Genomic DNA, 979347 nt, shown 5'->3' with positions numbered 1-979347 from the left:
ATTAGGCTCCACAGTGAAATGGAAATGGATTATAAGCAGGAAGATTCCTAAAGCCTGCCAACGTGGGCCTTTGTGATGTGCAGGCTTTCTGCCATGACACCTGAGCAGTTCCCACTGTCATACTGCCCGGCTGCCCTTGGCCTGATATGCCCTGGCAGAGCTCAGAAAACAGTCCTCTAGATGGCAGAGACTGTCGCATTTCTCCGAAGAACTGGCATCAGGACTTGTGAGATGTCTGGTATCCATTTGAGCTCTGAATTACTGATTTCCCTGAACCTGATATTTCGTGGCTGGGTTCAAGGCCCTCCGTCATTCAAGTCAGGAATACAAGGGAAGCTATAGCTGGCCTGAGCTGATTGACAGCAACTGCCTATTGCTTTTAGTGACCTCATTAGTTTTAGGGGGAGCTTAGTGGACCCAGGTCCCCCACTCTGTTAGGCAGCATTTCAAAAAGTAATCCAAATTTGGGTTGTAGAGAACTCCTCACTTGGTCCTCCAGCCAGACCTATTGGGGCCAAGAAAGAGACCTGTGGGTGGGGAATGAGCAAATCAAATGCCCTCTAAGGCTCCTCCCTTGTGGCCAGAGAAAAGGAACAGCAGGAAGAACTTGAAAGATACAAAATTGTACCATTGATCAAAAAGCTGAGCCCACTCTTCCGTCCAAGGTGTAGGAACAAACAAGCTCTACTAAAACAAAGTTGACTTCTTATTGTTACCCTAGTGTCACCAAGTAGCCTCAGAATTCAGTCCTCAGGAGGTCTGTGGTTCTGCTCAGAGAGGAGTTAGCACCGGTCCACCCCATCCTGCAGGGTCAGGACTGCACTGAGCCAGTGTCGGTGAGCTAAACCAGTATGTCTTCACTCTATTACAATCACCTGGGCAGCTTTCACACCTAAGAGGGTCCCACATGGACCAGTCACAACCGCAGGAGGTGAGTTCAGGCATGACTGTTCTTGAAAAGCTCCCTGGGTGGTTGTAGTGCTCAGTCAAGGTAGAAACACTCGGCCCACACGCCACTCCTCTCACTACCTTCCTGCTCTGTGACCTGAAAATTTAGTGGTTGGAGTTTAGGGTGTGGAGTTTGCCTGGAAGAGAGTGATCAAGATTTGGAGTGTTACAGGGTGAGGTGAGGTTTTTCTTCTTGCCGAAGCATGTATTTTTTGCCCATGCATACCTTTTTAAAGTGATGCCCTTTGAAGCCCATGGGTGTTTGCGTGTCAGAAATAATGACCTCACACACCCATAACTGTTTTAGTTTTCAGTCCCTGGCCTATGTTTGGTTGTCCATGTGACTGCTGGTTCTTGAAGTGAAATGCCAAGTGTTCACTTTATCAAGCACCATTTGTGAGGAACATCACATACATTATCATTTAATCCTCACAGCAAGTGTATGAAGTCTGTAGTAGTATCCCATTTTACAGATCCTGAAGCAAACTTGGAGAGTAAGTTGCTAAAGATGACCCAGTGAATAAATGGCCGAGGCAGGGTTAGTTAGCACTACAATCTAAACTACAATGCCAGTGTTTTTAAAATTCAGTAATTTGAGTTCCAACTGAAATATTATTTCCTGAAAACTTTTTATCATTATCTTAAATTTGCAAAACGAACCTCTATCGCTACTCTAAAGGAAAACCCATCATCACTGGTAATATATGAAAGGTAACCATAGAAATGAACCACTGGTGTCACATGGACCTCATTTTGGGAAATGCGTCCAGAGCATTCTGATGTGTGCGATGATTTAGGTTGGGCTGGGAACTCCCTTATGAGCCATGTCTATGATAGGACTCACTCAAACAAAATGTGCCACTAGACGACCTTCTCATTTTGATGCCTCAGCAATACGTTTGGAGGATCACATATCTAAATCCCCTGGATGGTGGTTTTATTTCCAGATTATAAGGAAAAGTTTGTAAACTTGCCCATTGCTGTTCAACTACTAGATTTTTTTTAATGTTTATAACAGCATTATTCATAATAGCCAAACCTGAAAACAACCCAAATCTCCAACAAGAGAATGGATAAATGAAGTGTGGTATATTCATGTAATGGAATACTAGACAGCAATGGAAAAGAATGAGCCACAGATATGATAACATCAAATAACACAGATCAAAAACATGTTGCTTAAAAGAGAACAGACCCAAAAGAGTACATGCTGGATGATTCAAGAATAGGCAACACTCACCATGGTGATAGAAATCAGAACCATTGTTGCCTATGAGCGTGGGTATTGATTCGAGACCTTTTGGAAATGATGGAAATGATCTATATCTTGACTTACACATTATACAAAACGCATCAAAATGTACACGTAAGATCTGTGCATTTCACCATGTGGAAAATTTATTCTAATAAAAATATTAACACTTCAAGTCACTAGAGAAATGTGTGATGACATTGTCTGAAACCTGGCTTTATGACCTAGAGTCAAAGCTATGATTACTAGTCTCCCCTGAATTGAAAAAAAAATAGTTTATATATGTCAAACTTACAAATATTCACGTAGAGTGGTTTCTCACACAAAAGATTTTAGCACAAAATTCTTCACAGTTATATACACAAGTCTACTTAAAAGCTGACAGCTTACCAAAATTTAAACAGAATCTTAGAATATACATATTTAAAAAACACTATATGGGAGTGTCCTTTTGAATGAGCTATGATTGTATACATTTACATGTGTGTTGACAAGATGTGAGTTGAGAAGCAAAATCTTGAGCTCATGTTTAAATGTGTTGCCGAGAGAGAAGTGTGTCACTCCTTTTACTTAATGGTCCAAAGAGATGTCTAAATAAATACCTCACCCACCTCCGTGCAGGGAAGAAGTGTGGATGAAGAGCCCATCTGCCAGAGAAGTGTGAGCAGAAAAACGGTCAGTGAAATCAGGCAGAGCAGCTAATGGGATTTTTTAACTCTGCAAATGCAGGGCAGACTTTGAATTCAAAGAGGACCTTTGCTGTAGGTCAAGGAAATCCTTACAGGAGATGCAGGGAACAGTTTTAATTAGTGTGCAACTGGGGAGGGAGTTGGAGGAGATAGCAAGGGAAGCAAACCATGTTTGGAATTCCATGGGGCAGTTTCCAGCCTGATGGACGGCTGCCCTTTGCTGGCCTGCCAGAGGCTGGACTGGGCCTCAGAGACCATGTGCAGCCCTGAGCTGCCACCCATACAGAGTAATGGTTCTTCGCTGGTACTTGTCAAGTCTGCCTTGCTTTAGAAGATCTTGACTTTTATCTGTTTTAGTGCCCTTCCCTGTTTCTATGTCAGCAGCTTCTCTGGAAGCAGCTGGCATGTCCCCGAAGTGGTTGTTTGTGCATATTGCCGTTGCCTAATTCTAACTTGAAATCACTGAAAAGCATTTTGGGCTATCATAATCGTTTACACGGGTCATAACTCGCTCTTTCATTATTAAAGCCCCATCTAATGGTTGGGGGAATTTTGACATGATGGCCTATTTCACCCTCCATTCATATCCCGGTGATGAGAGAGCTGACCAATACATTGTCCTGTAAAATAAAATTAGAAAGATTTGGTGCTGGGTCAAAGGTGTAATTCTGAAATTAAGTGGGAAGATATCACTTTCCTCCTTCAGAAATCCCTTATAACTGCTCATTTACTCCCCAAAAGGCAACACCTCTGAAATTTGCCTTTATTTGTTGGGAATGAAATGTATTTGGCTCCAACGCCTTGGTGAGCTGCCATATACTAAGTACTAATCTCATAAAATGACTTCAGGGAGTATGATACCACTCCAGGGTCTCTCTTCAGGGTTCTTCAGAGTCTGTGGTCATCCCAGTCCCATCCTAGGGAGCTCTCTTTCCTTTCCAGGTGTGAGAATGAGTACAGTGAGGTGTGCCCAGCTTTCTGGGGACTGGAGGAAGGGATTCAATCCAGATGGGCTCCACGTTGGAAATGACCATCATAGGAGGAAAGCTGGCGTTTACGGAAATGGCTGTGCTTTGAGAACGGCATTTCCGCCTTCACAAACATACTTTGTGAGGACAAACAAGGAAGCACATTCCATAGCTGTATGATTTGAATATTCGCATGTCCATCAACATCACTGCAATCATGTCTGGCCTCAGTGGCCAGCACTCTCCTTCTTGTCTCTAAAGTGTGGTCAGAAGATAATCGTGTGTTTATGTAGTTTGCAACTAATTAGGTGCCTCTTTTTTCATTTGTATTGTATGTATCCTACTTTTTAATCACTTTTTTTGACACTTAACAGTTCTATGGAGAAAAGCTGTCAGAGGATAGGTGAAGTAGTATGGAAACTCATCAAGCCTGTCACCACAAAACATCTTAATTGGTGAAAAGCTGGTCCAACTCCACCTGGAGCTATTAATATTGTTCTCTGAGGCCACATCACTGCGTCGCAGTAATATACTGTCACTGGGGTTGACAAAAAAATGTATACACGTGACTTGTATTCATCTTTTTTTATTGGTATATATGGAGTATTACAATTTTAATACAGTTTTTCCTGTCTTAAAATGTGTATACATTCTTTTGGCACCCTCTGTATTTGGCTGATAAAGTCCCCATAAGTTGCAGCTGCAATAAATAAGTTATAGAGGTTTTGTGTGTTTTTTTTCCTCCCTCACATACTGAAATGAACCGAGAGAGATGGACCAATGCTAGTACGGTAGTTCTACAATGTCTTCATGGATCCAGGCTCCATCCTAATTTCTGGGCATGGCCCTCATCCTCATGGCTTCCCAGCTGGCTGCAGGAGCTCCAGCCATCACATCCTCATTCCTCAATATGGAGAGAAAAGTTGGGAAAGTAGACCCTGGCAACTGAATCAGCCTCTTAAAAGAGCTTTCCTAGAATCCTCACCTATGTAATTCATTGGAAAAGTAGTTTTTACCTGGGCCCATTGCCACCACTGCTCATGGAGGGGTCCTGTCAGTAAGGAAAATGAGGGAATGGAAAAGGGAAGGCATTATCAGTCTCTGCTCAAGATACAGATGATGCTATGAGATGATCCCGACACGTCCATCATTCTCGTTCCTATGAATGTAGGCTCCAAGCCAGGGACCCATGTTGTATTAATTCTATGCTTGGGCAGAAGCCATAGTACCCATCCCTCCCTAGACATGAAAGCTAACCAAAGCTGGATGGAATTCCTCAAGCTCAAGTAGTCCCAAGGGCACAACTCTCCAGCAAGTCAGATTCAATGTACTGCTCCATTTCGTAGCTTAAAGGTTAACCATGGAAAGCTGTCATAATCAGCCATGTGTGGCCACAACGCCCACCCTTTCAATCTCTGAGGCACAGAGCCACAGGAGTCCACAGAATTACCTCAGGAGCCAAGGGAGGGACTCTGGGCCACTCTCCCTACTGCATCAAGAGCAGCCCACCATGAACAGCTTTCTATATCACATGTCCACATAAGATTGTTTTAGTAAGCCTTCTACAGCTAAAAATAAAAGCAATGGCAGCCGTTTCGTAGCCAATGACTGCTCCTGACTGGCAAGCCTGGTGGAGTTACAGCAGCAGCAGCCTTCCTCAGCCACCCAAGAGAGAGTCCCTACAACTCACTGTGCATCTGTGGAACATTCCCCAACAGTGTCCTAAGCACCGTGGGAAACCTGGAGACTGATGAAGCTGCCATCACCCCAAGGCCTTGTAGCCCCCCTGAGCCCATCAGAGCCAACAGCAGCCGTCAAGACTGGGTTCAGCTGGCAAGGAAAGGCTCATTGAGAGACAGGGCCTCAGCTTCAGGCTAATTCATGTCAGATGCATTCTAAGCAAATGCACCAGGAAATAACTGAGAATGCCAGGGGGCTAAGGAGAAAACCAGTTCGATCCAAGTGTGGAAAGGAGGTCAGGAGGGAGAGGCAGAAAGAGGTAACTGGGAGTTTCTCGCACTGGTTTTGTTTGAGGACAAACCTCCTGATGTTAACCTTTTGCTGAGTATTTACTAGGATATTAGGTGAAAGGACTGTGCTAAGTGCTCTCTACCCACATTATCCCCTTTAATTTTCATAACTCCTAAAACAGAGTACAAGAAGAGAAAATCGTCCTCAGAAATGGAGAGTCAGTGGCCCAAGTTCACATCAATTGGAGATTGTAACCTCGATCTGTTGGATTCCAGAGCCCCCATTAGCCCTCGGAGTCTCCCTGAGGAAGCAAAACAGCAGTCACCTCCAGCCCTCATCTAATCTATATGGGTATTTATACTAAAGTAAGTCCACGTGATAGCCGCTCTCCCAGCCAGAAACCTCCCTCTAGCTTTCTACCGCTTCCTGGCCAAATTAGGCTCCAAGAATGCAAACTAGTTTTAATGTTCACCTTAGCAAAGATAACTTGGAAAATAACCTTATTGGCCCAAATCGAAGTTGATGTTTTTAAAAACAAAATTATAAAATGGCCTGTGCACAAACTGCTGAGTCCTGGCAGGTCTGCAGCACAAGACCTCACAGAATCAAATAAACCCAAGAGACCACCTTCCCACCTGGGGCCAGCTCACTCCTAGCAGCTCAGCCTGAAGGAGCAACTCAGTTGGGAACGTTTGAGGCCTGGGCAGGAGGATGGGCAGGGGTGTGACAGTTCAGCCTGGGAAGGGGCTGGAAGCCTCAAGGGGGAGAAGGGCCCTACCCTCTGCCCCAGCTTCTGTGGGGAAAGGCCATCCCCAAACAACAGCTCACTAACAACCCTGCAAATGTATAACAAGGGAACTATGGACGTTCTGGAAGATGATGAACACTTTTATCCTTCTCTGCGCTCTACACTCACTCTTTACTCCTCACTCCACTTCAAGGGCAGAGGAGGACCACCCGATGAGACTAGAAAAAAGGAAGGTAAGCTCAGCTGCCTGAGGTGAAAGCCGGAGTGTCTGGGCTCTGTGCAGGGACCGATCACCAGGCCCGGTCTGCGCTCCGGAGGCCTGAAGTCCTGGTTGGGAGAGTTCAGTCCCCCCAGGTAGCTATAGAAGCCTGCTTTTTGCTCTGGTTCAAGCTATAGGTGCCACTGCACAACTGAGAACGTTGATAGGGTGCTTTAATACACATCACCCCTGGGCAATTCCTCCAGGGTTCTGGCCTCAGAGAGGAGTTTGTCTGGCACATCCGACCCTGTGCACGGCCTCCGTATCACCCAGAGATCAAACTGAATGTCAAGCTGTAAAGCAGGCCGCCCATCCCTCCCCCGGAACAGACAGGAAGAGGGTTTGTCTTCAGCCCCTGGGGTAACGCAGGGGGAGGGATACCGGAAGTCCCGCCCCACTGACCTGGGCCCGCGCCCGGCGACCCTGGGACGAGGCTTCCGGGAAACTCTCTGTGGAACATGGCGGAGCCTGAGCGGAAGTTGGGTTTCCCACCCCTCCGACAGTGGGGTCCGAAGTGCAGGTCTGAGTTGACTACCCACGGGTCAGAGGCCGGAAGGGAGACCAGAGAAGCATGAAGGGAAGGTGTCCTGCAGGGACGAGCTCGCGGAAGCACAGGAACACAACACAAGAGGGGCGGGCGTCCCCATTGGCCCAGTCCCCCCACCCCTACCCCGGAGGGTTGAAATGTGGCACTAAAAATAATAACATTTATCTGTGTCTCGGGCCCTGAGCAAAGCCATTCACTTGGATTCTTTCATTGGGACGTTGTGAAGAAGGTGTCGTTTCGTTTTATAGATGAGGAAGCCCAGTAGAGGGAGGTTAAGAAATTCACTCCAAGGGCCAGTGGCAGTGGCAGCCCCCGGAACCTCCTCCGTGTGTCAGATTAGCGACTGGCCCTCTGCAGGGAGGGCACGGAAGGGGGGGCAGGAGCTCTGCTCAGCAGCCGTAGCTCTCTGGGGACTGAGCATGGAAGTCCCTTTCTTTGGGGCCAAGGTGGCAACTCCATCCCAGCTTCCTGTGCTCTGACTGGGTGGGTGAGGCAGGTCAGACCTGCCCTGAGCTTCTTGCCACTCAACGTATCACTGTGTCTCCTCTGGGAGGGCTCTGCTCTCCCGTCGCCAGTATTCCACGTTCTGCACTAGCTCTAGGAAGCCTCCATTTCTGCCTCTCCCCGCCACCCACACACACCCCAGGCCTGCCCGGGGCTTCCAAATCACTTCTCTATCCCCCTCCCTCGTTATTCACCTCGGGTTGGGGTGAATGCTCTCCAGTCCATGCTGCCCCACAACCAAACCCACAGCTGCACCCCTCAGAGTAAACGTGCAGCCAGCCAGTAACTTCCCTGCTTGGAGCAAGCAGGTGAATTTCAGGACACTAAGCAGCCCTCAGCACTCAGGAGACCACTTCATCCTTTTCGCTGAGTGAAGCAGTTTCCCATGTTCCTCGGAAGATTAGTTCTGCAAGTTGTCGCTAAGAAGAATTTCATGGTCAGGTAAGTCTGGAAAATGCAGCGGAGTGTGTCTCTCTTGGAGGTTCACAATACCTTTAGTGTTCGTGTTGGAGGCTCCAAGACCTGCAGTAAATACTACATTCAGAACTGCAGTATTTCTCAAATTTTTTTGACCCAAGGACCTTTTTTTTTCTTTTAGAAACAGTGTTCAGTGGAACGCCTTTGTGCAATATGACCGTAGATAAAAGTTATTTTTCCTCACTCATAGATGAAGGTTCTTTTTTCTTTCATAGTCTATACTTTTATAATTAAAATATATTTTCTTAGACTTGTAAGGTCTTCTTAAATTCAAGATAGCCTAAGTGAAACCTCGGCCCATTTATTCTGTAGAGGTAAGGAACAGGCATATAATGTGGGCCAGAGGTGCCGATGGTAAATGACGTAGGGGTGTTCTACACCCTCAGTAACTCAGTAGTTCGCAAACTTTTTGGTCTCAGGACCCCTTTACATTCTTAAAAAGTATTGAGAACCCCAGAGAACTTCTGTTTATGGGGGTTATATTACTAATATTTATGATATTAGAAATTAAAACTCAGAAATTTAAAAAATATTTTAATAATTCCTTAAAAAAATAAACCTACATTATACATTTTAAGGGAAATTACTATCATTTTCCAAAACAAAAAAAACCTGTAAGAATGGCATTGTTTTACATATTTGCAAATCTTGTTAATATCTGGCTTAATAGAAAACAGCTGGATTCTCATACCCGCTTCTATATGCAATCTGTTCTGATATGATACATCATGTGGTCTTCATAACGTGCCACTATACACTTGTGACAGAATAAGACTGAAAAGAAAAAGTGATTAGTATTAGTATTATGAGGATAATAATTTTGACATTGTGGCCCCTTGAAAGGATTTCTAGAGCTCTCAGGTCCCCGTACCACACTTGGAGAACCTCTGCATCAAATGATCCGCCCAGTCTCCTTACTGCATACACCTGAGACAGGTGGAGGGCTAGATGCTTTTCCCTAATTCTGGGATTAACACATCCATGACCAGGCAGATCCACCTGTCAGGGAGCCCTTGTCCTCTGGGAGCAGGGCTACCTAGAGATCAGCCCCCCGGCCATCAACCAGTATTACCCAGTCTGTATGATGCTCTTTCCTCCCCGGCCCATTGCTTGTCACCATGGTTGCTACAGCCCAATGGAGTAGGGGTTTAGTTTGCATGTTCTTGACTAAGAGGTTTTTAAAAAAGCTTTGATGTATAGAATTTCATTAATGCCATAAGGGCCCCAAGGTAGCCATTGTCTAAACACAGATATTGCCTTCATTTGTAAGCTGCCTAATTCCTGCAAAAATGGATTTAAGCTTTATCTATAATCCATGTCCTGTTCTCCTGCAGGGTTTGAGTGGGCCCATGATGTGAGTGAGCCAAGAAGAGCTATCTTTTATTCGTATTCACAGATAGGAGGAGGATGAAACGATGATTCATTCATCTTGGCCCTGGGGAGGTTTGAAGCCCAGACACAAAAGGGAACAGAGGGAAAGAAAGACAGTAGCTCTGGTAGATCCAAGCACAAAGTAGCCCCTCCCTTGGGCCAACCCCCTATAACCATGTGAGATATGGGTCTAGATGAGTAGGACCTACGTGGATCCTTGTTCTGTAGCATCCCCCAGGTGAACAATCAGACACAGCTAACAACTTTTCTGCCTGCGCTGAAATGAGAGAAAATGAAACCCTGAGGATCCTGCTTTGGACCCTGGCAGTAGCTATACCACTGTTCCCTTTGTAAGAACCTGTGTTCTGAGGCTCAGAAGTTTTGATTTTGGAGTTGGGTGGATAGGACATAGTCCCAGTTCACCCACTAACTAGCAGGGTGACCTTGGGCCAAGCACGTGGCCCATCTGAGGCTACTTTCATCATCTATAAAATGAGTTGTTGTGGGATTTGCTGAAATTGTGCATGTATGAGGTCGGACAATTAAGTTCGCAAACTCATCCTAGAAAAAGGGCTACATACCTCATTGCTAAATATCACTATGGTCATCTTCGAAGTACTCCCCATGGGAAGCTATGCACCGACGCCAGCATCTAGTCCACCCTTCAAACCAAATTTGGAACTCTTTTTCTGGAATGGCTATCAGAGCTGTCGTATTACCCTTGATGTCCTGAATGTCATCAAAATGTCTTCTTTTAATATTTCCTTGATCTGCAGGTATAGAAAAAAGTCATTGGAGGCCAGATCAGGTGAGTAGGGAGGGTGTTCCAATAATGTTATTTGTTTACTAGCTAAAAATTCCCTTCCAGACAGTGCCATGTGAGCTGGTGCATTGTTGTGATGCAAGAGCCATGAATTATTGGTGAAAAGTTCAGGTTGTCTAACTTTTTCTTGCAGCCTTTTCAGCACTTCTAAATAGTAAATGTAGTTCACTTGTTTGTCCAGTTGGTACAAATTCACAATGAATAATCCCTCTGATACCAGAAAAGGTTAGCAACATCATTGCAACAAGTTCACAAACTTAGTTGTCAAACCTTGTAAGCACATAGCACAGTGCCTGGCCTACAATTAGCACTCAATAAATGCTAGCCATTTTTTGCACTCTGGCTCACATTCTAACACGATTAGAGGCAAAAAGTACAGGCCCACCCTTGACACTTGCAGAGCACAGTGAAATACAAATGGAAGCCTGCATATTATACAGATATGTAAACATGTAAAAGATATAAATCTAATAAACTGTTACAGGTTTCATATATTTATCTTGACAAGTATTTCTTCATAACAACAAAAAATTTTAAGCATGCCATAATGTGTGGTTTCCATATGACTAAAAGTTTACAAATTATCAAATCTGACTAAATTTAATATTATTGCATGTATCTGGGGGGGTCAGATGATTTGGTAAGTAATAAACATAAAGACAATTTTCTATTATAAATACTTTTTTCTTAAAATATTTTTCTGCCTTCATTTTAGCAAAACCAGAATGATGCAGTTATGGTCAATATTTTTACATAATTTGTGTTCCATTGATGATAATAATTTTTAAATAAAATTATTTAAAGTGCAGTATATTTAACATGGAGGAGTATATTTTTATCAAAATGTAAATGGAAGCTCATGTAAAAATCAAAAACATAAAATATTTGTTTCAAAAATATTTTACATCTACAAAATTCAAAATGATAGAAAGCAAAATGTAAATTCTAATTCATGAATATAAAATTTTTAATCTAAGAATTTAAATAAAGGTGACATTAACTTAACTTTGAAATTTGATTAAATCTTATCGATTTTGATAAAATGAAACTTTTCACAATTCTAGCCTGCATATCCACCTAGGTATCAAAATAATTATTTTCATGCTTCATGCATGTTAACCTCTAGAGTATCATGTATACAAATTTAAAGTAATATGAATTAATACTGCGAAAGCTTCTCATTCCATGTACAACTGTTATGATAACATCACCCTTATTGACTACTGTGGGAACCCACATCAGAACAACAACAGAAGGAAACAACAACAAAAAAGTCAAATAACCCAATTAGAAAATGGGCAAAGGACCTAAATAGACATTTGTGATATACACATGGCCAGCAAGCATATGCAAGATGCTCAATATCACTAATCATCAGGTAAATGCAAATCAAAACCACAGTAAGATATCAATTCACATCAATTAGATAGGCAACTATAAAAAAAAAACCCAGAAAATAACAAATGATGTCAGCAAGAGTGTGGAAAAATTTATTTTAAACAACCCTTGAGACTTCCAGTTTCTGGTCCATCATTAAGGAACTTGGAAATCATCACTCCATCCTAACAATAAGTAAAAAACTGAACAAACTGAAAATCAACAACTCTTCTTAGATCTGCCAGAGAATTGAGATCGCAGGGCAAATTGCTACCACCAGAGCAGAAACTTCTGTGGGAACCAGTACCAGGGTAGGAAATCCTAATCTGTAATTGATGAAGTGGTGGAAGCTCAGTAATTCATTAGTCTCAACTCCAAGGGGGCCCAGTCTTGTGGGTGGGGGCTTCACACTTTTGTGAGTTCTACAGTCAGAGCCCTACCAAGTTCCCACAGTGAAAGCCCCTTGTACTTCCTGCAGGAGGAGGGGAAGGATAGGTATTGAAATATTCCTGAGCATTCTGTTCTTAACAAGGCCTGCCCTCAAGAGAAAGTATTTTACCAGAGCCTTCCCTACTGGGGTTTTAAACAGAGCCTCACCAGCTTGGGGGAAGGTAAATACACAACCCTACCCTCCTCAACTTCCTGTTTCACCTAAGGTGGAGGGAAAATTGAGAAGCACTTGTGAAGGTCACAGCCCAGGGGCACAGGATTACTAAAAGACTGAGACCTAATTACAGGATTATAGAATTACGCCCCTCCCCCCCCCCCATACTTTACCCTACAGCACTAAAGGCCTACTATTTACTTCAGTTCCTTTTACCCACTACATCATGTCTGGCTTTCAACAAAAAATTACAAGGCATATTAAAAGGCAAAAAATACAATTTGAAGAGACAGAACAAGTATTAGAACCAGACTTACAAGGCAAGGATGTTGTTTCTATCAAGTTTTGAAAGAGTGGTGTTGAGGTCTCCAGCTATAATTTTGGATTTGTCTATTTCTTTTTTTATTCTACTCATTTTGCTTCATATGTTTTGCAGCCCTGTTGTTTGGTGGATACACACTAGTATTGCTAACTTGTTTTCTTAGTGAATTGATCCTTTTATCATGAATAAATTTCCCTTTGTCTCTGGTAATTTTCTTTGCTTTGAAGTCTACTTTATCTAATATTAATTTAGCCACTCCTGCTCTCCTTTGGTTAATATTTGTTTGTTATATCCTTTCCTATCCTTTTATTTTTTTCACCATTTCAACCATTTTTAATTGTACAGTTCAGTAGCCTTAAGTGCATTCACATTGTTGTGCAACCATCATGACTCTTTGTATCCAGTACTTTTTCATGTTCCAAAACGGAAACTCCATACCCATTAAATCATAACTCCCGACTTCTCTCTCCCTGCCAGCCCACGGAAACCACCATTTTACTTTCTGTATTCTGAATTTGACTACTCTAGGTACCTCATATAAGTGGAATCATACAGAGTATGTCCTTTTGTGACTGGCTTATTTCACTTAGCAAAATGTCTTCAAGATTCATCCATGTCTTAGCATGTGTCAGAATCCTTCCTTTTTAAAGCTGAATAATATTCCATTGTATGTATACACTACATTTTGTTTATTCATTAATCCATCAATGGACACTTGGATTGCTTTCACCTTTTCAGTATTGTGAATAATGCTGCTATAAACATAGATAGACAAATCTATTCAACTACCCACTTTTGTTTTTCTTAGGTATATACTCAGAAGTGGATTGCTGGGTCATATAGTAATTAATTCTAAGTTAAATTTTTTGAGGAACTGCCATATTGTTTTCCATAGTGGCTGCACCAGTTTACATTCATATCTGCAGTGCACAAGTGTTCCAATTTCTCTACATCCTCACCAACATTTGTTATTTCTTGTTTGTTTTATTTATTTTTTTAATAATAGCTATACTAATGGATGTGAAGTAGTTTTATCCTTTTACTTTTTACTTGCTTTTATCATTATATTTGAAGTGAGTTTCTTATAGACAGCATAGAGTTGGGTCATGTTTTTTGGTCAACTCTACCAATCTCTTAATGGATATTTTTAGACCTTTTACAGTTAAAGTAATTATTAGTAATGTTAAGGCTTAAGTCTGCTATTTTATTTTTTATGTTTGTTTTCTCTGTTTTTAATTTTTCTTTTTTCTGCCTTCCAGTGGATTATTTGAACATATTGTAGAATTCCATTTGGATTTATCTATAATTTTTTAGTGTATCTCTTTGTATAACTTTTTAGTGGTTGCTCTAGGCATTACATTATATATACATAATTTTTTAATCTACTGGTGTCACTTTACTAGTTTGAGTGAAGTACAGAAACCTTACTTCCCTTTATTTCCCTTTACCCTCCTCTGTTTATAATATCACTTCCTTAAATATTTCCTCTGCATACATTGAGAACCACATCACATGGTGTTGTAATTTTTGCTTCAAACATCAAAAATAATTTAGAAAACTCAACAAGAGAGAGAAAGCCTATTGTAATTATCCATATTTTTTCTTACCAAGTTCTTTCTTCCTTCCTGATATTCCAAAGTTCCTTCTTTTTTCATTTCCTTTCTACTTAGAGAACTTTCTTTAACCATCCTTTGAGGATAGGTCTGCTTGCAACAAATTATCTTAGTTTTCCTACATCTCAGAATATCTTGATTTTCCCTTTACTTCTGAAGAATATTTTCACTGGCAATAAGATGCTAACCGTTCTTTCTGCATTTTAAAATAGTTGTGCTGTTTCCATTCCGGCCTCCATGATTTCTGATGAGAAATACACTGTCATTCAAATTAGTTTTCCCCTATAAGTATGGTATTGTTTTTCTATGGTTGCTTCCAAGGTTTTTTATTTGTCTTTAGTTTTAAATTTGTTAATTATTATGTGTCTTGATGTAGATTTATTTGTGTGTATCCTATTTGCATCTCACTCGGATTCTAGAATCTGTAGTTTGATATCTCTTGCTAAATTTGGGAAGTTGTCAGTGATTGTTTCTTCAAATACTCTTTAATTCTTTTTCCCTTTCTCTCTTTCTGGAACTCCAATAATACAAATATTAGATCTTTGGTGTAGTCCCACAGGTATTTATAGCTCTGTTTGTTTCAGTTTTCTCTCTGTCGTTTAGATTGGGTAACCTCTATAGTTCTATCTTCCAGAATCTTTTCTCTGTTACCTATATTCTACTGTTGAGCCCATCTATTGAGTTTCTTTTTATTTTTTTCAATTTTGGTTATTGTGTTTTTCAATTCTAAAATTTCAGTGTTTTTTTTTTCTTTATATTGTCTATTATATTGCTAATAGTTTCTGTTTCTTTGCTGAGGCTTTCTAGTTTTTCATTTGTTTCAAGTGTGTTCATAATGGCTTACCAAAGCTTTTTATCATGATTGCATCAAAATCATCATCAGATAATTCTAATATCTCTGTCATTTCATTGTTGGTTTTTATCAATTGTCTATTTGCACTCAGTTTGAGATCTTCTTGGTATTGGGTATGATGAGTGATTTCCAGTTGAAACTTGGACATTTTTACATTATTTTCTGTTTTAGCCAGCGTTCTTTGACACTGTTCAAGCAGGCAAAGGGGAGGCATGGTGCCTCATTATTGTCCCATTGATACCCAAGGGTGAGAGGGCTCCTTATTACGGCTGGGTGTGAGTTTTGGCTCCCAGCATGATCTCCACTGATACAACCATGGAGATGGCCTTGTTACCAGTGGCCAGTGGTGAAAGTCCTGAGTCTCCATTAGGTCTTCTATGACACTTTCCCAGCCAGGGCTGGGGCTGGAGGAGATGTTTCATTATTCCTGAGTGGGGGTGGAGGGGGTCCAAACTTCTTGTGTGGTTTCCATTAACACCATGGGGAGGGGGCTGCATCTTTGTCAGGCAGCAGGGATAAAGTTCCGGCTCCCGACTTGGCTTTCTCTGATACCACCTTGGTGCTGCTGGAGCTCTTCAATATAGCTCATGAGGGTACAAGTCTAGACTCTCCACTTGGCCTTTGCTAGGGGAGGTGAAGGTGGGGGCCACAGTTTTGTGGTGTCTGGCTGGAGTGGAGTTTTGTTAGCCACTTTCCTGGTCCTTTGGCTAGAGATAACAGACTTTTAGAGGAGCTATTTATTTATTTATTTTGTATGTGCTTGTCGCCATTTCCAGGTTCTTCAGCTCCAAATCTTGGATATATGAGGCAAAAAGAAAACCCAGAGACTGTGTTATTCCTTAGGTCCAAGTTCCCTAACCAATCTGCCTTCTTTTCTCCACCTTTCAATCTCTTTTTATGTTTGGTTTATATGTACTGTCCAGGGTTTTCAGTTGTCATGAGCAGGAAGAATCGGGAAAAGTATGTCTACTCCATTTTCCCAGAAGTAAGACTCTGAGAGAATGGTTTTTAGCAGTGGATTTTTAAAAAATGAAGCTAATATTGAGAACAGCATAATCTTCTTTAGTCAAAGTCAGTAAAGACAATCGTTATTTTGTGTAGCCAAAGGCAAAAGAGTGAACATCAGCATTTACTACCCTGTTCTGAGCCACGTTAACAGCTGTACTATGAAAAAAATATTCCTTTGTGATCAAAACCATCTGGGAAAGACTGCATTTTATGTCCCTCCCTTTAGGATTGTCAATGCAGTTAGCACATTAAAGGCCCTGAGAAGATGTGCAGTAAAGAATGTGCTTAATTTTTTAATCCACTCTTTCCAAAATTAATTTGAGCATGACACATGTTTTCCCAGAACATCTAATAATATCCTGGAATAGTATCTACTTTGGAAATATAGAGCCACACCCATAATCCAGGGAGTTATCTCAGGACACAGGCTCTACAAGGGAGGGGACTGGCATCTTACTTTGTGAGCTGTCCTCCCAGGTCTCCGGAAGGGTGGATATTCTGTCTTGATCGAACATGCATGGTAGGGATTGGGAACATAGTAATCCGTTGCATTTTCCCAACTCTAGTAACTTGCTGCACTTTTACTGTCTTTTATTTACTTACTTATTTTTATCCATACGCTACCTCTACAAGGTGAGAGGGGAAAGTGTTAACTATCCTCATTTTGCAGATGACAAACAGAAGCCCAAACAAATGGAAGTGTGTTCCTAGAAGAGCCAGATATAGATCTGTAGCCTTCGGACTACAAAGGCCTTCATAATTACTGAGTCTCTGCAAGTTCCTGTTGGAGGCCTGTTCTGCCAGACGCGGGTGTGGTGTCACCTCCTGGGCCTGCCCTTGGGGATCCTGTGCCCTGCATCGTAGCTGGCCGCCCTAGCCCAGGCACACCCATGGGGCTGCTAGGACCTCACTCCCTGCTCGTTGCCCCATACAGGGAGCTGCCAGGATGGCCTTGCTGCTTTCCAGAAACCTTTGTTCCATAGAAAACAAGTGCTGTTTTCCAGAACAAAAACCTCTGGGGAGGGAAAGGGAAGTTAGAATCCTAAATACAGGATGAGGATCCAAATTGCTCCCTGACCCTCACTTCCTTTTCAGCCACCACAACCCACTGTGTGAGTGGACAGAGGAAGTGGCCAGCACTTCAGAAAGCATTTTTACTGAAAAGAAATGTTCCCAGTAAACAGAACATCCAGCGGCATGGCCCCTGCTCCCAGAACAACAATAGGGACTTGTCTGCCACTTTGACTGCAAGGACTCAGGAGGAGGAAATGGCCACGCTCTTATTTTGAAGAAGCTTCAGCTCAAGGGCAAAATCGCCAAATAATGTGAGATGCGGGGTGATACTGTAAAAACGAAACTTGTGTTCCAGACAAAAGCTCCTATCTGAAGCCGTGGGCATTTATCTTTCCCCGTGGTGATGTCACAGCCCCCCTTTTCTCTGCAAATGGTCCAGAGGAGGACAATTCTTTAGTGAGGGAAGAGATGAGAGACAGAACAAGGGATTTTGTGGTTGACATCACTTGTCTGGCCTTTCCAGAGAATGGAATTTACTGTCGCCTGCAATATCTTCTTTCTTACTTAACAGTTCTTCTTGCTACTAAGGACATTAGCTCAGGCATTCAATTTCTAAATAGTTTCCTTACTGATCAGACGTGGCTGCTGCGATGGCTACAAGCTTCCTTTGCTTTAAGTCATATATGGCTGCTGCTAAAATCCAGCTATAACCTGTAAGGGGAAAAATAATGTCAATCCTTTACTCTTTAGGTTGGATTCGTTTTTCCAGCTTGCTCAGATAGTCTCAAGGAATCAGACATGGACACAAGGTACATGTGATTGGGAGAGAGGGCAGAGAAACATAGAGCACGTCCAAACAGTAGGTCCAATCGGGGCCCATAAAAGTCACGGTGGTCAGCCTGGGGCCAGCATGAGAGAGAGCCCCAAGCCCTTAAGGCAGACTCGAAGGAGGTGAAAGAGAGGGAGGGATGTAAAAAGTCAGGTGAAGGAACACAGCAGACCTACCTCAGCCCACACAGCTCCATCCTTGGGGGCCCTGGCATAAATACAGTCCTGTGGGTAGAGCTGAGAGGAAGGAACAAGGACAGTCAATTCATTTATTTTAGCTTTTACTTTCCTTGCCTTTGAGGACAAATTCATAAAATCCTCTCTAAGACCAAGGTCCGTAAGTTTAGTACCAATGTTTTCTTCTATGCGATTTATTGTTTCAGGTCTTATATTTAGGTCTTTGATCCATTTTGAGTTAATTTTGGTGACTCATATGGTGACAGATATCAGTCTAGTTTCATTCTTTTGCATGCGGCTTTCCAATTGTCCAGCACCATTTATTGAAGAAGGTTTCTTTTCTCTATTGTATGTTTTTGTCTCTTTTGTCAAAAATTATTTACCCACATAAATGTGGGCTTATTTTAGGGTTCTCAATTCTGTTTCATTGGTCTTTGTGTCTATTTTCCTGCCAGTACCATTCCATTTTAATTACTGTGCTATGTAGTATGGAAAAAAGTATGGCGGTTTCTCAAAAAATTTAGAATGGAATTACCATATGACCCAGCAATCTCTCTTCGGGGTATCTAACCCCAAAATTTGAAAACATGTATCTGTAAAGATAGATGTACCCCTATATTCATTGCAGCATTATTCCCAGTGACCAAAACATGGAAACAACTGAAGTGTCTTTCAATAAATGATTGAATAAAGAAGTTGTGGTACATATATACAGTGGAATATTACTCAGCCATAAGATGAAATACTGCCATTTGCGACAGCATGGGTGGATCTTGAGATTACTAGACTAAGCAAAATAAGTCAGAAAAAGTCGAGCACCATATGATTTTACTCAAATGTGGAATATAAAACTGAAAGCAACAAACAAACAGGAGAAACAAACAAACACTCATAAACACAGACAACAGTTCAGTGGTTACCAGAGGGAAAGAGGAAAGGGGAGGAGGTAGAAATGGTATAGGGGGTCAAATATATGGTGATAGAAGGAGAACTAACTCTGGGTAGTAAACACACAATGCAATATACAGGTGATGTATTATAGAATTGTACACTTGAAATGTAATTTTATTGACCGGTGTCACCTGGATACATTTAATTAAAAAAAAAAAGAACAGTCAAGACAGCCGTTCTCCACACCCCCTCCACTGTCCTGGGGCTGTTGCTTTACCTTCAAAATAACTTTCTCCTTGGATTACATCATCTCCAAGGTCACTTTTCAGTTCTAACATTCCATGATTTTAAAAAGCATTTTAGGATATTTTTTTTTTATTTTCTTCTTTTCCCCAGATTTGCATTTTTATTACTTGTTAACCTCAGCCAATTACAAAAGTGTATAAAGTAAAAAGCGAAAGATCCCCTACCCACCTCCCCAGCCCCATTTCCCCCAGGTCGTGGCTTCTGGGATTTCATTTCTATACATTTGGAGCAGAGAGTTTAAGACCATGCTCTCAGGAACCACAGGCCCTGGTTCAAATTCATTCCCTGCTCCTTCCCAGCTCTGGGGCCTAGAACACAGCTGGCCTCTCCTGCTTTCTTCTTCATCTGTAAAACTAGGAAAATAATAGTATGTATGTTACTATGGATTAACACATAAACACAACAATGCCTGGTGCGTAGTGTTCAGTATACGCTAGCTGTTTTTGCTGCAGCAGACCTCCACATGTAGTAAGGGAACGTGAATACAGTAGGCCGGTGCTGCCTGCAAGGAGTCAGCCAGGCAAGTGTCAGGACCCACTTTGTGGGTGTTTTACAGAGAGAAGGAGCTACCCAGAACTGGCATGTCACACACTGACATCATAGCACCATCCCTTCAGCCAGAGGAGTCCTCCAAAGGACACTGGACAATCCAGTTAAAAACAAGGATCTGAAAATGACTTTGCAGAAAAAGCAACAGAGGGGAAAACTGAATTTCCTACTAATAATGTAGTTGGTTTTTTTTTTAAATCCATTCCATGCAGAAATTCCCCATCAGACATTGTTTGGCAAAGAACACTATGGAGCAGAGAATTCAATGCAGACATACTTCTTGAGGCAGAGAGCAAACAGAATCCCTCCTATCCCCATGCACCCCTGACTCCCCTGGATTATGTCCTGCCTTCTTCAGCCTCTACCCAAAAATGGGCTGAAGACATTTCCAGATTTCCCAGCAGGTCCTCAGCCCAAATGCGTGCTACCTGGATTCTCCAGCTCATCATCAGAGCAGCTCACCCCGGGCTGATTTGGTGTCCTGTGGCTTCAGGCTCCTCCCTCAGCCAGTCCCCACTGAGAGTTTCCCTCCTACCCGAGTGCCAGCTGCCCTTTCCGCCGATTCTGTAAGACTCATACATGTTGTAAAAGGGTATCAGGAGCTGGCAGGAAAAGCATGGGCTTTGGAGTCAGAACCTGACACAATTTCCATAAATCTCACTCTCCTCATCTCTAAAATGGGCTAATAATGGTGTCAACCTCAGGCTTACATCAAAGACTTAAGTGAGATGATAATGTAGGTAGAACGCCTAGCATCATGCCTGTCATATGCACGATAAAAATTTGTCCCCTTGTCACTTCCTATTGCAATTAGATGTTTGTCAGCTTATCTGTCCCACTAGACTGTAAGCTCAGAACTATGTTTTATTCATCCCTATATCTCATTCTCTATGGCTCCCGACTCTAAAACAGTGGTGGTATATAGTAGGTACCCAGTATTACTGGTTATTGATTGCCGTAATAGTGCTGCATAGCAAATCAAACTTTAAACTGTCATTATTTAGCTTCTGGTTCAGCAATTACACTGTCTAAGCCAGACTCAGCTGGGTGGTTCTTCTGGTGTGGGCCGCAGGTCATGTAGGCTCTGACCTGAGGAACACGGCGCGGCAGGGCAGGGTGGTGGGCCGTGTGTTTCTCATCAGGCAGCAGCTGAGTGTGGGCCTGTCCACATGGCAGCCGGGAGGGTTCTCAGAGTGGAAGAATGAAGGGCTCCTTGAGGACCAGGCTTGAAACTGGCACACTGTCACTTACCAGACTTTACTGGCCAAAGCAAGTCCCAAGGCCAGCTCAGATTCAAAGGATAACAAAACAGACTCCATCATTTCATCTCTTAAGAAGAAGAGTAGCAAAGTAATATTTTAAAGGGCATGGATTCAGAAAGAAGTGGGGGAGTTATGACCATTTTTGCAACTTGCCACACCCAGTGTTTTTGTTTTGTTTTTAATGAAAGAGGTTAGTTAGAGAAAAATTAATCAAAAAGGCAATAAGAAGAAAAGTCCAATTTCTGTCCTCAGTCTTGGGCAAGGACGTGAATTCCAGGTTGCTCAATACACCAAGATGAACATGACCTCTCAAACCACTAAGTAGCTGAGCTTTCTCTAAGGTACAGTAAAGAGAATATGTGCCAAGTGAGGGATAAATCAAGACGCCCCTCTCCTGGTGTCTTGGGAAGGCAGATGAGCCTGGATTTATTGGGGACACTCAGCCTCCTGACAGCAGTATAATTACAGACTCCAGCGTCATTAATCAGCCATCACTGACGACTGAGGGAGTCTATAAACCCTGAAGTCTCTCTGTTCCAAAATTGATTTGACTTAAAAACAATTATTTAAATTTCACGTACTTGAGCATTTGGCTTAGGAGAAAGAAGGAAAAATATCAAAAGGAGAAGTCTGTGTTTTTTATTAACCTCTAGAGCATCTTTTTATTAGCCTTTCAACAATTTGATGAAACTTGTGTTACAGACACACACACACACACACACACACACACACACACAGCTTCTATCAGAAAGACTCTCATCAATACCAAATGAAAAGGATCAGCAAAGTCCCCATTCCACCTCCTGCAGGAAGTCTGGCACCCCCCAACATATCGATGTCTTTCCAGGCACGGGCTCACCTTCTGCTCAGTCCTGCTACCAGCTGCTGCCCACTGTCACACCCATTCCTTCATTGCCTTCCCCCGCCCCCTGGCCTGTCCTCTCTTAAGATGTCCTGGCATGGCTCAAAACCTCATTGCCTCCTTTCCTGCAAAATTCTTTGTACACAGCCTCATGTAACAGATTTTACTGAAGGTTTTGTGGCCCAAGGGGGTGATTATGGCACAAAGCAGAAAGCAAATTCACTGTCAGGCAGACATTACGGTTCCTAATTTTGGTTGCCTCTACTTATCAGTAGTGCTTTTTCTCAGGCTCTGTCTTGCATATGCTCCACCTCGTGCCGTAGCGCTATGCCGCATGCGCTCCTCAGAACTCTTTCTAGACCACTGTGGTGTCTCCCTGCTGGTCCGGTCTTCCAGCTTCTCATCCCTTCCCCCTCCTGGATACCAACAAAATGTCAGCATTTCTTATTTTCCAGGAGCTGTTTAGCCTTCTTTTGTTTCATCCTTACCCATCCAGCTCAGGAGGACCTCCTTTCTCGGCGCTAGGGAGGCTCCTGTAGTTGTTTCCCAAACAGAAGTGCAGTTCTCCTACTAAGAATAATTCTTCCTCCCAGACCAACCAAGAAAAATTGCACTCAACTAAAATAACACATGCTTTCTGTCATCTGTCCACTTTATCTGCCATGTGATTTGAAAGTTCAGAGAGCTGTGTCTCACCTCTGAGCCTGACACCACAACCAGAAAGGTCATTCCTTCAGGTGAAGGGATTATATCCAAAAGACATATATAGTCAACATTTTATTTGGAAGAAGTAACCCCTTAAGCTAGAAGTTCTCAAACTTTAGTGTATATGAAAATCAGCTGGTGCATGGATTAAAAACACAGCCTCCCTCGTTCTAGTCTGTCAGTCTGATTCCGAAGAGCTGAGGTAAAACCTAGGAATCCGTGTGTTTAAAAGGTGTACCACATCCACCCCTTTCCCAGATAATTCTGGTGTAGGGGATCAGCTGACCACACCTTGAGAAACACTGCTTTTCTATTTGACTACAGAGAGGAAAGTGGAGACACCAAGGACCAGATTACTATCTGCATTGGTTTCCTGTGGCTGCTGTAACAAATCACCACACATTTGGTGGCTTCAAACAACAGAGATGTGCAGCATTATTCACAATAGTCAAGAGACAGAAACGACCAGTGTCCTTTGATGGATGAATGGATAAGCAAAATTGGTATATACATACAATGGAATATTATTCATCCTTAAAAAGGAACGAAATTCTGATACATGCTGTGACATGGATGAACTTTAAGTGAAATAAACCAAACACAGAAGAATAAACATTGTATGATTCCACTTATATGAAGTACCTAGAGTAGTCAAATTCATAGAGCCAGAAAGCAGAAGGCTGTTTGCCAGGGGCTGTGGGAAAAGGGGAGGGGGATTTATTGTTTAACTGGTACTGAGTTTCCGTTGGGGAAGATGAGAAAGTATGGAGCTGGGTGGTGGTGATGGCTGCACACGATGACAATGTCACAGAACGGTACACTTACAGGTGCTTAAGATGATGCATTTTATGTTATGTATATTTCAAGAGAATTTTAAGAAGCTAAACAATAAAACCCAGATAGTTATCCCCTCACAGACCTGGAGGCCAGGAGTTGAAATCCAGGACCGCTGGGCCACGACCGAGGTGTCAGCAGGGCCGCACTTCCAGCGGTCGCAGGGCAGAACCTGTGCCTGATTCTTCCAGCGCCTGGTGGCCGCCAGCGTGCTTGGCTGTGGCCACATCACTTCAGTCTCTGCCCCGTCGTCACATTGCCTTCTCCACTTCTCTGTCTGTGAAATCTCCCTCTGCCTGTCTCTAATAAGGGCTCTTGTTATCTTTAGGGCCCCTTCAGATAATCTCCCCGTCTTCAGATTCTTAACCTCGTCACATCTGTGAAGTCCTCTTTGCCGTACGAGAGAACGTTCACAGGTTCCAGGGATTAGGAACCTGTGGGTATCTTTTGGGGCCATTTTTTCAGCCCACCTCACAATCCGTCAGGGTTCTGGGGAATGAGACCAGGATGGGGGGAGGGGGAGAAGAGGTGGGTCAAGAGCCTGGATTTTGGCCCCAGGGAGAGGGGGTCCAGGGTGTTAATGGGCGTCCTGGGCAGGCGAGGGCACCCGTATGCAGCTTCCTGATGTTGGGGTGCTGTTCTAACCTGGGACCAGCTCCACATGGATCCACTTGTCCAGGAAGGGTGGCCAGGATGCAGCCACGGGCCCCACAGAGCTTTCCTGGGTGCCGTGGCAGGTACCCGGACACCCCACCATCACATGCTCTGGGGCTAAAAAGGAGGCAGGAAATGACCACAACCCTTTTCATGCCCGGCTTGGAGCACCCCAGATCTGAAGGTAGGACAAAGAGCCAAGTTTTGCTCCTACCATGCCAAGCACAGAGCTAGATTCATCCCCACTTCAGCTCTCGGAGGGGGTATATTAGTCCCCCCTTTACAGATGAGGTACGCGCTGCTCAGAGAGGTGAAGCAGTCGGCTCACAGTTATACAGCTTGTCCATCCTCTGAGTCCATCGAGGTGAAAGGCTCCAATTCGAGTTGGACAGACCTAGGTTCACATCGTGGCCCTGTCCTTACTGGCATGTGGCCTTGGACACAACCTATCTGCACCTGTTCCCTCATCTCTAAACTGGAGGGAACTGCCGCCACAACCAGCGTCTACCTCATGGAGTCAGTTGTTACGAAGATAAGCATACTGTTGACATTGTTTTGGCACCAAACATGCCCAGATAACCAATATTAATATTCTCAACCCTGCCCAGGCGCAGAGAGCAGGGCCCACCACAGCCAGGCTCTGCCCTCCCCTGGCCGGTGGGCGGGCCTGCGGCAAGCACGCAGCCCCTGAGCTGGGCTGGTTAGGAGGAGGTTTTCTAGACAGAGGAGTGCCTGGGTTTGCCGCAACTAGACTCTTCTAGTCCTGCCCCTCTGCCTCCCCCAGTGAGTCCATGATTAACCCTCAGCAAAGCAGAGGGCAGGGAAGCCTGGTAATTCCCCATTCGTTCACCACCACCTACTATGTTGTTCAGCTCCCTCAAGGACTTCAGCAGGCCCAGCCTCACCCCCCAGCCACAGGGCTGGCAGCCAGACTGGGAAAAGCAGGGGTGACCCCCCTCCCCCGCCCTGGGCCTTTTGGACGGTTTGCCTGCACAGGAACCCTTTGCAGAGCCATGAATCCAGTTGCAGGACAGGCCCATGATCGTATACGTTGTTTTAAAGCAACAACGAGTTATTTCAGCAAACACAACTGACCCAACAATAGCCTAACTAGCATTGGCTCTGGAGGTCCCCAAACCCAGGGTGCCACAAGAGAAAACATTGTGGCCCCAACTGAGCTGCCCCAGGTGCCCAAGGCTTAGCTGTGGGTAGGCAGTGGGATGGCACTGAGTCCCTTGAGCTACACTCTGGGCACATCTCACACTCCGAAGGGAATCCACCCTTTGTTGAGCACCATTCTATGCCAACGCGTCTACCTCATCACGGTGGGGGGCTGGTACTCTGTAAAAATGCCCCACGGTTGTGCCCCAAGGCCCCAATGAATTTTTCCCACGTGCACCTCCTACCCTCCGCCCTGGACCTATGTGCTGCTGCCCTGCCCTGAATCCCCGTAACTGGCCTCTCCGTCCTGCCCTTCAGAAAACATGGTGTGACAAATCCGCTCCCCACGGTGCTCACTCAGCGCCTTGTTGGTTCACTGCCAAGCGCATTTCTGTTTGTCACAGGCCTTGACCAAATGTAAAAAGCCAGTGCACGCTGGCTCCAGGGCTCACGCCCAGCCCTCGTGTCAGCACACTATCTTTTCATCGAAATCCTCCTTTAAAAGAAGAACTGCTGCAAGCATAGCAACATGATCCACGTGGCCTGGATGTCACATCTGTGACATCAGTAACCACAGAAGCACTCCTAACACTTGAGCAAATTCTTCATTTTTATTAACAACTTTACTTAGCATCTACAGACTGTCCTTCAAAAGTATGAAGTCCAGCTCTTAGTTTTAAAAATTAGGAACCTGGAGCAAGGATGTCCTCCAAGGCACACAGCTGGGACTAGAGTTTTAAATTGTGTGACACTCCCTCTCCCCCCATACGTTATTATTATTCCTGCTCACAGGATGACAACCTGGATGAAGGTTCAAAACTGAAATCTTACCAGGACTTTCCTCAAAGGAGGATCTGAGCCTCTGTCCTGGACAAGTGGGAGCTTGTGGGACTGAGTCAGGGGCCTGGTGAATCAGGGTGATCCACAGGAGAGGGTTAGGAGGTAAAACTCGTCACAAACAGGCACAGACTGATCCAGGGGTTTTTAAAGAAGTCAGACAGACGGGGCTTCCAGCTCCAGGGCCTCGGTGGCTTCATGGCTGGGAGGTAGGGCCTGAGAAGGAGCTTTCTGTCCCTGCAGGACTGCAGCAATGGGATGGTTAAGTGGTGTAATGGCTCTTGCTTCCTGTTCTTATAAAACCGGACAGCTGTCTAAATTGCTCAACCCTAAGTTTAGAATCCACTTTTCTTCCTATTACTGTGGAGTAGAAGCTTGTTAACTGACTCAAGATTAATCAGTTTCAAAATCAGCACAAGCAGGTCAGTTTTGTAGGTGCTCAGCTGTATGAACAAGCTCCCACAGACCTGCCCTTCCCAACTCCCAGCGCAGGGCTCTTCTCACCAGGCCAAGAAGCTGTTGCTCATGCAGAGTCTGAATGCATTGAAAAAAGCGTTTAGTTTTTACCTATGTGTTTGCCCTTCTGGGTTGGCCTGTTTGAATCAAATAAGGAACTGAGGATTTAGCTAATTTTTAAAGTTTACCCAGTCCAAAAGGAGCAGCAGATCCCACAGAAGGAGGAGTTAGGTCAGCCGTTAGTCCTCAAGCCTACTCCCACATGGGCCTACTACTCTGGGTCTCAGTTTCTCCAATTAGAAACATTAAGATAGAAAATAGAGAACAGATTTACCTAGTGAACGTTGCACAAGCACTTTTCAAGGCATACAAGTGCGTAGTATATAATTTTGTATGTTTTTTCTTTAAAAAGGTTTCCAAATTATGTATGCCTGAGACTGTATAAAACCTCATCCATCCCCAGATGGGTTCATGTACCTAATTCAGAGGCACTGAATTCAGATTTAATTCAGATTCACAACATTTTGAAGAAGGAACCCAAACTTCTTGAGAGAAAGACTGGAAACCATACAATCTCATCTCTACTTTTGCCAACTCTTTTTTTCCCCATTGCTCAGATGTTGAAGATGTCGGTATCCATAGCCACTAACATCAGATATTCATTAACATGATTCCCTCTGAAAAGCTACAGAACTTTGGGTTACAACGCCATCTCTTATTAATGAGATGAGGAGCCTCCACTGTGAAAAATAAAACTAAAACTCATACAAAATTCAGCTGGGCTAATTCGGCTTGAAGGTCGCAGAGAGGAGAAAAAAGGAGTAGGGAAGGCTATGAAACAGGGAAAGATTGGCAGCCTGGCCTACAGGACAGGAAAAAGCCGTCCCCTTAGCATGGGGCCACCTTGCAGCGCAGAGAAAAACATCACTGAGTCCCTGCTAATGTTCCGAGGAGCAACTGAGTTCGCACTCCAGAAAAGACCCCCTTCTGTCCTGAAAGATGGATCACATGATGTGTTGTGAAGGGAGTCGGACATTCATTGCTCATTCAACAAATGTTTTAAATATTGGTTGCTAGATGCTGGCGACATCGTGATGAGCAAAACAGATGAGTCCCCTTCCTCCAGTCTGGAGGGGAATACACACAAGCTAAGATATGGTTGCAAATCAGTGAGATGTGTGCTTCAATAGGGGAGTTACAAGGTATTAGAGGAGCACAAGAAGGTATCTAATCAGATGTAGGGAGTCAGAGGAGACCTGTCCAGGGAAGTGAGGAAACACCTGAGACCTACGAGATGTGCAGGAATCATGAACCAGAAGCAGGAATGGGAGGCACATTTGGGCAAAATGAAGGGGGGAGCAGCTCAGTGTGCCTGAAGCACTGTAGACCAGCTGTGTGTTGCGTTGCAGGAGGGGGGTGGGGGAGACATGACTTAAACAGACGCTGGGTCACACGTAGGTTCTGAAGCCCTCAGTAAGGAGTCTTTACCTGAAAGCTAATGAGAATGACTTGATGAAATCAGCCAGATGGTTTGGGGAGTGGACTAGAGAGAAGCAGCAGGATAAGGAGACCAGTTAGGAGGTCACGGCAAAGACGATAGTGGGCTTGATGGGAAGGAGATGGGAGGGATGGAGAGGTGTGTACAGATTGAAAAATATTAAGAGGCACAATGGATGTGCTTTGATAATTAGTGAGGAATGAAGTGTGAGTTGTCCAAGGAATCTAGAGTGACCTCAGGTACGTCTGGCTTGAGCAGTTGGGCAGCCAGATGGCACAGGCATTTGGAAAGACAGGGACTCCAGAAGGAGCATGTTTAGTGCTTCTGAACTGAATCACCCACTAGGATAAAAGGAAGCATCAGAATTTACAGCAGAAGGTCAGGTTGAAAAGCCCAAGAAAGATTACCTTAGAATTGTGGAGGTCAGAGACAGAGATGGAAAAGGCAAGAGGTTAAGAAATTCAAGGGAAAAGATGGTCAGATGAGCAGAGCAGTCTATGAAACCATATGTACAATAAAATAAGCACATATGCACAAAATATATACAAGGAAAAGACACTGGCCATGTATATCTACACGAGCACTTTTAGCAGTAGTTATTGCTCTGTAGTGAGATTATTAATGATTTGTAGTTCCTTGCCTTTGCTTGGCTGTATGTGCAAAGCTAAAGATTATACAATAAATGTGTGTCATTTTTTATAATAAAAACAAGTTATTTTTGAAAAGTGGCTATGTAGATGAGGGAAGATTATTAAAGGGCTTTTAACTGAAAGTGAAGAGTGCTTTTAACTGGGAAAGGTAATAACAACAGAGCTAGTGGACAGCTGAAGGAGATAAGTAATGCAATTTACTGTCTCACAAACTTGGTTGCATATTGGGGTCACCTGCAAAGCTTAGAAAATACTGATCCTGGATCCCCCCTCTAGAGATTCTGATTTAATTGGCAGGAGGTGTGGCCTGAGCTTTGGAGACGTTATAACGCTCCCCAGGTGATTTTATTGTCAGCAAAGATGGCGAACCGCTAATGTAAAGTAAGAGGGATCACTTTCAGAATAGCGTCTTGAATTCATTAGAAAGGAGCGAGAAACTCGGGGAGGAAGTTTATCGTGGTCAGGCCATGAGGCAGGGTCAAAGGGTAGCAAGGAGATGGTGTTCCCTGAGTCAGACATGGGGCCCTAAAATGATAGCGGGGTCAGTGAACTGAACTGAACTGAACTCAATCTTTAAAAAAAAAAAAAGAGCTCCAAGAAACTGCAAAATCTGAGGGCATTTTACACAGAAAGAAAATCTATAGTCGTGGAGACTCTGCAGTCAAGAAGAAATGGCAGCTGGTACCATGTTCAAGGCAAGAGGCTCTGGCATCCTGAGGTGTCGTTCAGCAGAGGCAGTGACATGACAGCTACTCAGCTGAAGGCCCTCAAGTTCATGAACTGCAGTGTGTCCGCTGAGGAATGATTTTCAAACATACGCCCCGGGCTGCATGCGGATTACAGTGCACTTGGTGGAGCTGAGCTTCGGCAACATGGGCTCAGGGGGGCTGCGGGTACGGAGGCCTCTTTCAAATTCTGGTCCCACCGTCACCATCCTGTTCTTCTTGGATGAGTTATTTCATTTCTCTGACCTCACTCTCTTCACTTGTGAAAAAGAATAGTAATACATGTTTGACAGGTTTCTCAGGATTAAATGCAATAACACTGTGAAAGCAGCTAATAGATTTTTAAAATGTTTTGTGACCGCTATTGTTTGAAATAGGAAAATAGCTGTGAGTCATTCTGGACCAATGTCTCTCAACCTCATTTCCATCTTCCATCTGATATTTCCTCCATTCTTATTTAACTTTCTAAAATATAGTGGCTAGAGCAAACTTTGTTTTCCTTAGTAGGAGATTAAGGACATGGAATTGGTAGCCCTAAAAAAATGTTCAACTTAAAAAGCAGAATCAACAGACTCAAAACTATTTTTTATGGAAAAGAATCTTGATGCTAGACATCATCAGTGAATCATTATTGAAATTTAAACTCTAAGAGAAAAAGCAATTGTGGTGAAGTGTATGGGACTCTCCTATTTCATTAAATCTGAGATGCCTTTGGTTGTAAGATATGTCATCATTTTATGTGTCATTAAGGAGAAAGAATGTTCCTAATTAAACTGACACAATGCTTTCTTTCCTCATAGAAATATTTTCATATTGAAAGAGACCTTTTAGATTTAAACATCTATTGTTATCATGTATCACTCTTACACGTATCTAAACAAGAAAACAGTGAAATAAATTGGTCGAAGTGTTCTGTGAAACTTGTTCATATTCAGTTTAACTCTCCTGAATCACTTTTCGGTCATCGATGCCCGTGTTTTTCCACACAACAATGTTCTCTGAGCTTTCGAGTGAATTGGTGATACACTCCCTTATTATCACGCATGTTTTCTTTTAAGCCACTGACATCTTTTTGGAAGCTTTTTTGCCTAGCGCGGATAGACAATCCTTTTACCTTGGTAATGAAACTTAACTCAGCTTTATCTACTTGTGGATATCTTCCTTGCTTAAGTCCTATAAAGCTATGCTTCTCAAACTTTCACGTTCAAACAAATCACCTGAGGATCTTGTTAAAAAGCAGATATAAGACAGGTCTTGGCGAGAGCCTCTGGTCCTGCAGTGCTCACGTGCCCCCATGTGAGTTTCAACACAACTGGTCACAGCACCACAGTCTGAGTGGCAAAGCGGTAAAACAGTTGCTTCGATGGGTTGCTTCTTTGCAAGAAAATGTGGAAGTATTCTTCCTGCAGGAAATGTTTGCTTCCCTAATATCAAATGTATGCCCTGCTGCCATTTTCATGCCCTTCTACGTACACAACAAGTTTTTCATTTCAATACCAAATTAGAGTATAATCTTTTTGAGGTTACTCAAATGGCGGTGAAGTTCAACCTTTGTGGCCCCAGAAATGCACATAATTCCTCGATGTGATGGTGGTGAAAGAGTAGGACACAGTGCTGCACCCTAAAGCCAACTGGAATGTATACTCGATGATAAGCTCCACCCCAAGGTCAGAGATGCTAAAAAGTGCAAAAAGGCAGCACTTCGGCTCAAGGAAGTATGGAGAATCTGTTGCAAACCTCTGTCCTGTTTTAGCCTCTACTCTTTGCAGTTGTTTTCTACTTAAGAAAATGTTGAAATCAGCTTTAGGAAGTGTAAGAGAGAACAGTAATAACCCCAGTGTGGTTCTGAATGTCTCTGTTTTTTAACCTTTTGTCTTCTCCTGTGTGAATGGAACACAAGCGTGGAGGTTGTTCGGTGTGTGAGAGTTGTTGACGTGTGTTTACAGCTGATTTCTCAGTGGTCGGGATCACCTGAGCACTTGTAGAAAATGCCTAACTCTGAGTTCCCTGCACCCTACCAAAGCAGCATCTCTGGGGGCCAGTCCTGGGACACTGTTTCACCAAGTCCCCAAGGAGAAGCCAACACCACTCAACCTTGAGAACCACCAGTTTCGTGTCTCCACACGTTGCTGAAGGATTTAGTCCGTCAGTCTCTCTGGGTCGGGGGCCCTACCATGTACCAAACACTGCGCCAGGTGTCAAAGGGAACAAACACCAAGCGTCCTGACACAGCATCTCTCCTTGCCACGCAGAGCTTACGCTCCAAATAGGTCAATAGAATACTGTTCTATAGGCTTGCAGAAGGGGAATGGAAAGGAGGAAGAAGAAGGTTGCTTTCAATGCATATGATTGGAAAAGGCTTTGTGGAAAGGTGGGAAATGTGCTGGGTCTTGAAAGGTGGATGAAATGTGGATAGGACCAGAGAAGATACAGGTATTTCAGGCAGGGGTACAGCATAAGCAACAGCAAGGAGGCAGAGAGCACTCGTCACGTTTAGTACATGGTGCCTGGCGAGGTGTTCTAAGGAGGGGGTTTCTGTCACAGAATCATGAACTAAATGCATGACGGGAGTAAGGCCAGGCCCCAGAAGTGCTTGCTCTGTTCTATCTGGTCTCTCATTTAGAGTTTTAAAATTTATGTCTTAGTCTTCTCTTTTCTTTATCCCCTCATCTTAAACATTCTCCCCGTTTTTCAAGTGAAGAGAGGGGAGACCAGAGCCTTTAATTTTTCCTCAGTACGTCAGGCCACATCCCTCCTTCCTTTGTGCTGGCTTCTCCTGCCACTCAACTGGCTTCTGCACAGACTCCTCTGTCTTACCCCCCTCTGCTGTCCACTGGTGCATGAGGGAAAATGCAAGTTCACTGCAATATTAATCTGAGCAAAACACAACTACAGAGGAAATTTTGCTGCTCTGTTGCAAATAGCATATGGTAACTTCCAAAAAGCCAAAATAAATGATTTTTTAATCATCCGCTGTTTAGGATTATCCACGCTCCTTTCCTTCAGCGTGGATAATTGAGGGTTAGCTATATTTGGATTTCAAAGCAGTTTGGACTTGATTCAAATCCAAGGCTCTCAGTTTGCACCCCACCCCTCCGTGGGCATTCGTGCCTGTAATTAAACTGATCTGTGAGGGCAGGGTCACAGTTGCCTCTGATGTGAGTGGTTACCAGAGGAAGATGATTGGCGTTTTACGTTGCACGCATAGAACCAAAATGATAGCAACTGACTTCCTTCAGGACAGATGCCCTTTAGCGCTCCGGGTCTGGGATCCTGTTACCTCTAGACATTTCAGTCTGCCCTCCAAAAAAAATCTTTGGGGAACTTAACATCTTTTACGGTAAGGCTTTCCTATGGTGCCTGTTGGGTTTCATAGTGATGCAAGCAGAGATATTAGAGATGATTGGTTCTTAAGGTGGGCAAAAATTGGCACACACACTCACTGGGAGCTAAAATTCTGAGTAAAGGAGAATGAGGAATACAGCACGGTTAGAAAAATCCATCTGTTCCCTGCATGTGTGTGCAGTTTGTGTGTAAAGAGGAGAGATTGGCAGCCTCCTAGAACACATTGGCTTCTGAGAGCAGGAGGTGTGTTGCTTCAAACAGAGCTTTCCCTGGGTGCAGGGGACAGGTGGGGAAAAAAGAAGAGATGCAAGCCAGCCCTTCACCTGGATGTGTTTGCCACCTAGAGAAGGAGAGAGGAAAATTTTAAATGAAAACATAGGAAACACACACAAAAGCAGCACTGCAGGACATCCTCAGTAGCTGTCGAGGTTGCGTACACTGTTGGGGTGAGAGCTGAGATGCTGGGAGCCAGACTGTTGCTGGCTGAATAGGGAGCCTGTGCAGGTAGCTGCGTACCTTGGAGGAGCGGGGCTATTGGGACAGGGGAGAAAGTTCAGAGCGGGGCTGTACCCCCTTCCAGCTGGATACCTTGGAGGATGCATTGGCTAAAGCCTCCTGGGCTCTCGCAGGGACTTACCCACTCTATGTCCCTCGAGAGTGCGCTCCTGGTTGCCAGCAGCCACGGGCAGCATTATCCTGAAGCCCATTGCCTGCACCAACCCACGGGAGCAACCCCATGCCCCTGTTTACGGCCAGAAGCAGGAAATGGGTGTGCGTGTGTGGCACCCCATCCCTTCTTTGCTAAAGTCAGAAGTAGAGAGTCACACCCCAGGCACCTGTCACTCACCGTCTCCCCCAAATCACACCACAACAGCCATTCCTCATATCTCTCCCCGTCCACACTCCCACCACGAGCACCTTGCTCCAGTGCAACATTTGTTTTCTGCTTTGCTGGCTGGCATCAGCTGGCCTATAAGGAAAACTGTCTTGGCTCAGTCCAGGAAGGCCAGCTTTGTAGGTGGGTCCCCTCTCTCGCGCTCCTCAGGCTCCTCTCTCTGTGTCTCTGCCTCACACCAGAGAGCTTGCTCTTCTTGCCTGTATCATCTTGGAAGAGCTACCATCAAGATTCCCTGTACTCACATGGAGCTCATTACTGAATATTTATGCGCCCTGCCTGTCCCATCAGCACCGCACAGACACGCAGCCAGCAGCCCTGCAGTGCCAGCTGGCTCACCACCGCAATGCTGAGGAAGGAAAGCCATCCAAGGCGTCACTTCCCTGCCCTACGTGGAGCGGACAGCCCGGCCATTCTCATGATTGAACCACGAACCACTCCCATAGACTCTCTGATGGCTTCTCCCGACCATAGTGGTTACTCGTTAAAGAGAAGCTGGATTCTTTTTCTTAGAAGAAAATTAAAGCCACATGGAGAAAGAGAGAGTGCCCTCCGTTGCAATGCTCTTGGCAAGACTCACAGATTGTTTAACCCAGCTTTGCTCTCGAGACATCCGGCACCCCCAGTCATCCAGGGGACAGCCCAGAGGACACATGCAATTGCCCAGAAAGTGTACAGACGCGAATCTTGGGAGCACAGCCTCCATCCCTGCTCTCACCTAGTTAGTATATGTTGATCCCCCCAGAGTGTCAGGCACTGTACTGGGCCCTGAGTGCAAAAACAAGTTGTCGCAGCCTCCCTCTCTGACAGGGAGGCTGGCCAGCACACCCTGAGCATGGGGGAGGATTTCAGGCTGTCCCTTTTCGCTGTTTCATCCTTCAAAGCTGCCCGTACATCTTGCTTTATACCCTGCAGACTGCAGGTCTGCCTCAAAGGCTAACATGTGTCCCTCTGGCTCGAGAGCAATGAACTGTCCACCGGCGGCTCTCCAAGCAGGAATGGAAAGCCTGCATTTCAAATGAAGTTTCCTCTAAAAATAAAAATAATAATAATAAAAATAAGGCACTACTCTGGTGTTTCCCATCCGTGTGCCTGCCTTTTATGGCCTGGACTCTTGACTCTCATCAGAGTAGTTTACAAAAAGCTGGTGACTGAGCATAATGGTGGCTCCAGGATTTCTATATGGGGAGCCATGGTGGTGGTGGGGGGTGTTTGTTGAACATACTGGTTCCTTGGGGGATGCTGATGGAGACCACAGGAGGGTTAAACCCTCTCCCATCAGCCCTGCAAGTTCTTGGCAGCACCCTAAATAGAGCCTTTGTTCCATGAAGGAAGCCAGCACTGGGAACGAGGAGAGCTGCAGCCTGTTCCAGCTCTAATTAGCTGGGGGACTTTGCAGGATCCTAGAATTTTTTTGAAGCTTCAGGATTTTCATCTGTAAAGAGATTCGTGTTGGATCGTGTCATCCCTAAAATCCCTCCCAGTGATTCTAGGCCTTGGAGGAAGGAAATGAGATTGGAGATACAGTCCCCAACCCAGAAAAAGATACTGATGGGGAAAACAAAGGTCCAACATAAAAAGATGCATGAAACTACAAATGGTAAAGGTGATGGAAAGTTCCTGCTTTTTGTCCACCAGCATCTATCACCACTATTTCTAACGAAAGCCCCTAATTTCCATTTAGGAAGGTCATAGGGTTCTGCTTCCAGAAATGGAACCCATCCCTATAATCTATCCTGAGTTCAGTTCTGTCACCACCCCCCTGTCCCAGCCACAGTTGTCTGTCCCAGCTTCTCACTGGCCCTCTCCATCCAGGAGCAAAGATCTTCTTGTTGTTGTTACCAATGTTACATGCATGTTTTCTTTCATTGAAATACAATTGACGTGTGCCATTGTGTAAGTGTAAGGTGTATGACATATTGATTTGATATATTAATACATTGCAATATGTTACTACAGTAGCATTAACTAACACCTTTATCATGTCACGTATTTGTCATTGCTTTTTTGTATTGAGAACAGTTCATATCTAGTCTCTCAGCTTCTTTGAAGTTTGTAACACGGTGTTGGAGACTGGAGTCACTGTGCTCTGCATTAGATCTCCAGGACTTACGCATCTACTAGTTGTCAATTTGTACCTTACACAGTAGCTCCGCAATCCCCTACCCCAGCCCCTGGGAACCGTCATTCTACTCCCTGTTCTTACAAGTTCCGTTTTTTAGATTCCACAGGTAAGTGACACCATACCGTATTTGTTCTTCCTCTGGCTTCCCTCACTTATCATAATGCCGTAGAGGTCCGTCCACGTTGTTGCAAAAGGCAGGATTTCCTGCTTGCTGGTGGCTGAATGGTACTCCATTGCATGCACGTACCACATTTTCTTCATCCCTCCATCTGCTGACAGATCCCTAGGTTGTCTTCATCTCTTGGTTATTGTGAATAGTGCTACAATGAACATGGGGGTGCAGCTATCCCTTCATGGGAGTGATTTCATTTCTTTTGGATAAATACCCAGGAGTGGGATTGCTGCAACACATGTTAGTTCAATTTTTTGATTTTTTGAGGAACTGTCATACTGTTTTCCATAGTGGCTGAACCAATTCATATTTCCACTAACAGTGCATAAAGGTGCACCTTTTACTCCACACCCTCTCCAACCCTTGTTCTCTCTTGTCTTTGATGACAGCCATTCTAACAGGTGTGAGGTGATAGCTCACTGAGGGCTTGATTGGCATTCCCCTGGTGATTAGTGATGCTGAGCATCTTTCCATGTGCCTCTTGGCCGTTTGTAGGTGGAAATCTTTTTCAAACGTAACTCATACTGTGTCTCTTCCCTTTTAAAAAGCCTCCAGACTCTCCACCACTGTCTGAATAAAACTCTGTTTCCTTCCCTTGGCCCGTGAGGCCCAGCGTTCCCTGGCTCCGCTCCTTCTCCACCTCCTCTCCCATGGCTCTCGGCCAGTCTGTGCTGCTCTGGCCACGCTGCCCTTTGTGGCTCTGCCTTAATCAGCCTGGCTTGATCTGCCTCAGAGCCTTTGCATTTACTCCCTCTGCCCAGAATGTTCTATACCCAGATCTTCATCCGTCTTCTATTCACATTTCATTCAGGTCTCTACTCAAATGCCAGCTTCTAAGAGAGGCCTTCCCTCACCATATTATCTAAAACAGCACTTCACCCCACCCCACTTCACTCCCTACCCTCTTAACCTGCTTTCCTTGTTTTCTTTTTTAATAGCTCGCATCATTCCCTAATTTTGTATCATTTTATACAATGTACTGGTTTTCTGTCTCTCCTCCTAGTAAGTAAGCCCCAACAGGCTAAGAGTCTGACCTGTCTTGTCCCCTGGTCCAGCGAGCATGAATCTCAGGACTCGGGCAGGACACTGAGCTGCGGGCGCACACTTTTTCTGCTGCCCTGTGTTGTAATCGTGTGAGGCTAGGGCCAGAGCTGCCAGACATATCCGGGAACAGGGCCAGCCCAGGGGAAGCAAGACCAAGAGACAAAACCTGGTGGCATCCTTAGGGCCCTAAATGAAGCCAGGGCTGAGGCTGGAACTTTCTCTGGGCTTTTCAGCCAATGTCAGCCGATACGTTTCTATCGCATTGTCTAGTTAATCCTTACAGAACACCAAAGTAGCTCTGCTTCCCACATGTCCCAGATGACAAACTAGGCTGAGGATAAAACAAGTTGAATGACTTAGTCAGGGTCGTACGGTCAGATAAGGGCTCAACTTGAGCTCTTCTGACCACAATGCCGTGTTAAGCGCTCTCCTCCTGCGGCCTCAAAGACCCTTCTGTGGAAGGCAGCAGCCTCGCTGACACCAGAGCCTGGAAAGGGGTGGGGTTAGATTAGCTTCAAAGCATAACCAATTGCTGTTTATATTCACCCTGTGTATACAGGGCTTTTCTTCAAAGCACTCTGACTGCTTTTGCAAATAGCTATTACAAATCTTTTCTGCAGCAAGTCTAGTGGAGACCAGTCAAAAAATGGCAACAGATGTTCTCCAGCCTTAGAAACTAATGGTGTCCGCCCTTGTCAGATGACGTGGCTGACAGGATCTGGGATTCGTAGTAGCACAGGACTCTGATTTGTCTGGTGAAGTAACATGGCACCTCACAGATGTTTAATCCACATTGTCCATCGGCCCCACCAACAGTGTATGAGATGAAACTCCGTATATTTTAAAGAGTGAGAGATGTGTGGCCCTCAGCCTCCTCTTCCATGACGTCCCCTGAGGAGGGCTTTGCTGGGCTGTGGTCGCAGCCGCCTGGCCAGCCCTTCCCCAGGAAGAGCTGCGTTCTCGGAGCCGGGCTCACACTATGTAATCCTGTGCCCACCTAGGCCTGAGGTCCTTCCAGCAGCCACCTGCCGACTCTCAGGCTGGCTGTTCTCAGGAAGGAGCCCACAGGGAAACATCTTAGCCTCATGTTCTCCCCTATGCCCGAGGCAGCTAAATAGTGTCCATTGATCTGTGTGCTGGAGGCCGTGCCTGGGCTTCTCAGCCAGGCCTCCAGGCCCTTAGGGCTGGGACCATGGCCTTGTCTCCATTCATCCACAGCACCATGTCCTCTTCTGGGCCTGGGTTAATGACCTGCTGAGGCTCCACTTGGCCTCCCAGCCAGGCCAGTGGGTTCCTTTCCAGCGCCAGCCTGCTCTGCCACTCAGACCAGGGCGCACCTTAACCTCGACTCTCAAAGGCCCCCCATGTGGGTGGTGTCACCTGTCTCATCATGTCACCTGCAGAAGTGGAGCTGGGAAGCTATACAGAACGGAGTCCGAATTCAGCTAGTAAAGATGGGAAGACAGTTTTTATCTGGATCCAACTATCGACTTCCTCAGGCAGTTCTCAGATAACTAGAATTGGGAGAGAAAGTGCCAGTTTTTGTCTGCCTTTGGACAGAAACTTCTAAGCTTATACAGTTGACCCTTGAACAATGAGAGTATGAACTGTGCAGATCTACTTATATGCAGATTTTTTCCATTTGACCTGCTCAGTTCAGTTGACCTACAGTTCAAATCCATGTCATTCGAGGGTCAACTGGTGGTTGGAAAGCTGCAGATTCAGAGGCCAACTTAAGTTATATACAGATTTTCGACTGTGTGGGCAGTCAGCACTCCTAACCCCCAAATCATTCAAGGGTCAGCTGTACTAACTGACCGTCTGGCTCCAGACCCCTAAGGGCCAGGTAATCCCCACGAATCTATGGCCTTCTAGCAGAGAGGTGCCTCAGACTCAGAGGAATTGGGCTCCACCTGGGAGACTGGGGTTCAGTGAGCCCAGGACAGGATTGTTACACATGTTTCTCTATCTCCAAACTCCAAAGCCTCGAATTTCATAGACATAAAGGAAAGGCAGAAGGAAATCTGAGAGGTGACCTCACTTGACAGGCAAGACAGTCTCACCCAACAGTGGACTATCAGTAGGTTTTAGCTAAATATCAGCAGAAGCCACATGCTGGGGAGCCACATGGAGCAAGTGACCCGTGCTTCTGCCTTCTTCATTCTCTCCTTCGCTGGAGAGACATCACTAGACATCAGGAATCTCCTCATCATTTGTCTCTAGGACGGCCAAGTTCTTGCCACCTGGGGAACAAAGGCAACCCCTGGCAACCATCACCTGCACCTCATGGCCAGCGAGCCAGGCGTTTGACCCCCCCTGCTAGGACCTCAGCGGGAGGCTGGCAAGTGGCAGACACCCCAAAGCCAGAGGGACTCAGCCCTCCTAAAAAGAAGCCACTGATGAAAGCAGGGACAGGGTCGATTTCTTTGGGAACAGCCGGCCATAGTTCAGCAGGAAGCAAGCCATGCATTTATTCATGGCCAAGATCACATGTCACCTTTGGTTTGGCTGGTTCCAAGAAAGCGCAGCTATCTCTGCTCTAGAAGGTGGTTTGTGGTAGGCTTTCTCTGAAGCTGTACTGGGACACATATGGTCATAATACTGCTTCTGTCCACAGTAACGGCTGGCACTTTTTAACTACTGTTCTAGGTACGTTGTTATTAATTAATCTTTATTAGAACTTTATCAGGTAGGTACTAAAATTATCCCACTTGATAGATAACTGAGGCTCAGAGAAGATGAGTATCTTGTCTGAGAGCACATGGCAAGCGAGTGGAGGAGCTGGAACAGGACCCAGCTGTTCTGCCTCTGGAGCTCTCCACAGATTGGATATGAGGCAGAGGCGGTGGGTGGGTCTACAGTTCTGTCAGGTCAACAGTCAGGGACCCATCAAATCCAGAGGGATGTGGTAACAAAGGCATCATCTCCTACCAGGGTGGTTAGGGTTGGTGTTTGTGACTAATGTCAAAGATAAGTGATTGGGTGACATAAAAGCTCCATCAGTGTTCCAGACAGGTGGGGCTGGTGAAGCAAAGGGAGTGCCAGCATCTCAAGGGCTGGGGAACTCCAGCTTTCGCTTTCCCCAGACACAAGTTCCAATATCAGGAAAGAGAAACCAGGAAAAAGTTCAAGGAGTGTGCCCGGGTCCATGGGCATGCTGCAGAGTGAAGGTGGGAGACGAGGAATTTCTTGGGAACCAGGACAAGAAGAACCTGAAGTGGAAATAGGTGGACTTGATGTACTGAATAAGGAACCCAGAATTTGGGGACAGAACTCCCCGAAAGAGCTGTGTTCCTGGACTGGGTAGAGTTGTTGTCTGTCTCACCCTCTGGCTTTAACTGCTAATCTGCACAGGGATTGGTCCCCAGAGGCAAACACACACCTGAATTGTCATTTACGGAGGACAAGGAGGAAGAGAAAAGCAGATGGTGATATTTCTAAAGGCCTAGCTGAAATGGAGGCTTCAAGGAGGGGCCCCTCGTCTCAATGACAACTTCGGCAGTGAGAGTCTACATTTAGCCACTGGAGCATTTTCTGTCTTCACACACACACCACAAATACACACACCACAAACACACAGCACAAACACACATGCAGACACACCCCCCGTATCAGGCTGTGACCCGTCTTCGGGGCCGTGTTCTGGAACTGTGCCCCACTCTCATCATAGGGACTTTGGAACTGCAGTGACTAAATCCCCTAGGATAAAGTCCTCCGGTGAGGCCTTCTTGTTCTCAGTTCTGTTTCCCAATGTGCAGTGAGTTTCCAGCTGATGGCACCACAAAGCCAGACGGTGTTTCAAATGATCACTCAGTGCCAGAGGGAACGGCGGGACGCCACCCAAATTTCTCCCAGTAATCACAGTTGCCTCATAGTAGTTCTTTCTGGGAGGGAGACATAGCCCAATCTCCATCCCAGGAAAGTCAGTAAATCCTCTTGGGTAGAAGTGGTGCATAACAACGTGGTTTAGACCCAAACTCATAATCTGCCCCTCACTTATTTATCATTACTTACAGCCTCACTTTTTGTTGGAATCTCATCATTTTAGGTCCAATACAACTCCTCTTTCAGATTCTCTCCCTCACACACATCGGAGCTCCTTTCTAGTGAGAGACAGTGAGGCCACTGAAGGTGTATTATTTGCAGGGTGGAATCTCTACTGGGGGTCAGGCAGACACTTAGGGCATTTCTGAGGAGCAAATGAAAACCCAGACAGTCCAGTGGTATTGGTCCAACAGCCACAGGAAGGCATGCAAGCCTGGAAGTCTCTGTGGCTGGCAGACTCCTTCTGGTACTCTGCTAACCTTTCACCTGCAGTCATTGGGGGTGGGGAAACCCACTGCTCGGGCTGGACCTTGTTCTCCCAACCACCTAATTCCTGGATCTCTGAGTTGCTGTTTCCCAAAGTGTGGGATCTTTGGGGTTGTCAGTCTCTCCAGGCAAGTCCTCTCTCTTCAGTTCTTCAGAGTCTGAGCTGAGCAAGACGGAGACAGCAGTAGCTTCAGAGGGTGGCAAAGGCTGTCTGTGGCCAACCTCAGCAAAGGGCATAGCCTGAGGAATCCCTGCTGAGACTGTTGGGGATGCATGTCACAATGCTCAGGGCCAAGTTCGCCCAGAGCCTCAGGGTCTCAGCAATTAACGTCAAAACCCTCTTTCGTAGGCTCCTCCCAAAATTGTTCAAAGAAGTAGCCCTAATGGCAGACAAGTATAAATATGTACCCCAGGGGCCTTCTCAAGCTAGGGAATTATTTAAAGTCATAGGTCTTTCTATTTCATGCAAATGTTGCATTCTACTCCATACTTATTTGTTTAATATAAAAATAATGTTTTAATTATTTACAAGTTAAATTACAATCTTGACCCAGAAGTCTTTAAATTAAATGGACTCCCTAGGAAATTGCCTGCTTTTTATTCTTATTCCCTGCAATAGGATTTAATTAGGAGTGGTCTTATCCTATCAGTTACTACCTTAATTGGAATAATAATACAACTTCCACTACGTTTATTGACAGTAGAATTCCAGACTGGACACTGTGCCAAGTGTTTTACAGGTATTCCTTTTATTCCACTTTTGTTTTTTGAGATATAATTCATAGGCTTTAAAATTCACCCTTTTAAAATACATAACTCAGTGTTTTGTAGAATATTCCCAAGGTATCATCACAATCTAATTCCAGAAGGTTTTCCTCACCCCAAAAATAAACCTGATACCCTTCAACGATCACTCCCTATACCCCCAATCTCCCAGCCCCTGGTTACCCATAATCTACTTTTTGTCTCTGTGGATACCGGCATTCTTTCAGATCATCCTAAACAACACCTTTGTGAGGATGAGTAAACAAACAAAGGCTCAGAGAATTTCGGTAACTTGCCCAAGTCACATGTGTAGCAAGTGGCTGAGCCCCAGTCTCAGTCCAGGTCTGTCTGACACCAGAGCCTGTGCTGGCAGTCATTCCCTCATTCCCTCCATCATGTCTGCCACTGCTCTCGTCCCGACAGGTATCCCGGTTCAACCTGAACACATGGAAAGCCCGGGACCTCACTCACACCTGACTTCCACGGAGCCACACAGCAGATTTCTACATTGCTGGGGACTATAGGGGAGGAACATTTTTTCCCCTTCTCCTTATAGGTTCTTTTGACTGGCCTATGAATGGAATTGACATAAGACACAGTAACGGAGGAATTTAATTTTTAAGTTTAAATTCATACATACGGGAGCCTCATATAGACATGAGAGATTCAAACAGGCAAGTGAGGCTTATATATGCCTTCCTGAGCTAAGGAGAAGGGGGTAGGGATCAGCAGCTTCAAAGGGAAGAGAGACAATTCATAGGAAGATGGGAAAAGCAACTGTTTGGTCAAGAAATGTTTGCCAGGCAGAGTCAGCAGGACTTTGAACAACAGGCCTATACTCAACGCTGAGCTACCCAAAGCCCATACTCTGTAGTGATCTCTGCTGATAGTTCTCTTCCTGGGACAGACCCTCTAAGGTCTTTAGGCAGTTAAGGGGGAGGTCAAAGCTCTTTCTGAGTCCTTTGGGCCTTGATTGTCTCAGCTCAAAATAATCCACATATCAAAGTGACATGTTTTGGGGGCACATATTCTCCCCCTCAAGATCAAACCATTCCATCTTTGTATGCCTTTGGGATGGGGTTTGTCCTCAGCTTAGCCCAGATACAGGGTTCCACCTGTAGGGCAGGTCTTGTGCTGGAAGTAGGGATCTTGGCTGAGAATTAGGATGGGACCGGATGCCTGGAGCTGGAAAGCAAGGAGGTGCCAAGAGAGGAAGCAGAGGACCCCGAGAATGTACCTCATCCACCCTGTCAGGGCTTTAGGGACAAGTCATCCTGTTCAGAACCATCCCAGGGGCTTATCATGGTTGGGAAACCCTGCTCTTTTTTATCTGGAGCAAAACCAGTAACTGTTTCCAGGACAGCAAATGCAGAGGAGAGTGGAGATGAGAGAGGAAAGCTCCTTGCAGCTTTAGATGTCTAACGTAAACAAGCTCCACCATTAGGCCTAATCATCAAAGGAAGCGATTTTTCCAGGTTGTTGACTCTTGATGTGCACAGCCCCTTCTAGCAGAGCAAAGATAAAAGTTCTCGACGGCAGCATTGTTTACGTTGGGACTGCTGTTCAGTGCAAAAGCGGGAGTGTGTGGATGCTGGTCCCATCCGTTCCAGGGTGTGCTTAGGAGTGGGTGTCTCCGCCTCCCCTGAGACCTCCCCTTCAGCACGACTCTGAAGGGGAAAATGATGCCTCTTAGCTGTGACCTTTCTGCTAGGAAATCTCTCAGTTGATCCATTCTCGATGTGTTTAATGTGCTATTTGCAGGGAGGATGACCTTCATTAAATGGTAAGGTCAAGTGCACCATTGAGGAGGGAGCCAAGAGACACCATAAAAGTGACAAGGAGACGAAGAGGAGGGAATTCACAGAAACCTGCCTCCCCCACCCCACCCCACCCCACCCCAGGGTGTTCAGTGAATCCAGAAACATTGAAAAAAGGTCTGTCTGGAAATGATCGCAGCTTCCCAACCCTGAAGGGAGCTGAGTCACTTGCTGATTCACCAGCAAGGGCCGCATACACTTGATAAACAAAAGCAAAGGGTGAAGTGAGGCCTGGCTGCCTCAGAGCTCACTTTGCTGATCCCTCACGAGGAGCCAAGATACTTAATTCGGCTGCTAAAAGGCATGGACTGTGGCAGTTCTGTCTAGAAGCTTTCCTCCCCACCCCCATTCTGAAAAAGCCAAGATACCAAGAGAGTTTCCTAAGGGCCCTCAGAAAGAGCAATAAATAGAAAGGACAAGCAAGTGTAGCTGCCGGTGAGTGTTAGAAGGCTGCGTGTTGTTTGTGTGTGCCTATAAAAACCAGGTAATCAGAGCATGCTGGGTAATATCCAAGGTAACGTATTATCCTTAGGGCCCTGAAGATGTCGTTTTTTGGTTCTTGTCTTACCAGTTTATTTTCCAGAGCCTTTGAAATACAGACATAGTTCACATAGGGAAGAAACAGCACGATGAAAACAAGAAAGCACGTGTTTGGGGGTCAAGAGCATCTATGTTTGTGTCCTGGCTCTGGCTTTTACTAACTAGGTGAACTGGGCAAGTTATTCAAATTCTCTTAGCCAGAGGTTCATTGTCTGCAGAATGCGATTATCAATTGAGGTTCTGACTGCAGGTTACAAGAACTCTAAGTCAATACTCAAAAAATCCAGGGGTTGAGGAGCTGCTGTCACTGAGGGCCGGAGGGCCAGCAGCAGCTCAGTCTGGGCTACTCCCTTTCTCTAGATCTGGCCGATCCGGTCCACCACATGCTGAGCCATGGAGAAATGGTTACAGCCGTTCGAGGACTTATCAGCACACACAAGATCAAGAGAAAGAGAAAGACACTCTCCAGTAACTGTCTCTTCAGAAAAAGCTCATTGCTTTCCCAGAAGCCGTTAGCTAACTTTCTCCTGTTTCTTATTGGCCCAAAGGAGTCACATACCATTGCTTAACTAAGTGCTGTTGCAATGAGAATGCCATACCTTGACGGGCCGAGAGCTAGGTTCCTCCGCCTATCGATGGCAAATGATCCCTCTTGGATCAAGTCGGTCCATGTGTGGAGCTGGGAGAGGGATCCTTACTGGGAGACAGGAATGGACGATGATGATGCTTAGGTGGGCAGCAATTCCAGTAAAAGTACCCATTGCACAGAAATTTATGAGGATTAAATGAGACGGGTGAAAGCACTTAGCCCAGCCCTTGGCACAGAGTGAACCTCGTAAGGGAGGTTTTCTCAGGGTGAAAGGTGGGGAAGAATACCACAGACGACGGGAAACCAGAAATGAATCACTCACATACCTGGGGATACAGGTTAGAGAGCATGCTTCCAAATTCATTGAAATTGTATTCCAGTAACTAAGCCACCACCGCACCACCACCCCCAGACTCACACCTTTAGTGTGTTAGTGTTAAGATCGTTCTCCAGATGCTTCTGAACTCTGCAGTAGGAATCAGAACACCATCTACTGGCTGAGAAACACAACGTGTCTAAGTCTTCATTTCCTCCCATGAATTTGCTCCCAGTTAATTCCCCCCTTTCTAAATGGTCTTGTATTGTTTCCATCGGTGCCCCAAATGCCACAGTACTGTCCAGTAGAACTTTCTGCAATGAGGGACATGTTTTCTGTGCTGTCCAATATGGTAGCCACTGGACTCATGTTGAGCTACTGAAATGTGGCGAGTATGACTGAGGAGTTGAACTTTCAGTTTCAGTTATTTTTCATTTTAGTTTTAATAGCCCCATATGGCCAGAGGCTGCCGTAATGGATGACGCATCCCTAGGCTGTAGCTTCCGGAAGGCTGATACAGCTGGAAGTTTCTGCTTCCTCCATAACTTACCGTAGCCTTGAGTCAGGTGTGGGGCCCTTGGATGGGCCTCCTTAAATGCATCTGGCTGATTGACTGCGTGACCCCAGTTTGCACAGTCATAAATAGCCCTGTTCAGCAAAGGTGAGATAACAGCCCCCTTGCAGCTGTGAGGTATAATGGAGAAAAATGGAATTAACACGGGCACTGAGAGTGAAGTGCCACTTGCTCCATTCTCTGCAGCAATGGATTGCTTCGTTATCCAGGTCATTATCAAGTCTTCCCCTGCCTGGTTTTGCACGTGTGCCTGTTAATTGTTTGTGTAAATAAGAATGTCCTCCCCGCCTCATCTTCCTGGCTCCTGGCCCTGCCTTCTGAGTTGATGGCCTCCCATGCTGGTCTCCCGCTCGCTTGGGCACTTGCTGAGATGAAAGGCTTGAAATGGTGAGAGGAAAACACCTCCTCCAGGAGCCCAGCAGACTGAATACATTCCCGCTTGACAGCTGAGAGAATCACCCCTTCTACCATTGTGTTCAGGAAACGAAATGCCATCACTGACACACGCGCAGGAGTAACAATGGGCCCCGTGAACGAGACCCTTTCTTCTCAGAGCTGATCGTTTCCTTGGGCACATGTTAACCTCTCTCTCCTGACAGCCCGTGATGCCCAGGTACATGTGATATCTTCCCCCCTGTTGTCATCCAGATGATCAAAGCTCTCCCGTCTTTAAATCGGATCCCGAGAGTTTGGATCTGGGGGTTGTCTTGCAGCTGAGGTGTGGTAGTCTATTCATAAAAGCTCCGCGGCATCTGAACTGAGCCTTAAAGCTCAATTTGCAGATGAGATCTCCTCTTCTCGGGGTATTTATTATGGTGTGTGTGCCACCCAGAGGCTGCTGTCTTAAATTCAGCCTCAGTTCCAGCCACCTGCCTGTCGTCTCATTCTCTGTCTCTCAGTTTTCCACGTCAAATAAAAGACTTCAAGAAATCTGTCTTTGCACGGAGGAGACTCCGTTCTCTTTCTACCATTTCAAAATTGGCTCTCTGTGACCCCAAACCTTTCTGTCACGGAGCCTTCTGCCCGAGGGAGGCCTGCTCGACCAGGAAGTCTTTTCAACACTTTCTAGGCTCTGTCAGAGGAAAAGAACTTTTCAGGAGGTCCTAAGACTTGAGAAGGATGCTTAAGAAAGATGAGAGGAGACCACGTGCCTCTGTCCCAAACCTCGAAGAGCTCTCTGAGGGCCATGAGGTGCACTGAGCTGCACTCTGCTGGCTTCTTCTGCGCGGGGCCCGACGGCCAGGGCTGACGATTCAGTCCATCATCCCGTCCCTCCTGTGACCACATCTGCAGCCCACAGCATGGGTGAGTATCCCCAGGATGGACACCACGTTAGGGAAACCGATACCAAATATTGCCACTGCTGTTTGTTTATCTTTACTGTGGTAAGAGGTACATCACATAAAATTTGCCATTTTATCCATTTTTAAGTGTCCAGTTCAGTGGCATTAAGTGTATGCACAGGGCTGTGCAACCATCACCGCCATCCTCTTCCAGAGCTTTTTCGTAATTCCCAGTGAAAACCTCCCTACCCGTTAAGCAGTAACTCCCCATGTCTCCCTCTCTTCCTGCAGCCCTGCTGACCTCTATCCTACTCTCTGTCTCTCTGAATTTGCCTGGGTTAGGTAGCGGAATCATAGTTTTTGTCCTTTTGTGTCTGGCTTAGCCAAATATTTTCAGTTGTGGCCGACTGACTTGGGTTTTGGAGGCCTGGCTTTCTTTTCTGTTTTCTCTGGAGCAGAGATGGGAAAGCAGTCAGCAAAATGAACTTAAACCTTGCCCTTGAGCCACTGCCAACCGCGGTTGTGCGCTCTGGCTGGGTGTGCCTCTGGAAATTGCTGCGGCATTGAGGAAAGGAGCCTCAGCCCAAAGCTCTCAAAACAAACAAGGAAGGGTCCATTGTTTGGGCGCTTAGGCAAATCAGGCCCTTGGCTGGCATTTCCTGGCCCCGTTTGAAAGGGATCCTGAGAAGGCTGTCACTGAGAAATCTGACAAGAAGGGTGGCCACCGCAGAGCCTGTGGGTAACTAGAGAATCTGACTTGGGAGGTTTGGGGCCAGACAGGCAAGAGGCAGTTCGGTGTCTGGATGAGTTGGGGAGGAGGAGGAGGGGTGGTTTCTTGTATGTCTGGGGATAACCTGAGGATTCAAAGGGGCGATGTCTGCACTTCTTTTCTCCCTTCATTGTATGGAGAACTGATTGCGTACAATACAGTCAGCTTCTTACTGCACTGACAGAAAGGGCCCTCTTACAGAAATGGCTTTTGCTATATGTGTAGGTTTTAGTTGTTTTTATATTATGAAACTGTAATCTTCATAATGCCACTTCCTGGGGAGAAGGGATCGGAGCACCAGAGTGGGCCATCTTAATAGTAACAACATTTATATAGCACTTCATGGTTTATAAAGCACTTTTCACAGGCGTGACGTCATGTCTCATCCCAGAGAATATAAGGAGCTAGGGAGAGTTTACAAGGGGCACAGAAAGGGGTGCATCATTTATTGTTTTCAAGAAAATGGCCATCATTTCAGATCGGTAAGTGGGCTTTAAGCCTGAGCTATCTCCTTGACTGGAAAAGAAAGACTTAGTAGGACGTCTCCCAGGAACAAGAAAACTGGACATCAGAGAAAAGCATATTTGACGGGGAATTATAACAAACTTGAGATGTGCAGGACGCAGTCTCCTAAAGCTGACCTCTAGGCCAAGGTTTTTTAGTTGATAAGCGAGAAGTGTTGAGTTAAATAGTATTAACATTTATTTACAGGACTTCTCAGAGCCTTTGTGTTGTACACATTGTGTTATGTGCATTGTGACTTTCCAGAGGGGGGCCAGAATACGTAATGTTCCCACTCCTGTTTGGTAATGGAATAGTGTTTGAGACTAAGTTTCCTTAGGACACACTTTGGGAAGTGCAGACGAAAGACGGTGAGTCCCTGGACCCAAGGAGAGACCAGAACCACCAAAAGGTGGAAACGAGCTTTCCAGGAAGGTGAACGGGGCTGAGTAGCTAAGCAGAATGATCTGAAGCCCAGATAAGGAAAACAAGACAGGAAGGGGCTTACTCCTGGAGTGAGTACAGAACAAGTCTGAAGACAGAATGTCCAGCTGCAGAATTTTCCATGCAGTCTGGCTCATTTGAGTGTGATCAGTGCAGCATCTGCCCTTCCATCTCTACCAGGTTGACAGCAGTGGGATCAGGGAAAGCCCACATTTCCTCAAGTTCATAGGGATTCAAGGGCAAAACCCTTCACGTGGGCATTCAGGGACACCGCAAATCATTTTGTCCTATGGGAATCACACTAAAAAGGAGCCATCAACACAGGCTTGGGGACCCCTTCAGTCGTGCTGTTTGGATGACATGTTTGAATGGGTTTTTAATTCTTGTGTCAATATAAAGGTTATCCGTTCTGTGAAGATGAAACTAATTCTAACAGATACACCAAGCCATATTTCAAATTGTGTTTCCTGGTCTTCGTTTCTAACTGCCTGCCCCATCAATGAATAATTTCCTCCATGAAGCCCTGTTTCCCTTCCACACCCCATTCCTCAGGGAAGAATGTTTCCTCCCTGTCTGACTCAAGTCCTAAGTCCCAGTGACCTCTTCCACACCCGCCCCGCCTCTCCCCACTCTAAATCTAGCAATTAATACTGGAAGCACACATCTGGGCCTTGTACTCTTTTCAGCACCGTTCAAAATACTATCAGGAATGTTTTACACTAACGACTGTTTGAGGAGAAGCATGGTTTCATGTAAAAAGCACTGCCCTGGTAGAAAAACAAGGGGGTGACTCTGCCCTTGGCAAGCTGCAAGGTTGTACGGGGATCTCTTCCTTGACTTGAGCCTGAGACCCCCTGTCTCGGCCAGTAATGACTTTTCCAGTTTATCGGAAGCAGATGGGATTTTAATGGACTGTGACTATTGTCTATTTTCTTTAAACAACATACACAGATATTTATCTGGTTGCCCCTTCCTGGAGATATGATGCATAGTCAGAAAAAGGAAAGTAAAATTTGCGAATTCCTACTTAAATCTTTTATTTCAGAAATCATGCTTCTCCCCCAATTAAGAAGAGAAGACCTTGGCCCGTCTGTTTCCTCGATAAAATAAGGGATTCATTGGATAGCAACCCAATGTCCCATTTTTTGCCCTGAAGAAAACAAAACCAAACAAAAAGGATCATTTCTTGATGTATTAATAATAAATATTAGGGTGCTCTTAGCAGGGGTAAGGGCAGAGGCTAGAGGGTGGACAGAGCAGTGGGTAGAGGACTTTGTGGATTTACCTTGTGACGAAGGTTCTGATTGTAAGCGTTTTCGCCATATAGTAATTCAGGAAGCCATACATTTGTTTTATGCTACTTTCTGTATTTATCTTATATTTAGCATAACAGGTTGAAAACGGGAGAAAGGAGAGGTCACATTTTCCCATGAGAGCTGTCTCCTAGTCACGTTCATCTGTAGAGAGCTATGGATTCTCTACCAACCCTCATCTCCCCCCACCCCCTGCCCATTGCTGAAGAAGCAATGTTGGCTCCAGAAAATGGAAGAACCCAATTTCTGCAGAGGGGGATGTGATAATAATAATGGCTAATACTTTCTGAGCACCTCCTCCAGCTAGTTACAGTTAAAAGATTATATATTTTCTCTTCTAATCCTTACAAAGACCCCATGAGACAGATACTTGCATTATCCCCATTTTATAGATGTGAAAACTGAGGCACAGAGCGGTTGAGCAACTTGCAGTTCAATGCCCAGGTTAGAATTCAAATGTAAGCAGAATTCAAATGATTTTGCTTATCATTTATGTGACTCGGAGAAGAAAGGAAAACCATCGTGGCTACTCTTCTAGGTGTCTTGCATTTCCATTTCATTCAAATAAAGAATAAAGCATTGTCTTGCCAAAGAGGGAAGGCATTTCTAATTTTGGTAAGTTCTTGGAACAGTTGGCTTAAGCCAGTTTTGCTATGCCAATAAGCAGGTACAAGCTCCTGGTCTCATCTGAGTGTGACATGCTCTAGTGACCAACTGTCCAAGTATGCCCAAATATGCCCAGAACTGAGAGGTTTCCTCGGACATAGGATTTTCAGTGCTAAAACGGGGCAAGTCCCAGGCAAACTGGAAGAGTTGATTACCCTAAGTGGGCAGGGACAGTGTCCCCCGGAACAAAGCTCAGGTGACAGCTGATCCATGAGGATGCATCTGTGAGCCACAAATAGCCATCAGAGAGAATACCAAGGGATGATGAGATCTGGTCGCTCAGAGCCTGGCTAGGCAGGCAGCTGCCTAGGATTGAGTTAACATCCTAATGCAAAAGGCTGAATTAATCCTGACATCTAGAAAAAAAGAATTGATGATAGGATAGGAATGATTTGAATGAGAATGAAGTTTACATTTCTTTATATTGGGTCATAAATCCTCCTTGGACTTTTCATCAATCTAGACCGTGTTTAATTCTGTCAGTCACTCTGAGACGGCACTGTGGTCTTAACAGACAAGGATTTGTACACACTGCTGTAATCCCTGGCCGTGGAGCAGGGCTCAGGGCATCCACAAATGTCACAGGCACCTCTGCAGCTGACTTGGAGTTGGTAATAGTGTTTAGCTCATTGTCAGAGGGGATAGAATTCAGCAGAGGCCACACGCCTTCCCACCAGCGTCCATTTTGTCCTGATCGTGTGCTGAATAGGAGAGGCAGACATGGAGCTGTAGTGTCAAAGGTGGAAGGGACATGGGAGGAGATGTGTAGGCAGGGGCCAGTGGGGAGGGGGCGGGAGAGAGTTTACCCTTCTTGACTTCTAATCCTCAAACCTTGACAGGATTCTTTGTCCCTTCTAAAATGCAAATTGATCTTATTACTCTATTCAAAACCCTTTAAGTCAGGGACTTTCAAACTTTAGTGAAATACGTCTTACATTATGACCCAGCACACATATACACACCTACACACACACACACACACAACAAAAACCATCCCTTCAACTACATATACTGCATTCTCTTTTCTATTGAGAAAATACAGTGGTTGAGGGTATGACTACGGAACCAGACTCTGGGTTTCCATCTCAGTTCCCCACTTACTGGCCACGTGACTGTATTAGTTTGCTCTGGCTGCTATAACAAAGCACCACAAACTGGTGGCTTAAAACAACAGAAATTTATTTTAGTACAGTTCTGGAGGCTAGAAGTCCAAAATCAAGGTTTTGGCAAAGTTGGTTCCTCTGAGGGTTATGAGGAAGAATCTGTTCCGTGCTTCTCTCCTAGCTTCTGGAGACAGCCAGCAATCCTTGGTGTTCCTTGGCTTGTGGATACATCGCTCTGCTCTCTGCCTCCATGTCACGTGGTGTTTTCCTTGTGTCTCTGTCTTCAGATGTCCATCTTCTTATAAGGATACCAGTCGTATTGGATTAGGGGCCCACTCTACTGCAGTGTGGCCTTGTCTTAACTAATGGCATCTGCAACAACCCTATTTCCAAATGAAGATACATTCTGAGGTACTGAGAGGGTTAGCACTTCAACGTATCTGTTTTGAGGGGACACAATTCAACCCATAATTGTGACCTTGGGCTAGTGCTTCAGTTTCTTCATCTGCAAAATGGGGATAACAGTAGGACCAACCTCTGACGGTCAGTGAGTTAGTAGCAATTATATAAAACTCTCAGAACTGTGCCTTGAATGTGGTAATTGCCATTTAAGAATTTACTATTATTTCCTTGTTATATGCTGGTTATGAACCACTGGACTGATTTCACATTCGTATTTTAAAGAACATTGCTTTGAATATACTTGGTGCATTGCTGTCAGAATAGAACTTCAACACCCTCCACCCCCAAACACACATAGTTTCCAAGGCCTTCATGAGCAATCCCTGCTGACCACAGAGCCTCCTCTAGCCCAGTCTGCCTACCCAGGGTGAACTTTTCAGTTTGTAATCACTGTTGTTCCCAGGGCTTCATGCGTGCTCTCATTCAACTTCTACCTGTCTCCCGTCATCTGGAGAACTCCTACTTTATCCCTCAAGTCTCAGAGATCACCTCCTGTAGGAAGTCTCCCCTGACCACCAGTTATGGGTTACTGCCTATGGTTCTCCCTGCACAGCCCTCACACACCATGTTGTTAATGCCAGTTTCCTTGTCTGTGACTCCCCTACAAGCTCCCTAGGAATTGCATCTGACTTATTAACCACGGTGGGTCCAACATCAGGGACAGTGCCTGGAAAACACTCTTGGTTGCCTACCAATACCATTTCTTCACCTAATTGAACCTGATTTTGATCTAATATCAATGACTCTAGAAGACTAAGGGACATCTTAGGGTGAATCATGATTGCTCTGTTCCAACCATGGAAACCCATTCATCTAGGGATGGGCAGTGTGACCCACTTCTGGTCTGCGAGGGAAGGTCTGCTGGGGCGACTTCTGGAAATAGTTCCAGGAACATTCTAAAGAGTTGTGTGAGAGGAAAGAGCCCAGGCCTGCCTCTAGGTGGATGGAGCGACACCCATCTGTGGCCATGATGATAGAGGCACCTGGATGAACGTGAACCTGCTAAGGATGGCAGAGCCAACGTATGGAAGGAATCTGAGCCCTTGAGAATTCTGCTAAGACTTGACATGAACTAGCCCTAGAACTGCCCTACCTATGCACTTCTTATAATGAGATAATACCTTTTCCTTATTGTTTACTGGCATTTAGGTCAGGTATTTTTGTTGCTTGCAGCTAAAACCAACCCTACTAATACAGCTACTCAGTAAACATTCTTGAATGAATAAGTGTGTATAAGCCAAACATGCTAAAGAGGGAGAAGAGAGAAGAGAACTAGAAAGCTGACCATCTACCAAGAGCCAGGAAGGACAGGACTCATTTATGTGCATGATGTTGTTTAATCTTCCCAGCAAACTTGTAACCACAGAGGTTTTACCCATGTTAGAGATCAGGAACCTGCAGCTCAGAAAAATCGTATATCCAGCCTAACGTCACAGACTTAATAAGGGCTAGAGCTGAGAAATATTTACTTAACTGTTTTATGAAGACTTAGTTCAGCATCTTAGTTGAGACTTCTCATTTATAGTAGAGGATTTTTTAATTCCTGTTTTTGTTCTTCTCATTTGCACTCACCATTGAATTTTCACCAGCTAGTTTAGAAGTTAAGCATTCTAATTCTGGTCTTATTGTGGTCACTCCGAACTTTTGACCCATACTCGTATTTACCCCTATTGACTTCTCAGTCCCACCATTATCTCTGTCTTCTGCTCCAGAGTAGGATGTATCACGACTCCTCTGAGAGCCGGTCCCAAGACACTCTCATGTCGCTCGGTCTCCTCTCCTGCCTGCCTCCCATCAAGTTAATATTGCAGTTTCTCCGGGGTTGCCAGCAGCTCACACTACTTGCCATCTTGGCAGGAAGCCTGGGTGTGGGAAATGCGTCCCACAAAGGTCTAATGCCAAAGCCCATATTTTCACTATACCATGAGGCCTGCATAGACTCATGTAGCCTACAAGTATATTCTCCTAGTAATCTTAGAAACAACAAAACTCATTTGTTCAGCTTTCTGCAGCCTTTTTCTCCTCCCCTTGGGGGAAATGAGTGACAGGAACAGCGAATAGTCTTTCCTCCGCCCGCCAGAATGTCTGCTTCCTACAGCCAGCGTTTCACAGATGAATGCTGTAGAAAATGCCTTAGCTGCCTCCAAGGAATTTCAAGTGCTTTCCTCCTGTTTCTGAGGGAAAACAAAAACAAACAAACAGACAAAAGCGGTCCTCTTTGCAGCCCAGTGCCAGCAATGGCTGAGGAGACAGGGCCTTGTGAGTTGGAAATCACATGCCCTCTAGTGGTCATCTGTAGGAAGTCCCAGCCAGATGGTCATTTCTGCAGAAAATCAGCCAGGAGCCTGGTAGACAAAAAGACAGGATGCCTCAGAGCACCTAAATAATAAACTTTAATGATGGAAAGCCACCTGCTTTAGAATTTTATTTAAAATATCAAATACAGGTCATGGGTGTTAAAATGGTTATCCAAGCTGTCCACAAATCCTGGCAGATTTTATTGAAGTTGCCCTGGCATTAGCCTCCCAGCACTGAGCCCACCTATGGTTTGGACGGGTTCCCGAAGCAAAGGTACTGAGCTAGAGGAAACCCACTTGCCAGAATTCCTCCTGGGCAGGGAAAGCTGTTTCTGATGGGAATATACTTTGGTAAGAAGCTGAGATCTGTATGGACAGAATGGCTGTGGCTGGACCTCGGGAAGGATTTACTTTTTCACTGCAGTCTGAGAAAGGGAAGATGAAAAAGACGAATGGAAAAGTGAGAAAGCCAGATGAGGGACGCCTGCGCTGTCCTGGATGTGTGAGCTCTCCCAGTGCCTGCCCACCACATGCCGCAGGAAACCTTCCCATGAGTCTCTGCGGCCTGCCAACGTGTGAGGGATTCTTTGGGGCCTCTCCTAGGGGAGCTGAGCTCTGCATTGGCGTTGGTACAAAAGTGAAAGTGGCACGTGAGCACAGGCGTGGGGTGGCCTAGAGAAGCACAAGAAGTAAGCCCAGAACTCACAGGTATCATGGGGAGGGACTGGACCATGATTATCCAAGTTTAGTGCCATCTCTGTGGCAGGAGGGAAACCCTAGCTGGTAAAGTTGCACAGGCGTAAACTTATAGTCGACGTTTACACGGTTTGGGTTCCCAGAGCCAACAACCAAACTTCACAGCAACTCTAGCCTGAATGCCAAAGTTCACATAGTCATACCGGTAAGATAACTTGATAATGGTCCATTCCAACTCAGAAATGAAAAAGTGTGACACTTACTTTCAGGAACAAAGGCTGTGATCTTGAAACCATGTAAGAAGCTGCTGAAATTCCTTCCGATTTAGTTATTTAAATTTCCCAAGGAGGGCTGGGGGAAGACAGTGAAGTCAGACTGGGAGGAGCAAACCGAGGTGCAGAGACTTTTCTGTGGGAACATGACAAATGAGTAACCGATGTAGGACTCAAACCCAGGTCTTTAATTACAAATCCCACACTTTTCTCATATCCCACGTTGCCTTTCTCACACAGAAAGCTCATTTTTATAATTTTTGTAATGGTAAAATAATTTCAATTGAGAAAAGCTCAGTCAAATCCTTTGCTCTGACCTAATCTACTGCTTTTCTGTTGGTACTAGAAAAATCAGTGTTATAACAGCCCTAAAACTGCCAACACATCTGAAAAATATCTAGCTTTTCATCAGAGGATGATACCCAACTGACCAAATAAAACTGAAATAAAGCGAGTGTAACTGCGCTTCCCCATATCTTTCATGCGTGCCTGGAAACAAATTTTTTATTTCTTTCCATTGAGATTTCTCTCCTCCAAATTAATCCAGGTATGTGGCTTTGTAATACGTACCACCTTACACGTGGACACGTTGAGAGCAGGGTGAGGTGTTATTTATCTTTGCCTTCCCATGGTCTAGCACCTTTTTGGCACTTTCTGGTAACTGGGAAGTGGACAAATGCTCTGACATGGGCGGCAGGAGGAAGAATTCGTATGCTGCTCCAATTTCACAGTGAGAGACAACAAATGAAAATAAAAACCAAGGGCTAAGTCATGCAGAGCACACATTCACCTCATCACTAGTCTGGAGAGCTGCATGCCAGAGTCACAGTTTCCCCAGAAGTCTTACAATTTGCATGATGATTCATTCAGATGCCTCCAAATGCCGTTTTCATCCTCCCAACTGACTTGTGCAGGCACGATAAAGTGTGGACAATTGGGAGTCATTGGCTTTGTTTCTCTAATTAAAAAAAAAAAAAAAAAGTACATGGATTTGCACAGCCTCTCTTCTCCAAAGAGCCCAGCATGCTTTGCCCATCTGGTGTCTCATTTGTCTTCGTTTCATCCCTGTAAAGTCAATAAAGGGTGTGAGGCTGGTGTGAAGGCCGGAGAAGGTGAGAGTTTGCACGTTCATTTCTACTCTCCACAAGGGGGAGCGCATGAGCCCTCCTCTACATTTGCCCGCGTAAGCGGCCGGCACTGCTCCGCCGGCACCGAGATCTCTGCCCACAAGCAACCCCCACCTGCCAACTCTAACGATGGAGAGAGACAAGTGATCACAGAATTGCAGTGTAGTGTGATAAGAGCAGCGCTGTGGGGATAGATTAGGTATGGGTGCGAAGAATCGGGGGTGGACACAGAAGGGAGGGAGTTATTAAAGTATTTAAAAAGTAAAGCTTCAGCATAAATTGTAGTAAGTGAAACAACTGGGAAAAAACGACAATATTAAAGGCTTTTTAATTAGTTAAATTAATTAAATCAGACTTTCCACTTATCAAAATCACTGTACCTTACATGTTTTCTATGCTTGATTGACAAATTTGACCAAAAAGACTAAACAGTTTTTCTCTTAATTACAAAATAAATAGAAAAACTACCACCCCCCAAAAAAAAGTAAAGCTTCAAATAATGTGTTAACAAGGATGTGGAGAAGTTGTGCACTTGTGCATTGATGGTTTGACTGTAAAATGGTTCAGCTGTTATGGAAGTTTGGCAGTTCCTCAAAAAGTTGAACATAGAATTACCATATGACCCAGAAAACACTGTCTTAGATACATACGAAGGTCTTACAATTAAGTTTGTGAACTCAGCCTATAAAAAGTGCTACATACCTCATTGCTGAATATCACTATGGTCACCTTCGAAGTACTCCCCTTGGGAAGCTATGCACTGATGCCAGTGCCTAGTCCACCCTTCAAAGCAATTCTGGAACTCTTTTTCTGGAACGGCCATCAGAGCTGTCATCATATTACTCTTGATGTGCTGAATGTCATCAAAATGTCTTCCTTTCAATATTTCCTTTATACTCAGGTAAAGAAAGAAGTCATTGGGGGCCAGATCAGTTGAGTAGGGAGGGTGTTCCAATACAGTTATTTGTTTACTGGCTAAAAACTCCCTCACAGACAGTGCTGTGTGAGCTGGTGCATTGTGGTGATGCAAATGTCATGAGTTGGTGAAAAGTGCAGGTCCTTTTCGTCTAACTTTTTCACGCAGCCTTTTTAGCACTTCCAAAGGGTCAAGTTGGTTAACTATTTGTCCGTTTGATACAAATTCATAATGAATAATCCCTCTGATACCAAAAAATGTTAGCAACATTGTTGCAACAAGTTCACGAACTTAATTGTCAGACTTTGTATCTGAAAAAACTGAACACAAGTACTCGAACAAATCTTTGTACACACATGTTCATAGCAGCACTATTCACAACAGCCAAAAGCTGGAAACAGCCCAGCTGCCCATCAACAGATGAATAAACTAATCGTGGTTCTATTCAGGACCGAAGTGCTGATACATACTGCAACTTTGATGAATCTAGAAAACATGATGCTTAGTGAAAGAAACTAGAAACAAAAGGTCACCTATTCTATAATTCCATGACAGACTGCAGATTGGTGGTTATTGGGTTGAATGGGGACTGAGTGCTTAATGAGCATGAGATTTTATTTTGAAATGATGGAAGTGTTTTGGAACTAGATAAAGGTGGTGGTTACATCACATTGTGAATGTGCTAGATACCATGATATTGTTCTCTTTATAACAGTTAACTTTATGCTATGTGAACTTCACCTCAATAAATTAAAAAAAGATAATGAAGCTTGAGCCAGGAGGTTACTGGGGATAGGAGAACAGCCGGATCTTGACAGATGGCCTGGAGGAGGCCTTGTGAGTCAGAGCATCATGTGTAAGAGGAAAGCAGCACCCGATATACAACGTGGTGGTGTGTCTGGGGCTGCTGGAAGTAGTCGTGCGTGTTGGGTGGGGGTCCACAGGAGGAGTTCGGAGAGGGCTCTCCCAAGGAGTAGAGAATTAGATGACAAATGGGTCATGTATATATTTTCATTAAGTCTGTCCTGGTATTGGCAATTCCAAGTGGTTAGACAACTGACCCAGTGAGGGTAGGAGTTAGCTCAACCAGGGCACAGTCCCAGCACTACACAGAGAAGACCAGACTTCACCTGAGCCCAGGACCAAGATTTTTCTCAGGAAGTAGCTGTTCTAGGTCTTTCTCTAACCACCACTTGAATCAATGAATGGTCAAAGCTCCAGAGTGCTACTCCATAAAGCAGGAGTGCAGTCATTTTTTGCTGGGGAAACTTCTCAAACCTTTAAGTTACACTCCAGGGCAGACGTTCCGAACTTTATGGAGCCATGGACCTCTGCGGGCTTCTTCATTCACAGAAAGTGTGAAATAACATAATCCAGGGGTGGTTCTAATTACGCCATAGCACTAAATGGCATTCTGTATAAACAGTTTTCTGAGATATCTGCATAATGTGATATAAAAATATCCATGACTTCTCCTGCTGGAAAACATCACAGCAGTGGCTAACACTATGGTAGTTTGTTGCCTCTCTTCCTGATTGAAGGAAATGCTAAATTTCTGTTGGAAGCTAATAAAACAAAGACGTATTTCACAGAGCCCAGTTTAAGAACCTCTGCATGACAACCCGGAAGGGAGGTTGTGAGGCAGAAGCTAAAGCCCTCATCCTGCAAACTGATTGGTTGTCACTGGTGTCTAACAAAAAGAAATCGAAAACTTGTGCATGGAAATATTGGCTTGGGCCTATTCTCAGCAAGGTAGGAGACAGCAGGCAGGGGAGATGCGATCAGCAGAAGGAAAGCAGTGGCAGGTGGGATGGCTGGGAGGGTGCCAGATGGGGTGTCAAAGATGAAGGTCAGCAAGAGGAAGACATCTAGATGGCATGTAGTTTTCCTACCTGCTTCGGTGTCTGGGAATGTGGTGGTGGCTGCTGTTTTTTTTCTCTGTGGAACTGGTCAAACACGTTCTGCTGTGAGGTTTGTGTGCGACCAACTGAGCAGGGTTTTAGGAGTGACAGCTTTGCTCAAGCAACTGTGTGCGTGTGTGCGCGTGTGTGTGAGTGAGTGCCTGGGTGTGTAGCGGTAGGACATGTTCTTATCAGGCACATGGCAGCGTAAGGACAAAGCCCAGCACAGTGCAGTGTGCCTCTCCTTCTATCCTAATGACCATGAGGCAAGCCCACCCCATATTTTAAAGAATCCCATTCCCTGTAGTGACTATAAGGGGCATCTAGAAGGAGGGACTATTAAATGTGTGCCTTACTCTCTGTCCAGGCCCACTGCGCCTCCCGGAATCACTGCAGCTGCCGTGTACCCCTCACCTCCTGTTCTTCCCTCTGCTCATTCTGTACTCTCTGCTTACAAGCCGTGACTCTTCAACTTGGCCCCCAGGCCTGATATGCTCTGGCTCTGACGACCTCCCCTCCAGGCTCATCCTTACTTATTCCCACCACCCTCCCTTGACCAGACAGCAGGCCTGGGCCACCAGCCTCTCGTTTCCCAGGTGTGCCAGCCTCTTTTACCTCCAGGCCTCTCTGTGTTGCTGTGGCCTTTTGCGGGTCTGTCTCCACCACCAGGCGAGGACAAGGCCTGTGTCTTATTTATATGAGTTTAGCCTCAGTGCCAGGGGAGTGCGAGTGCAGAATTGTTGTGTGTATTAAAAGTGGAATGACAAATGAATACTCACTAAATACAACGGAATCTAGCTGATTTGGTCACGTGTCAATCTGCTTGGGCTGCCACAATAAAATCCACAGATTCCGTGGCTTCAGCAAACAGAAGTTTATTTTTTCGCAGTTCTGGAGGCTAAGATCAAGGTGCCAAAAGGTTTGCTTTCTCCCGAAGCCTGTGGGCTTTGCAGACAGATGGCCGCCTTCTCGCCGTGTCCTCACGTGGCCTTTTGTGCACGTGCATCTCTGGTGTCTCTTCCTCTTCTTAGAAAGACACTAGTCTTATTAGATTAGAGTTCATTCTAACAGCCTCATTGTAACCTCATCACTTTTAATCTCAATCACTTTCATCTTAACTTCATCATTAAAGACCTTATCTCCAAATACAGTCACATTCTGAGGTCCTGTGGGTTATATGTGTGATATGTGCTTTTTTGGGGGGTCGGGGGGGACACAATTCAGCCCATAACAAGTCTGGAACCATGTACGGAGCAGGGTAGATGGCGCCCTGACGCAGCGCAATGGTTTTGCTTCCCCTCTCCTGCCCCTACGTCCTATGCTGCATTTAAATGTCATAAATATAACACCCGGCAAATTGAGACTGACACCCAAGGGCACCAGCGCCTTTTCCAGGGTCATAGCTCCCTTTGCAGGTTTCTCCCTAGCAGGGCTGGAGCTAAAGGGGAACTGAGGGAACATTCTACAATCACACTTGCTCAAAACTGAAGAAAGGCTCTTCTGAAATAAAACTTTCAGACCAATTTGAAAATAACTGAACAACTAGTAACCACTAAATTAGAGGCAGATTTTGTCTGGGTATTCACTGGACACCTACTCAGAGAGCAATACCCAGAGAATCTTAAGAAAATCAACCCCAGTGTTTGGTCCTTCTGGATGCCCAGAGTACAGGCTTCGCGTTTCACTGGTTCTTGCTGCCCTGCAGCTCTTGGCCCTCCTACAGCTCGCTTCTTCAGCACTGCTGAGGCAAGTATGCTGCAGTACACAGATTCAGCTTTATGTTTGGTTATGGACTGTATCATGTCCCTGCCAAAATTCATATGATGAAGCCCTAACGCCCCGATGTGACTGTATTTGGAGATAAAGCCTTTGAAGAGATAGTTAAGGTTAAATGAGGACACTAATTTAATAGGACTGGTGTCCTTATAAGAAGAGGAAGAGACACCAGGACTCTTTCTCTCACTCTCTCTCTCCCTCTCCCCACATGTGCATAGAAGAAAGCCCATATGATGAAGCAGTCATCTGCAAGCCAGGAAACCTGCTCTCACCAACCTTGATCTTGGACTTCCAGCCTCCAGACCTCTGACAAAATATATTTCTGTTGTTTAAATCACTCAGGCCACAGGATTTTATGGCAGCCCAAGCAGATAATACAAGCTTGTAAGAAAGGAAGAATCCCAGGTCCCACCCCAGACCTACAAATGAAAACGTGCATTTGAACAGGTTCATTCATGTACACATTGCAGTTTGAGAAACACTGTGCAGGAATACCTACCACTGTAGCACTCTATTCTGCTTTCCATACAGTAAAATGGGCCACTCATGAACCTCAGCTCTACTGAGAGCTAACAGACAAATAAATTAGAAGAAATCTTTTTTTGTGTGTGTGACAAAAACATGTAACTGGAGTGGACATCTGATGTTTTTATCTGTCCAGCATGACTCTTTTCTGTGGGAGAACTGGTCTGTCCCATGTCGTTCCCATAGGGCTAGTCATTCACATCAGCCAACTGTCCACAGGATGGACCCGTGACCTGGCCTGGCAAATGATGCTACCTGATCTGCCTGTCCTCTGTGGTCTGTGAAAACATATGACCAAGCAGTTCCAAGCAAATTCCTTTGAGATTTGATGTATGGATGCTGAGAGAGAAAAGGTTTCTTTCTTTTATATCATAAACTATACAGAAAAAATTGCCAAGCTCCAGCAGGAAAAAAATGAGACCAATCTGCAAAGAAAACCAGAGATAAGCGATGGTGAAAGAGAGACCTGACAGCATTGCTTGGGTTCCCCGAATCAAGCTGCACCCTTGGATTTACCAGTTCTGTAAGCCCATTTGTGCTTGCATGGTTAGAAATGGGTTTCGGTCACATGCCACCAATATTTTCAGGGATGGTTCTTGTCACAAACCTTGTTTGCTATAAAGCTATATTCCATCCAGAGGTTGATCAATCTAGTACCCACGTAGTTTAGTATTATGTGCTAGGCATCAAGGTGAGGGCCAGGGACACCACGAAGAAGACACAACCCCTGCCTTCGAGTTGCTGACAGCCTTGGGGGCCGGGGTTAGTTAGCGGAGAGTCAACGATGTGAGCCCGGCATACAATAAAAATAGGAAGCGCTGTCCTGGAGCTATGAGTAAATTCTCGCGGGAACATAGGAGAGAGAGTGGGAAACCTTGTGAGAACAGAGAACCGGTGAAGTCTTGACAAATGAGTGAGCATTTGAACAGAATCTTAAAAAGTGGGGATTTCCCACGAGTTTGATACGGGGACTGGTGTTCTAAGCTGAGGGACTAGCACGTGTGACAGCAAGGATCTGTGAAACACGGGGCTGTGCGCTGCTGGGTGCGCTGGGACTGGCCCACAGGGGGGTGACTGAGGGGCCTGGGGAGAGGTGGGAGTGCGGAGATGGGTTCGGCGACATTGTGAGGAGACGTTGTGCAGCCAAGGAGCCGGATGTAATCTGTGGGCCGCAAGGAACTCACGTGGGGCTTTGAGCAGAGAAGAGTTATGAGCAGATTTGTAATTTAGTGAGATCCCGCTGGGGGTTAAATGGGATCAATGAACTGTGAACCCCCAATGGCAGACATGTCTCTGGTACATGGTAGCGTTTAATAAGTATTTATTGAATTGGGAGACAATGACAGTCTCAGTGGAGGCAGTAGCCGAGGGACTAGGAAACGGAAAAATTTTGAAAGACATTTTTGGGCTAGAACCAATAGGACGGATCAAACCATTAGAGAGGAAAAGAAAAGAAAGCATTGAGAATGATTTAGCAGTTTCTCTCTTAAGCGATCAGATGGGTGGAAATAAGAAATAGGCACAGATTTTCAGGTAAAGATATTAGCCTCACTTTGAACATATTAGATGTGAGGGGCCTGGGAATCCAGGGTAGACTGTCTGGAAAGAAGCTGACACAGCAGACCCCAGAGCTCGGGAAAGCGGGCAGAGCACAAGGAGGGAGGGCCTGGAAACCAAGCACAGATCAGAGAGCTACAGTTCAGAGAGCAGGTGTGAGTCAAGAGAATTGCCTTTGGAATGCCAGGGGTTGTTCAAGTTTTGATTCTCCAAAGGAATGTGTCACACTCGGGTTCATTTCTAATCGTTACATAGAACAACAACGCTCCCCTGCCCCACACACCCTCAGGTCCCCAAAACAACAGTGACGAAAGCCTCCACACTACGGGTGGGGATAAAGCAACCAAGACTCCAGCAATTTGACCTCTCGGTGTGCCTGGGCCATAAACAAAACGTAAGCTTCTTGAGCTTCTGGCTGGCAACTGAGGTTGGACCGTGCATAGGGAGAAACAGCTCAGCGCCCGCTGAACCAGACAGCATTTGAAGTACTTCTGCCACCCCCTGAAGAACCACAGAGCCAGGCAGCCTTCCGGTCTTTTCATTTTCCTGCCAAACTGGCCGCGTGCTCACTCTCCCTTGCCAGGAGTCCCTGCCTGCTACTCCACGGGCACCAGATAAGATGCCACGGTCCTTGTGATGGGCACACACATGAACGGAGCGGGGCAGGCAGCCGGGGCCAGTGAGCCAACATTCCATGGCCAGTTGTACCAGCGATTCCCTGCTAAATGCTCTGGTTTAACCGAGGTTCATGAACCTATCAGAAAGCTGATTACTTTTCTTCTTACGCGTTTTTCTTAAAAAAAAAAAAAACACCACAAAACACAAATTAACATAGAAAGATATCTCCGCTATAATAAGTGACAGAAGCACTCTGTATAGCAGTATTTATGGTATGACCTATTTGAGTTTTTATAAAAGTGCGTGTGTGTGTGTGTGTGTGTGTGTGTGTGTGTGTGTTAAACAAAAGCCTTTGAGGCCAAAAGTCCTCAAAGAAAGGGTTTATTGAGTCACATGTAGCCAAGAAAAGGACCAAGTCCTGGGGCGTGCAGCAGGGCTAGACCGAAAAGATGAAGGCCCACCATTCTAGAGTGGACAGGGCTCTTTTATAAAATGAGTTTGGAGACGAAAGATGTAAGTTGTTTTGAAAGAGTTCGTATTGGCTATAGATAAGGCGGGGGTGGGGGGCAGGAAAAGATGAAGAAGGGAAAGTTCTGGGATAGGTGAATAGTTCACAAATACTTGATGCTTTTGGATTGGTTGTAGGCGACAGTCTAGAATGTTCATGCATAGGCGGGATGTGATGGCATCTGGTGATAGTCTTTTCTTTCTAGACGACCAGCTGAAATAACTGCCTGGAAGTTGACTCAAAGTTTCAACATAAATTCAGGAATGTGAACAGTCTTTTGTTGGTTTCAGCCATGGCTGTTAACTGATTAACTTCCCTTGTCTTTCCCACCCTCCGACCTACTGTAATTTAATTTAGGACACCTCAGAATTTTTCTCTTGTTAGAATATACCTGAAGGATCACACACAATGCTGGGAAGCCGAGATGAGGAAGGTGGAATGGGGAACTTTTACTTTTTGCCCTTCTGTATAGTTTGCTTTATTAAAAACAAAAACAAAAAAAAGTTGTTATTTTTCAAAAAAACTTTCTTCAAAGAGGATTGAACATTTTAATCAATCGTAGAAAACAATCCAATATTTAATACATTCCCAAGGCTTGTGGTGAAAGTGCATCACTGAACATCGTGGTTTCAAATAGAAGCTCTTAACCAAGTCAATACAAGTTTCTGATGAAAGACTGGATGAGAAGGTGGCCTCTAGAGTGCCTCCCTTTCGGCCTCCCTCCTCCCATAATCCCTCCCAGGTCAGGTAGGAACTTGTCTGGAGAATGTGAGTAGGAGAAGGGAGTTCCCACAGTGGTACATGTGGGAGTCACTTGTGACACCAGAACAAGCACGGGATTCCTTACTCCAGGTTCATGGGGAATCTGCTTCTCTGCCCGGACTAACTCCAGTTTATCATCCCCAGCCTAAAGTTGACATGAAATTCATAACCAGGGCAATGGTTAAGTGTAACCCTGGCTTGTCTTTGTGTGGAAGGCAGGTGGGTGCATGTTCTGGGCTGACTTCTTTCCCTCACTGAAAGCTGGATTCCTGACTGGTTGAGGTACCCTCCCTGCCAGCCTGGGTGGGGAAAGGCCATCAGGAGCATAAATCCTGAGAGCCTCCGCAGAAAAATCAGAAGAAACCGTGAAGAATCAGGACTCACGGGCTCAGAAAACACTTCATACGGACAGAGATAAAGAATTCCCATTTGGGGAATTTAATTATGAAATTAAGTAAAATTAAAGACACATAGAAGTCAATTTGGGAAACAATATACTCTCTATTACATTTTTGATGCTTTTTAAATATCAGGAAATTGGAAATGCTGACATCAGTGACAGGTCGCCCAGACAGGAAAGGCAGTCCCTTTACATCCTGGGACACTGCCAACAGCTCTACTGCAAGGACCCCACCTGCCCAGGGCAGGGGCAGAGCATTAGAGAGGAAGCCTGAGAAGATTCCTCTCTTCCCTGGAGGGGGTTCAGAGCATTCACAGGAGCTCTTCTTTTTCTAGAGGGTCTTAGACCTCTCAAATTCCTTTCACAGGTCCTGTCAGGGTGTCAGTCCTACGGTCTTCCCTGCTCATGTACTAGGAGGTGTAGGACATTTTGCCTGCAGTCTGGAGGGCATATTTGTTGATTGGCATATGCCACTTCTTACTGAATAAATTCTGCCTTTCTCACTGAACTATTTGTTGGGAGCAGGGGCTAAGTTTTGGTCTTCTAGGGTCAGCTCCAGATCCTGCACACAGTAGGAAACCAAAAATGGTGATTATCTGTAATGGGAAATTTAAGGGCAAAATTTTATAGCTGTTCCATACTTATAAAATGTAAATATCGTATGATATTTCATAACTGGTTAATTTTCTATGACTTTCTCATTTTTGTACTTGTGAATATATGTACGAACCAGGTAGACCGGAGACTCTGATATTAGAACTTAATTAAATGTTAGAATTTCAAGATTTTTTCTTGAAATACACAAACTATGATTCACCCTTTTTTGGCTGTTTTACTGTGGGATGTGTACTGTGAATTTTCTGGAGCTGTGATTCTCAGAATCCCCTTATGATTCTGAGACAGAGTTGGCCAAAAGAGGAATTTAAGTAGGGTTTAGAAGGCAGGAATCCGGTAGCCATTATTCTCCAAAGGTGACAGACACAGAGGTGCAGACAAGTCCCAGGTTATCCTCACCCTCTCCAGCTTTCTGTCCAGCCTTTCCCAGCTGCCAACACTAGTGACCAACAGCACCCCCTGGCCCTCCACCAGAAGCTTGGCTGCAGACCTTCAAGAGCAATCAATAGTTATGCAGAAATCACACCTTTCACCAACTCTCCTTCGTGGTCCTAACTCTGGCAAGTAGATTTATCTGGTTTCCCAGATAGATTCCCCGGCACGTTTCAAATTGCCCACCATGACAGCCCCTCATGGAGGGAGGCAGATTAACGACTTTTCTCTGATTCCCCCACCCCCTCCTTTCAGGCCCTTCCTTCCCCAGCTTCTCCCACAATTGATTAATGAACCCCGTCTTCCGTAATACTCCTTGTAGTTCTGCTTCTCTGATTAAACCCACACTGGGTCCCTTGCCCCATGCTGGAAGCAGTCAACCGGCCAGCAAGATTTCACACCAGAGTTGAGAGTTGGCTCCATACTTCTTGTTCCTGCAGAAAGGTGTATACACATGTAAACTCAATATCGATTAATTCTCAGCAGAAATAAACATGAGCCACATAAGGCAATATTCTATGGAAATTCTCTTTCTTGGATCTAAAATGAGGACCTGCCTTGTAAAAAGGCTATTAACTTAGTATTTTAAATTGTCCTTTTTGGATTTCAAAGATCGTGTCAAGCAGTAGTGTGAGTGTCAGTTTTCTTTAAATGTTGAGGCCCCAATTTTACCTGCTCGTTCACAATAGCGCACAAAGGAGAAGGAAATGGGAAGCCATAGTTTTTATGCCCTGTTTAAACAGTAAGGCTCCCATCTTTAGTCTTGAGCTGTGTAGAGCAGCAACATAGTAATAATAAATAATTTTTTCCACCTTCTGAAAGTATATCGCACAGGAGATCTCCCAAGCGCTGACTTCCTTTATTAGTCATACATTTCACCCTCTTCCATACCCCCAAGTGTCTCATCTCAGTCTCTGCCAAATGCAGCTTCTCCTGATCATCTCATGAATTCCTCCATGAGCTACAAACAATTCTTGTCTGCCTCCTTGCTTTCTCTACACTTTATTAGGTCCCCAAGAGACCATCCTTAGCCCCAAATGCCTCATCTGTTGTGACTTGAGAGTATCCTGCTATGTGGCATTAAGTGTGGCAAGAGGACTCACACACAGTATCACATACATTACTAGAGTGTCACACACACAAAGGAAAATGGCAATTTAAGAAAACCTGTTAAGTCACCAGAGAGGCATCTGCCTGTAATAGAGATATGTATGCTGTTCAGTGGACAGGATAAGGAACTAGAATAAAAATGATACCAGACGACAAGTAACAGAAAATTGGGAAGAGCTAGGTTCTATCTAATCCTAACTCTACACTAACTTGTTAGGTGGCTGTGGGCAAATCACACATCTGTTGGGGCAGAAGGAGCTAATCACCCCAGTATACATTTGCCCTTCTAGAGTATCCACAGTTTATCTGAGCATGTGACAGCTAGGAACAAAGACAATTTCCCAGGCTTCCTCGCAGCAAGATATACCCATGTGTGCTTGCTTCGGCAGCACATATACTAAAATTGGAACGATACAGAGAAGATTAGCATGGCCCCTGCGCAAGGATGACACGCAAATTCGTGAAGCGTTCCATATTTTTAAAAGCATTTGATAAAATCCAACAGCCATTTATGATAAAAACCCTTAAGAAAGTGGGAATAGAGGGATCTTATCTCAACATAATAAAGGCCATATATGACAAACCCACAGCTAACATCATACTCAATGGGGAAAAGCTAAAACCATTCCCCCTAAGATCAGGAACAAGGCAAGGATGCCCATTATCTCCGCTTCTATTCAACATAGTTCTGGAAGTTCTTGCCACAGCAATCAGACAAGAAAAAGAAATAAAAGGCATCCAGATTGGTAAGGAGGAAGTAAAGTTATCATTGTATGCAGATGATATGATACTATATATAGAGAACCCTAAAGACTCCACCAAGAAGCTATTAGAGCTGATAGATGAATTTAGTAAAGTGGCAGGATACAAAATTAATATTCAGAAATCAGTTGCATTTGTATATACCAATAATAAAACATCAGAAGGAGAAATTAAAAAAACAATCCCATTTACAATCGCTCCAAAGACTATAAAATACCTGGGAATAAATTTAACCAAAGAAGTAAAAGATCTATACTCAGAAAATTATAAGACACTGATGAAAGGAATGAAGGAAGATATAAATAGATGGAAACACATATCATGTTCATGGATAGGAAGAATTAATATAGTTAAAATGTCCATACTGCCTAAGGCAATATACATATTCAATGCAATTCCTATCAAACTGCCAACGTCGTTTTTCACAGAAATAGAACATATAATCCTAAAATTTATATGGGACCATAAAAGACCCCGAATAGCAAAGGCAATCTTGAGAAATAAGAACAAAGTGGGAGGTATAACAATACCTGACTTCAAATTATACTACAAGGCTACAGTAATCAAAACAGCATGGTACTGGCATAAAAACAGACACATAGATCAATGGAACAGAATAGAGAGTCCAGAAATAAATCCACGCCTATATGGCCATTTAATCTACGACAATGGAAGCAAGAATGTACGATGGAGTAATGACAGTCTATTCAATAAATGGTGCTGGGAAACCTGGACAGACACATGCAAAAAAATGAAGTTGGACCACCTCCTTACACCATATACAAAAATAAATTCAAAAATGGCTTAAAGACTTAAATGTAAGGTCTGAAACCATAAAATACCTAGAAGAAAATATAGGAAGAAACTTCTCAGACATTACCCGGAGTAAGATTTTTACTGATATACACCCTCGCGCGAGGGAACTAAGAGAAAGAATAAACATGTGGGATTATATCAAACTAAAAAGTTTTTTCACAGCAAAGGAAACCATCAATAAAACAAGAAGGGATCCTACTGAATGGGAAAAGATATTTGCCAGTGATATATCTGATAAGGGATTAATATCACAAATCTATGGAAAACTTACTCAACCCAACTCCAAAAAAACAAACGATCCAATTAAAAAATGGGCAGAGGACTTGAAGAGACATTTTTCTGAAAAGGACATACAGATGGCAAACAGACATATGAAGAAATGCTCAACCTCACTAACCATCAGAGAAATGCAAATAAAAACCACAATGAGATACCACCTCACCCCAGTCAGAATGGCTATCATCAATAAATCAACAAACAACAAGTGCTGGCGCGGATGTGGAGAAAAGGGAACGCTTGTGCACTGTTGGTGGGATTGCAGACTGGTGCAGCCGCTATGGAAAACAGTATGGAGGTATCTCAAAATTCTGAAAATGGAACTACCTTATGATCCAGTAATTCCACTCCTAGGTATCTATCCGGAGAAATCCAGAACTTCAATTCAAAAATCTCTATGCACTCCTATGTTTATTGCAGCACTATACACAATAGCTAAGACATGGAAACAACCAAAATGCCCATCGGTAGATGACTGGATTAAGAAACTGTGGTACATTTATACAATGGAGTATTATGCAGCCATAAGGAAGAAAGAAATCTTACCATTTGCAACAACATGGATGGATCTAGAGAACATTATGTTAAGTGAAATAAGTCAGACAGAGAAAGATAAGTTCCATATGATCTCACTTATTTGCGGATTCTAAAGAAAAGAATAAGTGAATGAACTAATCAGAAACTGTTTGGGAGACAATGAGGAAAAACTGAGGGTTGCTAGATGGGCGGGGGGAGTGGGGGGTGGGGGGGAGGGTGAGGGGATTGGAGGGCAGTCGGTGACCACAGGATGGCCACGGGGTTTGAAAATTAATCTGGGGAACGTAATTTGGTGGTTACCAGAGCGTAAGGGGGTTGGGGGGTGGGGGATGAGGGTGAGGGGGATCAAATGTACGGTGATGGAAGGGGAGCTGACTCTGGGTGGTGAACACACAGTGTGATTTATGGATGATGTGATTCAGAATTGCATAACTGAAATCTATGTAATTCTACTAACAATTGTCACCCCAATAAATTAAAAAAAAAAAAAAAAAAAAAAAAGATATACCCATGTGACTAAGTTCTGACCAATGGGATGTAAGAGGAACAATGATTACATGGAAGTTTCCAGAAATTTCCTTAGACAACTGAGACTGTGCCCTTCGCCTTTTTTCTCCCTCCTCCTTTCACCCTACTTCTTGGGATGTAAAAATGTTAAATGGAATTCTGTGTTGAAACATGTCAAGAGCCACACTTTAGTGACTGTGAAGTCAAAATCTGTGAGTAGCCTGAGTTGCCAATGACTGAAGATCCCCCACACCAGATTTTTATGTGATAGAACAATAAATTTCTATGTTGTTTAAGCCACTGTTTTTCAAATCCTTGTTACATTTAGATTTAATCTTAACAAATACAGAGGGCGCCAAACAAATGTATACACATTGTAAGAAAGGAAAAAACTGTATGAAAATGGTAATACTCTATCTATACCGATAACAAAAGATGGATACAAGTCATGTATACATTTGTTTGGCACTCTCGGTATATATGTTACTATTTTTCAATAGTATTTAGATGCTGTTAAAATAAAAAGATAAATATCCAATTGAAATGTTATTGCATTAGCGATATTTTTAACAATATGTACTTTTTAATTAGTAGAAACAACTTCTATTGCAGTTTTTCTGGAGATTTTTGATGCTAAAAAAAAATCTTTATTCTCAAAAGTATTGGGACACTGCTCTGGAGGTTGGGCAGAAGTTGTAAGTGAATAGAGGAAGAAGCAGAAATAGAAGAAAAGCCCCAAGCTTGCCTTTTCCACTTCACACATCCACCTGGTTAATCTCCTTGGCATAATTGGAGAAAGAAAAATAAAAGCACATGGGGGGAAATCGCCTATGGCCTCAACAAAGCTCAGTAGCATACTCAACAATGTCCCTAAGGTTTGTCCCCAAGTGTCCCAAGTTATTTGCTTAGCTGGGCCTGGTTTCTCCAGGACTCGTGGTGTGAGCGATTCAAGTCTTCAGTGATACAGGGATAAGTTTGACTTGTTCCTTTCCTCACCACCCTTTGTCACTTCTTGTCTTTACTTGAGATAGAATCTTGACAAAGCTCCATGGTCAAATTCCCTCTAGAATCCTAACCCTTTTTATCTTCCCCCTCTGTTGTTCCTCATTTCATCACTTTCAGCTCTCTCCGAGTTATGGTTTCCTTCTCCCTCACCTCTCCTGGCTGTCTGCTAAAATGCAAAATAAAAACATTTTTATCAGAAAAACAGCGATCACTTCATCCCAGGGTACTAATTACATCTTGATCTCATGTCAACTTAGAGGCAGAATGCAGACCCTTTGTTGATTATCACAGAAACCCCATTGCTCCAAGTACTTTGATTTCATTTTTCTGGTCTTGACTGGAAGCTCCGTGGATCACAGAAAGATCAGATCAAGCAGTACATTAGATAGTTTTCTGTTAAAGGCCGCAGCGGCCTTGCCCTAAACAGCACTGTTATTGGAGCAGTTTTCTCTCCAAGGTTTCTCCGTACGACACTCTGGCTTCTCCTTCCTTTATTTTCTCTCTCTCCTCCCTACTCCCTTTTCTATGCAGAGTATTTGAGCTCTGCTCCTGCTTTGAGCCCATTTTTGCACAGCCCATCTCTGCAGACTCACACTCTCCAAGGAGCTTATCCAAACAAACGCCTGTCGAGTGACAGAAGCCTTCTCTAAAAAGCAGTTTACCCATTCTCTCTTGTTGCCTGACTTTGCCCCTTGGGACCTCACCTTCTCTTACAGCTTATCATATGTATTTCTTACAAACAAATATCACGCCCTTCTCAAGGAAAACGTTGCCAGCAGCTAAGAGAATAAACTCTCAGTGTATGCTTCTGCCTTCTGGATTTCTGTGGACACACTAACCTTATCTCAGGTATGTCTTCAATTACCAATTTATTTCCTGGTTTGTTAATTTCATGGGCTCATTGAAAAGAATTCAGTGCTTTCCCTTTTGCTTTTCTTTTTCTTAAAATTACTGTTTGCCGTGAGCAAGATCTAGACCGGTTCTGCCTATGCACTTAAAGGAAGGTGGACATTATTCTTCTAGAAAAATACTTCCTCTTGGGTTTTAATATTTGCAGATTAAAGAAATCAAATGGATGTTTAGCAGAATGGACATTACTGACTTGATCTTGGGAGACTGAAAATGGAATGAAGTGAATCTGACCATTAGCTCTGGTCTTTTACATTACACGTATAATTACCAGCAGATCCATTAGCCTCTATCACAGAAGGAAAAAGCCATAATTCCTCAGTAGGGCATATAGGTACGAAGACCATTTTATTTGCCCAGGACAATACTGGCATCATTTTAAACAGAAGCCCTTTTCATTCTCAAAAATGTCCAGTTTTGGACAATAATCTACGTGGTGACCCTGGGTGAGGCACTGACCGTCTGGCTCCTAGCATGATGACTGGCCCTCAGTCGAGGTGGTGTCTGTGGTGCGAAGAGTGTCGGCTCTGTGGTCTGGTGGTCTGGAGCCAAGTTCTGGCTTCCCCACCAGAAAGCCCTAATCAGGTAGGGTTCTGAGCTGCAAATGACAGAAACTAACTCCGGCTGATTGAAACAGAAAGGGAATTTACTAAAAGAATTGGGGTAGTTCATGTAAAATTGCCAGAAAAACTGGAGAACCATGATCCGAGGCTAGGCTTTTAGGGTGATACCCAAAAATCACATTGCAGAAGTGGTCTGATGGTGGAAACTATCGCTGTGCCCTTGAGTGGTGAGCTGCCTTGGCCTGCTCCCAACTGGTAACACTGCAGGCCCGAGGACCTGACCTTGACAGCCAGCACTGGCCCTGAGAGGGCTCTCCATGGCTTCTGCTTTTTTGTGTTGCAGAAAAGCTACAAAGTGGAGCTCTGGGGTTACCCCTTCCCCGTGTCATTTTTATACATCTCTTAAATGTTCACTTTTACTATGCGTCTATGGAACCTCCCTTTTTATTTTTTTTTTTTAGTATCGTTGGTATGGAATATTATATTCGTTATATTAGTTTCAGGCATACAATACAGTGGTTCGACATTTTTATACCTTACAATGGGATCATGCCTCTAATTCTAATAATCATTTGTCACCTTGCAAACTTATCACAATATTATTGACTATATTCCCCTTCAAGTTTTTCACTGACCCACCCTCACCCCCGTCCTCTGGCAACCATCTCTTTGGTCTCTGTTTCTATGAGTCTGTTTTGTTTTGTTTATTTAGATTCCACATATTAAGAAGAACCATATGCTGTTTATCTTTCTCTGTCTCACTTATTTCACTTAGCATAATACCCTCTAGGTCCATCCATGTTGTGACAAATGGTGAGATTTCATTCTTTTATACGGCTGAGTAATATTCCATTGTATATGTATACCACCTTTTCTTTATCCAGTTATCTATAGATGGGCACAGGTTGCTTCCATATCTTGGCTATTGTAAATATGCTGCAATGAACATAGGGATGCATATATCTTTTTGGATTAATGATTTTATTTTCTTCAGATAAAGACCCAGAAGTGGCGTTGCTGAGTCATATGGTAGATCAATTTTTAGACTTTTTTGAGGACTCTCCATACTGTTTTCCATTAAGGCTGAACCAATTTACAGTCCCACCAACAGGGCACAAGGGTTCCTTTTTCTCCACATTTTCACCAACACATGCTATTTGTTGACTTTTTGATGATAGCCATCCTGAGCGGTGTGAAGTGATATCTCATTGTGGTTTTGATTTGTATTTCCCTCATGATTAGTGATGTTGAGCATCTTTTCATATGTCTTTTGGCCATGTGTATATCTTCTTTGGAAAAATATCTCTTTATATGTTCTGCCCATTTTTTGATTGGATTGGTTGTATTTTTGTTATTGAGTTGTATGAGTTCCTTATATAGTTTAGATAGCCCCTTACAAGATTCATCACGTAAGCGAGGGTTTATTTCTGGGTTCTGTATTCTGTTCCATTGACCTATGTGTCTGTTTTTGTGCCAGTATAAAACTGTTTTGATTATTATAGCTTTGTAGTATAATTTGAAATCAGGGAGCATGATAGCTCCAACTTTGTTCTTATTTCTCGAGATGGCTTTTGCTATTTGTGGTCTTTTGTAGCTCCATATAAATTTTAGGATTATTTTTTCTAGTTCTAAGAATGCCATTGGTATTGTGATAGGGATTGCGTTGAATCTGTAGATTGCTTTGGATAGTATGGTCATTTTAGTGATATTAATCCTTCCAATCCATGAGCATGGTATATTCTTCCATTTATTTGTGTCCTTTTCAATTTCTTCCGTGTCTTATGGTTTTCAGAGTACAGGGCTTTTACTTCTTGGTTAAATGTATTCCTAGGTATTTTATTCTTTTTGATGCAATCGTAAATGGGATTTAAAAAAAAAATTTCTCCTTCTGATTGTTCATTATTAGTGTACAGGAATGTGACAGATTTCTATACATTAATTTTGTATCCTGCTACTTTACTGAGTTTTTTATTCTATTAATTTTGGGGTGGATTCTTAAGGTTTTCTATATATAGTGTCATATCATGTCCAAATAGTGAGTTTTACTTCTTCCTTTCCAATTTGGGTGCCTTTTATTTCCTTTTCTTGTCCGATTGCTGTGGCTAGGACTTCCAATACTATATTGAATAGTAGTGGTGAGAGTGGGCATCATTGTCCTATTCCTGATCTTAGGAGGAAAAACTTTTAGATTTTCACCATTGAATTTAATGTTAGCTGTGAGCTTATCATATATAGCATTTATCAAATTGAGATAAGTTCCTTCTATACCCATTTTGTTGAGGATTTTTATCATAAATGATAAAATTTTGTCAAATGCTTTTTCTTCATTTATTGAGATAATCACATGATTTTTATCCTGGGTTTTGTTGATATGATGAATCATATTAATTGTTTTATGAATGTTGAGCCACCCTTGCTTCCCTGGTGTATATCCCACTTGATCATGGCGTATGATCTTTTTAATGTATTGCCAGACTCAGTTTGCTAATATTTTGTTGAGGATTTTGGCATCTAAGTTTATTAGGGATATTGGCCTATAATATATATATATATATATATATTTGTAATGTGTTTGTCCAGTTTTGGTATCAGGATAATGCTGGCCTTGTACAATGAGTTTGGAAGTGTCTCTTCTTCTTCAATTTTTTGGAATAGTTTAAGAAGGATCAGTACTAATTCTTCTTTAGATGTTTGGTAGAATTCACAATTAAGCTTTCAGGTCCTGGGCTTTTGTTTGTTGGGAGTTTTTGATTACTGCTTCAATTTCGTTGCTAGTAATCAGTCTGTTCAGATTCTGTTTCTTCCTGGTTTAATCTTGGAAGGTTTTAAGCTTCTAGAAATGTATCCATTTCTTCTAGATTGTCCAATTTGTTGGCATATAATTGTTCATAGTATTTCTTTAATGATCCTTTGTACTTCTGTGGTGTCAGTTGTAATTTCTCCTCTTTTGCTTCTGATTTTATTTATATATGTTCTCTCTCTTTTTTCTTTATGAGTCTTCCTAGAGTCTTGTCAATTGTATTTATTCTTTCAAAAAACGGCTGTTAGGTTCATTGATCTTTTCTATTTTTTCTATTCTCTATTTTGTGTATTTCTTCTCTGAATCTTATTGTTTCCTTCCTTCTATTTACATTGGGTTTTGTTTGTTCTTTTTTTTAGTTACTTTAGGTATAAATTTAGATTGTTTATTTGGGATTTCTCCTGCTTCTTGACATAGGCCTGTATAGCTGTGAACTTTCCTCTCATAACCGCTTTTGCTGCATCCCTTACATTTTGCAAAATTGTATTTTCATTTTCACTTGTCTCAAGGTAGTTTTTGATTTTCTGGTTATTTTCTCTTTGATCCACTAGTTGTTTTGAAGTATGTTGTTTAATATCCACGTATTTGTGTTTTTCCACTAATTGTAGTTGATTTCTAGTTTCATGCCATTGTGGTCAGAAAATATGCTTGATATAATTTCAGTCTTCTTGAATTTTTTGAGGTTTGCTTTGTAGCCCAGTATGTGATCTATCTCGAATAATGTTACAGGTACACTTGAGAGAAATATGTAATCTGCAGTTTTTCAATGAAATGCTCTATAAATGTCTATTAAGTTAAACTGGTCAAATATGGTATTGAAGTCCATTATGTCCTTATTAATTTTCTGTCTAGATGATCTATCCATTGAGGTAAGTGGAGTATTAAAGTCCCCAACTATTACTGTATTGCTATTAATTTCTGCCTTTATGTTCATTAATATTTGCTTTATATACTTATTTGCGTAGATATTCACAATTGTTCTATCCTTTTCTTGAATTGACCCCTTTAAAGTTATGTAATGTCCTTCTTTGTTTCTTTTTACATTGTTTTAAAGTCTATTTTGTCTGATAAGAGTATTGCTACCCCAATTTTCTTTTCTATCTGCAGGGAATATCTTTTTCTATCCCTTCGTTTTCAGTCCGTGTGTGTCGTTCAATCTAAAGCGAGCGTATAGATGATATTTTATTTTTAATCCATTCTGCCACCCAGTGTCTTTCCATTGGAGTATTCAGTCAATTTACATTTAAAGTAATTATTGATAGGTACCTGCTTATTTCCATTTTGTTAATCTTTTTTTTGGATGTTGTTGTTCTTCTCTGTTCCTTTCTTCTTCTCATGACTCTTTCCTGTTGATTTGTTGATTTTCTTTAGTGTTTTGATTGTGCTCCTTTCTCTTTATTTTTCGTGTTTTTTGTATGTTTTTGGTTTATGGTTACCATGAGGTTCATATATTTCTACCTATATCTATAGCAGTCTATTTTAAGTTGATAAACATTTCAGTTCAATCACATTCTAAAAGCATTACATTTTTACTCCGCCGTCCACTTTTTATGTTTTTGGTATCATGTTTTATATCTTTTTGTTTTGTATATCTCCTGATTATTTATTGTACTTATAGTTAACTTTATTACTTTTGTCTTTTAACTTTCATATTAGTTTTTTAAGTGGCTGATTCACTATGCTTATTGTATATTTGCCTTTACCAGTGAGATTTTTTTTCTTTCCTGTACTTTCTTGTTTCTGGTTATGGCCTTTTCTTTTTTGCATAAAGAAGACCCTTCAACATTTCTTGTAAGGGTGGTTTGTGATTATGAACTCCTTTAGTTTTTGCTTGTCTGGGAAATTCTTTATCTCTCCTTCAATTCTGAATGATAACCTTCTGGATATAAAATTCTAGGTTGCAGGTTCCTTTCTTTCAACACTTTAAGTATTTTCTGCCACTCCCATCTGACCTGTAAAGTTGCTTCTGAGAAATCAACTGATAGCCTTATGGGCTTTCCCTTGTATGTGACTTGTTTCATTCCTGCTCCCTTCATGATAGCCTCTTTATCCTTAACTTTTGCCATTTTAATTACAATATGTCTTGATGTGGGTCTCTTTAGGTTTATCTTTGTTTGGAAATCTCTGAGCTTCCTGGACATAGATGTCTGTTTTCTTCTCCAGATTGGGAAAGTTTTCTGCCATTATTTTTTCAAATATTCTTTTTGCCTCTTTCTCTCTCTCTTCTCCTTCTGGAATCCCTAATGTAAATGTTAGGACACTTGATGTTATCCCAGAGACCTCTTATACCATCCTCATTTAAATAAATTTTTTTTTTTTTTTGCTGTTTTGATTGGGTGATTTCTACTATTCTGTCTTCCAGGACAGTAACCTGTTCTTCTGTATTAACTAATCTGATGTTGATTCCTTCTAATGTATTCTTCATTTCAGTTATTATATTCTTCATCTCTGATTCATTCTTTGTTACATTTTCTATATATTTGTTTAGGTGCTTTCTGAGTTCTATTCTACACTCAAGTTTGTTGAGCATCCTTATGACTGTTTCTTTGAATTCTTTGTCAGGCAAATTACTTATTTCCATTTCATTAGGGCTTTTCTTCGGGGTTTTTTCTTTTCCTTCATTTGGGGCACTGTCTCACCATTTTGTTTGACTTTCTGTTTGTTCCTATGAGTTAGCTGGAATAGCCATCTCTCCCAGTCTTGAAAAAGTGGTCTCTGTGTAGACTGTGTGTCAGATAGTGTTGGCAGGCTGGTTATACTCAGGGCATGTCATGTGGTGCCTGGTGTATCGCCTGGCCTAAAGGAGTAGGTTCCAGGTAGGGCAGACTGGTCTGTGTGAGCTTCCTTGCCCTTCTAGTGTGGGTGGGGCTGCCTGGTGTGGGAGGAGCTGCTTGGTACATGCATGGCATGCCCTATTTCTTTAATTGTCTGTTTTCAGAGCAGAGTCTGGGTGGGGCTGCTCCGTGTGCACTTGACATGCCCTGCTGCTTTAGTTTTCTGTTTCCAGGGCTGCTCTGCATGCTTGCATCACAATGCCTTACTAGCTCCGCCCTTCCTTTGGGTGGGGTAGCCATGTGTGCATGCACAGCCTCACTTTGCTAGTTTTGCACCTTCTCCAGATGGGTCAGCCCTGGGCGCATGCACAGCAGAGCGGTGCCCCACTCACTCAGCACAGGGCAGCCCTGCATGTGGGTACTGCAACATTTTGCTAGCTCCACACTTTCTCCTAAAGGGGCAGCCCCACATGAGTACACAGCACCCCATTATGTCTGCACTTTCTCTGGTCAGGGTAGCCCTGCGGGCAGATGCTGCAGTGTTTTGCTAGCTCCACACTCTCACCAGGTAGTGGAACCCTGCATGCAATGTACAGCCCAGTGGGTGCACGAAGCAGCACCCTTTCATACCCACTGGATCAAGGTGGAGGGGCCCCTTGTATGCATGTTCTGGCACCCTCCTGTTCCTGCTGGATCTAGCTCCAGGAGGGGTGGCTGCAGACATGCTACAGTGGCCTTACAGGTCAGCCAGAGAACCTAGACAGAGCTCCCACCTGCTATTCAAGTGCAGGGGAGATGTAAACAATGGCGCTCACCTGTTCCTCTGGTCCTGGATTGTTCCCTCAGCTCCCAGAGAGCTCGCACAGTTACCGTTCTCTCTGTGGTCTCTCTCTCTCTTTCTCTCTCTCTCTCTCTATCTCTCGCGTGCTTCTTGTGCAGAAACTGTTCAGTTGGCTTTCAGTTCTTTCTCAGAAGGAATTGCTCTAAATATAGGTGTATATTCGATGTGTTCTTGGGAGGGGGCAAGCTCAGGACCCACCTATGCTGCCATCTTGGATGTGCCTCCTGGAAGCTCTTCTACAATACACATTGGAGCTCCTGGATCTCTGATTTCTCCATCTGGGAATGCTCTATTCCAATATTTGTATGAGTATACAAGTCAATGAGCACAAAATAGGCACTTCTGTGAGGCTATAAACCATCACTATAAATAGAGAAGAAAAAGGTATTGTAAAAATCCCGTTTAATCTAAACATATTAGAAGGACATGCTCAGACTTGGTTTAGAAAAGGAGTACATACTGACAAAAAGTTATCATTAATCTACTAAATCTATCCCCACAGTGAACTCTGATATGCCTTGGCTTTTTTATGGCTCATATTGAGCAATTTTGTCTATAGACATTGTCCAGCTCTTCGGGATATGCACAATCTGGGATTTACACATTAGCCACTGTCCTTGCTAAATCAGCAGGTCTTTATCTCAGAGTCCTGTGCCTTTGAGCTCTCTGGAGAGGTCATGGGTAGGGAAACATGTTCTCCAGTCTCATTCAAATTTACTAGTTTGGCAAAGATGCCCAGGTAGGTGAATCTATGGAAAGACTGAGCATAGAATCAGCATTAAATGGAGAGACAGATGCTATTCAGGCTGGTGTCTCTGAAGCTGGCATTCCCCTCCCCAATGAACAACTGAGAAACTGCCTATGCTTGCCAAACTCCAAAATTAGAAAGCTGAGCTTGAGCTACTGTTGTTCAATGAATTTAATGGACAATGACAAGGTTTGAAGTTGATTCAAATGTGTTCAGCGCTCAGTCATGCTTTTGGTTTAGAAGGTTCTCATTGTGATAGATGGAATTTTCTGGTTCGATTATAAACTACTAGTGAACTATATTTAAAATTTTTCAAATAATAAGTAAGTCCAGGTCTCAATTTTCATTCCACAATTGGATGCTGTGAGAAAAGAGTGGCAATAATTGTTTCCTCCAGGTTCTCATATGCTGAGCTTGTGGGGTGCTTGTGAGACCAGAATGGAAGAAAACACAGGAAGCCAGGCTAAGTCTCCTATCTGGATCTTCATTCCTCTGACACATAGGATAGGTTTGTTGTACTTTCTTCTTCTGAACATTGAAGTTTTATAGAAAATAAATTTTGGACTAATTATAAAAATGATGACAATCAGGCTATTTCTGCTAAAAGAAAGACTAAGTCCAATTTTTTTTAAAGCAAAACAGATGTAGTTTATACATGAATATGAATAAAAATGACTGAATTGGGGGAAAAAAATCTATGTTCAGTAGAGCTAATATGCATAAATAAATCAGAAGTAGACCTCATGGGACGTCAGCCAGCTTTTAGAGCAACTTGTACAAGTTAGAATAAGACAACCCCTTTTGAGTGTCTGAAGCCTGGGGACCATGGCTGTGCATTGGGGCAAAAGTAGGCACATCCCAGGGTGCATAGCTTGGTGAGGGTCCTGGTTGGACTTTAGTGCTTACTGCTCCTGAGCCAGGTGCCGGGCTCATCCCCTCCGATCAGTTTCTTGAGGGGCTTTTCGAGTCCTGCACTGAAAGCAGAGTGTAGAGATACAAAGGCAATGGGACTGTAATGGGTTGAATTATGTCTCCCAAAAAGATATAGAAGTTTTAACCCCCAGTACCTGCGAATGTGACCTTGTTGGGAAATAGGGTCTTTACCAAAAATCAAGTTAACATGAGGTCATTAAGTTGGGGCCTAATTTAATATGCCTGTATCCTTATAAGAAGGGGAAATTTGGGCACTGAGACAGACACACATGGAAGGAAGCCATTGTGAAGACACAGGGAAAGCCCTCCACAAGCCACGAACGTCAGGAGCTAGGAGAGAGGCCTGGAGCAAAGTATTCCCTTTTATCTTCACAGAGAGAGAGCATAGCCTTTGGACTTGCCTTTGGACTTCTGGCCACCAGAATTATGAGACAATACATTTCTGTTATTTAAGCCATAAAGTTTGTGGTACTTTGTTATGGCAGCCCTAGCAAACAAATACAGGGACAAATAGTAGGGTTGCAGCAGAACGCAAAGGCTCTGAGTATGGCCTGAACCGGGAGGTCAGGATTCAACAGAGACCCCACTCCCCAAAGTTGTCTCCCAAGGCTGTGGAAACCACGCAGCTAAGGCAAAAAAAAAAAAAAAGAAGAAGAAGAAAGAAAGAAAAGAAAAAAAGAGCCTAAGGAAGAGATGCAGAACTACAAACCTAAGGAGGAGGGAAGGAGGGCACCTCTGGAGGAAGGTGAGGGGTGCACAGAAGCCTGATCAGAGACCTGGGGCTGCTGGCGCAAGGCATGTGGGGAGAGCTGCCAGCAGCCATGTCTCCAAAAGCATAGGAATACGACAAAAAAGTACAGGGCCTTGAGCCTACAGACTAAGGGGACAAGATCTAACGACAAGGCTTTGGGATGAGGAAAAGCACATTCAGAGCCAAGTGGCTTGAGCCATTCAGAAATGGAGTAAGGTTTTCTTGACTCCAGTCAATACAAGTGGGATGAAGGAAAACAGGAAAAAACAGTTCTTCAAAATTAAAAATGTGTTTATGATATGTCAATTTTACCTCCATAAAAACCAATAAATAAGATAAAAAGTTAAAATGTATATTAGTGGTCACGTTCAGTGGGTCTAGTTTCCTTACTCTATACAAAAAACAGCGAAACATTTGACGCTGTGGAAGGATTTTCAACTCTGGTCAGAGAGGGCTACCCCATGTCTGCATGGTTATATCACACCAAGAACTTAATTGGCTCCTTTAGGCCACATTTCTGAATGTTTTCTATTTCCTACAGATAAACATCAAGCCATCAATTGCATGCTGAATCCGAGGGAAATACCAAGGCAGTTGCCAGTTCAGAAAAGATAAAGTCTGACGGCCTAGGAGCGAATTTGCTGAGTCTCATGTTGCATTTGTCTAGCAACCAGAACGGAACTGAGCCTGCAAGTGAAATGGAAATCAGTGTTTCAGAACAAAAATAGAATAATGCATGAACTCTCTCTGCTCTTGATCACATGTGAGTAGAAGAGGCAGAGGCACTGGGTTTTCATTTCTGTTTGTCATTCTTGTCTTACTCACACAGAAATGACCTGAGGTATAAGCATGGTGTCCCAAATGGATACCCTTTCCTAGACAGTTCCAAATCATTTCGTAACCACATTCGGTGTAAATGTGTTTTCTTTGTAACCCACGAAAGGAACGTTACATTCCTCTGCACATAAAATGCAAACATTATCCACATCTCTGATGAGCAAAAGACTGCCCAGATGTTTGTCATTCTGAACCGTCCAAATCAAAGAAAACCTGGGGATCTTTTTCTTCTGAAGAAAACTGTCTCTGACTCTTAGAAGAAAAGACCATAAATATATCACATATTCACTATATATATACATACATACATATATATACACATCTGCCTTAAAGTGTATATATGTGTATATATACACATACACATATATAACATTTTTGGAAATATAGATGATGAGAATGCTATTTTCAGCTTTGTTTGCCATAACAGCTGAGATTGATGGGTTTGTATATGGCATTTACTATGTATGACAGAAGTGAAATGCTTTCATATGATGCCAAGCAAATAATCTCTGAAGAGTGTTACCTGGAACTTTAATTTTACTGTCTCCTGGAGATCTTTAAGGGAAGACCTCAAAGGTCATTTATTAAATACTATTAGTTATGGTTTCACCAGATTAAAAAGAGCTTTGAAAAACTGCAATAACTATGTAGGATCACTGAATCATCCAGTTGGGGGACCTTTTAATCAGTAACCAGGCTCAACCATAAATCAATTTTATCTTGATAATAAAAATAATAATAAATACTTAATTGAGCCTTCTTGTAATCTGCTACATTCTATTGTGTGAAGACACTGACAGGAAGACACACACACACACAAACCACACACACAAGCCAACCAGTGAAATGACTGGGTTAGAACAAGTCTACCTAATAAGAATTACACTAATGAAGTAGCAACTATCAATATCTGTCGAGGACCTATTTTGTCCTGGGCTACGTATCGGCTTTACCTGCACCATTTCCTTTATCCTCACAACTCTTTAAGGCAGAAGTGATTCTCTCCATTTTATAGTTAAGAGAACTGAGGCTTAGGGAAGTGCTTGCCAAGCATCCCACTGTCAAGAACTATGAAAGGTCTGAGATGTATCCTACTTGCAAGCTAATGAGTTAGCTTGCCACTGCTTCATGCATGCTGGCAGAAAACACAAAACTACTGGGTCAGAGACAAAGGACTTTATTTTCCGGGCACCACAGACAGCATGAGCTTCATGCGCACATCCGCTATCTAGTTAGCGTGACCAACCATCTCAGGTTGCTCAGGACAGTTATAATTCCTTGCCCCCTCTAAGTCCTATGAAGGCAATGGGGAGAAACCCCGCAGTGATGCCCACTCTGTAAGCCTGACTCACAAATGAGAAACCCCCAGCTTCAGAACCCCTAGTCTTATAAGGGAGCTATTAGTAACGCACACAGCTCTTGCCCCCAAAAGAAACATTATTTTTATTATCTTGAATAACAAACAAATCTGCCCAGTGCCCTGGAGGGAGACACTGTGTCTCCTAAGACCATTCAGTATGCATCCTAGAAAAGATGATCTAATACAAAAGCTTTCACAAATGCAGAAATGTGAGAGCCTCACAGAAGTGTCTCCCAACTCCTGCCGCTGATGAGTGATGAAGGCAGTATTCAAATGTAGATCCTGTAGATGTCAAAACCCAGGAGCTATCGTCCCTCTTAAATTATTATGCTCAGATTTACAGAGGTAAGGCCAAAGAGGGTCAACTTTTCCTTTAGTTGAATCTTTGAACTCTTAGTCATATTGTAAAAACTTAATGGTCTTTTCAATCTTGCATGAACCTATGGCATAGAAATGTGGAGATATTGCAGAAATGACACTGTAATCCAAAATAAAATTAAATGAGTCCGTTAATCTAATTGACTTCTAAGGGCTCCTCCTGCCCCGAGAGCCAATGATTCTCCTTCCACGTTATTACTACTGGCTATTTTCTTTCCTCTTGTTGCGATAAATGCCTTATATGAAATTATATTATTCTGTCTCATTTTGAATACAGGCAGAATTCCAGCTAACCTATAAATTGTGATACCAGAGTAATTAAAAACCAGGTTCCATTATTTTTTTTAAAAAAGCAATTAAGATTATAGCATAGGAACTTGCTTTTTTCAATTTTTTTCCTACGTATTTTCATTAAGTGTACCATGGTAAACACAGCATCAAATTGGTGTGACTTTTTTTAGGCTGAAAAAGTTTAAATTATATTTTTTCTCTCGCATTCAGATCAAATTTCCTTTTTCTTTTTGTTTAACCTAAGGTGTGAGCAGAGGAGGATATTACTGTATGATTTTGAAAGTTGTTTTGATTTCCTTTCTGGGTAGAGCTGGTTCTTCCTTCTATTGCTCTCTAGAGATCAAAGGAAAATGAAAAGAAGAACCAAATAAGCAAACAGAGAACAAAAGACCTGTAATAAGGGCGTTTCTGTATCGCCTAAGTGATAGTTTGCTATGAGGATATTGTAGCCAAATGGGTGCACAGAAGTTAAGCAAAATATGAAAAAATTGATAAAAAACAGTCCATCCTTCAAAGAGGTAACTGGTGATTCAGGTGCCCTGAGGACATGATCACATCACCCAGAAACCACATGGATTACCTCGTAGGAATAATTGTGGTCCCCATTCTGGGATCTCTAGGCTGCTCAGGGGCTGTAAAGATTGGCACTCAGAACTATTTTCAGTGAGGGGAAATTATACACTCTCCCAGCAGAGGCTTTCAGAAGCCAGACCATCCATTTAAAGGCGGGAAGCAGAAGTAACACCACAGGGAGTTGAGTAGCCCTGGGCAGACTAGAGAACACTCATCCCACCTACAAATATTCACATTCAATTTGAACGAAACTGCCCAGATAGACTCTGAGGTAATTTGGACAGTCAGAGGGCCAAACTGCACCGCGGCCTCCCAGGCTAGCTCAGATGCACACTGTTCCCTGGAATTTTAGTATCAGCGAGGACATGCCCATACAAAGCTTTGGTCTATACATCGGAGGAGGAAAAGTAGAACTATGACTTGCTTATCAAATGCATTTTGGTTGACAAACTATTTCAGAACATGGGTCCTTGGGATAGAAAACAATGAAAGGGGTGTTTAGAAAGGAACTGTTCTCTCCAAATGAATCAGGATCTGGCATGCTAGGAAAAGAAGCAGAACGCATTTTAATAGTGCAAGAAAATTGCGCAAGCAAAGACATTTTCTTGGCTTTAGAAAAAATACTCGTTTGAGACCCAGGGGCTCTACTTTCTCCCCCCCAACACAAAGCATGATGATGCCCCTGGCTTGGGAAGTACAGGCACCCAAGCCTCAGTGACATTTTCACTACTAACCTGACTGGGCTTCAGCAAAGCCTAGTGCTGCTTTTCTGAAGCACGTTCCACTGGCTGAAAAGCAGAATGCTGGCATTTAACGTAAGGTTTTGTTCTCATGTGGCTTTGCTCTTGAAATCAGCTCTTCTGCCTGCCTGTCCCCTAGATACCACCACACAACTCCCATTTTATACAAGGTATTCTTTGCGCCTTCTTTTTTCTTTCTTCTCTCTCTTCTGCTTAATTTTTGACATTTCTGTTCTTTGTCTGATCCCATAGCTCTTTTCTGACCTTTTCCCTAGTTCACAGGCTGACGATCCTTTTCTTGTCCTTCTGTTTTTATGGAATACACACCGGTTGCAGAGTAGAACCCTTAAAATGACTGTTTAGCACAACTGTCGGTCATTGTTGTCTTCCAACGGCACTAGTAAGATTTTTTTGGTGACTTGGATTGGTGGCCCTCCCTTTCTGAAGTGGAATTCTAGACATTGGAGCAGCCAACATTCCTGCTGACTATTATTGGTACCACACAATTAAGATCAAAACACCTCTCACCACTGTCCTGCCTGGTATTCTCAGCATCAATAACATGTGTTTTATTTTGTGCCAAGCACATACCATGTGATCTGAATAATAAACAGATTCTACTCTCCTAGCCCTCCCCCACCACCACGCTCATGCAAAGATTAAAATGCTGCTGTTGCAAGTTAGCTTTGTTAATAACCACTCAGGGGATGGAGAGACCCGGAATCCAGAGTCAAGGTTCTTGTCCGAGCATCTTAAAATCCATGGACTTTGTATTTCCCACACCTCCGTGCAGACATGGGATTTCAAAGGGTGTATAACCCAGCACTACAAAGCAAAGCGAATAAAATGAAGGGACTATTTTTTTAAATCTCTTTGGTTAGTTGCGATCATATATAGAAAAGACAAAAATGTTTTAATATTATCTACCTTGGAAAGGTTTCCTATTCAGAAACCAGATTCATGGGTAATGTAATCCACTAAATCTATTAATACTATACTATAAAAATTTTAGTATATATATCTGTCATTTTTTTTAACCTTTAACCAATACTATTAAAGAGCAGATTATTTTCAGAAAGTGGGTATTCTCGCGCGACTTCTTTTCGGGAATAGTCGAAATCAAATTCTACAAGGCCTATCAGTGTCTTCAGATTTTCATTCATGTTCCAATTTCTAAAGCACATCAAGCACCACGTACATCCACAGCACAATACCCGAGAGAGCAGAGCACATGTGCCTCTTTTCAAGCTCATCTACTCTCCAACCCACGCAAGCACACATCTTTTCCTTAAAGACAGACTATTACCATTGCTTTCATACCCACAGGGAAAAGAAGGTCCAAAGTGGGGGCACCTGTGAAACCTTTCAAAGAAGAGACTTGGCTTGTGATTTCATTAGTTTATAACTTTGTGTTTCCTAACAGGATTACCATATGTTTAGGAAAGTTATTTTTATAACTAAAATGAGATTAATTAATAGGATTGAGAGAATTTTAAAACCATCTAGAAAAATAAGATGACTCACAGTTGTATTTCTATTTCTTTATTTGAATAACAGAATTATCTCTTACCCAAGATGACCATGAAGTTGGTATTTACTTCCCCTCTATGTTTAAGCACTAGAAACATCGCAGTTATTGTAGAAATGCTTTGAGGAAAGTCACTTTTCATTGAGAAACCATGTGGGCTATTTTTCTTTGAAGAAATGCACTTTTAAAAGCACAAACTAAGAAACTTGATTCCCTTTAAACAATTCTAGAGGACCTGTGGGTTGGTTCAAATCTGGGATAGTATGAAATTTCATTCGTCAACCCCACGAAGCATTATGAATGGGGAGAATGAGACAGTTGCAGGAGCATCTCACAGGGATGGGTGGGGTCCTGGAAGGCTGGGGGCCTCGACCAGGGCAGAGGAGTGTCGTGAGAAAAATGAAAGCTCAGAGGCAGGAAGACAGAGCGAGCAATAATCACTTAGAAACTGAACGCCCATGTGATCACAGCAGAGACCTTAGCTATCAAGAATTCCTGAAAAGACATTTTCCAAGCCCCCTAAACTTTCATTAACAAAAGGGAACTATAATAAGTTAGATGAAGACCTTTTTAGTCCAAGTCAAATGCAAAGGAAAAGCAGGTAGAAAAATGCCTGAAATCGAAGCACGCGTTGACACAGTAAGCCAGCGTATACGTCCCACAAATAACCTGAACTGAGGACTAAAGGGGACGTGAACCAAAACCACGCAGTTTTGTTCTGAGCCTCTGACTGTGTTAATATGAAACTCAGCTCCCCGTGTTGCATACTCTCTCCTCCCAAAACAAAGTTGTGGGTTTCTCCTCAGCACTTCATTTTCTATAGAGACGAGTTTTGTTTCCTGTTTCTAATAGCGTTCTTTAAAAAGCAGAATGTCAGCTAAACTGACGGATAACCCTCGATGTCACAGAGACCTCCAGACTTTGCATGCCTCTTGACATAATTCAACAGGAAGTGCACAGTGAGACCCCTGGAGTACACTTGCCAAACAAACAAACAAACAAACCTGAACTGGATCAGTCCTATCAGATCTAAACACCAGTTTGCAGCCGATACAGAGCACAGGAAAACATGAAAAGCCCAAGAAAATCCAGAATATTGCAAGTTCTACAGGAATATAGATCCAGCTTCTTCAACAAAGAAAAAAGATGACAGGGACCCATAAATTTCAAAAAGACTTACCAGATACGTTAAATAAATACAATGTGTACATTGGTTTGGACTCTTATGTGAACAAACTAGAACAAAAAGATTTATGAGACAATCAGGCAAATTTGAATACTGACTATTTGATGATATTAAAGGATGACTCTACATTTTGCTTAGGAGACATAATAGTAATATTTTAAAAACAATAGTAATCATTATGGTGAATTATATAACACCAGAGATTTTTGCATCTACATAGTCCATGGTGGAGGGAGAAATCTGGGGGTGGGGGTGGGGGGTAGCAAGAAGAGGTTATAAATGAAATAAGATCAGCCACGTGTTGATAATTTCTGATTCTGAATAATGAGTGCATGACAGTTTGTTATGCCATTCTCTCTACTTCTGTATGTTTGAAAATATCAGTAAAAAAATTTTTTTGTTTAATGAATAACAGCATTGAAAATAGCAAAATTTCTTCTAGAGGAGACTTTTGACATATAGATCAATAATTTATATGTATTTTTAATTTAGTCAAGAAAGTTATCAAAGTGTTACTTGTTACCCTGAAATCATTATGTAAAGAGCTTCTAAAAAAGCAATAACCAAAATGATCAACATACCAACAAACTAATAGAAGAATCAACATAATTTATAAATAAATAATTTCCAACAAAGAAAAAGCACATGAGTCTTAAACATTAAAAGATGTTCAACTTCACTTGTACTAAAAGAAATGCAGATTAAAAATAAAATTAAATGCTATTTTTCACCTATCAGCTTGACAAAGATCAAAAGTTGGCTTATTGGCAAGACTGTGGGGGAAAAGGCACTCATATATTTCTAGTGGGAATAGCCCTCCAGAAATATTTCAAATGCCCGTACCTTTTGATACAGCAATCTACTTCTAGAAATTTATCTTTCAGGTAAACCGGCACACACTTTGAGGCAAAGTTGCATTTATACAAGATTATTCAATGCAACATTACTTGAAATCGTAAATGGTTAGAAAACAACTTGAATTGTTATCAGTTAACATTTGTCACCATAAATAGTTACAGAAACCTTTTTTCTTCTGATAAGAACTTGTAAGATCTATTCTCTTAGCAACATTCAAATATACAGTATGATATTATTAACTATAGTCCCTGTGCTATATATTACATCCCTATTACTTATTTTATATCTGGAAGTTTGTACCTTTTTACCCCCTCACTCATTTTGCCCACCTTCCAATCACCCCCACCCTTGGAAATCACCTATCTATTCTCTGTGTCTATGAGCTTGGTTAATTCTTTTTGTTTTTAATTTTTAGATTCCACATATAATTGAAATCACACGATATTTTTCTTTCTCTGTCTAACTTATTTCACTTAGCAAAATGTCCATGTCCATCCATGTTGTCACAAATGGCAAGATTTCCTTCTTTTTATGGCTGAATAATATTCCATTTTACATATAAAATGGTGCATATATCTTCTCAAGTGAGTTTTTTTTTTGTTTCCTTTGGATAAATACCCAAACATGGTATTGCTGGATCATACAGTAGTTCTCTTTTTAATTTTTTGAGGAACCTCCATACTGTTTTCTATAGTGGCTACATCAATTTGTATTGTCGCCAGCAGTGCACAAGAGTTCCCTTTTCTCCACACCCTCGCCAACACTTGTTATTTCTTGTCTTTTTGATAATAGCCATTCTAACAGGTGTGAAGTGATATCTCATTGTGGTTTTGATTTGCATTTCCCTGATGATTAGTGATGTTGAGCACCTTTTCATGCACCAGTTGGCCATCTGTATTTCTTCTTTGAAAAAATGTCTATTCAATTCTCTTGTCCATTTTCAATCAGATTGTTAGATTTTGCTACTGAGTGGTATGAGTTCTTTATATATTTTGGATATTAACCCCTGATCAAATACATGATTTGCAAATATTTTCTCCCACTCAGTAAATTGTCTATCATTTTGTTGAGGGTTTCCTTTGCTGTGCAGAAGCTTTTTAGTTAGAGATAGTACCATTTGTTTGTTTATGCTTTTATTGCCTTTGCTTTTGGTGGCAGATCCAAAAAAATCATCACCGAAGCTAATATCAAGGAACTCAATGTCTGTGTTTTCTTTAAGGAGTTTTATGGTTCCTGGTCTCACATTCAAGTCTTTAATCACTTTTTAAGTTAATTTTTGTGTATGGTGTGAAAGAATGGTCCAGTTTCATTTTTCTGCATGTATCTGTCCAGTTTTCCCAACACCATTTATTGAAAAGACTGTCCTTTCCCCATCATATGTTCTTGGTTCCTTTGTCATAAATTAATTGACCATATATGCATGAGTTTATTTCTGGGCTCTCTATTCCATTGATTTATGTGTCTGTTTTTATGATTTTTAGATTCCACATATAATTGAAATCATACAGCAATACCATACTGTTTTGATTACCATAGCTTTGTAATGTAGTTTGCAATCCAGGAGCATGATGGTTCCAGCTTTGTTCTTTCTCAAGATTGTTTTGGCTGTTTGTGATCTTTTGTGGTTTCATACAAATGTTAGGAGTGTTTGTTCTATTTCTGTGAAAACTGCCATTGGAATTTTTATGGGGATTGAATTGAATCTTTAGAATGCTTTGGGTACTAAGAACATTTAACATTATTAATTCTTCTAATCTATGAGCACAAAATATCTTGTCTTCAATTTCTTCCATTAATGTCTCCTTTTACATCTTTTGAGTTTTGAATTACATGCATGTATTATCTGTTAAATAAATAAAAATATAAAAATATTCAGAGATATTAAATTAGCTGACTAATTTGTAGGAGACTTAAGACAGAGTTTTGCAATAAAGAGGTAAAGAAGTACTGTTTTCTCAACAGTAGGATGGAACTTTCAGAGGAAAAGGGGCTATGACATCGTGAATACAGTGGTCTGGGATACATGTAAAGGGATCCCCAGGCTCAGAAGCCCACCCCCTATCATGTGTAGTTCTGAGAGTAGGCTCTCATCAGCAAGTATGTCTTAGTCCTTTAAGCCCAAGGCCCAAGTGAATATTTTCTCCATAAACTCATTGCCATTCTCCACATCCACCTAGAGCACATATAATGGGGAGACACCAGAGAAGACACTGAATGAAATCAAAAAAGAAAACAAATCACTAAAATCAACTAGTAATAGAGAGTGAAAAAAAAAATTACAGCAAAAATTTACACTATGAATCTGCAGCTCTAGTTTTTCCATTAACAGGAAAGGCAGGGAGGGCTTTGGGCAGGGGAGGGAAACCAGCAGTGGAGCAGGTACAGTCACACACTGGCCCACAAAAGGCTGGTGGCTGGCAACCTTTCAAGGCATCTCTTTCCCGTGATCCAGGCTGGCTAACGTTGGAACTCATGGCAGAATTTCTGATACCTGAAACTTTCTAACACAGGGAAGGGACACTCATCCCTGTGACATATAACGTATTATTAGCATTTGCTCTTCAGAGAGTATGCTGCTCTTGGCCTGTTTTCTACTGATTCCTATCCTGACTTTTCAGATGCTTGATGGGTCTGTCAAACTCCTGGATAATAACAAAGATTGGACCAACAATGGATTAATAGCAGCTTCCAATAATTCCTCTGCCATTTTACAGTGTTTAACAACTAAATTTGCCTCTCTTTATCTCCTTTTATGACTTTTTCCCACCTGTAAAATAGGGTAAATAAATTTTTACTTTATAGGAGGTGGGAAAGATAGGGGGTTACAGAAATGAGTGTTTTCACTGATCTTTTCTCAAGTGTACGTCTATAAACAAGTGACTATTATTATCTTTTAATGAAGTCTATTTGCCTCTTTGCTCTAACACCCACCACTAACACCTCAAGGCTCCAGGCAAGAGAAATATACTCTCCACTGTTTACCTTTTTGTCAAGATTGACTACCTTCAAAACGATGCCCATATGCTATCCTGCATACAGACTTGTTTTGTTTCTGGGGAAATCCCCCATCTACAAAGGCGTCTGTCTATGTGATAACTTGGAGCAAAGATCCCTACATACATCTCTGAATTATTAGTGGATTCTTAGTTTGGGTCCAGCAAATGGATGGAGATAACTGCACAAGTGTGCTGCTAAAGAATACCAAGAATTAAAAACGTCCCTGATGGAAATGAAAATCCTGGTGTTTGGAGAGAGAGGGGAGAGGAAGGCACACTACATCTTAAAAACCAACACAGGAAGCTAGTGAACCTGCAGGCACTGGAAGCTCAGAAGCATCTTACAAAACAGGGGCAGGGCCCCTTGAAGGGAGCTTCCCTCTAAACCATCCTGCCACATGAAAGGCATTACTCTCTGGCTAGCTTTCTTGCCTATCATTTTTGACACACTCAGATTTCTCATACTTTAGAACTGGGCATTAGATACTCGTCCAGTGTGTAACTGATGTTAAGGGGGGAAAGTAAAATACAAGATGCACACTGCAAAGCTATAAGTGCATGAAGAAAGTAATAATGACTCCCCGCACACAAATTAAAAGAAGAAAGTACTCTGATGAAAGTGTATAATTTTGAAATGTTATTGATGTCTTTCATGTTATATTGTCCTTTCATGTAAAAGACAGAAAGCTTTCTGGCAACCTCAAGGTCGTGAGAAGCCACTTTACTGGGCTTCTAGCATGACTAAGCACAATCCCAGATACTGCAGCCCTAGCATGAACTACTCTCCCACTGCTGTTTACTAGGCGAGCTACTACCTTCGAATGAGGTTTATAAGCCCATTTAAAGAGTAATAACATGTTGCTTTCCTTGGTTGAGACTTTGATCCTGGTGGTGACTGTAGTACATCCTCAAAATAAATAATTCCGGCTCTGCTCGTCTGACAGTGTGCACAGCAGGCCTGGGCTTTAATGACTAGCACAAGATAGGGCAATGGAGAGCCCACCACCGTGAGGAGGCACCCTGTGGTTGTACACATGCCTCAAAGGAGTCAGCCTCAAGACTCTGGACCTCCTATTCCTGGGGAAGCAGAGGTGGTGGCAGAGTGGGGAAGAATGTGCTGGAAGAGGCCACCAGAAGGAAAAACACATTGGCCTCCTTTTTCCTTTCCCTTTCCCCCCTTCTCTACTGGTGTTTCTACAGTTAAAAGGTTGTTTGTTTCTTTGTTAGTTATGTCACTCTTTTATTATATCCCCATTTATAGTCTTGTCATTAACTTGTAGATCTACATTTTCCATTTGGGGACAAAAAGCTAACGTGCTGCCTAGTAGTCTATGAAGCTCATGTACATATGTGAGGTTGGGATGAGTAGCATTGAGAGAGGATGCCCTGTGTGTTCTAAGTATTTATTCCCTTCATATTTCTCCTGAAGGGTGGTTGTCCTTTGGTATCCTCCTTGCTTTCTGCAACACGCAGATAATCGATGAGATCTGGGCAACAAACAGTCACACAACTGTTTTGATGCTACAGACACATGCCATCCAATATAGTCGCCACAAATCACATGTAGCTATTTATATTTAAATTGATTAAAAACTCAGTTCCTCAGTTGCACGAGCCACATTTCCAGTGCTCAAAGCACATGTGGCTCGTGGCTGCCATGTTGGTGAAAGCAGATACACGACATTTCATCTTCACAGAAATTTCTATTGAACACCATTACTATAAACCTTGTCAATCATAGAAAGAGTCCTCTTAGCCTTCTCATCTCATCTTGTACATCCCCTAGGAGACTGACATTTACTGAAAACGGGTATGGGGTTTTGTCACCTCTCACACCAGCTCTTAGTCCAGGGCCAAGCAGAGAAAGCCACTCACAAAATGTTTGCCAGATGATACGACGATCCCTTCCCTTTGCTCCCAGAGCATCTACCTAACTCGGTCACAACACTTTAACACACTTTTCCCCCAAAAAATGTTATTGTTTTTTAAATTGAGATATGATTGACACATAACATGATATTAGTTTTAGGTGTACAACATGATTAGATATTTGAATATATTGCAAAATGATCACCACAATAATTCTTAATAGTCATCACCATACATAATTAAAAATGTTTTTTTCTTTTGATGAGAACTTTTATGATCTACTCTTTTAGTAACTTTCCAATATATGATATAGTGTTATTAACTATAATCACCATGCTGTATATTACATCCCCATGACATTTATTTTATGACTGGGAGTTTGTACCTTTTGAGCCCCTTCACCCATTTTGCCCACCCCCCACCCATCCCTGCCTCTGGCTACCACCTGTCTGTCCTCTGTACCTATGACTTGGGTTTTTTAGATTCTATATATACATGAGATTATATGGTATTTGTCTCTCTCTGCCTGAGTTACTTCATTTAGCATAATGTCCTCTGTGTCCATCCATGTTGTCACAAATGGCAATGTTTTTCCTTTTTTTATGACTTAAGTAATATTACATTGTGTATACCACCATTTCTTTATTCATTCATCAATTGATGTACACTTAGGTTGTTTCCATATCTTGATTATTGTTAAGTAATGCTACAGTGAACACAGGGTGGATGTATATATCTTTTCCCATTAATGTTTTTGTTTCCTTTGGATAAATACCCAGAAGTGGAATTGCTGGATCATATGGTAGTTCGTTTTTTAATTTTTTTAAGGAACCTCCACACTGTTTACAATCCTGGTTGTATCAATTTGCATTTTCACCAACAGTGCACAAGGGTTTCCTTTTCTCCATACCTTCGCCAACACTTACTATTTCTCGTCTTTTTGACAACAGCCATTCCAACAACAGATGTGAGGTGATATTGTGTTTTTGACTTGCATTTCGCTGATGATTAGTGATGTTAAGCACCTTTTCATGCACCAGTTGACCATCTGTATGTCATCTTTGGAAAAATGTCTGTTCAGGTCCCCTGCTAATTTTTATCAGATTGTTCATTTTTTGCTATTGAGTTGTATGAGTTCATTATATATTTTGGATATTAACTCCTTATCAGACACATGTTTTGCAAACATTTTCTCCCATTTGATTTGTTGCCCTTTCTTTTTGTTAATGGTTTCCTTTGTTGTACAGAAGCTTTTTAGTTTAATATAGTCCTACATGTTCATTTTTGCTTTTGTTGACTTTGCATTTGGTATCTTATTGGTTTTTATTTATTTAAAAAGTAATATAAAAACTGAGAGAAGATAATAAAAACCAACAGGTAATACTCCTACCTATAGGCAACTACCCTTAATATTTTGGAGTATTTTCATTCATTTATTTAATAACTAGATAATTTTATTGTATAAGTGAGGTATAATACAAGGTATATACTGAGGTATAATTTGCATACAGTAAAATTCACCATTTTTATGTGATGTATATATAATGTATGATGAATGTAATCACCACCACAATCAAGATACAGGACACTTCTATCAGCCCCAAAAAGTCTCCTCCTGGTTCTTTGTGGTCAAACCACTCTCCCCACCCCCTCCTCGGGCAATCACTGATCTGATTTCTGTTCCTGTAGTATTGAATTTTCAAGAATGCCATATAAATGGAATTATACAGTAAGTAGATTTTTTAGTCTTATTTCTTTCATTTAACATAATACTTTTGAGATTTACCTCTGTTGTTGTATATATCTGTTCATTCGTTTTTATTGCTGATTAGTATTCTATTGTATAATATACCACAATCTGTTTATCCATTCCATAGTTGATGGGACTTTTGGATCATTTCTAACTCTTGACAACTACAAATAGAACTGACATAAACGTTTGTATACAGGTTTTTATGTTTTCATTTCTCTTGAGAAAATTACTAGTACTTGGATTGTTAGTTGTGTAGTAAGTGTATGTTTAATTTTATAACTGACAAACTGACTTCCAAAGTAGCTTTACCAATTTTCATTCCCACCAACAATACATGAGTTCCAGTTGCTCTGCATCTTCACCAACATGTTGTATTTTCCTTTTTTTTTTCTTTTTTGGTTGAGCCATTCTAATACATATGTAATGTATTTCATCATCTTTGTTTTGCATTTTCCTATTGATTAATGAGGCAAAGCATTTTTTATGTGCTTATTTATTGTCAACATCTCTAGTTTTTGTTTGAATCCTTTGCTCATTTTTTAATTGGGCTGTTATTGAGTGGTAAGAATTCTTTATATAGTTTTGATGCCAATATTTATCAGAACTGTGTTCCATAAATATTTTATCCCAGTTTGCAGCTGGTCTTCACTTTTTTAAACAATTTTCTTTTGAAGAGCAGAAGTTTTTAATTATATTAAAGAACAAAGAGATATTTCTGAGTGCCTGTCATATGCTAAATTTTGATCAGCACGGGAGATACAGTAATGCCTAAGCTTAAAATTATACCTTTTCTGTTCAACAAAATTGCCATCTACTAGTTTCTATCTTACCTTTTCACTATCTTAGCATGACTATTTTTCACATTTTTAAATATTATTTTAAAGCATGATTTATAAATGTGTACATAATGCTCTCATGGCTATATTTTAACTTATCTAATTATCCCTCTTTATTTTGGGATGTTTTTGTTGATTCCAGTGAATACTGAATAAAAGAGAAAAGAAATACATGATTATCATCCTTGTACAGATATCTCTGTACACATCTCCAATTATTTTGTTAGTATAAATGCTTACAATTGCAAAGACTGGGACAAAAGCACAGCACTTTGTAATTGTCTCTTTTGAAGGACTACAGATGTCTGGAAGCAAAGCTCTAGTCTTTCCCTCCTTGTCATGCGGGTATATGACAAAGAGCCTGTCAGGTTGTAGGTTCAGCATATACTTGATGGATGAGTAGTTGGAGAGTAAAAGCATTCCCCTGAACTTCATTCTCTCCCCTTCCTCCTGGGAAAGAAAACTAGGAGTTCCCTTAACCATCTACCTTGGCTTCTCAGATGGAGGGAGTAAGAAGAATGTTTTCTTCTGAGGGAAACTTGCCGAGGAGATGCAGGTTCCCAGAGAGCTAGGTGACAAGCCCTGTTGCTGCTCAGCAATGCCCTTAAGGGGCCCCACCCCCAGCTGGTATAAAGCCAGGGTGCAGTGGGGCAGCCACAGCTGGCACTCAGCCTCCACAGCACCAGCACCGGCACACGCCATGGCAAGTGAAGTGCAAGTCCTGCCCTCCCCACTGAAAGGGGGGCATCCTCCCGCAGGTAGGCTGCCCACCTGCCCTCTGTCCTGTAGCGAGCAAGGGCTTCACTGCTGCTGTGGCCCATCTTGCACCAGAGGCACCCCAACAGAGCACAGGTTCTCACCCGCCCATCGTTCCTTTTAACTTCATGCAACCTGATTTCCCCCTATGTCTTTCACCTTTCCGGGCTTGTGTATAAAACCACTTGGGGATTTGTCTTGACCTGGTTGAATGAAAACCTAATTATACATAGGAATACAAGGGATTGGGTGCTTGGGAAAGGGGTAGGGAGGGAGGTGGGACCTTTCCTTCCTGCCTGTCGGTTAGGGGTGACAATAGCTACACCTGGAAGGGGATTCACTGCCATGGATCCCTCCTCCCTAGAGATTCGAGCTCTAAGACTCAGTCTCCCCTAGATGCCTATACAGCATTTGACTTCGTAGCCAGGCAAATGAGCTTCCACATGGAAGAGAGCAACCGTAATTCTCTTTCCCACCTCCAGTGGGTTGGGCAGTGTGATCAGTGATGTAGTTTGCCTGTCAACAAGCTGAGGAGCGCTTTGTAATAAGGACCGAAGCTTTGGAGAGGGCGGACTGGGAAAGACAGCTCTCAACGTGTTTTGCAAAGCATCCACAGTTCTCTCTTTTTTAAAGTTTTAAATGTGTGCTATTTATATCAACTCTCTGGAGTATGGGAATTAGTTTTATTGTACTTAACCATATGGCCATATACATCGACTAAGGCATACAGGCCTATTTTTAGCCCGTTGTAGGCTCTTTCAACTGCCTGCCTTCTTTTCTTCCTTTAAGAAAGATCTCAGAAGCTTGATTGTTTTGTTGTTGTCTTTCTCCATTTATAAAATGTATTTGTTGGTATAAGTCTTTGGCACCTCTAAGCCAAGGTTATTTCAGTCAACTTTGCCGTGGAGGATGAGGGCCGATGCAAAGTGTGCGAGGTATGGAGAACTGACTCACTGGGTTTTCCTGGTGGATGCCCCGCTGAGAAGAGTCAGAATTTTTACTACTAATTCTGAGTTTCCCGTTCTGGGCACCGTGCCCGGGTCTCCTATGGCCGACTCCTGACATTTTGTATTTGTAATTCAACTTAGCAATAGCTTAATACTATCTGTAGTTAAAATTAATGGCGTTACCTAATGGTCAGGAACTATATATGCAAATTATTAGAAGAGCCGTCATTATGTAAAGACAAAAGACGAAAGAACACCATTCTCTTCCCAGCACTTCCACCCCAGTCCTTCATAAAACAGTTAAGCTAAAACCTGATTTGCTAAATCACATTTATGCACAAAGAACACAGAGATAAACTTAACCAAATGAAAGTTTGAATAAAACCACCAGGAACTTTTTGTCCCCACCACTAATGATTGCTAATTACTCTGTGTACATAGCGCACCATGACTCCATCAAGCATGTCGAAATGCCTCTGGCATGACAATTAATTATTATGAACTGTGACACTACAGATAAGAGGTTTGGGGTAGGTAATGAGAGTGGAGATGAAGGCAGACTTTTGCCTCCCCACTGAGAGCAAGGGAACAAAGAAGCCTCATCCTTCAGCTTGTCTCGCTATCTATTTTGAGGCTGAACCAGTTTGCTATGGTGCAAAATTTTATTTATGGAACGAAAACAATTCATCACCAGAATTCCATTAAATCTTCACCTGATTTTTTATAAGCAATAAACAGATCCGTGAAAGTACGAGGCAGACATGATAGGATGCGAAGGGTCTGACATGGCCTTTGGACTCAGACAGACCTGGGTTTAAACTCTGCTGTTACGTCACGTCTCTGAGCCTCAGTTTTCTCATCTCTGAAACAGGGAGTAAGAAATGCCATTGCTATTATAAGGTTGTTATGACAATTAAAGGAGATAGCTTATGCACGTGAATGTGAATCCCCGTAAAAGGCAGGCCTAGTGAAACACATAGCTGTTGGAAGGAATTATCCTCCACAGTTGCAAGACCTCAGGGTGTTAGAGGGGTGCATTAGGCACTCCTGCAGTCATCAGACCAAAAGGAAGCTGCAATGGAAAAGATGCACATGCCTGCCCCATCATAGTTAAAAATGAAACCACTCAAAAAGGCAGCCAGCTGTAACTCTTTCCCACCTACATGTGGAGTGCTTAGCGGTTTTTCTTTCCTGTATATTAATACAATATATTGCACCTCTGTTGGCCCTGGTTATAAATTTTATGCCACACTACATTAAACATGACTACATTAAACATGAGCTGTCCTGGGATCTAGCAAGCTTAGCTTTGGATTGTCTGCTATTTTTTCATTTGCCTCACTTTTCAGTTTTATAAGAACCCCATTACATGAACAGCCAAAAAATGTGTGCGGAGAAGGTGATGGAGGAAACCAACTACGTAATAAACTAGGAAGAGCAGGAGTTCCTGCATTTTTCTTTTCTTTATTCCCTGCACTTTTAAATTTGATTTAAGTCAAATTTGATTTAAATCAGAACCATCAGAGGGGCCACCACTGAACCCTCAGAGAGAATAGTTTTCTGGCTCATTAAAGACAGAGGGAAGTTTGGGGAGTGTATCCCCAAGTGTGAAACCATAGTTGCATAAGGACCAGCATTATTTTTTAAAAAAGCAAAATAATAGTAACAATAAAAACAATAAAGGCTTCATTCTCTCAGCTCCAGTCTGCTCAAGTCAACTTACAGGGTTTTGATCTCTGAGGTTTGAGAGAGGTTGGGAGACCCACTACCCCAAGCATCACAGGGACAGGGGTTTGATGAATGCAAGGACAACTACCATTTTCTCAATACTCATTGTGCCCCTGGCACTGCAAAGAGCCTTGTAGACCTGACAATAGCCCTACAGACTGATGATGTCCCATTAGCCTTGTTTCACAGAGGAGCAAACTGAAAGTCAGCAAGATTGAGGGACTTGCCCAAAGCCACACAGCTGGAGGGCAGTGGGGCTGAGATTTAAAAATAAAATGGGCCCCATGCCAAAGTGTTCCTGCTCTAAAGCCCTCTCTCCTTGTTCCATGACCTTCTGATGCCAGTCTTTTGGGTCTTGAATGGCAGTTTAAAATTTGCTGAAAAATCAAATGTTAAATGCAAAGGAAATGTTTTGCAAACGTCTAACCTTTTGTTTAAGGCTGTCAAATTGAATATTTTATTAACATGGTAGTTGTCTTTGCAAACATCTAACCTTTTCATTAAAGTCTTCAAATAAAAGTTCTAAGTCACAACGCAGAGTTTGCACAAACCTTTGTGTTGTTAGCTTTTTCACATACATTTCCCACTGATCAACAACAAAAAAAAAAAGCTTAATTTTTCTTGCAGGACTTCCTTTATCTTGACTACCCTCTACCGAAAATTGTGCAAAATGTCCTAACTATAAATCTTAACTGGAAAATTATTACATAACATTCTAAACTCAAGAGTATGTTTTTGAAGTTATCAACTTGAAGTTATCAACTACAAAAGAAGCCACAACAGTAAAACTCTTACTCAGAGATAGGAAAGCAAAGTTTCATTTTCCCGACGTGCATTTAGGTTTTCTAATGAAACTATCCAAAAGAGTATCTCTCTTTTTTACATTTTTTTCTCTAGTTCATTTTGCTAACTGAGAGGACCCAAAGACTTATGTAGTTGTATTCAAAGGCCAGCCAAAATGTTAAATCAATTCATATTTCACTTTGCCCAATTCCAGTTTGTCCTTCTACAAAAGTTCAAAGGACAATATCATCCCAAAACATGGAATTATGTAAATGATTACAAATTTAAATGAGCTTAGTTACAGCGAGACTTTGAAGACGTCCTATGCATCAGACCTACCTGGCATAAGCAAAATGGGCAAGAGCATGGTTGTGTTGGGTTCTCAGTGTTTATTTACAGTGATTTAAATACATCCCAGGAGACTAGTGTGAGCAGCAGAGCTTTGAACTTGACCCTCCCATCAACTGGTTCCATCTGGTTCAGTCACCCTAATGTACTGAGAGCCTTAAACCATATCTCAGTGTACCCATTATAGTATGGGACTATTACCTTCGGCTTCCTTCTACTGTACATGACTGACCAAGTGACAGTACCTATCGGAACCAGTTTGGTACAAGAACAGTGCTCTGGAAATCCAACGTGTGGTTCACTTACGCTTCCTAAATCACTGTGAAAGCCCACAGCCCTCCCAGAGAGGATTCAGACTCCTGGATGGAAGTAGGAATCTTCTGGGAGGATTTTTCATTTCCCCTCAAATGTCTCTATTTTAGTGTTAAGAATGAAGGACTCCTATTTTTGGGTTCTTTTAAAATTTCTTTTGGCATTTGTTTCTCTGTTAAGTGCCTCATATTCTTTCAGATGGGAGAGAAGTGATAGGTTTTCCTTTGTAAGTAGATGGGAAGAGTTAGAATCATAGTAAGGACTTCATAATGAAGACCATCTAGTTCAACTTCTACCAAATTCACCAAAATACTCCTAAGATATTCATGGCAGGTAGACTTCTTTACTTTAACACACTGAGGGACAAAGGACATACAAATGTACTAGGCAATCTACTTCACTTTGAAAAAGACAAACTGTTACATGTAGCCAGACTCTGCCTCTCTGGAATTTTCCTTGTTTGGTCTTCATTCTCTCCTTTGGAGAAACATGAAATAAATATAAATGATAATAACTACAAATATTTAAGTGCCTACCATGTACCAGGTACTTATGTCACCTCTATTCTCTAGAACAACCTGAACAATCAGTATTATTCCCTTTTGAAGGTTCCAGAAACAGAGCCCCTGTGTGGTTTCAGTATCTTGCTCAAGGTCACAGAGTTCAGGAGGGGTAGAGCTCTTGGACTCTATATAATATTTCGTCACCAAGAAACCATTTCTCTTCCCACATAACAGCTCTCAGATCTTTGAAGATGGCACCCTAAGCTCCCTTGAGTCTTTGCCTCTTCAGAAATGATCTTTCCAGGTTCCCTAGTTCCTCATCTGACACGACTCCCTTCTCCACTCTGGTCACTCTCCTCCGGACATTCTCTGGATTGTCAGTGTCCTTTCAAATGAGTGACACAGAGCTCTGCATTCCAGAGGTCTTCTCATTTTTCACTGTTGTTTATTTTAACGATAACAATTTGCTTCTGTAGTTGGCGATAATAATCAGTCCAGATGGAAGAAAATGTATAGAAACAAGAGCGTCAGGGAAAACAAAAGGAGCAGTAAAAACAAATAGTAATTACTATATACCCTATTTTAAAAGCACTTGTCATAAGGAGAATGAAAAATACTGTTGGAAAGGGTACTGAAGCTCTCTTACTTGATTCTAGCTCTCTTATTTGATTCTTCTTGATAAAAGAGACAATGATGCTGTGAAGACCACCACCCCTCACACAGGGGCACAGACTCTTCAGTCTTTCCAAAAAAGCCATCACTGGGTTTATTTCACCTCTGTATTCTGTGGCTGTTCAGAAGGTATTTCCACATAATCGCATTTCTGTTGTTGATTACTTATGAATTTAAAGGAAACTATATATGAGAATAACATTTCCCCCCGCTAGACTGCATCTGAAATTATAAAATTTTAGCGAGAGGCTTTTATAGTCAATAAAAAAACAACGTGGTGATTCAAAATGACGAAGTGGAGTTTTTTCCATGAATGCAAGTATGGTTTCACTGTAAGACTTCAATTAGTATAATTAACTACATATTTTCTTAACATGAAACAATATATTTTTGAAAATATATATTATATACATGGCATATATATGTATGTATATATACATATACATATATACAAACATGTGTGTGTGTGTGTGTGTATAAAGTACATATTATGCTTAAAAGGAAAACACTAAAAGCAATCTTAAAAATTAGGATGACGAAGACATTCACCATCACTACTATTTAAATTATTCTGGAAGAAATAATGTAATTCTTTGCATGTTAATCATTTTTGTACTTGGAAAACCTAAGAATCAATAAAAAACTATTATAAACAATAAGAGAATTCAATAAGATCTGGATATAAGATCAAGTAATATAAGGATAACAATCCGTTCGAGTTATAATCAAAGACTAGACCCCATTTACAATAGCTACAGCAACAACAAAGATAAAATGCATAGGGGATAAATCTAATAATGTGTGAGATTTATGTGAACAATTTACCGAGGGACTCAAATGAATATATAAACAATGGAAAAGTATATCATGTTTTTGAATAGAGAGCTACTAGGAATATAAAGATACACATTTTCCTTTTAAAAAACTCTGTAAATATAAAGCAATATCCTTAAAAATAACAGCAACAGTATTTTTTATAGGAAATTGACAAACCGATTCTGAAGTTCATGTGGAAAATAAATAAGAATAGTTAGTAAAATTCTGCAAAGGAAATGTGGCAAAGGAGGACTAGTAACACTGTCAGATATTAAAATACATTGTAATACTACAATAATTTAAATAGAGTTGTAATGACATATGAATGGAACAGAGATTAATGGAACACAATGGAAGTCTAGAAGTAGCCCCCCACACACACACACACACAAATATATATATGCATATATATATATGTATACACACATATGTATACATACTTGTAATATACCTATATATACACATTTACATATATATGAGAACTTAATATAAGATAAAGATGGCATTTCAAATTAGTAGACAAAATATGGATTATTTTTGTGACTATTTTATTTTTTAACTGTTAGTTTCAAAACAATGTAATAGTTAGACATTACACCCCTCACAAAATGTTACCCCCTTTCCCCCAATCTACCATCCCTCTGACATTGTATAGAGCTGTTACAGTTCCACTGACTCTATTCCTTATGCTGTACTCCACATCCTGTGACTATATATATATTAAATTATAGTTCACATTCAGTATTATTCAGCTTCAGGTGTACTCTGCAGTGGTCTGGCACCTACACCATCCATGAAGTGGTCTCCCTAATAAGACAAGTGTCCATCGTAAACCCTACAAAATCTTTACAATGTTATTGATTATCTTCCCCAAACCGTCTTTTGTATCCCCATGGCAATCTGGTGGTTACTTCTTATGCTTTCCAGTCCCCTCACCTTCTCCCTCATCCCCACCCCCTCCCGTCTAGCAGCCCTCAGTTTTTCCTCTATATTTCTGAGATTGTTTCTGATTAGTTTGTTCATTTTATTCTTTAGATTCCACATGTAAGTGAGATTATCTGGTATTTGTCTTTCTCCGTCTGACTTATTTCACTTAGCATAATGTTCTCTGGGTCCGTCCATATCGTTACAAATGGTAAGATTTCTTTCTTCTTTATGGCTGAGTAATACTCCATTGTATAAATGTACCACAGTTTCTTAATACAGTCATCTACCGATGGGCATTTTGGTTGTTTCCATCCTGGCTATTGTGAATAGTGCTGCAATAAACATAGGAGTGCGTAAGTTTTTTTGAATTAATGTTTTGGATTTCTCTGGATAGATACCTAACAGTGGAATTGCTGGGTCATAAGGTAGTTCTATTTCTAGCTTTTTGGGATACCTCTATACTGATTTCCATGGTGGCTGCACCAATCTGCAATCCCACCAACAGTGCATGAGGGTTGCCTTTTCTCCACATCCTCACCAGCACTTGTTTGTTGATTTATTGATGATAGCCATTCTGACTGGAGTGAGGTGGTGTTTCATTGTGGTTTTTATTTGCTTTCCTCTGATTAGTGAGGTTGAACATTTTTTCATATGTCTGTTTGCCAAAAAGGTGGATTTTTTAAGATTATCAGAATAATCTTTAAAAATCTATCATGCTTCCACATGACTTACACAGAATACATTCTAGAAGGGTCAAGGATTTAACTATTATGATCAAAGATTGGTTATACAAAATGAAACCATAAAAGTTCTAGAAGAAAATAAGGAATAATGTTTATAAAACATCAGAGTGGGGACGACTCCTTACAAAACTAATAAAAAATTGACAAAACCAGCAAATTTCTGATTGCAAAAACATCGTTAACACAAAAGGCAGTAAATGGTAAAATATTTTATATTTGTGATACATCTCATAGATAAAGAGCACCTATGAATCAATAAGAAAAAGACAGGAAAAAGACTAGCAATCCAATAGGGAAAAAATGAACAAAGAATTTGAACAATTCATAAAAAGAAAATGGCTTCTAAAACACAGAAGATTAAAGCTCAAGCTTTAATAAAATATAAAAATGCAAATTAAAACAATGAGATACCTTTTTTTAAACTTATAGATTGACACAATCAAACGTTTTCTAGCTCACATTGTTGCAAGGAGTAGGGTGAAATAATCCCTCTCATTGCTGCTGGTGAGATTGTAAACTGATGCAACAACCTCTATGAAAGGACAATTTGACAAGATTTAGCAGAAGTCCAAATATACATACTCTTAAGAACTAACAAGATCACTTCTAGGAATTTATCCCATAGGTATACTTGTGCTTGTGCAAAATTTTATTTATAAAAGGATATTCATTGCAGCATTGTTTGTAATGACAGTGGATTAGAAACATCCGAAGTGTCTAACATCTGTGAATTGGTTAAATAAACGCAGAATGTTCATATGATGAAAATACAAAGATGTTAAAAAGACATATTTTTATATATGTATTGAAATAGAACTTACTTGAAAATATATGATTGAATGAAAAATATGAACAAACAAGATGGAGAATGATGGATATCATATGCTGCCATTCAAAAAATAATATGTAGGTATACACATTAGAATATCTGTGGATGAATACAGAGGAAACTTATAACATTAGCAATATCTAGGGAGATGAACCAGAGGCTGGGAAATAATGGTAGGAGGGAGACTGGAGACCTTTCATGCTTTTTGAATTGTGTGCTTTATATATGTATTATAATCAAACAAATTAAATAATCATTTTAGAAGAACAATGACGAAGTCAATTCACAAGGGCATGGAGAAATAGAACAGGCTTTCCTTATTTTTGACTTTATTGGAGCTAGTTTTAGAAAATTGCCCATCTGACATTCCCATAAAAAGAATTAACAGGTTGAAACAAATCAATGTCCATTTAGTTTTTTTCTCATTTGAGCTTGTCAGTTTTTAGATGTGCAAATTTTCTGGGAACAGAAGAAAGTATTTGCTTTGATTTGCAATCTGAAATGGGTTGTTCCTTTTCAAAGTTGATTTCATCTGACATTGTTAAACACTTGAGTTGCTGTTAGGTCATCTGTAGCCTAATTAACACTAATTGATCTCTTGAATGGCAGGATTATTAATGCAGTTTAATTACTCATTACAATATCTGAGCTTAGCCAACATCCGAGGTTCAGGGTCTAGGATGAAAGGTGGGTATCTGGTGGGATCAGAAGCATCTCTGTTGAATAAAATGCCTTTTATCACCTCATGCCCTGGCTTTTGGCTCATTCTCGGAATTTGGCTTTTGAAAGCTTTAGTTGAAAAAAAAAAAAATGCAAGCCTTGCACAAACTTTAATCTTGTGGGAAAATAGGAGGGTCACATTGTAATTGTCGGTAGCTATCATGAAGAATGTAATTGGTTTGATAACAAGAAAAAATGGTTTTCATTGCAATACCTAAGGGAGTATGTTGTTATCGTCCTCCCCAAATCAAAGATGTAACGGGCTGCCTTTTTAACCTCAGTTCCCTTTCTCTTAACGTAAACAAGCAGACCTCTGGGCTTTTTCCCCTCCCCACCTTGTTTGCACAAAACATATTTTTTTCTTCTCTTATGTGGTTTGTGGGCAGCTTTTGTATTGTGTTGTTTTAGGTAAAAGTTTAGATCTTTAAAAAATAAGTTGTAAAATTCACTTAAATCTAAATGCATACCTTGAATACCAAAGCGAGCCTTCTCTTGCTGTTCTAACCTTGATTTCTGTGTTGATGCTTATTTGTTTATAGTAAAAGCTGGAGGAATGCGAATTTCCAAAAAACAAGAAATTGGCATCTTGGAGAGACATACCAAAAAAACAGGATTAGAGAAAACAAGGTAGGAGACTGCTTAATTTTTTCTCCTTTATCAACTCAAGGAGTTTTGAGTGACTTTTCTTCTTCCAGAAGCTAGAGGCCTTCCTGTATTTTACCACAAACCAAGGCCCCTGCGGTATTTGCTAAGCAGGGTTAGAGGTAGCCACCAAGCTGGGGTGGGGTGGGGGTCAAGATTGGGGAAGGTGAAAGACACAGCCAGGTGCAAGGTGGCTGGATACCGACTGGAGGACTCTTTCAGGAACTCCATCACTACCCCGACCCATCCTCCTGCTCTGCGACTCCAGCCTGGCTGTCTTGTACTTAAAAAAACACGATCCTAAATGCATTCAAACCTGAAGCACGTCCCTTTATCCTATTTTCGCATTAGCCTTTAAAATATTCTCCCTAGGCTGCACTGTTTGCATAATATGCTTTTTGCTGAAGCAAATCTCCTAAATTAAAAATAAATGCCTTTTTGGTTGTTTTAAATTCATCACTCAATTATTTAGACACTTCTAATGGACACTATACTTGGCAGAACCAGAGGCTTATAGATACGGAGGCTGGTTTCTTCCTGCTCCTTCCACCATAACCTTGGTACACTGAACTCTCCACAGAGCTAAGCAGAGGGCTGTGGGCTGGATGGAATAAGCAAATGGGCCAGCCACCTTACGCCTTGGTTAAGAAAAATGAGTGCATTCAAAAAGAAAGAAATGTGTGGAACTGGCTCCTCCAAGTAGTGTAATGCGGGGTGCTTCAGAGACTATTAATTTCAAGATAATTTCCATAGATGAGTTGAGGGGTGTTTCTAAAGGAGTCTATTAGAGGATGTTCAAGGTACCACCATAAGAGTTAAAATGGCAACAGTCTCAAAAAGAGAATTAGGAGGGAAATAGACCTTGGAATTTATCTGGCTCTTTCATATAAAATATTTTTAGATCACTTTTAAAGTTTTCTTTCTGATATCTGTGAAGGAAATTTTTTGAGGATCTTTTCCACTTTAAAATAAAATACTCATTGGTGGCATTAGCAGTCAGTTTTTGTTTCTCTTGATACCAGAAAATAACCATCACATGATGAAAGCAAAGCTCAAGAGTGTGTGGGGGGATCCCATATTATTTATCTTCTGACCTAAAATCTAGAATAGTTCCTAGAATAGAGAAAGCACTCTCTCTGTAAATGATACCTGACTATTCTTGAATTGCAAGCTGGTCAATTTTGAAAGCCTCTTCTGCTACTAAAATGTGTCTTAAGCACAAGCTCTGTTTATAGTGACACTTTTTTTTAAATTACAGTTTATTGGGGTGACAATTGTTAGTAAAGTTACATAGATTTCAGGTGTACAATTCTGTAGTACATCATCTATAAATCCCATTGTGTGTTCACCACCCAGAGTCAGTTCTCCTTCCATCACCATATATTTGATCCCCCTTACCCTCATCTCCCATCCCTCTCCCCCCTTACCCTCTGGTAACCACTAAACTATTGTCTGTGTCTATGAGTTTTTGTTTCTCATTTGTTTGTCTTGTTCTTTTTTTGTTTTTGGTTTATATACCACATATCGGTGAAATCATATGGCTGTCTGCTTTTTCTATGTGACTTATTTCGCTTAGCATTATATTCTCAAGATCCATCCATGTTGTCACAAATGGTCCTATTTCATCTTTTCTTACTGCCACATAGTATTCCATTGTGTATATATACCACAACTTCCTTATCCATTCATCTATCGAAGGACATTTTAGTTGTTTCCATGTCTTGGCCACCATTAATAAAGCTGCAATGAACATTGGAGCACTTGTGTCTTTATGGATAAATGTTTTCAGATTTTTTGGGTAGATACCCAGGAGAGGGATTGCTGGGTCATACGGTAATTCTATTCGTAATTTTTTGAGGAATCTCCACACTGCCTTCCATAGCGGCTGCACCAGTCTGCATTCCCACCAACAGTGTATGAGGGTTCCTTTTTCTCCACAGCCTTTCCAACAAGTACTCCCTAACTCATTTTATGAGGCCAACATTACCCTGATACCAATACCTGGTAAGGACAACACAAAAAAAGAGAACTACAGACGAATATCTCTGATGAATACAGATGCAAAAATCCTAAACAAAATTCTAGCAAATCGAATGCAACAATGCATTAAAAAGATTATTCATCATGACCAAGTAGGGTTCATTCCAGGGGCACAAGGATGGTTCAACATCCGCAAATCCATCAATGTGATACATCACATAAACAAAATAAAGGACAAAAATCATATGATTATATCAATCGATGCAGAAAAAGCATTTGACAAGATACAACATCCATTTATGATTAAAACACTTAATAAAATAGGGATAGAAGGAAAATACCTTAACATAATAAAGGCCATATATGACAAACCCTCAGCTAATCTCATAATTAACGGTGAAAAACTGAAGCCCTTTGCTGTACGTTCAGGAACATGACAGGGCTGTCCCCTATCACCTCTGCTTTTCAACATAGTGTTGGAAGTCCTTGCCAGAGCAATCAGGCAAGAGAAAGAAATAAAAGGCATCCAAATTGGGAATGAAGAAGTTAAATTGTCACTCTTTGCAGATGACATGCTGCTATACATAGAAAACCCTAAAGACGCCACCAAAAAGCTATTACAGTGACACGTTTAACATGCCCGGGCCGGGGCTCAGAAATCATAGCTTGGAAATGACCTTCTAGCTGGCAGCCAATGGACAAGTCATGTTTCTGTGAACCTCAGAAAATGGGGACTTACTATTCATTCTAACATCAATTGAACAATGCAGGACAAGGAGTTGCCTAGAGAGTAGTAAAGTGGCAATTGGAACCCTCTTTAAAAAAAAAAAAAAAACTTAATTGTTTTCTAGTCGTCATTAAAAGATGGGAACTGAACTACTACGGAACTTAAACAGGAAAAAATAGCTCTCTCTGTCTCTCTGTCTTTGTCTTTCTGTCTCTCTGTCTCTCTGTCTCTCTGTCTCTCTCTCTGTCTCTCTCTCTGTCTCTCTCTGTCTCTCTCTCCCTCTCTCTCTCTCGCCCTATTTACCACAGAGAGATATAAGTAGGTGGAAACTTACAGAATTTGGAGGCCATTTTGAGAAAATAATAAAACGTCACAGATCTGAAATGGCCGGGGCCCCTCCCAGGGCCTTGGGCGGAGCCTGTGCAGTGAGAGGCCCTCAAGCTGAAGCCTCGTGAGCTCCACCATCAATCCACCGCTGCCGTTCACATGTGCTTCATGAGTGTGTGCACAGAGTGTGAGTGCCTCATCTTCATGGACAAACAGCTCTCTTTACACTTTCTTGGAGAATAGCTTTTGAAAAATATATCCCAGAAAATAGATTTCTAGGCATCATCAATCTATGTCCATTTCCTAATAACTTCTATCAGCCAACACAAACCAGCCAGAAAAAGAAAATATGCCAAGTGCAGAGTTTCCTATAAGAAATTGTACTGCAGGATCAGCCCTAATTGAAATTCTTCTACAAAATAACTTGGCCTGAGAAAAGAAGCCAGACACAATAGAGTATATATCGCACAATTCATGTTATGACGTTCGAAAACAGTCCAAACTAATTTATGGGGCTTTAAGTCAGGGTAGTGGTGCTCCTTAGGGGGCAGCTGGTTAGACTCGTGTTTTAAGTTTGTGCATATTCACTAAGCTACACACTGAGACTATCCTATGTGCACTGTTCTCATGTGTGCTATACTTCGATGAAAAGTTTAGAAAGCAATAATAGCAATAATGTGGCCTACAAAACTTGTTGTAGTGCATGGGCACACAGAGGTAGGAATTTTTGTCTTCTAGATGTAGCCAAGCTTAGTGAAAGCTTAAAAGCCAAGTAGACTGCCCTCTATATAAATCATTTGGCCTCTTCACTGGGAATGCTTTCAGGTCCTACATGAAGTGTCTTTTTATCTTTGCAGTGTCGTTGCAAATGTTGCCAAAATACAGACGATGGATGCTCTGAATGACACGCTGGAGAAGGTGAGCCGTGCGTGAGGTCTATGGTATTTACCCAGCGATCAGTCTGCATGGGTGAACGAGCCAGTGACCACTGAGGTGTTTTCCAGCTCAGAGGTTTGATGTCCTTGTGAAAGAATCTGCTCTCAGTCCGAGGAACACAAAGAGGTCTTGGTGAGAAAAGCTGTTTCTCCCAAATTCCTAGTATCTATTTAATAAATAATCTCAAAATTAGGATAGAAAATAAAGCAAGAATCATGACACTGAATTGGCAGAACTTTCCTTTGCCATCCCAAATACTTCTTAGAAACATTGGCATGTTTTTATAAAAAGGTAGCTTGTGTATTGGGAGTTCACCACTCTTTGGCCTTCCTCCCTACCGCTGCATTCCCTAAGGAAATCCTTGATTTGAGGCGAGGTGGGCTGGTGGAGGGTTGCATGGTTTGGGGCTGGAGGAAGGCTGGGCACTGCCTGGGTTTATCCAGTAGTCTGTTTACAAAGGTGTTTGACCACTGTTATTTTTATTTCTATATCTTGGATTTCTTCTAAGTAGCTCAAGGCACTCAGAAGATTCTTACCAGAGAGAATGTGCTTTGGTTTTTGATTCAAGAGTTTGTTTTTAAATTTTGTAGGTGAACTGAGTGAGGGTCCTTATTTTACTTGCAGAAGGCAGATACACTACATTTAATGTAATGAAGAACCACTCTTTCTGCCGCTCCCACATTTATCGAAGGGAGAGGACTGGGTGTCCTTTATAGAAGGCTGTTGCTGCCAATATGTGGGATCTAAAAAAGATTAGAGCAGAAACTATGCAGCTTAGACCTCTGGGGCCCCATTTGGCACTGGCTCCTCCACTAATGATCTATATGACCTCGAACAAGTTATTTATCCTGTGCCTCAGGTTCATCCCTTGTAAAATGGAAATAAGGAAGAGAATAAATTTCATAGGGATATTGTGTGGAATAAACGAGTCTGTGTACAGGAAGCCCTTAGAACTATGGCTGGCACAGAGGAACCTGTTTGCACTCTCTGTTCTGGTTTTATGGCAGTGAAATAAAAGATGTATCTGAAGTCCATGGGATGCAAGGCAGATAGTACAAGGCAAGAAGATCTTGATTATAGGCTGTAGTCAGAGCCTTCTAGTATTGGCGGGGGCGCTGGGTTCTCTCATCAACTAGACTTCAGGTGAGATCCTAAGTGATGCTTTGCGTTGCTGGCTTCACAAGAAGGGCAGGGATGGATGGCTCCCTGACAGGGCAAGACAAGCTGCCCGCTCCTGCATCTCATTCTCTTGCTCCTGCCCACTGAACACCTCTTCCTCAGGGGCAAGAGAATGCCACAGTTGTTAAGTAGAACTGGATGGCATGTTCCTCTAGAATATATGTTACCCCAAAATAAAATATTTGGAGAGGTCAATAAAGGTTGATTTTATATTAGGTATGATGCAAGAGTCTATACTATTTTCTATAGACATATGTGCATATGTCGGTGACATAAAGGGTTTTTTTTTTCCCTTTTAATTAAGAATATCACTTCTTTATTTCAATGATAAAAAAATCAAATAACAATAATAATAAGTTGCATTTGGAAATCATAAGAAAACATTGAGATGGTGTGTTATTACAAATATTGTTAACAGCAACTATACCTATTTAAAAAACATGAACACTTAGCTCTGTGTTTACTGGAGTAGGACTGTGGGCGAGACTGCATAGGTTACTGGCTGACACAGGTTTTTGCATCAGCCATCAGGTGCCTGGGCCTTATGCTCTGTCACTCACTAGCTATATGTCCTTGCTCAGGTTTCTTCACTTTACTGTGTCTCTGTTTCCTCATCTGTAAATGCAAATGTGATGGATAGTATCCACTTCACAGAGATATTGTGAGACTAAAATGAAGTTTTATAACATGTGCAAAGTACCTAGCACAGAACCAGACATAGTCAGTAAGTGTTAGTATCTATTCCCAGGCAAATATCCTACAGGGTATCGTTTGGAATACCAGGCAAAGAATAAGAAGCCAGAAAATCAAGTCCCAAAATTACCACAAGTGACTACTTGTATCTTGAATATGGAAGTTGGTGGGATCCACGTATTTCCTTACAGTTAAGAAAAAGTCCTCCTTGAATCCATAATTCAAACTGAAGTGTAATAGGATTTCATAATAAAGGTCAACCTGGGATGGAAAGACCAATGCCTCTTGAAAAACAGATCGCCTGATTTCAGTGGTTGTCCGGAGCTGAGGGTGGGTGGAGGGGTTGACCACAAAGTGAAAGAAAGGAATTTAGGGGGATGATGGAACGGTTCTGTATCTTGATTGTGGTGGCAGTCACAAACTGTAGATACTTGTGAAAACCCATAGAACTGTATACGGGTATGTTTCACTGTGGACAAATTATATCTTAATTCTTTTAAATGAAAAAACTGTATAAACTATAAAGCCTCATACAACAAAATTAAGAGACATAATAGATGTAGAGATATAGATATTGATATCTGCTGATAAATTTTCATGAGCAATGCAATGATTTCACACCCACACCCCCCCCCACACACACACACAGACACAGACTCACACACAAAATGTATTGTCATGAAGACCTAACAACAAGCAATTGTCGGGAAGAAATACAATAAAATAGCGGAAATGAGGGTCACATCCTCTGCGTTTGTTAACATTCATCCATGCCCTCAACTAGAATCATGTCTAGTTCCAAGAACCCGCGCTTATTCTCATACCAGTTGAAGAACTTAGAGTCTAAGGCAGCAAGAGTACAGCCCCATTCATAGGCTCTCAATAACAATTTAATCATAGCAGGAAATTTCTGTCCATATGCTGTTCATCTCTGGATACCGTACTTTAAAACCAACAGCCTAAGGTGTAAGATTTGGGAGATTGAAGAACAATTCCTAAAAGGTTGGAATTGTACAAATCTAACTGGAAAACAGCCTAAAATTTCCCGTCCCACTATTTCCCGCACTCCTCTCTGCACACAGACATCTCTCCTCACTACCTTCCTCCTTCCCTCCCTACCTTTCCAACCAGCCCTTCCCACCTCTTCCAGACCCAAATAATGAGAGAATTCGTGTTGCCTGGTGACAGGCCATATGACATGCTATTCCTGACAGAAAAGGAGTTATGTAACCCTGAAACCCTAGGCTAAAAATCGGGCAGACCTGGTCTTCGACCAAATTCCACTTACTTCTTAGAGGTTGTTTGACGTTTTAGAAGTCACGTAGCTCCTCTGAGATTTATGGTTGCTCATTTACTTAATTTTTTTAAGGCAGGGAGTGAGAACGATACTGCCAAATATATTAATTCTCTGGAAAGTTATGGAAGTTAAATTTGGCCACAGTTGTGACACTCCTCCGAACTTAAAAGTACCCAGTTAAAACATTAGTTAAAACAGGGTTGGGTTATGGTGTGGGAGGGGTTGGAATGTTGAAGCCTAGTTATTGTTGGGCCCACTTTTCAAATTGCCAGACGCCACTGCCAAAGTGAGTGAGATGGATGTGAAATGGAATCCTGGGGGGGAGGAAACTGTCAAAGGCATCTGCAAATCTAAAAAGGTTTCTCTTGTTCTCTAGATTAACATCAACCATAGGAGCAGCCTTGAGTTTCATTGACTCGAGCTCAATGTTTTGTTTTAAGCACTTTGCTTAACAGGGTGTGGAAATCTGAGTGCCCACGTTCAAGTTGGAAGTTATCACCCTAGAAAGATGAATGAAGAGCTGCCAGGCTGCAATACTACCTGACTTCAGGCTCTAAAACAAAACCTGCCGCTGATTTTCCTGCATCTAGGATTTCTTTCGCAGCTCCAGTCGTAAAGACTTTCAACATACTTCTTTTGCTTTTTCTCTGAGACTAAAAATATAGGTTCTGAGGTCAGAGCTACCCAAGATGAAGGTAAATTCTCAGTGTGGGAGTTTCTACTGATCTCCTTTCCAAGTGCAATATGTCGGCCCTTATGTGATAGAGCCACAGCAGGGCAGAATCTGTACACATATACTGGCCTTGAATTCTTTCTCTTGTCAGGTTACCCTAGATTCCCTTACCCTAATGAATCAGACAGGAAACACGTTTCATTCCACAAACCCTGTCATTTTACAAAGACGAATTATAAAAAATCCAAAGCTGCCCCAAAGTTAAGATCCCAGACTGAAGCACAGCTAGTTGTAGGTTGTACTCTAGAAAGCTATTCCTGCTTATTTCTAGTTCAGACTTGAAAATAAAATCTTCCCATCTCCATTGATACAGAATCTACAACAGAGAATTAAGGCATTTAAGGGGTTCAGTATTTTATTTACAGTTTCATCAATTTTAATGGAAGATTCTTTATAGACTCTCCACCCCCTATAACCAGGGGGTAGATACAGGAGAAAGAGAACTTCATACTATTGTTGTATATTCAAGAGTTGCTATGAAGTCCTGTTACTGCCTTCCTCCCAATCCCCCCCAAAAAACCTTGAACATTTATAATTGAATTATGGGCAGTTTCTCTAAGGCGATAAAATCTTTGCCAGAATTCTTTCCCTTTCCTTCTCAATCCCGTTGATGTTTTTCCTCCTCAACTTTCCCAAACCAGTTACAAATGACCAACATGCTCCAGGGCTAGTCTTCCATTCATGGTGATCTGTGGCATTTCCCTCCTGACAAGCAGTTAAGCAGAGCTTTTAGAACCTCAGTTAAGTGCCTTAATTAACATGTAACCCCTAACCCTTGTGCATTACTGGTGAGAATATAAAATGATGCAGCCACTATGGAAAACAATATGGCAGTTCCTAAAAAATGAAACATAGAATTGCTACATGTATCCACTTCCGGGTATATACCCCAAATAATTGAAAGCAGAGACTTGAACAGATATTTTGACACCAGTGTTCATAGCAGCATTATCCACAATATCAAAAGGTGTCCATTGACAAATGATAAACAAAATGTGGTGTATACACATGCAACAGCCCTAGAGAGGAAGGAAATTCTGACACATGCTACAATACGAATAAACCTTGAAGACATTATGCTAAATGAAATAAGCCAGATACGAAAGGACAAATTTTGCATGATTCCACTTACATGAGATACCTAGAGCAGTCAAACTCATAGAGACAAAAGGTAGAGTGGTGGTTGCTAGAGGCTGGGGGCGGCGGGGAATGAGGACTTATTGTTTAATGCATACACAGTTTCAGTTTTATATGATGAAAAATTCTGGAGCTGGGTGGTAGTGATGTTTGCACAACAATGTAAACGTATTTAGTGCTACTAAACTATACACTTAAAAGGTTTGAAACGGTCAATTTTATATTAGGTGATTTTTACCACAATTTTTTAAGTGATCAAGAAATGTAGCCCCTAAATTGTGGAAGTAACCTGGAAATGATCAAATAGTGTATTAGTGTCACGTGAAGCAATAGCGTGTTCAAACACACGTTCTCCTTTCCCCTTTCCTTTCCCACCTCCACCCATCGTCACTCTCATGCCTTAAGAACAACAATCAACATTGTGGCTTTCTCTCTTCGGTCTCAGCTTGTCATCTTGCCCCATCGCACCTTGGCTAATTGCCCAGATTTCTGTTAAATCAGAATTACTTGTTCATTGCCTTTCTCACCCCCCTTTACGTTTGATTTTACATAACTTGCCAGGTTATTCTTCCTACCTGTATGTAATCTTTTGAATGTGATTTAGAGCTAACCTGAAATAATCCATCTGTTTTAGTTGACACGAAAGACACCCAGTCTGGAAGAAAACTACTGAAGTCAGTGACCTCTTAAGTTTCCTTCTAGTTCTAACGTTAAAAGGAAAACAAAACAAAACACTCTACCACACTATCAAATGCATGTCATGTGGCCTGATGATAATTGATCTGAGAAAAAAAGGCTCCAGCTCTTTTTTTTTTAGATTCTCAGGCAGCGTTTCTGACCAATATCTCAATTGTGTTACTTCCTTTCTGCTAGAATGCCAGCCTAGCCTGTCTTGGGGTTTAATTATTATATAACCTGTACCTGCTCATTGTAAAAGAACATTTTTAGAAAAATACTGATAGACAAAACAAAGATAAAGGTTAGGAATTGCCCAAGATTCTGTCCCTCAGGGATAACCATTGTTAACACTTAGTGTATATTCTACCAGTGTGTTTAATTTTTTAAGACCAAGAAGAAAGGAGTTTCTGGAGTTAAGTTTCACATGAAAGGGAACGCTGTGTGCCTAGAGCTCAGGGACATTTGAGAAGAGATAGAAGGCACATATGTTTTCCCTGGCTTAGGAGAGCCCAATCAAACCGTAAACAACGTGATGCTTGGGGTCATGAGAAGTTTATCTCCCCTTTTATTTAATTTGAGTGTCAAGGCAAGGGCATCTAAGCCCAATAGTGATAAATTAAATTCCTAGTGAGGTGAGGCATCTCTTCCTCGCTCGCTAAAGAAGGTTTCCTTAGGTACCTTTCTGTATTGATCAGCTTGAAAACCAAGAACTGGAATGGACCCAAAAGGTCACTGGGTCCACATTCTCCTCCTAGGAAAATTGTGTCTGCAGTGCTTGCAATATTGGGCATCCTTTTGATTTTTAAGCTATTCTTAAGGTAAATTCCATAAGGTCTCTTGGTTCTGTATGCAATTCCTCTTATTGTCAAATAGTCTCAGTCTGTGCTAATTTAAATCTGTTTGAACCTGTTTCCTCATACATGTCTTCTGTGGAGATGACTAATGAGAACTTTTGGAACCTGATGCCAGTGCATCATTCCTCAGCCTTTTTTCCACCAGGCTGTTTAGATTGAACCATATGAAAGGGCCAATGTCACACCATTTTTTAACCTGTAAAAAGAGCAATTTCACATGTTACAACCTAAGAAATAACACTAACTCTTCCTAACTTCTTTCAGAGGTTCTTTATTCCTGATCTTTTGACAGTGGAGGGGTTTTCCCCCTCAAAACCTTTTCCACTGTTCCCATAGCCTTCTTAGAATATGGTGATCCATATATGCATACTGGTGCCAGAATAATTGCTAATGTTATAGGACTGATGCAGAAATAACCATTCCTACCTTTTAAAATGTCGCTTCAAAACATAGATATTAATGTACACATACATTATGTATATTATCTTCATATATTTTACAATTTTACAGATTAGAGACAAACTAATGAGGGAAAACTCAGGTTAACACATGCACCCATGGGTCCAGAGCTGGAAGTGGCATGGAAAAAAGAAATATTATCAAAGAAGTAAACAAAATTGTGAAATGCTCTGAACAACTGTATTGCCTTCTACTACTTTAATACTTCATAGCCAGAAAGTTTCAATATGCTTGTTTTTTTTCTTTCTTTCTCACATTTAGCTCAGCCATAAATTTCCAGCAGTAGTGCACATGGCACATCAAAAACCCAGACCTGCTCTGGAGAAGGTCACTCCACTGAAAAGGATCTACATTATTCAACAGCCTCGAAAATGTTAAGCTGGGACGTAAAACACAGCCATCTGGCCAACTGCCTCAAACATCTGACAGCTTAGCAAAAGGACCAAAAGTGTCCATAGGCCTAGTGTACTTGCTTGGTGAATCAAACAGCTTTTGTATCTTCTCTTTCGACTATGGATAATAAAGCACTTGCAATTGTAAATCCACTGCATACTTAAGGCCTCGTTTTGGCCCAGGGCAAAATCCCATTGATATTTACATAGGTGATTCTGTTGAATAAGTGGAGAATCCAGAATACTTGACTATTCTATCCCACCTCTCTGGGCAAGCTCTCATCTCCTTGATGCTGACCCTGAGTTGTTCTACCTATAGTGAGCTCCCCTTGACAGCAAGGATTAGAGAGGAGTATACTCAGCTTTGCAAAGGCCAATATTCTATGCAAACATGGAGAGTTATTCTCAGTGTGTTTGTCTTAAGATGCTCAAGTTTTCACTTGAGGTGAAATGTTTTTTCCAGTTTCACACATAAATACATAATTTGTTTTGAAGGTTTAGTGAGGGAAAATGAAAAAATTAGATATACTACAAACATATTCTCTTCTGCAAACGAAGCAGGGTGGGAGGTTGAATTTAGGTTCAGTGAAAGATTTGCTCAGGGCCTCCCAGAAGGTTCATGCTCTAGAACTGACGGGATCATGATGACAGGGCATTATGGTTGGGGTAGAAAGTTGAGTTTGATTGGAGGAGGGAGAGAAAGTGTTGCCATAGCTAAGCCTACTCTAGCTCTCCTACCCTCCACAACACATGCGTGCATACGCACATACTCTCTTCATATACTCACATATAAATAACCAAAGGTATCCTCAGGTGATGGTAGGAGACAACCCCATTCCATTTCCACAGAGGTTAGCTGTCACTCAGAGTCCACCATTTTGTACCTCTAATTAATAATGCTATCTGACAATCCGCACTTCTCTGTACCCAAGAATGGAGTCAGCACGCTCGTCCATCATTTTACAGGTTGACAATCCTTGAGGTATGACCTGGTGCCAAGCCTGTCTCTGATTCCTGGAACTCCAAAGGCATCTGGCTAAGTCCCTGTGGTCATAACGATGCATCCCATGCCCTCCCCTGTGTTATTTGGTTCTTTTTCAGGAGAAAGAGAATTGTTTGAAACAATACCAAGCCTCAGTCAATGACAGCATGAGTCAATAAGACAGTCCTAACCATCCCACTTTGGCTTAGCTCAGTTCCCAGTCTCTGGGACTATTGTCAGGAATATTCCAAAAAGGTAAGTGTGACAAGGCAAATAAAAGCACAGAAGTTCAAGGTCACCCACCACTTCCCCAGGGGATAGTAGCAAAGTATAAGCCAGGCCGTGGGTGCTAGCTGGACCATTGAACTGAGATTAGGAGATTGAGGTTCTACTTCTGATCCTTGTCAAACAAGCATAATAACATCTGACTCTCCCGTTGAACCTTCCCTGTGGCATACTGGGAAGAACACCAAATGGATAATGAGATTTGTAATAAGCCATTTAAAGAGTAGTGAGAGCAGGGGGGTGCCAGGATGACTATTCTAGAAGCTGCCAGAACCACAGTAGTAGGAGAACTATAAGAGAAGGTATAAACTGAGGCTAGAATAGGAATTCAAGGGAAAGCTGAACATTTGAGCTAGAATGAAGCAGGAAGGAAACTGGGGAGGAAGATAAGGAAATGGGAAGCGGAGATGGCAGCACGGCTACATTTGACTTTCCTGAGGATAAGGTGAAGGCTAACCACCCAAAGGAAGTTAGAAGAAAAGAAGGAGCCATTCTCTCTGTCTGGAGATGGAAGCGGTATCACAGGGGGAGAGAGGCTGCTGGAAGGGAGATTCTGCAGTGAGGAGCCCAATATTCATTTAGGCCCACAACTGTAGCCATTTAAATCACCAACTCATAGGAAGTAAGAAGTTTGGTGTGAACTTCGGAAATGAAAGGAAATTGGAATTATCTTGGAGAATGTATCATAAGAAAAAAGAATAGGCCAATTAGAGAACTTTCTGGTGACATGGCCGCACATACAGGAAGCCAAAGGGGCCGTTGTTCCTTCTCTGTCCTGAGGAATAAGCCTTTCATGGATGTGCTGTGGCTCCACTCAGAAGCCCCTATGATGTGTTCACAGGCCCAGCGAAAGCCATGGCTGGGGCAGGGGATGTCAGTGCGGGCAGGCATGAGTATGGATTCTTTGGCAGATCCTTTTTTTTTGAGCTCATTTCATTTCAGTTCAGGAGACTCTGTGCGAGGCACCAGGACGCAAAGATGAGTAAGACACTGCTCCTGCCCACCAGGAGCTCTTAGACCAGAGGGAAATAAGCATGCCAGCAAATCAATACAAAGAGCTAGTTTAGAAATGACTTGGTGGGGGGTGGGGAACATGCTAGAGAAGAGGCTCATGAAATCACCCGAGGGTCGTGTGCAGCCAAAACAAATGTGCTGATTGTGGAGTTCACTAACCCACACGCAGATCTTCTTCTTTTTTTCCCCAATTATTTTTTTAAATTTTTTTATCTTGGGGTGGTGGATTTGACAGTATTTTTATTTTCTACTTTCTTTAATCCTCTACTTTTCAAGTTTTTTTTTAAAAATATAGTTTCCTACTACAAACAGAAAAAGTCGTTTTAAAGAAAAAAGAAACAATGTAATAAAGAAATATATGAATAAAGTGAGTGTTTTCTTTCCCTTCACATCCATGTCTTAAAATCACAGAAACTTGAGATTAGCAAGGTCCTAAAAATCCACATGCAGATCTTTAATAAGCAAACTTTAATTAAGCTTTTTATTATGGAAATTTAAACACACACAAAAGTCAGGTGAATATTATACCTTCAGGTACCCAGCACAGAGCTTCAAGAATGTGGCCAAACTTGTTTTATCTAATAACATCCAACCCCCACTTCCTCTTTCTCTTACCTCTTTCTTTCTGGATTATTTTGGATCAAATCCCAAACATCATAGAAACACTCCAGTATGTGAACTCCAAGAGATAAGCATTTGTGTGTGTGTGTGCACTCTATCTAGCTCTATCTTTGTGTCTGTTTCTCCCTCTGTAAACTGGATTTTACAAATATTGTGGAGCAAAAGGGAGTATTTATGTAAACCATCCAAGAATATTTAATCATAAAATGGAGACTGGCATTGCGTTGCTAGCCACAAGTGCCAGAAACCAAAACAAAAACAAAACACACACACACTCACACACACACACACACACACACACACACACACACACACACACCCTTAAGCCAGTAACACCCACAGAAATGACTGCTGGAAAATTTGAGAAAGCAGGGGAGGTAGAAAATAAAGATTGCTTTCAGGCTGAAAGAAAGAAAAAGGTAAGCATGAATTTGGTGGCAGTCAATAAGAGGTATAGGAAGAAAACTCTAGAGAAAATTATTTCTTGTTGAGGAAAAGGATATAGAGAACACTTAAAAATAGCTAGTTCTGAGATCACTCAAAAGAAATGGGGTTAAATAGGAACAAAAGAAGATAAATTAATCTCAGGAAAAACTGAAACAAACATTTATCAGGTTTCTTTTGTGTGATAGGCTTTCTTTAGATGGAACCCAAGTCCAAGGAGGATATGGCTGGCATTTGGTACACATTAGGAGGTGTGATCAAACAATACAGTGAATGTTTACATTAAAAAAAGCTTATTACAGTAAGACACAATCCCTCTCAAAATGCCCCCACTCACTTAGAACACACTTATCCCATTGTTCTTGCCACTTTCTGCAGTTCTGGAAGTCCTCTTTCGTGTCGTACATGTCCTTCTTCCACTACTTCCCATTGTCCCCCCACCCAGGGTTTTGTTCACTGCTCATAGCACCGGGGGCAGTCCCCATTCCTCACACCATCTTACTGGATGCTTTCCTCATCCTATTCTCCCTTTCCTCACTTTTCTCCTCTCCCCCTCCTCCTAATTTCTGTTCAGTTCCAAATCAGAAATTAGTATTTCTTGGTTTGTCTTGACACCTGGAAAACCACATCTTCAGGGAGTCACCTTACCCCAAAATAGTCTCCCTGACGCCAGCTGTCAGGATGTGAACATTTTTATGCAAATATGATAGAATAGGTGAACGGTTAATTAATTAAATAGATAGAGCAAAGTGACAGAGAACCTGAGCCAAGAAAAATGAGGAGCCAAAGGAAAAAGATGGGAACTTTCAAAGAAAATTTGAAGGGCTGAAAGAAAAACACACAAAAAAAATTAGGGCAAGCAAAAATTCAACTAAAAATACATAATAGAGATAGAATTTTGAACATAATTTTGCATATCATATTTCATGAAATCCTTGAAAGAATCAAGAGAGATGGTAGCTATCATCCCATTGTACAGAAGAGAAAAATGAGCCTAAGAGAAATTAAGAGGTTCCCAAGGTTTTATAGCTTATTACATGGAGGAACTTCTATAGGAATCTCTTACTCCCAAATCTAGAGCTGTCTCCGTTACCCCATGAGAACACAGGCTGGAGCCGAAGCTTAGAAATCTCCAAAAAAGAGAAGATCTGGATGGAGTAGTGTTTACTTAAGAAATAGAGCTGAATTTGAAGAGAGAAATCTGCGTGTAAAAGGACTGGCTTGGGACGAAATTCCTCAATAGGGGAAGAGCCATTCAAGTTCAGATTTTCAGATTTTTGTTTGAAACACGCAATATGGAAGCTTGAACAAGCATGGAAGTGAACCAAGTTGGGAGAAAAGTTGCAATTTATAGATATGAACTCTGAAAAGGATGCCTCCCCTGTGTACAGCAAAAGGCATGAGTTGAGGCTGGGAGAGATGTCAAGTGCATCTTGGGAAAGGAGCCACGGCAGTGGATAAACAAAAGGTGACCTCTGCTGTGAAGTATGTTTTATCCACCTGTAAGATGTGGTAACAAAGATGTGAATGCTTGCTACAAGGGCTTTCCAAGTCAATGTAAATAATTGCAAAAGCATATTTTGAATGACCTGTATGCCTGACTTATGAACAGGCGTGCCACAGGACTTAGGCTCAAGATTGCACTGGTGGTTTCAACCCTACTGGAGTCAATCATATGACCACTAAAATTACCAGAGACGTGTGAGAAAAGAAAAGAGGAAGACAACACATAAATGTGCCTCGTGAATAAAAGTTTCAGGATAGTTTGAAGAGGAAAGAAAAATGAGAGAATTGAGTCATCATAGGCTTGCTAAAGTCAAGAAACTGCCCAAATTAATCAAAACCATATCTATATTAAAAGCAAAATTTATTATAAATAAAATAGGTTAACTGTTTGGGTCCAGAAGAATTTTTTTTTAAAGGTCTAACAATTGTTCAAGTTTAAGAATCATTAGATTGGCGAGAGGGATATTTATTTAGCTGCAGATGCCAGCCATTTAAAAATAGTAGGATTGAGAGCATCACAAGCAAAAATTCTAGAAGTGAAATGTAAAGTGAAAGGTTTTATTTCTATTCATGTAATGGTAGAGATTAAGATTAATTTCTTAAAACATAGGTAACTGGGTAAAGAAGTGAGGAACTGAAGTTGTTCTCCCTAAAGATTTCAGAATAATGGAACATTTTAAAAACTGACATAAAAGGAACTTTCCAAAGGAATATAGCCAAAGGCTTTCTATAATAAAATAGATATTGCCACAGAAGCATTTAAGAGAGAGCACAGACAGAAAACCAAGGTGAAGACACTGGGGCAGAAATAGCAAAATCAAATAACAGATGAAACAGAAGGGAGGTGAGAAGAGCAGAAGAAGGTCAGGCAAGAACAAAAACACTCCCTTCAGAAATCTGAGGTCTATAGGAAGAGAAAGATTGTTGCAAGATTAAAATGGGCAGAATAAGGCACCAAACAAGAGACTAGATATAATGGAAAGGTTTAACCGAACGTATCAAGTGCAAGGAAAGATTGAGCAATGAGCTTGGCTGAGGGCTGATGAAGAAACAAACGATCTGACAGAGGACGTCGTGGGTCAAATGGTTCAAAGAGAGCCGGATTTTGAAGCAAGGAAGCACTCGGGGCCGGCAGACATGCTGCTTAGTTCTACCAGGCTTTTAAGAACTGAGCAAACCGCTGTTTTCCATGGTAGACAATGGAAAGGACGGTGAAGTGACCTGTACAGTGAAACAAAGAGTTCGTGATCATATTTTTAAAAGGAAAAAAGGTACACATTGGGAACTAGACGCCACTATCTTTATAAGTATGGAGTAGGAGGCTTTGGGAGGAAAATTTCCACAATATAATGGAATACTCAACAAAGTAAAAAAAGAAAAAAAAATGTCTGGAAAGCTGTGAAATCACAAAACAGGCCAGGAGCTTAGCAGGGCTAAATGACAATGAGAGTGGAAGTGGGAGAGGATGGGTGGTGCCTTGGTCACACAAGAAATTGTAAAAAAATTATCTTTGCTATGCCTGCACGGACTGGCCACTTCACCTCCCTTCACTGTAGCACTGAAACGGACCAAAGGGAGGAGCTGGGGTAGGATTTATCAGTCTATTTTTATCATGCAAGAATGAAGGCCCAATATTAGCACATCTGATTTTTTTCAAAAGCAATCTGAAATATGGTTTTGCATGAAATCTCCTGATTTTTATATATTGATTCAACTTTTTATTTTTTTTTTTACTGTGCCCTGTGCAGACCAAATGACTCCAGCCTGCAGGGTTGGATCTGGCCTAAGGACCACCATTTTATGCAAGCTGTGATTTTCACCTGAGGTCAGCACAATGATCTGAAGTTCCTGATGACCTGGGGGATGTAACAGTAGGGCTTGCCACGGTGGGGGTGCAGGAAAAGAAGTTAACACCAGGAGAATTCAGCTGAAAGCAGGATGCAAAGAAAAAAGGGAACAGCTTACTTCAGGCAGAGCCCAGCTTTAGTTTCCTCAGGTGATATCACCCTGAGTTATAGAAGGTTTGTGCCAAGACTGACAAAGTACAATACAAGGTCATGACAATGAAAAACCAGGGAAATCTGATAATATTAATGATATGGACAGATGAAGAGGGTGGGCCCATGAGGATTTTTACTTCAATTTTGGAAGGTGTAGAATAGTATGATAGCTATCGTTTGTCGAGAATTTACTGCATGCCAGGGACCTTCCATTATATCTAATTTCTAATATGTACAACAACCCATTTTACAGATGCTGAATGAGTTGTTCAGAGAGGTTAAGACCCAAAACACCCCAGGCCTTTATTTATACTTTTCCTTTGACGTGGAGAGCCTAGTCTTTTTTGCCAAGATAGTCACTGCAACATTATTTATAGCATTAAAAAAAAACGACAACCAGTGCTAGGTATATACCCAAGAAACAAAAACATATGTCCACACAAACACTTGTACACAAATGTTCATATCAGCATTATTCATTGTAGCAAAAAACAAAACAACCCAAATGTCCATCAACTGATGAAGGGGTAAACAAGGTATATAGTATATCCATACACTAGAATATTATTTGGCAAATGAGGTACTGATTCATGGTAGAACATGGATAAATCTTGAAAACATTATGCTAAGTGAAAGGAGCCAGTCACAAAGAGCCACATATTGTATAATGTCAAAATAGGCAAATTTCTAAGCACAGAAAGTAGATTCGGGGTTGCCTAGGGCTGGCGGGGATGCAGAGGCTTGGGGGTGGCAACTAATGGGTATGGGTTTCTTCTGGGAGTGATGAATATGTTCTAACATTGATTGTATTTATGGTGACACAACTATGAAAATACTAAAAATCATGAACTGTATACTTAAATAAGTGAATTGTGTGCTCTATAAATTATCTCAAAAAAACTGTTACCGGGGGCCGGCCCAGTGGCTCAGGCTGTTAGAGCTCCATGCTCCTAACTCCGAAGGCTGCCGGTTTGATTCCCACATAGGCCAGTGGGCTCTCAACCACAAGGTTGCCAGTTCGACTCCCGCAAGGGATGGTGGGCTGCGCCCCCTGCAACTAAGATTGGACACGGCACCTGGAGCTGAGCTGCCGCCGAGCTCCTGGATGGCTCAGTTGGTTGGAGCTCGTCCTCTCAACCACAAGGTTGCCAGTTCGACTCCCGCAAGGGATGGTGGGCTGCGCCCCCTGCAACTAGCAACAGCAACTGGACCTGGAGCTGAGCTGCGCCCTCCACAACTAAGACTGAAAGGACAACAACTTGAAGCTGAACGGCATCCTCCACAACTAAGATTGAAAGGACAACTTGACTTGGAAAAAAGTCCTGGAAGTACACACTATTCCCCCAATAAAGTCCTGTACCCCTTCCCCAATAATAAAAAAATATGTATCTTTAAAAAAAAAAAAAACTGTTACCAAAACAGAGAGAGAGAGAGAAATTGGTTTTGAACCATCAGTCATGTGTCATGAAGTACATAAAGAAGGTAACGAGGGTTGGCACTGTTTTTATATTCTAGCTCCCTCACCAAGCAAAGCTGGGGCCCCTGCCCTTGTGTTGGGGTCTGGCTCTGCCCCCACCCTTACACTAAGCAGGGCAGCTCAAAATCTACTCTTGGGACTTGGACCAGAGCTAGAAACAGTAACAAGTGACAGGTATCACATACTCATTTCATATGCTGTATCTCATTTGCTTCCCACGACAGCCCTGTGAGAAGGGTATTGTTATCATTTCCTTTGGAAGAAAAAGGAAATATTTAGTCAGGTTATAGTATTTGCTAAAGAGTGAAGCCAGGATGTGGTACAGCCAGAGTGCAAAGCCCAAGAGCCTGATGTCTCAGACAAGAGTTTTAACTACAGGGCTCCAGAGGCCAGCTAGTTCCTAAGAGTAGGACATCACATCCTCAGACACCGTTAGTAGGATTGGAAATTGGTGCTCCCTTTCTGGAGGTTAATGTGGCAGGATATATAAAAACTCATAAAAAGAGGCACACTTTTTTTGACCCACCAACCCCACTTCTAGAAATGTATTCTACAGGAATCGTTGGACACGTTGACAAAGATATACATAAACATAAGAATTTTCATCAAGGTGTTATATAAACACTAATAGGCAAAAAAAAATTTAAGAAAAATCCACAAAGGATTGGTTAAATTCCAGCGCAACACATCCCTCTGCCATGGTGGCTGAGCTCAGGAAAGGCGTGGAGCAGCTGGGGAAGGCAGAAGGGGTAAGAATAATAGGTGAGTAGGAGGGAAGGCTACTCCCCAAAACCAGGTCATAAATCCCAGCCTAGGCCGACATGTGTCATACTCAGGAAAATCACCTCTTTTCCACCATCCAAGTCTTCACAAGGATTGTATTACTGACAGAACCATTCTTCAATGTCGTTTACCCGAAACATGACATCTGACATGAATGTGTGTGTGGAATGGTTCTGAAATACAGGGGGGATGAAATTAGGCCTTGGGCTTCAAAATGTTATCTCTAAGTAGGTTGCAGTAGCTGTATGAGACTCTTAATTGTCTGACAAAGCCATGGGGTTTGGGGGCAAGGCCAGCTCCTTTCCTTAGATCTCTCAGGCTTATTGCCACACCCATATTTCTCCTCTTTCTCCAACAGGAGCAAGCTCAGCTATGAGTCAGGAACAAAAAAGGAAGGTCTGGAGCTGGACCACATTTACCACTGTTGTAGAGGGAAGCAAACAAATGGATTTAAAACAAGGTATAATTTATTATTTTTAAATTACTTTTAGACAAAGCGTCATTGAGGAATCTTCTTCCAACCCCATTATTGAACTGTAATGGGAGCATGTACAACTTTTTTATTTAGGACTTTGGGAAAGCTACAGGCTTTTAGAAATGAAGGGTTTGATTTGTACCAAAGGGAAGAGGAAAACAATCTTCTGAAGCTGACTGATGAGTGTGATTTGGAGTGTTTGATGATCTCCACACTGTCACGCTGAATTGCCTTCCTCACTTATAACAGGAGATTGACCAGGGATCTTTTTGTACAATACTTAAATTAAGATGGGTCTTATGTTTCGGGAACATTTCTTTCCGCAAGAAGACTCTCTTGTTCATATTGTGTCACCATAAATTCAGGAACTTGATAATGGTACTATAGTTATGTTTTTAGGAAATACATACTGAAACATTGAGAGGTAGAGGGTCATGAACCTCAGAGGTTCAGGCACAAATGAGTGATAGATGACAGATAAATAGATGATAGATAGATAGATAGATAGATAGATAGATAGATAGATAGATAGATAGATAGATACAAAAATGATAGATCGTTCATGTGGGATAAAATGTTAATAGGTTAATTCGATAAAGAGCACACATTATCTCCTTTGTGCTATTTTTATTTTTGTAATTTTTTTTAATTTGAAATCATCTCTAAATCAAGTGTTAAAAAAGACTCTAGGCCAGAGACTAAGAATGCACTGTTGCTTCCCACATCACATTGGGAATATTTCTGACCTACATCTGGTATTACTTTATTTTTTATAATTATTGTAAATAGATGATGTATTTACTATATGATTGAAAAATCTGAGCATTATAAAAAAGTAGATAATGTGAAATATCACTCCTACACCATCCCCATCCACTCAGTTACCTGTCACACCCTGCAGATAACCATATTTATTAGCTTCTTATGTATCTTTCCAGTGATTATTTATGCAAATATGAGTATATATTATTCCCCTTTTCTTAGTAGGATATGCTGTACACAGTATTCTGTGCTTTGTTTTGGTGGCATAGCAGTCTATCGTGCAGATCTCTCCATTCTGATATTTCTCTAGGATGCTCTCTCCTAGAAATGGATATAATAATTGCTTCCTTTACTTACACAGAATGTATACCCACCCCTAATATTTGGTGATGGGTTAGATTAAATGTGCTTTGAATTTATATTTCACAGCTGAGTAGAAAAGGCAACTTCTAGGTTGTCAAAGGTCAAATTCAAAATGTCTAAACACTTTCTTTAATATTCTGACCAGCTTTGAACATCAAGGAACTTACACAAACCTAGATGGCATAGCCTAGGCCACATGGTGTAGGCTATTGCTCCCAGACTCCACACCGGTACAACATGTTACTGCATTGAATACTAGGCAATTGTAGCACAGTAGTAAGTATTTATACATCTAAACATATCTAATCATACAAAAGGTACAATGAAAATAAGGTATAAAAGATAAAAATGGTACACCTATAGGGCACTAACCATGAATGGAGCCTGCAGGACTGGAGGTTGCTCGGGGAGAGTCAGTGAGTGAGGGGAGTGACCGTGAAGGCCTAGGAGACTTCTGTACGCTACTGTATATTTTATAAACACTGCACACTTAGGCTACACTAAATTTATAAAACAACACGAGATTAAATCAAGCACAAGAGAAAATGATGCAATCACAAGACGTGGTAAACAAGAGATGTATGAGTCTGCTGCCTGTTTAACACAGCATACTGTTTTACAGCCAACTTTTTAATAAATAGAAAGAGCACACTCTAAATTAATGGTATAAAGTATAATGTAGTACCGTGTTCCCCCGAAAATAAGACCAGGTCTTATATTAATTTTTGCTCCAAAAGTTGCATTAGGGCTTAGGTTCAGGGGACGTCATCCTGAAAAATCATTGCTAGGGCTTATTTTCTGGTTAGGTCTTGTTTTCAGGGAAACACGGTAAATACATAAACCAGTACAATAGTCGTTTATTATCATCATCAAGTATCATGTACTGTACATAATTGTATGGGCTATATTTTTATATGTCCGGCAGTGCAGTGGGTTAGTTTTTGCCCGCATCACCACAAACACGTGAGCAATGCATGATCTACAACATTATGACAGGTACAACATCATTAGGCCATAGGAATTTTTCAACCTCCATTATAATCTCGTGGGGCCACCATCATATATATGACTCGTCATTGACTGAACTATCATTATATTATGCCTGACGGCAGTGTCTCTTCCATGTAGAAATTGCTATGCGATATAAGCAGGCACTGGAAATACTGCAGGAGCACAAAGGAAGGATACCTAGCCCTGCCTCATTAGAGAAAATGAGCTAAATGACAAAAATGAGTAAAAGCTGATCAGAAAAAGAAGGATGGGAGCAGCAGAGAGGAAGGCCGTGAAGTCTCATGAAGACATGAAAGTACCTAGTATAGATTGAGAAATGACAAATGGCTCAGTGTTATTAGAGTTCAAGGCAGCAAATAGCAGAATATGTGCCCGGAAAGGACTGAGCCTTGTATGGGCTGCCAAGGCTCTAAGACTTGACTTGAATCTGGGCATTTATTGAAGAAAGGAGTTTGGGCAGGTTTGCCTTTGAGGAGGCTCATATTGGCTTTGACGTGGCGGATGGATTTGAGAAAGAGTTCAATCCATAGGCAGAGAGCCATGGGACGAAGAGGAGGAGGCATATTTTTAAAATTTGGACAACAAACAGTGCGTGGCTTGGTGATTATTGGCTGTGAGTGGGGGGAGACCAGGAAGACCCAAAGGTTCTGATTTGTGTGACTTAGGGAACGGTGGTTCCATTAAATGAAACAGGGAAACAGAGGAGGAGGAAGGAGGTAATGATATGAGCTCTGGTTGACATAAGTCATGTTGAATTTGAGGACAGCAGGCTGATGCAGCTGTGACTGACGATCAGAGGAGAGCTCTGGCATTAGAAATGTAGATTTGGATATTGTGTTAGTTTTCTTAGGCTGCTGTAAAAAATTGCCTCAAATTTAGTGGCCTAACTAAAACACTAATTTATTCCTTATATATTGGAGGTAAGAGGTCTACAATCCATCTATCTCACTGAGCAGAAAGTCAAGATAGCAACAAGGCTGGTTCCTTATGAAAGCTCTAGTGGAGAAACCTTTTCTTACCTTTTCCACCTACATTCCTTGGCTCATAGTCCTTGCTCCATCTTCAAAAAGAGCACTATAAAATCTTACTGTCTTCTTTTATAGTTAAGACTCCCTCTGCCTCCCTTTTATAAGGACACTTGTGATTACATTGGGTTCACATGGATAATCCAGAATAATCTCAAGAGTCTTAACTTAATCACGTCTGCAAAGTCCCTTTTGCCGAATAAGGTAATATTCACAAGTTTCAAAGATTAGGACCTGGATATCTGAGGGGACCATTATTCAGCCTAGTACATTTGTTGTTAGTGTTTTTAGCCTAGCACTACGTTAGCGAGAATACATGCAATCAACGGGGTAGATATGTGTATGGAGAGAAGAGCCTTAGATCAAGAACAGATCACTGGGAGCACTAAAGTTAAGGGAGTGAGCAGTGGAAGAAAGAAACCAAAGGAGGTGGAGAAGGAAGTCTGAGCAGGGAGGAGAGGGCCAGGAAAGAGCTGGTCTTATGAGGTGGAGCATAAAGAGTAACAGGGAGGAGGGAGTAGCCAACACCTGAAGTTGCGTAAACCATCTGGAGGTCCTAGGCATCTTTTCCAGGACAGCATAAGTGGAGCACAAGGGGTAGAAAACACATGGCAGTGGTTAGCAGTACTGGCAGTGAGGAAGGGTGGACCGCTCTTTCAAACAGTTGGCTGAGAAGAGAAGAGATGTGATGACAACTAGAGAAAAAAAATACAGACTCAAGGGAAGTTACTTTACTTTATTCTGCTTTGTTTCTAAGAAGATGTGAGTCTGAAGTATACTTATAGGCTGTCAAGAAAGAGCCCATAGATAGGAGAGGCGAAAGATTTATGTGGCGGTTTGCGGGGGGGTGGTGGGGGTGGGGGCGTGAATACCTGATAGAACAAGGTCCCAAAGTAAGCTGACTGATGTGAATTCCAAGAGCAAAGATAAACAAAGTTTGAAAGAGGACTATCCTTTGATTCAGCTTCTAGGAATGTATCTTGCAAAAAAAAAAAAAAAAAAAAAAACAAACTTAAAATTTTATAAAAATGCTCACATAGAAGAAAACAATGTACAAGATTTTTCAAAGGCAAAGAGATATGTACAATAGCGTTCAAGGCAATGTTGCTTATAATAGGGTAAATTTGAAACTTACATTTCTATCCTTTATTTGGGTCATTTTTAGTACACATACACCACTTATAATTTTTAAAAGTTTTTTTTTTATTTTTTTATTTAAATTTATTGGGGTGACAATTGTTATTAAAATTACATAGATTTCAGGTGTGCAATTCTATATCACATCATCTATAAATTACATTGTGTGTTCACCACCCAGAGTCAGTTCTCCTTCCATCACCGTATATTTGATCCCCCTTACCCTCATCTCCCACCCCCAACCCCTTTACCCTCTGGTAACCGCTAAATTACGTTCCCCAGATTAATTTTCAAACCCCGTGGCCATCCTGTGGTCACCGACTGCCCTTCAATCAATTTTTAAAAGTTTTGATAAATATGACATACTCAAACAATGGAACATTATACAGCCATTAGAAATAGGTTTACACCTACTAAGACATAAAGGCATTCACAGTCACTATTACGTAGAGAAAAACAAATGGTACAACAATCTACAATCCCAGTTTTCGCAAAATACAACAAAATTATGTGTATACATATGTGTTTAGGTATACATGTATATGTGGTTGTCCCTGTGTATGAGTATATATGTGTGTGTGTGTGTGTGTGCAAACTGGGAGATGAGCCAACTAGTTAACAGTAATTTCACAGCATTTACTTTGGGGGAGCGGTGTCCTTGTGGGGTTGTGAATGGGATTACTTTTATTTTTAACTTTGGTTGAATGGTTATGAGGGTATATAATTTTTGTAATTAGAAAAGATATTATGTTTTTAAGTTGCATAACGTAAAAGGTTGCTTTCACCAAAAGGACTGTTCATCCTCTGAGAGTGCAGGCAAGATCTGTACCTGATATAGAAAACTTCGCAGGCTGGAGAGTAGATAGTTAGCGGTGTCAGTAATTTCGGCCTCACTTTGCTCACTAATAATAGGTCACCTGGTGAGAGTGGAGGGGAATGGGTGTTGGGGAGTCTAAGGAAAGTGCAAAAGTCCAGAATAAATTTTAAGAGATAGGACAAGGAAGGACGTTGAGGTTAACTGAAAAGTACTGTCAAGTTAAAGATCACAAATGTCCCGAGGAGGTGGGCCATGAGACGAATGTGGGATTGCGGGCAGGAAGGGTTTCAGCTACCTGCAAGGGCAGGGGTATCCAAAGTGGGTCCTGGTGTTTACACAGCCCAGTGTCGCCATTACTCCAAGGAAAGGCAAAACTACAGCTTTTTAGATGAAATCATCCAATTGAAAATATTGGCAACTAATAAAATGTTTCAAACACTATCCAAACAAAACCAAACAACCCATGGCTGTGGGACCAAAGGGTGGTAGGGAGGATACATTTTTCCCCCTAATATTACCCTAGGTAATTTTTTTATTCCCTTGTTTTTACAGCCCAAGACTTTTCAACTCGGTGAAGCTTGCTTCAGGGGGAGGTAAGATATATTTCAGAATAACAACCAAAAACATCATTGCTCAGTTGTGATGTTCAAAACACGTCTTTTTGAAAGAACATACCAGCAGAAACAGTACTTTTGAAATTCAAGCTTTTGGTGCCAAGAGCCAGGTTCTTGAGAGAGAAAAAAGGTTTTCTGTAAATGAAAAACATCCTTTTAGAGTCCTAGAACAAGAGCCTGGCTCTCTCAGAGCCCATAGGAGAAAGAATGCTACAAGATGTAGGGGCAATTATACCTCGAGCAAAGAGAGTTTGACCACTTGGTGGGAGGGGGGCACTTATGAACTTATGACCTGCTTTGCTCCTCACCTCCTGGGAGGAGGCAGTCTCTTCCAAGCCCCTTGCCAGCACTATTCAAGTAGCAACCTCAGTAATACAAGTCTAGACAGAAAGAGGGCATGAGCTAGCCTCTCCTTTGATAAGCCTCTGTGAATCTCAGGAAGCCTGGATGGTACCAGAATTTCCCACAAGCCTCAGAGGAGATGGAGAAGATGAGCCAAGAAGGGATCACCATGGTGAGTGATAAAACAACCTGAAGCTGAAGTCTTTGCGGTGGACTGTCCAAGTCACGGCAGACCCCACCTCATGTGTAACAATACGAACAAGCATTTCAGGTGATTCTGAGGCATACTGAAGCTAGAGCACAAGTGAACTGCTGTTGGAGGTACAAGTGTGCAGTGGAGATGAGGATATTGTAAAAGAATGACTCCAGTAACCCAGAGAACATACTAAATCTATACTCGAGGTACCGGCAATGCAGGGACACCCAAAAATGAAAAAAAAATGTTTTTAAGAATATTATATTCTCCCCTGACTTCCTCCCTACCCCCTCTCCAAAACGAACATTACTCACCATGAGAAACAAATCAGAAACTGGACTTCCTAATACTTTTTAAATTACATCTAGGACATAATTTTTTCAGTGCCTAGGGCATTTAATCTGGCCCTGATTTTCAGGTGAGTAACTGTATGACCTTACCTAGATAAGCTAAGGAACAGAAGATGCAGACACTGGGAAGAAAAAGGAGGCTCATGGGTTGGAGGTCCTCACAGAGTCGAAGAGCTGGGATGACGGGAAGGAGGCTGAAAGGAAGGCTGTGGTCAGAATCCCCTTGAGGACAGGCTCTGGGAGTCACCATGGAGCTGGGTGGCAAAAGGGAGCTAGAGAAGAGGACAGATTGTTGAAAAAGTCACCAGAATAAAAAGTGTTGTAGGATGGAGAAGAGGACCGTGAGTCAGGTACCAGTCTTCAGTGAAGAAGAGAACCTCCCCACGCTGAACAGGTGCTGGATGCCCTCAGTTTACTGCATGTAACTTGTTAGCCACACATTTCCATAATTGGACTTTCATCTAAGGTAGCCCCATAGGCATGTGACATTGAGTAATAAGTTTATATGGAATGCTAACATCATTACACAATTGATTAATAACATTGATTATTTTTCTCATGTTTGTCAGATTGCAGCAGAATTAGCATTGATGTGAAATATAAACTCTGTACTATACCACTTACTTTGTTTCCCAGTGAACACAAAAACTTCTCAATTTTTCAGTTGACACAAGGAAATCTGTTATCTTTTGAAATTTTTGTTTTTAAGCAGTTAAAGGTGGACCCAAACTACCAGGAGAGTCCATTCTGTGCATTTTTACTTGACATTCCAAAGTGAGGTTACATAGAAAACTTTTTATTCAACATAAATGCCTCTAAGTCTCCAGAGAAAATTATCATCCAGAAAAGTTTTGTTTGTTTGTTTGTTTGTTTGTTTTCACTTGTTTTCATTTTCTCTGTACCAGACTAAGTCTTAAGACTTAGTCCCTCCATCTTAAGACTAAGTATGCCTGAGAGAAAACAGACCTCAGGGAATCCAAACTCAGTGTCATGATATCCAATTCTGAATGAATTAACACTTTTCCTACTGAGATGAGTAGAAAACAGGCTATAGTTGACTCCTAGTTAATCTTTAGTTTTACAACACATTAGCCTGTCTTTTCCCTTTAACAATGTAAGCATCTGATACTAATCTTTCTTGTCAAATAAACTAGAAGTCTGGCTCTATTCTATCTTTAACTTTGTAGCTAAGAACCTATGGTTTGAAGAAAGAGGGAAAGTCAAATTGGTTGTGGTTGAATGCATTTCTGCACACATTATCAGACATTATTGAAAATGGTGATATAATTACTGCCATTTTAAATGCTCAGCTCTGCCTAGTAAAGGAGGTTCTTTTTGTTTTCCCAATAATGGTCACTTAATTTATCTTATTTTGTTTTGCAAATTGAGACTTCTGCAAGATCTGAGACTGCATGGGGTCTAATCTAGGAATTTGTAGGGTGAGGGAAGTCCTGTGAAAATGAAAGCAAGCAGTTTGATATCCTTGATGGAATGAGGTACTAAATTATCCGTGTAGAGAGAAGGGGAAAACTTACTGAGGACAACCGCAGATAATATAGAAACATTTTTTATTTACTTTGGACTCTTGTCCGGATGCACATACCTTTACACAATAGTGTGGTGTGACTGCAAAGGCTCCCCTGGTCTGGGAGAGATTGCCAGGCTTGCTTTCCTATGCCCTTGGAATCTTCAAAACTAAAGGGGTGCATTGTACAAAGACTTCGGGAAAAGTTCTGAGAACTACTAAGTTCTCCTGAGTAGGAAGGTTTTTATTACACTTTAAACCAGTCGTTATTATTTTCCTACTCATGCTGTGAAAAATTACCACAAACTTAGTAGCTTTAAAACACACACACACACACAGAGATCGACAATTTTACAATTTTATAGTCCTGGAGATCAGATGTCCAAAATGGGTCTCGTGGGCCAAAATCAAGGTGTTGGCAGGGCTATGCCCCTTTCTGGAGGTTCTAGAGGAGAATCCTTTTTTCTTTTTCTGTTTCTTCTTTTTTTTTTTTTTTTTTATAAGCCCCCACATCCCTCCATCTTAAGAACACGCCACTCCAACTTCTGCTTCTGTCCTCACATCTCCTTTTTCTGTCTTTGATCCAGTTGCCTCCCTTTATAAGGACCCTGGTGACTACATGGGGCCCAACCAATAATCTCAAGAGCTTAAATCAATCACACGAGCAAAGTCCCCTTTGCCTTGTAAGGTAGCACAGTCATAGGTTTGAGGGTTAGGACGTGACATTGCTCAGCCTACCACAGCAGGCCCGGACATGTTAGCTCAAACCTGGGACTGATCCTGGCTTTCAGTCACCACAGCAGGTTCAACCCGCCACCGGCTCTGCAACACCTGCTGCTAGATCCTTGACCCTCTCCACACCCTGCTTCTGTTCTGATTCACCAGAGCGCCCAGGACATATTTGCACGGCCATAGAGAGCTGCCGAGTCACTAGAGAGGACCCACAAAATCATTTCAACCTACATGAAACAGATGTGGTGAATAAGTTTGAATTACGATATAATCAAAATGTACTTTTATTTTTGTCTTCTACTGTCCTTTCAAAACTTGTTCAGGGCAGGCATGATCCTGTCCCTGCCTCTCTGGAGGCGCCCCAATGGGGGCATTGTTAGCATTTCCGGCAGGACAATTTTTAGGATATTTAGCATCCCAGGCCCTTGCCCTGTAAATGCCACGAGCGCCCTCCCCACTCATCATAGTGACAATCAAAACACACTCCCACACATTCCTTAATGATCCCTAGGGAAGGAGGATTGCCGGAAATCTCAGGCAGGCCCATGACTTATTCTGTTTACTCTCAGGCCCTCAGGAAGTAATGGTTTTATGGTCCTGCCAGCTCACACACATTGTCTGTGTTCAGTAATTAGGATGCCTGAATCCATGTGAAAACCAAAACTCTGATGGATTTAGGGCTGCTGCTGGAGAAACCCATTTAGGGCCCCACCTTGCTGCTTGAGTGGGGAAGGACTGGGAAAAGGGAGCCAGAGAACTTTCCAAGTTTCTTGCTGAGGGCTTGATCACAAGGGACTTTTCCTTTTGGGGAGTACTGTTGTGGGTGTTTTGGAGATTCCCATCTGGGAATCTCTGCTACAGCTCTCAGGAAGTGTGGAATGCATTCTATTCTCAAAGCTACACACCCCAGTCCCTGTTCCCTGGCAGCACACCCAAACACAACACCCCACTTCACCTCCCTCTGGGGTGAGCATTTTAGAGTCAGGGAACTGCTTCTTCATTCAGAATACTGGGATTGTGGCCTCCTTTTTGAATGTCACACCTATGGCATCTTGGCACCTAGCTGAGTCTTCCATTTTAACATCTAATTGTGGACAGAAATTAAGAGAATAATTTCAAAACAAATAACTTAGATCTCATTTCTGAATGCTAAGAAGCTGTGGGTCTCTGAGTTGTAAAGTGCATACAATTCATTTTCATAATCCAATACCTTTTCACGCTACATTTGGAAGATAGTACCCGAAATGTTTTCGTGTCTGGAAGAGTGTTTAGGAAGGTTCCCCCACCCCCCTTCCCATTAAAACTCGTTTCTTCTCTTTTGTACTATTTCTTAAAGCTCTTCACCTGCTGCTTTACTTTCCAGTCCCTTCAAAATGAGGTTTAGGGACCCACAGATAACTTCTCATCCTTGTTCTTTTTTGACTTTAAGGAATATCTGGAACACAGAGGAGTGACTTCCTAAATATGATGAAAATATAATGGCCTCTTTCACAATAACAACTACCGCACACATATGTTCACACAGATTTTCTCCTTTGACCCTTATGAGGCAAGGATAAGGCAATTTTTACAGGCATTTTACAGATGAAGTAAGTGAAACCCAGACAGAAAAGGAAGGGAACTAAGTTAGTGAGCGCTGCTATATGCCGGGGGGGGTGTTTATACATGTGTCAGCTCATTTAATGTCAGTAGTGAATATATAGGGTAGGTGTTATTATCACCCCCAGACAACCTCAAAAAGGTTAAGTAATTTACCCAAAGTAACACAAGCCAGTAAGTATGCCTTTTTGCTGCACCACACATTTAGTCTCCTCTCTTGCACTAGAACTTAATCAGTTACCTATAAAATGCTTTGATATTCACCCCAAACCAGAAAAAAAGATTTCGGGGTGTTTTGGGCTGTCAGTTTTATCAGATTTTAATGCCAGCAAAAGGCCAGATGGCCAGAAAGAGTAGACTTTTATGGTTCCCAATTTTGCATTTAAGGGTGAGTGCAAAGGAACATGACTTTCAGGAAATGACAGTGCAAGGCATTGCACATCTTTGTAAAGTTATTTGAGACCAGTCACTCCAAGATAAACACTGGATCATTTCAAGTGAGGCAAACGTTGCCCCGTCTTTACCTTGCTCATTAGGAGCCTGGAGCCCAGAGCTCCAGGGACTGGGGGTGGAAAGTTAAATCCCAGAGCACTCCCGTAAACATTTCCAGGACCTCCTTCACCCTTTGTCAGCAGCACATTAAACAGCTTCCTCAGAGAAAGGGGCCCCTTCTTCTGCAGACCTCCTGCTGGGCATGGCCTTCAACCCCGATTCCTCTCTATGCTATCATTTTAGGAAACCCCTGTTGCTCCCTTCGTTGCAGAGTTCTGTTCTGCTCTCAGTACTCAGGCTTTACCGAGCCCATTGTCCCCTGAAGTTTGACAGCTCCTGCCGACTCCTACCCAGTGTAGCATTTCATAATACCTGGTATCCCTGGTTGTCATTATGCACATTCAAGTACTGCTACAATCAAGCCTTTATAAATAATTAATTGTGGCACAGAACTGTGTGATGCAAGCTCAGATGATGATGTTTCACTGGACACAGGAGACTCTTAAGAGAACAAAGAGCATAAATATTTAGCAGTAATGATGTGACCACCACACAGTAGCAATCAAAGTGGGAGAGGCTGGTCAGCCCTGTTCAGAGGACGCCTATCTAAGAGGATGACATATTATTATATGTAAATAATGGGGGAGAATTGAGAAAAGGACATGGCAAGCTTCAACTCTAAACGACTCCCCAGAAGGAAACTTCTCTCCTCTAACAATATAACCTCAGTTCAAAGCAATTTTATGGTGCCAATAATTCTGTAGTTGGTCTGTATGCACACAATGAACTTCTTGCCTTTCAGAACAATTGATGATGGAGTAAAGCACCCTGGGATTGTGGTTAAGAATTTGTCCCAGCAGCTGTTCACCATCAAAGTGGTTGAAGCACAGGCTGTGGGTTTACGACAGCAGGTCTGCACTGCCCCGCGATAAGGTTCACTGATGCCTGCATGAGGCTCTTTCCGGTTGTCAGGGAAAAAAGGCTCCGATGTCTGGCCTTCAATGCACACAAGAGTAAAACTCCAAAGTCTTGAATGTCATTAAAACCTTGGGCTCTGAAGTCAGGCTGACTGATTCAAACACTGGCTCTCCCATCTGAGTTGTGTGTAAATTAATCTCCCTCAACATTCATTTTGTCATCTGTAAAATGGGAAGATCAATATTTAACATAAAATAGGTGAGATTAAATTAAATAATGCTAGTAAAGCACTTAATACAGTGTCTGGTGCTCAAAACACAGAATGTTAGTTTTTCCTCATAAAAGGACACCATTAAGCAAATGAATCGGGTCTGAGAGGGAGATGTGGCTATGGAGGAAGGGTGAGAGAGATGCAATGTTCCTCACTGTAAAGATGGAGGAAGGAAGCCATGAGCCAAGAAATATGGATGGCTTCTCATGGCTGCCAAAGGCAAGGGAAGAGATTCTCCCCTAGAGCCTCCAGAAGGAAACACAGCCCTGCCAACCCCTTGATGTCAGCCCCACATGAGCTATGTCAGACTTCTAAACTCCAGAACATGTTTGATCAAGGAAACAAAACTGGAGTAATTGCTATGAATAAAGGGTTTATTATGGGGATTAAATACCATACAATTGTGGAAATTAGTGACGACATTCATGGAAGGTCAGTGGTGGTGGACCTGGACTCAGCAAAGTCAATATGGCTAGCAGTCAAGAAGAAAAGATGGAAGTGAAAAAGAAGAGTGAAGACAAAAGACAAACTGGAATCTACCAACTAGAATTCTATCAATTTCTCATCAACTTCAACCTCAGAAAGAACCAGCATTTTCTCCAGGGGATGTTCCATATTCCAGACTTGCTACCCCTTACTCCCATTGTGTATTGGCAATGCAATTTCCCCTCATTGAGAGGATGGATAACCAAAATCAGTGCAATATCCGAATTTTGAGATTTGGTTACAAAAGACTGTGGCTTCCACCTTTCTTACAGACTCTTTCGTCTTCGTGTTGGCTTTGATGAAGCTGCCTTGTTGGAGAGGACCACATACATGTCAAAGAACTGAGAGCAGCTTCTGGACAACAGCCAGTAAGGAACTGAGGCCCTCAGTCCAGCAGCCCATGAAAAATGACTCCTATCAATGAATGAGCCTGAAAAAGCTCCTTCATTAGTTGAACTTTGAGATGTCCTCAATTTTAGCCAAACTCTTGAGTACAGTCTTGTGAGAAACTCTGAGGCAGAGGACCCAGCTAAGCCATAACTGGACTTCCTACAAAGAGAAAAAGATAATAAATGCATGTTGTTTTAAGCTAAATAAATAAATAAATAATAAAAAGAAAAGGAATCAGCGAGTCACAGACTGCAAAAAATATGTACAGCATATTAATCTGAAAAAGTGTCCATATCCAGAAAATATTGAAAACTGTTACATATCAACAATAAATAGATGAACCATCTAATTTTTTTTAATGGGCAAAAGATGTGAACAGACACTCCACAAAAATAAAGATACACAAGTGGGTATTAGCACATAAAAAGGGTCTCAACATCGTTAATCCTCAGAGAAATGCATATTAAAGCTACAATGAGATACCATTTCACACACAATAAAATGACCAAAATCAAAAGGACTGACCACTAAATTCTGGCAATGGTGAGAGAACTAGACATCTTGTGTATGGCTGGTAGGAGTGTGCAATGGTACAATTCCTTTGGCAAACAGCCTGGTATAAATTTAAGCATATATTAACCTTATGACCCCAAAATTAAACTCCTCAGTATTTATCCAAGAAAATTTAAACATATATTCCCCCCAAAGAAGTCAATATGAATGTTTGTAGCAACCTTATTCTTAATAGGCTCAAACTGGAAACAATCCAAATACCCATCAACAGGAGAAAAGATGAACAGATAATCCACATCCCGACAATGGAATATTGCTTAGCCATAAAAAGAAACCAATTATTGGTACTTGCAACGACATGGATGAGTCTCCAAACCACTACCATGAGCAAAAGAAGCGAGACACAAAAAGGACATGGTATATGAAGCACAAGAGAAAGCACGTTAATCTATCGTGCTTTCGGTGCAAGAAGGATTGACTGGAAAGGAGCATGAGAGAACTTTCCGGGGTCACAAAAATGTTCTATCAAGTTTTGGTTGGTGGTTACATGGGTATATACAATTCTCAAAATTCATAGATATGAACATTTAAGATCTATGGACATTATTGTGTTAAACTGTACATAGCAAAAAAATAAATGAGCTACTTGTTATTTTATCATTATTACAAGAAACCATCTCCTCAGCAACGCCATAGGCCTGTGGAGAACGGGGACATGATTTGCATCTGTTGAACACTATAACATTTTGTGGTCCCATCAGAACGGAGCATCTTGTGTTTCCTAGTAATTTTGTACTCTCATGACTCAGATTCTCTCTCTGAGAAACTTCTACTGCTGCCTCTATCTTTATGTCTTTTGGCTTCTATTGTAAATTTTCCTACTTCCCTCTCTCACCCCCAGAGGCAATAAGATTTGGTAAATCAGCATTCTATTTCATGCCTATGGGTCTGATTTCTCATATCCGGCCACCTCAGAAGTCTCTGTTCTCTTTGCTTATGACATATAAAGTTGCCTTTGCCAGAATCCTATTTTTTTTCATTTTATTTAGATATAATTGACAGTAAGTTTAGTTAACATCCATCATCTTATATAGATACCAAAAAAGGGATGTGTGTGTGAGTGGTTTTCTCCTTCTGATGAGAACTCTTAGGATCCACTCTCTTCACAACTTTCAAATATACCATATAGCAGTGTTAACTATAGTCATTATATTGTATATTACATCCCCAGTACTGATTTATCTTATGACTAGAACTTTGTACCTTTTGACCACCTGCACCCAATTCCCTCACCCCCATCCTCTGCCTCTGATAGCCACAAATCTGAATCGTTTTCTATGAGTTTGTTTTTTTGTTTGTTTGTTTAATTCCATGTGTAAGTGAGATCATATAGTATTTGTCTTTCTCTGTCGGACTTATTTCACTTAACTTAATGCCCACAAGCTCCATCTTTATTGTCACTAGTGACAGGATTGCCTTCCTTTTCATAGCTGAATAATATTCCATTGTGTGTGTGTGTGTGTGTGTGTACGAGTATGATCCAGCCCACTCTTTGATTTCCTCATTTATAAAATAGAGATACCAAACGTTATCTACCTCGTAGAATTGCTGTGAGAATTAAGTGAGTTACGCACGTGGGAAGGGCTTGGAAACAGTTACTATCACAGTATCATTATTTCCTCCTTTCTCCAGCCCAGACTCACAGCAGTCTGTTATGCCATGAACGTATCTTGGCAGGTCCTTCTGTGGCACCTGCCCCCTCACCTCTTGTCCCCCGTAACCAGGTGAACCAGTATGACCATAATAGTTATTTAAAATGTTGAGAAGCTTCCAGGCAGGTTTAATGTCCCCACCACCACTACCCCTCCCCTGGGACACTCAGTTTTCCTGAGAGGCAACCAAAGGGTAAACACCTTTCCTGGGTTTCCAGAGAGGGGCTCCAAGGCCCTGTTCAGCAGAGCCCTCCCTCTACTCCCCTTCCTCTGCTCTTGGTTCCAGCCTCTCAACACCCTACTTGCTCCTTCCTCTCCCAGTATTGACCTGTCCAGATAATAATAGGCAGCTTTAAAAAAAAAATGTTGCTACAGGCCCTGGGGCATATATTCAAGTGTACCGTTATACATAAAGAATCTCATATGTGAATCACTTGAGTTTGATTCCATTTAAGAATCATTTATTGAATTTGGCATTGTGCTAAGCTGAGGGCCACCAAACAATGAACTCTTCTCAAATCCTCAGCTACAAAGTGTTCTCAGCTGGTAAGACCAATTGAGCCCCAAAGCAAAGGGCCCAATAGGTCCTCTTGACCCTGGGGGCTCAGTCCAATCCCTGGCCCCCTGCCTGTTCCTACAGAGGTTGGTGACAACTTCAGAGCTCATTCTAACCTGGTTCTCCTGGCATCCAGCTGCTTCGAAATGAAAGCCTTTTCTCCTCCACTAGTAGTCTTCTCATCTTTACACCCAGATGACCAGTTTTTCCTGCTTTTGTTGGACTTAGATACAGTTTATTTCCCTGGAAGGGATAAACAGACATTCCTTTTTCACCGACTTCCTGCTAGAGGCATAGACTTGAAGAGAAACCAGAGTTTTGCCACCGTGAAGCTGCTTTTGGGGATATTGATTTTTAAGCTCTTGATTAAGAAATGAGACTCAGAAAGAACCTTTGGCCTTCCCCCCCATTCTTGCCCAAGAGATTCGGATACAAAAACCTTCTTTAGGAGGGAGCCTTGGCTTAATCACCCTAAGAAACTTCTCCCTAGCTTTGGTCAGGAAGACTCCAGGCCTGTTAGCGAGATACCCCCGTGTCCCATTGTTTCTGAGGTGGCCAGCTAGACTGTTCCAGCCACGTCTGTTCTGTTCTTCCTCAACAACCTTTAAATCACCCACTTCTGAAATCTAATACCTCATCCACGCCCTTTCCTCCTTTGTCCAAAAATGTCTTATATACCCAGTGTCGCCTCACTGTCTTTGGCATTTTCATGCCTGTGTGAATTCCCCATGCGCATGTGTTAAACATCCAATTTCTTCCTGTTAATCTGTCTCTATTAATTTGATTATTGGCCCAGCTAGAAGAACTTCGAGGTGGAAGGACAAGTATTAATTTTTCATATTCTTATGTAATCTTATCTTAGTTTCAGTCCCAACCCAAGGTGGAAGTTTGGAGGTTGGGAGACATTCACCACAGGCCTCCCTTTTTCTGAGACTTCCCCACTGTTTTAAATGTTAGCGGCAGAAGTTCTGCTGGCTCAGGAGTGCAAGGAGGCCCAGCCTGTGTGTGAAGGAACAGATGGCTGCAGCGGGGTGGAGGCGGAGCCGTTCCCACCGCCCTGCCTCGCTTGTCCTGACAAGTGCATCGACATACCACAGCCTGGGGATTGCAACGGCCGCCTCCTGGTCTCCCCACCTCCGCTCTCCCACTACCATTCGTCCTCCCCTGAAGCCAGCCTTCTCCTCCTCAATGAGGAATCCTGTCTCACTCTGCTCAACAGCCTTTGTTGACTCTGTAGGGCACAAGATAAAATGCCAGCTCCTCAGCTGGGCCCAGGTCACCATCCATGCTCTACTAATCACGGAGTGCTCTTGTCACATGACCCTCCTGTGTCATTCCTCAAGTTCTTATACCTGCAGCCACTCCCTAGACTCTGCCCCAGGGCACAGGCTATTCCTTCCACCCAGAATTCCTAGGACTTTCCCTTACATCGTCCCCACCTGCCGAACTCCTATTCATCCTTCAATATCCATCTTCTGAAAAGCTTTCCCAAAGGTCCTTGTGGGAAGATAGCTGTTCCCTCCTCAGGGTTCCCTTAGCACTGGATTCATACATCTAATACCACATATTTTAGGTGTTCTTATAATTTATCTTTTTACGTATCTCTGTGTAAGACCCCACTAGATGGTAAGTTCCTCAAGTACATAATTCCTGTCATAAGTTAATGTTCAATATACATAGTGAATAAAATACTGAAAAGTCTAACACACACTACTTATAGTCTCTTCTTAAGCTTTAATATGATTCTCAATATTACTGACATTCTCGTGCCTCCCCCTTTTCCCTCCCCATTCACCCTTCCTAGGGCTTAGGGGTTCTAGGAAAAGGGAATTATAATGACTGTGAAGTAAGGCACTTGGGTCTCTAGAATCTTCTGTCTTCTCTTTTCAGAGGCCCTTTTCTCCCTTTCAGAACCCTTTTCTCCTCCAGATGTCCAGAGGGAGAGCAAAGCCAAATACCCACTGTTAGTATGTGATCATGAGTTAGACATTTAACATTCTAGATTCATCTGAGAAAGTTGAGATTTGAACATGGTGATGTCTAAGGTTCTTTGTAGTTCTAACAATCTATAAGTCATAAAGTCATTCAATTCTAGGCAGTCCCAAATAATTGGAAATTTACTTCTGGGCAGAGGGCCTGTCAGTGTTCCATACGATGCCTATCTGTTTATCTGTGAATAAGGCCCCCCACCCTGGTGATACTGTCTTCCTATGCTGGCACAGCATCTCCCCCCACTTCCGACCCAAAGCTACCTCCTAAGCTGTCAGCTCAGTACCTTGCAGACTTTGCTTTTGACTTACTCACTTTGATGCAGCAGTATTTTAACTGCTACAACCTGAATAGTCCAAACTCTCCATATCAAAAATGCCTTGTGTTTTCCCATCTCCTGAAGTTTAAAAAAAGCCACCACTCCCATCCTGGACTGTTCGCAGAGCCTCTTAGAGGTGGAGAGGCCTGGGTCTTTGTGTTTTGTGAAGCTCTCAGTCAGGGACTAAGAACGACTGGGCAGGTAGCACATCACACAACTGTAGGCGGCACCCTTCATATTGAGATCGTTGTAGATTTGTACGTGCATTAGAATAACTTTTTGGCAGGTAGCAGCAAGACATCTAAGGAAAAGATGCCTTTTCTTACACAAAGATGCTTTGAGTTTAGCTATAGTGGTGACCCCTTTTTATTAAGGAAACTATGCCCAAATAGGGTTATACAAATTGTGGTAGACGGTTAATATTTCCATGTAACAAATTTGTATTTTTAAATTGTGTTAAAATACACATAACATAAAGTTTAGCATCTTAACCATTTTTAAGTGTACATCTCAATAGTGTCAGATGCATTCACATTGATGTACAACCAGTCTCCAGAACTCTTGTCATCGTGCAAAACTGAAATTTTATACCCATCAAACAATAAACCCCACTTCTCTCTCTCCATAGCCTCTGGCAATCACCCTTCTGCTTTCTGTCCCTATGAATCTGACTACTCTAGGTTCCTCATATAAGTGAAATCATATAGTATTTGTCTTTTTGTGGACTGACTTATTTCACTCAGTATAATGTCCTCGGGTTCATCCATGTTGCAGCATGTGACAGCATTTCTTTCCTTTCTGGGGCTGAATAACATTCCATTGTATGTATATGTACTACATTTTGTTTATCCATTTATATGTCAATGGATCCTTGGATCGCTCCTATCTTTTGGCTATTGTGAATAACACTGCTATGAACGCACAGAGAAAGTTGCACGATGAATAACTCTTTGGGCCTTTTAGAGTACCTCTGAGATTACTCGTACAACCTCATTTCCTTCTGTGGGTATGAGGCCAGGATGCTACTGCTCCACCATACCACTGTAGACTCTTTTTAAATGGTCCCTCTGACAGGGTTCCCTTGCATCATTGGCAGCCAGAATAACTAAGTTTAACACCCCTCCTCTAAACAACAAAGTTCTTTTCAGGAATGATCATGAAATGGAATGAGTAATAATGATAGCCAGAAAAGAAATGCAGACTGTATTAATTTTATTTCATTGAACTTTCATATATGGACAACTGAAACTGTCTACAGCCATACAGTATGCTGTCTGCAGTAACATAACTTTGCTCTTCCAGAAAATTCTTAATCAGGATTATAAAGTTGAATTTCCTGAAAAATTGACTGATCCAAACAATAGAATATCAATTTGCCCTTAGCAAGCGTCTTAGTTTGGGCTGCTAAAACAAAATACCATAGAGTCGGTGGCTCAAACAACAGACATTTTATTTCCTCAGTTCTGGAGGCTGGGAAATGCAAGATAAAAGTGCCAACAAATTAGGTTCTTGGTGAGGGTTCTCTTCCTGGCTTGTAGACAGCCACCTTCTTGCCATGTGCTCATATGGCCTTTCCTTAGTGCATGCACACAGAGAAAGAGCAGCTCTGCTCTCTCTTCCTCTTCTTATAAAGACACTAATCCCATTCATAAGGGCTCTACTCTCATGACCTTATTTAAACCTAGTTACCTTCTAAAGGCCTTCCTTCCAAATACCAACACATAGGGGGTTAGGGCTTCAACATATGAATTTGGGGGGGGGGCACAAACACTCTTTCCAAAGCACTGGATGAATAGCTCCTTCTCAAAGCAATAGTTAGTTCAACTGTGCTTATCAAATAATTGTTTGCTTTTTGAAGACTCACTTCAAAATCCTAACTTCACTATACTAACCAATACTCAACAATTATATCATGAACTTTGTCCAATCCCACTCAAGCCTGACAATGAAAGACCCACCATAAACCAGACCCCAGAAACTTCATCCATATCCTACCTCTGACCTCCCTCTTCTGAAATGCTACTAAGACTTCATCAAGGTAGAGACCTTCCATAGGGCATCAGCAGTCATCAGTATAATTAAGCCAGTAAAATGTATTTTAATTAAAAAACAGAATAAATATAGGACACAAAAGGAAACAGGCAATGGATTGGTGCTTTGAAAAAACATTCATTTTTCTTTTTTGAAAAGGGGGCAAAACCTTATACCTATGCTAGTGTGATGCAGTAATGAATGGAATTACAGTTTCCATTCTCAAGACTTCACCTCTGCAAATGTGTGGATGACTGTCAAAATCAACCTTCTCTGCGTGTTTAATATGAGTAGACAGCATAGCTGTCTCCACTCATATGAAACAAAGAACACTTAATTATTTTAATTTTAAATATCTTCTTCCAAATAAAGCAATATATACATAGATAGTTAAGAAAAAACTTACATAAGTTTGACAGAGGCAGAGATTCATAATGATCCCATTTCACAGTAAATCCCAGAGATTGTAATACTGTCCATATCTTTGTTTCTTCAGGATGAATTGTAGCAGTTTTCAAATGTCTCTGCAGTTTAAAAAAATTAATTCCCTAAAATAACTTTACCAAAAGTTCATCATAAATTTCTACTGTATTTGGTTAAAAACTTCCCCAATTTTACTTTTTCAAAAATCAGAGAAAGTGACTGCATGGTGGTATATGTTGGTTGTATTTGATTCTTTACTTTGGGAGGAGGAGTCAGTGCTTGGTGAAAATGAATGAAGCATTCAAGCATTATTCTTTTGATTTCTTCTGGCAATGGAAGAACATCATCTTTTGTTGTTTCTCCTAACATTCTTCTTTGAAATGTCCACTTCCTTAGGCTTTGGGGGTTTTTTTGTAATGGTATTTTGCACCATTTCTATGTGCTAGTTTTCAGTGAACAATTCTAAAGCTTAGCATCTCACTGTACATTGTTCTGGGTTGATTCTGGCTGTTTGCAAATGTTTGTATGGTCACACAGAATAGCAGAAGTAAAGTTACTGAAATTCTGTTTGCCTTTATAATCACTGTGCTATTGATTATTTCAAATCTACAATTTAGACTCAGGAATATGTGGTTTAACTGTGCCCAAACTGCGGTCTAATGATTTCAGTTTATCATAAAGTTAACTCCTGAAACAAATGCTTGTAGCTGAGCCTGCACGTTACAGGGCAACTGTATAACTAGAAGTTCTCCAAATTAACTCCCATGACATTAAACACAATGTTTACAGAGGATAAGTAATAAAAGTGTGCTAATTGGAGATATATATTTAAATATATATTAAAATAAAACTTTAATACATACATAGATAGATAGATAGATAGATAGATAGATAGATAGATAGATAGATAAACAGAAACCAAAGTACTTGTTTAGAATTTAGGTCAGAAAAAATTTTTTTCAAGGACAATTAATTCATCACTGCCATTGCTTAGAACTGCGAGTGGATGGTGACAATAAAAAGCAGGCCACATTTTAGTTGGCTTTATTGTTATTTTTAAATTCCATTTACACAGCGCACCCCTTACTGTATGCATGAGAAGGATTGTTCCCACTGCCCTCCCATCTGCAGGCCACGAGCTCCTCAGGTCAGCCAGGAATGGAAATTGGGGAACAAGCAAGACTTAGGTGAGGCTGAGATGTACTCCAGCAGCAAGACTTCTTCCTTGTAAACACATCACCATGTTTCTTTACTTCTCTGCCTCTCAGGGATGGGGACCTTATGCCCAGCTCAGGGGAATATCCTAATTAGCCTAAGACTTTGTGCTAATTCAGTTCTCCTTGCCTGTGATTGGTTTAGGTGTGGGTATTTGTTGGATTTCTAGCAAAAGAGCCTAGAAGAGAAGTCTGTTATGAGGGCTTTCAAATAGCTCAATGTACCCCGAGTATTGCCCATAGCTAAGACTTATACATAAATCATAAATAAATTACATACACATGTGTATGTATATATGTACGTGTATGTATATGTACGTATACAATGGAAATAAGATGATTCACATATACATATGTACATTAGAAAAAAGATGGCACATATATACGTATACATCACCTTGTTTGCAATGTATACTTTTGAGATTAATAAAAATGCATTCACATAAAGGAGGTGCTAAATTCCTAGTAGCTTTTTGTCTTTATGTATTTTTTTCAGTCAAAAGATACTAAAAGTACAAATACTGTCAATATAGGATCATGATTTACCTTTATGTTTAACAGCTGTCCTCTTTAAAGCGAGGACATTCTCTTTGTCATCAAATAGCCGTATCATCAAAATTTTCTTTCAACCACTAGAGGGCAGTATAAACCAGCAAAAAGCCCAACCATGCAGTCGGCTGCAGCATAACACTGAGAAGACCTAGGCCATGAGAACCAGCCACTTCATTAAAATGGCCAATTTAGGCAAAACAATTCAAGTCCCGTGTTTTACAAACTCAAAATGAAAATGCCTTTACTAACTCCCATGAGAACTATGTATACTCTAACCAGTTAGACAACCTTAGACATTAAGTGTTCAGAGTCCAAGGTCAGAATGTCTGGGTTTGAATCTCACCTCCACCCCTAATAGCAGTGTGACCTTGGGAAAGTGTTTCTACCTCTCTGTTTCTCTATCTGTAAAATAGATACCAGAAACATAGTTACAACAGTGCCTGCCTGCACACAGTGACCATGCTGCATTAAGTGTTTGCTCTTACTGAAGGTTAAGCATTCAGGCTCTGGAGTTACACTGTCTGGATTCGAATATTGGCTCTGCCAAGCTAAACAAATAACTTGATATGCTGGACAAATTACTTTTCTTAATCTCAGTGTTCTCACCTATAAAATAGGGCTGATAATATCAACCCTATGGCAACTGTTTGAAGATTCAGTGTACATTAGCACTTAGCACGGTGCCTGGCACATAGTAAAATATATGTTTATATGTGGTATTATTTGTAATATTCTTTTTATAATTACTAATAATGTTATCATTAGACTTCTAATGGTATACCTTGAGGTATACTTGAAAAATGGAGTACATTTTCTGATTCTTCCTGAAGCTAAAGCGGGATCCTGACCACAAGCTGCTCACCACTGTTCTAAAGCTTTGTCTCTACCAGAAAACCAAACTGGAAAGTCATACAATTAAACAGAGAATTTGATCTTTGTCAACAGACAATGTCTGCAATTTGTGCCCCTTTAAAGCTTCTTTCCTTTTTGGAAGGAGGTATTGTGTTTGGATCTTTCGAAAACTTGGAGTGTCTGCCCTAAGACTGTGCCCAAGGTGTCTTCCTTTGTTTATTTCTGGATAGACCTTCACAGATCAGAGTGAGTATCTGCTTTCCCATCAAGCTGGTGTCTGCCTAGGACTTCCTTGTCATGGAGCAAGGATGGCGTGGGGTTGCCAGCCTGGTTTACACCCTCCTATCTCTGTGAAGAAGCCTGTCTTTTTTTTTTTTAAATCATCCTTCAAAATGATCCAAAAACATCATCACTCATTTTAAGTGCTTTATTATATCTGCCAGAAGGGTTTGAAGGGGTTGGACTGTGGTCTTAGCATGTGGTCTCTGTGAGTAACTGCCCCCCTCACCCCCATTTGTTTTTTAACGTTGCAACAAAAACGAATTGACTCCATGAGCTTATCAGTTGTATGGGATGATTTATAGTTTGCCAAAATGAACTGAGAGGGTCAAAATCCCACAGTTGCCAGCCAATCTGGTCAATTTGGGGCAATGGATTGACTTTCTGTCCGTTTTGCTCAGTGTCACCTCTGAGATTCCTATCCCACTAGACATCACTGCTGCTCAAATCAGCCTCATTGTTGCCAGAGCTTCAGTGATGGTATCACGGAAAGACAGACTACGGCTGCGTTGGACAGCTGTAAGCGCTGGATCACTTCCAGAAGAAACCTTCCCCATGTGAGTCAATGCATCAGTTTTTACCAAGAGTTCAAAAGACTTGTTCGGAAAGTCAGAACTTCTGCAGCTGGATGACTGGTGTTCCAGGGTAATCATGTCTTCCCTTTCAATGTAAAAACTGAAGTACTTTGTAAAAAAACGTGACAACAGTTTAAAACATTAAAAAGATACACACTCCCCCTCAAAAAAAAAAAAAAAGAGGCATTTTCATGCACTGTAGAAACCATTCAGAGGCAAAACATCACATCCTAGTGAATATAATAGGGTCTTGCATCTCCCTCTTATTTGAACACAACTCGCATTGACTTAAAAGTGGTATTTTCCAAACTGGCTGCAAGAATGAGTTGTCCTCTAAACAAAGCAGGATGCATTTGTTCTGGTAGAATGGCTTCTCTTCTTTGTCTCCGGATAATTTGATACTGCATTCATTCATTCAAGTGTGACTCTCATTTGAAATATTTCTCAATGAGACCATTTAAAAAATATTTTTGAATCTGGAGCTTTCATGACTAAGGCTTCTTTCAGCCTCCAACCTTGTCCCTGTTAGCTTAATAGAATTAGTAAAAATTGACCTTTTGAAGTAAAATTTTCCATAGTAAATTTCAACTGAAAGGCGATCATTTTTCCCCCTAAAACTTTGTTTGGACTATGCATGTGCAGTTTGTGCCTATAATTTTAAGACTAGGGATTTTCTAAGTGCTTCAAGATTCTTTCTCCCCCAGATAAAATGATAGGTTATCAACCTTAAGACTTGGAAAGGAAGGGAAGTCACTTAAATGAATTTTTCTGTCTTCCATATGCCTTAGGCTATTTCAAGAAGAGTAACAAATCTTTAAGTGTTTAAAAACAGTGCTCTGGAAACCAAAACTGCAGGTAACACTATTTTCTCTCCTGGGAAATGTACCCTATCAATGGCCAGTCTCCTTGCTACCTACCTTCTCCAGTCTCACACACTTCCTGGCCCCTTAGGTCAGAATTCCCATAAATTTTAGTCCCTGCCATTTTCTCAGGGCAGAGGTGAGACCAGGAAGAGGAGACTCCAAAATCACATCTTCATTAACTCAAACAGAGCAGACTTGCAGGGTTTACATTTTAAGCCTATGAATCTTCTTCGTGAAGGTTCCCATGTCTCATGAAATAAACAATGTGGAAAGAAAAATATTATGGGCTCTATTTGTGCTTTTTGTTCTGAAAATAACTTATGCAGGAGAGGTGCACTGGTGGCCCATTCCTGGGCGAAGCTCTCTGACTTCACTTTCACCATTGCCTCTTTCTAATAAATAACCAGCTCACCAGTTACCACAATACCTGCATACACACAAGAAAGCCCAAATTAAAAGCTCTCTTTAATACCAAAGGTAAGATGGGAATTAAATTTTGGACTAACCAGAAGGCAGTCTGGTTAGTGGTTTTGTTCGGCCTTCAGCTTCTGTTTTTTGCATATGAATAAGGTTTAGAAGAATAATCAGTATTTAAAGTTCTTGTAGATCCTTAGCATATAAATAACTAAGACAACAGATGAGATTGTTAAATATCAAAGAGGTTATTACCACATCCTAAATTCCCCCTTGAGTGAGAAGTGAATGATCAAATTCAGAAACACTTCATTTGATAAAGCTCAATGTAATCCTTCTCCTTGCTAATCGCCTCCCAGGATTTTGCTCTTTGCTTGAACAAATTAACTGAGGTTGAACAATGATCAAAAGAAAAACTTAAGAAGAGCAAACTCCATAAATTGCTGGTGACTCTGAAACACAGATCAGAAAAAAAGTCTTTCTTTAGTCAAATAGAGATCAGAAGAAAAAGACACAGATATAAGCAAGAAATATCCAGTGTAAAACACATAGTGAGCAAACAAAAACAGGAAGGTTCGGAGTGAGGTTAAGCATGTCACAATCACAAGAGAACTTTGTGGTGCCGGCTGGCTCCTCTCAGCCCTCTTCCTGTACCTTTCTTGGCAGGTCCAGCCTGAATTATGAGGAGCTCCCGACTTGTAACCTCCCATGCTGACCCCATTCCCTCCATACACACACATACACCACCCCTCACACCAATTTTCCTTTTTATAAATAGGGTTTACACTATTGTGTAAACTTGAGCTGAGCTGAAATGAACAGAGGAAATTTGCATAGGAATTAAGAAAGGCCAGGCTTTAAGAAATATAATAGTGATGTGAAAATCACTTCTGGAATATATCCTACAGACATAACTGCACGCATACCTAAGGACCTGGGTAAAAAGTTATTCATTGTAGTATTGTTTGTAAAGAAATAATTGGAAACAACTCAAGCATCCATCAGTAGGGGCCTGGTTAAATAAGACTCGTCCCCACAATAGAATCATATGTAACTGTAAAAAAAAAAATACTAAGTCTGAAGATACTCTCCCGTATATCTGGTACTGAGCAGTGTACATAGTGTGTGATTTCTTGTGTAAGAAGGGAGAGGAGATAGGAATTTATATTTGAATTTACTTAAAGAACTTCTGGAAGGAAACGTAAATTAATGAGAGTGTTCCCTGAGGCTGCACAGTCAGGGATAAATAGGAACAGAGATGGGCACATCTCAATGAGTCAATATTTAAATCATTTTTGTTTTTTCCACCATTTGAATGTATTATCTACTTTGAATTTTTTATTTAAAATAATAATACAACTCAACAATAAAACAACCCATTTTTTTTTAATGGGCAATAAATTTGGATACATCACCAAAGAAAAGATATGGATGGCAACTGCATACATGAAAAGATGCTCAACATCATTAGTCATTAGAGAAATGCAAATTAAAGCCAGAATGGCTCAAATTTAAAAAGCTAATAATATCAAGCGCTGAGGAGGATGTGGAGCAACTGGAATTCCTACATTGCTGATGGGAATGCAAAATGGTACAGCCACTTTCAAAGACAGAGCTTTGGTTTCCTATATAATTTTTAGCATACATTTACTATATTATCCAGCAATTCCACTCCTATATATTAACCAAGAGAAATGGATACATATGTTTCTCCCAAAAAAATAAAATTCCAACACACCTGTACACAAATGTTTATAGTAAAGTTAATTGTATTCACCAAAAACCAGAAACAACTCAAATGTCTAACTAGTGGATAGATAAATCCTTATATTGTAGAACACCACTTAGCAATAAAAAGGAATGCATCACTGATACATGCAACAAAATGGATAAATTTCAAATGCATTCTGTTAAATGAAAGAAACCAGACTCAAAAGGCTACATAATGTCAGATTCCATTTATGTGATATTGTGGAAAAGATAATACTGTAGAGAAAGAAACCAGATCAGTGGCCAGGGGCTGTAGGTGAAGAAATGTTTGCCTACAGAGACACTCAAGTAAACTTTTAGGGGTGATAATATTGTTCTATATCTTGATTGTGGTGGGGAGAATAACGCAACAGTATGTATTTGTTAAAATTCATAGAATTGTGGGAAGGCTGGTTAGCTCAGTTGGTTAGAGCACAGTGATGGTTTGATCCGTACGTGGGCCACTGTGAGCTGTGCCCTCCACAACTACCATGTTTCCCCAAAAATAAGACCTAGTTGGTATTATATTATATTATATTATATTATATTATATTATATTATATTACATTATAAGACCTGGTCTTATAGTAAAATAAGAACGGGTCTTATATTATATAAGACCCGTTCTTATTTTACTATTAATTTTTGCTACAAAAGACGCATGAGAGCTGATTGTCTGGCTAGGTCTTATTTTTGGGGAAACACAGTAGATTGAAACAACTGCTTCACTTGGAACTAATGGGTACCAAAAAAACACACTTAAATAAAGTTTTTGAAAAATTTATAGGATTGTATAACTTAAAGCAGGTGAATTTTACTATATATGAATTATATCTCAACAAGCTTGACTTTTAAAAAGTCATAATAAAAAATAGGAAGGAGACTTGGTCACACTTCTGAAAACCAGATTGCAGCTGTTAACAGTGGTTCTGGTCAGTCACGTCTCCCGACAGCCAGCACCAGGGTGGTGGCGGTAAAGATGGAGAGACGCAGGCCTAAGGGACATTTTGGAGTGAGAAGTAGGAAGACTTGCTAATGGACTGGATGTGGGACAGGAGAGACCTCAAGTTATCGAAGGAGACTTCGAAGATTTTTTTTTTTTTTATTTCCTGTGTGTCTTAGTCTGCTCAGGCTGTTAGAACAAAAATACCATCAGCTGGGTGGCGTAAACAACAAACATTTATTTTTCACAGTTCTGGAGGCTGGAAAGTCCAAGATCAAGGCACTAGAAGACTGGATGAGGGCACACTTCCTTGTTCATAGATAGCCGTTTTTTTGCTGTGTCCTCATGTGGCAGAAGGGGCAAGGAGCTCCCTGGGGGGTCTCTTATAAAAGGGGACAAATCCCCACTTTGAGGGCTCGACTCTCATGACCTAACACCTCCCAAAGGCCCCACCTCCTAATACCATCACACTGGGGGTTAGGATTACAACACATGAATTGTGAGGGGACACGAACCTTCAGTTTGTAGCACTATGCCATGGCAGCTGTAGAGCAAAGACTATCAAACAATTCTATTCCAATTCCACCATGAATTAGCAGAGTCTGTGAGTGTATGTAAGAACTGGAATAATAATTCACAAACTGGAGAACTTGAGAGAATTATTTTGTTATTGTCCTAGAAATTAAAGAACAAAGAACCATTCCAGGTAAGGTCTTCTCATGTAAGGAGGGCTTCTCTGAGGGAGATGCTTTCCATTCCAGGAGGACCACAGCAAATAGATGAAACTCTGTTACTTGTATTTCCTGGTCAAGAAAAAAATGGCCTACCAAGGAAAGAGGGGGATAAAATGGCTGAAATGTATTCCATTTATTGTCAATACTAAAGCACTATGACTTATGGGTATTATTTTTTAAACTGTAAAGTTGATTTCTTGTGCTTGCACATATATTTACGGTGGCTGGTTATGGACTGACCGGTGATCGCCTATTAACTTAGCTTCCTGTGAACATGCTGACCCCAACTGATCTCGCAGTGGAGAGCTGGGCAGTTGCCTATGGAGACCTCGGTTCAGAGTCATTTGGTCAAAGTGGCTAAACCAGATCTTGAAAAGTCATGTGAAGTTCACCAGGAACTCCTTTCGGGTTTGTGCTAGTGAAACAACTTTGTGCTGAAGGGTGAAGACCTTGACAAACTGTAGTAGTAGAACCCACACCTACTATGTATAACCTCTTACCTCCTTTTACACACATACTTATATGCGGATATATTCGGATTATAAAAATAACACACAAAGGCTGTAAAACATGTCAAAAGCCCTTTCCCAATTCCACTTCCCAGATATCCACTGTTAGCTTTTTATTACATATTCCTCGAGATTGCCTTCTACACAATACATGTTTAAGAGTGTCACTTATATGAAGATAATTTAAGAAGTTCAAGCCAAGATATAGACACTGGTTATTTATACTTCTATGATGGTTAGGAGGAGGAAATTATATGAAAGGATATCTTTAAATTTCTCTAAAGGACACGTCTAAATAATATTTTAACTTGGAAAGTATGAATCTAGAGTTGTTTCCTTTGATGGTTATTAAGTGAATGCAATAGGAAATTCATGTAAAAGAGTAAAATAAAATTACAGACTTGTCTGATGCTATGTAACGATTCTTAGCAACAATATTTTAAAAAGAGTTAATACACTTAATTTATGAGCGTGACAGGGTACAGAAAGTGCTACTTTAAGTTATGGCGCCTTGCCATGTTGAACACTTTAAGCTGAAGGAATTTGAGAAACAGCAGGTACAGGAAGGACTCTTCCCTTTCTCCCTGAAGCAGGCCATAAGACCCTCGTGTAATACGTTCTCTCCCTATACCCGGAGAAAAGGTGCATTCTTATCTTCAAAGACAGAGGAATCTGTACAAGCAGGTTTTGCTAAGTTTCCCCCAGTTTACTACCCTTAGCTCGTACACTTTTGTTCAATAACATTTTTTCCATGACTATCCTCTCTTCATCAAACCTAGTATAAAAACACTCAGGTTTAACCATTTCTTGGGGTATTCACTTCCTCATGAAGTCTCTTGGATCACATATTAAATACATTCATATGTTTTTTTCTCTTCCTAATCTGTCTTTTGTTACAGAGCTCCAACCAAGAACCTAGAAGGATAGAAGGAAAAGGGTTTTCTTTCCTCCCCTAAAATAGAAAATGTTTTTCTCGGATAGGAATACTTTCTAAATAATATAATAAATTATATTCTGTAATGTATTTAGCCATTTGAATTGTTTAAGTATTTGAATTAAGAAAAAATAGTGATTAATAACTAGTAGGTAACTAACAATAAGATATCTTGTTTTTCTAGACCTAACCTTATTCCAGAAAGATTAAGAACATCTTTTTTTTTTTAAAGATTTTATTGCGGAAGGGGAACAGGACTTTATTGGGGAACAGTGTGTATTTCCAGGACTTTTCCAAGTCAAGTTGTTGTCCTTTCAATCTTAGTTGTGGAAGGTGCAGCTCAGCTCCAGGTCCAGTTGATGTTTTTAGTTGCAGGGGGCACAGCCCACCGTCCCTTGTGGGAGTTGAGGAGTCAAACCGACAACGTTGTGGTTGAGAGGACGCACTCCAACCAACTGAGCCATCTGGCCACCCGGTAGCTGAGCGGCAGCTCATTGTCTTCATTCTAGTAGCGGAGGGTGCAGCTTGCTGGCCCATGTGGGAATCTACCCGGCAGCCCTGTTGCCCAGAGCTCACCCTCTAACGAACTGAGCCAAACTTCTGCCCCTAAGAACATCTTTACCATGAATGTGTTTTATATCACCTTATACACAATTTATTATGGTCACAAAAATATTTGGGGCAATCAACAAATAGCTAGACATGGTTTGAAAAATCAACTAATACTACAAAATTTATAATAACAAATAGTAATGACAGCAACAAAACAACAATTCTTGGCCCCAGAAGTAGATTCTCCAAAGACAGAGGCAACTTCTAATCCAGTTAGCTGTTTCTCCCCCTATATCTCTCCCCTTACATTTAACTCCTTATTTTTAGTAATAACTGTATGCTACCATATATTGGGTAAACAATATTAGACATGATCTACTCACTTCCTACTATGGACGATAAGGAGTTAATGCCCTTTTGCCACCCCCTACACGCACATATATACACACACATATACACACACACACACACACTTTTCCCTTCCTGTGTATTTTAATCACAATTTTGTATTAAATGAATATTCAGTTTTTATAATAAAATAATAATGCAAATATTGCTTACAAGAAAGGAATACTCTGATTACATTTCTTTTTTATACATTTTTTTGTTTTCCTGGAGTTAAATATTGTTTATTCAGTTTATTTTATTGTGTGTGTGTGTGTGTACTTTATATATATAAACTTTTCTTATACTTTTCCAATTCTCTTCCCAACAATGTGGTCAAGCCCCTCAAGTATTCTAGTAGCTCGTTTTTTTCCTAAATGGAGACGTCTCTCCTGGATCCTTCTATTTTTTCTGTTTCTCTCAGGACTGGTTGATTTCTAGAACTGCTACTTTTTGTCATCCTTGGACATTTCTTCACCATCACTCTAGTAATTCAACTTGCCTCTTTCCCTGTCTCTTCGCTCAGATCTTCCTCTTTCTTGGTTTATTCCTTTTTTGTTTGTTTGTTTGTTTTTGGTGGCTCATATGCTGCAGAAGCTTTCTAAAATAAAGATGCACGATTTTTAAGTTTTTGAGATTTTGCTTGTTTGAAAACATCAACATCTTTTTTGCGATTCTCATATTTAATCGTTGGGTTGAGCAGAGAATCGGGTTGGAAAGATTGTCACTCAGATTTTTGAAGGCATTGCTCCATTAGCTTTTAGCTGCTAGTATTGTTGCGAGTGCAATGCCATTCTATTTCCTTGTAACCTCTCTTTGTCTCTCTGGAAGATTTTAGATTCCTTTTATCCTTAATGAGAATTTTAGTGATGTGCCTTTGTATGGGTCATTTTTATTTCTTGTTCTCATGGGGATCTTTCACATTCTTTAGTCTGGGATATGTTTCTACATTGTATCTGTGATGGTTAATTTTATATGTCAGCTTGACTGGGCCACACGGTGCCCAGATATTTGGTCAAACAGTATTCTGGATGTGTCTGTGAGGGTGTTTCTGGATGAGATTTACATCCAGTATTGAGTCAGTGGATGAGGAAAGCAAATTGCCTTCCACGATGTGGGTGGGCCTCATCCATTGAAGCCCTGAATAGAATAAAAAGTCTGAGTAAGAGAGAATTCACTCTTTGCCTGACTGTCTTCTCCTGCCTTTAGACTTGGCTTTGGACTGGAACTATATACCGTTGGCTGGCTCTTCTGGGTCTCCAGCTTGCTAATTGCAGATCTTGGGGCTTGCTGTCTTCCATAATCATGTGCACTGATTCCTTATTATAAATTTAGTTTATATATATATATATATATATATATATATATATATATATACACACACACACATATATATTATATACAGTATATATATACATATATGTTATATACAGTATATATATATATATATATATATATATATATATATATATATATATTTATTTCCCCTAAAATAAAAGGCCCAAGTGAGAGGTAACAAATGTTTATTGGAGATCCAAAAGAATAGTTATTCTGGAAACACTGATTCAGGCAGAAACCCAAATGGTGTTCTAATTAGGAGGTGAAGGCAAGGGGTGTTTATGAAAAAGAGAAGGGGAATAATTACATGAATAGAAGGAAGGGATTTCTAGGCATGTTAATAAGGTAAGGAAGGAATTTCTGTAGGTGCACAGAAGTTAACATGGTGATGCTGATTCTAAAGGACGTCTTTCATTTTCAGTCTGGTAGTCATAACAAACCGTTTCTTGAAATACAATGCCATTTTAGGCACAATCCAAAGGTTGTTTTGTTCACTTTTAACATTCCAAATGTTTGAGGAATAAGACGCGCAAGAGAGCTCCTCTGGGACATCAGCCGACTCCATTTTAAAGTGGCTCCATTTATATTATTTATATATTGGCGTTAACAATGAAATAACAAGGTCGTTAGCTCGCCGAAATGAGTTTATTTGGGTATAGCAGAAGAATTGCAATTCGGGACCGGCAAACTATGATGAACCATAGGAATACCTGAGGAGACAATGGGAAGGTCAGCTTTTATTGGGTTTTGGGAGGAAATTGGGAAGGGCTGTGGTTGGTTTTTTTATTGACTGCAAGCAGCGGGCCACCTATAGTTGTTGGGTCAGAAGGAAATCCTCTTTCTTCCTGTTGGGGTCTGCGAGCTACGGTGAGTGATATGTGCGAGCTCTCCCTTCATGGCTTCCCGACTCCACTTTTGATTTATATTTCCTTTGTTCATTTCCACAATATATACGTCTCGTATTGGTTCTGTCTCTCTGGAGAACTGAGACTAATACAGCATATTGGACAATTTCTGCCTCTCTCTTTTGTCTACTGTCTGAAATCCCTATTAATCTGATACTGAACCTCTTCACCTGCCCTACTTCTCTGAATTTTCTTATCTTTTCTCTTCTAGCTTTTTTGTTTCACTTTTGACAGATTCTCCAATTTTGTCTTTCAACCCTTCTATTTAATTTTTTTACTTAAATCAACATATTTTTAACTTCGAACGGTCTTCCTTTTTCTTTGGTTATTCCATGGTCTTAGAATCCTGTTTTTAGTTCTTGGACACAATGCCCTTGCTTACGTTTCTGAGGATATTAATAGTCTGTTTGATGTTTTCTGCTACTCCATGCACTGTCTTGGATTCTTCTGGGTTCCTTTTTTTTTTTTTTTCTGTTGTTTTCTGTTCTCTTGCCAGAAGCTTTCCTCAAAAGTCTGCCTGCTCATATGAAAAGTGAGGTGCTAAATGGGTGATTGGAAGCTCTTAGCACATGAATAGGGCTTGTGACTGGTGGGTTTTACTGTGGGGTAATCAAGTGGAATGCGGACATTTTACTGGACAACCGTAAACGTCAATAGGTCTTTTTTCTTGGAACTTCTCCAAAGAATTATCCAGTCTGAGTGAGATGTGTCATACGCCTTCCTGCCAGCACTCAGAAGGCTGAGAAAGGCCTGAGGTGTCACCAAAGGATATGTAGCCTTTCACTTTCAGTTGTGCCTGTCGTGCTCCCTGAGTCCAGAGTCTCTTTGGCATAATTTCTCCAGGAATCAAACCTCCCATTTCCTGCTGGGGTTGGGGGTGCATAATCACTGGACTTCAAGGAGTGGGGTAGAAGTTCAAGGGGTCTAATTGCTCCTTCTACAAGCTCTCAACTAATTTTCCTATGTTTATCTCACATCTTGCCCCACTTTAAAAGTACATGTAAAAGAAATAGTCTGAAAGTCTCAGGGAAAACTGAATGCTTAGAAAGAATTAAAATAAAATTGCAAGTGAGAAACCAGGGAGGAAAGAAAACATAGTTCTAAGTGGATAAACGAGATCTTTCAAAAAGCAGATCAATGCTTCTAATAAAGTGTCTACCTGATAATCCACCGTGGGGGTGGCTGCAGAGCCCCTGTTGATTTTTGTGTACTCTTTGGTGAAGACAGAATGATTATGCCCTGGCACGGTTTTAAAACAGGAAGAATGAAGGTTTTAAATCACTGTTTTATTGAAGGGAAAACGTAGTCTGCACCAGAGGACTCAAAAAACCCAGGAAGTGAAGCGTAGCCAACTGCTGCCTGGAGGTAAGGGGGGGTGGGGGTCTGTACCTGGATCCAGACCAAGTCTGTTTCAAGTTTATTTGATTGACAATTTCACTTTGAAAAGAGTGTTTCATGGGACCTTTGGGAGCTGTCAAACTCTGCCCCAGAGCAAAAGATTAACTGCTCTGTGGACCAGCGGGAAGAAGCCTAGTAAATCAGAGGCCCCTTGTTTGTGGATCTGTGGGCTTACAGGTGGCAATGTAACAGGCTGTGCCTCTCTGCAGGCGCCTCAGGGACGTCACAGTTTATGGGTCAGAACTAGCCATGTGGATGGGAAGGAGCATCTTAATCCACTCTCCAAACTGCTGATTAAAAAATGGACCTGACTGAGCCTACAAAGGAAAAGTTTCCTTGAATTATCTATCTTCTGGAAGGATTCCCAGGAAGCTGATAACAGTGGTGGCTTCTGGGGAGGGGAGCAGCCCTTTTGTGTCTTATGGCAGGGGGTGGTCAAGTGTAGCGGGTAAGAGCATGACCCTGGAAGCTTTGGTCTGTCCTTTAGTGTTTGTATGGGTTTTTGCCCGGCAATGATCTCGGCTGTAAAAATGGGGATTATAATGAGGATTAAATGAGTTCATTATATGGAAACAGAACAACGAACATAGTAACTGCTTTACAATTCTTGGCTTTTATTATTACATGTATTCGTGTGTATTACTTATTGAAAACAATGTTTTAAATTTATGTTTTTATAAATCAGAAATATTTCTATAAAGTAAATAGTTATCTCATAATCTCTCTGTTTTCTGGGATTTTATTTTTATAAATAAAATTTTCTTAGTTAGGTGCACCTATAATGCCCCTTCCACCTTCCCTCCATCTTCTTTCTTTGAATTTTTTTCCCCACGATTCTGCTCTGCCAAATGCAGGGCTCCCTTTAGCTGTGTGGTAGGCTGGAAGGGTGAGGGGTCATTTTCATCAGTAGCCCCCGCATAGCCCAATTCTCCAGTTCACCTGACTGCTCGCCAGAGAGTTTATCACTAGCAGAGGAAATGAAGTAATCTCTACTGCACCTCAGGCAGTCTCCTACCTGATGAAAAGAGGGTGCTGTCTTCCTCCATTTTATTTTGCAGTTAGTAAAGGCAAGGGAATTCCTTCTCAAATTTATGCACAAAGGAATAGATGTTAAAATAGAACCACCACCCTACTTTTCCTATTAAAAATTTTTTTTCAAATATACAGAGAGGTAGAATAGTATAACAAGCCCCCATATATCCATCACCTAGATTTAACAATATTAACTTTGCCATATTTGCTCCTTTTTTTCTTAATCAGTTTAAACAAAATTACAGAGCATGTCTTTTTAAAAGCAAATTATGTGGTGTGTGAATTATACCTCAATAAAGCTGTTTTTGAAAAGAGTACAATTTAAAGTGTACAAGTCAATTTTTTTTAGTATATTCACAGATATGTGCAGCCATCATCACAATCGATTTTAAAACATTTTCACCACCCCCAAAACAAACCTTGAACCCTTTAGCTGTTAACCCCACGTTTCCCCACACCTCCAGCCCTAGGCAACCACTAATCTATTTTCTGTCTCTATTATACATTTGCCTATTCTAGACATTTCATATAAATGGAATCATACACTATGTGGCCTTTTGTGACTGCCTTCTTTCATTCCGCATAATATTTTCAAGATTCATCTATGTGTGGCATGAGTCAACACTTTATGACTGAATAATATGCCATTGTTTAGATAGACCATATTTCATTTAACCCTTCATCAGTTGATGGATATTTGGGTTGTTTCCACTTTCTGACTGCTATAAATAAGACTGCTATGAACACTGGTCTATAAGCAACATGACATTTCACTCCTAATTTTTTATTTTCATCTCTAAGAGATACGGACATTTCCCCACAGAGCCACAATACAATCCAAATTAGCAATCGATCTAATAACCCAATCAAAATACAAATTTCTCCAATTTTCTCCAAATGACTTTTATGGTTTATCGGAAGCCAAGAAACACAGTGCTTTAATGTATTACATTTGGTTGTTATACTTCTTGAGTATGATTTAAGAAAAAGAATGCCATACCTCCCTCCTTTTGTCCTGATATCTTCTGGCAGCCTACGAGAAAACAGCAGACAGGGCTTATCATAGCCTCAATTCTAGTCATGTTCATTCATTCTTTTTGTGGTGACTTTTAATCTCAATCCACAAAATTTGTCTAATTTTCTTTCTCTATACAGAACACTTTAAGCCCTGCCCTTATGTACTAAGTGGTGGAAACTTCATCATGGTCAGTTTGGGAGTTTAATTTCGTCTATCCCCGGAGTGGCATCCATGTTCCTGGGTGTTTATGGACTGTGGACATGTGTAGAATGGTAGGTCTTGAGTCTCTGGGTTGCCAGGTCTCCATGGCATCTACTGAGACACCTATATTGCCCTCTGTCTGCTCAGCCCATGCATCTCTCCTTAGGTCATCTGGCCTTTGGGCCTTTGGGTCTGTGATATTCTTGAGCACACAAGAGTCATCCTACGGCTCCAGTTTTCAGCAGTGGGGTTAGGCATTCAATGACTGTTTTAGGTCTCATTGTTTAGATCTGTGATGTCTTATATGGCCTCCAGCCATAGGTGTCTACTGAACACAAGTAAAATATGGCTAATCCAAATTAAGATGTGCTGGACATACTAGGTTTCAAAGATTTAGTACAAAGAATGCAAATCTCTAATTAATAATGTATATATTGATTACGTGCTGAAATAATAATATTAGGATATATTGGATTAAATAAAATATTTTAATAAATTTTATTTCACCTGTTTCTTTTTCCTTTCTTTAATGTAGCTATTTACTAGAACATTGAAAATTATATATGTGGATCAAATTATATTTCTGTTGTACAGTGTGCTGGTCTAGACTTTCCACATGGCCATTTCTTCCCTACCTTTCTATGCCACACCGAGGCAGGGGGAATTCTGGTGTTTTATCAACTCCACAAGCTCTTCTCCAGAATGGGGTTTAGTAGGGTGAGAGGTAACACTTAGGCCCTTTTCTCGGGAACACACATCACTCTCTCATTTATTTTCTTTTTTCCAACTATCCTTTCTCCTCCCAGTTAGACCACATTTGGTCAGGAGATGGATAAAACAACTTTTTAGCCAGTCTTCTACATCTTTTGTTCATACCCACCTGAGCTTTTGAAAGTCAAAAGCCAAGAATTTGATTCTGGTTCTCCTGTGTTATTCTTACCATGAGGCGGTCTGTGCATTGAACACCCTACCTGCTACTGGAATGGGGGAGGTGTGACTTAGAAGTGGAAAATACTGGGAATGAAAACTGTATCAGTTATTATACCAAAACATTACCCATTATCTGTCATTCCAGAAATGGGTGCTGTACAATGATTCTGTGTCAAATGTTGTGCTAGGAGCCGAGGATACCATGGTGAATGAGACCCAGGTCTTACCATCAGAGTATAGGCCTAATGAGTGATTTAAGTATGTAAATCCATAGGTGCAATGAAATGTTAGAGTCATGCAGCTGAAATCTGTGCAGAACACAACAGGGCACAAGGACTAGACATGGGAGTAGAGCAACCAGGAAATGCAAGTCAAAGTGCTGTGGAAACTACAAAGTTCTAGGGAAACCAAACACTATATTAAGGACTGTTTTAGTGCCTCAGGAAAGTCACTGTCTAAGCCTTGTTTTCCTCAACTGAGAATACTGTAGTTGATTTTGACCTATTCTCGCTACTGTTCTGAAGGAAACTTGTTCATTCAACAGATACCACAAACTGTTAGCATGTTAGCATTTGATGGTGGGATTATAGAGGACTATTATTTTGTTCTGTGTTACCCAACTTTTATATAATGAACAAGTATTACTTTTATAATCAGTAAAAAGTGAAAGAGAGAGAGAGAGAGGGAAACCAATTGTACTTTAAATTTTGCCTTTGCTGCCAAACTCCTCGGTCTATACTGGCTCCCTCCACTTCCTCCCCATCCACTGAATTCAGCCATTGTAATTTGGCTTCCAGCTCCTCATCCGAAGGTCTCCCATGGCCTCCTACTTGCCAAAGCCCATGACCTCTTTTCAACCCTCATCCAACTTGATTTCTCCACAGCATTGACACAGCTCTTTAAACTTTCTGCACTATTTAAATTATAGAAGTTAAATATCTACACTACAAAAATTGAAAAACTATCATCTACCATGCCACTATCATAATACAACCAAGGCCATTTTGGTGAATTTCCTACTAGTCTTTGTACTTAAGCAGGGTTTTACACCATTATGGTATGAATGTATATCTAATTTTGAATTCACACCTCCCTCTTGAAACTCTCCATTATTTCCACAAAATAATTCCTTCTTAGCTCTTCCAGAATTCACTCGTCTCTCAAACTTGCACACTAACGCACTAACGTGCATGAAAATCTCCTACAGCACTGACTAAAATTAAGATGCCTGGACTTCACTCTACCACCTCACAAAGATCCTATTTCACTAGGATAGATTTCAGCTTAAGAGCCTACATTTCCTGCTTTCCGTCATATGTGGTCCAGAGGCACCACTGAGAAACACCGCTGCAGACATATTCCTCCACTACAACCAGCTAACCAACCAACCAAAAACCAAAAACAACCCAAACGAATGTTTCTTAATCATCAGATTCTCTGGCGGTGGGATCTGAGTATTTGTATTTATGTATTTTTAAGCCCTCCCGGTGGTGCTGATGGACTACTGCCTTATCTATAACCATACCATTCTATCTGCATTTCCCTGAACTTTCAAGTCTCAGTGCCTTTGTGCTGTTCCCTTGGCCTGGATTTCCATTCTTCCTCACATTCATCCCGAAAGCCCAGCTCACAGGTAGCCTCCTATATTAAACTTCACAGAGGCTTCTCTTCTAATTCCTCCATCTTCCTTTCCAACTCACATATTTCAGTTAGTCATTTAAATGTTTTTTGTCTTTAGGCTGAGCAAGGAGCTACTTGAGAGAAACTGTAGTGGCTGTATTAGTTATCTATTCCCGAGTAACAAATTACCCCAAAACTTATTGGTTTAAAATAACAGTAAACATTTATTATGTCACAATTCCACAGTTTCTTTAGTTCAGGAATTCAGAAGCAGCTTAGCTGGGAAGTTCAGGCTACAGTCTGTCATGAAGTTGTCATCAAAGTGTTAGTCATGGCAACAGTCATCTGAAGGAATGGCAAGGGCTGGAAAATTCACTGTAAAGATGGTACACTCAAGTGGCTAGCAAGTCAGTACCAGCTGTTGGCAGAAGGCCTTACTCCCTCTTCAAGTAGACTCTTCACAGGGCTGCTTGAGCAGTCTCCCAATAGGGTGGCTATCTTCCTTCAGAGCAGGTAATTCAAGAGAGAGCAAGATGAAAGCTGCCATGTTTTTTTATGACCTAGCCTTGACAGTCACACACCATCACTTCTGCAGGATTCTGCTGGTCACATAGGCCAGACATGATATAATGTAGGAAAAGATAATGCAAAAATGTAAATACTGGACATGAGGATCGTTTGGAATAATCTCTGAGGCTGGCATATCTGTTCTTTTTCTCTATCCATCACACCGTTCTTTGTGTGGGGAACACATTCTGTGTTGTATAGCTGGGGTAAAACATCTTCTTCATCTGAGAGAAAGTGGGTAACCTAGGCCTGGCCAATCTGAGTACTCCACTCCTGTGGCCAGAGTGGTCAATCAAAAGAACATGTGATCAACCAAGGCCAGTTAGAATCTTCCTTGATTTTTGATGTATGGATTCTGAGGGCGGGGTTGGGGGGAGGTCTGTCTTTCTATGCTACTTTGAGCTCTACGAATGATCTAAGCTGGAGCTTCTTATAGCCATTTGTTCAGGTCATATTGGCGAACGCTATCTTTAGTAAGAGAAAATGAGACCAGCACACAAAAAGAGGCAAAGATGAGCAGAGGTGAAAAGAAAAAAAGGGAGTCTTGATGAAATAATTTGAGCCCCCTTAGTCCAGCCATGCCTGAAATTTACATCAGACTTTTCAGTTACATGAGTCAATAAATTTCCTTTTTTGTTTAAGTTAGTTTAAGTTGCATTTCTACTACCTGCAACCAAAGCAACTCCAACGAATCAGCAGGGTCCATAGCTTACTCTTCTTGAATTTCCAACATTGGGTTCAATTCCTAGTACTCAGTTCAATTTGATGAACACGTTAATTATTATATTTTTACATAAAAGCAATCTAATACATGCACACATTGGAGATGGTTTAAAAAGAATTGGCAACTTGCCAAGCAAGTAACAGTTACAAGAACCCTAAAAAATCTGAGAACCTTGTAAAGTTTGGTCATCTGGCAGCTCCCTGGAGCCATTTTGTTAGTCTGCTGTGTTCATGGTCAGTTTCCAGCAGTTCTGTGTGATGTGGTTGAGTGAACTGTTTGCCAGGATCCTGAGTACACACAGAGCTAGGCTTAGAAAAGAAGACTGCTGGAGATGCATGCCATGTTGCCTCGGTGACAGGGAAATGGAAAAAGACCCTGAGTAGACCTCCAAGCAGTTGCTTATACCATATGTGGGTAAAATTATGTTGCAGAAATGAAAGTGGGTAAAGGACATCCATAGAATTCTGGCTGTGAGTTGGTGGTTTCTGTCCTCCTCTAAGAACCATGCCCAGAGAGCAACTCAACTTGCGAAAGAAAGATGCAAGACCAGATTTATAGCAGCCGATCAAAAGAGTTCACCAAATAACTGTGCTAGTAATCAGATTATCCCAACTCATGCCCTAGCTGAGGTACTGAAAGGAACAGAGGAAAATATGGCTTCATGAAGGAATGTTTTGCTGTGGCTTAGATCAGTCACCTCTCAAGTGTGAGCAGTTGTTCTAGTGTAGGATGAGATAGGGAGATATGAAAGGAAGGAAGTCAAATGTGGAAAAGAGAGAAGCAGCTTGGCTGCTGCCTGCTTTTCTCTTTAAAGCCGTCTAATGCTTGGCAGCTTTGTTGCGTCTAGGAAAACTGTTATACACATCATCAACCAAGTGACAGATCTTTATTTTTAATTCATCACAGAAGCCCTGCTGCCCAAATGATGCCTGACAGAAAAATCTCTTGTTGGTAAGGGCCTTTTCTCAAGCCAAGGAAAACCTCAGAATTCCTTAGTTTTCCCCTGGGCTCTTATAGCAAGTTCAGTTTTCTTTAACTCTATAAACTCCTGCAGCCCCTGGTCACATACCAACTGCTATTTTAAAGAAAGGAAACTCTGGTGTCTATAACAGTAAGAGCTTGGATTCTGGAGTCAGACTGCCTGGGCTGAAGTCATTCCTTCCCCACTTACTTGATCTAGGACAAGTCATACTTTGTGCCTCAGTTTCCTCATCAGTAAAACAGGGTTAATAATAATTTAATAGTATCTCTTCAGATAGTGGCAAATAGTAAATGAATATGTATATTCATATATGTGTGTATATATATATAGATAGCTATAGATACATATTTATATATATACATATATATATAGAGAGAGACAGAGACAGAGACAGAGAGAATGTTTGAACAATGCCTGACATATATAATTTTTAATAGTATTATTACATAGACAAAACCATATTTCTTTATAAATTTCCCTTGAATCTTTGTCATTGTATATAATTTTTGAGGGGTCCTTCACTTTTTTTCATTTAATACAGCTCATTGCAACTCTCTGTGGACCAAATAACATTTGGTAGACAAGTGTCAGTGTCTTAGTAAGGACTCTGCCAATTTATGTCCTTAGAGCCTGAGCCTTCTCAAGTGCAAACACTGATTAGCAAATAAATATGAGTCAGGCAAATCGTCCTTGTGATCTCCATGAGCCTGAGGCTGCCAACTAGAACCTTCTGTGAAATGTTCACTTGAACAGAATGCCCCGATTTCCAGCCACACTTCTCATTAAACCAGGTGACAGAATCGTGCATGAAGTGGCAGGCACAGGACTCAACACCCAGGGCTAGAGCACTGTCTGAACTCATTCAAAATTCATGCCCTATTTTTTTTAAGGGTGAGGTCCCGGTTTGGTATATATATCTCATAAGCACACATTTCAGCAGTAAAAAAGTTATTTCTAACATCTCTTATGTTAAACAATAGGTCCGCTCATGTAGCTGCAGAAACAAATAGTTGGCAGAGTTGTAGTAGTCCCAGATTCCAAGTCCAAGGTCCCAATTACGTCCCTTCAGTGCTCACAAACCACCACCTGGGGTGTGTATTCTCCATTAGAGCCCTTCAAAGTTCATTAATGAGTCCTAGGGTGAATATTAAAACGAACTTTTAAAGCACACATATATCTTGCTGTCTAAGCTGAAGTATTTAAATTATGACAAGAATCACCTAAGGTTGGGAAACCCTCAGAACGTAATTAGATGTTTTTGGGGGAGGTTTTTTTTTTTTAGGTGAAAAAGCCTAAAATAGTCTACCTATTGACTCCAAATTTTTGAAGATATTCATAGATTCCCCATCAAAAATGAATAATTAAAATAACATCAACTGATAAAAGTCTCTCTTTGCAAGGACGCTCTTGATTTTTATAATCGTCATAGTGTTTTCAGAGGTGTGGGTGGGTTGGAAGTGATTCTACACGTGACTCAGGTACCTCAGAAGCAACACTAACTCCAGCTCTTTCATACCAGGATTATCAGTGGGAAACAGTCCTCAAAGAAATAGATTTTTGAGGAAACAAATGGAAGTTTGGAACTTAACTATCAGTGTATTTACACAGAAGATGTTTTTATAACTTTTACTGTCTGTAGAAAAACAACGTTGGTTTATGGTATGAAAGCTGTGCAGCAAAAAGGGCAGAATAGAGTTCATTGACATGTTTATGTACTTCACCCCTTGTTTTTGAAATTGAACTAAAAGGAGGTCACAGTAGGCAAAATATTAAAATATAGATATTTGTTTTTAGTGTCCTCAACGGTATATAAGTGTGGCTCTAGTTGATTGCACAGAGGAGAGCAGGAGGGCACAGATTTTCTGCAGGACAGGGAAGAGAAGGCCGAAGGAGGAAAGATTAAGAAGAGCAATTGCCAAAGAGTGGCTTTGTCCTGTTCAAAGTGGAAGGTGTATCGCTAAAAACCTGAACAGAAGATTTTGGTTTTATTTTTTGTTGTGTTGTTAGGGGAAATGAAGGAACCTTATGATTATCGAGGTGTTACAATTCCTTGGAATGTAAGCATGAAACGGTTTCTCTGATTCCAGCCCCCTAAGGTGGAATCCCTGGTGGGCAGTGGGCTCCCTTAATTTCTTAATGATGTCTCCATCCAGTTCCATAACTTGCCAATCCCATTTCTAATGCTCAGTCCTATTCATTTTTAAATTTCAATCTCAAAAACAACACAACGTTAAACTTCATTGTCAATCTAGTGGGAGGGGCAGATGTGTCTACTTTGACATGCCATCTTCTCCCTCTTCCCTAGAGAGGACCACCCTGCGTTAGGAGGATGGAATGAGAAGCAACATCTCCTTACTAGACTCTTCAGTGGGGCAGTGGGTGCTACCACCTAGGTTGCTGCTGCCTCTCTAATGCCAATAGATTTTCTTCCCCCACCATAGCTGCCCATGTGCCTGGGTCACATGTCTTCGGTCACATTACTTGACATGGAGTCTGGCTCAGGCTCAGCCTCTTCTCTCTGTCAGCCCAATCCTCCCCCTCGCCAAGTGGTCCTTTTGTCCAACACCCCCTCGGGTGTAGTACTGGCAAGATGGCTTGAGCTCAGCTACTATGTCTACTTCACTTACAGGAAATTCTGTCCTTGCAGAGCAAATGGTGGAAATGCAGTCTGGAGCCTCATTAAGAGTGAATTAGAGCACTTTATAGAAAACAAGGGGAACAATAAGAAACAATCTGTCATTAACTCGAAAGGAATGCACCATTCCTAAAAGTAATTCAATTCCGAGCTGAGGCAAGGAGTGGGTAGAGTGACACCGCAATCCATCTCCTGATTCCAAACATTAATTTAATGTCCAGTACACAGATGGAGAACACATCAGATGCTTTAACTGATAAGAACAGATACCACATTTGATTTTAGCTAATAGGCAGAGAAGGGATAAAGATCCCACTTAAGCCGCACCCTTTGCTTGTCATACTTGAGGTGGAGGCTGACACCTCCAGACCTCCCCAAATCTCTTCAGTGCTCTGAATCTTTCCCTGGTATTGCTCTGACCTGGTATAATACTCCTAAAGAAACATCTTTCTCACTGAAAATGATCAATTCTGATGTCTTCTTCCTGAGGCCTGATCCAAATACCTCCTTTGCATACTCACACTTACTAAACTTAATTAGTCAGCTCCTTCCTCCTAGCTCCCATATTTTCTGTACCCCTTTGGGAGTCAGGGACAACTCTGGGACTTAAGTCAACAAACTATTTTTTAAACTTTTCATTATGAAAATTTTCAAACAGAAATAAAAGTAGAAAGAATACTGTAATAAACTGGCATGTATTCACCACCCAGCTTAACAATTATCAACTTGTGACCAATCTATATCTGTACCTACTCTCCCTTCCCCCTGAACCATGTATATAAAACATTTGAACTTTTTTTATTGTTTTAAACATAACTGCAATACCATAAACACATCCAAAAAATAAAGAACAATTCTTAATTATTATGAAATATCAGTCTGCATTCAGATTTCTATAATGGTTTAATTAATTCGGGTCATAACAAGATTTATCTGTTGTTAAACATTGAACATTGCTTGCATTAATCAGATTACACTAGATTATGCTGTAGTAGCAGACAACTTGAAAATCACAGTGACTTACAACAACTGGAGTTTTTTTCCTGCTCACGTGAATTTCCATTGTGAGTCAACTCCATATCCTCTTCACTCCTGGCTGTGGACTGAAGAAACAGTCCCTATTTGGGATACACCCACTTCCTAGCAGATGGAATTAAGTAATCCTTGAAATATACAATGACTTTTAAAACTTCTGCTCAGAAGTAGCAACCATCACAGCTGCTCACATTTCATTGGTCAAAACAAATCACATGACCAAAGCTGATGTCAGTGGAGGAAGAGAAGTACAGCTCCCCCACAGCAGAGGGCAGCAAATGTTGGGAATAATGCAATCTATTATAATTTATAAATCTCTTTTAACTTATAGGTTCCTCTCCTCATCTCCCCCCCGTCCCCCAATTTATTAGTTGTAGAAATTGGGTTATTTGTGCTATAGAATTTTCTATATTCTGGATTTTGCTAATTGTCCTGTGATATACTTGTTTAACATGTTCCTCTGTCACCTCTACTTCTTCTAAACTTGTAGTTAAATATAGAGGCATTATCAGATTCAGGTTCAGATTTTTGTCAAGGATAATTACTAGGTGGTCATATAATGTTATGTTAGTTATCTCATGCTCTGTAACAAATTATCCCCAAACTTGGTTGCTTAAAACAACACTACTAATGTAGTAATATTATCTCATGGTGTCTGTGGGCAAGGAATTCAGATAGGACACAGGGAAATGACTTGATCTATGATTTGTGGGGTCTTAGAAGCTGGGGTCTCAGAAGCTAGAGGACTGAAGTTATATGAAGGTTTGACTGAAGCTGAAGTTTCCTTGGTTAGCAAGTTGATGTTGATAAGTTGCTTCTTTCTCTGTGGGCACATCCACAGGGCCGCTGGAGCATTCTCATAATCTGGTGGCTGACTTCCCCAGGGTGATTGATCCAAAGACCAGTGCTGGAGCAGCAATGATTTCTATGACCCAGCTTGTGAAGTCATACACTGACACTCCTATTGGTCACAAAATCAGCCCCTCTCAGTGTGGGAAGTCTACACAAAGGCATGAAGTTTATTGGGGGCCATCTTGGAGGCTGGCTACTATCTGTATCAAGTTGCTTTTGATGTTAAAAAAGACAAGTAGAGACAATCTACATCATGTTCTCTAGGACAGTGGTTTCCAGCAGTTGAGATGTCATGGTCCAGTTGAATTTAGTGGAAAAGTATAGGGCCTAAATAGAACTACTAGATCTTTATTTTGCCATGTAAAAATCATTTTTAAAAAAGCAATAAAAAATAAAAGCAACCTGTTAATTCTACTATCGGTAGTTTTTCACTTTAAAAAAGTAAAAACGTTTTCATACAGAAATGCATTATCTCAGAATGAAGACTTATCATTTTAGATGTGAAGCAATGAGAATTCTCATAAACAGCTGGTGGGGGTAAACATTAAAGGTGCATTTGGGAAACATTCTGAGGTAAAGTTGGAGTCACATACTCTATCACCCAACAGTTCCACTCCTAAGTATGTACCCTAAAGAAATGTTCACACAAACACCAGGAATCATGTACATAACAGCATGCTAGTAATAGCCTTAACTGGAAACAAACCAAATGTCCATTAACAGTAGCAGAGACACACAAATTTATGTATATTCATACTGTATGATTCTATATATATAAAGTCCCCAAATAAGCAATACTAAAGTATAGTGCTTTGGGATGCATGCTTAGATGAAAAAGCTTTTTCTAGGGAAAAAAAAGCAAAAGTGTGATTATTATAAAGGTCTGGGTATGGTTACCTTTGAGGGGAGGAAGGGTTTTCTGACAGTGAAGGGACACAACGTGGCGACTGCTAGGGTGCTGGCAATGTTTTATGTATTGACCTTAGTGGTTGTTACAAGATATTGTCTTGATGATTCATTAAGCTGTACATTTTATGTTTCTTCTCTGTGTGTGCTATATTTTGCCATAAAAAAGGGATTTTTTAAAAGGAAAAAAAAATTGTCTTTTTAATTAAAAATGTTAGTTTTCGGAAAAACTTTTTTTAAAAAAGACCATCTGTTCTTTCCCGGCTCCGTTATCCCTCTCCCACCCCTTTCTCCATACGGGATGTCAGTAGGACCTCTGCTAGTTCCAGCACTGGCAGCTTCACACGAGAGACTCTCACATGTCCCTGACTCAGCGGAGCAGGACTGGATGTGGTCACACAGGCATGCCCACACATACACACACACGCACTCCGGGGGCTTCCCTCCCTGTGCTTCCGGAAGAAGAACCTTTGTTTCTCTTTCCAGGTTGGGGGGAATAGCCTCTCCTGAAGAACTCTGCAGCCTTCACAAAAGGTCTCCCACGTCTTGTTCCCTGACCATCTGGGCAGGAATGACAGTAGAGTTGATGACTCTTCTGACAGGTAGTGCAGCAAGCCGGGCTGGCAGCCCCAGTGCCCGGCAGTGCCCTGGACTAACAATGTGTGGGGCTTAGTGCTGTCATTCTCAGCAGTGGGCCCGTACAGTCCATTCTGGTACTGGGCACTTTTCACTTCCTGTTACACCACTGTTGAGGGAACATCTATTTTATACCCAGGCTTGTGCTAGTTGTTTGACACTGTAGAATGCTTTATGACTTACAATATTTTATTTCATTTTCCTAACAATCCTGTGACATAGAAAGGATATATCTAATTATTTCCACTTTTCAAAGAGGCCCTTTGAGGCCCCCAAGGTTTGAGGGTCTTACCTAAAGTCACTGTAAAGGGCTACCCATACCTCTGAATATTTGCCACACCCACAGCCTCTTGGCAGAAAAGTCCTCCTGGGTAGTTCCTCAGACACAGTTTTCTTGATGGTGTCTCCTGACCCCAACCCCAACCCCCAGTCCACAGTTGACTTTGTCAGAAGTGGTTACATGACTCAAGGGCAGCCAGGCTCTAGGGCAGAGATATAGATGGGGTGGCTTGGAAAAATACATCTGCCCAAACGTGAATGATAGTGATTAGGCAGATGATTATATTACCTTGAGAGCAAGCACTGTGTGAAAACTACAAGGAAGCTGTTGTCGTAACAGGAAAAGCTAAAGGACACCAGTGATGAGAAAGTTGTACACAGATAACTAGGCGGTCGGAATCATCACGAAACAGGGACAATGAGTAAGAGTAAGAAAACTGTGAATAGAAAACATATACCAATTTGATACAACTAGAAGGTGAGTTATCTAAATTGCATCGGCAGGAGCACTGAAAGCAAATTTCAGGGGACTAAGTTCCCATAATGACAGGGAAGCAACATTCCTGGTGCTGAGTGGACTTAGTCAGCTACTGCAGTTCAGTTTCTCTCTTTCTCTCTCTCTCTCTCTCTTTCTCTCTCTCTCTCTCTCTCTCTCTCTCTCTCTCTCTCTCTCTCTCTCTCTCTCTCCCCTTAAAAATGAGCAGATGACCAAGCTAAAAAGACAATGATCAAGGAAGACAGCATATACGCAACGAATATTATATCTTATCTGATGCCAGATAAGAGTAAAGCCTTATTTCAAAGTACTGATGGAAAAGTAGCAGAGAGAAAATAAGTAAGTTAGAGAATCAGTCTAGGAAGACTGCCATCTGCTGAACAGTATATAGAGATTTTTTTTTTTAAGTGAAGAGAAAGAAATGGAGTGGAGAAAATTATCAAAGCAATAATAGTAGAAAAAGCCCCACAAGTAGATGATGTGACTCTTCAGAAGGTAAGGTCCCACTGAGTGCTCAGTGAAACAAACGGGACAAACAAACCAAAAGCCATGGCATATCTTCACATACTCTCAGAAGACCAAAGGAAAAGAGAAGAGTCTAAAAGCTTTAAGAAAGAAAACAACAGATGATACATAAAGAAATTTGTAGGAAAACGACACTAGACTTCTTAATAGCAGCACTGGATGCCAGAAGATAGTTTTGAGAGAAAAAAGGTTTACCGATTAATACTCAGTTAAACTGTCAATCAAACTTAAAGGAGGAATTAAAATGTCTTTAGTCATACATGTCCTCAAAAGATTTACCTTCCAGGTTCCCTTTCCCAGGAAACCACTAAAGGTTGGACTTCAGCAAAATGATTGAGTAAACCAGGAAAAAATACACTATAAAACAACAACTACAAAAACCAGGAAAGCCACGAAGGGAAACCTCAGACAGTGCAGGAAGCTTAGAGAGCAGCCATTCCACATTCAAGCAGGATGATGGGCTTTGAGAGGGTGGTCTCCAGGAAAAAAGATGATGAATACATTTGAGAGTTTGGAATGGCTGTATCTTTATGATAATGAGTTTCTATCTTTATGATAGAAATTTGTATCTTTATGATAATGAGTTTCACTGATCTATTGCTATGTACTTCATTGTTTTAATTACTATAACTTCATATATGTTTTGATATTGAGTAGAACATCCTTATTATCTTCCTTTTCAAAATTTGCGCTTTAGGGTTGGATTAAAACAACTTAAGTTGCAAAACAAAAATCTGCTTTTGAGTGCATGAAAAATATTACTGGGATTTTGATTTTAAATTTTCCATGGCAGTGATGCAGGGTTAATATTTAGCTGGTATGTACTGCTTAGCTCTACCGATTGTTTACAGTTAGCATCCATTTTGATTGCTTGACGTACATGACATACCAATTTTAAATATTTTAAAATCCCTGTGGCAGAGAAAGCTAGCTGGGCATATAGTTGCCCAACTGTACCACATTTACCAGCCTCCTTTGCAGTTCTCATCAGTAAAATATGAGTTGAAGCAGGGATTTTTCTAGCCAATAAAAATCCCCTTCATGCTCTTTCTGCTTTCTCCATTGCTTAGAATGGTGATGGTGACACCCAGAGTCACTTTGGAACATTGTAAAAGTGGCAGAGACACTGCAATCCTGGATGCCTGAAGGAAAGTGTAGGTAAGAGATGTGTGAGCAATCACCTCCCATCCTCCAGGACCATTGCTAGTGTCAGGGAAATTTATTTGAACTATTACAGAAGAGGGAAATAAACTTACTATCTTTAAGCCACAGAAAATTTTAGCTCTCTGTATTATTGCAGCTTAGCCTACCCTAACCAATACAATGATTAAATGAATGTTGTTACACTTTTTGAGGACAATTTGATAGTACCCATCAAAATAGTAAAAGCAGAAATGTTTTGATACAGCAATTACATTTATAAGAATGTATCATACAGAAAAACTTAAGCAAGCAGGGAAGGTTTTATGTACCAGGATGTCCACTGCAATATTATTCATAGTAACTAAAAACCATAAACAATGCAAATATACATCTTTAGAGAAATTATTAAATAAGGTGTAAGTTTCTAATGTAATGCTGTGCAACTATTAAAAACAACAAGCCATGTGTTATGAGGAGAAATTATGTCCTTAAATTATTTAATGAATAAAAATTTGCACTTTCTGAGAGTTCTATAAAACAATATATAAATGTATATAAAACGTAATAATATATAAATAGAGAGGGTGCCAAAAAAATGTTACACACTTTAAGAAAGGAAATATTTGTATTAAAATTGTGATACTCAATATATATCAATAACAAAAGATGAATACAAGTCACCTTTGACTTCTGCAATTACAAGAGGTGCTCAAAGTGGTTACTTACCATCAGCGTCCAGACACTTTGGATTATGGCGAACTACTGCTTGAGCAACGTTGATCAAAGTGTCCACTTGTATACATTTTGGGGGCACCCCCGGTATATAGGTACATCGTATATATTTTTATGTGCATAGAAAAAGGTCTAGAAAGTGATATATCAATATTAATTGTAATTAACTTTAAAGAATAGGAGTACTGTTGTGGTTTTGAAGTAGTCCGCAGTACTTCAGTACTCCTCTTTCCAAAAAGTGAGGTCCAGTTTTCCTCCCCTTGAGTGTGGGCTGGTTTTAGTGTGTGTGTGTGTGTGTGTGTGTGTGTGTGTGTGTGTGTGTGATTCCTGAGATTAGGTCATAAAAGACATTTGGCCTCCTCCTTGCTTGGTCTTTCAGATCACTCACCCTGGGTACAGTTAGGTTCCACCTTGTAAGGTAAGGTCCATGTGGCGGAGAACTGAGGCTTTCAGCCAACAACCAGCAATGTGTGTGTGAATGCTTTACCTTGGTAGTGGATCCATCAGCCCCAGTCAAGGCTTCAGATGCTATAATACCTGGTGGCACCATGACTGCAACTTGTGAGGGACTCAGACAAGAACCACCCAGATAAGCCACTTTGCATTTCTGACCCACAGAAACCACATGAGATGATAAATGTTTATTGTTTTAAGCCATTAAGTTTGGGGGCTGATTTGTTCTGCGGCAAGAGGTAACTAAAATGAGTATGAAAAGGAGAAGGGTAGGGGATAACATTTTACTTAAGAAAATTTTTATATTCCTCATTGTTTACATTTTTATAATTAGCATTTGTAATGTAAAAAGAAAAAAACACTTTTAAAATTAAAACGAAAAGGGCAACCTTTAAGGAAAAGTACTAACTCATCCTCTGCTGGACCTAGAAAGAATAATACATATTTCAAAAAACATGTAAGAAACTCTTTCAATGACTAGTAGCTGTGACTGCGTATATAGAGAAACAGGCCAAAAATACATAAAACATCTGCTCTTGGTGACACAAAACATAGACATTGCCAGTCATCAATCATTATTATGTTTTTCTGACTGAATATTACCCAGTCATCCCTGACTTGCGAAGGAGAAAACCACAGAAGGGTATTTCTCTCAGTTGTACAAATGTTTATGTTTGTGTTAACAAAGGACAAAGAACTCTTTTCTGATTATTTTTTTCCTTAGAGAACCAGTACTTAAATTTGCAGTATTAATAGTAACGCCGCTATTTAGGACGCAGTTAAGAAGTTAAGTATTTAACATCTGCTTCTTTCTCATCTGCTCCATAGCCTTTGTCTGAATTGTACCCATGAGGACTTCAGTATTTGTCTTTTGCTCACATAATTTCTTCTCTTCTACCCAATCATCTTATCCCCGCACTCCTTGGGCAAACCCACCAAATCAGTCTATCTAGTTTGCAGAGTAAGGATTTCTAAAAAAAATACCATCGACTTAATGACTCCCCCTGTTCATAGTTACATTTAATTCCTCTTGAGCTAATGGCACCCAGGGACCAATGTCTGCATCCTGTAGCAAATATTCCCATCATTTCTTCTTCCCCACTTAAAACATTCTTTAGCTCTTACTAAAGTTAAGAGCCCCCGAGTTCTTTATGTGAGTATTGTACGTGCTGTTGTATGGATTTTATCCATGTACCAGATCTTTTAAGAAGTGAATATTAATCTTGCCTGTTACATATAAACTAAACATCTGCAATTTTCCACGTGTAATGATACCATCAAGGGAGGAAGGAGTGTAAGAGAAGAAGGGGAAAAGTCATTAAAAAGAGAACGTGAGGCTAAAACAAAGGAATCTAGACCTAGACCAACTGTCTGAAAGTTAAAATAATTGTTCAACTTGAATTACATCATCAACCCAAGTTGGGGGGTTCTGGGCATTCCAGTCATGGCCATTCCAGCTAACCACCCAAGTAGTATAAAATCTGCTCTTAACCTGTTCCTGTTCATTTTTAGTCTCCAGGCTTAATTGTGTTCAGACAGGAATTTGACACCTATTTGACTCACATAAGCTGTGTTAGTAAAACAATGGTCCCAGCACCCTCCCGAGCCCCCTTTGCTAACAGTCAAAGCATCCACTATAACGTTCCCCAAAGAGAGTCAAGGTCTCTACTGTTTTGACTATGGAAAGCAGGTCTTTAGGGTACTGTTTTATGGTCTCCTTTGGATTGTGGTGGGCAAATAAGAGTGAGATAAAGTCCAAATAAACTGCCTCTGAAATTTCCATGCTTTTGTGGATTTATTTGGTCCTTTGATGTCTTTTTTCCCCCTCCATTGGAATGTTTCAAATATGCACTTAAGTCACCCATAGAAAAAGCTGCTAATGTAAATGAATGTGTGTTTAGAATGGGCTGTCATCTTAACCTTCCCGGAGATGCAAAACCCACAATACACAAAGGGTCAATTTGAATTACCTCTTCTGTTTCTCTTAAATATGAGAGGTTGCAGGGTTCAGATTGCCCTTTCCTCCTGTCTCTCTATTTATTCAGGTGACTTAAATTTTGGCTGTTATAAGGAGGGGCTGACCCTCAACTCCAGGACATTCCTCTTAAAATTGAGTTTTGACTTCCATGCCTTACTGATTATTTTTAAGAGTACTCTTTGAGTCTCGGATACTCTAGCTTCCCAGTGATTTCTATTTTTAAAAATCTATGGAAATATAGTAGGAGGGTGTAATATGAAGTACTTTTACTTTTACTGTAAATGCTCTTAAAGCTTAAGAACATTTGATCATAAAAGTAATGCTAAAGAAAAATTGAGAAGCAGGTGGTAAAGTCATCTGTAATCTATAACCGAAACACAAGTACTGCTAAAATAGACCTACTCAGAGATGAGGTGGGGCACTGACCCATCCATGCACCTCCAGCTTGGTATATTGAAGCTAGTGAGCACAGTTGCCTAGCAGCTCTAGAACCGATGGTGCTGTAAAAGTGGATGGACTGCATTGCATACGTAACATTTTATCATAAGCATTTTTAGGCACAGTCTTTATAAGAGAACAAATTACATTCCTTCAGGTTTATATTTATTTTTAGAGTGTACTTAGAAAAATCAGAATCTAGCTATATGACATCAACCTCTTCAACTTTGGTTGAATACTTAAGGTCTTACTGTTAACTACGGAGTAGAAATGAGACACAAATAAAAACCATTTTAAAAGCTTAAAGGATCCACCTTTCCTTGCTGAAAATTACATCCTTCGTAGAAGCAGGTCAATGGTAGCTAGCCAGACTCTGCCTAAGACTTCTAGATAGATTCAACCTCTTGGACATGCTTGAGTTAGTATTTCACTTCAAAATATGAATCCCTCTCAGAATTAGTATATTCAGAGAAGTAATAAAAACTTATACATAATACTTTCAGTGAATTTCTCCAAATTTCAAGCACTCTTTAGGGATTAAAGGTGAGGCTTATATAAAAGGAAAAAGAGCTCTTTAAAGTTATTGGGCATCACCCTGTGTAATAGGGGACATTCTGAAGAGACCACTTGAAGGTTTTTGAGGAACGGAAATAGCATATTGCTGCCTCTCAATTTGATGGCACTATCTGTCTGTCCCACTTCTCATCCCTAGTATCTCCTCCATAGTCTTGTTTTAGTCATTTTTGTTTCTGTTCTTTGTGGGGCTCCGTTTCAGATCCTTGGTTAGATTATCTCAGTAGGTCACCTCATTATGGCCAAGGAAGTATCGACATTTGACCTGTGGAGAGAAGTATTTCTTAATATTAAAACCTTTTCTCCACTCTCTATCCCCCTATTTCACCCCGCTCCCCAAGATTGTGAGGTCGTGAACAGGATGTTACAGTAGGAGGCTTGAGGAAATATGTAAAAAGCATGGATTTTGGAATCAGATGAAACTGAAGTCAAATCTATTTATTGGATAGGATTTTTGGACAAATTACTTGACCTATCTAAATCTCAGATTTCTTGTCTGAAAATTAAAGTTAAACAGTATCAAAATTTGTTCTGAGAATTACATAACATAAGTGATAGGACACCAGCTTATACATAACAGGCCCTGAGGAATGCTGTTTTTCTAATGTCAGTGCATTTACCAACTCTTTCTGGTGCTCTCCTTCCCAGCACATGACAGGATTGCACTTTAGGACCCATTTTTAGTTGGGTGGAGCTGTGGGACTGTTTCTAGCTAATGAATTGTGAGCAAAAGCAACATATATTTGAAACTACCAGTGCAAGCCCCTTTTCTTTTGACATGGTTACTGGTAACATTCAAGATAATGACTGTTATCTCAGCTTGGGTTCAAGGGCTATAATGAGGAGAATGTCCCCGTTTACCCATGAAGGGTGAATAGAATAAAGAAGAAACAAATTTTGATATATTCAGCTACTACAATTTTTATTTATTATTAGTGCAGCCTGACCCACCTTATCCTCTTGCTTTTTTCCTACTTGAACAACAAAGTATGGAAACTAAGAGAAGATGAACACAATTTAATTAGTGGACTGTGGAGGCATGTGATAGGTTTTCTGATTGTTCGCTGGTCACATGATGAAGTTATATTTCCAGACTGAAGCTTTTCTGGCATTGGGGATGGATCCACATTTCAGCCCAAGTAGAGGAGCTTGGGGAAAAAAAGATATGAGGAAAGCTATTTATGGTGTCATTTACTAACTCATGGGAAACCTTGAGAAATGTCCCAGGGCTTTTATGTATTTTAGATTTACTCTTGGTTGAATTAACAACATTCTATTCTCCCTACCCCTTACCACCAGTCTTACTTAGAATGCATTAAAATATTCTTGAGTTCCAAAGAAATTAATCTATTCATAAATAAAAAATTTTTAAAAAAGCATCTCTTGGAAGTGAGTATTTCTTTCCACCATATATAATGTAATTTTGGAAAAAAATAAACATTAATCAAAATATTTAAATGTCCTGTTCTCTTCCCGCTCATAAATTTACTAGATTTATCAATAAAATTATCTCCTTAGAGGGCCAGTTGAATATAACCTACCAGCCACAGCAGTGAAAAAGAAACAAACTATAATAGAATGTCAATTTCTATTTCTAAACAAGTTATTACAGCCAGTGTCTCTGAATAATGAGAATGTTTACCAGCCCTAGTTGATAATGGAGAACTTTATGCATTATTTACCATAACTAAATTTCAGAACAGTACTTGTGAACCTCTCTTATTGCTCAGTGCAATGACAGCTGACTTATCATCATGATACTATATAGAAAAATAAAAGGTAACCTTTATTAAGGTATTACTATTTGCAAGGCAGTATGCTGAGTGCTTAGATCAGGATTGTATTCAGCTGCCTTTAGCAGAACCCTGGCCACAATGGCTTAGCCAAAATGGAGTTCATTTTTCTCATGTAACAAGAAGTCCGAAGGTAGGTAGTCCACTCCTGGCACAGCTGCTTGAGAAAGTCATCAAGGACACAGTTCTTCGTAGCTTCCTGATCAACCATTCTTAGCATGGAGCCTTTGTTCTCTTAGTTGCAAGACGGCCATTTTTCTTCCAGATATCCCCATTCTACACAGAATTAAAAAGTAAGGGCAATGAGCACATCCTACTGGGTCTGTCGCCCCCCCGACTCCCATCCCCCCATTTCTTTTTCAGAGCCTGTCACTTTCCTAGAAACCCCTCCCACAATAATAAAATCACAGGGTCACCATAACTGTAAGGGAGTCTGTGGAGGGAGTATTTTAGCTGGGCACATTCCCATCCCACACAAAATCTTGTTTCTGGTAATTAAAAGAAAAAGTAGAATGGATCTTGGGTAGACAGCTAATAATATCCTCCAGTAAACATTATCCCAGATCTTTGCCACAAAGCTATGAAGTAGCTACTGTTCCCCATGAAGTGGAAAAGCCCCACTTCATGCCTTAGGAGATCAAGGCAGAGGAGGCTGAAATAACTTACCTAAGGTTACAGATGATAAGTGGTAAAACAGGAATAGAAAGCGAGGCACCCTTTCTGGAAGATGATTCTCAAGGAATCACAGAAGGCAAAAATGGAACGCTGATCAAGTTTGGACCTTGGTTCTCCCGTAAGTCCTCTAACTGCTTAATCAATCACACAGAGAGCCAACCCAGGGCATGGCCACGGTCTCTCGGGCAATCTGCCAGCAGGTCCCTATGGGAGGCAGTTATGCTTCATACTTTCCCTGCTGTAACCACATACTCTCAGACTCCAAACAGTCTTGAGGCAGCTGTGACAGGCATCTGTATGAGCCCGTTAATGGGGCAGAATTCATGAGTCCAAAAAGCTTGGCACATCGTGATTTGGGAAGCCACGTAGGTTATGGGAGGGCTGAATCAAAGGCGTGGCCTTTCTGCCCTTTGGGTTATGAGAGTTTTTTTCAGGCATGGTAGAAGGCACTTCCGGCTCAGGGAGAGAAAAAATTGTTTTTGAAGCAACCAATATTTACAAATATTCAAATAGTCATAAAAATGCCGTTTTTTGCTTTTTTTTTTTTTTTTTAATCACCCTGTTATCTTTATTCATTGCTGTAGTTAACTTTAACAACTCCTGGCTAGGGTAAAATACATGAAGTATGGAAACAAGAAGAAAGGCTGAGCTCAGGAGAGCAGAGGCACTGGGAGCTAGCCAGTGTTCTCAGGTTGTAAAATAAAATCTCTAGACCAATCGGACACTGGCCTCAGGCCATGGCAGTGATTAAAGCCAGAGCTATAAAAAGTGCTATGGTGGGAATGGTTAGGGGGTTGTAGTGTGTGTGTGATGTGTGTGTGTGTGTGTGTGTGTGTGTGTGTTGGTTTTTCTTCAAAGCAGCTTAACATGAAACATAGTTTTCAGTTGGTTTGGAGTCTAAAAATAAAATTAAAGACTCATTTACTTTTGTTTTTTAATTAAGAACTTAAGCAACTTTACAGAAGAAAAGAAGCCTAAGAAGCATTAAGTTCTAAACTAGTTACATCACTCCAAGTTGCCCTGATCTTTGTTCAGATACTTTCATAGATTTTTACACAATTGTAATTATTGTAGCAGACATACAATTCTGGGTTCGACTTTTTTATGTAAATTTATTTCATATGAACATTTTCATACGTATTTGAACTATGTATTTCTCTTTTTTAAAGCTTTTGAGTATTTTGTTACATCAATCTGCCATGATTTGCTTAATCATCTCCGTATTGTTGAGCATATGGGTTGTTTTCGTGGTTTTGTTGTTATAAATGATGCCACTTCCAACATCTTTGTATAACTTCTGTATTTCTTTTTTGCCTTTAGGTTATTTCTTTCCATCATGTTCCCCAAAGTGGCATTATTTAGTCAGTGGATATGAAGTGACTTATCTCAGTATTCTGACTTACAGTGTCAACAGCAATGTAGAAATATAACTGCTTTTCCACATCACTGGATATGCTGGTTATTTACCTGTTGTCTTTTAGCTCCACATCAACGCTTCCATAATCTGCTTCGAAATGCTGGCTGGGCCTAGGAGACTGCAAACCACATTTCCCAGGCTTCCTTTCTAGCTGCTTCCTGTTAGGTTCTACCAATAGAAGATGCCAGCAGAAAATTAGAAGGCATTCAAAGGAAAGAGGGGAGAAGTCATAGTTCCTTTTCTTTCTGTTCCTGGCAGTATCTCTAGAGATGACTTCATTTCCGGATGCCCTCTCCCCAGTATTCCAGCCATCCTGTTTACCATTTCCAGTGACACAGTAAGAAGTACAGTCCTATTCTATAGTATTATGGTGTTTCTTCTTCCTTTTTCTACCCTCAGCTGCTTTCTGTCTTTCTGTCCTACTAATCTCAGGGTCCTACTACCTTTCCCTTTTTGACCTTTCAGCTCTTTGAACAATATAGTTTTCTGTGTTAAATGCTCTCTCTTTGAAATTCCTAGCTTGGTTTCTTTCCTAACTAGACTCTGACTTACAAGCTGGGTCTTATCATTCTAATATATTTTTTATTAGGGTAATGTGTATATAATGGCTCCCCAAAGTTTGATTTTGCATTTAAAACAAATCACTAGTGGAAATGCATTTTCTTAAACTAAAATATTTCACCTATTTGTCATTAATTTAATTGCATGTTTTTAAGAGTAATGATAAAAATCTCTACTTGACTACATCTATGTGCATTATTTCAATACGTTAAATAAATTCCTTACATTAAACAGAAAAAAATAATAGAACCATAAACATTTCATTAGCAAATATAATTGATTTATAAATTTAAATCTACACTTACGATCTTTATTCAGTTTTGTTAGCTTATTTTTCTGTTTTAGCAAATATTGTAGTGAGTTTAGTGGTGGCCCCCAAAAATACATGTCCATATCCAAATACCTGGAACTTGTGAATGTTACCTTATTTAGAAAAAGGGTCTCAGTAGATGCACTTAAAATAAGGATTTAGGGATTAGATCATCCTAGATTATCTGGGAATGGGCCCTGAATACAGTAACAAGTGTCCTTATAAAGAAAGGCAGAGAAAGATTTGTGACAGACAGAAGACTAGAAGATGCCCACAGGAATATGCATTCTCTTCTACTGGAAGTAAACAAGGCCCTGTGAAGATGGAGGCAGGAACAGGAGTTATGCAGCCACAAGCCAAGAAATGCTTGCAACCATCAGAAGCTGGAAGCGGTAAGGAAGGATTCTTTGAGCCTTCAGAGGGAGCAGAGAGCATCACCCTCCTGATACCTTCGTTTTGGACTTCTGGCCTCCATAACTGTGAGAAAGTGAATTTCTGTTATTATAAGCCATAAAGTTTCTGGTAATTTGTGGCAGTAGCCATAGGAACCTACTGCAAGTGTGAAACAATGTCAGTATCTATTCTTGAAAACTATTTTTTGTTTATTCCATTTGTAGTATTCAAAGTATTAACACATTAAAAGGGAAAAGAATCACATAAATATCGCCATTAGATAATTGGGTTTCAGATACTTCTTCATTTGTATCCATCTCTTATTTAGTATTGGTCCCCACTTTTTTTAGGTGAGATTTATTACAAGTTGTTCTTGTTCTGTTCTTTTCCATTTTGCTGATGACTGTAATAAGCCTTATAATTAGGCCTGTGTGTCATTCACGTTCAAGGAGAAACAAAACTCATTAGCTTCTTATTGAGCCAAACAAGACTCTTACAATTAATTTATCTTATCTGTTTTTTCCTTCCAGGCCTTTTTATTTCATTTTTAATCTATTATCCTTTTCTATTCCTTTATTTTGCTTCTTGTTATATCTGTGATTTCCAACCTAGTTTTTTTTTTCCTAATTGTAAAAATCACCAAAGATTCTCCTTGATTATTTCTTACCCATATTGTTCAAATTTGGAGAACTTTTGTCTGTAACTCATATTTTCCAACTGTGGTAGATATTTATGGTTTGCTTCTCCCTCAGACATTCATTCGGGAATGCAACCTTTTCTGGTGCAGCCTACATATGTCAAGGCAAACTAACCACCACCTCCTCTAACGGCAGAGATAGGCCAGGATTGACTTAGGCCAGTCAGCACATTCCAGTTCCCTGTTCACTGTCCTTGATCTGCAAGTGGACATTGGACTTCAGATGGTCCAATCAAGGTGAGTTTCAGGACTCTTGCTTAGAACGTTGGGACAGGAATGTTCATTCTCTTCTATGGAATATAAACAAGGAAGCATACAGCCCATTTGCAGTTGGCAGCCATGTTACATTGTCAGAGGAATCAGCACTAAGATGATGAAGCTCGTGCTATACATAGCTGAGAAGAGGATGGAAAGAGAATGGATCTTTGCTTTACCTATGGCCTTGCCACTTAAGTGAGCCAATATAACACTTTGTTATTGGCTAGCCCTTTACGCTGAGTTTTCTTTGATTCTAGCCTTAACTGGGATGTCAAGTAATAATTAATAAGTCATTTTTATTAAGACATGTAAATTTGAGTTTTTGATCAATAACCATAATACCTGTTACCATTTGTTACCTATTTTGCGCCATTATATTGAAAAGTAGTTATAATCTTTGTTATTAAAAGTGCAACTCGTGTCAAGTGCAGAGGGAGAAAGAATAGCACAGAAGGACACACAGAAGTCACACATTTCCACGAACAACTTTAAATTGAATAATAGGCACTCTCTCATTCTTAAAATGTCCTTGAGCCACCTCATTGCAGAGAACTTCTGGGGTGGGGGATGGTCTTTCATACACATTGCTTTGTGACTTTTGCTATCTTACAGTTTCCTCTTACCTCTTCACCTTAGAAGCAAACACAAATTCCTCTTCCTGTCACACTCAGAGCAGTCTGTCCCTTATCTGTCATGTCTTGCCCCTTAACTCATACTCGGAACCAAAGTTCTCACTTCCTGACCCAATGAGTGTTTTCCCTGTACAGACCTTCTGAAGAGGAATTCTCATGACAGTTATTAAGATAAGTTTCACCTTGGGTTGCAAAGAGGTTAAATCACTTTGCCCGGGGCTCATAGCTAAGAAGAGGAGAACTGGGCTATGAATGCAGATCTGCCTGTCTCTAAAGCCCAAGGTATTTTTATTATACCATGGCAACTCTCAATGAGTATTAAAGGTTGCTGTGTGACTTCTGAGTCTAGGTTAGAAAAGGCCATGCAGCTTCCCTTGCTCTGGGGAACTCGCTCTGGGAGCCTTCAGCTGCCATGTAAGAGACAGTGGCTATGCTGGGGCTGCCATGTGGAGAAATCACAAGGAGACAGATGCCTAAGGAGCCCCAGCTCTTCTGGGTCTTCCCAGTTCAGGCACCAGACCCCACAGAGCCACTTTCTGACTGCACCAGCATGAGGGATCCTGAGTGAGTACTACCTCGCTGAGCCAAGTCAATCCCTAGATTGGCTGGATATAAAGACACCAAGTTTGGGGTAGTTTGGTACACAGCAATAGATAACTAGGAAAAATGCACAATTTGTATTCAGTCAATCATGTAGCATGTTCTTTGTCCTTATGGAGCTTATGTTCTAGCAGAAAAAGCCGTGAGACTCACTATGACCAGCTTTTAAGCCGCTCTGCCATTTGGTCATCAGCCTTATTTATTGTACAGATCACTCTCCTCAAGGGCCTCTGGATTTTATGTTTTAATCAATATCTGGAGACTTTGCTTTTGATACATTTGTTATTTTAAGTGACAATATATAGGACCTTCCTTTTAATGGCGATTTTATCTAATATTTTGATTTTCAGATTCCTGAGTATTTTCTGCCATCTGATTTTTTAACATTAAACTTTTTGTTTTGAGGTCATTGTTAATAACGTGCAGTTGTAACAAATGATACAAAGCTCTCCTATGCGCTTTACCTAGTTTATCCCAAACAGTGATATCTTGCCAAACTAGACGACATGACCACAAGGATGTTGATATTGACATATTGACATAGTGAAGAAACAGAACATTTCCATCACTACAAGGATCTCTTCTGTTATTCTTTTATAGCCACATTCCCCTTCCCCCCTCCGATTCACGCCATCCCTGACTCCTGGCAACCACTAAGCTGTCCTCCATTTCTGTAACTTTGTCATTTGAAGAATGTTATATAAATGGATCATGCAGTACGTAACTTTTCAGAATTGGCTTTTTCTTCATTCAGCATAATCCCCTGCAGCTTCTACCAAGCTGTGTGCACAATAGTTCATTCCTTTCTATTGCTGACTAGTATTCCACGACATAGATGTACCACAGTTTGTTTGACCATCAGTCTATTGAGGATGTCTGGGTTGTTTCCACTTTTTGTCTACTACCAATAAAGCTGCTATAAATATTTGTATATAAGTTTTTGAGTGAACGTAAATCGTCATTCCTCTGGAATAAACGTCTAGGAGTACAATTGCTGGGTCTTATGGTAGTTTCATGATTAGTTTTCTTTTCTTTTTTTTAAAGAGATTGCCCAACCATTTTCCAAAGTGGCTGTATCATTTTATATTTCCACCAGCAATGTATGAGTGATCCAGTTTCTCCAAATGCCACCCAATTTTGAATAAGATAAATATGGGTTCCCAGATAAACATTAGGACATTTTTTTTTTCCTTTCGATAACGGTACCAATTCCTTGTCAAGATTTAGGCCTCTAACATCCTGGTTGGCTCCTGAAGGTAGGATGAGAGTGTAGAGAATGAGAAAGAGCAGGAAGAACCTAAGAGGATACCATCCAATTTTAACCCCCAGTGTTGCTGTCGTATTTTGGGTTCCTGACGTCTTGTTTTAACTTGTTTCTATTCTAATTGTATCCGTAATCTCTTTCCCTTCAGGTGGTCTTTTCAAAGGCACTGAAAACCTTGAAGAGTGAGAAGCAATAGATTAGCTGTAAAAGCAAAAAGAGGTTTAGGAAGAGCTTTGAATTCACGGAAAGGTAACAGGGCTTTAGCTACAGCTCACTAGGAGGTCAAATCAATCTTTACTAAGTAGCTGTTTTTTAGAGCAAATGCTCTAGGTAAGGGGTGACTTCGCTAATGAAGCCCAGTAGTTTAATTTCTCCTGATAATTACATAGTGCCCTATTTTCTCTTAGGCAGACATGACTCCTGTTAAAGCCATTGAAACAGTTAGACGTGACATACATGAAAGTTATAGAGAGCAAAAGTTTATATTTAAACATTTCTGCCCTAAATCTAAAATGTTCAGATCTTTAATAGAACTTCTAATTATTGTATTAAAATCCCAAGACTAGTTGAAAAACTAGTCTTCTAGATGCAGGAATCCTGCTTTACGTACAATTTGGCTTGGAAGTAGCTTCCATCTATTCTGCATTGCCCTTTAGTGGGGACACCTCTCTCCCTTCTAGAAAATTGATCATCATCATCAACAATAGTATCAATATTCCTCCTCTTTTTCTGGATTAGGTTGTCTGATCATCAAAGGGGGACCAGCAAATTGATTTTTGAACAAAACCAAAGTGTCCATTTTGGCTAGGCTCTTCACCCTCTGAAACCAAAACTTTTGGTGGGTGCTATTCTCTGATTTATATTTCTTCAAATAAATACAAATATAAAACTCCTTTGCAAAGGAGTTTTGAATAGTGCTTGGTCTTACAGAAAATATTTATGTGGGTGAAGCTCCTAATCTCATGAGTGTTTATCAATACTATTTCACAAAATTGAAAGGATGGTTAGTAATTAAAAATGTAAATCAGATTGTAGTGGCACTTGCAAAGAATCTCAGCAAGAATATTTTAAAGAAAACATTTCCTTTAAATGAATCTATTGTGTATTTAGGAATTTCCATATGTCGATCTGCATAAACTGAGATACCCATGTATTGTACATATGCTACACTATCCCTCCTTAACACTAACACAGGAAAAAATATAACTCTGTAAATGGTTCCTGACTACTGTTTGAGACAAGAACTGCCAATTTACCCCCAGATGAGCCTCTGAGAGCTTAATTGGAGTTATTATGTACTACTAAATCATCTTTAAGGCTCTCTTCCTTTCACATTTGGCAAATGTGGTATTCTGGACTGCTCCAATCAAGCCTTTAGGTTGTTATTCCAACCAAACTGGTCCTAGGTAATGGGGAGGGAAAAACATAGTTTATTGTCTGTTAAATAAAAGTTAGCTTTTGTAGAGCATTTTCTAATTTATTAAATGCGTGTCACCTTATTTTATTTAATCTTCCTGGCAACTGTGTGAGGTGGCAATCCTATGCTGTACTCCTTATTTCATAGATGAGGGAGGCAAGGCTCAAAAAGTATAAATGAATTGCCAGGAATTACAATTGCCAAAGTCAGAACTGGAATCCAGATATTATGACTCCTATGTCAATGCCTTTTTATACAACTTGCTGAGAGGAGGGAAAGCATCATTCCCAGGGAGGAGAATATTAAAATGCATTTGTTATATTCAAAGTTAAACGGCACATTTCTTTTTAAGCCATCTTAGCCAGATTCAACAACATTTATTGGCGGGATTACTACCTGATTATATTACCTCACCCTTCCTGAACATGGGAAATTTCTATATCTCTTTATAGATCATTTCACCATCAGAAGATTGGTCTAAATCTATATTTAAAATGCTAGTCAGATGGCATGCCATCTTAAACCAGATTCTCCCAGGCTTTTAGTTACTCCTACATTCTTATAAGGAAATGTGAACCCCTGAATCTATCTCCCTACTTTCTTTCCTCGATGGATTCCTTATCGGTTTAAATATTAATAATTCACTGCGTCACCCCTATTGGATGAGTTTCTACAATATCGCCAGGCCATATGCTAGACCTGAAGAGGTGTTTAAATGTCCCATTAGATGACTTTTTTAATTTAACTGCCTGGCTAACTGTGCACAGCTATGGCTTTCAATATCCCTGGACGAATGTCTGCCATTAGCTGACATCTGACCATGGCATCCGTATGTGTGTGTGACCATGGATCGTTACACATGCACGGACTGTGTAGGGGTATGTAATTTCATTGCTTTTCCCAGCTGATTTCTACCTATAATCCAACTATTTCAGTATTCCCATGTCTTTAAAAATTCCTTTTCTCCCCAAAATGTTAAAAGGGAAAGGAAGAATGAATGGACCAAAGTAGAATGAATTCTGTAAACATTAAAAGATACTCCAAAGTAGGTGAAAAGTGTTTGTGGGCTGAATTATTTTGAGTCTGGATTCCCTACCTTGCCTTAATTTTTTTTTTTTAAGTCCTGTCTCAGTTTTTGTATTTAATTACTACACTGTTTTAAACATTTCACTTCTCACTATGTATTCTATACTACACATACTATAATAAACACTGGCTATGATCCTAACTTAGGCTTGATTTAAAATAGAAGTACTTAAGAATCTGAGCAAGAGAAAAAGCATTCTAACACGCACAAGCCACATTCTTTTCTCACGCCTTCCTCAGCCTATTGCCCTGGGCTGTAAATTGCACGGTAAAATAACCAGTTTATTTGCTGTTTTCTTGCATTCTACTGAGAAAAGCTACATTGCTGGCAGACTGACAGAAACTTTAAAAATGGAATCCAGTATATGGTATATATGTTTGGTGAATGTGTTCAGTATATAATAGTCATGTGATCCATATTTCTTTTTCAGTTGGAATCAACAGAAATGTAATGAGTGAGCTTTTTAAACTTAATGGGATGAGCTGAAATACCCCCAAGAAAAGCAAGAGGTGATTCTTGCTCTCCCTTCCCCCTAAAATACAAATAAACCATCACCTAACAACTAACTAAAAACATTTAACATTTTTAAAAGGAAAAGCAGGTTTAAAAAAAGCATCAAATATCATTTTTTTGAACCTGTGCTCAGCTAATACTTCACATATTTGATGCTTAGAAAATGTTCAAATATTTTCTTACAGACTTGATCTTAATGGGTCCCCTTTTCCCCCTCATCCATGAATTTTTATTACTCGGTGTTTTTGGCCTTGTCTTCTATAAAATGTACCATTTTCACTCACAGCTTCAGACAGCTTTGATGTTCTTAGTATAACATACTGTATGTAATGTTAGCTGTTTAAAGCTGGAGATCAGATTGTGCATAATAACATATGTAGTTTGGATTATATAAGCACTACAGGAAGAAGGGGAGACAGGGCCCTCTGTGTACAAATTTCAGATTGCTAGCTATATGCCTGTTTCGAATATTAAGCACTCCTAACTAGGCAGTGATGAAGTTATTTCTTTCGTGACTGTGACTTCTGAAACTCTGAAGACATTTTTTCAACTAAACAGAATCTAAAGACGATTCCAGTAATTAACGTATTTACTTTATGTGTTTTTCTACTTACTACTTAGGGAGCTCTGAGGATAGAGAGGAAAAAATGAATTTCACTGTCTTCAAAACCCAATTTAACTACGCGATTTCATCAAAAACTTGGTGAATATAGCTTAGAAAAGCCAAAGACAGAATGTGATACAAATTGTCGATTTCTGCCATTATACATTTTACCAATTATAAAGAAGTCTGAGGCAGGGAATCAGACCAGTCTATTTCTCCGGGATTGTTTCTTTTATATCTCAATATTTCAGATTAGTTAAAACTACCATGGAGTTTCTCTTTTTTTCTTTTGTTTGTGTCATTCTTTCATCATTAAGGTTGCTGTCTGGCTTTTTCATCTATTGTTGAAAGATTGCTAACTTTTATGCATTTCAAGAGAAGTTAAATAAAACATATTACAGTATTTTTCAGCAATGAGACATTTCAGAGTGAAGAAATAAGTCAAAGGTTTTTCTGGTTTAATAAATTGATATTTTACTTTAAATGTTTCTGTCTTGCTTTGTTTCAGGAGAACTTCAATGCTGCTGATATGTTTACTGCTCAAATATCAGTGCAGAAATAATCAGGCCTTTGAAACATGGGTGAAAAATCCAGCAAATTTCAGCATCTTTTATTTATGTAGAGCGATTAGTGTGGCATTTTGCTTCCTGCCCCTTTTCATAAGAACTTTAGGTATGGACACTCCCCTCCCCGGATATCTTTACATTGGGAAGCTCTGCGTGAGGTTGAAGTTTTTATGGGGGAACTTGTTTAAAACAGTTGTCTTTAAAGGCGGGTTTGCCACAGCAAGGTTAGAGGTTGCCAATAAATCCATTTATAGCAACTTCTGTATTCCCAGTTACAGACACACCGTTGGGGTGACTCCTGCACAAGTCCCGCAGGCCACACAAGGCACAGCAGTCCTGGTTGATCCTTCGGTGACCAAGGCCGGTCTGGTCTGGTCTAAAGGGCTTTGGGTGTGGAGTGGGCTGAGCTCCCCAGCCTGAATAGGAATCCCAGGCTGCCTGGGATTCCTAGGAGAAGCCAGCGAAACCAGGACTCCTGAAACAGTAGGCCCTATCCCGGATCTCGGTCTACTGGGGAATAACAAAACATTTTGGGAACTTGGGAATTTCACTCACTCCTACCAGCCAAAACAATAATAGCATCTTTGTATTCTCCCGGCTCCATACCTACTCCTCCCGCGGATAAAAGCCCGTCGTTAGCCTTCGGTAGATGTAGCACAGACAGCACAGGGCCAGCCTGGAGCTGTCAGAGGAGGCTGTAGACACCGGGCCCCGGGGACGCCAGGGCAATCTCCGGTCCCTAAACGTCCCCAATTCGCTCTGGCGAAAGAAAGACACAGCAAGCAGGCGAGATGCTCCTTACACCTTCCATTATCTTAGCACATTGTTGCACAGAAAGTGAGTGTGTGTTTTTTTTTTGTGTGTGTGTGTGTGTGTGTGTGTGTGTAGTTAAGTGAGGCAGAGAAAATTCAAGACAAGTCACACAAGTCACCTTAAAGAATCCACCAAAACTTCAGCTTTGTTAATTGCTCCCATATGTCCTTCTCGGTTGTTTTTAAAAAGCAGCAAGGAGGGGAGGCCGGGTCACTTCACTGATTTTAAAGAGATTGAAAAAAAAGACTATCACCCATCTTGATCCAGTCCGGGAGTGACTCAAGCTCAGACTCGAGGGACTAGCCCCCTTGAGGAAAGCTGGAGACCTGGCCGGGAGAGACGGAGCAGGGGGGCGCCGGGCCTGAACCCCGCGGAAAGTTCGAGCGCCGCGATCCAACGGGTCCCGGGAGCCCCGGCAGCCCAGGGCGGGGAGGGGTGCGGGAGGCGCTGCCCGGGCCCGCGCGCGAGAGGAAGGTGCCTTCGGGAACACGCGCAAGGGCGGGGATTCGGGCTGCCAATGAGGCCCTGGTGTGGGCCGTGCGAGGCGGGGGGACGGGCGGGATCGCAGCCTTTGCTGTGGCAGCTGCAGCAGCAGCGGCCGCTTCGGAAGCGGGAGGAGAGGCAGCCGCGGAGCGCCGAGCTGGCCGCACCCGGAGGCCCAGCCCTGGGGGTGGGGAATCGCGCCGAGGAGCTGGAAACTTTCCCAGCAGGTAACTCCCGCCGCCCTGGCGCCGCAGCAGGCCTCTGTGCGCCCGGGGCACGGCCAGATGCAGCGGAGCAGAGGGGAGGAGAGGGTCCCGGGGAGGAGGAGAGGGTGATGGGGAGAGTGGAAAGGCATGTGGGAAAGTTTCTGGATCCTCCCCCGCCCCCCACTGGGTACACTGAGGAGCTTTCCGGGGATAGGAACAGACATGTTGGGCACCCCGGGCCTTGGTCCTGGCGTCTCTGGAGAGTCTGCGCCTTCCCTTCGCCATCCCCTCCTAGCTGTACCGAACCGGCCCCGGCGGAGCTGGGATTCGAGGGCACCCAGGACGCACAATCCCCCGGCCTCCTCGCCCCCTTTCTCGCCTCCTCTGTAGCCCTCGGGCTTGGCAAGGGCTTGGGCTACGCCTGGTACCTGGGGCGGGGGAGGCGAGGGAGAGGCGCTCCCAGCACCGCGGGGTCCAGGGTGACCTCCGAGTGTAGGGGAGCACGGATCGCGAAGTTGCTGGGTGAACTTAAGCCAGAGGAGGGTGATGTCGTAATACCCCAGTCTGGGCTGAAAGTCTATTGCTTCGCTTGGAAGAACATTGCAATGAGCATATCTATGTTCCTTTGGTGGTGGGGGGTGAGCCAGGTAGGATTAGGTATTGAGGGAGAGCTGAGAAAGACGAGAATTGTATCAAGATTGTAAATCCCCCCGTTCTTTGGAGAGTGGTCACTTTGAGGGTACTTATGTCAGGGCGCACCGTCTTCCTGAAGGACTTTGGGGTGCAGGCGAACAATGCTGGGGGTGTGCGGGGCTCCCGGCTTTGGCGCGGCAGCTTTCCGGAACGGCTGGCTAGGAAGGAAGCCCTAAGCATTGTGTGTTGTGTTTGCAGGCAGAAATGTCTCAGGACAAGCGTTCTCAAAACTTACTTGACTTATTGTACAAGGCTCCGGGAGGAAATGCGGCGGTGGCCAGGTAGAAATCAGGCGCCGCGGCCAGGGGGTCGGAGACGCGGGGCTGAGAGACTGTCGTAGTCTTCGCCTCTGAACTGCCTCCAGGCCACTCTCGGCAGCCCCAGATCCCCATGCCTGGAGTGATGGGACTCGTCTCGGTAGCGCTGTCCCCTGTTGGAGTCAACTCGGAGAGGTTAGGAGGGCACCTTCATCTTGAACTTGACCCGAGTTGCAGCGCCGTCTGGGCGGGTTACAAGGTAAAGAGAAGCTGAATCTTCCCGTGGGATGGGCCTCCAGCTCTGGCACAGGGAGGAAGTGCCTGGTTCAAGATCTTTTGAGGAAAGGGCTTAGGATCGCTGAGGTCCCTAGCTCTGGAAATACCAGACCACCAGACTGCAGACGTTAATAATGTGTTTGAAGGCGGTGGGAATGGGAGAGGAAAAGAGAAACCTGGTTTGTTGGTACAGAGAGTTGGTGTTTCTCTGTGGTGGAAATGAAGGGAGTCTGCATCTCTGCTTTCACCAGATCGGCTGCTCGCTCTGTTTTTCCTTCCTGGGTCATCTTTATTCCTGCCAGGCTGGCACTCCTGGGATGGGGGGAGGGGAAGGAGAAGAAAGCAGTTGTGAAGCTTCTCTGGCTAGCTTGGAGGTCTTCCCATGCCTGGATTTAACAGCTGCTTCTTGATTGCTGGGAATGAAAGAATTTATGAGGGACTGAGAGATGTTCATTATAGTAGCAGTAGGAATGTTTTACTCATTTAAGCTACTTAAGGATCTCACGAGGGACCTTCTCTAGAGTATGCCGTTTTCTGCAAAGTTTGTGTCAGCCAGAATGCTTGGTGATTGTCAGTCAGAATGCATGGTAAATCTATCCTGGCAATATTAAGACGAAAAGTATGCAGGAGAAAAGGAAATACGGTATCTGACATCCTTCAGGACTTCCTCCCAGGGTTGGTCCTGTCACCTGCCAAGTGAACTCGGTCCAGGCTTCCGCACTGTTGTGATTTGACAATAAGGGATGGGAAATAGTGTCATCGATTTTAGTGGAGGCAGGAAAGTCCAGAATTAAGTTTAAAGCCCCCTTTCATGGCCCTGTCTTTCAGCTGGGTTGCCACAAACAACTTTTGCGGGGACTTGGAAGCTATGGTTTTCCTGCTTGCTTGGTTTAACCACCAGAATGTCCAAATTATTATAATTTATGTCCACTGTGGAACTAAAACATAACTGATTCATAGTCAGCCCTTTTCTGCTTCCCATAACAGCCTGTAGAAAAAAGAACATTTTTGTCTCTTTAACCACATACAATTTCTTTGGTGCCATAGTGGGTTTTTGATACTGGGTGACTGAGGACACAGTTTTAAAGGCAATGGAATTGTCTCCATTAAATGTCCATTTTTAGGTGACATTCCCTTCTAAATTGGTGATTAATTCTTTATCTCCCAGGGAACATTAAAACCAGTATCCCTGGGCTAGTAGAACTGTAATCCATGTTATAATGATGCCGGCCCATGTAGCTGGAGGTTAGTGTTATGTCAATGTTTCCATTAGACATTTCTAACCCAATTGTAAAGGTTTTGTTGGGGTTGGGTTGAAAGTAGGCTGTGAGTCCCATAGCCAGAGAAATGGCTATATTTTTCTCTTTCCGATGAAAAGTTTAGTTTAAACTTTAAGTTACAGGAGTAAAGTTTACAAAAGCAAAATAATGCAGAGGATTTATACAGATATGTAGATGTTCCTCCACTTAACGATGGGGTTACGTCCCGATAAACCCAACATAGGTTGAAAATATCACAAGTCAAAAACTCGTTGAATACTCTGACCTACCCGACATGCACATCGTAGCTTAGCCCAGCCCACCTTATATGTGCTCAGAACACTTACATTAGCCTACAGTGGAGCAAACTCATCTAACAGAAAGCCTATTTTATAATAAAGTGTGGAATATCTCATGTAATTTATTATATGTATCACTTTCACACCATCATCAAGTCAAGAAAATTGTAAGTCGAACCATCATTAAGACTGGGACCATGTGTGTGTGTTTGTGTCTGTTTGTCTTTCTCTCTTTCTCTCGCTCTCTCTCTCTGTTTCTGGCTCTGTCTCTCTCTCTTTCTCTGGGGCGGGATATGTTTTAGTCCTAGGATAGTTTTGTTTTGAACTGTCTAAATACATATTTCACTGGTGGAAAACTAGAATCTCTCCCTGAGCCCCCTCCCATTTACAAAAGTGTTTCCTGTAAAAGGCTCTTAAGCCTTTCTGGACCTTGATTTTCTCAACATTATCATCCCTAGAATGCAGTTACCTTTCAACCCTAAAGTTCTGTGACTCTCCAAGAGTTTGAGAAATGCAGGCGTTCTGGAGGCAGTGCTGTAATATTAGAACAGTACTTTGGGGTTTATAAAGGGCTTTACTTACATGTTTTTATCCCTGGGCCCTCAGTTAAGTAAACTGAGGTGGGGCAACTTAGATCCATTTGCTCAATATCATCTATAAATGGTGGCGTGTAACTTGAACCTAGGTCTTCTGATTCTCCTTATTCCTCCGCTGTACCTTTCTTTATCCAGGGCATCGACCTGTGAATTGGCTAAAACCTGACAAACGTACTTATGTTAATGTGTTGTAGTTTCCTACAGTATTTTATTTATGGGTTACTCCGGTTTTAGAAACCCAGCATTAATATCTATGCTTGTATGTCAAACATTAAAAACAGTTCACTGCTAATGGCAATAAAACTTTCTCCCATAACAGAGTTCAGAAATACATATATCTCAAACTAATCATTTGTTTATTCTCAACTTCTATTTTATTAAATAAGCTTCAGGGTAAAGTGTGATTTGTAATCTGGACTAGCACCCCAGACAGCATTCTTGAGGAAATCACTTCTCAAATTTGCATGTCTTTTTAAAAACAAGAAATATGCATATTATTTGCCTTTCATCTTATTATCTTTCAGTTTAATTTACAAAGCCTGGATGAATGTCTCTTTTTTGGTGTTACCCTTTTTGGGTTCTTTTTACTGATACCTGGATAAATCAGATTTTGCAGCACTGTGTGGGCTAAGTAAATTCTTCCCTTATAGAACTATTTGTTTAATGGTAAAGAAATAGTTGGTTGCAGGTGACCCATTTTCACTAAATGTTTGCAGGGTTCTAAATGTTTGTCCTGTGTCCTGCTTGCCTACTTAAGAGCACTGAGTATAACTTGACATTCGTATGGAAGCTGGTATGGATTTTCTTTAAAAGGTTCTTAATAAAATTATGTGCTAAACTGTAAGCTCTTTTATGTCTTAGCAGACCATCCATTTTCAGCTTTGTAAACTTATTCTAAATATTAAGCAGTAGTGTCTCAGCCGCATGAAGAGGATGTGTCAATCAGTGCTGACTGTCTGACTGACTGATGGTAACAGCTGCCATTGCTCTGTGTGTGAGGAAAGAGATTCACGAAGCAGTAATTGCTAATGAGGTTGGGAGACTGTGTTATCAGTGTACCAGAAAGGGATGAGAGCAGCAAAGCTGAAGAAGGACTTCTAGTTTTTTCTTATCAGAGAATGGATTTTGAATGACAAGGGGATTTTTGGTAAAGAAGCCTGTGGGGGACATTATCTTGTGGAGTGAAAGGGCTTCTGGTTTGGCTGGCTGTGTCACTGAGGATGGTTGCCCTTCCAGGGTAGATGCTGTCTTTAGGAGCTCCTGCAGGTATGTGTGATCAAGGAGAATATTCTGGAAAGAAGAATCCCATAGGCAAGAATATCAAGGACAAGAAAAGTCTTGCAGAAGGATGATATCCTCCCTGGATTTTAGCACAGGTTTTCCCACTACTACAGGGGAATTTTAGTAAAAACGTTCCAGCCACAGTTGTATGTAGATGTGAACCCAGGATGTTCACCCATGTCGCCCAGAGCCAATGACTCACCACCTTCCCTGCCCCACCCCAGCACATCTAGGGTTACTTGTCCATCATGAACAGTGGCTTATTACCTCTGGGAGTTGGGGTGGGGTGGGGCAGTTTCTAAGAAACACTTGGCTATGACCTTTTCATGCATACGTAGTTATGCAAAAACAGGGTCTTATATTATGTGTGTTTCTGAAGAAAAATGAAAAAGATTCGATGTACAAGGGTGTGTGTAATGTATTTGCACAGTTTAGAGTACAGTATATCCTTATGCAATGTGCTTTTTTCCCCTGTCCTATCAGTGCCTTCTTCTTTGGCATGATTTTAATTGCTGTTTAGTAAATCTGTTACATACATTACTATAATTTATTTAGCCAGTCCATTCTTTACATTTAAATGTGTTGGAAAGAAATATCTCTTAGGCTATCAGAGCCCTTTGGCTCAGATGTGATTTCCTCATCATTAAATCACAAGACCCAGCTCAGAACCCAGCACACAGAGGTACCCGGCTGCTGGAAGCTTCATAACCTCACATCTTCAAGAAACTGACTCTTTGCTTTTAGTTCCAATTTGGGAAAACCCTGGAGAGAACCTGATTGGACTCATGCCAACCAAAGGAGAGTTATGGTTGGCAGTCCCCATGAGACCCACAAGATGTGATTATGGGGAGACAAAACGTCCCACAAAGAAAGGGGTTATTGTTAATGGAAGAGGGAAGGATCTGGGTAAACAAAATACAGGATGTTTCTATTGTAGGATATGTTTCCAAAAGTGGTATTGCTGGTCATAACAACATACCAATATGCCAAAAGGTATGGATGTTTTTAATGGTCCTGTGTCATACACTCCACAGTGTTGAGAGTAGTAGATGTTTTCACATTGTGAGAGGATTTGAATCGCTGCGTTTATAGGCACTAGTGTAACAGAGTATTGAATTACTGCAAAAAACTCGGGAGGTGGTCATTATTCCCATGTAACCCATTATACACGCCTCTTTCTGCCATGCTTTATACTAAATTACTTGGGATTAGTAGCATCAATTATTAATGTTTATTGAGTGCTTGCTGACTCTGATGTTTCAATGTAAAAAACATCTGTGGAAATGAAGCTGTAGTGTTTTCTTCCCTCATTGTTCTACATAAATAGAGTGCTATGGCAGGGATGGTTTGTTGTCCATACCACAGCAATCCCCATCCTGCTCCCCTTTTCTTCTTGTGGCTTAAACAGACACCTGTTTATTTTCTCGGGATTCAGAAATTGGAGCTGGGCTCAGCTAGATGGTTCTTCTGCCTGTGCCTAGGCTCACTCATGCTCTGGTGGTTGCATGATTTACTGCGGGGGACATTGCTGTAATGATTTACCACCTTATTCGATAAAATAATCCTGCTTTTGATTTTCCACCGGCTGTGTACTTCATGGTAGGTTGGGTATGTGTCTCCTTCCCCAGGGAGTGAATCCTGATTAAAGCAGTTTATCTTTAGGAATGCCATTCCTGTTTCTGTTGACTGGTTAATGACTAGATATGTGATACTATTGGGTCTCACCATATTGGGAACCTACAGTTGTCAGCAAAATAGAACAGATTGACAGTCTGAGGCTCACAGAGTACAAACATGGAAGGTGCCTAAGACGACAGTGACTTTTTTAGCTGCTGAATTAACCAACCCTGGAACCACTGTGACTCAGAATTTCTCAAGTGAGAAAAGAAGTCTCATTATTGTTTGAGACAGTGATCTCCAAAGTGGAGTGTACTAGATCATCCATTATGGGAGGAAGAAAATATTAAAACTTTATCGAAACAAAAATTAAGCTTTATTAATATTTAACAGACGGGTCGATGTTGGTTGGTATATATGAAAGTCTTCTGTTACTTAGATGATTTGAGGTTGGTCACTCGAGGGAAGAGTGGGCATTGTACAACCTGGTGGAATTGGCAATAGTACCTTCATTCTTTTTCTTGCCTTTGGTGGACTCTATCCATGTAAATGGATTTATGGATTATGTTACCGAGTTTTAAGGAAACTGACTTCTGTAAAAATCGGCACATGGCTTAAACAGATTCTTGCAAAGAAAGTGTAATGAAATAATGTAAGTATATAGGAACAAGAAAATGTCTTATTTGGAGATTAGGAAATGAATTTTAAATCAAATTTAATAGGAAGTTGGTATAAAAATTGTGTATGGGTTTGTATAAATAAATAAAAACAATAATACTGTTTGAATCGTTCTCATCCTTTAACAAGTTTTTAAAATCAATTAAAATTTTTTCAATTACAGTTGGTATTCAGTATTATTTTATATTAATTTCAGATGTACAGCATAGTGGTTTGACATTTGTGTAATTTACAAAGTGATCCCACTGATTAGTCTAGTACCCACCTGGCACTATACATAGTTATTATAACATTATCTACTATATTCTCTATGTTGTGCTCTACATCCCCATGACTATTGTGTACCTACAATTTGTACTTCTTAACCCCTTCATCTTTTTCACCCAGGCTCTCAACCCCCTTTCATCTGGCAATCATCAGTTTGTTCTCTGTTTCTTTGAGTCTGTTTCTATTTTGTTTGTTCATTTATTTGGTTCTTTAGATTCCACATATAAATGAGATCATATGGTGTTTGTCTTTCTCTGTCTTATTTCACTTAGCATAGTACCTTCTTGGTCCATCCATGTTGTTGCAAATGGTAAGATTTCATATTTTTTTTATGGCGGAGTAATATTCCATTATATATATGTACCACATCTTCTTTATCTGATTGTCTGTTGGTGCAGACTGGGGTTGCTTCCATATTTGGCTATTGTAAATCGTGCTGCAGTGAACATAGGGGTGCATATATCTTTTTGAATTAGTGTTTTGTATTTCTTCAGATAAATACCCAGAAGTAGAATTGCTGGATTATAAAGTAGCTTTAAAAAGTTTTCAAGGAATGTTTATAATGTACTCACTTCATTGGTATAGACGTGTAATTCATAACACTAGTGTTTTAATTGTTTTAATTGTGTAAGTTATATACAATTTATAGCATATTGGGAGTACATGTTTAATTTTTTACTGTTCGGGCTGCATGAGCAAAACAGTTTTAAGACCACAGCGTAAAGTCATTTATAATCACTTACTTTTTGTTATTTGCAGCTGAAAAGACCATAGCTGATGCAAGGACAGATAAGAGCAGTAGCTGTCCCCCTTTTATTCATAGCTTTCAAGACTCTCCGTGGTGATATGGTTCGTGACTGTCTTTTCCAGACCCAGTTGTCCTCTCTGTGCCTCTGTAAATGCCACTGAGCTCCTGCTCATTCCATAACTGTCACGTACATAATCATATAACGTGTGAATTTTGCCTCTGAGGAGCCTGTTCTCCCCTCCCCCACCACTGAAATTTTCATTGTCCTTCAAGGCCTAACTCAAATAAATAATGTTTTCTCATTAACATTTTTCTGATTTCCCCCTTCTGCATTTAAATGTTTCCTTCTACTTAACCCCCCTAGCACATTGCTTGTACATTCATTATAATGTTTCACTCTTTTTGCCTTTTATTGTTAAGTTGTCCAGCTCTTTGCTTTGCCTGTAGGTTGTAGACTTCTTGATGGTAGGGGTCCTGTCTTGTCTTGGTCACTTTTTTAAATTGCTTTTTTGCCCTTCTGAGAGAAAGGGAGGGAGACAGAGAACCCACAGTTGTTAAACATGACTCTATGCCAGTTACTGTGGGAGGTTTCGCTCCCCTCCAGCCCTTGACAGCCTTGGGAGGTCGAGAGCTTCATGTACACGTGAGGGATCTGAGGGCAAAGAACACACATGGCCAAGACGGGAGGATTCAAGATCCAAACCTGGTCATGTTTATTCTAAGGCTGCTTGGTCTGTCCTCACGCGTGGTGCCTGCAGTTACACATTGTCCTTTTTCTCATGTGGGGTCACTGACATGGGTGAAAATGGGAAGCTCCTTGGGATGGTGGTACAAAAACATTACTGGACATTCCTAGGCAGGTGCAGTGAGTTCAAAGGAGAGTCTTCTGTCCTGGTGGAGTGACAGGAAAGGCCTGGACGATGAGATCTATGACGATCTAAATGCCTGTGGACAGTTAGCTGTCTGCAAATACCACCAAGCACAGTCTTGGGAGATAGGCCTCAGTGGTGGGGTCTGGCTTGAGCATCCCTGTTGGGAGACAGGAGCGTCCCTGTTGCACTCCACATCGCTCAGCTGAATCAAATTATTTATGCCGATATTCTCTCCATGGTAAGGATAATTGAGGGTTGACAAGTTGTCGGCTTTCAAGTTGAGCCATGTTAAATATATGTTATCATGATGGAAAACAGACATCTCTCCAGGGTTTTAAGGGTCAAATGACAGAATGTATATGAAAGGGTTATGAATGTAAATTGTTTCCCAGATGCAAGGGAGACATCAAATTTGATTGTTTCCTTGTAGTGACTTCTAGCTCAGATTTCTTTGTTAGCCATTTTTGTCTTCTTTTAAGAGTATTTCCAAAGTTTTAAAGTGTTCAGGCTCTTAAATGGCCTAGGATGCAGTTTTTCTCAAACAACAACAACAAAAAGAAACCAAAAACCCAACCAGATATTCGTTGAAAGCTTGCTATAAAACTTTTAGCCATGGAGTCTGTAGAATGTGTGATAAGGTAAATCTGTCCTGGGATCTAGTTTTTCAAGTACCCAAAGGACCCTTGTATAAGAATGGGACTACTTCTGGTGCATAAAAATGGAAATACCGGGAATTTGAGGTAAATTATTGGAAACCCTTAAGTACCACCTGAAAGACTATTAAAGAGTTTTGATTTCAGGTTTTTGTTTTGTTTTGTGTTTTGTTACTGTGAAGTCCGTAACTTATTTCAAGGAGTCTTTGGAGAGGGTTAGAGAAACCATTGAAAAATCTCAAAGTTTTGAAAGTGGAAAATAGGTATGGTTTGACAACTTGGTTGAATTTGAAATCTATTCTATTATAGATTTCCAAGAAAATAGATTTGAATAAGTAAAATATAACCGCACTTGAGGGAATTTTGCAGTGGTATTTTCATATTATAGAAAGAATCCTACTTAAAATTAAAACATGTTAACATATAAAGCATCTATTTATTTATAGATGCAAAATAAAAAAGTTACAAATAGATACAATTGTGAATTTTTTATTAGTTCTTGAAGCATACATGGACTTAGAGAGCCTTACCTCTCAGAGTGACCTATGTAGATAAAACAAGAATTCCCAAAATGGATTCCATGGGAAACTGATTCTCAGGAAATTAATAGATGTTATGAAGGAAAAGTTCTATATTCAAATAAGTAGCAAAATCTAAGCTAACCAAAGTAAAACAGGTAATTTTGCCTTTAATTGCAGGACTTTTGAGCACAATTATTTCTAATGTTCATTCTGAATGTCTTTGAAGGGAAACAGGGTATTTAGTATTTCTCAAATGCACTGAACTGTAGAAACATTTTTGCAAAACATCTTCGGGCCTGAGAACAATGTTGGGTTGTTTAATTTGCTGAAATATTTTAAAGGAAATCCCATCATCTAATTTCACCTGACGAATTTCAGTATGCATTTCTAACTAAGGACTTAAAAAAATCACTACTCATTATCACTTTTAATAAAATTAACAGTAATTTCTTAATATCTCTACTTGTCCCCCAAATGTCATTTGTCACCATTTTTGTTTTTTGGAGCAAGGATTCAATCAAGGGTCACATAGTGCACTGCAGGTTGTTGTTTTTGTCCCTTTAGTCTTTTTAAACGTAGAAAAATACTCTCTCACCACCCGTACCCCCTTTCCCCCTCCCCCCCAACTTTTAGAATAGAAGTGAAAGGATGTCCCATATTTTGAGTTTGTTTCTTTGTGGTGTTGTTTACCTTGTCCCTTTGCCTCCTGTATTTCCTATAAACTAGAGGTTACATCTAACGGCATGTTTAGATTCAGGTTAAATATTTTTGGTAAGAATAGGTCCTAGACTATGCTTTCCCCCCTCTCCTCTTACTTGGAAGAGACATTAGTTTAGCAATTCATAAGTAGCTTTTTTTTAGTATAAAGAAATAATGGCTTAGCATATGTTTGGAAATTAATTTTATTAGTATATCAAGGGGATGCAAGTTTAATTTATCCCACTTGTGGTTGGAACATGGTGGTGTTTTGAATAGTTGGCCTGGTTAAATGGATATACGTTTTCAGTATATTTTAAGACTATGAACCACATGCCTCTTGGGTAAAATGGCTTGGTGTTAAACATTTTTAGTGGTTGAATTTGATTCAGAATGACAGGGTACCTGAATTGTAATGGTAGAACACTATTCCATAAAGATTTATTTCAAAGCACATTAATTTAGGAATATGCATTAATTCTACTTCTATTTGATAAGTTTTAGCAGAATATTTTTTCTGATAAATGCTTATGCTAATTTGAAATATACCCATAAATCTAAGTACACCCTCAGGGTAATAATTTCTTTTCTTTTTAAAAACTTTTTTAATTTTTCATTTACAGTTGACATGCAATATGATATTAGTTTCAGGTGTACAACATAATGATTGAGTATTTATATAACTTATGAAGTGACTCAGGGTGATAATTTCATATGTATGTTGTCTTGGAAACTCAGACATGTAAATAAAAGTTCTTGTCATAGCTGACTTTGCTAACTTAATTTGCTATTTAATTTTTTCCCCTTGATATCCGTCCAATTGCTTGTTGTATGTCTGGGAAAAAAACAAACTTAAAGCAATTTTGTGAGTCTTAATGAAGAATAACATGGTATATATAAAGTAGCTTTGTGTGATGAATGGCAGCTATCCTGGGTATTTCACAGCGCAGTCTTACATTTATTTTAATCCCTTAGCAGACAAGAACAGTTTCATACATTAAAAATTGCCTGATTTGAATAATAAGGTGTCTTGGACAGTTACTTTGTAACTAGAGTAGTACACTAAAAATATACATACACACACTCCTTTTTTCTCCTTCCCTTTTAAAAATACAAATATATAGAATATAGTGAAAAAAGCATGATCTTTGAAGCCAGGTGGACTGTGGGTTTGTGTGTAACTCTGTGCAGTTTCCTTGACCTCTGTTTCTTTGTCTGTAACATGGGGTAGTAATTCCTGTTTCACAGGGTTTTTGTCAAGACTGAAGGTGAGAACCTAAAGGTTTATATAAAGGTATATAAACCCCTGCACACCATGCTTGGCTCAAAGGTGGCAAAAACAGGTACTCTTTCTTCTCCTTTAAACCATATGTGTATTTTAAACCTCAACTTTCTGGATCAGTAGTTGAATGGAAGTTTTTGTTTGTTCTGAGTATTTTTGAAACTGCTAATTTTAAGGTACTTGTTACAGAAGTCCAGATAATACCTTGATTCCAAGATAATCTGTATAGTTAGTTGCTTGTACTAAAACAATTAGATGTTTATATGAAGTGTTTTGAACAAATCAAGTGGGACAGTTTTAGATGGTAATTGATAGAGGAAAAGGAATCAGAGAAGAAAGGATATTTTAGTATTGGCATAAAGGATATTTTATTATTGGCCAACAAACTGTCTGGTTTTAATGAAAAGCACTATTTTAGTAATCTATTGATTTAATAAGTCTGTGAGAATATGAGACTCCACAGACTTCAGTAGAGTTTTGTTTGAGTGTGGTTTAGAATATTAAACTTTTTTATTTGGATGGAGTAAGTCTGTCGTCTACACTTGTCATATGTATCTGTTTATGAATGGGGCTGTCGCCAACCAGGACAGCCGCTTCCTACACGGGGGAGGAGCCCGTGCTTTCCCCACAGGGGGCTCCCATCCTCACAGTGGAGGGAGAGGGGTGTATTCTCCCTACGGGCTTTGTGCCCTCCCTGTTCAAGACTCACGCAAAGGGAGAATGAATATATCCTGAGTTTTGAACAGGAGAAGTCACGGAACCATTTGGAGGCTGCTTATATAGACATTTATGGGCCTGGCCTTGGCATTTACAGGTAAACAAGAAGTGTTCCCCTCTATCAGTTGTCCCCAAATGTTGGGACCTTTGGCTTGTACCAGAAAAATGCTCAAGGAGACAAGGGTTTACACTACTCTGTCCGCGTAGTACCTATTCTCTGAGAATGAACTTGCGTTCAGCTGCACTTGAGATTTTTACACTTTTTCCCTTCCATTGAGCAACAGTTTGTTTATCCCTTCCTTTCTGAAATGTTTTGTTTACCCAAGAGGGACCTCTTCTTAAACTGTCCAGCTCCACCTATCAGAAGTCAAATCAGGAGGAAGCAAGGTGTGTGATTTCTCCCTCCAGTCATGGAAAAATGAGGCGATACCGTTTCTAGAGGGATAGTGATTGCATTCTGAAAATTCCGCTGGAAGTGTTAAAGACATTTCACCTTCAAAGGGCTTGTTTTGCTTCCTTCATTAAGAGCAGCAGTCTTAGCTACCTCAACGAATATTATATCCTTATGAGTTTTAGAAGTAAAAAGTTACCATGAAGGTGTTAACTGTTTGACAAATTAGAAACTGTTTTCATTTGTCAAAGGGTGGTGGAAGTCTTGCATTAATTTTTCCAACAAATATTTCTTGAGGGCTGTCATTGTGCTCTTCTGAGTTTGAGGCCAGCTCTGTGTCTCAGTCTGAGGAGACAAGTGTATGCATAGTACACATGTTAGAGAGACACATGTGTGGCAGGAGAGGAGAGGAGAGGAAGGGGAGGAGGATGGAGAGGGACTGAGGGGGGTTGGGGGGAGCTTCAGGGAGGAGCCCTTTGCCACGTGGGGAAGACGGTGAGGGGCTTTCTGTGAAGGGAGCACCATGAGCAGAGGCTGGGAGGCATGAAAACACAAGTCATGTTTGGGGTGTTGTTACTAGAACAGATGGTGCTTGGCATTTGGGTACAGTGGCAGGGAGGAGAGAGCCAGATTGCAAAAGGACTTGCATGGCAGGCTAAAAAGTATGGATTTGATCCTGTAAAGCAAATGATAGCTGTCAAAGGTTTTAAAGCAGGGAGATGATGTAATCAGAGCTGTGTGCTGGAGAAAAGCATTGGCAGTGGTGGTGTGGAGAGATTGGCGTGGGGACAGATGGGCGGCAGGGCTCTCTGCTATGAGGCTTTTGAAGTAGGTCAGGTGAGAGATGATGTTTGAGCCTGAGGTAGTGGGAGGAAGGGAACGAATGTTAGTTGAATACCTTTTGTTGTGCATTTGGTGTGCATTAGCTCATGTGAACTAAGCAAAAAAAAACTTTTCATAGAGTGGTATTGTCATCATCCTCATGTTGCAGAGAAGGAAATGGGCTCACAGTCACCTGGGTCACCCAAGATTTGAACTCAGGTTGACAGTCCTGTGCTTTTAGAACAGAGAGAGGGAGAACCCAAGGAAAGCTGTGCATGGGAGATGATTTTTGAGGTGGAATGGGAGCTTCTTCCAGAACAGAAAGGAATACAGCAGGTCCTCGAATCACATTGTTTTGTTCAAGGTCGTTTCATTATAACATTGATGTGATGCAATGAGATGCTCTAGAAAGTTAACTCTTGTTTATATCAATTAGCCTGTGGTAAAACTGGTTTCCTTATACATTGTTTCGCTTAACGTTATACATTGTTTCGCTTAACGTTATACATTGTTTCGCTTAACCTTGCAGAACCTTTAGACGATGTTAAGTGAGGACTTACTGTACATGACAGCTGACTGGAGGTAGAGAGCAATGGTTGTTTCCAGGTGGGGCAGCAAGGTGTGGACAAGTAACTGATGAATGACACAAGTAACTGAGAACTCTTTCAGGAGGGGAGAGGCAAGGTTAGGGACCCCCTGGGATACCCAGTGGGAAATGCCCAGTAGGCACTTGGAAATTTGGTTCTTGGAGCGACATTCCAGCTTCCCTGTAAAAACTCCTTGAAGTCGTCTGGGTAGGTGTGGGGTAGAACTTCTGTAGGAGGGGATGGTTAACTAGCCCCTAGCCCTGTAGCCCCTAGTCCTAAATGGTATTTATTGCACATCGGAATTACCTGGGGCACTTTGAACGCACATTTGCAGGCCCTGCCCATAGGAGCTGGTGTAGTGGGGTTTGGCAATCTGCATTTATATCAAGATCCTGGGTTGAGCGAGGTAGGTTATAAAAGGCTCATGCTTTTGGGAATGTGTGGCTCTGAATGGCTTAGGCTGTCTTTTAATTTCACTTCTTTCAGGGAGCTTTGGATAGCTTCTTACACAATATGATGTTGACCTCTGGTGAAAAGTAACATCTAAGAAAACTGCTTGTTTTTTAGGAATTTATGTACATTCATATTTAATTCTGCCAAGGATGCTTTTTAGTTATTTGGATTAACGCTCCAAAGTAGGAAGTCTTAAAAATTAGGTTTGTTTTTATATTTTAAGTGGAACTTTGGCAAGAGGTTTCTAGTGAAATGAGACTCTGAGTATTTTTCTTGTTTATGAAAAAGAGATTGAAAGAGGGAACCTAGGATATGGAGAGTGGGGAGTAATGCCCTGGTTCTTGGTTTTACCCAGAAATGGCCTAGGTTATCACAGATTAAAAGTCACTGTATGGGGATCTAATCTACAACATGGTGACTCTAATTAGCAATACTACGTTATATTTTTGAAAGTTAAGAAAGTAGAACTTAAATGTTATCACCACATGCACACAAGTGGTCATTGTGTGATGGGATGATGATGGATGGTTATACCCTAACTATGGTAATCGTTTTGCAATATATACAATATATACTGAAAAGTACTCAACTCTTTGAAATCTGGGTTTTCAACCCGATCGACCAAGCAGTTATTAGACCATTTGCTTGTTATTAGTCATTGACTCCAGCCTAGGTCCCTCTCTCCTTCCTCTCGGTCAATTGTGTCTTTTTAAAATTGAGATATAATTGCATGTAACATTATATTAGTTTCAGGTGTACAAGATAATGATTCGATATTTGTATATACTGCCAAGTGGTCACCACACTAAGTCTAGTTAACATCCATCACCACACGGTTATAAATGTTTTTTACCTTGTGATGAGAACTTGTAAGATTTGCTTTCTAAGCAACTTTCAAGTACACAATACACTATTGTTAACCATAGTCACCATGTTGTACATTACATTCCCAGGACTTATTTATTTTATAACCGGAAATTTGTACTTTTTGACTTTTGACCCATTTCACCCATTTAACCCTCCCCCCCGACCCCGCCCCGCACGTGCGCACACACAAGTTGTGTCTTTCTTGGGTGAGTGGAGGCTTTAAAGCCAGACAGACTGGGTCCAGTTCCCAACTCAATCCCTCAGTCTCTGTGTGACATGGGCGGGTTACCCCGTCTCCCCGAGCTTGTTTTCTGTGACTTTGGAAGGTGGGTTGTTTTGGGAATAGAGTGACATAAAGTCAAAACCCATAGACCTGAACCTAGCCATCCTCCCTTAATCTTGGGAGGGAGGGTGAGGCCTGGAAATGTTCTTCATTCAACCAGTTTAGTGCCTACTTACCTCCAGTCGGCAGTGGGTTAGGGCAGACTGTGCAGTGCTTCTATTTATAACCGTTCCCTATCTCATTCTGCTTTTCCTCCACAATTAGGAGGCATTCTTATTTGGTTGCGGCTGATAATAGCAAACAAAGGTGTTTTGTTTTGTTTTTTTGGGGGGGTGATAGTGTTTGTTTTCAGCCTGTGTGTCCTTTTTGTCGGTGCCTGGTTACCCTGGGGATATTTTTTGCTTCTTTGTCTCTCCTAGTGGTGAACAAGGTTTGGGTTCATTAACTGCATGCTGCTGATCAGTTCATTTTTCTCACGTGTGGGAGGGAAGGGCGGCTTCCTCTTGTTTTCCCTCCTTTGCGAAGTGCCATCTCTACTTCCTTTGTCAATCACAGGGCTTCCCAGCAACCTGTCCTGGTGGAGGGGGGCAGGAGGAGGTCGGCTTGCTCTTTGGTAGGTTTGTTCAGTCAGTGCAGAAAAACCATTTGAGCCCTTACTTAGTGCCAGACTCTGTGCCAGTGCCTTTTCTTAAATTATCTAATTTCATTCTCTTAAGGGCCTTAAGAGGAAGCAGGCATTCTTCCTCACTGTACCCAGTTTGCACATGAGGGTTCATGTCCCGCCCCAGGTCTCATAGCAGGTAAACAGGATCCTCTACCTACTACTGCCTTGCAACCCTTCTGTCCCGCCCCTTGCCCACTGATAGGTGTTTTCTGGGTGGCCATGTCTGTGCAGAATTGGTCAACTTTGAATTCCTTTAAGGGTGCTGGCCAAAGTTCAGCTTTAGTGAGTGGTCTGGGGATTATAGAGTTGGGGAGTGGGGAAAGAAACTTTGGATGTAACCAACAGTGCTCAGAGAAAGAGCAGGTTGATGGAATGAAGCAGGAATATTGCAGGTACTTCAGACTACTTTGTTCTTTTTTTATTTTGAGTGGCTCCTGGAAGACTCTGCCTGGGTATACTAAGTGCGTATTTGTGGATGCTATAGACAAGAATTTCATGTTCATGACCTCTTTTTTTGTTGTTGTTTTCTGCCATTTTAGTCCTACGTTCTAGGTTGCTTGTGACTGCCTTTTTTGGGGGGAAGACAATCAGTGCCCTTAGATTATCCACGATCATTGTGATGTCCTATCCTTCAGGACCTGTGTACGTGACCTCTTCGCTTAACTTTCAGCATCAAAACGTGTAGGTGAACAGCGTAATGGAACGAGTAGTGATTCTGGAGTAAAGTAGACTTGGTTTCAGATTTTCAGCTCTCCCTTCCTTAATGCTCCAGGGCTCGGTTTCTTCATCTGCAAAATGGGGATCATTGTACTCAGTAAGAGATAAAGTTTGTCCAGTACATCTGAAGTAGGGCTTGACACCTAATAGGTGTTCAGAAGTGTCCTGATTCATTTTAGTTAGATGTATTCAATGGGTATTAAATGTATTTTGTGTGCCAGACTTTGGACTAAATTCTGACAGTCACAAAGATTAGTAAGATGTACTCTCTGTCCTGGAGGAACTTAAAAATCTGGTGGTCAGGGCTGACGCATACAATTTCATCACGAGGAGGTAAAGTGCCAAGTACCTAGGCTGTGACAGGAGCTGAGCACAGGAGCATTTCCTCTGCCCTGAGATCCTTTCCTTCCAGAAGGTTATACCTAAACCCTCTCTTGAAGGTTTGAGTAAGAATTCACCAAGAAAAGGAAGGTGGGTTGGGTTGCAGCCAAAGCAACAGCGTGAGCAATGGATTGAGTATTTAGGAGAATAATACCCAGCTTGGGTTTGGCTGGAAGCAGGGCGTACTGGCAAATGAGCCAAGAGAGCCTGGTATCTGTGAAGGCACTGGTGGGCCTTGCTGAAGAACTTACAACGATGTAACATTTGCTAGGTTGGAAAATCAAAATGTAAGGAAAAATAATTATAGAAATAGTGTTAATAACATTGTCAGACATTTTTATATTATAGCACACACTCTGATTAAATAAACGGTGCGTTCACACAGTAGAGTGATCGGCCGCTGTTAAAAGAATGAGGTAGGTTTATATGTGCTCTTAAGGAAAAACCTTCCAAGAATATTATTAAATGAAAAACATATGCATAGAGTATCTTTGGAATCATAGATAAGAAACTACTTATGGTGATTGCCTCTGAACAGTACCTAGCGGGTAGATGACAGTCTTGTATGTATGTTAGTCTTGTATGCAGACCCTTTTGTGCTGTTTGGCCGTTTTTCACATGCACGTATGTCTTTAAAAAAAAAAAAGAAAATACTGTAGAGAAATGCCTAACGTTGTACATTATCAGGTGAGCCGGAAACCAAGCAGCATAGTGTAAAAATAACTCCTGCTACTGCACTGTAATGCAATTATGCAGAATGCTAGATTATTTCATGTTCTGACAATAATACCATTCATGGGGGGGGAGATTTAGAGTTTCCCACTTTCACATACATTATTTCAGTCAGAATTAATCACTTCCATCTGTGCTGTGCTTTCAGCAATTAAAATATTTTAAGAATTATAAATGTTAAATGATGGTTTGTACAGTTTGGAAAGGAGAGAAAAGAAGGATATTATTTAATACAACATTCATGATCTTGTTACTTTCTATTTGCATATGCCCTGGTACAAAACAGAATTGTAACTAAAATATATATTTACTTAGAGCCTTTTCTATTTAACACGATTCCGTGCATTTTCCCAGGTGTTGTGTAGTTGTTTTTCCTGTCTTTTTGAATAGCGGCAATTTCGTCGAACACCGTCATTCCCTTACCCGTGGCCCCTTTGAATCACTCGTGTTCCTGTGCTCTCTATTACAGCTGTTTGATTCTTCGGGTTGATGTTCATCTCTCACTAGACCGTTGGGGCAGGGTGGCCTCTTTGTCACCAGACTGCAGGGCACAAGGAAATGGCTCAGCAAGTAATTTTGAAGGCATGGGTGTTCCTTTTGGGCTTTACAAAAGCATTTTAAGGTCGAGATGGTAGATAGGGGCTTTTTTCAGCCAAGGAAAGAGATCCAGCTTAAGCAGTTCCCAAAGTCACACAGCAGCTACCCGTAAGAGGCTGAACTCAATCTTGAATTCAGTTTTCCACTATTCTTGAAATCAGAATTTTCAGTAGGTTTTGCTGGTGAAAGAGATGGCTGGGTTTCATTTAGAGTCAGTAAATAGGATTTTGACATTTTCATGAAATTTAATTGTTCCAGTGGATGTAGAATCTGGTGATGGGTGAACTGGTTTCACACCCCAGCAGCGTCTTTGACAATGACAAGTTGTATGACTTTGGGCAAAATACTTAACTTCTCTGGGTGTTCGTTTCTCATCATTTAAATAGGTCTAAAGTGTATGTGGGCACCTAACCTCCACAGGGCAATCCGAAAACACATAAAGTTTTTAAGATGGCACCTGGCATATGGTAGGGGCTCACTAAATACTAATATAACTCTTTTTCCTGATGGTTTGATGGAAAAGAACAATTAACACCAGTGTTGGTAAGGGTGATGGGAAAATGAATACTCTCATACAGTGTTGGGTAAATAAATGGGGACAAATCTTCTGGAAGCCAACCCTTAGTCAGTGTGCTAATTTAAAACATGCCAACTCTTTGATCCGGAAATTCCAGTTCTAGAAATTTCTGCTAAGGACATAATTATACAAACACATAAAGTTACATTCCATGAATATTCACTGAAGTCCCGCTTAGTAGCAAAAATGTGGGAAAGCCAAATATTTCCCTCAAAAGGAGCTTGGTGAAAAACTTTGTCACCCATACAGTGGAATAATGAGGAGCTTTACACAGGGCGAGAGGGCGCGGAGCGGAGTCAGGTGGAAAGATGTTGTCTATGTACTGGGAAGCTGACAAATAACAGCAGGGTACAGAGCGGTACGTATGCTGTCATCACATTTCTGCTTCCCCCCTTTCTAAGTATGGATTAAGTAATTGCTTGGCACATTTAGGGGTCTCCTATGTGCAGGTGCTAAGCGAGGCCCCGTTAAATGTATTTGCATACATCGAAGGAAGGTCTGAAAGCTCTTTGGGTGACAGGATTGAACGATTTTTCCTATTTACAAAATTACTTGTATACGCTTTTTTCATTAGTTATATATTTTATAATCCATATTAGAAAGGAAAAGAAACACAGAACATCTTCCTCTACTCTTAAAAAAATAAAAAGAGAGGCATTTCCTTTCTCTCCACCTCCAAATTTCAACCCTTAAACTTTCGTCTTAAGTTTTTAAAAAGTTAATTATTAAAGTTCTCTTCTGGTTTTTTTTTTTTTTCCGAAAGAGAAGACTTTGACTTTTATCCTGAATTGCTTTTGCTCCATAGCAAATAACATTTGAGCGTCTCTAGTGTGAGTGAATATGCTAAGTTTTGGCATTGACACTACAAACATCTACAGTGTGGATTTGACAATATCACTGTAAATCATTTGAAGAGTGTTTAAGGAATGAAGTCATTTTCATATGAAAAACTCTTCAGGTGGTTTGGGCAAAGTCACTGTAGTGCACTTGACATATCTAGTTTTAACTTTCCAGGGGGGTTTGAATCTCGGGGCAAGAGTGATTAAAGTATTAATGGGTCCCAACCTTGCTTATTTCACGGTTTATAGGTCACAGAATATAATTGTTCTGCGATTAATGGTAGAAGCAGAACCTCTTTTTGTGGGGAGGGGAGAATGAGTAGAAGAGGAGGAGAAGGATATAGAGAAGAAGAGGGTAATCTATTTTAGAATACATATATTTAGAATAGTCCTCATTGAGAATGAAAAAAATCAATCTTGATGTTCATGTCTCAATTTGAGATCTTCATATTTCAAAAAAGTTGAGCTTTTTATATTTTACATTTGCAGTCATTTAAAAACCTTACAACTTGTAATCAAGTTTATTTGTGGGCTTTGCAATATTATTTTGCTACATCCTAAGTGGTTAACTTTATTGCGTTGGGGCTGGAGCATATGCTTTTATCTTTTTAAATTGAATTCTTGGCATCATATATGAACTGTATTGTAAAAGAACTGTTTTGAGAAGAAACTGATCAATATCTTTCTGTTTTAGAAGGGATACTGAAGATATGTTTAAGTCTGCTTTTGAGTTTGTTGAGACATATGACACCACTCTAAGTAGAAAGATGACAGGCTTGAAGCTGGACAGAGCTAAGTGTGAGTTTAAGTTTTGCCATTTAGGAACTCTGTGGCCATTTATGGGGCTAATCCTTCCTCGCCTTGCTGGTTGTGATTATTAAAAGATAATGTGTGTAAAGCTCCTGCTGCCTTGTCTAGTGAAATGTTCAGCAAATACTAGTTCCTCCTGAGCTCTTACAGTTGAGACGGGGATTCCCTGAGTGTGTTGCCATTGTGTTTGTACGAGGGTGTCCTATAGCTCTCTCTGTATTTATACCCGTGTGGGATCTGGTCTGGAGGTGGCTGGCTAGTGGCCACAGTGTTGTACTTTGAAAGTTATGACAAGCTGAGAGTTAGTCATCATCACCATTGAACTTTTCAGTGTAATGGATGATTACCATATGTTTCTTTATGTTACTCTCTTTTAAAAAGCACTTTTCTAGGGATGGAGTGTAAATTGCAATGTAAAAATGTTAATCTTTGAAAACCCAGGCTCCTGTTATCAGCCACTTGAGTGTTATCAAATCTGCTAGAGGCTAACCAGATCCTATTAGGTAATTCTGCTCCCCCCCACCCCCCCACACCCAAGAGCTTTGCCAGAGGACGGACTGCGAGAGGTCCGGGCACTTTCAACTGAAGCGCATATGGCTGTCATTGCTTAAGATCTTCCTTGGGTTTTTGTAGAACGGGATAATGAGAAGACTTCCAGGTGCCTGGATGGACTTACTAATAGTACCTGTCTCCACTGACTCGCGTCTCCCTGCTCCCTCTCCTCCCCATTTAAATCTTTCCAGTCTTTTAAGGCTCTGTGCATGCCCCACATTTCTCAAGCTGCTTTCCAGACAGCTCTCAGTTCCACTCTTGTACGTCTTTCTGTAGTAAACGTATTAGCACAGGCACCACTGTCCTTGCCTTTTATATGTTAGTCTCAGATTATAGCTGACCTGAGGGCATCCATCCGCCAGCCATGCCTTTTGCTCATACTTCTTTGCATCTTTTACTTGGATGTGACACAGAGCTTGGGACACACCTGCTGATTTTATTTCTTCCTCTTTGCCTGGTCCAACACCGTCTGTCTTAGAAGAATACTATGTAAAGTTATCCACACAACAAACAGTCTTCTCTCCTTTAATTTTCATTAAAAAATAAGACAAAAAGGAACTTCAGAAATAATTTTTTTGGTGTATGTCCTTCTTTCAATGTTCACTTTTCGTAGACATACATGTGGATTATATATGTTAAAATGATATGATATACTGTACTTTTTATTGTATAGTTTGCTGTTTTTGCATACACACACCTATGGTGTGTTTTACTCATATTAGTATGTGTTTTACAATTGATTTCTAATGATTGCAAGTAATTCATATTCCAGGCTATAGGTTTACCATAATTTTAAACTACTTATTATTGAATTTTAAATAACATTGCACTGAACATTTTCCTCCTATAGTTTTATTGAAGGACCTCCAGCAATTAAACTGTTAAAATCAACTTAACGTAGTTTCAAAAAATAAATTTGTAGAATCTGTTAATTTTAGGAGTATCTGAGTAATCCCTGTGGTCTGGGACTGTTCTAGGTATGGTGGGGTACACTCAGAAATAGATATTAAAGGATTAAGGATAAAATAAAACATGTACACCAATAGAAAGTGATATTAGGTATTTAAACAGCCTATTTATTTAGATAAAATAGGCACTCAAGAATTTATGCAGACAACCTAAATGTCCATTAGTAGATTAATGGGTAAAGAAAATGTGGTATATATTTTAAAAGGAGAATAATCTTTAGCCTTAAAAAAGAAGGAAATCCTGTCATTTGCAACAACATGGATGAACCCAGAAGACATTCTGCTAAGTGAAATAAGTCATACAGAGAAACACACTACATGGTATCCCTTATATGTAGAATCATGAAAAAGAAAACAGAAGTTTAACTCATAGAAACAGAGTAGAAAAGTGGTTGACAGGGGCTGGGGGGTGGGGGAAATAGAGTTTGGTAAAAGGGTACAAACTTTCAGTTATAAGATAAATAAAGTCTGAGGTTCTAATGTGTAACATGGTGACTGTTGTTGATAACACTTTATTGTACAATTCAAATTTGCTCAGAGAGTAGAATTTAAATGTGTTCAAAAAAATAAAAAGAAAAAAAGTAAATGTATAAGATGATGGATTTGTTATCAACTCAAAGGGAATCCTTTCACAATGTATATACATTATCTATCACATTGTGCACTATATATATCTTATAATTTTATTCATCAGTTATACTTCAGTAAAGCTGGAAAAGAAAAAAAGAAATTTATGCAAGAACTGTACACAAATTAAACACAAAAACCAGAGAGGGGTGTGGGTGTAGGTGTGTGTCCTAGGTGAATGCACACTGTGGCAAAACAATCTACCTGATTTAGCAAGTATGACACAACCTCACTGAAGGGGGTGAGGACCAAAGGCCACAACCTAAGTAACTTTGGAAAATGGTGTTTTGACCAGTAACTGTAAGGCTAAAGACAAAAGGAACTGTATAATTACACTGTATGCTGGTTGGTAAAGTTGTTTCTCATGGGAGTACACGTTAACAATTCTGAAACGACATGTATTCAGGAGTCAAACAAATAAGTACATGGATAGTGGATGGTGGGAGCTGGATTTCCCACTGGTGGAGAGAGAAGTCACAGGTAAGCTAAGGCAGAAGGCTACAGTGAACGATGTGGTACTGGATTAGAGGCGGAAACATCAGTATGAATTTAAGTTAGCTTAATATTGATACAGAAATCGTTACAGATGTGTGTGCATACACCGGTTAGTGGTTAGTACATATATACATTTCCTAGATCTGTCCACTGAGAAGGCTTGGAAGCAGTGACACCCCAAAAGCAACAACATACCCAGATCTTGGTTTCTAAATACAATTCTCCAACAAAAGTAACCAGGGCTCCTTGGAGAAATGGGTAATTATAGATCTAGAGCATCTCGTATTGCAAGAATATAAGGAAGTACTCAAAAAAACAAAGAATGTGGGCATGTCACAAGGACACAGGGGCCAACCTCAGAGAGCTCCTAATAGCCAAAGCTGGAATGATTTAAGCAACAAAATAAACAGTGTAGTACTGCATTATAACCCAAAGTGGAAAATAAATATACATAAATTTATATAGGGAAGTCATCTGGTACAATCTGTTCATCTAGAATAGTCACCGCGTTACACATTAGAACCTCAGACCTTATTCATCTTATAACTGAAAGTTCGTACCCTTTTACCAAACTCTCTACTGCCCCCACCCCCCAGCCCCTGTATAAATTCTTCCTTATAGAAGAATTCCAAATAATTTATGTAAATACTTACTCCTTCAGGAGTTGGTACTTAATATCCCCCACACCTTGAGTGAGTGACTCGCTTCTAAAGGATAGAGTATGGAAAGGAGTAAAGGTAAATTTACAGGGGAGAAACCTGACACATACGATCTTAACCAAATAATCAAGGTTGACATCAGGAAGTCACGCTGTTAGCATGTACCCTTAATATAATGTGGTGAGAAGGGCACTTTGTATCTGGGGTCCCCCCACCAAAACCCATAACCTGAGACAAATCCCAATTCAGGGACAAAATACAAAATACCTGACCAGTATTCCTCAGAATTGTCAAGGTCATGAAAAACGGTAACAGATCAGAGGAGACTAAGGAGATAGGATCCTGGATATGGATCCGGGAATGGACAAAGGACATTAGTGGAAAAACTGGTGAAATCCAAATAAAGTCTGGAATTCAGTTAATTTTTTTAAAAAGATACTAAAAACATTCCCCCCCCCCCCCCAGCATTTAAGTATGAAAACATTCAAATATAAAGTTGAAAGAAATGTACAGGGAACACCCTCATACCCGCTACCTAGAATCTACAGTTTGGATTTTGTGACTTCTGCTTTGTGACATATCTACCCAGCTATCCACCTTATTTTAAAAAGCATTTCAAAGTAAGTTGCAAACATCATTACACATAGCCCCCTCCCTGCTAAACACAAAACCAACACCTATTTAAAATGTAACTTCTGCCAAGGTTGCCGTGCCCTGCCTACCAGGCACTCAGAGTTGGTGTTGTGGCTGCGGTGGTGCCCTGTTGAGCATAGAGGAGGACGAACAGCTGGAGAGGACGGAGGTTACGTTGGCCCTTTCAGAGGTGATCGTGCTTGGCTGCAGTGAATCTGTGTTTGGGGGCCCTGGGCCATCGGGAGTGGGGGCCTGTGAGTGTCCAGGAAATAGGAGCTCTTTTCCTGCTCCCCGTTTCCAGTCCCTCCGATGGCATTGACCAATGTAGGCAGCTTTTAAGATGGCCGGAAGGGTAGGCGGGAAGGGTAGGCGGGTCTGGACGGGGACAGTGCTGAGTGCTCACGTTGTAATGTATAGCGCCGGGGCATTTATTTGGGGGGAGTGCAAGGCCTCCCTCCCTACACCTTTCTTCCCTCCTCTCTGGTCCCCTGGGAAAATAAAAAGAGGTTTTAGCTTGGGGGGTGGGGGTGTAGGAGGACTGATCAGCTCATCAATCAGGAGAGTGTAATTATGCAGAAACGACAGAAATCACTCCCTGAAGGCCACAGACTTGGGGATTTGCCCAGAAGAGGACCTTACAGCTGCTAACAGTAGCCCTATTCAGCTTGGGTGCATAATGATTTTAAAACTAATCAGGAACCAAAGCCGGAGGCTGGGGATAAACACAAATATCTTGTTGACAGAGCAAACATCTCGATTTTGTGGGATAGGAAGTTGCTGAGGAAGGTCAGAGTGATGTAATGGTGTGCGCCAAGCTTTCATCCTTAAACAGATGGGCCCCCGAGGTACCATCTGCAGCTCCCTGGGGCCCTCCGAAATCACTTCCCATAAAACAAATCGTCATAAGTCAGTACTGAGAAATGAGTGTGGAAGCCACATCTGAAGTAAAACTACACAAAGGAAGGAAATTTCCACTGGAGTTACCCGCTTCCTCTTCCTCTCTTGCCTTATAAATACACCTGAGACTTATTATTTTGGTCAGTTTTCTTGTTTGGTACTTGAGTATCATTGCCTCCCCAAGTAACCATCCAAAGTAAACTTCCCTTTGTCCTCTTCAGCTCAGAACTGCACTTTTTCCTACCTAAGCCAGAGGCAGCTGGATAATTTTCATAAACTGTCTTGCTATTTTGGGTTTTCTGTTTTGGTTGAGGAGGAAGCTGTATTTTTGTTTCTGGTTTTTTCTTTCATCAAAGGAGTATTTGTTCTGGGGAGGCAGGAGGAGGAGGGATGTTTCTCAGTCCAGATCAGAAGAAGAAAATATATGGCATCATATGTAAGTAGCTGATTATGAGTCTTAATTGGTGATGTTTTTAATAAAACATTTAATAAAATCCTTCAGAGCAGAAAACTGCTGTTGTCATCTTTTGATTTATTCGATGGTTACTGGCACCTCTATGTGCCAGTAGATTCACAATGGACCGTGTAGCCTCTGTTCTCAGGGAGAGACATGGTGAGAGGAAATGGCAAAGTGAAGTGTGCAGAGGTTAGAGGAGTCGGAGGAGGAGGAGGAAGAGTGAGGGGAGGAGGTGGTCCTTTCCTGGAGGAGGTGATTCTTCGCTGCCTCTCAAGGGAGTATCTCGAGGAGGTGTGGGCTGGGGGGACAGGACAGAGCTGAGGCGTGGAGGGTAAATAGTGTGATGTGTGTGGGAACAAAGTGGGTAAATGTGGAGTGCAGGAGGGAGCTATAGGATTGGCAGATGGAAAGGTTGATTTGGAATAGCAGTGGAGAGGAAAGCCGGGGGAGGCGCGTGTGGATGTGTTGGTGGGGAAGAAGCCCAGGCAGGAAGTTGGGGGGTTCGCATATCAAGCTCACCGGCTTGGTTTTCTGGGTGAAATGGAGGAAAGGGCATTCGCTAGAGCAGGGCTGAGGAGAATGGTGATGAAAGTCTGAGATGGTTGTTGAGGGCAATAGGGGAGGGGCTTTTGTTTTAAAATACGGCGGGCCTTCCTGGGTGAAGTGCAGTGGCATCTCCGTGAGTGGTTTGACTTCTCTTGGGGGACTTTGGGCCTGGGGTTCGGCTGTGGGGAAGCTGAATTGTAGTACGGATTCCCACGGGGGTGGCATTAGAAGAAGTTTGCCAAGAATGGAAGGTGCTGGCGAGAGAGTGATGGGAGGATCGATGGTGGGGTCCACGCTGCTGGGGAATGAAGGAGGGGCACCCTTCATGGAGTGAGGGGACTGTGCACTACAGGGATGGAGGTGGTGTCCGTCAAGCAAGAGCACTACACTGTGCCCTCTGGCTCTGCGGGGTGGCCCTGGGAACGGCTACCCAGTCAGGAGTCAAGGATTAGAGGCTCAAGAGCAGTAACAGTGATAGTGACTGTGGTCACTTACAATGGCTGTGTGCTAGGCACTGCTCCAAGGGCCTTGAACTGTTAATTCTACAGCAATTCTGTGCGTAGTACTCAGTACCATCCCCATGTATAGGTGAGGAAACAACCTTCGGAGAGGTTACGGAACTGCTCACATAGTTCCTAAATGATGGCATTCTAATTTGGGGTGTCCAAGCCCCTCCTCCTACCCGGTCCCTCACATCTGTGCTCTTGTTTCTTTAGGAGCTGACCTTTGGCGGAAGAGAAAATTGTGAATTAAGTCCCTTCCCATTTTTTTTATTGGTGAGTGAGGAGAAGTTACCAAAAATAGGTAGGTGACAACTGAGAATTTTGAATCTCAAAGAAGGATGAATTTTTACATGAGGTTGGAAGAGAAGTGGCCTCAGCCAACACCTCCCAGTGGAAAGAGGCCCTGTCCAAGGGGGCTAGAGAGAATGGGAAATTAGTGTTTAATGGATTTGGGAAAGTTCTGGAGCTACATGGGGGTGATGGTTGTACAACAATGTGAATATATTTAATACCACTGAAGTGTACACTTAAAAATGGCTGAAATGGTAAATTTAATGTTGTATGTATTTTACCACAATAAAAAATAAAACGGGGATGGAGGGGGAAAATGATAGTTGCTACCATTTACGAAAACTTTTCCTGGTAAAAAATGGACACTTATTAAATATATGAATATATGGTGGGGATTTTGCTAAATACTTTATGTGTACTTTTCATTTAATGCTCACTTTCAGAGATAGGTAAACCCTGTTGTACTGATGAGGAATCTCAGGTTTGAAGAGATTTGGCAACGTGCCGAAGGTAATGCATCCAGAAAATGGTGGAGACTGGGCTTCACCAGAACCTCTTGACTCCAAAGCCTTTACCAGGAATCCCTAGGGAATTTAAATGGAAAGAAATGTCCAGAGGCTGTGGTGAAGAGGGAGAGGGAGTGGTTTGTTGGTACAGGGAGGACCGAAGAGGCAAAGTGCTGGATGAGGAGAGGAGGGTGGAGGATGGGTGAGCAGCTGGGCCACAGGGATGAGATGTCAGATGCAAGGACAGTCCTATTGTGACCAGATTGGGCATGAGCTGTGATGGAACTGGTGGAAGGTCCAAGTAACACTGACCTGGGGAGTCAAGGGCTCAGAAGGGGGTTGGGGGCTCCAGAGAAGCATAAGGGCCCAATGTGGGGGTATCTACCATCTTCAGACAGTCGTGTCAGTAGAAGATTCTTCCCATATTGGGACCCACAGTGGGAGGAAGGGCTGGAAGTATGGACAGTGCAGAGAAGGGGCGTAGCCTGTACTCCCTTTGTCATCTTCCACCTGAACTGCCCTCCTTCCGGCTGCTCATTAAGTCTGAAGTCAGCAACCTGCTACTGGAGTTAGGTGCATGAATATGGGCAGGAGGTGGCAGTGAGCAAAAGGAACTGTTTTTCTAATGCTGCCAGCGATCTGCCTTTGTAGCCCATCAGCAAACGGCAAACATTTTGCTGCAGGTTTTCTTTCTTTCTAGCAGAATGCTATAAACTATATATACGTATGAGGAAATAGATTTGACCTGGCTCCTCCCGAAGTTTTTGAGGTTGTGACCTAAAATTCCTAAGGTGTTTCCTGTCTTCAGTGTTGGCCAATGGCATTTGTGACTCCCGGCGGGAGATGAGGGCCTGTCTCAGATATTTGGATTTAGTGAGGTGTTTGTGAAGTGATCTAAGCTGTTTATAAGGGAAGTGCTCTCTTGGGGATTCCTGTTATTATTTTACTTCACGTGTTTCCTTTGGATTCAGCACAATTCTTTTATTCTCCTGCTGGTAGTTTTAGATTCTGTAGTAAAAGGCAGGCTGCTCGAGCAATGCTTTCTGTGTAACAGTGGTAACCGTGGCCTGTGATGGTGATTATATAATAATTTTGAATAAATAAAGAGATGTCCTCATGGAAGGGCAGCCTGGGCACCAGCATCATTAGGGATTAAGTTGCACTGCAGTTAAATTTTGCAGCTGTCAGATGCGCAGCCGCACCTCAGCTGTAACCTCCAGGTGTAAATGGACCTTCATCAGCATCATCAAAAAGTCAGTCCTGGGAGGATCCAGGGAGTGCAGCAGGATGCTATCACCGAAAGTCAGAACCTTGTTCCTGGCTGTGCTATGTTTTACCCCCAGTAGCTGGCTGGCTCTATAGAGCTTTACAACAGTTCTTTTCAAGGAAAGGTAGAGAGTCTATATACTTGCTGGTGCCAAATTCCGATGAATCATTTAACTGTCTTCTTCTCTGCCCTTTTTCTCTGGTTAAGAAACATTTGGGGGCTAGGTAGAATAAGGCAAATGGAATTTACCTTGAAGTGAAAATAGGACTAAGATAATGATAACTAAGGTAGCCCTTAGTTTGGGGAAATAATAATGGCTAACATTAGAATGAGTGGCTATCTTTTGGGCCAACTGTCTTTCTGGTGTTATCTAATAGGCTCCTTGAGGACAGGATCTTGTCTTTCATTCACCGCTATCTCTTCCAGCCAAGAGCAGTGCCTGGCATGGAGTAGGTGCTCCAATAATGAACTGATTGCAGATAAGGATTGTGAGCTACAGAGAGGTTCAATTGCCCGCCCAATGCCACACCATTAATAACTGGGATTCCTTGACAGTACGTACATGAAGAGAATGTAAAGCACAGAGAATAATGTCGTCAGTACCTCTTCATTGAAAATATGATATGCTATGGCTTTAGAAGTTTCTTGAGTTTTGCTAAATTAGATTTCTCCATTAAAGATATTAATTTTATAAGTAATTTTATTAAAAATAAATATTACAATATAATTTTATAATTATAATGTTATGAGAAATAAATGAGAAACAGACTAGTGCCTGTACTTTGTAAGTGCTATATGTGTTTGAAAAGTTGCCTTGAGTGTCATCTGTTTTTAAAAGGATGTTTGATTTTTACTTGGTTTTAATTTTGAAGTAAAGACAAAAACATTTTTTTAAACTATGGAGATTGTCTTTAAGGATAGACCTGAATAAGAAAATATAACTCAGAGATATAATAAGAAAGCCAAGCGGGAGGTCTCATTTTAGTAATAAGAATATTATGTTATCACCTAAACAGTGCATGAATACAAAATATTTTATTAGCCAAACAACTAGAAACTATCATTTTAGCAGGAATTGTCCATAGAAGACCAAGAAAGTGTGTTACAAGAAAGTGCTATTGTTTAGCTCAGTAATCTAAACATTTTTGACATAGCAATCCTATCAGTAAAATACTTTTTGCTCATACCTGCAATATTTGTACATTTATGAATTATAATCACATACTTGTTTACTAATAAGCTATTTGCATTATAAAATACACAAAAACAGAAATTAAAAAATGAGACGAATAAACATGATTAGACCTTCTAATATTTTCTTTCTATATCCAGGAGATCACCTCCACTCTCTTCTTGTGATCTGATTTACAAAGACAGAAAGTAATCCAGAAGAGAAAGCACATAGCGTTTTTTGGAGCAGGGTTTGCTAGTTCTTAGAATGGTATGTGGATGAGAAATTGACAGAGGTAAACTGTCAGGCAGATTGAGTGTAGGATGTTTTGGGGAGTAAATTAAAAAGCTATCCCTGACCATCTGCTTGAAAATGTTGGTGAAATGGTCACCAAATCACACTCCTACAGATTAAAGTGTCCCTGTTAGAATGGTCTAATCACTTCCTCATAACTGATTATGCTGGACATGCTGAAATAGAGGAAAAATATAATTCACATACAAAGTATGCAATATTGCTTTTAAATTTGAAAGGTATTTCAACCATTTGAAAGGAACAGAACTGAATGGAGTAGTAAGGAAGTCAAATTAATTATTTGGAAGTGAAAAGTGGAAATAAGATGAAATCACTGGAATAAACCGCGGTAAGAGCTGTGGGTGGAGAGAGGGATAGTGAAGAGGTGACTCTGATCGCAGCCCCCAGGAGAGATCAAGATGTAGGCTTCTGAAGTATCTGGAAGGCAGGAACAGAGCCTGGGGCACTTATTATCGCTGTTGTGGAATATTTGGTGGTAAATTAGTCTTAGTTTCCTCACAGAGTAATGTTTTCTACAATTGCAAAATACCTTTCCTGTTTCTGGATTTAAAAGATCACATGAAGGGAGACCATCAAGTTAACAAACTACTGTTGGCACACCTGCAGAGAGTCCTGTAGTAGCACTCCAAGGTCGAAGTCATCAGCCTGGCAACATCACTGACCACCCCAGACCAACAGGTGGTAATGAATACGAATGAATTTGGGGTGATGGTTGAGGTAGACTGACCATCAACAGTCTTCCATCTCTGGGACTGAGTATAACTACTGTGGTAGATTGGGAATTTCAGATAGATTTAGAATTCAAATTATTGCTTCTGGAAGAACTAAAAGCAGACTGGAGAAATAAATGATAGATTGCCCAAAGCTTTGTTTTCATTTGAGATTGCACAAATCTATGTACTTAGTACTGAACGGAAAGTGGAATTTGATAGCATTTCAACAGCAATGGCATTTTATTGATTATCCACAAATAAAGTACTTACGTGCTATTGGAGTGTTTTCCGCAGAGCATTTCACAACAGGAGAGGGAAAAGGTCTCTTCTGGAAATCGGTGGGCCAGTTATTTAAGAACCAGAGGAAATAGCAAATACGGACCCTTGGTAGGTACCTTCCATTTCCTTAGGAACTTCCTTGGAGGATGGGATCAATGAGGTCGTAGTCTGTGGCAGCATTCAGCTCTGGAGAAGTTTTCTTACATTATAGATATAATATCATTCAGAGAACACTAGTAGTAAATATTTCTGTCCTTAATTTTCCATAAAAAAGGCTTAGTCACTCTCATAAATAGCTGGTTGATGTGTTTGTGGCTGAGATGGGGGATCTGAGAAACTGTGATAGTTGGCAAATACTTAGAAGCTACAGAGATAGAATTAGAAACTGATAAAATAAGGATTTGGGGTTGCTGGGAGTCCTTGAGAAAAGTGACCTCACTGAAAGAGTGACTCAAGGAAAAATTATACTGATTCCAGAAACATTACTCATTACGGGAATGCAACTGTGCCCTTCCTCACCCTTTGAATGAGAAGCCATGGGAACGTCAATGGAGGGCCTGGTCTATGAAAGGGGTGCCCGTGAACCTTGCGAGCCCTCCTCACCATTGATGGTATCGTAAGGAAAGTGTTAATACTAACACATGGCTCTAGGGGACAGATTATAATCTGCCAATTCTGTTTTAAGGATGTGGGAAGGAAACGATGTTTAGAACTGTGTGTTTGTAGAAATGAATGAAAGCATTCAACATTTTTGTCTGAGGGACTTTTGGCAGATCACTTGTTCACACTGGGTCTCCATTTCCTCATGTGAAGGTAAAAGAAAGGTTTATTGGAATAATATCCTAAAGCCTCTTCTGGTTCTAAATGAGTATGTCCATTCTGAATAGATGAAAGTGGGAGGTGACATTTATTTAACACTACCTACAGTGTATGTTCCCGGTACCGTATGTGCTACCGCTCATTTAATCCTCATTATTGCATTCACTCTATAGGTCAGACCCGGGAGGTAGGGATATCACAATTCCCATTTTACAAATGACGGTGAGTAGCACGGACACATGCACTCAGCTACTACTAGTAAGTGGCTGAACTGAACATGTGATGACAAATGGTTGGAATAATAGTAACAACAGTGATTCATTTATGTTTTGAATGAAATGAAAACAAGTCAGTGTTTTGGGTGTTAGAATTGTTCTGTTTCCTCACAGGTTACTTAGAAGCAAAATAACATTTTCGAAGATAGAAAGATATCAAATTCTACCCTCGAAGAGGAAAAACTCATTTTTGGTATTATTAGAATTAGGGGGCAGTAAATGACACCCCGGTTTTCCTGTCCGTCTGAGTTCTGAACTGGGTCTGATAGAAACGGGAGAAAGAAGACGTCAGGAATTCAGATTGCACCATTTTTTTTTACTGACAGAACTAATATTGGAGAATATGACTTAAATATGCATCAACAATGGGCTTCCTAGTACTGAATTCCACAATAGTCGGTCTTGCCTGGCTGCTCACAGGCGGTGCTGGACGGATAAGGCTTCCCCACATGGAGGCCTGCTCCCATAGAGCCAGAATGTTTGAGAAGACCGAAATGTGTGCATCCAGCGGGTAGCTTGGCACCAAGACAGTAACTGGTTCCCTGTCCCTAGTTTCTGTTCCCAAGCTTCAAGGATTAGATAAGTCATTAGGGCTTCTAGAAAGGGGTGAGTGAGGGCCAGGAGAGAGGCCCAGATGGTAAACCAGAGGCCTGCCCTCCACACAAAAGGACACAGGAACCGGGCAGACCCTCCACCCTTTGCTCCCCACCAATAGCAAATGCTCTTCTGTGTCTCAAGGCCTACAACATTCTAGATAAATTGTTTTTTTTCCACTTGAGAGACTGGCTTTTATAAAAGTGAAGTTGGATTTCAAAATAAAACAAAACAAAAAAGCCCCTAACCATAGTGTTTTTGTTGAGGCCAACGTGGCTGTTGTTTCCATTTTAGTAGAAGTCAAAGTAAAATGTTCTGGCATATATTATTCACTCCATGTTCTAAGAAAGTCACTGTAATTGATTGTGCTACTAGCAAGGTCTTTCAGAAACTGAATTCAAACACATGCCTTTGGAACTTTAAAATAACTTGGTCTTCTAGACTTTTTTGAGAGACGGTAAATAGATTGAAAACTTCAGGTAAACAAAAGCTGCTCCTTTCCATATGGCTGCTGAAGTCTCTGCCGTGTAGGAGACCCAGTTTTAAAGTTGTTCCCTCTCCTCACGCTATGTTTTCCTAAGAGTAATGGAAGATATTCAGACTGAAAATTATTGTGGGCAACTGGCTTGTCATTTTCTAAAGTAACATTTTTATTCAACAAATTTGCCCAACTAAGTTATTCATAGGAATTACAAAACTTGTCATTTAGAGTAGAAGTTGGGATATTCAGGTCATTTAGAAGGCTGTGGTTAAAAATAAAATGACCTAAATATATAGCTCTACTTTTTTCTTTTAAGGGAAATTTAAGCTTTTAATTTTTGTTTGACATTGGTTCTAATTCTGTTTCTATTGGGAATGTAAGTAGCTACTCTTTCAGTGTTCTAAATAAAGGCAATTCCTTCTTTCCTTCTTGTTGGTTCTTTCTCATGTATATATGGCACTATGTTTCAGCTGGATTGTGTACACTCTGTATCCTTTCTGATACATGATGGGTATACACTTGAGTGACAGAAACTGGAGAAGGTGGTAAGCAAATGACTCTTCAAAAAAAATTGAAGATGTTTGTTCCTTACTTGTTCAGATCATTTCTTTTATATTTTAAAAGAAGGAGCATTTGAAATGTGAACGTGTCCCAGTCTGCTTTTAGGCAGTAACTGGAGCATAAAATGTTGAAAATCAATTATGTATTTAGGGAGATGAAACGGGCTGACGTATTGAAGGCATATTGTATTCTGTTTGGTGGATAAAGCAGGGCAGTTACGTCATATTCCTGCAGTAAAATTGTGTCCCAAGGGGGTGAGACACAGAGGATAACACATCCTGATGTACCCGAACTTCACAGAACATGGGAGTATTAATAATGTACTTGCTATTTGTCCTGGGAAAAAAAGTCCTGTCTTAAACTTTGGCTCTGCTGTTTTGCTTGTTGGCTGATAAGTAAAGAATTTGGGCTTTTTTTTTTTTTTAAATACATTCTTGGCTCTGATTTATAGCAGTGTGGTCAATTTGCAATGCATTATACATTCTCTGTGCTAGTTAGGTGGTAAGATCTTTGCAGGAGAGGACAGAAAGAGTTTTAGATTTCTTCTGTCCCCCAGTGTGCCCGACACAGTGCTGACCAGTTACATAGTTGTTTATCGATGTGGATACTTGTGTGGGTGTTGTCTCACGTCCACCTGATAGGAGAGGCCCCAGAGCACTGGGTTGTGTTGAGTCTGAGGCCACATGGTTGGTAAATAGCCGTATTCGTCTGCTAAGGCTGCCATAACAAAATACCCCAGACTGGGTGGTTTACACAACAGAAATGTATTGTCTCACAGTTCTGGAGGCTGGAAGTCCAAGGTGAAGGTGTCAGCAGGGCTGGGTCCGTCAGGAGGGCTGTGAGGGAAGGATGTGTTCCAGGCCTCCCTCCTTGGCTTGAGATGCCTGTCTTCTCCCTCTGTCTCTTCACATCATCTTCCCTCTGTGTGCCTCTGTCTCCGTGTCCAAATGTCCCATGTTTATAAGGACACCAGTCGTATTATATTAGAGCCCACCCTAATGATCTTGTTGTAACTTGATTACATCTGGAAGACACTGTCTCCACATCAGGTCCCATTCTGAGAAGCTGGGTTAGGATTTGAACATGACTTTTTGGGGGGACACAAGTCAGCCCATTACAGCAGCGGGCCTGGGCTTGCACTCTCTTTTTGTCTCCTAATTCAATAACTTTCCCAGCCCCGTTTAATATTTGTTGCTTAGTTCATATGCAGCTTGGGCAGGAAAGGCCAAACCGTCTACTCACAGAAATACCAATTCTTCTCCTTGTAGTTTCCTGCCATGCTCGTTTATACTGAAGCCATTTCTTAGATGATGATAGTTTTTCTTGAGGCTGTTTTTTTTTTTTTTTTTTTTTTTTTTTTTTTTAGCGTGTTTTAAAAACATTTATCTTCTCCTCCTTTGATCCCTGGAGTATAAAAATACTTGTCATTTGATGTACACATTGGTTTTAAAGAGAGATAAACTGTTTACTTTGCCTATGATCTTTTCCCTTTTAGTCTTTTTTGGACTACATTTTTTGTCTTAGCAGGGGAAATGATCATTGGTGTTTTAGTTTAAATATAGGACATACAGCCACTTGTAGTTGGTCTCTTAATTATCTGGCAGCAGTGGAAATCAAGGTACCAGGTAGTTCCCCCACCCTAAGTTTGGGTTGGTATTCAGAATGTAATATTTAAAAGATAAAATATATTACTATAGCCTATCATTTTGAATTCTCAGTAATATTTAAAGGAACCTTTCTTGCCAAACAATGTTTGTGCCAAAAAGGCATCAGTTTATTTAAGAAATTTCCAAGTGTGGTGCAGTTTCTTCTCAGAGAGAGATAGGTGTTGTTTGCCTGACTCAAGATTGTAAACACGTAGGGGATGATCTGATAAATGTTAGGAAAGAAATATTTGCAGGTTCTAAGTTGGAAGACTGGAAATACATACTGGATATACCATGTGTATGTGTGTGTGTGTGTGTGTGTGTGTGTGTGTGTACACTTCTCAGGTTAAATGTGGTTTTCAAAATAGTTTTACATTTGCTTACATTTTATATACTTTTTTTTTTAATGAAGGAAAGTTACCAAAGAAAGCGACAGTATGTAGAAATTTAAAAATAAGACCCTGATTGAAATGGTTTGGGACATTCTCTTGTGGGTATTGATTTATAGCCGGGCAGGACTCAGTGTGCATGTGTGTTTTGAATGCCGTTATAGAACAGGTGTGGAGATCAAAACCTCTTGTCATTGTTGCCCAGCATCCCACAGTTCAAAGGCAGCCAGTTACATGGTGCTTGGCAGGAAGCCTCCCATTCGGTATATTTGTGAGGGAAAAGAGAGAATGAGGTGTCTATGCGGAGCCTTTTATAATGAAGGAAGAACAGCCCGACTGCTATAAGCAGGTATTAAAAGTCTATCCCACCAGCTTGGTACTATATTTGCTACAGATGCATTCCCATGAGGTGTCCAGATTAAGAAGAAAGCCCACTGTTGTTCTGCACAGCTGTTAAAATAGTTAATACTGTTCTTCCTAAACTATTACGGGAAATGCAGTATGTATTTGGCTTTTGGGAACATGAACTTAGAGTGCAGTTGGGGTCTTTGCCATCATTAACAACTTAATTCTAGCACGTAGTAACAGACCAAATTATACTGGTTCTAGAACTTCATTTAAAAAAAGCTGTGCTAAGATATATATAACAAATACAGATGTCATATTATAAAGATGTACACCTGAAACTTATATAATGTTATTAACCAATGTCTCCCCAATACATTTAATTAAAAAATGGAAAACAATAGGCATGCATGCAAACATTAATAAAGTAAAATAAAATATACATAACAGAATTTCCATCTTAACCATTTTTAAGTGTTTACTTCAGTGGCATTAAGTACATTCAAATTGTTGTACAGTCATCACTGCCTTCCATCTCCAGAACCTTTTCATCACTCCCAGGAGAGACTCTCCAGCCATCATACAATAACTCCCCATTCTCCTCTTCCCCTGCCTCTCTAACCTCTGTCCTACGTTCTGTTTTGTGACTTTGCCTCTTTTAGATACCTCATACAGGTGAAATCATATTTGTCCTTTATGTCTGGTGGATCAAGTAATTCTTATGTTGTATCTGAACAGCTCTCACCATATGCCATATTCTTTGTGATCCTAAAATACTTTAGTAGATTACTTTAGAATATTAAAGTTCTAGGACAGAAGTTCGAAACACATATACCTTCAGGGACCAGAAAGTGGTAACACCTAATATTTATAAAGCAGTTGCTATGTATCAGACACAGATCTAAGCACTTTGCAGGTAACAACACATTTCTTCTCACATCTACCCAGTGAGCTAAATACTATTAATACCCCAGTTTTGCAGATGGGAAACTGAGAGATGAACTACTTGCCTAAGATAACCATGGCTAGCGTGTGGCAGAGTGGAAATTCCACCTGAATGGTCTCTCTGCTCCAAGAGCATGAGCAATTCAGCAGCTCCTTGGTTGTGCGCAGGAGAAGTGGGCAAAGAAAAAGGGATCTGATCCTAACCCTAACCCCTAACCCTAACCCTAACCCTAACCCTAAGAGCCAGCGAGGGAGTGAGCTGATGGCAAAAAGCAGCCTATCCTCAGCCCTAGTGTCAGGGTTAATTAAAGGAGCAGTGGAGATGGAGGTGCTACTCAGCAGGTTGTGGCTGAGCAGGAATGCAGGCTTAAGGCTGCTGGCACTTGCAAATTTCCAGGAGAAGCTGGAACTCTCAATTTTAAGTGTTGGCAACCTAACGTGATGACAAACAAAAACAAAGCCAATGGGCCAGGCAAAGAATCTGTGGCCCAATAGTTTGAGACCTTTGCTCTGGAGGTTTCAGAATAACCTTTTACTTATCCAGGCCCCTCCACAGTTTGTACCCCTGAGTCATTCATGACTTGCCATTGTTTGGACCCAGAGGCAGGGTCTTGCTGATCTTTGTGTCCCCAGCTGCAACTTTCATATAGCAATTTTCAGTAAATGTGTGCTGAGCGAGCGAGTCTTTACAACACTCATGATTTCTTCCCTCCTGCTGCCAAGGGTTCACTGAAAGTCTAATTTAAAACAAAACAAAGCTAGTCGATTTTGAGAAGCTTATGTCCTTTCATGTAGAGCTTCATAATTTATTGTTTCATTTTGGTCTCCTTTGATTTAACAATGCTGATTGAAATAGGACTTTAAAGTGTGTTTTTTTTGGTTTGTTTTCCTTTAGAAAAATCCCACCAAAGACATGCAAATATATGCTGTATATAACACATAACGAACCTGAACCTTCTTATTGTAATAACAGCTGCCAGCACTTATGACATGCTTACTGAATGCTACCCACTGTGTTCAGGAATTTAAGTGCCTTCTTTCTTGTTATTCAGAGTCAATCAATTAAGAATATGTGGATTTAGACTGAATTTTAGAATTGCAGGGGCTTGAACACATCTAATCCAGTTGGCTGACTTTGCATATGAAGGGTCAGGGCCAACAAATTTATGAGACTAGACCAAGGTCATACATCTGTTTCATGGTACAGCCCAAGCCCTTTGGATACACACATCTGTCGAGTGGTATAGACATAACCCTGTTGGATACACACATCTGTGTGTACTATAGCCAGTGCCTCCTTTTTTCTGCCCTCCCATCTAATTGTCTTTTTCTAGACACTGTAGTGCCTCTACTTTTATCTTTCCATCATCTGTTGGAAAAACAGGGCTTGTTACGTTAAAATGTAATAATGTGTTATCACTCATATACACAGCTTCTGGGCTATGGATACCAGAGCATTTGAAATGGTTTGCTAGTACAGATGTGCTTTTGGACCATCTGTTGTACTTTGTGAGATGCCTGGAGTCTGGAATGAGAAGAGGCTAAGAAAAGAGACTCAAATTCTTACTCATTAGCACAGGACCCTAAACTGAAAGAGCTGATCATCTTTCAGATAATACTAGAAATGAGAATGTTAGGCGAATGTTTAACTTAAAATAGGTAATTTACATATTGAATGATATAGTAATCACCGCATTCATCTAATATTTGACCTTTTGCCCATACTTTGGTAGATGTCAGCCAGCATAATCTGAATTCTTGAGCCTGGTTCCTCCTTTTTTGCCCCCTTCCTTTTTAAATCCATGTTTGAAGTTGGAAGGGAAGGTTTGGATCTTTTTCTCATTCAACTGAAAATTATTAAGGCTTTTCTTTTTAAAAATTATTTTCCCAATGACAAAAGTAATCTATGCTTCTGGTACAACTTTTTTTTTTTCCCTAAACACAGAAAAGCAATTTTACCATTCAGCAATTTACTGCAGACATTTAAAATAAAATAGTAAATTTAATTTTATGGAACTTGAACAGCATACAGCTGAAAATTAAAACTGAAGGAATTGCTGAACTTAAGATAAATGATTTTTTTCAAATTTAATGTCTCTCACACACATTTAAAAGATTGCTCTAAAGTTTAAAAAAAAAAAAGCATATGAAGGAAATTGACAAGCCAGCACAATAATCCAGATGACTGTGACTTCAGAGTTCCTGTTTTTTCTACTTTACCGTATTGTCTACATGCAGGAGAAGGATAAGCAATACAGAGTGGTGACAATTAAAGGCTGGCGTGTGTGATACAGGCCATAAGTCAAAGTTTGAGGAGGACTGGAGAGGGGAGTTGTAAACTCCCATTTAAAAAATTGAAAACGGAAGAGAGCTGAAAATTTTTCCTAGAGAAATTAATAGAGCGATCAATATCTTTTTCATCATTTTGAAACTGTACAGGAAAAAAGTTCTACTACTTAAAAATAGGTTTGAAAACCCTGGATAGATGTTATTTTTATTTGCTTACACCAGCCTTGGGAGGTAGTCCTACTTGGATCAGTGAAGACGTGAAGGCTAATGGAGGGGAAGGGGTGACACCGCTTGACAGGGGAGTGGCCAGAATGCCCCGTTTCTCAACTGGTGCTCTTAGTGGTCTATTCCTCAGGCAGGAGATGTAGGTACTGCACAGGTACAATTACACATCACCTGGCAATCTTGTTTTCCTGAGCACAGTAGCAGTTTTGGAATTAAGCAGAAAAGTCCTCCCACAGTCCAGAACAGTGAGTTCAGGTGTGTTGTGTTATATGCACCTTTTTCCTTAGTGTGTGCCTGGGGTCTCTTTTCTTTTAACTGGAGGCCATTTGAACTGTGAACACTGATGTGTGTTTAGGGGTTCTAGCCACAAGAAATGCCAATCTGGAAATGAAAAGTGGAGGCAGGCTGGAGGAGTCGGTATGTTTGGCTGTGTAAGGACATCAGCTTGGGGAGAACACATGCTGTGCAGTCTGATAGACCTTTCTAAGATCCGTTGGCAAGATCCCTTGCATGACTGGGTTTTTCTGATGACTCAGGGCTAGGTCTTGTTAAATGCCAGAAATATTTATCTGGTGCATGCTATGTACTGGCCCTTAGGCATATGATGATAAACAAATTAGGGTCCCTTTCTTACTCACAGACTATGAGGGCAGATGGTTTCATATGCAAATACAAGACCATGTAATAAGGGGTACATAACAGAGATGAATAGGATATAGTGAAAGCACAGGGAAGTTGAGACCTCTGCTTTGGAGAGAATTGGACGGAAAGTGGGGGGTGGGGAATAAATAGGAGTTGTCCAGGTAGAGCAAAAGGACATTCCAGGTAGAGAGATCTGTGTATTCCAGCTACCTAATAAGGTGGCTGGAATCTGGGTAGTAAATGTTAGAGACAGTTTTACTATAATAGGTAACCTGGGGCTTTTAAAAGTCATTATAGAAATCGTCAAAAACATACAAGTAGTGAGGCACATAATGAACAGCTGTATACAGATCAACCAGCTTCACAAATACTAACATTTTGCCAATCTTCTTTCACTAATCCTGCATTGTATTTTCACTTGTAAAGAGTTCAGTGTGCATCTTTAACTGATAAGGAAAGATTCCCATCACACCTCCATGCCATTATCACACAATAAAATAAGGGTAATTCCCTAATACCCATCCAATACCACTCCGTATCCCCTATTAACACAGGTTTTATACTTAAAGGGAACAGTTGCATGATCTAAAATATTCATTTATTTAGCACACCTAATTTTTTAGGGATGTTGAATAAATGGGACATTAATGCCATGTTTTTATTTTTTTCTTTAGAAATGTTATACAATTTATCTGGTCTTATTTCTGATCGTTTTAACTTAGACTGGCCCTGATGGAGGGCTGGGCCTTTTAACTTTTTATATTATTTATCATCATAGCAAGGCCTTTTCTAGCATTCGGAAAGCACTCAGACTCTGAGGGCTAGGTTATAAATGGTTTAGGTTACTCTGACCAGCTAGCTCCTTGGGTTTGCTTCAGTTTTCAGCTGTCAGGGTTTTTAGTTCATGATTGGAAGTGTGGAGTTCATTCTATACAAGACTACCACTGCTGCCTTTGAAAGCTATTTCCTAGCATGCCTTCTTGGTTTATTCTGTACTCAGGTGCCAGGCTTGTTGCGGTCTCTACAGGCTCAACTTGCCTTCCGGGATTGGCCTCCGTGGCCCTCCATTTTGATGTTTCCTCAACTACTTCAGCCTTCTTTGGTTCCCTGTCCCCTCTCCATTCCTCCTACCCTGAACTCTAGCCTTTAATTATATGCTAATCTATATTGTTTATAGTTCTCTTGTATGTAAGGAGTATGAAGCAGTAGACCGGATGGGAACTGTGGAGCCAGCATAATCTGAATTCCTGAGCCTGTTTCCTCCTTTTTTTCCCCTCCTTTTAAAAAATTGTGAATATATATATATATATATATATATATATATATATATATAATGAGATCTAGCTTCTTAACAAGATTTTAAGTGTACAATACAGTGTTATTAACTGTAAGCAAATGTCTAGATTTTTTCTTCTTGCATCACTAAAACTTTATACCCATTGAACATTTCCCCATTTCCCCCTTCCCTCAGCCCCTGGCAATCACCATTTTACTTCCTGCTTCTGTAAGTTTGATTACTCTAGATAACTCCTCTGAGTTGGAATCATCCAGTATTTGACTTTCTGTGACTGGCTTGTTTCACTTGACATAATGTCAAGATTTATCTATGTTGTAGCATGTGACAGAATTTCCTCCTTTCTTGAAGGCTGAATAATATTCCATTGTACGCATATACCACATTTTCTTTATCCATTTATCTGTCAATGGACATTTAGGTTGCTTCTACCTCTTGGCTGCTATGACTAATGCTGCACTGAACATGGCAGTGCAAATGTCTTTTTGGGATCCTGATTTCAATTCTTTTGGAGAAATACCCCAAAGTAGGATTGCTGGATCATATCCTTATTTCTTTGTTGTTTTTTAGGTTTGTAATATGGAACTCATGCCATGTAATTCATGGCATACAGAGTGGGTCCTCTTCTGTCACGAGTCATTGGGCAGCTGCTCTTGTTCATGTATATTTGCTGTGCTTTATCATAGGTAGCACTTCTTGCATTACTAATGCCTTACTGTTTTTGACCATGTGTCCAGTAACTTTGAGAATTAGTTTGGAGAAAAGTCATCACTTTCTGAAAAGAAAAAAAAAAGAAAGAAAGGAAACCAAACTTTTATTCATTGGTCACTCACAACAGCTGTGTCGTTGAGGAAGTGTTGACACTGCTTTTGGTTTTTAAATGACTGTGTGTTATTCCTTCCCAGGACTGAAAAAATTGCAAGGTTGGAATTTTCAGGATTGTTAACAAGATCAAAAAACAAAGATATAAAGCCAAGGGGGAAAATTATGTCTACAAAATAGTGGTAGAAAGCAGAAAATGTTAGAATTCTGTAGAAAATGATAGGTATTGCAAAAAATAAGCTTTGACCAGAAAATGAAGTTTGCTGTTGTTCATGTTATTTTGAAGTGGAAGACAGTTTAGACAGCTAGGGTTTTTACTATTGTCTGATTTTTTTAAAGGATATTGATAAAAATGTACATATACATTTAGCTGTTTTAAATAGGAGTTTTAGAAGATGACTTAATTTCCAAGGAGAGAAGAATTATTGGGTTATTTTCATATTTGTAATTTCAGTAGCCATAGGTTTAACTTTGAAGTGGTTTATAAAAAGCCCTCTGATTTCCTACCATCCAGGGAAGACACAGTTGAAGTCATTTCTCTCATATTCACCTGGTTTCACCTTAGAACCATTGAACAAGGGTGCTGTGGCTTCAGCGTAACCTGTCAACCAGAGGATTTCTCAGGGGGAAGATATATCCTATTTTCTCTTGCTTGGTTGATGTTTTGTTGCTGGGGTTTTAATTTTCGATAGGGTAGGATCCAAATCTTGTGACTTATTTGTGATCTGAGTCATTTCCTAGTGAGGCCCAATTTGGGCCTGGAACTCCCCCGCCCAGGGGTGGGGGACATGTGGTGGGGGCAGCAGACCTGGCGTTTGCAGCTGGGAAGAAGGCCAGTGTGCCAGGAGGAAAGCACAGAGGTCTTCAGTGCTAGTGGCCTGGTAGAAGAGAGGGTGGGGTGGCCCAGGGCATCAGAGTCGCCTGGCATGGGTACCCATGTGCCCTGACCTGCTGGGGCCATGTGGGTTCAGGGTAGACCTTCAGTGGGGGGGCTTCCAAGACAAGGCAGCACCTCCGCCCCCAAGGGACTTGCAGATGATCAAGAGATGGGCTTGGTCTCCATTATCATGACTGGGTTAGAGGGTGAGTGAGGCTTGTGGCATGCAGGAGAAAGAAGCTGAGTTATTACATGCAAGGTCAGAGCCTGTTAAGCAGCAAGAGCAACTTAGCCCGAGCTGTTTAAACCTCTATTCTAGAAATTTCCGCTGGATTGAGTCGGGGAGGGGAAGATGGGGGCAAGGGTCAAGATGCTTCAGCTGTGGGGAAGGAAGGGTTGTAGAAGCTGAAAACAGCAGGCTAGGCCTGGGAGCCCTGGGCAGCCTAGACCTAACTAGAGAGATTTTCAGTACCCTGGTTGGGTCATTGTAGCCTATTTATAAACGAATGGATCTTAGAATGTACCTGGCATGCTCAGAAATGGGTTTAAAACAAGACTGAGAATTACTTTTGGGAATCTGGAAGTAAATTGAGTTTTTAACTCAGTTTAGATAAAAAAATTCCTTGAACCACGTGTAAATCATAACCTTATATTATAGAACTACAAGTTAAATTCATTAAGGTACTGTCTTTGCTAAACCCGAAGCAAATCAGTACTTTTGAATGCTGTTACTTACCAGACATGAATATGAAGCTACTCAATATCTGTTCTGAATAGATGAATGATTGAAGCTATTTGAGGTTAGGTTGCTTTAGATCAAGGAAAAACTCACCCTAACCTTTGTGGTTCAGATAGCCACACACAATGGTGCAGGATTTATTCCTTGGCTCTATGTCCCTTACAGATTAGATTCCAAGATAAACCGAAGCTTGCCCCATTGAACACCGAATCTAACATTTAAACCTAGTTCTCCCTTTTTTTTTTTTTAACTCTATAAGAAAGTAAGAAAACTAGTACCTTTAAAGGTTATAGAAATCCGTGGGCTGTTTTAAAACACTCATTTAAACGCCTCCCTTCTTACAGTCATCTGGCTGTAGGGCTTCCAGAAAGATTGAACTGGCAAAGGGTCCCCAGGCATTAGCTGTGAAATGTGGAGATGGGGGCATGGTGTCCATATAAAGATGCAGTCCCTCTGCTCAGGGAAGTTTCTAATCTGATGAGGAACTTTACTCACAAATACCACAAGAAAAGGTCGACGGGAAGCAATGAGTCTGTGGCGAGTTGAGAGTAGCTAGATGGATGTTCCTTGTCAGAATGGCAATTCTGAGGGTTGTTTGCCTGCCTTTGAAAGTCTGTCCCTGTGTTCAGGGCTATTGGAGACCACAGAGAGACAGTACATTTGTGGGGACAGAGTCCCAGAGAGCAGTTTCCAGGCTCTCGGCCTCACGTGGAAAGGTGCTGGCTCAGGTAGTAGATGGCCATCAGCTGTAACCAGTTAGCCATTAGCCACTGATATAACTGCCGTGGCTGAGCTAGCAAGCGCGGATTCCAGTTAGCAAGTGGTGTTGGTTGGCAGAGAAGGGGATGGAGGGTTGCGGGTCATGTGGCTCCTGCTACCTGTGTCTCCAACCCAGCCGTCAGCGAGAATATAGTGGTGTGACTCCGCTATCTATGGCTCCGTGAGTGTTCCTTTTTGGCCTCACCATGTCCTGCGTTCTTGTGCGGGGAGCGGGACCAGAGACCCCGCATAACAACATTGCAGTTGGATACAGTGCCCATTCCTTTTTTGAGAACTTGGGTCTTAGGGACTGAGGTTGGTTTGCACATGTGGGCATCTTCTCCGCCCGATGGAGTGGCTGGAGATCCACCGAAAGTGCAATAACGTTTTCTTTGTGCCCCGGGTAATCTCAGAGCCACTAATGGTGCTGTTTTGAAATGCTTTGTTTTGGTGCCCTCGGACACTTTGGGGGATTGGAACGCTATTTAAACTCTAACAGCCTGTAACCTACTGTTTGGGATTTATAAATTGTCTCCTGTCAGTCCTACGTAGCTTCTCTGGGCTGTCATTGTATCTTGATCTCGCAGTTGCTCTCCACCCTCTTAATTTATGGTGACCTGGGAAAACAAATATTTCCCTCCTATTAGCACTGTATCTAAAGTTGGGGTAAAATCGTTCTCAGGGAGGGGCCTGGGAAAGAGGTGTTGGATAGAGATGGGAGAGGTTGGGAAGTTCTCTTCTGAACTGTGAATTTAGTCTCAGATTTTGGCAGCTGGAAAGGCTAAATAAATCTTGGTTTCCATCTGTTTACTGGATAGTTGAGGTTGCTGGCTTATGACTTCTGTCTCTCCCCCACTACTATGTAAATCTCTCCCATCCTTGCCAGTTTTGTTATGGAAAAGAGAGAATGAAAGTTTTCTCAGAGAAAATGAGAAGGTAAATGAAAGAAAACCTGGTTTGTCAGTCAGCCACTTACTGTTCTTGAAACCTGAGATGTACGGAGCCCTGTGAAAGACCCAGCGGGATGATGTGGGCCCTGCCTTCAAGGAGCTTAACGTTCAGTTGGGAGAGAAAACGAACAGACCTGAATCCCTCAGCTGAAATGTAGTAGAGAAGTTTTGCATCGGGTATGAGTTCAGGGAAGAGTGACTTGGGTCAGGAACGTCGAGCTAGCAGTGCTGGGATCCAAGTGGTATTTGAGTGAGTGGCCATGCAGTATACATTGGGGAGACCAGACACAATGGGAGACCAAGGAGGAGGGTGCGGTGATGAAATCCCAGTTAGGAAGTGGCAGAGGTTGTGGAGAGACTTAGCAGCACATCTGATAAACCCTTTCAAAGGCAGAATCCGTGAGGGCTTATGACTCATTCACAGACTGTTGTGTCTCTGTGGTTGATTAAAATGCAGACTCTTGGGTTCTACTCCAGATGTTACGATTCCCTTCTTATGTAGTTGTGACTGGTGTCCAGGGATGCCCGGGTCATTCTGGTACAGATGACAAAGGATGAATAAGGCAAAGCTGATTAACTCCCCCATGAGAGACAGAAATTGGAAAGAGGCTTCCAAGCCTGATTTTTGTCATTATTACAGAACAGGCAGAGAGCAGGTCACTCTAAGAATTAAGGAACGTGGAAGTGAGAACAGAATTAGCTCCTCAGCTGGAGATGGTGTTTTTGCAGTCCTCACCCTTCATCCAGGTCTGCCGGTTCTCGTTCTTTTCCAGTTGCTATCACATCTGAGAACATCATGATGCTAATTGAAATCAAGTTTGGGTTCAGTCCTCCTATGAACCAGCTGGTTTAATGCCTAGGAAAGCTCTGTTCTTTGGGCATTGTAACTCCAGGCAGAAATCCTGTAGGGAGTGTGTGCATTGTCCGATTTAGTGAGCAAGAAAATATGGTTAGGACTGTTATTAGAAGAACCTGGAGAAATCATAGTGGTAAATACAGTTGAGTAGTTTCTTCATGTGTGAAAGCCATCGTATTAGATCATTTCTCACATTGTAAACATTTGACATAGGAATGTTCTTTACAGATGAGCTTTGAATTGTGACCTTGTGCCAACTCGATGACAGGAGCCATTCAGGGCTTATTGAGGGAAAGACCCAGGCTGTCCCCACGCCTGTCTTTTCCCTCAGGGGAGGGTACAGTGCCTCCACGCCCTGCACCCACCCAGTGATCATCACCGACAAGTTTTCCTCACTTCAAATTCCTCTAGCTCTCCTCCCTTCCATTTGTCTTTCGCCTCCCACCCTCCTTTCAGGCATAAATATCCACCTCCAGAGGAAAGAAGACACCCTGGGAATAGGTTAGGGGTAGTGGGCTGCAGTCCTGTCTATGCATTTGAATCAGCCTGTCAGCTTTAAAAAGTACCAACATTTGGGCCTCGTCCCCAGAGATTTTAATTCTTCGGGGCATAAGAATTTTTAAAGCCTTCTAGGAGATTCCGGGGGGTGGTGAAGATCAAAAATGACCTCAGTGTGGTCGATAGATGTAACAGAACACCTGTCTCAAGGAAACCGCAAGATGTGAAATAGAAATAGGTGTGTTTTTTTTTTTAATTTTTATTTTTATTTATATTTATTTATTTATTTTTAATTTATTGGGGTGACAATTGTTAGTAAAATTACATAGATTTCAGGTGTACAATTCTGTATCACATCATCTATAAATCCCATTGTGTGCTCACCACCCAGAGTCAGTTCTCCTTCCATCACCATATATTTGATCCCCCTTACCCTCATCTCCCACCCCAGAAATAGGTATTTTTAAATAAGGCCCTTTGGCCACTCAGGTCTCAGATGCAAGCTGGATCCCCACAGGGAGATAGGGAGTTCTCCTTCTCCCTGTTTTCCTCCTTTATTCAAGCCTGCTTTCTATAAGCACCAGCATTCAAAATGAAACAAAGCAAAAACTGGAGCTTTCTTTTATTTGCTGTAGGGTTTCTGTGGTATTGTTTTCCACTCTGTTGTCAGAGGGGTAGGCGACCGGAGCCTCCTCACGAACTGAACTCGCTCGCTTTCTAGGAGAGCCTTACTCAGAGCTGAAGAGCCCTGCATACGCGCAGGACATGGACCGTCTCATGAAATCCATGGTCACATGCGGTCCATGAATGCATGCAGCAGTCTTTGTTTTGTCATCTGAGGAGGCCCAAGCTAAATTTTTACGAGGATACTTGAGAGAGAAAAAAAAAAATTTTTTTTTTTTTTTTTTTTGGTGAATTCTTAACTTCTGTTGGATAAACAACTTTGAAGCCTCTGTTCATCCTTGAAAATGAGTGATGACCAGGAGGGAAACCCTAATAATTCTTCTCCAAAGCATTTTAATGTTTATTTTTGTAAAGCCAATTGGAAATTAGATCTGAAAATAAAAAGCTAGTGATGGGCAGTTGGTGGTTATTCTGCTAGTCTCTAAACTCCTGTGTTTAGGTCCCGTAAAAATTCCTTCGGGAAGTATGTTTTGTCATCCTTTGCATTTTACGTGAGAATATTTTGTGGTATAATGCTTCTTTTTCAAAACTTTCTTGGGCCCAAGCTTTTGATTGTGTATTGAAAAGGCCTTTGAACAGAGGAATGCCAAAAAGTAAAAAAATCCATCTTTTTGCTAATTACGAATTGATTCTGAAGGACCAAAAAAACCGAAAACTCAGTGTGTAGTTTCTCTTCTGAGTCTGGTCAGTAAGTGATCTAACTGTAGTTATAAGTAACTTCTCAAACACCACTCAGAGTTCCTCTGGTCCTGTTGACCTCCCTTTTTCCTTCCTGTAATTACTGGATATGGCCCTTAAAACCCATGTAGGACCAAATACAGAATCTAAACTCTGTGATCTCATCACCACAAAAACAGGCTGTAGGGACAGTCCTTCTTCTCTCAGGAAGCCACCTCCCCTTGGGAACTCTGTAATTTATAGTGGTGCTTTTGGAGTCTTCAACTCAGAGAGGACTTTTCCCCTTGCCCTTACAGAAGTAGTGTAACCAATGGGTTGCTGTAGGTGGAGAAGAGAGAAAGTATGTGTGTGCATAACCTGTTACAGACCTACTTTTAAGGGTACACACGTGTGTGGGTCTCCTGGGCAGAGGCTCTGCCTGACAGCGGCATGCTGTGGGTTGTGATGGTGACTGTTTTATACTTGTCTGTCGGTTGTGGTTGGGACAGATGAGAAGCCTGCCTTTTCTGCTGAGGTGTGCTTTATGAAAGGAGCTTGGCTGTAGTGCTTGTTGCAGCTGTGAGATGGATTCCCTCCCCAGATGCCCAAGTCCTCTGTAAAGTGGCAGGTGATCCTTTTTGTGAGCGAACACTAGGATGCCTCAGATATTTGAGCTACTGTTCACCAGGTGGTGCTGTCCTGCAGTGAATGCTTAAATGCTACCCAGTGAGGTCAGCAAGCTGGTGAAGGAAGGAGCTGGGGTGCTCAGAAGCCTGGGCAGTATTTGTGGGCTGTTGCTGAACATGACATGAGGTCTTTTTGAGGATGTGACACAAAGTGACCACCTGGTCCGTGTCGATTTCTCCTCCGCATTCTGCGTGAGTGAGAACTCAGCTGTCTATGAATTGAGGGAAAGACGGAACCTGTCCCCTGCATCACCTGGTTTCCTGCCAGAGAAAAGCTCCTACACTCTGTTCTCGTCTTAGAAATCCTGGTGGGTAAGGGGAGCCTGTTTTCTAGAGCTCCTCTGTAAACAGACTTAAAAGGGAGAAACGGCCTCCCGCCAGCCTTTGCATGCATAAACCTACCAGTTCTCTGGTGTCCTGCTGAGGGGATTTGGTTGGCCCAAACATGACTCTCCATGTTTTTGTCCTTTTTGTCAGTGAAGTCCAGCAGCGTTGCTGGCAGGAAGGAGTTGCCTTGGGTGAGAGCCTGCTTGTCTGTATGTTTGAGCATAGATAGCACCCTCGAAAAAGAACATTTTTCTCGGATTGGTGTAGCAGTGAAAAGAATGTTTCCCAGGGACATAGACTGAGTCAGTGATGGGAAACCTCTTGTTGGAATCCTTCAGTCAATAAGCACGCACCGAGCATCTGCCTCTACTTCTGATAAGAGCAGGAGGGTGGTGGTAGGAGACGGCAGGTGAGACCAGCCCTTGAGAAACTGGTAGAAGGGAAGGTCAAGGCAGAAGGAAGCAAATGCTAGAATACAGGTACCAGCAAGGTGTTCTGCATGCACAGTAAGGACTGGCGAGATGCTGTGGGGGTGGGGCGGCCCATACAGGTGATACTTGAGCTCTGCATGGAGGGTGACTAATTTCTACAGCGGGAGAGAGGTGTTTCAGGATGAGGGAACAGGGAGAGCAAAAGTGTGAAACTGGGCACTGTGTTCCGAAATGGTGAGAGAGCTGGGACCAGTGAGGACTGAGGCAGGAAATACGGGAATGAGGTATCTTGGAGAACTTCAGAACCTGAAGGGTTTTAGAGAGGTTCTTGGCTTCTTATCTTAAACCTTTGAAACGCTTCATTGTGTATTGGGCTGCAAAGCCATTTGCATCACTTAGAGAAAACCTGAGAGAGTGAAGGAGGTAAATGGGACATAGGACCTTGCTCAAGATAAGGGGCTTTTGGTAAACGACCCCGGGCAGCTTGAACAGAAGGTATCAGAAAAAATGAGTTCTCTCGGGTTTGCCTCCCGGTCACTCTGCTTTTCCCTGGGATGAGAATATGTACATGTATCCTGATGTCTCTTTCCTCTCCATCATGGCTTCATTGGGATTTTTAGGGAGCTTGTAACTGGTTTTAGAAAACTCTGTGCTTCTTGTCTCACTGTGTGAGTGTACTGACGGGTTTCCTTTTTTCTAGTTTGCCTTCCAGCTTTCTGTGGTCGGCTTGTCCAGAGGAACTTGCCTGGTGCTCCCCAGTGACACAACCCCTCTCTGTTGCAAGCAAGTGGAGTCTGGGGTGAAGCGAGGTGAGACCTCTGAGGTGAGGGAGAATCTGTACTCAGACAGACCAAGTTTTCCAAGATAGGCCATTTTCTGAAAAATTTGAGGGCTTCAAAGATAAATCAGGTTTTTATTGAAACAAATCTAAGGATCATTTTTTTTTAAGAACTCAGAGTCTAAATTACTATGTTAAAGCACTTTTAATAGTATGGATGCTTCAGTACATTCTTTCAAACCTTTTCTGATTTTACTTAATTTTTCCCATTTCAGGGTTTTTTGCTCTTTTTATGGTGTCTGGCACAGTACTTTTCCATGGAAAGCATTTAATTTATGTTGAGTAAATGCCTTAATATTTTGCTTTACGGTTTGCATACGTAGCGGTACAAGTGATAAAAACTTTTCAGATTTTTAATAATGTCAGACTGGCTGTGTGTTCTTTATCATTGTCATTCTCTTGTTCCCCATTCCCCATGAAAAACTTTGTGAAGTTTAATCACAAACCAGGAGACAAACAAGGTGATGTTTACAGCCTGCCTTATCCAACGACTCTTCCTAGATTGGCGTTGTAGGGTCACACCAGTTACAACTGTCTTAGGTTCTGTCTCCTGCGTATCCTGCACGCTGTCTTGTCAACTTATTCTGAGTTGTGTTGTTCCCATACCCCGGGTTTCAAGGAGGGTTTTTTTTCTAGTTGTGTGGCTTTAGGAACTTTAGGAAATATTGTTGATCTGCTCCTGTATTATGGTTTTGCTGTACTGTCATCCTACATGTAAACTGTGAAACAAAAATACCTACTTCAAGGGGTTTCGTGAGGCCAGAGATTCTTGATGGGTTGCGATTTTTGTTTTGTCTTTTTATTTGCATTCCCTACCTCCACTGTGTAGCATGTAGTAGGACTCAAATAGTCCTGTTTTCTTTAAGAAGAGAGAGAGCATTGGCTAGAATGGAGTCGCCAGTCCCATCTGAAGTGAGCACAGCGTGGGGCATGGCTCTTGCTGAGGCTCAGCTGCTCACAGTTGAGGCAGTGGATGGAGTAGCCGTCCCCCGGAGGTCCTGGACAGAATGGCTGACTGGGGGGCTGAAGACTCTGCCGTGGAGCCCTTCTCTGGGGGTGTTGGAAATGCTCCTCCATAAGAGATGGGGACCAAGGTTAAATCTGCTTCCAAACCTTTGTGAACTCGTGAAACGTCCATGTGATGTGCAGGTGCACTCCGCCATCTGTGCGGTGTGGCTTGCTAACAGGCTTTCATATTCTGCGCTCAACCCTTCCTGCCATGTCTTGCTCATCTATGAAGAAGAGGAGCTCATCCATGACCCCGAAATGTTGGGGGGATCCTTTTAAAAGCAGAACTTCTCTACAAGAGCATGGCAGGGCAGTGCAGATCAGAATCGCCCATGAAGCTTTAAAAATTAGGATTCCGAGACTCACCCAGGTGGGCAGAACTAGAATTCTGGGAATAGGGAGGGAGCCTTTGCTGTATAGGTTTATTTCTTTTTAAAGCTCCTCAAAGAGTGATGGTGTGTAACTTCTTGAAACATATTTGTATGTGGAGTAGACTTAAAAACAAAAACTCTTTCTCAGCCTGAGCAGATGTTTGGGGAGAATTATTTTTGAACTCTCCTAACTAGTTTAACCAGTTTATACTGCCAACCCAAACATTCCCTTGCTGTGCCATAATTTGCATCGCAGGACCATTTTATAACTTTAAAATTGCCTGTGACAACACTTTCTACGGTTGTTAAGTATACAAGGAACGAGGAAAATGACATTGAAGAACAGTTTACTAAATTTAACAAGAGCTTAGGTTTATTTAGAAATCCAGGTGGGAATCTGCTTAAACGGAATTTTACCTAAGTATGCAAAGATTTGCATATTGAAACCAAAGCCTTTCGTCCTGTGGTAACACATTTCTCAAAGTAACATTGAACTAGCAATTTAAGTGTATTGCCCTTGGAGATTTATTGGACAGGAAATTTATTTAGTAAGTTATACGGTTTTTTTTCCTCCTCCAGTTTTTGGGTGGCAGAGAATTAGCCAATTTTTCTTTTCTTCTTCCATGGGACCAACGTCAGGAAGTAGATAGGAACTTAAAAGGAAAGATCATTGTAAACCATTTTTTTTGTGATTTTTAACTACGCCTCTTTTGCAATTCCCTTTCTATGAAAGAAAACCTTGCTATTTGAGGTTTTATGAATTTGATGGGTTTGATGGGGAATGGGGAGCTTCTGTTTGGAAATCATTTACTGTTTAGGAGGGACCTTACAGATGACCTATCATCTGGATTTCATCGCCTCAATTTCACAGAAACTGCTCTTGTTAAGGTCACAAATGGCCTATGATAGGACTCCTGACATGACTTTTCTGTAGCACTAGATACTACTGACCACTCTTCATTTGCAACTTTTCTTCTGTGTTCCTTTGCAACATTCTTGACTGCTTTTCTTTTCCTCCTCTCATTTCTTTCTAGATCCTGCTGTGTCTGCCCTTAAATGTCCCTGTTCCCTGAGCTTTCATCCTTGGTGGTTTTCTTTTAGTCTGCTCAGCCTTTTGGGGGGACCTCGGTACTTCCATGACTTCAGCTACCACCCACATGTAATGGCCCTCAAGTCTCTGAGTTCACCCTCATCGCAATCTTTTGGGCATTTCTATTTGGATGACTCATACGTACTTTTAACTTGGAATATCCAAACTGAATTCATGTCCCTCCTAGTTATTGCCTCCATTCCTTCCCCCCCTCCCCCGACTCACATCCTCTCACCCCCAGGCTCTGTCTGCTTTCCCACTTGGGTCATTGGCACAATTCAAGCCAGAAGTGTGATTCATCCTTCATGCTCCCTCAGTCAGCCCCATATTTTAATTGGCAATGAAATCCTTTCATTTTAATATCCTAAATAAAAAAGGAAGAGGCCATTCTATGGACATTTTATTATTATGGGCTTTAAAAGTTGTACTTGGCAAATTGGTAGTCATGGGGATGTGAAATACAGTATGGGTAATGTATCAATAATGTTATAAAGATTGTGCAGGGTGCCAGATGGGTACTGGACTTATCAGGGGATCACTTCATAGATTGTGTGGATGTGCCTGACCACTGTGCTGTACACCTGAAGCTGATGTAGAATAATATTGAGCGTGAACTATAAGTAAATATATATGTGTATATACAGAGGGTGCCAAATATATATATATATATATATATATATATATATATATATATATATATATGTTCTTTTTAGTTGTGGAAGTCGATAATTGGTCGTCTTGGATGAGTCTGTCTTTTTTGTTTATAAAAATTTACATATATATGTAAATAAACATTTTAAGAAAGGAAAACTGTATTAAAATTGTAATAATCCATACCGATAACAGAAGATGAATACAAGTCACGTTTGACTTCTGCAATTACAAGAGGTGCTCAAAGTGGTTGCCATCAGTGTCTAGTCACTTCTGATTGCAGCGGACTACTGCTTGAGCAGCGTTGACCAAAGTGTCCACTTGTATACACTTTTTTGGCACCCCCGGTGTGTGTATGTGGTCACAGGATGTAAAGTACAGTATAGGGAATATAGTCAATGGTATTGTAACAGCTATATACGATGTCAGAGGGATAGTAGACTTGGGAGGGGGCTTATCACTTTGTGAGGGATGTAAATATCGAATCATTATGTTGTTTTGTACACCTGAAACTAATGTAATAAAAAAAGTTTAAATAAAAAAAAAATCTGTACTTGGGCTTAAATAAGCAGATACAATAACATGAGAGTTACGACCATTATGTAATATACATTTGATGCTAGGCGTAGTCCTAGCTACTTGTCATGCGTTATTTCTAATTTTCACAGCTATTCTGTGGTATATCATCTCTGTTATAAATAGGAACCTAAGGTTCCTAGAGATGAAGTTACAGTCTCAGGCTCACAGTGGTGTTAGGATTTGGGGATTTTAAATCTATGGGTTGGTCTGCATGACTCCAGAGTCTTCGCCATTATGTTACTCTGTCTTGCTCTGTTCCCCTAACGCTACAACTCTGCTTTAACTTTTGGTGAGTAGGCTGACTTTGTTGAAGGCAGGAAACTGGGTATTATTTATTATATGTATGTGTTACGATACATATTTTTTCTTACATAGTAGGTGCTAAGGACAAGACTTTTAATGGCAAAACCACGGTCCGTGTCTTTGGTGGCTTCATCTGGATTCAATGCCTGATTCTTCTGTTAGCTGAGCATTAGCCGGGGGGCCTGAGATTAGGGCGGTGGGATCATGCTGCATATCCTCGCATGGTTTTTTATGAGAATCAGATGGAGTGACATGAGAGAAAGTGCTTTAAAATTCAAGGGCATTTTTGAGAAGTTCTTTTTAGTTGTGGAAGTCGATAATTGGCCGGCTTGGATGAGTCTGTCTTTTTTGTTTATAAATGACAGCGTGTGAAAGTATAAACTCTTCTGGATGTCTGATCATGTGGATTGAGTCATACATGTGTGGGCAATAATAAAGACAGAAAAGGCTCTTTCAAGTAAAGACCTTGTTAATAAGTATAGTACGTGTATACATAGTAAACATAGATCTAATTTTTATTTGTTCTGAGCATAACTATTTTAGAATGGATAAGGATATGATCTACAAAACCAGGTAGTTCATATTTAAGTATAGGCAGGTGAATGAAAGCAGAGTCTACTGAAGTTTTCTTTATGCTGTTAAATTGATCTTGGGAGGGTGGGTTTGGATACATTTTATGCTGTACTGAAAGGAACCCTAAATAGTGGCGCAGATTACTGTGTGTTTTGTTTCCTCATAGACCTCTCATTTTGCTCATCCTGAAAAGAAAATGATGTTTGTTTTTCTTCATAGTTCTCCCTTTCCCGTTATAGTTTGGTAACAAAATTTATCTGAGGAGAGGGTCCCCTGTAATGAGTATGTAAAACCACTTTGTCATTGTGGAATTTAGAAATCGTTTAACTTTTCTAAGTCTCAATTTTTTACAAAATTGCCCTATAAGTTTGGGGCAATGCCATGTATTTTGTAGGGTGGTTTTTAGCTGCAATGTGACAGATAATGTACCTGAAGCATCATCGATCCTTGGAGAGTAGTAGCTTTTACTACCCAGATTCACTTATCAGAAGCCTAACTTTTCTGATTTTAAAAAGGCTTAAACTGATCTATGAAGAAAAGATTCAGGAAGAAGTGAGCCTGAAAGGGAGGGAGGAGAGTCTAAAGCCGTGGTTCTCAGGAGGATGGACCCTGAGGCACGGCATCCTCATCAGCTGGCACTCGTTAGGACTATAAAGGCTCCGCTTCATCCCAGACCTACAAATCAGACGTGCTGTGGATGGGGCCCAGCCCCAGGGTGGCTCACCAGGCCCTACAGGTGATTCCTACGCACTCTACTAGGCCTAAAGTTAGAGAAGTCCAGCTGCAGGCTTTGAGGGTAGGTCAGTGGGGGAGTGCTGTGCTCCCCAGGGTTCTGGAGGGCGTGGAGAGGAGGTCGAACTGCTGAGACTCCGTAATTTGATCGGACAAGGAGGCAGTGAGGAGGCAGAGTCTGGTGGATGAAAAGGGGTGCTGCTTGTCAGCAGGAACCTGGAATGCAGGCTGGTGAGTAGGTTTTGACGGTAGGGGAAGAGGAAGATGAGTTTAGTTTTGGACATACTGAGTTTGTGCTGCTGGTGTTGATGTCAGCAGAGGTAACACAGTGGGGGAAACAGATTTGTGAGCCACCCTCACGGAGGTGGCGGTGGAGAATGTAGTTTTCAGATTGTTTATCCGAGGAGAACGGTGCAGAGAAAAAGAGAGCCAAGATTGGTTGTTTTGGAATTGGTTATTTGGGATTATGGCATCCAGTTTCTCTTTCAGAAGGATAAGTATCAGTGTTTAAGAATACATGGTGACACCATTTTAGATAAAACCAAATTATCACCATCACATTGGAGCTTTGTCATAAAGCTGTCTTTAGGCGCCATGCTTGTGCCATAGAGGCTGTTCTCGGCATTATTTAACCTTGAGATCCAAGACTTAGTGTGCGAACGGAAAGGTTCTAGTGTGTCTTTCCTCCAAGACAGGAAGTAGAGTGCTGTGGTCAGAGTGAAGATGTGCCTGGGGCAGGCTGCTGAGTTTCTCCAAGTATCAATTTCTTCATCTGTCAACTAGGACAATTATGGTTCCTACCTCCTCTTTGTGAGGACTAAACAAGATACTTCCCAGTGAAAAACTTAGCAGAGCCTGCCACAGGGTACGTGTGTGCTTTGCTGTTATTTTCATGGTGGTTTGTTGGACTTGTGGAGTAAAGGTCTTCTCTTTGACACAGATTTACAGTATTATTAAGAGGAGGTAATTATCAGAAGTCATAATATAACTCTGAGTTGAAGATGAATGGGTTTGTGGTTTTCAGTGAATTTTCAGTACATTGAAATATGGGCTTTATTAGGTTTGTGAGAAGGCATAAGGGAGTTGGCTTGGGAAGTTTGACTGCATAAAAACAAGGACCAGATATTTAAAAAGTTATTTTATATCCAGCTTTGTTGCAGACTCACATATTTTCCTGCACCAGAAAGATGTTTCAGTGAGACCATAAAAACTTAGTACATCTGTGCAACATCTTCATTATATCGAGAACAATTTCTCATCCACTGTCTTGGATTCAAAGTCATTCAAGAAACATGTGTTCCTGTTTTCCGCTGGGTTTTAATTGGACTGTTTGGACCACACACTTATATTTAGGAAATAACTTTGTATCTGTGCTACATGTACATGTGTAAAGAACCCTCTCAGTTTAGAGACTGTAGCTTCTGAAACTCGGCTCCCCTCCCTGCAACTTGGAAGAAAAGTGACCTGTGTGCATAGGTACGTGTATGTGTGGTTTCTGTGCCACTTCACAGTACTGATTTTGTTCCTTAGGTCTGAGCTATGTTTCATACTGTCTCTGTGTATTAAAAGAAGTGGTGACAGAATCCATGATCAAAGGTTTCACTGCAGAGCTACTAAGGGCTTTAATTGAACATTTCACTGGGTTTTAGAGAAGAAAAAAAAAATCAAATGTTCGTACATAGCGTGTCACATGACTTGAAGTGTAAAGCTTGAACTTTATGAGTTTGATTAGTTTCATTGGGACTCCTATGAATGACATTTGTAATCTTCATGCGTAGGAATTACTCTGCAACTCAAAATGTAGCCAAAGTGTATTTTGCTTTTGGGTCGGTTTGAATGCCTCCAGTTTAGCTCAGACCTACTATCCCAGCTCTTCTAGAGCTACACAAGGCTTGCATCTTTCTGGGAAGTGTAGCTGTTGCCACAGCTGAAACAGTGAGCCAGACTTAGGTAATTTTATTAGCCCAGAAAAAGTCTTATGCTCTTGCAGCTGTTGTAGGTCCTAACCATGAAAACAAAAAACGTCTCAGTTATCCACGATCCATGAGAAATTGGCAATGGCCCAATGTATGTTCATGTATTTTGGACTCTGAATTATATTTATTTTTATACAGGCATCCCCCGATTTAGGGCACACAACTGGGGAACGGCCTGACTCTGTGAGACAGTGGGGGTGGGGAAGGCCAAGCCTTGGGTACTACCCTTGCTAGGAAGCCAGATCCAGTTTACTGGAAGACTATACTTGTTGGATCTTAAATGCTTTTAAAAAGGATAAGGAGAGCATCCAAGAAAGCAACAAAACCAATATAAAATAGACTTGTCCCAAATAGTCAGCCTGGCTTTCTTGTTTTTGTATATTGTCCCACACTGTACATTGCCACAGGTCTTTCTCTTTCCATGCCAGGCTGGTTATTGTGGGTGAGTTTGTAATTTGGCGGTAATGGACTTACTTGATAAATAGAACTTTCACAGACTGCTCTGAAAATGGGACTTGCCAGGAGCAGTGCATATGGGGCATACCCAGTCCTGCTAATGTTTGCCAATCAGTAAATTGCTGTTTAATTTTCTGAATTTCAGTGGTTCTGTGAGTGGGATAAAACTGAGCTGCTGTTTCTCTAGAAGCACGTGAGCTATTAGGGCTCTTGGCAACTCTGAGTAATTGTTCCACTGAGTCTGACCCTGATTCTCTGGTCAGGGTCCCTCACCCTTGGGGTCATTGAATGGACTTCAGGACTTCTGTGAACTGGGATGGGTGGAAATAAGTTTGACATCCTTACTTTCAGTAATCTCTAACCAAAATGTGGCCTTTCCTCCAATCATGAAAGTGGGCCACAAACCAGGTATATCATTAGCACCTGTGGCTTTGGCACATAGACATTACAGATTTTTGAATCAGGTTGTTGGAGATAGTTTAAACTGTCATTTGTGCCCATCACTGCTTAGAGAACTACAGTAGCTGTAAGAACTGCAGCTGTGTCTTGTATTTTATGCCTTAAGCACACGTTAATATTACCACAGATTTGCTTCTTAAATATTTTGATATCTGCGTTTCATTATAACTGATTTTCCTTGTAATCGTATTTTTTTATTTTATTGGGGGGATACTGGGGAACAGTGTGTTTTTCCAGGACCCATCAGCTCCAAGTGAAGTTGTTGTTTTCAGTCTAGTTGTGGAAGGCTCAGCTCACTGGCCCATGTGGGAATTGAACCGGCGACCTTGTTATTATGAGCGCTGTGCTCTAACCATGGAGCCAACCGGCCTCCCACCAGAGGCTCAGGTCCAAGCTCAAGCCATTGCTTCTCACTGGCCCACGTGGGAATCAAACCATTGACCTTGGTATTATGACTTGAAGTGTAAAGTCATCACTGAGCCAACTGGCTTCCTTGTAATCGTATTTTCAACGTCAAAGTCATTCAAAACATTCTGGTTAAAGGGTGTAGATGGCTGACGTGGTTCATGGCACTTAAAAGGTCACAAAATCCTGCCGTGGAGGGCCCCACCCTTGTGCTTTGAGACTGGGTTTGTTACCATTAAAAAAAAAAAAAAAGTCTTAACATGTTTAGCTTTTGTTTCCTGGTATGACTTATCCTTGACTTTTATCATCAAGAGCTCTGGTATTCCCCCGTTTGGGGGCTATTAGAGTGAATTAAAAAATAAAGCTGTTGCTCCTTCCCACATGCTCTTTCTCACAGGCCCCTGTGGCAGTCCCCGTTAAGACTGCTTCCTGCAGCCAAAGGTGTATGGCCGGGAATGGTTTCCCTTACAAATTTCAGATACGAGCCCAGTGATGCATGTGTCATATTGGCTTTAGCGACGGGAGGAGATAATGCTGCGTGGCTTGTGTGGACTGGATTCCGCTCTCCACTGCAGGCATACCCTGATTTATCTGGAGAACTTTATGCTCAAGGCTGAAACCTTATTACATCTATTGGACTGTGTCAAACTGCCCAGAGGGAAAAAAAAAAAATCTGTCCTCAGGCCATTCTTTACCTCATCCCATCACCTTTTAACAGGTTTCATGCAGTTCATTCAGTGAGAAATGGTGGGTTTTTTGAGTCCCTCTTTCACATCATTCTTCCCTTTTTGGTAAGTGTTAGGAATAGGCGATGCATTGCCCAGGTGACACAGACGTCTTTGCCCCAAATACCCCATTGGCAAATACCCCATTTGCCCCATTGGCAATATGGGCCACCTCCCAGTGTTCTCCCCCGGTGGGCTTATGAATTTAAGAGTGTGCTCATTTTAGCATGTATTTTGTGGCATGATGCCTCCACGTTACACACATTGACAGCACTATAGTTTGAAATAACTCTGCTAAGTTGAATGCCTAGCAGAACTTGTGGGACTAGAGAGTAGGTGTCTCTCAGTAGAAGTAAATTCTCTCTTTAAGGATACGTTTGAGGCATGGCATGCTGCTCTGGGAGTCGGGAGTGTGTGTGTGTGTGTGTGTGTGTGTGTGTGTCCCCCTGTGTGTCCGTCCTTGTGTGTCCATGTCCATCTACCTCATGAGGCCCCTGGCAGCTGGTCTCTCTCATTTATATCCAAAAAAGGAGGCATAAGATAGGGATTGCCTGGTCACGCTCTGGAGCCAGACTGGCTTAATGGGCACCCCAGCTCAGCCCCTGTGAGCTGTGTGACCCTGGGCATGTCACTAGCCTCTCTGTACCTTTGTAGAATGGAGATACTTATATCTAGTACCTTCTGTAGAGGATAGATTTGAGGATTAAATGACTGTATGCTAAGTGCTGAGAGCAGCGCCTAGAATATAGTTAGTGGTAAATTAAGTGGTGCTGCCTGCACATTAAAATCACCTAGGGGAAGTTTTTTGTTTTTTGTTTTTTAAAACAAAAAACAAAAAACTATATCAGTACTGAGAACTCCCATCCCAATGAAATTAGGACCTGGGGAGGTTATAACCTTGCTCAGAGCATCATAGCAAGTCACTGACAGAAGTGGAGGAAAGGTTTTAATGTCTTATATTCTGGGGCTTTAAGTGAAAGATCCATCTGTCAGCTACATAAGCAAGAGATCTTTCTGTAATGAATAGCTGCCTTTCACCGGGCATCTTTGAAGTTGTCTGACCTTTTTCACTTTGAGTCCAGATGCAGTGTAATTTAAAAAATTTAATTTTTTTAGATTTATAATACCAGACTTCATTCAGCTGGCATTGATTGATGGAGTGCCTTTTAACACTTTTTGAAAATTGGACTTTCTGGCATGTCTTCCAGGTCTCTTCTCCTTTCAGACTAAAAGCCTATCACTCGTACCATAGACTCCTCCAAGCGGCTCTTTTTTCAACTGTGGTGATGGTTTCTCTGCTCCTGTGATTATAGTCATCTTATGAACAAAAAATAAAGTTTCCTCTTTAAAATTATAATACCTACAGGGGTTCGACTGATATTTTCCAGTTGAGCAGGAAGGGAGCGGTATTCCTGTTAGAGGAGTCCGTGAAAGGCAAAATCACTCGCCCATAGTCGTTTTGTTTATGTAATGCCTCTTACCTTTATTCAGGGAGTTGTAGTTGTTACACGTCAAAAAGGTGGTCAGTGCGGGTTGGAGATCATAGCTCTATTGTATGATACAAATGGAAAACTGAACAGGAAGGAGAAGGGGAAAGAGAAGAGAATATCATCAGGGTGTGGTTGTTATGGAGCTGACCGCCATAATGAGGGTTGGGACATGGGTCTCCAGTTGCTGTAAACCTTACACTGGGGGGCACCCTGTGACCGTCGTCACATCCTCTGCAGAACTGTGAGAGAGGACGGGACCACATTCAAAGACTTCTTCATCTTCAAACCCTAGGAGGTTCTCTATGAACTGTTGGCTGATGGTCCTGCGGGGCCCAGCGTTGATGTTGGCTTTCTCCCAGCTCTCCTTCACTGGGTCCATAACAACCAAACAGTCACTCCCATGCAAAAGCCCCCGTGTATTTGAGGCTTGCATTCTGTGCTCTCCTGGTCACCTCCCTGTCTCCACTCCCCCAAGTTCAATGAGGACTTGAGAAGTGGCTTCTCAGTGCCTGAGCTTTCAGGTCAGTCCTGGGTTCAAGGCCCAGCTCTACCTTTACTAATTGTGTAACCTCGAGAAAGTTGTTAGAATCTAAGTCTCTGCTTCCTTCTTTATAAAAAATAAACAGTAAACTATCTCAGATTATTTTTGAGGATAAAATGAGATTATATGTGTATGCAAAACTTTTCATCTTACCTGCCATAGAGTAAACACTAGTTATTAGGACAGTGGGTGATATTCCAAATCCTGCCTCCTGCAGTAGCATCTGAATGACCTTCCTCAACCAAGAATCGAGCTCCTTGACTTCCTTGCTTTCAACAACGCTCCCTTGAGGCCATTCTGCTTTACCAAACCATGCTATTAGTCTTCGTGCGGGCTTTATCGTTGCCTGGTATTATTCCACATGAAGTTTATTTAAAAGGACCAGACTTGTTTTCAACTTTTTCATTCACTTGGTCCAACTGTGTTTGCTCTTTGATGTCTTTGACATATCACGCCTGTTGTCTCTGGCTGTCATACATCGCAAGACCTCATTCCCTTCCTGGCTGGCCTTGATTCCACGTGCTGTTCATCATGTGTAAGCCACATAATTTTGACCATAAACTTGGAAATTAGTACTCAGTGCCCGAAGAATTCTTAAATTATTAGTCCAATCCCATCGTAGGAGAGAATTACCATTGATTTTGATTTCCGTTCCGTAATAGCCCTGCTGCTCCTTCCTTTAAAGAGATTTCTCTAATGTTTGTTGTACCTTATAAGGTACATTGTTAGGTGCCGTGGGGATTTGTAGAGTTCTAACATTTGTCACTATGACTTTGATTGGTAACCATATTGTCATTACAAAGCAGGATGTGGAATTAAAGATACCTTTTGACTACCACGGCTCAGGAAGGCTTTATGGAGAAGGTAGTGTTAAAAGTTGGACTGACAAATTCCTTCACAATAGACAAAAGAGACTCTTGCAGCCTTAAGGAAGAAACTTTGTGGTATTTTGCTCCAAAAGTGAAATATCATTTTTGCCAAGTAGTTACCAAAATGAGACCATCTTTAAACAAACTTAGATATGGTCATTTTTCTAACAACTTGAAATACCAACTTAGGAGAATCAGATTTTTTAAAGATACTTGTCCTGAAACAATTTGTATATCTTTCTATAGAATATTTTAAATATAGATTGAAAGTGATTTTAATCTAATAGGAAGTTTCCACTTAATTTTGTACATCATAACTTAAACATTTGAGTTCAAACTTCATGCCCAGAACTCTATTACATTTACGTTACCTGTGACTGTAAATTTACTATGCTTCAAATAACTCATACTCAAATCTGAAGTCTTTTTGCCTAAGTCAAACCTAACTATACAGAAAAGAACAGTAGAATTAGAGGTGCAATTTATAGAAGAGGTTTGAATAAAGAAGACCAAATGGTTGGGCTTATGTGTCTTAGGGAATAAATTATAGCCTAATAATACCATATTTTCCAGCTATGCAAGTTAAGCAAAACCAAAGGGTAAGCCTTTACTCATTATCACAATTGCTTTCTGTTTGCTTGATCAATAGTCCACTCTCCTCTCCCCCAGCTTTTCTAGACAAAGCATCTAAATCCCAGAGAAGTTCAGTGACTGGTTCCCAGTCATAACGCCAGGACCAGGGCTATAGGACTATGTCTCTTGATTACTAGGTTTTTTCTACTACAGGGGAAAAAAAAGTGAGAGCGACCTCCTGGAATTTCAAGTATTCATCAAGGGTTGGTATTTCCCAGCCTCATGGGATCTCTGAAAGAATGTTGAGATATAGCTCTTGCTTTCAGAAAGCTTCTATAATGCAGTTTCCCGTGAATTTCCAGCTAACAACCAGTGTGCCCCCTGTAGCAGACCTCTTTGTTTCCTTTGCGGTCTCTATTCAGCTTTGTTTTCTCCTATTTGCTCTATTCTATATTATTTATCTTATAGGCTGTTTCAAACCTCCCACTGCCACCACCCATTTCCTTTCTTTTGATAAACACTAAAGGTTGCTAATGCAAAGAATAGTTCTGAAGCGAGTCCCACAGAAGACAAGGTGATTATTTAGATGAGTCTTATACCTTACAAGGTTGAGAAAGAAATTTTGAGCCCCTAAAATTGAGGATGTTTTTGATGTCTCTCACTTCTCTGGGGAAAAAAAATTCTTAAAAATTATGTCTCCAGTATTTAGTTTCCAGTATTTTCACTTGTCAGTATTGCTACTCTAGCATTATTGATTTATTTTGACAAAACAAAAGAGGCACTTTCAGAGACAACGTTTCTTTGAGGGTAGATGGATGGTTTGATGGGAGAAGCTCCTTCAAATGGAGTGTGTACAAAGTGTGTGTTTAGTTATTCTGGATAACTGGATAATAAGATTTTTATTATCTTGAGATTTTAAGGTTAATTCAGTTGTGGACATAAAGAGATGTACAAAACGCAGCATTTTCCTCCCTTGTATTTCATTGCTTGGTGTCACGTGGATTTAACTGAGTTTACTTGAATTCCTTATGAATAAGAATTTATAGGAATGTTCTTTGTAACTTATAAACTGCTATAAATGTTGGTTAATTGCTTGATTTGGAGGAAATCGTTCATCTGTGTTCGTTGCAGCGCTGTTAAATCTGTCAACAAATACTGAGAACAGAGTGGATGTGAAGCCTGTGTTCTGGCTTCTGTTTGTATCTGTTAAAGAATAAACATAGTCCCTGCCCTCAGCTCACAGATTTGACCTGAAGTTGTATAAACACGCAGTATGGCACTCCAGAAGAGGAAAATTTTCATGCTAGTGTTACTCTGTGATTTCAGACAAGGTGGTCGTAGTGATGATACTGCACTTCTGACTGACAGTGAAAATAGATTTTTGCCTTGTTTTGAAATCATCTGTCTTACCTAGGGCGATTTTTGTTATAATTCCGATACCATTGTAATCACTACATAGAATTCTAACACATAACTGGGGGACACTGTGCCTAGCCCCAAAGACTTTATGTGTTAAAGGAGAAATCCAAGAAGTGAAAGTAAACTTGATAGTTGATTTAACTTCTGGGGGTTTTAAAAGGAAGTCTCAGTGGTGGTTAGGAGATGTAGATGTTGAATGATAGTAGAAAAAATAAGGAAATTTGCATGACTTCAGATCATTGGTCTTCTAAGGATAATGTCACATCCTCACATTTTATTTTCTTTGAAATGAACATTATAGGCAATTTTCTCCCATTAGTTAATTTCAGTTTTTGTAGCCTAGAGGCTGGTCGTTCCCCTCTTCCTCAAAAGTATATAATATAAAGAAATGATAGCTGAAGTTCTCTACTTTTTCAAATACTTATTTTTAAGTATTCAAATCCAACCATATATTTGTACTACTTGCTGTCATAGAGGCTTAGGTTTTATGGGGCAGAAATTGAGGTATTTGGCCAGTATTTGAGTTATACCTGTGCATGTTGGTCTATAATATAGTATTTAAGGTGAAAGAACAACATTTCTTATGTTTTAGGCTAATATTTCTAATGTTTGTCTGTACGTACTTCCGTACCACATGTATGGTCTTCTAGTAGCAACTTGATAGCTTCTGTCAGTTCCTTTTCAGGGCTTATCATTTAATCAGTTGGGTCTGAATTACTGTGTCTGGAAGGCTGGTTTGTATCATTTCTGTTTGGCTCACTTCTGTGGCAGGACCTGCATTCACCCTTTTTAGGGATAAAAAATGAGAGTAGTTGAAGTTGCTGTGGGAAGGGGTGTGTGTGTGTGTGTGTGTGTGTGTGTGATGATACAGACTTGTCATCCAGGGAGAGCCTGCGGGCGGCCCTCACAAGACTGTTTCGTGGTAGCATTTCCATTCAAGAATGTATTACTGTCTTCCTTTTGGTACTCAAACTGGAGTCAGAAACCCAACGTTCTCCATGTCTTACATGGATGATACTTGGCCAAGTGATTCCCTTTAACAAAGCCCATGAGAACTTTTGTTTAAAGCCAGAACATCCATTTATTACTTTATCCCCAGAATCATATTTGTCAACGAGCCAGTCAGTTGTGTTGGGTTGACTAGACCAGCACATTATCTCCCTACTGTTGTTAGGCTAAGAAGGAGCCAAATTATGAGGTGCTCCTCAGTGGGAACAGAATCAGAACAAGGGAAAGTAGTTCTGTGATGCCAGTTACATACACATAGCACTGGGCTCCAAAAGCCTGATGGGTTCATTTCCAGAGTTGGATGTGGGTGTGTGTGTTTATAAGTACATAGATACAGTCTAGACAATCTTTTCTGGACGATACTGCCAGTGTTGGCCCCCAACCTATTACTATAGGTGCTTTTTCTGATGACCCCACACCCCTTCAGATTATCATAATCTTTAGGTCCATTGATGAAAATCAAGTTTCGGGGCAGCCGGATGTCTCAGTTGGTTGGAGCACGAGCTCTGAACAGAGGGATTGCTGGTTCGATTCCCACATGGGCCAATGAGCTGCGCCCTCCACAACTGGATTGAAGGACAATGACTTGGAGCCGATGGGCCCTGGAGAAACACACTGTGCCCCAATATTCTCCCGTAAAATTTATAAAAAAATAAAATCAAGCTTCAGTTACATGTTTTGGGTCATGGATAATTGGGACTCCCAATGAGTCTGCATAGTTCCACTGTGATCACAGTTTAACTCACTGGGAGCAGTCTTATTTTGTTCCCTTTGTGTGTGTGTGTTTCCTTACTTTTGCACTCAGGTATAATCAGTTTCTGTAGGTCACAGTTTGGTAGCTTTATAGAATATAAATATAAGCTGTTACTCTTGACTTGCTATTTAGGGAGGAAAGCAGAAACTGAAAAAAATTATTAACGGCAGATATCTGATAGCCTCTTTCACTTTACTAAAGACCGCTGATGTAGAAGATGTGACTATCCTGAAAACAGCTGAGCTTCCCCCAAAATAGGACACAAGGTCTCTGGGATGCCCAAATCACAGTCTCCTAGTCCTTGCCCTGTGGGACGTATATACCAAGTGGCGCACATTGGCTGGGCTGTGAATTGTTGCTGACTAGGGTGATTAATCAGGATTCATCTGCAATAGTTCAAAAGGGACCTTGGACGAGCTCTGTTGGCATGATTCCATTAATATTTTTCTTTTATTTTTAAAGTATATAGTCCTTGCTAAATGACAGACACTGAAGGTTGATTGATTTATCTGGAGAGGAAAATATCTGGGCTTATTAGGCATCTATTTACTTATTATTTACTTTTGCCTGTCATTCTTTATGCCACGTTTTGCATTGTTTCTTTTAAGCACTACTGTCAGGAGAAATTTGTGTTTCCACAGTTCCCCTATGGAAGCACACTGTGGCCCTCTTCCAGATTTAGTGCTTGCCCTTTAGGTGAAACCCACATCTTTTCACCAGGGTTCATTCCAAGTAGCATTTGTAAAAAGAATTAGGCTCTAAGCTGTGCCCCTTTTGTGTGTAAAGAATTGTTCGTAAGATGATTTAACCCTAATAAACTTCACTATCACATTCTCCAAATTCTGCTTAAGATGTTATCTTTCTAGTATCTCTCAGGTGTGTTTGTTTGTGTGTGGTTGAATTTTTTTGTTTGATTGCTGTTGCCCAAAGCTTTCATTGCTCTGAGAAGACAGGCCAGTCCAGAAGGAGGACCTGGCTGGGAGTCTGCAGATTTGGATTCTGGCCCTGCCTTAATTAGCTGCCTGACCCCTGAGCAAGTCAGCCTCCCAGGGTCTCTGTTTCTTCGTCAGGAAAACAAAGGGCTTGGAAAAATAAATACAGGCCAGGACCAAATGCTAAGAAAGGTCACCCTGTGTGCTTAGTTGTGGGATTCCGCGAATGGCAACACGTTGAAACTCTTCATGCCTCTCAGTGGTCCCCACAAAACCTGTGCTTCACTTTGGGGGGGTGAGACCATGGAGGGTGTTCCACAGAGGCCATTTTAAGCATTCAGGCAAACTGGGCAGGTTTGGGAGCCCTGCTCTGTATAGGACTTTCTCCCTTCCTCCCCCTCTCTCCGCTCCTATCTCGAGTTCTTTTTTCCTTTTTTCTTTCAGAAGCAACCTGCCTGCCTTCTACCTTCCTCTCCTTTGGTGCATTGGGTGCGTTGTGATGGGTAATACAAGCCACTCAGATTTGTTGCTATTTGGAGTTGTCCAGCCATCTCATCTCCGTGGAGGGAAGAGAGAGCTAAAGGAGATTGTTGAAATAATGAAAATAATGGTCCTTTTGTCTGTCTCTTGCTGTCGGGATGGTTTCATGTTTCATCTTAGGCCTGGGCCATTGTGTTGTTTTTACATGCTCAGGACAACCCCGCTTAAAAATACAGCTCGTTTATTGAAAGGATTCAGCTGTAATGCTACTGGCCTGTTCCACTTTCCTCCCCACCTCCCCAAAGAGTCATAACTATCCATAGTACAAACACGCTGTAGTGTGTGCTGTTTGATCACGTCCCCTGACATCAGGGTTAAAATGTGTTCCCACTGTATTTATTTTGCAACTGCTTATAAGGTGTCTTTCATTCTGATAACCTTCCAAAATGTTTTCCTTGGGGTTATATAATCACTAGCATCTGTAAAACATGTCTTTATGTAACTTCCTTCTTAACCATTATCTTTTTGATTCTCTGTTTTAATGTTTTCTTTTGATGAACTGGGGCTGGGAGGACCCGCAGTCCTATGCCAGACACCTTATAGTAATGGGCCTAGATTTACCCTTGTTACTTTAATTAGATATGGAATGCTGAGAATGCACTGTTGTGGGTTTTTTAAAAACTTTTATAGCAAGACCGTGAACTTCTGATCACTTCATTAAATATTATAGAACACTCCTTATGTCTTTAGCATGTAGTTTCTCATCTTACTTTATTCATAGACCATTAATGTAAAACTCAAGGCACCTTTATATCACCCCAAGCAATCTGTTTGTTTGCACACAAGTTACCTCTTGTGTCAATATGCTAGTTATGGGTATATTCTAACTTACAACCCTTAATTCCTCTTCCCTCCCCTCCTTTTCTCTTTAGAGGCAAAGGAGTGTCAAACATGTTAAAGGCTGTGCTGAAGAAGAGCCGAGAGGGAGGAAAGGGAAGCAAGAAGGAAACAGGTATGTGTAAAAGAATGAATTGGGTCAAGCAAACATGGTGGGTGTGGAGCTGCAGGACCCCACCCCAGGCTGGGCAGATGTCAGTGCATCAGGAACCATCAGAGAAGCGATATGGGTTAGAACAAACAGTGTATTGGAACGACATGTAGTTCTGAACTTTCTTTTGAGAAGTGACGTTGAAAATTGAGTTTGGGTTCTGAACCAACTCCTTCCCTAGAATATGTGTAAGGTTCATAATTTTAACAGGGCATTCAGATCCAGAGTTTGACATAGAGACATTCAGGGATGGCAGGTGTGTCCAGGAATTCGGTTTCTAGGAAGCCCTTTCCCTTTTCCCACATGTAATTGCATTTTATATGTTTGACCAACTGCTGGCTGACTGGTCCTCATCTTTTGAATATCAAGTTTTCCCCCAACAGATGTAGCCCCACTCAATGCCAGACTGCTTAATTTTCATTATGATGAGAGCTACTTAATTTGGCTTGGATTTCATTTCTGTTTCTAGAGTTCTGGTATGTATGTGGTCATTGTGACTCTACGTTCCATCCCATGTGATGAACTCCAATAAGGTTATTTTGGTGACCACTCAGTGTTACACCCCATTTCTCTCTCTAGGAAAACTACTTACTGTGTACCTGTATTGCACAATGAAATTCTGTTAGTGTAGATTAATTTCCCCGAAATGTGCCATTTCATTCTGTAAACACATGTTAATCCAGAGTTGGCGAATGGCTGGTTTTCCGAGTTATTGCATATATTCAATATACATATATATATTCAATATACAATAACTCGGAGAACCAGCCATTCGCCAACTCTGGATTAACATGCATTTAAAGAGTTTTAATTTCTATTAAAATATAAATAAGTATGCTTATTTTCGTAACATTACTTTCCGTAAAATTATAGCTAACTTTTTAATTCAAAAGATTTTCTAATACCTTATGATAAGATTGTTAATATCTGTTATTTCTATACTTATATATAAAGGGGACTTAAAAACTTTTTGGTTATATGGAACCTAGACAAATTTCTTGTTTATTAGTTATCCCTTAAACCAAGTCTGTAAAAATGACAAACTTACCTTAAAAGTAGTCTTTGTTGTCAAGTTGCTGTTAAGATTCCATTAGAAGCTTCTCATTAATGCATGAGTAAACAGATACAAAGAAGAAACCAGTTTTTAATAATAGAAACAGGAGACCATAGTTAGCTCTTAACCTTAGAAAATCAACCCCTAGCTTTGAATAATTAATTAGAACTGTTACTATGGAGAATTTTCAGTTCCCATAATTTCTGTCCAGGAGGACATTCACCCTCTGTTGGGTCACAGCCAAAACATCCTTCTCTTTATTTCTCTGAAAGGAGTTTAAAAAAAAAAAAAAATTTTTTTTTTCTTTTCCAGTTTTGGCTCATCTGACACTGATCTCAGGAACTTTGTTGTTTGCTTCGTTAAATGCCTTTGTAATTTCCAGCATAAAGTTAGATTCTAAACTATCTGGCTAGAGCTGCCAACCAGTGGCCAGAGTATCCAAGCCAAAACTCCCCCACTTAGTGATGGAGTCTTTCACAACCAACCTACCATCCTTTTTGATCAATCCAGGCTCATGTGAAATAACAGTATATAAATGGTACTCAGCACCCTGTCTTTCAGATGGGCCAGACAGTGAACATAGTTTGCATTTGAAACTTTTTCAGTTGTAGATCATGTGATTTGGGGTTTAAATCCCCCTTGTCTTTAAGAGCAACTACTGTTTTTATTTTCTGAATCACTTCTTCATAATAATTCCCACACGGCGGCTTTTCACTAATGCAAACCAACTTGAAAAAGTAATGGGAACGTTTCTCATAAAACATCTGTATAATATGTGCCTTTTTCCTTTTAACTACAACCTGGTTGTATTAGTTGGGGAACAAAGCAGATGGAATTTTAAATCTTGAAGTTATGTCACAAAATGATTGGGGAAAATACTTGGAATTTGACCATTCATATGCTGAGCTCTGCGCCAACTCTCATTATATAAGTAAATCATAGCTAAGTTTCTCTGTAAATTGAAGCTGGCTAATCTGAGACTCCTCTGAAAGTTGGGTAATAGTATCTCCTGCAGTATGGAAAAATTTTGCTCTACTGTTTCCAATTAACACCAATCTTTGTTGCAAGCACAAAGGAAAATTAATTTCTATCTACTTGAACTCACAATCCTAGAAATTTAGGAAATATTCACGTCTAAAATACTGAGTTCAGCTTTTCCTATCCTTTGTAGATTGTTTTTATAGACAATCTTGAACTACCCTTTTATGAACCTATTGTGAAAATTTGGAAAATATAATCACTGAGTTAAATTTAGTATTCTTCAAAAGAAAACAACTATTTTTTTAGAAGTAGTATTGAACAGTTGGTGTGCCCTCAGCTTCTATCCCTAAAAGAAGATATCACATGTACCTACTTTAAACTAATGGTAAAAATTTAGCAGGAATTGAAATTTGTTATACACACGCACACACACACACACACACACACACACACACACACACATATACGTATATATATGGATATTTGAAATACGGATAGTGAGATATTAAACTATTGAAAGCCATTGAGTAAACTCTAAAAATAGCAAACATCTTTTTTTATGATTATGTGTTTTTTTTTTTTTATCTAGGAAGTGCTTATAGCTGAGCAAAAAGTGTTTTCTGGACACTATAGAATCATATTGGAGAATGCAATATTAAAAACTTTAAAATGTGTTTTGGGAAAGTAAATTTACCTCGTCTCGACCATTCCATGACTCTGAATGAGCACTGTCTTTCTCTTGACCTTGAGCTGGGCCTAAGGGAGCAAAAATCAATATTAAACTATAATGTAGGGGGTGCCAGATGAGGGCCTCTATTTTTTCTCTCCTTGCTCTTATGTTAGGACCTTGATCTAAAACAAGTAAATGAGGTGTTACCTTTATTTTGAAGCTCTCTGGAGAGATCCACAACCTTTTACCACATGTCTCTTTATTTTAAGTGACCTATACTATCACAAAATCTTAATGTTACTGTTATTAAACTTAATTTGAAAAATGAAATAATTACTGTATTCTAAGATTGAAAGTTTTCTGTTATCAAATCTGGATCTAATAAGAGTTTAGAGTGAATATAATAGCAACATAAGAAATTAATATCTTTTATGTATAGCAGCACTGTTTAGAAAATGAATAGGAAAAAGGTCCCATTTTATGATAGGAAAAAACTTTAAATATCAACCTAAGAAAAAATATACAAGCCTTATATTGAAGACACTAACAAAACTTTACTGAAAGTCTTAAAGGGAGACCTGAATAAATGGAGAGAAATACCATATTTCTGAACGGGTAGATTCATTTTTTAAAACCACCAGATTTTTACAAAATTATCTGTACTTAGAGCAGTTGTAGGTTCACAGCAGAATTGAGACGAAGATACAGAGATTTTTTTGTATACCCCATGTCACACATGCGCAGCCTCTTCCATTATCACCATCCCACACCAAAGTGGTGCATTTGTCCTACACACATTGGTGTAGGACACACATTTGATGTACCTACATTGACACATCATAATCGCCCCAAGTCCATAGTTTATATTAGGGTTCACTCTTGGTGTTGTGCATTCTGTGGATTTGGACAAATGTATAATGACATGTAACACTATTATAGTATCATATAGTGTATTTTCACTGCCCAAAAATCCTGTTATTTTTTTTTTTTTTAAACACAGCATACCCAGTTGATTTAAAAATTCATCTGGAAGAGAAAATGCTAAAGAATAGCCAAGGAAAAATTGAATGTGTGGATCAAGTGCAACTAACTAGCTGAGCCTGGTTCCCATGCCTGTGTTCTAGCTGCAAGAGAGGCCTGACAAGTGTGTATTTGTACTTCTTAGCTTCTGTAGGACAAGGTGGACTTTACCTCCCACCAAGACGCACATTGCAGAGGATTCTTCAGTCATAGACACTGGGCAGGTCCCTTCTACTTCAAAAACAAACCAAGCACAGATATCTAGTATAAATCATTATAATAGCTATTGCTCCAATGTAGTGAGTAAAGGGCTTGGCTAGTGTTTTGGACCTTTTCTGCCTACTGGTTTATAAGAAATGAAACATAATTTTATCTGACATCTATGATATAGTCTAAGCTCACAGTTGGTAGTGTTTTTGTTTTTCTTTTAATCCTGGCGATAGTGGAATCATTCTGGAAGCATTAGACAGGCAAGGCCTCTTGTCCTTCTAGCTCTTCTCTTGCCCTCTGCCAGGCTTGAATCCATAGTCTTTCCTAGTTATTCTGTATTGGTGTAGAAGTAGCTTCAAGTCAAAGCAGAAGAGCAAAATTCAGTGAACTTTTAATTGTGGTACTGCCTCAATTAAAATATAGACTGATTAAGGATAGGTTGCTTAATATGCCAAAATAATTATTTATTAGTGTTTCCCTTTCAATTTAATTATCTGTGTTCTTTTTACAATGGGGGGGAGGGGGCTTAATTTGAAGCAATTTATTAAAAAAAAAATTTGACCTTCACCTTTTAATCGTTAAAACCCAGCTGGTTGGCGAAATACACTTGTAATGGTATTAATTAAGGCATTGGATAGTCTCTAAGCTTGAGTATGTACTGAATTAATCTGTTAGCTTTGCATCTAATCCTTCACTTTGAATTTGTAGTAAAAGGAAGCTGTTTGCCTCTAAAGTTTAAAAGTCATTGATGTGATTGTTAAATGTGGTATTTTAAGCCATTCCAGGCTGCAGTCTGGTTTTCAGTGGTACCTTCTAAAAATGCCTCAATACAAACGATGCTTTGTTTTATCTGGAAAATATGAAGCTGCTTTTGATTATTCTGTGCTGCATTGCCAATTTTCTGTGGTTGTGGACTATTATTTAGGAATTTAGTGCAGTGACTGTCTTGCTGAGGTCTGGATATTTGGTATCTTGTTGTTAACTGACCCCAAAAGTGTTTTCCAAGCAATAGAACAAGCAGAAGTAATTCAGACTAAAGGTATTGTATTTCTCTTTACTGCGGCATTTGAACAAATTCTGTAAAATATTAGGACATGATTTAAACATAGAACGGAACCAAGCTGGTGTTTGGTAGAAGTAATAACGCTGTTCCCTCTGGTGTGATCGATCCCTTTATCAGTTTTTCTCTTTGTTGTCCCTCATACATGTCACAAAGTCTAGAAACAATACAGCTTTTAGAATTAGAAGATACACATGCAAAGCTGGGAAGCTTGATCACCTCCCAGTTTATTTGAACTTACACAAATTTCTTAACCTAGCTAAGCTACCTCACAGGGATGTTGTAAATAAGAGAAGCTCTTTGCAAAATTGTCTCGTTTGACATCTGGCTTTTGCTCGATATTCACTACAGCTGTGCTTTCTTGAGAAAACTCTGTGATACCTTAAAGAACAAACAAAACGCTTCCAAAACTTCTTGTTCCTTCCCTGTTAAAGAGAAAGCAGGGCTGATCTCAGACAAAAGAGTGAGGTTCTAGGAGCTTCGTTCCATAACTTGCCATCAACTTTAGATACTAAAGGCTCTTCCGCTCTCTTTGCCCTTTCCCTCATAACCAAAGTGGGAAAGCTCAGAATTGTTTGTTGTATGATGGCTTATACTTTGAAAATCATTCATTTTACCTTTTAGCCTATATCAAGTACTTGCATTTTATCTTTTTTCTTTGTGAAGTTAAACTGAAAGGCTTTTACCCTTGCTCAAGAGATTTCAGGAGTTAGCAAGCAGCCTTAAGAAGAGATTTCTAAGTACAGTTTATAAAGTTTCTGAGATGTTTCATCTCAAGACATCCTTAACTAATGAAGGTTTTCATATGTGGAAGCCCTGTCCCCTGTCCTCTTTGTAGCTTTCTCACAGGTTTTAGGGAAATCTAACAGATGAAAGAGTTAGAGAAGGAAGGGAACAAATACTTACTGAGCATTTATCATCTGTCAGACACCTACACACAATGGAGCAACCTGCTCTGTCCTGACCTTCCTGTTTCCCGTGAGGGGCATAATTAGAGAAAGCTCTGGACCGAGAAGAAGGTGAAGTCAAGACTCATCCTGGATCTCCCACTTTTTATGGCCAATAAGACCTTCAGCAAGTCACAACCTATCTGAATCATCATAAAGGATGTGGCAAAATTCTCAAACAACAACACTTACTTACTTGGATCACTTTTTGCATGTATCTGTGTAAATGCAATAGGAAGCTTAATATGAAAATATAAATTAACAATTAATTCAGAGCCCATTCTTTGGTCAACTCTAATTTCATTTGACCAATATTTTTTTCATTAGAGCTGCTTTTCTGTAAAAGACAAAAAACAATGATCCTCTTTTTGTATAGACCTCGTCTTCAAAGAGCTTTGTCATGTGTAGCTTCTTAATTCCCATGAAAAACTCCATATTTGAATTTTCATTTGCATTGTGAACTATTTGCATTTCCCGAAAGGGGACTTCCAAGGTTTATTTCTATTTTACCGAAATGTAAAAAACTTGATTTCATAGACTCCACTGGCAGATATAGTCACTGAGAGGGAAGGCAATCTACTAAAGATTTTTACCTCAATGGACTTATTTTTGCCATAGAAGATGATCTAAATTTATTCTTCTTCTTAAGGGGACAGAGGCTTTGACCTTGCATTTGTCCTACAGGATGGCCACCAGGAGTAACCAATTTAGATAGCCCTAGTCCTGGTGTAGAGCATCATATGGAGATGCCGTTTTTCACATCTGACACCATGGAGTTAGAAAGTAGGCTTTGTGTCTCTCAACTCTCTCTGTCCCACATTCTCCCCACTTTGGTGACAGGCTAGTTGTATCATATCAAAAGTTCCCAATGTAGACTCAGATTCTTGTCCTGTGTTCTGGGGACCACAGCACTATCTTAAGGGTAAAGAGAAAACAAGACCTGAGTAGCTGTTTTTTGATTTTTTTACTCAAAGTTTATTTGTGTCAGAGAATTGCCCATTTTTAAGGGAGTTTAGGGACATCAAACTGCTAGGTTTGGTACATGATGACATTCTCTGTGCCCTGAGAGTGTCTCAGAGCACAGATTACTGAGGAATGATGACGTCTTTGATACGGGTCATGCACATAGGTGGCTCGAGTGGTTTGGGCACTTTTCTGGAGTTTTTATAGATCATGGAACTGGCTGGTAATAGAGGCTGAGAGCCTGGATACAAACTCCAGGTTAAGGATGGAAGAGAGCCACCTCTACACTGCTGATGTCCTGAGGACTATACTTTCATTTGTTTTCAAAATGGAAAAGTTTATGTATTAATGCCTTATGTTTTTGCAAGGGTTTGTTTGTTCCTGCCCCACCCCAAGCACATTTTCTAGATGACTTTAGAGTTATGTAGAGAATCATTTCCAAGTACCATATATTAAAACATATTTTGATGTTTGATGGTACATTTTCTTGTTGTCTTAGTTCGTGCTACCATAACAAAATGCCGTAGACTGAGTGGCTTAAACAACAGAAGTTTATTTTCTCTCAGCTCTGTTCTGGAGGCTGGAAGCTTGAGATCAGGGCATCGGCATGGTTGGGATCTGGTGAAGGTTCTTGCTTGCACACAGCTTCCCCGTGTCTTCACATCACAAAAGAGAGAGACAGCAAGCTCTCTGGTGTTTCTTCTTATAAGGGCACTAACTCCATCATGAGGGGCCCACCCTCATGACCTCATTTCAACCTAACTCCCCCCCAAAGGACCTGCCTTGTAATGCCCTCACATCGGGGGTTGGGGCTTCAACATGGGAATTGGGGGCAGAGCACAATTCAGCCTGTAGCACTGGTCTTGATTGTTCTGAATACAGACAGGATACCTTATTTCACTGATTCTAAAACACACCGTTATTTTTTGTACTACGAAGTAAGAAAGAGCTGCTGTCAATTAAACTGACGTAATACTTTTAAAGTGTGTTGCGTTTACTGAGGATTTTCTTCTTTTAGAGAGTTATTTTTACATATCTCCGTGTTTTTCATAAAATAGAGGGAAAACGTAAATAAGTTTGTTGAGGTATTTCAAATTTATATTCAGAGCCTGAGCCTCCTAAATCATTTTTTTAATGAGTTGTCAATACCCAGTTTCCACACGGCGCGATCTTCTCAGCCATTCACAGCACAGAGGCCGCGGTGGTTTTTGAGTCCTTCACGATATTCTCCCGAACTTTTCTTCCGAGCTGCAGACCTCTCTCCTGCAAATTTGATGACATCCTTTTCTGATCTCAAAAGGAGGTCTTAATGGAAGGCGTTCAGATGAAATCCAGGGTTCTCAGTCTTTCCACAGTGGATCTTAAGTGGTGTGTTGACCAAAACCTGAAAGGGGTTACACTTGTGTAGTCACTCCGCCAGATGTAATAACCCAGCTTTCTCAGTGACCGCCTCATCGCAACCATTGACTGGCTGGTAGCGATTTTAAGATGCCATCAACTATTACATACATTTGGGCTTTGGAAAAGTTAAAGTGAAAATAAATATGGTCTTTGAATCAATGCCCAATAGTATGTGCTCATTATAGAAAATTTGGGAAATATGGATAGGACATTGAGAAAAAGCCCTAAGGAAAAAAAGGGAAAAAACACTCCATGATATTCTTTATCTTTTGCATTGTCCTTTTTAATGTCATTAATCTTAGAAAAATGCCTAATACGTTATTGTACCAATATACGATTTTGTTTGGGCTCATTTTAATTGTTTCCGTGTTTTTCTCATTCATTAAGAAACTCTGGAAAATACCCTTTGTACAAATCTCTGATTATTTTGGTAGAATGTTTCCAGGCAAGGAATTAATAGCGAAAGGAAATGAACTTTTCAGAAGCTCCTGGTACCTCTTGCCAACTTGTTTTCCAGAAGGATTGTATTGGTTGCCACCTGTGTAAGCAGTGTATGAGCGTGCCTGCTTGCGTGACTTGCTTTTAATGGGTATTTGTGAATTGTAACAGTCTCTGCCATGTTTATAGATTATGTCTATAGATTGTTTTAAAATCACATTTCTTTGAGATTGATAGACCTCCTTAAATATTGAGGGTCCATTTATATTTTCTCTTCAGTGGTTGTCTTTTTATGTCCATTTTACATTTTTTTTCTGTTGGGAATGTATGAAGCTCTTCAGTCTGGTTCTTCTCTTTTCCCGGTGCCGTCCCTGGTGTGTAATAGTGGGGTTTCCTTATCAAGTCATTCACAGGGGAATTTTCATTAAAGCTGTTGATAGTGAAACTACCTGTGTCCAATGGGTAGAAGTGTGTCGTGCATTGTTAAAATTTCATGTCTGTGCTAAGGCTGGAGATCCACCAGCCTACTTGGCTTATATTTAAGAAATGTATTGTATAGAGAAACCAGAATAAAAGCATAACACTAATTCAAATGAGTCATCAGGTTTTCCACAGTACTTCATAGCAGCCTGCCTCTGTGCACAGTCCAAAAGTCTAAGTGCTTCCTGCTACCTGGATGTCCTGGAAGCCTGATTACTGGTGAGTTCCTAACAGCAGGCAGGGTTAGTTCCCGATAGTTAAGTATCTCCTTAATTACTCTATTTTTAAGTGTTTTTTTTTATCCATGGCTCATATTCTTAGATTATTGTGTACAGGAATTCTTTTTCAAATTAAGATAAAATAATGAAATAAAAGGTTTTAGATCTGGAAAGATCTTAGAAATTGAGTTCGGTGTCTACATTTTTTGAGGACTATTAAGAAAAGGGGCATTGAGCAACTGCCCAAGGTCATATAGCTAAAGTAAAGATGGGGTCAAAGTGTAGTTTTTGATTCCAGGCTAGTTCAGTTTCTACTATATCTCTGGCTGGCTTCCTTATGTTTATCTCTAGCACTGAGTAAATACAGAGGAAAGCATATCCCTGAAATAGAAAACAGTAGATTTCCCTTATAATTTCTGTCTCCAGGGATATTTATTTTGATTTTTTTTCCCTCTAGAAGTGTTTTCTTTTTCCTTCACTAGAAGGATTATTTTTGAAATTCTTACAAGGTCTCAATCTAGACTCAATCACTGGGAGTAATATCTCTATTTCTTTTCTATATCTTAAAGCCCATTTCTGTTTGGTGTCCTTGAGACTTTTATAAATCCATCCTATTATTTTTTTTTGTCAAGCCACTCAAAGACCATAAATGTAATACTAGTTAAATATAATATACCGTTATTAAAAAGAGTTATACACTGGTATTTTTCACTCCCCAAAGGCAATTAATGTTAACAGTTTATTTGATCTTTTCTAGATATTTTCTGTGCACATATGTGCACATGTATTTATATATACAGAGGATGCCAAAAAATGTATACACATTTTAAGAAAGGAAAAAACTGTATTAAAATTGTAATAGTATATACCGATAACAAAAGATGAATACAAGTCTTGTTTGACTTCTGCAATTACAAGAGGTGCTCAAAGTGGTTACCATCAGCATAATTTTAATACAGTTTTTTCCTTTCTTAAAATGTGTATACATTTTTGGGGGCACCCTCTGTATACATGTATAGATTCTTAAGAAAACCCACACGGACTTTACAGTGTGTGTAAATTACTGTGTTGATTGAAGGCATCTTTAGGCCTTTTCTTATGGTAGCACGTACTAATACATGTAAGTTTTTAAAAAGTTGCTCAGTATTACAATGGATACATATCCTATAACTTATTTCATTATTCCCCTGTTGAGGACTGTATCTTTTTTGTCATCATTGCAATCAATACTAGAGTGAATCTCCTTGTATATAACTGCCTGTGCTTTCAAAAGAGTCGTTATAAGAAAAACTATTGGTTAACAAGTGTGTTCATTTATAGCATTCCTAGATTTTGTAAAGTTGCCCTTCAAAAAGGTGGCATTAAATGTACAATTCCACCTTCAATATATGTGAATGCTAGTTTGTTTACATGCTTACCTACATAGGTTGTCATCAAACTATTTCATCTTTGCCAGTGTGATAGGGAACACTTAGATCTCATTCTTTTAATTATGCAATTCTTTAGAATGAATAGAAACACATCTTTTTTTTTTATTAAAGTTTATTGGGGTGACAATTGTTAGTAAAGTTACATAGATTCAGGTATACAATTCTGTGATACATCATCTATAAATCCCATTGTGTGTTCACCACCCAGAATCAGTTCTCTTTCCATCACCATATATTGGATCCCCTTTACCCACATCGTACTGATTGGCCCTTCCAAACAGTACTGCCTGGATTTGTATCCTGGCTCCACAGCTTACCAGTTGTGTCAGCTTGAGCAAATTACTTAACCTTTCTGTGCCTCAGGGGTCACTTATGAGGATCAAATGAGTTATTATAAATTGTTTAAATCCATGCTTAGCAGCTAGTGTATGTTATATAAGTATTTGTCAAAAATAAAGATTTAAATTTTTTCTCTGTTTATTTAACCTATTTTTCTGTTGGGTTTGGTAGCTGTTTCACTATTTTGGTAAGATTAACCACTGATCGTTTACTAGCTTGCGTTCTAATCAAGTCAAGCATGTCTTGTTTAATTTTGAATTATAAAACCTAAAAAGGTTCATCTAAGTCATCCTTCATTTTCAGTAGGATTAAGTGAAGGATTTTGTTTTAATTCTGTAAGTTCCATGTTAAAAACCGACAGAGGTTACAAATCATTATTTCAGGGAGGTCAACTTTCTTTTCCTGCTCTGTGTGTGAGTTTTGATGGTGCTAATCTGATTAAACCTCTTAGAGCTACATCCTTAGCTCTAAAATTCTGAAGATTAGAGGTTCTGGAGTTTCCCCCCTCCACACACACATATCCATTAAATTGTTACCATGGTTATTGGACTCCCCAAATAGTACCTCAAATCTCGTCTGATTTATGGAAGCAGCATCTTAAAGATGAATAAGCATTCTGCTTGTTTGGCTTCAGAAATCTTAGTCAGAGTTCCAGTGTGAACATATATATATATATATATATATATATATATATATACACACACACACTAGTTCTCTTTGAACAAGTTGTTTCATTTTTATGAACCTCAGTTTGCTTGCCTGTAAAATGAAGGTGATAATCTCTGTGTCAAATGAAATGAAGTTTGTTTTTTTTGTAAACCGTAGGTGTGATAATGTTGACATTGTGGGAAATTTTTTGTTTTCTTTTGGTTTTACCACGTAGTATGCTTGATTTTTGGTAAATGCCCATTAAGCAAGGAAATAAAATATACAAATATTTAAATTGCTATCAAGAGTTTTTGATACGCAAATGTTTTGAGGGAGGGGTGACATACCTCTTTTTCTTCTTCAAGATACTGAAGAAAGCAGGAAGTGAAACCACAGTTCACTAGGAAGTGAATCCCTGGGAGGAAAAAAGTTATCCTTTGAGTGTTTACTATGTATCAGACTGTGTCAAATGCTTATAAATAGTTACCTTACATAAATAGCTTATTTGGAAAGGTTAAAAAATTGGCTTAAGACTACACAATTACTAAGTACTTCTACCCAGGATTTGAATCCAGTTTATCGCGCTGTCTCCAAAGTCTATATTCAGGGCATTATAGCAGCCAGGTTGCTTAGGTTCCCAGGTCTAGTTGTTTAACCTCACTATTTCCATTTTTGCATCTGTAAAATGGGGATGCTAAGGGTATCTACTTTCCAAGATTGCGGGTTGTCCTGAGGACTCAGTGGTTTAAAGTGCTTAGAACAATGCTTGGACTATAGTAAGCATTTTGTAAATGTTTGCTCTTATTATATCTTATGGTAATTTCTGTACCATTCTGGCTTCTGTGCTTTTCTGCTCCTTGACTCTCGTCTCCAGGCTTGAGATAATGGCGGCGTCTTAGATATTTTTGTTTTGTTTGTTCCCTGGTCTGTGTGACAGCCATGACCCTGGCCACTCCATCTGGAGCAGATAGAGGACAGAGCCGTGGTGATGGGTCTGGCCTTAGCGGAGTGCTGTGGGACAGTGCTGTAAATAGTCTGGGAGGGCATGTGTTCACTAGGAGAGGGGAGGAGGAAGGAATGTGAGGCCTGAATGCAGGGGTCCCCTACCAGAATTCTGCTAAGATGTGTGTGCGCTCAAAGGTGCTCTGCCCATGTGATTTGGTGTGCATCTGGGCTTTACAAGCATAACCTCTAGTTTAGTTATCTAGTGCTGTGATTCCTGAGCTTGGCTGGATCATCAGAGCCACTTGTGATTCAAATTCCCATCAGACTTACAGAATCACTCACCATCAGTGAGACCCAAGCTTCTGTGCTTTTTTAAAATGGTTTTTGAATGGGCAGCCAAGCTTGGGAGCCACTGGTGTGCTGTTTGTTCCTGTGTCTATGCAGGGATAGCCCCAACCAGCCATGGCAGAGGGATGTGCATGTGACTTTGAAAATTCTTAGGAGAAAGAGCTCCCCCATGATCCAGTAAACCGTGTTCTTGGCAGCCCTACAAAGATGGATTTGAAATACGATGTACAAGCAGATGAGTGAAAAGATTCCATTACAGAAAAGATTCCATTACAGAAATAACAGGATTTGATCAAAGTAATTTGTCAATATGTTTTACTTGGTTCTTGTGTTTATGCCGATTTCTCATCAACATTTGCCGATTCTCACACTTGCAAGTTAGATACACAAAAACAAATAGCTATTGAATATAATTTTGATGTTTAATTTACATACAACTGCATAGAAATTGTTAGAGGGCTGTTTTTCCAGAGTGATACTAGAGAATGAATGAAGTGAGTAGCTTGCATTCCATTTTATATTTGAGCAATCATGATTAGAGTGGAATGTTAACATGGTTAGCTGTGCTGAGACAATATTGACATTGTTGCTAAGATATTTTACCAGACATGTCATTGAGGCTGCTGTTTTGAAAACTGAGCAATGATCTTTTTTGATGATGGAGGAGGAATATAGCAAATAAAATGGCGAGGGCAGAAAATGTAAAGTCATCTCATTCTCTCCCCACTCCCTGTCCCCTCCCCCCAACAATACCAGCCTGGAAAGGATCTTGTTAAATGGCCACACACACACAATTGATTTAGTCTGCTTCTTCCTAGAATGTGCACTGAATCGGTTGTGTTGCATTCTTAATGTGTTTTTGTGGGGAAAGAATCTTTAAATGCTGCCTAGTAACTTTGAGCCATTTTTCACCAAATGTTTATAGATCCCATTTTCCTTGTAAGGAGTTGAAATAAGATAAATGGTAGCAGCTCCCTTTTATTCTCTCTCTTGTAATGAGGCCTGCTGGCAGACAGCTTTGCTGACGGGACTGCCAGAGTTTGGATGTGAGTAGTTAGTGAGGGGGTGGTGTACTGGTTACGGTATTGTTCTGAAAGCCTTTTGCCTCCATTTATTTTTCCACCCCCAAAATGTCAGCATGTCCAATATGACAGAATGTTCCCGATGATTATCATTCAGAGAAACATGACTTGCTAAATTATCTGTGGAGGATAATTTCTTAAGCACCAAACAGTACTCCAAGCTCAGTATGCACGTTGGTAGGGGATCCCCGTGGTGTGGGAAGGCAGGCCAGTGTGATGCCATCATGGAGAGTTCTGACTATGGGCTCAGACTGCCTGGGCTCAAATCCGGGTTTGCCGTTTAGAGGCTGTGGGACTCGAGACAACTTCCTTAGCCTCTCTAGGCCACAATTTCTTCATCTATAATGGGGGTAATGACAGCATTTACTTTAAATGGGATAGTGTATATAAGTAAGCTAATGTATATAAAATGCTTAACAAGGTGTCTGGTATGCAAAGTCAGGTCTTAATAACTGTTAGCTTAATCATTTTCATTCTTAGGGCAGATACATTCGATGAGAGAACTCAGTAAATATCCGGATGTTACGTGGGTATTCAATGTTTAGGTCAGGGTAGGTGAGCTCCAGCGGTTATGGTGGGGCGCGGTGTGTAACTGAGATGAGAAATGGCTTTAGGAGTTGGAAATCCAGTGTGGAGGTCGGTCCCCAGGGCTGCCGCGTCGCCCAACTCCCAGGGACCATTTACACAGGGTTAAGATGGGCAGCATGATGGTTCTACCCTCATCATTCCTCAGGTCACTCCCTTCACCTCAAAAGAAAGTTCTGTGGGAAAAGTGGAGTTCTTTACATTGTTATAAAAAAAATGTTATAATGTAAAGCAGGTGTATTCGGGTGGTGGTTTGGGGAATCCTTCTCTTTAATGTTAAGAGAAGGATTAATTATTGGAGATGAGAGTTAAAAGCAGAGAAGTCAGTGTAGACAAAGCTAGGGCCGTGGGGTTTCTTTTAATTACTTTGAAGTACGTCTGGTAAGGAACTGGATCTTGGACCGTCAGTGGCTGTAGGAGGAAGCCAGTCTTGAACTTGACTGTGAGAACAACCAACAAGGAAGACCGTCCGACGTCAGAAAGACCTGGGAGAAAGATGACTATGGACAGTTTGGGCTAGATGGACAAGATGGATTGAATAAAACCAGTGCGCACAGGGAGAGATACCTGGAGATGGAAAAGTGAGTCCTCCTCCTGGGAAAGGGACTCAGGAGAGCAGGAACTTGACAGGTATCCATGGGAGTGGCTGGGCTTGCTGGTAAACCTCTGGGAGAAAAAGGAAGATGGATATAAATTTATGTTTCAAATAAGTGTGTAGTGGAAAATAAAATGTTTTATAAAATATTCTCACAAAAATATCAGAACATATGTCTACCTTAAAATGTAGAAGAAAGGGAAAAAAGCCATCAGTACTTCCACCCTCGTAAGCATAACCACCATCGACATTTTACTGAACTTCCTTCTAGCCTTTGGTGGTGCATATTATTTTCCCATTGTCATATGGCAGATACAAAATTGTGTACACTGGCTTAAAGGCTTATTCCACATGTTGTGAAAAAAAAAACACAAAAACAACGTTGACCATATGGTAAACTCAACTTTTTCTTTTTTTGTAATTTCAGTTCCTTGGCAGTGAAAATGGTCATTGTGGTGTTGTGTTACTCTGCTGGTTTGGGAGGATGGGAGGGGTGAAGAGAGCTTTCTCTGCCCCATATCACAATCATGTCAAAAATGTTAGCCATTGTTAGCAAGTTCTGGCACAGGGTGCTATTGTTTTAAGAGGTCACAAGATAAAGTAAGATTCTTTCTGCACTATGGGGTGAAGGATATGGTTCGGAAAACACATTTCCTGAATGAGAAGGTAGTGGAAGCAGAAGAGGGGATGCTGAGTGAAACATTGGAAAGCTGGGCTTAGGTGATAGTTTATTGCCTTTGTAAAAAAAATCACATTCCCACTGTGGCATAATTAAATTTGATTCTTAAGTAACTTTTTTTTTTTCTCAGAAGGATAAATGGACCATGCATTTTCTGAGCCTTTGGGTTTTTGAGATTTTTTTTTTGTTTAATTGGTTAATACCGCACTTAATAGAAAGTTTAGCTTGGTTTTATAAGTTTTGATCATGCTATTTGCTCCCTCAGATTTCGTAGATGTTGCTTTTTGACTTGCCGCTTTTGATGTTGAGAAGCGTTGTGAATAGAATGTGTCCTCCCAAAAGAAAACATTGAAGTCCTAACTCTCAGTACCTGTGAAAGTGACCTTATTTGGAAGTTGGGTCTTTGTAAATGTAATCAAGTGAAAATGAGGTCATAGTTGATTAGGGTGGGTGGGCCCTACTCAGTTTAACAGGTGTCTCTCTAAGATCAGAGACAGCTACACGGGGAAGAATGCCCTGTGATTACAGAGGCAGAGATTGGAGTGATGAGCCTACAAGCCAAGGAGCACCAGAAACGAAGAGAAAAACATGGACCAGATTCTCCCCTAGAGCCTTCAGAGAGAGCATGGACCCTTCCCAACAACTTGATTTTGGACTTAGAGCCTCCAGAAATGTGAGAATACATTTCTGTTGTTTAAGCCACCCAGTTTGTGGTACAAGAAGTCTGAGGGCATTTGGGTTCTAGGTTCCAGTTCCTATGAAAGTCTCTGTGGTTTTGTATCCCATTAATTTTTTTTAACTAACCTGGCTGCTTGTGATAATTATTTCTTAAACTGTCGACTTCAATTTTTCCAGGAGGTATCTCGGTGTGAGTCTCCCTTGAAGGAAACAGCCTAGAACATAGTGGGTTCTTTTTAGTGTGCAAACCTCAATTCAAAAAAGATTGTTTTTCTTTTCTCTGACTTTTAAAAATTAATTTATCATGTCCTTATTTCTTCTCAGAAAGCACCTTTTGTTTTCTATATCTATAATCTTTTCTCACATCATGAAAATGTTTTCTCCTTTCCTTAGCATCCTGGGGAGACCACCTCAAGCTTGTTCTTTATCACTGAGTGGATTTTCTATTGGGTTAATTCTACTCTTTATGCCTGACATGTGGGTCATAATTTGGCAGTTGCTCTTTTTAAATCTTAGTCTAACTTACAGAGAAAGTAATCTAAAAACAAAGCACCCTATAAAGGGTATAGAGGCCATGTCATCCTATATCCTAGTGAGTATCCAAGCAATTTACTGAATGTTTTTCTCAGTTGTCTTTCTTTGAGTCTTCAAGAAAATATTCCCTTTCCTGTCACAAATAAGCTATATTTTCTCAGTCTCCCACCACGTATTGTTTTGTGAGTATTTGGGGGATTTGATTTTCATCAAAAGAGAAAAGATCTCACCAGCCCTGTTTTGCCTACCTGAATCTGCTGGTTCCTGTTGGTAGGCTGGAGTGGATACCACAGCAGACACCAGGGTAAGGGATTCGATGTCTCTTCCACCTGTGGGCTGATCTGTGGTTAGCTCACCAAATGTTGTAACAAAAACAAAGGGTGCTCCATTGTCATCCTTGACATTACTGGGAATCGTTTTCTGTTCTGGCACTCTCGTATCTTTTGGTGTATATGTAGTTTTTGAACTTGTGAGTTTTTGTCTTTTACTTTGTAGTTACAGGTGTTTTATTGGGGTGCTGGGAGAGGCTGCTAGCCAGAGGCCGTGGTAAATGGAAATAAGAATTCATACCTATATCCTACCCCCCTACAGTAGTGGCTACTACCCCTATTCCTTTCACCTCTGTATTCCTTGCTCCTGTCCTGCCTCATTCCTTTCCCTTTCCTGCCCTCTCCCTGGCAGACCTAACGTTTCCCCAGGGCTCTGGATTCTCCTGTGAGAGCTGCACCCACCAGGGCGCCCACACTCTACGCCAACAGCAGAGATGACCAGGACTTGGGAGAGAGCCAGGATGAAGGGTGAGAAGACATGTAGCATGTGCCTGCACAGAGCCCATTGATGATGGGAGCAAGTACACTCAGTGCTGCTGAGAATCCACTGTCCTTCAGAACAGGGCACTGGTGCCCTTCTTATTCTTCTGTCCTGTATTCACCTCCGCCAACTGGAAACAAGTTCACCTCCCGGCACTCAGCACCGCACACTGCCACTTGAAACAGTCTTTGTGGAGTAGAATGTCCTTTCACCCACTTGCCAAGTTAGGCTATCCCAGGTGGCCCGTTTAGACTTGAGATGATTACATCTACACATGGTTCAATCCTAGGCAATGGAAATTCCAAATATTTATAGGAAACGTATGCACATGGAAAAACATGTAAACCGTGGAAAAGCATATACTTCCCTTCATGCTTCCAGTTGGTCAGTTTCCGTTCTCAGAGGCAGCCACTACTACTGGGTCCTGTGTGTCCTTCTGGGAACCCTCCGTGCATGTGCAAGTGTGTATGGTTATGTATGTTTTGTAAACACACAGTGTGTCTGCACATGTGTATATACAGATACACATGTATATATATACATACACTTGAGGAATGTACATCCTGAGACTTTTATTTTCATCATGTGATGATTGAGTATTCCCTCAAGTTTCTTTTTCTTTTCATCTCTTCCACTTCTTTGTCTTGTAGTAGGAACACAGACATAATAAGAACACAGATGTTTCAGATCTTTTCGCTACCTCCTTGCCTCCTTGGTTCTCAGTTCTTGCTGCACGTGAGAATCGCTTGCTGAGCTTTAACAGCGAGAGCCTGAGCTGTACCCCAGGCCAGTGACAGCAGTGTCCTTGGGAAGGGCTCAGGCTTGGTTTGGTGCAGAGACTGACGATGAATTGTGTTCCATAGCAGTAGGCCTGGCAGATCTGGGTCTGAGTGTGGTGGGTCCGGCAGGACCCGGGTACTGAGGATCCCTGACAGGGAAATGCAGAAAAATAAATTCCATGCAGATTTCAGATGAAGCCTGCCAGGGTGCTTTGGCGCGCAGCTGTCTCACTCCTTCATGTACCGGGGCCAGGCAGAGTGGCAGGATTCTTTGTGCTGTGTGGCAGGAACGGCATTCTGGGCACCCTCCTCAGGCAGAGACCGGAGGCCCCAAGGCTGCAAGAGTTAATGAATTTACAGTACAAAGTGAACCGAGAAGAACTATTTAGGGGGCTTGATGACTAAACATCTATCTCAGATCCACTTTGCTTGTATGGTGACAGCATAAGGTGTGACTGAAAGAAAATTAATGATCGCTGGGCCTGGGCACCTCCCAAATGGAGTGTTCCAGGAGTGCTGTGGAGCTAATTAACCAGCCAGCACAAAAAGTGAAAATAGATGAGGGAACAGGTTTCTTCTCACACTGGCCGGGTACTGCGTGGAGACCTACATATACTATTTTTGGGCTTTCCTATTAAACATACAAAATGACGTAATGTTGACAGGCCTGCATCGATAGTCTTTTCTCAGGGGAGTGGTCCCGAGAGAAGGGACTCTGCCTGGGTTCACACATAACTCTGCCACTTGCCAGTGTCCTCTGGCAAGGTACTTGGTGCTTTCTGTGCCTCAGTTTCCTTACTGAAGGAAGGACATAATATTAGCACCTACTTCTTGGAGTAGTTATGAGGATGTGACCTAATAGATAAGAAGAGTCTAAAAGACTATCCTAACGTAACATAGTACATTTTTTTTTATTTTAAAGTGCACCCCCTCTGGGGCTTGTGAGTGGGAGTTTTTCTGAGATTTTCATATGCTCTTAAAGCTCAGAAACTGTTGTATGACGATGTGTTTTCAAGGGAAAACTGACAATTTAGAGAGGAAATGCCAGTCTTTTTACTCATCATCTGTTTCAGGACAAAGTACGTTTGGTTCTATAACCATTGAGTATTAAGAATAAAACTGTGAAGATAGTATTTACTGGTTTCTGTTGAGAACTCAGTTGGTAGAGTTTTGAAGACAAAAAAGTAAAGTTGTCCCACTGACCAGATTTTTGTGTTATTCTGGGGGTTAGCTGCTTTGTTGCCTCTTAGTGGTATTGTTTGAGAATTCGTCACGACTGTGTGAATAATGTTTTGGAAAATTGCTTTCTTGAGTGCATTAATCTTTCTTTTTGAAAATGTGCATGAACAATCAGTCTGGCTGGATACTTGGGGGAGATCCTGTAAGATGTAAAACAGTTTAAAGTGCTTTCAGTTACAGAGAGAGCCTTCTGAAGTCTCCAAAAATGATATCGGATCTTGTGGGAGGAAATCTTTTCCAATTTTCTAGGTTTCTGTAAATATATATGAGTTATATGGTTATAAACCCTTACATTGGGAAATATGTTTAAGAAACATTAGAGCACTCGCGGGCAGGGACCGCATAAAAGACGCCTAACACCTTTTAATGCCCTAGTTAAGTGTATCGCACAAGTCCTGCTTTCTGGAACTGGATAAACAGAACATCTTTTCTCTTTCTATTCTGAGCTTCCATCTCCCCTCTCCTCCACCTAGCCACTTCAATAGCACAATAAATGGAAATCTTACTTCCTGCATCTGCAGACCCATTTACCTAAATGTCTGAGCTCACCCTTGCCTTTCTCAGGTCTGCTCTTTCTGAAATGTGCTTTTACTTTCATCTCTGTGGCTTCGTTGCCCTCGTTTTTTAAAGTCTTCTCTAATCCTGCACTCCCTGTACTGTAATCTATAATGTTGGACTTTGCCCCTCTGCATAGCTTCCTTTAAATATGCATTATCTCCCAGATTCACATTTTCTTCCATTATGCATTTAAATCCCTTTTCACAGTCTGTAACAGTGAAAAAATTTAAAATAAAGACCTATTATCAAAAGCCATTTATGCCAATTTAAAATGCCTTATTGAATGGCTTTACCCCCTTTGATAATTCCATTATCTTTGCAAACTGTGACTTGGATTTACAGTTCTTTTGTGTATATGTATGTGTGTATGTATTTACTTATATTTATGACAAACAGGAAGAAGCTTATGCCCCTGTGTCCTTTCTAGGCTTTTATTCCTGGAACTCAGAGAATTGGTGATTTTAAAATAAGAAAAGGTGTGTGTGTGTGTGTGTGTGTGTGTGTGTGTGTGTGTGTATGTGTATGAATGACAGAGGCCATGTGTGACCTGTAAAGCCTAACCTTTATAGCAAAAATGGCTGACTCCTTATAGATTTAACTCATTTAAAACCATGTCTGTTTGGGGGAACCTCCATTTTTTTTTTTTTTCCAGAGTAAAGTTCTTAATCATATGGAGTAGTGAGTATGTTAGAGCCTGAGCTGACCTGTTGATGGGACTTTGGCGAGAGATTCTAACCTGCAAAGTCCCACCGACTGGCCAGCTAAGGCCTATGTCCCAGCTTCCTGTCTGTGAAACTGTGTGATTGGACTAGATGCTCTCTGAGATTAAACGCATGTTGGGCTGGATGTGAGTGTCTGTGGTGTGTAAATGTTCTGTGGGAAACACCTGCCTCTGGAGGAGGATGAGGAGGCCTGGTAAGTCATCCATGGGTGATATCATTATGGTTTTCCTACTCTGGAGAGAATGCATCGTCCTACCTGGCGTGGGCATTTTGGCTGCAGCAACAGGAAAGGTGATTGAAGTGTGTTTCCTGTCACTTAATTGAGGTGGGAATCAAATAGATCACAGTTAAAGGAAAAGCATCTATTCAAGACTGAAAGAAATGTGCCAGCTGTGCTGATCATTGCAGTGAAATGTTTTTAATTCCTCTTGAACCTCCTTAAGCATCTGCTGAGGAATGTTAAATCCACTGGAGAATCTCTGGTGTTATGTTGCCCAGACCAATATTGTGTATAATTCTCATGGATGCCTCTGAGAGATTGTCACTTTCTGCCACTGGCATCGTCTACATCCTTGTGACGCTCTGGGACTGACTTTGACCTGAATCCCTCTGCCCTCATGCAGTTAAAGCACCAGGCTCCACAGGGCTGTCTTCAGCTTCTGAGCTGCTGGGTCACTCCATTTGCTTTGTGCCGCCTGTTCGTACATAAAATTCTCTCCCCGCTCAGTGCCTTTCTAATAAAAGGAAACTGGAAGTGGGGGATCTTTCATTGTGTCTGAAAAACAAACCAACAGAACAACATGCTTGGGACTGATGTTACAGTGAGATGTCAGAGTAAAGTTGAAATAGAAACCCTTCCTCCCCAAACCCCATCTCTAAGTCCCGTTTTATTGCCGACCACATAAAATCAAAGTGCCAGAGCACAGCTGCTCCAAAGGTTGCAGGTCCTCATGGTTACGGCATGCTTTGGAAACTCACCCCACCAGGCTTGCAGTTAATGAAAATATTTGCTCTGCTTGATATAAACAAAGTATATGGGCAGAATTCGTAATCAGGAAACTCTAATTCTCTTTTACCCTTGAATCCCCAATGTCTCTTATATCATGTGGGAGAATAAGTATTTAAGATAATAACCTTTCCTCAGTAATGAGCTTTCCTTTTTATTTCTGGTGTTGTCACAAAAGCTGCATTTCTCCCTAATTTTGTGTCCCCATCCAAATTAAGGAACTTGAAGTCTGTGTTGTTGTTGTTGTTTTTTTTTTTGGTATAGGTCAGAAATACTTGTGTGAGAGTAGGGAAGACAGTGCCTTGTCACAGCACCTGCTCCTACCAGGCCATGTGACTGCCCCGTCAGTGATTTAGGCAGCATAAGGGCAGCCACAGGGCAATGAGGCTCTCTTCAAACCACATGGAAAAACCTTGTTTGAAGAGAGGGGACCTCTTCAAGGTCCTCCCTGCACATCCTACGTGTATAACCAACCCGCTGGGGTTGTGGGCTGTGGCCTCAGTGCTTTCCAAGTTCTTGTCTGTCTCCCAGGGTTTCTTGTCAAACATCCAGGAGTCAGTGACCAGGCGCTGTTCTTGTAAGCACAGCACCTGTTTGCATTCCCAGGATGAGACCGATGTGGGGTTAGGGACTGGTCATGAGGGCCAGATATTGGACCAGAGAAAACAACTGTCCCTTCTGTTTCTACACGTCTCCTCAGTGTGCTGGGCCTTCCGCCGCAGTGGGAGCGGCCTTGTGATGCATCCCCAGCTCTGCCTGGAGAGCCATTTCATTGCCAGACAGACAGTCGACAGGGAGACAACTGGGAAACTGCATGCCCTGGCTCAAGACCTCAGGGAGGTGGTTTATGAAAGATGTCAGGCTTGCCCGTGGTAGAGGAAGACTAGCTCCCAGGTCCTGGGAATTGGAGGTAGTGGTATCTTACACTGTAGCCTCAGGAAGCAGGGTGGGCGAGGGTTGTAGGAGGGCCAGAGTGGGGACGTGGCCATTCGCAGGGACTTAGGAGGTGAGGTTCGCCACTAACTCCTGCCTGCTTCCTTCCCTCAGGGACAGAACAGTATTTGTCTTGGGCGTGAATACTCTTGGTATTGAAAAATCTAGTGAGGGTTGCCTGGTAATTCTTGTTTTGTTTTTTTTTCTTCAAATGCCACTCATTTGGGCAGTTAGGGATAAATCTTTGGTTCCCAAGTTTATTAAAACCCCTTCAAGCATACCGTGTTTCCCTGAAAATAAGACCTAGCCAGACAGTCAGCTCTAAAGCAACTTTTGGAGCAAAAATTAATATAAGATCCCGTCTTATTTTACTATAAGACCAGGTCTTATATAATATAATATGATATAATATAATATAATATAGTACCCAGTCTTATTTTACTATAAGAATGAGTCATATAATATAATATAATATAATATAATATAATATAATATAATATAATACCGGGTCTTATATTAATTTTTGCTCCAAAAGACGCATTTGAGCTGATTGTCTTATTTTTGGGGAAACATGGTAGACGGCCAAGGTGAGACCAAAATTACCTTTCTGAAGTTGCCATTGTGGGACCCCAGGCTATTCTGTTCACAGCTCTGCTGGTTTTGAGTTGCCTTTGAAAATCAGGCATGAGCTTGTTTACCTATTTTAAACACCACCCCTTCCAGGTCTGCGGGGGAGTGACTCCCTCCTAACATGAAAAACAAGCGCAATGATGCAATTGGATCTGGATGGTTTGGGTTGCGTCTCCTTTGAGCCGTGTGCACAAAGATCTGCAGAAATTGAGTTCCTGCCTGGCTCAACAGTTTTCAACTCAAATCCAGGCCTTGATTTTTTGGAGTCAGGAAGGCCTGGTAAGGACCCATTGGATAGCATTTGTCAGACTAGTTTGCTTGTGGGAACCTTTCTAAAGCTTTCCAATTGTGCTGTATATTAGTTAAAGCTTGAAGATGTTTTGAATCATCATGATAATGATTTACCTCCTCTGCTTGCACTTCCTAAGTTGTGTCTTAGTGGTCAGTCAAAGAGGAACAATAGGAAGAGAGCTTGTGCTCTGAGTACTTGAGGATTGTGTGTATATATATATTTGTTTGTTTGTTTTTGTTTTTCCAGAGAGGCTGGTGGTAACCTACATACTCCCTTCCTTGTGTTCCTTGTGGACTCTCTTCACTCTGATTATATCCTCTGTATTTTTTCTTTGAATCTGCTTACTGTACAATGTTTAATTTCATAGTAGTAAGCTTATTTGTCCTTGAGTTCATTTAGGGGCTGAATGCCAAGGAGAACCTGCTTAATAAGTGAGCCATGGTTACAGTTTCATGACTAAGGGTTTGGCTTGTTGAGTTATTGGAGGGTGAACCTTGTGCCATGGGGAGTGTGGAGGGAATCAGATGAGAGAAGGGATGCAGGGGGTGGGGGTGGAGGTGGAATGCTGAAGTAGGCTAAAACTCCCTTGGACATTCTAATTGGAAAAAAGTGGTGGGAGGCCAGGGAGTTGAGGAAAGGATCTCAGTGTTTGACCCTGTTCTACTGATACCTATGTAAGAACAATAACCCTCCTCCCTTACTTTAGGCTCAAATCAAAGCTTCTTGCGGATCATTCACACTTGATTTAATCTCAGATTTGTAGCTTTATGTACCCATTGTTATGAATGAAACCAGTCGAGTTGGTATGGTGCTTACAAAGGGGTATGAGGAAGAATTCACTGATGCTTGAGTGGTGAAACTTGATTTTCCCTCACAGGGTAAAAAATTATGAGTGGTATGAGAAAAAAAAATCATTAAAATATATTAAAAAGTATATATGTATTTAACACACACATACACTATATGGGAATTATATTCTAAGAATATAGTTCCTAGGAATTAAATTTGCATCTACCTTTAATGGATGGTCTAATCTAGGATTTTTTTTTTTTTTTCTCCACTCCAGGAAGTGACTTTGGTCCAGAGACTTCCTCTCCGGTCCTGCCGCCTGGCCATGGTGGTGACTTCTCCGTGGGCAGTCTTCCTGCGGCAGAGGACACCTACAGGGTGAGCTTGGCCAAAGGTGTGTCCATGTCTCTGCCTTCATCACCTCTGCTGCCTCGACAGTCTCACTTGGTGCAGTCAAGATCAAACAAAAAATCGCCAGGTAAACAACCAACAAAGTAGTACCCAAACCAACTGTCTTGGTTATATACATAATATGCATATTGAAGTTAAGCAAAACTAGTGCTTAGAAGAAATCTGGGAGAAGTTGTTTTTTTGTTTTTGTCACGGTAACTTCTGGATGAAGGAAATCTTTTTAAAAATTTTGAACAGACTCATTTCTTTATTTAACCTATATATAAACTCTATTGATTGCTGAGACTAGAGCTTTACAAAGATTCAAAGTATTGTTATCAATATTAGTGTTAACCATTGGTTTTGTTTTCTTACTCATGAATTAAGAAACGCTTTTATCTAAATTCATTGTGATGTATTTAAAGAGTTTGGATTTTGGCAAGTGTAATCTGATAACAGTTATTACCAAGTATTTGAACAGCTATAAAATTTAATTGTTTGTGAAAATTCTGACTTGTAAATCAGTGGGGGCAAAGGACTCATGGATTACTTGTTTAAATTTATTTATTTTCAGTTCTCTCACGCTCACCAGCTTTCTGTACTTAGTATTACCAATTAAAAAACCTACATTACTTAACTTGGAAAAGTTATGAATCAGACGTGAGGAAAGCCTTTCCAAAATGCTGATACCTGGAGTCATAAAAGTTCTTTGATCTTCTTTTAGGTTTGCTGAGTATTTGTTTACTGTGGGCAGGACAATTTTGGGCCTTATTGATCATATGGCCAGTGCAAAGATTCTTCTCATTTACACATAAACATGTTTCGAATTGGTCTAAAATGTACCCCGAGGCTGTAAAATTGATAGTTTGTTTTTCTGGTTTCTGAAATATTTGCATTTCTTGGGATATCATATATGCATTATTTCTGAATCATTTCGTGGATATTTGCAGTTTGTGGGAGGTATAATTAACAGCAAATCTTAAGGCTTTGAATGTTAGAAACAGAGCTAGGAATTGGTGAGTATCCAAAATATTTTATTGTTCTAGAACTTTCTTATTTTGGACAACATTGTTTACAATCCAGTTATTAGCTGGAACTTGGAAACCTTTTTGGTATGAAGTGATTTCCTGTGCCAAGGAATCTGACCTGTTTATCAGTATTTAGGGAAATTCCTGGAATGTCCTTTCTTCTCAGCCCTCCCCCTATTGCTGTATCTCTGTCAGACTTCTTTTAAATCACAGTTTTCACATTGCCTTTCTTGCTGGTTACCCCATTGGAAACATTCCCTTTCTATAAATTGTGCACAGCATTTTACTTTTTCTTCTATCAGCAACGTCATTTGTCCTTTTTTCTTGAATTAGTGTGTTTATGTGCTTCCGGTGTCTGATGGTTGAGGACGAGCATGATGTCTTTTCTAAGTACACCTCATCCATATAAAACAGAGAGTTCCGAACCCATCTGGATTTTCAAGGGACCTTAATTGAGGGTAATGCCAAGTGCATAGATCTGGCCATTAGGACGGTTTTCCTTCCTATACCTGTGCTCCTACACACCTGACATGTTGCTTGGGGCTTAGGACAAGTGACTACTTGAGAGACGAGAGATACTACATTTCAGATATAATTTCATTCTGAATAAATTCAGTGTTTGTTTTAGTAGGACTTAAATCTTTTTAAATATATGCATTTCTTGTTTTTTTCCAGCTTTATTGAGATACAGTTGACATATAACCTTGTGTAAGTTTCAAGTGTAAAACGTTGTGATTTTATATATGTATGTATTAGAAAATGATGACAGTAGGTTAGTTAATACGTCCATCACCTCATCTAACTGCAATTTATTTATTTGTTTATTTAGTGGCATTTTAGTGGGATGTTCAGTAGCAATGAGTGGCATGGCTACCCAGGAGGGTTTCAGAGCCTACAGGCACACCAGCTGGGGAATCCCTGAGGAGGCCTTGTCTCCTGCACCCTGACCAAATTTGATATCTTCAGTTTTGAGAAAATATCCTAGCATTTGCTTTTCTCCATTGGAACAAAATTTACTTCTGCTGAATTCTTTTCAAGGCCTTATGAATAGAAGGAAGTAGTTCTGTAACATTAAACCTTTTAATGGATTAAAGAAAATATTCTGCATATGAGATGCTTTTGGTCCAAATAGCATTTAAATACATTAAGCAGATTCTTCTCTAGCGGAGCAGTGCTTGTGGAGTTCTCAAATTTGTGCGGCAAATTAGTGTTTCATTGTGGTACTTTGGCTTCATTCCCTTCATAATTTTAATTCAAAAAGGAAGGTTAAGGGCAAAGGTGCTTCCAAATGGCATTGACTCAGACTACATCCGACAATAAACAGTATTTTTACACACACAGATTTCTGTGTAAGCCATATTGTTGGAAAACTATCCAGAGCCCTGATGTTCTACCTGCCTGTAAAAATAGCTGACATACGGTTGTGAACGTCCACTGGGTTTAAAAACAGTCATCTACTTAAAAAGCTAGCACTGTTGTCGCTCACGATACAGTAAATACGGTGTGCTGTGTGAGCAGCACCCCGGTATGGAGCCATCCCCCTCGGCCCCCCACCCCAGCGGGATCTTATCTTTCAAACTCAGCTCTGAAATTACCTTGATGACTTCTGTTCTCATTTTTAAGACAAGACCCCTTTCTCTTTTGTTTAATAAGGTGCTTTAAAAAAATCCAAACCTGTTTTACTTGTTTGGATAGAAACTCTTCACTAATTGATGCTAATCAAGAAACTGTCAAGGACCGAAACTATTATTCTAGCAAAGGTCAACTACTATAAACCCCTGTGATAGGCAGTCACACAGCCTGTAGTGATGAAAGTTTGTGCACTGATAACAATTGATGATTAGCTCCTGGGCTATGGGAACCCTGCGCCAGAGACAATTTCATTAACCTTTCAATAACGTGGCCCCACATTTTACGTGGTTTTCTTACATTCCACTTATATTGCTAGTTATTATTTTCTATTTACTGTCCTACTACCTTACGCAATTTGTTTGTATTGTTTTCCCTGCTAGTCAGAATATGCAGTGAAATACATTTTCCAGTAATGAAAACAAGAACCAGTATCCATTAAAGTATTTCTGTGGCTATTGCAAGCCTTTTTGGATTAAGAATTCATTAATATTTGTAATGTATCCTTTCGTCTTCCAGAGAAGAGCAAAGCCCATTTCCTGTGGTTTATTTATTAGTAATATCATTAGTTACTTTATATTTGGATTACATTTCCCTGATCACTTTGGGCTCATTATGAAACAATCACAAGGTAGGGCATGAATGAGAAGCCACCTTTAAAAATATTGTGAGGGCGTAGGACAGCAGATGGTAACGAATGGGTGATGCTGCTTTTCTTATCCTTGCTTGTATGGAGACACTGGGTCATGCTGGCTGTTTGCACCTTTGCTGCTTCCAGTTCCAGTTCTGTCACCATTGACAGAGCTGATGTAGCAGTTTTGAAAACCCCTCTGGCTGTCTGTTTCTTTAAGGGCAAAACCTCAAAGCTGACAGGCTGTAAAGTGGAAGACTTTGATTCTTGGACCATGAGTTAATGTCTGCCAGGGCTTTCCCAACCCCCTCCCCGCCCCCAAGAGCGTCTCTTGTAGAAAATTTGGAAATCCCAGCATAGAGACAGAACTACTCTTAGCATTTTGATTTTCTAGTTGTTGGGTTTTTTTAATCTACAGCCAAACCTAAAATCACACGTGCTCTGAGTTTTTCCACTTAATATTATATCATGAGCAATTTCCACTTTGCTTGAAGAACTTGATATTTAATGTCCATTGTTTTAACATTCCATAATTGATTTTTATTCGTTTGATGCAAAAGTACTCGCAGTTTAAAAGGTTAAAAACAATTACGAAAACCGCAATTACATTTGCACCAACCTAATAACTAATTTCCAGTTTGAGGATATTTCATTATTTTTTAGGATTTTAAAAAAAATTGTAGCATGAGCCAAAATGTTTTGTTTTGCTGTTTAATGCCCATGAATTTTTAATTGTGGTACAATGCACCTAAAGTTGACCATCTTAACACTTTTTAAGTTTATAGTTCCATAGTGTTAAGTACATTCACATTGTTTTGCAACCAGTCTCCAGAACTCCCGATGGGAATATTTTTGTCCAGTAATTTTTAATGCACAGCTGATATCTCAAAAGTGGCAGGTTTCCAGAAGTGGAATTATTGAACTAAATGGACTGCATTTTTAAAGATTCGTGATACATACTGTCCTGTCATTTTCCAGAAAAGTTGTATTGATTTCACATTCCCTCCAGCATTCTTTGTGAGGCTTCTTTTTGAAGTTAACATCTTCTGGGAATGGTCTCAAACGGGTGGCATTGGTGGTAGGTGCCTTGTCAGGCCCAGTTGTGGACTTCTGAGAATTTGGAAGAGGACCCTGAGAGAAGTCATTCTGTAACCTTCCTCTCTTGAACTTCCTTTCTGTCTACACTTGCCATTTTCTTTCCACGATACTGTGTCAGGGGACTTATCACAGCTGAGTCAGATCAAGTTCATGGTCAGCACAACACTCAGCTGGCTTCCAGTTTCTGCAACCCCGCAGTCTCTGTTTCGCGGTGTGGATCATGGAGGATCAGAGACATGTTAAGGTTGGCCAGGCCTCCAGCGTACATCTAGTAAGGCCTCTTTGCAAATATGGAAGCAAAGATGGCTCATCGCTAAGGCACGCACCCCAATGTACAGGTTATCGGTGGAACTTGGCCTCCGCCCAGGTCCCGCTCCCTGTCCCCAGTACATTTTCCTATGCCAGTCTGCACTGTGCTGTCTGTCCATGTGTGACACAAGAGCTGTAAAGGACATGGCTTTGGGTTCTGGTTGCATGTACATGGGGGGGTCTGGGGCTCACACATGCATCTGTGAGGCTTCTTCTTGGGGAGGTGAAGAATCACACAGGAAATGCACAGTCCCAGCACACGTTGGCTTGTAGAACCAGCTAGTTCTAAGTCCTGCTTTCACCTCTGAGTGGTCAGGGCCACAGTCAGGGATCTGACCTTCAGCAAGGACAGTTCACCTCTGAATAGGGTGACACTCTTTGTTTCCTGCTAGAGACTTGTTATATGGTAGCTTCCTCCAAGGAGTAGGTGACCTGCCTGTGCATACTGCCATACGTGGCTCTGACCAGAACACATACACTTTCTCCTGTTCAGAGTTCATACGTAGAACCATGTACCTGCGTTTGCTCCACTGTGAACCTAAGGACCTTTGAGGGCCATCCATTCCCCTGCCCATGAGGCCTGCTTCACCCATACACAATTGGGCTGCTCCTTGGAACCACCCCACAGTTTTAAAGAATACTGATGCACGGGTCGTACCTTCTGAGATTCTGATTTAATGCACATGAGGTATTGCATTGGGGTTTTTTTAGAGGCTTCCCGGGTGATTCTCACATGTAGCAAAGTTTGAAAACCACTGATGAAAGAATGTGATTATCTTATAATTCCTTTCCAGATAAACTAGACATTTATCTCTGTTTTCTAAATTTTAGAAATTATATTTGAGTAGGAAAATACGATTTGTACAAAATAAAGAAACAGTAAATTTTGGTTCCCTCCACAGCCCCAGAATGACAACTACGTTTGACAGTTGGTGGAGTGTCTTTCCTGCTTTGTTTCTGTAGTACACAAACACAGTGATATATTTCCCATTCCCTCAAGCACTGGACATGTAAGAGGTTCCTGGTTTTCCACTAAAGAACAGTAGGAGAACATTTTTCTATATTAACATTTAGAGGCATCTCGGATATTTTCATTGAATAGACTATAAAAATGGGATTAGTGGGTGAAAACTTATTAATGTTGAAAATGAATTTTTATATACTTACTGGTCATTTATACTCCTTTCTTTGGAGAATTTTTTTGTGATGTTTGTGCTCTGTTCTACTGGGGCAATATATCTTTCTTACTGAATTATCACAGCTTTCTTCTTGTTTATTTTAAGGCTATCAGTCATGTAAGTTATTAAAATTTTTTTCTCAGTTAATTAGTTTAATAGTGTTTTATGACTCACAGTTTTTGTTTTCTCAGTTCAAATTTAAATATTTTTTCATTGTGATTTACTCCATTGCATTTTTTAAAAAAAAAACCGCTTTATTGAGATATTTTACATACCATATAATTAATTTATCCATTTAAAATTTACAGTTCGATGTTTTTTAGCATTTTCACAGCGTTGTGTGCGACCATCATCACAATCTAATTTTAGAACATTTTTATCTTCCTTTAAAAAACAACATTCCCATTAGCACTCACTCCACATTCCTTTCTACCACCCCACACCCCAACCCCTACGCCCCCCCCCACACACACCCTAAGTAACCACTGATCTGTTTTCTGTCTCTATGGTTTGCTTATTGTGGACATTTCATACAAATAGAATTATACAACATGTAGTCTTTTGTGACTGGCTTCTTACATGTAACAGTGTTTTTTAGGTTTATCCATGTTGTAGCATGTATCCCTCCATCATTCTATTTTATTGCCAAATATTGTATGTACATACCACACTTTTAAAATTCATTCTTCAGTTTATGGACATATGGGTTGTTTCCATTTTTGGCTATTATGAGCAATGCTGCTATGAACATTTGTGTATGTCTCATTTTTGTGTGATGTAGCTATTCATTTTTTCTTGGGTAGTACCTAGCCGTGGAATTGCTAGATCATTCGGTAACTCTATGTTTAACCTTTTCAAGTACTGCCAAATTGTTTTCCAGAGTGACTGCATTTGTATGCACACCAGAAAAATACGCGGTTTCCAATTTCTCTACACCCTAGCTAACACTTACTGTCAATCTTTTTTATTATAGTCATGCTAGTACATGTGAACTAGTATCTCATTGTACTTTTATTATGAAGATGTAAGAATTCTTTGCATATTCTAGATACAAATTATGCAATATGCAGATATTTTCTTCCACTCTTTGGGTTGTCTTTTTTCATATTCTTGATACTATTGTTTCAAGCACAAAAAGTTTTGATTTTGATGTAGTCTAATTTATTAATTTTTTGCTGTCCTTTTGATGTCGTATCTAAGCAACTATTGCCTACTCCAAGGTCACAAAGACTTATACTTGTTGTTTTCTCCTAAGACTGTTATAGTTTTAACTCTTACATTAGGTCTATAATCCCTTTTGTGAGTTCATTTTTTGTGTATGGTGTGAGGTAGGGGCCAACTTCATTCTTTTACATGTGGATATCCAGTTGTCCCAGCAGCATTTATTGAAAAGATAATTCTTTTCCCATTAGTCTTTGATTGACCAAGTCATTGCTGTGCCCTAAACCATCTCTGTTGTTCCACTTATTCCTTTGCTTATTCTCTTCCCTATGCTGTGTTAGAACTTTCTCTGTCAGAGTTGGCCTCAGGTGTGGCTCGCATCTCTGCTTCATCCAGCCTTCCTTTATGTCTCTCCTTTTCCCTATGTGAGAAATAATTTCTTACTCCAAACACCTGTGGCCCTGTGCATCCACCTCCCTCTTCACAGTCTCCTGTTGCATTCCTCTGCCCTGACATTCTGCGAGCACCTTGTCTTTGTTTCCCTTTGGAAGCCCAGAGAGCAGGACCTAATCATGTCCTTCCATTACCCTGTGAGGGGTCACAGGGCTCTACCTGTTAAAATGAATAGGATTTTAGTAGTCTATATTCATCAGCTCCATGTGATCAGTTGAAAATATGAATGGACGCATAGCAATTTAAGTGGAACGATACCTTACGTTTATAAAGCAAGGAACACACTTTCCCCTTATCTAGGGAGAACTGATACTTTAATAAAGGTCCTACCTCTCTCTCAGGGCTTTACTCTCATCAAGCAGAGATCAAAGGGGAGTAGGTTTTAAACTGGGTTTGTTAGCAGCCTTCTAAGCCCTGCTTTTCCATGCTCCTGTCACTCTCCCATTTTCTTAGGCTTTTGGCATTTTGGCTGCATGTTTTCCGCCACCTGAGGTTAATGATGACTGGAGGTTTTATCGAGTCACACTTTATAGCAGTGTCAGCTGCACCCTGTGGTGGTGTCAGATGGCGGCTAGAACAAACCCAATCTCATACTCAGAAACGAGCGTTTTTACCTCAAGAAAATTGATGGGGGCAGGGGCAGTGGTGGTGGGAATCTTCTTTCTTCTTTTTGATCATTTCCGATTCACAGAGAAACACACCAGCCCGCGGAAGCTATTGTATCTGTATCTAACATTAATGAATGTTAGTGTAAAGTAGAAATAGAAGGAAGGATTGATGTTTCAGCTTGAATTCTCAAATTTGTTGTGAAAAAGCCTGTGTGTCGGCAGGAATGGCTGGCTGTGTTCCAGGCAGAGGGGCAGGGGTGTTCAAAGCCTGGAGTGGGGAAACTCAAGTGAGTACAGAATGGCGATCTCTAGAAGACAGGCTAGTAAGAACTAGAGTGCTTTACAAAAGGAAAACTGGGACAATGGGAAAAATCTGTTGTTAGTGCCTAGATCATGGACACCAGTAAGCTTTGCCTCTGGGGGTTTATGTAGAGTAGCTAGCTAACAGTGTCCCCGCAAGGAACCCTTTCTCTGCACAAGGGTTCTGAGAAATACAATTGAGGAAACATTTTCAAGGAGTTGTGTGGCTTTCTTGTCACTTCCATTACCAACAAAATCTGTCTTTATTGGTCAGAAGTCCTAAGTGGTAGATAATGAGTTCACTTTTTAAAAAAATAGATTTTATCTTTTAGAGCAGTTTTAGGTCACAGCAAAATGGAGTGGAAGGCACAGAGATATTTTGTGTATGCCCTGTCCCCACACATGCATAGCTTCCCCCATTATCACCATGCCCCACCCGAGTGGCACATTTGTTAAATCAGTGAACCTACATTATCAGCCCAAGTCCATAGTTTACCGTAGGGTTCACTGTCAATCTTGGACATTCTGTCACTTGGGACAAATGTACAATGACATATATCTATCCTTATGATATCACACAGTGAATATTTTCACTGCCCAAAAAGTCCCTCTGTGCTTCCCCTAATCATCCCTCCTTCCCCACCCAAACTCAAACCCCTGGCAACCATTGATCTTTTTACTGTCGCCATAGTTTTGCCTTTTCCAGAATACTATATATTCGGAACCCTTTTCATATTGACTTCTTTCATTTAGTAATAGGCATTAAAAATTCCTCCATGACTTTTCATGGCTTGTTAGCTTATTTCTTTTTAGTGTTGAATAATATTCCAATTGTGTAGATGTACTATGGTTTTTTGTTGTTGTTTTTAGATTGTTTTTTACTCATTCACCTACTGAAGGGGCATCTTGGTTGTTTTAAGTTTTGGCAATTTTAAATAAAGCTTCTGTAAACATCTGGTGTAGGTTTTTGTGTAGACATAAATTTTTAGTGCCTTTGGGTAAATACCAAGAAGCACGGTTGATGGATTGTGTAGTTAGAGGAAGTTTAGTTTTTGTAAGACACTGTCAAATTACCTTCCAAAGTGGCTGTACCATTTTGCATTCCCACCAACAACGAATGAGAGTTGCTGTTGTTCCACACCCTTGTTAGCATTTGGTATTGTCAGTGTCCTGGATTTTGGCCATTCTAATAGATGTGTGGTGGTACCTTGTTTTAATTTGCGTTTCTCTGATGACATATAATGTGGAGCATCTTTTCATATGCTTCTTTATCTGTATATCTTCTTTGGTGAGGTGTCTGTTAAGGTCTTTGGTCCATTTTTAAAATTAGACTGTTTTCTTATTGTTGAGTTTTAAGAGATCTTCGTATATTTTGGATTATAGTCCTTTATCAGATGTGTCTTTTGCAGATATATTCTCCATTTTCTTGACATTGTCTTTCAAAAAGCAGAAGTTTTTAATTTTAGGGAAGTCCAGCTTATCAAGTATTTCTTTCATGGATCATGCCTTTCGTGTTACATCTAAAAAGTCATCACTATACCTAAGGTCATCAGGATTTTCTCCTATGTTATCTTCTAGGAGTTTTGTAGTTTTGCATTTTACATTTAGTTAAATTTTTGTGAAGTTAATTTTTGTGAAGGGAATAAGGTCTCTGACTAGATTGATTTTTTTTTTTTTTTTTTTTGCATGTGGAAGTTGTTGTCCAAGCACGATTTGTTGAAAAGACTTTTCTTTGCTCATTTGTATTGCCTTTGCTACTAGGTCAAGGTCAAGGTCAATTGAATGTATTTATTTGGGTCTCTTTCTGGACTCTGTATTCTGTTTCATTTATCTATTTGTCTGTTCTTTGTCCAGTACCACTCTGTCTTGATCACTGTAGCTTCATAGTAAGTGTTAAAGTAAGGTAGTATCAGTCATCCAACTTTATTTTTCTTCAATATTGTGTTGGTTATTCTGGGTCTATTGCCATTCCATATCAACTTTAGAATCAGTTTGTCAATATCCACAAAATAACTTGTAAAATTTTGATTGGGCTAGCATTGAATCTATAAAGCGAGTTGGGAAGAACTAATGTCTTAACAATATTGAGTCTTTCTATCTATGAACATGGAATATCTCTCCACTTATTTAGTTTATATTTAATTCTTTCATTAGAGTTTTGTAGTTTTCCTCATATAGGTCATGTATAAAGTTTGTTAAATATATACTTTATCATTTTGGGTGGTGCTAATGTAAAGGGAATTGTTTTTAATTTCAAATTCCAATTGTTTATTGCAGGTATATAGGGCATTGATTGACTTTTCTGTATTAATCTTGTATCCTGAAACCTTGCTACAATTGTTTATTAATTCCAGGAGTTTTTTGTTTGTTTGTTTGTTTGTCTTTTCAGTTCTTTTGGATTTTCTACACAATCATGTCATATGTGAACAAAGACAGTTTTGTTTCTTCCTTCCAACTCTGTACAGTAGTTCCCCCTTATTTATGATTTTGCTTTCCATGGTTACAGTTACCCAAGGTCAACCATGGTTTGAAAGTATTAAATGGAAAATTCCAGAAATAAACAATTTATAAGTTGCACACCGTTCTGAGTAGCATGATGAAATCTTTCACTGTCCCAATCTATCCTGCCCAGGACATAAATCATCCCTTTGTCTAGCATATCCATACTGTATATGCTACCCGTCTATTAGTCACTTAGTAGCTGTCTTGTTTATCCAATTGACTGTTGTGATATCACAGTGTTTGTGTTCCAGTAATCCTTATTTTATTTAATAATGGCTCCAAAGCAAAAGAGTAGTGATGCTGGCAATTGAGATATGCCAAAGAGAAGCTGTAAAGTGCTTCCTTTAAGTGAAAAGGTGAAACTTCTCGGCTTAAGGAATGAAAAAAAATCGTATGCTAAGCTACTCAGATCTATGGTAAGAACAAATCTACCCATGAAATTGTGAAGAAGGAAAAAGAAATTCATACTAGTTTTGCTGTCACACCTCAAAGTGCAAAATTTATGGCCACAGTATGTGATAAGTGCTTAGTTAAGATGGTAAAGGCATTAAATTTGTGGGTGGAAGATGTGAACAGAAAACATGTTCTGATTGAGGACAATGTGTTTCACTAGAAATTATGGAGTTTATATGAAGACTTCAGCAAGGGATCCTCTGAAATGATTGACACCAAGACATTTACTGCAAGTAAGGGATGGTTACTTGCAGTAAGAGATTCAGAATAGGTTTGGACTAAAAAATATAAAAACTGGAGAAAGAGTGAGTGAGCACATTTGCATAACTTTTATTACACTATATTTTTATAATTGTTCTATTTTATTGATTGTTGTTACTCTCTTACTATGTCTAATTTATAAATTAACTTTATCATAGATATTTATTATAGGAAAAAACATAGTATATGTAAGGTTTAGTATGTATAGGAAAAAACATAATATACCGGGGGTGCCAAAAAAATGTATACAAGTGGACACTTTGGTCAACATTGCTCAAGCAGTACTTCGCCGTAATCAGAAGCGTCTGGACGCTGATGGTAACCACTTTGAGCACCTCTTGTAATTGCAGAAGTCAAACGTGACTTGTATTCATCTTTTGTTATCAGTATATATTAAGTATTACAATTTTAATAGTTTTTTTCCTTTCTTAAAATGTGTATACATTTTTTGGCACCCTCTGTATATATGTATATAGGGTTCAGTACTATCTGTGGTTTCAGACATCCACTGGGGAATTTGGAATGCATCCCCCATGGATGGTGGGGGCGAGGCTACTGTATACCTCCTTTTCTTTTCTTTTCTTTCTTTTTTTTTTTTTTTTTTGCCTTATTACAGTAGTTAGGACATCCAGTACAGTGTTGAAAAGAAATGGGGAGGGGGGCATCCTTGCCTTTTTCCTGATCTTAGTGGAAAAGCTTCTATCTTCTTACCATTAAGTATGATATTAGCTACAGAGTTTTTTGACAATATCAAGTTGAAAAAGTTCCTCTTGATGCCTACTTTACTGTGAGTTTTTATCATAAATGGGTATTGCATTTTGTGAAATTCATTTTCTGTATCTATTGATATGATAATGTGATTTTTATTTCATTAGCCTGACTAGATTCATTTTCAGATGTTGAACCAGCCTTGCATTATCTGGTAAATAGGTTTGGAGACTCAATTTTCAGTTAGTATGTAATTGGGGGTGAGACTGTGTTTCTTACACCGCACCGAGTAATTCTCGGGATACCAGCTGAATGTCCTACAATTCAATTCGATTTTGACACTATCCACCCAGAGATATCATCAGATTCTGCAGGTGAAGGGGTCATTCCTATAAGACTGTTCCCAGCCCCAACTTCACATGCTGGTTGCAAGCCCGGTTGTAACCAGTGCTTCTGACCAACTGGCAATAGTTTGGAAGTTTCTTGACTCCCTCCTTGGACCTCAGACGCCATCACAAGTCCACGTTGTTACCTGTACATCTGACTGACTGGCTATAAATTAGAGGTTCCCATGCCCCCTCCTTTCTTGGTTTTGATTAATTTGCTAGAGCAACTCACAGAACTCGGAAATATTTTATTTATTCAATCACCAGATTATTATAAAAGGATATAATTCAGGAATAGCCAGCTGGAAGAGATGCATAGAACAAGGTATGGGGAGAAGGTAAAGAGCTTCCATGGGCTCTCGGAGCATGCCACTATCCCAGAATGTGCACATATTCACCAAGTTGGAAACTCTCCGGACCCAGTCCTTTTGGGTTTCTATGGAGGCTGCATTACATAGGCATGATTGATTGAATTATTGGCCATTGGGAATTGATTCAATCTCCAGCCCCATGCCCCTCCCTGGAGGGTGAAGGGTGGGACTGGAAGTTCAAACCCTCTAATTACATGGTTGGTTCCTCAGGGAACCAGCCCCCATCTGTATGACATTTCCAAAAAGTCACCTAATTAACATAACAAAAGACACCTTTATGCTCTCCTTACTTAGGAAATTCCAAGGGTTCCAGGAGCTCTGTGCCAGAAGTGGGGACAAAGACCAAATACATGTATCTTAATGGAAATTACAATATCACACCTAAGATACATCCTACTTGATCATAATGTATAATTACTTTTATGCATTCTTGGATTTGATTTGCCAATACTTTGAGGATGTTTGCATATATATCGATGAGAGATACTGGTCTGTAGTTCTCTTTTCTTGTGATGTCTTTGTCTGGTTTTTGGTATTGGAGTAATGCTGGCCTCATAGAATGAGATATGAAGTATTCCCTCTGTTTCTAGTCTCTGAAAGTGATCGTGGAGAATTGGTATAATTTATTCCTTTAATGGTTAGTAGAATTCACCAGTGAACCCATCTGGGCCTGTTGCTTTCTGTTTTGGAAGGTGATTATTTATTGATTCAATTTCTTTAATAGATACAGGCCTATTCAGATTGAGCTCGCTTTTTGAAAAGTCTAGGAGAATCAATTATCCACCATAAATAAGGGCTTTGTGAGAATGGTTTTAGCTAACTGAAATGTTAATGATCCTGATAGGTGCGAAATTCTCCATCCACCCCAGTCTTGGGCAGGTTGGAACTGGATTCATGTCCCAGTTGGTTATAGGTGATTCTTCATCTGGGATATGGGGTTAGTCATGCTGCTTCTCTTATAGGGTAAGTGAAATTTAAATGAAATGGACACTGTAAATCATAGGGCCTGGTCCACAAGTTCTCCTGTGTTGGTTCCTCTTTCAGTGTAACCATCTTCCTCAGAGCCCATCTTCAGCTTCCTTCAACTGACTCAGTGGGTGCCAATAGATTCCTACAGTCTCTATCCTCTCGATTCTTTATGCGCAGCCAGATGCCCTCCAGTGGGATTTCACCCTTAGATCTGTATGTGTTCTGGCAAGCAGATGGCTTCTTGATGTGCAGGAGGCTTTGTTCCCTGTGAATAGGACATGAAAGCATCATTAACACTGTGACTGACCAATATCGGGGGGTTCTAATTCCAGTTCTGCCACCAACTGCTTGTGTTACTTATCTTCTTTTTGTTTGTACGATTTGTGTCAAGTGATTAGAATTTTACATCTGTAAAATTGCCCTGCAAAGGAAGCCAGCTCTTCGAACTAGTGATGCAAGTGCAAAGGTTTAGGAATGCAGTAGTTCTTAGCAGAAAAGAGAAATTTAGGTAAAACAAAAAGATGGGATGCCTGGTGGTATCCTGCCTCAATAATTTGTGAAGTTCTTGTGAGCTCTCTGGAAATGAGAGATGAAGCTGATGGAGAGTAAGTACTCCAAAAAATGGTCCAAATTTGCTCACCAGGTAATGAGAGCAAACTTCCAATGGAAGTTGAGCAGTTACTTGTTATCCAAAGCTATGCATGAAAGCACAGTTACAGAGGTGTTCCTTACTCAGGTAAGTGATAAAGTCAGCCAGTAAGGCAGAAACCTTCATGTCAGGTTACACTTGAGCATCCCCCTTAAATTGCTCTTAAATGCCATATGCAGACATACTGTCTCTGGATGGAAGAGCTGTTTGTCTTCTACCATTGCCATAGATTGCTGTTTATTTGATGAAGTAGATAGCTTGTACTTCAGTCTGTATGGTACCAGAAATATGTTACACATCAGTATCCCATTATGTGAGGGGAGCGTGGGGGCCAAGATTGGCTGAGGGGGTAGCAGGTGCATGTCTCTCACCCTCCAGGATGGTTCCCCATGTTGTATAGCACATTTGATTGAATGCAGGTGAGGTAATTGTGCCCAGGTTACAACTCCACAGCAATACTGGAGGGAAGAGTCATTGGAGAATGCAGAAATATTGTGGACACTTCTGCCTTAGGCATTTTGATGTTTCACAAGGACTCTGGATGTTAAAGGTCTTCAGTAATCAAAAGAAAATATATGCTTGTTATGCACATCCTTGAGTCTAGTGTTAATATTTGATTTGGAAATATTTGATATGGAAATTACAGATCTTGGAATGAGGCTTACAGGCTGTTGTGTCAATCAGAAAATGATTGTGGACTTCCAGCTCTTTAGCAAATAAATTCAATAGAGATTTCTTTTATTAAAAATAGTTCATTTTTACAAAATAATTTACATTTTTTTCTGTTCCTATTAAAGCTAGGTGTGTATACTCTAATATTTGAATGACTATATGCACTCATATATATGCATTAAAATGTGAGTATATGCATTGAAAAGATTCTCAGAGTGCGTGATTTTTTTGGAAGTTGTGAAGTGTAAGCAGATCTTATCTGCATTAGGTAAGTTTGACTTGCTGTATGCTATCCCGTGGTCCCTCGCTGCCTTCTAAATGGAAAATTTCTACCCAAAGTTTCTGGCCCTACAAGATGGACAGACCTGGGTTCAAATCCCCAGTCCTTGTTCTTAGTAGCTCAGTGTCCTTGGAAGTTACTTGACAGCCTCTCTGATGCATCATTCCTCATCAGGCAATGAGAATAAATTATCTACCATTTAGTTTGAGAGGATAGAAAGAATGTTTGCAAAGGGCCAGGCTCCTAAAACACCTTTGAGAAATGCTGCAGCCACCTCTAATTTCTGAGGTTAGGTAATTTGCCCCTCTCCCCTTTGTCAGCTTCTCATACTGCATTCATCCTCTTTTGACTCCAGTCTGTTTCTCTGATCTAAAGGTGGAGAAAGCCCCAGTGCTTCAATGCTGGGACCTTCAAAGTCTAATAGTTGATATTTGGATTTGGGTTAGTAAATTTTCAGGAAACTGTACAAAACAAATTGTTAATATTTGGATTTGGTTTGTAAGTTCTGGGCATGGTTCTGTGGAAAAGATAACCCATTCACAGCTTCTGCAGAAGGTTCTCATCAGCTGTTTCATTGGTTTTCATTTCCTGTGGTGTGTGTTGCTCCAGCCAGATGCCTTGTTTGTTTATTCTTGGTCCTATTGTAGCTCTTATTGAAAGTGATAAAGATCAACCAGTGAGAAACACAAGTAACTGAGTTTGGAGGACTGTGAAAGCAATTCACAAGGAAGCAAACCGATACCAAACATTTTGGGGGCGAGGGCACGGAAACCCACCAGCATCTGTATGTTATCTTGAAGTGAGGCTTGATTCTGCCTGGCTGAAAAAAGGTGCCCCAGAATGGCTGCCTCAGCCCTATGTAGACTCTCGGTCGGGAAAAAAATGATGTCAGCCAGCCAGCTAGATCTGGAAAGTACACACTGAACATTTTCTGAGGACTTGATATATACTCGATGGTAGCTTTCACTGTATATTTTTCTTAAGTTCGTGGTGTTTTAATAAGTAATTGAGGAATAACAGGTCTTTTTAAGGCAGGAAAAATTCCTGTGGCTTGATACCTGCGTCCCCTTGACTAATTCTCACTGTTGCTTGTAGATTTCTTGAGTCCGGCATGTTTTCCCTGAAACGAGACAGAAATGTCCTAGTGGGCTGCTTAAGAAAAATCACATTTTGATCTGCATTTTGACTTCCTTCCATTATTTTTTGTGGCTTACTTGCCCTGCTTATTCCTTTCAGACTGGAAATCCTTAGGTTGTGTGCCTTTGGCCTTTAAGAATCATCCCTTTTTATGGAGTAGTGCTCTCATGAGCTCTTTCTTCCCCCAGCTTCCCTGGACTTGTTGGTAGCTGAAGTAGTGAGAGAGGTTTCCAGGATCCCTTTCATTAGAAGAGTATACTATGTAGGTGGATGTGATTTTTTTTTTTTTTTTGGTGGTGACCTTCATTTTTCTGAATGGCCTCCGAGGCACTCAGAGTTACTTCAATCATTTTTCACACTGATTTGTTTTATGCAGGTTTCTTGAGCATTGGCTGCATGTTGGGCTCTGGGCTAGAGATGAAGTTAATGAATACTTGGCCCTAAGCTTTGGGGACCTCTCTCGGCTTAGTGAGACGGGTGATAACGGTTCAGACATTGAGGTGTCCAGAAAGTGTTGTGATGTCACGGAGACGAGCATGATTCTTTGGGGGAGCTGAAAAGGTTCCTGGTGTATGTGATATTGGAGAAGGTTCTTAAAATATGAATTAGGGGTTACGTGGCAAACAGGTGCTTCTAGAGGCCAGGTTGGGCAGGAAGACTGTCCCACAGGGAAGGAACAGCCCCGCACAAGGCCTAGAGGGTACGTAGGAATGTGAGTGGGTGGCCTGCAGTGGCTGGAGCTCACGAGGCATAATGAGGCAGGTAGCATTAGAGACGAGGATGGAAGTACAGTGGGAGCCAGGAAGGGTTTTATTCTTTTGGCAGTGGTGCTCTTTGACCATTTTCAAAATAGACGGATGAAATAAATAGATCTGGGTTTTAAGAGGGTAACTATTTCATGCAGGCCATCTTGGAGTTGAGGTGACTGGGTGGACTCTTTTGTAATGATCCCAGTGAAGTAGAGTGGCTTAGACCTCTGCAGTGGCAGGGGACAATGGAGGGAAATGGAGGTTGGTTGGAGAAAGTTTTAGGAAAAAGAATGTGTAGGTTGTGGTAACCTGTTTGTACATGAGAATTAGAGAAGGAAGAGCAGTGCAAAATAACTCCGGGCCAGGGCTTGCTAGCCTTTTTCATATCATGGAACATAGAGGAAATATTTGTATAGCGGTTGGAATAAGTAGACTGTCCCTTGGGGCACTGCCCTGGACTTCATAGCAATCCAGAGAGCTGAGGGATCCACCTCACCTCACACCCTTAACTCATTCTTTGCACACCAGTCGGGAAGCTTGCTAAGGGCTCTAGCTCGGTTTTCTAGATTAATTCAGATTCCAAAAATTGTTGGACTGGTGGCTTTACATTTTTACCCCATGTCTCCAAGGTGGTCATTATTCTCGTGTTTTAGGTAAGGACACTAAGGCTCTGACAGGTGGCATACAACCCCAGTCCTGGGATTCCCAGGTAACGATGTTTCTGTCCTGTCATAGGTGTAGGTAACGGTGTAATGAACGACAGTGTGGAGTACAGAAACTGGTTGGTCAGCCAGGGCAGTGAGTTTGACTTTGAGTATCTTGAACTTTGGATGTTCTACAGATCACTGGCTTCAAGGGAGGAGGAAGAATTTCAAGACATGGCATACTGGGGCAGATGCTGTGAAGGTCAAGTATTGATAAGGAAGGAAAAGTGTCTGTTAGTTTTTGAAAATGTGGTAATTGATGACCATAGAGCAGAGGTGACAAACTTTCTCTGTCATGGACCAGATAGTAAATATTTTAGGCTCTGAGGGCCATATGGTCTGTGTTATAACTACTTAACTTTGTCATTGTGTCGCCGATCAGCCATAAACGTAAGTATAGAAATGCATGGACATGTGTTTTCTGCTTACATTTAAAAAATAATAATCCCCAAACTTTATTGACCATAACCTGATTAGAAAATGCCAGATGAGAATATTGTACAGAATTTTTTACATAGAAATCTTTACCTCTGTACCTTATACACTTTATCCATTTGAAATATTTTGCTACATCCACTGTTAATAAGGAATGACAACCTTGTCATTTTTTTTTTTTTTAACCATCAGAGCACAATTCATAGTATGAATACATTTCTGGTAAATCTAACCTCCCCAAACAATGCCAGATTTGTTATTTTAACATATTCAACATTAAATTCTGTATATAGAGTCAAATCTATATCAAGCCCTGCCACCCAAAAGAAAAGAAAGTGTTTACATTTTATTTATAAAAACATGTAATGGGGCAGAATTGGCCCTGAGTCCATGGTTAGCCATCGTGACTTTTGCCTTAGAAGAAAGGAAAGGGAGAATGGAAACAGTCTTTATTCAGTGCTTACCATGTAGTAGACACTTGAGAGACATTTTTAACTCTGAGGTATAGGTACCAGCCCCACTTACAGTTGGAGAAACCCTACAGCTTAGATAATTTGACTGAAGGGTCACAGCTGGGTCACGACTAGCTGGGATTTGAACTTCAAACTGCCTGATTCCAAAGCTACAGTCATTTTCACGTCACTTCATTGCTGCCCAAAGCAGCAGACTTAGGACACATCCCTCTCAAAAGTCCAGGCGGCACAGAGGCCAGCAAGCTCTGCGTTCCTGCCGTTGTTCTTCCCGTGACCTTCCATGGCTCTGTGTTTTTGGCTTCGTCCTTGGATGAGTCATCTCGGGCTGCCATAACAAGGTGCCACAGACCAGGTGGCTTAAACAACACATTTATTTTCTCACGATTCTGAGGCTAGAAGTACACGATCAAGGTGTCGGCAGATTTAGTTTCTCTTGAGCCTCTCTCCTTGGCCAACTTCTCGCTGTGTCCTCACATGGTCTTTTATCCCTGGTGTCTCCCTGTGTGCCCAAATTTCCTCTTTTAAGGACACCAGTCAGATTGAATTAGGTCCCGTCCAATGGCCTTGTTTTCATAACTTAATCTCCTCTTTAAAGGCCTCATCTCCCAAAACAGTCACTTTCTGAGATACTGGGAGTTAGGTCTTCAACATATGAATTTGGGGGAACACAGTTCAGCCTGAGTTCAGCCTTCCTCTGTGGTGAATGTCAAGGGATTGTCAGGAACACAACCTAAGTCCCTCAATACAGAAGATAAAGGAAATGTCCCATATGTGACGGTGTCTCTTAATTACCATTTGAGCCTTGAATGAACATTTTAAAAATAAACCTTTTATTTTAGAATAGTTGTAGATCTATATAGAGAAAAATAGCAGAGATAGTTCAGAGTTCCTATACAGCACATAGTGTGTCCCTGTTATCAGCAGTACATTAGTGTGATACATCGTCAAAACTAATGAACCAATACTGGCACATTCTTATAAACTCAAGTCTATACTTCACTTGTGGTTCTTTATACCTAATCTCCAGGATTTTATTCAGAATACCACATCACGCTTACTTGTCCTGTCTCTTTAGGCTCCTCTTGGCTGAGACACTTTCTCAGACTTCCCTTGGTTTCGATGACTTTGGCAGTTTTGAGGTGTCCTGTTAGGGTATTTTGTGCAATGCCACTGTGCTGGGATTTGTCTGATGCTTTTCTTATGGTGAAGCTGAAGGAAGACCACAGAGGTTAAGCGCCCTTCTCATCGCATCGTGTTGATGGTCCATACTACCAACATGATTCGTCACAGTTTATAATAACTTTGGTCACCTGACCGAGGGTAGTGGTTGCCATGTTTCTCCATGGTACAGTTACTCTTTTTTCCTTATGTCCCTTTCCGTTCTGTGCCCTTTGGGACACCACCACCATGGGCAGCCTTGCATGAAGGGTGGGGCGTTCGGCTCCCCTCCTGGAGAGTATCTACATAAATTATTTAGAATATTTCTGCATGGGAGAGTCCTCTCTTCTTCCCCATGTACTTATTTACGGATTAGTATAAATTCATGGGTAGATGAAGTTTCAGCGTTACACTGTGAGGCAGCTAACTCAGGCATCCTTGGGCCCTTCGGCCCCACATGTTGCCTTGTTGGCGCTCGGCGAGGCTGATCAGCCTTTGAGGGGGCCAAATATACTGGGGGCAAAGAGTTGCTTCCTCAGCAGTTTAATTTCACCATATAGACTGTTAACCCTAGGTGGGTTACCTGAAAATCTTAAAGAAAAAGCATTTCTGGACTTCACGCTCCTAACTCCTAAGGGGCACAAACAAACGTTGTTCTGATGGTTAAAGAAACTCGCTTCTGGCTTTTGTCTGAAATTATCATCGAAGCAGCGCCACCGTGTGGTCCACGCTGAAGGATCAGTGTGTTCTAGGAACAGTTTCTGCAGAATTCCATGCGTCTTTCCTGAGCTGCGTGCTGTCTAGTAAAAAAAAGTACGTTAAGAAAAAAAACATTTTTAACTTCTTCAAGAAAAGAGAGAAGCTACCTTCTTACTTTGCATTTATACATGCCCGGGTTTACATAAACAGTAGGCACTTTAAAGTAAAAATTCCCAGTTTATTTCTTTGGGCATATTAACCTTTAACTTTTAATATATGTCTTACGGTAAGCTTTGTGTTTTTTTTTTCCTGGTTATTCAAAATTATTTAATAGCTGAGGTATAAGAGTTCCACAGGTTGAAATCCTGTTCTTCCGGAGCTATTTTTCTTTGGCTATAGGCAGGTTGGAGACTTAATAGTTTCATTCTTCTTTGCCGAAATGTTTGAAGATGTGTTTGCCCTGAAGCCTAAGATTGTTAAGCCTGTGTGGAAAGCAGCTAGGGAGCCCACAAATGCCCACCATGATGTACGGGAACGAGGGGTGGCTTCAGATTGGCAACTCTGCCTCCTACAATATTTACATCCACAGAAGGAGTGTTCAGAACGGGACAGGTGTGTGAGTTGGTTGGGATCACTTATATGGCCTTGTGACTGACCTGGGTAAATGCTAGCAGGTGTTAAGCTGGAGGTGAGTGCGACAGCCGGTTAAGAGTTGGTTTTTAAAAAATCAAGAAGCAGCTACTCTTTTTGTTGTAATAAATCAGTGTTAATCAGGATTTCTAAATTATATGTTTGTCCTGATCAGTTCTTGAGAAGGTGAAGAAGTAAAATTGTAGTTGCTTTGACAGATAAAGAAAAATAATGAAGGCACCCAGACACTAACTCAATTACTTCTCCTGAATCCAGGACACTGATACAAAGGTAAACGGTTGCAGCTGAGAGGCTTGTGTAGGTCACGGTCGCCGCAGGAGGTGGTTAGGTATGTGGGGAGGAGATGCTCTCTGCCTGTGGTTCTTCATCTGGCTCCTTGTCAGTGATGTCATGGGTTACCTATGTCCTCTGTGAGCACAATTTGTTCTGTTCATACTTGAAAGAGATAATGGCTAAGCCTCAAAACATCGCTTTGCTGCTGGTCTCTTAGATTCCTGATGTTTTCAAGAGGTATTTCAGATAGTGGCAATCACGTGCTTTCAAGCGTGACCTCCTCACCAAGGAGGTCAGAGAAGGCCGTTTGCCTCAAGTTCCCAAGCACGCCCTCTGCTTGGCGCTAACTTTCAGTCTCAGATGCGCCTGTTGTGGGACTCTCTCGGATTGTGAGAGGCCACTTGTATGTGACCTGACACACCAACCCTTTGACAGTGCGCGGAAATATTGTGGGCAGCCCCCGACCTCAGAGAGAGTGTTTCAGAGCAGTGCCTCCTCTGTACAGACGCCAGAAACACGGAGGAGTGAATCTGCTGGGGAATGCTGACAAGTACGCAGTGATGACAGAGATTCAGAAGGACGCTGGTGGCTCCTGAAAGGCTCCAGAATTCAGCTGAGGGACCAGAGGCCATGGGAGAGGGATAGGCTGTACATAGTGGTGGACATGGGGTTTTTTTTACCTTTCTTTTTTTTAAGATGAGAGAATCTTGAGCTCCTGTGAGTATTTTGAAGTTGACAAGACTGACTTTATACAGTGAAGAGACTTGTTGAGATGAGCATTTTGATGTCTGAGGGCCGCATTTTGTGTACAGATGATGATAAGCCTTTCAAATTACTGTTCAATATATTATAGTTAAAATTTTAAAACATGGCTTTCTTTAAGCCTTTAAATTCAATTTATAAACCTTATGTTTATAATTTAATTACAATTATACATTTAAAATGAATTTCCCTTAAATCTAAACATTACCTATTTCAAATAGGAATAAAATCTAATCGGTCAGACACTCTGATATGTTACATTTTAAGATGTTAAAATTCTCTACTAGATATATTCCCATCATGCCCAGTGATGGCAAACTTATTCCTAAATGTAAAACAATATATCAATATTTTGGGCTTGACTTATTCGTAGCTCTTCACTTAATTCTCAATCTTGCTAAAGTTGCAAGACAACCAATATGATAGATCAACTCAGGCAAGGTGAGGTTAGGTCCAATAATTCACGATCACGGTATGTTACTGTATGAGCATTAAGTTTGGTTTCAAGTAAAAAACAATCAAATACTACATAATTGCTTAAGACAAAAATTTAGTTTTCTCTCTTTTTAACCGTCCGGAGGTAAATGGACTTCTAGGTGTCATCTGGGAACCAGATGGAGCTCATCATCCGTTCTATGAGTTTCCTGGGGCTGCCATAACAAACTACCACAAACTTGGTGGCTTAAGACAACAGAAGTTTATTCTCTTTCAATTCTGGAGGCCAGAAGTCAGAAATCAGGGTGTTAGCAGAGTTGTCCTCCTTCTGAAGACCCCAGGGAGAAGCTTTTCCTTGCTTTTTCTAGCTTCTGGGGGTTCCAGCTCATCCTTGGTTTGTTTCTGCATCAGTCCATTCTCTGTCTCTGTGTTCACGTGGCCTTCTCTGCGTTGTGATGATCGGATCTCCCTTCTGCCTTTCTTTGATGCCGTTACTTGTGATGGCATCTCAGGCCCACCTGGATAATCCTGGATGATGACTTTGTCTCACCAGTACTTAAGCACATCTGCACTGACTGTTTTTCTAAATGAACTAACATTTGCAGGTTCCAGGGATTTGGTCATGGACATATCTTTGGGAGCCATGATTAGCTCACCACATCCTCCTACCACAAGATCAACCTGTGGTCCGATAAGATTGTTAGAGCAACATTTCCTGCCAGAAGGCGGAAAGAGAGAAGAGCCAAAGGGAACCTCTCTCAGGGAGGGCAGCTCCCTTTAAACAGTCTGCCTTCAAATCCCACCTAATACTTGCCTCCCAGTGGCTGGCCTAAGAGGTTGGAAAATGCGGTCCTGTATTCACTAAACTGCACTGTTCTGCTGAAGAATAATTTTTTTTCAAAAAGGCAAAACTATGCTATGCAAATAAAGAAAGGTCATATGTCAACAATTTTATTTAGCTCATTAAGGAGGGAATGAACAAGATGTTAAAACCAGTGTAAATGAGAATTTGGATTACAGAAATTTGTGTTCTCCATCAGTCAAAATTCATTTGCATTGCTGTGGACAGGAACCATTTGCATTGCTATCAGTTTTTGCAATTTACAGATCTGTAAAATAGCCCAGTTGGTAGAAAGTCAATCAAGAGTACATACCTATAGAATGAGATTGCCCTGGAGAGTCTGCTTTACATAAACAACTTCCAGCCCCCAACTGAAGGAACATGCTGTAATTCTTTTGTCTCCTTCCAAGTATTGGATACTTTCAAAAACAGTGAACAGTTAAAAAGTAGGCTCTCTTACCAAGATGAAAGGGAAGATACATGCTTGGGCTTAGCCTCTCAGTTGGTCAGAGATATTTGCCCAGGATAGAAGCTTCAGACAGCTAGAGTGATACTCCATTGTACAAATGGACATCCTAAGTCAAGCCCCCCGCCCTTTTTTAATGCAAATTTTTTATTTACATACACCAATAAAATCCTTTTTGTTGTGGAGATCTGTGAGCTTTGACAAATGCATAGAGTTGTGTAACTACCACCACAATCAAGTACTGGACAGTTCCCTCACCCTAAAATATTCCCTCAGCCTTTTAAGGCTGGCTTCTTTCATTAGGAATAGTACATTTGAATTTGCATCCATGTTGTAATGGGTATCAATACTGCTTTACTGCATGGATATACCATAGTTTATTTGTTCACCAGTTGAAAGACATTTGGGTAGCTTCCAGTTTGGATGATTATGAATAAAATGGCTATAAATATGTGCATACAGGTTTTGGGATAAATATACATTTTCATTTTTCTCAGGTCAATTTCTAGTTGTGAAATTGCTTGGTCATATGGTAAGTGTGTTTAATTTTATGTGATGAAATGCCTCTGTTTTACAAAATGGCTGTACCATTTTGCATTCCCGTGAGCAATGTAGGCGAGTTCACACTGACCTGCATCCTCACCAGCAGGTTTTTAATCATCAGGGTTTTTTTTTTTTCTGTTGCTGTTTGTTTCTTTTTTAAATTTTAGCCATTCTAGTAGGTGTGGAGGTAGCTCCACTGTCCAAACTGGACCCCTTAATTGATGGTCTCAGTGCACCTTAGTCAGATTGTAACCAACATCGATGGCTAATCTTTTGACTTAATCGGATTAAATGGATAAATCCTATCCAGTGCAACAATTCTTATAGATATTTCCCTATAGAAACTGTTAGATTCTGCATCTCTCTCCCTTTTCTTTCCCTGGATGTTGGCACCCTGAGCACAGATGGAAGTAGGAGCTTCATGGATGTGACTGGATGAGGACCGTTGCAAGTGAGGGTGGAGCTCAGGAATGTTCCACGTGTCTCCTTCTGATGGCCATTTCCTCTGTGATGTTAGGACGTGAGGGTACCTGTGTAGGGTGAGGAGTGCATGTGTATGCGGCAGAGGTTTGTTTGAGGAGGATGGGGATGACCTGGCTACTGTGGAGAATGGGGAGAGAGCTGGTGGGGAAGACTAGGACTGCCCTCTGCTTCGCGATGCCCTTCTGCCCTCTCCAAGATGGTTAAGGAGGGGTCACGAAACCCCTCCCAACAGATGGAACCTCTGGATGAACTGGGACGCATACTTGTCCCTGCCACCCCTTCCCCCCGACATCCCCTGCCCTCAACGGAAAGTGAATGCAGTTAGAACAGGATTCCATAGTAGCCACTGTACTGCATGAATATTTCAAACCTATTTCCAAGTCAGGAAATCCCTTAGAAGTTGCTAGTTTATAGCAAACAAGTGTAATTCCTTTGAAAAGCAGAAGGAAGCCTTTTCTTGTCAAAATTAATAATATTGGTGTACCTACTGAGTACCCAGCGCTGTGGTAAGCACTGTAAGGAATCCAAAAAGTAGCAAGGTTCTCTTCCTCAAGTTGCTTTCCTTCTGTGTAGGAATGGAAAAAGGAAAACCCTCTCTCCCTCTGGCAGTGATGTCACCCCACCTCATCCTCAGGCCCCGCTTAAGTCCTTCTTCCCTTCCCCGCTGCTGTCCTTCCCAAGTCACTTAACACTGGGCCGTTGACTGTTTCTGTCTGATCTTCATACTTGACTGTCAAGCTGTTGCAGAGAAGGGGCCAGGTCTTGTATAGTTACATCAGACCTACTAACCCCAAGTTTTCAGGCTGAGTGCATACCAGAGTCACTCAGTGGTCTGGACTCGGGCTGAGAATTTGCACTTCTAACAAGATCGCAGGAAATGCTGTTGCTCAGGTCTAGAGCACAGCTGGCCTCTGAACCCCACAGGAAAGTTCTCACGGACCCCGCTTCCTTCTTTTTGGAGTCAGTTATGTATCATGCAGGCCGAGGGCTCATTTCCTGCTAGTGTGAATAACAAGAGAACCCCTTCCCCTTAATAACGAGAGAACTCCTTCCCTAGTTCCTTAGAGAAACTCTGAAATTTCCATTCCAGGAAGGACTCAGCTCTTTCTTCCAAGGACATGTTAAAACCAAGGTGTGTAGTTATTCATTTGTGACGTTTTAGTTAATGGTTCTTATAATGAAATCAACTTCAGGTATTAGATTCTTTATGGTAAATTATAATTACTACCAGAGTTAGAGGAGGCAAGGGCTAGAGATTTCATCCCTATTAATTCACTCAGGTAAGAATGAAAAACAAAGCTCAGACTGAGTTCTGCCCATAACCTAGATTTATTACCAGGTTGGCATGAGGCAGCCATGTAACTAGTTTCATTTATCTAGTGAAGTTCTAGCTCTGTCCTTTGAGGGGGTCGGTGTCCTGCAGCACCTTGTATGCAGTGTTTACCTATAGCAAGTCTCTCTGATTTCACAGACAGTGTATTTGTTTTCTATTGTTGCCCTAAGAAATTACTACAAACATATCAGCTGAAGACAAATTTCTTACCTCACAGTTCTGAGGTTAGCAGCCCAGGCACCGTGTGATGCAGCTAGGTCTTGGCTCTGGGTCTTCAGCAAGGCTGAGTGAAGATGTTGGCAGAGCTGCTTTCCTTTATGGAGTCTCAGGGGATGGAGCATTTCCCAGGTTCGTTCAGGTTGGCAGAATTCAGTGCCACGTGGCCGTTGGGTTGAGGTCCCCACTTCCTTGCTGGCTGTCACCTGGGGATTGTCTCAACTTCTAGAGGCTGGCTACGTTCCTTTGCTGGTGGTCTCCTTCTTCCATCTTCAAAGCTAGCAAATGTCAAGTCCAAAAGGGTTGATAAACTCTTCTCTCACTTTGAGTCTCTCTGACCGCATGCCCCTCTTCTGCCTCTTTTTACCTCATACTCTGGGTATGGAGGAGGTCACATTAGTAGTAATCACTCAGATTGCATGGACTCGCTACCTTCCTCTCCTTACACAAGCTCCCATGCCCTACAACCATGTTTCTGGCCAGTCCCCCAAGGGGCATGTCACATGTGTTCATGAGCTGAAGCTGACTCTTCGGTCTTCCTCTTCTGCTTTTCAGGGTTTTGTGTGATGATATTGGGCCCACCCAATAATCCGGGGTACTCTCTCTAGTTTAAGGTCAGCTAATTAGAACCTTACTTCTTAATTACATCTGCAGAGTCCCTTCATAGCAGTGCCCAGATTGTGTTTGACTCAATACCCAGGAGTCGGGAATCTGGGAGTGACATTTTAGGATGCCACCTACCACAGACAGCGTTCTTGGGTATCCTGCTGTTTTGTATCAGGGGCCTAATAATTCCGTGGAATCAGGAGCGGGACCTGGGGCCATTTATTTATCCAGTCCAGGGTGCCTTTCTCAGGGCCTGCTAGATATTTATACCTGGCTCATACAAGGGCCAGAGGGCTTCCTGTGATATTTCTAGTCAGTCTCTCACCACAAATTACCATGAATTTCACCACTGAAAATAAATATCCAACAACCATTACACTAATTAATAACAAAGTCAGTAATTTAGCCCAGTGTGAGTATCCACGTCTAACCGCACGTGTGCTGGTTGGCCTACCTTGGCGCTGGTTGGCGATGAGGATGGCTAGTGACTGACTTGCGGTGGCCTCTCTTGAGTGTGGCTTTTTGATTAAAAGCTAGTTAAGTACTCCTGGAGTCTGTATTCCAGATGAAGGCGGCACATTGCCTTTAGGTGACAGATTAGAGCCAGCTGACCAGCGTTTATAGCACACTCTTTATGAAGAAGTGTTTGAAGGCCAAAATTCAGACGAGGTGATAAAGACGCTTGTGCCCTCAACTGAGAACCTCAGGAGAGCACGGTCCCCTCCTGGTTCTCACCCTGTGCTGGGCGTGCAGGGGACTTTTGTGGATACCTGTCTAGTAAAGTGAATGAATGCATTTCTACGCTTTCCTATATACAGGAATTACTTACAGTATGGGAACAGTATGACAGCTCAACATACATTGGCAGAAAATGGAAACATGACCCAGGTTATTTGTTGAATTAGTTTATTGTACTCATAGTGCAATGAGTACATGCGCATTACAAACAGACTTGAAAATCTTTGTCAGCAATTACTGTAATGATGCCTTATTGAAAGGAGCATGGCTCCATTTTGGTGTACTGTCTTCCTACTAGATTTAAGCACCTCATGGTAATGGACGTTTACATGCACACAGTGCCTTGTGCCTTGTGTGAATGAATAAGGCTGTCCACCCTTCTCAAAAAAACAAGGTATTCGAAATAAGAAAAAGGAGGCTTCTCCAGAGTAGTGTCAGGTAACTTTTCTATATTCATTCAAGATCAGCGGGTGACCTATTTTTCCCCCTCTTGTCGACCTTTTTTCCCTTCCCTAGAATTATCATCTGAATTTCCCCGGACCTCACTTGCCTTTGGGTATGGATGAGGTCACGTTAGTAGTACTAACTCAGATGCACTGACTGGCTGCCCTCCTCTCCTTTCACAAAGCCCCAGGCCCTCGTTAAGTGTTTCTGGAAATTTCTAGAAGTCCTGAGGGGTATGTTACATGTGCTCATGACCTGGGAAGCCCTTGCTGCTGGGGCAGCTGATGCCCTTCTCTCCTGGATCCTTGCCTCCCATCAGCTCCCAGGACCCAGGCACGTGGGTCAGGGGAGCCTAGTGCTGCCTTTTGTCATTCCCTCAGGTACAACCATCTCAAGCAGCCTTTTAAGGGTTTATTACAGCCTGTCCCCTTCACCCTACTAGGAGAAATCCAAGTGATGGACAACATCTGGTGTTGCCATTGCCCTTCCCTTGAGTTGAGGCATTCTGACTGGGTCAGTTCATCATCTGGTTCCATCTTCCCTCTCAGACAGGGCCTCTCACCCCTCACAGACAGGGTCGTGGGCGGTCCCACCCATTCATTCACATGCCTCAGCTCAGCGAGGGACAGAGCAGCAGGGTGTCAGCCCAGGTCTCCGGGGCAGAGAGTGCTCCTGTTAGGGCACAGCGTCTCCTTTCCTCAGTCCCAAATTGTATGTCTCCTCCTTTCTCCCTCAATACTTCTGGGAGCTCAGGAGAGACAGGGTTCCAACTTTGGAATCCTAGGTATCATGCTCTCTAAAAATCCAAGACTGTGATCTGATAGTTGACCACAGTTTACCATTTGGGAAATGACTATGTAATTGATATTTGCTTTAGTATAAAGCCCCCCCCAACCCCAAATCCTCTTCCTCATCTCCTTTTCAGTTTTTTCTCATCTTGTGAACCAATGTGAAATGAAAACCTAGACCAGATAAAATTGACAAGAACCTTTACTATGAAAGTTCAGATGCTAAAAAATTTTCTAAAATGATTGATGACACAAGTGCTACTTTTCATGGTCTCCAGATGTTGTGAAGAGATCTGCTTTAAATGCAATAAGTAGCCTCAGGTGTTCTGAGTTCCAAATATTGCGTGTGTGTGTGTGTGTGTGTGTGTGTAAGTAACTGAAACTTTTCAGAAATGAAAAGTAACCCCTGCCCTTCTCTCTTTCACTGCCTGGAGATAAGCCCAGTTTGGTTTATTCTGGCCATCCCTTTTACAAAATATTCCTATATGGCAGTTTCTAAGTAGCAAAACAGACAGCTGTGTGATTAAAATGTCAAAAGAGCAGGAGAACTGGCCGCTGGAAAAGTGTGTTTGGGCTTTACATGCAGGCACCAGCCTGGATGGGAGAAGCCTGTGCCTCTGAGGCTGTGGAATGAAGTGATGAAGGGCCGACTGCCGCTCACTCCTCGACTGACCCAGGGCCCTCGGTGCAGTGAAAGCAGCTGGCAGGAGCGCTCTTCCTGCAAGCTGTGTAATGTGTACCTCTGTAAAAACCTCTTTGGGGCACATTTTGTGTTCTCTTGATCTTATGAGCTCCTTAACTTGGGAGAGCCCCCTTCCACAGTAATCCTGTGATGGAGAATGGGGAGGAGGAGGCGGGGAGAGGAAGAATGAGGGTTAGGAATGCAGAGGTGCAATGAAGTGGATTTAACTTATGATCAAGAGCAATCCCCATTTCCCTTACACCCCGTAAACTGGGAGCACTGGCACTCCAACCACAGCCCTGACCCTGCTGGGGCCCTGAGAGGAAAAGGGTGGTCTTCCTTACAGGCCCCACCTCTGTCCGTGGCCCAGGAGTGAGGGAGGCGAAGTCGGGGTGACAGGGAAACGTTGGCTTCTAGATGAGCAGATTTTCCGGCTAATCCCTGGCAGTCTTGTCTTGCTTTAAGAGCATCTGGCCTTACAACATAACTAATATCTGGAATACCATGCTTACTGGATAATTATGTAGTATGACATGCGGGTTAATTTGGGGAGATTAACCTGATAACACTTGGTTATGTAAAAGGGGGGAATTATTTCACTTTAAGGTAGCTTGTGCTTGGGAATTTTGAGTATCACATTTTAAAGAAAAAGATGGGTGGAAAAGTGCTGGTCAGTAGTTTCCCCTGAGTAAGAGGGTGTTGGGGAGATGGATGATTTAGTGTTGATCTATGCTGATCACTTAAGAAGGCATGTGGCCACTTCATTTAGAGGGAGTTTTTCCTTTCAGTGGCATAGAAATCATTGTCCTCGTGGTTTCATGGGTGACAGTTTAAGTGTAAGATCAGGACCTCACGATTTCCTAACTGGTGTGGCCCCCAGCTGTCCTCAGTCTCCTCAGCTGACTACCTCACAGACCCTGAATGTCCCTTGTCATGATAGCCCCTTACGTAGTGGATGCCACAGCTCTTCTCATTCTGGAGAGCCTTGCTCCCCTTGTCTCTGATTCCTTAGCGTTCCTTGTATAACCTGTTGTGGGGTCTGTCTGGTCAGGGTAGGGCCTTTCCTGAACTGTCTGATGATCCTAATTTGTACCTAAGTATGAGGTGCTAAAACGCTGATTGAAACAGGTGAATGCCTTGAGTGCGAACTTTGTGGGAACGTGATTGGTCAGGGATCCGCCATTTCTTTGGAGGCACGTCCCCAACCGTGATTATTTATAGGTCTTTCCTCTTGTTCAGTTTCCCCAGAGAAGAATCTTCTAGTCTCTTCCTGCCGTGGCATCTCTCCTCCCATGGTGGGTAAACTTGCGGCCAGTGTTCTTACAGCTGAGTGGGAGGAGGCATCCATAGGCGACCCACCATTCTTCATGTAGACTTTCTCTCAATCCCAGTGTGTTAGTGTAACACTCAGGAGTTCAGTTCTTGAGTGTCCATGTCAGCCTTTCCAGAGAAAAACTCAGCCTCCAGGGAGGGTCTGGGGGGCCTTACTCTCCCTTAAATAGAGTTTCAACCCACGATCCTGTATTTGGCCCCGCCCGTGCCCTGCCTTCCGAGGGGTCTCCTGTCTCTGAGACGGAGCCCTCCCCAGTGCTCACCTTTTTCTGGTGGGCTCCATCCACTGCTCCTCGGCAATCTGTTTCCCACTTTGAGAAGTTTTGGTTTCTTGCCTCTGGTTGTCTCCTTCCCTATTGGTCTCCCTCAAATCTCTTTACTGCAACTTTAATGGTGTTTGGAAAGGGAGTGAAGGCAAATGAGTGTTCATCTGCTCATGTTTAATGGAAAGTACACACAAATTCTCTAAAGAGCAATTGAGAGGGGGAAAGAGTAAAACCTCTATGGTTATAAATTCATCTTGTTTTATAGCATTAAGGTTCAGCTCTTTGTGAAAAGCAATTTAAATAAAGGATCCTGTTGGAGAGCAGTTGTATATTCACCTCATAATATTTTAACTCCTAGTAAAAGTTAGGGGAGATCAGAGACAAGTAAGTATGAATAAAAGATTTGCTGACTATACAGCCGAGGTCCATAGACGATTGGGGTGGTGGAAGGTTCTACTGCCCTGGCCCTTTTCTATAAATGCATGTTTAATCTGGATTCCTAGTCTTATAAGTGCTGAGTGGTGTTTAGTGTAGGTCAGTTCAAATCTGCACAGACCGCAAGCTACTTGAATTCCTGCTTTGCTCTCTGTGGGCCATGATCAAATAGTTTAACTGATGGGAGCCTCAGTTTCCTGACCTAAAAACGGGGGTAAATAGTGCTTTTCTCCCAAAGTTATTAGGATTGAATGACTTAAAGTTTATAAGTGCTTAGCCTTGTGTGACCACTGAAACACACGTTTTATTTACTTCGGTATGTTCTAGGCCCTCCTTTGGTATCTAGCCTCACTGTTCATTGTGGTAAGCCTACGTCTGCCACCTCCAGGGGCTCTGCTCTTAACACCCTCACGCCTCAGTGTTGAGTGTTTCTTATAGCTAGCGGTCAGCCTCTGAACAGAACACAGTTCAGACAATTAAATGGTGGGCAGACAATTAAAATTCTGAATGGCACTGTGTGACATTGCGGTTCGACGTTCTAACCATTCATATAACCGTTGTCCATCCATGTGAAAGAATCCACATTTTAGGAGAGTACTTACTATTAGAGAATATTTTTGAAGGAAGTATGGGGTAGGTAGATTGGGAGCCTGGAAGTAGATCTTTTTAGATCTGCTGTTACTATACCCTGAAGAGAAGGTGAGCAGAAAACTCATAGGTATCTCTTGAGCAGTGGAATGGTTGCTGGTTGGGGCCAATTAGAGTCATGGGACAATAATAATAAAAGACAGTAAGTATCTCCTTAAGTCCTTTAAATGGGAGAGAGCAGATGATGAGAGAGAAATATGTCCGTGATCTCTTTGCCATGAGGAATAGGTCCCAAACAAAATGGTATGTAAAAAGGCTCTTGTATTTGTCCTTGTTCCATGTCTGCCTACCCCGTTTGGGCCCTTCCTCCTAGTTTCTGGCTTCTCCACAACAGATATCTTAGTTTCCCCTCTAGCCCCCATCTTGCCTTCCATGCATATTTCTATGTTTTAGATAAAATCTGAATTGCACTTTGTATTCTGTTGTATGGCCTACATCTTCCACTTCTATTGTGACCGTATTCTTCCTCTTCCCTCATTACCAGTTCATTTTAACCTTTAAAAAACTCCCTTTCTGACAGGGTTAAATAAATAATGAAGACAGCCATATGATTAAATAATACATTAGCCACTTAAAAACCCTGGTTTCTAAAGTTTGAAATAATGTTCCTTGTTGTTAAGTACTGTACGCTTCTTGACAATGTACTTGAGTTTAAGTTGTAGCACATTATAGCTGACTGGGAATTGGATTATTTCATGGTAATATAGATGCTTTTGCAGGAAGCCTTTAGATGGCAGCATCTCTCACCATAAGCCACATTCTGAACAGAATTTCTCAGATGTATAAGATGTTTGACACAGAAGGATGCTCAGAATTCACCTGACTCATCCCTTCAGTGTACGGGAAGGAGCTGAGGCCCCAAGAGGGTCATGGCTGAGGCTCGGGGCTGAGCCCGTGGGCAAGCTCTGGACGCCTGTCTGGCCCTCTTCCCACCACCCTTTCTCTTGCTGATGTGAAATGTTCCCTAATTCTGTGGCCTTGTTAAAAGCACGCTTTCAGTATGAGGCAACAAAGGAAAATGAGAGTCCAGTGGGTGATTTTGGACCAAAATGTAATGTGATGTTTGAAAGGAACAGACAGAATAGGCAGTCTTTTTTATTATTTTTAGGTAAGCAGTTTTTGTAGATATAATTCTCATAGCATACAGTTCATTCATTTTGAAGTGTACACTACAATAGTTTTTAGCATATTCACAAGGTTATGCAATCATCACCACAGCCTAATTTAGAACATTTTTATCACCCCCAAAGAAGTCTCATACCACCCCTTAGCACTCACCCCACAAAACCCGCGTATCTTCCAGCCCCTGACAACCAGTCATACTTTGTTTCTATAAATTCTCCTATTCTGGATATTCCAGATGAATATGCTCATATAATATGGGTCTTGGGAACAGGCTTCTTGCACTTAGCATAATGCTTTCAGGTTTCAGCCATGGTGCAGCATGAATCTGTACTTCAGTCCCTTTTATTGCCCAATAATATTCCATGGTATGGATACATCACATTTTGTTGTCATCAGTTGATGGACATTTGGCTGCAATGAATAATGCCACACTATGAGCATTTGTGTGCAAATTTTTGTGTGAACATATACTCACATAGAAGTGGAATTGCTGAGCTATATGATAGCTGTGTTGACCTTTTGAGGAACTGTCAACATGTTTTCCAGAGTGGCTGCCGCCCCTGTACATGGCACTAGCAACGTGTGAGGGTTCCCTTCAGTCTTTACTAAGAATTCCAATGTTTTGATAAGTTGGGGTTGAGGGAGAGGTGAAGGGATAGGACTCTGTGGCTCTCTTGTGTCCCTGAATCACATGCCGGATGGGCTGCTGTGCCTTGTTGAAGGCAGCTGTGTCAGCTGCCAAGAAGCAATCATCTTCTCTGCCCCACACAATTGCCATGCGTCACCAGTCTGATAAAATGCCTGTGTTCTACGGCTGCTCAGAGGGTGCTGATAGCACAGACTGGCTGTTTGTAATCCTCGCTTTCTGACTTTGGAGATACCAAGCAACCCAATCGTCTTTGCCCCAGTTAGAGAAAAATTCCAAATAAAAACCCCTTCGCCATAAGCCATCCAGGTTTGAACATGTCAAAATCACTTACTTGACATACACCAACGACAGCTGTGGAGACTTCACAGCAAAAGAGCAGCTTTTGTTTTTGTTACGAGTTTACATTCTCGAAACTGAGCTTACCCGTTTCTTCTTTGGCAGCTCAGACTGGACATTCCCATGTCTGATTGAAATGACTGAGCATGTGTACCAGAGTGTGTGTGTGTGTGTGTGTGTGTGTGTGTGTGTGTGTGTGTGTGTGTGTGTGTGTAACAGAGCGAAAAAGGGCTGGCTTTCCCTTTAGGCATATTTGGGTCCTGGTAAGGACACACACTGTACATTCTGAAGCTTTGTTTGCATCTGGAAAAAATTAGCTACACTCAGATCTTTCCCACTGCAGGTCCCGTCAGGAAGCCCAAGTATGTGGAAAGCCCCAGAGTGCCTGGAGACGCAGTTATAATCCCTTTCAGAGAAGTGTCCAAGCCAACAGAGCCTAATGAGAATGGTAAGAATATGTTTTCAATGATTTTTTTCCCCCCTAAAGATTTTAACTAATGACACTTCATTTCTGAGTGAAACTTGAGATGCCTCTTGCAGGAATGCTTTGCAAAACTGAATGTGTTCGGGAAGTATTTTTCCTCGGGCAGTTAGAGAGCTATTCAACTAACGTAAATTCTTGGAATTATATACACAGTGTGGGAATAATTGAGTGGGTGCATATGCATTGTTTAAGGGTTGACTCTTATTTCCTCTCAATTTTGACCTCCCTGGGCTGGGGGGATATGAAAAACCAACCAGTAGACTGCTTCCAAGACTTTGTTTTGTTGTTGTTGTTGTTGTTGTTTTATACTCCATCATTTAGAACATTCAACAATGAGGCTTTGGCTGAAAATCTGAAACTTTAGCTGGATGAAGCTTATAATAACTAGGTTTTTTTAAAAAAACATTTGGGAGCCTTTGAAAGCTTCTTATTTAACATCTAAAGTTTTTCTTTAGGGAATATTGAAGTGGGGAAAAAAAATCCAAATTGATTGAAACCTTTTCATGAAGACATTTGGTATTTTGCTTTTTTCCCCCTATAGCTGGAAATATGTGTAACAGACATTAAACGTTTATAGCATTTCATGGATGTATAATAATTTGCTATTTTAAAAAGATCAATTTAACAATTCACCTGTCCCTTTCTTGGGGTGAGGGGTCCCCCAACTCGTAACTCCGTGATCCTTAATTCGTGTTTTTAACTGACATCCTATTTTCCTAAAGAGACATGTGGAGAGGAACGCAGACCTAGGTAGGGAAGCCTAGTGTACCCTCAGTGTGGACACAAGCCTATGTAGGAATGCTGAAAGATGACTTAGGAAAACTCCTCCATATTTGCATGTTGAAACACCTGGCAATCTCCTCTCCCGAGTTGTGGGCTTGGGAGTATACAGCTCCTTTATGTTCTAACCACCAAGTGTGCACTGTGTTTCTGCTGATGTATGGTGGGGAGTGGGTATGAAATGGGGACATGGTAGGGAAATGGAGTATGGTGGTGAGGGTGAAAATAAAGCTAAAAATGAGCTGAGAAAGGAGGGCTTGGCAGATGAAAGTCCGGAAGAGGGGTTTGGGATGGGTGGCGGATAAGATGAGGCCAGGAGCTGGGCATTTGGTACAGGGAAGTGGTGCTGTTGCTTACATCTTGGCATGAGAAATTCCACCCCTTTCCTCCTGTCCAGGCACCTAGTTGTTAGGTTTAGATAAGAGGCTCACGTTAGGATTTGTGCTGAGGATGGGCAGGCTGCCGTGGGTGAAGAGGTGAGAGTCCACAGTGGTATTTGGTGAGGATGGCCATCCTGCAAACGAGGACCTTCTTGATTGTGACTTCCCATGTGCAAGGTGTTTGTGTGTTGATCCGTTCTCTCATTTGTATTCTGGGTGTCGAAAAGAAAGTAAAAACCTGTTCCTCTGAAGTGAATATCAGTAATCAAATTTATAGGCTGTTTGCCCATTTCAGAATAAGTCTGCCACCCCTTACCATTATCCACCCTACCCTAAAAGCTTTGTAGTCCTGGGGGTTATGTCCCTGGCATTTTAGACCCCCCTTATATAACCTCTTCCTCCCTGGAGGGGAGTATTATTGAGGTCCTGTTTAGAGTTTGTGACTCCCCCTAGAGTGAGAATGAGAATGGGGAAGAAATTTGGAATTTTTATTGGGCAAAGAAAAAGAGGTGATAAATAGTTCCCCACTGTCAACTTTCCTCCCCTTACCCAGGCGGAATTGGCTGTCTTTCTTGGGGTGAGGACACATTCTTATGCTTGGCTGCCAGCTGAGCTAAATTCAAGTATAATGACTGATATGCTGATGTAGCCTGCAATTCACACACACCACTCGCTTCTGAGACCTGAGCTCTTTGATAGGGCGTCATTGTCTCCATGAGGATTGAACTTGTGACATGCCTGGGCTGCAAATACCCACGAGAAGTTCCAGAAGTTTTGCCTAGATTTAAGAAATAGAGTACATTTTCCCCTTTTTGTGTCTGGGAAAGGGTGTGTAGTTCATGTTTGTGGGCACACAGTTACGTGTGAAGAGCCACGATGTTGGTGAAAGCCCCAGCAGAGTTATCTGATGAGGAGGGAGATGGCCCAACAAAACCCAACGTGGTAATTAGTAAAGGATGGTGTCTGTTTGTAATTCCTATGAGCTCCTTTAAATTCCAATGGGGTTAATTAAGTTTGCCATATTAAAGTGGAAATTTTATGTCCAGGTCATTGAACCCAGAGGAAAGGCTGGGATGAACTAAAAATAATTGAGTTTTTAACCCCAGCATGTACAGATGCACGATGGACAAACCCTAAGTTCCGGGGTTTCACATCAGCATCGTCACTTAAGTTTTCATTTAAAATTTGGGCTTATGCTTTCTGTATTTCCTTGAGCATTTTTTTAAATCTCTAAGATGCTTTTCTGGGTGCTATCAACAATAGCATTTCAGTACTCACAGACTAACAAACTATTGAAAACAGCTCCTCATGAAGTGCTTTTGAATTTTCACATAGAGTCATGAAATATCAAGCTATTCCTAAATCTTTGTAATACCCTTCAAAGACTAAGCTGTTTTACTCTGTGGTCTTGTAGCTCCATAAATTCTTGATTCTTAACGCACTGTTTAATTTTAAATCAAAACCAATGAGCACTTTGAATTTGTTCATTAATTGATAAGTAACTGTATTTATATGTAATTTGCATATTTTAACCATCTGGGAAGTGGGCTATATGGACAGATGAATATTTTTTAATGTAAGCAAAGAACCTGTTAAGTTTGCATTCACTGGGATTCTCATCTTTAGGGAAAGACATTCTACTTTATTCAGTGTTTTAAAATATTTTTGAAAAACAGCATCTTCCTACTCTGGAAAAAAAAGAGTGACTTAATGAGGTACTCAAATAAATTACAGTCCCCTCTTTCCTGTCAAATGGTCCTAAGAAGCTGTGTCACATAGAATAAGTTCTTCACAAATAAGCTTCCTATTGCTAAGCCATCATATTGTTTAGGGTGGGGGAAAATGTCATTTACCCACAAAACAATACCTCTGCCTTACAGGAAAATAAAAAAAACAGATACATTAGAGAAGAATACTAAATTATAATAGGATTCACAGCTGTGTTTCTTTGCATTAGGGGCAGCCATAATCTATTTAGGTTTGCTTCAATCTATCATTAAACTACTTGAGCAAGCTGTGAGGGGGCGCGGTGAGAAAGTTTTAGTCCTCTGAGTCATTGCTAAGTGAATATCAATCGCGGAATATGATGAAACGTTTTTCCCTGGCAATCTGGCTAGCAAGTAAAACTAACACATATGAAATAGCAGAATAATAAAATACAAAACTCTCTTATTGGGAGGAGCTGATATATGTTTAAGTATGCCTTATGTTTTTGGCTACTGTTTCAGACATTCAGAAAGATGTAGAGAATGAAAAAAGTATAAAGAATAATGGTACTTGTCTACCCCCTACTCAGTTAGGAAATAAAACATACTATATGTTCCTGTGATTTATATTCCTCTTCCTTTCCTGATAGGTAACCTTGCTCCTGCTATTTAATTTTCAGCTTCTTGGAATGGTGATGCACTATTTGACCAATGGTTGAATAAGGTTTTAGTTAAATGAAAGTGCATACCTGGTATGTGTGTGGTGGAAAGACTAGAGATAGAGTATCCATTCATCCTGCATTTCCTTGAATAAATATTAATTGCATTCCAATGCTGTGAAAAGCCCTATGTTGGATGCTATTTGAGATGGGTTATCAAGCCTAGGTCTTTTCTTCACAGAGGCTTAGAGTCTGATTGGGGATTAAAGGCCTGTATACAGAATGAGTATAAAACGAGGGAGTTTTGTTGGCTAATCCAAGCTATGTCAGGAATCGGGTACAGATGGAGGTGCTGAGCCAGAAAAGACTTAATTGGACCAATGACTTAAGATTTACCTGACAACAATGCACAGGATGGAGGAAGGCAGGAAGTAGAATAGGATCAAGGAAAATGGCTAGAACATGATTTCAGTAGTTAAGGGAGAGAATAAGATCTCAAATTAGAACAGGATTGGGAAAGAAGAGGTGATGAATGGGCAGATTCTTGAGGGATTGCAAGGATCTGGAGCTGTTAATGACAAAGATGATGACCTCATGGCTTTGAGAATACACTAAGACGTCACTGGAGGAGAGGGAACTGTCCATTTTCGTTTGAGTTCAGTTTCAGGCATGTGGAGTTTGAGATACTGGTGGATCATCTAGGCAAAAGTGTCCAACAAACAGTTGGAAAATCACACTGGGACTCAAGAAAGAGCTCAGGATATCGACCAGGCAACCATTTGCTGAGAGGGAACATGATGAGATTCAGTGTCTTAGACTAGGGACAAGGTCACTGAGAGAAGAGAACTGCAAAGCTTTGGTATTTTATTCATGAGCTATGAATAAGGTCGCAGAAGCACCAGTGAAGCAGTAGGAAGAGAACCGGCAAGACCGTACAGTATCCCAGAACCATGGATTTTTCCCTGTGTGTCTTTTATGACAGTTGCCACTTTCCCCCTTTCAGGACGGAGTATTTGCAAGGTCAAAGTCCACGGGAATATCAGAAGAGGAAATAGACTGCTTTCAAAAAAAAACCCCAAATGTTCCTGTGCCTAACAGGGCAGTTTCAGGAGAGTTCAGGGTGAATGAGTTTAAATTGTACGTAGGCGATAAGGAAATGGAATTGTGGAAGATGGATCCCTTTTTACCCCAAGTTGCTGAGAAGGGAAGAGAAGATAAGAGATCAGTCACTAGGGTGAGGAGTGTGTAACACTGTGGCTTCTTCATTTATTTTTAAGAAAAGATAATTTAATACAAGTGGACACTTAAAGCAGAGGTTCTCAAAGTGTGGGCTGTGGACATCTAGACATCCTCAAGTCACTCTCAGGGGTCCATGCGATCAAAGCTCTGTGCATAATAACACTAAGAAGGTATTTCTATTTCTCTTGCATTGACATTTGCACTGATGGTGTAAAAGCAGTCATTGGTACAACTTCTGGTGCTCCAGCACACACAAAGGTAGGGGTACCTGCTATTTTAGGGTCACACGTGGTATTTTTCACCACCGCTGACTTGCACCAAAAATAATAATTCACTGGAGCATGTCCTTGAAAAAGCACTGAAAATAATGAATGTAAAATCTTTACCCTTGAGTACTCATCTTTTTAATATTCTGTGTTGAGGAAATGGGAAGTCCACAAAAGCACTTCTGCATCACGCTGAAAGATGATGGTTGTCTGCAGGAAAAGCACTTGTGTGGTGGTTTACATTGCATTCTGAGCTAGCCATTTTTTTTTAATGGAATATCATTTTTACTTGTAAGAATGACTGACAAGCCATGGTTATTTTGGAATTGGGTATTTGACACAAGTTTTCTCAAATAGGAACAAAAGGAACATATCACTTCAATTAAAAAAAAAAAAACCTGACAAGATTAGTTGCCAATGATGAAATTTGACCTTTCGAGTGAAAATTAGATTTTTGGGAATTTGCATCTGTCACACTGAGCTTGATGGCTTCCCAGGACTTTTTAATTGAGATCTGTGGTGATATTAATGAATGTGATATTTTGGTATTGTATAATAGAATGTGTCAACATTTGCAAGATCTACAAGACCAGTATTTTTGAAATGACCCAAAGCATGATGTTATAAAATCTTGCATTGGTAAAAATCCATTTGAAGTATAAAACAGACCATTGGATTTTTCTGTAACAGAGTACAGAAAGTTCATTGATATGGATTCAGAGTCCAACATTGGAACTAACCTTTAAGAAATAGCTACTTGTCAAGTTTTGGTGCAGTATCAAAGATTATCTGTAATTAACTGAAAAGGTTCCTCTCTTTCCCAACTATTAATACATATCTGTCTGAGGCCACAATTCTTGACACACTGCAACCAAAAAAACATACCATAGTAGATTGAATGCGGAAAGAGACATGAGAATCCACTGTCTTCTATTAAATCAAACATTAAAAAGAGGTTTGCAAGAATGTAAAACAATGCCCTTCTTAACTTTTAAAATTGAACATATAGATGTATTTTATTTAAAATGTTATTTAACATGTATAAGTTTTATTAACTTAAAACGTATTAACATACATTTTTAAATTCTTATTTTTAATTTCTAACATGATAAATATCAACAGACATAACCCACATAAGTGAAAGCTCTTTGGAGTCCGCAATTTTTAAGAGTGAAGCCTGAGACCAAAAAGTTTGAGAACCACTGGCTTAGCATAATGAAAAGAAGAGAGGGAGAAAAATAAAAACAGATGAGAAAATTAACCCAGAATCTCTAGACTTGAAGAGATAAGGACTTAGAGATAAGTGGCAGTATTACTGAAGAGAAAAAAGGCTAATTCGGGACACATTTTTGAAAGAAGAAATGGTTAAGATTTGTTGACAATTTCAGTATGGACTGAATGAGATGAAAAGCTTAAAAATAACTTGTATGTTAACTTTGTTTTTATATTACTGACTAGAAATCAATTATTGACAGAACCAGAGCAGGTTCATAGGTAGATGTTCCTCTGTAAATACTATTTTTGGAGATCTGAGGAGGAGGGTATGGTGATGGCTTAGGAGAAGGAACAGCCAGAAAGAAACAGGAAAATGCTTATAAATAGAAGTCAAGGAAAATCAAGAAGTTAGGCAAGCAGCAGGCCATGGACAGGTAGAGGCAGAGAAAGGGGTTTAACATTAGTCAAGGCCACGACTCACTTAACAAACTTGATTCAGAAATACTGTCTTGGAAACTGCCATTAAGTCCAGTTATCAAGGTCACATAGCTAACAAATGACCAGACGTTGTGTACGATGCCCAGTGCTCTGTAGAGTTTGAAGAGGATGAGAGTGAAGACAGGCTTCTCGTGATGGAATAACCATTGGTACTCTCCAGGGACATTCATGCTTTTAACAGAGTCAGGTTTTAAGAGGCGGGAATGATGAGATGGGACACGAAAGCAGTAAGTGTGTGCCAAGTTGTAATAGTTTGATAACCAGTAAAAGGAGGGAATTTGTTGTCTTGAAGGAATAGTAAATTCAGAAAGTTATTGAAGGCAGAAAAATTATAAACAGAAAACTATTTCTTTTAGGTAAGAGAAATAGAAGCATATTGAATATAGATTGAATCCATGAAACCAGTGTGGGGGGGAAATGGGCTCTTGTTAAAGTTGGTAGAAATAATGACCAACTTTGATATAGCATTTTACCTCAAAGGTGTGTGGCTTAAAAAGCGTTGTCCACATTTTTTTGAGCCTCACAACCTATAAGAAGTGGATTATGGCCACTTTCCTAATGAGGACAGCAAGTCGTAATAGGTAGAGGGCAGAGGAAAGGGTCCAGAATAGCTTTAGCGTGGACACGTCCTTTGTTCTGTAGGGAGGCTTGAGGGGATGATTATAAAGGGCACAAATAGGAATGAAGTCGGATGGTGGCAACTGGGGAGCTGCTCAGTTTATGGACTGCATCCGAATGTGCATGCCCCACATATGGTTCAACAGGTGTGAAGAGCTCAAAAAGGGAGAGACGGGAAGTGACCAAGAAATTCCCTTTGCCTTTCTCCAGTGGTTATTCCACAATGGTGTGATATGCAGGATTCCTTGAAAAGTTATTGGGAGGAATATTACTCTCCATTTGCCTAATGGATGCCTAGGGAGTGAAGCCATTACTCTCTCCACTCCGAATACAGCCATCATAAATTCTTTGGATATTTAAATCTGTGGGATGTGAAGTTGTTACTAAAAGATGAGGTCTTTCTCTACAGCCCTTATCACGCTGGTATTGGGTAGGGTACACCCATTATTGACGAGTTATTTAATATTAACTACACAAATGAGAATAGACTCTCCCTTTAAGGTGTCCCAATGGATTATTGGTTTGGCAGTCATTGTGGAGTAAGAATTCGCTTAAAGAAAATCCTATCTGACTGTTGAAATCTCAATATTTGTGATCAACTATGGAAGTAGAAATCCATTTCCATTTCACAGTCAAGTGTATCAGGGTGAGTTCGCAGGCACCTCATCTCTTCTAAACTGTCAGTGTCACACTTCACCCAGGTGTCCTTCTGCCAGAATGAAAAGTTCAGTGAGAGAAGGTTCTGTGCATTAGGGAGGGAAAGATGCAGACGGCTTGACATGGATTAAGGAATTCAGACTGAAGGGGGCTTTTGAGGGGAAGGTCACTAGGATGACATTTGAGAAGAGAGAATAATATGAAAAGTCAGTTGGGAACTTAATGGACGAAATAAAATTACAGTGGCTTCATGGATGCATAAACGGAAATAAAGAATGTCTGTTCGCTCATCCCGAACCGCAGTAGGGTTTTGGAACTTTGGTAGCAGCAAAGTCCAGGTTGTACATTTAAGAGAACAAGTTAATCATGAATTTGGGTGTCTCATGTCAATTCAGACATTCAACCTGGAGTCGCCACGGCTCACAAACTTGTTTGAGTTGGGGACGGGGTTAGGTTGGATGACTAGTTGTTTGTGTGTGTGTGTGTGTGTGTGTTTGTGTGTGTTTAAAACCTTGACAATCTGGAGTGTCTGTCATCAGATGCAGTTGGAGGCAGCAGTGACTCTGCCGGGCATCCCCACTCCCTGCAGCACCTACACACGACGCAGGGTCTTGGAGCAAACCCCAAGTGAGCCACAAGCTATGGCCTTGTTTGTCTTCAGGGTAAATTTTGTGACAGCCAAACTTGTGCAGCTGCTCTTTCTGCTTCCACAGCAGCTGCCAACTGGGAGTAGTTTCTGGCTGTTTCCCCAGAGTGTTTCAGGTTGAACTAGAAGCTAGACATTCTGGGGCACATTCACAACTGGGTAGCAGTGTAGAGATTGTTTTGGAAGGAAAGAGGGGCGTGGAGTAAAGAAACTGCTGAGTTCTGCCCCCTCACCCACGTCTTCCCCTTTTCATCTGCATCCTGTTCTCTCCCTCTGGTCCAGCTGCCATCTAAGATAAAGCGGCTGCTATGCCTGAGCCTTGGGGCGAGGGAGGCAGCTCTCTTCTGAAGTGGTTCAGCCCTTGGGTGTGCCTGGGTTGTGTTGATCTGGGTTGGTTCCTGCCTTCCTTACCCATATGCCCGTGTACCTTGAGAAACAAAATGTGGTTGGAGATCTCTGGTGGGAAGGAATCTTCTGCAGAGTGGCTCTGAGGGTGTGGTTGATCCACCCTGGGGTGGCTCCCTTATCCCTGTTGGTTTGAAGCCACTGCCCCTTCATGTTACGAGTTTAACTCAAGTGATCCAGAAACATCAGGGCTCGCTTAACCCAGACAATCAGGCCTTGGTTATTTTACCCCTACAGTTTTCTGGAGCAACTAAAAAATATCCACACTGGTGAACAGCTCTTCTTCCCACCCCAAACATTGGGAGCTTTTGAGAATAAGCAAGGGGTAGGGTGCTGTTCCTTCCTTGAAGATACAGCTGCCTGGTTTTCCTTGTAGCTGCCATCTTGGGAGTATAACTCAGCAAAGCTGATGTATGAATGAGGGTAACACAGATGGTCTGCTCTGCACTGCTTATTTTGATTTTTGTGGTTCCTTACAAAAGGCAAAGTTAGCATTGAGCTTTGGTGGTCATTGTGTAGCTCAGAGGTAACAATGCTATTTTTGTTGGTCTTTCCACATTGTATTTTTCTAAGACCAGTATCTATGATCTGCAGATTTCCACATGTAGGGAAAATTGGTTCATGAATGAATGGATCTAGGTACCTAGACAATTTAACAAAAAAAGGAACAAAACAATAAGATGAGTGACTATGTTACAGGTTGCGTATTGTTCTTAAGTTCTAACTTCTGGAAGCACCATTTGTCTTACAATTTATTTTATTCCCTGATGGATGCTGATTTTAAAATGTAAGACAGGTGTTAGAATAACGTGAATATCATTTTTTCAACCATAATTAAGTACGTACCCTTAGGCTTTTGCATACAAGGTTAACCTACAGTTCAACGTTTAAATCAAGTCCAGCAATGAAGTTCTCCTCAGTGCAAAAAGCCAGATGACCAACCATAGGGAGACCAGAGAAAGGAAGGGCTTCCAAGCATGCCCCGTGACCTTCAGGTAAAAGGTGCTTCCAGCATTCCAGTGGAGTACACTAAGAACATAGCCCGATTTGTCCACATCTCCGAGTGGACAACACGGTGTATTTATTACTGGGTCCTGTCTCTTGGGATACATTTCACTGGGATTTAAAAATCATTTCAATGTGGACTCCTGATCATTGGTCCTTGAGTAGGATTCCTGGTTGTCTTTCACTGCCCTAGCGTATGCAGAACACGTTTCCACCAAAGTAGTCATGCCCCTGTCTGTGTAATGAGAGCTTACATTTCAGTTTTACCCCAACATCTAAGGAGCCTGGGGCCTCTGTCAGCATGCCTCTTGGGTTTTACTTGATTTCAGCCTCTTGTGGGCATTGGCCACACTGCACTTGTTAAGAGGACGATGTAGGGTAGGGCAGGCCTTTTGCTACTTTTGGTGTCTGAAGTACCTGTTTTTCACATGACAGGGACATAGGAATCACTGTCAGATAGTGACACTGTGCTCTTCTGATTCAGGTCAAGTATTTCACCCTTTGCACTGGGACTTTCTCTTTTACTAGTTTCCTAACTTGTCACAGCCTCTTAATTAGAATGTATTGCTAGAGGACAGGCAGCAGTGTCAAACTTTGCGCATTTTATAAAAATACACGAAAGCACCAGACAAGCAGCTGTGGTGCCAACTCTTCCAGATGCGATACTGAAACTCCCCGGAGGGGCATCTTCATTGTTTTCTTTCTTTGTTCCAGAAGCAAAGGCCGATAATGAACCGAGCTGTTCCCCGGCAGCTCAAGAACTGTTGACAAGGCTGGGATTTTTACTGGGAGAAGGGATCCCAAGTGCCACACACTTAACCATTGAAGGAAAAAATGAAACCATGGTAATGCCCGAGGACAACTCTGCATTTCGTACCTGCTCAGAGGATGAACGAAGGGATTCACATCTTATCGTCCACCCCTCCTTGGGAGGAAAAGCCATTGTTCATTCCGGCAAATGAGTTTGGGCTGTTGTGTACTGACATTTATTTCAGTTCTTGTGGGTCTTTGCAGTGGGGAGGTGGAGAGAAGCAGGAGGATGCAGAACTTAAGAAAGTGTCCACATTAACCTTCCAGGCACCACCCGGAGAGAAGTGGTTAAATGAATCAAAGTGGCTGAGAGAATTCCTTAGTAATAATACTACTTTTATCTTTATAGCACCATTCTTCTCATCTGGCTGCTTTGGTATATGCTTTCCTGTGCTTTTTCAGCAGTTGAGATTTTGGAGGGTCAGTGGGGTGAGGAAAAGATTTATAGGAGATGAGGCAGAGACAAAATGAGATGAGATCAAATGGTTCATCTGCCAGAGAGCAGTCCTCATCCGAGGGAACAGCAGCCTGCCACTTGGAGATGAGATGTCCGTTTGAATAGCAATGAGGGGCCGGAGCTTCGGCCCCCTGCGGGGGTCTCTGCATGGGTGTCATGCCTCAATTGAGATTGCAGTGACCACCAGTCTCCTTCCCCTGATCCCAGAGCCCATAAATCTTCAGCAAATGAATCAGGTTGCAGCGCGTGTGAAACATTACAAAAACAGAGTCCCCAGATTTTCCGCACAGAGGTCAAAGAACCCATTTGTCTTCTGCAGACTTGAAATGAAAGGAAGTCGGCCTGCTTGCCATTTCTGTTTTACAAATGTGCGTTCCTACTAAATTATTTCTAAGACTGCCCTTTCCATAAAAAAAGGAAAATCACCAGGGAGGGAAACAGAACAAGGATGTTTCTCCTTTAAAATTTGGGAGACCCTATAGATATGAAGCGCCAGAGAGTTAAGAACTGTTTTCGGCTTTCCTGTTTTCCGTTTGATTGTTCTAGCATCAAAAACAAAAGAATGTGCAGAAGCGTCCTGTGTGAGCCCTGCTAATGCCTCCTTCCGTTCGTCTTACAGTGCACAGCTCTGAGCCAAGGCATCAGTCCTTGCTCCACACTAACAAGCAGCACCGCATCTCCTAGCACCGATAGCCCGTGCTCAACCTTGAATAGCTGTGTCAGCAAGACGGCAGCCAACAAAAGTCCCTGTGAGACCGTTAGCAGCCCTAGTTCCACCCTGGAAAGCAAGGACAGTGGAATTATAGGTAAGAAGCACACTGCTCGGTAATGTGATGGCTCAGTGCACGTCAGCCAGAGCATTCATTCACCGGGCACTTCTTAAGAGGGTTTAGCGTGGTCTGTGAAGGTCGGTCCGCCAGGGCCCGCCCTGTGCTTTGCAGACAGCACTGCCTGCATGCACAGCCCAGAGAATGAAGCATCGGCCTTTCCATTCCTCAGTGTCGTTTTTTATAACACTAGACTCATTTGGTTAAAAAATTTCCAGATCAGATCTGGCCAGTGATGTTACAAAAATCTGCCCCCCTCAACAATGAATTGCATTTACTGGGGATCAGGTCCCCACCAGGACACATAACAGGGCAGTGAAATCCCTGCAATATTGTGAAGTCTTCCCTGCCCAATCTCAAGGTCACTTACATCCGCATTTATTTCCAGGTGTTTGTTCTTCCGTTTCTTATGATGGGATCTGACTACGGTTTTGAGGCCAGGATTTTCTAAGGATGCCCACTCTGTGCCTCCCACACCCACACAATCGGGGTGGTTGTCCTGAATTGAGGGTCAGGAGACACAGATTCTAGTCCTGATTCTTAGGCTGCTTAGTGAGGTGACTTGAGCAACCTTTAATTGAGTTCTCTGCACACTTCTTTCCTCTGTAAAATGAAGGATTCTGATTAGTTCAGTAGCTCCTATTCCTGGGTGCACATTAGAATAATCCAGGGAATTTTAGAGCCCTTATTTTTATATCCCGTCCCAGACAGACTGCATTTACGTTTCTGCAGGTGGGCCTGGGTATCTCTGTGTCTCAGGTCTCCAGCTTGGCGCCTTTCAGATAACAGACGTGTGGGACCCCTGGACAGGTTGTTAGGGTCCTCCTCTGCTAGGATCACGCTGCTGTCTAACATCGACGGCGCCCTGCTGAACATTGCAAATCCTTCCTTTTTGCTGAGTTATGCACATGTCCTTGAAGGATATTTTACATTTTATTACAGACTGCACCCCACTTACTTCCACATTAATAGAAATTAAACGGAATGACATTTGAGCTCCTTATTTTCTTCAGTGACCTGCAGTTTCTTTCAATTACTTGGCAAAACTAGGTTGCAGGTTCACCGAGTTTGTGTTTTGGAGATTGTCCCAGGAGATCTGTGTGATCCCTGGGACTGGATTGTGGGCATCCTGATGCCGACCTCACCATCACTTTGTGAGAGACCATCAGCGTAAGGAAGGTGGCCTCTTCCCTCAGTTCTCACTTGATCAGGCTCTTTGCTGGGTTTTTGTTTTGTTAATTGTTTTATTGAGATACAGTTCACATATCATATTGTATTCACCCATTTAAACCGTTGCACCATTTTTGGTATATTCACAGTTGTACAACCATCACCACAATCTGATTTCAGAGCATTTTCATCACCCCCAAAAGAAACCCTGTATCTATTAGAAGTCATACCCCATTTCCCCCTGCTCACCTCCAGCCCTACTTGATCTACTTTCCATCTCTATAGATTCACTGATTTGGGACATTTCATATAAATGGTAGGTTGAGGTTTCGGTAGCAAATTTAAATTCTTCTCACTCAGCTTAAGCCGCTCCAGTGAGCTTATCTGGCTAGTTCCCCATCCTCAGCTCACTCTGCTTCCCCACCTGCTGTTTGTTCTAGTCCAGTTAACTTTTCAGTGTTACTTCTGATCTCATGCTCTGTCCCTCTGTGTGCTGTCCACCGTCGATGACATCTCTGGTATTAATTCTGTGATAGCCAGATGACTCTCTTTATTGCATTCTTAACTCTTCTGAAATTTCCTCTCCTCCAAGAAGTTTATTTTCCCTCAAGGAGTTGGCCAGTGCTACAATTTGTTGTTGTTGTTGACAGGCTTTTACTTTTCATTGTGTGTTCTGGTTTCCTATTTTGGCAGTTGGAACATTTTCAATAACAGAAAAAGACATTCATTCATTCTTCTTTCTTGTTGTCTCTTTTTCTCTCTCTCTCATTGAGATACAGTGCTGCAATTTAAAAACTGTCCTAAAGAGAGGAAAGAAAAGTTGCGGGTTTGCTTTTTTTGTATGGTGGTGAAAGATCGAGCTGGAGGAATATTGAGGCTGTTACGTAGTACTTGATAGTAATATAGTTCTGCCTAATGCCAGACTGGTTAGTCCCCTTATTATATGCTCTCCATAGCACCTCATAAGTATTTGTCTTCAATTTACTTATTCTTGTTTTATTTCCTTTTGTCTCTATACTGAAGAGGGGCCTCATCTATATTATTCTGGCTCCTAGCGTAGTGTGGGGAATGAGACATTAAAGAAAGAGAATTGTTGCTGCTATCAAGTTTCATTGAAGGAGGGAACACTTAGTTGGTTTATAAAGAAGCTATCCATGATTCTCAGTCCAAGCTGGCATTATCAGATCTTTCAGTGGGATTGTCATCTGTATTTTAAGCTGTGTCTTGTCCTTAAAGTTCAATGACACATTTCATAGCATTGAAACTGTCCTTCATTTCTTGGCCAAAGTCAACATATTTCCTTAACTTAGCAGACAAAAGTGGGAGGAATCAGGATGTGGAAGACCCCCAACCTCTGGAGCTTGTGCTTCATGTTGCTTTAGCTGATCTCTTGCAGGAGATCAAGACCGTAGGCGGCTGAGAAGGAAACACTGTGCTGGTGACAACGTCCCTCTGTTCTCTCTCCTTCTGTGACCTGCAGAATTAGACTCTGTTGCCAAGGGACACATTGGAGGTGTGGTAGGGAGGAGAAGGAAAGCAAGCAAGTATTTCCTCTCCAGACAGACTGTAGCCACAGCTCTTTGAAGAGGCAGGAGTGGTGGGGCCAGAGGAGGGAAAGCACTTCCTTCTGAATTAATACAGGGTGTGCAGGTTCCATTGCTTCTGCAGAGAGCAGGGACCTGTGACTCAGTTGTGGTTCTGTGACTGCTGAGGGTGGGGTTTTCTTTTTCTCTCTGAAGAACAATGCTTTGTTTTTATAAGGGGTAGCCTGGGAATGACGACCTTGGGGCATCTTAAATGTTTAACAGAGTAAAAGATGAAGTCCAGGAACACAGTGATCCTAGTGGGCAGAGATGGAGGTGAGATACCTTGACTTGCTGTTTTGGAAGGCCTTACAGCTGCTTGTAAAATAGGCTGGTTCAGATCTGTGTTCCAAAGGACTTAGGGCCGGGAGAAGGGAGGAAGAAGCTTTCTGTTTAATTTTCCATTTGAAGTTGTTGACGACTTATCAACCCATAGAGCTGAGGTGGCAGTGGTAGAGGTTTTGGGGGCGGGCTGGTATAAAGTGCATGCAGCTGCCCTGGCATGACAAGCTTCTGGGAACAACAGGCTCCCATACAGGTCTCAGGGCAGAGTTCCATGTACAATATTAACAGTTTATTTAGGACATTTAGGGGACATTTCAAACAGTGCTAATCCATCCTTAAACATTCCCAGACTTCCCCTTCTATTTAAGCTGATTTCCATCGTGCTGATTATATTTGATCTAAATATCTTTGCCCAGCAATGCCTGCAGGGAAGCTTATGTTCGCAGATACCCAGACAGCCTTCTCAGGGCGGCCATGGGTGCCCTACCTGTGTTCTGTTTCCCCCGGTTTTGACATATTGCAAGGGAAGAAATTTTCTTTTTAGGAACTGCTTAGTAGAACAAAGGGCAGGCTAATGACTATTCGAAGAATTTATTGGATCCCTTCCAGTCTTGCTCTGTGGAGGCCAGTTTTCACAGAACCCTCCCCACCCCCTATTCCAACTTTATTGTGTTATACAGAGGGGAGTCCCACGTTATCCTATTTCAGGAGGTCCAAGTTCTGCCAACATAAGTGTCTTTAGAAGTATAATTCTGTCATGTAGAAATACTGTCTAAGCTGGATGGGATTAACTGAATTCCCTATGAATCTCTCTCTCTTTTTTTTTAAAGTAAAATTCCTTAGTCTTTACGTATTGAAATCATTGGCATTACCTAGAAGTTAGTGTCTGATTTTTCAAATTTGCAACGTGGAAACCTTTTAAATGTGAAGCCCAGCTGTACCCAATCACCATATAGTAGCTTTTCAATTTACTTCCTTTGAAAAGGAAAACTTTACGGAGAAGTGGCTTTAAAGGTGTTTCCTCCATCCCTGAGAAAACATTTTTTCTTAGTGATACTCCCTTGATATAACTTGCTTCCAGCTGTTACAAATGGAAATTGAAAACTGTATTAGTCCCAGCTTAGAAAAAAAAGTATGTTTTCTTTGGAATCTCTGTGAAAACCAATCTGATTTAAAAAAAAAAAAAAAAACCACTGAAAATAGTGGGTTTTAAAGTACTTTTTGATTTAAACATATTGTTTAACATTTATATCTATATTATGGTCATTATTGTATGTGTGGGGGGGTATTTATTTCAAGGAAATGGGCTTTTCTATATTTAGGGAGAAAGAAGATGGATATTAGATCAGGAGAAACAAACAAAACCCAGCTTTCCTGTCAAGATTTTAAAAAAGAATAAATCCTTCCCATCTGTTAGTAGATGTGGCTAGGAGGAGGACTTACAGGTAGCAATTAGAAAAATTCTGGCTGAGAAATAGACCCTTCAAAGTCAGTCATCCCTTCCGTTCCCTTCTTCTGCTATCTGCTTGTAGCCGCTGACGTTTATAGTCTCCAGATGGCTTTTGCAGCGGGCTTCCTTTTGAGAGCTGGCTGTAGATAGCTTCAGGAGGAGAGGGGAGGGGAGGGAATCCCGAGGGGAAGGTGGTCACATCTTTCCCACTAGGTGTGTCTCCCGCATAGAGTGGGTGTGTCATTTACCTGCCAGGCTGCCCAACACCTGAGCCGCCACATTCCACCCGGCCAGGTAGCTTTCAGGATGATTAATGCTTAGACTTTAAAAAGGGTAAAACAAGCACTTGGGCTCTTCCTGCTGCCTTTCCTCTTTTTCTGGGGGAGGGGGCAGGGGAGGCTTGCATATCCTTTTATCCTTCTCACTTTGAAGCTGGGAGGCAGGTATAAATTTAGGCAGGGGAATTCCTCCACAGAAACATTTCTCCTGCAAAGGTGACTTACAGTGAAATAGTGGACACTTGAGTTAGTATCCTACTGGTGCTTACCAATACTTGTTTTTCTGCTCAGTTGCTTAGGACATTTAAAAAAAACTTATCGTGGGCTGACTTTCATCTTCTGGGTCTCTTCTGTGCCCTCTTAGCTTGTAAAATGAAAGTGGTTCCAGAGGTAGCTTTAGACCTTTCATTTCCTGGACTTGGTGTCAGAAGGGAGATGATCAGATGCAGAGTGTGGGATGCAAAGAGGTGTTACTTGTACTATATTTTCATTTTTTAACTTGTAAATCCTGCCCTTTTGATTTTATGCTAATGCTGCTCTGTTGCCACCTGTATTACCCTGCTTGCTACTAAATTGAAATGCTTTGAAATTAATTTAGTAATAACTGTTTAGTGTTTCAAATCTGTGTTAATATTCATTTTATTACATTGCCTGCAATTTAAAAAATCATCTTTAATTATAGATGCTTTCTTTCTTTCTTTTTTTTTTTTTAAATCTCAGTTGAAGGAGGAAAATTTGCCTTTACATATAGAATTCTGTAATTTACTTAATGTGGGAAAGAAATCCTTGGTGATGATTTGAGTCAGGAAAGCACCTGCTATTATTTTTATTCAGACTGTGGTTCTGTCAGTGTAACAAGCATTTATTGGCATCTACTGTTTACTGGGTGCAAGTTTGTCCAGTACTGGGACAAGGGACAATGAAGATAAGGCACGGAATGTATTTCAAAACTTGTCCACCTGTGAGACTGAAGAATGGTCTCTTGTCCAATGGGGGATCTGGGCAAGTTGTGCATGTACAGACTCTTTTGACCTGACTGAATAAATTGCTGAAAAGAGTTTAAAACATGGCAGTGGTTGCACCTCTGTTGCAAGATATATGTTGTAGGTGCATAATAATACCAACCACTGATAGGGCCTTGCGCTCTTTTATGGAAGATTCCTGAACTTCATGGAGTCATTTGACTATGTCTGAAGCTCCAGTGTCTGTATCTTCAGTATACAGCTTATGGAAGCTTTAAGCACTGTGCCCTCAAGTTTAAATCCGCAGGCTTTTCGCTGGAGACTGTATTACCTGTTGTGTCAGACTGTAGCGCCGTGTGGCTGAGCGAGGCAGGTTTGTCCTCCCCTCCCCCACCACCCTGCTCCAGCTGATCCTTTAGGTGTTTCCACAATCAAAAGCCTGAAGAATTATGCTATGAATGCATGGCTCAGGTCCCTGGCCTTGCTGCATGTCATAGCAGAGCACGCCTTGCGCAACATGGTGAGCACTGAGCTAGAGATTTGGTACAGGGATCTGTCTGTCACAAGCCACGGCACAGGGCCCGGTGCAAGCGCAAAAGGGGAGTAGGGCTCTGCAGCCCTGCACTGCACAGGGCTGGCCAAAAAAACCAAGCTGTTGTCCATGGAAAGTTGCAGAAGAAACCAGAACGTCCCCTGGACTTTCTAACTCTGGCCACCCTCCCTGTAGCCTTCCAGGGGAGGGCAAGTTGGCCTGAGTGCCTTCACTGGAGCCCTTTCCTTGCTGTGCTGAAGAAGTTATGAGCAGTCACCCCAGGTGAGCCTCAGACTCTGTTCCCTGTGTGGTTTTTCCTTTTGTGGGTGGGGTGGAGGGAGAAGCACAGTCTGGCATTTCTGGTCAGGAGGTTCCATTCAGGATGTTTTTGTCCATGCAATCTTTCCCTTTATCACTCAGGGAAATCCGAAATATGTGGTGGCAGCTGGAACCCTGTGTGGCAAAGGAGATGGGCAAAACTGCTGTCAAGTCAATAGGAGCAGGGTATTTGTGTTTTGCCTCCTTGACTTGTCCCTTTGATCTTTCCCTACCCATTTATTCGGTCTTTGCTTTCCCTTTCCAAAACTGTGATCTTTATTCGGTCAGGTAGGAGGAGGTTATATCTGCATTAGTTGCATTTTCCTTTTTTATTCGTGTCTTCTTCTCCCACTTTTATAAGCAACTATTAGGTGTCTTTCTTGTTTGATCTTTAATTCACTGGTTTAGTGTTTTAACTTTTAAACTGTTCCTGTCAACCATTAAGCTGAATATAGAACTTTAAAAATGTTTGTTTTATTTTTTAGGGCTACTTTATTTTTCTTCAGTTGTATGGGAAGGAAAATATTCTTGAGTCCTGATGATCTGTGAGGCCCTTTACATATGCCCTTGTATCTGATTTTCTTCACAACCCAGGGAAGGACAGGAGGCTCTCTCTCGAGAGCCCTGGCTTTGGAAATGGAGCATATAAGACAGTTATGGAATGCTTGAAGAAAATATCTACTTCCGGTTTGTTTTTATCCGTTCAAAATGTATATTTTTGTGTGTGATTGATATTATAATCAATTAGAGAAATACACGTGCATAATTTATAAGTACATGTATTGGGGGCACAGTCTCACATTTTTTCTACTAAGAGTGTGGTATGAGCAGAACAGCATAGAACACCCTTATGGAGCCCAGCAAGACTGCAGGGGTTCTGGGGCTTTCCTATCCACGGGGCTCCCGTGAGCACTCAGTGAGTTAAGATACGATAGAGGTTTAGAACAGAGCCCATACGTAGTAAGACTGTTATGATATGCATGGTAGCCACTTGTGGGTTTTCCTAAGGGTGTTTATTTATTTATAATTAACTCCTCCCCAATGGATTTGAAATTTTCACAAACAGACATTTAGTAAAACAAGATTTTTCTGTTCAGAAAAGTTGTGAATTGGGGAAAGGAAATAAGAGAGCAAGAGAAAACATGAAGTCGGGAGTTAGGCTCATAAGATTTTCTTCACTGTGCTTATATAAGTGGGAAGAAAGTTTTATTCTTAAGTTTCCTAGTAGCCAATACACAGAGAGAAACATAATCAAATACATCAGATGATGTTTGTCAGGTAAAGACAAAAATATACCCTTTCCTAGTACTGGGCCCTGAGAGACATATCCACACCCTGGGTCCTTAAAACGGGAGAAGCAAGGTTTGAACCCAAACCCCTTGCATTTTTCACCTCTTTTCTGCAGGTCAGAAAGAATCCTGCTCTATCTATGTGGTATACATTTGTTATCAATGGCCCTTAGTGCCTAAACAATTCTGAACTAATGGTGTGGTCAGTTTAATTTTCTTCTTGGTGATCTTTTAAACCTATAACTTGATTTAGATCCCATCAAAGTACTTATTGGGCCTTGGACTTAAACTGATTTTTTTTCCCCCTGATTCTATTTTAAGTGTATATTCAACATAGAAAGAACCTTCAAACGGCAAAGAAAGGGTGAAGGAAAATCAGGAAGGAAAAGGAATATGTTTTTATTGCAGAGTCTTATGTAGGAAAACATTCGGCGGCTGAGTGGATGGATCTCTCTGCTTCCCCCCGCCCAACTGGTGGCTGCCTTCTGGCTGCTATGAGCCCATGACTGCCCTCTCTCAACTAGCCCCCTGCCCAGGGGCTGCTGTTTTTAACAAAACTGACTTCATGAACTGCAAAATATTTCTTAGCCACAGATAATTACAGAGCAACTTTTACGTGTTGAACACTTTGCAAGACAGAGAGAGTTTTAAAACCCACTGCATGTGCAATCAAAAGGACTGGTATTGGACAGTCCATTGAGAGGGAGGGGGAGAGAGAGACAAAGAAAGAGGGAGAGAGAGAGAGAGGTTGTGGTGGTCATGTGTGTGTCCTGACATATTCTGAAAGTGCTTCGGAAATAGTATAGCACCGTGGGCTAGTATAGTATGTCTGGTTAAATGTGCTATTACTGCAAACGAAGATAACACACTGTCCCTGGCTAAAAGGAGTCGTCAAACTATACAGAGAGGGAGAAGTAGCCCATGTGAACCAGTGAGGAGCACCAAGCCTGATTTAGCACTGCATCACGCGGCACAGCCTAACCTCATAGCTTGCTAACACTTGGGGACTGATAACGCTCGTTTACAGACTCCTACATGTGGGAAGGCTGTTTGAGGCCCACTATGAGTGCTGATGACAAGTCTAATTGACAAAAACTGGCATTGATACTGGTTAAAGGAGTAAAATGTTAGCATTTTTGAGTCGTTAGGGCACTTTTAAGATTATCCAGTCTCCAGAAAATGTCGAACGACATACTTTTTAGGGTTGGTTTCTTTAAAGCCATTGTAGTTAAGATGTGTGTGTGTGTGTGTTAACTTGAAGGTGACTGGATTAACTTAATTAGAAGCTTGGGTTTCTGTGAGCCTGGAAGGAAAACAGGATTTTTGGATCGCCTGTCGTTCGTTGTAAGAACCAGCTTTCTCTTTCTGGGAGTCTGGGTAGGTGCCCTATTTCGTATGCTGCTTAGGTCGTGCAGGGAAACTGGACTTGTTGGGCCTTTACCTGCCCCACTGAATCTGCCTGAGGGCTTAATTGTACCTGAGCTGAGATGAAAGTACACTGCCTGGGCTTCCAGCCATATAGGTGGGTCTGGTATTGGATCCCAGGGAGGAAGAATGTGAAGTGGGGCAATCTTAGTGGAGCATCTTTGTGGGAGGGTCCTTGGCTTCAGAGCTTCTCATTACCCGTCTCTCAGGGCCCTGGTGAGTGTGGACGGTGGAATGTGTATCCCAGCTGAACTTATGAGGGCAGTGGGAGAGTTTCCTACTTGCAAACATATTATAAACTTCTAATATCCTGCTTTTGAAATGGCGACTCCATCTGGGACTTCCCATCTCAGCTATTGTTCCTGCAGCTGGGGGCCTTCCTTCCCCACCCACTTTGCTTCCGCTCACTGCCAGGACCTGTGTGGTGCCACTCCTCAGGCCTGGGCACTGTGGCTGTGCTGTGAGAACTGACCTTCAGCCCTGCAGTCCAGGAGACTTGACCACGCTGTCCCTTCTCTCCTCCTCTGTGTCCTGGGACCTTGAAGTCCTGCTTCCGGTGCTGTTCCTTGTAACAGGAAGTTGGACGTCCCTTGTTTCTGTTCTCACTGCTAGAGGTCTGAACGAGGACTCAGATCCTTGTGGGTTTGATTCTGAAGTGTATGGCACTCAGGGAGAGCAACTGAGGAAACACACCACTTTGATTTCCTGTTTAGTTTCACCTTAAGGACATGTGTCTGCAAATAAGACAGCCACAGTTATAAAACCAAACAAATCACCCCCACCCCCAGTTTGGAACTTTCCTGTAATCTTAGATATTGAGATAGCCTGGGAACCTAACTAATTGCAACATGTCTACAAGGAAAACATCCTGAGTTCCAAACACTGGACCTACTGTGACATAATCATAATTTGTTAACAGGGTTACTATTAATAATTATGATTAATAAGCAGTAATGTCATTAATGGAGTCTTCCTGTGAAGCACTTAGCACAGTCTCTGACAGAGTAACCTTCTGTAAATGTTAGTTGCTGCTATCACCACCACCAGCAGCATTTTTAGAATGGAAGGAGTCACGCTTGCTATACTTATGCTCCTACGAGTGGAGTATTAAAAAAAAACACAATGAAGGAAGGCTGCGACTGATTCCAAATAGATGGAGAGATGAGTATTAATACTTTTCGTAGAATGCTTGGAGATGCTGGGAATAATCACAGACACCCAAAAGGTGTGACAGGCCCGTCCCAAATCAACTTACCCTTTTGGTTAGAGGTATGATACCCACAATCCCTAACCAATACCAATGAGATAAAATGCAGTCTCTGACCGTAATTGGAATAGAAGTTTGTGCATTCGCTCATTCACCGAGCAAGCAAATATTGATTGCATTCTTAGCATGTGCCCGGAGCTGTGCTGTTCAGAAAAGGAAGAGGTCAGCTGATGATAGATATTCTAAAGAGGGAGGCTTCAGTGTGTAGGAGGGATTTTTAAATAGAAAGAGGGGCAATGGAGCAGCAGGCGGAAAGTCAGTTTTAGAGCTGTGACAGAATCCCTTGTGGTCACAACGAAGAAATTCTTTTGTCTTTACTTCTAAACCTTAAAGAGCGTTGTAAAAATAAACCAATCAAAACCCTTCAGATGCTTTGATCTTGGATAACAGACTCTGTTGGAGCTAATTCACCAGGCTGCTCATGGTAGGTTGGTGAGACAGCTTAATCCAGGCAGCTGGGTTCTGATACAGTCTGACCCAGTGCACCCCCATTTCAATCTAATAGTTAAGGGCCTAGGCTGCTGGGATCCAAGCAGGGAGTACAAAGGGATCAGAGGACATGGCTGGCCCCTGTTCTCAAGGACGCAAGCCAGGATTGGGTCCGTGGTGACCTGTGCTTGCAAGGGGATCACGTATGGCTCTGTGCCTTTAAATTGGAAGTGGCTGTTTGTAGAAGCTAGATGGGGTGAATATTCCCACTTTTCGTCATCATAGTCTTCCTCTTCTGCCTAGATGTTCTTCTGTGCTGGTTTTCTTTCTTAGAGGTTAAATTTTAATTCTGCAATCAAGCATCCTTCCCGTGTGTGTGTTTTCCGTGTGCTACTTCCATAGAGGATTTCCATTCTACGCCGCTAAAGGAATAAGTCAAGTCAGCCTCTCTGATCCTTTTGACCAGATGGTATAAAGTTTAATTCTAAAGATTAAGTTCTCTGCTTGACTTTATAATTGTATTCTTGTTTTTATAGATGTTTCTCCTGCATCTTTTCTCCATTAACCATTGTGCTGCCCTCCCCCTCTTACAGAAATGTTGTTAATTTGGAAGAATTATTAAAAGGTCCAAAGGAATTTAATGAGATATGAATTCTTTTGTGAGCAATTCATCTGTGTTTAAAAGAGAGGCTACATCATCCCCAAATTATACAGATACACTGTTAACTCTCAGACGCTGTTTTAGATAGCTTTTTCATTATCTTCTTATCAGAGATTTTCCCTCCCCTGCAGCATGATTTAACACTTTATTTCCCCTGATAAATAACACTTTTCTAATTTACCAAAATACATCGTATGAAACATACTTTGATAAAAATCTGGGTGGACTGGAAAACGATCCCTTCATCAAGGGAGGGGTGGAGAGAGAGAGAGAGAGAGAGAGAGAGAGAGAGAGAGAGAGAGAGAGAGAGAGAGAGAAAGTGTGTGTCTGTGTGTCTTAACTCTCAACAGCCCCAGCTTTGCCTGGCATCCTTCAAAGTATTTTGGTCTCTCATTTCAGCCACAATTACAAGTTCATCCGAAAATGATGACCGGAGTGGCTCCAGTTTGGAGTGGAATAAGGACGGAAGCCTAAGGTTAGGGGTGCAGAAGGGAGTGCTTCATGAACGCAGGGCAGATAATTGCTCCCCAGTGGCAGAAGAGGAACCCACTGGGTCAGCGGAGAGCGTGCTGCCCAAAGCGGAAGCCTCCGTTGGAGATGGTCCAGTCCCTTATTCTCAGAGCTCCAGCTCACTAATAATGCCACGGCCCAACTCAGTTGCAGGTAAGGCCACGCTTCTCCATGGAGGGTTATCTCACTGGGTCTGCGGTGCCCCGTGTTCACTCTGCACTTGGGAATCTAATCTAGATACGAGCCAGCTTTGCGATTGTGGGCCAGGCACTTACCTTTTCTAGGCTTCAGTTTACCTGTGTGTAAACATGAGAAGACCGCACTTATTGCTCTGTAGGTGATCCTTTCACTCTGGAATTCTTTAAATCTAATATTTAGACTTACATACCTCTTTGTATATGAAGGAAGAAAGTACCCAAAACTCTGTCCTTGTTTCTGTTATGTTAAGCCCGCGTAAATGCATGACTTTTTATTACGTCCTGGTAAACAGGAATCGTTCTTTAGAATGAGTTTGTTAATATCAACTCAAAGAATTGTATTTTTACTTTTCAATTATGGCTGCCATTCAGCATTGTTTCATATTAGTTTCAGGTGTACAGCATAGTAGTTAGACATTTATATAATTTATGAAGTGATCTTCCCGATAAATCTAATACCCACCTGGCACTATACATAGGTAGTTATTAAAATATTATTATTGACTATTTTCCCTATGCTGTACTTTACATCCCTGTGACTATTTTGTAACTACCAATTTGTACTTCTTAATCTCTTCATCTTTTTCACCCAGTCCCCCTATCCCCCTCCCATCTGGTAACCATCAGTTTATTCTCTGTGTCTGTGAGTCTGTTTCTGTTTTGTTTGTTCATTTCTTTGGTTCTTTAGATTCCATATATAACTGAAATCATATGGTATTTGTCTTTCTCTGTCTGAGTTATTTCACTCAGCACAATATCCTCTAGATCCATCCATATTGTTGCAAACGGTAAGATTTCATTCTTTTTTATGGCCACGCAATATTCAATTATATAAACATACCACATTTTTATCTAATCGTCTATCGATGGGCACTCAGGTTGCTTCATAATCCAACTTTCAAAATTATTTTTTCTAATTGAGGCCCATCATACAAATAGGAGTTTCAATTTCTGTATAATTCTGTTAGAAGGGCTCTCACAGCTTAAAAACCTCAGCAGTGGAAATGAAAGATCTCAATCAAGAAAAGGAAAACAGGCCATGCAGACATGCCTCAGCAAGATGGGGCAGCTGGACCTAAGACAAGACAGAAGTGGTGACTGTTGCTAGTGGACTGGTCAGTGGGTGGTTGTCAATCAAGGAGAACAGAAAAGCAAGGGGTGGGTGAGGGGAAAGAACTCTGCACCTGAGCTGTCATGCCTGCTTTTAGGTCCTGAGTTTCTAAACTTGGTGCCCTTGTCTCGAATTTAGAAGAGGAACTTGCTTCAGTCATTCCTTGTTACCAACAGAATGCTTAAAATTTCTCTTCTACTAATACAAGGACCCAGCTTCTCTCTTCCTACATCAAAGGATTTTTCTGTAATTTATGCTGCTCCTTTGAGAAGTGGCAGGCCACTCTGGTTGTCGTTGGGTGTTTTTTTATGGTGGAACTCTGAAGCAGCTGATAAATAAGTCGCCCTAATGGAAAAGTTCTGAGACACAACTCTAATTCGCTTTCAAAGGAAATAAAACGGCCTTCTTCCAGAAGAGGGGTTTGGTATGTCTGCCAGAGAGAAGGACTTACACATATTGAGTGATGGTTCTTCCAGAAGCTTTTGTGTCCTCCCACCACCATCCCACTACCTACAGCATAATATGTTGCACCCAAGGCATTTTAAACAAGATTTACCTGGTTATAATGAATGGCTCATTTGTATTACCCCAGAACTTGATGGCTTTATTGATTTCAACAGAATAACAAAATTGTATTCAATTTCATGAAGTTATTTGAAAATTAGGAAACACATTAATAAGTTAATTCAACAGTGTTAAAAGCACCCCATTTGAAGTGATGTTTTCTGCTTGACGTTCTTTCATGTGGTTCCCTGCCATGTGAAGTGACAGTGAGTGTGAGCTGAGCTTTCCCAGGGGTCTGCAGTGATTATAGAGCAGGGCTTTCTGATTTCTGCAGTGCTCATTCATTAGCTTCTACGTATGCACTTGAGTTAGACCTCCTGTGGAATGGGAGGGTTTTACCTCTGGATTTGAACAGTGGGCCTGGCCTAATGGGTTTTGCTCGTTTGTTTTGTGTTGCACATTTTATAAACTTAAAAACATATTTTGAAAGGAAATAGGAAAGTGCATTATCTCATAGTATCTGTTGATAAGCTAGGAGTCTGATAGACTCTTTATTGCCAACCCTCCCACCCATAAAGCTGAATGCCAGTCAAGAGGGAATGGGAAGATTTTTCAAATCTATAAAAGATTAAAAGATTCAGGTTGTATAGTGCATACAGCACTGTTTGTCTAGAAGGCAAGTGGCTACAAAGAGGGCAGTAGGCAACCCTCAGTGTTAGAAGGATTACAGTAATGTGTAAATCTCTCAGAAGTATTTGCACGTGGTAAACACAAATAAATTGTCATTTGACGGGAAACATCAAATGATTTGATTTGGTGTATGCAGAGTAAGGACTGGCAGGTGAAGAAAGACTACTCCAGGCCTCTGTTCACTCTGGTGCTGGTTCCAAAGGACCTGGTCGCTCAGGGGGAATGATGGTAGGCAACCAAGCTCTAAGGTTGCCAGCTGTTACTGTCATTGAGCCTGTTACAAAGAACTGCGGTTGTCTGCCCGCTGTTAACTGTCTAGTACAGTGAAATTTTCATGTCAAAGATTATAATAGTAAGTTGGCTAGGTTTGGAGATTGTTTCACTATCCAGAGATTTTCTTTGCAAAGGTATTTGTTAGAGTGGAATTGGTTTAGAATGGTGCAGTCAAGTCATTACTGAATGCCACATGAAAATGTGTGGCATGGGCGCCTTATTCCTTTATTAAAAACAGAATGAGAGGCCTTAGTGCTCTCTTAGATAATCTGGACGTTGGATAATTAGGACCTACTATTTTGGCCTACTTTTTTTTTCCTTTCGAAATACTTCTTAAGTGAATCACAGAGCACTGTGTTTAGTTTTCCAGGAAACCAACAAACACAGTTATCAGCCAATTTTATTCAAACTCTCACTGGTAATTGCCTGGACTTAATGGCATTTATCTTTGCTAGGTCAGTCCATGATGCTTCAATAGATGTTTCTCTTTGCTCAGCCTAGGGGATTCTCCTTCTGCTTCTACCCCCACCTTAACCACCCCCCTCCAGAAAAAACTATCCTGCTGCATATTAGAATGATATTACACTGTACTTCTCACCCAGGTGTTAGACTCAATATATGTGTACAATAAGTGTACAATTAATTTTATGATAGAGATATTAGCAATATTTTTGCAACATGAAATTATTGCTTTACCTCTGATTTTTCTTGGCCCTAAATCATGTATAGGATTTTGAAAGCATTTATTGTTAAACACCAGAAGTGAGTCTGATTCTTGTACTGGTAATGCCCGAGAATCTACTGTAGGCAAGTGTGAGAAGAAGACAGAATGGGGTCCAAGCCACCTGCTCTGCGAGATGGGGAACCCCTGAGTGCAAAGCTAGGCAGCGGAAGTTTCACTGCTCCAACTCTCCAGTGTTGCTCTTGTGGCTTTGACAACGCCTTAGAAAGCAGAGGTAGCTGGCAGCTGGTAGCTCGCAGCCCTGCTGAGCGGTGGCCCGTTTCGATGCAGCTTAATCATGTTTAAAATAGAGAATCAGACAGAGCTGTGGAGTTGCTGAGGCCACTGATGGCCTATTTTGAAGCTGAAGCTGTGGTGATTGGAAATCTGAAAACAGGCATTGGAAACCTCACCATCTCCTGCATCTATGTCAAACTAGGGCTTTTTTGCAATCATTTCGTTGGGATCATTTAGCTCTTTCTGGTCCCATATGCTTAATCCTTTTGGTTGTCTCAAAATTATAAACTGAATGTTGTGTTTTAAGGGGTCAGAAGAATGGAAATAGGAAACCCTTTCGAGGCTCCAAGTATCTTTGTGTTCTCCAAAGCTGCAGCAGCAGGTCAGACATTCGTGGCTATTTCGGCTCTGAAGTGAACAGGTTTATGGGTTACACTGTGGCTGTACTTTCTACCTCGGCCTCGGACACGTGGCGGTATTCATGGTGAGGTGTTTCGAGGAGAGGGACATTTGCAGAGGCCTGGGTAAGAGGCTCAGGTCCCAGGCAGGAGCCTAGAAATGGGTTCCCAGCTGCATTATTCTAGGAAGCAGGGGTTATGGATGTGGCCTTCACCTGCTGGGCTTCTGGGAATTTTCCCAGGCCTGGTTGTGAAGGACCTGGAGAGAAGCTAGAGGCTGCTTACTGAATTCCTGTAGCTTAGGCCTGTTTGTAAGTCCTACATAAGGAATTAGCTGAATTTTTCTAACAGGAAAGACTTGCGTGTATATGTGATGTAAAAACAGGCTGTGGGTATACACCCAAAGGATACAGAAGCATAAGTATCTGTTGTTGTAAAGTCACAGTGTCAGATGTTTCTCTGTGGACTGGGGAGGTGAGCAAGAGGGCCCCTTGTGGATTGCCCCTTGGAAAATGCAGCAAGAGGGAACACGCTGTCAGAGAGCCAGGCCATGCAGCTGCCCAGGTGCTTACTGAATGAAGACGGAGAGGGGTTGTGCTAAGCGTGAGGAAAGAAAGGACTGAGGCCTCAGGCAGATGGTGCAGGCCGGCGGCTGGATGCTGCGTGAGAGCCAGGAGGTTCTCAGCAGACAGATGGCCCAGGTTGACTTCTGTCCCTCGAAACTTGGTCCCACTAATGATTTCTCCAGCCCTGAGAAGCCTCAGCCCTTGGAATGTGACCTCCTCTTCCTCCTTGTTTGCCCTTAGATGACTTCTGTGTTTTATGATCCTGGAAGATCACCAGAAGTCGAAGAGCAACAGTTCTTTATATTGGGCCACTTACCCCACAAACCAAATTAGGTTAATTTTATTTAGATTTATTGTGACCTAGGATGTATATGTAATTAAGAGGAGATTTTTCTTTTTATTTTTCTTAAGGCACAAACATGTACTGTATATTTGCTTCTAAGATTTGCTGAGAATTAATAAAATTATTTTGCATTGGTTGTTTTTATAATCCAACTTGTGTGTATGTTTGAATAGACCCTTAATGCTTTTTAAAAGGTATCTATATGCCATGAAATGTACTGATTTGATTAGAGGTAAACGTGATTACTTATTTTCAGAATTTTTAAAACAGTACGTACATGTATAATATGTTATATATGTAAATAAATAAATTTGAAGCTTAAGAACATGTTTATTTCCAATAAAGTCCACATGGCTGCTGTTACTGCCCAGAGCTGACTTTCAGGGTTCTAAGCACTGTGGAATTGTATATGTAGAATTTGCTCACTTAATTTAGCAAGGTTGAAATTCTCGCAACTGTGGAAGGCTCGTTGGAGCTGCAGAGAAGTCTCTAGTACCATCCTGCATGTTTGTAGTAAGTTCTAAAGTTTTACTGACACTTGGTTGTCAAATTTCTTCATAAAGATTTATGGGGAAGTCCAGCTCTTTCCAGGAATAATGGAAAATTTTCCAACAACATGACTTTGGTTTAAGAACGAGGGGCACTTGGCTTTCTGCCACTTTTTGATGAACAACACTGCCAGAAAAGTAACCTGGGGCGAGCAAACAAAACCAAAACTCACCTTGCAGTAAATTTTGTGGAAAGCCTAAACGGAATTGCTTAGTAATTTATAATTTATAGTAGTTTGGGTATGTTATTTAACTCAACTTTGAGGAGACTAAACTTCAGTTTAATATTACAGCGACGAGCTCAACCAAATTGGAAGATCTGAGTTATTTAGATGGGCAGAGAAATGCTCCTCTTCGAACGTCGATTAGATTACCGTGGCACAATACGGCCGGAGGTAGGGCACAGGAAGTTAAAGGTATTTATCCTTGCATCCGCTCTGATAATAGGTGTGATGAGCTCATTCACTAAACATCAAAAGCCTGTGAGAACCAGCATTTAAATCATTTTTGAAACACGATGTGAAGGGTGTGTGTGCTAAACGTTTATCTGTAAGGCATCCTAGGGGCCCCTCCTTAACAATTTTTTGGGGCTCCTTCCTTAAAATATCTGATTAATTGCTTCTGGGGTTGAAAAATAATTCGGCAATATGTTATTTTGAAGTGAGGCGTAATTTAACACCCCCTACTTTTTTTTTTTTTTTTTTTTTTTTTTGTCATTAACAGAGAATCAGCTTTATTTCAGTTCCTTAGAGTGTATGGGCCACCTCCTACATCCACTTGAAATGCACAGTTGGGTGGGCAACAACTTGACCATAAGGGGCAAAGTTCCATGACACCTAGATGAGAGCTGGGGCCTTGTCTCTAGGGGAAAACACATTTCCATTTTACTCATACAGTCGTGGAAGAAATGTGTCTTAAATACTGTTTCAGATAAACTGATGAGACATGGTTTGGCCCTTTGCTTCACTTTCTCTAATCCTGTGTGTCTGCCTTGAGTCATGAGACTAATTTAGAGGCATGAAAGGACTAGAAAGTCAATTTACTAGGACACTTTCCAGGACCATGATAAATGAGGTATTACAGAAGTATTAATAGGATCAGATTGGAAATACAGATATCTTGTGGGGTAAAACTAAAGGCTATACGAAGAGTAACATACATGCAATGATAAATTGAGTTTTCTCAATGTATAAAATTATGACATTCTTCTAAAATAATGATTTCTTTTTTCCTAAGCGCGATTTGCTCCCTACAAGCCTCAAGACATTTTGTTGAAACCCCTGTTATTTGAAGTACCAAGCATAACAACAGACTCTGTGTTCGTGGGAAGGGATTGGCTCTTTCACCAGATAGAAGAACACCTGAGGAACACAGAACTGACAGAAAATAGAGGAGCCGTGGTTGTTGGAAACGTGGGCTTTGGGAAGACGGCGATCATTTCGAAGTTGGTAGCACTGAGCTGCCATGGAAGCCGCATGAGGCAGATAGCTTCCAACAGCCCCAGCTCACCACCTAAAAGTATGTCCATGTTTAACTACTTGTCTGGTTTATTATATTAATATAAGATGGATGGAGGAAATTGCTGTCTGGATAGACATAAATTCCCCGTTTTCCTCAAGTTGTTCCAGCTGCTGCATCAGGTTGGCAGTCACACGCTAGAGAACTATTTGGATGCCTGCATCTATCCTAACGCCTGTGTAGCTATAACCTGGGGTGAGAATAGTCTTCTCTGTGTCTTCCCAACTGCAAGGCCCGTCTCCCTCTTTACATGGGGCAGAGGTGAGGCAGTGAGGCCTGATCAGGTGCCCTGGGGAAGTTTTGGTTCTAAAACCACAGGGAGTAGGCTCCTGGCAGAACAAGCCCACAAGGAGCTGTGCAGAATTCTTTTGTCCTCTGTTCTCTGCAGCCATTATTGTCTGTACTGGTTTTACCAAAAGTGTAAAAAGTAACTTAGAAATGGGATGGAGTCAGCCTGAGATTTCATTATCATGGCTTATTTTATGTGCAATAACACATTAAAATAAGTGTCTCTAACATAGTTAACGGGGAACAAGTGAGCCATGCGAGACTTAAAAAAAAAAAAAAAAGAATTTAATAAAGGAAATGAGAAATAGCAGTTCTCCAGGGAGGGCAACTGGGGAGATGGGAGACAGGGCTGAGAGGGCACTGGCGTTCTCATTTGGAGCTTTACATTTGGTGCCATGTTCACTCGTTACCTATTAAAGTGCTCTCCAGGTCTAATCAAGAAATATATTCAGAATCCCATCGTACCCCTTTTCTGATGTTGGAAGTCATGGCATTGGTCTCTCTTCTCTGCAGCTTCAGAGTCCTCCTCGGATCTCCCTTTCACTGCATTGCTTTCACCAAGTTCTTCTACAAGTGGTACCAATGTGGCTAAAACCCCTCCTGGGTCTGGGTCTGAGGCTCCTGAGAACCAGAGGCCAAAAGAGGATGCAGTGAAATACCTCGCTTCTAAGGTAATCTCCCTGTTCTACGAGAGACTGAGAGAGATGCATTGATTTGCTAGTTTGGCTTCTGAGAAATGAATTATAAAATGGGTCTTAACAGAGACAGCTATGGCTTTGTTCAAAAGTGTAGCTTTGGATAAAATGGTGATAGAGTACTGTAAATGAAAAGAAATGTCTTAATACACTGGCCTTGGACTTTTATTAGTCTTAAAAAATGGAGCGACAGAATTCCTCAAGCAGCAAGAGGCGTGACTGCACTCCCCACAAATCCGTCCTTACGTTTGGTATGAGCGCAGGGGATTGGGAGCCTTTGCCCTCACCTGGGCACCTCCATCTGCCCTCCGTTGCCTGGGGCCCTGGGCTCTCAGCGTCTTTCTGTCTGAGGTTTCTTGTGATGTCGTAAAGGAGACTTGGCTGACTTTCCCTCCCACAAGTCATGGCCATCAAGGTCTTTCTGAAATTTTCCATCTGCTCAACATCCATCACAGGTTCGTAAGCCACCCTCCTGCATTAAATCTGTGGCATCTGGCTCCTGGTGAATCGCTTGGGTTTCCCCAGCAGCAGTGGTGTGAGTAGGTAGAGCTGGAAAACCACCAGAGGTGGGCAGCAATGAGGGGAGAGGTGTCTAGTGAGGAAACCCCCCCAGAGGTCAGATGGGTGCAGGGGGACTGAACGAACGCTTTTCTGCCCTAGATCCCTACTCCTTACTTCTGCTTCCGTGGAATTGACAGCCCCAATCGTCCTCTGTTCATGCATGAGCGATCTGGAGTGAGGGATTAGTGCAGACTTAAAAGCCACCCCGCTACCGTGATTTTTCACACCACTTTGTGACCTGCAATAAGAAATACGTCTTATACTAGCGATCTGGTGTTCACACACACGTGATCACATACACAACTGAAGCAAAAGCATTATAAAACTATACTTATTCTTATAGCGTATAAAATTCACTTTATTTAAAAAAATGCTGTTTGGTTCCTAGTTGATTTCATGACAAACCGTTGAGTTGCCAGACTTCCGTGCTAGATGGGCTGTGGTATAGGCTGTCTCGTTGGTGGTTCGTACAGACTCATGGGTCCTCATGTGTTCCTGCTAATCTCTGTTCAGCTGAGAGTGGAAGAGCAGTCAGCTTTCCTCTGAGTGTTGATAAATTTGATCCAAAACAGAAGGCATGTGGAGGTCCAAATTGGCCACGTCTACTCTTACCACTTCCTTCACAGATCTTTCATCGATGATCTGTGTCACCCTGGCAAGGCATTTAACCTGTGTGCCTGCCACCCTCTGCTGTGACGGTAGTTCATGGTTCTTGTCCTACTTACGTGGGGGTTGTAGAGCTGAGGGGGATGGCGGGGACTCAGACGCATCTGAAAAACATAAAGCACTTGACAGAAATGGTTTTGACCTTTTTCACCTTCCTACTCCGTACCTATATTCCTCAGTTCATACTCATGTGGGAAAGTATCGGGTTTTTCATTGATTTGCAGTGTACCTCTCACTCCCAAGACAGTTCCTCATCTGGCCCTTTCCTGGTGGGTCTCTAACACATCACCTGGTGCCACTTCATATCTATGCCAAGAAAGGGGACACTGGTCACCATCTCAGGGCTTAGGCACGAACCTCTCTTTTCTTCTGTGCTCTTTCACACGATAGGCAGAAATCGTGTAATTTCTGATTTTGATTCTTCAAACGATGTCACTGTTGAACTTCTCCACAGGCTGCCCTGTCCCTCCCTCCTGCCAGGACCAAGAAGCAGTTGTGATTTTACAAGCTGTCCTTTATAGCCACCGACTATAGTGTCTGCTTTTTGGGAGCAGCAGATGAGTTTCCAAAGGAGATGCTGCTGTGTTCACAAACAGTAACACAGTGAATGTGGCACTTTTGGAGGTCGAGAACATTGGGATTGTTCAGAATTGCTGCAAGCCAGCGTAGGCTTTGGGTTTCATGAATGACTTGTATTCGTCTATATTCAATACAGAGTAACTTGTGCTCATCTCAGTGCTAATCAAGACGGATTTGTGGCTGCCATAAAAAGTCTGCCTAGAACTTGGCCAACCACGTGAATGAATGAAGGAATAATTGCATCAGTTAAGCTAAATCATGTCTCGGTCTCGGGGAATAGAAGCAACATACTTTGTGATGTCAGCAAATGGGAGAATTACGTCCCTGTTTGAGAGCCTGGAAGGCGCCGTGGGCAAGAGGGTGAGGTGATGCTGATGGTCTGCTTCCCCCGTAGGTCGTGGCCTACCACTACTGCCAGGCCGACAACACGTACACGTGCCTGGTGCCCGAGTTCGTGCACAGCATCGCGGCTCTGCTCTGCCGGTCGCACCAGCTGGCCGCCTACCGAGACCTGCTGATAAAGGAGCCCCAGCTACAGAGCATGCTGAGCCTCAGGTCCTGTGTGCAGGACCCGGTGGCCGCCTTCAGGAGGGGAGTGCTGGAACCGCTCACAAACCTGAGAAATGGTACCTCCCAGCAGCCACCCAGAGCCCCCTCTTTCATTAGTAACTCAGAGTCCCCGGGGCGGTCCTCAGAAGAAGTGGGGCAGCTGGGCCCTGGAGTGGGAGTGAGCTGGGCACAGGGAGAGGATGTGAGGATGTGGGTGAATCAGTGTACTTCTCGTTCAGCTTCCTCAGAATCGTCTCCCCGAGGAACCCACCCGCCCCCCGTCCCCCGCCACCAAGTGGTGTAATTTTAAATGCAACATCTCTAATAATAAGTTGAATAAATGTTCAACTCCACAGTTGACCATTTCCAAGGTAGCTAATTTGTAACTGTAAGATATTTAGATGACTTATGCCCTAGAAACTGTTGCCTGCATATTTTGGCCTCCTGCATAGCTGGGGACTAAGTTGATTGTTTAGGGGACTTGTCAGCATGTTTTTGCAGGCCCTCTGCTCAGTTGAGTTGAACCTAAAGCCATTTCTGGAAGTGTCCGTTTGATTTTGTTGCCCTTGAATATTCTACAAGGTGGGAGGGAGAGGGGGGCATTCGTGCTTTTATGGGCCCTTTCGTTGTTCCTCCTTGCTCCTCACCTTTTGAGCTAGTTTACCTGCCTTCATAGCACTTCTGCCAAAAGGTGCTGGAGAGAGGTAATAGAAACAAATGTCATCATTTCTCCTGGGCAGAAAGTTGGTGCTAATAGAAAACTAGAATCAGCCTTGTGGGAGTGAGCTCTGTTCTAACAGTCTATAAAGCAGAGCTGTCACCCACCCCCCTGCCCCCCCAGCTGGCTCTGTTCCCTGGGCTGGATGCGTCATCCTTTGGGGGTCAGTTTTCCCTCCCAGAAATCCATTGAGGGTGTTCTACTGGGGAGCCGGGGGAGGGGGGGAACTAGAGTTTTTTCCAGATTTCCTCTCTGTGTGTTATGTTTGCTGTACTCACCCCAGTGACAGTTTATGAAGAGCAAAATAGTATCATACATGGGTGAGATTCTGCTAAGTGTATGCAATGAAATATGTTTCTGAAAACTGTTTCATGAGAATTGGTTTTCTTTTGGCTCTGTGCTCCAGTTTTTATGATAAATTTAATAGAAAATATGCTTCTGTGTAAACCATTTCTTCTGCTATATGTAAACCTTTTTCATTTTTCCTAACATTTTAAACTGTGCATTAAAATACACTGGGTGGTGTCATCTTATACAAATATATAATTTCTTAATTAAAAAAACATTTTATCCTTCAGAGCAGAAAATTCCTGAAGAAGAATACATTATTTTGATAGATGGCTTAAATGAAGCTGAGTTTCATAAACCTGATTATGGAGATACGCTTTCTTCATTTATTACCAAAATTATCTCTAAATTTCCTGCCTGGTTGAAGTTGATTGTGACTGTAAGAGCAAATTTTCAGGTAAAAAAGAATTTTCAAATCTCTTTCCACATCTCTATACTTAAATTTTACATTGATTAGTACCAATAATTTAAACTGTTGTAAACCGTTTAGCTGCTTAATTGAAAACTATATTTGCACTTTGAAATTTTAGTGCAGAGAGCCCCAAATGAGCTAAACTCGGACCTTTTTACCCCCCCCCCAAGGCACATTTATCAAAATGTCAGGTAAGTTTCCTATTAGCATTGAACTGTACTAGTGCTTCTAAAATGGAAGTGTCCAGTCCTGGTTTTCCATCATTCAGTTTGAGGGAGCTGTGTGAGGATCTGGCTAACAGTCCTACTGGAGTTGAAAGTTATTCCTGCTAGTAGTTATTTGAATCAGTGTGTAGTGGGACTTTTTTTTTTTTTTTTTAAAGTGAAGGGAACAGGGTGGGATGAAAGAGAGAGATGTTTGAGGTCTAGTTTGAAGGAAGGTCTATTTTTTTCATAAAACTTAAACATGAGGTAACACGTGCAGCAAGGTGAAGAGTGATTTTTAAAAAATTCTTTTTTCATCTTTCCCTTCATTTGAACCTTAAAATTGTGTCTTAACCATCAACTCCTCCCTTCTACCCCTGTCCATTTTCAGTAAAGACATTAGACGTCGGATTTTGAGTTTTGCCCTTTTATGATGATCTTTATTTAAAAATAGCATTTGGGTTCATTCTTTTCTCATTAAAAATGGCATTAGACCTCAGTCAACTTGATGTTTGTTTTTATGGGTATTTGATTCAGACCCTTTCTGTCATTTTTCACACAGTAAACAGAATCTGGCAGTCAATAGAGCACAGGAACAAGAGTACTAGCAGAGTAAGTTTTCAGAGGTTCAGTTAGCATCCCTGTAAAATGAGAGTAACTGTACTTAGCCTGTCTCCTACAACTATTGCGTTCAATGAGGACATATACTCATGATAGTGGGAAGTTTAAAGGAAACGCAAAACTCATCTCTGCGGTTAGTTGTCAGGGTGGTACGTATCTTTGGGAAGGGACGGAGGACTTCCTCCAGCTGGTGATGCTCTGTCTAGTTGGTGTATTTGACTTTGTGAAAATTAATGACACTGTACGGTTATGATGTATGGACATCTGTATGTATATTATCCTTCAATTTAAAAGTTTACCGAGAAAGAGCAACTTAAAAAAATGATCTACACTGGAGTTCCCAGTTTTGTGACAGCAGACTGTCACTGGGCACAGCCTGGGGGCAGTTTCAGGTTTCCTGGTTTGGTTACCAGCCCCAGTATCTGATACACTAAGAGGGATGCCTCTTATCTCGGCATCTGGCTGTGTTCTTGGATGTACAGTGTTGGTTTGTGTTTGTCCTCGTTATATAACCAGTTGCACAATGTAAAGATTATGGGTATCAGGTCACCTCACGATCTCACTGCCCCTTTGCCAGCATGGCCAGGTTGCATTGTCTGCTGAGGCTCTTCCATCTCTCTTGGCTCCGAGTCCTTGGATCAGGGCCTCGGGAAAGCCTTATGCGATCTCGCATCAGGATTTCTTTCACATAAGCTTTTTATCTTCATCTTATCCTATTACAGGTTTTAATACAAAACAATGAGTCCCTGTAATCCACAAAAATCCTCCTTGAAAGAAAACTAGTGAATCTGGTTCAGAATGCAGCTGACATAAAAAAAAGGACAGAAAAAGAAATCTCAGTGGAGTGACACGGGGGGTTTTGTGTTTCTGCAGGAAATCGTAAGTGCGCTGCCGTTCATCAAGCTTTCCTTAGATGACTTTCCCGACAACAAAGACATCCACAGCGACCTGCACGCCTACGTCCAGCACAGGGTCCGCAGCAGCCAGGACATTCTCAGCAACATCTCCCTGAACGGCAAGGCCGACGCCGCCCTCATTGGGAAAGTGAGCAGCCACCTGGTCCTGCGAAGCCTCGGCTCCTACCTGTACCTCAAGCTCACCTTGGACCTCTTCCAGAGGGGACACTTGGTCATAAAAAGTGCCAGCTACAAGGTGGTGCCTGTGTCTCTGTCCGAGCTCTATCTGCTGCAGTGCAACATGAAGTTCATGACCCAGTCCGCCTTCGAGAGGGCACTTCCGATTTTAAACGTGGCCCTCGCGTCCCTCCACCCCATGACAGACGAGCAGATTTTCCAGGCTATTAATGCTGGCCACATACACGGGGAGCAGGGATGGGAAGACTTTCAGCAGAGGATGGATGCCCTCTCCTGCTTCCTCATTAAGAGGCGAGACAAAACCCGCATGTTCTGCCACCCGTCCTTCAGGGAGTGGCTTGTTTGGAGAGCAGATGGTGAAAACACAGCCTTCCTATGTGAGCCCAGGTATGACAGGCTGCTTTCTGTCAGCTCTTTGCAGGGAGTCTAATGTGCAATTGAGGAAGGAATTTCAAACACAATTCACGTTTTTTCCTTTTTTTTTTTTTTTTTTTTAATGGAAAGGCGACACAGAATGAATAATTCAGGAGGGGCAATGGAAAATTCTCCCTGCTACTAAACAAAAGCTAGAATTTTAGGACTCCACAGTACATTTGGATGAAAAAGAAGCTAGACAATGCCTGACTGCCATTTCTTTGCCATCTATTCTTTTCTAGGCCCCATCCCCTGTCACAGGTGTCACACGAGGTGGGAAAGTGTGATATCAGCTCCAGGGAATAGAGGGCTTTTCTAGACGCTGTTCTCAACCCAGTTTTTTTTTACCATGGGGGTCTGTGGACTGTCTTGGCCTTCTAGCACCACCACTTCCCCACCACCTCGTGGGCAGGTAGCATCTTGTCCTGGAGATCATATGTGTCTGCAGGCCCAGAAGGAAGCACAGTGATCACGTCTGGCTGTTGTGTTTTGTATTTGTGGTTCAGCTCAGTGTAACAGACTGGAATATGGGGTCAGGAGGATGGAGGTTCAGGTGCGCCGTTTATGAGATGGTAGTAGGGCAGCTGCATCCAGGGAGTCGAAGGTTCCACTGAGGATTTGCAGCAGGTCAGGCTAGGATGCCATTCTCTTCAGTGCCCCAGGGATAAGGGGCGTGAATCTGCCTGTCATGTGGCCTGGTGCTAGGCAGGGTGAGAGGCCAGGAGATTTGAGGGTATGGGTGCTTCCAGATTAGAGTGTGCTCATGTCCATCACTTCTGTCTGGCTGTGGTCGTGGCCGTGACCTGCTTCTTTGCTGTCTTGAACAGCTTCTGCTCTCTGTGAGTCACAATTGCTCCTGCCTCTTGTAACTGGTCTGCTAGGCTGCTAAACTGTCCTCTTTGGGCTGGACTGGGCATTCTGGGCAATTGAACATATGCTGGGGTCCAGAAATGAATAAGAACTTAGGAGCTTCACACCACCTTCATCTCCACAAATATTGGCAATGATGACCTAATAGGGCTAGCTGCTCTTTCATGTTGTGGATAGTGTTGTTGTTTTAGGTGACGCTGGGCCTAAAATTTATCTTTTGAACCTGGTTTGGGGCAAAATAACCAGATTATTGATCGAGACCATAATCACTAGGTAAACCGTGTGTCGTGACCTTTTTAGCCAAGTCAGGTTATTTTCTAGGAAACGTCAGATCATTTTCTGGGAAGACAGTCTGTCATTGAATTTGTAGAGACATAAACACAAGTTGAAAGACTTCAACAGCGGGTGTAGATTTGTTACTGTGGTTTGAGGCAGAAGGAATTGGACTGTATCACAGCTCAGCTTCGCTCCAGTTTGGGTGGCATGTAGCACTGAGGTTATGCAGCCTGGGCCACAGCTGAGAGTGGGGTGACTAATGGGTTGTTACCCACGATCGCAGACCCCTGAGTGCTGATGCGTTCCTCTAAGCCAGCGAGGGGACTTACCAGGGGCAGAGCCAGGACAAGGCTGGGGCAAGAGAGGCACCCGGGTGCAAAGCAATTGTTACTTCTCAGAACTGTGCAAGGGAGCGTGTACTCAAGACCCCTGTAGTTCTTGAACTTCATTCAGCAGACAGACAATATATAGAACGATGTTGGAAGGGAGCTACTGGATTTAGTTTGGCCAAAGTTTCTGCAGACCAACTATGTGCAGGGTACTGTAGCAAAAACAGAGATTGCTGGGGCAAGGTCCCAGTTCTCAAGGGCTTCCCACACAGGACGGTGGGTGACGCAGGCAGTGGGTGACGCAGAGTTAGAAGGGATCCACAGTGCACATGGGCCTTCAGGAAAGAAAGACAAGCCTCTGCAGGGGGAGCCCATTTCTGGAAAATGTGTCACATGCATGGTAACATTTGGGTTGGACCTTGAATGATGGGTAGCGTTTCTCATCCCACCCCAAATAGTTGTAATGTCCCGAGTATAGAGAAGAAGAAGAAAAAGAACCCAACACTCAGAGACAATGACACTTCACTTTTTATTTCTGTCCCTTTCCGTGTATTTTAAACATTCTCCAAATTATCTTTCCTGTAGTTCCTGTATTAAAATGCCCGTTCTGCTTGTTTTGCTTACCACACCATAGACATTTTAGCAAGCTGTTTGGAAGTCTTAGTAAAGTGTCAGTTTTCTTGGCTGTGCAAACCTCCTAGGAAGCAAATGATAACGTCCTTCACCAAACCCTCATTGTGGGGCCTTTATGTTGTTTCTGAGTTTCTTATAAACATAAAAACCTACTGTGGATACCTTGGTACCTTACAGGAAGCAGTAGAGTTTGAGGGAGCTCTGGATTAAAATCCTGTTTCCAGTAGTACCTTGTGTAATTCTTTGACAAATTAATTGTCCAAGACTTAGTCTCTTTATCTGTAAAAAGAGTATCTATCTCCTTGCTGTGTGACAATGGCTGTTACATGAGAGAAGTATTTATGGGGGTCTGCTTCTACCCTTCTTTCTCTTCCTGCCTTCTTTCTTTCCTTGCTGTTTTTGATTATTTCTTAGGTTAGAATCCTGGAGCAGAATTATAAAGTTAAAGCATAAAGTTGCTTGGAGTCTTCATTCATGTCAGCTAAACTTAAACTTGATTCATATTTTGCAATATTTGCTCCATCTGTTATGTTTGCTGAAGTAAATTACAGACTTCACAATATTTTACCCTAAATAATTGATTATGCACCTCAAAAAAAGAGACATTTTCATACTGAACTACAATACCATTACAACACCTAAAATATTAACACTAATTCATTGATATTATTACACATTTAACTGTGCTCATATTTCTCTACTTTCTTATTTTTTGTAGTATGTTTGAATCAGGATCCAGATGAGGTCCACAAAATGAATTCTATTGTGTCTCTTTTTTTAAAAATCTACAGACTCCTCTTCTCTTTTTGTATTTTCCTTGCATTTGTTTAAAAAGAACAGCTGGGTAGTTTGTCCTGTTAGTTTCCCATAATCTGAATTTTGCTAACTGTGTTCTCGTGGTTTTTAATGTGCTTATCATCTCTATTGTCTATAAATTGGTAGTTAAATCTAGAGGCTGCATGAGATTTAATTTTATTTAAACTTTTTTTTTTTTTTTTTATAAAGATACTTAATAGGTGGTAGTGAGTACTTCCATCGGGAGGCACTTAACGTCTTAATGTCCCTCAGAGCCATTATGATGATTTCCTGGATCCATCAGCTCATTAGGGTTGCACAAGGCCTCTTAATCTAGAACAGTCTCCCATCTACTTTGCTTTCCGCACGTCACTGACTTGAGGAATGAGTGGATAGGATCTCGATAGGTAGAATGAGGCTGTCGCAAGCAGGCGGCGCTGTGAGGTATCGCAGCAGAATGAGCGGGCCGTGTTCTGGCAGCAACAAATCTAGTTTGGCTGGAGCTTTTGTCATGGAACAGAGGAGCGGAAAGAGCTCACAGAAGGACGTGCCTCGAGAGCATGGCTTTTCAGCAGTCAAACCCTGTGAAGTTTCTGGAGTGCAGATCCTCTGTGTGGACAGGAGCATAACAGGGGTGGAGCATGAGGACCACTGTGGCAAACAGAAGCGAGTGCTTGCTGAGTCTTGCTTTGGGATGCAGGGTGGTGGAGACAGGCCTTGCTGACATGAGATAGACAGGCGTGGCTTGGCCTTGTGGGCAGAGTCAAGGAGAAGGTGCCATGTCAAGGTGTTAAGCCTCAGAAGCGAGGAGTGGCCTTGCTCTTAGGAAGGGTAAGAAAAGCCAAAGGTGTGGGGTAGGTTTTGCAGAGCAGGACTAGCTTTCGTTTTCTGCACTTTGAGCTTGTGGGTTGGTGGAACCCCCAGGTGGACAGGCACGGATGGCGGATGGGGTCTGAGGCTGGAGGAGAAGTTGGAGTTGAAGATTTGGTATCGTTGGTGGAGAGCTGGTGGTAGGACTTGGTGAGGAAGTGTAGTTAGAGGAAGGGAGCGCTGGAGTGTGGGGACTTGGAGAAGGATTTCAGGGAGGGAGGTTAGGGGTATAAGCGCCACGGAGACGTGAAAGAAGATGAGGACTAAGAGGAAGCCATTGGCTCTTCAGTTCAGGAGGTGGGTCCCAGGTCCTTAGGAGACGCCTTCCTTTTGGTTGTGAGGAGTGACAGAGGAGAGAGCCAACATCCTGGATGTATGGTGGAAGGGTGGAGAGGTTTGGGGCTTTGTCTGTTTTTAACACAGGAGATTAGGGCGTTGTTGGAAACACTGAGACCATATGGGGAAGCACTGTCTATAGAGAAGGAGAAATCGGAAATGGTAAGGGAAGGGGGGCTACGAGAGAGGGCAGTGTGCCGTCTCTGTGTTGTCTCTGGTCGGTTCATAGCACCACTCGAGCTGCCTTTCATCAGGTTACATGTGCATCTCCTCTTGTCGCTGAGAGCCCCTCAAGGGAAGTACCTTCCATTGTTCCCCACAGAATCCCCAGTATTGAGCCTGGCGCTGGTTATAAAGGGAATGTTAACGAACGAATGAATGAATAATCAGGGTTTGCTGATTAGAAGCATGGGCTCTCACATTGGGGAGATTGCTCAGTTCCAATCTCTGCTCAGTCATTTACGAGCCATTTGACCTGGGGCAAATGAACTTACCTGTCCAGGCCTCTGTTTCGTCACGTAAACAAATTGGGGATCAGAATATTTAGTGGTTCACAGGGATGTGCAGGTAAATGAAATATTCAGTTAAATTTCTGCATGTGGCATATAGTACATCCTGAAATGTATCAGCTTTGGAAAATGAACAAACTCATGAATGCCGGTAGACTTAGAAGGGGGCCCATGACCCCGAGAGCAGGAGGGGAGGAAGAAAAGGTAGGTTGCATATAGAGGAGCACGCTATCCAGCGATTGCATGGTGAGTTGTCTCCTCAGAGTTAGGAAGCCATGTGCTCAGCTGAGAGCACAGGAAACCTTCGGCCCAGCCACCGAAGGGTGCATGGTCATCACACTATAAGGGCCAGCATGGTACTTAGCTTAGCATGTCTTTGTTGTGGACACAGTTGGTGTGGCCACAGAGCTCAGTAGACTGGGAAACTGAGGATGGCTTAGCCTGTGGTGGAAACAGTGGCTCAGGCTGGAGTGATGTGGGCCAGGTTGAACCCTGGGACCAGGCCATGGATAGGCTATGGGGAGCATGTGGGAGCACTGGGAGGTGGCAGAGAGCGGTTTCCATGGGAACATTGAATAGGAGAGGTGGGAGAATGGGAGGCTTCCGTCTGAGAGGGGAAATCCAAGCTTGAGGTTTGGGAGTTGGAGTATGAGCCTGGAGTACAGGCTATGTGCTCATGCAAGAGCTCCAGACCCTTACAACACATTGGACTGGGCCCTCAGTGGCAATGTGGCTTTAAAAGTAAAAGGCATGCCTTCCCCTATAGAATGAAAAGCATCTCTTGGTCTCCATCTGCCTTTATTTCCTCCTCTATAATGTGGTTTGTAACCTAGTTGAGAAATAGACATGTATCTTGATAAATACTGTTGAAATGATGCATATTTTTAATCATCTAGACTAGCAATATCAGAAAAACACATTTAGGGAGAATCCATTTTTTTCTATAATGTTTATCTTTTCCTCCACAAATACTGTGTTGCCCTGAAAATAAGACATAGCCGGACCATCAGCTCTAATGCGTGTTTTGGAGCAAAAATTAATGTAAGAGCCGTCTTACATTATATTATATAAGACCTAGTCTATATAATATTATATAAGACCTGGTAGTATATTATATTATATATATTATATTATACCCTGTCATATATTTATTTTATTTTATATTATATATATTGTATTATATTATATTATATTAAAGACCCAGTCTTATATTAAAATAAGATTGGATCTTATATTGATTTTTGCTCCAAAAGATGCATTAGAGCTGATGGTCTGGCTAGGTCTTATTTTGGGGGAAACACGCTACCTGCTTTTCCCCCCAAAGTCAGCACTTCACAGTTGTTAGGTTGATAGAAATGAAAATAATTCACACTGTGCAGAAGTCACTGCTGTTGGAGTAAGCCACCCTCAGCATCTTCTCCAAAGAAATTGGCTCAGGCAAAGGCATGGAGTCCATAGGAGATGGAATGAGTCATATAGGCGTGGAGGGGAAAATGGATAGGATGGCTCCTCCATAGAAGGGTTAGCTCCTCCGTAAAAGGCGGGCTCATTGGTGGTGTCAGTTGAATGTCCACCACGTGCCCAGACATAGCAAGCCCCCTCATGCATCTTAGCTTCCTTTCCTCCACAAGGATCTGTCTTCCCTCCAAGCCTAGAATTCTAGGTGTTTCTGATCATGAGCTGCTGCTGTGCGTGGCCTGGTTTCTCTTCTCATTGTCAGTCCTTGCCCTTTGGCCCAGGTCTACCCTAAAAGGTGATTATCCTGAGAAGAGGCTGGATGCCAGGTCCAGTGATGGTTCTCTGTCTGTCCATCGGTCCATCCATCTAAGAAACACACACGCATATTTCAGTACTTACTAAGTGTGGGGCATTTGCTCGGTATGGTGACTGTATCTGTGACTTAGAGAAGCCCCTCAGTCTCATGGAATTTACATTTTGGTGACTGACATCAATCAACACATAAGGTGATGAGAAAGTGACGGATGAGGGACCGACAGTGGTTGGTTCCAAAGATAAAGATCTGCCTGTCCTAGGGCTTCTCTCGGGGTCACTCTGCAGAGAGAGGGGAATCCAGAGGAAGTCTTGAAAATGATTTTTGTAAAGAGGCCAGCTTTCCGCCAATTTGGGTGGTGATGCTGAAGTGCCAGGGGAGTAATTCAGGGGTTGTGCGGCGATGTTTTCACCTGAGGGCCTGTGGTGTTGTGGAACACGGTCTCTTATCGTGAGCCTTTGTGTGTCTTGTCCTAGGAATGGGCATGCTCTCCTGGCGTTCATGTTCTCGCGACAAGAGGGCAAGCTGAACCGCCAGCAGACCATGGAGCTCGGCCACCACATCCTGAAGGCGCACATTTTCAAGGTGAGACACCTACCACTGTGAGGAAGGGTTTCATTGTTGTGGTCTTGTCTTCTTAAGTTTTTGGTTTGGGAGATTTTCGACAGGTATATCGGCCGTCTCGGAGCCCTCCACGAGCTCCATTCCAAACACAACCCTCTACCCTCTCCGCGCACATAACCACTGTTCTGGCTTACAGTCACACAAGTGTGTATCTAAATGCTACTGTCAAGTCTTACCTTTTCCTCTTTTATGTTTCTTTTCACCTAAAGTTTGCACCTCATTCCCTCCCTTTTGTTTCCTTATTATCAAAGAATGTGAGTTACTTGACTTCTCGTTTTGCACCTTCTGGATTTTCTGATTGTGTTCTCGTTTCTTATGATTTAGTTTAACATATTCTTCTTCCCTCTGGATTTCCTATCCTTTGGTCTTTGTATCTGGAAGTTTAATCAGATTCAGGTTTGATTTTTTTTTTCCTCCCAGGGTATTATGGTTACTTTCTAGTTAAGCGTTTAAACACCATGTAATTCTAATATGGGGTTTCTTGCCTCAGGAGGCACGGCATTTGTGCTCACTTCTCTAGGTGTGATGCTGTCGACCACAACAGGTTTCTGCCTGGACTCATTCATTCACTGGGGGTTAGAGAAGGGTGATGTTCTATCATTTATTCTTCCTTGGATTGACTGGAGAACTTCTATAAAGAGAAGAAACTTGCTCCTCATCGGCTAGCTCTTTCCCCAGGTGTAGCAAAGGCAGGCTAGTTCCCTCCCTTGGCTTTAGGGAGGGAAGGGTCACAGGTCAGGGCATTCTTTGTAGGTATGCGGCAGCACTTCTACCATGTGTGAGCTTGTATCTGCTCCCCCAGCCCTGCCCCCGAGCATACACGCTTTCAGATGGATGCTGAAGGTGGGAAAGGAGACGTGGAGGCTGATTTGTCTCTGATTATTTCCAGGGCCTCAGTAAGAAGACGGGGATCTCTTCAAGCCATCTCCAAGCCCTGTGGATTGGGTACAGCACCGAAGGGCTGTCTGCCGCCCTCGCCTCTCTCAGGAATCTCTACACTCCCAACGTGAAGGTGAGCCACCCCTCTGCGCCCAGAGCCAGAGCCCCCAGTCCCAGCACCTGCTGCCCATCCTCCAACAGCCCTGCCCTCCCCCTGCACTGGGTGTTGGTCCGAGGAGATGGAGGAGCTCCTAATGATGCTTTTTCCCTGATGTAAATCACACAGACTTGAAAGCTCTGTTACCATTTCTCTTCTAGAAGGTTAGCTTTCGTTCAGGCAGGAAGATATGGGCAGTCGGGGGCTGCTGTGTGAGCGCGTGGAGACTGTTTCAGAGCGGATGTGATAAGGAAGCAATTCACAAAGGCAACCAAAGGTCAGAGGGAGATTTGCAGAGAAAATGGATTTTTAAAGTGTCCTAGGTTTCTAATCTGGACTATCTCTTAAGGGTTCATAGGAAATTAAGCATTGATGAGTGACAAAAAGCAGTGGATACACAGGGGAAAACTATTAGTAACATTTTCGTGTACATATGTATTTATAACCATAGAAAGCGGATTAGGGTCAGCCTGCTGCTGAGTCAGGAGCTTCCTCAGGCTCGGTCAGTGGCTGTCACATCACAGGATCTTGCTGAGCTTTTCAGAGTCGATTTTCCTTCCTCGTTTAATGTAGTCTGAGAATCGCAAGCACCCTGAGGCCAAGTACCTGATTTAAGGCAACAAAGAAGGGTTAATGCCCACAACCCGTGTGGCATTACTGGCTTACCCTGAAGCGGCCTGCAACCGTCTTTTCCAGTGCAAAGTAAAATGAGATGGTAAATGTTTTCCCATTTTAGATTCCTCACCCATGTGACATATGAGCTAGACTCCAGGCCTTTCTGCCACAGGCCATACGTGCCAGGCTGCCGCAGAAGCTCTGAGTCAGATTCCCAGGAAGTCGGGGCCTCCCTGGCCCTCACCTGCATGAAAACAATCACACCTGTCCCCTCTTAGTAGGACGGTGGCCTGATGTAGTCATGCAGCAAAGGACAAAGCCATGGAAGTTTCTGGGCATATCTTCCACTTCTTACTTGGGTTCATCAAACTCACCTGAGAAGGGGGCTACATGCTCCTGAGAGGATGCTGTGGGGGAAATTCCCGGAGGGACACTCCCAAGAGACTTCTGTGCCTTTCCTGCCCTGCTGTCCGCACACCCCACCCTCAGCACTCGTACCTTGGACGTGTGTCTGGGAATTTGGGCTTGAAGAGGGCTTTCCATGTCTGCTCCTCTTCCCTGACTTCCTGGTGTATTGTATTATTATCTCTCTCTCTTTTATTAATTCAGATATAATTGACATATCATATTTCAGGTGTGCAGCCTAATGATTCGGTATTTGTATATGTTGTGAAATGATTACTACAGTAAGTTAACATCCATCACCACATAGTTATAAATTTCTTCTTGTGATGAGAACGTTTAAGATCTCTCTTAACAACTTTCAAGCAGACAATACAGTATTGTTAGTCATAGTCGCCATGCTGTGCAGTAGAGCCTCCATCCCGATACATAGAGGGGAGGCAGGAGCCATGCTGACTGAGGACACTTCATGTCAGAAGGACCCCACAGTGCTCTGACGCTGGGGCAGCTCCCCCAGAGCCCTGCTGCCCAGTACAGGGCCTTGATGTTGGTTAGAGAAGGACCACTGCCTCCAGAAGCACACAGACAGGGTCTTCGCAAAGATGAGAGTGGTGCCTCACAGGACTCAGGCCCCTGTTGGACGTGATGGGCACAGGGCACACAGGATTTCGTTCTGACACCCCCCCGGCCAGGGGCCTGGGAGCAGAACACCACTCGCTGGAGGACTGCTCACGGGAATCCCGGGCTTTGCTCTGCTCATTAGCATGTTTGCACACTCTCCAGACTTGCAGGTTTGAGTGCTTGTGTCCTGACTGAACTCCACGTACAAGTTTGTGGGGCAGGTGGACAGGGAAGCTGTTTCTGTAGTTTAAGAACTAGCATCAAGCCGCTTCTACTGATCAAAGGGAGCTCTTCCTTTCTAGACTCTAAAAGAAAGGCAGAGAGCACCGCTGAGTTTAGACTTCACCTATCGAAGAAGCCATATGAAGAATTTTTGTTTTACTTAGCTTTTATAGGAATTAGGGTTGAGGTTACTATAATAACATTGTTTCCTCTTTCATTTGAGCTAAAAGTATATCTTTTGGCTTCTCCATAATTAGTAAAATTCTATAATGAAAGCAAGGAAGGAAGCAATAAGACTAAAAATGGCAATATCTGTTTTCACTTCTTTAATGATTATGGGCACAGGAGTTATTCTTTAAATGTGAAGAAAAGTAAATGGGAAACGTCATACTCGGTTGAATATGCATTTTTAAGACAGTAAATTAAAAGGTACAGTGTAAAATGTAACAAACTCGACCCTCCTGGGATTATCAACTTTCCTCTTTAACATACTTGCACTTTTAAGAGTCATTCATCTTTACTTTGTTTTCTAGAACTCCAGTGTCACCTATGTCTACACTATCCCCAAAATTCTATAACTTGGTTATAGAATTTTAAGGCTTTCCATTATCCTTCTGTTTCTTTTATCTTTCAAGGAAAAAAAAAAAACAAAAAGGGTTTTTACAGAATCTTGAACAAATTACAGTAATTTAAAATTATGCATGCAATTAAGGAACTTTTTTTAGAGAGTATTAAATGTTGTCATACGGGAATGGATGTCATTTTGAGCAATAATTGCAGTTTGCCACTTTGGTAAATTAAAGTGACTTGCTCTGGAACGATTACTTGGTAGATGAATTTTAATTTTAGTAGCAAGCCAGTGACTTCTAGCAATGGAGTCTCCTGTTACCCGGCCAGCGTCATGCCAGCCCAGGCCCTGACCGGCCCACTGGGGTCCTTGCCACCAGTGCCTCCGGGCTCCCTTCCAGCTGGCTGTTTTGCTCACACTGTCCCATCAGACGAGCTGCCAGCCATGGGCTTCCCAAAGCTGTGGACTTAAGAGAATTCAGCTCAGCCGAAGACGAGGAGGGGAGGAGCCAGAATGAGCCATGGACTTTGGCCTTACGTCCATTGGCTGAGAGGATCCAGTCATATTCTTTTCTTTCTTCATTTTATTGCACATCCTTTCATTACGCTTTACAGATGTTGCGTCTTTTACAAATTAAAAGTAAGACCCTTCACCAGAAACAGTCCAGTCATATTCTGCATGCCAGTTAGGCAATGCACATTTTAAGTCAGTTGTGTGGATGAGAACCTCCAATACATTATTGAGAAAACTGAGACTCACACTTTCCCGCCGTGCTGCTAATGCCTCTCCTGCTCTCACGATAACATCTCCTTGCCTACCCTCAACCCTGTTTTTAATTTTCTTATAACCATTAAATCCAGACGTTTATAGATAATATCGCTGTTTCCACTTTTTATCTAGGGAGAGTTTCTGTGGTGGAGATGGTTGGAAAGTTTCCATGTAGTTGGGAAAAAATGTAGAGGATGAACCATATAAACCCCTTCCTTGAACGCAGAGTAACCTCAGTTAGAGCTGCTGCTTCCACCTCTGAACTGCTCCATGGCAGTAATTAGCCTTGTGCGTAGAACTAATCTGCGCCTATTCCCTCTGAGCCTCAGTTTGCTTGCCTATGAAATGGAGGTCAGAAAAGAGCCTGGCTCACAGTGATGGGAAACCTCATTGAGATGTTAAAGCTCTTGGAAAAATACTGGGCATTTATTACATAGTCAAGTGAGTTACTTTTATAAGTGCTTTGTCTCCTTTCTGGAAACTGAGACTCTGCTGTAGGTACCTGAAAACTTCTGGAGGTACCTGTTGGTGGTGGTGAAGGAGAACTGCCTGCCATGACTTTTTGATCAGTCCAGGTGACTCACGTCTGCCCTCAAATAAGCATAAGGTCTGCTGCTGCTCTGTGCCGGTGAACAGCCCAGGGAGGCCAGACCTCTGGGCAGCAGGTTCCTGGGGCAGAGCACCCTCCTGTTCCTCCCTGGGTCAGGGGCCTGGCCTCTTGTCCCTTCTGAAGATTCCATGAAAGGTGATTGTAACAGCAGCAGTTAATATTTATTCAGCACTTAGGATGCTGAGGGCTGTGCTAACCGCTGTGTGTGTGTGTGTGAGACGTTCATTTTTAATCTTCACAACAATGAAGATTATGAGGTGAGACTTTTTTTATCTCCATGTTTCAGATGAGGCGGGGGGTGGAGGGGGCAGTTAGTAACTTGCCCCAGAGCACACAGCTGGAGGTACCTGGCACTGGGCAAGCCCATGCTCCACAGGTGCACTTATCACCTGATGTGTTTACAGCCCTGGCTGCCAGCTAGAATCACTGGGGAGCGCCGTGTCCCAGCCAAGTCAGAATCTCCAAGGGTGGGGTGCAGGCATTGGAAACTTTCAAGCTCCCAGGTGGTTTCATTGTGCAGCAGGGTGAAGCACCTGGGCTAGGAGAAGGTTCACAGACCGATTGGGGGTTAAGTGGTAAAAATACCTGCAGCATTGCACCGACAAAAGAAATGTTTTACCCAAGAAGCACATGAAGTGTGAATTGATGACATATATACAGCTTTAGGAAAGCTTTGCCCTTAAGCACATACAGTCCAGGCAATGTCTCGTAAGGTATCCAACAAGACAGGACCTGAAGTACACCTTCCAACATTGTTAACAAAGAGTACCTGTCAGGTAGAATGGGGTCGTGTGCCGCTCTTTTCTTAGGCATCTGAACCACACAGAGGTTGAGTACTTTTCTGAAAATCACACAGCAAATTAGTTAAGGATCTAATTGGGGACTCAGACTGTTATCTATCATCTTTTCCTCTTAGGTTCATGGATCTTAAGAGAGGGTGGGATTCGTGGGTAACTGGCTGTCAGAGTCACCCAAGAATTTACAAACCATCCCTGCCTGTCCTGCGCTAACCAGAGCCTGGTATTCCCCTCAGAGATGTCACGTCATGTGTGTTTTGAAAACACTGCAGGTTTCTTCTGTACTCCCCTTTCTAAGAATCGATTTCTGAGGCCTTGATAAAATTCCCAAGTATTTCACCAGCATTATCCTATTATTTTCATACTAATGCTAGTTGCTCAAAGGGAAACAATTTTCTACAAAACCCTTACTTTTGCTTAGCACTTGCGATTTTAAAATACTTTCAAATCCTGATTTGAATCTGGTGCTGTTTTTAAGAGCATGTCGATTTGTGGTGCAGGCTCAGCAGGGATTAGGCCGTGTGATAAATGTCAGTGTTAGGACAGGGATGCCTTTCCGTCCACGAGTGCTGGCTGGCAGCCGCAGCATGGAGGCTGGGTTGGGGCTGAGGTGGGTGGAGTTAAAAGATGGTCCCCTCTGATGGGTGTAAACGGCGGGGTGGGTGCTGGCTCATGGGGTCTCCTCAGCACTTGTGCATAGTCTGTCCTTCCTTCAATGTAAGTAATGTCCCAGAGGAGGGGAGGCTCTGACGCGTGGGCCATCCTGTCGTGAAAGGCCTTTGTTTGCCAGTCTTCTCTGTGAACGCGGAATCTCACAACCAGAGTCCGGTGCAGTGGGCTAAGCTGGAAAGTGGGATGCGGAGGGGACGGGGAGTGCCTGGGTTGATGTGTGCGTGGGGGTGTGGTTGTGTGTGGACACGTGTGTGCCCAAGGGGGGAGTGCTGGGAGTATTCATTATAGGGTGGGGCGGGACTTCTCTCTGGTGACCTATAGGAAGGGATCAGAGACCTATAGGAAGTGACCCTTTCTCACCCGTATCTATGGAAAGGGCATTCCTGGCAGAGGGAACCGTAAGGGTAAAGGTCAGGGGGCTGGGGTCTGCTTGCCAGTGTTGTAGGACAAACACTGGGCCCAGTGTGGCCGCAGTGGGGGAAGAGAAGGGAAGGATGCTAAGAGAGGAAGTCAGAGAGGGAGCTGCAGGACTGGATCACGTCGGGGTCAAGCTTCAGCCACAACCATGACTTCAGATTTTCCACTTGGAGTTTTAACCTGTCTGTCTGCCGTCCCAGTGTTTGGAGTTGTGGTTTCACCACCTGGTAATATTCATTTCTATCAGTTTGTAAAAAGTCTGTCAGCTACTCTTGTGGACACATATCATTGAAATAACTTGAATTTTATATGACTTATCGTCTCTCTGTATCTTTTAATGATCCCATGTGTCTCTAGTCAAATGAATGACATGGTCTCTGTGGTTTTCACACTGAGTGGGCCGCCCGGGAGGGCTGCCAGATTCTGTCAGGGGAGTGATCGATGCTACTGTGACCATTGAAGGGAAGTGTTTGAAGAAATGCAGTGAGCATCTTAATGGGTGTTAAAGGAATGTCGTTTTTTCCAATGATCTGGAGATGTGCAGAAGATATTAGTACAACTGCCTTTCCATGAGGTATTCAGTGATTTTATTTTAAAATATGTAGCTAAACTTCCCGATCTGTGGATCCACGTAGTTTAGTGGGTGGTGGATGTGTAATTAGAAAAAGATTATTTTCTGGAAGTTCTGTGCTGTCAGCAATCCCGGGTCATACGACCATTTTCATGTGTTCTGCCTTTTCTTGTAGGTACACTTCCTAGTGAAGAAAAGAGAGGATTTGCATTTACTTTGGGGCCTTGTTTTCTCATTGTTACTCCTGTAATCCTGTGATGATTATTTCATTGCCAGAAAAATGAATTTTCCATTTTTATTTAGATTCAGCGGTTATTTCTCAAAGTTTGGTCCCCAGACTAGCAGCCTCAGTGTCAGTTGGGAACTCATTAAAAAAGCACGTTCTCAGGCCTCGCCGCAAACCTACTGAATCAGAAGTCTAGGGGGTGGGACCTAAGAATGAGCTTTTTTAATTTAAATTTTTAATTTTGGTTAAAAAAAAAAAAAGAAAAACCCCACATAACATAACATTTACTCTATTAATTGTTTTTTAAGCGTACAATTCAGTAGTGTTAAGTATATTCACATTAGCGTGCAACAGACCTCCAGAAGGTTCTCACTGTGTAAAACTAAAACTCTGTACTCATTAAAAAAACTCTCATTTTGCCCTCCCCCCAGCCCTTGGCAACCATTCTCCTTTCCGTCTCTATGAATTTGACTACTCTGGGTGTATATAAGTGGTATGATACAATATGTGTCTTTTTGTGACTGGCTTATTTCACTTAGCCCGTCTGCAAGGTCCATCCATGTTGTAGTATGTGTCAGAATTTCCTTTCTTTTAAAGGATGAATAATATTCCATGGTATGCACATACCACATTTTGTTTATCTGTTCATCCATCGATGGACATTTTCGCTTGCTTTCGTCTCTTGGTTGTGTGGTGAATAGTGCTGCGGTGAACAGGGCAGTGCAGATCTTTCTTTGTGACCCTGATTCCATTTTCTTTGGATACGTACCCAAAAGTGGGAGGGCAGTACCTTGAGGAACCTCCACAGTGTCTACCACAACTGCTGCATTGTTTTACGTTCCCAGCACCGAGAATGCGCATTTTCAGCACAGTCCAGGGAACACTGGAGTGCGCTCAAGTTATGAAAATGAGGAGACTGCCCTTCTCAATAAACGTCGTAAATGTTTTGACATTACCTGAGAAAGTAATCTTGTTGGGGGACGTTATCCAACAGGTGAGCCGTCTCCTGATTTTGGGAGGGGCCAACGTGAACTACAGGACAGAAGTGCTAAATAATGCCCCGATCCTGTGCGTCCAGTCCCACCTCGGCCACGAGGAAGTGGTCACGCTGCTCCTGGAATTTGGTGCCTGCCTGGACGGAATTTCAGAGAATGGCATGACTGCCCTCTGCTACGCGGCAGCCGCTGGCCACATGAAGCTGGTGTGTCTGCTGGTCAAGAAGGGGGCGACGGTAAGCAGCAGCCTTCCCCAGTGGGTGGGGACGTGTCTCCCTATCCTTGCTAGAATAATCCGCCGGGCCCGTCTTCTTTTGTCGCTTCTTTGTTGAATTGCAATGAGCAGAAATCACCACATAAACAGAAAGGGTGGAGCTACAGGCACTCCTCAGTGCGATGTTGCCTGATGGGGGTGCAGCCTTTGGAGAGCGAGGGGCCGTGGGCGTTGCTCCTAAGTTCTTACTCTGCTTGACATTGCCCACGGGGAGGCCGGATGCCACGGACACTCTTGGCCACCAGCGGCATGAGTAGGGCCTTCCTTTCCAAAGCCTGCAAGTATGGACCTAGAACTTATCACAGAATTTAACACAGCACTGATTGGGTGAAAAGATTCAACTTTTTTTTTTCCTCTGCTTATCCCATTTCATTTCATGTCTTTTTAAAAAAAATAATAATAAAATGAATTCTGTGGGTCTAGGCAGCCCAGAATCTTCATTTCTCCACTTGCCAGCTAGGACGTTGGGCAAGCTGTTGAGCCTGTGGGCCTCAGGCTTGTCATCTGTAAAATGGGCATAACAACACTATATACCATAGGGCTGTTGTGTGAGCATTTGATAAATCAGTATATTAACATTAATATGAAGTAACAGTATATTATTAAAAAGTTACTTTAGAACTATCAATGTTAATAGATTAAATGAGAACTCTGCCAAGCTCACAGTAACTCTATTTAGGTTTACTATAAGCACATTGGGGGGAGATGCCCTTTTGAATAAGTAAAAGAAATAAATCACTAATATTTGTCTTTATAGTTAATTAAGATATTTAAAGTTCAACGAGAAGACATTAGGCTTATAAGAACCATGGGAGCCTTTTGGAATTTTCTCTCAAAAACACATTTGGGACAGATGAACTTTAGCTCTTGGAAGAAGAGAAATGTTGCAGTTAAGCCTCCCTAGTGGGTGTATGAGTGACCATCACCACGTCTCCATTTCCACAGCCAAATTGTGGCTTAGCTTTGTTTGAGGCTAGCAGCCCCTGGCTATCACAGCCGAAAACTCTGTAGGAGAAAGGAGGGGTCATTTAGGTGGTTCTTGCCAAACTTCTGGGTGTGGGTGAAGAACATCCCCAGAATTTACAAGTGAGGAGAGGCTGGACCCTCTTATTGTACTGTCTAGCCCAGTATTCCCTGGTTTAGACAGGGAACGATGCATTGTCTGCTGCCTGTGGACCTTTAGGAGGTATGTTGCTCTCCAGAAAGATGCATTGGAATGTGAACCCCATGTACATATGCAGTGGGATGGGGTTTGCACACAGCACTTGTGGTGCACTTGTGTTCTCAGAGAAAAGGTGATGCTAAACGGTGACCTCCGTTCCTGCCTCCAGGTGGACCACTTGGACAAGAAAGGCCAGTGTGCACTGGTCCACAGCGCACTGAGGGGCCACGGGGACATTCTCCGGTACCTGCTGACCTGTGAGTGGTTGGCCGGTCCTCCCCAGCCAGGTGCACTGAAGAAGAGCCAAGCCCTGCAGCAGGCGCTGACGGCGGCTGCCAGCATGGGCCACAGCTCGGTGAGTGGGACTGCAAGGTTCCTTTTTGGGTAACTGGAAGCTGTAGCCCAGTGGGCTTGGTGCTTGTGCCAATCCCCTTCTGAGTTGCTCACCTGTGATGCATGGGAAGAATGAAAGAAAAGGAGGTTTTCAAGAAGTAGCAGTTGGCTTCACCACGTGTAAAGATCTGTTGGCATCACACCCTTTCCGTGCATGACAACCCAGAGCCCGGTATCGAGGGTGCATGCATGCTCAGGTATGGGGGCAGGCCGCTCGCACGTGGAGCCCTTCGCAATGTTTGTCATGTTCAGTCTCTGCTCTTTCTTACCTATTTGCCTCTTCCTTCCCTCTTCCGCTTTTATCCTTCTTTTACACTCTTGCCCTGCTGTCTTACCTTTTTTTTTTCATGCTTTGGTTCATTCTTTTGTCCTTGAGATCTTTTAAAAATAATCACATGGAATCCTAATTCTAAAATTGTTCTTGAGTATTTTTAAAAATAGAACTTCAGTGCTCTGGTAGGATGTAAGAACGCGTGTCATTTGCAGTTCCTACATTGTAGGAAAACGTCACGCAGTAGTTAAATAGAGCACTTATTTCTGGTAAGTTGTCGGTATTCCTCGGTTTGAAGATTTAATTGTCATCTCCTGACCCATGCCTGAATTTAATAGTATTTTTAACTGCTTCCTTCAATGGATTTCTCACTCTGCATTAGCCTCAAGCAATTAGAGATGCCAGTGTTTGGTAAGCTGCTTTATCACAATGATTTAAAGTAAATTTGGTTGCAGAGCTGGCTTACTGGCTGATTTTTTGACATTTAAAACACAGGACAGACATATGTACACGTACACACACACCTATGCACACACATGTGCATACACACATGTGCACTGCTGGCTGGCTAATTGTTGGCATTTAAAACATTAAAAAAACACATATATGGTACTTCAACCGAGACAATATGTGTGTGTATATATATATATATATATATATATATATATATATATGGCAACAAGTTGAATGCAGACATGTATAAAAGAATACAGCTGTCTTGTCTTAAGACAGACATAAAGAAATTTACAAAAATATGAAACAATGCCAGTCAATTGACCTAAATGTTTTAGTTTTGGAAAAAATATTTCATTAAAAAAATAACACATTCCATAAAAATATGTTAAATGTGACCAGGTAATGGATTTATTATTTTTCCTTTAAAATGTAACTAGAAATAGTTTTTACATACCCATACACATAGATACACAGAAAGCATGTTAAATACACATCTCAGAAAATGTGGATGTTTTTCCTTTTTAAACTGTTCCCTAAACCTGGGTCCAGAGTGTGAAAAGTCATCATAGGGAGGACAGTGAATGCCACATGTAAATGAGACCTTTGTCTGAACTCACGTTAAACTCAGTTCATTTTAACGCTGGCTGGGAGGAATACTGTGCAAATGCAACCTCAGCTCAGTCAGTAACCATCGCATGGAAAAGGGCAGGATTCATTCACCAAACGACTTGAAGGGTGTACTCAGAGGGTGTCTTAGCTTCCTAATGCTGTTGTCACAAGTGACCACAGACTTTTAGCCACTTCAAATAGCACACACCTATTCTCTTACGGGCCGGGGGGTCAGAAGGCTAAAATTAAGGTGTCGGGAAGGCAGTGTTCCATCTGGAGGCTCTAGAGGAGAATGTTTTATTTTGTTTTTCTTTTTTTCTAGTTTCTAAAGTCATCTGTATTCCTTAGCTTGTGGCCCCTTCCTCTGTCTTCAAAGTGCATCACTCTACCCTATGCTTCTTCTGACCCATCTCTTCCTTCCCCCGTCCCTCTTATGAGGACAGCTGTGATTATGAGAGGTGTATACGAGATAGGCACCTGAATAATTCAGGATACTTGTCCCATTTTAAGATCCGTAATCGTACCTGCACATTCCCGCTTGCCATAGAAGGTAACTTTCCCAGGTTTCTGGGACAAGGATATGGACATATTTGGGGGCCATTATTTAGTCCACCACAAAGGGTGTGGATAGTGAGACGAGAAAAATGGTTTTGTCGTGGTCTCCTGTCGCTGCTGTTGCTCAAGGTGAATGCTAGCTCTGGTTCAGGGCTCAGACACTTGTGTTTCCCCACGAGCCAGCACTCTGCCTCCATACCTGTGACCCAGCCTGCTCTTTGACGAGGAAGACTCCTGTATGGAAAGAAAGAATAATGCTGTCAGTAGGGAAAAAAAATCATCTGGACAACGCTATTTGTTTTATTTTCTCGCAAAAGTATACATCGCCTCATTTTCTTGTGAAAATGGATTCACCATCTTCTGGTGATTTATGCAGAAACTGCACTTTGTATGATCCCCCATGTCCTTTGTTGATTAGGCTGGCATATTTGGGTCATGTTGGAATTCATTAAAATTCTGAGTACCTGGTAATCCTGAACAATGTTGCTGAAATTCACTGAACTTTTTTTTTTCATTCTGCTCAGAGTGAAAGTGTGAATAGCATATGAATTATGCTTGAAAACGGTTTTCATTATATTTTCTCTTCCTTGTGCAGCATGAGATAATCATGGTTAAAAAAACAACACACTCTTTCCTTTGATACATGGAATATAATAAGCACATATGGCTATGAGAACTCATTAAATCACCTTGCCACTTCTGACAGGTGGTCCAGTGCTTGCTGGGACTGGAAAAGGAACATGAAATAGATGTCAATGGCACCGACACGCTGTGGGGAGAAACAGGTAATTATAGTTCCACTGCTTATAGTCTGGGCCAGCTTGACGTTTTAGCCCTCATTTTGGCCCAATTGTTTTAAGAATGACTTGGGATGCATATATTCTTGTTGTTAGTTTATCACGGCGCATTTGAAGCTTAGAGCTTTTAAAACTTCCCAAATGAACAGTAAAACATTTATAGAATCATATACAATTGGAATCATTTTGAATTAGACTGGCAGTGCCTGTACATCTGGTGAATGTCAGCTAGAAATATCTGAAGAAGGCGTTCCTTTATCCTACGCAGCCTGGTCTTCCTGTGGGCAAGGCAGGAGCTTCCAGCCCCATGTTCAGATGAATCAAAGGTGCTCAACAAAAAAGGTTGTGGTCTGCCTTGCAGGATGAGAGCAGGACTCGGGCGTCCTGAGGCTTACTTAAAATGCTTAATGCAAGCTGCTAAGTCTGTTTCCATTGATGCAGGGTATGTGTGTTTAACTGTAGTGTGGGAAGGAAGCCCACGGTGAGTGTATCTTAATGAAGATCTGAGTTGATTGCCTGTCAGGTTAATATAGGGAATGCTTTGAAATTTTCCATTTGACTGAACAGGTATTAGAAATGTAAGGCTTTAAGTTACAAGCAGTTTAATCGCTATAACCACGAGTGTTTACTATGCATTTCCAGGCTGTGTCCTGAGTGTGTACGTAGTGTTTGTGACTTCCATTTCTCTTGCACAGATTTATTTCTGAATGCTTGCCAATCATTTCTTAACAAGCCAAATGGTAGTATGGAGAGTTTATCAGCAACCTCATACTTAGGAAAAACCTCAGAGTTTTGGGGGTGGGGTGCAGGCCTGCACTTCAGAGTGTCCTGGCACCCTCCCTCTGGGGCTGCCACCATGTGTGTGGCTTGCAGTGCTAGTTGTGATGCCAAGAGAGGAGGTGGCCTGGCCCCTGGTTCCAGGAAGAACGCAGGTATCCCCAAATGGGGTTGGACGACGATTAGGCCTAAACGTGTGTAAATTTAAATACTGCCTGTAATTCTTTATGGAGTCCTTCTCCCACCCATTTAAATAGTACAGGCCGCTCTAATTTGGTGAAAGAAAAGTTTCCATCCGCTTCCATATTGTGCTTTGGGCAGCAGGGTACCCAGGTAGGTCAGTGTGTGACTTTGTTTTATGCTTAGCCAGAAGCTCGGAATCCTTGCCTTTTCATTGCCTACTTTAGCAACTTTGGACAAATCACTTTGACTCCTTGTCAAATGCAGTAAATAGTATCTGCTTTCTAGGATGGTGGCAACGATAAGGAATCTTGTCTAAATGAACCTAATAATAAGAACCCCAGGGGCTCTTGGCACCTAGAAATCCTGACTCATGAGGTCTCTAAAGGAACCCAGGGCTCTATTTTCTTAACACACATCCCAGGTTGTGTCAGATGGCTCTTGGCTTCAGGGCATATGGAGAGCCATTGTGAAAGCTGTCTATAGTGTCCGACTTACTTACGGTGACACATGAGGGGGTCCCATGATGGGGATGGGGGTGAGTGCTGATTGTAGTGATGACACTCCCTGAGCTCAGCTGGGACTCTCCAACCTTTCATACTGAAGACGATTTTTCTTCCTGGAAGAAACATCCAGAGAAGGGCTGCCTTGGAGGGATCTGCATAAGCGGAATATTGTGTCTTTGCAATGACCCATCCTGCATTTAAGTGTCCTGGCTCTCCATTGAGAACCTGCTGGTTTGATAGCTAAAGAGAAACCGTTGACTTCCTGTCTGTCTTAATGAAAAGATGATCATAGCTCAGCCCCACCCTTCCAAAGGCTCATGCATAAAAGTCAGACTCCTTTGCAGCCTGAGAAGTAGTTCACACCCTTCCTCAGCGGGCTTCAGGGTATAAATTTTATCAGCCAGGAGTTTGAGAGACTTTCTTTTTATTTAAACCAGGAAGCTAAGCACTGTTTCTCAGGCGCAGAGGGCCCCAACAGCGCTCTGCGGACTGCATGTCAATAAAACCAGTCTTTCCTTCTCTGCGTTTTTCTATCTGGTACCTTTCTCCTGTGTTTCTTCAAAAATGACCACCAATATCTGCTACCCCGAACCCTTCTAACTTCCAGGTCTGTGGCTGTCAAAGGAATCCTTTGAAATCTCACAGAGGATGTTTCAGATGAGAGAATATCTACAGATTTGGGGCTTTGCACGAGCGTATACTGCATTGCCCAGAGTGAGGCCTGTGTTTGGGGTTCAGCCATGTAGGGTCCACCTTACCTGACCCCAAATGCCTCCTGGAACCGAAGGCCTGATGATGAGACCGTGAGGAGGTGCGTCAGCTCACAGGCCTCTTTCTCACCGAGTGGCGGCCTGGCAGCTCTGGGCTTTTAGTTGCTAGGGACTCTTGGAAGTGAAGCAATTGTTTCCCTTCCCGGTTTTGTTTGGGCCTCATTCCTGGGTGTGGTCAGTGGTGCTTTGTGTCTAGGACACTCTAGGATGGAGCTTGTCTGTCTCTGGCCCCAGCTTGAGGGTAGGATCCCCAGACGGATCCTGTCTGGGGTGTGGGGAGATGATGGAACAACTGGAAGCTTAGTAGGAAGAATGCAGTTCGTTATTTGTCTTTGAACCCTTGTATAAGTTTATGCAAGTCTGTCAGTATAGCTTTATCTGTTAACAGCTTGGCTTTAAAATACCAGCTGATGAGGTTACAAGGCAGAGTCTCTTGGGTCTCTTTTTGGCTCACCTGCCCAGACTGGAAGGGGCTCATTGTTTTCTGTGCAGCAATGCCGCCCTATTGGGGGCACAGTTACCTGCCCATCTCGTCTCTCACCGCCGCATTCCAGAAGTGGGGGTGCTAAGTCCGGGCACAGAGGCCTTCTCCACTTTTCTGCCACGAAAGACTCTTGCAATCTCAGTGCATCTACTCTGTGCTGCAAAAGTGTGGTTTTCATGCCTGGAGCTGATTGGAAGTAGCAGGCCATTGGTGAGAGATGATGACAGCTGACAGCCAGAGAGGAGGGGACACAGGGAACAGCAGGCTCGTGTGAGGTCCCTTGTCACTCAGGCCAGTCTATGTGGGGATGGCTGGAGTTGGGACAATTGTGTATCTTTAGTTACTGTGCGTCTCCCTGCTGGTGGCACAGAGTCATCAAATGTCATCACAGAAAGAGGGTGGTTCCCATCTTAGGTTTAAATAGACAAGAAAGTGTATAAGAAATTTTTAAGACTGAAATGATAGCAGCGTTTACTTCAGGGTTTATTGCAATAAACATACAGCTTTTAGAAAACGGACAGAATGTCTCTGTCTGTTTGAGAGAGCGGAGAGCTGAATTTATGTATGTAAGTTTCCCTTTTCACCGGCATCTGAGGCCATTTGTTTTGTAGGTCTGATGTTTAGAGTCCAGCCCTTCAAAATTCGTTCTGTAGTCCGGTTCTCGTGCTCACTCAGTTGGAGAAGCCAGAGGACCCACAAGCGAAAGCTCAGAGCTTCCGAGGACGGGACTTGCTGGTGCGTCTCTCCACGCAGCAGCTCTGCCCAACAGGCTGCGAGGTCCTCTACTCCTTGATATTCACAGATTTTCTCGGTCTCGGTCTCTTGGTTTCTGGGCAGCCTGGTCCATGACAAGAACCCATCAGATGCATGTGTTAACTCTGTTTTCAGGCATTCCACAGTCATGGCAAGTAAGTGCTGGCTCCCACGAAGTCCAGACCTAACTGAGTTTCTGTTGCCACGTCAGTGTTTGATGTGAATTAGCCCAAACAGAAATTGATCCGAGATGTTTAACTGGTAGCCTCACACTGTTGTGAACTGTCAGAGGAACTGTGTTTCTAAACTCCAGGCAACCGTCAAGTCTATGAGCCGTCTGTGTTTCTGGTCAGAACGTCTGGCTCTTTGCAGGGGAATGGAGGCCCTTCCATTTCGGCGTTTGCCATTTTACGTGCAAATATGCCTGTCTTGTAAACAAAGCTTTCCCCACCCTGACTCCGTTAGGTCACTTTGCAGTTCCCTTCGTAGCACTTACCACTTATAAATTCGATTGTTGAGATTGCTTATTTGATAAAAGGCTGTTTGGCCCAAACTGTGGGCTTCAGGAGGGCAGAAATGTCCTTATCTCTGGTGCTCACCTGTGTGTATGGCAACTGTCTAGCCTAGTGTTTCCAATAGAACTTTGTGTGATGGTGGACATACTCTCTTTCTGTGCTGTCCAACCTGGTACCCACAAGCCACTGGCCTTGTCTGGTGTTCATCACAAGGTGTTGACTAAATGGACATGTGAGTTTATAGAAAACAAAAAAGTCGTGTAATTTTTAAGGCAGGTGGCATTCATTCTGCAGAATGATTTGGGAGAGATTTTGTTGTTGAAGTGGGAGGGGTAAGGAGCCCCCTCACCAGCTGCTCATAAGGACCCAATCTTCTGGTTTCTTTGTGTCTGTCTTAGCACAGGTCATGTCGTGCTGGATTCCAAGCTGACTTCAAAACTCTGGTCCTAGGCACCGATGCCACACATGTGCTGTGAGTGTGGTTGGATGCTGGATGGCATCTTTAGGAACACAGCTATTAGCACCCTAGTGTGGTGTGGGCATGGCCAACAGGACAGAATGGCTTGTGCCAGCCCCATCTTTGTATCCATGGCGTCTCCCTCCCTGCTCCTCTAACCCAGCTACCTGCCCCAGGATATGCTGTGCCTTCACGCTGTTGTCCCCTTGGAAACCCTTACTGCTTTATAGCTGGTCTGCCAACAGGCCTTGAGCTCTGAGCTTCACGCACGGATAGGATGCCGTCCTGCCCCTCAGCGGACTGTTCCCAGGGCTGCCTTTCCTAATTTCTGAAAGAGGATGCCCAATAGAGATGGTTAGATGTCCTATGGAAATACTTCATGTAAAGTGTGCCTTTATGTTGTCCATGCTATTTTAGTTGGTAAAATACCTTAGTTTGTAAATACTTCCCAAAGAAGTTTAGTCATTGTAAAGGGTATGTTTTTCATTGCTAAAGCTGTTGAAAACAAAAAACAAAAACCACCTTATTTGCCTCTATTTCTAAGAAAGGCTGAATTTTTTCCACTGTAAACTGCGTAGGTTATTTAGCTACATAGCCCTCCCTTTCCGTAGCGCGTTGATGCAGTTCAGTTCAGCACATATGCTAATCACAGGTATTATTCTCTAACTCTCGACAGAATTCTGGGTAAGACCTGGCTACCTCTGGAACCTGAGTCTGAGGCCCAGCCCTGTCCGCTGGGGTGGGGGGCGTTTCCAGGCCAGTCTTGGGGGAGGGAGTCCTCACACCTGTTTCCTTACTGGGCCATGAAACGAGGTAATGAGTTGTATTTCATCCTTGATATTTTCAAAGTTTCCCTCTTGTCTCGACGGAACTGTTTTAATTTCCCACTCTGTGGTTCTCTCCGCCCCACTGGAGGTGAGGTGTCCTTCAATTCTGACCCAGGCCATAAATAACTGAGCCTATCGTACCCAAGGCCACCCCTGAGCATGGTGCATACACCCCAGGGAACAGATGGCTGATGGTTGGTCTAAAAAGTACCCTTTGTTCATTCGAATTTTGCCTTATTTATTTACGTATTTATGTATGTATTTATTTATTTATTTACTGTCTTTTGAGAGAGAAGAGGTGTTATTTGGTAAGAATTTAAAGTCAATTTAAAACTTAGTGGCTTGAGGTTGACATTCGTGTATGTATGTACATCTGAGGCAGAATTTCAAGTGAGAGACTAGAAGGAAAGGTGTTTGTCCAGTGATTGTTGGGGCACATGGAGAATTTGCGTTAAGGAATTTGCTAAACAGATCTTGTAGAGAAAAGCTAAGTGACTTGCTGTTGTACACCTAAGACGCTTGATTGTTTTGGAGGTCCTGAGCATCTCACTGGCACTGTTGTTGGAAAATCCTTGTCAACGCATTCCTTCCTCTGTGAGTGTTTAAGAAAGTATAGTAGAAATCGAGGTTTCTGTCAGGCCTTACAACCATAGAAGTTCTTGATTGTCCTTGGCATAAAAGCAAAATTGGAGGACAACCTAGGACCCTAGAGGGTGTGAGGGAAGGGATAACCTAGGATATGGGGATATCCAGGATCCTAGATGTTTCAGAGAGGGTAACCCTGACTTAGGAAGGGTAGGGGAAAATCGGGGTAACACAGAACCCTGGAGAGTATGGGAGATAGGGCAGCTCAGGCCCCTGAGAAGAGGGGAATAGGATGGAGTCACACAGGACCCTGTAAGGGGGGAGACAAAGTGGGGTGACGTGGGATACTGAGGCAGGGGGTAACCCAGGCTCTGGAGAAAGGGAGATGGGTGTGGGGATCACCCTAACAGTAGAGGGGATTTAAGGTTAAGAACTAATGGACTAGCTTTGTCACACCGCTTCCCTTTCCTTCTCTAGCAGACTGCTAGGGTTTGCCCCTGACATGGATATGTTCTGTAAACCAGTCCTGTCTGTGGAGAGGACAGCAGAAATCAGCTGACTTTTGTGTCCGTGCTCTACAGTGTAGGGGAAGGGCAAGGAGTGAGGTCTGTTGTAAACCCGCAGAATACATCTCAGGGGCAAATGAACTGGTAGCTTGACCCCTTACGAGAACTCTGTTCACACCCTTTATCATGTTGCTTTTGCAATAAAGTCCATCATTCTGGTGAGTGGTTCCTTCACATTCATTTTTAAAAACACAAACTTTCTGCTTTCATCATAAAATCTTGTACTTATCTACATTTTGGTAGCGTAGAACATCTTTACCTACAAACACTGTTGCTTATTCTTTCAACCCATCACTCCTAGATGGGCTACAGTTGGTTCATTTGTACTCCCACAGAAAAGCCATAATTGATTTTTTTAAATTCTTATTGAAATGACATTTGGATTCTTTCTTTTTTTTTTTTTTCTTTTTTCTTTTTTGAGACCGGACGTGAGCTTTACACTGACCCCTGCGTGGTGTCCTGCACATAACTGTCCTCCCCAGCACATGCTCAGCTCTTTAAGGAGAGAAGGAAGAAGAGAAGGAAGGAAGAGAACATTATACATGCTTTAAATTTTGGTGTGTAAGACGATCTATCAAAAATGTGAGCAGGCTTTAGAAGTGACAGCTGTTCAAAGCTGTGATCTTCTGATAGATTTTTAGAACAAAGTCTGTATGAAATGTGATTTATGTCGTCCATGTTTTAGGAAATTGTTTTAAATTGAATTTATGTTATTTATAGCGTGCATTATTCCTCAAAGGATTTGAAGAGGCTTATTTGAAATAATACACATAAGAATAGGAAAAACAAAAATAAAGTCAGGAATAGGACATGAGTTGCAGCACAGATATTCCTGCTGTCCTGCCTAAATGCTCTGTGAGCTGAGCTACCGTCTCGGCCTTCGGGTGCCATGTGTCCAGAAGGGCATACAGTCATTGTAGATCATTCCTGTTGTCTGTGGGAGAAAGCATCACAGTTCTTCAGGAGAAGAAATGTGTTTTCTGGCACTCTTGTTCTGAAACAACATTTATAATCTATTTGATTAGTTGGACATTTTTAAAAGAGACTTCCTGGAGGCAATCGCTTGGGAGTTAAGAACTCAGACTCCAGCCAGACGCCTTGACTTCCGGTCTTCTCCCTGCCTCCCACTAGCTGTGTGACTGTGGACAAGTTGTTTAGCATCTCTAGGCCTTATTTTCCTCATCTGTAAAACCAGGAGGAGTGGTCCTTGCCTCATAGAAGTTAGTGCTGTCTTAAGTGAATTTATGAATTAATTCTATAATGCAGGAAGCACTTTATCGGTCATACTGGTGTGTTATGAAAGGGTGTCAGGATCTTCCTATTCTTACAGCATGGCTCCAGCTTTCGTCAGCTGCTTAGGTGTAATTCCTGACTGACACAGATTGGCTTCATGATTTGAGGCAAATGATGTAACTTGTGTGACTCATTTTCTTCACCTCAATAGAATAGACATCCTAATCATCTAATTCAAAGGGTTCAATGAGAATTCACCCAGAGTATTTTGCCCAGAGCTTGGGAATTATAAGTGTTCAACAGATGTAATATACTGCAGGGGTTGTGATAAGTTGATTGTTAAAATTATTATTGTGCTATATTATTAATTTATACTATGCATTTGGTCTTGATAGAGTATTGAAATGAATGCTTAAAGGATACAATCTTAGTTACTTTGCAATTGCTTTACGTATATGAAGGATAGAATAGAATTTTGGTGAAGTCTTGCTTAGTGGCAGTTGCACATTTTATTTCTCTAAAGAATTGCTTGGCAATTTCAGGCTCTTGTTTAATCTTTAATCTATGCACAGAGACTGACACTGTGTTTTTTATAGTAGAAACTTATAAGGTGTCAGGAGTGTCCCGGCTACTCAGATTTGATCCCTGCCTTGTTTTCTTTCGCCCTGTGTAGGTAGTTCATTGGGAAATGGGCTGAGATGGGGGGTGAGGCAACATTTTTACGTGATGCTTGGGTGCTGCCTGTTGCCTTGTAACAGAGATACCCTGTCCTTGGCCCCAGCCCGGCCTGCCGGCCTACCACTACAGGCCCTCCTGGAAGACTTCTGCCACATGGGAACAATCAGGAAGGTGTTCCAAACAAGGGCCTGTGAGATTCAGAGAGCGTGTGGGTAGTGCTGGTTTCCTGTTCCTAAGGTTGCGGAGCGGCTGTGCCCGTCCCGGCATGGGCTTCGTCGAGGCTAGGGGTGCTGGGGGCTTCCCAGAGTTTCCTCTCCCAATGCCATGCCATCTTTCAGTAAGAGCAATCTTATTGTGCTTCACATTGTTGAGGAGTAGATCAAATAACTTCCCTTGGTGGAGACGAGGAAGTTAGAGCGGTTGGGACGGTTCTATCTAACGGAAGCCCTTCCTCCCTCAGCCGTGGAAGGAAGTGCCTAACAAAGTGAGGCTTGAGACTGGCTTCTGCAAATCTTAGCCCCATCCCTAGAAGTGGAGGAGAGGGTGTTGTCTGGCTTTTGGGGGTGCTACTCTCATTCACTCAGGACTTTGGGACCTGCTTCTCTGAGGACCTCCGTGTGACAGGCCAGCCCAGCCCCAAATGGCCGTAAAGCCTGGCAGGCCACCGTCAGCCTCTGTTCTAACAGCTTCTTCAAAGATTCCTTGTTAGAAAGTGGAGAGAAAGGGGCTGCCGTTCCCAAAGAGATTTTCTGTTTTTTAAATCATAGAATCCCTAATTATATTTTGCCTCTTAGATAAAATAGCTGGGAATTTTCTAGCGTCTCATGGGTACTTTTTACTTTCGTTCTTCTCCTTTTCAGTTGAGTGGTGTTTGTCCAGCGAGCCTCCACTTGAGGTGCAAGCATCACCACATTTGTCACACCTTATGGTTTCTATCCGATGGTCACAAGTAGACGACATTTGTGAGAACCCCCTGCTTGGTACTAATATCGGCACTTTTGTTTTTCTCCTTTCCACTCATTTTTATAAACGATGAAGAAAGTCAGTGTATTAGTAAATAAATTGCACAGATAAACACAAGTGTACGGGGAAAGCCAAGCCACTCTGCCCACATCACTCCCTCAGCCATCTCAGGCAGCAGAAGGTGCTTTTCCACACGTGCGCACTGTTTTTACTAACGTGCTGAGCTCTGGCCTTGGTGAGTGGTGTGGGTCATCAGTGTGTGGTGTATGAAAGGTCATTACCTGGAATATGGGAACCGCTCTGTGTGTACTGACCTGTCACCCTTCTCTCCAAGTCTCTAAACTGGAGACAGAAGCATATAAGGGCAGGGGTTTTACAGGTAATGTATCCCAGTGTATTTGAGTGCCAGATCTACCATAAAATGTTATAAACATCCCTGTTTCTGGAATGACTGTGTGCCTGGCAAGTTGACAGTTGAGATTTTGTAAATCAACTCTTCACCCAGGGAACTTTAATACATAAAAGATTCCTGCAAATGATCCATTTCACAAAGAACCATATCTCACTGATGTTTTCAGTAAGCTCACATTGTTGAGGGTCGATTGGGTTTTCTTAAAATGAATATCTGCCATGGCAAATCTACTCATGCTCTGAAGACAGAGCACAGTATTGCTGAGCTAAAATTACTCAGAATCGTCAGAAAATGATATATGTTTTCATGGACATTTAATTACAAAAGTGCTATCTTGTTAAGGATTTTGCAAGTAAAAAAAAAGAAAAGAAAAGAAAAAGTGTCCAATTTGAGTCCTAAAAAGTGCCATGTGTTCATTTTGATTTTAGAGTCTTCATTTCATACTAAGTCTTTTTTCTCCTTCATCTTGGATTTCATTGACCAGTAGACAAGTATTGCCCCCTGCAGGGGTGTGCTGTCCTCCTTTCCTGATCCCCCCTCTCCTGATTTCTTGCCAGGGCAAGTGTGTTGACCCTTTTTAGAGTCTGGTGGTCAGCTCAGAGGTCAGCCTTTTCAGCAGAATAGTTGGAATTCTTGAGCAGAGCTTTGCCTTAATTTTGTTTGTTTAAGCAAGTAGTTGACTAGTCTTCAGTCTCACTTATTTCCGAATATGGTATCCTAAAATCCTTGTCCTGCAAAAACTCAAGATACATCCTAGCCTCCGGCTCAGAGGGATGTGGCCAAAGTTTTCAATCTGAGTAGAAAAAGGGAAACACAGGCCCTGTTGTTTATTGGCATCATTTGAATATGAGCGCCTCATTAAGAAGTTCTGTGCAGAATGTGATCTATTTTGGGCCCGAGGAAACGCTGTGAAACTCTCTTACAGCCTGTGCTTTATCACCTCAAAAGGAAGTTCATCACTAAATGCACAGCCAGTCAGGCCATAAAGGAAGAGGAGAACGGAAGCCAGGCCTGGGGTGGCGCCCTCGTCCGCTTGTCAGCTGCTCCAACTTCTGGCTCCTCTGGCGCCTCCATAAAGCACAGGGACCTATTTTCAGTGCTGGGCTATCACTTCTGACGTGCTGCTGTCCCAGAAATTCCGTAGCAGCTGCAGCAGACATTCTGATTTAAAGACCCCATTTATAATAAGCATGAAACTTGTTTACCAACTAGAAGAGAATGGACCGTTAAGGTGGATCTGCTGCTTCAGGTCGCATCAAATGGAAGAGCCCTGAGTTTGTTCCTTCTCATGGTATCCTCCACACAGCTGCCATGGCCCTGCCTACAGTATGTGTGCGTGTTTCTGTATTCCTTCGTTCCTTGTCATACTCAGCTTCTGCCGGAGGACAAGGGACGAGGAGACCGTCCCTAACTGGAGGAAGGTTGCAGAGGAGCAGTAGTGCCAGATAATGCCTCACTGCCCCGGCCTTCCATCTCACGAGCCACTCGCAGGGCTCCTGTTCAGATCTAGCCAGATAACATATGTGGATGTGCCCCAGGGATTTAGGAATCATTGCTATTATCATCATGGCAGGGGTGAGCTGCGAGGAGACGCCCAGGGTGGCAGGGACCCAGTCCGGCTGCTAGTGTTCCCTCACAGTAGGCACAGGATCACCTTAACCACTGGATTTCAAACATTCTGGCTACAGGAGCCCCCAGTGCCATCCCAGGGCATCCGTATATAAAACTGATAACAATTCTGTTCTGTCAGTGGCATTTGTTTATCACGTATTTATAAGCTTAGATGTACCATCAGTGCCGATGAGCTTGTTTATACACAGATAGAAATGGCGCTGCAGTTGAGATCAGTGGTGCCTTACATTTCATGTTTGTGTTTCATTCTGGTTGCACTGCCTCGAGAAAGTCAGTAATACAGATGGCAACTGTTGTTAAAAGGGTCTCTTCTTGCAGTTAGAAGAAGTTCTTCGAATAGACAGATGACAGGAAAGCATTATTAAGATTGCCGGATGACAAGCCAGTCTGTTCACACCATTCCTTGCCTCGGGGACCAAGGGCCGGAAACAAAGTGAGAGCTGACTTGCCCGTCTGGCAGGGGAGGGTTTTCTCCCCCCACTCAGTCTCCTCTGGCCTGACCTTTGCATCCTTAGGCCCCAGAATAGGACTGCCTGGCGCTCACGCACTCTCACAGCCCCTCCACCTTGCTCACCTCCCCAGGGCATGAGGCCCCTGGGATGGAAGCAGAGCTCAGGTGATCTGTCAGGCAGATGTGAGTGCCTCTCTGTGACCGATCCTCAGAAAAGTCCATAGACAATTCGTTCCTTGGAGGAGCTGGTCTCCATCACAAGAAGATCAGGCCCAGATGCCAGGTTTACATCCTTTTAGTGTATGGCTCCTGGGGGTTCAACCATGGCCAGGCTGAAGGGAAGTGAAGTAGGTACAGCTGTCTGTTCTGAGAGGGGTTCTGAGGAGGACAGCGGGCCCAGCTGTGCAGGTGGAAAGCTGCATTCCTGAGCTGTTGGTTCCCCTAGTTTTAGGTGCCAGGAGAGCAGGACCCAGCAAGACCCAGGGATTCACACTGGGCCAGGCCTCTCCCTTTCTAAAAGGTGGCCCATGCCTGGGCCTCTTCCAAGACTGCTTTGGCAGTGCTGTGTTCCCGAAGTAGAAGTCGCCCTGTGTCTGTTCTTTTGTGCTTTGTTTCTTGGAATGGATGTAGAGTTTGTGAGACTGGCCCATTGTGTTGCGTTTCGCTGCATAGCATTTGTGGCCGTGGCGATGTCACATTCCATTGTTTGACCCTACCACAACTTATCGAGGCATTCTACTGTTGTTGGCCCTCTGGGTTGCCTCCAGTTTGGAGCTGCCATGAGCACTGTTGCACGAGTCTCTCGGAGCATTCCAAGGGCACCACCAGGCATGCATCCACAGGCGGGGCTGCTGGGGGGTACGACCTGTGCATCTTCAACGTGGCTCCGTGGTGTCCGGATGCGTTCCAGAGCGGATCGCACAGTCCTCACGCCCGCCGGCGTATGAGCTTTCCCGTTGTTCCACATCCACCTCTCAATTGTTTGACTTACTAGTGAGGTTGGGCACTTTTCATCACAAGCTCATTGGTACCTGGACTTCACCTCATTGAGGGCTTCTCCCGATGTTTTCCCTGTTTTCATACTGAGATATCTTACTGACACAAAGGAACACGTGATTTATTCTGGAAGTTGGACATTTGTAGGCGGAGGCTGTGTCTGTCAATACAGCTGCCCCAGGAACAGAGAGATGGCATCACACCTGACTCTCTCCTTCCTCCGCGGCTCTGTGATGTTCCCTCCTGAGGTCTCCATCCCTCCCCCTTGGCTCCTTCCTGTCCTCTTTTCCTGAAAGTCTGTCGTCTGGCTTGAGGTTGTCCCCGAACCTACTGTCTCTCCCTCCAGACATAGCCGAGTCCCCTCTTCTAACTAAATCCCTCTCTTAGACACCCTCATTAAGAATCATGACTTGGGGGTGTGAAGGCACAGTCACTGATGTGAGGGCATCCTGAGACCCCTTGCTCCATATTCTTTTCCCCTTCATGCCGTTTTGATCCTGGCCTGACCTCCCCACAGCACCACTGCTACCAGCAGGCAGCTCACTGCCTCCAGAATCACACTGGGATTTTCTCCCGAGCACCCAAGGCCCTCTGTAATCCGATCCCCCTTCTTTCTGCTTTCTCGACATTCTTAATTTCAAATCTTGACTTGTTACAGAGATTGTAACCCCCAGGTCCAGAAAGGCAGGAGTGATGTGATATGCTCTTGACTGCCTCGGTAGTTATTAGTTCTTGTTGAATGAAATGTATGACTCTAGGGTAAGAAGCCAGGCTGGACAACAATACTGATCTCTGTTTGTGTTGCACTATCTTCAGGTTATCTCTTGCTGTGAAAAAACAAAACAAAACAATAAAGCAAGCACGTAGTGACTCCTGAATCTACAGTTTGGGCTGGGCTCCATAGGGATGGTGGCTCACCTCTGCTCACACCACTTTAGCTGGTATCTCTAGGCTCGGTCTGGGGATCCATTTCCAGGATGGCACACGCACGGTTGGCAATTTACTGCTGGCTGTCTGCTGAGAGCTCACCTGGGACTGTCCACCACACACAGGCCTCGGTTCTTCTCAGATGGCATCTGGGTTCCAAGAATGAGTGTTCCAGAGAAGCACAAGTTGCCCATCTTTTAGGACCTGGGCCCAGAGGCTGGCACAGAGTCATTTCTGCTGTTTTATTGGTCAAAGAAGTCACAGAGCACACCCAGATTTCGGAGGTGGCGGGGAGGGTGAATATGGAGACCTCTTCCTCTCAATGGCAGGAGAGTCCAAGAATTTGTGGCCACTTTCAGCCGCCACATCTTAACCAACTGCTCCTCCCCTGTGGCTTTCCTTTAGCCCTGACTGCCGCTGCAGGACGAGGGAAGCTGGAAGTCTGTGAGCTGCTGCTGGAGTATGGAGCTGCTGTGTCTCGGACTAACCGAAGAGGGGTCCCACCTCTGTTTTGTGCAGCCCGCCAGGGACATTGGCAGGTACCCAATGGGCCCCTGAGTGCTTCGGAAACAATGAGTGGGGATAGAGTTCATTATTGCCCATCTCCTCTGGGCCCAGATGTGGCTCCCCTGAACCCTGTCTTTTTGACGTTCTTGGCTTCTGCTTGTTCAGTGGATACTAGTTGCTAAAGGCAAGCATTTGACGGGCTAGCACCGTCAGCCGTGTAGGCTGCTATCCAGGTCTGAGACCCACAGCTGCCTCCTGTTAACTGGGGAGGGGAAATGGATTGGGTGGCCCCCGTCATGATAACAGAAGACTTGCTTTGTCGTGCCCGTTGTTGGTGTGGTTGTGTGATCCATTTGCCCAGCATGCTTAGAAGAAGAGTGGTTCTGTATGCTTTTTGGAAAAGGACCCCTTTTCCCTCTGGTCCAGCTGTGATTTGGACTGACTGCTTTTACTCTGAATGACACGTTGCTGTCTTTAATTCAAGGGAGCAGGGGATCCTTGAGAGCAGCAGTTCAGTCACGTATTTCATCGTTCTGTACACAGTGGCCATGTACCTACCCTTGCCTGGTACCAGGTTACACATAAGCAACAAATAAATGGATCTTCCCATGTTCGGTATAGGAAGAATTTTCTAGACCCAAGTTCACACCATAGCATCACTCACTTCTCTCCTGATTCCTGCCAGCTCCATTGGTAGGAGCTATGAGTGGTCCCCACCAAGATTTTGGCTTTTCTCCTTTTAATTCCAAGAGCTTGGTTTGCACCATCCATTCCCTGGTACCCTCACAGCTTCCACATGGTGCCCTGGCTCATCCTCTCTCTTAGCCTCTTTCCTCAGACATGGGGAAGTTGGGAAAGCATTTGTTAGTATATCAAGAACAAGAAAGCTGTGGAAATACGCCCCCCTTCTCTTGTTGTGACAGAACAAACATCATGCCAGAGAGAGACTTGACTACCCCCTGGATAAGCCATTCCCGCTGGGGTGGTAGTTGTGTGAGAGGCCTCTCTGGTGTTTTATTTTTGCTCCCCAACCTCATCACACGTACTGTTTAAAGGCATGGTCCTCAGCTGAGACTCTCCTCCAAATTGCTCTCCGTGAAGGTTGAGCCATCCACCAAGCCCCAAGTCTTAGGAAAGCAAGCAGATGACTTGGGGGAGTGGTGAGTGAATGTTTTCCTGCACCCCACTTCCCCTGCTCTGTGCCCTTTACTACGAGAATGTCACTTCAGTGCCAGCATGGGGACCACAACCGTTACTCCCCCCTTTAGTTCTGCTCAGTTATCCCATATGCCCCGCTGTGGCTGTCTGTTCATTCCTTGATTGTGATTGGCACCCCTCCTCCAAATGCCTCTTTCTGCCTAGCTTGGGCATATTTGAAAAAAAAAAAAAAAAAAAAAGAATACATTTGGAAGAAGATTTTGTTCATAGGAATACAATAGAAAAATTTTATAGCCCACACAGATTATACAACTGATAGAGAAGTTTTTAAAAGAAGAGAGTCTCCCTGTGTAGTGAACACACAATGGAATTTATAGATGATGTAATACAGAATTGTACACCTGAAATCTATGTAATTTTACTAACAATTGTCACCCCAATAAATTTCAAAAGGAAAAAAAAGAAGAGAGTCTTTTTACTATTTTTAAAAGTGGAAAATCCTGCCCAGGTGTAGAGAACATGATATAAAATATGGCAGGGAGATTGTAATTTTGAGTGTTTATTTCAGATTGTGAGACTGCTGTTGGAACGCGGCTGTGATGGGAACCTGAGTGACAAGCAGGGCCGGACGCCCCTCATGGTGGCCGCTTGTGAAGGGCACTTGAGCACCGTGGAGTTTCTCCTTTCAAAAGGTAACGGCAGCGTCCGCCCCTGCATAGGTGTCCTTGGATGACAAAGAAAAGAGTTTTGGCAGACTCCGTCAGTACTTCCTGATTCAGAGTGTCAGTCATTTCGTTATGGAAAATTTCTAACTGACACACGTAGAGAGAATACGTAACAAAGCCCGTGCACCCATTACTCAGCTTCCACAATGATGATCATTTTGCCAAGTCGGCTTCCATTCCACAGCAGCTGCCTGCCACATGTCCGGGCCAGGTGTTTGCAGGTGTGAGACGCTGTGCTCCTGGGCAGGGTCTCTAGGAGTTCACGTTCTGTGATTGGGCTTGTCTTTCAGGTGCCGCCCTTTCTTCTCTGGACAAAGAGGGTCTGTCGGCATTAAGCTGGGCGTGTCTGAAAGGCCACAGGGCAGTGGTCCAGTTTCTGGTTGAGGAAGGAGCCGAGATAGACCAGATGGACAAGAATGGCCGCACTCCTCTGGACCTGGCCGCCTTCTACGGCGACGCAGAGACCGTAGGTACCGCAGGTGGTCACACTGCTCCACCCGGGCCCACGTCACAGAGAAACCGGGACCCGAAACGTCTCCTGAGTGTGTGAGGCTGTGCCTGAGTGTCGTCAGTGTGTTTGTGTGTGTTGTGGGGTATCTTTCATGTTTCTTTCATTCTGTGACACACAGCTATCAGAACCATAGTAAAGATTTTCATAGATTCTTAAAAAGCTGAAAAATAAATGATTGCAAACTGCATACAACAGACACATACATGAATGTGTATACACACATGCATTGTAGTTTAATTTTCTTATAGTAATCCATATATAAATAGAATTCCTGTATAGATCATTTAAAAAATCACTTTTAGGAGTGGCCGGTTAGCTCAGTTGATTAGAGCGTGGTGCTAATAACACCAAGGTTGCTGGTTCAATCCCCGCATGAGCCACTGTGAGCTGCGCCCTCCTTAAAAAAAGAATAAATAAATAAACATCACTTTCATACATATGAGAAATTGCTAATCAAATAATTAACGGGTTTGTTTTTAAAGCGATACGGCATTGTCTAGAAGTAATATATTATCAATAAAATGCTTTGGGCACTATCTTTATCTCTGTGACCCATGCCTGAGTCTAATCGAGGTCTGAGGGGATAAACCCTTAAACTAAGAACCGCAAAATGTCTTTCAGGGTCGAAACAGTGTCAGGATCCACATCCCCGGTACTAGCAAGTCCTAGAGGAATGTTCAGCCCTTGAGAATGATCACTGTTGGATATTTAGAAATGTCTCAAGTCCAGATTAGCTAGAGAGACAGGTATCATGTTGCTAGGAGCTGTGGACCTTGGAGCAAAAGCCATCACCGCCCTGTACCTCTGTGCCCGGATGCTTTTAGAAGGCACTGATATTAGAGTTAAATAGTTTCAATTGCCTAGACATGGTAAACTGTACTTAATATCGATTTTCAAAAACAGCTATTTAAACCTCACATATCCACACTTTTACTTTTCAGTTTATACTACCTTACAAAATCCTGTAGCTTATCAACACGAGCGAAAAGTGAAGGAATTTACCATTCTAGTGCCTTTTTAAAAAATTGGGATAAACCACACAACATAAAATGTACCATGATCTGTTTCTAAGGGACACGTTCCGTAGGGTTAAGTACACCAACGCTGCTGTGCAACCCATGTCTGGACTTTCTCATCTTGTAAAACGGAAGCTCTTTCCCCACTAAACACCTCGTCCTTATCCCTCCCCCAGCCCCTGGCAACCTCCGTTCTACTTTCTGTCTCTCTGAATTTGCTCTGGGCATCTCGTATAAGTGGAATCACACAGTATTTGTCCTTTTGTATCTGGTTTGTTTCCCGTAGCATAATGTCAAGGTTCATCCATGTTGTAGCATGTGACAGGATGTCCCTCCTTTTTAAGGCTGAAGAACATTCCATTGTGAACATTTGCTTTATTCGGTCATTCTCTGTGGACACTTAGCTTTCCTCCAGCTATGGCTACTGTGAATAGTGCTGTTATGATCATGGGTTTACAAATATTTCTTCGAGATCCTACAAATTCTTTGAGATCTATCCATATATTTTCAGATATAGACCCAAGAGTGGAATTGCTGGATCACATGGTAATTCTGTTTTTAAGTTTTTGAAGAACCTCCATACTGCATCCCAAGTGGTTGCACCATTTCCCATTCCTACCAACAGAGGACAGGGTTCCTATTTCTCCACATCCTCAGCAACATTATTTTCTGTTTTGTTTTCTGATATCAGTCATGCTAACAGTGGGACGCAATATCTCGTCGTGGCTCTGATTTGCGTTTCCCTAATGATTAGTGATGCTGACCATCTTCTCATATGCTTATCAGCCATTTGTATGTCATCTTTGGAGAAATGTCTGTTCAGACCCTTGGCCCACTTTTAAATTGGGTTATTTGGGATTTTGTTGTTGAGTTGTAGGAGTTCTTTATATAGTCTGGATATTGATTCCCTCTAGTGTCAATTTGAACACAGAGCAACTGATAGGATCTGTCTGTCAGATCCCCGTGAAAATCTAAACCGGCTACAGTCTTCTTTTCCAGTAAGCAGAGCGATTTGAGTGGCCAATGTGATTTTCCCTGTTGTTCTCTGTTTAGTCCAAGTGCAACTATTTTATCACATCAAATCAATCATACCAGGGTCTCAAACTTGACATCTTTCTAGTCCCAGGTCTCTCTATATCAGGTCTGTATCCTAAGCCTTAAAGTGAGTTACAGTTGGGTCCCCCTGATCCCAGGCTGTTGATAGGACCCGCTTGCTGTACCCAGGCTGCCCATTGCCACAGCCTGCCAGCACACTGGAGCTATTGCATAGTCTGCCTCCCAAGTGACAGGAGATGAAAATGTGACTGTCTCGTCTCTGGGGCCTGGGAGGTGGGGCAACACAGAGACAGGTGATGACGTGTGTAGACCCCTCTGTGGTCCCCTCTGAGTGCATGCACAGAGCATGTCCCTCCCTGGGAGCGGTCACCCGCCTCCCTCTTTCCTGATACCAAATTTAGCAGAGCGGGTTTTAGGTGTGGGTTGCAGCTTCTCTTCTCTGCCAGCAACTACACCCAAATGCAGAAGGGGGATTGTGGCCGTGTTCCCACCGTGAGCCGCTGCTCAGGGCCTCTGTTCTCCACTGCAGGTGCTGTACCTGGTTGAGAAGGGAGCCGTGATCGAGCACGTGGACCACAGCGGAATGCGCCCCCTGGACAGAGCCATTGGTTGTCGAAACACATCTGTAGTGGTTACGCTGCTGAGGAAAGGAGCCAAATTAGGTCAGTAAATACCTCAGTTCAGCCGTGAGAGAAAAGGCAGCTTCAGATTTCAGAGTACAGTAGGGACAATACAGACTTACATGCTCCCAGGTTAAGACGTCAGGTGTTTGGAGATTTTTTTTTTTGTCCCTCTCTGAGGCTTAATCATAGTCACCTAACATGTTTAAATAGCTCGTAATATTATTGCGGTGTGATTAGGAAGCAGAGGCTGACATTGAAGGATAGTCTCGAATTGCAGGGGATTCGGGGTGCCCGAGACCCCCACTGGGGAGCAGATCCATTCCACTTTGTGGGGGAGGGGCCGGGTCAGGAAGCTCACAGGTGGTTCTAATGAGCCGTTGAGATTGAGATCCACTGTTCTAGGATAAGCAGTCAGGTAGGTAGGGAAATGGCAACCCCAGCACGGTTTCCATGAGGGAAAGTTCATGGGGTTTACTAGAGACAAAGTGGGTGGTTACTTGAAGATAATGTCGGGGGGCGGAGAGTTCTGAGGAGGGAGATCCCCCTCCATGTGGCTGGCTGGAACATGGCACACCGTTCAGATTGTATGAGGAAACATCAACCAGATCATCACTGTTTTGGTTTGATAGGGCAGAACCGGGGCCAACAGCAATTCTGAGGAGCGGACTGTAATGAAGATGATATTAGCTATGATTAGTAAGCTGTGCACAGTATAGGGAACTTTTCTAAGCTGTTGCATGTTTTAACTTACTTACCCTCACCTACCCTATAAAGAGGCAGTGAGAACCGCCTCTCTGTGTTCCCGGCACAGAGAGGGAAATTGGCATGGTCTGATGTCCGAGTTTGCCCTTGAGCACCACTAGCTGCATGTGTTTACAAGACGGTTGGAGAGGAGTTCATGCCGGTGCTATGGGCTGGGAGAAGTTGGAGGTAGACGTGAGCAGGGAGGGCCGAGAGCATGAGTCGCGGGAAGAGGGCAGAAGGAACAAAGTTGCGGCATCTCAGAGTAGATTTAATGGTAGACTGTGCAGCAGAGTGCAAGGAAATGCTAAGGCCACACCTTCACTTGCCATCGCTCATGGGCACTATAGGAAACTAAGGAAATTATTCTGAAGCCTTGTTTAATGGATTTTGCCCCAAATCCCCATCAGAAGGGAGAGATGGGTCATGGCTGCTCTGATGCATTGGTTTCCCCGTATTTTTTCACCGGAATAACAACAGTTTGTGCCGGGATTAGTTCCCCCTCTTAAGTGCTTAGTTCAGTTTCAGACAGACTAGAAAGGAAACTGCTCCCCGGAGTCCTGCTCCCTTTCCTTCGTTGTGTTGTTGTCTGGAGGCCTGGAAGACACAGAAGCAGCGGTCCTGTGCAGCTGGTTCTCTGCTGTTTGCGATCTGAGCAGGGGTGGGGCCACAGAAGTGTGGAACTCCTTTCCTCCAAGGCCATCGAAGTGCCTCTGAATGAATGCATGTTTATTTTGCAGGAAATGCTGCTTGGGCGATGGCTACTTCCAAACCTGATATTTTGATTATACTTTTACAGAAATTGATGGAGGAAGGAAACATGATGTACAAAGTAAGTGGTTTCGCCCTTTTCTATGATTTGGTAATGGCCTGCAAGCAGCCTCTTCGTTTGGTGTATAATGGACGTGGCTGTGCTACCGCACAGAATTCACACAGCGTAGCTTTGACAGAAGTTCTGAGAGATGCTAACCTGGCCTCACGCCCAGGCTTTAATATCTTAACGGCAGAATCTTCAAGGTGGAAAGCACTTCTCATTGTGTTTGAAAACCATTATTTCTGAATGACTCCTGTGGCTGTACCGGTGACTTACGGCCTGAAGCCTTGGAGTGGAGGCAGAGTTGCTTCTAATTGAATTGGCACATCATACAGGAGACTCCTCCGTGCACAAGGTCACGAGACCCACGGGAAGGGGACACCCAGGAGACAGTTTCAGGAGAAAAGAATCATCTCCCAAGCCTTGGGTATCTTATTTTAATATCTATAAGCTTCTGGAATTTGACACTGTTTCTAGAGATATTTTTACTGAAGACAACGAAGTAATATATAACACTCACGTATATATTCTATAATATATGATATATTATAGAATATATAATATATATAATATATGTTATATAATATATAACACTCAGTTTCTCAAGAGGCTGACTTATTTTTTTTTCCCATTTTCCCTTAGGAAAGAAAATATGATTTCCAGATTAATCAATATGACTTAAAGTAAATTTTCTAAAATAAGACGTCAGTTCCGATCAAAATCAAACATTTACTGGAAAGAGCTAGAGAGTAAATATTTTAGGCTAGGTGGTCTCTGTCACAACTATTGAGTTTTGGTGCTGTGGCACCAAGGAAGCTACCGATAATACATCAATGCATGAGCATGGCTGTGTCCCAATCAAACTGTATTTGTAAAAACAGGTGGCAGGCCAGATTTGACCCGGAAGCTGTAGTTTGCCCCGTTTAGATAGATGCTTAAGCCATTTGCGTAGATCACTATTCTTTCCATGTCTGTGATTAAACAGAATTAAAAGATTATGCAAGCAAAAACCTAGATTTATGACCATTTTAATCCTTTTTACCATGAGGCTGCTGCACTTGTTATGTTTTAGGTTTTCCCTCTTCTTTTTTTTTAATAATAACAAACAAACAGGCATATAGCATGACCCAGCAGGGTTCCCAGCTTGGAATCAGTTTGCAATTGAGTTCAGAGTGTGTATTGTTGTGGCTTTGAAGTAGTTTTAATGTGAATTTTGGTAGGCAATTATGTTAGAAATACCAAGCCATTTCCAACAGACTTCATACCTGCTGCGCGACGGAAATGACTGAGCAAATGGATTTCTTTAGCCTTGAAAATGACTTGCGGTGCTGTTCTGATTTTTTAAAGCCCATGCTTTAGTTCCTCTTAAAAGAAAAATTATTATTCTACAGCAAGCTGTAGGTTTATCCACAAGACTCGACTTGCCATAGGAACTGCATCACGTTTCATCTGATTTCTATTACACTTAGCATTAAAATATCTCTAGATGAGAGATGCATTCATGAAATGGTTTTCAAAAATATATGAGAAGATAATCTGATGTGTTACAATTGATAGTTATCAGTTTGGCCATTTACAGACACCTTCCTGTAGAACCGGCTTCGCTCTTGTTGTGTGAAGCACACACTGCAGACAGATGCCTGTGTGGACAGTTACTGCTGGTTAGTGCTCTGGTTCTGTCTACAGCACTTCCTCGGCAGCACCCTTTCGACACGGTTTTGGTGGGGGTTCGGGGGGAGAAGAACCTCTCCAGGATCTTCAGGGTGTGGGAGCTTATTCATCTTGGAGCTTCTGGTAAGGGGTAAATGTCTGATTTTGGGATCCTAGAAAGGGAAGATGAAAGAGGCAGCCCAGAGGTACCAGTATGCCTTAAGGAAGTTTCCTCGAGAAGGACTCGGAGAGGACATGCGACCATTCAATGAACTGAGAGTTTCCCTCTATCTCAATTTGTCTCGCTGCCGAAGAAAAACAAATGTAAGCTGTGCTCCCTTATTCCAACCCTTTAGCAGTAGAATGTTTCCACAGTGGTGAAGGCCCTTCCATAGACCAACTCACAGGACCTCCGATCCAATTTGTGTACACATGTCTGTGAACCTGGCATACAGGAAGCTGCTTCTCTTGGGCAACCATCATTTGATCCCTGTCACTACCCACCTCTCACAGATGCTGAGAGAAGGCACTTGGGTGTAGGTTCCTCCGCTTCAATGAGAAGCAAATGCAAACCGCCCCTCCAGCCCATCCCAGCTGTGTAATTGCCCATATTGTCACGAGTGGCCCATCCCCAGATTCGAAAGGAAAGGGCATGGGATAGAGTTCCACTCCAATGTGTGATAATCTACCTAGTGCTCATTCTGTTTGCTTAGACCCTTTGCCAGTAACTGTTTAATTTGTAATAAATAGTAGCTAACTTCATAGTTAATTTGTAATGAGTAGCTAGATTTGTTTCAGTACTTCTTTCTTTCAGCTCTTTTTTCTCCCTTCACCTCCGACCACCAAATCTATTGTCCTGCTCGCTTCTGTGCCCATATATTCCGCCTTCCTACCTGTCAGAGGGTGAAGCGTGGGTGCCCTCTCTGAAGCTGGTCCTCCACCAGTGTGCTGGGCTCCAGCCTTTTGGTGCACTGCTTCTCCCACTGCCCTCCTCTCTCTCTCCTGAATCATCGATTCTTGCTTCTCTATGGATTCTTCTCTTAAGAATATTAATAAGCGTTAACTAGCTCCTAACTTGAAAACAAAACCAAAAAAATAAACTTACCTTTCCCTTCACCTCTCTCTTGTGACAGCCCAATTCTCTGCTAACCTTTAGAGCAAACCTCCTATGTAAAAGTTGCCTGTGTTCACGTTTCAGTACTTCTTTTGACTCATGTATTTAAATATTGACACCAGGATTTTGGCATGGCAGAAGAATTTGCCTCCAAGGCTCTCGAATTGAAACCAAGGTCTTATGAAGCCTTTTATGCCAGGGCAAGAGCGAAGAGAAATAGCAGGTACTGTCTGGGGTTGGATATATGACTAGAGAGGTTTTCTTGTGCTTCTGTGGTATTAAAGCTGCTGGGTGACTTTGGGACTTCTGATTCTAAGCCTCTCGTCCCGTTTAAGACTAAATTGGTAGCTTCCAAGAGGCACAGGAGCGGATATTGTTAGCAATGGCAAAACATGTATTTTCTCCTGACATCTCATTAACTATTCCACCACAGCTAACACTTAACTACAACATAAACTTCCTAGATTAGTCCATATTATTGGTGAAAGTGCCAGCTAGAGACAATAAAAGGAAGTGGTGGGGAAGATGGGAGGAGTCATATAAGATTTTTAAGATAGAGGTGGGCATGGTGAGACGGGAGGGCAAAGAGAACTGTAAGAGGATTCTGACGCCCACTGATTTATGCCCGTTCTCACTCCCAGCCCAGGGGTCTTTACAGAGGTATCAGGCCCTGAAGCTGCACAGATCTGGGTTTAGAATTCAGCACGCCCCCTCAGCTGAGTAACTCTTGGCTAGTTAGTGGGTCCTGTCTACCAGAGCGAGTGTTCAAAATTCACTCAGCTACCTTCTCTTTCCTTTGAGCAGAGCTATTTTATGAATAGTTACATTCAGAGCATGTGCTTCCACGGCTTGTAATTACATCTTCTCTTTTACTATAAAGGCAGTTTGTGGCAGCTCTGGCTGACTTGCGGGAAGCTGTGAAACTCTGTCCCACCAACCAGGAAATCAAAAGGCTCCTGGCCCGGGTAGAAGAGGAATGCAAACAGCTCCAGCGGAGCCAACAGCAGAAACAGCAGTGCCCACCCCCAGCCCCACCCAATGACTCAGATAACGAAGAGGACGCCCCGACCCCTGGACTAAATGACCACTTTCATCTTGAGGAGGCTGAAGAAGAAGAAACTTCTCCACCGGAAGAATCCATTCCCTTGACTCCCAGGTCCCAGCCACCCTCGGCCGTCCCCTCCGCATATATCCGAAACCTTCAAGAAGGGTTACAGTCCAAAATAAGACCAGTCTCACCACAGAACAGGCCAGGAATCCCCAAGCCCCTGAGGGAGCCTGGCGCGCAGCCAGGGCTGGTTATGCAGCCCACCAAGCAGGCGCAGATAGTGAAAACCAGCCAACATCTGGGTTCTGGACAGGCTGGCGTGAGAAACGGTAGCACAAAAATTCAGGTCTCTTCTCCGAATCCTCCGCCAAGTCCCATGCTGGGCAGAATCTCCGCTACTCCTGCTGGCGGCAGAAGCCAGCATTCAGAGGGAACGGGCGCCTTCACGGTGGGGGCAGGATCTGGCCGTTTTGGGGACCGCGCAGGCCCCAGCCACAGTGCCCAGCTGCAGCACGCGGAGAGCGGCGCTGCATATCCTTTGCCAAGCAAGATCAAAACCGCAGAGAGGCTTCTGTCTCACGCCTCCGTGGCCGTGGATGTAGCCCCTCTCAGCCAAGGTGGGCCAGTGAGCTGCAGCGACTTGCGACACCCATCCTCCCTGACCAGCTCAGGCTCCTCCGGTTCTCCGTCGAGCAGCATCAAGATGTCAAGCTCCACCAGTAGTTTGGCTTCAAGCAGCAGTTTTTCAGATGGCTTCAAGAGCCAAGGGCCAGACACTCGGGTTAAAGATAAGGCTGTGACCCAGCTACAGAGCGGCACCGCTGAGCACAGACCACGCAATACTCCGTTCATGGGCATCATGGATAAGACCGCGAGGTTCCAACAGCAGAGCAATCCTCCAAGCCGCGCCTGGCAGTGTCCGGTCCCCGAGGGGCTGCTGACGAACACGCCCTCCGCCGCGGGCCTGCCGCCCTCGCACTCGGAGAAGCCCTCCCTCAAACAAGCAGCAGGATATAACAGCCAAGCCAAAACCTGTTCTGTTTCTACTCTGGGTGGAAGTGTCCCCAATGGGGCACAGGTGAAGGAGCTAGAAGACAGGAAGTGCCAAGTCCCAGCCCACTGTCAGGACACCAGGATCACTAAGACTGTTTCTCATCTGTATCAAGAAAGTATCTCTAAACAGCAGCCTCATATCAGTAATGAAGCCCACAGGAGTCACCTTCCTTCAGCAAAACCAAAGCGATCCTTCATAGAGTCAAACGTGTGAGCCTTCCAAGCGACCCATTTGTAGATTTTGGGAAACTGTGTTGGCTCCTGCTGGTCACGATGGTTTTTTGGTTTTTTTGTGGTTTTTTTTTTTTTTAATGAGAAAAATTATTTTTAACCATATAATTTTTTTTTTCCTTGGGGATGGATCGGCTACCATTGATTTTATTTTAAATGTGGGAGAAAATTTCTTTGATAAATAGCCAGAAGGCACCGTAAATAACAGTGCTAACCAGAATCCCAAACTACAATTAGTTCTGCCCGTTAAGTTACAAATTGAAGATAGCCAAGAAGACATTAACTCATGCTTTTCTCCTATGAAGTTTTTATCACTTTTCTCCTAGCCTTTGCCATGTGGTAAAATAATATTTCATAAAGAATATAAATGTCTCGTGATAGGTTTAACTCATGACATAATATCCAGATGATGTATTCTGAAAAAGATGGAATTTTCAAGTTACAGTTCCATTGAGTCAAATCCATATATATATAAGACCTAAGTGATTTCTAGCTGAATATGTGTGACTATAAATATTCTATAGCTGATTTTTTTCTTTAATGAAAATTACAAGAACATCCAAGTATTGTTCCCTTGATAGCAGTTCCCTGAAGAGGATTAAGCACTTATTTCCATGTTATGGTTCTCATTAAACACATTTTTATAGCACCTTTTTGGAACTATATTCCCACCTCAAGGTGTGTTAATATTTGGAAACAGTATTAAGCCATTTGGAATCATGATTGGAGGTCACGTTGGATTTGGGCTAAAATACTAAGAATATAGCATTCTTGGTGACACGTAAATTAGCTCTCTACTTGTTCCTAAACTGCTTTTTAACAATGATAGCACTCCTGGAACAAACCTCCCAAGGTCCTTTCAGGACAATATTTAATTTGGATACCTAAGGTCTGGTCGGTTGGTTGCTTTTGTTTTATTATACATTCATTGCTTTATGGTCACATGTTGTACATAGTAAATAGCCAAGTTGTATTCAGACTTGTAAATATAACTATTTCAAGTAGTTAATCTTTAAAAAAAAACAAAGTCATATATCTGCATGTTCTTTGTAAGCTTCATCCATGCTGGTTATTGCACTGAACGGTATAGTATTATGGCATGTTAACAGTGTACCAGTCACGGCACTTTATCTCATTTATATGAACACCTTTGAGGTGCTACTTAAGTCCAAACTGATGTATTATTAATTTGTAAAGATAAGGTACAGGAATGAACCTTAGTTTAAAGGTATTTTTATATGAAAATGGTGTGCTATTGAAGGATGTTCAAATGCTAGTTTGAGAGAGGTGGGAGTGTGCTTGTTTTATATGTTGGGGTGTGAAATTTATTTTCTAGAATTGGAGAGGAGGAAGTTCTATATTTACAGAATGTTTTAAAAAATGAATAGTTGTAATGAAGTTCCTGTGAACATTGTTATGGTTTTGTACGAATAGGAATCTTCGGTGTCATTCTCCAACATTTGTTCCTGTTGTATTTTGTACAGCTTTACCATTTTTTTATAGGCTTTTCATGAATTCTGCTATAACTACTATGGCTTATTTATTGTTTATTGTTTTCTTTAATAATTGTGGAAGTCTTACTCTTTTGTTATGTAGTTTGTTTCTGCACAACTACTGTACTTTTCCATATGGAATAAAGACTATTAATAGAATTTGTTTTGCATTAAGTGAAACCATGGTTAAGTAGAGAATATCCTGATGAAAACTATCTGCCTCGCTTTAATCCTGAGTGATTTTGTTACTTTAAATAGTGAAAACTCTAATTTTACAGAACTACCAAATGCATATTTAATTTCATTTAATAATTTCAAAACAAGGGTGACAGCTTCTAGAAATCCCAGAATATTCAAGGGTCAAAATTAGTCTTTTTGCCTGAAATAGGAAGAAAGCACGAAGAAGAGCATTCTCTACTTTTCTTACCTATTCCAGAAATCTTGGTGTGTGTTTTTACTGGCAACAGGGTATCTTTAACTTTCAAACATTATGGCAACACACTGAGTTAATACGGAAGTTGGATCGTCAGCGCATTTACATTATCCTTCAGTTTAAAGTGTGTATTTGTCTTATTATCCATGTATTTCAGTTTCAAAGTAGTGTGAATGAGAGTGTGTTAAATTGTGTTGTACTGCCATAAAATCCTGACTTGGAATCGTCAGCCTAAGTATTCCCTGATCCTGCTGCAAGTTATTGTCTGGTTATTGCTATTACTAGCAAGGCTAAGTAAATATTTTAAGTCCTTCTTTAAAGGTATATATTTGAAGATTAAAAACAGTAAACTGGGTGGGAGAGAAAAAGTGTTCTTTGCTAACAGATAATTCTTGGATGACTTCTAGGGAAGCTGCTAGTGTATTAGTAGCATTTATTATGTATTCAATTATGATTTTGATACATTCTTAGTAATTATTTGGTTCAGTCACCCCAGAAAAAAGTAGTCTCCTTGGGAAGCTCCTCGTCTGTCCTGAGGACTGAGCAGTGGACAGGTGAGTGCTGTTCCCAGGTAGTCCTGAGGGGACGGTAGGGCCTGGGGAGTGCAACAGAGGGTTTGTGTGCCGTCCCTTCCTATGGGTGGTTTTGGATTTGGGTTTTTTTGTTTCTCTGTGTGTTTGTGTGGAGGAGGAGTTGTTTGGCTTTGGTTTATTTGTGTACAAAAACAGAAGTACTTCACTTTGGTAAATTATTGTTATCTTACTTTTCAGCCAATTTAACAAACTATCTTGGTGAAACGTAGAAACAAAAATCACCTTCTTTAACATGTTTTTAAAAAATAACCAATCTTTTACTGTTTTTCTATAAATAACTTTGATTTTTAGTAATTTTTATGTCAAAACCAGCCAGCCTTTTTTGGAAAGTAAGTCTATTACTTTATCCAAACAAATATTGGGTCAAATGGTGGACTCTATCAACTGAAAAAAAAAAAAAAAACTCTTGCTAGAATTACGTTAGCAACCCTTCTCTATAGGATATGATAGAAAAACACCTTCGAGAACATGTTCCCAACCATTTTTTGTCCTCGTAAGTAAGAAGGTGAGAAGCATGTGTAGTATGGGGGAAAAAAATACTTTTCTAGAATCAGATTTTGAATTCTAGCTATAACACAAAAGGAAACAAAATTCAGTAATACATTAGGATGAGAGAAATTGTACCAAGCAGCAATTATAAAGAAAAGGCATTTGGAGATTTCTGTGGTAGCTAGGCTTTCCACCTTTCTGTGAACATATAGCGTCTCAGCTACAAGTGTATAAAATATAGGAAAAGTCTGACTAAATATATAATGTAATTGCATTGCTTTTCTCCTTTTATTTGAGAGATTCAAAATTTTTGAACAACCACAATGACGATTTGGCAGATAAGCACACTGAATCTGGGACCCTGCTTGCACGTACTGTTTAGTTGAAATAAGCATTCCCCCTAGTGGCTTCCATTCTGGTAAACAACTGATGACAGGTATGTAAAGTCAATACAACCTCAACTTTCTGAACTTGAAGTTTTCTTCTAAGTAAATACTTTTCAGGGCGTTGTATTAAATATCAGTCTATTGTGTAAAAATCTGTAGTCACTCTAGCTTAAAATATTATGTGAGAAATTTACAAATTCTACATCCTAAAGAAAAAAGGCTAATTTGCCATTACATATTTTTCAGCAAAGTCAATTTAATGTATTCATGACAATTTATTCCATTTAACTTGTATCTAGGTTTTGGACAATGAAGAAAAATATTACCATCTTGAAAATTTAGAATCCAACAGAATTGCTCATTAAATATGTCAGTTATTTTCTCAATTTAGTCATAAACCTACAATTAATTTGCTACAAATTCTCTTTAGAAGGACTCTGAAGAGTTATCAAATCAATGGCTCTTAACTAGGATTTTAAAATCTGTTACATTCTAGGTTCCGATCTTTGATTGTAATGGGATGTGACATATCTAAAAAGAATAAATTTGAGCATTGCAATTTAAAGTCAAAGTAAAATTTTATTGCTCTACAGGTTACGATTTTTTTTCACTAGTACAAAACGGCTTTTAGAGTAAAAATGGAAAAGAAGTTAGATGTGTTATTTAGCCATATATTTTAAAGAATGAAAATAGACAGCAAATAGTGTTTATAGATAACTAAGAAGCTTACCTTTCTTCTTCTGTTTTGCTTTTAATAATGTTCGATTAGTATTTACCTTTAAATCATTCAAATGAGATCACTGAAAAAACATAAATAACACAATATAATATAAACAGTTTTATTTTTGATGTGTCTCTAGCCATCGATTGATGGCCATTTTCAGAGTCCTATTTGGTGTAAGTACCACTGAAGGAAGAACAAGATTTGTCATGGGACTTGTACGTTTCTTTTTGCTTATCCAGTTTTCCATTGCTTCCTTTTCATATGAATAACCATCTAAACAAAAACAAAAACACACACAAATTATTTCCAGTGTAGGAAAGAGAAGTTAGGATTAAAATGAGTTGGGTATAAAAACTCCATTGCCAACGCCTTTATCGTGATTTAAATGGTATTCTTGTGTTCTACCACTACTCAAATATTTCTGCCACAACACCCTAAATTCTACCATTTAAGATGCATTAAGATTCCACAGGTTACCTTGAACTGTGTCAATATTTTACTACTTTTTGAACACTACAACTGAAAAAGAACCCTGTGAAAAATTCAGATGTAGCAGAAAGAAACAAAGGAAAAGAGCCAGGTAGAGTGCTACTGAAGGTACATTAGAGCTGTTAGCTATGTGTGTAAATTAATGTGGCTAAAGATGAGAGGCAAGAGCCTTAGGAATAACACAGCAAAACTTTCCGAAACATTGAAAAGTCAGGAGAACAGATACTGAGCGATTACAGAACTCATCCTACTAAGGACCTGACAGTAAAGGGATTTATGATGCAAAAAACAAACAAACAAACAAAAAAAACGTGGGCTAAAGTTTTTAATACCGTGTATATCATGTTCTTGCAAAATTTGTTGCCTTTGCACATATAAAGATTGGAGTTTTTGCTTCACTACACCTTTTAATTCTGGTAGCTCTTTCTCTTAAACTGAAAATCTTAGTTCCTAATTACATGTATACATCAACCTATTTGCTTTGATCTACAATGCATACAACTGTTTCAAACTAGCAATGCCAAAATATTAGTAACATAAAGATCCACTAGGGTTGTCAATTGCAATACTGTGTTTGGAAATCACTTGACAAAATTCTTGTTTGATTATGTTACCAACTTGACATACAGTTTGGTCTATTTGCTTCCCTTTTTATCCTCCCAATTTTTAGAGATTGGGTTAGTTTTCATGATTTATTTTAACTTTGTAAAACTTCTAAGTGGTTTCAAAGTAAAAACTATAAAACAAGGTAAGTTCAGAGGAGTCTATTCTATTCTATCTCTGTTCAACTCATGTTCCCTCCCTTCCCTTATAGATAATTCTGTATATTTATTTTACACATATGCATTCTTACATAAAAGCTAACATACTATTTTGTATCTGGTTCGTTGGTTTTTTACTTAACTATACCTCATTTGCCCCCACAGTACTCCACTGTATGGAGGTATTGGACATATGGGTTGCTTCTAATCATTGCCTTCTACAAATAGTGCTGCAATGAACAGTCTTACCATTTAGGGGGGAGATTACAGAAGTAGAACTGCATCAAAGAGTAACGTATATTATTGTGCTATGTACGCCAATACTTCCATAGGAATTCCACCATTTTTTTATTCTTACTAACAATGTTGATGAGAATTCCTTTTCCCCAAAACTTCACCAAGAGAATATGTTGTCAAACTGGATTTTTACCAGTTTCTCGTAAGTTTCAGGTGCACAACATAATGATTTGATACATACACACAGGGTGCCAGAAAAATGTATAGATTTTAAGAAAGGAAAACTGTATGTAAAATTGTAATACTCAATTTATATCGATAACTAAAGATGAATACAAGTTACATTTGACTTCTATAATCACAAGAGGTGCTCAAAGTGGTTACCATCACATGCAGACACTTCTGATTACGGTGAACTACTGCTTGAGCAACGTTGACCAAAGTGTCCACTTGAGTACATTTTTCTGGCACCCCTGGTTTATTGCTAAATGATCACAATAGGTCAAGTGAACATCCATCACCATACATCATTACAAATTTTTCCTTTTTTCTTGTGATGAGAAAAATTTTAAGACCTACTTTCTTAGCAACTTTCTAATATACAACACGGTATTATTAACTCTAGTCACCATGCTGTACATTACATCCCCAGAACACACTAATTTTATAACTGGAAGTTTGTACCTTTTGACTATCTTGACCAATTTCACCCACTGCTCCACCTCCGCCCCAACTTTGGTCAACCATCAATCTGTTCTCTAGATCTCTGAGTTCAGTGTTTTGTTTTAGATTCCACATATAAGTGTGATCGGATGGCATTTGTCTTTCTTTGACTTATTTTACTTAGCACAATGTGTTCAAGGTCCATCCATGATATTACAAATGTCAGGATTTCCTTCTTTTCCACACACACACACACACACACACACACACACACACACACACACATTTTCTTTATCCATTCATCCATTGATAGACACCTGGCTTGTTTACATGCCTTCCCTGGTTGTTGTAAATAATGTTGCAGTAAATGTGGGAGTGCAGATTTTTTTTTGAGTTAGTGATTTTGCTTCCTTCAGATAAATACCCAGAAGTAGAATTGCTAGATCATATGACAACTCTATTTTTAATTTTTTGAGGAACCTCCGTACAGTTTTCTATAGTGGCTGCACCAATTTACATTCCCACCAATGGTACATGAGGGTTCCCTTTTCTCCAAACCTTGCCAGCACTTCTTTTTGATAGCCATTTCTGACAGGTGTGAAGCGGTATCTCATTGTGGTTTTGATTTGCATTTCCTTGATGATTAGTGATGTTGAGCATCTTTTCATGTACCTGTTGGCCATCTGTATGTCTTTGGGAAAATGTCTATTCAGATCCTCTGTCCATTTTTTAATCAGATTGTTGGGGGGAGGGCGGGGGGTTTTTTTGTTGTTGTTTTTTGTGTTTTTTTTTTTTTTTTTTTTGCTATTGAGTGGTATGAGTTCTTTATATATTTTTGATATTAACCTTTATAAAATATATATTTTTGCAAACTTTTTCCATTCGGTAGATTGCCGTTTTCTTGTTGGTGGTGGTTTCCTTTGCTGTGCAGCAGCTTTTCAGTCTGAGGTTGTTCCGCTTGTTTATTTTTGTTTTGCTGCCTTTAAAAAGTCATCACCAAGACCAAAGTCAGGAAGCCTCCTACCTATGTTTTCTTGTAGTTTTATGGTTTCAGTTCTTATATTCAAGTCTTTAGTCCAATTTGGGTTGACTTTTGTGTATAGTGTAAGAAAGTGGTCCAGTTTCATTCTTTTCCATGTGGTTGTCTAGTTTTCCCGGTAGCATTTATTGAAGAGACTGTCTTTCCCCATCGTATAGTCCTGGTTCTCTTGTTGTAAAATAATGGATCTTACATGTGTGATTTTATTTCTGGGCTCTCTATTCTTGATGTGTCTGTTTTTAAGCCAATATCATACTATTTTGATTACTATAGCTTTGTAATAAAGTTTGAGATCAGGAATTATAATATCTCCAGCTGTGTTCTTTCTCAAAATTACCTTGGCTATTTGGGGTCTTTTGTAGTTCCATACAAATTTTAGAATTGTTCTATTTCTGTAAAAGATGCCATTATAATTTTGATAGTGATTGCATTGAATCTGTAGATCGCTTTGGGTAGTAAGAACAGTTTAATAATATTACTTCTTATCCACGAGCACAGACTATCTTGCCATTTATTTGTGTCTTCCTCAATTTCATTCCCGAATGTCTCACAGTTTTCCAAGTACAGGTCTTTCACTTCCTGGGTTAAATTGATTCCTAGGTATTTCATTTTCCTTGATGCAATTGTAAATGGGATTGTTTTCTTAATTTCTTTTTCTGATAATTCATTATGGGTGTATTAAAAATGCAACTGATTTCTGAATGTTAATTTTCTATCCTGCCACTTTACTGAATATGTTTATTGTAACAGTTTTTTGGTGGAATCTTTAGTGTTCTGTATATATAGTATCATGTTATCTGCAAATAATGACATTTTTACTCCTTCCTTCCTTTCCAGTTTGGGTGCCTTTTATTTCTTGTCTAGTTGCTCTGGATAGGACTTCCAATACTGCTGAATAAAAGTGGAGAGAGTGCATCAGTGGTCATGTTCCTGATCTTAAAGGAAAAGCTTTCAGCTTTTCACCATTGAGTACTACGTTAGCTGTGGGCTTTTCATATATGGCCTTTATTATGTTGAGGTATGTTCCCTCTCATATTCTCTTTGTTGAGAGTTTTAATCGTAAGTAGATGTTGAGTTTTGTCAAATGCTTTTTTTATACACATCTGATTATACACATAATCATGATTATACACATAATTATGATTATACACATAATCATATGGTTTTTATCCTTCATTTTGTTAACATGGTGTATCACGTGGATTTACGAGAGCCATCCTTGCCTGCCTGGAATAAATCCCACTTGATCATGGTATAATATTCTTTTAGTGCATTGAATTTGGTTTGCTAATATTTTGAAGATTTTTCTTCTGTGTTCATCAGGGACAAGGTCTGTAATTTTCTTGTAGTGTCCTTGTTTGGTTTTCTTATCTGGGTAATGCTGGCCTTCAGTTTGAGAAGAATTCTCACTAATTCTTCTTTAAATGTCTGATTTATTTTTATATCTATGGAATATTACTACTTTATCAACTTTTTACTTACTTCTTTTGGATTTTGATTCCAGATTAGGAAGTGTCTCTATTTCCAGGTTATCAAAGAATTTACCTACATTTTCTTCTGGGACTTGTAAAGTTACATTTTTTTATGTTCATATCTCTGGTTCACTTGGAATTAATTTAGATGTACAGTATAAGTGATGGAGCTAGTTTTATCCTTTTCCATATGGCTATTTAGTTGTCAGAATACCTACCACTTGTTTTAATTAATTTTCCCACTGATTTAAAATTCTGTTTTCATCATTCACTGTATTTCCCAACACATTTGGATCAATTTAGGATTTTTAAAGATTATTTGCCATTGGGCTGTGTATTCATATGCCAGTCCCACATTGTGCTATTTACAGAGGCTTTATAACTTTGCTTTATTTTCCAGGTTATTTGTTGTGTGTTCTTTCCAATGGAACCTAATAATCACCGTCTGAATCTCTAGAAAGAAACCTAATAGTCTTCCTATTTGTTCCAAGTATACTTTACAATGAGGGATGTTTTATAGCTTGCTTTATGTCTGGTAAATTTTGCATACTTATGTCTAGGGATTTGCTTTTGTTATTGTAAATTAAGTCGTCCTGTATACCTTTTAAAAGCTTTTTGTTCTCTCTCAGGCTATTTATTCCTTTTCAAGTTGCTAAATGCCGATCAGCTCTATTAGCTATTGTCTCAACTCCAAACCCATCCATAACGCTGAGAGGCACGCTGGGGCCAGCATACTACACACCACATTTCTGCTCTGCCAGCTGGCTCCTTGTTAAATCCTGGCATAAGATTCTCTAAAGGCAGACAAAACCAGGGTGAAGGCTGCTCCTAGTGTGTGCAGGGTCATGGCTTTCATCTGACACGGGGAGCTGGTTACACTCTCCACATTTATCGGTGTGCTTCACCGTCAGCACTGCCCAAATTTCTTATCCTTCCCCCTTTAGAGAAACTAGCACCAGCTGGGTAGCTCCACCTCTTAGAGGCCTGGTTCTAAGAGACCAGGTGAGGCTCTGATAACCTCAGCTTCTTCCCTGAGTCCCAGAGATGGTAGATGCTTTCTGTAGATACTCTGTTACTACCTTTTTCTTGAGCTATTAAGTCACATGCCATAAATCCACCATTCTAAGCATACAATTCAGTGGTTCTTAGTATAATTCACACAGTTATAAAACCATCACCACTAATTTCAAAACATTTTCATCATCCATTAAAAACACCTTGTACCTATTAGCAGTCAATCTTCCCTACCTCGGCAACCACTAATCTATTTTGAATCTCTATGGATTTGCCTGTTCTGGACATTTCCTATAAACAGAATCATACAACAGGTGGCCTTTTGGCTTCTTTCACTGAGCATAATAATGTTTCTAAGGTTCATCCATGTACCATATATTTGTTCCCTTTTATGGCTGATTAACATTCCATTTTATTTATCCATCCACAGATGGGACATTTTGCTTATCTCTACTTTTTGGCTGTTATCAATAAGGCTGCTATGAACTTTTACAAGGGTATATACAACTTTTTATGCTAAATTCTGTTGGATATGTGGATATATATATATATATATGGATATATATATATGGGTATATATATATATATACACACATATATGTGTGTGTGTGTGTGTGTGTGTGTGTGTATATGTATCTAGGATATATATATTACAGTTTCTGGATCACATGGTAACTAACTTTTTTAGGAGCTGCCAAACTATTTTCAACAGCAGCTGCACCATTTCCCTTCCCACCAGCAATAGTTCTGCACACCCTTATCGGCACATGTTATTCTCCATTTTTTTGATTCTAGTCATCCTAATGGATGGATATGAAGTGGTATCTCATTGTGGGTTTGATTTTTCATTTCCGTAATGATATTGAACATCTTTCTAGTGCTTATTGGCCATTTGTGAATTTTTTGTGGAGAAAGTTCTATTCAAATCCTTTGCCTCTTTTTTAATTTGGTTATTTGTCTTACTGTTAAGTTGTAAGACCAGTGTGAGTAGGTAAATAGACAGCAGATCCTCGAATAACATCATTCATTTCGACATCCTTTAGTCATTATGTTGATGAGATGGCACAGGACCTTAACTCTTGTGTATGTCAATTAACCTATGGTAAAAAAATTGGTTTTGTTATGTCATTTTGTTTAAAGTCACAGAACCTACCAATCTATGTTGAGGTACTCAAGTTTTTATAAAAAGCCGAGTGTGATGAACCTCAGTCTTACAGGGTGCCATCACACTGGCTGATTACTGACAGATGTGCATGTTAGGATCACTGAACTATTGTGAGTTCAGTGACAGCTGATTCATTTGCCACTAGGCTAGATAAATCTGCCAATAGCATGTTTTTATCTTCCAGGTGAAAAGGGCCCACTTTTGTTAATTTCTTAGTAATATTCCATTGTAGTGACAATACTGTTTGTGCTCTTTCTGGTGGTGGTATTTACATATGGTTATGAATGTCTTCTGTGTTCAAAAAGATGTATTTTCTATTTGGGACTGAGAGGTATGATCCAAGCTCTTACTGTGCTGTCTTTCTCCCACAGCGTCTGCAGCTTCTGCGTCGTGAGTTCTTGCTGTGTTGGGGACTGTATAGCTAGTGATGGTTGTCTTCAGCATTACATAATATCCTTCTCTTGTTAAGTTTGGGGGGGTCTTAATTCTACTTTTGCAGACATATGTAACCCCTTCTTTATTTTTAGTTGCAATTATCTCATTTTTGCCTATCCGTTTCTTTCTAAGCTTTCTGTACCCTTGTTTTAGGTTGGATTGCACTTTGTTAGCTAATCTCAAATCTTTTGTCTCTTTAGGATCATTAATATGTTTGGTAATAACAGTTCTAGCGTTCTTTTTTATATTTTTATAAATCCCATAGTTGGATTTCACTATAGTAGGAGCTGGTTTCATCAATTTTGATGCTTAGGGAAGTTTGTATTGATCTACTGGTTAACTTTCCACTAACGTATTTTTAAAGAATATTATTAATATACATTGGTTCCTCACTATAAGTAATAAATCCAATTAGGCTAGTATTTTTCTCTCCCTCAGCATCTAAATTTCAAATAGGGCTTTTACTCAGTTAATAATCAGCTTATTCAATTTTTCATATTCTCTCCCTTTTTGAGAGGTGTATTATATCTACATTGTTAAAGAATATTGCCATCATATAGTACTTTGTTACCTTTAATTGCATTCCTTTAAGTAAGTGAATAATGTTTCCTTGCCTACTTATGAGTTCTCAGTTTCTTGGGTGGTAGCAGTGAATAAAATGCTAAACGAATCTATGGTACAGGTTATCTTCCGTAGGAAAGTCAGTTACACTGGCCAGTTAAACACCCTAGGTTTAATATCAGCTTTCCATGGTATTGTGAAATAGTGATTCTTTGAAATAATCAAGAGTTTTCTACTGATGACAGAGAAAGCAGGACTTCTGAGTGGATCTTATTATAAGGTTTGAAAGTGTTCTACCAAAGTTCACCCCGAAAGCAGCAAGAGGGAGTATAAGAGATTCAAAGCAAAAACCACTTTCCCAGCCCCACATCCATACAGAGCCTTTCATGCATGAAAACAATGAAACATTACTGTAATCAAACAATTGCAGCTGACAATATTGATACTCCTGCTTTTTTTAAAGCAACTAGAGTTAGCTTATTTGAAATCAAACCTGTGTTACCTGGGGAAAAACTGACAATTTTTAAAGAAATAATATTGAACGTAATGTGCACTATATAACTAAGTTTGCTTGTTTTCACTACCTTTTAAAATTTTCACCCAAACAGTACCATCAAGACCTGTACCTGATAGTTCTAGGGAGTAAATATTTTGTAAGCTCCATTCACAAAATTTTATTTCAAAAATCAGTTCAATACTTAGATGAATACCAAAATAATAATAGCTATTATTTTTAAGTTACCCCCAAATTTCTTGCTACAGGTTCCAATGGCTTCACCCTAGTGAAAAGTCTTAGCTCAAAGAAAAACCCGACTTCGCCCACTGCTGCCCACCTGTGGTCCTGGGAAATGGACAAAGCAAGTCCAACACCTCTCTAGAGCCAAACACCCTCTTCCCACACTGGAATTCAACTGCAGATGAACAGACAAAGTAACACAGCCAGACAACAAACAGCATGATTAGCATCCTACAAACCTTAGAAAAGGAAAACTAGTACAACCTGTGAGTATTTCTAAAATAATGAAAACAATATACTATAAAAACATTAAATACTCATACAGCTAATTGTATATCATTAGACTGACCCAGAGCACTGTTAACTTATATTAATTCATCTAATCTGCACAACAACATTATGAAGAAATTGATGCATGGCCTAAATGGCTTTCCAAGGTCACACAAGTAGGGAGTGACAGAGCTGGAGTATAAACCCAAGCAGTCTGGCTGTAGAGTCACTCTTCAGTCACTGAAATTTAGAAGACAATCTCAGAGAGAAGGTTGAATAGGATAACACAATCAGAATAGATGGCTGGTAGGTACGTCTGAGAAAATTACCTAGAAAGTCGTAAGAGATGAGGTATATAGAATGAGAATGGCTTAAGATTTTCCAGAACCGATAAAAGGCATGAAGTTTCATTCAAGAAGCACTATGAGAGAAAAATACATAGCAAAGAAGAAACTGAAACAAAATATCAGAATTAAACTGACATTACACTTGCAACAATTGAAGCCAGAGAGTGTATTCTTACTACATAATTAAGATAAAACTGTGAAATTTTTAAGAGAAAAAGCAAAGTGGTTAGGGAGGGTTTATTAGGTTTTCACAATTCCGAAGTGATGAATTAAGTGTGAACACTGATTTTTCTAAAAAGATGTATAAATGAATTAACATTTAAATGTTCAGTATAGACCTGAAAGGAATAAAGGACAAGAACAGATGAAATGCCTCACTAGTAGTGGTCATTTCTACTCCTCACCCCACACCCCAAATTAACATTTAGTTTTCCTGTAATTCTCATCAAAATGTCAAGATTTCATCTTGTTGCATAACAAAATTATTCTAAAATTTAAATGGGCAAAAATTGGACAAGCCAATTTTTAACTATGTTCACCTTTCATTATTCTTTTTAAAACAAAATTTAAACTATAACTGCTTACCTAGCTGTGTAAATAAGTGTACCTGTATATACTATGAGCATTTTTTTCTGTAGAATTATTTGCAGAAAAATGTCTATCAACAGAGTAAGAGTTAATTTACGGCACAACATACTATGAAACATTGTCCTGTAGTGGAGAATGACGTAGTTCTGAATACATACTGACAGGGAATCCTATGTGATACATTAAAGTAAAATACACATTTTTCCAAAGTATGTGTCATACCCCATTCGTTATAGGACAAATTATAAATGGGTAGAAAAATATCTGGAAAGATACACCAGAGTACAGAAGGTTCTCATTTTCAAAATATAGTTTGTTTTTCACCAAGCACATGCTGCTTTCATAATTTAAAAGGATAGATGAATAAAAATACTGTAAGAATGCTGAGATACTGGCAGAAACAGGCTTTGGAAATTTTTCTGAGGCAGTTAATTCAGTACATATAAAGTGCAATGCCTTTCAAAACAACAGGGGGAAAAAGCCAAAACAGACACATGATCAATTCAGAAAAATTCAGGAAAGGGGAACTAGAAGAAAGGAAAATAAATTGTGAACATATGCTGGCAGGAATTATCCCAAATGTATCAATCACAATATAAAGAAATCGGTTCAATTCTATTAAAGATGAAGACTGAGTATTTTTCAAAAATTAATTCAACTGTGTTTTCCACAGGGAACACCGCTGAAACGAAATACCACAAAGAAAAGCTAAAAATAAATGGATAGTGACACTTCTGGGGTTATGCAAAGCGAAAAAACCTGGTCCCAAAAGGTTATTTACTGTATGATTCCATTCATGTAGTACTTTTGAAATGACAAACTGTATAAATAGAGGACAGTATGGATGGAAGTGGAAAGAGAACAGGCAGGTGATGGATGTAGTTAGTTATAGAAAGGCAACAGAAGGCATCCTTGTGGGTCCGAACTGTTCTGTCTTGACTGGTGGTTGGTACTCAAACCTCCAAAAGGGACAAAATTGTGTAGAACTTAACGCACACATGTAAAACTGGGGAACTCTAAATAAGATTTGTGGATTTCATCAGTGTTGCCAGTTGGGAAACTGGGCAAAGTGTACAGGATATACTCTTAGAACTTCACATGAACCTACAACTGCTTCAATAAAAGTAATACAATTTAAAATAAATGGGTGATACCACAAAGGTTAAAATGAAAGACACACTAAATGTAAATAAGGCTATGGAGCAACTATTAGGTTGGTGCAAAAATAATTGCAATTTAAAAGGTTAAATTGCAAAAACCGCAATTACTTTTGCACCAACCTAACAGAATTTTCATACACTGCTGGTGGAAGTATACACGGATTCAACCACTCTTAGTAACAGTATATCTATGCCTAGGAATATACCCAATAAAAATGCACATGTATGATTTGCCAAAACTCATGAATAAAGGCTCAGGGCAACACTGTTTATAATAGCCAAAAATGACCATCAGCAGAATGGAGAAGTAAATCATAGTACATTCACACATAAAAATTAACAGATCACTGCTTTGTGCAACAACATGGATGAATCACACACACGATGCTTAATGAAAGAAGTTAGATCCAAAAGATACTTTGATTCACTTTAGATAAAGTTTAATAAAAATATGCTTATGATTAACCTATAATGTTAAAAGGATATTGATTACCCTTGGTGAAACTGTTTATTATGTGAAAATTCAAGATGTACACTTATGTTTATTTTAGGAAAAGACTGAAAGAAATAGGGCATGCAGCTATAAACAAAAATAAAGCAAGAGAGCGAAGGTTAAAATGAGACAAAATACATTAAATGATACCAACAAGAATATTTTGAGGTGATAAAAAAATGCAAACCACTAAGAAGAAAGAACACAAATGTAATTTGATAAACTAACCTATTAAAAGCTAGATTTGAATTCATAAAAGCCTGTGGTTAAAAACTCTCCTACAAAGAAAACTCTACACCTAGATGATTTCACTGATAAGTTTTATCAAACATTTAAGGAAAAAAAATAATAGCAATACTACATAGACTTGAAATATGAAGGAGAGGAGCACTTAACCAATTCATTTTATGAGGCCAGAATTACCCTCATACCATGTCAGACAGACATTACAAGAAAACCACAGCTAATATCCCTTATGAACACAGATACAAAAATACTACAAATATTAACACATCAAAGCCAGCAATACATAGTAAAGAGGATAATTGAAAACCCAAACACTCCACAAAAAATCTGTTATAACAAATTCAACCAACTTGCAGCATACAAAATCAACACACAAAAATCATTTGTGGTTCTATACACTAACAATGAAGAGTTTAAAGAGGAAATTAAGGAAATTCCATTTACAAATAACATCACAAAGAATTAAATACTTAGGTAAATAAATGTGAGCAAGGAGGAGAAAAATTGTACACTGAAAACTGAAACACTGCTGAAAGAAATTAAAGATACAACTAAAAGTAAAGACATCTTGTGTTCACAGATTGGAAAACTTAACTGTTGAAATTCTCATACTATCCAAAGCAATCACAGAGTCATTGAAATCCCTATCAAAATCCCAGTGATGTTTTTTGCAGAAACAGAAAAACCCATCGTAAAATTCATATGAATTCGCAAGGGATCCTGAAAAGCCAAAACAAAGCTGAACAATTCACACTTACTGATTTCAAAGTTCCTACAAATTGACAGTAATCAAAACAATTTGGTACTGGCATAAATATAGACCAACCATAGAGAGAGTCCAGAAATAGACCCTCACATGTTAGTCAAATGTTTTCAACAAGGTGTCAAGGCCATTCAATGAGGGAAAGAACACTCTTCAACAAATAGGGCTGGGAAAACTGGATATCCACATAAAAAGAATGAAGTTAGACCCTTACCTTATACCATATACAAAAATTGAAATGGATCAAAGACCTAAATGTAGAAATTAAAACAAAACTCTTAGAAGGAAACATAGGGGGAATGTTTCATGACATTGGATTTTATAATAACATATTGAATATGACATCAAAAGTACAGGCAATACAAGAAAAAACAGGTACTGGACTTCATCAAAATTAAAAACTTGTGTATCACAGGACTGAGTGAAAAGGCAACCCATGGAATGGGAGAGATATTTGCAAATCATACATCTGACAAGGGATTGACGTCCAGAATATTCAAAGAGCTCCTATAACTCAACAATAAAGAAAACCAGTCTGAAACATGGGCAAAGGAATTTAATAGATTATTTTTCCAAAAATATACAAAATGACCAATAAGCACATAAGATGCTCCTCAGCCTAATCATTAGAGAAATGCAAATCAAAACCACAATAGCACCTCACACGCATTAAGATAGCTATCAAGGAAAAAAAACAAACAAGTATTGGTAAGGATGTAGAAAAAGTGGAACCCTTTGTGCATTGCCAGTGGGAATGTAAAATGGTACAGTTGCTATGAAAAATGGCATGGTGATTCCTCAAAATATTAACTACAGAATTACTATATGACCTATCAATTCCACTTCTGGGTATATACCCAAAAGAGCTGAAAGCATGGACTTGAGCAGATACTCGTACATGTTCATAGCAGCATTACTCACACTAGCCAAAAGGGGCGAATAATCTAAATGTCCATGGTTGGATGACTGGAGAAACTAACATACAGTGGAATATTATTCAGCCTTAAAAAGGAAAGAAATTCTGACACATGCTACAATGTAGATGAACCTTGAAGCCAAACACAAAACGACAAACACTGCATGATTCCACTTACGCGGTAGCTACAGCACTCAAATTCAGAGAGACAGAAAGTAGACTGGTGGTTACCAGTGGCTTGCGGAAGGGGAAAATGGCAGCTGTTATTTAATGGGTGTAGAGTTTCCATTTTGGAAGATAAAGAGTTCTGGAGATGGAGAGTGGTGAAGCTGCACAACATTGTGAATGTATTGAATACCATGGCACTGTACACTTGAAAATTGTTAAAATTATTGATTTTGTTATATGTATTAACACCACACACACAAAAATCAATGAATGTAATTGTGGCAGGCAGGATAATGACCCCACAAATATGTCCACGTCCTAATCCTGGAACTTGTGAATATGTTACATGGTTAAAGGGAATTCAAGTTGCAAAGGAATGAAGGTTGGTAATCAGCTGATTTTAAGACAGGAAGTCATCCTAGATTATCCAGTGCAGCCCGATATAATCTCATGAGTTCTTAAAAGCAGAGAAGAAAAGTAGGAAAGTGGGTCAAAGACATGCAATGTGATGCACAGAGATATAACCCGCTGTTGCTGGGTTTGGAAGATGGAGAAAGAAGGCCACAAGCCAAGGAACGTGACAGCCTCTGAAAGCCAGTGGATTCGTTCCTATTGCTTCTATATCAAATTATTACAAACACAGTAACATAAAACAACACAACTTATTATCCTACAGTTCTGCAGATCAGACTATGACGTCAGTTTCACTGGACTAAAACCAAGGTGTTGGCAGGGTGGTGTTCCTCTGAAGGCTTTAGGGGAGAGTCTTGTCTGCCTTTTTCAGCTTCTAGAGGCCTGAATTCCTTGGCTCACAGTCCTACATCACTCCAGTCTTTGCTCTGTTGTCACATCTCCATCTGTGACTGACTCTCCTACCTCCTTCTTTCACTTACAGGTATCTTTGTAATTACATTGGGTCCATCCAGATAAAGCAAGAGAAATCTCCCCATCTCCAGATCCTTAATCACATCCTAGATGATCAAAGCTGCTCTTCACCATGTAATTATGATAACATTCACAGGCACTGGGGACTAGGGCATGGACATCTTTGAGAAGCCATCATTTTGTCTACCAGAGCTGGGAACAGCCCTCAGTGTACAGCCAGCAAAAAGACAGGGGTGTCAGTCCTACAATCATAAGGAACTGAATTCTACCAACAACCTATAAAGGAGCAGAAAAAGGAGTCTCCCTGAGAGCCTCCAGAAAGGAACAGAACCTGTCAACACCGTGCCTTTAGCCTGAGAGACCATACTGGACTTCTCACCTACGGAAATTTTCTTCTAAGCCACTAATTTTGTGGTGATTTATTAGGGCAGCAACAGAAAACTACATAATCTATCATGTTATAGGCTAGAGAAAAATCATGTTATTTCAAAGGATAAGCATTTTAAAATGTCTTGGCAACTTGTGATAGAAGGGAACTTCTTTAACTTGATAGAGGGCAACTAGTATCATACTTAATGGTGAAAGACTGAATGCTTCCCCCTAAGAGCAGGTAAAAGTAACAATATCTACTCTCACCACTTCTTTTCAACACTGTACTGGAAATTCTTGGCCAGTGTAATAAGAAACAGGAAAAGAGGAGAGTGGGGGAAACGACTCAACAACAACAAAAAAATAAAAATCTAATTTTAAAAATGGGCACAGCACTTGAATACGCATTTCTCCAAAGATGATATACAAATAGTCAATAAGCATATGAGAAGATGCTCAACCTCACTAATTATTAGGAAAATGCAAATTAAAAACTACAATGAAATATCACCTCACACCCATAAAGATGGTCACTATAAAAAAAATAGAAAATAACAAGTGCTGGTGAAGATGTAGAAAAACTGGAGCCTTGTGCACTGTTGGAATATAAAATGGGGCGGCCCCTATGGAAAACAGTATGGCAGGTCCTCAAAAGTTTAAAAATAGAATTATTATGTGATCCAGCAATTCCACTTCCGGGTATATATTCAAAAGAATTGAAAGCATGATCTCAAAGAGATATCTGCACACCCATATTCATAGCTGCATTATTAACAATAGCAAAAATGTGGAAGCAACCCAAGGGTCCATCAATGGGTAAATGGATAAATGAAATGTGGCACATACGTACATACGATGGAATATTATCCAACATTTAAAAAGAAGGAAATTCTGCCATTTGCAACTACCTGGATGAACGGGGACGATGGTAAATTTTGTTTTGTTTTACACACACACACACACACACACACACACACACACACACCCCTGGGTACGTTTTTCTGTAGAAACTGAGAAAGTGATTGTAAAATCTATATGGAAATATGCTAAGGACCAAGAATAGCTGAACAGTTTTGAAAAAGAACTAAGATGACTTATACTACCGTGTTTCCCCGAAAATAAGACCTAGCCAGACAATCAACTCTAATGTGTCTTTTGGAGCAAAAATTAATATAAGACCCAGTCTTATTTTACTATGATATAAGACTGGGTATAATAATAATAATAATATATAATATGATATATGATACCGGGTCTTATATTAATTTCTGCTCCAAAAGACACATTAGAGCTGATAGTCTGGCTAGGTCTTATTTTTGGGGAAACACAGTACCTGATTATAAGACTTACTATAAATTGGCACTGAGGTAATTGGCACAAATATAGACACAAAGATCAGTAGAATAGCATAGAAAGTCCGGAATAACCAGCAATACGGAGTCAGTTGATTTTCAAAGGTGCCAAGATAATCCAATGGGAAAAGATTTTTCAAATGCTGCTGGGCTGGAACAATTGGATATCCATTTAGGAAAAGAAGAAAAGTTTACTTTATCTCACACCACATACAAACATTAATTTGAAAAATATCATAGACAAACAAAATTTTAAACTACAAAACATCTAGAAGAAAACACGCTGAAAACAGCCTGCCTCTGTTTGTGCTGCAGACTTTCCTAGACAGATTTCTTTGATAGGACACTACAAACGTAAATCATTAAGGGAAATATAATAAATTGGGCCACAATGAAATTAAAAATGTTTGCTCTTTGAAAGACATCATTCAGAAAATGATGCGGCACTTCCAGTCAAGACGGTGAAGTGGGTAAAAGCCGTGCTCATCTCCAGCCACAACCACATCAAAATTACCACTAAATCTCAGAACAACCATCATTGAGAACCACCTGGACAAAAGTCCTATAACTACGGACATAGAAGAAGCCTCGACTAGGCTGGTAGGAGGGGTGGAGACACGGAACAGGCGGGTCCCATGCCCACAGTGCAGAGACTAAGAATGGGAGAGACAGCTTGGTGCAGAGGTCCCCCGAGGAGCAAGAGGTCCCAGACCCACACTGGGCTCCACAGCCCAGGACACCAGTGCCGAGGAGTCCCCATAATGTCTGGCTGTGAAAAACAGCAGGGATTGCATCCGAGACTGAGGGCTGCTAGAGTCCCAGGCGTTCCTCTTGAGGGGCCAGCACACGGATTTGCTTGCTCACAAACTCACTGGCTCTGGACTCCAGTGCAGGGGCAGCAGTTCAAAGGGTCCCAAGGACAAATGGGGAGGAACTGAAATGAATAGCTTTGAGGCAAGGACTGGAGGGGCAGGGGTGAAGGCTACACTCTCTGGGGACAGAAGTGCTGGCAGGTACCACTGTTCCTTTGTTGAGAGCCTCTCCCATACAGCCAGCAGGTGCAAGCGAGTGCCAAATCTGTGCTCTCCATTTACCTGGCTAACAACATGCACCCCCACCTGGTGATTCACTGAGACTGAGGCACACAACTCGTGCATCCAGCCCAACCCTCTTCCACCAGCTTTTCCACACAAGCAGCCTGTCTCTGTGCTGCGGACTCTCCTAAAATCTCTCATAGGTCCACAAACCCCAAAAAAGCAATAGAGGGGCTCAGCGTGCCCTGTGCCTCTTGCTAAGTAAACCCAAGCCCAGCATAAGCAGTGAGGGGTCTCAACCTGCATTCTGACTCCTATCAGGTGGTCCTGAGCCTGGCATAAGCTACAGCCAGTGTTGGCCTGGAATGTAGCTTCAGCTGAGTAGCCACAAACCCGGCACAAGTGGTGGCTGGCCTCAGCTCACAGCGTGGTGCCCATGAAAGGATCCCAAGGCCAGCACAGGTGGCAGCCAGCCACAGATCACATGGTAGCTCCCACCATGGGGCCCCAAGCCGGGAGCAAATGGTGGCTAACCGTGAACAACACACCAAGGAGCCTGCTTAAGACCACACCAGAGCACAACCCAACCAACTCCACACACAACACACCTGAAGAACAGACTCAGTCACACTAAAGTGACTCCTGGTGCATGGGGTCAGCCCCTGCACAGAAGCTCATCCACTGTGGTCACAGCCAGCCCTCAGAGTCAGTCAGCTGAGGGTCAATCCCACACACTGATGTACCAATAGGAATCCAGGCTCAACTACAAGAGTTGAGCACAAAAGCCACACAAGGGACATCACTGGAGCACTCAGCTCAGGTGACCAGGGAGACTGCGCCACCGGGCCCCAAAGGACACCTACTACACAAGGCCACTCTGCCAAGTCTGGGAGTCATGGCAGCTCTACCTAGAAACAAACACAGAGAGGCAGCCAAAATGAGGAGACAAAGAAACAAGTCCCACATGAAAGAACAGGACAAAACTCCATAAAAATAACTAAACGGAATGAAGACAAGCAAACTACCAAATACAGAGTTCAAAACACTGGTTATAAGGATGCTCAAGGAACTTAGTGAGAACTTGAACAAAAAGATAAAAACCATAAAAAATAACTAGTCAGAAATCAAAACTACAATAACTGAAATGAAAAATACATTAGAGGGTATCAAAGCAGATGAGATGAAACAGTGGATCAAATAAGCAATCTTCAAGACAAGGTAGCAGGAAATCCAATCAGAACAGCAAAATAAATAAACAAACAAATAAATAAAATGAGGATAGTGACAACATGGATGGCCCTAGAGGGTATTTTGCTAAGTGAAATACCATACACCATACAGCCAAATACCATATTATCTCACTTATATATGGAATCTAAAGAACAAAATAAATGAACAAACAGAAACAGACTCATAGATACAGAAAACAAATTGATGTTGCCAGAGAGGAGAGGTGTTGGGGAGTTGGGTGAAAAAGGGATTAAGAAATATAAATTGGTAGTTACAAAACAGTTACAGGATGTAAAGTACAGCGTAGAGAATACAGTCAATAATGTTGCAACAACTATATACAGTGCCAGGTGGGTACTAGACTAATTGGGGGATCACTACATAAATTGTACAAATGTCTAACCACTATGCTGTACATCTGAAACTAACATAAAATAATATTGAATGTCAACTGTAACTGAAAAAAATTATTTTTTTTAACAAAAAAGAACCTCTGGGATAACATCAAGCATACCAACATTCGCATCATTGGGGTACCAGAAGGAGAAGAGAGGGAAAGGGAATGAAAACCTATTTGAAGAAATAATGACTGAAAACTCCCATAACCTGGCAAAGGAAATAGATATACAAGTTGAAGAAGCACATAGTGTCTCAAGCAAGACCAACCCAAAGAGGCCCACACCAAGACACATCATAATTAAAATGCCAAACAGAGAATTTTAAAAGCAGCAAGAGAAAAGCAGTTAGTTATCTACAAGGGTGCTCTCATAAAACAATCAACTGATTTCTCAACAGAAATTTTGCAGGACAGAAGGGATTGACACAAAATAGTAAAGTGATGAAAAGCAAAGACCTACAACTGAGATTACCCAGCAAGGCTATCATTTAGAATCGAAGGAGAGATAAAGAGTTTTCCAGACAAAAAAATTAAAAGGAGTTCATAACCACTAAAATAGTACTATAAGAAATGTTAAATGGACTTCTCTAAGTAGGCAAGATCCAAAATACCAGGGGTACCAAAAAAATGTATACACATGATTTGTATTCATCTTTTGTTATCACTATATATTATTACAATTTTAATACAGATTTTTCCTTCTTTAAAATGTATATACATTTTTTGGCACTATCTATATGAATAACAAAACATATGAAAGAAAAAAACTCACTGACAAAGGCAAACAGTAAAAGCAATGGATCAACCAACAATAAAACTAGCACAAAGGTTAAAAGGCAAAAATATGAAGATCATGTGTAATTACCGCAATAAATTAAGGGATCAACATACACACAAAATAAATAAATTATAACAAAACAAACATGGAAGGGGAATAAAAATCATAGTGATTTTAGAATGTGTTCAGACTTACAACAACCATCAACTTAAAATAGACTGCTATAAACATAGCTTGGTATAGAGAAACACATGGTAACCACAAACCAAAAATCTATGTGAGAAACAAGAAATAAAGAGAAAGGAATCCAAAAAAAATATATTGAAAATACCCAGATATAAGAGAAGAGACCAAGAGAATAAAAAAGGAACAGAGAACAACTACAAAAATAATCAGAAAAGAAAATAATAAAACTGTGATACATATCTATCAATAATTACTTTAAATGTAAATGGACTAAATACTCCAATCAAAAGACATAGGGTGGCTGAATGGATAACAAGACGTGTACATACTCGTATGCTGCCTATAAGAGACCCACTTCAGAGCAAAAGATACTCAGAGACTGAAAGTAAAGAGATGAAAAAAGATATATCATACAAATGAAAAAAAAAAAAGAAAAGAAAAGAAAAGCTGGGGTAGCAATACCGGTAACAGACAAAACATATTTGAAAACAAGGGCTGTATTAAGAGACAAAGAAGGGCATTTCATACTGATAAAGGGATCAATCCAACAAGAGGCTATAACTCTCGTAAACATCTGCACACCCAACAAAGGAGCGTCTAAATATATAAATCAAATATTGACGGACATAAAGGAAGAAATCAACAGTAATACAGAAATAGAAGTGGACTTTAACACCCCATTGACATCAATGGATAGATCATCCAGACAGAAAATCAATAAGGCAACAGTGGCCTCAAATGACACATTAGAGCAGACTTAATTGATATTATTAGTACATTTTACCCACCTCTTTTCTGTAAACTGTCCCTTCTACCACTATCCTCCTCATGATGCTACCCCATTTATATACAATGCTACCCTTCGCAGTTAGGCAAATCATAGTACTACACCTCATCCCTGTAGGGACTACCACTGAGTACGCTCCTGGCTCAGGGGAGGGGAATGAGTTCTTTGGGAATTTTGGAGTTGGCACTGGTAAGGAATGTTGTATTGGTCTGTCTCTGGTGGGTGAAATTGCAAAATGTAAAATATGGGACCTATTGGTGGTTATGTTTTTCTACCATGTGGAAAAAGGTACATTGAATATCACAGAATGTGAATATTCAGATGCCTCTGAATAGATAAGAAACAGAACCCTGACTGTACTCAAGTCTCCGTTGTGTTCCTATATACTAACAATGAAATATCAGAACAAAAAATAAAGAAAACGATGCATTTGCAGTTGCAATAAAAAGGATAAAATACCTAGGAATAAACTTAAAGGAAGTGAAGGAACTATACACTGAAAACTACAAGACATTGTTGAAAGAAATGGAAGAAGACACAAAGAAATGGAAAGATACCCCCTGTTCATGAACTGGAAGAATTAACATAGTTAAAATGCCCATAGCACCTACAGTAACACAGAGATTTACAGCAATCCCTATCAAAATTCCAGTGGCATTTTTCAAAGAAATAGTACAAAAAAAAATCCTCAAATTTGACTGGAACCACAAAAGACCCTGAAAAGCCAAAGCAATCCTGAGAAAAAAAGAATAAAGCTGGAGGTATCACAGTCCCCGACTTCAAATTATACTACAAAGAGACAATATTCAAAACAACATGGTATTGGCAGGAAAATAGACATACAGATCAATGGAACAGAATTCGGAGCTCAGAAATAAACCCACAAATATATGGGCAACTAATTTTTTACAAAGGAGCCAAAAACACACAATGCAGAAAGGAAAGTCTTTTCAGTAAATGGTGCTGGGAAAATTGGAAAGCCATATGTAAAAGAATGAAACGTCTTAGACTGCTATCTGACACCAGACACAAAAATTAACTCAAAATGGATTAAAGACTTGAATATAAGACCTAAAACAATAAAATACATAGAAGAAAACATAGGCTTATGTTTTCCTAACTTATGGACCTTGGTCTCAGAGGGGTTTCTGTGAACTTTACTCCAAAGGCAAGGGAAGTAAAAGCAAAAATAAATGAATGGGACTACATCAAACTAAAAAACTTCTTCGCAGCAAAAGAAACCACCAACCAACCAAATGGGAGATGTATTTGCAAACAATACCTCTGATAAGGGGCTAATATCCAAAATATATAAAGAAATCATATAGCTCAATAACAAAAAAAAAAAATCCAATTGAAAAATGGGCAGAGGACCTGAACAGACACTTCTCTCAAAAACATATACAGAGAGCCAACAAATATATGAAAAGATGATCGGTCTCACGAAAAATGCGAATCAAAACCACAATGAGATACCATCTCACAGCTATTAAAATGGATATTATCATTAAGACAAGAAATAAGTGTTGGAGAGGATGTGGAGAAAAGGGACACCTCATACACTGGTGGGAAAGTAAATTGGTACAACCTTTATGGAAAACAAAAAGGTTCCTCAAAAAATTAAGAATGGAGCTACCGTATGACCAAATCCTTCTTCTGGGTATCTACCAAAAAATTTGAAAACACTTATTCATAAGGATATACGTACCCTTATGTTCACTGCAGCATTATTTGCAAATAGCCAAGACATGGAAACAACCTAAGTGTCCTTCGACCAATGATTGGATGAATAAGATGTGGTACATATATACAATGGAATACTACTCAGCCATAAGAAAAGATGTAATATAGCCATTTGTGACAACATGAATGGATCTTGAGAATATCATGCTAAGTGAAATAAGTCAGACAGAAAAAGACACAAACTATATGATTTCACTCGTATATGGGATATAAAACTGAAAACAACAAATGAACAAGCATAACAACACAAAAACTCACAGACACTGACAACAGTATCATGGTTACTGGGAGCGGGGAGGGGGTGTAAAAGAGGGTAAAAAGGGTCAAATATATGGTGATGGAAGGAGATTTGACTTTGGCTCGTGAACAAACAGTGCAATAAACAGATGATGTATTATAGAATTGTGCACCTAAAACTTAACATAATGCTATTATCCAGTATTATTCCAATAAATTTAAGTAAATAATAAATAAGAAAATAAATAAGTAAAAACAGGAAGAAAATGTTTACAGTTATAGAAATGAAAAATGCTCCTGCCTATAAAAAGCTCAGAGCAAGAGAAACAATCAAATATATTAAAATGATACTAACAAAATAAGACTCCATATGATTAGCTCCACTAATAATGTGGACACAGTATATAAGATTGATATTTAAGTCCCTCAGATAAGTTAATTATCAAGGAAGATGAATAAATATTTTATACCCACGCATATTTAAATGGTAAACTGCCACATAGAATAATTTACTGCCTCCCTAGCAATGTAAGGAATACAATTTCAAACCATTAAACTCACAAAAATAGAGTTATAAAATTCAGTAATCACAAAACTGGAAAAACGTACACTTAAATATACTGCTGTTAGCGCTGTAAATTTTTTTCCTAGAAAACAATCTAACAACAAATCTAACAAAAACTATCAAGACTACTCTTTTTATGTTCATAACTTATTCTCTGATTGGTTAATTCTGTTTTGGAGCACGTGCCATGAAAATAACTCTAAGTACTGGTAATAACAAAAAGAAAGGAATACCAAGATATCAGTGCAATGCTCTTTGCAACAGAAAGATTTGCAAACACATACATACACCAAATAGAAAAGTCAAATAAAATGTAGCATAGAGCCTCAATAAAGTTATTAAAACTGAAAATTACGTAGACTAAATCAAAATATAAAAATGTAAAAATATAAAGTTTTACACAAAAAATAAAAAAATACAATATGGATTCACTGATTACAACTATATAAAATACATATATCTATTTGTTGACAAAGATTAGAAATTAATGTGGAATGATACAACTTTATAATCTTTAAATTCTTATTTCTATAAGGCTACTTAAATTCATGATGGACAAAATCAATATAAGAGATCTCAACAGTCTATCCTAAAAGATAGTACCTTAACTTTACAGTTTAGTAATTACACATTTCACAAGTTTATTAAAGCTTGTAAAACTTATTCCTTTTGTTTCTCATCTTATGCAAACATACTCAATCCAATTTTATTCATTAAGAAATACATAATATTCAATAGATCGCCTCAGGTCTAATAAGTTTTTAAAAAGAAAAAAAAACTACTTATAAGAAATAAAGCAGGAATTTTGAATATTTTCCATATTTAAACAAATTTCTATGAACTGTCTACATTATTTATTCATTTAACACATAATATGCCCTGAAACTTAGAATAGCATCACACATACCTGATGCGATGACAGGATCTTGCATCAGCTCCCTAGTGATTGGACATATAAATTCATCAGGAATTTCAGAAGAAAGGGTTTTCTCCTTTGTCCTGAGCTCTTCAATTTTCCTCAGTACTTTACTACGCAACCCTAGAGATTCTAAAAAGAAATTATTCTGTTAGGGCTGGAGAATTACTGGTTAGCTTTATGCAAGTCTTTAGCAAGCAGAAGAAAAGTTTTATCTACTACAACCAAAAATCTTCAGATTTTTTACTACATACTGTTTTACACATAGAAATGTTTTCTTTATAAATTCTTTAATGAATTTTTGTAGTATAAAATACTGCATGGTTAAAATAAATCAGCAACTATAGATGGTTTATTCTAAACAACCTTAGATTTGGAAAGTTCCTCAAGAATTTCAGATGGCTGAACTACTAACATACTACAGAAAATCAGAAAAGGCTCATTATCTTTGGTTATTTAGACAACAAAAAATTTCCTAAAAATCATTTTGAAAGGTATTCAGCTTAGTAATGTAAACTTTCCATCTTATATTTTAAACTTCATCACATTGGATATATTATTCTCTAATACTCGTATGAAACACAATCACAAATAAAGTTCATCTGTGTGTATAAGACTGTACAGACAAGTTTCATTCATTTGTATCTTTACTTTCATCTTAAGTTTTTTAAATTACCTTAATTTGTAATTTCAGAAAGTTTAGTACAATTAATTTTAGGAAGTTTAGCATTATTAGCTGTTTACATGTTTAGAACTAGCTGACAGTTTTACTTTAAGTGGAGGTGTTTGGGGGTGCTGTGGGTAGAAGAAAAGAATTACATTTCAGAATGCCTAATAGTTCCCATAAAAACACAAATTAGCTTTCCTTCTGTTGGGAGGGAATTCTCCGTGGTGTTCATACACACCTTATGACACCTTTTGTCTCTGCAATATCTTCAAGGATGTTTGCAAACATCCTTGGAAGGTAGAGGTAGTGTCTCCCTTCCAGTCAGGGGGCAGGTTTGTTTCCTGATCAGTAAGAAAATAATGTCTTCCTCTTGGGCTGGTTTGCTAGCGATCCCATTATAAGATTGGCGGGGGTGGGTGGGTAGGGGTGGGGAGTCCTGAGCTCAGGTTTCCTCAGCTGTGACACAAACATAAATTGCACACACAAGACTCAGAGGGAAAGGGGAACCAATTTGAACATGAAGCTCATGCTGCCTGTGTGCCATTAGCTGTTTAAATCTATTTGGACTGTATCTAAGAAGTGTGGCAAGTCAACCTAGCAGCTGCCTGCCTCTTAGGGACTGCTTCACTGCTTTCCTGTGACTTCTTTCCTATGTAATTCACTGAAACCACATTGAAGATTTTTAAAACAATTTTTTAAAAGTATCACAACATGTTTATAATTAGCAGCCATCTCATTAAGGGATAATTATACAACCTACAAGAGAAGGATATAGAAGCATTTAATATTTTGAAAAATATATATATTTCCCACTCTGTCAAAAATATTATACGTGTTTGCTAGTATTTATCATAGAGAATATACAAAGCTTATTTCAAAATGCCCCATGAGCAGCCGGATGGCTCAGTTGGTTAGAGCGCAGGCTCTTAACAACAAGGTTGCTGGTTCGATTCCCGCATGGGATGGTGGGCTGTGCCCCCTGCAACTAAAGACTGAAAACGGCGACTGGACTTGGAGCTGAGTTGTGCCCTCCACAACTAGATTGAAGGACAACAACTTGACTTGGAACTGATGGGCCCTGGAGAAACACACTGTTCCCCAATATTACCCAATAAAAAATAAAAAAGCCCCAGATGAGAAAAGGTTAAATTGGGTGCTATCCTTGTCCAATGTTAATGTCATTTAAAAACAGAATCAGATTGCTTTGCCCTCAGGGATGCAATTACCCTATCAAATCCACAGAACTTAGCCAGAAACAAATACCTTCTTTTGTGACTGGGGGTAGGGAGTTAGCGTATTGCTCAGAAGGCCTCTGATCAGCTGAGGGTTGGTAAACCCTCACTCAGTAAGGGAAATGGGCTGTATCTGGCTCTAGAGCAGACCTCAGAGGTGTTGTGGGTTGGGCTCCCGACCACCACAATAAAGCGAGTCTAATCTTTTTGCTGGTAGAGGGTCTTGCCTTCAATTTGTAAAAAAGGCAACATTTGTGAAGTTCAATAAAGCAAAGTGCAATAAAATGAGGTATGCCTATATATACTATAAGCCTGAAAAGGCATCTGGTTCTTAATAAATTAGACGACAAGTTAAATAGGCTACCAGCTCCTGTACTCTCATCCCCACACCTTATCCACCCCTGGAAATGCTATACCATTGAAAATTGATGGAGTCTAGACACAAATAAACATCAAAAATAGAGAACAAAACTCTGAAAACCTGTGAGGAAACAGAGGTAACTGGGTTCCAGAGTGGGGGATGGGAGAAGACAGCTTACAGAAGAGATCCGCATACACATAATAGAAGAAAGGCCTTTCTACGTGTCCCCTTCACTCTTCCCAGCTTTGCCCTGTATTGTGGTCTCCAAAGCAGCAACACCAACATCAGCTGGAAGCAGGTAACACACAGCATGACTGCCTGGCTCTAAAAGCACAGACCATCAGGCTGGTCACTTACTTTATCACCACTCCAATGCCCCAAGAGACAACAACGGAACCAAAAGCTGCTTTCTCCGGGCAGGGGCGGGGGTGGGGACCCACTAAAAACTATATTTAAAATAAATAAATGTTATTTAAAAAAAAAATCAAGCTTCTGACTAGAATGACCAAGAGAAAACAAGACATAAAAACTATTAGTAAGGAAAGGGAAATATGACTATAGTTACAATAGGGATTTTTAAAAGGATTTGGAGAAGACAGTGGTAGGACAAGTACAGTTTAATTTCTCTGGATCCTCACATGAAAACAGAGAACCTAGATAGCAAAATCAAGCCTCACAGACAACATTTCCAACAAAACAAGGTAGCTGAGTATCCTCATGAACCCCACAATATAAGTAGGTGACGACAAATCACCAACATCCATAAGACCTGAGGAGAGCATCTGTGTGGAAGGACGCAACAGGGCATCTGATGAGCCTGAGGAAAGGAGACCCCAAGATGCCCAACAAGTATTCACTGGCCCGTGGGGTCAGCTAAGTAACAGCAGCAGCTGAACTCTAGGGGTTATGCCCACTCAATAGCAGGTCAGCCACTAGTAACTAGATTTGAAGGGACTGTTTCACTTTAATCATGTATAAAGAAAAAAATGGGAAATTTCTGTGACTTAACAGTATATGCAATCAGGCGACAAGTTAAAATCTACACCAGGAAGTACTGTATTACTGGGAATTGAAATGTGAAACTTTCAAAATCAGAGGATGTTGAAACGGTTGATGCACAAAGTTTGAAAAAGCATTTGATATAACTTGATATGATCATTTTTAAATTAGAAAATGGTAAAGATGTCTCATGTGCTTTTGTGGTTTCTTGGAAACACAAGAGCAAAAGGTAGAGGGAACCCTTTGAAAAAAAACTCATTCCCAATTAGGAATCTATGATTGATAATTATTTGAATATAAGTGTAAGGACTGACATGCCATACAAGAGTTCCTTGATATTTGTCATTCCAAATTTCGACTCTTACATTATCTACAGCAATTCTAAACTACAAGATAGGTAGCATTTTGCAATATTCCTGGGGCTCAGATATAAACAGAGGCCGAGGTGCAGATGAGTCATATGGCTAGTTAGTGGACTTTGCCTAGCTTCACCGCTCAGAGACTTTCTTGCACTTCACTTTTCATATTTTATGCCGTTTGAATGAGAGAGTAAGTACCATGGTAGAGTTTACAAATTCGTGGACTCACAAATGTCTTATACACATCTCTCTCAATGTCAAGAATCTTTTGTACCTGTAATCTCTGGCTGGACATTCCTTATGCAAATGTAGTACAAGATGTAAGGAGTTATTTACTACCTAAAACTGTATGTCTAGTGTGCCCTTGGTTTTCATTAACACAATCCTAGAAAATGACTATTATCCTAGGTTGAAAGCACGAGATTCCAACAGATATTCAAGTCTACAGAAAGTTCCTCTATTATATATATTTACAAAAGGCTCATTGAAAAAAAGATTTGATGGACGCCTTGATTCCTTAAAATTAATTATTTTTAAGTGTCAAGCATAATAGATATACTACTTTGGTCTCTGATGCTCCAATATACTTCACTGCCAACTAATCAACTTCCTTCATATGATGAATATTAAGCAAATTCATATTTATTCATTTTGACATAGGAACTGTTTTAACAGTTGTACCACAAAGGCAAATGCAAGTAAGATAGTTATGCATCGAAAGAGTAAAATTCATTATCATATACTCATCAGTTTGCCTCTTCACACATTTTCTTTCCTAGACCTAACTTCAATTCTCTATTATTCCAACTTACTGTTTGGAAGAAACAAATTTTCTTAAAATTCAAGACAAAGAAACTCACTGTAGCTTAAAGTAGCACTTGTAGAAGATTAAAGGACCTCTGGATCTTTTATAATTTTGCAAAAACTTTAAAATACTTTAGAACGGTATGAAAAAATAAATGTCCTAGGCTAATTATTTGCTAATTTGTTATGTGTTTAATTTGTTGAATCTGCTAGCTTTCCAAATCTTAAAACACAAACACAAAACAGATTCCTTATGGACTGTGCACAAAACATAGAGAATGTGCAACATTGTCTCCATTTATAATAATGATTTTCCTAATTCAGCTAGTAGACCACTATAGAACTAATTTAAATTATATTTCAATTTTGGCTTGGGCCTAACACTTTCAAAACTATTTCAGTGAACTTTAAAATGATTGTAACTATTAAACCTGAGACTCATCTTTCAAAATTCAGGCCATTGGATCCCGTAAGAATTTCTTATTCTTCATGTATCTGGCTATCAGAATAGAATTGTAACACTATTAATTGTTTTTACTATGCTTCTTTGTTGTTTTCAAACATCCTTCGTTGAAATGTGAACTTAATTATTTTACATTGTCAAGTGTTCCTGCATGATAAGGTGCTATTAAGATTTACTGTGAAAGAGTAACGAGAAATCAACTAATGAAGATGCTAAATTCACCAGAACTTAAGAAAAAAACAAACAAACAAGAAAAACTATACTGAGTCTGGATGGTGAACACACAATGTAATTTATAGATGATGTGATACAGAATTGCACACCTGAAATCTATGTAATTTTACTAACAATTGTCACCCCAATAAATTAAAAAAAAAAAACTATACTGTATTACCTAACTTTCAGGAAGAAAGAGTAAATTATAAAGGAAATAAGTTATTAGAGATGTAGTAGTAAACTTCCCAGTATGGCCTGGATACAAAACCATCTAATCCTAAGTATTTTCACAAAATTATCATTCTGTTAACTTCTTAAAAGGCCATAAGCTGCTAAGAGATTTAAATAGGTGCACATACTATCTTTATTACGCAAGGAACGTATGACACTGTACTTTACAATGGTTTTCTATAACAAACTTTGTTATTTGACTCATCATTAACAACAAATCTCACTATGGATATCTTATTTTCTATGCTTTCTGGTTAAATAAGACTTTACTATAACTTATTAATAATAGTGTCTGGTGACTATGTTTATTAGAGTATGACATGAAGACTTCAAACTGTCTTTGATAAGGATATAGTATCCTGAACATATAAACTCTTACAACTCAACAGTAAAAATACAAACCAATTTAAAAAGGTCAAAGGATCCTAACAGACATTTCGCGCAGGAAGATACATAAATGGCCAACAGGCACTTGAAAAGATACTCCATATCATTAGGTAAATGCAAATTAAAACCATAATGAAATACCACTTCGCATCTGCTAGGATGGCTATAATCAGAAAGACTGGTAATAACATGTGCTGACAAAGAGGAAGAAATTAGAAACCTCACACATTGCTGGTGGGAATGTAAAATGGTACATACAGCTGCTTTGGAAGGTATTCTGGCAGTTTCTCAAAATGTTAAATGTAGAGTTATTCTACTCCTAATCATATGCCCTAGATAAATGAAAACATATATAGTCACACAAAAACTCATACATATATGTTCATAGCAGCCTCATTGATAATAGCCAAAAAGGGAAACCACCCAAATGTCCATCAAGTGATGAATGGATAAACTGTGGTGTAGCCATAGCCATACAATGGAACATTATTCAGCCATAAAAAGGAATGAAGTATGTATACCCACAAAAACATGGATGAACCCTGAAAGCATTATGTTAAATAAAAAAGGCCAGATACAAAAGGCCACATATTGCATGGTTCCACTTATAAGAAATGTCAAAAATAGGCAAATATACAGAGACAGAAAATAGATTAGTGGTTGCCAGAGCTAGGGAGAGGGAAGACTGGGGTTCTTTGGGGGTGGGGTATAAAAGTGTTTTGAAATTAGATAGTGGTGAATATACTAAAAGCCACTGATTGTACACTTAAGAAAATAATGACTTGTCCACTGGAAATTACAAAAGATTGGTGAAAGAAATTAAGAAGTCCTGAATAAAGAAAAAAACATCCTGTGCTTATGGACTGGAAAATTCAATATTGTTAAGATGACAATAATTCTCAAATTGATCTACAGATTCAAAACAATCCCTGTAAATATCAAGTGGCTTTTTTTTTTTTTTTTTTTTTTTTTGCAGAAATTGAAATTTTGCTTATGGAAAATGCAAGGGACCCAGAGTAGCATAACCAATCTTGAATATAAAAATAAAGATGGAGAACACACAATTTTCAATTTCAAAACTTACTGAAAAGGTACTATGTAAATGGCACTAGTAAAAGAATAGACAAATAGATCAATGAAATAGAATTAAGAGTCCAGAAATAAACCTTCACTTTATGGTCAATTGATTTTCAACAAGATGCCAAGATATTAATAATTCAAAGGGGAAAAGAACAGTCTTTTCAACAAATGCTGCTGGGACAACTGGTTATCCACACCTGAAAGAATAAAGCTGGACCCCCTACCTCATACCATATACAAAAAAATAAGTCAAAATTGATCACACACCTAAATGTAAGAGCTAAAACTATCAAAGGAATACAAGAAAACATAGCTGTGAATCTTTGACACTTTGGATTAGGCAATAGTTTCTTAGCTATTATACCTGCAGCACAAACAACAAAAGAAAAAAAGAAAAACACATCAATTGGAGTTCATTAAAATTTAAAACTTTTGTGCAGAAAATAGAGAAAATATTTACAAATCATATATCTGATAAGGGTCCAGTATCCAAATTTATATATAGACAACTATAAAAAGACAAAAACACCCAGTTTTTAAAATGGGCAGAGGATCTGAACAGACATTTCTCCAAAGAAGATACACAACAAGCACATGACAAGATGTTCAACATCACTAATCATTAATCAGGTAAATGCATATCAAAACCACAATAAGAAACCACTAGGAGGGCTATAATTTAAAAAGCAAACAAGTGTTGAGGATATGGAAAATTTGGAATTCTCATACACTGCTCGTGAGAATGTAAACTAGCACCACTGCTTTGGAAAATAGCCTAGCAGTTCCTCAAATGTAAGCACAGAGTTACCATATGATCCAACAATTCCATTCCTAATTATACACCCAAGAAAACTGGAAATAGATGCCCATAAAACAACCTGTGCATGCATGTTCTCAGGGGCATTATTTGTAATAGCTACAAAATTGAAATGACTGTAACAATCTAAATTCAATCAACTGAAGAACAGATAAGCAAAAAGTGATAAATTTATACAATGGGATGTTATTTAGTCATGGAAAAAAATGAAGTACTAATGTATTAGGTTGGTGCAAAAGTAATTGCAGTTAAAAAGGTTAAAAATAACTCCAAAACCACAAGTATTTTTGCACCAACCTAATATGCTACAACATGGATAAACCTTGAAAACATGCTAAGTAAAAGATCCCCAAAAAAAAAAAGGACGTATATTGCATGATTCCATTTGTATAAAATGTCAAGAATAGGCAAACCCTTGGAGACAGAAAGTAGATTAGTGGTTGTCAGGGACTAGTGAGAAAGGGAATAAGGAGTGACTGCTAATAGGCATGGGGCTCCTTCTTGAAGTGATGAAAATATTCTGGAATTAGTGGTGGTAGTTGTACAACTCCATGAACATACTAAAAATCACTATACTGTACACTTATAAAAGGGTGAGTTTTATAATATGTAATTATATCCCAAATTAAAAAAAAGTTTTTAAAATTACATTACATGGTGGCTTTCGAGACCTAAAGAAATGCTTGCTATGTAACATTTCTTTGTCATAATCTAATAAAAATATACTGTCCCATACAACGACATCTTCTTTCAAGAATCTTACCAATTTTCAAATCATCAGCCAGACTTTCTTTTGTAAGATTCAACAGTTCTCTTCCATCAATATTATTCATTTTGAAAATACCAACAAGGTCTTTTAAATCTTGTGCACAAAGCCACTCTGAGACATCATCTTCTGACCAATCTTCAGTAAAGTGCTTCAGTTGATCTTCTGTGCTCCTTGCTTAAAAAACAAACAAAAACCCACATAAAAGAAGGCAAGTGAAATAACAACAAAAGAAAAAGCATTTCCTTTCTAACCATTCTCACTTTGAATTAAAAAGTAAATAAAATGTCCTTAAATCTATGTTTTACTACTTTAACCTCCTCTTAAGAAATTTCAGAAAGTCAAATAATAGTATGTATAATAAAGAATTATTTGACATATTAAACACTACTCTTTCAGACCTTTTTTTTTACTCAATAAAGACAATTTTTCTGTTGTATAAAATTCATATCGGCAAAAGAATTCTATTTGCTCTGTCATCTGCATATCAGCACCCATTTGTTTAATTCTGACAGTGATAAAAATAAAAAATTCCTAAATTATATTTCATCATTGTTTGATGAGGCCAAAACTAAAATCAACAAAATAAAACTATAATTTCTATTTTGTTCTCAGGCTATATTTATCTGAAAAATGTGTATGGAGTATAAATAAATAGCTTACAAAACTATGGGAGGTATGATATACATAAATGCGCATCCAAAAATATTTATCAAGTTTTAACATATGTCAACTACTTTAACACTATTTTCTCTAAAATTGTTTTTAAATTATATTAAATATGGATATACATTTATATTGAGAAAAGCAATGTAATTTGTCAAAAAATTACTGAATTTCTGATTTTAACAGTGAATAGCGTTGAACTGAGTTAAATATGATGTCCTTACTAACCTTGGAAAAGTGTTTCCATGTCAAATTGCCAGATGTTCACTGTTTTGTCCATTGAACCAGTAGCAAGTAAAAGGACATTGGGTGCAAAGGCACAAGTTGTAACATACCTAGTTAATAAAAACAATTATAATGTATCCTCAGACTAATTTTTTAAATTATATTAATACAAACTGAGGTTAAGTTCAGACCTGGTATGCTGAGTCAATGTGTGCAGTACATTCTCAGTATTCTGGAAAACAACAACAACAAAACACTTTTATATTTACGTAGGCAAGAGTAAAGTTACTAGTAAAAAATTGTTTGACATAAATAGTTTATATGCTATATGTATTTTAATATTATTAGTCACTAACAGAAGTTGAAACTTTACCCAATGAATAAAAAATAGCATCTATATACCTAATAATATTATCAGGTTCTTATTTCACTTTCCTAATTATCAGCACTACTGTCTACTGACCACTTTCCTAGAAATTTTTAGTATAATAGGCTTCTGGCTATTGCTGATTTGCCAGAACGTACTAATAGTCATCTAAACATCTATTACATGAAATAATTTGCATTTTTGCTGACATTTGACTTGTACCCATGGCAGGACCAGTGAGTAGTAATTAGTCACTTAGATTCTGAGTACACTAGCTGGCCATCAAGCATCACTATGTACATAAGTGACACTCATATACATATTTTATGAGGAAAACTGTTTTTGTAAATGTAAAATGTCATGAAAATTTCATCAGAAATATTAAGGATCTACTTCACCTAGTTTGAGCATCCTTCCCCATTTCCTGCCAGAACTCTCAGTGATGTAAACTTCTTCATGGAGGACTACTTTAGATTCCTTGTTTGACCCGCTACATTTTGATGATTTATATCTCCATGTCATTTGCTGGCATAGCTACAGCCTGAATTCAATCATTATAAGGCTTCACTCTACACTGATTTCTCTTGGAGAATATTTCCATCAATTACATCTTCACTATATGTAAAAAGTTCATTTTTCTTCATACTCATGCAAGCTGGTCTTTACCCTCATGGATGTACCAAAAATTCCCATTTTTCCAAATCCATTACGACCAACTCTTCCTTACACTAGTCTCTAAATCCAGCCAATACTAGAACGGTGTCAGGCCAATGTCAGCTATTCCCTCCCCAACCCCTGGGATAAACATTTATCCTTCGTTGTTTTAAAAAGGTGGTATAAAGTTTTAAGAATGGATATAAAATGATATTTTGGATATTGGTGCTCTTTAAATCTGTATTTTTTTCTTCGATCAAATTAAATATCTGTCCATATTAAAATCATTATTGAAATATTTAAGGGCTTGTCCCAGAACCAATACTTTACTTGCATAACTATTTTAGACTTTCTGAAACTATATTATTATATTCTTTGGCACCCTAAACAGAAAAAAGGTATACATTTTATCATCTTGCCTAACTAAACAAAGTTCAGTAACTTAATAAACATAATTTACATAGACCACACATGCAAGAGTTTAAAATACTTACTGTATCATACACTATGACAGACTTATCCACTGATCTTTAAAAGAAAAGAAATGAGTGAAAACTTCTATAAAAACAAAGTAGAGCATCTATTTAATTAGTATTATAAAATAATTTAAATAACTTTTTAAGAAAAGGCTGAAATATTGATATATATTTAGAATGCAGTCTCTTTTTATTCATATGTATGAACTTTTATTCAAAAAACTACATGCCATATATGAAATTTAAAAGACAGTTATAAATTATATTAAGCACTAGCACATGCCACACACACACACACACACACACACACACACACACACAGAATAAGCATTTGTGATGCATACATAAGATGCAATCCCATATCACGTTAGTAGCTCAAAGGGAAAAACCACTACAAGGAAAAGGTATTACTTGCTACTTGGTTTTTGTTTCAGATGCTTTGTTCTTTATCATTGATATGATTGTGCTTTAATTACTAATTAGGCACTCAGTTTTGAAAATTATAATTCTAAACTTGATATGGATTCTACATGGTTTCCTTTAATGGCACAAAAATTAAAAACAACCATCTTAGATTATTCTAGTGGTGAAAAAAATCATCAAAGAAAAATGCAATGCTATAGCAAAACGTGTAATTAAAAACAACAAATATACTTCTATATGATATTTCCCCCTTTGGAAACACTATTTATACCACAATATATGTTGCAAGGGAAGAAAATATATCAATAATACAAGGGTTACTAACCTGTGCACAACTTTAATAATATTTGTACTTCTTATTAAAAGGTAGTTGATTATAGTCTGACCACAGGAGTCATACCTAATGGAAGCCTTAAAATTCCCTTCAATAAGATTTAAAATTCTTTTTAGTAGGCTATTCAGTGTTGATGATCCATTTGGACTGCAAAATCTTTGTCATATGTTCAAAGTAGGAGTTATACTTTAAATGTTCAAATATAAAATACAAGAAAATGGGAAGCATATAAATGCATTCTGGATGTCAAAAAAACATAATTATAGCATTAAATGCTAAAGTCCAGCCATAAAACACTGAGAAATCATACTAGCAGCTAACATTATTTGAGCATGTATATGCTAGACATAATTTTATAGACACCCTTATTTAGTCTTAACTTCCCCAAGGTACAAGGTATTATTACTGGAATAGCTAAAATTCTTAGGGAAAACGCCATCATTTCTGAGCATCCTAAAGATAGAAAACTAAAAGGAAATTCTACTTTCTGAGACTGCCACTAGTGCAATTAAAACTAACTCATCCTATTGACATAAGCTAAATCATCATTAGTGATCTTACGAGCATTGTGCTGGGAAGACAGAAATTAGGGCAACAAGCAAGAGTCAACATATGGGGATAGCAAGCAATATCGCTGAACATATACCCTGTTCATGGACAGGAAGAATTAACGTTAAAAAATCCATACTACCCAAATAAATCTACAGATTCAATGCAATCCCTATCATTCAAATGACATTTTTCACAGAACTGGAGCAAATAATCCTAACATTTATATGGAACCACAAAAGACCCTGAATAGCCAAAGCAATCTTGAGAAAGAAGAACAAAGTTGGAGGTATCACACTACCAGATATCAAACTATATTACAAGGCCATTGTGATCAAAACAATGTGGTACTAGCATAAAAAAACAGACAGAGAAATCAACAGAACAGAATAGAGAGCCCAGATACAAACCCACACCTATATGGTCAACTAATTATGACAAAGGAGGCCGGAACATACAGTGGGGTAAAGCCAGTCTACTCAAATAAATGGTGTTGGGAAAACTGGACAGATACATGCAAAAGAATGAAACTGGATCACTTTCTTACACCATATACAAGAATAAACTCAAAATGGATTAAAGACTGAAATGTAAGACCTGAAACCATAAAACTCCTAGAAAACATAGGCAGTAAATTCTTTGATTCACTCTTAGCAATATAGATAGATAGATAGATAGATAGATAGATAGATAGATAGATAGATAGATAGATAATGTCTCCTCAGGGTAGGGGATAAAAGAAAAAGTAAACAAATGGAACTACATCAAACTAAAAAAGTTTTTGCACAGCAAAGGAAACCACCAACAAAATGAAAAGACAACCTGCTGAATGGAAGAAAATATTCACCAATGATACATCTGATAAGGGGTTAGTAACCAAAATATATAAAGAACTCATACAACTTAACATCAACAAACAAAAAGTCTGATTCAAAAATGGGCAGAGGACTTAACAGACGCTTCTCCAAAGAGGACATATACATGGCCAACAGACTATGAGAAGATGCTCAACATCACTAATCATCAGAGAAATGCAAATAAAAACTGCAATGAGAGGGGCGGCCGGATGGCTCAGTTGGTTAGAACACGAGCTCTTAACAACAAGGTTGCTGGTTCAATTCCCACATGGGATGGTGGGCTGTGCCCCCTGCAACTAAAGATTGAAAACGGCAACTGGACTTGGAGCTGAGCTGCGCAGTCCACACCTAGATTGAAGGACAACGACTTGGAGCTGTTGGGCCCTGGAGAAACACACTGTTCCCCAGTATTCCCCAATAAAATTTTTTAAAAAATCTTTCTGAAATGTGTAAAAAATAGTAATAATAATATAAAAACCGCAATGAGATATCATCACACACCTGTCAAAATGGCTATCATCAATACGTCAACAATCAACAAGTGTTGATGAGGATGTGGAGAAAAGGGAACCTTTGTGCACTGTTGGTGGGATTGTAAATTCCGTGTTTCCCTCAAAATAAGACCTACCCGAAAATAAGCCTCAGTTAATACTGTCAGATGGATGCATTCAGCACATTATGACAATGTTCCAGAAGAAGATGACGAAGATGACATGACTGTATTTGAATAAATGTAGATTGTTGTACATGAAGAAAATAAGACACCCACTGAAAATAAGCCCTCATGCGTCTTTTGGAGAAAAAAAATAATATAAGACCTGGTCTGATTTTCAGGGAAACATGATTGTTGCACTCACTATGGGCAATAATATGGAGGTTCCTCAAAAAATTAAAAACAGAACTACCTTATGATCCAGAAGTTCCACTTGAGTATTTATCCAAAGAAACCCAAAACACTATTTGAAAAGATATATGCAGCCTGTAGCATTATTTACAATACCCAAGATATGGAAGCAACCTAAGTGTCCATTGATAGATGTATGGATAAAAAGATGTGGTGCATATATACAATGGAATATTACTCAGCCATATAAAAGAATGAAATCTTGCCATTTGCAACTACATGAATGGACGTAGAAGGTATAATGCTAAGTGAAATAAGTCAGAGAAAGACAAATACCATATGATTTCACTTATGTGTGAAATCTAAAAAACAAATTTATATACAAAACAGAAATAAACTCATAACTACAGAGAACAAATTCATGGCCACCAGGTAGGAGAGAAGTTGGGGAAATGGGTGAAAAGCTGAAAGGGATTAAGAAGTACAAATTTCCAGATATAATAATAGTCACAGGGATGTCGAGTGCAGCATAGGGAATATAGTCATTAATACTGTAATAACTATGTATGGTATCAGAGGGGTTCTAGTTTTATGGGGGTGATCACTTTGTAAGGTATATAAGTGTCTAATCTCTATGTTGTACACCTGAAACTAATATGTCAACTGTAACTGAAAAATAAACATTAAAGAAAAATGTTTTTAAGTGACGCCAAACAAAATCTCAGAACTAAAACTTGGTTCAAGGTCACACAGGCAGTAAGTGGCAGGGCTGGGATTAAAACACAGTTCTGTCTTCTTAAGTCCCACATTTTTGGATTTCACGCTTCCTAAAACATCATCCTCCATGAATATATTCAAATTAAAATTGATTTATAATGGGCACACACCCTGACAGTTTTAGTCTAAAAAAAGCAGATGAGATGGGTATTCAAATTTCACTAAAGCTTTCACAAGATATCTAACTTTAAGCAATGTAATATCTGATAACCCTTCATGATACAAATTGCAACATGTACTTTTATGTTACTAAGTAAACTGATTTGTTCAATGGGATTGTTAACAATGTTGCAAAGAGACAGGCAATAAAAGACGATTTGAGATTTGGAAAGGCCATATTAAGCCTTCTTATGCTAGTCATTACTGAACAAGAGAGGGTTGCTTGTTAAAGCCACTCCTTATTCATGACTCTTTACTCATGACGATCCTAATTCATGACAATCTATCATTCACATTTATAAAATATATTTAAAAAATAAACAAGCATCTTGTCAGGAAGAGGAGGGATATTTACTTCCCCTCCTTTCTGAAATAAGATTCTGGACCTCTCTTCTCCATTATAATGCTATAAAATGAACTTAACACAAAAACTGTATGAGTCTCACTTAACACTTCTTCCATGATTCAGAGAGTAAGGGTAGTCAGGATCTTGCAGTGTATTAGATTATCACTACGTACGAACATCAACCATCACAATAGAGAATTAAAACAACTTTAAGGGCACAAGCTTTGTTTAATACTTCCCTTTTATACGTGCTACTGCAACTGGCAGGGAGCTGAGCATTAAGAGAGCCATCAATACTTGATGAATTTCTTACATTTTGCCAATTAATCTCTCTACTTAAGAGTGGAATACACAATATGTCCCCCTAAAACAATAGAAGGAAATCCAACTTTGTTTAAACTTTCCACTGATTTCAATTCTAAGGCAAAGGAGAATTACTATAACTGCTTTTTGATGATAAACTGCTTTCATCTTTTGACATGAAAGAGTCACATCTAAAACAATGACAACATGGCAGATTATTTGGCAAGGATAGGAGCATTTGGGGAAAGAATGATCAGGCTTAGTCCAGAACACGTTAAGTGCAAGTTGGAGCCTCAATGTCTTGGCTGGAACCAAAGCTGCTGTGAAGGGACGTCAACGTGGGTTTGAATGCTATGGCCTGTGAGATCAGACAGGAAAGTTTTAGAAAATCCAATGGCAGGACGGAGAAAACATACAAAAGTATTCAAACAGAAAATATAAGGTAATTAAATCATACTACTATGTCCCAAAGCAGTTGCTTCACGGAATACATAGCTTTGAAAAATAAAAGCCAAGATTACAATTTTCAACACAGAACTAGAAATCATAAAAAAGTGATACAGTGGACCTGAAAAAAATAGCCAAATAGAAATTCGAGAACCAAAAAATAAAATAACCAAAATTATGGACTTGTCAATGGACTAGTTTAATATCACATTAGATAAAGTGGAGAAAGAGTCAGTAAAGGAGAAACAAGTCAGAATGAAGCACAATAAATATAAGAATGAAAAATAAAGGCGAGGATAAGAGATGTAAAGTTTACAGTAAAAAATATAAGTTGCATTTAATTGGAGTCTCAGAATTAAAGGAGAGAAAGAAAAGGACAGAGGCAATATCTGAAGAGATAATGAATAAGAATTTTCCCTAAACTGATGAAATATTATTCCACATATTTAAGAAACTCAGTGCACTCCAAGCAAACTAAATTAAAAGAAACCCAAATCTATTAAAGTAAATGTAGAAAAGCACAAAGAGAAAATTTTGTGAGCATCTATCAAGGGAAAAAAAAATTACAACCAAAGAAGCAACAGAATAAAACTGACCACTCTATAGATATGCACAAAAATATGTCCTAACTACCTTGTGTTTATTATAACAAAGCAAGGTTGGTTTAACATTTGAAAAATTCATATAATTTACCACACTAACATAATAAAAGAGAAAAATATAATCATATCAAAAGATGTAGAAAAAGATCATTTGATAAAAATATAACACCTATTGTTGATAAACAAAAAATTCCTTACAAACCAGAAGGAATAGAAGAGCTAATAAATGTTATCTTCCAAAAACCTACAGTGATCATATCGAATAATGAAAGCTTCCCGGTTGCAATGAGGAATCAGACAAAGATGGCTCTTACAATTATTTCTATTATCCTGGTAGTGTTTGCCAGTTCAATAAAGCATAGGAGATATCCAAGGTATAAGGATTAGAAAAGAGACAAAACCCATCATTATTAACATGATATGATTTTGTACATAGAAAATCCAAAATTAGAATCTTTATAGATAAAGCCATTGTTTCCCATATATTTCTCTATATTAGCCACATCTTTTATAACAGCAACAAAAAAATTAAGTACCTAGAAATAAATCTAATAAAGATGAGGAGGGCCTCTACATAGAAGACATTTACTGAAAGAAATCAAGACAAATAAGTGGAGAAATATGCCATATTCATGGATTAGAAAACTCAATAGCATAAAAATGTCAATTCTCCCCAAAATTATTAGACTCAATATAATCCCAATCAAAATCCAAACAGGTTTGTGTGTGTAAAGGGAGGGAATTGGAGGCAATTTGACAAGCTAATTCTAAAATTTATATGGAAGTGTCAAAAGCCAGCAATCGCGAAACTATAAAGCTTCGGAAAGACAGAATGGTACTAGAGCAAGAGTAGATAAACAGAAAAAAAGAAAAAAAAGTGAATAGCAGGCTGAGAAACAGACCCACGCACATGTGGTTAGTGATTCCTGACAAGGCAGCATATCAAAATGGTGGCAAAAAGCGGTCTTTCAATATATATCACTGGATAACTGGACATCGATATGGACAGAAATGAAACAGGATTCCTATCACACATTACACGTACAAATCAAATTTGAGAAAGAACAAAGAAAGTTTTAGAAAATAATGTAAGAAATATCTTCATGACCTCCAAACATAAAGAAACCAACTATACTAAAATTATAAACTGTGAAAAGGCAAATTCACATGGTAAGAAAAGATATTTGCAACACATATAACAAATACATGGCTCTTATATAGAAATACAGAAAAACAAACATATGCATATACCATACGTATATATGTGTGTGTGTGTGTGTGTGTGTGTGTGTGTGTATTTTTCTAACATCAATAAGAGATAATCCAGAAGAAAAATGGGCAAGAGACTTCAAGAACAGGTACTTCACAAAAGAGGAAATACACATGGCCAATAAATTTCTGAAACGGTTCTACCATCATTGTTTCAGGGACATGCAAACCATAGTAAGATAACACTCCACACCCATCAGAATGGCTAAAATTAAAAAGACCCACCATACCAAGTATAGGCTAGGATGTGAAATAACACTGCTATAGGAATATTCAACCACTTTGAAAAGAATTTGGTGTTACCTGCCAAATTTGAAAATACAACTATGCTATGAGCTATCAATTCTATTTCTATGTATTTATCCTACAGAAGCACACAAACATGTGTACCAGGAGATACAGAGATAGTCACGGAATTGTTATTGTAATGCTTCTCAACCGGAAATAATCCACATGCTTGTCAACATTCAAAGGAATACATTATAGTATACACACGCAATGGAGTGTTAAACAGCAATGAAAATCAGTACACCACAGCTATATGCAGGAAGATGACGGAATGTCACAAACATAATGCGGAGTAAAGGCAGCCAGCCACAAAATAATCCACACTGTACAATTTGTCTCCGGTCAGTTTAAAAAGGAGAACACAACATTGCGTATGACCTGAGGTGCTGTCCCCAGAAGGCGGGTGCTTGGAAAGGGAAGATTCCGGAGCGGAACCAGCAACGTTCCATTTCTTGACCGGAGTAGTGGTTACACAAGTTTGTATCGCAGTCATTTATGAAGCTATTCTCTTCATGTTTTGTGTACTTTTCTGTACGTCTGTCTTATTTCCTATCAAAAAGCTTTAAGGAACTTCAATAGCTTACCCCGAGACGAGCATCTGCCCATTATGAGAAAAAGCACAAGCCAAAACAGGGGCGTGGTGCCCACGCAGTGTACTCTTGTATTTTAATTCAAATCCTGCAAATCACAAGGCAAGAATCAAGCTGACCATGCTTAGAATTCATTCTTAAGTCAAAACTATTTCACTTATTTATTCAATAATCATTCAATAGTCTTTGAGTGCCTAAAGGACACAAGCAAAAACCATCTGCATGCAACTCAGGTAGTAGAATGCAGTGTGGTTAAATGGTTTCAAAAATTCAATAATGGGTAGAGAAAATGGTGTGCTCAGCAAACCCCAGGCAGGGGGTTGTTATAATTATCCAATTATTTTCAAAATATAACATTTTAAACTACTCTGAAATGTTAAATTATGCTATAATCTTGATATTTAATTTGAAAATACATATATATTTTAGCTAATATATGTACCAGTTGCCCAAATATCTACAAAGAATCAAATATCTATAGTTTTTAAAATCTGATAGTAAGAAAACATTTTCTCATTTCATAAATAAAAAATAATCAGTGGTAATTTATAATATTATAATCCTAATACGTCTTATAACACTCCAATCAAGTATAGTAACAATAAAATCTTTTTTATGCTTTCTATAAGTACTGAAGAGATATATCACAACTATTTTAAAGGTAAACCAAGGCAATTCAATATATTTTAGTGACAAACTAAACTATAAAAATAATTAATAAGCAGTTGGCTTGGGGAGACAAGGAACTAAGTGAAATCTATAATTTTTATAAATTAGAATAATAAATTATAAATTATTATAAATTATATATTATATAATTTTATATTATATATAATTATATATTTTATTATATTTTTATAATATAATTTAATATTTTATATAAATATTATATAATATTTTATATTTTATTTTATAATATATTATATTTTATAATATAATTTAATATTTTATAATATAATATTTTATATTATATTATAATATATTTTTATATTATATATAATTATATATTATAAATTATATAATAATAAATTATAAATTATTATAAATTATAATAATAAATTATATAATAATAAAAACTTTTTTGAAGTGTTAATGGCTCTTTAGATCCAAGAATAAAACTAAACAAATAGGTCATTAGAGCAAGTAAAAGTTCCAACAAATAGCAAAATACATGCATTTATTTTACTTCTTTATTATTAAATATGCATTTTATTTCTATTCAAAAGAGAAAAAATATGTATTTTTATCTGGGAGAACAGATGTGGGCATCAAAGACACTGTATGGAATATACATATTAATAAGTAGGCACAATTAATCAAAGCAAAAATGTTAAGTTTCAAACCAAATGAAGACCAAAAAACTGGGAATATGACCATAACAAGAGGTTATATTCTCAAGTGTGACGATAAGAACAGGTTATATCCTCAAGTATAAGATCCCCATGTCTATCTACTCCTCTGTACAAATAAGCAATTTAAATTAGTTACAAATGATAAATGTTTTGTAAAAAGGCTTTAACTGTATGTTTATAAACTGTTATGTATGTTTTTTAAAGAGTCAGTGTAGAAACACATTTTCCAGACAATGTATGAAAAGCTTTACTTTTGAACAATTTTATTAAAGATACATTGTGTTTAGAGCATACACATATATGACTATATTCATGGTTTCTTACAAGAATTTTACTTTGATAGGAAAATTAAGTCAAAACTATATGATAGGAGCAGAATAATAGGATAAGTAAAGGAACTCTTATCCTCATCAACATGTCATTGAATGCATTAAAAGAATTACTACATGTAACCTAATAGGCAATGAATTAACTAAATTTCCACTAAAAGAAATGTATTTGTTTCCTGATAAAATGCCCTTCTCTATATACTAGTATAATGACAAAGATTTTCTCCTTGACCAAAGTCTAGCCAGGCTATTCTGAGCCCTCTGTTTGACTAGGCCTATAAAGACTTTAAAACAGTTTCTAATACCCTGTTTCCCTGAAAATAAGAGCTAGCCGGACAATCAGCTCGAATGCGTCTTTTGGAGCAAAAATTAATATAAGACCTGGTTTATATTATATTATATTATATTATATTATTTTATATTATATTATAGACCTGGTCTTATATTATAGTAAAATAAGACCTGATCTTATATTAATTTTTGCTCCAAAAGACACTTTAAGCTGATTGTCTGGCTAGGTCTTATTTTTGGGGAAACACAGTAGCTCAAGGATGCATCTCCTGGACACTAGCCCGTTAAAAGTGCCTGCGTGAGAAAAATGAAGGCTTCCCAAAAAATCTGCTGTTTGTTCCCACCAACATCTGAAGATAGGGCCCCTGACTCCCAGGCTCTGTGGGAGGGTAGGAGCCTAACTTCCACAAGCACAGATCAGCAAACCCAGATGGGTTTCACATGGATCACTAACCCCCTTCCTGCTTTTTGCATTTTTTCACTTCTCTGACTCTTCAGAGCCCCAACTCACTCCTTCCCCCCACCCCCCCGCCTTATTCCCTCATTCTCCACTTAAAACACCCAGTCACCTCTGTATAAACTGAAGTTGTGATCAGTTCATGCTGGACTCCTTTCCCACCGCAATAGTGTATCACAGATTAAAATCTGTTTTTACCAAAAAATAAATAAATCAATAAATCTGTCCTAACCACTTTAACTAGTGTCCAGCTTTGTTTATCTTTGACAATAATTATGAACGAAATATAGTCTGATTTAACTGGAACTTAACAGTTAACAAATAATAAAATAAGAACATTTTTAGGCATCTGAAGCAAGAGGCCCAATTGACCATATATTTCAGATTTCCCATTAAAATGATAATGAAGGAATTAATAAAGATATAAATTCACATCAATGAAGGGAACAGGAAGGGAGAATCACCAAACCAGAAATTGAAACCAATTCCAAGATTGGGAAGGCAGAAAGCACATTAATTGATGCAGCAGTATGGTGGGGTAACAGCCCAGAATACCAAGAAAAAGCTAATCTGCCCTAGGAAGCTCCCAAAAGACTTGAGACTGTCAACAACTGGGGAAAAGGAAAGTCAGAATGACACAGATATAACCTGGAAACAGAAAAAGTAACTAAGTCCGATTATGAAACTCTCAATGTCTGCCCCCAATCCCTTCCTGACCCCACCATAGTATGCAGCTCGAAAGCCAGATGCTTCTCTCCAGGCAAAACATTTCTAAGGAAAATAACTACTGCCTCGGTTGCTCCATGGCAGCTCCAGAGCTACACAGCACCAAATTCTCTAAGCCCTCAATTCCTCCCCAATTAGGCCAACAACCCACCTCCTTATCCTAAACAGAAGCCAGCAGCAGCAAACCAACATGTGCATAGAGCTTCTAAACATCTTATTATTGTCTAATTCTTAAATGTAAATGGCATACTAAGGTTCACCAGACATTTGAAGAAGGTAACCATATGAAGGAGAAAGATCAGAGTAAACAAAAACAAAGGGCCCAAGAGCAAACAAAGATGATCAGGAAACAGAAGGGAACTTCAAAACAAAACAAAACAAAAAGCTTCTAATTGGCATCCTGAGAATAGAGAGGACCTTGTATTCATATAATAAAAAAAGGACACTTATGAAAAAGATACAAAGGAGAAGATGAGCTTTTAGAAATTGAATATGCCTGATGGTATAAAAAAAATCAAAAGAAGGTTAAAAGATAAAGCTGAGGAATTTTTCCATAAACTAGAAAAAAGGATAAAAAGATAAATGTGTGTGGGGGAGGAAATAGACAAAGACTCACGTCAGGAGGTCCAACAATTAATGTGAGTTATAAAAAAGAGGAAGTGGAGAAGAAATTATTAAAGAAATAACACAAAGGAATACTGCATTCCAGTATTAATGTAATCACCTGAAAGAGTAGTATAATGCATGAGGAAAAGATCACACACTATCAATAAACAATAACTACAGTGAAGACATTTAAAATGTGGTGTAGAAACTGTGAAAACCACCAAAAGTTGATAAATTGCAAAGGGGTTACCTGTGGTAAGCAGGATTGTGTGTGGTAGAGGTGAGGCCACAGTCAGCAGTGAGTACACAATTTTTAAATCATGCGCATGTACTACTCTGATTAAAAGTCCTTAAAACATTTTTATAATCACTTTTAGATATCCAGATTCCTTAGGTAAAAGATTAATTACAGTAGAAATTTTATCTGAGACGAATAATTTTAGAGAACTACTAGTTGAATACATACCTGAGATATGGGTAAAAGAAACAACCCAAATTTTGATCTGGCAATCCTGACCACATGATGCCAATCGAAAAAACTGAAGACCTTGTTCTCCATCTAAAAATATAAATTTGTTACAAATAAATACACAAGTATTGACAAAAAACGTTTAAACCAAAAAATTTTCAATTTCTTATATTGAGATCTGTTCGTTCGATTCATTTAAACCATATTCACAAGCAACATTGATTACCTTATACCATATAATGAAGTGTCAGTTAAAGAATTTCTTTTGAACAAGGTACTTCAAAGGATTATAACTTTAACTCCTAAAATTACTAAAACAAAATGTCTTTTTACGTACCTTCCACTAAGAATATAACTGAAGTGTGCAGGGACCAACATTGAGACTCTAAGCCTAGGGTATCCTCCAACCCAATTTTTAGAGTCCACGAGTTAGCATTGATAGAAAAACATTAGGAAAAAAGTCATTTATGATATGAGTGCTAAATGCTTAATTATTCCCAACTTAACTTTTTAAGGGATATATCCATTTCTTAAAAGCTTAGTCTATAATTCATATGGAATAATAATGAAAGATTATTTTCCCATATAATTTAATCAAGACAAAAGCTAGAACTGTATAAATCCAGAATAACATCAATTCAGTCCATTTGATTTGGTGGAAAATATTATATAAATTAGGGAATAGAATCAGTAGATTTAGTGTTCCCCCCAAAAACCCGCTAGTTTACACTTAGATGGATAATTTCCGTGTATGGTATATTCCCACTAGATAAGCTCCTAAATACTTGCGGGTAATGTAAATATTGATACCATCAACTTAATTTTATATGAGTTGCACCTACTACCATAGATGCCATTTCATCAAACAAAGTTTTGGCACTCACATGTAGTAAGACACAATTAAGAAACCTAATAACCATCTTAAGACAAGGTTTTGCAAATATTCAGTATATGGTATTTAATTTACACACAAGGGTATATAATTTTTCTTCTATGGACGCTGTCTTGGTGGAAAGCACATATACTTTTTAACATATAACAAATCAACTTCCTTCTCATTGAAAGTTTTTCTAACTCCATGGGACTTCCACATTTCAGTAGCATTTCTGTTTTTATAGCACAGGTGCAGCCAAAAGACATCCTTTCTGAGAGAGATCTTGATGGATATAGACATTAAGTTTTTTTAATATAAAACATTTTACTCAATAAACGGCTGAGTAAAATATTTAAGTAATAGAGTCAATTAAGAAGACTATTTTTTTCATTGTTTCTTGACTAAATAGATCCTTTGAAGTTAATTCCAAAGTTTAGTGAGAATTCAGCTAGGACAATAGAAAATTATGGAGCTTACAATGTGCCTATGCTAAATATCTAAATATAATCTTTAGAAATATATGTTTCTTGAGGAAGATATTTAAATTACAATAATAACCTAATCCAAGTTTTATCATTTAAAATCTGGAGAGATCATTTATCCTCAGGCACAAATGGGATTATTTTTCCTTATTTGAGCAAAATATCACAAAGAGAGACGAGTCAATACGTTGTAAGTATTTACAGATATTAACACATACCAATTAAACAATAATAAATTAAAATTCATACTTTGTCTTTTAAGAAAATATAGCGATTCTCACAAATTCCTGTAACAATCCCTTTAAAGCATATATCAATCTGCTTCAGGGAATTTACCCATAAAGTTAATATCTATTTCAAGGTTAATATCTATTCTGGGTAAAATAAAATACATAATTAAAATTAACATATACTTCACCTACTACTAGAAACATTTTAATTTACCTACTTCTAGAAAACTTGAAATTTACAAATGTAGTTTACATTATATTGCTACAGGCTAGCACTGGTCTGGCAACAAGACTGGAGGGAGGGGGAAATGGAAATTCTATCCTAACATAGAAGACAAAAATAAAAGAAGGAAATTTCCTAATTCACTCTATCTATTTAAAACCAAGCGTCTATACTGAGGACTTTTTTGTTATTTTTCTAAAAACTAATTGTGTTGTCAAACATCTTATTTTATAAATTTAGCTTTTGAAGATTAAATAAGTAAATGGAAAATGTAGCTGCTGTTTCCATTTTATTTTTAATTTCATACCTCTATTTAAGTATCAGTATACTATATTTAAAAAAATCACAGTATAAGGTGGCCTGTTAGCTCAGCTGGTTAGAGCATGGTACTAATAACACCAAGGTTGCCGGTTCGATCCCAGCATGGGCTACTGTGAGCTGCACCCTCCTTAAAAAAATTAATAATATAAATAAATAAATCACAGTACAACCAATAGGATTAAGTTCTCTAAATTACCCTATCAAGGAATCCAGATTTATTGTACCAAGTTGAGTCATCCCCTACATATACTAAAGAACCTGATTTCCCCATATAATATTTCTTTGTAATTTCATTTTGATCAATAAACATAAAGAAGGATGATTCCTTAAAATGAATGAATTAAGAGGGTCCTTTGTTTTATTAATGATGAAGTGAAAATGAATAAAAGAACAAGAGTCATACAGATTACAAACAGGATTCACTAATGCTTAAAAGAACAAAATAACTAACCAGAAACTGGCTGTGAAGAAAAATCGCAGCAGGTAATTCCAAGATCATGTGCTTTTTCACTATGCAGACACCTCATTTTATCATCCCACACTGTTAAATCTCCACATGAGGAGCCAGTGACAAAGAGGCTTCCATTAGGAGAAAACGCACAGGCCACCAAGGAGCCATCCTTAACACTACCACATCTAGAATAAAAGCAAGAAAAGGAGGTTTTCATGTCAGGGCATCTTTTACTTTATTTCACAATCTCTAAGAGCTGCTTGATAAATGGCTATCACAGAACTAGAAAGAAAGGGCAATAAATGCCTATAGAAATAAAATATCATTTATATGCTACAAACTGAGACATGCTTTTTAAAAATAAGAGGATTTAAACATTATCTTAACATGTTCAAGCCTAAACTATAGGGATCCAAACCAAAGTTCACATATCTTCATATTTTTCCATATGGCAAGTCAGTATGAACATACTGAAATCTTCAAAACTTAACAAAAGCAATGATAACCAACAACATCAATTATAGTTGCCTGTTTAAAAAAAAAAGATGAAACTATTTTTATTGAAAAACATTGGAATACTATTTGGCGGTCATAAAAGATGAAATCGTACCATTTGTGACAACATGGATGGATCTTGAGAATATCATGCTAAGCAAAGTAAGTCAGACAGAAAAAGTAGAGAACCATATGATTTTACTGATATGTGGTATATAGAACTGAAAACGACAAAAGAACAAGATAAACAAATGAAGAAACAAAAACTCATAGACATAGACAATAGTTTAGGGGTTACTAGAGGGTAAGGGGGAAGGGGCTCTAGAAGAAGGTTTAATATATGGTGATGAAAAGAGAACTGACTCTTTGTGGTGAACACAATTGAGATATGATGTATTACAGAATTGTACACCTGAAATCTGTGTAACTTTACCAACAATTGTCACCCCAATAAACTTTAATTTAAAAAAAAGAAAGAAAAACATGGTATTGGGGTCAAAAGTACTTTCAACTTTTGTATTAAAATCACCCAGAAGCAACAGTAAGGACTTTCAGCTTCAAATATAAATTCTTTATGAAAAGAAAATACTATGAACAAATTAAAATTATCTTGGGAAGATAAAGAAGCACTGTGCTACCATGCTAACGGTATCATTTTCTCAATTACCTAGGACAAATAAACCGTAAAAATCCAACAATGAGTGCAGTGTCCCATCCAGTGCTTAAATCTATTGCAATAGATATTGCAGAACGCATCACCTGATAAGTGAAAAAGAAGATTCCTCAGCTGACAGCTGTATTTCATTCAAACATTTCACTGTTTCTGTGCTTTCTCTTTAAAATGTTTATTAACCACCACATGAAACAAAGCACTTTCTACCCAAAGACCTACATCTAAATAAGCAAGATATTCACCAGCTGACATCTGTGCTCTGATGTCGGGGGTTAGGGAGAGGGGAAGGTACATGAGGCTATTTTAATTGGTAACATTGAAATATTTATGATTTTTAAAGTGCTTAATGTCACTGAACTTCTTAATGTACACTTAAAAAGGGTAAATTTTATGTTATAAACATTTCATCACAATATAAATAGATAAAAATATCTGGTTTTAATGTTGGTAAATTGTAACAGAACATTACTTATATAAATTAGTTGATGTGTTTTTATTCAAACGGAGTTTTTCAGGTGTTGGGTTGTTTGTTTGTTTGTTTGTTTTAGAAATGATAACACAACACCACACTCCTCACAATGTTCTTTTTTTCTGGGCTTGGTCATTCACTCAGCAAGAATTCTCTTCAGGAAATAGCTCTGTCTCTTTAGTAAGACTTACCTACGATAACTTCATTATTAAGAATACTTGAGTCATGAGCTACAAAAATAAAACCTAAAATTACTAATCTTATTCAAAAGATTGTTTTCTTTCCTTACCACAGTAAAAAGCCATAGAAGTGTAACAAGATTAACCCTTATTTTACAAAGGAAGACTGAAAATTTAAAACTCTCCGAGCCAAGCAAATCTATGAGAATCATACTAAACATCTGTTTTTATGATCTTCAGAAGACATGTCAAAACGTTTCCTTGCAACGTCTGAAACTTATCTGATTCTTAAAGTCATCAAAATATGCTTCTTTTTTTCCCTTTGTTTGGTAGACCTGTTAAAAGGATTGAAAATGGAAAGGGTTTAAACAGTCATACCTATATAACTTGTATGACTGCGCATTCCACAAAACAACAGTTCCATCAGCTGCACCTGACACCAAACAGGTGGAGTCTGGGGAGAAGCGGCAAACCCTCACGGGGCTCCCACTGGGCTGTTCCATCACTGACAACGTCTGTCCACTGTGTGGATTCCATAGGACAGTGGTACCATCTGTTGAACATGAAGCCAAAATATGTCCTGAAGGGGAGAAACAGCAGCAATGGACAGCATAGGTGTGAAATTTCAATGGAGAGTGCGGCACTTCAGTAAAGTCACTTAGGGAGTACAGGCGAATTGTTTTGTCCAAGGAACAAGTAGCCAAGAGGGACGAGGAGAAGGCACAGCAGTTGATATCATCACCATGATCAGCTAATGTGTAAATTAGTTTCACCATGTTCTTCATTTGAAGTAAAATACCCTGCAATTTTTAAATAGATAATGTTTACTTCATCCTAGAAGGCAAATAAATGCAATCTGAATCCATGTAAAAGGGCCAAAATCGATTTAAGAATTTGTTCAGTGAAAGCTCCTACATTCATATTTTTAAAGGACAATCTATTACACCAGGGATAAGGATAACGTGGAGAGAAATAAAACATTTATAAAAGTATGACCTCTGATGATGACCATAGTCACCATTGCCACACCAATAAAATTCCATAATTCCTAAAAAAGAACTTTGTCAAATAACTTCAAACTGATTTGACAATGAACATCCAAAACCTCAGGTATTTACTTCATCTTTGAAGCCTTTTCCTTAACTCTACTTCTCCTCACTGCCTTATTCCAGATCTGCTAATCGCAACCCAAAAAAGATTTTTCACAATTTCAACAAACCGTCTCAGCCGCTCCTTCCATCGGAGGGAGCCAAGGCTATTATTGCTCTGCCTTTAAGATGCAGAACTGTAGGGTTCATTCATAAAAGCTAACAACGGTTTCATTCAAAATTTAAGTAGCAGCATTGTAAACTATCATGTCATAGTTCATTATCTTGTGTGACAAAGAATAAAATGATATAAAAGATTTGAGGTGAAGAACCAAATAAATCCAGGAAACGAAGAGAAAGAAACCAAAGATAAAGAGTGGCAAAAATGATCGTAGCCAGACTGCACTTAAAAGCAAATTTACTAATTTAGAATACAATCCAAAGTCACCACAGTTTACAAAACCCTGTATGATCTGGCTCTTGCCTGCCACTCCCTCTCCCTGGCTTCTTTCCAGCCTCCCTGGTCAAACAGATTCTGGTTTCCCATCTTCATGAAGTGGCTTTCCTATATTGAAATTCTCTTCCCTTGGATTTTGGGATCCTATTTCTCACTCAGATCTCAATTTCCGTGTCCCTCCTCATTGAAGGTTTTTGCAATCTAAAGCAGCCACTCTCTAGCCTAGCACATCACTTTATTTTAATCCACAGGGTAGTAACTACCACCATCTGATGTTCTCGTTATTTGCCTCCCCTCCATTAGAATGTAAGCTCTTAAGGAGTAGAGGTCTTGTCCATCTCTCTCATTTCTGTATCCATTGCATGCAAAACCTGCGGTGCTCAAATAAGTATTTGTTGAATATATATATATATATATATATATATATACACATATATATATATTTTCAAATTCAGTTGAGTTCTGGCCTTTAAATATTATATGAACATAATACGAAATGATTAGAAAATTTAAAACAAAGCTACCAATACTTAAAAAAAACAAGAGAGTGAAAAAATGGCGTAGAATGAGTGATAAACCGCCCTTGAAGGGGTAGGTATAACCTTGGATTTTAAAATTCATAATCTCTTGTTCTAATCTTATTTACAGAAATCTCTACAAACAAAAACTGGAGGCTTTTCCCATTTTCATCTTACCCCAAAGGTTCGGCCTCTTTTATTCAAACATAAACTCCAAAAAAGCCTGAATCACAAAGAAAAACACACGTGAAAAATCCTGGTAGACGATGGTCTGTATTATTGCACTTGAAAACAAAAAAGATCAGGTGGTGCTTTCTGGCGTAGTCCCAAATCCCAGTTGTGCAAAGTGCACATAGGTAATTTTCCAAACAAACTTTGGCTTCCACACCCTGGTGGCACTTAACTGCCTTTGCAGTTTGAGGCCGTACAGTCGGAAGGGGAGACCTAATCAACTGAGCAGTTTATTTTGAAAAGCACTCAAGCCTCGCGGTGTGGGCGTGCACTAAAGGCAATCTCCGGACAAACGCGATCAATTCGCCTGTGTCATCACACGCATCCTCATCTAATCCAAATCAAAAGCGAAACGTGTCAAGAATCCCCCAAAATAAAGCCCGCGACTTACTGCCCCCGCACGCAGGGACCAACTCTGCAGACTAAGTGACCCTGGCGGAAGGGCGGCCTCGGGACCCCGCGCTCACTCCGCGGCCGGCGGGGAGCCGGGCCTTCCCGGGCGCGGGGACCGGCGCTCGCGCGGGGCCCAGCTCGGGCTTCCACGCCCCGCCCGGCTCCCGGGCCGAGGCCGCACAACAGTGCCTCGCTCCCGTCAAGGTCCGGGCGGGTCCCCGTTGCGCGCTTAGATCCAGACGCAGAGACGGAGGTTTCAGACCCCCCGATCAGGGACGTTCCGTGGGTTGATCACCGTCGCGCTCCCCGACCAGACGCTGCGGCTGTCACACAGGCCAATGGGAGCCGCCCCTTTCACCTGGAAGACAGGCGGCGCGCGGGATCCGCCCTTTGGTGCCCCGCTAGCGGCGTGAGCCACGTGACCCGCAGGTGAGGCGGGCGGGGCCCGGGCAGGTGAGGCCGGCGCAGGTGAAGCGGGCGGGGCTGGCGCCCGCGCACATCTGGAAGCAAAGGGACAGGCCACGCCCCCAGGGACAGAACACGTCGCGGCGCATGCGTGCCCTTCCGCTTTTTAATAGAGAAATCTCTAAATTCTGGCTGGAGGATTGGGATGGGTTTTGAGTGGGGAAGAGTCTTCAGTTGAAATTTTTTTTCAGCTGAGGAAGCTGAGGTCCTAAGGTCTAGCGAGTGTCTGAAATGTGGTTTTAAAGGGGCACAATATCAACTATCCAGTTATTCCAGCTCAAAATTTATGAATCTCTTCCCTCCCGTAGTTCACCATAATCTGTTCTCTCAGTCACCTCTCTGATTGGTCTTTTCAGTTTGGACTAGCTCTGATCTCAGCGGCCCGTGACTGGGAGTTTTTTGCCCTCGCCTTTAAGCGAAGGTTTCCCAAATATCTCCTTCCAGGGCAGGCTGCTGGCACCTGGGCCCCAGTCCTGCGGTTCCCGCTGTCACGGGACAGGTCCGAATGAACATCTTGGTATCACCTAAACCCGATGTGCATGTCCTCCAGCCTTTCCGATTGTTTCCTAGCGTCACAAATGAACCATGGTTTCCAGGTGTAATTGACTATAAAGTGGTCTTGCCAATTCCTTTTGAAATTAAAAAGTTGTCTAGAAAAAAGTTCCTAGGCATAATAACTTTTGTTAACTAAATGTATGACACAGTATAGGACTATGTATGTTCAGATGACAATCAAAGATACAGGTAACTTTTATTTTTAGTCCATGGAAATTTAGTTTTCTTTAATGAGGAAACATTCAAATTTATCAAACTGAGAAAAACAAAGTCATATATTTAAAGAGTAATAACCTATGCTCAAATTTAAAGGTGAATTTGAGATAGCTAGAAATTATTTGTAATGAAAAAAGAGAAAAGGCAAAGGAGATCAAAATCCATGGCTTTGAGATGCTCCTGTGATTTTTAAATTAACGAGTGCCTCATGATTGAGACTTTGAACACTTGATTACATACCAAAGCACTCCCTAGCAGTATTTTTCTAAAATCAACTTTTTGCTTGTAAAAATAATAGAGCTCTCTGTAGGAAATATTAATCATTTTACAAAAATTCCAGCAAACTGTCTTTTTAAACTTAAACATATATCCCAAGCATTTTCCATGTCTAAAATTTCTTCAGTATCTTATTTTTCTGCCTAATGGTCCACATTTCCAGAAACATGCCATAATTTATTTAACATTTTCCCTGTTGTGGATGGTTATTTCAATATTTTGTGATTATAAATGAAAATGGATTAAACGACTTTGTACATAAATCCTTATCCATGTTCATGAATATCTAGTAAGAAAATTGTTAATATTTTTTATCTTCACTAATTTGATGAGTAAAATTGTTATAATGTTCTTTAAGTAAAATATGTAAAAGAAACCCCTGACTACACATGCCAGTAGTTTAGCATGGAGATTTCAAAGTCAATGTGGTCAGCTTTGCCTGTCTTGCAGGAAAAGGCAATTTCAGAAAGAGAAGCCTTATTACAGCTCCTCTAGTCTATGAGTTTGCAATTTGGGAGATGTTAATGAAAGTATCTTGCCAATATACTAGAGAAATACTGTAAGAATTAATAGAGGTCTTTGATCACTGAGCTAGTTATCTTCTCTCACAGGACAGAGTGTCAAAATAGTTGGAACTTTGACTTGGAATATTAAAAATTTGAATATTTTATGCATTCGTTGCTTTAATTAACTGTGGCCAATAATTAATCTTATTTTATCATTAACTTCTGTTTCTTGTAATAATGTTACTTGAGAAATATAAAAACAATTTTAAATAATATATTTAAAGAAAAACTAACTGTTCAATTAAGTACTTAAGCAATGCATTCTCTCAAAATACAATTGCACTGGGAAAAGAATAGGTGTGAATCAATTACTAGTGAGTCACTGATTACTAAAATCTATGGTTGAGAGTAACTGAAAGCTCAAAGGAGAGAGAGATGATGGGCTTTGGAGTAATTAGAAAAGGTGGGTGTAAGCATGGATCTTAAATAGGCTTGAAGTGTGGGCCTGTTGAGGGATGAACTTGGGAAATACCCAGTTTTCACAGTAAATACTCAGGGATGTATTTGGGTTATTTTACTTTGCAGGTGACCCAAGTCCAGAGTTACCAGAACAGTTGGGCAGGGTAGAGTACAGGATATAATAACTACCCTGTTTCCCCGAAAATAAGACCTAGCTGGACAATCAGCTCTAATGTGTCTTTTGGACACATTATGACATATTAATATTAATTAATTTATAACATATTAATTTTTGCTCCAAAAGACGCATATTAATTTTTGCTCCAAAAGACGCATTAAAGCTGATTGTCCAGCTAGGTCTTATTTTCGGTGAAACAGGGTATGTGCATGTTCAGTTTCCAAAAATGATTCAAGCTCAACACATACAATATGAAGTATGACAGTTAAGTTCGCGAACTTGGCACTGTGTGCTTACATTGGCAGCACTGTACAAACAGTTTGGAAAGGTTACATAACCTTGGTATATCAGTGTCTCACAGCTGTGTTCGTGTAGATACGTGACGGTGTCTTGCTGAGTGGCGTTCATTATTGTTGTTGAGTGTTTTTGTGTGCCATAGCGAGAATGTCTGTCTGAGCTTGAATTAGAAAAACGAACAAACATTCAATTTCTTGTTTAACTTGGCAAGAGTGGAAGTGAAATCAGGGACATGTTAGTCCAAATTCATGGGGATAATGCCATGAAGAAAATGTCAGTGTACAAATGGATTAAATATTTTTCTGGGGGGGAGAGAACACATCAATGATGAAGAGAGGTCAGGCTGGACAGTAACGAGAAGAACTGATGAAAACATTGCAAAAATTCAATTGTGCGTTAAAATCGTCAAATGACTGTGAGAAGCATAGCGACCAAGTAAACATCGATAGAGAAACAGTTAGGAAAATCTTAACTGAAAATCTTGACATGAGAAAGATGTGTGCAAAAATGGTCTTGAAGGAGCTCACTGATGAACAAAAGCAAAAGAGAGTCGAAGTTTGCCAAACCTTTGGAGAGGCAAGACAATGTTTTGCACCGTGTTATCACTGGTGATGAAACATGGGTTTACTAATACGACCCTGAAACAAAGCATCAAAGTGCACAATGGAAGTCACCCAATTCTTCATGACCAAAAAAGTTCCGTCAGTCCAAATGAAGAGTCAAAATGATATTGCTAACTTTTTTTGATATCAGAGGGATTATTCATTATGAATTTGTACCAAATGGACAATTCACCAAGTTTGCTATTTGGAAGTGCTGAAAAAGCTGCATGAAAAAGTTAGATGACCTGAAATTTTCACCAACAATTTATGGCTCTTGCATCACAAAAATGCACCAATTTACACAGCACTGTCTGTGAGGGAGTTTTTAGCCAGTAAACAAATAACTGTATTGGAACACCCTCCCTACTTACCTGATCTGGCCCCCAATGACTTCTTTCTTTACCCAAACATAAAGGAAACATTGAAAGGAAGACATTTTGATAACATTCAGAACATCAAGGGTAATGCGATGACAGGTCTGATGGCCATTCCAGAAAAAGAGTTCCAAAATTGCTTTGAAGGGTGGACTATGTGCTGGCATCAGTGCATAGCTTCCCAAGGGGAGTACTTCAAAGGTGACCATAGTGATATTTAGCAATGAGGAATGTAGCACTTTTTATAGGATGAGTTCGCGAACTTAACTGTCAGAACTCATACAAATACAAATGATTTTTGTATACTGACCTTGTATCATGCAACTTTACTGAACTTGTTACATAGATGTTTTATTTTGTATTTTCATTAGTATTTTCTATATATAAGATCATATCATCTGCAAATAGAAATAGTTTTGCATTTCTTTCAGTCTGGATGCCCTTTATTTCTTTTTCTTGCCTGATCGCCTTTGATAAACCATCCAGTACAATGTTGACTAGAAGTGTGAGAGTGGACATCCTTGGTTATTCCTAGTATGAGGGGGAAAGCATTGAATCTTTCACCATTAAATGTGATGTGAGCTGTAGGTATTTTGTCAGTGTCCTTTATCTGGTTGAAGAAGTTCTATCCTACTTTGTTGAGCATTTTATCGTTAGAAGATGCTGGATTTTTTCAAATGCTTTTCTTGCATCTATTGAGATAAATATGTATTTGTTTTTCTGTTGCTTTTGAGATGTTAAACCAAGCTTGTATTCCTGGGATAAATCTAATTTGGTCATGATGTATGATTCTTATGTATTGTTGGATTCAGTTTACTAGTACCTTGTTGAAGATTTTTGCATCTATATTAAAAGATGTTGGTCTCTAGTTTTCTTGTGATATCTGTGACCTAGATATTAGGGCAAAACTGGCCTCACAAAATGACTTGGGAAATGTTTCTGAAGCCTTGGTATTAGTTTTTCATTAAATCTTTGGTAGAATTCAGTGGTGAAGCCATTTGGGGTTGGGCCTATCTTTGTGGGAATTTTTATTATTAATTCAATCTCTTTGCTTGTTATAGGACTATTTATATTTTCCCTTTTTTCTTAAGTTGCAGTAGTTTGTGTTTTCTAGGACTCCATCCATTACCACCAAAGTTACCTAATTTGTTGACGTTCACTTGTTCATAGTATTCACTTATAACCTTTATTTCCACAAGGTTGGTAGCAATGTCTTTTCATTCCTGACTTTAGTAATTTGAGTCTTTTCTCTTTTTCTCAGTGAGTATAGCTAAAGCTTTGTCAAGTTTGCTGTTCTTTTCAAAGAACCAAGTTTTTGGTTTAATTGGTTTTCTCTTTCTTTTTGTTATTGTTTCATTAATTTCTGCTCTAATCATTCCTTCCTTCTTTCTGCTTGCTTTAGATTTTTTTGCTCTTCTTTATCTATTAGAAGTTTAGGTTATGGATTTGAGATCTATTTTTATATATATATATATAGATATTTACAACTTTAAATATCCCTGTAAGGACTGCTTTGGCTGAAGCCCAGTAATTCTTTGCATTAATGAAATTTACCACTCGTATTACTCTTCTTTAGGTGGATCACAATTTGGGTCTCCAAATAGTATAAGTCATTATCCACACAATTCCATAGCAGCCCAAACTTTCACTGGGTCAAAAGGCCCTCCAGCCCCTCCATTTTTCTTGGTGTCTATTTTTCATCATGACATTTCTCAAAAGCAGTGTTTCCCCTTTGAACCCAGGGTGAAATATATTGCAATCTTTTCTGATCATAACAGATTACCACAGTTCGATCTATTTGGTTTTCCAAGAGCCTCTGACTCTTTTACCATACTTTCCTCTATGGTGCATTCTAGTTATTTTCTAGGACCCCTTTTTAAGTGACAGGATATAGAGAGGTGGGATGTTAAGCCCTACAGGGCCTACTTTCCTCTCCTTCTAATCCAACGGTTTGATAGCCATTCTGTATCAGGATAGCCTAGGATATGGTGTAGTTACAATGAACCCCAACGTCTTAGTGACTTATAAGAAGAAAGAATGATTTCTTGCTTATATGTCCATTGTGAATTAGTAGGGAATTCTGTTCGGGACCTAGGCTAACAGATCATGAATTATTTTTAACATTATTAGTTGCTGTGTCAGAGGGAAAAGAGAGAAATGAAATGCTTGGCCAACAAGAAACACATGATACTTGCATTCAGATTTCTTTAGCCAGAACCAGCTTGTCAAATGGCCCCACTCAACCACAAGGGGTGTAAGAAACACAATTTGTACATTTGCCCAGGAATGACAGAAGTCTGATTTAATGGTATTAATGACTATACAAGATGGTAGATGTCCCTTTTGAAAGGAAATGAGACCAAAGTTAGATTCCCCTTGAAAGTGACTAGATCACAGTTAGAGACCAGAGGGAAGCAATCTGGAGAATTACAGAGAAATTCCACTTTGTATCAGATGACCATTCTTTTCCACCGACTGAATTCATCTGGGACCTCTTAGTTAGGTCCATTATTATAGATAGGAACCTCTTCAACATGTCCCAGAAAAGAGCTGTACTCTATTAGAACATTACCAAGCTTCAAGATAAGATTATAATTACTGCATATTCATGAATTATAGCCCAAATATACATAGAGTTAAGAGTTATCCTTTCCAAAGCAATCATTTTTGAAAATCAAACGTTTTTCCCCAGCATAGCTGTTACCTAAAATATATTTAGAACCCCAATTTTAGCATTGCTTTCAAAGAGTGTGGCTCATTCTTTTGAATATATTCATTGATTGGAAGGCTTTATTGGCAAAGTTTTATTGGGTACCTTTAATGTCAGACATTATATAATACTAGATTCTGGATGTTTAAAAATGTGTGTATATATATATATCTATATATGAAACACTATATATATATAATATTGTATACGTATATACATAAAAACATTATATATAACATTATATATATTTAAAGATAACACATTGCTAAATAAATATATAAAAAAGTTGACTGGAAAGACATAATTAAAAGTGAATGTAGGGGTGGCTCAGGTGGTTGGAGCGCTGCGCTCCTAACACCGAGGTCAGCGGTTCGATTCCCACATGGGCCAGTAAGCTGCGCCCTCTACAGCTAAGATTGTGAACAACGGCTCTCCCTGGAGCTGGGCTGCTCTGTGCAGCCATGAGTGGCTGGCAGCTGGCAAGAGCTGCTGTGAGTAGCCGTCGATGACTGGCAACCAACTGCCTCAGCCGGGGGGAGCACAAGTCTCATAACACTAGCATGGGCCAGGGAACTGTGTCCCACACAACTAGACTGAGAAACAACGGTTTGAACTGGAGAGGGTAGGGGAGGCGGAAGAAGGGGGAGGGGGGAGTTTTAGAGGAACTGAAGGAAGAAGTGAAAAAAAAAATGTGACATAGCTGAGGAGAGAAATTACCTCAATTTTGTGTAGTTGAGGTTTTCAAAGGTTTTTTTTTTGTTTGCTTGTTGTTGTTTTTTTAACTTTTATTTACTTTAAGTGTGGTTTTCCCATCAGCTCCAAGTCAAGTAGCTGTTTCAATCTACTTCTGGAAGGTGCAGCTCACAGTGGCCTATGTGGGGTTCGAATCTGCAACCTTGTGATTAAGAGCTCCACGCTCTAACCAACTGAGCTAACCGGCTGCCCCTTAAAAAGTTTTTTCAAAGGTAGAGTTATAATGTGGCCCAAGCAAGCATAAGAGATCAAAGTAGATAAGGTTCTACTAGTTTTCCTGTATTGAATTTTTTTTATGTCATATTCCTGTGGAGGAGAAATTTCAATTCTCTTAAAATACTTCCCTTATCTCCTTGTTGGAATAAAATTTTTTAACAAACACAAAGGTCTTTCATTTCTCAAATGGAGATATTTGAGATGCAAATAACTTCGAGAGAGAGAGAGAAAGAGAGAGCGAGAGAGAGCCCAAAAATGAAATTTACAAAAAAAGAGTAAATGATTGATTTTCTTGTTGAGGGTATGTTTAATGGGAGACTAAATGAACAGGGTTTTAAATTTCTTGAAAGTATATCAGGGATAGAGGGGATGGAAAAGAGAAGGAGCACAGAAAGGGGTGCAATAAGGTAGCAAGGACAGATCAGAGCCATTAAAATTTTTATTAAAATTAGTGCTTTTAACAAATTTCATTTTTGGTTGAAACAAGAAAAAGAGATCACCTTGCATTTATGGTAATTTAGTTCTTTTGTGTTCAAGGTATATCCATAGATTTTCACTTGTTTAATTTTCACTATGGTTAACAACTAAATAAATATTAATTTACTCTCCACATACTGTTTCAAGCTGATGATTATTTTAATAGTAATGGATTGTTTGGTTGTCCTTGCTCGGTCACTACTTGAGTGATAATGTAAATCTCATCTTGAGGACAGGCCCAGTTTTTTGTAATTTACAGAGTAAGCAGGACTAAAATGGAGAAAGTTCAGGTTAAAGCCTAATTTATCTTAATAAACGTATGTTGTGTATACTGGTGTGGTAGCAAAGGGTTCAGAAATTTTTTCTTTTAATATTTGAGGAGAACAATGACACTGATTTTATTTATTTATTTATTTATTATTATTTTTTTACATTCGAAACTATATAATTTTACTAACCAATGTCACCCCAATCAATTTAATATTTAAAAATTATAATAAAAATAAAAAATTAAGGAAGTGCCTTTTTCTTAGTATGAGTTTATCAGACTTCAGTATTTTGAAATCACAAATGACATCCCACAAACCATCTCATATAACAAGATAGAGAACTATAAAATATAAGACTACGTTGTATTGGAATTAACACCAGACTTGAAAACAAAAGGTTTCACCTTGATTCCAAATTCCATTTTTAACCAGTTGTGTTGCCTTAGGCAAGTCACAGTGTCTCTCATCTTTAGTTTGCTCATGTGTACAATGTAACAGGGAAAATGGATATGAAAGTATTACATCTAATATAAAGTACTTTTTTAATGTGTAGTGTTTTTTTGTGATAGTAGAGAAAAAGTAGAAACTTTATTTGTTGACTTTCTCTTATACCTTTAAGCAGAAATTTACCATGGTGACAAGGGAGGAGACAACCACTCAGAAGTGACTGACTTCATTCTTGTAGGCTTCAAGGTCCATCCAGAACTCCACAGTCTCCTCTTCCTACTATTCCTGATTGTTTATGGGATGGTCCTTCTAGGGAACCTTAGCATGATTGGCATGCTAAACACACTGATGTATTTCTTCCTAGGCAATCTCTCCATCATTGACCTTTTCCACTGCTATTGTACCCCAAACCATGGTCAACATCCGGTCTCAGAAATAGACCATATACTTTGCAGGTTGTGTGGCTCAGATGTTTCTTTATGCACTTTTCATAGTAAGAGAGGCCTGTGTCCTGGCAGCCATGGCCTGTGACCGTTATATTGCTATCTGCAGCCCTCTTCTCTATACTGAATGACACTGATTTTAATGAGGATATGCCTAACATAGGGCCGAGAGTGTAAAGGTCATTTGCACAACAAATGAGCCACATATGTATAGTAGCAAGTGTTACGTAGATCAGTTGCAACCCTTTGGGGACCATGTCCACTACTACTGGAACAGCTACTCCTGTTGAGTAACAACAATAAAGACATCAGTCCAAAGCAGCCAATATTGACCAAGCTTTGCTGGTTTCGAGGATATAAAATTTTGCGAGGATGTAAAAATAAGATTACTTTTAAAAGAAAATTATCACTCTTGAAAAATTATTCTTTTGTGTGTGTTTACTTTATTTCTCATCATGAGCCCCTCAGACACCAGACATGTTATTATCAAATAAGTCACTCACTTACATACCATCTAACATAAATCAACATAAGCATGTATCATCCCTAAGGCAAAAAACCCCCATGAAGAAAACTCCCATGGAGCATTTGGCAGCTCTATCACCACAAAAACCACATACTTTATTCACAGCACCACCTTGTTCCCTGCTCCACGTGGTATTTTTGATTAAGCACCAGCCCCTTAAGGCATCACTGCAATATTTGGTTTACAGAAACTGACATATTTACATAATAACAGCTGATTTTCACATACGTCTTCACAAAACCTAGGGCTTTAGGAAAATACTCTGTGGTTTTGAAGCATTTTAAAGTTGTTAGGGATATTTTCTTCAAAACTTTTCTATTCTCCTTCACTATTAAAAGCCATTTTCTGAGGACATTATCTAAAGCGCCACTTCCCCAGGGAGGACGCTCCATGAAGGCAGGGCCTGCGCCTGTCGTGCTCACCAGGGACTCCTCAGAGCCCAGCAAGGCATCACGCCACATTTCATGAACACTTGACTTTGTATCTCAGGACTTGTTAGACTAATTTATAAGATCCATTTTTCTTATTGACCTATGTGTCCTATGTCTATCAATAGAGACATTGCTCCTATCAGACCTTAAAAATGTATTTTAATATTTTCATATTGAAAATGTGAAATAAACGATAAAACGTGGTCCAGAGAGGTTCAGAGACTCACGAAAGTCACATCACTTGACTTAAAATCACCCTCTTCCACCCAGTCCATCTGTAAAAATCAAATTTAAATTTACTGGTTTTTTGAAAAGACTATATTTTCAGGTTCATTAAGAAAAACTAAAAAAAAAACTAGTTTGTAAAAGTCTTTTATTGTATCCGTGCCACACATAGTAGTGAAAAATAACACTCCTAAAAAAAAGAATGCTACCTTTTCCACAACATTTTATTTTAAATAAAACTTCAAGTACTCTTACATAGGTACAAAAAAAATTCTGATCTATTTGCCTCCAACAGGCCACCACAACACACAGTAGATAAAACACAGTGGTTACAAATGTCTTTTAAATTTATTTCTGAGGCAAGGCAAATGGGAGGAAAATGTTTCTATGAAAAAATACTGTGTGTGTAGGAAATTGTCACAATTTTATTCCACATGGATACAAATGATTATACTTTAATTTAGGCCCTGGTGGCTTAAAATTATATAACAAAATAGAAAAATGGAAAACTAATATCCCCTACACCCTGTTTCAAAGGCAGGCACTACCAAGATCAAGGAGACGCCACAGTGTTGGTAGAGGATAATTGCTGTACAAGCTGTATAGCTATAATTACCTTCAGACTAAAATAAAATGCTACAGTCCTTCTAAGGCATAAACAATAATGTCTGCAAACAATATGTACACATAATACATATTTAAAACAAGACTTAATATAAACAATAATGAACAGTATATACAGGTCAATTTTTCTTCACTGTCTTGAAATACAATTTAACTACACAAGTGATGCAGCAACATATATATATATGTATATATATATATATATAAATGTACTTGTAACTCTACAGTAAAGTTTATTTTTGGTGCTTTTATAGCACATCAGTGTAAACAGTTTAACTTGGCTTTGTTTTATATTTTAAAACATTCCTTGTTGTAATTTCAAGATTTAAAGCAATTTTCTAGTTCTTCCTTTTCACAGAAAACGAAGATTCTGGATGTGGTTTAATCATAAATAATTCATAAAATTAAATACATTCACTAAAAAATAAACTACAAAGTAAAAAAATGAAAAATAGATATTTATTGAGAGGGAAAGGAGAACCATTTCCCACATTAGAGCTCTGGTGTTGAATATTCAGTGCGATTTGATATATTTTAATTGCTATTGCACTATAACACCCTTTCCTTTGAAAATTCTTTGGGTGTGCTTCCCTGTTCTACCTAAATTAGCTGATAAATCACACAAACCAATAACCAAGGGCCTTGGTTGTTGTAGGAGTGAAGCCTTTAAAAATGGTATCATTCTTCTGATACTTATTTATTTTTTTTGTGATACTTACTTTAAGGAAAAAAAAGTCATTATGTATGTGCCTTGCACATTGATGTAAATATAGTTCACATTGCTGGTCTCATTTGTCCTTGTTTAAAAGGAAAAAAAAAAGATTATTATAACTTCAGCTCACTTTGAAAGTATCTGTCCACTTTTTTTCAAAATACTTCCTCATACTGTGGCCAGCTCTGCCTATATCAGAATCATCTTCATTAAATGTTTCACAGTTGTCAAAAACCAGCCTGACGTCTAGGGCAAAGGATTCAAGGTTTGGATATCTGAAAAAAAAACAACATATCATTTAGAGGTTGCTTCTATAGGGTGGCTTTGTTTTGTAAACATGTGAAAAGGTAATAAAAGGTAAAATGAAAAGGAAAACTGAAAAGAAAAAGAGAAAGATTAGGATAACTGCATTTAAAGTGATATAAAAGGTATTATACCCTCTTATATGGAATATTTGAAAAAATTGCATGTGCTCTGAAGCATACAGGATTTATAGACAGGTAAAATGGGAAAACAGATTTCTCTGGAGATCAAGATATAGTTCAACTAACTAGTGTTTTCCCCACATCCGATTTCCTGGTTGACCTGTATCACAATTCTCTCTTATAGGACTCATCCCACTTGACTAGTTTGTCAACTCATCTGATCAACTGTAACACTTGCAGTAGCCTTATTATCCACATTCAGAAATATTTAGTTGCAGTAGAAATAAATGCTTCCTATGCACTATAAACATCACACTTGCCCTGTGATTTTTACATACATCCCCGATGTGTCGTTCTGTGTTAAATCTTCCCCATTTCCCATTTCTCTTCTCTCTCCAAATACGCTCTTTTGACTGGAGTATGAGGATCCAAATCAAGCAAATAAAAAAAAAAAAAAAAAAGCATGTACTATCTTTTTACCAGAGATAACATTATGAGGAACTCGCTTTCAATAAGAAGCACTGTGGCTTCAGAATTTTGGTGGGAAAATCTCCCTTCTCCTTCTCTGTAAGAACATGAAGAGGAGAACAGAAGGTGCATGAGTCTGCCCAGACTTACTGACAGGAAAGAAGTGGTTCATCTCAAGCTAACTCAAGCCAAATCAATACATTTGGAAAGAGGGCTTTTGGAAATTCAAATTTAAATGAATTCTAATGTACAATAAGCTGGGTAATAAAATAATGTATCCATTACAAATATCTGGGAAGCACACACTGAGTCTCTTAGATCTGGTAAAAGTGGAATTATTTCTGTGATGAAGTACTTTGTACGTACAGTCTTCACTCCCTCCTTCTAAGATGTACTATAATAAAAGAAATAAAATTTCTTTATCCATAATGAGCTCACACAATTAATTCATATAACTATGTAAACTCATCCATTTTCCTATTCTTTTGCGATTATTATCTTTTATTGAGGTGAAATTCACATAACATAAAATTAACCGTTTTAAGGTAGACAATTAAGTGGCACGTAGTACATTCACAACATTGTACGACCACCACCTCTATCCAGTTCCAAAACACTGTCATCACCTCAAAAGGAAAACCTTATCCATTAAGCAGTTACTCTACATGTCTTGCTATTCCCACATCCTGGCATTCACCAATCTGACTTCCTGTCTCTATGGACTTACCTATTCTAGATATTTCATATCAATGGAATCATATAACATGTGGGAATACTTTTTATAAAATATTTTAAAGTTACTTTGAGAAATATTTATCTCTTTAGACTGCTCCTTACTATAAGAAAAGGTTAATGATTAATGCTAGGAAGGCTGGAACGCAGGAGAGAATTCTAGGTGAGATTCTAGGTGAAATCAATGTGCCCTTCTTTTAAGGAAGGATGGGCAGCTGATGGAAGCCAGAAAGAGTCATTAAAGTAGGCACTTCCTCCCCTCTGTTCTATAAATTTCTAGGTTAAAAATTTGAAATAGTATTTGTGAGTTTGGGTTCCAACTCCTAAGTTGGGGTTTAATCAAACAACTCAAAGTTAGAGGAGCCTGAATCCACTGAATTTTGCCTCCCACACAGCTGGCATCACAAACAGGATTATAAAGAACTGCTTCTGTCTCTGCCTGCTTCCACTGTGACCCTCCCCTCCACTGACTAGGATTCATTCTCAAAAGGGAACTTTGGTTTTGTAGCTCTTTTGATAATGTTGTGTTAATGTCAAAGCCTGTTTGTTTTGGGGATTTGGGGATTGAAGTTTATCCTCTATCCAGGAATGAGAAAATCATGGAAACTAAAGTCAAAAGTTAACTTAAACATGGTCAGGTCTTCCTGTGTAAGTCTTTGTCCTGGCCATGCTGATTATAAAGTCCAGTGTGCTATCCTTCTAAACATCTGATTACTTGGATAGACAGGTAAAACAAGAAGCAAATTAGTCCATATCTAGACAGCAGCTTTTGCTGTTTGGTTCACATTAGAACCAATAGTTTTAATGGTAAGAAATGTTTTCTGAATTTGGGCAGATCCTTTCTATAATTTTAAGAAAAATAAAACAAAGAAGAAACAATCCTTTGAAAAACTGTCATTTCAGCTTTCTAAGAATTAAGTCATTTGGCCAATCCAGTAAATCATTTGATACATGTGACAGGGACACTGATCATTATGAGTTAAGTTCTACTCAACTCTTCTAAGTCGAATAATTATGGAGCATGGTGATTTTCATCAAAAGAAGGCCCAGAAGAGCTAAATAATATACTGTATAATAATGATAACAACAACAATGGTAATGTAATTAAACTATGTTTTATAATTATTCTTTCAATGTAAACTTCCTTCTTTCTCCATATTTTCTGTGACTTTACCAGAAGTGATGGGGATGGACTACATTAAGAGCCAAACTGGGATGTAGGAATAAAAAGGGAGCAGGGGAGAATGGAGAGTACAGCTCCTGGCCATTCACGTGGGATGCTTTTGTGTGGGCTTGTTCTGTGAGTGAACAGCCTCGCTCTGGTGGCTCGAAGATGGCCCAGTCTCCAGACCAATCAATTTCCATTAATGCTATTCTCTGACAAAGATCAGCTGGCCTTACAAAGACCATGAACTGTGGCCAGGAAGACACTTCATTCTTTGGATAGGATCACAAAGAGAATTTCCCAAAAATAAGACCTCGCCAGACAATCAGCTCTAAAGCATCTTTCGGAGCAAAACTTAATATAAGACCCGGTATATTAATTTTTGCTCCGAAAGATGCTTTAGAGCTGATTGTCTGGTGAGGTCTTATTTTTGGGAAAACACGGTAATAGGCTTCTTCCACATTTAATAAGTGCATTTTTAGTATTCTCCAACTCATAATAAAGCTTTTAGTATTTAAATTTCCAATGTTCTTCTATCTCTACTTTGTAACAATCTGAAAATATTACAGAATCAATTTTTGTTAAACCCTCATGAGATGATGTCAATCATCTGACATCTGATGCAACATACAAGCTCCAGCTTACATGGTACTTACTTTAGGAGGCTTCCCTGATACTTTTCCTTACCTTCCAGGCTGAGTTTGGTGCCTTTCTAATGTCAACACAGCTTGATAACATTCCTGTATAATTTTTTAAATAATTTTGATTGACTTGTCTTTCATACTGTACTACCCTAACAAAACACACACACACACACACACACACACACACACACACACACACACTCCCTCCCAATCCAAAGGCAGGTCCTCTGTCTTTGCTATAAATTAATGCAGTTTTGGCTCACTAGAAAAATATACAGTACATCTCAAGCATTCAGTAAATATTGAACTGAAATGATTTACTTACTGTCCACTACTTAATTTCTCTCTAATTGTGGAAAAATCCATAGGCTTCTTAATAACTTTCTTATAACCAGGAACAAGTTTCAAGTTTACAGGAAGTAGAAAAGGCCATGCATCCTCATGAGTTTCCATTTCAGTAAGGATCATACTAAAGAAAACAATGTTTGAAATCAATATCTATGCTTTAGAGTTATTATTTTTATTAAAAATTTAGCTTTCATAACATCTTTCAAGTAAAAACAATGCAAACTAATTTATTAAAAAGACTTCATTTACCTATACTATAAACTTTACATTTTCCTATGTATACACACTGTCAAAAAGTCATTTTACATATGGTAGAAGGTTTCTTTTCTTTGCACCACACTTTAACCAACTGAGCTAACCGGCCAGCCCGGTAGAAGATTTCTGAACAAATAAGATGGGATAATATGAATAGATACAACATAAAAAGTAAAATAATACCTGCAAAGAGCTTGGTCCTTGGAATCATCTCTTTTAGGTTTCTTAACAGAAGTAAAACTTTCTTGTTTTGACAAGTTAATAGAAGTATTTTCCTCCATTTTTCTCTTTTTCACGTCTTTGTTTCCTCTTTTTAGTGAACTACTTGTAGACGCAGAGTCTTCATCTTCAGTATCCCCTGTTAAAGTTACTTTTTTCCCTTTTTTTGAATCATTATTCTTTTTTCCTTTGACATGAAGTTTTTTGAATTTTAGAGTTTGACCACTTGCCTTTATTAAAAAACAAAATAGGGTATAAGAAAATAAACTGTTTACAGATGTTCTATTATATTTAATTATGAAACTGACAGGACAAATAAAAAATATGATCTCTGATCCACAAAGTTGATCATTGTATTATTTTCAAGAGAGATCTGTTAATTTGTTCTCCCATGATATGAGGCTAAAACCTAATAATAAAGCATGAAAAAGTTTATCTTAAGGATTCTTAAAACTTGCAGATGCTGATCTCATGGTAATCCATCATTGGTACCACAGAACTTAGTGGTATTCCTTTAGTCTAGAGGTCACTAATTGAATGAATTTAAAGATACAAAAGGACTGTCATTTAGAGTGCAATACAAGTAAGAACAAAGGTGAATATAAACAAAAATATAGAGCTTATTAATAAGAAAGGTGAAGCGGTAATTAAAAAGCTAGGCCAAAACATGAAAAATAGCTTATGAAATATCAAATAGAGAAAAATCTTTTGTAAGATCAAATAATACTAGAAATTGATTTTTTTTCTGTATAAAGAAAAAAAGCATTTTCTATAAGAAGATAATTCCACAAACTTGTAGTTGCCAGATGTGAACAAAGCAGTGGTGAAGGACGGGGAAAAAGAAAAGAAGTCTGTTTTGAGGAAGATAAAGAAATAGTACAAAGGAGATTATATTTGGAATCAAAGGATATGAATTCCAGCTATGACTCTGTCAGTGACGAGGTATGGACTTTGTACAAAAATATCTACGAGACCCTGTTTTTCTCATTTATAACATAAGCAACAGCATTGGCCAGGTCATTCATGCTCTAAAATTACATAAGAAAACAAAACAAAACAAAACAAAACACCATACTTCAGTGTGACCTTATGCAATCTAACCACAACTTGCAGGCAGCGCATTGATATAACAATCGAGCCCTCAGTCCCCCAAGTCAGCAATAGAAAAATAAGTCCGAATTTTGAGTTCAATGTTATAGTACATATAATAGATCACAGAAGAGTGATATGCAAAGTCACTGTAAGGTAAGAATCTGACTGGAGTTGAGTTCAAGATTGAAGGAGAGAAATCGGAGGGAAACACAACAGAAACCTTTCTAAGAGTTTTCCTGCAAAGGGAAAGAGAGAAAAGCTGGCAGTGGATCGAGGAAGAAGTGAGGCCAGAAGAATGTTTTTGTTTAGTTTTCTTAAGGTGGGAGAAATAGCAGCATGTTAGTAGGCTGATAACAAGAACCAGTGGAGAAGGAGAAATGGATGATGCAGGAGAAGAGATAGCTGCTGGAGGCATACTCCCAAGGAAGTGAGAAGGGATGGGATCTCACGCACAAGTTGGGAATTGGCTTGGTTAGAGGTACCAGCAATTCATGGCAACAGGAGAGAAGGTAGAGTATGTGAGCCCAGATACAAGAAGGATGGTAAACATGGTGGAAGATTCTGGTGATATTTTCTTCTGATGGCTTCCATTTTCACAGTGAAATGGGAGTAAGGTCATCAAATGAGAATGAGAATGGAGACAGAGCTGAAGGCCCTCTCAATGGCTTGAATATAAAGGGCCTTGTGCTCTTTCCAGCCACATTCAGATACAAAGGTATAGGTGCTGGAGAAGTCAGAGAGCTGAGTTAGCCAGAAGACCAAGTGAGAAAGAGACACCAAGGAGCCAAAGGTGGACGCAGTGATTGTGATAATGGGATATGGACACATTATAAGCCAGGTTAGGAGGAGAGAGAGGACATGAAGAGGGAGAGTGACAGTGAAAAGGTCTTAAGATAAATCAATTACAGGTTCTGGTAAAAATCAAAGAAGTGTTGGAGAATGTGGAAGAGAAAGAAAGGCAGTGGAGAGAGGGATGTTTGCAACTGAGTTTACGAAGAGGCAGTAGTTACTGGTAATGATTAGGTCAAGATATTGAACATGAAAGAGAGTGACTGAGGTAGGGAGTGCCTAGCGGAGTCTGGCCCTCGATACATGCTGAACCTTTCGTACTTTTTACTCCTTACTATATGAGAGTTCAAAGGTTTCTCATTTAAGGTGACTGGAAAGAGACTTAAAATGCATATGACCCAGCAATTCTACTTCTAGGTATATATCCAAGAGAAGGCAAAACATATATTCATACAGAAACTTGTGTGTAAACATTCATCGCAGCATTATTCATAATAGCCAAATATGGAAAAAAACACAAATGTCTATCAACTGATTAATAATTAAACAAAATGTGGTATAGCCATTTGACTGTGAAAAGGAAATATCGATACATACTACACAACATGGATGAACCTTGAAAATATTGTGGTAAGGGAAAGAAGTCAGACACAAAGGCCACACATTGTATGATTTAATTTAAATGTAAGAACCAGAATAGGCAAATCCACAAAGATAGGAAGTAGATTAGTGGTTGCCAAAGGCTGAGAAGACAAAGGGAATGAGGAATGACTGCTAATAGGTACAAGGATACTCTTTTAGAGTCATGAAAATATTCCGGGATTAAACAGAAGTGATGTTTGTAGAACTTTGTGAATATATTTTTAAAAACCACTGAACTGTACACTTTAAAAAGTTGAATTTTATGGTATATGAATTATAGCTCAAAAAATTCCCGTAACTCTGCAATTTACATAAACACATAGGTACAGACAACAATTGGTAGTTACTAAAGGGGAAGAGGGGTGGTGTGAGTGAGAAATGGGTAAAAGGAGTCAAATACATGGTGAGAGATGGAAATTAGGCTTTTGGTGGTAAGCATGTTACGGTGCATACAGATATCAAATTATAATGTTTTACACCTGAAATTTATGTTATTAACCAATGTACCTCCATTTAAAAAGAAAGCTTAGTTTTAGACCAGCTTTACCTTAGCGATGCAAGCTGGACAGAACCAGTCGCCGTCTGGTATAGTTGTGATCCTGGGTCTATGGCAGTATGTGTGACAGCCTTTGTCACAGCCGTCACAAAGGAGGAGCAGTTCTTCATTATCTCCCTTGCGACAGATCTGGCAGTACTATAATACATGAAAAATCATTTAAAATCAACACTCTGCTGTGAGTAACATTTATCGGGATATTAAACACACCATACTTCCTAGTTTATATTAGTAATGAACATTCCGCTTGCTAACAAAAATACAGTAGCCATACACATCTATGTATCTCTCGTTACACAGATATGGACCACATGACGGGGTGAGCAGTTCCATTGGGGTAAATGCACATTTCAGGTACACTGCAGAGAACAAAGCTAGAGGTCGAATGCCTGCACACACTTCAAAAGCATGTACACATTAACATATGAAATAATTAACATGACATTAGAGCACATAAAGCAATGAAGAGCTGTAATACATGGTGTTTTAATTTTTAAATATATTTCATGTTTTGCTTATCTTAGCATCCTCATGATATCCTGAGAAAAAAATAAGTAAGAGTTAACTTTTAAGACCAAAATTAGGAATTAGTATTAGTGTCAGAATTATATATCATACACATAATAAAAAAATATGTCCCTATATTTTGACTAAATAATCCATCTATTTTTTGTGTGTGTGATTAAAAAGTGTCAAAACTAGGAATCTTTGAAAATCAACCCAAATCAAACATGTCACAAGTGTAGAAAATGGATCCTACAAAATGATTTCTAAGGAAAATAAGTTGATAACAATAAATTAAATCAACGAATTTAAGAGGTCATTATTTATTTTCAATAACTAAAAATGAAATTATTCTTTCCTGTTAAAAAATTTCTAATACCATTAAGAATGATAAATCGGTAAAGAGAAGATTTTTTTCCATGCATACATATTCTGTGTAACAAGTTGCACAAAAGAAAAGAAGGAAAGTTAGATAGGTAAAACTTTCAATATGGCTTTAAAAAACTAGTAAGTACTAACATTATATATTGACATTTAGTTTATATTCCCAGTCATAGTAGAAAATGGCCTGAAGTCAATATATTTAAAAATGAAAATATTTAAACTGTAAATCATTTATACTAATTTACAGTTTGTATTTATATACTCTTAAAAACAAAATAGCTTCACTGTTCAAATTTCATTTTTTATTTTTAATATAATTAATCAATCTGGGAAAGTCTAAAATAGTCTTATACAACACAGTATGCACACCCATGATAGCTTAAGAATTTTATCAATGTGGCAGATATATACCATTCAATTAAACAAATATCTATCAATTATATGAAATATATAATACTCAAATTAACATGTGTACTAAGAACAAAACCAGCAAAGTTTAATGTTCCAAGAGTAAATATTTATTTTATGACCTTGCCTAATATAATACTAATACCACATCGTTAAATACCTTAATACGGTGTTATTTCTCCAAGTTTGAGTTACATCTTTAAAACTTGTATTGTAAAAATATTCACTGAGAAATAACATTTGGAAGATTATATTCAAATCCTTATAACAATAACATTTAAAAATCAGATTTGTGAACATTAAGTAAATTCTGTTTCCTACAATAGATAACTAAAACTACCATAAAGTCTGTCTTACATCTCACATCTAAAATTTAAAACTAAAATTATTTTTTGATACTTATTAAGAAAGGGTGACGTATAACTGAGCTCACAACATTTTTGAAAAATCACAGCAATAGCTCACGATATGTTAGAACAACTGTATTAACATTTGGTTTTAATTCCTTTGCCTCTATAGTAAAATATAGCAGAAGTTGCCTACTATTTAACATTAACAATAATATAAAGCAAAACATTAGCAATGATATAAAGCACATGATGGGCCGAGAATTATCTGGAGGCAAATTGTAACAGCTTCATCTTTCCTGGTAAGCGTGGTCTCTGGCCAAGAGGGTACTTCTAAAGACACTGAGCACTTTTATATTTTGTTATGACTTATTATGAGGATCTGTTACATTTCTAATTAAACGTTATAAAGTGCTCATTAATCTTTGAATATGAGAGTCTTTTTAAGGTAATTTCATAGCAAATAATGTATTGTGACGCATTAAAAAAAGGAAGTCATAAGAGACGGAGTTAAATAATGATAAATGTATGTGAGTAACATGGAAAAGGTTCATGAATTTGCAACAACTGAAATAAAGCTTTGGATAGCAGAAAGTAAGTATGCTAACACAAGGCACCTCTGGTACAAGTCTGGGGTTTCTCTGTATAGGCTGTAACTAAACTGTCCCCATCGTGGTGATTGTTTTGGTTTAGGTGAGAAAAATAAGTGTACAGATTTCATTTGGATATAGGAATTCAATATTTTTGGTCATTATAGCCTAGATTTCACCAAATATATTTCAAGTGGTGACTTTAAAACTGGTTTTAATACTACCTTTTAGAAGAAAATTTATTTTTACCTGGTAAAAATGTTACCAGATGAACTGAACAATGCCTTCAAACTCATGGCAAATTCTAATCTGGATTGGGAAAGACTTATATTTGATCATATTGTGAAAACTGCAGATTCATTACTCCATGGACATTTTAGGAAGAAGTGAAAAACCACAGAAGAAACCAAATTTATTTGTACAGAATGAATTAAGGCCTTGAGTAGTCTAAGCATAGAGGCAAAAACAAAGAAAAGAATGCTAAATTATTTAGGGAGCGCTTCTTTGGGGAACATCTATTTTAAGTAAAGGAATTTTACCCTTATTATTCATGAAAACAAATCTCAGACATTTGAATTTTAAAGCTAATCTGTAATTCAAAAGCAAACATTAATCAATAAAAGCCAACATATAATAGATATTTCTATATATGATATATAAGAAGGAAGAGGGACATGCACATGATTTAAAATAAGTATCTTTCTGGGAAATATAAGAAATACAGCTTTTATTTTGAACACATAGCATTTGGTGCCTGGTACAAAGTCGAAACCACTACATGATGATAGCTAATTGGGTTTGAACAAAGAAGGTGAAAAACAAGTTTTAATTATTAGAGCAAAGGAAAAAAAAGACCTACTCTTTATACCATCTACATCAGATGCCAAATACCTGATTATCACTACATAAAGTAAGAATTCTCTGCTTATTTTATATTTACTTATCTATGTATTTCTTAGGATTAAAAAATGAAAATTGATAGAAATATAAAGACATTTTAGGAATACAGCAGTACCTCGGTTTTCGAATGTCTCCATTGACGAACATTTCGCTGTAAATTTTATGGATCTATGGTATCATTAGATAGTAAAATTCATGCTAAATTTGCAGTTTTAAGGGTTGATTTTAAAGGTCTGGAACGGATTAATCCATTTTGCATACTTTCTATGGGGAAACAGCACCGGTTTTCGAACATTTCAAAACCCGGACTCCAGAAACGGATTACGTTAGAAAACCGAGGTACCACTGTACAGTGAATGTATGTAGCAACTGGAGAGTTTACAAGAGTGAAGGGGCGTTCAGAATATTTAGATGAACAACCATTATGTTGACAAAATGTAGATGAAAATTTCAGTTATGAACAATATTTAAAGGAGGGAGGATCAAGATTTAAAAAAACAAAAGATTACACATTCGGTAAATTCCTTCAAAAAGCTCAAAGCAAGGAAGAAATTATCAAGGTATACAGCATTTAAGAATAAGCAATTTCTCAAGTATAGCATATGTTATTTTGACAATAAGAAATGTATAATTAAGAAAGACCTGGAGGTTGGGGGGAAAAGAAAAAAACAGAACAAAGTAAATTAGTTAGAGTATTTCTTAAATAAAAACACTTACAACTTTCATAATTGATTTTTCCCATGCTATTGATTTCTGTAACTGCTGAATGCACAGAGCTACCTGTGCAGCACTGCGAGCTTCTGATAATGCCCTTCTCCATACCCTGAGCCCTGGAGCAATATCCTCTTCAATTCTGCATTGAAATATAGAAAAATTAAGTAGGTCATGTCCACATTTATGGTTACTGAATGTGAAACAATCATCACACTGAAAGCCAAGCAATGACAAAAACATGTAACAGCCAATAAGTATAAGGTTTAAGCAACTAAATTTGATGTAGTGCACAGACTGCGGCTACGTGCCTCAAAGCTTAGTCACGATCAGGTAAATGTAAGATCACTTTGCGGGATTATCAATGCACATAACAAAAAGAACAAAAAAAAAAGTTTTTACAAAGCACCATGCAAATAGCATGATCCATATGGATCACAGACATACAGGAAGATACATAGATAACAGGCAATAGAAAATAGGCTCCAATTAGCAAAGAAGCACAATAATTTTTCAAGTTAATCTCAATAACCTACCCGTCACCATCACCACTAACGGATGGTGCAGGAGCAGGGACAGTAACTGTGCCCACATTATCCAGTTTGATCTGAATGGTGGTACTTAAGGGGCTCTTCAGATACCTTCTTTCAATGTTCCGCTCCAAATCAGCCAGCCTCGTTACAGCTATATCTAGGGGGTTGTCACTCTTCCGCTCTAGTGCCTGAGCACTGCTTTCTTCTTCGCCAGTAAATTCTCCATCATGCTCCTTGCACAATTTAGAGAATGACTTATGTTCAAAATATACCAAGTCCTCCCTTTCTGATGCAGGCTCTGGACACATCCAACCCTATATATCAAGAGAATAATGTTATTATGGTTTCCTCTTAAAATGTCTGATGGGGGAAATTACCTTTAGCTAAAATACAGCAGCAGACACCAGCAGATCTCAAGGATCTTTACTAAAAGTTTTTAGCTTGTGTGTCCTAATGGTGGTAGGTAGAAATAACAGAAAATTAAAATAAGCAGTTGTAAGAAAATTTAATAACTTTTGATACTATGAAAGCTATAATGAATATCAGCAAAGTATTCTGAAGACCAAATGCTTATTAATTTCACAGGACTACTTAAATGGAAACCACTCAGTAGTCTCTGAACTTTGCTCTTCCTTTCCATTTTCATTTCTTCCACCACTCTTTTTCACAGGTCCTTGTACTCACCATTTTTCCTTCGACCCCAGGAACTTTGCATAAGCTGTTATGTTTCTCTGTATAGCTTTTCCCTGTTCCTCTTCACCTAGTTAACTCCACTCACCCTGCAGCTCTCATGTTAAAATTTCCATCCTCAGGAATTCTCCCCTGACCTCCGTTAGGGGCTAAATCTCCCTATTACGGGCTTTCATAGGTTTATATAATAAATACTCCATAGTCTTGTGACAGTCACAATTTGATACTACTCTGATTATTTAACACCTTTCTACCTCTAAATTCCATGAAGGCAGGGGCCATGTCCGCTTTTACTCATTTTATCTCCATCGCAGTGAAAGCCAATAGAAGGTATTCAGTCTACATATTTGATCTAAATAAATGATCTTATAACTGGCTTATATTGGTCCTCTAGCTCAAAATCCTTCAGAGTCCCTACTGTTCAACAAAATCCAATTTTTACCATGATATGTAAGTACCTCAATCTACCTTTTTCTGTCATGTTCTCATTCATGCATCTTATACTGCAGTCAAATTCCACATTTTGCTGAAGCTGAATAGTGATGGGTGTCGACTGTGGTTTTACACATATATATATATGTATATGTATATATATGTAAAATCATATATATGATATATATATCATAAAATAATTATCTCTTAGAATATTTAGTAAAAAGGATAATGTTCATTCTGATTTTCATTTAATATGCATTTACTAAGTACCTATTATTAAGTACATATATATATATATATATTCATTCATATTCATGGGACGTGGAGTGCAGCACAGGGAATGGGGTCAGTGGCACTGTGGTGGCTGTGTGCGATGTCGGAGGGGTGGTAGATTGGGGGAGGGGGTTGTCACTTTGTGAGGGGTGTAAATGTCTATTTACTATTACATTGTTTTGTACACCTGAAACTAATAATAATTTAAAAAAATGAAACAATACATAATAAATAAATACATACATACAGACATACAGACATACATAAATGGCGGCGAAGGTGAAGGGGGATAAAAGGTCCAAATTTCCAGATATAAAACAAATAAATCATGGGGATGTAATGTACATAGGGAATAAAGTCAATAACATTGTGATAATGTGGTATGGCGTCAGATGGTTGCGGGACTTATGGTGATCACTTCTTTAGGTAGATAAATGTTGAATAACTATGTTGTAGCCCTGAAAGTAATATAATATTGTATGTTAACTTTATTTTAATAAAAATCTTAAGAAAAAACAAAATAAATTGGAAAAAAAGAGCACAGAACAAAGAGGTATGAGGAAACTGTGGGGTGGTGGAAATGTCCTGTATCTTAATGATGGTGACAGTTTCACTAGTGCATACATTCATTAAAACTCATCCAATTTGCATGTTATGTGAGTTGTTTATTAAATATTAATTATACCTCAATAAAGTTGTTTTATAAAGTGCACATAAAAAAAAAAACACAGCACAATTCCACATCTTGTCACTCCACAGCCATGTCCTGAGTTTCCTGATCCTGGTGCTCTCTGCTCATGCTGTTCACTCTTACTAGTATGGCATTCCCTGTTCTCTGACTTTCAAAAGTTTACTCATCTTCTCAAGTTCCATCTCCACTTGATGAAATCTTCCCTGATCTCTCCCAATCTCTACCAGAAATCTAAGTATTCTTCTTCCAAATTCATTCATGATTCTGTACCTCTCTACAATCAATTACTAGATTCTGAAGAGATGTATACATGTCTTATCTCCCTATTATAAGGCAAGCTTTCTGAGGATAGAAATCATATTTTATCTTATATTGTGGTGTCCACTGCCTGATGTGGAATAATAAGTACTCAGTAAATGCATATTAAATGAAAGTCAGAATGAACATTACCCTTTTTGTTACATATTTTAAGAGATAATTATTTTACCTTATATATTGGGAGCAATTCTCCCTCTTAACTCAGCAGAACATTTACAAAGTAAGGATGGAATTATGAATAGTACACATAAGTGCAATATGTACAAGTTATGTCAAATGAACTTCACTCCCATATGTTGAAAGAAATATTAAACTGCTAAATCAAGGGAATCCTGTAAACATACTATATTTTGATTTCTCTAAGGCAATAGATATGACAAAAAAAGTGAAGACTAGATTAGTTAGAGAAGTCTAGGTTGCAAACTATAACCAAAGAACGGTGATTGACAGCTTCTCACCTCAGGTAAGGTAATCTGTGCCAATGTCCAAAAGCCCTGTGTTTGGCTTGTCCTGTTAATATACTTATGAATAACTTGGTTGATTGTTATTAAATCTGTAGGTGACTTAAAAGTAGGAAGGAAGTTTAATAGCCTGTATGACAGAATTAAGATAAAACTAGTTCCATGTGCTGAAAAATGTACCCAAATGAAACTAATAAAAATAGAACAATAAATGTTCTACAATAAATGTGCAGCCAGTATTGTGATAAAGTCAATGCACCAAAATCTGAGCATGTCTCCATGAAAATCTTTTAGGCCCACACTCTGATTTTATACATAACTTAAAGAAGCTTGATGATCTGCACTGTCAGCCAATTAGAATTGGAAAATTAGATGGCGGAAATTGGAGGAAAATATGGCTAGTAGAACTAATCAAATCAAAACCAGCAAGTAGTAGCAGTTGACCATGAGAGAGGACAAAGACAGACTATAGACAGCAGATGAAATAGTTTAAAAAGCAAAACACACTAGGATCATTTACGTCAAATTTTAGCTTTGACGTTTAAGCAACTAATCACAGAAATACCACATGCGATACGACTCACTTAAAAGCACTCTGAAAGAGGCCCAGGGTTTTTTTTTTTTTTTGTGAGTGTTTTTTTTTTATGGTGCACACTCAGTGAAGCATGCACTCGATATGTATGCTAAAAAGCTGGAGAATTCAAATAGCATTAATAGAAGTATAATGCTGGATTACGAAAGTAAAAGTACCACGAACACATTTGCACATATCTATGTACAATTATGGGTATAACATTTTAAGAAGGATATTGACACTGGTGTTTATTCAGAAGAGAATCATAGACCTAGAAACTGTTTCACAGGACTTATGGTTAAAAGAATTAATTAGTTTGTAAAAGCAAAAACTTAAAAAGAGACACAGAATCTGTCTTTAGAGAGGCTAGAAGAGTAATTAGGCTTTGTGTAAAGTCTTAGTAACAGAACTAGGACTAGAGACTTTCAGATTTTCCTACAATGTAAAAAAGAATTTCCAAATTATACGTGAAGTAATTTCTATTTTCTATTAAAAATAAAAATGAATGCACCATGTAGTTAACGTGTCTGAACAATGGTTAGTTTCTCAGGATAAACATATAAATCTATTTTCTTTTTAAGAAAAAAATAATTAGTAATATCAGATATATTATTAAATCTTTATAGATGTTAAAACAATGTCTGTTGGTTATTTTCATCACTTATGTTTTTAGATTCTTCAAGACTAACATAATTCAAATTCATTTCTAGAATAATACAGAATAATTCAGCAATGCCTTATTAAAAGGATGTTAAAACACCCCACTTAACAAAACAAATTCCACTTGTCTTAGCTACTGAGAACACAGCCCAAGAACCTCTTCTAAGCAGCCAGTATTGTGATAAAGTCAATGCACCAAAATCTGAGCATGTCTCCATGAAAATCTTTTACGCCCACACTCTGATTTTATACATAACTTAAAGAAGCTTGATGATCTGCACTGTCAGCCAATTAGAATTGGAAAATTAGATGGCGGAAATTGGAGGAAAATATGGCTAGTAGAACTAATCAAATTAAAACCAGCAAGTAGTAGCAGCTGACCATGAGAGAGGACAAAGACAGACTATAGACAGCAGATGAAGTAGTTTAAAAAGCAAAACACACTAGGATCATTTAATGTAGGGGCAAAACCTCTTTGCTGAGGGAATTATTATCTAAAAATTGGTCTTCATGCTGATGTCCTGTGTCACCAAGATAATTTAAATCAAACTCATTATTCTCAATTTAAGAAGGCAGTATAATGTATAACATAAGTGATCCAACAAATACGTTAAAAATTATGGCACTGAATGGAATAATTTTCATTTCTCCAGAAAATTAACTTGTGTGGAAGATTTCATTTGCTGAAGACACCAGATAAATGAGGCATTTTAAAAATATTGTACTATAGTACCAGGAGGAGGATACATAGTTTCCTAGCAAAATAGCTTCAGAAAATGATAAATTTTTGCTTCCCAAAGTTGGTAATTATGTTTCTGGCAAGAAAGGGATATTTTATTGCTCTGGAAAACAACATTTTTTGGAGATGCTCAAAAGTTTCCAAAAGCCAGCATTAAAGTAATTATGCAGGAAAGTTTTAATCATTGGATAGGATAGTATGATGACATTTTTTATCATTCTGAATAAAATACGAAATAACAAATCAAATTACACGGTAACTACATTTTCTACACCATATCGTGTATCTGTCTCACCCTTATTCATCATCCCTCCCCATTAATTCTCAGAGACATCATCATATTATCAATTAAGAAAGACCTTTACACTCCTCTTTATGAAACTAAAAATTCTTGCACAAACCGTGTTTACCCAAAAATAAGACCTAGCCAGACAATCAGCTCTAATGCATCTTTTGGAGCAAAAATTAATATAAGACCCAGATATATTATATTATATTATATTATATTATATTATATTAATTATATTATATTATATTATATTATATTATACTACATTACATTATATTATATTATATTACATTATATAAGACCCGGTCTTATTTGCTATAAGACCGGGTTTTGTATTAATTTTTGCTCCAAAAGACGCATTAGAGCTGATTGTCCGGCTAGTTCTTCTTTTGGGGGAAACACAGAAGGTAAAATTACTTTTTCCTGTCCATTGGAAGCCAGTGCGTTCACTGCTTGTGCCATGGTAATGCTCAGTAAATAAATTAATTATCTAATTAAAACTTTACATATATATGTAGGGTGTGTGTGTGTATCATAATATAACATATATTTGGCAAGACCTATAATCTCCAATTTTAAATTATATAGAGTGAAAATCTGACTTAAAACACGGCTTGTATATATGGGTGTTCCTGGTCCTATAATAAAACACTAGAGTAGGACTTTGAGAGAGCATTATTTATCATGGAAAACACTGTGATATTCTGCTTCTGATAAAGAATGGCATACCAGAAATATTTCTGAATACCATTAAGGAAGCAGCAAGATTTAGTAAAAAGAACATGTGCTCTGGAGTCAGACAGACTCGGTTTGAATTCACATTTAGCTACTTACTATATGACCATTCGCAGGTTACTTACTTTGAGCCTGGTTCCTTACCTGTAAGATGGGGGAAATTAATTCAGGATCGTTTTGAGAATTCAATGAGGCCAAATGAAAACACTAAGCACAGGAACTGGCACATAATAAATATAAGTTACCTTCCATTATCCTAAAGACAGATTTTATTCCAAGTCAATTTTACCTTCACTTGCAAACTTGCTGATGCAACTCTCCTTTCTAGATCTTCTACCTGTTGAAGAATACTCAGATCCATTTCCATCGCTTGTTCTTCCACTGACCAGTTCTCCACAATGTCTCGAGTCACCTGGTTTTCTTCATTTTCATTTAATTCAATAATAGCAACTACATTTGAAAAGAAATTATTTTTAAAATCCACTTTATCCTCCAATGATTTCCAGAACGTGCATAAAATCCCAGAGGTTACATGTACATGTAACTTAATACACACAGATATTCTTTTTTGAGAAACCAAACAATATGTCTGCAGGTTGTAAAAGTTCTAAGAAACTAATACCAATTTAAGAAATGTAAATAGTAACTGGCGGTTGAGAAAAACAGAAAAAAAAAATGCCTATTAGTAATAAACTAAGAATTAAGATATACTAAAACATGTTTGAAGATAAAAGAATTAATTCTTATAACTAAGCAAGACAGTAGAAATCTCTTTTAGGTACATACCATCCTTATTCTTGATGCAGGCTTGAGTAATGTAATCCAAGTGTTTCTGAATTTGTTTTTGTAATGCCTTTTCCCTTATTCCTCTGAGATGTAGCACTTTGAGCAAAGCTTTTAAGTCCTCAGGGTCAATAATTCTCCACCAACCAAACTGCATTTCTAAGTCAAGATAAATGTACAGATTTTTTACAAATATTTTGAATATAAAGTATGGTACAATGCCAATCAAAAGATTTATAACTATATATAAAACCACCAAAGATTTAGATATAACATAGGAATCTATAACAATGAAATAAAGTCAATATTAACTACCACCTGAATGTACCTACCTTCTGGAATAGGTTTTGGACTAGGAAAATCTACTGGTTTTGCTACTTCCACAGCTGCAGGTTGAGCTGAAGAGACTTTTTCATTCTGTGGTACTGGAGATTCGCTTTTACTTGAAGCAACATTGGGAGTTAAAAATGAATTACCATTTCCTTCTGATAATCCCAACCCTGATCCCAGAGTAGGTACAGGTGATGTAAATGGAATATTGGAAGTAAGCATGCCAGTGGGCCACCCACAAAACTGGAGTCCCATCATAGATACTCCACTTTTCATCTGCAATAAAATAAAACAATTTAGAAGTGGAACAATCTAAGACATTTGGAAAAATGTTTAGAATCTAAATTATGTTTAAAGCTCTGAAAACATATTCTTTCACTTATCACAATTACAGGAAAATTAAATATAATAGCCATAACGTCAAATTCCATGTTCTTATTTGCTCCCTAAAGTAATTTCCTTTTAGATATACTGAAACAGTAATAAGTTAAAAATTAAAGAAACCTTTACCTAGACTTAAACTAGAAATCAGTAGTTCTGATGAAGTTGGGTGATAGCAATTCTGACTCTCTTCAGTTTTTAAACTGTAGCAGAGATAGTGTTATAAATATTCAGCTGATTCCCCTTGAGTGAAAATCTTCATGGTGTCAAAGATCAAATGAGGCAAAATTAAAATGAGTTACTGACCTGCAGAGGTGATAAAGCAAATGGATTTAGGCCAACAGGATTCGGAGCGGACGATCCAAGAAGTGGAGCTGGGGCGGGTGACGGTGACTTAGACGGTGGCTGAGGCTGAGACGGAGGCGTCACTAAAGGAACTGCTGACACATCCGCATGGGTAAGTGAAGTGTCATCACAAGGTGTTCTTGGCAGAAGGCTAAACCATTGCCTATTCTTTTCAGTCAGAGTTTTTAACAACTGGTCACTGGGGAGAGGACTGTAGAACTTCCCAGGACCACCTGAACTGGTATTGAATAGATTACTAGAGTCAGTCTTTTCCATGTTGCTCTGTGTTGCTGTTGACTGAATGCTGCCTAGTGAATGTTTTCCACTGTTCTGGCATGACAGTGTGCACCCATTTGCACTACTACTTGACTTTGGGGTCATGACATCTGACTCAGGAGGCATCTTAGCTACTTCTAAAAGCTTGCTTAATTTTGAAAAAGAGCCAGGTTTCTGAAGAAATAGATTTGTGTTATCTTTTTCTTTAGGATCTTCCTTTTGTTCACAGTGATCTGAATTTGAACAATTTAAAGTGTCCTCAGAAGTCTCAAATATTTCCTCTTTGATCTGGATACTTTCCGCCTTTTTCAGTTTTTCTCTTTCTTTTGCAATTTCTTCTAGTCCTACAAAAATTGAAAAGTATTATGAAGACCAGTTTTTCCAGATTAAACTAATATAGTAATTATATTTTAGTACTGTTTATCAAGTTATATGCATTAATATTTTAACAAACTTTTCTAGATACTTAATACGCTCTATTTCTTCCTTTTTTATAGACTAGATTTTTTGGTCATTGGAAAATTAATGTAATTTTGTAATTAATCATTAACAAAAAATAAAAATAAAAAATATTAAAAGCCCTAATACACAGCAAAAACTACCCTTAACATTTTTGTATAAATCCTTCCAGGATTTCTCTATGCACATACAATACACACTTAACCTACACATTTTAAAAAGGCAATCATATTATACATATAGTATTTTAACCTACATGTGTCACTGACTAGTACTCTGTAATGCTCTTGATGTGTCAATAAATATATAACTACACCATAAATGTTAATGGCTACGGAGTAATCAATAGAATATATCATAATTTAAATAATCAGTCTTCTATTGATGCCTATTAATTGGTCCCAGTCATTCATTAAACAATGCTGTAAATGATGAATGATCTCGTATCGTATCTCTCTCTTTGGACTTTTAATCTTTTCCTGATTTACTTCCTCATGACAAATTTCTAGGAAAAAAACTTACTGAGTCCTACCTAACCTATATACTTTTCAGAGTTTTTGAAACATACTGTCTGGAAAGTCTAGATCAATACACATTCATAGCAGAAGTACACACACAAGAATATTTGTTTGCCTACAACCGCAATGAAACTGAATGCTATAGATTATTTTTTGTCTTTGCCAATCTCTGGGAGGTAAAAATCTAAATGGTATTTTTTTCTGACCACTAGTAAGGCTGAACATTTTTTCACATGTTTACTGGTATTTCTCCTTTGTGAACTTCTGGTTCATATTTTTGACCAATGTTTTAAAAATAATTTATATGAACTCTTTTAAAAATACAAATCCACTGCTTTATTCAATTTGAAAGTAATATACATTCAAGGTAAAATACTGGGACATGAGAGGTATAAAAGTTAACCCGTTTTGCCCTATACTCTCTGTCCCTATTTCTACCCTTTAGAGGTAGCCATGGTTCAATCATGTCTGTATAGCCTTCCAGAAATCTTATACACATATATATAACTATCATTTTGCACTATTACATAAATGGGATGCTACTATGCACTTTCTGCAACTTACAATAAAATCCAGACTCCTAAGCGAGGCCTACAACCCTGTAGGACGTGGTTCCTGAAAAGCTACACAGCCTGTCACCACTCTTGTCCTTGCTAACCTTGCTCTTCCTTGCTTCCTTTATTCGGCTTCGCCAACATGCTTTCTTGGGGCCTTAGCACTTGGCTGTTCCCTCTGCCTGGGACACTGTTTTGTTGACTGCCTCCGTATGCTTTATGTTTCAGATTGTCATGTCCTCAACAGAGGTTTTCTCTGATCACCTTATCGAAAGTAGGTTCCCCATCCCATTCACCTCAGAATGTCTTTCTATATATTTCCGTTGCAGAATTTACCATCATACACATAACCTGTTTATTTATTTTCTATTCTATCCCACACCCACACACTAGAATTGAAATCAACAAGCATTACGTAAAGGCAGAGCAATGTCTGTCATGCTTATTACTGGATCCCAAATACATAACATGGTGGCCGTTATACCACAGAGGTGTAATGAAATAAAAGGATGAATTTAATATTTTCAGTATAGACCTTAGATGGCTTTCCATGGCAAAACATAATAACTGTAGTTCCCTTTTCTCAATCAGCTGCATAATATACTATGTAATTTATTTAACCAATCCTTTATTAATGTTTGAAATAGTTCTCACATGCTTCTCTTGAAATTAGTTTCTATCCCACATTAAAATCCTATACCAGACTTATGCTTCTAGCCAATGTGGAGTAACAGGGACTAGATTTACCCTCTTGCATGAAACAGCCAAAAACAGACAAAATATAGGAAACAACAGTTTGCAAGAAACTGGATAGAAGGTAACAAGGACAGAAAACAAATGCAGTTAAGTCCTCTGATTGCCCCAGCTTACTGCCTTGGGATAGTTTCCAGGTTACAGCTCAGGGAGGAAGAATCCAGGAGGAGCCTGGTAGACTCCCTGAGATGAGGAGATGCAACTTTGAGTGCATGGGGCACCAAAGTGGCTACAGTGCTCAGGAGAGTACTAGAGAGGAGAGAGCTGCATGGAGAGAGAACTCGAGAGATATTAGAGAGACCCCTGAGTATTCAGTTGAATAACGATCAGTGCATATGTATGAGGAACGTCCCTAAGACCAGGGGAAAAGCCACCTGAAGGGCAGTGGCAGGTGCTCACACAGGCTGGGAATAGGACTTGTTCCTTCCAACCAGACTGGGAAACCTCAAGATTCACAGGCATGAGGGAGAGAACTCAGAAGGATCTGCCTCAGTTGTTAGAGGATAAATAGCCCTAGACTGAGTGAGCAGTGTTCGAGTCCTGCCTAACACAGTGAAAAAGCAAGACCTGAAAGGATCAAACTTTCCCCAAGGAATGTAACTGTGTTTCAGTTCAACAAAGCTCAAAAATATTTATAGGACTTCAAAAATATCCAGTACCCAACAAGGTAAAATTTACAATGTCTGGCATCTAACCAAAATTAGAAGGTGTGCAAAGACACAGGAAAACATGACACATAATTAGAAAAATCGGTGAATGAAAACACGACACATAACTTTTTAAAAATCAATAATGAAAACTGACCCTGAACTGACAAAATAGTAGAATTAGCAAAGACATTAAATTTGAGAAAAACAATGGCTGAATAATCTCCAAATTTGATGAAAACTCTAAAACCACAGATCAAAGAAACTCAACAAAATCCAAGCAAAAGAAACATGAAGATAACTACACCAAGACATATCATGATCAAATTGCTCAAAACTAGTGATAGAGAAAATCTTGTAAGCAGCCAAAAAAAAAAAAAAAAAAAAAATCTCATACCGCCTGTGATCTTTACGTACGTCTGCACATTGGCCCCAAGAAGACCACACTATTTCATCACCTCCAATTAGGCACATGTGAAGACTCACAAATATTCTCCTCACATACCTGTGCAGATAAATTTCTTTAACTTTATACAAGTTATTGGCTAGTAAGGAAGTACTAATATACTTGATTTATTCTGAGAATTGGTATCTCAAAAACCTTGTCATACATTCAAAAACAAATCAACTGACTGACCGACCAGCTGACCAACCAACCAATGAATTTTTACTGGTTTGAGAATGGTAGATGACTTTCCATTTGTATCTAACAAAGTAGATTGAGCTAACAATATATTAAAAAAACAACAACAACAAAAAACCTTTTACTTATTTAAGTGTGTTTTTCCAGGACCCACCAGCTCCATGTCACATAGTTGTTTCAATCTAGTTGTGGGGGGGTGCAGCTCACAGTGGCCCACGTGGGGATCGAACCTGCAACCTTGTTAAGAGCACCGCGCTCTAACCAACTGAGCTAACCGGCCTCCCTAATAATATATTTTAATATGTGGCTGTCTTTAACTTTTATATTCAAATTGCTTCATTATAAGTAGCTAAATCTCTAATTAAAATGTAAAATTATTTAAAATATATATAGGATGATTAGTATAAAAAGATTCTTTAATATTAAATAGTTTTCTATCTCCTATTTCACATAATCTCCTGTTCTTTCCAGCCGTTACTTCTTTGACATGTGTCGCTGAGTATTAATAAACATCTTCAAAACAGACTAAAGAAGAGGAAGACAAGTAAGAGATGAAACAGGGAGTGCTGTTCACTTGACAAATTTCCCTGGTAGTAACTACAAGTACATAATGACAAAGAAAATTCCATTTCCTAATTGAAACAAATCTTTAAAGTAACAAGTTTGCTGTATAGTTTTATCAGAATTACTGTGAACCATCTCAATTTACATAATAGTTGATGGACCCCAGGGCTCAAGTGAAATTTTTTCCCCTTGGCTCTCCTTAGTTGGGCTAAAGCAGGCTAAAACTTTCTAACAGACTTGACTAAATTCTAAGCGAAAGACAGATAAAGAATGTTAAGAAATGTAAAAACATTGGCATTTAGAATACAGGTCTGTTTAATGGCTTCCTCCCAGGGCTTAAAGACCCTTCCCCATTCAGTACAGCATAACCTAGGGGTACTTTCGTGTTTCCTTAACTATCATTGTGCTACCACAACCCAGTCCCTGAGAGACGTACTGCTTTTATTGTGGAGAAGACTAAAGGAAGCGGATTCTTATCAGGTGTCCATCTAGAACTGATTTTATCCTTCCCAGTCTGATCTAGGAATTGTTTAAATGATGACTGATACCATCATACCTTTACCCTTTAGCTAAGATTTCCCCCACATATCCATAGCAGAAATTAGGTTTTATTCTTACAGACCTAACGCTGTAACCTTATCCTAATACAAAGTGGAAAAGTAACAGTCACATCACAGTATAATATACATAATTAACAATGAACTTGTTTCATTTTCCTTCCAATGCTGAGTAACTTATCTACAATCTAACATACCCCAAATTGTTTAAAAAAAAAAAAGATAGTGAATCCAGGGGAACAAATCCTTGGTTTTAGCTGAGGGGGCTTTCCTCCTTCCCACTTTCGTGAGGGCCAGCAGGTGGATAGTGGGGCCTCTAGCCAGCTAAAGTCCACTGTCCGCAGGATCCTTGACTCTTGGGATGTATGACCCCTAGCACTGTTTCTGGACCTAGAGGTCCCTTGATATATTTGCTGTAACTTAGGGAAACTAAGTGCTTTCTACCCCTTCTCACACTAACCCACAAACACAGAGCAAAGAGTGGGGTATAGTGTTTCGCCTCTTACAGTGATCTTGTCACACGTCCAAGTCCTGTGGAACCATTACGGGGCCCGGGAGCTCCAGTGTACTGTTACTTCTCTGCTTGTAAACTCCCTTCGCTAATCAACATTGCTGCTGTTGGCACTATGTGTCTTATGTGTGACCAAGCATCTTCTACAAGTTAGTGTCCCACAAAGTCCTGATGTCATGGATTTCTGGAAGGGGAGCACCCAGGGGTAGAAGAATTGCTCCTCGGGTCAGTGGTAAATCACTTGGTGACATTAGGATGGTCCCAGTAGCTGTGCCAAGGATGGCAGAAGCCCTCAGTCTCAGTGGTGCACTAATGAGGGAGGCAGGTGGTGGGGAGGCAGCGTGACACTCAGTTCTGTCCCACCTCCTTACCAGCTTCTAGATTTTCATGAGTCCTAAGGGGGAGGATGAACTAGAAAAGGCGACGGCAGCCCCTTTAGAAGGGAAAGTGGGGCAAACTGCCACCATTCCTCTGTGGTAACCTAGGAGGCAGCTGGTCCCTGTGCGTATGCAGTGTGACGGTGAGGCACACTCTCCAGGAGCCTCAGCGGGCGCAGCGACAGGAGGAAGCTGAACAGACTAAGAGCTCGGTTCTCAGCAGGCCCCCTACCACAAGCTCTTGGCTTGCTTGTTTGCACAACGAAGGGCGACAGTGGTGTTCAATGAAGCTGAGCAGGGGAAACCCGTGCCCAAAACAGAATGAGCAGTCTGTGCTGACCCACAATGCTGGGACAGGCCCTGCCCCCCGTTTCCAAACTGGCAGCAGTGCTAAAATATATCCCCACTGGGGGTATTTTTCTGGAGACTCTGAAATGTGAACTGGGCCACACCCAGAGAGGAGTAGCTGCAGACACACCGGCTGTGCTGCACGATGATAAGAACACCCAGGGCTGGAGAGCGGGAGGCCTGAGGACACACCCTTGGTGCAGAGAAGGGTGGGGGGTGGAAGCAGGACCATCCACCTAAGTGGGCAACGGTTTTAACCTTACTCCTCCTCTGGGAGGCACTGTTAGAAAGAAAATAGTTCTTTTAGGTCGTACAAACCCCATCTCAGGGGAGGAAATGCAAAGAGAGAGTAGAGTCTAATAGGTGGCACAGGTTTCTGTACAAAGGAAAAAAGGGGAGAAAAGGAACAAAAGAAGAAAATAGGCTAGATTTCTGGCAGAGGCTCCCTCCCACCAGTAAGTGTGGTATTGCTATAAATAGAAGGATTGGTAAGGCAGAGTTGATGGACTGTGTAATTCTAGAGTGTGGGAGGAAGCGTGGTCCTATTCAAAAAATTAAAAGACCAACTGAGACTGTGCAAGAGAGACCTGTGAGATGAGACACAGAATACTGAATGGTTCACAGGTTTGAAGAGTTGTTAGGAGAGGGGGAGTCGCCAGAAGATTAGGTAGAGAAGGTCCCTGGGGAGGAATCTCCTTCAAAGATTAGAGCTATTAAGCCTCACCCCATAAACCAGTTGGTAAGATCTCACAGCCTCTAGATTTCTGAAAAGGACTAGGAGAATAGAACCAAGGAAAATACCCTGTATCATCTTGACTCTTTTGAAATGAGATTACCTGTGGGAATACTCAGTCAGCAGCTCCATCTTACGAGTTTCATTTAACTCCTGAAGCCAGGCTTTTCTGTAACCTGATCTGGGCTCTTTCAAACTTCAGGAGGATGAGGGCTGGCCTCAGTCCCGGTCCCCCCGAGGAATGGCTCACCATACTCCTCAGTTCAGTATGCAAGAAAGGAGAGGAGCTTCAAACATGTATGAGCTTGCTAGAAATGAGGGACCAAGAATCTGCTGTTCCAGAATGCAAAGGAGCGTAGGCAAACAAGCTCCTCTATTGTGGTTGAGATGCGGTGTTATCAATGGCCGAACATCTCAGTCATTGCAAAGGCTTTTGCACCTTTTGCGTGATGGACCCTTCAGTTGTTCCATCATCAGATTGCATAACTGGCATGGAAATACTGGGGTATTTAAGTCCTGCACTGGTATGTCTCCATATCAGTTGGACATATTTATTGTGAACTTTACTAGTAGTTTCCATAACTGTTGGCCAGGTACGTTGCCAAAACCCAGCTATACTTAACAGAGCTGCCAATGTTGTGCAACAGGGTTGCATACCTGGAGGAGAAAGAGACTGCATTTCCCAAACAAGAATAAATTCAGGTAGGGGTACGGAGAAACACCACTTCACAATTTAACAACCCTGTTTGACACCAGCAGTACAAGTGCTTATGACCGAGGTCTCTGGCAGAGGCTCAGATGGCTTTGGATATCTTATTTTCTCTAGCCACTGAATGATAAATACCTCTTCTGGATATGGAATCACTGTACCTCTTGCATGTGCAGACAACGTACATACTATTGGACTGAAGCATTTGTTATATACTGAGGTTTCCAGAAATGATACAATCAAGCAATTGGAATTCCACTCGTAGTGGCTACCATTCAACAGTGGGCTTGCCCACATGGTATTGAGGGGTTGGCCCGGGCTTCCTTTTACCCACCGGCTGTATAGCATGCTGGAATAGAATTCTAAAAGATAGCTGCACCAACCTCTTCAACAATGACCTCTATAAGACCGTCTAGTCTGGCTGCTCTCTACTGTTTATACTTTGAATACTGCTTATACCTTATAAAGGTCCCTTCACTTTGGCGAAATACCTTGGCATCCTGGAGTTGAACAGGAGAAATGAAGACTACTTGGTGTGCAGGCCCTTAAGTTTTCATACCTCAATATTCCTCTCCTTCTGTGGTATATATCATGATTTCACCAGGTAGCTGGGAGGTCCTGTTGTTCATATTACAAATGAATACAAATGTCCGTATTTCCTGCTTTACAGATGACACTTGCCAGCTACACCCACAGGAACGGCAATTTTGATTCTCTCTTTACAGTTCTAAATTTTCATTATACGCTCACTCTACAAGGAGGAGACTTTGCTGCAGTACGTATCCCCGTACAGTGTATTCTATCGGGAGGACAGCTTTGGTGGGAAAATGGCAACTGCTGGTTTCATGTGGAACTTACTGTTCAGAAAAAAGGGACAGACCATATGGATTCTGCTTGAGCATAACCCTGACCACAGAAGGTGAGAAGGTGGTTGAAGTGTGAATAATTCTCTCTTCACCTTTCTCACACATATTAACACACGGGACTGAATAATCCTGGGTAGCTAACCCACACAATGACACTCATTCCAAAGCTATCCCAATGTGGGATTTGTCATCCTCACCCTATTTAACTGTGGAGGACCTTCCACTGTCAGGCCACACCCGGGCAATTACTCCCCATTACTCCAGAGTCCTCACTTGCCCTGGCCACCCATAATCCTGCCCTTACTAGTTACACTGTGTAAAACTCTCCTTATCTTCTCAGGGGCAGACATCTCAGCTCCCAGGGATCCATGCCCCACATCACGGGCACCTGGGGGCGCGTTTTTCCACTTCAGACCTGCGGTTGAGTCTGACCAACAAGCAGTACCCTCGCAGTATTCCAACCTGGGGAATCATGAATGCAGAGTGGATGCAAAATGTAGCATTGAATCAGGCTGGCTGGCACTCTCTGTGATCCCAAGGAACTTGTTTTCTTATGTAAAAGGCAGGCCCTTCCTACTTCCGCCCTGGAGAGAACACCGTCTACATACTTTCGGAATAACTACCAGACCTTGTAAAATGCTCCAAACTGGCCAGATAGCACATGGTGCTAATAGTGACTCAGAATCCCAAAGGCACTGGGGGCTTTCCCAGCGGTGGTCTCTAGTGCCAGCATCAGAGCCGACCTGCAGATGTCAGGGATACAGGCTTGCAGCCTTGGGCACCAGGGCTCTTTCCTTGTATAGGTGCCTATGAATACGCTGAGGTCTGACCCACTATCAGCTACTCAAGGGGACATTGCCATCGGGAAGGCTTGGGCTCTTATCACTGGGTGAATTAGTACTCATTGATTTCCTTGACTCGAGCAATAGTACACAAATGTACGACTTTGGGTTATTTGTTGGCTATACAGCCAGGTGGCTTAGGGGAGCTCTCCATTTCCTAAAGTTGCAGTATACGGTTTGTTTGGGAATTTTTCTGGCTACTTGGTATCTCCCTCAGAAGGCACCATTTAAAATCCAGTTGATAACTGTTCCAGATGGGAAGGCATAACCTAGTGAGCCACCAAGGGGCAGGGGTTAGACTGAAGGGGAATAAACCCTCAGTGTTAGCTAACTGGCTACAAAGACTCTCCTCCGTCCCTCTTTCCTAAGGCCCATTGGCAAGCCAGCTGGTCACCGAGCTGCTGTGCAGAGGGTTAGTAGGGCCCTTAGCAGATGCTGGCACTGTTCCCAAGGCTCGGGATGTGGACCTTGGCCCTTTGGATTTAGGCGCCCTAGTGTTGTCCCTGGGTCCAAGGGTCCCTTGAAATATATGTTGTTGCTTACAGAAACAAAGGGCTTTCTGCCTCCTTTTGGACTACCCTAAAAATATAGAGTAGCATGAAGGCAGGAGTCTCTCCTGGAGTGCTTATTGCTGATGTGGCCTGTAACTGGATATGGCACATCCCATGGAGCCACATGGGGGCTTAGGAGATTCTGGGCGCTTTGTTCCATCTCTGCTCTTGAGTCATCATTTCTGATAACCTCCGCTGTTGTCAGCATCGTACACTTCCCTCGTGGTGCACACTGCTTTGCATCTTGTATGACATGGATTTAATGTTTTTCTTTGGAGCTAATCCAAGACCTGGTATCTGCTCTATGTAATACTGTTGATCATAATGACACTATAGGGAATTTATTTTTATTTGTACATTTAAACCTTGAAATAGATGAATATCAAATCTAACTTTATTAAAAACAGATTATGTTTTTGGGGAACTTTTAAAAAAGTGATAAATGAGAAGAATAGAGTACTCTATTCTATTACTCTATTAATACTCTATTAACTTTCATTATCCATTTATTTCATGGTAGTTACTATCAATCAGTATTTATACTTCCTTATCAGCCCTTCTCTCAGATAGAGGGCTGGCCTATATCCTGAACTTATATGCACTGGTTCTTTGTCTTCATATACGATATATACCTTTCCAATTAGATTGTGAGCTCTTTATGGATAGAGACAGGAAAAGAGGAATTTATCTCCATAGTACTTAATACAAGGCACAATATAGGAGCATATTAAACACTTGATTAAAATCATGATTTTTTTTCTATTTTAATTAACTGTAAGATAAAGAGAAGGAATCCACATCTATTTTATAACTTCCATCCACAGCACTTAGAATATAGCAGATGCAAACTCATCAATGAATTAGTACAAATTTTATGAGAAAAAAAAGTTTACGTGAAAAAGTTTTCCTTCTTTCACCCTGTACTGTGCTTTGACCACAAATAATCGTATAAAGTACATTAATATTTACATATCATTAGGTAGACTCTTTTAGATCCATTATTTGACATGATCCTTATAACAATCAAATAATTTATACAGTGCCTGTTAAAACTCTGTCATAGAGAGGGAAGTCAGGGTCCTCAGAAGTTAAGTGCTAGGCCTGAATGCAAACTGAGGTCTCATAACTACAAATTCAATCCATGTTAGTTAATCTGAGAGACCTACATTGTTTTAAAAAGTCTCCTGTAAGCTATTCTTAGAAACCTTACAGAGACATTTAATTATTTAGTTACTTCTTTAATGTATTGTTAGTGTGCCTGGGCACATAAAGTACTATGCTTAACACTTTGAGAGAATAAAAAATTGTACATGAGGATTATAAAATTAAAATAATATAAAGAATACTATGTGTATCAATGTGCCAAAATAACGGTACAACTATTTGGTTTTCTAGGAGTTCACAGATCATAAAAACTAGATCCATTTAAATAACTTGGGGAAGAATTTTATAAAAGGGCTCGGATTTGGGCTGGATCTAGAAAGACGGGTGAAACTTCGATGTTGAAGAAAAGGCAAATTAGCTTTATATTGAACAGAATTTGGCAAAGTATAGTACGTAAATACACAGAGAGTGGAATGCACATGTGTTAGCAAAAGTGAGTAAACTGGTCTACATAAATTCATACTGGAGGGTTTTGTTTTACTTTTTGTTTTTTTAGTGGCTCAGGTGATCCTTATTATAGCTAAAGTAAAACCATTGGCCTGGACATTTCTTTATTTGCTCTTAAGCTTTCACAAGGCTCTGCACCTCCAAGTGACTCACCATTTTCTCATTTTAAATGAGATTTCTATACTAAAACTTTCCTTTAATTTCATTCTAAACAAACTCTTCCTCTTGACTCCTCTGATTCAGTTTAAAGAATCACAATTTTTCTATTGAGGATTAATTCATCAAATTTATCTCTGATTTCATCTTTCTTACATCATATTCAATAATTCAAGCAATTCTACCTTCAAGATACCTCTGTCTCCCATTCTGCCTGTTTGCACCTGAGATTAGAGACTCCCTACTTTTTACCTACTGGCCCCACAACTGATTTCTCTGTCCCTTTTTATTCCAATCCAGTGTGTACTTCGCTCCCAGGCCAGTGTAGCTCCCCTGCCTAAATTAGTCTCTGCCCTGAAGAGATCACAATCTAGTGGTAAAGATCATCACATATGCCAAAAGTTACGATAAAATATTAAGTGGGCTATATAACATTTCCCTGTTTTGAGCACTTTAAGGCACTTTGTGTTTATGCCTTAGATGGCTCTGACCTTACTCTCTGATTTGCAAACTCCTAACATTTCTTACAGTTGCCTCTAGGGCCACCCCTGGATTGGTAAGCAAGTATATAGGGTAGAGGTCGATCTGGAGGGGCTAGGAGTTCCCCAAATACATCAAACAGAACAATGCTATTATTTAAAGGTATTGGGGTTCTGTATAAGATGTTTTTATTTAAACAATTTATTAAAACTAAAAATCAAAAAAGTTTACCCATTTCTCCTACCTCCCATCTTCCCACCTCAGGCAACTACCAATCTATTCTCTATATCTATGAGTTTATATTTTTTATATTTTTGTTTGCTTTCTTTAAAGATTCCACATATAAGAGAGATCATTTGGTATTTGTTTTTCTCTGTCTGACTTATCTCATTTAGCATAATGCCCTCAAGGTCCATCCATGTTACTGCAAATGGCAAGATTTCGTTCGTGTTAATGACTGAATAATATTCCATTATATAATTACACACACACACACACCACAGTTTCTTTATCCATTCATCCACTGATGGACACAAGTTCTTTCCATATCTTGGCTATTGAAAATAATGCTGTATTGAACATGGGGATGCATATGTCTTTCCTAGTGTTTTCATTTTCTTTGGAAAAATACCCAGAAGTGAAATTGCTAGATCATATGGTAGTTCTATTTGTAATTATGTTAAAGGAACCTCCATACTGTTTTTCACAGAAGCTGCACCAACGTACATTCCCACCAATAGTGAATGAGGGTTCCCTTTTCTCCACATCTTCGGCAACACTTATTATTCCTTGTTTTTTTTTTTTGATTAATAGCCATTTTAACAGGTGTGAGATGATATCTCATTGTGGTCTTGATTTGCATTTCCATGATGATTAATGATGTTGAGCATCTTTTTATGTACCTGTTGGTCATCTGTGTGTCTCCTTTGGAAAAATGTCTATTCAGATCTTCTGCCCCTTTTTTAATTGGATTCTTTTTTGCTATTTAGTTGTATGAGTTCTTTATATATTTTGGATATTAGCCTCTTATCAGATATATGATTTGCAAATATATTCTCCCATTTAAAAGTGCCTCTTCATTTTGTTAATGGGTTTAGTATAATATAGTTCCAATTACTTATTATTTTTCAATTAATTGGCTATATTTATTATCATTTCATTTTATTCCATGCTTAAAATATTTTTAAATATATTAAGAAACAGTTTTAAAAAATAATGAAATATACTGTCAAATCAACATGCTAACCCATTTATATCAAATTTTCAAAAGAAATAGAATACAACTAAAGCCTATATGTACCCTCCCTGATTCCACCAGCAACTTCTGCCCTGGGAAGGCAGAGCACGATTCTCACACATTCTAATGTATGATTTTATACTTTTGCTTCATATAATTTGAATCCATAGGAAATATATTATTCTGCAAAACAGTAATAACACTGTTTATTATATGCCAATCCTACATGCCAGCCATTATTCTAAATACTTTACTTGCATTATTTCAATAACCACTCCCCACATAAGATTTTTATTGGGGGAAAAAAAGGGGTGGTTCCATTGCTAAAAACAAAAGGCTTAAAAACAACTGCTTTATATATAATTTCTGTTCTAGACAGGTATGTGATTAATCAATCCACGCTCCCCTTTGAGCTGCTAAATTTCTACATGGCACCAATTAGATTACATTTTATGTATCTTCGAACTTCCTGCAGCGCCTAGAAATGCCTGGCACATAGTGGGTATTTAAAAATAAAGAAGTTTGCCTCCTTTTATCACCACAGGGTAACAGGTACATCATAAAACCTGTAAGCACTGATATAACACTTTTGGCCCCATCAGAACTTAAACATTTGCATACCTAGTCATAGGGTTTTGAAAACTTCAATTCAAGGCAGTTTATTGAGCACATAAATTCTCTATGTACTGTGCTAATTAATGTAACAGCCAACAGAAACGGAGCCAGCAAAAGAAGAGTATAAAGATAGAATATCAAGGAATATTGTGGTAACATAAAACTCAAGAAAGAATTTTAACGGAGAAGGAGGTGATCACAAATTTCGATTGTGAACAAGATTTCAAGAGGAATGAGCATGATGAGGAGAATCTAAGATTTGAGCAGGTTACCTCCAGAGACACCATCAGGATGGGTGCTGGTTGCAGAGGTTAAAGAATAAACCACATGTTGGAAAATATGACAATGGGAAGGAAGGGAAATGGAGCAGCAGCTATAAAGGATAATACAGGTAAAGATCTTTGTCCACTAAGTAAGAAAAGGAATAGCTTATGTTTATGTTAGAAAGAGTAGCAGAAGAAAAATCATGGGCAGGGAAGAAATATTTATCAGTGAAAGGAGCATTATGAGTTAAAAGGGAATAAGAATCCAAGTTTTACAATATTTATCCATAAAGCAAATTTGATTTTGGAAGCCCAAAATACATTGAAGGAGTAACAGGGTTTCAAAAAATATGGCTCTTACATTATTTTGTAATAGATTAACAGTTCCTACCTTCACCACTCTCCATGCCTTCTACAAAAATCCCCCCACACTGGGGAAGAATCCAGTACCGGCGTCTGTAACGATCCTGGCCAAACATCATCGAACGTAAAGAGTGAGAAGCGTCAAAGAGCTTCCTTCTGTACTGACTCTGTTGCTGTTAAAAAATGATGCATATAATTAAGCTATGGATGGTAAGTGCTTTAAAAATGAATACATGACTTTATATTTATTATGCCTTTAGAGCAGATAAATTTCACTACTGGGAAAAGATAGCAGAAGAGCTAAATATTACACGTCTGTCTTCAATTGCAGTAACTCTTATAAAGATAGAAATTATTTTCAGGGTAATTGGAATATTTTTCATACCATAGATTAAAAAGATAAGTTTTATTGTATCAGGTATCTATCTTATAGTAAATCATGTCTTCTAGTTGACAATGAACAATGTGATCAAGTACTTTATTGAGTCAAAGCAAATTGGCTCAATTCCATTGATTAGTGTATAACAAATAATACTCATGTATATAACTGACCATGTCTGTATTTGCTTATTTTTATTCTCATCTGTAAACCTAGGCAACCTATGACTAAATTTTGGGATAAATTTTTGATGAATCTAATACTAATATAACATATAGGTATCTCATAATATTAATCTCATAATAGTTTTAAAAACTCATTTTTCAACAAGATGCTCATCTAAAACTTCACTAATGCTATTGAATTTAGTTTCTAATGAGAAGTTTGTAAATACAGAGGGTGCCAAAAAAAATGTATACACATTTTTAGAAAAGAAAACTGTATTAAAATTGTAATACTCAGTAATGCCCAGACACTTCTGATTACAGTAGCGAACTACTGTTTGAGCAACGTTGATCAAAGTGTCCACTTGTATACATTTTTTTTTTGGTACCCCTGGTATATACAGTTTATAAATGCAATAAAATCCACAAATGTATTAACGTAAATTGAACCATAAAATGCATGTTGCATAAAAACATGAAACTGTTACCATGAAATTCGACGTGAATTTTAAAAGTAATTAATTCCAAGAAATAAAACCATGCATTTATGGATAGTTTATATTTAAATAAAGAACTGAAGAATATAGGCCTTGATTAAGTTTAGTGCTGTGTCTTAAAAAGCAGGCTTTTAACCTTGCCATTAAACTTTTAAGATTTAACTATGAGAAAGGTTTCTAGAGCTCTTTATTTTAATTATTTACAAAAAGCTTGTTTTTATTTAGCAGCCAAAAAAAACTAATGTCATACAAGGCAGATTTTTAAAACACTGCAAAAAAAGATACAAAGTGTAAACCAAAAGTGCTTACTTTACTCAGTTTTTCAATCTGTTTTTCTAGCTCTTCAACACTTGCTGCTTGGTCACCTTCATCCTATACATAACAAAATACAGTATCATTTACCTGTTTTTAAGATTTATTTAATTATTCAATCAACAAATATTTAATGAAAGCCTCCTATAGGCAAAGTACTAGCATAGGCCCTTTGCACATGAATCGGAGTCAGTTCTTGCTCTCTATAACCTAATAATCTGGTAAGGAAACATAAAACACTACACTAAAAAATAAAAACCACCACAAATTAGGAAGCGAGCTATAAGGATCTCAGAGAGGTAGAGAATAAGAGTCATGGAGTTCAGGGGAGGGTGAGATTACATCTAGTGGGAATCTATACCAAAAAGGCTATATAGAAGAAGTTGTGTTTTAATCTGCTACTGAAGAATGGTTAGGAATTGACTAATCAGAGAAAAGAGGCAAGGGCATTCCAGAAAGAGTTTGACATATCTCGACATGAAAGGCAGATGGAAAGGTAAGGTGAGAGATAAGGCAAAGATGAGTTTAGGCCTAAACTGTCTAGTACTGTAAATGCTTGGCAATGGACAATATAATATAATGCTTTGCAAGGGGTTAAACATCAGAACCATGCTTTACAAAGATTAATATGACAATAGTTGTTAAGATGGCCTGGAGCAGGTTAAGGACTAGAATTGGCAAATCCAGCTAATAGACTGCTGCAATGAATAAAGGAGAAAGGAAAGTGTGGACCTTAATAGGGTAAAAGAAACTGACAAAAGCAAGAGGATGTAAGAGATATTATTTAATACACATTTAAAACTGTTAAGTCCTGGCAACTCATGGATATAAGGCAGAAACGAATGAGGGAGATGAAGAAAGGAGTATATCATGATGTTAAGGGTGTAAATCAGGGAGACTACAAAAAATATTAGTACTACAAACCAAAAGAAGAAGAGCAAAGAAGGTAAGTTATATTTTTAACACATTGAGCTTCTAGAAGGAAAATAATCCCTACTATATATAGTACTGATTTAATAAATGGAAAGTTTATGTGTGATTACATGAAATTTTTCATTCGAGAAAACCAATATAGGAAAAGTACCCCCAAATTGTGTGTTTTAGAGGAAAAGTATGAAGTATAATAGAAAGTATATATCCTTCTCTGGATCTCAGCTGCACTATTTAATATAGGCAAATTACTGAACTCTTCTAAGTCTGTTTCCTTAACTGTAAATTGGTGATAATGTTATCTGTAACATGGAATTTTTGTAAGGACTAAATAAAAACAGATCTGAAAGAATGGCAGAGTTGCTGGTACATAATATGTAAATAGATTCCTTTCCTTCTTTCTGAAAATTGTACTTTAATGAGAAGACACAGACATATCCTAGGTTTAAAAAAGTAAGAACTTGTTTTTGATGTTCATTTTTCTATGAGCATTTTTTTAAAAACCACACTGCCACCAACTACTCATGAATAGATATTTTTGAATCAGTATGATTATTTCCCCAATGAAAGGGAGTGAAAGGAAAACCTCAACAGTGTTACGATTACCTATCACTTATCCACTCCTCATCCAAAAGTAGGGAGCCAAGTTACAAAGGCGTTTAGGAGTATTATTTTTGCTAATAGTAACACGATTTGTGTCTGGGATTACAGAAACCTTAAAGAACAGGCTCGCTGACCCTTAAATCTTGATTCTCGGATACTTAAAAAAACATATCTATACTGTTCTAAAGCGATCTTTTGACCAGTGGGATAAATGTTTAATAATTCGATGATGTAAAAATCCAGTTCAATCAACAAATATCTGAAATAAGATATCAAAGTAACTATGTATTAGACAAATTAACTGCCATTTCTAAGACTCTTTCTATGATGCAAAAGAAGCAAAATGTCTAGTAAAGTTTTATTTAAAGAAGTTTTAGCTAATATTCCTTATACTTTTAAGAGACATGAAGGAATTGGAAAGACCAGAGAGAAGGGCAACAACAAAACTAAGCACATAGAATCTTTCCCAGCCATGGTTCTCCATGGTATCTCAACCAAAAGAGGGTCATTACCTAACCCTATGTGTTAACCCATCACATAACCCTACGTGTCAGAGGTAATTGTCTATATAACCTCAAGCTCACATTGGTTTCAATATTAATATAAGTATTAGGGAAAGATTCCATGTGTTGAAGGAATGAAGAGTGAGGAGAAGAGGGAATCATCTTTCGGACAAAGAGCAACTTAATCAAGAACAGTATCTTTTAATTGAAAGGGATCACATGAGTCTCAATGGAAAGGCTCCCTGCAATTAGTTCTTTAAGAGGTGTAACTACTAACACTCTACCTGTCCTTTAATCAAGAGGTCAAACCTATTTTTGGAGGAATAATGTGCCTATCTTATTGATCAGGTTCATTAAATAGTTAAAATTTTATTTTATTGGGAAATTGATAAGTGGCTACCAGTTCTTCATTACAAAAATTAACTCTCAATTCATTTAAAGGAAATGATAATTTGGCTTCTTAGGTCCTAAAATATTCATTATTTTTTTTAAAAAATTAAACTGTTTTGTTACATTAATAACAAGATATACATTTGCTAGGATTTTGATTAATTAAACCCCATTGTCTAATTAACTATAATTTAACACTCATAAAAAAACCAAAATATTACTTTAAATGCACATCTGGTCTAAAAACGAACAATTTTTAAATCATTAATATCAATTTTTAATAGTCTTTATCTCCCTTAAAGAAAAAAACTATATGGTTTGTCAATTCTCCTTGTGAAAAAGGAAGCCAGGCAAAACAAATAATTTTGGTAAATAAATTCTAATTCAGGGGGATAACTACCCAGTAGAATATACTGAAATCTCAATAGAGAGTTGTCAAATTTGTGATAATTTACAGTTCAAAACAATTTATAATACTAAGTGCTAAAAGGGGTGCTAATTCTGTGAAAAGATGATTAATATTGATCAGAAAGGTTTAATTCTTGCTATGGAAACAGCTTCACTTGACAAATGAAGCAGACTGGTAATAAATGGTATCTTTTGTTTAAGTAATTACAATACTGATATCCAAATTATATATCTTTCACATTATTAGTCATGCATGAAAATATATGATCCAGTGATTTCAAAGTACAACATTATGAAATAATTTCTGTAAGGAATCTCAATATAGTCTCCTTTTCAGATTGGTCCTCTTAAAAGAAGTAAAGCTCATTCCAGTGATTTTTATCATTCTGGTTTAAAATATAACATTAAGGGGGGAATTTATGAAAATATTCTATATTTATGCTATTTTTATTTAAGAGAATTGTGCAGTATGTGATTTTATTATTATCCACATTACCACAATCAAAACTGTGATTCAGTAATTTATCAGTGATCTTGATTAGATATTATTTTCACATTCCATCAGTAAAGTCATCCCTTTAAGCCTTCTTTATTTCTGTAGCATTACTGAGTTGAGGTAAGAAAGAGAAAGAGTTGTTTCTGGATTTCCTTAGCTGGGTACTTCTGGCATCAAGGGAGTGAGGAATGGTTGGCTGTACACATGTATTGTTTCTTGAGTACCATTCTGTAGCCCTATCAATATTTCTAGCATTCTTTTTTGGTAAAAGACCTGAACTTTTATCTCTCTTTTATAGATATCCATTTCCAAGGTGTATGGTAGCTTCCCTTACACACACACACACACACACACACACACACACACAGGCTGTAACCTTGACTCCGCCCCTTTTGACTACTCTTCAAAGCTAGCTCCTTTACCATGATTGAATATCTTCCAATATCTTTAGGGATATTAACTCATACCATTAACTATTCATCTCTTTAACCTTCAATCCCTCTCTCTTATTTTATTGACACTTGCCCTTCAACCAAAAATCATCTCAAGTCTTTCCTCTGAAAAGTCCTTTGTCTTTGTCCCCCTCTAGAGACTACCTTTTCCTCTAATGCACAATGCTTAAAACTGTCATCTTCACTCTCTCACTTTGTATTGCTCACGATCAATCATACCTGACTTCTGCTCTCACCCCTCTAATGAAACTGTGCTGGCATAGCTGGCATCAATCATCCCAACTGCCATTGTTCTAGTTCCAGACCCCTCACAACTCACCTAAACTACTGCAAAATCTCTTGCCTGATCCTCTTACCTTTGATCTTGTCCTATCTTCATCTATTTCTATCTTCCATAGAGCTGCCATCGTGAGCCGCTTAAAAATCAAGTTTCGCCATGTCATTCCCTTACTTAAAACCCTTCAGTGACTTCCTATCACTGAAAAAATGATAAAATCCTTTTTATCACTGAATCCTTCCTATCACTGAAAAAATGATAAAATCATATTTGTTGCTTATGAGGCTCACCGGTACCATCTGATGCACCTGTAAGTCCCTTAAAGCACACTGTGGTTTCGGGCTTCTGTGCCATTGCTCTATTCTCCCTGCCTGAAAAACTTTTCCCTGGCTTCTTCCTCAGGTTAACACTCAGCCCAGCTTGTAGCCGCAGCGAATGGATCCAGAAAGCCTTTGCGAGAATTTACTCCTCAGAAAGGTTAAATGGCCTACCTGCGGACCTGCCTAGCATATTGTACATATCCCTATCAACGCAGTTAACACTTAACACATCACATTTTCTTACTGCAAAAAAAAAAAAAAAAAGAAGAAAGAAAAAAAGAAAAAGGAATCTGCAGAGTTCTTTGGAGAACTCTCAAGTCATCATATGAAAAGAAAAACTTAACTTCTTTTACTCAATGTAAGCGCCTTCTACATGTAGATAAATATTGAATAAGGTGAATATTATAATATTATAATATTCAGTTTTCAGATGAAGATAGTGAGGCAAGTAAGTGTCAAAATGGAATTTAAACCCAATCCCTTTGACTCGGAATTCTTTGTTGTTTTTCAGTATGTTACAGTATTAGTTAAGTATTAAAATCAACCTAAATTTGATTACCTCGTCTTCACAGATATCAGTCTTCTTTCCTTTTTTGTCATCTTTATCTTCTTCATCCTCATCATCTTCATCGGCTTGATCATCACTATCTTCGTCATCATCATCATCATAATCACTGTCTCCTCCCTTCCGTCTTCGCTTTCGTCCTGGAGTGGGTGTGCCTAATGGATGTTGTTCCTCTCCAAGATCTATGCCGCCTGAAGTGTCTCTTTTGCCTGTTTTCTTAGCATGAATGATTCTGAGCCTTTAAAAATGAAAAAAATGATGATATGGAAGAAAAGACTCCTCTCTATACTTTTTAAAGAGCATAATGTGAGTTTTAAGCAAAAATACCTAATAGTATTTTTCTCACCATAAGCAATAAATCAATGACAATAAAATTAGAATAAAGAAAATGTAAGCAATTTGTTTCCAGAAATTACAGAATATATTAACTTTCAAGAATAATTCTGGATATCTCTTTGGAATTAGAACACATTTAAAAAAAAAAAAAAAAGTAGAAAGCTGAAAAGTCTAACTCCAGCAATGGCTAAGTGATAATTCCTGATCCCATACTATCAGACTGAATAAATTTCAATTCAAATTACCACAAAGAAACTACCCTCTTAACATAGAAGTTGAATAATTTCAGCATTATATTTCCTGGCAGGAAGCTAATTAAGTTTTAATGCTGAATACATTTGGATATGGTAGATTCTCTATAAAAGCAAACTTCAATTAGAAAGCAATTAAGAAAAAAAGTGATAGTTCCAAACAGATTCTATTTATGACAAAAGTAACCTGATAGTAACAACAATCTTAGAAAATGTGATTGCTTGACTTCTTTGTAAGAAAAAAGATAAACAGACTTTCTTCTAAGTTTGAAGAATATAAGCTCTATAAATCTCATTATCTTTTGTCCATTGTAAACTCTGGCCCCGAGTTTTATTAATTTCATATCACATCTTAATTAAGCTTTACCTTTTCTAATTCTTAGACAAAATCAATTTTGAATTCTATCTTTGTAATTCGTATGTTTTACTGAGGAACTTGTACAAAGGGAAAAAAAGTATATTAATTTTAATAAAACAGAGCTTACTTGCGGAGTTTACCTTCTACCACCCATTTATCTCTCCTCAAGTTTGACATATAATCAATGTTCTTGTCGATTTCACTGCCAATGCAAAAATTCATTGAAAACATAAATTAATCCATTATGCAATACATTAATTTGGTAAGGAAATTGAAGCAGTATTTTTATTAAGTAAAAATGACAACTGCCAATGAACAACAAAAACAAGTGAAAAATTATATTAATATAGTATCATAGTTAAGACAAGTATAGAAAACTTAAAATGTCCAGCAATAGTAGAAATGCAAAACGCTGAAATATTTAGATTGACCCTTTTCCTAAAAAGATAAAGAACTAAAAGTAATATAATTAAAATCTGTAATAGCAAGAACAAAATGAACATGGATTTGTTCACCAAAGCTTGAAATATTACAGTGGAGGACTTTGACACTTAAATGAGATTAAGTACTTTTTTAAAAAGTACGAATTAATACATCAGTAAATTAATAATATTAAGGTCACATTAGCACATAATAAAACCAAAAGTAGCTGGACAATTCTACAAATGGATACTAAGGAAAATCAGGTAGTCATCGATTGTCAGAAGTGTGAAGGAAATAAAAATTCTGGATTGTTACAACAGTGCTGGATTCTGGCACCATAGCAAGAAAAAATATTTTTACATTTTAGTATATAAATAATAAAATGCTTAAATAAACAAAAGAGTTTACAAAGATTATATACAGTATGATCCAAATTTTCTTTTCAATGGATTACAAAGAAATACATAAAAACAGTATTAGTCATCTCTGAATGGTGAGATTAAGTGTAATTTAAATTTTTTTCTTTGAGCTAGTCTCTAACTTTGAAATTTTTATATGCAATTTGAACTACTTGTGTAAGAAAATTCAAAACAGAAAAGAATCACCAGAAAACTCTGGGCATATGCTTACCTCACCACACTCTTGCTGCACGCCAGTTCATTGATCAGGAAAGCCAGGACTGAGGCTTTCTGTGCTGGAGTGTGAGCCTGAAAAGCTTTTGTCTTCAGGCTTTCAGTAAGCTCAGTTTGTCCACAGTGGGCTTCCATAAAAATCTGCAAAATCTCGGAAACATTGTCTCGATTCACACCAACATTCAGCAAATGTTCTCCAAGGGCTGTTTTGGCCTATAAAATTTTGTCATTTTTATCAGTATTGGTCATAAACATTCATAACATAAAACAATAAGATTTCAAAATATTGGTATTATTCGATCTAGATATTACTGACAAGGGCTTTATTCACATTTTTGATGAAGTGGAGACAAAAATAAGCAGGACATGATAGACAATGCAAGTACGTCTAGTCTTTCTATGCCTTCTTCAAACCCTTGGTTAAAAGTTAGGCAGGAAGAGGAATATATAAACTCATGGGTAGAAACTGTCTATCGTACCTTCTTTGACTACAGAGAGTATACCAAGCTTTTCCAGGCTTTATTTAGACATTCTGTTGGGGGGTGGCTGCTGGGGGGAGATGGAAGGGGCAGCAGTCCTTTTATTGTGTTGTCTGGCTCAAAGGTGTTGTGGGTTTTAATGCCTGGTATACTGAGTGAATGGGGGATGAAGGAAAAAGGAACAGGCACAGCTGGAAGCTTCTCTCTATACAATATTCCCTAGAGCAAGACTGACTGAAATGTGTATCTTAATTGGAATTAGGATAACTGAATGCATTGAGCATCCACTAAGCAGTACAGAGTCTTCACATGCTGGTCTCTGGGCGCCTGGATTAGCCTCCGTTACTCAGTGATTCAGAGAACACAGTATAATTTCAAAAGGCATACATAAGTTTTAATTACTTCATGAATTATGAATTCTGTTTTGCTAAATATCACTGGGGTATTTCCTTAAATCAACTTGGTTTTTGCTGCAAGCTAGAGGGGAAAAGAGTAATTTGGGAAGGTTCTACATTCTGTGGCTTTATGAACCCGGGTTTTCTAGGTTTGTACCAATTGTAACCTGAAGCAAACCTACATTTAACGTTATGTAGAAAAAACTGGATCAGTCTATACAATCTGCTGCTAACATGCTACCGGCAGCTATCAATGCACTTATAGCACAAATTAAAAAAAAAAAACACGAAAACTTCCACACATTGTTTTTTTTTACCTTGTATCCTGTAATTAGACCTGGATCACATACAGCAGCTGAGAGGAGCCTCACAAGCAAGTCTTGTACTTCACCCATGCTGTCCCCTATATTTAGCAATCCCTCTTGAAGAACACTCAGGTTTGGAACATCAATATTCACATCAAAGCCCAAAACTTTACCAAAGTTTCGTAAGAACTGCACCACCATGAGACAGTCTGAAAATGTACTTCCAGAGAGAACAAGTCCTGGAATACGAGGCAACTCTGGCAGAGGCTGAAAATAAAATAAAATAAAATTTAAAAGCCATGATTGTATATATTCTGAAGTAAAATGAGTTGTTATCTTTCTTTCTCTTGCATTGCACCGATGGTTTTCCCTCCTGATGGTAAATTCCCTGGGTATATTTCTGCAATCCCATGGTACTAAGCATAGGATCTTGAATGCAAGGAACCATTAATAAATTTGGATTGAACTCAATATGAACTTAGAGCTCTCCAAAGACAGACACTAGTTTTAATTAACTGACATATTGATAACACATGGGTTATATAACTGGATCAAAAATTAGATACCATTAAGAAGTAAACCTTTCAAAAGTACTTTCCATAGACATACTCAGTAGAGCACGTGCATTGGTTTCTTCTAATCATGGAGACTGATTTATAATTCACACTCTTTTGGTAGCTCAGAAACAGTGTACATCTGTCGGCTGTATGTTTGCAAAGGCTGGTACCATCTTTGGCTGATAAATGACCAGAACCCATAACCCTATCAGGAACTCAGTTATACTGCAACTAACAGTCTTTGGGTTTTCTATATGTAGTGAAATATTAATACTGTATATTGAGTTTTGATACTAAAATTAGAAAGCTGCCACTTCTCAATCATGTTCACATATTAAACTTTAATGACTAAACTGTAGTACCAGTTGTCATGGACATGTAAAAAAATTAAATAAACCTGTAATCTAAATTAAAAATATTTTGTCCACGAATGGGATTCAATAACAGTATTTTAAATTTTGATTGAAAAAAAATGTGACCTACAAGTATTTCTATTTATCTAAACTGGTCTTTGTTCAAAAATAATCCTCCACTTGCATTTAATTAGCTAACCACAGATTTTTTTTTTCTACTAACATTGTGTGGAAGCACAGAACTGGCTGATGCTATACAAATCTTTTGTTCCATTTGAAAAGCATTTAATTCTGAGTTTTCTTTTTTCTAAACTATATCAGACATACACATTTCTATATAATTCTAAAAATTTATATAACAAAGCTAAAAAAAGTGAGGCTTAAAATGGACATATATTTGATATAAGACATACAGATTTAACTAAAAATAAAACATGCAAGAAAATAAAGTTCACTTAGGATTTTAAAAATTGCAATGAGCTTATTAAATGTATTAACTAACCTATGTACCCATTCTGTGCTTAGGAAATTTGACTAAAACTAGTATGTACACTTTCATTTTTATCTAAAAGCATTTATTCTAAGCAAACAAATAGAATATTAATATAATTAAATCCCCAGTAGGGTATTAAAATTTTGCTTTAAGCACTTTAGAAAAGAGCTGACATAAATCAAGAGACAATCATTATTTGTATATCAGTTGAATATGGCATATAAAGAAATATAGATGCTATTGACCAAGTAGAATATATTACTGAGACAGTATTATAGAGATAATATGCAGTAGATAATATGCAGTATTGACATAATTTTCTAGAAATATCATCTTATCTATAATTAAACATAACTGATGTCTACGCATGTGTGAAATAAAAAAAGATGATTTTGCTCTTTATAAATTTCTACTGTTATGTATTTTAGCGACATTACATGTTTGTGAAGCACGATGAAAGGGTAAACACAAAACTTGGGTTGGACACATTTCTTGGCTTTTAAGATGATGAACAGCATGGACTCCAGAGTTTAACAAACTGAGGCCTGAATCCAAGTTGCCATTTATGAGCTGTGTCATCGTGGGCAAGTTGCTTAACCTCTGTGTCTCCCTTTCCTCATCTGCAAATGGGCACAAACACCAGGTCCACAGGATTCTTTTACGGAAAAGAATTCATGTAAAGCACTTAGCACAGTGGCCGGTATGCAATAAACATAATAAAAGTTAGCTACCATTACTCAAGCATTGAAGGGGGTTATAGATTATAAATCCTAATTTATTTAAGTATCTATGAGGATGTGAGGAAAAAGTTAGATCTTTCTGTACCTAAATGCCTGGGAAGAACCAAGTAAAATATAGAAAGCCTATCTACTTCTATAATTCATCTTTGTAGATTTCTGCAGTATTTCCACTTAAATTTAAAAAGTTTGTAGTAATCCACTTATATATTAAGAACTGCCATTATCAGCTCAGGAGCTCTGCTGAGGTATATTGGTACCCACCCAGGAGAGGCAGATTGACCTACACTTGGAGATCCATTGCTCTAGTTAAAAACAGAAGGCTTTCATAATGGCAGCTCTGGTAAAGGAATCAGGTGAGAACACAGGAAAAATTAAATTTATTAATGAAATGGTTTACACAATAAATTACCTTTTGGTCTGCTAAGCACATGTCTTCATTAGGCTTCTTTAGTTCCTTCGCCATTTCTAATTCTAATCTCCGTTGCTCGAGTTTACGCTCTTTATTTAATCTTTTCTCATCACGTTTTTCTTGCTTCAACCGTTCTTTTTCCTTAAAAAGAAAACCATGTTCACATAGTCTCTTTAATAATTGTGTTTGAAAACCTCCAGTTAAAATTTAAAAAGTGATCAAAATGTTATTATCTTCATGAACAGAATTCTCTTAGGAGGTTTAGGAATGGACTCAGAATTACCTAGAAACGATGACTTACTGCTTTTCAGTGTTTTCACCCTTTGAATTTCAAAATAACCTTATGACTGTATATACAATATATACATATGTTTTACATATATATATAAATAAAATATCAATGTTACATTAAACCCAGATTATTCTATTATTCAAAATTTATTCAATCCTTTCCCAGGTTATAATATGAGAATGAAATATTTATTAATAAAAGTAGGCATATAAAATGTACATGGGCAACAAAAAATTCATATCATAAAGTTAACTAATATTAACACAAATTTTTATGGAACTCCAAGAAGCAAGGGAGGATTTACAGTAGGAAATTGGAATCAACATGTTTGAACTCGCAAAAGCAGTTCTTTCAAAATGAATTAGCTAGTCTTCAGATAGCACCTGCGATGGAATAAAAATGTTATTTACCACTATAAACACTTAAAGGAATGCGAAATGGGTTCTGAAGGCCATTCCAAAAGCTTTCAAAGAATATTTTGGGTAATGGTAACAACATAGAAATAATCATCCTTTCTCCTTTTTGCAGGGATGACATTCTATTGGAAGAAGTCAAGAGATTTTCTATAATAATACCAATGTCATTACTTTATTGTCATACCTCAAACACAATTCTTACTTATTTAAAGGAGAAATAACACTAGAGTCATCAGGCAATTCTAACCTACTACTTCACACATCTGATACATAAAGGATGAGTTTACTCTAGTAAGGCTGATAATGTCTCTTCTTGATTAAAAATCTTTTATTTATCAAAATAAAGTCTAACTCCTTACTTTGATATTCTTTGTAGCTGCAATCAAATTATTTGCTGTTTCTGATGAACATATTTTGTTCCCTTACATCCTTATATGGGTACACTCCAATCAAAAAGGTCATTATTCCCACCTTGCATATCTAAATTATAATTAAACACTACTATTCCCTTTCACCAATTTTTCTTTAATTCTAATAGTTTTTCCCTGTAATTTTAACATTTTTATTGTTATTAACATTTTTATTGCTTCCTGTACCATATTAGCATTTTTGTCTACATCCTAACCATCTCCATTTTAATTACCACTGGTAAGACAGTACACTGACTGCTGGGGGAGGCAGGCCAAGAGGGAGACAGAGAGGAGTGGAGAAGGATATTCCAGGCAAAGAATTGAGAAAGCACAGTGTGTTTGAGAAATTGTTAGTAGTTTCAGGACTGCAGCATAAGCTGCAGATTGAGTAGTTGTTGAGTATCATGATACACAGCCAAAGGCTAGGTAATGAGGGTCTTTTTATACGATATGCTCAAGTTAAACTGTTCATTTTTACAATGCCTCTAAATTTCTGCGTTACTGATTCATGCAGACATTTGGAAGGAAAATGATAAGGAAGCTATATTATGAGATTATTCACACCAAAAAAAGTTCTACAATGGATCTTGTCAATTGTAAACTAAAAGCAGTTTCTGAGGGTCTAATGACATGAAATATACACAATTAATATGTAATATTCCCACAATGCAGTATATATAGATTTTCAAGTCAAATTATCATTGGTAGAACAGTTTTCCACAGAAACAGATTTTTAATTTTTAAACACCTGAAATGTTGCTCTACGAACTTTTCCAAAGTCTTAACTTTTTAGTTACTCACCAGAATAATGAATTAAAATCACAATAGAAAAACTATATTAAATGTCTATCACAGATTTCAAAGTAGTTGGTGTAAATTTTTCTACTATATAGGGCTAACCAAGAATTCTTAATTATGTACAAAATAGTAATTATAAATATAATAATTGAGCCTATTATTCACTAAAAATTTTTGAAAATGGATACCATTTCTTTTCAAAAAGAGAGAAAGGACCCACATGGCATTAACACTCTTTTAACAGTGCCAAATAATATTATTGGCAATCTGGGGGCATACACATACTTCAGTGATATGTAGAAAAGCAGTTAGAATTTATTTAATGCCATGAGATAAATGTGGCTTATATTCTTGAATATCAGTTTAACCTAGCAATATGCAATATTTCTCCCAATTAAAAAAGCATGGCTAATAGCATATAAAATAGAATATAAAAGTGACATAAATTTTTAGGATAGAAATGGAGATTTTAAGAAATCTTAGAAATTTGTAGGACCTTTATTATTTAAAGACAAGCATCCATTCTTGTCTATTACTGTGTTTCCCCGAAAATAAGACCTACTCGGAAAATAAGCCCTAGCATGATTTTTCAGGATGACATCCCCTGAACATAAGCCCTAATGCGTCTTTTGGAGCAAAAATTAATATAAGACCCGGTCTTATTTTTGGAGAAACACGAAATAATATTTTCAAAGGAAACAGAGTCTCTAAATTTAGTGAATTTTAATGACTTGTATAGAATCCTGTGATTCTGGTACAAAATGGTTCTTAAAGAACCAGAGAGAGCTTTTAGGGTTCCCTCAACAATCAACTAGTAATTCAAATGGCATATAAAGACAGTCACAACCTAGCCCACACAGTTCTGGTCTCGTGTCTCATGATTCTCAGTGCATTTCCCGTGCTCTAATCACATTGTGTGATACACGTGTGTTGAGAAGTGAGTGTAATCAGTGTGAGGCACTGCTTGGGTGATGGTTAAGGTGATGGTGATGAAGATGAAGAAAGAGAAGGAGCAGGAGGAGAAGGAGGAAGGAGGAGAAGGACGAAGGAGGAGGAAGAGGAAGAGGGGGAAGAGAAGTAGGAGGAAGAGAAAGGAGGAAGGAGGAAGAGAGGAGGAGGATGAAGAAGAGGAGAAAGAGGAGGAGGAGGAAAATGAAAGAGAAGGAGGAAAGAGGAGGAGAAGGAGGAGGAAGAGGAGGAGAACAAGGAGGAGGAGGAGAAGGAGGAGGAAGAGCTAGAGGAAGAGGACGAGGAAGGAGGAAGAGGAGGAAGAGGATGCAGGAGGAAGAGGAAGAAGAGGAGGAGGAGGAGGAGGAGGAGGAGGAGGAGGAATGAGGAGGAAGAGGAGAAGGAAGGGGGCAGCAGGAGGAGAAGCAGAAGCAACAAAGCCACGGCAGGCGTATACACAAGGTTAAAGTGACTAACCCCTCCTTGTACCTTCATCCTCCCCGTCCAGGTCCAATTTAGTGACAACACTGTACTTCTGTACATGTCATCCCCTCTGCCAACAATGCATATAGCTCCTTCTCATTTCACAGAACTAACGTCTATTTTTTTGTTCTTCCCACAACTACTTCAGGCATTTTAACATTTCTTATTTGAGCTTCCACATATTTATTATAGCATTTATTGTACTCTGTGACAATTACTTATTTAAAGTTGACCTCTCCCACATGAGTGTGAGTTTCTAGAGGTCAGAGGCACAAATTTATTCACCGGTTTCTTGATAGACCTATTCAATTCCCAGGAGTACAATCTGCCAAACACCTCAAGAAAGTTTTTAATGATTTTATCTTTCCCCTTCTCAGGCCTATATCAGTTCAAATTTCCTCCCACTGGCCTAAACATTGTTCTTATTTCCGACTGTAATAGTTATTATATGTCTCTAACGGACATAGTCTGTGTGCCTCAGCATAAATATTAGTTAAGCATTTCTGCATTTGCTGAATCTACAAATGCCACATAAAGATAGGTTAACATTTGTACTACTCATTAAACATATTCAATTGCCATTTTTCCCCTCTACTTTTCATATTTCACTCTGTGGACAAACATAATTGATGTCTTCTATTTTCAGTTATACAGATATCTTGTATCCAAAAGTGGAGTTCAATACATTTAATAATAATATTCAGGTGATATTTAGGAATTTTAAAATATGTAAAATATATTTCTCACATCTATTCTAACATTAATTTCTTAACAATTTTAATTGTCTACACTGTGATTTTATGTGCTTGGAAACAGACCTCCCCCCATATCAAAATTAAACAGACTTCTTATTATATGATAATTTTTCCTGAAACTAAAGTTTAAAGTGGAAATGACTTTAGGCCAAATGTGAAGATGTTGAAATTTGTGTAGTATTCTCTCTTCTAGACTTAGTATATTGTCTGAAAGAGCCATATAATTACCTAAGCCTCTTCTTGACAAATTAAGTTGTCATGCTTGATCCTACATCTAATTTCTATAATAATATATTTCATTTATATGTCAAATATCAGGATTTCACAATGGAACTTTCTGATTTTGTAAGATCAGTTCACAACAGACCTTTGACCTACCAGAGTTAAGTCTTACTAAACTTAACATAATATGAAAGGAATGTTAAAACATATTTTACATTAATATTGGTTAAATTTCAGGGCAATAACTTAGACTTTCCTAAAGATATAACTTGAGTATATTTTAGATTGATTATAAATAATTACAAGCAAATTAGTATGATTCCTCCCAATTTTTTTTGGCCTTCATCCCCTCCACACACCCCAATTTTCTAATGAAGAAATTCTTGAAATAAATGTGGATTGTTGGAATATAAGTTGTTTATCATAAAACATCTTTTAATCATCTTAATTAAAGTAATGGGATTTTCTGTATCAAAATATTACTAAAGTCTTAGTTAAGAAGTCATTTAAATTTCATTTCAAAGTTGAAACATTTTGATAGCAAATGCATTAAATATAGAATATCCCGAATAGCTCAAAATACAGAATAAAAATGTTTAAATCAGTTTTTTTACTCACATAAAAATATTATTTTAGGGAATCTAAAAGAATACATTAAAGTATTTCTAGAAGTCTATAGCATAATAACAAATGCATGAAATACATTTATTCTATTTTAGAATTATAGGAGTTTAAAAATCAAACAATGAATGTGGTAGAATGACCTGCTATTGTAAAGTTTTACAACTTATTGCAAAACAGGCCATTTTTAAGAGACCATATTGCAAAGATGCCCATGTTTTTTGCATTTTACGATTCTACTGGGTCTCTTAGGTGTTTGTTCTGGGCATAATTAGGAGAATACATTTCTTTTGACAGCAACTTGTACTTAAAATTTCAAAGACATAAATGTAATTTAAGAGACACAGGCTTACCTCAGGGTGCAAGAAGAATAAAAGTGTAAACAAGATTAATAATACAAGCCATTTATAGAAGACAAATATAAAGAATAAAAATGATACCGTTTTATGGTCATATATTGAGCATGAGTAGAACAATTTTTTTTAAAGACGCCTTTTTTTACATTTAAAATATTATGAAAGTTAAGTTTAAACAAATGAAAAAGTTATGAATCACATGACTGAAGAAACGCTTATATTTTATGTTTTTGATAAAAATTTTATTTTATTTATATTATATTTTATCAGTATAAAATAATAGTTAAAAAGAATAAAATCTAGCAGTTATCATAGTTTCATAAAATCCACCATAAGCATTACACAAGTCTGTACTTACTTTAAGTATCTTTAAATACTATATAAAATAGCTACTGTTATACAAATACCTCCTAAATTAAAATCAAAATTGTTAATAATTCTTAAATCAGATAGATTTTAATATACCTAAATTAAATTGATAAAAATTCTTTCCAAGATCTGCTTTCTTACATGACATTTAATATTTTATTATACAGTTAATATAAAATATGTTTACATTTGTTTTTAAATAATTATACAAATACAATATATAAGTGTAAGTAAATATGTATGTACATATTATGTATATTCTAACTACAATACGTTAAGTGTAAGTATGTCATATTAGTACACTTACTATGTTTTAAACTGAAAAACGGGTTTGCTTCAACAAAACTGTCTATACGTGCAATTCTACTTTTTATTTTTATTTTTCACTCAGTAATGATTAGTATAAATATAGGATTATAAAACATCCTCATGACTTGAATCATGGGGAGGTATACATATTTTCTGCTTTCAAATTGTTTACTAGATGACTTCCAAAACCTGAACTACTCTCTTGTATTTTATGGGTTTGTCCCTAAAGTGCTGACACAGTCATTCTGTGAGAGATGCATGTTTAACAACCTTTTGTAGTTTACTGATCCCTGGGGAGACATCCAAAAGACTCTGCTACGATTACTATGGTTGATTATTCAGTTAATATGAGTAAAGTGATTAAAAATGTGTGACTGGCACACTTTTAAGTTGTTATAATGAAACAGGAGATTTTGAGCTATTTTGTCACGTTGCTTAAACCAACCTAAGGTCCAGTGATTAGTAATAATGAAAGCATATGTATTTCATATTACTTGAATTACACTTGGAAATAAGCCTTTTCTATTCATGAGGATAAATACTATTCTTTCTTACATTGTTAGGAAAATATTTATGAACTATGATGATATACTAATGACCTTTTAAAGTTAATATAGTAAGTTAGGTAATTCCCATATGTCTGAATATTCTTACTAATTATAGATTTTTATAAAGGAAAAACTATAGAAATCACATTTCTAAATAAAAGAACCAATACAAGTTGGGATTAATTACTTTTATTGAAAAATATAGAGTTAATATTATATCAAAAAGTGAGATCAGCATAGTGTACATAAAGAAATACATAAAGTGGTGTTTGTGTTACACCGTGTTTCTCCAAAAATACGACCGAGCCGGAGCCTCAGCTCTAATGCGTCCTTTAGAGCAAAAATTAATATAAGACCCGGTCTTATTTTAATATAAGACCGGGTATAATATAGTATAATATAATATAATATAATATAATATAATATAATATAGTATAATACCAGGTCTTATTTTACTATAAGACCGGGTCTATAATATAATATAATATAATATAATATAATATAATATAATATAATATAATATAATACTGGGTCTTATATTAATTTTTGCTCCAAAAGATGCATTAGAGCTGATTGTCCAGGTAGGTCTTATTTTCGGGGAAACACGGTATTATATGAAGAGAATTATATGAAAAGATAATGATGAACTCATTCCTTAATTATTTTGTTTATCCTCAATTTGTTTTCTTAGCACATTTAATGGCCACTATCATCTTAACTCATTCGTTCGTTCATTAAACTTCAATTTTCAAAGCACCTACTATATACTTGGCTTTAATCAAGGAACTGGGAATACAATGGTAGACAGACAGACAAGATTCCTGTCTTCATAGACCTTACACTGTGGGAGGAGATAGACCATAAACAGGTATAAAATAAATAAGATGATGAAATGGACTTCCAGAGACGTGGCATAAGAAAAGGCAAAATTAGTTGTTCTGGGAAGGCCTCTTTGACAAGCTAACATTTGATCTATGACTGAACAACAAATAAGAACCACAAAGACCTTTCGTTTAGGAAAAATAAAAAGACAAAAATGACTACAATGCAGTACATAAGGGACAAATTGTCTGAGGTAAAGCAGGAGCAGTAGACAGAGGTCAGAGCCTATGGGACTGGTATGTCATAGAGAGGAATATAGATTTTATTATAATTACAATGAGAAGCCACTGCATAGTGTTAAGATATAATCTGGTTTACTTCCTGAAAAGATCACTCTGGCTGTTCTATGGATAATGCATAGGAGTGCTGAGGAAAGCAAAAAAGAATACAGGGAGCCAGGTTCTTTAAATTTTCATGCTTTAAGTTATTTCTTCATGTATATAGGCACATATTTACTTTTCCTTTTTTTGGTTTTACATTTTGGCATGGTTGATTTGACATTGCTTTCCTAATTACTTACGCTTCATGTGGCAGCCCTATCAAAAACTTGTATTTCTCCAATACAGGTGGGTTAATTTTCTTTTAGTTCCTTCTCACTTTACCTGATACTTGTTTTTATACTTCTAAGTACTCTAGATGAAGGGTGAGTATTCTTTATGCTACTCATGTGTCTTTTTTCTGAGAATGAAGGCAGCTAGGAGAGGGAGAACTGTACCTGGTTTCTCTTATCCCTTTCCAAATTTTATTATAAACACTGTACCTGATTCACTTTTTCTCGTCAAAGGTATATCCTTTTCCCATGAAAGGTATTCTTGGTCTTCGATGGATTCTTAGAAGATTTAATTTTAATTATCTTCATTTATCCTGTGGCTGCTACCTTCCACTCAATCCAGATCTTACCCACCTCTCTTCAGTAGCTTTTCCCACTCTCCTCCCAGGCTATAGGGGCAAACATGATAAGCCAATGAAAGGATCATGTTTTTCAGACCTTTTGGGTACCTCTTAACACTCTTTTACATAATCTTATTCTTACTATGCTCTTGAGTCTCCCTCTCAACTAAATCTTAGTATGTCTGGAGATAATGTCCTAGTTTATTTTCATTATTCTCCCTTCTTTTGCTTTCCTCCCCCCCACCAGGAAAAATCAGAATGACAAGCCGTGATTGTTTCTACTTCTGTTGGTAAGAAACACACTTGGTAGGGAAAAATGTGTCTCTTGAGGGACCGCCCAGATCTCTTTCCTGAGTTGCTCCCATAGTTGCTTCCTCAGATTCCATCTCTCCAGATTGGAGGAAATTAGGTTGAGCTTTTAGGATTTTAATTAAACTCTTTCCCTAATCTCCCCACCACCATATTGCTTTCAGAAGGTAATAGAGATACCATGTTTTCCCGAAAATAAGACCTAGTCGACCAACAGCTCTAATGCGGCTTTTGGAGCAAAAATCAATATAAAACCTGGTCTTATTTTAATATAAGACTGGGTGATATGATATGATATGATATGATATGATATGATATATGATATGATGATATGATATATGATATGATACCGGGTCTAATATTAATTTTTGCTCCAAAAGACGCATTAGAGCTGATGGTCCGGCTAGGTCTTATTTTCGGGGAAACACAGTAGCAACCATGCCAATTCCTGGAATTTGTTACCTCCCTCTTTCCCTACCTGTCCTTTATCAGAGATAATCGTTATAAATCCCTGCGTACATTCCATTATTGTGTTAGGTATAGAGGGTGTCAATGCGCCTGGATAATTAACAAGGTGGGGGGGAAGACAGTAGGAAAAACGTTAGGGCAAAACTTCCATAAACTTTACTAAAGACTGCTTAGAAGAGATTGAGAGGGTAATCTATGTTAGTAGTTCCCAATTCTGGCTACGCATCTTGCTAGGCCCACTCCAAATGGCAAACATGCAGTACTAAGCAACTGTAAGCACTATGTGGTGCCAGGCATTGTCCCAAGAATTTGATACACACACATTCACACCCACTGAATCATGAGAACAACTCCTATGAGATAGGAATTAGTACCATCTCCACTTCATAGATGAAACATTGAATCACAGAGAGGTTAAATACCTTGCGCAAAGTTATATAGCTGAAAAGTACTGAAACCAGAATTCAAACCTAGAGAACTTGGTTCTAAAGTCCAGGTTCCTAAATAATACACACACTGTCTCTACATATCGGAGACCTATAATGGTAGTTGAAGCCAGAGCGAGGCTAAAATACTGAAACACAGGTCTCTCAACTTCTAGATCAAACTGTGTCTTTTTCATTAATTCTCATTTCCTAAATGTTTATCTCACTTGATCATCTCCTGATCCTAGGAGGCAGGCATCATCATCTCAATTTTAAAGAATAGCCTGAAGAGGTAAAGCGAGTTGGTCCAGAGCCAGCAAGGGAATCTGAGTCTCTCAAACTCCAAAGCTCTAGTTATCACGGCTATACCTCTATTCGACTTTTTTAATGCAGAACATATTCCTTTTTAACCTTTAACTGATTTCTATTAAATGCCAAATAAACTCATTTTGACTTATTTCAGTAATTTTCTTATTCTGAATTATGTATTAAAAGTCTATTTTAAGGAACAACTTAGGCCTAATTTTATACATAGAATGCTAAAGATAATTGAGAGGGCAGAAGTCCATGGTTGGGTTGACTAGCATTTGAATTAGGACACGTAGGACTTGTGTAGGCATGCTGTAATAGCAATTTTGTGAAACTCTGGTTACAGTAATAAATAGCTAATTTTATCAAAACTAATGCCATTTTCTATATTAAAAAAAGACAATTAGAATCTCAGCCAAAATAATTCACACGTACATTCAAATCCTTCCTGCATTCTTTTATGTTCTAACAGTTATATCACTAACCTTTGGTTTGCTTATGAAAGCCTATAAATCATGATAAACCCATACTCTAAAAAGTATATATTTAGAAATGCCAATGCTTTAGGAAACAATATTAATTTATAACAAGGTAATATTTTTCTAGAAACATATACTTACTTCTGCTTTCTTACGAGCTTCCATAGCTTTCATAAGCATCATGTGTTGTCGCCTTCTCTCTCGTTCCTATTAAGCCAGATAAAATTAGGAAAATAACTCAACCATTGTTAATTTTCATAGTTTGACTTTCAAATGGAAAAACAAAACAAAACAAAACAAAACTCAGTATAGCATGTTTAGCATTTATAGACAAGTCACAGTAAATACTAAATATAAGACAAGAATGGCCAGTCTGTGCATGTTTTAGTTCAGGTTTAGAAAGCAAATACAAGAACAATCAAAAGCAAAAGGATAAAGCAATGAACATGGAGACAGTGTAAACAGAAGCATACAAGATTTACTTATGGTCAGTTGTGATGCTCCTTCAAAAGCTGGCAGAACAAAAAGCATAATGGTTGGCTGGAACAGGTCAGTTACCTTACATCTGCTATTAGACAAACCACAAATATGTACTATAGCCAATTAAACTAAAGGTTGTGTTGTTGTTCAATTTTTAGATCAGGCAGAAATTGATTTATAACCACTAACTCATGGTTTTAGAATTAGTTATTTTTATTTCAAGTACACTATCATTTTGTAAATCCAATAAGCCACCAACAAATTAGAAAGTTATTTTAAAGCTTTAATACTAATTTAATCTGGCCGTGGTTCATATACCAACACCAATGAAATGGGATATTCCTTTGTACTGATGTCTGCCACTTGATGCGCTATGTAAAGCCATAAAAGCTGCACCATGGGCTTAGTAAGTGGAACATAAAAGTCACTGTATGACAATAAGGTAGGCACTAGATTACTTTGATAATCTCATTTTCTTTTAAGATAAAAAAAATCAGTTATGTTATTTAATCAATTCTTTTTGTTTAAATATGTGTGGTCCCCCCAAAGGGATATTTCTAAAATTTGTCTATAAAATCAGAATATATTTCATATTCTCTCATCAAACTAACTCAAAATTCCCATTGTTTTCAATGGAAGTTTTGTGTCTAGAATGATGGGAGAGTATGGGTCATAATTGTCTCAAATTGTATAGTAATCTAACTTTCATTGTGACATCAGTAATGTAAATTTAGACAGCAGCCTTACACAAGGCTTGCACCATTCAATTAAAAATCTTGGAGATGTACCATACTTCTTTATAGACAAACAAGCAGATGTATGCAATGCACTGTGCTGTAAAGCCATGCAGCAGTATGTAATATGACAGCAGCCAGTGCTACACTTTATGCATTGCTATGACAACCATATCACAACCAAATCACAATGCGGTGTTAGATGTACAAAAATAAACATACCCATACCATATCTAGTCTATGCCTCTCCAACTCCTGGTAGAAAGAGTTGGCACAACATTATGAAACAGAAATCACAGAGTCATGAAACCAAATTTTAACCCCCCCAAAAGACACCAAAACCAAAGCAAGGCAATCAACTGTAAGATGAAGGAAAAACTTAAGCAGGGATTATATTGGAAATTTTAAAGAAAATATTTTGAAGATTTTCCCCAAAACAGACTTAAGAAAAATTATAAAATGCAAATTTCAACAATGATATAACTATGTGTATACAGACCTGATGCTTCAGAAGCACAGCTTGTTGTCTTCTCATTTCTTTTTCCTTCAAAATAAGAAACTTTTAATACATGATTTTTAGGGAAGATTTAGAACATGCTATATAAAATTTCATTTTCTGAGATTCTATAGTCTTCCATTAGGTTGCATCATATGAAATTGCAAGTATTCAATCATTTTTTTACTTGTAAAATGGTAATTTCATATGGTTCTACCTAATACATAAAAACTGTATTATAGGAGCAAGGACCTTTATTTATTCAGTAGCCATTTAAACTTAAAATTCAGTGACCTCAAAGCACATTTCAATGGCACATTCACTGAACTGACTAGCTACATGGTCAGAGCATGTTAGATACAACGGGCACATATATTTTATTTTATTATTTTAATACATTATGGTACAGCCCTCAAATCTAGTTGATTAGAACTCTCTCTACTCTGAATATAAATTCCCAAATATACTCTATAATAAACAGCACCTGCATCATTTCCATATACCACATATAAATGTGACAAGAGACAATGGAATCAATTTGGGATTTCTATGTTCGCCTATGATTTACTGCACCATCCCAAGGGGGTGGGGCTTAATGCAAACAATTCTATGAATGTCACCAATTCAATACTTGTATAAAAGTAAGATATAGATGAAATTAATATTTAAGGCAGTCATGAAAAGGGGTAGCAATCTAAAGAACAAAGTAACAGAGTCTGTATAGAAAAAGTAACAGACAGTTCTCTGGTTGTATAAGATATATTGTGGTGGCCACAGGATCACTCAGTTGCCCTGTTTCAGTAATCAGTTATGAAAAACATAGAAGATAAGGAGTGGAACATGTGTGTGTGTACGGTGCAGGGGTCCAATTCTCTTACACTTCATGCCAGAAAAATCAAAACCAAAACAACCCAAAACAACCTGTGAAGTTACAATAATTATAAATGGTTAATTTTATTATTGGTAAATAACAGTTGATAAAGAGGATTTTCATTTCTGCAGCCTTTTCACTTTTTATAGTTAAAACAGTTGCCAGACATTGACAAAGGGAAAGTTATACTTTAAGGAGAGAATCAGATTTGGGACACAATTTGAAACATAAACATAAATGACACAAAATAGCTTTCTTTGGGGAGATCATTCTTATCCAGCAAAGCTAGATACAGGTATCATGCAATAGTTTGCATTTCTGATTTGATGCCTGCTATTTAAAGAGCTCAAAGCATCACATAAATACCTATATAATGAAATTATACACACACACACACACACACACACACACACACACTATGCATACAATAAAAGTACACATTATACACATGTTGTATCTGTGCTAAACATTTCTTCAGATAGTCATTTTTGAGGAGAGCTACCTTTTTTCATGTAATTTTTTTTTCATACAGTTTTTATTTTTGAAAAACAGAAACTCTCATTCTCATCTAAACTAACCTTTATTCGTTTCTCGGCCTCCAATAATTTGGCATTTGCCGCTTCTTCCTTCTTTTTCTTTTTAGCCTGTGCATGCAAAACAGGTCTCAAAGTCATGCAATAGCACCACTACAACTTCAAACAATCTCAGACTTGAAAATGGAGCTACATGCCTCACAAGGTACAAAACTATATGTAACATATATGCAGACAATAACAGATTCTCCCCCAGTTAACATTATATTCAACATACTAATTTCATTTCCAATATATACATTAACATTAAGATATAAAAAAGCTCTTAAATTGATGAGTATGTCAGCTTTTCTTGTCTTAATACTGTTTAAAGTCTGAATAATTGAGTTTGTTATTTTACTTTAAAACAATCACAGAGGAAAAGAGTCTATGTCATGTATTAAATTTTTCTGATTTTGAAAAGTAAAATATGCTCACAGGAAAAAATTTAGAACACAGGATATATTTTAACTGATAAATAAAAGTTATTTAAAGAATAAATTAGTAACATTTAAAAATTTGCACATGTCCACTTTGAAATTTCTTTAATATTTGAAATTTGAGATATAGAAGGCCATCAGTAACATTTAAATGAAACATTATATCTGATTTTCCCTAGCTGTATATTGTGGTTAAATTCAATATTTTTTTAATAGAATGAAAACTTATAATCTTTCAAGAAGCATATTTTGAATATCAAGATTATGCTATCAAATTTGAGCTTCATAATCTTAAGTCATGCATTATCTAGTAGCTGCATAACTATCTAGTAGTTATTCTCAATTTACTTTAAGGTAGGAATATTTTCTATTAGGGGTTAAATTAATTTGAAATGGGAAAGGAAATGTGTATCTTGCTAGAAGGAGGAAACCTGTAACATAGAAAACCTCAGCTATATGGAGCCCTCAGGGAATAAATTGTTCTATAGAACAATAGTTTCCCGAATAAGGGACAGGTTGTAATAATTTTAACCATTAAAAGTTTATTTTCACTATTTTAAATAGAAATAATTTGGAGACATATGCCTGCTTAGACACAGTACATTAAACAAAATTTGGCTTTTTCTTGATGACTTGGGACAATTATTCTGAACATCAACTATCATACTGCACAGTTTGATAGAGTAATGCCTTTCAACTACTCAGGTGTTGAAAACTGCTTACTATTCAGCTAAAAGGTTAGACTGTCGCTAGGCTTTTGAACTCCTATATGCTGGTTGCAGTTTTTTTTTATATTTTCCCTTGCTGCCTTTTGGCTATTACTTTTGCTGATGCTAACTATGTCTCCTGGCCCTATTCCATCAGCTTGCAGAAACCAGAAACCAGAAAACCAAGCTGGCTAAATTGGTTCCACATCTAAAATTTACTTTTACTTTTGTAATGTTTTATTTCTCAATTAAAAGTAAATATCTGACTAATGACTTTTCTAAAAGTAAAGAACATGAGTTTTAGCATATGATCTTTATGACAACCATACTGGCTATCCAGAGGTTTTTCCTTCTTTTTTCTCTTTTGTCTTACTTCCAGGGTTTTCACTGTTAGGATTAGATGAGCCTGTTAAATAAGGTTAAGACAAGGTCTTACTCTATGCTTTATGTTTAAAGAGACTCTCTGATGGGCATATTAATTTGTATGAGTGAGAGAACTTATAGATAAAATTTTTATTTTTGCAGACATTATATGACTATATTGCTAATTATATCAAATTTAAGAATTCTACCTCTAGAATTTGCTGGGCTCGAAGTTCTTTTTCCATTCTGATTTGTTGTATTCTCTTAATTTTTTCCTGCAGGAAAAATGATAACTTAAGATAGTAAAATGAAATAAATATCCAGGTGAAAAGCATTTAAGTGGAATCACATAACAGAATTACCAAAGGTTACCCATGGTGGGTGTAAAATTTAATTACTTAGTTTAACATTAAATGTATGTTAATGTCAAGTCAATGTAATTTTATAAATTGTTTCTCAAAACAATTTATAAAATACAAATGCTAAATAAGCATATAGAATTCAAGTAAACCAAACTGATTAAACTCATTTAATCTGTGGATCTTTATAAATATTTTCAATTACAAATAATTATAGAACAGTATAGTAGAAAAAATCATGTATCAGGAATCAGAAAACCTAAGTCTAGTCCTGAGTTACTGTCATTCATTGCATGATCTTGAGCAAATAATACCTACTCTTGTATGAAATAGAGAGAGGTGCTCGCCCTTTCTCAGAATGTCATGATTAAATTAAAATGCTTTAAAAAAGCATACAGTGCCACACAATTTTAATAGATGATTAACAACTATTTCCACAGTATAATTTCTTATTTCACATGGTAAATAACATGATGACATTGTTTTTTAACTACTACCATAAGCCAAATTCAGAAATAATCTGTAACACTATTTAAAAATGGATTAGAGAACATTATGTTAAGTGAAATAAGTCAGACAGAGAAAGACAAATACAATATGATCTCACTTATATGTGGAATATAAAGAAGAGAATAAGTGAATGAACTAATCAGAAACAGTTTCGGAGAAATAGAGGAAAAACTGAGGGTTGCTATATGGGGGTGGGGTGGGGGATAAGAAGGAAGGTGAGGGGATTAGAAAGCACACTCAGTAACCACAAGATGGCCACGGGGATACGAAAGTCAATTTGGGGAATGTAATCAATAATGTTGTAAAGATTTTGTAGTGTATCCGATGGACCCTTGTCTCATGAGGGAGACCACCTCAGGGATGATGTAGATGCCTGATCACTGCACTGTACACCTGAAGCTGAAGCTGAACAATAATGAATGTCAACTATAATTTTATATATATATATATATATTTTATACATATATACATATATATACATATGTATATACTTATAAGAAGTGGAGTACAGCATTATGAACAGAGGCAGTGGAAATGTAATGGCTGTGTGCGATGTCAGAGGGGTAGTGGATGGGGGAGGGGGGTTGACACAGTTTGAGGGATATAAATAATAAATGTCTATGTATTACTTTGTTTTGTGCACCTGAAACTAATAAAAAAAAATTGTAAAAAAATGGATTAATTACAATAACATTCTAGAGAATGATTCATATGACATAACTGGCAGTCACATTGTCTAAATTTAATGTAGTATTGTTTTAGAATTTAGTGATCATCAAAATTTTAGTAAGAACTTTACACTTTCATTATTAAAAATGATCTCATTCTATAAGCACATTGCTAATAATTTCATGTTTATAAACCCCTTTGAAGGTCACGAATAGGCACTGATGAGAATAAATACATAGCTTTAAAAAAAACTCAATCTTTCTACTTGCAAATTCTTTTTGTGCTAGGATTTCCAGAGCCAACACATTTTATAATGCTATATATTACAATGCCCACTCCAATTACCAGATGCCAGTTTACCTTTTGAAGTTATACTTTAATATGTTTTTAAACATTTCATTTTTGCACACTGATGTTATTGATTCCCCATAGAAGTCTACCACAGGATAACGAGACTTCTGGAATTACTGCTATTTTAGAAGACTGATCACATTCTATGATTCTGCTGTTGGTGATCCTTTCTTGACTTTGAATATTAATTATACCTTGCCAAAAATAAAAACCCAAGTGTGTCTTTTGTTTCATTTTCAAGTCTTAGAGAAGATTGGACTTGATCCGTATTTGAAGCATTTATTTAGATGAGAACTTGAGACCTAAGTAAAACATACTCTTGATTTATTTTTTCTGCTTTTGTCAATCATTAGGTTATAAGGTGTTATGATCTCATGTCAGCAAAGTCATTGAGTGCTCTCTTATGCAGAGATAGATATGAAATCTTGGGCTGAGTACACTCAGGCTAGAGCTTTATCTAAACTGTCCAAGTGATTTATATACACATGTACATATATTTGGTAGTGCTGTCATGAGCATTAACAGGGAGAAACATTAGTAATAATAAATGATTATAATATAATAATTGAGTACCTAACCACTGAACTGGACACTTTACATAAAATATCTTACTGATTACGAACAACAACAACATAGAAGTTAAAATTATCTTCTTTTTTACACAAGAGAAAATTGAAGTTCCTAGAGAGTAAATATTTTGTCTAAAGTCAAATAATAAGCACAGAGCCATGGTCAGATTCCAATGCCTTTGCTCCTTTTGCTTCATAATAGTGCTTCTGCAAGCTTCCAGAAAATTGGCTTGAGGACTATCTAGTGACATTTTTGGCCTGCTGGGTAGAAAATAACCCAGAGGATGAGAAGCACATGCTATTATTTTATTCTAGATCTAATGCTGACTTTAAAATAGGCATTATATAACTGACTATGTGAGTAGACCTATGTTATACTTTGATTCATTTTGTTGTCAATAAGGAATAAGACTATGGTATTCTAAAAATAGTCAGATAAATATCTTGATGAATATCAAAAATCAGATCATTTGTGTTAATGTTTCTGGAAACTTGAGACCCCAGTGCTTTTCTGAGGAGCAAGCAGCAAAGACTATGTATATGTAGGTTGTACACTTCAAGACTTTATGACAACAAAGCTGAATTTAAAGTGCTGATGGGAGTTGATGAGTCTCTAGCCATTAGGAACCAGGATAAGCATTAAAAAAAAGCGGAACTAGGATAAGCAATAAAAAAAAGCTTAACAGAAACACTACTATTTCACTTTAAAATAAGATATGAACTTATTTTTACATATATATGTAATACATAGAAAATATTTGCATTTTAATAAAGGCATTCATTAGACTACAAACTTATAAGTCAATCCTATAGTGTCTTTAACAGTGATAATTAACAGACTAATGAAGGATTTCAAGCTTATAATTGGCTACTTCAAATTACTGTAGAAGTATATCATAGTTTGGTATTTTATATCTATCTTTTAAAAAGTGAGCATTTGCTTTCTGCCAGGCACTGTGGTAGGCACTTGACATGCATTATCTCATTTAATCTTCAGATGATGCAGTTATTTTCTTTTACAGAGGAAATAGATTTAGAGGTTAAGTAATTCATCTAAGGTCACAAAATTCTTAAGTAGGCTGCCTGACTATCTAAATTCTGAATCCCAATTCTATTACTATATCAACTTTCTCTAATTATACTGCATTGGTCAATTTTGGAAGGAACCTTAGAGATAACCACATCATACTCAACCCAAGTCAATTATTTAAGAAAGATTTATATAATAGCATAATTGACTTCACTTCATACTCAGAAATAATTTCTTGCTGTTTAAAATTTTTTAAACAATAGTAAGTAGTTTTCCCCAATTTCCTTTTTCCTTTCTGCTTTCATGGTTACATGAGTGTGTGGATATGGGAGAGCAGTTCACATATTCCCATCTTAAATGAAGTTGAATATTTTACCACGTAACACTTTACCTTTAAGAATTTAAAAATTACTTCATCTCCTGATACTTAATTTTGAAAACCACATATGAAAGGGATATACAGATATACAACAGAATGCTAGATTTACTGAAATAGCGCTTTCTTCATTTTTTGCAATTTTCAATTTAATTTTTAACTCTGAAAGCATTCAGAAGCAATGGTGGAAAACCTTATTCTATATAACATGAATTTATTTGTTTACTAGTATTATACAGACTTTAGAGCAAGCTTTTGTTAATAATATTTTATCTTTTAAGCACTATCCTTCATTACTGATGCATTAAAAGTTTGATAGTTGTTCAAGATGTCAACTTACAATCAAAGTTTATAAGGATATTAAAAGTACTTACACAAATTTATGTTTAGTAATCATTTCCTTAAAAACGTGGAAGTAGAAGGTTTGGTTTAAAAATGAGGTGAATTTTAACTAATGGAAAATGAAAACTTTCTAAATAAGATACTTAATATTAATGTCATCTAGTTATTTCAAATCAAAATGAAAATAATGTATATATATAAATAGATCTCGAAAATACCTGTATTGTAAAAATCAGTTCCGATGTGTAAACTTACCTGTTGTTTCATAATCTTTATCTGTTCTTTTTGCTTTCGCTTTTCCTCAGCAGCCATTATTGCTATGATGAAAAACCAAAGCACACACATCATCAGAAAAGGAATGAAGAAGAGAAGCCTTTTATAAATTAACCAATACTCACTCTTCGAGTTTATGTATCATTTAAATCACCCACCTTGTTGTTTTTTGGCTTCTTTGGCAACCCGAGCCTGTTCCTGCTTTTGAAGTTTCCTCAAAAGCTTTATTTGTGCTGCTTGCCTGGCTATCTCTGAAAAACAAAAAATTTCAAGGAATATAATTAACCACTTAACACAATTGCTAATCTAAAAACAACCTAAAAACTGTGTGAAACTGGTATCATCATGAAGGATACAATTTTTAAGAAAATTGCCTGAGGTTAGATACCAAGTAGGAGAATGGTTGGCAGAAAACATCCTGTTCATTTTCCCCAGACATTGCCAAACTATTTCATCAAATATGATTCCATAGACACAAAGTACCCCAAAATAGTACTTTTCTTAATTCTCATCACAGAGGCTAATTTAGGCACATTTTTTCCCACACTTTGTGTAATCTCCACTTGGTAGGAAAGTAGCTGCTAATATGTAAAAAAATAATTTGGCTGGAGTCTTAAAAATAACAAAATACACAAAAAAAGAAAAAATAAATAAAACAGACACAAAGCCCCCTACACTTAATATTTCAATTAGACATATAAGTGGTGAAGTTTCTGAATCCAGTGGAATTTGTATTTATGAAGGAGATGGTCTAACTCTAAATAAAAAGAGTAGAGAATGCTAATGAATTTGAAGGACAACTTGGTTCTCATAATTTTTAAGGACAAATATATGAGTGGGATAGACTGACATAATTAATTGTCACTGTTCTTTATTCATCCCTCTACCTATGTCATTTGTAACGTGACTTTGCAGCTCCTTTCATCAAGAAGTGGAATATATTTTCTTGTCCCATGATTCTGAGCTCCTCCATGTGATCTTCTTTGGCCAATAGGATACTAGCAGTTGTGATGTAAGATAAGTTTGACAATGTATTTGTATTCTACTTTTACTTCTGTGTCTTGCCCTTGACTATGAGAACATGTTTGGGCTAGGCTGATGGGGGTTGAGACAGATGGAGCCAGCTGACCCTGCATGTGAACAAGCCCAGCCAAGATCAGCAAAGCTGCCTAACTTACCTCCAGCTAATTCCATCTACACAAGTAATCAATGCTCAGTGTTGTACACTTTCTGAAGTTCTGTGGATAGTTGTTTCCCAACATTATTGTGGCAACAGGTAATTGACACAGAAAGCATATAATGGCATGCCTTCTCTGTGAGTAAACTTGGTCAGAATATTTCTAACTACAAAAGTAATATATACTACCACTCATAAAATCATTTCAGAAAATACCACTTTACATTGTTTTAAGCTTTATAGAAGATGTAGAGTTTTAAGAAACCTATATATTATATTCATCAATGATGAATATGATTGGGTAATACCTAAATCACTTGAGATCTACTAATACTTTATTGAACTGTTGTATTAAATTTACATAATTTTATTTAATCTTCCTAACAATCTTATGAGCTAGGCAACATTATGCCCAGCTTATAAGTGAAATAAATAAAGTTCATGGAAATAAAATAGCAGAGTCAAGACATAAACCCAGGTCTTCCTGACTCCACAGTCTATATACTACTACTTCTAGAAACCTTAAAGAACATTTGAACACCTTGAGATTTTAGATAAGAACTTAACCCTATTTCCTTGTAACAGCAGAGGTGAAGTTGGTTACTATAACTGATTTTCTATCATCAAGACTTAAAAAAAAGGGGAGGGGATATAAAAGAGTCTAATTTTATGTTGTACACTGGAAGTGTTAATGAAAGATGAAAGGGAAGATGATGCTAAAGGATATCTCTAATCTTCCAATAATTTTCAATATTACGGGGCTATAAGTATCATCAAAAATTTCTGAGCTACATATAAAGGATCTCCTGTTCACTGAATACTCTGGGAAATAAACTGGCCCGCAGTATCAGCAACCTCAGATAATAATACACGGGAAGAATACTGTTCTCGTTTATGATACTAAGAGATAAACATTTAACATTTAAGAATTGAAAGTTTTCACTGCATTCTGTTATAAAGACCTAAATATGTCTTAAAATGTAAAGATGTGTTCAGTCGTTAAAACAATGTTTCCTGAAAATATTGCTTAAGTATGCCCTTAGTTCCAAGCTAAACTGATGCTCTCTAACAGAAGTTTGGCTTAGGAAATTCTATACTATACATAGGTGAATATTCATGCATTAATATATCAGTCAATTTCTAGCCTCACAGAAATACACAGTAATTTTTTTTTAAACCCTTAGGACAGAAAAACATTAAAAAAGCTCAACTCATATCTTTCACTTTACAATTTTCATTAATCACTAAAAATTTATATACGTTAAATTTTACATTATGACCAGTAGGAAATGTGAAAAAACGTTTAAAAAAATTAGGAACACTATGGAGAAAGGAGAATGAGTTAGAGATATAGAAAATTCACTAAGGCTCTAAGGAATAAAATGCTCCTAATTATCTTCTTATTTATTTGCTTTATGGTTGCTGAAAACATTATCTATTAAAATTAATTTTTAAGTATTAATTCGAAAAATATCTCTTATGGTTTAAGAAATTACTTGTCTGCTTAAGTTTCAACGATGAAAGATTATTTTTGAAATAAAGTTTATTTCCAAGTAGAATTAGGGATAATTTGGATATTCCATATTTCTTTTATTGTAAGATGCGTTTTTAGATATGTCTAAAATCAGAAAGTGACAATGGACAGCACTTTTCTTTTTTAGAGGTACATCTTAAAATAATGGTGCATTGTATAAACTACAGCATCTCAGATTCTATATGAGATGAATAGGTGCTACTTGCTATCTTAGAAACTTTGAGATATTAATGGTATTGATCAATTAGCAAGCAGGTTAATATATTTAGGTTGAAAGTGTTTTTCATATTCAAACCTTGTCAGACTTTTATCTGTATTCTCTGAGAAAGTAGCTCTCATTTCATAATGCTTAGATGTACATTCAATGTTTGCACTTATTTTAACTGTTCTGAACCTTTCTTCAAATTATGTCCAATATTTCTGTCTAGGTGAGTCCTAGCAAGATAATAATATATAACAGAAACTTTTAGAATACCCTCAGATAACCACCCCAAAAATTGTAAATGTAGAAGTCTTTTAGAAATAAAAGGGGTTATAAAGTAATTTGTTCCTACTTTCTTTCCTTCCCAAGAAAAATCATTCATACAACACCCCACATACTCATAATTAGCAATAATTACTTACTGACTGTTAAATATTTAATATTTATATACATGTTGAGAAAGAACATATGTATACAAGAAGCTCAAAGGTAACAAAATTTGCAAAATGCAACCTAATACAACAAAGGAGAACTATGTAATAGAATACAAACCAATTTGAAATCTAAAGGGAGAACAACCATTGGGTAAAAGTTGAATGATTAACTTCTATTATGATAAAATAAAATTTAGTTAATTTTGCGAATACTGAGTTGCCATTTTGGACTCTAAGTATTAATATTGATATTAGAAATGAAAAACATGCATGAAGAACCCATGCTTTGGGTACAAGTTAATTTTAAGTTAATTTTAAGTTTGCTTTCGTATTTTATGCAAACAATGCACATTCCCTACTATGATATGTTCTTCAGAAGAGTCAGTGGTTTATTCACAATACTAATTATAAAATTTTATCATATACAGCTTTATCTGTTAATATACAGTATTAACTTTTTGAAAACCTTCACTAGTTAACTACTTAGGAGAAATGAGTCTTAATAGAAACCAAATAAAATAACATAAAAAATGTTTAACTAACATACTAAGACTGAGAAAAACTTAGACGACATTACATTTTATGCCAAGCAATAAACTACATGCCGTTGGTGGAAGTATGAAGTGGTGTGACCTTTTTAGAGATAATATTGCCTACTATTTACCAATACTGAAAATGCACATATCCTTTGATTCAGAGATTCTAACTCTAGGATTTTATACTATAGATAGCTATACCTACAGAAGGATGTGAAGATATGTGTAATATTAGGTGATGCAAAAGTAATTGCGGTTTTTGCAATTATTTTTAATCTTTTAAACCACAATTCCTTTTGCACCAACCTAATACATATGTATTGCAGCATTGTTTGTGATAGCAGAGATCAGGAAATAGCTTACACAGTCGTCACAAAAAAACTGATTAAATGAAGTATGGTAAAGCAGTAAATGCCATCACTTATTACTATTCGTCCATTAAAAAGCATAAGGTGTATTTACAAGCCCTGATACAGAAAGATTTCAAGATAAATTAAGTGGAAAGAAAATAAGCTGAATAGTATGTGCACTATAAGACCATTTATTTTAGAAATAAAAAGGATATATATTACAACATATTATATATTCATATTTATGCATATATTATATATGTGAATGTTCTGTGTGTGTGTGTCTACACATTTCTAGACAAATGAATAAAAACCTGTTAATGATTTCACTTATAAGTGCCTTTTATTTTAAAGTGAATACGAATTAGTGTCTTTTAAAGGATTCTCGTCTATGAGTTTTTGTTGTGCATATTTATTTTATAACAAAAACAAAGCAGCTACAAAGAAGTCAATATGATGGTATTTACAAAAAAATAGATGTAAGTCAGGCTTTTCCTCCAGAAAAAAAGCCATGAGAAATAGTAGTAAAACCCTGTTAGTCTTTTATGTCAATTTTTATAATTAAAACTTTATTTTACACTGATATGTTTATATATATGCTTGTAAATACAACACACAGTACATATATTGATATATATTCAGACAGCCTGAAGAGGCTTCACATTTGTTACTTGTAACTCAAATTCAGAGCAGAAATTTTTTATTTTAGTTAGCTTTCTCTGTGTCGGACATAGCAAGGGAACTTCATGTTGATAATTTATGTATAATTTTAATTCATAAATACATTAGAGGTTATTATGAGGTTATTTGTGCTTGATAAGTAATTCTTTTTGTTGATCTTAAATACATTTTGATTTAAATCTATTAGTTGGGCATTTTGAAAATTTATGTAATATATCCAGACTACAGAAGAACCCAAGCTAACAGACTGGGGTTACTTACCAGTAAATGGAGTTCTCTGACTGAAAATTTACTCCACAGATCCACATATTTTGGAGTTATTCCCTTGTACCACCTCAAGGAATCGGGAGCTGTTAAAATGAGAATTTCCAGAAGGTTGGCACAACCTTAAGGTGTGTGCCAAGTGCTGGTTGATTCCCTTTCTGTGCAAGCCTTACAAGCTCCTCACCCACCTTTGTAATTCTAAACACACAGGGTATGGTGTATTTGAGTATGGCTCTTGAAAGGAGCTTACCTAATCAAAGAACTCCAGTTACCAGTGGGACTCCTTATTTTCTTATTTTTATTTTAACATAAATATCTACCTTTTAGAAATTGAGAGCAGTGTCAATCATTCATAAGTCAAAAACATAAGAAACACTTCTACTTTTTAGTATGACTTTTGCAGTGTCAAACACATTATGTCTCACCTTGAGCTTGCAGTTTTCTTAGTAATTTGGCATCTGTGTTATCCAGAAATTCAGCACTGCCAACATTTGGAGGTCGGCCCTTGCGACGTCTCATCCTGGATTCCTCTCTGGCTCGTTGCCTGTCTGGGTTTGGTGGTCGTCCTCGGCGACTTTCCATTGCCCTGATGCGAGGAACGACATCCTCTTCTTTCAAAAGACACCACTGCATTCCCTTTTAATTAACATTTTCGAGAAATAATATATTACAAATAAAATAAACACAAGTGAGCAGTATGTCAGAAAAGTCCAGGTAAATTCACCAACATTTTGAAATTTTAAAAGCCTGTACAAATTTTACGAATTTTATTTTTGAACTAAATTTAAAATTGTTCATGGCCTTTGGCATATTTTTGGTATTCTTACTTTAATGACTTGAATTTTAAATACATAGAGAGAATTATACCTGTATCTATAAACATGAACATAGACATATATATTTTAATCACCATTTCTGAACTATAATGACGATAAAGTTGGCAGATATTTGAAAATATTAGTTGTGTGATGATACCCCTATGGACTGTTCTCAAGGGTTATCAGTTCAGCCACACATAAGATTGTTCAAATAATAGATGCAAGTTTCTCTTCATAGAAATATTATAGCTAATAAATCAAAAAGAAATGTTAGAGTTAGAATATCAGCATTTTGTAATAGCTGATGAATTAGGTAATCTAATCATTGAATATGAATGGTTGCTAATCACCAAAAAGAGAGACAATCAGATAGACAGTTCACTCCATCACCTATAAGTAGTCTTGCCCCACTGAAAAATCAAAACTGGATTTGACTGTACTGTACACCTGAAGCTGAATAACACTGTATGTCAACTATAATTTAATATTTATATAGTCATGGGATATGGAGTACAGCATAGGGAATAGAGTCAGTGGAGTTTTAACAACTTTATATGATGTCAGAGGAGTAACAGATTGGGCGAGGGGGATATCACTTTGTGAGGGGTATAAATGTCTAACTATTACATTGTTTTGTATAGCTGAAACTAATGTAAAAAAATGCAGTTAAAAAAAACCTGGATTTGATTAAGCCTCTAGGCTTAATTACTATATCTTCACAGGAAAATAGGGAGAGAAGTATATGTTAAACTACACAGCAAAATCCAGTCTGTAGAAAATTCTATAAATTACCGAGTTTCTTCAACAAGTAAATTTCAAGAAGTAAACAGACCGTGGAAAGTTTAAAGGAGACTTTAAAAACATATTAAACAATCCAGTGTGTGGATTATCTAGATATTGATTCAAATAAACTATCCAGAAAATTACAACAATTTCAAGAAAATTGAAAAACTTAAACAATAACTGATATTTGAGGATATCAAGAAATTATTTTGAAGTGTGATAATGGTACTGTGGTACTCTTGTAGAAAACAACAATCCTTACCTTGTTTTAGAGATATAAATTGAAACATTTACAGATGAAATAAAACGTACCCGATTTGCTTCAACGAATTATGGAAGAAAAGAAGCAGATGGCGGTATATGTCAAACAGTGTTGGCCATGTGATAATTTCTGAAGCTGATGATGGATGCGTGGTGTATATTATTCTGTCTACTTTTGTGTCTATTTGAGATTTCTCATTATAAGTTTCCTGACAGAACCATACAACAATATAATGCTGGTGTGTTATAGGAATAATCCTGTTCAGTGCATAGATACAATCTGAGTCTGGTTTTCATTATCCTCCATATGTCAATCAAAACAAACACATTCTTATATTACCTTACTTAGAGTAATATGTCCAAAGCATTATGCTCATATACGGGAAATGTCTCCTTTTAAAATAATTCTTCTAAAACAATTGTTTTATTATATCTTACTTCTTTTTTTTTTTTTTAAGATCTAATTCCTTTAGTGTAAGGGTTAAGAAAATTTTTTAAATGTGCTTTTTTTCTTAGAAGAATTTCAAACTTGAACCACTGTGGGCAATTCTGCAATCAAAACCATTCAAAAGTTCTTGAGTTATATTTTATGGCATGATTCCTAACCTGGGGCAAGGAGTCTATGAATATCTCATTCAATGGGTACTAAAAATACAAATACTATTCCTGTTACCATAACTGAGAATAGTTACAGCCACATTTCAGCACTGTGCTTTATTCCGGGTATTTTGAATACATTATATATTTTAATCCTTACAACAACTCTATCTAATATAGGGGTTCTTATTGTCCCTACAGGACAATTGAGGGAATTCAGGTCCAGTGAGGCTAAATAATTTCCTGAGGAACAGAGATAATAAGGAACAGAACTGTGATTTGAACCCAGGACTGTCTCACTCTAAAAACCTGTGCTGTTAACCACTACATGTACTTCATTGATGTGACAAAGATATTCTTATACTTGATAAGTAACTAATCACAATATTCAGCCATGAAAGCTCAGCCAAGATGATGTCAACAGAACTGTCACAAAAATAATTAATGCATATAGTCCATATTTATATGTAAAAAATAATAACCATACTAATTCTTTTCAGTAATTCCCATGTTAAAAATAATTTTAAAAATTGATTCTGAAGAAAATAAGGATTTTTTGCTGAAATTTCAAATGAAGTCAACAGGAACAATAGTTGTACTAACTGCATTTTTAGGCCATAAACCACTAAGAAGGAAGCCATCAAAACAATTTTATGTTCACCACTATGGGAAGCTTTTGATTAGTTTAGGTTTTCATTTTTCTATTATGGTCTTAGGCACCACAGCACCATGCATCACATAAATTGAAAAATATAAAAGTGACATTTGTGGCACTTGGAGTTGAAGAGAGAGACTAATAAAAAGGGTCTGTATTGAAATCTGCATTCAGTCTTTAAAGTATCTTCTTAATAAAATAAACTTTTAGCCAAGATTTAAAGAGTTTGATCAATTATCCTTTTTTTTTATCCAGTTACAATTTTTACATAGTTGTGTTTTTATTCATTGAGGAAAACATAACTGTGTCAGAAAAGGAATAGACTATTTGGGGACCAAAACTTACCAGAGAAATGTAGTGACATTATTATTTACATTCTGCCCTTGGCATTTATAAAATAAATACTTTCTAAGGGAATTACATATTTTGGGCTACATATACTATCTTCTGACTCCTGGATTTTAGAAAATGAGAAATGGATTGTTAGGAAAATCAGAAGCTTATATTATAGCTTTAATTAACTGAGTAGCCAAAATAACTGTGGATAAGGGGAAAAAAAAGAAGCATTTTTCTCAATAAGCTTTTTTTCAGGAAAAGCAAATACAGTTTACATCACTTGATTCATATGCTATAAGCTTTTTTCTCAATTAGAAATTATGCATCAAAATAGAGTTAGTTCTTTAATTCTTTTTCTTAATTTCTAAGACTTAGACAGCAAATTGCTCCTAAAAATAATCTTTCTTGATCAAAAATTAAAGACATGGATAAAAAGATAGACAATAAACACTATGGAGGTGGTGACAGATTAAGTCTATTATTATACTATTATAACACCATTTCCAAGAGTTATTAATTTAAATTTTTAGCAGTAACACATTCACTTCTATAAATACTACAAAGAGAAATGCAAAATGGTTTATGTTTTATTTTAGAAGACTAAACAAAATAATTAAGGTAAATAAGTAAATTATGTAAGTACACTATATACTGCACACTTTATGCATTATAAAAGTACACTATAAGACTATAAATAATATATTATAAAAATAGTTTCCACTAGTTAAGCATTTGTTGAGGCACCTACTCTGTACAAAGGTATAACATTCTCTAAAAGTAAACTAGAGAAAGTCGTCTCCCTAAAAGGACCAACATTTTTAAATAGGACCTCAGGCTCAGGTTATTCCAATGTAGGTGATTCAAGGACCATGCTCTAAGGAGTTATGAATTCTGTGTAGAAGTTGGCACAGAATTGTCCACTTGTAGGTGGATTTATTTATGGGGAGAAAGCAGTATATAAGCAAATGAAGTAAACCAGTCCACCAAAAGCCAATTCACTGAATGATCCATTTGCCAACTTACTGAATATATTTTTTTTAAGTTTTAATTTCACTAACTCTTTGCTGTAGTAATTTCACCGTTGATTTTTAGTCCCAGGCCACTTAGTGTCAGTTTCCGATGTTAACATTTGAGATGGCTAGTTCTTCTCAAAGGCTCAATGTTATGTAAGTGAATAGATACAATTCACTCATGTTTTTCTGGATTGGGACTCATTCTACCCAGGAGCAGTGGTGAATATTTTAAATCTGGATTAAGGTATTTGGTTTGACAATTATAGGTCTGTTAGTCATCATTCAGTGAACTGATCATTTACCGAATAGTTTTTGGCTAAATAATTTTTAGTAAATTTAACCATGGCAGTAAACAAAGTTAATTTTTTTCACTGCCTTTACCTTTAAAAGTATACTTTTAGAATCCTTTACTTCTTCATAATTAGTTTTTTAAAAACTTTTAGAATGTCATACCTAAAAGGGAATTAATCTTAAAGACCTCCTATAATATATATACTTCACATTACAAAAGAGGAAATTAAGGCCTAGAAAAGCAGGCTTCAGTTCTTCACACACAGGATACAGAATTACCCTGCTAGAAATCTAAGAAAAATTTTAGAGTACAAGCAAAGCAAAGGCATCAAATATTTTTCACAGAACGTTGAGATTTCATATTTTAAGAAAACCATGTAAGTTACTATCATGAGAAAAATAAAAATTTTGTCAGATTTCCTTACATCTATTTCATTATAGTATTATGTCTATTTTTAGCTACTTTATGGTGCCATAGGTTAGTGAGAGCTTTATAAACCACAAACTTTACAACATTAGGTATTATTAATTTACTGTTATCACAGCTTATTAATATATACTGAATAGCAGTTTAAGAAAGTGAAACAGTACGAACAAAACTCTATGCTGAGATGTGGGTGTCAGCTATAAAAAAGTTGAGAAAGATGTGGTTTGATAACAATGGTTTCCACAATGTTGACCATGCTTTCCAGTTACACTAGGTTACCTCTTAAGAGTCATGACTTTTAAATACCTTCTTAGATCCACACTTGGATTTATAACATTGGCCTCCTGGTATAGGCCCTTGCCTAGTCATCAAAAATCCTACCTGGCAGATTAGTGACATAAATTTCCAGACTTTTAGATTTCTGGTAGTGATCTTTCATGTTCTCAGAGCCCCTATGTGCCCACAGCTGTTCCATTAGGTGTGACAGTTAACAGCAGAGTTGAATTAGAACCCTTGTTGACTCCCAATCTTTTGTGCTTTACTTATTTGAAATAATTACTAGCATTGCAATCTTGCCACAGACCATTTGTTGCCTGCATTATTGTGAAGTCTTCCTTTATTCCTTATTAACAAAACCCTGATTTTAGCCAGACAGCATTGTTTAGTGTTTTTTCTTCCGCAGGCAATAAGCTTCTCTACACCAGTGATCTTAACTTCTATTTCTTTTGTACTCTTCAGTTTCTGTATGAACTATAATTTTTCCTCAGAGCCAGTCTTTCGAGTTCATTTCTATAGTGAAATGTGTTTGCAATGTTCTTTAGGGAAAATAAATTTTAGAGAAAAAATGCCTGGCACATTAAGTATTTGCCACAAATATTCATTGATGAAATGACTAAGAGAAAAGGCTCTTTTCAGTAAGACTATAGACATTTTTCATTTCTCACAACCCTACGCCACTAAAACAAATCTTCTTAAAATACTTCTCAAATAGAGAAAGCAACATTTTCTAAGTCACTTATAACTTGTTCCTTCTTTGTATCTTTCCTGTTCCTTGCTTTTTTAGCCTTAACGCAGTATATTATCATTACTCTATGCTTGTGAACTTCCTGGTTGGAAAAAAAATACTTAATTGTTCTATTTATGCTTAAAAGTTTTGATCTGTACAATTCAAACAAAGTGATTTTCATAGATTATCCTATATTTCAAGATAAACTTTGTCATTAACAATTTATTTTAAAGCCTCATTTATTCCTAATAAATACCTTTTACCTTTTTACCTACCATATTTACATAAATTAAAAATAAGTATTTTATATTTACCAAAATCTGTCTAGCTCAACCTTTCTTTCTATTATTCTGACACTCAAAAACAAAAGAAAATGACAACAATGATAAAAATTAGGTTCAAAAGTTCTTTATAATGTAATGAAGAAGCCTGTAAGAAATCTATTAATCTTACACTCTTCTCAAAAGGGTTTTACTGGCTAAGGTAGTTAACAGAATTTCATTAGAAAGTAGCCAGCCAGTATAGCATGGACTTATAAAGAGCACTACAGTTCATTTTTGTTCCTTGAAATCTATCATCCTTAAAATCACGGTTTCTATAGAAGCTGGTAGGAAGTATTTGAAGTCGAAGTATCAAGAGATACTGACAGGCAGCTGACTCTACAACTCTCTTACCACATTTATAGACTGAAATAAATTTAAACTGATAATGAATAGATTAAAGCCACGCCCCTCTCCAATTCTGGGGTCAAACTCATCTATTTACTTGAATTAATGACTTCTCTTTTTTATTATTTTTAAGGATAATCATTAGATTGTTGTCCTACAGGAAGAAATTTAATGATAAATTTACTTAAATTTCAATAAATATGAGCTCTCATACCTCTAAAATTACAGTATGATACACAAACATAGTCAATATTTTCAACAGTTTTTTTTAAGTAGTTGGTTTTGTTTACTGGTTAAAAAAAAAAATGACTGCATAAATGTTCATTTTCCACAACTTAATGAAACTAAACAGAATGTTTTACTAATATACACCCTTCCAAACTTTGAGAGATGGCTTTGTAATATTATTTTCATACTTTCCAATTAACTTGTTTGTAGCATCGAAAAATTTTTGCTGTTGATAAAGATATGTAAAATCACTACCTTAAGTTCAGAAATATAGTGAAAAATGATTAAATTATGCAAAATAACTATGGTTCGTACTGCAAATATTATCTTCTACCAAAAATTATCATCTCCTAAATCTCCTTTATAAAATATAGAGTTTTGAAATACTATAGTTACAATTTTTGAAATGCCTTAAACAAAGTTAGAACTTACAGAATTAAATATTGGTGAGGTTTTCTGATGTGTTTTAAAAGGAAAAAGAAAAATGTAATGGACAAAATATATTTTCCAATGTAAACGTATTGCTATGAGTGATTAAGAATACTAATGAATCTGCAAATTCAGCACTTGCTATCAAACACCCAAAAAAGACATAGAAAGCTTGAAAAACTGTAGCAATAACATGTAAAATCGTTATATACAATATCCATGCATTTGGAAAACTGAATGATTAGCTTTCTTCAATTATAAGAGGTATTAGTGTTTATTTTTATAAATAGGAAATTATTTTCAATATTACATATGTAATACAAGCAAATTTTAGAAAATATGAAACATGCAAAATATATGTAATACAAGCAAATTTTAGAAAATATGAAAAATGATCCATTGTACCACCAAACATTACATCCATCATTAAATGTTGACAATTTTCCTTCCAGTCTTTCAATATGCATAGTTTTGTTTTTCTATATATATAGCCATTGTCCCATTTATACAATTTGTATAAAGGCAGATATTGCAAACACATACAGATCATCACTGCATGGTAACAGTGACTTTGTCCCAAGCTATATTTTACATCTTCTAAAAAATTTAGGCCAAAGTTATTAAACATAGTTACTTTAACAAAATATATATATTTTTTGTTCATTTTCATAGGTATATAATTATGTACATTTCTAATGAATTATATGCTTATACCTATTAATCATACGATATATAGAAATGTATATGGCTCTACAACTATATGCACCTCTAAACATTTTCTAATTACTTACCTTTATTGTTGTTCTTGAAAAGTACCTAAAATGAATACAACTAATTTCTTTTTAACTGAGAGAAGTGCTCTCAAAATTGCTAATATTTTCCCTTATCAGTCCGCTGAAATGTTGGCAGCTTAACATATTCTGGATTTAGTAATTCATCATATTTCCTTGAATGGACTTTATCTCTCAACAAGATAATAGGCATTTGGAAAACACTGATTATGTTTAATAAAAATTGAATGGATGTCAAAGAATATTCTGCTCTGCCTAATGAGGCTTTAGAGATTATGTCTAATTATCACTAATACAAAACTAAAAATCCTTTATGTATTGAACAGCAATTAGCTTTCCTCTCAGAGCAAAAATGTATTGATCTTAAAAACAAAGATATCTTGGACATAAATAGGACAGGTGAGGGTTTGATAACACGAGCCAAAAGATTAAAAAATGAGAAGAATTTTTAAGTAAACTTATTATTTCCTTCTAATACGCTTTATGACTAAACAACTGATCCACTATATATGGAGTGTATAAAATAATGCTTTGGTTCTAAAATTCCGAGAATCTGTTTGGTGGCAATTTAGTGTAAGTTAAACTTTTTTTTTATGTTTAAAAAATAAAAAGAAAAATAGAAAAATCCTTGAATATATTTCCATAAAAAAGTTAAACCTCAGAAAGATACATTTTGGCATTATAGAATTACCAATAAAGAGACAAATAGATCTGGATATAACTTGTTCCTTAAAAAGTCATGGACAACAATGAAAAACAGGTTATACAATTATGTCAGAAACCTCTAGTTTTCTTTAAGTTCTGCCTGGTTGAGGCTGTGTGACTTTAGAAAATTCCCTTAATCTTTGAGCTCTCAAAATAAACCTCTTACAGAATGAGTAATGTCTTTTCTATTTCTATAACTATAAAATTAGAGGGTAAGATAGGATTGAAAAACCTGTCTATGCACAACAGAAAATATTAATTGAAAAAAAATCTTTCTGTGTTATAATGGGCCAAAATGAAGAAAAGGTTCAATCAAGAAAATATCAACTTCAGTCAGCTGAGCATTTTAATCTTTTGAAACATTTTCATTCATACAATCTCACTTTAACTTCACCATAATCCTATGAAACAGAAGTAAAATTATTGTCTCTGTTTTGCAGACAAAGAAATTAAGGGTAAAGGGGGCATCATTTTGTTGTTTGATATCACAAAACTATTCATGGATTAGCAAGAATCAAGGTCTTCTCACTCCTCAACTAGGACCTTTCCATAGAGTTGATAAAGTTCAAGTGAAAATAAGCATATGCAACTGAGTCCAAGTAAGAAACAAAGGCAAAACATTAAAGAGAAAATATAGGCAACGAGGTCTCCGTGGTGGGTTCTTTGTTTTGATTAATGAGGTTGTACATTTAACCCTCCAGCTCAAAGGGAGCTGTGGTGATATTTTCAGTAGTGTGTAAAATTAATTTAAAATTTCAATTTCTGCAAAAAGCAGAAATTTTACTTACCTAATATTAAGGAAATCTACCACCTTCCCCCAAATTACCAAACTTGTGAAAATGGATCATGTAGCATGGCATAATCAAATGACAAGGTCTTTCCAAAAAACTAAGGCATATTTGTCCTCTTTTGGTCTGATTTCTAAACATCTTTTTCCTATTCAAACTCATTTTTAAAAACCTGTTTACCTTTCCGGAAATTAATGCTTTTCTATATTTCCCATGAACATGCAGATACTTTTATACCTGTACAAACTAAAATTATTGACAGAATTAATAAACAGCAAAAAGTTTACTTAAAAAATTTGAAAACATCTATTATGTCAAAGTTCCTTGTTACTGTAACAGCAAATTGAGGCCTCGTGAGTGTTTACCACAAAGGTATATGTATAGCTATACAAATTAACTAACAAAAGGCAATTTTCCAGAGTGTAGTGAAATTTAATTCATTCAGTTTATGGTACTACTTTTTGGTTCAAAGACTATACTTTTTAAAAAGTGGATACCTGCGGTCCATCTCTGGCTTCATAGAAGTCACCCACTCTTATTTTTGCACTGAAGCTGAAATTGTCCCTTGAGATATCCATTATTCCATTTCTGCTGAGATACTGAAAAAATCACATATTTTTCCACTTCAGGTTTTAATAATTACAACCCAGCCTTGATGTATAGCTATCTATCTTCAGGACACTAATGTTTTGCATATTCTGTCAAGGGGCTATGGATTTTATAGAAGATCTATTTAAGTTAAGTACATTAGTCCCGTACAGAGAATATTTTGCATCAAGGAACTTTATCTGAGAAAGGAGTGCACTTTTTTTCATAAGCATGCGTAATAGGCACCAATTGTATGTTATTTGGTGAAAGGTATGTACCTTTATTACTTCAGGGTACTGCCTAAGTTTCTTTCCACATGGAGCATAATATGCTACTTCTCCTTGAAGGCGCCCTCCAAAGTTTCTTATTCTTGTCTCTCTCTGCCAGCTACACATAACAGAAATGAGGGTTATAACATACTCAATTTAAGAAAACTTCTAAAAAATAAAAATAAAAAAACATGTTAACACATGCTCTTTAGAAAACATAAAAAATACTAAGGAAACAAATGTAAACACCAATTATAAGACTCAGATACATTTACTAGTAAAATTATTTCAAGTTTTAGCTAAGTTATTCAACTAAAAATTAATCAAAGACTCAAGTTACAAATACTAAATTCCACTAATTTTTTTTAGAAATCATAACTGGTATTACTTTGGGTATTGAGACATATTCAATAACGTGTCAATGTGTACTGATTTTTTTACATGTGAAAAGTTTAAAGTGAGAAGAGTAAAGTAAACCTAGTTTTCTGCTTTGGAGGCTCATGTACTTCCAGTATGAAAATTCTTAGTTCCAATGAAACCATTTCAGCCAAACTCTGGTCAAGTCCCTCGGTTTGGCCCACAGCGGCTTTCCCTGTCCTTTAATTCTATCTTCAGGAAAACTTGAGACTCTTAACTGTGTCCTTCCGTTTTGCCAAATGACTTGCTCTTGCTACTTTTTCAGTCATATTCCCACCTGGCTGCATCCTGTCCCAGCTCTGCCATAAACACAGCAGTTAGCCTTAATTTCAGTTTTCTGATATATTAACTTCTTTTAACTTCTGATATATTAACTCCTTTTTCCTAGCTCTTCTGCTCTAATAAATACAATGCAGTATAGTCACTTCTTTCATTAATAGTAGAAAATGAGAAATCAAACATGCATAAATACTATGTGGGGGAGAAACAAAAAGGGAAATCTTGTTTTGCATACCCATATTCCAAAGGAATACGCAGCTCACGTTCATCTGTTACTCTTCTTCTTTTGGATGTGCCTTCAAGAGAATTCAACCAGTTAACATCAAGGACTAGTTTACGCAGATGACAAGTTTTTGATAGATTTGAAACTTTTCTTTAAATAAAGTATCTTAATGATTTGGATTAGTGTTTTTCTGCAACTTGTACATTATTTTTAGATGGTTTTCAACAAAACACATTGTATAAAGTAGAGGATTTCTTTTTTCTTTGGTCTATATGACAGAAAAAACTGATATTTCTAAAGAGAGTACAATGGAAGGTAAAAATATATAGCTTTCCTCTCATTTTGTTATTAAAAAATATCTAAAGAAGTAGGAGAATAGTAGAGGTTTCAGAAAACTATGTACCGTTGTTTTCTTTGAAAATGAGTTTTAAGACACTAAAAAATTTCAACAGCTGGTTGACACATTTAAAAATAATATAACATCTATGCATATATGGTCAAAAACACTATTAGGTCTTTTAATCACTAACCTAAAGTACAAAGGAATCAGATTATGATTATATGTAAAATTTTTCATAGACAACAATTAAGTTTCACAAATGCATATACATGCATTTTAAATTAGTAAACTATCATACTGGCTTGTGGTAAATGAAAGCAAAATCAGAAATTTCCAAGAAAAGAGCACAATAAGTAAACAACACAGTATTTCACTATTCACCTCTATATTTTCTTAGCTACTGAAATTAAGAATAGAGCATAGTTTTGGAATGTTAATGTAAAAACTTGTAAGGAGGACCTCTAGCAGTTTCTAAAAGGTCAAATAGAAAAAAAAAGATATAGGACGTTAATGGAATAGTAACACCACTCACTGATGTAAACGACACTGACTGTGTGGGGCAGATACACGATTGTATCTTAAGTAACCAAGTGAGCTCATTTTTATAAAGTACAGAAAAAGTACAGTGTCCATCAAATACTAAATTTTAGAAGCATAAATGAAACATGGAAGCAGGAATGTATTCGAAATCAAGAGTTGTCATCATGCAGGTTCTAAAAATGGAAGCCCAGAGAATAAAAATGGTAATGGGTCAGACCCTTCGAAAATACATGCTGACCTTTCGTCGCCAACCTACAATCTAGCCGTAACCCTTGATTCCAATGAGCTCATCCTTAGAACACTGAATAAATAAGAGTTCGTGCTATGGTTTGCCTTCTACTTTACAATAATAAAAATAAAGTGTAGGTACCAGAGTGTGGACTTGAAGTAAGTGTGGAAGAAGGTGTGCCAAGAAAAGCAGGTGACTGGGATTCAGAACATAAAGCAGCAGAAGCAGAGCCTGGGGCTTTTGCTATGTGGAGGTTACGAGGTGTTGAGTGAGCTGTGAGACTGATGGAAGGGCTTTTGACAGAGGAGGTTGTTTTATTCAGTTTCATTGAAGTTTTCTCTCCTTCAGTATCACTATCTGATTCATCTTGGTCTTTATCATCATCATCATCATCTTCTGATCCTTCTGTATCTGATTCTGAATTACTATCTGATTCTGGGAAGTAAAAGAAGCATTTGTATATTATAACTAGATAATCACCAACAGTTTGCAATTTGTATCTAAATGGAATAATTCAGGAATCAGCATCTGTGAATGAGAACTCATATGAGCAACTTTCCTGAAGAGTGACTGTAAAAATTACTATGTTACAAGCTATTTGAGTACAATGTATACAGGCTATAAATCCTCAAAACTTCATTAATAGTATCCATTTTACTCAAAACTTTAATCATAAAAGAGGTCTTCTCATATGACACTATTCACATGATGAGTACTGCTTAGCATCTTCAAATCACTTTTAATTTAATGGAGAAACTAAGTACAGAGGGAATATAATTGACTATTGAAATGAATAGATCCCAAAAGCTTAAGAAGTACACTAGGCTCAGCAGGAGGAAGAGAAGAATGCAACTACCATCATCCTTTCACCTGGACTTTGAGATAAAAGAAACTTCTGGAGGACATTCTTGGCTTTGTTGGCTTTAGTTATTCTATGCAGATTTAAGGCTTCACAAAAGATCAGAATTACAGAAATAATTGTAAGAGATAATTTAATGACAATAATTAGTTTGTTCTAGCAATGTAGTCCTATAAATGTATCCACTCCCTACAGTCTATTCCTGAATGACATTTGTTCAACACAGGACTGATATTTATACTGTGTCTTAACGGTTCCCAGAACAACAGCTTTTGTGGAATTGTTTTGTGTAGTATTACCGGCCTACATTAAAGTTCATTATAAAAGTTGTCTTTGAAAGTTTGCTAATATTGACATTTGTTATCTATCATGCAAAGTTGTATTTATGGGAATACCAGGAAAAAATATTATCAGGAAAAGTTGTTCTTACCTTGACCAAGGAGGTTGTTTTTACCTTATACACACTTTATTTAAATTATATGACTGACTATATTTTCCTATTCTTTTTGGCGGCTAGAAAATTTACAATTGAATTTGTGGCTGACCAGTAACAAACCCAAAATCTTTTACAATGTATTTCATCTTTGTATTTAAAATTTAAGCTATTTTAAATTTTATGTTTTCAATCCTCTGTTGAACAAGAAGGAGGCTTAAAGGGAGGAAAACAAAAAGAAGTGAATAAAAAAACAAACAACCAAATCTAGAAAGGAGTATCAAAATAAAAGTAGGGGGTACTCTATATGTTATTAAATAAATTCTGTGTTACCAATAGACATTCACAGGGATTTAGGTTTTTAGTACTTTCTGAATGACTGTGGCTACAATTTTACTTTTGTTCAAAATATCTAGTGACACATTTTAACAAGTAGCAGAAAAGAAGAAAAAAAGGACAAATGAGTGATCCTAAATTAAATGAAAATTAAGCAAATCCGTGAATTTATTTCTTAATTCGTGAGTCATTTATATTCACTTTAAAGTTATTATTATTTGTTTAACGTTAAATGAATAACGAAGCTGAGAATTTCACTTTGGATTTCCAATTTCAGTTACTCCTGTATTGTACCAGCTCACTACAGAAACGCACATAGCTGTACGAAACAGTGAATGACAATGATTTTTTTAAGTCTGTGAATTAAGAACCTCTTTCAAATGTTTTGGTTCACATGGCAGTTAGAGAAACACTTCAGATTTTAAAACAGACAATAACCTGATTGGCTGTCATCAGATTCGTCATCTTCATCATCCTCCTCATCTTCTTCCTCATCATCTTCCTCTTCATCCTCATTGGAATCTTCAGAATCTTTACTGCTGGGAATGTCGGAATCTGTTCCTCGAAACTGTTCCACTAATGACTTTGCAGGATGAGCGTGATGCTGGCCTTTCAATGTGTTCACATTATTGCTAGCTGCTTTTTCCTTCCCTTGACTATGCAATATGGGAGAGGCTGAGGGCATTCCAGTTGTCTGATTGCCAGGGGTCCTTCTTCCACTTGTACTCAGGTTTACAGGTGAGGAAAAAGGGGTACTACTCGCAGTAGCAATGTTTTCATTCATCTTACTCTGCATCTTAGTTTTGGTAGTAAGCGCGAGAGGGGCTTCTTGAATGACACTTTGAATAACTCCATTTGGTTGGTGATTACCTAAAAGTGCATTTGTCAAGAATGGATTAGGGTGGTTGTTTTCTAATGTTTGTTTTGGATGTGCTGGTGAACTAGAGGTTCCTTTTGGATTTGACAAAGCTGCAATAACCTTCTTCAGGCTCTTAGATGACTCCTGTTTCTTTAACTGTGCTGGGAATGTCTGTTTATATTGTTCCTGTTGAAACGTAAGTTAAAAAACAAAACAATATGCCATGAGAACAAAGATTACTTTTAATTGCCTACAGTATCTGACAACAGTATCTGTGCTTATATACAGATTTTAAATAATGATATACAGGTGCGACAAAAGCAGTGGAAGTGATAACTAGCTGGTTGCTGAACCTTGGGTAAACATAATATATTTAAAATCCAATTAGGCTTTCCCCCTTAAGCTGTGTTTCCTGACTGTCCCCACTCTCTTTACTATTGCTCCCATTTTCTCAATAGTCCAAGCCTGAAACCCTGAAATCATCTTTTTTTCTTTTTTCCAAGTCAGCCATATTACTGTCTTTTGGATTCTTTCATTAAAATATTGCTCAAATTGGTATTGCTTATCATCATTTCTTCCTATCCAACTCTCAACGTGTGCTATACACGAATGCCAATTTTATCTTAACATAAGTTTAATTTTATTACATAAGTTTAATTTTATTACATTAGCTCCTTGGTCAAAAGCTTTAGTGCCTCCTTTATCATTGCAAACTTTATAAAAAAGCCTAAGTACTTATTTAAATTACTATCCAAGTTGGCACTTACATACCTTTTTAGGCTAACTGGACTATTTGTCATGCCCTGTGGATTTCATACTTTCACCACTTTTATATTTTGCTATAACTATTTTCTCTGCATGAAATGTTCTTCTCTTACAAATTTTAAGCTGATGAAATCCTGTTCATTCTTCAAAATCCAACCCAAGAAGCTTTCCAAAATCCAACCCAAGAAGTTTGTTCCAGCCAGAAGCACTCACCTTGGTTTAAAACACTTCTGCTCTTGAATTATGTGTTGTTGGTAAATAGCTTAACCTCTCTGAGCCTTAGTTTCTTTATCTCTCAGAGTTTCATAAAGATGTATAAGATTGTGTGTGGACAAAGCCAAGCTTAGCTACATTTATTAAGCAAGTGTTTAATAAGTGATTTTCTAATAGGCAGTCATATACAATTATTTAAATAAGAAACACTTAAGAAACTCTTAAAATATTAAGAAACCTTTCATAATACAAATACTTCTTGATGTGACTGACTGTAAATTCATTTATCTGAAAGTGGAATATATTAATAACAATTAAAATAGCCCCCAAAATGTAATTTTTAACGTGCTTCATTTACTCATGGAGAGTCAATAATGTGATGCTACTACAATACCTCCTGGTGATTGAACAATGAATTACAACTCATCCCATGCATGATATTATGATACCATTGGTCGTTCCATTGAGATCAGTGATTCTCACATCTGGCTGCACAGCAGATCATCTGGGAAGCTTTTTAGATATGCAATACCTTAGTCTCAAGCCAAGAGATCCATATTTAATTGTTTTGAGGTGATATTTCTTTTTTAAAATTTCCCATATGATTTTATTGAATACTTAGGTTTGAGAATTACTCATTTGGATTCTCAAAAAAGCCCAGTTTCTTCCAGTTATTTTTCCTTGACCCTATTCTTAAAGTCTTCACAGTAAAATAAGAGTCAGTGGACTAGAACACTGTGACTTTGTTGTTAAAGAAAGCCAGCATATCGTAGTGGTTAAGGAGAAGAACTCTTAGTACCACACTACGTAGGTTTGAATTCTAGCTCCCTCACTGACTACCAGTGTGATCTTGGGAGTTATTTAAGCTCTGCGCATCTCAACATGATCATCTGTTAATGGTCATCATAACATTAGTAACACTAATGTGTCAATGCACGCTCAGCACTTAAAACAATGCTTGTCAAATACTAAGTGCTCTACCAGTGTTATCTAAGGTTTACGAAGCCTACTGATAATTTTGTAACCTAAAGACAGGACAATGTGTTCAAACACGGTATTTTTTCTCTACTCTGGGCTGGTTCTAGAATAAAAAAGCAATGATTATTTAATTACTAGAATTCTACTGCACATGTGGATGCAGACTACACAGTAATATAAAATCAATAGCAAGAAAATAAAGATTAAAAAATTCTCTGATGAGTGGTTCTGGTTTTGCGTAAATAAAAGATATTCAAAATAATTTGTATTTCATATAATTCACTAAGAATAGCAAAGGAAAATGAATCTTTCTAAAGGATTTTTACACTTATAATTGCTAAATTTAAGAGGTAAATAATTCAAGAATTTGTTTCTTTATAAAAGAATATATTGACATTAGAAAGAAAGGACATTGATTTTTAAACAAAAGTAACTATCAAGTATATCTTATTCAAACATATTTCTCCCCTTACTGCTAAATCATTAAACCAGGGGGGAAATGACATGATTGTGTTGCCAAAACTATATTAAGCAGATGTATATGTATCTATAAAATCAGAGAAATTTAGTTTCCTGATGTGCCTATTTGACAAAGAAAGTATAAAAATAAGAGTAGAATTTAATTTAAACCTACATATTGTTGGATTATATAAAAGCTCTTTTTCTAATAATAAAATCCTTCCAGAAATAATTTTAACTCACCCGTTTGGATCGCAATTCACTGGTCAAATGACTAGATTCTTCAGAGGTATTTTTATTCCCTGCTTTAAGTACGTCAGGAGAAGGAACTATGAGTTTCATGTAAGTTTCCTTTTTGGCTTGGTTTACCAAAGATAAAGGTTTCACATTGGACACCAATCCCGTAGACTGTATTACACTTGTGTGTTTGTTCACAGATTCCTCCTTTGCCTGAGAGCTTTGGAAAATAAATGGAAGCTGCTGTGACAAAACCTGAGGCTGCTTCTGCTGGGATTGGAATGATGAGTGAGTCTGGGATTCAGACACAAGAGGTAATGGCTGGTGTATTCTTTTTTCCTGGGCTTTTTCAGTTGTTTTCTGTCCATCTGCTTTTGGGTCTGAAATACCATGTAATAGCACCTGCAAATGAAAGTTAAAAGTCAACTACTTACCATTTATTAAAACAAAGGACATCCAGCAGTAAAACTTGGGGGAAAAGGGGACTTTACAAAGTCCCTTGTGAACCTCACAGATCTATCATTACCTAATGACTAACGATAGATCTGTAAGGCTCACAAGACATATACTAAATGTCTCTGTAAAAATGATTCTCTATCTCCTCTTTTTCCTCCTTTTGCAAAATAACTAAAGGCGATAATTAAATGTAAACTTTATAAACTTCGAGAGTCACGATGAATCAGTTAATGTCTAAATATGAAAAATGTGTGGATACTGCCAAGGGAACTATTTATACCTGGTTGTTACTTTTATGTTGTGCTTCGCTCTCGGAATCAGAATCATCATCTTCACTTTCTTCAATACTTTGATCTTCTTCTTCATCTTCTTCTAGGTCATCTGAATCACTGCTACTAATGCCTTCACTGGAGGTGTCTGACGACGTGCCCGAATCACTATCACTGTTGCTAGAACTTTCCACAGCTTTCTTCCTTGGTTTCTGGACAAAGACAAGATTTTCACCAAGACTTTAATTTTAGAACAAAATCAAGTTTCAGTACGAAGTATGCTCTCTTCATTTTCAAATGATTATTTTCAATCTCAAAATGTCATTTCAGGAAAAAGGGAATAGTCACATGCTGTAAGGTTACTATTCAACAAACTGATCAAATTAACTTATCTGACAGGACCTCTCTGATAAAATGTACAAGCTCTGTCATGTACAGAGTATTGGAAACATTAATATTACAAAACATCAATATAACAAAACACAAAGACAAATTTAGAAAATAGTAATTCCAATTATGATATGGATCACATACATTGAAGTTCTATATTTAGCTTCAGTCTTCTTTCTTTATGCAGATAGCAAGTCAGCAGCCAAATATTCACATATAACATGCCAAACACACCTTTCTAGGTGCGGGACTACAGTGATGTCTAAAACAGAGTCCTTGCCTTCAAGAAACTTACATGGTGTCGGTGGTGGTGGTACATACAGTAGACAGATGATTAATATAAAAGCAAATAATTCCATACAGTAGTAAGTGCTATAGAAAAGATAAGATAGGTAGCAACAGATTTATAAGCTGCTTTCATTAGGATCAAGGAATTTAACTTTTTGTATTTTACATCAAAAACACATAGAAAAGTATAATGGAGATTTATTTCTGAAACATTGAAGATTCTATAGGAAAAAGAAAATCCAAAGGCTGGAAGAAGGGGACATTAAGTCGCTTTATGCAAAAAGTTTTGGGTTTAAAAAAACAGACCCTAGTAGTGTATAAAAAAAGGAAAAAAACATGAGATGATTTATAACTAAATAACTATTAACAATGGAAAAGTTAATACTCTGCCAAAAGGAAGACTGAAAAGGAGAAATACTGAAATGATATAGAGCAATAGATTGAGTACAATCCAAAATTACTTAGGAACATTTCAATAGCATTTGCTGACAGATGAAATAAAGAATAAAATATAGAAACGTTAATAAATTACAAAAGCAATGAATTACAAAAGCTATGGTCTTACCGAAAATATTGCCTTTCATGACTATTGGGCTGAGAAATGGAAGATATAATACACCTCCTTCAACAAGAAGCCAAGCTGAAGTCACACTTACAAACTGGGAATCTATACTCTTTCCTCTGTACCTTCTGAAATTTCATTTACATTAAGTAAATGCACTCTTGCGGCTTTATTCTGCTTTCAATGGTACTCTGTGAACTGCTCCAAACGAGCAACTACTAAAGCTTCTTCCAGAGACACAGCTTCAATTAGCCCACTAGTAGTTACCATCACTCCCTGAGCCATCTTTCTCTCTCACAGTAAAACAGTGATGAGGACCCGAATTGAAATAGTGTGGGAATCACAAGTTGAGAAAGACCAAAGTGGAAATTAAGGGAAACAATAGTAATATTAAGCCTACCAGTTGTTTTTTAGGGAAACAGCTCCTTCCTTGCAACCAAAACCTGTGTTGGGGATATAAGCACCAGTAGCAAGACTATGAAAATCATAAGGAATCTAAACTGAAGTTACCACTTTTGGTTTCAGTGTGGGCTAAGAAAGGAAATAAATGAAGGCGCTACAGTGATTTAGCAGAGAAAACTAAACTCCTATTCCAATGCCCAAGTACTCTGTAGTGTTTTTTTTAAAAGATGGCATGAGAAACGTGGTCCACCTCATGAGTGGGTCTAGAGGTGCAAGTTCCAAAGGTTTATGGTGTGAGATATTCCTTTAAAGAACTTGCCACAAGCAGCCGACCCCTGGGTTCTAATCCAAACTGGGCACAGGGATCTGCGTTGACAAGCACTTCAGGTGATTCTGAGGCAGGTGGTTCTGCAGAGCATACACTGACAGTGTGCAGAGTTTGTGCTTTATAAGGTAACTAATTTAGACCCCATGAAAGAAAAAATAGATGTGAGTAGACTAATCCAAGTATTAGAAAAAAAAGAGAAAAATGAGTTTCAATTTCACCAATTTCATTTTCTTAGTCCCTGTGTGTGTGTGTGTGTGTGTGTGTGTGTGTGTGTGTGTGTGTGTAGGTAGGTAGTTCTTTTATATTCACACATAATTAGGTAGTATGTCTATTTTCTGTCATTTAAACATTTTAAAAATGAGTCTTCTTAGGTTCATCAAAAAATGATCAAAGAGCTTATTAATCCACCCCCCGCCCATCCAATCTGGGAAAGCCTTTCAGAACCCTCTCCTTGAACTTTCATTTCACTGTGTACTTATTTCTTCCAATAACAAAGCAAACACATATTCAAGGCTATTATGTACCAGGCATAGCTGCTCCAGTCTCTAGGGATACAAGCATGTGACAAAAGACAGCAGCTCTGCCTAGTGGGAACAGGGTGAAGAGAATCAGCAAACAATATAAGTAAGTGTTTTTAGTGATAAAGACCACGACTAAAACAGGCTAACTGGATAGACAGTGTGTGTTGGGGTGGGGTGAGGTAAAGATTTATTTAGACGTTTTATCAGGTAAGACCTTTCTGAGCTGGGACCTTAATGGAGGACAAGAGCCAGTCACCTAAAGATAGAGGAGAAGAGAGTTTCAAGACACGGGAAACAGCAAAGGAAACAAGTTTGATGTGTTCAAAGAACGGAGAAGTCAGCTAGACCAGCTATGGCCCAAGGAACATGGGAGAAAGCCATAGGAAATGAGGCTGCAGGGATCAGCACGGCCAGAGCCTACAGGGTTTGGGAGGCCGGGGGAAGGATTCTATCCTGAGTGAGACAGGGAAGTCGTGGAGGGAGTGCTACCACATGGTATTTTAAAACCATAAAGAAAAAAAATTTATGTTTTAGAAAGACTACTTTGGCTGCTGTGGTAACAATAATTTGTATGGCAGCAGGAATAGAACTTACTCAACCTTGAATTGTTTTATTTTCTTTTGCCTCAACAAGCTGTATGTTTGTGTATTTTAGTTTGTGACCTTGTTTAATTTAAATTATCTGCATTTATTCTAAATATACATGCAGACTAAATGAGGGAATTGGACTTAATCAGGGATTTTCAATGAGCAGTATGGAGATATGTAACTCTGCCTCTCAGAAGGGATTATCAAAATTAGCCGAAGAACATTTCTTCAAACTACACATGAAAAGGGCTGATGAAGCAATTTCTAAAAAGCTTTTAAAACGGAAAATACTGAGTATAAAAGTATAGGATTTTCCTTTTTAGTACCAATGTCCTTCATCTCTGTTTTACTTAAACAACCAACAACTACAAATTCATGCCAGACCGTGTATGAGACAAAGATGGTCTTCTTCTGCGTCCCACGTTCTAGTATCCCTCACTTTGACAGCCAATCTCTCTCTAGTGCTATTTCTAGGAGATGCATAAACACTACCATGCTACCTCAGAATCTCTCTTTATATCATTAAAGAGACGCCTCTGTCAGTTTTTACTACCCGCTACCAAAAGTCGTTTTTCTTTTAATAGCACTAATTCTGCTTCAGAAGGAGTGTAGATTCCTTATTGGACCTGAGGACAGGGAAAGTCTCACTCGATGCCTTGTACAACGTGGAGGTACTGGAGAGTTTAGACTTTACTGTGTTATTGTAGCACTACTTCCAACATGGAGGATGGTGCAAAGCTTAAAAACATGGACATTTAACTTTTAGAAATATAGAAATATATCCGATGATATTATGTCTGGGATTTGTTTCAAAACACTAAGGGAATAAGGAATGTGTCTGGCAGCGGTGCAGACAGGCCCTCAGAGCTCACACTGATGGGAATGCCTTTCAAACAAATCCGAAGGAACAAGAGCAAAGAGAACCTGAAGAGCAGCAGTGGAGAGTGTGACCCTGAAACCTGTGTCCCTGGAAGGAAATGACCAAGAGTCTCTCAGCACATTTGCGGAGCGCTCAGTGGGGCGGCTTGAGGAAGAAAGGGAATGTTGATCCTGGGGCCTCAGTACAGTCCTGTTGAGTCTTTGTGATGGGCCCAGTGAGGCTTGTTGGCTTTACCAGATGAGATTCCTCAGACCCTCCTGTGCCTTGCCATATTTTGGAAAACACCAATCTTCTATTGAGAAGAGAACTGCAACATCTAGAGGAAATATTTCTATGAAATACACTGGGCAATAGGGGAAAAAAATCTTTACTTGTTCTGTTGATCCTGGAAAATATATGGAGCTTTGATGGTGTCTTGAAGAAGGACAAGGAAAAATTGATGAAATCGGAACATGTTTTCTGTTCATGGCTTTTCATCTTAACTAATCACCTCATCATGCACAGTGGCTGAAACTTCTGCAGTTTGAGGTGTGACAGACAGCAAAAGTAGCACAAATTTCCTTTTCCTTTTTTATGGATAAAAGATTCATTTTACTGTAGCTCTTAGCAACCTCAGAATATGATGGCTTTTCTTTTCTTGTTGAGTCAAGAACTTTCACCTTTTCACTTAAAGGAAGTACTTTACAGCTTCTCTTTGGCATATCCAAAAGAGGGGTGATTATCAGCATCACCCCTCTTGCGCTTTGGGACCATTATCAAGTAAAACAAGGGTGACCTGAACATAAGCACTGAAATATCCTAACGGTCGATCTGATAACCTAGATGGCTACTGAGTGACTAACAGGCAGGTAGCGTGTACAGTGTGGAGATGCTGGACACAGGAACGATTCACGTCCTGGGAAGGATGAAGTGGGACAGGGCAAGATTTCATCATACTACTCGGAAGGCACACGATTTAAAATTAATGAATTTTTATTTCTGGAATTTTCCATCTAATATTTTCAGATGGCAGTTGACTACAAGCAACTAAAACTGCAGAAAGCAAAACCGTGAGTGGATAAGAGGGAGTTACTGTAGTAAGTTGCTCTCTGAGATACCAGTGAAATTCACTGAGTGGTGTGCCTGACTGGGTCATGACTGCAGAAAAGCAGCCAATTGGCAAAGAAGCCACCAATGGTAGCCACAGCATAAGAGCAAGAAGAATAGACCGGAACCAGGAACAGAAACTCCTTCCTCTTCTAGTGTTTCTCCAGGATCCTGTATTGGCAAGGTCTAACATTGTGCCAAGTGGCAAAAAAGAAAAGGCTGAATTTAGAACTGAGAGGCATTAAATTAATAACCTGAACCATTGGGGATATAACAAAATAAAATTGGCCATGAAGTGATAACCGTTGAACATGAATAACGGGTACACAGGATTGTTATGCTATTCTGCCTACTTCATATATTTGAAACTTTCTATTAGTGTTTTTTTTGTTTTTCTTTTCCTAAAGCACGGACTCTGGAGTCAATCTGCCTGACTTCAAATCCTGGCCACTTACTGGCCAGCTATTTTGGGCTCTGTTTCCCCATTTGTAATAATAGTACTAATCTTATTATGGGTGGGGGTAGGATTAAAATAGATATTATGTGCAAAGCAATTAGCACAGAGTGGTATGTAGTTAAGTTCTCAAATCTTAGTTATTATTACTATTCGTGTTATTTACTGGTGTCGACAGTTTTAATTTTATAAGATCCATAATATTAGTACCACATAATAATAATAAACATCTGCAAATATAGGAGTGGGTAATTCACAAAAAAATTATTCCATAGATTCAGGTAGTTTGCCCTTTAGAATGCTTATATGTAGATCTGTTACAAGTTTGTCCTTGAAAGAACAATTTACCTTATCCTTGATTTTGTCAGCTCTAGCATCCAAAGGCTGGTTTTTGTTTTGTTCCTGATTACATTTTCGATTTCCTCCACCTGAGCTTATACTTTTAGTTTGTCCCACGGAACTTGAAGCAGTAGTGGATAGTACAGATGTGTTGATACCAGATACAGATGATGTACTATTTCCATTTATTGACCCATTTACACCTTGAAAACAAAAATAAACATTTTCATACAATAGAATATTATTGAGCAATATAAAAGAATGAAGTACTGATACATGTTACAATGTGAATCATCTCGAAAACATTATGCTAAATGAACCACACCAGACACAAAAGGGACCATATTGTATGATTCCATCTGAGATACTGTAGTCACCATAGGTAAATCCACAGAGATAGAGCGGTTGCCAGGGGCTGGGGGAGGTAAGAATGGGGAGAAACTAGTTAACAAGTATGGGGTTTCCTTTCGGGGTGAGGAAAATGTTTTGAAATTAGATAAAGGTAGTGGTTGCACAAAACTGTGAATTCATGATATGCCACTGAATTATTCACCTTAAAATGGTTAATTTTATATTTATGTGAATTTTATTTCAACTTTTAAAAATGTTTAGAAAGATAATTAAATTCAAGTACTCTCCCTTCAGAGCATACTCCCCAAAAGATAATTCAAGTGAAAAAAAGATAATAATAAGCCATCTACAATGCTATTAGAATTTATAAATGATATTCTAACAATAGTTATCAGTTACAGAAATATTGATGACCATTTGGAAGAAAAAGGTATACTAGTACAGTAGTTTTAATGAATGTAATGCTTAATTACAGAATAAATAATATATTATACTGGGTTATATAAAAAGTAATGAGAACATAGGAAAAAGCAGTTGAGTTGGGAGTTAGAAGACCTAGGTTGAAATCCTGACTATGTTACACCAATACGTAACCAGTATTTCCTTGAATAACTTATTTAACCTTAGTTGCAAAAAAATACTAAATGGTATTTAACCTTGGTTGCAAAATGAGAATACTTCCAATCTCAAAGAGTTATTACGAGGATAAAGCAGGACCATGTGAAAGCGTCTAGAGCAAAATGCTACATAAATGTTACTCAACTTGAAATCTACTCAAAATACGTATTGGAAAGGAGGATTTGTAATAAGTTAACATGGATACCTTTTTCAGGGCCATTTCTATTACTTTTTCCTGATGTCCTTGAATGGAATGAAGAAGAATCATGATTCTGGGCTGGAGGAGCAAACAGTGGTGGAATTCCCAGTAATTGTGGAAAGAAGGTTGCCCCTGTTCGAGTATGAACATCTGTTGTTCGCCACCATTCTGCACCTCAAAACCAAACACCAAACAAACAAGCAAAAATATTTGAATTAACTTTCTAGTGAATCTAACAATGCTTTTTAGATTTTTACTCCTGAAAAAATATTTAAAGTTTCATCTTGGAACAGAATTGCTGAATTACACATAGTTCTGAGCATCTTTCTAATTGTAAGATGGCTAATTAAAAGTCATACACTCATCACTCCACTCATTAAGATAGTATCCAAGGGTTTTCACTAGGCAGCTTTCTTGAGTTCAAGGTCATGAAGAATAAAGGTAGCCTATGGTTTTAAAAACAAAATGTAAAACTTGGAATATTAAAGAACTATTTCACTCTTTGATGACTTGTACCATCACTTTCTAAAATAGGAAAGAAACAACATATTTAAGACTAAACTAATCTATTTTAAAACCTTAGAATTTAAGGTTACCATCTACAACCACAAGATAAGAATTTCCTCAAATTACATGCAATGTAAATCTGGCTGTGATAAATCGGGCTGTTGAAATAATAATACAAAGTCTACTGTAATCCAGTATAACTCAAATGCATCTATGGAAGAAAACATTCTATAGTCAAACAAAATCATAAAGACAGCAAAACCAGAAATCCTTTTGTTTTCTTTTTCTTGGACTAAGAATGAAAAGTGCTCAAAGAAGATTTCCAAAACAAGTCATAGTAAAATATAGAAGATTTATAAAGTTTCTCCCTTTGGAATTAATGAGAAAAGCTTGAATTTTGATTATATGTCCTCTCATAAATTATAACAATGATTGTTTTATCAATGTAAAATGACGAAATGGTAGAAAATCATCAAAAGCAATTTAGATATTCAAACAGCGGCTCTCAGTTAAAACTTTTAGAAAAGGAGAGACGCCAAATTTTATAGAATACATTTTTCAAGGAAGGGTGAAGATTAAGAAAAGATTTGAAATAATCCAAAAGAAAGTCTTGTATTGCCCCATCTAAAATCTCAAATACAATCTTTCCAGCTGGCTAACCTGCTATATTACCAAATTAGTTATTACCTTTGAGGCTAATCTTCCAAGAGATATGCTGTATTTTTTTCATTGATTGTAACAATCATAAGGAAATTAGAGGGAAATAAAACCTGATAATATAGCACGGAAAAAAAAATCGATATTGTCAGTATACTGCTTTATATGATCTTTAAGCTTTCCGAGGAATATCACTTTCCATTAAAAATAGGATGTAAAATAATGTGCATCTTCACTGTCTAATGGCAAAATCTGGTTTTTTTAAAAAATGTCCATGGTAGCTGCCATTCTGAAAGGTCTGAAGAACAGTATACACAGAAAACTGCAAAAGCTATTCTTTTGCATGGCAGGAAGGCACTGCTAGTGAAATGACACCAAAGCATATCAGCAGTGTCTGAATGATGGGAACTCAACCAAGAATAACTATACAAAAGCATTAATCATTTATCCACTGTTTAGATGAAAGAAGTGTATTTAAATAGGAAGGAAAACTGCGTATTTGGGGCTTGTGTCAGCACAGTTGGAATCTATTGTTATTTATAGGCTTGAAAACTAGGTGCCATATAGCTGACAAAAAGGGACTGAGGTTTTTCAAAGATATTTATATTATTCAATACAGAGTTCATAATTAAAGCATTAGAGTTGAATGTGTACACTTTGTAAACAACCAACAAATTGGTAAGGTAATCAAAGTGCAGTAACATTCAAATATTTTAGACATAAACTCAGAAAAAACATACACATGTACATCTGGTAAATAAGTACATTGTCAATGGTAAATAAGGACACAGTAGAGACTAGAAAAAAACAATTGGAAAATGTGTGTAATTAATAAGCTGATATCACAAGTAAAAAAAAACAAGTAAATAACATCAATTGAATAAAAAGATTAAAATGGCAGGGCTCTGACTATAAACTTTACAAATGTCTAACATTTCACAGGAAATAATATAATTTTTGTTAAATGAGAGCTTATTTATCTTCTAAATTGAAGAAAATAAAAAAAATGTACTCACTCATAAACTAGCTAGTTTAGATCGTGATATATACAAAATAAAGATTCCATAAACCAGTACATGAATTTCTAAATGTATTCAAAGGAGGTTAACAGCACAGAAGCAAAATTAATCACACTTAGCTGAAAGATCCTAATATTTAAGAGGCTATACTGAATCTCAATTTGAACCTAGAAGATATAGCAGAATTTGAAAATCTTTCATACTTGATTGAGCCAGATACTTCACAAAATTCATGGTAATATGACATAAAAAATGAATGACTAAAAATTATATGTATTTTAAAAGAATTACCATGAAACACTATTTCAATATGAAATAAAAATAATTTTATTATACTAATATGCATTAAATAATTTTGCATCTGCCGATTTAATCATCTGAAGTGCAAAGTAATTTAGAAGTGCATAAAATTTAAAAATAAATTCTTCCTCATTTAAAATTCCTAGTAATTTCTTCCTTGTGTGTCTTTATTTATTCAGTCATTCATTCATTCATTCATTTATTTGATGATTTCAAAACTCTGGCATGTTGGTTACCCTTTTAACCCAAGTCAACTATAGGGAATTTAAATTCAATTTATTATACCAAATCTACAACTTAATTAAATGAGTCCTCTAAAACTGGGCATTTGGCAAAAAAGTATGCTTCTACAGGCATACTTTTACCACGAAAGACTCTGTCTTGTAATGGCTTATCCATCTCTTAAACACTGTAAGCATATATCATGTTACTATATTTCTCAGGGCCTGGCCTAGTACACAGAACATAGTAAGTGCTCAAAGAAGTTTGTACAATAAATGAATGAGTGAAGTTTATGCATGCTAGGGGGATTATTAAATGTTTTATAATACGGTGGTAGCGTCAACACCATTGAAGTCCAGATGAAGAATTCTATATACTTGCTAACCATCATTCCAGTGCAGAAGGTAATGATGCGGTAATTACACTGTGGCCAAGAAAGCTCAAAAGCAATACTATCTATAACAAACTATGACAAGATAAAACAATTTTAAGATATCAGTAACTATATTAATATTACCTATTTTGATTTTTATTCAGCAATCCTGTATTTCAGCAAATATCCATTGAATGCTGATCTTGTTAAACAACTATGCTAGAAACTGACTGAATTAAATTTCTATTAGTATTTTTAAAGCAAATGATAAGACTTAGTTTAAGAATTTATTTTAATTTTTTAGTCATACTACCCCTCCTCTCTTCTAGACTGAACTAAAGGAATAATATGACTCAAGAAATAGTACTTGAAATACACATTTAACCATCTTCCCATTATATATATGCATGCGTGTGTGTGTGTACCAATATATACATATCTATTTATATGTGTGTGTATATATATGTATATGTATGTGTGTGTGTGTGTGTGTGTGTGTGTGTGTGTGTGTAAAGTGGGAAAGAGAAAATAATTACAGGTACTAACTATGTATGCCAAACACCGCATTCAGCACTGAAACATGGCTTATCTCCTTTAATCTTCACAAGAACCCTAAGAGTCAGGAAATATTATTATTATTGTCTTCATTTTACAGATGAGAATACTGAGGCTGAGATGTCAGACTACTTCTTCAAGGTCACACAGCTAAAACATAGCAAAGCCAAATTTAAATTAAAGGTTCATTTGTGTCTAGAATTATGCTCTAATTTTTAAACACTCCTTACTAAAATTTATTAAAGTAAAATTAATCACTGGAAACACTTAAATTTTAGACTTTCAAAATAATATAACATGACAAATTGTAGATTGTATGTGTAAGTTAAGCTTTAATTGTTGTTTTACTGAACTCCTGAATTCTCATAATCTATAGAGTTTGGGATAGTTTTGGTCTTCCTGCAATGTAAGTAGTGCAAACATAAGTTGTTTTGATTGAATATGGAAAACTATGGAAATTTAAGAGGCAAGCTCATCTTCCTTACAAACTGCAGAGAATTGAGAACTCAAAATAAAAGTATAGAGATGTTCATTGTAAGAACTGGCCGTTAGTTTTCTATTGTAAGGTTATGCGATTTTTAAAATAAATCAAATAAAGCTGAAAAAAAATCAAACTCTACACTTACAATACATAAACATTTCTGCATATCACACTTCAATAAAAAGCACAAGAAAAACTTGGCCGAATTATTCACTTTTGTTGCAGATGCCTATTTTTCTAGCTAAACATTTGAATACCTAATTAATTGCAATGCCATGTAGCACACATAGTGTGGGGTTTTCTGCACATGAGAAACAGGATTGAGCAAATTCTTCCACAAGAAGTTTTAATATATCAGGACATTAGACTGTTCTTTTCGTTCAATTTAATAAACAAATTACCGCTTGAACATTTTTCAAGCTTTCCTCCTTTCCTTGAACACTGTTTGTAAGAGATGTTTACCTGGAAAAGATGCTAGTTGGGGATGTACGGCTAAGGCTGTGGGTGTACCAAGTGTCCCCAAACCACCAAATTCTGAATGCCCTGAGCTGGCTGAATGTAGACCAAAGACTGGGTGGCTGGCCATTGGGAAGGCACTCGACACTGTGGACAGGTTAAACGGTTGATCCCCAGCTGCTCTGAATAAATGTCCTGGGAGGGAAAAGAACACACTTAAAAGTTGTACTATAAAAACAGGTGAGATTTATCTGATTTCAGCATTCATAAATTTGTAAAATTTATAATTTATCTATTAAATTTTTATTTTACATTTCTTTCCTTTGCATTTCTACTCTTCAAACCCTACAGAATAAAATGTTTCTAGAAACAAGAAAGTACTCTGATGCGCATAGTTAAAATAAATGGTATAAACTTATTTGAGATTTTAGAAATGATGTTTTAAGTAAATAATTTTCACTAATTATATACACTTTGACCTACAGAAGTGAGGCAAACTTTCTTTTAAAACATCAATGTATTATCAAAAAAATTTTACTCATGAGAAGGAAAACAAAAACATCTTATTAAGGCTGAAAAACCAAAGAAATAAGTCCAGAAGCTGTCACCCAGTCATTGCTCAAATTATCATATACTGTAGGCAGTTTCCAGTTTCCATGCGCCAGGAGTGAAGCTACGTTCTCTATTCAGTACCTCTTAGATGAGGAGAGTTGATCCCAAAAAGGGATTATATTCTAGCCTAATAAAGCAATGGATAGGACAACATAAAGATTTAATAAATAAATTACTTTTTTGCACCGAAGGTGGGTTATCAATATAAAAATCATTTTTAACTTGGTGATAGATCATATTCAATTCAAATGTGTGACTTTTCAACCTCCACTTTTACTCTAAAGAGAATCTAGTACTAAGTATCACAACCCCAGGAAGGAGTGTTATACAATCAAAAACATGACTTATTTTTCAGACTATGTAGGGATTTGGCAGAAAACTTGTTAATACTCGTTAATCTTTCTTTTATTTCCAGGAAATAATTAAGTTTCCCTACCTTGATACTATTAATATCATACAAAGAATATCAAACCCCACACTCCAGGCTATCTTAGGAATTTACCCTGTGAAAGGCATTGTGCTCCGTGTGAAAATAAGAAAAGCCTTCCTTATTACCTCCTGTTTGTATCAGACCTGCCTGTGCATTGCAATTTAATTAGTTTTAACACAATATGTTTGAAGTAAATTTAAAAATGTAAGTTAAAAATAACTATGCTTTTTATCATTCAGTTATCAACAGAAATCATTCCTCTTTGCTTTTATTCCCTGAAAACTAAAGGAAAGCCATCAAAAGGTCAGAGTATGCCCTGAAAGACTATATTCTTTACGGAAATAACACCACATTTTTATTGAAATATTAAAATCTAAATAAATTGCACCAAGTCACGAGTATGTCTCATATCAGCCTATGAGGTTAAAAGTTACCACTGAGGGCCGAGGTCCCACTATAGTAAAGCAATAACCAGATCTCACAGGGAAGATCCTCAAAGTGCTTTTAATAAGGAAGGCCCAGAAAGAAACTGTCAGAGGGGACGACAAGAAGGACACAGACTTGGGTATCTTTCCCAAGTCAGCCAATCTTTGTTTTTGTTCATCAAAGCATACACAGAAAATTTGTGAATCTGGTACTTTTCTTTTTATCACAGTTCTAGACTGCATTAGCACTGAAGTTGACTTAAAACAAAATAGGACATCATAATGGCAGAAAGTTACTTCAAATATGATTGTCTTTAAGACTAGTGATAGAGAGAGAGAGAGAGAGAGAGAGAGAGAGAGAGAGAGAGAGAGAGAGAGAGTTTAACAGCAAATTCTCCAAAACACAGCTAGTTTCTCTAAAGAAAACGAACCTGTAACATTAAGAACCAGTATTTATTTCCACATGTGATTGCACATAAAATCTCACATTCTCACCAATCAATTCAAATTCTGAATCAGATGTCCTTAATAAAATGTTTTATTTACAAACATACTGTGATCAGTTACATTTCCTTCTACATCAGTTTTCTTTTCTTTTCTTAAACGTTTATTTATTTTAAGTGTGTTTTTCCAGGACTCATCAGCTCCAAGTTAAGTAGTTGTTTCAATCTAGTTATGGAGAGCGCAACTCACAGTGGCCCATGTGGGGATCGAACCGGCAATCTTGTTGTTAAGAGCACCGCGCTCTAACTAACTGAGCTAACCGGCCGCCCCTACATCAGCTTTCTTGATAAGCAAGTTGAACTGACGCTTCTAGTTTGGGGATTTTAGCATCATTTGTCATTTATATTTTAAAATGATAATTCTTAAGTTATATTTGTCAAATATACATACATATATTACATATATTTATATGTGTGTGTATACATGTGTGTATACATGTGTGTGTGTGTGTGTGTGTGTATATATATATATATCATAGTGATTTAATACAAAAAATGAGGGTAAACTCAAAACAACCCCAAAATATAAATGGTCAGAACAGATTGAAATTATAAAGCATCAGAAACTGATAGAAATACTTCTACAACAGCTAATAAATTGGTAGTAAGCAGCATTCTTAGATGTATAGTTAAAACATTAATTTTGATTGGGAAAAAGCAAATGAGCTAAACCTTGGAATCTCATGGACAGAAAACATGAGCAATACCTAAATGAAATTGACACTCTTGCAGCAATAATTAAGAACAAATCATACAATCTGACAATGAAAAAGTTCTTTTTTAACTCTAAAGAGTGATATATCTAGTATAGTCCTGTATACAGAATTACATCTATGCCTTGCAACATTACAAAGAGGCTACCTTACTCTTTTTTCTTATTCTTTCTTATAAAATTCTGGTGAAGATAATTAAAACAAAGAAATCACCCAAGTGACAATGGCATCTATAGGGCCTGTTCCTTGTTGGTGAGAAAAGATTCACTTTTTATTTAGTAAAGAAGATTGGGACCATATAATGATTATGGTGATACCATGAATTATCAAAAACACACATTAGAGACTTTCTCTGCTATATATGGATAAAGGTGTACCACATGGGGAAATATTCTCATAATATATTTCATAATATTTTCTATAATTTGCCTTTATAGCAAGAATCTAGATAGAAACTGACTGTTATCTATCACCTTTTAAAAAACACGAATATTAATTCCATGTAAAAATCTTCCAGAATTATTCTGTTATTTATTCAACAGTTTCAGAAATTCAGACACTTCGTGAACATACCTATTAAGCATCAGATGGTATGTTTAGTTATTGGCATACGAGGATGAATACAACATAATCCTTAACCTCAAGGAATGCTTGGTTTGACCATCATATAAATAGTATAAGACTATTTTTTACACTACAATGTATAAAACAAGTTAGGCAACATTGTGATATTATAAATTAGCACTGTCATGCACAGGACTAAGTAACAGATCCCAAATACCTAAAACAGTGCCTCATACATAACAGATATACAATAAATATCCGATAATGAATCAATTCACTACTCTCTGAGAAAAGGTACATCCCTGGGACTGAGTCCACAGGCCTTCAATCTGAACAGGAATTTGTCTTGAATCTTCATTTAAATTTGCAAGGATGCGTCCTAGCATCCTTTTGCCTAAATTCACAAACCTCTGGTCCTGACTGTTTTTTTTTTATTTGTTTGTTTTTTAATTACCACTTGGCCCTTTGTTCCTCCTTGATTCCATTTAGGTCACATGTTGAATTTGATCACACAAAATAAAAACCACCTCCAAGATCTTACATTCTTAAGTCCCACTCTAACCACAATGCCCACCTCTCCATTTCCTTCTTTCTCACCATGATCTCTGGTCTCTCCCAATCTTCTACCACTCCCCTGACACTATCTATTTCCTTTCCTATCAATCTCACCACCATCTCTCCTGTGTTAACCTTGAAAGAAAATTCTTATACCTATATGTCTACTTCCTTCCCACTTCTCAGAATCATATATTTCTGCCACACCCCAAGCCTCCTTTCCATTTTGTCTGTAAAATTACTAAAGTTTTCTCGATCACTAGATCCCACTAATCTTTACTCTACAATCCTCCTTCTTAACCTCTCTGTGTAAATCGGGCGTTGCCAACTACCTCGTCCTTATTAAAACCCATGTTCACCTTTAAGCTCCAGGTCATGGAACAATCTTGATCCTCTTCTTAACTACGTATATCTTGCAATACTACTACTGTCTGCTTTTTTTGGATTTCTGTTTTGTTCTTTTCTAAATGTAAGCATTCCCAAAGATTTTGCCCAGCTATCTCTTTTTTTCCTTTTCATGTTAGGCTTTCTTCCTCAGTCATTTCATGTGCTTCCACTGTTTTAACAAACACTTCTATATGAATGAATTCTAAATTATGAGTTTAGCTCCTTAAGAGCAAAAATTGAATCTTGTTCATCTCAGTATCCCCAGTAACTGGCAATAGGTATTTAACAAACGTTCTCCACTGTTGTATTTTTGGTCACATATTTCTTCTACTTCACACCCCGCCCCCCATGCCTACATAACATGCTCTTTGACTCCTTTTCGCTTTTATAATCAAATCTATCCTTCCCTAACCATCTAAAAACATATTGGCCAGGAAATATTGCTGAATCTCCCAGACAGATATGTTTTGGGCTTCCTTTGAACATTTGTGATTATTCACAATTTTTCATTCATACCATTACTAAGGTACAAGGCTAGAATGGAAAAAGTAATTTCTTAATCATTTTTACTTTCTACAAAACACTGCATAAAGCAAACTGTTACCAGTTGCAGGGAAGACATTTACTAATACCTGCTGTGGACAGCTCTACAATGGTAGTTTTCAATTGTTTGTTTCTCTATTCTTTTAAAAGGCTAGAATAACCAGAAGTCATTCTTCAAATGATTAAAAGTACATCTCACTTTTTTCTCTGCTCCAATTATAAAAGGCATTCACAATGTTACTAAATGCTCTTTGGGTAATCAAAAGCTGATTTAATGACATCTGTGTTGTGGCTTTAATCTTATACAACAAGGGGTGCTGTTTTGATTAATCCCAAGGTTCCAGAACAATGCCAGTCTTCACCAACTGTATTGAAATTTCGAAGTTCACGAGGTAATTTTTGATCATAGACTGGCTCAAAGAATATAACTACATTCAAAACAAAGCATATTCTATATTAATAAAAAAGCAGAATATTTTCTGAGATGAAACAAAACACAACAAGTGAAAGTGGCTCCATTAACCTAACAATTGCGCAAAAAATATATTGTTCGTATTAGAACACTCCACTTTTGGAGAAGTAACTTTTTCCTACATTAATATGATTAACATCAGAAGAACGATTAAAACTCTTAAATTTTGCTCAGAGAAAACATTTGCAAACTGATAAATTATACCATAAAATGAAAATACTTTTACAAGATCACAATTATTTTTAACAGATATTAATATTCAAACATAGTTTCGATATTATGAATGCAAATTTTATTTTAGTTTCAATTTTAAGTGACAGGTAACAATGTGCACATTTTGCATAATAAAAAATATACATCTGTAATGACTTATAATAAGCTGAATACTTTTTATCAGAGCTTTTCAAATTCTACTAGCCAATCTATGTATAAGTGATTAAAGGCGGTTACACATAATGCCAGTATCTCAGCAACAAAGCCTGGTAACTGCAAGTGTCTTTATTAATATTAATGAACTTCATGACACAACACAAGAAGGGTTTTTTCCTCCCACAAGAATGAAATAGTACAAACACTGTACTAAGGCCTTGAACGCAAACTACCAGTGAACAAGAGCTCCTACCAATCAGGGAAAGTCCAGATAGCAAACTAAAACACAATAATTCTGAGGAGTAAGTATGTTAAAGCATCTAATCTTTTAAAAAATCAAGGAGACTGCTTACTATGATAGCACCCTACATGTTGCTTTTTGTGTGCTTAAAATATCTTCGTTCTGTTGCAACACGTCTTCAAACTCTTGTCGCTAGCTCTTGAAAATTGTAAGCATAATTGTATAGCACTGCAAAGTCAGCCTCTAGTATACAACCTGTAAATCCTCAAAAATGGTAGTGCATTCAAATAGAGGTCATACAAGCACTAGTAATAAGTAAATGTAATAACCAAAGTGATCATTATCAAAATTACTATTAAAGAAATGCTCAAATCACTGGCTCGCATGTTAAAATTCTTAAATATATTAATATTTACATATTTAGAAACTCAACATGTGCAAATTCTATAAACTTGAACTTTGATTAAAGAACAAACAGAAAGAATTCTATAGTTAATAGGGATAAAACATTTCTTCCCATATAATCTTCATTTCATTCCTGTATTCTCATAACTTTTTCAGCCAGTTAACCTTTATATTTTAACATTTAAAAATATTCATGGTATGGAAATAAAGTATTTTTATTTATAAGTATGTATTTTGAGATAATTTTAGACTCAAAAGAGTTGCAAAAATAGTACAGCATACTAACACCTCCTCTTAGCTTAACTCATCTTATTAACTTACATGATAAAAAAGAAAAAACAATTTTCAAAACGAAGAAATAAGCCTGGATTAATTAATTAAAATAAAGAATTTATTCAGATCTCTTTAGTTTTTCTACTAATGTCACGTTTCTGTCCCCAAATCAAATCCAGGATCCCACATTACATTTGGTTGCTGTGTCTCTTTAATTTTCTCCAACTTTTGACAGTTTCTCTATCTTCTTTCTTGACCTTGGTACACTGAAGAGTACTGGTCAGGTATTTTATAGAATGCCTCTCCATGTGCTTTTTTTATAGAATGCTTTCTCATGATTAGAGGAGGTAACGCATGACTAGGAAAGAGTACCGAATGCGCCACTCTCGGCGCAGTATCTGGGGTCTATGATGATGCTATGTTTGCAGTACTGGTGATATGAACTTTCATCTCTTGGCTAAGTTGTTATCTGCCAGGATTCTATGTAAAGTTACTACTTTCAGACACTCTTTTTATTGGGGAAAAAAAAAGTCACTGAAGGCCTAGGTAACCTTGGGAACAAAAGCTGTCACCCTATAAGATTGAACATGGTGAACAAGATTTTGATTCAGTTCTGCGAATGATGTATCAATCTTCAGGCAAATAACTATTCTTAAAAGATAGGAGTAGTTCCTCGTTTGCAGTACGTATTTCTGGTAGATCAAATGAAAGGATTTAGAATTCATATATTAAAATGCTAAAAAAACATAATATTTATGTGTACTTCTATGTTCAAATATAAATGTACTCTATTTTAATCATGGAATAGAAAAATGTAACTGAAAACAATCTAATTCTAAGATCTTGTTTTGCTTATGTTTCAGTATATTAAAAAGTCTTAGTTTACCCATAATGAACAAAAATTATTGAAATCAGCTTTGAAAAACATATTGGGTATATTAATTTGCTGGGACTGCCATAACAAAGTACTACAAACTAGGTGGCTTAGGACGACAGGAATTTATTGTCTCCTATTTCCAGAGGCTAGAAGTCTAAAATGAAGGGGTTGGCAGGGCCGCGCTCCCTGTGATGGTGCTAAGGAAGGATGTATCTGTTCCACACTTCTCTCCTAGCTTTTGGTAAACATAGGCATTCTTCCTATGTCTTCACACGGGCTTCTCTCTGTGTATGTCTCTGAGTCCAAATGTCCTCCTTTTATAAGGATACTAGTCCTGTTGGTTTAAAGCCCACCCTAACAATCTTGTTATAACGTGATTGCCTCATTTAACCTTGATTACCTCTGTAATGATCATATCTCCAAATAAGTCACGTTCTGAGGTCCAGGCGTTAAGGACCCCAACATATCATTTTTGGGAGGAAGACACAACTTATTCTGTAACACTGGATTTCTTTTTTAAGAGTACTTAATTGATTTGAAGCCATTCTTTTCCTTTAGTAATTTACTGCTAAAATTCCAAATTAATATTACAAAGTTCTAGTCATAAAAATTATGTAAAATAATATTTCAAAAATATGTGGTGCCTTGTGATCAAACCCCTCATTAAATAAACTGACTGAGGGAGGAAAAAAGCTAGACAGTTTAACATTTGAGGGCCTTTATTTACAATTTATAGATATCTACAATATAGACAACTCAACTAAAAAGGAAAGTAATGTTAATAATAGTTCATACTATAACATAAATACTCAAAGAAACTGAAATAAAAGTTTAGCATTATTTCCAAACCCTTAAGAACAGGCCTATTTCATTCTCTTGATTCTCTAGACTGTAAACTAAACTTAAGCCCTGGTTATCTTTTAAATAAGAAGTTCTAATTAAATAATAACTTTGGACTTTCAGGGTTTTACTTATTCATTGCCTCTTCACTAAGGTCAACTGATCTTTTAAAATTCCTTACTCTGTGGCTTGTAAAGTCTATCCCAACTAAAATCTGCAAGTCATTTGGTATTACTAGAGCAAAGCATAACTTAGCCTAGAAAACTTATTAGGGTTAATTTATATCTAATTTTCAAATCCTAGTCCTGCAAGTTCATCTCTCCTTCCATTCCTTTCTTCAATAATTGTTTCTTGAGTATATATTTTTGTGCAAGGCAGTTAATGGAGACATAATAATAAAAGAAAAACAGATATGGTCTCCATCCTTTAAATGTAGAAGAAGGGACAAATGAGCAAAACAGCAAATGTGTAATTACAAATTGTGAAGAGTACTATGGAGGAAAATATTAGGTGCAAAAACAGATAATAGTGGAACAATTACATAGACACTATGAAGAAAGAAGACTTCTCTAATTAATGTCTCAAAATATTTAATCCAAGATAAAGCATGCAAAAAGAATCATCCTTATGAAGATCTTGCAGAGGGAGAGCACGTTTGAGATCCTGAGTTGGGAAAGAATGTTTGTGTCTTTAGAAATGAAAGGTCAGGGAGGCTAAAAGATAATGGGACACAGTGTGAACAGTAACAGATAAATTTGAAGTAGGCAGCGATTAGATCATGGAGGGTGTTATCAGGTTAAAAGTACAAAACACCCAATTCAAAATAGTTAGGGAAAAGGTGAATGTATTGATTTACATAATACAAAAGCTTTTCTAAAAGGCTCACTTTAGATAAAGAAGACTGATTGAAAGTTTACTAGGAACAAATTCTCTGCCAGATAGGCCCTTCCTTCCTTCCTCCCAGGTTTGTGGGACTAAAGGGTATCCTTCCTCACTAGTTCCAATAAAAATCCCAGAATGGAATCTCTTTGTCTTTGATTAATCTGATTTGCATCATGCGCCCATTCCTTAACCAATCACTATTGTCTAGGAAATAGGATGTTTGGAATGGCCAGACTGGGTCATATGGCACCCTCTGGAGTCTTAGGTGAATTTTTTTTTTTTAAGTTACTTTTTTAAAAAATGGAGGGGGGAACAACATCAGGTATCGGTGGGGTAGTAGTGAAGTGGTTGCACAATTCATCCACAGAAGGTAAGTATAAAAACTGATTTAAAACAACAACGAAAAACACTAAAGATACTGGAAAGCATCCAAAAGCAAAGAAAAACCAGGGGAGAGTTTAATCTGGAAAAACGGTAACGAGAAGTGGTAAAAAGTGTGACTTTGTGGCGTACTGGTCTGATAATGCTGCCTAAACCTCACAGCGATAACTACAGAAAAACAGTGGGAGAAGAAAGAATAGGCTTATCAACTAAAGGTACCCAAGGTCAGAATCCAGGAGTGAGAAAATATCAGAAAATTTAAAGGGGAAATCCTGGCAGTGAGCAAACCACAGAAAGAATGAGACCCAAATTCAGAGTTCAAACTATCCAAACAGCCAGCTATAAGAACACTGTGCGTGAGTGGGGAAGGACTCCCGGGACGCTGCAAAATAGCAAGCAGAAAACATAGAGAAAGAGAAGGCTACACACAGCAGATCTGTTTATTTTGACGTAATTCTTAATTGAATGAATTCCTTCACCATGATTCGCTTAGATAGCAGAAAGCCTGAAGTGTCAGAGTACAAAGTCCAAAGCTGGCACAGCAGCTGTAAATTAGAGGGAAATCTTACAAGCAAGGAAACTACAGAGAGAAAAAAAACTCATCTCTGCCTAAGTATTTTCTGGCTGACTCACAGTACTTACTTCTCTGGCACAAAGGAGACCAGAACCAAAGTGGGCCAGTCTAGACAAGCAGAAGTGGGAAGCCAAAAAACTGAGCGCAGATTATCATCAGTATGTTTCTGACCACAATGTAACTAAAATGCACATCAATAAAATATCTAAATGTTCAATTACTGATTTGTAAACAATGCTTCAGTCAGACAATTCACAAAGGAAAATAGAAAACATTTTTACTAGAATGATAATGAATGAAAACTTATCAAAATTTGTGGGATGCAGCTAGAGCAGTCCTTAAAAGGGAAATTTATGACATTAATGGATAAATACAAGAAAAGGAGAAAGGTCTTAAATAAATGAGCTAAGCTTTCCCTTTTAGGAAAGTGGATGGGGGGTAGGGGGGAGAAACTCACACTCACAGAAAAACAAAGGAAATAATGAGGGCCAAAATCAATGAAACACAAAATTGAGAAAAGTCAATGACACCAAAAGCTAGTTTGTCAAAAGATCAATAAATTGATAAAGCTCTAGTCACAAAGAAAAAAGAGAAAGGCATAAACTATTAATATCAACAATGAAAGAGAGGACATCACTATAAATTGTGCAGACATTCAAAGGATAAGGTACTACTTGGAACAACTTTGTGCCCATAAATTCAATGACTTAGAAAAAAAATAGATAAATTCCTTGAAAGATATCAACTACCAAAGCCAACTTAAGAAGAAAAAGGTAATCTGCACAGTTTTATACTGAAATTTAAAAAGTTGAACTCATGGTTTAATATCTGTCAACAACAACAATTAAAAAAAAAAAAAGCCTTCGAGACCCAAGTGACTTCACTGGTGGATTCTACCAAACATTTGGGGAAGAAATGATACTAATACAATACAGACTCTTTCAAAAACGGTTTTCAAAAAGGAGGGAGTGGTCAACTGTGTTAGTTCTGCAGAGAGGCTGAGTGAGATGAAGACAGAAAAGTGACTTTGGTGTAGATTGAAATATACATGAAAGATGAGGAAAGGAGAAAGTATACGCAGCTCTATCTTTTGAGAAGTTTGGCTACAAGCAAAGCAGAAAATAGGACAATAGCCAGAAGAGCATTTGAAATGGGGGGAGGAAGCATATTTAATAGCTATTGCTTTTTAGGATGGGAGATACTACAACATGCTTTTATACTAATGGACATGATCCAGTAAATAGAGAAAAATTAATGTTACTATATAGAAAGATTGAAGTCTTTGAAAAGTCTTTTATAGTCTTTAGAAAGGAAACATTAGATATTTCCTGTTGTCTGTGACAGTTAAGAGCCATATCATTTTAAGTTTAGCATTTATTCTATTTTGTTTAATTTACATTGTTACACAGAACAGTATATCCGGAGATTTACAGTAAGTATACACGAGCTAGTAGATGCACTAATGAAACACAATTTTATTCTGAAGAACTGTTAAAATAGGAATAAAGCTCATATATGTGTATCTATATCAGAAGTTTATTATAATACATAGGTGAGAAGGTGTGGCGGGGGAGAGTTATCACCCGATGAGCTCAAAGGGGTAGATAATTAGTTCATTTAACATTTGTTCCAATCTCCTTTAGTGTACCCTCCTGTGACGCAGAAACTGGGCAGCTAAAAGATTTACATTTATTTACCAGTCTCTTGCAGCCAGATTTCTGGATGTAATTTAAATTCTGCCAATCAGATGTATTTGGAATCAATTAAAACTTGAGTTAAGCTGACAGATTGGCAGCACGTGAGGTATCCTTTTCGCTGGTGCGGATCTAGCAGGCAACACAAACAGCCCTTGAGTCAGTTATGTTGGCGGGTCCCCGTCACTGAATTACAGACGAGGTTGTGGGTTATGGAGCCATCAGCTGGAACAGCGGTATCCTGACTGAACCAGAGGTGGCTTCCTCACACAGGCCACTTAAACAGCAATGCTCTGAACTCCTTCACGGGGGCCAGGGGCTAGCTGCTCAATAATTTTATAAATACCTAATTCCCAGGTTAAATCTCTTTTTTGCTTAAAACAATTTAGTTGGTTTATGTTATCTCTAGCTGAACTGACTGATATATCAACCAACAACTCCTGATGGTGATAGTTCCCAAACCAAACCCCAATTCAGTCTATCACAAGTGGCCTAATGTTGTATAACTTTATAAGTTTCAAAGTAATACTAAATGAGAGGTATGTGAAATCTTGAAAAATTTCCTTGGAGGTAAAGGAGGGATTCTTAAACAAGACAAAAAGCATAACCATAGATAAAAAATATTGATAATTCTTACTATATTAATACTGGAAGGTCCATTCATCAAAAGACAATGTAACATAAGAAAGACACAACATAGATTGAGAAAATACACCTCCCCAACACATAACTGAAAAAAGGATCAGCGTTCAACATACAAAAAAGTCATAAATCCATAATAAAAAGATATAACCCAACAGAAGTATGTACCAAAGCCCTAAACAATCACTTCAAAAAGAGGAAATCCAAACGGCTAAAAACTTATGTTTCACCTCGGTGAAACATAACTTCATATTCATCACTGACAAAGAAATCATCAAGTCTGACAATGACAAGTGTTAGCATGGCTGATAAGTATCAAAATTCTAATACACAGTTGGGAGGAAAATAAATTGGTACTACTGGTAAGGCTGAAGACGTTGTCAGAAAAGAATGCTTATATGTGTTAGGACCCATGGATAACAATGGTCACTGTATTTTAATTGGCAAAGTTGGAAACAATGCAAATGTCCCCCAACAGAAGTGTGGATATAAAAATGGATGCATATTCCATTCAAATGCAAAGCCAGGCCAGGCTTTGTCCATCTGTGAGAATATAAGAGCCAAGGTGGTGTTTTAACAGATACCTACTGTTTATAACATTGAAAATGACGCAGGAAAAATGGGACAAAGGAAGCTTTTGCTGTGGAGGACTGATAATACCTGAGGAGATGGGATATATATCTGTAATTCACATGTGACAAAATTATCTCAACTTTACTGATAGGGGAAGAGTACTTGAAGCAGTACACTGTTGTGGGTAGAAGCAGATTTTATACTTTTAATTGGGGATTTGGGGTTTTGCATTTAGATCACTTTAGCTGATGGCTAAATAGCAAGATTTATATTTAAAAGCAACTAAAAAGCATAGAGATGTGTTTTATAAAAAAAAAAAAAAGTTACAAAAAACAAACTGTGCCTTTTACCCTTTAAAACTCATTTCCATCCACACTTCTCATGACATCACTCTTCACCCAGATATCCAAGTCATGTCAGGGCTCCTCTCTCACAACATCGCCTTATCCAAATTCAGTCATTACACCCCATAAAAATCTACTACCTAAATATCTCTGGAACCTTGTTTCTTTCCCCATCTCCAACAACTCTTTAATTTGGGCCCTGATCATTTCTCACTCGGATAAATATAAAAACCTCCTTAAATGTCTTTTTTTGCCTCTAGTCCCATCTCCATGGCAAATTGGTGCCCTACCTGCCACTAGAGCTATCATTTTCAAAGCAGTGTGATCATACAAAACCCCTCCACTTGGATGACATATGAATAAAAATAATGGTTACAATGTAGACACCTACTACATGCCAGGCATTATCTTATTTATGCTTATAATGCTGCCAAATGGGTATCGTTTTATCTATTTTATAGATGAGGCAACCAAAGCTCAAAAAGGGGTAAGAAATTTACCCAAATTCACATAGCTAATAAATGGACAAGCCAGGATTCCATTTCAGGGCCTTACAGTTATAAAATCCTTGCTTTTAATCAATCCATTATTCTGCCGAAACTTCTAAGCATGGCACATGATATTCTAAATGATCCGACCTTAGCCTACTCCCCAGCTTGACCTGTCCCTCTGCTCCACTTAGCCATAGCAGATACTGCCTACCCATTCTCTCCTTTTTCCTTACTAAGAACCTCTATTTTCTTCAGGACGGCAATATGTTCAGCTAAAAACTATTTTCCCTGGCCTCCCTTGAAGCTGAGATTACCATTCACACAGTTCTGATGAAAGAGACGTAAGTGGAAATCTCTAGATGGGGTTTCTGGGAAAGTTCTTTAAAAGGGGTCAAAGTAAAAGGCATGCAACTTTTTGTGCCGCCACCCCCTCCCAACTTCTTTCTTCCTAGAAAACAGTGTTGTAGGTGGATCGGCCCTCGTACAGCCATGAGATACACACACGAGCATCAAAGTCCCTTACTTCAGAAGACAGAATATGAAATTCGAAGGAGTCTGGGTCTGGGGTCGGCATTACCCATCCCAGGATATCCATCTGGGGACTGGGTTGGAGTGCTTATTTGCCATGTTTTCCTGTTGATAGTTAACTACTGTCTTAACTGATACATAGCCTAAGTTGTGGCCTTACTGATCAACTTGTAATTTCTTCAATATACCACGACTTAACATGCTTGTACAGAGGTAGGTGCCTTGCAATTAAGATACATATTTACATCAGTCTCTTTAATTTAAGAGAAAAGCAGGAATACTCCAGCTTTAACTAGACAAATTTTAAAGTGTATCTGTTTTATTCATTCAGCATTTTATAAGCTTTCATTTGAAGGGTTCCATCTTTAAAATGGTTTGAAAACCGGTGGTCTGTCGAACAGCTTAGCTATTATTGAAATTTCTCAAAATTCTATCTTTGTATTAGGCCAAATGACCACAAATCTCAAACAAATCCACTTTGTAAAGTTTAATTGTACAACTATGCTTAAATACTACTCCCTGAGCTTTCACTCAGAGCCAGTGTGTGGAACAGTCTGAATATCTGTGAAACTGGAATGTTGGATGTTATGCATCATTTGGCCTTTTAAACAAAGGTTCTGGTAGCATATTCCCCACACTACTCAGGGCCAGAAAATTGTTTTTTTTCTGAGGCACTGAAACACTTACTAGCACTAGTATCCCATTATTTTTTCCCTTTATTCTTAGCAGCTAGTTTGTTAAGTTTCTATTCATTTTTGGTGGCTTTCTTCAGTTAATACCTTTTTACTTTTTCGAACGTATCTTTAGATATTTTTATTGTTTTGTTTATTGCGCCAATACATTTGTTAAAAGCTGTCCCAAATTATTTTTTAGAAGTAGGTAACTTATTTTTTAAAAAATCATACCTTAAGGAGAAAAGAGATACTGTATTTCTTATATTCTGGTAAGACCAACAAAACACATATATGCAGAAGGCCTCAGATTAATCAATTTTTATTGCAGTGTTATTTTCTATCCAATTTACTGTAATAAAATGAAAGGTATTTTATGAAAGGCAACCCTCCATGGTCCCTACATGTTATCGCTGGATATGCCAAGAATGCAAGGCCTTGACTGACCACTTTTTAACCAATCCATTTCTCAGGACTGCATTTGCACTGGTGAGCCCTGAAGGGGGAGACAACATCTCCTTCCAGACAAAGAGTGGGTTTGTTATCATTTACTGTAAAAGCAGAGGATTCCCTAAGCTCAGTATTCCTTAGCTGTGACATAAAACCATTGCATTTATAAGATCCAACTGGGCTCCTGTGTGTCACCCCTGGGGGCGCAGGAGGCACGGGGAGCGAACGCCAACATGCCGCTCATGCTATTTGCTGTGCCATACGTAATAAAATCTCTGACCCAGAGTCCCATGTCTTCTGCCAGCATCCATAATAGGTACAGGCTAACGTGTACATAGATAAAATCTCAGATCCTGACAAGGTATTGATTCAAAAGAAATCAGTTGATCATTCAAAGTTTGAAAGCAGGTTTGAATTACATCCTTTGCAACTCAGAGGAATTCCTAGACAAGCCATTAATGATGACAGAGGATGGTCAACTATTATTAAAGTAACTGTTTAAAACAACAGAATGTCCTCAAAGGAGCCATTAAAGAATTGTTGAAGCTTTGACATTTCAAAGATGAAAATCCTGTTTTGTTGTCTCTATATATCAAAAAAATTGAGGAGATTCAAATTGTTTAAGATAAAGAGGCCAGGTCCTTTACCACGCTATAATTTTATTTTAAAATGGAGATAATTATCAGACAATGACTAGGCCAAAAATAATGAATCAGACAAAAGACAGGGAAATAGGATAAACTGAGTTATGCAGGACAACCGAGCATTTTCTTAAGTAATCTATGTGTTGGAAGTTAATAACAGGCTTTACTTTAGACAAAAACCACAATACTGTGAAAGTTAAAAACTAACATCATTTTCCTAGAAAGTGAAAAAAATCATGCTGTAGGTACTAAAAGCACAATGTATTAACAGGGATATAATTTCAGAATATAGAAATAAACTATACCTTCATTCACGGTAAGCATTTCAACATAAAAACTCAACAACCTTTTTAATTGGCAAATAAATGATAAAAGTTATTCCTTTCCAGACAAGGAAATTTGCGATGTTATTCAACAACTCCGCATACCCCACCCCTCAGCAACTCCCAACAATCACTAACAAACAAATAGTACCCAACGTGGCTAATCAAAATCGTAAGTCAGTCAAGTGTCACCAATTCCGAAAACTAAATGAGAAATACGTGATAGCAATGTGTCCAGAAAACTCAAGACTCTGTACTCAAAAATATTACTGAAAAGTTCAACATAAAAACAGGACATTTCTCTAGAAACATTACATATATTAAAGACATTCAGAAAAAGTTATAAAACGCAAGAAATAAAAATTTAAAAAAATACAACTATGTGCTATCACTTGGACACAGTAATGAGGTAAAATGCCAAGAATGGCATTACCTTTTCTGAACAGAGCTTATCATCAAAGGCATTTATCATTTATATGTAGCCATCATTTTATATACAAGGGAAGTGTGCATGAAGTTGTTAAATGACTCAACCAAGATTATGCAGGATAACAGGGATTTTATTTATTTGTCAATGTAATTCTATTTTATTTTAGTTATTTTGCAATCACTAAGAAAATTTTAGAAAAGTATTCTGATAAAACAATGACAAAATGACATCCTTCTTGTTATTATTCCACTGATTTAAAAAAATCAAAATAATTAAATACATATTTGAAAATTTGCTAGGATAGTTTGTTAGCAAACATTCCACATTGATGGATTTCGCTTACCCCAAATTACAAATCTAGTTTTGAAAAAGTGAAATATCATTTAGTTCTACTGCTTACAAACATATAAAATTATCTACACAACTAAAAATCTTCTTAGTGATAAAGGAATGAGTTAGTTAAGTTTAGTTGTTTTAAAAAAAGGATGTTTTCTACCAAACCTGTGTTGGTGCAAAGGGTGATTTTTTGGGGGGAGGGGGTAATTTAAAATACTTTCTACATTATTAATCAAATTGAGGCTATTTTCATTTCTGAAATAAGCTCTCTTTTTTAGCAACACAAGCTTTGTTCATGTTTAAGAGAAACTTGTCATGTTCTAAACTCTTAAAATATTTTCCATCAAGTAAATGATCTACCTTAGTATACAATACATCTGTGAACTGAGGTATTTAGTGTTTGTTGAAGGTCATTTCAAACATTGGAAGCAAATTTAAGGCAAACGGTTTACGTAAGGGTTTACTCTTCCCACCAAGGATTCCTTTGTATTTCTTCACTCTTTCATGGGCCTATTGTTTTAAAAAGACTTTGCATGTATTAATTTATAATTGAAATGGTGACATTAATATTAAACTCAGACAGAGGACTTCCAAAAAGCAAGAAAAGCTTGGAACAACCAGTGCTACCCCAGTGTGCTAATAAAATCCAGAAAAAGTAGAGATCAGATATTCAGTAGAGACCTAGCCATTGTTCAACAGGTCAATGAGGTAATGAGAACAATTTATTCAGAATTCAATAAAACACTAGGAACACAAATTAGTAAAGAGATGGCATTCTAAAATTGAGTTAGTAAAGGGTATTTACCACATGGGTTGATTGTAGAGCTAAGTGAAGCAGCTCCAGTGGAAAGGCCGCCTTTTGAAACCGATGAAGCCACAGAAGGTATAGACGATGAAGTTGGGATAGTAGAGGAGGCTGTTGAAGATGGTAACCGTTCTCCAGACTCCATTATCTATGAGAGAGAGAAAAATGTTGATAGTATTAGACAATGGGATTATTTAAAAGAATTACACATACTTAAAATAAGTCAAACTTTTGGGCATACTTTTTAAAAATATGAAATAAGTTTGGAATATATGTTCTTCAGAAAGATAAAATATGGAATAACAAAAACATTATAATTAAAAAAATCAATTTATGAAATAATTTTAATGTTAAGTATACATTCCAAATCCTCTTTTAATAGACTTACAGAGTTTCCTTATATCAAAAAATGCATTAATAGTGTTTCGAATAAAGTAATTTCACAAACATGTGTGTTGCCACAACCTTAGGAAAATTAACATATCAACTTCTTATTCTTCCTAAATCACCTCATCACCTATTCAATTACAATACCTATACTGTCTTAATAAATCAAGAAAATAACACCACATTTAAATGGACTGTAACCCTGTCTTTTAAATCCAGATAGAAATATACTTGTAGGTCTTAAACATCCAAGAATCTGACTTGGTAATCCCCACTACAGTGAGTCCCCCCAAAAAGACAAATACATTTTAGAGATTTTACTAGAGTCAAGTTTGAACTATAGTCTCAAAATGGCCTTGGCATGACTGATTTATAATGACTGAACCACTTCTAAGCATCTTTATTAATTTGCTTAGCTCTTTTGGGTACAATTTTACATTGGTCTTATTGTAATAATTTAAGTTGACATTAAAAACCTAGAATAGAAATAGGTAAAGAGGGTCAAAAGATATAAATTTCCAGTTATAAAATAAAATAAGTGATGGGATGTAACATACAGCATGATGACTAGTGTTAACAATACTGTATTGTATATTTGAAAGTTGCTAAGAGAATAATCTTAAAAGTTGTCATCACAAGAAAAAAAATTGTAACTGTGTGGTGACGGATGTTAACTGGGCTTATTGTGGTGACCATTCTGCAATCTATAAAATATCTAATCATTATGTTGTACACCTGCAACTAATATAGTGTTACATGTAAATGATACCTCAATAATTTTTTTTTAACCTAGAATAGGTTATGGTCATTTTAATACTTTCTGCATACACTGATCCCACAATTAAGCAAGTCACTCATGGAGTTCATAGTTGTTTTGAGGAATACACAGTTTATAGGAAGAAACAAAAAAAGATTCTGCTCACCTATAAATTTATGATCAACCACAAGTAAACTTTCATCATTTAAATAATCTAACAATCATGATTTCTGTAGAGATTCCATCCCAATTTATATAATTACTATATATTTTCTACGAAAATAGTTTGATTTCATTTAAAAATGCTGACCACTTAAAATAATACAAGGTTAATATTTAAAAGTTGACTAAATCTATACAGTATGTAGATGGTTTTTCTCATGAGATGAATACATATGGTAAAGGTAATCTCAGGTTGCACATAGCATCATTACTAAGACAATTTGAATGAGTTTTCCAATCATATATAATTAAAAAACTTCATATTCTGGAATGGCTGTCAATCATCTCCACAGGTACCATGTTTCCCTGAAAATAAGACCTATCTTTTAGAGCAAAAATTAATATAAGACCCAGTATTATTTTATATTATATTATATCATACCATATCATACCCGGTCTTTTAGTAAAATAAGACCATGTCTTATACTATTGTTTGCTCCAAAAGACGTATTAGAGCTGATGGTCTGGCTAGGTCTTACTTTCAGGGAAACACAGTAATGGTACAGCTATAATGAATGTGGCCATATACACAGAACTTTTTTTACTCTTTATCAGCATTCATCATGGAAAGGCATACTTAGTACTGATGGCTACATGGAACTGATACTTAAAGGGCAAGTTTTGGGTCATCAAAGAGTAACCAATAAGCTTTGAGACACGAGATTGTCTGACGGCAAGGCCTATCTATAGCTGACACCTTTCTCTATAAACTATTTTCACCATCTCATTTCACTAAATACAAAAAATGTGGATTATTTTACCTAGAGGGAGTTTACAGAAAAAGACAGTTTTCAACTCTTATAGCTGGTATCTCCACTGTCTCAAAAAAATTCTAAAATGTGCTATTTAAATTTATTATAATGTAAAAATAATAAAAGGTGTTTTTTCCAAATGTGCCTTTGTACTGCACAGCAAAAATAATTTGGTGATATAATATAGATAAGCACTTTAGCTGAGTTCTTGGCATATAAGAGCTCAATAAATAATAGTTATTTTTTTATAGTATAGTAAATTATAAACTCTAGGTATATTTCCTTCTGTTAATATAACTTGATTCAGGACCAAAGTAAGGAAAACCCAAAAAAATGCAAAATGGCAGCCTCTATAGACTGCTCATTAAAGATTACTTTTTCAGGACATTTGTTAAAATTAAAAATATACAGATATTGGATCTTGCAATCTACTTTTGAGAATCTATTCCATAATAATGAAGAACCTGTAGGCTCTTTATTATAGCATTGTTTAAAAATAAAATAAAATTTAAACCTGGCAATAAGAAAGAGTGGAACTAGAGCTAGTAGTAGTATGAGGTATGGGGGCCCTTTTTAGTTTTAGCAAAAGTGCAATTTTCTCTTTTATCTTGGTTCTTTTTGTTAATTTAAGTGGGAAGGGGCTTAACTCTTTTTTAAAAATATGCTTATGCAGACATTTTCCTTAGAAGTTTTATTATATAAATTATATATATATGTGTTATTTTATTTCAACTATTTTGTTCTGAGATATATATTGTTAGTCAGTATGATCTCTCAGGTGGCTGGGTATTCTCCTCGTATGTAAAGTACTCTTCTTTTACACTGGTTGTAAGTTTTAAGTATTTTTTTTTCATGTTTTAATAGGTATTTCTTAGTTCTAGTAACCCAAAATTTGGTCAATTACTCCATGTTCATCTTACACATACCCTCCTTTTCATGTTAAAGAAATTTAACAAATCTACTCTAACCTTTGTTACTCTAGAATAAAGATTGTTATGCTTGACTTAACAAGGATTGGCTTTTCAAATTTTTTTTTTAAGCTAAATATTACTGAATTCACATTTTATTAACTATTGTCCCCGGCTAAAGCACAAGCATAGCACCGGAATCATAGCCATCAACCTGACAGTTAAAAAGTCAGAAGGTGATGCGTGTGTAATTGTGAATAAGCCACAAAACAATCGCTGGCTTACCATACTGTAAGAACTATTCAAAGAAGGTTTAAAATACATGTGTGCCAAGGGACGCTAAATGCAGTAGTTGAAACTATGAAGAAACACAAGATATCTGCATAGATGCAAAACATCTCCTCCAGAAGATTTACTAATTAAAAAGGGCAAGAGTAACTTCACAGTGGAGAAACTACAAAACCTGCAACAAAACACATCATTTATCTTCTGATCCCCTTAGAAGGCCATATCACCTCTGTGGTAGTCTTCCCAATAACGCACAGCCTCAGTCAAACCATGAAAAAACATCAAACAAACCAAAATTGAGAGACCAATTACAAAACAACTGACTATTATTCATCAAGTGTCAAAGTCATGAAAGAAAACGAAAGACTGAGAAACCTCCATAGGTTAAAGGACTAAAGAGAGACTACTAAATGTGGGATCCTAGGTGGATTTTAGAACAGAAAAAAGATACTAATGGAAGAACTGGTGGGATTCACATAAGGTCTATAGTTTAGTTAATAGTACTATACGAATGTTAATTTTCTCATTTTTATAATCTTGATAATTGTACCATGGTTACAGAAATTATTAAAATTAGGGGAAGCTGTGTAAAAATACATGTGTACACTCTGTATCTGTTTTGCAACTTTTTAAGTCTAAAATTATTTCAAAATAACAAGAAAAACAAAAAAACACAAAGTCTGGCACACAGTAAACATTCAAAAAATACATATGCATTGGGGTTGAAGAATGTAAACCTAAACCTAGAAGAAATGAAGATACAGATTACATTGTGTCAGTAAGACATTTGGTAATAGATGTTATCTGGGTTCAAAAACTGTGTCAAGCTCATTAGCTATGACTTTGTATAAATTATGTAACTTCAGTGAATTTCCAGTTCTTCATGAGTAAAATGAAGATGTAGTTGGGAGGATTAAATGAGATAATCATGTAAAGTGCTAAGTACCTAGCATTCAATAATTGTCAGCTATTGTTTTTAATAAGTGAACATCTGTGTGTATAATTAGCCATGTGTACATGTGGCAGTAAAAGAAACTTTAAGATATTTTTAGATTATTCATTTCAAGTACTATTTCAGAGTCATATCTCTTTAAAGGTTATATGTATGCTTCGCATGCTATGTTTTTAGCCAGATAAATTTTCTGTTAAGAATTAAAAATGAACACTTCACAACTGCATAAGTAACAATGAAACTTTCAAAATAAGGGTGCTTTACCATGGAATTTTCAAAATTAGGTGGAAAAAAATATCGATGAAAATCAATACATTAATTTTCAGTTGAAAATATACAATTACTCTATGACCACATGAGTCATTCATTATTGAAGCATACTGCATAAAAATTGGAAGAAACCCGTTTATTCAGATTATTTAAGAAAAACATGTTCATTAAAATAAAAACAGTTCAGGTATTCAAGAATCATTTCTTCCCAGATTTCTGTTATGGCCCAGTATCGAGATCAGATATTTGCACATCTATAATAGCCTTTCATTCTGACACTATGTGTTAAGAATCCCACTTTCAGGCGGCCGGATGTTTCAGTTGGTTAGAGCACCAGCTCTGAACAACAGGGTTGCTGGTTAGATTCCCACATGGGCCAGTGAGTTGCGCCCTCCACAACTAGATTGAAGGCAACGAGCTGCCGCTGAGTTGCTGGAGGGGTGGCCAGATGGCTCAGTTGGTTAGAGCACGAGCTCTCAACAACAAGGTTGCCGGTTCAATTCCCGCATGGGATGGTGGGCTGCACCCCCTGCAACTAAAGACAGAAAACAGCGACTGGACTTGGGGCTGAGCTGTGCCCTCCACAACTAGATTGAAGGACAATGACTTGGAGCTGATGGAGAAAGACACTGTTCCCCAATATTCCCCAAAAATAAAAAATAAAAATATTAAAAAAAAAAAATAAAAGGAATGCCACTTTCATCTTAGGTTCCAAACCACCAACAACCAACTGACTCTTTTTGGCCCAAAACAGCCCAGATCCCACATGATCAAAATTAACAAAATATAATAACATAACTCCCCCACCCACAACACACTCACCTATGGAAGACTATCAATCACTAGCTATGTATTTTAACATATGGCCATTTATGAGAGTACACTTTCTAATGTATAACTTCATAATTATTTATAAGCTAACCAGGTAAGATAAAGATTACTATAGCTGTAACTTAACATATAACACGGCGGTAAAAAATAAATTTGTTTATATGAACAACAGGAGGAAATGTGTGAAAGATGACGAAGTGATCATAAATGATTTGATGCATTTATACTCATAGATCTTCCCCATGTTCTAAAGTAGTTCTCAACCAGAAGTGCTTTTGTCACACTTGCTTCATCCACTCGGAAACATTTGGCGCTATCTGGAGACATTTTTGATTGGCACAACTGAAAGGGTGCTTTCGGAGTTGCATAGATAAGAGGCCAGGGACCCTGGTAAGGACCCTCCCATGCAAGGGCATCTCCCACACGGAGAATTACCTGGACCAAAATGTGACTAGTAATGCTGAGGCTGAGAAAGCCTGATCTCAAGTACCAAAGACTGCGTTACTGGGAATACAATTAACCAAAACGGTCTGTTAATTAGTAATTCTAGATATTTATTATAATACAATGATGCAAGTTGGCTTAGTACCATTGCAATAAATGAGAAAAATTACATTCAACCTATATTTTGGGTCAGCACACCTCCAGAGTCTATTATTTTACATTTTGCCCTAATTGTTTAAACTTGACAAGGTATGATGTACAATTAGCACATATCATAATGCTCATTCGTGAATTTACTGTATTTTATTAAGATGATATTTACACCAATCCTGAGAACAGACAAAAATCAGAATTATCACAACTTCTTCCCTGAATGATGCTTCCTCTATACTGCAAAAAGATTCAATGATCAGTTGCTAATGATAACACTGTTCAAATTCATGCATATACAATGTTATTTTTTTGTGGAATCATAGTTTTTGGACACTGACAAATGCTAGGTGTAAGCCTGAACAAGTACAAATAGGCAAAGGCAAGGCATGTTTGCTAAAAATATATAAATATGATCAGCTGCCCTGTGTTTCAATTATAATTCCTTTATTATCGAAAGTATAGCTATAGAATAGACTGAAGATTCAGAAAGTAAACATAAAAATAGACTTAGATATTTCTCCTGGAAGGAGTTTTTTAAAGAGTGTCTTTATCTTGGCTAACAATACCAAATGTTCTCTGCAGGAGTTCAAAGCACACAAGTAAATTTGCTGAACCATAACTTCTTCTTACAATGTAACCTCAAGTGAAAATAATAATTAGAAAGAATATCATGAGATAGTCACTATGCTGCTTCTTTGGTTTAGTAGGACCACTAACAATAGAGACTTGCAAGTCCCATTATTTTTTAAAAGTTCTGACAAAGACTTTTATAAACTATTCCTTTAGATAACTTTCAGGTAACTGAACATTTGAACAAATAATGTTGCAAGATATTCAGTAGCAAAACAAAAACCAAGCAACACATAAAAAACAGTTTTGTTAATGGATTTTGAGAAATAGGCAATGAGGCAGATTCTTAGAATACAACATGTTTGAAGGGAAATGATTCTATTTAATTTTTTTTTATATACCTGCATTCAGAAATAGTTATTTGAAGGCATTAAGTATATTTTGGTTTAAAATATGAATATATAAAGTGGATCAATTTCCTTCGCTGCTTGACACATTTTAACTACCTTTGTAAGCAGTCGAACAATTAAAACCCAAACAAAAGTGGGCTGACAATCAATCGGGTACTGTGTGTTGCAGCCTATGATCGGAAGCAAGTCTCAGACACCCCTAAATAATAGTTTCCCTATCTGAAAAATGATAGGATTAAATTAAACTAGACTTCAAGTTCCAATCTGAGCTTTATCAGGTTGATGGTGTTAACACACACACACACACACACACACACACATACCCCTTCACATTGCATTAAAATATTTAACAATTTAATTCTATTTTTTTTATCCTCCTTCCATTGCCCTTAGTTCTAGCTACAAATGTGTATCATGCTAAATTATAGATTTCTGTTCAATCTTTTAAAGATTTACTCGTCTTCTTTGTACCTCAAGAGACATTAAGATGAGAAAATTATCCAAGAGTAAAGCACTGATTTTCATACTGCTCAGTAAATATCTATTCAGGGAGAATTCTTTTCCATCCAAAGGATTAAGTGTGCTCTTGCATCAATGAGGGACCTGTGAGCAAGAGGTTATCTTAAGATATAAGAAAAGATATAAAATAAAATTAAAGGATGATCTGAGCAAGATTTACCATGTATGAATCAACTAAACCATACGTAGATCTATGTATTTAAATATTAACAAGAATTAGAAATTTCTAACAAGGGTACAAAGGTTAGAAGGATATATTAAAAAAAAAAGACAATGTCTGGTTAATTGATCCTTTCATTTACAAATACAACGGGTTCCCCCAAAAAAAGCAAGCAAAAAGACCAAAAGCTTTGCTTAAACTAAGAAGCACAATTAAAATTAACTGAGATTTCTAAGACACATTTCTGGATAGTAATCGAGGTCGATGCACAACAGATTGAGAAAACAAAGTAGGATAGCAAAGAGACATCGAATTACTCTATATAAGATTTCCACATACACTCAGAAGCCAAGGAAAGATGTCAAAACATATTATACTGATGTAATAGAATAAAAATTCCCTTTCAATAGGGCAGAAGTAGAGCTTCCCTAACAGGGAAAACAACATACTTCTTAAAGACAAAAAATGAGGGTAAGAATGAATATTGTGCAAAAATATGTTTTCCTAGTCATCCTAACATTAGGTTTGTCTTTCTAATATTATCACTCTATTGTTTCAATTTATCCAAGAAATATATTCCCACATTTGGGTAAAAATATATGTGAAGGATGTTTGCTACAACATATCAATTGCAAAAGACTTTAAAACAAAAAATTCCATCAGTAAGGAATTGTTTACTTATGGTAAACTTCTTTAATAGAATACTATACAGCTGTTATAAAAGAATGAGGTAGATTTATACTAGCTAATTGGTTAAATGAAAAAAGTAAAGTGAGGAGGAATAAAAATGGCAAGACCTTATGTGTGATAAAAACAGGGGAATACATTCTTATGACTATGATCACAATATTTCTGGAAAAATATATAAAAAATTGGTAACTTTGTTTACTTTTGGTAAAGTGACTAGGGAATTGGAATCTAAGATGGGGCACCTATTTTTCACTGTATATCTTCCAACACTTGAGTGATTTACCATGTGCTAGTATTAATGACAATTAAATAAATTTTTAATAAGAGAAAGATTTCTAAAGGTTTGTTATTGCTAGAAATTACCTTTCAAAATGTTCTGCAGGGAGTTCTGGTTCAAGGTGATGAGGTAGGAAGATCCTGAACCTCCCATTACACACTGAGTCTACAGCTACTTATGGGACAACTTCCTCTCAATAAAACCTAAAGGCTGGCTGAGTGACAACTACACATCAGGCAACAAAGAGAAAACCACATTGAAACAATAGGAGACGCCGGGACACCCTGATGTGAGGACCTACAACCAGGAGGGAACTCAAACCCAGAGCTTCTCTCTGAGGGGTGAAGGGGCTGAATCCCACATTGGGCCTTCCAACGTTTAAGGCATAAACTTGAGAGACAGCCCCCGAACATCTAGTGTTGGAAACCAACAGGGCTCACATCTGGAGACGCAAAGGATTGTAGTGAGCTAGGAAACTGCTCTTAATGGGCTCACTCTGGGACCCAACGACCAAGGGCCCAGCTCAGAGGCATGTGATCAAGCCCAGACTTAAAGTGAAGGAGGCTCCCGTTTATATTAAAGCGTTGACCTGAGGGGCAGGCATCTAATCTAACACACACACATCTAGGATCCTGCTGGAACACTCACTGGAGTGGAGACTGGGTGGGTCCATCGTCCTTACCCTTCTTTGCTGTGCTCCAGCATCTCTTAACCCCGAGATAACTGAAGACTTTTTCCAATCTCTCCCCATCTTTATGACCAGATGAGAGAAGAAGTAGTGGGAAAGAAGACCTAGGGAAATGAGAGCAGTGGGGAGGGAGTGAGGTAGGGAAGGGCATAAGGAGGGAGGGAGACTAAGATTTCAGAGCAACACCGCATCACTGATAGTCTACACTACCAGAAAGAAAGAAAAAAATATTTGCCTTGCAGTAATTTTTAACTGATGAGTTTTCATGAAAGTACGATGCCACCCTTCATTCTCATCCAGGAGGCAGGAAGGTCCACGCCCCACTGTGTTTTCCCTATGCTTCACTCAAGCTTTCTCTATATAGACCATATCATCTAACTCGCCAGATAGGATGTTTTGCTATTGAGGTAATCCTTGACCCTCAATAGTGGGTCACGTGACCCCACTCCTGTGGTCAAAGCTATGAGAACCAGACATGACCCAAGGAGACAACGGCTAGCCAGAAATCTATGACGGGTATTAGCCGCCTCTAAAAGATGCTACGATCTAATCAGATTCTCTCTGACCCGACGCTTTAACTAATGGAAACAGGGCAACTTATTGCTGAGATGGAGATCATAAAGGCTGTGGTCCTAAGAATATACAAGCTGAAATAAAAAAAAAAAGTGTGTTGGAAAAAATGTCGGAGGGCAGATATACAGAGAAGCTGAGTGGACCTGATAGAGAGAAGATGAGAGTACGGCCAATCTCAGGTTATTTCCCTTAAACGTGACTTTTGATTTTCTTATATTCCCTGAGACCTCTCTATCCTTTCCAATATCTATCCTTTAATTTGAGTTTTAGTGGGTTATTGGTACCTGCAACTGAAAGAGACTGACAGAAAACTTCCTAACAAATATCCTAAAGCTGTATCTGACTAATCCTAGCCCACAATTTCCCATCTTTGAACTATAAAGCACTTTGGCTTCTACCTAGGAAGCTGCCAATTACATTGACCTTTTACTGCTCTGTATTTCTTTTATGAATTCATTGTATTATTCAACACATAGCCAACATGTTTGTTGTGTCTTCGTTTCTGAATCAGTAAAATGGGATTAATTACACCTACTTCAAAGGCCTGAATTCAGAAGAAAATATCTTAATTTCTTCAAACTAAACATCCAAGAGTGGGAAAACAGCTCATTAAAAGTCAGCATTATTTCTTTGATAAGTTTAAACAAAAACTAGTAAAAAATATAAAGAGCATTTCACTTCCAAGCAGATTTCTTTCAAGGTAAACCTGAGTGGATGTTCAAGAAGCATATCGGGCTATCCCCTATTCACCTGCCTCTCAAAAGAGTGTTATCATTAGCTTAGCTGTAGATAATAGTATAATTTAAAGTTTTGTTTTAGATAACAGTGAAATTTTCATTTTACTTTTTAGATAACGAAAATAGTAAAACTGCTTTTCCTGAGAAGATAGTACATAATTTTATAACTTCCAATGTTCAAAAATTAATTTTGTTCAGACTCTAACTCCTTTTATCAGTAATCTAGAGACCAAGTTTTCTTCTGTATAACATTGAGTATCTCCAAAAATTCACAAATAATTATGACAAGTCACTCTAACATTCTATTAACTATAAAATTTAGTCAAATTATGTATTAAATTGTCCTTTTAAGTATACTCTTATTTTCTTACTATCTTCTGAGTTGCATATAATTTGTCCATGTCTTACTGTACCAACATTAATATTAATATTGCTAGTTTTTATTTGAAAGATTCAAGACCCTCTATAATGCTTTTCAGAGAGAATTTAACTGCCTACCTTCATAATACAAGGTTCTAAGTATACATCCTATGTGTCTTTACATGACTTGCACTAAATACATGAAAACAATTAACAGTTAAATACAGAAATATAATGAATATAACTAGGAGTCATTCCTTTAATATTTCAGCAAAGTAAAACAAAGTACCAACTCAGTAATAAAATCATTCTAAAAATGAACACTGAGATGATAAAAATGTTTAAGTACATTTTATAAGTATCTTACTGATTACTAAAATAATATATGTAGTCTAGTGATAAAACCATATACACCTATTGGAACTACAAAACTGTACTTTAAATGCTCATCTAAATATTCCACTTTATATGTTCAAAAGTTAAAAATGTTTGAGTTTCTCAAAAGGCTAAAACAAGAGTTATCATATGACCCAGCAATTTTTTTCCTAAGTATATACCCAAAAGACATGAAAACATGTCCACACAAAAACTAGTACACGAATGTGGAAATAATCCAAGTGACAATAAACTGATAAATAAATATACAAAATGTGGTATACCCATACAATGAAATATTATTCAGTAATAAAAAGGAATGAAACATTGATATATGCTACAACACTGAAGAACTTTGAAAACATGCTAAATGGAAGAATCTGATCACAAATGATCACATATTGCATGATGCCATTTATATTAAATGTTCAGAAAAGGTAACTATATAGACACAGAAAGTAGATTAGTAGTTGCCTTTGGCTGTGGGAAAGTAGGAGAAAAATGAGGTAATGGGGATTTGGGGGGGGATGATGGAAATATTTAATTGATTGTGATAATGGTTACACAACACTGAATACACTAAAAACTGAACTATATACTTTAAATGGGTGAATTGTATGGTAGGTGAGTTATATGTCCATACAGCTTTTATATATAAAAAAAGAATATTTGGATCTCATGTTGATAAAATGCTACTAACTTAATGCATTCTATTGAAATTTTAAAGTCAGTATTCTCAATTCTAGCCTCTTTATCCAAGTCTAAATGTAGAATGTACCTAGTATGATCTTTCATCTGTCAATAATCAAACTCTCAGGCACTCATCCCTTTAGTTAATTTGACATCTATAGATACAGATATAGATATAGATGATATAGATATAGATATATATAATACACAACACACACACAACACACACACACACACACACACACACACACATATTTTCTAGAAGCATACAACCTTCCAAGGCTAACTCAAGAAGGAACGGAAAACTGGAACAGACTAATTACTATCAGGGAAATTGAATTAGTAATCAACAAGCTTCCAACAAACAAAGGACCTGTACCAGATGGCTTTATGGCGGAATTTTACAAAACGTTCAAAAAAGAATTATCACCTATTTTCCTCAAACTATTACAAAAAATCCAGAAGGAGGGAAGTCTCCCAAACACTTTTTAAGAAGCCATTATCACCCTGATCCCAAAATCAGACAAAGACACTACAAAAAAAGAAAACCACAGGCCGATATCCCTAATGAACATAGATGCAAAAACCTCAGCAAAATAAACAGAATTCAGCAATACATTAAAAAGATCATACACCATGATCAAGTAGAATTCATTCCTGGGGTATGCAAGGTTTGTTCAACATCCACAAATCAATCAATGTGATACACCACATTAATAACACGAAAAATAAAATCATATGATCATACCAATAGATGCAGAAAAAGCATTAGACAAAATCCTGCAGTCATTTATGATAAAAACTCTTAAGAAAGTGGGAAAAGAGGGACTATATCTCAAAACAATAAAGGTCATATATGATAAATCCACAGCTAGCATCATACTCATGGGGAAAAGCTAAAGCCATTCCCCTTAAGATCAGGAACAAGGCAAGGTTGCCCAGTTTCTCCATTTCTATTCAACATAGTGCTGGAAGTTCTAGCCACAGCAATCAGACAAGAAAAAGAAATAAAAAGCATCCAAATTGGTAAGGAGGAAGTAAAATTGTCATTATATACAGGTGACATGATACTATAGAGAGAGAACCCTAAAGACTCCACCAAAAAAACTATTAGAACTGATAAAAGAATTTAGTAAAATAGCAGAACACAAAAGTAATATTCAGAATTCAGTTGCATTTGTATATACCAATAATAAAACATCAGAAGGAGAAATTAAGAAAACAATCCCATTTACAACTGATTCAAAGACTATAAAATACCTAGGAATAATTCTAATCAAAGAAATAAAAGACTTGTACTCAGAAAATAATAAGACACTGAAGAGAGAAATTAAAGAAGATACAAATAGATGGAAACATATACCATGCTCGTGAATAGGAAGAATTAATATCATTAAAATGTCCATACTGCCTAAGGCAATATACAGATTCAGCGCAATTCCTATTGAACTACTGAGGACATTTTTCACAGTAATAGAACATATAATCCTAAAATTTATATGGAACCATAAAAGACCCCAGATAGCCTCGGCAATCTTGAGAAATAAGAACAAAGTGGGAAGTATCATGATACCTGACATCAAATTTTACTACAAGGCTACAGTAATCAAAATAGCATGGTACTCAAATAAAAACAGACACATAGAACGATGGAACAGAATAGAGAGCCCAGAAATAGATCCATGCCTCGATGGTCATTTAATCTAAAACAATGGAAGCAAGAATTTACGGTGGGGTAAAGACAGTCTATTCAATAAATGGTGCTGGGAAACCTGGACAGACATATGCAATAAAATGAAGCTGGACCACCTCCTTACACGATATACAAGAATAAATTCAAAATGGATTAAAGACTTAAACGTAAGATCTGAAACCATAAAACTCCTAGAAGAAAATATAGGACGAAAGTTTACAGACATTACCCGGAGTAACATTTTTATTTATATATCCCCTTGGGCAAGGGAAATGAGAGAAAAAATTTATAAACAAATGGGATTATGTCAAACTAAAAAGTTTTTTCACAGCAAAGGAAACCATCAATAAAACAAAAAGGGATGCTACTGAATGGGAGAAGATATTTGGCAATGATAATATCTGATTAGGGGTGAATATCCAAAATTTATAAAAATCTCACTCAACTTAACTCCAAAAAAACAAACAACCCAATTGGAAAATGGGCAGAGGACATGAAAAGACATTTTTCTAAAGAGGACATACAGATGGCAAACAGACATATGAAAAAATGCTCAACCTCATTAATCATTAGAGAAATGCAAAAATAAAAACCATAATGAGATACCACCTCATACCAGTCAAAATGGCTATCATCAATAAATTAACAAACAACAAGTGCTGGAGAGGATTTGAAGAAAAGGGAACCCTTGTGCACTGTTGGTGGGAATGCAGATTGGTGCAGCCACTATGGAAATTAGTATGGAGGTATCTCAAAAATCTGAAAATGGAACTACCTTATGACCCAGCAATTCCACTCCTAAGTATCCATCTGGAGAAATACAAAACTCTAATTCAAAAAACTTTATGCACCCCTATGTTTATTGCAGCACTATACACAACAGCCAAGACATGGAAGCAACTGAAATGCCCATCGGTAGACAACTGGATTAAGAAACTGGTACATTTATACAATGGAGTATTATGCAGCCATAAAGAAGAATGAAATCTTACCATTTGCAACAATATGGATGCACCTAGAGAACATTATGCTAAGTGAAATAAGTCAGATGGAGAAAGACAATGATCTCACTTATATGTGAAACCTAAAGAAAAGAATAAACAAATGAACTAATCAGAAACAGTCTCAGAGATATAGAGGAAAAACTGAGGGTTGCTAGATGGAGGGGGGGTGGAAATGAGGGAAAACGTGAGGAAATTAGAAAGCACAATCGGAAACCACAAGACTGCCATGGGGATACGGAAGTCAGTTTGGGAAATATAATCAATAACGTTGTAAAGATTTTGTAGGGTATCTGATGGACACTTGTCTTATTAGGGAGACCACTTCACGGATGATGTAGGTGCCTGATTACTGTGCCGTACACTTGAAGCAGAAGCTGAAAAATAATGTCAACGACAATTTGATATATATATATATATATACATATATATATGTATTCACAAGAAGTGGAGTACAGCATTAGGAATAGAGACAGTGGAAATATACAGCTGTATGCGATGTCAGAAGGGTAGTAGATTGGGGGAGGGGGTGATCACTTTGTGAGGGGTATAAATGATAAATGTCTAACTATTACATTGTTTTGTACACCTGAAACTAATAAAACTAAAAAATTAAATTAATTAAGTAATTTAAAAATATACTTTAATGAAAATGCACGATAATCATTAAAATTTATATGGAACTTGATAATTTGCACACCAAAAAAAGTTTGCACATATATTCTCATTTTACCCGAAAAACAAATCTTGAGGTAGGTAGGTTTGATATTATTATTTCAATTTCACAGATGAGGAATTCTGAGTTAATGTGTATCATTAATGGTCAATTTTTAAAAATGAGAGTAAAAGATTTAGAAAAACCTCTCGTTCCTTATGAAATTTTTATAAGGAATAAAAATGAAGTAGGAATAACTTTTTAAATTTTCATAAATATACGTATCAATAACTAAGCCAACTGCTTATCAATTTTCAGTTTTTGAAGTGGACAAATGCTGGCCAACAAGACCTACACATTTCCTTTCATCTATCACTCCAAACTAAACATCAAATATTAGGGATTTGTGTGAGGGACAATGCTTGTCAATCACACTGCCAATTTTGAACCCTCTCTCCTGTTTCTACTTGATTCTGCTTGTCACTCCCATCAACTTTTCATTTTTCCTCATTTTTCTGATTTGATGGTTCCATTTGTTTGTGTAAAACCTTGGCTTCACATAACTATTTTGATAGCCTACACTAACGCCAGTGCTTCTGGCTGCTTTGTTGCACACCCCCATATCCTTGTTAAAATTAGTGCAAAGTAGTCTTTAGCCTGCACTCCAAGTCTTTTATCAGTTAACTCAATCACACTACCCTAATAGTAGAAAAAAATTTACTTCATGCGCATGTTGAAGCAGGCCCACTCTGTTGTAACTATGATTATCAGCTATTCAAACGATCCTTTTGGTCTCCTGTACTTTTGTACTTAGAAGCAAGAAATTTTATCACTGCTTATGTTTTCTTACCGATCTATAAAACTGAATTTCAATTAGGTGATTCTAAATATTCTAAATGAATAGCAGAAAGGTGTAACAATAACCAACCACATCTTATCTTCACATCCCCAAGTAAAAGAGCAAAATAACAAGGAAGAAAAGAGCTCTGGGAATAAGGAGGCCTGGATTCCATTTCCAGCTATGGTACTAATTAATAGCTCTGACACTGGTCCATTAACATCTGTAAATTATAGTTTTCCCATATGCTTGGGACTCTACTTCTTAAAATACATCAGTAATGCTTTTTTTTAAACCTTCTGCAAGTTTAATTCAGAATGTTCAAATGTGCTATCAGTTGCCTTGTCCATGAGGCCTTTCCTGGGCATATTATTTAAAAATCATTACCACATCACCAACACCATTTCTCCTTTAGATTACCATATAAATTACTATATATTTTGTTTATTTTGCTTAATTATTTTTGTCTGATTCTCCCACAGGACTGTTGACTAATACATCGATTTTGTTCACTATAGTATTTTCGGAAGCCTAAAACAGTCCCGGCACAGAAAATGTGCTCAATAAGTATCTGTTGAATGAATGAATAAATGAATGAATGGACGAACGAACGAACAGCCATCCAAGAGGCTTGAGAATTTCAGGAACTCTTTAACTACAAAAAGTCATTAACCTAAGAATTCTCCTTCCCAATATCTAACCTTAAATAATTTTGTACCTGCATATATATATATATATATATATATATATATATATACACACACACATATATACATATAGATTTCATATATATATAAACTTGCTATGGCTATATTAGTTCAATTTGAGGCCTAACAGGTTTATCCAACATTATAAATTCCTAAGTACTTACCAGACTTGTTCCACAACTTCGTTCCAATAGTCACGTGACTAGCGACATTTTTATAATAGAAGGATTTAATAGAGATATATAAGCCTGAGATTCTAAACCACATAAACTATTCACTCTCTTCTGCTCGTCCTGCTTCCTAAATATCTTCTCTCTATTCCCACCATCATCTCAGTATAATCCCAACATCGCTTCTTCCTATAAATACCACAATAGCCGTCTAAGGGATCTCTCTGCTTCTCTTTGTCTCCAATCCTCCACACAGCCACAGTGATGCTATTTTTAAAAAATAGTAATATCTTTAATATAAAACTCTGATCCTGCCACTCCCTTACTTAAAACCTTTCAGTATCTCTACATCACATGCATGGAAAAATCCCAGGCCCTTTGTTTGGCATAAAAAGCTCTTCCTAATGAGGCCTCTGACTTCCTCTTTGGTCCCACTCTCTTCTTAAACTTTACCTTTTTATAAATATACTATAAACTTGATATTTAGTTAAAGCAAAAGCATCACTCTGGTACATTTATCTTACATCCAATAAGCCTGACTTGTAAAACACACAGTACAGCTTCTTCTGTTAGCACTTAGACCTCCTCTCCTAATTTTAATAAACTGTTGAAATGTAAAACTTTAACTTGTCATTCAAGTCATCTATTTGTACCATAAACGTCCATATTTATACCAAACTGTTCAAATTCATTACAGGTAAAGAGTTACAATCTGCTGGTTCATTTGTATTAGCTAATTTTATTTTACTTAAAACAGCAATACCCTGGGGTCTGCTGGGTCACACCAGGATTATGAGTCTCATACTGAACATCTCTCTCAAGACATGTATTGGAGTTCCTTAGAAGACAGATAGTGAGATTCTACTCAGATATACAGCAAGATAATTTTTATATAAATACTATACACAAATAAATAAAAGTACAGGTCCACAACATTTCTCTAACCAAGGTTCACATATATTAATTTGGTTCTGCTGTTCAATCTGTTTACATAGGTTATATTTTAAACAAAGATGCAAAGAGCAATTGTGTTTCAAAATCTGGCCTTAGAAAATAGAAGCTCATTTACAAAGCTACATGTTTATTATATAAACACAATCAGTTTATTTTACATCTTGATGAACAGGAATAACATTACAAAAAGGACTTAACATTCTCAGATAAAGTAATAAGCCCACTACAAAGAATGGGACTCACCCACTTAGAAAATTTGATCAAACAAAGTCTTCATTTTAGAATTTAGTGAAACAAAGGAGTGTATGATTTGTTTCACAGTGGAAGAGAATTCCAGCATAGTGCTTTCACCTACTAGGTTTTCAAATATTTACTGTTAAATGAATTCTTTACTACCTAAACGAGTTTTACCCTAGGCTTTGTTTAACGCAATGATTTTCGACCCTGGCTATATATTAGAAACGCCTGGGGGATCTTAAAATTATTATACCCGTGCCAAGGCCCAACTCCAGATAAATTATGTCAGAATCTCTGGGAGTGGGGGTTATGTATTAATAGTTGTGGAAAGCTCTCCAGGAAATGTTAATGGCCAATCAGAGTGGAGAACCATTGCCATAGTGCATTGAAAAACTTCAGTTCAACATTGCTTGATTAAATCAATCTCAAGGTTTGAATAAAAATAATAATCAACTAATGTTCACTGCACTATAGTGTTCACCGGCCTGGTATATAATATTAAGAATAAGGCTGTAAGGCTGACTAAAATAAAAAAGGAAGAAAGGCAAACGGGGGGGAGGAGGAGGGAGAGAGGGAAAGAGAAAGAAAAAGAAAGGAAGGAAGAAAGAATAGACAGGACAGAAAGAAAGAAAGAAATCTGCTAAAATGAGGTGGTAGAAGAGATTAGGTACAAGAGTAGGTAAAATGCACAGACAACCTGGATAAAAAGATCCCAGGAGAAGAAGGCAAGAAAATAGAATTATTATCTTAAGGTCCAAAAGCCAGATTGAGGGATAAAAAAAGAAAGACAATAATTCACACAGATAATAGCAGATAAGTATAAAGGTAACTTCTATAAACTAGAACTGACAACCAAAGACTTGAAAAATAATTGGCTTTACTGTTAATGAAGGCTGTGAATAGGTACACGTGCATAAGCTAACTGTGTATTATAGACTGTCTACACCGTGCTCAGGTGAGCATGCAGGGTGGTTTGTAACCAGAGCAGGTGTGAGAACTCCCAGCCACCGTGGTATCCTAACAAGGACAGAGAAATCTGAACCAAGAGTCTCTCCTTTCCAAGAGTCTTCTGCCTTTTCCCAAAGAACTCTTAAAAGGGCTGGCTGACAAGTCAGCTGTAAGTAGAGTATTTAAACTGAGGATTACATATACGTTAGGCACACTGAAAAGAAGTAGGGAAAACAGGACTGCCACTTCTCCAAAAAAGTTTCTGTAAGGACATGAGACTACATGTGACTGGGTAAGGCTCTCCAGCCACCCGTGAATGCCTTACCAGGTAACCTTCACCATGGTCTCTCACTCCTTGAAGCTCCAACTCACCCACATATAGAGGGATCCAGGATGATGGGAGGGAACAGGACCTCGCAGTGGAACCTACTGCCCCAGTTACTCAGCTCTGAGTAGTAATATATGCCATAGTACGTCAGGACGATTGAATATCCACAAGGTCCAGTTTCAATATCATGTATGATGAACAATTAATGAAATAAACAGATTAAAACAAACCTATCATTCCTAGGCAATAAAGATTTTAGAAAAGCTTCCCAAGAGGGATGGCGCAGAGTTCTATGAACTGCTTATTGAAAAGAAGAATTTCTCCTGGTACTTGTGCAGTAATTCCACAAAGAACAAGATAGGCGTAGTTCAGGAAACATCCTAAAACTTCAGGAAAGATACTATTCATACTTAGGTTACAGCTTAGAAAAGAGGGGCCTGCCTTTCACAAACAGTGTATCTATTAAAATACAGATCAGCAAGAGAAACGTTACCAACAATGCCTTCTTCTCCTCCTCCTCCCAAGTTGTGACATCCTAAAAGCTTTCCTTTTGAAGTTAGAGATGAATAATTGAGTACCGATTTCTACCCTCAGTAAGTTGTGTTCTAGAGTGTGAGGAGGGTAAGGGAAAGAATGAGGTAAGTGAAAGAATCCAACAATTAAAATATCCAAAGAGGTGTAAGAGCCCAAAAATTTGCCCTATTAGTAGGACTGATAAATAATCCACCACTTACATACAAGCCCGCTGTTCAGTATCAGGTATACTACTTTGCAGGATAAGTTAACAGAGAAGTAGTGGTACCTCTAATAAGGTATCTAAACTAGGTAATGAAAATTATAGATTCATGGGACCCCCAAATAAAGTTCGCAATACAAGGGCCATCTAAAAGATGCTAGGTGGCTATTAAAGAAAACCTGGTGGCTACAAAGGAGCAAGAAAAGGTGGCAGCAAAGGGAAAAAAATTGAGGATTCCTTCTAAAATGTAGCCTGATATATTGAGGAGAAGTCCAAAATCTGGAGAAATCTGCTAAGAAGTCTAGATAAAGTGTATTAAGCAAAGGATCACAACCTGACTCAGCAATAATATCCAAGCTCCAAATCGCTACAAGAGAGTAAGGAGATAAAAGGAATTCTGGATAATCTCAGAAGAAAGAAGACAAAAAGGGGACCTGAGAAGAACAACAGGCAAAGACACCCCTCAGTTGTCAAGTTCATCCACATTTGGTTTTAGCTTGAAAAAGGCCAGTGTTTCCCGGCCACAAACATACCTTGAACCCCACTCCATCCAGTCTAATAGGGATACTGGCAAAAAGGTCTGTGGTAGATAGTATCCTGGAATGACTGACAGATGTGGGAGACTTGGAGTTTATGTCAGAGACACACAGAGACACTAACACTAACCCTATATTCTTAGTGAACCTGGAAAAGCTTTCAAAGTAAATGGAACATCACATCAACCAGTACAGGGGAAGATTCTTCAAATTGGAATATTAACCTCCAAGTCTACATGGCCAGTTTGTTTTATTCATATGTAAACAGTGGAAGCACCAGACTCTAGATAGAACCTCTCAAGAAATCGCAATCAAGAAATTAACCGAATGACAAAATTATATCTAAGAATATTAATTAATTCCAAGTATTAGGTGAAAACTAAGACTTGGAAAGGTATTCCCGGAACAAAGCAGTGGCATCTCTTAAAAATTTTCACTTGAATTTCACATATACTAGCTCCAGAAAGTTCTAAGGCATTAAGTTTATTTGAACGTGACTGCTTATGTATCAGGATTAATTTAATTTTGGAAAATTAGATTGTTTTTTAATCAGTGCACTAAGATACTAGGGATCAAATTAGATCTAGGATTCATTTGATGCTCTCTGCCATGTGACAACTAATCTTCTAAACTGAATGATAAAAGAATAATTAAAAAGAATAATGAGAAAGGAAGAGGAGATAAGAGTTAGTTATACTAAAGGCACAAATACTTTTAAAAAGAAGAAACTTAAAAGTTTAAAAAAGAGGTTCGAAAGGAACCATATTGTTTCTAACTGTAAGTAAAGATATTTTGAAATAGTATTTCTAAATAATACTAAGATATTTTTTATTTGTACTATAGACTGTTACACAGCCTAATAAATACTCCAAACACCAGGGTTGAGCAGATACCTTGAAATGAACATTGACTTTGGTATTTTGTTACCCTCTTTAAATTTTCTAAAAAATGTATTTTAGTGTCATAAGAACTCAATGTGAAATCTACCCTCTTAACAAATGTTTTAAGCATACAATACATCGTTGTTGCCTGTAGGTACAGTGTTGCACAGCAACTCTCTACAACTTGTTCATCTTGCTTAACTGAACCTTTAGCCCGCGGATTAGCAGTAACTCCCCATTTCTCCCTCCCCACCCCCTTTCCCTGACAATCACCACTCCACTCCTTGATTCTGTAAGTTTGACTATTTTAGACATCTTACGGAAGTACAATCTTGCAATATTGGTCATTTTGTGGCTGGCATATTTCACTTAGCATAATGCCCTCAAGGTTCATCCATGTTGTCACGTATTGCAGAATTTCCTTCTTTTTTAAGGCTGAATACTATTCCATGGTATTCATATCACCACATTTCTTTAGCATTTATCTGTTGATGGACACTTCGGTTGTTTCTACACTTTGGCTATTGTGAATAGCACTGTAATGAACATAGGAGGGGTAATATGCCTTCAAGATTCTACTTAGAATTCTGTTGGATAAATACCTCGAAGTGCAATTGCTAGATCACTTTTTTTTTAATAGAATTAACTCTTTTTTTTAATTGGGGAATATTGGGGAACAGTGTGTTTTTCCAGGGTCCTTCAGCGCCAAGTCGTTGTCCTTCAGTCTAGTTGTGGAGGGCACAGCTCAGCTCCAAGTCTAGTCACCATTTTCAATCTTTAGTTACACAGCCCACCATCCCATGAGGGAATTGAACCAGCAACCTGGTTGTTGTTCAACTGAGCCATCCAGTAGCCCCTCCAGAAGCTCAGCGGCAGCTCATTGTCTTCAATCTAGTTGTGGCGGGCGCAGCTCACTGGCCCATGGGGAATCGAACCAGCAACCCTCTTGTTCAGAGCTCGCACTCTAACCAACTAAGCCATCCGGCTGCCCTATTAATTCTATTTTTAAATTTGTTTTCTTTTCCTTTGAGAGAAATATCATGTTTAAGGTTTTGAAACCATTGTTAAGTTACTTTAAATTTTGGACACTGTTCAAAAGGGTAAAGTACATATTGGTTAGGATGTGTTCATACCTGATGCACCTCCAAAACATTCTTCATGAAGGTTGCCAGCTCCTGAACATCCTTATGCAGAGAGGCCCGGATGCCTCCCCTAGCCCTACGTCCTTTGAAGGGGTTCATATTGAGAGCTTTATGTTTCTTTTAGAAGTTTTACAGTTTCAGGTGTTACACATAAGTCTTTACTTCATTTTGAGTTAATTTTTATGTATGGTGCAAAATTTCATTCTTTTGCCACATGGATATGCAGTTTTCTAAACACTATTTGTCAAAAAGATTAGTCTTTTCTTATTGTGTATTCTTGGCGCCCATTTTGAAGATCAGCTGACTGTATATGCGTCGCTTTATTTCTGGGCTCTCTTTTCTATACCACTAGTCTGTAAATGCCACTACTATAGAGTTTTGATTATTGTAGCTTGAAAATATATTTTGAAATCAGGAAGTGTGATGCCTCCAGCCTTGTTCTTCTTTCTAAAGACTGATTTGACTACTTATGATCTTTTCTGGTTCCATATAAGTTTTAGAATTTTTCTTTTCTGTTTCTGTAAAAAAAGAAAAAAAAAAAAACTGCCACTGCAACATTGACAGGAATTGCAGTGAATCTGTAGATCCCTATGAGTGCTATTGACATTTTAACAATATGGTCTTCTAATCCCCTCTTTAAATTTTCTCTTTCACTTAGTTTCTGATCCCTTTAAATTCTCTGCTTTCTTACCAGCCCAGCAATGCCTCATAAAAGCATTTCAAATGTGTTATCTAATTAATTTTCCAGTAGGTTATTCAAAGTATTTAAGTCTACCATACTTCTGTGCTCAGCTATTGTATTTTTTGCTTTTAACAAAGTGAAAACTTATTTCCCAAAAGTTTTTCCCAAGTCTAACCTTTGTTGATAATTTAGAAACCCTATAATCTCGTTCTCAATTCCTACTTAGGTGTAGAAAGACTAGGCTCAAATCAATATTACGGAAACTCACCTCAATGGTGTAAACAAAGAAAAAAAATGATTCCATGAACAATCCTGTGTCAATTTTCTGAAAATGATTATTTCAAACTCTATGCACCAAATATTCTCATGCTACCTTTTAATGAGAAATTTAAAGTAAACTTCTGATTAGTCTTCCTTTTCATTTCCAGAAATTACTTTTCTGTTGTTCTGAACAACATTCTTCTCAGGATGACCCATTCTATCTGTTATACTATTTCCATATTGAATCAATATTTGTATTTGTATTTTATTTTGTATTTTGTAATTTATTACACTTGTGATATTATATATCCCTCCTAGGTATTCTGGAATTAGATCTAAATATTTCCCCACTACTCACTTCCCCATGATCACTTCCTGGGTCATGTGATCTTATTAAGCCAGTGAATTAAGCCTGCCTTTTGGCTTAGTGGTCCTTCACAGATCTATAAAAATATAGGTAAACATTGTTCCACTAACTCACATTGAATTCCAGAATTTACACTTAAGAGCCATCTTAAAAATGTCAACTGAAATGACTCTAGTCTTCTCAGACTTATAAAATACGAAATTTTAACATGTATGATAAATGAATTAATGTAAAATGACAAAAAGAATATACTGGGAATATTTTCCAGTTATATTTTCCAATTAAGATTGATTTTACTTTATAATGTTAAAAGGGAAACTTAAAAAAAAATGCAACCTTAAAATTGGGCAGAAATATATTAAGTTATACTAATTACTTGTGGAAACATCCATTCTTATCTTTTTACAACAAATTCTCAGATACTGAGAAATAGAAATTTGATGACCATGTTTTATAAAATATTACAGCAAAATTTGGATTACATACAACCAGAGGGCTTACTTATTTTATTAAACTTCACTTTAAAAGGTCACTCTTTATACATACACTTGTTCACACACATAACACATGGCTTTCTGTTTCTTTTTTTTCCTTTTAGGAAAAGTATATAGAATATGCTGAAGCCAATATTCATTTTATCTAATCTTTTACATATTCTGTAGTATAACAAAAAAATTAATGCTTGATGCAGTCGCTATGGAAAACAGTTTGACAATTCTTAAAAAGCTACACGTAAAATTACCACATGACCTAACAATTCCACTCTGAAGGTATACACATACCCAAAAGAATTGCAAGAAGAAACTTGAACAAATATCTGTACATCTAAGTGTCCATCAATAGATTAATGGGTAATGAATGTGATGAGTGTGTGTGTGTGTGTGTGTGTGTGTGTGTGTGTGTGTGTGTGTTATAAGCCAGGGGTGCCAAAAAAATGCATACACATTTGAAGAAATGTTAATACTTGGGTCAGTATTGCTCAAGCAGTAGTTCGCCGTAATCAGAAGTGTCTGGACGCTAATGGTAACCACTTTAAGTACCTCTTGTAAATGCAGAAGTCAAACATAACTTGTATTCATCTTTTGTTATCAGTATATATTAATACAGTTTTTTCCTTTCTTAAAATGTGTGTTCATCGTTTTGGCACCCTGTGTACATACCATATATATGCAAAGAGAGAGATACTACTGAGCCCTATAGAGCAATGAAGTTTTGATACATGCTATTACATGGATGAACCTTGAAAATAAACATTATAGTAAGTAAAATAAACTTGACACAAAAGGACAATTATTACATTATTCCACTTATAGAAAATAGGAAATATCCAGAATAGGCAAATTTATGGGGACAGAAAGCACGTAGATTCAAGTTTACCAGCGGCTAAGAGTTAGAGGAAACGGAGAGTTAGCAATCAAAGGTTAGAGAGGCTTTGGGGTGATAAAAAAGTTTTGGAAATAGACAGTGGTGATGGCTGCAGAATACTGTGAATGTAATTAATGCCAATGAATTGTACACTTAAAAATGGTAAAAATGGCAACTTTTATGTTACATGTTTTACCACAACTTAAAAAACTTAATGTAATATACCAAAACCATTGGATTTAACACTTTAAATGGGTGAATTGTATAGTGTGTGAATTATATGTCAATTAAAATGCTATAAAAATTAATGCTTGAAGTCCCTCAATGCTTGAAGCTTGGGTTTCTTTTTCTTAAAGAAGCCTTCCCTGGTCATTCTAGTGACGCTTCTCTTATTGTTGACGCATGGTATTTTATTTGTTTATATCACTCACTTAGCAATTAATCATACCCTCCTTTTGACATCTCTGTTTTTAAATTACTGTTACACAATTAATATTTGATTATGCTTTGTTTACAAAACTAGATTAGTTGCTCAAATGATCAAATCAAGACCCATATTTAATATTTGTATTTTGTTTACCAAACAACATTAGCAGTACCTCAAATTGTCAAATCAGGACCCAGTAGCCCTCTACCAACTTCCAATTATCAAATTATAATTCAATTTTACACTTGCACAAATACATTAAGTAAAAGTTTCCAAAACAAATGTTAAGAGAAAGCATTCTGGGGAAAAAAGTAATCAGAATACTCATTCCCCAGGCACTCCAATTAATCAAGGATGTAATAAATTTAGTCCAATATAATTATTAAAAATAGGCAATAATACTTCCAACAGAAAATTTTGATCAGCCAGTCATTTTTCTTTTACCCCAATTAAATCAAAGACAAGATGCTGTCTAAATAAAAAAATAAAACAAAATAGGAAAGAAATACACTAACATTTAACATAGAATAGCCCTGCCTTATCCATGGGGGACATGCTCCAAAAACTCCTGTGGATGCCTGAAACTGTGGATAGTACCTAACCATAAATATATATACAAACTGTGTTTTTCCCTATATGTACATGCCTATGATAAACTTTAATTTATAAATTAGACACAGTAAAAGATTAATCATAATAATAATAAAATAGAACAATTTCAACAATATATCATAATAAAAGTTATGTGAATGTGGTTTCTCTCTCTCATAGCAAAGGAGCATGAGTTTCTTCTTTCTTCTTCACAGTTTCACAGACAGAAGATTTGTACTTACTATAGACCTTAGCAACCTCAGCATATGATTTCTTCCCTCAGTAAGTCAAGAATTTTCACCTTTTCACTTAAAAGAAGCAATTCACAACTTCTCTTTGGTATGTCTGAATTGCCAGCATCACTTTTTTACATTTGGGGCCATGGTAAGTAAAACAAGGGTTCTTTTAACACAAGCACTAGAACATGGTGACAAGTCAATCTCATAACTGAGATAGCTACAAAGTGATTTAATGAGTGGGTAGAATATATAACATGGGCAAGCTGGGAAAAGGGATGTTTCACATCCTGGGCGGGATGTCAAGAGATTTTATCACACAATTCACATTGGTGCACAAATTAAAACTACTTATTTCTAGAACTTTCCATTTTACATTTTCAGACTGTGGTTAACCATGGATAACTGAAACCGCGGAAAGTGAAACTATGGATAAATGGAGACTACCGTACTGATATTTTTTTATGCTTAAGAAGAAATGCTAGAATATATACTTGTAGTCCTGAACAGAATTAACTAAAATATGAAACTACACAGATAATTTAGTTACAATAAAAAAGGGTGCTTTGGGGCCAATTAAATTTTTGTTTACATAAAAAGCTCATTTGATGATTACAGTTATATTAAAATAAACTATACATATGTGTTTGGTGTATAATAATAAAAAAGAAGGAAAACTTTAGATAAAGCAACAGGAAGGATATATATTTGATGCTTTGAAAAAATAAAATAAAAATTTGAGAAATGAATAAAACAGCACAATTGATATAAAGCCATATATTTATAGAACAGAAATACAATCACTAGGTAAATTTCCTACTTATATCATTAGTATATGCTTGAAATGAACTTTTAGGCTAATTGGCTACTTTAATCCACAGCATATTGTTGTTTTGTGTGTTTTTTTTAAATTGGTACTTTTTAAATTGTGTTACATGTTTTTGCTAAAGTATTTCTTTCCTACAGAATGTCTGAATGACTTGCTCTTAAGTGTGTCTTTAAAAACATAAATGTAAACAATATTAACTCCTATGAAATTTAAGAAATAACATATTCTGATCTAACAGCAAAAGTTTTAAGTTTTTAAAATATGACATTATTACCTTACCTTAAAAGTAAACCTGTTTCAATGAACAACTACATTTCTATTCCTTACTGAAGTAGAATGACTTACATTCACTATTGCAGTGAAAATACCCACTGCCATCTCAGAGAATATTGCTTTTCAAGCCAACAACATTTAACTATTTATCAAATTCACTTCCCCGAGAAAACAGCCAATAAAGGGAAGCAAACAAAAAATGGTTTCCATCAGACAAACGACATTGCGAGTTAAAACTCACTCTTCATTAATTAGAAAGTCCTCATGCCCTTAATCTCTGAGGTTTTATCATTTACAGATGATTCCAAAAAGATTGGGTTGTGATTCCCAAGGCCACAGCTTATCAGAAAGAGTGATGAGGGATGAAGATGATGATGATGACAGCAGCTGTAATTTTCTAAGCATGTATCAAGCATCACAATGGGAATGGGGCTAGGAGAGACGGAGAATATCTATAATAAGTAACTGTATTGAAAGCGGTGTGGGAATTCAAGAGATGGCTTGATTCCATGATCAAGAATCTAAAAACCTTATATCCGAAAATTATCACTGTGTTACAATAGCGACTGACTAATGTTCAAAAACACAACTCCTTCAGACCTTAAACAAAAGTTTAAAATTTTACAGAGTTAAAAATATCGGGGGCGGCCAGATGGTTCAGTTGGTTAGAGCAGGAGCTGTTAACAACAAGGATGCCGGTTCAATTCCCGCCTGGGACGGTGGGCTGTGCCCCCTGTAACTAAGATTGAAAATGGCGACTGGACTGGGAGCTGAGCTGCACCCTCCACAACTAGATTGAAGGACAATGACTTGATTTGGAGCTGATGTGCCCTGGAAAAACACACTGTTCCCCAATATTCCCCAATAATAAATATATATGTTTATTATTTTATAATAATAATGTATGATATACATATCACACATTTTAAAAGTAAGAAGCATGGACAATAGAATCTAAAAGCACTAGATTTGAATCCAATATATCAATGACCTTAGGCAATTTTGATCTCCCTCAGGCTGTTTCTCCAAAAGTAAAATAAGAATAATATTTACCTTATGGCACTCTGGTGAGAATCAATGTAAAAGCACCCCGGACAGCTCATGAATATAGCATCCGCTGGAATACTATCAAAACTTAACTCCCCAGAATAATTTCTTCTTTGAGATAAACAGTTTTATTACTTTTTAAATGTTGCTACATTTAAAGATGTTACTCCGTAGTTCACAAATATGTAAAGTAAAAAATGCCAAGATTCACTTAAGTGTATAAAGAATGCTCTCAAATCTCATCATAAACCACCTCTTTGACTAACTCAAAGAATGAATCTAACTCATTCTTTAGCCTCAATTTAGATGGTATCTCCTCTGGAAAGCCTTCTCACAATCTCCACTTCCATGTCTAAGAGAGAGTTAAAAATCTATCACGTCCTCAACCAAACTCCCGATCACCAATCCTTATCCCAAACCTGCTTCATCTGAAAACCTTCCCCATCTCACAGTTGATGGCAACATCTTTTTTCCAGTTACTCAGCCAAAAACCTTTTTCTCATATCCTACATCCAATCCATCAGAAAAAGTTTTCGGTAGTACCTTAAAATTATCCAGAATTTGACTGCTCCCGTCCTTATCCAAAACCCTACCTTCAGCCACTTAGATTACTCTAAGAGCTTTCTAACGAGTGGTCAAAGCCTCCCTACAGCCTACAGGGGACCCTTGAACAACACAGGTTTGAATGGCACAGATCCACTTACACACAGATTTTGTTTTCAATAAATATATACAGTCCCATAAATGTATTTTCTTTTCCTTATAATGTTCTTAACACTGTCTTTTCTGGAACTTACTTTATTATAAGTATATAGTATATAATACAAATAAATACAAAATACTGCATTTTGCCATGTATAATGTGTACTTTTTTGCCCAAATTTGTAAGGAAAAAATAAGGATGCACATTACACGTGGGTAGTACTAATTCCATATCTATATAAATGTTTTTAATCTTTTTATTTATACTTATGAGTTAAAAGTGTAACTAGAAATCAATAATGATATTCATATGCAAAATTATGCCCTGGAGTACGATAATTGGTTTTGTTGAACTTAGGAAGAACTTGCAATGACAAAGAGTTCTTGGCCTTCTATGATGTGTAAATACCGTAAATTTGTTATTGCCGTGTTTCCCCGAAAATAAGACACAGCCAGATGATCAGCTCTAATGCGTCTTTTGGAGCAAAAATTAATATAAGACCCGGTTTTATTTTACTATAAGATCGGGTATAATATAATATAATATAATATAATATAATATAATATAATATAATATAGTAATACAATACTGGGTCTTATATTAATTTTTGTTCCAAAAGACGCATTAGAGCTGATTGTCCACTAGGTCTTATTTTTGGGGAAACACAGTCGTACATAAAATTTCTTGTACCTTGTATCTGTTCTTGTATTTTGTAATTATTTGTTACATAAAATTTCTTGTAACATTCATTATATGTTTAAAAAATGCTAAAATTCCTTTCTAATTCAAAAAACAAGTAACTAAATGTAAACAAATAAAAATTCGAATAAAAAAATAAAATGAAAGATTTTTTTTTTTTTTCCCTGAAAGTTTGAGCCAAAAACGTGGGTGTGCATTAAACACGGGAGCACATTACACACAGCAAAATATGGTATGTGTTAATCAACTGCTTATGTTATCGGTAAGGCTTCTGGTAAACAGTAAGTTATTCATAGTAGTTAAGTTTTGGGGGACTCAAAGTTATACACAGACTTTTTTACTGTTAGCACCCCTAACCCCACATTGTTCAAGGGTCCAACTGTATTCTCAACTCAGCAACTGAAGTGCTACTTTAAAAAATACAAGCCAGCAGAGCAGCTGGTTAGCTCAGTTGGTCAGAGCGCAGTGCTCTTAAGAACAGGTTGCTGGTTTGATCCCTGCATGGGTCACTGTGAGCTGTGCCTTCCACAACTAGATTGAAACAACTACTTGACTTGGAGCTGATGGGTCCTGGAAAAAACACACTTAAAATAAATAAAAGTTAAAAAAAAAAATTAAAAAATACAAGCCAGACATACTGAAGGCCCTGCAATGGCTCCTCTAAGTTTCTCCCACCTATTACCTCTGCCAATGCTTCCACCTACTCTCCCTTCTCCTAAACACTTTTCCAATCATATTGGCCTCTCTTCATAACTGAACACACCAGGTATGCTTCCTGCCTCAAGTCCTCTGCCTGGAAGTCTCTTCGAAAGATATAAGGATAGCTAACTTCCTTGTTCTTTGCTCGGAAATCACCTTCTCTGTAAGTCCTTCCCCAGACTCTACAACCCATCACCACACAGCCTTCTTATCCTGCCCAATTTCTGCCCCCCCCATAATTGTCACTTTCTAACACGCTATGTACTTTACTTATGTATATGCTTCTCCATTTCCACTATATCTCCATTTCCTATGATTCACAAGAGCAGAGACTTTGAAAGTCTCTTTACTGATATATCCCATGTGCCTAGAACAGCACCCAAAAGTGCAAATCAAATACGCAAATAAAATAATTAGATACTTGTGTTGCCTTTAGGATCCTGTGCTTAACTCTATTATATCAGTGAATACACTGTATGGTATGTAATAGCCTGTTAATTTTCTGCCTCTTCCACCAAAACTGGTTCTTGAAATAAGGAATTTTATTTTCCTTTCCACCAGTACTTCTTTCCAGTGCCTGACACCTGGTAAGCTCTCCATTATATGTGATAAATTGATGGGGGAAAAAAGCTATCTAAATCACAGGTGTAAACACCTTTATTATCTCCAGAATATAAACACAATGCTTAAAGGCGTGACACTGAAGACTGGATTCTGGATTCTAGATTCTGTTAGAATTGGTCTGGCTCTGACACTTACTGGCTAAAGGACATTAATAAAATTAAATGCTCTACAACTATTTCCTTATGGAGGAACGATGATACCTGCACCTCATGTGATTATCATGAATATAAAATGAGATGACAGTGAAGGACTTCAGAACATGCAGCTCTGGCGTATTGACTCAAAACCAGCAAATACAATACAAGACAAACACTCTGACCTTCCTTCTTTTTCTGAAAAGCAGGAAATAAAATTCCTGTATGAAAGCTGTCCTCCCTATACCAGAAGGAAAGTCACATTCTTATCATAAAGACAGAGAGTTGAGATCGAGAGAATTCTACACAAACAGAACTTGTTCAAGTAATTCTTATCTTCCTTTTTTAGTTCCCACATAGTTTAGTCACTTTTTCACAATTGCCTCTTTGTTCAACCTAATATAAAACAGGAAGATTTCACCATGTTCTTGGGTCTTCATTTCTTATACGGATTCCGTGACACACAAAACTAGTATTAAATAAATGTGTGCGCTTTTCTCCTGTTGATCTGTCTTATGTCAATCTAATTCTCAGCCCCAGTCAAAAAGAACTCTAAGAGCGTAAAGGTAAAAGTTTGTCTCTCCTACAATAGAATTAGCCCAGTGGTTTGCACATATTAAGCATTAAAAAATGACATCTATCATTTGTTATTACAATGTAAATAGAGGTACTACTATAAATCCTACTTCAGCAATTTGAGTAACTTAGAATATTCACTAAACAAACTTTAAGATGTGCCACTAATGTATAATAAGAATTACTGAGTTACCTAAAAGAACTTCGATAAAAAGCATTTGCAAAAAAGGTAACTTAACTCTCAAACAAAAGTAAGATTCTCTTTACATTATCCCGGAATATTTTTAAATATTTCTGGATATTTGGTTCTATAACCATCTTCAGTAACTGCCTTCCGTGTTTAGTAATTTCATGTTTCCTTTAATAAGACCAAGACACCTGATATTAGAGTTTAAAAATTAAACATCTTATTATTTAGATGAACTCTATTTATAGACCTATAATAGATATACACATTCTTCTCTCTACTCTGAATAAACTCATTTCCAGGAATGAGACTTTTGAGAAAAAGTTAAATTTAAATTATCTTTGTGACTCTTTACTAAATCACCTCCAAGCTTTCCACTTCTCATTTTAGTCATGTAGTCAACAATATGTACAATCCTTTTGTATAATATTATACTAAGAATTGAGCCTAACAGTTCTGTTCAAAGTAAAAGACCAATTACAAGGTACTTATTTTAAACCTTATTTGCTATATTTTATGACAGAAATAAATTTTCTATTATTTCCCTTTCTACTATGACTCCTAATTTTCCTATTCTATCTTCACAGTCAGTTCTCCATTTTATAAAATACTTGTGGGAACTCATTTTCTTTATAGTTTCTACTGTCATAAAGAAATAAACAAACATACACATTTTACTTAGCACTCATATGGACAGTAGACAAGAAAACTGAGGTAAGCAGTTTAAATGATTGTCGCAAGACCACAGATGGAGTGACTGCCAGCTTTAGGATTAAAACTAAGAAGCTCATTAGCCCCTTCTTATATTCTGAGTACTTAATATTGTTTTGACATCACAAGGATCTCTTAACTAATTTAAGAACAATAATTTAATAATTAAAACAATTATCAACAATTATGACAACATATGTAAATCAGTATATGAAATTTATTAAATAAGAAATACAATTAGTTTATCCAAATATTCCCTGAAAAAATTAATCTGATTTATTACATAAGTTATTTTTAAGATTTTGCTTACAGTGCCAAGAAAGTGAAAGCTTAATATAATTTATCATTTCAGTATCTCTTAAAAAGCTAATTTCTTTAACCAAAATCTACAATAAGTAGGGTGAGATGGTTGGATTTCATACCAAACAGGAATACTTTTCATTTAAAAAAAAAAAATTCTCCAAACTTAAAACAGTAGTTTCTAACCTAATTGTAAACTTCAACTTCAGAATATATTTATAACAGATCTATCTATGAAAAGACAATGCTAAAAAGTAAAGGAAACACCAAATACTATTGCATTTACAGGAGAAAAAGACATAGAGTACAACATTAACAGCTTACTGTGGAGAGTGGGTTTAATCAGGAAGTAGCCATTATCCTTTCGATTCAGAGCAGTGACAGCACTCCAAAACAACAAGCCGTGATATTTTTCAGTTAAAAGGCATGAAAGAATACCTACTATTGTGTCCTAGCTTAGCTGACCCCAAAGGTCACCATATGTCTTTTATCAAAAGCTATCATGAAAACAATCCAAGTAAGCATTTACAATGCTCTATTTGTTGAAACACCTAAAATCTACCTAACACAACCTCTCTCTCTCTCTGTTACTCACAAAACATGGCTGTCTTATTCAGAGATTAGCAATTATTGTAATGAGATACTGTCGGAGAGGGTCAAATAGTACTTCCTGCAGTTTACACATCTTGATTTCCTGGTAAACAAACTGAAAGGCAGGTGGAGCACTTAGATCACCAGTAAACGTGAATGCTCACGTGACAAAACTAAACCAGGTAAGGTAGACGGCTCAAGTAATCGTTCTTTTCTTAATTTTATTAACGTCAAAACACATAATAAAGAGTTCTGTCTTTCTTCCCTTTTTAAAAAGGGTTTATTCCTGACGTGCATAGGGACCCAGTTTATAATAAGGAATGCATGAAAAGTAAATCTGTTTCAGCAGGTTTAAAAAATTACTTCTAGCAAGTAAAATGTAAAAACAAGGCAATTCTAACAAGGCTTAAAAAAAACCAAAAAACACAACTAAGAGTAACTGCTCAAAAACCAAAAACCTGCTAAATTAAGGAAAAGTACTTAAATTTCAACTGCTTCAAGACAGTAAATAAAAGAAGTTTCTGAGTTATAACTAAAGGCCAAAATTAAAAAATTTTAGTCAAAGCATAAGCCTATTCTTATTAGGACAAGCTCCTGCAAAATAAGACTACTTTATAATTTACGTGGCAGTCTTTGAAAAAAAAGTTTTTCAATTACATGAATCAAAATTTAGTTTATATAACGTGAAGCTATTCCCATCATTTTAAATTCATACTTCAAAAAGAACACAAAACAAAATATCTACTTGTGAGAATTTTTAAAATATTGTTAGCTTGAAAACTAAGTTTCCTTGTCCTTAGTTTTGTCCTGCAAATTGCTGTTTTTCCGCTCTCTGAAATTTCTAGTATGGTTGAATGAGGGTTAACAAGGGGTATAAAACAAACACACACACTCTGTCAAAAGGATAAAGTAATTCACTATTTTTAAAATATTTACTAGGATTTTTTTTTTACTTAAAAATTGCATTTATCTTAAAAAACTCTGTATATACTAAGGCACATCATGTCTGTCTGTCCTAATTGTTATGAACATACACACTGTATTTTAAATGAAAAGAGCTTTTAACAACCCTTTGACAACAATATAACCATATCAAGGCATTAAATTATATTACTTCAATCAAGTTTATATTTACTCTGCTTGCAAAATAAAATTCTAATGTACTTAAATAGAAAACAACAAAGTGACAATAAAATCAATAACAAAAAGAACATCCAAGTAGATTACTGCCAAGAGTATAGAATCTCAGAACAGGTCTCATTACAAATATTTAAAGTGTTGTTTAAAAGGAGTACGTATTCAATATTGAACGCATTAATGCAAGTCACTAATCACCACCTTTTCTACGATGACACATGAAACAACAAATTTTCAGAAAACTATGATTAAGGAGTTAGTTTCAGCTGAATTTCTTGGTCAACTTAAATAATTAAAATATCATATAGTTATCTGGAATGTAAAACATAGCTCTTATTTCCTTTATAGAAAATTTAAGATATTATTCCTACTAAATAGGAATAATATCTAATACTATCTAATACTAAATAGGTAGTTTTGACAATAATCCAAATACCAAAACAAAATGAAATTTTAAATTAGAAAATTATTATTTCAACTATTTCAAATATCCATGACTATCTTAGTTTCCCATAATGGGTCAACTTTAGAGAATAATAAAATTGAAATATAGAGATAAAATAAATTGAAATTTTCTTTCATTCAAGGTAGCTCTTCTCAACAGTCAGCAAGTTTTCGTATTAAGAGTTTACAATTCAGTCAAAAGGGCAGGGAACAAAACCAGGATAATATACAGAGGGTGCCAAAATAATGTATACACATTTTAAGAAAGGAAAAAACTGTATTAAAATTGTAATAATATATACCGATAACAAAAGATGAATACAAGTCATGCTTGACTTCTGCAGTTATAATACAAGAGGTGCTCAAAGTGACCATCAGCGTTTCATAATAGTTTTTTCCTTTCTTAAAATGTGTATACATTTTTTTGGCACCCTCTGTATATAGTACCCTATGAGTTAGAAAAGAAAAAAACAAAGAAAACACAAAACCCTGACATATGAGAGGCTTCCTCCTCTAGGTTATATTTCAGCCCCACTTGTTCTGTTAGTCAGGCACTGTTCTGCAGGGCACACTTAGCACAAGAAACTATACCTGGTAGCTCTGTAGAGGCAGAAAGCTTCAGAATGGAGTCCCTTGTCCACGGGCAAGTCTAGAAATCACAGAGGAGATTAAGTCCTCCATGACTTAAGAAATTCAGGCAAAATGAAGAGGGAGGCAGGGAGGACACTCCAGGAGGAAGAAAGTCTCCTACTTTTATTTGCTTGCCTTCTGCTGGTAATAAATAAGCTTTACATGATTATTTATAGCCCATATTATTCCAAAATAATTTTAAGGTGATTTACAGAAATATGACTAGTAGAACAAAATGCTTGCAGAATATAAATATGAATAAGGGAAATAATAGAAAGCACGAAAGGTAAAACACAAGATAAAGATGGGAAACAGTATCATAACGCCTTCCACAATTCTAAGAGGTGGGTGGTTCAGCTCTGAGCTTCCTAGTAATCAAAGTAAAGTGGGAAACAAGATCAAATTAGAAAATACTCATTCCCAATAAGATGTATTTTACAAGCAAGCACCAACGCTTTTCCTAGTACTCACAAATGAGAAAATTTCTTCTATACTTTTTAATAATGCAACACTGGACAAAACAATAATTTTCTCAATAGCATCTTTACAGAAATTAAATACCAAATTTCATATAAAAGTTTCTTTTAACATTTCCTCATCACAAGCCAGGGTCTTAACATAATAATGAAAGGTTACCCAGAAAATAAACCATCTTGCTAGGAAGTCTTACGACATTTATCTAATCTGAGTCTTCAAACAACAACTAACAATCTCCAGGATCTCTTGTTAATTTCACAGTCCATTTTCATATTCCAAATACATATTTCATTTTCAAAATTCAGGTTCTTATGCTGCAGGAGTAAGTAAAATGGGCATGCAAGCGATTACTGTGGTTCCAGATCATGAAGGAGACGACACGGATGGGTAGGTAGGTCCAGACACTTGGAAAGGATCTCTCTTTTTAACTTAAAACAGTTCTCTTCTTCATTGGTGACCATCTAACAAAGATCCTGTTCAATTCAACAGCCTGAGAGACCAATCTATGATGATTTTTATTCCTCCTCAGTTTGGTAATTCTAACTATGGTAGAGAAACATGACTTAAAAGAGTTTCTAGATTCCTATATTCCATTCAGTCCACACCAATTTAGATTCACTATAGTGCATGAATTTCTGCACACTTGTACGGCATTGACTTTTTATGTCACTGGTGGTGGAGGGTGGGGGGAGGACAGCAACATTAATATAAAGGGAATTTCCTCTTTCCCGTATCATTATACAGGAAAAAACAAGGTTGGGCCGGCCCGGTGGCTCAGGCGGTTAGAGCCCCGTGCTTCTAACTCCGAAGGCTGCCGGTTCGATTCCCACGTGGGCCAGTGGGCTCTCAACCACAAGGTTGCCAGTTCAATTCCTCGAGTCCTGCAAGGGATGCTGGGCTGCGCCCCCTGCAACTAGCAATGGCAACTGGACCTGGAGCTGAGCTGCAACCTCCACAACTAAGATTGAAAGGACAACAACTTGACTTGGAAAAAATGTCCTGGAAGTACACACTATTCCCCAATAAAGTCTTAAAGAAAAAAAGAAAAAACAAGGTTAACAACGGTACCATCTCAATACGGCATATATCTGGCCTGAACACTACTAAAAGTTAACAGTAATACAATTTGATTCTCATGGGAGGTAGTAGCAAATCCTATCTTCCATTACTGTTGGGTTCGTCTCTTCTTTGTCTCCCAGATGCCAAGTTTATGTTCTCCCACCTCCCAAATTATATTTATGTTGTTTCTCATTGCTTCCCCACCTCATCAGTTTAGATCTCATCACTTTCAAGATGCTCCTCCATGTTCAGAGCCTGACTATCAGGGCCCCTAAAACCTTCTTTCTTTCTCTAGATGATTTAGCTCTATATTACTCTCTAGTTATTTTAGGGATCTTCCCAACTAGATTGTGAAGTTCCTTGTTTTCTGTTACCCACTGTGAAGAATAAAAGGTGAACACTGTTAAGTACAAATTAACTTAATATGATGCATTAATAAACTGCTGTACATATATTTATTACAGTTCATGTTTTTCCAACATAACCAAGATATTTACTAGGATTGCATCAAGTGAGCCAGAAGGCCAGTTTTTTTTTTTTTAACTATATAGGTAATTTCTAAATTTCTAAGTGTCCTCCCTGCCTCCCTCTTCATTTTGCCTGAATTTCTTAAGTCATGGAGGACTTAATCTCCTCTGTGATTTCTAGACTTGCCCGTGGACAAGGGACTCCATTCTGAAGCTTTCTGCCTCTACAGATCTACCAGGTATATAATCAACCCATATTAAATAAAACCTTGGGTTTTTCTCTTTTCAAGCTTATCAAAAAATTTTTAGTTGTGAGGAAAATTTTTGAGATCACGATCAAAAACCAAATAGATTTTGTAAATTACTGTCCGACCTCAAAATGACTAAAATTAAATGACAATTGCGTCCAATATAGTTTGATCCATATTTGAACTTATATACATAACCCAAATAATCATGCAGTGTATTCACTTATTAAATGAACTCTTCCAAAGTGTAGCCAATGAAACTTGTTATTTCTGAATTTCCTATTTTCTGAAAAGTCAAATGTAAGTATAGGAATCTCAACGTACAATTTTGCTATTGCAAAAGGTAGCAGTATTTACATGTGGTATAATACGTACACTTAACATTTTTCTTGCAATAAGAAAAACCACTCCTAACATTTAAACTTATGTTAGAAAGCATACGCTTAAGAATCTCATTTTAACATCAGCTTCAATCAATAAAGATTATATTCTGTTCATTTTTAAAATTTTATGATAATTTAAATGGTTACATTGTTAACAATCTTATAATTGTTTACCTCAGAGAACAAAAGTAGGAAACATATCTATAATATACAATGAAAAGCTTTTGGACAAATTTAACAACAAAAGAGAAAATATAATTCAGTTTTCTCTCTTTTCTAGAAAGAGTAAACCAAAAAAAGCTCCAAATATATATATATATATATATATTTTCATTTATTTCAACATAATAGATACACACACAGAGCCTGTGAGAATACAATATTCATTTTGCTGCAGAAGAACAGACATTGCATAACAATTAGATTTGCTAATGAAATCAACCATCAACCTGGAATACATATGTATTAAACCAAGACCTCAGTGTCATTTTCTTTTTGCATCGTTTGTTCTTTCTTTCATTTTTTCTTGACCTTGTCAGTATTTTTGTCCTTTAGATTTTGGAACTTTGGTAAAACAAAATCAAGACTATAATTTTATAGTGTAGTGCTTTTTATTCATCACATTCATTTTTAATGTAAATCCCAATTGTCCTGCTTATATCAGCACTATTAATGTACCTTTAGGAAAAAAGAAAAAAAATCAATGGATGCTACCAGAAGAAACAAAGGAGGTTTACTTCTATATGAAATTTTTGTGTCAGGTCCAAAAAAACTTTTATTAACATTTGACATAAATTACATATGAAAAGTTTTATAGCAACGTTAGCACTTAATAAAAAAATAAAATATTTTAATTGTAATAATATAATTCTTTCAGCAATTTCTACACTGACATTTATTAAGTGAAATAATGTAGGGTTGAAACAACTATCAACATGAAAATTATTCTAATGTTTTTAGAAAAAAATCATAATTTCCCACCCCAAAAATACTCTGCTGTCCTGGACTACAAAGTTAATTACCAGTTTCCATTTATCCAAAATAAGAAATTCTGAGAATTTTCTTAAAGGTTTATGATTTAAATTTATGATTTAGTTATTACAATTTTCTATAAAAGCCTAAAAGGCTGAGAGTATTTGATACTATATATCTTAAAGAAAAGTGTTAATGTCCCTAAGATTTGATTTATATTTTTCTGAATATAAGCTATTTAACTAAACGACTATCTGTCCTATTGGTTGTTCATTTACACAAATTAAGCTTTCAATTTACGTGTGCTACATATAAAATTAACAACCTAACCTGCTGTGGTACATAATTGCTACGAATTCATAATAATAATAATAGCTTTTTTAAAAAAGCAGTATTTATACCAACTAAAACAGCCTTAACCAGTTTCTTATTTTTATTTTTATAATACCTTAATGTCTAACCTCAAACAATATTCTGTAAAATAACAAAAGTGAATCAGTATTACAGTTCTGTTGGAAAAGTAAACCGAATAGATAATTTCTTATTAAGCTTAAACTCTCTGAAAGTTGCCACTGACAGTCTAATAGTTCTCAAGGCTATTTTTAAAATCTTGAAGGATGATTTTAAGCAAAGAACCATATAATTGCAGACCAGTCATTAATCCACCCACAAATTATTTCCCTAGAAAACCCAGAAATTTCTACTAAAATGGCAAAATATATATCAGACTGTAGCGAGACAGTTTAAACAAGTGTCTATGACAATACTGAAAACCTACTTTCTCTAGAGCAAAAAATGTAATACTAAACTGTGGTGACAGGTAGGCTTTGGAAGGTCATCTAGGTCTTTCCTACTGAAAGTGTGGTCCACAGACCAGCAACATTTAAATTGCTTGTTAGAAATGAAGACACTCCAGCTCCAGCCCAGAACTACTGGATCAGAATCTTACGCACATTAAAATATAAGAAGCCACAATCTAGAAAATACTTCAGCCTACCTAACAATTTGTAGACCAATTCCAGTTACTTCTGATAGTCTAACTCCTCAAACATCCATATTAAAACGCGGAATATTCAGAGTATAAACAATTTATTTGTGGGACTCAAAGTCCATTTCCTACCATTTCCATAATAATCTGAAGTCTCACATTCCTATGGACTACTGATTTTCGATTTGTGGCAACACAAGGAATAAGCAGGCAGGCATAATGTCTTTTTGTAAAATCTTGGCAAATATTAAATAAATAGATAAAATTGTAGAATTTATACTCTCTGACCAATGACTTCAAATTATTCAGCAGAAGAGTTATTTCTTAAATAAATCTTGTGAAGAAGCCCAGGAGAGAAAAACCTAGGTGAAGGGCTGTTCTTTGGGGTTGGGGTTGGGGAGGCACACAGCAGTAGGCAAGGCACCTCAACAGAACCATTTCATACGATTCCTCAGAGTACAGTTTGAAAAACTGTGACTTAAAGGAACGAGTTAAGAGTCTAAAAAACAAGCTGAACAATTATTATACTTACACTATATATATTTATACAAATAAAGTATACTGTTCAGAGCAAGTTCCAAAAATCACTATAGAGAAACCCACTGTAGTTTATCCTATAGTGTTTTAAGGTACGGACACTAGATAAAACTACATAAATAAGCATTTTTTTCTAATTCAAATTGATCTTTCCACAAATAATTCTAATTGGTCAAGTAGAATTTTACTAATATGTTACCTTTAATTAAATTATTTTAGTTAATAGTATGCCTACCATACACAAGGTTAAGTGCCACAAGGACACCAATACAGATGAATTGACAAAGTACTCTACTTACCACCTTGGAAGGATAAGACAAATGCATGGAACATAACAAGTCGACCTTTGAACAACACCGATTTGAACTGTGTGCGTCTACTTATACACAGATTTTCCCGCCCATAATTAGTACTGTAAATGTATTTTCTCTTATGATTTTCTTAAAAACATTTCCTATTCTCTAACTTACTTTAAGAATACAGTATATAATACATATACAAAATATGTGTTACTCAACTGTTTGTTATCGGAAAGACTTCCAGTCAACAGTAAGCTATTAGCAGTTAAGTTTCGGGGGAGTCAAAAGTTATATATGAAATTTCGACAGCACAGGGATCAGGGGCCCTAAACTCTCACATTGTTCAAGGGTCAATTGTAAATATAGTACCATGGGAGCAAAATTAACTGAGGATGTAGGAAAAGGCTTCACAGAAAAGTGACATCTTAGGTGGGCCTTGAAAAGTGGGTAGGAGTTTGGAAGGTAAAGATGGCTAAGTGGAGGAACTAGTTAAAAAAGCATTGCAAGTTGGGGGGAAACACGCTGAGCAGACTGAGAATGAAAAGCATCGGGTGCATTCAGAAAACAGCTTGAGATAGTTTGCGAGCTCCCCAAGAATCAGGAGTTGTTCCTTTTACTGCAGTACCTATAAAACTACAAAACTATAAAACTCAAGTGTTACTATACCTGTATGTCATAATAAGAACATTAAATATCTACTGTTTGAATTAATCAATCAATCAATCAATCAATCAATCAATCAATCAATGTGATTCAATCTGGCTAGTATATAGAACATAGGTAGAAAAGAGTGGGTGATATAGCTTAAAAGGCAGTTCAGGACCTTATTGGAGACAACCTTGAATAGCACTTTAAGTCTTTTAATTTAACGCTGCTGGTAAACTACTTGCATTAGAAATACTGATCTAGCAGTTTTAAGTAAAATGGATAGGCGCAGGAAGAGAATTCCAATAGGGATACTGCAATATTTGGTCTGTTGCAGTAGTTTAGCCAAGAGGTAAGAGTCTGAACTAAGGTTTGGTTAGAGTCAGAAATAAATATGAATATGAAAGATAAGTCAAAAATTGTTTTATTTCTCGGTTGGTCAAAGTAGAGGAGAAATAAAAAATTATATTGTAGAAGTAAAATCTGTTGAGCTTCACAGCATGTTCTTCATTGAGGGAGTGGGAGGGCAAATATAATGAAAATCCCAAAGGTTGGCAAAAATTTAGAGCTGGAAATCTCTTATGCACTGGTGGTGTAAACTGGCATTACCACTGTAGAAAGAAATTAAGCAATACATACCATGTTTCCCCGAAAATAAGACCTAGCCGGACCATCAGCTCTAATGTGTCTTTTGGAGCAAAAATTAATATAAGACCCAGTCTTATTTTAATATAAGACCCGGTCTTATACAGTATACCATATAAGACCGGGTCTTATATTAATATAATAAAAGACCGGGTACAATACAATACAATACAATATATTATATAATATATAATATAATACCGGGTCTTATATTAATTTTTGCTCCAAAAGACGCATTAGAGCTGATTGTCCGGCTAGGTCTTATTTTGGGGGAAACACGGTAGTAAAACTGAAGCTGTATATAGTCTCTATCACAGCAAGTCCATTTCTAGATATGTAACCCAGAAAAGTTCTCATACGTGTGCATAACGTATCACATACAAATATGTAAATTGCAGCTCTATTTGTATAGTGAAATATTGGAAAATGAATAAATTAAAAGACTGTGGTATGTTTACGTAATGAAATATATATAACTGTATACAACAGGTAAAATAAAAGAACTACAGCTACACATTATCAACATGGACATATATCTTTATGATATAAACACGACTACTTGACGGAAGTAGAGGTTTTGTTTACTTGTTTACTTCTATTTATCATTTTATTTAAGATAGGATAATCCTAAATAAGCCAAGAAAAGAGCAGATGGCTATGTTTGTGAATGATCAATGAAATAAATCTCTGGAGGACACGGAATAAAAATTAAAAAGCATATAAGGTTAGTTTATTGTTTGTTTTTACCAGGACTATAAGTGGTAATTTTATAATTGGAAGTGTGTGCCTTTGGACGGTTTCATCCATTTTGCCCAGCTCTAAGCCCCAGCTTCTGAAAACCATAATCTGTTCTTTGATCTATGGATTCAGTTGTTTTATTTTTTAAGATTCCTTATAAGTAATATTGTGTTATCTTCTCTATCTAACTTATTTCACTTAACATAATATCCTCAAGGTCCATCCTTGTCATTGCAAATGTCAGGATTTCCTTTTTTATGACTGAATAATATTGCTGTGTGTGTGTGTGTGTGTGTGTGTGCACGCGCACACACACACACCACATTTTCTTTACCCATTCATCCATGTCGTTTCCATGTCTTGGAGATAGAAGAAGGAAAACTTTTTTTTGAAATAACTATATATTTAGAGAAAGTTGAAAATTACTACAGTGTGGTCCCATGTATTCATCACTCAGTTTCCGACAATGGTTACACCTTATATAACGATAGTGCAATATGAAAACCAGTAAATAAACTATAATGTGTATGTATAGTTCTAAGTCCCTTTAACACACGTGTAGATGCATGTAACCAACAGTACAGTAAGACACAGAACTATTCCATCCCTACAAAGATCTCTCTCTACTCCTTCTGTATAGTCACACTCAAACCCCTTTCCTCCGCCATCCCTAACCCCTGGCAATCACTAATTTGTTCCCGATCTCTATAATTTTGTCTTTATATAAATGGAATCATGGAGTAACATTTTGAGATTAGCTTTTTTTCACTCAGCCTTTGAGATCTATACAACTGTTATGTGGACCAATAGTTGGTACCTTTTTATTGCTGAATAGTAGTATCGTATGGTATGGACACATCATACTGTGTTTAGCCACTCACCTATTGTTAAGACATTTTGATTGTTTCCAATTTTGATTATTACAAATAAAGCTGCTATGCACAAACATGTACAGTCATTTTGCTGGGATAAACGCCCAGGAGTGCAGTAGTTGGTTCATGTAGTAAGTGTATGCTTGTTTGTTTAAGAGATTGTCAAACTTTTCCAGAATGCCTGTACCCTTTTGCATTTCCACCAGCAATAAGAGTTCAATTTCTCCACATCCTTGCCAGCATTTGATATTGTCATTATTTTTAATTTTAGCTGTTCTGACAGATAAGTAGTGATAGCTCACATTTTGGCATTTCCCTGATGTCTAGTGATGTTGAACATCTTTTCATGTTTTCATTTGACATCGGTATGCTCTTTGGTGAAATGTTTCTTCCTGTTTTTTGCCCATTTTTCCAATTGGACTCTTGGCATTTTTACTGTTGAGCATTGAGAGGTTTTACATGTCCTCGATATGAATCCTTTGTCAGATATGTAGTATTCAAATATTTTCTCCTAGTATGTATCTTGGCTTTTCATCATCTTAACAAGATCTTCTGCAAAGCAAAAGGTTTCAATTTTTATAAAGTCCAATTTCCTGATTTTTTTCTTTTATGGATTGTGCTATTTGTTTTCATTGTATAGGAACTCTTCACCAAGGTCCCATAGATTTTCCCTTACGTTTCCTTCTAAAAGTTTTACAGTGTCTTGTTTTACATTTAAATCTATAATCCAAACAGATTTCTTTGACTGGAAAAAGGGGAAACTGAATGACCTATTTATCAGAAGGTCTTCAACTACTTAGTAAAGTTAATTTCATGAGCTATTGGGCACCCACTTCAAGTATGAAGCACTTAAGGTAGGTACAAGCTATAGGATGTAGAGCAGGATGTAGAGGAGAAAACACAAATAGTATTTTTATTTCATTGTTTTAAATGTTTTGACAGAATTATACATCAGTGCACCTGCCTTACCCAAGAAGAGTCTGAGAGTGTTCTTAGAGAAGATTACATCTGTCTTAAACCTTTAAGAATGGAAAAAGTAAGCTACTCACAGTGGGCTGGTTGTGTCAGGAAGAGATAATAGTACCGAACAAAGGCAAAAGTACTATACAGCTACTGCCTGCTTTAAGGAACTATAGATGGTCTCAATATTGGAAAGCACTAGGTACGGGCGATTTAGGCAAAATTTAAATGTAGGCAGGAGACAGATTGTGGAAGATGTCATATGCCCTGCAAATGAGATTACATTTTATTCTGTAGTGATGGGAAGCTAGTAATGGATTTTAAGTAGATGAATAACCTTGTTAGGTTGATGATGTCAATTAAATCGTCACTAAGAAGATGATGAATTTAGACACAGCAAGACTAGAGGCAGAGCCCCAGTTAAGAGGCTACAGTAATAGCCCTGGTAAGTTATGATAAACCTACATAAAGATTTAGGCACTATGAGTCCAGAAGAAAGAATGGATTTAAGAAATATTTAGGAAAAAAAAGAAAGTAATCTTCAGTGAAAAAGCAGGCAGAGAGGGTGTTGGCATAAGGAGAGTACAGAAGTTACGAAACAGCAACTGTGGAAAATCCTTTTATTAATTTAGTTAATCTGTAGGATTGTGTAACACAGAATTTACCAAAGCATGAAAAACACTAGTTCCCTAAGATTCTCTTTGAAGAAGGGTCAAATAAATTGGACATTCACAATACTCTTTAGCACATTAGAAGACATACAGAAACAGTTGTTAAACAAAACCAAACCTGTTTAACTTTGTTGAACATTACGCCTATGTTTCCCAAACTTATTTGACCGTGGAAACTTTTTTTCACACAATAGTCACTCTATACAACCTGCTCTACCGAAACTACACAGCAGACTGCTGGTTTAGCAACAGTATGGGGTTTGCGTAAGCCTAGAGCATAATTTTTTCGTAAATGTAGTTTTATATGAAATCTCTAATGGCTTCATTTATTACTCTCCTTCATGGCTCATGCCACGCCAGTGGCAGTAAGGATGCAGGTTTCCTCACTATCCTTGGAATATACCAAGCACAATCTCCGTCAGTGTCTTGGCATGTACTCTTTCCTTTGGAATAGTCCTCATCCAGGTATGTGCATGATCAGCTCCCTCACTTTGTTAAGATCTCTGTTAAATGGGGAGGTTATTAGAGCGGCCTTTGCTGACCACCGTATAACAAATACTAATTCCACAACCCTGCACTCGTGACCCTTAATTTCTTTTATCTTTCTTCACAGTGTCGGTTGCCATCCAACATATTAAGTATTCATTTGTTAACTAGTCTCTCTTTTACTCACAGACTGTAAGCCCATGAATAGATTGTTTTGTTCACTGCCTTATCCTCAGCACTTGCATGTACTAGACATTCAATAATTAGCTGTTGAAAATTTAGTAATCATCATTTAACCTCTGATGTATTCACGTCATATAAAAGTACATAATAGGTGAATAGCTACTTATCAACATATCCATTAATAGATACAGTATTCTCCTTTATGATACTGTGATTAATATTTTTCATGCCCACATTGTATCTAAAAGGTTTGACCAGTTGTATCCTTTAAAAAAAAAAAGAAAAAGAAAAAGAACTCACTTCAGGATTTTGGAAGCTTTTAGCTCTACCCTTTCAAATTTTTCTCCTTATCAAAAACTACTGTAAAATCGTTTTATAATTTAATAAGAAAATGCACAGACACATTGTATAACTGTTGTTAATTAGCTCTTTAACCGTACTTCCTTGGACACTGGCTTGCAAAAGATGTAACCTGAAGCACTGGATGCAGCAACCTTGACTCTCTAGGGCAAGGGTTGTTTTCTTCCATGATATACAGTGATTCCTTTCTATAACGTTAGCAATGGTTCGACGCTTTAGTAGGTTTAAGGTGTGCAATGCTTCTACTTTTAATTTTAGTCATGACTTACTGCTTTTCGATATAGGTCAGCTGTCCAAATAAATATACTCCACATGATAATATACTTTCATGGAGACATATATTCCTCTAAAAACTGAAAAAAAGTTCTCACTGATACATGCAACAATTTTTCAAAACATCTCAGTATAAAACCTACAAAACCCTTAAACATTTTAATATAAATTGCAATATTTCTAAAAGAAAGGACTTTTAAAATACTCAAATATATCAACACAGGATATATATTTGAAGTGGTTCTGATTTAAACAAAATATCATTTAAATATATTCTTATTGAGGAATCAGAATATACTCCATGCATATATAACTTTGCACCCAGGTATAAACTCTCTATTCAACAATTTTTTTTCTATACAGCAGTGTAGTGATGACAGACTAAAATGAAAAACCTAAATTATTTTCAATAAAAACATGTACAGTTGAACAGTAAATAAAAGTCTCTAAAATTATGTACTATCATTATGCAGCTGTCATGAATAACCAGGTGTATTCTTGATATTCGAAGATTTATTCAAACAGAGTAGTTTTCTTTTACCTTCATAATGAAAGATATTTTATGTGTATAGTAACTAATAATCTAAGAGTCACCTAATGTTTTTCATGAACTATTTCTGTGACCTTGGTTAAATCACAGTCACTGAGACTTGGTGTCTTCATCTGTAAAATAAGTGTGTCTGGCTTTAATATTATGTGATTCTAAGAAAATACTCTTTCAATTAAACTTGTTATTGTTTTCACTCTTGCAAATTAACTGAGAAACATTTCTGACACCAAGAAATGCATGTTCCCCTAAAAGCTTACTTCTTTAAAAACTAGACAATAAAACATATTTATGTTTCTCTATAATGAAACACCTCAATTTGTACTGAAATATGATAAGTACTGTTTATCTACTTTAGGCGAATAAAAGCTCAATTTATGAGAGCATAGAAAGAGTCCTGCATATTAGAAGGTCACAGCCTGTATGCTGAGCTGCTAGCAAAACATCTATGATGCTCCAAAGCTGCCATTTTTCTTCCTTGACAAAGACTCCATCTGCCACTGAGCCATTTACAGCCGCCACGTCAGAATATCAATGATTTCCAACCATTCTACAAGCCTGCTTTCACCTTGACATCACCTCTGTAATACATCTAAAGCAGATGATACATATATCCCCAACTACACACATGAACTCCATGCGTTATTCACCTGATATGTATTTAAACTGCCCTCTCACGTACCATTTTTATTCATGCTCAGTTGTAAAAAAATTTAAAAGTACATACATTTGCTTTAATCCTTGTTGTTTTACTTACAAGCTTTAAATCAGATATATTTGTAAAACGTTAAAACCTGAAAAGACTGTACTGGATAGTTTTCAATAATAGCTTAGTAACTAAGACAACAGAATTGTATCATACTCCGATTTACTCAGATTTAATACAATCTGCCATAAAATTATTGCGTATAAAACAGTTTTATTTCCTTAAAAATTGAAAACATAAAAGCAATGAAGAAATGTTGACGAAAGTTCTGATTTTGTACTCACATCAGTATTCTTGACATTGTAAACAATTAAAACCCATTTACTTAGCAATAAAAGAGACCTAGAGAATTTTTCAATTCTATTTTGTTATTTCCTACTATTTTGTTTAGTAAAGTCTTAGAAATAGATGCAAACTACTAAGAACTATTGAAACCTCTTCTTCAATCCCTTTTAAATAAAAGCATGTATTTAATATATTAAATAAATATTAATATTTATAAATAGTATAAATATTTATACTATTTATAAAAATATTTTTATTACTTTATTATAATAAAATCAATATTTATAAAAAATGGAAGTAATACCTTATTTAAAATATTATTTTATCTGAAAGCAATTCTCTACAAAATAAAGAATGAATTAAGGCCTATTACCTGCAAAACGTTAAGGGGAATACAAAATAGTTTAAAACAAAATTCTTGGCCTCACTTAGAGGAAATAAAAGCACTCATGAAAAAGATCTAAAAAGACAAGGCACCTTTTAGTGAGAGGAAGTGTGTTACACAAGAAGGAATTCTGGATTACATGTTAGGAGACTTAAGTCAAATTACATCTCTGCTCTGTCCGGTCCAAGTACTTATGTTAGTCATCGAATTCTAGGAAAACCACTTACTCAACTGTAAAGTGAGGTGAGTAGAATAAGTGATATCTAAAGTCTCTTCCTGCTCTAGCACTCTATGATAACAGGGTATCATGAGTCTAGATGTGAAAAGGTTACAGACACTACCTGACCCTATATTTTCAAGTAGCACTCCCTTGAGGTAGATGTAGCCAGTACTAAGAAGAAAATGAAATCTGAGTTGGTTTTTTTAAGGATGTGGAGCATTTGAATATATATGAGTATGCCGAAGTAGAAAAAGAACTTCCCCAAAAAGGAACAGCATAAACAAGGGTGTGGAAAAAGAAATCATGATTTCAGATATGTTAATGTGGCAGTGTCATCCACAATGAGTAAGAAAGGGAGACAAGAAACTGAAGACAGAGAAACTAATAAGTAAATTAATAAAGTGATGTACACGTGACCTAAATAGAGTGGTAGTGGGAATGAAAGGAAACAAAGGACGTAAAAGAAGGCAAAGCTAGATCACAGGCCCTTTTAAGTTTTCATTCCCTAGAGCCAGACGAAGGAGAGTAATCCAAAATGATACCAGGGTTTGTATACTTATGTTGAAAATGGTGATACTATCAACAGAAATTGGCCTGAAATGTGATCTCCTTTCTAAAATAACATGAAATAAAAAGTACAATACATTAAATAGAAATAATGTATTATTTCTTTCACCTAATTTTCAGAAACGCATGGTGCTAAAGTCTCTGCCATAAATTGTCTAGCACAGACAGTCCCTCTAAGGTTTGGTTTTCTAAAATGAAGAGTTCTAGACTTAATATGATTTTAGGATTCTGAAAAGTTTTATATAACCCAGCACCTTAATTTCTGAGCACACTTAAAGTTGTAGATGTAAGCAAACTTTTGAAACAGTCTCAATCCTGACCAATTTAAGTCTTAACATTATTTTTGTTTATATGAAAAGTTGAGAAATACAAAGTACTTCATCCTAAAAGAATAAGAACGATTACTTTCACCTAACAGGAACAACCAAAAACACAGCTGCCACAAAACTAAAAGCAGAAGCAGCAGTTTCAAAATTAATCCTGCAATTCTAATCCTGCATTAGTCACTAGCTAATTCATTAAGTACATTTTACTAGGAAGTAGGGGAATGCCAAAAGTGGATCCAATTTCCATGTTTAAGCATATCATTTTATTAGTGAGCTGAAATGAATGTATGTGAAACAACAGAAAATTGCCTTTTGGTATAGACTAACCCACATGCCACGGGCATTATTACTTAACATCATTGCAGAGGGGAGATGAATCCTGAAGTGCAATCTAAAAAACGTAATGGATACGAAGTTTGGTTAAAGGTGAAAATATCTTTAGAATGTTTCCATTAAACAGAGAGGCCATAATCAAGTTAAAATTATATTTCATAGTTATTTTTGTACAACGACTACTCATCATTTCATGAAAAACCTCATATTTATTCCAATATCATGATTCAAAATATATGGAGGATTTATAAAGCATGTTGCTAGAGGGATGTGTCAAACAAATTTTTTCTAAACATTGACTTATAATTTAAAACATATTCTGAAATAATTTGTACTCCAAAAATAATTTTTAAATTAACAATTGTCATTTCGTCAGGAATGTAGTTAAATTTAATAAACGTACAAGAGAAAAGTTAAGTTCTAGTAACTTGCCTTATTTTTTCCAGTAAGTATGCTTACAGTAAATAATTAAAACAGCATATCAGAGCTTATTACTCTTAATTTCTCAGTACTTACATCAACATTATACTCAATTAAAGACATAATTAAATTTTCAGGTGCTGCACATGTTACAGTGTGGTAAATTTTTATTCTGTGAAAAAATCTCTATGCACTCATGGACGTTGATCTCCAAGATGGCTCCTTTATTAAAATACACCTTTATTTTATTTGAAGATTGAGGTGACAAATAAACTTTCTCTATTTTGCCTAATAGATCCAATATTCAGTGTGCAAAAATGGTAACAGTACATTACTTCAAATGAGACGAAGAAAATGGACTTGAAATAATCAGAGTGTTGCCTATGAAAATGCAAGTACAAATTCAGATAATAATGAACACAGCCAGCTCTCTTCAAAGATATGAAGATTCTCTTTTCATTATTACCATTTAACTAAAATAAAATCAACTCTTTCTCCATCTCTCTAAGTGAAATCCACATTAAGAGAAAAGTCTGGAGTTATTGAAAATGTCCAGTAGGTTCTTTGACCATTGCTGACAATATCTGCATGGCAAAGGTATAAATGAGTTATTGCTGCTATAGTGATTTGATAATGGTTTGGTCCTCACGCAAGTAGTCCTCATATATTAATCTCTCTTCAAATGGTACATTAGAAAAGAACAATTAATTGAAAGTTAACAGGATCACTCTATGGGTAGAACTAGTATATACAGATTGATGAACACCTGAGCAAATAACTACACAGACAAATTAAAAACCTACTCAATCCACTTTATTGGAAACAAGTTTGAGGGCTTAATTTCCAAAACTGTGATCAGACATATGTGAAGAAGAGAGGTCTGTCCCCAGACAGCTTACAATTGAATACTGTAAGGTGAAACTTCTCAAGAAGTTTCATAAACTGTTTCAAAGTATTTTTATTTTTAAATGAGGTAACAGCATGTTTAAATACCGATTTTTAATAATAAGTAAAATAACATTTCCCAGTAAGCAAAAAAAAACCTTAAATGTATATCATGTGTGGTAGTGAGTGACAATCGGCTGAGAGGGCTCATGATACTCAATCTCTATATCACACAACTTAATGCTTATAGTTGCCATGAGGATTTTGTTGCTTTTTCACATTTTTAAAATCTGTTAAAGAACAGAAGCATGAGGTGAATTGATATGGAAATGAAGCAAATGAAGACATAAAATGATAATTCATCAAATTCATCCCAAGAAGATCTTCACCAGATCCTTCAGTTGTATTCATCTGATCAAAGTTCTTATATAACATATCAAGATGCCGTACTATGTCAAAAACCAATGTAAAGAAGAGAAACCGTAATGATAATTCTTTTTATATGAAAAAACTCAAACTGGATACAAGTATCTCTTTTCTGAATTGGGATAAAAAATGATAAAACAAAACCAATCTATTTGTTTAGTTGACACTGTATTTTTTCAGTTCAAACATTAGCAAATGAAAGCAATTTTAAACTATTTTAAATGTTGTGATACAATAAAATTTAAATCTGTACTTAATAAACAAAATTAAAATGTCATTTTAAAATGTTGATATCACAATAGTGAATAGCTTAAAGCAACTTAACTGTCCACTGGAGGATGAATGGATAAAGAAAATGTGGTGTATACAGAGGGTGCCAAAAAAATGTATGCACATTTTAAGAAAGAAAAAAACTATTAAAATTGTAATACAATAAATGACATTAGCATTCATTTTATTAACGCCATCTTTTGAGAGGACGTCATACTACATACACATTGCTACCATAATTTAATTCAACTTTGAAAAGTAATACATAGATAACATCTCTTAAAATGTGTACATTTTTTTGGCACCCACAGTACATATAATGGATTATTATTCCGCCTTAAAAAGGAAGGAAATTCTAACACATGCTACAACATGGATAACTTTTGAGGCATGATCCTAAATGAAATAAGCCAACACAAAAAGAAAAATATTGTATAATCCCACTTTATGAGGTATTTAGAGTAGTAAAATTCATAGAAACAGTAACTATGATTGTCGGAGAGCTGTCAGAGGCCAGAGGGACGGGGAAATGGAGAGTTATTTAGTGAGGGGGTAATGGAGGGTTACTTAGTGACTATTGTTTCAATTCTGCAAAATGAAATAATTCTGGAGCCTGGTTGCGTAATACTGTGAATATACTTAACACTACTGAATTGTACAACTAGAAATGATTAAGATGGTAAATTAAACTGTATGTTATGTATTTTTACAATAATTTTTAAAAACGAGTCCTTTACATGCTTATGCAGAGATGTCTGTCTTAAAAGTTGATCAAGTATGTCTTGCATAATTATAAATAAAATTGTGTCCCTTACAAAATAGAAAATTGCCTTTATATATTACAAAATTATCAGATTAAATTAAAATAAGGGCATTATATTTATTAATCTGATCAAATATACAAATTTTTTACTGAAAATCAACTTACTATATGTATGCAAAAACTGATTAGAGATTATATTTCCTAAAGATATTCATAAAATTATACATTACTACCAAAAAGGTTTAAGAGTTTTAAAAAAATCTTTAAAATGACATAAACAAATAAATTACAAACAACAACTATATGAAATAATAAAAGTATAGTTATCCTAGAGAGTAGCAGAATGAAATAACTAGTTTATTACTCAATTTGAGAAGAAAAAGCTTACTGTAGACTGCAAATAAATTTTAACAATAAATAGATGGTTCAATATAAGAAAATTGATCAGTGTAACACACATCATATAACTGTAACAAAAGGGAGAAAAGTCACATGGTATCTCAGCTGACATAACCCATTATTCATTCATGATATTTGTAAAAAAAAAAAAAAAAAAAAAAAGGACTCAGAAAAGAAGGAATACAGAATAACTTCCTCAACCTGAAAAGGGCATTCTGAAAAACCCACAGTTAACATCATACTAAATGATGGAAGATCAAAAGCTTCCCCCTCGGATCAAGAAGAAGACGAGAATCAGGAAGAAGACTGCTTTTACCCCTGGACATTCTGGCCAGAACATCCAAATTGGAAAGAAAAAAGTAAAACTATCTCTATTTGTAGATGACATGATCCCGAAGATAAAAATCTCAAAGACTGGGAAAAAACAAAAAAACAAACAAACAAAAAAAAAACACACACACAAAATCAGCTGTTTCTATACACCAGCAATGCACAATCCAAAAAGGAAATTAAGAAAACAATTCCCTTTACAAAGCATCCAAAAGAATAAAATACCTAGGAACAAACTTAACCAAGTGGGTGAAAGACCTGTATACTAAAAACTACAAAACACTACTTAAATAAAAAAATTAAAAAAAATTAAATAACCTAAATAAATGCAAAGACATCCAGTGCTCATGGATCACAATACTACAGATTCAATGCAATCACTATCAGAATTCCAACAGCTTTTTTTTTTTTTACAGAAATAGAAAAACTAACCCTCAAATTTAAATGGAATTGCACGTGGCCCTGAAAAGCCAAAATAATACTGAAAAAGAAGAACAAAGTTGGAGGACTCACACTTCCCATTTTTAAAACATAGCAATCAAAACAATGTAGCACTAGTGTAGGGAAAACATATACTCATAGACCAATGGCATAAAATTGAGTGTACAGAAGCGAAACCCATACGTCTATGGCCAACTGATTTTTGACATGAGTGCCAAAACCATTCCAGTGGGAGATGCTGAAAAAAACGGATTTCTGTATGTAAAAGAGCAAAGTTGTACCCCTATCTTACACTATATATGAAAATTAATTCAAAATGGATCAATGACTTAAACATAAATAAAATCATAAAACACTCAGAAGAAACATAGCAGTAAGTCTTCATGAACTTGGATCTGGCAATGGATTCTTAGATATGACACCAAAAGCACAAGCAACAAAGGAAAAAAAATAAATTAGATTTCAAAGAATTAAAATTTGGGGAGCATTAAAGAACATTATAATAAAGAAGATATTTGCAAATCACGTATCTGGTAAAGGTCTAGTATACAGAATATATAAAAAACTCGTTTACAACTCAATACAGATATAACAAACCATTTAAAAAGGATTTGAAAAGACAATTTCTCTTAAGAAGATACACAAATGGCCAATAACTACTCTCATTGAGGTACCACTTCTCACCCACTAGCATAGCTTTAATATTAAAAATAATAATAACAACGAATATTGGCAAAGATATGGAGAAACTGGAAACCTCATACAATGCTGATGGGAATGCAAAACAGTTCATTCACCTACTGTGAAAACAGGTTTGGTGGAGTCTCTAACAGTTAAACACAAAATTAACACCTAACCCAGCAACTCAAACCCCAAACATCTGAAAACAAGTACTCAAACAAATATATGCACATGCATGTTCATAGCAGCACAATCCACAATGGCCAAAAAGTGGAAACAACCCAAGTGTCCATCAATAGATGGATAAACAAACTGTGGTATGTACACAAAATGGGATATTCAGATATAAATAAGAATGAAGTACTGATACCCACTACAAGGTAAATGAACCTCCAAAATAAGTGAACGAATCCAGACACAAAAGGTCATGTATGTATTATTCCATCTATATAACATCTACAAAATAGTTAAATCCATAGAGACATATTGCTGGTTTGAGGTGGGAGTTTGGACAAAATGGACAGCAACTGCCTAATGGGTGTGAAGTTTCCTTTTGGGGTGGTGAAAATGTTTTAGAACTAGATAGAGATAGAGGTTCCACAATATTGCTCTAAATTGTTCACTTTTAAATGGTTAATTTTTTGCCTTATGAATTTCTCCTCAACAAAAAGAAAAGCTTATAAAAAACGAAACGAATAGGACTTGAACAAGTTCATTTCAAATGTGAAAAAGGGAAAAGCATTATGGGATAAGAACATTAAAAAAATGCAAAAGTCTTTTTTTATGAGAAATATCTGTCTTCAATTACTTATTAAAGGTACTCCTCTCTCAAATTTTTCCTCCCTCCGGGATCCCTTTTCTCTCCCCATATATATTAGTAATTCAGATGTTGTACCTTCTCAATTGGTCCTGTCATTTCTCTATTTTCTTTTTCCTTTTATCTAATTTCTGTGAGATGTCTTTAATGTTATCTTCTAATCCTTCTAAGTAAGCTTTTCATTTGATATTTTAACTTATAAGAGCTTTCTGTCTTTTTCTTGCCTGTTCTTTTTTTATAGCAAACTCTTCCTGTGACATATTATCTTCTCTTACTTCTCTTAAGATATTAATTATAATAATTGTTTAAGTTTTCTTCCTCCTCAAGAGTCTCTGTTTCCTCTAATTTGCTTTTTTTCCGACTTGTTTCAGTCTCTGCCATTTCTAACACAAGATTCCCTCAAATGTTTGATGAACCATGCCCAACCACTCATATTATAGAATGGAACTTTACAAACCTAATTAAAATTTCTGTGAATTTGTGTGGGGCTTGTCAATGATGGACTTCACTTTTGGGTGATCTGGCTAAAGCATTTCATGAGGGAAACCTCGCTGACATTTTTATCTTTAGGTGATCTCTCTAGAAGCCAAGTGAATAAAGATTACTGGGGACCACAGTATTCAGTATATATTTAATATATACTGGAAGTGTTCAATATATACTGGAGTATTCAATCTCCATTTTCCTATGAAGGCCCTGTCTGCAAAGGTATTATATTTCATGTACCTTAATCCAGAGACCCCCGCGGTTTTATCCACTCCAGAGGTTAAACCTCCAGTCTGGTACTGGGTGTTAAGTAAAGGAGACCTGAGGAATACAACATAAACATTTTATAGTTTCATACTGTCTATGTATTTAGGGCTTCAAGTGCACCTATAACTCTCCCCCTCTGCTGCCCCTCCTGGAGATACGTGGAACTGATCATTTCTGAGTCCTCCGGGGTTTCAAAGTTTCTTTGAAAGTTTCAGTGTTTCTTTACATACAGCCTTCCTCATTGTCCACTGGTAATTCAGTTCTGTTAATCTGCTAAATCGGTTACTACTCATCGTCTGCTCTCCAGCTTCCAGAATTTTGTTGCTATTTATTCCTCTTCTATTTCTTTGCTTATGCCTTTTTCTTGTTGTGTTTCCTATCAAATTATGGGTGCTTCGGCAGTTAGCTAAAGTGTGTATGTTTAAGCCACCATCTTTTCCAGAAACCCGGTAAAGGTTTCTCTTCCATGTGCTCTTCCTTAGTCTCAAACAGTTTTTTCTACATTAAAAATCCTCTTATATAGGATGATGCTGGATCCAGGGGTAAATTCTCTGGTGCAATTAACTTTAAGGTCAGTTTTTATTAAATAAAGCCTTGCTATCCTTATCCTTACTTGAAATTCTGCTGCTATTGCTACTTTTCCTTTACTTTTCTTTTTATAGTCACTCTATTCAATACCACACTGTCTCTTTTGATTCAATAGTTAAATTAATCATAAGGAGGAAATAACCCCTTCTCCTATAGTTCCTTCAATTCTCTCAGCATAATTATGTCCTAAATAGCATTGTGCTGGTTTCATTCCTCCTCATGTCATATCCTGGCATGAGGGTACTCTGCATTTGCTTGTAAGTTTGTACTTTCTCTTTAGGCATCTGCCTATGTTTCATACAATTTAATTTTTCTAAGAATCTTTGCTCTGATATTTGACCAACAAACTTACAAAGCACGTGGTTTTCTTTACGGTTATGTTCCATTCCAGTTGTGCTGACATGAATCTCATATCAGTCTGGCATGTGTAATTTGTGACAGCACATGCTTAACATTACTGTAGGAAGCTTTATATATCTACCTAGAATTTTCAGTGGTGGAAAAATTGAAGTTCCCAAAAGAGGACCATCAGAAGATCCTATCACCAGCTTAGAAATAAATTAATTCCCTTTTTATAATCACATCTCCCCCTCAAAAAAACCTCCAAAATTTGTTATGAAGCCTTCCTTCAAAACTCTTAAACTTTTATCTTCTTCCCACCTCATGTACACTTTGAAAAATGAAGAATAAAAGGTGAGAGAAAACAGAAGGAAAACGGGCAGTAGTAACAAAAAGAGAAATAATGCGTTTTCACCCTCCACTTAGAAGAGAAATTCAATTTTCTCATGTATACTAAGTCAGATACCACTTGTATATTTTACTGTACATCTGAAATTATAAACTATTTCTAAAGACTTTTTGCAGCATAAGCATCCCTGTTGAAATAGTGTTATCTCGCCTCTACTGTGCTTCAAAAAGCAGGATAGAAAATCTCCATAGAACAAGTATTGTTGACGAGGCCTTTCCCAACCCCAGGGAACACACCATCCTTTCTAAATTCCAAAAAAAAAACATTGTACAGATGCTTTTACTGTGGCACTTATATCATCTATAATGACTGTTTGTGTGGCTATTTTTCCACCAGACTATAAGGTCATAAAGAAGAGAAGAGGAACAGTAACGTTTTCCATCTTTATACATTTACTAAGTAATTCAAAAAGCATTACATAATGTTTCTTGAATCAAAGGATAATGCATGTCCATTTCTATTAAGATGATGGACACTTCCTAACTATGATAACAAGGGTATATAATTTAAGAACAAAGTAGAATGCCTCCAAAAATATAAATTCATACAAAGCATATGGAATTTATAAAAATTGTTTTAATGCCACCAATGGCTTCCTCTTTAAAAGCCTCCGATGGGACAAAAGTTGAATGTGGAACATTTTCAAATAAACATGGGGTGGAGGGAAATAAAATCAACCAACAACCAAAAACCTTCCAGTGACTTATCTTCACATTAGAAACAAGTTCTAACTACTTTCCTATTTTCAATATCTACCTATCTCTATTCCCCTAGCTCACAATGTGCTAGCCTCACTGTCACTGTGATTCCTATTTCCTCAGATAGACACCTGGTTGGCTCCTTCTGGTGATTCATTTCTCAACACAAGCAGTTCCTCCTCACAGAGGCCTTCTCCAACTTTTTATGTATATTGCTTTCAATTCTACCCTGTCCCCACCCATATACGCTACCACACTTCTCCCCTCCTTTGGAACTCTTATCAAGACTTGAAAATATTTATTTCTTTACTACTGTTCTCCTACTAGAAAGCAAACTTAATGAAGGAACTTTGTCTTATTGACCATAGTATCGCCAATAGCTAGACAGAAGTATATAAGTCAGTGTTCCATATATATATGCTGAATGGATGGATGAATAAATGAGTGACTGACAGAATGTAAAACACATAATATATTCACTGATTGAATGAATGCTCACAATTCCTATCTGTGGAATATTCTGTTGACAGAATATTTGAGAACAAGCAACTTCCCATTTGACAGTATATATCATGTCTCTTCCCCTACTGAGTATCAATATTACAACAGAGGTATACAAAAATAAAGATAATTACATAAGAAAGAGACTGGCAGTACATAAATTGTTTGAAGAATGCATTTCAGAAAAATCACCTCAGGGCACACACACTGGCTGATTCTGGAATACTATTCTTCCATAATCCTGCTTCTGTCATTCAATCAGCTAGCAAATATTTATTGAGCAAGTACTCTATTTCTAAATACATATACTTCAACATAAATTAGTTTTTTATTCTTTGAGTAGAAACATCTTTGAATTTAGTTAGAGACAAATGAATTTGAATTCCAGTTACTAATTTATGTTAACTTGGAGAAGTTATTTAATATCAATAATTCTCAGATAAAATGATACATGGCGACAATCTGGCACATTAATTAGCGTGCACTGTTAATTCTCCTATAGAGGATAGGAATTGAGAGGGGGAAGAAATCATAAAAACATAACAAATATGTTTGTTCTAATGGTCACTGCTGAACACTGTGGTTTCACATTTTTACTGAGAAGCAACAGGTCACAAGCAGAGCTAACAAAATTAATATAACCATGACTGGGTTTGGACAGGGTAAGATCACATCCCTCAAACATAGTAGCCATTTAATTACCATCTGATGAAATAATAAAGTAATGAACAAATTCGGGTCATGAAAATTTAAGCTTATAATTTCTTAAACATTGCTTAATTTATAAGAAATGGGGTAGTTAAGATGTTAGATCAAGACATTCCTGGATTATGATCCTCATTCTACCATTTAATTGTTGTATGACCTTAAGCGAGTTCCTTAACCTCTGTAAGCTTCAATTAAAATTGGGTCATTGACAATTTAAACTTCAATTCATACTTCAAACACTTCTCATTGCTTTTAAGGTAAAAGGAAAAAAAAATCCTTATCTTACTCTATTATATCCTGTATCTTCCAATTGTTAATCTCAAACTATAATCACTGCTTTCGGTCCTCTACCTAGATTGGCTTCTATTATTTCCTTCCAAGTACTATGTTCCTTACCTATTTACCTATGTAGTTATTTTTATTGGAGTTCTTTATTTCTTCACATGGTTTTTAATTACTGTCTAGTGTCCTTAAATTTCAACCTAAAGAACCCCCTTTAGCATTTCTTTTAGGCCAGGTCAAATTCCCTGTCTTAAATATGCTCAAAGAGCTAAAAGAAATCATGGACAAGAACAAAAGGAAAGCAGGAAAACAATATAAAATGAAAATGTCAATAAAAATATATAAATTATAAAAGAAAACCAAATAGAAAATTTGGAGATAAAAAGTACAATAACTGAAATAAAAAAGTCACTGGAGGGTTCAACATCAAATTTGAGCAGGTCGAAGAAAGAATCAGCCAACTGGAAGACAGGTCAATTGAGATTATCCCGTCTGAAGATCAGAAAGAAAAAATAAATGAAAGTGAACAGAGCCTGTGGAATCTGTGAGATACCATCAAAAGTGCCAACATATGCCTTATGGGTGTCTTAAAATGAGAAGAAAGAAAGGGGCAGAAACAATATTTGAAGAAATCAAAACATACCAAATTTGGGGAAAACCATGAATTTATACATCCAACAAGCTCAGTGTACTCCAAGTAGGATAAGCTCAAAGAGAATCACACTGAGACACATTTTAGTCAAACTATTAAAAGAAAAAGATAAAATCTTGAAAGCAGCAAGAGAAGTAACTTTGTCATGTACAAAAATCTCAATAAAATTAACAGCCAATTTCTCATTAGAAAGAATGGAGGTCAGAAAGCAGTGAGATTGTATTTTTTTAAGTGTTAAAAGAAAAACAACTGTCAACCAAGGATTCTGTATCTGACAAAACTATACTTTTAAAATGAAGGAGAAATTGAGACAGTCCCAGAAAAATGAAATAAATGAAGTAAACAGTAGTAGCACCTAGCACTGTGGCATAAAGAGTAGCAGTGCAGCATAATAAAGAAACAGGCCCATGTCAAAAGGCCTGGGTTTGAACCCTGAACTTCACTGATTAATAACCATGTGACCCTAGGCAAATAGCTTAACCTCTTTATAGCTCAATTTTCCCAACTGTAAAATGAGGATAACAACAATACCTCCCTCATGAAGTTAGGAGGAGGATGAAATAAGTTAAAACAACAAACTCACAAAACGATGTCTGGTACATAATTAAGCATTTGAAAGTTGACTATCATTTTTTTATAGAGGTTCTACAAATATTAGTTTTTATTTCCTTGAACTTCTGATATTTCTATGAAACAAACACTGAATATTGAGAAAATATGACACAATAGTGAATTTTTTTATAGGAGAGTTATAGATAAATAAAATCACAAAATTATATTTTATGAGTAATAATGCTATTAGACTAAATGTTTTGTCACCTCCTTTAACAAATCCTCTTTTATCAGAGGTGCCAAGTAAACAAAGTAATTGGTGAATGTACTTTTTGTCTTCAAGCTCAGCCTCTGAGAAAGATGCTTATGCTTCTATGGTATAGATTTATGCTTTTTTTTTTTTTTTTTTTAAACAGGACTTTATTGGGCAACAGTGTGTATTTCCAGGACTTTTTCTTTTCCAAGTCAAGTTGTTGTCCTTTCAGTCTTAGTTGTGGAGGGTGCAGCTCAGCTCCAGGTCCAGTTGTCGCTGCTAGTTGTAGGGGGCGCAGCCTACCATCCCTTGTGGGACTCGAGGAATTGAACTGGCAACCTTGTGGTTGAGGGGATGCGCTCCAACCAACTGAGCCATTCAGGAGCTCAGCAGCAGCTCAGCTTAAGGTGCCGTGTTCAATCTTAGTTGCAGGGGGCACTGCCCACCATCCCTTGTGGGACTGGAGGAATTGAACTGGCAACCTTGTGGTTGAGAGCCCACTGGTCCATGTGGCAATCGAACCGGCAGCCTTCGGAGTTAGGAGCATGGAGCTCTAACTGCCTGAGCCACCGGGCCGGCCCTAGATTTATGCTTTTTACATACACAGCCCAACACTACTATTATACCTAAGATAATTTCTAACAGAAATTCCTTAAAATTAAGTATTCAGTTAGTGTACACATTTCTTTGTCTTGTAATACTTTCATTTGTTTAAATCTGGCCTCAAATATAATCCATACATTACAACTGGCTGACATGTCTCTCCAGTCTCTTTTAGTCTATAATTGCAAACAGCACATCTCCATGCCAGTCTTTTTTTCCATTAATATTTTCAGTTGAAGAAAATAGGTCTTTTGTCTTTTAGAGTTTCCCAGTCTGGATTTCCTGATTTTTATCCTCCTGGTGTCATTTAATATGTCCCTCTGTCCTTACTATATTTCTTATAAATTAGGCTGGGTCATATCCAAGTTTTTTTTTTCTTTTTTTTTATTTGGATGGACAGCTTCATGGTGCTAGTGTGTACTTTTGTTAGTAAATACATGTCTTTCTTAAATAAAACAGGAATGATAAATAAAGCTGTTAGGAAGATTAAATTAGTTACTATAAGTCAAATGCTGAGATTAGTACCTGACACACAACAAGCACTCTTAAACATTAGCTCTTGTTATCACATTACACGTAGAGAATTAATAGAATTTGCTATCAGAATAGATGAGAGTTTTTGAAGAAGTAGTTTGAGATAACTAATATTTCTGACTTGAGTGGTTGAGAAGATGATGATATCACTGACCAATACAGGGAATATGTAAAGAGGGCCAGGTTTCTGGGAAATTGGGAGAGAATGAGATCACATTTAAGACATGTTGAGGGCCAGCCTGGTGGCTCAGGCGGTTGGAGCTCCATGCTCCTAACTCCGAAGGCTGCCAGTTCGATTCCCACATGGGCCAGTAGGCTCTCAACCACAAGATGGCCGGTTCAATTCATTGAGTCCTGCAAGGGATGGTGGGCTCCGCCCCCTCCAACTAAGATTGAACACAGCACCTTGAGCTAAGCTGCCTCCCGGATGGCTCAGTTGGTTGGAGCACGGGCTCTCAACCTCAAGGTTGCCAGTTCGATTCCTCAAGTTCCGCAAGGGATGGTGGGCTGCGTCCCCTGCAACTAGCAATGGCAACTGGGCCTGGAGCTGAGCTGGGCCCTCCACGACTAAGACTGAAAAGACAACAACTTGAAGCTGAACGGCACCCTCCACCACTAAGATTGAAAGGACAACAACTTGTCTTGGAAAAAAGTCCTGGAAGTACACACTGCTCCCCAATAAAGTCCTGTTCTCCTTCCCCAATAAAATCTTAAAAAAAAAAAAAAAAAAAAGACATGTTGAATTTAGTGCCTGTGGAATAGCTAGGTACCAATGTCACATACAGAGCTGAAAATAGAGGTTCTAAAATTTTAAAAAGAGGTTTGTGGGCAGGAAATAAAAATCAAATAAATTTTGAGAGGAAAAGGAGCTCAATGAAGGTCACAGTTGTCATAAAAGGCTACAAGACCACTTGAAGAATGAATTAGCATTGAATAAAGAGAGGTACTAGAACTTCAAGAAAAGGAAATGATGTATGTAAAAGATACTCCGACCAAAGCATCACTGTATGTTGTGGTTATAGGCGTGTTATGACTAGAAAACAATCTATGTGTAGGAAAGTAGAGAGAAATGAAGTTATGTAGATAGGACATGGCTAACTTTGAATGGCTTTGATATATAGGAATTCAATTAAAGTAGAAAATAGGAAGACACTGAAGCAGTTGGTAAGACAGCTGAACTCTATGCTATGGCAACGTCATACAAAAATCTATCATAACAGAACTAGAAAGTTAGAAAATACGTTTGCTGTATTATTCTAATAGATTTAAATTTATGTCAGTTTTACTTCCATCTAAGCTAAAGGGAACACTGCCGAGGCAATATCCCAAAGGTGGGAGGACGGTGTCTTTAGTACCTCTATACCCCTTTCTCATTCCCTTCTCTTGTTTCTCCTCTATCTGGGAAACCAATGATCTCAAGCTGCCATAACTATATAAAACTACATATTTTTTGCAATGATGAAATATCTTGTTCCCTGAAGCATTCTGGTTAAATCTCTATATTCAGTTCTAGCCTGACACAAAATCTTTCATTCTCCTATCGCCACACTATATATTCTTTGATTATCAAATTAAAGTAATTCACACTGGTACAACACTGTAAGTGTTCCAAATCCCAGGGGATATTTAACTTAAAAAGAGGAATTTGTAAATCTGTATGAATTTCAACTTATTAAAATGTTTAGGCCCCACATGTTTTCTATATATTTATCCACTCTAGTTCAATCTGGCAGATGACTGAGAGGCACCCCAGCATAGGCCAGTTTATTGCATAAATACCTGCTGCGCCACACCTGGGAACAAGGCATGGTAACAGACTCTAAGGGGACTTCAAGAATGAGGAAAACAATCTATGCTTTTACTAGACTGTAGGGACTGTAGAGTCTAATAGGTGAAAGAGTGGGACATACATCTCATCTAAGACAGGTAAGGGCCCTAAACATAAGTTACATGTAGACCCTTAAGAAGGAGAAGAAAACGTCTTGTGAACACGTGCATTGATTTAAATTAATAAAATCATTACATTACTGAAATACATAGAAAAGTAAAACTATGAATAAGAATAAACTCTTCTTGCTTACATATCTTATTCAAACACAGTACCAAAACAAATTTACAAAGTATGCACATAAAAGCTACAAAACTAGATTTCAAATTATCATATGATGGTTTTGTTAAAAAGAAATCACTGTACTCAACATGAATGCTGACTGCTACTTCCCAATTATTTTCCAGTTATATTTGAGTTTGCCATGTCTATCTTATAGGTCTAGTGCTCCCTAAACAATTCCATATTCCCACCATTTCTTTGTACTCAAACTACTACAAAGCTTTAATTTAGCTTACTATGATGTCATCTGGCCCTCACTTGGTACAAATGAAGCATTTGTACGTATCAAATCTAGTTTTCCTCTTTTCTTATAAGATTGACATAATTAAACACAATCATAGCCCTGAAAGTACATGGCAGTAATTGGTTATAAGGTAACCATCCCAGATAATCCCAGAATATGCTTATACTAATTTATTTTATATTAACATGGAAATTTGTAAATTCTTGTAGCAAACTCTCTCTCCCCACGGAGAATGTATCTGCATACTCAGGTCCAAGGACTCCAGTGTTGAATAATGCTATGATGGAAAAAAATACTAGAAAGACAGAAATAATGGGGAAATTAAGTCCAACTGCAGGGGGATTCAGAGGTTTTATGGAGCAGGTAACATCTGAGGAGAGCTATGACTTTTGTGTTTCGTGCCAAGTGTGTAAGTTTTCTAAAATTTCCTTTCCATAAGACTGACAGTGAAAATATGAAACAACTAGAGTAAAAAAAAAAAAAAAGACACAGGAATATTCAGGGGTAAGGGCCATAAAGAGAAAATAATCATGAATTTTATGAACAAAAGTTGAGTTTTTTCTGAGAGGAAAGAAAACCAGAGAATAAATCTATAAGCATTAGACATGCCATTCACAAAATAAATGGCATGTGGAAAAGTTTACATGTACTAGCTTATATTATGATGGAAATGTACTTATTGATATATGTCTTAACACATTCACATTAAGGACAGCATCAAAATATTTGTATTAGTTAGATTTTTTTAAACATCTATGACATGTTAACCTAAGTACCTTTTGATGATATACAACAATTTTTCCATTTATGTCAAAATCTTTTCTCCAGTTTTCATTTGTGCATTTATTTTAAAACGAATGCATCAAATATCATAATCCCATAACTCAGTCTGTAACTCCCTTCTTGTCATCTGTAAAACACTTTCTGTAGACTATACTTGTACTTTATTCCTTGACTAACATGTCTGTAAATGTACATCTCAGAACAGAAATATGCATTGGTATTCTAGAAAATATGAGAGGAAGAGAATGATGTACTAACAAGATTAAATTTCAAGTCACTTTAATTCAGAAAATATTTACTTAGTCTAGGTGCTAGATCCCTTGCTCACTACAATAAAATTAAAAAATCCAAGCAAAGTAGAAAACTAGTTTTTCTTTTATGTTCTCTGATGCTTCTAACATGACTTTTAAGCTTTGTTAAGTTACTGTCTTTTTTCTTTTTCAGGCAGATTTATTAAATAGTCACTCATTTAGAATTTGCACATAAGAACTAATCTTTAAGCCAAATGAGTGTGTAACATTGCATACTTTCATTTGTTTAAAGAAGTTTAGTTGGGTCTCTTCATCATGGTGTCATTTATATCTGTATAGTCTCTCATACAGAGAAAGCCATGTCTGCTTTTAGCTTCATTAATGCTAAAATAGCTCAATTTGGGGAGAGAGGCAATAGGGGTGAATTGTGGTTTCTTCTATCCAAATATACACTTAGGAATAAATAATCTGTAGGAAGCAATTTAAATGGCTGCCACATACTAATTGCAAACATATTGTTTACGATTCAGACTCTAGTAAACAAAATGTTTAAGACATGCTTTATAACTTTACTGTATTAGACTTTTAAATTTTTAATATTTTAGATGTATTAGTTGGCACAAAATATGGAAATTCCTATGTAGACTTTCACCTCGCTTTATTATGCTCTGCTTTATGGCACCTCACAGATATTGCGTATTTACAAATTGAAGGTTCGGGGCAACCCTGTGTCGAGCAAGTCTATCGGCACCATTTTTCTAAGAGCATTTGTTCACTTCATGTTTCTGTGTCACAATTTGGTGATGCTTGTAATATTTCATACTTTTTATTTATTTGTCATGGTGGTCTGTGATCAGCGATTTTTGACGTTTCTAGGGCAAGATTCTCCACCAGCAAAAAGACTACGACTTGCTGAAGTCTCAGATAATGGCTAATATTTTTTAGCAATAAAGTATTTAATTAAAGTATGTACATTTTTTCAGACATAATGCTATTGCACACTTAACAGGCTATAGTATAGTATAAAGATAACTGTTACTTGCATTTGGAAACCAAAAATTTCATGTGATTCACTTTACTGCGATATTCACCTCATTGAGGTGGTTTGGAACCAAACCTGCAATATCTCGGAGGTATACCTGTACTTCTAGCTTGCTCACTGTTATTAGAGTTTACCAAAGACATTTAAAATTTGACTATAACTCTACTTTTGGTATTAGAAAAGAAAAAAAGAAATTAAAGTCAGATAATACATAGCAGACTTCCTCTGGAAATGGCTGATTTTTGTACTTTCCAAATAATAACTTAACTACCAACAGAATATACTGGGAAAGACACTTGACCTTTCTGAGTCTCAGTTTATTCATCTGTAAAATGTAATAATATGTCTTGTAAAATTGTTAAAGGCTCAAATACAAAGAACTTAAAAAGCAGTGAATGTTAGTTTTGTCCTTCCCTCCTCAACACTTGTATAAAAATATATTTTTAAATATTTAATGAAAAAAACAAAAATTGTCAAATGATTAATATTCAGACCCCTTCACTAGATACCTAGCATATACCAAACTTCTTGGTTTTTAAATTCCTACAAGATGTGACCTTTAGTAGGCTCATTTACTTCCTCAAGTTTACCTTTCAACAATATTGGTCTGAAATATTTGCATGTTCCTGAACATGTTCTTTCCAATCTATATATTTCGTCTTTCTGGGTTCTCTTCTAATTCATACTTCAAAAATCTGGCCCAGATGGCTTCCTTCTCTTTAAAGGTTTCCGTAGTCTCCTCTTCTAAACAAGAGTAAATCATTCTGTTTTCTATTCTTCTCCTAAGATTCAAGCCATCAAAAGTGACAGCAGAAGTCAAGAAAAATAAATGAAATATAAACAAATCAAAGACATTTTAACAATGGCATAAACTGTCTTTGTCAAATTATGTTGGTATATCAGGATTAGTTTTGGCAGTGAGTAACAGAAAGCCCAAAACTCAGTAGCTTACTAGATAGAGATTTATCTCAATCATGTCAAGAAGTTCAGATGTAGACAGGCTCGTGTAGACAGGGTAACAATCTGAAGTCGTCAAGAACTTTCTATTTTATTGCTTTGGCCATTCTCAGTTTGTGACTTCACTCATTGTCCAATGGTCACATCTACATTGCAGCCAGCAAGGAGGAAGGGGGAGAAAAGAGGGAATGCACTCCTTCCATTAAGGATACTTTCTGCAAGTTGCACACAGTACTCCTGCTTATGTATCTCTAACCAAAACTTAGTCATATGACCACATCTAGCTGCAAGGGAGGTTGGGAAGTGATATTTTTATTCCAGGTAGTGATGCACCAGAAAAAATTTAGTAGAGGGAGAAAATCAGTATTAGGGGACAATTATCAGTCATTGCCACTCTATATATTATCTGTAGTAGGTACATAACTGACATTTTAAATTTGTACTATCTATCACTAATATTTCTACTAGTGTGTACATTATAAAATTATACAGTAGTTCCTTCTAAATTTCAAGTTTTAAGTTATATGTTTCTATTGGTAGAGATTGTCTAAAAAATGTAAGTAATATTCATAATAAAATTATCAAGAGGAATAAAGGAATTTTAATAAAAACAGAAAAAGCCACTTTAATTATTTTATAAGTTGCTTTGGACATAGTAAAACATTAAATAAGAATATTTAAAAATAAAATGTAACCACTCTGTTAATAAAATTACATGTAAACAAAACTGCATGTTAGTGAAATTGCATGAATACTCTCAGAGAAGACAGGATTTAGGGAGATTTGAAAAGGAAACATCTATGTCCTATTTTATTATACTTCCTGTACATGCCCTTTAGAGAGTGTGACTCAAGCAGGAGGTGATCACAAAACAGAGTAGTATAAATGATAACGCAATAAAGCAAAATCAGGGTTAGGCCAAGACCTCTCACTATGTGACTTTGGGCAAGTCACTCGACAGGTGATGATGATGGCTATGATGAGGGGTCAAAAGAACTGTGTATGTGTATCAGCCTCCGGGCTGCATTTTACAAGCATTATATCATCTAACAGTCACAACATTCCTGATACGTAAATATTATCTCTGCTTCAGAGAGGGCAAAACTGCACCTTAGACTATGTAATTGACTCATGATCACAACAGCTATATAAATACCAGAGCACAAACTTAAAAGATTTTTCTGACACCAGTCCTTAACCATTATGCATAGTATTTCCCTTCAAACTTCCAGGACCTCAGTTTTTTCAACTGTTATATAAGGGGAATGTAGCACAATCTGAACTATTCTAAAATTCATTCCGGCCTCTTAAGATGTTGGCATTCTAGTGAGGTCTGACCCGCTTTCTCCAAATAAAAGCACATTACATCAATAGATCTAGTTAGCTTCCTTGCTGGAACTCACGTAAATCAATAAATTTACCATTAATATAGTTAATGTAGGAAGTAGAAATTCATTTGTTAAAACTTACAAATGAAAGGGACACAGTGTGTAAGCAAGGTAAATTTGGGTGTTTGGGATCTATTTCTGATCTTTATGATAGATTTCATGCTCCTTTGCATATATCTGTAAAGGAGCAAGCCATACAGTCAAACAAGTAAGTGGGAAGAAAGGCAACATAACATTTAAATCTTATAACAATTCTTTTAAATATATGTAATATATCATTTTCCAGGTGAAAATACCAATACTCACTAGGCTGAATTACTAAACGTCACATACCTAGGATGCAGTGGCATGAGTACCCGAACGCTCTCTGGTTCTAAAACCTATGTGTTTCCTATCCACCTGCTTCCTATTGGGTCAATTTTGGATCTTCATACATTAATATACTTATTTCAACTTTAATATAAGAAAACTTAATATACTAATTAATTTGGCTATTTCTGGGGTATTTATGATTACTAGCAAATATCTGCTTAATACTCATTTCTGAGTACAGTTGGAAAACATAGTCAGATATGCAAAATATGAGAATGTTTTCAATACCATAGGAAAAATAAAAATTAAGCATTACCAAACTACTAGGGAGAGAGGATCGCTTTTAATTAGGATGATCAGGGAAGGCCACAGAGGGATGATTACATGTGGACAAGGCATTGGAGAGGAGGTTTGATATCATCAGAAGAAATAAAAGCCCTAAAAGAAAACAGAGTATTCTAGGGAAAGGGAATGATGTGAATGCAAGTATGGAGCCAAAATGTACATTCAATGTGGAGTATGTTGTCTACATTGGGTACAGTGTAGGATTCTTTTTCTTGAATAGTAGGATATTTGGTTCTAATACGTTAGAGCCAAACTGATGACGGATCTTGAATACCAAGTTAGAAAGTCTGTATTTGATCTTGTAAGAAATGAGAAGTTACTATACATCTTCTACTAGAGAAGTAAAAGAATGAGAGCAATGCTTTAATAAGATTCAACTGAGGATTGTGTATAGGCTTCAATGGAATTGATGATGGTCAGGAAGAAGGAAGGTCAGTTAAAAGATTTTGACATTGCTGTGGATTGTCCCTTAGAGGAAAAAATAGAAATTCTCCTGAGTTCTGAAAATTTCTGATGAAAAACATATATAAGGTGTGCATTATATAAAATATAAATACTCACTGCAGCTCCAGCTCTGAAACAATGTATAAGCTCCCTCTCCTAACCACAACTTTTCTCTTTGGGCTCTTACTTTATCATCTCATTTCACCAACTTCTCTACCTGGGATTAGTCCCTTACCCTCTCCATTTTCTCTGAAAATATCGCACCTTCTCTGGCCTCACATTCCAGCCCATGGTCACTTGAACTACTCTCTCAATAGCATCCTAAACCTGAATCAGTGTTGAAATCTACCCTCTCTTCTCTCAGGAGGATGGAGAAAGCCTCACAACCCTGACATTATTACAAAGTAAGAGTTTCTATTTTCAGTCACTTATGAACCACTCAGATGAATATTTCTTAGACTTTAACTTATTTAACATCTGATAATATTGAACACCACCTATCTTCCTGAAATTCTTAAATTTAGGACAGTTGCAATTAAACTCTAAATATTATCTTCAAAATGCACTGTGAGAGTCAGCATTTTTAAATTTAAAAAAAAACTACCTTTTTCATCCAATGCTAATTTTAAACTTCCTTGATTGTAAAAGCACTAAATAATAAACAGAAGGTTACTACATAATTATTTTAATACAAACTATTCAGTTAGGGCAATAAAGTGCTGATTAAGAAAAAACAAACAAGCAAAGAGCTACAAATCAGAGAGAGTTAAAATGCTCCCTTAGGAAAATGAATGAAACATACCATAAATATCTGTAGACTCACTGATAATGATAAAGCCTTTAAAAACACACAAAAAAGTTCTCTCTGGCCTCTACAAAGTGTTAAACCTAATAAATGAACCAGTTTTTTAAAAAAAGTTAAAACATAAATACAAAGATTATCTATACATCATAAGGATGTAAAGTACAGCAGAGGAATATAGTCAATGATATGGTAACAACTATGTATAATGACAGGTGGGTACTAGACTAGTCAGAGGGGATCACTTCATTAATTATATAACTGTCTAACTACTATGCTGTACACCTGAAACTAGTATAAAATAATATTGAATGTCAACTGTAACTGAAAAATAAAAAATAAAAGATTACATATAAATTTACATTTCTGATAATTACTGCTTTTATACTTAATAAACAATTAAAACAAGATTAAAGAAGCAGACTCATTGAGTAAATAATTTACTCTAAACTTATTTCTCCATTTTTTAGAAAGATTTTTCAAAAATGCTTTAAAATCTCATTATTGTAATTGAGATTTTAAGTAGTTAGAATATATAATAATAAGGATCAAAGCCTTAGAAAGAGTTTTTCTTTAACATATGTCCTTATACACAGTAGAAATTAATATTTTAAATAAAATTAAAGAAGAAAAGTATCAGTTACTTTAGAGAACTATCCCTTTTCAACAACTCTCCATATTTGGAAGACTCTTTATAAATCATTTAAATATCAATAAAAAATTTAAGTCAGAAGAAGCCTAATAATCCTTTCAAGTCTTTTTTCAGTCTTTCCTTAATTAGTGATTTCAGTCTCAAGTAATTTTATTTTTATAATTTTTTTCCTAATATGGAATCACCTTAAATGTTTTGATATTTTTCAGTAAAAATAAAAACTAAAAAAAAAAAGAAAAAAGAAAGAAAGATGTGCAGATTAAGATTCACACAGAAATATGTTAATATGTAATTAGGCATATAATTTCAGTTATAAATTAAAAGTAATTCTCATCTTAAATCATTTTTATATCATTTAAATGTTTTTAAATCATTTAAAGCAATATTTTGAAAGTATTTAAATAACTAGAAATGTGAGATGATTCATTGAAAATGTAAACATTCAACTGGCTGTTGAAAGAACAAATAATAATTTAAAATTATAAATACTTTCTAACTCAATTCTCATTCTCAGAGAAAATAAACACCCTTAAAAGCTTAATTATCATTTTGGTCTTACTGTGATCAATGTGGTCAGTCTTGTGACATCACTGTTGAGAAATCTGCAATAGGAAAACAGAAATAGAATTCAGCTAAATCATACTTGATTAAGTAATTTCAGAAATAAAAAGTTTGTTTAGAATTTTTGTCTTTCTTGATGGCGTAAGTCACTTTAAATCAATCTAAAGTTGTCGGGAAAAGTACAATTGGCATAATACAAATAAAGATAAAATAGTTAGAGTTATTTATAGGTGATTATTTATTATGGCATGGTAGATTATGTTTTATTTATAATCAGCAACACCCCGGGGTTAACATAATGAAACATATTAGTAAATAAACTATAGAACATGTGGGATAGTTTTGTTTTCAAATATTTACAAGAACCGCATTGTCTTAACTACACTACAAACAAAAGACAGGTATTGTTTATAGATACCTTTCCTCTGTGATTAAATTAGCAGTTCAGCTTATGGCCACCATGTGATCTACTTATTATCAATTAATAGGAGATAATGCCTCACACAAAAACTTATGAATAGTGACAAAACTATTGAACATTGAAAATATCTTTAGGAAGAAACTATACACTATAAACCCAAGGGAAGTTATAAGTTAAACTATGTCCTAAACTACAAGTGATTTAGAGTTCTTATCCCTGCAAAATCCAAGGTTTCAGAAATTTCTTAGTTAACAAGGCACGATTTAAGGAAAGCTTTTAATTGTTCAGTGTTAAAAAGTAACACAATTTTTTGGTGTTTTAAGGTTCACAATGGGCTCCATCCATTATTTCATCAGAGCCTCATAACCATTCCTTCAAATAAGCAGGAAAGAGATATTTCTTATTATACACAAGGGGAAAAATAGATGATAGAGTACATGTCCCAGCACACAGAACTGAGTTTTTCTTGGTTCCTTTTTTATCTCACACCCTCCACGCAATCCATCCTGTTGATTTTTCCTTACTCAAAACATTTATTACTGCTTGTTACCTTGATAATTTAAGATATTGCTCTCTTATATTACCATTATAGTCTCCCTAATTCCATTCTTAACTCAGTGACAAATATATCACCTCACATCACTTTCTAACCCAAATTTGTCCAATGGCTTACCCATCACTTAGAAAAAAATCCACAGTACTTAGCTACCATGGCCTAGTAGGCCATCTGTCACCTGGTATTCTGACTATTTCTCCCGCCACTCTGTCTCTCTACTATGTTCCACTCACAGTGACCATTTTGATATTCCCCTTCAGTGGTTCTCTCAGCCTGGAGCAACTGTTCCTCATGTCTTTATAGAAGTAGCTCTCTCACTTTCAGGTCTCCTAACAAATGCCACCTCCTCAGAGAAGGCTTCCTGTACCGCAACAGACTTTTTAGCTGCAAGCTCCCTGAGAGAAAGTAACTGGAGCACAGGGAAACCAGTAACTACTCAATAAATAGCTGCTGAATGAATGAGTGAGCAATTACCTAGTGATTAGCTACTTCATCTAGCATTACGCCCAGAGGGAAGTGTAAGTAAAAATTCTTACAATTACTCTCTACTTAAGGAAAATATACCAGTACAACTTGGTACACATTTTTAAAAGTCACTGCAAGGAGTTTGGGAAGCTTTAAAGAAAAAAAAACCAGAGGGTGGTGTGAAAGTGGATGCAGCGAATTAAGGTGAGAGATAATGAGGGTCTGTATAGTGAAGATGAGGAAATGCAGAAGGAATGGGAAATCCAAGGTACATCTTAAATAGAAACAAGAGGACTTCATGCCAAATTAAGTATAGGAATAAAAGATAGCAGAGAAGGAAAGGTTACCTCAAAATTTCTCCCTCACCTGGGACACAATGAAAGAAACCCGTATTGGTGGGATGGGGTGACTTTTATTTTGGAAGTAAGTAAGCCCAGTGTTACCATAGGCTATTCAAAGGAAGATGTGTCCCAACAACAGGTACAAATTGTGATTTAGAATAGTCCACGATTTGTAAATCAATCCTGTAAGAAAGTACAACTCAAGCCAAGAGTGTGGATGAATGTACTGAGTGAATGAATACGGAGAAAAACCAGACTTATCCAGCAGAATTTGGGGGATACCTATAAATAAGCCTCATGAGAAAAAAGTGAAATGGCATTCTATCATGTTTTGTTTTGTTTTGTTTTGTTTTAAGTTCAAGAAATAGAAAGCAAAAGAGGAAAGATTTGCAAGGAGTAGAAAGTGTTAGCTTTAAATGATGCATGGAGGGATCAGAGAAAGAAGACTAGAAACTTATTCTCTCTAAACTAACCATGCCTCTATTGTATCAAATCAGATGAGAAGAAGGCTGCATATTACACTCTATAGCCAAAGTCCTGCCTTCAAGGAACCACTTCCTAGCATTATGCTCTCAACTTTAATCAACACAAAAGAAAACATTCTTGTGATGGTAAAGAGTCAGTACAAAAAGTTTTGTTATCAAATATATGGTGATGGAAGGAGAACTGACTCTGGGTGGTGAACACAAATGTGATTTATAGATGATGTAATACAGAATTGTACAGAATTGTACACCTGAAATCTATGTAACTTTACTAACAACTGTCACCCCAATAAACTTTCAAAAAAAAAAGTTTTGTGAGAGAAATAACTACACTTTCTCTAAAATTCTGTAATTCAAAAAGTTATTAAATTTTGTTAGTTACATTCAAACATTTTAACTGAATAAAACAACATTTGTAACTGAATACAAACAGATAAAAGTAAATAAATGTTCCATTTTATTTTTGATTTTTTGAGAAAAAAATACAAGATAATTAAGACTGAATCTATAAAAATGCATACTTGGGTGGCCGGTTAGCTCAGTTGGTTAGAACGTGGTGCTGATAACACCAAGGTTGCCAGTTCGATCCCCACATGGGCCACTGTGAGGTGCGTCCTCCTTAAAAATAATAATAACCTAAATAAAAACAAAAATGCATGCTTTATTTAAAGCCTAAATCTTATGTTAGGTTGGTACAAAAGTAATTGTGGTTTGAAAGCTTAAAAATAACTGCAAAAACCGCAATTACTTTTGCACCAACCTATAATATAAAAAACTGGAAAAGGCATTCCTTCATCATGGTAGTAATTTGTACAGATGGTTTACACTGGGTACTTGGAAATGCAGGAAGAAAAAAAATACATGAAATTAAAATGATACTAGAGGTTAAAAGCAGACAAATCTTAAGGCTTCTCATCAAAGTCCTAAGTGGCTTTTACAAGGAAAAGGTAACTCTGTAAAATCATCTTGAAAGTAGAAAACATATTCCATTAACACATATTAAAAGTAATATCACCTTTAATGAAAATATATTTCAACTAATATATTGATTAAGGGCTATTTCTCTACAAGTCACCATTTTAGTAAATATGCACAGAGAAAACATCAACTATATTTATTCTCAGAAAACACCTACCATTGTTAAACTGTGATGACATTGAGTATTTTTCCAATAATTAGCATGTAACTATCTTTATTATTTTTTTCTTCTTCCTCTGCCCCAAATCAGAAAACATATTTCCTTATGTAATCAATTTTAGCATACTCAAGGCTTAACCTTCACTTGATACTATTAATACATAAGTTTCATTATACTTAAAGGATATTTATCACTACCTAGCTTATTGAAAAGATTCAAAAGAACAAATGAATACAATCTCTTTTTTTTCAACTCAATTTGAATATGCTGATTAACTCTAACATTCATTTAAAATAATTATCACTAAAATATTTAATCATTCAGTTATGCCAGGGGTGCCAAAAAAATGTATACACATGACTTGTATTCATGTCAAGTTTGGTATGGGTATATATTGAGTATTACAATTTTAATACAGTTGTTATCCTTCTTAAAATGTGTATACATTTTTTTGGTACCCTCTGTGTTCTATGCTTTTTTCAAGGTGTGGTGATACAATAAAAAAATTATTTCTAAAACTTACATGTGAAAAATGTCGTAAATGACATGTTACTTATAAGCTGTTTCAATCTACATGGAAGTCTGTGTCTATCATTCTCTTGTTAAACTATTAAAATTATATATAATTTGGCATACATTTTTTTAAATATTTAAGCTAATTTTACTTTTTTATTAGTTTCAGGTATACAAAACAACATAGACATTTAGACACCTCACAAAGCGATAACCCCAATAAGTCTACTACCCCTCTGACGCCGTACATAGCTATGACAATACCATTGACTATATTCCCTGTACTATACTTCACATCCTGTGACTATATCTATAGAGAAGTATATATATAGTAATTATAGTTACCCGTCTGACACCATACACAGTTTTTACAACATTATTGATTATATTCCCCATCCTGTATGTCACATCCTCAGGACTATTTTGTGACTACCAATTTGTACTTCCTAATCCCTTCACCTTCCTCACCCATCCCTGACATATATTTTTAAGGCTTCATAAAAACTTTATAAAAATCTAAATATGCTTCTACCATCATCTAGCTATTTCAAATCCTGACTGTTATTATTATTGTTATTATTCTTATTCTTATTATTACTACTTGGGGAAATTATCCGGTAGGGGCAAGGAGCACCACAGGCTTTGACAAGCAACACTGCTTTGAGAGGGAAGGCGTATACTTGTAAGTAATAGGAAGCTATACACGAGGGAACCTGGGGAACATGTGACCTCCCACTAATGGAATACTCTGTCTAGGGCTGTGCAAAGGAACGAGTATCAGATGCACTTCTTCCCTTAATGTTCACAGAGGCTATAAAGGCAGTAGTTTCAATGATTCCTGCTGAAATACTCTGAAATTAATAAAAGGCTAGAATCTTTTACTTCTTAAAATTGACAACTGACTGACTCTCTGAAATAAAGTGCTCATATACTTGCAGAACTGGAAGAAACAGAGTTTTACAGATTCACCAATTCAAAGCCATCAATTTTTATTTTGACTGTCTGTAATTTTTTGATCAGCAAAGCAAGATCATCAATGCCAAGGTTCTCTATATGGGCACTATTCGGCTTTTGAGACCTCACTGGGCTTTCTAATAGGTTAAGTAGACCTCTAATTCAATACTATCTGCTGTTGATTAATTTAATACCTGCTGTTACAATTAAGAATCAGGAGTCCACTATCTGCGCCAGAGACACTCAGTAAGTTAGGAAGTGATGACTCTACAGCCTCCCCGTAGAAGTCTAGAAATAAAGCAAATGAGAGTTTCTCCTTTTAAAACCCCCAATTTTATCATATCACAACCTAAATCAAGGTGAGGTTTCCCTTAAGAGTGAGTGCTGCCTTTAGCACTAAACAAAACCAAAAGCAAAAACAAAAACGCATGTACAGTCATTTAAAACCTTAAAAAGATGATTGACCAGGAGCCTAACTTTCTGTCCCCCTCTCCACACTACTACTCTCTTCGGCCAAACTAACTCATTGTCAATAGTACCACTCCAGGTAAAACTAAATATAAACAGCTGGCATGTTGTATTTTCAACGACTTCACACTTCTTATTCAATAAATTTACATTTCCATAAACTACTAAAATTATGAATAAGTTCACCATCCTTACTGCAAAAAGCTCTCATTCCCTCCAAAAGTATCATATTCTACATTTGCAATACTTGTCCTTATTCTTCTGTGATTAAAACTTCTCTAGAAGACATATTAATTCCCACAGGTAAACTCACAAGATTTTTAGACAACTAACATAAGCCTTATTATATGAAGTTTAGCTAGAGCTCAGATGGAAACTTCATCATTTTGTTGATAACAAAAACCATGCAGAAAAAAAGCACAACTGGCTCTTAGACTTGGGGACATTTTTTCTTTTATAACTTAAGTATCTATAAGCTGTGTGTTTTTCCAAACTTCACCACCCTATTCTTTCAACACTAATCAACACTTATCAAAATCTTTACTCACAAAGTTCATAGTTTTCTGAGTGAGACCATAAATGGGCATCCATTAGAGGAAGAAGGTGGTGGCACTGCCAACAGGTGTTGAAATACTCTTGGGGTCAACATATACACAATATCCAAAAATGAACTAATCACTAGGGTGAAGTAATATAATGAAGAGCTTCATTTGAGAAAAACTGTATGTTGTTTGAACGGTACTTTTATTTCTCCAACGATGAGTTCTTTAGGGAATTCAACTCAAATTGTAGCAACACAGAGAGATAAAGCTTTTAGGAATTACTATTAACATAAAGGTAAAACTTTTAGGAATTACTATTAACTAAGTTATAACACATCTGAATACGAATTATGGGAAAATTTTAGTTTTTATCAAAATTAGAGTCCATCTTAGGCCTGTCAACAAATGCCAGATCAGTAATTTGCCACTTATAAGGTTGCCTTTTTAAAAAGCCACCTCACCTGAACAAGTCAGCAATCAAGACAAACATAAGCTCATAATTTTATAAAGGTTTCATGTATCAAAGCTAAAAGACTGAAATTAAACTATTCCAATCCAAAGCTTCAAAGATACAATTCAGGTTATGGCTACAAACACTGGTAAAACAATTAACCAATCTAACAACATACCGTGAAAAAAATATTGTTAGATCCAATAACTACAGCTGCCATCACTAATAACAAATACTAGATTTCAGGTAATATATATTTTACTCTTTTCTATTAAAAGAACTTTGCTATGAATATTTAGGGATATTAAATATTACTGCTATTTTGTTTTTCTTAGAATGATTTCATCATAAACAAGAAATCTTTCACCATGGGAATGCATAACCCTTTGTCCTCATTCAGAATTTCGGCATACATTCATTATGTACCTTGGGCAATCTCTTAGTACTTCAGTTTGCCATCACCATAATTATCTACTTCACAGGGGTGTTGTAAAGTTTAGTTAATTATGCTTATAAATTTTTGAGGTACACAGATGAAAGAGAGGTGCAAGGAATAGATACAATTAATATGTACTTGATGAAAAAAAATGCCACGTAAAAACATTTAAAAAGAAACAACATGGATGAATCTTAAAAGACACTATACTAAGTGAAATATATCTGTACTATAGACCGAATACCTGTGTGTCCCGACCCGTAATTCATATGTTGAAATCTAATCCCCAACGTGATGATATTTGGAGGGAGAAGATCTGGGGGTGATTAGGTCATGAGGGCAGAACCCTTTTGAATGGGATTAGTGCCTTTATAAGGGGGACCCCAGAGAACCTCCTGGCCCTTTCCATCATGTGAGGTTATAGCAAAAAATGGCCATCTATGAACCAGGAAGCGGGCCCTCACCACACACTGAATCTGTAAGCACCTTGATCTTGGACTTCTCAGTCTCCAGAACTGTGAGAAATAAACTTCTGTTGTTTATAAGCTACCTAATCTGTGGTTATTTTTGTTATAGCAGCCAAAACAGACTAAGACAGTCAATCACAAGAAGACACACACAATATGATTCTTATATTGTGATATGAGGTTAGTAGTAGAATTCATAAGACAGAAAGTAGAATAGTTATTGCCAGGCACTGGGGGGAGGGGAGAATGCAGAGTTATTGTTTAATGGATACAGAGCTTCAAGTTTGGAAGATGAAAAATGTTCTGGAGAAAGATAGTGGTCATGGTTGCACAACAATGTAAATGCCCTGAGACCACAATGAAGTAAGAACACTTCATGAAGTAATGAACACAATGAAGTAATGAACACTTCAGGTTCAGAGAATAGCAAGTGTCGAGGCCCAAAGATGGAAAGGCTTGGTGTTTTCCAAAAAATAACAAGAAGGCACAGGGCTGTTGCATACTAAGTTAGAAGACAGTGGTAGAAGAGCAAGGCACAGATCATGGAGGGCCTGGAAAGTAACAGTGATAGTTTGGATATTATTCTAAGTGTGTTGAAAGCTATAGGGGATGTTTTCCCTAATGGAGCGATGTGATCTGATTAAAAAGCACACTCTAGTCACAGTATACAGAATAATCTTGGGAATAGGGAAGGAAGAGAAAACTCAAAACACAGAGACCAGTTTAGAAAACAACTATAGTAATTCAGGTGGAAATGAGGTACTAACATGGTAGCCATATTGGTGGTAAGAAGTGGTTGGATATTTGGTTGCCGATGCACTAAATAAGAGAAAAAAGTAGTATAGTCAAGGCTGACTCCAAGATTTTGGACAGATCAACTGAGTGAATAATGTTGCTAGAGACTGAGGTGGAGAACACTGGAGTACGAGTCGGTTTGGTGGTGATGGTAGTGATAGCATTAAGAAATCAATCTGGTTTTGGCCAAATTAAGTACCCAAGTGAAGAGTTTCAGGAAAGATGACATGATCAACTGTGACAAATGCTACTGGAAACAACACTTACCCTTAGGGCTGAGAAATGACCATTGGATTGAGCAGGGTACATCTCACTGCTGCCCATGACAAGAATGTCATTAGAGGAGTGGTAAAGACAAAAGCATGAACAGGGTGAGCAAACCAAAGAAAGTGCAATGAGGATGTAAACGCCACTTATATGAACAACTCTTTGAAGGAGTTTTGCTATAAAGGATTGTAGACAAACTAATAGCTGGAGGAGGATGTGGGGTCTTAAAAGGTTTTTGTACTAAAATGTGGGAATTATAAAGCATATTTATATGCTGATGAGAAGAGCTAGAGAAGGGAAAAAATGAAGATGGGGAAAACTACAGAAGCACATCAATGATTACTAAGCATCTAATAAATGCATAAATCTGACCTTGCTGCTAGAAATGCAAAGATAATAAATAAAGACATGTAACTAATTTAAAGATTATATGGAAACTATACTAAAAATCATAGCAGAAAACTCCACATATAATTAAATTAAAAAACCTTTAGAAACATATCATTTTGTAACAGAAGCTGCCATGGTAAAAACATTAGGCATAACAAAGTTGACATATTTTATGATGTGACAGCAATGTTCTTCTAAGCGACACATATGCAGTTGCACAGTGTAAAAATAATGCCATAAACAGCTTTTGCTTCATTATGCACAGTAGGGCTTAAATAGGACCAAGAATAGACAATAAGACCAGCAATTTAAAAACTGTCTCCATTGTACTTTCACTTTACCTTCCTCTGTAGTGAGCCATTTTCACTTTTGGATTTCTAGAACCCATCTATTCTATAACTCATCACTCTACTCAAAACAGAAAGCAATTCACATATCAATCATTTATACAAATCTTTATCATTTCCAGAATTCTCTTTACTCTGCTTAGTTTACTCTTCACCATGTTCCCTTGCTTCCTTAAAAATATTAAGAATTAGATAGTCATAAAGAATTTGAAAGATATCAAAACAATTGATTAATTATATATTAGTGTAAATTAATTTATATGAGGTAGGACAATTAAGTTTGTAAACACATCCTGGAAAAAGTGCTACATACCTCATTGCTGAATATCACTACGGTCACCTTTGAAGTACTCCCCTTGGAAAGCTATGCACTGATGCCAGTGCCTAGTCCACCCTTCAAAGCAATTTTGGAAACCTTTTTCTGGAATGGCCATCAGAGCGGTCATCGTATTACCCTTGATGTCATAAATGTTATCAAAATGTCTTCCTTTCAATATTTCCTTTATCTTCGGGTAAAGAAAGAAGTCATTGGGGTCCAGATCAGGTGAGTAGGGAGGGTGTTCCAATACAGTGATATGTTTACTGGCTAAACAGTCTCTTACAAATAGTGCCATGTGAGCTGGTGCATTGCCATGATGCAAGAGCCATAAATTGTTGGCGAAAAGTTCAAGTCGGCTAACTTTTTCACGCAGCCTTTTCAGCACTTCCAAATAGGAAACGTGGTTAACTGTTTGTCCAGTTGGTACAAATTCATAATGAATAATCCCTCTGGTATCAAAAAAGGTTAGCAACAATGTTGCAGCAAGTTCCCGAACTTAATTGTCGGACCTCAGATGACACCAAAAGCAAAAGAAATGAAAGTCAAAGCACAAGTAGTCAAAGAAAAAATAGATAAAGTGAACTTTATCTAAATGTAAAACTTTTGTGCTTCAAAGGACACTATCAAGAAAGTGAAAAGACAAAAACCCAAATGGGAGAAAATATTTGCAAATCATATATCTAATAAGGGAATTGTATCCAAAACATATATTAAAAACTTAAAACTCTACAACTGAAAACAAATAATTTTTAAATAGACAAAGGATTCGAATGGACATTTATTCAAAGAATACATACAAATGGTGAATAAGCACATGAAAAGATGCACAACATCATTAGCCATTAGGGAACTGCAAATCAAAACCACCAAAAACACTACTTCATACCCACTAGAATGACTAAAATGAAAAAGACAGAAAATAACAAATATTGGTAAAGATGTGGAGAAACTGAAACCTACACACATTGCTGGCGGAATTGCAAAATGTTGCAGCCACTTTGAAAAATATTTGGCAGTTTTAAATAAGTTAAACATAAAGTTACCATGTCACCCAGCAATTCCATTCCTAGGGATATACCCAAGAGAACTGAAAATGTTTATCCCCATAGCAATCTACATATGTAGATTTTGTACACAAATGTTCATGGCAGCATTATTTATAATTGTTCAATATTCATAATTATTCAAATATCCATCACTGATAAATGGATAAACAAACTGTGCTGCATCCCTACAATGAAAAATTATTTGGTAACAAAATAGAAAGAAATCCTGATACATGCTACAACAAAAATGACCTTGAAAATACTATGCTACATGAAAGAAGCCCACCATAAAGACCACATATTCAAAGATTTCATTTATATGAAATGTCCAAAATAAGGAAATCTATAGAGAAAGAAAGTAAATTACCGGTTTCTAGGGCCTGGGGGAGTGGGAAATAGAAAGTGACTTCTGGCTTATATGAGTTTTTTTTTCGTGGGGCGATGAAAATGTTCTAAAATTAGTGGTGATGATTATACCACTCTGAATAAATTAAAAACACTAAATTATATGTTTATTTAAAAGGGTTCATTTTATAGTATGTGAATTATATTGCAATGAACCTGTTTTTAAAAAACAGTTGAGAGACATGTAGTAAATATTGAGAGGGTCTAACATATAACTAATAGAAGGGTCATAAGAATGAAACGGAGGAAATGATGCAGCAATATTTGAAGAGTTAACAAGGGTTTGTTAGAATTGAGGAAAGAATTCGTTTCTCAAATTGAAAGTAAATTTTGTGTCCCAAGAAGGATAATAAAAACATCTAGACATGTCAATATAAAATTGTGCAACATTAGGATAGAAAGGAAATCATAAAAGATGTCAAAGAAGAAAGATCACTTCATAAGGAATAATGACAGACTATTCCTCAGCAACAATAGAAACCGAAACATAATATATTCAAAGTGAGAAATTTTATTTAAAATATGATCATATGTTCCTTAGTTTGTTTATTTTTTCTTATATTGGGGAGGGTTATTTTAATGTTGATACTGTTTCTTTATTAATTATTCATTTACTCGATTTTTTAAATCCTGAAACAATTTTGCTACTTTATGTTTTTCCACAATATTATCCATTTTATACAAGATTTCAAATTTATTGAGATAAAGCTGTTCATTTTATTTTATTACTTTTTAGATGCATGGGACTTTAAGATTTTTATATCAATAATTTCTGTCATCCCTGATAAAATTCCTACCTTTGATATTTACTTTCTGGAAATTAATATAATCAACCCAGTTTCTTTTGATTAGTATTTGTAGAGTATATCTTTCATATTCTTTTACTTTTAACCTACCTATGTCTTTATATTTAAAAAGAGTTTCTCTTCAACAGCCTATAGTTGGGTCTTATATTTTCATCTAACCTGACAATCTCTTCCTTTTAAATGGAGTATTCAGATAATTTACATTTAATGTAATTATTGATATGAATGGATTTATATTTACCATCTTGCTAGTTGTTTTCTATTAGTACTATGTTTTTTTGTTCCTTTTTCTGCCCTCATTTGAATTAAATATTTTATTTATTTATTTATTTATTATAAAAAAGAGGAAAGATAGTCAAAAAGAAAAAGACTGATTCTATGAAGCCAGTTAAATTTTAAAAGCAAAACCAAACTAATTTCAGTTGCAAAATTCTAAATAAACTGGTAAATCAAATCCAGCAAAATATTAAAATATTATTAACAAATCCTGATTAAGTAGATTTTATTCAGAGAATGTAAGGACAGGTCTATTTTTGAATAGCTATTAATGTTAGTGACAATATTAATGAATTATAGTATCTTCTCAAAAATGTAAAAAATATTCAATAAAATTCAAAACTAAGTTGTGATTAAAAACTTTTATACCACTTAGAAAGAGAGCAGAAAAGGTCTTTAACATGACAACATATCAATAGTCACAAATAATAATTAAAATAAAGAAGCATTCCCAACAGGGTCAAGAAAAAACCTAAGTGTTTGTTTTCGCCACTTCTAGTTAATATAGTCCTGTAGCTCCTACTCAGTGAAATAAGTGTGTAGGATTTCAGGCTGGCCCACCAAGCTGAAGTCTCAATCCACAACCAGTATCAACCTCAAAACCAACAAAGATATCATCTCCAGATGACTTCAGACCACAGACCACAGCTTTCAAGCCAACCCCAGACTTCCAGTCACTTCATCTGTGGCATGTGGAGCAGAGAAAAAGGCAACTCTGCTAAACTCTGCCTGAATTCCTAACACACAGAAACCATGCGATATAATACAATAATTGTTGTTGCTTTAAGCCAGTAAGTTTTGGGTTACTTCCTGAAATAATGAAACAACAGGGAAAGAATTTTATTTTTTAAATATAAATCACAAAGTAAAAAACTAAGTTGGGGGCAGTAGTTAGCTCAATTGGTTAGAGCATGGTGCTCTTAACAACAAGGTTGCCGGTTTGATCCCCGTATGGACCAGTGTGAGCTGGGCCCTCCACAACTTAGATTCAAACAACTACTTGACTTGGAGCGGATGGGTTCTGGAAAACCACACGTAAATAAATAAAAGTTAAAAAAAAAAAAACTAAGACTAAATTAACAATTTTTTAAACTTCTATGAAACAAAGACACTTTAATCAAAGTGAAAAGACAAGGCACTGAGGGCAGACATCTCCAATACATATAGCTAGCTGTCTAGCATACATGTAGAATAAGAAATAGACCATCAACCTAATTTTGGAAAATAGGTCAAGAATATGAACAGACAATTCACAAAAGAAACTTAGATGACTAGTACACATGTGAAAAATGTTCATATGTGACAAGTAGGTTTTATTCAGACAATTGAGAAAAATTACAATCAGTTCACTTAATAACCTGTCAGACTGATAAAAATTTTAAGTCTGATAATATCAAACTCATTCGGGATCAAAATAAAAGTGAAAAATATTTGGAATCTTGATTATGAAGAATGTACTAAATTCAGTGTATTAGAAATGAATGATGGGATTACCAGTGAAAATACAGTAATTGGATAGCACGGAAGCAATTTATAGAAAGATTCAAAACAGTGCCATTTTAAATCAATGCTCCCATAATAAATTTAATAATGTATGTAAATAAAACATTCTACTTGAATACCTCTGCCCTAGAAAATTAAGATTTAGACAATTGTGTAATCAGACAAATCTCTGAAACCATAACATAAATTTACACAAAAGAAATGTTTATTTCTATTAGCAACTTTTACAGTCACCTGCATTCTAGAATATATGTCTCTTTTCAAAGATATAGTAATTAAAATGCAATGGATTCTGAATACCAATATTTTAATGGAAAATGCTTTGATTTTGTTAACTGACATCATTTAAAAATGAAATCTATGAAAACCCTCTTAAGTCTTCCAAATTATAAACTTCAAAATTATCGTATGACTTCAGGCTTCATTGAAAATAGTTAGAATTTATTAAAAAACAGAAAGTTACTTCTTGAAATAGGCCTACACTTAAACAGAACTAGAACCTATACTTTATCTCTCTGATCTTTGGAGTCTAAGGTTTACAATAATCACCTGATCTTTCAAATGGATTTCTGCTAGTCATTCCTTACTCTTTGAGGGCAGGAAATGTGCTTCGTGCATCTCTTTTCCCAATGCCTACTCCATAATAGGTATTCAATACATAATTATTTGTTGAATGAATGAAATGGATCTAGCCCTCAGCACAAACATAGTCTCAAAATTTCACAGTGAATTAGAGCCAAAGCAACCGTTTTAGGACAGACCCACTCTCTTTTCGCAAAGGATTCAGGAAATTGGAGGGGTTATGTATCCTCAGGAGCTCTACTCTTTCTTACTCCCCTACTACCTTAGGCTTTATGTAAAATTCCCTTGAAGGTACAGACAGCTCTTTAAAATACAATAAAAAATGTTTTACATGTTTTATATATGTGTGTGTATACATGGGAATGTCACACATCACAGACTAATTATGACTCAAAAAGCCAAGATTCGTTGCTAATGTAGGTTGTGAGATGATGAGAACCGGGATAAGGTCACTGGATTTAGAAAAGAAAATATAACTCACGATGCACTAAGAAACTATTTCAGTAGAGTAGTGGAAACAGAAGGCAAATTATAATCTGATAATCTAGTTTAGACTTCTTATATTTACGGACTACACATGTAGCCAATTCTATTAACTGGTAATACCGCAATAAAAGAACAATCATAATAGAAAGAAAATTCTACATTCTACGTATCTGTAAGTCAAGCGGAAAGGTAAGCTATCAACTATTTGTGGTTATTATATTTCACATACAATTTGATAAGACAGGAACATTAAGAGTAGAATAGCTTTTTTTTTTTAAGTACAGCTATTTGTTAAACAAATACCTTTTATTTTTCTAATTTTTGTCCTGAAACAGGAGGAAACATCAAAACATTTTAAAAATGCTGAGGACTAAAACTCCAAATTGCAAGGTTCAGGTGGTAGGTGAGAAGTAAACAAAAGTAACAGTATACCATTAGAGGAAAAGCAAGTCATTTATAGAATAAAATTTATTCCTGTACTACATTATTTACTAACGAAAATACTGATGCTAGTAGTTAACAAATAACCAACTAGTAAGCATTTTTTAAGGATGTTTTATATGCATCAGACTATATTCAAGGCAACTAGTTTCTAATCAGGTTCACAAGAAATACAAAACCTAGATCTACCATATGTTCTTTTTCCTTCTTTTTTTCTTCTGTTAAAATAAACATAATGTAAAATTTACCATCTTAGCCATTTGTAGGTGTACAGTTCAATGGTATTAAATACATTCACATTGTTGTGCAGCCATCACCACCAACCATCCCCTTACACCATATGTTATCTTAAGAACACTCTTAAATAATTTTGTACAGTAAAACTAGTGAGTAAAAGGGCAAAGCAGAAAATTCAATGAGTTAATTACAATGAATGAAACATAAAGGTGGTCACTTACAGTACAAGTATCCTGTAGTATTCTGGCCTGGATTGTGTAACCTGAATCTAACCATGAGGAAACATCTGATGACACCAAATCAGAAGCATTCGATTAAAAACAAAGTACAGGGGCATGTGTCTTAAAAAACATCAGTGTTATAGATGGCAAAAAAAAAAAAAAAAAAAAAAAAGCTGTAGAGAAGTTACAGATTAAAGGAAACCAAAGAGAACTGACAATTAACTGCAAAACTTGATCCTAGACTGGATTCTGTGTAGAATGAAAGAAAAAACATAACAGATGATATTCGGTCAACTAACAAAAACTAAAATATGCACAGGAGATGAGGGTTTGGTAAAATTTTACATTTTTCTGAAGATAACTGTACCCTGATTCTTAAGAAATATACACCGAAGCATCTAGGGGCCATTACTCTCAAATGGTTCAGAACAACAACAAAAAAAGCAGGTGAATGTGGAAAAAGGGATAAAGGCAGTATGGGATGTTCTACACTATTCTTACTCCTGCAACTTTTCTGCAGTTTGAAATTACATGTAAAGAGTTAAAAACTGTGCTTAATTAGGTAGAAGCTACATATGGAATTCTAATTCACAATACTAAAGATTTTAAGAAATTACTAACATATAGCTCTTTCAAAAAGTAATTTAAATAAAAATACAAATGTACATGTAATTTCAAAGCACTGTCAGCTTAATACACCTAAATTGTGAAGAGTGTCAGATCTGTGCCTTTCATGAAACTGGATAAATATAATGGGGTCAGTTATATCAGGACATTCTGTATCTTGGTCAGTAATTTTGATAATGATTCAGTACTTGCAGGAAATTACCTCTAGCAACGTTTATAATGTTACAAGTGCTGAAAATGTTTTTTTGCATCACTGAATTCAGTTCTCACTAACTGAACATGAATGGGTCAAAATGAATGGGTTTTCCATTGACTCCATCAGAGTGGTGACTGACAAACATAATTCAATAACAGATACAAATTGTTATCTTCTTATCCCAAGTGCCAAAACAAAATTTGGATCCAACTGTTCTTTTGTAGTGAATTTTTCTCATGGTTAAACCGTCTCTGTTTGTGTCTATGTGTATCTATGTTACAATATATGTATGTTGTAAATGTGAGATAATTTGCTACCTCTGGATAGAATTGTGAAAAATAATAAATTAAAATTAACTGATTTGAAGGCAAGCACTTGGAAGGAACGGGTATTCTAAAATTCTCAAAAATATATAAACTAACTCAAATGCTTTTCAAGTTCATGTGATCTAAGATTAATCCTTAGTACTAAATAAAAGCTACTTTAACTTTGTTGGTTTAAGTAGAACAGAGATGTCTTTCAAGTTATTGATATTAAAGATACATATATTTTACCTGGGTTTTATAAAAATAAGTCAAAGTTAATAACTGATTTTGATGTCCATGACATGTTTCTAGAGTTCATAAAATGTATTCATAAATTTGACTTCTTAGTTTTCATTAGAAATTGAGGTTTTAAAGGTTAAAATCTCAATGTGCATAATTAAAATTACTAATATTAGGAATAACTTCACAGGATTCCAGAAGAGCCCCTGAAACACCTGAAAAAGATTTGTTTTCTCTCCTTACAAAAGAGAAATTTCACACCAATCAGGTTTTTTTATTTCTTTTTTAATGTTAAATTATATGGGAAGCATTGTAAAATAAGTGATGAGAAACTTCTAAGATATATTGTATGGGTAAACAGTGGTGGTAAATTAAATGAACTGGCACTGTGGAAAACCCAAGACGGCCACGTGGTTATTCAAGGCTCCCTGGCAAACCCCATTTTTCAGTTTTCACATTCCTTCATGCATCATAGCGCATTTAAGTTACTTAAATTAGATGAAGGAACTTATGAGCTGACATTATGGAATGGAGACATTTTACACTATTGCCTAGATTTGATAAAGTCACTTCAAGAAAATGCCAAATAGGTAACCTCTTCCTTTCATGGTGAGCTTCCAAGAGACAGACTTTAAAGATCACTGACTGCCATATGGAGATTCTGTTTATTGGAAAGAACATCAAAGACACCCTCCAACCTCCTTAGAAGGAACCTTATCAGTTGCCAACTGTGAATGGGCATCTACCCCTGTCTCTGACATTCGCCTCCACCTACAATGGACCAAAGACTCACTGAGGATGAGAAGCCGCCGACATCAGAGGTAGACAGCTATCTCAAGACAGCGACAAGGCCTGTACACCTATGGATTGATGTTGAACTCAAAAACCAATTGCTTGATTGTCTTTACCTGTCTGCTAATGATACTAGTCATAATAGTTCTACTTGTTCTTCAGATAATTTTTAATCCTCTTTTTATGGTTTATGTAAATGTTATACTAAATGCAAAATATAGAAAAATGATAGATGGCAAAACTCAGATCAGCACAGAAATTATCCAGAGTATTTTTCCACGATGAAGGCTGTAAGATCCAACTGCCTTCCAGTTACTTGCCATCAACACTTGCGACTTACTAAGAGTGAGCCTTCCCAGTGCTGTGAGACCACACTATCTGACTAAAAGGTTGGTCAGTGATACATCCTTCTGATTGATTTAGAACAAGTGGGGAATGATGGACAAAAACAGGACTCTGTAATAAATCTAACAAGTCCAGTGAACCTCACGGGTGATCTGATCATAAATTCCTAACGGGGCAGGTCATGGTGGCTAGTAACGCCTCAGGCATGTAACGGCTTTAGTTTTAGTCTTTGCCCTAAGTAAGCACCATGCATTGTTCTTATGCATCTAGGCTGACATACTTTTGAAATGCCAGAAGTATTCCTCTTTTCCAGACCCCTCAGAGGTGTAATCACCCTCAAGGGAGCACATTACCTTGTTAACTATTTTGTACCTTGCTTTCTCCTGCCTTCATGTAATCTTTCTACATTTCCTACAATATTTCTACAAATATATAAAGGAAACTGCAAAACTGTCATTCTCCAGAGCATTTGAAATCTTGCTTTCCGGCACGTTGTCAATTTGGCTCAAATAAACTCTTACAAAAATTCTCTACAGGTTTGGACGGTTCTTACATTGACAGACTGAATCAAAATTTGGGAATTTAATACAAAGCCCATCAAAATTCAAAGGATTATTTTCTGGAACTTGACAAAAATGGTCAAAATATACCTGAAAAATAGCTAACAGAAAAATTCTGAAATAAATTTGCAAAGAAGAAGGGTTTACACTAAGAAATACCAAAACTTACGCAGATAGCAATTAAAAGTGAGATATTGAGGAAGAACTAAGAAGATAAAAGAAACAATTCAAAGAGTACACAAATAATCCTATGAATTTATTTAGTATATACAGAGGGTGCCAAAAAAGGTATACACATTTTAAGAAAGGAAAACTGTATTAAAACTGTAATACTCAATATAGATAGATAACAAAAGAAGAATACAAGTCGCGTTTGACTTCTGCAATTACAAAAGATGCTCGAAGTGGTTACCATCAGCGTCCAGACAGTTCTGATAATGGAGAACTACTGCTTGAGCAATGTTGACCAAAGTGTCCACTTGTATACATTTTTTTGGCACCCCCAGTATTTAGTAATTATCTCTAGATGAAGAAATTTCTGTATTACCTTAATTTTTCTTTTTTTTAACAAAGAACATACTCTTAAATACTGGGGGTTAGGGAGGGGAGCCATTTTCACTTACAAACAAAATACAGAGGGTAAGGAGACGTCAATATGTCAATTTCTCCAGAGAAGACATGAATTAGAATTGAAAAATTCCCTCACAGAATTTACCATGTTTTCCCAAAAATAAGACCTATCCAGACAATCACCTCTAATGTGTCTTTTGGAGCAAAATTAATATAAGACCCGGTCTTATTTTACTATAGTAAAAGAAGTATTTTACTATAGTAAAATAAGTATTTACTTATAGTAAAATAAGACCGGGTCTTATATAAAATATAATATAATATAATGTAATATAATATAATATAATATAATACTGGGTCTTATATTAATTTTTGCTCCAAAAGATGCATTAGAGATGATTGTCCAGCTAGGTCTTATTTTTGGGGAAACACGGTAGCGATGAGTAATTGGTAGTGAACTTCCTTGAAAAGAACATTTTCACTAGAGTGATGGGAATAAAAGACAGACTACACTAGAGTGCAACAGTAACAATGATTTTCAAGTTTTCCTTCATCTTCATCCTCAAACTCCTGCCAACCTACCTAACTATTACAACTTTCAACAGGATTTCAAGATTCAATAGGGCTATTACTATCATCAAGGACCACATAGTCTAAGGGCTACACATCTTTCCCATCCACCTGACCGAGTCAAACTTAACACCTCTTTTCTCTATGGTCCTGTAATACTCTGCACATCTATTCATAAATATTTATGGTTATTATATACATTTCTATATATAAATAATGTATTACTTATATTTCTACAACCCCCATCATGTTATATGGTGCTTGATATCAAGACACCAAAAAAAAAAAAGATATCAAAACAGAGCTATTATGTCTGTTTCTCAAGACTCATAAGCACAGAATCCTTCATAGAGCTTAGGCACTCAGCTGACTACCTGAAACTTTGAATTTAGTTCAAAAGATGCTAAATCACTGTGATAAATGAGAACCTCTCCTAAAACAAAATTAAAGAATAAATTCAGAGAGTTCATATAAAAGAACTAAGCAAGGAATGACTGAGTTTTCCTATGGCTATTACTTTCTATTTCAGAACAGTCTGCACATGGATAATTAGCTATCATGATTGGCTGTGAGCATTTCAGCATTTTGTTTATTCTTAACAATTCAATTAATAGTGTGCATGCCTAGGCAAAGAAGTTAAACTAACCATGAGTCAAAGATCACTGAAATGTAGTTTAGAGACTTTGTCAACCCTCTCTTCCTGAAACTCGAGAATAAGTAAACTACAGAACATCAGCTGACTCAATTTTGTTGTGTTTTACTCTAGACTATCATTGTACAATGTACCTAAACCAACAGCATTGATCTGTATGATAAAATTCTGAACAAGCATACTGTATTTCCAGAAATTATAAACTGCCTTCCTTCTTGAAGGCTGCCTAAATCAACAGAGTTCTCAGAGATTTCATTCAGCTTTAAAGCCATATTGTTATTGCCAAATTAATCTTAACAAATTGACACATTTCTACCATTTTACTATTTCTATACTGAGAACTTTAAACTAAATAGTATCTTAGTTTAGATTCTAAAAATCTATATATCTATGATTTGATATAATACTATTTAATTTATCACTTGCATTTATAAATTCAGCATAGAATTCTACAGAGCACTGGACTCAGGAAGAATACTTACGTGCTTGTTCATTATACAACTACTTTATTAGCTGCAAAATGAAAAGACTGATCATCATATAACCTGAAGAAAATGTGGCAGACAGCAAATCTAAAATGTTCAAGAAGAGAGAATAAAATAAAAATGGAAAATACAAGTAAATTCAATTCAAGAGGCATTTACTAAGTGCTTTCCATATTCTAGGCAGAGTTATATTAATACATTAAGGATATAAAGATGAATAGACCAAAGAATTCATTAAGTTGAGAATGCTTAACAAGTCTTTACCCTAAAACAAGCAAGCACCCAAATGACATAAGTAAAATTTCCGTTTAGGGTTGAACCACAGCATTTGCCACTAATTTATTTATGAACCTCTCTATGTCTAAGTTTCCTAAGCTGTATAATGAGCATTGCAGACTCTAGATGCTTTACTTCTAAAATTCTAAGAGTTAAAACAATGTCGACAGACATTGGGATAGTAGAGATAGTAGGCTCAAATCAACAAAAAGTGTAATTTTAACATAATTATGAAACCCTCACAGTGATTACTAGTGTATAGTAAGGATATCAAATTTCAAAGATAAAAATTTTAACATGACTGGATTAAAAAGCTCCAAAATACATCCAGGTCTAAGGGAAGAATCCATACATCTAATCACAGGAACTGCTTTTAGACTATGTGAAGTTAGGAGGATACTAAGTTGAATTCTACAAACAGCAGCCTAAAATGCTAGGACCAATACTCATAAACAGTAGTATAATATTTTTCCCTTAAGATCTAGAAACGTACTAAATTCCTAAAAAGACAACAGCTTCAAAACATTACCAACTCATAAATTACATATATTCAGAAGTTCAACTAAATCTGGATGGCCTTACTGAAAAGTTGGGGAAATCTGAACTTGAATCCTGGATTTACCATATACTAGCTGTCTAATTTTGGGCAAGTTATTTAACCACATCTCAGTTTCCTCAACTGTAAAGTGGAATAAATATAGAACCTATCTCACAGGATTCTTGTAAGGATAAAATAAACACAGGCATATAATACCGATTTGGGCAAAAGATGTTAACAGACAATTTATAGAGAAAACAAAAGTGGAGATTATGTGAAAATATATTAAATCTTGCTAGTAATCAAAGACATACAAATTTGAAAAATCGAGTCATCAATATGCACAGTCAGATTATCAAAGGTTAAAAAAAACAACAACCACAAAATACCCAGAATTGAGTAAGGTGTAACAGGGAATGCACTCTCATATAATTTTAAATGTTGTATAAATTTGTTACTATCTGGAAAACAGTTTGGTAATAAGTACCAAATTTTTGATCCAGCCACTTCTCTTTTAGGAATTATCCTGTAGAAATAATCACAAATGTGTAAAGTCAATCCACAAAAATGTTCAAGATTGAACTATTCATAATTTGGAAAACTATGAAATCATGTTTATTAATGTGCATTAATTAAATTTTGGTGTATCCATAAAATGACTTTGCAGTCATTAAGAAGTGATTTATATTCTCCATAGTCATGAGAAAAGTGCCTCACAACATACTTTATTGAGTAAAAAGGCAAATGACAAGACAACAGAGTATGACCTTGTACTTATAAATGTATGTGTATATTTACAGAGAAGAGAAAATTCGATGTTACTACAATGTTAAAGTGGTTACTTCCCAATAGTAGGGTTTGAGGGATGTAACTCTTTATATAAACTCTTCCTGCATTACATTAACTTTCTACATGTGATACATTATCCTTATAATCAGAAAAAAAAATGTTGTCATTCTTTAAATAATTTCTAAAAACAATTCTAAAACTAAAAATGAATACTAATTCCTCCTCCAATGATTGTTTTCAGTGAACAAAATGACTGATTCAAACAAAAATTATGTGAGGAAGAGAAAACATACTTTGAATGTACTCTAAGATTAGATGAAACTGACAGCTCTGGGAAAACAAAAAATAAGACTAATTATGGGGACAAGATTCCACAGTATCTCTATCTTAAAACATATCTAGAATTAGACTACAGTCCTTCTATACATTACAAAAACTAAAACTAGGAACCTAAATGAGGAACAGAATGGCAAAAGAAATAGCTAAGAAATTCACTAGGCACATTCACACTTAATATTGCTTTTCAAGTAACCCTTAAGGTAATCGAAAGAATTATTCAACATGAGAAAAGAAATAGTTCATTTATGTCAGAGGACTTATGTAACCTAAGAAAGCTGTATCAAACTGATTAAAACCTAACTTGTTTTCACTTGTCACTATTACCTATCAAAATATCACATGCTGATATAAAGAAAAACCTATGAAATATACCATGAAAACGACTTTTTCCCTTATAAAAAAATCTAGTACTTAACTTTCCTATATGAATTCAGGAAAAAGTACTAAATAAAGATTGAATTCAAAGCAACACGAGCAACATGAAATAAGAGTCAAGAAACTGAGGGTATGGTTCCAATTTTCCATTACTCAGTCTCCATTCCCTTATAAGTAAAATAAGAAGATTGAGGAGAGCTCCAAATACACTTCATAAAACATCAGTGATATGACATATTCTTTGAAAGAACTACATGCTCCATGAGAAAAAAGTTCTATTGGAGAAATAAGTTCAGGAAATTATGCACACCATTTACCGTCTTTGGAGAATCACACACTGTACTGAAGAAAATACTTTACTTTGTATAACCCAGTGTTTCTCATAATTAGGGACAAACTAAATGTCAATAAAGGAATGATTAAAAATTATACTTCATTCTCATGGAATGTAAGGTACAGCATAGTGATATAGTTAATAATACTGTATTGTATATTTGAAAGTTGCTAGGGAGTAAACTTAAAAATTCTCAACACAAGAAAAAAACCTGTAACAATGCATGGTGAGAGACATTAACCAGACTTACTGTGATCATTTCACAGTATATACAAATATTGAATCATTGTGTTATATACCTCAAACTAATATAACGCTATAAGTAAATTATATATCAATATTTTTAAAATCCGCTAAAAGAAGAATAAGCAAATTTGGGGGTTATTACCATTTAGATACTATCTAAATCCAGGGACCATGTTTCCCCGAAAATAAGACCTAACTGGAAAATAAGCCCTAGTATGATTTTTCAGGATGACATCCTCTAAACATAAGCCCTAATGCGTCATTTGGAATAAAAATTAATATAAGACCCGGTCTTATTTTCAGGGAAACTCGGTAGTTGAATTATTTCACCAAGAGGTGATTAGAGTAAAAGAACAGAAGTTATGTAAGGACTGAGGCCCGGGGCATGGGTGGAAGAAATGAAGAGAAACCAGCAAAGAAAAGGAAAATAGAAAGCTAGGAGGAAAAAATCATATCAAATTCTGAAAGATGAAAAACAAAAAAAGTTCCAAGAAGAACAGTGATAAACTGTATCAACTACTACAAGTTTGTGGGTTTTTTTTTCAAATACTACAAGTTTTGTCAAGAAAGATGAGAACTGAGAACCAATTAATGTCACAGAGGTCGCCAGGAACACGGCTAAGAACAGTTTCCGCGGAGTTGATGTGAAGCAAAAGCATGACTGAAGCCAGATCAAGAAAGAATGATAGGAGAGCATTTATGGGTAGCAAATACAATTTTGCCAAATGAAAACCAGAGAATTAGAGCAATAATGAGGGGAATGAAAAGGTCAAGAGAGGATTTTTTTTTCCTACTATGTTGATAGTAATAATCCAAGAAAGGGAAAAATGATGATACAGGAAGGGAGATATTTCGGTAATATGAAGGAATTACAGGAAAGCAGAAAGGGTTTATCCATCTTTTTCTTTTCTCTTTGGGGGAGTCATACCCATCTAATAAAACACAAGATTGGTGTTTGGGAGAGCAGGAAGGTGATTGTACCGGGACTGACCTCCGAGAACTACCTCAGAGCAGGGCAAATCTCTTTCAAATACTTCTCAAAGATGACTTGACTTGGTGTGAGTCATACTAGACCCATGGGACAAAGAAGTTTTTCAAAGGCAAAGCTTAATGGGGATCATTTCTTTCTCTTTCCAGTACTGTGGTTCCCCAAAAATAAGACCTAGCCGGACAATCACCTCTAATGTGTCTTTTGGAGCAAAAATTAATATGAGACCGGGTGTCATGTTATATTATATTATATTATATTATATTATATTATATTATATTATATTATATTATATTATACTATAAAGACCCCGTCTTATATTGTATTTTATATAAGACTGGGTCTTATATTAATTTTGCTCCAAAAGATGCATTAAAGCTGATTGTCCGGGTAGGTCTTATTTTCGGGGAAACACGGTTCAGTCCTCACATAGTTTTTTTTTTTTTGTTCCCACTATTTGATTTTCATGCCTAAGAAATCTTGTTTGTTCTGAAATCTATTAAGCCTATAACCTATCCTATTAAGGCTAGTAAGATTTCATACTGCATTTATATAATTTAACTAATTGTAATGTAAAACAAATGTAAAACTTTAATTTTAGAGGTGTGTGTTCAAGAAAGATACAATGATTTCTAATTAGGGAATTCATCCTCAAAGAAAAAGTACTCGTTGGCCCCCACAAAAAAGATTTTTTTTTAAAAATGTAAATGAATGTGAAAGTTTTAAGTTATTAAATGTTTACATGTATATGTATGTGTATCTTTTTTTATGATTTCCCATTTTGACTTTTTTGATTAAATGAAGAGCTATAAGCTCTGACTGCATTGGATAAGAAGTTTTTGTTCCTATAAGTTCTGCAAATAACAGAAGCCTTTTTTTTTTTAATTTAAGTATCCATATTAGAAAGATCATAAATGAAATAGTTAACATATCTTCCTTCCTCCTTAAATAAGAGTCTGTTTTTTTTTTTCTGACACTCGGAATCATTTAACAAAATCAACTAGATATTTGCAGTGCATTAGCTTTACAGCTACAATATAGTGATGCCCTCATTAAATGACCAAGACCTCGCCCCTAAGCTGAAGGGCACCCGCCAGACTGCTTCCAAGTTTTCCAGTTCTCTCTTATCAGAAGGTTTTTCAGCTGGGACCTGTTTGCTGCCTGCTGAATGCTTACTTAAAAATAATCTTTTCAACATCAGTGGCAGAAATAAAAGACTTTTTTCTTTTCTCTTTTTTTGTTTTGGAATCTACAATATTTATATTCTTTTTTATTTTTCTAATTTTATTGGGGAATATCGGAGGACAGTGTGTTTCTCCAGGGCCCACCAGCTCCAAGTAGTTGTCCTTCAATCTAGTTGTGGAGGGTGCAGCCCACCTGCCCATGTGGGAATCGAACTGGCAACCCTATAGTTCAGAGCTCGCACTCACCAAATGAGCTATCCGGCCACCCCTAAATGACTTTTTTCTTTACATGCCTACTTATTCCATATTTTCTTACCAAAAGTTATCTTTATATTGCTCACTCGGAAACTTTTTTTAAGTATGAGTAAGACAGACTTAATACTTAGAATTTAAATGTATTAAGTCATTTTTATGTGTGGTAAAGACGCAGGTTATTGTTTTTACAATGTAATGATTTATTCCACAATTCCAGCCTTAACATTAAAATGTCACATTAAACCTAAAAACCCATTGCCATTTAATTTTTACTTTTTTGAAGATGTAGAGTTTGCGGTAATCAGAATTAGAATTTTACATGTGGCACAGCGAAAAAGGATTTGAGAGGATCTCAAGAGTAAGTTATTTAACCCTTGAAAGTAATCTGCTTTCATTTTGTGACCCAAATAGTTTGTTTTGTTTTGTGTGTGTTTGTGGATGGTGCAAGGCTATATACAAATCTGCTCAGCAGAAGTAATCAAATCACCTAATTCCACGTACAATCCAGAATTTTTCTTGCTAATTACTAGTAAGCTTTTTATACAACTACCTTAAAAGTGTTAACTAATCTTCAGTTGAACAAGTTTATCAACTTTAGGCTTAAATTTCTTACTTTAAAGAAAATTAAGCAAGATTACTAATTATTCTTCTTTTTCTATATCCAAACAGCACTGGTGTAAATGAATTGCTCATTAAAAAACTTAACCAGATATTCTAAAGAATAACTAAAAATGCACTGAAAAATTAAAATTACTCAATATAAAATATACTTCAATTGGAATAATGTAAACTTTAAAACTAAATATGTAAATCAACGCATAAAAGTTTCAATTTAGATTTTCCGTGAACATTTTGATACTACAAGGTCTTACATGTGCAATGTTCCCTACTAAGAATACCACCTCTCTTCTCCTACATCTTCCACAATGCCAACAGAAATACTGTTCTAAAACCTAAATCTGACTTACTCTCATCATGCCTCACCCCTTTCTAAAAACTTAATAAAAAGAACCCACAACTTGAATGATACCCCTTTTCATTGCTCGTCTAAGCTTCACCTTCTAACATTATTTGCCAGCACTTCCTGTAATCCCTTAGTACTTGAAGCCTGCCTGTCCCTTACTGCTTTGCCCACTTGGACATACTTCAATTCAGTCTTCAAAAATCTGCTAAGATGTCAACTTTGTTTAACCACTAATAGTTATTGACTATGACTATATTACCAAGTTTAAGGTCTAGTGCTTGGTGTTAGAAATATGTAACTTTTAGATGAAAAGATGCAGTCCTTGCCCTCAAATAATGTAACAGTATGACTGTCTCTCTAAAACCTTACCCCTCTCATAGCTACCTCTAACTATTCCAATACACTTATTATACACTATTGTTGATTATTTACATGACTGTTTTCCCTATTAGTCTGTGAACAGGGAGAAAAGCAACTGTGTTATTCATCTCTATACTCTTAGCACCTAGTCAAATGAATTACCAATACTGGTTGCTCAATGCTGCAGTGAATTGTATTCAGTATATATAGCATGAGCAAAATAAAAGCCAACGAAAAGAAAATGTCTTTTACAGCCACACCTTGTCATTATATAAACATATTTAAAGGAGCTGTAATTTTAATCTACGGTATCAAAATATTAGATTTACCTATGAATTGTGAGTCATCTTAGCAAACAATAACTCCAAAATATGACTTGAGACCAGTGTTTCACAGGCGTTACTAATAACTGAATGGTCGGCTCCTCACAGGTGTGAGCTGCTCCACACCTCGCAGATGGTTAGCAGCATTGCTGGTCCTGCCCTCTCAGTGTCAGTCACTCCCTTCAGTTAGTGACAAATCAAAGCGTTCTGTTTTTTAAAATGCCCCTATGCAAATAATTCTCCCCTGAGATGAGAACTCCTGCTTAGTTCTGTGACTTTGTTTAACTTTAATTGCAATAAAACATCTAGCCCATAAAGAATAGTTGTATGCATCTCTAAAACTAAAAATTAAAATACACGTAAAATTAAAAATTCAATATAAAATCATTTCTTCAAATATGAGGTACATATTTAATATATTTAGCCACTCTAGCTTAAGGAGATATACGTAAGCAAAAGAGACTTAGCAGTCTATTTAAGTGTAGAAGGAAATAATAAAGTTAAACTTTTATTGGGGAAAAATAAGAAAATTTGATAACTACTAACACTATTATTTAATATGTGGATTAAAACTGGCACCACCCTTGGGGTTGAATGTTAGGCAGTTATGCATCACATGTGGTACCCAAGCTATCCTGTGGGAAGAGTGAATTCCACACTGTAGAACAGCTCACAGAGGTATCCTTACTCATTTGGTTAGCGTATTGTCCAGAATCACACTGTATAGGTCTATGGGAACTTGGATTTATAAATTATATTAACTATTTTAAACCAACTTTCACAAAATAAGAGTAGTTTAAAAAGATTCCTTCAAAAAAAAAAAAAATCATGGATTGAATATGCCGTAATCTGAACATTGTGTCCCCTAATATTTATGGTGAAACTCTAACCTCCAGTGCGATTGTATTAGGAGGGAGGGCCGTTGGGGGGTGATTAGATCCTGAGTAAGTTTAATGCCCAATAAAAGAGGTCCCAGAGAGATAGATCCCTTGCACCCTCCACCATGTGAGGACCAGAAAAGATGGCTACGGTCTACGCACCAGGAAGGGGGCTCTCACCAGACTCAGAATCTGTCAGCGCCTTGATCTCACAGCCTCCAGACCTGTGGGAAATAAATTTCTGCTGTTTATATACCACCCAGTCTATGGCATTCTGTTAAGCAGCCCAAAGGTACCAAGACAATATAACACTAGATAGAATCACAAAAAAACAACATGAGAATGCCAAAGCTGACACTTCTACTTCCAGTTATGAGCTACATTATGCAGAGAAAGCAAGTATGCCTCAGCCAAAAATAATTATGAATTTAACAATAAATGATTTGGAATATAGAAATCTACTATTATTGATAACCATCAGCCTAAGTGTTCAATGCACTTTAAGAAACTGGCTAATAATATAAAGCCTTCATCATTAGCAAAATATTTTAAGATACTATTTAAACCATCTTTATCTCATTTTCATTTTTATTTATTAGTATATTGTATATCCTACATCATACATTAGAATATAAGTAAATTTATGTAATTCATAAACAAATATACATATATTGGTGATCTATGATCTACAACATTTTTAATGATAGGGAAACATAATCAAAACAGTTTAAATAACATTATTATAGAAGATTGGAGCCTAAATATCATGTAGCCTAAGAAGAATTTCCCAGACCTTAAAGTGAACCAGATTTAAAGACAATACTAAAAGAAAAGACACTCAGTAAGAAGCAACTATTGTTAATCATCCATTGAAAGAAAAACCAATTAAAAGTCCTTTGAAAATAAACAAAAATAATACCTTTGGGAAAATATTTAATATACAAATTGAAAATTTTAAAGGCAGAAACCAGAGGAAAAACAGCTTTAACTTAGGTTTCTAAAACGAAAAAATTCGAAAAAGTATACTATTTCTTAATTGCAAAAAAAGGAAAAGAACTAAAGAAAGCAAACTTCGAGCAATCTCTAAAAGTTTATCTATTCACAATGTGAAAATTAATAAACAGAAACCTCATTTAAAATGGAGTTGGGAGGCTAGAAGAGAGACCTCTCACACACGTGCACTGCTGACGCTAAGAGAAGAGACTTACTTTGCCTCTCCTACATGACTACCTGGGCAGGAGAAGAAAAGATTCCTCCTTGTCCAGCCAATGGGAGACTGCCAAAACATTTTGCCCACGGTAGGCTTACATCAAGCAGTATCAAATCTCATTCACTAGAAAACATGTATTAAAATAATACCTATGAATGAAAAGCACATTAAAACACTTAAAAGTATAACAGTATGGAATGGATAGTAGTCTAACCATTCGCAAGAATGAAAAACTCTTTTCCAAGCTATCAGAAAAGCTCTTTCCTAATACCTTTCTAGGCAAATGAACAAGTCTGAAGCAAATGACAGTTCAGTTCCAGGCTTTTTCCCCTCTAGTCAACAGGCTCACTTTGCTTTCATATTTCTATTAAAACAGGAATTGTAATGGGACAAAGCTAACTACAGGCGAAGCGTCAGAATGCTCATTAATTTCAGTTGCTGCCTGTCTTGCAAGTTCCTTGGTCCATTTCTGTTTCTATGGTAACATAGGTAGAATTCAGGAAACAGAAACAAACGCTTTAAGGTCATAGTTAGGTGGGGAGAGTCAAGTATTGAATGGCATATACAGTGATTTAATTTTAAGAAAATAACCTGAAATGTAAAAAGAAGGGAATCACAACTCATATAATCTTAAAGATACTCAAAGAGAGAAACATGCCAGTGCAGTATTTTTCCCTTGATTGTTTTCATGGAAAAGTATTTACATCTTACTTATAACTTTTCTAAAAATTTCATTCCACTCCTACTGAGGGTGGCCAAACACCAAAACAAAAACAAAACCTAAAAATCACCAAATGCCCAGACTCACTTTCTAGTAAAAAATTCACAGTACTAGAATTAAAGCTTTTAAATTGAATAGCATATCTTGTGATTCTAATTAGGACTTATTTTAGACTTTGATTGTCTTTGAAAAGTTGATTCTAATAGGACCTTTTAAGTCGAGCAGAAGCAGCTCCATTTAAAAGTAAAAATAAACCTTTCGTTAATACTCATATGAACCTTTCATATATATGTATTGTCTTATACGAATATAACATATTCGTGTCTGGAATGGAAATTTCTTCAGTAGATTTTCCAAGTACTTCTGAGGTCATCTTAAGTTTATGAGTATCCCAAATTATGACTTCATTAGGTCCTTTAAGTGGTTTATTCTTTTCCAAGTTGCTTTACGTTGAACATTTTTTTCTTCCTCTCTCACAACATTGTCACTCCACGAAGTCCATGTCTCTGTCTGTGTCTGTCTCTCATCACTCACTCAGGGGGAAACAAGCTTCCGTGTCAGAAGCAGCACTACGTAAATGACCATGTGACAAAGAAACGCGAGGGAGGCCTCCTGCCAACAGCCAACAGGAAACTAAGGACTGCCAACACCCATGAGAGCGTGGTGGCAGAGTCTCTGCTCTCAGCGGAGCCTCAGTATGACTGACTGCTGTCCCACCTGGAAGTTTGACAGACACCTCATGAGAGATCCTGGGTTAAAATCACCTAAGTCCATCCCACATCCACAGAAACTGAAATAAATATTTGTTGTTTTAAACAGCTAAACTTTATTTTGCTAAACAGAATTAGATAATAAAGTATCTTATTCACCTTATTTCCTCCCATCCCAACTCTAAGAGTTCCTTACCTAGAGTAAATGACAAAGAAAAGCATTAAAATGTAATGCAGGTTGGACAAAACTCATACCAAAAGTGTTTTCTCTACTGCTAAGGGAAACAGAAAAAATTAAGCCCCCACCTCCATGTAACAACTGAAATACTAAAAAGAAAATAAATGTTCATTTATAAAGCTATGATGTGATAAACTGTAAAAAATCAGAAAACAGAGAGTATGTCCAAAATCTACATTAAGGTTCTATCTACCACGATTTTCCTCAAGTGAACATACAAACTTTGGCCAAACTTTTACATGTTATCTTTTTCTACAGACAATCTGTAATGTTCCTCTATTTAGTTCTTGCATCCAAATCTTATCCCTCTTCGTAAGAAAGTTGCTAAGAGGAAAAACTGTGAAATATTTTAGCAAAGGCAAAAAAAAAAATTACCAACACCCTACCTAGGACATCTTACCAAGTTACCTGTGCCTTTCACTTTTGTGTATGTGTGAGGTAAAAATATGTATGACATCACATTTACCATTTTAACCATTTTAAAATGTACATTTCAGTGGTATTAAATATATTCACAATGTTATGCAACAATCGCCACCATTTCCAGGCCTTTCATTTTCTTTAAACTAAAATTCCCAGAGAATAAAAAAATTAAACTCGTAATATGTAATATTTTAAATGTGCACTAGAAAACAAAACAAATACTAATAAAAACAAAGTAAGGACCTTTCTAGAACCCAAGTTTGCATAATTAAGGCAAATCTTTGATAAATTAGACTAATTTAATAAATTTGCTTTTTAAAAAGTTATGGCTTTAACCAAACAAGCTAACATTAATCCCATACAATGGTTACAATTTTGAAAAATATAAGTTTCTATGTTCAAATAATCGAATCATTACTCTGGCTAAAATTTTTATTTCAACAGTAACTATGTTCTGTACCAGACAGCTTGAAGATAATTTTCAAGACCTTTAGGTAACCTAAAACCTTGGACCGATATTACATTGAGTTAATTAAACAATTATTAAATACCTAGATAATTTTTAAGTAATATACAATACTGAAACATTGATTACTAAGCATAGTTTTAAGCTTATATACTTTTGCTTCTTATATTAATATTGACAAGCTATAGTTCTGGGTCATGTTAATGGAAGCATCCATTTTTGCCACTGTAAGTATAAAAGGGATATGTGTGACTGTAAAAAGTCATGTTATGTGTGTTCCTGAGTTCTACTCAGTCTACTAAAATGCTGGTATATGGCAGACAGACCTCAATATCCACCCCAAACATTTCTCTCTGAAACAGAAATAAGCTTGGTTAAAAGTTACAACCAACGTGAGTGGTTGAGACTATGCTAGGGACAATAGTGACAGAGAAGGACAGCTGGCTATACGCTTTTTTTTTTTCTTTAATAGCTTTGTTGTAAAGGAAGGATTCTAGGGGGTTTGTGGTCTCCTGACCCCTTTCCACTCTTAGAACTTATTGAGGACTCCAAAGAGCTTGTATCTTATGTGGATTATAGCTACCAATATTTACTATATTGAAAATCAAACCTTAGATACTATTTTAAATATTTATTTATTGATACATTTGAAGACAGCAATAATGAATGCATTGCATACTACTGTAAGGTGTTAATAGTAAGTAAGATAAATAACATCTTACTATTGTTTCGAAAATAGTTCTGACCTCATACATTCCCTCAGAGAGAACCACTGGCCTCACGTAAAGTATCCATTTGCTCCAGAATATGGAAGATGATAATGAAGAACCTAACTTGGAAAGTGCATTTTATTTGCCTTGATTTATAGTAGCCAATTCTAAAAAGAAGCTATGAAACATTTTAAATTTTAGCGATTTCTTTCAATGTTGATGGGCTTGCTTCCTTTGGGCGTACTGACTAATACCTTCATCTTCAATAAGAAAGGCTATTCCATAGCTTCTATGGAATGTGCCTAAATAGAAATCTCGTGTCCTAAGGAATAATATTCTGTGCTTTAAGCTGACTTTATTACATCCTTGATTATCTACAGCAAAGAAAAAGAGAAAAACAAAAGAATAAAGGTTCCCCTCATCTATGAATCAGGGGTTAAAGAGAAAAACCAAAGCCCCAAAATGGAGTCATTTGTACTAACGCCCATGATACTAACAGCTAAGATACTGAATCCAGATTTAAAAGCTGACCTAATTGCTGTTTCAACCTTCTCCAGGAATGTAATCTTAATCAGTTGGTCTGGAATTTTCTGGTCAGTACCAATGAGGTAATCGGTCACATGGGCCCTCTCTATCTTCCCCAAGGGAAACTGAGGCTATCTGCCTGATAAGACCACCATCTTGCCCTAAGGGAAAATAACCTTGCCTGAAACAAACCTTCATTTATTTTGCTAATAATTTTCTTGTCCTGTCAGTTTCTGCCTATAAAAGCCTTCCATATTGTACATCTTCTCAGAGCACCTCTCTACTTGCTAAATGGGATGCTGTGTGACTTATGAATCACTCAATAAAACCAATCCAATCTTCAAATTGATTGAATGTTCATTCTTTAACACAGCAAAACTATGATCTTCTATGTTTATTTTTATTGTTACTTTCGTTAAATAGGTAACCAAGTATTGTTTCTCAGGCACCCAGGATTCTATTTTAATCAAACCCCAAATCTTCTAACAAGTCTCAATTTTCTCATTCTCCTAATCATACCCTAAATATAGAAAATATAAAACGTTTTTTACAATATTTTACGCTAACACTATCTGTGAGATTTCCCAGTGTGCCTCAAGAAAACCAAAAAGATTTGTTACTTCACCTTATAGAAATATAGTTGCTAGAAAGAATTAGGTTTGTTCGATATGTTACTACTGTAAGAACACATGGAAAATGTTGCCAACATATTCTTTCCTAGATTGAGTTTGTATAAGTAAAATGTTATAAACATAAATATTCCAGAAATTTTGTTTTGTGAGGAGTCCTTGGAGATGTGGCAGTGCTGTCACCCTCCATTATATTTTTATCTTCAGGGGAAAATACTGATCAAAATTTTCATGGAATAGTTACATACTATACCCCAATAGAAAACTTTATACTCCTCCATCCTGATATTATGAATTTGAATAACAAATTAACCACAGCCTTTAAGTCTATTTTCCACAGACAGCTTTTGTTTTACTCTGATGGTAACTTTACTCTGATGGTTTCTTAAAAACTATGCAACAAGCTATCGGCCAGAGTTTTTGTCTCCAACAAGGGGAAGGATTGTACCAGGTACTTCAAACTATTAATATTTCAAAAAATAGAATATCAGCACAGAGTGCTAGGGTGACATCTCTCAAACAACTTTCCGACTATCTTTTGACTGTGTCAAGATTTCCAGGACCCTTTTCAGTCTAGAATCAGACACCTTCATAACAGTAGACAGCCAACCCAAGCTCCAGAGAAACAAACAAAATTACGCAATATGTAATGAATTGACGATAGAAAATTTGATTGGAATATTATTGGTATTGTTTTAATGTTCTATTTTCCTTCATGTTAAACTGTCTACAACCACAACAATTTAGTAAACTCTGCTTCTGTAAACCAAAATGAAACATTTAAAAAATAGCATCTGATTCTCACTAACCTTCAGAATTCAGAAACTCTTCAGAGAATCTCCTTTTCATGGCAATAAAAATGTTGCATATATTCAATAGTAACTTGATCTTTTTATCAGGATATAATTGGACAAACTTAAAGTTTTACCTGGAGTGTCACATTTGAGAACAATGGTCACTTAAACAGGTATGACAAGGTACTTGTTAGGAGCTAAGGTTGGCTTTATTACAGATCCAATGCCTATAAAGCCCTACCAGGAAAACTGGTCTGGTCCCTGGCTTACAGGGCCTCAGCCTTACAGGTGATAAGATCACTCACTTCCTGGCAGGCCAGGAACATTAAGAAATTTGAGGGATATTTAAGGATACCACTGTAAGTAAAATCTAGTAGTGTAGCTTTTAAATGTCCTAGCTGAGATTCCTTATGAAAAGTTACAGTCAGGGTAATTTCGTAGCCTTAGTAGTTATACAATGGTCTATAGGCTTCAGATATGCAAAAACAAACTCAAAGAGCCCTATGTGGTGAACACTCTTACTGCGCCTATGAAAATAACCACCTATACCTCACAATGAGACAGCCTTTTTTAGAGATCAAGAAAAATCCTTAAGCTTATTACGATCACATCCCTTTATACATGTACCAAAACCCTTTTTTCTAAACAATTCAAACATAAATATAAATTCCCAAAAAATCTTAGGAACATATGGTTAATAATTAAGAATATACAAATTAAAATGAAATCATTCCCATTAACAAATACAATGAAAAGTCCAGTGGCAGGAGTATAAAATGGTACAAACTATTCTCAGAAGCATTTTTGGATACGTGAAATGAGCCTTATTAAAATCTGAGTAAGATAGCATCCATTCGCAGAATACCTCCTAAAAATTCACCAAAAAAGACCAAACCTAGTGAGTGAAATGCCATCATCAAAGAAGCCAGGAAAAATAACATTATAACAAGACTCTGATTCTATACACATATGCCAAGAGTACCACAAAGTGCAGTGGTCCTCTTTTAGGAAATAAAGGAGAATATTCTGGTATGTCCCAACCTATAACTTGCAAAACTGAAGTTTAGGGACATGGAAGACCTGGAGGCGACACAGACATCACAGAGGTCGGGACCCATGTTCACACAGCAAAAAGACATCAAGGGCTACCATTTAGCCTCATTGTTTTAATTTTCCTCGAGCTGTTATTAGAGTTGAAAAGGAGCCAGCTTTGCAGGTGATGATCAAATATGACTAAGCAGACATAAGTAAGCACTGACTCGCCGTACAAAATCCATAATCCACAGTATTACAGACTGGTCATCCTCCTCTTCCCCATCTGCAGGTATGCCAGGCGCTCCCTAAAGCAGAGGAACTATTAAAAATCAAAAGTTGACACTCACAGGTAGGATCACAGGTGCACCCAACAGCACAGATCTCAAGAGATTCAGAGAAAAAGTTCTAGGAGAAAATATATTCAAACTATATTTCCTGTTACTCAGTTCACCATGATGCTTATGCCAAATATTAAAAATGATCAACATCTAAGAATTTTTAAGAAAGTATCCTAGGTTACAAGAGGTAAAAACAAAACAACAAAAAATTGACAATGCTTTAAAAAGCTGACCTTTAGTTATCTAGTTCAACATTCCTCATAATAGAGATTTTAAAGTATACAAATGGAAATGTACTATAGATAACAAGTGATGATGGCAGGTGGGGCCTTAACATGGGCATTAAAGAACAGTTTTACTAGCAAAAAGGCAAATATCAGACAAATGACAAAAGAGAAATACAACAGGTTAAGATACTGAAAAATGCTCACTCTAGTTAGTCACAGAAATGCAGATTAAATTAAGGTACAATTTTTTGCAATGGACTTGGCAAGAACTAAAAACGATGAATATACCCAATCCAATGAAAGTGTAGTAAAATAGGTATGGTTATATATTGCTAGTGAGATATAAACTCAAAATCCTTTCAAAAGCCAAGTTCATAACATATGTATGAAGAGCCTTAAAGTATCCCAAGCCCTTAACCCAGAAATTGGGATTTCTAGGAATTTAGTCTATAAAAGAATGCAAAACAACAACAAAAGCATTATGCATAAAAATGTTCATTGAAGCATTCTGTATAAAGGTAGGAAGGAAGGAATCAATCTATCTACATGCACAAGCATGGGCTCCTCTATCAGCACTCCGCTGGGACACAAGGGAAGAAGCAGATATGGGGAGGTAGAGGGTTGGGAAAATGTCACAAAAGCAACTCTTCACGAAGGTATTAGAAAATATGCAGATTGTACCAAGCACAAACAGGAAACAAGAAGTGCATACAGGGTACATCAGGTGAGAAAGCATGGAGTCATGAAGGCCTATTACTCAGGGACCCATAACACGTATGGTATGTCTCTAATGTATTCAGGACGTGCTGCCGCCTCCCATCTCGCAGTGCTTTTCAGAAACTGGAGTTTAGCAGTGGTATAAACACATACAGAACAATAAACACAAACACAAATAAAAAATACTAGGCTGACTGGATGTGATTGCTCATCTATATGTAGTGTGATACACCAGGAGGGAAGTAGAAGGGTTTTAAAAAACAGATGACAGTGTGTATTAAGCTAAACTCATCGTAATACAGGTATGATGTATTTATTAGAAAGAATATCTAACACTGGCAAGTGGTAAGCCCCAGCCAATCTCTAATTCTCACTGTCTTCGTCTGAAAAGAAGGAAATAAGTGTTCAACTACATCAAATTATTGTTATAGTTACACGAAATAGATTTGAATGTAAGGCAATCCAATCTGCGACCTCCCCAAACTAGCTCAACCCCATTCCTTTAAATTATTATGTACCTCATATTTATCCTTCTGCCCATGCACATTGCTATTAGTCTAGTCATTACCACCCGACAGCAATTTCTACAATAAATCGCGGGTCTTTCTTTGAATAGCCTCTTCTTTCTATCCATTGAACAGATTAATATCAACTCTATCTTTCTAAAACAACTTTTTAATCATGTTCCACCTCTGCTTAGGAAAAAATCTATTAGCCAACCTAAATTCCCCTTTCCAACTTTATCTCCCATTACTTTCAAATAAATTTTAGGTAGGTTTCCCTCTATCCTCTCCTTTGCTCAGGTTCTAAGATAAAATACTGTCTACTACTTCTTTTAAAGCCCAAGTGAAGTTTCACCACCTCCTTGAACCCCTTTAATTCCAAACCCATATTTTTTTACATTTTTGGGGATATCAATAGCAATACTTAAGCACATGAACAATCCTGAACCATGCTACCTTCATATACAGTATAGACTCACCTTATTGGGGGGGGAGAGTAGTGTGGGTAGTTGCTAGTATTAAAATAGAGTAAATATTATCTTTGACATAGACCACACTGGAGACGAATATACTGTTTCTCACTCAGTAAATCCAACAGAGCCACTTTCACTGCCAGTTCTAGATACCCATAGCTGGCCTGCATTTAGGAGGTATGATACACACAAAAAATATTTATATTAAGACCTAAGAGCCACAATTAGCGTGAGATGCTCACGCCCTGAGAGCTACCAGGAGCAGAGCACCTGACTCATGCATCCTACCTAGAGCATAGTTCACTGAGTAAAAAATAGTTCTTAAAATTGTTTTCCTTCCCCATTCCCAATTTTTTCCTAACATAAATAATGGAATTTCCATGAGTTGAAAGCACAAAAGATGAGACTTCACTGTATGTATATCCATCCTTTCTAAGTAAATTATGAACTCCTGGAGCATAGCATGGGGTCATGTATTTTAGTTGGGGCATCTTGAATTGTTTCTAGTTATGAAGAAATAGAGATGCTGACCTGATTCTTGTTCTCAATTTAATGATCAATTAATTAACTAATCACTACTGCCTAATATGGAACTATTAGCACATCACAATAGTGCCAAACATGAGAAATTAATAAGTGATTTTTTTGTTTCCATGGATAACTACAGGATTATTTTTAGCTCCCTTGTGAAGGGCTGAGATTACAAATATGGAAACAAACATACCAGCTATGTGTGGTTAATGTAGTTGGTACCCAGTGGACCTCAGCTACAATGTATCAAATGATACCCACTAGAATAAAATATTTGCAAAAAATCGCCAAAAAAAAAAATGACTTATTTCACAAAAGATGTCTCCCATTAAAATAAAAAAGGTCAAATTCAAGGTACTATATGTCAAAAACAGATTTCACAAAATAAATGAACAAACAAAGCAGAAACCAACTCAGATACAGAAAACATTTTGGTGTTTGGGAGATGGGAGGGGTGTTGGGGAGTTGGGTGAAACGGGAAGGGACTAAGAAGTACAAATCCGTTGTTAACAAAATAGGGGTATGTAAAGTACAGCATAGGGAACATAGTCAATATTGTAAAAACTATGTATGGTGTCAGATGGCTACTTGATTTATTGGGGTGATCACTTCATAAGGTATATAAATGTCTAATCACTATGTTGAAACTAATATAACATTGTATGTCACCTGTAATTAAAAAATAAAAAAATCATTTTTTTAAAAAGGGAAATTCTGGTCACATTCTATTTAGCTCCCCCCCCCACCCCCAGCATGCCTTGCTCCTACCTGCCCATTTCACACATAGTACAAAAGCATTTACACATTCTTTAAACAAATTCTTTTATGAGTTTTGGCAAGTATATCCATGCACACACTTTCTGGAGAGGCAAGGGGAAAGAGAGCTTTTTTACCTAACCTGCCAAAGTTACTACATGTTCTCTTCCTGGACCAACTGTTTACTGTTTACACAGCCCTTCTCTAACCCTTTCACTTCCTACTTCAAATCCCCAAGGTATGATTATAGATAAGAGTTATTTTCTCAACAAGTTTGCAGAAAATAATAATGACAATGCACAGGAATTTAATGCTAAGATACTTAAACCACAATGGAGAAAATCTTGATACTTTCCAAGAGGACTCAATTATATAACAATGTTACAACCTCTTAACCCCATTTAAAAACTTTCTTTAAAATTGTCTGTCTCCTCTTTTTGTTGTTGTTATTACTCACCTCCTCACAATTCCTTTAGCTCAGCCTAACCACTTTTAAAATAAGAGATCGGATTTAAAATAAGAGAACTTCTGTCGGTTACTTTGCCTCGCAGACCCTATTTCTTTCAATATGCTACATTAACAAGCCATAAAAGGAGAAATACATCATCAGTGACTTACAGGCTGCTCCCTGATTTTTTCAGATGTCCAAGATGGGCTTTGCTGCTTCTGTCACCATAATGGTTTATGTTAACAATAATCTTTTTCCCAAGGAAGTGCAAAAGTATGTTTTAACAACCATGTCATCATGAAAACCGGAAAAGATAATAAGCAGGGCTTCTCTCTAAACTCAGACACTAAATAGCCTTCTATTTCCACTCATTTCCACCTTTCATTTACCTCAAAACTCATTATCATACCAGACATCAAACAATGATCATGCAAAGCGATTACGATAGAAATTTGAAGTGATTATATAAACATTTTAAGGTTTTCTTCTGCACATTTCTTGCAAGTAAAGGTTCATCACACTATTGCAAATAAGAAAAATTAAACAAATTTCGTTATCTTAATGCAGCAATAATGAAGCCAAGAAAAGTCTAACCACTGATCTTGTTCATTTGTGTTTGAATTTTTTTTGACTCTTTCTTTTTAATACTATTTTTAGTGGGATTTCTATTATTAGTGAAATTCAGTACAAAGGTAACCAAGCAGGGGCTATGAATTTTGTTGCTTCGGATATTCCAATTTTGGGCAGTCTTGCCAGTCTGTCTTGTTTCATCCAAAGGAACTAAAAGGTGGAAAGGAGTTTTCCTGAGTCAGTCATCAAATCCCCGTGAAGGCTAGTTCCTCGCCACCAAAGTTAGAAAAGGGCAACAGAGATGGTATCTTCCCTACTCCCTGTGGCCAGCAGGTCTGACCATGCATTAGGTTTCAAGAAAAACCATTTATAAAAGCACAGAAGAAGTGAGAAGGGAGTGGTTCTGGTTAATCTCACATGAAACACGGTATTTGAATAACTGACCAGAAAGGGCAGTTCTGTCGCTTTTTACCTGGCCTTCACAAACAAGCCTATCACTGAAATGGATGATTTGCAACTGATTAACCCATCTTCTCCGGAGAAAGCGAAGCAGTCAATTTTGAAAGCAATGGGAGAAAAAAAGTAGGATCCCATGACATTTCTTTTCCTCCTGGGAAAAGAGGTGTCGATTGGGGTGACCTCAAAAAGGTGGCAGGACCACTCCAGATGCCCTGTCGCCCTATCTTTAATTTATTTGTCTTGTAGAGAACTCATGCTGTCCTTTATTGGATCCTTTCTTCCTGGTCTCTAAATATCCAGTTTACACATTCTTCTTGGTCTAATTCAGTGCTACTTAAACCAAAGAACCTTTTCTAATGATTCCAACCAGAAGTCATCTCTGCCCTATTCTGAGCTTTTAAACTTTTATCCAGTCTTCCAAGACTAAGCTTGAAGACAGCATTCAGTATACAAGTTATGAATGAAGGTAGCTGTCACCCTTTCCCCTATTATCAGTACTAGGACAATAAGTGTATTAAATACCTGTGGTTGTCCTTAGTGAGTCAATTCATTTTTCAAGTAATGGCTAAATTTTTTCTATTTCGTTGGGTTACTAATGTTTTTTTTCAATTGAGTCCATTACCTCATATTTAGTTTTATCTAAATATAATTATCTGTTGCGGGGAGAACCAGAAAAGGTAGAAAAAATCCCAAACCTTCATTTTGGTAAAAATCTAAGGATTTTCCATGTGATCTATCAAGAAGTGGGGGAGGAAGGGGAACTAGATTTATTTGAATTTTACTTCCTTTTATTTTCTCAGGTTATTCCGTGATGATATGCTATAGAGCAGGGTGATAACTGAAAGGACAACAGTCAAAGGGAGAGAAAAAAATGGCATACAGTAATTCACAAAATGACTAACATAACCTCAAATGTCAAGTTAACTGTACATATAAAGTTATTAGCCTACGCAACTCAAAACTAAAATGTAACACATCGTCCTTTAATAACCTTTGAATTTATTATTTAGAAAAAGTACAGCTTACTATCATCTAGATTACATTTGGCCATATATTCTGTTATATTACCAACATATCCAGCCATTTGTGAAGCCAAGAAAGAGTAAAATGTACTCTTAGCACTGGTACTCAACCTTGAAGTGCTAAAAGCTACTTTATCATCTAGTGAGAGGACAAACACACGCATGCACATGTGAACCTAACACTAGGTTGTGTGGAAAGCTCAGCATAATCACCACCCTTGTAAATCATTACTCAGGTATCCACTTATTTTAACATACACAAATCAAGGCAGAGCTCCCTGTGATTCCTACTTACAAGGATATCTGAAATCACATTTAACATTCTCTCCTCCCACTCTTCTCATTGAAAGCTTGGAATACAGGTTTACTCCTCTCCTTTCAGTCCCACTCTGCTGCACAACATGCAGGAAACTATCATAGCTGGACTAGCTGACACATATCATTTAAATACTATAAGGGCACAGCTGTGCTTAATATTCCACAAGTGACCCCAAAAAGCAGAAGAGACTTCTCATTAGATTCCTTCTAAAAAAGTAGAGTATTTTCTAGTTTTAGGATTAGCATTTTTCTAATCCAATGATAGTTTCTTGTTGATTTTCCTATTTTTCACTTACACACTCATAAGGTACACGGACTGTCCCTTTCCTACATATTAGATGAAATTCTTTTACGGGCTAATCAATCACAATTTATTGCTTGTGTTGTTTCCTAAAACTATATGTAGCTAGTAAAATATACATTTAATAATATTTTCAGTTATGTACCTAAGGACAAAATCATAAAACATATTTTCCAGAAAGTACAATGATTATATAATCTAGGTTTGTTTGGTTTTCACGAAGATGAGCTATATGATGGGTAATACATTATTGACCTTTCACACTTGGTTCCTTCAAAGCATCTTCATTTTACTCAGCATTTAGTTTAAATTAAATATTTAAAATTGAAGCTGTTCTATGTTGCAAACACAGCTAAAATGAAGAGCTTCTGTGGCAGCAGTGACCAGATTCTAAATGCAGGTAGATCAATAAAAAAAAAAAAAAAAATTCCACCAAGCACAGGCTCCATGTGTGAGTGGAATGGTTTATAATAGCTTGCAAATGACTATGTGCTTGCTGTAACCAGCTGTTCTTAAATTATGAATATGCAACCAATTCATGTTAAAGCCAAATCCCAGCACTATTTCTACAGAGAAATCCCAGTAGTTTTGCTTGTTCTACATGTTAGCTCTGTTAAGGATACAAATAGCAGTAAGCTTCCGAACAAATAGGACCAAACTATTGGCATTTCATGCACTGGGTCCATTATCACAGCAGGGGATGTCAATCATCAGTACATTCCTATAACAGCTCAGGCAATATGACAATGATCTCGAAGGAAAAAAAAAAATAAAAATCTCTGCAGCATACTCAAAGTCCTGACAACCTAATGCTTTCGTACTTCAGCCAATCAGAGTGCCAGACCTGGCCTACTAGAAGATTTGCATCAAGCTTGAAACATTCAAAAACATCAATCATAAAAACAAAGACAGGACATTGAATTATACAGTATTAACCTCCAGGGTTTGCATACAAAGACCTTAGATTTATTTATGTCCCAGCAAGTTAAGAGCTTCAGAACACCGTTCTTTACACCAAACTGACTGCCAATTTGATGAACCTCTCTGCCCTCAGCAGGAGTGCACCGTCTTTGATTAATGAGTGCATGCTTGTGGAAAAGTGTTAAGAGGAGAAAACAGGAAAAACACACAATTATGTCTACACATAGCTTAAGCATCAATGCAATAACTATCTTCAAACCAAATGCTCCTTTTTCCTTATACATACACACACATGTGAACACAAACATTTGTAGAGGTTCTTATCTATATATTATCTTCATTATTAGTATCATTGCTAACACAATTTTTATTTTGAATGAAAGGCATTCAAAAACCAGTGTACATGCCAAATTTCATAAATTATAAAAACAACTACTTTAAAAGCATTGATTGTATTTTGAAAACACCTCTTATACAGTAAATTTTTAAATATGTGAGATAAAAACTGTATTTTCACCTCATATTCTTATAAAAGCCTACTCATTTTAAAAGCTCAATGTTTAACTTACAAATATCAGAACTATTAAATATCTTACATCTCAAACTGTATTGACTTGCCACAAATCACAAAGCATTCAAAATAGATTTAAAAGTCATGTAAATTCATGTTATTTTTCTTTCAGCAAGCATGTTGCCAATATTTTATGACTACACATGCAATTGTAAATTAGCTAAATGTATTTATTGCCCAAAACTTCAAAGTTAATATGAAATAGAAAAACTTATGAATTAAAGTTTAAACTTTTCGTGACTTTTTATTTAAAATTGCCCTCCTTTAAGAAAGCCAATGATGAAAAATTCTAACTTAAATTATGGGACACTTATTTGCAGAATTAAGACTGTATTATCTGTAAAAATGAGCTAAGCATTGAGATTCCTTTAAAAAAACGTTTACATTTTATAACTCAATTTATCAGTTTAGTTTATATGATGAATATCTGCCTTGACACAAATATGTTATGAGTAAATGTATTTCTTAAAAATTGTGTCATAGGCTAAGATAATGATTTTCTTTTTAGGGAATTCTGTGGCTATTATATAAAAGGATTGAGAAAGCATATTACCTGAAGATAAATCTTAGCTTTAGTCTAAGTAATGTATGATCTACTGAAAGGGAAAGCATCTCTATAAACTTTTGATTTCAGGAAATAATTCTGGAATCACTCAACAGTGTATTACAAGTGTTTGAAATTTATTTATATTGTATAGTAAGTCCTTTTAATGGGATTTCACTATGCAAATTATATATTCTAATCATCAATTTCACATTTTAAGTATTTTAAAGGCAAACTATTTTATTTGAAATGTTGTAAATTTTATGCTCTTTGAAAAATTGTTTGAATGCATAATGTATTTTTAAAATTTTAAATTAAAAGTCAATAAATATTGGGACTAGAAATGAGCTCCTAACAAGTGATAAACTACATTATATCCTTAAACTTATCATCCTAAAGTTTTTTACACAAAATTTTTTTAAATGTATTTTTTTTCTGTTGACATTATTATTATTCTTCTTTCCTCCTTCCTATCTCTTCTCCCACCAAGAAAAAAAAAGTAGCAAATAATTAGAAAAGAAACACAGGCACCAATGGAATGATCTGACCCCATTTTAGTACCAGTTTGATAGTTGAAACTATCAATAAAATTATTAGTGCAATAAAAATATGATTTCAAGTTTTAAGATAATTAAATGCTACAATTATTTACTATCATCACTTCCTTATAAAGAAACACACAAAGCTGCCCATTTACTCAATAATTTTCTGATTACCTTGTACAACAAAAGTTTAAAGAAATATTTAATCAAAAGGGTAAACATTTATTAAAGTACTGTATTTTTAAAACCTCATGTTATGAAATATTTAACTTTATATAATCAAAAACCTTAAAATACCTAAGTAGGTAATTCAATTAACCCTTCAGAATATCAACTATATTAAATATCATTCAACCTGGATGATATAATTTAACCTAGGAGTCAAAGTCACCACATTACTGTGTTTGTGATAAATCATATCTTCTTTTGGTAGTTCTAGCTAGAACTAGGTCAAAAACTCAGAAATTACAACTTACAATCTCTTTCTTTGAGAAATATTTAAACCTAAAAGTAATCAGGTTCTAACATATACATTCACTAATTCAAGGAGATAAGACAGAAAACATGAACTTTCACGCAACTGTGATATCCTACATCTTGTATAGTAACACAAAAGTAGCAACAAAGACATTAACAATTGCAGTTCAAGCTGGGAGTGACTGTTCTGTTTCAATTCAATGACACCACTAATGGCTTCTTAGCAGCTCCATGAAATCAACCAGCTGTCAAGTTGATGCATCAGAAGGAACAGTTATGCACTCCCATAAGAAAAAGCAACACATCAGGATGTTTGGCAAAACATCTGCTCCTTTACACTGCAGTTCTATAATAAACATGCAAACAAAGAAATAGGAGAAAGGGCAACAGAATTAAAATTCCAAGGTTTCCATTACAGACTTATACGCATTTTAAATAAATGGCTTATAAAAATGAAAACAAATTTCTGCCAAGTTGAATACTTTTAAGTTATTCTAAATCTTTTGAAAATGCTAAATATAATTACTCAGATTCTTCCAGAAAGGCAAAAACTACATAAAAATGTTTACATTGTTAAAATTGAGAGTAAACTACATTCACCAAGTAAAATCATCATGTTCTGCACAAAACTCAAAAACACTAAAATATATTTTTTTCATTTAATACTAAAATATATCCTTCCTTCATTGAATAACTATTTTAGTAAATTATGTCAACAGTATTCTAATAAACGCATTTCCAAGACTAAATAGCCTAAAAATATTTTTCTGTAGTGTTTGAAAGAATAAAAGGCTACTATACTTCAGGACTAGTTTAACATGAGAACAGTAAAGATACTATTCTCTGGGTTTTAAAATGTGTACCTACTACTCTCCAAACCATTATATAAATACAACAGTATTAAGTTCTCATAAATAACTTCCTATTTTTAAAGCATACAATTTGATTTCCTTAAAAAAAAAAAAAAAAAAAAAGCTTGTCATCACAGGCTTTAAATAATTTTACATTCAACCATTCATTTCAAACATTTGGAAAATTTTACTTTTTTCTATCTGAAACTTATAAGTGCCTCAGTGTTGTCCAAATTATTGATTAGGCAGCACAGTGACAATGTACAGTGTTTACAATAGGTGTGAGACATCAAATGTACTTAACTACCATTTCCTTAAACTGCTTATCCTCTGTTGCTTGCTATTTATAATCTGCCAAATCTTCTAGTCCTTTGTTGCATGTATAATTTAGAACCATCTGTTCTATGTGCTTTTAACTATTTAAACATTTTTCACCTACCTCCAATTCACATAAATGGCAGACATTCAATTCAGTCAAGCTTTCTATATAGCATTTTACATAAAGCAAATTCCGAGACAAATAGCATAGTAGATAACACCAAAGAAGGCTGCTACCGAGATAAAAACATACCACATACAACATAAGTTTTTATGTCTTAGACCAACCTTTTCAATGTATTCAGAATTGTTTCTAGTAGCTTTTTTTTTTTTGAGTTAATTGTAGTCAATGTTTTTCCCCAACCCAGAAGACAAAGAGAATGCAAATTAAATACAGACAGTTTCATGTCCTTGTTAGAAGAGAAGTAAATATGCTGACTGCAAATGACTACAGGAGACAGAATTCCACTTTCCCATTCAATTTACAGTGCCTCTTATTTATGTACTAGTCAGTGTATCATTAAGTTTGATCATGTGACCAACTAAACTTTTGTGATGTGAAAAACTATTTTAGACAAGCAAATTTAAACAACACTAGTTTTTATTGTTTATCTTTTCATAATGGCTGACAGAGCTTATAGTTTGAGGTTATAAAATATATTTTAAAATCAATTCTGCCTTTTAAATACTAACCACATTTTTGCCATTTGACTTAATACCTGCTACTAAATTTTAAAATCCTCTATCTCCAAGTATTTTCAATAGTTATATATTTTCAAAATGTAAACAAGTATGTATAAAATAGAACATTTAATTACAAAAGGAGATCTAGGTAACCTAAAATAAGTATACGTAATATACGTAAATATTAACCAAGCTGATTAAAAAAAAAATGCACAGCAGAGAGTGAAGTAAGAAAGGGAATAGGCTGACTAAAAATAACAGATGATACCTTTAAAGAATAAAAAACACATAGACAAAAGCTGTGAATACCAAAGGACACTATAAAAGTTTATACCATTTTTTGCACATAATTTTCCACCTGTTACCAAAACATAAAATGTGTAGCTGTTGAGGGTTCATTCTGAGAGCAGAACACAAAAATAAACCGCACAATTCATCGTTAACCAGTAATTTACACGGTCCTTTACAACAGGGAAAAAAATAAGCGGAAAATTTCCTCTTGGGACAATTTCTCGATAAAGTTTACATGACGTCACTGGGCCCCCTGAACATTCCCTAAACTTTGAGTCTTATCCAGACACACTTTTTGCCTTTCTAAGGCTTCTTTCCTTTCCTCAAAAATAAAAAAGAGAGAGAGAGAGAGAGACTTGGGAATAAAAATTGCCCAAGATGGCGAAACGCTTGTTGTTTAGAGGGCAGAGGGAAAAAATGGAGGATATTGTAATATACACAAAGGGATAAATTTCAACAACTCGGCCAAGCACTGCAGCTGCTTCTCCCTTTATAAGGAAGCAACACACACAAGATAAATACAGAGGGCCAGAAAAGAAGAGAAAAATCTCCCAAATAGCAAGGCCAGGTCTGACTCTCCAAACACTTCCTTCCTTTCCCAAGTCCCAATTCTGGGGTTCGTGGAACTACTTTAAGGGGAGGGGAGCTGCGAAAGGGCAAAGGGGGAGGGGGAGCGACAAGAGGATTAAAAGAGCGAAGAAGAGTTGAGAGCAGGCGGTTGTTCCCCAGGAAGAACTGCTAGGAGACACACATTTACAGGAGGAACAGCTATGCTCCCCTAACCCTCGGTGTAGGGACATATCCATCTTCCCAGGTGTTCTTCCCAGTCCCACCTGCCCCTGCCCCCACTCCCACCCCCACCCCCAGCTCATTTTCAGTAAACTCAAGAGCTCCAAGCGATGCAGGGAAAGAGCAAAAGAGGCCAGAATTTGGGGGGGAGGGGGGAGTGAGGGTGGCCGGCGCAGCTAATCAGTCCTGGAGGAAAGAGGGGGCGGAGGCAAAAAAAGGGGCAGCAGTAGGCGGACTGGTGGGGAGGGCGGGGGTGGGGTGGGGGGGGTAATCTTGAAACTACCCTGGCAAGAAGGGGGGGGACCAGCGGATATTCCCCGGCAGGAACAGCGATCTCGACAATGCCAGAGATTGTTGGGTGGTTTTTTTTTTTTAAGAAGCAAAACTGTTGGCAGCGACCTGAGCGCTGAAAGCCGAAGCCAGGAAGCAGGAGACGCGGAGCCCGGCGTCCGCACAGGGCGGCGGGCACAAAGGCGGCGGACCCGCGGCGGCAGCAGCAGCGTCTGCCCGCGCCCGGAGGCACGGCCCGCCCGCGGCCCTGCTGGACCGAAGTCCCGCACCGGCAGCTAGGAATAAAGTTTACATTCTCCTGAGACCGCACCCCCCACCTCCCACCCAGGACCGCGCACCTCCGCGTCCTGCTCCCCCAAACTCCACTTGGGACCCCAGCACCACCCCAGCCTCGCAGCCAGCACAACAAAGAGACACACCGACCGGCGAGGGTAAACAGCCGCGGCAGGGCCAGCAGGGCGGGCAGGGCGGGCGCCTCGAGATAGCAACTCCGGAGTCTTCCCTGATCGCAGGAGCGTAGTTCCTCCTTTTCAGTTTCAACCGGCTATATAACGTTAGGAATTTTCATCTTCACCCGCACCCCTCACACCCGAGGATTTGTAACTCACCTTTACTTTCGAACTGAGAGTTGCGGTGGATGGGATTTTTGCCTTCCCCAGATGGTTGAAGGTTACGATTTTTGTTTTTGGAAGCCCCAACACCTCCTTATTCCTATTATTTTTGCAAGAAAAGTACAGAGTTGGAGTGGAGGTGAGATTTGTGATCGGGAAAGCCCTTGACTCCCTCCTTCTCCGTCTTCCGCCTCTCTCTCTCTGATTAGTTCCTATCCAGCAGCAGATTGAAGCAGGAGATGATTCTTCTCAAGGTTTGTTCAGCAGCTTCACTTCTAGGCGAAGGCTTCATGAACCAAGTGACGTCAACCAACAAGGCTTCTCTCTCTCTCCTCTCTCTAACAATGAAAGTTGCTGTTAACAAGGGAAAAAAGAGAGAGAATTGTTTATACCATTTCAGTTCCAATAATAAATGACCTATCAGCTCCTAAAGGAACCAAGACAGGGAGGGGGTTGCTTCTTCCTCCCAAGAATACTGTAGCTTTGAGCTTGCACTCTTCCTTGTCCCAGGAAAAAGTTAGGAAACTTAAATGTTTTGTTTTGCTTGTAAAAGTAGAGAGGACAGAAAATGGGAATCGAAAACGTAATTTTTCAAAAACGAAAACATAATAGGGAACCTAGATTAACCATTTTCACCTAAACTTTTTTGTCCATAAACTCAGAATTCGGTTGAAGTCTATAAGCCAACTAAGTTAATATGCCAAGAATTCGTGGATGTTTGGAAGTCAAAATAAAATAAAAAGAAAGACGCAAAATGGTCCCGGGATTAACCGCTACTGCCCTAACACGGGCGAGTTAAGCAGGCTGTAATGTTTATGCAGTTAAAATTTAAATAAAACATGTTAAAATAGTAAACCATTTTAAAGTTATAAATTAAAAAAAAGGCAACCTTAGTAGTTTTTCCCCCCAGTTTCTGAGAGGATGAAAAAAAGGGCAGGGGATAGCTAATTGCAGGAATTGACCATTTTTTAAAATATCAAAACTGGTAACCCGTTGCTCTATCTTTAAACTACACACGCGGTATGCTATTTGTCTACCACCAGAACCTCTTCGAACTTTGTTTTTTACCCTACAATTTCCCCCCGAATTCCAACATTCTGAAACCAGTAAAGTTAGACTAAAGTGCACATTACCCACACACATCCAATAGCTTCCTAAAAATGATTTCTTAAAAAAAAGTATTTTCGTTGGTTAACGCTTTATTACCCAAGAAGATACATATTTTTAAAATGTTTTCATTGAGGTAGTTAGTATTCCCCCATCACGCAAAACATTGAAGTGTGAAAGTTCAGATAATTAAAAATTACATAATTTAATTTTCAGGAAGAAGAGTAAAGGAAAGGCAAGCTTTAGAAAACATAACTTGACCATATATGTATATTTTGTACATATAAAGGCAGATAAATGTATCTTAAAAGACGCTATTGTTTTTTGTTTCCTCTTCAGCCACTGGCTGTGATTTTAATTGTGCTGGAGGATCTTCATTAGTATTAACACATGGGGAGATTTCACAAAGCTGCTTCATTAGGGAAAAAAAAAAAAGAAAGCCTGGCAGACTAGGTCTTTTTGCATGCACTGAGAATGTCAGCCTTACCTCGGTCATTTGTAACATAATAAGTGCAAGTACAATGATTGCAATGCAGGAGCACTGGGGGAAGGGCGGAAATACTGCCTGTCTAATAGGGGTATTTGAAAAGAAGGCTGCTCATTGCATAGTAAAATGTATGCTAAAAATTAGTGAAGATGATGTCTCAGGAGACTGATGCTAAATAAATTAATGTGCTGATATGTTTTTAATTATTATTTTTGTAGTAGTTTATTTCATTCTCAGGATTCACATTGAGCAGCAAAGCTGTGCTAGCACTTATTGATTTTTTTCCCCTGCCACATTCCCGGAATACAGATTTTAATCATTTCACTACACCACACTCAGTAATTTCATTAAAAACTGGAACCTTCCATCCCCAGAAAAGCATTTAATTTCAATGACATACAATTTCTCTCTTAGCAGAAAACTGTCTGTACAGTAAAAGCTGGCCTAAGGTTCAAATGCATAATTTAATCCTGAGTTTTTCCATGCTCTGCATTCCTTTGAAGCTATAATTTGAGTAACTACCTAATAACTGTAATAAGGACAATAATTTCCTTTAATATATTATTAACTCATATTTAATTAACTCAGAGGCCAAGCTCTGTACATGTATGACTGGGTCAACAGTTCTACAATTTCAAAATTTACTAATAATGTTCCAGAAGAAAAATATAGATTAAAATGTAAGTGTGAATTTAGATATTCCCTCCAAAGCAACATGCAAAAAAGTTCATGATTTTTTATATAATAGTGGTAATTACTCAAACAGTATTTAAAACATTTGGAAGTAAACAAGGCAATTGACTGATATTTCTACATATAAATAAAGTATAATAATATTTTAACAATTCATTTCTGACACTTTGCCTAATCACTAGCATAAGTGTTGAAAAGATTTCTGAAAAGATTTTTTAAAAGGGCTACTAGATTCAAGTTGTCTCATTTTTCATAAAGAATTAAAACATTTTTCTTGAAATAAATGGCCCTCTTGAATAACTCGAATAACTAAGGATGTATATTTTACTTAAATACTTTACAAAATATCCTGCAAAGCATGGTTCAATTTTTGTTTCCAATATTTTGAAATAATATTGGGTTTAAAGATGGCACATTGGCTTTCCAAACAATAGGTTTCATAAGGATATTTAATTTACATTGCCTGATTTTTAGAGAAAAAACCAGTGGGAAAAATATTTGACATAGCAAAATTCATTTATTAATTTAAAGTTTGGATATATGTCTAATCAACAGAAAAAATGTACATATGTAATGAAAGTGATAAACTTATATAAAGTCTCATATTAAAAATTCCTATCATTCTCCTGGGTAATTTTAGACCACAGTTCAAAAATGTTTCTAAAGAATATATATAATTTCAAGTTGAAACAGCATACAATACAAAATTGTCTTTTTCTTGGTTGAACAATGAACTTAAGAGTGTAATCAAATGTTGGAATAAAGGATAAAAGTGATGATAATGAAGAACTTGATTTTATGTCTTTAAAATATTTTTAAAAGAGTTGTATTATCATCAAGGGCTCTTTATGTAGTTTGGAGAATATTTTTGCAACATTCTCAAAGATGAAATGCCGTTAAATGGAAATCAATTAATTAATAAAATAATTGGTAAATAAAAAACTCACATAGATATCTAAAATTCATGAATTCTTGTATTTCAATAAAATAAAAAGCTTCAATTTTTATGTGAAAATATATCTAAAATAATTTGGTGTTACTTGGTAATTCAAATATATTAATTTTCCAAGTTAATCTGTACTTTAAAAACTGATTTTTAAAAATAATGCTACACTAGAAATTTAAAACTGGATTATTCCAGTATTTGACACCCTCTAATTAAAAAGTTGCGCTTAATATTCTTTAGTATGACTCCTTCCCTTTTTTCATGTTATCACATTTGATTGTCTCAGAGATTACAACATAGTCAGAGGTGGGGGTGGGGGGAAAAAAAGAATTGCTATAGTTATAAAACAATCTGGCTCCCATAGCACTTAGTCTTCTACCTAATATCATTATCTAAATTAGTACTTCATCATGTACAGAGTTGTAAAAGAATTAAATGATCAAACAGATCCTTTCCAATATTACTGATAATTATTTCTGAACTTCTATATATGATATATACCTATCCCACAGACTAATTATGCCACCCCTATAGTCTCAATTATTGCATTTTCTTCTTTAAAGTAGCATCTGTTTTTAGGACAAAGACAGAACTTCATAAATAGGTAGATAGAGAGGTAAAGATGGACAGATATCTTAATTTACTACTATAGGTACTGTACATGGATCTTCAAAGAGTAAGGAATTGCCATGTACAGAGAACAAAGTCTAGGAAGGCCGACTACAAAAAGCCCAAAGAATGAGATATCTAAATAGTAGAACAAGCTGGCCACTGTCATGTCTTGTTTCTGTTTCATCGGTACAGACTAATGAAGCTTTTCATTCATTGAACAAACATTTGAGTGCTTGCTATCTGCTATGCACTCTGCTAGAGGCTGGAAAAACATGAAAAGCTCACATTCTGGTTGATGTTGAATGTAGGAAATTCCAGGGAGATTAGAGACTCACATAAATTGTATTATAAAGATACAAATAATAAAGTTTTGCTAGAATAAAGAGGATGCGGCAACTAATTCTTACTGGGAGTCTAAAAAAAGCTTTATCAAAGAGATGCCATTTGAACACCATCTCAAATACTGACAGCATACCAGGCAAAGGGAGGAGGAGGTGGATTCTAATTGAAAGAAACCATAAGTTTAAATACAAAGGAGTATTAGGTCTGGTGTCCATTCACTAGTGAGAACTTCAATGTAATAGGAATATCCCATGTGAGGTGTGGAATAATGGATGAAGAAGGAAAAGGAGGCTGAGACGTGAGAGTGAAAGGCCTGATGTACCACGTAAACTGGCTGAATTTATCCTGAGAGACAACAAAAGTCAGCAAAGGAGTGACATGATCAACCTTGTTTTAAGAGAACAATAACTGTGTAGGCAGTGCAGATGATAGACTGTAGTATGAAAAGATTGCTTAACAGTCCGTGAGAAAGATGGTAAAAGAACCACGCATTGGAGGTTTAAAGCTAGATATTTTTGAGGCAAAATGTGGATTTAGTGACTAAGTGAAAACAGAAAAAGAAAAGATAGAACTGAAGTGAGACCACAGAGATTTCTGTCATAGGGAATTGGGTAAATGCAGGAGTCATTAAGTAAGGTCCAAAATACATGAGAGAAAATAAACCATAAGGTAGTCTGGAATTAGAACTTGAATGTATACTATATATGTCACTTTTAATGGAATTATCGGCATCAACTGGAGCACTTTTTCAAAATGTACATATCCAGGCCCAATATCCAGAGAGTCACTAGATCTGGGGTGGGGACCTAGTTCTTTTTTGTTCAAATTCTGACAATGCTTCTGATAAACACTCCTGACTAAGAACACTGTTATAAGTCCAGCTGATTATTAATTAAAAACAAAAAACAAGAAAAGGCCAGAAAACCCTGTAAATGAAGAGCATTGGGAGTGGTGGATGTGTCATATCAGATATTAAAATATGCTATAAAGCCTTTATAATTTAACACTTGGTGTTGGCATATGAAAAAAAGACCAACAAAACACAATAGAAAATTGAGAAATTGACCCACTTGCATATGGACATTTAATATAGATAAAAGCTGTGTTTCAAAGCAGTGAAGAAGGGATGGACTTTTTAATAAGTATTGTTGGGATAACTGGGTAGTCATAAGGAAAAAGATGAATTTGGGTCTCTTTCAAGAATAAATTTCAAAAAGATCAGATATATAAATATAAAAATTTGAATCACACATGTACTAGGAAAAAATATGTGTCAATTCCTGGAGAGTAGGGAAAATATTTCTAACAATGGTCAAAATTAGATGCAATGAAGTAAAATAGTGGTAAATCACAACATTAAAAAATAAAAAGATTTTGTATGACAAAAATAATATAAAACATACCACAACCAAAGTATAAAGACAAATAAAAAACTGAAAAAAAAATGTGTAACTTATATGAGACAATTTAATAATCCTATATATAAAGAGTATCTAAAAATGAATAAAAGACCAACACCATGATAGGAAAATGGCAAGATATCTGAACTGATATTTTACAGAAAAAGAAATGCAAATGCTTTTAAATAGAAACATTCTCAATCTTGCAAATTAAGAACTACTGAGATACTATTTCTCACCCAACAAATTGGCAAAAATCCAAAAGTTTCACAACACAGCCTGCTAGTGAGGTACTTGTGGGCAAAAGTGACTCTTTCAACTATTGCTTGTTGGAGTGAAAAATGGAAAAACCCCAACAAGAGAGAATTTGACGGCATCTGGCAAAGTTACATATGCATTTATTTTTCAACTAGAAAATCCCACTTCCAAGAATCTGAACATTTAAAAATATACAAAATAGGTATATAAGAAATTATTCATTGAAGCATTATATGTTATAGCAAAAGTCTGGAAATAATACAAATGTCTTTTATAGGGAAATGGTTGAATTAATTATAGTACATGTACACAGTGGGGTACTATACAATTTTTAAAAAGGTATGAAGAATGTATGTAGTGTAAAGTATTTCACAGTCAAGCCTAGTATATATTGTTAAGTAAAAAGAGCAAAGTAAAGAATAATATTAATAGTATACTACCATTCATCTATATATTTGCCTATTTTTTTAAATAAAAGGAAAAATCAAAACGTTAAAAAAATGGTTATCTATAAGTAGGAAGGGAACAGGGTAGTAAAGATAAAATAGTAGGAAGAGTTCTCATAAGACTTGCTTTGTAGATATGATTTTTGAACCATATAAAATCATCTACATAATTCTAAAACAAATTTAATACAAAAAGCAATGCCATCAAAATGAAAGCCAGATAAAATAAATGAACTTAATTGTATATGGAGTTGGTGGCAAAACAATACAGAGAGCATATGCCAAGTGATCAAACATGGTAATTTTTAGGAACAACACACAAAGTAATTTCATAGTATATCCCTCATACTAGGATATATTCTAAGAAAAGTAAATTTAAAGTAGGAACAGGAACTTAAATTGTTACCATTAACCAAAATTTTTTGCTATTAATTGGTGGTGTTGTAATGTTGCATATTTGTCTGAGAGAAAAAGCAAATGAGTAATTAAGTTGATATATTTGGGAATTAATTTTTGGTATGGGACAAAAAAAGGAAACATATAAAAATCAATGAGTTACATAAAAACTCTGTGACCCTGAATTTGATCTGGGTGTAACAGAATGAACTTATTACATGTTTTATATTATAAAGTACATAATTCTGATCTTAAGGAGAGGAGATCCAAGATGGCAGAGTAGATAAACATGGTACCTGCTTCCTTCGGTGAACCCATTAAAATTACAACTAAATTACAGAACAATCAACTTGGTTAGCCATCTGGAGTCAGCTGAACAGAAGTTTTATAACTAAGGATATAAAAAAGAAACCATGTCAAGACTGGTAGGAGGGGAGGAGACACAAAAATGGCTGGCCCCAAAACTCCAAGTGGCAGTTGAGAACCAGGAGAGATATCTAGGACATGGAGGTTCCCCCCAGAGGAGCGAGAGACACTAGCCCCACACCAGCCTCCCCAGTCCAGAGTACTGTTGCCAGGAAGAGGAGCTCCCACAATATTTGGCTGTGAAAAACACGGGATTCTGACCTTTGTGGTGGGACGGAAGGCTGTGGGAAACCCAGACGTCCTCTTAAACGGCCTGCACACAAACTCTCTTACTTACAGACACTCACCTTAGGTTCCAGCAGATGGACAGTAGCTCAGGGAGCGTTGGAGGCATACAGGAGACAGAATGAAATGAGTGGCTTCAAAGCAAGCACTGGAGGACAGTTGCCATTTTCCCTGTGTGGGGTTCATCTCCCAAGCAGCCTGCAGGTGGTCGCCATGTTTCCTGTGTTGAGCCCGCCTCCACAGGCCAAATCTAAATCTAATTGGTCTGGTGAGCTCTGTTGCTCCACCTCACTGACTCACCTGGAAATGGCCCTACCCAACTCCCCCAATGCCAGAGGCACTTTCTCCAAAGCAGCCAGTACCACCAGTATTTCATTCTTTCTTGAAAAATTATCGAAGTCTGCAGGACCCAGGCAGGCGGCAGCTGTCCTTGGTGCTCTGAGACTTTTGCTGAGTAGCTCCAGGCTCAGCACAAAACTAGAGTCTACATTAATCTGGTGAGCACAACTCTTCCCACTCTAGTGACTCCCTGAGACCCTGCCTCACGCAACTTAAATACTACACGAGGCTTTATCAGTAGCTGACCCGTAAGGGAACCAACAGGTGGCAGGAGGCTTGGTGTGTCCTGGCTTTTTTGCAGAGATAACCCAGGCCTGGTACTGGTGGCAGCTGTCCTCAGTTCATATTGTGGCTTCTCCCACGTGCCTCCAGGGTTAGCACATAGGCAGCAAACAACCGTGGATCATTTTGTACCTCCTACCAGGTAGCCCCCAACCAGTCACAGACAGTAGGTGACCAGGGCCTTCACTGAGCCCCTCCCAAGAAGCCCTAGAACCAACATACCCGGAAGTTAGCTTCAGACCACAGCAGAGCACTACCCAATTAGCCCCAGAAGTGGCACACACAATGGGCGGTCTCAACAAGCACTGCTGGAGCGAATCTCATTTAGTGGGGTAAGTCCACCACACAGCAGACTTTAAGCTGTGCACATGGCCAAAACCCACAGCCAATCAGCCTGAGCATCAATCCTATCCATTAACAAGCCAATGTCAATCAGGGCTCACAATGACAGGAGGGAAAATACAACCCACACAACGGACATGACTGGAGTAACTGGAGCAAGTGACCAGGGAGATTGTGAAGGGCCCCACAGGGCTCCTACTACATAAGGCCACCAGGTGAAGACTGGCAGACATTTGGAAGACTGAGCAGATCTGCCTAATACATAGAAACAGAGAGGCAGCAAAAATGAGGAAGCAAAGAAATACGTCCCAAATGAAAGGACAGGAGAAAGCTCCAGAAACAGAACTAAACAAAATGGAGGCAAGCAACCTACAAGATACAGAGTTTAAAACAATGATTACAAGGATGTTAAAAGAACTCAATGAGAACTTCAACAAAGAGAGAGCAAGAATAAAAAAGGACATAGAAACCATGAAAAAGAACCAGTCTGAAGTGAAGAATATAATAACTGAAATAAATAATCTATTTGAAGGAATCACCAGCAGACTAGATGAAGCAGAGGATCAAATCAGCGATTAGGAAGACAAGGTAGTAAGAAACACCCAATTGGAACAGCAAAAAGAAAAAATTTAAAAAAAAAAAAATGAGGATAGTTTAAGAGATCCCTGGGACAACATCAAGCATAACAACATTCACATCACAGGGGTACCAGAAGGAGAAGAGAGAAAACAAGAGATACAGAACCTATTTGAAGAAATAATGACTGAAAACTTTCCTACCCTGGTGGAGGAAATAGACATACAAGTACAGGAAGGGCAGCGAGTCCCAAACAGGATGAACCCAAACAGGCCTACACCAAGAGACATTATAATTAAAATGGCAAAGTTTAAAAACAAAGAGAGAATCCTAAAAGCAGCAAGAGAAAGGCAACTAGTAAATTATAAGTGAGCTCCCATACGATTGTCAGATGATTTCTTAACAGAAACTTTGCAGGCCAGAAGGGATTGTCACAAAAAATAGTCAATGTGATGAAAAGCAAGGACCTACAACCAAGATTACCCAGCAAAGCTATCATTTAGAATCGAAGGACAGATGAAGAGCTGCCCAGACAAGAAAAGGCTAAAGGAGTTCATCATCACCAAACCAGTATTACAAGGAATGTTAGAAGGATTTCTTTAAGGTTGAAAAAAAAAAATGGTCAAAATTATGAATAATAAAATGGCAATAACTAAATATCTATCAACAATTACTTTCAATGTAAAAGTGTTAAATGTTCCAATGAAAAGGCACAGAAGGGCTGAATGGATAAGAAAAGAAAACCCTTACATATTCTACCTACAAGAGAATCACTTCAGATTGAAAGACAGACAGAAAGTAAAGGGATGGAAAATGATAGTTCATGAAAATGGAAATTAAAATAAAACAAAAAAAGCTGGGATAGCAATACTTACCCTGATGAAAAAGACTTTAAAACAAAGACAAGAGATAAAGAAGGACCCTGTAATCCCACTTCTGGTTATTTATCTAAAGAAACCCAAAAGTTACTTCGAGGGGACATGTGTATCCATACATTCATTGCAGCATTGTTTACAATGGACAAGATATGGAGGCAGCCTGGGTGTCTGTCAATGGAAGAATGGATAAAGAGAAGGTGGTACATATATACAATGGAATATTGCTCAGCCAGGGAAGGCAATGGGTTCTTGCCATCTGCGGCAGCATGGATGGACCTGGAGGGTATTGTGCTGAGTGGAGTGTAAGACAGAGAAAGACGGATGCAATGTGATTTCACTTATATGTGGAATCTAAAGAACAAAATAAACAAACAAAACAGAAACAAACTCACAGACACAGAGAATATATTGATGGTTGCCAGATGGGAGGAGGTTTGGGGGTGAAGGGATTAAAAAGTACAAATTGGTTGTTACACAGTAATCATGGGGATGTAGGGCATAGCATAAGGAACATAGTCAATATTATTGTAATATTATTGTAATAACTATATGTGGTGCAGATGGGTACTAGATAGATTGGAGGGGGTTGAGGGACAGGATGAAAAAGACAAAGGGATTAAGAAGTAGAAACTGGTAGTTACAAAATAGCCATGGTAATGTCAAGTAAAGCACAGAGAATATAGTCAATAATATGGTAATAACTATGTATAGTGCCAGGTGGGTGCTAGACCAGTCAGGGGGCTTATTTCTTAAATTATATAAATATCTAACCACTATGCTCTACACCTGAAATTAATATAAAATAATATTGAATGTCAACTGTAACAAAAAAATTAAAAAGGGGGTGAAAGGTAAAGGGGAATATGAAAAAAAAAAAAATACGTACTTCTTAGTTCACCCATTGTAAATGCCTAAAAACAAGGACCATTGCGGTAGCAACAAGAAGACATCTGTGTGCTCAGATTATGGTCTCTAAACACCATTTGCCCCTAAAATCAATTCCTTCCCACGGTTCCTCTTGCAGGGATTGGCTGTTGGAGTTCTTAAGCTCGTGTGTCCTGGCTATGTCAGTGGCTGCAGCAAAAGAGTTTGGTGTGATGTCGCACACCATTTTGCTTGTACAGCCTACAAGAGGACAGAAGGCAAAATTGATGCTGACTAAATCTGTGAATGAATGCATGGAAGGCATTTGTGAAATGTATGAAGACCAGCTGAAGAGAGTGACTCCCAACAGCCCCTATCACATATGATATCAGTCAGTTGTTTGATTTTATTGATGATCTATCAGACCTCAGCTGCCTTGTTTACTCAGACATACCAACCTTATAACTGGATTAAAGAGAAGACCGACCGTGCTCCTTTGCCGGCAGGCCCAACAGGCCAGGAAATAGTCGTGTTGGAAGCATTAAGGCGATAGGGGTGGGTTTGAAACACAGATAGGTACAGCTGTAGTAGAAGTTTTGTATTATAGTAACCCTGTTTCCATTTTGGTACACCCTAGCCAGGATTTAATGTATTACATGAAATGTGAGGATTATGTTCAGGCTGAATCTTCCAGCATTCCCTTTTCTTTCTTTCTGTTTTCTTTTTACTTAAACATTTTTATGATTATTTAGATGGAAGTTGTTCTTTTGTCAGCTAATGTTGGTTCCAATCCTTCATAAACTCTTCATATCTGTTTTATAACATTCACTGCACTACCTTTTCTTCAAGTTGGAGCGGAAGGTAGTGACATAGTTTAGTTATGTCCTCTAGATAAAATGTTAGGAGCGTGCGGATGGCTCAGTTGGTTAGAGCGCGAGCTCTGACCCATAGGGTTGCCAGTTCAATTCCCACATGGGCCAGTGAGCTGCGCCCTCCACAACTAGATTGAAAACAACGACTTGACTTGGAGCTGATGGGTCCTGGAAAAACACACTGTTCCTCAATATTCCCCAATAAAAATAAAAAAAAGAAGAAGAAAGAAAAGAAAAGAAGCCTAGAATACCCTATCATACCAATAAGCATGAAAGCTATCAAAGATTATTTGGGTCATGTGAAAAGGCCTTGAGAACCAATTTAAAGAGGCCAACTTGACGTGGCTCCCGCTGGTCAAAGATGAACAACTACAGTGGATTCAAACAATAAATGTATCTTAATATATGAGTCCATAGTGATACTTAGAAAAAAAACCTCACTGTACACCTTTGAAGAATACTAGGAAACCAATTCATTATTTTCAAAATTGGTAAATAAAGGAAACAAATTAATAATTTATTCAACATTTCCTATAAATGTACCTTAGGAAACCTTATTTGAAACTGTATTTGTATGTATGTATGAATGTACATATGTATATACCGGGGATGCCAAAGAAATATATGTAAGTGGATAATTTGGTCAACGCTGCTCAAGCGGTCGTTCGCCGTAATCAGAAGCGTCTGGACGCTGATGGTAACCACTTCGAGCACCTCTTGTAATTGCAGAAGTCAAACATGACTTGGATTCATCTTTTGTTATCGGTATATATTGAGTATTACAATTTTAATACAATTTTTTCCTTTCTTAAAATGTGTATACATTTTTTTGGCACCCTCTGTATACCTTAAGATTTCAACACAAGATTTAATTATTTTTTAACTTTAAAAATATTATTGGTCTGTACTAACAGTTACTGTGATCAAGCATACAATTTACCTGTGAGTTTCAAGGCAGACAAAAGAAAGCAGGAATATACCATTCTCCTTATCTGGTAAATAAGAATATTAACAATTCATCAAGATGAAGTTAAAACACTGAGTAACATATCAAACAAAGTTTTTGAAGTAACTTTATAGCAAGTGTATAGACATCATTTGTATGGTCTTTCCCGTAGCAATCTTCCATGAAAACTAAGGGCACAATGATGAATATAATCAAGTTGATTGAATTAACTCAATTAAACTGTTGCTCGCCCAAGTCAGTCATATAAAGCTGTGCAAATTATGCACAATGCACAGCAGCATCCCAGCAGCAGTCACGTGCTGAATAAACTCAGACCAGCTCCTGATAGTCAAAAGTTAAATTGTCAGAAATTTTCAGGAAAGCTGGTTGTTAAACACAGTCATTACCAAAAATAAATATTTTCAAACTGAAATCGTATTGTTAATAAAAACAAATACTCAAAACTCACATTTTATTATGCTTTACGATCATCTGTGCGCTTGAAGTTATTTGTCACTTGTAGAATGACAAAAAACAAACAAACAAACAAAAAACCCTAAAAACTATACAGTGGTGTGCCACTGCCCATATCTTCCCAATTATGTGATCAGTGATATAATGGTGCAGCTTGAAATTAACCATGGTGCGAATCGGCAAACACTACACATCAGGGCATAACTTAATGCTTTGTTGATAGTCTAGAGACTTAAGAAAGTGATGGAAAAAACGTTAATGCAAATTAAACTTAAAGTGTTGCAGTGAAATAGGAAAAAAAAAAGGAAAATAATAATCTCCCAATATTTAAAAACTATTACCAAGTTACAAGACGTCACTCACCTCAATGATGAAAAAATGAAGTCATTTCATTTTCATCTTACTCATTTACTTAAACAAAAACATCAATGACCATTTACTACGTCAGAATCACATTCTTCAACAATTCCAACTATAGGTTGGCTACAGATAGAACTATAGACACAAGAGTTTGGTAAAAATCAACTAAAGCATTCCATGAGAATCAATTGGCTATAGAGACTTTACACATATATATGTGTATGTGTATACATATACATATACACATACTGTATACAGACACACGTGCACATGTGCATACACACACACACACAGTTTTATTCCCAGATTTACCAGCACACCTCTGCACCTCTGTTTGGGAACACCACAATCTTTAGCACTTGAGGAATGCACAGTCCAATTTAGATATGTTAACACCCCAAAATATCTCACACAATGTGATAAATACTCTAATAAAGGTTTTCAAAGTAAAATGAGTGCACTTTAGAAGGAGTGATTATTTTTTCTGGGTGCAGGTGGGGTAAGGAGAATACATATCATAATTTGTGAAAGAGTCCATGTCACAGTGATTAAGACTTCTTTGCATTATAGTTTGTCCCAATATATTATTATCAGCATTAAACTTGGTAATAATTTAGCCCTGAAGGATAGTTTCAAGCTATTCAAGGTAATGACACATGCCATTTGAGCAAGCACTCTGAAATCACAGAAATGGTCTTTTTTAAGGTCATGAAGAAGTATTTTTATCTCCCATCTGATTTTAAAAATTCATATGACTACCTTCCTTCTTGACAGACACCATGTTTCCAGTCAGAAAACCAGAGTTTAATATTCACTGCTCATTTATTTTCACAGCATTCTCAAAATTACACACTCAAGGACCAGAATTCAATCAGAAGCACAATTTTCACTACTTTCTTTAAAACCTGAATCAAGATCAAAGTCCATATTGTTTAAAGTCCACCATTGTGCTCTGGGAATAATGCAGTGTGAGAAATGATATTCAAATGTCAACTCTTTAGCGTAGTGGTGTTGTCCCTTATCCAATAGCTTGTGCTTTATCAATACTGATCCAACATACCTTTTCCAGAAAAATTTTTGACTTACAAATAATCATGAACCAGATTATTTAAAATCTCTTTCCCTTATCATGGATTTTCAGTGATTAAGAAAACCCAAGAAGTTGTCAAGCACTTCTCCCTCATAAGTGAACTATACATAGGTAAAAAGTTTCTTAGTACTCTTCCCATAGAAGGTCTCATCCAATTGAAAAGGCAAGTATCTATTAGCATGCACATAGTAGAGTAACAGTGCTTTCATATTGTGTATCATTGATACTATAGTGTCCAAAGTATCACATTAAAGAAATTTTGCCAATAGTTGCTTCTGACTTCTCCCTAGACATAATTATTCATTATTTTGCTGCTGATTTGATAAACTCGGCAACTGTGTGATTCTGTATCAGCTTTTGTTTTGAGGAGTGCAACACTGAATTAATAATTCCTTAGCTTTAGTTTCTTCTCCACCTAAGACAAAAATACTGGAAAGCATTATTTTGTCCTTATTCTGGGAAGCTTTTAACTATTTTACCAGAATCATTTACCCAAAAATATCATTAGGTTTTGTTTAAAAGAGAATCAATGACATTAAAATATCCTTACCCAAATGAGTTCAAATTACTTTTTTATAACCCCTCTCTCTCCCCCATCTGTTCTCTCTCTCTCTCTCTCTCTTCCCCTCCCTCCTTCCCTCCCTCCCTCCCTCTTTCCCCCTCTCCCTCTCTCCCTCTTCCATTCTTCACTGAAGAGAGGCAACCTAATAGAAATTACCCTCTGAGAAGGAAAACAAATAAAAATTACCTGGAAACTACGTAATATCTTTAAAAATGGCTATATATATATATATATATATATATATATATATATATATATATATATATAATAAACTGTGAGCTACCTAGTATGGCTAAAGTATATGAACAGAGGGAGACAATTCAGCTGGAGTTTTGATGGCAGATTTTATGTGCAGCTGTTGTTGGAGGAATTGGGTTTACTTCTTTGAGATTTTGTTAGAGGTTGCCCTAACTACTCAGGAGAGGGAACGTATCTTATTTCCATAGGTAGATAGCCCTTGTGAATGAGATCTTTCTCTCAACTCAGGAATCTTGAACGCTCTGCTTCTGCCAAGAAATCATCGCTCATCCTTCACTTCTCACCTTTTAGTCATTTCTTTGCAGCAGCTATTTCTATTTTCACATGGTAAGAAAAAAAACGATGTAAGGAGACCCTATACATCTCTCCCTCTACTATTTTACGTGCATTAATGATGATTCTCAAATTCAACAATAATCTTGAGATTAAGATAAATTTTGGGAATTAGATGACCAGCTGGATGCCATTGTACATTTCAGCAAATCTGTTTCTTTCCTTGATTATCATCATTTGAAATGTATGACATGAGATTCTATCTTGTTTCTAATTTCTGGTTACTGCTAATGAAACGTTTTGTTTTTCTTCTGGTTCTGCTGTTCTTATAATTTTCTAAAAATTGTTGTAGCTCATATCATTAGGTATCAGAGGAGGGAAATTCTGTAGCTTCTCTTTACCATCCTTACACAGGAGTCTCTTTTCTTAATTGAAAACATGCTTACTTGAAAGCATATTAATTATTTTTAGATGATGATACATAATAACAAAGCTTATAATCTAGAGAAATTTTTGTCTCTAAAGCCTAAAATCCTTTAATATATCTTTTAATTACTATACCACACCATGTCTTTTCTTTCATTCAGTCATTTAATTATTCCAGAAATACATACTGAACTCCTGTTATGTGCTAGGTATTATTCTAGAGATATGACAGTGAAAAAAAAATAACAACTCGCCTTCCTAGGGATGACTTTCTTGTGGGGAAAGATGAGCCAAAAACTCCAAGCAAATATATAGTGTGTATCAGGGTCAGCAAACTCTTTCTGTAAAGGGCCAAACAGTAAATGTTTTAGGCTTTGTGGGCCACATGTCTGTTGCAAAAACTCAACTCTGCCACTATAGTGAAAAAACAGCCATAAGCAACATGTGAAAAAGTGGGCATAGCTGTGTTCCAAGAAAACTTTACTTGAAAAAAACAGGTGGTAGGTAAGATTTAGCCCACTGGCCATAGTCTGCAAACTCGTTATATATGGTTGTGAGAAATATTGTAGATAACAATAGTGGAAAAGATGTACAGGAAGTTCTAAGAATAATGAAAAAAGGTCTCAATGGTATTTGAGCAAAGACAAGATATTCCATCATGGAATAAGGCATATAGATGTACGGGGGAAGGGCTTCCCAGGTAGAGAGAACAAATCTGGAAAGGTCTTGTGGCAGAAATATGCTTAGTTGGTTCATGAACGCTAAATAGGCTGAAGGAGTCAAGAACAAGAGCATGAAGAGATAGGTCAGAGACTACCATAGATGGTGCCATATTTTGTAGGACTTTTTAAGCCATTATATAATGACTTTGAATTTTTACCCTGAGTAGAAAACCATTGAGTGACTTTAAGCAAAGAAATGACATGGACTGACTTGCCTTTCAAAAAGATCTCTCTGGCTGCAGTGTTAGAACAGACTATAGCAAAGCAAGAATGAAAGTTAGAAGATCATATGTACGAGGTCGCTAAAAAATCCAAACAAGGAATGATGATACTAGCTTAGAATTGATGGTAGTGATTGAAGAAATGGGAAGTGGTCAGATTCTGAGTATGTTCTAAAGGTAGGGCTAAAAGATCCGCTGATGGATTGGCTATGTGCAATAAGTGAAAGAGGAGTGAATGATGACTCCATAGCTTTTGTTCTCAGGAACTACAAGACTAAAGTTAGCATTTATTTATATAGAGAGATTGCAAAAGAGCTGTTTCGGGTGAAGGAGTTATGGGTTTGGTGTATATCAACAGATTGGTTTGGTACTTGTTAAGAGCTAACTAAACATCCAGTTAGTTAAGTACAAAGATGGCTGTATAAGTTTGGGGTTCAGGGAAAGACTCCAGGCTGGACATACAAATTTGGGAGTTACTTGCTTATAGTATTTAAAGTCTTTATATTAGTTTAAATATGAAATGGTTGTTCACGTTGGAAGATATATAAATGTCAAATCACTATGTTGTGCACCTAAAACGAATAAAGTGGTGTATGCTAAGTACATTTTAATTAAAAATGTAAAAATAAATATGAAATAGTTGCCATCACCAAAAAGTGACTGCAGAGAGATTAAGTCCCATGGTGCTGTCATACTTCGAAGTTAGAGATATGAGGAAAAATCAAGAAAGTAAATTAAGAATGAGTAATGTGAAATGAGTAATGGTCTAAAAATCAAGTGAAAAACATGTTCAAAAAGGACATAGTGATGAACTGTTTCAACTGTCATTGATAAGCTGAGTAAAATAAACATTACAGATTGACAATTGGATTTGCAACACAGACATCACAGCTGTTTCACTGAAGTGGTTGGAGACAGTTTTAAAAAGTCATCTTTTAGTTCATAAGTATGTCTTCATAAAGTTTTTTTTTTTCTACAGTGGTTTGCGAAACATATTTTCTGAGGACTTGAAAACCTGAAAATACTTTTAGATTCCTTTCACACGTGAAAAAAAATAAACATCAGTTGAGCACAAAATTCTTAAATCAATCCTTTCCTTAAAATCCGTTTCTTCTCAGTCTTATGGAATTTACAGTTATAAAGTTCAGAACATCCTGATTTTTGTTTCCTTATAGGTAACAGGGTAACTCTCAGTATTTATTCCTCTTACTATAATTAAAAAATGGTGTCAGGTAGATGTAAGAATGCTTCTCTTTTTTTGTTGATTATTCTTAATTAGGCTCAAATGTTTAATTGGAATTCCTAAATTTAAAAAAAAAAACCTTCTAATTTTGATTTCTGCTTCTTTTGCGGTGCTTTATACCAAGTTGGCTATGTTTCAAATACAATATCATTTGCATATTTTCTTCTCTTCCCCTGCTTACAGGGTGAACTCAAGATCACATCACTGATTTGTCTCATGGTCATTTAAGCACACATTGCCTCTAGACTTAAATTTTATCAGTGAATTCTTAATTTCCTTAAAGTCTTTCCTTATATCACTCAACTCCCTTTGTATCTAATCCTGAGATTTTCTATTCTACTTTCAGTTTTCTGCTCAACTTTTATCAAGATCATACTTGATAAATTTTTAGTGTTAAACTCTTTGACTTAGGGGATAATACTAATTTTCTAAGGTTCTATAACATGTTCTCCATAGATTGCTGAATGACTATTTTCCATTTTCTTTCACCTTAATGAGGCGATAGCTCCAACGATGTAACGTTTGCCATAGGCTACTTTATGCACTTCCTTTGTGCACAGCTTCACAGTTTATAGCTGAAAGGCAAGTTGATATATTATACCTGTATGTTTATATATGAGTGTGTGAGTGTGTATTGCTTGTTATTCAATTCCCAGTATCAAGTAGGTCTTCATCAAGTAGTTGGAATCTTCTAGGGATCAGGTGAGTTCACCAAAAATCAATTTATTAAGAGCTAATACTCTACTGAATGACTGGTTTGCTAAATATATCAAACTCATTAATAGGTGATAATTAAAAGCTTTAATATATAGAAAAATATAATGAAATTTCAGAAAACAAAATCTCTGTTTCATATGGAAAAATGTTTTTACATATTTTTAAAACATTTTTTTATTTGGTGTTGTTTGGGTTAATTCTGATTTTTTCAAAGCTTTTGAATTTAATTGAATAAAACCTTTTAGTTTAATTTAATTTGTAATTAATATTTCAATTTCTTTCTGTTGCTTTTGAATACAATTTAATTCGAAATCAGAATTTTAAATTATCATCAGTTTATTTTTGGCAGTTTTAATTGATATATACAAGCAACTTTCACTTGGTACAATAATGGATGTAAAAATGACTGCAACTTCACACATACAAAGTTTTCTTAGTAATTAGTGGAAAAAAGTATAATTGTTCCATAACCTTTACAAATTTTTGTCAAAAAATTGAAAATGCTTACTGTTGGCTGTAAATTTATAGGAAAATTTAAAAATTAAAACTAATATTTATTTATAACTAATTTTAAAAATTAAAAATATTGAGATTAAAGCATTTTCTAATTTCCTTGTTAAAAAAAATGATTGAGTAGTTTGAACAGACTTGCCTCTTCCTCTTCCTATAAATTAAGGTTAAGAAGTAAGCACCTCCTTTTCTATGCCTTGATAAATTTCACATACTTTTAAGTCTGGATAAGCTTCCAACATTTTATCTAGATATTTTTTACTGGATTACTTCCTCTGGAGTATCTTAATCCTTTTTATCACAAGCATTTCCCTTATGTTGATAACTCACCTTCACTAAATTCCTCTGACTTAATATCTAGAGTCTTTTGAATGACAGCAGCGTCAACATTTCCATGGTCAAGTATTTCATCTATAACTCCATCTAAAACTTAACAGGCATCAACCATGATCCCTGAGCCCATAGTGAGAGGCAGCCCTGATGATCTCTGACTCTCCTTCGGGGTCATTCTTCATTTTTCTTTAAGCATAGTGTATGTTTCCAACTTAATAGGTCTATGATCCTGTCCTGTACAATCAAGAAATCCTAGAGCCACCCTTCATTCCAATCGGCTTTCTCTGTCCTCTTTCATTTAAATTGACAGTGTCTTTGCTGGTATAATCACATCTCTTGTTCCTGGCTTCTGCTGAAATGGCTGATTAAATCCATAAGTTGCACCCATGATCTCTTTAGCAAATGGTTGTTCAGCCACACCCTTCGTGTTCTCTTCAGAACAAGCTTTTCATTTTTTGCAATATGGATAGGCTGAAATTTTTTCAAACCTCCAAGTTTTGGTTCCTTTTGCTTAACAATTATATCTTCATCTTATCTTTCTCCTTTCACATTTTACTATAAACAATAAGGACTCAAGCCACACCTTTAATGCTTTACTTAGAAATCTCCTCTGCTAAATATCCAATTTCATCACTCACAAATTCTGTCTTCCACAAAACACAGAACACAGCTCAGCCAAGTTCTCTGCCACTTTTTAACAAGGGTTGCCTTTCCTCCAGTTTCCAATAATCTGTCCTCATTTCCATTTGAGACTTCACCAGAAGAATGACCTTTAATGCCCATTTTTTTAGCAACATTCTGTCCATGATTATTTATATATTCCCTAAGAAGATGGAAGCTTTCTCTTGAGCTCTCTTCTTTTCTTTCTGAGCCCTTTAATGTCCATATTTCTAGCATACACCTCAAAACTCTTCTAGCCTCTACACATTACTCACTTCTAAGGCCACTTCCACATTTTTAGGTATTAGATACAACAGCCACCCCACTTCTCAGTACCAAAATCTGTACTAATCAGAGATCTCAGAGAAATAGAACTAGCAGGATACATGTACAAAGCCATTTATTATAAGAAATCGACTCGTGTAATTATGGAGGCTGAGAAGTCCCATGATCTGCAGTTGGCAAGCTGGAGACACAGGAGAGTTGATGGTGTAGTTCCAGACTGAGTCCAAAGGCCTAAGAAACAGGAAAGTCCATGGTGTAAGTTTCAATCCAAAGCGGAGCTGGACAAGACTCCAGAGATGCTGAAGGCAGGAAAAGACATGTCCTAGCTCATCAGTTGGGCAGGAGTAGTTTCCTCTTACTCATGGGAGGGGAGGGTCAGTCTTTTTGTTCTATTCAAGCCCTCATTTAATGAGGGCCAAGCATATTAGAGAGGCAATCTGCTTTACTCAGTCTACTGTTTCGAATGTTAATCTCATCCTGAAACATCCTCAGAGATATACTGAGAATAGTCTTTCATCAAATACCTGGTCATGGCCCTGGCAAGTTAAAATTAACCATAAAATTAACCATAACAGTCAGCCAATTACCTTTTCTTTTCTTTTGATTATTCATTTTGGTAAAATGTGTGTTGCTCACTGGGAGTCAAAAAGGTAACACAACTACATGCTTTACTTTCTGTACATGAACTGAATGTCAGATGTGCAGGGAAAAACCATCAACAGACTTTGGGAAAAGTAGTATGACTGGTCACTGATCATGGTGTGCCTTTGTTATATAAACTTTGCTGCTGAAGGGCTAGTCACAAAGTTTATACTTCATGCAATTATTTACAATAAATATTCTGTGGTAAACTAAATTTGAATCATGTTTTTAGGGGATGGGTGTAATTTAATTGAACATGCTGATTTAAATTTGTGCATATTAGAACTGTGCAAAATGAGGACTTCTTGTAATTTGCACACAATAAGTTGTACATATTTAAAGTTTATAACTAGATCATTTTTGCATGTGTTTATATATATATACACTGTGAAATTTCAACATAATCCAAGATTATGAACATAACCATTTCCCTCAAAAGTTTCCTCATGCTCCTTTATACCTCCTTCCCATGCTTCCATGTTACCCAAGTCTGTGATCATTAGGCAACCAAGGGTTTGCTTTCAATGGATTAATTTTCATTTTCTAGAATTTTATATAAATGGAATCATGTAGTATACATTCTTTTTTGTCCGCTTTCTTCCATTCAGTGTAATTATTTTGAGAATCATCAATTTTGTTGCATGTATAAATTGTTCATTCCCTTCTATTGCTATATTGTATTCCATTGTACAGATACCAGAGTTTATTTATTTCATCAGTTGATTGATATTTGGATTGTAATAGACACTTTTGGCTATTACAAATAATGCTGGTAAAAAAATGCTGGTACAACATTTCATGTGGATGTATGTTACCACTTTGTTTTCCCCTTCTTTTGAGCATACACCAAGGAGTGGAATAGCTAGATCATATGGTAGATATATATTTAATTTTTTAAGAAACTGCTAACCTGTTTTTCCAAAAAGTCTACCCATTTGACATTCCCACCAGCAGTGAATGAGTGATTCAGATCTTCTACATTCTAGCCCAAACTTGGGATGGTCTATCTTTTTAATATCAGTCATTCTAACAACAGCTGTATAGTGGTATCTGTGTGTTAATTTGCATTTCCCTATGACTAATGATGTGTATCTTTTATATCCATATTACCATCTTTATGTCCTCTCAACTCGAGGAGTGTCTGAGCTTGTCCTCCATTTTCCTATCCTTTGACAGGGTCTAGGAAATCCCTCAGTGCAGTAAGCTGAGGCAATCGGAGGCTCATCTTGTTCGATTCCCCTCTTCTCAAGGAACAATGTCCTTTATTACCTGATGTCCAGCATCTTGAAAAACACTGGTTTCATATATTCTTTTTCCCCCATTTATTTCAGAAGAGGGTAAATCTTGTCCAGTTACTTCATCTTGATCAGAAACAGAAGTCCCTATTAATTTATCTTTAATTTTTAAAACATTCCTGTTAAAAATCATAGTAATTATAATTCCCACCACATAATGCTATCAAGGTACTTCCTTTCCTTATCCCTGTGGAGAACCATACTCGTGTATTCAAGAGTGCAACATCCTTATTCTACCAGTTACCTACATTGTGAACATAGAAAAAAATAGGAAAGGGCTGGTGCAGTATTATGGCCATCTTAAAAAACAGCAATGCAATACATGTACAGCTTTCTGTTAATACAAACCTCATTTCAATCACGGGAACTAATAGCACAGAGAAAAAGCGCTATATTTTCCCCCAATTACTAGAACTACCTTTATTTTACATAGGGAAACATGTGAGTTGTTTATGCTACTCCAGCTCTCCCTTTAGAATTAGTGAATACACATTGTACAGTCTCCTAATCACACTGCTAACCATTTTAATTTTTTGGCAGTAGTGTAGGTTTTCATGTACTGCTGTTTTCACAATTACACTCGTGGGATCAGCTATGACAGGGTTACTAGGAAGATGTCAGTTTTAAGATATTTTTATTATTGAAATATAATTCATTTTTCGTAAAATTCACCTTTTTAAAGTGTGCAATTCAATTTTCTTTTAGTATATTCACACATCTATGCAATCATCACTACTGTCTAATTCCAAATTTTCATCACCCTAAAAAGACACCCCATACCTATTAGCAGTCACTACCAATTTCTCTTCCCCCAGTTCCTAGAAACAACAAATCGACTTTATCTCTCTATGGATTGGCTTATAATGTACATTACACATAAATGGAACCATACAATATATGGTCTATTGTGAATGGCTTCTTTCACATAGCATAATGTTTTTAAGGTTCATATTGTAGCATGAATCAGTACTTCATTCTGTTCTATTGTTGAATGGACATATATATATATATATATATATCATATTATTAATATATATTATATAAAAATATATACTATATACTTATAAATATATATAACATATATGTATATATACGTATATGTGTGTGTGTGTGTGTGTGTATGTATATAAAACTTTCAAGTGTTCGTAATTATCAATAAAGCTGCTATAAACACTTGAGTGAAGGTTTTTGTGTGGACATAAGTTTTCAACTAATTTGGGTAAATATCAAGGAGTGTGACTGCTGTGATATGTTAAGAGTATGTTTAGTTTTGTAAGAAACTGCCAAACTGTCTTCCAAAGTGGCTGTACCACTTTGTATTCTCAATAGCAATAAAGGAAGAGTTCTTCTTGCTCCACATACTTGTCAGCATTTGGTGTTGTCAATGTTTTGGATTTTTGCCATTCTGATAGGTGTGTAGTTATTTTAATACTCATTATTTTAATACTCATTATTTTAATTTGCAATTCCCTAATGATATATGATGTTGATCACCTTTTCATATACTTATTTGCCATCTATGTATCTTTTTGCTGAAGTGTCTGTTCAGATGTTTAGCACATTTACAATTGAGTTGCTTATTTTCTTATTGCTGAGTTTTAAATTCTTTGTATACTTTGCATACCAGTACTTTATTAGATATGTGTTTTATAAATATCTTCTCCCAGTCTGTGGTCTGTCTTTTCATCTGCTAACAGTGTCTTTTTTCTGAGCAGATATTAATTTTAATGATGTCTAACTTATCTTTTCTTTCATGCATCATGCTTTTGTTGTTGTATCTAAACATTCACTGTTGTATCTAAGGTCACCTAGATTTTCTATGTTATCTTCTTGGAGTTTTATAGTTTTGAATTTTACATATAGGCTTATGATCCATTTTTAGTTAACGTTTGTGAATGCTGTAAGGTCTGTGTCTAGATTCAATTTTGGGCATGTAGATGTCCCGTTGTTCCAGCACCAGTTGTTGAAAAGACTACCATTTCTCTACTGAATTGCCTTTGCACCTTTTTTCAAAGATCAGTTAAATATATTTTTGTTGGACTATTTCTGAGTTCTCTATTTTGTTCCATTTATCAATTTGTCTATACTTTCACCAATACCATACTGTCTTGATTACTATGGCTTTATAGGAAATCTTGAAACTGAGGAGTGTCAGTCTTCTGACTTTTTTCTTCTCCATCAATAGTGTGTTGGCTACTATGAGTCTTATGCATTTCCATATAAACTCCAGAATCAGTCTGTCAATTACCACAAAATAACTAGCATTTAGATTGGGAGTATGTTGAATCTACAGATCAAGTTAAGAACTGATATTTTGACAATATTAAGTCTTCAAAGGCAGGTACATGCATTATCTCTCAATTTACTTAGATCTTTTTTTATCAGAATTTTATAGTTTTCCTTATATAGATCTTGTACATATTTTCTTATATTTATATCTAAGTATTTCATGTTTTTTGGTGGTAATGTGAAAGATACTGTGTTTTTAATATCAAATTCCAAGTACTCAGTGCTGGTTTAAGAAAGCAATTGGCTGTTGTATATTAAGCTTGTATCCTGCAACCTTGCTATAATTGGTTGCTAGTTCCAGGAGTTTTTTGGTTGATTCTTTCGACCTGAGAACAGCAAGTTTTATTTCTTCCTTCTCAATCTCTGTACATTTCATTTCCTTTTCTTGTCATGTTGCATTAGCTAGGATCTCCAATATGATGATGAATGGGAGTGGTGAGAGTGAAAAAGCTTGCCATGCTCCTGATCTGAGAAGGAAAGTACATAATTTCTCACCATTAAGTATGACGTTAGCTGTAGATTTCTTTATAGATATTCTTTGTCAAGTTGAGGAAGTTTCCTTCTATTCTCAGTTTGGTGAGTTTTTATCATGAATGGATTTTGGATTATTTCAAATACAAATTCTTTTTCTGCATTTATTGATGTGATCATATGATTTTTCTTCTTTAACTTGATGTGATGGATTACATTAGTTGATTTTCAAATATTGATACATACCTGGAATAAATTCCATTTGTTCATGGTATATAATCCTTTTTATACATCATTGGATTCAATTCGCTAATATTTTATTGAGAATTTTTGCATCTGTGGTTCCTGAAAGATATTGATCTGCACTTTTCCATTCTTGTTACTTGTCTGTCTGGTTTTGGAATTGAGGTAATGTTGGACTCACAGAATAAGTTAGAAAGTATTATCTCTGCTTCTATTTTCTGGAAGAGATGGTAAATAATTGTTATAATTTCTTCCTTGAATGTTGCTGCTCAGTTTTTAAAAAATTATTCCTATTATTATTATTTTGTAATAAGTTATGTGTTTCAACATAACTTAGTGGTCAATGATTTGGCCAGTTGTGCTCACATACCTTGATGTGATAAAGCTTCTACCACTTACCAATAACCTGTGTGTGGGATGCAGAACACTTTCAAAGTCTGAGCCACCTCTCTAGTTTCTTTTGCCTTTTCACATTCCACCAGGTGTTCCTGGCATTGTCTTGCATATGTGTAGTTTCCCAGTTAGCCAGAGATATGTGGGGAGCTAACCTGAGTTCCTATATACCTTTCTCATTTCCAAGATTGCCCATCAAATTTCTGGCTGGGCCACCCCTCACCCCAACCGGAACTGCAACTTCTGGCTAGCAAAATGGAGGTTTATCCTCATCATTTCCATCCTCATTTGGCCAATTTTAGTTGGCAAAGACATGGGTTTTCACTCCTCACCTCTAACTGAGTTCTACTCTGACATCAAATGTGGCAGTTTCCCTGACCAGTCAAAAGCTGATAAACTACCATTCTTGTCCACCAAGTTGGGGAATGAGGTATAGAAACAGTTCCAGATAAGAATGCCACAGCTTCTCACTATTATTACCTGTAATTGCATTAGCTTTTAGGAAGAAATGTTGCTCAATGTGTTGTCTTCTATTGGTTGATTTCCAGTGCCCTGAAGTAGATTTTTGACTAATTTTTTCACTTTGTAAATCATTTCAACTTTATTGAGATATAACTGACATATAAAATTGTAAGATATTTAAAGTGTATCATTTACATTTTAAGCATTTTGATGTATACAATTCAGTGGCATTATGAACATTTCACAGTATTGTGCAACCAGAACTTTCCAGAACTTTTTCATCATACCAAAGAGAAACTCTGTACCCATTAAAAAATAACTCCCCCATTTCCTTCCCCCCTCCACAGCCCCTGGTAACCTCTATTTCTATTTACTTTCTGTCTATATGAATTTGCCTATTGTAGGTATCACATATAAGTGGAATCATGCAATATTTGTTCTGCTGTGTTTGGACTTATTTTACTTAGCATGTTTTCAAGGGTCAACTACGTTGAAGCATGTTTCAGTACTTCATTCCTTTTTGTGGCTGAATAATATTCCATGATGTGAATATACCATATTTTGTTTATCCATTCGTTATATGATAGAATTTGGTTTGTTTCCACCTTTTGGCTATTATAAGAGTGCATGAAAATTTTCTGAAATTTCTTCTATGGGTATATGTTTTCATTTCTCATGAGTATATACTTTGTTGTAGAATTGATTGATGCATGTTTAACTTTTTGAGGAACTGCCAACTGTTTGCCAAAGTGGTTGCATCATTTTTCATCCCCACCAGCAGTGTAAAAGGGTACCGATTTCTCCATATCTTCACCAATATTTATTTTTAAAGCATCATTGAGGTATAATTGATATACAATAAACTTCATATCTAAAGTGCACCATTTGGTAAGTCTTGCCATATGAATAGAATACACCTATGAAACCATCAGCACAATCAATATAGTGAATATATCCATCACCCCACAAAGTTTTGTCATCCCCTTTGTAATCCCTTTTCTCCCTTTGTCTTGATCCCTGGCCCCAAATAATCATTTATTTACTGTCACTATAGATTAGCTAGCATTTTTTAGACTTTCATATAAAATAAATCATATGGCATATATTCTTTTTTTTGGCTTGGCTCCCTTTCTAGTATATTGCTGAGTAGTCCATTTTTATGGATATATCACAATGTGTTTATCCATAAACCTGTTAGTGGACATTTTGGATGTTTCCAATTTGGGGCTATTACAAATAAAGCTACAAACATTGCAATACAAGAGTTTATGTAGACATATGCTCTTTTGTCGTGGGCAAATTTCTATGAGTGGATGGGCTGAATTAGTGGTAGGTGTATGTTTAAATTTTTAAACAACTTTCAAACTGTTTTCCAAAGTGATTTTACAATTTTACATTTCCACCAGCAAGAAGTAAGTGTTCCAATTCCTCTACAACCATGTCAAGACTTGGTATGGTTAGGCTGTTAAATTTTATTCATTATAATTGGAGTGTAGAAGTCTTTCTGTCTATCTGTCTATCTATCTATCTATCTATCTATCTATCTATCTATCTATCTATCTATCTATCTATAATCTATCTATCTCTGTGTGTCACTCTAGGAGGTTCACAGAACATAAAATTAACTATTTTAAAGGGAATAATTCAGTGGCACTTAGTACATTTAGAATGTTGTGCAACTATCACATTAATTGGAAAACATTTTTATCACCCCAAAATAAAACCCCATACTAAGTAGTGATTTCCTATTCCCTCCTTCTCCTATCCACTGGTAACCACCAATCTGATTTCTCTCTCTGGATTTACACATTCTAGATATTCCATATGAATTAAATCATACAATATATGGCTTTTTGTGTTTGGCTTCTTTCACTTAGCATAATGTTATTGAGGCTCATCTGCATTATAGCATATATCACTACTTCATCTCTTTTCATTGGCTGAATAATATTCCATTATATGGCTACACCCCAATTTGTTTATCCATTCATCTGTTGATGGGCATTTAGGTGGGCATTTAGGTTGTTTCCACATTTTGGCTATTGTGAATATAGCTACTACAAACATTTATGTAAAAGTATTTGTTTGAGTATCTGTTTTCAGTTCTTTAGGGTATATTCAAGGAATGGAATTGCTGGGTCATACGGTAATCCTATGTTTAACTTTTTTAGAAACAGACCAATTGTTTTCCATAGTTGCTGAGCCATTTTATATTGTCACCAGCAACGTATGTATGAGAGGTTCCAACTTCTCCACATTCCCACCAATACTTGATTCTTACTTTTTTTCAGTGGTCAGCCTAATGGATGTGAAGTGGTATCTCACTGTGATTTTGATTTGCATTTCCTTGATGATTAATGATGCATCATTTTGTGTGCTTATTAGCCATTTGTATACTTTCTTCAGATAAATGTCTATTCGGATCTTTCACCCATTTTTCAATTGATTTTGTCTTATTGATTGTAGGTCTTTATATATTCAAGTAAAGTCCCTTATCATATATTTGATTTGAAAATATTTTCTCCCATTCTGTGAGCTGTCTTTTCAACTTCTTGATAATGTCCTTTAAAATACAAAAGTTTTTAATACTGATGAAATCAAATGTGTCTATTTTTTCTTTTGTTGCTAACTTTTTAAATAAATTTTATTGGGGAATATTGGGGAATGGTGTGTTTCTCCAGGGCCCATCAGCTCCAAGTCGTTGTCCTTCAATCTAGTTGTGGAGGGCGCCAGCTCACAGGCCCAAGTGGGAATCGAACCTGCAATCCTGTTGTTTCAGAGCTCGCGCTCTAACCAACTGAGCCATCTGGTCGCCCCTTTTGTTGCTAACTTTTAAGAAACTCTCAAACCATTTTCAAAAGTGCCTATACCATTTTACATGTCCACCAGTAAGTAATACGTGAGTTCTAGTTGCTGCAAATCCTAACCAACATTCAGTACTAACATCTTTTAACTTTATTAATGAGTGTGAAAGGTGTCTCATTTTGACTTATTTGCATTTCCCTGCTGACTAATGTTGAGCATATTTTCATGTGCATATTTACCTATTCATACATCTTTTTTTTGATGTACCTGTGCAAAACTTTTGTCCATTTTAAAAATAGGTCATTTGTTTTCTTTGTGACTTGTGTAAGAGTTCTTTTTAGATCCTAGAAGCAAGTCCTTTGAAATATGTTTGCATATATTTTCCCCTACACATGCATTGTTTTTATTTTCTTAATGGTGTTTTCAAAGAGCAAAACTTTTACATTTTTATTTTAAAACACTAATTTATATTTTCTTGTATGGTTCATGATTTTCGAACCCTAATAATCATTTTCCTACACCAAGGTAGCAAAGATGTTTCTCCTGTTTTTTACCCCCAAAATTTATAGTGTTAGGTTTACACTTGAGTCTATGGTTCATTTTGAGTTAATTTTTCTTCATGATGTGAAGTAGGGTCTAATAATTTTCTCCCATATAAAAAGCCAGTTGTAGCAATATCACTTATTGAAAAGATTTTCCATTTCCTCACTGAATTACCTTGGTACTTTGGTGAAAATTAGCTAATTATGTATATGTAGGTTTACCTTAAGAATCAAGGCCTATCACTTCACAAATAACAAGTGTCTTGATTACAGTAACTTTATCCGAAGTCTTGAAATCATTTAAGTAAGTCCTTCTACTTTATTATTTAAAAATTTGCTTTGTCTACTCGTTTGTTTTTTCCTGAATTTCCGAAGAAATTTTAGAATCAGCTTGCCAAGTTTCATCAAAATAGTTGAAGTTTTGACTGAGATTGGTGTAGAAATATTGATCAATTTGGTTAGAAGTGACACCTGAACAAACTTGAATGTTCCAATCCATGAACATGGTATTTCTCTATTAATTTAGTTGATCTTTAAATTCTCCCATTATTGTAGCTTTCAGGGTAGAAGTTGTAGACTTTTTTTGCTATATTTACTCCTAAGTATTATCTTTTTGGTGCAATTGTGAATGAAATTTAAACAAATTTTCCAATTACTTGCTACTAGTATATAAAAATACAACTGATTTTTGTATCTTAACTCTGAATTCTGTAACACTGCTAAATTCCCCCTTTTGTTCTAGTTGTTTTGCAGACTCCTTAGATTTTATAGGAAAGAATCTTATAACTTGTAAAAGCAGACAGTTTCACTTCTTTCTTCATGAAATTTATGCATAGTATTGCTATTATTATTCTGCCTTAATGCAATACGTAGGGCATTTGGTACAATAGTAAATATAAGTGGTGAAACTGGACGTTCTTTCCATATTTCAAAACTTTGGGGCAAAATATTCAGTCTTTTACCACTAAGTATGATGTTAATTGAGAGTTTTCAGTAGAAACACCTTATCAGATTAACAAGTTCTCCATTATTCCTAGTTTGCTGAGTTTTTATCATAAGTGTGTGTTGAATTTTGTCAATTATTTCCTCACATTTTCAAATGATCATATGCTTTTCTCTCCTTTATTTTGATACAGTAAATTAATATTGATAGAGAATTAAATATTGATCCAGCCTTGAATTCCTGGATTAAATTCTCTTTGTTCATGATATACCATGTTTCCCCGAAAATAAGACCTAGTCGGACCATCAGCTCTAATGTGTCTTTTGGAGCAAAATTTAATACAAGACCAGGTCTTATATATTACATTATATAAGACCCTTATATTATATAAGACCCTGTCTTATATTATAACAAAATAAGACTGGGTTTTATACTAATTTTTGCTCCAAAAGACGCATTAGAGCTGATGGTCCAGCTAGGTCTTATTTTCGGGGAAACACAGTATACAAATAGCCAATAAGCACATGAAAAGATGCTCAATATCCTAAATTATTAGGTAAATGCAAATCAAAACCAGTAAGGTACCACCTCATAGGCACTAGGATAGTCAAAATAAAAAAGACAATAATAAGTGTTGGTGAAGATGTAGAGAAATTGGAACCCTCATACACTGCGGTAAAATGGCGTGACTGCTTTGAAAAAGAGTTTGGCAGTTCATCAAAATGCTAAACAGAGTTACCATGTGACCCAGAAATTCTATTCCTAGGTATATAATCCAAATTAAAACATGCTCACACAAAATCTTGTACACGAATCTTCACAGAATCACTATAAGCCATGAAGTGAAAACAGCCTAACTGTATATCACATGATGAATTGATAAACAAAATGTGGTATATTCATACAATGGGATATTATTTGGTAATAAAAAAGAATGACATACCACATATCAATACATGCTTTAACAAGGATTAATCTTGAAAACATTAAGAAAAAGAAGCCAGTAAAAAAAAAAACCCCACATATTTATGATTCCATTTATATGCAATGTCTAGATTAGGCAAATTCATAGAGACAAAAATCAATTACTGGTTGCCTAGCACTAGGATGGTGTAGGTGGGGAAAGGAGCACGAATTGGGATGACTACCAATTTCATTTTGGGCATTGAAAATGTTCTAAAATTAGATCATAGTGATGGTTTTACAACTCTGTGATATTAAAAACCACTAAACTATACAGTAAGTGGGTCGATTTTACGAAATGTGAACTATACTTCAATAAAACTATGAAAAAAATGCGTAACCTGAATTTAATGAGAAAACAAGACAAATCCACTTTTAAACAAATTCCATAAAACAATTGGATTATACACTTCAAAAATGTCATTCTCATAAAAGACAAAGATAGGCTACGGAAACAGCACAGATTTTAAAAGACTACCAAAATATAACAATGGAATATTTGACTATACATGAGAAAAATAATTGTTATAAAGAACAATTAGGACAAAGAACAAATTTTGAAAAAGAACTGCACATTAAATTGTAGTAGTATTGTGTCAATGGTGAATTTTTACTTTCATAATTATACTGTAATAAGAGAATATCCTTGTTTTAAAAAGATACACATTGAGGTAAATAAAGGTAGTAAAGGGTCATGATGTCTGCAACTATTCTTACATAGTCCAGAAAATCAATAATAATAATAATAATAATAATAATAATAATAATGGTAATAACGTGTATAGAAAGAAAGAAAAAGCAAATGTGGAAAATAGTTAACAATTATGAATTGAGGTAAAAAAATATAGAAAATTCTTCCATAAGTTTGAAACTAGAACTTTTCATTTTTCAAAACTAAAAAATTTGTTTTGAAAAAAATTTAATTTTTTGTTTTTCTACAGTCAATTCTGTCAATAGTTTTGGATAAAGAAACTGTGGTACATATATACACCAGAGTATTATTCTGCCATAAAAAAGAATAAAATCTTACCATTTGCAACAATATGGATAGACTTAGAAGGTATTATGCTAAGTGAAACAAATCAGACGAGAAAGACAAATACCATATGATCTCACTTATATGTGGAACGTAAAGAACAGAATAAATGAATAATCAAAACAGAAATAGACTCATAGATACAGAGAACAAGCTGACGGTTGCTAGATGGGAGAGGGGTTGGGGGATGGGTGAGAAAGGTGAAGGGATTAGGAAATACAAATTGGTAGTTACAAAATAGTCACAGGGATGTGAAATACAGAATGGGAAATGTAGTTAATAATATTTTTAAACATATAATGTCATATGGGTACTACACTTATCGGGGGAATCACTTCATAAATTACATAAATGCCTAACCACTACACTGTACACCTGAAACTAATATAAAATAATATTGAATATCAAGTATTATTTAAAAACATATTGTTATGGAATGTATAGTACAATATTGGGAATATAGTCAATGGTATTCCAATAGTTATGTACAGCATCAGAGGGGTAGTAGACTTGTTGGGGTTATCACTTTATGAGGTGTGTAAACGTCTAATCATTATTAGATGTTTTGTACATCTAAAAGTAATAATAAAAAAAGTTTATTTCGTTATCACGGCTAGAAAAGATTTACCCACTCTTAGAAAAAGGAATACATCCATGTTTTCTTCTGGTACCTATATGGTTTCATTTTGTACATTTCCATTTTCACAGTTTAATTTGGAATTTATTCTGGTGTATGATGTGAGAAACATTTCGTTTATAGCTTTTCCTATGTGTCTGTCTAGTTTATCCGAACAATACTAGTTTAAAAGTCCTTCTTTACCCCACTGATTTTAAATGCTGTTTTTACAGACATGTTTGGGTCTAATTATGGATTTTTTATTGCATTTCAATGGGCTGGAACCACTGTTTCAATAATATTATCTGTATCATGTATTTTAATATCTAGGAAAACTAGCCTCCCCTCATTGCTCTTCTTTTCAGGATTTTCATGGTTATTCTTGCTTTTTTAGTTCTTTCTAATAAACTTTATAATCTACTTTTCTTTCTATAAATAAACAAAAATTCCAGAGGGTATTTGTATTGAGGTTTAATTTTCAATTTATAAATTAACATAAGAAGAAGTGACCTTTTGATGATAAGTTTTATAGCCAAAAAAAAAATGCTTTTCTATTTGTTCATGTTGTCTTTGAAATCTTGCTGGGTGTTTTATATTCTACCTCATGTGGTTTTAGGCATTTTGTATTAAATTTATACATAGATCTTTTTTGTTTTGCTATTGAAAATTTAGTTTTCTTTCTCTTCCATTACATCTTCTAACTGCTTATTTCTTTGTCTGTATAATGGTGTTAATTATTTTATGTTTAATTTATAACCTGCTGTTTAAATTCTTATTGTTTTAACCAGTTTTTCCATTAAGGTTTTGGGATTTTTGGATATAGAATTATACCATCTGCAAACAGAAATGATTTAATTCTCCTTTTACAATTTTTATGCCAACTTCCACGGCAATATCATGTATCCTTATCTTTTTCTGACTTAGTGGCAATACTTCTATTGTTTCTCTATTAACAAAGATACTTAACACAGGGAATTAGATGAATACAAAATTGTGGGAATCACTGGAGGAACAGGTTCTAAAAAGACTCTTAAAATGACTCCCAGAACAAAATCACTGAATATCTTGAACCTACTGGCTAGCAGCAAGTCAAGAGAAGCAGAAAGGCTGCCTTCATTTCACTTCGTCCTTCCAAATTTTGGAGGAATGCATTTTATTAGAGAAACTTAATGTGCATTCAGAACGCTAGCAGCAAGAGATTCAGGAAAAGTAATTTTTAACTCTGCAGTCTCTTCAGTACAAGGCACAATAGAATGCAGTTTAACGGACGTTGAATGAGCCAAACAGCTCTAAAATCCCTCTGATTCTTCTATCAGAGATAGGAAAAATTTTGTTTGCATTAGAAAACTATTCTCCATTTAGGTAAAGTAAGTTCAAGGTAAAGAATGTGATAGCAACATAAATAAAACATTATAAAGGATAAACTTTTCCAGTTATAGATTGATAAAACCCAAGAAAGGCCACCTAAGACATAGTATAAAACAGATGAATTTTATTTTTTTGACATATTTTATCAAATACCAGTCTGATCACACATGGTCCAAGACATTCAAATAATAAACCAAAAATAAACAGATGTTAAATATTGATGTTCAAACATTATAGTTAATGATGCCCCACTTGCATATGATTTTGCAGACATAAAACCACATCCACATCTCAGTGGCCACCAAACCATGCAGCAGAGCTTCCTTAATTCTGAGCTGTTTGAAACTACCAGTTTGAGCACTACTGACTCTTTCAAACTCTGAATAGCTGTAGGGATCTCAGCAGGCGTTGGAGGAACCAGCTCCGCCTTGGCACAGTGCCAAAATGGCTAAAGTCACAGCAGCATCAAACTATTTGTTTTAGTATAGAAATTCTACAAGGATTCTGTTTATTTGTTGATCTATTTACTATGCATCTTCCCATTTTGCAACAATAAATGTGAAGCCTTTTATTAAATTATGAATCACGTCTAAATTTCATCTTCATAAAATTCTACATGTGGACAGTTAACAGTTGACACCAGTCTAACATTTTCTACTTATTCTTGTTCAGAAAAATCAAGTGGCTATATATGGCTTCTAGTGCAAGCCCTTTCTTTAAAAATTGTTTTAGGGTGGTGAACACACAATGTAATTTATAGATGATGTGATACAGAATTGTACACCTGAAATCTATGTAATTTTACTAACAATTGTCACCCCAATAAATTAAAAACAAAAAAAGTAGTAGCAAAAACATAAAAAAAAACTGTTTTATCTGAGGCAGTTTTTTTAATCTGTGAAGACATTTTTTATACCATTTATTTGCTGCTTCCATTGATATTTTTTAACTAATCTGTTTTGCGTATGGCGTGAAACTGTTAAACAAATGAGAAGAATCTTTAAAATAAAATAAGTTTTAAAATCTTTTTTCCTTCTAATTAATATACTTATTTATTTTCTGTTATATTATTTTATTACATTTGTCATCTGGGTATGAATAAAATGGGGACCTTAATTATGTATGTATATATGCATGTTCCTTGATTTTTGTTCTAAGATAAAGCACATGACAGGAAAGAATTGTAAGCTTTCTTCTTCCTGCAAACACTTAAGAAACCCTAAGAATGAACAAGAGGTCTAGTAAACTTACTGATACCAGTGACTTCTTTGTGATGCTTTATAGCTATTTGTGTGTCTGTATATATGCACTCAGTTCTGTTCAGTGTTATATTTTATTTCTTCTAGATGACAGTAGTAAACCTTAAATGTTTTTCGTCCAAGTGGAAAAATTAAAAATATACAACCATATTAAAATGGAGTCATCAAAGCAAATTCATAGAGACAGACAGTAGATTAGAGGTTACCAGTGTCTGGGGAGAGTGGGGAGTTATTGCTTAATGGTTACAGAGTTTCTGTTTGTGGTGATAAAGTTTTGGAAACAGCAGATGGTTGCAAAACAGTGTGTATGTAATAAATACCACGGAACCGTATACTTAAAAATAGTGAAAATGATAAAATTTATGTTATGGATATGTTACCACAACATTACTAAATGGTTAGAATAGTCAATTTTATGTATATTTTAACCACAGTCTTACAAATGTGGTCATTCACTTACAAGAAAGATTGCTCCCTTGAAAATTGTTACATTTAGTAAACTAAGATGTAAATACTAAATATATCATAGTCTCAGGTCTCCATTTCTGGGCTAGATTTTACCTAAGAATTTCACAGATATGTAATAATCTATAATTCATCCTAATTATGCTAGAAATTGAGTTTTCCCTGTTAGATAAATCATTTAAATTATAATAAATATGGTAAAACTTTCACATTTTAGCTGAGTCAAAATACGGAGAATGAACAACTAGAAACCTAAGACAGACTCCTGCAAGAAAATGGGTGTCAGCTTTTACTGAATAGCAGTTCTAAACTGTGCTGCAAGGAATCTTCAATGGTGATGTGATGTATAGACACCAACGCTCATAAAGTTATAAACAACCATGTGCATCTGCCTGAAAAGTAACAAAAACATCAAGTAATGATGTAAGAAAAATCTCAAGAAATAAGACAATATTAACTCCTGAATACATACAGCTCCTCTCATTTTAGAGATAAGAAAAAACGAAAAACTTCTTCCCTAATTTTTTTTAAGTACTTTTTGAAAGATTGCTTTCAACATAGTGCAACGGTATTTTGTAATAAAGTAATTCTTTAAAGATATTCTTAATGTTTTGTTTAGTTATTTTTTTGCTAATTATATGTAAAGACTAAAAATTACCAATAAACCGTGAAATTAACATTAAATGTATCTTTAAAAAGAAGCAAATGATCATTCACTCTTTTTTATAGTATCAAAAAGAAAATGGAAAACCCAGAAGAAATTACAATGTACCTTAATTGTTAAATTTTATTTCTGATTTCATATCTTTAAACATGTAGCATGTAAATATTTCTGATTTCATATCTACCTTTAAACCCATATTGTGACAATAGAGAGTCAGTCTAAGAAATTGTGGTTTTATAATACGTTAGTTGAGCACAGATGACTTATTCTTAATTCAGAAACTTAATTTTTCCGAAGTCCAGATTACCATAACATTTAGAAAAATAAAAACAAGTACTGTTGTGGATTTGTTCTTTGTTTTCTCATCTCTTTCCGGGGAATTATGCTTAAGGCTGTATCAAGTTACTTCCAAGCACAAGAAAAACAAATGCTATATTGTTTACATCCCCACCTAGTGGTCTAAGATTTCTGTTCTTCGTGGTATTAAAAAATGAATACTTACAATATGAAAACTAAAAAAAGTTATCTGGAAAAAATTAAACTAAAACTTTATACCTAAGAGAGGTATTAGATTTTCTAGTCTTACGGTATTCCAACTAGAGGATGTAATGTTTTATCAGGAACTATGTGAAGCCTTCAGAAAAAAAACATGGAGTATTTTCCCAGGGCATCTATTTTACCTAATGCTATATATTAAGGCAAACACATATTGCTTATTAGGAGTATTTCAGTTTAAAAAGCACAGGGTCCAAACTTACTCTATAGAAAAAGAGCCTGATGACCTGAGTAATTAAATCACTCGCTTGAGTTCACTCAAGCAGATAGTAATAGAGAGGTATCAATAATGCAGGCATTTTATACCCTCTCCATTACAAACTACAAGCCAAGTTCATGAAACATGAAATACTAACTCCAACTACCAAATTGCTGTACACTGGGTTTTTTTTTGTATATAGAATTTCTTTTATTTTAATCCTCAAAATTTTCTTTCACTTATTATCATAGCACACTTACAGCCTGAAGCTAACGCAAAATCCAATTCTACATTCTTTTATAAAATTTGTTTAAAATTATAATATTGACTTCCCTGGGGAGTAGTTATTACATAAATTTTAACACATGTACAGATTCATGATGCTACCACCACAATCAGGACACAGAACACTTTTATCACCACCCCCAATCCCCTATATCCCTTGTACTATACCACTGTAGTCACACATTCTCACAGTCCTTAGCCCCTGACAACCACTGATCTGTTTTCTATCAATATAGGTTTGTCTTTTCAAGAGTACTTTATAAAGGGAATCATATAGAACATAACCTCTTGAGAATGGCTTTATTTCAGCGTATTGCCTTTGAGATTCATTCAAGTTGTTTCATCTATAAATAGTTCATTCCTCTTTATTGTCGAATAGCATTCTATAGCATATTACATATTACATGGGATGGTGTATAATGTGAATATGTAATATTACATATTACATGGGATGGTGTATAATGTAAAGAGAAGACCATTGTTTGTAATACTTTATTCAGCTATTGAAGAACTTGTGGGTTGTTCCCCAAGAACTTGTTGGGGTGATTGTGAATAGGGAGTCCACAAGCATTTGGGAGTAAGCTCTTTTCTGATTTTTAAATGTAGGTGATTTAATATTAGAAGCCTTCCATAAATCAAATACTTATACAGAATGTGACACAAAAATGTAACTTTCACACGGGTAAAAATTTAAGTACTTTCTATGCCTAAATTACGTCATCACTGTTCAGGAATTAGCATTAAGAAGACAATTATTTCTACTTATATATAGAAAAAGTGAACTAGAAAGATTGAATAATCCAACTTCTTTTAAACACGAGCGTTTATTATAAACACTCAAAAACTGAGGAGGGAGTGGCAAATAATTGGGCCACTGTTCGCTCTCCCGCTGCTCATGGCATACATCAATAAGCAAGCACACTTTGCTGTGCAGCCCGATGTGGCCTCCGAATGCTCCGTGCACAGCTCTAGGATGCCACTGCTACAGAATCAGAGCTGGGACTCCAGTTGCAACACATTTTCCATTTCTGGATTAGGGGAAATTATTCAGAATAAACTGCAATCTCTATAAAATTATTTTAGCCTTTTGAATAAATAATGTTATGCAGCATTCTTATTAATGTAAAATTGACATGTTATATTACTTTCAGTTCTACAACATAGTTTAAACATTTATATTCCTTATGATGTGATCACAAGTCTAGTAATGATCTGTCACCATGGAGTTATTATGATATTATTGTCTATATTCTCTGTGCTATATATTACATTCCCGTGGCTTACTATTTATTTTATAACTGGAAGTTTGTATCTTTTATTCTCTTTTACCTTTTTCATCCATTCCCATCTGGTAATCGTCAGTTTGTTCTCTGTATCTGTAAGTCTGTTTCTGTTTTGTTTGTTTTTTTTTGTTGTTGTTTTTTCGAGATTCCTCATATAAGTGAAATCATATGGTATTTGTCTTTCTCTGCCTGACTTATTTTACTTAGCATAATACTCTCTAGGTCCATCCACATTGTTGCAAATGGCAAGATTTCATTCTTTTTTTATTGCTGAGTAATATTCCGTTGTATGTCTGTATGTCATATACAGATAAAGAAGATATATCTCACATCTTCTTTGTCCATCATCTATCGATGGACACCCAGGTTGCTTCCATATCTTGGCTATTGTGAATAATGTTGCAGCGAACAAAGGAGTACATGCATCTTTTTGAATTACTGTTTTCATTTTCTTCAGATACACCCAGAGGTGAAATTCCTGGGTTATATAGCAGTACTAGTTTTAATTTTTTGAGGAAACTCCAGTTTTCCAAAGTGGTTGTATCAATTTATAATCCCAACTACAGTACACAAAGGTTCCCTTTTCTCTACATCTTTGCCAACACTTGTTTGTGTTCTGTAGCATTCTTTAGTCCTAGGCCTATTACCTTACAAATGTTTGATTTTTCATAAGATAGAGCAAGAGAAGACTGACAGGGTAGTTCTAGGCAGCCGTTAGTACCAGATCAAAATCCAAAGTATTACAAGCGAAAGGAGTCTAATCTTGGAAAAAGGAGGAAGAGGAAGTGGCAGAAGTAGAAAGAAGAGGAGAAGGTTACAATCAGTTGAAAAGCTGTTAAAATCTTATTTGTCGTCCATTGTATTCAGCTAATTCTTCCAGTTTTGTGTCTGGCACTTATTTAATATTAAGCCTGTGTTTTCATGTCTTCATACTACCTAGTTTTGTCTTCATATTACCTAGGCATCAGTGTTAGATTCTAATAGTATGAAGTACATACTTGGACTCCCTTCCTATATTTTAAACACAAAAATTGATAAAAATTTAAGATAGGTTGTGAACAGATGGTGGCATAGGAGAACCCAGCTGCCCCATCTCCCTAGAAAGATCAAGGATTGGACAGCTATCCATGAACAAAATCAGCTCTGTGAGACTTCCAGAGCACAGAACAAAACAAACAGAATAATCTCCCAAGGAGAGAAGGAAAACAACTTCATTTTGCCTATGTTGTCCCATCGCCCAACCTTGCACTGTTCAGCACCAAGAAGGAACTTCCCAGAGTTCGTCTCACCAGGAAAGGAAGAGCAAGCGAGTGACCAGCTTCTCCAGCCTCTTAGGTAACTGCTTCAGTTACCTAAGGTACTGCTTCAGTTGCACCTGCCCAGACCAGCAAATCGGAGATGTACAGACAGCTAGGTGTGAGGAAGAAAAGCAGAGCCTATTACTAACTGACATGCAGCAGGAGTGATCGAGGTTTACAGAGACCTGCTCCGCAGACAAACTCAGCAGATTTTACCACTGACAAAGCCAACAGCCAGCAAAACCTTCAAGGAGCCCACCCTCCGCCCAGCAGATTTCACCAGAATCTGCCCCACAGGAATTAGCTAACCACATCTGCACCAGTGTAAGGCACGAGCTGCTTGCGTCTCTTTGTGTCTCCCCAGCTTTGCCAGAGCCCAGAGGCCACACCCATAGCCAGCTCTGGCTTCTGCAGCTGCACAACTGCAAGACGCCAGTCCAGACTCACCTGGCTGACCCCCACTGTCATGTTCAGGCCGAGCCCTTCTAGCTGTGCCCTTGCACGCCACTGGCCTGACGCCCATCAGCCTCCACTATAGTGCACACACCCACAGGAGTGTGTGTGCACCCATAAATGAAGACAGATAGCCAGGGCCCAAATGGGGCCCGGCCTCCTGTCACTAGCTGGCACCACAGTGCTCACCTGTAGCTAGCCCCTCCAGCTGTGCACCTACATCTCCCCAGCCCAACCCCCATTACCAGCCTCTACTGCATGTGCATACTCAGCATCAGAGTGGGCAGCCACGGGAGAACACAATGATAGCCAGGGCCTCTGCAGCTGCCAGTATGCCCATAATTGCCCCCTACCCTAGCCCCATTACTACATGCATGTCTGCCACTGGCCTTGCCACTACAAAGCACCTGCAGCTGACCCCTGCAGCCAAGTATGTGTATACCACTGGCTCCAGCCCCCACCGCACTTGCCCTAGTCCCTCGCTGCCAGACCTGGAAAAGCCACTGAGAATGCCAACAGCCTTGCTGTCACTGCAGACCTCCTGCAGTGCTAAGGACTTCACAGTTGTCAATGCTATGGACCCCAGGGGGCTCAGCCAGAGGACAGCACGCCTTTGCTGGACCTGGTAATGCCACATACCCCCATACTGGGCACCATGCACTACTAGAACCAAGGTTACAACATGATCCATCATGCGTCCACCCACAGGTGAAAGGCTTCCCTCATCAAAGTCAGTCTGTAAAGTCTGGAAGAGGTGACTACTTCTTCAAAAGCACAGAAACCTATGCAAAGCTACAGGGATCATGAAGCATCAGGGAAACATGTCTCCATCAAAGGAATACAGTAAACTTCTGGTAACTGGCCCCAAGGAAAATGAGATCCAGAAATTACCTAACAAAAAATTCAAAATAATTGTTCCATAGATGCTCAGAGAGCTACAAGAGAACACAGATAAACAATTTCACACTATCAGAAAAACAACAGAAGAACAAAATGAGAAGTTCAATATAGAGATAGAAAACATCAAAAGAACCAAAACCAAAAATTTTGGAGCTCAAGAATACAGTGACTAAACTGAAGAATTCAGTACACAACTTCGACAGTAGACTTGAACAAGCAGAACAGAGATCTAGAAGACAGGTCAGATGAAATTATCTACTCATAGGAACAAAAAGAAAACAAGAAAGCCTATAGTAGTTATGGAACACCATCAAGTGAAATAATGTAATGCATCACTGGAATCCTAAAAGGAGAAGAGAAGGAAAAAGGGGTATAAAGCTCATTTAAAGAAATAATGGATGAGAATTTCCGAAATCCGGGGATATATTTGGACATTGAAGTTCATTATGCTCCTAGGTCACCTCAAAATTTCAATATAAAATTTCAATATAAAACAATCTTCTCAAAGACACATGATAATAAAACTGTCTAAAACCAAGAACAAAGGGAGAATTTTAAAAGCAGTAAAAGAAAAAAATGCTCTCATACAAGGGAACCCACATAAAGCTATCAATGGATTTCTTAGCAGACAACTTGCAGACCAGAAGAGAATGGGATGACATATTCAAAGTGCTAAAAGAAAGAAACTGCCAACCATGAAACCTTACCCAGTAAACCAGTCCTTCAGAATTGAAGGTGAAATAGACTCCCTGATAAACAAAAGCTGAGGGAATTCATCACCACTAAACCTGCCTAACAAGAAATTCTGAAAAGAGTTCAACCCGAAAAAAAAAAGGACGCTAATTAGTAACATGAAAACATAGGAACATATACAACACACTAGTAAAGTTAAGCATATAGCCAGATTCAGAATACCCTAATGCTGCAATATGGTGATGTGTTAACTACTTAACTCTAGTACAAAGGTTAAAGAGCAAAGTATTAAAAACAGCTATAGCTTTGACAATTTGTTAAAGGATACAGAATACAAAAAAGATATAAATGGTGATATCAAAAACATGAAAGGGGGAGTAAAAGGACAGAGTTTTTATATGCAATCGAAGTTAACTTGTTACCAATGTAAATAGACTGTTATATACATAAGATGTTTTATGTAAGCTTCATGGTAAGCACAAAGTAAAATCTACAGTTGCTACACAGAAAGATAAAGAGAAGAGAATAAAAGCATACTCTACAGAAAATCATTAATCCACAAAGATAGGCAGCAAGAAAAAAAAAGTAATAAAACAGCCAGAAAACAGTAAGATGGCTTAATAAGTCCTCACTTAGTAATAATTACTCTAAATGTAAATGAACTGAATTCTCCAATCAAAAGGCATAGAGTGGCTGGATGAACAAGAAAACAAGACCCAACTATATGCTGCCTATAAGAAACTCAATTCAGCTTTAAGGATACCCAGCGGCTTAAAGATAAGGGATAGCAAAAGTTATTCCATGCAAGTAGAAATCAAAAGAGACAGAAGTAGCTATACTTGTATCAGACAAAATAGATTTTTAAGCCACAAACTCTAACAAGAGACAAAGATGGTCATTATATAATGATGAGGGAGTCCATTCACCAAGAAGATATAACAACCATAAATATATATGCACTCAACATTGGAGTACCTAAATATATTACACAAATACTAACAGAACTGAAAGGAGAAATAAACAATACAATAATAGCAGGTAACTTCAACAGCCCATTTTCAACAATAGATAGTTCATCCAGACAAAAAGTCAATAAGGAAACATTGGGCTTGAACCATACTTTAGACCAAATGGAACTAAGACATACAGAACATTTCAGCCAACAGCAACAGAATACACATACTTCTCAAGCACAGAGGAAAGATTTCAAGGATACATCATATGATAGATCACAAAACAAGTTTAGCAAATTTAAGAAGATTGAAATCATATCAAGTATCTTTTCTGACCACAACGGTTTCTGACCACAACAGGAGAAAAGCTGGAAAATTCACAAATAAGTGGAGATGAAATATTTTCTTGAATAACCAATGGGTCAAAGAATAAATCAAAAGGCAAATCAAGAAATATCTTGAAACAAAGAAGAGAACCACAACATATAAAAACCTATGGAATGCTGTAAAAGCAGTTCTAAGAGGGAAATTTAGAGATAAATGCCTACATTAAGAAACAAGAAAGATCTCAAAACAAACAACCAACCAAAAACCCCCGGAAAAACGAAAAACCTCACTTTTATCTCAAGGAACTAGAAAAATAAGTACAAACTAAGCCTAAAGTTAGCAGAAGGAAGGAAATAACAAAGATTCGAGCAGAACTAAATGAAATAGAGACCAGAAAAATAATAGAAAAGGTCAATGAAACTAAGGGCTCTTTTTTTTTTTTCTAAGATAAATAAAATTGACAAACCTTTAGCTAAGTTAACTTAAGTGTGTGGAGCAAAGGGAACCTCTGTGTTCTATTGGTGGGAATGTAAATTGGTACCGGTACTATGAAAATCAATATGGAGGTTACTCAAAAAATTAAAAATAGAACTACCATATGATCCAGCAATCCCATTTCTGGGTATTTATCAAAAACAAAATAATGAGAATAGGTTATTGAAGAGATACCTTCACCCCCATGTTCACTGCAGCTCTATTCACAATAGCCAAGATATGGCAACTTGGTGCCTTACAAACCCAAATTTATAGTTCTGCATGTCGGAAGCTTGAAGTGAGTTGTGTAGGGTAAAATCAAGGTGTTGACAGGTCTGGGTCTTTCTGAAGGCTTCAAGGAAGAATCTGTTTCTTGCTTCCTCAGTTTCTAGAGACTTCCAGTATTCTCTGTTCCTGGCCACACTCACTACTCCAATCTCTGCTTTGCTATCTTATTGCTACCTTCTCCCCTACTAACCCTCTTACCTTTCTCTTACAAAAACTCTTGCGATTACATTTAGGTTTCACCCAAATAATCCAGGAAAACTGCCCCATCTCAAGATCTTTAATCACGTCTACGTGTTCTTTTTGCCATAAAAGGTAATTTTTTTAGGTTTTAGAAATTATGATAAGGCTATCTCGGCGGGAGGCATTATTCAGGCTTTCTGTTATACAACCTACCACTGCTGTAAACACTGATGTAGTTTTTTGTGTGAAGACAGTTTTCATTTCTCTTGGGTAAATACCTAGGAACAGGATAGCCAGGTTGCATGGTAACTGCAGGTTTAACTTTCTAAGGAACTGCCAGACTGTTCCAATGTACCTGCACTCCTTCCGTTCTTTCTGAAGCACACAATTACCTACTGCATAAACAAAGAAAAAGTGTTCATAAAGAAAAAATGGAACAGATAAGTTTTTGGTTTGACAATGTTGTTTACCAAGATGATAGGACAAATTCTCAATAGAGAAATATATAGAAATAAAAAGAGAAAAATGCATTTAAGAGACCGGAGTTTTAAAGGCTCCAACATACATCTAATAATAACTCTAGAAATTAGCAAATAATGGAGGAGCAATATTGACTAAACAGTTGAAATATTTCCAGAATTGTGGAGATATTTAAATCCACAGATTGATAATGCACAAGAATAAAGTCACACCCAGACCCATCATGATGAAAATGTGGGTTATTTAAAGGTAAAGAGAAAAATCTTAAATCTACCAGAAAAATATAGATTACCAAAAATAATGAAAATTAAGACTGACAGCAGGCATTTCCCCAACAATAGCAGAGGCCAGACATTAATAAAGTAATAAAAAAAAATCTACAACCTTTTATGTGAAATATTGGAATCAGACATATTTCAAAATTCAGATTTTATGAGGGGATAGAGGATGTTAGAAAATTAATATGGTCTGTACTGTATATTACATAGCACCCCCAGTAGCACATTTAGACAGCTCTGAGGGATAAGGCTTAAGTAGCAAAGTAAGAGGAAGGAACTAGATGTTAGGTTCCTGAAGCTTCCACAGAAAAACGATGAGGTAGAGCCGACATAGTAGAGAAGATCTGACAGAACTTTACTAACTTTGTTTGGAACCTGCAAATTAGATCACCACTTTGTATGATTTTGTTACCTTGTTTCTCTGTACTGTTTATGCAAAAACTATAAAGAGTTAAAAAGTTTCCCCGACCTTTTCTCCCCAAAACCCCTCTCCTGCAAAAATCCCTCTCCTGCTCCCCAGAGGTCCACTCTTAAGCATTTCTGGTCTACAATTCTAGAATCACATTTTTCAAATATTTTTTTTGACCTAAACTCAAAATAAAAATGTATTTTACACCACAACCTAGAGATCATCACTCCCTCACACAAACATCTGAAATAAATGTTTCAGTAACAGTAATTATACTTCTTATGTGACAAACACCGACATTTTGTTCTGTTTTATTTAACTTTTATTTAATTTTTTAACTTTATTTAAAAAATGCTGATTGTGACTTACTAAATTGATTTCATGAAACACCAATGGGTAGTAACCTGAAGACTGACAGTATCTAGAAATTTTCTATGCATGTATGAACATGTATATATATATATATGTATATATATCCTTTTTATATAAAAATGGAATCAGACCATACAAATTATATCTTTGTTACATTGTAACTGTCTTTATTCGTATTTCTTTTTACATTGTTTGTTAATATACTTATTGTCACTAAGAGTTAAAGCATAGCAATATCCTCATTTGCACTTTCCTAATTCATTATTGTATTCTATTTTATTTTCTAAAACGATATAGAATAGAGTCATCTGATGTAGTAGTAACCTTCTCTTATGGCACGGATCTAAGAAGTATTTTTAAACCCTTCACTAAGAAATGCTGCATTTTCATATACAGAATTTCCTGTCAAACAGGCCAAGTTGTCCACATCATGCTCATTCACTAAAGTGGAATTTGAGGGTGGAGGTATCATTGCTTGAAAGACTTATGAGTAATGTCAAGATCTCCTTCCTTTATGTCCCATCTATGCCCTTTTATGTAGGCGTATTGAACTAGACTGCTTACTTATTAGTTTTGTTATGTAAACTTTCACGAATTTAATCATAGACCTCTATGCTTTTCATAAAAGGGAAATATGACAAAGTGTTTCCACTGTATTTAAAAGATGCAAATAAAATAAACAAAATGTACTACTGACGTTTTGGTATAATTTTATTAATAATTTCCAAGTAAAAGATACCAAGTATAATATAAATATAATTTTTATTTAGAAAAAATAAGCATCTATGAATTTAAAAATGTAACATTTGGTAACTGACATAACAGTTTAAGAACACTGAAGAATAACAAAGAGGATATGCATCTTCCAACTTTTAACTTTTTTTTTTTTTTACTTTTTATTTTGAAATGATTTCAGACTTATAGAAAAGTTACAAAATAGTACAAATGATTCAGTGCCAAGATCTTGGTTTCTAAATATCATTCTCTAATAAAAGGAACAAGGGCTCTGGAGAAGCAATCAATTGTAGGGTTAGGGCAGGGAAAATATAAGGCAAGGCAGAAGAGTTTTACAGCACCACAAAGCAAGAAACTGCTCACAAACCGAAAGGATGGAGACATGTCAAAAGGCCATAGGAGTCTACCAGAACTCCAAACGGTCAAAGCTGGAACTATTTGAGTGACAAAGTAAAAAATGTATTAGATTATAACCCAAAGAATAAAATAAATATACACAAGTACATACAAATGTTAACAAATGATAAATAAATAGGGGAGAAGAGTCAAATCTTCCTTACAGAGGAATCCAAATAATATATACAGAGACTACCCCACCCAGGAGGTAAGCTTAACCTTTAATCTGTCCTCTTGCCCCTGCCCCTGCTTTTGAGTGGGCTGAACTTAGTGACTCTCTTCTAAATGTAGTGGGAAAAATCGGAACTTTATAGAGGAGAAACCTGGTAGATACTACCTGCATCATGGTTTACGTCACCAGAGATAGATATCCTGTTGATATGGCATCTACTCCCCGATATAATGTGATGAGAAGGGTACTTTACCTCTGTGGTATCATTTCTAAAAACCATTACCCCAGTCTAATCACGAGAAATACATGAGACAAACCAAAAATGGGAGGACATCCTAGGAATATTTCACCAGTACTCCTCCAAACTGTCAAAGTCATGAAAAATTAGTAAAGAGTGAGAAACTGACAGAGACCAGATTGGAGAGAGATGATGAATAAATGCAATGGGATACACCCTGGATTGGATCTTGGAGCAGAAAAAGGACATTAGAGAAAAAATTGTGAAATGTAATTAAAGTCTGGAGTTTGGAGGAATACTCATGGAAAATGGGTGAAATCTGAATAAAGTCTGGGCTTTAGTTAATAGTAGTGTACCAACGTTGGTATCTTAGTTTCAAAAAATGTATCACAGGAATTTACAATGACATTAGACGAAACTGAAATTGGGTGAGGGGGGTACTATCTTTTCAACTTTTCTGTAAATCTTAAATTATTCCAAAATAGGGGCTGGCCTGGTGGCTCAGGCGGTTAGAGCTCCATGCTCCTAACTTCGAAGGCTGCCGGTTCGATCCCCACATGGGCCAGTGCGCTCTCAACCACAAGGTTGCCAGTTCAGTTCCTCGAGTCCCGCAAGGGACAGTGGGCTCCGCCCCTTGCAACTAAAAGTGAACATGGCACCTTGAGCCGAGCTGCCGCTGAGCTCCTGGATGGCTCAGTTGGTTGGAGGGCATCCTCTCAACCACTAGGTTGCCGGTTTGACTCCCACCAAGGGATGGTGGGCTGTGCCCCCTGCAACTAGAAAACGGCAACTGGACCTGGAGCTGAGCTGCGCCCTCCACAACTAAGATCGAAAGGACAACAACTTGACTTGGAAAAAATGCTTGGAAGTACACACTGTTCCCCCAATAAAGTCCTGTTCCCCTTCCCCAATAAAATCTTTAAAAAAAAAAAAAATTATTCCAAAATAAAAAGTTCATTTTTGAAAAAGTACAAAGAATTTCCATACCTACTCGGATTCCCAAAACTTAACATTTTGCCACATTGGCTTTATCAGTCTCTCTTTCCTCTACTAATTTTTTCAGAATTTGATCACAACCTGCAAATATCATTCCCCTTTACTCCTAAATATTTTAATGTATTTCCTTAAAAAAACACACGTTTATCAAAATAAGGAAATTACCATTAATACAATACAATCTAGAAACCTTCACATTTTGCCAATTGTTCTACTAATGTCCTTTATAAAAAAAAATGGAATCAAATAATCAAATAAAAATAATATAATTGCTTCTGTCTTGGCCCATGATCTATCCCAGGGTCATACATTGTATCTAATTGTCCAATCTCTTTAGTCTTCTTTGATCTGGAACAAATTCCTCATTCTTTGTTTTTCTAGACCTTGACATTTTGAAGAGTACAGGCCATTTATTTTGTGAAATGTCCCTCAATTTGGTTTGACTCATGTTTCTTCATGCCTAAATTCTGGTTGTGTATTTTTGCAGGAATACCACAGAAGTGATGTTATGCTCTTCTCAGGGCCTCGTACTAGGATTAGTTAGGATGCATGATGTCTATTTACCCCAATACTAATAAAGTTAACTTTGACAACTTGATCAAGTGGTGTATCCACTGCAAAGTTGCTATTTTTTTCCATCAGTGATTAGTAAATATCATGTTGGGTGGTATTTTGAGGCTGTAAAAATAACCTTCTTGTCGTCAACTCTTCATGCATTAGTTGTATGATCCATTGATGATTCCTGCCTGAAACAATTTCTGGTTATTCTTACATATTTGTATTTCCAAATGAATTCTATGTCAATTTGTCTAATTCTATAAAAAAACACGTTGGTATTTTTATTGAAATTATGTTAAAATTATAAATTAGGGAGAACTGTCTTTTCATTGGCTCAAATCTAGTTTTGCGGCTTTCAGAAGTATTTTAAAGTTTTTCTCAAATAGTTTTTGTGTACTTCTTGTTATATTTATTCCTAAGGATTTTGTTTTCTTTGTTGTTATTTAATTGGGGTTTTCCCTACCACTATATCCTCTGACTAGTAAATGTTTGTATATGTAAAGGATATTGAAATCTGAATGCTAATTGTATAGTCAGCTAGTTATTGAATTATTTCATGGCTTAAGTTAATTTTATTATTGATTTCTCTAGAACAGGAATCCACAAACTTTCTCTATAACATGTCAGACAGAATTGTTTTCAGCTTTGTGAGCAAACCATTTCTATCACAAGTATAGGGCAAAAGTAGCTACAGGCATGCACAAACAAAATGATGTGACGAGATTTGGCTCCCAGGCTACTTTGCTGACTCTTGTTCTAGAGTTTTCCAGGTATACTATTGTATCATCTACAAATAGAGATCATTTTATTTATTTTCCAATTGTTATGCCTATACTGATTTCTCTTGTTTAATTGCACTGACTAATATTTTAGTAAAATGTTGAACAGTAGTGGAGTTACTGGGTATCCTTGCCTTGCTCCTGATGGTAGTAGTGAAATTGCTACTAGTGTTTCCCATTAAGAAGATATTAAGCGATGTCAGAGGGGTAGTAGATTGGGGGAGGGAGTTATCACTTTGTGAGGGGTGTAAATGTCTAACTATTAAAGTGTTTTGTACACATGAGACAAAAATTATTTTTTTAAAAGAAAATATCCATTAATTCCTGTTGTGTTGAGTGTTTTTATTACCGTGTTTCAACGAAAATAAGACCTAGCTGGACCATCAGTTCTAATGCGTCTTTTGGAGCAAAAATTACTAAGACCCAGTATTATATTACATTATATTATATTATATTGTATTATATTATACCTGGTCTTATATTAAAATCAGACTGTGTATTATATTATATTATGTATTATATTACATTGTATTATATCATATTATATCATATTATATTAGACCTGGTCTTATATTATATTGAAATAAGACCGGGTCTTATACTAATTTTTGCTCCAAAAGACACGTTAGAGCTGATGGTCCAGCTAGGTCTTATTTTGGGGGAAACACGGTAGGTGTTGATTTTTATTGAAGGTCATTTCAGCCATCTATATGTAATTTGTCTCCTTATATTCATTAATATGGTATATTATATTGATGGGTTTCCTAATATTGAACCGACCTTGTGTTCTTAAAATAAATCCAACATGGCTATGGTATATTATTTTCTTAATATGGCATTGAAATTTGTTAGCTAATATTTTATTCAGTACTCTGCATCAGTATAATTGATATTGATATATAATTTCTTTTTTGTACTGTACTGCCTTTAGGAATTGGTATTATCCACTTTCAATGCTCTGAAACAATTTTTGGAGCATTGAGGCTATCTAGTACTTTTAAAGTAGTTCCTTGACATCCTTTCTCTTTTCTTGTACAGAAATTGGATGATCTCAAATGTGGTTAACTTTGATAAACTATACATACATATAACTTTGATATACTATACATAGGAAATTATATTTTTCATCCAGGTTTTCAATTTTTTTTGCAGAGAGGTTTGCAAAGAAGAGTTTTATACTACTTTTAAAATTTGAGATACAGTTCACGTACCATAAAATTCACCATTTTTTTGTTATGGGCTGATCTGTGTCACCCTCCCTCCCAAATTCCTATGTTGAAGTTCTAACACCCAGTACCCAGAATGTGACTGCATTTGGAGACAAGGCCTTTAAAGAAGTAATTAAGGTAAAATGAGGACATTTGGATTGGACCTGATGAAATGACTGGTGTACTTATCAAAAGAAATTAGGAAACAGACAACACAGACCAAGGAGCAACCATGAAGAAAACACAGGGCGAACAGTTGTTTACAGGCCTCAAGGAGAGAGAGCCTTCAGAATGAAATCAACCCAGATGACACCTTGATCTCACATTTCTAGCTTCCAGAACTGTGAGAAAGAAATGCTGTTGTTTAAGTCACGCAGTCTATAGTATTTGTTATGGCAGTCCTGACAAACTAATATATAAAATAATACAATTCATTAGTTTTTAGTATATTCACAAATTTATGCAACCATCACCACAATCGAATTTCAGAACATTTTCATCACTCCAAAAAGAAACCCTGTACCTATTAGCTGGAACTCACAATTTCTGCTTTCCTTAGTTCCTGGCAACCACGGATCTACTTTCTATCTCTATGGATTTGCATATTCTGGACATTTCATATAAATGGAACTCATATGATACGTGACCTTTTATGTCTGGTTTCTTTCACTTAGTATAATGTTTTCAAGGTTCATCCATGTTGTATGTAGCAGAAGTTCATTACTATTATGGCTGAATAATAATCCATTGTATGGATATAGTACATTTTATTTACTCATTCACCTGTTGGTAGACATTTAAGTTGTTTCCATATTTTAGCTATTATGAATAATGATACTACGAACATTCACATATAGGTGTTTGTGTGACATGTGTTTTCAATTCTTTTTGGTATATATATATATATATATATATATATATATATATATATATACACACACACACAACCTATGAATGAAATTGCTGAGTCATATGGTAACTATATCTAACTTTTTGAGGAACTGCCAAATTGTTCTCCAAAGCAGCTGCACCATTTAAATTCTTACCAGCAACGTATGAGGTTTCTAATTTTCCACATCCTCACCAAAACTTGATAGAGCCACTCTATTGTGTCTCATTGTGATTTTGATCTGCATTTTCCTAATGACTGATGATAATGAGCATCTTTTCATGTTTATGGACCATATTTATGTCCTCTTTGGAGAAATGTCTACATAAATCCTTTGTCCATTTTAAAATCAGGTGCTTCGTCTTTTTACTGTTGAGTTGTAAGAAGTTCTTTATATACCCTGGATACAAGTCCCTTGTTAGGTGTATGATTTACAACCTTTTCCTCCTGTAGGCTGTCTTTTCACTTTCTTGATGGTGTCTTTTCAAAGCAAAAAAATTTTAATTTTGATGATGTCCAATTTATCTTTCTTTTTCTTTGGTTGCTTATGCTTAAAGGTGTCAACCTAAAAAAGCCACTGCTGAATCCAAGGTCAGGAAGATTTATATCTGTTTCCTTCTGAGAATTTTATAGCTTTACATTTTATAGTTTTTACATTTAGATCCTCAATCCATTTTAATTTTTGTGCATGATGTGAGATAGGGGACCAACTTCACTCTTTGCATATTGATATCCATTTGTTCCAGCACAATTTGTTGAAAATACTTTTCTTTCTCCATTGAATTGTCTTGGTATCTTTGATGAAAAGAAACTGACCATAAAGGTTAAGTGTTTATTTCCGGACTTTTAATTCTATTCCATGGATCTATATGTCTATCTTTATGCCTTTTGTGTGTGTGTGTGTGTGTGTGTGTGTGTGTGTGTGTGTGGTAGTAATAGATATTTTCATTAACTGAATTTTTTATATTCATTTCCTATTTTCTTTTAAAATTAGCTTTATATACTTCAAGTTGCTGTCACTTTTGCATTTCTGTGAACTGGACCTGCTGTTTGGGGCAGTTCACAAAATTCCTAGTTCAAGAATGTCCACTGTTTTGTTGTACAGTTTCCTTATAGATTGAATTTGGGGCCAGGGCTGTGTGAAAAAAGTTGCCCTTCAATTTTTAAAAATATTTTCCTGTCTTGCAGAATCCTAAATTTTCATCTCTTGCTTCTTTTTTTAATTGCTTAGTTTCCAAAGAGCACTTATGTCTTCCTTTTTTGCCCTCTTCTCCCCCAAAGAGTTGTCTTTCCAAAAGTGACTCTTTGAGTCCTACACATACTTGTCCCTTTCCGGTGGTCTGCTCTATCAGGATGCTTTTTCCAAATATTTCAGTATTTGGGAAGGGATTTCTTTTCCTTGAAGTAATTTTTAGATCAAGCTTAAGACTATCACTAGCTCCCATCTCGCCCTGTGCAATTTTTTTCCCAGACCACCCCTGCTCACCCCCAAGGTTTGCACAGGGGAGTAAATGATGGAATGCCATGATTTGGTATTCATTTTTCTACTTACAGATAACCTGGAGTTTGATCATTCTCTGTGTTCTATTTACATTAAAGTATGGGTTATGTATTTTTATTTGTTCTTTATTGGTTTTTGGAGATATGTGGAGAGATTCAGATTTATACATTTACCATTACCTCAACTACCCAATCTTTAATTTCTTTGTAAACATTTTGTTTGTTTTTCCTGAATAATGGACAATATTGCAACCAGCTAATGTTCACTGTCTCAATGGCCACTACAGTGTAAAGTAAATTCTTATTAAAGATACTGTACTCCTACCATGGCATTCAAGCAATTCATGAACCATATGGTATCTAATCAATGGTGATAATAGAAGAAAAAAACTGTTAATTAAAATACAAAATAATGCAAAAGTCTTATATGCAAAAGGAGCTACTTTCTTTTGTTTAGGGTCCTCTCTCCACTGGAAAAATTATTTTTTCTTTAAACAGTCAAATTTAATAAAATAGTAGTTTATCATATTGTGTCTGAGGGAGAGTATCTGATTCACAGTCTATACTACTTTTGTTTTGTTTTTTTAGCTTTTCTTACCAGAACAGGGCCCATGTGAAAAACTTAATAACCACAACATTAAAAATAAAATTCAAATGAAATTAATCTCTTTAAATACAAATATCTTATAAAATATGCTTATCTATATATACTCAATAGAAATTGATGTGGAATACTTGTTTTAGTAAAGATATTTTTTTAAATTGCTCTGACTCAGTATTTTTATTCTTGGAGCTACAATAGCATTCCTGAGGTGGTACTGCACCAATTTTACTTTATACAGGAATTGATTCTGCAAATTTGGAACTACTCAGTTTCCATCAGTTAAATACTATGTGATCTTAATAACTTTGCCTCTCTCAGCTTTTGTTTTTTCATATGAAATATGTAATTAATTTGATAATACCTATTATGAGAGGTTTTGAATCATTTAATTAGTGTCTGTAAAATACTTTGAAATTTAGAATGAGAAGACTCAGTGCAAATTACCAGTAACTATAATTTTGCCTACTACCTATTACTATGCTAACCTTCAATGCCAGCACTCATTGTGGTATCTTATGAAGCTAAGACTATCTCCAACAATCTATTATTCTCCTCAATATCAAAATATTTTACTAAAAGGTACTGCTGTATCATATATATAAGAATGTTTAGCCCATTCTATCAAATACTATGTATTGTGTTGTATTTCAGTCTATTTTTTTTCTTAATATAAAAATATTGTAATATGAACTACTGGTACTTCCTGTAATAAAATTATTTAGTCCTTCCTTTCATATTCTATACAATGGTAAATTGACTTTTAATACTACTCTGAATCAATGCTTCCTTTCTTAATAGTTCTTGGGCTTAAAATCTGTCTATTCATTTTACTATTGAACCCAAACGCACTAATGATAATTTTTAAATTTCTAATGGCTATACACATTTCTTACATAATTAAATAGTATCTTAAGCTAAAGATTGCTCAGCAACAAAAGAATATTTATTCTATTTGTCCAAAACATATTTAATGCATATGCACTACAAGCAGATAATTACCACTTAAATTTAAGCAACTTACAAATAACAAAACAACATGTTTGCTCATTTATTTAACATTTACTGAGTGCCTAAAGTTTACAGGGACTGTCCTCTGGTTATCACAGATATTAGAAATAGCATGTGGTGACACAGCAAGGAATATAGAATGGGTTTAGACACACCTAGTATCCTCACAGGAGGTGATGACATACAACTGAGGAACAGTTTCAAGTATCCCTTGTAAAACGGTGTATGCCCTTTCATTGGAGACTTTAGGAAAATGCAGATTAAGTCAATATTTAAGTTGGCCCAACATATCAACACTATTATTAAAAAGCCATGGTTAGAAACAAACCCCGAATTTTCCAATTCTATTCTTCATGGAGCTTAAAATAAATTTCAGTGGATACATGCCCTTTACTATTTTCTCTCTCTGTACTTTGATTAATAATCAGTCACACGAATGCTAATTCTGATGACTTTCTATTTCTATTTCTATCCTACCCCTACTTCTGGGTCCAGTTGTAATGCCACACCCACAAAGCCTACGTTTGATTTTACTCCTCCTGTATTACAATGCATTCTATCAACTGAGAATCCCTAGAACCTTATGTATAGATCTTAGCTAGTCATCTAAACTGGCAACAGTTTTAGGACTTTCACTCAAACGGCATTACTACACAAACTCCTTACTCGTAAATTCAAGTCAAACAGTTAAGGATCCTTAAAAATTGTTCAAAAATTAAAAGGTGCCAAGTAATGAAAATGTGACTACCTTCAAATTTTCTCTTCGCTGAAATATATGAATAGTTAGTACTATCTTTCATTGCTAGTATACATCACTCAAGGTATCCTAATAAAATTTTTGAAGTGTTTAAAACAGAAACTATTTTAAGACAGCTTTAAAACATAAATGAAAAGTATACTGAATGTATGTGTTAAATTATGAAGCCACATAACACAGCAAAAAAATTGGCATAAAGTTTTCAAATGCTGTGTCTTACCAACTGCCTTAAGATAATGAATTCATTTTAAATTTATTATATTAACCTGTAAATTTATTTTAAATAAATCATAAATATAATACTAGACAGTCAGCTGTTCACCTTTTTGGATAAATATTCAAAGCTTTGAGAAATTGGCATTAATACTATAGTTCTATTTCATATCTTTATTTTTAAATTTTTATTAAATGTATTGGGGTGACATTGGTTACTAAAACTATATACAATTCTATAATATGTTTATATATTGCATTATGTTCACCACCCAGAGTCAGTTCTCCTTCTCCCTTTACCCCCTTCTACCACCCCCCTCCCTTCTTACCCTCTGGTAACCACTAAACTGTTGACTGTGTCCACAAGTTTTTGTTTTTCGTTTTCTTCATTTGTTGCTTTCAGTTTTATATCTCACATATGAGTGAAATCATATGGTTCTCAACTTTTCTGTCTGACTCATTTCACCTAGCATGATAATCTCAAGATCCATCCGTGTTATTGCAAATGGCAGTACTTCATCTTGTCTTATGGCCAAGTAATAGTCCATTATATGTATGTACCACATCTTCTTTATCTAATCATCTATAGAAGGACACATTGCTTGTTTCCATGTCTAAGCCACCATGAATAATGTTGTGATGAACACAGGGGTACATACATCTTTACGGATAAAGGTTTTCAGATTTTTGGGGGTAGATACACAGGAGAGTGATTGCTGTGTTGTATGGTATTTCTGCTTTTAATTTTTTGAGGAAGCTTCATAATGTTTTCCATAGTGGCTGTAGCAATTTACATTCCCACCAGGAGTGTATGAGGGTTTGTTTTTCTCCACAACCTCTCCAACACTTATTATTTGTCTTGTTGATAACAGCCATTCTAACAGGTGTAAGGTGGTATCTCATTGTGGTTTTCATTTGTATTTCCCTAACAGCTTGTAAAGTTGAGCATTTTTCATGTATCTGTTAGCAGTTTGTATGTCTTCTTGGGAGTGGAGTCTGTTCAGGTCCTATGACCATTTTTAAATTGGATTGTTTGAATTTTTTATTGTTGAGTTATACAAGTTCTTTATATATTTTGGATATCAGTCCTTTATTGGAGGTGTTGTTTGCAAATATGTTCTCCCATTCGGCTGGTTGCCTCTTTGTTTTTTTGATGATTTCTTTTGCTGTGAAGAAGCTTTTTAGTTTGAGATAGTCCCATTGCTTTTACTTCCCTTGCTTTTGAGGACAGATTCATAAAATCCTATCTAAACCCAAGGTCTGTAAGTTTAGTACCCATGTTTTCTTCTATGCAGTTTATTGTTCCAGGTCTTTGATCCATTTTGAGTTAATTTTGGTATATGATGACAGCAGTTTGGTTTCATTCTTTTGCACATGGCTTTCCGATTTTCTCAGCACCATTTTTTGGGGAGGCTTTCTTTTCTCCATTGTATGTTTTTGGCTCCTTTGTCTAAAATTATCTGCCATATATATGTGGGTTTATTTCTGGGTTCTCAATTCTATTCCAGTGGTATGTGTGTCTGGTTTTCTGCCAATACCGTGCTATTTTGATTACTGTCACTTGTAATATAAACTGAAGTCAGGGAGTGTGATACCTACAACCTTGTTCTTTTTTTCTCAGAATTGCTCTGGCCATTCAGGGTCTTTTGTGATTCTATACAAATCTATTGATTTTTTTGTTCTATTTCTTTAAAAAATGTTTTTTCAATTTTGATGGGGATTGCATTAAATCTGTGTATTACTATGTTCATTCTTCCAATCCATGAACATGGAATGTCTTTCCATTTCTTTATGTCTTTTCAATTTCTTTTAATTATGTTTTATAGTTTTCAGTGTATGGGTCCTTCACATCCTTTATTAAGTTTATTCCTAGGTATTTTACCCTTTTTGTTGCAATTGCAAAAGGAACTGCTTTTTATGTTTATTTTTCTGAAATTTCATTATTACTATATAGGAATGCAATGGATTTTTGTACATTGATTTTGTATCCTTCAACTTTACTGTATTTGTTTATTGTTTCTAATAGTAACTTGGTGGAGTCTTTAGAGTATTCTATATAAAGAATCATGTCATCTGCAAAAAGTTTTTGAATTCTTCATTCCCAATTTGGATACCTTTTATTTCTTTCTTTTGCCTGAATGCTCTGGTTAGGACTTACAATACTATGTTGAATAACTGGTGAGAGGGGGGCATCCCTGTCTTGTTCCTGAACGTAGAGCAAAAAGCTTGATTTTCACTGTTAATTATTATATTAGCTGAGGGTTTGCCATATGTGGCCTTCGTTATATAGAGGTACTTTCCTTCTATACCCATTCTATTAAGTGTTTCAATCATAAATGCATGTTGTATCTTGTCAAATGCTTTTTCTGCATCTATTGATATGATCATGATTTTTATCCTTTATTTTGTTCATGTGGTATATCACATTGATTGATGTGCATATCTTGAACCATCCTTGCACCTCTGGAATGAACCTCACTTGATAGTGATGTATAATCTTTTTAATGTACTGTTGTATTCAATTTGCTAATATTTTGTTTAAGATTTTTGCATCTGTATTCATCAGAGATATTGGTCTGCAGTTTTCTTTTTTTGTGTTATCCTTACCAGGTTTTGGTATCAGGGTTATGTTGGCCTCATAAAATGAGTTACGAAGTATTTCCTCTTCTTCAATTTTTTGGAAGAGATTGAGGAGGACTGGTATTAAATCACCTTTGAATGTTTGGTAGAATTCACTGGTGAAGCCATCTGGTCCTGCACTTTTGCTTTTGAGGTTTTGGATGATTGTTTCAATTTTCTTACTGTTGATCAGTCTGTTTGGATTTTCCAGTTCTTCATGATTCAGTCTAGGAAGGTTATGTATTTCTAAGACCTTGTCCAGTTCTTCTAGGTTATTGAATTTGGTGGCATATTGTCCTTCATAGTATTACTGTGTGATCCTTTTTATTTCTCTGGTATCCCTCGTAACTTCCCCTCTTTCATTTCTGATTTTGTTTGTGTCTTTTCTTTTTCCTTAGTGAGTCTAGCCAGGGGTTTGTCAATTTTATTAATCTTTTCAAAGAACCAGCTCTTTTTTGCATTAAATTTTCTATTGTCTCTCTCTGTTCTCTATTTCATTTAATTCTGCTCTAATTTTTATTATTTCCTTCCTCTGTTGAATTTGAGTTTCATTTGTTCTTTTTCTAGTTCTTTAAGACATTATTTTATGTTGATATGTTACATTACGTTGTTACGTTATGTTATGTAATGTTATGTTATTTATTTGGGACTTTTCTTGTTTCTTGAGATAGAACCGTAATGATACAAATTTCCCTTATAACTGCGTTTGCAGCATCCCAGTAATTTTGATATGATGTAGTTTCATTCTGATTTGCTTCTATGTATCTTTTGATCTCTCCTTGATCCAGTCATTCTTTAGTAGCTTGTTGTTTAATCTCCGTATTTGTGGTTTTTCCCAGATTTTTTATACAATTGATCTCCAATTTCAAAGCATTGTGGTTGGCGCATATGCTTGGTGTGATTTCAATCTTCTTAAATTTGTTGATACAAAACTTCTAGTTTTGTATCCCAACATATGGTCTATCTTTGAGAATGTTCCAGGTGCACTAGAAAAGAACGTATGGTCTGGTGTTCTGGGATGAAATGCTCTGTAAATATCAGTTATGTCCATTTGGTCTAATGTGTCATTTAGGACTGATATTATTTCCTTACTGATTTTCTGTTTGGATGATCTATCCATAGCTGTCAATGGTGTATTTAGGACCCATACTATAATTGTTTTTTTTTTTTGTTTGTTTTTTCTTTAGTTTCTCCCTTTAATTCTGTAATATTAGTAGTTACTTTAAATGTTTTGGTTCTTCCTGACTTGGAGCATATATATTGATAAGTGTTACGTTTTCTTGTTATATTGTCCCCTTTATCATTGTGAGATGTCCACTTTTATCTCTTGTTACCACTTTTTCCTTGAAGTCTATTTCTTCGGATATAAGTATGGATATAATCGTTTTTTTCTGGATGTCATTTGCTTAGAATATCATTTCCCACCCTTTCACTTTAAGTCTATATTTGTCCTTGCAGCTGAGATGTGTCTCTTGAAGGCAGCATATGGTTGGATTTTGTTTCTTGATCCAATCTATTACTCTGTGCCTTTTTATTGGTGAGTTCAATCCATTTAAATTTAGGGCATTCCTATAACCATTTTATCTTTTGTTTTCTGGTAGCTCAGTGTCTTGATTGCTTCTTTACTTTTGTGTTTCTGCTATTTTAGTTTGGTGGTATTCTATGATTTTTCCCCCCATTTTTTCATCTTTTAGGATATTATGTGTCTCAGCTCTGGATTTCTTTTTTTTTTTTTTTGAGTGGTTACCATTAAGTTTATGCAAAAGAAACGTTCATATATACAGTAGTTCTTTTTCTTCAGCATGCATCTTATCTCCATCCCTTTGTAAATTCATATCTTTACCCCTTCCCTATTTCATATCTTTAACATCTATGATAATTTGAATTTGTACAGAAAGCTTATGCATATATTCTGAAAAATCTGTTTTGCATTTAAATATAAGATGTAAAAAGAAAATGCTGTACACCTCTCCTAAGAAGAAAGAGAAAGCAATAGTGCATCTGAAAAAATTAACCAATAACAATGGCTATTTTCAAAATATTTAGAGTATGAACTATATCGTCAATATAACCATTTAAAAGCTTTTTTCAAAACAGGTGACTATAAAAATTTTAAATGTAATTTTTCCTTTTGAATTATAACAAGATACCATAACTCAATGAGTTGCTATTCAAATATTTAAAATATAAAATAAATATTTGCATCATAGGGGATGATTTTATTTTACTTGCAACTAAACCCAAAAATTTATTTGATCTGCTACTAAACCTAACAAATTTTTTGTAGATAGCAATTTTTACCCCAAATACTAATTATTGAAATAATAAAGCCTGGCAAGTCAAAGATACTACTTGCTTTCCTAGTAGATACTACCAGACTTTCAATTTACAAAATAATTATAAAAGAGTAAATTCTACTAATTGTAAATTCCATTTATGAGAATATTTTAATACCATTTATTTACTATTACTGTCATTTATTACTTTTTATTTTGTGCTAATTTATTTGGTTAGCTCTGCCTGCTGTAACAAAAATACCATAGACTGGGTGGCTTAAAAAACAGCATTTCTCACAGCTATGGAGGCTGGGAAGTCAAAATCACAGTGCCCAGAGATTTGGTATCTGATGAGGCTCCACTTTGTGGTTTGTGGACAACTGCCTTCTCACTGTGTGCTCATATGGGTCTCTCCCTCTTCCTCTTCTTATAAGGGCACTAATTCATTATGTTCGCACCATCATGACATAATGTAAACCTAATTATCTCCCAAAGGTTACCTCCTAATAGGATCACATTGAGGACTAGTGATTCAAAGTATGAATTTGTGGGAGAGGAGTCACAAACTTTCAGTCCATAACACTAATGGACAGGATGAAAAATTTCTCAATTTCATAAAGTAGTATAGTCTCATTTTTCTTAGGAAAAGATGTTCAAGTATAATTTATATTACCTATATAGACTCTAGACTGTTTTGTAGATTTCATAGTTAAATTAAACATGTGCTCTACTAATCATAAATAATGTTAGACCAAATTTAAATGGCAAACAAATTTTGATTAAAGAAAAATACTATAAAACTTCATTTTGATGTTTTAAAAAAACAATGCTTGCTCTATTTTTGAGCAAACTATATTAAATTACAATGTTTGGCTTTTAATAAAAACTACAGAATAAAAACCACTTCTAATCAATGGCAATAAAAAAGATTATAAAGTATTCTATAAATTAAATTTAAAAGTGATTAAAGTCAGAGTCACCAGCCACCAAGAAAGACAATATTATAAAACACAATTTATATATACATTTTACAGTGCAAACATTAAAAGAGCGCATTCAGTTACAAATACAAATGTAGAACCTAATACTTGATTTTTTCCTCCATGTAATAATTTCTTCTGTAAGTAATGATGAAGGTTATTCTAATATATTCCTTAATTCTTTAATAAAGACATCATGTTTTAAGAGCAACTTTAAGATTTATATTGACAAGAAGGTACAAACATTGCCTATACACCCCATTACCACACATGCATAGCCTCCCCTAATATCAACATCATTCACCAAAAGGTGAACTTTTTTTGTTGTTGTTTGTTTTTTAACCAAGGATGAACCTCCACTGACACATCATTATCACCTAAAGTCCACTGTTTATCTTAGGGTTCACTCTGGGTGTTGTACATTCTATGGGATTGGACAAAAATATATTGACACATATTCATCATTAGATTATCATACACAGTATTTCTACTGCCCTAAAAATCCTCAGCAGTATCCCTTTTCATCTTTCCCCATCCCTAACCCTGGTAACCACTAATATTTTTATTGTCTCCACATAGTTTTGCCTTTCCTAGAATGTCATATACTTGGAATCATACAGTATGTAGCCTTTTCAGACTGGCTTCTTTGACTTAGCAATATGCACTTAAGTTTTCTACATGTCTGTTCATGACTTAATAGCTCACTTTTGTTTAGTTCTAAATTAATACTCCATTACCTGGATGTACCACAGTTTACCCATTCACCTAATAAAGAACATCTTGGTTGCTTCCAAGATTTGGCAATTATAGCTATAAACATTCATGTACAGGTTTTTCTGTAAACACCTGAGGTCAGACAATTAAGTTCACGAACTCATCCTAGAAAAGTGCTACATACCTCCTTGCTGAATATCACTACGGTCAACTTCAAAGTACTCCCCTTGGGAAATTATGCACCAACACCAGCACCTAACCCACTCTTCAAAGCAATTTTGGAACTCTTTTTCTGGAATGGCCATCCAGGGTCGTCATATTACCCTTAGTGTCCTGAATGTCATCAAAATGTCTTCTTTTCAGTATGTCCTTTATCTTCAGTTAAAGAAAGAAGTCATTGGGGGACAGATCAGGTCAGTAGGGAGAGTGTTCCAATATAGTTATTTGTTTACTGGCTAAAAACTCCCTCACAGTGTCGTGTGAGATGGTGCATTGTGATGCAAGAGACATGAATTGTTGGCAAAAAGTTCAGGTTGTCTATCTTTTTCATGCAGCCTTTTCAGCACTTCCAAATAGTAAACTTGGTTAACTGTTTGTCCAGTTGGTACAAATTCATAATGAATAATCCTTCTGATATCAAAAAAGGTTAGCAACATCGCTGCAACAAGTTTGTGAACTTAATTGTCAGACCTCGTAAGTTTTCAACTCCTTTGGACAAATACCAAGTAGTGCAATTGCTGGATTGTATGGAAAGAATAGGTTTCATTTTGTAAGAAATTGTTTTCATTTTTTTAAGAAACTGTTTTCTAATGTGGCCATACCATTTTGTATTCCCACAGTTCCTGTGGCTCCACATCCTCGCCACCATTTGGAGTTGCCACTGTTGCAGATTTTGGCCCTCTCATAGGTATATAGTGATATCTTGCTGTTGTTTGAAATTGCATTTCCCTGATGACATTTGATGTGATGCATGTTTTCACATGCTTATTTGCCATGTGTAAATCTTCTTTGGTGAAGTGTCTGCTAAGGTCTTTGGCCCATTTTAAAATTGGGTTATTTTTCTTATTGTTGAGTTTTAAGTGTTCTTTGATATCTGGGATAACAATCCTTTATCAGATGCCTTTGCAAATATTTTATCCCAGTCTGTGGGTTGACTTTTCATTCTCTTGACACTTGTTTTTCACACAGCAGAAGTTTTCAATTTTAAAGAAGTCTAGCTTATCAATTATTTCTTCCATGAATCATGTCTGGTGTTTTACCTAAAAATGTGTTAGCGTACCCAAGTTCATCCAGGTTTTCTCTTATGTTATCTTCTATCATTTTATAGTCTTGTATTTTACATTAGATCTATGATCCACTTTGAGTTAATTTAATGAGGGTGAAAGGTCTGTATCGAGATTCATTTTTTTCACAGATTGATGTACAGTTGGTACAGCACTATTGAAGGGACTATTTTTGCTCCATTGTATTGCCTTTGCTCCTTTGTCAAAGATCAGTTGACTATATTTATGGAGGTCTATTTCTGGGCTCTCTATTCTGTTCTACTGATCTATTTGCCTGTTATCTTGCCAATACCACAGTCCTGATTCCTGCAGCTTTATAGTAAGTCTTTAATTTGGTAGCATCAGTCCTCCAACTTTGTTCTTCTCCTTCAATATTGTGTTGACTATTCTGAGTTTTTTGCCTCTCCGTATAAACTTCAGAATCTGTTTGTTGATATCCATAAAGTAACTTGCTCGGATATTGACTGGAATACAATTGAATCTATAGATCAAGTTGGGAAGAACTGACATCTTGACAATATTGAGTATTCCTATGATGAGTATGGACTCTCTCTCCATTCCTTTATTTTTTTTTATTCATTTGATCAGTTTTGTACTTTTCTTCATATAGATTTTTATACATATTTTGCTTAAGTTATATACCCAAGTATTTCATTTTGAGAGGTGCTAATGTAAATTTTATCGAGTTTTTAATTTCAAATTCCAATTGTTCATTATTGGTATATAGGAAAGTCATTGACCTTTGTATATTAACCTTGTATCCTGCAACCTTATAATTGCTTATTAATTCCAGGTTGTTTTTTGTTGACTCTTTCAGGTTTTCTACATAGACAATCATATCATCTGTAAATAAACACAGTTTTATGTCTTCCTTCCCAATCTATATACCTTTGATTTTCAAATTTCAGCTTTTCAACAAAACTTTTATTTCTTTTAAGTGTGTTTTTCCAGGACCCATTAACTCCAAGTCAAGTAGTTGTTTCAATCTCGTTGTGGAGGGCGCAGCTCACACTGGCCCATGTAGGGATCAAACCAGCAACCTTGTTGTTAAGAGCACTGTGCTCTAAGCAACTGAGTAAACGACTACCCTCAAATTTCAGCTTTACATAGGCATAACTGACATACAAAATTGTAAGATATGTAAAGTGTACAACGTGATGACTAGATATACATATACATTGTGAACCACTCTGTATTTCTTTTTATTTCCTTATTGCATTAGCAAGGAGTTCCAAGACAATGTTGAAAATAAGTGGTGTGAGGAGAGGAGACATCCTTGCTTTGTACCGGACTTAAAAACTTTGAGTTTCGCACCATTAAGTATGATGTTAGCTGTACGTTTTTTCTAGTCTTTATCAACATTAGAATGTTCCCCTCTATTCCTAGTTTGCTGAGAATTTTTATCATGAATGTGTGTTGGATTGTTTTTTCTACAAATGATTTTTCTACATTTATTGATATGATGTGGTTTTTTTTTTAGTCTGTTGGTGTAATGGATTGCGTTTTTTTTTTAATGTTGAAACAGGCTTACATACCTGAGATAAATCCCATTTGGTTATGATATGTAATTATTTTTATATTTTTGTGGATTTGATTTGGTAATATTTTGTTGAAGATTTTTGCATCTATGTTCACAAGAGATATTGGTATCCAGTTTTATTTTCTTATAATGTCTTTATCTGGTTTTGATATAAGGGTAATGCTGGCCTCATAGAATGAGTTAAGAAGTATTCCCTTTGCTTCTAGCTATCCTCTGAAAGAGATGGCAGAGAATTGTTATAATTTATTCTTTAAATGTTTTGTAGAATTTACCAGTGAACCCCTTTGTGGGCCTAGCGCTGTTTTGAAATACGTACATAAGTTATTGATTCAAAAAATAGATATTGATTCACTTTAACAGAACCCCTTTGTGGGCCTAGTGCTGTTTGGAAGTACGTACATAAGTTATTGATTCACTTTAATAGATAAAGCCCTATTCATGTCACCTATTTGTCTGTTTTGACAGATTATGTTTATAAAGAAATTGGTCCATTTCATCTAGGCTATCAAATTGTGGGCATAAAGTTCTTCATAAAACAACTTTATTACCCTTTTGATTTCCATGGTACATGTAGAGATATCCCTTCTATCATTTCTGACATTGTGTCCTCTTTTTCTTACTTAGCCTGACTAGAGACGTAATGATTTTATTGATCTTTTTAAAGAAACAGCTTTTGGTATTGTTGATTTTTTGGTTTAATTTCACTGATTTCTATCCTAATTTATTTTTCTTTCCTTCTGCTTACTTTGGATTTGATTTGTTCTTTTTTCTAGTTTCCTAAGGTAGAAACATTGTTTTAGATCTTTTTTATTTTCTAACACATGCATTCAGTGCTGTAAATTTCCCTCTAAGTACTACTTTTGGGGTATCCCATAAAGTTTGCATGCTGTGCTTTTATTTTATTAAGTTCAAAATATATCTAAATTCCTTTTGCAATTTCTTCTTTGATCCATATGTTATTTAGAAGTGTGTTGTTTAATCTCCATGTATTTGGGGGATTTTCCAGGTATCTTTCTCGGATTGATTCCTACTTTAATTTCATTATGGTCTAAGAGCAGACATTGTATGATGTCTATTCTTTTAAATTTGGTAAGGTGCATTTTATGTCGCAGAATGTGAACACAATATACTGGGTAATTGGAATTGCTATAAATAGGTCTACAGTAATGTAATGGTAAGGTGTGTTGGAGGGAAAACATTCTACATCCTGTGATTAGGTCTCAGTCTTTCAGTGAGCCAATGAATGCTTCTGATCTGTGAACTTCACAAGAGTTTCTCAGTTTTTCTCTACCCCCTTAGGTGCAGCAGGATGATTTGAGTTGGGTAGAGTTGGGTATTTCTCTTTCCTAGGCTCTGGTAATACCTCAGCAAGTTAGGCTCTGGTTAACTAGTTCCCCAAAGCGCAGGGTTTCTTAAGAAGTAAGAAAGAGTGTTCTGATGTATTTCAAAATGGTTCCTTTTCTCCTCTCCCAATAAAAGTTCAATGGGGTTTTTCTTTGGTATTTACTGTGGGAATCTAGTGGAGCTCCTGTCGGTGAATCTCACAACATTGTGTGGTCCCCCTATAAGTGGGTCTACCTGGAGTTTTTAACTCAGAGAGTTGTCTACTCTGAGTTTCCAGCAATTCAATTATAGTTCAGATTTTCCTACCTAGGCACTGTTTCTTGTGGTGGTTTCAGCTCCTGGGTCTTTTCTCCTGTAAGCAGCAACTCCCTGTATTCACCTATCTCCAATCTTTGGGGTAGTAATGTGCCTTGTGTACTCTCCTCCCATAGATTCAAGAGTTTTTGACTTTTCAGTCTGTTCAGCTTTATTATTTTTTATTTTTTTAATTGGGGAATATTGGGAAACAGTGTATTTCTCCAGGGCCCATCAGCTCCAAGTCGTTGTCCTTCAATCTAGTTGCAGAGGGTGCAGCTCAACTCCAAGTCCAGTCGCCATTTTCAATCTTAGTTGCAGGGGGCGCAGCCCACCATCCCATGCAGGAATTGAACCGGCAACCTTGCTGTAAAGAGCTCACGCTCTAACCAACCGAGCCATCCAGCCACCCCCAAGTCTGTTCAGCTTTTTACGCATTGGTAGGATGAAGTGTAGACAACCAAGCTCTTTACATATGAAACCGGAAACTGGATCTTTAACAGGAATATATGGTCTCATTCTTAAGGACTGAAGACCTCTATCATTTGTTTTTTCATAGATAAAGGTAATTTACTCATTCATCTGTTTGAATTGATAGGATACCAAATGCAAAATATTTTCTGAAACTTCAGGAAAAACGTGAAATGTTCTCTTATTACTACTTTAAAAATTACAATATAATATTTAATAATTGTATCTGTATCTTAAAAATGCACTTTACATTTTATTCTTCTTAAAAGTATTTTTCTTTTTTCATCTACCTTATGTTAATAATTTTAGTTCATTTCTTTTCTACTATGCATTATTTTCCTACATAATATAAATTAGGAATATTGCAAAGAATGTCAGTGCACTTTTGCTGTGAACGGAGAATCCACATATGGTTCTGCTAGAAAGAAAACAAGTCTTTTACGTAGGGCATAGAAACTTCTATTCAATGTATAAGAGTTGCTTTTCTCTCATTTTAGTTGATTCAGAAACAAACTGCTGTAGTATAGTTCTACATATAGTATAGTTCTTCCTATACATTTTTATATAGAACTATAAATGTATAGTTTTTCCTATATATTTTATAGAGATATAAAATATATATCTATATTTAGAGAATAAATATATAGAGAATAAATGTTAATAGTTCCTATGTGGCTTTCTTTCAAGCATAACTATGGCTAAATATTAACAGTTTCTATTTCTGGACATTATCAAGAAGAATTAGTCAAATTTAACTTTAAACTCTTTACCCAAACTTTTCACATACAAATTTTCATCTATCCAATTAACTTTTTAATGCTACAATTTGATTACTCTGTTAATACTAATAAGGCCTATGAAAATCCTGATGTACTATTTTACAAAAATAATTGTATTTTAGGAGTACTCTAGCAATTTGTATTACTATAACTAGTAGCAAAATTGATGTACCAGGAAAACATTTGGTTATCAACTCAAGGAAGTAAAGTCTAACACAAAACAGTCATATCCATACGTTTATAAAACTGTTAAAAAGACATGAGGATACCAAGTATTCATTAAAATTATATTTCATATTTTCATTCACATCCTAGGACCTTAATATGTAAACACACTCAAAACTCACAATTCGTTACTATTTGAAATGAAGTCCATAAGATTAAAAAAATACCTTAATAAATGGACTTGAAAACAATGAAATAATCACCTTACTGAGAAAAAAGTCTTTCCACAAATTTAGGCAAATCTAACTGTATGAAAACGAACAAAAAATACTGAGTTAATATCCTCTAAAAACTGAATTAAAATATCATTTTTTAAATGCAGAGAGAGTTCTTAGCTTTGAAGAGATCAATATTCAAACCACTACAAAATCAACAACCACCACCATGTTTATGTGCTGCGCTAATGATAAGAATTACAAACATTAAATAAAAAATATATTTAAAGCATGTCACCATTCTCACAGCATTTATGACATAATAGAGAACAATGTAGGATTTCTTCTACATTGTCAATGGTACAAAAGGCCAACTTGTTGTCAAGAGGCTAAGGCTCCATGGTGAAAACCTTAGACTGGACTCTCGGATAGCAAATAGGGTTATTTAAGAAACTAAGTAGTATGTATGTGTAAAGTGTTTTTTCAATTATTATCATATAAAAGTATTTTTTCAATTATTATGATATAAAAGTATTGATGAGGTGGTTTTAAATAATTGAAATATATTCAATGGCTGTAGCAAACTTCTGAGAATGGGAAAAAAAGAATAGTGGAAAAAACAAATTAAGCTAAGTCTAAGACAGGCTAGCAGTGTAACACGAAGTGTATAATGCAAAGCCAGTAAAATGTATTGGCAATTCTGGAGGAAATAGTTACCATTTCTTTTTATTCTTTTAACCCTTCAACAACTATTTAAAAAAAAATTTATTAGTTTCAGGTGTACAAAGCAATGTAATAGTTAGACATTTAAACATCTCATAAACGGATAACCCACCCCCCAAGCTACTACCTCTCTGATATCTTATATAGTTGTTACAATACCATCAACTATCTTCCCTATGTTGTACTCCACATCCCGTCACTACATATACCTATATATTTAGTTATAGTTGACATTCAAGATTATTCTACTTCACCATCAGGTGTATAGTGCTTTGGACACAGTCTATGAAGTGATCCCTCTGATAAGTCCATTGCCCATCTGGCACCTACAAGATTCTTACAACATTGTTTATTATATTCCCCATACTGTATTAACTACCAATTTCTATTTCTTAATACCTTCACCTTTTTCACTCTGTCTCCAACCCTGTTCCCATCTATCACCCTGACAGATCTAGTGCTTAGTTATCACAATATTATTGACTATATTCCTTATGCCATACCCTACATCCCCATGACTACTGGGTAACAACCAATTTGTACTTCTTAATCCTATCCCATTTTACCCATCCTTAATCTCCCTCCCATCTTAAAGAAGTCCCTCTACGATTCCTTGTAATACTGGTTTGGTGGTGATGAATTCCTTCAGTGTTTTCTTGTCTGGGAAAGCTCCTTATCTGTCCTACAATTCTAAATAATAGCTTTGCTGGATGGATAGAGTAATCTTGGTTGTATGTCACTGCTTTTCATCACTTGGAATATTTCCTGCCACTCCCTTCTTGCCTGCAAAGTTTCTGTTGAGAAATCAGCTGCCCATCTTATGAGGGCTCCCTTGTAGGTAACTAACTGCCTTTCTCTTGCTGCTTTTAAGATTCCCTCTTTGTATTTAACCTTTGGCATTTTAATTATGTGTCTTGGTGTGGACCTGTTTAGGTTTATCTTGTTTGGGACTCTGTGCTCCTGGGCTTGTATATCTATTTCCTTTACTAGTTTAGGGAAGTTTTCTGTCATTATTTCTTCAAATAGGTTTTAAATTCCTTGCTCTCTCTCTTCTCCTTCTGGTACCCTTATAATGCAAATGTTGTTATGCTTGATATTATCCAGGAGTCCCCTTAAACTCTCCTTAACTTTTTGGATTTTTTTCTTTTTGCTTTTCTGGTTCGGTGTTTTCTGCTAACTTATCTTCTACATTGCTGGTCGGATCCTCTGCTTCATCTAATCTACTGTTGATTCCCTGTAATATATTCATTTCCATTATTGTATCATTTATTTCTGACTGGTTCTTTTTCATGGTTTCCATCTCCATTTTTATGCTTCCTATCTCTCTGTTGAAGTTCTCCTTGAGATCACTGAGCATTCTTATAACCAGTGTTTGGAACTCTGCGTCTGATAGATTGCTTATATCCATTTTGCTTAGTTCTTTTTCTGGAGCTTTGCTCTGTTCTTTTATTTCGTACATGTTTCTTTGTCTCCTCATTTTGGCTGCCTCCCTGTATTCGTTTCTATGTATTCGGTAGGGCTGCTGTGTCTTCCAGTCTCACTAGAGTGGCCTTATGTAGTAGGTGTGTTGTGTGGTTCAGTGGTGCAGTCTTTCTGGTCACCTGAGCCACGCTCCCCAGGTGTGTCCCTTGTGTGGGTTGGGTGTGCCCTCCTCTTGTAGTTGAGCCTTAGTTGATAACTGCACTTCAATGGGAGGTACTGACTCTTGGGTTCACTTGTTGTGAGGACTGGCCTTGACTACAGTGGAAGAGTTGTTGTGCAGGGGCTGATCCTACAGAGCAGGATCTGCCTCGGCAGGACTCTGGTGCCTGCCCAGTTCGCCACTTGGGTGTGTTTTACTTGGAGGCGGCTGGGTAATGCTCCAGCTAGTTTTGAAGCTGACAACTGGGGGCGCCAGCCACAGGACCATCTTGGAGGGCATCAGGTATAGGTCAAGTTCAGCCCCAGCCTGTGCTCCACCTGGGGCCACTCGGCAGGAGTGACAAAGAAATCCGCAGATGGCTGCTGCCCTTGCTGTGCTTGGAAGAGTCTTGGGAGGCCAAGCCATGAACCGTGGCCAACTGCTGCTAATACCCTGCTTAGGACTGCTCAGCCACAAGTACAGGATACGCTCAAGCCAGATGCTGCTCATCTAGGTTCCGCAAACCTTTGAGAGACCCTAGGAAAATCTGCAGCTTGAGCCAATGCAGGCGGTCTGCACGAAAAAGCCACTGGAAGTGGCTTCAGTGTGCCATAAAGTTAGGCGGGACTGGGTCTCGAACTGCCAGGGTGTGGTGAATGAATAGTGGAGAAATCAGATATGGCGGCCGCCCGCATCTGCAAGCGAAGAACGAGGAGGGCTCAGCACAGAAACAATGGCCTCTACCAGCTCCCCAGTCCAGGAGAAAGCTGCCTCTCCAGCCCGCCCCCCCCCCCCCGTCCTAAGCCAAACAACTCAGTTTCCCCCTACCGCCGGTATGTCCTTGTCACCTCTCCAGTCGCTCCCCTAGCACTGGAGCTCAGAGCATGTGATTCTGTTGGTGGGTAAGTCCGTGCACAGTCCCTTTAAGAGGAGCGTCTGGGAGTTGCAGCCACATTTAGTCTCACTCAGTCACAATCTCCGCTGGTTTGCACAACCAGAAATTATGGGGACCTTTCTTCCCAGCACTGGAACCCTGGGCGAGGGTGAGGCTGGGACCTCTCATTCCTCTCAGGAGTGGAGAGGAGCTCCACAGTTGAAATAGCCCTCCCGATCTTTAGTGATCACACATGGGTGTGGGACCAGCCCGTACCGCTAGTGTCTCTACCCTTCCTACAAGAGTGGAGGTGGCTTCTTCTGCACGTCTTCAGATGAAAGGCTTCAGCTCAGCTTGATTTTAGGTGATTCTCAATAATGGTTGTTTTGTAGATTAGTTGTCATTTTATGTGGTTGTGAGAGAAGGTAAGTACAGCGTTAACCTTTTGTGCCATCTTGATTCTCTCAACCTGGTTACCATTTCTTATAATTGAATAGGTAGGCGATAAATGCAGAACAGTATTAATACAAGAATAAGATTCAAAAAGGAGCTAAACAATACTTAGTTTTCTGTATAGTTTATAGTTCTGAATAATTTTTCAAAATAAAAAATCTAGAAATAAACTCAGTATGAATTTAAAAATTCAATATATAGCAAAGGTAGCCTTTCTAGTCACAAAAAACAAATTATTTAAGAAATGTTACAGGCACAACTAGCTGCACTGAGAAGAAAATTAATTCGACCCTGTTATTTTATTCCATATGTAAAAACTAATTTGAGTTTAATTAAACAACCTAGAAAATCCAGGATAGTGTATGATACAATACAGGGATAGGTAAGACTTTTTAAGCTAAGATAGGAACACAAAAGTTGTAAAAGAAATCATAGACACATTTTACTATATGAATGTATGTATGTCAAAGTTGACAGGCAGATGATAGAGTGAAAAACACTGTGAAGACATGAGAGAGAGGTAGTATCTATTATAAGTTGAAAAGAAAGGATAATCAACTAGTATAAACAAGGATTTAGAGAAGAGGTACTTTTGATTGAAAAAAATATGACGAACATGCATGTTGAAATCTGATGCTGTTTTATAAACGGTAAAATAAAAAAATCTATATATGAGTATTTCTGTGTCTACGTGTATGTGTGCGTGACATAACTATTTTTTTAAGGTTGCATGACCACATAGAAAAAAATGCAGGATACTCATTAATTTTGCATGAATGTTGTAGAGTAGTAAATAGAGGCGGGAGAGCCAAATTAAAAAGGAAAAGAGAAAACAAAATTAAAGGGTGATAAAGCAGAAGAGAAAAAAACAAAAGAAAAGGAATATACTAAAATAGCTCGTGTTGGGGCTGTCCCGGTGGCTCAGGCGGTTGGAGCTCCATGCTCCTAACTCTGAAGGCTGCCGGTTCGATTCCCACATGGGCCAGTGGGCTCTCAACCACAAGGTTGCCAGTTCGATTCCTCGAGTCCCGCAAGGGATGGTGGGCAGCACCCCTTGCAACTAAAGATTGAACATGCCACCTTGAGCTGAAACATGCCACCACTGAGCTCCCAGATGGCTCAGTTGGTTGGAGTGTGTCCTCTCAACCACAAGGTTGCCGGTTCGATTCCTCGAGTCCCGCAAGGGATGGTGGGCTGCGCCCCCTGCAACTAGCAACGGCAACTGGACCTGGAGCTGAGCTGTGCCCTCCACAACTAAGACTGAAAGGACAACAACTTGAAGCTGAACGGCACCCTCCACAACTAAGATTGAAAGGACAACAACTTGACTTGGAAAAAAGTCCTGGAAGTACCCACTGTTCCCCAATAAAGTCCTGTTCCCCTTCCCCAATGAAATCTTAAAAAAAATAATAATAAAAATAAAATAAAATAGCTAGTATGTATGATGTAATCATGTATATACATTGTTATAAAATTGTGCAGAAATGTGGACATGAAAAAAAATTTAAGATTAAAAATGAGATTGCAATCAAACTTGCCTGAGGAAATACCCAAATAATTTATATCAGTATTTGGAAGCTTTTCTGCTTGAAGTCTCATAAAACGTAGTCTGTAATGGCCATGGAGGCTGAACATACTGTAGTCTCCAATTATTATCATTCTGAAGTTGTATGTGTGTATTTAGCTTGACCATATTAAAGGAACAGGGGTCAGTTCAATCTGTCTGATTTTACTAAAGTTTACCCCAGTGGTTAGCACACGTTTCGTAAAGTACCACACAGAAAATATTTTAGGTTTTCTGGGGCATATTGTCTGTCACGACTACTGAACTTTGTCATACATGGTGAGTCAAGTTATAACACTAACTTAGGCATTGCAGTGAAGATATTTTGTAGATGTTGTTAACATCTACAATGTTTTGACTTTAAATAATGGAGATTACCCTTGATAATATGATGGGCCTCATCCAATTAGACTTGAAAACAAACAAAAAAAACACCCAGCTCTTCTGGAGAAGAAATTCTGTCTCAAGACGACAGCATCAACTCCTGCCTGGCTTGCTACAAATTTCAAGCTTGACAGCCTCCACAATTGTGTGAGCCAATTCTCTAGACAACTACATAGGATAGATCAGATAGATAGATATTGTATACTATTGGTTCTGTTTCTCTGGAGAACTCTGACCAATACATAGATGATACAGAAACTAATGGGACTGCCTGTGTTCCAATAAAACTATTTACAATAACAGGTAGTGGGTCTGATTTGGCCTGTGTACTATAGTTTTCCAACCCCTAGTATTATCAATAATAAAAGATAGTTGCTTTTATTAAAAACTCTGTTTTAGACAGTGAAAGGTGCTTCACATACATATGGATTCCAATTACCCCATAAATTGGGAATTGTTCCTGAACAGGCCAGATATTCTAGAGCACCTATCTATATGAGGAGGAATGATTTTCCTAGAACAGTGAGATCTAGACCATAAGCTTAAGTGTAAGAAAATTTCTCAGAGAGAGCTTCATATGATATTCTCTTTACTTGTTTTTATATTGTTTTATCTATTAGCTTTGGGGATTGAACGTTATTGCTGATAATCCAGCAGAACTCAACCAACAGAATATTTTAAATATTCATTGATTAAATATGGCACCTTTTAATTAAACTTGGTAAGGGGAAAATTAAAATTTACAAAATTACTAAATCTGGAGTTTAGTGATTCTTTATATCAAAGATTTAAAGCAAAGGACCTTTAAGTAATGTATTCCTTAGAAGGAAGAGTCCTCTATAGACTATTGTTAAATAATAAATACTATATATTTAAAGTTACCTATAACTAAATAGTAGATCCTCAAATTGGTTAATGCCACAAGGTTCCCTTCTCCAGGGATGAATAAGACTCCATTTGAGAAGAAATTGGCATCCTTTGTTTTTAACTCAGGGACCTCCCTATTAGCACTCTCCTGTCATCTCAGGTAATAATACTTTGTGTTCCTAAAAAGTTTAAGAAATAACCTATATTAAAAAATGGTTTGATTTACAAAAAGCAAATATAACCACACTTTTTCAAGATCACACCATTTGTGTAAAGAATAGCTATAAGATTGCCCTTGTCATAGAGAAGTTTCTTAGAAGGTAAGGATGAGGGATAATAAGTGAGAAAAAAAGAAACTTTGAAATTCAATACCGAAAAGAACATCCTAAGCTATCAGGTAGTTGAAGAAATAAATACTTAGTATAAGAGTAAAGGGGGAGGGGTCGTTGAAGAAGTAAATACTTAGTATAAGAGCAAAGGGGGGGGCAGCCAGTTAGCTCAGTTGGTTAGAGCACTGTGCTCTTAACAACAAGGTTGCCGTTTTGATCCCCACATGGGCCAGTGTGATTTGCGCCTTCCACAACTAGATTGAAACAACTACTTGACTTGAAGCTGATGGGTCCTGGAAAAACACACTTAAAAATAAATAAAAAGTTAAAAAAAAAAAGGGAGTAAAGGGCTGTTATGACCATGACCAAATGACAAATTTATAAAGTAAAAATGGAAAGAATTAATAACAGTATAATAGTAAGACCTTAATTTAAAGAAGCCAAGTTCAAAAATGTAAACTAATGTGAGAGGTATGGGCAAGTGGTAAACACAGAAAGTTAGACACAGAAAGGTGTGTCAGAGTTGGTCATAAGGATAAAAAGTTCAGCAAAGGAAGGTCAAACGGGGTAACTGTAAAAAAACGCAACCATGGAGTCTAGATTGGTCAGAACAGCTCTGATTTTAATGAATTTGCCTGTCAAGTCATTTTGTTCTGATTCTTCAGAAAATATAGTTACTATTGTACCTACCTCTTCATATCCACAATTCCTATAAAATTGTCTCTAACATAGGAAAATCACAATTGTTTGTTAACAAAATTACCTGGAAACTCAAATCACAGAAAGCACATTTAAAAAAAAAACAAAAAAAAACCCTAACCATTCTTAAAGAAAAAAATACACTTATCAGTGGTCTTTACCTATTTACTAGTATTAATAAGAAACTAGAGTCTGGAAGGTCTGTTTCTCTTAGGAAATTGGTGCCAACTCACCTCTGCTGGTAACATCAGTGCTGGGTGGGGATGAAGCCATAATTTGCCAAAATCTGAACCATCCTTGCCAGGTTTGAGGGTTCTGCAGAGAAGTTCCTACTACCAGGTCTGACTGCCATAGCTCAAGAAAATGGTGCTGTCATTCCTCTTAGTGTAGAATATACTTGAGAAGATGTTTAAAGGACCTCTGTAATATTAAGTCCCAGAAAGACAGCATTAGTGGTGGTTTGGACATGGAAAGTAATAGCTATCAATTATGGAATGTTTACTATGTTCCAGGAATTGATACATTATCTCATTTGATCCTTTCAACAAACCTATGGGGGTATAGGTATTGTTATTAATCCCATTTTACAGGAAATTTAGGCTTAGCAAGGTTAAAGATTACTCAAGACAACAAATGTAGTAAGAGGCAGAGCTGGGATTTGAACTCATGCAATCTGGTGCTTCAGGGTGCATACCAGCATATACTCATAACCACAGTGCTACAGGGATACTCAAGCAGGCTGGAAAAAAATCAGTTTTCTAGAAAGGGCAAATTAATTTCTTCAAAAGTAGTCTGTGTTCACTTTATCCTACACCAGATGCTTAATCTTCAACTCACATCCTAAAAAATTAGACTGGTATTTGTGTGCCAACTGTAAATAATAATCAAACTTTAAATCTTTAACAATTATAATATTTTACAATTTAAAATCATGGACAGTCTGTTAGTCTCCAAGATAGTGAAATGGGGAGATAGTAATAGTGTATCCTTTAGATGAAATGACAAAAATATTTATAAACCTCATACTTCATTTATTGGAACTATTTAAATCCAATGAATTGCTTAAAACCACCTAATAAAACAGGTAACTTTAAAAATCAAGTGTTGTCAGTATGCCTGCAAGTTCCAATAACTTAATATTTACTGGTAAAGAACTTTTGTTTGATACATTATTCAAAATCCACATAATCTCACCTAAATCCACACAATATTATCTAAATCCATATACATTTTGTCTTTTCCTCTAACCTACTCCCTTTCATGTACGTTTTAGCAATCACTTACATCTCAGTTTACCACATTTAATTTTTTGAAAGTTTCATCAAATTTCACCAGACCACTTGCCTCACAACTTTCCTCCCTCTCTCTACATGGATGAATTTTTACTGCAAAAGCTGTTGCTACACTATCAAAGATTAGTATCAACGATGTAAAAAGACATGACTGTAAAAGTACACCTCCAGCAAAATTGAATTACTGAAAGGAACGAATCGTCCGGATCGGTTCCAACCCTGCAAGGGGAGGGCTCCCAGATGTAAAATAGGGCGGGCAAGGAGTGGGAGGAGGGGTGGTCGTTAAAAGCAGTGCTGGAATGAAGTCAATGCTAAACATCCACTGTGCCACTTACCAAGGGCAAAAAGAAACAAGAAAAAAAAGCTGATGGGTATTTAGAGCAGTGGGCCCTGCAGGTTTGCTGGGGGGAGCAAGAGCCTGTAACCGGGACTAAGGCGCCGGGGAGCGGAGGACTAGATCACAGCCCCTTGCCAGCTAAGCGAGGGCGGCCAACCAGGGTTGGGCCTTCAGCGCCCTGCACCTGGCGCCCGCACATTCGCCGGCCCAGCCGCCAGCCCACCGGCCGACCAGCCGCAGCGCTTACCGGTGGCGCCTCGCTGCCTCTTCCGGGACAGCCCTCCAACGGTTGCCGCAATCAGAGCACCACCCCGCGGTGGGGCACGGCGAGTCCTCCGGTAGCTCTCGGATCGCCGCAGCGCCGCCACTCTCGCGAGAAGACGGCGGAGTCCGCGAACTGCGGGGGAGGAGGAGAAGGGAGGGGCATTTAACGGTGGCAGCTGGTTCTGCGCCGGCTCTGGGAGTGGGGCGGTCGCCATTGTGTTTCGCTGCCGACTACTGTGCCTCAGTTGGAGCCCTAGAACTGGGCGGAGGAAAGCGACGGTGTGGTCCTAAGACTGGGCGGGTCACTCCCTGTTCAGTGCCAGCTCCGGAGCCGAGGTAATAAGCTGCACAGCTCGGGCTTCTCCTGGGGGAAGTGGTTCTAGTCCAGGCCGCGGGTGGGGGAGGGGAGGAAACGTCGTGTAGGCCTGGGGGAGCGGAGGCCGCTTCCTCCGCAGACCGCGGGTACGAAGGATGCCGGGCGCAGCCTCCTTTGCCGGTGGCCTTCCGTCCTGCGGTGGAGTTTGTGACGGGTGGAGGGGGTCAGATTGTACGTCCTACGGACGCGTGGTGGGCGAGGGCAAGGAGCTTGGACCTTTACTTGGGCGGCCTCCTCTTTCCCTGGGTTAAGGAGGGTCCTCCGGAGCGAGGTATTTAGTGAGCGCGATGTTGAAGCTGGGGAGGGTGAGGGCTCTACCAACCCAGCCTCGAATTGAAGGGTCTTTCTCCAGCGTCTTAGATGCGGGGAAGAGTTGCTCATTGATGTTCCAGTTCTTGAATATCATGACACGTTGGGGGCTTTTTGTTTTGTGGTAAATTATATGTTCTTCAAATTGAATATATATTTAAAAACGGACCTGTTTGTCGGCGTAAGAAAAATACAGAAGGCTCCAGTAGTAGAGTACTCCCTCATTTTTCATGAAACTGCATAGTAAAGACTTCAGAACGTGTACACACACACCAAAAATACTACAATTAATACTTCTTCCTGCGTACAGATGTAAATAATATATGGGGGAAAACTCTTGTCTTGGTAATGAATTCATCACTACTGGTGTCGTTTGGCACTCTAAAGAGGAAATGTGCCATGTGAATTTGAATTTAGTAAGGTTTTTTTTTTCGATTATGTAGGACTAATTAGGTATTTTTCTTTTTTCCCTATTTTAAGTCTCCCCTTTTCTTATCCCGTCTATCCGTTTCTGTGTGGAACCAAGAGGTAAGGTTAAAGATGAATTTTTGATTTAAAAATCAAGTAGTGTACTGTTAAGGCAGACATAATAATGTAGCTAGGGTTTTTCATGAGATAAAATTTTGTTTCAGAAATGGGCTCAGTATTTCATTTACAGCTCTACAGCATTTTGTGAACCATCAGTGATGTATGAAGCGTTAGAGTCAGAAGATCTGGGTTTGAGTATTGATTTTGCTGAAATTATTTAACCTCTCAGATTTCCTTAGAAGTATAGCAGTTAATTCCTAGACTTGAAGAGGGGATTCAATTAGATGGGGTAGTGTGTAGCATCAAGATACTGGTGGACCTAATACTTGCGGAGTGTATTTTTAATGGATACAAACAGTTGGAATTGATACCTGATGTCCAACTTTATATTCACGAATTCTGGTCCGAATAACCTTAAAGTTTTTCTCTGCCTGTAATGTGTTCCCCATCGAGTGCTGACTGCTTCACACACAATATACATATTTATTTAAGTTCTCTACTACAAATGTTTTTAGGTAAGAACTTTTTACAACTCTTATTTTGCCCTAAATTATACCATAGATGTAAGCATGGTGGGTATGCATAATCTTGGGTTCTTTCCAAGGTTACATGCTGAGTCTGATGTTTTGAATAAGATTAAAAATTCCTATTTACTTAAGTACAAGTGATTTATTACTCCTTCTGCCACATTGGCAGAAGAGTTTATTTTCCTAGCTAAAGCACCAAGATGCCCCTATATATAGACATGCCCAGAGGTTTTACTTGAAGGTGCCACATAATCAACTTGGATGTAAAAAGTCACCATAGCACTCATTCAGCCAATTTTTAATTGGCTCTATCCACTTCACACAACTCTTCATCTGGTATATTGTCAAGAATTACACACATTTTAATAATTATATTTTAGCAAAATAATTGTAATAGTGCAAAATTATTGAATAACATAAAACATTTTTTGATAATTTGTTATTTGTTGGTTCCTGGCTACCAGATTAGGGCTTCACATTACAAGAATGAGCTTGACAGCGTCTACCCTCCACAACTCACAATTTAGTCGTCAGACTAATGTATCAACAACTATTGCTATTATCTTAGTTAAGTACATGGTAGTACTGTGTGAGCATAGAAGAGGGGTGTTTAATCATGGGGAAAATTTTACCGAAAGTGTTGCTTTCACTGAGATGTGAAGGATAACTAAGAGTTTGATAAGGAAACTGCAAAGTCATGGAATCATGGTTGTAGGACTGGACAGCTTGTTCCTCATAGCTGAAACAAATTGAATGGAAGGTTAGCATGACATAAAAGACCTGTATTTTACAAAATTAGTGCTCTATGGGAATGGAGAGCTATTGAATTCCTAAAGCAAATAAAAATGTTTTTGTTATCTTTGCTGATACATACTTCTGTTACTACAGATAATTAAGTGCCAGTACCAATAATAAACAGTGGGAAATGCACAGACTTGCATCAGACCTCATTTTTAACCAATGAAGAACTAATCAGTCTTTTAACTGTTAATTTACAGAATCAACAACTAATCACATCAAGATGATTTCAATTTAAAATGAGTAAAATTTTGAGTTCCTACTAAGATTCACTTGAGTTCACAAAAGCAGAATTCTGTTACAATGAAAATTTATCTTCTCACAAATCATTATTTTACAAAAATTCTATCTTTGATTTAATTGCTAATCATAAGATGAACCCAAAAGAGGGGGATAAAATTATAATTTGCGAGTTGGCTGGGGTTTCATTTTCACTGACCTTAATTTTTAACTTTTCTACTCTGGTCTCAGCTCATGTGATCAAAGCTGGTTTTTCTTGCTCTCAAATATATTTCTCTGTGACTCTACCGGTTAGACTAGATCAGTTGAATACCTGGTTTTAAAATCACCTACTGCTCTACACCCACTTTTGTCAACAGCTTTAAAAGAGGGCATATTTTGAATCTTAAAATCTAGTTCTCATCTTTCCATTATGATCATTGCACTTCAGTGTAATGTATTTCTCACTTTCCAGGAAAAACCCTAAAATGGTTTCCACTTGTTGAAGATTGAAATTTGAGACTTAACAGATTAAACATGTACTTCAAAGGAGAACAGATTATCTCATAAAGTACTGTAATGTAGACTTAACATCATAGTCATATTTCTCATGGAGATGTTAAACTTTTTTCTAGTTATATTTTTTAAGACTTGGGTATACTAATATCTGTGTCTTAAATATTTCTAAACTAAAAATCAAGAGGCATTTCTTAAAAGACCTAAGAAGTTCTGTGCTTTTAAAGTGCTTGCTTCGTGTGACCACCCTTAGCTTCCACGTCTCCATGTTTACTAAGATCAATAAAACACTAGGACTTCCCTTTGAGGAAAAAAAAAATTTCCCCAGAAGCAGACTTTTTTAAACAAAAGGATATTATACCAAGTGGAGGTAAATAATGGAATTGTAACTGTGTTTATATTTCTGGAAGACAATTGACTATTGCAGTACACTGGTATTTTGTGTGATAACTTGGTCCTTCATGCCATGAATTTATTGTATAGTAATGTTTGGTAATTCAGTAACTACAAGTCCCTTGGATTTTTAAGACAAATTCAAAGACCCTGAAATTGAATCAGATTTTTCATGGGTGTATGTTGATGTAGTAATTGTAGGACAGTAAAAGTTAGGATAAGTTATGAAGCTTTATTGCTGCATAGCAAACCGCCTCAAAATTTAGTGGATTAAAACTATTTTTTTTACAGTTCTGAGTGCCTGTTGGACAGTTACATGGGTTTTGCCTGGGTTTTCTCATGTACCAGCATTAAGCTGAAGGATTTCTCAGGCTGCAGGTTCCAAGATGGCATCACTCACATGTCTGGCAGTTGGTGTTGGTTAACATTTAGGCTTTGTTCCATGTGTTCTTTTATGACCAGGGGTTCTTAAAACAACAACCCAAGAGAAGGAAAGTGGAAGCTGTAAGACTTCTTACAGCCTGGCAGATCATATAATGTCACTTAACACTGCATTCTTCTAGTCAGAGTAAGTCTCACGAGGTTAGCCCACATTCAAAGGGGGGGGAAATAAGATTTCACCTCTTCCTGGACAGCAACAGCGTCACCATGCAAAGGAGTGTGCGAACTTGGATGGGAAGGATTTATAGGCATATTTTGTAATTTACCACAGGTTGCTTAGAACATTTTAAGAATACATCCTTACTGATGTCATCATTGGGATTTGTTTTAAAATAGTGGATGATAAAATAAAAAACATGATAGGTTAATTGTTGAAGACTGTTCATTGTCCATGGAGGTTCATTATTGTCTCTACTTTTGTGTGTGTTTGAAATTTTTCATAATGAAAACAATTTTAAGACACACTCAGGTAATCTCAATTGCATTTTGTGAAGTTTTTACCTTGTGAAGATTTTAACCTTATCTTCCACTTAGTATTTACTAGAATAGTACTTTATTGTTTAATATTTATTACTTTCCTTTGTGGAATGTAGATACTAATGATTATAAACCAGCGGCACTGCAATTTAGTCTGTTTTTTATAGATTTTATTGTAATATAAGTTGTGAAAAACATGTCTTTTCATTTGCAAATAGCTATTTCTGTTATTTATCAAAGTAAGACCAAGTACATTAAAGAAATTTTGGAAAACTTAAGAATAAAGAAGAAAACAAAACCCACCCAGAGATACAGTAAAATGTCAATGGCTGTTTTTTCCAGATTTTTTTTGCATGTACTTATGTAAGTAAGGTATGTAAGTTTCTTTACCCTCTAGTGATTATCTTCATATACATTAATGTGAATGAGTTTAAAAATTCTTTTTTTCTATGTGTTAAAGACAAATTTCAAATAATGAAAAGCTAATAGAATGTCTACTAAGCTGTAAGGAAAATCTTTTAACACTGATGACATTGCTTAATAATAGCTAGCATTTCCTGAATACATACAATGTGCCAGCATAGTTCACAGTACACCTGTGAAGTTGGTACTGTTATTCCTATTTCCATAGGTAAAGAAGTTCATCATTAGAGAGATTAAGCCTAGAGTCACACTAAGTAAAGGACAGACATCAAAGCTTGCACTTTATATCCTGTTTTTATAAATATCCTGTTTTATAAATATAATAGGAATTGGCTCATGTGCTAAAAATTGGGCAATGCTTAATATATCTTGCCAAGCCTCAGTTTCCTATTTTGGAAAAAAATACCCTTTATTAATGCATGCATTTAAAATAAAAGAAGGCTTAGTTTTTTTTTTAATATGGATAGGGCTAGGGCCTTTTTGTTAATCTGGTTATTTGGTTTATGACTACTGTGTGACTCTTGGCAGATCCGGAACAAATCTCTTTATAAGCAGAATCAATGAAAACTTGAGTGTTATACTGCTATTTCTCTGATCTTAGGAATTCACAGCTTTTCCAAATTTAGTAATCCCAAAATCCAAGCCCTACTTTATAGGCAACTTGTGGTAGTGCTCAGAGAAAAAGCTTCACTCTTCAGTAGGGTGATAGGTAGACCTCCTCTGTGCCGTGTGTTTTCTTATATACTGCCTGGAGCTTTTCAGTTTACTTTTTCACAGTGCCCAAATTCTACTAATTAGATGTAGTCAGTGAGGGGGGTAGGGGCACTAAGGCTGACCAGATGGAAGGTACAGTACCAGGAGAAGGCAAGGAGGTATCATATGTATATGGGAAAAAGTAAATCAGTGTAAGTGATTCAAAGTATATTCTCATCCCAGACTGCTCCTCCTGTGTTTTGTAAACTATTTCTGACATGCTTCTAGACCTCTTCTGGGCACTTCAGACTACTCATTCTTTAAAACCAGCTCATGGTAGTGTGTCTCCTTGTCCTCTACTCCCAACTCCATGGGAAAAAGTGTGTGCACGGACACATGTGTTTTTTGTTCTTCAGTACTGTGAAGAATCCCTCCCCACCATTCTTTCCTATTTGAGATGTATTGTCTCTGCCTTCTATCCATTTACTTTGGGCCTTCACTAATTTGTCTTGGAGCCACCGTATCTCTTCCTAATAACTTGTTCTTAATACTGATTTACTTTGGGGTTTTGTTGTTTGTTTTTAGGTGATGCTGTTTCAAAATCTTTAGTAGCTCCTACGCCTGTAGCGTGTATCCGTAGTTTGTTCCTCACAGTTCCACAAAGGTAATAAAATTAATTATGGAGTTTCAGTATTAAAGAATTGCAGGAAGCTGTGTATGAATCTATTAAGGCTAGGCAAAACTAGGTAAAGTTTTGTGAGACTACTAATTGTTTCATGTTTAAGAGCTCTAATTATCAGGAACGTAATTTCTGGGATCCTTAAGGAAAAAATACACAAATTACTGGTGGTAAAAAACTTCAAAACTGTTGCCTTATTAAAGTACAGACTCCTAAGCTGAGAACACAAGGTTGCCTTTACTGTCTGGATATAATCTGCATTTGATTTCCTTCAGAGTCCTTTCTGTGTTCCTCTCCCCTTCCATGCCTTTAATTTCACCCCTCACGCTTGACATTTTCAACATCTTTAGTGTCTTTATACCTTCTTCCTCTTTTTCTGTTTTCATTCTTCAGAGGTCAGCTCACCTCCTCTGAAGTCTCTTATCTGGAACTTTTGGCTCGCCACTCAATAGTCCCATAACATTTTCAGATATTTTAGAAGTACAATGATTTTCAACAGTCTGGTATGAGTAATCTAGCTATTAGTATAATTGTTAATTATTCTAGTTGGTATTTGTTGGTGTTTTAGATGCAGAGCCTTCATCAGTTTTGGAAAATTTTCAGCCAGTATCTCCGGTTTTTTCCCTCTACCCTAGTTCTTTCCTTCTGTAACTCAAATGTACTAAAGACTTTCTTACTCTTCCTTAGTGTCTCTTAAACTCTCACCTGTGTTTACCATCATCTGTTTTTCCGTGCTTCAGTCTGGATAATTTGCTTCTAACCTATTTCCCAGTTCCTTAGTTTTCAAATTCATCAGTTCCCCACTTTGCTACCTTTGGGGCTCCCTCTTCTTCTAGTTCCACTGACTCTTAGCTCTTAGCAATGGATTGATTTTTTTTTTATTTTGTTTTCCTTGTATTTTTGTATGGTGTAAGTTTTTTTTTTAACTAGTTTCAGATGTACAAAACAATACAGTGATTAGATGTTTACACACCTCACAAAATGATAAACCCTACAAGTCTGCTACCCATCTGACACTGCATAGCTATTACAAGACAATAAGATTGACTATATTTCCTATACTGTACTTAATATCCTGTGATTATGTGTATTTTTTTAAATTATAGTTGACACTCAATATTATTTTATTAGATTGGTGCAAAAGTAATTATGGTTTTTGCAATTATTTTTATTTTAAACTGCAATTACTTTTGCACCAACGTAATAAATTAGTTTCAGGTATACAGTGTAGTGGTTAGGAATTTATATAATTTATGAAGTGGTCCCCAATAAGCCTAGTACCCATCTGACACTATTCATAGTTTTTACAGTATTGACTGTATTCCCCATACTATATTCCACATCCCAATGACTATTTTGTACTACTAATTTGTACTTCCTAATCCCTTCACCTTTCTCACCCATCCCCTCAACCCTCTTTCCTTCTTGCCGCCATCAGTTTGTTCTCTGTATCTATGAGTCTATTTCTGTTTTGTTTGTTCGTTTATTCTGTTCTTTAGATTCCGTATATAAATGAGATGATATGGTATTTGTCTTTCTCAGTCTGACTTATTTCACTGAGCATAATACGCTCGAGGTCCATCCATGTTGCAATGTGTGGTGTAATTTTTGATTGAATGCCAAATACTGTAAATGAAAAAACAGTAGAGACTTTGGAATATGTATGCCTGGAAATGGACAAACTCTGCTTCTGTCTGACTTACTGTTGGGGGTTGAGTTGGTTTAGTATGTAGTTGAGCTGGGTTTGAGTTTTACTATTGCTTTATTTACCTTCAGATAAAGCACATTAAGCATCACATAGTGGCCGTTCACTGTTGCAGTAGTGGACAGCCGCTACGTGGTGCTTCACGTGAGGCCTGGGCTGGCAGGGTTTCTCTCAGTATTGTTTCTCTAGCGTCAGTGTCAGCAGTGGACTGCTGTTGCTTCTTATTTGGAGCAAAGCTCATGGTGAAGGGGAGGGTTCTTAGTTCTGTGCATCCTTCTCCCGTCTTAGGCCTTCTCCTCAGGTGGGGCTGTACCAAGATTTCTGCCCTTCTCCCTGCCTCCTGGAGTGAAGTCTAGAGTGCAAGCAGGTCCCTGCCACCACCCCGTGCCTTCCAGCTGATCTTTGCCTTGTACTGGAGGAGTGTCTGGGGCAGGCAGGTTTCATAGCCCTTCTCCAGTGGCCACAAGACCATCTGCCTTGTATAGATGCAGAAATTGGATTTCCTACCCCTTTCCTAGCAACAGCTGTTCTTACCTTGTACTCACGCAGAGTGGGGCGTGGATGAGCCTAGCCTCTTCAGGTTCTCCTCTTAAAAATAGGCAGGCCCTGTGTGGTCATACTCCAGAAAGGGAGACCGCCAGGCCTCCTGTTTGTCCTCGTTCTTTCTTTTGAACACCCAGTGAGGCCTGTGGAAAAGACGTTTTATATTGAGGTTCCCAGTGTTTCTAAACTGTCGTACTGGCAAATATTTGGCCTTCAGGACTTTTTTAAGAATTTGAGAAAATTTGACTTGTTTCTTACCAACTTTTATGGTGGTCACCTTTGTCCCATCTCTCTTTGTTGGAGGGTCTTGCCATTCTTTATATTTCAGTTCATCTGAGTGCCTTGCAATCTCACTTCTGGTGGACTCAATAAAAGTGATATAGTAGATTACCTGGCTTATTCGTGGTAGAGTAGGAGTGATTTGTGGCTGTCTTAATACCAAGCAGAGATGAAACACTTCCCCCCAATTTTGTTTGTTTTATTTTGCTTGAAAATACTCAAGTACAGAAAAGTTGGGAAAACAGTAAAATTAATATCCATATAACCTCACCTACATTCAGAAGTTAATATTATTTGCTGTATTTGCTTTATATCTATATAGGCTATATGTAACTTTACATATAGTGCTTATTTTCTAAAATATGTATTGTTATTTTAGAACCATTTCATATTAAGTTGCAGACATCATGACACGTTACTAAAATTCAGTCTATATTCAAACTTCCTGGGGTTTTTTTTGTTTTGTTTTTTTAAACTTTTATTTAAATGTGTTTTCTAGGACCCATCAGCTCCAAGTCACGTAGTTGTTTCCATCTAGTTGTGGAAGGCGCAGCTCACACTGGCCCATGTGGGGAATCGAACCAGCAATCTTGTTAAGAGCACCATGCTCTAACCAACTGAGCTGACCGGCTGTCCCCTCCTGTTGTTTTTTGAATAAGGATTCAATCAAGGTTCATGCATTGCATTTGATTTTGTTTCTTTAGTTTCAAACTAAAACGGTACAGTACTTTCATATTTTTTTTCTTGTGACATTGACTTTTTGAAGAATCCATGCCAGTTATCTTACAGAATGTCCTCCATTTTGGGTGCGTCTCATCCTTGTGTCATTTACATTTAATTATGTTTATTCTATTTTTCAGTTCTAAAATTTTAGTCCATTTTTCAAGTGCTTTGCTTTTTTTAAGTGTTCTTTCCCCTGCACGTATTTTTAAGCTTTCTCTTCATTTTAAGTATTGTAAATATAGTTGTTTCATATAATCTACCTGAAATACTTGATTTGACATTTTTGCTAGCCTATTTTATCTCTCATGTATTGCATCTCAAGGACCTTGTTTATGGTGCCTTATTTCATTATATGCTTAGTTGTCTCCTGCTCATTATACTTGAAAGATTGTAGATATAATCTGAAGCCTAGCATGAAGGCATATTCCTCCAGGAAGATTTGTGTTTGCTTCTGTCAGGTACTTGGTGGCGTACTAGGTTGGGACCACCTTAAACCTAATTGAAGGTTTGACCTTAATTTGCCGTCCAGGAAATAGCAACCTTAGCTGCAAACCTGCACAAGAACTGGTTTACTTCTGGTTTAACTCTGACCCTGTTGTTGGAGACCTTTGGAGTCCAGCTGATTGTGATGGCCTAATAGATTCCAAACCTTGTGCATGTCTGGGGTTTGATTTCCTTCTGTGAGACTGGCAAACTGAAAATTTAAATTTTCTGGATTTACAAATACCCTAAGGGCAGAAGTGGCTTTTTGTACTTTCATATCTTTCAGATTCCCATTTTCCCTTTATTATTTACGTAGTAATTCCTTATTGTCATCCCTTCATTGCTTTGAAAAGGATGTTCTTTATATTTTATTTAAAATTTTTTTTGATTGAGGGGAAGGATTGGTTTGAATATTTTGCCATTATCAAGAACTGAAGATTCTCCCCCATAACATTTTGTATATATCTGCTATTACATCATATCATAGTTTACATATTTATTTATTTAATTCCATTCACTCCCCTACTCCTGAAATATGAGTTCAGGAGATGTGCTAAACTCTAGAAATGTGATGGTTAAAGTACTGAGTAACTAACTCTTAAAAAGTGAGCTGGAACTAGGTTTTTTGTGTTTTTTTTTCCAAGTGGTAGTGGAAATTAAGTGAAAAGGGTAGGTTAGAGTTCTGGATGCTGGGCCAAAGAATTTAAACTTCCTTTTTAAAGTAGTAGGAAACAATTGAAAGATTGATATTTGGGAAATGGTGCCATTATTCGTAGGATAAAATACAAAAGAAGAAAATGCGTAAATTAATGGTGAGTTTTCCTTTAGACAGAACCTAGCTTGGTATTATTAGAGACAGACTTTGTTGATTTATTCAGAGTAGGCCTGATATCCAAGTAAAGTCTTGTTGAAAAACATTGTAAAATTTAATTTAAATTTGTTTGTATTCTAGTGTAAGTTGTGAGATGTTTTTCAGTTGTGTTTAGCTTGTGATTATGAGACCTTGGTAACTTACAGATAATATCAGGCATACAACCAGTTACAGAATTTTGCATGTCAGGTGATGACATAGAGTTAGTGCCTTTAGGCTTTTTACCTGGACAGAATAGATTTGAATTGTGCTGTTTTTAAGTAGGAAAACCTTTTTTTTTTGGTGTAAAGATCCTTTATAATGTTCCAGGCTACCTAGAACATGAACTTTGCTTTAAGAAGCTCTTCAGAATTTCCTAGGAGAATGAAATTACCTACAAAAAAAGTAGTCAGTTTTTTTAGTATCTAACAACCCCATGGATTTATGAAATAGAGCACACAAACAGTCACTATTAAAATTCCTCAAGGTGAGGGTACACTTAACATAATTAAAAATATGACTATGTAAACTAGCAGTTAAATAGCAGCTTTATTCAAAAGACTTTATTTCCAAAGTCGAAAAATTCAGTAAAGTAAAACTCCCAAATATTAATCATAAGATTTTTGAGGCTTTGTGCTCATTACCTTATTTTCTGCATTTGAAGCAAGTTCTGGAAAATGGAAAATGAGGCCTTTTGCAACTGTTGGTGCCTCAGCTTTAGTCATATTTGTTGATAAGGAACTTAAGCACATTATTCCAGTTGAACCCATGATGCCAGGACTTCGGGGAGTCTCAGAGTACGAATTGTGCTGTGGAAGTTGCATAGAAATGATGGTGCTGTATGCAATTGAGTTGGAAGACATGGAAGACGGGCAATTATCTCTTACGCTCATGCTCCACTGTCCTGACTTCACCTGTAAAGCACAAGTTCAAAGATGAAATTAAGAAGCTCAAGATGTCACCAGCAGAGCTTTTAAACAAGCTTAGAGCCCTGAACATCTATATAGGTCACACTATGAAGCCAGCCCTCGTGTGGTACATTTTTATCTTATCATCAAACAGAGCTTGTCCAATTGTGAAATCATATCATTATATTGACCATTGAGGAAAGGTTATACATAAGATCTTTTCTTGTGTTGTACTCTTTTTTTTAATTTATTGGGCTGACACTGGTTAGTAAAATTATATAGGTTTTAAGTGTACAGTTCTATAATACATCATCTGTATATCACATTGTGTGTTCACCACCCAGAATCAGTTCTCCTTCCGTCACCATATATTTGACCCCTTTTACCCTCATCTACCACCCACCTCCCCCCTCACCCTCTAGTAACCACTAAACTGTTTGTGTCTGTGAGTTTTTGTCTTGTTTGTTGATTTCAGCTTGTTGTACTCTTTAAGTCTTGGTTAAAAGCATTAATACCTTTCAAATACCTTTTTCCTGCTAGTGTGTTATTTTTGCTTACACCTTTTCCTTTCTAGCACTTAACAAATAAAATATGTGGTTATGTAGCTTGTTCTCTACTAGACTACAACTTCTTGATAATCACTGTCCCATTCGATGTTGACCCCTCACCTCATCCCCTTGTTTAGTATTAATGTGCTTAGCACATACTAAGCAGCTAAAAAAACTGTTTGATGAATGAATGAACTTAAAAAGATGCCTTAGAGTACCTTGTAAGTGGTCTGGTAGAAGTTTTTCAAGGACTGCACATTTTAATTTTTTTGCTATTTTTTGTGCTTTTGACCTACAACTTACGCAACCAAATTATATAAGTTCTCTGGTAACACCTACGTTGTCAAAATTCAATCAATTTATGTAGAAGAGTTGCCAAAAATAGTTTCATATGGTATAAATTTTCTCTCTCAGAGGGCTCTGCCTCTTTGCCTTCTCTCAAGAGGTTTGTTTTGAGCAGATTTCCTACTAGGTTAGTTTCATCCTGCAAGTAAGAATTGGGTATAAATATAGTCAAAGTAAACAATAAGAGGTATGATTAAGAAGCATTACTATTGTTGAAGAAACATCTGTAAGTCTGTACCTCTTTAAAAGCATTTTCTTTCTGTGTAAAACCCTCAGATCACAAATATAGTCCCTTATGTAGTATTTTCATAGCCTTCTTGATAAAATAACTAATCTGCTGCTTGTCAGATCACGTGTGGGCTTTGGAATATCATGTCAGTGTTTTAACCATTAATATTCATCCTAATGTATGCTTTCTTTAAAAGTCTAATTCATAACACACCTCTTTTAAATAAAATTTTGTACAGATGTATAGCTTATAAAAAGCTGAAGTGATCATATGCTTTATCATCCAAACCAGGCCACTTGCAAGAGACAACGCAAGCACTATTAATAATTGTCCTGGGGTAATGAGCGCAAATTAGGACTTTTCTGGCCATAAACTAGGACTGTTCTAGGCAAACCAGGAAATACGATCATCTTACTTAACAGGAAAACAGCAGTCCTTTGCCCTACCCTATTCTCTCATTCCTAGTCCCATTTTCCAAAGGCAGCAAACCTCAACTTTTTAGCTCTTCTAGGATTTACCTTCATATTTCTAAATGATGTGTTTGTACTGTTATGTCATGATTTTTCAATATTGTGTATGTTTTCCTTATTCAGCATTGTCCTTACTTCCCCTAACCAGCATCAACCCACCTCGTGTTTGCAGCAAAATCAGTAGACTGTTTATATTATTATAACTATGTAAATAGTAAAGAGTTCACCCAAACACAGCAATAGCTCCTTTCTTGATTAATAGTTCTATTTTCCAAAGTTAGAAAATTTATTAAATTGCCTTTGTTCTATGTACTCCGCATTTTCTTTTCCAATTGCCACATACCAAAATAGTTTCCATTTGATGCTATTTTTTCCTTAGAACTTTGCTTCCATTATCTGTCATCCTGCTCCAGTCTTGATAAGTTCCCTATGCTTTCTACATAACTTTTGTAACTGTTTCTGGTTTTGTGTCTGTTCTTCAGTTCCTCACACTCCCATTTCGCTAGGGCATGCTCTTCACTTAGCTTCCTCTGGTTTTTGTTTTATTTTTCGATTGGTTTTTAAAAGATTGTGCACATCTGAAATTGTGTCCTGTTCTTCTCCATCTCACGTTTAGTTGTCAGATTGGAATTCAAGCCATACATTTTTCTCAGTACTACAATTATTGCTTCATTGTCTTAAAAGTGTTTAAAGGTGTAATTAAGGAAGCCATTCTGATTACTTTGGTATGTGACCTGTTTTTTCTCTCGTAACTTATAGGTGTTCTGAAATTTCACGATGATAAATTGTGCTGAGTGTTGGTCTTTCTTCCTTTGATTTGCTGAGTACTCTTGAACCTTTCAATGTGTGGACTTATATCTTTAATTCTAGATTCTTTCATTTCTTTGATAATTTTTTTCCTCCATTTTCTTCTCTTTCTTTATAACTATATTACAGCCAAATGATAACTCCCTTGGACAATTCTCCTATTTTCAAGTTAAATTTTCTACTTCTGGGAGGTTTACTCAGTTTACTCCCAATTCTTACGTTGAATTTATTTCAGTGTATCACATTTTTAAAAAAGTGTATCACATTGTGAATTTCCATAGGCTTTTTATTATACTGTAATTGCTTTCTCAAGCATCCTGTTACTATTTATGAATGAATGTCTTATCCCTTTGAGGATAGTAATTAGCTTCTTTCCCCAGATTTTCTCTCAATTCCTTTTTTTATTGTTAACTTTGTTCTTTCATATAGGAACTCTTCCTTGGATACCTAGTGATCCTTGATGTTTGTCTATTAAGCACTAAAAAAGTTGATTAGAAACTCTTGGTGAGTAGTGGACTTTGCTTTGGGGTAGGTAAACTAGCTTTGCAATTAGGAGCATTCAAAATGTTGATATCCAGAAATCCTATTTCTGGTGTTCCGTTTGGTGATCCAAGAGTAAAATCCTGACAACGTTGTAGAAACAAAACCAGGAAAGAGTCCTTGGGTCTCAACATTGAGTATATAGATTTTCTTTTATTCCTTATACTTAACTCCCACAGAGATGATTGTATATTTGGGGCGGGGGGGATTGCTTGTGAGATCCTTATTCTCCAGAGAATAAATATCCTATTTTTAGAAGAATGAACCTAGGGGAAGACTTTGGGGTTTTACTGCTCCAACTACAGATTTTAATTCGACAACTGTCTTTTCAACCCTTTTTATGGTACTTTGAACCCCCAGGTCTTGATTCTTTCCAGAGTGCTAAGGTCAAATGCTTTGCTTGTAGTTCTACCTCTTTCTGAGTACATAGGGTGTAGTTTTGTCCTTTGCTGAATTATTCTGCTTCTCCTACTTTGGATTTTCCAAACATACATTGAAATCTCTTGCCTTCTATGGCCCTGCTTCCTGTTGTTTTCATGGTAGAGCTTTTGGATTAATTTACTTCATTTTATAGGGGTTTTGAAAAGAGGGGCCAAAATAAATGTATTCGTATGAGGATAACCTGTCATGTATAACTAGAAATTCAGAACTGTCCTTTTTGATAAGCTTTCTTTGATTTAATCATATTCCACTGTATAGCTTTTACTCTGGTTTTTCATTAGCTAGATATTCTTAGTTTAATTGATATTGAACTTGTGTCATATCTTTTTCATGTTTGCTATGCCTTCTGCAATATAAACCATATATTTTGTTTTTTGCTCTCTTCATCCTCTCTTCTGCTATTCCTGATACCATATTTTTAAGACAGATTTTATTGAAAAAGGAAATTCTTATGTAGTAACTTTTCAGGTAGAAAGGTGGTTGATCCAAGACTTATAAGTTAGAAAGCTTTTATATGCTTAAAACGAATTAGGTATTTTTAACTTAAATGTTTAAATTTGAATGTTCTAATATAGCCAGTATATACGGTACCTTAATCCAAACTAAGCATCAAGTAAGTGAAGTATATCTGTTTATACTTTCCTTAATTTCAAGAACATTCCCAGGACAATAAGGGAATAATTTTTGACCTTGAAAGTGGGTAGGAGAAGTTGAAAAGATTATTGTGATTTCTTTTTATTTGCTACTTTCTTTTGCCCTTCTTTGTACTCTCAAGACTGGTGGCATCTCAGTTATCCAGAGGCCTCATTGTAAATCCTTTCCCCAGGAAACTTAAATTTTTTTTTTTTATAAAAGTAATATCTTTATAGCAGCACTATTAGTAATAGCCTAAAACTGGAAACAGTCCAGTGTCCACAGTAGAACAGGCAAGTGAATTCTGTGTGTGAATTCTATAAAATACTATATAAACCAATTAGAGTGAACTTACTATTAATACAACTGCATGCAACAATACAGATGAATCTGACAAACATATTGTTGAGCAAATGATACCAGACATAAGAGAGTACCCTTTATGTGATTCCATTTGTATATAGTTAAAAATCTGCTATAGCAGTGGTTACTCTTGGGCTGGGTTGAAGAATGTTTAGTGAAGAAAACTTAGAAATTATTTTCACTTTTGAGAAGGGGAGATAGACAGGAAAACAAATGTCCACATAAGGTAGAATGATGTCTTAATAAAAGTATGTACAAAGGGGAAGCTCACAATGGAAAATGCTTGTTTTAAGACCATGACCAGGAAGAGAATGGGGAATGTGTAGACTTGCTAGGCATACAAAGGCCTATGAAAGCATATTGTGTGCAAATAGTACAATGTAGCTAATGTTCACAGTACCAGTATTGAACACTAATAATAGGTAATCAAGGAATAGCAAGATAATCAAGGGCAAATTCATGTAGGATTTTATAGAGAGACAAAATTGACTAAGGAAAAGAGCCCAGGCTTTGGAAACAACAATCAGTTCCTTATCCCATTTCTGTGTGCTGCATTTTATGGACAGTAGGGAGCCTTTGATAGAATGTAGACCTTTGCTTCATAGAAGAGGGGTGATGATAGTCTCATAATTTACTATGCCAGATAGAGTTAATTTGCCTGGTTAATTTTTATTTGAGCTGATGATAAAGGAGGATTAAGAATAGAAGGTTTGCATGTTTTCCCAAAGGCAATTAATCAAAATTTGCATTTCACAGGAAACCTTAAGATGGAGTCTAAACCTTCAAGGATTCCAAGGAGAATTTCTGTTCAACCATCCAGTTCTTTAAGTGCCAGGATGATGTCTGGAAGCAGAGGAAGTAGTTTAAATGATACCTATCACTCGAGAGACTCTTCATTGAGACTGGATTCTGAATATCAGGTAACCTCTTAACTTGGAATATATATACACAGTCTCTTTTTTAGAATCTTGGGGGCCACATGTTTTTTTAGATTTTAGATAAATAGTCGTGTGTGTTTATAACACCCTCAGCTGAATCTGAAGCATTATGTAGTCAAAACACATTTAATGTGCCTGCAGCAAAATGAAAAACTTTTGGACTTCAGAATTATGAATAAGGGATTATAAAATCATCATACTTTACAAAGACTTGAGAACCTTTTAACTTAAAAACATAAATATCAATTTAAGTATAAATTTATGTCAGTGTAGAAGATTTCGTCAAAAGACTAAAAAGTTGCATCTTTTAAAAATTTTTTATTGAAATAAGCCCAGTTTATTTGTTCACTTCTTGCATTTGAAGTACTCCTCGATGTCATCTTTGGCCTGAGACTTTGCCATAGGCCTTAACCACCACACACCTGCAACCAACCACTTTACAAGGTTTTCACTCTCTGTTGATTTTACAGAGGCCTACCCATACCCTAGTTTCTTGTCGTCATCAACCTTAATTAGGTTGATTTGGTGTGCAGCACAGAGAGCCTCCACCAACTTGATGTACATAGGTTCATTGCAGTTGGATGTAAGCACTCAAAGATGGGCTTGGCGCTTGTCTAAGGCTTTGGCAGATTCGTAGAATCCACATACTAGGCCATTGTGAACGAGGGTGGTCTTCGGCATCTCTTGTAAAGCAGTATTAATGTCCGTTACACCTCCAGCAGCAGTGCTTTCCTTCTCCATGGCGGTGGGTTATGGTGGAGCTGAATCTTGAATGCCTCCAAGCTACTGTGTGGCAGTAGGGAAAGAGCTGCATCCGTTTTCTTGAACATTATGTTTATTCGTCTGACTTTTCTCTGTGAATATACAAAGAAATGATGGAATAATGATTGTTGTGTTTTTCTTTTTGACAATATAGCTTCTAAATATTTTGCTTTAGTGGTAGGTGATTGTAAAATTAATAGGCTGTTTTGTGAGGATACATTACTAACAATCTTTTAGATGAATTTGGGTTAATAATCTACAATAAACTACACAAGTACTCTTTTCTTGATGTAGCTAATTTTCCTTAGGGCTGACAGCACTTTGGTTTTTGAAAAGCCTTATTAGGGGTATAACACAGTAGTTCTGGTATAAAACACTAGAAAGCTCAGAAAGCATAATTTGTAGGTTAGAAACCTAGATCCTTTAGCTGTCACTTTGCTACCACCTCCCCTTCCACTCCAGCAGTAAGCAGCCACTAATCTACTTTCTGTTTCTCTAGATCTTCCTATTTTGTAGTTTCAGACACATGAGTGGAAACATACACTGTATGATCTTTTGTGACTCGCTTCTTTTACTTAGCATGTTTTTAAGGTTCATCTGTGTTGTAGTACATATCATCAGTATTTCATTCCTTTTATGGATCAATAATATTCCATTGTAAGGATGGATATACCACGTTTTGTTTATTCATTCATCATGATGGATATGCAGGTTGTTTTCACCTTTTGACTATTATGAATATAATGTTGCTATAATCATTTATGTGCAAGTTTCTGTGTGGACTTACATTTTCAGTTATTTTGTGTATATGCTTAAGGGTAGAATTGCTAAATTACATATATGGTAACTCTGTGTTCAGTTACTTGAGTAATTGCTAGACTGTTTTCCAAAATGGCTGGACCATTTTGTATTTCCACCAGTAGTTGTATGTGAGGGTTCGGACTTCTCCACATCCTCGCCTACATTTATCCTACATTTTGATTCTAGCCATCCTATCGTGGGTGTAAAGTATTATCTCATTGCAGTTTCCATTTAGAGTTCCTTGTTGTCTCATGATGTTGAGCATCTTTTCATGTGCTAATTGGCTTTTTATATTTTTGAGGACTGTCCATTCACTTCGTTTGCTCATTTTTAAATTGGGGTATTATTTTCATATTGAGTCATAAGAGTTTTTAATTTCAAATTCCACTTTTTCACTGCTGATATACAAGAAAGTGATTGACTTTTGTATATTAACCCTGTATCCTGCAACCTTAACTATAATCATTTAGTCTTTCCAGGAGATTTTTTTGGTGATTCTGACAGATTTCTACATAGATGATCATATCTTATGCAAATAAAGTTTTATGTCTTGCTTCCCAATCTGTATACCTTTTACTTCCTTTTTTGCCTTACTGCATTAGCTAGAACTTCCAGTACATTGTTAGAAAGGAATGGTGAAAAGAAGAATAAAATAAGCCCAAAGTTAGTATAAGGAACGAAATAACAAAGATCAGAACATAAATAAATGAAACACGGTCTGAAAAGAAAATAGAAACGATAAATAAAACTAGCAGTTGTCACTTTGAAAGGATTAACAAAATAGACAAACCTTTAACTAGTCTCACAAAGGAAAAAAGAGGGCTCAAATAAAAGAAATGAAAAAGGAGATGTTACGCATGATGACACAGAAATACAAAGGATCGTAAGAACTACTGTGAGCAGTTATATACCAAAAAATTGAACAAGCTATAAAAATGAACAATTTCCTAGAAACACACATCCTACCAAGACTGAATCATGAAGAAATAGAAAATCTGAACAGACAAATAGCAAGGAGATTGAATCAATAATCAAAAACCTCTGAATAGTCTCATATGAGATTACTTCACTTATGGATGTTACCAAACATCTAAAGAATTAGTACCTATCCTTCTCAAACTCTTCCAAGAAAAAGGAAGAGGAGGTAACACTTCCTCATTTTATGAACCCATTAATACCCTGATACCAAAACCACACAAGGATACTACAAAAAAAGAAAATTATTGGTGAGTATCCTGGATGAACATAGATGGAAAAATCCTCAACAAAATATTAGCAAACCAAATTCAAGGATCATACATCATGATCAAGTGGGATTTATTCCTGGGATGTAAGACTGGTTCAATATCTGCAAATCAATGTGATACATCACATTAATGAAACCAAGGATAAAAATCATGTAATCATCTCAGTAGATGAAAAGCATTTAACAAAATTCAACATCCATTTATGATTTTAAAAACCTCAACAAAATTGGTATAGAAGGAATGTACCTCAGCTTAATAAAGGCCAGATATGATAGTTACACGGAGAACATCATAGTCAGTGGTGAAAAGCTGAAAGCTATTCCTCTAAGTTCAGGAATGACACGTGAGACAAGGATACCCGCTCTCGCCACCTTTATTCAACACAGCATTGGAAGTGCTAGCCAGAGCAGTTAGGCAAGAAAGAAAGAAAAGGCAACCAGATTGGAAAGGAAGGAGTAAAACTCTGTATTTGCAGATAACATTGTATATAGAAAGCCCTAAAGATTCCACCAAAAAAAACCCTATTAAAACTAATAAATTCAGTCAAGTTGCAGGATACAAAATCAATATACAAAAATCAGTTGCATTTCCACATACTAAAGCACTATCAGAAACTGAAATTAAGAAAAAAAAATTCCATTTACAATTGCATCAAAAAGAATAAAATACCTAGGAATTAATTTAACGAAGGAGGTGAAAGACCTGTACACTGAAAACTGTAAGATGTAGATGAAAGAAATTGAAGACACAAATAAGTTGAAATCTATTCCATGCTCATAGACTGGGAGAATTAATATTGTTATGATGTCCATACTACCCAAAACTATCCACAGATTTAATACAATGCCTATCAAAATACCAATGGTGGTTTTTTTTTTTATATAGAAATAGAACAAACAATACCAAAATTTGTATAGAATCACAAAAGACCTCAAGTAGCCAATGCATTCGTAAGAAAGAAGAACAAAGCTGGAGGCATCATGCTTCCTGGTATCAAACTATATTACAAATCTATAGTAAGCAAAACAGTATGGTATTAGCATAAAAGGAGACACAGATCAATGGAACAGAACAGAGAGCCCATAAGTAAACCCATGCATTTAGGGTCAAACAATTTACCACAAAGGAGTCAAGAATGTACAATGGGGAAAGGACAATCTTTTCAATAATTTTTGTTGGGGAAACTATACAGCCACATGCCAAAGAATGAAACTGCACCACTATCTTAGATTATACCCCCAAATTAACTCAAAATGGATTTAAGACTGGAATGTAAGACCTGAAATCAAAATACTTTGGAGAGGGCCGGCCCGGTGGCTCAGGCGGTTAGAGCTCCATGCTCCTAACTCCGAAGGCTGCCGAAGGCTGCCGGTTCGATTCCCACGTGGGCCAGTGGGTTCTCAACCACAAGGTTGCTGGTTCAACTCTTCCAGTCCCGCAAGGGATGGTGGGCTCTGCCCCCTGCAACTAAGATTGAAACACTGCACCTTGAGCTGAGCTGCCGCTGAGCATCCGGATGGCTCAGTTGGTTGGAGCGCATCGTCCAAACCACAAGGTTGCAGGTTTCGACTCCCACGGGGGATGGTGGGCTGTGCCCCTTGCAACTAGCAACGGCAACAGGACCTGCGCTGTGCCCTCCACAACTAAGATTGAAAGGACAACAACTTGACTTGGAAAAAAGTCCTGGAAGTACACACTGTTTCCCAATAAAGTCCTGTTCCCCTTCCCCAATAAAATAAAAAAATAAATTGTAAAAACCGCAATTACTTTTGCACCAACCTAATACTTAAAAAAAAGGGTTTTTCTAATTCAAGTATAGTTGGTATACAATATTTATATTAGTTTTAGGTGTATCATATAGTGACTCAACATTTTTATACCTTATGATGTGATTACCACAGTAAATCTGGTAATTATCTGTCACCATGCAAAATTAACACAATATTACTGACTATATTCCCCTTCACCTTTTCCACACATCATCCCCCACCCCCTCTGGCAACCGTCAGTTTGATCTCTGTTTCTATGAATCTGTTTTTGTTTTGTTTGTTCACTTGTTTCATTTAGTTTTTTTTTTTTTTTTTTTTTTAGATTCCACATGTAAGTGAAAGCATAGGGTATTTGTCTTATTTTACTTAGCATAATGGCATAGGTCCATCTATGTTGTTGCAAATGGCAAGATTTCGTTCTTTGTATTGCTGAATAATATTCCTGTGTGTGTGTGTGTGTGTGTGTGTGTACATCTTTTTCCATTCATCTGTTGATGGACACCTAGGTTGCCTCCATATCTTGGCTATTGTTAATAGCGCTGCAGTGAACATAGGGGTGCATATATACCTTTTTGAATTAGTGTTTTGGATTTCTTCAGATAAATACCCAGAAGTGGAATTACTGGGTCATAAGGTAATTATTTTTTGAGGAACCTCCACACTGTTTTTCATAGTGGCTGTGCCAGTTTTCATTCCCACCAGCGGTGCACCAGAGTTCCCTTTTCTCCACATGCTTGCCAAACTAGTTATTTGTTGACTTTTTGATAATAACCATTCTGACAGCTGTGAGGTGATACCTCGTTGCGGTTTTGATTTGCATTTCCCTGATGATTGGTGAAGTTGAACATCTTTTCGTATGTCATTTGGCCATCTGTATGTCTTTGGAGAATTGTCTGTTCATGTCCTCTGCCCAATCCAAAACCACTTTTTAAAGCATCTATTATCTACAAAGCAGTATATTTTTGGAGACAGACTCATTCCCTGATTTTATTTGGCCACCAGTAGTTCTAGACAGTGGAATAGATAAGATAGTGTATTGTTAAATGATTCCCATACTTTATTGTTAAAAGAATTCAGAACGGAAAAAAAATTAATTTCTTCAGACTGAGGATATTTGAGCGATGGATCAGGAAAAGGTTTGATTGTGAATTTAAGCCAGCAGAAAAAGTTTTGTTTTTCTTTTCCATATACTGATATTAATAAGCATTTTTGTCTCTGTGATGACGTACAGTTTTGCTACCTTTTAGAGTTGTGTCATGAAAATTGTTTCCTTTGTAGTGAGTGTTTCTTTATCTCACAAGTAGCCAATGCTAGGAAACTGATTTTAGACTTACTGTTTATTTCTCACATTGTCTCTAAATTTGAGTTTTTATCTTTTATAATTGCTCTCTGTTTCTATTACTTTTGTTGTAAGAACTTATTTCTTGCTATTCCAGTGACTTCGTAGTTGATTTTTCTACTCTCTGTTTATTCTACCCTTTTACCTTTCATAATGTTCTAAGGATCTTTATAAAAAGTAGTTGATCTGATGCTATATTCTCCTTCAATAGTTCCCAAAAATAATATTTATTTGCAGAAGTACTATTCAGTAGCAATTTGTTTAGTCCACGCAAAATGAGAAAAATATTGACGTTAAGGATTTTGTACAAATAAAATGTATTCAATTTAAAAGTCTTTTTATTTTGTTACATCCTTCGTGTTTTATGAGCACATAAAATGCCCTTTTAAAAAAATTGGGGACAAGATTAGATGGTATTTGCTGTTTTAGATTTCCTTGTCAAAAGTGTCAATTCTTTCTAAATTTTAAATTAAAACATTTTTTACTTTGTCTCTGAAATCCAGACGTATTAAATCATTGTCATGCAGGGGAATTTTCCTAATACCCTGATAATGGCACAGAAAATGGTTTAGTTTTGAATTATCTAATGAGTTTCATCTCTTGTGCTATTCCATTTCATTGATTGAGGCTCTTGTGGAATACGTGGTGCAAAAGGCTTGTGAAACCAAATTTGTGCTAAGGTGAAGAGTGCCACATTCAATTAGCAAAATACTCTCTGGGCAAGGGATGCATGAAATCCTGATGTAGCCTGTTCTTACTTTTTCAGCTGTAAATCCTCCTCTTTTCTGTATGTGTGCAGTTTATCTGTAAAGTTCCCTTAACGCATGCAGTATGTTTCTCATAATTGAAGCATATTAGAAGATCAAGTAAGTAGTAATGCTACAGAAGAATTTCCATGGTAGAGTGGTTAATATATCCTGTTGTGTTATCTATTGTATAATCTCCTTCCTCATTTGCCTGCCCAGTGAACCTTTACCACCTTTTATGAATCCTCATGTGATTTCCTCAGGCTCTTTTCTGTAAAACTTTCAACATACCTCCTGTTAGTCTTATTTATATTATAATTATTTATTTCCTCTTTATCTGTACTTTAGAACTCTTAGATGGAGCATATTATTTGGTTTCTTAACGTTTATCAACTGAATATTAGATTAACAAACTGAATTTATGGTTCATTCCATATGGTTCATTATGATACATTCCATTTTTAACTTTGTCAAGAAATATTACACTTATAAGAACATTGTTTGCTTTTAATATTCTTTAATAAAATCAACTGCACATACATGTTAAAATTATTTTAAAAATGTTTTCCTTTTATTCCCTAGAAATTACTTTTATTTTAGTCTTAGGTGTCTACAAGCAATTTAGGATTGTATGTCAAATGTATCTTTCTTAGTCTTTGTGTGTGTGTGTGTGTGTGTGTGTGTCTTTCTCTCCAGATAAGAACTTTGCAATGAAGGAAACTTCTTGTTAAATAAAAGGTCAATTTCAGTAATTGGGTTGAAATATGTTCTTACTTAAGCCTGTATTTTTAAGGAGACAGTTATCCTTTTCCTGTGGTGCATTATATTGGGTACACTGCTTAGCCAATTAAAGAGTTAGGGAGAAATAAAATAATTTGTACATTGTGAGTAACTTTAATGTTTTGTGTTTTATTTTGTGTATGTATATTTGTATATTATTATAATAGAGAAAACCTTGAGCTAAGAGTTTTAAAATATGTACTTGTTTTAGCTGTAACTTGCTTCATTGATGAAGAAATTCCAGATATTTAGATTTCTTTTAAAACATACTCTCTATAGTGTTATAGGATTATATTTCTACGAATGAACATTAGATTCAGGGTAAATTTTTTATTACTTGAAAAATCGTATTTTTATAGTAGAGCATTCACAATCAGTTTATATATTAGTGCCTTTCTTGCTGTTTTGTCCAACTCTAAGTACAGGAAACAAGTTCCTCAGAATGTTGAAATGTTAAACTGGGAAAACAAAATGAATAAAGTTTTTACTCTTCAGTGTTTCCTAACAAAAGATGTTTATATACAGTTATACAGAAGACTTAATCTAAAGCAGATTTTTCACTCAACAAAATACAATTGCAGTATGAAGTAAAGGGACAAGTGGGTAGGAGGGTAGAAAGACTGAAAAATCTGCATGGTAGAAAAAGTTGTGTATGTGAGGAATGACAGGTCCTTTGGGAATGTGGAGTGTATTAGAGTATTGTAGATTAAATTTAATATTGCATGCAAACAATTTGTTCTTTACATTTTTTTTTTTAATTTATAGTCTCCATCTGCATCTGCATCTCCATTTCAGTCTACATGGTATAGTGAGTCTGAGATAACTCAGGGAGCACGCTCGAGATCACAAAACCAGCAACGGGATCACGATTCAAAAAGACCTAAACTTTCCTGTACAAACTGTACATCTACCTCAGCAGGGAGAAATGTTGGACATGAATTAAATGCAGTATCAGGTAACAATTAAATTTGTTTACGTGTCATTATATTTGTATTTTGGACTAAAGCCCTTTTCCCAAGACATGAGAAAAACAAGTAGAGCACACGTAAGACAGTGAATCAGAAATGTAATGGAGTTTCCAACATCCTACTTTAAATTAGTGCTAGAACTGAAATTAACTCTCCATTTTGAATTTTTGTTCTAAATTTCCTACAAATGTTTTATACAAACAGGATATTTGCAAATGTTAATTGATTGGAGTAGCTGATAATGTAGGTATGGTGATCAAATTGGTAAAAGTGGCATGGGAGATAAATTTTTAAATTGTTACTAGGAAAGCCAATTTTTCTGAAGTAGATTAAAAATATTTTAAGGCGTGTCTTTTGTAAATGATCAACATTGTGGTAATATATTTATTTTCAGAAAATATAGAAATTCTTTAGCTAAAAAATAGTTGGTGGCATTGTAGTAGGAATTCTACACTAGGAATTAGAAAGCCATGATTTAGCCCTCTAGCTGTGTGGCATTGGACAAGTCATTTAACCATTCTCGGATTTAGATGGCTTATCCGTAAAGCTTTATGTTTGGTATTTTGTACTCACAGACACATTTGTTGCATAAATTGAAAAGATCCTTTGTTGAGAAGGCAGGAGGCTCCCTCCTCACTTACCCTCTTTAAATGAAACGCTAGCCAGTGCCTGAAATAGTTTTAAGGTGAGACAGAACTTGTGATGACACAATTGGAGATAAAATTCTTAAAATGCGTATGTATTACCAGTTGAATTAGTGTAAGCGATTCCTTTCTATTTTAATAGGCAGGACCGCCATGGGAAAGACACTGCCCATCTGAAGGATATTAAGAGTAGTGTGATGGGTAAGAGCAGACTGACCTCAACTTTGTAGACAAACACCACTGTGCAAAGATTTTTGTTCTCCTCTGCTCTCTAAAGGCATAGCATTAAATAACCCTGGGCCATTTTCCTTAATGAAGAGAAATTATTAAGGCTATTGGGACTAGGAGAGGAAGAACAAAAATTTCAAGGGAAATAGTAAGGGGGGGGAGTTTTCAGACTTTAATTTTTAAATTTATTTTTAAATGAAATATCTAACAAAATTTAGATTATAATTGCAATGATGCCTTAATTCTTCGACTAGGCATGAACCAAATGTGGTGGCAATGACAATATTTCTGATAAATACTAGTATTATGTAACCTACAGTACAATAGCTTCCATTACAAGATGGCTTTCATTTTGATTTTGGCTGTTTTCCAACCTCACTTTCATTGACTTCATGAAATTTTGCATCTTTGGCAAGCTTTGCATTGCATTTTGTTCTGTAATCATTTTACATCGTGCTTACATTGTACAGTCAGGTGTTCTAGAGAATGACTGAGACATTGGCATCATGGACAGGGATAGATTTTAGTGTTAGAGGAGAATGTGTTTGAGTAGGAAGTAAGTGATGAGTTCATTAGTGAAAAATTTTATGTTTTGCTAAATTTTGTTTGTGATTGCAACTATGTAACTGGGGATTCCTATTATAAGTCAGTGTATAATACCAAAGATTTGTTTTCATCAGAAACCTTGAAAGCTTTCTCTGAATTAAAACTTGTTTGATTATTTTAAGATTCTTCTTGGAGGCATAGTCAAGTTCCCAGATCTTCATCAATGGTACTTGGATCATTTGGATCTGACTTAATGAGAGAGAGGAGAGATTTAGAAAGGAGAGCAGATTCCTCCATTAGTAATCTTATGGATTATAGTCACCGGAGTGGTGATTTTACAACTTCGTCATGTATGTATAAACTGTATTGTTATATATAACTTACCTAAATGTTGTATTTTCCCGTTTATGTATATCACTAAAATCACAGTGCAAAAGAATAAATGAAGTGAATCTTACGAAAATTTCAAAAAAGCTTAATATGTTTCCTAGTACCTTATTTGTTTTGCTTTTAAAAATGTAAACAGTTTAAAATAGATGTGCATGGATATCCAGATTCTGTGTGCTGATAAATGTTTACTTGGATTTTTTTTCTTTTAAGAAAGTATATGTTGTAAAGTACAGTAAATAATTCTTGTATACTCGAGTATAAATTGCCTTATGTAGTGTAATAAATAATTACTTATTGTTAAATTTGAACTAAAGCTTGAAATCACCACTTTAAGACATAGTTTAGGAATACTTTCATTTAACATAGACACACTTTTATTTTCATTCAGTTGAAATAAAGGCCCACATCATTTGTCAGTGTACATAAGCTTTTGAAAAATAAAGACCATAAAACAATAGTACTAAGGAACTGAAGACAAAAAGTACTAATTGAAGTAGACAAATATAGCAGGCAAAGTGGAGTTAGATTTACATAGAAAATGCATTTGTTTTTAAAGGTTTTATTTTAAATAAACTTATTGATGCAATCCTTTGCTTTATTTAAGACAAATGAAAACATCTGTTTATTTGCTTGGCTTTGCATGCAGGAACTTTAGTGGCTAGTAATAATAGCTTCTAGGTTTGGGGGTATAAAAGTACAGGATAGAATAGATTTACCCCTAACAGTTTATCCTTTTATGAGACTCCATGTGTTAGCTCAGTTAGCAAGGTAGCTCTTAAACTAGGTGTGTGGATGAGTATTCTTTATAAAGGACTGCTAAGTATTTTTCATCCCATTTGAAATTCAGACCCACCAATGGTGTACTTTTTGTTTGTTTGTTTGGTTTGGTTTTTTGGTTTGTTTGTTTGTTTTTACCAGTGGTTTACTTTTCAAATTGCAGTTGTCAGGACTCTATTATTAAACTCATAGCTCCCAGCCAATATTAAAAAGCAAAGGTATGTTTGATAAGTAACCAGGGATAAGAACTACTTGTTACCTTGAAAGAAAAACAAAAGATTGGAGAAATTTTTAGCTGCAAGGTTTACCATAAAATCTCAGGTGTGATAATATTTATATGAAATGACTTTTATACTTATTGCAGAGTAAGAAAAATGTACAAAACACTGTCTCCCTAGTGTTATTTTGCTTTTATTTGTTACAAGAGTATTTACATTGAATTATTTAGCCCATTTAAAATTTCTTATCTGTTTAGATATTTAGATATTCTACCATATCAATTTCTGATCCAATAAATTCAACTGTTCTATCTTCCTCAAGTTGGTATATTGATATTTGCCTCTCATAAACTCTCATTTCTTTTGAGTTTGTAATATTGATGTTATTATACAGCAGTACTGGCTTTTTTCAAAGGTATAGAAAGAAAAGTACATTTATGGTTAACTATAATAATAGTTAAGCTGTGTAGTTATAATGTAGCAGTATTCCATTTGAATCCAGTGTTTCATTTTGACAGTAATTAGTAGGTAATATATGCAAATTTATTAATAGTAAAATTATTTCACATAATTGGTTATTTTTCCTTTCTTTCAAAAACAGATGTTCAAGACAGAGTTCCTTCTTCATATTCACAGGGAGCAAGACCAAAAGAGAACTCAGTGAGCACTTTACAATTAAATACATCATCCACAAACCACCAAATGCCTTCTGAACATCAGAACATACCATGTTCTAGGGACTCGAGTAGAAATTCTTTAAGATCAAATTTTTCTCCAAGGGAAGTGGAATCTCCTCAAAGCAGTGCAGAGCCTGGATTTTCTTATATTTCAAATAGAGATGAAGCCTCCACCATAAGCAATTCAGATAGGGTTGGTTCATCTCAAAGATCATTTCAAGAATCTTCTGACAATGAAGGTAGACGTACGACCAGGAGATTGCTATCACGTATAGCTTCTAGTATGTCATCTACTTTTTTTTCACGAAGGTCTAGTCAGGAATCCTTAAATACAAGATCATTGAGTTCTGAAAATTCTTACATTTCTCCAAGAATCTTGACAGCTTCACAGTCCCGTAATAATGCAGCATCAACTTCTGATGTTCCCGATCATAGGTCATCTGAAGCTTCTCAGGGATTTCGATTTCTTAGGCGAAGATGGGGTTTGTCATCTCTTAGCCAAAATCATAGCTCTGAGCCAGATTCGGAAAATTTTAACCAAGAATCTGAAGGTAGAAATACAGGACCCTGGTTATCTTCCTCACTTAGAAATAGATGCACACCTTTGTTCTCTAGAAGGAGGCGTGAGGGACGAGATGAATCCTCAAGGATACCTACCTCTGATATACCACCTAGGTCTCATCATATTTTTAGAAGAGAGTCAAATGAAGTGGTTCACCTCGAAGCACAGAGTGATCCCCTTGGGGCTGCTGCCAGCAGACCACAAGCACCTGCAGCACCGAGCAGTGCTGCCACCGGTGGCTCCACATCAGATTCGACGCACAGTGGGCGAAACACAGGAATAACGGGCATCCTTCCTGGTTCCTTATTCCGATTTGCAGTACCCCCAGCACTTGGAAATAATTTGACTGACAATGTCATGATCACGGTAGATATTATTCCTTCAGGTTGGAGTTCATCTGATGGAAAAAGTGATAAAACTAAAAGTGCACCTTCAAGAGACCCAGAAAGACTGCAGAAAATAAAAGAGAGGTAAATTTGAATACCTATTAAGCCCGTAAAGCAAGAGCTGATTAGAGAAAGAAGTCTTTATTTCTAAAATGGCTTCTTAAACATTGATACCTAAAATTTTTTCCTTTGAAATTTACAGTAAGATGTTAGCTTTGATGTTACCTCTTACTCAAACAGAAAATGGATGAGAAGTAACAGCAGTGGTAGGCACTGCGACATAGATTGCATCAAGAGATAATCTAAAGATTATTTTTAACCAGCTTTGGATAGAGATGTACGCAAAGTCAAAAATCTTAATCTCTTACTCTATTCCTTGGTTAAGTAGTGTTAAATGGGATTCTTTTTAAGATTTTTATAAAATATAGCTAACATACTTAAATGGGATTGTTAAGGGGGTCCAAGTGGTCATGGCTTATCAAGACAATCTGTTTTAGCCTTTACTAAGATGATTTATTTACTTGTAATTCTCACCTCAAATCTTTTTTGGAATGAAGTAAAATCATTTGCATAATTTTTTAAATTTGTTTATGAAGTCCAGGTATATACTGAATATTCTTTATGTGTTGTGACTATTTGGTAGACCAGTTTAAATTCAGGACGTAGAATCTTTTTATATGAATGAAATCTTTTTTAGAGTTGAAGATTGCTTACAAATCTCTGGTAAAAGTAAAAAGATGAAAGATCAGAGGTTTTATTCCTAACTTAATTAATTTTGCATTTTAGTATAGTTGTTGAGTTTTTTCACCCAGTAAATTCTAATGTTAAAATGGGATAGATAGAATAGTACATGTAAAATATACTTGTAGGAAGAAAAGACTATGTAAAACTAAGGTGGTGGGGTGTTCCGTGCTGTTTTTTCTTGTTCATAAAGGCCTGATGTAATGGAATTTGGGGGAGCATAGCTGTTATATCATTTTAGATTTTTGTTTTAGATTTAAGAAGACATTCAAATCTAATTCTGGGGATAAAGGGAGCTTTGCACGCTTTCTGAGATGTTGGGCACTGGGCTGCTATACAGAGAGTCCCAAAAACATGGACACACATTTTAAGAAAGGAAACTATTAAAATTGTAATACAATGAGTGGCGCTAGCATTCATTTGATTAATGTCATCTTTTGAGAGAATGTCATACTACACATGGGTACTATAATTCAATTCAACTTCGAAAAGTAATACATAGATAACATCTCTTAAAATGTGTACACTTTTTTGGCCTTCCCTGGTATTTCCATTTTTCCTTATATAGGACAAATTATACCACGGGACTATTCTCCTGCTTTTAAAATTTGCAGGTTTTCCTTCTTGGAGAAAAATTTACTCTGCCCTGATAGCGTTACCTTTAATGTTACTGTAGCAACTCCCTGTGATTGCAAGCTGTCTACTGAAGAATGTAGTTAACTGTTATATTAGTTGTGCTCAAAGTTAGGTTAATTTGAGTGCAGTGGTGTAAGCTGAGGGCAAAGTATTACCTTTAGCGATTTATAGAGAGAAACAATTTAAGCAGTACCACCCTGTCTGGTTAGGTAGTTTAAAATGCAGCATTTTTAAATTATTTTGCCATATCATTTGTGTGTTTATAGCGTTATTACATCTTTTGCTTATCCATGATGATTTTAAGGCACTCTGTATTTAAATTATAGTAGTTCCCCCTTATCTGAGGTTTCATTTTTTTGTGGTTTTGGTTACCTGTGGTCAGCTTCAATCTGAAAATATTAAATGGAAAATTCCAGAAACGAACAATTCATCAGTTTTGTGCTCTTTTCTGAGTAGCATGATGAAATCTTCATGCCATGTAGCTCCATCCTCCCTTGATGAATATGCTGGAAATCATCCTTTTGTCCAGTATATTCACCCTGCTCTTACAGTACAATAAGATATTTTGAGAGAGACCATAGTCATATAACTTTTATTACAAAGTATTGTTATAGTTCTGTTTTATTAATCTCTCACTATGCCTACTTTATAAATTAAACTTTATCACAGGTATGTATGTATAGGAAAAAATGTATAGAGAGTTTGATATTATTCGCAATTTCAAGTATCCACTGGAGGTCTTGGAAGGTATTCCTCACAGATAAGGGGGGACTACTATAGTAATTGTAAAAAAATTGAATTTCCAAAATAAAAAATAGTTGAAACTATGAACCAAAAAAAGTTAAATGTAAAGATAAAACAGAAATATTTATACTTGACATCATACTTCTGGTTAAGCCAAGACGTGAAAATTACCTAACAGCTGTATACCTATTCCTCTTTCTACACATCTATTGTTGAATTCATTAGGAACCCATATAATTGTATGGGTTATTGTATCTTTAAGATATTTATTATAATTTTCATTCTCATTGTAATGGTTTTTTTTGTGGTGGTTGCTGTTTATTATTTGCTTTTTCCCCCCAGTGAGCGTGAGTGGAAATAATAATAGAGATGATATTTGGGATTATGTATGACTGGAAGTGACCAACCAAATGAGTTATGATGGCTCTGTTTAGGAAATGCCCCTTCTTTTCCAGCCTCCTTTTAGAGGACTCTGAAGAAGAAGAAGGTGACTTATGTAGAATTTGTCAGATGGCAGCTGCATCATCATCTAACTTGCTGATAGAGCCATGCAAGTGCACAGGAAGTTTGCAGTATGTCCACCAAGAGTGCATGAAAAAGTGGTTACAGGCCAAAATTAACTCTGGTAAGATTTACCCTTTTGTGTATTTTGTTTTCACAGTTTTCCCAAAAGATGCACATATGTATACATTTTAATTAACAAATCTTGTTATAATTTGTTGATTGTCAAATTTATACTCAAATTAGAAGTGTCTTGATTCTTGATCGTTTTTTGAAGCAAAACATTAAAGAGTCTTGATTGATAAATTTATAGTAGTGTTTCTTATATTCCATTTACACAACAAAGTATGTACTTCTTCATAGGTATAATAAAACTAATTTGTTATCATTGGTGGCCCTTATATCACGTAAGATCCCTTTGAGTCAAAGAAACATACTTATATGTACCAGCTATGTCCTTGAGAAAGATTGTTTCTAATGCTGTTGTCTAATAGTCTATTGTTGTGCAGTAACAATAAGTTTACTGTAGGGATGTATTTGTTCACTGAATGCCTGGTAGGGAGCCAGGCACAGTTCTAGATGTGAGATATAGAGTGATAAACAAGACACTTGCACTTGTGGTGATTGTATTGGGTGTTAAAGGAATGCTTTGTTGAGGTAAGGACATTTACACTGTACGGAGAGGGGCCAACTAATCAAGAATGAGGGCAAGAGCATTCCAGCAGAGGGAACAACTTCAAGTCCAAAGACTTGAAGGTCGGAATGACTTAGAACTGAATGAATGTCGGTGTGTCTAGACTATAATTTGTGGGCAAGGAAAGGGGTAATGCTGTTGGAATGAGGTTAGCAGAGACTACCTCATTCAAGACTTTTAGAGCTAATGTCTGAAGCTTAACATTTTTATCTGAAGGGCAGGGGAATGAAAAGATCTTATTTATATTTTGGCTGTTCTGTGGAGAACGGATTTTAGGGGGCCAAGAGTAGAAGCAGGAGGCCAACCAGGAATCTCTTGTGGCCAACCAAAAACCTGTCTTACCAGAGGTGGTGTCGTGGTGGTGGTGGTGGTAGAAATGTATGGATTCAGGTGTGTTTTTGGAGATAGATTCTGTAAGACTTGTCAATGGATTGGATGTAGAATAAAGGAGGAAGAACAATCAGGGAAACCTATATTTTTGCCATGAACAACTAAGTAAGTAGTCGGGTCATTTACTGAAATAAGACTGGGAATGGAATAAGTTTGGCAAAAGAAATCAAGAGTTCTATTTTGGAAATACATAGGAACTGCTTATTAGATAACCATATGGAAGTGTCAGCTAGGCAGTTAGCTAGACAAGCATGGTATTTCAGGGGGTACTAGCGCTGAAAATTACAGTTCGGGGACTCACGAGTACGTAAGTGATATTTTAAGCTTTGGGAATAGAGCAAGAGTAGATATTGTAATGAGCCCAGGACAGAGCCCTGTGGCAGCCAGATGTTTAGTGGGTACAGAGAAGATTTTGAGGAGGAAACTCAGTTTGGTAAGAAGAAAACTAAGAAAATGGAGTGTTATGTAAGGCCAAAAGAAGAAAGTATTATAAGAACAAAGAAATGACAGTTGGGTTTGGTAGCATGAATGTCCTAGATACCTTGTCTCAGTGGAGTGGTGGGGGTCAGAGCATGACTAGATTAAACTGAGGAGAGAAAATGAGGTCCGAGGGGAAACATAGATCGACCCTTCTTTGAATAATCTGTATTGTCAGGGAGATAGGAGATATAAGGAATTGGAGGGTTATATAGAGTCATGGGACGTGTTTTTGTTTTATTTTAAGATAGATTTTAGTGCATTTAAAAAATTTTAACAAGAATAACAATGGAGAGAAAAACATTATGAAAAGGAAAGGGAAAGATGGGATCCAGAGCACAAGTTGAGTAGCCTTTAATAGGAAAAAGGATATACTTCATTTCAAGAAGGCTAATGTTGATATGGATGTTGACCGGTTTGTTGCTTTGGTGAGAAGATGTCAATATAATTGTTTCTGTTTTCTTAGTAAAGGGAAGTAAGATCGTTAGCTGATTAGGGGACAGTTTTAAGCGATTTTGTGTGTGGGGAGGAAATAACATTCTAAGATGTTTTCAGGAAATATTAGTGTTCATAAAAATCAGTGACCATGAATGTTACTTAAAAATGAGATACATGTACATTTTAGAAGCAGTTTTTAGGTGCTTGGGTATAGCCCTGGATGGGTCTCAGTTCAGGGGGTTGGGAACTTTACCAGACAGATATAATGAAGGGAGTTAAGGGTATTTGTAAAGACATAATTGTGATCATGGAAATTAAAATCAGGAGTGGGGAGTAAGTACATCAACAAGTGGGTAGTGAGAAAGGAGTAGGGTATTTTTGAGTCTCGTTGACATTAAAGACAATTGCCAGAGTAGGTGAGCTGGAATGATGAACAATTGTAGGTACACAGGAGGAGAGGATGCTTAATATACAGATTTGGGAGAGTCGTGCAGTGAACTGTGATAACAGTGTCGAGTGTGACCATAGAGAGGGTAGCTGAGTGGGGAAGGATAATATTAGAAGCAAGGATTTTGAGGAAATCAGAATCAAAAAGTGAATGGTCTATGTGGATGTTGAAATAGCCAGGAATAAGTTGGTAAAAAAATATAGCCAGATGTTATAGTCATTAATGAATGAGAAGAAACTTGGAGTTTCAAAACAGCAATAATCAACCAGTTAGCTCAGTTGATTAAAGTGTGGGGGCCATCTGTCCCCACTTCTTGGTCCTGGGGTATAAGGGGTTGTGGGGAAAAAAACGGCTGCAGAAGGATATGTATCACTCTGATGGGCACTGTGGTTCCGGCATGAAGTTGAAGAGATCATTCAAACGAGATTGGTTATGAGAAGAATTTAATTATGTTAGACCATGGTTACCAGAGGACATAATGAAGTAACTAGGAGGGTGAGAAAGATGGGAAATTAGATCAATAAATAAATTAGATTAATAAATCTATATAATTGTGTGAGATTGATGGTCTGATAATAATACCTTGGTGACATAGGCAAATAGGTTGTGAGGCATGATGTCATTAATTTTAATTTTCATCATCTGTTGGAGGAAGGCGGGTAATCTGTTCGAGCTGGAGATAATAAGGCTGTTGGGAAACTGTCTTCCTGCAGCCAGGTAGCAAGGGTCTCCTTGGGGTGTGGGGTATTTTATTTATTTTTTTAAGCTAGCCTGATTCCAAAGCTAGAGGACAGATCGTCTTCACCAGTAGCAGCCTCTTGGCTGTGTGATATTATGACAGTCTTACAGGCTTTATTAGTCACTGCTGTGGAGTGTTGTTAAGATTTAAATGAGTGCTCAGCATGGTTCTGGACACTTAGTCAGGGCCCAGAAATGTTAGCTATTACCAAAATGAAAAACAACTTGTCTCATCTTCTGATACATTTGCAATTGGTTTGTGTATCTGGGGAAACAGTGTATTGTGTAAGAACACTGGCTTTGGAGATAACAAGCCTAGATTGGAATAATGGCTCTAACACTTAATTATACGATCTTGAGTAAGTTTTTTAACATTGGTTCTCACCCCAGGCTACTGATCAAAATTAACCATTGGTGTTTTAAAAAATGTAGATACCTCAAATCCATTTTGAACATTGTTACGTACGTCTGGGATTGGGCCTTAGTTCCGCAATGAGTAAAACTGAGTAATACTTAACCTCATAGGGCTGTTGTGAAAGTAAAATGAGATGGTGTTTATAAATAGTTTCTCATAGTACTGGACACATGATAAGTACTTACATGGGTTTTTTAAAGATGTGCTCAAATGAATGTAAAGATCTCAAGAACTGAACCTTCCTGATAAATTTTCACAAGCCTTTCTCACACTTACCATAAAGATCCCGTCTGGTAGAAGATTCATTCTAGTAGAGAGTGATTTAAACATTTATTAAGCAGTTGCCATATCTAGACTGTTAAATGATGTACAAAGACGAATGAAACAAGTCTAGTACAAGTTCAGGCAAATGTAGTCAGGGCCTCCTACACTGAGGTGGGGTATAATGGAAGGAGCGCTGGATTAAGGAGGTAGGAATAAATGAGTTCCTCCCAGCTGGGTATGAACAACTTCTGTGAGTCACTCATTCCATGGAAGAAAAAAATGAAGCCCTACGATGTAAGATAATTTGTATTAAATGATCTCCAAGGTTCATTATGCATATTTTGTGATCATGATAGTTTTCCTACTTTTGAATCAGAGAATAGTTTTAAGAAATGCCTGATAAGAGACAGCCTTCTAAATGTCTTTTGCATTCTTTGTATTTTCCATCAGGTCATAATATAGACTTACCCTGAATTTAGTTCAGTGGTACAATATTAATTTTCAAAAATTAAGAAAGTATTCTAGGTGCATTTTAATTTCAGCATCTTCATGTGTGCTAGACTCCTAAAACAACTGTTTTGTTCATATACTTGAAATATAGTGAATATCTTAATATAATTTGACTAAAGCACACTAAAGACATTACCTGAGAATAGTGTTCACTTCCCTTTCAGCTATTTTCTAGAGAATGCTTGTAAGTTACTGCTGCTGTCTTGGATTTTATGCCAAATTTTACTATTTAAAAAATTGCTGTTACTAAGTAACACTAATTCTAAGAGATTTATGAGCTCTTTGAAGATAGGGGTTAACTGCTTGGCTCTTTTCATTCTGAATCTCCAAAACCTCTTAATATTGCTTGGTAGATAACAAGTACTCAGCAGGTATTAGTTGAATTAAATTTAAACCTCTACCCTGTTAACATGACTTCCTTTAATTTTTAGAATGTTTTTTTCAATTTAAAGCCCTATCTAAAAGTAAAAACACATGGGAAAAGTGGGGTGGGGGCTGCAAGTTTAATTTGACAAGACTACTACCTACTTAATTGTAACCAGAAGCTTAGTAACCACATGTTGAAGGAATATGGAACAGGAGCTTTTCAAAAAAAATTGTAAAATACATATAATATAAAATTTGCTCTTTTAACCATTATTGAGTGTACAATTCAGTGACATTATGTGCATCCACAATGTTGTACGAACATCACCATTATCTGTTTCCAAAACTTTTTCATTACTCCAAACGGAAACTCTGTATCCATTAAGTAGTAACACCGTCCTCCCAACCCCTGGTAATTTCTGATTTACCTTCTCTCTGAATTTGCCTATTCTACGTATTTCATACAAATGGAATAATACAGTATTTGTCCTTTTTGTATATACCTTATTTTACTTAGCATAATGTTTTCAAAGTTCATCTATGTTGTAGTATGTATCAGGACTTCATTCCTCGTTTGGCTGAAAGGAGCTGTTTTGATTTGAACAAAAGTGGATTCCTTTTTTACCCGCCTTAGCCTAGGGATTGCGCATTCCTTAAACCACAGAAGATCTTAGGTATATACAGAGGGTGCGAAAAAAATGTATACATGTTTTAAGTAAGGAAAAAACTATTAAAATTGTAATACGCAATATATACCGATAACAAAAGATGAATACAAGTCATGTGTATACGTTTTCTTGGCACCCCCAGTATTGTTGCCTTACAGATGCTGGCCTGGGTAAGTGTATGTAACTAGTTGTTTGAGATACTATTAGGTTGGTGCAAAAGTAATTGCGATTTAAAAGGTTAGAAACAAGTGTAAAAACTGCAGTTACTTTTGCACCAACCTAATATATTATTAAACATTGTTTTCATGCCATCTTGCCAAAGTACTTAAAGAGGAAGTAGGAAGTATAGATGACATTCCATTCTCAGCTTCCCATGATCAGGAATGTATGAGTATCTGGGAGGAAAAACAACAGCTATAATGGGTGGAGGCTGAAATACCATAGAGTAGGACCTAACATGCGCATCAGGTGTTGCTGGTTGCTATTTTAGGAGACATTACTAGTATACAGCAGTAATGCACTCTCCCTGCCCCTCCCCCCTCCTCCCTCCTCCTTCCCTCCCTTTTGATTTTCTGTATTGTAAGCTGAAAATTTACAAGGAAAAATGTTTTGTGGAGACATAGCAAAACTAAGCTTCGTTTATTATTTAATTTTTACCAGGTTCTTCATTAGAGGCTGTAACCACCTGTGAACTATGTAAAGAGAAGTTGCAGCTTAACCTGGAGGATTTTGATATTCATGAACTACATAGAGCTCATGCAAATGAACAAGTTAGTATATTTTGCCTAATTTGGTAAGTGTCTGTTCTATGCTTAAAGGACAGCTCTTGAAGAAACGATTAAATCATGGTCAGAAAACCAGCATTAAAATAATAAAAATAGTAATAATAATGTTCTTAACATAATTCTGTTACTGCATTAGCTATTACAATTTTTTAATTTTAATTTTTCCCATAATAACTTTTTATAACTGAAAGGCAAATAACCAAGTCACAGGTTTTAAGTTTATTAAGATAAAATACATTATCCTCTTTAAATAAACCTGAAAATAATAAAGACTTAGGAAGGTGATCCCAAAGTAGGCGTGCCAACTATATCTCCCCGGAGATGTCTTCAGTTTTGAATCCCTCTGAGTGCTGAAATATGATTATAAAACACATCCTATTTCTGTATTTTTTTATATTAGGAATAATTTTTATATGCATATCTGACCCACATTCTTCCTACTGTCCTGGTTCCCTTTACCCTTCCCATTCCTGCCACCAGCTTTATGTTGACCAAGTTAATCTTACGAAATCTTTTATTCCAAGTTTACGTTCTTTCTCTTTCCTTTAGTATTTGTATCATTACAGTCTAGCTATTATTTATATAATGAATAATGTCAGTGTTTCTTTTATCATAAGAAGTTTTTACAAATTTTTTTTTCATTTCTCAGATATTTCAGTGTGTATTGATAACTCCTTCCCAATAAATGAATTACTAACTTTTATTTCTTGAAGAGTTTTAAATGTTTAAAAATTTTTGAGATGTTTAAATTATATAGTTAGAATGTGAAGAGCTTAAAGGAAAACTCTTGGGGAAAAAGAAAAGATGATAAAGGAGATTACAAGAATGATCCTAGAGCTTATACTGTGCAAGTGTGCTTAGCATATTTGTTATAAAAAGAGATATATTGTGGTGAAAGAATGCATGAATCCTTGAAAAACACTTTTTAAATGAAGGAATAATGGATCCCCACTTTTTTTGACAACGAAATTCACAAAACATGAAAACCATTTAAAGTGAACAATTTAGTGGTATCAGTACATTTGCAATGTTGTGTAACCACCACCTCTAGTTCCAAGACATTTTCATCTCTCCAAAAGAAAATCCTGTACCCATTAAGCAGTTTCTCCCCGTTACCTCCTTCCACATCCCCTGGCAACCATCGGTCTGCTCTCTGTCCTTATGGGTTTACCTGTTCTGAATATTTTGTAAAAATGTAATAATGTAGTATATGATCATTTGTGGACACCCTTTTAAATGTGGGAATAATGGAACCCTTTGAAAATCACATTAAAACCATGGACACTCCTTACAAAATACAAGTATATGGAAACAAAATTTGTATATAACTTAAGAGATTCCCAGATTCCTTGAAGCTAATTTTTTAGATCCAGGTTAAGAATCACTGATCTAGTGAATGAACCATTAGGCAGTTGATGGAGCACAAATGCTGCACTAATACTATTGTTTTAGTCTCTGATGAGCCAGTTGTCCAAAAAGAATACCACTTTAAGCAAGGAATTTTTTTAAATCCCCAAGGAGAGTCTCTAGACAGCTGAGCATTGGTATTTTAAAGAATGGGACAATATGGAAAGGTAGATTGATGGCCAAGAAGTTATTTTGTGTCTTCTCAAAATGAGAGTAGGTTTTTTTAAGGATTTGTACTTAATCCCTTCCCGTTTTTCACTCTCTCCCAGCCCCCCGCCATCTGGCAACCATCAAAATGTTCTCTGTATCTATGAGTTTGTTTCTGTTTTGTTGGTTTATTTTGTACTTTAGATTCCACATATAAGTGAAATCACATTGCATCTGTCTGTCTTTGTTTGGCATACTGCACTCAGCACAATACCCTCCAGGTCCATGCACGCCTCCACAGATGGTAAGAACGCAGTCCCATCCATGGCTGTGCAATATTCCACTATTTATGTGTACCACCTCTTCTTGATCCATCCACAGACACCCAGGCTGCCACCACATCTTGGCCATTGTAAACTATGCTGTCATGAACATATGGATGCATTCATCCCCGCAAAGTAGCATTTTGGGTTTCTTTAGATAAATACCCAGAAGGGGTTTACTGGTTCCTTCTTTGTCTCTCGTTACAGCATTTGTTTTAAAGTCTATTTTGTCTGGTGTAAGTATTGCTACCCCAACTTTTTTGTGTTTGTTTCCATTTTCATGAAATACCTTTTTCCCATCCCTTGATTTTCATTTCAGTCTGTGTGTGCCCTTTGATCTAAAATGAATCTTGTAGGTAGCATATGTAAGGGCCTCGTTTTCTTTTCCATTTAGCCACCCCTATCTTTGATTAGAACATTTAAGCCGTTTTCGTTCAGAGTAATTGTTGATAGATATATAGTAGTTATTTCCATTCTATTCATATGTTTTATCTTTTCTTTTCATCTTAAATAAGTCTCTCTAACATTCCTTGTAATACTGGTTTGGTGGTGATGAACTCCTTTAGCTTTTTCTTGTCTGGGAAGCTCTTTATCTGTCTTTAAATTCTAAACGATAGCTTTGCTGGGTAGAGTAATCTTGGTTATAGGTCCTTGCTTTTCTTCATTTTGAATATTTCCTGCTACTCCCTTCTGGCCTGCAAAGCTTCCGTTGAGAAATCAGCTGACAGTCTTATGGGAGCTCCCTTGTAGGTAACTGCTTTTCTCTTGCTGCTTTTAAGATTCTGTCTTTGTCCTTAACATTTGCCATTTTAATTATGATGTGTCTTGGAGTGGGCCTTTTTGGGTTCATCTCATTGGGACTCTGCACTTCCTTCTATTTCCTTCGCCAGGTTTGGGAAGTTTTCCATCATTATTTCTTGAAATAGATTTTCAATTTCTGGCTGTCTCTCTTCTGGTACATCTATGATGCAAATGTTGTTACGCTTGATGTTCCAGAGACCCATTAAACTCCTCTTTTTTTTTGCTGTTTTTATTGGGGTTTTTGTTTTTTGTTTTTGCTATCTTCTAATTCTCTGATTCAATTCTCTGCTTCATATAATCTACATTTTTTGTTGTTTTTTAAAATAAATTATATTGAGGGACAGTGTGTTTCTCCAAGGCCCATCACCTCCAAGTCGCTATCCTTCAATCTAGCTGTGGAGGGCGCAGTGCTGCTCCAAGTCCAGTCGTTGTTTTCAGTCTTTAGTTGCAGGGGGCACAGCCCACCATCCCATCCGGAAATTGAACTGGCAACCTTGTTGAGAGCTCACGCTCTAACCAACTGAGCCATCCGGCCGCCCCTCTGGAAGCTCAGCTGCAGCTCGTTGTTTTCAATCTAGTTGTGGAGGCGCAGCTCACTGGCCCATATGGGAATCGAACCAGCAACCCCACTATTCAGAGCTCACGCTCCAACCAACTGAGCCATTAGGCCACCCCTCATCTAATCTGCTTTTGATTCACACTAATGTATTCTTCATTTCAGTTATTGTAGTCTTTATTTCTGGCTGGTTCTTTTTTGTATTCTATCTCTATTTTTATGTTATCCTATCTCTTTGTTGAAGTTCTCACTGACATCATTGAGCATCCTTATAGCCAGTGTTTGGAACTCTGCATCTGGTAGATTGCTTGTCTTCATTTTGTTTAGTTCTTTTTCTGGAACTTGGTGTTGTTCTTTTATTTGGGACATGTTTTCTTTGTCTCATTTTGGCTGCTTCCCTGTGTTTGCTTTTATGTGTTAGGTAGGGCTGCTGTGCCTCCCAGTCTTAGAGTGGCTTTATGTAGTGGGTGTCCTGTGGGACCCAGTGGTGCAGTCTCCCTTGTCACCCAAGCTGGGTACTCAGGTGTGTCCCTTGTGTGTGTTGTGTGTGCCACCTTTTTGTTTGCACGTCAGTAGGAGGGATTGACCCTTGGGCAGATTGGTTGTGTGGACTGGCCATTACTATAGTGAGCTGATGTGGTGCAAGGGCTGATCCTACAAAGCAAGGTTCACTTTACGGGGGTTCTGGTGCTTGTCCAGTCTGCCTTCTGTTTGTGTTGTCCTTGGAGGCAGCCTGGTGATGGCTCCAGCTTGGTCCAAAGTTGGCCACTAGGCGTGACAGCCCTGGGGCCTCCTAGGAGGGGACCCGCTGGAGGCCAAGTTTAGCCACAGCCTGTGACCTTCCTGGGGCCACCTGGTATGAGCCTCAAAGAAATCCTGCACTGGGCTTGGAGGTGCCTCGATAGGCCAATCTATGAACTGAGGCTGGTTACTGTTGTTGCTGGGCTTAGGGCTGCTAAGCCAGACGTATGGGACACACCAAAGCCAGATGCTGCTTGTTTGGGTTTTGTGAACCTGTGAGAGATTTTATGAAAGTCTACAGCATGAGCTAACAAGTTGTTTGTAGGGAAAAGCCACTGGAATCAGCTTTGTGTGCCAGAAAGTTGGCTGGGTCAGGATCTCAGGGAATAACTGGGGCAGGGCAGAGAAAAGGTGATAGCCAGTTTGATGGAGACTTGGGTGTAGCATCTGTCTGCTTCAGCACACAGGAGGGGGAGGGCTCAACAAAAAAATGCTTTCACCAGCTACTCCCTCCGGGAGAAAGCTGCCCCTCCAGCCCTTACCCTCAGTTCTCCCCTGTATGTCCCTGATGCGTTTTGAGCTGCTGGCCCAGCCCTGGAGCTCAGAGCGAGTGAATCCGGCAGCGAGTAAGTCCATGCACGGGCCCTTTAAGAGGAGCGCCTAGGACTGCAGCAGCCCTCCATCTCACTCAGCCACAGTCTCTGCTGGTTTTCACAGCCAGCACTTACGGGGACTTGTTTCCCCAGCACTGGAACCCTGAGCTAGGGAACCTGGTGTGGGACTGGGACCCATTGCTCCTCCAGGTTGGCAGGGGTGGAGGGGGCGGGGAGCAATGTTCCTCCTCTGCAGCTGAGATATCCTTCCTGATTTTTAATGGTCACGGGTGTGGGACCAGACTGTTTTGTGTCTCTGCCCCTCCTACAATTCTTAATAGCTTCTTCTATATGTCCTTAGTTGTAAGGCTCCAGTTCAACTAGACTTCAGGCAATTCTCAGTGATGGTTGTTCGGTACTTTAGTTGTAACTGATGTGGTCCTGAGAGGAGGTGAGCTCAGTGTTTACCTACTCCACCATCTTGACTGGAAAGCCACTATTAACATTTTTTTAATCTTATGGTATACATGATTTCCTTTTAACTTAAAAATAAGCAAAGTAATTAAGTGACACATTTAAAGAAATTAATAAATCAATTTCAAATATCTTGAATACTCTGTAGAATATGATAACTTGCTGAAGTTGGTACTAAGACTGTACAATTCTTCACTAGAGATGAGTTAATTACCAAAAAATGGTACAACTTACAGGTACTTTGCTACTGTGTTTCCCCGACAATAAGACCTAGCAGGACAAGCAGCTCTGATTGTCCAGCAAGGTCTTATTGTCGGGGAAACACAATAAATAAAAATTACAGGACAATTTAAATTTTAATAATAGTATATTCATGATTTGTAGTCTTAGCTTCAAAAAAAAACAAACCGTTTGGAATCAAAGAACTATTTGAGGAAAAGTTACTCTATTTCCTTTTTTAGTTCATTTTTGTAGTTACTGTAGCCTTTAAATTAATCAAATTACATAAGAAACACTTGACCTATCAGAATAGGTTTTAGGTATATAGTATATTGATTTAGGTGTAGATGAAATGGTAATTTTAAATAAATATTTATAGTCATTTATTTGTGCAGTGAAATCTGTTAATGAGCTTTTTAGAGAACCAGAGAATTCATTCTACCATCAAATGATTAATAGTCCCACTTTATGTAAATCATTACATAAGGGAAGACTATATGAGACTAAAGAAGATATTCACACACTTATTTTTACTCATTATTTGGCATTAGTAAAAATTTATGAAATGATGAAGGGGAGCCCTTTATTCCTGATTTAATAGATGGCACCATTATCTCTTATTAGGAACTAGACATGAATACATTTCCACTAGTTTATCAGTATGCTGTGAATATCAGTCTCGAATCTACTAATTTTTCATTCTTCATATTCTTCTTTTTCTCTTGTTTGCTTCCCTTTTGAAGGCTGAGTATGAGTTTATCAGCTCTGGTCTCTACCTAGTTGTGTTATTGCACTTGTGTGAACAAAGCTTTTCTGATATGATGGGAAATACAAATGAACCAAGCACACGTGTCCGAGTAAGTAATATTGGCGTGGGGGAAAAGGGAGGGTGTGATGCCAAGTGTTTGTTTGGGAAGCAGATTGTTTTATATGTTCACATTCTGTTTCCTTTGGGAAGCTCTTAAATTAAAATGAGTCTTAAAAATATATTGTAGATTTAATAGCAATTGCTGTCTGCCTTCTATATCAAGTAGGCTAATTTTCTCCTAAAGCTATTTTAGAGAAATAAGTAATTTTCTAGCTTTTTAAGGTAATTGGAATATGTCTCAGGGAAAACAGAATTGGAAACACTAAGGAAAAAGGCTCTTTTTAATTGGGGGTGGGGGGAACAAACCACTGCAGTATACTAGCTTAGAAACCTGAAATTGAACTCCAAAAACCAAGACAATGTGGGAGATAAACTTCAATTTATTTGTTACTGTCATGTAAAAGATTACCAATGTCCTAATTTTTAAGTGTGTCCATATTGCAAACTAAGATATGGACTATTTGGTGTTTACTAATCTGTACACTATTACCTTAATTTAATTTAACACTTAGGCTACCTTTTTTTTTTGTTTTTGGTTAGTTTTTTACAAGTAAATAATACTGTTTGCCTCAGTGTACCAGCAGAAGTTTATGCTCGGCTGCTTTTCCCATTTTGTGTAGCAAAGGCTAGGGCTGCTTACATTTCATTCCTGTAACATGAATACTTCATATCTTGAAATGTGTTCATAAACATATCCTTTCAACATTTTTACATAAATGTTCATTTTGGTGATAAAAAATAGCAGTTTATGATGAGGTATAAAGTTTCTATTTTAAAAATCATCAAATAATTGATTGTGTGTTGTATGTAATACTGCTTCTAAATTGGTGAAACATTTTTCTGTAACCATCATGTGACCATTATACCTGTGAGCGAATGGATAGATTATTTTTATTGAGAGAAAAGAGAATGAACTATTTAAGAGCATTCAGAATTGGAGCAAAGATCTCTTGACTTCAGGGTGCTTTAGAATCATAGTACCTAAATTTAGTTAATGCCATAAAATGATTTCTAAAACGGTGACTTATCTCTTTAGAATGAATAAACCACATAAAGCATATAAGATCTGTTGAATTAATGCGTTTGTAAAAAAAAGTGCAAGTCATTTTTATGAATTTTTTAAAATACAAAGTTAAATGTAATCCTAAAACTATCAAATTTAGGCAGGAAAATATTGATTCTTGTTTTTAGTTTTTTTAATTGACCACTAAAATTGTATTTATTTGCTTCCAAATTGTGAAGCTTTTAATTATTTTTTCTTCATAATTTTTTGAAGTGTTATATTTATGCAAGAGGAATATCATTGGATAAAATTTTGTATCTGCTTCCAGTTTCTACATGATTAATACATGATTTCTACGTGACTAATAATTATTTTTTAAAAATTAAAAAAATATATCCTTAAGTTTTGTAATTTTTGATGTGAGGGGAGAGAGACCCCTATTTTAAAGGCTTAAAATGATGTTTGACTTTTTAAATAGAAATGAATCTCCTATACTGATTCTATCTTTAGATCCATTTGTAACGTTTCAACTACTGTATTTCTTTCTGCATTGTTTCTAGTTTATTAACCTTGCAAGAACTCTTCAGGCACATATGGAAGATCTCGAAAGTAGGTGGAATTTCCCCTTCCCAGACTTGTTGAATTTACTTTTGCAAATTAAAGCCACAGAGCAAACCCTAAGTATATACTGTATCTATCAAATTAGAGCCTCATTTATAGGCTTAATTGATTTGGGAAACATGGGCTGGGCAACTGACATTTTTTAAAAACATATATTTTTTAAATTATATTAATTTTAAGGTACGGAATTTAAACCCAGTATTTTACTTTTATTTTAAATTTTATTTTTGATCACCTTAATTTTAACACTTAATGAAAGAGACATGTTTGACTGCTAATCAAATCATACTTTTTAATCCATTAAATTTTGCGTGTGTGTGTGTGTATGAAATTTTACTTGTTAGATCATAAAAGGTTTTCCCTGGGTTTACATATAGTTGTAGGAAAACAAGGATGAAAGAGTCCTAATTCTGAGTCTGTAACAGAAGCCATAGGTTTGGGTTTTGGTTTTGGTTTTTTGCTCCTTGTTCAGGTCCTCATAGGCCTTTAACAGCCAGCTCTACCAGCAGTTCCAATCTCTTAACATCACATTCCAGCATTAGGACTCCTGCCTATATGAAGGCACTTAATCACAAATCTTTACAGGCATCTGTACAGCTTAACCTCTTCTCAAAGTCCTACAGTCTCAAAGGTGCTTCATACTAGGTGGGCACAGTTATTGGTGTCTCTGAAATAGTACCTGGGAATTCAAGATTACCCGACCTAGTAACTTTACCCCAAAGCAAGTGTCTCCCCGTGATCAGATTCCAGTACATTCTTTGAAGTATTTTAAAATATATATTCTCCAGTTGATTACCTTCTGTTCTCATCTCCAAAATACCTGAAGTTTATCTGTAGTGGGCATAACATTTTTATCTTTAAAGAGAGCTCGGCATCCTTTGAGGTAAGGTTAAAGAAGGAATTAGTCCTCGTAAGAACCTTTTAATTCCTTGATTGTTGAAGACATGGATTTTTGTCATTCTGTACTATTTTTAAGTCTTAAAAGTACTAGAAGTACACCAGATGATGCATTTTTCAGAATTTTAGTTTGTACAGTATATATGAAAATGATAGTAAATAAAGGAGTCAAATGGTATATAAAACAGGGATTCATTTGGTATAAATCTTTTTTTCCTTTATACGTTTTGGTTCAGATCCATTATGTTTTCTAATATAAAGATCTTTTTTTTGTGAATTACAATTTATACTTTGTCAGATATGATTATAGTAATTTGTTTCAGTGCACATTTTCCTTAGCTTGTTTTTTTTTTTTTTTTAAACATTCTCATTTAGAATTTAGTTTCCTCAACGTTAGCATTGTCTACTCCCATCCTGTGAAAGACAGGAAAATGATGGAGGTGAAATACACCCAGGCTCAGCTGAGAGTGACAGATGTTACAGGTGCTACAAGTTAACTCCCAAGTACCAGAGTATTAATATATTCTGAACAAAGGTTCTGACTGAATTTTCTTCTGTGGAGTAAATCAAATAGAAAACATTAAGTTCTCTGCAAAGCTATTTTACTTCTCCATAATAATAGCATAAAAGTTAACCATCGGATTTACTCATTCATCAGCTAATGATATATTTGATATCATTTACTAAAAATGAATTTAAGATTTCTGCAAGGTAAACAAATAGACTGAAATATGGAAAGAAAAGTTTCCTCTATACATATAGTGTAATTTTCTTATTGATTCTGTTTGCTGGGTGCTCTTAAATTGTCTGTTACTAACACAAGAAGTGTTATACGTTTAACCTTTCTGCCCTTAATAATAGGGGAAACGCTAGTTAGATGTTTTATTTTAGTGAACTTCCATTTTCCTCAACGTGCAGAGCTGTTTACAGAATATGTAGTTTTGTACTTATTATGTCCTTCTTAAAGACATTTCAGGATGTTTTATATTAAAAAGTTGAGCCACTAATGATTCTGAGTTCAGAAATGTTGGAAAAGTGACGTTTCTGACGATGAGGAGGCATAGGAATAATCTCAATGAAAGGTTTTTTAATAAATCCAATTATTTTAACATAGGCTATGTCTACATGAAGCTTTTTTTGACTAGAGCTTTTTCTTGGCATTATATGGACATAGCTTTGGTGTAATTTGCACAAATGCCCATAACCTATTATTCTATGTACATATTTTTTCATTCTCATCGGATGCTTCAAACATGTAGCAGTGATAAGCCAGATTCTACTCAGGTGTGTGAGAGCACTTGCCTTAAGTTCACTTTTTCTCTAGTGGATATATCATTAGCTACTATGAACACAAATTGATCTCAGAAACTTTTTAGAAGACATTCTTGAACCACATTTTTAAACACTTTCATTTTTATATAAAAAAACACAAAACGATGTGGGGTGGGGGTCTTGTGGATGGGCATTACCCACAGTTGAACCACCCTAACCCTGTCATAACCTGTCATTTTGACCAAACAGTATACCAAATTGGGATTTTATTTTACAAGTCATTGCTGTGCTGGCTTCATATTTATACTTCCATTCTCGTCCCCCTTAAAATCATTCTTGATCATCCTGTGTTCTTTCAACAGCTTCAGAGGATGATTCTGAAGAAGATGGAGAGCATAACAGAACGTTTGATATTGCCTAACTGCACATAAGACAAATGGATGATCTGTGAACAAGTGTTTATTAAAGCTGGCAATTAAGTATGAATTTTGTGGGGAATGCCTATTGAATACATTATCTATAAAATGAATATATATATATATGCACATGTATGCATATATATGTATTCATTCTCAAGTGTTGCTGAATTCAAATTCTACTTGCTGGACCTTTTAACATGGCCAGTGACTCTGATTATAAACTGGTAATCAAAAGTATTTTTCTTTTAGGTGAGTGGGAAAGTGTTAACCCTTGTTTTAAATATCTAAGCAATGCTGACAACCCTTTTTTTTGTGTTCTGATTATTGTAGTCATATTTATGAAAAAGGTTCGTGTTTTAGTCTCCTGCTAGTGAAAAAAGACAAAAATATTCTTTCAAAATAAAATGCCAAATGGCACCTAATTATTTTTCTTTTTAAAATGCCTTAAGTTGCAGTCTCATTTTCATAATCATTTGCTTCCGGTGTTTAAAAAAAAAATGGGGAGTAAGTTATGAAAAGTACTATATTAAGTGTCCAAATTTAATTTGAATTCTAAATTCACTTAGCAATAAAATCTAACTTTTAAAAAAGTATATAAATATAAAATGTATAAATGATGGATAAATTTTTGTATTGATTTGAAAAATGCAGATTATATTTGATAGGCCATGGTATGTAGATATTCCTTTTAGGAATATTACAGCTATAAATTATATCAGAATTGCCAAGTGCTATTTGGTAAAAAAGAAAAAATTACTGCAATCTCAAGTTAATGGAATATTTTTAAGTCCCACATTCAAAGTTTAAAACACTGGTTTTCAGTATGTTTTTTAGTGTTGTCTCTTCTTTATAGATAAATATGATATAAATAACCTGTTTGAATCTGGGTCGTTTTTAACTGTTCCTTGCTAATTCTGAGCATTTATTTGGTGACTTACTATTTTTCACTACCTTTGGAAAACAGGTGAACATTACCTATTCACCATGAGTAGATCTACACTGTGATCATGAGTTGTGTATACTTCTGAAACGGTATATTTTCTCTTCAACATCCTTAGGATACACTTAAAAACACCTTCGGGTGGTTTCAAATTAACGTCTTATGCCATGGCAACACACTTCTTTTTCCGAACCTAAATAGAAACCATGTAATTTCTCAAATATGACTCAACAGTTTGCCCTTAGTTTTGTTGGTCTTAATGTAAAACCTTGGCTCGAAATAAAGTGCATACTGATTGATTTACTTTATAGTTTGAGATGTTTCCTTTTAAATTGGTGATGAAAGTAGACTTCAAACCTTATAGGCAAGAATTTTATTAAAATTTCAAATTCCATTCCCTAGAAAGATAGAAATGTTTCTAAAATATTTGCTTAACTTTTACCTGTAATCTTTGCATTGCCTTATTGAAATCAAAAACACAAAAGTGTAAGGATGTCAGTTTCAGTATCTATTCTATGGGTCCTTAGGGATGCTTTGAATTTAAAACATTTATAATTTTAGAACTTAGCACAAAAATTGTCTTCCACTGCTTCAACACACAAAAGTTACTTAAAATTTTAAATTAAATGGTAGAAAACATTCTATTGGTGTACATATAATTTTTAATAGTTTTTTTATATTAAATGCTAAGTGACAGAGATAGTGGCTTGGGCTTTATAGTATTCTAATAGTTTCTGAGCACCACTTAGTATTGCAATGTTGTATTAGCTTCCGATATTCTGTAAATGTGAACTAGAGGGAATAAGAAGTCTTTTCATTGGTTATCACTTTTAAACTGAACAAAAATAGAGACCATACACTACTCACTACAGAAACTGCAAAGTCCTAGGAAAGTATATTTAGAAGTAATGTTATTCTCTCTAGATATCTGCCAAACATAAGAATTTATACAGTATGCCTACCTAGAACCAGGATGTTAAAGAAAGCAATTTATACATTCTGAATGAAAACAAGCATGTATATGTTATTTGTTAATGTTAAAAGTATGGACTTGAATGATCCCGTCATGTGTTGACCACCAAATAGATACAAGAGCCTCTTTACAGATGTTCTGATACATAAAATTAAGATTTAGCACTTCATTACCAGGGTCCTCTAAGGACTTGGTTGACAAATGAAATCAAACGTGGGAAATTTTTAAAAGCCATTTTGCAAGAGCTGTCATTAGGTAGAAGTTAATCAAAATCAAAAGAAAATTAGTTGTACTGGAGTTGAATGAAAGGGGGAATTATATAGCAACAATGGCCAGTAAAACTTTGTGAAAATGGGAATAGTGTATAATTTGCATTGCCCACCCAATATGTTAACTATTAGCTCCATGTGATTTTGAGCACTTGAAATATGGCTAATGCAATTGAGGAACTGAACTTTGTTATATTTAATTTTAATTTATTTAAATAGCCATATATGGCTAGTGGCTAATGTATTGGACATTATAGAGATTTGTGACAATTAGAGACAGTTTTAAGGAAGATATAAGCTCATTCTTCGTAAAGGACTGGTAGAATTTGAATAGGAAAAGCAAGAAGGAATTCCAGTCTAATGTTCACTATTAGTACCACTAGTAATAGCTTATCTATAATAAAAGTAGACATCTAAATCACTACACAAAATCTTAGAACTTTGAAGCCCTTAAGAGCATAATTGTATAACACAGCTGGTGTAACATTTGCTCTTTTAGTACCAGATAGTCACACTGGATAGTCTTCTGTCATCACTTTGTCATCACTTTTATGTCTTGTTAAGAGTAGCGCCATTAATTGTGAGGAGGGATTTATTGATTCAGGTGGCCAAGGAAACAGAGGGCACAAGCTGGAACTTTTTGCCTTCGTTTAAGCTTGACAGAGAGTGTACCTCCCGGTAAGAAAAGTATTCTCCGTAAGATAATTGATGGGATATGGGTTAGGCACAGAAAGTTACTTTCCAGAGCTTTCAAGTTTCTCAGTAGTGGAGAGATAATTTTACGTGAACTCTATACATTCTTTAGCTTTTCTAATACTGTTTTTAAATTGTAAAGAATGCTAAAGAAAATAACGTTGCAGCTTTCTTCCATTTTCATTTTTAACTCCCAAAATGATTATTTTCACCTTTGTCTTCAGTTATACAGTAAATGTACTGAAAACTTTGAGCATCATCACAATAGTACATAGTGTTTTTCTGCAGTTTTTGCTTGCATACTTTTTATGTCATTGAATGATAAAAGTCATCAGTGCTTGGGGAGCATGAGATATCTCATATAGGAATAGGTATTTTGAGAGGAGAAAAATCTTGGAAGGGGCACTGTGATACAAGTATTATCCTATTGCCAGGCTCCCCACCTTCCTGGCATGGGTGTAATTTTTTTGTTTCAAAAAATGTATAAAGTTTTATTAAAATTCTAACCATTGGTAGTCAGTGCTACATACTGTTTGTTGTCCAAAATGGTGTTCCAAAAGTAATCAAATTGTAAAGTTACGTGAATTAACATTACAGGAATTATCTGCTGGAGTAATCAGTATGAGTGATACCTAAATGTATAGGATCTATTTAAAAGTCAGGTTTATTCCTTATATCATGTTTATTAATAAATGGCTAAATACCTAGTGATTGCTAAAACTATAGTGATAGGTAGAATTTTTCTTTTTTTTTAATTCAACTATAAGGTGGTTCAACTAAGTGGGAGGGAAGATAGAGGAAGTAAGACAGGTAGACTGGGTTTTTATTTTTATCTGCTTTGGCTTTAAGCTTTCCTTCATTCAAGTGAAAGGTAACATTTGGTGACGTGGTTAAAAACCACTAACATATCTAAGATCATTCCTTTTCCAAAACTTTTTATAATGAACCCAAAGATTATTTTTGATTACATGAGAATAAGGAATGTTACTGAATAAGGAAAATTACCATAAAATTCTGATTTTCATTGTCAAGTTATATATTAAAATCTGGCACAGGAATCACTGTCAATGTATTTGATGTCTTAATCTGAGATTTCCAAAATTTCAGTCAAATTGAACAGCATGTTCATTTTCTTCTGCAATTACCAAAACACAGTCGTCATTATAAGGTGATCGGGGTGCAGTTGAAAAAATTGTGGTGAAACCATAAGCCAAATTTCTTTTGTACAGGAACCAAACGATTGCTCCCAAAACTGTCAAAAATACTATGCTAGCAGTCACCAAAGCTGATATTAAAATGTGGTTATCTGAAAAGGAAAAGACAAAAGAAAATATGGGTAATCAGAATACACAAGTTGCTAGTATGGCATTTTGGGGGATACAAATACAGTTTCCTCATGTAAATATTTACCTATTTTTAGAATTTCTCACACTGATGAGAAAAACATTATACACTTATTACTATCAAGATTTATATTTCTGAGCTTGGACTGTTGCCATACTTTAAAATTTCAAGTACACTTTGCAATCCTCCACTCCTAAGATCCTAAAAAAATCTTTTTTTGTCTTTTAAGTTTATTCAAATAACTATGTGTATTCCTGAAATAGTATGTACAACTTTACAGCTATTGGTTATTCAAAATCCTTGTAATCTTTCTGTAAGAATACAATAAATCAAGCAGAAGTACTCGGTTTAGGAGTTAGTAGGACAGTGCTTTGAGGAAAGTATTTGTATTTAGTAGTAAAAGTATTAATATATGAAAAAAAATCCCAGAATTATTTTCTCTTTACAGGTGTATTTTTTTGCATTGTTATTATTTGAATATGCTCATAATGCTCCTTTCTGCTGGTACTTGTTTAAAGTGAGAGTTGGAAAATTTAAAGCTTAGCAAAAAAAACCAGGCCAAAAGTTATTTATTAAGGTTAGGGAAAGCTGTTGATATTTTTAAAATATTGACAGTCTTCTTTATAGAAGAAGTTGGGAGACGTGGGAAATAGCCACAGCTCAATTCTCTTAAAATAGATAAAAATTTTGTACTGATCACAATTTATTAAGGTGTGTGGGTGTGTTATGAGCTATTTATGTGAAAAAATGTTAAGCCAAGAATTCTGTAAACTGAGTTCAAATGGGATTCTTTCGGTTAATCGTTGTATTAAACTTAACAGCCCATTTGCAGTATAGCACTCTACCAATATGAACAAACTGATTTTAATGAACACACAATCTATTAATGAATGTACAATATACTCATAATCTAAATAGTAGTATCTAAATAGTGATGATCATAGCTCAATAAAGAAAAATTTAGTCTAAGAGAGCACAGTAATTGAGACAATGGTTCGCAGACATAATTACACACCTTAATTAGGATACCTAGTATCCTAAGAACTGAACAGCATCCAGCCTTGGTGAGGCAGAGTTAGTACATGTGCTCCTTGTATTTTTTACATTCTGCAAGTGACCTGTGGCCAAGCTGTCGCCAAGGCCTGCTGCGTACTAGTGAAATGTGGAAGAACGGCAGTCTTGAGGCAACTAATAAATGGTGTATTAAAACTATGTAAGGTTTTCTATCGAATAAAGGATAGTTATACATTAGAAAATCTATTTACCCACTTTACTGAGTAAATAATTGCTATTACGTAATACTAATTTAAACTAAAAAAGCAAAAATAGTTTTAGCTTGAAAAAGGAAATCTTCCTTAGCCTAGTAAAAGGAAGTTGACGAAACCTGTAACAAACAAAAATAAACGTAATCTGTCACTCCCCTCTTGTCTCAAACCCATACAATTCACCTTCTCAACCTAAGATCACCAGTGATCTCTGGTATGACTAAATGCAGAAGGGGACATCATTTCATTCTGGTACTGCTGCAACTAGAGTATTAGCCACTCAGCCTTGAGACAGTCTCACTTGGTTTTCCTGACATTGCTGTTGCTATCTCCTTTCCCTTTTATTTTTCAAACTGCTCCCTCCTAATCATCTTTGTGGACTTAAAACTGCTTGGTTGAGCTAAATCATTTTAGCCTTTTACGAAAATGTAAGTGTGTAGCTGATGCATCTCCTCACTGTACTCCCAAGTCCGTTCTACCTCGAAGTCCCTTAGTTGATAACACCAATAGCCAGTGCCGAGTCACGCAATCTAGAATTATCCTAGACTTTACATTCACTAATCATTGAAAACTACACATTATGTCCTTTTCCCAGTCTGACCATTATACCTGCCACCTTCATACCCTAGTTCTGACACTGATCGTCTGGGGCTCAAACTTTTAAAAATGATAGAAAACTTTGTTAGACTCATTACAGGCCAGTTTGAGTGCTTACTGTGTACATATAACCCTCAGATTTTTAACCTTTTTATATATGAAGAAACAGAGGCACAGTATTTAAATGACTTGCCCAAGTCCTTTAGTAAGTGGCAGAGAGAAAAAAAAAATCCAAACATTCACCTAGGTTTATTCTGATCCATCCTCTTGGATAACCTTTCCTCCTTCCTGCCTAATATTAATATCTACTTGTCTTTTGAGATTTACCCCAGGATCATCTCCAGTAAACCTTTGTTGAATCCAGCGTGGGCTAACTTCCCCTTTCCTGTGTGCTTACCACACCATGTATATCTGACTGCAGCCACGTTCGCTCCTATGGGGGTCTTCTAGCCCACACCTGTATGCAGGGGAACTCCCCGTTACCAAACGCCATTCAACTCTCACCTGGTTGCTTCAACTCTGGTACTGTTACTCCATAAAGTTAGACTAAACCTAATCACCTTATGACAGGCTTTCAAACATCTTTCATTTCCTTTAGATCATTCTGCTCAAATACAGCCTTCCCTGCCACCCTACCAAAAGCAAGTCCCCCCTCCATTTCTCCCTGTACACTCATTCATCCTTTTTTTCCTACAGTGCAGTCACCATCTGACATACCACATATTTACATATATTTAACCTTCCCACTAAAATGTAAGCTTGAAAGCAGAGGCGTTTTCTATTCACTGCTCTGTCTTCAATATCTAATAGAAGAAAGCTTGAAGTACAGTAGTAGTTACACATATTTATGAGATATATTTTTTAGTGAATTCAAAGATAGCTGGAGTCTAAAGACAAAACATTGCCAGATCTTTGAACTATTCCTGACATGGTTTTCAGACCCATCATAGACCTACCTGATTTTTCTACACAGGTTTGCATATATCTTTTTTTCCCTAAGTATACATGTACATAGCATAAAATTCATGGTTCTACAAGGTATGCAATGAAAAATACTATGCTCCTCTTGCCCCACTAATTTCTATTCCTCAAAAATCATTCCTGTTTGCTTTCATGCTTCTAAGTAACATGCTTACACTGCTTTTCCTGATTTAGAAAAAATAATAATCATGGTAAAGTACTCATAACAAAATTTACTGTTTCTTAAATAACAATTTTTAAGTGTACAGTTAAGTAGCATTAAGTACATTCACACTGTGCTATGTTACCACCATTCATCCATAGAACTCTTACAAACCTAAAACTGCATATTAATAACTCCCCATTCCCCCAACCTCAAGCTCTGGCAACCACCATTCATTCTACTTTCTGTCTCAGGTTGACTACCCCAGGTACCTCATATAATTGGTATCATACAGTATTTGTCCTTTAGTGAGTGGCTCATTTTGTGACTGACTTAGCTTAATGTCCTCCAGGTTCATGCATGTTGTAGCATGTGTCAGAATTGCCTTTTTAAGGCTGAACAATGTTCCATGATAGTATATATACCATATTTTGCTTATCCATTCATCTATTGATAAACATTTGGGTTAGTTCTACCTTTTGGCTATTATAAATACTGCTGCTGTGAACATGGGTGTACAGATATCTCTTTGATCCCTCCTTTCACTTTTGGGTATATACCTAGGAGTGGAATTGCTGGACCATATGGTAATTCTATTTTTAATTTTTTGAGGAGCTACCGTACTGTTTTCCATAATGTACCATTTTAGATTCCCACCAGTAGTGCACAAGGTTTCCAATTTTTCCATATCCTTCTCAAAAATTGTTCTCTTTTGTTTTCTAGATAGCCAACCTAATGGGTGTGAGGTTGTGCTTTGTTTGATTTTTTTAAATGTTATATTTCTTCTTACAGAAGAGTGAAATTAAATATGCATGAACTCTCATTAAACATTCCTTTTCTCCTCTTCCATCATAGTTATATCATGGCACGCCCCAAACTGAGAGAAAATGTTTATTATACACATGGTGACAAAGGAGTTGTATCCAGAATTTTTAAAAATAAATTTTCAATCAATAAAGTGAACCAAATAAAAAGGGCAAAAGACTTGAACAGGCATTTCACAAAAGAAGATATCCAAATGGCTGATAAACATAAAGGTTCTCATTATTCATCAGGGAAATGAAAAAAATTACACTAAGAGTACTACACACCCATCTGAATGGCAAAATTAAACAGATTGACAATGCCACCCTACATACTATGGGATGGATGTAGAAGGAGCAAATGGAACTTGAAAACATTAGCAGTAGGAATAACTTTGAAAAAGTATTTGATGGTTTCTAATAAAGTTAAAAATTAGCTATCCTATGACCCTGCAATTCTCTTTGGAATATACTCAAGGAAAATGAGAACATTGGTCCAAAGAAACATGAGAACGTTCACAGGCAGCTCTATCATATTAGTGCCAAACTAGAAATGATCCAAATAAACGAGAATGGATAAACTGGTATACTTATAAAACATTATGCAATAGAAAAAGTACAATATATATGCACAACGTGGGTTAAAAAAAAAATCCCTGAGTGAAAGAAACTACATTAGAGCTGCATTTACGTGAAGTTCAAGAAAAGCAACTCAACATATGGTGACAGCATAAATGGTGGTTACCTATGGGGTGAGTGGGGGTAGGGTAGACATTTATTGCGATGGGACGTCAGGGAACTTTTTGGAATGATGGAAATGTTCTTTATCTTGATTTGAGTGGTAGTTATACAGGTATATATATAAGCAACCATCAAGTTGTACGTTTAACACGTGCATGTTACCCTATGTTATTTATACCTCAAAATGAGATTAAAAGCTGTACTATCCAATTGGCAAAAATCCAAAGTTTTATAATGCGCTCATACGTTGCTTCTGGGAATGCTAAATGGTACAAGTCCTCTGAAACTCAGTATCGATCGGATTTACATATTCACTTTCAATTTAGCGATTGTATTTTAGGTCATTCAGATAAACATGTATTTGTGTAAGGTCATGGATTCATTGCAGCATTGTTTATAATAGCAAATGTTTGGAAACAGGCCAATAGTAGTCAGGCGTTGGTTAAATAACTACGTATATCCATTGAACGGAAGAGTGCATAATTGTAAAAAAGAAGGAAGATCTACAGGTAATGATATAGGTAATGATATGGATTGTAAAAAAGAAGGCATATCTCTCCATATCATTAAATCATATTAGTGACTAAAAGGGGTAAAATAAGTCATCTATCTCAATTTACTTATTGGCAAAGTTAAAGAAGAAATGGAAATGGTGCCCAGTAAAGGTAAAGGTAGAATAGGGCAAAATGGGAGACAGACTTCAGTGTTTGCCTTGTACAGTTTTGCTTTTTGAACCATGTAAATATATTACCTTTTCCTTTTAAAAAAATGCATTTAGTAAGCTGTTAAGACAGATGCTTCACGAATTGCAATTACAACTATAAAGGGAAATTCTTTTCAACAAAAGATGCAGTCATTTCCCACAAAAACACATAATGGAGTTCAGTGACAAAACATAATTTGGTGTTTTAAAAAAAATGTTCATTTTTTATGTAACTTACAGTTAATCATACTTAAAAGGTCAAGTCTTATTACTAAGCTGAGAGACTTGCCTACATTCTACAAAAGTTGCTCAACATTAAAATTATTTTTTAAAAGGATCTTAAGTATTTTAACATGCTAGAATCTTAATATAGTTTTAACTAGTGGGAAAATTTTTAATATAAGACCATTACTTACCTGATAAATACTTCTTTTTATATGGGACTATAATACAAAAGAAAATCAAAATTAATATTTAAGTATGCTTTGTTCTAAGATTGCCTTTAAACTTTCACAGTAAAAAATGAATCCTTTAATAGCTTAATATTTAATAACTTAATATCCTTATTTCTGTTGCTTGGTCAATTGTCTATGTTACCTGTTTTAAACTTACCTTTTAAAAAAAGATATAGAGGTCTAACAAAATGCATTAGCTTGGCTGGATGGGAAGAGAATAAGGGAACTCAGGAAAAAGACAATGATGAGGTAAAGGAAATAAGATTTTAGTTGGAGAGTGGAAAAAGCATAGTAATAAAAGTATACTACTGTGACTACCTGGTTAGTAAGGATTTGCTCACTATTTCTGATGTTTCAAAGTTACAGTTTAATGAAAAATTTGTGTTTTTATAATGGTGCCGAGGCACAATACATAAAAAGAACCAATTTTTTAAAAACCCCATAAATACTAGAATTTCAATGCTACTACCATGAAACTGACAGATTGAATATAATCACCATAGAACTAGTCAAGAACTGGTCTGAAGCAAGTGAAAAAATGTATCTAATTCCAGATGTAAAGAAAGGAAATAAATCAGAGGCAGATGTACTATTTTGGTTTACAGCACTGAAATAGAAGGGGGCAATACTAAGGATGCAAAGTGAGGAAATGGCTGTGACATGTTTCAACCATCCCAAAATCGTATTTTGAAATTTTAAGTGCCTTTAATGAGAAAACAATTCTTTCTAAAACTTAGAACAAATTTTATCTAATGTTTAATAATAACATCAAAATGTTGTGGGATAGGATAATTTTGTTCACTGGAAAGCATTCTGATGGGTCAAAAAACTTATATTTTAATCCAGAATAAATTACAAACAACAATACAGTTTTTCTTTGTTTGCTTACACAGGAGATAATAGTTTTTGTACAGAATCATCATCTTTGTAAACTAACATAGAATTCTGCAATCGTTAGAATTCTGGAGTCAGACATTATTCTTCACCCCTCCCACTGTTCAATCCAATCACATGCAAAGAGGTTATGATAATTCCTTTGAACAACGAGAAATTTTGACCTCTCGCAAGATCTCAGAATAAGCAAACAGAATAAAAGTATGCATGGTTCACCTGATCCAGCCCTACCTCTGAAGTGTAAAAGAATTACATGCTTGACTTCCAAGAGACTTGGGAACAAGCCATCCTAATACATTCTGAAGTCTTCCTCCCTGTATTGAGGCACACTTATCTCAAAGAAAGTTAGTTTAAAACCAGCCCTACTTTCCCACCCCTCTTAGAATGGAAAAAGGTCTCCAATTATACTTACTAGCCGCTTTACAAAGGGTTACTTGCACAGAGGTAACTTCACAATTTCCTTTTTTCCATTCGCCAGTCGTGGTGTGCAGAAAGGTACAGGTGTCAACTAGATCTTCCTCACCATCTTGGTCTGCCCACTTATCAAATGTCATATTTGACTTATCAAACCACTTGAAACTCTCATCTGTCAGTTAAGAATATTTTCAGCATTATCACAGTATAAAAGAAAGCCAAAGAAAAGGGTCTAGGATTAAAGGTGGGAAATTACTAGGAAATTACTACTAAAGTATGTCTGGTCTAAACTTTTGGTTGTAGGATTTAAATTAGGAATATATCCTGTGTACAGGTAAATCAGGTATCGGTTCAAGAAGGTTCTGAATGTCATTTGTAAAGAAAAAGAATACAGCATTTTAAGAGAAGTAGCCAAGAAAACAGTTAAATTATTAATAGTGACCTTAGTCATTTCACTTTGAAAATAATTATACATGTACTTCCTATTTTTTATAGTGACAATAAGTACATGTACACTACATAACCTTGATAGCTCAGTCTACCTGTATCCTATCAATCATTGACACTAATACTGATTTTTCCAACCCTACCATATGACAAAAATACTGAGCCAAGAACCACATTTTAATCCAGACAAAAGAATCAACTTTGACTTGTACATGTGAAGTACATTGAGTTGCTCTGGGAAAAGCTATGGTGTAAGTCATGAGTGCATATTGAAAATACAGTGTGTGGAGACCAGAGGAGACATAAACTTGAACTAGAGAATTGTAGAATCTTTAAAAAGTCATCAATTTTACTAATACTATGGAAGTAAAAGTGATATCCCTCGAGGTATCACTTACCATCTGTGTCAAAAAACATGCCTAGTAGGATATCATCTGGACCTTTCCATTGCTTTTTCAAAGTATCCAGTATAAAAGCATTTTCTTCTTCATTATGTATGCTTATCATGTCTGCTCCTGAAATTATTTTGGAAGAAAAAAAGTCAGCATGTTCCCAGAACCTGTGAAAATCACGTGAAGTATTAAAATACATTATTATAATACACATTACACTTTTACAGTTTTAAAAATATCAGCTTGAGCATATGCACATTTCTGAAGAATATATAATCATGAGAAAAGTAAAATGTGATATATTGAGCAGAATCATTTTATAATCTATTTCATTCGCCTATAGTCGATAATCTCAAACAGGGAGACGAAATACCCTGGGGAGGCTTGAGCAGTCAAACACATTTATGCATCTCTCAACTTTTCTTTTTCCCACTACAAGCTTCCTCTAGCAATCACGCCCCTCCTGTCCTCATTTCACAAATGTAGGGAGGAGTAGCTATGACCACACCCAGGAGAGCTGCACAGGATGAGGGCAACTTGCCAGAACAGTCCCAAAACCTAGTGAAGTTTTAAGTAACAAGTAGTCTCAACCAGCCTTCATGTGCCGGTTGCCTGAAGCCTATGCCTTCTCATGTTTTCCTCCCTGGTCATCCTTAGAACTGAGTCCTGGTTAAGGAAACTGACTGATACAGGAGGTCCTCGTTCTCACTGGATAGTTGGTTTTTCCTGGGAGTCACCTGGTTCAAGAATAAGGCGCAGCAGCCACATACATTTTGTCTCACATTAACTTTTTTTCATCCTTAAAACTTATAAGCTACATAGCACCCTATAAATATTAGCAGTAACTTTACTTTTCCAAGAGGTAGTTAACCTTGTTTCTGAACCCAAAGATTCTCTTACAAATTAAAAAATTCCACTGTCAATTTTAATTGGACAATACCTATGAGAATGCTAGTGGTGTCAGTTTCTCTCATGATGTATGTTTTTGCAAGATAAAACAATGAATGGTGACATCAAAGCTTATACTCAGCAACCAGAAATCTGGTGGGGAGGGCACTAAACCCTGGGGGAGACTAGTGACAGGTAACATCCTTTCAGCTGTACTCAGCTAAATAAGGAATAGAACAATGTTCTTCAGAAACGTGACTTTCTAGCCTCAGAAATTGCAAAAGTAGTAACTTTCCTATTATTTTCCAGGAAGTTGTTGATCCTACACATATTTTAAAGTTATCTTGGAGACTTTGTTTACAGTGAACTAAAATACAGGGAGAGATGAGGAAGAAGTCTTTCCTACTGCTGAATTACATTCTTCCCAACTCATCCTGACAACAAAGTCTCCTGAAAACTTCAGAATACAGGCATAGAATGGAGATAATGCAAGTTGGGTTCCAAACCACTGCAATAAAACGAGTACCGTGTTTCCCCGAAAATAAGACCTAGCCGGACAATCAGCTCTAAAGCATCTTTTGGAGCAAAAATTAATATATATATATATATAATATATATTATGTTACATATTATATATAATATATATTATACATAATATATATAATATGTATAATATATATGTTATAGTAAAATAAGACCAGGTCTTATATTAATTTTTGCTCCAAAAGACGCATTAGAGCTGATTGTCCGGCTAGGTCTTATTTTCGGGGAAACACGGTATGGCAACAAGGCAAGAATTACCATAAAGCAAGTTGTAATCTTTTTGCTGGTGGAGGGTCTTTCCTTCAATTTGGGAAAAAATGCAACATCTGTGAAGTGCAATAAAACGAGGTATGCCTGCATTGTCTTAGATCAGTGGTTCTCCAACCTGAGCGTGCATCAGAATCACCTGGGCTTGTGCACTCCCAGTTGCTGATGCAGGAGTGAGATGGGGGCCCGAGAGTGTGCATTCCTAACAAGTTCCCAGGAAATGCTGCTGCTGATAGAGACCACACTCAGAATGACAGGAGGCTTAAATAATAAGCTGTATTTGACGTCACTCTAAAACGGGTAATTTTTTTTGTAATAAGTTAACAGTTAAGTGGGGAAGAGAAAGAGTTCCTATTATGTCCTGATATGGTAAGAAAACTCAGTATTAGGTTATTACTTTTACATCTTATATAAGAGCCTTGACCAAAAAACTTACAGAGAGAAAAACTATAGGGACAAAAATGTCCCAAAAAACATACCATATTGTTAAAAAAGAAAATCACGAACTAGGCAGACTAAAGTTCTATTATAAATAAAAAGGCATACACCCTAATAGAAGAAAAAAACTGTTCTTATACTGTGAAAAGGGCGATTCACCCTCACTAAAGGAAATGTAATTAAAAAATATGTGAAAAATATCACTGGTAAAGAAGTGAAAATTAAAATAGGCAGACTTCAAACAGTGTTGACCTTGGGTGTAGAAAAATAGGTACTCATAAGTGGTCAGTTGGAGTAAAAATTAGTACAACCTTTTTGGAGACAATTTGGCAAGATGTATCAAAAGCCCATAAAAACATACATATTCTTTGACCCAACAATTATGCTAAGGCAATCTTTGGCTCTGCTCAAAACAGGCACACTCGCTAATGTTCATCACATTGCTTATGACACTGAAAGACGAAATAATAACCAATATTAGAGGATCAATTAAATCAATTATGGCATGTCTATATAGTGGAATAATGTACAGTTATTAGGAAATATCTATTCTATATTTACAAGCATAGATAGACATTTTTAAGGGAAAATGCAGATTACAGAATAGTTTGCCTAACATTTATATATATGTGTATGTGTGTATGTATGTGTATATATATATATATTATATGTATGTGTATGTGTGTATGTATGTGTGTATATATATTTATAAATATATACATAAATATATATATATATATTTTTTAAGCAAATATTGAAATATATTTGCCTAGTGGGTAGGGGAAAGTCTAGAAGGATACTTACCAAAATGTTGATTCATTACATTTCCTTAGGGTGGTACAATTTAGGGTAATTTTGTTTTATTTTTAAAATATGTGCATATTGTGTTTTTCTAAGTTTCCTACAGTGATCATGCATTAATTGTGTAATTAAGAAAGAACTTTCAAAAGAAAAAAGACTGACCTTTAAAATATGTAATAATACTTTAAATAATCCAAAATCAGGATTCAGCAAGATTCTGAGTCATCTCCATTTGTAAAAACTGATGGTTCCAGCTGCTGTCACCTCCTGTCTGTTAAATGCCATATAGACTTTTAATCTCTTTAACCCTAGTACTTGTACTTACTTGTGAAATGTGACCAAAATGCCACACTAGAAAAATCCTCAAGGGAAATATTTAACTAAGTTATAGTTTAGGCTTATGTGTTCAGATACGAGTTTTTCATCATTTTTTCTGACCTTGTAGCAGCTAGTGGAACTTAAATTATTTTTAACATTGTAATCTAAGTAAATACTGTATAAACTTAAATTACTATGTCAGGCAAATAAGACATACTTTCATTTTCTTTAACAAATGACAGCATAAGTCCCGGAAGAATATACATGCACAAGCAAATTTCTTTTTACAATGTATTACCAATGACAATGTATTACCTGCTGAGATGTAATTGGGCCTTTAATTCTTTTTTTGGCTAGTGACATAGCTCATAGATCACAAACAGGAAAGACTGAAAATATTTTTTCTATTATAATGACAATATATAAATTAAAAGTAAATGTTGCAAAATAAAGAAAAATGTTAGCCTCTTTTCCTAAATTCATTTTCCTAAATGAATAATAGTATCAAGAAAAAGGAAACATCAAGTAAATTAGCACAAAGCGCTGGAAATCTTTCTAAATAAAGCTCTCTGCAGCACACAAGTTACTTATTTTCTACACATACCCCTAATGATAGGTTTAAGATATAATTTTGTATAGCTGTGAAGATTTTATAACTCTAAATATTCTAGTATTCCTTATGCTTTTATTCTGCATACATAGCAAACACAATTAATTTCTACCTATTATTTTAAACCAAAACACTATCCTAGCCAAAAATAAGTAACAGTATTATAAACTAATTTTAGCTAATTTTCTGAATCATCAATGAAATGGGTATTTCCAGCATGGAAGCAAATGAAGAGGATTATCAAATAAATGGTGAGGTTATCAGAAATATATGAGAAATTTTTTAAAAATCAGTAAGACAATCCGAATTTATACATCTTAACTGGAGAAAAAAGACAGTTTTCTTTAGACACAAGATAACATTGTATAAGCAAATTTGTATGTAACAATTTAAAATTCCTATATGGCTGCCATACTTGAAAAAAGAGTTAATGACTGAGTCAAGCAATCAAAAATCAGGCCACAGAATTGCTGGGTGTTTTCAATTTTGTTTTGCTTTGTGTGCTAAAGAAAAATAGCAAATCCAGCTAACTATTGCTGAGCTGTAGCAGAAGTCAGTCACAAGTATTGTGCCTCTGTATAGTAAGTAGTTGCTTAACTGCTTATGAGAAGTATTAAAGCTGGACAACGAACTTTCAGCTTGTGGTTCATACACGCTATTAATAACAAGAGTATAGGAACATGTCTCTTCCTGGCTTTCGGCCTCTTATATCTTTTCTGTTTATGTGTAAGTACAAGAGGGTGCCAAAAAAATGTATACACATTTTAAGAAAGGAAAAAACTATTAAAATTGTAATACTCAACATACACCGATAACAAAAGATGAAAACAAGTCACGTTTGACTTCTGCAATTACTAGAGATCCTCAAAGTGGTTACAATCAGTGTCCAGAAACTTCTGATTACGGTGAACTACTGCTTGAGCAGCGTTGACCAAAGTGTCCACTTGATACATTTTTTGACACCTCCAGTATAGCTAATATAAATGTTTCTTTTTTAAAAAAGATAGAATATAGTTGTAGGGGAAATCCCATTTTAACAATCTTGTAAGACCAGCAAAATTCCCATTATTCAATACCCTTGAAATGAAACCAAATTGGCATATTGAAAATTTTGTCTTGTTCTTCAAAGAGCCAATGTTCAACACCATTTAGCAGGTGAGAGTTTTTCAGAAGGAAACAATATGTATTGAGTACTACATGGCACTTAATAGGATTAAAAACTCCTATGCTTACATTTATTCCTTCTATAATAAGTGAATATGATTTTAATTAAAGTGTCCCTAATACAATTTGATATTCTTCCAAAATGTCATACTGGTGGGTTGTCAGAAATTGTGTTTTTTAGGTAAAGAGCATTTCTAAATGTTGAAGTGATGAAGATGGCTAAGACAAAATTTAATAAAATGATCAAGAGATCTTTAGCACTCAAACAGTAATAAAAAGCACGAGAGAATCGAGGACTCTCCTCTCACCATCATAGATATTTCAGTTGAAAAAGGTGTTAGTTCACATCATAGTTTACTTTCAAGCTGATGAGGACCACACAATTAGATGCTTAACGCAAGGATGCACTTGGGACCAAGCAGCCAAATACATAGAGCATACCCAAGCACACCTTTTTAAAAATAACATTTTCATTTAAAATATTTTACAAGGTGAAGTTACAACTACATTTCCCAGAGAACACTGAGCATTTTCTCTAGCAAATAGCCATTTTCCCAATTTTTCTTTACCGCAGTCTCACGTCATGGTCCCATGCAATCTGACTTCTGCCTGCACACATGCCTGAACACAGCCCTTTCAGGGCAGAATAACAGAGGGATTAAGAGCTCTGGTCTGAAAGTCAGACAGACCCAGGTTTGAATCCTGGCCAATTATTACCTGGGCAACCATGAACAAATAACTGAATTTCTTCTCTTGAGGAAAGGAGGTTAATAATAAACTACCTGATAGGTTTGTTATAATAAGGAAAGCCAGTTCAAATATATGATAGCTTAAGCACACAGTGCCTGGCACAGAGAATGCACAATAAATAGACACTGTTGTTGCTAAAATCCTGTCACTCTTCTTTGGACAATATTGTCTAACATCTGTCTTCCAACTCAAGAGTTAACGTACATGCAATTCCACTGCCTGTGCCTTGTGTGTTGTAGAATAAAATTATAAGGACCCAGGTAAAAAGGAAATATGACAAAAACCACTGTTTTAAAAGAAACTGGTGAACACTATTTACTGATCTGTGGGAAAAACAAACAGTAAGTTCCTTACCACGGTCAGTACAATGACTTCTCACATCCTCTATGCTTTCCACTTTGATGGTTTCTTGAAGAAAAAGATAACAACTGTTTTGGAACTGAACCCAGGTGGAGGAAGGACAGTCTGTGTGGAAAAAGAGAAACATTGTTAAATAACTTGAGAATAAGAATTTCATGAATTCCTAAAGAAAATACTAAAAGTTTCACAGAAGGTAAGGTAATTACCCTTGTTAATTTAGCAAAAGGCTCTCAGTCTTTGTTAAAAGAAGAAATTGGTAAGTGTGATAGGAATTTATTTTTCTCCATTGTCTATGTGGGAAGAGAAGTGTGCAAATGATTCTCTTCTGATTTTACAGAGCCAAGTTCTAAGTCTTTTGGTTGCTTAGGAATTCGATCATAAATTATAGCATTATTGCCAAGGCAACAAACTATCAAGGAAAACAACCAGTCAGAATCACAAACTCTCTTTAAGGTTATCTTCACAGCATGCAGTAACAATTCCAAAAGTCTTAGTTTAACAAAATCTTCTTGTTAGAATTATACTTCCAAGAACAGAGAAGAAAACAAGTTGCTAGGTTATGAATATTCAGACCAAGTTTTTTTTCTTTTTTAGAAGTTACATATATTTATTTTTCTCGATCTAACAATGATCAGTCTGATCACAGCAAATTGAACAGATTGGATTTTGTTTGTTGATTTAGACAAGTTTTCATATTGCACGGGAAAACAAGATTGATGTTCTTAATTTAATACCTCACCAACGCAGACTCTTTGAACTAGTTCTATGAAACAACCATCTCTCTTCCTCTACTGCTGTGGAGTAGAGGTGCCTCTTCTTTGTTTCTGTCTTGGTCTCTTTTGTTGTTGTTCATTATAAAGGTATACATTTTTAAGCCTTGGTTCTGGGATTTCATTAGTGAACATTAGAAGCAAAAGTAAGCCTACAAGAGCTTGTTTTCACTGGCCAAAATGGACCAAGGATACGAGGATTTTACTGAATTCCAGTGAAGAAAGAGGCATGAGGCAATACTCGTCCATATTGTCTTAGGGGAAAGCACTAAGATTTTACCTAGTTTTATTTTAAAGTTCTGCACGTATTATAATTTTAATACAAACAAGTAGAAGAATGCTCCCACTACAAAGATCAGCTCTGTTAGTCTTAACAGTCAGCTCTGTTAGTCTAAATTCAACAACCTCGATTTTACTAGGCTCATAATATAGCAGAGACTATTAATTGTCCCCAGAACTTGACCTCCGCTTCTTATGTAGTATAGAGCACATGGCCACCAAGCTTGAGTATATCCCAGTCTTCTGGTGACTTCTGGATAATGAAGTGCGAGCAGAACTGAAATGTGCAAACTGTGCCTTTTGAAGAAGTGTGCTCCCTGGACCCTATTTCCCCTTTCCCACTGGGTAGAATGTAGTTATCCATCTTTACTCTTGTAAACAATGGAAACAGCCTCGGAATAACAAAGCAACAAGACAGAAGGATCCTAGGTGGAGCCATCATATCACACTCTGACTGTAACAAGAATGAAAGTATACTTCTACCTTGTTAAGCCATTGTTAATTCAGGTCACTGTTACAACTGCTGTGATCAGTAACCTAATTAACACAATGGGCTACTTAAAATTACCCCAATGTGTCAGCCGTGAGTTTTTCCCTGGCCTCATACTGCTTGCTTCATTTGGTAAACCATCCAAGATGTACTAGCAATTAGGGTGGGTGTTCCAAGGTACAATTTATTCTGTGTACAGGTATTTTCTTTTCTGCTGTTTTACATGTATTTGCATTACACATGTAACTACCTTGGCTTGAATTCTGGTGGGAATCTAGAACTTCGCCATTATGATCGCTTAAAGGTAGTTGGATAGGGAATATTTTAGCAGAAAGAGCAATTTCCTTTGGGAAAATGCTCTGAATGAAATATTAAGTAAAAGAAAATCTGGCTATAAAATTATATGTGCAGTATGATCCCAAATTTTAAAAAACAAGAAATCCAGAAAGGTTCGGGATTAACCTTTGGAGAGGCCAGACACCTTTGTAGGAAGACAGTTGAGGGAGGGCTTGAAAACAAGGTACTTGGTTGAAAGTCCTCTGTAGGAAGCACCTAGATAGACCCTTAAATTCTGAGAAACAGTGCTCAGCCATGTCAGTTTCACTATATACCTCTGCTGCCTTATTGAAAGTCTGGCCCTTACTCAGAGGAAAAGACTTATTTCTCCAACTCCACTTCCAGACCATCAAATATTATTTTTCTCTCTCTGCTCATCCCTCGATATATATATATATATATATATATATATATATATATATATATATATATATATATGTGTGTGTGTGTGTGTGTGTCTCATATATATGTATCATATATATGATATATATATATGATATATATATGATATATACCACCTTCTCCAAGACCTCCCCACTAGAATTTATTTTGACTTCCACTTGCAATTTCATCACATAATTCTTTCTCATCTAGGTCACCATCCAATGGTTGGGTGAAGTACCAGAAGGAATATGGCTTTGAAGTCAGTCAGACTAGAATTTTTTATATTGGTGGTGAGACCTTGGACAACTTATTTCCTGTGTTTCCTCAGGAAAACAAAAACAAACGCATTGGATTGTTGTGAACATTAGGCAAGAAGCTACAGAAATGCACAGCATAGTGCCCAATACAAGGAAGGTGCTCAAAACATGTAGCTTTTATTGACTATCATCATTCTTGGTACCCTTACCCAGTAGGCAGTGACCTTTCTGAAAATAGGGACTGAGCCGTATTAATCATTGGATCCCCAACACCTCTGTCATGCAGGGTGTCATGTGGGGTCTCTGGTCCCGCTCCCCGCACAAGAACACAGGATATGGTGAGGCCAAAAAGGAACACCCACAGAGCCATAGATAGGGGAGTCATATCACTATATTCTCGCTGGCGGCTGGGTTGGAGACACAGGAAGCAGGAGCCGCAATCTGCCATCCGCTTCTCTGCCAACCAACCGACCCCACTTGCTAACTGCAATCCGCGCTTGCTAGCTCAGCCACGGCAGTTTTATCAGTGGCTAATGGCTGACCGGTTACAGCTGATGGCCAACTAGTCACAGCTGATGGCCACCTACTACCCGAGACAGCACCTTTCCAGGTGAGGCCGAGAGCTTGGAAACTGCTCTCCTGGCTCTGTCCCCACAAGCTCAGAAAGCTCTCGGACTACAATAGGAATGTGAAACACTTTGCTGAATGAATCCTCTATCTTCTTCATCCTTCAGTAGCTTAATTTATCATCTCTTCAGCAGTTCAAACACTTCCCTTACCAGTGTATTCATCTTTTCCTTCTAGAATCATGCTAAGTTTCTTATATCTTAAAATATAACCAGATTGACCTCGTTGCCAATTCTAATACTTCTACAGGAATATTTTTAAAAAGTAAACTTTTTATTAAAATACACCGTAGAAGGTGCAAGTCATAAATACATGGCTTGGTGAATATTCATACATGAACATACCCGTATAATTATCAGCGAGATGAAGAAACAGAACATGAACCTCTTTTGATCACCACTCCCCGCCAAAGGTAATAGGTAATAACTATCCTAACTTGTAACACCATAGATTAATTGTGCCTGTTTTTGAACTTCACAGTAATGAAATCATTCAGTATGTACTCTTTTGTGTGTGGCTTCTTTTGATAAACATTACTTTTATGAGATTCATTCATGTTGTAATGTGTAGCTGTAGGTTATTCTTTCTCATTGCTATATATATTGTATGAATTTATTCATTCTTTCGTTGATGAATATTTGGGTAGTTTCTATTAGGTTGGTGCAAAAGTAATTGTGGTTTAAAAGGTTAGAAATTACAAAAACCGCAATTACTTTTACCCCAACCTAATAGTTTGCGGCCATTACAATTAACGTGCTATAAACATCCTGGTCCACATATGCATACATTCTTGTGGGTATATTTCTAGAAGTGGATTGCTGAGTCATAGAGTATATACCGTGTTTCCCTGAAAATAAGACCTAGCCAGACAATCAGCTCTAATGCGTCTTTTGGAGCAAAAATTAATATAAGACCTGGTATTATATTATAGACCTGTCTTATAGTAAAATAAGACTGGTTTTATATTAATTTTTGCTCCAAAAGACGCATTAAAGCTGATTGTCCGGCTAGGTCTGATTTTCAGGGAAACATGGTACATGTGTCTAGCTTAGCAGATACTGCAAAACACTTCTCCAAAGTGGTTATAAATCTTAAAAGCAGCAAGTATGTTTTTTAAAAAATCCAGTTTGATAATCTTTGTCTTTTAACTGGAATATTTTACTTAATACTGAATGTAATTACTGATGTGTTTGAGTTTATGTCTACCATTTACTATTTGTTTTCTATTTGTCCTACTTGTTTTATGTTCCTTTTTTCCCTTTTTCTTCTTTTTGGATTAAACATTTTTAAATTCCATTTTTTCTTTTCATCTATTAATTTTATATTCTTTATTTCTGTAGTGAGTACCCTAAAAACTATAACATGCAACCTCAGTTTCTTAGTACCTAAAATAAATTTGTAATTTTATCACTTCCTAGACAATGCTAGGATCTTAGAATATTTTAACTTCCTGGACCTCCCTTCTTTTATTGTTTTATTACTATTTTGCATGGTCAATGTTCCTTTAGATTTAAACACATATTTACCCATCTATTCTGTTGCTCTTCATTTCTTCTTCCATTTCTGGGTTGCTAACCAGGATAATTTTCCTTTTGCCTGAAGAAATTCCTTTGGTGTGGCTTTAAGTGCAAATCTACTACAAACTCCCTTAATTCTTGATTTTCTATAAACGTCTTTATACTGCCTTCATGTTTGAAGGATATTTTTGCAAATACAGAGATCTAGAATGGCAGCTTACCTTTCATTTAAGATGTAATTTTATTGTTTTTTGACTTTGATACTTCCTAGTGAGAAGTCCACTGTCAGTCTAATTGTCGCTCTTTCTGGCAGCTTTCAAGATTTTCTTTATTTTTCAACAATTTGACAATGGTATGCCCAGTTATTTTTGTTTTGTTTAATCCTGCTAAGAAATCACTGTACTTCCTGAATCTGTAGCTTATTTTCATTGGTCACTTTTGGAAAGTTTTTGGGCATTATCACTCCAAATAATGGAGTGATACTCCATTTTCTCTCTCCTTCCTTTTTGAGACTGAAATTATGTATACTTAGACTTTTTACCATATCCCATATATCCTCTTGCTCTTTTCTATATTTTTAATACTTTTGGGTCTCCATACTGTCATCTTTTTTTTTTTTTTTTTAAGATTTTATTGGCGAAGGGGAACAGGACTTTATTGGGGAACAGTGTGTACTTCCGGGACTTTTTCCAAGTCAAGTTGTTGCCCTGTCAATCTTAGTTGTGGAGGGCACAGCTCAGCTCCAGATCCAGTTGCCGTTGTTAGTTGTTGGTTGCAGGGGGCGCAGCCCACCATCCCTTAAGAGAGACCGGCAACCCTGTGTTTGAGAGCCCACTGGTCCATGTGGTAATGGAACCGGCAGCCTTCGGAGTTAGGAGCACAGAGATCCAACCGCCTGAGCCACCGGGCCGGCCCCCATACTATCATCTTGTTCCTTCTGGTTTACTAATCTACTCTTCAGGTTTAACAAAAATGCTGTGAAACCTATCTATTGAGTTCATAATGTCATTGAGTTTTCAGTTACAGAATTTCAATTTGTATAGATTTTTATAGATTCTGGGTCTCTGGTGAAATTCTCAGTTTTATTATCTATATCCTTGAAATTACAATAGTTAAAGTCTGTTTCTGATAGCTAATTTCTGGGTTACCTGGTGATCTGTCTTTAGTTTTTGTTTTTCCCCCTTTTGGCCTGTGTCTTGTTATGCCTGGTAGTTTTGTTGTTGTTGTTGTTCCTCCATACCAGACAGCATGGAGGAAAACTGAAGAGACTCTAGATGACATTCTCCTCTAGAAAGGATTCTGGCATGCAGCTAGATTATTAAAGATTACCTTAATACACCCACGGATTGAGTTGAACTGAGGAAGCATAAGAGCCTTTGTGAGGCCCAGTATCCATGGATCTCAATTAAAAGCCTGGATCTTAACTGGAGCCCCTCTTCGGCAAATTAAACTCAAATTTTTGTCTCCTTAAACACCATGAGACTGCCAAAAACTCTGCTCTACTTTTAGTGGCTTAAAATTTTGGCAACTCTCCTAAGGGGAAAAGTAACACATAACAGTATTGGGCTCACCTCAACAAACTGCCTTAGCAGCTCTCTGAGCTGCAAATATAATTCTTATGGAATTTTCTCTAGATTTTCTAGTTGTTCTTAGGGGGGGCGTTAGTCTCCCACTCATTATAGTCAGGGGCAGTATTCCCACTTCCACACTTCTGAACAAGTTACCAATAATTTCTCATCTATCTAGCTATTACCCATCCAACCAACATTTGCTGAGCAACTCCCATGTGTCAGACAGAATGGGTAGTACTCAGGAGTAAAGAGAAAGGGATATAAAGAGGAACATTGCAAGTGCTTAGTCTGATGGGAGAGTCAGACATATACATAAAAGATACCACAAATGTATGACAAGCAAAATGCTATAAGACAAGAAGAAAGAGTAAACAACTTGTAGAGTAAGAGACATTTCAGAAAGGAGGCAATATAAGAGCTACAACTCACAGGACAAATGAGATTGCCATGCAGAAAAGGGAAAATACAAAGAAATTCCAGGCAGAGGGATTACCATAAAAAGCACAATGACGGGCATCTAGTAAGGAGTCAAATATTCATTGAATGCATGAACTAGGCAGGTCTCTCCCTCCTCCCCCTTCTCCCACCTGATAATGCTTTCTGTATTAAGACAAGAAAGAGAAAACAAACACTCATTTCTAGAATGAAACTCAAATTGAAAGTCACAAGGGCAGAAACTCTGAAATGCAAACTTCGATTTTCTTTTTTTTTCTTTTTTTCTTCAGCTGCTTTTCCCTGGTTCCTTCTGTTGCTTTTTCTTTAGCCTTATGTAATTAAAACAACAACAACATTGACATAGAAATGGACTCCATTACACATTTAATATGAAACACTTATAAATCATTGGAAGGTCTTGAACCAGGAGTTGAGAAATGCTCTCCTGTATTATTTCTAGTCAAAGCTACACATAGTATTTCCTAGTATTGGTAATAAATAACTCAACAATATTTAAACAATCAATAATTTTAAAAATACTGTGTATACGGAATAAAGCATGTCTATTAAGTATGCAAAAGTATAATCAGCACCCAGTGAAGTAAAATGTACAAATTATTTCTTTGCATACTTGTAGTTAGTTCTTACGCTTTTTAAATTATGATGAACTCTGATCTCTAAATCATCTATTGATTAAAGTATACTCTTATTGCAGTGGCAGCTCACGTGTCAATTCTCCATGAGGTGTCCACCCCTCACCTTCCTGTAACCTCTGACTCCTCAGAACTTCTCCAGTACTAGGCACTGCACTATGTGTGAGAGATCCTTTCTGGTTACGAAGACTACAGATTTGTTCAGGTTACCCCAAATAGTAGAGATTTATTGTAGAGATCCATGGGGTAATAACAAAATTGAGGATTCTATGTCAGCATATAGGCCTCTTAGGCTTTTTCGTACCAGGTCCCCACCTTGGGCTGCTGCCTAGCCTAGCGTAGTCAGCCTTTGATTTAGGAAAGTCTCCCAATTTTGATTAGGGTGGTGAGCACAACATGGCACACACCATGGGGACCTATGCATAAGAACCATAGGTAGCCATTCTTCTTAGAAAAGGGGCTATGTTATCCTTTGATGACCTACACACATTCATACAGCACTGATTAAATCCTGCTCTGTATGCTAGTTATCTGGTACTTACCCTAATTTCCCAATTGGGCTGTTAACTGCATGAGAACAGAGGCCATGTCTTAAATCTAACTGTACCCCCAGTAATAACTATCATAGTGTCTTGTCCATAACACAAGACAGCATGCAGAGAAGTGGGACAGTGCAGGGTTCTAAGCACATTAGGCTGTGGAGCAAAGTCTGGTTCTGACTTCATGATCTTGGCTATGTAACGTAATGTTACTGTGCCCCGGGTTCCTTGTTGGTAAAATGGGGATGATAACAGTACCTATCTCCGGGTTGTTGTGAGAAAATTGCTCTAGGTGCTAGGGATTCCACAATGAACACAAAAAGGAAGAAAATCCCTGCTGCCCTTTAGCTTCTATTCCAGTTGAGGCAGATACACAAAGGCAAGATAAGTAAGTAAAATAATATGTTCGATGGTGTTTTATATTTACTTGGTATGTTAGTGATCTATTGCTAGGTAGCAAATTAGCAACTTAAACCAACAAAAAAACCTTTATTATCTCAGTTTCTCTGGGTCAGGAATTCAGAAGCAGCTGCTCAGCTGGCTGATTCTAGCTTGGGGTGTCTCATGAAGGTGCAGTCAAGATGTTGGCCAGGGCCGCAGCCACCTGAAAACTGACCTGGAGCTGGAGGATCAGCGTCCAAGAGGGCTCACGCATACGGATAGGGAGGTGGTGCTGGTGGTGGATAGGACACCTCCGTTCTGCACCGTGTGGACGCTCCACAGGGCTGCTCAAGGGTTCTTACGACACGGCAGGTGGCTTCCCTCGGAGCAAGTGATTCAAATAAGAACAAGGTAAAAGTGCAATGTCTTTTATGATCCAGCCTTAGGAGTCCCACTCCGTTATTTCTGCAATTTCCTATTGGTTATATATGTCAGCCCTGTTTGGTGTGGCGGTGAGCTTCACAAGAGTAGGAATCCCAGGAGGTGAGAAAGATTGGGGCCATCTTGGAGGCTGGCAACCGCAGAGATAATAAGTACTAAGAAAAGTGAAAACAGAGAAGCAAGATCCTTAGTGTAGGGCAGGGGTTAAGGTTGCAATCTTAGAAAGGTTTCCTTATAAAGACGACATAGAAAGGCCACGTGGATATCTAGGTCACATGGACAGAACAGCACACACAAGGCCCCTGAGCTGGGAGTGAGGATGAGGAGGATAATGACAATCGTAGCAAATCGAAGACCATTGTTGAAAAGTAAACAAGCAACACAGGAGAAGACCGAAAACAGAAAAAAGCCACAGGCCGAAAAACAGAAAACAAATAATTGACTCACTTCCTCAAACCTTTCAACTGCTTTCTGCTGAGGCTCATTTCAGCATCAGCAGTAACTCCAGTGAATCCAGCACTGACGCCTCCTTCTCGTGCGGCAGGCCAGAGTGTCCGTCCCAGAAACAAGCTTTACACACTACTCACGAGATACAGTTTTACTCTGAGAAGAACAGCGTTCAAATGGAGGGTGGGTACCTCCTGTGAGGAAAGTTGTTCAGGTTCATGAACTTCCTGTGCAGAAGGCGAACCTAAGTCTGCCACAGAAGCTAACCATTGGTGCTGTCATCCTGTTATATGAAAACCTACCTCCCCAAAATATTGCCCCAACTTTTCAATGACAGGTTCTGTAATATTTTCTATAGAATATATTTCCATAAATATACTTAGCTACAAAAAAACAGAAAACACCTGCCCACAAAGCTCTCTGCAAAGTGTTTATTCATCTGTTACTCTTCTTCACAGCAGTCCTAAAAGACAGATTGATATTACTAATGCACCTAAATGACTCTTTATGGATTTTTTAAATTTTATAATTCTATCGATTTCGTATGTAGAGAAATGAAGCAGCTTGATGAAAATTGTAAATGCTTGTACTTAACGTAACTCCAAAAGTTTCCATATAGTGCCTCTGCTAAAATTACCATGTGCTAAAAGAATAAAATGGCATGTCTACAGGGATATTTCGCATTACTGGTTCAGTTCTGATAGAACTCTCTGTTCCCTTATAATTTCCTTTTTTAAACAACCAGGCACAGCATAAGAGGAAGTGCTCCTTGAGACATACTTGTTCTGAATGTTAACAACGAAAAGGCAAAGACTGTAGTTTTCCCCCTTGTCAATAATAAGACCTTCGTCCTTCTCCCATTAAGAGTTACAGTCACTTTCCACAAGGGCAACTGTGGCAGAGAGAGGAAGAAGAGGAGCTGTTTATTACATTTATTATGTAGGGAGGAGGGAGTGCTGTTCCAAGTCCCTAAGTAATCTAGAACCCAGTACACTGGGCTGCAAAATCTCCCAGAATCTCAAGGAAACCCAGACACTCTGACACTCCACGTCTTCTCCACATCACCCTTCCCAACCTAGGTTCCAAGATCTCTTCTTCCATCTTACCTGCTCACGTCCCTTCTCAGAAGAGCTGTCATGTTTATTCATAGGGTGGGCCTGCCAGTCAGTGTTACTCTGCACTTTTCTCACTGGGCATCACTAGTCTATTTTCTAAGAGAGTCAGTCTCACGATTTGCCCTCAAAATCTAAAATAATCCACAGGAGGAATGAAATACTTGATACATATCATAAACTGTGGACGATAACCCTGTTGCAAAACTAGTTTTCAACACATAAGCACATTTTTAAAAGTTTCTCAACAATGAAAATAGTCTTGAAATAATACCTAATTGTCATTTCACTTTTTCATTGGATAACAATAAACATTAACATTTCAAAATTTACAAAAGTATGTCTGAGAGAATTTCTCCTGAAACATAACTGTGCCATCCACAAGGGTCAGAAAAGTTCACATCAATAGATTAAGATGATTTAATGCTTTGAATTCAATTATGAAATGAGTTCATGGCAAAAGTAAAATAATTAAAAAGAAATCGCAATCTCATTATCCCCCTACTTTTTAAATCATTGATGTGATTTTTTTTGTCCTTTTATTATAAATTAGAATAAAGTAGAGACACAAATCAAAACAAAACAAAAATCCACAAGACAGTCAAGTCTGCTATTATGGAGCTTCCTTCTGGTAAGGGGAGGCAACAAGCAAGAAGACAATGAATAAACAAGATGCATTCAGATAGTATTTCGTGCTTTGAAGAAGATAAAACATGCAGATGTGACAGAGAATGTGGAGTGTTCAGGAAAGTCCAGAGGAGTGACATATGAACAGAGATCTGAATGATATGGATGGGGGACGCTGTGCCAAGGACCAGGGTAAGGGAGGGTGGCCTGAAGAACCAGCAGTGGCTGAGTCCCCCGAGGTCGACGTGGATAAACAGAGTGAATGGCAGGAAGGGTGGTAAGAGATGACATCAGGGAGGAAGGTAAGAGCATCTCATGTAGGCTACGGCAATTCAAAATTAGCAACCTACATCTTTATGAATTAGTGTTTTCATATTTTGGGGGTAAGGACTCAGAAGAGGAATTGCTGGGCCATATGGTAGTTCTATTCTTAATTTTTTGAGGAATCTCCATACTGTTTTCCATAGTGGCTGCACCAATTTACAATCCCATCAACAGTGTATAAGGGTTCCCTTTTCTCCACACCCTCTCCAACACTTGTTATTTCTTGTCGTTTTGATAATAGCCATTCTGACAGGTGTGACGTGATATCTCATTGTGGTTTTGATAGGCATTTTCCTGATGATTAGTGATGCTGAACATCCTTCATATGCCTGTTGGCCATCTGGAAATGCCTTCCTTGGAAAAATGTCTATTCAGATCTGCCTATTTTTTCAGTAGGATATTTTGTTGTTGTTGTTGAGTTGTATGAGTTCTTTGCAGCATTATTTACAATAATCAAGACACGGAAACAACATAAGTGTCCACTGATAGATAAATAGACACAGAATATGTGGTATATATGTACAACAGAATACTACAATGGAATACAGCCACAAAAAAGATGAATTATTGACATTTGCAACAACATGGATAGATCTTGAGAGTATTATGCTAAGTGAAATAAGTCAGACAGAAAAAGACAAAAACTGTATTTTACTCATATGTGGGATATAAAACAAAAGCAACAAACAAAACAAACTCATAGACACAGACAAAAGTATGGTGGTTACCAGAGGAAAAGGGAGGGCTATGGCAAGGGCAAATTGGTAAAGGGGGGGGACAAATATATGATGTAAAGTCTAGTGATGAAGGAAACTAGACTTTGGGTGGTATGCATGCAGTAGAGTATATGGATATTAAATTATAATGTTATACACCTGAAATTTATGTAATGTTATTAAGCAGTGTTACCTCAATAAATTTAATTTTAAAGTGTTAAAAAAATTAAATAGCCCTGCTTCCACACACAAAAAAAGAAACTTAGATTCTAATCTGTGTGACGACTACAGAATGAGGATTTACTCTGAACATGTTTATATTCACTCATCTCACTACACCTATGGGAAATCACTGACCCAGAAAACATATACTGATCATTTACTACATGCAAAAATGACCAATACAGAAGAACTTTTTAAAAGGGATGCCATGGAACCTTACTCAGGAACTTGAGTGTTTTGTTCACTGTAATTTTCAAGATAATAATGAAGAGCAACATAAGATCACTTACTCTAATAAAGTCCAAAATAACAGAGAACAATAACAATGACTTCCATTTCAACTTTAAATTTATACTTTATGCAATACTACAGGAGCTTTGCTGTTAAGATCTTGCCATTCAGGGGGTGGCCGGTTACCTCAGTTGGTCAGAGCGTCAGAGCATGGTGCTAACACCACCACAGTTGCCAGCTCACTCCTTGCATGGGCCACTGTCAGGTGAGCCCTCCTTAAAAAAAAATAAATAAAAACAAGACCTTGCCATTCAGCTAAATATTTTCAATAACCTTGGAAAGCTCTTTCTTGACTTATTTCTAAGTCGAATATGATTCCTGATCTTGTCTGGATAGGAGATTTGTGAAGTATTATGATGAAAAACATATATGGTTTTCAGCCCTGTATCATCATGTATATGGATGTGTGCAGTAACCTTAAATATTTAACATATATCCACACAAAGTGGCACTCAGGATGTTTTCTAGTTGCAAAAATTACCCTTCATTTTGTATGAAGAGAACAAAGGAAGGAAACCAGGATGTCCCATGCCTGTAGTGGGTATTAGACATCGCGTTTGCACTTAACATTCACAGTTAGCCCTGGGGTTATTATCTCCATTTAACGGAAGCACAATGAGTTGGGTAACTTAATCAAGGCCACACGGTTTGTGGCTAACTCCAAAGCTCATGCTCTCTCTAAATTAATCCTTAAAGCCTCCTGACTGAGAGCTGATTAGTTAATAGCATTGATTTATTCAACGTACACTTCTTCTTAAGCTCTTAAAAAGCCTGTTTAACCATGCTGGACTTATAAAAGGAAAAAGACCAAAACTTTACAAAGATAACTTGTCTTCTGTTGCTGATCAAAACATCTCTGAAGAAGAGAGCCGTCAAACTCTAGAAATTGATTTTTTTTTTAAGTCTGACAAGAAAAGCATTTGACTAAAGTAGGAAGGCATGGCCACCCAAAAGGTGGCTTAAATGGGTATTTAGATGTTACTGGCACGTAATGAGGGTACCATAAGGAGGGTTCAAAACAGTCCAGTCTTCACAGAAGCTCTAGTCAAGCTCTAGTCAAGTCTTTGACAAAACTAATGAGCTCAGGCTGAACGGTGTGAAAATCGGCACATCTTGTTTCTGCTCCTCCCCAGGCAGATGACATAACTGGTCATAAATGCTGGTGGACAAAGGCTTTCAGGAAAGGAACTTTGGATTTGTACGCAAGTTCTGAGCTGCTTACTCTGTTGCTGCCTCCATCACTGAGATCCTTTAAAACATTCCTGCCAGTCAGCAGGCTTCCAACAGGAACTTACAAAGTAGCAATGAAATTCGGGGGCGGGGATCTCAAACTCTTGCATAATCATTTTATTCAAAACCACACAAGTATTCACTTAGTTCTTATTTTGCTCTTTAATTCCTGGAATTGTTCAATCAATGATGTTTTGGATGGAAGTCTTTCCCCATCCAAGTTGGAGTTGACCCAACCAACATTTTTGACATGCGTGTACCAGAAACTTATTTAAAAAAACAACCCAAAACGCATATTCAATAGAATTGTCTATTTTTCTCAAGAGTCATTTTGGAAATGACTGACTAATCGTGTAATTTTTGAGCTGTCAATTGCACAACGGCAGACTAAAAGATTTTTAAATCACACGACCTAAGTGGAATCCAAGCTTCGCCTGCTCATGTCCCACTTCGATCCAGGGGTTACTTGGCTGAACTGTTTTCCGGTTTCAACAACTTGAACACTAACCAATTGTACAAACAACGCCGTAAGCAAGAGGGCCTGCTTTCTCCCACCCCCACCCTCCATGCCCGCTGCGCAGAGCTGGGGAAATCTCCGCAGCCAACTTCCCCGGCTTCTCATTTTAGCCCCAAACGACCCTGAAGCTATGCTCGTCGTGGCTTTCTAAGTCCCTCAGCTCTCCTGTCAAAGAGCCCCCCTTTGGGGGCCCCTACCCGCGAGTGCGCCGAGGATGTGGACACAGTGGAAGGGGCAGCATACTCTAAGTTGCTCAACTGCGACCCCCTTCCCGGGGGCGCTCTCTTGGAACCCACAGAAAGGGGAGGGGCGGGGGGGAATCAGGCACCAGGGCCCATCGGGGCGCACAGGGTGGACGCGCAGGTAGGGCGAGAGGCCAGGTCGGAATGCAGCCCCCCGAGACCGCCTCGGGAGGGGACGGAGTGGAGAGGCTCCGCTGATCAGGGGCAAAGGCGGTCGCTCCGGGTCCCGGCTCCCAGGCCGAGGAGGGGACGCGGCAAGGGGGCAGCTTACCCGCGACAGCGGCGGCCACAAGGCCCAGGAGCAGCAGCAGGAGCGAGGGCAGCACAGCCCGGAGCATGACTGCCGGTGGGGGCGCAGAGCGGCGCGTCTCGGAAGTGCGGGGCGTGCGCCACCTCCCACCCAGCGGACCGCGGGAGGGGCGGGAGGGGCGGGAGGGGCAGAGGCCAAGCTTGTCCACCGGCTGCGAGATCCCGGCGGCGCGCTGCCCGCTGCAACAGATCTGCATCTCTCCGTAATTTTTTAAAACTTTTAATTGGAACTGAAATAATTTCAGACTCTCAAAAATGTTGCAAAACCAGTACAAAGAATTTCCGTCACCCTTCAGCCAGCTTCTCTAAGTATTAACATCGTCCTTAATTCCAATACCATGATCAAAGCCAAGAAATGAACGCTGGTAGACTACTTACTATTAACTAACCTACAGCTCCTGTCACGTTTCGCCAATTGTCCCTCTAATGTTTTTTTATTATTTTTTTCAGTCCAATCCAGGATCACACGTTGCATTGTGATGTCATATCTCCTTGGTCTTCTCTATTATGGGACAGTTCCTAAGTCATTCTTTGTCTTCCATGATGTCGACAAGTTTGGAAAGTACTTGCCAGTTGTTGTTCTGTAGAATGTCCTTCAGGTTCGGGTTGTCTGACGTTTCCTCTCGAGGGAGATTGGAAGAACAGGACTCAGGTTGTTTCCTTTGGGACATGAGTGCCGTGCCCTGTCCAGGGAGGGAAACGATGTCAATGTGTCGCATTAAAGTAGTGTCTGCCTGGTTTCTTCTTTGGACCTAATGGCCAGAAACTTTTTCAAAGGCTCCTCCCCATGGACTATGTCCCTCAGATAACTTTTCTATGTCACCAGAATCTGGATTAAGGTTCTTTAAACTATGTTTGCACAACACTTGGAAGGAAGCAACCTTGTCGACACCATCCTGAACTTCTACCTTTCAGAACTGAGACAATAAATTGCTGTTGTTTCAGCCAAAACAAACAATAAGAAAAACAAACCAAACAAAAACTATGCTTGCCAAAATATATGTATAAAATATGCAGCTATAACTTGAATATGAGGGCCCCTGGTACCAGACAACACAATGCACAAACCAGGGTCAGGCCAGGCTCCTTATTTAAGCCCCGACAGAGCCTCATGTCATTAGCAATAGAGTCCTTTAAAACTGAGTTTCAACTCAACCATAAAAACACAAACAATTAAAAAATGTACAAATAATATGAACAGACACTTCACCAAAGAAGATGTACAGATGGCAAGTAAGCATAAAGACACTCAAAATCATATATCATCAGAGAATTGCAAATTAAAACAAAAATGAGATACCACTATACACGTATCAGAATGGCCACAATCTAGAAGACTGACCACACCAAACGCTGGTGAGAATGTGGAGTTAGAGGAACTCCCATTCATTGCTGGTCGAAATGCAAAATGGTGCAGCCACTTTGGGAGACAGTTTGGCAGCTTTTAACAAACCTAAACATACTGTTACCATGGATTCAATAATCATGCTCCTTGGTATTTACACAAGCAAATTGAAAACTTATATATACACAAAAACCTACACACAGATGTGTATAACAGCCTTATTCCTAATCGCCCAAACAAGAAAGCAACCAAAATGTCCTTCAGTAGATGAATGGATAAACAAACTGTAGTACATCCATACAATGTAGTATTAGTCAGTGCTTAAAAGAAATAAGCTATTAAGTGATGAAAAGACATGGAGGAACCTTAAGTATGTATTGCCAAGTGAAAGAAGCCAATCTTAAAAGGCTATACATACTGTACTACATAATATTTTGGAATAAGGCAAAATTATGGCAACAATAAAAAGATCACTGGTTGCTAGGTGTTGGTGGAGGTGGGCGGGGTGTGGGGGGAGGGGGAAGAGAAGAAAGGAGGCATGAATAGGTAGAGCACAGAAGATTTTTTTTTAGGGCAGTGACACTGTTCTGTATAACACTGTAATGGTAGGTATCATTACACATTTGTCAAAACCCATAGAATGTGCAACACAGAGATGAACCCTAATGTAAACTATGGACTTTAGTTGATAATACTGCATCAATATCAGAGCATCAATTTTAACAAATGGTAGTACACTAATGCTAGACACTAATGATAGGAGAAAAAGTGGAAGTGTTAAGAACATATATAGAAACTTTATACTTTCTCCCTAAATTTTTTATAAACCTAAAACTGCTAAAAAATTAAAGTATATCCTGAAAAGTTAAGTCTAATCCTTTCCAACCCTTTCTAACCCTTTCTTTGCCTGTGATAGTCCAGTATAAATTGGAGTGATTGCACCAAGGAAATTTAACCAATGGGGTCTATGAGGAGAGTGGTAGAGTGTTAGAGGTCGTTGGGCCATCTTCATTTACTGATAAGGAAACTGAGGCCTAAAGAAGGGACATGACTTATCCATGGGCACAATGAATGCCAAAAAAAACGGACCAGAGCCCAGATCTTCAGCTGGACTCTCCCACCCATTCCAGGTTCAGCCCCTTTGCCAAAGTATCAAGATCTTGCTCAATTTACTTCCATTATTCTTCTCAGACTATCAATAATGGGTTTACATATTAAGCCCATATCCAAAGAGAATCCTTCCAAAGGTACACTATATTTATATATTCAAACATTCTAATTTTGGATGCTTCTGTCTCAGTGAGTACACAAATAATGAACAGTTCTATGCAATCATGCAATTGAAAAAGTTCTCTTCACTCCCACCTCAGGCACCAAAGTATAATTTATGTACGTATGTGGATTACTTTGCATTAAAATAATTTTCAAATGATGGTTAGGTTTACAATAGGATTGGCATCCTAACAAATCAATTTAATTTAGGCAAATAACCCATTTCAACAGTGTTTTGTTCCTAAGTCACTGGAACTTAGGAAGGTATTTTTGCACACGTCCTCATGTTTTATATTAATATGACAAAATACTTAGTGCCTCTCCATGGAACAATGTTCATTGAAGTCTCTCGTTACGATGTCCTACTTTCTAATCACACCTCACACCTTTTATTTTTCCATCTTTCACTCTAACTTACCTCCTCTTTGACCTCTTTTCAGACTTCAGTCCCTTAACTTCATTTTCCCCAGGCTTTTATTTCTCCCTTCTCCACCCAGCCCATATACCATGCCCTCTTTTGTTCTCCGTTACATCCACCTGGCCAACTCTGAGCCTGGGGTCTCTTCTTTGTTTTCTTCTTTTGAAAACTAAAATTGTTTTTCCAGCTTTATCGAGATATAATTCACATATAACATTGTGTAAGTTTAAGGTGTACAACACTGATTTTATACACTTATGTATCACAAAATGATTACCACCATGAGCTAACGCTGTCATACCATCACATAATTACCTCTTTTTTTTGTGGTGAGAACATTTAACATTTACTTTTAGCAACTTTCAAGTATATAATCAAGTATTGGTAGCTATAATCACCACGTTGTATATTAGACCCACAGAATTTATTCATTTTATAAATGAAAGTTTGCATCCTTTGTCCAACATCTCCCATTCCCGACCCTCCCCACTCCACCAAACACCAGCCCCTGGTAACCACCACTCTGCTCTTTGTTTCTAGGAGTTTGGTTCTTTTAGATCCCACATATGAGTGAGATCATCTAGTATTTCTCTTTCTACGTCTGTCTTATTTCATTTTGCATAATGCCCTCAAGCTTCATCTATGTTGTCACAAATGGCAATTTCCTTCTCTCCCATTGCTTAGTAATATTCCATTGTGTGTATATGCATATCTATATTATATCTACATATTATATCTATATCTATATCTATCTATCTATATAGATATCTATATATCTATCTATATAGATCAGGTGCCAAAAAAATGTATACACATTTTAAGAAAGGAAATCTTGTATTAAAATTTTAATACTCAATATATACCAATAACACAAGATGAATACAAGCTAGGTGTATACATTTTTTGGCAACCCCAGTATCTATCTATCTATCTATCTATCTATCTATCTATCTATCTATCTATCTATCTATTTATCTATCTATCTATAGCTATATCTTTATCTTTATATACCATACATATATATATATATATATATATATATATATATATATATATATAAATATCTTTATGTAGTTTGGATATACACCCAGAAGTGGGATTGCTGGATCATATGGTAGTTCTATTTTTAATTTTTTTAGGATGAGATCTTTTCTTCTTCACAGTTTCCTTTTCCTCAACTTTATTGAAGTAACTGAGGACAAGTAGAAGAAATCTATCAATTCTCCTGATAGTTGTCACAAGTATATGGTGTTTAATTTCATCTGGGTCCTTTATGCCTCTTATTTAATCCTCATATTTTGTCTTGGTCATTGTCCTCTCCCATTTCCCTCATCAGGCATTTCAATTTGTTTTATTATTCTCTTCAAGCTGAGACCCCATTCACTACCCATCTTTCTCAGCAGAATACCTTACCTTTTACTCAACAAGAAAATGGGGCCTATCAGGTGATGACAAACATCTTCAAATACTTATCTGCTCCCTAGGTTTCTTTCATGCAGGTGTTCTTCTTGTGGCCTCAGAGAAGAAGGCACTCTTCCCCCATCCCATCCAAACCTGGTTCCTCTTACTTTGGGATTAGAACTGCCCTTTTCATCCCATCTTTTCCCAGGTCTTCTATTAATGGCTCCCCCACCCTCCCCTGCATCTTCTCTCTGTCCACTGTTTTCATTTCTTCCCCTTTCAGCTTCTAAACTAATGAATCTCTTTCCCCTCTCCTTTGGGGAAAAAAACCTTCTTCAACCTTCATTCTCCCTGTACCTATGGCCCAATCCTTCTCCTTCCCATTTTCACCATACTTCTCAAATTCTCATGTTCCCCATTTCCTAATTTCCTTTTCTCTTTTCAGCTCACTTGCATGTGGATTCTGCAGCATTTCCATTGGCTAAGATCACTAGTGTTTCCCTCATCCCTAGAGTTGTGTGGGGACAGAGCCCCAGAGAGCAGTTTCCAGGCTCTCGGCCTCACGTGGAAAGGTGCTGGCTCGGGTGGTAGGTGGCCATCAGCTGTGGCTAGTTGGCCGGCAGCTGTAACCAGTGAGCCGTTGGCCACTAGTATAACTGCCGCGGCTGCGCCAGCAGAAAATGGCGGCAAGAAGATGGTGGCTGAGCCTGCAAGCGGCAGTGTGGCGGAGTGTGGATTGCGGATTCTGTGGCGCCTGCTTCCTGTGTCTCCAACCCAGCCACCAGTGAGACTATCATGGTATGATTCCCCTATCTATAGCTCCGTGGGTGTTCCTTTTTGGCCTCACTGTGTCCTGCGTTCTTACGTGGGGAGCGGGACCAGAGACCCCACATGACACCCTGCATGACAAGTCGCTTTTATCTGACTTTGCCTCTCTGTTGTTTAGCAATTGGAGCAATACTGACTTGATCCTACATTGCATTAGAATGGTAATTGGCCAGGGAATCAAAACCCTAAGACGTCTCAGGATGGACCATCAGCCCACATGAGGTCCCTGGGGAAGGACCCTGGGCTGGGCATTGCTGAGCTCCCTTTGGGCTTAAGATAGTTAGGCAGAGATAACTTCAGAGCAAAAACAGAGGGTGAGTCCCCCTCTATGTTTTTGAGCTCCCCTGGGCCCAGGCGTGGAGAAAATGGGGCAAAGAAGGCTATTGAGGAAGACCAGTAACAAGGCCAGTGCAAATAATCCAGGGAGAAAAAAAGATAAAGGACTGAACCAAGACAATTAATAATGGACATAGCCACTCTGTGAGCAGTCTGAGGTAAAACTGACAGAACTGTTGGATTACTGAAATGAGAAAGAGGATTTGAGAGTGACTTCTGAATTTCTAGCTTGGGAGACGTGGGTATGGTGTCTTCATATAAACTGAAAGAATATAAGAAGAAAAACTGGTTGGGCAAATAGAAACAAGTTTCTAAAAATGTGCTTGTGATTAATTTAGCTTGGAAAAAAAGAAAAATACTTGTATACTACATTTGTTGAGATGTAGATATTGTGAGAATGTTTTAATTTGGAATACACAGGGACTTAGAGGTAACTTTGTACAGATCATGAGGTCTTGTAGAAAAAAAGTCTTTAAGATTCAGTTAAAATTTGTCTTCTTAAGGAAGATAAAGTAGTTGAACTAATAACAATTAGATCTTTGTTTCTGCAAGAGGGTGTTAGGATTAAATGAAACTAAGATAAAGGAATCTGAATTCCTAACTTTCCCTAGCATAATTTAGCAATGGGATCAGTATTGGAGGTTATAGCACTACAGCAGCCATTTATTTGCAAAGGAGAATTCCCAGGTAATTAAAGTGTCTTGCCTTAGAATCAGGGAGGGGAACATGCTGTGTGTTGGGGCGCGGGGAGTGGAGAACGGGGGAAAAAAGGGTGGTCATTGGTACCACTTCAAATTTTGTCTGCTACACCTGATCATTATAATGTCTATTGGCTTGCTTTTTTAGGTGCCTCGTTTTGAGAGATTAATTTTGTTAGACCACATTTGGGGGTTGGGTTAGTTAGAGAAGACTAGAAAAGGCTGTCTTCCGTTCTTCTGAGACATCTGGTATAGGGGGAAAAAGGGAAGAGAACACAGTTCTGGTCATGGTGAGAAGGACTTTCATGGAGATCGTCTGGTGAGAGTTGGAAATACAAACCTGGAACTAGATATTTGAAGCATTGACTTAGAAGGGGTTGATGAATGCCTTTGGGGGAGGGGAGAGGTAGTGGAGAGGCTCTCCCGAGGGAAGCACAAAGAATGAGAAGTAAGGGTACCATAAATAGAATTTCTGCTGATCTGATAGTTAAAAGACACGCTGATTCGGAGGAATTTGAAAAAGGGACTAAAATCAAACATTCAGAAATGTAAGCATGATTATATTTATTCTTTAAAAATACACAAATTCTAAAGGATGCCGCTTTTATTTTACAATAGCTGGGCATTATTTCTTGTCATACTATATGCCTAACATAATAAAGCCCTACCTAGAGACATTTTTTTTCCAGCAAGCATCACCACTTTTACAGCATCACTACTACACACTCGTATAGTTGTATTTTTCTTCATTTCTTTGAAGAAAGCCTTAATGACTAAAATTGTACAGGTGATAGGCCAAGAGAACTAGTCTACCAAATTTAATATAAAATATTTCAGAACAACTATACTAAGTTTTAGACTATTCTAAAACTGTCTTAGAAAATTATTTACAAAGTTATCATAGTGTAAACATTCTAAACTTTAAAATAAATCTATGGATTTTTATACAAAAATATTCTAACATACAAATATAAGTTAAAAACTGAATAAAACATTCACCATGTCCAGTGCAAGCTATTATTAAAAAATGTATTCTAGGTGGTAAATTTATTTATTTATTTATTTATTTATTTATTTATGGAGGGTGCAGCTCACAGTGGCCCAGGAGGGGATCGAACCGGCAACCCTGGTGCTACCAGCACCACCCTCTAGCCAACTGAGCTAACCCGCCACCCGTAGGTGGTAAAATTTAAAGTGATAACCACAGAACAGTATTTCCTTAATCATTCATAATTTTAAATATTTTAGTAGTAATCACAAGGTTTAGAGTTTCAGTATAAAATTTTCATTTTTACAAATGCAAGATATGCAGTTTCCTTCACAGACCCCTTCTCTTTGGCGCATGTAAAAAGGCAACAAAGTAATAAAGATTTCTTAGTCAAAAGTAGACATACCCTGTAAAGTATATAAATCATAAAATTTTCAAAAACTCTTTGCAGATTCCCTTTAAAAAGGAAACAGGTATGATTTGTACATAAGAAAAGACAAAAGAAAAATCAATCTACAAATAATGTTCCCACACTTTAGAAAAATATTAAATACTAAATCTTTAAAAGTCATTGTTTTATGAATAATTATGAACAGAACAAAACTTTACATTTAATTTGGTATGAAATGTAATTCGGTATGAAATATATTTGGAATAGTCTACGAAGCATCTTGCCAAGAGGTATCATTTTGTTGTGTAAAAATAAGCACGTCCCTCATTGTTTAAAATTTTCCCCCAAATGCTACAAGTGACTATTTTAAAACAACGTTGATATTATTTACAGTTGTGTTTTTACCTTGAGGTACTAATTTTGCATTTGGCCAGATGTTCATAAAAATTAAAAGGGAGATGTGTGGCCTTAATGTGTCAATTTAAATTTTCTAAGAAGTTTTGTTAAAATGCCATTAAAACACACATAGTCTAGTCATCAATCACATTCTTATACAGAAAATATGCATTAAAATTATTACCCTACAAACAATTTGGACTTTCGTTTCAGCTTCGGTTACTCTCCATTCTATTAAGTAGAGTTATATACATGGCTTTTTTTGTAGATAATTAAACATGGATACCAGAATAGCAACTAAACAACTGAAGTACTTACGACTTCTACTTTGGAACATTGTAAATACTGATACTGGGAAAATTTCAAATGGCTCATTTTTCCTAAAACATTAGTGCAAATTAGCAAACTTTTAGAAGGATTTAGTCATGGAATGAAGGAAGCATAATCTCATCTTCATTCACTCCTGGTTCATATCGAACTGAAGAGAATCCTGCCCAGTGCAAACGATTCCTTTGGAAGAGGAACCAAATCAGTCCGCTGATGAGAGCTAAGACACTTAGCACAGCAAATGTGATAGCTATTCCTCTGTAATCAGGGCCTAGAACAGGGAAAGGTTTAACATGAGGAGACAATATAAGAGTGATCATTATTGATTGTATACATTCAGCTGTGTGTCACATATGTAAACCCTTCACAAATTAGACACAATAAGTTCCTGATTGTTTCATAGCATGAATACAGAATTCAAACTCATCAAACACTTAAGTGCTTCTTGTCGTTTTCAACTGTTTTCCTTTTTATTCAAATTCTCTTCATTGCTACAGCAATTTTCTTCCAAAGACATTGGAGCACTATCATTATTCTCACTTTTCCTTACCATCACCCTTTTGAGAATATCACTCTCAGTATATTACCTTGCTTTGACAGCAAATTGTTAAAAGCTGTAAATTTCTGTGTTTAACCTACCAAAAGCCAAATAAAATATCATTTGCTCTAAAATGATTTAGGCCTTTCGGATGACCTCATTTAGTTCCTAGCTTTTCAATTTCAAATGCAGTCCCAGGCCCCTTCTCTGCATACTGCCGAGATGGACTCATTCTGTCCAATGCCTTTAATAGCATCTCTGTGCTAACCTGCATCCTCTCTCATACATCCAACAGCACACTATACATTCCACATGGAAATATGGACAGTTAAAAATGGCCAAAACAGAATTCTAGGTTTACACCACCCTAACCTTGCTCCCCCCCAAAAAAAACCTGCCAGTCATTTTCTATTCCACTCAGAATACAACCTGAACTCCCGACCATTGCTTCCGGAGCCCGAAGTGTCTGGCACTGGCCTACCTTCCAGCTCTTCCCTGAACACTCATCAGGCTCCTTCTGCCTTAGGCTCTTTGCTGCAACTGGTACCTATGCCCAGTGAGCTTCTTCCCCTGATGTTTGCTTGGCCAGCCTTTCAGATCTCAGCTTCAAAGTCTCCTGCTTTTAGCCGTCTTCCCTGATAACCCAGAGTAGCCATCCCCCGATCTCGATCACACAGAGTTTATAACTATTTGAAATTTCCCCTTTTAAAAATGGACAGCTTGGTTATTTATTATCTGTCTTCCTCTACCAGATTGTAAATCCTGTGAGAAAACGTGTTTTATGTGTCTTTTTCACAGGTGTACCCGAGCACATAGAACATGGCATGACATACAGTAGACACTCAAAATATTTGCTGAGTCAATGCACGATTATGTAGATACTGATAACCTAGAATTGGGGTTTTATCTTTAATATTTGTGCACCAAAATAGACATTTTTATCCTAGATCTTTAAAAATGTTGCTAAGAAAAATTTAGAGATCTTTGTCTAGAAATGAACTTACTGAGATAAGATTTTTACGGTTATTTTATATATTAACTCATGATGAAAGATGAATTCAAATCATGATTTCCTAGATACCCAGGGCATTTTAAGTAATTACATCCAGTTTTGCAATGTTGTTAAGTTATTCGTGAGTTTTAAGCGAATGAAGAGAAAGGAAGCAAACTAACTGCAGAGCCAGACCTTTGAGCTTTTACATATTCAAACTATAGAATAAAATACACCTTAAGAACATTTTCAAAGAAATGATCTTAATACTCTGGCAGCTTCCATTTTTCTTAGGAAGGAATTGTACAAAGTTTAGGTTGTTTATAGTTTCCTCTGGAAGTCCTAGGCAACTTGTGAATTTATTGTCTCTTGTAATCTATTTTTCCAAGGGAAAGAATCTCCATGACTTAATGATACTTTTTGATATACTTTAAGGACTAAATACTTCAGGATCAAGTACAAAACTTTGCATATTACTGAATTATACATTTATGTCCTAACCTGGTCTGCAAAAATGTTCCCTAAGGATAGGTTACATACTTACCCAGAGGAACTTTGCAGACAACTCTTCCATAGCCACGTGAACATTCAACTTTTATCCATGTTTCATTTGAAGCTAACAAAATGCTACATTTTCCACCATCACTCTTACGTTTATTTGCCCATTTGGCAAATGTCACTTTTGATCCATCTAACCAATTCCAAGACTGATCTAAAGGAAGAAATTAAATACATGTTTATTGCCATGAAATTACTAAGGTAAAAAGCATGCAGCTCATACAACTCTGTTACTATTTAAAATGAAATTTATTCAAAGTGAAAAAATTTAAAAATTAGTCTATCAGTTGCACTTGTCACATTTCAAGTGCTCAATAGCCATATGTGGCTAGTGACTAGTGTATTGGACAGCATGGACACAGAACAATTTCATCTTTGCAGAAAGTTCTATTAAACAATACTGACACAGAATGTAGTGTTTTGATTAAAGTGCAGAATTCTTACATATTTATTGTGTGAGAGACAGATTGCTAAAGACCTATATCCCCCTCCCTCTCCTGCTCCAATTAAAAACCTTCTATCATTAAAGATATGCTGGTGGGGAAGGAAAGGTCCATCAGGGTCCTCCCCATGACTCCATTTTTGTTTTCCAGCTGAGATAGCACCACCTTGTGGTGATAGCATAAACACAATTTACAATTCATTTAGCCAGTCAACTTTGAACCCATTCGCTTTTTGACAAGTACTTAATATTTTGGAATTCACATTTATTTTAATTATTTAGAATTCAACTTTGCATAAAATGTTAAACAGATTTCCTATTATTCTATCAAATTTGTACTCTGAATTCATTCTTTATCAATTCCAAGTTCACTCAAACCATGTAGCTACCGTGTTTCCCCAAAAATAACACCTAGCTGGACAATCAGCTCTACTGCGTCTTTTGGAGCAAAAATTAATATAAGACTCGGTATTATATTATATTATATTATATAAGATCTGGTCTTATAATAAAATAAGACCTGGTCTTAATTTTTGCTTCAAAAGACGCATTAGAGCTGATTGTCCGGCTAGGTCTTATTTTCAGAGAAACATGGTATTATTCCTTATTTAAAAATTCTTCCACAGATCTTTTTGAACTAATTCTCTGTAATTTTACTAAACTGTTTTGAAAAAGAGATCACCATTCAGATTTAATTTTGCTTTATGGTAAAAATGTTCTAAGACGAAAGGGAACAAGAAAACTTTCTGAATAACAGAGTTATAAACTGGAAAACATGGGGTGATAGACATGAAAACTCCAAGGGAAGTAAGTGAGGGAATGAATCCTTGTAGGGGTGCAGGGACACAGACATTGCTGTAGAAGAAAAAAATATCCTGTTGATCTTAAGCCTCTAGAACAACTCCAATTGATGTCAACTGATTTTCTATTTCTTTAGTGTTTTCCATCACTTACTAGTTTTCCATCATTACTAGTAAGTCACTCCCTTATTCATTAGGAACTTATAAGCCTCCCAAACAGCCAGCAGACCTAGCTTATTCATCAATAAGAAGCATATGAATCAGCCACCACTTTACATTCTTCAGCAAGACTGACTTGGTATTTAAACAAGTTAGAACCCTGAGTACAGCACACATACAGATGTCACTTACCGGCAACCTGTAGAGATAACCCAAGCCAAACTCTCATGGTAATATTATTATGTTCCCTCATCAGTCTGCTCACAAATTTATTCTCATCTTCGTCCTCTATAGTAACAATAACTGCAGAATGATCTGTTGAAGGAAAACAACCCCCAAACTAATTAGCTTCATGCAAACTCGTGGTTTATTCTCAACCACCCATTTGGAAAAAAACCAAAAAACAAAAACAACTATCATGATCCAGATCATTGAGAAATTCAAACTTTACGCAGAGACTGTTTTAAAAATCTGGTATCTGTCAGATTTTAAAAAGTATAGCATTAATAGCTTTGTAAAAAAAAGTGAGAAATGTTTCTAGATTGAAATTTTGCACTTAGAAATTTTATGTTTCTTCAAAATGTTTACCTGGTAATCTTTTTTGATCTTGGAACTGCCTAACCAGTAAGACCTTGGTGTATCAACAGCTAATCATGAGCAATGGGGTATGTGATGGTATAAAGATGTGTTTCCTTATAGATTTTCAGCACTCTTTCCTCAACAGCCATTTCTGTATAAATTTGCTTCTGTTAAAATTAAAATTAAAGCAAATAGGTTTGGGATATTGGAGAGCATTAGCCTTCCCTACTATTTTTTTTTTTTAAAGATTTTTTTTGGGGGAGGGAGGGGTACAGGACTTTATTGAGGAAAAGTATGTACTTCCAGGACTTTTTTTTTTTTCCCAAGTCAAGTTGTTATCCTTTCAATCTTAGTTGTGGAGGGTGCCGTTCAGCTTCAAGTTCTTGTCCTTTCAGTCTTAACTGTGGAGGGCACAGCTCAGCTCCAGGTCGAGTTGTTGCCACTGCTAGTTGCAGGGGGCGGAGCCCACCATCCCTTGCGGGACTCGAGGAATTGAACTGGCACCTTGTGGTTGAGAGCCCACTGGCCCATGTGGGAATCAAACCGGCAGCCTTCAGAGTTAGGAGCACGGAGCTCCAACCGCCTGAGCCACCGGGCCGGCCCCTAGCCTTCCTTTTAATATTATTTGATACGAAAATGCACTGGTCATGCCCATTGTAAGTTCCTAATCATATGGAATCGAAAGAGTGAGTATTCTTGAAGTTTGATAGGTCACCCTAAACCCATTAAAAAAATGGTGCTATCACCAGCAAAGGTAAGGAATTATTAAGCTAATAACTAAACTTGGAAATCAATCCTAAATGGAATCAAATCATCTTCAGCAGCAATAAGCCTCTCCATATTTAAACTTTTGTGGCGGGGGGATTTAACGAAGGGCAAAGGAAAGCCTTTATTCCTTTATAGATCACCACAGTGTGCAGGCAGGCAGGTACTTTATATGTTATCTTCTTTAATATTATATCACATAACCCTGTAGAGGAGGTATTATTACTATTTTACAGAAGAGGAAACTGAGGCTCAAGGAGATTAAGTAAATTGGTTAGGTTTACACAGCTAGCCAATTATAGAATTAGAAAGTCAATCTCAATCTTTGTAATAATATGAATAATAATGTTATTTGCAGGGCACTGTTTTACATTTGCATGCATTCTTTCATTTATTCATTAACTACAACAACCCAACATTTACCCCTTTACCCAAACTTTGAAGTAAGTACTATGGTGGACCCTTGAACATGGGTTTGAACTACGTGGGTCCACTTATACACAGATTTTTTTTCAATATACAGTTGGTCCTCCATATCCCTGGGTTTAGCATCCACGGATTCAACCAATCTCGGATCAAAAACAGTATTTTCCATCCACAGTTGGGAACCTGTGGATGCAGAGGGCCAACTGTACGCACTGGTTCTATGCCACTATATATAACAATCTGAGCATCTGTGGATTTTGGTATCCATGGGGGGCCTAGAACCATTCACCCTTGGATACTAAGGAACATCTGCAGTTAAATTTTGGGGGCGTCAAAAGTTATACATGGGTTTTTGACTGCATGGGTGTCAGTGCCCCTAACCTTCTCATTGTTCAAAGGTCAACTGTATTTTTGTTCTTATTGTTTTCAGATGAGAAAAGAGAAATAATTATGTAACTTCTACAATATCCCTCAGCTATAAGTATGAGAGTTGGGATTTGAACCCAGACCTATTTGCCTCCAGGCTTAGGTGTTTAATCCCCACAATAAAGTGACAATAAACCTTTCTATTTTCTCCTTTAGAAACAAGAAGCTTCTGACTGCCAGAACATATAGATAGCTCACAATAGTTTCCATCGTGTGTGTGTGTGACACATACACATATAACACAACAGTTCCCACACAAGAGTTTCCACCATGTAGTAATAAGGAGATTTAAAAATCCCCACAATACTTAGCAAAATAAATGAGGTAAATGCCATCTGCCTGGCTAAATTGTTACCCAAGGATGCAGGTCTCTGAATTACTCGAGGTGGTCTCCTGGAAGTCATTTCACATTTACTATTGGCTAAAATTTATCATGGGAGAGAGTCAATCATTGCCACTCTTTCTAAAATAGTTAAATTTGATCCCTTGTAGTGTTCAGACAATGTAAGCCATTCCTGTTGCAGAATGGATAAACAAACCATGCTTCTTTGATTTGTTACCCTGGTCAGGCTAAGTTTACTTATTAATAACTAAGTAATGGAAAATCTGAAATTTTGTATTTACTACTTAACCAACTTTACAAAAAAATTTACCTCTTAATCCCTTCATCTAAGCATATCCAGCTATATTTAAAACCATTTAACTTGTCAGTATTTTCACAAAACAGTTCATTTAGCAATTTTTATGCTACTTCTTCCCACTTACTTTCATTTTTCATATATTTATTGACCTTTTTAAATGATTATTCCAATATTCCATTGAACTCAGATATCATAAAATATTTGACCACTTCCTCACCACATTTAGGTTATAATGGGCAGTTAGGTTATAACGCTATTATAAATAGTGAGTGTTTTAAAGATATTTTCAAAAATATAAACATTGTTTCAAAATATTTCCTTATGAATAATTTCAATGATTAAATTATCGAGTCAAAGAAAAATCAACAAATTTTAACTCACCAACTTCTGAACAAAACCGTTTGGCTTCTGAGAAACTATGCAATGCTTGGTTAGCTGTGTAACAGTGGCCCTTGTACTGGATCCACTGTGATTCGTTCCCTTTTGTTCTTGGACATCTCGATGAGGTTGTATGAGAAGACATCTCTTTAGCTATAAAAATGTGAGAGATAACTGTAAAAGTGCGCAGAAAAAAATGACTGACTTTTAGAAATCTCATTAAATGCCCCCTTTTGGAACTGTGGCTTCTGTGGGTAAGAAGCATTCAACTCAATGAACACATCAGAGAAAGCCACAGCCCGTACTCTAAGAGTATATACCTTCTACATATACTCTTTTTAAAACTTAGAATACTATTTTTAAAACTTGGAAGACAGAGGAAACTACTTAGCCCTCTCAGATGGATTTAGACTAAAGTAAAAACAATTGGAAAGGCAGAATAGAAAAAAGAAACAGACAGGCTAGGCAGACTTGTACCTACTTTGAAATAATAATGAAAATTCTTTTTCTTTAGATTCCTTTTTATTTTGATAACATAAACCTAATTTCGCCTTGCCATATACAGAACTACTTTGAAAAATCATAATCACAAGTGAAAATTTGGTAGTATGTTTACAAAGTGCAATATATCAGCAAAGCAAAATCTGTCTCAAACAAACAAATAAAAAGAGTAGGTATGGCTTTTCAGCTCTTAAAATTCCCCTGGTTTCCATTTAAACTGTTTAATTTTTAATTGTGCTGTATAACACCAGAGCTTGTGTAATGAAGCTGGCACCTCTTAAAACCCATTATTAATTCCAACAGAAGAGAGTATCAGAACTGGAAAGGAAATTGTCAACATCCTCTTGGTGAGGTACAGATTATTTGAATCAAATATCTGACCTGGTCTGGTCAGTAATCTCAACGCAAACAATTGCTTTGTACACAGTATGTATAGTTTGTACGTCCTTCACTTACTGAAGGCTTTCCCTGCTTTTCTCTCTACTGCGTCTCAATATGGTAAGAGTTTTTACATGTGGTCCCTGTGACTCCAAAAGAATGGCTGCTGCCATTTCCTTCTTCATCAAGGGACTTCCTGATGGCTCTTAATTCCTTCTTCTGCTTCTCTATCGTCTGTTTCTCCAGTTGGGCTTGATCTTCTTTGAACGTTGCTTAATTGATTGGCTTTTGCCTCCATTCTTTCCACTCATGCCCTTAGTTTGAGCTGTAAGTCTTCCTTCAGTTTGACAGTTGATAACTCCTGGATAAGTTTCCTAGTGGCTGATGATCAAAGTTCATTTGCAAATTCATTTGTAAAGTCTGTGAGACTTGTGACACCTCTTCATTAATGCTGGAGGGAGATGTTCCTAGCAAGTTCTTGCTTTTACCACCTTGTGAAAACAGCTGCTTTCCCAAAAATATACGGCTGACAACTCCATCGTTGCACAAAGCAATGACGTGGGTTGCTTCATTAGGTGCAAAGCATATTGAACATTGGCTACCAATGCATGGCTAGGCCTGGGGGGCTTTTCTGAATGGCTTGGCTTTTTAAGAAAATTCTTCTTATACTGGGAAAATATGGAAATACCTTATCTTTAAAGTGTATTTGTTTCTAATCCAGTCTGCAACTGGGCTGTTTTAGGCTGCAAACATTTTCTTTTTACTGCTATTTATGGAGTTTTGCTTCCAACTCTTGCATTTTTTTTTTTTTCCTGCAAGGGCCAGCATTACGCTGTTTGTTCTATTCCTGTTTAAGAAGAGTCAGGTTTTTGTTGTTGTTGTTTTTTTTCTTAATTGTGGTAAAATAACATAAAATTTACCATCAAAACTATTTTTAAGTACATAGTTCAGTGGCATTAAGTACATTCACATTATTAGGCAATCATCATCACCATCCATCTCCAGAACGTTTTCATCTTACAAAATGGAAACTTTGTACCCATTAAATAACAACTCCCCCTTCCTGCCCCCCAACCCCTGGCAACTACCGTTCTGCTCATTGTCTCTATGAATTTGACAACTCTAGGTAGCGCATAAAAGTGGAATCACACAGTATTTGTCCTTTTGTGACTGACTTATTTCACTTAGCATAATGTCTTCAAGGTTCATCCATGTTTATCATGTGTCAGAATGTCCTTCCGTTTTAAGGCTAATAATATCCATAGTATGTATATATCACATTTTGCTTATCCATTCATCAATCAATGGACACTTTGCTTGCTTCCACTTTTTGGCTATTGTGAACAATGCTGCTATGAACATAGTTCTACAAATATCTGTTTGAATCCTTGGTTTTACTTCTTTTGGGTATACACCCAGAAGTGTAATTGCTGTATCATATGGTAATGCTAGGATAAATTTTTTGAGGAATCACCATGCTGTTTTCTACAGTGGCTACACACCATTTTATATTCCCACAGGTAATGTATAAGGGTTCCAATTTCTCTACATCCTCACTAACACTTGTGATTTTCTTTTTCTTTTTTTGAAGATCCAGTTTTTAAGTTGGCTCTTATATTATTTTCCCAGGGCTGCCATAACAAATTACTATAAACTTGATGGCTTAAAACAACAGAAGTTTATTTTCTTACAGTTCTGGAAGCTAGAAGTCTGAAAATAAGGTGTCAAAATGTTGGTACTTTCTGGAGATTCTGAGGAAGAACCTGTTTCATACCTGTCTCCTAGCTTCTGGTGGCTACTGTCAATCCTTGGCTTTTAGCTGCATCACTGCAATCTCTGCCTTTGTCATCAGATGGACTTCTTCTGTGTGTCTGTGTCTCTCTTCTAACAAGGACCATCACTGGAATCAGGGCCCATCCTAATTAAGTATGATCTCCTCTCAACTAATTACATCTGCAAATACTATTTCTAAATAAGGTCACATTCTGAGGTAGACATGAATTTTGGGTACACTATTCAACACAGTACAGTACTGAATTTGTGTTTGATTTTGTCATTGTCCTTCATCCTGTAAAATCTGTTTCTCTAACACAGATGTCCTCTCCTTTTCTGTATGCCTTATCCTGTATCTCATGTATTCCATATTTTTCCTGAAAGATTACACTTATCTTCTGTTCCTAACAACTGAGATGTCAGTTCTTGATTGTGCCTTTATTCCTCATTCTTTATAACGTTCTCCCTTTCTTGTATTCACTTGTTTCTCAAGATGAGATTTTCACATTTTCTTCTGCCTGACTCTGTTCAGTTCCAACTGTTGCATCTTCTCTTGAGGATTCTTCAGAGCAGAAAACAGGGCACACACTGAGACTCCGAAGTTTCAGAGAGCAACACCGTCATCATCTCTTGGCCTGTCCTGCATGCCTCTGCAGCTCCTGGATGGTTGAGGTCCTCGTGCTTTCCCTCAAGGTTCATGCTCTACCACCAGGCGTGACCCCAAGTCCACCCCTGCTGGAAGTAGCTCCTCCCTTAGATTTTAAGGATCATATAAGTTTGGAAAATGTGTAGTTACGCAAAGTTAAACAGACCTCTTTACTACAGAAACTCTCAGAGCCATCAATATGGTAGGTCCCTGGAGTCATTTCCCAAATTTACATGGTATGGAACACTTTTTAAAAAGGAGCATCTCAATCTTTAAAAACAGTGCTAAGTGAAATTAAAATTCACAAATTCCAAAGTAAAACTTACCTAATGATAGAACAACTGAGAAAGTCTTTGGGAACAAACTCCCTAAATGGGTATATTGTATTTATTTCTCTTCACAAAGTATCAAAATTATTTTTATAGGATTTGTGAATAAAACTTATTTAGAAATCTATAAAAATTCCTTTGAGTATTTAATCAAATGCATAAAACAAACATCATATTTTAATAAATATACAGTTATTCAAAATCAAGTCTTACATTTTGTAGGTTTATAACAAATAGCACCATCCTTAGCAGACTTGCAGTTTTCATGGTTCCAAGTTCCTTTTGGATCCAAAAGAACACAATTTCCAACAGATGTTTTTTCTTTCCATGGCATGTAGTCAAAAACACTGCCATCAGACCATTCAAAATTTGATTCACTTCCCTGTTTTAAGAATAACAGAGATAACCTGAATCCAGATGTATGACTTCAAAAAGAACATAAACAAGAACACACATACTTTAAGAAATATTGGAATGGAGTGTTAATTATTTGCTTATAAGTATTGTAGGTCCAGACCTATTTATAAAATTGGGAATTTACTTTTGATGCATTGATTTGAGACATTTGCTCTGGCACAATTTAAGTAGGATTTTAAATCTAGAGACAGAGTTACTCTACAGAGTACAGAAACTCTGTCTCTAGATTTATTCTTTTTATGATGGGTTTATATAACACTTGAAATTAAATGATGTGTAAATGGCTTCAGTTTGTCACAATTACAGATTTACAATCCTAACCTTGATGTTAGTCTAGGTATTGTTTTTTTTTTTTTTTAATGTTGTATAGCTTTGTGGTTTGTGTCTCTGGCTACATTTTTTCATATTACAGAAGCCATCAAGCAGCAGGGGCTGGAAGAGGAAAATACTTCCCAAGAAACTCATATGGGAAGATCATTTTTGATTTTTCCTTGATTCTATAATCCTAATTTGCCATCCTTTCTTTTATGATTCCCCCTTTGTTCTAAAGATTATTTAGAGGTGGACAGTTAGTTCAGTTGGTTAGAGTGTGGTGCTAATAACACCAAGGTTGCTGGTTCAGTTCCCATATGGGCCACTGTGAGCTGTGCCCTCCTTCAAAAAAATAAATAAAAAAATAAAGATTATTTAAATTAGGCCTTCACGTCTATTTTTTGTATACTAGGCATTATTATAGGTACATGAATATAGTAATTAATAGGATTCAAATAGTGGCACAAAAGACGTGTTTACCAGCAGAGTATTCTCAAATAGTGTCAATTTCTAAGGAGAAAATGGGAAGAAAATACACATTAGTCCTAATGTTAAAAATTTTACTTGGCACCTTACATAAATTTTTAAGTTTATCTCCAATATAATCCTATATTAAGGAAAATATAGGATTTTTTTCCAATTTTACACATGAGGAAGTAAACTTGCAAATTAAATAACTTGCTCATGATCACCCATCATGTAAATGGAAGACCTGCCATTTGTACTGGAACTCGGCTTTCTTTTCTCATTCTGTGCTATGTATTCCCTTTTCACGAGCTTTCCAAATGGTCTGCCCCAAATAGGTTTCAGAAGTGGTGCTGCAATATTAACTCACTGGACCCTGGCAGTGTTTAGGGCAGCTACAGTCCTGGCCATTTGCTTAGGTTCACTCAACAAATATAATTTTCTATTTGTTCTGTGTTGTGAAAAGATAAGGAAGCACAATGCTATGCAAATTGAGTCCCAGGACTTAATCTGAAGTTATACTTTGAATTGATAGTTTATGCTCAAATTTCCAAACTTCTAACATATTTGGAAATTTTCTGGAAAACGAAACAATACTTACATCATGACTTGAGAGACCAACCCACAGAGGAAATCCATCACGCTTTACGATATCTTCCAGAAAGAGCTGGCCATTTTTGTCATGAACACTTGCCAGATGACCTCCACTTTGAGAACACATGTTTAATGCTTCATACCATGTTACTTTTTCTTGAATAACATTATAAATACCATCTTCATATGGAATAAACTGTGGCAGAGTCGTATTAAATTCTTCCTTGTAGTCAACTATAATTTTTAAATTAAGTGTTATTGATTAAATTTAAATTATTTAAAATACATATTTTGGGTAAGATTGGTCATGCAATCACTTCAAAAGTTAAATAAAACTGGGTTTCTTATTTAGAAGGGAGGTCAAATGCATACTTTATTTTTCTTATTGCTATGGCAAATATAACAGGCTCTTAAATATTACAGTTCTCTAGTTAGATTAAAAAAAGGCATAAAGATTGTCTTTCATTTAGGGAGCTCACATAATAGCTGGGGACAGAAAACAACACCTGAAATGAAGGCAAAACAATTACCCACTAGAATACAAGGTCTGACAATTTATTTCGTGAACACACCACCATGCGCTATGTGTGACTGACTAGAGAAGGAGAGATTCATCTGAGGGTATTAGAAAGCCAGCTTGACAAATTAGGTCTCCAGAGGTTAGATTAGGGGGAATTAGGACTAAAAAGAAATAAGGTAACCAGAAAGCAAGGTAAAAACAAACAAACAACAACAACAAAACCAAAATTGTGAGGATATTTCAGAAGGACACCGGAGTCAAGTGAAAGATCTCCTAATGGCGAAAGCTGGAACAATTTGAGCAACGTATTAAATAATATAGTATATTGGATTGTAACCCAAGTATAAAATAAATAACCATGAGCCCATACTGAATAAATTTTAAAATGGGGGAGAACAGACAAGTCTCCCCCTATGCAGTAGGATTCCAAATAATTTATAGATTATTTGGAAGATACTCCCCTCCCCTTTATAGATACTCCCCTCTCAGGAAGGTGGAGAATAACTCTCCACTCCTTAAGTGTGGACTGAGTAGAGTGACTTCCTTACAAGGAATACAGTATGGAAAGGGGGGAAAAAGAGTAATTTTGAAGTGGAGAAAGCTGGGAAATATTACCTAGAGCTAGTTACTCAAGGTTAAAATCGATAGCGATGTCATGTTGATAGCATATATCCTCATATGATGTGATGAGAACAACACTTTACTTCTGTGTTTTTTCCCTAAACCTCAAACCCAAAACCCCTATTTAATCATGAGAAAAACACAAGCCAACCAAAATTGAGGGACATTTTATCAAATACATGACCAGTGCTCCTCAAAACGGCCAAGGTCATCAAAAGCAAGAAAAGTCTGAGAAACTGTCATAACCAAGAGGAACCTAAGGAGACAGGAGGACTAAATGTAACATGGTATCCTGGATGGAATCCTGAACAGAAAAAGATTATTAAGTATAAACTAAAGGAAAAACTAAGGAAATCTGAATAATATATGAACTTTGGTTAGTAATAATCTATCAGTTATTAGCTGTGACAAATGTACTATACAAATGTAAGATGTCCATAGGAGAAACTGGTTGAAGTACATACGGAAATTCTATGTACCATCTTTGCCACTGTTCTGTAAATCTACAACTACTTTAAAATGAAAAGCTTATTAAAGATGTGAAGAAAAATAGAAAGAAGGTGAAAGACTTCTTGAGAGGGAAAAAACATAAATAATGGTGCAAATGAGGATGGACATACACTATACATGGGATACTTAGGAGATCAGCCTGATAGAAAAATAACCTTACTGAGCCAAGAATGGGAAAAGAATTGGGGCTGGGAAAAAGCCTAAATTTTTAGAATAGACAGTGACTTCTAAAAAGTCTCCAAAGCTTACATGGACTCAAAGTAATTGATAAGAGAAAATCCCTCACAAGGGAGACTGTTGATGGAAATGATGCTGCAGGAAGTGATCCTGCAGCCTGGAGATGACTGTGACAGGCTCTATGTTAGTGAAGGACTTAGAACAGCATGGCCATAAAATAACTGTTTTTAAGCTGTGGAAAATTTAAAACTCACATGCATTTAAACATAGATTTATTTAAGGAATCAGGCAAGGTTGAGAGACATTCAGTTTTAGCCAGGAATGTCAAAACTTTACCCACACACACTTTCATGTTCATAAAAATCTTACTCATCCTTCAAGGCTCATCCAAGTTTTACCTCTTCCATGCATTACTTATTTTCATTGATCTCTTTTGACTTCCCAACACATTTAAACCTGAACCAAATAATCGAAGACTAATCTACATAAAACAATGATGAAGAAATTGATGCTGTCTCTCCAGCTACATTTTACTCCTTGAGATAAATACCATGACACCAGGGACTGTGTCTTTCCTTCCTCTGTAAACTCGGTAGCACCTCTCATAAGACTGAATACAGAGGAAGCACTCAAAAAACACAATTGCAAGATTCCCACGAGAGGAGCCAGGCCTTATATGCTCTTTTCCTGGAGTGGAAACTCTATACTAGCGTACTTACCCATTTCAATTTTACAAACAAGAATGCTGTGCTGATGATAATAATGTACGTCTTCAGCAGCATTCAAGGTTTGAATATCCCAGAAGCCATCGGTACTCAAACCAGCAAAAAACTGGCCATTTTTTACATCTGGTCTTCCTTCTCTCCAGTGTGTATATGACAGCGAAGTCTTATCAGACCACATAAGAGAGTTATCTAGAGAAGAAACAATTTTTTCTATGCTTAGAGATTAATTCAAGACTAGATTTATAATTATGAAGTTAATATTTCAAACTCAAGTTTTCTATTTTCTTTCCCACCTCCTAAAAAGATGTATAATTATATGCATCCCTCTAGAATATTTTATGATTATAACAGTAAATCATGCTTATTTTGAATTTGGAAAGTACAAATTATAAACATAAAAATTAAAATTCACTTACAATTCCACCATCCTGCAATAACTTTACATTTTGTTATCTTTCCTCAAATATTCATTTCTCCTACATGTACATTTAATTGCAATGAAAATGAATGTAACTATTTCACAGAAAATAATGCATTATAAAAGTAGTGATAGAAACATCTTCTATAGACCTAAACCATGCACAATTATGTGCATTTATGATTTTTGACAAGGATGCCAAGACAATTCAATGATGAATGAGTAGTTGTTGGGAGAACAAAGTATCTAAATGTAAAAAAAAAAAAACGAAGTTGGACCCTTTTCTTTCTCCATATGCAGAATTAACTTAAAACAGATCATAGACCTAAGTGTAAGAGCTAAAACTATAAAGCTCTTAGAAGAAAACATAAGAGGACATCTTTCCATGACCCTGGGGTAGGTAAAACTTTCTTGGATATGCACAAGTGATAAAGAAAAAATAGATAAATGGGACTCATTAAAATGAAAAAGTTTTGTGCTATAAATTATGCTATCAAGGAAGTGATGGCAGAAAATATTTGCAAATCATTGATTTGACAAGGGACTTATATCCAAAATATATAAAGAATGCTTAGAATTCAACAATAAGAAAGATAGTTTTAAAAATCCAAATAGAGATTTCTCCAAAGATGATACAAATTACCAATCAGGACAGGAAACAATGCATAATAGCATTAATCATCAGGGAAATGAAATAAAAAATCTCAATGAGATATCACTTCATACCCACTTGGATGGCTATAATTAAAAAGACATAAAAACAAGTGTTGGCACAGATATGGAAAAATTGGAACCCTTAATGGAAAATGGTACAATAGCTTTGGAAAACAGTTTGTCAGTTCTTCAAAGGATTAAACAAAAGACGCAGCAATTGCACTCCGAGGTATATACCCGAGAGAAATGAAAATATATATCCACATAAAAACTTGTACTACATGAATGTTCACAGCAGCATTATTCATAGTAACAAAAAAGTGAAAACAACCTAAATGCCCATCAAACTGTTGAACAGATAAATAAAATGTGGTATATTCATTCATACACTGGACTATTATTCAGCCATAGTCTAGAGTAGGCAATTCGTAGAGACAGAAAATAACTCCGTGGTTGCTGAGGTTTGGGAGAGGAGAGAGGGAATGAGGAGGGACTACCAAGGGGAGTGATAGTTGTAAAACTTTCTGACTACACTAAAAGCCATTAAATTGTATACATTAAATGGCTGAATTACATGATATGTGGCTATATCAATAAAGACTGTGGAAAGACAAGTTACTAAGTCTATTAAAATCATGAATTGGTATGAAGAGTGATGTGATTATTACCAACGGATACCCCTTGTTGTTCTGGTTATTTCTACCTTCCACTAACTACCATCTCCCAGGCATCATATCTAACTAAACACCTGCCTGTAGCAATGACACACTAGCAATACTGTACTTATGATTTGGTCCTTGCTTGCTGCTTTGTATCACCTCATGTCCCCAGGTCCCTCTTTCCCTCTCTCCGAATGTTAAAGTTACAATTTTCTGGCTAATATGATAGACAATGGTATATTTCTGAAGTTGCTATACAAAAGGGTCCATTTTTCACTTGGCTTGAAGTATCTTTCAGTTGACATGTGGCTTCTCTTAGTAACTTCTATTCATGACCTTACTTTTGAAAAGTCAGAACTTTCAAAAAAAAACAAAACCAAAATCCTTTGTATAGGTGGTATATACAGTTAAATATTATTTAAGTATATTGAAGTAATAAAAAACAACAACCTATGGATGTAAATTAAGCCAGTCAGAATAAGGTTTAAACCAAATTTGCTGTTTGCTTGAGATATCTTTCTGTATATTGCTCATATGTCTATATATTTTAATAGAAATTTTGTTACTCATACATTTTATTTAAAAACTTAAAACGATTAAAAGCAAGTCTACAGATCTGAAAATACTGTTCAGAATGCAGAATACTTTGTCATTTGTTTCTGACAATACAATTAACAAAGTACACCAGAGGATTGTGAAATCTCTACTTATACCCTGGATTTGTTCTCCATTTCTCCATATGGGACCCCCGTTTCCTCAGTCACTTTCAGATAAAGTCTGGGAACTTTCCACCTAGTTTTTCTCCATTTTTTCCCCATTAACTCACCTGCAAGCCATAAACATTTAAGAAAAGGCTTTGCAACTCTAAGAAAGACAAGTTAGATCGCAAAGAGAAGACTATTTTTAAAATGGTCAGATTTGAGTAATTTAGCTTCTTTTCTACCCTCCCTCTGGCTATCATTGTCCTGTGCCCCTTATTAAGCCCTGTTTTTGGGTAAATGTACGCTTCTGATGCTTTATGCCCACAGAGTGGTTTTCTTTTTTTCTATTTCTAGAACTTCTATGATTTTCAGATCTTTAATTGAGCATCTTTTAAATTGGTCTTATCTCCCCTATTATTAAAGTCTGTGTTTAAAAAAATTTTTTATAGCAATTCTATCTTTGATGTGTGGTATTTAGTCCCGATTCCAATATTCTATCGTCAGATTGCGTGGTCATTTTCTTAATGTATGCCCAAACCAAGGCTATAAATCCAAAGGTACAACATTAGTAGAAGTGTAACTCTGTTCTCAGTAATCCCACATACGTAGTACAGATATAAAGTAAGTATTGGAGATTTATATGGGAATTCTCATTTTTAGTTAGTCTTGAATGGCTAGGAGGGAGAGTAAAGAAGGGAAATTATTTTCTACCATTTAACTCTAAGCTTAGTGGTAAAAGCATTTTAATGTCAAGAGCAGAAACTGTCTTGGCATTTGTATAAGTTACGTAAGTGCATAATTATAATTTTGTATATTGATAAACATATACTTTGAAGAACTATACTTTTATAGCTTGATAAACAAGTAGTTTATAATGAAGTATGAATGTAAATACAGAAAATGTGCAGAGTTACAACTTACTTTCATAAATGATACCTAACATGACCCATGAAGCCATATAATTGAGTTGCAGAAGTTGCTCAAGAACAAAGTTATTCTCCTTTTCATCTCGAATACTCAGAATATGTGATTTTTGATCTGTTAAAAGAAAAATAGTCAACAATTTTAAAAATTACTTATCTAGAACACTTTGTTTTGTTTGACAGATTTAGAAACTTTTATTTCCCAGCTTAATATATTCCCAAATTTAAACAATAACGGAAAATAAGCATGTCAGTTAAAACCATCTCATTGTACTAAAATGAATAGGTTAATTAAAAAGTTTTTAAACATTTTGATGTTAAATTTGGTCTTATAGAAAAGTGATAAACTAGTAGCTGAGTAGAGACTTTAAAACATTGATTTACTTCACTTTTTCCCATTTAAAGCTTATTTTGAGTTGCTACAAATCCACCTATATTAATGACGCATTGTCAAAGACTATAATCATTAAAACCTCTTGGATGGGCTATAAGATAGATCTTCCTTTTCCTTAGAGATCACTCTTATATTAGAGTTAAAAAAGTTTGGTGTTTCCCAAAGTGTGTTCCTCAGGAAATTAATAGGAGTTCCTCAGAAAAAGGCTACAAAAGTAAAAACTTTGCAAATATTGGTTAAACTAATTAAACAAAGTTAAACTTAGTTTATTTATGCCAATATTTCTTAAAGTATAGGCTAACGTACATGTGATGTCCAACCAGAAGCGACAATGTAGCCTTTTCCTAAGGATCCTTTTTGTAGAACATCTAGTGTTCTACACAGCACACTTTGGGGAATAACAGTTGGATACTTTCCAGAGGAATTTCCCACAAAGTTCAGAGGCCTTGGATCCTCAGTGGATCTCATATGAAATATCTGAAGCATCTTGAGAACTGAAAGTGTGAAATATGTACCTCTTTTAATCAGAGCTGCTTCTTTGTCGCGTTTCTACGCTTTCGACCACTCACACTAACCTACTTTTCACTTTGCTCACACCTTGCTTGATTTAACATCTAGTTCTCTGCTTTCTAGTGTAATTTCTTTTCCTTTCAAAGCACAACCCATTTTGTTTATACATGTAAAGACAGACTAGTTGTCTAATGGATGGCTAAAAAAAGAGGTAACTCCTATACTTTCCTTTTTTAACTAAACACAAATTTTAATATTTTGTCATTGGTAATGTAGAAATTAGGAGATGAACATTTTTGAGATCTAGTTACTAGTGATAATTAGAAATATTTATAACATACTCAGGTGAGATTTTTCTAAATGAGCATAGTGTAATATATAATGACCATATAATATACTTACTCAGTTTCTGGCACCTAGAATGAACATCGTCTTGTGTTGTTGCCATATATATATTCTTTGCTATCATGAAATTGTAGCAATAGTTCTGAAATGGTATCCATGGAGTATTTAAAACAGGAGATGGACATCGAACACTGGTAACTGGTTTGACCTCTCTTTCAGTCTCATCTAGAAAAAGAATTAATAATATGAATATTAATTTCAGATATAAATGTAAAATCCTGTTAGCAGTAATTAGACTTGATTTGTAGGAAATATTCAGGAAGCCAAGAAATAATAGCCTGGTGATGCTTGTCCTGTTTATACTCAAATATAATGTGACCTCTTAACTGGCTTTCTATAGGAAGAAATTATTTAACACAGTAATTTTCTTTCTCCTGCTGTGGAGTGATTGGAAGAATGTAAAAAATGAAGTGCTATTAGGTTAAATACAGTTTCTGTCTTTCTTCATCTCCAAACTTCAAACACCAGGGGCCACCTCAGAGAAACTATACAAACATATTAGTAATAGGTACCTAACTATAACTTTGAGAATTCGTCTTCAAGTTTCTGGTTACTTATATCTTTTCTAATTTTAAAGGAACATTTTAATGAAGTATTTGATGTTCTAAATAAGTTATTGTTTTAACCAAAATAAACAGAAATAGTTGAAAATCTGACCTCTAGAAAACCTGATTACGGCTTTTTGTTTCATTTTGTGAAAAGGCCATACATTCAAGAAGATGCAACTATAGATATGCTCTACTCAAAGCCAATCAAACCACTTTGGTATGTAGTAGAGACATTCAGTGTCTCTCCCTGCTCACAGCTACTCGCTTCATCTGTGAAGTAGTATCTTCTTTATACCCCAAACTCACAAATGTGGACCCTGGCAGTTGTAAAACCTCTTTCTTCTGTCTGAGCTAGAGATTGCATTCCTGACTCAAGCTGAGTCCTTCAGATTCTCTCTAAGAAACTGAAAAATGGAATTCAGAGACAGTCAATTCATCTCCAGTTATGGTTATAATTGAAAGCTGCAGAGCTGTGATGTTTCACCATGAGCAGACAGAAGCAGAAAGTATATAAAGAGAAGAGTGTAGATAATAGAGAGGAAACAGAAAAGCGAGACAGAAGACAGGATCTCTGGGGTCCTGCCTCCCATTCAGTTTCTAATTCCCATTCTGCACGAGGCTTAGCTCTATCCTCATTTTTGGGGATCTAAATGTCCTTTTTTGGCTTAAGCTAGCTTGAGCTGGTTGCTGTTACTTACAACCAAATGAAGCTTAACAATGACTCATAGAAGAAAATTTAGTTGTTGATAAGAATTATAAAAGAACTCCCATAAATATAAGTTTTCTATAAGAATATAAACACAAAATAAATGCAAAATGAGGCTAACGGGGACTTGAAACTAAAACGTCAAATACCAGTGTCAGCTGACAAAGATAAAACGTGTCTAAAATAACAAATTAATGACAAAATATTTAATATATTAATTCAACTTGAATACAAATTTTCACAACAAATTTTTATGTAAAAAAGGACACGATTATAATTTCTTTACGATTTCTGAACTAGATTTTACAAAACCACTCCCCCAAAATTCCACTACTCATGAGACTGATCATAATTCAAGAATTAAAATATTTGAATTTAGCATACTTCCTGGATAGTAGCAAATAGCACCCGGTTGATAAGAATTGCAATCAGATGTTTTCCAGAATCCATCAGTGTCTAATAATACACAGTCCTCAAGTTGTGCATTATTTTCAGTCCAGCGAGTAAATTGAAGCTGTTTCCCATCTGACCAACCGAAGTTGAGTTCATCCTACAAGGAGCAGAAATACATTTCAAGAGGCAAAACTTCACGTTACCCCCTTTGTATTACTTTTATCTTATATTTAACACACACTTATATAGCACTTACTATGTGCCAGGCACTGTTCTAAGTGCCTTACAAATATTAACTTATTTAATCCTCACCACAACCATTATATCCATTTTAGAGATGAGGAAACTGAAGGCATGTAACACGTGCAAAGTCACGTAGAATACAAACCGCAGTGCTTGGATTCTACTCCAGGTCATCAGGCCCTAGTGTTCATTGTCTGAAATATCATGCTATGCTGCCTCACACATAATTGGTACCATTGGTTGTTAGAAATCAGAAAGCCAAAATGGAGTGAGGACCACTGATGAAGTGAGAGACAACATGTAATCGTGGAAAGAACATGGGCTTCAGAGCTAAGCATACCTAGTTTTGAATTCTGGTTCGATCACTTATTTTTGATTGTGAGTTTACCTCGCCAAGTTTCTATCCCATCATCTATTTAATGAATGTGACACTTAACATCATGGCTGGAATCAATGGGATAAAGTGTAAAACACATAACTCATTGATTGGCTGGCACACACACAAAAAGCTACATAAATGTTAGCTCCCTTCCTCTTAGCCCCTCGGACCTGTGGATCTCACACCACTGCTTTCACGCTTGTCTTTGGGGAGGAGCTTCCTTACTCACTATAATCTATTGTGCACTCAAAGTCTGTGAACATCTGTCTTTATATCCTGCCAAGTGCCTGACCACTCACCTATCTTGAGAGGCTTTACAGAATAGGTACAGGTGTCTAGAAGATGAACTGTGGGGTCCAGCCCTGTCTGAGCTTCCCCATGGTGCTGCCAGAGCACCGGGCCTTACACAATGGCCCAAGCTTTTCTGGGGCTGCAGCCAATTTTGCATCACTGGTTTATTTGGAATATTGGGCAAATGCCACACACAATCTCCTTAATAGCAAACATGGTCAAGCGTCAATACTACCAACGTTGCATTCTGACCTGTTCCCCACCGGAGTTCCATTTGTAACCTTGTGTCCAGCTAATCCCCAGGCAATGTGGCCCCAAATTTGGCCCTTTGGCCATGGGGCATTGCCTGTACTCTGTGTTGCCCTGCATTCAGTCCCCTTTGCTGCACTCCCCGGTCCTGGGCGGGCCTTTGGAATTTGCATTCCTCCTAGAGAAATCATCCCACACCTTCTATCTCCTTACTGAATACTAAATTTCTTTATTAAGACAATATGTATCTCTTTACTAAATTTTTGACCTTAATTAAAACCTATCTTTTCCAAGAGAATAATTTCCTCTCAGCACCCCCAAGGGAAGGCTGTTTGTTTTTCCATTCCCAGTATCACAGGGCTATGAGAATGGGGTAGTAGGGATTTGTATCTCCTTCTGTCCTTTCCTTTGAGGTTTATGCCCTTCTTATCATTGCCAACTCCCGGATTCCCTGCCTCTCTCTGACATTCACTGAGGCTCTGGCCCCCTCGCTCTTCCCCAGCATTCACTAAGGAGATGCCCCATGTCTTGCTCTGCCCCCTGGTCCCACTACTGATTTAGGGACGTCTATGTCCACGTGGATGACTCACCTGGTTCCCAAGCCTTCTTGACCTCCTCTACTTCTATGTATTTTCACTTCTATGCACTTGAGTGACCCACTGCCACAGCCATACTCTAGACTTTTTATATAACCCAGAACTGCTGCTCTGCGGACAATATAAATATGCCTTAGTTCAGGCCAACATCATGTCCTGCATGAATTATTTTCTACAAGAAACTCTAACTGGTCTCCTCCCTCTAGACTGCTCACTACCTCCCCCACTTCCTGCCCAGTATAATTTTTCTTAAGTAAAAATCTGGTACTGTTGTTATTGTGTTTAAAAATCCTTCAATACCTTCGCATTACTTTCAACACAAAGTTTTATTTATTTATATCCTGTCAGGTTCCAAAGATTTCAGGCAGCTTATGAAGATACACAATAAACAGCTACATAGAAAAACACAGGTGAAGATTGAAAAATAGGATAAGAAACAAGACCCAAATCATTAAGTGGGGGGAAAAAGCTACAAAACAGTGTGACCCCAATTGTCTTAAAAATAAATACGTGTACATAGAAAAATAACTTGAGGGTATATATACCCATTGATTAAGCCATATTTATCACCAGGTACTGCGATTACAGGTGATTAAATATTTTTCTTTTAATTTACTATAACTTTAAAAATTTTCTACAGTGATGATATACTTTTGTTTCAAAGGTGTAATGTGCTTGAAACTAGGAAATATAATAATTTATTACCACCCTCACAAGAGACACAATGATGGGTTTTACATGGTACCAAACACCAAAAAGAAAGTAAGGAAAAGCAATGTTATGAAGAAACTGATACTGTGAGATCTGGGGAAGCAGATTAAGCTGATGATCTGGCTTGACCTGGGGGTACATTTTAAAATATCCAGAGTCTTGGAGAAACTATTCTTCAAGCAATTTCTAAATATTGCTTCTTTTAATTGAGGTTCTGGTAACTGCTGGTGGTAACGAATCCAAAGTTTGTCAAAGATAATGTTTACTTCTGAGTCTATTCTCCAGTTTTGCCCTGACTGGTGTTAGGACTAAATTGTCTTCCATCACATTTTCTCCATGCAGCCCTAAAACCATCTTTGTATATTCAGGGTTATCCTTTGTATATACAGGGTTAACCTTTGTATGTTAGGGTTAAACCTAAACATAACTTAGCTTTGCTTCATAATGCAATGGACGCCTCTCTCCTACTCTGCCAATTACCCTCTCTCTGAGATTTGATTAGGAATATTAGTCTAGGCGACATTTATCTAACTTGGGCGTGCAGCTGCAAGGGGCAAAGGTCACATCACAATCTTTGTAAACGGCACCTCCTATGTAGTGCATAAGGGATGCAGCCTATGTACCGGTCCGGTATCTTACCCTTCAGTACATCTCAGTGGGCAGAATATTGAAGCATTACATGGAGGTCTACAATGTTGAGAGGAATACTATAGCTTTATTTATTTATTTATTTATTTAAAAAACCCTATTAATTATAACTAAAAGTTTACATAGCATAAATATTCCCATTTGTGCTATATGTAGGTAGTTTAGTGTTGGGAATTAATAAGAGACCAGCATTCCTTGCAGGGCTCTAAAATAAAATGAAAAATACCTAAGACATCTATCCAAGCGCTTGAGATGTGGCAAAACATTATTCTAATCCCTTCTTAGAGTGATGTAATTTCACTCTGCGGATTCTGAAAGGGATGAAAAGGATTCTTCAACACCATCCTCAGTGCTTCTACCCACACAGCCCCATTTGATGTTTTAATTCTTCCCTTCATTGGTTGAGGAGACATGGCCACTCCTGATTCCAGTTCAGTCTTTCAGTGGAATAAATAAAAAGAAGCGCTCAGCTATAGATGTCCACTAAACTTTTTTCTTAATTTACACAATAAAGCATCAGATCTTTCAGCACTGGAAAGACCACTGCCACTAAACATGATGTAATTCACATGATTCATTCCCTGGAGTAAAATTTTATGATTTCCAGTTTCTTTTAGTCTTCTGTGAGAGAGGTGATAAAATCTCAATAAAAAATATTACATTCCATCACCCAGTCCTGGCAGCTGGGACTGAAAACTTACGTCTTGACTGGAGAGTCCGATCCATAAGGAGGCGTTATGAAGGACCGCCTGCACAGTTAGGTACGCCTGCTGGTAAGGGTCTGTGATGCTCACCAGACGCATGTTATGTTTCTCACACTCCCTGAGAGCATCAGACCAGGTCAGAGTCTTCAAGATTATTTTGTACAGATTATTTAGATGCTTTACAGTTTCTGAGGTATTCTTCAGGGTTTGTCTGCCTCCAATTTCTGTGCATAAAAGACAAAAAAATCTCACGAAATCCACCCACTCTGTAAGTCACTGGATATTTTTTCAAAATTTTCCTACAAATAATGTACTTTAGACATTACTTATCTATTCATTTATTTGAGATTTTGGGTGGAAGAACTATATCTTCCTTTATGCCTTCAGTAAAATGTCTGAGCTACAACATTTGCTTTCTAAAATCAGAAGAAAATTCTGTTTTAGTTGATCTAATTTAGGAAGAAGAAAAGCTATAAATAAAAGTAGGCTGCGATAAGATTACCATTTCAGGTTGGCATCAAATACTTCCTTGGTTTGAACTGCTTCAATAAGAGAAGGTGTTAGGTGTTCCATTACAAAGTTTTCACCTGGGAGAGCTCCCACGAGAACACGTACAAAATCATCCACGAGAGGAGATATTTAAATTATTATTGTTTTACAGTACTTTTCTGAATAAGGTAGTTAATAAAAAGTATGAGAGAAACGAGCAAAGATTAATTTAGCAAAATGTTTTCAGAAGTACTTGGATTATCTACTTGAGGTTCTCATCACATAACATGATTTGTTTTCTTTGTTTTGTTTTTTTAAATCACTTGTTAAAAACTTATTGTGATCAATGAAAATAAGTTAATACCTCTTAAAGTATCTTTTTGAAAATATGGATGATTCCTGTTTTTAAGTACACATTTTAGTTTTATTTGGATTATAGGAAGTCACAGACAGTGATCCATTTATAGTGTTTCACATCCTTTTTTTAGTGCTAAATGTAACGTGAATGTTTATACTGAACTCAATTTAAAACATGAAGCTTTTTCTCCTCTTTTTCCCATGATAGAAAAGAAAGTCTGAAAAAAATGCTAGAGTAGAAAGGAGAATAAAATTCAACCATAACTTATCATCATTAGGCAACTCTTATTAATAAATTCTGTCTGATACTTAATTTTGATATTTAATTAAATATGGCCACGATACTTGAAAAAACCTCATTCCATTTGAGATAATCTGACTCACTGAGCCAATATGAATGTAGTCATGCTGAAATTTTATGGAAGCTATATGATTACAAATTAATATTAATTCATTTATAAGAGTTTTGTGAAAAAGTACTGTACATAGCTAATAGCATAAAATACCATAGTTATCTAGATAATAATCTATACCTGAGTATTTCTGACAGAGAGACAGAGTATGGCGTTCATTGCAGGAAGTGAAATTCCAAGTTCCAGTAAAAGGTGACTTCCGGTGGTTGAGCATTAGAGCACAGTGGTAGCGGGACTCTTCATCAAAAATCTAAACAAAAAGGCAAATAGGCACAGGCAGTCATGAAACGAATAGGCTGAAGATCTTAGCAAGAGAACTTTACATTCCAAATTGGATTTTTCCTCCTATAAAAAATTCCATTAAGAAGCTGACTGTGAAATCCGTAAGAAAATGCTGATAAACTTCCAAAGCCTGAGAAAAGGGCAATTAACTTTAGAAATTATAAAATAAAATAGTGGCGATATTGAGAAATATATCTTCAAAACAGACAAAGAAAAAGTTAGAAATGACACAAGACAGAATTACACTAATATTTAACACTCTGCTATCATTCCTGATTAGCACAAAAGTAGTGATTATTAACTCAACTTGTTAGATGTTTATAAACTTTTTATAATGACAATTTGTGTATCACACAATAGAGAACCCACATTGAAGCATTGATCCTATACTGGTCACTACAAAAGTTCCATAAATATAAGTATTTATCTAGATTCCATTTTGTGATCACAAATCAATAATAATAGACGTAAAAATTTATTCAAAGTATACTGTCCTTATACTTTTCTGTCTGTTTGAAACATAACACATTTAGAAAAATAAGAAAAACTTATCCCAGGAGATACAGATTAAAAAAACAATAACAATTACACACATGCTGCTCAATAAACATTAAACCAAAAAATAAATACAGGAAAGAATAATATGAGCAATGTTATAAAGGATATGAGTAAAACTTTATGTGGAAGCAAATGTGTATTATTATAAATGTATTCTGTATATTAAAGGAAAGATGAACTAAGATTAGAAAATCATAAAAAATATAACTCCCAAGAAAAACAGGATAGAAAAATGTAGTAGTACCGGTAAATATATCTCAAGTAATAGTAGTAGAGGGTACAGAAGAGGAAGGAAAAAGCCAAAAACATATATCAGTTTTTGTAAACATCTAAATAAGAGAAAGGAATTTCTCTAAATAAGAGAATCTGCAAAATAAGACATGTGGATTTAAAAATATGATAGCATATATAACTTTAATATATTTGAAAATCTTAATGAAATAGACAACTTTCTTGAAAAATGCAAATTAGCATAATTGTTATAAGGAGAGTAGAATCACCAAAATGTACCAAGAACTTTAGAGAAAATTGAAAATTAATAATAAACAGCTCATTTTAAAAACTACGTGTCACATACTGTGCTAAAAGCTTTAAATGAATTCTTATGTAATCCTCACATCATAGTACAGTTTCGATAGTATCAGATAAAACATTATAGACAAAAAATTGGGGCTTAAGAAAAGTTAGGTGAACTTCCAAAGGCATACTAAATGGAGTTCAAACCCAGACAATTTGACTCTAGAATTAGGACGTCAACTACCGCACTAAATCCCTTTATTATTAAAGAATGATCTCTGAAAGGACCCTAACATCACATGGATTTGTAGGTAGTTCCTTGAAACTTTCAGGGAAAGATAATTCCCCAGGCTGAGTACTAATTTTAAAACACAAAGGCAAAAAGCTAGATCAGTTCATCGTATGAAGCTCACGTGATTAGAAAAAATATCTGACAGTATGGCATAAAAAAAATTAACTCTATGAACAGAGATGAAAACATTCCCAAATAAAATTCTAACAAATATAATTCAGTAGAATAGTAAAATAATAATCCATTCGGAGCAACTAGATTTTATGACAAGAGGATAAAGATGGTTTAATATAACATCTATTAATGTATTATACTACGTGTCAATAGGCCTAATGGAAAAAATTATATGACAATTTCAATAGATGCTGGAAACAGGTTTTAGAAAACCCAGTACTTATTCCTGAATAAAAATTCTAGTCATAGGATGACATATCTTAAAGAGTCAACATCATATACATATAACAATGAAAGATTGCACACAGTTCCATTAAGTCTTGATCATGCCTAGGATAGTGTTTATTACTCCTAGTATTTAACATGGTTCTAGAAGTCCTCCATATGTAATGAAGCAGGAGCTGTTAATTGCAAATTATGAATGTCTAATTAGGAAACTTAAGAAAATCTATTGAAAAACTGAGAAGTAATAAGAGCTTTTAGCAAGATGCATGCCTATGAAACAAATATATAAAAATCCCCAAACAGTAGCTTTCCTATATATATCAGTAAGAAAATCAAGAAAAAGCTGCCATTCTCAATGGCGGTAAGAAACAGTACCCCTATAAAAACTTCTCTGAGAGATCTAAAGAAAGAAATAAATGGAGAGATATGTTATACCATATTCTTAAATTGGAAGATCAATAAAAAGATGTCAATTCTCCCTAAAATGTTGTCAAAGTCTCACCAGAAGTTTTTTATTTCATTGTTTTCCTTGGAAATTGACTAAATGTCTGGAAGAATGGACAAGAATAGCTAAAAATATTTTAAAGACATATAATAAAAGATAACTAATCCTATTATTGTTTTTAAATATGGTAAAATTATAGTATTGAGATCAGGGAGTATATCTTATACACGCACTTCATATATGATAAAGGAAGCAACCTATATTGCTTTTGACAAATGGAAGTATATACAATAAATAATGCTAGACAACTGGCAAGGATTAGGGAAAAGGATTAAGTAGTCATTGACAACACAGACCATATATCGTGGATGTATCATGCTGTCAGAAATAAAAGGTAACTTAAAAAACAAAATGAAGAAAATAGAAGCATACATTTAACTACCATTAACATGATGGACTTTCTGACTGAAAAGCAATGGAGGTAAAAAAGGGAAATAAACAGATTTGAAAAAATACAAAAAAAAAAAATCAAAACTTATTCCTGTAATAAGTTTGGTATTCAGACCTAAAGAAAAAAACCTAAGGAAATATTTGCAATAAACACAGGAAACACAGGGTCAGCACGTTTACTATTCCCATAGTCATAACGTCAGTAAGAAAGAATTAATGGGCAGATGATAGATGAATGGGCAAAGAATAAGAACATCCACACTTGATAAAATTCAAATTACTGTCGAATTTACAGAGGCTTGTTTTCATTAGAAATCAGAGAAATAGAAATGAAAATATAATATACTTTAAACCACCAAATGAGCAAGAATTTTTAGAAGATAACACAACTTAGAAGCAATGTTGTAGAGAAGCTAAGAATGCTGGCTGTGCACGGAGAGGCAGCGTGAACACTGGCAAGTTACACGACTCTCTCTGTCTGTCCCTGCATTTCTAAGATAGGAAAGGAACAAGGGACCTTTTCACATCTATTGTGCAGATTAAATGAAATAATGCCTGTGATGTATTAGCAGAGTGCCTGATACATATTAGCTGCTCAACAAATGTTAGAAATTCTTAATATGTGGGTATGGATAGAAGGACCATCATAATATAATGCTGACAAAAATATAAACTCATAAATCTTTCTGGGAAGGAATTTGGTAACCAAAACTTTATTTCTTTCTTTTCATCTGGCTATATGACCTCCAAAGTCTATTTTAAGGAGGTAACCTGAAATATAAGCAAAGATTATGCACAAAGATGTTTACTGAAGCACTATTTAGGATTATATAAAACTGGAAATAATCTAAATACCATTGCTTAGGTAAATGATGGTGTATCTATCAAAAAGTACCATGCAACCATGAAAATGCTTATCACGTACATCTTTTAATGGCATAAGAAACTACTTATGATATAATACTGTGAGAAAAGTGATAGAATACAATAGTATATATACTAATGATCTTATCTATCTCAAGAAGACAATATATAGAAAAGCCTAAGAAGAAAAAAATGCTGAAACATTCATTGTGAGTTCCTAGATCATGGTTCAAATATCTTGTGAGACTCATTTAGTAGATCATTGCAATGGATCTTGACTCACATTTGTGATAATGAAATAGGATGGGATAGGATGGGTATAATGAATAGATTAAACTACAGTAGTACAGACTAGAAAGAAATATCAATATGCAGAGGCTCTAAGGGTAAGTATTGCCTGAAACTATTGTGTGAATGCAATATTACATTTAGATCGATGTACTGGATGGTGATTTAAATGTATGGGTCATGGTTAAAAATTAGAAAGCCACTGGCCTAAATATAAGTGGGATATGGGTGGGTATTTTTCTTTATTGTGTTTACTTTTCTATAACTTTCAAATTTTCTATAATAGCGAAGGATTATTTTGATATTTACTTTGTACATAATCACATATGATTCAGAGTTCCCTTAGCCACCAACACCAATCTTGAGCCAAGTTACATTGCACCAGGAACATTAGTTGATTATTATCTAGGACGTATTTTTGGAATTTGACTTTAAAGTTAATTTCTTCATCTTTGTCCTTGGTGCTAAAGGTGGTGTGTATCCAGCAAATAGGGAAGACAGAAGCAGTTTCATGGTATATGATAACTATTGTTAATACAACACCTTCCTCCCTTCTATAGCTTCTTTACATTTAGCTCTTAGGGAAAAATGATCAATAATCTCCATTTTTGTACTTTTTGCCTCAGGAGACTGAGGCTGACAGCTCCAAATCACAAAATATTAAGTAAAGCATTTATAAACCGCTTCTATTTGCAATGCACTACTTGGTTGTTTCACATGGTTGTGAAATAAGTGCTATGGATCTGATGCTATTGTGAAAAAGCAGGGCATACACGGTACGTGAAGGCCCGCGAAGTTCCAGTTGTTGTTCTTCTCGTGACAGCTTTATTGAGATATAACTCATTATGAAACAATGCACCCATTTAAAGCACACACTCCATAGCTTTTAGTATATTCAGAGTTGTGCAATCATTACCCCCAATCAATCTTAGAACATTTTCACCATCCCAAAAAGAAACGCCCTACCCTTTCACCATCGTTCCCAATCCTTTCATCCTCCTTAGCCTCTGGCAATCACTAATCTACTTTCTATCTTTATAGATTTACCTATTCTGGATGTTTCATATAAATGGACCACTCACAAAATAGTCTCTTGTTGTTAAACCAATAATTTATTCAAAAAAACTTACATTTGTTGGTATTCGTAGCCTCCGACCAACCAATAGTGGGTGAAAGTTACTGAATGTCAGCTCTCTGTTATCTATCCACTTGTTTATCCTTTCATAGGCTGTCCAGCGCAAACCAATCCATAAAGTAGCTTCCATATCCAGAAGCAAGACTGTAATAAAATCTGAAAGACATTTTTTAAAAAGCATTTGACTTATTCAGATTAAAAATATACTAAAAATGTCAACGAATACCTATTACTTATCCAACTACCAAGATAGTCTTTTACCTACCCTGTAAAAAAAGTAGTTTAATTGGATTTTTAAAATATGTTAATTCTCCTCAGCCTCCCAAAACTAACTTGGTCCCATATCAGAATAAAACATGTTTCCAAAACAATTCTGCTACCTTGTTCTCTCTGGTTCATCACTGTAGGAAGAGTGCCACCATAGGTGTGACAAGTATCGCTTGCTTCAGAAAATGTGACAGACTTGGGTTTGATCTTTAGAAAACACTGCAAACAAAGAACATATATGAAGCACAAAATTCAAGACATGAGAAAGCTCACATAGGAAATAAATGCCTCATTTTTTTAGAGGGCTGCTAATTTTTGGTCTGTGAGACATGGAAATATACAAAGTAGTACCATAAGAATGCAGATGTTTACTGTCAATTTAAACAACTGAAGAGTGGTTTTCAAACCAATTTTTTAAATCTCCCATTTATTGAGTACTTCCTCTGTGCTGAACAGTTTGCATAATATTATCTCATGTAACTCTCACAATGGATGGGGAAACTGAGGCATAGGGAAGTTAAGTAACTTTACCCATAAGTGAAATAGCCATACAGTGGTATGGTCAGCCCTGGGACTCTGTTATACCTGAGTTCAAAGTCTGTACTCTTAATTATCACCTCCTTATAGATTTTCACAACCCCACATTTTAAAAGAAATCATCCCTCTCTCTCTGTTTCTTAGCAGACTACTTTAATTCGAATTTACATCAACTGTGTAAATTAATTTAGTCCCAGTACCTTGGGGGAAACAAAAGATTGTCCTAATTTTAAAAAGTCAAAATACACCCCTACTAATTTAACTTTCTAACAGATGATTTCAGCTCTCAGACACATCTCTTTTTCTTTTTGATGTTATGATCATGTTAGCGTGGAGTAGTTTCTTCCAAATTGTGTTTCTTGAAACATTCTACAAAATGTTTTTATTTCAGCCTCCCTACAGACTGGAGTGGCCAGTGAGATATAAGTCATTGGGAGGTTTCTAGAAGACTCTAGAGAAAACACCCTGAACTTGAGTGTGAAAGCCTTAGGTTAAGGATGGTAGAGCCGAAAGACAAAAGGAGCTTGGATTTAAAGACTTCACAGAGCTTACATATCAACCTCAGCCTACTTACCTTCAAACTTTTACGTAATAAAATAAAGGTTTTAACATACTGTAGCAATCTCTCTTTTTAGCACCTAAATACATTTCCTAAGAGATACATATACCAATATGGATTATGCATCTCAAAGAAGCAAATAAAGAATGTAGCATTTCCCAAACCTATTTAATCATAAATACCACTTGGGAGGCAAGATCAATGATTAACATTTGGTATGTGTAGTCCCCAAAAAGTAGTTCGGGAAACGCTGGTATAATTCTATTATTGGTAGATGCTGCTTGGATGTGTTCTTTAAAGGGGAAAATTTATCAGCCAGCAATTTAGTCAGTTTCCTATATGCCATAGAGATTGTCCTGACTATTCAATGTCTTATTATCCATTGACAGATAAATTTCAGCAAGCATTAATAGTAACAAAATAGGAACAGTGTTTTGAAAGACCTGTAGGCATGACTAACTTGAGAGTTAGCTAACTTGGTTCCGGGCAACGTAGAAGATCAAGTGAGATGTTTGAAATATGCAGAGGCTGTCTTGTTGAAGTTATGTGATGGGTTGCCATTCTGCCACAGGCCATACAGCCATCACAAAAGCAATCATCATTTGCACAGTGTAGCAATTCTCTTTTTACCTTATTCAGAAAAGGAATCCAATCCCCAGAGCATTGTATTTTAGCTGCAGAATCTGGACTATATTTTTCCAATGAAGATACATTATATTTTTCACAGATGAAGGGCAACCTGGTGCTACAGTCTGCTGGCTTATTTAAATCTGAGAAATGAAAAGCAGGATTAGTGTGGTGAGAATTTTCTATTCAGCACATTTTAAAAACAATCCAGTAATAAAGAAAGTCTCTTTAAATCAATCTTCCCCAAATGGTTAAATATATATTCCTTTTCTTCTCTAGCCATTTTTGTCTTCTATTTCTATTCATAGAGCATACCAATATTGCCTATAAAAATGCACACATTTGGTGTAACGACCACAGTTACCACAGTTCTTGATGGCAGGAAATAGAGTTGAAGAAGGCTAATGAGGGGGAAAAGGAACTAAATTATATTTTAGAACTGCTGCCTGTTTATCTTTACAAATTTGTCTATTAGTTTGTATTAGTGCTTATTAGTTATGAGTGTGGTAACTTTATTTTTAAGTAATTTGTTTCAGGATACAGGAAGTCAAAATATTCACAGTGAAAATACCTTTATTTGCATTTGGAATTTGAGTCATGCTCATTAGCCATAAATGAAGCTATCAAACATATAATCAAAAAGAAAGCAAGATTAAGCTAGTAATTGAACCTGAATTTCACATATTATATAATCAACATTAAAGGATTTGGGAATTAATTTTACCCCTAAGCCAAGTCTTGGCAGAAATATACAAGCATTCTTCTCCGAATGTTAAAGGAAAGTGATGCCACGGATGTCGTGAGCTGAAAGAAAATGAGAGATGTGATTACTCAGAATGTAGTTACATGTTTCATCCTGTTTTTTACTGTAATTTTATTTCTAAATTTAATGTTATACCATTATTTTATACCACTTAATTCCTTATGCTAATATGCAAAAGGACTTGGTTTCTCTAGGAAGTTTATGGATTCATGTTCAAAACTAATTATAAATGGTAATCCATTTAAAAAGGAAATTTGATATTGCTTCTTTCAAATGATAACTTTAAAAGCATCAATGAGATCACATACTACATAAAGTGACGGTCCATTTTGTGGTGCTGGTCAGTTCTCACCCACCACTTCTGTTCATCATCAGATATCTGAAAAACAAACCAAACATCCATCCTTACATGTGCTGAGTTTTATAGAAGAGTTGTGATTTAAATACTGTCTCCCCATAACCACTAACCACTAAACTTTCCAGACATTCCGTTACTTTGGTCTCTAAATTACACAAATTACCAGGTCCTTTCACCAAAAAAGCAGTTTGAAAATTATTTTTATCTTCACAGGCCCTATTTCATATGCAGAAAATACGGTTGCTGTAATTATGCACATTCATTAGTTGGACATATAGTGTCCCATTGCAATTATTGTAGATTTTGGCAAGATTTTTGAAATATTTTTCATGGAATAAATGTAAAAACAAGTAAAATATTTAATAAGATGTCCTTTTGAATTACATTTGCTATTTTGTTTTTGATGGCTTTTAGTCCGACAAAGGATGTTAAAGTAGCCAGAGAGCTGTGATTGCTAGCACAATACAGGACAGCCTCTTCGTAGTTTAAATGAGGATCAGCAACAAACCAATATTCACTCCCTTCTATTACAACCGCAGGTCCATGAATTCCAGCACGCTCTAAAAGAGAAGAATATCAGAGTTATGTCTGTGCAAACCAAACTGCACCCTGTAAGCATGGATTACTGTTCTAAACTATTTATAAATAGTAATCCATTTAGAATCACTGACTCTCTTTGGCCTGAGCAGTGCTGCCTGAAAGGAACCCGGGACTCCTGAGCCATGAGTGACTCTGTCACCCAGTCAGAGAAAGACAAATCCAGCCTCATAATCTCATCCCATATCAGCCAACCACCTTCCCTGCCTGGAGATACCTCATCTCACAGACGATGTGATAGAGAACAAGCTGGCACTTAGGCCTGGGCTTAAATAATTAAGTAAACACATTATTGAAAAAGTAAAAGCAGCATTGGCTACATTTCAATTTCCTTAACTCACCTGGATTGTACCAGTCTGGTGTTTTGAGAGTACGACCTGTATAAGGAAGAAAGCAAGTGGCTTAAGTGTCGTATCCAATTACAGATCGTGGCTATAAGCGCCTTCAGTCTAACTCAAGAGGACTTGCAGTATTGCTGAGTTTTGTCCATTTCTGGCCAAACCCTTTCCTTTCATGTTATGATTGCTTCAGATTGAATTTTGCGGGGCCTATGCTATAGCTGTTTTAGTGGCAACCAAAAAGGCAGATCTGTTAAATATTCATAAAGTATTATTAGCAGTTATTCTGCCTTACAGCAGGGAAGTCACAAAGGAAGACGAGATGGATAAATATAGCTAATAAAGTACTAATAAATAAATGAATATACCTTTAAACACCATAATTATAGACTAAAATCCTCTCTTAGGTACTTTTGGCTCAGCATGCTCAATGTTCACTTACCTTTTGGAATCTGGCACACCCATTCAAGTTTTGTATCACAAGCAAAAGGCCTTAAAGACATGAATTCTCTCTCAGACAAATACCAGCTTCTTCGCCATGGCCTATCCGTGACCTAAAGGAGGAAGAGGATTGCACAATATTTTGATGTTGATGCACTAAACTGTACACCCTATGGTCTTTAACTCTATTTTAGCTCTAGCACCTAAGATATTTAGTTTAATGAATGAATGAAGTGTTGGAACAGTAACAGCCTAAGCATGAGCCTTCAAAGGGTCTCGTACAGGGAATATACCATAAGGTCATGTTTATGTCCAAAATGCAAATTATTGTGGGGTTTTTCTTCTTTTCTGTTTTTGTTGATATGAAATTGTAGAATCTTACACCTTTAAATTTGGGAAAGATCATGTTAGAAAAGAATATTTGGTTCAGTGGTTTCCAAACACCTGGCTGTATTAAAGCAGATCTATGAAAAGTGACATAAAAGTCTGGCCTTAGGGGCCCAGGCTCCTTCTCTGACGTTGCTCTGTATTCTTAGGATGTTACCCTCCTCCACATGGTCCAAGATAGCATTTGACAAATTCCAGCCAGCAAGCAGGGGTGTAAGGAATGGGGACGGCATGACCTGGGAGGATCATCCATCACTTTTTGGACTGTTTTCTCTTAAGGCCAAAATTCTGGTGGGTGCTGTGGCAGGTGAGGTAAGTTTCTCCTTCTAAAGCGCGGCCCTGGCTGGCCTTATTCCGGATGCACATTGCATCAGGGTTTCTCTTATTTAGTTTTTGGTAGTTTTTGGTGGACCTTTTCACACATGAGGACTCTCCTTACATAGAACATAGTCTATTGCATCAGTGTTCTGGAAATTTCGCAAGCTGTCTGAAGTTTTCACCTTTTCATGTGTTAAATTGGGAATTCTATAAAAATGGCATGATACCATACAGTAATGCTTTACTGTGGCCTTCTCAGTTCTCATCCAACCTTCCTATAACATTTCTGGTCAATTGCTGTCTTGACTCTCCTTCTTGGGCTTACATAGCAAAAGATATATTATCTAGATGTCTCTTCCTTCCTTATCTTCTTACATTTTATGTGTTGGTGATTCCCTCAAATCTACTTCTTGGCCCTTTGCGCTTTCTTTTTATGTACATTTTTCTTCCAGCTCCAGTCTTTTGCTTTCTACTTACTATAGTATATTTCTTACAGCTAGCTTGGATTCAAAATATCTAAATTAAAATGCACTATTTTCCCATAAGCCAGCACCCTTTTGATTGTTTCTATAAATGCCTAGTCACAAAGCATAGTGGACCCAGACACGTGGATTTAAATTTTAGTTCTGTAACCACATACACCACTCAGTGTTCAAATGTCTTCCCTGTAAGATGAATTTGGTATCAGTACCTACCTCACAAGGTGGTTTAAGTATTAAGTGAAATAATTTTTGTGACATGGCTAGCCCTGCCTGGCTCATGAATTAACAAGTATTAATGGCTGCTATCATCATCATCATCTTTACCACAATGACCATCATTATTCTCCCCCGACACTCTTGCTTTTGCATGTAATTTATACATTGTCTGCCATAACCCTTGTAATTGCTTATTTACTTGTATTTATCTTCTACTAGACGTAAGTTCTGTGAAGACAGTGACTGTTTTATACCTTGCCATAGATGTATCCCCAGAGCATACAGACTGCTTGGACATACCACTTATGGAATGAATACACAAATGAATTCTGCAAAGGGAGATGCCTAACTGGTCTTTTATGTCTTCACTTCCTATTTGTTGCATTTTGAAACCTGTCTTCAAGATGAATTTTCTCATACCCACTTTAGTTCATGTCAAAAACCTTTCAGTAATCTGTTGCCTACCAAAAAACAGCACAAACTCCTTAACCTGGCAGCGATCTAATTTCCCGACTTTGTTTTCAACCAAAACACCAGTGAAAACTTCTTGATCTGTCTTCTGTTCTGCTCACTGCCTTAGCCTCTCCCTTCCACTCCTACTTTATCTTATACAACTTCCTCATACCATTTCTGCATTAGAAAACCTTACCCTATCCTACCTGACCAAACCTCATCCCTCCTTCAGGCCCAAATCAAGTCCCACCTCTTTCTGGAAATAGGCCACAGGCATCACTTTCTCTTCTGGGTTTCATTAGCCCCCTCCCTCAACCCACTTACTTGGAGCTTATTACTACATAGTGATAAGAGTCGTCTTTCTTGAATATGAATTTTATCTTCTCAAATTAAGTATAAATTAGGTTCCCTGAGGGCCGGGCCATGGGTATATGTCTTACTTCCCATCACACCTACTGTCATGCTCCATACACAAACAGCACTTCACGGATCCATTGCCTGAATGCACACGATGCCAGCTTTAGTTTTAAAATATGCAGATTGTCCAGCTTTGTACTGACCTTGACAGCAGCACAATCTCTGATATCATAATCCTGCTGAAACTCATTTTCCATGATAATCGTAGACACCTTAAAAGACAAGAGAGGCTTGAGAATTTAAGACTGATGTATAAATATTTGCAATTTAGATGTAATTTAGGCAGCTTTAATAACCCAAGTGCATTCCTATGCCATGGATGGAAAACTTTTTCATCTCTTTTTTTTATACCAGGATGCTAAATCATGAGAGGACTTAGAAAATGTCATAATGTCAACAGTTTCCAAATAAAGGAAGCTGCAGTTTTGGAAGTGGAGGGGTAACAGTGTATTAAGTTCATGGTTGGAGTCACAGAATCAGGAGCTTGCAAAAGACTTTTTTTCCCCTCTTTTTTGCATGTGTTGAAATGCTGGTTATTCGTTGACCTATTCTTAGATGTGCTCCAATTCTAAAATGAAAGTCAAGGGCTTTTACATTTAGAAAGAATACACACTGAATTAACACAATTGTAACAAGGAGGAAATATTTAACATCTGAGAATAATCCATCCCTGTAAGTATCACCTAAAACTTCTCTTTAGGGTAATGTAAACATTTGAAATAATATTTAAGGACATTTTAAGGTACCTCCAAATAAATCATTTCTCCCAATAAAGATACTTCATTTTTTACATGACCCTTATATTTTAGATAATAAAAATAAAAGCTTCTCCTTATGAAAAAAAAAATAAAGAAAAAGAAAAAAATCAGTTGTACCACCCCAAGATGACCACAATATCTGTATATCTATATTTTTATATTTTTGGACTATATAGAGAGAGCCTATACATATGATTATTTTTTTAAAATAAAAATTAGATTAATAATTTCCCTTCCCCCACACTTCAGATTTGTGAATCTATTTCCATTTCAATAAAGATACAACATTAATTTAATGGTTGTATGTGGATGTATTATTTAACAATCAACTACCTTGTTATTGAAACAAATACTCTTTCCATGTTATCCCAAATAAAAAAGTTAAACTTACTGGTGTGCGATCGCTCCACTGCCAGGCTCCTTGCAAGTCAGGGCTCCTTTTGTTCAAACCTAACCACAGCCAACGCTGGTTACTATGTGAAAAGGAAGTGTTGAATAAATTTGAGCACAACATTCGGCAAAAATATTTAGCATTCACAATATCTAAAATGCTTAGGACATGTATGTTTATTCAGAAGACCTGTCACAAACTGAAACGCACTGTTTCAAGCTATGTAAAGAAGTCTTTTGAAATGAAACTGAACCCTAAATATGGGGTAGCTGTCAAAAAAGTACCCCATTTTATAAAATTAAATTTTAAGTTCTTTCCTTCACATAAAGGCAAAAACTATGCTGCTTTGAACTTAAGAGAGAAAAAAGTATATGATTATTCCAAAACTTCTACTGCAGAGCTTCAATATTAGACAATGTTTTCAGTTACAGTCAAATACAACAACAGCATTTCCTTAAAGCGTCTGTCCGTAACACTATCAAATCTTTTCTTTAAAATGCAGAACACACCATTTGGCTAAATTTTAATTAAACATGATTTTTAAAACTTATTTAATTCCTACTGCTCATTCAGTTTAAAGTAAACAAGTATTTTCTAAATGCCAAACTCCATGGGCTATGCTAGAGCAATATAATTAAGCAATCGCTTAAGTGATTATATTTAACACTCATAACTACTATACCTCTACGTACAAGGCACTGAGCCACGTGCAATGGTGATACAAGACCTAATATCCACCCTCAAACGGCACATAAACTAATCAAGGAGACAAGATATATATGAACAAAGAAAATATAAGACCATTTTTGAAAGACATCAAATGATATAAAATTTGCATACATTGTTGATGCTATAAAAGTTCCGAAAACGAGAAGTCATTGTGGACTGCAGGAAGTCAGGAAACATTTTGTGAGGTTGATAGGACAAAAGCCAGTCTTCAAACGATGGCTAATGTTTCCTTCGAGCCATAATCTGAGTGTTTATCATGTGCCAGTATTCAGATTGGCTGAGAGGAAAAAGGACAGGTATTCCAAGAAAGAATATATACAAGAACAGATAGAGGCAGGGACGTATGTTGTAAGTGATCCCTTTCCCTCAATGAAATGTATGCTCTGGCCAGGGAGATATTGTCAATATAAATAAAATGATATAACCATGAAAAAATTTTCTCCACTTCTAACCCAACTTGAAAATAATCTCTAAAATGTATTATACTTTCTAGGCCTTAAAACGTAGACCATTTTCCATGTAATTTTTTTGGTGATGTTAGTTTCTTTCCATATAACTTAACCTTCTGATTGCATATACTATGTATCATCACTACATATGAGTGTTTATTATAAATGCATAACTATGTATGTGTTATATGGACATAAATAAAACACATATTAGAGAAGGGATAGGATCAGAATCTAAAATTAATTCTTACTCTCAAGTTTAGTAGAATATATGGAATATATGGAATGTACAGCTAGCTACAAGACCACTGGGAAATACAAGAAGTCTGCATTTAAAAATTTTGCTACAGTGTTTCCCTGAAAATAAGACCTAGTCGGGCCATCAGCTCTAATGCATCTTTTGGAGCAAAAATTAATATAAGACCTGGTGTTATGTTATAAGACCTGGTATTATGTTAATATGTTATGTTATATCATATTATACCCGGTATTATATTATACTATACTGGGTCTTATATTAATTTTTGCTCCAAAAGACACATTAGAGCTGATGGTCCAGCTAGGTCTTATTTTCGGGGAAACATGGTAGTAAATCAAGGGCTAGAACAAATTTAATTTTACATCAATTCCTCATTTTTTAATAAAATAATTGCTTTACTTCTTTCCTCTATCAACATTCCCTCATATTTTAATACCAATGAGCACTTTTCCATCTTTTCAACTTCAAGCTTTTCAACTTACTGCAATAGAATAAGAGGATTGTCTCCTTTCAGTTTTTATGTTATACTGTTTTGTTTCATTGAGAAAGATCACCAGTTTGTAGACCTAAGATAAATGCAGTGTACACAAAGCCCAGTTTGATTTTAGTAGCCATTGGAGAACTTTTTGGTTTGTGTCTTCGACTCATCAGAGCTTTCTTACAGCCTCCCAAATTTATCATTCTTCCTAATTGTGGGATAGCTAAACCACAGGGTCTAGGTAACTGGCATATACAGTATAATTAAAGTCAGAAGGCTAAAATAAAGAGGAGGTTAAGTTTTGGGGAATTTGTGCATAATTTTTTGTTTTTTCTAAAATAAGCACTAGATATTTTATCTTCTTCACACTATCAACAGTACAACCTGAAAAATGATCACAGGTCATTTGTCACATGAATTTATTCTAGTCAGTTCCACAGGAAGGCTCTTTAGAGATCTTTCCCCGACCTGTCCATCTAATTCTCTCTTAGCTCCAACTTTCCCACTTAGAAACCTCTGCTTTCAAGCCCATTTTTGCCTTCTCTGCTGCATCTCAAGAGAACAGTTTCCTTAGAGAGATGAGTTTGCCCTATTGTCCAATTTTTCTAATCTTCACTACTTTCTGAGATTGAACTTCATTTCAATCCAGACATTTATAGTTTTCAGCTTCCATTTCAAGAAATTCATTAGTGTGTTATAAATAAATAGTAGCCACTTGTGTTTTGTTCTGTTTTGTTTCTGTGTGGTAGAAGGTGGAAAATATTTCCTCAATTATAGTTTATTCCTGGTTTGACTTGATTTATCTATAGGCAGATAAAGAAATTGGGAATCACGTTAATCATTGCACAACTCTAATATGGATTTTAGAAAATTTGAGAAAACAATTGGTTGTAACTAGGGAATCAAATCAACTGAAATTTTCTCTCTCTCTATGAATTTCTTCCACTGTAAGCACTAGGTATACAATTTTAAGGCTGTCAGGCTAAGAAGGCATTGCATAAAAGGTTATTATGTGTATTTGTGTTCAAATTGCTACTCTCAATCAAATTTCCTGTTGCATTTGGTTCCTAAAAAACATATCTCAGCCATAACCTGCAATAAATACTATTTGCTGAGGGTGTGCTTAGTCTGCAAAGCCTTAGATTTATATCTAAATCCATTCATGCCACATCACAGGAGGTAGAGCACACTGCAGCAATGGCACTGCAAACAAGGCTTTCTTCTCTAATCCTATGACTATTTTTCTTCTACAGTGGCTTTCCCTGGTGGGCTGCCATTAACAGTTGCAAAGATCTTAAAGCCTTAATGACTTGGTGCAGCATGAATCCTTTTCATTGAAACACAAATAGAGACGTGGGTGGAACGCAGATTGTGAGAAGTATACAGTAATCTGATTTAACTCCTTGTCATGCAATACACAATTTGGGCAATGGACACCTTGCTGAGAAAGGTCAATTCCTGCAATAAAAAGCTAAGGTGTTCAAGGAGTAAGCTTTAGAATCATTTTCTCATATAAATACGTTGGCTTCCTTCCTTTCCTTCAAGTCATTGTCACAATTTTGCTTTTAGAATATGGTGTTTTCCTAAGTACAAAATGGGCAAATGATCTCTTTATTAATGGAGAGCATATTAAGCAGACAACACAGTCTGTTTAACATGGCAATGTGTTAACTGCTGGAATAAGAATATAATAAAATATAGCCCCGATGAGTAAAAGGATTAGGATTTGTTTTTTCTTTGTGCTTTCCTGTTGTCTAAATTCAGCATATATTATTTTTGTGATCAGAAAAAAATTAAACATTGTACATTGTAAGTTACACTAAATGTTAACTCTGTTTATAATTGGGAACTAGGATTTTTTTCATTGTTTTTTATATTTCACAAACTTTACATAATGAACTTGTATTACTTTTTAATTGGGGATGGAAGGAACCCCAGCAAGTATGATCAGAACAAATCAAGAAAGATTCCTTAATTACTCAGACTTCAGTTTTGTTTTCTAGTGTAATCTATTTCATATATAGAAGCTCTTAAGGATCATTTATATCATATGATATTCCATTTTCCGTCAGTTGATTCCCACCGAGATCTACAACCTTATTGCTTAGTATTTATCCATGGCTCCCTGTTCTTCTTAAAGTTTCCTAACCTCTTGGTTGATGTTGTTCAAAATGCAGTTTGTTTATGTCAGTATTTACTGAAAAATACTTTTCTAGACAGAACGATATTGTGTGTGTGTGTTAAGTTTGAGATCTAGGAGCCAGTAAGTTGTCCTGCTTCAAATTCTCCCTTCAGAGAGGTTCAGCAGGATATTAGAAAGGCCATGTTCCAGAGGCAGCTACCACAAGGCCATGTGTCATCCAAAGCCATCACACCTGAGGCTTTGGTCATTAACAGAGTGAATGTCAGAAATGGGTTATATCAGCAAAATGAGAAGCTTGTAAATCAGCAGGATGTTAGAAATGCACGCTCACTGGTGAAATGGAAGTTATTCAAGGTATGAGGAATGGCTAAAATCTTTAGAGATACGCTCACCCTTCATGGTGAGGCTGGTAGCCTATTAGAAATGTATCTGGGGGCCGGCCCGGTGGCTCAGGCGGTTAGAGTTCCATGCTCCTAACTCCGAAGGCTGCTGGTTCGATTCCCACATGGGCCAGTGGGCTCTCAACCACAAGGTTGCCAGTTCAATTCCTCGAGTCCCACAAGAGATGGTGGGCCCACCCCCTGCAACTAAGATTGAACATGGCACCTTGAGCTGAGCTGCCACTGAGCTCCTGGATGGCTCAGTTGGTTGGAGCGCATCGTTTCAACCACAAGGTTGCCAGTTCGATTCCTCGACTCCCGCAAGGGATGGTGGGTTGCGCCCCCTGTAACTAGGAACGGCAACTGGACCTGGAGCTGAGCTGCGCCCTCCACAACTAAGACTGAAAGGACAACAACTTGACTTGGAAAAAAAGTCCTGGAAATACACACTGTTCCCCAATAAAGTCCTGTTCCCCTTCCCCAATAAAATCTTAAAAAAAAAAAAAAAAAAAAGGAAAAAGAAAAAGAAATGGATCTGGGGCTTCAGCTCCAAATGGACCCATGTCCTGTCACTGGGAGAGGTGATTGGAACTGCCTGAGGCCCACTATTATGGGAACAGACTCCTGCCTCTCTGGAACGTTGTCACATCAACCTCAAATAAACCTTCCATTCAAGATGGTGTTTGGAACACCTAAAAGGACAGGTGGGATGTTGTCAAGCTACAAAACAAGGTGTATGAAATATTTTGTGCCTGCCTCAATGAACGTTTGTTTAATAAATGTCTGTATGTGTGGAAAGATTTGGTCTGAGTTTTGCATTCATTATAATCCACTCTCAAGGTTGTAGGGAGTAGCTAAGAAACACTCACCTCAAAGAGAACCTAAGAGTTAGTATTAATAAGCTTAGGTTATAAGTAAGCTTAGGATAGTCTGCAATGAAATTCTGTATATTAATTTCTAATCCTAGAAAACAAAGTCTAGAATACCTGAAATTCTATAATAGATCCTTAATAAATGAATACTTATGCAACACAGGTCTTGTATTTTTATCAGGTTCCCAACACACTGTAGTGAAACTTTTTTAATGAAAAAAATACAATAGTGGGTATGTTAATGCAAATCTGGAAAACATGGAAAGAAATCAGTCAAAATCTTATCTCCCAGAGGTAATGATAATCTTTTTTGATACATTTTTGCAGTCCACTTTTAAGTGTATTTTTCACTCTTTTATAATTTGCTCTTCCTGCCACTAAATATATTATAAATTATTTACATCTTATAATATTCCTTTTAAAAAAAAATCTGAATGCACAGGGAATAGTTCCAAACAAAGATCAACAATAGTGATGATAATAGGGACCTTTACCTTTTTCTGACTTTCACGGAAACACATTTAATATTTAATCATTAAGTGTGATACTGGCTGAGCTATCCTTTTATTCTTAATCTAATAAGAATTTCTATGTTAACTGTATTAATTAAATATGTTAAGTATATGATATATTTATATGTGAAGCCAGGAATGAATAGTGAATTTTACTAGATCCATTTTCAGCACCTATTAAGATGATCGTGAGACATTTGACTTCATATATAGAATTCCTAGTACTTGGATTCTTGGAAGAAATCCTACATTGTCAAGGAGTGTAATTCTGAAGCATTATTATATAGTGGGTTAAGAAATTGGGTTCTAATGGGTTTAAATATTGGATCCTTTACTTCCTAGCTATATAATCCTGGGCAAGTTTTCTCTGTGTCTCTTCTCATTTAGATAAAATGGGCGTAGTAATAGTACCTGCCTCATAGGTTGGTGTAAGGATTAAATCAGCTAATAGAAAACACTTAGGACATTATCTGGTACATAATAAACATTATGTAAGTGTTTGTTATTATATCAGTCATCAGTATGTACTTTTTCAAGTCTAGCCATGAGCTTGGTAATTCTTTGTGCTATTGTTGACAGGCTTTGATATCAGAATTAGACTAGTTTGTGAAAAAAAAAACAGATACTAGCTTCAGTTTCTATGTAATAGAATACAAGCTCTTGCTTGTATCTTACCATGTATCGAAATACATGGTAACAATCTCTTTTGTAAAATGTGAAGGAGTTCACATATAGAACCATATAGTTCCTACTTCTTTTTGAAGATATTCTTTGTCAACTTTTTCAATTACTTCCATGGCTATTGGATTATTGGGTTTCTACTTACCAACTCAATTGTATAATAATTTGTATTCCCCTAGAAATTGTTCATAATTGTATGTATAATAATATAGAATTATGTATAGTATTCTTATCAATTAAAAAATTTCTCCATGAAATGGGTTTTATAATCCTTTACTGAGGATTCATTTTAAGTATCTGTTTTCTTTTTTATTTTCATGATTCAATCATCAGTAGTTTTTTTCCCCCCTGCATATTCTGGTCTCACACCCTTTTGTATGTTCTGTTTTCCCTGGCTCCTTCTCTTATATTACCTTTCAAAATATTATTGTACCTTCCAAGAACATTTTTTCTAATTATACGTCCCAGAAACACTTTCTCCCTCTTCTGAATTCCCATGGTTCCTCCTTATCTAGGTGCTAGATTTTTCACCGTACTTTTCTTATCCCTACCGTTGGACTTTATTATGCTATGCAAAGGATGGTGTCTCTGTCTCCCTCATCTTTGAATCTGTCAAAGTATCATGCACATAAAAATACTTGATGTTCAATGACTGCTAAGCACTCAAGGACCCTTTTAGATAATAAAACACATCAATTCTGAATACCTAGAAGACATCTAATTTAGCATAGAAGACCTCATTCTAAAAGTATTACCTGAACTGGTCCATTAAAAACTCAACAAATTTCTTCATTTCATCCATATCATGGAAGCTAGGAAGATGTCCTCCAAGGGCTTCGCAGAATCTCTCCGCTTCTTCCCAGTTCCTCTTCCTTACAATTCTTTCTACATGAAATAGCTTAAGAAAATACCATGTTAATTTGTTTTCTGGTGTAATCAGAAAATAGTCATCATTTTAAAGTCAATTATAATCAAATGTATGGGCCCCTGAAATGGCTTCTTATAGGTGTAATGATGATGTAGGTACATGTGCATATATTGTGGCACAGACAGGTCCAGCTAAAAGCATCACGAAAGGCCAGCCCAAGTGCTAGTCCCTGTTGCCAGAGGAATGACCCGCATCAGCCAGGATGGGGAACTGCTCCAACAAGATGCCACGTTTTCCTGCATTCCTAGGACTTTGAGAGATCAACTGAGGCCATAAAAGATGCATATGAATGGTTTGGGGGGAAACTTCTGCAAAGAAATGTGTTAACAATACAATTCAGAACATAATACACTGCGCCCTGCACAAGTACAGTATTATTTTCTGATGAAGAAGAATCAAAGGGCAGACTGCACTAGCGTGCGAACATTGACAGAAGGTGGCATAACAAAACTTGCCACTTCGGATTGTCTCTCTGGTTTGTGATGACTAATTTTATGCCAAAAGAACCACAGTCATTGCAAAAGAAGGAAGAGCAGATGACACAATGGTAGATTGAATTATAGGTCGCAATTCTTCGGTTTCCTGTGACTTAATTATATATTCTTGCCTGGCCTCCAGGTGGGTGAAGTATACTTCCCTGTATGTTGACTTGGGGCTCCGCCATGTGATTTGCTGTGACCAATGGGATGTTAGTGAAAGTAAAGTGAACAGAGGCTGAAATGTGCTCACATGGCTGGACTTGCCTCTCAGTGATTGGCCGTGAGAACAACCCCCGATAGCTGCTGCCCATGCAGCTGGGTCAAAATGAGACCCAAATAGAAGGGCAGCAGACCGCACTCAGAGCCTGGAGCCCAGCACGGCCAACCTGCAATTGAAAGCAGAGCTGACCATTTAAGCCCAAACTTGATCGACCAAACCCTCTCTGACCCAGAGATCTGGTTACATGAGACTAAATGTTTATTGTCATAGCCACTGGATTTTGAGGTGGTATGTAATGATTTCTTTGTGGGAACAGTTGACTGATACAGACACTGAAACACATTTTTTTACATTGTGAAAACTGATAGAACTCTTCCTTTGATAACAAGAATTAGAGGGATATGAAAACCATAATCAAAGTGTCAGCACAGCATGAAGCTCACCCAGCTTCCCAGAAAGAAAGAACCCTAGGAAAGAGCCAGTTCTGACTCTGGCCCTGCTCTTTTGGGTAGGAGATGAGTTTATGTGGGGATGAGCTGTGTGACGCCAGAGGTTCAATGTCAGATGCCCTCCCAGACGAGGACTCTGTGCTCCCAAACACTTTGGTAGGTTACGTTCGTGTCTGGAGAGGAGCATAATTTGTACAAGGTCATGGACTAGGATAGGAGATAGATAACTTTATTGAGGAATTGAATGAGAATGTTACTTTACCTTATAACAAGAAAGACCAGAGGGGAAATTATACCAGCCTTCAGGACAGGAGTCTTCAGGCTTAGGAGATGCTTCTTCAGACTCAACAGGCCCACTGATTTTCTTGCAAATTGAAAGCGCTCTGAAGCTTCTGCAATCTTTCACCTCCCACTTCCCAAGAGAATTTCCAGTAGTCATAGCCACACACCCGCCTGGAAAAGCTGCAGTTGAATTGGAAAGTTTAATTAAAAATTACATTTTAAAATTAAACCCGAAACATTTTCCAGTGCCCTTACTCTTTATTTGAGCCATGGTGGAGAGAAAGAATAGGAGAGAAATGTGTTATTCATAATGATGATGAAGTGATGACGACAGTAATATAGAGAAGTGTTTGCTACTTGCCAGGTTCTATTCTAAAAGGATTAAAAGAATTGAATCCTCATGAAAAACCTATCGAGTGGATTCTATTGTCAGACTGAGGTACAGTAAGAAACAGTGACTTGCCCAAGGTCAAACACTAGTAAGTGGTTGACCCAGGACCGGAATCCAGGCGGTCTGTGTGCAGAGCTATACCCTAAACCACTATGCTGCTCAGGATAGCTTACGCAGTTCCTATCAGCTTTGAGCCACTTTGAACAGTTTTTAAGCAACTCAGTAAACCTCAAAACAAACTACTTCAAGATTCAGATATAAACGAAGGGCTGGCAGAAGGAGGGATGTATGTGTTTACTATTTATTTTATGGCAGCCAGAATTTTATTTATTCACAGAAACATTAAAAGATAGTTTGTACAATCAAATCCATTTTCCAGATAAGAATAAGTGACTTGCTCACAATCATAGTGAATGGTAGAGTCAGGACTCAAACCTACATTTGCCTGGCAAAGTGCCATGTTCCCTTTCCGTTGCACCACAGTGGGCAAGGATGACAGCATACATCGGAAGTAATGAGGACAACTTCTGTCCCACCAAACAGAGAACCTGTATGGTCTCATGTCTCCTAGTTATAAATCGACAGAAAGAGGAATAAGGAACTGGGAAGATAGCAACCTGTGTCACCTTGGATGGGTGTCCTATTTTTCCTCTGTTCTACCCACGGCTTGTCTATTATTATAGATCAAGCTGGTTGAAGCTGGGAGTAATAATGGTAAAAAGAGCTTAATGTCCATCTTTCTGGCTATAGGACTGAGAGAATAGAACTTGTAGCTACTTCCTGAGCATCTCTCCAACCACATGAAGAATGTAGCATGGACTCTAAGATGTTTGAGTGTATAAAAGAAATCACATGTATTTTACATAATTGAATATTTTAGTTTAAGATGAGATTTAAAGAACCAGGAATAATATCTGTATCTCCATTTTCTCCTAGTAAAAATATGATTTTTGTTATCAATACCACTCCCATTTATGATGATGACCCCATGTGTTACAAATTTTGTGGGCATTCTCTATTTCAAATATTGTATTTAATGATACACTCACATGTTTTAATTTCTATATTATGAAAATTAGTCTTCATAATCACATTGTATAAACACAAAAAAGTATAAATAAAAGGGAGAAAAGTTGAATCCTTTATAACTGCTGTCTTATACAAAGCCAAAATCCTCTTAAAAGCATTGGATTGGAAATCAGGAGATTTGGGTTTTAGTAATTCAATAACCAGGTAACCTTTGTCAAGTGAATCACCTGTCTAAGCTTGTTTTCTCAGCTCTAAAAACAGAACGGACTTCTGAGGTCCTTTCCAGCTCAAATGTTCTGATTCTATGGCTAATTGCAATCAATGCTTTAGGCTGGTTAAAGGAGGATGAACTAACTTTCAGAATAAATAAATAATAAGTAAAGAGTATATTGTCTCTTTACTTTTCATCCACTGAGACTAATAGAAATAAACACATTCAATTTGGGAGAAAGAAGTTAAGAATCAGAGAGATGAAAATATAAAGTGCCTCACAATGCCTCACAATCTAGATTCTGCTTGATACTTATATGGAAAAGCTAAAAAACAAACACTGAGGTTTCTAGCTCTATTCCATTAGTGAGAACTGAGTTTTCTAGCTTTTACTGGGATATTCCCATGGATTTCATAGGGAAGACATAATCACTGCTTCCACTTATGATGCCAGATAGACTCTAGACTTGAAGGTCATAATTTCCCTCACATTTCAAAGGTAAGTGAAGAACATATTTGGGAATATGCTCTATGTCACAGGTCCCTGTATTTCTATTACTTAAAAGGCTAAGACACACACCTGGTTCAAGAATATTCCAGTTGGAAAAGGTTACGGATCGCTTTACTCCACCAACACTTGCCCAACTGTACTCTCCACGTGAACCTACATCTCTCAGGCCAGTCCAGAAGTATTTTCCTGGAGATTTAGTATACTTTTTAATCATATCATTCAGGTATTCTTGTTCAAATCTATAAAACAAGAGTCAAATTAGTAGGTGTTTTTACAATGGCTAAATTATTATATAAATTAAAGATGCACTTTTTTCTTAGGAAGATTATTTAGCAAAGGAACTCAGAGTTAAACATTCACTAGTATGTATTTACTGATAGGCACACCTGCTTGTTATAGTCAGATTGCAGTTGGTTCCAAAAGGGACCTCATCCTTGTAAATCTTGTAACAGATTTCTCCATGTCTCTTCCAGCCCTAAATCAGAGGAGAAATATTATCAAACTGTCTTCCAAACTTGATGACACCCCCTTTGACAAGCAAGGTTCTGCTACACTACCAACACCTCACAACTTATGGAAATTAAGGCAATGGCCAGGGAATCCATACATGTGATGAGGATGGGGCACAATTTCATAGATAATCTCCACCAGCCTATGCACCTGCGTCAGACAGCAGGTGTGGCTTAGTTTCCTTGACTCCCAGTGCCTTGCTCATCATAAGATGATAATGTTGTTGGTTGAATTATTTTTGAACAGGAATAACATAAGTGAGGGAAGTAAATATGCCAGCATTGAGGATAGTAGTCTCGTACATTTTTATAGAAATTCATGAATAGGTAACTCTTTTTCCCAAAACTCTTTTTTGTTCTGTAAGAACACCAGTATACTGATTCACTGCACTCTGACTTGCTCTAATGTAGATGAAGCGAAGCTAGTAATTCTTCTATTTGCCAAGTCTGAACTGTTTAAGTCTCAACTACCATCCCTAACCAAGAAGTAATACTGCTTAGAAAAATGTTTTAGAGGTTTTACATACCTCATTTGGAGGACACATCTTATCAGATCTTGCATCACTTATTTGTTCTCCCTTTTTCTTACATACATAGTTAAGTTTCTCTTCACATGATTGGACTTTCCACTGACCTAGCTTTTAAAAAATAAAAAAAAAAAATTTCCCACAAGAGACATTACTTGCCATATATTTAGAATTGAACTCTAAGTTATTTTTAGTCACGATAGTTTCAGCTCACAAAACTAGGAAGCGGGGAGAGGGGAAGGAGGAGGAGAGAAAGAGAGGGAGAAGGAGAGAATGAATATAAATGAATAATGAAATATGAGAACATACTCCTGGAAAATGCTACCCAACAGGCTTGCGTTATTTCAGAATCATGTCAAGGTCACAATGGGGATGAATTTCATTTTCTTATAAGAGCAGCAATAAAACCATCAAGGGATATTTAGTACGCAAGTCAGAGAGAGAAGAACTCAGCCCACAAACCATTGCCATGGCCAAAGATGATCCACAGGTTAAAAACTTTTGGGCATGTCAACTAACCTGCCTGTCTCCGTTTCCTCATATGTGAAATGATGGTTAGAATAGCCACTCTTCAAGAATTCTTGAATCAAAAGTATCTTCCAACTCTATTTCAGCTTAGACTTCAAAGTTCTCTATCAAATATACTACTTAACATTTATTTTGCTTAATTGACTAAGTCATCCTGTTTTCTTCAAATTAAATTTCAATAAGTCAGTTGTGATAAAGTTTCCGAGAACTGAGCTTTCTAGTTGGACATTTGGAATGCTGTCTAAGTATGCTATCAGTTCCCTCTTTCGTATGAGAAGTCATTTTCTACCTTCGATACTCTTCTAAAGACATCTTAGATATTCTTTTAAGTAGAATACCAAATGGGACAACCTTCCAAATTAATCTTTGACACCTTTCCAAATACATCTTCGCCCTTCAAACACTTCTAAATACACATACCCCTTAATGCTTCCACTTAAGTCTCTCTAGAATTTTGGGTGACAAAACCAGCCTCCTAAACAATTAGGAGTCCATAGGAAAGTGATACAAACAAAATATGGAGGTACATATGTCCTTTCTGCTCAAGATACAGCTTATTTTGGGCTCTTAACTGAAGCATGTTCAACAAATGTTTAAGCATTCTGCATGAGTAGAATATTCTCTGAACAAAGTTAGACCTAATTTTTTAATAAAGATATTTTTTTCACTGCTCAAACTAGGATTAATATAAAACTTAACCTGAACATGAATTCAGAAGATGGGATTTTTCAGATGGCTACGTCTAAATATCATACTGATGATCCTGAGAGAAAGCAGCTTATTAGAATCAATCTAGCACAAGAATCTGAATCCTAAAGCAATTCTCTTGATCTGTTTCAGACTGATACTCTCATACAGGAAGTAGAATGCTTATTTAGTCATTGTTTTATTTACCTTTTCTCAGTAGATACCAGAAAGACAATCTACAGGGCTTTTACTTTTAATTTTCTTTCCCAGCTTAAACACAAATATCCCAACCAAAGTACTCTTAATATTATTATCAGGTATAACAATAAGAATATAAATAAACCATTGGAGGTTTCCTACCGTTCCTAAATAGGAAACACAGTTGGGAGTCTTATTGTAAGGAACATTTGGCTCATTCTCATCCCAATACGTTAGAGTAACTTCAGTGCCATCTGACCACTGAAATAAAGCCGGTGTATTTATATTCCTCAGACCTGTCCATGTTTCTTCTTTGGCATCTAAAAGAAAAATGTTTTACTTGTTTGGTTTTACTCAATTACATACTTCAATATGTACACTGTTCCTGATCTTTAGGTTCTGATATGGGGCTTTAAGAGCCTTGATGGTATTCTCTTTTTTCTTTTAAAGTTTTAATTCAGAAGATAGTTCCTTAACTGACCTGTTAAAATGTGGATAAGTTAGTCAGGCTGAGTGATGAGGGCTTTTCAGGCCACTCCTGCGGGTAGAGCACACAGATGGAACAGCTGTACTATGACCTATAGGCTGGGTTTCCTGATATCTGATTTAGATAAATCTTGCTTAATGGGGATTAATAAAATTATACAAATACAATCATAAATATCCCAATTAGAGTAAGAATATTGTCCATCAGATGGCTACATGTAAATATCACACTGGTGGTCCCGAAAGAAAGCAGCTTATTAGAACCAATTTGGCGCAAGAATCTGGCGCAATTCTCTTTATCTGTTTCAGAACAGAACAGAGACTCTCAGACAGGAAGTGGATTGCTTATTTAGTAACCGGAAGGAATATTCTGTCTTCCCATGTAAAACAATTGGCACCATGCCGACACAGAATAGGTATCTACTATTAGCTACTACTATTAGTGAATCCTAGGAGGAGGTTATAATACTGCCAGTGGAGTGTATTTTTGTTCTTCAGTCTTGAGCTTTCAAATAATTACAAAAGTGAAATAATCATCACTTAAGTGTTTGGAGAACTTAATCAGCATTTAACTTAGGAGAAGAGGGAAATGATTCAATCAATGTCTGTACTGTCAAATTGGTAGCCACTAGGTACCAATGTGGTTATTTATATTTGTAAATTAATTAAAATTAAATAAAACTAACTGCCCCTAGCTACATTTCAAGTGCTCCAAAGCTACAAGTGGCTGGTCTATTGGACAGCACTGCAGAAGTTTCTATTGGCCAGAGCTGATCTATAAGGATCAAACTGTAAGCTTTTCATTCCTGCAAAGAGTCTGCAAATAGGGATATTTTTAAATGTTTTAAACCTCTCAAATAGGATATTTTAAAAACTTACCCCCATTATGGAGTTTTGTCACAACCACTTCCACATCTGCTAAAGAATGAATGCTGATGAGGTCACTGCTGAACGTCTTGCATTTCATCTGTGCGTTATCCCACGAATCACTTTCATTTACCAGCAGATAGCAAAATCCATTATTTGGCAGCCAGTCTGCACCACAGCGGGTATCTGAATATGTCCAAACATCTGGGGGGAAAGCAGCTGTTTATATTCTAGTACAGTTACGTCTACTTTGAATCAGTAACATTACAAATTCTTCTTTCTTGAATCATAAGGTTTCTGGAAAAACTGGGGAATGTAATGTCAGCTGGTACAGTGACATGAGTTTCTGGGATGCCTAATGTCAACACAACATCGTAAGAGTGACTGCAAGGATCAGATGATACGACCTTAATGTGATACAAATGTGCTACATGGCTGGGCTCAGATGATTTAAGGAGGGGCTGCCCTTAGTTCTAGTAGACAGAAGAAGGGTGTGGGGTAAGCCAGTTGCTGACGAATCTCTTCCTTGGTGTGGGATTTATTAGGTTCCCCTCCAGCTTCTGCCTCTGAGAGATTATGAGTTGAGTCTCCTTTTAATGTATAGTCAGCTCAGCAGGGATGGGCATTAATGCTCACTGTTGAACAAAGGACGGGCTGACTTAAGGAAAAGAGTAAGAAATTTATACACTCCACATCAGGAAAGGGCAGCAGTGGAGGGAAAGGACAAAGGGCATCTCTGGACCTCCTCTCTCCTCCCCTGCGAGACCTCTAACCATCATGAAATTAGTGATTCTTTGTTTTGACCATGACAAAACTCACCCAAATGATGGTCAAGAAAGATTAGAAAAAAAGAATGAGGTATAAAACCATACAAAATACTTCACTCCACTCCTCTTAACAGAACTAGAAAGTAGTTTGGTGACTCAGACTTCATGGATTTGGAACTGTTTGGGATGTTAAAAAACACAGCATTTTAAAAATGTGGACAGTTTGGTTTTTATAAAAGGATAAAATCCGGGTTCAGCTAGCTTTTCACATTTGCAAGATAACTCAATTAATTTTAAGGTTCTGAAACAGCACTTATTATATTTTACAATTATGATAAAGGAATGGAGGGGGAAAAATCACACATAATTGAACTTAAAACAATCATTTTCCTATTCTAGTCTTTGTCTCTATGAATTCATATTTTTATAAGATTAAAATGATAAGTAGGCATATCACTTTGTTCTGCTCTTTGTATTTTCCTGCTGGTGCAGTTATTTTAGTAAATGCATATTATTCAATCATGTGGAAACATCATGATTTACTTAATTATTGCTACTACAGGGTATTTATTTGACCTATCATTAGCCCCCCTGGTTTATTTTCATTTGTGCTGTCTTTTCTAGTATGCCTTTTGTTACATGAGCTAAATTTAGTTTGAATCAACTTGGAAGATAAGTGTTCATTTTCCCCTCTTATTTTAAAACATACCTTCCTTATTCTATACACTTATTTTTTCACCTTAAAGAGATAGCTTTATGCTCCTACCGGTATGTGGATAAGAAAATCTATGTTTTATTCCCTTCCCCCAACATCCCTTAAAGCAAGACATTTTAGAACATCCTGTTTTCCTCTGAGTTTGGAGTCTTAGTGTTTATTATTCAGTGAGGATTTAATCAAATACCAGGCACTGTGCATGATAGTAAGGACAATCCTCTCCATTCTTCCAAAGGCTCTTCAAAAAGTTCAGCTGCTCTGTGTCTCTCGTACCCAGACTGGAAAAATACCTCTCCTCATCCACATTTTGTCCTTCTGCACATCTCCTTTTTTACCTTATTAATCAGCACGAAGACTGAAAGAACCAGCCTGGCAAAGAAGGACCGAGGAGGGCTGGGCGTGGTGGGGCAGCCTGTCCGTCCTTTCTGACGTCTCACAGAGGCAGATAATAATACATGAGACCTGAGTGTGTAGCAGCATCCCCAGGAAGCTTCCTACAACACAGATATGTGGGGCCCACCCTGAGAGCTCCTGGATCAGTAAATCTGGGGTAGGTCCTGAGAATCTGCATTTCTAACAAATACCGGTGATGCTGATGTTTTTGGTCTGGGACTACACTTTGAGAACCATTGCTCTAGTAAAAAACCAGCCACCTGAGAATAGAAATATATTTCCTGTCTAGAATATCTCTGCCTTCTTATGGGCATAGACCAAACCAAAGCTTTACTCATATATAGTTGATCATAGCTAGGCTAGCCACAGGGGTCAAAATCAGTACTTTTCAGCATTGGCCATATTAGGTGAAAGAAAAGTAGAAGAAATGGATTGATTTGACTTCACAAAACTGTGATTTTAAGAACTACAGGAAGTGTTAACTACAGGTACCTGTTAATTCCTCTGTATTATTTAATGGTTTCTTGCAGACGTAGGGCAGCTGAGCTTCACAGGCAAAACTCTTCCAGAGACCAGACGTGGCATCCATGTTTGCACAGCTTGACCCACCTATGGTAGGTGCACTGGGCATAGCTTAAATAATAAAATTTTCCACAGTTAAAAGCAAAAGGTTAGAGCCAGAGTGATGGTTAGAAAAGATAATTTGTATTCCTAATATTCTGCTTTTATGGGAACCCATAAAATAGTTAAAAACTTCTGCTAAATTGAAATGTCTGAATGGTCAATCATGTGCTTAAACATGTCTTTCTTCTAAAATATAGAATCCAGGGGGAAACATTCTGATATACTGTAGTTAATTTAAAAAAAACAAACCTCAAACCAAAATTCAAACCTCTGCCCCAGTCAACATCGATGTCACATCCTGTGGCCAGTAGCTCTTAATCTGCTACTCTATACAAAAAAATATACTAATTTATGATCCTGTAATGCCTTTAAGACCTTGAATTAAAGATTAAATTATATTCAAAGATTCTGCTTACTGAGATAATAGAGAATTTATGTACTAATAATGAAATCTCATTAAAGTAATATGACCTAGTGGTATTTTATTGAACTTAACTCATTTTTTTTTTTAAATATGTTCAGAATACTTTTGTATTGAAATTAATGTTAACTTTTAGGTTCTACATTTGTCAGAAGCCTAAGGTTTTATTTTTTGAAAAGTTATTATATCTAGGTATTGGACATCTCTGCGATAAATCACGAGACACCTTTCAGACTTCTTTACCCAGGGTTAAGTTCTTAGAACCTGGAAAATGGACCATTAACAGGGTTAGAAGAATACAGTGGAAATGATGCAGTATTCTTTTAGAAGCAAGATCATTAAGAAATGTTACAGTTTCTGCATGGTCAACTGCCATCCAAGATACTCGTATCCAACCATTATGACTGCTAAGCCAGCCACTTGGACAGAGGCCACGTGGAGAGAGATGACCGTTTTGCCCTTGGCTATTCTAGATGTCCCAGCCCTGGCTCCAGACACGTACACTCAGTCTTAGCCACTATCTGACTGTATGAAGTCAACTGTATAAAGGACCCCAAGTGACAACCAGCCAGCCAAGCCCATTAAACCCCAGAACGCAATTAGAGAAAAATAACAAATTGTGATTATAAACTGCCTGACTTCATCATTAACTGAAAGTGTAACCCAACTTATCTACACCCCAATCTTCTCATTTGTACAATGAGGATGAGCAGAGAATTGTTGTGTGGATTAAATAAAATTAAATTAGGTAATGTGGAAACAAGGTATTTAAACCTTCCTTTTGGGGAAAAAAATCTTTTGGCTAACTAGGGTTTCAACTGTTTTATTCACTACAGATGTTTCTTTAAGGTATTTCTTTGTGGAATATAACTATTATGTTGCCAGTAATTGGGTGCTATAGCGGAAGACCCCAAGAGTTGTAAAATGAGGGAATATTTCCATATTAGAGTTAAATTCCAGATGAAACACAACATGGGTCAGTCATAGATATGTCAAGTCCTCTAAGGGACACAGAATTGCTCCTGGGCCCCGTGGTGGGGTCCATTCTGCTCTTACTTAACCATGTAGGGTTGAGATAAGGTTAGAGACAAGTGCTCAGTTGTCCATGGTGTGGTTCAACTTGGTCTCATGGCATCAACTTGACTATGATGGCATAATGGCTATAATGGCTAAGCCTAAGAGGGCTTAGGAAAAAGAATTCTTCTGAGAGTTGTCAAGATTTGAAATTTTTTTAAGTTCTCAGTGAGTGGGCAGCTCGTACTTACTTACTTGTGTGTGTGCATGTGTGTGTGTGTGTGCATGTGTGTGTATGTATGTATTTATAGTTTTTTGTCTGTGCAGTGTATGTGGAGGAGGGAGCAGTTACCTGGGTCCCAGTTGAGAAAGTTTAATGGCTTCTGATCAGACCATTCCCAGCCTCTAGAAGAATACAACTCATTTAAGCCAATCCAGAAAATTCTTGCAATGCCTTCTTTTTCTGTAAGAATTATACAATTTTAACAAGCGACAAAATTACCTAAGTTATTACCTAAGTGAGATTTAAGTTTCTACTAACAGCATTATCTGACGGCCGTGATTGTAAGTCAGGAATCCCTCCCTGTAGGAGGCGTCTATCCAACAAGGCAAGTGATGCTGATAGACAACAAAACCTTAGACTACTGAGAAACGCCAAGTCTGATAATTCAGTTCTGCTTTCCCATTAGCTTGTGCAATTCCCTTTCTTCTAAAGTAAGAACAGAATCTTTCATGATAGCTGAAATAGCTGTTCAGAATAGCTGTTTCACTACTTATAATCCTCTTGTCACAAAGCAGTTATATAACAGGGAGATGTAAAGTACAGCATATGGAATATAGTCATTATTTTCTAATAACTATGTATGGTGTCACATGGGTTTTAGACTTGTCAAGGTGATCACTTTGTAAGGCTTATAAATGTCTAATCACAATGTTGAACACCTGAAACTAATATAATGTTGTACGTCATCTGTAATTTAAAAATAAAGTTTTAAAAAGCAGTTATTTAGAAAAAGCAGTTTCCATTGCACGTCTAGATTTTGAAGATCTGATTGTATTCCAGACTGGCAGTTTAAATTTATTAAGCACATAATATTTGCCAGGTACTAAGGATACAAAAATAAGAGTTCCTGCCCTTATGAGGATTTCAATGTAGTAGACAGATTTTGTGGATCTCCAAAATGGTAAAGTGTTACCAATACTGTTTCAGAAATACGTACAGAAGCTGTTTGGTATACAGCTCTAAAGTCCAAAGGAGGCATTTAGACTGGAGTTACAGAATTGGAGACACACACACACACACACACACACACACACAAACACACACACTACAATCGAGATGTATCATTCTACCTTATCAGTTGACAACAAGATGCCATCAGCAAAAAATAGAAAGACAGAGAAGCAGAAACAATTTAAATAGCAGGCCACTTGCAGATGTGTCAACGTGCATATACCGAGAAGCAATGGATGCAATCATGCTAGCATGGGTCCATGTGTATTGGACAAAGAGTGTAAGGAATGTGTGAATTATGGTAAAGATTTTCAAACCACTGCCAAGGAAGTCAACAGGTTCTTATTTAAGAATCTGGTAAGACTTCATTGACACCATGATGAAAGAATGTGCAGATATTCAGGGCCAGGTAGAAGAGATAGAGCAACTGATAAAATGGTCTACAGAAGACAAGACAAGGATGATAGTGACAAACAGGAAGAGCTCACAGGTTGGAGTCTCTATAAATTTGTTAAAATAGTCTCAACAGTAAAACACTTGATAATAATTTCTTAATTCCTCCCAGGGAATTATGTATGATATATTATTGTATTATATATATAAAATCTCTATATCTGTATATATACATATGAAATAATTATATTTTATATGTACATTATATTACATACCTATAAACAGTTTTTAAAGCATGGATATGTTTTCTACATGCAAACCACACAGACACACCTGATGTACAGAGGGTGCCAAAAAAATGTATACACATTTTAAGAAAAAAACTGTATTAAAATTGTAATGCTCAATATATACCAATGACAAAAGATGAATACAAGTCATATGTATACATTTTTTTGGCACCCCTGGTATATTTTGTTCCATTATATATATCAGATATAGCTGCATGATTTGCATGTAGAAAAGTGTATCCACACATTACTTTTTATTTAGATCTATATCTATGTGATTTGTACAGAGAAAACCATATCCACACTTTACCTTATATACATATCCATGTGATTTACATGTATAAAACCATGCATATTTTTAGGGCTTTTTGAGGGTACTTTTGACTATACACAATTTTTGCCTTACTGCAGAGTTTAGACCTCAATGTCTATACCAGGTGACTCCACTGGAACTGACACCTAGGCAGTAGAAGAGGTCCCTTGGGCAGAGCACAGATAGCAACAGCAAAGACAGAAGGAACCAAGAGCAGTAACACAGACACCAGCGTTCAAGGGATGGGCAGGAGTCTGGAAAGAGAGCAATGGGGATAGAGGCCCAATTATGGCTCCACCAATGAGCACATGTGTGGTTAGGAGTGAATAGAAAAATATATTGCACTTTCCAAGAGCTTGACTGTGGAAGAAAGAGACAGGGCTTCAGGAACAAGGAAATGTGTGTGTGTGTGTGTGTGTGTGTGTGTGTGTACACACACACACACACACACACATATACATAATGTAATATATGTATGTATATGTGTGTGTGTATATATGTATATGCATACATATACATATATACATACATGTATACATACATATATACACACATACATATACATATATTACATTATGCATGCATATATACATGTATATATACATATATAATGCATATGTATACATATAATACATACATATACGTATATAATACATAGTGTATGTGTATGGAGCAAAAATTAATATAAGACCTGGTCTTATTTTACTATAATATAAGACTGGGTCTATATAATATAATATGATATGATACGATACCATACAATACAATATAATATAATACCAGGTCTTATATTAATTTTTGCTCCAAAAGATGCATTAGAGCTGACTGTCTGGCTAGGTCTGATTTTTGGGGAAACAGGGTGTGTGTGTGTGTGTGTGTGTGTGTGTGTGTGTGTGTGTGACAAGTTCCAGTTGAATCACCTGGTGTAGACATTGAGTTCTAAAGTCTGCAGTAAGGTAAAAAGCAATGCATAGTCAAAAGTATCCTCAAAAAGCCCTAAAAATATGGATATGGTTTTATATATGTAAATCACATGGATATGTATATAAGGTAAAGTGTGGATATGGTTTTCTCTGTACAAATCACATAGATCTAAATAAAAAGTAATGTATGGATACACATACACACACACACACACACACACACACACAGAGGCAACCAAAGAAATGTATTTTAAGAAAGGAAAAAACTGTATTAAAATTGTAATACAATGAATGACGCTAGCATTCATTTGATTAATGCCATCTTTTGAGCAAATGTCATACTACACATTGCTACCCTAATTCAATTCAACTTCGAAAAGTAATACATAGATAACATCTCTTAAAATATGTACATTTTTTTGGCACCCCTGGTGGGTATATATACATATACATATATATATATATACACACACACACATATACGTGTATATGTGTATATATATACACACACATATATACGTGTGTATAAATCTATATATACATGTGTATATATAGATATATACACACATATATACATATACATATATATATACACACACACATATATTTAATTATAGTTGACATTCAATATCATTCAACATCAGCTTCAGGTGTACAGTGCAGTGGTCGGGCATATGCACAGTCTATGTAGATCCCCCAATAAGTCCAGCACCCATGTGGCACCCTACATATCCAAATCTTTTCACTTAGGGTTTGAGTTGCAGTTCAATCTTGCTACCTCACCCCATTTTCTGAACATTAACCTCTCTTTAGTCTCCATCACGAGATGTATTTTGAATGGATGGAACAGGATTATATTGGATAAGTTTTTGCTTGTGGGTTTCAGTGTTAAAGTTTAAATATCAAGAGAAGACAGAAAATATATACACACAAAACAACATACCTGGATATGAAAATAGAGGAAGACAGACAGCATCTTTATAATGTTAATAATTTGCTCTACCATATGCAAGTCCAACTTACCTTTAAGATAAGTTAATTCAGCAGCATTGTTGATGCTCAATAAGTCAGCTCCTTGATTCTGACATGAAACATAAGCTTCTTTCCAGGAAAGAGTTGCCTGAGTATTAAATTGGTAGCAACTTCCAGTCTGCTCATTCTTTTCCCAATTATCTTCACAGCCATTTTCTGTTGATAAAAAGATATGTAGTGATCATAAAGTAAGGGCATAATGTTTTCTGTTACTTAGAATGCTTATAAATACTGCAATGCAATTTGCGTACTCTTAGGATATGCTAAGCTTATTGCTGGACTAGACCACATTTCGATTCTTTGGTCCCACAAAGAATTTGAAGTCACAGGACCCCAAATGACTCAGGCTGGTTAAAGCTTCCACTCTCCTATCTTCCCCTCTTCCTTTATCCCCTATCACTTACAATGCCATATTTTAGCCCATGCCTGCCCTCTGCCTAAAGGTAGGAGGTCTTCAACTGCGCTCACACTGTTAAACCCCTGAGATAACAGAAAATAAGCTCATGTGAAGACGGTGTCAGACTGCAGAGGCGTTTGCCCACAGCCTTCAGATAAGCTGCTTAAATGCCCAAGATTTAGAGCCCAAGTGGCTACGTTCCTTGGGGATCTCAGTGCAAGTTTCTCCTTAATATTTTAATAGATGATATAATATACGATATATAATTAATATTGTATGATTACCATTATATATGTATACGTACATGTGTGCATATGCATACAAACATATACATTCATTGTATAACGTACATATTATTTTCTTTAACAAATATTTAAAAAGCATGTATTGTTTTAGGCAAAAGACCTTCAAGCTGCTTCCTGGATAAGACAAATAGGTTTTGATGCAACAGGTTCCCAGAAATATACTCAGAGATTCCCATGTGCTCTCTACGATGGGAAAACCCAGTATGGGCGACATCCAATGTGTCCTAGGCTTCCCTCTGGGGGTTTCCAAATGGCCTCCCATAACCAGTCACACGTGACATGGCCTTTCAAACTGGAAGGGCCCTTAGATGTTATCTAGGCTAACGTACTCATTTCACAGATAGCAACAAAGATCTAGAGATGCTGTGACTGAGCTAGAATCAGAGCCCTGGTCTCTAAGTCCGGTCTTATTGATTTTCTGAATGGCTAACACTGCTCCTTCGGTCACTTTTGAATGTCCTACATAGCAACAGAGGTTGCTGTGACATTTGGTGAAAACAAAATAGGTGGATTTATAAGTATACTGCTTAAAGATTCCTTATTACCACTGAGGCCCTATGCTTGTAAATCCAGAAGCTTCCACTGGAACGGCAGTGTTTGCTATAAAATAAAATCTCCATGGTTTAGCAGTTCTTGACTTTGAAAAACTCACAGTCTTGCTTCTTCCATAAAACTAATTCTGGGAGGCATCTGAATGCACTAACAATCCTCCCGCTACCGCTCAAAAGAAGCTAAAGGCATTGAGACACCTGCCAGTCAAGGCACAGTGAGATAAACACATTGGGAAATGAGATTCAGGAATCCTGAGATCTCCATCAGGATCCACACGAGTGGGGTCTGACCCTGACAGGTCATTTCACCAGTCTGGGTCTGCTGTCCCTCACCTAAGAAGTGGGCGTTGGCACTGGATAACCGCTAAGCTCCCTTGTACATCTAAAATTTCTGATCCAGATTATAGTGAGATTTAAAAGAAACTGGTGCCTGGTTGACCAAACTCTGCTTGTTATTACAGCTGAAGCAAATGTTGGCTTTTTAATCTTTCAATAGGTTCTAGGTGTTGAAAAGCCCATGCCTCTACCTAAAAAGGTAATTATTAAAGTGCGTTCCCCACACAGCAGCAGCAGCAGTGTCTGGGGACTCATTAAAAGGCAAATTCTTGGGCCACACTCTAAACCTACTGAATTACAATTTCTGGACGTGGGCCCCAGAAATCTGTGTTTTAACAAACTCTCCAAGTGACTCTGTTGCATCCTAAACTTTGAGAATCATTGGCTCAGTATAACCTCTTCAAGTCGTTTAGAACGCTGCATTTTGAAGCACAGCTTCTCTCAAGGAGGGATCAGCATTACTAGGTCATCAGCTTGGCTGCTGAATGAAGCAGGATAGTATAGTTGTTTGGGTCAAAGACTTCGGGGCTGGATTTCCTGGCTTTAAATCCTAGCTCTGAAATTAATTAGCTGTGTGACCTTAGGCTAGTGATTTAACTCCCCTGTACCTCACTTTGCTCATCTGTAAAATGGGGATAAATAATATTTCCTACTATATAGAGTGGTATAAGGATTAAATGAGTTAATATAGGTTGAGTGCTTGAAATAGTACCTGACACTTGGCAGGACCCTGTAAGTATTATTATTTAGGTCTGGAGCTGTTCCCTTTTTCTTTACTACAGATTACAGATTCTCCCAAACTGTTGCCCATGAATACCTACCACGCATATTTCTTGAATACCTACCACACATCAGGTACTGTGATCCCCTATAACTCTCACCTGATTGGTGAGTTATATACCAGGTAATGATGCAACTGCTATGCCTCTGTCTCTCTCTCTGTCTCTCTCTGTCTCTCTCTCTCTGTCTCTCTCTCTCTCTCTCTCTCTCTCTCTCTCTCTTTCAGTGAATTCTTTAGCACACCTTGAATCATTTGCTTCAAGTAAGAAGCAATTTTAAAAAATACTCTGACCAATATATAGGAATGGCAGAGAGAACAATGTCACCAATTTTGAGAGGGCCAGGGATATCTGTCTCTTTTGCCCCCCTCCCCACTCTTTGTTGCAGGCCATAAACATATTTAAGTGTCCACCATCCTAAAAGTTTGTCTTCAACCTCTCTCACTCTCAGATTTGCCCCCTTCCCTCTCTCCTTTTCTTTCCCATAAAACTTAAGAGGCTTACCCGCCTTCTGGTCACGCTTCAGCCCACTATAACCCAGCTTCTGCAGCCACTAGTCTTTGAAACTTCTCCATTAAAAGTCAGCAGCAATTTCCTAACTGCCCAGGCCTTTTTCACTTCCTCTCCCTAGGATATCTGTGTTACAGAACACTCCCTCTCATCATTTGTCTTCCATGACACCATCCTACCTTTGTTCTCTTCCTGGCCTACTTCTGAAAGCAATTTCATAGCTACACATTACTTCTCCCTCTTTCCTCAAATATATACTCCTTATCTAGGATAATATTTGTTGTCGTCATTTTTGAATCATCTTGGACTCTTCTCCCTTTGCCTCATAGAAAGGGTATCCTTTGCTTTCCATAAATAAAGTTTACTAGCCCATACCTACCTGGTTTTAAGCAGATACCCCACTTTTGATCATATTTAAAATTTAAGGTCGTTGCACACCATGGCCCACTGTGACTTTCATCAAGGATGCACTCATGATGCCAGGTCCCATTAACCAAGAATGGAAATTCACAAGGTCTCCCATAGGAGTTCCCATCTCTGGTATATACCTCTGTGGGTTGGAAGGGAAAGAGAAAAATTAAAAACTGGATAATCAGTTCGAGCTAACTAATTTTCTAAAACTGCTTTGAAAGAAAAATTGTTGTTTTCACTTATGAGAACACAACATCTGGCCAGGCTGCATAGTGTGAGAACTCAGAGCTTGGATGCTGACAGCTCAGGTCTGGAATTGAAAGCTGGCTGCCCCACTGACCAACTGCATGGCTGTGGGCAAACTCTCCAACCTCTATTAGCCTCAGTTTCTGCATCTGCAGATTAGGAATTATAGTTCTTAGCTCATAGGTGTTTTTCATGAGGATTCAATGAGATGATCCATGTAAATCTTGGTTTATTGTGGTGTGATGAAGAGCTAAAAGACCACAGCTTGATCCAATAAGGATCAACTGCTTACTGTGGTTGGCAGAGTACTTCACCAGAAGGGGTGCCCTGCCTGAGATTAAACCTACAATCTCTTGTCTTTTCTTGAGGAAGAGTGGGGCCAGAAAAACCCGTTGGAATCACTGAGGGTGAGTGTGGACTTTGGAACTGACCGTGGAGTTAGAGAGATGGACCAATAGCCCCATTCTTCACAGACTGGTGGTAGAATTGAGGCTGTGGGTTTAAGGAAGTGGAAGGAAGAGCCAGCTGCTGGATCTCAGTGCATCTTTGGAGAGGGGCAGGATATGGTCCTTCAGGTTATGAAAGAAGAACCAGCTTCTAATGGGCAGTCATAGGACCAGCTGGTGGCCAGCGAGGCAGCAGAACTAGCCTTTTCATTTTCATTTTTTCTGATACACGGAGAAGAACTGAAAAATTATTCTAACCTCAAGTATGTCTGGAAATACTAGAGGAAATGCTCCATACTTACGTTAATAACAGTCTCTTGGCAAGGTGCTTTTATAGAACAGCTAACCCAGTAACTTTTTTCCACCTCTTTAATTTATTTAAAACTGTGGTCATTCATAGAGGAAAAACTGAGGGTTGCTAGATGGGGGGGGGAAGGGAGTGGGAATAAGGGGGAAAGTGAGGGGATTAGAAAGCACAACCGGTAACCACAAGATTGCCATGGGGATACGAAAGTCAATTTGGGGAATGTGATCAATAATGTTGTAAAGATTCTGTAGGGTATTGGATGGACACTTGTCTCATTAGGGATGAGATGATGTAGATGCCTGATCACTGCACTGTACACCTGAAGCTGAAGTTGAACAATAATGATTCAGTTGAACAAATATATATATATATATATATGTATATTACAAGAAGTGGAGAACAGCATTAGGAATAGAGACAGTGGAAATGTAATGGCTGTGCGTGATGTCAGAGGGGTAGTGGATGGGGAGAGCGGTTATCACTGTGTGAGGGGTATAAATGATGAATGTCTCTGCGGATGCCACTGTGGGCAGTGCCGATAATGCCAATGGCTTAGCTGATGCCAGGAAGGAAGAAAAAAAAAAAGAAAAAAAAAAGAAAAATAAATAAATAAATGATGAATGTCTAACTATTACATTGTTTTGTGCACCTGAAACTAAAAAAAACCAAACTGTGGTCATTAACAGATTAAATAATGGCTATGAGGTTAAAGCATAAAGTCAGATCTTATCACCCATTGCCAGTCAATTAGGGTCCCTCAGAATGGCTCATAGATTCGCATAAATGTGTATTTAAGATAGTATTTTATTCCACATCCTTTATTATTCTCAAGTGTTCATTTAACTGAACTAGGAGACTTAATTTGATAGTTTAGAATGTATTAAGAAGTAATACAGCAAAAGGTAAGAATAATTTAGATGTTTTCATTTGCAAACAACCTTTCAAGGAACATTGGTTTTGTTTCCCTCGGACTTACAAATGGTCTGAACAGGGTACTTCTGTTAAAGAGTAATTTGTCCTTATATTTTATAAGGATGCTGCTTATTACTATGTTTTGTTTTTAACCACACTCAAACTCCCAATAGCTCATGACCAACTTCTCTTCCCATATTACAACACTTAAAAGGAGAGTCCCTGAGCGTGATGACTATTACTTGTAGATCTATCAGGGTTTTTTTCCCCCCAAATGCTTGTGTTTCTAATACAAAGTGCTTTCACATACATTTCTTTCACTTGCTTTTTCCCATAAGCCCATGAGACCAGCAGGGCAAGTATTACACTTGTTTGTCAAATCCCCATTTTTGCAGAGTAGGTAAGTGAAACATTCAGTCACTCAGCTGTAATTGACAGGGATGGGAACTGGCTCTCTGATTAGAGGCCTTGACATATAAGGACAACTTGTGACATCAGTGGCTGCCTTCTCAGGTGTCATAGCTCAAAGCTGGGCTTCAGTTAAGAAGCTGTGCTGTTCTCACAATGTGCTCTGCAGAATGATATGCATATAACCACCAACACAACAGCAGCAGCTAAATTACGCAAATTGTTCTCTAAGAGTTTTCTTCTCACATATTTATTCACTGCTGCTCGACCTCTTAAATCCCATGGGTTTCCCTAGAGAGACAGGCTTTCCTGAGAAGAATCTTCTCTGATGAATTTTTGGGGATAGCAGCCTTTCAAAAGATGAGGTGCTTACATGGGAAACTAAAACAAATTTCTTCAGTAATATGAGACAAAATAGCTTCAATGGTTAAAGACATTGCCAGGCTTCTAAGAATTGCTCAAAATTCAGGAGTTCTACAGCCACCCCTCTAGTATAAGTCCATTTCCTCTGCATGATTCAACAAATGTTCAAAATTTGAAGCATGCTAGTGAGGCCAAGATATCTTAATGATATAACTGTACATCTGGATGCTAGTCAGAGCAGTTATTCATAAAATGTATACAACTAAAATTTTCTCTGATGACTATGACTCACACAGGACGGGAATTGGGGAGAGAGGCAACCCAGAACACAATGGCAAACAAATGTTCTTACACAGAAGAAAAGAAAACAAAACAATTATACAGCAAAAGCCAAGGGAGAAATAAAGTAGCTATATGTGGGGAACCCAATCCTGGTCTTGAGTGGTTGCTTTGCTGTAACAAGCTTGGTAACCTTGGACTTCACCTTGTTGGGATTCAGTCATCGTATCTTTCTTATCTCTGTATAACTAGATAAGTTGGGGGTGGGGAGGGAACCAATATGGGGAGTCTGAGAGAGCAGTCCTAGAGGAAGTCCCTAACTTGAGACAGCAGTTTCTAACCTAAGAACAAGAAGGAACTACATAAACTTAGAAGAGAAAAACTTTCAGGACTTAATATTTGATTAAATTTGAATGGTGGGAGAGGAAAGCAGGACAACTCTAGGGTGACCTGTAGATTTCTGACATATACGACTTGGAAGGTACCAGTTACCCAGAAAGGAATGAAAAAGAGAAGGTAGGTTTGGTCCTGGCTTCTGTGCAAATTAAAACCTGATGTATCTGTTGACAAGTCAAAACTACGTGTGCCTTTTCTTATAAATTTCTTAGCAGGAAATTTAGTGTTACAAATATTGTATTTGGTAAGGTCAAGAAACACTTTATGCCTGTTTAGCTCTCTCTGGGGTGGTGCCCTACATAGATTCTTAACCTTTTTGGGCTACTGATCACTTTGGCAGCTATGTGAAGTACACGGGCCCCCTCCTCAGAAGAATATTATAAATGCATAAAACACATAGGATTACAAAGAAAACCAGTTAAATTGAAATAAAGTATTTTGGGGACTGAAGGAATTTACAGTTACAACTATGTCCCTCAAAAGAATTAAGGACAGGAGACAAAGAAAATGATCCTTTCTGATTCTTGAACAAATACAATAAAACAAGTCAAATCCAGTTCAAAAGGCATTTTGTTTGGTTCCATGTTTTCTCTTAGTTGCCAAGTTGGAGAAAGGGTTTTATAGTACAAAATTTAAACTTGCCATTAAGTGGTATCCCAGAAAGCAATTGCTTTTTATGGTTAGGAGGAAGCTGGCCAGCAGAAACAGACTTGATCAACTACTCAAGGGTGGAGGACTGACGAACAGGAAAACCCATCCTTAATTCTCTAATATTTCCCCATAGCAGTAGAACATGACATCTCAGAGGAAGCTGCACCTTTATTAAGAAACACAGAGAGGTTTCCCGGAGGACAAATCTTGTGCAGACAAGGGAAAGGCTGGGAGGTCAAATTTAGCTTAGATGAGCTTTACGAGAAGAAGGAAAACTCTGTAAAGCTGTGTAAACTTACAAAGAAGAGCCAAGGTGAAATAACAGTTAAGACTTGGATAGTTAAATATCTATATCTATATCTATATACCAACATTTGATGTAATTTAGAGCAACATAATGAAAAAAGATTTTCTTGGGTGATAACTAATTACTACATTTAGAGGTTTTAAAAAATAAATCTATGCATTCTTTTTAAACTTGGAAATTTCTTATAATCCAGTCTCTGGACTCAAAAACAAAGTTCCCAATCAGCTCCCCCAAAGGCAATATTCGTCTACTCATTTTTGGAAGCAACTGAGAAAAAAATCCACTCTTAAAATGCTGACTCACAAATACAAACATTAAAGTGTGATGGCCATGCCAAAAATAAGGAAGTAAATCCACCCGAAGGTCTTAAAACTTTTCCCTTATATCAAAATCTGCAGACAAGGAAGAATACATTTCCTTTTTTACCTTTTTCTTTCTTCTTCTTTTTTAACTTAAACTAGATCTGACTTTATTAGATGATTCGACTTTTATCCTATACAAAGGTTTTTCTGTTATTCTAACTTTTCCTTTGCTCTGGAGTTCAGGATGCAATCATAGGAAGTACATGTGCTCAGGTGTCAGAGAGATTTCTAATCCCTGTGTGCCACAGAATGGCTGTGTGACCGCTGACAAGGCACCTAACCTTTCCTGACTTTACCTTTAACAGGGCAAATAGCACTGACATCATAGGGGTAGCTCAGAGTTATAAGCCAGTGTCTGGAACTGAATGCAAGCTCACTGCCCTTAACAGTGTATGGCTTTATTTGTGGTCAGTTGTGCATGTTCAATGCCACATTTACCAACCATAAGAGCAAATGAGTCCAAGTCCCTCTCCAGTACTCACCACGGTAAGGCTGGGCACAGAGGTTTTCCTCCGAGCCTCCCTTCTTCCAGACATCAGATGAATTTGTACTTGCTATGGCATGTCCCTCCTTCAGAGCCAACCTGAACTGGGCGGCTCCGTACAGGAAGTACTGCTCACATTTCCACCACAGCATGGCCCTGGAGTCACAGCTGAACATTCTCAAGGAATCTGTGGGTTTGGTAATATCCAGGCCAAGACACTTCTGGGATTGCAAATGAAAGAGCCGATGCTGGGAAACCCACTTCCATAACATGTCCTCGGTTTTGTCACAGTCCTTTGCTACTATCCAGTCATTCAGCGGCTTGATGCACTTGCCCGTATTTTCATGGAAGATGGTGAATGAGTCATCACCTGAGTCAAGACAGACAAAGACATTTCAGGATTCTGAATGTGGCTAATGTGCCTTGGCCCCTGCTTGCAGAGGAGAGTCTGAGCACCACTGGACTGGTCCCACTCTTCAAGCTGTGCAAACTGTAATGTACTACACAAGGTCAGCGGACAGTGGTGGCCAGGAGGGCAGGACAGCGTGGGATTAGAGCCTGGGCTTTGGAGTCCACCTGCCTCTTCATAGTCTGCCTCTGCCACTTGTTACCATGTGATCAGGGCAAGTTATTTAACCGCTATGCCTCAGTTCCCTCCTTTGTAAAATAGTACTTCATACAGCAGATGGGAGGATAAAATGAGCTCATACACGTAAAACACTTAGAATAGTATATTTCTTATTGTTAGCCCCTGAAACCCTCGCCCCTCCCCCACCATTTAATGAGATGAAGAAGCTCCTTAGGTTTCATCTTCTTTAGACAGGTGCTCTACATTCAACAATAACTATTCCGAGCCTATTCAGGACCACAATTCTGTCTTGCTTAAACTTTACAATGGCAAGGTAAATTATTACATGACATTAATGTGTCTCAGAGGAGATGGGGAAACTTCTGAGGGGCAGAAGTAGAATAATTAGATAAAGGGATGAGAGGAAATGGAGGTCTGGGTTCTGAGGCTGGCGGGGAGGACCTGTGGCCAGCTTCATCGCAGCTCCTGCAGGAAGGTGATGGGAAACCCCTAGGGAAAGGATGAGGGCTGACTTTGTGCATCACCTAGGGAGGCCAAACCTGAGCTCCAGCTGAACCACAGGATTCAAGACCCAGAAGGCTTGGACGATGGGAAACTCAGAAGTAACCTAGTATAAGTGAAGGCTAAAAGGAGGAACCGCTCTGAAGGTTCCCTTGGCAGTTTTGCCTGAGCTGGAGAAGACCTCAGTAATGACAGAAACTGAAGTTCTGTTAACCTGGTGAAACAGGACCTCAGAATAAAATTTCATTGGATTTTCTGAAAATAATACATTGTTTCTTGCACACCTGAGTTTGTGGAGCAAGATTCACATCTGTGACAACAAATTACAACTGAACAATTTGGTCAGTGTTCTTACAATGAAAAATTTTTTTGAAGTTGTAGCACAGAATTTCATGTTGATGAGAGTGAAGCTGAAATTTTTTAGACAAACTTTAATAATCATTATCAATGAACCAAAGGATTCAGCAGAAGGACCTGTAAAATTTTACTTCCCAAAACGCACTTTCATTTTGATACCAGTTTCGCAATCACTAGTTTTATGAACTTTAAACACCACTTCTAATAATTCACAGGCTTTCAGAATTAAAAATTTTCATACCAAGGACTTGAGGGGAAATTTCCCTATGTAAATAATAACTATAAAATTAAGTCTGATTTCAGTTTGTACTTTGGACAGAACTTTTTGTTTTAAATAGCAGCAGCTGCAACAAGAGATACAATAGGAACAACAAAATCCTTTAAAACATTGTTATTTCTGCTTTCAAGTCTGTATTTAACAATATTGCACAGGGTTGCATCTAAGTAGGTTTGCCGTGTAGTTCCATCCCCCTTTCTTCTTTGATATCACTCTGCCATTCTCTACCTTATGGACACTTTGGGAAGATAATCAGCAAAAGAGGAAAATGTGCTATCTTAGAAGAGTAGTATCACTCACACTTTTCTAATGTCCTTTTCTCACATATCTACCTAATAGCCTCTCAGACCTGCGATGTGCCTCTTTCCAAATCTATTTTCTCTCACCTCTCCAAAATAAATGTTGTGTTCCAAAGTATCAGGAATTACTGCAGGAAATTCCTGCTCCTGCAGAAGAATGGGCAGCTGCCGCTCTCGCTGGAAACTTCCCCCTTTTGCAGTCTCACTGCTCTCTTTCCTGGGCATGCAGCTCTGCGCCCCTTGACCTCAAACAGGTGAACTGGGCAAACAGCAGCTTTGCCTACCTTTGCAGTGTGGAGTTCTAGATTTTTCAAGTTGCAATTTGCAGAATCCAATGGATTAGCTATGGCTCTTAGTCCAGTGAAAAGAGCAGTGAAATAAGGAGTCAGAGGTCCTAGATTAAAGACCTCCTGCTGCTACCAGTAGCTGGGAGACCTCAGGGAAGTCACTTAATCTCCCCAGGGTCTTCATACGGTCTTATATTAATCATTGCTCCAAAAGACGCATTAGAGCTGATGGTCCGGCTAGGTCTTATTTTCGGGGAAACATGGTCTCTCCAAATGTAAGATGAAAGTAGTGCAGCATAAGCTATCCAACATACTTTCAAAACTAGCATCTTCTATGTCCACAAGATAGCAGTGTCCCTAGTTTTGCAGGTTTTATTGGTCTTTGCTGAGTTCACTGCATACTGTCCTTGAACAGATGCCCACAACTTTATTTTATCATGCTAATGCTAGCAGTATTTTAGGTCATTCTAATCTATTGAGCATGTGCACTTAAGTGACAGTGCCACTTCATAAATACCCTTTGGAAGAGAAAAATTATGTACCTTTTTCCATTTATTATACACGTTACTTCTGGGACACCCGTGGACTTGACAAGCTTGTAGGAACTCTGAAAGACTACAGGAGAGGTGTGTAGCATGAAGTAGTTATGTGGAAGAGGGGTTGCCAAGCTTCTTACCTAATTGCAACATCTATGATTATAGCTATTTGCCTCATTCTAAATCTGTCTTTTACCCTAATATGTAATATCAATGTTTGACACCTATAGTGGTCATTTAGACATTAATTATTGATATGACTTAAGGAAACTTCTTATTAGCCTTCATACATAATGTGTATATAACCACAGACATAAGCATTCATACATAACATATAAGCTAAGGAAAGTCTTGTCTTTTCATGATGTTTCCCCAAAGCTTTCCTTACCCTTAACAGGAGCTGTTCAGTCTGCCTCAGTCTTGTGACCCTATTGAGATGGTAGGTTGAAGAGTGGGAAGAAGGACTAAGAAAGTGTGAAAATAATTCCTTATTTAGAAAAATTTGTTAAATAAAGGTATATAAAATACTTCAGAAATCCATTACACTTTGAAAGGTAATTACAGAGCAATTTATAAAACAGATTCTTCATTGATAGCCTTATATAATAGGACATCTTGGTCACTTTACAACTATACTGATTCTGAATGGAATTTTAATTTTTTAACTCCAAATACAATATTGGGACAAGTCTAAAAGGCAGAAGTTTATGAAAAGAAGCCTCATCACCCCAAGTACCGGGCGCACTTTTTATATGCTTCATTTTATGTATACATTCTAGTGGTATTTGAGAGGAAATGGCTAAGCAGCATTATCATAAATTGAAAATGAATTTTCAACATTTCCACATCCATCAAAGAAAAACTATCTCTTAGTGTCTGATCGTTCAGTAATTCCTGTTTTACAAGCCCTAAACCAAAGAGCTTTGCGCATTCCAAAGAGAAGCTGAACATCAGCATTTCATAACCACAGACACATGGAGAGGGAGATGATTCGAAGGCAAGAGGATGAAGACAGCAGCATTTTTAATTTCAGGGGAACTTTGACAGCCCACACGGTTAAGCATTTTGCGACATCACTACATTGTGTGCAGCATACAGGTGCAATAGGAGAGAACCAGAATTCTGCGTTTGCCAGCTCAAAAACAGGTTCTGAAGTGACAGCTGGGTCCATGGCAGTCTACCTCGAGTCAGAAAGTCAAGGAGTTCAGATTGGGTGGTGTGGGCTGGTGAGAGACTCAGAAATCCCGGAAGGATTCGTTTACTGTAAGCTGTTAGCTCTCCAAGGAGGCAAAAAGGTAAACTAAGCAACTGGCATTTCCCCAAGGACACAGAAGTACTCCTCTAGCTTCTGAGCAGCCGAGCCCACCTGTGCAAACCTAGCTGCGCACATATGATGAGCTGCATGCCATTAGCAGCAACATGAAGCTGACACACTGCCAAGCAAACTGCCTAAATGGCTGGGGTTTCCAAATTCCAGTGCTTTCCAGAATAGGGCCACAAGTCTGGTCTGAGAGTGTGAGAACGCCAACCAGAGCAGCAGCTAAGGGTGAGAAAGGATGCAGGACAAAGAAAAAAAAAAAAAAAAACCACCTGTGATCACCGAGTGCAGGGAGAATGGAGTTAAGCCTGTGCCCCTTGTTTTGAGTTAATGACAAAGGCCAAGGGTTGCGGAGACTGCAAACGTGAAGAAAATCTTGAATTCTGTGGGGCAGACAAAATAGATAAGCTTAAAATAGATGTAGATGGAAACCAAGAGTTTCGTGATTGAAGGGTTAGTGTATTTTGATTGTACTGAGTTGCTGTAGTGAAAATTTTCTGCCTGGACTGGGGGGAAGGCTGAATGGAATTCTCACAGCAATAAAGGATTTTCTGGTAGTTTCCAGCACAGAAGGTCAAAAAAGAATGAAGTGTGAATCAGAGCAGGGTCCACTAAAAGGTCCTTAGTGGATGGAGATAGGGTGACGCCACCGACACTCAGAAACCTCTTCCATCCCTCTCTGAAAACATGTCTAAATCAGTTTCTTAGTTTAGCAGCAAAGAAAATAAGAGCGGCAAGCAATGTGAAGTTTTTCAAAAACTCCCTTGAACATCTTTTACTTCCTCAACCAGAAAAGGTAACAAGTGGTGGGTGGGGACGGCCCACGGATTACACATTGTCCGTTATGCGGCACGACTAAGAAACAAAGTCCTCAGCACACATTTTGCCAAGGCAAAAAGAGAAAGTAAAAGCGAATCCTGTCGGTGAACTCCGGTCGGTGCCAAGGGGGATGGTGGGGTCGGCACTACCCAGAGCATCAACTAAAAGCGTCGGCTCCTGCCCTGCTTCCGCAGTAAGAGGCAGGAAATGTCCCGGCAAACTATCTGCCATGCTTCGTGGGACCGTCGGTCTCCCGGGGATCGCTTGGCGCTGATAAGCCAATTAGAAGAAAGGTTTGCCGCGCGAGGCTTGAGGGGAGGGCATCATAACTGAGTCAGGCTCATGGTCACTTTAGGACACATGGCTTAACCTGACTTCCTTTTTCTCGTGCATCCGTGGGCACAGTGAAGATGGAGAATCATTACTCATCCTTGGCGCTGAGGGTGGAAAACTCCTCTGGACAATGAGTGTCCAAAGTGACCCGGGGCGCAGGAGAAGCGAGACGGACGGGATGGGGCGTAGGGACTGTTGAGGAGCCCTATACTCCAGGGAAGCAAGTGAGAGGAGAGAGGATGAGGAACGGCGGGATCCGCCCAGGAAAGACTCGGTGCGCCCGGTGCCGTAGCCTCCTTGCCCTTCAGCACCAGGATGGTCCCGCCCTGCCCCGCCTCAGCCAGCCTTTCTCCCGGCCACCGGGGGGATGGAGCACCTTCACCCCAGACCTCCCGTCCGGCTCGCTAGTCCGGCCTCAGACCCCGGCGCAAAGCAGAGGTGACGTGAGCCCGGACCGCAGCCTTCACCCGAACCGAGGGAAGTCGGCAACCCTGGCAGCGTCGAGGCCTTTAGTCCGCCGGCGGGTGGACGCACCCGCAGTTACCTGCGCGGCCCGAGGCCTCCGCCAATCCCAGGCACGGCAGGAGCAGCACCAGGAGCTCCGCCGCGCGGCGAGGGGCAGCCCATCGAGGCCTCGTCCCGAGCCGGCCCACGTAGTCCATCCTGGTCCTCGGGCGCCTGGGGCAGCCAACCCTCCCGGTGCGCCCAGACTGCCCTACTGGCGCCTTTGCCCCTAGGCTCCCGGGGCGCCCCGGGCCCGCCCCCGCCGTCCTCGGCCAACCAGCTGAGCAAGTCTCGAGTCCCGGGGCAGGGAGGGGAGGGCGGGCGGGGCGGGAATCGGAGGCGGGAAGATGACGTGCCAAGACCTCTGAGCACCTTGGACCGGCGGGACCTGCGAGGAGGCTGGAAGTTAGCGTGCAGCTAGAAACCAGGGCCCTGCACAGACTGCCGGCAGTGAGGGCCCGGGACCCCACTTCATCAGTAAAGTCGAGGAGACGCCGCACATGCAGGGACCGCCCTGGTGGGTGGGTTCGGTCAGTTTAGGACCTTGTCCTCTGCCTTACGCACCCGAGTCAGGGATGATTTCTTCATTGCACGGCTGGATTGGAGAGGCACCCATATCCTTTCATACCTCAGTGGGGGAGATGTGCACCCGTCGTGATGTGGCTGCGGTCAAACCAAAAAATGCAGTCGTCCTTAGCAATGTCTTCAGCATTTTGATAGTTCGAACAAAGGTGTGGTAATGCATGCTGTAGTTGGCCCTGCAAGTTGTTAAAGAATAAAAAGCAAGAGCTATTCGAGAGGCCCTACAATATTTCCAAGGATGATTTAGGCTTTATAACCATTGACCGTTGCAAGTAACCGCTTTAAAAAAAATAATTTAATAGTAATAATAACTAATAATAATCCAGTACAAATGTGGAAGTCTGCACCCAAAACAGACAATTGCGAGAGTAGAATTTATCCTCTCCCTGTGGGAATTGCTATCATTATAAATAGGGTGACCTCAGGTACCCGGATATGAAGGTTATATATATATATATATATATATATATATATATATATATATATATATATATATTTATATATACATATATTGCTTTTTGCCTTTTAAAATTTTATTTATTTAATATTAGTTTCAGGTGTACAAAACAACATAATGATTAGACATTTGCACACCTCAAATATTGATAACCCCAGCAAGTCTACTACCCACCTGACACTGTACATAGATATCTATTACAGTGCCATTAACTATATTACCTATGCTGTACTTAACATCTTGTGACCATATATGTGTGTGTGTGTATATATATACACACATATATATGTATATATGTGTATATATATGTATACATATATATATATATATGTATACACACACACACACACACACACACACACACACACACACTGTTTTTCTCCGAAAATAAGACCTAGCTGACAATCAGCTCTAACACATCTTTTGGAGCAAAAATTAATATAAAACCCGGTCTTATTTTACTATAATATAAGACCGGGTCTTATTTTACTATAAGATTGGGTCTTATATAATATACAATATAATATAATATAACACTGGGTCTTATATTAATTTTTGCTTCAAAAGACGCATTAGAACTGATTGTCCGGCTAGGTCTTATTTTCAGGGAAACACGATGTATACATATATACATATATGTATATATGTATATATATATAAAATACATGATAGTTGACATTCAATATTATTTTATATTAGTTTTAGGTGTACAGCATAGTGGTTAGGCATTTATATAATTTAAGAGGTGATCCCCCTGATAAGTCTAGGACCAATCTGCAACCATACATAGTTTTTACTATATTCCGCATACTGTATTTCACATCTTGTGACTATTTTGTGATATCAATTTGTACTTCCTAATCCCTTCACCTTTCTCTCCCATCTTCCCAACCTCCCTTCCTTCTAGCAACCATCAGTTTGTTCTCTGTATCTGTAAGTCTATTTCTGTTTTATTTGTTCTTTTGTTCTGTTCTTTAGGGGTTCTACATTTTTAAACCCCGTGTTTATTGAGCAGATAGTGTGTACCTCGGATGGCTTCCATCCCTGCTCCCCAAGAGGGAATTCTTCCAAGAGGAGGTGACCATCTAGGTTGCCTTTCCTGATTCCAACTGCCAAGGTTTGCTGGTGGCTCCAAATCTACCTTGGCTCTGTTCTCCCTCCAGACTCCCACCTTTCAGTTAAGTATTTACAAAAAACTATTGCCATCACAGGAACTGGACACCTTCCAGTGTAAGATAAAAAGGCAACACCCTTACCCTCTCAAGTTTACTGAGTACTCAGGGAGACTGAGGCACACATACAGTAACTCAGGGAAGAATGAATGAGGAGACTACAAAGCTTCAATGAAGACAATGCCTCAACTATGTCTGGAAGAATGTGTAATGCATTGGAGTTTGACCAGGCACAGCTGGTGGGAGAGAAATACTGACAGAATGGGGGCGGGAAAATGCAAAACAATGTCAGAAGACAGTCAAGAGTCCAGTGTGGCTGCTCTGCAGGGTACATGTGTGTGTGGGTGTTGAAATTAGTTGTGGTGGGGGCCGAAGCAGAAATGGCAGCAGAAAAGTGAGTTGACTTGATTCTCTAGGGAACAGGCAGTGGAAAGTTCTGAGTCAGACACCTTGCTACTGCTCTGATGCTCTGCACCAGTGGCTGCTGCCTTTCTGATCCTGCCCAGCCTGGAGCTCCTTGAAGGCAGCACCCTCATCTTCTTCATTATCAGGTCCCTAACATGGAGCCCCAGGCGTGTCCCAGAGTAAGCTCTCAACACACATTACTTAATGAATTCTTAGAGCCCCTGCATTAGCGTAGGGCCATGCAAGCTCCTGCTTGCATTATATGCGATAGTTCTTCAAATGACCTCACTGCCAGCAGTTGTCATCCTCTCCAGCATGTAGACCTAAACACTGTTTGGAACACGATACTTTCCTACTACCCAAATCCTTTCAGTGCTACTTACTTACAAAAGTGATTCTTAACCAAGAGTTTAGGGGAATCTGAACACCTGAAATTGTATGCAGCTTTGTGAATGCACTTTTTTTTTTCCAGTGAGGAAAAGACACCCAGGATACAAAAAGAAAACTCCAGTTAGGAAAAAGCAAGTTCCATGATGATCTGACCCTTTATCTTTAATTACCTTTCTATGTCACTCCTTGGTTCAAGCAACCTATCTAAATCTGCCTTGCCTTTTCGTAGCTCTGCCCGTATATTTGTATTTTCCCCAGTGCCGTTCCTGGAATGCCTTTCTCCCCTCTTTTGTCTGAGTTCCACCTTTCCACTGAAGGGTCTGCTCAAATCTCATGTTTTTTATAAAATGTTTTGAAGCAGGGCTCTAGCCCTTGGGGATTTCAAACATCTGTATAATATTGTATATTCTAGTCTCTTCACATTTAACATGTGCTACCTCCTGCTGCTATTTTTTCTGTAAGTTCATGTGCACTGATTCTCCATCTAGGTTGTAGGTCCTCAATAAATATTTATTGTCTATGGTAACAATAACAAACAGTGTATCCTTCAAATTTCACCTTGAATATCACTTCCTCAAAGAAATCTTTCTTGACTCTGCAGCCTTGGTGAGCTTCCTCTGTGACAGGTTCTCAATGCATCCCATAATTTATCTGAATAGCATTTAGCGGAGCTGGATTAATTGGTGTGCTTGCTTGCTCATTTGCTGAATGTCTATCTTCTTCTCCTGGCAGCAGGGCCCATGAATGTGGCGATTGTCTGTTTTAGTCACTTCTTTGTTCCCAGTACCTGGCCCATGATTTGCTGGATGAATGAATGAATAAACACATAAGTACCTCATAAATGGTACAGGCAACAGGAGGTCTAGGCTTTTAAAAGAGGGGAAAATCAGCTAGGGTAGGAGGGAGGGTTTAGGCACTGGGACGAATGTCCTTGGCTGAGGACATTCAGTAGATAGAGGCAATGAGGAGGACACTCCAAGCTGAGGCAGTGGTGTGAGCAAAATAGCAGACATCTGCCATCCACTGTGCTGTGCTGTGACATCCACTGGGACTTCGAGGCCATTGTGTGGAGCATTTTCCATGTGCTTTGCCATGTGACAAGCATCCTGCAAAGGTACTACTATTATCCTCAGGTTACAAATGTGGAAAGTGGGACAACACAGACAAGAAAGATAATTTGGCCAAAGTCAATAGCATCAGTGACGATACCAAGATGGAAAGCTCACTTACAGAATTTGCATGAATGTGTGAGAATGTTACTATTATTTGATTTTCAATTACAATTAGGGAGAAACAACATGAGCTTTCAGGACCTCTAAAGTCATGTTTTTAATGATAAAATATATCATGTTGAAAATAGAATGGCTAGATGAGGGTAAGGGGGATCAAATATATGGTGATGGAAGGAGAACTGACTCTGGGTGGTGAACACACAATGGGATTTATAGATGATGTAATGCAGAATTGTACACCTGAAATCTATGTAATTTTACTAACAATTGTCACCCCAATAAATTAAAAAAAAAAAAAAAGGAAAAAAAAAAGAAAAGAAAATAGAATAGCTATGCTGGTGGGCCTCTTCCTGGTCATATCCGTCTTACTCCCACACAGAAGTAACCATTCTAAATGGATTATCATTCCTTTCTTTACAGTTTTCCCATATATGATTCACTTCTTAAATACCTATGTAACTTTGCATATTAGTAATTTTATGTAAGTAGAATAATTTCAAGTTGGGTGTTTTTTTTTGGCCACTTTGTTGTTCAAAGTTATGCCTGTGACATTCATTTGTGTGGTTGTGTGTAGCTGAAGTTCATTCCATTTTTACGTGTTATGCCATTATAAGAATAAAGCACACTTTATCCATTCTCTTGTTGGTGGACAATGGGTAGGTTCCAACTGGGTAGTTCGCTGTCCTTAGAAATGATTCTGTGACCATTTTTGTTCATGTCTCCTGGTGCACATTGCTAGATATTCCTTAGCGTGTATTCTTGGAAGTGGAATTCCTGGAGCATAAGGTATGATCAGCATCATCATTATTAGACAATGCCAAGGTGTGTTCCAATTTGCACTCCCAATGGTGTAGACAAGTGTTCCCATTGCTGAATATTTTCATCAACACTTAGCATTTTAACATTTTTGGTGGGGGGTAAAATGGTATCTTGGTTTAAAGTTGTATGTTCCTGATTGCGAATGAGGTTGAACATATCTTCCTATGTTGATTGGTTATTTGTATTTCTTTTTCCAATTCTTATACAGGTTATATGTCTGTTTTCTCTTACAGCCATTCCTGGTCCTCTTTGCTTTGAATCCCAAGGGGCTACTCTGCATTTCTCAGGCTTCCTCACCTACTGCCTTCTGGTTAGGTTCAGCCAATGGGAGTTTCTGGCAGGAGATGGAATTTTGGGAAGGGAAGAACCCAAGGTGTTTCTCTCCTCTCTCCTTTGGGAGTATGTCAAGCAGTGGCTATGTCTCTTCTGTGGGTCCAGGTCATGCCTGGAAGCCTCACCTTTGTGGTCCAATTCCCACCAGGTAACCCCTGCCGTGTTTCCAGCTCCTTTTGGATGGTTTCTTCTCCAAGGTTCTCACTCACACAGGGTAGCCCTGGCTTCTATTCAGATAACACCATCCCTTTTCTGTCCCTCAAGCCCCATGCACAGTAGTAGCTTCTTGAAGTTGTTGCATTCTGTGTAGTCTTATTGGCATGTATTTTTTTAGCTCTTATAACACCTCTGTAACTATTAATAGTTATTTCCCTATATTAAATTTCTTCTATTGAACTACCTAGAATGGGTTTTGTTCTCTTTACTGGACCTCAATGATACTGACTCAACATATGAAAAAATTGAGACAGCATCCAAAATTGAGTAAGATATGAACAAGAAGAACTCTAAATGGTGTATATTCAACTGCACAAGGAGTTGTGGCATAAGGAGAGCCAGTGTGAGATGCATTTAAACTGCAGTTTTGATGATGCCCATGGATGGTCCCAGGTGTAGTAAGGAGGACCCAGGAGGCCCAGGCAAAGGCTTGGTCTAAGAATAAATTTTAAACAATTCCCACTATACCATGATAATAAAGGTCTCTATTTATTACTCATAACTAAACTCATGAGGACTATAGACATGGACATAGACCCCAAAGGACAAATCTGAGATTGTAACTCATCCACTTAAACAACAACAAAACAAAATTAAACAGCTCATCTTTTTAAACTGAACTTCCTTCATAGAAGTCTCAGATGAGGAAATGTTCCACTAGGATTTCTACAGAACATTGGCACAGCAACTGGACAAGGAGCCAATGTGGTTGACTTATTCATTTACTTAGCTACACCTCATATACAAACACCAGGGAACTGTGGAGTCCATTATCTGCTCTTTCATCTTATAGCTGAGGAAACTGAGGCTCAGAAGTTGCAGTGACCAAAGTGGCTATGAAAAGCACTAGAAAGGGAAGATGTATACCTTTGAGATTCATGGCAAGAGTCCTGAAACACCAAAGAGAGCACCTTAGGGCTAGTTATGTGCTTCTGACATGAGGCAGAGGTGAAATTTGGGTGTGAGGTGATGATGCAAGGATGGATCACAGATTAAGGAGATGTGGCATTAGTAAGAGTGGTGTAGTTGGTAGAGGTAGTAGGAGTATGTTGCAAAGGCCGTTAATGTATTTTGAGTAGGATTGCAATATCTCAAGCATGGTGGGAATTCTCTAGGAATCATTTTCATCAAAGGTGCATACTTCGAAGAATAAGGAAATAATATTAGTGGTACAGATGATTTTCCAATTGTGGGGAATGTGAACAAAGGCTAAGTTTTGACTTTGGTAGAGTCATGTATGCACCATGTTTTGGCAAAGAGACAAGAACTGGGGTGATGTGTTTGCTCTTGACTCATGTAATTGGAGACTCTTTTCTCAGATTAACAAAATCCAGAGCCAAAATCTGTTCCAAGAGAACAACAGTTCAAATGATAAATAACCAAAGCCCAGGAGTCCTTGCTCCTTAGGGAAACTGACTACATTTACATTCTAGAACAATTATTTTTCCGACTTTAGCAAAAGATAGAGAAGGCCAGCTTTTCCAGGTTTCTAAATTAGAGTGTGATATGACCTCTATCAAAGCTAACTTGCAACCCAAGGAAAAAGTTTCGGGCCATCTTACCTGTTAGTTATGGATGAAGTTAAGAATGCCGGCTTACTGATTTTTAGAAACATTTGTGAAATGTAATAGTGAGAGTCTTATGAAGAAATTTTAATACTGAGAGGTATTAAACTATGACATTACTGTATTTACAAATTCCATCATTTATTTCCCTTTTGTCAACTCACTAATATCTCCATAAAGCTGGTGGTCCAAACCTTTTCATCCACCTCCCGGGGTCTTCCTCCAGGGAAAGGAATGTGCCTCTGACTTTGTGAGTTCACCATGTCTCTGTTTTTTTCTCCGTAAACTTATCTTTTTCTCAGCCAGGTCTTTATTTATTTATTTATTTATTTATTTATTTATTTATTTATTTATTTAACGTAACTGTGCTCCCAGGAATCCATATTTCTTCCTCTCTGGTAATTTTCATCTCTCCTTCTCCATGAGAGGAAGAAACACTCTGAGCCTGTTTTAAACATTTTGTTTTTATTTTTAATTTTTACTATAGAATATAAATACTACACTTGAAGTAGAGACAATAGTGTAATGAACTTCCTGTTCCCATTGCTCTTTCAATGGTTATTAATACACGACCAGTCTTGTTTCGTCTTTACCCACTCTCTACTCCTCACAGATTATTTTGATGCAAATCTCAGACATCAAATATTTCATCTGTAAATATGTCAGTATGCATTTCTAAAACATAAGATCTAATGAAAGACATAACCACAATATGTTATCTCACCTAAAACTATTGACCGTGATTTTTAATACTGTTAAATGTCTGATTGGTGTACACATTCCTACAATTATAAATGTTTTTGTTTTGTTTTTACAGTGTGTTTAAATTAGAATTCAAATAAGTTTTTTACATTGACACTTGTTGATATTTTTCTTAAATATCTTTTAATCTCTAGGCACACTGTCTTTCTCTTCTTTTTTCCTTGTAATTGTGTGAAACAAAGACGGCTTATTTGCAGAATTTCTTACAGTTTGGATTTTGATTATTGCATCACTATTGTGTTGTTTAACATGTACCATTGTCTCTTATATGTCCTATAAATTAGTAGTCGTCTTTATGAGATTCAAATTCAATTTATTCTTGACTCTATTAGTACTCTATTTCATATGTGTTGTACTTTTCTGTCAGGAGGCAGGTAATATCATAATTTTTCTCATAGTTTGGTGATATTATCAGGCATTGGCGATCGTCACCTGGATCCTTTAGTTTATTAAGAATTAGGAAAT

General features: G+C 37.9%; 6 protein-coding genes, 1 long non-coding RNA gene, 3 other non-coding genes and 3 pseudogenes across 53 annotated transcripts; 6 read left to right on the top strand and 7 right to left on the bottom strand.

The window, feature by feature from the left end:
* The first annotated feature begins 68662 nt into the window (after positions 1-68662).
* Positions 68663-68769, top strand: LOC117026387 (U6 spliceosomal RNA). Its single transcript, XR_004423740.1, has one exon. It is a non-coding gene; the product is annotated as a U6 spliceosomal RNA (small nuclear RNA).
* Positions 68770-98364: 29595 nt separating this feature from the next.
* On the top strand, positions 98365-119988 carry DAPL1 (death associated protein like 1). Its single transcript, XM_033111480.1, has 4 exons — positions 98365-98474; positions 108340-108427; positions 112334-112394; positions 119704-119988. The coding sequence occupies exons 1-4, from the start codon at positions 98417-98419 to the stop codon at positions 119818-119820; spliced, it is 324 nt and encodes a 107-aa protein (XP_032967371.1). The 5' UTR covers positions 98365-98416; the 3' UTR covers positions 119821-119988.
* A 54023-nt stretch (positions 119989-174011) lies between these two features.
* Positions 174012-174203, bottom strand: LOC117026410 (U2 spliceosomal RNA). Its single transcript, XR_004423761.1, has one exon. It is a non-coding gene; the product is annotated as a U2 spliceosomal RNA (small nuclear RNA).
* A 22675-nt stretch (positions 174204-196878) lies between these two features.
* Positions 196879-415886, top strand: TANC1 (tetratricopeptide repeat, ankyrin repeat and coiled-coil containing 1). 9 transcript variants are annotated; one of them, XM_033112019.1, is made up of 28 exons: positions 196880-198254; positions 226216-226303; positions 250036-250144; positions 268500-268579; positions 293956-294156; positions 329465-329569; positions 340394-340524; positions 341566-341752; positions 353822-354085; positions 359814-359936; positions 360757-361038; positions 361840-361997; positions 364222-364453; positions 365673-365839; positions 367552-368159; positions 375052-375160; positions 376089-376211; positions 383719-383955; positions 385325-385510; positions 388146-388224; positions 402354-402487; positions 404182-404305; positions 404629-404804; positions 407451-407583; positions 409026-409117; positions 410927-411073; positions 411986-412086; positions 412744-415884. In XM_033112019.1, exons 4-28 carry the CDS (start codon positions 268519-268521, stop codon positions 414176-414178), a joined length of 5595 nt encoding a protein of 1864 aa, XP_032967910.1. In that variant the 5' UTR covers positions 196880-198254; positions 226216-226303; positions 250036-250144; positions 268500-268518; the 3' UTR covers positions 414179-415884. The 9 variants fall into 9 exon arrangements, with proteins under 9 accessions (XP_032967915.1, XP_032967913.1, XP_032967914.1 ...); XM_033112020.1 differs by having other exon boundaries at positions 250036-250158; XM_033112024.1 differs by lacking the exon at positions 226216-226303 and having other exon boundaries at positions 196879-198254; positions 340397-340524; positions 359814-359915; positions 412744-415885.
* LOC117025806 (uncharacterized) lies at positions 386783-390580 on the bottom strand. The gene is made up of 4 exons (XR_004423659.1): positions 390458-390580; positions 389696-389812; positions 388129-388208; positions 386783-387673 (listed from the first exon to the last, which is right to left on the bottom strand). It is a non-coding gene; the product is annotated as an uncharacterized LOC117025806 (long non-coding RNA).
* A 2242-nt stretch (positions 415887-418128) lies between the features above and the next one.
* WDSUB1 (WD repeat, sterile alpha motif and U-box domain containing 1) lies at positions 418129-472702 on the bottom strand. 6 transcript variants are annotated; one of them, XM_033113086.1, is made up of 11 exons: positions 472546-472702; positions 469879-470053; positions 467685-467869; positions 465101-465193; positions 460868-460961; positions 453104-453137; positions 451780-451820; positions 451592-451698; positions 450695-450874; positions 442307-442447; positions 418153-418586 (listed from the first exon to the last, which is right to left on the bottom strand). In XM_033113086.1, the coding sequence occupies exons 2-11, from the start codon at positions 470001-470003 to the stop codon at positions 418429-418431; spliced, it is 1158 nt and encodes a 385-aa protein (XP_032968977.1). In that variant the 5' UTR covers positions 470004-470053; positions 472546-472702; the 3' UTR covers positions 418153-418428. The 6 variants fall into 6 exon arrangements, with proteins under 6 accessions (XP_032968978.1, XP_032968977.1, XP_032968976.1 ...); XM_033113085.1 differs by lacking the exon at positions 472546-472702 and adding an exon at positions 472186-472532; XM_033113083.1 differs by having other exon boundaries at positions 418156-418586; positions 469879-470300.
* A 9166-nt stretch (positions 472703-481868) lies between these two features.
* Positions 481869-727845, bottom strand: BAZ2B (bromodomain adjacent to zinc finger domain 2B). Of its 23 annotated transcripts, none has more exons than XM_033112763.1 (39): positions 725471-727845; positions 704622-704683; positions 675909-675951; positions 602732-602879; positions 584761-584949; positions 580191-580358; positions 579026-579219; positions 573191-573391; positions 572461-572856; positions 569382-569988; positions 567457-567750; positions 566219-566279; positions 565297-565405; positions 564928-565029; positions 555060-555270; positions 549615-549707; positions 549439-549500; positions 545187-545252; positions 543474-543539; positions 542028-542072; positions 541751-541783; positions 540456-540521; positions 530025-530165; positions 527485-527739; positions 526292-526506; positions 525366-525440; positions 524288-524531; positions 519347-519409; positions 518026-518170; positions 503326-503984; positions 502641-502914; positions 502312-502467; positions 501815-501975; positions 495664-495974; positions 495134-495269; positions 491275-491421; positions 488169-488434; positions 487708-487851; positions 481869-484223 (listed from the first exon to the last, which is right to left on the bottom strand). In XM_033112763.1, the coding sequence occupies exons 4-39, from the start codon at positions 602874-602876 to the stop codon at positions 484070-484072; spliced, it is 6654 nt and encodes a 2217-aa protein (XP_032968654.1). In that variant the 5' UTR covers positions 602877-602879; positions 675909-675951; positions 704622-704683; positions 725471-727845; the 3' UTR covers positions 481869-484069. The 23 variants fall into 23 exon arrangements, with proteins under 23 accessions (XP_032968654.1, XP_032968663.1, XP_032968658.1 ...); XM_033112772.1 differs by having other exon boundaries at positions 495769-495974; positions 725471-725827; XM_033112767.1 differs by having other exon boundaries at positions 541757-541783; positions 725471-725827.
* Positions 727846-736325: 8480 nt separating this feature from the next.
* On the top strand, positions 736326-736619 carry LOC117026199 (enhancer of rudimentary homolog; annotated as a pseudogene).
* A 67626-nt stretch (positions 736620-804245) lies between these two features.
* Positions 804246-854490, top strand: MARCHF7 (membrane associated ring-CH-type finger 7). Of its 7 annotated transcripts, none has more exons than XR_004423717.1 (10): positions 804248-804403; positions 821070-821233; positions 829461-829650; positions 831264-831431; positions 833068-834175; positions 836668-836837; positions 842782-842914; positions 848911-849024; positions 850599-850647; positions 853191-854490. XR_004423717.1 is itself a non-coding variant. In XM_033112790.1 (10 exons), exons 2-10 carry the CDS (start codon positions 821081-821083, stop codon positions 853247-853249), a joined length of 2121 nt encoding a protein of 706 aa, XP_032968681.1. In that variant the 5' UTR covers positions 804249-804403; positions 821070-821080; the 3' UTR covers positions 853250-854484. The 7 variants fall into 7 exon arrangements, 4 of the variants coding, with proteins under 4 accessions (XP_032968684.1, XP_032968683.1, XP_032968681.1 ...); XM_033112790.1 differs by having other exon boundaries at positions 804249-804403; positions 842782-842891; positions 853191-854484; XR_004423719.1 differs by lacking the exon at positions 831264-831431 and having other exon boundaries at positions 804246-804403.
* Positions 821597-822064, bottom strand: LOC117026197 (40S ribosomal protein S12-like; annotated as a pseudogene).
* A 2376-nt stretch (positions 854491-856866) lies between the features above and the next one.
* On the bottom strand, positions 856867-971207 carry LY75 (lymphocyte antigen 75). Of its 3 annotated transcripts, XM_033112789.1 has the most exons (39): positions 970990-971198; positions 965128-965499; positions 959937-960107; positions 956671-956835; positions 952847-952957; positions 950928-951068; positions 948573-948764; positions 947370-947527; positions 945795-945905; positions 945145-945233; positions 944828-944997; positions 942598-942797; positions 941015-941157; positions 933757-933838; positions 932751-932819; positions 930336-930447; positions 929897-929932; positions 929343-929518; positions 928909-928979; positions 928562-928641; positions 927841-927980; positions 926228-926333; positions 925843-926003; positions 920739-920868; positions 919357-919583; positions 915530-915695; positions 913889-914056; positions 912581-912697; positions 909222-909416; positions 906682-906908; positions 905100-905268; positions 901263-901412; positions 898237-898359; positions 896630-896797; positions 871434-871544; positions 865307-865423; positions 864460-864633; positions 863115-863141; positions 856867-857428 (listed from the first exon to the last, which is right to left on the bottom strand). In XM_033112789.1, exons 1-39 carry the CDS (start codon positions 971105-971107, stop codon positions 857226-857228), a joined length of 5646 nt encoding a protein of 1881 aa, XP_032968680.1. In that variant the 5' UTR covers positions 971108-971198; the 3' UTR covers positions 856867-857225. The 3 variants fall into 3 exon arrangements, with proteins under 3 accessions (XP_032968680.1, XP_032968679.1, XP_032968677.1); XM_033112786.1 differs by lacking the exons at positions 856867-857428; positions 863115-863141; positions 864460-864633; positions 865307-865423; positions 871434-871544 and adding an exon at positions 893514-894827 and having other exon boundaries at positions 970990-971207; XM_033112788.1 differs by lacking the exons at positions 896630-896797; positions 898237-898359; positions 901263-901412; ... (29 more) ...; positions 965128-965499; positions 970990-971198 and adding an exon at positions 886119-886904.
* On the bottom strand, positions 902129-904610 carry LOC117025913 (centrosomal protein of 57 kDa-like; annotated as a pseudogene).
* LOC117026411 (small nucleolar RNA SNORD35) lies at positions 961459-961536 on the top strand. The gene has a single exon (XR_004423762.1). It is a non-coding gene; the product is annotated as a small nucleolar RNA SNORD35 (small nucleolar RNA).
* Positions 971208-979347: the final 8140 nt, after the last annotated feature.

The sequence above is a fragment of the Rhinolophus ferrumequinum genome, chromosome 8 (assembly GCF_004115265.2).
Source record: "Rhinolophus ferrumequinum isolate MPI-CBG mRhiFer1 chromosome 8, mRhiFer1_v1.p, whole genome shotgun sequence".
Lineage (NCBI taxonomy): Eukaryota > Metazoa > Chordata > Mammalia > Chiroptera > Rhinolophidae > Rhinolophus > Rhinolophus ferrumequinum.
The sequence above is the reverse complement of the archived record's forward strand: the minus strand, read 5'-3'. Positions and strand labels throughout refer to the sequence as shown.

What these genes read in the sequence shown, in the direction of transcription:
- WDSUB1 (XM_033113083.1), bottom strand. Translation starts at nt 470,285, where the DNA reads ATGAAGAACATGGTGAAACTAATTTACACATTAGCTGATCATGGTGAT. An exon ending in GGGCAGATGCTCGTCTCGGG is followed by an intron (nt 453,138 to 460,867) that starts GTAAGCTATTGA and finishes TTTCTTTTAAAG; the next exon opens with ATCAGTGGATAAGTCTGTCA. An exon ending in CATGGAAACACTTTTCCAAG is followed by an intron (nt 450,875 to 451,591) that starts GTTAGTAAGGAC and finishes TTGTTTTTTAAG; the next exon opens with CAAGGAGCACAGAAGATCAA.
- BAZ2B (XM_033112763.1), bottom strand. Translation starts at nt 602,876, where the DNA reads ATGGAGTCTGGAGAACGGTTACCATCTTCAACAGCCTCCTCTACTATC. An exon ending in TAGAAATGGCCCTGAAAAAG is followed by an intron (nt 579,220 to 580,190) that starts GTATCCATGTTA and finishes TTTGTTTTCAAG; the next exon opens with GTGTAAATGGGTCAATAAAT. An exon ending in AGGCCGAGAAACGAATAAAG is followed by an intron (nt 542,073 to 543,473) that starts GTTAGTTTAGAT and finishes CTTATTTTGAAG; the next exon opens with GAAAAAGAAATGAGAAGACA.
- TANC1 (XM_033112025.1), top strand. Translation starts at nt 268,519, where the DNA reads ATGTTAAAGGCTGTGCTGAAGAAGAGCCGAGAGGGAGGAAAGGGAAGC. An exon ending in CCCCAGCTCACCACCTAAAA is followed by an intron (nt 361,039 to 361,839) that starts GTATGTCCATGT and finishes TCTTCTCTGCAG; the next exon opens with CTTCAGAGTCCTCCTCGGAT. An exon ending in GGAGTTTCTCCTTTCAAAAG is followed by an intron (nt 404,306 to 404,628) that starts GTAACGGCAGCG and finishes CTTGTCTTTCAG; the next exon opens with GTGCCGCCCTTTCTTCTCTG.
- MARCHF7 (XM_033112790.1), top strand. Translation starts at nt 821,081, where the DNA reads ATGGAGTCTAAACCTTCAAGGATTCCAAGGAGAATTTCTGTTCAACCA. An exon ending in TGATTTTACAACTTCGTCAT is followed by an intron (nt 831,432 to 833,067) that starts GTATGTATAAAC and finishes TTTCAAAAACAG; the next exon opens with ATGTTCAAGACAGAGTTCCT. An exon ending in ACATATGGAAGATCTCGAAA is followed by an intron (nt 850,648 to 853,190) that starts GTAGGTGGAATT and finishes TTCTTTCAACAG; the next exon opens with CTTCAGAGGATGATTCTGAA.
- LY75 (XM_033112789.1), bottom strand. Translation starts at nt 971,107, where the DNA reads ATGGACTACGTGGGCCGGCTCGGGACGAGGCCTCGATGGGCTGCCCCT. An exon ending in GAGATTGTGCTGCTGTCAAG is followed by an intron (nt 930,448 to 932,750) that starts GTCAGTACAAAG and finishes TTCCTCCTTTAG; the next exon opens with GTCACGGATAGGCCATGGCG. An exon ending in TATTTGCTACTATCCAGGAA is followed by an intron (nt 914,057 to 915,529) that starts GTATGCTAAATT and finishes TTCTTTTTCTAG; the next exon opens with ATGAGACTGAAAGAGAGGTC.
- DAPL1 (XM_033111480.1), top strand. Translation starts at nt 98,417, where the DNA reads ATGGCAAGTGAAGTGCAAGTCCTGCCCTCCCCACTGAAAGGGGGGCAT. An exon ending in ACAGGATTAGAGAAAACAAG is followed by an intron (nt 108,428 to 112,333) that starts GTAGGAGACTGC and finishes TTATCTTTGCAG; the next exon opens with TGTCGTTGCAAATGTTGCCA. An exon ending in TGAATGACACGCTGGAGAAG is followed by an intron (nt 112,395 to 119,703) that starts GTGAGCCGTGCG and finishes TCTCACATTTAG; the next exon opens with CTCAGCCATAAATTTCCAGC.